This window comes from Ambystoma mexicanum, chromosome 9, assembly GCF_040938575.1.
Source record: "Ambystoma mexicanum isolate Mex_15411 chromosome 9, UKY_AmexF1_1, whole genome shotgun sequence".
Lineage (NCBI taxonomy): Eukaryota > Metazoa > Chordata > Amphibia > Caudata > Ambystomatidae > Ambystoma > Ambystoma mexicanum.
In genome coordinates this window covers 1,027,907,309-1,029,060,741 of record NC_090931.1, presented here as the reverse complement: position 1 = coordinate 1,029,060,741, position 1,153,433 = coordinate 1,027,907,309, and the positions used below count along the sequence as shown (strand labels likewise).

Sequence of the window (1,153,433 nt, the reverse complement as noted above, 5' to 3'; positions counted from 1 at the left end):
CACGCAGGAGCCACAACCAACTCAGGGCACTACACTGCATATATTAAAAAAAAATGTGGATGGTTTGAATGTAATGATAGTACCGTTACTCTAAAGCAGAGATTAACAGCTAATCTTACAAACGCGTATTTAATGTTCTTAAAACCAAAATTTGATAACTGAACTGTACTTAAACCTTAAGTACACTTGTAGTAAAAAAATATAAACTGTCACAATATTTCAAAACCTATCTAACTGCCCAAAGATTCTACAACAACTAATCAGATAAATTAATACCACTCAAATAGAGCAAACAATAGACAGTTAGAATACGCCAATTGGTATCTAACTGTCCCAAAATTTACAAATATGCAAACAGATAAATCAATACCACAAAATTATATCAAAACATAAACAGTTAGAATACGCCTACTGGTATCTAACTGGGCCAAAATTTTACAATATCCAAACAAATACCTAATATCTTACTGCTCACAAAAACTGGAACAATCCAATGCATAAAGCATTAGGCAGAAAGAATAAGTAAACGCGGAAAACAAACAAATAAATAAACTGTAGCATAACAGAAAAAGGGTTTTTTTTTTAATCCAACATGGATTTTTTTTCTCCCACAGACCCAATGATTTTAGCAACAAACACAGAAACTTTGCACATTGCACAGTACTCTGGTTTGTAATCTACTAAATATGAGGATCAATAAAAATAAGAAAATGTTGATTGTACAATGTAATAAGTCATTATAAAATACTAATACTAACATGCTATTTTCTTTTATTACAGAAATGAACAAGAAAAACATGGACTCCTGTTACTAAACCAAATAGTACATATAACAAGATAAATACAACCATCGCAGCATATCACACCCATGCAAGCTTATAACATTGTTCCTTATAAATTTGTTTTTGACCCAAATTAAAAGCCACTATGGGTGTGATATGCTGCGGTGGTTGTGGCCAGGGCATACACTCTTGGGTGCATGGCCAAATGGCCATGCACCCAACATTCTATGCCCTGGCCACAACCACCGCTACATATCACATCCAGAGATGCAAACATTGCAACCATTGTTATGTCCGCGGACTGGGGGAAGGTCCTAGGACACATTCAACTTGCCAGAGGACAATACAAACAGCGTCCTCAGGACACCCCCATTTTCTTTATGTACGAACATTTCTGGACACCGCGATTGTTCTTAAAACATTTTCACCTTGCCAACGAACAATACAGACAACGTCTCCACGACACCCCCTGCAAACAGTCCACGACCCCTCAAGTGTTCTTAGAACACTTTCAAGTTGACACCAAATCCATTCTGTTTATTTACGAACATTCCAGAACAGCCGTGTTGTCCGCAGACAAACCAAACACAACAGAAGTGTCTAGCACATAAATAAAATACAACTTTGAACCTGTCTCATACTGCCCCATCCTCCCCAAAGACTTCTACACACCAACACACTCTACTAAATACACATTTTGAACAAACTTTCACTGCGCTGTCCGTGGTCGTCCGCAAATGCAAGATGGCGGGAGCGACAGAAAATCTGACGCGCATCACGCACCAAGCCACCCAATCAGCGAACACGTCGCATGTCCGCAGACATGACGCAAGCCGCTGGGCCAATCGAGGTGCTGTCCGCAGAGCGAACAGGGAAGTCCGTCCGCGAAGCGAACACAGATATCACTAATTTTTTTCCCTTACATTTTGGTCATTTTTTTAAAAACTACTGGATGGATTTACACCAAAATTTTGGAACCAGGCCGCCGCTCCTGCCGCAAATTTGGTGTAAATCCGTCCAGCGGTTCGGGCTGTAGCCGTGCGCAAAGTTTTTTCCCATTCAGTCTACGGGGGGAAAAAAAGTTTTGGGAGCCCCCCTATAACTTTCCCCCCCTGGACGAATCCTCACCAAACTTTGCAAAAAAAATTCAGAGTGGGCCATATACTTTTTTTGCAAAGTTTGGTGAGGATTCATCAGGGGGAGCGAAGTTATAAGCTGCCCAAAAAGTGTTCTTCCTATGGAAACACCAACTTAACCATAACTACATGGCCGCTAGCGCGGCCATGTAATGTATATATATATATGTATATATATTTTTTTTATAAAAAAAGGTTGTATAGCTGCGGCTACCAAGATGCATGAAATGAGCCAATAGTAAATCAAGCTCCTTCACGCTGCTACACATCTTTGCAACTAATCCACCAGCCAATCCTATCACGCGCTGCGACTCAGCACCTACACGTGAATTTTATGCACGTCAACAAGTGATATATTGATGCATGTACGCCCATGCCGTTTGATGTAACAGGCTTGTGCAAAATTACCCAATAGGGCATCAACCGTCTTTAAAGTGGCTATGCATCTTTGTGCATGATGCACCAACAAATGAAATCATGAGCTACGGCTCTGCACTGTAAGGAAGGCATGGTATCAAACAGTGAAGACAGACACAAGTGATCACAGTCCAAGGGTCTTAATTGAACTTCAATGGGTCGCTTGAACACCTATCTAATCCTAAATCTAAGGATGGGAGCGAGCTATGACCATCTAATAATAATAACACAGTCCCAGTGGATTCTCTGTCAAAATAAAAAGGGCCTATAGTAATAAACCTATTGCCAATCCTTACTGCTAACTACTATTTGGGACAACAATGTAAGCAAAGAAAAGTGCTCAAGAAATGATTTCAGGATAATTGAGCAGTTGGCTTCCCTCCCCCACATTCTCAGCACGGTACAAGGCGGCATGGTGGAGCTTCACACACACTCTGGCTTCTTGGTCATGAGGAAACAGTTCAAAGCATAGGTATCAGTGCCCTCTGCCAAAGTCTCTCTCCCAATGACAGTCTCTTATTACAGAGAGCCTGATGTAACAAACAAGCACCAAAGTTCCTTTCTTATCAGGATTTTCACATTCAAAGGTTCGCAATTGGTCTCCCTTTTTCAGGCTCAGACCACGATCGCCCTCGTTTGGGCTCAGATCCCTTTAACACAATGTTCTTGATTGGTCTCCCTCATTCAGACTCGGACCACGGATCCCCATTGTTCGGGTGTAGACCCCTTTGTGTCGAAAACCAAAGTCTTTTGATTGTGTGATGGGTTCTGAAAGGTCATGGGCATCTCCCTCCTTGTGCATCCTTCATGGTTTGTCATTTTTCTTCCCTCGTTCGGCTGCCATCTTGAAACTGCTGTTCCTTTCTGTGCTTTTCCTTGCTCAGAGTGTGCTCCCGTGCTGCGCCTGTTATCCATGAGGGGAGGTTTAATGGTTGAATGATTATCATTAATACCTGACCTTGCCTGACTATGGTAGTGGGACATGACAGGTACATAGCTCCGGTGTGAGTCTGTTTTCTCCCAGAACGGGCTGTCAGTGTGAAAGTGTTCATGCAGGAAAAGGAGGGGGGGTGGAGCTTCTATATATGCTACTGGGTAGCACGGGGTAAAGGTGTTGCAGGGAAGTGAGGGATACCGCATCTCACCATCAGGTGTCCCACTCCTACTCCCCAAAGACCTCTCACCCAGATGATCCTCCTGCACTGGTCCACCCCCAGGAAATTGATCCAAAAGCAATGGCCGTGGCCTGGCCACCTGGATGACAGATCCCAGAGGACTAGTGGATGAGGCACCTTCTGGGTTCTCAAATACCTTTCCCCAATGCAAGGTGGATATACTTGGTCCTCTCCAAGGTCCTCCTATTTTAGGACCTTGGAGAGAGCAAGGTAAAGATGTATCCAGGGACTCTCACATATTCCATGGGTTTTATTTCCTCCATTCCGGTAGAGGCACGGTGTTCCTATTTGTCTACCAAATGCATCCTATAAACTGGGATCGAGGTGGTGATTTTGTTATTAGGTATTCCTGAGGTTTTGGAGTTGGCTCTTGGCGAATGGTAGATTCTTGAAATTCTGTTTCTGTCCACTCCCACAATGGAGAGGTTTGGCGGTAACAATCACATTGCACACAATCTTGTGGTATACATTCCCTGTGTAGTTTTGGAAGTTCTTGTAAGAGAGTGGAGAATGCAAGATGTCCCTTCCCACAATGACTTCTTCGGGGAGCCCAGTAATAATGGCTGATGACACCAGCCGTGATTCTCCCTAATGTTAATGTACACAGATATCTTGGGATAGACCTTGTTATCTCCATGTACACATGGGACTGTAACTAGAGTTGCATTCTTTAGGTCTGTTGCTGTAACCAAATTGGCCCTTATGGCAGTTTGTTTGCTGAATCAATTAGCACCTTTATGGGTCTTCCAATTTCCAGGGCTTTTTCATGTGTAAAGTCAGTTGAAGTCTGGCATAGACATACAGTGAAGGTTTCTAAATCTGCCTCTGTTTCATCCCACTCGTCTCCTTTCAGGCACCCTATTTCCATAGGTTCTTCATTTAGATTTTTTAGGGCTATGTCGGGCCAGATGGCCAGTTTCTTTACATGAAAAACAAGTAGGAGGCGATGGTTTAATTGTTTTCATTTCATCTCTCCTGCTTTCCTCTCTACCCTCCGTGTCCGGTCTTCTGACTTCTATTCTCTCATTCGGGATCCACTCTTTGGATGTAGAGAGCCCTCCCCCTACATCTAGTACACTTGCGATGGGGAGCGGTAAGTGATTTTTTGATCCTTCTGCTCCTCGCTTCTGTGTACACAGTGAAAGTGTTTTACTGCATCTGAGTGGTTGTGGTCAGTTTCAACAGCCATGACTAGGTTAGGTTGATTTAGCTGCAACACTGTTCTCTGTAAAAAAAAAGGAGGCAAAGAATTGGTGAATTATTCCAGAATTATAATTTCTACAAATTCTTCCATGGTCTTGTTGTAAATCCAAAGGGATACAGTGTTCTTAATTTGCTCCCCCAACTCGAGAGGTGTTTCACCAGCGTTTAATTTATTGACCCTTAATTTCTGTCGATAGTAGTTACAGGTTTGGCCTACTCTTTTAAGAAGACCCTCTTTTCATGGATATAAAGGTAGCCCCTTGGGCAAGGTTAAGTAGCTGGTCTCTAGTACGCCTTTCAATAGGGGCCCCAAATAAAACAAATTTAGATTATCTTCCGGTTAGGCAGAATCATATGCAGTACCCTTTGGGAACACCACACACAATTAAGAATACAAGTGACAGTACAAATTCACCTTTGGTACAAGCCTGTACTACACAGTAAAGTGGTAGTGATGGCTGAGCAGACAGACTTATCTCAAGCGTAAAGTGAGCAGTATCAATAGTTACACAAAGGACAGCAGTTACTATGGTTCAAACAAACACTGAATCAAGGTTTCTGAGTAAAAGAATATACATGTATGTACACATCTGTTGTAAAACAATTCACTAAAGTAATGCAGTAGAAAAATCACACTCTTATTATAGTACACACCACCCAATAGATTCTGGACAAGTTAAGATCAAAATGAAGTGTGAGCAAAATGGCACTCCAGCAATTTAAAAGGGAAGGAAATACAAGGTTAGACAAAAATTAAGCAGCACCAACAAGTAAGTAAGCAGAGTAATCTAGAAAAGGTGACTACGTTGAAGAAATCAAATCAAGAGGCCTGAGCCAAAGTCAATGGATCAGTGTCTTTGCAGAGGATCACACAGTTCAGAGTAGTTTGCGGTTAAGGCTTTGCCAAGAGTTCGAAACGAAGTTGGTCAGAAGAAAAGTTACTTTAAAGAATAGAGAAGGACACGCCATCAGATTGGCGAAAGATTTCAAACACTTTCACTGCAGTCGGACGGAACAAACCACTGGGTTAGAACAGTACCTTAAATGAAGAAGAAGGCTGTACCTGAAGCAGAAGTTCCTGGCAGGTCCTGCAGGCTCATGCTTCCTGAAGCAACTGTCGGACTGACACGAAGTAGGAAGACTGGAGGGTCCTGCATTGCCCAGGGAAGAAACCAGCAGCAGAGCAAAGCAACAAATAAAAGGAGCGCTCCTTAAAACCCAAGCAGGGTCCGGTCCTCCTGGCTATCCGGTTCACTGTAGCTGTGCACAGCAAATTCAACCAGAAGAGGGAGGCCTGGCTTGCAGTTTGGCAAACTGGTTGGTCCCACCAGCTCAAGGGGAGAAGATTCCTTGCAGATATTCCCTGTTGTCGAAGTTTGGAGATTCTGACCCCACAGCAGGGCATCACCGGGAGGTTCAGTCGTGGTAGAGGTCCTCTTCTGTCAGCTTCTCTTCTGTTCTCTCGATCCAGTGGTGACTCTGCATTCTTAGACCCCGAGACCTGCTTTTTATGCAGTTTTCCCCCATTCACAGAGCCTGGCTGTCAATCATACAGCAGGTCCCAGCGGGACAGTCACCACAGCCAATCATACAGAGTGCGACATGGGTCTCCAATGAGACCCTGTGCAGGGCGTCTCAAACCCCTCCCTCACATCCTGTCCCCCTCAGACATTCAGGCACCTAAGGAGGGCTTCTGAGCAGAAGGCTGCCAAAGGACGGTGACCAAGGAAACCAAACGTGGTTTGGCACGCAGAGTAAAACACGAGAAAGACATTTACAAAAAGAAATGGCGAATAAACCCAGCTGGAACCAAATAAATGTAAATAGGGTCCAGTGGATTTAAGTTTGAGGCTACTAACTTAGCCTAAAACAGTACCAAGGCAATTTAAATAGACCGCGGTAGGAAAAATAGGGTAGATACCACTGCAACCAGCCAAATCCTAAAGAAAGGGGAATTAAATAATGATCCATGAGAAACAGACAAAAAGGGATAACTATTAACCCTTTGCAGAACTCTATGAAAGATAGTTTGTACTGGGTCTGTGAATTTAAAAAGACTAATAAAGTCAATGGCAACTTTACATGTTCTGGGAGGCAGTAGTCAGTCCCAGAAAATGGAGTTTAAAGTGGGAAGTCTGAAAAAGACAACCCTGTGTCACTGCACTAAAGGTGCTGTGTAACACACAGTAAAAAGATGATGCCTATGGAGTAGTTGAAGCTCCACAGTCTATGATACTGGCTGTTCAACCAGTATCTGGTACTTCTTGTAATCCGCATCTCTGCTCTCTGCCCCAACTTTCAGTTCTATGCGGATGATACCCAGCTCATTTTCAGGCTACCCTCGGCCTCCTCTTCTCCTTCCCTCATCTCTGACTGTCTTTCTGCTATCCAGGAATGGTGTGCCGCCAACGACCTCTGCCTTAATGCCAGTAAGACTGAGATTCTACTCATCGGCACACCCACTCCCTCCTTCCCTGCAGCTCTCTGGCCGGCCTCTCTTGGCCCTCTTCCTGCTCCTACCTGCAAGGCAAAAAACCTTGGGGTCATCTTTGACTCCACACTCTCCTTCTCTCCTCACATTTCTGACGTTTCTAAGAAGTCACACTACCAGCTGCACCTCCTCAGAGGTATCCTTCCTTTCCTCTCCTTCCCCCAGAAGCTCACTGTCTCCAGAGCCCTGGTTCTCTCGAAGCTGGACTACTGTAACAGCCTCTATCTAAATCTGACTGCCTCTACTCTCCGCCCGCTGCAACTCATCCAGAACAGGACTGCGAGACTTGTCCTTGGCCTCAAGCCCAGGGACCGCATCTCTCCAGGACTGAAATCGCTGCACTGGCTCCCTGTGGCTGCGAGGATTAAGTTCAAAACCCTCTGCATTGTCCTCAAGGCCTTCTGGGACCTTGGGCCAAAATACCTTCAACTCTCTCTTCCTAAATATCTTGCTTCTCGAGCTCTTCGCTCATCCGCCTCCAACTCCCTCAGGGTCAGCCGCTTCTCCAAGCAACGAGTTGGGGGAGATCTCTCTCCGCAGCAGGGGCCTCCCTCTGGAACAGCCTTCCTGTCTCCCTGAAACTTGGTGAGTACCATCTCCGGTTCCTGAAGCACCTCAAACCCTTCCTCTTTGCTTCTGCTTTCTCTCCCCCTCTCCTCTGCTAAATCACTGAAACTGTACGGAATCAGCAACTAGGCCACTCACCAATCTCGGTCCTTGGCCCAGCCACTCTCCCCTGCACTGCCTCCCTGGCAACCCCTGCACTGCAGGACTGTCTCTGTATCCCTACAGCCCCCTTCCCAGGACTTGTCTGCACTTATACTGCATTTGCCACCAGCTGGCCATTATTATTTATCTTGTATTTTACTAATCACTTTGTATTGCACTTTCCCCTCTCCCTTTCCCCCTTGCACTTTTCCCGTCCCCTCTACCCATGCACTTGCGTGATCTGAATGACACCTGGCCTAGTAGGATCGTTTGTCTGTCTCCCCTTGTTCCCCCCTCCCTGCCTCGTCACGCCTTGAAACACTTGTGTATAGGTGCGTTACAAATGCCATATCATATCATATCATATCATATGAACACAAAAATGTAAAACACACACAGCAAAACACATGTAAGATTGGGAAAAAGGGTCACACTCATACCAGGTGAAAAAAAAAATCCTAGAAATCCAGCAAAGCTGCTGAGGGACTCAATAGGTAAGGGAAATTAGCCATTCTGGAGAATTCTCCCTAACACTTCCCATCCCAATTGCTCAGCTAATCGCTCAAAATTGAAAAAGAAATTCCCTATGTCTTCGCCTTCCTGATAAGGTTGTAGTACGCATTGAGGTAGCAGGGGTCTTGTCTGTAGCTCGACTAATTCTGTTAAGTTTTATTCAAGACGGGCTTTGGCTTGAATCTGATGGGTGGGTAATTGGGCCATGGTAGCTTCTAGGTTGGCCATTTATTCCAGGGGAGTAAAGGATCCCTCTGTAATATTTTCTGAGTCAGAAAAGAAAAGGGTCTCAACTTCTTCTGAGAGGTTTTTGAAGTCGTCTGGCTCCTATGAGCTTGATCCAGATGGAGGGGAAGATCTGGGTATGTTGATCTCTGAACCAGATGGACCAGAAATTGGAGCAAGCATGGTACCAAAAAGAAATGGTTCAGGAAAAGGCAGATTCAGGGCACTACATCCAATGAAGACATGTGAGGGTCTTATTTTTAAAACTACCTGGACCTGTTGTTGGATATTATAGTGGGAAAGTGGAAAAGTATCTAAAAATACCTGGGGTTTGAAGAACAAATCTTGTTGGCCGATTGGGATTTGAAGCTGGGAAAACAAGGCCTCTTTCAGAGTGGATATTCTAACAGACTCAAGGAGTTTAATAATCCTATTTTCTCCTTCTGGTGATATGATGATTACCAGCATGGATTTTCAAATGTTGTCATTTGAATAATATCCCACCTCTGACACCACATATAGGTATAAGTATGATGCCGTATGGACTGAAACCTCAATAAATGTGTTTCAAAAATTGCATGATGAGGACCAGAGACGGTGTTCTTGTTAAAGAAATATAATTTTATTCTCGAAATTTCATAAAATATGCAAATACATCACTTCTAAACATACAAATTCTTTCTACATATAGTAAGCAAAACACCAATTCATTGTCAACAATTATATTTTTTAGAAAAAAGATTTTTGTGCAAACCGTATTTTTATGTAAACATCTCTCTCAGAAATATATATACACACACAACACAACCATTCCTTTTCTCAGCCAAATTGAATTTAGAAAAAGGTTTTTGTACAAATCGCATTTATGGTTGTCAAATTCTGGCTTTATAAATCCACCATTGTATATCCAGTAATGAAGGCATGGTATCAAACAGTGAAGACACACATAAGTGAACGCAGTTCAAGGGTGTTTATTGAACCTCAATGGGCTGGTTGAACGCCTATCTAATTCTAAATCTAAGGATGGGAGCAAGTTACGCCCATCAAATAAAAACAAAGTCCTAGTGGAGTCTCTGTCAAAAAAAAAGGGCCTAAACTAATAAACCTATTTCCGATCCTTGCTTCTAACTAGAACATGTGTGGGACAACAATGTAGGCAAAAGAAAAGAGTTCAAGAAATGATACGTCAGGATAGTTGAGCAGTTGGCTTCTCTTCCCCACGTTTTCAGCACGGGTAAAGGCGGCATGTTGGTGCTTCACACACACTCCGGCTTCTCGGCCATGAGGAAACAGTTCAAAGCATAGGTATCAGTGCCTTTTGGCAAAGTCTCTCTCCCAATGACAGTGTCTTATTGCAGAGGGCCTGACATAACAACCAAACACCAAAGTACCTTTCTTATCAGGATTTTCACGTTCACATGTTCGCAATTGGTCTCCCTCATTCACGATCGGACCACGGATCCCCCTCATTTGGGCTCAGATCCCTTTATCACAAAGTTCACGATTGGTCTCCCTCATTCGGGCTCGGACTATGGATCCCCCTTGTCAGGCTTAGAGCCCATTGTGTCAAAACCAAAGTCTTTTGATTGTGTGATGGGTTTCCTTTAAACCATCGCAGGACCACTTCAATTCTCACCAATTCTTATTCTTTATCTTTTACTTTCGTTTCTGCCACTTCTCAGCTGAATATGCTACAGAGATCTTTGATTAAGCACACTCCCGAAGTTGGACAACTCTGTTATGAATATTATACTTTGTTTACTACAGTTCAACCGTCCATCAGCTGTTAGGCTGTCCTCGCATCTTCATCACGAGCATTCAGCAATTTTTATTCTTGCTCTTTGTATACAATGTTGCCGCTTGCAACCTTGCCTTCAACACAGACCGGTCTTGCACTGCCTTCCCCAACTCACCGGCTGTGTTGATCTTTCTTTGATCTTGGAGCCAAGGACGGTACCAATGGCGGCTGCTGCTTCTCTCCTACTTGATCAGTCCCGCAGGAGGGCCCGGGTATCTCGGACACACAATACAAGATCTTCAGTCTGGTTTCTTGGCCTTGTCTAGAAAGTAACAGCTTTCTGCCTGAAAGGTCAAGGGCATATCCCTCCTTGTGCACCCTTGCTGTCTGTCTTTCTTCCCTCATTCGGCTACCGTCTCAAAACTGCTGTTCCTTCATGTGCTTTGCCTCGCTCAGAGTGTATTCCTGTCTTTTATAGTTTAATGGAAATCAGGTGTGAATGATTAACATTGATTTCCTGACCTTGCCTGCCAATGGTAGTGGGAAATGTCAGGTACACAGCTCGGGTGTGAGTCTGTTTTCTCCCAGAGTGGGCTGTCCATGTGAAAGTTTGAGCAGGAAAAGGGGAGGGGGTAGAGTATCTACATATCCTAGGTGCTGTAGGGAAGTGAGGGATACCACGTCTCACCATCAGGTGTCCCATTCCTATTCCCTGAAAACCCGTCACCCAGGTGATCCTCCCACACTGGTCCACCCCCAGGAACTGGATCCAAAAGCGATGGCCAGGTACTGGCCACCTGAATTACAGATCCCCGAGGACTAGCCGTGAGACACCGTCTGGTTTCTCCCAGTGCCTACACGTGACATTTATGTGCGTCAACGAATGATCCAATCACACATTGCAATGTATTCACGTGGCTATGCCCATACCATTTGACATCACCCGCACATGCAAAATTAGCTAATAGGATGTTGAACTCCTTTAACTTGGCTATGTATCTTTGCGCATGATGTAGTAGCAAATGAAATCACACGCTGCGGCTCCACGCCTACATGTGACTTTTATGCGTGTCAACGAATGATCCAATCACACGCTGCAATATATATTCACATGGGTACGGCCATGCCATTTGACGTAACCCACATGTGCGAAATGAGCCAATAGGACGTTGATTTTCTTTAACACAGCTAAGCATCTTTGCGCATGATCTACAAGCCAATCATATCATGTGCAGCAGCTCCATGCCTACACCTGAGATTTATTCGTGTGAACGAACTATCCAATCACACATTGCGATGTATTGACAAGGGCAAGCACACGCTGTTTGACAACATCCGCGCGTCCGAGTCTGTCCAATCAGCCAGTGCAGCAGTCTGTAGCCAGAATAATCACCACACCCACAAAAAAGAAGTTTACATTTATCATTGCTTTCTGTACTTGCTAGTGAAAGGGTTTCTGGGTAACTGCAAGCACTTTTGGCACTTTACCCCTTCTTGACATTTTTTATCCAGTTTTGCCCTAATCTTATTTTACACTGTCTTGTGATTTGTTAATTTTTACTACTTTTTATTTTACATTGTTTTACAAAACGTTTTCAGTATTTTGAGACATCGGGCCTCTTTGAGGGTCCAGCGGTAACTGTGCCGGTCCTACCGGCGGGTTGCTGACAGACCCGTAAACATTTATCGGTGCCTGACTTGCTGGTAACACCGGGGGATTACAACTACCGCGGTCTGGAAAGTCAGGCGTCAGTAAATTGCAATTCCCTATGGAAAAGGGAAACACTGAAGTATCGGCACCGTTGTTAATAGTGCCTGTGCTTCCGTGACGGTCTGCATACCATTGCCGTTTTGCCCGGCAGGGTCCGACCTGTCGGGCACTTCGGCTCTGGCATGCAGACCGGTAATATGCTGGTCTGGAAACAACGGTGCCAGTAAGCATACCAGCACTGTTGTTGCTGCACTGGCATGCTCGGGATGAGCCCCATAGTCTTTTTTGTATTGTCATTTTCTATTATTTTACATATTCCTCCCTCTTTGGACATTCCAAAATGTCCAACCGCGACAGTAACAGCAGTGATGATTACATTATAGCTTGGGTTCCAAATCCATCACCACAAAGGAAGAAAGCTACTGGAATTAAAACCACTGCTGACAGTTGGTGCTTCTTCCAAGTCAAAGAACACTGTTCTAAAAAAAGAGGCAGAGGAGGTACTTTGCACATTCTGCAAGAAAACTATATGCCATGGACCCTCCAATGTTCCATCTCAAAGCCTAGGAACATCTATAATGATTACCCATCTGTTACAAGTCTACTGGGGTGATGTCAATGATGAGTATCAAAAAGCGCATGAACATCATAAAAGAAAAATGCATGGCTCCCATTCCTTGCGTTGACGAAAATCTGCACCACCTGCAGTACCTCATCCATCAGTGCAACATCACTAACTGGAAATTAAGCCCCAACTTCAACAGTGGTGTCAACTGTTATTTTACCAACTCTGATCTTTCCCTGATGCGTGTCATGTGCAATCAATGCCTCGAATAGGTAGCCAAGCGAGATGCCACAATTGAACAATGGAAGAAGTTAATCGCTGTACATCAGATTACTGGTTATGCTTAATTTTTTTTTTTTAAGGGGCAACTTTTTCCCCTTCTTTCTAAAAACAAAATACAAACAAATATATGTTACATTTTGTCTTAATTCCCTTTGTTATGTTTCATCCTTATGTGTTTTGCTCTCTCATTCCACCCCCTTTCAATTCCCAAAACGGCCCTTTTAAGGGCCACCTTTTATGTTACAAAAATAGATAAAATTGAATACTGACTGCAAAAAATATATTACAATATCTATTGTAATTTATTTAATGCATGTGCAGTAATAAAAATCCCCCAATTGTTTGTTTGTACCTGGTGTCACAACGCTAGCACATGAAGCTGTTTAGCCGTAAATAAAAGCACCCCAGTCATTGCTCGACTTTGGCAATGTAGGCAAAGTCCTGCAATTCATTGGCTGATGCTGTAGCAGCAGCTACAAAAAATATTTACTAAATATACAACTCTGTGTCTGTACATATATGCATTATACATATATATATATATATATTATATTGCTGAAATTACTTACCAAATACCTTTATTCATGTTCTCTTTTTTCTTCCATATTTTTAACTGTGAAACAAAATGAAATACAGTTAATAACTAAATAAGAACAGAATTATTTCGTTTTTTTTTCCATAATGGTACCAGGTGAATACTGATTGTATTTCCAGTACACAACCATTAAGAGGTTGTATTTATTAATCATACTATAGAGAAAAAAAAACTTCTCATTGGATTGAAAAAACCTCTATTCAGTTATTTTAACTATTTAACAATAATTATGTATACATATACAATGAAGACATGTTAAAATACTGTACAAACTTAATTTCATATTAAATAATAAATTCACAGATTAATGTATGCAACCTTAACCAGGAAACCAAGACATATCACCTAACTATGTATTCAGTTGTATAAATAAATAAATGAAGACATGCCAACAGTGTAACATTATTTTGAGTATTCATCTTATTAAAGTATAACCATACATATATTTTAAATAATAGGTAGAAAAAAATATTTTTGTGTAAACATATTAGTATTTAGCAAAAACTACACTAATAACCTAACAAATGTTGTTTCCGTTCCTCTTATACAACATGTGTGTGTGTCCTTTGTTTGGCCACCTACACACATATAAGAAGTTTATAGTTACATGTTATAATCTACACATCATATTTAAATAAAATGGAAACTAAGAATTGTTATTTCAACTTCTCTGGTACTGATACTTGTACGAAGTGTGCAATACTTTTTTCACTTATTGAATATGCATTCTAATTTTTAAAAATTATATCTACATTGCCATTTGATAACTTCTTTCAAAAGTTTGTGTGTGTCCTTTTTTGGCGACCTACACACCTAAGAAGATAAAGACAATTTTCTTAAACCTACCAAACAAAATAGAAAAATATACATAGTTTAATAACTGGATAGATTGGCAAACTTCCTGAAAATGTCACACTGCATACAAAAGATATTTTACATTTAACAAACAAACCCTTTCACTGAGGTATTTATATTTTTTATTTCATTTAGAATACATTTAAATAAAACATTGTGTACAAACTTATTTTCACCACCTATACACATAGGTAAACACAGTATGCTTAAATTGTTCCCTAAAACTGTTATCAGTAATTATATTTTATTTATTTTTCAAACTTTGTACTATATGGTTTTTTATCTACACCGTACTATTTAATTGTTTGATATGTAAACAGTCATGCCTTTCTACACTCCCTCACACTCAAAATGATGTACATGGAACTATGTATGTAACCTAGCACTTACACAGAACACTTGTACAAATCAAAATGTGCAGTGTTTTACACAATAGAACAGAAGTAGAAGATTGCAGGATACTGTTTTCTCTTCTAGTTTATATAGTCTTCAGAAATTACCTCTGCATTTATTTCATACTATTTTTAAAGTACACCCTAGTAACAATCCATTTCCAACTTTATATAAAACACTCTACCCTATTCTACCCTACTCAAACCTTTATTTTGGAGGTTTATATTCACAAAGCATTTTACACATATATTTAAAAACATATGTTCTAACAACATTAAGTAAGCTTTCTTTAAACTCTCTGGCAATCTAGCTTGGTGTGCGACTATAGATTAATTGTAAACAAGCCAATCTACTTCTGCCCGTACCCATGTCGTGAAATGTCTACATTCAATGGATGCCCCTTCAAGAAAAATAACTGCACATGTTTTCTTACAAACAGAAACTTGACCACATTTAAAATTCATTATTGACTTGTTAATTTTCCTACCATCTACACTGTATCATTGAAACATAATCAATGCATACTTATTAAAAACTAGATTTTGCAGTGTTGAATGTAAATTACAGCCACAGTCTCTGCATTGCATGTCATGTAATGCTTTAGTTACAAGATCAGAAACATGTACACTTTTCTGTTCAGGGATATGCACATACACAAATCTTTCCCATACATCTGGAGTAGAACAACCTCCTTTCTTACATTGTGGACACATATGATTCCACTTAGTTTAGTTTAGTTTGTTTCTTTATAAAGCGCGTCCGAATCCTCAGGTAGCTGGGCGCATAATCATGTGCACAGCAGAGTTACATATCGTTACACGAACATCATAATACATTAGTCCAGGCTCTGAGTGTTTACATACAAGAGTAGAATATACCGAGAATAGTATGTACAGAGAATAGTCACAAAATAGTTACAGTGGCGAGTGAGGACCGGGTTACAGGTTGGTCCTGAATAGGCTGTAGATAGAGTAAACATTACTGCAGGTAGAGAGTGGCGGCTGGCCGGTCGAGTCGGTGAGAGTCTGGATGTTTAGGCTAGTAGCCATGATTTTACCATGGCTCTGAATGTCCAGAACGCGGTTTCCGATCTAATTGTAGGAGGGAGGGTTTTCCAACATTGTGCTGCGAGCACTGGGAAACTGGAGCCTCCTGCTGTTTTTAGGTTGTAGTTAGGGATCTTTAGTTGGTGCAGGTACGGAGTTCTGGTGGGTCTAATGGGGCAGTGTCTAGAGAATTTGTCTGAAAGGTAACGTGGGGCAGTACGTGGCAGGCACTTGTGGGTGATGACCAGGGTTCTTAGCTTAATTCTGTCACGGATCGGGAGCCAGTGGACTTCTTTGCTAACCGTGGATATGTGCGCCTTGCGCGGGAGGCTGAGGGCACATCTTAGTGCATTATTTTGCAGGATCTGGAGCCTGTTCAAGTTTTTTGTGGTAGTGCCTAAGTAGAGTGTGTTGCAATAGTCTAATTTAGACAATATCAGCGCTCTAGATAAGGTGAGGCAACTAGAGGTGGAGAGAAAAGGCCTACAGGCATTGATCAATTTATTGGTGTATGAGGTAGCTGAGATGGTAGAGTTTATTTGTTTCTTTAGTGACAAGGTAGAGTCGAGGTATACACCTAGGGTTTTGACCTCTTGGATACTTTTATTATGTTGCCATCAATGGTAAAGGATTGGTACCTTTGGTCCAGTTTGTTGAGGCGAGCCTGGGAGCCTACGATAAGCAATTCTGTCTTATCGTCGTTTAGGCAAAGACTGTGTGTAGCCATCCAGGTTTGGATTTCTAAGTAGATATCATTAAGCTTTGCAACATCTTCTTCATAGCTACCAGTGAGCGTGATGAGGACCTGGGTGTCGTCTGCATAATTAGTGTAACTGACACCCAGATCGTCAAGAAGGTCAAATAGGAGCTTCGTGAAGATGTTGTAAAGTGTGGGAGAAATGCAGGAGCCTTGGGGCACTCCACATGTGATTGGGATAGGGTCCGCAGCCACAGTGGGGGCGAAGACTCTAGTCGACCTGTCAGACAGAAATGACTGGATCCACTTAGTGGCATTCAGAGAGAATGCAGCAGCCGAGGAGAGGTGTTGAGTAAGGATCTGATGGCCAGTTTGCCCTTGTCTTTGGCATCATCCATTTGGATTTTTAGATCCAAGAGGGCAGTTTCAGTCCCGTGCCTTGGTCTAAAGCCGGATTGTCGCAGGCCTAGGAGGTTGTTGTCTTCCAAATGTTGTTGTATTTGGCGATAGGCTACCCTGTCCAAACATTTGAGAAGAAATGGGACTGTGGTGATGGGCCTGTAGTTTGTGGGGATGTTGGGATCTAGGTTAGGTTTTTTGAGCAGGGGTAGGACCCACGCTTCTTTAAGGTTGTTGGGGACCACTGAGTTTTTGAAGGAGGAGTTGATCAGAGAGGTGATGAGAGGGGCTAACTCATTAGCACCGTCTTTGATGACAGATGCGGGACAAATGTCACCTTTGCAGTTAGATGGTTTGAGACTGGCGATTATCTTGATTACTTCCTCTTCTGTGACTGGTGAGAAGTGGAAGGAGGGGCAATTAGGGGTGGTGTGGTTTATTTTGCTGCTGGGGTTCTGCTTGGAGGCAAGGCTAGCTTTTTTTGCTTCTATCTTAGTTTGTAGGAGGGCAATTTTGTTAGCGAGGACGAGCTGGATATTGTTGCACCAGGCCTCGTCTTTGATGCAGTCCTCTGTATGAGGCAATGGTGATTCAAGTTCTCTTAGTATAGAGAAAAGTTCTTTAGTGCCAGATTTGGCATTTTGTATTCTCAAGTTATAGATCTCTTTTTTAGCATTTAAGATGGCGGATTTGTAGGTGGAGGCAGCTGAAGCAAATTTTTCTTTAGTGGAGAGAGAAGGGGCTTTTCTCCAGCTAGTTTCTGCAGTTCTTTTAATATTGCGGAGAGCTTTTAATTCTGCTGAGAACCATTTGTCACTTGTAACTAATTCCTACTTGCCTATTTACACTAACAATTTCCTTCACTAATAAATCAAAGACAGTAATTAAAAAATGTTGACTATCTTCCTGTGTATTTTGAGAAAATTGTTGATTTCCAATTGCAACACCTACTACATTTCAGATTGACATTGCCGAATGTAAATTTGTGGTTTTTCATCTACAGATATTTTAAGAAATCAAAGTTCCAAACATAGCTTCTTCTCTGCTGTGGAAGCTATTTCTTGCATCAATGCAGTCAATGGAAACAACATACACAAAGCTGCATTGCAATACCTTTCAACTGGTGTTTGATTACTAATTCTGCAATGAGAGTATGTTATAGTTCAACAACTCTCCATCTCTGTTAAATTCTGTTGTTTTTTTGTCTTACAAGGACTGATTTTATTTGAGTATACTTTCACTGACTCCTTATGTTTCATGGAAGAGGGCTTTGCAGGTACAGTTATAAGGTTTAGGTGCGGAGCGTACAGAACACACAACCTATTATATTCTTCAATGTAAAAAATGTCAGTTTTCACTTTTCTTTCATCAAAGTTATAAAAAATAACCTATATTTTTCACACGTGACAAAACTACAAATGACATTCCTTCTTTAAATGCTGTATGACCAATGTCAATAAGTGCTGCTTCTAAAGTGAACCATTGTGATTTATGAATAGTTATTGCATAAGCAAAGCACAATGGAAACTGTGCTCTTTTCACAAAGGTATCCTTAATAAGCATGAAATGTGCACTTTTCCAAGAAATCAATCAAACTTAACTTCAACATGTTCAATATTTGTACTGTGAGGAAAAGTGTGAAATGAAATCACTCTTTCCATTGATCCATTGACTAGACCAATCTCTGCATTCAACTTCTTCTTTAACATTACTCTTGCATTGATGCACAGTTTTAAAACTCCATCCAGACCTGCTCTTTTAGAAATTGAATTCTCTAGTGACCTAATCAAGTTTCTGCTCTCTTATCCAACTCCAAAGTTATAACATGACCATATAAAACATCACACCATTTTATCTCCACAATATGTTGCTTCTCTGACAAAATCATTGTAGAGTTAAACTTACACTCTGCAAGAGTGCACATTAAAGAAACACAAGAAATGTTTCTTTCCTTAAAAGTCAACAAACCATGTAAGAACCTAGCTTATCTATAATTATTTAATAAACTTCATTTTGGTCTACATTTAGTTTACTAACAATTTCATCACAATTTGCATCAGCAACTTTACTTTATTGCATTGCACTTTCTACTTCCTCCATAGCAAGCTCAACATCAGTTTGAATAAGTGGCTCACCAAGCACATTTTGACTTCCTACTGCAGAATCGTAAATTCCCTCAGAATTCTCTTTTGCCAATTCAGCTGCCAAAAGTTCTTCTTGACATAGTTCTTTCTCCAGTAACTCCATGTACTGCTCACATTTTGGATATGTGATTAAGCTTTTTTAGCAAAAATGTCCAAACTTCCACGGAAATCACTTTCTGCACGTCATGAAGAACTGGCATTCATTACTTATTTTTAAATGATATGTATTTCTTGGTGACTTACCCGTAGCCTGGTGTTGAACAGATGACATTGAACAGATGACATTAAACTATTCCCTCAACCAACTGGTGTCACAAGCCTTGGAAAGCCAAATCTGAACTGAGTGTAGTACTTGTCTTACTTTTGTATTTTTAGTTTCCTGAATCCACTCTGCAAGATCATCCCAACCACACTCTTAAAGTTACCAAACCAAGTTGGAGAGCCCACGTTTCAGATCATGCATTTAACCTCGGAGTGTCTCCTATACTTTAGTTCCTCTCATTGCAGCAATAGGTTTCGTAAGTTTGCCCTCAAAAACTTCTTTTTTCTTTCACATGTTGCCGCATCTGACATGTAGAAACATTTTGAAATCTAGTTCCAGTCTGATGTGTATGAGCAACAGCATAACATGTTGAAAATTCACTTTCATACAATAAGTGAAAAATACATTTAATCAATTGGGCAGAATCGTGAATCTTGTGAATACATTCTTGTACAACGATATTCTGAAGCAGAGATTTGCACCTTCTGATCATCCAATCTCACTCCTGTACCAGTTAGAAAAAGCATAGGGAAACAATGGGTTTGTATTGTCTTTTCCCAGATACTGATTGTGCTCTTTCGTTGCTTTCATTTGATACAATTCTAAACTGTCGCCCATGACTTCACATGAGTGTAGAGGATGAATAGTGTAATGTTCACACAAACTATTCCCTTCTGCAACAGATAGATGCTGAAACAGACCTTCACTGCTTTTGTTTGTTGACTCTACATCAAGCATAGACAAGTCTCATACAGTCAGACTGCCTTTGTATAAATCATTGTGCTCTAATAGTAACGTCAATGCATTTTTCACTTTTCCAAGATCTATAAGATGTTTCCAAATGCTCTTATCTTTAGTGGCAATACCATTTACTAAAACAAACAAAGAATATGCAATGTTATGCTTCACTCCTAGAGTATTCACATTTTCTTTCAAATTGAGAGGTAAATACACAACTTTGCCTCTCACGCCTTGCACTAATGAATTCTTTGACATCTTTGTTTGCAATCTAACAATAACTTGAAAATGATGAACAGTTTGCAATGCAATCACTTCAAACATTCCATTTTTGAAGCACAACAGGGATATCAGAAACTAACATGTCATTGAAGACACTTCTAGGAGGAATACTTCTTTGATTATAAAACTCAATACAATGTCTACAAACATAAACTGCCTCACTTGCGTCCTATAGCTCTTCTACAAACAAATACAACAGATAAAGTTCTTTCCAAACATCTTCTACAGTGTGTTTTATTTGCTCCTCAATGTACTCTAGTGGTACTAGGGACTTATAAAAAGTATGTCGACAAGATACGCAAACAATGCTAGGTATTATAGTAGAAGACAACTCAAACATTGCAATACTTCTTTTATACTGTTGAACAATCTGATCTTTTGAAAGCATAGGATCATCATTTCCACTTCCTCTAAGTGTTTCAACCACATACACATTCTATATTAAATGCATGAAAATTATCATTTCTAATGCAGAAAGTAAACGTTCAACAGTTCCAGTCAAAAGTGTTTGATTTAAAACTACAAGAGACATACTTGGTGTTTTGGACTCATACAGTTTAACTAAAAGGTATCTTATTTTAGTATGATGTGCAGCCAGCATCTGTATATGATGAAACTGGCTGTTACATCTACTTTTATCAAGACAAGCTAGAGAGTGACCCAAAAGTCCAGTTTTTTCACGAACTTCAAAATCATCTATTCATCGGAGCATCTTGATCTGTCTTTCAACATTATCATTTTTGTGCACAACTTGCTAAAATCTCTTAATATTGCACAAATAACTGCACTTGTTTATACCTCACAATGCTTCTTTGGTTTTATTCTAGACTCACCTAAACTTTCCTTTACTGTATTGATTCTTCTTTTTAAAAAATCTGACCATTTCCGACTACATAGCTCATCCACTCTCATAAATAGTTACAGGAAGATTCTTTCCTTGAATATAACTCTCCAATGAAAAAATCTTTCCGTATGAGAAGTGTGTTTCCACTTTCCACCAAACATGTCACAAAAATTGTCATGTTTAAGTACATTAACTCTTTCTATATTTGTATAGAAAGGTGTAGTCATCTGAAGTAATTTCTTAAGTTTGTTCAATACAAAAATGAACAATTTCCTTTTCATATCAAAATCTTTGTTTAATGATTTCTTTTACCACATATGTAGATTTTGGTTTCACACTTCTCCAAAGATTTGTAAAAACTCGAGAGTGATACATTTTCCTGTATATATCTTTATTCCTCTGTTTCGAACTGGCATTGGCAACCTTTTCTTCTAAATCTATCTTTTTTTACTAGCTCGTAACACATTTGATAACACATTTGATACATTTTCTCTTTTCTTGCTTGCAGAGAAAACATTCTTGGTTCCATGACCTTTCTCAGTTGGCACAACTGCTATTTGAAATTGCAAATTTTCAAAACTATTATAAATAACAACTATTGTTGTATTATCTACAGGATTTGTATCTACAGATTTAACAACACTACTTTTTTGAAATAATACACTCTACAACTGTACTTCCCTGTAGCCGATACTTTCTTATGGCACATTGTTGTTACTTTCTTTATAGCATCTTACAAAAAAGCTGCATAAAAATAAAATATGATGGTAAAGCTCTTGCATTGTGTTTCTTTATATTTTCAATATATAATACAACTTTCATGCCCCGGCTGACAAGCAGAGATGGGGTTTAACTGCCCGCCAGCCTGGGCTTTGTAGGGCCAAGGAAAGCAAGGGCCTCAGTCAAGACTGCAGGATGTAAAACCCTGTGTATGTACGCCACCCCAAGCGTTAATGTTATTAACACCCTGGGGATTTCCTGTGATGCAGATATATATTATTTTATTCCGATGGAAGATGTGCACAAATGGAGCACATCTCCCATTATAAGAAAAACAAATTACCACCACCATTCAAATCAAAAAGGGACTGGGTCCCTTTTCAGATGATGGCAAACACAGAAAACCTGTTCCAAATTGACTGCCATGATTCAAAAAGGGACCTTCAAATGAATCACTACTACTGCTACTTGACAAAAGTTATCAGTATGTATATCAGACAGCTCCATAAAGCTTCCCTATCAAACCTAATCAATATCACTGCTACCCCATACCACTATAGATTTATTAAATAATACCTCACATACTGTACACATAGATTCAGAGTACAATTCCCAAACAACTTCTAAATAGAAGAAATGTTCACTGGAATCAACATGTCAAAAGAAATAACATAATGTATTCATTCACATTCATAAACGTGTTGCAAACAATTATGTAACACATCTTTCCTTTCATATACCAACCAACTATTCATTCATCTCTAGTGTGTCCTCAATTCATAAGTAACGTGATAAGAGAACATAGCTCCAAGCTAATGCACTGCCACTTAGATGCTCCACCCAGCTCCAGTTTTCACACCTTAGAAGCCTCAACTAAACAACTATAGGCCAACTCCAGGCACACACTATTGAGTATACTATTGGTCACTTAACTGGGCCCTATGACATCCTTTCTTCTCCCTCCACCCATTTAATTATTCCTCCTTAGCTATCCTCATAAAAAACATGCACAATGAACCACCTCACCTATTTCCACCCACTTCACCATAATAAGCCAATGGCCTGACCCACTTTCCCGCTTTCATCAACTCACAAATCACTTCTACTGGTACTCATCAAATCACATAAACATGTATGTCCTCCCTCAAGCTCCCATCCCCTATGTAACTACGGTTTTAATAACCAGGTTCCCTGATCAGCTCCACAAAGCTACCCTAGAGTACTGCATCAATAATACTGTAGCCCCACAAAATCCCACTACACATTTCTTCAGTAATGCCTCACATACTCTAATCATAACTTTAGACTACAATTCCCAAACAACTTCTGGAGAGAAGAAATGGTCACTTGAAACAACATGACATACATTTGCATAATTCCTTCATTCATATCATTTCTGACACATCTTTCCTTTGATGTACCAACCAACCATTGATGCTTCTCTGGTGTGTCCTCAATTAATGAGAAAAGTAATAAGACAAAAGAGCTGCAACATAATGAACTGCCACTTAGTTGCTCCACCCAGCTTCAGTTTTCACACCTTACAAGCCTCTCCTTAAGAACTGTATGCCAACTCCAAATAGGCATTAATTATACTGCTGGTCACATAACTGTGCCGCGTCACAGTCTTCCTCCTCATACCACCCATTTAAACAGTCCTTCTAAATCGCCCTCATCAAATAACATGCAAAGTCAAGCACCTCACCTGTTTCCACCTATCTAAACATGATACACCAATGTCCTAACCCACTATCCTGCCTTTCACCTACAAAGTAATCATTACTACTACTACTCAAAAAAACATCAGCATCCTTGTCCCCCTTCACTGCCCATGCCCACTTCGCTAGGGTTCGAATATTCAAGTGCTCTGGCCAGCCCCAGAAAGCTACCTTATTGATCATCATCAATGATACTGTTTACCCCATCCCACTATGCACCCCCATTGATTTTACATCTCCCTATGTCAGTGCATTGTGTAGCAACATATTTCATTACATAACATTAAACCCAAATAGATTCCTGCCCTTCCAAAGCACACCTTTTCCAAGCAAATTGTGAATCTGCCAAATATGGTTCTTAATTAATATTTCTAAATTACTACCAACAATTACATGAGAGGGGAAATACTGCAGTATGACACAATGCCCCATCTAACCTTCTCAGTAAGCTAGCAGAATCCACAAATCTCCACAATTAAAATAACCTTGTCAAATATCATAACCAACTTTGCATTCACCAGGTGCACTGCCGTATAAAAGTTCCCAATTTTAAAGTCACATTCAAACACTTCCAAAATTCGAAATACAGTACAACATCACCAATATACGGTCACAGAAAAACATATTAATATCCAACTAAAAAACACACACAGCCACAATGTTTGTCAAGGGTAGAGTTATTCTGCTTGGTTCACAGTAAATTTGCACCCACATTCATATCACATCTTCCAATGTCTGAGAAACAACCTTTATTTGGAAATATATTTATTGTCAAACATACGCATGGCATAATATGTCATACTGCTTCCTGACTCTCCTAAGAACACTGAACTAAAATATGAAAAATACTACTTTACAAACAATACTTATTAACTTGACCAAATTAGACACCTAAACATACTTCATTTATGTTAGAAATACAACAATTAAAATGTACAGAAAATATATAAAAACACACTATCACTCACCTTCAGCTGCTCCAAATAATGACTAGAGCTTCACCATAGCCAAACACAGAACATGTGCACAATCCCCGTTCTGGGATCAGACTGTCAGAAGTTCACAAAAAGGTCAATTTCATAGGTTTCACAAATCAATAGCACACAAAGAGTACTGTAGAAAGCAAACAAGTAAAATGCCAAACACATTTTTATTACAAACTATATCAATCAATAAACCCCAACGCAATCCTTCAAAGACTATTTTATAAAATATGTATACACTATATTAAAAAAAGAAAAGAATGTTTCCATAATTTGCCAAATAACATAACCACAGCAATACTCCCGGTCACATGACAACAACCCACCTATTGATGCTTATATACGCATTTCAAATGTGGTCAAAAACACATGTTACAAAGGTTTTAAAATCAAATCACATTAGTCTTCAGGTGAGAACCTCCAAACAGAAACATGTTCAAATCTGTGCAAAAACATCCATAATATAATATGATCACTACACCAAAATAGAAACAGCTGTAACTGCAACTACAACCAGTGGCTTATACCCGTAGCTAGCAAAGCCAGCCACAAAGTATGAAGTGCGGTTGGAGAATTCATACATGTGGATTGAGTCAACTGCTATTAGTCGCGGCTATCCATAACATTTTTACAGATTCAAAAAGACATATTGACAAGCTGCAACAATTTAAACAACATAAAGGTACACATGAGGGCATGGAATCAAAAACACATGTGAAGTTGCGTAGTGTAAAATCAATGGAATAACATAATCAATGCACAGAAATTGGAATCATCATACCCTCGGCTAAAGCGATACTCAAACGCAGCTACAGCCACCAAAAATACACTACGTCCCATTGCCTTAATTGTACCTCTGGCTTTAACCCATCCTAGGGATGTTACCTGTGCCTATAATACATCTGACAGGACACAATGTTTCATTGGCTGCTACCGTAACCACAGCTATAAAAAAAAGGCACCAAAGGTATTTTTCTTTTACTATATACTTAAGAGTTTCTTTGGGTGGCTTTGGTGTAACCAAAAATATATTTTCAATCAGAGAAATACTCTTCACCTCTATTACACTTCAAATGATCACGTAACATTTCTCTGTTGGTCTTTCTTCAAATGATTCATTTCTTTTTCTGGAAAAAAAGAACCTGTGCTCCCTGTCAAAAATATGTCTCTGCAATTACTGCATACACCTCTCATCTTTAAACACTCTGTCTAAAATAATAATAATATAGAACCAAAAAACCTTTAACGCCACTTATCTCCTCAACATCACTATGAACCCCATTCTCAAAATTCCAATATCCAATGAAACAATAAATATACCCCAAAAATAGCACAATCTCCTAAAACGACACCTCACTCTCAAGAAATGCAAATGCAATATATAGAAAATCTTTTAATCTAATGATGCAATCTACAGTTATATTGGCATAACTAAACATCACTTAAAAAAGCATTCTCTGATAGGTTCAACAATTCAACAGCATCTGAGGTACTTGACATCCTATTGGCAGCTACACACCAGACAGACAATGAACAACCAGAAAGTAAATACAAACATTCCACCTTCTCTCCTAATGTATTCTTCCTCCATTGCTAATTCTAATATCTGAAGTGACAAGCAATATTTCGTTCTACCACACTAAAATGGAAAACTACATGCAATGGCTGGGGGATAATTATCCTACAGAGGAAGACATGAGAAAATAAGACACTGAAGAAAAGGAACCAGAGGAAAATACACTACATTCAGGATTTTGTAAGACCATTCTTTATATTTTTATAAAATCAGAATAACAATAACATTTTAAGGACAAATATCAGTCACCATACTGATATACTTTGTCTACTTACTATCATTTGCCAATACAACCAAAACAAATATATGTAAAGTGTAATATATCTTCAATTGTTTAAAAATGTGTCAAATATTTTTAAACAGATGAAGAAGTCATACAAATATCAAGAAGAATCAAGCCAGAAGCACCAAAACTAATATCCACAAAGCTAATAATGGATTAATTAACAGAATTAAAACAACTATTAATTAATATTCAAAAAGAAGTACAATCAATGAATAAGGACATTGAAAATTTAAGACAAACCATGGACAGTAAAAAACCAGATAATTGGGCTAATGAAGAAGATATAACTTGTGTTCCAACTAAAAGGAAAAGAGAACCCACAACCAAAACCACCGAAATAAATCTGTTTTCAACAAACTTTGTTTGCATATTTGTTAACCTATTTCAAATATGTACACATATGTATTATTAATGGATAACAAGTATTTATGTAGTATAGCCACAGCTACAAATAAATCCAATGATGCCCCATGTATTGTAGCCTCGGCTATAAGATTGTGTGTGTTTCTTTTCATAAACTGAGTATAAAATCTTAATAACAAAACGTATAGTAAAAAGAGTACATGTAAAAAGGGTACTTTTTGCGCATTACAGCTGTAGCCACGGGTATAATTTCTTTAACCCCAGCTAGGATCCCCCCAGTCATTGCTGCAGTTACCTGAGCCTCCAAAATCCAACAGTCCATATGTCAAAATGGTAGCCACGGTTATTGTCCTATGTTTTAAAAAATATATATCGTTCTCTCTGAAAAAAAGAAAACAATCAGTTCAAGAACACACACACTTTAATCAACACATTTTTAATACATACTTTTTTGACCCTCATATTTTGTAAACAGTGCACTATATAAAATACAACATTTTTTATTTGTATTAATTTAGCATCAATTGGTTTACATTAAAACCTTAAATACACATAAAAAACAATAATAAAAGAGATGACTAAAACACAAAATACAACATTTGTGCATACAACACTGTTGTTCTCTTTGCACTCATGAATCATTGGGAGAAAAATAAATCCAACTTGGATTAAAACAAACTCATACAGTAATATAAAAATACCACTGCAAGAAACAAACAGGGATATATAAACTGGGTAAGAATAAACAGAGGACATTATACTGGGTGGCTGCAGGACAGAGGCTGGGGAAGGTTAAGTAAACTTGGAGAACAAGAGACAATAGGGTGGGATAATACAACTTGGAAAAGAAGGAATAGAAAACAACGATACAGGTAGAAACAATAGATTTGTCATTTAAAGAAAAAAATGAACACCACTACAGATAGTTGACAATATAGAGGCATTGTCTTTTTAGTGTTGTCATTTTTATTGTTTTACATATGCCTCCCTGGTTCAACGTTCCAACATGTCCAACCACGAGTGTACCAGTAGTCATGACATTATCGTTTGGGAACCCAATCCATTCCCACCCAGGAAGAAAGCAACTGGGATGGAAGCCACTGCTGACAGTTGGTGCTTATTTAAAGTCAAAGAACACTGTTCTAGAAAAGAGGCACAGTAGGAACTTTGCACATTCTGCAACAAAACTCTATGCTGTTGGCCTTCCACTGTTCCGTCTCAAAGCCTGGGAACATCCATTATGATTAATCATCTAGTGCAAGCCCACTGGGATGACGTTGATGCTGACTATCAGGGGCCTACTGGGATGATGTTGATGATGACTATCAGAAATCACATGAACATCACAAAAGAAAAATCCATGGGTCCCATTCCTTGCATAGACTGAGATCAGCGCCACCTGCAGCACTCCATCCACCAGTGCAACAACATCACCAACTGCAAGTGAAGCCTCAACTTCAGCAGCAATGCCAACTGCACAGCCTCCTATTTTACCCACTCCTGATATTTCCATGATGCAAGTCATGAGTAGGTGATGCCTCGAATGGGTGCCAAGGGAGGTGCCACATTTAAGGAATGGGAGAGGTTAATCGATATACACCACATTAGCGGCCATCCAAAATAAAAAACTTTAAATAGCAATTTTATTTTCCCCCTTCCAATGTCCTATAACAAAGACTAGGAACATCAAAAATGAGAAACCATCTAGAGCAAATCCACTGCAAGGATGTGGATGATGCCTATCAGAAATCATCACAAAATAAAAATACATGAGGCTTATGCATTCCATGCAAAGAAAATCAGCACCACCTGCAGCACCTGCATCCACCAGTACACCACCACCAACACTGAAAGAAGCCTCGACTGCAGTGGTGTCAACTTCACTTTTCCAGTTTTAGCAGCTGCTCCATCTCAAGCAGTACCACTACGTTCTGAATATAGGTTGACCTTTCACGGGAGTTAACTGTATAACATCTAGTGAGAGTTCATTGGGATGATGAGATCGATACAGCTACAATAAAATACACACGCACAAAAAATGACTAGAATAAATTTGAAAACCATCATCAATTCAACTACATTACAAAACACTCTAAAGACCTAAGTGTACTGCAGACCTGAAAGTGCATTAAAATTACAAAAATACTATAAAATAAACCTTTCAACTTCACAAACTAAATTCCTGCATATAAATGTCATTAATTGACAAATCTAATTGTATGAATTCATGTTTCTAAAACTTAAAAAACACATTAAATACATGCCACACAATCAAAGCAGATGAAATAAATCATAATGACCAACTGATAGCACTGGTAAATATCACTAATGCACACAAGATGGCAAATAAACCTTCAAAAATTTTAAAATGTATTAACACGTACTTTCATACCAGTCACACTCCTGCCGCCTCTACAATGAGAGTTATGGAATCAAAAATATAAAACTGCACAAAATGGTGGCTTTTATACTTTCCAAAATGAATACCAAAATAAGAGGACTAATACTACTAAAATGGATGACACATTTTCCCCACAACCTATCTCAGACAGCTACACAAATAGAAAAGTACCAACAGCCAATAACAAACAATGAAACTCACAAAAATCTACTTTCCCCCACCCAGCATCTTTCAGAGCCATGGCTATTAGACACGACTGCAGATCCTGCTTTGTATCCGTGTTTACGCACAATTTTTTTGGAAACCCAAAATCAAACTAAGATGGCCTTCAAAACTCAAAATAAAATAGGAGAACACCTAACCAGATCAAATAACAAACACAAAAACAATTCTGTACTGTATCATCTACATAACATTATGATTATTGCACAGAAAATGTATGTTTATAGACACAGCTATAAATATAACCACATCTATGGATAAAACCCATGAAATGATGAAAAGCGTTGACGCGCCTACACACGTGCTATTTATAGAAGCGATTATACAAGAGCCCTTTGTGGCCGTTTGCTGATAGCCACGCTATTTACAAAAACTATAGTTAAACATTTATTTGCACTCCACCTAACTCCAAACAAGTGTCTGCAACATGCCTACCAGTCCCCCAACCCCCGACTTCTCATGGTCCTCCTCCAGTCCCCAAGTCTCTTACAATCCCCCAAAACACTCAATGCATCTAAGATGCTACCCCACTCAAACTTTTGGACAGCCACGGCTACCACATGGCCACACACACATGACAAAACCACGTGCTGAGTGGCACCTTGATGGCCATGATTAATTACAACAGCGCCATCAACCAATTAGAAACAACAAAACACACAGATCATACAAACCTTGCTCATACAAACTACTAGAAATTCAAACTCTGAATCATTTTCCTGGAAACAGAGAAAGACTACAGATATCATGGCTGGTTTGAAAACTGTGTGGCTGATCAGAGACAGTTGGCTGTTTTGGTTACTGGCATTTTGTGAGAAACAAAATATTAACATGGACCTTGGTTTCAGAGAGTTTGGATTGCGGGGAATGCGTTGGTTCCAGGTTTTACCCAAATTGTTCACTCTGAAAAGTACAGGGCACCCAGACATCATACTAATTCATTGTGGAGGCAACGATTTGGGGAATGTATGAGGTGTGTCCTTTACTTCAATGATCAAACAAGACATGGAAAAACTAATGGAACTATTTCCTCACAGCAGCTTCGTATTTTCCAATCTGACTCAGAGGCAAAAATGGGGATGGATCACCAGATTTAATGGTAAAATTGAGAAATCCCAGAGGAATGTTAATAAAGCAGTTTCAGCATTCATTAGAGACCACAACCAATTATGGATTTCGAAAAACAACATACAGTACTATATGACCAATTTCTATAGACCTGACGGAATACACTAAACTGATGAAGGAGATGCAGTGTTCCTTCAGAACATCAAAACAGCAGTTCAAATGTGCTAAAATACTACACCCAGTGTACCCCAAAACAGTCCTTTTAAGGACTACTTATCACATACAAATACACAAATACAATAAAATAAAAAGAAAGTTTGTTATTATACCCACGGCCACATTTCATTGACTTTTATCATAACCACGGTTTCAAAAATTGGATTTATACTACACTATAAAACTTAAAAGATCAATACAGTACAACACTACTCATACTTATATAAAGTAGCTGACAATAAAGCAAGCAGAGAATAATTCATAACAGTAAACATGGTAAACAAACATTCCACAGCCACACAACATAATACCAAAAGTACGAACATACACCCTAAAATACATTGTATGGGGCATCTACAAATAGAATACGATAAATGTATGTTATATTAATTTTGTTCAACTAATTTCTTCTCTTTTTCTCCAAAGTCTCACATATACAAAAGCCTGAAAAAACACAGCCAAAATAAAAGAGTCCCAAATATCTACCAGGTCACTGACCATGGCCTTTTCCTGCGTTTCATTTTCCAATATCCTTGGCTATAGCCGTGGATATTGCTCAGATTGAGAGAAAAACAAGATGGCGGTCATTTCATTTTTAAAAACACCCGGTTTTGGGTAAATCCCCTAAATATCACTATCTTTTTTTGGGATGGGGGTACCCCCTTCTCCATCAAATATTTAAATATTTGAATACCCCCAAACCACGCATGGATTGTGAGTCAACGCTTCGTGCCCAAGTTGTTTTGGGCCTGGTCCAGCAGTTTGGGCTGAGCGCTTGGGCAAACATTGACCTTGTTTGTCTATGGGAAAATGAATGGGATTTAGGCTGCACTTTTTTATTTTTTTATTTTTTCCGCTTAATAACTTTTTTATTTTGAAACAAATCTTTATGAAACTTTGCAGTCTGGGGCAGGGGGCGCTGGTCCCTGATCACTTTTGTAATTTCAGCCAAAACCGTTACTCGAATCAAAAGATAATAACGATAGAATTTTGAGGGGTTCCTATTGAAGTGTGACTCACCTTAACTACAGGGTGGCGATCACTGCCCTATAATCTATGGAAGAAATTCATTTTGCATCACTATTCACAAACACTTGGTGCAAGATCATTTATCACAATCTTTCTTTAGCTACATCGATTCATTAATTGCATTTAAAATGACTATTTAGATAAATATGAAATTATACAAGCAGAGATAAGCACGTTTTAGCAGGTCAGAGTAGATACACCTGCATTCATTGTGCTTTTGTTATCGTTTCTACATGTTACTAGAGCTATGCGCCATGTTTACAACATATATGGACATTGACATGTGATGCATATAATGTACTCTGTAGTTTACCCTTTTACGTAAATATCTTCCTGGTAAATTATGGCTGACTGGGTGCAATAACTGATTCTCAAGGCTTCTTCATACAAGTAGCTTCAGATTTCTAGTTAGTTATTAGTGGTAGAGAGTAATTTAACCTGTATCTGTCTTTAGTGCATGGTTCTTCGTGGTATGGTCCTTCACTCCCAAACAGTTTGGAATTGGCGTTGTCAATGGCCAAGGTAGGCTCTACATGTTGGGAAGATTAACAATGTCGGGGTGTTTTTCTGAACACATCTGTATTTGTTAAATCAGCACATTGAGCTTCACTCACTTATTTAGTAATTCTGAAATTAAATATCGATCCCTACCTCTTTTCCTTTCTCCTGTACATTGAGGCCTTACCTCGTTTCGGTGAATTTGAGAACTGGGTCCATCCATCCAGTGCCATTAATTGTTTGGTTGAGGCAGTTTTGCAATCAGGCGGTTTTGTGTTAAACTGAAATGTGGATTTTAGACGTTGTAAAATTCTTTCCACCATGTGTTTTTCATGAAAGCAAGTAATACTTACTCTAGGACCATTCACTTTCTATTCAGCAGGGATCCTAATTTGCTGTCCTGAAGTAATGTTTGAAAATACCCCATACCCACTAAAGTACTTACACACTTCATGTTGAGTTTGGTATTGTTGTTTAAAAAAAGACATATGCATACAACCAGCTCTGGTTACATGTCCCTTGTGAAAGTATTAATCACATTGAGATCCTTGCATTTCTTTTTGTTTCAGGTGCTACTCCCGTGACTGTCTCTCATTCCCTCATATTTTATCTTGTAAATTGTCATTAGTTCAGTCTTTTACAAGATTTGCAGGAGCGGTTCTCACAAGGCTAGCCTTCTGTTGTGGAAAGCACACTGATGCATCTCATACTGTCAAAAGACAAGAGGTCGGATCTTGCATTAACAACATAACAGAGATTCAGGAATTAAATTGCAAAATCATTGTTAAATAATGCGAAAACCTGAGATTGATGTGGGTTGGCAAATACTGACCATTGTGTGATTATTTAAATCTTTTTCTGAAAATAAAGGTGGCCTCAGATTTTAATGTACAGGTAAACTAATTTAGATTTAGTGGGACTGGGGCTGCTGTTAGAGCAGAATTTATCATGGCTTTTTCCCTATGTAAAATGTATAAATTACCTGTATAAATTAAACATGAAATAATCACTATTTAATGTAGTCAAGTATAATGTCCATAGGGTAGTCAAGAAACTAGAGGTGTTTAAAGGGTCTGTTTATTCACGTCAGAATGGCAATCATGAACAGATGAAAATAAAAGAAAGAGAACATTTAAGTGATTATGAGATTCAGATACATATAGATATTGGCTGTGTAGTTAATGTTAAATTGCTAATCCCATAGGAAGAGAACTTTTTGGGCGGCTTATAACTTCGTTCCCCCTGGACGAATCCTCACCAAACTTTGCAAAAAGTATATGGCCCACTCTGAATATTTTTGCAAAGTTTGGTGAGGTTTGGTCCATCTTGGATCCGGGTTTGGTGTCCGCGGACATCGCGTTAAAAACGTATTAAAAAACACAACATTGCACTTCTCAAACTTATCAAATAATCTCTGGAGAGGTGAGGGGTGATGAGGATAGGATGGGATATGGCTGCAAGAAGCAAAAAACTGGTGTTTTTTTGTCACGAAAGTCACACGGTACATTTGGAGGTGTTCCACAATATGTGTCTAAAGTACAGGTGAAAGAGGTTGCATTTCGTCATTCAAGGGATGGAGATGTATAATCATGGAATTGTGGACTTGTAAACATAGATTGTTGCTTCTGCAGTCTGCAACCCCAACCTTACGTTGTGGTATTACAGGGTAATATTACATTCCGAATGCCCGTTCCCTTATTTTGTTTATATTGGTTGCCCAATATTTATTAATATTAAATAGAAGCAATTTCAGGTTATTTTACACTCTTAATTAAAACACTTGATGTTTATAAATTGATGTGCTGGTGCTACACCCAGAGCATGGCAAATAAAGGGCTAATGTGTCTGTGTTAAAATGTAATTAAAATAATAATGGAGTCAGACTGGTGCCCCATAGAGCCTGGCACCTCACGCAGCCACCTGCAGTGCCTGATGGACGTGGATCAGAATAACAGTTCTCATGGATGCGGTGAGGCAAGTTGTTGCAAAGTAAGAATGTATGTTGATTCTGAGTGAAGGTCAGCAGCTTTGAATTTTTGCTTGCGAGCTAAGGAAGCCCATGCATCGGACACACAGTATAAGGTTCAATTGTTTTTTGACCTTGAGAGAAAGGGACCATTCCGAAAGGAATTGAATGAAAGGAGGTTGTAATAATGAAGATATGATAAGGTTATTCATTCCAAAAGTGGGTAAGGAACATGTAAATTCAGTTTATGAAGAATCGCTGGTGCGAACGCAGTGAGCGTTACGGTCTGAGTTACGCCAAGAGAATGGAAATGGTGAATATAATGTAAGTTTGATTTTCGATGATTGTATACCGGAATGAGCATTAACTTATTATTATCTGAACATTATTTCTGTGTTACATTCTATTTGTTTGTTCTGTGTGGCTTATTGCAATGAAACGCAAGTACAACCTTTGTGTTTATGGTCTTTTTAACGTGCTTATGGGGAGTCCAGCATCGAGGTGCATGTAGACCACCACTCGGTTCCCCCAGGTTCAACGCTAATATTTCATTAAAATGTCATGTATGACCATCTCGAATTGTGTACCACTTTCCATGTTGTTTTCTCTCTGTTGAGATTGTTTCATGTCTGTGCTAATCGTTAGTTTAAACTCTATGCCGAATTAATAAGTCAACAGATAAATTGTAATAAACATCGGTGAGTGAGACACATTTCTGTTATGTTTTCGAAACAGATACATTCTGCCATTGTGCGATTGTCATCGATTCCAGAAGCCAACTGACGGGTTTTTCAACCGGCAGCTGAACATAGTTGTGAACAACTGGATCACAGTGACTCTTTTTTGGGACGATCGTCAAGGGCCCATATGCCCTTACGCTGTACTAGCGATCAGGAGCAACATAACATCCTTTACGGTGGTCTAGCCCCAAGTTGAGGCAAAAGCACTGGAATTCACTGTGCGACCCAAGCGCTTCTTTTACAGAAAACGAACACCTTGTGTATGCAAAAAGAACAACACGTGCCTCCCGATAAACATTTTGGATCGCGAGCAAAGAAACAAATTTGCAATTTGATTGAATATGGCAACAGTGGGATGTTCTCGGTGCGTTTATTGTGAAATAAAAGTACTTTATAAATTGTACAGTGTTGTTGTTTTCTTTTAAAGTACAGTTTAACATTCTGAATTATGACGTGCTGTGTTGTGAGTCAATGTGTGTTGGTTTTTGGGTTCTGCGCCATGTCACGTAGGTGATTATGGGCGCTTTTGGCTACGCTGACGAGGAACGTCAGTGAGAAAGGTGGAGAATATCACTAGGTTTGGTGATGTGAGGCTCAGGGGCGGGGCATATGATTTAGTGATGTCAGGACAGTTTACCTTAGGCCGATGCAGCAATGGATAAGATTAGCACAAGATGACCGCGCCCTGCTGCCAGATTTTGCATGTTTATAAAAGAGGAAAAGTGAGGTAAGGTGAGTTGGAAATGTTTGTGCGATAGATCAACGTTTGTATAAAAATACATGCCCGAACTCTCGGGACAATAATATTTTCTGAGCGTTGCACTTGTCAAACTTATGAAATAATCTCTGGGGAGGTGAGGGGTGATGAGGATGGGATGGGATATTTCTGACCTGATTTCGAATGAGTTTACAAAGTTTGGTGGGATTTTGTGGAGAGGGGGCACAATTAGAGGGGGGTGCTAAAATAATGTAAAGGCTTATAAATGAGGTGTCATTTGATGAATATAAACTTCTTTTGGCAAACTGATAATAGATCTAGATATAAATGTTTTTGCGAGGTTTGGTGGGATTCTGTCAAGAGAAATCAAAATTAGAGGGAGGGGGTCCCAAAATAATGTAAAGGCTTATAAATGTGGTGCCATTTGAGAAATGTACACAAAGGTTTGCAAAAAGATTATAGATCTAGATATAAATGTTTTCATAAAGTCTGAATGGATTTTGTGAAGTGGGGGTAGCTTATATGACGATTGTATGTGCATTCATTTGAAACTTTTGAAAAAATAAAACGTGGGTGGATTTCCAGCAAACTTGCGCAAGGCGCATTGGCAAGGATCTACAAGCATGGTTTTGCAAATGTGGCAGTGTTTTCTTATTTGACAAGTGTCATAATGTAGTTAAAAATAATACCGGTATAGCTTTAGTGACTGAGGGGTAGCCTGTGGCCATGGGCAGTGGCCAGAATGTCCTGGTCATGGAATAAGGTCATGATCCAGACAATCTGGCTACTGGCCATGACCAGAAGGGACAAAGCATTAAAGTGGCCATGTCCACCTGGGACTGGCTTTGTGGTAAAGTTATTCGAAATTAGGATACATTTGAAAGGGAAGAAAAATATGCTTGTGATAAGATGGTCATAGGGTTCTCTTTTTGCCTTCTGCATGGAAAGCGAAGAGGGGCCCTGTATGGAACCCCCGCCTTCCCTTTCCATGGTAGCCATCTTGGAAAAGGATTTTCCTTCCTAAACTGGGATGCCACAGCCGTCCCAGTGTAGGATGGAAAAATCCTCTTTTTTAGTACCACAGGTTCCCGCTTTGGGAAACTAGTCTGCTAATGGCCTTCATCCCCCATTTCAGGGGCTGGAATGGGGGGATAATGGTCCAGAGACCTCGTTATCCACTCTCGCTTCGCTTGGGCTGATAACTTGGGCAGCTGGGCTGGTATCCACCGTTCCAGTCCCTGGAACGGAGGATGAACGCCCCAATATTCCCATTAGTATAACACAAAATGCAAATGGAAATGTTGGAAAATCTTATTGAGTCTATGTACTTTACTGAGAAATATAAAGTTTTTTTACTGAATTCCATAGGTTTTTAGTAGTAACGTCCCTTTAACATAGTTTTTTTTACTGAATATATATATATATATATATATATATATATATATATATATATATATATATTCAGTAAAAAAAACTTTGTTAAAGGGACGTTATGGTTCAAAGTAAAACCAAAAAACCCCTGAAATTCGCTAGTTATGGTAAGCTAAGCAACCATAACTCGTGCCACCAACGTGCAATGCTAAGACTAACACCCAGGACATCAAAGATGACATCGTAAATGTCATTGATGACATCACATGTCTGACTCACTCTTTTTTCCTTTAGTAATATATCTTAGCCAGTAATACTTAGAAACAAAAAAATCGAAAAGTACTATATTTGAAGACTTACACTTCAAATATGTTCTTACAGTAATTCATTTGGGGTTCACTCACAGCATACAAAACATATACATAGGGAGAATGCACACTTGAAAGATACCAATGCTTTCTGTGTATGAAGACAATCAGTAAGGTTATGAACACTTTCTTATTGTCCTGTTGTTTTTTTTATATTACTGTACTTTCTCTAGATATGCTCATAATTCTATTCGCATTACTCTCGTTAGGGTACAGTCACATCATGTGATAGGTATACATAGGGAGGTAGTAGGTTTAAAGCAGAACAATAATATCTGTGCATAAAGATAATCAGGTAGTTTATGAACAATTTCTGGTTCTACTGCTGCTATTTTGCGTACTTCACTTTCCCTGTATATACTCATATTTGTATGTGTTGTTGTGTTTCTGTGTTTTGTATGTAATAATGAAATTATATATCAAGTGGGATACATTAGCTACTTATAACATGTTGCACAGTACACAAAACTCTAATAAGAAAGCATTTAGCATTTCACTATTTAACATGGGAAGATTATGAATATTGCACTTCCATCATTTATGCTGCACACAATGCTTATGTTTATACATGAGTACATTATTATACTGTAAAGAACTTCATAATATAATGCTATTTATATCAATGCATTGCTTAATGCACTACATAGCTCATGACATCTATTCCAATGATTCTTGACACTTTTTTTGTCAACAATATAATAAGAATCCCTTGTACAGACTGTTCATGAAAAGTAAATGCACATGTGATGTCATCAGTGATGTCATCAATGACATTTGTGATGTCCTCCTTGATGTCCTGGTTGTTAGTCTTAGCAATGCACGTTGGTGGCGCAAGTCATGGTTGCTTAGCTTACCATAACTAGCGAATTTCATGGTTTTTTCGGTTTTACTTTGAACCATAACGTCCCTTTAACAAAGTTTTTTTACTGAATTTCATAGGTTTTTAGTTGCGCAACTTAACCATAACCTCCCTTTATCAAAGTTTTTTTTACTGAATACACATATACATAGTGTGAATTTGATGGATGTTTACTAGGATTCCCTTACTTTATATACGTGTAACATAGAACATGCCGAACACCCTGCTAGTGATTTTGATGTCTGCGGACTGTGCGGACGGACACGGACAACAGCAACACTACCCAACAACTTAGGGGGTATCTTAGATTGTTCTATCATGCTATATAAACACTGAACAAGTTCAAAAAGCAGCATATAAACATATTATATGTAATAATAAATAAGAAGTGAAACCTATATAAGTAACACATGAACCATCCATTTAAATACCACATGCACTAAAATGGAATATACCAAAACAAAAAAGATATGCTTCCATCATAATTACCTCACAGAAACTGCACAGCTAGGAGCAACAGCAGACCTACACAACAGTAAGAACATAATTTACCAGAAACTATTAAGTAAACTTAATTTTTCTTATATATTTCTAAACTTTCTGTATTAGGTACACTAAAAGTACTTTTTTTTTTTTACTCAGAAATTTCCAGTACTTTGGAATGGCTTGAGGAAAATTTCCCACATGAGGAAATGTCTGAAGGCAGTTATACTAATGATAGACACTTCTCTTTATAAGCAAATTAATAATCATTGCTGTATGTGCACTTAACATATATATATTTTTTTACAGACCATACAAACATTAAAAATAAAACACCAAAAGAGACATTAGAAAGTACACTGCAGTGCATGGAACAAAAAATGGACATGCTCATGGAAAATGTTAATCTTTTGAAACATTTTGTGGAGGACCACATAAAGAAAAAAGAAAAAAATAAATATCATTGTCCCACATGCACCTGTTCCCCCTATCCATCTCCCAGTCAACTATCCCCAAAACCTCAACACCAAGAAAAACGTTTTGATGAGACTTCCATCCCTTCATCCCCTCCCATCCATCCTCTCCAAACCCCTAATTCCCCTACATTTGTGTCAGTTTCTGCTTCCCCCTCTCTTTCCTACATTTTGTATTTGTATATAAAAAAAATATTCTGTGTGTTTTATTTCAGTCCTTTGTGTCTTATTGTTTTTTAAAAGGCAGTTGGGGTGTCCGCAGACAGTGCGGGTGTTCGGATGTCTGTAATTAACGAAAATGGGGCTGTCCTAAGGACACTATACCTGCCCGTACTGCACGCAAGCAAAATGGAACTGTTCTTAGAACACACCCGGTGTCCTAGATGTCCGTAATTAAAAAAAATGGAGCTGTCCTAAGGACACTTTACCTGTCCGTACTGTACGCAAGCAAAATGGAACTGTTCTTAGAACACACGCGGTGTCCGAGATGTCCGTAATTAGACAAAATGGAGGTGTACTTTTTCAGACAATCCAAAGTATTTTACAGTAAAAATTCACCATTGCACACGTCCCAGACAATGACCCTGGCTTTCTACAAACTTTTTTGAACTTTTTGAGCCTTTTTGGGGTGTTTGATCTGTCCGCGGACAGCGCGGCTGTCCGCAGTGCATGCACCAGCACCCCTATAAAAGGCCACACCCCAGAGCTGATCTTCATTGTGCTTCTGGCTATTGCAGATTGACTTTTGCTGCCTTTGCTGCTCTTGCTGAGATTATCTCATCAAACCTGATGGCATCCATGGCTGCTGCTGCTCCAGCTGGTGCTACATCTGCCTCAGCACCACCCCCAACCACTCCACCACCACCCCCTCCCCAAGGGCCTGCAGAGGGGAACAGGCGTGAGGATGTGGTAGTGGAAGAGGATGAAGGTAGTGGAAGTCCCTACTACCAGCACTCGCCGTGAGTCTTGGTTCTGCTGGTTGTTTACCACTCATGGTGACGTACCAAAAGCACGTGCGAACAAGGTCACCTGCAACCAGTGCAAAATGGTGCTGAGTCGTGGGAGGCGTGGTTCGCACAGCTTTGGTACGACATCCATGAAGCGACACCTAAGGTCGTTCCACGGTGGGGCCATTCGCAAGGTTGTACCTTGTGTTTAACGTAGTAGGTTGAGTTCCTCTACCACATCCTCCGTTTCCGCTCCTCTCACCACAAGAGACACTCCTGTGGGAGAGCGCATCCCTCCAGCTGCCTCACAGGCCATTCACGATGCTGTTGACCCTTACCTTTCCAGGGTCACAATATTGTCTATATACTGCGACGCAGTACTCTGCAGGGGGAGAATCTTCGGAGTGCTTTCGAGACTGCGGTCAAGGAGCACTAGAAGGTCTGCCCACTACCTGAATAAGGCCCACCCTACATCTTCCTCTCTCCAACTGCCCTTTCTCAACCCCGTGGTTGGTGCCCCTTCCTTACCCTCCTTTCCCCTCCTCTCCTAGTGTGTCGTGTGTAAAAAAAAAATATATATATAAAACAACAAACATCTCCCCATAAAAAGGCTCTTTTCAGAGCCGCCTTTCACAGTTTAAAAATAGAAATGGCAAATAAATGGTGAAGGGCCCTGTGTAGTTTTTAGAAGTCCGCGAAGGTTTCTCTGGGAGGAAGTGGTGGCTGTGAAAAGAGACTTTGGTGGTGTTTTTGTGTGTTTGAAAAACTTGAAATGGTCAACATCTACTGCAAAATAGATGGCTGTAATTCCAAAAAAGGTTGCAATGCATTTTGTACATTTCTCAGAAATATCTGATTGCCAGCATAAGTAAGATGGACTCCATCTCTGCGAAAAATGTATGTGCTACAAAACATAATATTTTCATTGTGAAAAGAGGACATGCCAAGATCTCTTAGAAAGGCACAAACAGCCTTATTGACATTGTGCCTCACTTTCTCCATTTGTGGACCAAATGAAGAAGAACACAGCCACATTTGTCTCTGTGCAATATGAGAACAAATTACTTGGGAATTTGGAAACATGTCCATGACCTTCCCAAATCCTTCTTTCACTGCAAATTGCAATGAAATTCCAGACACATGTCCTAAACTGTTCCCTCCACAATGAATTATAATTATGCCTGGATGTTGCTCTGTCTCCAGTAGCACAGAGAGGTACCAAGTCTAGCCACTTCATTCCACGCACTCCATGCCAGTGCACTTCCACATGTGGGAATCCAAGATCTACAGCTACTCCACAGCGTTCTGCATGCACCTCCAACCAATGTATCCATGAGTCTCCCAAAATCCAGATAATCTTTTTTCTGAAACACACAGCCATAGCTATCTGTTCTTCTCTCAGGAAAAAGATTTCTGACAAACTCTCTCCTTACACAACACACCCAGTAAACTTTACTGACCAATCCCTTGCTCTGCTCATTCTCATTTGCATGCCTCTCCACCCCAAAATCCCCATATGTAATACACACTGTCCACGGACTGCCGCCATGTCCGCAGACATATCGAAAATCTGAGCGTGGTGAATGTAAACTTAAATAGTGTGCCCCATTTCCCCTTTGAGGTTGGTTCTGAAAAGAGCCGTTTTTTTACCTGTTATTTTGTTTTTTTTTTCTTCTTTCTTTTCTTACTTTACTCCTAAAATCTTCACAGAACCTTCTCCAAAGCAACCCTTACATTCCAAAACAGAATGGCCTTTCCCATAGAAGATAAGGAAATGCCATCTTCTTTAAAATAAATAGCATTACTGGAATCAATATTCTCATTATTACAGAAGATCATACCAGCTCTAAGCATGAAAGCACACATGCCTCGGTTGATTGCACACCTAGCAATGTTTTGCTGAGGACAAAAAACAGAACTATTGTCCCATATTGCCCTAGGTACTAATACAGAAAAAAATACTTTGGCATTTGGAAGGATGTTCATTACTGCTTGAACCAAGTCTTCCAAATCTGCCAACAAAGTAGGGCGACTGACGTAGCCCAAATGGAAAGCACCATAGTGCAAAACTACCACATGGGGACTGTTCATCCTGCAATATCTTCACAAACTTGTACAATTCCCTGTACATTGCAATCAGGCACAGTGCTCCATACCACCTCCTCTCCTTTAACATCAAAATTGTTTGCCACATGCCTGCATTGAGCATACTGCTGTAAACCATGCACAAACATATCTCCAAGCACCAACACCCTGACATTCTCCACCTCTGCCATCTTCACTACACACACTCTCTTTCAACACAAATCCACAACCTCGACATCTGATTGGCTTATTCCTACAGTCCCCTTTCCATGCTGGATTTGCTGGAAAACCCCGGATTTGGCCCAGAGCACGTAACTCTTAGACAGCCCTTCTACCCTTTCCACTTCACTCTCTGTGCCATTCCCTCATTGGATACATCTAAGCAGTCACACAACCATCCACCAATCACATCCAAGACCTCTACATATAACTCCATCATCAGAGTTCAGCACTTCAAATGTTCTGTTGATCACTCTGAGTACAAGTCTCATATCATTGGAAAGCACCTACTACAAAAACTACTCTACACGTCTCCAAGATTTCTACTTGCAGCTGCATGCATATCCACATGCAAGAATACAAACTACAGGTGTGCATATTTTCTGCACAGTACATGTGCAACTTTTATGAATGCATATAAACAGAGTAACTACCACTTAACCTGTATAAGCTATAAAATGAACTTACTGTCATTTTTCCCATCTGCTATAATCAACTGTCACTTCCAAATCTGTCTGCTATCTAAATTCTTTTTTTTACACACACAGCTATCTAAAAAATTATAATATTAGAAGATGGGAGAAATAACAGTATAATTGTAGAAAAACACTAAGTGGTGTATTATAAAATTACACACAGCCAGGATAAGGTCATGCATCTTCATAGACTCACACAGATAGACACCATCATTGAAAAGCTCCCAGCTGCAATAACACCACTGCCTGTAAATCACATCCGTCTGATTTATTCCCCACACCTTCACAAATGCATACATTCCATGCTTTTATATACAGTATCTGCCATTTATCTTAGAAAAATTGCAAAATAATATATCATTATTCCTTCTTTAACATTCAATAACAGCCTTAAAAAACCAAGTGAGTTTCATACACTTAGTATTCTACTCATTTGCAAAGCACGTTGAACTAACAGATTGTAAGTAAAATATAAAGGCTGCACATAGTCAAAGGAAACTGCATGCACACACTATGTTCAGATATCAAACAAGAATACTACTACAAAAACATAAAAATCAACATCTAAATTAACAACAGTGCTATAAACACACAAAATTACTAACTTCTTTCTTTTACAATTGCAGTGAAGACCACTCTCCTGAAAAGCAGCAGCATCTGAAATACAAACAACAACTCAGAAGAAACCTGCTCATTCCACACAAAAAGAGTAAGTACAATACTACCATAATATTCTTACTGTTACTCAAACACACTGTGCGGTTGATTCATGGAATTTGTGCACCAAACAACTGAGATTTGTGCACCATTCTGCCCACAAATCCCCATTTGTAAAACAGGGATTAGCAGGCAGAATGGCGCAAAAATCCCTGTTTTTCAGCGCACAAATGACATAACTAAGCCCCTAGAATGTTAGTATTACAGAGCAAACAACTGTTTTAATTCTATACCATTAGATTTAATATTAGTGCTTCTCTTCACCACTAGCTTACTTTCTACTGTCATCTGAACTCCAGTATAATAACAAACAAATAGAATAATAGCCTTCCCAACTAGTTGTAGCTGCCCAATGCACAATCACACACCACCACATACATCCTTACCATCATACTCAGACACTCATGCACACAGCACACATACATTGCAGAACAGCCCAACCCATACCTTCTTTCTTTTTCAACAGACCCAAAAGAATGCCTACCAACAAGCAAATCCGTAGAAAGCAACGCAGAAGTAGAGCAAATGAAAATAAAAGTTTCCAAAATAAGCATCCATCTCTAGCAGAATATGTACAAAAAGTTCAAACAAAACAGCTAATACATTCATTAAGCAAAACAAAACAAGCTTCCAGTACAGAAACGTTGCCTGCTCTATCAAAATGTAAAACGAAACAGAAAGTGATTAACAAGAATTCAGCTACCACCACTGCTAACACTGCTCCTATAAATCTTGATGTAGTGGCAAGTAACCATACCAAAAAAAGTATTTTGGCAAAAATGTTCCGCCACAGAGTCCTTCAAAATCTTTTAAAAACGGGAGACAAATCATGCACAACCCTTAAAACCTACCATAGAAAATTAATCTTAGAAGCTTTGATAGACAGTGCAATCCTTCTCAAAATGAAGTTATTTATTTTAGTGTTAAACAGAATGAAACCACTAACAAAACTAACTACTAAATTACAAAAAGGACTTCTCAATAAATGGAATGTAAACAAAAATAACTTCTTAAATATCTGTGGAGGTGAATGGAGTCACACCACAAGCACAGAACCATATTTCAATGAAGAAGCATACAAACAAAATCAAACAAACACAATTGCCATACGTAGCAGTGGACGAGGGTATGAAAAACGTAATAATACCATAATGCAACAAGAAATACTGCTTACAAAAGTATCCCCAGAAAACTCAGTATCACCTCTCCATTCGTCTGAACCAGAACATCCAGTATACAAATGGCCATGCACGTCAATGTGTAACATTGCCAAAAAATCTTACAAATGTTTACGCCAGTTCCTCAATCAGTATGTGAAAGGCAAAGACAAAATCAAAATGAAACTGCTACAAAATATGCATACCTGTACAGTGCGCAAATACACAAGACTACAACGATATTCATTAGCCTGCAATTCAGGACCTATTTGCGAAAGCACCTTCAATAATATAAAAATGATATCAACACATCATTCAACTATAAGAAATCTAGTCTATAAACTGTACTATGCTAAAAGTCCTGCTTTAGCACTAGCCAATTTAAATAACAATCTTCTACATGGTACAGCCAAAGACCTACTGGAAGAAATAGAGCATATTCAGAGAAAATATTTTGGAATTGAAAGCCACTTACAAAATGCAATAGCTTTACAACAGACTAGCAACAATTGTAAAGATGGCAACCTTCTACTAAAAACATACAAAAAATAAATACTAAAATTTAAAAGTACATCCGCTGAAGTACCAAACCATGTGTGTGTGTGTTGCCGCAGAACTTTTTTTTATAAAAGTAACACTAAAACTATAGATATAACATACAAAATAGAAGACAATGAAGATTCTAAATGGTTTGAATTAGCTCTCTACCTTATAGCAGAAAACAAATACGAAATAACTCACCCCTTAATATTTTGCAGTTACTGCACCACAAAACTTGACAACAACCACACTCCTTCAAGTGCTATCACAAATAACTTAGAATTATTCCCACTACCAAAACCCCTGCAACAACTCAATTTATATGAGAGCATCATAATTCAAACAGTGCATCCATTTCAAGCAATAATACGCCTTCAACCAATAACATCAAAATGACCTCCCTCTGAATTAGTGAAAGGCATTCGTGGCAAAGTAGTTTATTTACCATTAGATCTAAAAGAAAATGTGAACACTCTGGGAGTGCAACGTCCAATAGAGCAATCTTTAATTGTCTTAGTAAATGGTGTACCTACAAAAGACAAACAAATTTGGCAACAACTCATAGACTTACATAAAGTTAGACAAGCCTTGCAATATCTAAAAGACAATAATGAATACTACAAAGAAATGAATATTGAAGAAAAATTAAGGGAAACAACTGAAATAATTCAAGAGACCCCAGAAACTGGTCAATTTGAACTTCTAGATCGGCCACAGTATCCAATATTTACACCATTATGCCATTCATCCATTACACTCTAATGACACCATAGATGATGCACTAGAAACATGCCAAATGCGACAAACCAAAGGATCACCAATCAGTATATGGGGAAAAAGTATAGAAGCACGTACTTTTCCTCTACTCTTTCCTATTGGGAAAGGAGGAAGGTACGCTGATAGACCCATTCAGATAACAGCATCAGAATACCGCTCGTTACGAATGTATTCTGAAGATCCACATTTTGTCTAAATCTGGGAATATATATCCCACCTACTCTTTGAAAGTGAACTAGCAACTCTATGTTACGGAGTTGCACACACATTGAAATCAGGAACCCACTTTCAAAATATGTCAGCTATGCAATTACTACACAAAGTGCAAGAAAAAGATGAGGTTTTACAATCAAGCATTACAAATCTATTAGCAAACATACGTGGTACTAAAGAGTACTGGTTCTGACGTCACAGAGATGTACATTGTATGATAAGAAACCTTGGCCCACCCACTTGGTTTGTTACATTAAGTTGTGCAGAATATGCATTGGACAATTGACATGATTTCCTATGCATATCAAACAAAAACAAAACAAGCATAGATATACTAACACCTGGAGAACTTTGCTCTCTAGATCCTGTTAATGCTTCAAGATATTTCCATCATCGCTTCATTGCTATGCTACACTTTATTTGTAATAAAACTGTTCCTCCCCTCAGAGAAGTGAGACACTTCTTTTGGAGAAAGAATACCAATCCAGAGGAGCACCACATATCCACATGCTTTTTTGGATTAAAGATGCTCCAAAATTTGGTCAAGACAGTGATGCCACTGTTTTACAGTTTATCGAAAAATATGTCACTTGTGAAGTTCTATCAGAAGTAACAAATAGTGATCTTCATGCACAAATTGTACAATTTCAAATACACAAAAGTGGGAAATATTGTCGTTGCAAATACAAAAACAAAGGGAAATACTCCACCAAATGCCACTTTGGTTTCCCTAGAACAGTTACAGAAACAGGTGAAGTGAACAACTTCATGTCTTCAGTTAGACATAGTGTTAAAGGTAAATCACCTAAGAACACATATTATATAAAAAGAACAGAAGAAGCAAAATATATCAATGATTACAATGCAATCATTGCCCTCTTATGGAAAGCAAACATAGATGTGCAGTACATTGCAGACAATTCCACTGCAGTTGCACGATATGTTACAGACTACCTAACCAAAGCAGAAAAAACAGAGCTTCAAGACCTCTGGAATGACCTATCATCAGACAAAACACTGTCTCAGAAATTGTATAGCTTAGGCATAAAAATGCTCTCTCATAGAGAAGGTTGCTGCTATGAAGCTGCAGATCATTTAACCAGTACTACTTTTAATGGAAAATCTGAAAATATAGTATGGCTAAGTCTTGGTCCTGCTAAATCTAGAAAAAGAGTTCTCAAATCATATGACAACATAGAAACAATAGCCAAAAATGATCCCAACAGCCAAGACATTTTGAAAAACAATTTACTAGACACATACTACCCAACCAGGAGTACCACTTTGGAAACCATGTGTCTATACCACATAGCCCAAAACTTCACATACAAAAATAATATAAACCGATGAAAAAAAGGTAGATACAGAGTGACAAATTGTGAAGGCAGCTTAGTGAAACTTACCAAGCGAAGCTTAATTAATCATATCAAATTGTCATTAAAAACTCCTCAACATAAAGAACTATATTACATGTCCCTGTTACAACTTTTTAAACCATGGAGAAAAGAAGAAGAGATACTAGATATCTATGACTCTTATGAAGACGCTTTCAAAGCAAATGAAAGCACTGTAACCAATGTAAACTTTACACACTACAAAACAATGTTGCACAATGAACAGCAACACGAAGAAGAAGAGGCCCAACTAGATAAGGACACTCCCGACAGTAGTCAACCTTCTGTAACAGGAAGCCAAGAACCACTGGGACAGCCACTAATAGCAAATGAGGCAGAATTAGCTATGACAGAAGTAGAAAATGCCATGTGTCACTATGAAGAAGATACAGAAGACTTAACTGTACTACAATCAAAACTGAACAAAGAGCAGCGTACCATTTTTCAAGCAGTAACAAAAGAAATTGCACATGGTGTACAACATGAAAATAAAGAATGTACCTGCCAAAATTATAAACCTATACTACTATACATCAGTGGTGAAGCTGGTTCAGGCAAAACATTCTTAATCAAAATCATCAGTTAATTCCTTCAACAATTGACAAACAACAAACTGTCAGCTGTTGTAATGGCCCCCACAGGTTTAGCTGCCTACAACATTGGCGGTGTCACTTTACACTGATTACTACTCCTTCCAGTAGAACACCAAAACACATTAGAATATTGTAAACTTTCTACAGAAGCTGTAATGGAACTACGCAGAGTGTTAAAACAAATGAAAATGCTACTAATAGATGAAGTGAGCATGGTCTCCAACCTAATGTTGGCTTTGATTCACCTCAGATTACAAGAAGTACTCAAAACAAACTACGAAGAGCTCTTTGGAGGAAAACACATTATTGTTTTCTGAGATCTTCTTCAATTGACACCATTGAAAGGTGAACCTATTTTTAAAACCTTAGGACACAAACTCTGCCGTAAAACTGTTGGCAGCATAGGAAATGTTAACCTTTGGCATCATTTCCAATACAGAGAATTAACAGAAAACATGCGCCAGTCTGCAGACCTCACCTACGCCAACATTTTAAAAAGTATTAGAGTCGGTGTAATATCTCAAGAAGTACAAGTAATATTAAAAACCCGTCAAATCCATGCACTCTAGGGCCATAACTCATGTGCTACTGATGTCATGGAACAATTAGCACACAAAAATGTCCATTGTATGTCCATGATGCCAACTCTTGCAAGCTGTTCCAAATTCAATGAAACAATGTTGAAAAAAGAAATGCAACCAATAATTGAAATTTGCTCCACAGACAAACTGGACGTACATGGTATGACACTACCCATATGTCAAGAAGCCACAACAAGACTAAATACCTTAGAAAACTCTATCTCTAACACAGCTGGTTTGGAGAAAATATTTAAATTATCTTTAAACTGTAGAGTAATGCTTAAACGTAACCTTGACGTGGAGCAAGGACTAGCTAATAGAGCACTTGGTACAGTTGTTGGTTTTCAAACATACCCACGTGACCACAACATTCAGTTTGTCAATATTCTCCCCCACAAACTATCAGAAGTAAAAAAAGGATAGGACGCTCAACAGCTCGATTCCTTCTTTTCAAAGACATGTATGTACGCAGAGAACAATTTTCTCTAGCTCTAGCATACCCAGGCACTATCACGCTTATGTACACTTGACGGTCTATTTCTAATCAACTTTGATGCAAGTAAAGTAAACGTTGATATTCCTTGCATTTTAGAATAAAATAGACTACATATACTATGCACCCCCCATCTAAAAACCTATCCTTTTCCACAAAAACCAAAAGGTTGTAATAGAAAACTACTTCAAACAGAAATGAAACAGGATCTCACTGCAAATCCTCCAAACAGAATAAAAGAAGCTAATACTGCATCAATTACTACAACCAAAGAAGAATGTACTACTCAAAGTAACTCGGGTACTTCTTCAAAGAAGCAACACACACTCTGAAGAAATGACTTGGACACAGAACTATCTGGTTCATTCAAATTTTCAAATATAACTGGTGTAAATTGCTATGCAAATGTAGCAATAAATATTCTATCCCAATTGCCACCAATTACTGAGAACATTTACTTACACAGTACAGACCAATTGTGTTTGCAAATGTTAGTCCTTCATAGAAATGCAAGCAACAATCATGACAACACATATAGTGTTAATGGAATAAGACAAGAATTGGACTACTGTGCTGGAATGGTGAAATTCACTATAAACTCACAAGAAGATCCACAAGAATTTCTAATGTACTTACTACAAGTACTGGAAAACAAAAACATACCTATAAATGAAATCTTCCAGATTTCATACATGTGGAAACATACATGCACTCTGTGCAACAATATGGCACAGGAACAAATCCCTAATGAACGTTTTGTGTATGTATCCATACCTAACTGTGAATCCGTTCCATTTCAGCAACTTGTACAAAATGCAAACCATGGCAGATTATGTACTACCTGCAATTCAGATAAACGCTCCACCTTACAAATACAAACACATAGTAAATACATAATAGTAATGCTTTTACGTTACAATGCAGATGGTACCAAAAACAACTGCAAGCTGACTGGATTCACACATGGTCAAGTATCACTGGGTAAGAAAACCTTCACAACAATAGGTATCGTCTACCATGCAGGAGCCACAGCCAATGCAGATCACTACACTGCATATATAAAAACGAATTGTGGGTGGTTCGAATGTAATGATAGTACCATTCCTCTAAAGCAAAGATTAGCAGCAAATCTTATAAACACTTATTTAATATTCTTAAAACCAAAATTTAATAACTTATCTGTGCATAAACATTAATAAAACTTCAATTAGAAAACTATAAACAGTTATAATACGCCAACAGGTATCTAACTACCCCAAGATTCTGGAACAACCAAACAGATAAATCAATACCACTGAATTATAAGAACTAAACAGCTATAATACGCCAACAGGTATCTAACTGCCCCAAGCTTTTGCAACAACCAAACAAATAAATCAATACCACCAATAACTAATCTATGCATAAACATTAATACAACTTCAATTACAAAACTATAAACAGCTACAATACGCCAACAGGTATCTAACTGCCCCAAAATTCTGCAACAACCAAACAGATAAATCAATACCACTAAATTATAAAAAAGAAATAAACAGTTAGAATACGCCAACATGTATCTAACTGCCCCAAGAATCTGCAACAACCCAACAGATAGATTAGCAACTTGAGAATATAAATAAAAAACTACAACCAGTTACAATTCGACAACAGGTATCTAGCAATCTGCAACAAGCCAACAGATAGAACATTAGCCAGAAACAACAAGTAAACACAGAAAACAAAGAAACAAATGTACTATACCATAACAATAAAAGTTTTTTTTTAATCCAACATGGATTTTTTTTCCACAGACCCAATGATTTAAGCAACAAACACAGAAACTGAGCAAATTGCACAGTACACTGGTTTGTAAACTAAATATTAGGGTCGAAATAAAGCAGAAATGTCTATTATGCAATGTAATAAGTCTTTATAAACTACCTACACTAACATGATCTTTTCTTTTATCACAGAAATTGACAAAGAATATATCTACTCCAGTTACCCACATCATGAAAAAAATATATCCAATCAAACAGTAAGTATATTATAATAAATACAACTCATAAATACTGCTCCATAACTCAACCATTGAAGCAAACATCTAACCATACACCACAATACCAAAAGTTTACTTCCATGGATATGTTATACTGCAGTGCTTGTTACCAAAATCTACAATCTTAATGACATGACATAGCCCAAACTTCACATACAAACTATACAAATCAAACAGTACACAAACTGTAGATTTGTGGATATTTGATGGATGTTTGATTCTCCGGGATGCTGCGGTGGTTGTGGCCAGGGCCTAGAGTCTTGGGTGCATGGCCTACGGCCTTTGGCCATGCACCCAAGACTCTAGACCCTGGCCACAACCACTGCAGCATAACACACGCATAGAATCAAACATTTTAACTGTGCTATATGGGCTACTGCAATGCATTTTTTATGTCCGCGGACATGACAAACACATCAGGGATGACTGCCACCTAAACAAACACAGCATTTGACCCATCTCTTACTCCCCCACACTCCCCAAGTACTCTTACACACCAACACACTTGCCAAACTTGCCAAACTTGTATTTCTCCCCCGTTCGTCGCCGCGCTGTCGAAACAATACGACGCACCTCCCGCTTCATTCCAGCCAATCAGCGGACACGTCGCATGTCTGCAGACATGATGCAAGCCGATTAGCCAATCGGTGTCCTGTCCACGGAGGGAACAGGGAAGTGTGTCCGCGGAGCAGACATAGATATCACTAATTTTTTGTGACCTACTTTTTGGTCTTTTTTAAAAAAAACTACTGGACGGATTTTCACCAAATTTACAAAAGCATGCTTTCGGGACCAAGCCGCTGCTCCTGCCATGAATTGTCATGATGCCCGCTCCCGGGGAGCCGGTTCAAGCCCTGCGTCTCCGAAAGCGGACATCCAGTCCCCAAGGAAGGACCCAGCAACCCCATATAGGGGCCCTTTGGACAGTGTCCTGGCGCCTATGGCGCCAGGCTCATAAAAGACATCAGTCCTGGCGCCATAGGCGCCAGGCTCATTATGGATGTGCTTGGGTGCACTTACCTGATGCAGACCATGCTGCAGGATCCCGGCCTCCTTGAGGCCTGAAAGGAACTACTTTACCTGTGGGACTAATTTACCATCCGGGCGTGGTCGGGGAAGGATACATACCTGATTGGAGGAAGGATACATACCTGGAACTTCTTCCAAGGCTATTTAAACCCCACCCGAACAGCTACACGTGCTTCGCGTTGTTCTGCATCTAGCAGCTGGACGCTCACCGTGTCTGCTCCTGCATCCTGACTTCTGCCATGCCTGCCAGCATCCTGGATCACCTGCAAAGGAAGAGAAGAAGAGAACAGAAGAAGGAAAAGTCCTTACCTGCTAAATCCACATCCCGGAAACATCTCGCCGACAATCCTGAAAAGGAAGACTTTTATTTAAAAGCTCATTGCGTCGATCGCTGCAGCGCCGCATTCCACTCACCTTTACTGGGCGCCTCCATGTTCAGCAGCGATCATCCGGATTCGCAGTCACGCCCCAGCGCCTAGGGAGAAAAAGACCAGAACAAAAGGTGAGAGAGAGAAGGGAATAAGGAAAGCTAAATCTCCATGTTAAGACTTACCTGTTGATTAATTCCCTCTTCATTTCGGGTCCGCGCCGCATCCTGGCATTTCCGAACCCCGGCCCCTAAGGGGAAAAAGAGACATCAGCGTTAATGAGCGAATGAAAAGACATTACCAAAAAACGCTCATTAAAGACTTACCTGATTTCTACAAGGATTTCACCTCTCATCTCGGGTCGGTGCCTGTTCCCCGGCATTCCGTACCCCGGCCCCTATGGGGAAAAAGACACTAGCATTAGTACATTAATGCATGGACACAAGGAGAACCTCTTATCAAAAAACTTACCTGGAAGCCAAGCAAGTTTGGTTCTCACCAATCCGAAAATCCAGTGAAGTAACTGGATACCAACACGCCCCTGCATCAGAAGCAGGATGGAGAGCTCGTCCTTCCAGACCCTAAGGTGAGACGCTACGAGGAATCACATAAGGGTTTCGAGGAGGGTGAGAGGGGAAGTGGGAGGCTGATTGCATTACCCCGCAGACAGTTAATCCCCTATTTTCGCCTACAGAAGGATACTTATGCGAGCCGGACAAGCCAGATTTGGGGGCCCGGTCCAGTCCGTCTTCCGAACCCTGCGCATCACCTTAGAAGAGGTCACAGCAGCGCGAACCAGGCCAGCGCCTCCGTGGGAGTCAGGTGAGTGTTACAGAACGTGAAGCCTTACTACAAATTCCCACCCAGGCGCTATGGAAAGTTCTGAGACTGATCAGTTGGCCCAATTACTGGGGGAATTAAGGGCCGAAGTACATGCCGCTTGTCAAGAGACTAATACCCTCAGGAGGGAATTAATAATATCAAAGGAAAGAACTGATGACCTGGCCAGACAGCTTTTGCAAGGTCAAGCTGGGCAAACTCCTCTACCCGGTTCCGGAGGGAACCCCGCTCCTGTGGTTTCCAGTAACCCTGTGCAGATGAATCTACCTGGAAACATGCCGCTGGCCCCACCCGAACGCTTTGCTGGGGACCCCAAACGATTTGCCGTATTCATGAATCAGTGTCGTTTGCACTTCCTATGCAGACCTGGGGCCTTCCCTAATGATCAGACCAAGGTAGCCTTTGTATTGTCATATCTCAGCGGCTGCGCTGTCGATTGGTCAGTTCCACTGGTTACTCAAGATGACCCGATTCTCCGTGATTTTCAAAGGTTTCAAGCAAGCATGGAAAGGTTATTTGCTCGACACTCTCAGGGGCAGGCTCTGGATGACGAACTTCTATCCCTGCGACAAGGCAATCAGGACCTCGTATCCTATATTGCAACCTTTAATAGACTAATTGTGGAAACGGGATGGCCAGAGGATAAAAGAGTCACGTTGTTTTATCGAGGCCTACGCGGAGAACTTAAAGATGTCTTGGCCCAAGTTGTAAATCCGCCCCAAGAATGCACAGAGTATATAGACTTAGTGGTCCAATTGGATCACAGACTTCAAAACAGAAAAGCAGATCGGTCCAGGTTTGAGACCCGGGTGTTGATCAAAACCCATGCTAATCCCAAGGGAGTTGATGTCTCTGAGCCTATGCAAATTGGAGGGGTTAAAGGACCCTTAACTCAAAAGGAACGTGAAAGGAGGCGGCAGTTAAAATTATGTCTTTATTGTGGGAATTCTGGACACTTTCTACGAGATTGCCCGGCAAAACCGCCCCAAAAGACGGTAGGAGCCGCTGATAAAAACCATGAAGACTCTGTTTCGGTAAACGACACCGCCCGACAAATGTAGGGGTCCGCTTGCCGAGCTTGAAAACTAACTCTCAGACCTCGCATTTCATTGTGCCAATGGTTCTCGTAGATCCAGAACAGCCTAAGTTGTTGCATGCAATAAAGGCATACATCGATAGTGGGGGTATTGGAAACTATGTGGATCGTGAATTGGTCTCTAGGATTAACCTCCCTCTCCGTCCTAAAACCAGCAAAGATGTCATCACCACGGTCGATGGAACTGAAATTGCCTCTGGACCGGTAACACATTCCACTACTGAGGTGACTCTTATTGGTCCCAACGGCCATCGGGAGGGTGTTGTGTTTGATGTAATCAAGGCTCCACAGTTTCAGGTTATTCTTGGAATCCCTTGGTTAGAGACACATAATCCTCGAATTGATTGGCGAGCTAAGAGAATAACCTTCCCGGATTGTACACAAACCTGATACCCAGAAAACCTGAAGATTAATCTAGCATCTGTAACCTCTGCCTCCATGCAACTACCTCCGGAATACCAAGACTTTCAGGACGTCTTCCAAAAGGAACAGGCCAACACGTTACCTCCTCACAGATCGTACGATTGCCAAATCGATCTGGTGCCCGGTGCACAACCCCCTTGTAACAGGATTTATGCCCTTACCGAACCTGAGAATCTGCATTTGAGACAATATTTGGATCAATACCTAGCTAATGGTTTTATTCGCCCGTCAAAGTCCCCGGCATCCTCGGCTTTGTTCTTCGTGCCCAAAAAAGAAGGCGACCTTAGAACTTGTATCGATTACCGCGCATTGAACCAGATAACGGTTAAAAACCGTTATCCTCTGCCTCTGATCCCTGGACTCCTTGACCAGGTGAAGGATGCTTGCATATACACCAAGTTAGATCTCCGGGGGGCTTATCATCTGGTACGAGTTAAAGAAGGCGACGAATGGAAAACTGCCTTCCGTACTAAATACGGATTATTCGAGTACCAGGTGATGCCTTTCGGATTGTGTAACGCGCCGGCTGCCTTCCAATACTTCATGAATGATGTCCTTCGGGAACTCATCGATGTTTGTGTTGTCGTATATATCAATGACATTCTGGTGTACTCCTCTTCGGAATCTGATCACAGAAAACACGTCAGGGCAGTACTTGAAAAACTGCGCCAACACAAACTATTTGCTAAATTGGAGAAATGTGTTTTCCATACCACAGAAGTCGAGTTTCTAGGTTTCATCCTGACACCCAAAGGAGTCCGAATGGACTCAAGAAAAGTGGATGCCATCCTCAAATGGCCATCACCTAGCTCTGTAAAAGGGGTTCAAAGCATGCTCGGCTTTGCCAATTTCTATCGCAGGTTTATCCCGGAATTTTGACACGTGGTACAACCCATTACTACACTCTTGAGGAAAAATAAACGTTTTGAATGGTCTGAAGAAGCCGAGCAGGCCTTTCAGGATTTAAAAGCTAAGTTTACCTCTGCGCCTATATTGAAACACCCGTGTCCAGATCTCCCTTATGTCGTCGAGACTGACGCATCCAGCCTAGCCATGGGAGCTGTCCTGTCCCAAAGAGATCCCGAAACCAACCAACTGCATCCCGTAGCATTTTGGTCCAGAAAATTCTCGGCACCCGAGGTTAATTATGCAATCACGGACAAAGAACTGTTAGCCATTAAGTCCGCTTTTAAAGCCTGGCGGCATTATCTGCTTGGCGCTCGACATACCATCACAGTGATCACTGATCACCGGAATTTACAGTATTTGAAAACCGCCAAGGCTCAGTCATCACAGCAGCTCCGATGGGCTTTGTTTTTCGCTGAATTTGATTTGGTGATTACCTATCGACCTGGCTGCAAGAATGGCAAAGCAGACGCCTTATCCCGAATTGGAATGGGAGAATCTGATACAAACTCAGAACCAGTACCAATAATTCCCGAACAGAGGATTCTAGGCATGACTTCGTTACAGACGCTTGAAGACATTCAAGCCAGAGTGAAACAACTCCTGGACCCTACAACCTTACAGGATTGGATACAAAAGGGATCAGACTTTACCATAGATAATGGTTTACCTAATTTTCAAGGACGCTTATTCCTGCCACATAAGGAATTACACGAACTAGTTATTTCCGGTTATCATGATGCATTAATAGAGGGACACCCCGGTATTGCGAAGACAGAGGAAAAGGTGAAACGACAATTTTGGTGGCCCTCTTGGCGAAAAGATGTTAAATCTTTTGTGATGTCCTGTGGTGTTTGCGCCCAAAATAAAAGTCAAAAGAAAAGACCAGCCGGTCTCCTTCAACCTCTAGACATACCGCCAGCACCCTGGCACACCCTATCAATGGATTTTATTACGGACCTGCCTCCTTGTTCGGGGTACAATACTATTCTGGTAATTGTGGATTTGTTTTCCAAAATGGCCCACTTTATTCCTTTGAAAGGTTTACCTTCAGTTTCTGTCCTAGCCAAAGAATTCCTCGAAAATATTGTTCGGCTACATGGATTCCCATCTATACTAATCTCTGACCGGGGAAGCCAATTCATTTCCCACTTCTGGCGCAAATGTTGTCAAATGGCGCAGATCGACGTAAGATTATCGACCAGTCACCACCCTCAGACCGATGGTCAGACCGAGAGGACAAATCAGACCCTTGAGCAATACTTAACGGTGTATGTTACAGCAATCTGAAAGCAACTGGAAAGACATTCTTTGGATAGCCGAATACGCATATAATAATTCGGTACACTCTGGAACTGGCCACAGTCCTTTTTATACTTTGTTTGGGCATCACCCTCGAACCTCAAACCTTGACTCACCTCAGAACCTCGGAATGCCTGCAGTAGAACATCTGCATTCTACAATTACCCAAGCCTTCAAAGAGGCAACTACGCATTTACAACAAGCCAAGAGTAAATACAAGGAGAATGCTGATCTACATCGGAGTGAAGCACCTCCGTATCAGATTGGGGATCAAGTGTGGTTAGCTACCAGACATTTACCACTGAAAGGGCCTCGAACTTTTAACCCAAAATATCTGGGACCTTATTCTATTACGGCAATAATTAACCCAGTGGCTGTTAAAGTTGATTTACCAGCTAGTATGCGAATTCACCCTGTTTTTCATGTGTCACTTCTGAAACCAGTGGTACCCGGAACCCGACTACTCAAACCTCCAGAACCTATTCTAATAGATGGGGAGCCCGAATTTGAAGTTAAGAACATTTTAGACTCAAAAATGTTTAGGTCAAAACTGTTCTACCTAATTGATTGTAAGGGGTACGGACCTCAGGAGAGGTCGTGGGAACCCAGCGACCATGTGCATGCACCTCGATTAGTCAGGAAATTCCACCGACTCTTCCCAGACAAACCAAAACCCCCGGAGGGAACAACCTTGGGAGGGGCCTTGGGGAGGAGTGCTGTCATGATGCCCGCTCCCGGGGAGCCGGTTCAAGCCCTGCATCCCCGAAAGCGGACATCCAGTCCCCAAGGAAGGACCCAGCAACCCCATATAGGGGCCCTTTGGACAGTGTGTCCGGGGGCCTATGGCACCAGGCTCATAAAAGACATCAGTCCTGGCGCCATAGGCGCCAGGCTCATTATGGATGTGCTTGGGTGCACTTACCTGATGCAGGCCATGCTGCAGGATCCCGGCCTCCTTGAGGCCTGAAAGGAACTACTTTACCTGTGGGACTAATTTACCATCCGGGCGTGGTCAGGGAAGGATACATACCTGATTGGAGGAAGGATACATACCTGGAACTTCTTCCAAGGATATTTAAACCCCACCCGAACAGCCACACGTGCTTCGCGTTGTTCTGCATCTAGCAGCTGGACGCTCACCGTGTCTGCTCCTGCATCCCGACTTCTGCCACGCCTGCCAGCATCCTGGATCACCTGCAAAGGAAGAGAAGAACAGAACAGAAGAAGGAAAAGTCCTTACCTGCTAAATCCGCATCCCGGAGACATCTCGCCGACAATCCTGAAAAGGAAGACTTTTATTTAAAAGCTCATCGCGTCGATCGCTGCAGCGCCGCATTCCACTCACCTTTACTGGGCGCCTCCATGTTCAGCAGCGATCATCCGGATTCGCAGTCACGCCCCAGCGCCTAGGGAGAAAAAGACCAGAACAAAAGGTGAGAGAGAGAAGGGAATAAGGAAAGCTAAATCTCCATGTTAAGACTTACCTGTTGATTAATTCCCTCTTCATTTCTAGTCCGCGCCGCATCCTGGTATTTCCGGACCCCGGCCCCTAAGGGGAAAAAGAGACATCAGCGTTAATGAGCGAATGAAAAGACATTACCAAAAAACGCTCATTAAAGACTCACCTGATTTCTACAAGGATTTCACCTCTCATCTCGGGTCGGTGCCTGTTCCCCGGCATTCCGTACCCCGGCCCCTATGGGGAAAGAGACACTAGCATTAGTACATTAATGCATGGACACAAGGGGAACCTCTTATCAAAAAACTTACCTGGAAGCCAAGCAAGTTTGGTTCTCACCAATCCGAAAATCCAGTGAAGTAACTGGATACCAACGCGCCCCTGCATCAGAAGCAGGATGGAGAGCTTGTCCTTCCAGACCCTAAGGTGAGACACTACGGGGAATCACAGAAGGGTTTCGAGGAGGGTGAGAGGGGAAAGTGCGAGGCTGATTGCATTACCCCGCAGACAGTTAATCCCCTATTTTCGCCTACAGAAGGATACTTCTGCGAGCCAGACAAGCCAGATTTGGGGGCCTGGTCCAGTCCGTCTTCCGAACCCTGTGCATCACCTTAGAAGAGGTCACAGCAGCGCGAACCTGGCCAGCGCCTCCGTGGGATTCAGATGAGCGTTACATGAATTTGGTGAAAATCCATCCAGCAGTTGTGGCTGTAGGCGTGAGCAAGGTTTTTTCCCCATTCAGTCTATGGGAAAAAAATACCTTTTGGGCCCCCCCCTTATAACTTTGCCCCCCCTGGACCAAACCTCAGCAAAATTTGCAGAGTGGCCCATGTACTTTATTTGCAAAGTTTGGTGTGGATTCGTGCAGTGGGAGCAAAGTTATAAGCCTCCCAAAAAAGTGTTCTTCCTATGGGATTAGCAGCTTAACCATTACTACACAGCCACTAATGTGGCTGTGTAATATATATATATATATATATATATATATATATATATATATATATATATATATATATATATATATATATATAATTAGTAGGATAAGGTGGTACACTTAATAATGTCAAAAACAACAGAGCAAAATGTGATATTTATAAAAATGCATGGTGCTGATGTGGGTGGACAGCAAACTGCTACAATCTGGAAAAATTGACCTTGGGCAAATTTAGAAAAGCAAGAATAGGGTATGTTTAAATGTTTAATGTGATACGATCACTTTTACGCACAAGTACCCCTTACAAGGTATTCGATCTCGGCTGGGTTATCCTGCGCTCCCTAGCTATTCTCACCTTTTGAAAACTGCTCTGCCACCAAGGGCAGATCATACTCGAATAGTGGGAACCAATTCTTCATCGCCTCAAGCACCTTCCTGACTTGCTAAAGCCCTCCCAAGAAGCCCACTTTTTGCTTTGTCTGCGGGATCGGTGTTTTCACGCACAACTGTACTGTTGAGCACAAGGCTCCCCTTTTCTTAGGGCTAGATTTGAAAGTTAGGAAATGATATGATATATGATATATGATATGATAGGTTATAAATAATGTGCTTAATACCCAGAGGTTTCGAAGCACAAAAATTCAAGGAACTCCAACCCGGTATCCGGTATGGTGGTAGCCATGCTACTGATAGCGGCATGGTTACCTCCATACTCGGAATGATTCCCAATGTAATTCTGTTGAAGGGGAATTAGATAATGGAGCAGATGGGCACTTAAACTATGTATCCTGCCAAACTAAGGCTGAACTAATCAGTCGCATTACGGCCCATGTTTTTTTGAAATCTCTTGGGGTCATAGTTTTGTTAGCTGACAAAGTGCAAAGCTCTGGTCGTGCAAGGACATGAAGTGTGATTTCTTTAAAAACAATATATAACAGTAAATGGTGAATAACAAGCCATAGAAGACCATTCTCAAAAAGGATATGTTTCTAAAACTAAAACCTACAAAATGTGTTAACATCTTAAAATAGTTCATGCCACCCAAGAGAAGTAATACATTCTTTCAGTGAACAGAATTACCTTTCTAGTTCGATGCGTGTGCATGTGGAAATGGGTCTTACGGGGTAAGTTGTGAAGGTAATGACTTTACAATGCAAAGAGGTTGACGGGGTTTGAGATTGATAACAAACTATCAAAATGACTTTTGTAACTAAAAAAGAGGTGTTGGAGGTAATCTGAAAATTTGAACAGTGGACCACACCTCTTCAGTGAAAACAGCCTACGCTGAGTAAAGCCAGTCTATGATACTTACGTTTATTTTTGTTGTACACTGGTCCTAAGCATTTAGTATATTCTACAATCAAAAGAAAAGACACATCATTCTGGCCCAGTTCGAGCAGTCCGCACGGACAGACAGCATGGAAGATAGGAGAATGTGTAAGCTGCTCAAGGGTGCTTGCTTGCAGATCGGAATACTCGGAAACCTTCTGGGTGATTGAAGTACAACAGTAACGATAAATAATTGCCAGTGTCGATAGCCCTGATGATGGGCGGAAGTCCGAAATGCATTGGCTAATAATAATGTGACACTGAGGAGTCAGGAAAAAAGAACAATACTTGAAAATTCATATATATATAACTGTGAATTTGTGATTGAACTAAAAAGTGTTGAAACTAAAGAAAACAAACTGTTTGAAACATCAGATTAACCCCGGAAAGGGATTTTTGACCGAGCACACTCAGGACTGGAGGTTATCTGGTCCTAAATCTCAGTTAATCCAGTAATATCTACCATTTCTACAAGTCAAAATGATTGTAAATAATGCAATACTTTTTCTGGGGCTCTTTGACCATCCTTGCGCCTAGTCTTCCCATGAAGACTTTGATTTGTGAAAACGACCTGTCCACATTGTAGAGACTTCTATTTTTTTTCTTTTTTTTTAACAACTTTATTTATATTTGCACACAGGTTATGCACATACATTAGCAACTTTCTTTGATTATACAGACATACTACATATACAGTTCAATAGCCTTCTGTGTTCAGGTTCTCCGGTTCACTGAGATCAGCCAGATATTGCTTGTATCACGACCATATGTTTCTGGGTCTACTTTGTGGTGTGACCAAGTCAATATATAGTTCTTCAGTGCCATTAATCCATACCATATCTCTGTTCCAGTCCTCTATTGTAGGGGGTTGCACGTTCTTCCATCTCATCAATATGACCCTTTTGGCTATGAGCAGACTCAGATTTAATAATTTCCACCAAGTCGGATTCAGTTTCCCTTCTGCCCCCAACATGCAAATCCGTGGTGTCCATGTCACCGGCTGGTCTGCCATCTTGTCTAGAGCCCTGCATACCTCTGACCAATAATGTCTCAATTTGGTGCAGTCCCACAGCACATGAAATATATTAGCATTTCCAGCATTACATCTTGGACAGGCACCATTCGATGTGGGATATATCTGCTTAAGCCTTAATGGAGTGTAATGTATCCTGTGCACTATTTTATAGTGTATCAATTTAAACCTTGAGTTGCATGATATCCCTTTAGTCAGTGCGCAAATCCGAGACCACTCTTGATCGTCTATCAGTTGCCCCAAATCTTGTTCCCATCTCCCTTTAGCTGTGTGGGTTACCGCTGGGCGTGTTTGTATTATAGTTTTGTATAGCGTAGAGGCAGTGACCTTTTGGGTACCTCCTGTAAATATATAGCCTAATGCCATATTTATTTCTGGTTCTTCTGGGAATGTTGGGTGGATTTGTTGTGCCATGGCTGCAACCTTATGGTATTGCTGTTTATGCGTGTGTGTGTTTCCCAGTGTATCCTTAATATCCTCCCAAGGTATAAAGTGTTGGTCCAAGAATAACTGGCCCCACTGTGTGATACCTTTAGCGCTCCAGTGCCTTGCTATTTCACTATCAACACTGAGTGGTGTGTGTGGATCTCCGCATATTGGCATACTTGGGTGATATAGTTTACTGGCACCGTATATGTCAGTAATTCTGGACCATGCCGTGGTTGTGACTTTGGAGGGGTTGGTTGTATTGTACTGCTTCGGGGTGGGTCTGATCATCCTTTGCAGCGCCCCTATCGCTTCTCTCTCTTGTGGCGACAGGGAAACGTCAGTAGGGTTAAGAAAGGATGTGGCCCATCTTGCCGCTTGTGTTGCCTGTGCCGTCAAGTAATAAAGTTCCATGTCCGGTGCCATCAGTCCTCCCCTTGGATATGTGTCTGTCAGGACTCTCCAGCTCAGTCTGGGGTGTCCGCCCCAAGCAAAGGTTGCGCAGGCGCTATTGATTTTGGTGAACAGAGCGCGGCCGGGCCACACCGGAACTGTACTAAAGAGGTAGAAAAGTTTCGGTAGTATCACCATTTTGATTAAGGCTAACCGTCCTGCCATTGATATTGGGAGAACATTCCATCATTTCATTTTAGCGCACAGGGTTTCCACTAGTGTCGTGTAATTCAATGCTCGGGATAGTTGGGCCGTTCTGGCTATGTGGGCCCCTAGATACACTATGTGTATCGGACGTCATATAAGTCCGTAAAGGTTCCGGGGTTGTGGTGTGGCGTCTGTGAGCGGGAATATTTCTGATTTGTGAGGGTTGAGGCGTAGTCCCGAGTATTCGCTGAATTTTCCAACCTCTGCCAGGACCTTGCCGAGCGTACTATCTGGGTTTTTTAGGTATAAAAGAATGGCATCCGCATATAGCGTTATAATTTTCAGTTTGCCTTCAAGCCATATCCCAAACGAGCTGTAACGAGATCTGAGAATATCTGCCAGTGGTTCTATAACTAAGGCAAAAAGCAAGGGGGAAAGCGGGCATCCTTGTCTGGTCCCTCCCAACAGCTCCAGTATGCCCGTGAGGGCTCCATTCACTCTTATCCTCGCATGTGGCCGAGTGTTTAGCACCTGAATCCACTTTATAAATTGTGGGCCAAACCCATAGTTTCGCAGCACTCCGAAAAGAAAGGGCCACGAGTGTCATGATCACTGCTTCCAAGGAGCTAGGACCAGCCCAACGTCCTTGGAAGCAGGTCCCTAACCTTCATCCTAGGCACCAGCCGGTCCCCACTGGGACCTTTTGGACCTTGTCCTGGCGCCGGTGGCACCAGGCTCATCAAAGTCACTGGTCCCGGCACTGGAAGCGCCGGGCTCATAATTTGTATGAAGATGCTTGGGTGGACTTACCTGCAGCAGACCATGCTGCTTACTTACCAGCCACATAGGAATCCTCTGTGAGCTGGGACTACTTTCTTACCTGGGTGGGGCAAGCTCCACTCCCTGGATACAACACTGGAACTCTTCTGGAACAGGAACTCTTTTCTTACCTAGGCGAGGCCGTGGAGGAAGACGCCTCATCACTCCAAGGCTATTTAAACCACACCCGATTGATGAGACGTGCTTCGCGTTATTCTGCATCTGCAGCAGAACGCTCACTGTGTCTGTTCCAGTTTTCTTCTTTCCGATCCTGAACCTGCAAGAACAAACGCTTACCATTCCTGTATCCAGCCTTCAGTAGCACCTGCAAAGACAAGAAACAACAGGTTAGCACGGCGTCCTTCACGCGCAGCGCTTTCCTCACCTGATCCATCGGCAGCTACCATCTCTTCACGCTGCTCCTCCGCCTGTGAAGACAAAAGCATAGTTATTCCTGTGTGGAATTACTTACCGGCACTCCGGGAATTCCGGTTTTCTTCAACGCTGCAATCCTGCACCTGAAAGACAAAAGAAGAGACATTAGACAGGTATTTTACTTACGCGCCATCGCGCCCGCCACAATAGGGCGCCTGCAAATACTCCGGCGTTTCCAGCGTCTCTTCAACACCCGAACTCACAACTGCAAGGGAAAAGAGACAGTTAGAGAGCTTTTGAAAAGCAGGCAACCGGCATTTACTTACGCATTTCCAAGCGCGTCATTCCAAGACTCTGGCTCGAACTTCGGCTTTCTTCACACCATCATCTACCTCAAGAGCCCTGCAAGACAAATAGAAAAAGCATTATACAGAGCCCTGTTCCACATTAACGTGCCCACGCACCTAAAGACTGTAAGGACTTAAAAGGTGTCCGGAAACTCACCGTTCGTGCAGTTAACGACGGTAGCAATCCTCTGATGTCAAGAGGCCTACGTTTCACCCAGTGAAGGAACTGGCAACGGCACCCTGCACCAGACGCAGATGGAGAGTCCAGCATTCACCTATCTAAGGTGAGCACGTTGACCTTGGGGCTCCACGGAAAAGCGAGGAAGGGAAAGAGAGAGATACCCGACAACCCCAGATCATTAACCCCATATTCTTTCACCTGCAGATATCTCACTCTTCGAGTTAGACACACAGTGCGAAGAGGCTCAGCCCCGGAAGCCAATTGAGTCCTGCACTTCACTTTTCGAGTCACAGACACCATCCTGCCAAGACCGGCGCCTCTGTGGGAATCAGGTGAGCGTTACAGAACGCGAAGCCCACCGCAAAACTCCTACCCAGGCGCTATGGAAACCTCGGATACTGATCAATTGGCCCAGTTGCTTGGGGAACTAAGAGCAGAAGTACATGCAGCTCGTCAGGAAACAAACGCTCTAAGAAGAGAGCTGATAATATCCAAGGAGCGAACAGAGGACCTCGCTAGGCAATTGCTACAAACGCAGGCAGGACAAACACCTTTGCCCACTCCAGGAGGAAATTATCCTTCAGCATCTTCCTCAAATCCAGTGCAAATCAATCTACCCGGTAATGTGCCCTTGGCTCCGCCCAAACGCTTTTCTGGTGACCCAAAGAGATTTGCAGTGTTCATTAACCAGTGCCGCCTACACTTCTTATGTAGACCAGCTGCCTTCCCAACAGATCAGGCCAAGGTGGCTTTTGTGCTTTCTTATCTCAGTGGCAGTGCCACAGATTGGTCGATCCCTTTAGTCACTCAGGATGATCCGGTTCTTCATGATTTCCAGGCCTTCCAGTCCAGCATGGAGAAACTGTTCGCAAGACATGCACAAGGGCTGGCCTTGGACAATGAACTCCTTTTGTTACGACAGGGTAATCAAGACCTCTTGACTTACATTGCCTCATTCAACAGAGTAATAGTGGAAACTCAATGGCCTGAGGATAAAAGAATAACGCTTTTCTACAGAGGCCTGCGTGGAGAGCTCAAGGATGTGTTAGCTCAAGTTGTGAATCCTCCACAAGAATGCTCAGACTATATTGACTTAGTTGTTCAATTGGACCACAGATTACAGAATAGAAAGGCTGATCGTTCCAAATTTGATACCCGAGTGTTTTCTAAACCGCAGACCTCTACTAGGGGAGCTGACACCGTGGAACCCATGCAAATAGGGGGCATGAAAGGACCTTTAACCCAAAAAGAGCGAGAAAGGAGAAGACAGCTGCAATTATGCCTCTATTGCGGAAACTCGGGGCACTTTCTTCGAGACTGTCCAGTGAAACCAGCTAAGAAGGCTGTAGGAGCAGCAGATACCTGTACCACAAATTCTGAGCAGGGAAACGACCTAGCCCGACAAGTGTAGAGGTCCTCTTGCCGAGCGTTAAAATCTGTTCAATGACCTCGCATTTCGTGGTGCCTATGGTCCTCATTAGCCCTGAACGTCCGGATCGTTTGCATGCAATTGAAGCTTACATCGACAGCGGAGCAATCGGTAATTATGTGGACCGTGAAATGGTATCAAGGATGAATCTACCTCTTGTCCCTAAGGCAGTAAAAGACGTCATTACTACAGTGGATGGCACAGAGATAGCCTCCGGACCAGTAACTCACGCCACCCAAGAAGTGACGTTAGTGAGCCAAGTGGGACACCGGGAGAAAATCGTGTTCGATGTGATCAAGGCCCCTCAGTTCCAGATCATTCTGGGAATTCCTTGGTTAGAGAAGCACAATCCTCAGATCGATTGGCGAGCAAAGACGGTTCAGTTTCCAGAATGTATCTCCACTTGTTATCCTCGGCCTGATGTTCCACTGGCGGCAATCTCTTCTGAGGTTCCCAAACTACCTCCCGAATACCAGAAATTCCAAGACGTCTTTCGGAAGGACCAAGCTAACACCCTGCCTCCTCATAGGTCTTACGACTGTCAAATAGATCTGATACCCGGAACAACTCCTCCTTGCAGTAGGATTTATGCCCTCACCAAGCCAGAGAATCTTCACCTCAGACAATATCTGGACCAATACCTAGCTAACGGATTTATCCGTCCTTCAAAATCTCCAGCTTCCTCGGCTTTGTTCTTCGTTCCGAAAAAGGAAGGAGACCTTAGGACTTGTATAGATTACCGCGCCCTGAATCAAATCACTGTTAAAAACAGATACCCGTTACCTTTGATCCCTGAACTCCTGGACCAAGTCAAAGACGCATGTATATATACAAAGTTGGATCTCAGAGGAGCCTACCACTTGGTACGAATAAAAGAGGGCGATGAATGGAAGACGGCCTGCCGCACCAAGTATGGGCTGTTTGAATACCAAGTTATGCCCTTTGGACTATGCAACGCTCCTGCCGCCTTCCAGTATTTTATGAATGATGTCCTTAGAGAACTCATAGATGTGTGTGTTGTTGTCTACATTGATGACATCCTCGTCTATTCATCATCTGAAGAGAAACATCAGAAACACGTTAAAGAGGTCCTCGAGAGATTACGTCAACATAACCTTTTTGCTAAGCTTGAAAAATGCGTTTTCAACGTAACTGAAGTTGAGTTCCTGGGATTCATATTGTCACCAAACGGAGTCCATATGGATTCAAAGAAAGTCGATGCAATCATCAAGTGGCCTTCACCAACCTCTGTAAAAGGAGTTCAAAGCATGTTAGGCTTCGCTAACTTTTACCGCAGGTTCATTCCTGAATTCTCTCGAATAGTCCAGCCCATCACCGCTCTATTAAAGAAAAACAAACGTTTTGAGTGGTCTACCGAGGCGGAACAAGCTTTTCAGGACTTAAAAGCTAAATTCATCTCTGCACCTGTTCTAAAACACCCTCGCCCAGAACTCCCCTACATCGTAGAAACAGATGCTTCTAGTCTTGCTATGGGGGCAGTTTTATCACAAAGAGATCCGGTCACACACCACTTACATCCTGTAGCCTTTTGGTCCCGCAAATTCTCGGCTCCCGAGATCAACTATTCAATTACAGACAAGGAACTTTTAGCTATCAGATCAGCCTTTAAAGCCTGGCGGCATTATCTTTTGGGAGCCAGACACACAGTCACCGTAATGACAGATCACCGCAACTTACAATATCTGAAGACGGCCATGGCTCAGTCTTCCAGGCAGCTCCGCTGGGCTCTGTTTTTGGCTGAGTTTGACTTTATAATTACTTATCGACCAGGCAGTAAAAACGGAAAAGCAGATGCCCTCTCCCGGATGGGAATAGATGAACACTTGACCAATCCTGAACCAATACCCATAATCCCGGAACAAAGGATTTTGGGCTTGGTCAGCGCTCAATCCTTTGAGGACATCGAGACTACAGTCAAATCACTCCTAACTCCGGCAGAATTACAGGACTGGCAATTCAAGGGGAAGGATTTCTCAGTGGACCAAGACCTACCATATTTCCGAGGACGATTGTACTTGCCCTGTGAGAAAATACAAAAACAGGTAATCTCCTGTTATCACGACTCATTAATGGAGGGTCACCCTGGCATTACCAAAACCATGGAAAAGGTCAAAAGACATTTCTGGTGGCCATCATGGAAGAAGGATATTAGAGACTTTGTAATCTCCTGAGGTGTGTGTGCTCAGAATAAAAGTCAGAAGGAGAAACCAGCCGGCCTCTTACACCCACTGGACATCCCTCCCTGTCCATGGCATACCCTGTCCATGGATTTCATCACGGACTTACCTCCATGCTCAGGGTATAATACCATTTTAGTAGTCGTGGATCTATTCTCCAAGATGGCTCACTTCATTCCCCTGAAGGGCCTACCTTCAGCTTCAGTATTAGCCCGAGAATTCTTAGAAAACATCGTTCGGTTACACGGTTTTCCCTCGGTTTTGGTCTCCGATGGGGGAAGTCAATTCATCTCCCACTTTTGGCGAAGTTGCTGTCGCTTAGCCCAAATTGATGTGAGACTTTCAACCAGTCACCATCCCAAACTGACGGACAAACCGAGAGGACAAATCAAACTCTGGAGCAATATTTACGTTGCATGCTCCAACAAACTGAAAACCCTTGGAAGGATATCCTTTGGATCGCTGAATACGCTTATAACAATTCGACCCATTCTGGAACCGGGAAGACTCCCTTCTTCCTATTATACGGAAACCATCCTAGGACCTCTAACCTGGATCCTCCCCAAGAATTCGAAACACCTGCTGTGGATCACTTGCACTCGGTGATCACTCGTACTTTTAAAGAAGCCACTGCCCATCTGCAAAGAGCTAAAGCTCTATACAAGAAAGGAGCGGATCAACACCGTAAAGAGGCCCCTCACTACGCAGTGGGAGATCAGGTCTGGTTATCCACTAAGCACCTGCCTCTAAAAGGACCCCGCACCTTCATCCCGAGATACTTAGGACCCTTTCTCATCTTTGCCATAATTAATCCGGTGGCTGTCAAATTGGAATTGCCTTCGCATATGAAAATACATCCAGTATTCCATGTCTCCTTACTAAAACCAGTACAACCAGAAACCCGATTGACCGAACTCCCAGAACCTGTTCTAGTGGATGGAGAACTTGAGTTCGAAGTAAAGAACATCCTAGACTCCAAAATCTCCAAATCTAAATTATATTACCTGGTTGATTGGAAAGGATACGGCCCCCAGGAAAGGTCTTGGGAACCCTCAGAACATGTCCACGCACCTCGTCTGGTCAAGAAATTCCATCTGAATCACCCCGACAAGCCAAAACCCCCGGAGAAGACACGCTTAGGAGGGGCCTTGAGGGGGGGGTGCTGTCATGATCACTGCTTCCAAGGAGCTAGGACCAGCCCAACGTCCTTGGAAGCAGGTCCCTAACCTTCATCCTAGGCACCAGCCGCGCCCCACTGGGACCTTTTGGACCTTGTCCTGGCGCCGGTGGCACCAGGCTCATCAAAGTCACTGGTCCCGGCACTGGAAGCGCCGGGCTCATAATTTGTATGAAGATGCTTGGGTGGACTTACCTGCAGCAGACCATGCTGCTTACTTACCAGCCACATAGGAATCCTCTGTGAGCCGGGACTACTTTCTTACCTGGGTGGGGCAAGCTCCACTCCCTGGATACAACACTGGAACTCTTCTGGAACAGGAACTCTTTTCTTACCTAGGCGAGGCCGTGGAGGAAGACGCCTCATCACTCCAAGGCTATTTAAACCACACCCGATTGATGAAACGTGCTTCGCGTTATTCTGCATCTGCAGCAGAACGCTCACCGTGTCTGTTCCAGTTTTCTTCTTTCCGATCCTGAACCTGCAAGAACAAACGCTTACCATTCCTGTATCCAGCCTTCAGTAGCACCTGCAAAGACAAGAAACAACAGGTTAGCACGGCGTCCTTCACGTGCAGCGCTTTCCTCACCTGATCCATCGGCAGCTACCATCTCTTCACGCTGCTCCTCCGCCTGTGAAGACAAAAGCATAGTTATTCCTGTGTGGAATTACTTACCGGCACTCCGGGAATTCCGGTTTTCTTCAACGCTGCAATCCTGCACCTGAAAGACAAAAGAAGAGACATTAGACAGGTATTTTACTTACGCGCCATCGCGCCCGCCACAATAGGGTGCCTGCAAATACTCCGGCGTTTCCAGCGTCTCTTCAACACCCGAACTCACAACTGCAAGGGAAAAGAGACAGTTAGAGAGCTTTTGAAAAGCAGGCAACCGGCATTTACTTACGCATTTCCAAGCGCGTCATTCCAAGACTCTGGCTCGAACTTCGGCTTTCTTCACACCATCTTCTACCTCAAGAGCCCTGCAAGACAAATAGAAAAAGCATTATACAGAGCCCTGTTCCACATTAACGTGCCCACGCACCTAAAGACTGTAAGGACTTAAAAGGTGTCCGGAAACTCACCGTTCGTGCAGTTAACGACGGTAGCAATCCTCTGATGTCAAGAGGCCTACGTTTCACCCAGTGAAGAAACTGGCAACGGCACCCTGCACCAGACGCAGATGGAGAGTCCAGCATTCACCTATCTAAGGTGAGCACGTTGACCTTGGGGCTCCACGGAAAAGCGAGGAAGGGAAAGAGAGAGATACCCGACAACCCCAGATCATTAACCCCATATTCTTTCACCTGCAGATATCTCACTCTTCGAGTTAGACACACAGTGCGAAGAGGCTCAGCCCCGGAAGCCAATTGAGTCCTGCACTTCACTTTTCGAGTCACAGACACCATCCTGCCAAGACCGGCGCCTCCGTGGGAATCAGGCGAGCGTTACAGCGAGACCGTGTCGAACGCTTTTCTCATGTCTAGGGACACCACTATCCCCTGAGTGGTAGCAGGTATGGAGGTCATTATCTGATGGCATTGTCTAATATTTGTGGCTGTGGATCTACCCATTATAAACCCGGCCTGGTCTTCATGTACCATATATGGCATATATGGTGTGAGTCTTGTTGCAAGTATTTTTGCCAGGATCTTGGCATCAGTGTTTATTAATGATAGTGGGCGATATGATCCACATTCTGTAATGGGTTTGCCGGGCTTAAGTAGAAGCGTGATTATTGCTTCTCTGGTGGTTTCGGGGAGTTCTCCTATTTCCAGAGCTTCCCTCCAGACAGCGTGTAGTCTGGGTGTAAGGATTTGACTAAACTCCTTATAGAACTCTGCTCCTAGCCCATCTGCGCCCAGAGCTTTTCCATTGGGAAGAGCTTTAATTGCTTCATATATTTCGGCCTCAATAATGGGTGCCTCTAGTAATTCCCTAGTCGATTCTGATATAAGCGTTGTTGGTATCTTGGAGAGGTATTGTTCTATCTCAATGTCTGTGACCGTGCCCTGAGGGGAGTATAATTCTTTATAGAATTTATAAAACGTGTCTTTCACTTCATTCTGGTTTGTGGACACCGTACCATCTTCTATTTGTATACAGGGTATACTAGTGGGTCCCCTTTCTCCACGTACTGTTCTGGCCAGTAATTTCCCAGGACGCTCGCCCTCCCCGTATGTACGTGCTGCTATAGGCCTATCAAAATATCTTATCTCTTGGTCTGCCGCTTCTCGATACTGCTCCAGTTTAATCTTAATTTCAGTACCCAATTCGGGGTCGCGGCATATTGGGTTTGTAGTGATGCTAATTGCGCCTCAAGCCTCTCTAGTCTGGCCCTTATATCTTTGAGGATTCCCCCTTCGATGGATATCGATTGGCCCCTTATACAGACTTTAAACGCTTGCCAAAGTATGGCCTGGGTTGAGACCGAGTGTTCGTTGATCTCGAAGTAGTCTTGCGCATATTGCACCATTGAGTTTTTGTATACTACGTCCCTTAGGGCTGCTGGTTTAAACCTCCATGGAGGTCTTGGAGTGATCTTGTCTGGGATTTGCAATGTTAGTTGTATCGGGGAGTGGTCGGAGTAAGTTCTGGGGTATATGTGAGATTCCGTTACCCAGGCCATGCTATCCGTGTCTATTAACCACAAGTCAATCCTGGAATGCATATCATGGACTGTGGAGTAGTATGTGTATTCTCTGCCATTAGGGTTTAATGTTCTCCAAACATCTTTTAATTGCAGATCTGTCATTTGTGTGTTTATTGTCTGTGCTGCCTTGGTTAATGTTCTGGTTTTTGTTGACGTACGATCTAACTGCACGTCCATAATTGCGTTGAAATCCCCACCGCATAATACCCGAGCTGTAGGATATCTTGCTAATTTTTCAAACACTGTGGAGTAGAATTTGGGTTGGTCAATATTTGGGCCATATATGTTTAGAAAAACTATTTCTTTGTCGTATAGCATACCATGTACTATAACATATCTCCCTTCGGGGTCGCGTTCAGTCCCATTGCATACAAACGGAAGCGTTTTGTGTATTAGTATCACCGCCCCCCTTGCCCTAGTGGAGTAGGTCGTGAAGTATTGATGAGCGCCCCAGTTCGAAATCAATTGGTCACCTTGTCGAGGGCCTATATGTGTCTCCTGGAGGAAATGTATCTTATCTTTTTGTCTATTGAGGTAAGCCATGATCTTCCTTGTCTTAATCTTAGATCCCAACCCTCTGACATTCCAGCTCGGAGCATTGATTATTTCGGTGTTAGGCTTATCCATTATCTATGTAGTATTTGCCATGTTGTGTGTCTCGATGTGCCTGTATTTTTGGCCTGAAAGTTTCTGTGCCTGGAACCTGTGTGCTTTTTGTACTTACAACCTTGCTTTTTAAACAATAATCAAACTCTCCCAGTCCTTTCCCTCCCCCTCCCTCATAGTTCCCCGAACTTCAACCGTGCCTTGATTTCCTCCCATCACCCCACCCCACATCTTTTCTAGCACCTGCTACAGGGGTGGCTGCGGCGTCTCCTGTGCCCAAGCCATCCATATTTATAAGCGTTGTCTCCAGTTCTGGCTTGTTACTCTCCTTTATTTTGGCATCTTCGGATCAGCATTTGTGTTATGTTTTCTTTGCATTGTTTCTCGACAACTGTAGTATGTGGCTCCCAACTTGGAGATGTCTCTTTGCTGTTCCTATTTTCTTCTTGATCATAATGTCTGCGAAGCTGACTCAGATTTCTCCTATTGGTTTTACTTCCATTTCAGGATTGTCTTTTATTCAGCGGTATGTGCGTCTCCATGAAGGTCGCGGCTTCCTCAGGGAATGTAAAAAAGTACGCCTTATTTTGATGTTGGATCTTGAGTCTGGCAGGATAAAGCATTGCATATTGTATCTGTCGATCATGTAGCATCTTTTTGATTCCTGTGAAAAGCTTTCTCTCCTGCTGGACTGCTAGGGTGAAGTCTGGGTAGATGCGTATTGTGCTGGTTTCCCACTTAAGCTCTTGTTTCTCTCTTGCAGTTTTTAGGATCAGGTCTCTGTCTCTGTAGTTAAGTATACGAGCTATAATGGGCCTGGGGTATGCTCCTGGTTTCGATTTCTGGGCCAATGTTCTGTGCGCCCTTTCCACCATGAATACAGGCGACCATCCTGGTTCTCCTAGCAGTGTTCGCAGAAGATTTTCCACCGCTTTCTCCATCGTTCCTTTAATTGCCTCTTCCGGAACACCTATTATACGGATATTGTTTCTCCTTGATCTCGCCTCTAAGTCTTCACACTTAGATTTAACTGTCCCCAGTTCAATGGCCATCGTGTATTCCATGTTCTGCAGTGTTTCCATCTTGTCTTCTACTCCTGATATTCTGGTTTCTGCCTCCGTCATGCGAGCCGTTGTTTTGTCAAGCTGTGTTTTAATGCTTGCAACACTTGCCGTGATTCCGTCCAGCTTGTCTGTTAGCATCGCAAATCCCTGTTGCATAGCTTGGAACGCCGCTTGTGGGTCCATCATGGAGGCGATAAGGGTCTGTTCAACCTGTGTTAGCATTGCTTCCTCTCCCTCGGGCTCGGAGCCTTTAGGCATTGTGGTTGTGTATTTCTCAATTGTAACTTTGTTGCTTTTCGGGCCAAAGCTTTTGGGCATTGCCTCTGGTCTGAGAATTATGCCGGTGTCTTCAGCTGGAGGATCACTGATGCAGTGAGCCCAGGGTATGCCTCCTCTGTATGTCTCGTTATTATGTTCACTTAGTATGGGTTTGGTTGGTGCCCCAATATTCCTTGCGTAGTTCTCTGCTAGGATCAGGGTATTACCGGCCGACCGGGGGATTTGTTCGAACACAGTTCAGTGTGGGTGCCCTTGCCCACCCCCCACAGTGGGCTGCAGTGGGTTCACTCCGTGTTGTCTATGTAGTCCATGGCTTTCCTGTTGGGTCGCCGAGGGGTGGGTTTGTATAGTACCGTGTCACCTCTGTAGTAGGGCAGGCAATGTCTTTTGTGCCTCTTATTTAATCACTCTTTAAATGCGGGGGGAGCGACCTCCAGCCAGCCCTACTCCGGTTTTCAATCATCATTTTCTTAAGGCAAGCGCCGGCAAATCGACAGTCGTCCGCCCACCTTTCCTGCTCGTCAGCTGAACCGTGGCCCACCTGCAACCCAGCGGCGGTCGCAGTGATGCGCGGCAACGGCCGTGCGGCCTACCTTTTCTGTTGTGGGCCGGGCTCTCGGATATTCTCTTCTTGTGTGGGAAGTCGCTTCGTTGTGGGCGGCAGGGGGTCGGCGGGGCGCTCTACGAGGAGCGGAGCACCCACGACACTTCCCGCCGCGCTGAGAGATCTCCGTGCATCGGTCGCCACCTCCGCTTCAGCAGCTCCCGCGCTGGGCTCCTCCTCTCAATCTTGGGTGAGTGCGCCATGTCATGTCCCGTTCAGCTACAGAGTCCCGATCTTGCGAACCGCTGTTCCTTTTTTCCCAAGATTACGTATGGGTGGTCTTGGTTCACTGAAGCATATTTTCCTTAAAATTTGTGCCGAACCGGAGTGTATAAATGTTGTAAGCAGGCTTTGTGGCCCAGGATATCGCCGGAGCTTACACGGACGCTGCCATTTTGTTCCGTGCGCAACAGCGCTCCCCCAGACTTCTATTTTTAGCTGATAAGGCATAATGTGATAAAAGGATTTGCCCGGGAACACTCACTTTGGTGGCAATAAGGATTATTTGGGTGCTCTACATTGCCACAGGAGGTTGGGAGGTGACAGTGACACCAACATTGTGGCCCAAAGTGAGCTTTGTGCATGGAAGCCTCACACAGCTTTTATTTTAAAGCCGACAGGCAGCTGACACTTTGCAGCTCTCCTCCAGACAGATACACATACAGAGGGTCTGTGGCCACAAACAGACACTGAAAAATATATGTTAAAAGAAAAATATATGTTAAACCATTTGTTGTAAATACAAATATTTGTCAGTGGTCAAGGGCTATTTTGAGGAATTCTAGCCAATTTTAAGACATGAATTGGCAACCAAACCACATGTCTCAATTTTGTCTACAATGCCTCAGAATAGCTTTGACCACATACAACTACAAATATTTTTTGTTATATAGAAATCAATGTACCATTGAATATGCAATGTTTTGAATAAGGTCAGGGGACAGGAGGGGAAGTAATGGGAGAAAGCAAACAAGCATACACTGGGTGGAGTATGTGTCATGATCTCTGCTTCCAAAAGGTCAGGGTTTTCCCAACTCCCTTGGAAGCAGATCCATAACCCAGGTTCCGAGTGCCAACCAGTCCCAATTGGGACCTTTTGGACCCAGTCCTGGCGCCAGTGGCACCAGGCTCATAAATATGCCCAGTCCCAGCGCTGGAAGCGCCGGGCTCATAATGCTTGGGTGGACTTACCTGCAGCAGACCATGCTGCTTACTTGCCTGCCAGTTGAGCCTCTGATCCTCTTCTATTTGGAACTACTTTTCCTGTTGGGTGGGGCAGGAGCCACTCCCTAGATTCAGAACACTGGAACTCTTCTGGAAAGCAGGAACTCTTTTCTTACCTAGGCGTGGCTGTGGAAGGAGACACCTAAGCACTACAGGAGGCTATTTAAACCACACCCGATGGATGAATCTTGCTTTGCGTTATTCTGCATCCTCTGCAGCAGAACGCTCATCGTGTCTTCTGCATCTGATCCTGGGCCTAAGGAAAAAGGCTTACCATCCTGAATCCAGTCTTCAGCAACACCTATAAAGACAAGAAAGAACAGGTTAGCATTACGGTCTTCAGTGACAGCTCTTCACTTACCTGGTCCATCGGCTGTCACCAACGCCTCGCGCTGCATTCCGGCATCTGAAAGACAAAGGCTTACCTACTCTTCGTGCGCTCCGGAGGTCTTCACACTGCATTCCGGCATCTGAAAGACAAAAGCTTACCAACTCTTCGCACGCTCCGGAGGCCTTCGGCGCTGCATCCCGCATCTGAAAGACAAAACAAGGTGCGTTTAAAGACATTGGGGAACTTTAATACTCACGTGCCATTACTCCTTTCCACATCTAACCCAGTGGGTATTCCGGCACCCTGCAGCCGCTCCGAACTTGTACCTGCAAAATAAAAAGACAGTTAGAGCGCATCGTGAAGCAGGCAACAAGCGCTTACTTATGTGCTTCCAGGCGCTTCTATTCATCACACGGGCTCCATCTTCAACTCACTTCAGCCCGTCATCCGCCATCGCCGGAACCCTGCAAAACAAGAAACATCATTACTAAAGACTTTAAAGACATTAGAATTACTCGAAACTTACCGTTCGTGCAGTAAACGACGGACAGCAGTCCTCTGAAGTCAAGAGGCCTGCTCCCCTTATCCAGTGAAGAAACTGGTTACAGCACCCTGCCCCGAGGCAGATGGAGAGCACGGCGTTCACTTACCTAAGGTGAGAGCGTTAACCTTTGGGGTTCTACAGGAGAAGAGAAAGGGAAGAAGAGAGAGACATTCAATAACCCAGTTCCTTAATCCCATATTTTCTATCTGCAGACATCTTACCCTTCAAGTCAGACATACAGTGCACAGAGGTCCAGCCCAAAGAGCCAGCCGTGTGTTACACATCACCTTTGCAGATACAGTATATGCCCAGTCAAGACCGGCGCCTCTACGGGAATCAGGTGAGCGTTACAGAACGCAAAGCCTACCACAAAACTCCCGTCCAGGCGCTATGGAAACCTCGGATACCGACCAGCTAGCCCAGTTACTTGGGGAACTAAGGGCAGAAGTGCATGCAGCCCGTCAGGAAACGAACGCTCTAAGAAGGGAACTGATTATTTCCAAGGAGCGAACAGATGATCTCGCTAGACAATTGCTACAGTCACAAGCCGGACAGACCCCGTTACCCGCATCTGGGGGAAATCTTCCTTCTACATCCTCTATGAATCCAGTGCAGATCAACCTACCTGGGAATGTACCTCTGGCTCCGCCCGAACGATTTTCTGGTGACCCAAAGAGGTTTGCAGTATTTATCAATCAGTGCCGGTTGCATTTCTTATGCCGGCCAGCAACCTTTCCAACTAATCAAGCTAAAGTAGCTTTCGTGCTTTCGTACCTTAGTGGCAATGCAGCAGACTGGTCGATCTCTCTAGTAAATCAAGATGATCCGGTCCTCCATGATTTTCAAGCTTTTCAGCTCAGTATGGAAAAACTGTTCGCAAGACATTCACAGGGGCAGGCCTTGGACAATGAGCTTCTTTCGTTGCGACAAGGTAATCAAGACCTTTTGGCTTATATTGCGTCTTTCAACAGACTGATAGTGGAAACTCAATGGCCTGAGGACAAAAGGATTACGCTGTTTTATAGAGGTCTACGTGGAGAGCTCAAAGATGTGTTAGCCCAAGTAGTGAATCCCCCACAAGATTGTTCGGACTATATAGACTTAGTCGTTCAAATAGATCACAGACTGCAGAACAGGAAGGCCGATCGTTCCAAGTTTGATGCTGGAGTATTTTCCAAACCGCCAACTCCTTCCAAAGGAGTAGACCCCGGGGAACCCATGCAAATAGGGGGTCTGAAAGGTCCTCTAACACAAAAGGAGCGGGAAGGGAGAAAACAGTTGCAATTATGCCTCTATTGCGGAAACTCAGGGCACTTTCTTCGAGACTGTCCGGTGAAACCTGCCAAGAAGGCAGTAGGAGCTGCAGTTACCAAAGTTACAAACTCTGAGCAGGGAAACAACCTCGCCCGACAAGAATAGAGGTCCTCTTGCCGAGCGTGAAAACCAGTTCCGTGACCTCGCATTTCGTGATACCTATGGTCCTCATTAGCTCTGATAATCCGGATCGATTACATGCAATTGAAGCTTACGTCGACAGCGGTGCCATCGGCAATTATGTGGATCATGAAATGGTTTTGAGGATGAATCTAACTCTTTGTCCCAAGGCTGTAAAGGACGTCATTACTACGGTGGATGGTACGGAGATAGCCTCCGGGCCAGTAACGCATATCACTCAAGAGGTGACGCTAGTAAGTCAAGATGGACACCATGAGAAGATCGTGTTCGATGTGATCAAGGCCCCTCAGTTTCAGATTATTCTAGGAATACCTTGGTTAGAGAAACACAATCCTCTGATCGATTGGCGAGCAAGAACGGTCCAGTTTCCAGAATGTGTCTCTACTTGTCACCCTCCACCTGGTGTTGCACTGGCAGCAATTTCTTCAGAGACTCCCCAGTTACCTCCCGAATACCTAGAATACCAAGATGTTTTCCGGAAGGATCAGGCTAACTCTCTACCTCCTCATAGGTCTTATGACTGCCAGATAGACCTGATACCTGGATCTACTCCTCCTTGTAGTAGAATTTATGCCCTCACCGAGCCTGAGAACCTTCACCTTCGACAATACCTGGATCAATACCTGGCAAATGGGTTTATTCGTCCTTCCAAGTCCCCTGCTTCTTCAGCTTTGTTCTTCGTTCCAAAAAAGGAAGGAGACCTTAGAACTTGTATAGATTATCGCTCCCTGAACCAGATCACCGTTAAGAATAGATATCCGTTACCTTTGATCCCTGAACTCCTGGACCAAGTCAGAAAAGCATGCATATATACAAAGCTGGAGCTTACCACTTGGTACGAGTAAAAGAGGGCGATGAATGGAAGACGGCCTTCCGCACCAAGTATGGACTATTTGAATATCAGGTCATGCCCTTCGGACTTTGCAATGCCCCGGCCGCCTTTCAATATTTTATGAACGATGTCCTCAGAGAGCTCATAGATGTGTGTGTTGTTGTTTACATTGACGACATCCTCGTTTATTCTTCATCGGAATCTGAACATCGGAAACACGTGAAAATGGTCCTCGAAAGATTGCGTCAACACAAACTTTTCGCTAAGTTGGAAAAATGTGTTTTCAACGTGACTGAAGTTGAATTCTTGGGATTCATATTATCACCTGGCGGAGTGCGTATGGATTCAAAGAAGGTCGATGCAGTTCTCAAATGGCCATCACCATCCTCCGTAAAAGGTGTGCAAAGCATGTTAGGCTTCGCTAACTTTTACCGCAGGTTTATCCCCGAATTCTCTTGAATAGTCCAGCCCATCACTGCCTTGTTAAAGAAAAACAAACGTTTTGAATGGTCTACCGAGGCGGAACAAGCTTTCCAGGATTTGAAGACTAAATTTATCTCTGCACCAATCTTAAAACACCCTCGCCCCGAACTCCCCTACATCGTGGAAACTGATGCTTCAAGCCTTGCCATGGGGGCAGTTCTATCACAAAAGGACCCGGTAACCAATCAGTTGCATCCCGTGGCATTTTGGTCCCGCAAATTCTCGCCTCCTGAAATCAATTACACGATTACTGACAAGGAACTTCTGGCTATCAAGTCTGCCTTTAAGGCTTGGCGGCATTATCTGCTGGGGGCCCGACACACTGTTACTGTGATTACGGATCACCGAAACCTGCAATATTTGAAAACCGCAAAAGCCCAATCCTCTAGACAACTCCGTTGGGCATTATTCTTTACCGAGTTTGACTTCATAATTACCTATCGACCTGGTACAAAGAACGGTAAAGCTGATGCCCTTTCTCGGATGGGAGTGGAAGAACACTTGATCAACCCTAAACCTGTACCAATCATTCCCGAACAAAGAATTCTGGGTGTAATCGCCACAGAATCCATAGAGGAAGTTAAGGATAAGGCCAGACAACTTGTAACTCCAGCAGACATACAGAATTGGCATCTGCAGGGAAAGGACTTTGCAGTAAAGGACAACTTATTGTATTTCCAAGAACGATTATACCTACCCAGCACAGATTTACAGAAAAAAGTAATCTCTTGTTATCACGATTCTTTAATGGAAGGACATCCCGGTATGGCCAAGACCTCAGAAAAGATCAAGCGCTACTTCTGGTGGCAGTCTTGGAAAAAAGATATCAGAGACTTTGTAATGTCCTGTGGAGTATGCGCCCAAAACAAGAGTCAAAAGGAAAGACCAGCAGGCCTCTTACGCCCTATTGACATCCCACCTCGCCCTTGGCATACGCTTTCTATGTACTTCATCACCGATCTACCTCCATGCTCCGGATACAATACGATTCTAGTAATCGTGGACTTATTCTCCCAGATGGCGCATTTCATTCCGCTCAAAGGCTTGCCAACATCAGCAACTCTGGCCCGAGAATTTCTCGAAAACATCGTCCGACTGCACGGTTTTCCTTCGGTTCTAATTTCGGATCGAGGTAGTCAATTTATTTCTCATTTTTGGCGAAGTTGCTGTCGGTCGGCTCAAATTGATGTGAGACTATCGACCAGTCTCCACCCTCAGACCGACGGACAAACCGAGAGGACCAATCAAACTCTGGAACAGTATTTACGCTGCATGCTGCAACAAACTGAAAAAACTTGGAAAGACATCCTTTGGATAGCCGAATATGCCTACATGCCTCTGTCCATTCGGGAACTGGGAAAACCCCATTTTTTCTTTTGTACGGCAGTCACCCTCGAACCTCGGAGTTGGATCCCCTCCAAGATCTTGAAACACCAGCAGTAGACTACCTGCATTCTACAATCACCCAAGCCTTTAAGGAAGCTGTTTCTCACCTTCAAAGGGCTAAAGAACAATACAAGAAAGGAGCAGATCAACATCGGAAGGAAGCCCCTCAATATCAAGTAGGGGATCAAGTCTGGTTATCCACCAAATATCTACCTCTAAAAGGGCCACGCACATTCAACCCAAGATACCTTGGTCCCTATTCCATCACTACCATAGTAAACCCAGTAGCGGTCAAGTTGGACTTGCCCCCGCACATGAAGATACATCCGGTCTTCCACGTCTCTCTATTAAAACCCGTGCAACCTCAAACCCGACTAACTAAATCTCCAAAACCTATCCTAGTTGATGGAGAACTCGAGTTTGAAGTCAAAAGCATTCTGGACTCCAAGATCTCCAAATCTAAACTATTTTACCTAATTGACTGGAAAGGCTACGGCCCCCAAGAGAGATCCTGGGAACCTGCTGAATATGTCCACGCTCCTCGTCTAATCAAAAGATTTCACCGAACATTTCCTGACAAGCCAAAACCCCCGGAGAAGCCCGGTTTGGGAGGGGCCTTGAGGGGGGGTACTGTCATGATCTCTGCTTCCAAAAGGTCAGGGTTTTCCCAACTCCCTTGGAAGCAGATCCATAACCCAGGTTCCGAGTGCCAACCAGTCCCAATTGGGACCTTTTGGACCCAGTCCTGGCGCCAGTGGCACCAGGCTCATAAATATGCCCAGTCCCAGCGCTGGAAGCGCCGGGCTCATAATGCTTGGGTGGACTTACCTGCAGCAGACCATGCTGCTTACTTGCCTGCCAGTTGAGCCTCTGATCCTCTTCTGTTTGGAACTACTTTTCCTGTTGGGTGGGGCAGGAGCCACTCCCTAGATTCAGAACACTGGAACTCTTCTGGAAAGCAGGAACTCTTTTCTTACCTAGGCGTGGCTGTGGAAGGAGACACCTAAGCACTACAGGAGGCTATTTAAACCACACCCGATGGATGAATTTTGCTTTGCGTTATTCTGCAATCTCTGCAGCAGAACGCTCATCGTGTCTTCTGCATCTGATCCTGGGCCTAAGGAAAAAGGCTTACCATCCCGAATCCAGTCTTCAGCAACACCTATAAAGACAAGAAAGAACAGGTTAGCATTACGGTCTTCAGTGACAGCTCTTCACTTACCTGGTCCATCGGCTGTCACCAACGCCTCGCGCTGCATTCCGGCATCTGAAAGACAAAGGCTTACCTACTCTTCGTGCGCTCCGGAGGTCTTCACACTGCATTCCGGCATCTGAAAGACAAAAGCTTACCAACTCTTCGCACGCTCCGGAGGCCTTCGGCGCTGCATCCCGCATCTGAAAGACAAAACAAGGTGCGTTTAAAGACATTGGGGAACTTTAATACTCACGTGCCATTAATCCTTTCCACATCTAACCCAGTGGGTATTCCGGCACCCTGCAGCCGCTCCGAACTTGTACCTGCAAAATAAAAAGACAGTTAGAGCGCATCGTGAAGCAGGCAACAAGCGCTTACTTATGTGCTTCCAGGCGCTTCTATTCATCACACGGGCTCCATCTTCAACTCACTTCAGCCCGTCATCCGCCATCGCCGGAACCCTGCAAAACAAGAAACATCATTACTAAAGACTTTAAAGACATTAGAATTACTCGAAACTTACCGTTCGTGCAGTAAACGACGGACAGCAGTCCTCTGAAGTCAAGAGGCCTGCTCCCCTTATCCAGTGAAGAAACTGGTTACAGCACCCTGCCCCGAGGCAGATGGAGAGCACGGCGTTCACTTACCTAAGGTGAGAGCGTTAACCTTTGGGGTTCTACAGGAGAAGAGAAAGGGAAGAAGAGAGAGACATTCAATAACCCAGTTCCTTAATCCCATATTTTCTATCTGCAGACATCTTACCCTTCAAGTCAGACATACAGTGCACAGAGGTCCAGCCCAAAGAGCCAGCCGTGTGTTACACATCACCTTTGCAGATACGGTATACGCCCAGTCAAGACCGGCGCCTCTACGGGAATCAGGTGAGCGTTACAGTATGGCCCTTTTCCTATTGTCTGCCAAGCCCCCTCTCAAGCCACACCTTCACCCCAAACTTCCTCTCCTCAATGCTCACACTAAGGCACCACTGGGATGAGGGGAAGCAGTGTTTTTCAGTTTAACTCTAGGAGGCACTTTTTTGTCTGGGGGTGTTTTTCCGTTGTTTATCAGATTTCACTGAAAACAGGAAAGCCTACTTATAATACATGGCCATACACTGTCATCCCTTTTAATATCTGATATCTTCCAATTCCTGGTGCACATAATCAAGGTAGAATCTGTTTGAATAAAACTAAAACTAATATAGACCTTCTAAATTGTTGCAGAAAATAATATATGCAGTTTATGAAAATGCATCTAAAACGTTTGCACATTGTGCTTTGAAATGAACAATGACATGTAGATCTTTGCTCGCCAGTGCACAAAATAAACATACTACCATGAACAGTTCCTTAACCGTTAAGGGATGTAGAGTTTCAGAGAGAGCTATTTTGCAAGAAATTCATTTGAAATTCTTGTCACTTCTTTACGTGCTGCAGTTACAGCTGGAATTCTGCTCTGTGCTAGGTACAGCCGCAGTCATTGTAACATGCTTATTATTTGTAATATTAGGGTATTTATTGAGCATAGTAATAACTTCAGGAAGCATCCGAGTGCTTTACAATCATAGGGGAAGAACACAATGTGGGAAGCAGAGAAAAAAGGTGAAGGGATCTAACAGGAGAGGGTGGGTAACTTGCAGCAAGGGATCAACATGCAGCCGGGGGAGATAGTGGGGAGACATAGACATAGACATGTCTGTCTATGTTGAACCCAAGGAACTTGGCATAGGTGGCCAACTGGGGTGTGAATCCCTCGAGGTCCATAACAGAGAGCCAGGTCTGGATGTCAGCCGGGGGAGATAGTGGGGAGCAGATCACAGAATCTCAGGTATGGTAGGGAGGGCAGGGTGCATCAACCTAGGTGTTGGAGAGGAGCCATTCCTTGAGGAGGCAGGTCTTGAGCTGTTTCCTGAACTGCAGAATTGATGGGGCAAGTCTGATGTTGATGAGGAAGAGGTTCCAGAGTCTTGCAGCATAGACATAGAAGGCCTATATTCTGGTCCTTTCCTTCCTGCACCGTCATAATTCAAGTCTGCACATTTCCTTACTTCTGGTGGATCAGAGGCCTCTGGAGATGCTGGGTTTCTCAGTGTGGTAGCTTGGGGACTCAGGATGACAACCTTGTAGATAATTCAACATGATTTGGAGATGATAGAGGCTTGCAGTGGGAGCCAGTGCAGTTTGATGTGGGTCGGAGTGATGTGGTTGAATTTGCATAGTCCTCTAATGAGTCTTGCTGCAGCATGCAGGACACATTTCAGGGGTCCCAGGGTAGTCTTCAGAAGGCCTTCCAAAGAGCATTGCCACCATCCAGGTGGGCGAGGACCAAGGTTTGGACAGCGGATCTGAAGTTGTTTTGTGGGATGAAGAGCTTGATTTTCAGCAGGAGAGAAAGTTGGTACCAGGCTGTTTGTGTCTTCCTTCCTATGTGTTGTTTGAACGAGACATGTCTGTCTATGTTGAACCCAAGGAACTTGGCACAGGTGGCCAACTGGGGTGTGAATCCCTCGAGGTCCATAACAGAGAGCCAGGTCTGGATGTCAGAGTTTTCAGTGTTGTTGGTCAGCAGTAGGAATTCAGTCTTGGAGGGGTTGAGCTACAGGTAAGCACTGGACATCCAGGACTGGATCAAAGTAAGGCAGGTCTTGAGCCTGTGGATGTCTTCAATGGAGGATATCGTGAGGTAGATCTGTGTGTCATCTGCATATTGTTGAATGTGGATGTTGCGTGGAGCAAAGAGGGTCTCAGGGGTTCCATGCAAAAATTGAAGATCACAGGGGACATGATGGATCCTTGTGGGACTCCAGAGGTGATGGGTAGAATTGGTGATTTGGAAGAATCCATTTGTACAAACTGTTGGCGATTTGCAAGGTAGATTTTGAACAAGCTGACAATGATCTTGCCGATCCCCATGCAGCATTGTAGATTGTCTGGGAGTGTCTGGTGGTATACTGTGTAAAATACTGCCGAGACGTAAAGGAGAGCTAGGAAACAAGGTTGACCATCATCAACGATTTTAGGGGCATCGTCAATTACCTTGATGATAGCCATTTCTGTGCTGCATCTGGGTCTGAAGCCAATGAAGCATAATAAATGAATACAGAGAAGTTGTAATGTAATTTTCTTATCTCTTATTACAGGTCAGTAGTGATGCCACAACTAGCCTACAATAACAACATGATTTACAGGCCTTTTTTATGGTATTTCAGACTGCCATGTATTCTAAAAGAAACGGGTCTCTAAGCGCAGGACCAGGATTCGAACCTGTGTTGCTCTGCATTGTCTTGCTGCCTAGACAAACACGTTGCCCATCAGCTATCCTCCTGATATTCATAGAGGTTAAGCATATCAAATTAGTGTAGGCTGCAAATGCATAGTGCCTAACATGATTTCAAACAAAAAAAATCATATACAAAAACCTTGAGACTCAAAGAAATCTAGCAACATTGGAATAAACTTGCTACATCATTTCGATAACAATCCATAAAGCATTTCAAAACCCACAACATACGTCTTCACAATTTTGAACACTGATGAAATTGACCATCTGCTGTAAGGTAGAACAATTAATTATGATTAAATGTAGTCATGAAACAAATGCAGAAAATGTAGGTGCCTATCTTCCCTCTCGTCACAATGTATGCGCAAAAAAAGAAAACTTAGGCGATCCCACGACATAAGGATGTATGCAATATAAAGGTTTTTTAGTATGCAGACACTTAAAAGTCAAACCTTTCATTAATGAATCATGGCTATTAATAAAACGCATCTTCAATTTCAGTGCAAATAGCATACATTAGTTGTCAAAGGTATTAGGAGTTTTGACTATTGGGTGATGTTATATTTTTACCAATTTCAGATATTTACATGGGCTCCAACCCCAAATGCCTCACCTGCAAATTGAATGAAACTTCACTTTGATCCAAATAGAACAACAATGTTACGTCAATAGCAAGGCCTTCAAGATATGTTTTAAATGTGTCTTCTAATGCGATTTCTCTGGCTACACATATATAGCTAGTTCAATCAGGAGTGCAGAACCAGACTTATCAGCCTGATTAAAGATGCACCTCAAAGAGGAAATATTAAAACCAGAGAACTGAGGATGGAACATAAACATGTAACAGTGAAGGAAATAAACAACTAATAATAGGCAGATGGGCAACTTTAAAAAGTGTCAGCTCCAATGGAGACAGAAGAACATTTTGGCATATAGCGACCAATCACACAATACAAGATTCCACCAAAAATGATACTCACATTACAAAAGATGTGTGAGAATTTCAATGTTGTAGCCTGTATACCAATCATTTTTTTTCATATGATGTTTCATTAGGTAGACACACAGATACCTCTTCTATTTCTCATGCTGTAGATATCACAACAATAGAATTTGAAATGGCTGTGTCATCTCCTGATAGGGACAGGGTGTGCTTCTATTTAGTGACAGCTTTAGTGGTCTCATGAGTAACTCTGGCTTGAATTGCTGTGTACTAGATAGTGCTCCATAACGTGTTTATGTGTGGTATAAGATGCTGGGATATAACAGTGGAGTAAATTTGCTGTCCTACTGAAAACTGTAATCCAATCACTGACTGTTGTTATGGCAAAATATTACCCCATTGTTTAGAAAAATGGGTTACAGATAACCATGTGTTATTTGATTGACAAGCAGGGTTCATACCTGCACAAGTACATTTGATCAGGTGTTTCAAGTACTATTATTGCAACAGAAAATTACTATTTTGAGATGCCATTTATACTCGTTTTTTTATAGATCCTGGGAATCCCTTTGACTCAGTACCTAGGGGGGAATTATGGGACAGTGTGAACACACTAGGTGTGCCGGAAAATTTAAATACTACAATAATTAAGCTTTTCCATGCTAATTATGCCCTAGTAGAGGGTAAAACTGCATCAAACTTCTCTGTACAAGAAGTGTTAGGCAGGATTGTGTTTCGGTCCCACTTATTTTGTGTTTATATTAATAGGCTGGCTAATATCTTGTGCTCCCCAAGTATGGATGCTACATATCATGGAGGGTATACAATTGGCATTCTGTCGTATTAGTAAGACCTCGAAAGGTATACAAGAAGCTTTCACTGCTTTTGACACCAATTCTGAACTGATGCGACTGGAGGTCAATATCTTAAAAAAAACAAATACTGAATTTGGGCAAAAAATAAGATGAGTGATATGAAGTTAAGTATGTCTTTTGAGGAACTGATTGTGGTGGGGTTATCCTATGTTGGACCTCAACGCCATTAGCTGTATTTCTGATTTGATTTTTCAGGGTTGCATGGGAAGGTAACAATGGAGTACTTGGTTCCTCAACTCCGTTTATGAAAAATGAAACTAATTGGGTTGTTACATAGACTTGTTCCCATGCGCCCACATATTACCGAAAAGGATGATAAATGACTCCCTTTTCAGTGTCAAACACTTGTGGTTTATTTCAAGATTTTCTTGTGCCCTATGTGATTACACGTGTTTCGATGACTTGCTCATCTTTTTCAAATCAGTACTGTTAGAATAGCATTGAAATTGTATTTTTCAATGTTTAGACACATAACATTATATTCCCATATTGTCGTCATATGAGAATCATTAAAATGTCATATAAGAACATTCAAACAGAAATTCAAGACAATTATTATAAAAGAAAATAAATGATTGGCAATTTTTGAGAAGGGGGCAAAGGGTAGGAGTGTTACGGGTTGAAGAAAAACAAACTGGTAAGAGAAAGAAAAAAATAAATTGAAACACAGAAAAAATAACATATTGTTAGATTCTGCTTATCTTCCATAAACACACAAAAGTTATGTAACAGTCCATCAAAATCTTTTTGTTATGGTAACATGTACTGAACACGTGGCCTTACCTAATTGTACTGTTTCCTACTAGTATTCTTTTTGTCTTTCGAGTAATTTCATGGGTTAAATCCCAGATCCATCTACAAAGTTAAAAGGAATGGTATTGGAAAAAATGTGTATATTTACGTCCTCTTTTGTTTCTTTCAGGCTTACTTAACAAAAGTAATAATATCCCATCTGGTGTCTATATTTATAACTCCCATTTATTTACATTACGGGTTTGTTCTGGCTCGTATTCCTTAATTCCCATAATTGCCATAATATAGGATTGTAAATCTTAAAGAGTTAGCAAAGGGGTAAACAATTCTATATGCCTTCCTTTGTTGACTATCCACTGCGGTAGTCGCAGCACAGGGAGAATGTTATAACTCCTTGTTTTGGCGCGCTCGTATTCTGATTGTATATTATTCCCCAAATTAACTTATAACATGTAAAAGGCTCCACGTGTCACCACGTGGGCGAGGTAAGCCAGACCCCTTTGTTTTGAGCCCCCCGTGCGGGCTTACCTTAACACCATTCGTCCCGTGCTAAACCGTCCTCGTGTTTTCGGCGTCTCCACCAGACTAATGTTATTCTGCACTCTGGTTGCCTAGCAACCCGGGTCAGCTCCGATGCTGTTACTCGCGGCAATGTTAGATTGGGAGAAAGCTTACTTCGTTCCCTTATTGCCCTTAGTTCTAATCTCTGAAATTCCGTTTTATTAACATTGAATGAAATAGAGTATAATTTTCGGATTTTAATTTCAGCCTGTGTAATTCCCATGGTACTCAAAAATTAAAAATAGAAAAAATAATAATAATAATAATACCAGTTTTTGTAGTGCTAAATTAACATGCAAAATGTACCACGTCTTTCCTAATATGGATAAATTAATTATTGCTTGATATTACACTTACAGTCGGTTTAATGTGCTCAAAAATACCGCATGGATTGAAGTCCTCTTTCGATTTCTGAATCCGCGGCCTTGGTTGACGCAGTTAAGGGCTATTGTCTTGTTTGATAAAATGTGTCAGTTCTAGTCCCTTTTAGTGTCCGCTTATCAGTTCTCACACATTGATAGAATAAAGTTGACCTTTAATTTAGTCATCATTAATTAGAAGCGGACACTAAAAGGGACTAGAACTGACACATCGGAATACAATCGGACTTTAAGACTTACAATCCTATATTATGGCAATTACGGGAATCTGAAAAAGACTTGGATCTATGGGCCAATCAAAACTTTCACCAAAATGATGGTACATTATTTGAGACAGCAATTAAGAGCGCTTAAGTGCCAGTTTTATGCGTGCACATTTGCAGTGTTGGGTTCTTCAGCTATAGTGACTATGTACCTGTATATAAAATTGAGCTTGGCAAGCAGTATTCACCCTTGTTATACGATTGTGAGACTGGGTTGCTTCTGTCTAGGGATTTTTCCTCTGGGTCGTTTGTGAACAAGTGGGATAATGGAGGAATGCAAACTCTGACGAGGGAATGAAGAAAATTACCAATATGTTCTTGTATTTTGCCCACTTTATGCTTCGTGGAGTGCCAAATATCTCTTGCCAATGTTCAGAAATAATGATGTCAGCACTTTCGGACAAGCAATGTCCTTCTGTGTCCAATCCCAATCTGTGTTTTCAGTGTCAAGGACATCACAATTCCTGATGAATGCATGGAGTATTAAGAAATTCAGACTATGTAATGCAATCTCAGTAAAGCAGAACACTTGATATAATAACACTTTTTATTTCAATGAATTTGATGTTTTATGTTATTTTATATTCTTTTGAACATTGTATGTAAGTTGTGATTTTAATATTTTGGAAAATATGATGTTGAATGTTTTATTAATTTTAAATAATTTGATTTGTTGTGTTCTGTGTGATTCATTTAATTTCTGAGGTTTTATGGTATTTATTTGACCAAAATAAATCAATTTGGGCTGGCTATTTCTCTGGCTAATGTGATGCATGATTTCCAAATGTTAGATCCACTTTCTGAATATGTTATTAAATACGAGCATTGCCTGGCTTTGCTGCTTTTTATGTATTAGTGCAGTTGACGAACATGTTCGGCCCCTCTGAGGCGCATCCACAATGCGGCTGGAGACACTGATTGAGAAAGTATGTCTGCTCCTCAGACCTCTTTCAGATATCAACAATCCCTAGCATGTGGGTTCCTGGCAGTGGTGGCCTGGCGTACACGGAGCCCTGGAGATCTCCCGGTGGGCTTATGTATAACGCACTTCTTCTGAGTGGGATGAAGTGAGGAATGTGTCCCAAAGCTTCCAGTATATGTTAATATGTGGGCACTTTGAAAAACATGTCCACTGCCACTTTTGGTTGATTGATTGTTTATTTATTATGCGCTTATACACAAGTGGTACCACTCCAGCACTGGTTCCTGAACTCCACTAATTAAAACAGGGTCTGCAGTGCATTACATCATCAGCCTGCTCTGGGTGCATTTAAGCAGTTTAATAGGCAGCAGCTGCGCACATCTTCTGTGCTGTGCAATGCCTAGATCTTTAGGGCCATCTTTGTGTGGGTGAAAAAGAAGCCAAGCAGATGCAGGCTGAGATATGCCCCAAGTAGATATTACACTTACGTTAAGTTACTTGTTCTAGATGCATACAGGTTCATGTCACTCAACACAATGTGTAGGTTCTGCATAGACATTGGTGCTATCCTAACCAATGGGCTCTTTTTTAGTGGAAAGGTTTTAATCAATGTTCATACGTGGTCGAACCCATTAGGAGTTCAACATGCTCGTCTAAATCTCGAGCCAGAGGCAGCAGGCATGGTTTCATTTCATCTGTCGTGCAAAATATGCTGTGCATTGTGTACACTGCTATACACATGCAAGACTATTAAACAAACGTGTTGCAACGGATACTTTCAACTTGAGTTATAGTGAGCTGTTGTGGGTCAAAGAAGGGGTTCAAATAGCAGGGGTGATCGCCAGAATGAAGAACATCACACAACTAAGATTGGGCAATTTAAGTGCTTCTTTCTTCATGTTTTTAAAACAGTTGTATAGATAATCAGCACTTCCTGTGTGTCCCGCACCCCTATTGGGATGTTTGGGACTAACTGATCCCGTGACGAGAACGCATTTTGAGAGGCAGGCAACCAAACTGCCTTCATCCCTTCCTGCACCTATGCTGACTAGTATGGGTCAGGCTGCATGCACTATGATGTCAGTTCGTATGAAGTCACATATGCTGGAGTTAAAGATTGGTCTTTAGGACTAACAGTCAACCCTCCCTCAAGAACCCTCCGCGCCCCTCACCCCCCATAAGGTCTGGAATGTGCACCCATGAATGTCGTGCAAGTGAATCTGTATTCTTAAATCGAAAGTTTCAATTGGATAGTTGCTTGCATACCACATAAACTTCTGCCTGACAACCATTGAAGAAAATCTGCCTTAGTCAACTGCACCCCTTGAGTCACACCAGTGGACAAGAAATAAGGGGAATAGATCAGGAGCAACGCATTTGTTTTGCAGCATTGGTTCGAATCCCGGTTCATGCTTAGAGAGTGGTCTCCAGTATTAGGCGGCTATGAAAGATTAATTAACTAATTCATTTTAATTATACAGCAAGAAATGTGGGACGGGCAATATTGCCAGGCAAGCCTTTGACTTGTCCGTTATCTGTAACCTAGACGCACTTTTGGCATTCTGTAGCCGCTACAAGAATTACATACCGCCCGAGCACGAGCTCTATAGCCACACTGCAACCTTGCATTGTTATTCGCACTGATGGAGTAGGAGTAAAGAGCACACAAATGGAGCACACGGAAATAAGAGTCGTGCACATCAGCATGCCATATTCCAAAATGTTCTGAAAATAATGCACTCCTTTCTATCCGGTACTTCGAATCATTATGTTCTTGGTTAAAAACTAAATCTAACTATCTCTCCGAGGCTCTTTAATATAGACATGTCTGATGTGCACTACATATAGATAATCAGCAAGCGCTTACCGCAACTGATCTAAAATCATGGAATGAGAATAACAATGAAACGGTATTGCATTTATGGGAGAAGACTGCCACCTAGTGTACATTTTCCGCCAACACCGCACTTGTGGCGGACGAAAATAAAAGAATTTTGGAAAGCATTTTAAACGAGTGTAAGTAAATCTGTTCAAGTGATGGCGACTCATACGCCTAAATACTACATTTAATAAATAAACAAAGAACATTTTAAAATACATTAAACCTCTAATTTATAGAAGGCCATCATAATAAAATTTAATTGGAGCAGAGTTTTCGAACGGTCATATTGAACAACAAGGCAACTGCTCTATTTCCGGGAACATATGGTTATGTGCCTTATAAATATCTCATAAACTACAGTAATTCACACTCATGTGCTGTGCTTCACTATAGCGCAGAGGACGTGTCGATGCCATGGCACCCACAGTAAGTTAAAGTCACTCAAAGATGAGTACCTTTTAGCTACAGACTTGTCAATTACCTTTGCTATGTGGTTCGCCATGTTTCAACATTAACTCCTAATATAAGAAAACAGCAGTCAACATTAATTTAAAATGCTTGTTTTAAATAAAGGCTTACCAGAGGGACGTCATTTCACGAACATGCTTGTGTTAGTGAAAGTGACATCACACGACCTTCACCTCTGACATCACAGGAAGTGATGTCATGTGACCCCACCCCCAAGTGTCATGACAGGAAGTGATGGCACACGACCGTACACCCTTTGACAAAACAGTAAGTGGCATAACATAGCACTGTTCCAGTACACTACGAAAAATATGGTTTAACAATATCACCAATATGATATACATTTCATACAAAAATTGATCACCATGTGTAGCATTAATATCAGTGTGGATAGCGTCAACAACCATAAGGCAATAAAGCGGCCAGTGACAAACTGTTGCTGTTGGAACGGAAAACATGGTATGAACAACCAATATAGTGATAAACACTGAGATCAATATATGCAGTGAAGGCATCATGAATCAAGACATAGACAACAGACTTAAAATTCAAAGTAAAATACTTTATTAAATCAAATGTCAGGATGGTAAAATGTCAGGATGGTAGAAGGTCTAACTTGCCCTATACTAAGGTGGGATTTCCCTACCTGAAGAAAACTAAGGAAAGTCTGACTCAAAGAGTTCAACTCAAAAGCCTGTTTGTGTCCAAAGCCTAAACTTGCCCTCACAACTAGTAGGGATGTCAAACTCAAAAGAAACAGTGATCAACCCAAAATTCGGAGTTTCTTCCAGCTCACAGCTTCCTTTCAGCTCCCTTTCCACAAGTTCCAAGCAACACAGTTCACAGAAAACAAAAGGCCCTTAGGCTTCTTTCTCAAGGCCACACAATGCAGCTCCTCAAGTTCCAGGGTTCCCTTCCCCAAGACTTCATCTTCATTATCACAATGTCTTTGGGTTTTCAACATTTAGGGCTCACTGGTCTAGGCGCAGTTGTCAGACCAAACTGTCCCCCCATCACAGGTCCTGCAACCAGGATCCCTGACTCTAGGCCTCTTGGCTTTGATGTGTAGATTTACAATCTTCTGGCTTTTCCTTGTCAGCCTCTTGGCTCTGTCATCACTTATCACACCTCTGTTCCAGTCATTGACCTTGTCACAATGCATGCATTCACAAAAGTTCAGTTCAAGGGTGTTTTGCTCACACCCTCCTTCTTGTGACTCTTTGTCACACTTTTGCCCCTTTTCTGTAATTCATTTTCACATGGGAATTTGAAATATTCACTTTCTTTGCTTGGCCCATGAAGGTTTTTATTCCATTCAACACTTATGATGCTTAAAACAAGGGTTTAATTCAATTCACTATTCAATAAGCATTCATGCCACTAATTGTAAAGTTCCAGTTAGTTCGGAATTCAAGCTGAATTTTTAAGTTCCATTCGGTTTAGTATTCAAGAAACATTGATTTTGCTTATTTTTAATGTTTCATTCGTGTCAGTGTTTAATAAGAATTGGTTTCGCTTCATTTTAAAGTTCCATGTAACTCAGGATTCAATAAGTATTACTTTCACTTAAATGTAAAGTTCCATTCACTACGGTATACAATATTTAATTGTAGGAGCACCCTTGTGCTTGTGCGTCCTCCCCGACACTCACCGGCTTGTTGTGACTCCTTCCGGCGGTTCTTTCTGCTTCTACTTCACTGCTGAAGCCGGGAAACTCACCCACTTGCACTCTGCTCGCCTGTTGATGGTCCCTCTCTGGACACCTGCAACCAGAATGATTATTTCTGATGCGGACGATGTCCGTTCTTCTTGATGCTCTGTCGCAGCTCCTGCGGCCGATCCTCTGTCACAGAGGCTCCCAGACTTGCAATAGTTACACAGCCCACTGGCTACGGGCTGTACAAGTCTTCTGTGGAATTTGCCAGCATCCTGGCCCCTTGTCCGGTCCCACCACGGCTGCCTCCTCTGAAGCAAGGTCCCCTGCTGGTCCATCCCACACAGGCCACCCAGTTGCTCCCTGTTCTGCTCCACCATTCTCTCTTTATACACCTGCAGCCCCTTGACAGGTGGCAGGTGTGAACCTCTGAGACTTGCCTGACCATGGTTCAAGGAACATGCCTGACACTTATAAGTCCTTGTAGGCATCTTCCACGTCCCAGTACTAAGATGGTGAAAGGGTGTAATGTTCATTACTCTTAGTTGCCTCTTCTTTGTCCCAGTACTGTCAAGTATCATATGTGGGAAATGAGGGAACAGCTCATAAAGGTCGGGTAAGGTTCGGCTGATTCCCAACAGGATAAGGGGGATACCATGTTTCTCCTAACGGTACCCCACTCCCAGTTCACAAGGCCCCTCCACCCAGGTGATCCTCCCTCACTTCTCCACCCCCAAGGTCAGGATCCAAATGCGAAGGCCTTTCCCTGGCCACCCGAGAAGAGGATCCAAGGGACCTAGGAGTCAGAATACCCTTAGGTCTCTCACAAATGCCCAGAACAAAAAGTAAATGTTGCTGTGGACAGCGAGAGCTGACAGCGGGCTGACTATGAGGGAGATTATGAGTCGCTGTTGAAATCGAGGGCGGACGATGGCCTATATTTGAGGGTGATTGCAAGGGGGGGCCTAGAGAGAGGAATAAGATGGGTTAAAAGTGTGCCCTGTCAACTCGGGGCGATGATTGTGTTGGAAGACTGCTGCGGAGCGGAGTAGGGCTCATTAACAATAAGGTGTCATTTGAGAGAGTCCTGTAAACTCGGGACCTTCTGCTGATCCTATTCTGAATCGTAGTGTACGGTTGTCGGGGTACGATGCTCAGAGGTGGGAGGGGGGAGGAGGCGTGTGGGCAGTTTGCGGTTCACCCAGAGGGAGTTTATATGGTTTGACTTTTTTTCAGTGGTTCAGGGGATAGTTCTATCACGAAGTAGTATGATTTCTCAAGGGGAGGGATGGCACAAATGGAAGGCATGGAACTGGAGATATGTCTGCAGACGATGAGCTGGTGATTGGCTCCCTCAACTTCAGAAGGCTAAATTTGCCTACCAAGCAATCATTGACTATATGGGAATTTAGACAGGCTTAACTGGACATCCTCATGGTTCAGGAGACACACTGGCAGAGGGGCAAGAAACTAAGACTTTGGGTGAAACAGGTGGGGGAGGTGCTCATGGCTTAGAGTATGAAGAAAAAGTGGGGAAGCGATCATAGTGTCAGCACACCTGGGACTGGTGGTGGATGGGACATAAAGGGACCCGGGCGGGCGCTATCTGTTTGTCAAAGGAAGCCTGGAAGTTGAAAGGATTACCCTGTCCTCGATATACACCCCCAACATGGGGGTCAAGGTTCAACTGATGATGTTTGTGGAAGGCCGCCTGTTGGAGGCAGAGATTTTAATATGGTCCAGGATCCAACGAGGGACCACAAGAGACTGGGAGGGGATGTGGTTGATACCATGGGCAAGGTCACCTCCAGGAGATTTAGGAGCATTAATCATGACCTGTTCCTTGTTGCCTCACTCCGAGAGGGGGAGGATGGAGATCGACCTTTTACATTCTTCTCGGCGGTACACAACTCCTACTGCTGCATCAATCTAATATTAGTGGATGTCAAATTGAAGGCCCATGTAAAGGGTTTGTTGGTATCCCCAGTCCCCTTGTCGGACCACAGCATGGTGGTGTCCACAGTGGGACACCCCCACAGACAGAGGACCCTGGGTGGGTGGCACTGAAATGATTTCTTGCTAAAAGATAGAGAGGTTTCCCAGTCCGTATTAACTGAGATCACTGACTACTTCGATTTTAATATAATGGGGAGGTGGGGATGCAAACTCTTTGGGAGGGTTTTAAGGCCACGATTCGGAGGGTGCTCATTAGAATAGCCTCTCAAAAAAAAGAAGGAGAAGGAGGAAGGGGAGTTAAGGCATAGGATCCGAGACCTACAGCCGGGTGGACCTGGGAGGACAAGTTTCACACCGTCGATTGTGGCTGAGCTGAGGGTCCATTAGGACAAGCTCCAGGTGAGCCTAGTTCAGAACATGGAAAATAAATTATGGTTCCTAAAGCAAGAAGCAGATTGGGACCATAAGGAGCAAGGATGGGATAGCTGTGCATGACCAAGAGGGAGTGGGGAAGGATTTGCCAAGTTCTCTAAAGGGCTCTATACATCAGAATTTGAAGGCGATGAGGGGCAAATAGGGACGTTTTTGGATGCCCTGGCCTTACCAGGTATACAATTGGGGAAATCGGCCCGCCTAGGTGAACCCATCTCGGAAGATGAGGTTGTTCAGTCTATCAAGGGTCTGAAGTTGGGCACAGCCCCAGGGAGCGATGGCTTCTCAGTACAATTTTATAAGCAGTTAGATCCATGCCAGCCCTATATAGGGAGCAGGTATTTAAAACAGTGTTGTCAGAAGACCCCTTGCCGTGCTCAATGCTGGAAGCAGTAATTGTAATGATACACAAAGATGGAAGAGACCCAGAAATGTGTGCCCTGTACCGTCCAATATCCCTACTAAATACCTTGGTGCTAGGCTGGAGAGTTTTATGCTGTTCCTGAATTATGGGGATCAACTGGGTTTCTTAAAGGGTAGACAGGGTGCTGATAACATCTGGAAAACATTTAATCTGCTGAACCAGATACAGACCCAGGGGAGCGACGTGTGCCTTTTCTCGGTGGATTCTGAGAAAGCATTCGACAAGGTGGAATGGTCCTTTATGAAAGTGGTTTTGAAGAGAATGGGCCTTGGGCAGGGATTTCTGAAATGGTTTGAGGTGATGTACACACAAACAACAGCAGGAGTCAGGGTGAATGGAATAATGTCTGCAGCATTTTGCCTGACGTGTGAGACGAGACAGGGATGTCCCGTATCGCTGCTGCTATATGCCCTCTCAATGGAGCCGCTGGCGATCTCAATCGAGACCAATCAGGGGTATTAGGTGTGGGGAGATAGTGTTTAAACTATCCCTCTTTGCAGATGATATCTTGGCCTATCTCACCGAGGTGGGCTCCTCGCTCCTGAAGTTCCTGGAACAAATACAGAGCTATGTGTGCCTTTCAGGCCTGAAAATCAATGTAGATAAATCCACCATTATGCCTGTGGGTCCAGAATGCCCGGTTTCAGGGACCCTTACCCAATACTCAGGGATGAGGGTCGAACAAGCCCAAACCAAGTACTTGGGGGTAATATTGACGAGGGACCTCTCGGGCCACACGAAAGTGAATTTTGACCCAATATTACTTAAGATTAAAGAGGACCTCCAGAGTTGGAGACCACTGACCCTATAGTGGTATGGGCAGATGGTGGCGGTGAAAATGAATATCCACCCTAGGCTACTCTATCAGTTTACTGCCCTTCCGTTGAGACTCCTGGAAGTCTTCTTTGGGGATCTGAAGGGGGTAATATCCCGATTCATTGATTTATCTGACAGGATAAGAGACTGCGAGTTAAGTGGGTTACCCTGACACCCCCAAAGGATCAGGGGGGCATTGGCTTCGGGACCCGTACCTATATTATAAAGCAACCTAACAGAGTACTGCTGGAACACTTGAGGTAGAGCCTTAGGACCTACTGGTCGTACATGGAGGACTTGGAAATGCACCCTTTAAAGATGAGGGACTACCTATGGGCCCCGTCTAGGCCCTCACTGATGGCTTTGGTCTGCCCCCCGTTCCATCTGATGAAGCAGGGGGTGAGGTGTTCCCAACAGTGGTTGGATGGGAGCTGGAGAGGGTGGGACAGCTATTTGCAGAGGATCACTTTAGGGGCTATGAGGAAATCCAAGAGGGACTGGGCAGAGATAGGATTTCGATCTTTGAATACCTGAGGCTGAAGGGGATGTTTACGGACACCCGCTTATCCAAACACCTACCCCAGTTTGAGAAATGGCTGGACAGGACCACCGCCTGGAGAGGCGCTCTCTCTAGCATATATAAGATGCTGATCTCAACTCCAAAGGTGGGGAGATACACTTTTAAGAGATATTGGGTGGAACTAACGGAGATGAAATCATGGAAGAAGACTGGGCTAGAATCCTCTAGGTGACATGCCACGGCAATCTATTCACCTCTGCCATCGAACATAACTTTAAGATGATGCAAGGATGTCATTGGACTTCGCTGAAATGTTCGCGGGCGCATCACCCATGTACCCCAGGAGCTGTGGTTTGGTGGGGTCCCTTGCTCACATGTGGTGGAAATGTCTCAGAATGTGCATCTTTTGGCAGGAGCTTCTCGATCAAGCACCTTATAGGGGCTCAACTGTGCCTCGACCCACTCCAGATAATACTAGGAATCCCGACTGGGGACCAAGCAGAGTACTGGTTGCCTAGGGTGTGTGAGGCGATGATGAGGGCTGGGCGACTGGCAGTGGCCCAACACTGGAAGGTGAGGAGATTGTCCACGATGCGGGAATGGGAATGTAAGCTGTGTAACATGATTGAAATGGAGAGGTTGATGGCCATAGTGGCCATAGTGAATGACTATGGAGAGTCCTTCAGGGAGGAATGGGGGCTGTTGCTTTCCACAATGGAGGGTAATAGAGTCTGATGGAGAGGCTGGGAAAGTGCCACAGAGATCCCTAGGTTGACCCGATAGAGGGGAGCCAATAAATACACTCTAGCCCACTTAATGCAACGACTATCACTGTGTATCCATCCCAGAGAGGTTCTATTGTTGTTTACATTTTTGTTCCATGAACGCAATGACTGAGAAGGGAGGAAGAGGCAGAGGCAGGGGGCAAGAGACTCACTTTGTCAAACATCTGTGTGAGAAAAACTGTGTTGTTATTGATTGTTAAAATGCAAATAAAAACCAAAGTTAAAAAAATAAATGCTTTTTACAGCCTGTATACTCAGCTTCTGCCCAAAGAGAATACAGAAGTTTATTCCAGATTAGGATGCCCGGTGTCATCAAGCTTTACCACCTGCTGACAGCAGACCTGCCAACCAAGTCTCCCGCAACTCGACAGCACATCTGGGAGGAGGTTTGGCGCTACTGGAAGTTAAAATAAACTCTGTGTGTGTGATCTAATGTAAGATATACTTGATTATCTCCCCCCAGTATGCTGCGAAAAAGATCACACACATATGCCTCCAAGTCTCGATCCAAGACCTCATGTGGGATACCTCGAATCCAGAAGTTATTTCTTCTAGAGCGGTTTTCGCTGTCTTCCATCTGCTCATCTCTAGCAGCTTTATGCATCTCCAACGCAGCTACTCTCTGTTGAAGCGGGTTGTAGGAATTGGCCTGATCGCAGAAAGCTTTTTCCAGATCACCCAACCAGGTGTGTTCCGCTTGTTGCACATTGTGAGTTAGCTCTTGAAGAGCCTTTCAGTTCTTGCAAAGTAGGTGCCGTTTCTTTTTGGACTTATTGGAGCAGTTATGCAATATCACCTTTCATAGCTGGTTGCAAATTATAGTCCAGCACAGGTACCGGGTCCAGGCCTACCGATCAGTATGGGGCTGATTTGGAGGATTCTAATAAGTCTTTAATGGCGGTCACAGGCTTTTCTTTGGACATGTCTGTCTTCATGGCAAGGTATTCTGTACTTCTCCAGCACAGGCCAAGGGTGTGCAAACCACCAGCCTGAAGGGAACAGAACCCAAGGATAGGCAGGGAGGCTAAAGCTGAGGCAGCCGATTAGCCGTGCTTCAATGCTGGAAGCACCCAGTAGAGAAGTAAATCCTCACCTCTTAGACATGCCCCCAATAAAGTGCTAAACACATCACCAGAAAGGGAAGGTGGAGCGCAAAGACAACCAACTTTCTGAAAATTGTGGTATCAAGTGTCTTCAGCTGGTGGGAGGCCCACACCACAGCCTGAAGGAACGAAAAAAAGGCTGCTAATGCCCCAGCTCTCAAGTCCAAGAACAGTCATGCAGGGCACATTGATAGAGATCCAGAGGGGCACTCTCAGCCACAGACCGTCCACGAGCCAGTAGAGATGATTTCTGCTGCTGGGAGAAGTGGTGCAATGCCCAGGGGCCCCTCCACATGTATTAACACCAGAGCAGATGCGGGGGAGCAGCTCATGCACCCTGAACCTAAACCCCATCATGCTGACCAGCCTGCAAGAGCGGGAAAACGTCATCAGCGCCATGCACCGCACTGCCCAGTGACGGAAGCCTCCAGGTATAAGCGGCAGCAGGGCAGCTCTGGCAGCTCTGGCATCAGAAATGGGCTGATAAGTGTTTTTCAGCCTGGATACCTCTAACGCAGCCATGCACTGCCCGCACTCTGCCCTCCCTCTGCCATCTATGAAGTGACAATGCAGCATTGGTGCAAGGCATCTGTGGGACTTCTGGGCCTTCAGAGAAGTTACTGCACCCACGGGTAGATCACACTCAACGGATAATGGCATGGCATGGGCTTCTCACGCTCCATTAGTTGTTGGAGAAGTCCAGGGCTGAAACACCTCAGAGGTCTCGGTTGCTTGATTGGAGCAGAGGGGGGCTCCACGCAAGCCACTAGCAGGACATGCCCGTGATTAAAGGCCGGCCTCGATAAGCATCAGGGTCACAGCACCATTCAGGCCACAGCTGCCCAGCGATTCCAACAAACCTCAGTCAGGCTGCCCAGCAGGGGCTGAGTATGCCTCATGGACTCCATGAAGTTGCTTGTCCCTCGGCAGGACTACAGAGCTTATGGATATTATGACTCCATTAGACGGCTGCCAGGCCATGCCCCCACAGCCAGTTTTAATAAAAACAGCAAGGGTCACAGCTGCAACCCCTAGCAACCCACAAATATCATCCCTGGTGTAGCCGTGGTATATTTAGTTCTAAGATAAGCACATTTGAATGGGTGACACGGCCCTCTGGGCAATTTAACAACTCACCAGAAAACCAATGTCAAACAATTCAGGTCCATTGATTGGCGGAACTAACACCAATTGACTAACCTCTACAGTGAAAATCCTAATCTACAATCAGGGACAGAAAACAAACTGATTTGGTTAGAATATATTGTTTTTATTTCTAAAGGAAAGGCATTTGAATGCAGGTGGTTGTCACCACACAACAGGGGAGATTGCCCAAAAAACTGCAAACAAATCCAGGCTATACAGCAATCACCATGCATTCTGTCCATTTTGTCTTACTGATGATTAATATTGGTGGTCCATCAAATATAGAAATGACATCTCTTGTTCAAACATAAATTATCATATGTAAATGTCGATCAGAAACAAAATCTCAGTACCATTTATTTTACTTGAATGACACACAATATTATTGTAGCATTTAATGGAATGCCATACTTGAAACATGGATAAAACAATACTAAACAACCCTGTCAAAATATACAACATAGGCACATTGGCAACCTTTGGATGAATGAATACTTTATAATGAACTTCACATTTATTTCTGGGCCCAAAATGAGTCCAGGTCCACCTAAAAGCTGAGGCACATACCAACCATGCCCAAATAAGCGCATACAGGTGCAGCTATCAACTAATAGCCCAGTCCAGAGAGAGAACGATAAAACCCAAAGAACCCAATCAGATGGTGTGGGCTTTTTTAAAATGAATAATGTAGTACAGTCAAAGAGATGACTTTTCACATACATACAAAGTAAACAAATATAGATATCAGAATTAAAATATTATACGTTTACATAGGAAATGCTCAAGTTCGAAACATCTCATTATTGTTAATTAACAAAGACTTTATTTATTATAATATAAAGTAATAAAAACAAGACAAATCAACATTTGTAATACTTTCATGGATAGACATTTTTGTGCTTCCAAAAACCATTTTATTTAACTACCGAACATAGTCAACAAAACATTTTTAAAAAAGTACTCAAAGTTCTTACAGTGCTGAGCATAAAATTACGATGTGCCTTAGGGTTTGCTTTGATGATTTCTCGCATAATGAGGACTTGCCCTCTGTTTTTTGCCCTTTTGCTCTGGCGTCTAAGACTTTGCCAGTTGGTAATAGATTTAGGCGAAATCTCAGAAATTCTTCTTGCCAAGGGAGTTCAGAAAGCGTCTTAGATATGTAAGTAGAAAGCGCCTCAGCTTGTCTAGACTTGATAGCAATTCATTTAGTTTGTAACTGTGCATCCGATCTGTGGTATTTATCCAATCAGCTCTCACAATTGCCAGTTTGACCCCTGTAGGATTAACAACTAAATCGTCAACCGTACAAAAGCAATTTTCCAGAATGACCACTGCACCTAGCAGTTTACTTAAAGTAGGACTTTTCCCCTCCTATATCAGGGTTCTAACATCCTCATATAAAGATTGTTTATGGGGTATCATTTTGAATCTATACAGGGACACCAACTTCCAGTCTAATCCAGCCCTCAATGAGTTTAGACCAAGTTCATAGCATAGGCTCGCCATCAGCAGGCATAGTGGAAGCTTTACAACTTTTTTCTTCAGCCTTCCTTAAATTCAAACCCAATCCAGATCCATTATTGAGTCTCTACATCCATCGTGTACATCAAGTTTGGGATGATTTTAACCTTGTAGAAGTTCATTGGCGGGATAATGGAGAAACAACAATATTTGCCTAACAATCTTTTCATTTGGCAGACAAATTGATTGATTCTACCCTCTAAGCAGGCCTCCACAAAGAAAGCAAACCAGATATGTGACTTCTTTAGTCTGCAAAATCTCCTGACCATTAAGGGCCCACTTACAGCCAGCAGTTCTTTTTATAGACATGCTGAAGCAAATTATGTTGGATTTGGATGGATTAATAGATTGTTCTCCACAGAATATTCCCCCAATGCATGCAACAGTCGTTGGAGTACTATCGAAGTGCAGTGCAACAACACAATGTCATCAACATAGGCCAATCAGATAACTGTTTGATTGCCCAGCTCGCGGCTGAAAAAAGCATGTGAACACAAAACCTGATCAAGGTCTTCCAAGTAAAGATTAAAAAGGCAGGGGGGAAGGATGCACCCCTGTCCCACACCTCTTTCCATCGTGATTGGACTTGTTAGATGACCCTGTCCATCCAATCAGATGTGTACCTGCACGTTTTCATGGAGTTGGACTGTAATTGCTAGTACATTTAATGACAGTCCCCACTGTTTGAGCTTCCACCAAAGGTGCTCTCGATTAATGGCGTCAAATGCCTTTGATAGATCTAGCAAAGCACCATAAAGAAGGGGGTTACCCTTAGTCCATGCCCTGCCAACCATTATATTAACAATCAAACCATTTAGGGAGGGTGACATGACTTTTCTGAATCCAATTTGGGATTTATTCAGAATGCCCATATTGCTTGTCCACATTTGTAATTCTCGTAAAACCGCTCCCGCAAAGACCTTACTGCCTGCATCTAGAAGGGCAGTCGGGCACTAGTTGACTGGGTCTGCCCAGTCACTCTTCTTGTAGATCGGTATAATTATGGCGATCTTCCAAGTCAGGGGGCACTGTCTGTTCCGGATCATACTATTAAACAGGGCCAGAAGAATTTTGCACCAGAGAGTAACATCGGATTTTAGGATGGTGTTGGTAAGAACATTTGGCCCTGCAGCTCTTTAGGAGGAGGATTTTTAGATCAGTGAGGCTACATCACCACTGGTCAAGTGTAGCCTGCAAGGCACACCTCCATCCATTCAACCCCCTCGAGTCCCCTGCTGGTGTGGGCTTTTGTGTTCAAAAAGGTTAGGACAGGTTGTTGGAGATTGTTGGAGAGGGATACGTGGAGTGATACGATGGTGCTGGAAAAGACAGATGTGGAGGTAATGGTGACTGAGCAAGATATGGCAGTGGCAGAGGAGGTGGCAATAATTAAAGAGAAGGTGGTAACAGTAGAGGAGGTGTTAACAACATTGGGAGAGGGATTGGCAACAGGGGAGGGAGGAGTGGCTGTGCTACTATAAAAAGAGGAGGGGACAGTACATTAAGATTTTGTAATATCAGAAGGTAAAACAGCTAAGAAGGAGGAAGGCAACGTCATAGCCAGAAAGGAGAGCAAGACAAAAAGGGCAGGGTTGCCCCAAGGGAAGCCAATGAGGCAGAATGAAGCAACAGACCCTGGAAAGGGGGGGGGGCAAAGGAAGAGTAGCCAGGTTGACAGTGGGAGCGGGCTGTGCATTGAGGAAGGGTAACCCCAAACCTGAAGAGAGGTGAGGGGTTAAGAAACAGCAGTGGTAACCCCTGGATCCTCCTATCATCAGCAGAGATGTTAATGTTATATCACCAGCTGGTTAAAGATACAATCCAAATGGAGAAGAGATGTTTTGCCTTTGTGAAACAAAATAAGAACGGTCAAGACCCCCTTTAAAACTTGCAATGTTTGAGAACCCATGGGACACTCACAATGCCACTGAAAAGTGATATGGTATCACACCTAGTGCGCGAGACTTGCTTCTTTTGTTTGGTTCTGGTTTTATTTTACTGTTTTTCTTTCACCCATCTAGTCTCTTTATGTACTGAAAAAAGTTTGTACTCTATTCTTCATGAATCCAGCCTATTGTGCATCCCAAGTAGGCCATCTGGCACAGGACATATAGTATGGGCCTCATTAAAAGTGTGACTGTCCAGAAACAAGGGTGCCAGTAAGCTTACCAGCACCCTTGTTTCCGGACCGCCACACTATGAGCCTGCAGGCTGCTGTGCCTTGCAGGTCTGCCCATGCCAGGCACAGCAGCCCTGGCAGGGAGAGTTGCCATGGAAGAACCGACATGTCAGCGACAGTGCCGGTCCTTCCGAGACTCCATTCCCATGAAGTCGTATAGGACTCCATGGGAATGGGGACTTATAAGACCTGCTGCCAGCCTTCCCGCTTCACCGGGACTTGTAATGTCCGGGTGGCACCGGGAAGCCAGGCAGCAGACCCAGTGTTACCGGGTTGGTGGCAACCTACCGGTCACACCAGCGGGTTACCGCCGACCTCGTAATGAGGCCCACAGTCTTTTAATTCCTGTGATACATCTGTGATTACCAATGCACCAAGAGCCCACAGATCCAATGCGATCCTTGCACCTGAAACAAACTAGGCAAAAACTATAAATTTTATCTGCAGAGCCACCCTCCAATATTTTATCACTAAGACATTGTGACATCTAAAAATATAAACAGTGCATTGATTCACGTACCTTTTGGCTGCTGCTGAAATGAAATGCTTGGGCAACAGGCAGCATCAAGGAGGAATCTTTCCGGACCATCTGGCTTCTCCTTTCCAATTCTGTCCAGAATGAGTGGAAAATCAATGGACGACAGGTAACCCAATTTCCCTTCTCAATCCTTGCTTACAGGTAACAAGGTATCCGAAGCTCTGTCCACATGTGACTTCCTGGCTGAATTCTCTTGCCTCTGCTCCCACTCTGCAAATTGGCATGAATTTGCAATGTAGATTAGTCTGTGTTGTTGGCTTGCAAGAATACACTTATTTCTTCCACTTGACAAAGGTTATGATTGTATTATACTTTGTGTACTCCTCCCACATCAGAGCAATGTCATGTAGCAATATCCTAAAGAATGAACACTGTAATTTCCAGATGTTGCCACTAATGGATGTAAACGGAGTTTACCTCCTTAAACATCATTGTTTAAAGTCTTGGAGTTTCATCAGGGGAGTTTTTAACCTAACCCCCACCTTTGGGTTGAAACCACGATTAAAGGAGTTGATATCACCGACTTCATCGTGAGCGAAGATCTAGACTTCTTAGCCATTAGCGAGACATGGTTACATGCAGCATCCGGACTTTCACTGGGCCTAGCAATACCCGACAACTATGCCATCATCAGATCCAACAGGGACACCAAGCAGGCAAAAGGCGGAGGCGTTGCCTTCATCTTCAAAAACTCATTAGACCTCAGACACATCCCCAATGACCAAATTCCTTCCGCTGAACTAATATCAGTTAACCTTCCTCTATCCCCCAATCAAACCGCTACAGTGCACCTCATCTACCACCCACCAGGACCCATCTCATCCTTTGCCGAAGATATAACTACTCTTCATACGGTCAACACCAAACCCAACTCAAAAATGATACTTCTCAGAGACTTCAATCTTGGCCTCCAAGGCCCGAACGATCCCAAAGCCTTAGACGTTGCCAGCTCCCTGTGTGACCTAGGATTCAATCACCATATCCATGAGCTCACCCACAACAAAGGGAGAACCCTAGATTGGCTCACGTATCTCAACTGCAGCATCAATATAATGTCAGTCACACCTTGCATCTGGTCCGACCACCACAAAATAACCTTCACAGTCAAAGCATCACCTCCAAATCCTAAACCTAGCATTGCACCCTCCATCCAAACCCGCAATAAGAAGGATATTACAAAAGAGAATCTACTACCACTAATCGTTCCCCTTCTCAACAACGCCGCTATGTCCTGCTCTGATCCAACCGCACTAATTGATATTTATAACCATACCATCCTAAAAGCTCTAAATACCATAGCCCCTCTAAAACTGCATAAACCAAAACCATGTGCCCACCTTAACTCGTGGTTCATACCACAGTTGAGAGATCTACACAAAGCAAAAAGAAATGTGGAATCACACTGGAAAAGTCACCAAATCAATGCCAATAAAAGCACACCAATCACTGCCTCTGCCAACTACAAGGACGCAATACTCACAGCAAAGAAGGATACATACAATAAACGCATCCTGCAGGCGGAATCTAACACCAAAGAGCACTTCAAAATCCTCAAAGAACTTGAATCTCCTATAACCCCCATCGCCAAGTGTACTACAGAAACCCTTTGGTGTTCCAACATCCAAAAGGCGCTTCTCGATAAAATTACCACCTTAAAGGTTAAAATCAAAACAAAAAAGCAATCTGGCTGGAGACTTAACTTCCACCATTCCCAATCCTAAACACCCTGTACCCCCCACCCTGTCAAACCATTCAGCTTCATACCCCTGTCTACCTGGGAGGTGGAAAACATCATCAAAAAGCTCAAACCCACCAACTGACAAGGTGACCCTTGCCCCGCAACAGTCATCAAGGAAGCTGCCCACGACCTAGCTGCATTCATTACCTCCTTCATCAATGCCTCATTTAAATCAGGTACAGTCCCTGATAATCTCAAAGATGCATGGGTCAGCCCTCTAATTAAAAAACCCACACTTGATCCAAGCAACCCCGCAAACTACAGACCCATCATCACGGTGCCTTTTCTCTTGAAAATCTTAGACCGAGCAACATATTTACAAATACAGGGCTACCTCGAAACTAACAAACTCCTTGTCCTCCATCAATCAGGCTTCAGTCCTAGACATGGAACAGAGACCACCCTCATTGACATAAAAACACAAATTGAGGACCTCAAAGACAAGGGCAAGTTGGCCTTGTTACTCCTATTAGACCTCTCTAGCAGCCTTCGACCTGGTCAACCATCGAATTCTCTGCCATCATCTAAAAACAGCTGCACAATTCTCAGATGAAGCTTCCTCCTGGATCAGCTCCTTTTTAGCAAACAGAACCATACAGGTAATCTCCCTGTCAAACAGAGAATCATTTTCAAAACACTCTCCCTGGCACACAAATGCCTCCATGACGTTGCTCCTCCATATCTTGTCCAGAGAATTGTCAAGCACACGGCTACAATATCCCCTCAGAGAGGGGTACTCTAACCTTATCCTCGTGCCTAAGACCAAAAAGGCCGTGCAGGGAGATCTAGCTTTCCCATGATAGCCGCCACACAATGGAACGCCCTTCCACCCCACCTAAGAATGATTGAGTCTCACCAAGCCTTCTGCAAAGCAATCAAAACCAAACTCATCTGAATACCAACTGAATGCTTTCTTATGTCTGCTTTAATCCTTGTATGTATTATTGACTTATGTACCTGCAACTAAGAAACCTCATTGTCACATGTAACCATCTTAAAGCAAAACGTTTGCTACACCTTCATGTAACAGCACCACAATGCCTCTGAGCTGCATGTGCGCTATACAAATGCAAATAAATAAATACATTCTCCCCCAACTGCGTCTGCCGAGCCATCTCCAGTCACATGCTGAGTCCCGCACAGATCTTGTGTTTCACCTACATTGTATAATGTGTTCACAAAACCACTATTTGATATTCTCGACTATCTGCGTGTCACCTACACTCATTATGCGGATGACACCCATATACTCATCCCCATCACTGGAAATCACAAAGCAGACTCTAAAGCTCTGAGCAATATCTACTCAGTCATCCAAGCCTGGATGGCACACCACGGCCTTTGTCTAAACGACAAGAAGACGGAGTTACTTATCCTAGGCTCTCACCTAAAACTCAATAAACTACAACCCGCCTTTAAATCATTTAACATCGACGGGAACACCATCAAAGTGTCCAATAACACCAAAACCCTTGGTTTTCACGTTAACTCAACCCTCTCTTTGACGGAGCAAGTCAATGTGGTGGCTTCAGCATCAACATATATCTGTAAACTCCTAAAAGCTTGCAGTCCGTTCCTCACCGCCGCAAATTGCATAATTTTCGCAAGAACGCTCATACGGCCAAAATTGATTATTGCAATGCCCTCTACTTAGACACCAGCCTCAAAAACATCAATAAGTTACAAGTTACACAGAACAATGCTATCAGAGCAGCTCGCAATATTACTAGAAAATCTCACATCTCTAACACAAGACGGAATCTCCAATGGCTCCCGGTTGCATTCAGAATCTCACTGAAATCCCTAGCACTTACTCACAAATGCTTAGCCAACCAAGCTCCTGAGTACCTAGCCAATCGCTTTAAAGCCCACACTGCCACCGGACCACTAAGATCAGCGCAAGCCCACTCACTGGCCATACCCAGATTCAAATTGCAGAAAGCTGGGGGGTCCTGCTTCCCGGTCCTAGCCTCCAAACAAACTCTGGAACTCACTTCCCAACACACTCAGAACTGACCTCCCCTACCTTGCCTTCAAGAACAAAGCAAAACGTTGGCTCGCTGATCAGGACATAGCCTCCTCCAGAGCCTGATGCATAGATCTTTGAAATGTCTGTAAATACTTCTGCATACCTACTCCTTTGTCTATTTTCTTATAATTTGCTACTCTGTGATCACCTGTAAATATATACCTATACAAACCTCCATTATCTGTATCTTGATGCTCTGTAATGTTTATATGCAACTTTGTAAGAAATGCGCCCAGATGCCCCTGGGCTGGGTGCGCAATACAAATAAACCAGAATACAAATACAAATACTTGTTATTTCGGTTTAAGTGTTTATTTCTTATATAATGTCATTTGGGAAAATGTGATATTGTGCTAAATTACATTATATTATTTCTGTGCCTATACGGATTGCAACACAATGACTCTGAAGTTAATAAATCACAAATATATGTTATTATATAAAGATAAACACATTTTTTGAATATGAAATACATCGATCTGATCATGGGTCTGATAAGGATTCTGAAAATGTACTTAATAGTTTCATAGGGCACATGGTGACACAATTTTGAGGATTTCAGTGACCAAATGTCAATATGAATGGAACATTTGTGTTTATTTTCATTTAACTGACAGCTTATAGTATTCTGAAAGTTGGTTTTGTGATGTGGACTCTTGAAGGTCTTAGGTCACAGGCCATATGCCATAGATTTTCTTTTATTATTATGTTCTCTAATGAATATCTAGCATGTTCTTCTCAAATGTGAAATAACAATCAACTTAATAGACAGGTTTCCTTCTAATACACCAGGTACGAAATCCTTTCAAACCTACATAATACATCCATTAACAGTAAATAATGGTGCCTAATCCAAAGTTCACTGTGACCTCCTGAGCCATCTGCTTTAAAAAAGGAATTATCTTCAGAGCTGCTCCAAATCAATTTGTTTCAAATACATATAATTTACTTGTACCACAGTCCAAGGTCCAAATTTTGGCCAGATGTATTTTACATACCAACCAGAGACTATCCATTTTCCTAATATAACCAAGTTGGACCTTTAATAGCTCCTTTGAAAATGTATTAGTCTTTTAGGTCCACTGAAATACAGACTTGTCTTAATTTAGAGAAAAATACCATAACGCACAACTTCTTATAAGCTTTAAACAAGAATTACAGCAGCAACTTTGGGATGATTTTCAAAATGAACACAAATATCTCGTAAGTGGTTTGAATTGCATATCAATACAATTATTTTGTATATTATTCACTTCATGCATTTTACTTGGGATTTGAAATGCTACCGTCCATAATTTGTGCACATTCATTATTTAATAAAATACCCACTAGCTATTAAGCTGAATACTGAAAAGTTCGGCAAATAGTTCTCAAAAGCCAAATACCATGCCAAATACATGTTGTGCTAAATGAATAAAGTCCTGAAATAAACACATTGCATAATTGATTTTAAGAAGTGTGACAAATACATCACTTCTCTCCTAGGGGGAGCACCACCTTTGAAGCTGGGGAGGTGACCCCGCTAAGCAAAAAGCTCCCTAGGGGTTTCGTAAAGCACACCTGTTTAATAATCTGTGGTGAACGATGCACCCTCTATTATTACAGAAGCGAGAATAAAGGGCCAATGACCTTTGAGTGGAGGAGAAACCACAAGCAAAGGCGAGTCTCGGACGTAATTGCGTCAGCAAGAGGCAGAGCCAAGCTGCACAGCAGAGCTGGCTGGGGCATGGAGAGATGAGAACACTGAAGGGAAAAGCCACCCTTCTGATATGGAGACATACTAGGGCTGAGAAGCTAAAGGCAACCAAAGAGATGCTTACCTGGTGGTGCGACCACGCTGAGCCTAGTGCCCATGAATGAACACCTAAACCAGGAACCAAGGGAGTAGTGAATCTCCCAAAAAGAGAGCAGAAGGGAGAGAGAATGCCACAATGAGTGGAGTCCAACAATCACGCATATCCAGTCCTGAATACCAGCAGGCTTGTAGGAGCTCTGTCGCTACCAAAGAGACACACCCTCACTGGAGCAGACCCTACAACACGGAAGGCACGTGGGTTGCCCAGGTTGAGGGGGAACAGAGAGAGGAAAGAGTGAGTCTGGAAGAAGGAATTATTGACATAACCCTATACCTGGGTCACAGAAGCCCAGAGAGAAAGACTGTACAAACTAAAGAGAAAAGTTATGGGAGTTTGAGAAAGCCAAAGAGGATACAGCTCCACGAGGGTCACAAAAACCCACAAGAGCTGAGTGAACCACAAGAAGAGAGGGGTTACTGATACCCCAGAGAGGTCATTGAAGCCTTGAGACTAGAAACTCAAAGGAACCAGAGGGGTCCATAAGTCAAGTGAAGAACAAAGGCGGGAGGAGCATGGAGGCTGCCAACATCAAAACCGAGAGTGGAAAGATTCAAATGGAGTAGGGGATCACCAATATTTCAGAGGTATAAGAGAAAGAGCAGGTTTGTGGAGACCCGAGAAACCCAAACATTATAAACCTACCAACAAGCCAAAGGGGCCACGAGAATTAAGAGAATCAGACGGAAAGAGGGGCTACCCATATTAAATAGAGAACACTGGAGATGCTGTGCTGAATGAGCCCAACAGAGCTACAGGGATCAATACGCAAAGTAAAGTGCCAATACATTGTGAGGGGGCCTCATGGAGACACCCTGCCTCAGATCAGAAGGGATAGAGCTATAAGAGACATATTGGGACAGAGTAACCCAACAGTGCCACCGGGACCCATAAGAAAATCTTAGGACAGATACAAGGGGAACACAGAGGCACCCAAAATATGAACCAAGTGGGGAGCAAGCAACACATGTGGTGGGGAGGGATGAGGGATGAGGAACATATCCCTCAATCTGTAGGACGTGTTGTTCTGGAACGTAAGACTTTCTGTTGCTGAACTCGGGAACTTTGGTAAACTGCCAAGAACGGTGAAATAAGGAAAACTGTTAAGTTGAATAAAGATACTTTAGAAGTACGTCCTCTCGTCCAAGTCCTCCTTCTGGCTTCCCACAGTAGACATTTAGAATATTTTATACACTATTATTATTGTCATCTACAGAATATGCTTAACACATAAAAATAACCCACTTAAATAGCAGTGCAATTTGCCTTTTTATGCATCAATGTTTGTAGCTATCATGGGCCACAGGTTGGCGGTACGAAAGTGACTAAGAATAGATCAAATATAGGGAACACCTTTGACAACTCACTGAGATGGGACGTTACTGAGATTTGTTGCCTTGTACTTTCAAATGCTTATTTTTATCCTACATATCTTTTGGCTATGCTCCTTCTCATCCTTCCTATCTTTTGGCTTTGCTCCTTCTCATCCTACATATCTTTTGGCTTTGCTCCTTCTCATCCTACATATCTTTTGGCTATGCTCCTTCTCATCCTTCCTATCTTTTGGCTTTGCTCCTTTTCATCCTACATATCTTTTGGCTTCTTGCACGATCATGGCATTGACATAGAAAGGTGGCATTTACACCAATTGGCAAATTTCAATGAGCATCCTGCTGACTAATGAGTTTCTACATGTTGCACTGAGAGGAGTAAAGGTCTGTATTTCTTTATTTTTATGAGCATCTTGGTAGAGGTCACACACATTCTCAAGAAGTGATTCACTGTTTCCTCTGTATTATGGGAGAGGGGGACCATGGAGATTTGAAACGATACTAATCATACTTTATGCATTTTCATTTGGGGTGGGTGTTTTGAATTGGAGGAAAAATCTGAAATAAACATGCATTTATATTGGGGAGGCAGGAAACATAGTTTGCTGGCCCTCTGAGTTTTTTTGTATACCCATAGTTGGCTTATGTATATGGATATATAGTTGTTTCAGTTAGAAATTATTGTGGCCCATAAAATTCGAATTAGCTGAATTACCCAAACTATCTAATCACAAGAGGTATGTTTAGGTTTACCACTGTTCGATTGTGGCATTTTGCATGAAAAAGGACGATCGCTTACGTTATTATAAATCACTCAACCTTTGAGATAGCCACATACTTTAGTAACAATTGATATTATGCCCATTCCAAAGTTACCCATTTCACTTCATCTTAAGGGTGAAAGCATACGTTGGACCTACAGGTACTCTCCCTTGGCATACAGCTCCCCAACTCTTAGTATAAATGTGTACTACTAAAGGAACCAACACACTTAGGAATACATAAACACACTTTTCAAAGGCCACTGCTTCAGTGATAGTTGCTTGCCGTACAGTTGTTACAGAGTTTGACACTAATGACAGTTCTACCGTATTATCGGTACGACCGCGCACTCGCGTTAAGACAAAGATATACAGTAATTGTATTTAGTTCTCAAAACCACATAAGATAAAGCCTTTTAAGAAGCAAAAAGGTTGGTTAATCACATAACAGCAGAGCTTAAAGTTCTAGAGACACTTTTCGAGGAAACTAACGCTTTAAAAGTCCAATCCCAAACTATACGAAAAAAAGTCAGTTCGGAGTGGGTTCAAAGTCTTAAGAAGCAACAGAACAGCAAATGTTCCTCAGGATACATTTAGTCTATAGGAAAAGATACTTGGTAATTCAAGACAACAATGGAGACCCTGCAAAAGGGCTCACTAAAGGGACACAAGCCGACAGCTTGGGTCAGAAGTAGAGTTGACACCATGGACACCTCTTTACACAATACAGTAACTCTGGAGCAACTTCTTGGTTCAAGGTAAGTTATCCCTTTTCACCCCACAGTACCGTAGGCTACAAGAAATGCTCATAGCTGGATTCTCCTCTGTGCAGCAGTGATGGACACGGTCTCCTGATTCCTTGGACTCGTGACAAAAGGAAAGACTTTGAATGAGATGTCTCAGCAGCAGTCTAAAGAGAGGACCTGTGGCAAAGATTTCTTCTTCAGTCTCCCTGGTCAGTCTGCGGTGTTGGCACCTTTTTCTCAGCACTGTAATCAAAGTAAGACAGACACAAGTGACCACAGTTCAAGGGTGTTTATTGAACTTTATCAAGGGTGTGGTAAATGCCTACCTAAACCTAAATCTACAGATGGGACCAAGCTACGACCATCAACTAATATGCAGTCCTAGTGGAGTCTCATCAAAATAAAAGGGCCTATACTAAAACAAACGTTTTGCCTTACCTCTAATTTACAAATAGTGTGGGGTAATGTTCATGAAAAATAAAGAAGTGTACACAAAATGATAAGTCAGAATGTTCAGGCCATTGTACTCCCTTCCCCACATTTTCAGCATGGGACAAGGTGGTTCACTCGAGCACAGCATACTCTTGGGCTTCTTCGGCACAAGGACACAGTTCCATTACCAACATCAGGGCCTTCTATGCCCAAGACTTTTTTTTTAATCTCTTTATTTATTTATTCAACAAACAAACATTACAATAATAACATAAGCGAGTATAAAATCAATTAACCAAGTCTATCAATCTAACCTATGATAATAATACTCGGAACACTAGCATAGTTAATACCCGCCCTTGAAGCCTAATAAATAAACACAAACAAAACAGCATAAATCACAAGCCATAACAAACCCCACAATGTTCCCCATCTATCATCTAACCCCTTAATTAACATATACCAGTTGTATTAAAGTACCCCAACCTACACTCACCCATACAAATCATTGAACATTCCCCATCTTTCCAAGTATTCACTCTCCCGATTGTGTCTTACTGATTGAGTTTTTTCAAAGTTTGAAAGTATTTGCATATCCACCAATCAATTCTCAAGTTGTGGCTTTTTTCTAGTCTTCCACACTTTCATAATTTGCTTAGTTGCCATCAATAACGCTTTATCAATCCAATGCGAAGAATCACATGCAGTCTCACATCTACCCTCGCTTGAAAGAAAAAGAACTGCCATAAAGGTTCTCGGAAAGGAGATATTCTCCACTACATCAATTCTGTCTAGTATATCTCTCCAGAAATCCACCACTCTCTTGTATTCCCAAAGCATATGTAAAAAGGTTGCCTTCTTAAGTTGACAGCCCCAACAAAGGTCACTATCCATCAAACCCATTGCAAACATCCTATCTGGTGTCCAGTATACAAGACCCAAACCCATTGATGAACATAACGCAATTTCAGATCCATCTTTGCTTTTACTGCCACCCTTCAAACACTTTCCCATACTTTCTCTGACAAGATCCCTCCCCAATTCTGTAGCCCAAGCCAAACACAATTTATCCCACGACTCCTTCATGCATTTCTCTATTGGCATTAACTTAATAAAAGTCAATACCATACCGGGTAGAGTATCAAGCATTTCACAAATTTTGGGTTTTCCAGTTATTGGTACTCCTAGCATCTGCTGCCTTTTGACAATTCATTTTGCTAAGGCTCTATACCTCCCATACTCCTTACTGTCCAATCCATACTGCTCCACTAGTTCAACAAAGGAAACCATTTTCTCAATTTTCCACATATCCTCAATTTTTATAATACCCCTGTTAGCCCAACTTCTTTTTTTATTTTTTTATTAAAATGCATTTGGTTTATATCCTAAACCTTACATTAGCCAACTTCTCCAATTTAACATTTTGTTATCTATTTGCAGCCCTGGGTTAAGTCAAATGGATGCTTCTCCATACATAAATAAATAAATCCTGTTCACATCCCAAAATCCATTCTACTAATGCTGTTTTTGGAACAGCTATATATTCCAATTGTATCTCTGAATTTGGTAATTACTCAAAAGAATATAAACTATTTAAAGAAAAAGGTTTAAGTGTCTTCCTTTCCATCATTAGCCAAAATGGTTCTGTTCTCTTCCCCTCTATTAAATAATAAGAGGCCTTCTTAAGTAGAAATCCTGTGTGATAGTTTTCCAAAACCAGACACCCAAAACCCCCTTCTCTAACTTGGCGAATCATAATAAAGCAGGGAAATTGTGGCCTTTTTTCTGCACCCCATAGAAAGTTCATAAATATTCGGTCAATGCATTTAAGCCCTTTTTTGGTAAGTTTCAGAGGAAGCGATTGCATATGATATAAAACTTTAGGAAGAAGTATCATTTTAATGGCATTTACCTTAGCCCAGATGTTCAAAATCAATCAATCCCATTTACGTATTTCTGTTTGCAATATCTCAATCAATTTGTCAATATTAAAATCCACCATCCTCTTTGTGTCACGTACAACAAAGATCCCCAAATATTTCACATTAGAATTTGCCCACTGACAATTCCAGTCCTTTAAAGCCCTAATTCAAGGGTTTTCTTTAAGTGGAAAAATAACAGTTTTCCTCCAATTGATTTTATATCCAGACAATGATCCCACCTCTTCTAACATATGTCTCAAAAGTTTCCCTCTCTCATCTGGGTTGCCCAGTACAATAGCCAAATCCTCAGCATACGCTAAAACCTTCACTTCCCTGTCCCCCACGCTCCAACCATGAAGCCCCTGTTCTTATCTTATGTATGCTAATACCAGTTCTAGAGCTAAGTTAAAGAGAAAGGGTGAAAGAGGACAACCTTGTCGTGTTCCTCTGAACAATTGAATTGCTGCAGATAATTCATCGTTAACCCATAACTTGGCTGAGATTCCAAATTGCAAGGCTCCAACAGCATTTATGAATTGAGGACCTAACCCCATTTCAACAAGGGTGTCATTTAAAAATGACCAGTTTACACAATCAAAGGCCTTCTCAGCATCTAAAAAAATAAGTAACATCTCTTCAGCTTTGGAATAGATAATCCCATTATATCCAATAGGGTCATAATATTGTCATAGCCATACCTATCTCCCATGAATCCCACTTGTGAATAATCAATCAGTTCTCCTATATATTGAAGTAGCCGAGTGGCCAAAATCTTTGTGAACATTTTTACATTAACATTAAGCGAAGACATAGGCTGATAATTGCTGCATTTAGTGGTATCTTTTTCTGATTTCGGTATAAAGGTGATAACTGCTTCTCACATAGATGGACAGAGAATCCCCCCTGATAGAAACCGGTTATATAAATCACAAAGTCTGGCGCTAAAGTGTTACTAAAGAATCTAAAATATTCAACCAGCAACCCTTCCACGCCTGGTGATTTCCTAAATGAAGTTGGTTTATTGCTGTCTGAACCTCAAATACAGTGATTGGTGCATTAAACACTTCCCTCCCTTCTTCGGAAAGGCACAGAATCTCTATTTTGGCAAAAAATGTAGCTCCCTCACTTTCTTCGTTAGTTAATTCTTCTGAATAGAGGGACGCATAGAATGTTCTAAAAAAAAAAAATCACACATTTCCTTTCTTTTAAACACTATTTCTCCCTTTCGTTAACAGTAGTGGGTTAAAGTTGAATGATATTCCTCCCTGTACCCATATATCCCTCTCTAGACCACAACCCACCCATTTCTCCTTAAACAACTCTTAATAGAACAGAAATTATACAATAAACTTAGTTCTAATTTTATTAAGATATGCAATTGAGCATTCTTCTGAATAATCTCCAAGCAATTATAGGTATGTTATAAATATAATGTAACAAATAATGTAACAATGATAATAGTCACTGTATATGAGCCCCACTGTTTCTGTTCCCTACCCCCCTACATTTAATAAGATATTTCTACAAAGAAATCCTTCTATTAATCTGTAATCCAATGTAATAGATTGATCATCCAGCTTCAGATAAATTGCAAAGCAAAATCTCAAGTCCCCAGTGTAATTAATACATCCGTCTAACCATAATAGCTCATCTTGCATAACCCCTCACCTCCAAATAAAGTTGGTCTATCCCACCTCATATATTGCGAGAGGTCTCCTTTTATTCTGAACCAATGCCTGGGAATATTGCACATATTCAGTGACTTTTAAACATCATAAAGACAGTATCCCTCGGCCCAATATGTAATATTCAGAAAGGCGAGGGATACACATCAGAGGGCAAAAGACATCAGACAATACATCTGTCAATACTTTTAGCAGGGCAGAAGCATGAGCACACGATGACACACTATCAATAGTCTTTTTTTTTTTTTAGAACAAAGTTAATACTTCCTGTAAGTTTGAGATTGCCAGAGTTTCATGAATAAAATAAAGTATCTCAAATATACATTACATTCACCCCATCACAGGCTGCCCGGAACCAACTGCATCAGTTCTGGCCTATGATCAGGCGTTATACTGCAATAACCGATCATCAGGTTTGACTTCTCTGTTGAGGCAAGGGGTAGTGATGGTTAGTTCCTGGAGCATAGTCCAATTTCATTCTAGTCAGAGTGACTTGTAATAAAACCTTTGTTGCCTCAAACGACTCCCACGGTGTCCATATAGTTACATGGATTGATTTGTCCAATCATGCACCTCAAGCATCCTCTCATGACTCTGTAATGCAATCTCTGCCCCACACATTCCTTGCTGACAGCGACGCAGTAACTTTTCCTCAGGTAATCACCCAGTTCAATACCTACATAACAGTAAAGATTGTTGGCACATTTCAGCTTCAGAAAGCATGCTCATCCATCTGAAGTGTGTAAAACAGTCATTATTAAATGCTGTACCTGTGAACGCCATTAAGGAATCACATATCTCATCAACTCGATCAGCTGTTTTGATTTGCCCAGAGACTCCGTCAATGATCGTGCTGCCTGGCTGAGAGGGATAAATCCTCCTCCCGCTCTACACACACCATAACAAGAGGCCGGAGCTTCCAGCATTAATTGTGGAATGCCTCATCATAACAATGTTGCTTTACGCCCAGGTGATCGCGTAGCCTCACAGTTCTTTCAGTAGGGTGCTTTACTGAGTGCATCCTTCGCATTGGCATTTTCCAACCTTTCCAAAGCTCTGTTTTAACCGTTAGTAAAAAAAGTCATCTCCCACCTCGTAATACTATCTATATATTTAAAAATAAGTGATAGAAAAAATTAAAAACATATTTCAAATTAAAAACATATAAAAGCAAATGTCTATTTTATATAAAGTCATCTTTTATGCTTTGGTGGTATGCCTTTTTGAGACACTAAAACAGTCTCTATGGGTGAAACATCAAGGTCAGAGAGGAAAGCCCCAGCGCTCTTATTATCAGAGAATGATAACCATTTGCTACCTCCATATATCTACCAATCGGTGGGACCGGGACACAGGAGCTGGCCTGTTGTTCATTGGCCCACTTCTAAGGCCCTGTCTGCTCCCTGTCCACTACAGATATGCCTCCCCCCTGTGATGCGGTGTGTCTACCCCCCTGGTCAACTGTCATGCTGTGTGTACCGCCATGGTCACCTGTGATGCTATGTGTACCCCCCCTGGTCACCTGTTATGCTGCGTGTACCCCCCTGGTCACCTGTGATGCTGTGTGTATCACCCCGGTCACCTGTGATGCTGTGTGTACCCCCACACCTCTGGTCACCTGTGATGCTGTGTGTACCCCCCTGGTCACCTGTTATGCTGTGTGTACCCCCCCTGGTTGCCTGTGATGCTGTGTGTACCCCATCCCCTGGTCACCTATGATGCTGTGTGTACCCCCCTGATCACCTGTGATGCTGTGTGTACCCCCCAGTCACCTATGATGCTGTGTGTGCCCCCACACCCCTTGGTCACTGGTGATGCTTGTGTGTACCCCCTGGTTGCCTGTGATGCTGTGTGTACCCCCACCCCCCTGGTTGCCTGTGATGCTATGTGTTCCCTCTCCTCTCCCCCCTGGTCAACTGTGATGCTGTGTGTACCGCCACCCTCCCATGTCACCTGTGATGCTGTGTGTGCCCCCACTCCCTCCTGGTCGCCATGTCCTTCCCCTTCCACCTCCCATCATCCCACTCTTCCAAGACTGATAGTGCCCCTAATTAATCTTTGCACTTGCATCCTGCTTCCGCCCTGCAACATGGGGTAGGCTCCATGTATTTGCCCATTGATTGACTCTCGTATTTGTGTGCTGCTGCCGCCCTGCAACATGGGGTAGGCTCCACGTATTTGACCATTGACTGATTTTTGCATTTGTGTGGTGCTGCCGCCCTGCAACATGGGGTAGGCACCATGTATTTGCCCATTGATTGACTTTTGCACTTGTGTGCTGTTGCCACCCTGCAACATGGGGTAGGCGCCATGTATTTGCCTATCACAACCGTGTGCTGCGGCCACCCTGCTGCATGGGGTAGGCACCATGTATTTGCCTATCGCAACCGTGTGTTGCTGCCGCCCTGCAACATGGGGTAGGCACCATGTATTTGGCCACTGATTTGACTTTGCATCGGTGTGTTGCTTCTGCCCGGAAACAAGGGGTTAGGCCCAATGGATGTGATCACCATGTACCTCTCTTTTCCACTTGGTGCAGGATATATATTACCTTTGCACGTTCCACGATGTAATTCACCTCTTACGCTCCCTTTTCTGTAACCTCAAGCACTTACTGTAACCGTATTCTTAAGGTAAAAGCACCTACATACCTACATTTTGTGCGCTATTTAAGTGTCAAAATAAATGAATAAATGAGTGAACCTGACCTTCAATCACCACAAGAAGAATAGCTGGGTACACCATATAATATTGCAATTTTTTACTCCTAGCTTTTCCTTTTGCTGTAAAGGCTCTCCTTTTCTCCAGTACATCCCTGCTTAAATCCCCCAAAATCATGATCTTATTTCCTCCCCATGCCAAATCACCCAACTCACGTGATTTTTTGAGGATCATTTCTTTAGTGGGGAATCTCAAAAACTTCACTATAAAGTGCCTTGGTCTCTGGCCCAATGTTGGCATCTGCCCCAAGGACCTCTTGCCATCTCCAAGGAGGTGCTGGAATCCAATTTCAACATTGATATCAAAGCCTTCTCCAAAAATGCCATAGGGTTCCCTCGCTCCACATTTTCAGGAAAACCGGCCACCCTAATGTTATTTTTTCTAGAGAACATTTCGTGCTCTGACAATTTAAGCAACAATATTTCATTTTGGGCTTCCAAATTCCTTATCTGATCAAATAGTTTCACAGTTTTGTCATCTGTAGAAGTAAGGTGGTCTTCAATAGCTGCTACCTTTGTAGTAAGGTCCAAGTATCTATCTTCAGCATTAATCAGTTTGGTTTTTATTTCTGCTATGTCCAAAGTCACCTTAGTCAGGAGATCCAATAGTTTGTCATCCCTTCTTTCAGAGTCATCTTCTCCTTTCTGTCTTTTTGCCGGTTGGGAAGTTTCTGCTAATCCAGGATCAGTCATTGTAGTGAAGGATGTAGTCTTGAGCAGGGCACAGGAGAACAGTCTCTATGCTGCCATCTCTGGCACTGACAGTTCTAGAATCCCCTATGCCCAAGACTTTTAAGTTATAAAAGTCTCTTGATTTAGAGGGCTTGATGTACCAAAACAACGAAAGGTTCCTTTACAAATATTCAAGTCGGGCGATTCACTCTTCACACTGTATCCCCCTCAGCCGGGCACAGATCTTGTACCACAATCTTTAGTTTGGCTCCCCCCTCTTCTGGGTCAGATCCTCTTCTCCAATTTTTATAGAATCTCTTTTCTTCGGGTGACTCACGGGTTCACCGAATATCCCCCTCAGCCAGGCTCAGATCCCTTTTACACAATTAGTCTCCCTCAGCTGGGCTCAGACCAATTACAGTTCGTATAGCTATCAAAGACCTTCAAATGTGCACAGGGTTTGGCTTGACCGGTTGCAGGACTACTTGAATTTCACAGTTCACAATTTTACACTCTCAGTTAGATACCTAACGGAGACCTTCTAATGAGCACCCACGTGGTGCCAGACCACTCTGTATATGGTGTCTATCTTGGTTTCAAAAGTTCAGTCACTCCTTGGATATTCAATTATATTCACATCGCTCATCACATATGCCTCACACTCTGTTCTTTGCAGATTTCTTCATACAATGTTGCTGCTTGCAACCTTGGTCCTAACACAGAGCAGTCTGCTACCAGTCTCTCCGATTCACCGGCTGTGCAGACTTTACTGGCGCTGCTTTGTTGTAGGATCCAAGGACAGAACCATGGTGACAATCGCCCATCCCGCCTCAGCTATCGATGCAGTGGAGCCCTGGGAACCTTGACACACAATGCACTTTTCTGCAGCTTTAATTCCTGGTCTTATGTTTCTTATTCTCGAGGGCTCGTGAAAGTAGCGGATTTCCTCCGAAAAGGCCAAAGTCGATTGCCTCCTTGCAACCCTTCCTGGTCTTGCCGTCATTCTACTCATATTAAACTGCCATCTCGGAACTGCTGCTTTCTCTTGTGTGTTACCTTGCTCAGAGTGTGCTTGTGTGCTCCGCCTTTTATCAGTGTGGAGAAGTGTGATGGAATTTAGGCATGTGTAATTATCAGTAATTGCCTGACTCTGCCTGACCCTTTTGTTGGGACATGTCCGTTACACGACTCAGGTGTTAGTCTGTTTTCTCTCACAGTGAGCTGTCCCTGAGAAAGTACTTCTATGGGGGAAGGGGCGGAGTTGAGTTCCTAAGTATCCTGGTAGGATGGGGAAAAGGTGTTACAGGGAAGGGGAAACCGCGTCTCACTGTCTGGTGTCGTGCTCCCACTCCCCCAAGACCCCTCATCCAGGCGATTCTCCTACACTGGTCTACCCCCAGGAACAGCATCCAAAAGTGATGGATGTGTCCTGGCCACCTGGATAACAGATCCCGAGGGACTAGCAGGTGACACACCTTCTGGTTTCTCACAGCACCAAAAAGGATGGTATTCGCCCGGTCAATCTTCTTCAATTTCAAAATTCTGCACTCTGGTGAGAGGACTCGGATGTGTCAGATAGGGTCTCTGGAGGTTCAGCTGGTGCTCAGAAAAGAAGTGGACAGATTCGGCCTCTCAAAGACATTGCAATGGAAATGGGTCAGAGGTCTCCTGGTATTCATGATCTGAAGCTCAGGAAGGGCACAGCACATTGGTAGATGGCTCAAATTGCAGTTCATCTCAGGGCTGGTTGGTCCCACCAGCCAAAGGGAAGGTGTCATCCTCTTCGGAGCTCCTCTGTCGAGTAGAAAGCGGGGTCAGGACAGCAGTGGTTGTTTCACAGTGATGGGAATGGTCTGCCGGTGTCTCTGGTCCTCTTCATTTTCAGTTACTTCAGCTTCCAGTAGTAGACTAGCCTTTTACCTCAGGAAACTCACCTTTTATTCAGTTTGACCACACACTCCTCTGCAAACCCTCGAAGCATTTTACAGAAAGGGGCGGGTGACTGTCCAATCAGGGCAGCCAGCCACCCAGTGGGAACTGACTCCATTCAGGCACTCAGACAAAGGGCAGGGGAGTAAATAACTCTTCCTGCACTTCCTGACTGCCCAGAAACATTGGAGCCTAGGCGGGGACACCGAAGGGTTCCCACCAAAGGCAAAACACCCACACAGACCTCCCCCTCATATGACAATAGAAGAAGGGCTGACAAAGAAAAACCACAATAGAAATGGAAAAAAAAGGAAGGAGCCACCATGTTAGCACATAGGTGACCCTATTGTGCATAGCCAAGACTGTGAATATAGTTTGCAGTAGAAAATAGCAAAATAGTTGATAGAACACATTCACTGCCACAAGCCATAACTATAGGGTTATCTATGTGACTAAAAAGTCACAGGAGTAAAGAGAAAGGGGATAATAGGTATCCCCTTGGCACTCCATATAAGGCGTTGTGTGTTAATCGCTCTTAGTATAATGTTTTAGTAAGGATACAAAGTATCACATAATTCCACAGACAAAAACATGTTAGTAAGCCTTTGTAATAAGACATCCACTCAACCCCGGATGGACCTTGAGGGACAAGGGAAGGAAAACATAATCCAAGCCATCCAACCTATAAAATTATCACCACTTAACACACGCTCTTTATCTAAACATGCAGTGGACGTACATGGCTACATTGTTGATAACGATGTGGATAAGTGTTTGAAAGAAACCTGGCTGTAGGCATCTGGTGGCCCAGAAATAGAGTTGGCTACACCGCCAGGATATGAGGTTTTTCTGCAATAACCAGCTTAACGGCTCGGTGGAGGTGTGGCTATTTTATGTAGGAAAGAGATTGGGATTTATGACAAGAATATTGAATGATAGGGTTGTGAAATTATTCATACTAAATTCACCCCAACGTAGAATAGTTGTATAAACATGGTTCTTATCTACCGCCAACCTACTGATATGCTCTCCTTTAACGCGCATCTGACCTTGCTTTTAAACCCTGAATAGTCCTAATTGTGCTACAATCATGTTAAGTGGCCTGAATAGGTGGAGAGGGGAAATGGAGGATAAAGAAGCCTTGATATTGGAACAGCAATTAGACGATGCAGGAATCCGGGTTTTTAATCAGCCCATATAAAAGAACACATTTTGGACTGGGTTACAGCTAGGCACATTGATATAGGGATTGTTATAACATCCTCATATATTTGGTCTGACCACTCGTTTATAGAGTGTAACATTTAAACAAGAGGAAAATTAAGCCCAATCCATAATCATCCAAAGAAAGTAGAGAGCACAAACAAAGAATATAAAGTCAGAAGACTTAATAGACTGCTTAGATACAATCATGAAATTTTCTTCTGACCAAGATCCACCTACAAAATTGGTGGAAGTCTACGGCTAGCATATAAAGACACTTCTGAACAGAGTCGCCGTATCTAATCCAAAATGGTTTGTGACAAATCAGATCAAAACCATTTCACGACAGCCTTCAATACTCTCAAAAAGGCTCAAAGGAAAGCCGGAAGAGTATGTGAAAAAAACAAGACTAGTGAAAACAGACAGGTGTTGAAGTTACTTGAGATAGAATAAAAAACAGACATCTACAAGACACTTATTTTCTATACCAATCAAATAAAAAACGCAGCGAACAACACAAGGTACCTTTATGACATCTTTAGACAGCTAGAAAAGCCAAAGTCCCTGGAATGGCCTTTGTGCCAAACAAGGGGGATTGCACAATAATTCAAAAAGCCTTTCAGGATAAGTCTTGCTAGCACATAATAATATCACAAAGGGCCCCAATAATGAGGAACCTTTTAAAAAGGAAGTGAAGGAAACATTTGAGGAGCAGCGGGAAGTATTGTGATGCTTTCATTTTGTATCAATATCTTCCTTAGATATGGAAACGATGCTAAAAGCAAGCGTCCAACTTTACACCCTGGTGATCTCTTGCCATCAAAAACCATCCTACGGAACATTAAAAATGTTGCCCCATTCCTTAGGTGATGTGTTAACTCATCCTTCTACCATAAAATCGTGCCTAAAGAGATCAAGGATGTGGTGGTAACACCCCTTATTAAGAAACCGGACTGAATCCGAAAGTCCCTGCTAATTTTAGAGCCATTACAAATATCCCGTTCCTGCTTAAAACGGTTGACAAAACAGCAACTACACAACTGCAGGATCATCTGGGAAATTTCAGAATCTCTGCATATGAAACTGTCTGGGTTTAGGTGGAAACATGGGATGGAAACGGCACTCCTGGATCTGCAAACTCAGATGTAAGGCACCACTGCGAAAAGCAAAGCTGGGATGTTCATCCCGTTGGATTTATCTGCAGCATTTGATTTATTAGACCACAGATGTCTGTTTCAAACATCATCATAGGTAGGGAACTGTTTGAGTAATGCCATTGAATGGTTGAAATCATTCTTGAGTGATAGAACATTAAGGATCTGTTGGGGGAATGCTACCTTGGAAATGACACAAATAGAATATGGCGTACCGCATGGGGCTTGGTTATCTCCTGCCCCTTTTAATATTTACATAAAACCGTTATGTGATCAAATGGAACAGATGGGTCTTGTCTTCACGAATTATGCAGACGGTATACAACTGGTGATGGATCTCAGCGGATCACACGAAAATGATACAGAAAAGTTCAGTGCCTGAACAGCTCAACAACAGAGCTGATGGATTTTGGCTCGGTGCAGTCCAGGGCTAAATTGGGACCAGAATACGCTGTCATCAGCATAGAAGGGAGCATAATTCCTGTATCAAACAACATTAAGACTATAGGGACTCACATGGATGCCTCTGTGGAAGCTGCAGCCCATGTAGATTGAATTGTGAAGAACTCACATTACTACCTTAGGGTTCTGTGGCAGGTTCAGCCACTTGTGACACGTAAGAACTGCAAAACACTACTGAGAACTATTATAATGCCACATCTGGACTACTGTAACTCTCTGCTGGGAGAGGCTAGCAAAGAATGCCTGCAGAGGATGCAGAGGATGCAGGTAGTTCAGAATGACGATGTGAGAATTGTTGTTTAAGATCTTGAGAAAAGATCATATCACGAAGGCTAGAAAGAGACTACATTGGCTCCCTGTGACTGCCAGGTACACAATGCATCCATGGGGAAGCCTCACAATACTTGTAGCAAAAACGGATCCATCATAGATCAGGTCCCTACGCTCAAGCATTGCTCAATGCCTCTCAAAACCATTGGGTAAAACGAACAGGGAAATTGAAGATCCTTTCCTGTGGTCGCAGCTAAGGCATTGGGCATTGGAATGATCTTTTGATAAAGTTATGGCAGGAAGGAAAGCTTGACATTTTTAAGAAACAGCTTTTTGAATAAGTGCCTACAGTGCCTACTAACATGTAATAGCTATATGTACTGTCTGGTTCAGGAAATATCCATGTGTTTGTGTGGCACCCTTATGCCCTCGGTCTATAGTGTAGTCTAAACAGATAAATAAATACAAATAAATCCCTCAACTATAAGAACTGTAGGTAGTAAGGAGAAGGACAGAATTTCAAAGGGTTCCCAGCAACACTGCCCATGAGGATCTGTGTGCTGCAAAAGTAAAACACAGATGCCTTAAAAGAGATAAGGAGGAAAACAGACTCCATGGGAGAGTAAAACACAGAGAACAGAGTTGAAAAGGTTAGAGCAAATAAGAATGAACGTGGGGGGAAAAGCTCCCCTTATTCAGGATAGAAAGAAAAAGGCCCAGAAGTCCAGCTAAAAGGGTTGGGGGGTCTCACTAGGAGAGGGGATGAAACATAACAATGATAGAGCTCCCTAACAGTAGGTTACATACAGACAGCTGCATCAGACACACTATCCCACAAATCTTACTTGGTTGGAAACATTTGGCATGCAGAGTACATACAAATGTCTGCAGCAGGTGCATTACCCCATGAACTATTTTACTGGGATTGATTTTAAAATTGCACCATGCACAATAACGTCCCAAGTTATCTTGCAGGGATTGGGTTCGTCGAGATTGGTGTCTATAACCTTCACGTTACCATGAAAGGCCACAAGTCCCATATCATCCAGGAGGTCCCATATCATCCAGGAGGTGCTCTTCCATTGCTCATCTTTTCTCTTTGCATTCTGGGACTTGTACCTTTGATTTCCATTGATAATTACATGATTAAATGTTTCTAGAATTAAAAAAACAGGACTGGATGAGCATTGACAAAATGACGGGATGGGTTTTCATGTGTTACACGCGGTTCAAATGCAAGTGAATTGAATTTTTGTTCTCCAAAATATTCCACAAGCTCGATCGTGTTACAGTTTGAATGCAAGAATTAGAACAGCAGTGTATTGTCACATGACGTTTGTTAAAAGTTTCAGAATTCTGCCTTAAATATTACTGTCAAGAGCAAGCCACTAGATAACGATTTGTCCTGCTCAATAAAAAAAACAGGTACCATGAATTGGTCATGGATCACAATATGATGAAAGCATGGGTAGCAAATGACTGAGAGCATATATCACTGTGTAATTTAATATAATTAATGTGATGCCAGAAGGATAACCTAGTTGATCTACTACACATGTCATAAATTAAGGCATAATATTGCATCCTTTGTAGATATCAAATTTACATATGCCAAGAACTGTTTTGAACTAGACATTGCATTATTTTGATGTTTTATAGACAAATACTTTGGCATTATATGCATACAATTTGTCAGGTGAGAGGCGTTGTGCGGTTGCTCATCTATATGGACAATGGGTTGATAAAGCACTTGTCGTTACAGTAAAACAAATATTAATGGTGTGGAAGACGAGGAAGAAGCACAGAGTGGAGAATTGGATTAATGATTTGTTGGTATTGTCAAACTTTGAGCGGGTGATGTTTGTGAGACAAGGAAAGGAAGATAAGTATCAAGCTCTTTGGAAACCATTTACATTTGACTGTGTATCTGAGGATTAGTTGTTCCTGTTGGATCCGGCTACCTGATGACGTATATGTGCACTAGTTGAGGATTCCCCCAGTTTTGTTTTTGTTCTGTATTGTGTAGTTTGTGTGATGTCTATGTTTTTGTACTGTTCTGTGTTACAATTTTTAATCTGTTATTTTGTGATTAGGTGTTCTATTTTAAAAAAGTACAAAATTTGTCTTGAATTATCTGAGATGTTTCACTGTTTCTATAATTTTACGATTGATGTAGATTTCAATTTTTATCCTGAAGATATTTGCGCAGTTGCTTCTATGCCCAATGTAGCGTATGAAGAATCTTACTTTAATCAAATATCTGATGTAGAATGTTTTCCTCTGCTGTTGTTATAACTGCCCGGCAACACGAAAAGTAAATATTTGTATTGTAACTATGATGATTCTTTTTTTTTAACTATTGGATTCATGGATTTATAAGTCAGAAATAAACTATGTTTTGATTTGAAATGCTTTTTTTGTCTGCCCCAGACAGGTTGCCTAGAAACACCCCTCTCACTTTTACTCATCCTGTCAGCACTCTGACTTATGTCAGAGCCAGTGCTTAATTTGTGCCGGTGTTAGCCAGTGGGCAACACCGGCACTCTTTTTTGGGCACCGGAACATCGCATGTGTAATTGCTTTGTTGTTTGTTCCAACTTAAGCTTCCATCATAAATCATTCCTTCAGAGTCTGCTCTGCTTGCAGGGCCTGGCTGGGCCAGAACATCGCACGTGTAATTGCTTTGTTGTTTGTTCCAACTTAAGCTTCCATCATAAATCATTCCTTCAGAGTCTGCTCTGCTTGCAGGGCCTGGCTGGGCCTGGGAGTGGAGCACAACAAGGACAGCCAATGAAAACCAACATTCTGTTGTTACTATGCAGTGTTTGATACATTCTGTATAGTAACACAGAATGTATAGGTTTCATTGGCTGTTCTTGTGAGCCAGTGAAATGACATGGTGATGTGTGGGTGAGGGTGGGTGGTCACATGGGTCTTGGTTGCAGAGGCAGTGGCGCCACCATTTGTTAAGGCAGGGCACTGGTCTGCAGTCGACTCTGAGAGCCTCCCTTGCACGTGTGCGGTCTAGTAGCTGTATCGCTTAACGTCCTCAGGGGCAGGCAGGGCTGGCAGGCCCAGGCTCTGCTTGCTCAGTGTGGCATCATGCCGGCCTGGCCCCCGACAGGAGGACTAAACAAAACATGGTAAGTTGAAAGTTTTCATGTCGCATGTCGGCTTAATTTACATTATTATTGCGGCGGGCTGCCGTGGAAATATGCATTTCCACGGCGGCGGCCCGCCGTAATAATAATGTAAGTTAAGTGCCAGCCAGGCCGCGCTTACCTAACATTATTATTGCGGCATGCCGCTGCCATAATAATGTAAGGTAAGTGCCAGCCAGGTCACCGTTTACTTAACATTATTATTGCGGCGGGCCGCCGCCGTGGAAATATGCATTTCCACGGCGGCGGCACGCCGCAATAATAATGTAAAGTAAGTGCCAGCCAGGCTGCTTACTTAACATTATTATTGCGGTGGGCCGCCACCGTGGAAATGCATCGCCGTTCAAATATGGATTTCCATGGCGGTGGCCCGCTGCAATAATTATGTTAGGTAAGTGCCAGCCGGGCCGCGCTTACCTAACATTGTTATTGTGGCGGGCCGCCACCATGGAATTATGGATTTCCACGGCGGCGGCCCGCCGCAGTCATAATGTTAGGTAAGTGCCAGCCAGGCCGCTTACTTAACATTATTATAGCGGAGGACCCGCCGCATTAATAATGTAAGGTAAGTGCCAGACAGGCCGCTTACCTACCATTATTATTGCAGCGTTACGCCGCTGTGGAAATATGCATTTCCACGGCGGCGGCCCGCCGCAATAATAATGTACGGTAAGGCTGGCACATAGGCAACCAGGCCACGTTGCAGAAAAGCTGCAAGACTTTATAGGCAGATATTTGTATTAAAGCTAGAGGTCCGTATTTTGACTCTGAGCTGCAGCATCATGGCACAAACATCTGCAAGCAAAAGTGGGTTACATGTCCCACAGACTAAAAAGATGACAAGTGGTTGTTCCACATTTTGACTGGACTCGGACCAAAAATACCAACTATAAGACTAACAAGCATTGGCAAAGCCCACAGTTTGGACTTTGTGTAGGTATGGAATAGGAATTATCCAGGCACAGATATAAAAGTACTACCTGGCCATAAGATCATAACAGCTGGAAAATAGAGTGATTACCTAGGCCAGGTGTCTGCAACCTTTGGCTCTGCAGATGTTTTGAACTGCAACCCCCATCAGCCTTAAACAGCATAGTCAGTGGTGAGGGATGATGGGTGTTGTAGTCCAAAACATCTGCAGAGCCAAAGGTTGCAGATCCATGACCTAGGCCTATGATGCCATCCCCTGGGAAATTCCTAACACCTCAAGCCATCGTTGTCATTTGTTTCTAACAGGGGTTGAATTCATGGAAGAGATATTAATCAAGTGGCAGGAAGGCACATGGTTAAGACATTATTATTACACCAGTAGCCATTAACACTCAGCAGACTGGGTAGTATACTGCAGAATGAAACCGTTTTCTTTCTTCGGGGGGGGGGGGGCTTTTCTCCAGCTCAGCTTGAGAGTTATACTGCTTTTGTGCCATTTATTGTACACATAAAAGTGCTGCTATGCAAATTAAAGTCTACAAAATAAGAACCGAATTAGAATAATAGGGAAACTTTCTAGAAATGTAGACATCGTCCCATTCAGAAAGTCCACCATCTATGAGGGAAATCCCAGTTGAATGGTAACCAACGGTTTCTGCTGCATTCATTTGAAGCATTATGGACTCACTCATGCGGGCATACACAGAAATCAGTACAATAATTACTCTGGTCTCTGTGACACCAAAGAATGGACAAGGTTTTCGCAGTCTACCAGGTCCACTGCCTCTTTCCACGACTGATACTGGGGAATCAATGAGCCCTCTCTGGACAGAGAGCCTGGAAGTTAAGTTGCAGTCTTCAACGCTTAGAAGGTGTTGTAAGCTATTTGCTGGTTTTGGGAAAGAAAGCTGAGGGAAACTGAGAGGAGGAATTGATGTGGGTGTTGTGCATAGAACAGAGGGCATTCTTTGCCATTAGGGATGGGATACAGAGAGCAGAATCTCTTCCCTGTAGAGGCCAACCAAAGCCACAGTACCTTTCATTGTCATGTTACAACTTTTTTGGTCCCTACACATGCTGGACAAAAGTATCCAATGAGTAGGAACAAGACCTGTTTGCTGGAAATCCCTACCATAACAAGTGTTTTCCAACTTTAAAGCATTATACTTCCTCAACCCATGTGTGCCCTTCCCCATTCATCCCCCTACTAGCCTGTGCCAGCAGTTGCTGCAGCGCCAAACATGTGACATGGAGCAGCAGCAGTGTGATAGGCTGGTGGTAGGTCGATCTAGGTCTAGCACTGAACTGGCCCGGGCCGCGCGTCCGCACTGCGGGTGGCGCCGCACCCAGCATTATGGGGCCCAATAGTTTTTGGGCCCTGGCACTTATTTTTTTTTTTTACAAATTAAGCACTGAGCACTCATAGAACTTTGTTTAACTTTTTTATAGGCATCTAGTAATATTTTCTCTATCTTCATGCCCATGTGCTTCTCTTGCAGTTTCCAAGCACATTCTGAGTATTCGTTTTGTAGACAATGTAACAAAATATGTAATTTGGCAAAATGTAGCTATATATTTTTGTCCTACTACCAGCTACAATTGCGTATTTTTACCACAAATACAGCAGATAAAGGGCACCCGTGGCCTGCATCTTGTCACAAAAGTAGGTCCTCCAGAATAGTTGCATGCAAAGTATGAGAAATAAACATGTACAATATTTGCATAAGAGCTAGTAGGGCTTAGTGCTCATGAATCATTGTGCATGTATCAGGGGTCCCCCAAGGCAAGTAACGACCAGAACACCAAAGTAATCCAAGAAGGAGCATAAACCAAGCAGGAAAGTCATGCAATTTATTTAGGCCCAGATAACAGCTGGGAAAGCATGGTTTAGACAGCCCTGTGGATCTGAACTGCATTGCATGAAGTGAGCTGCCAACAGCGGGCAAGGTTTTTATACATAAACAACTGTGAAAAACCTGAGGGTATCCTCCCTACTATTCCCCCTGGATCCTCTTCTCCACATCCAAGCCTGCGTCTATTCGGCCTCTTGCAAACACAGAAATGCTCTTTAAAATCTGCAAGGAGTTGGCCAATCCTGATGCAGTCTCCACCTCTCCTGTTCCTTTGCAGGCCCTCTGTACAGCTCTGGCTTCTCACTTCACCACTAAAACTGAGGACACCTTTTCCTCGCTCTCTTCATTCTCTCCCTCTAGCTCGCGTGGCCCCTCTTTGGCCGTCTCACCCTCTCCTCCTCCTTTCTCCTCTTTCTCTCTGACAACAACTGATAAGGTTTCTAGACACGTCTGATCTATGAAACTGTCGTCCAAGCAGGTACTCCCCTGCTCCTCCAGAACCACCAAGGACTACATTGACACCCGGGCTCCAGCCTTGGCCGATTTCTGCAATCACTCTTTTGCCACTGGATCTTTCCCCTCTCTCCTCAAGCACTCCCTTGTGCACGCCCTCCTCAAAAAAACCTTCTGCCGATCCAACCTGTCTGGCAAACTATCGCCCGATCTCCATCACTCCTTTCCTCGGCAAACTCCTGGAAATGTTGCCGATCTCCCAGCTTACTCTCCACACTAAATCTGTTGGTTGTCTCCATGATCACCAGTCTGGCTTCAAAGGAGCCAGAGGCACGGAAACTGCTCTACTGAACACCCATGAAGATCCCCTCACTCCTTCTGTCCTCATATTCCTTGACCTTTCCTCTGCTTTTGACACGGTCAACCACTCCATCCTGATTAAGTGACTATGTGAGAACCTGGGCATTACAGATCATGCTCTGGAGTGACTGAGCGCCTTCCTCTTGGACCGATCCTCCCAGGTCCAACTTGGGTCCTTTATCTTCACCACCTCTCTCTCCATTTGTGGTGTTCCTCAGGGCTCTAACCTCTCACCCTGGCTCTTCAATATCTAGTTGGCCCCCTTGGACCACCTCATCTCTACAGTCTCCTCTAACATTCAGTGTTATGTGGATAACACTCAGCTATCCTTCAGTCTCCCCTCAGCCTCCTCTCCTCTCTTGCTCCTTACGGACTGCCTATCTGCGAGCCAGGATTGGTGTGCCTCCAACGGCCTCTGTCTTAATGGCAGTAACATGAAGTTCCTTATCATTGGGACCCTCCCACCCGCTTTCCCTTTCACTCTGTCCACCCTCCTTGGGCCCTCTTCCTTCGTCTTCCTTTGAGGCAAAAAACCTTGGTGTCATATTCGACTCCACCCTCTCCTTCTCTATGCACATCACAGACCTTGTCAACAAGGCCCAGTACCAGCTCCACCTCCTCAGAAGTATTCTTCCTTTTTTTTCACTTTCCCCCAGAAGCTCACTGTCTCCAGAGCCCAGGTTCTCTCTATGCTAGACTAGTGCAACAGCCTCTTTCTCAATCTCCCTTCCTCAACCCTCTGCCCTCTGCAACTCATCCAGAATAGGACTGTGTGGGATATATTGACCCACTCAGTTGTGCTATACTACATCACTTTGCTGCAGTGGTGCAAGAAACAGCAAAGTGGCCGCGCTGATTCCTGTGCACTCCAGGATCTCAAAACTGCATTTTTGCAACCACCAGAAAAATGGCTGCACCACCATGCCACATACATTTCAGGTGGGGTGGAACAGAGTACTCACTGCAGGAATGTGTCAGTGTGCTCTGCAACATTTAACATGGAGTGAAGTGAAAGAGGCAGCATTACTTTGCTGAAAAGCCACAATGCCTCTTTAAAATGACACCTTTTTGAACCTTTAGAAGTGCTGCTTGGCGCTAAACTCATCCAGTCCTCATGAACCACTGTGATTAAAAAGGCCCTGCAATGCCCAGGATCATCCATTGTGTCTCAGCAGAACCGGGCCTAATTCTTGAATGACAGCTCCTGTCAAAAGTATCTTTGAAAAATCAACTTTGCTTTGCCTTTGCTTTCATTTTACAGGGGGAACACGTCTATTTTCTTTGCAAAAGTATCGCAAAAATCAGTTGTTCAGAGAAAGACTCTAAATAGATGCCTGTTTAAATGTATCCATGCTGCAAAACAACTCCATCACTCAAGAAAAGAACTATAGCTGCATAAAGTGTGTATTTATTGGAGATGAAAACCGAATTTAAACAAATAGGAAAATTTGGTTTTTCTGACTGAAGAGAGAAAATTGCCTATTTAAAAGTAAATTGTTGTGTGAAGGCCTGCTTACTTAGCAATGTAAAAGAATGTTTTGCTGGTAAAAGTACACTTATAAAGTGTTTTGATTCCACAGGTTTAAGTCAAGATGTAAAATGAGAAAATGAAGGCTAAACTCAGAAGCTAAGTTGACAAGCCATAAAAAAAACATTGCTCTGCCAGTTGCTAGCCTTGAGAAAGGGGGACACCTCAAACTTCTGGCACAGGAAAGTGCTAGTTGCCAGCTTGAAAGACGTTGAATGCACCAGGGCAAAGAAACTTCACAAGCTCATCAGACATTCGTCTTTGCTGCAGGCTGGGACAATAGCAGGCTGAGACTCTCACCTGTCAAGTGAGAGGGGCAATAAAACCTTCAATCAAGAGAGAGGCCCCTCATCCTGCTTCAAAGAAACTGGCAATTGACAGCAGTTTCGGAAAAGAAAAAAAAACTGATCAAGTGACAATGCACTTCCTTTTGTCTTCAAAGGCTATTTTGTAACTGAACTTTAAAGGCGTTTAACTTTGCAGAAAGAATTAGGAAAAATATGAAAAGTTTGTAGTTCTAAATCTAATGTTATGCTCTTTCTTTGAAAACTTGGTAGAACTCATTACTGCATAAGGAACAGACGTTGCAAAAAATGACAGATTACGGGTAAAGAATTGATGTTGGGAACATAACATTGTGTACATACATCCCTGAGGTAAATGCCCATCTGTGTACGAAGGTGATATGATATGATATGATATGATATGGCATTTGTAACGCGCCTATACACAGGTGTTTCAAGGCGCGACGAGGCAGGGAGGGGAGGAAACAAGGGGAGACAGACAACGATCCTACTAGGCCAGGTGTCATTCAGATCGCGCAAGTGCAGGGGTGGGGGAGGGGGAAAAGTGCAAGGGGAAGGGGAGGGGGGAAGTGCAGTACAAGGTAAGTGGCGTAAAGTAAAAACATAAATAGGGCCAGCTGGTGGCAAGTGCAAGGTAAGTGCAGAACAAGTGCTGGAAAGGGGGGGGGCTGTAGGGATACAGAGACAGTCCCGCAGTGCAGAGGGGATTCCAGGGCATCAGTGCAAGTGGAGAGTGGCTGGGCCCAGGACCGAGGCCGTTAAGAGTGGTCCAGTTGCAGAATCAGTGCAGTTTCAGTGAAGAATATTAGCTGTTCAGCAGGGGAGAGGGAGAGAGAAAGCAGAAGCAAAGAGGAAGGTTTTGAGGTGCTTCCGGAACCGGAGATGGTTCTCCTCAAGTTTCAGGGAGGCAGGAAGGCTGTTCCAGAGGGAGGCCCCTGCCGTGGAGAGAGATCTACCCCCAGCTCGTTGCTTCGAGAAGCGGCTGACCCTGAGGGAGTTGGAGGCGGATGAGCGAAGGGCTCGGGAAGGAAGATATTTGGGAAGAGAGAGTTGAAGGTATTTAGGACCAAGGCCCCAGAAGGCCTTGTGGACAATGCAGAGGGTTTTGAACTTTATCCTCGCAGCCACTGGGAGCCAGTGTAGAGATTTCAGTCCTGGAGATATACGGTAAGGTGCAGAATTTTAGGCCAACCGTTCCATGTTTAAAATTAACAAAATGTGTCAGAAAGGTGAAAGCAAGTCCCACAGACTTGGGTTTTGGATTGAAATATGACACACAAAATATGTAACCTGTGCATCTGATTTTCTCAGAGGTTGCAACTGCATAAATATGTGTTTGTGGCAAAATTAGATTTTGGTTGCAGTAGCTAGGGGAGGTTTCTAAACACTATAAAAATCATCCCATAAACATGACATCCTTTTTCTGTTATCCAATCAGCAAAGAGCTAGGAGGAGACTTCTACCTTGCCCAATCCTGTTATTAGAGGCGGGAGTAGTAAGCCTGCCGTGCTATATACTGTAGTGATGTCATCTGGCATGATAAATAAGGGCCGCTGACAGCTCACAAGGACACACTGATTCCTGACTTTCTTCCTGAATTCCTGTGTGGCGTCCGGTTCCTGATTTCTTCATCCTGTTTGATCCTGATTCCAGATTTTCATTGCAAAGCCAAGGCCTATGCATTGCTTATCCCATTTTCAGCTAGGCCTCAAATTCTAAAGAAATCCCAAAAACCCGAGGGAAGCATCCTGATCCAGCCTGGCTTGCTGCTACTAGGTGCATGCCTGCTGCAAACTTGCTACCCCACTGATCTGTAGTATCCAATAACCAGAAGTGCCAGTCCAGTGCATTCCGGTGACCAGAACGGCCCAGCTGATCCTATCCTGCCAGATTTTCCCAGCTCTCCTGTGTTAGACCAGATCTGTGTGGTGACCAGAAACCTTGATGGTCCAAAATCCTAAATTGAAGTGGACTGTAAGTATTAATAGGGATCATAGAAAACCATGCCTTGCCTTCCCCTATCCCAATCTCTAAACCATCCTAATCTTACCTTAATAACTTTTAACATTGTCAGAATCCTTATTGCAACCCTGTCATTGATTTATCTTGCAAATTCTTTAGTAATTTTAGCACCATTTCTTTAGTAATTTTTATCTTGTGTGACCCCTAAACTATCAATCCTATTTCGAGTGATCCGACAGGTTCCACCAGGGCGGGCGCTGGGGACCTTGGGTTGAAGTCATGAATCAACTCTAGAGCTTACTGTGTCCCTCTTTGTTGATATTCTAGCCGGAATGCTCTAGTATAGAGTAAAACTTAGAGTAGAACTATTCTTGTCCAAACTGAGTTTCTTTGCTTTTTTCATTACCCGATTTTTCTAAAAACGCCTCTTATCCTACGTTGCATATCTCCCTCAGTTTAATCGCTAGAGACTTCCTTTTAATTCTTGATTATACCTAAGACCTAACATCTATAGCTACATCCCAACCCAAACTAAAAACTGTTTGGTTAATTTTAGGCGGGAATCAACATTTTTGCAAAGTTTAACATGTGTTATTTTTATTCTAATTTATTTTCAACCTTCAATTCAAATTTGAATTGTTTGCTGTTGTCAAACTATTGCTTAGGACTGCTAGTATCTTTCCAATGTTGCTCCCATAGAAATTTGTACTGATTTGGCGATTTATTTCACACTTTCAGTGTTTTATTCAGCCATTTTCCAGTGTTATTTCAACACTGTAAGGTTTCAAATCATTTTTCTTTCTTGTTTGAGGAGGGAGGGTTGGATTCGAATTTCGTGTATTGTTCCTCATTCCTGATTACCTGCTGCTTCCTTATATATATTTAGAATTGATTCTTTGTGGGTTGAGGAATATTGCAGGGGGAAATCCTAACTTAAGTGCTATCTTTCCAAACAAGCCAAAAGTATTCTATTCTGTGGTGTTTTCTATTTTGTGTTGGTAAAGAGTGAATTTAAGTGCATTACATACCTTCTTATTTGTTATTGTGACCACATTGGTGTTTGCTGCCCCATATATTCAAAAGTATATGTTTGATTTGAATTTTAAATAAATAAATATTACCTTACCAACCAGCCTGATTCCTGGTCCATCGTGACCTGGTGTATTTGAAAAGGGGAGTGAAATGAGTGTTGTATTTCTCAAATATTGAACCTATATATAACAACAAAATAGCACCCAAGCCAAAGACACAGAAACCCAGGAGATACATCACTTGCAACAGAGAATGTCCCAGTAGTCCCAAAACATGCAGGTAGCACAGAGGGACAATGAGGCCCTCTGTGAAAAGATTGATGGACTCCACCAGCAAGTAGCAGGGCAAGAGCGAACCATTGAGACCAGTAAGGCCTTGATAGATGAACAAAAGGCCCAGATTTGTGCTTATCACCAGGAAATGGGGGCTGGAAAAGAAAAGGTAGACAGATTAGAGAAAGAGGGTGCGAGACTAAATTCCAACTGGAGGCACAGGGCAACCCCTAATCATAGCATCAGGAACTCTGTACTCAGGGACTCAAACCGATTCAACACCATGAACACTGCCAACTTCATGTCTACCGGCTCACATGAGCCGGGAGCCATGGGGCTGGCAGAATTCAATAGGTTTGGTAAGATGTGACTGACAGATGAGCGCCCCCCAGAAATTGATGGACGGGCGTCCCCGCACAGATACCCAAATATTAGGGCTGATATCTCAGACCAGAAAGACTTCTATGAGGGGAGGGTCAGGGAATTAGATCCACTTAAATACCAACTTCCAAGGGACCAGTTTGTGAAATTTGGTGGGGAACTCAAGGAAATAAAGCCCAAAAAGAGTATCCTGAAGACCTCTATGCAGTTAGGGCAGTGGGGGGGATACTCTGCCAATCCTGGGAGCAGGGGAGAGTCAGAAGACTCTTCCGAGCACCACAGGAATAGGGAAACTAGGCCCCCACATTCTGCAAGCCCTTCTCAAGCTTGCAGAATCAGGGAGTGCCTAGAGGACCAAGAAGCCACCTCCAGTAGCAGTGCCTCTGAGTCTGAGGACGAGTGGACTCGGGTGACTAAAACCAAGAAGGCAAACAAAATTAAGAGAGCTATTCAAAAATATCCCCTTAGCCAGATCAAGGACATTAGGAGTGTTATAACACGATATCATAAAAATGTATTCTGTGTGGGAACACCTAGAATTATATGAATAAATGATGGACACTTCATATAAAGGACAGCCAGAATTGCATGCAGTATGTGAAATGGACATTCTCCCCTGAATACTCCAGTTTCTTTGCGGGACTGGAGGATCAGAACCACTCAAGATGGTCCACCTACAGGGCAGCCATCTTAAAACATTTCTCTGCACACAAAAAACCCTAAGAGGCCCGCAAGTCGGCCTACAATCTGCAGTGCGGGGATGATCAGGCCCCACAAGAATTTGTGCAGGAGCTCAAACGCGCTTTTGTGCAGACCACCAGAAGGGTGCGCACAGATAGTCGGGAGTTCATCACCACTGTTAAACGGAAATCATATAGTGCCTCCTTTTGACTTTTATTGGCCTAATCGCTCTATGGGGAAAACCACGTTGCAAAGTTCCGATTTTGGATCGACTTTGCTGCCATTTTAGAGTCATCCGCCATTTTGATTTCTGTTCATACGATTCTCTGTTCTAAAATGGTGGACTGTGCTTTCAACTTGCAACCAAGCCTCCCGACCTTTGAGTTCTGTTAATGGTTAGACTATCCAAGGCCTTGTACTATACATGAACTGTTGTCCTAGCATTGTCTACACTAAGAAGCCTCATCCGCAAATACACATCTGGAACAATGCAAAGTAAACTCCAAGCGTGGACATAGGCCGAATTCGATTGAATGCAATTTGTAAATGGAGCTTGCTGTAGGATTTGGGAACACACGTTGCCATTGTATCACTGTGGAAATACAAACATGTATAATCCTTTGTAAAATATTATGTGAACTAGGCACGAACTCTAGACACAAGATTATTAACGTGAAGAGGGGCTGGACAATATTTCTCAAAACTGCATAAAAGTATGAACATTTAGATGTCCAGCACTCTTTCTCCTCTCTTTGACAGGCTGGTACTCATTGCGGGGTGTTGAGAGCCAGATAGCTATCTGTATCTGTGTTTCTTTGTAAACTGTACAGTCGATTAAAGATCTGTGAATCTTTATAGCCCGTGTTTGATATATTTCATTTGTGGTACTCAGCCTCGATATTTCTTTGCTTTTACAACCACCTTCTTTCATGCGCTCCCCAAATATATTATGACCCAGCTGGTGAGGGACTTTCATGAGAAGAGATCACTGACTGGTTCATAGAACAGGTGACCAGCATTTATGAGGTACAAAAACCAGCAGATAAAAAAAACACAAACAAAAACCCCAAACCAGCCAACACCCCTGCTGCTGCTAAGATGGCGGAGGTGAAGGTTGCCCCCATTTTAGATCTGGAGATGGGGGGGGCCTAAAAATATACCTGTACAAAATCCATCCAATCAAAGAACCAGAATGCCCTATGGCCAATACCAGACAGGTGGTAGTCATGGAGGTAATCCCACAAATGGGACCCCTAACTCCCCTGATTACATTAGCCCCCGATACAAGGGTAACAGACCCATCCTAGGGTATGTGTGGACTCCCCCAGCCCAAGGGGGGGATCAACCAGGTAGGAACCACCCCAGGAAACTTCCATCCTAACCTTCTCCAGGAGGGCAGTAATCCCCCAAATGCCGGGTTGAGTTTATTTCCCCGGTACCCAGAAAACCCCAACCTGCAGGACAACCCTCCATTCTTTCCCCGCTTTCAGGAGCCCAGACAGCCCAATCCTGGAGAGGGGAGGCCAAAGTTGGAGGGTTACCAAAATGCTCCATACCCAGAGTACTACCCTTCCCGTGACTCACCTAGGGTTGATCAAAGATCCCCGTAGCAGCTGGAACGGGTGTCTTAACTGGAACGCCAGATCCAGAACCTGTCCCATGATCCACGTTACATGTTGAGGGTTGAACAGAACCCACAGATGAACATGGCGGATCAGAACCCCACCAACCATGGGTCTGGTATTCCAGAACAATGATGGGGGGGGAACACCCCGACACCTCACCGGTTCCAGAGGAGGAGGCACGGGGGAAGGGCGGTGTAAAGCCCTAGAGGAAGCTTCCTTCATTACCGGTGAAAAGCCCCTGGAAACCCAGGAACCAGAACCAAAATCTCCTGCCCCCAAAAACCTGCCTACCAAGGAACAGAGGGCGGGTAGGAGAAAAAAAGAACCCAAAAAGACCCATTTTCTGGAGGAGGTTAGTGTCCTCCAATTCGAAGGAGAGAAATCCTCAGAGGATTCGGGAAAATAATGTTCTCCTTCAGGGACGGGGGAACTCCTCCCAAAGAAAAATGTGTCCCAAGAGATACAAATGAAGACTGGGCGAATGTGGGGACTGAGTCAGAATCGCCCATCATTGAACCCCAGAATGAGCATCAAGGAAACCAAACTGTCCAAACCAGGTCTGGGGACTGCCTCCAAAAGGGGGGGGGGCAGAATCAGAAGAAGGGGAGCCCAAAACTCCCCACATATCCCAATGTCAAGTTCTCCTTTCAGATCTCCAAACTCCAACACCGAATCATGACCAAACCACTCCTGTATCAGAGTCAAAAATAAGGAAATTGACCACCAAACTTGCCCAGAATGCCCATTACCTCTGCCCATTGGAGGAGAATGAGGGTAGATTTTATGCCCCAGTCCAAGTACAAGGGCAATGTACATTTTCGGCACTGGTGGACACTGGATCCCAAGTCACTCTTCTGTGAAAGAGGGACTTTGATCAGCTGAATTCAGGAAGGGGGGAGAAATACCAGATCCCTCTCACCCCTCTTCCTGGACAACTTCAGAACTTCGATGGGAATTAAATTACTGTCAAGGGGACTGCGGATCTGGAAATTAAAATTGGGCGACACAATGTGAGACACCCAATCATAGTCGTGACTCCACAGGACACACCCTGTCTACTGGGGAATGACATCCTGCGTATGTTGTCCCCCCAATAGACTGTGTGAACAAGGTCCGCTGGATCCAGACTAACCGGCCAATAAAATTAAAAGATAGTGTCAGCCATGTTAGTTTAAATGGCACATGCCACATGGTTGAACAAAAACATGATCATATTGAGTTCCATTTTCCCAACAACCAAATACCTGACGTGACAGTAATTGCTGTAGGACAACAAACTGGTGATGGCAATTCCTCTCCATTTCTGACAATCAGCCTTCCTTCCAGTTTCAAGTGGCATTCCACACTGGATGGAAATACTTTGAAATTTTATACCAATTCACAATCTGAAAATCCCAATTCAATAGTCAAGAGTGATGAGAAACCAGCTCAAAGTTTAGCTGATATTTAGAAAATTAGAGAACAGTTATTCATCCCTATTCAGTTAAATGAGGGGAAGGAATCTGTTCTCGCCCGAGTGTGTGTGAACAAAGGTAAGACCTTCATCAGCGAAGCCATGTTCTGACAGCTCCCAAAAGATCCAGCCATTCCCACATTTAAATTGATCAAAAAGTAGGAAATGTGCCTGGAAACTTCCAATTCCAAACATCTCCTGCCTAGCAGGTGTATGCTCAAAATCTCTATCGGAAACAAAAGCATAGTACATAATTGTTGGGTCATGCGAGATGTCCCTGGCTGCATTCTATTTAGGCAGTGACATTCTTAATCGGTTTGCCATTAATTTAGACCTGATCAATTACAAAGCCTGGTCCTGATTAGGGGGTAATCACATGGACTTTGATGATTCAGAAAAAGCATTTTGGGTAGCCAAATTGCTGCCGTATGCAGTTGAAGTTCAAATTGGAGAGGAAATCACCACCCCAGGACGGACCGACTATTCCCACTTGAATTAAACATTAAAAGAGGACAGAGACTGCAAAATCCTGATGCATATGTTCACCTCAACGCCCACCTCCAACAGCAAGGGTTGGGATTAAACCCAACCCCATTAGTCAATGTAGAGCACAACACCATTCCAATATTGATGGATAACAGCGATTTTAGGAGTATCACTCTAAGCGCAGGCACCATTATTGGAATGGTGGTTGATGACCGATATTTTTCCATAGATCTAGGTAATTAACTGATAGGACCAATGACTGTTTTGACAATGATAGCGTCAATGACATAACACCAGACAGGATCTTCACCCTGCAAGGAGGGAATTTCCTGGTGTACTCTTCCTGCCCTTATGGTGTGGAAGAGGTGACCTGTGACATCAGGAAGGATGCAGTGATCTTCCAGGTCCACAAGGACTGCCTTCCCTGACTGAAACCCACTGTCTAGGTCAATACTTTAACCAGGGACCTCTCCACCCAGCTGGAGGATGCCGCTGAAATAGCCAAACCAAGTCTTCCGGGTTTCAGGCAAATGGTTGAAGAGATAGTCAACCTAGCTGATGCCTGTGAGACTCTGGAGCAAAAGCAAATGTTGAAGTAGGTGTTCTTAGATGTTCAAGATCTATTTGCGGTGGACTCATATGACTATGGTTGCACCGAAATCCATACAATTCCCATGGACCCTGGCATGACTCCAGTGTTTGTGAAGCAAACCCGCTTGCCTCTCGCATCCATGGAGTCCCTGCCAGAAATTATCAAAAACCTTGCATCCCATGGGATAATTTGTCCAGTCCAAAGCACATTTAATAATCCAGTTCTGGGGATTTTAAAACCCAAGGGCCAGTGGAGACTCTGTTCTGACCTAAGGGAGCTGAACAAACGGGTCATTAAGTCCCGATGGCCTCTCCCCTACATTGACCAGGGGCTGGCCCAGATCCAAGGGTCAAAAGTATACACTGTCATTGACCTGACCAACGGGTACTGGACCGTCCCTGTCAGTAGCGAGGACCAATACAAGCTGGCTTTTACCTTCGGGGTGCAGCAGTACACATGGACCCAGACTCCCTTCAGATACATCAACTCTGGCAACAAATTTAACATCTTCTTACACAAGGGCATGCCCAACTTGGTTGAAAGGGGTAACCTGGCCTATGTAGATGATGTCCTGGTCAAAAGCTCAACCATGGAGGAACATATAGCAGAAATCCTTTATGTTCTGACACAGTTGTGGGTTGCCGGAGCAAAACTATCCTTCCAAAAGGCACAGTGGTGCAGGACCCGTGTCAATTTCTTGGGGCATGAGATAACTCCTGAGAGTCTCTGTCCCCAGGAAAAGAAAGTGGAAGCACTCCTAAAACACAAATACCCCAAACCTCAGCATGAGCTAAGGAGCCTCCTTGGACTGACTCCTTACAGTAGGAAGTTCCTTGAGGATTACGCAGGGATCACGAGACCCCTGATCCATCTGTTGAAGGGTGGGGGGTCAAGTGGGAGTGGGGTCCAGAACAAGCCGAGGCAGTTAAGCAACTCAGAAGAAGCCTCTCACAAGAACCTTGTCTAGCCTACCCTGTCAAAAACAAGGAGTTCTTCTTGGAGACAGGGTTCTCGAATACATGCTTGACAGCAGTATTATATCAAATGCATGACAAGGTCAATAACGTCATATCCTATGCAAGTAAGACCGTATCCTCTGTGGAGGAAAAATTCAACGATTGTGAGAAGGCACTCCTGGCAACGGTGTGGGCATTGAAAAATGACCGCCCATTCATCCAGGGGGAACACATCATAGTGGAGACTCCACACCAGCCTTTGCAATATCTCCAAAGTGACAGGATCTGGGCCAGGAATGTGAGTAATTCCACAATTACTTCCTGGATTCTGTCAATGCAAGGGTTTCCTGTGGAGGTCAGATATGGCCAAAGCAAGAAGAGTCCCATCACGCAAGGTCTGGCTGACTTGCATGATTGTGCCAGAGAAAACTGTCTCGAGGATGAACGTCTTAAAACCCAGGACAACATGGAGGCGTACCTGAACTCCCCGCACAAAGTCTATGAAGAAGACAAGTGCGAGGGAATGCCCATAGTCTATGTGGATGGATGCTCGTACCATGTTGACAACAACGGGGAAAAGGAACTGGTGGCCGGCGTTGGGAATGCCTGGGTGAATGATGCCCCGAAACCCTCCGCTGGGTACAACATTGGTCCCCGTAGTAGTCAGCTGGCAGAGCTGATGGCAGTTCATCCAGCCATCCTCAGTGACGTCCAACACCAACTTCACGAACTGGTCATAATCACTGATTCAGATTATGTCCGGAACGGGTTCTTGGAGCACCTGGTTAATTGGAAAACCAGAGGCATGCTATTTGCCAATAACAAACCGCTCAAACATGGCAAGCTAATCCAAAATATTGATGATCTGGTCACCTCTAGTTGGATGACCATCTACTGCAAAAATATCAATGGTCATTCCAGAATAGGGGAACAGACAAAACTGGAAATGACCTAGCTGATCAGCTGGCCAAAACCGGAGCTAACCAAGGGGATCTCCTTGAGATTGAGTGCCTCTTGGGGAAAATCCAGGTCACTGCTATCACTAGGTCCCAGACAAATGCTCACAATGAACTCTCAACTGCCCAGTGGAGTAAGGAGATCCCAGATGCCGATTTAATCATGGCATAAAAAGGGGATCCAATCATTGGTAAGTTTTATCAACAAGTTGAGGACTCTGAGAATTTTCCCCTGACGGATACCGATTGCATTGGGAAAGAGGACCTCAAAGTGTTGAAGTAATGTCCAAAAAATGTTCCGAATCCAAGGCAGTTTGTTGGTGAGGAAATCCATATCTGGCTGTGACCAGTGGGTGGTCCCTACTTCATTCCGAAGCCTGATGCTAAGTCACGCCCATGATGTGGCCACAGCCGGTCATCGGGGATTTCATACTACATTAGAAATCTTGTGAGAGGTTGCATACTGGCCACACATGGGGCAGGACCTCGACCAATACTTGAAGGGGTGTCTTGTGTGTGCATAATTTCAGCCAACATCCCTCACACACCGAGCTCCCCTCCAAAAGAGGGGGATGACACTGCCTTGGTCGGATTTACAAGTACATGTTAACCGTAACATGCTTGTTTACTGAATGGGTGGAATGTCTTCCAGCCCCAAATTGCAAGGCAGAAACAGCAGCTGCCCTGATTATCAATCACATCTTCTCGCGTTTTGGACTACCCCAATGGATTGAGTCAGACGGAGATAGTCACTTCACCAGCAAAGTGATGACAAAGATGTGGGAGATACTTGGAGTAAAAAGGAAACTACACATTGCATACCGCCAGTCCTCTAGTGGTGGAGTTGGGAGGTACAATAAATCCATTGTGAGCATACTGAAAAAGTTTGTGGCAGACTCTGGGCCAAGTTGGGACATCCGATTACTGCTTGTCCTGATGGCTATCAGATCTACCCCTTCTTCTGCAACTAAGATGTCTCCATTTGAACTGGTCACTGGACGAAGGATGGTGCTACCCCAGCATCTGCTCTATAGAACACCAGAGCAGACACTAATAAATGACTCCACAACTCATGAGTATGTTGAGAATCTGAGAAAACACCTTCAACAATCTTGTGCATATGCTCAGCGGAATTTAGAAAGATCTGTGGACAGCATGAAGACCCACTATGATCTAAAGACAACCAAAAAGGAATACCAAGTAGGAGACAGGGTCTACTTGTACAATTTCCAAAGGAGGGAGACCAAAGAACGCACATTTTTGCCTAGCTGGCGGGGACCTTTTGAAATTGTAGACAAAATCTCACCTGTTGCCTACTGAAGGGTGACTTGACAGAAGAGAAGTGGGTCCACATCAATCAGCTAAAGAGTTGCCACCCCAGGCACACTTTGCAACAAATAGAGGAGTCCATGTGGGGGATACATCTGAAGCATAGGAATATTTCAATTGTCACTGAATGCATGCGCATCCCACTGCTGTCATCCCGATTGGAGTACAGTTAGTGGGAAATTGTCGTAACCGGTTTGGGTTCTCTTTTATAGATTCATACTTGTTGCTCCTACCTAACAACCAAGGAGGACCACCCCGGCAACCTGGAAGGGAGTAACCAAAGGAGATCCGGAAGTGTCGCTCCACACTATGAAAGGAAGATCCCAGGGAAAGCGAGGAAGTGTTGTCCCACATTCCGTCCAGAGACAACAGGAGGAGCAGGATGCACCGTTCTCTGAGGGAAGAGGGATTCAGCCCTGCCGCACCCTGCTGTGACCCATGGAAGACATCCCACTTGCCCGATTCCCCACGACTGGAAGCCCAGAAGAAGTTGGGGGGGGAATCTGAGGGATATATTGACCCACTCAGCTGTGCTATACTACATCACTTTGCTGCAGTTGTGCAAGAAACAGCAAAATGGCCACGCTGATTCATGTGCGTGCCAGGATCTCAAAACTGCGTTTTGCAACCACCAGAAAAATGGCTGCACCACCCTGCCACACACATTTCAGGTGGGATGGAACAGAGTGCGCACTGCAGGTATGTGTCAGTGTGCTCTGCAACATTTAACATGGAGTGAAGTGAAAGAGGCAGCATTGTTTTTCTGAAAACCCAAAATGCCTCTTTAAAATGACACCTTTTTCAACCTTTAGAAGTGCTCCTTGGCGCTAAACTGATACAGTCCTCATTAACCACTGTGATTAAAAAGGCCCTGCAATGCCCAGGATCATCCATTGTGTCTCACTGGAACCGGGCCTAATTCTTGAATGACAGCTCCTGTCAAAAGTATCTTTGAAAAATCAACCAGGGGCTTTGTTTTCATTTTACACGGGAAACACGTCTATTTTCTTTGCAAAAGTATCTAAAAATCAGCTGTTCAGAGAAAGACTCTAAATAGATGCCTGTTTAAATGTATCCATGCTACAAAACAACTCCAGCACTCGAGAAAAGAACTATAGCTGCATAAGGTGTGTATTTGTTGGAGATGAAAACCGAATTTAAAGAAATAGTAAAATGTGCTTTTTCTGACTAAAGAAAGAAAATCGCCTATTTAAAGGTACATTGTTGTGTGAAGGCCTGCTTATTAGCCATGTAAAAGGATTTGTTGCTGGTAAAAGTATACCTATAAACTGTTTTGATTCCACAGGTTTAAGTCAAGATGTAAAATGAGAAAATGAAGGCTAAAACTCATAGGCTAAGCTGGCAGGCTATAAAAAAAAATTGCTCTGCCAGTTGCTAGCCTTGAGAAAGGGTGACACCTCAAACTTCTGGCAGAGGAAAGCGCTAATTGCCAGCTTCAAAGATTTTGAATGCACCAGGACAAAGAAACTTCACAAGCTCATCAGACATTTGTCTTTGCTCCAGGCTGGGACAATAGCCGGCTGAGACTCTCACCTGTCAAGTGTGAGAGGCAATAAAACCTTCAATCAAGAGAGAGGTCCCTCATCCTGCTTCGAAGAAAATGACAATTTAGAGCAGTTGAGGAAAAGAAAAAAAACGGATCTAGTGACAATGTGCTTCCTTTTGGCTTTAAAGGCTATTTTGTAACTGAACTTGAAAGGCGTTTAACTTTGCAGCAAGAAGTAAGGAAAATATGAACATTTTGTAGAACAATGTGTCAGAAAGGCTAACCCAGGTCCCACAGACTTGGGATTTGGATTGAAATATGACGCACAACATATGTTACCTTTGTATCTGATTTTCTCAGAGGTTGCAACTGCATAAATATGTATTTGTGGCAAAATTAGATTTTGGTTCCAGTAGCTAGGGGAGGTTTCTAAACACTGTAAAAGTCACCCCATAAACATGACATCCTTTTTCTGTGATCCAATCAGCGAACAGCTAGGAGGAGACTTCTACCTTGCCCAATCCTGTTATTAGAGACGGGAGTAGTAACCCTGCCCTGCCATATAGTGTAGTGATGAAATCTGGAATGATAAATAAGGGTCCCTGACAGCACACAAGGGCACACTGATTCCTGACTTTCTTCCTGAATTCATGTGTGGTGTCCGGTTCCTGATTTCTTCATCCTGTTTGATCCTGATTCCAGATTTTCATTGCAATGCCAAGGCCTATGCATTGCTGATCCCATTTTCAGCTAGGCCTCAAATTCTAAAAAAATCCCAAAATCCCAAGGGGAACATCCATGGGGGCCGCTATGGCACCGAGTTACGCCAATACTTACATGTCATACCTGGAGGAAACCCAAATTCTAACTAATCCAAAATGGAGGAACAACTTAAAATGCTTAGTGAGATTTATAGATGACCTTTTTTGGAGTATGGAATGGCAGCGAAGAAGAACTTGATGAATTTTTCAGCTTTATGAACACCTTAGCAACAAGGATCAAATTCACACATAAAACAAGCAGAACGACAATAGAATTCTTAGATGTATTAATATATCTAGAATCAGATAAACTTGAAACTACAGTCTTCACGAAATCAACCGACAGAAACAGTTTACTGTTAGCATCCAGCTTTCATCCAAAGAACACCATAGAAAGCATTCCGTTGAGTCCATTTTTACGCTATAGGAGGATTATCACCAATGAGGAAGAATATGACAAGAAAGCAATTGACTTAATAAAAAAAATTCCTATTGAGAGGATATATGGAAGAAACAGTGAAGAAGCATGCTACAAAGGTGAAGAACATACCAAGGACAGAAGCCTTAAAACCCAAAATCAAAAACAAAGACAGAATTGGTTTATGTCACAACTTACTCTCAACAGAGTAACAGTATCAAAAGAATCATCAAGAAACATTGGAAATTATTGAGCATGGATCCAACTCTGTCAGCTCTATTTCCAAATCCATCATTATTCGCCTACAGCAAGAGCAGATCCATACGGGATCACTTAATTAAATCAGACTTTGGTCATGTAAAATCCAACCAGAAGATCTTTAAGGGAACTCTTCCATGTAACAACTGTACTTGCTGTAACAATGTGATCAAGGGGAATTACATCAATCACCCACGTCAGGGGCATAGGATTGCGCTAACTCACACATCCACATGTGATACAATGAATGTGATACATGGCATTAAATGCCCATGCAGAGTCTATTATGTTCGATTTACCAACAAGAAAGCGAAAACAAGGTGGGGAGAACACAAATCAAATATCAGGCAACAGTCGACAAAATCACCAGTGTCACAACACTTTAAAGAATTGAAACATTCCATTGCCCAGATTCAATTCATTATCCTCAAACGTGTCACCTTACCCAGGAGAGGAGGGAATGTGACAAAGCATTTGCACCAAAAAGAAATCTACTGGTTTGAAAAATTAGACAGCATGCACCCCCATGGAATGAACCGTGAATGGTATCTGAACTGTTTTTTATGAAGCAAAATCAATTCTAATCAATGATGAAAATGGGAAGAAACAGACCGTTATATGAAAAGATATTGTTTCATACTATTCGGATGGATAATAAGAGAGAGGAAACTGAAGCAACTATATCCAGTAAATTCTATCAAACTTTGTCTCATTAATAGATACGCAGTGAGAAACACAAGTTATATATACAGAGTGAGCAATACGCCCAAGATGGCAGCATGACTGGGACATACACAGAATATAGAGTAGCGATAGAAGATGGAATAGTTGCCTGGTTGCTAAGCGACCCGAAAAACAGCGACCGGAGAATGCAGCAGATGCGAGGGGAGAAAGAACCGGCAAGAGAGTGCGGCATGGGACCCACGGGAAGATTACACCATTACACCAACACAACCGTGCAGTGTTATAGACACCGGTGACAACGGAAACCGAGTGTGCGCAACCAAATAACAGCTGGCATCCGACACGTACTCCGAATGCACAATGATACGCCCATGTGGTGAGTCGAACTAAAAACGAACAGAACCGGTAGCATGTTTCACCTACAAGAAATTAGTAACATAAGAGTGGGACCCAGCGCTATCTAAGCGACTGGTCCCACTTTATGTCACAACAATGTACAATACTAATAAACAGTATGGACGTAGATTTCTCTTTACTGAAGAGTGTCCATTTTCAGAATGGACACGAGTTGTAGCAGAAAAAGAGCAAACAAACAAAAACACATGAAGCGGAATCTCCCAATACATTGTGTCATAGATTAGACACACTTCAAAAGGTTGGTGATTAATTGATGCTGAGAAAATAAAAAAATCATGATTGTTTGAAAAATAATCACAAGAAGTAACACGAACATATTCTCTATTACGTTTAGATGAATCATTGAACAAATCTGTTATCTACATTAATCTAAGATAGGAGTTGTCTCTCTAAGAAAGAATCAACTTTAACAGGACATTGAATTAAATATGCTATCAAGATATCAGATTCACCTGGAGACATTTAAATGCACAATAAAATTTCTTTTTTGTGAAATTCTTCTCTTTTTCTTTACAAACTGATGAACATTCAGCAGATTCCTTTGTGTATACTGTTTTAGAAAGAAGTAATGCTATATACAATGTAATGATTGATAATTACAATGGTAATGTTTTATTGATTGTGTTCTTTGAAAAGCAAACAGAACAGATTGTTCTAAAATTAAATTTTGTTTCAACGTAAAATCTTTCCTTGAAATTAATATAGAAACACGTAATATGTTTATTTGATTTGAATTTCTTCCGATTATATCGGACAAAAGTGTGCCCTTGTTATCGCTTCTCGGGTACCACGAGAAGCCAACATTTCACAAGCATCCTGATCCAGCCTGGCTTGCTGCTACTAGATGCATGCCTGCTGCAAACTTGCTACCCTGATGATCTGTAGTATCCAGTAACCAGAAGTGCCAGTCCAGTGCAATCCGGTGACCAGAACGGCCAAGCTGATCCTATCCTACCAGATTTGCCCAGCTGTCCTGTGTTAGACCAGATCTGTGTGGTGACCAGAACCCTTGACGGTCCAATCTCCTAAATTAAAGTGGACTGTAAGTATTAATGCCCTATCCCAATCTGTAACCCATCCTATCCTTACCTTAATAACTTGTAACATTATCAGAATCCTTATTGCAATCGTGTCCTTGATTCATCTTGCTAAGCACCATTTCTTTAGTCATTTTTATCTTGTGTAAATCCTAAACTATCAATCCTATTTCGAGTGATCCGACTGGTTCCGCCAGGGCGGGCGCTGGGGATCCGGGGTTGAAGTCATGAATCAACTCTAGAGCTTACTGCGTCCCTCTTTGGTATTCTAGCTGGAATGCTCTAGTATAGAGTAAAACGTAGAGTAAAACTATTCTTGTCCAAACTGAGTTTCTTTTCTGTTTTCATTACCCGATTTTTCTAAAAACGTCTCTTATTCTACATTGCATATCTCCCTCAGTTTAATAGCTAGAGACCTCATTTCAATTCCTGATTATACCTAACATCTATAGCTACACCCCAACCTAAAACCCGCACTCAAAATCTGAATGAATTTCATCAGTTTTTATTAAAAACTGTTTGGTTAATTTCAGGCGGGAATCAACATTTTTGCAAAGTTTTACCCGTGTTATTTTTATTCTAATTTATTTTCAACCTTCCATTCAAATTCGAATTGTTTACTTTTGCTCAAACTATTGCTTATGACTGATAGTATCTTTCCAATGTTGCTCCCATAGATATGTGTACTGATTTAGGGATTTTTGCACACTTTCAGTGTTTTATTCAGCCATTTTCGAGTGACATTTCAACATTGTAAGGTTTCAAATCTGTTTTTCTCTCTTGTTTGAGGAGGGAAGTTTGGATTTGAATTTCGTTTATTGTTCCTCATTCCTGATTTGATTACCTGCTGCTTCCTTAAATCTATTTAGAATTGATTCTTTGTGGGTTGAGGAATATTGCAGGGGGAAATCCTAACTTAAGTGCTATCTTTCCAAACAAGACAAAAGTATTCTATTCTCTGGTGTTTTCTATTTTGTGTTGGTAAAGAGTGAATTTAAGTGCATTACATACCTTCTTATTTGTTATTGTCACCACATTGGTGATTGCTGCCCCATATATTAAAAAGTATATGTTTGATTTGAATTTTAAATAAATAAATAAATAAATAAATATATATTACATTTACCAACCAGCCGGATTCCTGGTCCATCATGACCCGTGGAATTTGAAAAGGGATGTGATATGAGTGGTGTATCTCTCAAATATTGAACCTATATATAACAAAACAAGCATTTCAGTTGTGCGTGCATGCTAGGCTGAGACCAGGGTGTATCGCCTGATTGAAATACTTAACAACTGCAAGACCTATCCTTGGCCTCAAGCCCAGGGACTCTATCTCTCCAGCCCTAAAATCTCTCCACTGGCTCCCAGTGGCTGCAAGGATCAAGTTCAAGAGCCTCTGCATCATCCACAAGGCTTTCTGGGGCTGGGGCCTGAACTACATTAAACTCCCTCTTCCAAAATACCTTCCTTCTTGAGCCCTTCGCTCAGCTACCTCCAGCTCTCTGAGGGTCAGAAGGTTTTCCAGGCAGATAGTGGGGCTTAGATCTCTCTCCTCTGCAGGTGCATCCCTCTGTAATGTCTTCCCTGCCCCTCCCACACTTGATCTGGACCACCTGATGTTCCGGAATCAGCTTAAGGCTTTCCTTTTCGTCTCTGCTTTCTCTCATTCCCTCCCCTGCTGACCAACTGACCACAGCACCAACTGGTAGCTTGGCTACCCTCAGTGTCTCACTGGGTACCAGGCTCACCCTCGATCGGTCTCCCCTGCACTGCCTCCGGGCTTACCGCACACTTATGGGCTGTAACTGTAACCGCTACGGTGCCCTGCTTCCTTGCACTTAACCAGAGCCGCGCTGGCCTGGATGCACTTACTCAGAGCATTGCTGCCCTGATTGCATTTCCTCCTTCGCTCTCCCCGATACTTCCCCTTCTTCCTTCCCCCTGCACTTGGTGTTGTCTCACTTGGACAATCTGAATGACACAAGGCCTAGTAAGATCATTTGTCTTATCCTCCATCTGCCTTCCCTGCCTTGTGTACAGGCGTGTTATAAATGACATCATATCATTCCAGGGGTCCAGTTAAAGGACAACACTTTTAGAGCCTGGCCCTGGGGATGGAGACACGAGGGAGGATCACCTGGGTGGAGGGTGCTTGACGATTGGGAGTGGAATGCCCAGAGGAGAGACATGGTATCCCCCCTTTGTCCTATTTAAGACCAACCTAACCCTCCCCCAGCCTTTAAAGGGCTATTGTAAGTCAGCTCTTCTCATTTCCCAACATTTTATCTCAGACAGTACTGGGACGAGGAAGAGATGACAGAGTGATGAACACTAAAAACCCATTTCACCACTCTAGTACTGGGACGAGGAGGATTTCTGCAGAACACTGAGGGTCAGGCAAGCCCAATTGAGAAGCCACGCCTGCAACCTATCAAGTCATTGCAGGTGTATAAAGCGAGAGCCAGAGAGCAGGACGCTGTCGAGTAACACGGAGGGCTTGCTGGCTGAGACCAGCAGGGGACGCTTATCATGAGGAGGAAGCTGTAGTGGGACATGAGATGTCGGCCGACGTCCCAGAGGACCTGTGGCACCTCTGTATGCAGGACCGAGCAGCTGGAGCTGCGAACGAGCAGGACAGAAGAGAGAACACCACCCGCGTCCATGCAGAGGCTGCAGAGTTGCCAACATGTGCCAGACACACCTGGCATGCGTGAGGGGCTCCCAGAGGCCGGCTGGTTGACCTGGGAAGCTGAAGGAAGCACAGTAGCTGCTGGGGAGGAAGGCTGAGGACCAGTGAGTGTCAGAAACAGCCACTCAGAAGTCAGGGCACTCGGAGTGGGGCTGCGCAGAGGGAACGAAGTACCAAATTGAATGGAAACTTGCAATTAAGCATATTGAATGCATGTTGAACATGGAACTGATTTAAACCTTAAAATTAACCATATTGAATACCAGACTGAATGGAATCTTGAAACTAAGCATATTTAATGCATGTTGAATACCGAACTGAATGATACCTTGAAAATAAGCATATTGAATACCAAACTGAATAAAACATTATGGGCAACTCAAATAGCAGATGACAGCCAAATTGAAAGTGCTGATGTGAAAGCAACCTAAAGAAAAGAGCACGAGTGTGAAAGAGTGCCATAGAAAGGTGGGGCATGAGCAAGACCACCACTAAGTGAACTTTATGAATGGATGCAGTGTGGCAAGGTCAGAGACTGGAAAGAGGTGTGTGACACATTATGATTAACCCAAGAGGCTACCCAAGAGAAGCCAGAAGAGTATAAAACTGCACATAGAGCCAATAGGTCAACAAAGAGAAACCAAGTGAATGTGACTATGTAGAAAGGGGCAAGTACAGAAGAACAAGTGCAACCTGTGATGGGTGTACCGCGTGGTCTGACAACTGCACCTAAATCAGTGAACCCTGAAAACAAAAGACATTGTGAAACAAACCAAGGAGAAGCACTGTGAGTGAACTTATGATGCAATTCAGAAGGAGGGTAGAGTTGTGTTGAACCTTTTCAAAAGACTGAATCAAGTACAAGTGGCTAAGTTAAAGTCTTGGGGAATGGAACCCTGAGACTTGAGGAACTACCAGTGTAGTCTTGAGAACGCACCATCAAGACACTTTTCTTTTGAAGTGTGTTTCTTGGTAATTGGGGAAGGGAACCCTGAGGATTGCGTGGAGCTGCATTGCCTTGAACGTGAGAAATGTCATCTTGAGACGTTTGTGGAACTTTCTTGAACTTGAGGAAGGGGAGATGAAAAGGAAGCTAAGAGCTGGAAGAAGCTCAGAACTTTGTGTTGACCACCATTTCTTTTATTATTGACATCCCTACAAATTCTTTAGCTTTAGTTGAGAGGGCAAGGATAGGTTTTGGACAAAGACTGACTTTTAAGTTGAACTCTTTGAGCCAGACCTTCTTTAGTTTCATTCAGGTAGGGAAATCCTACCCTAGCATAGGGCAAGTTAGGTCTTCTACCATACTGACATTAGAATTAAGAAATCATTTTATTTTAAACTTTGAATCTGTTGTCAGTGTCTCGCTTCATGATGCCTTCACCAAACATAATTTGCATACACAATATTTGAAACATTTTAGAACACCTTATAAGAGCTGATTGATGGCACTGCGTCAGTCCCCTATATCCAGACATACATTGAAAGATCATAATTGGATCATGTCTTCATTTCCCCCACTGTACAACACCACCCCTCGTGACAACATGGACCTTCTCTCACAGCCCCACAATTACAATACAAAGCATATTGTGATTGTGCTGACCACGGGAACAGTTCTCATTGAACACACGAGACAACGTGAGCTTGGCAAGGGGGGACAATTACACAGAATCTGATCAATCGTGTGCCCCGTGGACATCAGCAAGGCCACAAAACACCTTTGCATCCTCGTTCCCTCGCTCCTCAGCCCTCTTCCCAGGCTCATCTGCCAAGGGCTATTTGAAACCCTGTAACCCACTGTGGTTGAGTTTTTTTGACTGTATTTAATTTCTAATTCCCTACAAATTTCCAGTGAGTACCCAGGTGCCTAGATCGCTGGCCTCGAAAGTATCTACGGGTCCCTTTCCACTGCAGTCACATTCTCCTGGGAACTGTCAACTTGCAACATTTCTCCAGTACATTGCCCTAGGCAGAGTGTTTGAGAAATCCATGTTCACCCAGTACATGGGGCCCGTAGCTGCAAGAAGAAAGAGTTTTTACTTACCTGAGGCCTATATCCCAAAAATTGCTATTGTATTGTTCACACTGTGCTACACTACCCTATCTACCCACTACCCACTACACCTGCCCCTTATCCCTCGCATGCCCTTCACCCCTGTGCCCCACCCTGTACCCCCGATCTCACTTTCCCCCGTGGACTTCTCCTGCTGCACCTGGGCATAGGTTACACAGTGCAGTGGTCAATGACGTCCTCACCCCCAGAAGTAATCCCTCCTTTTACCCATTGTGTCCCCACTTCACTTGCATGATTTGTAAGTGCTGAAATTGCACCTTTACTGTATTCCTCCTTCAATCTATACATCGATCAACACCTTCTTACTTCTCAAGTTTTTATTCACTGTCTTGGGGATCCACAACCTCATTACCCTATCCATATTCCCCCCTTGGTCCTACTACTTCCCCAGTGAATATTCTATTATCACACACTCTTGCCTATCATCAGAACATGCCACCCAAAAGGCATCATACTCTTCCATGTTCACAGTTGGTATTGTAACCAACCCTTGTAAGATGTGTTCACTTGCTCCAGACTGTGTTGGGCCCAAGTTTTTACTGTGTACCTTTTCCCCTCTCCCATCAACATTCAGGGGCATCATATATCTCCTCCTACACCCTTTACTCTTGCAGTACTGTAGTACTAGCTGAACCACACAAAGGTAATGAGCATCAGAACGAGCGCTGGGACAGTTACTTTGAAAATGTTCGCCAACCATGTTGGAACTGAGCAAAATTGAGTCAAACCAGCTATCTGATGATACTGCATTTGTATCCTTTGTCAAAGTCTCATGGAGTGTACACATTTCCTCTATGGTCTGAGTCAAAGTTCCATTATCTGCATTGTTGGCAACAGCTGCTCCCTATCTTGTGGCAAATGCCACCCTCCATCACAGTGAGCATGTTCAGCACGTAGCTATTCTGTAGTGCCGCCAGTCTGACTGCCCGAAGCTCTTCCGTCACTGCATTCAGTCCTTTTTCAGTCAAGTTTGCCATTTGCAACATCTCATAACGGGACACCTGCAGCCACTTAGCATTAGCTGCCACGTGAACCCCTGGAAGCAGAAGAGATGCAAAGAACGTGGACACCTCTGGGAATAGGTGAAAATGTGGTGGGATTGCAGCCAAACTTTCTGCTGATTTACTGGATCAATAGTTTCTGCTACGCCTGTCTCTTTTCAGTATTTGTGCTCGAGTCCATTGTATTCTTTCTTCCCTTGCCATCTTCCTCTTGAGCACTGCAGGATGGTCACGAAGGGCATCAATTCTTATCGAGGTACTACCTGGGCAGGGCTGTGCAGTGTGATGAGGGAGCAGAGCCCCCCCCAGTCGGGTGTACGTGTGGGTTCCACATGCTCTCCAGTGGTCCACAACTGCCACTGTCCCACTCTTCAGTGCTGGAATGCACATCACCTTGGAGCAGCCAGCATTAGACTCCAGATGTGTTGACCCCGTGGATCTAAAACATAAGTAAAATTATGTAAGAGGCTTTATGTGTACAGGTTTGTGTCTCTCGTCTATCCAAGTTAAAGCATGCACATATTTATTCCACGTTGCCCTAAAGCTGTCATTCATTTTTGGCAATACACCGTCTTCAAACCCCATTAACACTTCTGCTCCACACTGTACCATTCCCACTTCCCATTGCAACTACCTCAATCCGCATCAACGGCCTTGTGTGGCACCACGGGACATCATACTCTGTTGCATTTCGGCAGTACACTCTGCTGTGCATTGTGAACTATTGTTTCCCCTTATTGCACCCTCTAACATATTCCAAATGATGTTTTTTGTAGCTTTATATTTCACCATCCTCCCAAACTGCATATAATTGTTGGCATACACGTCTTCTCTGTCATTAATCCATAGAACCGTCACCGAATGACCCTGAAAAATGACTGGTTCATTAGGCACCCCCTTCCTCCACCGTGACCTCTTGGGGAAGGAAAAGCTTTGGTGTCCCTGTGATGTGTGGGATGAGAGAGCACACGTAACAAGTGTCACTTGCCCTCTCCCGTCCCACATTTCTCATTTCATTCTACCACACATTACCAGATGTTGTGTCCTGCCTGACCCCAATGCCATCGTGAAACATATCAGCATTAAATAAACTTTGTTTGCTTATAATGTGTTCATCATGACACCTAATGGTGCCATCTACTCCCCTATAAACTAGAAGCCAAAGAAAAATAAAACCAACACACAAAAACACCACACTACACCAAAATACACTGTATTTCTGTTTTCTACCATAGCGAATATTACTGTGAGACATATTCTCCTCCTCCTCCAAAGGCCTCCTGATTAACCTAATAGTGGAGAAAAAAGTCAATGCTAACGGAGCAATACTCCCCATCAAGTTGTTCCCCTCTTCTCTTCTCTTCTTCGAGGGGGCCGATGCTGTTGTCTCTGCAAACATCTGAATGATGGATCCATGTGCCGCGATCAGCTACTTTACCAGCCGTTGTTCTGGAGTCAACAACTGTGTGCGGGCCTGTGAAGAGAGGCTCCTTCCATGATCTGGTTAAATTTCGGATGAGCACTCGGTCCCCAGGGTAGAGGGGTGGTGCCACTGGTGCAAAAGTCTCTTCTCCTGCCTTGCACTGTTGGATGGTAAGTCCTTGCAGGCTGGCCCACATGAGTGTGGGTGCACCTGACAAAGTATGCAGTGAATGTGTCTCCAAGTATCTGAGCAGAGCTGTTAGCATCTGAATTTGTACATACAGGAGTAAGAGGTCCATGTATTCTCCAGCCAGTAACAATTTAGTGCAAAGTCAAATGGTGATCCGCGCCAGGTGAATTGCATACAGCAAATAAAGTAATAGGCAAGCAATACAGACAATTTTTGGCAAGTGTCCCCAACAGCTTAGCCAAGCACTCTTAAGCAAGCCATTTAAACATTCATCCCTCCGTTGGCTTGAGGGTGGTACACTGAGCATAGTATGTGGTTTAGCCTTAGGAGGGTTGTAACTTCCTTAAACAGGTAATTGGCAAAGTGTTGTCCATTGTCGGACCTCAATTCATCACATATTCCCCACCTCGGGAATACCTCTCGAATTAAGAATTTGGCCACTGATTTTGCATCATAATGGGCACAGGGTCCCATCTCAAGTCAACGTGAAAATGGGCATGCCACCACAATCATGTACCTAGAAGAGGCACATCTATCTTAAATGTTGACAAAGTCAATATGTAAATGCCGGAAGGACCCCTCTGAGCCCGGCAATGTTGCCTTAACAGTTTTTAAAGTGTGTCCTACCAAATACCTCTGACATATCATACATTTATTTGTGAATTCAGCAACTAACTCTTAGAGCTTGGGCACAAACCAATCCTCACTAATGTCTGCGGCTAGGTGTTCTTTCGACACATGGACCGGATAATGGAGCTGCTATAGTACTACATTAAGCAATTTCTTGGGCATTACAGGCTTGCCTGTGCTGGTCTGGCACCATATTAAATCTGTGGGGGAGATGGATCACTGTCTCTTGAGCCATAGCTCTTTCTCCTCTTGGGGTACATCATCTTGCAACTCCATTATCGGAACAATGGGCAGTGCGTTAAAGGGCTCAGCGGTGTTAGTGCTCTTGGGTCGCTTAGATCCAAGTGTCATCATGGGTGCCTTCTATTTTGTACCTGGGAATAACTGTCAAGCCTATAGGCTGCTTCTTTAGCTGCTCTGCCAGCCATATTATTGACCTGCAAAATTAAATCTAGGTCGACCAGGTGTGTGGCACATTTTATTATGGCCACCTCATTGGTTTGGGGTAACACCTCAAGTAGCCATGCTAGTAATTCTGCATGTTGAACAGGGAACCCATCTCTCCTCCTGAGCTCCATTCCTCTCCCATGGGGCTAGTCATGAGTGCACTGTGGATGTGATGTATGCCAAGTCTGAAAACAATTTGACCACGTGTCCTTCTGAAATGTTTAGTGCTGTTATTAAGGCCACCAACTTTGTCGCCTGTGCCGAATTATGAGCCTGCAGCCGCATTTGAGACAAAATGCAAAATTCTCCCTCATGATGGTAGACTACTGCTGCACCTCTGTGCTGGTCCCCTGTGCTTGAATATATCATAAAAAACCAGTCAACAAAGATGATCTCTCCCCCTCTAAGGGTTCTTCGTGCACTGCGGTGGTTCCCCTCCACCCTGCCCATGTAGGATGCGCAATCAAACATAGTCTCCAGCGCAGCTGACTGTGCTAGGAACGTTGTTGGGTTTTGTACAAGACTTCTGACAACCTCAATTGCTGTGTTTGTCAGTATTACCTCATATTCCAAGTCCCTCAGTGTCGTTAATGTGGATTTGGATTTTTCAAGGATTTCAAAAAGCGAGTGCTCCATGTACAAAATCACTGGGCAGCCCATCATTATGGTGGCTGCCTTCTCTATGGCAAATGCTGCAGCCGCAAGTGCTTGTTCACATGGGTCCAGCAGACCACTGTAATCGTTTTCTTTTTGGGGTGAGGTTAGCCGTCATCACTGTGCCATTGGAATGTGAAAACAAGAAACATTTCTCTTGATAGCTTGGAGTTGCCAATACTGTTTGGCAAAGTTTTTATTCATCACTGAGGTCCATTTGAAGGGGCAATTATCCTTTCTTTCACATGTCTTTAAGTACCTGGAGGAGGGGCCTTGTGAACGCTGAATAATCTAACACCCAAACCCTAAAGTAATTGCACAATCCCAATAATTGCTGCATATCTCTTACCAAGCAGGGTGGTGGTGTTCTGTGAATGGCTTCCACTCTTTCTGGCGTTATCTTCTGCCCCTCTGGTGATATTATCCGCCCAGGTACACCATCTCTGTCTGACAATACTAGAGCTTCCCCATATCTACTTTGTACCATTTTTCTGCTAGCAGGGTCAAAATAATTGTTGAATCTTTCCTACATTGCTTCGCCATCATATTGCACACTAGGAGATAATCTACATACTGTATCACCATATATGGTATTTGCAAATTGCTAAAATCCATCTGGACCACTCTGTTGAACACACTGGAGGATTCACAATACCCCTGTGGTAATCTTGTGTACTCAAATCGAACACTGCAATACTTAAACGCTGTGAGGTATTGGGAATCACGATGCAATGGGATGGAGAAAGAAGTATTTTTCAAATCAATCACTGAAATATTTACCAGGATATTAGATAATATCGTAGCGGGGCTCGACATGAGTGGGAACAAAGCCTCTACAACATTGCTCAGGGGGACGGCGATCCTGTATATATTTCCATGCCCCTCTTTTTGCCTTTTTCATTGGTATATGGCCGATTACATGGGGAAGTTGATGTCTTGATTATGCCCTTCTGCCATAATGCGAGGAGCCCGTCATAAATCGCCTCATCTGCTTCACGGGAAAGTGAGTTTTGTTTCACCTGGGACAGCAACACCCCTTCTTTTAGTTTGATGTGGACTGCCCCTGCTCCTTTAAGAACTCCTGCATCATGGGGCCTCTTGGTACATACATTTTCTGGGACCACCTTCAAGTCTCCCGTAGTGTGGGTAGCCCGTTTCTGCACTACCTGCATCAGCTGCGGCACTAGCCTTTCTACCACTCTAATGGGCATGGGATGTAGTGCTGGAATACCATTTCTCCCTCCTCCTCACCCTCTGCAAACAACTGTTCATCAGTCATATCGGTCAACCTCGAAAAAACAAAGAGGTGATGGCTGGAAGGTTTAGACTTAATCTTAACCACTGGCAATGCTCTGGGCAACCCTCCAGACCACCGTTCTTCGCCTGCCAAGCCATTACAGAAGGGAAAGACCATATGCAAATCAGGCTTGGCTCCACCCCAAAAGGGGCAGTCCAGCCCGAACTGCTAGGCCACATCCCTTCTGCACGAGACCACAAGCATCCCCAAACATGACTACCCCTTTGGGGGTGGGACCAAGCCTGATTTGCATATGGTTTTTCCCCTTTTGTAATGGCTTGGCAGGCGAAGAACGATGGTCTGGAGGGTTGCCCAGAGCAATGCCAGAGGTCAAGATTTATTCTAAACCTTCCAGCCATCAACTCTTTTGTTTTGCTATTGTCACCCCGAGTGGGAAGGGTATGCCCAGACGTGGGTCCCTTGCCTGCTGGGCCTAGAGACCCAAGCTACTCCTCACTGATGACGCCCAACAAGGCTGAAACATGTCTGGGGATGCTTGTGGTCTCGTGCAAAAGGGATGTGACCTAGCAGTTCGGGCTGGACTACCCCTTTGGGGGTGGGACCAAGCCTGATTTGCATATGGTTTTTCCCCTTTTGTAATGGCTTGGCAGGCGAAGAACGATGGTCTGGAGGGTTGCCGAGAGCAATGCCAGAGGTCAAGATTTATTCTAAACCTTCCAGCCATCAACTCTTTTGTTTTGCTAATATCGGTCAACCTCAACATGGGATCAATACAGAGAATTGTACTCCATTCTATTTCACCCTCATCTGTCCAACACACACATAAAAAATAACAAAGAAATCAGAAAAATAGCACCAAATCTAGAGTTAGGGTGGGAGTCAGTAGAACAGAGCTGTTTTTAAGCTGTGTTTAAACTTCGAGAAAGTCTGACACAATCTCAAGTCGAGGGGAAGAGCATTGTAGCTGTTGGGGGTTGCTTAGCCAAACAAGCCATGGGCCGCAACACCCACCTTGGCCCTGGAAACCTGCACATTATTGGACCTCAGTGTCTTTCATGCCAGCAACCAGCAAAGACAATTAGAAAGATAGCCTGTGCATTTATGCATGATGCAAAGGAGACGGAAGGAAATTCTGCTTGCCATAGCAAGCCAGTGCAAAGCTCTTCTGACCTCTGAAATGTGATCCTTTCTACGTAGGCCTTGCATGACTAACAGCATTGTTTTGAATAACCTGAAGGCACATGATTTCTCCCTTAATCATACTGTGTAGCAGGCTAGAGCCATAATCCAATTTGGCTCAAACAATAGCCCTAGCAATGATAGCAGTTTTTGAAAGTCAAAAAAGGCATCAGCTGCGTCTACGTGAATGGTAGGCCCTGCTTGTAAACTGCATCTAGGTGAATGGTAGGCCCTGCTTGTATACTACAGTTAGGCGAGTTTTAGGCCTGGTTTTTATATTGCATCTGGGTGAAGGCAAGTCCTGCTTATTAAATCTAATTGGGTACTAGGCATTGCCTACAATGTGAAACTAGGTGCATTACCGCACCCTTAAAACTGTGATACGATCTTAAGTTAACCATTGTGTTGAACTGTGCTGCGCTCTATAGCAAACCATTGTGTTGAACTATGCAAAATGTCTTAAGTTGGCCATTGTGTTAAACTGTGCTGCTCTCTTTAGTTAGCCATTCAGGTGGTACGGGCGGGGAGCCCAGTCATTATTGTGCTCCGGTAAATCCCTGCCACTCCCACATTACTATCTACTATTAACAGTATGTTTTCTTGTACTCTGCTCTGTGTTTGCCATTGTATTGCATTTGAATGAAATGTGAAGGCTAGCACATGTATGGCATTTGGATGAAATGTGGAGGCTGGCACATGTATTGCATTTGGATGAAACTTAGAGGCTAGCACATGCATTGCATTTAGAAGAACTGTGTAGGTCAGCCTGTGCATTGCGCAGAGATAAATTGTGAAAAATAGTCCTATACTGCTCCTAATGAGTCCTGTAGGTTAGCCCATTGCTTCACAGTCAGGAAAATGTTCAGGGTAGCCAGGTACTGCACTTATAAAATGGTGGAGCTAGTTTAGGAGTAGCACACAACAGAGCTAGGAGGATAGCAAACACACCACATTTAGATGAAATATGAGGATGGCCAATGTGTTGTACTTGGAGGATGTTGAGGGGAGCCAATGTATTGCATTGTTTATGAATACCTCTCAAACTTCCTAACACTCAACATATACACCACCCATTACAAAACTAACTTGACACAAACCTCCGACACAATACACAAAACTCCAAACGCTCTCCCATCTCTCCACAACACTCAACACACACCAAAAACACCTGCATACAACATGCAAATGTCAATCCACCAAACTCATAGTAGCACAAAGTGACAGTTTTTCTGAACTGAGGCTACCAACAGCACAACAAAGATCTCTTGTGCCTTTCTCTCTCATCTCCACTAACGTACACAATCCCCATTCCAATTCAGATCTGCCACAGCGCCTGGAGACCATGAAAAATGGCAGTGGTGTGTGGTACAAGTCCCAACAACATAGCATAACATATCAGGCCTGGTGCCATTTTTGATTTTGTGCTGTAGTCAGATCGTCAGGAACAGCTGTCTGGAGTAGGACTGTAAGGCAGGTAAACGTGGGCTATTATGCTGCTCCTACCCTTAATTTTATGTTACCTGTAAGGTTAATGTGTATTTACTAGGTTTGCATACCGTGTGAACTCTTTGAGCAGACCTGTGGATGCAGACAGGTCTGCATACTCAGATAGGTCTGCAAACGTCTCAGGTGAACTTGAAGTCCTGCAGAGCTATGCAGGAGCTACTGCTCACCTTTCTAATTGGTTTTCGGGCCACATGGGAATTCGGGGGTGCTTGACATGCAGAGGGAATTCGGTGTCTACCAGGTGGCTGACCCATACTGAGGGGTGGGTTTAAGGAAGGATGACCAGGGGATCCTTCCCATACCTCCCCCTACGGTTACCCTTCCAGAAACAACCAGAAGCAGGCAAGCAATGTTTTCACATACATCATCACTTCCTTTTACCTGCCATTTTGGGCTATAAATCCTGTGCTCCGGGATGGCCGTCCCAGATCCCTTACCCTCAATATGTCTGCCCCTTTTAAAATCTGTAAAGGGGACAGAAAAAAGTTTGGGGCTGTGACGAATTAAGTTGAACTGACCACTTCTCCCAAAGGGGAACCTTCCGCTGTGAGGCTAGAGAGGTGAGCACGCTCTGCAACACTTTCCCTAGGGGTTGAGGCAAGTTATCCCTCATTGGGAGAAATTCCCCCTTTGGGGACATGGACTCCCATTCCCATGAGGAACTCCCTAATGAGACCCAATTGATGGCCTATATGGACATATTTAATAACCCAGAAGGTTATCACTCTCTATATGGTCAACAAGAAAATTAGGATGTGCCTTTAAATGAGACTCTCAAATGGACTGAGCCAAGAAGGATGAAAAGGGATGAAGGATCAAAGAACCAAAGAGACAGGCCATCAAGCAGAGAGCGGGAGGCTGCGAGAAGCAATGGAAATCCCCTGTGCATAGCAAAATGGAAGAAGGCAGGGCTGTTGCCAAACGTGGTGCCCACGTAAATCAGATCAGCTCTGATGCAGAGCGGGAAACACTGGGAGGCCGGCATATGAAACTGGAGGAAATTCCCACCTGATGAAGAGTGGTGGCAAGACCACAAAGCAGACAAGGTGGGCAGCGACGCTGATACCACCAGAGAGATTTAGCAACTCCATACTCGAGTCACAACATCAGTGACATCAATCGAGAGACAACAGGACACGGAAGAAAGAGAGACTGCTGGAAGCAAGCCACAGACCCACAAGGACATCGAGAGAGAGTCCAAAGTCCAGCAGTCACTGTGAAGGCATCATGAAGCAAGACACAGGGCCTCATTACGAGATGGGAGGTAAGGGGCTAACGGTGCCGGTAAAGGTGCCGGAGCCATTAACTCCTTACTGCCCTATTACGAGGTCTGCTTGCGGGACCCGCTAAGGACGCCTGGTAAAGCCAGGCGTCCTTAGCGGGTCCCACGAGCAGACCTCGTAATAGGGCCCAGCATGCTAACAATGGGCCCATCATTAACGGGCCTGTTGTTAGCATGCTCCCCATTCCCATTGAGCCCTATGGGGACTCAAATGGGAATGGGGATGGTCCGGGCCCGGGTTCCCTGAATGGGGAAATACCAGGCCCTCCAAGGTCGGAATGGCCCGGTATTTCCCCTTTCAGGGAACCCGGACCCGAGTTTGGAGGCTGCCTCCAAACTCGTAATGAGGGCCACAGACAACAGACTCAAAGTTTAAACAAACATGTTTTATTTAACATAAATGTCAGGATGGATGAAGGCCTAACTTGCTCTACGCTAAGGTGGGATTTCCCTAACTAAAGAAACTAAGGAAAGTTGGAGTCAAAGAGTTCAACTTAAAGGTCTTTGTCCAAAACCTACACTTGCCTTTTTGACTAAAGCTATACAATGTGTAGTGAGATCAGCCATAAAATAAATAGTGTTCCAAACAAAGTTCTGAGCTTCTAGCTCCTGGCTTACTTTTTAGCTCCCCTTCCCAAGTTTAAAGCAGTTCCATAAAACTCTCAGGGTTCCCTTCCCCAAGTTCAAGACAGTTATTTATGTATTTAATATGATTTAGTTTACATAATAAACTTTATACATAATATCAAAATATGAGCATTACACATAATATCAAACATATTATCCATAGAACACACAACACAGATGGAAAAAGAAAATCAAACAACTTTATTTTTCCATAACATAATAAAAATAAAATATAAATATATATGAAAGGAAACTTATTTCCAAAATCCACATAACACCCGTATTGTACAAATAAGCAATAAAACACTTACAAATTGCAATCCCAAATGACATTCGAAACTTCCCTTGGATTCCTTTAATGACATACCTCACTCCTTATCCTAATTATTGACATTGGGTAATATTACATTGGTACTCCAAAAGTACCCCAACTTATAAGGGGGATTTTTTAATGACGCCTAATCAGCTAGCAAAATTACTGGTTATTGATTATGCGCTCAATTGCTTATAATGATATGTCCAGCTTGGCTTCTATTTTTAACCAGATATTATACAGGGCGATCAGCAAATGCATACTGCTCGTATTAGTACAGAAAAACGTCTCCTCAATAGTTTCCCTGTTGTGCATATATCTACCAATGTAATGTTTAATTGTATTGACCATTGCATGGCATTCGGTGAGCAGATGCTTAGCTGTCTCAGAAATTTCCTGATCTTTACATATGCGGAAGAACCGTTGTTCTATAGGGATCTTGTCAATAGTCCCCATCACCATCATAGTAGGAAGCTGTTCTAATCTAAATAATAGAATGAACCGCCTAAGCCTTTCAGATGAGCATAGGTTCAAATATTCTTGCGGCTTCTTAAAAGTATAAAGCCTATATTGAACAAATTGATATTTTTTTAACCTATTCAGATGGTCTAAGTTCTCCAACCAATCCCAAAGGTCAATACGTTTCCCCAAAGTGTTCTGCATTTCCACTGAGAAGCTCCCTCCTCTATCCGACCAGCATATGTTCACTAAGAATTTTTCCATAAGATCTTTCAATAAACAAGTATTTTTTTTAGACATTTCTTGATAGACTGCAGTTAGCAAAACATTTTTTGTTCCACATCTCATCTTTAAATACAGCCCTGCCCTCTTCTTCAACACTGTAGCTTTTAGGGAGATCAGCTCTAGCTCCAACCTTAGAAGAGCCATAGGTATACAAGCAGGTAAACCCAAAATCCTCCACCACAATTTCCCCTCAATGACCTGCAGCCATTTCAAATCAGTATGCAAGAGTGCTTCAGGGCCATATGCCATCATAGGGAAAATACTTGCACATATAATTGGCGAGTTCCCCACAAAGTGAAACCTCCCTGCTTGATAGTAAAGATATGGAGTAATGCAGTCACTTGTGCTGCTCTGATGGTACGTGCTTGTTTGCATTAGACAAAGTCGCCGCTGGGGTCGAAATCAATTCCAAGGTATCTGTAATGGGGAGCATACAGAATTTCAACACAGCCAATAAAAAGCTTGATACGTGCATTTTTTTTACTCCCATATCTCATAACTTGGGTCTTCTCCAGATTGATGGAGAGCCCCTACCTTTCTGCATACTCCCACAAGGCAAGGGCAGAATGACGTATCCCACTGATAGTGTAGTCAAATAAGACCAGGTCGTCAGCATACGGTAGAACCGGACAAGATGCCTCACCAATTCTAGGGGGACAATCTGTGGCGGAGGCTATTGCCACCGTTATGTCAAACATACGGAGTATAAATAAGGGGGGGGGTCAGTGACACACCCCTGCTTTACCCCCCTGTTCTGGCATACCTTTTCTGTCATATGGCCCTCCTGGTCTAATTTAAGTTTGACTGAAGTATTTAGGTGTAATAGTCTTAAATAATAAAGAAGACCCTCTGGGCAGCCCATTGCCTTTAACTTCAGCCAGAGTCTACCTCTTGGAATTGAGTCGAACGCAGCTTTGAAATCTATGTATCATGCATGCAAGGGGGGTTGCCCACCTTTCCTTGCTCTTGTACGCATAATGTCCATGACCATGAGATTATGGGCAGTAGAATAGCCTTGTCTGAACCCACTTTGGAACCTGCAAAGAATATTGGATTGATCAACCCATATCTGTAATTCGGTGAGTACTAGTGAGGCAAATAATTTACCAGTCACATCTAACATCGATAGGAGCCTGTAATTATTAGGGTCCAAGCGTTTCCCTTATTAAATACGGGGATTAAGATCGCCGTCTGGCAAGAGCAAGGTATTTTACCTTCAGTCAAAATAGTTTTTGAACATTATGTTAAACAGACTGGCCCACAATTCAGGTTGACTCTTGATGACTATATTGGCCAACCCATTGGGACCAGCTGCTCTAGAAGATTTTAACTGTTTGATCTTGGCCAATATTGTATCATAAGATACATCAATAGATGGTACCGATGGGCCACAGCTCAACGGTGTAACATTCTCCATACTTTAAGGGGCATTATGGCTTTTGAGAAAATTTACCCACTCTACAGAGCCAATTAGGTTCACTAATTGCCCTTTTTACAGTCCCCTTTGCCTCACTAAGGAGTGCCCAAATACCTTGCGTCTTTCTGGAACAGATAGGGCTTCATTACACGTTGTGCGCTAAAAATCTAAAATTACCGGCATGGCGCTCTTAACGTGTCCGCCCTCGCAAGAGGGTGCTAATAGCGTACCATTACGAGTACGCGGACACGAGCATAGCGCCATGCCGGTAATGACCCTACTGCCATGCCACTAAAGTCCCCAAAAAGTCTCTTACCGGCTTTGACGAAAGTGCCGATAGCACCTCCGCCCTCACGCTGCATGCAAATAGCAGTCACCGCTATTAGCGGTGACCATTAAATTGCGCAACCGGAAACAGCGTCATCGCACAGGAATGGGAAAGAGCACGGCGGCCATCTTTAAAAACACAATCCATTGCCATCCTCTGCCCCCTGGACCTGTTCTGAGTAGTTTGCAGTAGGAAATCCACAGGGACACCCTCGACATGCCTAAGGCAGTAAAAGAAAAACACCGACTGGCAGCAGAAGGAAATATTTACCATAGAGGAGCTATTAATGCTCACCCAGACCCTAGCTGACAATGCCGCCGTGGCCTTTGCCAGCGACATGCGGCGGGAGACACTCATCAAAAAGAAGGCAATCTGGGCTGAGGTCGCCTTGAAAGTCAGTGCTGTGGGCACCACCACCCGCAATGTGCGTTAGTGCAGAAAGAGGTGGGATGACCTCAGACTCCGGGTGAGAAGCATCCTTGCAGAAAACCACTACATTGCCACAGCAGGTGGATCTGGTTCGCCCATAAAACTGAAAGAATGGGAGGAGACCTGCGCCAACCTCATTGGAGTGGAATCCATAGAGGGAGTCGGGTCGATGGAGCATGGCGTGGCAACCACTTCAGATGGAGGTCAGTGTACACATGAAAGCATGCAATGTGAGCCCAGAATCACCTCATGGATGGCCAAACATCCACACATGCATCCAACCCTGGCCATGTCAGTGTCAGACCCAAACACACACACATGCACACATCACCAGAGACAAGTGCCACTCACAACCATGCATGGATGAGCCACTGAACTGACACATCACCTGCATCCTTTACAATGAAGTCCAAATGCCCACAACTGCATTATTGATGTATACTGCATTAAGTACATATACCCGTAACCAATGCCATCCCCCTTCTTGTCCCCGACAGGCTCACATACAGACAGTGAGGATGCTGGCAATGCATCTCAGGCACCCCCTGCGCATAAGAAAACAAGGGCACAGGACACAGAGGACACCCCCACAACATCAAGGGGGAAAGGTAGAAGGGTCCAGATGCAGAGTGTGAAACATCGGTGGAGCGCCACTGCCAAGACACAAGTTGCCACACCACCACCAACTGCCCCACCTCCGGAGGTTAACCCACCACCACCGATCCCAGCCACGGAGGGCCCACCCTCAGCTGCAGCTAGTTCCGCAGGAGAGGCGGCAGCCACAGCACCACTATCAGATGTGGAGGACACAAACGATTTCCACATGGAGATGCACACCCCAACCCCCCCGGAACCTCCGATCCATCACCTCAGCAGACACCTGGGTCTAATGTCACTGGAGATGAGAACATGGGAGCTTTTAGTAGCCCCCCGGTGGCTTCATCTGTTGACCTGGTTGCATAACAGGGCACAGCAGCCACACCACCAGAACCCAACACTGCCCTCGACCTGGCCAGCATCAGCCAGCGGCAACAGGAAATAACTGTGCTGGTTGGGCAGCATGTGGAGGAGGCTGCCCATCTCAGGGCGGAGATTACGGAGACAGCAAGGTACTCCAGGGAGGGGATGGAGGCATGTACAGACAGGCTGTGTGGGGAGATTATCCTAGTTAGGGAGGTCCTCACACGGATAGCGGATGCAATGGACCGCCACTTCCCACCACCACCACCAGGACAGTCGGCCACTTCCTCATCCGCCAGTTCGAGGCAGACAAGCCCCCTCCGCCGCTCCTCACGCACCACCAGGCGCACATCTAGGCAGCCTCCCAATGCTGGTGTTGGCAATGGCCAATAGGGAGTGCATGGTCAAGCTTCCGCGTTCATGGCTGGACGGAAACATTGTGGCAGACACATGAGAAACTGTTGTGGGGGGTGGGGGGAAGGGTGTTATGGGACTTGTGGGGGGAAGGGTGTTATGGGGCTGTTGTGGGAGGTGGGGGAAGGGTGTTATGGGACTGTTGTGGGGGGTGGGGGGAAGGGTGTTATGGGACTGTTATGAGGGTCGGGGGAAGGGTGTTATGGGACTGTTGTGGGGGGGAGGTGGTGGGATGTTTGGGGACATGCACATTTTCTTCTTTACGTTCCTTAATACACTGGTGTTTGATCAAAACACAGGCTTGGACTTCTTCATTGAGTATTTGTACTTTATTGATGCCAGGGTCCATTGTGCGCTTCCAAATAGACACCAGTGCATTACTACCCATATCCATGTGACAGTACGAAAACCATGTTACTCAGAATATATGGTTGATCAGATGCTGTCTCACAGCACGTCCCTCCTGGCCATGCCCTCTTGCATGACCTGCATCCCCTTCACCTCCGTCCTCATCACCATTGTCATCCTCATCAGGTGCTTCTATTTCAACATCGGGGGCAGTGGCACATTCCGTCTGATACACATATTGTGCAGCATGACACATGCCATGGTGATCTTGGCCACCTTCTCAGGGACATACAGGAGAGCGCCACCAGACCTGCTAATGCATCTAAACCGTGTCTTCAAAAGGCCAAAGTCTGCTCGATCACGATGCGGGTACGGGTATGTGCATGATTGTATTCCTCTTCGTGCCTGCTCTGTGGGTTCCGTACAGGGGTGAGGAGCCACCTCTTCAGGGGATCGCCGGCATCACCTGTATGGGGGGACGAATGGGGTCCTGTTACTGTTCACCTCAAGAGCGGCCTGTTCATATCACACAAATTGACTTTGCATTGTGATTGAAGTACACAATTAACAGCATACATGCAGATGGGCTGTGTGACTGCAATGTGCAAAGGTGAGCTCGACCCTGCAAGTAGACATGCCCCATTAATGCCTCCAACAGTAATTGACATGTCCTGGGTGAGGCCAGGTTTTAGGTGTCCCTGGGCCCAGACAGATTGGATACCACACTGCTGGTGTACTGCCATTCCAACATTGATGTTGCCATGCTGAGAGGCATCACTTCAGTGGTGCTATAGGTGCGTGGTACAATGCTGTGGCTAGGGGTGATCTCTTTGCATGCATTCAAGGGCACATTGCATTATTGATGTTGTGCTGGACTAATTCTGTATGACCATCTTGACGGCACCTATGACATTTGTGTATTTTGTGGCGTGGAATGTTGTGCAATGTCGATGTGGATGGATGTTTAATGTTTCTAGACCTGGATTGTCATCTATGTTGTGTAGCTTATACTTGCATGTCCGTTCATCTCAAGTACGTTGCGGCCTTCCCAGATGGACATTGGCGTACATCTGTATGTGCATTTGTCCGACGGATGACAAGCTACACCCATTTCGAGTATGTATATCTCCCCCCCCGATCACACCCAGTTGGAGTATGTATCTCTCCCCCCCAATCACACCCAGTTGGAGTATGTATCTCTCCCCCCCCAATCACACCCAGTTGGAGTATATATCTCTCCCCCCAATCACACCCAGTTGGAGTATGTAACTCTCCCCCCCGATCACACCCAGTTGGAGTATGTATCTCTCCCCCCCCCAATCACACTGCCATGTGCTTGCCCTGCTACTCACCTAGTAGCCACGAACGTTGTCCGGCTTGTCACTCCATGTAGCGTGGGATAGTTGAGTTCCGCAGGAGCATGGAATCATGGGTTGATCCGGGAAATCGGGCACATCAATGTGTGATTATCTTGATGGCATCACATACCATTTGGACATTGATGGAGTGGAATTGCTTCCTGTTTCGGTAGACTACTTCATTGTGATGTGGGACCACCAATTCCACATGGGTACAGTCGATGGCCCTGATGCAACCTGGGATGCCTGCCAGTGAATAGAACCCAACTTTGGTGTTTGCAATCTCCTGGGCAGTCCGTGGCATGAATATGTGTTCAGGTGCATGCTTCATGAGGGCATCGAGTACCTGGTTCAGCGTGCGTGAGAATACTGGTTGTGAGATGCCATGCATCTGCCCCACTGTATGCTGGTAGGTGCCTGTGGCCAGGAAGTGGAGCACAGTCACCACCTTCAGTAGAGGGGGGATGGCAGTTTGGATGTCTATGAGGCTGACAATGTCGTCATGTATCATGTCCACGATGCTGGTGATGGTATCCCGGTCCAGACGGTACAGGGTGTGTATCTGCTCATGGCTTAGGTTAAATGGACTGGCTCTGATCCTGGGGATTGGTGGGTGCCTCTGTGGTATGATTAGGTGCCGTGGTGGTGCTTGCTGTGCCGTGTGTTGCCCTCCTCCTGCGTCTCCTCTGTGCTGCCTGTTGTTGTTGCTGCTGCGCTGCAATCATGTCCTCCAGCCCATGTAATGCTGCTAGTATTGGAACCATCTTGGTGTGGGAAGGGGTGTGGTGTGCTCCTTTTGAGCTGCCACTGTCTCCATTGCTTCCACCTTTGCTGATTGTGTCCACCTGTGGCAGGTGGGAACACTGCTCAGTTCTCTTAATGGGTGGTTCGCGATGCCGGTATTAGCGCCATGGCGGTAAGGGGTTTTGGGGGCTTTACCATGCCGCTATTGGCATGTCTACTTGCCTTGTGATGCTGTGCTATTAGCGGCATGGCGTTATTTACGGGATGGAGGGTCGCGCGCACGCGTGCTGCCCGCTATTAGTGGCACCGTACTTAGCGGCGCCGCTAATAGCGGTGAGCCGGGTCATAATTCGCATGGGGATTTAACGTTACTGGTATTCCATTACCGGTAACGTTAAATCCCTACCGCCTACCGTGTAATGAGGCCCATAGTCTGAATCAATCTTTGCCAAGATTGATTTTGCTCGGCTCTTCTCTTAGCCTTCATAGCTGCACTCTATCTGTTCTTGATTCTCCTCACATTCTCATAGTATAACTCCATAGGAGTATTCATTTTCTTAGCGTGACAGAGTTCTACCCTCAAATTCCGTTTAGCATTTCTAATATGTCAATCGTATGGGAGTTTTTTACCCTCGTCTCTAATCATTACACCCATAGGGGCAACAGCATGCTCACTAGAAAAGGCATAGTTCCATTCTTTTATTGCATTTATGGACATAGTATGGAATTTGGCCAAGCTTGGGAATCTGTCAATGGTCAGGCCTTCTACCGCATGTTTCACGTTCTTATCGGACCTAGTGATTCTCAAACCCGCACCATCTACATTTCTATTCCCCATACACCAATAATCAGTACCACCACTAGGGATATTTAGTGTACAAAATAGAGCGGCGTGGTCACTCCATTTATTAGACATGACTTTCATGTCATCAACATGTAGCAGCATTTTCAGGCAGACAAACTTGTAGTCCAAAGTGCTACAAGATACACCATTACTCCATGTGCGTCTGCCCGGATAGTCATTGACCGTTCTGCCATTAATCATTTCCAGCTCCCACTATTCAAAGAGCTGCAACCATCCTAGACCCTCAATATCACTTTTAGTGTGCAGCAAGGCACCCTTCGCTTTTAATTTGTGATTATTGGGTTTCTCCCCCCTCCCTGTCATGTGGCAATTAAAATCACCAACCACTATAACTGCTGTGTTTTCTGGATTTAACAACCAAGATGCCAATAGATTGTGTAAGGCATATTGTAATAGCTCTCTTAACACTACTCCTGAAGGATTATAGAGACTCACAAGCAAGAACCTTTCCAGGCTACCCTTACAGACAGTACTTCAGCAGCAATCATGTTATTATCCTGCTTCGAGAAAATCCACCTAGAACTTAACCCCCATGAGTAGACCCCCCATAGGGTCTACCTCCTTCCCCTTTCTTGGCATAGGACTAACCGTGCTGGAAAAAACGTCAGGCTACCACCGGACCCGTATTACCATTCCACCTCCATGATTCCCGGAATCACCAGGGCATTACAACACCGGTGACCCGGGAATTCCAGAGGCGGAATTCTGTAAGTCCCCAGTCCCATGGAGTCCACTAGGACTCCATGCGGATGGGGACCATGGAAACACTGGTTCCGTCTATGACAGAGCCGGTGTTTCCATGTCTGCCTGCAGGCGGGTGGTGTAAATCCCGCCAGGTCAGACCTTGCGGGAGTGACATCTCCTGCCTACATGCCTCTTAATCAGCTGGTCTGGAAACAATGGTGGCAGCGGTTTTACCGCCACCGTTTTTTCCAGACCCGCAGGGTCGTAATGAGGCCCAATGTTATCTGAACGTAATCTTATCAAGAATTTCCGACTGGGAGATCCATTTATGCTCTCAACTTTGGTAAAGATTTTTAATCGGACAAATGCGATTGCCAAGGACTTCACACTTATCTTCTCCCAGTGTTCTAGATGTATCTGCTAGGTCTTTCTGTCTAGGTAACAAATTCAAGGTCTTCTCCACACTCGGTGGGTTTATGTCTTCGTCCAACTGAGAATCAACCACAGAAATCTCCAAGACCTCCACAGAAGCAATCCCATGCTGAGGAAGCAGCCAACCAGTCAAATGGCCCTCCCCCATGGCACTCTTTTTCTTTGCTCTAGCTGCTCTTTTCTTGGCTTTCTGAGAGCGTGGCACAACTACCCCTGATTCTGCCACATGTGAGGCCAGACTACTCAGTCTTTTACTCATTGCCGCCCTCTTAGCCATTCTCAGTTCTCTGCTGAATTCGACTTCCTGCCGGGTCTTGTTGATCTTCTATCTCTTCAGCAATATGGATGGCTTCTGATAGATTACATTCAACTTCATCACATTCTTTTCTCCCACCAACATTGACCATGGCGAATGCATTTGTATCAGCCAATATATGGCCACACATTTGTAGGAGGATTTTAAGTGCAAATTGTAAAGATGCAACCGATGATTTTATTTCTGCTATTTCGTTTGCACCGGGATATGTATTACCTATACTCAAAGCCTCCATATCAGGGGCGTTCTCCGTTGAACCAATTGCTACGTTTGGAGAGGCTGACAATCTACCAGAGCCCCCCACAAGCCTTGTGCCCAAGAGACACATTGGATTGATTCTTGCCGTGTGGAGTATTACGACTGGCCAAAGTTGCTGATATTTGCGGTGTCATGCTCCTCTGAATGTTCAGACAAGTTCCAAAAGCGAGTTGTTGTCAATTGCCTCGAAATTCATCGAGTTCAGGGGACTGATACCACTGTTCCCAGGTACTATAATTTCCTCTATGGCTGTGGAATTGATTTCTGACTGTGGGTTTAAAGGGAAGAATCCAGTAATAACACCTTGATCAGATGGAACTATAGTCTTTAGTCTCTTTTTCCTGTTTATTTTTGGTCCGTCGGGCTCCTCAATCACTGTCAGATGTGATTTGATTTGGGCCTTCTTGCCTCTTAAATAACACTTGGACTGAGCAGCCCTTTTTGCTGAAGGCATTTATATAAGCCAAACCAAGCTTCTCCTCAGACTGTATTGGCAAATGTTCAGCTCAGATGTTACTTTGTCTACTAATTGCCCAATTTCCACTAGAACTTAGATATTAGTCCCAGCTGTAATACTAATGACTAGAATCCTTTACATACTCGATCAGGATCAAAGGCACTAACACCCACAGTCTCCTGATTTACATGAGCCGCTCACAAGGTCGCTTTAGTAGGGAGCTTCACCCTATTGCAAGCAGAGCAAGTAATGTAAAGTTATTACGTTTAACTATTGCTCAGTCTCACCGTGATCTTTCGTGTCTTTTCTCTGCTGTGCCAGACCAGACGCAGCTGTAGTCAATAGTACCACACCGCACGCCAGCACCAAACAGCCACAAAAAAAACAGCGCCCTTGACACCGACAGGCATCACTGTGATGCTGGAGATGCATCGGAGGGACAGGGCCTCCATATCCTTGTCCTTAACTGCTTTTTATCGTGTGTTCTGTTGCGTTTTCCGCACAGGAGTTCATGTGAGACTCCTGGCGATGCAGCTCTCTCTCTTTTGGTATGGTGAACGGACCCGTGGGATACCCTTATGGCACCCATGGGTGGGAGTAAAACCCTGTGCCCCTAGTGTATGTTTTTGGGCACCTGTGGGTGGCCTGCAGAGCATGGTATGGGCTGGTGGCAGCTCCATGCTGAATTTGACAGGTGCGCGGAGTATCCTCCATTTTGGGGATACCCCGGCCCTGCCATTGGGATCAGTTGATTCCTGATGGAAAACAAGATGGCCCCTGTGGCCTCTTGCTTTCTATTACCTATTACCTTGTTTTCCCAAAGTCCTGGGAAGCCCTGACTCTGTCCCTTCCACCAGACTGGCTGTTGGGTGGAAGTGCCATATATGGTGTTGTTGTGAAGGCCCGGCCAGACCGGCTGGAGCCTTCCCAGTGATGTATGTTGTGGGTACCTCCTGTGGGTGGGACCCGGGTGAATAGAGTGTGTGACGAATATGCATTCTGTGTGGTGGTTGTCTGGTTTCTGGCATGAGAGCCAAAGACTTAGACAGCCCTGCCCGAAACCGGTATGAATGCAGTTTGGAGTGCTTAATGGCTCGGTACTTGTCCCAATACACACAACTTGTTGTGAGTGTCTGGAGAGAAGAGAATGGCCTTAATACCTCGTGTGCCTGATTGGCTGCCTGCCTGCATGAATGTCCTTAGTCGCGATTGGATACTTGAGTGTGACCCAGCAGAATGAATGGGAGATCAACAGTATATCTGGGGACCTCTCACTGCTAGGAATCGTGTTCAGAAGCTGAAGTCCACTACGACGAGTAACTGGAGTAACTGAAGCTTGACCTTGAAGCCCCGCTGGACGAGAAGAAGTGCTGTTGCTCTCCTTCACAATCTGAAAGCTGCTGTGTCTCCAAGGACTGACCCAGAGAGGACCTGGTAAGGCGCCCTCTTCCCAAGCTACGAGGGACCATCGTGCACAGCTGATCTTTGCCAAAGCTCCCTGGTAGACAGACCTTCGACAGGCTGCTGACCCGAGACGGGGACTGCCGCAGAATCTCATAGAGAAGCACTCGGACTGTTGTCCGCCACTGTCGACGACCGCCATCGCCGTCTGGAGCCGCCGTGCTCCCGTTTGCCTAAGAACTTCAATTGATCATCGGACGCTCTCGTCTGCATCGTCGCCCGCTTTATCCCGCTGGAGAAGGCCCGACCGTCGACGCGCCGAGGAGCATCCACCGGTGGGTTTCCCGCCACCTAAAGACCACAGAGACGCCGACGACTCGACGCCCTTGCTGGGCCACAGTTCTTCATCATCTCTTTGCGGTCCAGAACTATCGTCACCGAGGTGCCCTGCACGCCTCTTCCTTGCAGGACGCCAACGCTCTGTCGTCGACGAGCAACACTAGGAACAAAGCTGCCACTTCACTGCCGTAGTTCAACCTGTTCACCGTCGGACGTTCGATGACCCGTGACTCCTGCCTTAAAGGGAGGGCACTCAAGAAGGGCAGTCGATTCCCTGACACCAAACGCCGAGTTCCTCGACGTCTCTCGATGATCCGTTGCTCCTGCTTTAAAGGGAGTCACTCAAGAAGGATCGGTCAACGCATCTTCGGAGAACTCTACTCCACCAGGTACATTGGGGGGGGTAGAACCTTAATAGGAGGAAGTAAGACTATTGAACAATATATGGACTGGGCTTGTGCTATATATCTTTATTTACAGGTTGCCCAGGTGGGGGGATCTGCACACTGAACTGTGCTTAGCGGTAGGGGTCAGCATTCTGCCTATTGTTTCAACCATCTTGCGTTCCTTCCTATCTCTATTGCTGGTTTCCTCATTATTGATCTGTGTGACATTTTAACCGTACAGTTGATGCACTTTAATGAGATTCGATAACATTGGTGGTACCACTTTAGAATTGTCTATATTTATCATTATTGACTTCCGAGTACAAAGTGCGTTATTGTGATCGTGTACATACCTTTGAATATTAATTATATAAAGACTGTGTTTCAGTAATACAGTGTGTGGACATTCCTTTGTGGGGGTTCGGGGACTACACTGTACTTAAGAACCAGCCTGCATCACCTCCCGAAAAGCTAGGCCTTGATTGCTCGTCCATTGCTACCTTATAGAGAATCTTGGCTGGGGTCTTCTGTGCCTCTCCTCTACCATATAGAGAGCGGAAGTACAGACACCCCCTACCAGTCTTTACAATCACGTTGCACGGGTCAGCTGAGACTGTAAAAATACTGCGATATCAGGGGGCGTGGCCAATCCTCATTAATGATGGTTAAAGGGACCGTAGAGATTTTTCACTCGCCGCCGCTTCGTGAAGTAGAATTCCAAAGTTCACAATGGTGTACTTGCAACCACTCCTCCAGATAACACTGGACACAACAGAAATGCCACAAAACAGCCAGCGCCCTTGACACCGACTGGCTTCACGCTGCAAGGGTCAGCTGAGGCTGTAAAAATAGCGCGACGTCAGGGGGGCATGGTCAATCCTCATTAATGATGGTTAAAGGGACCACAGAGATTTTTCACTTGACGCCGCTTTGTGCAGTAGAATTTCAAAGTTCACAATGATGTACTTGCAACCACCCCTCCAGATAACACGGGGCACACCGAAAATGGCACAAAAAGGCACACGCACTTGACACCAACGTGCTTCACAAGTTCAAGACAGTTCTAAAAAGTCTCAAGGTTCCCTTCCGTAAGTTCAAAACAGTTCCAAAAAGTCTCAGGGTTCCCTTCCCCAAGTTCAAGATAGAAAGTAAAAAAAAAAAACTGTTCTCAATGGATTGGGATCCTCTCCAACCCTCTTACCATGAGTAATCTTCCCTGGTTAACCAACGCACATCTGTTACAACACAAGTTTTTCCATGTATATTTCATTGACTTGCTCCTTTTTATATTAACACTCTTGAGTCCGCCTTTCCTTTTTCTTTTCATGCAGAGAACTCAGTCCAGGAGCTGTTGTCGGACCACACAGTCCACCCATTGCAGGTCACGCAACTGTGAGAAATCTGAGGGCATTCTCACATTGAACCCGCTTAGTACCCTAGGACTTTCCCTCAAACACTAACCTTGAGAATGGGAAGAGAAATGTAACTAATACCATCTTTCTGTCATAGGGACACCCCTAGAATTGATACATGATATCCCCCTTTTTCTGACAGTACCCTATCCAACCCCTCCCTAGCCATTAAATGATATATTAAGACATGCTATCTTTCTTACCCCAAACAACACTCAAGTACTGTGACAGAAAAGAAGAGGTCAAGAGAAATGCTGACTTACTATGTGAAACACCACTATGGTACTGAGACGAGGAAGATGCAGATAGAGGCACACTAACATCCTCATTGGATATGCCCCATCCACAAGACAAGGCAGGGTCAGGCAATTGACAGCAGCCATGCCCACCTGCAGCCTGACAAGAACTCAGGAGAGTATAAAAAGAACACACAAATTCAGCAGAATGAACGAGTTGGGAGGAGAGCTAAGACGCTGCGCTGTGGTTGCTCAGGACCAGCTGGGAGGAATCGGGATGCTGAGGGTCTGTGTGAGGAGATACCCTGGAAAAGCAGGGCTAGACGTCTACATCCCCCACAAAGAGGAGAGGTCCAAAGAATGGAGATGGGAGGTGTGCTGATCCCTTGTTATATTGGTAAAACAAATTGCTTGTTCCCCTAGGTCGGGAGAGAAACCCAGGAGTGTCTGAGGGGCAGGTGGTGAGACTCTGGCCTCAGACAACAAGGACATTGACCCCAGAACAAAAAGAACACAACCAGTGGGTCAATCGCAGTGAAAGTCTAGTGTGTTTTAAGCAAGCGAGTGAGATACAACATTGCCGCTGGATCTTGTAAGGGTAAAGACGTGTCAGGTGAAATTGATGCAAGGAAATACAAGGATCCAAAGTGACAGATGGTCAAGTGTATGATTACACATTCTCGAAGGACTCTATATGCAAGAAGTTTGCATCTGCAAAGAGGGGAGCTGTGCGCAGACCCAAATTAAGAGGGAACATAGAAATCCCAAAAGGGGGGGCTATGCGAGAAACAAACTGGGAGCAACATTCCCAAAGCTAAGGGAAATGCATTGAAACAAAGCAATGGGTGGCCACCAGGTGTGAGAATGATCCAGGATGGCCGCTGAGACCCCACTATAAAGCCAAGAGTGCTGTAAAAGCATTGGGGTGGCCACCAGGCAGAAACATGATCCAGGGTGGCTACAGAGACCCCAATATAAGGAAAATAAACCCTATAAAAGTATGCAAATAGTGTTATGAAAGCATTGGGGTGGCCACCAGGTGGGAAAATTACCCAGGATGGCCGCAGAGACCCCACTATAAGGAAAAGAAACCCCACTGAAATATAAGGCAGCTGGTTTGGTTGCGCAACCTGTAATGGGTGGACCCTACAGTCTGACAACTGCACCACGACCAGGGGAGCCCAATTGAGAGAAAGGAACTGCATGAGTTATTAAAGATAAAAAGAAAGACTTGATTCAGAATGGGAAAGGGAGTCCTGAAAAAAGCCATGTGAACTGTGATTTTTTTTTAAATAGAACTTGAGTTGGACCTTTCTGTGTTAAACGAAATACAATTGGAACAGTGGTGATTCATGGCTTTTGGGTTTAAGGAAAAGGGGCCAGAAGAAGACTAAAGACCTTACAAAGAAAAGATACTGTGAACCTTTTGCCAAGTGCACTTTTTGACAAGTGAACTTTTGCCAAATGAATCCTGCGAGACGTGTAGAACCTTATAAACCTGAGTGTCTTGAACTTGGGGAAGGGATCTGCAGAAAGGCTCCAATGCCACATTGACTTTGAACACTATTGAGTTGGCCAAATCCCATACACCCAGATAATTTGTAAAAGTGAAGGCAAGCACAAGTTTTGACACATACAGTATTTTGTTTTGGATTGACAGACTTAGACTTCCCTTAGTTCTCTTTCCATTAGGGAACATTCCCATCTTAGAGTTAGGGCAAGTTAGGCGTTATACCATCCTGACCATTGAAAATAAAGGTTTTCAAAATCGACTTTATCTGTCTGTGTCATCTCTTAGTACCCTGCCTGTCTCACACAATCAATATGTCTTTCTAGGGCTCTTGTTCTTTAATACTGCTTCCATGCAGGGGTTCCCTCGGTCTAGGTGCTGTATCTTTCACACAGTTCTTTAACTTCACTTGCTCAATACTTGTCACACCCAGCTTCACCTGGCTTTGGCCAATACTTGTTTCATAGTGCTTCAACTGACTCTTGCCAATACTTGTTTAACAGTGCAACTTTGCTCGGCATTACAAAGCATCCAGAATGCCCATTTTGCCAGCTTTCATTTGGAGAGACTTTAACGCATTCATCTGTTTTCTGTCAATTTTTGCCTTCACCATTCACCAATTTCCTTCATAGGCTTGGGCAATGCTTTTTCCCAATACACCTTCTGTCAGCTTTTACAGGGTCAACATCACTGGACAAACCTTTTTATAACATCTTCCAATCACCTGTTTCAGATCTTCCGTTCAATTAGGTTATTGCATTTCACACTTTTCATTCAACTCAATATTTAAAACTAAAGAAAATGTTCTCATGGGTCTGAAAACCTGTTTGCCATGTCCGGGCCCTCTCCCAGGCTGACTCACCGGTTCTTTCATAGAGCGATACTGCCAGGCTTCGATGCTGCAATGATCCCCCGCTCTTTGGTGGCGCCTCTGCTTCTCTCTGTAGCGAATCACAGTGACATTTCTTCCCAGCCGACACGTCTCCCTCAGAGCCGGCTTCTCTGTGAACCTTCGACGGGCTGTGACTGCTTCCTTCTAGCAGTCCGCCACTAGCTTCCGGCTCGCTTCTGTTCCACACTCCACTGCACACTCTCTGCGACTGGCTTTGGGTCTCAGGCGATTCTCCTTCCGTGCCGCCTCCCAACGAGGGTTTGTGTTACTCCTGCAGTGCACAACACTGCTCCTGTAGTGAATTACATCTACTCTGTCTCTCTCCCTTTTAGATCTTCTGCCACATTGCCTTACAAGGGTCTGAAAAAGACTAGACTGCTTACTACCTTTCGTGAGTCCTGCAGTGCTCTTGTTTGCCTCCCCCTCGTCCCAGTCCCCAACTGGTATATATGAAGAGAGCTCACATCCCAGTCCGCATCTCTGTGGCCTCTAACAATGTGGCCAAACTTTTCAAAATCTGCAAGGATCTGGCCAATCCTGCTGTAGTCGCCACTTCTCCTGTTCCCTCCCAGACCCTCTGCATGGCACTGGCTTCTCATTTCACCACTAAAACTCAGGCCATCCTTTCCTCTCTCCCCTCTTTCTCCTCCTCTAGCTCTCCCTGACCCTCTCTGGCCATCTCTCCTCATTTTTCCTCCTTCCTCATGTTCACTCCTGGCGAGATTGCTAGATGAGTCCGATTTATGAAAGGATCGTCAAAGCAGGTGCTCGTATTCTCCTCCAGAATCATCAATGACCACAGTGACACCCTCGCTCCAGCATTGGCTGATTTCTGTAACCACTCCTTTGCCACTGGAACCTTCCCCTCCTCCCTTACGCATTCCCTTGTGCACCCCCTCCTTAAGAAGCCTTCTGTCCATACTTCCTCGCAGGCAAACTACCGCCCGATCCCCATCACTGCTTTCCTGGGCAAACTCCTGGAAAATCTGGCCATCTCCCAGCTTGCTCTCCACACTGAATCTGTTGGATATCTCCATGACCACCAGTCTGGCTTTAGAGCAGCCAGAAATGCTGAAACGGCTCTCCTGAACACCAGTGAAAACTTGCTCTCTGATATCGACTCTAACCTTCCTTCTGTCGTCATTCTCCTTGATCTATCCCCTTCCTTCGATATGGTCAACCACACCATACTGATCAATCATCTCCATGACAACCTGAGTATCACGGGTCAGGCCCTAGCCTGGTTGACCGCCTTTCTCTTTGAACGACCCTCCCAGGTCCAACTTGGGTCCATTCTCTGCACCATCTCTCTCTCTACATGTGGTGTTCCTCAAGGTTCCAACTTCTCACCCGGGTTCTTCAACCGTTACTTGGCACCTCTGGCCCTCCTCATTTCTACCTTCTCTTCTAACTTTCAATGTTATGTGGATGACACTCCGCTCTCCTTCAGGCTCCCCCAAGCCTCCTCTGCTCTCTCTCGCTCATTCCTGTCTATCCATGATTCAGGAATGGTGTGCCTCCAATGATCTCTGCCTTAAAGCCAGTAAGACTGAGATCCTTCTCATTTGGACACCTGCTCCCACTTTCCCTCTTACACTCTGGCCACCCACCCCGTGCCCTCTACCTGCACCTTCCTGTGAGGCAAAAAACTTGGTGTCATCTGCGACTCCACCCTCTCCTTCTCTCCCCACATCTCTAAGAAGTCCCACTACCAGTTGCCCCCCCTCAGGAGGTATTCTTGCTGTTCTTACTTTCCCCCAGGAGATCACTATCTCCAGAGCCCTGGTTCTCTCTAGGCTGGCCTACTGCAACAGCCTCTTTCTAAATCTGCCTGCCTCTACTCTTCGCCCTTTGCAACTAATACAGAACAGGTCTGCAAGACGTGTCCTTGTCCTCAAGCCCAGGGATCGTATCTCTCCAGTCCTGAAATCTCACCACTGGCTCTGGGTAGCTGCAAGGATCAAGTTCAAGACCCTCTGCAATGTCCACAAGGCTTTCTACCTCCAACTCTCTCTTCTTAAGCATGTTCCTTCTCGAGCCCTCCGCTCATCCACCTCCAACGCCCTGAGGGTCAGACTCTTTTCAAGGCAGACAGTGGGGGTTAGACCTCTGTCTTCCGCTGGGCCCTCCCTCTGGAAGAGCCTCCCTGCCCCCCTCAAAATTGAGCAGGACCATATAAGGTTCCGGAATCAACTCAAGATGTTCCTCTTTGCTCTCTGCTCTTTCTCTCGCACACTTCCCCTGCTGATGCTCCCGTCTGCTGCAATAACTGGTTACCTGGCCACCCTCTGAACATCATGGGCACCATGTGCCTGCGCGAACAGTAGCCCCTTGCACTGTCCAGGGCTCCTATGCACTTAGGGACTGTATCTGCAACCCTACAGTTTCCTGCTTCCCTTTACTTACTTGAGCCCTGACCCCAGCAGCACTTACTGTGCTTTTTGTCACTGCACTCCCCCCACCCCTACCGCTGGCACTTCTCTTCCTTCCTTCTCGCTTGCACTTGCACAATCTGAATGACACAGGCCTGGTAAGATCATTTTTTTTGTCTTCCCTTTGTCTCCCCTTTCTTGTCCTGTTGCGCCTAGAAACACTTGTGTACAGGCGCATTATAAATGACTTATATTATATCATATGAATGTGTGAATTAATGGTAAAAAAGAGGAAGGGAATGGTCACAGCCTACAAAGGATTGGGGAATTGAACGTTCATTGGAATAGAAAAATTGGAGATATTGCATGTCACACAGGGTTGCTTCTTCCCACTCCCCAAGTCTCCTCTACCTGGGTGATCTTTCTTCACACATCCACCTCCAAGGTCCGGATCTGCCAGCGACAGCCTTTCCTTGGCTACTTGGGAAGAGGATAAGTAGAGGACAGAAGTGAGGAGGCCCTCAGATTCCTCACAGTACCAACAACTTTACCCTTGAAGTGGAAAGGTAATACAGGGAACGGAAATGTAGAAAGGTCTGCATGAACTCAACAGTTAAATGAAACTCATCCCAGTATTAATGATGAGAAAAGGATCAGAGGCAATTTTCTGAACCAGAACTGCATGCAGGAGATAACGAGAAATAAGCAAAGCACAGTGTGGAAGAGAAATAAAATTGAAAGCTTGTCCAGCCTAGGAAAAGAGGAAAGTCAACACATATCCAGAGGATAAGAAAGAGACTATATCAGAGAAAGACATTTGGGGAGTACCAACCTGCGAGGCAGGAAGACTTGCACATGAAACCGCACTCTGGGAGTGGGTGAGTTGTAAATGAAAACTAAGAAACCAAGTGTCAGGTTTTTGTTTTACCTGATGCTGGGTGGCCAGGGGAGACATAGGAGATGAGTTGTTCCATCGCTTGACTCTTGTTCCAGTATCATGAAGAAAGGAACGGTCTGCTCTGGACACCACCTGTGGGGTACATTTACCAGCCCTAACAGAAATTCCCTTCATCACAACACCACATTTCAAGATTTCACCCAAAAACGGCTGTGTTGTGGTCTTCTTGGCACATGTGTGACAAGCTTTGAACACTGTCACCCCAGAGAAGGGCTGCATTTGTGTTGCTTCAAATCAAGCACAAGAAAAATGACCTGCATTCAAGATGGCATTGCAATTTGTCCTCCTTTCATTTTAAACACCACAAAGTTTTGCTCCATGAAACACAGCCCTGCTGTGTATTTCATCTGATTGCCATGAAGTAAGGCAATACCTTCCAGAACAGCATTATTTTCACTGAGAATGTACATGCAGAGCAAGAATTATGTTTCAGTCTACACGCTATGATTTCCTTTTGAAATAGACCAGTGCACTCACATTACTGCAAAGGAAAGCAATGGGGCGGCTCTCTCTCTTGGCTCATGTCAATTTCAAAGAAATGCTTGGCAGTATATCTCTCTGTGTCGAGAAACTGACCGTATCTGTAAAAGCCCTCAAGAAAGTTAATTGACAAGAAACTGTGTGTGGCAGAAACCACCTTTGTAAACTTGACATAAAAGAAAAATGAACCCATGTGTAAAACAGTGCTTTTACAAATCAGGAGAATGCTTTTTAAAAGTGAAATACAATTACAGCCTGTGCTCACACAGAAATGGGATTGAATATGTGGGGATGGGTGTTTTTGCTCTAAAATGTACATTATATTTATTCCCAAAAAGACTTGGTTTCTGTTGAAAGAAAGATTTTTTTTTTTAAACCAGCAGAACAGTTTTGGCCCAGGCACTTACTCCAAAGGTGCCCTGCCAACCATGGCAAAAAAATTACCTCCACAAGTGAACCAGCCCCCATGGGCATATGAAAGGCCCAAAGTGTGGAAGTTTGCGGCCTCGTCCAACTGGCCAGCATCCCTACAGAAAGGAACCAAGGGGAACTAGCATTTTCGCCAAGAGGTGTGATTTCCTCTGACATCCTTCCCCAGCCCCAACTGCATGGCTTCAAAGGGCGTCATGGAAACCCTTTTTTCAGACTGACTCAGGGGAAGACAATTTGGCTATGGGGGTCTGCCACACATGTGACTAATCCAGCCCATTGACTTTAAAGAACTTTTTATATTAAGGCATTTCTCCCAATGCCCTAAATAAGCAGTAATGTTATAATGTGCTAGCATTTTATGTGAGTTATGGACAAACCCAAATAGACTAAGCACATGTTCCGAGCAGCTGGGGAACTGTAATGGCAGGAAAAATGCATTTTGGGCTGAAGTATAAATGATACAGACATAACACTTGGTGACAATATGCAAAATAGTAGTGGCATATTTGCAGCCATTTGCAGAATTTTACAGACATTTTTATCCTAAAAATGGTGAAATTTTACCCAAAAGCGATGCTACCTTGCACAGAGTTGGCGATCTGACTGTCCAATTCCCTGAGAAATATGGAATCTGCATATATGTTTCTTTTGGTGGGGACTAGTATAGATTTGAAGTTTTACTCCATAACTTATTTTTGTAAAAAGTGACTTTTCTTTTCTCCTGAACCAATCAGCCTGGAGGGAGGAGGGAACACCAGTAGCCTGGCCTATCCCAGTAGAGGGGTAAGTCCAGGGTACTTCCCCCCCCCCCCAGATTGTAAAATTCTATGATGTCACTCTGGCTATATAAGCGGGAGTCAGGGAGACACAGGGGATATTCAAGAGATACAAAAACTCAAAAACCAGAACCAGAGGCAGCTGATTCCATCCAGGCAGGACCATCCAGATCCAGGCAGAATCACGCCTCTAGATCCAGCAATACCCAACAATCCAAGATTTAGGTTAGGTGTTTTTCCACCTTGCACTTACAGTTTAATAAACACCCTTGAACTGTGATCACTTGTGTCTGTCTTTACTGCTGTTACCATGAGTTCCTTAAAGCCTCACAGAGAGAAGGGACAAATTTCCTCAATTTGTCACAATACACTGTACGGCAGTGAGAGCAATCCTCAAGCTGTTTCGAATAGTTCAAGTCTTATTTGACCACGATCTTCTGTAAGCTTGAAAGGAAATGTGATTGGACAAATTTACCAACCTTAGAGTGATTGAACTTAAATTCCTAGATTGCATTCAAAACCATTGAGCCATCTATAAACTAATTGATGATCAGGCTCTGGCTACAGAACATTGGTTTAAAGGCCATCTTCTGAATTAGCACCTGGGGATTGATTGATAGGTTATTTATAATGCGCCTATCCACAAGTGTTTAAAGGTGCAACCAGGCAGGGAGGGGAAAACAGGGTGAACAAGACAAACTATCTTACTAGGCCTAGTATCATTTAGATTGTGAAAGCCGTAGTCAATTAGAAGCAGAGGTGCATGTGTTTTACCAAGTTCTTAGACATCCACATCCTTTGAGACCCCCTACACGCAGGTTTCCGCTACTGTCACTCCACAGAAACTGTTCTCATGAATGTGTCCAATTTCATCACCTCTGCTTGTCATGACCTACAGAACACGCCTCTTTTGGACTTCCTGGTCCTTGTCTCAATGTGGCTTACACTCTATTAATAGACCACACCTCCCGCGGCTCAATGCTATTGCGAAGTAGCGACCAGACGTGTGCTCCGTAGCGCGCAGTATTGTTTTTCCTTGCATCTTTTCCAACCAATCCCATTCCTAGTCCCTTTCCTTCCTTTCTTGATTCCTGGACTTGTGTGCCGAGTAGCGCACTCTCTATATTTCCCGGATTCCTGGATCTTTGCATCCCAGAACTTTGAACGCACGCTGGAGTCGGAAGAGACTCGTACAGCCTTATTCAAGACCAGAACCGTCCGCAAAAAGGCATCGACTAAGATATCCAGCAGAGATCGAACTCAGGTGAGAAGGGGGGGGAACTCCTTGACAGTTTGAGACGCCACCCGACCGAACTCGATATGGACATGGAAGCGGCCCTCCAGGACCTGATACGTGGCATGCAAGAGCCATCAACCGAGGTGCAGAATCTAAAGGCGGAAAACGCCGCTCTCAAACAATTAGTTCTATCCCGTGATTCTGCCACAAAAGAAAGTGTGTTGCTGGGCGGCATAGTGGACAAATACGATGGGTCAGCAAAAGCCCTTCGCGGATTCCTGGATTCATGTTTGGTCCACTTTACTTTTAAGCCCTACTACTTTTCAACTCCCAGGGCTAAGGTGGGGTTCATAATTTCTCACCTTTCAGGAAACACCTTAACCTGGGCTACACCCCTCGTTAATTCCAGCGATGCTCTCCTAGATGACTATGATGGGTTTATACAAGCCCCTAAGACCATGTTTGACCGTCCAGAGCAGGTCTATACTGCCCAGGAAGGCCTGTTAGACTTTCAGCAAGGATCCCAGGATATGCTCACCTATGTAACCCAATTCAAGTAATTAGTCAAGGAAGCCGATTGGTCCCCTGAGGCGAGTTTTACCCTTTTCAGGAGAGGACTGAACAAGGAGATTAAGGATGAATTGGCCAGAGTGGCTCGCCCAAACTCATTCCAGGCACTAATGGACCTTGCCATGCAAATAGATTTGCGTATCCAAGAAAGGAAGGCAGAAAAGAAGAAATCCAAAGGTAATCCTCGGAAAGTGTCCTTTGAGAGTACCACCAAGACGGACGCAAACCCAGGCCCAGTCTCTGAACCAGTACCCATGCAGATAGGAGTCTTCCGTGGACCTATAACCCCGCAAGAAAGGATGAGAAGGATTCATACGGGGTTGTGCATGTATTGTGCCTCAGACAAACACTTGGTTAGGGAGTGTCCTCTAGCCCCTCCTCGGCGTTCGGGAAACGGCAGCTCCCGATCCTAGATGGAGCAGAGCTTCGGGAGAGAGATGTTTGCTCCACATCAATTCCATCCTTGAACTCTCCTGGACAAAACAATTTGGTGATACTGCAGGCCTTCCTATTGCCCTCCAAGAATAAGACCTATCCCATTCTGGCCTTGGTGGACTGTGGAGTTATGGGAATGTTCATTGATCAAGATTGGGTTGTTAGTCATAATATTCCATACGAGACACGAAGCACCATGCAGCCGGTGGAAGCAATCGACGGAAGACCCCTCACTTCAGGACCCATAAGCCTGCAGACAAAAGAGATCCAGCTTTCTATAAACCATCACCAAGAGCGGATTAGATTCGACATCATTAAGTCAGCTCATTACCCCATGGTATTGGGTATGCCCTGGTTACAGAAGCACAATCCGTATATCAATTGGACAGCAGGATCACTATTCCTAGGCTCAGAGTTTTGTATGTCCCACTGTCTATTCGTGCATCCCACCTCGACAACCCCTAAAGAACCACCAAGAGACCAGCAAACACCACTCATGGTTTCCAATATCATACAAGTCCCAGAGGTCTATCAGGGATATGCCGATGTATTTTCAACTGCCATAATCCAGGACTTACCCCCTCACAGACCTGAAGACTGTGCCATAGATACAGATCCCTCAGCAGTGATTCCCTTCGGCAGAATGTTCATCCTTTCCGAACCTGAGAAAAAGGCCCTCAGAGAATACCTAGATTCCAACCTTGAAAACGGCAACATAAGACCCTCAAAATCTCCAGCGGGTGCTTCATTGTTCTTTGTTCCCAAGAAGGACACCAAGGAACTCAGACCTTGCCTCGACTATCGTGGCTTAAATCAATGCACGCTCAAAGATCGGTACCCACTGCCCTTGATCTCGGATATCCTGGAAGCTGTGAGAGGCGCTGTAATATTCACGAAGTTGGATCTATCCAAGTTGGTGCCTATCATTTGATCCGTGTCCGGGAAGGAGACGAATGGAAAACAGCCTTTAGAACACCCTTTGGTCACTATGAATATCTAGTCATGCCCTTTGGACTCGCGAATGCCCCTGCAGTTTTTCAACATTTTATGTATAGGGTGTTTTCTGACATGTTATTCCTCTTCGTCATTGTCTATCTGGACGACATATTGATCTTTTCCAAGGATCCACTAAAGCATGAAGAACATGTAAAGGCAGTATTACAACGACTCCGTGAACACAAACTTTTAGCCAAACCCAAAAAATGCTTATTTCACGTTACTTCTGTTCACTACCTAGGATTCGTCCTTAGCCCAGAAGGAATTGGTATGGACCCTTCAAAGGTAAAGGCCATACTGGCATGGCTCGCTCCCACGTCTGTGAAACAAGTTCAATCCTTCCTGGGGCTTGCCAACTTCTACCGGAAGTTCATATCCACCTTTTCCGAGATCGTCCAGCCAATCGTTGCTCTCTTGAAGAAAGACACCCCCTTTATCTGGTCTACACCACAAGATAAGGCATTCCAACATTTAAAGACAGAGTTCACGCAAGCCCCCATCTTGGCCCAACCCGACATAAATCGACCATTCCTAGTGGAAACGGATGCCTCCAACTACGCCATAGCAGCGGTCTTGAAGTAGGAACTTGAAGATAAACTGGAACACCCCATTGCTTACCTTTCACGAACCCTGACTCCCAGTGAGATACATTACACCGTCCTTGAAAAGGAACTGTTAGCCATTCGCCAAGCCTTCACTGAATGGCGACATCTACTTCTGGGTGCTAGATATCCAGTTCAGGTCCGCACGGACCATCGGAATCTTCAAATTCTACAGTCATTGGAGTGTAGGAACAGTCGCCAGGCGCATTGGGCCTATTTCTTTGCCCAGTATCAGAGTCCAAATCACTCATGTTCCTGGATCACAAAACCTGATTGCTGACGCCTTATCTCGACATCCTGATTATGTAGCTACTGAAGATAGGGCCTATCCTAAGATGTTTCCCCACACGATCTTTGTTGCTCAAGCAGTCAATCTCCTGGAAGAAATTCGAATGCAAACCCAATCCTCTGATCTCTGGAAGGATATTACAAGGAAGAATCAATGGAACTTAAGAGTTAAGGCAGGATATTTATTCTAGGACAATGCACTGGTTATTCCTACACAGAAATTACAACAAAGAATAATAAACCTCTGTCATGATACCCTTCACTCCGGACATCGTGGCATAACCAACACCCTCCGCCTCATACAAAGACAGTTTTGGTGGCCTGGAATGAAGACCAATGTACAGCAGTATATCAAAGCTTGTACTATCTGTAGTCAAAATAAACATGATAACAAGAGACCGGCGGGTCTTCTACTGCAACCTACACTGCCAACAAGGCTATAGGAATTCATTGCTACAGACTTCATTGCGGAATTACCACCTTCCCGAGGATACACGACCATCATGGTTACCATAGACTTGTTCACTCATATGGCTCATTTTACACCCCTGTGTAAGCTACCATCCTCGTCCGAACTTGCTGGAATTTTCCTGGAACACATATTCCGTTTGCATGGACTTCCTTCCAAGATCATATCTGAATGAGGACCTCAATACGTCTCTCAATTCTGGAAACATCTCTGTCGCGTTTTGGGAATCCAACTCGCCCTCTCATCTGGTTATCACCCCCAAACCAACGGGGCCACAGAACGTGCTAATCAGACCCTGGAGCAGTATCTTCGTTGTTTCGCCACCAAGGTTCAGGATGACTAGTCGCTCCTGATACCCGTGGCTGAATTCGCCTTCAACAATTCCGATCATTCAGCACTTAAGACCAGTCCCTTAGAGAACTTAGAGAAGGCCAGAACACAGACCAAGAGGTATGCGGATTCCAAAAGATGACCAGGCCCTTCTTATGCAATTGGTGATCAAGTCTGGTTGTCCTCGAAATTACTACCCCGACATCTACGGCCAAACAAGTTGGCCCCTCGGTACTATGGTCCAATTCCCATCAAGGAAATCATCAATCCAGTTTCATACCGGATCAGACTACCAGACTCCTGGAAGAAAATTCAACCAGTATTTCACACATCCTTATTAAAACCCTACACCCAATCCTCCCGGAAATCCTGTCAACCTCCTCCTCTGCTGGTCAACAACCAATTGGAATATGAAGTATCCCGAATATGTGACTCCAGGTATAAACAGGGTCTTCAATACCTGGTTGAATGGAAAGGATATCCTCCTAGTGAAAGAACCTGGGAACCACTTTCTAATCTCAAGGCCCCTCGACTGCTCAGAAGATTTCACCTTATACACCCGGGCAAACCCAGAGGAACGGGTCTTTGGGGGAGGCATGCTGTCATGACCTACAGAACACGCACCTTTTGGACTTCCTGGTCCTTGTCTCAACAGGGCTTACACTCCCTGGTATTCCCAACATGGCCGTCCACTGTGAAACACCTTCCTCGCTCTACACGTTGGACATAGCGTGCTCTATTAATAGACCACACCACCCGCGGCCCGCACGTCTCAATGCTATTGCGAAGTAGCGACCAGACGTGTGCTCCGTAGCTCGTGGTATTGTTTTTCCTTGCATCTTTTCCAACCAATCCCATTCCTAGTCCCTTTCCTTCCTTTCTTGATTCCTGGACTCGTGTGCTGAGTAGCGCACTCGGTATATTTCCCGGATTCCTGGATCTTTGCATCCCGGAACTTTGAACGCACGCTCGAGTCGGAAGAGACTCGTACAGCCTTATTCAAGACCAGAACCGTCCGCAAAAAGGCATCGGCCAAGATATCCAGCAGAGATCGAATTCAGGTGAGAAGGGAGGGGGGGGACTCCTTGACACTGCTAAGCACTCCAATCGACCCTCTATCCTAATTCTCCTTGACCCATCTGCTGCCTTTTGCACTGTTGGCCACTCTGATCTTCTTAATTCTCTTTCTTCTTGGGATTCACAATCAAACCCATGCCTTGGATCAATCCCACCTTGTACCTCACCTATTCTATGTCTCCTGGAGCAACACCTCTCAACTCACTCCTCTAACTGTTGGTGTTCCTAAAGGCTCTGTCTTGGGCCTTCTCCGCTATACACCTCTGCTCTTGGGGCACTAATCTCCTTCTTTGGGTTGTCATACCAATTCTTCACAGGTGACACCCAAATCTCCCCTTTTCCTGAACTCTCCTCTGATCTCTCTATCAACATTTCCAACTGTGATCTCTGCCATTAAATATTGGATGGCTTTGCAATCTCTGGTGTTAAACTCTACCAAAACAGTAGGTGCTCTTCTACCCTGCCAAGTGCTCTCTCTCATCTCTTCCTCTGCCTATCCTGACACTCTCCCCTACTCTTCTTCAGCTAGAAACCTCAGCGTCATCTAGGACCCTTGTCGCACCTTTTGTACTTTCATCTCCAAAACTGGAACAGAAGCTTTCCTCAACTTCCTAAAATCAGACACCTCTTTCCTTTCAACACTGTCAAGCATCTCTTAACCACTCTTGTTTTCTCTAAATTGGACTTCTGTTCCAGCATCCTCTGTGGTCTCCCCAATTATGCTCTCTCTCCTCTCTACAAGATCATTAACTTTGCTACCAGGATTCTCTTTGAACTCCCACCCTTCACACCTACTTCCTCATACCATCACCAGGCTGGATGGCTGATGATGCAAAACAAAGCCAGATTTTCCCCTGGTTCACAAATCTATCCATGGTAAGGCACCACTGTATTTATCCTCCTCTATCCAACTCTACAAGCCTTCTCGTAATATCTGCTCTGCCTCTTCGACTACCATTGTGGCTTATCACCCTCCCTGTGCTTCATCTCACTTCCGCTCTTTCTCTCTTCTTGCTCTACCTTGCATGGAATTCACTTCTCCTGGAAATCCGAGAAACAGTCCCCACAGATTGGCTCAAAACCTACCTTCTCGCCTCAGAGTTATCATCTTAACCTACTTCTCATCTGCCTGCTAGCTAACATGTTTCCCTCACCTCTAACCTACTTCTGCCCCTTACATCCTCTTCCTCCACTCTAGCACTCCACCCATCATGGTCAGATTCCGAGCACAGCTGGCTGTACCGCCTAGCTGCACTTAATAATGTCCAATGTTGGTGGTCCTTCATCTATTTAAGTCTACTTATGTATTGTCCCTTGTGACTGTTCCATGTATTCCCCTTTTACTCCCATTTACTCCCCTTCAGAACCTTGTCAGAATGTCTCTCATACTCACCCCATTGTAAGAAGCTCACTGCTTCCCATCAATTCTGATTTCTTATCTATAAATGTGCTGAATCTCATGGTTTGAACCCACGTTCAGTCCTGAGGCAGGCCCCTTTCTCCCCTGATTCCAAGCAAATTTGCATGCCACAATTCAGATTTCTTTTTTTTACAAAAAGTACTGTTAGCACCTAGGGGGTTATACCTAGGGTGTGAAGGCATGCCCTGCATACGCACACCAGAAAAAACACAACCCATAGGGAAAAAATGCCCAAGACACTCTTGCAAGGATAACACATATTGATTTCCACAAAAATAAGAATGCATCAGAGAGGACTCTGCCATGGAACGTTCTGAGGTCCATTGGCATGTGTAGCACATTATAAGCACAAACAGCATCACTAATGACATCACCATATATAGTACAATTCTACATCTACAATACAGATTGGCAGAGGTCTATAGATGTAGGGCCTGCTCCATATAGGATGCAAGGCCATTGATCCATCTTCATCTGTTCATATGTGGGGAGATGGCTTCCAGAACATCAGTCATCCCTCCTGGATGTTAAAAAATCCCAAAGGTATGCCATAGCCTAAAACGAAAACTCCCTCTAGGAGAGTATGTGTAGTTTGGTGGTGTGTCCGAAATACAATAAACGAACATCATCCTGGTCATGATAGATCTCATGATCTGTGCGGTCGACCAGTTTCGATGACCAAAAGGATTGGGGTCATCTTCTTCAGGGGCATTTTAATCTGGAATTGGCATGGCTCCAGCAACTGTCCACATATGCGGAGAGGGCGGTCACCTCCGCCCTTGTAGGGAGATGCAAGGGGAAAACTGGGGGTCACTCAGCACTATTATCATGGCTTAATTGGCAAAGTAAAGTCATGCACTTTGCTCAAGCAAACTTATTACTGGTGCCTAGTTCCCAAGACATTGTACATGTCCTGTATGCGGGCAACACTGAAGTAGGAAGCAGAAGGGGGGGTGGGGGTGGAGGAACATGAAGGGAAGGGTCAGAGTGTGTGCCAACTCCCCTTCAATGTACCCTGGTATGATCACATGGACCAGACTGGTATAGCCACCTCATACTTAAACCACAGAACAGGTTATCATACCATGTTCTTTCTGGAGAGGGGCGCCTGCTACTTTTTTTAAAAAGGTTTTGCAAGGAACTTGGGGTTGGTCACCCTGAGTTACCTGGGGGGACCCAAATGTGGACTCCCTGCTCACTGTTCTCAGAGAGGCACAGCTCCACCTCACTGATGAAGCCCAACATGGCAGAAACACGTGTATGGGGTTGCTGTTGGTAATCTTGTTCAGAAGGGAATTGCCATAGCATTTCGGGGCTGGACTGCCCATGTGGGCAGGACAAAGACTGATATGCAAATGGTTATTTCCCATCTGTGAAAGGTACAGTGAGCACAAAGCGATGGCTGCGGACTCTCAAAGTGGGGAAAAAAAAAATAACAGGTTATCATGCCATGTTCTTTCTGGAGAGGGGCGCCTCCTACCTTTTTTGATCAACTTTCATTAATCCTAAATTAACAAACTACCCCGCAGTGTCACTGGCAACTAAATTCCCATATGTGTTGTCTTACCCCTCTACAACCTATTCAACCTTTCAGCTTCCAGGTATGGTGGCAACCTGTCCTTTGGAACCCATGCTCTGCAAACATCTCGTAAACTTGCTCCAGGCTGGGCATATTCTTCTGGGGTACATGTCATATAAATACAACCCCCAACCCCTGTTAAATCTACCCAGTGCTCTGTGTAATTTTGTGGTCAGGTGGGGGTGTGGTGACTGTGCCACGGGGTGTAAAGGGTGGTATATTTCTACCATGCAGGGTTTGCTTTGGTCTTATGTTTGGGTACCATTCTCTGTGGTACCGCGAAGTGCTTTGGGTGCACCCTCAATTAAGACATCATCATTGCACTACTGGGCACTGCTTTCACACAACATCAGAGTCCCATTTGGCATCTGCAAAAAATGACCAGAATAAAGACGATGACTGGTATCAGCATCTTCAGGATCGCCCCCAGACATGATAGAGCCCAATAAAAAGTCAGATGGAACAAGTCTTCATCTAGTATTCCTGCTTCCTTCTTCATGCGCACTCCCAGGTTGTGCACAGCTTCGATTATGTGTGACACAGAACTATTCTCAGCATCTTCGGGAGGCACTAATGTGCAGCACGAGTCCCTGTTTTCTTTTGCACACGCCTCTCTCCATGGCAGTTAGCATATCAGAGACATTGCGCTCCTGCATTGTCATCAGCCTCAGGGGGTGGAGTTCCACCTTTATGATGTTATGATATGAGATTTATAACATTAAATCCCTGCTCAGTGTCGTTAGCCAGATGTTTCAGTTCCCAACGGACAATCTGCAGCCATTTATTGTTGGCCACAGCTTGCACACCAGTAAATAGCAGGGAAGCAAAGAAAGTCTCTGCTTTGGTGAAGAGGCGGTACTCGTCTGGTATTAACTCGAGCAAGTTTGATGAGTCCTTGGATAGATATTTTGCTCTTTTCTTCCTTTGCAGCATTACACCTTTTTCTTTACCAGGAAGGGTGTGGAACTCTGGTGCTGGCAATGGGTTTCTTGTTTCTTCTTTTGGGGTCGGGTAGGTGGTAGGGACCAAAGTCTCTGTTAGCCCCCTTGCAAATGTACTTATGGGATTACAAGCAGGGATGAGTGCAGCGTGGCCAGCAAACAATTGCCCCTCCATGATGGTGGGAGGTACAAGTACGTTTGTGTTGGTTGCACAACCAGTAGTAATCGATCACTGCTGCCTTGCCTTTCTTGAGATCAAGAATGAACAAGTTTTTATTGCAATATTCCTTGGCCCCTACAGATACTGTAAAAGCATAGTTCATGTGATTCTTCTGTGGGATATTTTGACCCACTGCATCACTTCACAAATGGTGAAAGAAACAATCTAAAATGGATGTGCTGACTCCTGTGCATGCCAAAATCTTGAAACTGCATTTGGGTCCCAACCAGAAAATGCTGCACACCCTGCCACACACAGTCAGGGGGGGCAAAAACAGAGTTCTCACTGCAGGAGCATGCCAGTGGGCTCTGCCACATGCAACATGGAGCAAAGCAGCAGAAATGTGCTGAAAACCGAAAATGCCTTTTAAAATGTTAGCTTTGCAACCTTCAAAAGTGCTGTTTTTGGTGCTAGATCCATTTATTTCCATTGAATCATTGAGATTAAAAGGGTACTGCAATGCCCAAGATCATCCAGTGTGGCTCAGAGGAACAGGGCCTCATTGACTGACAGCTCTATAAAATGTATCTAAGGAAAAAGCAGCCCAGGAACCTTTGTTTTCATTTCCACAGGAAAAACACGGCTAAAATTGCAACAACTAACAGAAACAGCTGTGCAGGGAGAAACTCTAAACAAAGGCAGGATACACGTATCCAGACTGCAAACAATCCCAGCACTCAAGGGAAGACCTAATGCTGAATCAAATGTGTATGTGCTGCATAGGAAAATCGGATTTAAAGAGATCAGTCTGATGTGCTTTTTATGAATGAAGTGCAAAATCGCCTGTTGTGAAAGCATGTTTTTGTTTAAAGGAGTAATTCTTTAAGAAATGTCAAAGGATTGCTAATGTAAATATCCACCTATAAACTGTGTTCATTTGACATGTTTAAATGGAAGATTTAGGTGAAACTTAAAGTAACCCAGTTTGAATTAATTAACTATTTAAAAAAAACAATTCTGCTTTGACAGTCCTCAGCCTGGGAAAGGTTGACACTTCGCTGCTGGCAGGAAAGGACTAATGGCTGTGGGGTGACCTCGCATACTCATGACAAAGGACCTCATTAGACATTCGTCTTTGCCCTAGGCAAAGACAATAGAAGGCTTGGACACTCATCCTTCCAGGGGCGGGCAGGATGCTGGGAGAGGCTTCTCATTGAACTTCAAAGGACTTGCCATTTGCTCACACTTGTGAAGGAAGAAAAAAAAACGGACTTGTGATTTTTGGATTTAAAATGCTTATTTGCCACTAAACTTCAAGACATTTAACTTGGCAGCCAGAATAAGTAAACAGGTGAAAAATACATACATATAAATCTGAATTTAGGCTAGCCATTTGAAGACTTGGTAGGATTTCTTACTGCTTAAGGAACTGAATTTATGAAAAATGACTAATTGCGCAGAAACTATTAGGGCGGCAAATCTAATATTGTGTACCCATGTTCATATATCTACCAAATTAGGAATTGTTAGGCCAAACCTTTATGATCAAAATTGCCAAAATTCCACAGCAAAACAAGACCAAGTCCCACCAACTTGGGAGTTATGTGAATGTGTCCCACGAAATATGTAATGTATGTGTCCGATTTTCTTAGAGGGCATAAGTATATAAATATGTATCTGTGGAAAAGTTAAATGTTGGTCCTCATAACTATGGGAGGTTCCCAAGTCACATCATAAAATATGACAACCCTTTCTGCCATCCAAATAGCAAAAAGCAAGGCAGAAACTGTGCCTTTGACCAATCATAGCCTTGTGGGTGTGGGTTGTAAGTCTGCCCATCCATAAACTTAGTGATGTCATTTGGCAGGATACATAAGGGAACCTCACAACACACTACACACACCGATTCCTGACTCCATCCTGAATTCCGTGTGGTGCCCTGTTCCTGAATTCTTCATCTTGTTCCCGATTCCAGATTTCTCTGCAAAGCCAAGGCCTCAGCATTGCTGAACTCTTTCTCAGGTAGGCCCAAATCCTGAAACCATCCCTAAACCAAAGTGAAGACATTTTGATCCATTTTGGCTTGCTACCACTAATGCTTGCCTGCTGAAACTCGCCATCCCGCTGATCTACAGTGTCCAGTAACCATAAGGGCCAAACCAGTCCAGTCCAGTCTGAGGTACCAGTCCAATTGACAGAACCGCCCAGCTGACCTATCCTGCCAGAAGTGCCCTGCTGTTCGTAGTCCCGATCCGGATGACCAGAACCCTTGACGGTCCAAAATCTTAATTTAAAGAGGACTGTAAGTATCAATAGGAACATAGTAAACCATAGCATATCTTGCCTTTTGCTATCCCAATCAATAATCCATCCTGTCTTTGATATATCTTGCTAAGTGCCATTTCGTTAGTCATCTTGTGTAAATCTTAACCTATCCATCCTACTTCGAGTGATCCGACTGGTTCCACCAGGAGAGGACACTGGGGATTTGGTGTTGAAGTCATGAATCAACTCCAAAGCTTACTTTGTCCCTCCTTGGTATTCTAGCCGGAATGCTCTAGTCATAGAGTAAACTATAGTAAATATTTTCTTTTCTGTTTTCACTGTCCGATTTTTCTACAAACGCCTCTCAATCAACCTTGCATAACTTCTTCAATTTAATAGCTAGAGACTTAATTTTAATTTTGACTTAAACCTAAGACCTTTAACCGTTTAGTGAAAATTAGGTGGGAATTCACATTTTTGCAAAGTTTTACACATGTGATCTCCAATTCAAAGTATTTCCAAACCTCCATTCTGATTCAAAGTGTGTACTGTTGTTCATATTATAGCTTATGTTTGTTAGGATCTTTTCAGTGTTGCTCCCATAGGAATGTATATCAATGTAAGTATTTTTGCACACTTTTCATTGTTTTTCTAAGCCATTTTCGAGTGTCATTTTAAAAAGTGTAAAACGTTTTTCTCTCTTGTTTGGGGAGGGAAGGTTGCATTTAAACCCTGTACACTGTTCATTATTGCTAAATGCCTGCTGCTAACCTACATCTGTGTAGAATTACTTCTTTGTGAGTTGAGAAATTTGCAGGGGGAAATCTTAACCTAAGCGCTATCTTTTCAACAAGCAAAAACTGTCTCTTCCCTGTGTTTTATATTCTGTGTTGCTATAAGTGAATTCCACTGCCTTACCTACTTTCTGATTTGTATTGTCACTACATTGGTGATTGCTGTCTCATATATTAAAACCTATGTTTGATTTGTATTTTAAATATATAATTAAATATTAACTTTACCAACCAGCCTGATTCTTGGTCCATTGTGACCTGGGTTTTTTTTGAGAAGGGGTGTGATATGATTGGTATATCACTCAGAATATTGAACCTATAGACACAATAAATAAGTATTTCATTTGTGCATTGCATGCTAGGCTGAGACCCGGGTGTATTGCCTGATTGAAATCCTTAACAGATTGCTGTGCACTTGGTTTCTCCACTGGTCCAATCAATGTTAGTTTTGTGATATGTTCAGTCCAGAACGGTGCACATACTCCCTCCACCCGTGTCAAAACCCCTTCTTCATATCCCAACAGACCCTTTGTAATGCAGCTTACTATTGTTTCTTGCTATTTATTTGTGTATTTTAGTCTTTGTATCACCAGGTAGGGTCTCTTCATGCATTTGCCAACTTTTGGGTTTTTGTCGCATTGCAGGTGATCCGGATCAACAAGTTTGAGCATTACATTGTGCGCCTGGAAAGTGCCCCTGAGCCTACATAGCACAAGATGTACTAGGCATTGCACCTCAAGAATTGATACTTCCTGTGGCACTAGGACCTTGGGTGCCCCTGACGCATGCAGTATCAACCAATGTTACCTCTAATTATTTATCTCTAAGTGCGGAATGTTTGGCTTTCGTGTGCATATTATTTTCCATGTGCGCAACTGACTAACGAGGTAAGCCACGTTTTGAGCATGCGTAATTAGAGAGCTACAATCTCTGAAGAGTTTGGAAGGGAATTTCCCCCTACTAACCAGTCTAATTCCTTACAAATGGTGATTCTTACAATACTTTTTCAAATAAACTGGCAAAAAAAAAAAATATATGTGATTATAAGGAGAGCTCATCAACCAGTCCAAGACTTCAAGGGCTGTCCTGGTATCTACCAAAAGTACTCATGTGCAGAGAAAATAAACGTGAATCCACAAAAAAAGAATTGCATGCTCAGTATTAAGACCAGGCTTTAGCTGTGGCTATTCATTTGTTGGCACTGCTCAGAGAAAATGTACAAATTATTTATGCCATTGGGGAAAAACAAACACTCATGTGTATTACAGAAAATAAGTATTGCTTATCACTGATGTGGCTGTCAAGAAATTCAGATAAGATGCAATATTTGTTGATTGAATAATGGCAACCAATGTTCCCCCTAAGCTGTGTGCATGTGCGCTTGTCCAGCTTCCTTCTGGGTGCCGCTCAGAAGAGTTTTAGCAGCGCACACAGAAAATTCCCACCTATTGAAAAAGATGTAATAAGGCACAACCTACAGCACGTACCTAACATTTGCTTTCTCTCAAAATAAAAACCTAAACTGTACTGATATTCTTGTTTAGCTTGTTTACATTACCCTACTATGCGTGACCTTAAAAACCCTAAAAACAGGATACACCCCCAAGAGAAATAAAGACTAATATGAAAAAGTGGGTAAAGGACAATAAGACCTAGCTAGGATGCCTGCACACATTAATCAAGTAACCTTCACTCACCATCCAGGACTCCGATACTTCACTCTACCACACTTACACCTTATGACTCTAACTTCCGCGCAAGATAAGATTTAGACATTACTGGACAACCTTGTCTCTGCCTAGCATGGCTCTCTGAAAGGTGGTTACCTACATCTGTTACCAGACTGTTTCCCCTTCCTCCTTCTCCTGCACTTGTGCAATCTAAATGTCACCCGGCCTAGTAAGATTGTTGCCTCTGTCTTCCCCCTGCTCCCCCTCCCTTGCCTCGCCGGCCTTGAAATACTTGTGTTTCGGTGCGTTATAAATGCCACATCATATCCACTTGTTTTATTTTTGTTATAATATGAATAATGTTCAAGAACCAGAAATGTTTCTCATGGTGTTATGTTATGTTATTTTATTTATAAGGAGCCAAAGCCCGAAGGCGTCCTGCACCATGAAGAAGAAAGGATAGCCCTATCAAATAAGCAGGAGGCTAGGTCAAAGTTATGAGAACAGGAAGGTCTTTAGCTGTTTGCGAAAGATCAAAAGCTTAACTGTGTTATCTAAAAAGAGACAGTCAGGGCGTTCCAAGCCTGTGCGGACCGCACATTGAAAGCGTGGCCATTTCCACAAGCTCTTTAAACTCGGTCCACTTGTAGGGAGAAGGCCTTAGCTGATCGGAGAGATCTACTCAGAGCATATAGTCTCAGCATGTTCTTAAGTATGGGTTCATCACCATAGAGACACTTGTGACAGATAGTCGGAAGCTTGAATTGTACTCTAGCCGAGACTGGCAGCCAGTGGAGAGTCCTTCTGGCTGCTGATGTAGGCTCTGAGTGCTTCAACTGAAAGACAATGTGTACCTCAGCGGCTTTGATTTTTTGAAGTCTTTGAAGGTTTAGCTTTTTAGCTCCTCCCAAGAGGGCATTACAACAATCCACTCTCGGTAGTATTACAGCGCTGACCAATTTTTTGCGGTTATCCCCTGAAACCAGAGGGGCCACTTGACGAAGCACTTTCAGGTAGTTGGTGTTTTTTTACAATTGCATCAACATGGGCGTTACCTACATTTGCCTCTAAGTAAGTGCCCAAGGACTTTACCTTGTGTACAATTGGAATCTGACATCCGTCAACTAGAAAGCTGTTATACAGAGGGTCCAGCTTCTCTCTGGCTTTTTTTGGGCCCAAGTAACATTAGTTCCGTCTTTGTGGTGTGAAGGCAGAGCCAGTTTGTCGTCATCCACCCTTTCACCATCAAATAGACCTGATCCAATGTTTGTTGGTCGTTATTGTGGTCTCCACTGAACTCCAGTGCCAACTGAAAGTCGTCTGCATAATTGCAGACAAAAGATCTGAATTTTCAAGATCCCTACACAGTGGGATAATGTAGATATTAAAAAGCAGGGGGGAAGGAACTCCAGAAATAGTGATCTCAGCATCAGAAGCACTATAACCCCAATGCACTTGGGAGCTATGCCCCTCAAGAAACGACTTGAGCCAGGTAATTGCCTCCCCCAAAAGACCTCCAACAGAAGACATGCGATCCAACAGAATCTTATGATCTAGCAAGTCGAAAGCTGCTGATAAGTCAAACAACATCCTTCGCAAATGCATAACCAACACTATATAAGCCAACTCTCAGCTCAAATATTGGATACTGACTTTAAGTAAGCAGGTTACTTAGATGTGTAACTTCAAACAATGCTTGCTATTCTTTGTACATATGTCACACAAGCATTTTGAAGCAGTCCCTTTGCAAGTGAATGCATTGTAAAACTTGAATATTAATTTGCCCCCTTAGGATTTTGAGTAGGCAAATGTCATGCTTAGCGTCACCTACTTAAGCATTGCTAACATTACCCTATAAGTGGAGAACAACATTGCAGTATTGTTTACTTGTTGAATACAGGGGGGTTGTCATGTCCTCTAACCTTTGTACTACATTAGTTTATCGTAGTGACAATTTTAGCGCTTCTCCATATTTATAATTAGTACATCTACATGAGTATGTATCATTGGAGGCAAGTATTGATCCAAATTCTGAAAAAACAATTACAGTATCCTTTATTAATTAGGCTGCATTTTTAAACATTACTGATTCGATGTGGCTAATAGGAAATTTAAACAAAGAGACATAGAAAGACACAAGCTACAAGATTTAACCTTGTCACCGGTTCGGTGAGTTTCCTAAAGTAAGGACACAACTGTTGCAGATATTGAGTGTATGATCAGGTAACATTACATGTCCATCGTACTTTGCCCTTCGTACTTGTCTCTTTGTGTGCTTAGGTGCACCTATATATCCATTAATAACATTAATATTATTATTCACATAGGTAGGAGTTGTGTTGTAAAACGCAGTGTGAAGTTTGGGCAACAATAGGGACCTAGCAATATATTTTAACAATCAAGTGCGAGGGGGTGGGTTCTTATTTTGTTCAGAATTGTTGACCTGTTGATGCATATGGTTGGGCCTTGTGGGCAATAAATATTCAGATTCATTTTAGTGGTGTTTAGTTTTGTTTAAGTGGACATGTGACCTGTTATTTACAGTGACATTAAAATTGTGTTCTCTATCCCCCTCTTTTGTATGTCCCTTTAATATAAAAGATGCCCCTAAATAAATAGACATACCAAATATACCCGCTATAAAAATGCATTGCACACTTATAGGAGGAAACCTAGGCATAATACTATAATTAAAATTATTTCTAACATATGAGTGATTTGAGAGCCCTGGTTCCAACTTCTTGATAACCTGAAAGATAAAATGTATGCACACAAAAAGGGAGAGAAAGAGGGAGAATGGGGGAGAGAGAGAGAGAGAAAGAGGGAGAGAGAGAGAGAGAAAGAGGGAGAGAGAGAGAGAAAAGGTGCTTTTCAAACATCAGAGAGGTGAATCAAATAACGCAGTCCCTTTACTTTGACTGCAAGGGGAGTTGAAAAAATAACCTCGAAAGGTCCATTGAATATGGGTCTATTCCACATGTGTACAAAGGACAGCACATAGACACATTCTCCTGTCAACAGTGGTTGGGCGGGTGAGGAATCAGTCATGGAGTTAGTTGTGGCGCCTGGCACGTCTTCTGGTCAGGGTGGTGCAATCTGTCAGGAAATAGATTTGAGGGCATGTGTACGTGTTGTTAAGTAGTCTCTGAATTCGTCTCCTAAAACAGCTGCTGCCCTATGTGTGTCTGAAGCCCTCCTAGTGGGAGATGTCGGTATGTGAATGTGACAACCAGTCATCACCTCATGGGGTGATAAATGATGGTCCTTGCTGGGCTGCGTGCACAGACTGAACAGTAGCAGGGGAAAGCAATGCACCCAATTTTTCTTCAACGTGGTGCAAAGCTTATACAGCTTACTATTGAGGAGTCCATTGATACTCTCCACAACCCTGTTGGCCTGGGGTGATAAATCATACACATCCAGTGTTTAATGCCAAGCAGTGCAGTAATCTCCTTAAACAACTCTTTGAAAAAGTGTGTGCCTTTATCTGACCTTAACACATCACACATATGCCCCACCGGGGGAACACTTCACAGACCAGAAATTTTGCTGCGCATTTGGCATCCAGATGTGCACAAGGACCAGCCTCTACCCATCGTGAGAAGGGGCAGACGACAACGATCAGATATTGGGACCCGCTGCACCTCTCGCCCATATTTGCGTAGTTGATACGCAATTCGCTGAATGGTCCAGTAGGGCGGGGCAAAGTTCCCCTCAGTGTTATTAATGTCATGCCTGTGTTGAAGCTCTGACACGTGGTGCATCTAATAACCATGCTTGTTAAATGTTCCTGGATGTTTGGAATAAACCAGTCGTCTTGTAGGTCAGCAGCAATGTGTTGTTTGGCGACGGGGGAGGGGTGACGTAGCTGGTCGAATGCTATTATCAATAATTTGTGTGGCATTACTGCTTTTCCTCTGCATTCCGGCCTCCACAACAAGTCAGTAGGGGACTGCATGCATTATCTTTTTACCCACAGTTATTTTTCTTCTTCTGGGGAACTTCACTGTAACACAATTATTTGGTTCTTGGCAGAGGAGGCTTTGACAATATATTATATATATACAAGCAGCAGGGGTTGTGACAATATATTCCGCCATGGTTGGCACTGGGAGATATGCTGCTATTTTGACCGCTGTGTCCGAGGAGGTGTTCCCGAGTGACACTTTGTCAATGTTGTTAATGTGGGTGGCACATTTAATGACCAATACTACAGAAAGCTTTGAAGTGGGAAAATTAGCTTGTCTAATAACGCTGCATGCTGTACTGAGGACCCATTCGCCCTCCGGAAGCCCCTTCTTTTCCATCGTGAAAGACCGGCATACATTGTTGTAGTATGTATGCCGAGTCTGAATAAATGGTCATGTGGCACCCCTGTGATGACGACAGTGCTTCAACGAGTGCGGTGAGAAACCAGAAGGTGTCTCACCCACTAGTCCCCGGGGATCTGTCATCCAGGTGGCCAGGACACGCCCTTTGATTTTGGATACAGTTCCTTCAGGGTGGACCAGTGCAGGAGGATCACCTGGGCGAGGGGTCTTCAGGGAGTGTGACACCGGAATGTGAGATGCAGTACCTCCTTCCCTCTAACATCTTTACCGCATCCTACCAGGTAGGATATTTAGGAACTCTACACCCCCCCCCTTTTACAACATGAACACTTTCTCACGGACAGCCTGCTATGAGAGAAAACAGAATAACACCTGAGCAGTATACCTGACATGTCCCAATGCAATGGTCACGCGAGGTCAGGCAATTAATGAACATCACACACACCTGAATCCAATAAGCTTCCACACATGGATAAAAGGTGGAGCACAAGATTATAGAGGAGGTGCTAGACTTGCTACCCCTCCACCCATCCCCCCCAAACTAAATGCAGAGAACTTGTCAGGCTGATCAATAGTTCCAGCATTGCAAAAAACACTTTAGGACAAAAAGCACATTTTAGGGCGATAAATATTTTTTAGGGCCAGAATGCCCCATGCAGTTGAGGGTATCCCAGGTATTACACATATATTATGAATATCCAAAATCTAGTCTGAAAACTGAACAGAAACTGAGTTATGCCCAAAAGTAAAAAAAACAAACTTCCCATTGGTAGCGGCACAGAACATTCAGACTAGAGAAAAGTCGACTAAAATTCTAAAAATAGATGCTGGAAAACAAGATGGTGAAAAAACCCATATTAATGCAAGATAATTAAACAATTCTCTAACAGCAGTTTGTGGAGAGTTCACTGCAGCTGGTGTATACATTTAGAATTTCTTGGCAGCAATGTTGACATTGATGGGTCGGGACCAGTTAGAGATCGGGACAGTACCAATTAGAGCAGAAAGCTGCTTGGTTTGGAACAAATGAGATTAACAGCAAGTTATAGCCTGCCAAAAAGACTCTGGTGATCTGATAAGGACTGCTCCTCTCCAGACATCAAAGGATATATAATGAAGGTCATTAGGATCTCCCACAAATGTAATTAGCCTATGTGTCAGTCAAGTGAGGCTTGCCAAGAGAAGTCATGTGGGCTTGACGATTGACAAGCAAGACAGCCAATTGGAGGATGGGAGGGTTCATATGTTCGCTAAGAGAGCCTATTGAGAATGTATCCTGAAATTGCATGAAAATATACAGTCATTGAAATTTTCCTATATAAACCCAGTGATTATGGGAGCTCATTGCTGTTGTTTTTGTACACAGCCCTGGCATCAGTCTCCCTCTCTGGCTGGTCTCCAGTACCTCATTCCACCGGTGTCAAAGGCTATGGAGGATGCAGGGCCCTCCTCTTCACTGGTCGACTGCACGAAGGGACCCTGAAGATTTTCTTCTAGGAGCCAAGAATCCAGAAGCCCATGCTAGCAGGACTAGGAAATGGACACTGATAAGAGTGGAAGGGTAAGTAAATGAATCTGCAGTGTGTACGCCCACACCTTGCCAGAAGGGGTCTCCTATGACAGAGCATTGTGCTTTGGCACCTGTGGATTGGGGTATGTATATGGGGGACTAGATTAAAGAGGGAGAAAATAAATACATGCATTATTAAGGGGTCTTTAAAAGTAATTCAAGAGTAATAAGGGGTATTTAAAAAAGTAATCTAGGAGTAATCTAAAAGTAATCTAGAAATAATATAAAAACAATTTAGAAGTAATCTAGAGGTAATTTAAAAGAAATTCAAAAGTTATTTAATGGTAATCAATGGTTTTAAAAATAATGTGGTACTTTTAAGTAAGTAATAACAGGGGTTTTGTATCATACATGATGAGAAGTGTTGACGAGGAGTGTCAGAGACAAGTATCGTATAAAGATAAGCCCAGAGTCCTACGCTCAAGGATCGTCTAGAAGGAGTTGTCTTAAAACCCAAGTGGGTGAAACTAGGCTGCACACAGATGGTTCTGTGAGAGAAGACAATTCACACCCCCTATCGGGGTATTTAGTGGCACATAATAGCAGCAAGTAGAATTGAGAAGAGATATATGTTGGGGTCGGCCAGTATGTCTGTTTGTGTAGTATATGTATTTTATATATTGAGTAAACAATGAGATGTAGAGGAGTGACAATGAATTGATGAACTATATAAAATAAGAGAAAGTAAAGAAAATACATTATTTATTCAAGGTAAATGGTGTGTAGCACCCAAGAAATAGGCAGGAACTAGGGAACATAGAGGTTTTTGAGTAAGCCATTAATAAGGGCATTCATATGTGTTTTTTAAAAAAAAATGCTATGAAGAAAGAATCGGGCAGTGTGGCTACTTCAAACCCCTGCAGCAGGCAGACGCTGGGAGCAACAGGGTTAACATTTTCTATCTACATACTTGACATCTTTAGGAATCCAATAAATCTTGAACAATAGAAAACCGCAGTTAGGTTCATGTCAACGAAAAAGAGAAAGTACTAAAGAAATGAGAAAGATTAATTTGGCTTTAAAAAAGCTAGCTATGCAGTTGCAAAGGAAAGAGTTTAGAGAGTGTAAATCAAGATGAAACACACATCTGCCATCACATTCCTTTCTTGCTTAGAAGAGCAGAGCTAATAAGAAGCAGTACATAGCTTGAAAGTAACATTTCATAAAATTAGAACAACTTTCAGATGCGCCACGCGGCTGATAAATGAAAGTGTTGACAAGTGGGAAAGGGAGATTTCTGTGCTTGAGAATGCTGTTGGGAATGCTACGATGCGATGCCCGTTCAAGGACTGAGAGATAAGTTGACAAAGTCCAGAGGGTAATTTATGATCGCTGAAAAAAGCAGGATTGTTGCACTTTTGATTTAATATGACTGAGATAACTTGCACAGGGGAAACAGCAATATGTGGTTAAATGGGTTTAGCAAGGCTATGGGTGAATTAAGAAATTATTTGTATGAGCATTCATGTTGAAATAATAGGGAGAAATTGTATTAAGAAAATCATGGAAAGATGATTAAAATTAGTAGGATTGACACTAATATATGTGTGAACATGCAAGGAAAGTGTTTAGAAATGTATTTTGTGCAATTTTGAAAAATCCATTTTTTTTGGGTGCCTGACTGGAATTGGACCAGGGCTCACCCAGACACACATGAAAATATGGGTTTGAACCTGAATTCATTGAATTAAAAGGAAATGTTTGGGGGTTTTCACCATACATATGGATAATGTATGTGTTCAGTGGTAGGGACGCTTAACCTCATTAGTGCCAAGGACGAGGTATCTCGTCCTTGGAATTCCCTCCCTGTTGCCAAGGACGAGATAGCTTGTCCTTTTTGGCACTTTGTTTTGTGTGATCCCTGCAAAGCCCACATGAACAAAATGGTATGTGCCGAAAGGCTTGGGGTTACCAGTGTGTTACCCTTTTCCTTTTGCGTCCCCGGTAGGTGCACCCACACATGTGAGGTACCGTTTTCATTGGCACACGTGTCGGGACGTGGGAAGGTAGGCCTTGTGTTGTTGGCAGTGTGTTTCGGTAGGTGGCCCGAGTGAAATGTCTGAGAATTGTTTTCATTTCCAGCCAATTTCAGAGACATTTCGCTATGTCCACTCACCGAAAACACGTTGCCAACAACAGATGTCATACCTTCTCGCGTTCCCACAGGTGTCCCGACCAAAAACAGTACATCACATGTGTGGGTGCACCAACCGGGGCCGCAAAAGGAAAGGTTAACCCGCTGGTAACCCCAAGCCTTTCGCCACAGCACATTTTGTTCATGTGGGCAACCTACAGATTTGAGCCTAGAGTGTCGTAGCCAGCAAGGAAAACAGGAAACCCCATGCATCTCTGGAAAGAGGACACCCGTGGGAATCCACAGAGGTCTGACTTGCACAAATCGGCCCAGAATCTACTACCCAGAACCCCCGGCAAAGTCCAAATTTGGGAGTAAAAAAACACAATTTCCAGACATTTCACTCTGCTCACCCACCGAAACACGTCACCAACAACAGATGTCATACCTTCCCGTGTTCCCACAGGTGTCCCAACGAAAACAGTACCTCACATGTGTGGGTTCACCAATCTAGCCGCAAAGAGAAAACGCTAACCCACTGGTAACCACAAAAGGGTTTGGGGAGATAACCTAAGGATTTGGGCCACCAAGGAAAACTGGGAACCCCATGCATTTCTGAAAAGAGGGCATCAGTGGGAATCCACAGAGGTCCAACTTGCGCGAAGGTGGACCAGAATATTTTACCCAGAACCCCTGACAAAGTGAAAAATGTGTTTTTATTTGGCACATTTCAGACTTTGCCGGGGCTTCTGGGTAATAAATTCTCGGCCGATTTGCGCAAATCATACCTCTAAAGATTCCCACAGGTATCCTCTTTTTGGAAATGCATGGGGCTCCCTGTTTTCCTTGGTGGCTTGGACACCCGAGGCCCCTATCTGTATGTTGTGCCCGTCTGCAGAAAGTGTGAAATTCACTTGTGAAAACAGACTAGGGTTTACCTGTGTTTTGGGACGGTAGGCCATGTGTTGTTGGTGGTGTGTTTCGATGGGTGAGCCGAGTGAAATGTGCAGAAAATGCATTTTTTCCCACATTTCGGACTTTGCAGAGGTGTCTGGGTAATAGATTCTGGGCCGATTTGCGCAAATCATACCTCTGAGGATTCCCACGGGTGTCCTCTTGTTGGAAATGCATGGGGTTCCCTGTTTTCCTTGGTGGCTTGGACACCTGAGCCCCATATCTGTATGGTGTGCCCGTCTGCAGAAAGTGTGAAATTCAGGAGTCAAAACAGACTTGGGGTTACCTGTGTTTTAGGCTTTCCACTTGGCGCCCAGGTAGGTGCACCCACACATGTGAGGTACCATTTTCATCGGGAAACCTGTGGGAACGCGGGACTGTAGGCCATGTGTTGTGTTTGTGTGGTTTTCATAACAGTTTGACCCATTTGCTGGTGCCCTTTGTCACACAACCCTTTAATTTCCCAAATGTGCCCTACATGTAGTCGCTGTGTAACCTGCACAAGTCACCTACCCTTGAAAAGGTCTGCCTGTGCCCTTTCAAAAAATGTATGCTTGCCGTACCTCACCAAATTGGTTTTCCTGATTTACACATGCTAAGTGCGTTTGTTCAGGCCGTAAGCATAAAACTCCTGTGTACCATGGCTCAGCGTTTGGCTTGTGGTATTGCTTGTTTTGTAAAACACTACAAAAAATGTGCGCTTTCCTAACTGCAAGAGTCGGGGGAATGTAGCAGAGCACTGCCTTTCTCAAAATTCATAGCAGCCATTGCCGTACCAAGCCAACCATGTACACCACATACCTTTTTTTCGGTCATTTTCCCGTTTTTCCCCCAATCTATGGCATTTTCCCCTACCTAGTTGTTGCCTGACCTATGCAAATCACCCCTTCCTAAACTTGGAATTTTGTTTACTTTTCAGAAATATATGCCTTTCTGTCCTCCAATTTGGCTTTCCTGCCCTTTTCTTCCATTCCGTCCATGCATGTCCAATTGGCAAAAATGGTCAAAATTGCCTACCTCTCACAAAACGGTTGATAAGCACATCAAAATACATTTTTTTTTGTTTCCACTAAACCGGTTCTTGAAAGCCAGGAAATTGGGGAATTCAGCACAGCAAACCATTTGTTCCTAGCTCTTACAAGGAAAAAAACACAGGCTTCTTTGTACATCATTTTATTGGCATTTTTTGAAAAAACACATTTTCACCCTTTTTGCTTATTTTCTCTCACCCCCCCTACAGCAACCTAGGATTCCCGGGTGGCGTTACAACCGCCTACGTGTAGGAAAAAAGGGGCTAAATTTGGCCGAGATATATCATGTAACAAAAAAGTTACAAGGCATTGAATGGCCACATACCCAAATCACCAAAAAAGGCCTTGGCACTGGGGGGAAATACCCATGGCAGTTAAAGGGTTAATTATGGGTTGATTTGGCTGATACCAGCTGAGTAAATTGACAGATAAGCAAGTTATGAAAAACAGCATTTTTGGCCATGGCATTAGTGTACAGTTACAGAAAATAGATGTTGAGGAAAGATCTGGCTTTAAATTGATATGTTGTGAGGAAAGTTAACCCCTGGTTATCTAGCCAAGCAAGATGTATATTTAGAAATGTGGTAGTGTAGGTTAGAAGAGGTATATATATTTGAAATCTTGTGTTGAATATATTGTCTTTGTATTAAGAGGCTATCCCCGGCTATTGTATATGGGTGAGCTGAGGGGCCCTGCTGAGTTACTGTTTAGGATTTCAAAAGGCAATTCCTATTTTTAGTGGGTGAGCTGGTCATTCAATGAGGTGGTGATGGATGCTTCGTTGTTAGGCACACACCAGAGCGCTCCTGATGTATTGCTTATATTTGTGGCAAGGAGCCATCCCTTATTGGGGAGGCATGAGGCACTTTAGAACGAGCATGGATCTTGGAACTTGCACAGGCCAATTATGCAGATAAGAAAGAAAGTGGAATAATGTTTTATTAAGCAGTTTCAGTGTGCTATGAAAAGAAAAGACAGATTGCAAAATGAAAACACATAAGGGTGCTTTAGGTAACCAGAATTGTGAAAATGCTGGTAGTTGGGAGTAGAGAGAAGGCATGGGATATGTACTGCAATACAATGTAGAGACATGGGGTCCTACGCATGGAAGTTTGAGTTGCACCAAAAATGTGGAGCACAGTGGAAGGCTGCCAAGGAGGGGAACAATGTTTCCCTCATCATGCATTATATTTCTGAAATATGGAGACATTTGGAGAAGAAATTTAAAAAAATGGTGTCCAGAATCACAGGTTGGAAAAGGCGTCGCTGAGATTTAAAATATAATTATGAGTGCAACTTACAGTAAAAAGTAGGCTAATGTATAAGAGGGTGATATTGAACGAAGTACAGTGAATATTTATAGGAATAACAAGGGTAAATGAGACAAAAACACCTTTTTGGGTAAAACATGAGAAATGCATGAAGAGATGCAAAAATGTGCATTTAGCATAAGCAGGCAGTGAGCGATGTGGGAAAGTGCTCTCAAGGTACACAGACTAAAAGCACACACAGAATGAGTAAAATACATGATGCATTTAAACCAGTTGGATTGAGAAAACATTCGGTTGAACAATTATGTTTGTAGAAGTACACATCTTGATGGTCTGGCTTCTAAGAATAAGGAGAGCATTATTCAGGGAATTTTGTAAAAGTTGTTTAAATGGAAATGTATTTATGAAATAAGTGCAAGCAGGTTGAGGGACTCACAGGGAAGAATAAGGGAATCTTGGCACATTTATTGGGAGAAAAAAAAATAGAGATGACCAAGGATAGAATCTCTGTTATGATATGATTGCAAGAAGAGGGATAGTGACCAATGTTCCCCCTAAACTGTGTACATGTGCGCTTGCCCAGCTTCCTTCTGAGTGCCGCTCAGAAGAGTTTTAACAACGCACACAGAAAATTCCCACCTATTGAAAAAGATGTAACTACAGCAGGTACCTAACATTTGCTTTCTCTCAAAATAAAAACCTAAACTGTCCTGATATTCTAACATGACCTTAAAAACCCTAAACACAGAATACCAAGAGAAAAAAAGACTAATATGAAAAAGTGGCTCGAGGGCCATAAGACCTAGCTAAGATGCCTGCACACATTAATCAATCAACCTTTGCTCACTACCCATGACTCCTATACTTGACTCTACAGCACTTATACCTTATGACTCGACCTTCTGCACCAGATCACATTTAGACATTACTGGACAACCCTGTCTCTGCCTATCACGGCTCTCTGAAAGGTGGTTACCTACATCTGTTACCAGACTGTTTTCCCTTCCCCTTCCTCTGAACTTGCACAATCTAAATGTCACCTGGCCTAGTAAAATCATTGTCTCTGTCTTCCCTCTGTTCTCCCTCCCTTGCCTCGTCACGCCTTGAAACTCTTGTGTATAGGTGCGTTATAAATGCCATATCATATCCACTTGTTTTATTTTTGTTATAATATGAACAATGTTCAAGAACCAGAATGTGTTGCTCATCGTGCATTAGCAAATGCGTCACCAACACTATATAAGCCAACTCAATATTGGATACTGACTTTAAGTAAGCAGGCTACTGGGATGTGTAACCTCATACAATGCTTGCTATTCTTTGTACATATGTCATACAAGCACTTTGAAGCAGTCCCTTTGCAAGTGAATGCATTGTAAAACTCGAATATTAATTTGCCCTTTTAGGATTTTGAGTAGGCAAATGTCATGCTTAGCGTCACCTACTTAAGCATTGCTAACATTACCATATAAGTGGAGTACAACATTGCAGTATTGTTTACTTGGCCTACAAGGGATTGTAGGTATGGACTAGGCCTGGCATTACTCGTAAATACTATTAGGGTAATAGATTTTCAAACAGTTGGAATGCTTTTCACACAATCAGCCTCCTTTCCAGGTTTTCAGAGTTGCATTGGGCATAGACCGCAATACATTATATGGTAACTAACTTCTATACAACTACTGTTTCACTGAGCATTTGCTTAATGATACCTAATAATAAAAGGGTGTAATATGTGGCAAACAATCTTGTATGCACTTAAAAATTTTTGTGCACATGCAGATTCATGACATTTTCTTAAACTGCACATAATATCATGGTGAGGCTTTAAATATGTTTTGCTTGCAAGGTATTGTGGGTTTGCAAATACCCCATTGTGAGTGTTTTGCTGCTACAAACCCTCACCTTTTATAGAGCTCTGTCAAATAGTATTGGAGGGTAGCACAGAACCCGGGGAGGGTTGAGAGTGGAAGGGCACAGGAGAACACTCATTTGGGTTGAAGACCAAATCAGCAACTTTAAAAAACAAGTCGGAAATGTTGTCATGTCATTATGGAAATGAATGTGTTTTCCTGCTAAAGGAATGGAATGTCTAGTAACAGTCTAGGACACTTTACCTTCTGTTTATTTTCATGCTCCGCTGCCGAGGGCTTTTCAGTATAATCATGTGCTCTGCATTTACTACCTTTTAGATCTCCATACATCTTGTTTAACTGATAACAGTGAATTTCATTTAAAAAAGAAGGCACTCAATCTGGTGTACCTCTGAGCATTGCTACTATTGACTAAAAGGACAAATATATGTGATTTAGTGCTCTATAAGAAAACTCAGCAAGGCTCTTGTTGATTTTTGTCTAGGCTGTGTTGCGCAAGGGTGGGCAAAACTAAGCAGTATTATGCATCCTGCTTTTACAGTTCCTATGTCAGGTTTACAAGAAGGACCCTGATAATATTTTACTCCCTACTTGGAATCAAATGATTTTTCCTGGAGTAAAAAGTAATTAGCTTTGCCAGTAGGGATTGGTCATGCTTATCTTATTAAAACATGTTCTTTCCCCATTAAATTGCTCTTGAGATCAAACAGTAATTTTAAGAAGCGTTCCATCCCATGCCCCTGCTTAGCTGGTCACGGTTTCGAAAAGCTATCACTGGAGCTTTGTGGGTAGACACAGCGGGTAGGCTCCAATATTTACATGGTTTACCAATTTTGTTAGGCACATTTTCCTGTTTTTAGGGAGTTCAAATGGATGGTGTATGTGCCTCTTAGCTGTAAAGCTAGTTTTGAGTAAGTGTTGTCAGAGCTCACAGGACAACGTAATGTGGATATTAAGCATAATATTCTGTGGTGCAGTTCTTCTGATACAATTATCATCCTTACATAAATTATGAGAGGCTTGATCTCCTGGCCTTTGAATTACTTCATTAAAGTGGTACATGGACTCCTATTGGCATGTTTTCTGACCCATTCCTTCTAGTTGCTATTATTCAATCTACACATATTGTATCCTATCTGAATTTTTTGACAGCCACATCAGTGATAAGCAATACTTATTTTCTGTAATACACATGCATGTTTGTTTTCCCCCAATGTCATAAATACTTTCTGCATTCTCTCTGAGCAGTGCCAATAAATGAATAGCCACAACTAAGCCTAGTCTTAATACTCAGCATACAATTCTTTTTTTGTGGATTCACGCTTATTTTCTCTGCACATGAGTACTTTTGGTAGGTACTATGACAGCCCTTGAAGTCTTGGACTGGTTGATGAGCTCTCCTTATAATCACATATACGACCCGAGAGGGTAGCTCCCGCGGCACCTGGAGGGGTGACACCGGATAGACTGGAACACAGGCGGCATGCACGGAGACTGAGTCAACTATCCCAGACAATCCCACCAACACTTTCGCCCGCCCCTTAGTTACCGCCAGGTACCATAGTAGTGTAGAATTGTCGAGACTTTGGGAATCACCACACTACCTGAGAGGTTGACATTGGCAGGTGCACTGGCCACAGGAGTATGAAGGGAGGATAAGGGGAGCTATGAGAGAGCATGTTAGAGGTGGGGGCCAGAGGAGTAAGGAACCTTGTATACCAGTCGGACCCAGATCAGGACAGAGCCGCATCAGGGGAGACTACGCAAGCCGAGTGCCTCAATTCAGGATAGAGACGCAAACTAACCAACCCTACTAACAATTTCCCTTTCTGCATACACCTCTCAAACTCCAAAACAAACACAACCAAAACCTACAGCACAACAAACCGCACAAACTTCACTACATTGCAACAACAAAACAAAAACACACATAGTCTTGTACAACAGTACACGACGACTACCGGCCGCAAACACCCCAGGCCCAGCCAACAGACCCACCGGGCTGAGGATGCCAACAGCACATCACTGCTCTCTTGCACTTTTCCTGCTTCCTCCCACTAACTCAACCTCCCCTCCTCTTTCAGAGCCACCAGAGCGCCAGGGGACAACTCCGGTGGTGATAGTGCGCGGTACAAATGTCCTTCAACACTAACATTAACATTAACATATAAAATATTTGTTTTTTTAGCCTGTTTGTTTGGAAAAAGTATTGCAAGACGCACCATTTGTATAGAATTAGACTGGTTGGTAGGGGGAAATTCCCTTCCAAACTGTTGAGAGATTGTCGCTCTCTAAGTACGCATGCTCAAAACGTGGCTTACCTCGTTAGTCAGTTGTGCACATGGAAAATAATATGTGCATGAAAGCCAAACATTTCCGCACTTAACAGAAAAATAATTAGAGGGAACATTGGTAGTGACACGCACATGCATACACACATGCATCCACACGGACGCCCATGCATACACACACACAATGGTTTTGTTTTACATTCAGAGTACTAGACTAAATGGAATATCAGAGTAACTGGACTTTTTTTGAAGCAATATAAAGGATGGACATTTGCTTGTTTATATTCAGGAGCAATGAATTGTTTAAGCATGCAAGCAGAAGGGTTAAAGCAGTAATAATATTTCACCACAGCTTATGCCAGGGGCCGTTTGTGTAAGTACAGAGTGTTTGGGAAAGCCTGTGGGAGTGGAAGAACGGTAATTGGTGAGGATACAGTGACTATCGCGCATTTTCACAAGCTTACTGCAAGAAGAGAACAAAAAGAAAAACCTAAGAAAGCCATTAGTTCAAAAAGAAAGTGTCAAAATATGCCATAGATGGGGCGGTACTGACGAGCGGAGGAGGGTTGAGAATGCAGCAACCTATGGGTGCATCATAGATGAATAATAAGCGACAGACAGATCAAGGAGGAAGTGGGTCCATACAGAGAGGCTGGGGAAGAAGTTTTAGAAGAAGGGGTGGTTTTACAAATAATCAAAACAGTTTTCAGAATATGCAAGGAGGGCAAATTAGAAAAGAACCTCTTGTATTTTGGACAAGTGGCATGACAGGCCACATTGCGCACATGTGTGGAAGCCAAGGGTATGCACAAGATGGACAACTCTCAAGAGGGGGGACAGTTTATCCCCCAGTATATAGCTCACAAGCCAGGGAAGGGTATGCCCAGGATCAGACAGTCTATCAGACATACAACAGGTACAGCAACTAGAGCAAGTGTAAAAACGGATTCACTATAGGTACAATTTTAGTGAGCCCCCATGCAGATTCAGCAATATGCAATCACAGGGCAGATATTGACACCCAGGATAGTAGGTGCCATTATGGTAGGAGGAATTCCTTTCACAGGAACAGGAACCCACAATAGGACATTTCACATGCACCCACAATAGGACAGCTCACAGGACGACTTGATGTGTTAAATGATGCTAGGCCCCAAGAGATGCCAAGGGTTAATGTGGCAGTAGGAGGAAAAATCTTTGTGCTGGGACTGCATGTCTTTGAACAAAGGAGAAAGTGTGTTAAATGGGGGGAATTATCAGAAGATTGAGGGTTCTTTGGAGTTATAAGTTGGGTTTATTTTGTTGATGAATCATCAGTCTTCATAGGAGAGTTTGTTACAACTGATTTTTGGGAAGGGATTGGATGACAAAACTTGAACATGATGATTTTATTTATTTTGATCAAGGGATAGTGTGTTCTATTTTTGGAATGCATATATAACACTGAGATATAGATTATTGTGACAGTTCAATATACTGATGATTCAATTGGGAATCCTTCAGTATAACTAAAATCAATTAGTTCACATAAGACAAAAAAAGGAAATTAATACAATACATTTAAAAAACACTCATTGCACTTAGAAGTAGTGCCTTGTATTACATCATCAGTGATAGTAAAGTGGGTACAGGTATACACACAGATGTGTTTTGCTTCAAATACTTACAAGATTTAAAATATAAGGACATTTATCACTTTGTAGAGTCACAGGTTCTCATCTCAACATGTTTCTGTTCAGATAAACATAACTGTTGAACATTTTCAGGAGTATTGATCACACACTTTTTTTTAAAGTACTTCTCTGTGGTAATTTCAATGGTTCACATATTGTGTTCCTTGTAAATAATCTTGGCCTGTCAAATAAAAACAAAAACAAATAGTATCAGCTAAATAGTATCAATGTCAATGCTGAAGTTCTATTCTTGCTATTAACATTAAGCAATGCACCTTTAGTAGGCAATGTAAATTACCTGCATAGGTGCTGTGGGGGGCGAGCAACACGGTTCTCAGTTTTTGACAGGACCGAGCTGTGTCCTGTTATGCACCTATTGGGAAAAAACATAACCATACGCTTTTTGTGTCGCCTACGTAGTGTACCAGGATTTTGATCTGTACTATTAAATAAAAAACATTGTATTGTTCAGATGGGTTGGATTTGACGAGTACCCACCTATTATCTGTATTTCCAGGGTATGTTTCGGGAGGTATTCCAGCTCGCTATTTTGTCACATACAGTTGGCACAGTGTGTTTATTGTGGAGGAGTATCCTGAAAGAGACGGTTGGGACAGATGTCACTTCTCGTGCTTTGCATTCTAGCCTGTATTGGAAGTATTGTTCCGTGAGTCCTGCCTTCGAAGGTGGGCCACGCTCCCGCTCTTGTGAATGTGATTTCTGTCCTAGTTGAGGCTTCTCATCGTAATGTGCATCTATTTGCGTCTCCTACTATATAAAACAAAACTTGTATCAAACTTAAGTAGGGAATGCGGATCGTGTATTATTGTGGGACGGTAGTGTCTCGCACATTTCTAACGCGCGTCTTCCAAGTTTTACCATAATCTGTTCTCGTAACTTGCCAATGATGGTGTTGCTGTCTGTTGCATCGGCGTGCCTGAAAGCCTGGGGCTGTACATTCTGATATTCCGATCCAATGCAGTGGCATCTCCACGTAGCAGATTTCTCTGTCAACAAAAGGCTTCGGTTGCTAGGACACCAGGGTAGCTATAATGGCTGCAGTGGTTCAGTTTTCTATGTTGTTAGTTACCTTATCAACCGAACACCATCTTGGAGTGTCCGCATGCACTATAGTTCAATGGTTTATTTTACACGGTTCCTAACTGCCAGACTATTCTTGAATCCAATTTTGATAGTATTGGTGTTTTAATTATATTATTACAGGTCATTTGTTCCATCTCGTTTTGTTGTGCCAAGGTGTCATCCATGGTTAGCACGTGTTGGTTTAGAACTGTTGCTTCAAGCCATAGAAGACAGTTTATATGGGGCACATACGATGCCAGTGACTAGGTTGCCAGTCATTCTCACGTCCATCGCTTCACCATTGTCACAGATGATCTCCATCACATCTGGCACGATGTTCATAAATTGAAAATCCTCTCCACTTGGTATTTGCCTCTCTGCTTTTGCCTCCATCCTCAATCTTACTATCGGATCCCTTGACGTGGCTTTCTAATGCAGCCCCTTGGGGGTGGCCATCATTCATTGTATAATAGGAACGAAAGGGGGGGGGATCGGTCAGCGGTGGCTGTGGACAAGCCTGGCCCTCGTATGTTGTCAAATTTGTACTGGTACCTATTTACCACTGTGGTGCGGTTCAACCTTTTATTTTATTCCATTCAATGGCCTTGTTTACTTCTCTGCTATCACTTTTCAAGATGTAGATCATTCCTCGCTCTTTTTTAAAAAGCAGTTCATCTGTGTGTGGTGAGTTGTCACCTCTGATAACCTGCAGCACTGTCCAAGGGAAGTCTTCGTTGCCGTGGTTTTTTGCCGTGAAGTGTTTCACCATCAGCGCTTTGTCCGTCTTGTTCCTGAGACAACTGCGATGCTCAATAATCCTGGTTTTAATTTTTCTGTTTGTTTTGCCCACATAGGGTAACCCACATGGGCATTTAATTAAATAAATCATGTGGTCCGTATTGCAGTTAGAGAAGCTCCTCTGTACCCATTTTTTATTTGTTCCAATGCCTACTTCTTTACTTTTTTTCGTACGTTTGCACACTCCACAGTTGCCACAGGGATGATGTCCCATCAGTTTTTCCCTCCCCCAAAGTGTGGTGAGACTCGGTGTCGGTACTGGATATCTCTTAAGCTTACTGCTGCTTACCCTGTTTCGAATCAAGATACTCTTTTCGTATGAAAAGATGGGTAGTTCATGTGGGTTCTATGCAGAATCAAAAATTCTCCAGTGTTTCTGGATAACATTCCAGATTTTCAGGCTCAGGTCGGTGAACGTGCTGACACACACTAGTCTTTCATCTTTTGGTTTCTCCCCGCTTCTTTCTAGGAGTTTTGTAGGAATGCCTCTCTATTGTTTTTACTTGCCCTTTTGGATGATCTCTTGATCTTTTTTGGGGTAGCCTTTCTTTCGTAGTTTGATAGACAGTGCCTGGGCTACTTCCTCAAATGTGATGTTCTGAGAGCTATTGCTTTTCAGTCTGAGTAACTGGCCAAACTGAAGATCATCACGCAAGTGCTTCACGTGGTGGCTAGTGTAATCCAAAAGTGAGTTTTTATCCTTGGCTTTGTGGTATGGTCTTACCAGTAACCTACCATTCTGTTGGGAGATGGTGAGATCCAGAAAGTTGGTGGTCTGGTTGTCCACTGATATTGTAAATTTCAGATGTGGATTCAAGGAGTTGAGCCAAGTAAAAAATGTGTTGGGTTGTTTAGATCCCTCCCAGATGACGAGTATGCCGTCAATATAACATGTCCATTTCCTGATGTTCGCTTTAAATGGATTAATGTCATTGTAGATATGGCTCTACACTTTTGCAATGCATCATTTGAGCATGGATTTATATCAATTTATATTGGCATGCAAAGGGTAAGTAGCTCTGCGAGGTGTTTAAACAGGATCAGAGGTTTAGTTTTGTATTATGAAGTGAGCATTGTGCTAAACATGGCTATTTGGCCTTGTGGAGAAAGTGGTGAGAATATTTGATGAATTTTTGTTTAGACCACGGACACCTATGGCTAAAGAGGGGGGCAGATAGCCCCTCTAAAATAAGAAACAGCCATAAGTATAAAAGAAAAAGGTACTGTTCAAGGGAAGGGACATGAGAATGGACCATGGAGGACAGTGAGGGTTCTCAAGGAAGGGGCTAGGTTGATTGATATCACTGATGACAACACATTTAGATAGGATTCAACGGATGATGAAGTGGTATTTCTTTAGGAGCAGCACACAATGGAAAGAAAAAGGGAAAATGATATAGCATGCAGCAATAATGTAGCAGCATTCAACATAATTTCAAAAAGGCTTGGAGAGAGTGCCAAGTGTCCTGTGGACTGTAGGCCCTTATGACATGGGTCTAGTGAAATTAATAGGGGAACAAAATAAAAGTACAGGCATGCAAGGGATTATAAATATGACAACTATGAACGTTTGTATTATGATTAGACTAATTAGTGACAGATAATAATAAACAGTTGACCTTAACAGCACAGGAATAAGGAACTCAAAACTAAAAAAGAGGATTGATGACAAATTCAGGGAGTGCAATAAAAATAAATGAATGAATGATTGGATATTATTGGCTATAGTTGAATAGTGTAGTTTATTTTAATAAAAAAGACAATAGGCCTCATTACAAGTGTGCCGGTCCACTAACAATGGTGCCAGTAGACTTACCGGCACAGTTGTTACTGGACCGGCACACTATGAGTCTGCGAGTGGCTGCCGTCCCGCCCACCAGGCCTGCCCTTCATCCCCATTCCCATTGAGCCCTATGGGACTCAAATGTGAATGGGGATTTACATGTTTCCGGCGCCTGACTTCCTGGAATGCCGGGGTTGTAATCCCCCGGTTATTCTGGGAAGCCATGCGCCGGAACCGGCACAGCTACCGCTGGACTTGTAATGAGGCCCAATAGCCTATGGGTACATTTAGAAGCTGTGCCCAATAACCCCTCAGAGAAAAGCTGCATTTAGAAGTTGTGCCCAATAGCCTCAATGAGAAAGTTGCATTTAGAAGTAATGCCTAATAGCCAGTGTGTATATTTAGAAGTTGTGCCCAATAGCCTCTCTGAGAAAGGTTGCATTTAGAAGTGTACCCACTAGCCAATGTGTATATTTTGAAGTCGCATTCAGAAGTTGTGCCCAATAGCCTCTCTGAGAAAAGTTGCATTTAGAAGTTGTGTCCAATAGCCGCTCTGAGAAAAGTTGCATTTAGAAGTGTACCCACTAGCCAATGTGTATCTTTAGAAGTTGCATTTAGAAGCTGTGCCCAATAGCCTATGTGTATATTTAGAAGTTGTGCACAATATCCTCTCTGAGAAAGTTGCATTTAGAAGTGTACCCAATAACCTATGTGTGGATTTAGAAAATAAACAAAGTATCTGGAGCATATATAGTACAATCTGGAATGCAGAGAACGTTTCGGAAGAGCATATAACCCATCCTATCACACCACCACGCTTACTCTCTCCTTTACATCACCACTCAACTAGAACGCAGAGATACTATGACACCATTCGGTATAACTGTTCTCATACCAACATCGGCCGCTTACTCCACATCACTCTAAGTAAACGCTGCTGGTTTCACACCCCCCAGCCAGGCGTTCTCCTCAGGCCTAACGCAGCCACATCCGTTCTGGATAAATCCTGCCAGAACGAACACATTCTCCTGATCTCTCAACCACCACACCTATCGCTAAGAAGCAGCTATCACACGAATACCGCACGAGCTGCACACATATCCGGTGCTCACACGCACCTCTTTGACTCTCTCTACTCTCTCTACTGATCTGAACTTCGGTTCCCAAGGGCGTTCAACCTACCAGCGCCTTCAGACCATACCAATGGTATATAAGGCGCTATATAAGTGCAAAATAACATAACATAACAATGCGATTAATGAAGGGCCAAAGGGGTATGGCTGGCCAAGATTGATTTGATTATATAAGAACATTTTATTATAGGACTAATTCAAAGAACATATGTGAGTAAGTAACAAAGACATTATTTTGAATGTATATGATACATGGTGATTTATGTTTTACAGATGAAACCTATTGTCCTTTCTTGTGCACAAGAGAAATGTCTACATGGCCTAGCAGAGTAGAGTAATATAATGGGACAAAGCATTATATTGTGACAGAGGTAAGTGCTAGTGGACCAGTAGGGCTAGAAGAGGTAAGTACTGATTCACACCCAAAGTGGGTGAACACATTGGTGATCATTATTAGGATTAAGTGGACCCAGGTAAGTACAGAAAAAAAGGCAGTACGGGATAAAGTCTTTTCAAATATGTATCATTTTCCCAAGATAGGTACAAACAGGTGTGGGTATATAATAGCATGTATATGCAAGTATGGCCATCTCTAACGACAAGGACGCAGAAGACTTCAGATAAAAGGTGGAGTAACCTTTTTTGAATTCTGCTGAATAGCAAGATGCCAAAAGGGTAGATTTGGCAGAAGTGTAGGAAATGTTTAAAATAGGCAAAATTATGTATTTCTTATATGTCACATTATTTAATAGGAAAAACAAAGAGGTGATGGCTGGAAGGTTTAGACTTAATCTTAACCACTGGCAATGCTCTGGGCAACCCTCCAGACCACCGTTCTTCGCCTGCCAAGCCATTACAGAAGGGAAAGACCATATGCAAATCAGGCTTGGCCCCACCCCAAAAGAGGCAGTCCAGCCCGAACTGCTAGGCCACATCTCTTCTGCACGAGACCACAAGCATCCCCAAAGATGTTTCGCCCTTGTTGGGGCTCATCAGTGAGGAGTAGCTTGGGTCTCTAGGCCCAGCAGGCACGGGACCCACGTCTGGGCATACCCGTCCCACTCGGGGTGACATAGCAAAAACAAAGAGGTGATGGCTGGAAGGTTTAGACTTAATCTTAACCACTGGCAATGCTCTGGGCAACCCTCCAGACCACCGTTCTTCGCCTGCCAAGCCATTACAGAAGGGAAAGACCATATGCAAATCAGGCTTGGCCCCACCCCAAAAGAGGCAGTCCAGCCCGAACTGCTAGGCCACATCTCTTCTGCACGAGACCACAAGCATCCCCAAAGATGTTTCGCCCTTGTTGGGGCTCATCAGTGAGGAGTAGCTTGGGTCTCTAGGCCCAGCAGGCACGGGACCCACGTCTGGGCATACCCGTCCCACTCGGGGTGACATAGCAAAAACAAAGAGGTGATGGCTGGAAGGTTTAGACTTAATCTTAACCACTGGCAATGCTCTGGGCAACCCTCCAGACCACCGTTCTTCGCCTGCCAAGCCATTACAGAAGGGAAAGACCATATGCAAATCAGGCTTGGCCCCACCCCAAAAGAGGCAGTCCAGCCCGAACTGCTAGGCCACATCTCTTCTGCACGAGACCACAAGCATCCCCAAACATGTTTCGCCCTTGTTGGGGCTCATCAGTGAGGAGTAGCTTGGGTCTCTAGGCCCAGCAGGCACGGGACCCACGTCTGGGCATACCCGTCCCACTCGGGGTGACATAGCAAAAACAAAGAGGTGATGGCTGGAAGGTTTAGACTTAATCTTAACCACTGGCAATGCTCTGGGCAACCCTCCAGACCACCGTTCTTCGCCTGCCAAGCCATTACAGAAGGGAAAGACCATATGCAAATCAGGCTTGGCCCCACCCCAAAAGAGGCAGTCCAGCCCGAACTGCTAGGCCACATCTCATCTGCACGAGACCACAAGCATCCCCAAAGATGTTTCGCCCTTGTTGGGGCTCATCAGTGAGGAGTAGCTTGGGTCTCTAGGCCCAGCAGGCACGGGACCCACGTCTGGGCATACCCGTCCCACTCGGGGTGACATAGCAAAAACAAAGAGGTGATGGCTGGAAGGTTTAGACTTAATCTTAACCACTGGCAATGCTCTGGGCAACCCTCCAGACCACCGTTCTTCGCCTGCCAAGCCATTACAGAAGGGAAAGACCATATGCAAATCAGGCTTGGCCCCACCCCAAAAGAGGCAGTCCAGCCCGAACTGCTAGGCCACATCTCTTCTGCACGAGACCACAAGCATCCCCAAACATTATTTAATAGGAACAGTGCTGGGTTGTAATTAACAGGGGTAGGTAAGATTAGTATAGGCGAAGCAGCAGCCAAATGTGTCAATTATGTTTCAACAGAATCAAGGCAAAGCAAAGAAAAGAAGAAAAAGCGAGCCTATAGTTAAATGGGCTGAGTGTGTCAAGAAATGACCGCAGTAGATATTTTTGATTAACTGAAAGGAGAAAGTGTCTATGCTAGGGAGAAACCCGACCACCTTGCCAGACTTAAACATGACTTTGCCTCTATTTTGGTTTTCTACAGAAAGCGAGAACCCACATCAGCATTGTCTTCTTCAGCTACGGATGCACCAAGGAGACAGGAGTGGGAAAACAGAAGACGACATCCCTTTTGAAGTGTTTGTTATGTTATGTTGTCTGTTTTTTATTTTTTGACTCTTTGGTCTGAGAATGTCAACCTTAAGAAAAAAATGTGTCCTTTAAAAAGGTATGTGATTTTGAAAGAAAATAAAGCCCATAAGAAAATAAGGGCAATATCAAGCACAGGCGGATGTATTTATTGTATAAATCTGGATCATAAGCCAGGTCCCAACATCAGCCAGTATGTATTTAAATATAAGTTAAAAATGTGCGAAAAGAAAGAAAGGAGCGGCCATAAGAGAAATATAGTACAGATTGTTTAGGAGGCAGGAATGTTAATAGAAATACACTTAGCTTTTTAAGGGCTGGGGTTGAAGGGGAAGTACTGACAATAGACATACTTATTTTTCAAAGGAAACTCATTCAGATGTATATTACAGATGGACGGGAGAGACCTATACACCAGGAGAATTGGCGGCACCCGACCCTGCGAGCAGAGACAAAAGGAATGAGGGACCCAGCCAGATGCCCAGTTGTAGTCACTTTTGTTTGAAAAAGGTTTTCCTGCAAAGACTCCCCCATTCTTGTGTCCCCAGAACAAGTAATCAAATGCCCCCCCGTTTAAATTGTTCTTTGATGATACGAATCAAAAGTTCAAGTGCTCTGTGATGAAAGAGACACTAAAATGTAGAAGAACTGGCCTGCGAATTAAAGGGCCAATGAACCTGCTGCAAAGCAGCCTAAAGGACAAAATAAAGTATGGACTAAATGGAGAAAGTACATGGACTTGGAAAAAGGAGAATAAAAATCAGGTGGAAGATGAGTTGATGAAAGATGAATGGAAAAAAGAAGACAAGCACTGTGCATGGGGAAGACAATGACAAACAAGGAAATGTTGTCATGGAGTGGGAGTAAGGAAAAAGTGCAGTAAAAGCTACAAGTAAACAATTTGTGAAAATGGGCTGGTGGGTTCTCTTAAGGAATGTTTTTCTCTCGATTCTTGTAGTGGCTGTAATTATCTGATGTGTATGGTTAGTTTATAGTAATTTAGGTAATAGAGGTGGGATTCAGATAAAAGCAAACGCATGTATTCTTTAAGGATACAAACATGTTCAAACTAGTAGAATACAATATGTTATTGATGACTTTGTAGAAGTGTTTTATAATACCTCCCAGGTTGAAACAGATCATCGCACTGAGGGGGGGGTGATTGGGACAGGGATGCATAGGTACACTGAATTTGGGGGAGGGTGGACATTGGGTGTAGTGGCCCTGTATTGAATAGGTGTCTGTATATATAGTATACATAGGCCAGAGGGGGGAGTGTAGAGGAGGTGCTAGACTTGCTAGGCCCCACTGCCCCCTCAAACTGAATGCAGATAACTTGTCAGGCTGATCAATAGTTCCAGTATTGCAAAAGTCAGAATTTTAGCGCTTCTTAGGACAGAAAGCAAATTTTAGGGTGATATATATTTTTTAGGGTCAGAATGCCACATACAGTTGAGGGTATCTCAGGTTTTACACATATATTATGAATATCCAAAATCTAGTCTGAAAACTGAACAGAAACCGAGTTATTGTCAAAGGTTTCCCCCCGGCTCACCTGAGTTCTCTTCTTGTGGCGTTCCGCGGAGGACTCCTTCTCCCGGCCGGACCGGGACTTGTATAAGTGCGTGCGAGTCGAGTCTGACTCCTGCGCGAGCGTTCAAAGTTCCAGGAAGTCGCGTGTTCCAGGACGTCCAGGAAGAGGATGGAAGAAGGGTAAGAGATACTGGAAACAGGGGAAAAGGGAAGAAAGAATAAGGGGGTTGGCCAGGAACTTCGAAGGGTAACGCCGAGCAGCACACACACGTCGAGACACTACCTAGAGATAGCGTTGAGACGCGCAGAGGCGTGGCCCATTTATAGAACGTGCTGTGTCCGATGGAACGTGGCACTGGGCACGGCCATGTTGAAAGTATCAAGGAGCACACTCTCCGTCTGGACCAGGAAGACCAGAAGGGGCTATGTCCATGGTTCATGACAGCATGCCTCCTCCGAAACCCAGTCCCACCAGGCTTGCCAGGGTGTATGAGATGGAATCTTCTCAGCAATCGAGGGGTGTTTAGGTTGGATAGTGGTTCCCATGTTCTCTCGCTAGGAGGATAGCCTTTCCACTCGACCAGGTATTGAAGCCGACCCCATTTGTACCTGGAGTCACATATTCTGGATACTTCATATTCCAGCTGATTGTCCACAATCACAGGACTGGGTCTGCCGGTTTTCCGGGTGGAGTGGATGTAGGGTTTGAGTAGAGAAGTGTGAAAAACTGGATGTATTCTCTTCCAGGAGTCTGGTAGCTTGAGCCGATAAGAAACAGGATTGATGATTTCTTTTATGGAAAATGGACCATAATATCGGGGGGCTAACTTGTTAGGGCGTAGATGTCGTGGTAATAGTTTCGAGGACAACCAGACCTGGTCACCAATAGAATAGGAGGGTGCTGGTCTTCTTTTGGAATCAGCATATCGCTTAGTGCGAATCTGGGCCTTTCCCAATTGTTCCTTGGCTTCCTTGTGGATGTTGAGGAAAGTTTCAATCCAGGAATCAAGTGAAGGTACTGGAGTTGGATGTGGTAGAACTGAAGGTAACACGGAGGGATGAAAACCTTGACTGCAATAGAACGGGCTAACGTTGATCTGAATTGTTATAGGCAAATTTGGCCAAGGGTATAAGGAGGGACCAATCATCCTGTACCTTGGTTGCGAAACAACGAAGATATTGCTCCAGGGTTTGATTAACACGTTTTGTGGCCCCGTTGGTCTGTGGGTGATATCCAGATGAAAGAGCGCGTTGAATCCCTAGAACACGACAGAGATGTTTCCAGAATTGTGAAATATATTGCGGTCCTCGGTCCGATATGATCTTGGAAGGGAGTCCATGAAGACGGAAAATGTGTTCTAGGAAAATTCCTGCGAGCTCTGAAGAGGAAGGAAGTTTATAGAGAGGCGTGAAATGTGCCATATGAGTAAACAAGTCTATGGTTACCATGATGGTCGTGTAACCCCGGGAAGGTGGTAATTCCACAATGAAGTCTGTAGCTATACATTCCCATGGTCTTGTTGGCAGTGTAGGTTGCAATAGAAGGCCCGCCGGTCTCTTATTGTCATGCTTATTCTGACTGCAGACAGTACAGGTCTTGATGTACTCTTGTAGCTTGCATTTCATTTCCGGCCACCAAAACTGTCTTTGTATAAGACGGAGAGTGTTGGTTACACCACGATGTCCAGAATGAAATGTATCATGGCAGAGAGTTATTATTTTATGTTGAAGTTTCGGTGTGGGAATGACCAAGGCATTGTCCTTGAATAAGTATCCTTCCTTGATTCTTAAGTTACAGGGATTCTTCCTAGAGACGTCCTTCCAGAGGTCAGAAGACTGGGTTTTGGCTCGAATCCCTTCCAAGAGGTTGATCGCTTGAGCTATAAAGATTGTGTTGGGAAACATTGTAGGATAGGTCCTATCTTCAGTGGTTAAATAGTCAGAACGTCGGGACAAGGCGTCCGCAATCACGTTTTGTGATCCAGGAACATGAGTGATTTGGAATTGGTACTGGGCGAAGAAGTAGGCCCAACGCGCCTGACGACTGTTCCTGCACTCCATAGATTGGAGAATTTGTAGATTTCGATGGTCCGTACGGACCTGGACTGGATATCTAGCACCCAGGAGTAAATGTCGCCATTCTGTGAAGGCTTGGCGGATTGCCAACAGCTCCTTTTCCAGGACGGAGTAATGGGTTTCACTGGTTGTTAGGGTTCTAGAGAGGTAAGCCACTGGGTGGTCCATCTTGTCCTCAAGCACCTGTTTCAAGACTGCTCCTATGGCATGGTTGGAGGCATCCGTTTCCACTATGAAAGGGCGATCTAAGTCAGGCTGAGCCAGGACGGGGGCTTGCGTGAATCTTGTCTTCAAGCGTTGAAAAGCCTTCTCTTGCGAGGAAGACCAGATGAAGGGAACATCCTTCTTCAGCAGAGCAACGATCGGTTGGACGAGCTCAGAAAAGGTAGGAATTAACTTTCGATAAAAGTTAGCAAGTCCCAAGAAAGACTGAAGCCGTTTCACCGATGTAGGAGCAGGCCAGGCCAGTATGGCCTTTACCTTTGATGGGTCCATTCCAACTCCTTCTGGGCTGAGGATGAATCCAAGGTAATGAACTGAAGTCACGTGAAAAAGACATTTCTCAGGTTTGACCAAGAGCTTGTTTTCATGGAGCCGTTGTAGTTCCGCCATGACATGTTCTTCATTGTTATTCCAAGGGATCCTTGGAATAAATCAAAATGTCGTCTAGGTAGACAATGACAAAGAGAAAAAGCATGTCAGAAAACACCCTATCCATGAAACGTTGAAAAACTGCAGGGGCATTAGCTAATCCAAAGGGCATGACTATATATTCAAAGTGACCAAAGGGCGTTCTAAAGGCGGTCTTCCATTCGTCCCCTTCCCGGATACGGATTAAGTGATAGGCACCCCGGAGGTCCAACTTTGTGAATATTATGGCGCCTCTGACAGCTTCCAGGATATCTGAAATCAGAGGCAGAGGGTACCGATCTTTGAGGGCGCATTGATTTAGACCACGGTAGTCGAGGCAGGGTCTGAGTTCCTTGGGATCCTTCTTAGGAACGAAGAACAATGAGGCACCCGCTGGAGATTTTGAGGGTCTTATGGTGCCATTTTCCAAATTGATGTCCAGGTATTCTCGGAGGGCCTTTTTCTCAGGTTCTGAAAGGATAAACATTCTGCCAAAGGGAATTACTGCCGAGGGATCTGTCTCAATGGCACAATCTTTGGGTCTGTGAGGGGGTAAAGCCTGGACTATGGCAGTCGAAAAGACATCAGTATATCCTTGGTAGACCTCTGGGACTTGTACAATGTTGGAAACCATGAGTGAGGTTTTTTGCTCTCCTGAATGTTCAATAGCTGGTGTTAAGGAGAGATCCAGGGATAAACAGTGGGACATACAAAACTCAGAGCCCAGAAACAATGACCCTGCTGTCCAATTAATGTACGGATTATGTCTTTGAAGCCAGGGCATACCCAGAACCATAGGGTAATGGGCTGATTTGATGATGTCGAATGTAATCTGCTCTTGGTGGTGGTTTATGGAGAGATGGACCTCTTGTCTGTAGGACGATTGAGAATGGGTCCTGAAGAGAGAGGTCTCCCATCAATTGCTTCAACCGGCTGTTTAATGTTCCGTGACTCATATGGTATTTTATGTCTGATAACCCAGTCTTGATCAATGAAAATTCCCATAGCTCCACAGTCCACCAGGGCCAGTATGGGATAGGTCTTGTGCTTGGAGGGCGATAGAAAGGCCTGTAGCACCACCAGGTTATTCTGTCCAGGAGAGTTCAAGGATGTGATTGATGTGGAGCAGACATCTTTCTCCCGAAACCTCGCTCCATCTAGGGCCGGGAGCTGGCGTTTCCCGAACGCCGTGGAGGGGCTAAAGGACATTCTCTTACGAGATGCTTGTCTGAGGCACAACACATACACAGGCCGGTGTGAATTCTTCTCATCCTTTCTTGTGGAGTAATTGGCCCACGAAAGGCGCCTATTTGCATTGGTTCAGAGTCGTTATCAGGGGTTGAGACAGGGTCGGATTTCACAGTCGACTCCGGAGGGGTTAGTTGAAAGGCAGTCTTAGCCTTTTTCCTTTCAGCCCTTCTTTCCTGGATACGAATATCTATTTGTAAGGCTAGATCTACCAAAGCCTGAAACGAACTGGGGCGAGCCACTCTGGCTAATTCATCCTTGATATCGTCATTTAGACCCCTGCAAAATAAGGTGAATCTCGCTTCAGGGCCCCAATCAGCCTCCTTTACCAGCTGTTTGAATCTGGTAACGAACGTTAGCATATCCTGGGATCTTTGCCGAAAATCAAGTAGGCGTTCCTGGGCGCTGAACACTTGTTCGGGGCGGTCAAACATAGACTTGAGCGCCTGGATAAATGCATCATAATCGTCCAGGAGGTCGTCTCCAGAGTTCACTAGGGGAGTGGTCCAAGATAACGCATTCCCTGTAAGGTGGGAGATTATGAAGCCCACCTTGGCCCTAGAAGTTGAAAAATAATAGGGCTTGAATGTAAAATGCACCAAGCAGGAATCCAGAAATCCACGTAAGGATTTTGGCGAGCCATCGTATTTGTCTACCACTCCACCCAGTATCACGCTTTCCTTATTAGCAGAGTCACGTGACAGCACTAATTGTTTCAAGGCTGCGTTCTCTGCCTTTAAGTTCTGTAACTCGGTTGTTAGCTCCTGCATGCCGCGCATGAGGTCCTGGACCGCTTTCTCCATAGCGGTATCAGTGTTGATCGTTTGGCGTCTCAATCTGTCAAAGGTTTCCCCCCGGCTCACCTGAGTTCTCTTCTTGTGGCGTTCCGCGGAGGACTCCTTCTCCCGGCCGGACCGGGACTTGTATAAGTGCGCGCGAGTCGAGTCTGACTCCAGCGCGAGCGTTCAAAGTTCCAGGAAGTCGCGTGTTCCAGGACATCCAGGAAGAGGATCGAAGAAGGGTAAGATATACTGGAAACAGGGGAAAAGGGAAGAAAGAATAAGGGAGTTGGCCAGGAACTTGGAAGGGTAACGGCGAGCAGCACACACACGTCGAGACACTACCTAGAGATAGCGTTGCGACGCGCGGAGGTGCGAGGGCGCGGCCCATTTATAGAACGGAACACGGCACTGGGCACGGCCATGTTGGAAGTATCAAGGAGCACACTCTCTGTCTGGACCAGGAAGACCAGAAGGGGCTGTGTCCATGGTTCATGACAGTTATGCCCAAAATACCAAAAAAACAAACTCCCCACTGGTAGCGGCACAGAACATTCAGGATAGAGAAAAGTCAACTAAAATTTGAAAAAAAGATGCTGGAAAAAAAGATGGTGGAAAACCCCATATTCATGCAAGATAATTAAAACATTCTCTAACAGAAGTTCATGGATAGTTCACTGCAGCTGGTGTATACATTTAGAATTTCTTCGCAGCAATTTTGACATTGATGGGTCGGGGCCAGTTAGAGGCCTAGGAAAGTACCAATTAGAGCATAAAGCTGCTTGGTTTACAACAAATGAGATGAACAGCACGGGATAGCCTGGCAAAAAACTCTGATCTGATAAGGACTGCTCCTTTCCAGACATCAAAGGATTTATAATGAAGGTCAGTAGGATCTCCCACAAATTTAATCAGCCTATGTGCCAGTCAAGTGAGGCTTGCCAAGAGAAGTCATGTGGGCTTGGTGATTGACAAGCAAGCCAGCCAATTGGAGGATGGGAGGGTTCATATGTTAGCTAAGACAGCCAATTGAGAATGTATCCTGAATTTGCATGAAATTTGCCTATATAAACACAGTGATTTTGGGAGCTCATTGCTGTTTTCCTGGTAGCCTCTAATGCATTAAAGATGATTTTTAACACAGCCCTGCCGCCAGTCTCCCTCTCTGGCTGGTCTCCAGTACCTCAGTGCACCGGTGTCAAAGGCTATGGAGGATGCAGGGCCCTCCTTTTCACGAGCACACTCTGATCGAGTTAAAGTACACAAGAAAATAGCAGTTTTGAGACAGCAGCTGAATGAAAGGCGAAAGACAAAAAAACAGAAGGGGATCGCAAGAACGGTATTTCCATTGAAATCTTTCTACAAGGAACCATCATTTGCGAGGAACCTCGAGAAAAGAAAGCATAAGACCAGGAAACCAGGCTGAAGAATCCTGCATTTTGTGTCGGAGATACCCAGGACCCTCCCACGTCAATAATCAAGGCGTCAGTGAAATCAACACAGCCGGTGAGTTGGGAAGACCGATATAAGACCGGCCTGTGGTGAAGCCAAGGTTGTAAGCAGCAACATTGTATGGCGGGTGCTGGAATGAACATTGTCTAACCGTGTGTGATAAAAGACGCAAGTAGAGTCAAACTGCTAATGAGTGATTGAACTTTAACACCAAGATACAATATCTTTGACAGAGTGGTCCGGCACCACATGGGTGTTCAATTTAAAGCCTCTGCAAGGTATCCAGCTGAGAAGTGACAGGAGTGAAAGTTGAAAGAGTTATATGTCTACAAAGAATTGTGAATCAAAGTGGTCCTACGATGAGTTGAGCAAAATCCGGTGCACAACCGAAAGTCTTTGATTTTGATGAAGTAAAGAAAGTTTTGAAAGTAAATAAAATTGGTCTGAGCCCAGCGGAGGTACAGTTATTGAAGGTTGTGCTAAGGTTGGTCTGAGCCCGGCAGAGTGGGACCGAGGTGAATCGTGAATCATCTGAGAAATTGTGTACATGTGCTATCATAAGACGGAAGTAACTTTAATGGTGGTTTGTCGCATCAGGCCCTCTGGAATAAGAGACTTTGAATGGCAAAGAGAGTTTGGCACAGAGGCCCTGATGCTGAGGTTTTGAACTGCATCGACATGCTAAAGAAAACATTAAGTGTGCTATGCTCGAGTGTGCCGCTTTGTCCTGTGCTCAAAACGTGGGGAAGGTGAGCTAACGGCTCAGATATCCTTACATATAATTTCTTAAACACTTTTCTTTTGCATAACATTGTTTCCCACAGTATTTGAATTTAGAGGTAAGGATTGGCTATAGGTTTATTAGTATAGGTCCCAAGACTCTACTAGAACTGCATTATTATTATTTGATGGTTGTAGCTTGCTCCCATCTTTATATTTGGAATTAGATCGGCATTTTTCAAACCCAATTGAAGTTCAATAAACATCCTTGAACTGTGATCACTTGTGTCTGCCTTACTGTTTGATACCATGCCTTCCTTACAGTGCAAGGAGTTCTACTGACTGTGCTGAATAATGCATTGGCAACCTTTTCAAAATTAATGTCCCATAGTCACTGTCAACTAGGCACACTACTGCCGCACCCATTAGCCCGAGGCCTGTGACCTGGTCAATTGTTGCGGACCCTTCAACAAAGAGGACCTCATCCCTCTCGAGTCATCGGTCTTTTGCTTTGGGAATGTCATCCTCCTCTCCCTCGAATGTTACACAGTCGTGTCTGGCCAAATCCTTATCAGTGCACATTTCTGTAATCAAGGTCGCAGGGTTCACTGTTTTACATCGTATAATGTGTATGTTTGGGCTGGAGAGAATGATCTCATATGCAGATGCTCTTTGGGTAGTCAGGGTAGATTTTGAACTTTCTAGAATGGCAAAGACGGCATGTTCCACCTAGAGCGTGATTAAACAGCCCATTACAAATGTGAAACTTTTTTTGATGGCAAATGCTGCAGCTGCAAGAGCCTGTTCGCAAGGGCACTGCCCTTACATTACTGAATCTAACGTGCCACTGTAATAGGCCAGTGACTTGTGGCCCATCGTGCTGTCCTGTGTCAGCACAGCGGTCATAAACTGGCCGTAGTGTGAGAACAAGTAAAATTCCTGTGTTTAGTCTGGGGTCACCAACACACGGGTGTAGTTTAAATTCATTAACATTTTGTAACATCTCCTCAGTCCATGCAATTTTGTTGTCAGTCTTTTGTGGTTCTTTGAGGCCCTGTAAGAGTGGCCTTATGTGTGCTGCGTAATCAAGAATCCATGCCCTGCAGTAATTGCACAACCCTACAAGCTTCTGCATTTCTTTTACTGTCGTGGGCTGGGGTGGCACACACAGAGGCAGCCCGATCAGGTATTATTTGTTTGCCATGTGCCGAAATCAACTGCCCTAGATATAAATTCTCTTGTAAACAGTATTGCGGATTTTCCTTGTCAACCTTGACCCTTGTGAGCCAAAAGAGTGTTGTCTGCATTGTAGCTCAGTGTTGCTGCATACCAGCAGATTGTCTACATACTGGATGATCGTGCTGGACACTTCAATGTTGCCTAGATCTGACTGTAGTATTCTGTTAAAAATACTGGGGCTCTCGCAGTACCCCCGAGGTAATCTTGTATGTTCAAACCTCATACCCCCATGAGTAAAGGCAGTCAGGTACTGAGAGTCTGGGTGCAATGGTATGGAAAAGTATGCATTATTGACGTCAACCACCCAGAAATGTGTTGCCTCTTTGGGGATGCTACACAAGATTGTGGCTGGGTTGGGAACTATAGGACATTGTTGCTGTACAATATCATTTAGGGGGTGCAAATCCTGAATCCTGAATCATTCTCCAATTTCACCCGTTGCCTTTTATACAGGGTAGATGGCCATGTTGCACAGGGAGGCAGATGGTACAATTATCCCTTGGTTGTGAAGTGCACTGATGGTGTCTTTAATTCCCTCCTCTGCCTCCCTAGAAAATGGGTATTGTTTAACTCAGCATAGTACTGCTCCTGGTTTCAGTGTGATGTGTACTGGAGTCACTGCCTGTAGGAGCCCTACGTAATGGGGTTTGTTGTTCATAGCCTATCAGGCACTTGCTCCAAATCTGCCTCGACAAACTGGGGTGGGACCATAAAGGCCATCATGGGACACTGAACCTTTCTATATTGTACCATTATTTCCTAGGGTATACATATCGCTAGCACAATCTCTCCGTCCTCTGGCCTGTCTTTGGAAAATTCTGCGTTAGTCACCTCCTTATAGTCAGGTTAATGAAAAGTACTGTGCGCCACTCAATCCCATGCTGCTCAGTCCCTATTACAACAATAATTTTTGCTGAAACCACCAATCCGTGTAAATCTAGGGACAGTATTGTACACATCGCCATTTCAGGGGACACAACAGGACAAAATAAAGTCTGTGGGCACTTGCTAACACTTTTTAACAATCTGAGGCACTACCTCCATAAGCACCATGATTCAATACACACACATGTCCGGATCTATAGGAATACCATGAACCACCACCTCTCCTCCCATTGCATGAATAATCAACATTTCTCTGATGATGGTCATGTTGAGCTTGCAAATCCCTGCCCAGCAAATTCACTGGCCAACCTTCTGAATATAGTAGGGGGGCCTGCACGACCTTCCCCCCTATTTTGATGTCAACCTCTTTAGTGTTTGGACCATGGAGACAGCCCCAGAGAAGCCCTCCCTCACTGATGCATGATATTGTGGCACCCGTGTTGACCATAAAAATGAAGTGTTTGTTTCCTATCTCTGTGTCCACCAAGGGTTCCTCATTAGGCTTACTGTTATTGATAGGACTGGGCACGCAACCGCTCTGTGTGGGCTGTCCTAATCTGGGTACGTGTTTGACCCTGGGAACGTGAAAGGGTGGTTTCCTATCACGCTCACCCCTCAGTATGGAACTATGGTTCCATTGGGCACTGTACTTCGTTGAGTGTGTGCATGTTTCCATTCCCGTACTGGGGCATCACTTGTTGTGGGTACTGCTGCTGTTGCTGTGTGTACTGTTGTTGTAGTTGTTGTTGCTGAGGGGAGGCTCCCATGGGCTGTGGTGGGAGCTGTGTGTATGCTTAGTGTATTTCATAGGGTCTGGAGGTCAGGAGCATTTATTTATAAATAAGACGTTTTCAGTCAACCTCATTTATTCCAATTCCAAGACCTCAAGATCTCATCAGCCACAGCCTGAATCCAACTTGTACTTAAAAGAACCTTGCTCCACATGAATTATAACATGTGAAGCAGCCTTTGAGTTTAAGAGCTATGTTAAACCTCGCTCAGCTATGTGCCCCAATTTAGTAAAATATTGAAAACTCTTTTCAATAGTTTACATATAAAATTGGCACACATAGCTGATCAGGTTTAACTCAGCTCTTTTTGATCCTTGTATTGAAGGTAGGCAGGTTTTACATCAACAGTTTAAGTTCAATGTGCAGTCAAACTTGAATGATAAGGGTATCACTTTTTGCCAATTATTTTATTTAAACTGTTGAGGTCTAGAATCTTAGACACTAACTTTGCAAGCCCAAAGACTAGCTTTTTGGACTTTGTCAGCAAATGCTCAGTATAATGCTCTGTATGAAGCAGTTATTAAATATGTCTGTTCTATGACACTACTTTTCGCTTATGTACTTCTTGCCCAGTGTTTCATCAGCAGGATATCCGGGCGTCATCTGAAGGTACAAGTGCATGATGGTTATTTCATGCTTGATCTTGGGGTCTAACTTTATAAAAATTTTCCATTTCTTTTCAGGAGAGATCCTCTGCAAGTTTAGATTTCTGGCTAAGCTTTGTGTCAATGATAACATTGGGTACATATACAAATGACACCACTATAATAAATTAAAAAAAAACACCTTTCCACTCGTCATGTTTTTAAAAAGTTTGTTTTACTAACAGCATAATTTAATTTTTTAATTTCAGTGACAGATCATTATACAGTAGACATTTTAAAGAGTATCTGGAATAAGTTATACAGCAGTGAGTTGTTGAATATTGCTGCCTTCGTGACAGCTTTTTTTTCCAAGGAAACCTAAATGAACTCCTTTGAGAAACTATAAGGGAAGTACACATATTTAAGTACAGTGTCATTTTATGACAAAGTATTTACCACCAGAATGGGATCCAGAGCAACAGCTTTATAGCCACCCTAATAATGTTCAAACTTATCTTATGTAGTCATTGATCTTCCACGAAATGTTTTTGATTAGACTGGACCCCAGTAGACAGATTTTACTAGTGAAAGGTTGCATTTAAACAATAATAATTACATTCTTCTTGTATTGAATTGCAGGCCTAATATTTCGCATGTGTAAGATCATGAACGTTTGATGCATTGTAGTTAAGTGCTACACAAAACTAGAAATGACTATGCATTGCTGAAACATGGGTCCATAACTATGAAACAAGTAAATGCGGCTGGAACCAGCAGGCCAGCACTGGTTAAGTTTGTCTTCTAAGGCACACGATTACATTAGACGATTTATTTCTCTTTCAATTTCTTTTACATTCATCAGTTTACACATCGTTTAAATGTTACACATGGTTGTTACTTAATATCTGAAATCAGAACTAAATATTATTTTGTGTAAGCAAAACATGCAGTTGTTCCCTACAAAAATAAACGTGCTGACTAACAATTCTGTTAATTCCCCAAAATCGTATTTCTGAATTGTCACTACTTCTCCATAAACAGAGCATTGATCTCCTTCTTTATGGGAGGAATTCACCAATGAGGGTAGATCGAAAGGAAATTAAAATAATAATAGAAAAGGCAAAAACTATTATGCCAATGATCATCAAAAATTAACTCCATCACAAGTCCATATTAACTTTCTTGTAAGGAGTCAATCACACCTGCGTAACCAATTACTCTAAAAAAACAATACAAACACATAAATATAATATTTGAATCAAATAACGTTAAACCTTAATGATGTCACCAGAAGTTTTAAGACTTTCCCTGCTAGAAAATATTTAAAATAGGTAGCATTTGAGGAGGAAAGGTAGCTGCTTGTAGCTGCTCCTTGGAGATGGGGACACCGCAAGCTACCTTGATGAGGCATTAGGAACAGAGAAGGGTGGGGGATCATGATTGAGGGATGCTAACCACTCCAATCTTATTGTTCGAGGAGAAGCTGAGGGCAATAAGTAGGACATTGTCTTTAGAAATCAGGACTGTCCCGCACATGACTTATATGATGCTATAAGCACCCGACAGATGTGTTTTGTGTTTCTCTTTCCTGCACCCAATGCAAATGAGAAAAACAACGGTTAAATAAATAGTGCCTTAGTATAATACACACCAGGTAGTCACGTGTAGGTATCGGGTGCATTATTACTGGCGGGATTGGCATTCTTTACCAAGTGAAGGGGATTTGGGGGATTAAGGTTAAGAAGGGCAACATATTTAAGGCAGAGTGGGGAAAGAACAAAGGAGAACTCTACAAGGAGGGTTTGGCCAGTTTCTTCTGCTCTATAAATGTAGGTCCTCGGAGCAGTCCTTTGGGTATTGTATGCAAACACAATGGCACTTAAAGGCTCTTCCACTCCTGATGCGATCCCATAGTTACTTGTGTTAGAATATTTGATACGCTGGGAAGAAATAACATACTAGAATTAAATCAAGCAGAAATCTGTCAGAAGAGTTTGTTCGCATGTTAGCTCCTGGCAGGAATGTACCATGTGCAAATAATGGGGGACACAATCGTTCACTTAAAAGCAATGAACATGTGGTATTGGCGATATGTGATATTATAAAAATAGCACGTGTTAATGGGGTGTGAAGGAGACGTATGCAGTGGGATTCAACCTATTGAAATTATTGATTTGTGCACCTATTTAGAAAGTGTTTCTACATTTCACTCTGTATACAAAAGGAACAGTGACACGTGAAAACCAGTCTAGGCATACAAAATAAATATCATCTGTCTTAATGAGGCAATTAATTGCTTTTTTCTTGAACGAAAACTAATAAGTTGCAAAATTAAGCATCTTGACAAAAGAACTCTATTCTAATGTATAAACGATTATGCAGCATATTTCTGCATGTGCATTTTTCAACATTTACAAACAATTAAGTCTAAAATAATATATTCATTTTATCCCTAAAATATTTAACCTTTCTGTGAAATGACTGAAGAAAATTTTCAAGCTTCTCAGAAATGAACAAAAATATATCTATAAATTATATATACTTTAACAATATTCCCACAACAAATAAACCCAGCAAACATTATATTATTTTACAAATAATGGAATGTATACAAGAATATACATGCATATATTTTAAAAGTTAGCATTATGTCATCCTATGCAGTGTGGGTGGTAAATTATGAAGTAGATCGCAGACATGCTAATGCTTGTATGGTATGTCCGTAGAAACGGAGCGGCCCCATCCTGGTCGTCCATTTATTGAGATTGTGTTTGATCGAACATCCACCTAAGAAAAAAATTGCATATGTGAACATTTTGCCTTTTGTTTTTCATAAAAAGTCTTGCATCAAACATTTTGTTCCATTGTAAAGTCCTTATTATAGAATACACAGTCCAATATTGTATTCAGGTCATATTTTACTTTAGAAATGGAGTGCAGACCACTTAACAAAAGCACTGACTTTAGTAAAACAATTAACATGGCTTACAATCTCATCAGAATTACGTAAACTACAAAATGTGATTTGGGCCATGTGCTGAAGACCTAGAAAAGTGGCCTCTTTATACTAATAGTTCCTTCATTACTGCAGCGGGTACTTTTAGTATATATGATGGAGTCCAAGAGCTTCTGTGCATTTCTTCTTCATTATTAGCACTAAACACGTGAAATGCCTACATGAGATTGGTGTGATGGTAAAGATGAGAAGGGGCATTTTCCAGAGGCGTAGACAGGGTAGGGCAGGCAGTCCCCAAAACCAAAATTGGCTCAACAGGGCATATATAATGCTTGTGAGTGATCTATGAGGCCTCAGGAGGCAAGGGGAGATGAGAACACTGCTACCCTGTCACTTTGTAGAAAGCACTACTGACTTTCTAAATTGTCTAGAAATTTTGACTAGTTGACTGGGCCTATCATCAAGCAGAAATACAACGAGGCAAACAAGGAGAGAGAACGTTCTGTCTGTCCCTAGCTGTGTTAGGCCCTATCCCTAGTCAGTGCTAGTGTGCTGCCTGTTTAATAGTGGAAAGAAAAAGAAGAGAACAGTGTACTCATATTTTAACTCTTTTTATGTCTTTCATTCGTTAATGCTCGATTGACTGGTGGCCCAGGCACTGTATTGTTGGAGAATTCTTGGGGTGTGATCAGGGTAATCAGTGCGGATCAAAAACTGCTTCTTAAGAAAATTAAAATACGGGGTAAGGAACACGTTACTTACCTGTAACTGTTGTTCTCCAGCATGGGGTCTGGCATGGATTCACATGCTCATGAATATTCCCCGTCGTCAGGCTGGGAATCCTCGGTAAAGAAAAAATCAGTTTCAGTTTCGTTTCTGTACTGTCTTTCTCCTAATAACCAATCACTGGTCTCTGGGTCATACTGCCCCAGCCAATGACTGCCCTCTACATATGCCCCTCCTCTGGCAGCCATCTTCAGATTTGGTAGCAAGTAAAGTGGCAGTAGGACCAAGAGAAGAGCCGCAGAGGGGTAGGCAGGAAGGTTTGCATGTGAATCCATGCCAAACCAATGCTGGAGAACAACAGTTACAGATAAGTAACTTGTTCCTTCTCCAGTATGGGGTCTGGTATGGATTCATATGCTCATGAATAAAAGAATACATAGCAGTGCACACATGCACAAACACAGGAGGTGGCAAGGCTCAACATAAAGCATTTCAACAACTCAACATTAAGCATCTCTTACCTCTTCACCAGGCTCACCTTCAAGCGAACAGGTTGCGCAGCACTGCTAGGCTAATTCTGGACTCCTCCCTGGAATCCCGGTTGTCGCAGTAGAATTTCGTGAAGGTGTGCGTCGACCTCCATGTAGCAGCCCTGCAAATGTCCAGCAGGGACACACTAGACAGGAACGCCGCAGTTGCAGCAATCGGTCTGGTCGAATGGGCTCTCGGACAGCCAGGCAACGGTCGGTTTGCCAACCGGTGACAGTGTGTGATGCAGCCAGAGAGCCACCTGGAGATGGAAGCCTTGGAGAGGGCCTTCCCTTGGTTCATAGGGCCAAAGTTCACAAACAGCTGTGATGTCTTCCGAAAACTCTTTGTGCGGTCCACGTAGAACTTCAGTGCTATAGCCACATCCAGCGAGTGCAAAGTCCTCTCAGCCAGCGACGAAGGCGACGGGAAGAAAACAGGTAACACCAAGGGCTTGTTGAGATGGAAGTCCGACGGCACCTTGGGCATGAAGGAGGGGTGCATCCTCAGCACGACCCCCATTGCGTGGAATGTCAAGTACAGAGGCCTACAGCAGAGGGCCTGGATCTCTCCCACTCGTCGTGCGGAGGTAATGACCACCAGGAACGCCATCTTCCACGATAGGAATTTCAGAGGTGCCGAATGCAGAGGCTCAAAAGGAGGACCCATGAGCCTAGTCAGAACCATATTGAACTCCCACGCCGGGGCCAGAGCCTTCACCAGCGGGAACTAGTGGAAAAGTCCTTTCTTGAACTCCTTAACCAGGCGATGCGACCACTGCGACGATCGCCCCAAAGTTCTGGTGTAGCAGGAGATAGCCGCCAGATGGATCTTGATAGAAGAGTGTGCCAGCCCGCCTTGGCCAGCGACAGCAAGTACTACAGCACTTGAGGGGCCGTAATCCATAGAGGGTTTATCTTAGGATACAGTGACTATCGCGCATTTTCACAAGCTTACTGCAAGAAGAGAACAAAAAGAAAAACCTAAGAAAGCCATTAGTTCAAAAAGAAAGTGTCAAAATATGCCATAGATGGGGCGGTACTGACGAGCGGAGGAGGGTTGAGAATGCAGCAACCTATGGGTGCATCATAGATGAATAATAAGCGACAGACAGATCAAGGAGGAAGTGGGTCCATACAGAGAGGCTGGGGAAGAAGTTTTAGAAGAAGGGGTGGTTTTACAAATAATCAAAACAGTTTTCAGAATATGCAAGGAGGGCAAATTAGAAAAGAACCTCTTGTATTTTGGACAAGTGGCATGACAGGCCACATTGCGCACATGTGTGGAAGCCAAGGGTATGCACAAGATGGACAACTCTCAAGAGGGGGGACAGTTTATCCCCCAGTATATAGCTCACAAGCCAGGGAAGGGTATGCCCAGGATCAGACAGTCTATCAGACATACAACAGGTACAGCAACTAGAGCAAGTGTAAAAACGGATTCACTATAGGTACAATTTTAGTGAGCCCCCATGCAGATTCAGCAATATGCAATCACAGGGCAGATATTGACACCCAGGATAGTAGGTGCCATTATGGTAGGAGGAATTCCTTTCACAGGAACAGGAACCCACAATAGGACATTTCACATGCACCCACAATAGGACAGCTCACAGGACGACTTGATGTGTTAAATGATGCTAGGCCCCAAGAGATGCCAAGGGTTAATGTGGCAGTAGGAGGAAAAATCTTTGTGCTGGGACTGCATGTCTTTGAACAAAGGAGAAAGTGTGTTAAATGGGGGGAATTATCAGAAGATTGAGGGTTCTTTGGAGTTATAAGTTGGGTTTATTTTGTTGATGAATCATCAGTCTTTACAGGAGAGTTTGTTACAACTGATTTTTGGGAAGGGATTGGATGACAAAACTTGAACATGATGATTTTATTTATTTTGATCAAGGGATAGTGTGTTCTATTTTTGGAATGCATATATAACACTGAGATATAGATTATTGTGACAGTTCAATATACTGATGATTCAATTGGGAATCCTTCAGTATAACTAAAATCAATTAGTTCACATAAGACAAAAAAAGGAAATTAATACAATACATTTAAAAAACACTCATTGCACTTAGAAGTAGTGCCTTGTATTACATCATCAGTGATAGTAAAGTGGGTACAGGTATACACACAGATGTGTTTTGCTTCAAATACTTACAAGATTTAAAATATAAGGACATTTATCACTTTGTAGAGTCACAGGTTCTCATCTCAACATGTTTCTGTTCAGATAAACATAACTGTTGAACATTTTCAGGAGTACTCATCACACACTTTTTTTTAAAGTACTTCTCTGTGGTAATTTCAATGGTTCACATATTGTGTTCCTTGTAAATAATCTTGGCCTGTCAAATAAAAACAAAAACAAATAGTATCAGCTAAATAGTATCAATGTCAATGCTTAAGTTCTATTCTTGCTATTAACATTAAGCAATGCACCTTTAGTAGGCAATGTAAATTACCTGCATAGGTGCTGTGGGGGGCTAGCAACACGGTTCTCAGTTTTTGACAGGACCGAGCTGTGTCCTGTTATGCACCTATTGGGAAAAAACATAACCATACGCTTTTTGTGTCGCCTACGTAGTGTACCAGGATTTTGATCTGTACTATTAAATAAAAAACATTGTATTGTTCAGATGGGTTGGATTTGACGAGTACCCACCTATTATCTGTATTTCCAGGGTATGTTTCGGGAGGTATTCCAGCTCGCTATTTTGTCACATACAGTTGGCACAGTGTTGTTTATTGTGGAGGAGTATCCTGAAAGAGACGGTTGGGACAGATGTCACTTCTCGTGCTTTGCATTCTAGCCTGTATTGGAAGTATTGTTCCGTGAGTCCTGCCTTCGAAGGTGGGCCACGCTCCCGCTCTTCTGAATGTGATTTCTGTCCTAGTTGAGGCTTCTCATCGTAATGTGCATCTATTTGCGTCTCCTACTATATAAAACAAAACTTGTATCAAACTTAAGTAGGGAATGCGGATCGTGTATTATTGTGGGACGGTAGTGTCTCGCACATTTCTAACGCGCGTCTTCCAAGTTTTACCATAATCTGCTCTCGTAACTTGCCAATGATGGTGTTGCTGTCTGTTGCATCGGCGTGCCTGAAAGCCTGGGGCTGTACATTCTGATATTCCGATCCAATGCAGTGGCATCTCCACGTAGCAGATTTCTCTGTCAACAAAAGGCTTCGGTTGCTAGGACACCAGGGTAGCTATAATGGCTGCAGTGGTTCAGTTTTCTATGTTGTTAGTTACCTTATCAACCGAACACCATCTTGGAGTGTCCGCATGCACTATAGTTCAATGGTTTATTTTACACGGTTCCTAACTGCCAGACTATTCTTGAATCCAATTTTGATAGTATTGGTGTTTTAATTATATTATTACAGGTCATTTGTTCCATCTCGTTTTGTTGTGCCAAGGTGTCATCCATGGTTAGCACGTGTTGGTTTAGAACTGTTGCTTCAAGCCATAGAAGACAGTTTATATGGGGCACATACGATGCCAGTGACTAGGTTGCCAGTCATTCTCACGTCCATCGCTTCACCATTGTCACAGATGATCTCCATCACATCTGGCACGATGTTCATAAATTGAAAATCCTCTCCACTTGGTATTTGCCTCTCTGCTTTTGCCTCCATCCTCAATCTTACTATCGGATCCCTTGACGTGGCTTTCTAATGCAGCCCCTTGGGGGTGGCCATCATTCATTGTATAATAGGAACGAAAGGGGGGGGGGGTCGGTCAGCGGTGGCTGTGGACAAGCCTGGCCCTCGTATGTTGTCAAATTTGTACTGGTACCTATTTACCACTGTGGTGCGGTTCAACCTTTTATTTTATGCCATTCAATGGCCTTGTTTACTTCTCTGCTATCACTTTTCAAGATGTAGATCATTCCTTGCTCTTTTTTAAAAAGCAGTTCATCTGTGTGTGGTGAGTTGTCACCTCTGATAACCTGCAGCACTGTCCAAGGGAAGTCTTCGTTGCCGTGGTTTTTTGCCGTGAAGTGTTTCACCATCAGCGCTTTGTCCGTCTTGTTCCTGAGACAACTGCGATGCTCAATAATCCTGGTTTTAATTTTTCTGTTTGTTTTGCCCACATAGGGTAACCCACATGGGCATTTAATTAAATAAATCATGTGGTCCGTATTGCAGTTAGAGAAGCTCCTCTGTACCCATTTTTTATTTGTTCCAATGCCTACTTCTTTACTTTTTTTCGTACGTTTGCACACTCCACAGTTGCCACAGGGATGATGTCCCATCAGTTTTTCCATCCCCCAAAGTGTGGTGAGACTCGGTGTCGGTACTGGATATCTCTTAAGCTTACTGCTGCTTACCCTGTTTCGAATCAAGATACTCTTTCCGTATGAAAAGATGGGTAGTTCATGTGGGTTCTATGCAGAATCAAAAATTCTCCAGTGTTTCTGGATAACATTCCAGATTTTCAGGCTCAGGTCGGTGAACGTGCTGACACACACTAGTCTTTCATCTTTTGGTTTCTCCCCGCTTCTTTCTAGGAGTTTTGTAGGAATGCCTCTCTATTGTTTTTACTTGCCCTTTTGGATGATCTCTTGATCTTTTTTGGGGTAGCCTTTCTTTCGTAGTTTGATAGACAGTGCCTGGGCTACTTCCTCAAATGTGATGTTCTGAGAGCTATTGCTTTTCAGTCTGAGTAACTGGCCAAACTGAAGATCATCACGCAAGTGCTTCACGTGGTGGCTAGTGTAATCCAAAAGTGAGTTTTTATCCTTGGCTTTGTGGTATGGTCTTACCAGTAACCTACCATTCTGTTGGGAGATGGTGAGATCCAGAAAGTTGGTGGTCTGGTTGTCCACTGATATTGTAAATTTCAGATGTGGATTCAAGGAGTTGAGCCAAGTAAAAAATGTGTTGGGTTGTTTAGATCCCTCCCAGATGACGAGTATGCCGTCAATATAACATGTCCATTTCCTGATGTTCGCTTTAAATGGATTAATGTCATTGTAGATATGGCTCTACACTTTTGCAATGCATCATTTGAGCATGGATTTATTTATATCAATTTATATTGGCATGCAAAGGGCAAGTAGCTCTGCGAGGTGTTTAAACAGGATCAGAGGTTTAGTTTTGTATTATGAAGTGAGCATTGTGCTAAACATGGCTATTTGGCCTTGTGGAGAAAGTGGTGAGAATATTTGATGAATTCTTGTTTAGACCACGGACACCTATGGCTAAAGAGGGGGGCAGATAGCCCCTCTAAAATAAGAAACAGCCATAAGTATAAAAGAAAAAGGTACTGTTCAAGGGAAGGGACATGAGAATGGACCATGGAGGACAGTGAGGGTTCTCAAGGAAGGGGCTAGGTTGATTGATATCACTGATGACAACACATTTAGATAGGATTCAACGGATGATGAAGTGGTATTTCTTTAGGAGCAGCACACAATGGAAAGAAAAAGGGAAAATGATATAGCATGCAGCAATAATGTAGCAGCATTCAACATAATTTCAAAAAGGCTTGGATAGAGTGCCAAGTGTCCTGTGGACTGTAGGCCCTTATGACATGGGTCTAGTGAAATTAATAGGGGAACAAAATAAAAGTACAGGCATGCAAGGGATTATAAATATGACAACTATGAACGTTTGTATTATGATTAGACTAATTAGTGACAGATAATAATAAACAGTTGACCTTAACAGCACAGGAATAAGGAACTCAAAACTAAAAAAGAGGATTGATGACAAATTCAGGGAGTGCAATAAAAATAAATGAATGAATGATTGGATATTATTGGCTATAGTTGAATAGTGTAGTTTATTTTAATAAAAAAGACAATAGGCCTCATTACAAGTGTGCCGGTCCACTAACAATGGTGCCAGTAGACTTACCGGCACAGTTGTTACTGGACCGGCACACTATGAGTCTGCGAGTGGCTGCCGTCCCGCCCACCAGGCCTGCCCTTCATCCCCATTCCCATTGAGCCCTATGGGACTCAAATGTGAATGGGGATGTACATGTTTCCGGCGCCTGACTTCCTGGAATGCCGGGGTTGTAATCCCCCGGTTATTCTGGGAAGCCATGCGCCGGAACCGGCACAGCTACCGCTGGACTTGTAATGAGGCCCAATAGCCTATGGGTACATTTAGAAGCTGTGCCCAATAACCCCTCAGAGAAAAGCTGCATTTAGAAGTTGTGCCCAATAGCCTCAATGAGAAAGTTGCATTTAGAAGTAATGCCTAATAGCCAGTGTGTATATTTAGAAGTTGTGCCCAATAGCCTCTCTGAGAAAGGTTGCATTTAGAAGTGTACCCACTAGCCAATGTGTATATTTTGAAGTCGCATTCAGAAGTTGTGCCCAATAGCCTCTCTGAGAAAAGTTGCATTTAGAAGTTGTGTCCAATAGCCGCTCTGAGAAAAGTTGCATTTAGAAGTGTACCCACTAGCCAATGTGTATCTTTAGAAGTTGCATTTAGAAGCTGTGCCCAATAGCCTATGTGTATATTTAGAAGTTGTGCACAATATCCTCTCTGAGAAAGTTGCATTTAGAAGTGTACCCAATAACCTATGTGTGGATTTAGAAAATAAACAAAGTATCTGGAGCGTATATAGTACAATCTGGAATGCAGAGAACGTTTCGAAAGAGCATATAACCCATCCTATCACACCACCACGCTTACTCTCTCCTTTACATCACCACTCAACTAGAACGCAGAGATACTATGACACCATTCGGTATAACTGTTCTCATACCAACATCGGCCGCTTACTCCACATCACTCTAAGTAAACACTGCTGGTTTCACACCCCCCAGCCAGGCGTTCTCCTCAGGCCTAACGCAGCCACATCCGTTCTGGATAAATCCTGCCAGAACGAACACATTCTCCTGATCTCTCAACCACCACACCTATCGCTAAGAAGCAGCTATCACACGAATACCGCACGAGCTGCACACATATCCGGTGCTCACACGCACCTCTTTGACTCTCTCTACTCTCTCTACTGATCTGAACTTCGGTTCCCAAGGGCGTTCAACCTACCAGCGCCTTCAGACCATACCAATGGTATATAAGGCGCTATATAAGTGCAAAATAACATAACATAACAATGCGATTAATGAAGGGCCAAAGGGGTATGGCTGGCCAAGATTGATTTGATTATATAAGAACATTTTATTATAGGACTAATTCAAAGAACATATGTGAGTAAGTAACAAAGACATTATTTTGAATGTATATGATACATGGTGATTTATGTTTTACAGATGAAACCTATTGTCCTTTCTTGTGCACAAGAGAAATGTCTACATGGCCTAGCAGAGTAGAGTAATATAATGGGACAAAGCATTATATTGTGACAGAGGTAAGTGCTAGTGGACCAGTAGGGCTAGAAGAGGTAAGTACTGATTCACACCCAAAGTGGGTGAACACATTGGTGATCATTATTAGGATTAAGTGGACCCAGGTAAGTACAGAAAAAAAGGCAGTACGGGATAAAGTCTTTTCAAATATGTATCATTTTCCCAAGATAGGTACAAACAGGTGTGGGTATATAATAGCATGTATATGCAAGTATGGCCATCTCTAACGACAAGGACGCAGAAGACTTCAGATAAAAGGTGGAGTAACCTTTTTTGAATTCTGCTGAATAGCAAGATGCCAAAAGGGTAGATTTGGCAGAAGTGTAGGAAATGTTTAAAATAGGCAAAATTATGTATTTCTTATATGTCACATTATTTAATAGGAACAGTGCTGGGTTGTAATTAACAGGGGTAGGTAAGATTAGTATAGGCGAAGCAGCAGCGAAATGTGTCAATTATGTTTCAACAGAATCAAGGCAAAGCAAAGAAAAGAAGAAAAAGCGAGCCTATAGTTAAATGGGCTGAGTGTGTCAAGAAATGACCGCAGTAGATATTTTTGATTAACTGAAAGGAGAAAGTGTCTATGCTAGGGAGAAACCCGACCACCTTGCCAGACTTAAACATGACTTTGCCTCTATTTTGGTTTTCTACAGAAAGCGAGAACCCACATCAGCATTGTCTTCTTCAGCTACGGATGCACCAAGGAGACAGGAGTGGGAAAACAGAAGACGACATCCCTTTTGAAGTGTTTGTTATGTTATGTTGTCTGTTTTTTATTTTTTGACTCTTTGGTCTGAGAATGTCAACCTTAAGAAAAAAATGTGTCCTTTAAAAAGGTATGTGATTTTGAAAGAAAATAAAGCCCATAAGAAAATAAGGGCAATATCAAGCACAGGCAGATGTATTTATTGTATAAATCTGGATCATAAGCCAGGTCCCAACATCAGCCAGTATGTATTTAAATATAAGTTAAAAATGTGCGAAAAGAAAGAAAGGAGCGGCCATAAGAGAAATATAGTACAGATTGTTTAGGAGGCAGGAATGTTAATAGAAATACACTTAGCTTTTTAAGGGCTGGGGTTGAAGGGGAAGTACTGACAATAGACATACTTATTTTTCAAAGGAAACTCATTCAGTTGTATATTACAGATGGACGGGAGAGACCTATACACCAGGAGAATTGGCGGCACCCGACCCTGCGAGCAGAGACAAAAGGAATGAGGGACCCAGCCAGATGCCCAGTTGTAGTCACTTTTGTTTGAAAAAGGTTTTCCTGCAAAGACTCCCCCATTCTTGTGTCCCCAGAACAAGTAATCAAATGCCCCCCCGTTTAAATTGTTCTTTGATGATACGAATCAAAAGTTCAAGTGCTCTGTGATGAAAGAGACACTAAAATGTAGAAGAACTGGCCTGCGAATTAAAGGGCCAATGAACCTGCTGCAAAGCAGCCTAAAGGACAAAATAAAGTATGGACTAAATGGAGAAAGTACATGGACTTGGAAAAAGGAGAATAAAAATCAGGTGGAAGATGAGTTGATGAAAGATGAATGGAAAAAAGAAGACAAGCACTGTGCATGGGGAAGACAATGACAAACAAGGAAATGTTGTCATGGGGTGGGAGTAAGGAAAAAGTGCAGTAAAAGCTACAAGTAAACAATTTGTGAAAATGGGCTGGTGGGTTCTCTTAAGGAATGTTTTTCTCTCGATTCTTGTAGTGGCTGTAATTATCTGATGTGTATGGTTAGTTTATAGTAATTTAGGTAATAGAGGTGGGATTCAGATAAAAGCAAACGCATGTATTCTTTAAGGATACAAACATGTTCAAACTAGTAGAATACAATATGTTATTGATGACTTTGTAGAAGTGTTTTATAATACCTCCCAGGTTGAAACAGATCATCGCACTGAGGGGGGGGTGATTGGGACAGGGATGCATAGGTACACTGAATTTGGGGGAGGGTGGACATTGGGTGTAGTGGCCCTGTATTGAATAGGTGTCTGTATATATAGTATACATAGGCCAGAGGGGGGAGTGTAGAGGAGGTGCTAGACTTGCTAGGCCCCACTGCCCCCTCAAACTGAATGCAGATAACTTGTCAGGCTGATCAATAGTTCCAGTATTGCAAAAGTCAGAATTTTAGCGCTTCTTAGGACAGAAAGCAAATTTTAGGGTGATATATATTTTTTAGGGTCAGAATGCCACATACAGTTGAGGGTATCTCAGGTATTACACATATATTATGAATATCCAAAATCTAGTCTGAAAACTGAACAGAAACCGAGTTATTGTCAAAGGTTTCCCCCCGGCTCACCTGAGTTCTCTTCTTGTGGCGTTCCGCGGAGGACTCCTTCTCCCGGCCGGACCGGGACTTGTATAAGTGCGTGCGAGTCGAGTCTGACTCCAGCGCGAGCGTTCAAAGTTCCAGGAAGTCGCGTGTTCCAGGACGTCCAGGAAGAGGATGGAAGAAGGGTAAGAGATACTGGAAACAGGGGAAAAGGGAAGAAAGAATAAGGGGGTTGGCCAGGAACTTGGAAGGGTAACGCCGAGCAGCACACACACGTCGAGACACTACCTAGAGATAGCGTTGAGACGCGCAGAGGCGTGGCCCATTTATAGAACGTGCTGTGTCCGATGGAACGTGGCACTGGGCACGGCCATGTTGAAAGTATCAAGGAGCACACTCTCCGTCTGGACCAGGAAGACCAGAAGGGGCTATGTCCATGGTTCATGACAGCATGCCTCCTCCGAAACCCAGTCCCACCAGGCTTGCCAGGGTGTATGAGATGGAATCTTCTCAGCAATCGAGGGGTGTTTAGGTTGGATAGTGGTTCCCATGTTCTCTCGCTAGGAGGATAGCCTTTCCACTCGACCAGGTATTGAAGCCGACCCCATTTGTACCTGGAGTCACATATTCTGGATACTTCATATTCCAGCTGATTGTCCACAATCACAGGACTGGGTCTGCCGGTTTTCCGGGTGGAGTGGATGTAGGGTTTGAGTAGAGAAGTGTGAAAAACTGGATGTATTCTCTTCCAGGAGTCTGGTAGCTTGAGCCGATAAGAAACAGGATTGATGATTTCTTTTATGGAAAATGGACCATAATATCGGGGGGCTAACTTGTTAGGGCGTAGATGTCGTGGTAATAGTTTCGAGGACAACCAGACCTGGTCACCAATAGAATAGGAGGGTGCTGGTCTTCTTTTGGAATCAGCATATCGCTTAGTGCGAATCTGGGCCTTTCCCAATTGTTCCTTGGCTTCCTTGTGGATGTTGAGGAAAGTTTCAATCCAGGAATCAAGTGAAGGTACTGGAGTTGGATGTGGTAGAACTGAAGGTAACACGGAGGGATGAAAACCTTGACTGCAATAGAACGGGCTAACGTTGATCTGAATTGTTATAGGCAAATTTGGCCAAGGGTATAAGGAGGGACCAATCATCCTGTACCTTGGTTGCGAAACAACGAAGATATTGCTCCAGGGTTTGATTAACACCTTTTGTGGCCCCGTTGATCTGTGGGTGATATCCAGATGAAAGAGCGCGTTGAATCCCTAGAACACGACAGAGATGTTTCCAGAATTGTGAAATATATTGCGGTCCTCGGTCCGATATGATCTTGGAAGGGAGTCCATGAAGACGGAAAATGTGTTCTAGGAAAATTCCTGCGAGCTCTGAAGAGGAAGGAAGTTTATAGAGAGGCGTGAAATGTGCCATATGAGTAAACAAGTCTATGGTTACCATGATGGTCGTGTAACCCCGGGAAGGTGGTAATTCCACAATGAAGTCTGTAGCTATACATTCCCATGGTCTTGTTGGCAGTGTAGGTTGCAATAGAAGGCCCGCCGGTCTCTTATTGTCATGCTTATTCTGACTGCAGACAGTACAGGTCTTGATGTACTCTTGTACCTTGCATTTCATTTCCGGCCACCAAAACTGTCTTTGTATAAGACGGAGAGTGTTGGTTACACCACGATGTCCAGAATGAAATGTATCATGGCAGAGAGTTATTATTTTATGTTGAAGTTTCGGTGTGGGAATGACCAAGGCATTGTCCTTGAATAAGTATCCTTCCTTGATTCTTAAGTTACAGGGATTCTTCCTAGAGACGTCCTTCCAGAGGTCAGAAGACTGGGTTTTGGCTCGAATCCCTTCCAAGAGGTTGTTCGCTTGAGCTATAAAGATTGTGTTGGGAAACATTGTAGGATAGGTCCTATCTTCAGTGGTTAAATAGTCAGAACGTCGGGACAAGGCGTCCGCAATCACGTTTTGTGATCCAGGAACATGAGTGATTTGGAATTGGTACTGGGCGAAGAAGTAGGCCCAACGCGCCTGACGACTGTTCCTGCACTCCATAGATTGGAGAATTTGTAGATTTCGATGGTCCGTACGGACCTGGACTGGATATCTAGCACCCAGGAGTAAATGTCGCCATTCTGTGAAGGCTTGGCGGATTGCCAACAGCTCCTTTTCCAGGACGGAGTAATGGGTTTCACTGGTTGTTAGGGTTCTAGAGAGGTAAGCCACTGGGTGGTCCATCTTGTCCTCAAGCACCTGTTTCAAGACTGCTCCTATGGCATGGTTGGAGGCATCCGTTTCCACTATGAAAGGGCGATCTAAGTCAGGCTGAGCCAGGACGGGGGCTTGCGTGAATCTTGTCTTCAAGCGTTGAAAAGCCTTCTCTTGCGAGGAAGACCAGATGAAGGGAACATCCTTCTTCAGCAGAGCAACGATCGGTTGGACGAGCTCAGAAAAGGTAGGAATTAACTTTCGATAAAAGTTAGCAAGTCCCAAGAAAGACTGAAGCCGTTTCACCGATGTAGGAGCAGGCCAGGCCAGTATGGCCTTTACCTTTGATGGGTCCATTCCAACTCCTTCTGGGCTGAGGATGAATCCAAGGTAATGAACTGAAGTCACGTGAAAAAGACATTTCTCAGGTTTGACCAAGAGCTTGTTTTCATGGAGCCGTTGTAGTTCCGCCATGACATGTTCTTCATTGTTATTCCAAGGGATCCTTGGAATAAATCAAAATGTCGTCTAGGTAGACAATGACAAAGAGAAAAAGCATGTCAGAAAACACCCTATCCATGAAACGTTGAAAAACTGCAGGGGCATTAGCTAATCCAAAGGGCATGACTATATATTCAAAGTGACCAAAGGGCGTTCTAAAGGCGGTCTTCCATTCGTCCCCTTCCCGGATACGGATTAAGTGATAGGCACCCCGGAGGTCCAACTTTGTGAATATTATGGCGCCTCTGACAGCTTCCAGGATATCTGAAATCAGAGGCAGAGGGTACCGATCTTTGAGGGCGCATTGATTTAGACCACGGTAGTCGAGGCAGGGTCTGAGTTCCTTGGGATCCTTCTTAGGAACGAAGAACAATGAGGCACCCGCTGGAGATTTTGAGGGTCTTATGGTGCCATTTTCCAAATTGATGTCCAGGTATTCTCGGAGGGCCTTTTTCTCAGGTTCTGAAAGGATAAACATTCTGCCAAAGGGAATTACTGCCGAGGGATCTGTCTCAATGGCACAATCTTTGGGTCTGTGAGGGGGTAAAGCCTGGACTATGGCAGTCGAAAAGACATCAGTATATCCTTGGTAGACCTCTGGGACTTGTACAATGTTGGAAACCATGAGTGAGGTTTTTTGCTCTCCTGAATGTTCAATAGCTGGTGTTAAGGAGAGATCCAGGGATAAACAGTGGGACATACAAAACTCAGAGCCCAGAAACAATGACCCTGCTGTCCAATTAATGTACGGATTATGTCTTTGAAGCCAGGGCATACCCAGAACCATAGGGTAATGGGCTGATTTGATGATGTCGAATGTAATCTGCTCTTGGTGGTGGTTTATGGAGAGATGGAACTCTTGTCTGTAGGACAATTGAGAATGGGTCCTGAAGAGAGAGGTCTCCCATCAATTGCTTCAACCGGCTGTTTAATGTTCCGTGACTCATATGGTATTTTATGTCTGATAACCCAGTCTTGATCAATGAAAATTCCCATAGCTCCACAGTCCACCAGGGCCAGTATGGGATAGGTCTTGTGCTTGGAGGGCGATAGAAAGGCCTGTAGCACCACCAGGTTATTCTGTCCAGGAGAGTTCAAGGATGTGATTGATGTGGAGCAGACATCTTTCTCCCGAAACCTCGCTCCATCTAGGGCCGGGAGCTGGCATTTCCCGAACGCCGTGGAGGGGCTAAAGGACATTCTCTTACGAGATGCTTGTCTGAGGCACAACACATACACAGGCCGGTGTGAATTCTTCTCATCCTTTCTTGTGGAGTAATTGGCCCACGAAAGGCGCCTATTTGCATTGGTTCAGAGTCGTTATCAGGGGTTGAGACAGGGTCGGATTTCACAGTCGACTCCGGAGGGGTTAGTTGAAAGGCAGTCTTAGCCTTTTTCCTTTCAGCCCTTCTTTCCTGGATACGAATATCTATTTGTAAGGCTAGATCTACCAAAGCCTGAAACGAACTGGGGCGAGCCACTCTGGCTAATTCATCCTTGATATCGTCATTTAGACCCCTGCAAAATAAGGTGAATCTCGCTTCAGGGCCCCAATCAGCCTCCTTTACCAGCTGTTTGAATCTGGTAACGAACGTTAGCATATCCTGGGATCTTTGCCGAAAATCAAGTAGGCGTTCCTGGGCGCTGAACACTTGTTCGGGGCGGTCAAACATAGACTTGAGCGCCTGGATAAATGCATCATAATCGTCCAGGAGGACGTCTCCAGAGTTCACTAGGGGAGTGGTCCAAGATAACGCATTCCCTGTAAGGTGGGAGATTATGAAGCCCACCTTGGCCCTAGAAGTTGAAAAATAATAGGGCTTGAATGTAAAATGCACCAAGCAGGAATCCAGAAATCCACGTAAGGATTTTGGCGAGCCATCGTATTTGTCTACCACTCCACCCAGTATCACGCTTTCCTTATTAGCAGAGTCACGTGACAGCACTAATTGTTTCAAGGCTGCGTTCTCTGCCTTTAAGTTCTGTAACTCGGTTGTTAGCTCCTGCATGCCGCGCATGAGGTCCTGGACCGCTTTCTCCATAGCGGTATCAGTGTTGATCGTTTGGCGTCTCAATCTGTCAAAGGTTTCCCCCCGGCTCACCTGAGTTCTCTTCTTGTGGCGTTCCGCGGAGGACTCCTTCTCCCGGCCGGACCGGGACTTGTATAAGTGCGCGCGAGTCGAGTCTGACTCCAGCGCGAGCGTTCAAAGTTCCAGGAAGTCGCGTGTTCCAGGACATCCAGGAAGAGGATCGAAGAAGGGTAAGATATACTGGAAACAGGGGAAAAGGGAAGAAAGAATAAGGGAGTTGGCCAGGAACTTGGAAGGGTAACGGCGAGCAGCACACACACGTCGAGACACTACCTAGAGATAGCGTTGCGACGCGCGGAGGTGCGAGGGCGCGGCCCATTTATAGAACGGAACACGGCACTGGGCACGGCCATGTTGGAAGTATCAAGGAGCACACTCTCTGTCTGGACCAGGAAGACCAGAAGGGGCTGTGTCCATGGTTCATGACAGTTATGCCCAAAATACCAAAAAAACAAACTCCCCACTGGTAGCGGCACAGAACATTCAGGATAGAGAAAAGTCAACTAAAATTTGAAAAAAAGATGCTGGAAAAAAAGATGGTGGAAAACCCCATATTCATGCAAGATAATTAAAACATTCTCTAACAGAAGTTCATGGATAGTTCACTGCAGCTGGTGTATACATTTAGAATTTCTTCGCAGCAATTTTGACATTGATGGGTCGGGGCCAGTTAGAGGCCTAGGAAAGTACCAATTAGAGCATAAAGCTGCTTGGTTTACAGCAAATGAGATGAACAGCACGGGATAGCCTGGCAAAAAACTCTGATCTGATAAGGACTGCTCCTTTCCAGACATCAAAGGATTTATAATGAAGGTCAGTAGGATCTCCCACAAATTTAATCAGCCTATGTGCCAGTCAAGTGAGGCTTGCCAAGAGAAGTCATGTGGGCTTGGTGATTGACAAGCAAGCCAGCCAATTGGAGGATGGGAGGGTTCATATGTTAGCTAAGAGAGCCAATTGAGAATGTATCCTGAATTTGCATGAAATTTGCCTATATAAACACAGTGATTTTGGGAGCTCATTGCTGTTTTCCTGGTAGCCTCTAATGCATTAAAGATGATTTTTAACACAGCCCTGCCGCCAGTCTCCCTCTCTGGCTGGTCTCCAGTACCTCAGTGCACCGGTGTCAAAGGCTATGGAGGATGCAGGGCCCTCCTTTTCACGAGCACACTCTGATCGAGTTAAAGTACACAAGAAAATAGCAGTTTTGAGACAGCAGCTGAATGAAAGGCGAAAGACAAAAAAACAGAAGGGGATCGCAAGAACGGTATTTCCATTGAAATCTTTCTACAAGGAACCATCATTTGCGAGGAACCTCGAGAAAAGAAAGCATAAGACCAGGAAACCAGGCTGAAGAATCCTGCATTTTGTGTCGGAGATACCCAGGACCCTCCCACGTCAATAATCAAGGCGTCAGTGAAATCAACACAGCCGGTGAGTTGGGAAGACCGATATAAGACCGGCCTGTGGTGAAGCCAAGGTTGTAAGCAGCAACATTGTATGGCGGGTGCTGGAATGAACATTGTCTAACCGTGTGTGATAAAAGACGCAAGTAGAGTCAAACTGCTAATGAGTGATTGAACTTTAACACCAAGATACAATATCTTTGACAGAGTGGTCCGGCACCACATGGGTGTTCAATTTAAAGCCTCTGCAAGGTATCCAGCTGAGAAGTGACAGGAGTGAAAGTTGAAAGAGTTATATGTCTACAAAGAATTGTGAATCAAAGTGGTCCTACGATGAGTTGAGCAAAATCCGGTGCACAACCGAAAGTCTTTGATTTTGATGAAGTAAAGAAAGTTTTGAAAGTAAATAAAATTGGTCTGAGCCCAGCGGAGGTACAGTTATTGAAGGTTGTGCTAAGGTTGGTCGGAGCCCGGCAGAGTGGGACCGAGGTGAATCGTGAATCATCTGAGAAATTGTGTACATGTGCTATCATAAGACGGAAGTAACTTTAATGGTGGTTTGTCGCATCAGGCCCTCTGGAATAAGAGACTTTGAATGGCAAAGAGAGTTTGGCACAGAGGCCCTGATGCTGAGGTTTTGAACTGCATCGACATGCTAAAGAAAACATTAAGTGTGCTATGCTCGAGTGTGCCGCTTTGTCCTGTGCTCAAAACGTGGGGAAGGTGAGCTAACGGCTCAGATATCCTTACATATAATTTCTTAAACACTTTTCTTTTGCATAACATTGTTTCCCACAGTATTTGAATTTAGAGGTAAGGATTGGCTATAGGTTTATTAGTATAGGTCCCAAGAATCTACTAGAACTGCATTATTATTATTTGATGGTTGTAGCTTGCTCCCATCTTTATATTTGGAATTAGATCGGCATTTTTCAAACCCAATTGAAGTTCAATAAACATCCTTGAACTGTGATCACTTGTGTCTGTCTTACTGTTTGATACCATGCCTTCCTTACAGTGCAAGGAGTTCTACTGACTGTGCTGAATAATGCATTGGCAACCTTTTCAAAATTAATGTCCCATAGTCACTGTCAACTAGGCACACTACTGCCGCACCCATAAGCCCGAGGCCTGTGACCTGGTCAATTGTTGCGGACCCTTCAACAAAGAGGACCTCATCCCTCTCGAGTCATCGGTCTTTTGCTTTGGGAATGTCATCCTCCTCTCCCTCGAATGTTACACAGTCGTGTCTGGCCAAATCCTTATCAGTGCACATTTCTGTAATCAAGGTCGCAGGGTTCACTGTTTTACATCGTATAATGTGTATGTTTGGGCTGGAGAGAATGATCTCATATGCAGATGCTCTTTGGGTAGTCAGGGTAGATTTTGAACTTTCTAGAATGGCAAAGACGGCATGTTCCACCTAGAGCGTGATTAAACAGCCCATTACAAATGTGAAACTTTTTTTGATGGCAAATGCTGCAGCTGCAAGAGCCTGTTCGCAAGGGCACTGCCCTTACATTACTGAATCTAACGTGCCACTGTAATAGGCCAGTGACTTGTGGCCCATCGTGCTGTCCTGTGTCAGCACAGCAGTCATAAACTGGCCGTAGTGTGAGAACAAGTAAAATTCCTGTGTTTAGTCTGGGGTCACCAACACACGGGTGTATTTTAAATTCATTAACATTTTGTAACATCTCCTCAGTCCATGCAATTTTGTTGTCAGTCTTTTGTGGTTCTTTGAGGCCCTGTAAGAGTGGCCTTATGTGTGCTGCGTAATCAAGAATCCATGCCCTGCAGTAATTGCACAACCCTACAAGCTTCTGCATTTCTTTTACTGTCGTGGGCTGGGGTGGCACACACAGAGGCAGCCCGATCAGGTATTATTTGTTTGCCATGTGCCGAAATCAACTGCCCTAGATATAAATTCTCTTGTAAACAGTATTGCGGATTTTCCTTGTCAACCTTGACCCTTGTGAGCCAAAAGAGTGTTGTCTGCATTGTAGCTCAGTGTTGCTGCATACCAGCAGATTGTCTACATACTGGATGATCGTGCTGGACACTTCAATGTTGCCTAGATCTGACTGTAGTATTCTGTTAAAAATACTGGGGCTCTCGCAGTACCCCCGAGGTAATCTTGTATGTTCAAACCTCATACCCCCATGAGTAAAGGCAGTCAGGTACTGAGAGTCTGGGTGCAATGGTATGGAAAAGTATGCATTATTGACGTCAACCACCCAGAAATGTGTTGCCTCTTTGGGGATGCTACACAAGATTGTGGCTGGGTTGGGAACTATAGGACATTGTTGCTGTACAATATCATTTAGGGGGTGCAAATCCTGAATCCTGAATCATTCTCCAATTTCACCCGTTGCCTTTTATACAGGGTAGATGGCCATGTTGCACAGGGAGGCAGATGGTACAATTATCCCTTGGTTGTGAAGTGCACTGATGGTGTCTTTAATTCCCTCCTCTGCCTCCCTAGAAAATGGGTATTGTTTAACTCAGCATAGTACTGCTCCTGGTTTCAGTGTGATGTGTACTGGAGTCACTGCCTGTAGGCGCCCTACGTAATGGGGTTTGTTGTTCATAGCCTATCAGGCACTTGCTCCAAATCTGCCTCGACAAACTGGGGTGGGACCATAAAGGCCATCATGGGACACTGAACCTTTCTATATTGTACCATTATTTCCTAGGGTATACATATCGCTAGCACAATCTCTCCGTCCTCTGGCCTGTCTTTGGACAATTCTGCGTTAGTCACCTCCTTATAGTCAGGTTAATGAAAAGTACTGTGCGCCACTCAATCCCATGCTGCTCAGTCCCTATTACAACAATAATTTTTGCTGAAACCACCAATCCGTGTAAATCTAGGGACAGTATTGTACACATCGCCATTTCAGGGGACACAACAGGACAAAATAAAGTCTGTGGGCACTTGCTAACACTTTTTGCCAATCTGAGGCACTACCTCCATAAGCACCATGATTCAATACACACACATGTCCGGATCTATAGGAATACCATGAACCACCACCTCTCCTCCCATTGCATGAATAATCAACATTTCTCTGATGATGGTCATGTTGAGCTTGCAAATCCCTGCCCAGCAAATTCACTGGCCAACTTTCTGAATATAGTAGGGGGGCCTGCACGACCTTCCCCCCTATTTTGATGTCAACCTCTTTAGTGTTTGGACCATGGAGACAGCCCCAGAGAAGCCCTCCCTCACTGATGCATGATATTGTGGCACCCGTGTTGACCATAAAAATGAAGTGTTTGTTTCCTATCTCTGTGTCCACCAAGGGTTCCTCATTAGGCTTACTGTTATTGATAGGACTGGGCACGCAACCGCTCTGTGTGGGCTGTCCTAATCTGGGTACGTGTTTGACCCTGGGAACGTGAAAGGGTGGTTTCCTATCACGCTCACCCCTCAGTATGGAACTATGGTTCCATTGGGCACTGTACTTCGTTGAGTGTGTGCATGTTTCCATTCCCGTACTGGGGCATCACTTGTTGTGGGTACTGCTGCTGTTGCTGTGTGTACTGTTGTTGTAGTTGTTGTTGCTGAGGGGAGGCTCCCATGGGCTGTGGTGGGAGCTGTGTGTATGCTTAGTGTATTTCATAGGGTCTGGAGGTCAGGAGCATTTATTTATAAATAAGACGTTTTCAGTCAACCTCATTTATTCCAATTCCAAGACCTCAAGATCTCATCAGCCACAGCCTGAATCCAACTTGTACTTAAAAGAACCTTGCTCCACATGAATTATAACATGTGAAGCAGCCTTTGAGTTTAAGAGCTATGTTAAACCTCGCTCAGCTATGTGCCCCAATTTAGTAAAATATTGAAAACTCTTTTCAATAGTTTACATATAAAATTGGCACACATAGCTGATCAGGTTTAACTCAGCTCTTTTTGATCCTTGTATTGAAGGTAGGCAGGTTTTACATCAACAGTTTAAGTTCAATGTGCAGTCAAACTTGAATGATAAGGGTATCACTTTTTGCCAATTATTTTATTTAAACTGTTGAGGTCTAGAATCTTAGACACTAACTTTGCAAGCCCAAAGACTAGCTTTTTGGACTTTGTCAGCAAATGCTCAGTATAATGCTCTGTATGAAGCAGTTATTAAATATGTCTGTTCTATGACACTACTTTTCGCTTATGTACTTCTTGCCCAGTGTTTCATCAGCAGGATATCCGGGCGTCATCTGAAGGTACAAGTGCATGATGGTTATTTCATGCTTGATCTTGGGGTCTAACTTTATAAAAATTTTCCATTTCTTTTCAGGAGAGATCCTCTGCAAGTTTAGATTTCTGGCTAAGCTTTGTGTCAATGATAACATTGGGTACATATACAAATGACACCACTATAATAAATAAAAAAAAAACACCTTTCCACTCGTCATGTTTTTAAAAAGTTTGTTTTACTAACAGCATAATTAAATTTTTTAATTTCAGTGACAGATCATTATACAGTAGACATTTTAAAGAGTATCTGGAATAAGTTATACAGCAGTGAGTTGTTGAATATTGCTGCCTTCGTGACAGCTTTTTTTTCCAAGGAAACCTAAATGAACTCCTTTGAGAAACTATAAGGGAAGTACACATATTTAAGTACAGTGTCATTTTATGACAAAGTATTTACCACCAGAATGGGATCCAGAGCAACAGCTTTATAGCCACCCTAATAATGTTCAAACCTATCTTATGTAGTCATTGATCTTCCACGAAATGTTTTTGATTAGACTGGACCCCAGTAGACAGATTTTACTAGTGAAAGGTTGCATTTAAACAATAATAATTACATTCTTCTTGTATTGAATTGCAGGCCTTCTAATATTTCGCATGTGTAAGATCATGAACGTTTGATGCATTGTAGTTAAGTGCTACACAAAACTAGAAATGACTATGCATTGCTGAAACATGGGTCCATAACTATGAAACAAGTAAATGCGGCTGGAACCAGCAGGCCAGCACTGGTTAAGTTTGTCTTCTAAGGCACACGATTACATTAGACGATTTATTTCTCTTTCAATTTCTTTTACATTCATCAGTTTACACATCGTTTAAATGTTACACATGGTTGTTACTTAATATCTGAAATCAGAACTAAATATTATTTTGTGTAAGCAAAACATGCAGTTGTTCCCTACAAAAATAAACGTGCTGACTAACAATTCTGTTAATTCCCCAAAATCGTATTTCTGAATTGTCACTACTTCTCCATAAACAGAGCATTGATCTCCTTCTTTATGGGAGGAATTCACCAATGAGGGTAGATCGAAAGGAAATTAAAATAATAATAGAAAAGGCAAAAACTATTATGCCAATGACCATCAAAAATTAACTCCATCACAAGTCCATATTAACTTTCTTGTAAGGAGTCAATCACACCTGCGTAACCAATTACTCTAAAAAAACAATACAAACACATAAATATAATATTTGAATCAAATAACGTTAAACCTTAATGATGTCACCAGAAGTTTTAAGACTTTCCCTGCTAGAAAATATTTAAAATAGGTAGCATTTGAGGAGGAAAGGTAGCTGCTTGTAGCTGCTCCTTGGAGATGGGGACACCGCAAGCTACCTTGATGAGGCATTAGGAACAGAGAAGGGTGGGGGTTCATGATTGAGGGATGCTAACCACTCCAATCTTATTGTTCGAGGAGAAGCTGAGGGCAATAAGTAGGACATTGTCTTTAGAAATCAGGACTGTCCCGCACATGACTTATATGATGCTATAAGCACCCGACAGATGTGTTTTGTGTTTCTCTTTCCTGCACCCAATGCAAATGAGAAAAACAACGGTTAAATAAATAGTGCCTTAGTATAATACACACCAGGTAGTCACGTGTAGGTATCGGGTGCATTATTACTGGCGGGATTGGCATTCTTTACCAAGTGAAGGGGATTTGGGGGATTAAGGTTAAGAAGGGCAACATATTTAAGGCAGAGTGGGGAAAGAACAAAGGAGAACTCTACAAGGAGGGTTTGGCCAGTTTCTTCTGCTCTATAAATGTAGGTCCTCGGAGCAGTCCTTTGGGTATTGTATGCAAACACAATGGCACTTAAAGGCTCTTCCACTCCTGATGCGATCCCATAGTTACTTGTGTTAGAATATTTGATACGCTGGGAAGAAATAACATACTAGAATTAAATCAAGCAGAAATCTGTCAGAAGAGTTTGTTCGCATGTTAGCTCCTGGCAGGAATGTACCATGTGCAAATAATGGGGGACACAATCGTTCACTTAAAAGCAATGAACATGTGGTATTGGCGATATGTGATATTATAAAAATAGCACGTGTTAATGGGGTGTGAAGGAGACGTATGCAGTGGGATTCAACCTATTGAAATTATTGATTGGTGCACCTATTTAGAAAGTGTTTCTACATTTCACTCTGTATACAAAAGGAACAGTGACACGTGAAAACCAGTCTAGGCATACAAAATAAATATCATCTGTCTTAATGAGGCAATTAATTGCTTTTTTCTTGAACGAAAACTAATAAGTTGCAAAATTAAGCATCTTGACAAAAGAACTCTATTCTAATGTATAAACGATTATGCAGCATATTTCTGCATGTGCATTTTTCAACATTTACAAACAATTAAGTCTAAAATAATATATTCATTTTATCCCTAAAATATTTAACCTTTCTGTGAAATGACTGAAGCAAATTTTCAAGCTTCTCAGAAATGAACAAAAATATATCTATAAATTATATATACTTTAACAATATTCCCACAACAAATAAACCCAGCAAACATTATATTATTTTACAAATAATGGAATGTATACAAGAATATACATTCATATATTTTAAAAGTTAGCATTATGTCATCCTATGCAGTGTGGGTGGTAAATTATGAAGTAGATCGCAGACATGCTAATGCTTGTATGGTATGTCCGTAGAAACGGAGCGGCCCCATCCTGGTCGTCCATTTATTGAGATTGTGTTTGATCGAACATCCACCTAAGAAAAAAATTGCATATGTGAACATTTTGCCTTTTGTTTTTCATAAAAAGTCTTGCATCAAACATTTTGTTCCATTGTAAAGTCCTTATTATAGAATACACAGTCCAATATTGTATTCAGGTCATATTTTACTTTAGAAATGGAGTGCAGACCACTTAACAAAAGCACTGACATTAGTAAAACAATTAACATGGCTTACAATCTCATCAGAATTACGTAAGCTACAAAATGTGATTTGGGCAATGTGCTGAAGACCTAGAAAAGTGGCCTCTTTATACTAATAGTTCCTTCATTACTGCAGCGGGTACTTTTAGTATATATGATGGAGTCCAAGAGCTTCTGTGCATTTCTTCTTCATTATTAGCACTAAACACGTGAAATGCCTACATGAGATTGGTGTGATGGTAAAGATGAGAAGGGGCATTTTCCAGAGGCGTAGACAGGGTAGGGCAGGCAGTCCCCAAAACCAAAATTGGCTCAACAGGGCATATATAATGCTCGTGAGTGATCTATGAGGCCTCAGGAGGCAAGGGGAGATGAGAACACTGCTACCCTGTCACTTTGTAGAAAGCACTACTGACTTTCTAAATTGTCTAGAAATTTTGACTAGTTGACTGGGCCTATCATCAAGCAGAAATACAACGAGGCAAACAAGGAGAGAGAACGTTCTGTCTGTCCCTAGCTGTGTTAGGCCCTATCCCCAGTCAGTGCTAGTGTGCTGCCTGTTTAATAGTGGAAAGAAAAAGAAGAGAACAGTGTACTCATATTTTAACTCTTTTTATGTCTTTCATTCGTTAATGCTCGATTGACTGGTGGCCCAGGCACTGTATTGTTGGAGAATTCTTGGGGTGTGATCAGGGTAATCAGTGCGGATCAAAAACTGCTTCTTAAGAAAATTAAAATACGGGGTAAGGAACACGTTACTTACCTGTAACTGTTGTTCTCCAGCATGGGGTCTGGCATGGATTCACATGCTCATGAATATTCCCCGTCGTCAGGCTGGGAATCCTCGGTAAAGAAAAAATCAGTTTCAGTTTCGTTTCTGTACTGTCTTTCTCCTAATAACCAATCACTGGTCTCTGGGTCATACTGCCCCAGCCAATGACTGCCCTCTACATATGCCCCTCCTCTGGCAGCCATCTTCAGATTTGGTAGCAAGTAAAGTGGCAGTAGGACCAAGAGAAGAGCCGCAGAGGGGTAGGCAGGAAGGTTTGCATGTGAATCCATGCCAAACCAATGCTGGAGAACAACAGTTACAGATAAGTAACTTGTTCCTTCTCCAGTATGGGGTCTGGTATGGATTCATATGCTCATGAATAAAAGAATACATAGCAGTGCACACATGCACAAACACAGGAGGTGGCAAGGCTCAACATAAAGCATTTCAACAACTCAACATTAAGCATCTCTTACCTCTTCACCAGGCTCACCTTCAAGCGAACAGGTTGCGCAGCACTGCTAGGCTAATTCTGGACTCCTCCCTGGAATCCCGGTTGTCGCAGTAGAATTTCGTGAAGGTGTGCGTCGACCTCCATGTAGCAGCCCTGCAAATGTCCAGCAGGGACACACTAGACAGGAACGCCGCAGTTGCAGCAATCGGTCTGGTCGAATGGGCTCTCGGACAGCCAGGCAACGGTCGGTTTGCCAACCGGTGACAGTGTGTGATGCAGCCAGAGAGCCACCTGGAGATGGAAGCCTTGGAGAGGGCCTTCCCTTGGTTCATAGGGCCAAAGTTCACAAACAGCTGTGATGTCTTCCGAAAACTCTTTGTGCGGTCCACGTAGAACTTCAGTGCTATAGCCACATCCAGCGAGTGCAAAGTCCTCTCAGCCAGCGACGAAGGCGACGGGAAGAAAACAGGTAACACCAAGGGCTTGTTGAGATGGAAGTCCGACGGCACCTTGGGCATGAAGGAGGGGTGCATCCTCAGCACGACCCCCATTGCGTGGAAAGTCAAGTACAGAGGCCTACAGCAGAGGGCCTGGATCTCTCCCACTCGTCGCGCGGAGGTAATGACCACCAGGAACGCCATCTTCCACGATAGGAATTTCAGAGGTGCCGAATGCAGAGGCTCAAAAGGAGGACCCATGAGCCTAGTCAGAACCATATTGAACTCCCACGCCGGGGCCAGAGCCTTCACCAGCGGGAACTAGTGGAAAAGTCCTTTCTTGAACTCCTTAACCAGGCGATGCGACCACTGCGACGATCGCCCCAAAGTTCTGGTGTAGCAGGAGATAGCCGCCAGATGGATCTTGATAGAAGAGTGTGCCAGCCCGCCTTGGCCAGCGACAGCAAGTACTACAGCACTTGAGGGGCCGTAATCCATAGAGGGTTTATCTTGGGATACAGTGACTATCGCGCATTTTCACAAGCTTACTGCAAGAAGAGAACAAAAAGAAAAACCTAAGAAAGCCATTAGTTCAAAAAGAAAGTGTCAAAATATGCCATAGATGGGCCGGTACTGACGAGCGGAGGAGGGTTGAGAATGCAGCAACCTATGGGTGCATCATAGATGAATAATAAGCGACAGACAGATCAAGGAGGAAGTGGGTCCATACAGAGAGGCTGGGGAAGAAGTTTTAGAAGAAGGGGTGGTTTTACAAATAATCAAAACAGTTTTCAGAATATGCAAGGAGGGCAAATTAGAAAAGAACCTCTTGTATTTTGGACAAGTGGCATGACAGGCCACATTGCGCACATGTGTGGAAGCCAAGGGTATGCACAAGATGGACAACTCTCAAGAGGGGGGACAGTTTATCCCCCAGTATATAGCTCACAAGCCAGGGAAGGGTATGCCCAGGATCAGACAGTCTATCAGACATACAACAGGTACAGCAACTAGAGCAAGTGTAAAAACGGATTCACTATAGGTACAATTTTAGTGAGCCCCCATGCAGATTCAGCAATATGCAATCACAGGGCAGATATTGACACCCAGGATAGTAGGTGCCATTATGGTAGGAGGAATTCCTTTCACAGGAACAGGAACCCACAATAGGACATTTCACATGCACCCACAATAGGACAGCTCACAGGACGACTTGATGTGTTAAATGATGCTAGGCCCCAAGAGATGCCAAGGGTTAATGTGGCAGTAGGAGGAAAAATCTTTGTGCTGGGACTGCATGTCTTTGAACAAAGGAGAAAGTGTGTTAAATGGGGGGAATTATCAGAAGATTGAGGGTTCTTTGGAGTTATAAGTTGGGTTTATTTTGTTGATGAATCATCAGTCTTTATAGGAGAGTTTGTTACAACTGATTTTTGGGAAGGGATTGGATGACAAAACTTGAACATGATGATTTTATTTATTTTGATCAAGGGATAGTGTGTTCTATTTTTGGAATGCATATATAACACTGAGATATAGATTATTGTGACAGTTCAATATACTGATGATTCAATTGGGAATCCTTCAGTATAACTAAAATCAATTAGTTCACATAAGACAAAAAAAGGAAATTAATACAATACATTTAAAAAACACTCATTGCACTTAGAAGTAGTGCCTTGTATTACATCATCAGTGATAGTAAAGTGGGTACAGGTATACACACAGATGTGTTTTGCTTCAAATACTTACAAGATTTAAAATATAAGGACATTTATCACTTTGTAGAGTCACAGGTTCTCATCTCAACATGTTTCTGTTCAGATAAACATAACTGTTGAACATTTTCAGGAGTATTCATCACACACTTTTTTTTAAAGTACTTCTCTGTGGTAATTTCAATGGTTCACATATTGTGTTCCTTGTAAATAATCTTGGCCTGTCAAATAAAAACAAAAACAAATAGTATCAGCTAAATAGTATCAATGTCAATGCTGAAGTTCTATTCTTGCTATTAACATTAAGCAATGCACCTTTAGTAGGCAATGTAAATTACCTGCATAGGTGCTGTGGGGGGCGAGCAACACGGTTCTCAGTTTTTGACAGGACCGAGCTGTGTCCTGTTATGCACCTATTGGGAAAAAACATAACCATACGCTTTTTGTGTCGCCTACGTAGTGTACCAGGATTTTGATCTGTACTATTAAATAAAAAACATTGTATTGTTCAGATGGGTTGGATTTGACGAGAACCCACCTATTATCTGTATTTCCAGGGTATGTTTCGGGAGGTATTCCAGCTCGCTATTTTGTCACATACAGTTGGCACAGTGTTGTTCTATTAATCTTCTTATTGGCACTCGGTTTTATTGTGGAGGAGTATCCTGAAAGAGATGGTTGGGACAGATGTCACTTCTCGTGCTTTGCATTCTAGCCTGTATTGGAAGTATTGTTCCGTGAGTCCTGCCTTCGAAGGTGGGCCACGCTCCCGCTCTTGTGAATGTGATTTCTGTCCTAGTTGAGGCTTCTCATCGTAATGTGCATCTATTTGCGTCTCCTACTATATAAAACAAAACTTGTATCAAACTTAAGTAGGGAATGCGGATCGTGTATTATTGTGGGACGGTAGTGTCTCGCACATTTCTAACGCGCGTCTTCCAAGTTTTACCATAATCTGCTCTCGTAACTTGCCAATGATGGTGTTGCTGTCTGTTGCATCGGCGTGCCTGAAAGCCTGGGGCTGTACATTCTGATATTCCGATCCAATGCAGTGGCATCTCCACGTAGCAGATTTCTCTGTCAACAAAAGGCTTCGGTTGCTAGGACACCAGGGTAGCTATAATGGCTGCAGTGGTTCAGTTTTCTATGTTGTTAGTTACCTTATCAACCGAACACCATCTTGGAGTGTCCGCATGCACTATAGTTCAATGGTTTATTTTACACGGTTCCTAACTGCCAGACTATTCTTGAATCCAATTTTGATAGTATTGGTGTTTTAATTATATTATTACAGGTCATTTGTTCCATCTCGTTTTGTTGTGCCAAGGTGTCATCCATGGTTAGCACGTGTTGGTTTAGAACTGTTGCTTCAAGCCATAGAAGACAGTTTATATGGGGCACATACGATGCCAGTGACTAGGTTGCCAGTCATTCTCACGTCCATCGCTTCACCATTGTCACAGATGATCTCCATCACATCTGGCACGATGTTCATAAATTGAAAATCCTCTCCACTTGGTATTTGCCTCTCTGCTTTTGCCTCCATCCTCAATCTTACTATCGGATCCCTTGACGTGGCTTTCTAATGCAGCCCCTTGGGGGTGGCCATCATTCATTGTATAATAGGAACGAAAGGGGGGGGGATCGGTCAGCGGTGGCTGTGGACAAGCCTGGCCCTCGTATGTTGTCAAATTTGTACTGGTACCTATTTACCACTGTGGTGCGGTTCAACCTTTTATTTTATGCCATTCAATGGCCTTGTTTACTTCTCTGCTATCACTTTTCAAGATGTAGATCATTCCTTGCTCTTTTTTAAAAAGCAGTTCATCTGTGTGTGGTGAGTTGTCACCTCTGATAACCTGCAGCACTGTCCAAGGGAAGTCTTCGTTGCCGTGGTTTTTTGCCGTGAAGTGTTTCACCATCAGCGCTTTGTCCGTCTTGTTCCTGAGACAACTGCGATGCTCAATAATCCTGGTTTTAATTTTTCTGTTTGTTTTGCCCACATAGGGTAACCCACATGGGCATTTAATTAAATAAATCATGTGGTCCGTATTGCAGTTAGAGAAGCTCCTCTGTATCCATTTTTTATTTGTTCCAATGCCTACTTCTTTACTTTTTTTCGTACGTTTGCACACTCCACAGTTGCCACAGGGATGATGTCCCATCAGTTTTTCCCTCCCCCAAAGTGTGGTGAGACTCGGTGTCGGTACTGGATATCTCTTAAGCTTACTGCTGCTTACCCTGTTTCGAATCAAGATACTCTTTTCGTATGAAAAGATGGGTAGTTCATGTGGGTTCTATGCAGAATCAAAAATTCTCCAGTGTTTCTGGATAACATTCCAGATTTTCAGGCTCAGGTCGGTGAACGTGCTGACACACACTAGTCTTTCATCTTTTGGTTTCTCCCCGCTTCTTTCTAGGAGTTTTGTAGGAATGCCTCTCTATTGTTTTTACTTGCCCTTTTGGATGATCTCTTGATCTTTTGTGGGGTAGCCTTTCTTTCGTAGTTTGATAGACAGTGCCTGGGCTACTTCCTCAAATGTGATGTTCTGAGAGCTATTGCTTTTCAGTCTGAGTAACTGGCCAAACTGAAGATCATCACGCAAGTGCTTCACGTGGTGGCTAGTGTAATCCAAAAGTGAGTTTTTATCCTTGGCTTTGTGGTATGGTCTTACCAGTAACCTACCATTCTGTTGGGAGATGGTGAGATCCAGAAAGTTGGTGGTCTGGTTGTCCACTGATATTGTAAATTTCAGATGTGGATTCAAGGAGTTGAGCCAAGTAAAAAATGTGTTGGGTTGTTTAGATCCCTCCCAGATGACGAGTATGCCGTCAATATAACATGTCCATTTCCTGATGTTCGCTTTAAATGGATTAATGTCATTGTAGATATGGCTCTACACTTTTGCAATGCATCATTTGAGCATGGATTTATTTATATCAATTTATATTGGCATGCAAAGGGTAAGTAGCTCTGCGAGGTGTTTAAACAGGATCAGAGGTTTAGTTTTGTATTATGAAGTGAGCATTGTGCTAAACATGGCTATTTGGCCTTGTGGAGAAAGTGGTGAGAATATTTGATGAATTCTTGTTTAGACCACGGACACCTATGGCTAAAGAGGGGGGCAGATAGCCCCTCTAAAATAAGAAACAGCCATAAGTATAAAAGAAAAAGGTACTGTTCAAGGGAAGGGACATGAGAATGGACCATGGAGGACAGTGAGGGTTCTCAAGGAAGGGGCTAGGTTGATTGATATCACTGATGACAACACATTTAGATAGGATTCAACGGATGATGAAGTGGTATTTCTTTAGGAGCAGCACACAATGGAAAGAAAAAGGGAAAATGATATAGCATGCAGCAATAATGTAGCAGCATTCAACATAATTTCAAAAAGGCTTGGAGAGAGTGCCAAGTGTCCTGTGGACTGTAGGCCCTTATGACATGGGTCTAGTGAAATTAATAGGGGAACAAAATAAAAGTACAGGCATGCAAGGGATTATAAATATGACAACTATGAACGTTTGTATTATGATTAGACTAATTAGTGACAGATAATAATAAACAGTTGACCTTAACAGCACAGGAATAAGGAACTCAAAACTAAAAAAGAGGATTGATGACAAATTCAGGGAGTGCAATAAAAATAAATGAATGAATGATTGGATATTATTGGCTATAGTTGAATAGTGTAGTTTATTTTAATAAAAAAGACAATAGGCCTCATTACAAGTGTGCCGGTCCACTAACAATGGTGCCAGTAGACTTACTGGACCGGCACACTATGAGTCTGCGAGTGGCTGCCGTCCCGCCCACCAGGCCTGCCCTTCATCCCCATTCCCATTGAGCCCTATGGGACTCAAATGTGAATGGGGATTTACATGTTTCCGGCGCCTGACTTCCTGGAATGCCGGGGTTGTAATCCCCCGGTTATTCTGGGAAGCCATGCGCCGGAACCGGCACAGCTACCGCTGGACTTGTAATGAGGCCCAATAGCCTATGGGTACATTTAGAAGCTGTGCCCAATAACCCCTCAGAGAAAAGCTGCATTTAGAAGTTGTGCCCAATAGCCTCAATGAGAAAGTTGCATTTAGAAGTAATGCCTAATAGCCAGTGTGTATATTTAGAAGTTGTGCCCAATAGCCTCTCTGAGAAAGGTTGCATTTAGAAGTGTACCCACTAGCCAATGTGTATATTTTGAAGTCGCATTCAGAAGTTGTGCCCAATAGCCTCTCTGAGAAAAGTTGCATTTAGAAGTTGTGTCCAATAGCCGCTCTGAGAAAAGTTGCATTTAGAAGTGTACCCACTAGCCAATGTGTATCTTTAGAAGTTGCATTTAGAAGCTGTGCCCAATAGCCTATGTGTATATTTAGAAGTTGTGCACAATATCCTCTCTGAGAAAGTTGCATTTAGAAGGGTACCCAATAACCTATGTGTGGATTTAGAAAATAAACAAAGTATCTGGAGCGTATATAGTACAATCTGGAATGCAGAGAACGTTTCGAAAGAGCATATAACCCATCCTATCACACCACCACGCTTACTCTCTCCTTTACATCACCACTCAACTAGAACGCAGAGATACTATGACACCATTCGGTATAACTGTTCTCATACCAACATCGGCCGCTTACTCCACATCACTCTAAGTAAACACTGCTGGTTTCACACCCCCCAGCCAGGCGTTCTCCTCAGGCCTAACGCAGCCACATCCGTTCTGGATAAATCCTGCCAGAACGAACACATTCTCCTGATCTCTCAACCACCACACCTATCGCTAAGAAGCAGCTATCACACGAATACCGCACGAGCTGCACACATATCCGGTGCTCACACGCACCTCTTTGACTCTCTCTACTCTCTCTACTGATCTGAACTTCGGTTCCCAAGGGCGTTCAACCTACCAGCGCCTTCAGACCATACCAATGGTATATAAGGCGCTATATAAGTGCAAAATAACATAACATAACAATGCGATTAATGAAGGGCCAAAGGGGTATGGCTGGCCAAGATTGATTTGATTATATAAGAACATTTTATTATAGGACTAATTCAAAGAACATATGTGAGTAAGTAACAAAGACATTATTTTGAATGTATATGATACATGGTGATTTATGTTTTACAGATGAAACCTATTGTCCTTTCTTGTGCACAAGAGAAATGTCTACATGGCCTAGCAGAGTAGAGTAATATAATGGGACAAAGCATTATATTGTGACAGAGGTAAGTGCTAGTGGACCAGTAGGGCTAGAAGAGGTAAGTACTGATTCACACCCAAAGTGGGTGAACACATTGGTGATCATTATTAGGATTAAGTGGACCCAGGTAAGTACAGAAAAAAAGGCAGTACGGGATAAAGTCTTTTCAAATATGTATCATTTTCCCAAGATAGGTACAAACAGGTGTGGGTATATAATAGCATGTATATGCAAGTATGGCCATCTCTAACGACAAGGACGCAGAAGACTTCAGATAAAAGGTGGAGTAACCTTTTTTGAATTCTGCTGAATAGCAAGATGCCAAAAGGGTAGATTTGGCAGAAGTGTAGGAAATGTTTAAAATAGGCAAAATGATGTATTTCTTATATGTCACATTATTTAATAGGAACAGTGCTGGGTTGTAATTAACAGGGGTAGGTAAGATTAGTATAGGCGAAGCAGCAGCGAAATGTGTCAATTATGTTTCAACAGAATCAAGGCAAAGCAAAGAAAAGAAGAAAAAGCGAGCCTATAGTTAAATGGGCTGAGTGTGTCAAGAAATGACCGCAGTAGATATTTTTGATTAACTGAAAGGAGAAAGTGTCTATGCTAGGGAGAAACCCGACCACCTTGCCAGACTTAAACATGACTTTGCCTCTATTTTGGTTTTCTACAGAAAGCGAGAACCCACATCAGCATTGTCTTCTTCAGCTACGGATGCACCAAGGAGACAGGAGTGGGAAAACAGAAGACGACATCCCTTTTGAAGTGTTTGTTATGTTATGTTGTCTGTTTTTTATTTTTTGACTCTTTGGTCTGAGAATGTCAACCTTAAGAAAAAAATGTGTCCTTTAAAAAGGTATGTGATTTTGAAAGAAAATAAAGCCCTTAAGAAAATAAGGGCAATATCAAGCACAGGCAGATGTATTTATTGTATAAATCTGGATCATAAGCCAGGTCCCAACATCAGCCAGTATGTATTTAAATATAAGTTAAAAATGTGCGAAAAGAAAGAAAGGAGCGGCCATAAGAGAAATATAGTACAGATTGTTTAGGAGGCAGGAATGTTAATAGAAATACACTTAGCTTTTTAAGGGCTGGGGGTGAAGGGGAAGTACTGACAATAGACATACTTATTTTTCAAAGGAAACTCATTCAGTTGTATATTACAGATGGACGGGAGAGACCTATACACCAGGAGAATTGGCGGCACCCGACCCTGCGAGCAGAGACAAAAGGAATGAGGGACCCAGCCAGATGCCCAGTTGTAGTCACTTTTGTTTGAAAAAGGTTTTCCTGCAAAGACTCCCCCATTCTTGTGTCCCCAGAACAAGTAATCAAATGCCCCCCCGTTTAAATTGTTCTTTGATGATACGAATCAAAAGTTCAAGTGCTCTGTGATGAAAGAGACACTAAAATGTAGAAGAACTGGCCTGCGAATTAAAGGGCCAATGAACCTGCTGCAAAGCAGCCTAAAGGACAAAATAAAGTATGGACTAAATGGAGAAAGTACATGGACTTGGAAAAAGGAGAATAAAAATCAGGTGGAAGATGAGTTGATGAAAGATGAATGGAAAAAAGAAGACAAGCACTGTGCATGGGGAAGACTATGACAAACAAGGAAATGTTGTCATGGGGTGGGAGTAAGGAAAAAGTGCAGTAAAAGCTACAAGTAAACAATTTGTGAAAATGGGCTGGTGGGTTCTCTTAAGGAATGTTTTTCTCTCGATTCTTGTAGTGGCTGTAATTATCTGATGTGTATGGTTAGTTTATAGTAATTTAGGTAATAGAGGTGGGATTCAGATAAAAGCAAACGCATGTATTCTTTAAGGATACAAACATGTTCAAACTAGTAGAATACAATATGTTATTGATGACTTTGTAGAAGTGTTTTATAATACCTCCCAGGTTGAAACAGATCATCGCACTGAGGGGGGGTGATTGGGACAGGGATGCATAGGTACACTGAATTTGGGGGAGGGTGGACATTGGGTGTAGTGGCCCTGTATTGAATAGGTGTCTGTATATATAGTATACATAGGGCAGAGGGGGGAGTGTAGAGGAGGTGCTAGACTTGCTAGGCCACACTGCCCCCTCAAACTGAATGCAGATAACTTGTCAGGCTGATCAATAGTTCCAGTATTGCAAAAGTCCGAATTTTAGCGCTTCTTAGGACAGAAAGCACATTTTAGGGCGATATATATTTTTTAGGGTCAGAATGCCACATACAGTTGAGGGTATCTCAGGTATTACACATATATTATGAATATCCAAAATCTAGTCTGAAAACTGAACAGAAACCGAGTTATTGTCAAAGCTTTCCCCCCCGGCTCACCTGAGTTCTCTTCTTGTGGCGTTCCGCGAAGGACTCCTTCTCCCGGCCGGACCGGGACTTGTATAAGTGCGTGCGAGTCGAGTCTGACTCCAGCGCGAGCGTTCAAAGTTCCAGGAAGTCGCGTGTTCCAGGACGTCCAGGAAGAGGATGGAAGAAGGGTAAGAGATACTGGAAACAGGGGAAAAGGGAAGAAAGAATAAGGGGGTTGGCCAGGAACTTGGAAGGGTAACGCAGAGCAGCACACACACGTCGAGACACTACCTAGAGATAGCGTTGAGACGCGCAGAGGCGTGGCCCATTTATAGAACGTGCTGTGTCCGATGGAACGTGGCACTGGGCACGGCCATGTTGAAAGTATCAAGGAGCACACTCTCTGTCTGGACCAGGAAGACCAGAAGGGGCTATGTCCATGGTTCATGACAGCATGCCTCCTCCGAAACCCAGTCCCACCAGGCTTGCCAGGGTGTATGAGATGGAATCTTCTCAGCAATCGAGGGGTGTTTAGGTTGGATAGTGGTTCCCATGTTCTCTCGCTAGGAGGATAGCCTTTCCACTCGACCAGGTATTGAAGCCGACCCCATTTGTACCTGGAGTCACATATTCTGGATACTTCATATTCCAGCTGATTGTCCACAATCACAGGACTGGGTCTGCCGGTTTTCCGGGTGGAGTGGATGTAGGGTTTGAGTAGAGAAGTGTGAAAAACTGGATGTATTCTCTTCCAGGAGTCTGGTAGCTTGAGCCGATAAGAAACAGGATTGATGATTTCTTTTATGGAAAATGGACCATAATATCGGGGGGCTAACTTGTTAGGGCGTAGATGTTGTGGTAATAGTTTCGAGGACAACCAGACCTGGTCACCAATAGAATAGGAGGGTGCTGGTCTTCTTTTGGAATTAGCATATCGCTTAGTGCGAATCTGGGCCTTTCCCAATTGTTCCTTGGCTTCCTTGTGGATGTTGAGGAAAGTTTCAATCCAGGAATCAAGTGAAGGTACTGGAGTTGGATGTGGTAGAACTGAAGGTAACATGGAGGGATGAAAACCTTGACTGCAATAGAACGGGCTAACGTTGATCGCTGAGTGATCTGAATTGTTATAGGCAAATTTGGCCAAGGGTATAAGGAGGGACCAATCATCCTGTACCTTGGTTGCGAAACAACGAAGATATTGCTCCAGGGTTTGATTAACACATTTTGTGGCCCCGTTGGTCTGTGGGTGATATCCAGATGAAAGAGCGCGTTGAATCCCTAGAACACGACAGAGATGTTTCCAGAATTGTGAAATATATTGCGGTCCTCGGTCCGATATGATCTTGGAAGGGAGTCCATGAAGACGGAAAATGTGTTCTAGGAAAATTCCTGCGAGCTCTGAAGAGGAAGGAAGTTTATAGAGAGGCGTGAAATGTGCCATATGAGTAAACAAGTCTATGGTTACCATGATGGTCGTGTAACCCCGGGAAGGTGGTAATTCCACAATGAAGTCTGTAGCTATACATTCCCATGGTCTTGTTGGCAGTGTAGGTTGCAATAGAAGGCCCGCCGGTCTCTTATTGTCGTGCTTATTCTGACTGCAGACAGTACAGGTCTTGATGTACTCTTGTACCTTGCATTTCATTTCCGGCCACCAAAACTGTCTTTGTATAAGACGGAGCGTGTTGGTTACACCACGATGTCCAGAATGAAATGTATCATGGCAGAGAGTTATTATTTTATGTTGAAGTTTCGGTGTGGGAATGACCAAGGCATTGTCCTTGAATAAGTATCCTTCCTTGATTCTTAAGTTACAGGGATTCTTCCTAGAGACGTCCTTCCAGAGGTCAGAAGACTGGGTTTTGGCTCGAATCCCTTCCAAGAGGTTGATCGCTTGAGCTATAAAGATTGTGTTGGGAAACATTGTAGGATAGGTCCTATCTTCAGTGGTTAAATAGTCAGGACGTCGGGACAAGGCGTCCGCAATCACGTTTTGTGATCCAGGAACATGAGTGATTTGGAATTGGTACTGGGCGAAGAAGTAGGCCCAACGCGCCTGACGACTGTTCCTGCACTCCATAGATTGGAGAATTTGTAGATTTCGATGGTCCGTACGGACCTGGACTGGATATCTAGCACCCAGGAGTAAATGTCGCCATTCTGTGAAGGCTTGGCGGATTGCCAACAGCTCCTTTTCCAGGACGGAGTAATGGGTTTCACTGGTTGTTAGGGTTCTAGAGAGGTAAGCCACTGGGTGGTCCATCTTGTCCTCAAGCACCTGTTTCAAGACTGCTCCTATAGCATGGTTGGAGGCATCCGTTTCCACTATGAAAGGGCGATCTAAGTCAGGCTGAGCCAGGACAGGGGCTTGCGTGAATCTTGTCTTCAAGCGTTGAAAAGCCTTCTCTTGCGAGGAAGACCAGATGAAGGGAACATCCTTCTTCAGCAGAGCAACGATCGGTTGGACGAGCTCAGAAAAGGTAGGAATTAACTTTCGATAAAAGTTAGCAAGTCCCAAGAAAGACTGAACCCGTTTCACCGATGTAGGAGCAGGCCAGGCCAGTATGGCCTTTACCTTTGAAGGGTCCATTCCAACTCCTTCTGGGCTGAGGATGAATCCAAGGTAATGAACTGAAGTCACGTGAAAAAGACATTTCTCAGGTTTGACCAAGAGCTTGTTTTCATGGAGCCGTTGTAGTTCCGCCATGACATGTTCTTCATTGTTATTCCAAGGGATCCTTGGAATAAATCAAAATGTCGTCTAGGTAGACAATGACAAAGAGAAAAAGCATGTCAGAAAACACCCTATCCATGAAACGTTGAAAAACTGCAGGGGCATTAGCTAATCCAAAGGGCATGACTATATATTCAAAGTGACCAAAGGGCGTTCTAAAGGCGGTCTTCCATTCGTCCCCTTCCCGGATACGGATTAAGTGATAGGCACCCCGGAGGTCCAACTTTGTGAATATTATGGCGCCTCTGACAGCTTCCAGGATATCTGAAATCAGAGGCAGAGGGTACCGATCTTTGAGGGCGCATTGATTTAGACCACGGTAGTCGAGGCAGGGTCTGAGTTCCTTGGGATCCTTCTTAGGAACGAAGAACAATGAGGCACCCGCTGGAGATTTTGAGGGTCTTATGGTGCCATTTTCCAAATTGATGTCCAGGTATTCTCGGAGGGCCTTTTTCTCAGGTTCTGAAAGGATAAACATTCTGCCAAAGGGAATTACTGCCGAGGGATCTGTCTCAATGGCACAATCTTTGGGTCTGTGAGGGGGTAAAGCCTGGACTATGGCAGTCGAAAAGACATCAGTATATCCTTGGTAGACCTCTGGGACTTGTACAATGTTGGAAACCATGAGTGAGGTTTTTTGCTCTCCTGAATGTTCAATAGCTGGTGTTAAGGAGAGATCCAGGGATAAACAGTGGGACATACAAAACTCAGAGCCCAGAAACAATGACCCTGCTGTCCAATTAATGTACGGATTATGTCTTTGAAGCCAGGGCATACCCAGAACCATAGGGTAATGGGCTGATTTGATGATGTCGAATGTAATCTGCTCTTGGTGGTGGTTTATGGAGAGATGGACCTCTTGTCTGTAGGGTTATGGGTCCTGAAGAGAGAGGTCTCCCATCAATTGCTTCAACCGGCTGTTTAATGTTCCGTGACTCATATGGTATTTTATGTCTGATAACCCAGTCTTGATCAATGAAAATTCCCATAGCTCCACAGTCCACCAGGGCCAGTATGGGATAGGTCTTGTGCTTGGAGGGCGATAGAAAGGCCTGTAGCACCACCAGGTTATTCTGTCCAGGAGAGTTCAAGGATGTGATTGATGTGGAGCAGACATCTTTCTCCCGAAACCTCGCTCCATCTAGGGCCGGGAGCTGGCGTTTCCCGAACGCCGTGGAGGGGCTAAAGGACATTCTCTAACGAGATGCTTGTCTGAGGCACAACACATACACAGGCCGGTGTGAATTCTTCTCATCCTTTCTTGTGGAGTAATTGGCCCACGAAAGGCGCCTATTTGCATTGGTTCAGAGTCGTTATCAGGGGTTGAGACAGGGTCGGATTTCACAGTCGACTCCGGAGGGGTTAGTTGAAAGGCAGTCTTAGCCTTTTTCCTTTCAGCCCTTCTTTCCTGGATACGAATGTCTATTTGTAAGGCTAGATCTACCAAAGCCTGAAACGAACTGGGGCGAGCCACTCTGGCTAATTCATCCTTGATATCGTCATTTAGACCCCTGCAAAATAAGGTGAATCTAGCTTCAGGGCCCCAATCAGCCTCCTTTACCAGCTGTTTGAATCTGGTAACGAACGTTAGCATATCCTGGGATCTTTGCCGAAAATCAAGTAGGCGTTCCTGGGCGCTGAACACTTGTTCGGGGCGGTCAAACATAGACTTGAGCGCCTGGATAAATGCATCATAATCGTCCAGGAGGACGTCTCCAGAGTTCACTAGGGGAGTGGTCCAAGATAACGCATTCCCTGTAAGGTGGGAGATTATGAAGCCCACCTTGGCCCTAGAAGTTGAAAAATAATAGGGCTTGAATGTAAAATGCACCAAGCAGGAATCCAGAAATCCACGTAAGGATTTTGGCGAGCCATCGTATTTGTCTACCACTCCACCCAGTATCACGCTTTCCTTATTAGCAGAGTCACGTGACAGCACTAATTGTTTCAAGGCTGCGTTCTCTGCCTTTAAGTTCTGTAACTCGGCTGTTAGCTCCTGCATGCCGCGCATGAGGTCCTGGACCGCTTTCTCCATAGCGGTATCAGTGTTGATCGTTTGGCGTCTCAATCTGTCAAAGGTTTCCCCCCGGCTCACCTGAGTTCTCTTCTTGTGGCGTTCCGCGGAGGACTCCTTCTCCCGGCCGGACCGGGACTTGTATAAGTGCGCGCGAGTCGAGTCTGACTCCAGCGCGAGCGTTCAAAGTTCCAGGAAGTCGCGTGTTCCAGGACATCCAGGAAGAGGATCGAAGAAGGGTAAGATATACTGGAAACAGGGGAAAAGGGAAGAAAGAATAAGGGAGTTGGCCAGGAACTTGGAAGGGTAACGGCGAGCAGCACACACACGTCGAGACACTACCTAGAGATAGCGTTGCGACGCGCGGAGGTACGGGGGCGCGGCCCATTTATAGAACGGAACACGGCACTGGGCACGGCCATGTTGGAAGTATCAAGGAGCACACTCTCTGTCTGGACCAGGAAGACCAGAAGGGGCTGTGTCCATGGTTCATGACAGTTATGCCCAAAATACCAAAAAAACAAACTCCCCACTGGTAGCGGCACAGAACATTCAGGATAGAGAAAAGTCAACTAAAATTTGAAAAAAAGATGGTGGAAAAAAAGATGGTGGAAAACCCCATATTCATGCAAGATAATTAAAACATTCTCTAACAGAAGTTCATGGATAGTTCACTGCAGCTGGTGTATATATTTAGAATTTCTTCGCAGCAATTTTGACATTGATGGGTCGGGGCCAGTTAGAGGCCTAGGAAAGTACCAATTAGAGCATAAAGCTGCTTGGTTTACAACAAATGAGATGAACAGCACGGGATAGGCTGGCAAAAAACTCTGATCTGATAAGGACTGCTCCTTTCCAGACATCAAAGGATTTATAATGAAGGTCAGTAGGATCTCCCACAAATTTAATCAGCCTATGTGCCAGTCAAGTGAGGCTTGCCAAGAGAAGTCATGTGGGCTTGGTGATTGACAAGCAAGCCAATTGGAGGATGGGAGGGTTCATATGTTAGCTAAGAGAGCCAATTGAGAATGTATCCTGAATTTGCATGAAATTTGCCTATATAAACACAGTGATTTTGGGAGCTCATTGCTGTTTTCCTGGTAGCCTCTAATGCATTAAAGATGATTTTTAACACAGCCCTGCCGCCAGTCTCCCTCTCTGGCTGGTCTGCAGTACCTCAGTGCACCGGTGTCAAAGGCTATGGAGGATGCAAGGCCCTCCTTTTCACGAGCACACTCTGATCGAGTTAAAGTACACAAGAAAATAGCAGTTTTGAGACAGCAGCTGAATGAAAGGCGAAAGACAAAAAAACAGAAGGGGATCGCAAGAACGGTATTTCCATTGAAATCTTTCTACAAGGAACCATCATTTGCGAGGAACCTCGAGAAAAGAAAGCATAAGACCAGGAAACCAGGCTGAAGAATCCTGCATTTTGTGTCGGAGATACCCAGGGCCCTCCCACGTCAATAATCAAGGCATCAGTGAAATCAACACAGCCGGTGAGTTGGGAAGACCGATATAAGACCGGCCTGTGGTGAAGCCAAGGTTGTAAGCAGCAACATTGTATGGCGGGTGCTGGAATGAACATTGTCTAACCGTGTGTGATAAAAGACGCAAGTAGAGTCAAACTGCTAATGAGTGATTGAACTTTAACACCAAGATACAATATCTTTGACAGAGTGGTCCGGCACCACATGGGTGTTCAATTTAAAGCCTCTGCAAGGTATCCAGCTGAGAAGTGACAGGAGTGAAAGTTGAAAGAGTTATATGTCTACAAAGAATTGTGAATCAAAGTGGTCCTACGATGAGTTGAGCAAAATCCGGTGCACAACCGAAAGTCTTTGATTTTGATGAAGTAAAGAAAGTTTTGAAAGTAAATAAAATTGGTCTGAGCCCAGCGGAGGTACAGTTATTGAAGGTTGTGCTAAGGTTGGTCTGAGCCCGGCAGAGTGGGACCGAGGTGAATCGTGAATCATCTGAGAAATTGTGTACATGTGCTATCATAAGACGGAAGTAACTTTAATGGTGGTTTGTCGCATCAGGCCCTCTGGAATAAGAGACTTTGAATGGCAAAGAGAGTTTGGCATAGAGGCCCTGATGCTGAGGTTTTGAACTGCATCGACATGCTAAAGAAAACATTAAGTGTGCTATGCTCGAGTGTGCCGCTTTGTCCTGTGCTCAAAACGTGGGGAAGGTGAGCTAACGGCTCAGATATCCTTACATATAATTTCTTAAACACTTTTCTTTTGCATAACATTGTTTCCCACAGTATTTGAATTTAGAGGTAAGGATTGGCTATAGGTTTATTAGTATAGGTCCCAAGACTCTACTAGAACTGCATTATTATTATTTGATGGTTGTAGCTTGCTCCCATCTTTATATTTGGAATTAGATCGGCATTTTTCAAACCCAATTGAAGTTCAATAAACATCCTTGAACTGTGATCACTTGTGTCTGTCTTACTGTTTGATACCATGCCTTCCTTACAGTGCAAGGAGTTCTACTGACTGTGCTGAATAATGCATTGGCAACCTTTTCAAAATTAATGTCCCATAGTCACTGTCAACTAGGCACACTACTGCCGCACCCATAAGCCCGAGGCCTGTGACCTGGTCAATTGTTGCGGACCCTTCAACAAAGAGGACCTCATCCCTCTCGAGTCATCGGTCTTTTGCTTTGGGAATGTCATCCTCCTCTCCCTCGAATGTTACACAGTCGTGTCTGGCCAAATCCTTATCAGTGCACATTTCTGTAATCAAGGTCGCAGGGTTCACTGTTTTACATCGTATAATGTGTATGTTTGGGCTGGAGAGAATGATCTCATATGCAGATGCTCTTTGGGTAGTCAGGGTAGATTTTGAACTTTCTAGAATGGCAAAGACGGCATGTTCCACCTAGAGTGATTAAACAGCCCATTACAAATGTGAAACTTTTTTTGATGGCAAATGCTGCAGCTGCAAGAGCCTGTTCGCAAGGGCACTGCCCTTACATTACTGAATCTAACGTGCCACTGTAATAGGCAAGTGACTTGTGGCCCATCGTGCTGTCCTGTGTCAGCACAGCAGTCATAAACTGGCCATAGTGTGAGAACAAGTAAAATTCCTGTGTTTAGTCTGGGGTCACCAACACACGGGTGTAGTTTAAATTCATTAACATTTTGTAACATCTCCTCAGTCCATGCAATTTTGTTGTCAGTCTTTTGTGGTTCTTTGAGGCCCTGTAAGAGTGGCCTTATGTGTGCTGCGTAATCAAGAATCCATGCCCTGCAGTAATTGCACAACCCTACAAGCTTCTGCATTTCTTTTACTGTCGTGGGCTGGGGTGGCACACACAGAGGCAGCCCGATCAGGTATTATTTGTTTGCCATGTGCCGAAATCAACTGCCCTAGATATAAATTCTCTTGTAAACAGTATTGCGGATTTTCCTTGTCAACCTTGACCCTTGTGAGCCAAAAGAGTGTTGTCTGCATTGTAGCTCAGTGTTGCTGCATACCAGCAGATTGTCTACATACTGGATGATCGTGCTGGACACTTCAATGTTGCCTAGATCTGACTGTAGTATTCTGTTAAAAATACTGGGGCTCTCGCAGTATCCCCGAGGTAATCTTGTATGTTCAAACCTCATACCCCCATGAGTAAAGGCAGTCAGGTACTGAGAGTCTGGGTGCAATGGTATGGAAAAGTATGCATTATTGACGTCAACCACCCAGAAATGTGTTGCCTCTTTGGGGATGCTACACAAGATTGTGGCTGAGTTGGGAACTATAGGACATTGTTGCTGTACAATATCATTTAGGGGGTGCAAATCCTGAATCCTGAATCATTCTCCAATTTCACCCGTTGCCTTTTATACAGGGTAGATGGCCATGTTGCACAGGGAGGCAGATGGTACAATTATCCCTTGGTTGTGAAGTGCACTGATGGTGTCTTTAATTCCCTCCTCTGCCTCCCTAGAAAATGGGTATTGTTTAACTCAGCATAGTACTGCTCCTGGTTTCAGTGTGATGTGTACTGGAGTCACTGCCTGTAGGAGCCCTACGTAATGGGGTTTGTTGTTCATAGCCTATCAGGCACTTGCTCCAAATCTGCCTCGACAAACTGGGGTGGGACCATAAAGGCCATCATGGGACACTGAACCTTTCTATATTGTACCATTATTTCCTAGGGTATACATATCGCTAGCACAATCTCTCCGTCCTCTGGCCTGTCTTTGGACAATTCTGCGTTAGTCACCTCCTTATAGTCAGGTTAATGAAAAGTACTGTGCGCCACTCAATCCCATGCTGCTCAGTCCCTATTACAACAATAATTTTTGCTGAAACCACCAATCCGTGTAAATCTAGGGACAGTATTGTACACATCGCCATTTCAGGGGACACAACAGGACAAAATAAAGTCTGTGGGCACTTGCTAACACTTTTTGCCAATCTGAGGCACTACCTCCATAAGCACCATGATTCAATACACACACATGTCCGGATCTATAGGAATACCATGAACCACCACCTCTCCTCCCATTGCATGAATAATCAACATTTCTCTGATGATGGTCATGTTGAGCTTGCAAATCCCTGCCCAGCAAATTCACTGGCCAACTTTCTGAATATAGTAGGGGGGCCTGCACGACCTTCCCCCCTATTTTGATGTCAACCTCTTTAGTGTTTGGACCATGGAGACAGCCCCAGAGAAGCCCTCCCTCACTGATGCATGATATTGTGGCACCCGTGTTGACCATAAAAATGAAGTGTTTGTTTCCTATCTCTGTGTCCACCAAGGGTTCCTCATTAGGCTTACTGTTATTGATAGGACTGGGCACGCAACCGCTCTGTGTGGGCTGTCCTAATCTGGGTACGTGTTTGACCCTGGGAACGTGAAAGGGTGGTTTCCCATCACGCTCACCCCTCAGTATGGAACTATGGTTCCATTGGGCACTGTACTTCGTTGAGTGTGTGCATGTTTCCATTCCCGTACTGGGGCATCACTTGTTGTGGGTACTGCTGCTGTTGCTGTGTGTACTGTTGTTGTAGTTGTTGTTGCTGAGGGGAGGCTCCCATGGGCTGTGGTGGGAGCTGTGTGTATGCTTAGTGTATTTCATAGGGTCTGGAGGTCAGGAGCATTTATTTATAAATAAGACGTTTTCAGTCAACCTCATTTATTCCAATTCCAAGACCTCAAGAGCTCATCAGCCACAGCCTGAATCCAACTTGTACTTAAAAGAACCTTGCTCCACATGAATTATAACATGTGAAGCAGCCTTTGAGTTTAAGAGCTATGTTAAACCTCGCTCAGCTATGTGCCCCAATTTAGTAAAATATTGAAAACTCTTTTCAATAGTTTACATATAAAATTGGCACACATAGCTGATCAGGTTTAACTCAGCTCTTTTTGATCCTTGTATTGAAGGTAGGCAGGTTTTACATCAACAGTTTAAGTTCAATGTGCAGTCAAACTTGAATGATAAGGGTATCACTTTTTGCCAATTATTTTATTTAAACTGTTGAGGTCTAGAATCTTAGACACTAACTTTGCAAGCCCAAAGACTAGCTTTTTGGACTTTGTCAGCAAATGCTCAGTATAATGCTCTGTATGAAGCAGTTATTAAATATGTCTGTTCTATGACACTACTTTTCGCTTATGTACTTCTTGCCCAGTGTTTCATCAGCAGGATATCCGGGCGTCATCTGAAGGTACAAGTGCATGATGGTTATTTCATGCTTGATCTTGGGGTCTTACTTTATAAAAATGTTCCATTTCTTTTCAGGAGAGATCCTCTGCAAGTTTAGATTTCTGGCTAAGCTTTGTGTCAATGATAACATTGGGTACATATACAAATGACACCACTATAATAAATTAAAAAAAAAACACCTTTCCACTCGTCATGTTTTTAAAAAGTTTGTTTTACTAACAGCATAATTTAATTTTTTAATTTCAGTGACAGATCATTATACAGTAGACATTTTAAAGAGTATCTGGAATAAGTTATACAGCAGTGAGTTGTTGAATATTGCTGCCTTCGTGACAGCTTTTTTTTCCAAGGAAACCTAAATGAACTCCTTTGAGAAACTATAAGGGAAGTACACATATTTAAGTACAGTGTCATTTTATGACAAAGTATTTACCACCAGAATGGGATCCAGAGCAACAGCTTTATAGCCACCCTAATAATGTTCAAACTTATCTTATGTAGTCATTGATCTTCCACGAAATGTTTTTGATTAGACTGGACCCCAGTAGACAGATTTTACTAGTGAAAGGTTGCATTTAAACAATAATAATTACATTCTTCTTGTATTGAATTGCAGGCCTTCTAATATTTCGCATGAGTAAGATCATGAACGTTTGATGCATTGTAGTTAAGTGCTACACAAAACTAGAAATGACTATGCATTGCTGAAACATGGGTCCATAACTATGAAACAAGTAAATGCGGCTGGAACCAGCAGGCCAGCACTGGTTAAGTTTGTCTTCTAAGGCACACGATTACATTAGACGATTTATTTCTCTTTCAATTTCTTTTACATTCATCAGTTTACACATCGTTTAAATGTTACACATGGTTGTTACTTAATATCTGAAATCAGAACTAAATATTATTTTGTGTAAGCAAAACATGCAGTTGTTCCCTACAAAAATAAACGTGCTGACTAACAATTCTGTTAATTCCCCAAAATCGTATTTCTGAATTGTCACTACTTCTCCATAAACAGAGCATTGATCTCCTTCTTTATGGGAGGAATTCACCAATGAGGGTAGATCGAAAGGAAATTAAAATAATAATAGAAAAGGCAAAAACTATTATGCCAATGATCATCAAAAATTAACTCCATCACAAGTCCATATTAACTTTCTTGTAAGGAGTCAATCACACCTGCGTAACCAATTACTCTAAAAAAACAATACAAACACATAAATATAATATTTGAATCAAATAACGTTAAACATTAATGATGTCACCAGAAGTTTTAAGACTTTCCCTGCTAGAAAATATTTAAAATAGGTAGCATTTGAGGAGGAAAGGTAGCTGCTTGTAGCTGCTCCTTGGAGATGGGGACACCGCAAGCTACCTTGATGAGGCATTAGGAACAGAGAAGGGTGGGGGTTCATGATTGAGGGATGCTAACCACTCCAATCTTATTGTTCGAGGAGAAGCTGAGGGCAATAAGTAGGACATTGTCTTTAGAAATCAGGACTGTCCCGCACATGACTTATATGATGCTATAAGCACCCGACAGATGTGTTTTGTGTTTCTCTTTCCTGCACCCAATGCAAATGAGAAAAACAACGGTTAAATAAATAGTGCCTTAGTATAATACACACCAGGTAGTCACGTGTAGGTATCGGGTGCATTATTACTGGCGGGATTGGCATTCTTTACCAAGTGAAGGGGATTTGGGGGATTAAGGTTAAGAAGGGCAACATATTTAAGGCAGAGTGGGGAAAGAACAAAGGAGAACTCTACAAGGAGGGTTTGGCCAGTTTCTTCTGCTCTATAAATGTAGGTCCTCGGAGCAGTCCTTTGGGTTTTGTATGCAAACACAATGGCACTTAAAGGCTCTTCCACTCCTGATGCGATCCCATAGTTACTTGTGTTAGAATATTTGATACGCTGGGAAGAAATAACATACTAGAATTAAATCAAGCAGAAATCTGTCAGAAGAGTTTGTTCGCATGTTAGCTCCTGGCAGGAATGTACCATGTGCAAATAATGGGGGACACAATCGTTCACTTAAAAGCAATGAACATGTGGTATTGGCGATATGTGATATTATAAAAATAGCACGTGTTAATGGGGTGTGAAGGAGACGTATGCAGTGGGATTCAACCTATTGAAATTATTGATTTGTGCACCTATTTAGAAAGTGTTTCTACATTTCACTCTGTATACAAAAGGAACAGTGACACGTGAAAACCAGTCTAGGCATACAAAATAAATATCATCTGTCTTAATGAGGCAATTAATTGCTTTTTTCTTGAACGAAAACTAATAAGTTGCAAAATTAAGCATCTTGACAAAAGAACTCTATTCTAATGTATAAACGATTATGCAGCATATTTCTGCATGTGCATTTTTCAACATTTACAAACAATTAAGTCTAAAATAATATATTCATTTTTATCCCTAAAATATTTAACCTTTCTGTGAAATGACTGAAGCAAATTTTCAAGCTTCTCAGAAATGAACAAAAATATATCTATAAATTATATATACTTTAACAATATTCCCACAACAAATAAATCCAGCAAACATTATATTATTTTACAAATAATGGAATGTATACAAGAATATACATTCATATATTTTAAAAGTTAGCATTATGTCATCCTATGCAGTGTGGGTGGTAAATTATGAAGTAGATCGCAGACATGCTAATGCTTGTATGGTATGTCCGTAGAAACGGAGCGGCCCCATCCTGGTCGTCCATTTATTGAGATTGTGTTTGATCGAACATCCACCTAAGAAAAAAATTGCATATGTGAACATTTTGCCTTTTGTTTTTCATAAAAAGTCTTGCATCAAACATTTTGTTCCATTGTAAAGTCCTTATTATAGAATACACAGTCCAATATTGTATTCAGGTCATATTTTACTTTAGAAATGGAGTGCAGACCACTTAACAAAAGCACTGACATTAGTAAAACAATTAACATGGCTTACAATCTCATCAGAATTACGTAAGCTACAAAATGTGATTTGGGCAATGTGCTGAAGACCTAGAAAAGTGGCCTCTTTATACTAATAGTTCCTTCATTACTGCAGCGGGTACTTTTAGTATATATGATGGAGTCCAAGAGCTTCTGTGCATTTCTTCTTCATTATTAGCACTAAACACGTGAAATGCCTACATGAGATTGGTGTGATGGTAAAGATGAGAAGGGGCATTTTCCAGAGGCGTAGACAGGGTAGGGCAGGCAGTCCCCAAAACCAAAATTGGCTCAACAGGGCATATATAATGCTCGTGAGTGATCTATGAGGCCTCAGGAGGCAAGGGGAGATGAGAACACTGCTACCCTGTCACTTTGTAGAAAGCACTACTGACTTTCTAAATTGTCTAGAAATTTTGACTAGTTGACTGGGCCTATCATCAAGCAGAAATACAACGAGGCAAACAAGGAGAGAGAACGTTCTGTCTGTCCCTAGCTGTGTTAGGCCCTATCCCTAGTCACTGCTAGTGTGCTGCCTGTTTAATAGTGGAAAGAAAAAGAAGAGAACAGTGTACTCATATTTTAACTCTTTTTATGTCTTTCATTCGTTAATGCTCGATTGACTGGTGGCCCAGGCACTGTATTGTTGGTGAATTCTTGGGGTGTGATCAGGGTAATCAGTGCGGATCAAAAACTGCTTCTTAAGAAAATTAAAATACGGGGTAAGGAACACGTTACTTACCTGTAACTGTTGTTCTCCAGCATGGGGTCTGGCATGGATTCACATGCTCATGAATATTCCCCGTCGTCAGGCTGGGAATCCTCGGTAAAGAAAAAATCAGTTTCAGTTTCGTTTCTGTACTGTCTTTCTCCTAATAACCAATCACTGGTCTCTGGGTCATACTGCCCCAGCCAATGACTGCCCTCTACATATGCCCCTCCTCTGGCAGCCATCTTCAGATTTGGTAGCAAGTAAAGTGGCAGTAGGACCAAGAGAAAAGCCGCAGAGGGGTAGGCAGGAAGGTTTGCATGTGAATCCATGCCAAACCAATGCTGGAGAACAACAGTTACAGATAAGTAACTTGTTCCTTCTCCAGTATGGGGTCTGGTATGGATTCATATGCTCATGAATAAAAGAATACATAGCAGTGCACACATGCACAAACACAGGAGGTGGCAAGGCTCAACATAAAGCATTTCAACAACTCAACATTAAGCATCTCTTACCTCTTCACCAGGCTCACCTTCAAGCGAACAGGTTGCGCAGCACTGCTAGGCTAATTCTGGACTCCTCCCTGGAATCCCGGTTGTCGCAGTAGAATTTCGTGAAGGTGTGCGTCGACCTCCATGTAGCAGCCCTGCAAATGTCCAGCAGGGACACACTAGACAGGAACGCCGCAGTTGCAGCAATCGGTCTGGTCGAATGGGCTCTCGGACAGCCAGGCAACGGTCGGTTTGCCAACCGGTGACAGTGTGTGATGCAGCCAGAGAGCCACCTGGAGATGGAAGCCTTGGAGAGGGCCTTCCCTTGGTTCATAGGGCCAAAGTTCACAAACAGCTGTGATGTCTTCCGAAAACTCTTTGTGCGGTCCACGTAGAACTTCAGCACTATAGCCACATCCAGCGAGTGCAAAGTCCTCTCAGCCAGCGACGAAGGCGACGGGAAGAAAACAGGTAACACCAAGGGCTTGTTGAGATGGAAGTCCGACGGCACCTTGGGCATGAAGGAGGGGTGCATCCTCAGCACGACCCCCGTTGCGTGGAAAGTCAAGTACAGAGGCCTACAGCAGAGGGCCTGGATCTCTCCCACTCGTCGTGCGGAGGTAATGACCACCAGGAACGCCATCTTCCACGATAGGAATTTCAGAGGTGCCGAATGCAGAGGCTCAAAAGGAGGACCCATGAGCCTAGTCAGAACCATATTGAACTCCCACGCCGGGGCCAGAGCCTTCACCAGCGGGAACTAGTGGAAAAGTCCTTTCTTGAACTCCTTAACCAGGCGATGCGACCACTGCGACGATCGCCCCAAAGTTCTGGTGTAGCAGGAGATAGCCGCCAGATGGATCTTGATAGAAGAGTGTGCCAGCCCGCCTTGGCCAGCGACAGCAAGTACTACAGCACTTGAGGGGCCGTAATCCATAGAGGGTTTATCTTATGTGCACGGCACCAGATGGTGAACCTCTTCCATTTATGTCCGTAGCACTTAAGAGTTGAAGAAGCCCTGGTGAAGTACCACCTCCTTGCAGTCCGCCAGGACCTCGTATCCTCCAAATTCTAGTGCTGCAGGAGCCAGGCCTGCAGGTTCAGCGACCACGGGTCGTGGTGCAGAATCTCACCTCCTTCCCAGGTGAGAAGATCTGCGTCCGTCGGAAGCTTGACTGGAGGGGACGCTGACATGTCCAGAAGGTCCGGGTACCAAACCTGCCTCGACCACGCCGGTGCGACGAGGCTCATTATGCACCGGGACCGTCTTGAGTTGACTGATGAGTTGCAGAAGCAACGGCAATGATGGGAACGCGTAGAGAAACAGGCCATCCCAGGGGAATGAGAACGCATCCCTCATGCTCCCTGTCTGGGGAAACCTGCTGGCGAACCTTAAGCACTTGGTGTTCGTCGCCGTCGCAAACAGATCGATCTGGGGATTGCCCCATTGTCCACCTGATCCTGCCGAAGCTCCCACTCATGGCAAGAGCGCAGCTCCCTGCTGTGTGAGTCGGCGACGGTGTTCTTCACTCCTGCCAGATGAAAGGGTACCAGGAACATCCTTTGGGTGACGGCCCAGTGCCATAGATCCTGCGCTTCCTTGGAGAGAGATGGGGATCTGGTGCCCCCTTGCTTCCGAATGTAGAACATCATGGTGGTGTTGTCGGTGAAGACCCGCACCACCTTGCCCTTGAGGGACGGAAGGAATGACTTGAGGGCTCAAAACACGGCCCGAGCTCCAGGACGTTGATGTGCAACGACTTCTCCTCTGGGAGCCAAAGGCCTCTTGCGTGCAGATTTTCCAGTGTGCACGCCTCATCCCTCCTGGAAGGCATCCGTTGTCACAGTCTCCTGATGTGCTGGGGTCTGAAAGTCTGTGCCCGCCGTTAGATGCGCATGGACCCCCCCATCATCGAATCGCTTGACGGAATGTCTCGTTGATGCGATCTTGTCCTCAGAGCTTCTCGCCGCTTGCATCCAACGGGCGTCGAGGAACTCCCGCAGCGGCCGCATCCGCAGCCTGCACAGCCGAATGAGTTAGATGCATGATGACATCATGCCGAGCAGGGACTTGATGGACCTCACCCGGGCAACCTTCATGGCCAACAGCCATTGTAGCTTACCCAGGATGGCCTTTACCCTGTCCTCCGATGGTGAAGCTAGGCGCGCCACCGTGTCGAGTCTGGCTCCCAGGAACTGAGAGTCCTGAGATGGCTCCAAGCAGGACTTCGCATAGTTTATTGAGAACCCCAGTTCCGAGATCAGGCCTCGCTGTGTGTTCGATGGCGAGCTTCTTTGACTTCGCTCGGATGAGCCAATCGTCCAGATAGGGGTAGACGTGGATCCCCTGCAGGGGCAGCCGCGCCGCCACCTGTGCCAGGCACTTGGTGAAGACCCTTGGGGCTGACTTCAAACCGAAGGGAAGGGCCTTGAATTGGTAGTGCCGCCCTTGGACCACGAAGCGCAGAAACTTTCGATGTCCCTTGTGAATGGGGATGTGGAAATAAGCATCCTCCAAGTCCAGTGACGACAGGAAGTCACCTTCCTCCAGCTGTCCCAGCACATGCTGAAGGGTGACCATCCGGAACTTCTGGGATTGTATGCATTTGATGAGGTGGCGAAAATCTAGAATGGGCCGCCAACTGCCGGTCTTCTTTTGGACGAGGAAGTACCGCGTGTATACTCCGGAGCCCCAGAGCCTCTTTGGGACGAGTTCTATTGTGCCCTATTTTAGCACTGCGCGCACCTCCAGCAGAAGCTGCAGAATGTGGTTTTCTTTCCTGGCCACAGGTGGGATATGGTTACACTTCCCTTGGAACTCCAGAGTGCGTCCGTGGGCCAGGGCATCCAGCACCCAACAGTCGGTGGTGATGGACTTCCACACGCCGACGCAGTTCGCCAGACGGCCTCCCACCGGGGTGCCCGGGTGGGGGCCCGACGTCACTGGCCGGTTCAGTCCTGCTTGGCTGAGGCCTTACCACCTTGGGCCCATTGGCAGCGATGACGACGATGTCTTCTGGCCTTGCTGCGGCCTCTGTAGGCTTCCTGGGACGAAGAACGGGCCACTTGATGGTATGAAGAAGAGCTGCTGCCGAATCCTTTGGAGGCACCTTGTGACTTGCATCCGGAGGGCCGAAAGGATGGCGTCATTGATGGAGCGTGCCCAAGGCACGGGCCGTCTCGGTGTCTGCCTTGATGGCCTGCAGTAACTCGTCCAGTGCCTTGCCGAACAAGTTGTTCATGTCGAAGGGCATGTCCGGTACCCTTGCCTGTACGTCTTCACAGAAGTCGTTGGTCCTGAGCCAACCACACCGGTGAAAGAAAAACGCTGTTGACCATCTAGCGGAAGACTGTGTCGGCTATGTCCGTGGCCACCGTGATGGCGTTATCCGAAGCCACCTGGCCTTCTTGCAAGATTTCAAGGGCCTCTGCCCTCTTGTCATCTGAGAAGAAGTCCAGGAGGGGGGCGATTTTAAACCACAGCTCCCTATTGTAGTGGGCCACGATAGCGAGAGCGTTGGCCACCTTAATGGTCTTCGCCGTCAACGAGATGACCCGACGTCCCATGGTGTCCAGCTTCTTCCCCTCGCCGTCCGGCGGGGAAGTGGAAGTCGATGCCATCGCCCCTGCAGATTTCTTCTTGGCCGTTGCGGAGACCACTGAGTCCGGGGACGGCTGCACTCTGAGGCACATAGGTGCAGAGTCTGGAACCCGGTACTACTTCTCGTACCGGTCTCTCTTCGTCAGGGCCGAGGATGGGTTCTTCCGGAGGGACAGCCCTTTGTCCCAGATGTTGTTCAACAGCGGGACCGAGAGCACGGTCTTCCGCTTGGCCTCTCGTCACTGATAAAGGAATCCCTCCTTCTTCTGCTCTTCGGGGCATAGCTGAAAAAGCTCTGAGGCCCTAGTGATCATGGCGTGAAACGAGCCAATTTCATCGGGAGGAGAAGCCCGGTGTGGGGGTGGAGGATGGCAGGGTGGGGGTGGATGGACCCACCTCTGCTTGGATGGAGGGCTTCCTGACAGTCCAGGTGCCGCTGGATCATCCGCTGCAGGCAAAGGCATCCTTGTCCTTATTTATGAGCACAGGGTGTGCAGGGCTAGTATGATGTCCTCCGACCTGTCTGTCGGTGGTGGCAGCGGTTGCAACGGGAGCTTCGGCAGCAGCGTGGTGTCTTCAGGCTCCATGTTGACCTGCCGTTCCTTGTCATCTCCCTCGTCGCTCTCCACGTCCGCCTCATCAGGGTCCTTCCTGTAGGATCTGTCCTCGACAAACTTCTGGTCAAGAACTGACTTGAGGCCCAAAAGCTCGTCCTCGGAGGAGATAACTGAGTCCGGTAGGACTATCGTACCCCCACTTCTTCTCGGCACGGGGCTTCACAGAGGTCTTTTCGATGGGCAGGAAAGACGATTCCCTCCGGGTGGGCAGGGAAACTCTTGGCTTGGGGGCCATCTCCACTGGTGCCGCCTCTGCGGTCTTCGCCAGGGATGCTACCACTCCCTCAATCAAAGTCTGATGCCTTCACCATGCGGGGAGGGCCACTGCCTCGCTCCCCCTTGGCTTTCTACGTCAGAGCTGACCGGGTCTTCTCCAGTATCTTACCTGGGTTGTCCGACTTCCTTTTCGTCAAGCCGTAGCGTTGGCTCATGGTTCACGGTGTCGGCGATGCTGCGCCTGACCTGGCAGCCGCAGAGTCCATACCAACAGTGGTCCCGGTGCCCGCGGAATCGCAGTGCTTTGCCTTATGTTGGGCCCCCGTCGCCAAAGCGCCCTCAAAGGTCTTAGAAGACCGCTCAGATTTTCTCTTGGGAGAAGTATGGGGCTCACCTGCCGCTGGGCCCTTCGTCTCCAGCCAGTCAGCGAGTCACTTGTGACGGTCCTTCATGGTACGGGAGGACATGTCCTTGCAGAACGCACACACCTCCTCCACGTGCAATTTGTCTGCGTGCAGGCAGTAGAGGCACCGGGAGTGGCCATCCCCTTGAAGACGTTCTGTAGTACACATACTGGGCAGATCCTAAACAGAGGCGTCGAGTCTCCCTTGTCTTCGGCCATGACCACGAGGGGTAGGCCTCAAAGATCTTCTGGAATCCTCCAAGAAGTGAAATTCGATGAAAATTCACCCTTGAGGGGCGTAGAGATTTCTGAAACGGGTCCCCGTTAATCGGAAAGATGAATCGGTGGAGTTTAAGGCTCAATTTGACTGAAAAAACAAGGGTAAACTCTTTGAAAAAAGGCAATACGCAGTAAAAGCTCAAGAGCTAAGCACGAGGACTCCCAACATTTGAACGTGCAGTAAAAATCTGTAGATGGCTGCCAGAGGAGGGGCTTAGGTAGAGGGCAGTCATTGGCCGGGGCAGTATGACCCAGAGACCATTGATTGGTTATTAGGAGAAAGACAGTTCAGAAACGAAACTGAAACTGATTTTTTCTTTACAGAGGATTCCCAGTCTGACGATGGGGAATATTCATGAGCATGTGAATCCATGCCAGACCGCATGCTGGAGAAAGCTAATTCCCGAACAGTATTGAGGCAAGACAATGGGCCTCATTACGACCCTGCCGGTCTGGTAAAAACGCTGCCACCATTCTTTGGGGACCGGCTGATTCAGAGTCCTGCAGGCAGGAGGTGTCACCTGGTGGTATTAACACCACCCGCCTGCAGGCGGACATGGAAACACCGGCTCTGTCATAGACGGAACCAGTGTTTCCATGGTCCCCATCGGGAATGGGGATTTACAGAATTCCGCCTCCGGAATTACCGGGTCACCGGGGTTGTAATGCCCCGGTGATTCCGGCAATCACAGAGGCAGAATGATATTACGGGTCCGGCGTCAGCCTGACAGTTTTTCAGGCATGGCTACCGCCAGACTCGTAATGAGGCCCAATAACTTTATTGGCCACTACTGAGGGCGAATGAACCTCAATTAAAAAGCTAAGTCTGATTTAAAGACTAAAACAATCATGTTAAGAAGACCACGCCAGAGGGGTAGATACTAGAGTTTCTTAGTCTCCCTATGGCTCTAGCATGGTGTGTGGCAGGAGCCTTCCTGACATCTCTGTTACGAAAGATTTCTCTTTCTTGCACCCTTTCCTTCCATCTGTATGGAACACCCAAACCTTTTGCTTTTATTTCTATTTTGACCTGCTCTTTCTGCAGTACAGTGAAGCTACGCTTCACTGCACTGGCTTTTGCCCATATGTTATGGGGAAAATGACATGTCCTTCAGTCTCTGTGTAATGGAAAACATTGTTTCCCTTAGTCGTATTACTGTGTTACTACTTTTGGTTACTTTGTATCACTTGAGTTAAATGTTATCATTGTACAAAGCAGCTTACACTGCAGTACAATGGAGTACACTTTTTGTTTTGCCCTAGACTAACACTCAGAGGATGTTTGGTGACTCTAAGTGTGCTAAAAGGATAAGCTGGTGGCAGCAGTGACTTTTTCCCACTTTTTGGGACTTTTCATTTTAGATTTACCGTCTTTGGCTAATAACTGTGGCTAGTGTCCTAACATGGCTGTGCCACATGGTTTTTCACCTGTCCTTTTGTCATCTTGTTCTTTAGCCTTCTCCCTGGCCTGCGAGGGCAGGGAATTCCTATAAGGACTTCCAGTGCTCAGGAAAGCAGAAGCTTTTGGCGGGCTACTGGATGGCTTTGTGTGTTTGCTGGCTGGATGTGGGCTGAGAAGGGATCCCAGAAGGGAGCACAGACAGTAATGACGACAGGATGCAGATAAGAGTAGTGATGTCCGTGAGCTGACAGGCTCGCCCTGGGATGCGGTAAGAATACAAGAAGCACTGCAGGAGAGGAAGCACTGCAGGTGAAAGTACTCAGCTAACAAACGGGGAAGTGACAGAAGAGGTAATGTGGGAGAGACCGCCGAAAGGCTTTCGGGAAAGGAATGAGAAAGAGATAGCGTGGGGGTAGGAAAAGACCCACGGGAACCGAGGCCGGGAAGAAAGCCGGCTGCTCGGAGCATAAACATTCCGAATGAAAATACAAACGGAGCAAGGAAAAGGAGAGTGGACGACTTGCGCATTAACCACAAAAGGAGGAGAGCAGACCTAATTGTTGCAATGCATCGGCTGCTGGGAGTTCAGGGAATAAGAACCTCCCAGCAGCTGCCATATTAAAAAAAAGACTAGACCACAACCAAACCATGTGGGAAAAAATGTGGTGGAATTATTAATGGCCGCCCAGTCTCCAGTGCTGCCATACACGCCAGGCGCCTGGGCGTATGACAGTATGCCCCCACTTAGATGCAGGTTTAACTGGGTGTGCCCAGTGGAATTTGGCACATAAAGTGGGGACGTGAACAAAGGAAGAGGGTTCCCAAGAATCCTCCGACCTGGGGTACCCTTTCCAGCTGATCAGATATTCAAGGCGACCCCTACGGTATCTAGAATCGTAAATGCGGGAGACCTCATACTCCACATCAGGACTGCCTTGAAGGTGTTTATAGTTGGAGACTGGCTGGCAGGATGTATCAGAAACAAAGGTTTGAGGAGAGAATAATGAAAGACATGATGGATGCGTTTGAGATTGGGAGGTAGTTTGACCTTAAAAGCTACTGGGTTGATCTTAGCAAGAATGAGAAAAGATCCCAGAAAATGAGGAGACAGCCAAAGAGGTTGAAATTTAGTTGAGAGCCACACCTTAGAGCCAACATCCCAGTCTGGGTAATCCTGGTGAGGACGATCAGCCTGCCGCTTGTAGGTCCTTAGACTAGCTTCAAGGCTTTGTTGTGCTGATTCTTGAGCTTCCGAGATTTTAGCCAGAGTGGCATCGATGGCCGACAGGATGGTCTGTCCCATCCAGATTGTGAAAATGCTTCGGGGATGAAAACCATAAGTACAGTAGAATGGAGACTCGCCTATGGCAGTGTGTTTTGAGTTTTCGTAAGCAAATTCAGCAGTTGGTAGCAAAGGCACCCAATCGTCTTGTTGGTTACTGTAACAGCGAAGATACTGTCCTAGAGTAGCATTCAGGGGTTCCGTCTGCCTGTTGGGTTTGGGGTGGAATCCTGATGACAAAGCTCTTTCCATTCCCGGTTGGTGACACAGGGCTTTCCACAATTTGGAAGTGTATTGACTACCTCTTGTTTGTTTGTTTTGTTTATTTGTATAGCGCTCCAAACTCAGAGGTGGAAGGGCGCTTAAAGAAGGCGGTTACATAGTGTGATATATACAATTTCAATATACAACAGTTTACAGAGTACACAAACATAGTTGAGCAGAGGGAGGTGTAACATATTTCAGTGGTACTACTCATTGTTCAGGAGCCAACCGATAACATGTTTCCGGAAGATCTGGAAGGATTCAATAGTTTTAATGTTGACTGGTAGGGTGTTCCAGAGTTGGGAGGCGAGTACTGTGAAGCTGGCAAATCCAACTCTTTTTAAGGAGAATCTAGGCACTGTCAAGCATAAAGTGTTGGAGGATCTGGTGGTTCTGTTGGCGGGTTTCATGGTAAATTTATTGGTGAGATAAGGTGGGGCTAGGTGGTTTAATGTCTTGTATGTGAGGCAGATGGTTTTCAGATCAATTTTTTGACCTATGGAGAGCCATTTTCACGATTTCCTAGCATTGGAGATGTGCTCTCGCCTGGGTATGTTAAGTGCAGCACGTAGTGCGTTGTTTTGAAGTCTCTGTAATTTGTTAATTATAGATTGGTTAGCACCTAGGTATAGGCTGTTGCAATAGTCCAGTTTAGACTGTATTAGGGCTCTAGCAAGAGTGAGGCAACTATTAGATGACAGGAAGGGTCTACTGGCCCTGATAAGCTTGCCGGTGTAGGCGGAGGCTGAGGCGATCATGTTAGTTTGTTTGGAGAGGTTGGAGTTGGCATCAAGGTAAAAGTCGAGAGTTTTTACACTTTTGGCAATGGGGATGGTGTGACCATCGATAATGATGCTGTTGTAATTAGGATTAAGTTTGGCCAGGTTATTAGGCGAACCGACAAGGAGGAGCTCCGTCTTCTCATCATTCAGGCAGAGGCCATCCATGCCTGAATGATGGAGAATATTTTGTTAATCCGGGTGACGTCAGCATGGTAATTCCCTGTAATGGTGAGGAGTATCTGAGTGTCATCTGCATAGTTCGTGTAGGTGACACCCAGACGGTCCAATTGGTCAAATAGTGGCTTTGTAAATATGTTATACAAAGTAGGGGAGACACAAGAGCCTTTTGGGACCCCGCATGAGATAGGGATGGGGTCTGCAGCAGCTGAAGTGGAGAAAACTTGCATGGTTCTGTTTGCCAAAAAGGATTCTATTCAAGTGACGGCCTAAGGGTAGAAGTGAGCTGCGGTGGCTAGGTGGCTGCAGAGAATTTTGTGATCGACCAGATCGAAGGCCGCAGAGAGGTCTAAGAGGAGTAGGATCACAGCGTTACCTTTGTCTTTGATTTCATCAATCTGACTTTTGAGGTCAACAAGGACAGTTTCTGTTCCGTGTTGAGACCTGAAGCCTGAAGCCAGATTGACGTATTCCTAGTAGTTGGTTAGATTCCAGATATTCCTGAATTTGGAGATAAGCGACTCTATCCAGGACTTTTAATAGGAATGGGACTCTGGTGATGGGTCTATAGTTGGTGGGTATAGCTGGGTCTAGTGAGGGAGAACCCATGATTGTTTTTGATTGCTGGGGACTGAGTTATGGGTGAATGATAGTTTGGTGATGAAGGGTGATAGATCTCTGGCTGCGTCTTTTATGATCTGGGCGGGACAGCTGTCCCCTTTGCATTTCGAAGGTTTTAAGGATGGGATGATTTTTTGAACTTCTACCGTACTTACTTTCTTGAATGTGAAGACTGATTTGGTGCTAACGGGCGTTGGTGAGCTAGGGTTGGTAAACTTGTTGTTGGAGAGTTGTTGACGTTTGTCCTCAATTTTAGTTTGGAGTCCTGTGATTTTGGTGTTAAGGGCGTCTTGGATACTGGTGCACCACGGTTTATCTTTCAAGCAGGTGCCTGTGGGTGGATTGGGATTTTCTAGCTCTTTTAGAATTTTGAATAATTCTTTGGTGCAGGACCCAGCCTGATCAATCCTGAAGTTGTAAGCATCTTTTTTGGAGCGAATTATCTCATTTTTGTATAGAGAAGATATGTTCATGAGAATAGTTTTATTTTCCGCAGAGGGATTGGTTTTCCCTAAGAGTTGTGCCTTAGCTTTCTTTTTTCTGAGTAGCTTGAGTTCGGGGGTGTACCACGAGTTCAAATGAGCTCTTGGTTTAACTTTGCACAATTTTAGAGGAGCAATGGTATCCATCGCAATTAGCCATGGAGTCATTGAAGGTGTCAATCAGTAGGTTTAGATCAGCATTGGGTGGGAGTGCATTAAGGGTGGGTAGGATCAGGGGTAGTAGGGCCTCAGCAGTAATGTTGCGTTTGTTTCTGGTAGGACAGGCTGGTGCCATGTGGCATTTATTAGGTGCTACAGGATTGGTGTTAATTTCAAGAAGGATGAGATGGTGGTCTGTCCATGCAAGAGGTTGGGGGTTCTTACAGATTGTGTTGCAGTTGTAGGTCGCTACCCAGTCAATAATTCTGCCTTTCTGGTGGGTAGGGAGGACATTGAGTTGTGTGAAGCCATGTTGTATTAGGGCATTAGCTAAGGATGCAACCTCTGTCAGATGTTATCTTGTCTGGTAATCCATGAGGACGAAAGCTGTCTCAAACAAATACATCTGCCATCTCAGCCGCAGTGGGAACTCCTGGAAGGGGGAAAAATAAGCCATCTTGGTGAAAGTATTGATGGTGACCATTAGGCAAGTACAAGACCGAGACTTAGGGGGATCCACTATGAAGTCGGCTGACACCTAACCCCATGGACTAGTGGGAGGTGAGCCCTATTCCAGAAGACCGATGGAACTACCCGGGGAATACTTGCTCTTTGCACATACTGGACTTACCTTCACATATCTTACTACTTCGTGCTTGAGATTGGGCCAGTAGAACGATCGGCATATGAGATCCAATGTACCCGACTGACCCCTGTGTCCTGCTGTCTTGTTGTCATGTCACCAATTTAGAATCTTCCGGCGGAGAGTTCCGGCGGGAATGTACAGGCTGTCCTTCCAGAACCATAGGCCCTCCTTTTCTTTGAAATGCTTGCTGGGTTTGGCAGAACTAGACCGTTGCTCCAAAATAGTAGCTTCTCTGACCTGCTGTAGGAAAATGTTTATGTGTGCCAGAAATCTCTTCCTGGGAAACAAGTGCTCCGCTGGGTGGTTGAGTGTGGTCTCCGAAAAACCCCTGCGAGAGAGAGCATCTGCCAGAGTGTTTTGGCTGCCCGGCAGATGCAAGATTTAAAAGTCCTACTGGGTGAAGAAGTGTGCCCACCTGGCTTGGTGTGAATTGATACATTCCATAGACTGCAGGACTCTAAGGTTTTTGTGATCGTTCCTAATGAGAAAAGTGTGTACACTACCTTGAAGAAGGTGTCGCCATTCCTCCCAGGCTTGTTTCATTGTTAATAGTTCTTTTTCCAGAACAGAGTAGTTACGCTGGCTGGCAGTGTGAGTACATGATAGGTAAGCAATGGGGTATTCCACCCCATTGTCCTCTTGAAGCAGTACTGCCCCAATGGCCGCTGCCGAGACGTCCAAGTCCACAATGAACCGGTGGTCCTGGTAGGGTTGTCTTAGGATGGGAGCTGAGCTGAAGAGTCCTTTGAGATGTTGAAAACGCTTTTCAACCGAGACTGAACACTGGAAATTCACAGAACTCTTCTCGAGAAGGGCGGTGATTGGCAAAACTACTTCTGAAAACCCTGGAGTGAAACGGCGGTGAAAGTTTGCCAATCCCAAAAACCTTTGTACCTCCTTAACCGAGGTTGGGGCAGGCCATTTCAGTATGGCCAACACCTTTCTCTTGTCCATGGTTATGCCTTGTTCCAACAAGATGAAACCCAAATAGGGTATTGAAGACACCCCGAAGATACACTTCTCAGGTTTGGCCAAAAGTAGTTTTCCTGCAGGCGAATGAGGACTTCCAGGACGTGTTTGTGGTGTCTTGTGGATTAATTGAAAAAAATCAGAATATCATCTAGGTATACGATCACAGACAAACATGTGGTCTGAAAACATTCTATCCATAAATCGCTGGAAAACAGCTCGGCCGTTAACCAGACCGAATGGCATTACCTTGTATTCGTATAGACCAAATGGTGTGCGAAAAGCTGTTTTTCATTCTTCCCCTGATCGTATCCTGAGCAAATGGTAAGTGCTCCGTAGGTCAAACATGGTGAACACCTTTGCGCCATGAACTGACTCAATAATGTCAGTGATCAAGGGCATCGGGTAACTGTCTCTTATGGTGACTTTATTTAAACCCCTGTAATCAATGCAGGGCCACGTTCTGCCAAATCTCGCTTAGGGATGTAAAAAAGCAAAGCTCCTGTGGGGGATTTGGAGTGTTGAATGAGACCGTTATGGAGAGGGATGTAAAAAAGCAAATCTCCTGCGGGGGATTTGGAGTGTTGAATGAGACCGTTATGGAGATTACTGTCAAGGTATCCCCGCAGGGCCTGTTTCTCAGCATGGGAAAGAGAAAACATACGACCAAACGGAACCAGGGCTTTGGGTATCAGGTCAATGGCGCAGTCCTCTGGTCTGTGTGGAGGTAGTTCTACCAGAATCTTTTCGGTAAACACCTGGTGATAATGCACCAATTCCTGTGGGAGAGCATGCACCACGATGGGACCATCCTGAACCACGACATTGTGTGACCCCTGCTGTAGGTCGTGAGAGGAAGGCAGTGCTGTTTACAGTAGTCTGAGACAAAACCAATCTGGTTTCTGGTCCAATCGATGTGAGGATTATGTTTCCTAAGCCAGGTGATCAACAGGATAATCGTAAAATGGGCAACACGAGTAATGTTGAACTGTATGCGCTCCGTGTGTTAAAATATCGTAACCAGTAGATCTTCGGTGGTGTGAGTTATGGGTCATGATGAAAGTGGAGTACCATCAACTGCTTCTACTTTCTGGCCTTCCTTCCGACTGATTCTTTGTAGACCCACTTTCTCTTCCCAGATAGTGTTGACAAAATTCCCCGCCGCCCCACAATCGAGAAGTGCCAAAGCTTCGATCTGTTTGAGGTTGATGTCAACTCGAACAGTCAGTACCATGAGGTGAGAGTCTTTGGAACTACAGACGACGAGACAGACAAAGATAGGGACTGGGAGTAGAGCAGAACCCTGGCAACCTGGCCCTACTAGAGCCGAGGGCGATTATTTCCCGATCAACGTGGAGGAACTTCGGGGCAGTCCCGCAGGAGATGTTTTTCAGTTTCACAGTTAGCCCAAATACCTTTTTCTCTGCAGAGTCTCCTTTCTTCTGCCGAGAGTGGAGTCCTGGCCGCTCCAATTTCCATTGCTTCTTTAGAGGTGGAAGGAGTGGAAGCTGGGGGGGGGGGTGAGAGGAGTCCCTGAAAGAGGGAACACCCTGATGCTTTCTTCTTTCACTTCTTCTCTCTTGGAGTCGATACTCTATTTCAAGAACCGAAGAGAACAGATCCGAGAAAGGGCAGCCTGGCAGAGTGTGCCAGCTCATCTTTAATTTCTTCTCTTAACTCACGTCTATAAATTGCATATTGTGCCTGTTAGGGCCATCCAGCTTCAGCCGCCAAGGTTTTGAACATAGATATGTAAGAGAGCATAACTAAGGAACCTTGGCGGGCATCGAGTAGGTCCTCACAAACAGTTTAAGTGATCTTGGGTTGTTCAAACACCTGTTTGAGAAGGGCTCGAAAGCCATCAAAGCCCTGTGAGATTGGATTGGCATTGGTCACCAAGGGCGCAGCCCAGGCCAAGGCATTGCCCGTCATTTTTTATATGAGAAACCCAACGCGGGCCTAGTTGGTAGAAAAGGCTGTGGGCCTGAAGGTGAAGTACACCATACAGGCATCAAGGAATTCCAATATCTTCTTAGGTGTGCCGTCAAATTTGCCCGAAAGTAGAGCCATTGGGGGTAATTCCGGGACTGATGTTCTCTAGCAGTTATCATTTGTGTCAACACTGCGTTTTCCGCCTTTAGAGATTACACCTCCTGTGGTAGCCCCTGGACGGCCCCCAGTAGCTCTTTTACTTGTTCCACTGTAGCCAAACTTTCTAGGCGTTGCAAACTGTCAAAAACTCTGATCACCTTCCCCAGACCCACTACCTTCCACTTCCTCCTCACCGAGTCACTGGTCTTAGAGGCGTTGCGGTCCAAGCGACGTCTGTAGCTGTAGTCCTCTTTTTTTATGGGACACTGGCCTACCTCGGAAGCAAGCCACAGTGACCGCCTGTGAGCTGTAACCCTATGGCCTCTCTTCCGAAACAGGCGGGAAGAAATGGGGAAAAGCCAAAGGCTGAACAAAAAAAACAAAGAATCCATTGAGAATAGTTGGAAAATGGTGCCTTGATGATGTCCACAAGTCATGTGAAATATCCGGTTACCAGATTGCAGGCATGAGTACTTCCAAGTCAAATCCCAGAAGGGAGCACAGACAGTAATGATGACAGGATGCAGATAAGAGTAGTGACGTTCGTAAGCCGACAGGCACGCCCTGGGATACGGTAAGAATACAAGAAGCACTGCAGGAGAGGAAGCACTGCAGTGCTGAGCTAACAAACGGGGGAGCGACAGAAGAGGTAATGTGGAACAGACCGCCGAGGGCCGGCGGAGGAAAGAAAAGGGAAGCGGGAGAGACTGCTGAAAGGCTTCTGGGAAAGGACTGCAGAAGGGAGAGAAAGAGAGATAGCACGGGGGAAGGAAAAGGCCAGCGGAACCGAGGCCGAGAAGAAAGCTGGCAGCTCGGAGTGTGGAACACTAGCGCATTAACTGCAAAAGGAGGAAAGCAGACCTAGCGGTTGCAATGCATCGGCTGCTGGGAGTTCAGGGAATAAGAACCTCCCAGCAGCTGCCATATTGAAAAAAGACTAGACCACAACCAAACCCGTGGGAAAAAACATGGTGGAATTATTAATGGCCGCCCATTCTCCAGTGCTGCCATACATGCCAGGTGCCTTCCTATCCCTTAACCTAGACAGGCGGCACACCAGCACTTACTAGCGAGACAGCATCCACTTGTGGGATAGTTAGTCTGTTTGGAATAGGGATATTTAGTCAGTCATAGGTGACTAAAGATGTAGAAGTTATAACTTATTAACTCAAGAATTTTCTGTCTGTGTGGAGTTGGAAAATGCCATTAATGGTTAGGATTGCATATGGCATTTCAGTTACGTAGAATATGCTTATCCATTTGTGGATGTATATGCGTTCCATTCAGATAGACGCAAATGGTTACTTCAAAAGTAAAAGTAAGAAAATAATGGAGGGGACCTGAGCCTGGCCAATTATAGCTGTGGCTCGGTGTCTCTCCCTCAAAGCTACTTGTTCCTAGTGTGGCTTCCATGTGTGGTCGCTTGTGAGTACACTGCCTATAGGGGCCGGCTTGCAAACACATTATTACTGTAGCATGGATACCTTGCGCTGTGTTCGCGTGAGTCTTGCTAGCAGATTCATAATGTCCTTGCCAAGCTCTCGCGATTGGGCGGAAAACATCAGAAAACTAGAGTCAGACGTATATTAATGTTTTTACTCTGTCCATGGTTATCGGTCATGCGCGCTGGCATTCATGCGAACCGATGGTATGAGTGCTGTTGTAGCCCGGGCACTATCTTGGAAGGAGATTTGAAATTAATCTATTGTCCGCTCCAACTGCTGCCGTTCACAGTGTTTTCTTAAAATGGGACAGTACTTAATACCTGATAGGACTATTACTAAAGAGGCTGATAGTTGTGACTATAATACACCAAATTGGTGTACTGATGCCGGTAGTCCTGATTCTTATGTCATGTTGCAGCCAGGCCGCCATCTTGGAAGGGGCTTTGAACAGATTTATTCTCTGTGGCGGAGGTTACCTAACAACGAGTTAGTCATTCATTCTGATATTTTGCTTCAACTAGAATGTGTTATTAAATCTGGTACCTCTGGGGGTATGAGGAACTGGACTTGTTTTATATAGTAATGTCCAGCCCAGTTGACAATATCTATATCTATATGTGCGCTCTGATGGCCTGGTGTATGTGCTATTGGGCCTCAGATTGGACACCAACAATAGCAGGAGGACCAAGGGTGCATATTATTCCAGGACCGTATTTGAAAGGGTCCAATGTCAGGCTTACAGCCTAGCATATCATGCAAATCTCATTATAAAGGATAGGCTCTCAGTCTCTATTACAGTCATATATCCGACTAGATGGTAATGAGAATTTCACAGTTTTATCGGCTCATTTAGATCTTGTTGGTCAGTTTTGAGATGAAAGTTCCACCTATGTTTCTTTTTGAGTAGGAGAGAGTGTATATCTCCACCCCTGGGTGAGACAGTCCCCTTTTCTACAATTGTCCAGATGAGATCATTCTCCTTGTGTCCTTTCAGCAAGAAATGTTCCACCAAAGGTGCAATCAGCCTTTTGGTATCTATACAGGATTAGTGTTCCTGTATTCTTTTCTTTATGGGCCTGGCCGTCATTGTGATGTATTAAAGGTTACATGGCCATGTAATGAGATACATTACATCACTAGAATTGCAGTTTGTGAATGTAAGTGGTCTCCAAGGGGTTTGCAGGCCCAGGTCCAATGGGTTTGCAGGCCCAGGTCCAATGTGGTGGACCTGGAGGTTAGGGGGCATACTGAGCATAGACCGCAAGGCAAAGGGTCGACGGTCTTGTCATGTGCCAAAGGGTAGGTTGCAAGTTAGGCCCCAGACCCAGGTAGTAAGATCTCACAATAGAGTCTCTTATGTTTCTCCTCTGTTTGATGGCGAATTGAGGTGGCAGCAGAGGTGTAGTGCCCACGTTCAGAATCGGCCACAGCTTTAATATTTCTTTTTTTACTCTGTTCAGTTGTGAGGAGTAACTTAGGGCTGCTGTTATGCGATTCTCCTGTAATTGTCTCGTATTTTGCTCTAAAGTAGTTTCTCAAGGGATGTAACGTGCATGCTTCCTTGCGTGTCTCGAGTTTTCTTGGGTATCCTCTTTCTTTAAGTCTTTGTGTGAGGGCTGTTGCCTGTCCATCATATTCGGCAGTATCAGAGCAGTTGCGTCGAAATTTCAGATATTGCCCAAAGGGGAGATTAACCATAACTGTTTTGGGATGGAAACTATCAAACTGCAGTAATGAGTTCCTATGTGTAGGTTTTCTAAAAACAGTAGCGCCAAGTCTGACGTTGTTTGCTTGTATTTTTAGATCCAAAAAGTGTACTTCCTCCTTACTGCTGGAAAAGGTGAATTTTAAGTACCCTTATCTGTTGTTAAACAAGGTAACTAATGTCACCAGATGTTCTTGATTCCTCGTGTATATCAGCAGTACATCGTCCATGTACCTTTGCCAGAGGGCAATCTGGTCTTAGAACTGCTTGTTACTATAAGATTTACGTTACTTACCTGTAACTATTGTTCTCCAGCATGGGTCTGGCATGGATTCACATGCTCATGAATATTCCCTGTCGTTGGCAAGCCTGCCGCCTTTTCCAGGTGAGGCAGTTTAAACAGAGCCAAGATTCCCTGCACCCTGCAAAACATACTTACAGCTAATATTATTAGGATTGAGGTCTGGGAGAACTATAATACACAGAAAGTGGCCCTTAGTGTTAAATCTAAATTAGTTTTCTTTATTAGTTTTCAACCTTCTCATGAAATCAAAATTAGAACTCTTGGCCCAAGAATGTGTTTAGATAATGCGTGCGACAATGGGGGAAAGACCAGGAGTCTGACCCTATCCGGGGCCCATGGAGAGAGGAGGCAATTTCCAGGTTACCTGTGTGGGATGTAAAAGGGCTTGTAAAGAGCTGGGACAGGATGTTTCTTACTCACGAATGGCCAGCAATGAGATAAAGACAGACTAGAATTGGCTGGTCAAAACTCTTAACGTGGGTCCTTAAGGAAGAACATAGGGCAAGTGGTGTTACGCTCATCTGGTATCCACAGGGACGCCACCCAGCCGGGTTACTCGCTGGTATGCTTCTCAGCTTTGCCCTGATGTGGTCTGCGGGGAAGGTTCTGCCTTGTGGTAGAATTAGGCGTGCTCTCCGTCCTGCCTTCTTTGCAGGGGCGCGTTGTCTTTCATGGGCGAGTGCGGTCCAGTTACCTCACTGACGCCGGCCCGTTTGATATTGTTCAGGTAGGTCTTATTGCTGTTCTTTAGTTTTGTTGCTATCCTGCATGCCTTTCTTTGTTTAAAATGTCTTTTTTCTCCCTTAGGTATGCAGAGCTTCAGCGCGGCGAACTGGCTTGGTTGAGCCCCGTGGTAAGTAAGCGCTATGCGCAGCGCTGCGAAGTCTTGCCTTTGCTAACCTGAGTTTTCCTTCCTTGTAGGTCGCAGTGTTCTTCAGCACGAGTGGAATGTCCGGAGTGGTGCCAGCCGAGAGGCGACCAGCCAGGTAAGCCTTTTGAGCAGTTCGTAATTTGTAAATGTCTCTACTGCTTTCTTTAATGTTGCCTCTATCTTCCTCTTTCAGGTCGTTCTGTCCGGGAGGCGTGCAGATTCGAGGAAGCTGTTCTCAGTAGCTGCAAGTGTTTAAAGATGAATACTGCAGGTAAGATGCTGCTGCTAATGATGTTCCTTTTGTCTCCTTCCAGGTTCTGCTTCTCCGAGGTTCGAGGGAATAGCTGGACACGGTGAGCGTCACGTTGCAAGCTGCAAAATAACGCGAAATAGCCCCAACAAAATAGTCCCGGTAAAGTAGTCCCTAGGCTGCCACACCCAAAACACTAGACCGCATAGCTTGGTTCTTAGGAACCAAGCTATGTGGATACCTCCATGTTGGCTGACAATACAATAAAGTAGTTCCCAAGCACAATGCTTTTCATGGTGTATGAGCCTGGCGCCATAGGTGCCAGGACTGGCCCCATGAGGGCTTTTGAAGAGGATGCCAGGCTCTAGAGGCCGGAGTCCTGACTCCACCTGGCCAATGGGTTTGCCAGAGGGGGTTTTGGGCGAGGGTCCAATCTTAATGTTATTGATTTGGAACTCCAGGGGGCACAGCCATCTATTCCAATTGGGGGGTATGAATTTGACAGGAGGACATATTTTTGTGATTCAGGAGACATGTCTCCTTAACAAGCTCATTTTGGATGGATTTAGCCTTTTCTTAAATCCAGTCATTTTTAAAGGAAAGGGTCTGGGTATTGGCATAGATGTGAAAGAGACAATCAACCGTAATCCTTATATCCAAGCAGTTCTGGCCTCTTGGAATGAAATTATACATGAGAAAAGGCCGGATATATTACTAATTAACATATATTGGAATCTGTTGGCTGTATCCCAGAGAACTATGGAAGGGGCCCTACCCCATATTATGGAGGATGGGGTTCCAATGTTCCCCGGTATGGAAACACTGATCGGAAGAAACTTTATTTGTTGCTGCCTTTTGGAAGAGGAAAGGATCTCAGTGGGTAGACCTTTAAAAAAAAAAAAGCTCCAGGGTGAGAGGGAAAGCGTGAATTTTGGGATGAGTGGGATATTCATAAGCTAAACAGGTCCATATCTGGTAATATCCCCTCAAACCTACTTGGAGAAATGGTGCCTACTCTTCCTCTATAGATTATATTTTTACTTCAAACTCTTTGGCATTTCAATGTACTAAATTCATAGTAAAAGAATGAGTGGAAACCGATCATGCATGTTTGCAACTGAGGATGGAGGTAAAGATGGGAGATTCCTGTCAGGTTACCCACCAGATTAATGTGGTATGAAGTAACGCAGGTTATCGTTTAATTTGGAAAGGGTTCATTAACTTCAACAAGTTCCCGAGTGTAAAATGAAAAATCTACAATTGTCGAGGGGTGTCGGGGGGAGGTTCTTTCTCAGCAAAACTATGGGAAGTTGGAGGAGATGTACAAAACCCTGATACGTCCTCGGAAACAACGGTTTGTCCACTGACAGCCTTTGATAGGGAGATAAAAGAACACAAGAATGAGTGAAGAAAGAGTTTGAGAACATTACAAGCTAAATGCCCTGGACATTACAAGGTGTTGCATAAGTAACTAGTTCATCAGTACAAATGCTGGCTTAAACAACAGCATTGTACGGTAATCCAGCAAGATGCTGAAAAGATGTTGAACAACTCAGGGCAGTTCTGGGAGGTGTTAAGAAAATTGTTCAACTGTCGGCCCCTAATCCAGGCAAATCCTAGTGCAGAAAAGACATGTTTGGCATTTTATAGTGAAGTCTATTTTTATATTAGTTCTGATGCAGCAAAGCCTGTATCATTGGATATTGGGGTTCCTTGGTCTCTTAATTTTGACCTGGGGACATCTTAACAATCATTAAAAAGAGCAAAGCATCAAGAGCCCCTGGGACCAATGGATTATCTAATATGACATCCAAGGGAGTGGCTGAGAAGTGATATTATTTAATGATATAATAGGCACACAGTCTATACCGCAATCCTGGAAAACATAGATGATAATTGCATTCCATAAAAAGGAGACAGCCTAAATCCTAAGAATTACAGGCCCATCGTGCTCTTGGATGCCCTGGGGAAATGTTCAGCTCTATTGTAGAGCAAGAGCTTTGGCAATGGGCTGAAAATGCAAAGATTTTAGACCTATGGCAATCTGGCTTTGTTTGCGGCGTAGGTACTAGCCTGAATGGGTTTTTAATCCATTTGATACAGGCGAAGTATCGATATCTTAACAATTGTATATATATATTATATATATATATATATTTGCTTTATAGATTGTACTATGGCCTTTGACTCCATTTGCCATCCCGTTTTATGGGATAAGCGCTTAGGTCATGGGGCCATCCTCAATATTTAGTTGAATTGGTATATGAGTTATACTCAAAAGCTTCCTTGAATATCAGGCCGATTGCAGACAGCCTATTGTCTAGCTTGATTAACACCCACAAGGGCTCAAAACAAGGTTGCGTTCTGGCTCCTTTACTTTTCAATCTTTAGATTTCTGACTTGGGGACATCCTTAGCTGAATCTAGCTCTTTTCCACCTGAGACTAGACCTCCTTAAGGTGAGCCATCTGTTTTACGCTGACAACTGGATGCCCGGGCATCCAGACCAGGCCCATCAGTCCCAGGAGCAGGCATCCAGATGCTTAGAAAAAGCCCAGCAGCCCCGGCTAGGGGCTATCTGGGTACAGTCCTGGCGCCTACGCACTTACCTCATGCAGACCATGATGCTAAGAATCCAAGCCAACGTGAAGCCTGAAGGGAACTACTTTACTTCAAGGACTATTTTCTTACTCGGGTGTGGTCTTGGGGGAACTTCTTACCTGGGACTACTTTGAAGGCTATTTAAACCACGCCCGAAGAGCAGCACACGCTTCGCCTTATTCTGCATCCAGCAACATAACGTTCACCGTGCCTGCAAGTCAGCACCAGCCTTCTGCCACACCCGCCTCAAGTCTGGAGCTCATAGAAAAAAGGGGAAGAAGGTGGAAAGATTAGAACAAGAACATTACTTCTATTTCTCACCTGATTCCGGATCCATCGCGCCTTCAAACAAGGAAAGAGACGTTAATTCGATGTGCGTTGCATCGCCCGCTGTTGCGCCGTGCTATTCTCACCAGCCTTCGCAGCACCTCCACGATCCGCCGCAGTCTCCATCACATCTTCGCCGAACTCCGGCAGCCAAGGGGGACAAAAGAACAGCAAGGTGAGCCGAGAGGATAAACAAAGGCAATCTCTGTTACCACCATAGACTTACCTGATTTTACCGCCGGAGGCATTTTTCATCTCCACGGTCCGGCGCAGTCTCCATCTCATCTTCACCGAATTCCGGCACCTAAGGGGAACAAAAGAACAGCAAGGTGGCCGAGAGAATAAACAAAGAAAATCAGTTTACCACCATAGATTTACCTGATTTTACCGCCGGAGGCATTATTCATCAAGACGTCAATTTCTCATGCCGCACCTGTAAAAGGAGGGAAAGCAACAGATGAAACACAGGTTTCATTTACCGGACAGTGTTGGGTAATACAGACTCTTACCTGAACGCTACCAGCTGCCACGAGGCAATCTTCTCTTGGGTCAAGCTGCAAGATAAAAGGAATCGGACAAGAGTGAATATAAGACATTGGGAACTCTTACGAACTATAGACTTACGGTTCCTTGCCAGGGACCTCAGAGTCAATATTGGTCTGGAACTCTCCCAACTCCTTCAGACCAGTGAAGTAACTGGTTATCTACGCGCCCCTGCATTCCACGCAGGATGGAGAGCTCATCTTTTATAAACATAAGGTGAGACTATGAAAGGAGATATCGGAGGTGATTAGTGGGAAGAACAGTGGAGTGTTATCACTCTAATCCACAGGTGGCTAATTCCCTTTCTCCACTTTCAGGAAAATACTTCTACGGATCAAGCAGACAAAATTAGGTGGGCCAGTCCAATCTGTCATCTCTGCACTAAGCGTCAAGTTGGTGGAGACCGCAGCTGTCCAGTTCCGATCAACGCCCCTGTGGGAGCCAGGTGAGCGTAACAGTTATGTGATCAACCCCCTATTGACTTAAACTTCAATTAGCAGCACTGGTGTGCTATACAACAACCAATAGGTTGAAAATTAACATAAATAAAACCAAGGTGATGACCTTAATACCAACTAGGAAAAAAAGCGTGGTGAATTTTAAATGGGTTGCATCAGATTATGTTTTAGGGAAATTTGCGGATTTTGTATATGTAGGTTTTCACATCTTTGAGGTTGAGAGGCCATTGTTATATTATACAAATCTTAGAAAAAACGATGAAACCTAATTGTCCAGGCAAAAATGATAGCCTGCCATTATGGTAAATTTACGGCCAACCCCATTCTTCATTTCTAGCATACAAAAGTCGCTCCTGTAATTACCTATGGAGCTGATGTTTTGTTGATGTGGATGAAGGTGAATTGGGCCAGCCTGGAGGGTCTTTCTTTCGGAAAAGGTTTTTGGGTTTGCCTTTAAGTACAATTCTTGCGCTCATTTGTTTCGCGTGTAGGTTTTGCGTCCCTTAGATCCAAGGTTATCTGGAGAGTGTTAACTTTATATAGAAAAATTCTCTTCTCTTCAGGCTTCAGTGATGAGGCAAGTCTGGCTGGTTTTGGACCAGAAGAAGGAATCTAACCTTTCTACATGGGCTGAGACATGTGATAACCTAGTTCTGGAAGCGGACTTCACAGTACAAATGTTAAAAGACTGTCCAGATTGAACCTGTTATATACAAGTGAAACTTTGGGCCCACAACGAACATTGCTAGGGAAAATAGAACCTGTCAGTTGTATAAGGGTCCTCAAATAGAATCTTTATTTCATTGGTGTTTGCAATGTATGGAATTGACCACTCTGCAACAAATGATGACTGTCCAGCTCCCATTCTCGTGCCCAAACCTTGTACCTGATAACATGTGGTGCTCTCTCCATGGAGGGTTGGTAGCTCTGGTGGCGGTGGACTCCGTTGAGTCAGACTGTTTAATGGCTCTCTCCAGCAGTGGCCTTCTTGGTGGCTTGCCGGTGTCCCTTTGCCCAGCTTTCTGCAAAGACACCTTCCCATGGGCTCGCCGGGGTCTCGTTCTCTAGCGGCAGCCTTGTTGTGGGCCCATCTAACTCTCTTTGCGGTTTTCTCTGGCTCAGCCTTCTCCCAGGCTTGCCAGTGTCTTGCTCTCGCTCCCTTTGGTGGCAGCCTTCCCGTGGGCTTGCCAGTGCTTCATTCTCTGGCTTTCTAAAGTGGCAACTTTCTTGCGGGCTCGCTGGTGTATGCGTCTCTCAGGACACTGGCAGAAAACCTTATTTGGTCAGTGTTCGTGGGCTCTGCAAAGTTCTGTGGGCTGCTTGGCCACCACGTACACTATGTGGTCACGTCTCCAAGCAGCACTGGTTCTGCGCGGTAACGGTTGCATCCGATCCGAGCGTTTCCACCTCAGATGATTGACGCAACATCAGCTGCCCCCCCTTCCTAGAGGTGAGGATCAAAGGGTCGTTATATGGGTCTCTGTAGTGAGAGCCAAAGTTCAGGTGTTTACAAGATTTCACATAAGATGGGGGGCAGCATTTATATTAGACAGAGGTAAGGATTTTATCAAATTAACCTCCTTTACTATAATCAGAGAAGACTGGGTTTAACATAGACCTGATAATGATTGGGAGACCTAGTCCCCTGTAAGGATATTTGGCGTGTTACAGCACAGAGTACAGCACCACTCCACAGGATCAATGAATAGCATGTTTTTTTTTTTGAAGTGCAGCGCCACTGCATGGGTTTGGTGCATTGGTATGATGCAGTTGTTTCAAGCTATGTGTTGCCAGTGTAACATGGACATATAAGTAAGGGCAGGTTATTCAGTCAAAAACGATTTTTACATATAAAATGCAAATACATTTTTCACAGTTAAAAGCACACATCTGTACCTTCAAAATGCACACCATTTCTCACCTGAAATGCCTATGTTGCAAGAGACACATTTGGTAATTAACAAACTAATATCACTAACAAGACTAATAATTATAACTCATTAATAAAAGAATGTGTCTTCACTGCAAAAAGAGGCAGACTCTGAAAATCAGTTTTAAACACACATTCAAGTTTTTTTTTTTCTTTTTCTTCTTTGCCTTCCTGTGCTCTGTCCACAGTAACTGCAGGAAGCAAAGACTTCGAATAAGCAGGAAATCAGCTTGTTACAGTTGCAACTGTACAAGCCAAGCCATTGTGTACAGAGGGTGGTTAGGGCATGATAGAATTTTATTGGTTAGGATCCTTTGGTAGGAGGGAACCAGAGTTTTTTTTTTGTTTAATCTCGAGGAAGGAGCTGGAGAGAGACATCTTGACACAGCTCGAAGAAGGACGGGGTTGACAGCTGGGGAGGCCTGATTCCTAAAGCAGATTCAACTCGGTTGCAGAGACTGGCTTTTCCAGTCAACAAGTCCCAGTTCGAGTGACGTCAGATGCTTGTCCTTGCTGGGTGAACCCCTCCAGAAGGCGAACAGTCAAAGAAGTTACATGCTGAATAAGCCTGGTAATTATCTCGCTGAGGTGTGGGGGCTGAGTGTGTACGAGAATATTCAGTCAGTGTAGGAAAGGAGATTCCTGTGCTTTACTCACGTGTTTAATGTTGCAAATTGAGTTCTTGTCTACGCCACTCTCTTTTCAGTGTATCATAGATAATGCTGTTACTGTGCTATTTCATTTATTTCTGTAACGAGTGAGATCGTGTTTAAATGCAACTTTTATAATACACAAAAATATCTGAAAGCAGACGGGTGGTGTGTTTTATATTTACCAATACAGTGCTGATGATGTGGGGAGATGTTTAGACAGTGCAATTGTCATTTTCAAGGTAGCTAAACATAAGATTTGGCTGCGGCTGTGTGCACAATGTAATTCAGTATGAGCAATTTTAACTAACTGTGTGTGTTGTAGTCTGCCGGAGGTCTATGAATCGGCAAAAAAGGGAGGCCCGGGAAATAGTTCACTACCGTATATAAGATAGTGAAAATACCACATGATAGCTCGCTGCCGTAGATAAGACAGAGAGAAATTGCCCATGGTGGCACACTAAAAATGAAAATGTGGTGTTCCTGAAATGCAAGCCTGAGGTCTCTCTAGTGATTACACAAAAAATCTAAACAAAAATAAGGGGTTCTGGATATTGGGGACACAAATAAAACAAGGGAATTATGCTCACCAAAAAACCACCAACCACGCATACCAACCACGCATGTCTGTGTGCTGAAATAATGCATGTCCACTGTATTAGTGTTGTACATGGCCTAATCTGAATACAAGGAGTGATTGTTGCTAAATTATTTTTCGGCGGTAAGAAAATACCGTCAGGCCCCAAATCTCCACAAAAATACCCAACATATTTATGGTGCGTTGCAGGCCGGGAAAGTGATCATAGAGTACCTACTGGGCGTGGCAAGCGTGTTTCACACTGCCATTTGCACATTAAAGGGAACCCATTTTATAATAGCAGTGTGCCACTAAAAACGAATTTCAGAATGTCACAAAGGGAAACCACATTTTCAGACCTAGTGCAATATTTAGAGGCAAAGTTGTTTGCACATGGGACGTGGTCGTCGAACAGTACCTTAGAATGGCGTGACCGCATTCAGGGTGAGGTGCAGAAAGAAAAACTAGACAATATTTTTGCAGAAGGCAGCATAATTCAGGTCTGCCTTACAAGATTATTGAATGCAGCTGATAAAAGCGCAGAGAAAGACTGTTTAATACGGCTATGCGGCAAAATATGGTTTATTTTGAATAGGTCTCTGCGAATGCAGGAAAATGATACCCAGCTAATTAACAGGTTAAAGACTGAATTAGATGGGGCAAGTAAAAATCAGGAAATGTTAAGAGCAGAATTGGATGTATGCCAAAAAGACATGCAATTAAAATGCAGAGACTTTGATGCTCAGTTATCCAAAAGCAAGAAACAATTTGAGGATAGTGAGCAAGAATTGGTACACTTAAAAGCCTTAGTGGACCACATTAGACAGGATAAAGATGAGGTTGTTTCAGAAATGCAGATTTTACAAAAAGAACATTGTGAAAAAGAATGTGATCTCCAGAGTGCAGAACAAGAAATGATTAAAATGACTCAAGAAAGAGAAAAGAGAAATAAAGAGTTCAATGAATGCCAAATGCAAATGTGCGACATGCAGGAGGTGATTAATAAGATGAGTGATGAAAACAACTATTTGCAAAATGAAGCAAACAGACGCCTTAAAAAGTGTAAGGACTTAGAACAGCAAATGTGCATTCCCAGGTCCCAGGAGAGGTGGCAGGGTACCACATTCAATGGAGTGGAGGTGAATTCTAGTTCTGCCCAAAGAGCTAGTGCTCCAGTGACTGGGCCGGTGACTGAACTTGGTTGCAGCGCCCTTGGGGGATTTGATACTCCCATGGGGGGCAGCCACCAATCTCATACACCTGAAAACAGGATTGAATCACAAAGTAGTGCAATTCCATGCATTGCAACAAGTAGCCCCATAAAAATAATGAAATCCATTAAAGCCCTGATCAAACCATTTAAAAAGGGAGGTGAATGCTGCATTGAGGATCACTTAGAAGCAGTGCATGACATTTTTAAAGCACTCCAGATACCTAAGGAACAGTACAAACAATATTTTCATTTAACTTTAGATGCCCCGACGGCCAGCATCATAAGGGGATTAAATGAACAGCAGAATATGACCTGGGTGGAGTTTGAAAAAGAAATTAGGCGTAATTTTTCTCCTTTTCAGTCATTGCAGGAGGCAAAGAAAGTCGCTTACACAATCACTGCTGGACCTAATACATCCCCTCGCCAATTTTTACAAGACTTAAAAAGAGCATTTTCTCGCTTTGATGTATCTTTTGACCCAAATTCCAATGAGTTTAAAACTGCATACTTCTATGGGCTACAGAAAGACATCATATCCCAATTGGTCCGTGAATTTGACCGTGACAAGTCCCTTGAATGGATTGTCCATCAAAGCACAAAACTATATACTAGAGGTACTCTATTGTCAGGGTAGAGAAAGTGATAAAATGAAAGATACTAGACCTAATCTAAAGAACCCTCAGCCACAGTAATGGAAATCAGGTCAGCCAAAATGTCCCTTGAGTCTGCTCAAAGCTAAGGTAAAAATAATGTGACACCTGAAAAAAGGGGTAATCAACAAAGATCGCCATTTCCTGTACCAATGTTCCAATCACATGATCCTAGTAATAGGGAGAGCTACATCAGCCCTAGGTATTTAGGGGACAGACCCCGGGTAGGATATCGGCCTGATATGGCAGGTATGAACAATAACCAGAGACAAAATCAAGATCAAAGAAATGATGGTCCCTACCAGTCATTGGGGACACAGAGCAGATCTGATCCCAACACCATGATATATGGTAATCAGGATAGACCCCGATATGTGGATCGATTTACTGATAATGGAAATCAACATAGTGGCCAGTACCCACAATCTGAGAGACAGGACATGAGGCAAAACATGAACTACAATCCACGTCAATACAATGATTCCCCACCAGGGGACTATAATCAAAGGATGGGTGCACCCCGCTCCCCTCCACAAACTAATCAAGAGTTCAGAAACCATCCCAACAGACATCAATCACCTGAGAGGTATCAGAATAGATCCAATCAGGGGGAAAACAACCAATATCGACCTAGGCCACAGAAAGAGGATTCTAGAGAGATGGAAAGGTTCCAGTGCCTTGAGGCCCAAGTGAAAATGTTAGCTTAGCAAATAGGAAAGCTCTATACAGCACAAAAACAACCATCTAAAGAGGGGGCTGATGGCCCTAGCAATGACCGGGGGGCTTCTGAGAAGTGACTAAGTACTTATGACACCTGCATTGCCAAAAAGACAGATTGCCCTGATGTAATTTTGCATGACTCTGAGATGCCTAATGATTTAAAAGTGAAAGCACCAATAAGTGAACATGTAACAGAAAATGCAAATACTTCTAAAAAAGAGGTACGGTTTAACCTAGAACTAAATCAAACAATGAAGATTTGTGCAAATAAAAAAGAAACACCTGGAATTCCAAAAGAACAAAGAGACAGATTTAAGAAAAATGACTCATGCATGAGGAATACCAGTGAACAGGGAGTAAGTGGGGATGCTATAGCTCCTTCCCTGGGCAAGCAAAACAATGACCCAACACAGGTAGGAAAAGGAAATACTCAAAAGGAGGGTACGGGTCAATCACCTGAAGAATTCTTTGAGCCACATATTTTTGAAGAGGCTGAAAGAGCTGGTATTACACGAAATGATCACAAATGCACAGAATTAAACAATGACAAATTGCTCAATGATGTTGTTACACATGTTCAGTTGGAAGGTTGTAATGTGGTCTCTGATGTTACCCAGATGGATGGGCGAACAGTGGCCACACTCCAAAAACCTCTGATCATGGAGAAATGAATAAAGCCTCTCGCGCAGAAATGGGTAAAAAGGAGGGAAAAATGTCTTTCCATTCACCAATGTGCTTAGCCAAAAGTGAAAAAGGCCTGAGAAAGGTGAACCCTGAAATCAGTAAGAATTCACACTTCTTATGTGTATTAGAGGAAGTTGAGGACAGATATTATGCACCCATCACTGTAGAAGAAAAATGCCACACATTTGCTATGATTGACACTGGCGCACAGGCCACAATTATGTCCAAGGAGCTGGTAAAGAGTATCAATGAAGGGAGACCCCCACAGAGTCAGATCACAGTGAAGGAAAATCAAGGTCCAGTGCATAACGTTAATGGGGAGGAGGTGCCCATCATAGGTGTAACTGAGGTTGACATAAAAATAGGAAAGCACAGAATGAAACAAGAGGTATTGATCACATCTATTTGTGAAATTCCATTTCTGATGGGGACAGATTGCCTGAAAAGATTGTCTCCTCTCATAGATGGGGTGAATGGAGTGCTGTGGTCCTTAACCAAAAAACCATTGAGGCCTAAGAAACTAAAATCACAGAACAGCAACATAAATGAATGTCACACCGTTGCCAAAACAAATGATGCTGTGGAGGTATATCTCCAGAATAGTTGCATACCTAGTGTCACTGTTATATTAATGTGTCAAGACAAAATGCAGAGCGATAATGAAGGACTACCTGTGCAAATCTACTTGGACCCAAGGAAAAATTGGCAGCCTGCCATAGATGAGCACACATTACGTTTTTATTTAAAAGAGAAAACAATCAAAGAGAATATTGCATCTAAAACAGGTTCAGAAAAACACATTACCACTCTTGCTGAAATACACATGGAAGATGAGCAACCATGGGTTCATGTTGGTATAAATGACTGTTTTAAAAAAATAAAAGCCACTTTAGCGCTTGAACAGGAGAGGAGCTTCATTAATGAGACATTGTTGCAAAAAATAATGGAGAGGGAGGAAATCCCGAAATTTAGGATTAAAAACCAATATGTTTCTGGGTTGAATAGTCCAGACTTTGAAAACCGAATTGCAGGCAGATGCATGCTTAAAATTAGCATTGGACAGAAAACAATTTACCATAATGTATGGATTGTGAGTGGAGCACAAAATGAATTTTACATGGGCAATGACATCATGCACAGAATGTGTATGGTGTTAGATTTCCTTAATCAAAAAATATGGTCACGCCTAGGTGGCCCGGCACCTGAATTTGAGGACAAAAGAAGGGCTTATCATTGTGCACAACTGGTTCCTTATGCAATCGAATTACAAATGAGGAAAGATACTATTATTCCTGCATTTACAAAACAGTTTCCAATAACACTGAAATGCAAAAATGGACAGCAGATGAAAGACTCTGATGCATTTGTATGCCTGAATGAATCCATAAAACAGCAAGGCCTGGATTATGAATACATTCCATTGGTAGATATTGGTGAAGGATCTGTAAAAATTATGGTAAATAATAAAGGTTGTCAGGATATTCATTTAGTGGAAAACTCCCCATTAGGAATGGCCATACAAAAATCACATTATACGGCAGATTTAAATAACATGGTGATTGGAAATATCCCTGAAAAGTATGTAGATGCCAAGGGTGAGTTGCCAGAACACCTGGACTCTCAGCCCAAAGGAATATTTAAAATTCATTCTCTGTATCCTTATGATTCAAATGAGACAGTGTGCTGCCATCAAGAGGATTGCATAATATTTGATTTAAATGAAAATGAAACAGAAAATCAGCCCATTGAAATGGAAGCTGATATGCCAAAATATTTAGAAGTGGCAGCTTTACAAAAAGACACAGCCACACAGTTAGAGGAAAGCGCCGAGATTCCCTTACCAGAAGATTTTCCAGAATTTTCCAAAATGTTAGAAGAGCAGATCTCCTTAGCGGATGCGTGTGACAGCGATGAGAATAGAAACAATCTGAGGGAGATATTTATGGAGTTTAAGGATGTATTTGCAAAAGATGCTTATGATTGTGGTTTAACTGATTTACATGTGGCCACACTACCAGAAGGGTGTAGCAGAAGTCCAGTGTTTGTACGCCAGTATAGACTACCGCTGGCATGTTTAGAATCATTGGCAGAGATTATTAAAAATTTGGAATCGCGGGGAATCATGAGGCCCATTCATAGCACATCCAATACACCTATTTTAAGTGTGTTAAAGCCAAATGGTCAATGGCGGCTAGGTGCAGACTTGAGAGAGTTAAATAAAAGAGTACCAGTGTCCAGATGGCCATTGCCATTCATTGATCAGGGATTAGCTCAGATACATGGTTCAAAAGTGTTTACCACATTAGATCTCACCTCTGGATATTGGTGCGTGCCATTAGCAGAGGAGATACAGAATTTATTTTCCTTTACATTTGACAGGACTCAATACGCCTGGCTTAGAACGCCGTTCGGGTACATCAATAGTGGGAGTGAATTTGGCATATTTTTGAGAAAGGCCATGCCTGATGCAGCGGAAAGAGGAACCATAGTTTACGTGGATGATGTCTTGATAAAAAATGAAGGCCTGAAAAGCCATTTTGATGAAATAAGACATGTGCTTGGCTAATTGCAGAAAGCAGGCGCCAAAGTATCTTTGCAAAAAGCACAATGGTGCAAGAAAACTTTCTAGGCCATGAAGTGACTGAACATGGGCTAAATCCACAAAAGATTAAAAGATCCTAAGAATGTGAAAGGAGTAAAAAGGAGTAAAAAGTTTGTTAGGAATGACAGGGTATAACAGAAAATTCATTGAAAATTATGCTGAAATCACTCAACCATTGACTAAACTGCTTAAACTGAATACTCCCTGGAAATGGGAAAAAGAGCAGTCTGAGGCAATGGCTAAACTGAAGGAATGTCTGGTAAAGGCACCATGTTTAGCATATCCCATAAAAGGTAGGGATTTCTTTACAGAAATAGGTTTTTCTGAACATTGTATGACAGCAGTGTTATCAAAAAACATGATTTGAATCACAAAACAATTGCCTATGCAAGTAAGGCATTTTCCCAAGTTCAAATGAAATTTAATGAATGTGAAAAGGCCCTATTAACCACTGTGTGGGCGCTACAACATTTCCGCCCCATTGTTCAGGGAGAAAAGGTGATTATTGAAACAAATCATCAACCTTTGCAGTTTTTAGAGAGTAAAAGAATTAGGTCAGGTAATCTAGCGCAGTCCAGAATCACTTCATGGACGCTGGCATTACAAGGTTTTCTTGTAGAAGTGAGATATGGACAAAATAAAAAGAGCCCAATTGCTTAAGGGTTAGCTGACTTACATGACTGCGCAGCTGAACAAATATCAAATGAAATGGAAGTGGAACCTAATTGGCAGGAATTTGAACAATCACCACACAAAGCTTTTGATGAAAAAACATGCAAGGATTTGCCAACTGTATATGTGGATGGTTGTGCTTTTCACATTGAAAATGACAGTAATAAACAATTAGTGTCAGGAATAGGAAATGTCTGGTTGAAATGTGAAGGAGTCCCCAGTATAGGGATGAGGATTGGAGCTAGGAGCAGTCAAGTGGCGGAATTGGCAGCCATTTATAAAGCAATTACTACTGCAGTTGATAGAAAGTTCAGTGAAATTGTTCTGGTGACTGATTCTGACTATGCACGGAATAGTTTTGTGGAATATTCACCTGGCTGGAAAGCAAGAGGAATGATTACATACAACAAAAAGCCACTTAAACATGGAAAAATGATACAAGCCATAGACAAATTGGTGTCAGAGAATGATCTAACAATATACTGGAGAAAAGTTCGTGGGCATTTAAAAACACCTGGAGAGGATAAGGAGGGAAATGATAAGGCAGACCACCTGGCTAAAATTGGGGCTGTGATGGGAGAATTGCTACCTATTGATGATTTACTGGGTGAAATACAGATTGATGCAGTAACACGTTCTAAAGCACCAAAGGAGGTAGATCAACCAGTGGTGCAATGGGGCCATGACACGCCAGACCAAGATTTGATTGAGGCACAAAAGAATGATCGAATTTTGGGAATCTATTATAATGATTTGATAGATCCTGAACAAAACCCTTTAACAGAAAATGATTGTATGGGAAAAGAAGAGTTGAGGGTACTATTAAAGAATAAAGAACGAATTAGATTACAAGATGGACTCATGATTAGAGAGTCCATAACAGGACAGATACAGTGGGTGGTACCCCTTTCATTCAGAGGGCTAATGCTACAACATGCACATGATGCAATAACTGCAGGCCACAGAGGTTCACAAAAAACATTGGAAATACTGAAAGATTATGCTTACCGGCCACATATGTCCCAAGATGTGGAATTATATACTAAAGGATGTCTAGTATGCACCCAATTTAAACCTGCTTCACCAATGCATAGAGCACCATTGATGAAAAGAGGCCTAACTCTCCCATGGTCAGATTTGCAAATAGACTATGTAGGCCCTTTAAAAAGGTCGAGCAGAGGGCACCGTTACATTTTAAGTGTGATATGTTTGATGTCGATGTGGATTGAATGCATTCCTGCACCAGATTGTAGTGCGCAAACAGCAGCCACATTGCTGGTGAACCATGTGTTCTCAAGGTTTGGGTTGCCACAAAGAATTGAGTCAGACAGAGGAAGTCATTTCACAAGTACCCTAATGAGTAAGGTATGGCAAATACTGGGTGTGAAAAGGAAACTACATATCGCATATCGGGCAGCCTCTTCAGGTGGAGTTGAACGGAGCAATAGGTCTGTTGTGGATATTTTAAAGAAATTCGTGGCAGAAGCAGGTTCCAGCTGGGATTTACGTTTACTGTTGGTTTTGATGGCAATCAGATCAACTCCTGCCAAAGCAACAGGTGTTAGCCCCCATGAGGTCTTGACGGGTAGGAAAATGGTGTTACCACAACACCTACTATACAGAACACATGAGCAGACACTTGTGAGTGCATCCACAGTTCATGAGTACATTGATGAACTGAGGAAGCATTTGCAACATGCATTTGCTTTTGTGCAGAGAAATCTGGAAAGGGCTGCTGACAGTGCTAAAACATACTATGATAAAAGAACATCAGTGAGAGAATACAGTGTTGGGGATCAGGTGTACAAGTTTCATTTTGAAAAAAGTAAACCGAAAAATTCTAAATTTCTAGCAGCCTGGCAGGGGCCATTTCGAATTATAGATAAGGTCTCTCCTGTGGTTTATAAAATTTTGAAAAATGAAGGTGAAACGGCGATAGAGCAGTTTGTCCACGTAAATCAGATCAAGCCATGCCATCCCAGACATGAGATCAGGCGGCTTGAGCATGTAGAAACAGAAAGCCCTGGGGCTGCTGCCCACTGATACAACAGAAAGTCCCTTGAACACAAAAAGATAAGATAAATGGGTACAATCAGGAGGCAGTGACAGAGAAGTTAAAAAGTTGATTATTATAATGGCACATAAACACTGTAATATATGTAAATAAATAATATAAAAAGTAAAAAAAAAATATATATATAATGGAAGCTCATGGTCGGTGTGCAGAATGAAAATGCATTGAATTTGAAATGTTGTTTCATGTATGCTTATTTTCTTTTTAACCTGTGTTTAATTTCAGAAAAAAAAAATGTTTTATTTTTGGCAAAAGGGTGGTTAGTATTGTGCTATATACTTAATCTGTTTCTTTTCTATTTTGATTTAGAGCATTAACTATTTATACCGGAGGTCACGGGAGACGATGGAGTCCTGGAGTCCCCTGGATGAAGACCAAAAGATGCCTGCCTCCAGGTGGAGGTGAAGACAAGATAACCAGAATGCCAAAAAAGATGACTCCTATGGATCCAAGATTGCCAAGATGAAAGAGTACTCGAATGAACCAAATGATGTGACATCGCTGGTCGGGACATATCAGAGGCAGACAAGTGTCCTGGCATATGGAGTTCCACGTATTTATTATTTTAATTATTTATTTTAATCTGTTATGTTAATTATTTGTTTTAGTTAGTTGTTTTATTTTATTGTTTTCAATTGACTTATAAAATTGAAACTTTGGACTAATGACACTTCCATTGGGAAGGCAAATGTAGAACATTTTGTAAACTGATGAACTCAGATGAATATTGTGTTGATTGCAACGTTTTCATTGATGCACATGAATATTCATTTTGTTGGATTGCTACATTGTGAAAAGAAGAAAGGGGGCAAGTTAGATTTCTTTCGATTGTGGCTTGGACAAGGGCCAAATCCTCTGAAAAGGAGCAGGTTTTTTTTTTTTTGTGGAATTGGCTTGGATCGTAGCCAAATTAAAAAAAAAAAAAAGGAGGGTATGTAAGGATATTTGCCGTGTTACAGCACAGAGTACAGCACCACTCCACAGGATCAATGTATAGCATGTTTTTTTTTTGAAGTGCAGCGCCACTGCATGGGTTTGGTGCATTGGTATGATGCAGTTGTTTCAAGCTATGTGTTGCCAGTGTAACATGGAAATATAAGTAAGGGCAGGTTATTCAGTCAAAAACGATTTTTACATATAAAATGCAAATACATTTTTCACAGTTAAAAGCACACATCTGTACCTTCAAAATGCACACCATTTCTCACCTGAAATGCCTATGTTGCAAGAGACACATTTGGTAATTAACAAACTAATATCACTAACAAGACTAATAATTATAACTCATTAATAAAAGAATGTGTCTTCACTGCAAAAAGAGGCAGACTCTGAAAATCAGTTTTAAACACACATTCAAGTTTTTTTTTTCTTTTTCTTCTTTGCCTTCCTGTGCTCTGTCCACAGTAACTGCAGGAAGCAAAGACTTCGAATAAGCAGGAAATCAGCTTGCTACAGTTGCAACTGTATAAGCCAAGCCATTGTGTACAGAGGGTGGTTAGGGCATGATAGAATTATATTGGTTAAGATCCTTTGGTAGGAGGGAACCAGAGTTTTTTTTTTTGTTTAATCTCGAGGAAGGAGCTGGAGAGAGACATCTTGACACAACTCGAAGAAGGACGGGGTTGACAGCTGGGGAGGCCTGATTCCTAAAGCAGATTCAACTCGGTTGCAGAGACTGGCTTTTCCAGTCAACAAGTCCCAGTTCGAGTGACGGCAGATGCTTGTCCTTGCAATTTGGAAAATTAACACAAGGTGTGAAAAACCAGAGGGTGTTTCACAACCTAGTCACCAGGGGGTGGACAAGCAAAGGGGTATCACCTGGACAGGTGGTCCTCGGGGAGTGGGGGAGAATCACCCAATGGCGAGACATGGTATCCCCTTTTTCCACAACCCATCTAACCCCGATCCCTGCTTATTTTATGGGAAACTACAGCTCGCATAATTCCTCCCCACTTTACATTGACAATACTACTTAGCCGAGTAGTGTCCGAGTAGTATCCTAACTATACATACCCACCATTAACACTCCCTGTCAGGATAAAAGGTGGCCTTGACCTCAGCATGAAGAGCGTTGATGAAAGAAGAACAGTTAATACAACCGGTGAGTTATCAAAGGCAACACAAACCAGATTTGTGTTAAAAGCAAAAGTAACTGTAACTCAAAAGTTGAAAGCTGCACGTGTGCCAATAAAACGCAATGGAAAGGACAAGGGCTGAACTGTAAAATTAATGGATACAAAGTAACAGAGTAGTCCTGCAAGGCGAAATCGCACATTCGAAAGTCTCTGTGAATTGTCCTGAGTTGAAGTATATTACAACAGGAACCAAAGGCAAGAAAGTAACTGCGATCCTGAAAGAAAGTTGAATGATTGAAAAGCAAAGTATGTGAACTGTAAATATACCAAGATGGCTATTTATATGAACTTTGAAAGAGGCCAAGAGGGCAACGTATATGAACTTTTGAAAGCAGCTAAAAGGGCAAAGCAAAGAGAATGAAATCCCAAGAGGTATTGGTGTTGCATATGCATTTTGAAAGGGGTCAAGAGGGCAAAGTAAAGAGAATAAGAAACTGCACATACCAAGAGGAATTGGAGTTGCAAGATGAGAATGATTGTGGAGTGTAGAATTGTTTAAAGAGAGGTCAGAGTGGTCATGCAGAGGTCTATGAAGAATCTGTGCAGTTTCGAAAGTCTCCAACAGTGAAAACACACACAGGACAAAACAAAATGTGGGGAAGGGAACCCCCACGAAGAGAAAGAACAGTGTGAGCCCGGCAGAGGGAAGCCTGTGCAGAACTGTGTGAAAGTAAAGGTCAGACGCAGAACTGTGTATTTATGACAAGGCAGACGAAGCTTAAGGAAGTGATTGAACTACCAGAAGCTTGAAGCCCAAGCCTGAACTGTTGAATTGTACCAGTAGTAAGCCAAAGTGTGCAAGACTGATAGATCTGTGCCATCCACCTATCCTTTTTAAGAAACTCTCTAGACCCTGCGGTACTGCACGTGGGGAAGGGAGTTATTTAAGCCATTCTGACATTTGTTTTGAGACACTATTTTCCTTTAGTTTTCCCTTAACACATTTGCCATTTTGAGAAGGAGGGCAAGGTTAGTTTTTTTTAGTATAGGCCTTTTTATTTTGACTAGACTGACTTGGACTTGTGTGTTATTTGTTTAATGGTCAAGACTACCCCCATTCTAGAGTTAGGGACAGTTAGGAATTCTACCAACCCAACCAAAATACCAAATAAAGGTTTTCAAAAAAATGGTATTGATGTGTCTATGTCTACTATTGATAGCATGCCTTCCTTACAATAGGGAAGGCCTTTTGTGGTTCCTATATGACATAGAACACAAATAAACACATCTAAACTTTGTCTATGGGAAAGTGCTCAACAAATGACAACAGCAAATAGCTATAGTTGTCCTTTCGTTGGTAATGGGACCTAAAGATTCCTTGCAAAACAATATTTTTTACCAAATTTCTAGTTCACACCACTTGTTGGAATGATTAATGACTGTAAGGTGCATTTTGCATCACATAGTGAAAAACAATTCATATAAGTCCAAGACGAATTCAAGGGACACCTCACCTCCAAATAGGGACTTATATTTATTAGCCTGCCATTGTTGCAAGATAACACTGCCACTGAATTGAACTTACAAGAGTGAGTGTTCCTGAAATAGACCCGCATCATATCTGCAAAGCAAACCATTAACAAACGGGGCTCCAACCAAGACCATCAGGGTTTACTCAAAAATTCAACATTGCCTTGACAAAGACAACGTGTTGAAACACGTTTTGGCTGAAGTGTTTGATTAAACAGAAAAAATCTAAACCTTCTTTATGTTGAAGATATGTATGATTATTTAACTCATGACTTTCTAGGCCAGCGCAAACAATCCAGACCCATCCTGTCATTCCCTATTTACTTCTGGAGGTTGGGAGTAGAGCCTCAAGGATCTGGTTGTGCAGCAAGCCTCAATACTATTAAGGACGAAGAACGCACTGGCAGTCAGACCTACTCACCTACCTTGAACTCACAATTCATATAAGCCATCAAACCACAAGGTCACGGCCATTAAAACCACTGTGTGCTATGAACATCTCCAAGAAGGACAAGCTGCCACTTTCACCTTGTCAGCTAATATATCCTCATTCTTGGCTAAAGTAGGAGACAGTCAAAAAATATGTGAACAGCCTACATAGTTTGCTTGGAAAATGTCCTGAGAATGCAGAGCAACAAGGACTAGGCTATCAGGTAATTAAAGAGTTGGTGGGCAAATCATGACCTCGACTGTGTCCCAATACCAAAGTCAGATCTTTATCCACACATTCCACTTTTGTCAGGGTTTTTGTGAATCAGTTTTCAATAGAATTTCAATTGATCCAATCTGCACTGATTTGTTGTAAAGGCCTTTAATGTTTCTAATTGGGGTTGCATTACCTAAACACGTATTCCTTGTTTTAAATGTGAAGGAAGACATTAGACGAACAGTACTTCAATATAACTGCATTGGCACTCTATGTTTCATTTGCGTTACCCCCCACCCCCTTTAAGCAGAGGGTCTTTGCCTATGCTCCATCACCTTGTCCTATGCATTCTTTTTTCACGCAATACAGGCATGAGCAGTACATTAAAAAATGAAAGTGGCAACGCGTGTCTATCTTCTGTGTAGGAGTGAATGGAACTGCAGTGATTACCAGGGTAAAATCCCATCTAGAGCACTGGCTAGAAAACATACTTACCCTTCAGAGTCTATATTACATTAATGTTGCTCGAAACATTTTTGCAATGCATTTTTGAACCAAGGCATTTTTGTGCGGTGCAGAATTGCATAGCACATGTGCAAACTTTATTTTTAAATTACCAATCCAGTTATATTGTGAGATACCATCCATTCGTTCATTTAGTGGCTATCTTAAAGTATCAGAATGCATGTAATACTACTGACAAATGGGTACCATAAAAGTGCAGTAACAACATCCTTGCTTTATAATTCGGTATTAAACATATCGCTTCTGTTTATATCTGCATCAATCAAGAGAGAAAAGGGATAATAATTAAAGCGATGCATGCGGACAGACATAATTAATTACTAGTATAACATCTGCATTAACATTTGACTACAAATAAGCAACATGCATGTGTTTTTCCCTTAAATATGCAGTGATGTGGAGCATGGGTCATACAGGTAACAGAATGCAAACAAATTTTAAATCATAGAGTCTGGGTTTACATTAACAGAACAGTTCAAGCATCTTCTGCCTTGTAGCCCTTCAAACAATAATGAAAGCAAGCTTTGTGCTGTCTAAATAAAATATAAAATAGCTCTAACACAAAGAGAAGATTCATGTATGCAAGCCTGCAATATCATACTTTGGGCCAACTGGGATTTACTTTCAGGCGTCCAACAATAATAATAAACTCATTCAATTCTCTGTCATTGACGGTGATGAGTTAAACTCACCCTTTTCAATTTGGCAGCAGCATCTCCTGAGCGAATAGCAGCCAGCAAGCCCTGGCGGATCAGTTCTGGGTCAGAGTTTTGCAAAGACAAAGTAGACTTTTTCTCCAAAACAGGGGGAGGATTTGGTAGGTTAATATTTTTTTCAGTATTTGTTAAGTTCATTTTCTATAAAGGGAAATACAAAGACTTTATCTCGGGTGATAGCGATTAGAGTATTAGCTTAACATTAGTACTGGCAAAAGGAGAGCTTGTTTTATTCATGCAGATTAAGAAATCCCATTCATTATTTTCATGTCAATAGACAGAGCTTGTATTACACATGAAATATTGTTAGATGCAAACAAAAAGCCTCTTGTACTTGCCTGTTTATTAAGCCAGGGTAAACACGTTTGGAAGCACTCCAAGTAACCAGATTTTCCACTGCATTCAGAATTTGCCAAACCTTTTCAACATTTTAAGAGAGTCAGGTAATCGAGTTTGGGTGGCCAGATTTGCTCGTCTATATAAAGGAACATGCTTCTGGATCACACTTGGACCTGTCATTTCAGAAAGTGCGGAGCAGGTGAAGTATGTTTGTCTGAGAACTGGCGCATGTTACTTTAGGCAGGGCAGAAAAGAATATATATGTTTTTATTTTTGCAAACATCTTTGAAAAGAATTGTATTTTTTTCATAAAAAGATGCTCAGTCACGACAAGCAAAGGCTTTGGCATTCTTTATTTTGTGTGGGGCAGTTCCATTGAAGGTGTGCTTGAACTTGACTTGGTTTAGCACACTAACTGATGGGAGCATGTGAATGGTTTTCATTATTAGAACACATTGAGGGAGAGAGAAAAGTGATTTGGGAATGTTGGGAAAACCTTATATGTATGATATTGCTGATTACTCCGGTGTATATCAGCCTTGTCTCAACTTCCTGCAGAGAAGCGTAACCCACAAAGGAAATGGAAAGTTGCAGGTTCCTTATATAGACTTGCTTCCCAAGTATGAACTCGCCAAAATACTACCTGACCTACACAATCTCAGCCAAAACATTGTGCATGTTCAGTATCTGGTTATGGGCTTCCCAATCTCACCCATAACGTTTCTTGATTCGCCCATGGTTGCAACCAAAGCCAGCAGAAGCTTGCGTTTGATTTGTTAATGGGTTTTCAAGGGATTAGCCCAGACGTACTGTTTAGGTAGTGTGAGAAACCTGAAAGTACTCTTACATCTACTCCCCAGAGATTTTCTGTTCAGGTGGCAGGGAAAGGCCATCATTTTTGGATCACAACCCAAGGGTGGACAAGCGAGGGAGGATTACCTGAGTGGAGGGTACTTGGGGATTGGAGAGAGGCTACCTGAAGGCAAGACATGGTATCCCCCTTTTTCTAATACTGACTCCTTCCTTAGCCTTTATGGTCTATTGTCAATCTCATTCTATTATCCCCAGTAATTTCCCTTAAGTACTATGAAGAAGAATAAGAGGCAACTAGGAGCAGTGCATATTTCCTATGGCCAACACCACTCTGGTACTGTGAAGAAGAGGAGAGGTTGGGCATCTCAGAATACTGGGCTTAAACAAGATCAGGCAATTGGGTGCTCTGATGGGCTGTTGAGCCCGTCCAAGTAAAAACAACAAATATTGAATATTGAACTTGATGAAAGGAGCTGCTGAGCATGTACAAGTAAAACTATTGAATACTGAATTGATTGAAGACAGTATTCAGGCTCCCACAACCTAAAGCTATACATCTTCAATATTGAACAACAACAAAGCATGGTGAGAGTGAAACCAACTAAATGCTGTAATGAAAATCCTACAAAGAAATGAAAGCATTGTTTTGTGCACTATCAAGCATCAGCTTTGGGAAGCTTATGGTTGTGTGTCCAAGTGTGCCTCAATCAGAAAGATTCCAAGTACAAACATTTCCAACTTCAAGACTCAAAGCACATGTGGTTTTTGGTTGCGTGAATGTGATGGGCAGACTGTGTGGTCTGACAACTGCGTCTAGACTAAAAACAACAAAAGGTTGAAAAGCAGCAAAGAGGTGAACCATTGTTGAAGTTAACCACAAGGATCAAGTAGATCCCATGATCTTTTGCAAATTGGTAAGCGGAAGAAACAAGTAAACTATTGAAAGTAAATCTTGGGGAAGGGAACCCTGAGAACACAGCTTGGAGAATATTCATCCCGGGGAAGGTTATCCCAAGACCTCAGTGTTGTGTGAACTTTGTTACCTTTGGAACTTGGGGAAGGGAAACCAGAGACTGGCACGTGATGTGACCTATGGTATTTGTGAATCTGCAGAAGGTAACCTCAGAACTTGAACAGTCCTTATTGCCACAATACTACATTGGAACTGCATCTATCTTGACAGAGAAAATTTTAGAAGAACTTACATTACCAATCATTGAACATTTACTTTGGAACACATATTTGGTTGAGAACATTTCCCCCACTAGTTTTGTTGTAGTTGTGAGGACTAGCATAGGTTTTTGACACAGACTTTTCTTAGTTTTCTTTAGGCAGGGAAATCCCACCATAGCATAGGGTTAGTTAGGCGTTACACCATCCCGATTATTAATAAAGCTTTCTTTGAATATATCTCTGTTGTCGATGTCATCTCTATTGATACCATGCCCGTTTCATAAAAGAAAGGCGTTCCTGTTCAGTTTCAGCACATTGATGGGTATTTTAATCTAAGGAAATAAAAGGGATGTTACAATCACAGAGGCACATGCAACAGATTAGTGTCCATACAGCAACTGGGCACCAATCGGCCAAGAAAGTGTTCTTTCCTGTACAAGCATTTTTCTATAACTGGACAAGCACAAGTAACATCAAATTCAGAGATTCTAACAATATACTGGTGTAGAGTTGAAATGTGTTCACTTTCCCAATTTTGAATAACTTTACGACATAGCCGGTCCCAGGTGGACATGGCCACTTTAACCACATTTGTCGTCCCTCGTGGTCATGGCCAGTAGCCACATTGTCCGGGTCATGACCTTATGCCATGACCCAGACAATCTGGCCACGGCCCATGGCCACAGGCTACACCTCAGTCATCAAACGTATATCACTATTTTTTGTACCTACATCATGACACTTGTCAAAAAATAAAACACGGGCACATTTGCAAAACCATGCTTTAAGGTCCTTGCCAATGCTCCTTACACGAGTTTGCTGGAAATCTGCCAATGTTCAATTTTTTCAAAGGTGTCAAAATGTATGTACATAAAAAAGTCATAGCTTAGCACCTTCTTGACAAAAAACATTCAGACTTTAGACAAACATTCAAGGTTGGGTCTATAATCTTTCTGAAAAAATGTGTCCACATTCGTCAAACGGCAACAAAGTTATAAGCCATCTAAAAATGTTGAGACCCCCCTCTAATTTAGCCACCTCTTGACAAAATCCCAACAAACTTCACTGACCAAGACTGGTACACATCGCCGATCCCGGCACCATATCAGGCCACCTAGCCTCGAGTTGGCACCCCAAACTGGGGGGACCAACTGCTAACTCCAACACGAGTCTGCTGCCACTTCACCTCCGCCTTGAGAAAGACTTTGGTTGAAACGTGCGTCGGCTGTTTGTTTTCAGCACTTCCGGCCAAACTGGCTTGTTGTTTTTGACCACGTCTAACTAAGAATTGCCACATTGAGTTTGCTGGTTGTTTACACCAATAAAAACCATATGCACACAAACTTAAAGACTGGACTATGACTAGACAGTAACAAAAAGCAGAACTGCTAATATTGGACCCATGGATCCAGTGAGCGCCCACATTTAACAAAGTTTTGTCATCCCAATAAACTTTACAAATACATGCATATCTAGATCTAACATTTTTTTGCAAACTTTTGGGCAGATTCGGCAAATGGCACTACATTTATAAGCCTTTAGAATATTTTGGCTCCACACTTTCATAGACCATTCAGAATCAGGTCTAGAATAAAATTCCAAAGTTTCATGCAGTTTCAGTGAGTGGCACCAAAGTAATAAGCCATGCAAAAACTGATTTTCGCCAAACCCGTAAATTAGAAATAGGCATAGATGCCCCTGAATATCTGAAGTGTTGGCAAATATCACAGGACTGTACCCGAACATCCGGACTGTTCGCAGACTTCGGGGGTGAAAAACACCAGTTTTTCGGCTTCTTACGGCCATATCCCATCCCTTCCTCATCACCCACCACGTACCCAGAGATTGTTTGATGAGTTTGACAAGTGCAATGCTGTGTTTTTAAATAGATTTTTATTGCGATGTTCGCGCACACCGGCGGATGTCCGCGAATCCAACATGGCGGGCGTTTCCAAAAATCATATGCTTTTCACCATCCAATAAGTGGGCACGCCCGATGTCCGCAGACCTCATGTCACCTTCTGAACCAATCAGAGGCCTGTCCGCGGACCAAACAGGGAAGTGAGTCTGTGGACCAAACCCAGATATCACAAATTTGTTTTACCTAAGTTTGGGCCATTTAAAAAAAAAAAAAATGGAAGGATTTACACCAAATTTACAAAAGCACGCTTTTGGGACCAAGCCGACGCTCCTGATGCAAGTTTGGTGAAAATCCATCCAGTGGTTTGGCTGTAGACATGAGCAAAATCTTTTTTCCATTGCGTCTATGGAAAAAAAGAAATGTTGGGACTCCCCCTACAACTTTGCCCCCATGTGCTCTTCCTATGCCCCCTGTGCTCTTCCTATGAGTTGAGCAACTTAACCATAACTACAGGGCAGGGGGGCGTGGCTAGCCGCCATGTAAGCAGGACTCTCTCCTTGTAGCTCCGCATGATGTGCCCTTGATTCTGCTGCCGAACTGCGGCTTTACCCCACCACTGCCGCTGCAATTCGCGACACCCGGAGCTGAGCACCCAGAGCACCTGCATGCCAAGTCTGGAGACGCTACGACCTTCGAGAACAAAGATATCTGATTAGTACCGAACTACGCCGGCACCAGGAAAATGGCGCCCACCTAGCCGAGGACGCCGCACGGGAGACACGGCGCGCACAAGCTGACAGCACCGTGGACTGGTGGTGCCTGCGGCGCCCGTGACGAAGCTGAACACCCTCCGCGGCGGCGGCCTGCACTGCAGCAACATCAATACCCACAGGAGCGATATGGGAGTCCGTTAACTCCCCACAAGGCAACAACCGGAGAGCTCCTGCTGAAGGACCCCCAGAATTTTGGGTGCATCAACCCGCCCGTAGGGCGCCTGAAGACCTCGGTCAATGGTGCGGAAACGGGAGAGTCAGAACGAGGGGAACCTCGCTAGACGTGTTCAGTTAAAGGGAAGTTTAAGTTTGTTGGGAAGGGAAACCCAGTTTAGTAGACCCAGTTGGAAATTAACGAACGTTAAGTTAGTGGTTATTGTTCACTTAGAAGGGTATCCTAGAAGAGGTACCCAGTTACGGTTACATGGGTTACAGACCAGGTCCATCCGCTGCAGGATCACCTCGAGGTTCGCTGAAGCCACCCGCAATCCCACCCCAAAACCACCCACAAGCCCAAAACAATGCATAGACCATGGCTGACAAAATTAGAATAATGTCCTGGAATGTCCGGGGTCTGAATAGTTATGTCAAGCAACATCGCATCCTTTCCTTTATGAAGCGACACAAAATCAGCATCGCCCTCCTTCAAGAGACACACCTTAACGCACCCAAACTCGCCGCACTGGCCAAAGCCTGGAGAGGAACCTGTGTTGGCACCACGTTCTCCTCATACGCAAGAGGAGTCTTGATTTGGATTGCGCCATCCGTCCCCATCGCCCTATCACACACCAAAACAGATAACGAAGGCAGAATGGCCCTGATACAAGGCACCATAGAAGGAAAAGACCTGTGCCTAATCTGCACTTACGCCCCCAATCACAACGCCACCGTCTTTTTCCATTCACTATACACTCGCCTGAGCCCTTATAGGGAAGGCCTAATACTATGGGAGGTGACCACAATTGCACCCTAGACCCGCGCATAGACAGAGCAGACAGCAAACACTCCCACCCCTCCCCCCCAGCCAAAGTACTCATCGCCCTAACACAGCAACTCGCCCTGAAAGATCTGTGGAGAACACAACACCCTGACGCCAGAGCCTACTCCTTTTACTCCCCACCGCACAACGTGCACACTAGAATCGACACACTTTTTGTCAGCGAGGAACACCTGCCCTACTTTGAACACACACAATACTTGGCTAGGGTGCTTTCTGACCACTCACCGCTGATCACCACAGGGTCCCTGACAACCCCCAGGCCCCCCGTCCCGACATGGAGGCTCAGAAGCGAGGCGCTCCTCGACAAATCCTTTAATGAACAAATACGACAGGGTACAACGAACTACTGGCAAACTAACATCGACAGTGTCCAACATATAAGCACAGCGTGGGAGGCATACAAAGTGGTAATAAGGGGCGAAATGATAGCCGCCTCGGGAGGAGCCCAAAAGCACATCACATCCCTGCTTGAGCGCACTGAAACTGAGTTGAGGGACCTGGAATCTGCACCATCCCCTGACCCCTCCCACTTACATAATGTGATCGAACTCAAACAGGCGTGTTTAAAACACTGGGAGACACTAGGAAAGTTAAGCCACTCGAAATACACCGAAAGAAACCACGCTCTAGGTGACAAACCCGGCAAACTACTAGCGTGGCTATACAAACGTGAGATCCCTAAAACACCCATCTGCCTACTCCGAGACGAGGAAGGCCAGAACATCCACACGCAAGCCGAGATTAACCTAGCGTTCAAAAAGTACTATCAGGCCCTATATTCCGACCCCACCCCCCCTAGGGACACGGACATAGAGGATGCCCTCGACAGTATCAGGCTACCACACCTGGACGAGCACGTAACCGAGGCCCTAGATAACCCCATCACGCCTGAAGAGGTCATGGCCACCATCAGATCAATACCCACGGGGAAAACACCAGGACCCGACGGGCTCCCGGGGGAGTTTTATAAGAACTACGAAGATATATTGGCCCCCTTGCTATCCCAGGTATACAACGAGGCATACAAATTAGGCCACCTCCCCGACACCATGAACGAAGCGGTCATCATTCCCCTGCTGAAGCCCACCAAAGATAGCCAGGACTGCGGTGCATACAGGCCCTTGTCCATGCTCAATGTAGACTATAAGATACTAACAGCATTGCTAGCTAAGAGACTACAGGCGGCCATCCCACATTTGATACACAGAGATCAAACCGGGTATGTGCATGGACGTTCCATCACTGAAAACCTGCGGAAACTACACCACGTCATACACAGCACGGACAACAAACCTGATAGAAGTGCGGTGGTGTCCCTCGACGCCACTAAAGCGTTTGACTCGGTCAGGTGGAAATGGCTCTATGCCACCATGACCAAGATGGGAATCGGGCCCACCTTCCTAAACTGGGTCAAGCTCACCTACGCACATCCCACCGCCAGAGTCCGAACCAACAACACCTATTCAGATAAATGGTGCCTCTCCAGAGGAACCAGGCAGGGGTGCCCCCTATCCCCCTTACTCTACATCCTGGCCATCGAACCAGTGGCAGCATACCTTAGGCTCGAATATGGCGATGGGGGCATAACAATAAACGGAGTGTCCCACTTAGTGTCCATGTACGCAGACGATATGCTCCTCTACCTGAAAGACCCCGAGCACATACTACCATACATACTTGAAACCCTAGAAGGATTTTCTAGATGCACGGGGATCCTAATTAACCACGATAAATCCTGCCTATACCCCTTGGCAGCCCTAAGCAATACCAGGAAAGAAAATCTCCCCCCATTAGCACTCCGGTGGGAACCCACCACATTCAAATACCTGGGCATCAACATCCACCGCGACCCCAGAACAGAGCATATAATAAACACAGTACGGGCTAAGGAGGGCCTAGCCAAATCAATCGACTTCTGGAGCAAGCTGCCCCTTTCGGTGGCTGGCAGAGCGGGGCTACTCAAAATGGTGGCACTACCGCGACTGCTGTACTACTTCACCAATGTCCCGTTCTACATCCCGCCACAATTCTTCAAAGAACTTAACAAACTCTGCCGAAAATTCCTATGGCACGGGGGGCGATGCAGAGTAGCCCTAGAAACCACACAAAGACCGTATGACAAAGGAGGCCTCAAAATCCCCAACTTTGAGCTCTATTATCTGGCGGGCCAACTGAAACATGTAATACAGTGGATGGCGGACGATGCAGCCACAGATACCCACCTACTACAGCCCAGAAACTCCCCATGGCTGCTTAGAGACTTACTCTGGACTGAGTCGGAGAGGAGTCACCGAGACTCATACCTAATTCACCTGGGCATCCGTACCTGGAAGAGGGCCTGCAGAATCGCCAACCTGGCGGACCCCTACTCCCCACAAATTCCAATAGCCGCAATGATGTCACACAGACCAGAAGACCTGAAAGTGATCAGGAACATATGGGAACCCCTAGGCATAGCCACCCTGGGAGACCTGGTAGACGACCGAGGCATTCTCAGTTTCACCGAACTGCAAGAAACTACGGGAATACCGCCCGGTCAATTCCTCCTACACAGGGCAGCAGCGAACAAACTCACAAAACGATGGCCAGAGATGGAGACCCTTGACACCGGCCACGAACCCATCGAGAACCTACTAAGTGCGGCGGAGGGAGGCCACGAAACCTCGAGGCTCTACGAAACTCTACTGAACTGTGCCACGCAACAAAGTCTCAAGAGTAGAGATAAGTGGGAACTTGAACTCAGCGAGAGATTCGAAGACAAAGAGTGGGATGCAGTGACGCGCTACCACAAAAAAGTATCCCGGAACTCACGGTTCCAGCTCATACAATTTTACATTATTCATAGGGCTTACCTCACCCCACGTGTCATCTCCAGATTCAACGACACGAGCGCCGCAGCATGTCCCAAATGCCTGGATCCCTCTGCGGGGATGGCCCACATGTTCTGGGGATGCCCGGCAATCCAAACCTTCTGGTCACAGATCCAAACCAGGGCAGCTAATGCGGACATAACGCTTGACGTGCAATCCCCCAAAGCCTGCATCCTGGGCCGATACCCCAGGAACAAAAAAAACAGGTCACTGAACAGACTCAAAGACCTCATGTACATCTTAGCAAAAAGAAGAATTGCTATGGCCTGGAAAAGCCCCAAGGCACCCGATGTGGCAACGTGGTGGGAGGACCTACACAGATGGACCACAGCCGAGACGGGAGCATGGGAACTGGCGCAAAGACACCAGAAAATCGACACCTCGGATGATCTACTGCAGTGGGTGGCTCTTACGGTGTCCTTGTTCCACCCCAAGGAAGACAGCTCCACCGATGGAGACATAGACAGCACAAACTGACCTCGAGGCGCAAGACTGCAGCGCGTGGTTATGGACTTGGTCGGGGGGGGAGGTGGGAGGGAAATGGACCAATCCCCCATTGGCTTGGGGGACACTATGTTTGTATGTTCTTATTGTTAAGAAAATAATAAAGAAATTTAAAAAAAAAAAAAAAAAAAAACTACAGGGCTTCTACCGTAGACCCTGTAATATATAGGACACAGAGATGGTGATACAGATGATTTACCTGTGTCTCATAAAATGATGTTTTCCTATTTATCTTATTATTGTCAACTACAGGGTACTGAAAAGGGCACCATCTTTGCCCCTTTGCATACAAAACTATCAATGGGCTGGTGGGACAAAGTCATAGTGTGATCCAATGAAAACACGCCATATACTGATAAAATAGTCTTATGGCTGCACTTTATAGACAATATTTTTATTATCTGGAATAGCAGTGAAAGAGTGGAAACAATTTGTTGGCATTCTTAATTGAAACACAAATAATGTATAGTTTACAGAATCATAAAGTTGTGATAACATTGTTTTCTTGAATGTGACAGTGAAATGGGGGGCAAATTGATCACTGACCTCCACAGGAAACCAACCAGCACAAATACACCACTTTATGCCAACATCAGTCACCCGAAAAGTTAAAAAGGAGCATCCCTTATGGGGAATGTAGACTGCGCAGGAATGGTTCTGATCTTGAGATATTTGATAGGGAAAGTAGGATTACAGCTAAAGGTTTGAAACAACAAACCTATCCAAAGAAAGTTATTGAACGGGCATATTTGAAAGCACTCACATAACAGGGATCTCCTCCTGAACACCATTGATCTGGATGTAACCTCTTAAGAGACTGAAGAATCTAGACTAGTTCTCATGTTTGAGACGCAATCGAAACAAATCGGACATATTTTAAATCGATACTGGCATATTCTCAAATACAACAAGAATTTATCATCGATTTTGGGAGAACATCCTAACATTTCCTTTTGCAAATCAGTTTCCCTAAAAGATGTACTTGTGCCTAGCTTCATGAAAAAGGAGATCACCAGTCAAGGTTGTAAATGGTTGGGGGCCTCTGGGAAGGGCTTATTCAAGTGGCAAAAATTAAAAGCCTGTCAATATGCAACAAATTGTACCTCTTATGTACATCTGATTTTCAGACACAGTACAATTGAATACAAAGATCACATGTGATACCAAAATTGTAGTCTATATTTTATCTTGTGATTGCAAAAAATGGTAATTGGGCAGTATCAGATGTAAACTAAAGTTATGCATATTGCAACATATCAGCGCTATTAAAAATGCTGATTTTTCTTATCCAGTTGCAAAATATTTCCATAAGAAACATTAACATTAAGGAAAGATGTCTGGTTTTACCTTTTTTGGTATACATAAGGGTGACTGTCTACTCCGTGGTGGAGACAGAGAAGCTGTGTTTCATCAACTAGAGACAACATTTATTTTTGAATTTGAATCCAAATACCCCTTGGGTCACAATATTGATGAGGAGCTTTACATGTTTTTAGGTGCCTGGTCATTTATGACTTAAGATCTTCATAATGTATTTATTTTTACATTTATTAAGCGCACAGAATCCTGAGGCATCAAGGAGCTGTTACAACCAGTTACACTTATATAGGGAAGAAGGGTCAGGTGATCAGATCAGGCACAGCAGACAATGTGATCTCAGTTGAAGTCCTTAGTTAAAGAGGCAGGTTTTCAAGGCTTTTCTGAATACCCAGTACGATTGTTCCTCCCGCATATATGGTGAGAGTGCGTTCCAAAGACAAGCAGCAATGGTGGGGAAACTGGCCCCACCACTTTTGGCTCACTTTGATTTGGGTAGGACAAGTCTATGTGCATAAGTCTTCCTGGTAGGTCTGATGGACTGAGCTTTCACAAAGCTTTAATATAGGTTGTTAAACTGTATTCGTATAATACCGCTTTGATATGAATATTGGCCTAAGCCCATTCGCGTTGCACAGAAAACCACGTTTGAAATGCTCCGATTTCTGATCAACTTGGCCGCCATGTTAAGAACTATCCGCCATTTTGATTTGAACTCTTGCTTTGTGTCCTAAAATGGTGGATTGTGTTTTCAACTACAGCCGAGCGACCTTTGAGTTATGTCACCATTTAGGCTGACCGAGAGCAGACTGTTCTGTGCAAAGAAACCTTGTGACTCGTATGAACTGCAATCCAAGTGTTGTCTGCGCTCGCAAGGCTCATCCTCATATAAACAATGAGACAATGTAGAGCAAACTCAAACCGTGTGCTTTGGTTGTAATATATTGTGTTATTTCTTGAAACTAGGCTTACTATGAGCCGGAGACCCTATACTGCCATTGTATCTTCATGGACATGCAAACTTGTTAAATCCGTTGAATAATATTGTCATATGAACTGGTCACGAACACAAGCATGTAAATTATTAGTTTGGAGAGGTGATGGACAATGATTGGAAAAATGTATAAAACAGCTTGCATTAAGATGTTCAGCACTCTCACCCCTCACTGTGTCTGCTGGTACACACTGCGAGGTGTTGGGAGCCAGATAGCTATCTGTTTTGCTTTGAATTCTGTATAGAAATAAAGATACTTATATCTTTTGACCCGTGATTGCTGTATTTCATTTTGTGGTACTACGCGTGGATATTTCTTTGGTCTTTCAGATGGCACCCGAATAGGGACACTCAATATTGATGTATCCTCGCTGAAAAGAAAATGCGGCTATCGGACCGGGATCGGAGAGTGAGAAAAAAGAGGTTCCCTTTGTATGAGATGCAACACCTCGACAGTACCTCACGATCTGATCGGTGAACGGTGAGCACAGAGCTCGAGAGGGCATCTTGACAAGGGTCCCCATATCGAGGCGTGCTCTTTGCCAAAATCGCCAACCACAAGGATCCTTTGTAATCCGATCGGACCCTCCTTAGTCTTTGAAATAAGTTGAGTCGTGTCCAGATTCCTAAGAATCCTGATATTGGCTGCAGCTTTGCCCTCGCGAGTACAAACAAGGCCAGGTAACACCAGTAATCGAACATGCCTGGGAAATTGTCTGCCTGTTTCAGGGGTTTATTCCCCAGAGACAGAATCTTTTGGATGTGGCCAACCGGCGGCACCTGTTGGCTCACCGGCTTGTTTAATGTACTGTAAGTACGGCCTCAATAGTATTGTATTTAATGATATTTGGCACAGACAAACTAGACATGCTTCCGAATTTCAGTGGCCAGTTCATGGTAGTTTTGAAATTGCCCGTATCGAATATTTAGAGTCTATATTATTGAAGAAAAAGGCTAGGCCTGCAGCGTTTGAGGTGATTAAGGATTGCAGCAATTTAAGAGTAAAGAGAAACACGCATGTCGACATATGTCTAACTCTGAACAAGCATTGTATGATCAACAGAAACAGTCGGAATCTATTAGAAGTATGGATAGGGCTTTTCAACTTGGAGTACAGAAAATATATCCATCTCAGGATTTTCATACCTCAGACAAACTGATCGATAAACTATTGAATGAGCGTAGGACTGTTGCCACTGCACCACCTCCTTATGTGACTCTCCCTGTTTTTTACCTCTTCCGGCTGCTGCACCTCCTCCCTTTGTTTTTCCTTTTCCTTCCGTTGTTGCTCCTCCTCCAGTTGTTGCTCCTCTTCCTGTTTCCCCTTCTGCATCTTCACCCATATCAACAGTTGCTGTTCCTTTAATTCTGTCTTCACCGCCAGCAGTAGTGTCTCCACTGCCTATTGTACAAGATTTGTCTGAACTTTCTTTTACAAGTGGTTCTGCTCCATTTGTAGTGATTGAAGGGGCGAGTGCTGATTCAAGAATAGTGACTTGTGGTACAGTATCTAAAGCTAGGAAAAGAGAATTGTATGTATGGGCTAAGAAATATATAGAAGAAGGTGAAAAATCAGCTTTCTTAACTGCGATTTCTGACCAAGAAAGTATTCCCGAACAGAATATTTTGATAGAGGGGATGGGAATGCATTTGGCTGATGTTGGGAGCGATTTGACGGACATGAATGTCCCACAGGGGTTGAGGGATATGAATGTCCTAGCTCGCTCAAGGGACACTGCGGAGAAAGTACATGAGCATGTTGAGAGGGTATTTGAGTTTAAGAGGGAGTTAGATCGGTTACAGAATGATGAAATAGATGGCAATAGATTGGAAGCCTCATATGTGCAGAAACAATTTCTTCCTTCATGTAAACCAATGAGTGAAGAGACACGTATTTGCACAAGAGACGCGCTAGATGGATTTCGGATGTTTCAATTACTCCCATTGAAGTATATGACATGTTTAGTCAGTATGCAGAAAGTGTTACAGGTAATTGTAGAGTACCTGCAGGATGAGTATATGAAGAAAAAGGTTTGTTGTCCCGCAGATTTTATGGTCATTTATAAGAGAGCATTTTCGCCCGATACTGCTTTGGCTACTTTGTCACTTGATTTAGCCTTGTTGCTTAATGAACGTTCAGAATTGCCTACTTCTCAATTGCCAATGAGGGAGGTTCCTCCGACATTTGTTCCTAAAGTAGAAATTCCAGCTAATGCTGCGACAGGCGCAGCAGCCGCTACTATTGAAGCTCATTATGTCTCACAGATTGTTGATGTCCCCTTTTCTAGACAGGAAGTGAATACCATTAGACAAACGATTCCAGATATTAGGGAAAATCCAACAGGATTTTATAAAGAAATTCAATCTGTCTTGCATTCGTCAGTTTTCACGCTGGGTGATATAGACTTGTTGTTCCCTGTGATCCTACCTGCTGATTTATGGAAACAGATTAGAACTGTAGATGATCAGGCAGAGCTGGGTGACACATGGGTTAACTTAGTGTGGATAGATGGAGAAAGGAATGCGGGTGAGAAACCGCCACAGGTGATATTGACACTGCCAGACAGAATAGTAAATAAATTGAAAACTTTGGTTCCAGAGAGAAGAATAGTTTGGGACAAGCTTACAGCTTGCATCCAGTGGAAATCTGAAGGCGCTACCAAATTTTTTAATCGGTTCGAACAAGTGATTTGTTTTCAGATTTAGCGGTCAGATTTAGCTGTTTGTAGACAAATTCTTGCGTGGATTGTTGCCCGATATCCAATCACAAATTATGAATTCTGAAAGCGCCTGGCAATCTAAATCGCAGTGTGAAGTATTGCACATGGCTCAGAATTATGAGAATAGGGTAAATACTGAAAAAGAGAAGATAGAAAAGAAGAAGGGAGACTTGAAGACAAATGTATTGTTGCAACAAATAGTAAGAGAAACCAGAGCTGGGAATAAACAGTTTAGATGTCAATTTGCACCACAGAGTAATGCGCAAATGGGTCCTGTACACATGAACCAATGTGCTTATTGCAGACAAGAAGGTCATTGGCGAGCACAATGCCTGATCCTTCAGCAGCAATCGAATAACACGTATGGTACCATGAGTAGATGATCCAGAGGCCGTCCTGGGATAGGGGGTCCTGGTAGAAGTCAGTTTGCTCAGAATCAACAGTCATTTTCACAGGATAGTCAGCAGCATAGTGTTAATAATGGGAACATTTTTGACAATCCTTCGACTGTTTATTTTTCGGAGGATTTTGCATTTCATGATGTACTGTCCCGTTAGGACAGCCCGAAGCAGAATCTGGAACCAGTACCTATTCCCATCGATCAGAAAGGGCCCTACGTTGAGATGAAGGTGGGGAATAGGAAGCATCTTTTTTTGATAGATACAGGAGCACAAAAGTGTTCCCTTGATCATTTGCGAGTTCCAGATATTCCAGGGCAGAACAACATTTCTGTAGGGTTCTCTGGTACGCCAGTGGTTAGTCCGGTTTCTCAGCCGGTACTGATTTCACTGGTGCCATTTACTGATTCGTATCCATTTCTTTTGACGATGAATTGTGGCGAAAATGTGTTGGGGTTGATTCTGTTGAAAGAATTGAATGCTGTAATTTAGTCTCTCCGAATGGAGTGCTTTTAACGATTTCACCTCAACGAGCTTCTGTTTCACAATTCTTGGCTAGGCCTTTACCGACTGAATTGGATAAGGTTCCGGAATGTTTATGGTTGGTTGATGATAATGACATTGGCATTTTGCAAATTGAGCCTGTTAAAATTGTGTTGAAATCAGGGGTTAAACTACCATGCATTCCACAGTAGAAGATTTCAGTTGACGGTGAACAAGCTTTAAAGAGTATAGTTTCTGATTTTGTACATCGAGTTGTGATCGAGGAAATTGCAGGAAGTTTGTGTAATAGTCCGATTCTACCGGTGTATAAGAAAGGGGATAATGCAATTCCTTTCTGTTTCATTATCGATTTGCGCGCCATCAATAAGATTGTTGCTCCACAATTTACGATTGTGCTTGATGTGACTACTGGATTGACAATGATTCCGGCTTCAGCTACTCATTTTAGTGTTGTAGATCTAAAGAACGCTTTCTTTAGTATTCCTGTACATGTTGACAGGAGATATTTGTTTGCGTTCACCGTAGGGGGGACGCTCGTTTACATTTACTTGTGTGCCACAAGGGTACAATGAGAGTCCAAGCTTTTATAGTAGAGCTTTGAAGGAGTAGCTTGATACACTTGAGTTGCCTTCCACCTGTACGTTGTTGCAGTATGTTGACGATCTTCTTTTAGCTGCAGATTCAGAAGTTGCTTGCAAGGAGGGCACAGTGTTGCTGCTTATTCATCTAACAGAACATGGGTATAAGGCTTCATTAAAAAAAGTTTCAATATTGTCAACAGGAGGTCGCATATTTATTTCCTGTCAAAGGAGGGGAGAAGACTGACACCTGAATGGATAGAAAGCATCTCTAACATGTTGTCCCAAATACACAGAAAGAGGTCAGAGCCTTGATAGGCATGGCTTCATACTGTAGACAGTGGATACCTAACTTTTCATTAATGATAAAACCAATGTTGGCATTGACAAAGAAGGGCATTTCTTTGCCTTTACCATGGAACATGGATTGCCAGAAAGCTTTTGATCTACTCAAGGCTGCCTTGTGTTCAGCACCAGTTTTGGGCACACCAAATTACGACAAGGCCTTTATTTTGTATGTGCATGAATGTGATGGATGCGCTTTGGCTGTGTTGATGTGGGAACATGGAGGAAAGAATAGAACGTGCTGTTATTTTTCCTCCAAGCTTCACCCTGTTGCATTGCATAACTCTGCGCAGACCAGAGAGATTATTGCATTGACTCGAGCTTGTGAACTTTCCGAAGGGCTTAGTGTGAATATATTTACGGACAGTCAGTATGCCTTTGGGGTGGTTCTCAACTTCGGTTGATTATGGGCACAGAGGCTTCTTGACCTCAAATGGAATTAAGATGGTACCCTGATAGTTCGGCTACTTTCAGCACTTGCGCTTCCTACCCAGTTAGCAATAATGAAATGCGCAGCACACCAGAAAGTAACAGATTATGTGGGGAAAGGAAACGCTTTTGCTGACAGAATAGCCAAACAGACTGCCACCGATTTGCGTTCCAAAATGTATATAACAAAAGAGGTCACTAACACTCGTGTGATCGATGTAGGAATTGGTTGCATAAAAGACATTCAGGCTGATGCCAGTCCTGACAAACTTAATCAGTGGGCTGAGGGTTCAGCAAGTTTAGATGAAGGTTGTTGGGTAGATAATGAAAAACAAAAATGGATGCTGCCCGATGCTTATGTTACCGCTATGGTTACGATGGCTCATGGTCCAGCTCACATATGTGCTAAAATGATTTGTAAATTGTTAGAACCTGCCTGGGTTAATGTGAATATTTTGAAAATTTCTGAGCGTTTTGTCCAAAATTGTATGGTATGCTTATAACAATGTTGGGAAAGGTATATCGACACCGAAGGGTAGTTTTGGTCCCCCCTCTATGCCTTTTGAGGTTATATACTTTCATTTTATTGAAATGGAGCGCTGTCTGAATTATAAGTATGTTCTAGTAGTTATTTGCGCTTTCAGTAAATCGGTCGAAGCTTTTCCTTTAAAAGATGCCACAGCAATGACGACGGCGACGAAAACCATGCTGAAGGAATATTTTCCTAGGTTTGGTATGCCAAGAGTCATTTGGTCGGACAATGGTCCACATTTTATCGCCGCTATTATCCTGCAAGTATGTGCTCGATTGCAGATCGATAAACGGTTCCAATACGGCCAGACACGCTCAGAGTGACAGACTTGTAGACCGCCACAACAGTATATTAAAGAATAAGATGGGGAAGATCAGTGATTGATTTTGACATTTCTAAAGCGCAACGTTCGCCCGTAAGCATCTTGGCGCTGGAGAGTGAAGGACCATTCAGTTGGAGCCAGAAAAAGCCAATAGCTAAAACAGAAGTGCCTTAATCACGTTCCTAAAGGCTATATGATTCGACAGTTTCTTTATGGAAGTAGGTGCAGCATCAGTGCGAATAGCAATTTGAAATGGACAGATGCCTTACCGATAGCTCTATTGTCTAGGCGGACGACCGCACAAGCAAAGACGGGGCTCTCTCCCTATGAGATAATCATGGGGAGACCATAACATATTTGGAATGTACCTAAACCCAAGCGGCTAAAAGAGGTAGAACATTTGCTCCTTTCTGAGAACTGTGACCAGTTAACTCAAAACTTGTATTTGATTTATCAACAGATGTGAGAAGCCCTCCCTGTAAAATACAAGGGTTCAGGTTATCGACTCCGACCTGGCAACTGGGTGCTCATTAAACTTGTTTGAAAGAGCCTCCTGCTCCTGTTTCGCACCTCGTTGGAAAGGACCACATCAAGTCCTCTTGGCCACACAGACCGCTGTATGAGTGGAAGGAAAACACTGGATCCACGCAACGCACATCAAGAAGATACCTTTTCCTCTGCCCCACGACAAAGGGGAAGAGAAGGAAATTGTTCACTTTGATACCCATCACAAGCCTGTTTTGTCTACGGAAATCCTTCCTGAGCCTGTGGGGCCTGGGGAGACTACTGCTTTGCCTTCAAATTCATCACTTCCTTCAGGAAGCAACGACACTCTGTTCGCAGATCACACCGTACCTGGAATCTTGAGGTACGACCTGCCTCCGAGACACCGGACATACAGCAGAGCATGGGCTGTGCCCACAAGGAATCATCGTTGAGCCAGTCCCTTGTCACTCTTTCGCTGAAGAATAAATAAGAGGCAGGGACCAGAAAAGTTACCTTCAAGCAAGATAGGCCACATGGTCAGGAGCCACCGATGGATGAACTAAAAGAGCCTAATGAAGAGCCTTCTAAATGGACTCGGAGAAACAATGTCCCTTCCAAATCCACTTGTGCGGAGCAAACTATTGTCTCGTGGCTGAAAAAGAATCATATAATCGGAGATCATGGTCCTTCAGGACCCACTGTTTTGTAATCATAATACTGGTCTGTTTAATAATTATATTTGCGCTTGGGTTCTGGAACATGGAAAGGGTGAGTCCACTGGAGATTTTGTTACCCACTGAAATTATCTCCACTGTGTCTCCACCTTTCGTGCATCTGCACACTCTTCCCTCTCGAGACTCCCAACATAGACAGGGTTATCATAATAACACTCTCCTAGTGATCATGAATGTGACCCATGCGATTCTGAACAGAACAAATTGCCGGGTGTGTTCACACTTGCCACAGCATGGGGAAAAGGGGATGGGCTGGTATATTCATCCTCTTCCTTTAACTAATGCATGCTATGCCTCACTTAGGGCATTATTCTTTGGTTGTTGGAATGATAGTATTTCTGGGAACTTCGATGGTACTAATCTGAATGAATTTGAAAAGCAAGTCTTAACACCTCTGGGATGTAGTCCCTCTATGCAAATAGAAGCAAACTCAATGTTGCTTCTATTAGGCCTTCTGATAGACTCTCTAGACCTTTTCAATCACTGATCTCCTTCAAGATGGCTCCCGCAGGCAACCGGGATGCCATGCCTCCTTCCTATACTATTAATCATAGCCCCAACTCTGTTTCCTTCTGTATACAAAGGGAAGGTTCTCAGCCAATGGATACATTTGAGGGTTGTACTAACATTGTAAATCTAACCAGTGAGGACAGACCTTTCTATGTAGGAGACCCTGTTTACTTTTTTGTGGCAATGAGGCCTATCCTTGGTTACCTAGGGATTGGCAGGGTACTGGTTATGTGGGTATCTTGTTACCAGAGGTAAATGTGGCTACCACTACTGAAGTTTCTAGAGCTCGTCCAAGGCGGGATGAGAATGGTGACACTCCTTCACAAGTTATGGGTGATGTAGCAAAATCCTTTGTGCCATTTCGGGGACAGATAATGAATTTCGAGGATATCAGAAGACTAGCAAGGGTACTGGAAAAAAACATCAATGGGACCCCTGATATTCTGTACAACATGACGCTGGAGCAAAAGGCAATTAGATAAGTGGCCCTCCAAAAAAGGATGGTGTTAGACGTCATCCTAGCTGAGCGTGATGGGGTATGTAAATTGGTGGGATCCGCGGCAGACCATCTGACAGGGAGACTCTGGCTGGAGAACTTTAGTTTTTTTGTTATCGACTGAGGGACTGCAGGGCTGGTACGAGGTCTGTGGAGTCAACCGGCTCACTTAAGGAACCGAAAGGAGCGGACTGTGAAGAAAGGCATACTGTGTGGGTGCCAGAAGCACACGAGAAGCTTCAGAGTGTTCTCAGGTGCCGAACGACAGCCTCCTCACCACCTGAGCCCAGAGAGACGCTGAACGGAAGAACGGGAGCCGCAAGAGGCACAGTTGCTTTAAGGCAGAGGCGGCGAGAAGCAATGGATCGCCGGAGAGCTGCAGGCTTGCGACGGGAAATCCTACACACGCCATCAAGAGCCGGTGAATCCATCCAAGGGATGAGTGCATACTGGGGCGTATTGGCAATCCTCCCAAAAGCAAATAACAATAAATGAAGTATATGAGAAAGAATGAGCAACTGAATATTCCTTTAAAAGACAGAACAAAAGGCATTTAAGAGACTGCCAAGTTTGTGAGTGTATGTTGCATATCAGGAAAGCCCTAGCAGGGTAGTATACCAGATAGAGTCAAGTGAGAGAACAGAGTATATGTAAGAGACTATTAAGTGTATAAGTGTACACAGTGCACACAAGAGACAAGACCTAGCAGGAGAGTATACCAGGCAGATGCAAGTTTCATGTGTGTACATATAAGAAAGGCCTGGTAACGAAGCATACCAGACAAGTTCAAAAGTGTGTAAAATAAATCAACAAAGAGTGTTCTGGTAAGGATAAGGACTGTAAAAAGGCGGAGTTAAAATATACCCAAAAGGAGAGAAAACCTGGCAGGAGAGCACACAAGGTATCCAACAGAGATACACACTAACAGCCAAGTTGTTTTGTATTCCAAGTGTGTTGTTGATCAAGAGAAACCCCAAGGAACTGATATTCTTGATAGAATAAAATAGAGTGAAGAGGAATCCAGGGGAAGGGAACCACCCTCTGGATCAAGCAACTGTCCTTCTGGAACTTTTTGTGTTGGACTTTCCTTTTCGAACATTTATACACTACTCAAGGCCAAAGACATTACCCTTTTCACCTTCGAGTTAATTTTGTTAGAATGTGAGGGCCAGAATAGCTAGAACTTTGGACATAGGGTGATTTGCTTTGGACATCTTGACATCGGACATTCCCTTAGCTTATGCTGGTAGGGAAATACCTCAGAGTAGGGACAGAGAGGCATTTTCCACACCCAATTTGTGTTTCAATAAAGGTTTATGGACAAAATCGTGAACCTTTGTCTACGTCTCATTCCTGACTCCTCATAATATACATACAAATCTGTGAAATACTTTAGTTCGAGCACCGTTAAGGTGAAACAATCTGATGCAATGACACCCTTGAAATTCAGTGGAAAAAAAACGGTACTTGATGTGTCTTTAAGGTGATGATTTAATGCCACAAAACCCCTTCTATTCAGCAGTTGATGGAAGCTATGCCACTAACTATGAGGCCCCCATTGTGCAGCTGCTAAGTACACTGATGACAACACATAAGGCATCACTTAGAACATGTCAGATGCCATCAGTGATGACATATCAGAAATCAGTTTGGATACCACTTATGACCTCCTCACTTACTGGTAAGACATACTGGTCAGACCAGCCCTTGGGAAACCTTTGGACTGTATTTAAAGATATACCAGAGATGCAATATACCCTGTCTTTTATTACAGGATGAAAACATGTGGGAAGCATTGTAAATAATGGCTGGGGAACTACATAAAGTTGGTCTAGAACAAGACAATCTACAATTTCAGATTCAATATAGCGCGAGTCTGCAACCTTTGGATCTCCAGAAGTTTTACATTACAACTTCGACCAGCCCTACTCAACATAGGTAAGTTGAGGGATAATGAAAGTCATAGTCCAAAACATGTAGCCGAAAGCTGGCTTTAAACCCTAGCACTAAAACGATTACAACATACGTCTGTCCAGTATATCAGTCCTGATAACCACGTGTCATCACAACATGAAAATGTTTACCATTGTCTGTTCTTGCAGGCCACCTGCCCTAACCTTTACCATTTGAAATGGTGATGAACTAACTTTTAATTTGGTATACTGAGAGGAAGTAATCAGATATATCAAGATATAATGCTTTTAGAAATGGTATGTATGTTGCCTGGATAAAAGTCATAACTGTACTATACAAAAGTCTTCTTTGCATAGGGAAATGTTTTTAGAAAAGAGTAATAAAGGTACTAGAGTATCTCATCATTGTACATGATCAATCAATACAGAGTAACTATGTTGCGTGAGAATATCATGGTTGTAAAGTACAGTATTTTTAAGTTCACCCTTACAGGCAGGAATACGATTTGTACAGGTTGAATCTCCCTATATTGTACCAGTGATGTCATTGATGATGCCTTAATTGATGTCATTTGTGATGTCATCAGTGTGATTGGGGGCTGCACAGTGGGGGTGTCATAGTTAAGTTGGTGTAGCTTGATACGCCTGCTGAATTTCAGGGGTTTTGTGGCACTAAACCGGCACCTAAAGTCACTTCAACAAAGGTTTATCTCAACAAATTTCCAAAAGTTTCATTGCATTAGATTGTTTCACCTTAAATTTCCCCAAAATAATTTTTTTATCACTGCATTTGAAGGGTTGCGTTACGCTGTACCTCCCACCGCCTGTAATTCTGCCTTTTTTCTGATAACGTAACTGACGTCATATTATTTGTTATCAATATTTCAATTTTTGTGAACACTAGATAAGAATGTATTACTAATGGTGTATTGTGACGAGTGAGGTGGGGTTAATGGGGGACTGTTAAGAGGAAGACTGAAGTGGGTTAGTTGGGACTGATGAGCAAGAGTGAGGTGGGGCAGTGGGGTACTGATGACTAAGACTAATGTGGTGGTATTCGGGACTGTGAAGTGGAAGAGCGAGTTGGTGTTAGTGGGTTACGGTGACGAGGAAGAGTGAGCTGGTGGCAATTGGGGTATATGTCAAGGAAGATTGACATGGTGGTAGTGGGGTACTGTGGTGAGGAAGAGTGAAGTGGGGTAGTTGGGAACTGTGAAGAGCAAGATTGAGGTGGGGTAGCGGGGGACTTTGAGAAGGAACAGTAATGTGGTGGTATTGTGAGACTGTGGTGAGGAAGATTGAGGTAGTGGGGGACTGTGATGAAGAAGAGTGATGTGGGGTATTGGGGGCCTGTGAAGAGGAAGAGTGAGGTGGTGGTACTGGGGGATCGTGATGAGGAAGAGAGATATGGTAGTGGGAGGCTGCGAAGAGGAAGAGGGATTGGTTGGTAGTATGGCACTGCGATGAGGAAATGTGACATGGTGTTAGTGGAGGGCTGCAACAAGGATGAGTTAGGTGGTGGTAGTGGGGTACTGTGATGAGGAAGAGTGAGGTAGTAGTATTGGGGGACTGACATGGAAGAGTGACACAGTGATAGATGGGTACTGTGACGAGGGGGAGTGACGTAGTGGTGGGCTGTGAAGAGGAAGAGGGAATTGGTGGTAGTGGAGTGCTGACATGAGGAAGCATGTCATGGTAGCAGTGATGGACTTTGATTAAGAGTCGGGTGGTGGTAGTGGGGTACTGTGACAAGGAAGAGTGACATTGTGGAAGTGGGGGATGGTGATGAGGAAGAGAGATGTGGTAGTGGGAGGCTGTGAAGAAGAGGGATTTGGTGGTAGTGGGGTTCTGCGAGGAGGAAGAGCGAGGTACGGTAGTGGGTGACTCAAGAGGAAGAGTGAGGTACTGCTATTAGGGGACTGTGACATTGAAGCGTGACATAGTTGTAGGTGGTTACTGTGACACAGACAAGTGAAGTGGTGGTTGTGGGGGACTGGGGCGATGAAAAGTGAGTTTGTGGTAGTTGGGTACTGTGACAAGAAGAGTGATGTGGTGGTACTGGTGAGCTGTGACGAGGAAGAGGGAATTGGTGGTAGTGGAGTCCTGTTGATGAGGAAGCATGACATGGTGGTAGTGGGGGACTTTGATGAAGAATGGGTGGTGGCAGTGGGGTACTGTGATGACAATGAGTGGTGTGGTGGAAGTGGGGGACTGTGACAAGAAAAAGTGAGGTTGTGCTAGTGAGGGGACTTTGACGAATAGTGAGTTGGTGGTAGTGGTGTACTGTGATGACAAAGGGAGTTTCTGGTGGTGGGGTACTGTGACAAAGAAGATGCTAATGTGGTATTGTGATGAAGAGTGATGTGGTGGTAGTGGGGGCTGTGAAATGTAAGAGTGATTTGGTGGTAAAGGGATACTGTGATGAGGAAGAGTGAGATAGTGGTTTTGGGGGACTAACGAGTATGTGTAACATGGTGGTGGGGGACTCTACTTAGAAAGAGTGATGCAGTGGTAATGTTGTACTGTGATGATTAAGAGCGATATGGTATTGGTGGACTGTGACGAGAATGAGTGAGTTGGTGGTAGTTGGGTACTGTGATGAGGAATAGAGACATGGTGGTGGTGGCATACTGTGACAAGGAAGAGTGAGGTGGTTGTAGTGGCATACTGTGACGAGGAATAGTGAGGTGGTGGGGTACTGTGAAGGGGAATAGTGAGTTAGTGGTAGTAGGGTACTGTAATGAGGAAGAGTGAGGTTGCAGTTGGGGATTGTTGAGTAAGATTGACACGGTGGTAGTGAGGGACTGTGACAGGTAAGAGTGACATGGTGGTAGTGGGGGACTGAGATGAGGAAGAGTGAAATGGTGCTTGTGGGGGACTGTCAAAGGAAGAGTGATGTGGTGGGGGCTATAACGAGGATAGGGGAATTGGTGGAAATTGTGTACTCTGACAAGGAAGAGTGATGTGTGGTAGTGGGGTACTGTGATCAGGAACAATGAGCTTGTGGTAGTGCTGTACTGTGCTGTGCTGTACTGTGATCAGGAAGAGTAAGTTGGTGGTAGTGAGGCGTATACAGATAAGATTGCTAATCAGAACTGGGACGAGGAAGAGGTATATAGGGGTTCAGGTAGGATTACTATGACAAAGAAGAGGGAGGTGCGATAATAAAGATATCTTCACTGATGATTTCAGGATCAAGATCTTCACTGTTAACTCACACGAAAGGCTTGTTCAAACAAAACAAAGGATATTGCAAACAAGCATCGGCTGTGTCACTCATTTTTAAAAAAATGAAATAAAGGTATTATGCACAATTAACACTCCAAAAAAATGAATAACTCCGTAATACCACCCCCCACTTTGTATTTTTGTTTTATGTTAAAAAAAAAAAAAGAAATTGCTTGCTTCCTAAATTAACACTTCAAATATACCTCTTCTCCTAACTAGCAATCACAGCGATTGCCACATCTCAATATATTATAGTTTTGAAGTATTTACTCTTTTTTTGCTGGATGAAAATTAATCTTGATCTCTGAAAAAAAACCATTGTAGAAAAAAACACGACACTATCCCCAAACCTTCATAAATCACTAGATAAATTATAAATAAATTACAAGATTGAAATAGAGATTTCCACAATGGCAGATTTTCTGATGTGATAAACATTGGCGCTTTCATCATGGGAGATATAACTAACATTTTGCGTACAGGGGTGCCCCGCATTAAGCCGAATAGAAAAATAAAAGAATTGACAGATTTCGGGAAACCAACGAAGATATTTTTAAGCGTTTTGTGTCCAACTTTTTTTTCTCCATTTTGCGCAAATCCGTCCAGCGGTTTGGGATGTGCGTTTGAGGAAAAATTTGAAATCGGAAAAGTGAAAAACACACCCTTTGTCAACCCTTTACATCTTTTGAACCGTAACACAGATTTGTGCAACATTTTCCAGTTCTGGGGGGCCAATTCAACAAATTACAAATGTCACACTGATCCATTTTACAGCTCAAAAGTAAGCTATTAGTGTGGTGAACCAGAAGAAGGAGTCATAGAACTTATTAATATACTCAACAAGGGTTTTATTTAAATGAAAAGAAAAACTTCACACTTGCCCTATAGCTATGAGGGAAGTTCCCTTCCTAACAAAATAAAAACTAATGGTGCACATCAAGTCCAAACAAAAAGTCCTCTGTCTTTCCATAAGCACCTAACTGGACCTACCACTTTGTAAAAATACCTCAGTAAAAAAGGGAGGCTTGTATAATGGCCTTTGTGTGGACTTCTGCCTGGCCCACTTGTATTTGACTTGTTCTCAGCGTCACAGTTCTTTCGGATTGTCTTTACAGTGTCATTATTAAATTCTTTTGGAACATTCTCAAATGTCATTGGTCTGGGTTTCCTTCTCCCTTTGATAAGGAAACACTACGATTAGTAAATGTTCCAATCCCTCCAGGACAGCTTGAAAAATCAATTCTTTCTTTTTCACCTTCTTAATGTTGGGATTTCCCCAAAGTCTGTTAGCTCTGTGGTAAAAAGTCTTATCACTCAATATACAAGTTACCTTGAGCTTCTTGGCTAGTCGAACTAACACCAATCCCTGTGATGTATGCACTACGCTGTCCGTGTTATACAGTATTCTGTTTCCCTTTACTCTGTTTATACTTGGGACTTTTGGCTGTGCTTTCTTTGACACTTTTGATCAATACTTCAATAGTTATATACAGTTTCTGTATCTTTTCCCACTTTTATTTATTGAGGGCCGAATGCCAGTCCTATTCTCTATTCTTGGCATACTTTGCCGGCTATTCCAGCCTCATCTTATATTGTTCATATCCCTTTTCCCTATGGCTACGAATGGCTGGGTGCCTGTTACATTCACTTGACTGTTTTCCGGGCCTTCAAGGACAGTGATGTATTCATCGCTAGAGGGCACCTTGAAATGTTGTTTCGCCATCTCCAGAAAATAATCAAAAATAAAACTCAAATGAAGAAAAAACACTAATCAAGACAAAAAGCATTAAAAAATCCTTAAAAGGGACTGTTGAAACCAAAAACAAATATAAAACAAATGAACAAAAAACAGAATACAACAGTTAGCACACAGAGGGAACATGTTTGAGTAAGAAAAAGTGCACTTTGGACAAGTAGGATCGTCAAAGTTTGCAATGTGACTATCAGATTTTTTCTCCAAAGCAATGACAAAGTGTAAGGTTTTCTGTAGTATGTATATGCAATTCGAGATCTGTGTGTTTATGAACCTATCAGCTCTCGAATTTCATTCCACATGCCTTAGACCAATCTGTTGCATTTTTTCTGTATCCGTGATTCGAAAAGAAATGAGTCAATTTGTATTCTCTTTATTTTAAGGATTTTTGAAGTGCCAATTTGGTTGTTGATTATATCAGCTGCTGCAAACTCTTATTTCTATGAATGTTATATGTATGTTTGTCCTTATTTGAATTTGGGAATCGAATGTCGAATTTTAGTGCTGCTCACATTGAGGTTTGAATTGTGAAGTTATGCAAAATAGTGTGTTTTTTTTCTTCCATTTTCAGTAAACTTTTTCCAAAAGAGTGCAATTATCAAGGTTTTTTTGTGGAGTTTACATGCTCCCTTCACATAAAATAAAGTTATTGGAAGATTAAGATGTCGTTTTTATTTTATTGGGTGTACACGTGGTTCTCGAACTCAATTGTTGTTCAATTTATTTTTAAATTTGCTTATTGGCATTTTCAGTAATATCACTTACAAGTTTTGCAAATGCGTCTTGTGCATACTCTTTTACAATGCTTTTCGGTTTAGCCTTAACAATATAACAAACAACAAATAACGAGTAACAGTAACTGTCTCCTTGCCATGTCCATATGTTTCAGCATCTCTTGTTTCGGGGAGGAGGGGGTATAGGGAAGTTGGGTAGCATACTCAGGGAGGGTGCAGGAGGGATACCTTCCCAGGACCATCATGGTCTCCAGTCATTCATCTGGGGTTGCCCTTTCTTGTCTTGCAGATGAGTTCGTTTCGGGTCATGGGCTCATGGGGGCTTGTCGTCCGAGGAGAGGAACATATGCCTAGTAAGTTCTTTCCATGCCTCGAGAGCTCTGCTGGACTCATCCGTAGATCTAGTGACACTTTCTTCCCAGGCCTTGGTCTCAGCCGACACCCATCGCTCTGCTTCACTATGCCATGCTTTGTATTGCGGTCCTGCGGGTCTTTTCCAGGACATGGCTATGGTTCTTTTGGCCAGAATGCACGCTATGTCCATGAGCCTGACTATGTGTTTCAGTTTGGCTAGCCTAGGGTAGGTTCCGAGTAGGCATTCCTCAGGTGCCCATTTGTAGTTGGTCATGCCTGTTTTCTCACATGTCTGTTTTACCCTATCCCACAGTGTCCTGGACTTGGGGCATTCCCACATCATGTGGATTAGATCTGCTTCCTCCCTCATGCACCAGGTGCAGTGTGACTGCGATTGTTTGTTAAACTTAGCTATTCGTTTCGGGGTTAGGTAGGTTCGGTGCAACACATTCATCTGTATTTGTCGAAATCTATGATTTCTGGACACCTCTTTTGGGAATGCAAGCGCCCTATTCCACTCCCCCTCTGTCATTTCTCTGCCTACATCTATTTCCCATTTACCCTTCATTTCCGTGCTCCGGGGGTTAGGTATGTCGCTCAGGTGTGTGTATATTTGAGATATTGGTCTACTGCCCTCCCCCATATTGTATAACAGCGTGAGTAGTGGTTCCGGGTCCGGTTCCGCAGGCCATGCTTCCCATTTACGTCGTGCTGTGGAGCGGACCTTCTGGTACCAGAGGAACTGGCCCGTGTGGATGCCCTCTCTGTCCTGTAGTATGGCAAATTCTTTAAAGATGCCCTCTTCATAAAGATCTCCCCAGGTGTAAACCCCTCCGCTTTCCCATAATCTGATTTGTTTTAGATCAGTGACCGTTGTGTACAGGTCTGCGAGCAAGGGTATTTCTGGTGCATAAGCGTTCTGCGTGCAGGTGAGTGTCCTTGTTCTACGCCAGATCTCCCTCCCCAAGGTGACTATGAGGGGTGCCGCTCCTAGCAGTTTCATAGGTACCCAGACCAGTTCTTTCAAAGTGAATGGGAGGCTCATGGTCTGTAGCAGGGGTGTTTCATCTGTGGGCTCATCGGATAACCATTTAATTACAAAGCTAAGCTGAGCTGCTAGGTAGTACTTTTCTAGATTCGGGAGTTGGATGCCGCCTTTTGTGTATGGCAGGGTGTCGACAGCGCTATCTTATGTCTGTTTTCCCCCCAAATGAACTCTCTTGTTAGCATCTCGAGCAGCCGGAAGAAGGGTTTATTAATATAGTAATGTACATTCTGGAACCCATATAGGAATCGCGGTAAAACAATCATTTTAATTATGGATGCCCTTCCCATCATAGATAAGGGGAGTATCGACCAAAAGTTCATGGATCTGCGCAGAGCCGGGAGCGCTGCTTTTGTGTTATGTTCATGCATCAGTGCTGGGGTGTGCATTATTTGGATTCCTAGATATCGGAATGTGGTGGTCTGCCATCTTATCCCAGCCTCCGGGAGTGTTTCTACGTCCTCATTTTTTAGGGCCGCTAGTGGGAACAAGCAGGATTTTGCCTTGCTGAATTGGATCCCAGAGACTCTGGAGTAATTGTCCAGGACTTCTAGTGTAGTTGGCACGTTGATGTGTGGGTCCCTGACATATATAAGAACGTCATCTGCATAGAGCGAAATGATGTGGTCCACTCCTCCTAGTCTTATGCCGGCGTCAAAAAACTGTTTCCGGAAATAAATAGCTATGGGTTCCAGCCCTAATACGTACAGCATTGGGGATAGTGGGCAACCTTGTCTAGTCCCTCTTTGTATGCTCCAGGCGTCTGACACATGCTTCCCTGACTTTACTCTTGGCCTGGCGTATAGTATCTCAACCCATCTGATAAATCCGGGTCCGAAGCCAAATTCCTTGAGCACCGCCACAAGCCACCAGTAAATGGAGTCGAAAGCTTTTATGGCATCGAGGGATAGTAATGCACTGGGACTCTCATCTTCGCTAGTTTGCGCTATAATGTGTTGCAGCCTGGCAGGTTCATTGACGTGTTGCACCCTGGTATAAAGCTGTTCTGATCAGGATGTATTATGTCGCCTATTATTCTAGACAAGCGCTTGGCCAGTATGGTGGTTAAAATTTTCACATCATAGTTTAGCATTGCCAGTGGGCGGTATGAGTCGCACAGGTCTGCCGGTTTGTTTGGCTTCAGGATTGGGACCACAAGTGTTTCTCTCATGCTTTCTGGCAATATCCCCCTCTCATATGCCTCTTGGTATACTTTATGTAGCAGAGGTGTGAGGGAGGATTCATAGGCTTTATAAAACTCTGAGGGCAACCCATCAGTGCCAGGTGCCTTACACGTGGCTAGGGACCTAATTGCTTCGGTTATGTCCTCAGGTGTGATTTCTGTGTCTAGTGCCATGGCCTGTTCAGTAGGCATTTTATGGAGCCCAATCTCATCCAGCGTGTCCATGATCAGTTCTTGGGGGACCTTTTCCGCGTGTGAGTATAGGCGTGCATAGTATTCTTTGAAGACTTCATTGATGCCCTGCTGTGTGTGGTGTATGTTCCCTGCTTCGTCTCGCAACAATGTGGTGGGGTGTGAAGTGGGAGAATGGAAAAACAGGCTCCCGACCTTCCCCTCTCGCGCCTGGCCTAAAGGATCACGGCCCAGGCACCCGCCACGAGAAGAGTTTGCCCATCTACCAGACGACCAAATACCCTGGTACAGGAACATACGGATGTGTCCATCTGCCTGCCCAGCAGCCCGCCCTGCCCATGCCGACACCTGCGGCACGGATCAACTAGACTAAAACCTACACGTCGTTAGAGATGCCATGACGACCTAGCCAACGGTCAGCACACCTGTGCAAATATACACACTGGACACTCCCGCACCAATCTACACGAAGAATAAACTCAGTGCTATGACGTAGGCGACAGACATACTCACGGACGTGCATCTTTATTATTTTCCACATAGGCTCTCAAAATGCAGAAACGCAAGACGCATCATGAACTCATCTAAAGAGCTTGCTTACGCTTCTCCTAAACCCAGGTGCCACAATGAGAAATATAACGAAGACACGATACTGGTCATAAGACAATATGATACTATAACCTAAAGCGCCTGTGCACCAAACGGTTTCACCTATACACCAGGCCTAAGTAAGCCGCAAGCAAGAGCTCCCATGGACGTTAAAAGAACAAGAGTCAGGCTGCTGATCCTGCAGAATGAGCCTGGCGAAAGCAAACAGCCAAGGTCGCAATGTTGCAAACCCACATTCCGAAAGCAGACCATCAAGGGCACGATGTTGCAACCTCGCACGCCGCGCACCAACGTTAAAATCACACCTGCAAATTAACCCAGGCACACAGTAGAAAAACAATATTAATTGTGCAGAATTCTGCCTCAAACACGGTCCTACCTCACGTGACCAAGCCGAACCTGACAGGATGCCAAGCCCAGGAGGAAGAAGGCGTCTGGATCCCTCGTTACAAGACACAGGCAGATACACTTAAAAGGCTCAATGGACATCTGCGACAGTGGGAGTAGTCGGCCTTCCAGCTCATGAATAAGTCCTCACATTGTCTGCACGTACTCATAGTGAAACATTGTTGCAAATGACAGGTACACCGCGAGCTGGGAACAGCGATGATCCCAAGCTGGGAAGCTCGCGGGCGCACCAATCAGAACATGGGGCTCTTATCACTGACGCCATTAACATTAACCAATCATCAGGGGTCTTCATGTTGCAATTCTCATGTATCTAATTGTAGGGACAACCCAGATATATCACCTGACTAACCCTTGTCCACTAATATTGTTCTGTATACGTATGCTATACTAACCCTACCACTCGAGCAACCAATTAAGAGTGGCGATAGGTTTTTTGCTAACTTTCCAAGGTGACGCAAGTAGCGTGTCATACTAAGGTAAAAAGGGCCTGCGAGCCCCACGAGTGTGTGTGTGTCAGGACGGACGCGTACGATCCTTGACCCATCCCTGCCGTTTTTGTCTAATAAACAGCAGAGTCACCTTGCTTCTTGCGTGTGTCTCATACTCTATCTCATCTGGGATATACGGGAGGAGTTGGGGCCTCCCTGCCCGGAGGTCTGCGGACGGCCCGGCCGACCCCGGCAGAATTTCCCCCCCGACAAGTTGGAGGCACTGCTGAGATCTGTTTAAGATCCACCTTTTTATTTTTACTTTTTCCAGGCACTCCCGTTGCGAGGAGGCCCGGCGGCACGGCCCCCTCTGCCGTTGCCCCCTTCTGAGGACTACAGGACCATCGCGGAGCTGCGAGAAGACCGGACAGCGCAATCCGGATATTGGCCCTCGGGAGCCGGTTGAGAAGTATCCCGCCCGCGGTTGGCGAGTGTCCAGACGTGGTCCAGACGAGGGGAGGTGACGACCCGCTTGGAGGGGTGCACGCAGTCGAGCGGCCCCGCATCAAGAGAACTTGGTGAGCATGCCACGCACAACAAGCAATGTGAAATTGTGAGGGAGGGGGGAGGAATTAAATACGGGAGGTGGGAGGTGTTGCACAGGTGCGCGGCGAAGGTTTGACAATTTAGTGTTGGAAATAGAATGAATGGTAGCCGAACAAGTGCGAGAGCAGTCGGTTACGTGACGCGAGTGAGGGGGGCGGAGCACGAAAACATCACGTGCGGCCGCTCGTAGAAACTGATTGGCCTAGGTCGCGACTACGTGCAAGGGTGGGTGTGTGTGGTTTCCTACGATTTGGCATTTATTGATCAATGAGTAGATGAGGATCCCTATTGTTCGAGCAAGACACTCGATAGATAGATGACGTTTCCCTGTAGGCGGTAGCTAGTTAGTTGCCCAATACGGAAGATAATTGGCTGGTTAAGCCCTCCTGTCGAGGGGCGTATCACACGCGAGGCGACGCAGCGTGCGCAGTCCGATTATAATATTGATTTGATTACCTTGTTCCAGGAGTGACAGGAAGACAGCTGTAAGGTTAACGGGGGTAGATTGAAAGTGTATTTTGAACTTAAAGAATATATGAAGAACTTACCAGTAGCTCGAAGAGATCGTTGACGTCACCAGTAGGGCTTTCATAGGATATCGCGAGCACAAGGCATCTTAGTTCTGAGAGTGGTGGGAAAGAGAAGTGTGGTAAGGGAGTGGAAACGGAGATAAACGGTAAATGAGTTGATCGGGGAAAGGCGAAACGGGGAACGTGGCTGCGCACGGAGAACGCCGGCCACGGCAAGTGTAGAAGGGGGAGGAGCACGTGAAAATAGGATGACTGTATAAGAACGTCATAAGGGGTACGCAGCCGCAGGGGGCTACGTGCGCCTCGGCCGCAGGGGGCCGTAAGGGTGTTGTATAAAGGAAGAAAGACAGAAGAAAATATACAAATGTAAAAATACTATATTTTTTATAATTTTTCTTAGCGGACTATCGTAAGTCCCCAAACTTACGGGGCCAGGTAACGATATAAGGCTGTATATTGTAAACTGCTAGTGAGATAAACTGCTACCAGATAGGGGAAGGGTAACAAGTGGAGCGCTACTATGTCATACGGGACAGGATCGGGAGGTTGGGGGAACACCCTCACTACCCCACTACAACACATATGCACAACACTGCCACCCCACAGGGAGAAACTGATTAAGTACAGCATAGAATGGACCCAGGGGACGGATAACAAAATGCTAACACCGTGGCCGCCTAATGGTAGCTTTGATCAATATGTCCAACATTCACTATTAAACCATCTGCACAATACATATAAAGGGAAGAAGTTGGCAAACCATGTGGAGGTGTTTAACTTATGGAGGATGTTCCAAGGGTCCCGACCAGGACCAAATGGAATGTTCACTATGGGGGAAATACCGGAAGAAAAAGAGATTAAGGAGGAAGGAGAGGATGGGAAAAAGGGGAGTGAGGACCCAAAGAACACGGGGAACAGAGGAGAGGGAGGAGAAAAGAATAATACATCAGATGAAATAAAAAAGGAACCGAGCAACGATATACCCCTAGCAAAGGGAGTGAAAACAGAGGGAGGGGGGTTGTACCCTTTAAGAGAACTAGGAGAAATAGAAAGAGGACAGTTAAGGGGGACTGAGGGATACTCGAACCCGGCATACAGCCCTCCACCATATGTGGCTCATAGGAAGATGCCAGCAGGGGAGGGGAGGGCTGGAGAAGACCAGACTGTGGAAATAGGAAATGATGAGTGGGTAGCTGCACAGATATTATTAAAATTACGAGGTTCATTAACAGGAGAAGAGAAGGAGGTAGTAAAGAAAACAGACGAGGATAATGCCAGGGAGAGTGAAATGAGGGGGGAAGAGCTGTTATGACAAAAGGAAGAGATTTTGGAGGAACGACTAGCAAAATTAAGGGATGAGCAGAATGAATTGATCAAGCAGCTCGAGAGGGAGGAGAGAGAGAGAGAGCGAGGAAAAGGAAAGAAGGTAAGATGGAATTGGAAAAAATAAGGGAACGAACTGAGGAGCAAAGGAGAGAAGCTGAAAGGGTAAAAGCAGCAGCAGAAAGGGTATCAAGAGTAGTGCTGCGAGAAAAGAAAAGGGAAGAAGAAGAAAAAGAAAAAGAAATGGCAATGTGGAAGAGGAGGTTACTATCAGAAACAACTAAGAAATGCAAAGAAGGGAGGGTGATAGAGAGTATAGTAGAAAGAGAAAGGGTGAAATGGGAAAGGAAGAAAGAGGATGAAAGAATATTGGAACAGATGAGCAGTGAAGTGATGGAGGAATTAAAAAGGAAAAGGGAGGAAAATAGTAGGGAGATGGAGGAGAGAAATGAAGGAGAAAGAGAAGATAGGAGAAGGGAGAGTGGAGCACGGGGGGATGTATATAGAAACACAGAAGTAGCAACAACATCAGCACAAAGGGGAGCGGTTGATAAAGGAGAAAAAGGAGAACTGGACCTAATAGACTTACAAACAGTAACGATCAAGGGGAAAAAGACCGAGTGGGGGTTGCCGTTTATGACTGACTTTTGTAGTGAGGAAGAAGGAGTGTAGAAGGAAGGAAGAAACAGTGAAAGGGAAAGCTTAGATAAACTATACATCACCCGGACCAACACAGACTCACCATGGATCAGTAGGAGAAAGGATGAGCTGGTGAGAAGTGAGGAGGGAGAGCAAGGAATAGCGGAAAGACAGACACATGAGGCCGCACCATCCCCATCCCCATCACGCCCTCCCCCATCGCACCCTACATGCTCAACCACCTCACGCTCGTTACGCAAAATAAAACTTGCGCCCTTCACAGACGAACTGACACCCTATGCATGTCGGCTTAGAGACCTCCCTAGTCGCAGGCAGGAAAGACGAATACACATGCCCACATTAAATACAGGAAATAATGGAAGAAGGGGAAAAGATGTAGAAGAAAGAGTTACGAGTAGGGGAAATACGGACGAAATTGAAGATGTAGAAGAAAGGGAAGAGGAGGAAGGGTGTGAGGACTCGATATTATGGAACACAAAGGGTGAAATGAGACATAACTTAATGCCACTTTTGGAGAGAGGAGGGGTTAGACCACAGTATGTCCCTTGGAAGCATACCGATAAAGAAAATATAAAATGCAGGCTCCCATCATTAAGTGGAGGTGCGGGTAAGTGGATATATGAAATGGAAAAACACACCGCAGGACAGAAACTGGCAGTAGGAGATGTAAAGGGCCTTTTAATATCAATATTAGGGGATAGAGCGGATGACATTTGGAAGAGAGCGGGATTCCATGGGGTAACAATAACAAACACATCGCATGATGGGGCACCATTCGCAAACTGCAGACATGCACTATGGCAGGCACTGAGGGTACAGTACCCAGACACATCAGACATAGGAGCAATTACCTCCCGCAAGATGCGTGAGAACGAAGATCCTGTTGATTATATCCAGGAAATCCAAGAGAAGTGGCGCATGGAAACTAGAGAACAATGGGATAAAACACCAGCAATATTTTACCATATACTAGTACAAGGGCTCCCAGAAGGAGTTCAGAAACAACTAAAGAAAGTAGTGGGAATGGAAGCAAAACCATGGCCAGAAATACAACTGACTATAGTACATCATTGCAGGACATGGCAAGGGAAAATGAAACAAAAGGAAGAGGACAGGAAAACGGAAGAGGCTAAACTAGTACAGAAAAAGCTTACTAAATACACAATGGAAGGGGCACTAATAACTACGCCTACAACAATGACCCAAAGCCCCACACAAGTAGTGGCTGCACAGGATTCCTCCCAAATTCCACCTTGACAGACTATAACACAACAGGCGCCGCCAATCCAACCATACACGAATAACATGGGAAGAGGACATCCAATGGCAGGAGCTGGGTATTATAATTATAACAGGGGGAGAGGAGGAATTATGAGAGGGAGAGGATACGGATATAACACCCAACAGCAGGTGGGAGGACTTAGAAATTCCTACCCCACAGGGCAACCAGTATACCAGGACAACACAGGGAGCTTTCCATGGCAGAGTAGGGAACCACCGGTGTGTTGGAGTTGTGGACTATTAGGGCACATGTCACGCACGTGTAGAGTTAGACCAGGAACACCATCATGGAGTGAACAGGGACAACTAAGGCCCTCACAGGAACAGCAGGGCCTACAACAACAGCAGACGTTGCAACAGGGAAATGAACAACAACAACAAATAACACAACAACAGCCACAAACATATTCACTGCCACAACAACAGGTAGCGATGACACAACAACCCCAAGCACAACAAACACAACTGGGTAGGGTGACGGTTTTGGGACACAACCCTTACACAGGAAATGGCCAGTCAATGTACCCTCAATAGGACAGCCCACAGACGGCCTTGGTGTGTCCCATCCTGTCAGTAACACCTAATAGTGCGGAGGAACCACGCATAGAGGTAACGATAGGTGACAAAAAATTATCATTCCTTGTTGACATCGGGGCGACCCGGTCTTGCATAAGGGAAGGTAAATTTAAGATGTCAGGCGAAGCCATGAACACCCAAGGATTCTCTGGGGCTAGAGGGTTGGTTCCCTTTACTGATAACATTCCCATATCTATTGGAGATTATGATCTGTCAGTTCCACTTCTATATTATAGTGCCTCACCAGTAAATATACTGGGGAGAGACATAATGAACAGGTTGAATATGACGATCTCCTTTACTGAGGACGGCATAATTTGCTCTACTCCAGGGATTAACATGCTCACAGCACGACAGATTATGCAAGCATACTGCGGACAGACAGCGATTAGGGCGGAGCCAGTAGATGGCGAACTATTCCAGTATGGAACAGATATGGCAATTGCATGGATGCCAGGGATAGAAGGGAAAATATGGAGGAGGCCAGCAGCCTATCTGTTCAGACCAGAAACACCTGTTAATGAACCAGAAGGAAAGGTGGTTTTAATGGACATTGAGAGCATTATTGCAACAGCTGATTACATTGCTGTACATGCCCAAGACAGAGAAGGAAGAGCATGGAGGGCGGTGATAGCATTAGCAGAAGGATGTAGGCTCACCCAGGTGTCAGATGAGGAGCTGTTCTCAGATGAAAAGGAGGAAGGTGAAATGGTGTTTATGATGAGTGTGGAAATATGGCTAAGAGTGGCTTACAAACAAGTAGCACAGAAAATTGCAATGGCACTTGAGGCACCCGCATGCACCCCAGTCCCCTTCTTTAAGGAGGATATGTCAAAGGTACCCAAATCATTGTGGACCACTGGCCCCTATGACGTGGGGTGCATAAAAAGTATAGGGGGAGTAAGGATAAAATTGAAAAAAGGTGCAATACTCCCCAGAGTAAAACAGTACCCACAATCAAAAGAGGCAGATCAGGGCATATATGAAACCATAACGGCCCTTATAAATAATGGCATATTGGTCCCCTCAGAATCACCATGTAACACGGCTGTGTACCCAGTGCGCAAGGCTAAAGGGGGGTCTTGGCGCTTCATACAGGATCTCAGGCCATTGAACAACATAGTAGAAGCAGAATATCCCGTAGCAGCAAACCCGGCCACAATATTGTGTGGCATTCCAGCAGAAGCATCACGATTTACAGTGATCGACCTTAAAAATGCTTTTTTCTCAATACCATTACACCCAGACTCACAAGATCTGACGAGCTTCACTTACAGAAACACAAAGTGGAAGCACACTAGATTGCCACAAGGGTATTGCGAATCACCCTCAATTTTCAATAGAGTAATACAGATGGATTTGGGTAACATTGAAGTGGAAAGCACAGTGTTGCAGTATGTGGATGACGTAATAATTTGCAGTACAAACGAAAGAACATGCAGAGAGGACTCCTTAAAGATGTTGACAATATTGGCTGAAAAAGGTTACAAGGTAGACATGGAAAAGATACAGTACTGTCAAGAACAGGTACTTTACATTGGTCAGCTTATATCCCAACATGGAAGAAAGATTGCACCCCAAAGAGCACAGGCCATTTCAAACACTCCAATGCCACAAACTGTGAGGGAACTGCAGCAGTTCCTGGGGCTGTGCAACTACTGTAGAGCATGGGTATTTGATTACAGTTCGTACATAGGACCCCTGCTTGAGGCGTTAAGGGAAGCTAATAAAGGGGAGAAAAAGCTGGGGTGGACGATGGAAATGAAAGAGGCTTTTGATGAATTGAAAGATGCGATATCAACTGCTCCGGTACTGGCATCCCCAGACTATGAGCGACAATTTTTTATATTTTCACATTGCGACTCAGCAGTAATGAAAGCAGTGTTGGCTCAAAAAACAAGCATGGGCTACAAACCAGTAGCATTTTACAGCGGCCACTTAGATCCTGTGATGTTAGGTCACTTCCCTTGCGAACAAGGTCTCGCCGCAGCTGCTTTCGCGGTGGAAAAAGCATCAGCAATCACCATGGGGTGCCCAACTACACTGTTTGTGGAACACGCACTATTTGCGATATTGAATAAACCTAAATCCACCCTAACCACGCAAAGAGCATCAGGTTATGAGATCATTTTATCCAGAGCTGAACTATCAATTGTTAGATGTAGCACGGTCAACCCTGCAAGGTTCCTAGCAGAAGTAATTGAGGAGGGAGATTATGCCCATGACTGTACGCAAATAACTGAAATGTACTCATGTACTAGAAAGGTTGAAGAAAACGCACTAGAGGGAGGTGAGCTCTTGTTTATTGATGGGTCATCAACTATCGATCAAAGGGATGGGATAAGGAGGACTGGGGCAGCAGTGGTAAAAATGATGGAGGTACCGGTGTGTGTGGCAATGAAATGTGTACAATTACCACAGCATTACTCCGCCCAAGCAGCGGAATTAGTTGCACTGATCTTGGCGTTGAAGGAAAGCTTTGACAAACGGGTGACCATATACTCCGACAGCGCATATGTTACATCCACCGTCCACTCAGGGTTGTCGAAATGGAGAAGAAGAGGGTTTAGGAGAGCTGATGGCACTCCAGTGCAACATGCTCTCTTATTGGCTGAACTAATTGAAGTAATAAATGACCCCCAAGAATTAGCTTTAGTAAAATGCACCGCACACACCAATGGTGAAGACCACGTCTCGAAGGGGAATGCAGCAGCAGACGCACATGCGAAGTATGCTGCATACTTTGGTGAGATATGGAACCCCCCAGAGTCACAGAGAGGGAGAGGGAGGGGAATGGCTAAGGAGATGCTGATAAGAGAAGGGTACACCCATCTCCCAGCCACACAGATTATGGAGCTACAAGCGGCTGCACCAATGGCCGAAAAAGAAATATGGGTAAAAAGAGGATGCACAATGTCACCAACCGACGCACTATGGCGCCAGGGTGGCACTGGAAAGGTTGTAATACCATTGGCACTTTTGAACACCGCCCTGAGCCAACTACATCATCCAGCCCACACAGGCAAGGAAGTAATTGCAGCACGAATTAGGGAAGACTGGTTCTGCCCCGAGTTAAATTCTCATGTGTCAAACTTTATCAGTAATTGTCTCACATGTCAACAGTTTACGGCCGGCCATACTCTAAAGGTGATAAGAGGTACTATACCCCGGCCAGAGGGACCTTTCCGGCATCTCCATATTGACTATGTTGATATGATCAACATATGTCAAGGAAATAGGTATATGATTGTAGTAGTATGCCCATTCTCTAGGTGGATTGAGGCAGGGCCCTGTTCACACCCAGATGCATTTAGAGCAGCTAAATTCCTAGTGAGGGAGGTCTTCCCCAGGTGGGGAGTGTGCGAGGTGTTAAGGTCAGACAATGTTCCAGCACATCACATCCTTGCTGAACATCAAGCATAAATTTGCATGTGCATACCACCCACAGGCCAATGGTGTATGTGAACGCCTGAATGGCCTATTAAAAGAGGCAATTGCAAAGACACAGCAAACAACCAAGAAGAGTTGGTTATATTGCCTTCCATTAGCCCTATTTGAGCTAAGGAATAGACCAGGGTCCGACCACCACCTCACCCCTCACGAGGTGGTTCCCGGACGTCAAATGCACCTTCCCCTAACGCCAACATCAAGAGCCTTTACCGACCACGAAAGTACAGCGAGTGTTCTTGGTGATGAAATGTACCAATATGTGTCTTCTTTGATTACTAGTGTAGTGTTTGTGTCTCAACAGCTCGAGCGCACACGGGGCGGGTCTAACAGCAATCAACAAGAAGACGCGGATAAAGAATTGGAAAAGGAAAAACTGTGTAAAATTGCTAAAGGTGACCACGTACTACTTTGCAATTTCAACAGGAAATGGAATAGTCCACGATTTACTGGCCCCCATCTGGTAGAGGAGGTATCAACGAGAGCAGTAAAGCTACAGGACAAGCGTGCCTGGAACCACCTACACGATGTAAAGATCTACAAACTCCAGACCCGCCCCAGTGCCACCGACAGGTCCATTGGGAAAACAGCAACAACATCACCAACGGAGGAAGAAAGTTCTACCACAGCCAACGGCCCAAGTGTTCCCATACCCTGTCACTCCCCAGACTCCCCAGAGACAATAATTGAAGAAGAAAGGGGTGATCCCCATACTGCCCACCCCATGGTCACACGCTCAAAGAGTAAAGATACTTCCGCCAGTTGAGCCCCAAACCCCCCGCCCATTGACCCCTACCCCCACTGCAGTAATAACTGAACTGAAGGACATTATCTTGCACACGTACACATGTAAACACGTGAATGCTCTCTTTTCTTTTCTCTCGCACATGCAGGAATTGCGTATTATTGTACTGCTAAGAAAATAACAAATTCACTGCCCAGGAGTAGATGGTACCCTCAGACGATAACTACCCAGAAGAATTGTCACACCAATTTGTATATGAAATAAAAAGGCCAACATACCTGAAAAGAAGAAGGGTACGTGTCTACTACACAGCATTCCTCTTGGCCATAGAATATTCAATGCCCCACCTCCACCCGTACTTGCCTGTCCTAAGAGATAGATCGCTTAGATTAGCGTGGGAACAGCTCTTCGCCTGGGCACTGAATGACTATTTGATAGGGAGAGCTTAAAAAACAACAACTAACATTTAATAACCAGCATATTGAGAATTTTCAGGCGGGCAACTCTAACGTCGCAAGAATACGCTGCTGGACTGCAGCAAGGTAAGAGCAAAATGCCGGTGAAATTAGCATGTGTAATAAAAATAATAGGGATTTTGATGATCACCGGGTTCTTGGCTGCCTCTGTATGGCAGTACAGCTATGCTATCAATATTATTGCTGTACCCAAACCTAATCCACCCCCATCCCCAGCTGCAACAGGTGTTACGTCAGGTGATACTAGTAAAATTGCGCACAAGCAAAATAGAGTTCAACGCAGCACATACTCAGATAATAAAAGGTATTGACAATTATATACAAGATTCAGCACACGTCTCAAACAACATATGGTATCAACACATGACCGGGATTGGTAAGCAGACAACAGAAGACAGCTGCTACGTTTGCTCATTAATACCATACGCCATGAGCGCTTCTCGAACATTTGTTGCCACAGAAATAGATGAAGACAGCACGATGCATAATATACTTGGCACTGTTCCAAACGAAAGGAAGATTTCAAGGGACAGTGGTGCATATGGTGTGGAAAACACGAGACTCATACCCATACGAAAACAACTTCCTCAAGATTTATTTGAGTTACCACAAGAGCAGTTTACATGCTGAAGCATTCAGATACATAACAAGTGGTCCTGCAAAAGGGGAAACAAAGAAAGTAACACTGCAGTATTTACCATGTGATTGGTACGCCACTGAAGTTCCTGGTAAACTAGGGTGTTGCGAGAGGCCACTGGTGACGATAACGGGGAAGGTGTACTTGGACAACAAATGGGAGATAGGAGTGATTGGCAGCAACATGGTAACAAAAGAGACTATTTCAACTATCGATGCACACAACCACAGATGTTGGACGACTTGGATCAAGTACGTGCCCATGCTCACGTGGATAGAGACGGATGAAGACCCAATAACCATACTGCCGCTGACTGCGCCTAAGGTATGCTACCAACATAAAGGAGAGGTGGACGTAGGATACAACACCAACTGTGCAAGCGTGATGGAGTTACCTGAGGGGGGAGCAGGAACAGCAGTGATAATGGACCATTACTGGGCCTGTGGAGAAAAGGCGTACCACACACTGCCCCCTCTGTGGAATGGTGTATGCACGATGGTGCACGTCAATGTACCATCACTAGTGGTACCCCAGAAGCATGTGAATGTGGCGAACTTTCCCAAAATGGATGAAGGGGACAAGAGAAAGAAGAGATCTGCACCACCTCAGGAGGAGCCAGGGAACAGGACCAACGGCAATAATACTGTCCTAAATAGAAGGAAAAGACAAGGAGAACCTCTGACAGGAAATTACCTATGGGGAAGGTCGGAAACGGCACTCACCTCAATTCCGCCAGAACACAGACTATTCAGCAGAGCAGCAATGTTCTTCTCCTCAATAATACATCCGGTACTGCAGGCTTACGCAAACGCTAAATGGCTCCAGATAACTAGATGGGAACTAATGATGACCATCAATTCTACAGTAAATGGATTCAACGCAATAAAAGAGGAGCTGCGAGCTATAAGGATGGTAGCACTTCAGAACAGATATGTATTGGACGTCCTCACAGCCATGGAAGGAGGAGTCTGTGCAAAGATAGGACAATCATGCTGCACGTTCATTCCTGCCAACGATGCTGACAACGGTACACTGACAGAAGCAGTTTCACAATTGGCCCAGATGCACTCCAAAATGATGGATGAAAGTAAAGGTGTGAAAAAGGATGAGAGCTGGTTTTCGCTATTATGGTCATGGATGCCATCTTGGCTGTCAGATGGACTGAAAATTATAGTTGGTTGTACTATTTTGGCTGGAGCTACACTGATCATAATAAGATTTTGGAAGGCCCGGAAGGCACGCACCACTGACGAGTTGCTTGAAATGGTCGGTATGCACCCCTTGATGCCAGCAGATGACGGCCAACACACAGGCATAATAATACAAGAGAGAGAGAAATTGCGCAACCAGATCATCACCAATCACCTGGACCCACCATCGGTGAAGATCGAGAACCCAAGAAACCCCAGGAGTTACATAGGGAAATGGGTATACTGTACTCCTGGAGGAACCTGTGAATATATGTATTGGTCATTTGAGGATCATGTTAACCACTATGGACATTTAGGAGGAATAACTAAGATATGGAGAGTAAGAGGAGATAACGAAAAGGATATGTTTGTGGTCGACAAGTCGACCAGAGGGGGGACTGAAGTGGGAGAATGGAAAAACAGGCTCCCGTCCTTCCCCTCTCGCGCCTGGCCTAAAGGATCATGGCCCAGGCACCCGCCACGAGAAGAGTTTGCCCATCTACCAGACGACCAAATACCTGGTACAGGAACATACGGATGTGTCCATCTGCCTGCCCAGCAGCCCGCCCTGCCCATGCCGACACCTGCGGCACGGATCAACTAGACTAAAACCTACACGTCGTTAGAGATGCCATGACGACCTAGCCAACGGTCAGCACACCTGTGCAAATATACACACTGGGCACTCCCGCACCAATCTACACGAAGAATATACTCAGTGCTATGACGTAGGCGACAGACATACTCACGGACGTGCATCTTTATTATTTTCCACATAGGCTCTCAAAATGCAGAAACGCAAGACGCATCATTAACTCATCTAAAGAGCTTGCTTACGCTTCTCCTAAACCCAGGTGCCACAATGAGAAATATAACGAAGACACGATACTGGTCATAAGACAATATGATACTATAACCTAAAGCGCCTGTGCACCAAACGGTTCCACCTATACACCGGGCCTAAGTATGCCGCAAGCAAGAGCTCCCATGGACATTAAAAGAACAAGCGTCAGGCTGCTGATCCTGCAGAATGAGCCTGGCGAAAGCAAACAGCCAAGGTCGCAATGTTGCAAACCCACATTCCGAAAGCAGACCATCAAGGGCACGATGTTGCAACCTCGCACGCCGCGCACCAACGTTAAAATCACACCTGCAAATTAACCCAGGCACACAGTAGAAAAACAATATTAATTGTGCAGAATTCTGCCTCAAACACGGTCCTACCTCACGTGACCAAGCCGAACCTGACAGGATGCCAAGCCCAGGAGGAAGAAGGCGTCTGGATCCCTCGTTACAAGACACAGGCAGATACACTTAAAAGGCTCAATGGACATCTGCGACAGTGGGAGTAGTCGGCCTTCCAGCTCATGAATAAGTCCTCACATTGTCTGCACGTACTCATAGTGAAACATTGTTGCAAATGACAGGTACACCGCAAGCTGGGAACAGCGATGATCCCAAGCTGGGAAGCTCGCGGGCGCACCAATCAGAACATGGGGCTCTTATCACTGACGCCATTAACATTAACCAATCATCAGGGGTCTTCATGTAACAATTCTCATGTATCTAATTGTAGGGACAACCCAGATATATCACCTGACTAACCCTTGTCCACTAATATTGTTCTCTATACGTATGCTATACTAACCCTACCACTCGAGCAACCAATTAAGAGTGGCGATAGGTTTTTTGCTAACTTTCCAAGGTGACGCAAGTAGCGCGTCATACTAAGGTAAAAAGGGCCTGCGAGCCCCACGAGTGTGTGTGTGTCAGGACGGACGCGTACGATCCTTGACCCATCCCTGCCGTTTTTGTCTAATAAACAGCAGAGTCACCTTGCTTCTTGCGTGTGTCTCATACTCTATCTCATCTGGGATATACGGGAGGAGTTGGGGCCTCCCTGCCCGGAGGTCTGCGGACGGCCCGGCCGACCCCGGCAGAATTTCCCCCCGACAGGTGTCTGGGGTGTTCCCTGCGGCATAGCCAGGCCAGCAGCCTGCCCGGTCTGTCCGCCTCTATATGTGTTCTGTTCGTTTTGACCGTGTGGTCAAACTTTTCTAGTCTGCGCCATGCTGTTTCATTCTCCCCCCTTAGCCTTCGAAGTTCTGATTCCCTTTCCCGGGTGTCTATGGGGGCCGCTTCCAGTTCTCCGATCTCCCTTTCCAGCTGGTCTAAGTCCTTCCTGAGCAATTTCCGGATTCCGCCGGCCTTTGCAATGGTCTCCCCTCTTATCACCGTTTTTAGGGCATCCCATACCGTGCTACTGTGTTCCACGCTTCCCACGTTGATTTCTATGTAGCTATCTATGGATTCTTACAGTTCTTCTCTAAAGGCAGGGTCTTTAAGAGCCTCTGCCGGCATTTTCCACATGGGAATTGGGGGTCTGGGGCCATTGTGGTTCCATGTTACTAGGAGAGGGGAGTAATCAGAGATGGTCCTTCCTAGGTACTGTGCTCCTTCCACCTGAGGTAAGTGTTCCCTGCCGATGAGGATGTGATCTAACCTCGTGTGTAGGTTGTGCGGGGATGAATAGTATGAATATCCTCTTACGGCTGGGTGCATTTCTCGCCATATGTCTGCCAGGTCCAGTCTATCTATCATTGCAGTCAGAGCTGTTGTTGCTGCTGACGGACCTTTCAGGAGGGGAATGGATCTATCTAGGTTCGGGTCGCATATGCAATTGAGGTCGCCCCCCCAGATGAACAGACCGTCTCTGTGTTGTGAAACTTTGGGGTATAACGAGTTCAAGTGGGCCGGTATATTGCTATTAGGAAAATAGGAGTTCAAGATGCATACTTCCGTCTGCTCTATGTGTCCCCATAGTATTACGAATCTACCTTCCGGGTCTATTTCTGATTTGGTCAAGCGGAAAGGGAGCTGTGGGTGTATCCAAGTATATACTCCCCTAGCATATCTGGAATAAGCAGTACCGAATCCCTGCCCTCCCCAGTGTGTTTGGAGTTTGGCCATTGAGTCCACGGAGCAGTGGGTCTCTTGTAAGAGTGCTATCATCACCCCCTTCCTGTGCAGATAGGTCTTAATTCTGTTTCTGCGGAGATATGTCCCCAGGCCTCTCACGTTCCATGTCAGTATTTTAATTGCCGTAGTGGTCATGGTGGTTTAAGGTGGGTATGGTAATTATTCTGCTTCTCTCTCTTAAATGTCCGTGGTTGCGGGCCTGATGTCGAAGGTCCCTTCCCTGTGTGGGCCGAGGCACTGGTTTCCCTTTCCCTTCGATCAGCCCCTCCTCCCCCTCTTTTCTTTCCCTTTGGAGACTTACCAACAGTAGTAACGTTAATTCTGGTGAATGAGAACAGTAAACAGTGCAACTTTGAACTGCCCCCAGCAGTTGCTTCCAACTTGCAGCGCTCAGGGGCTCCCGAGCCTTCTGGGCCTTTCCAGGCCTCCCGGTGCGGGTGTTGTGTCGGCGGTATGCCTACACGTGTCTTGAGGGGGTGCGTTGACGTCTTGTCGTGTAGGTTGGTATGCTCCTGCCCATTATTGCTTCCTTGATGCTGTAGTTTGTTATGCCGTGCCTTGGTTTGTTTATCAACCTGTTGTGCTGACATCAGTCCTTTCCGCCCGGTTCTTCGGGCGTTCAATGTCCTGTGGTTCCTCTTGCCATTCCTTCCTTACCATCTGCAAGGTTGTTGTGTTCGAGCCACATGTTTGCTGCCTCCGGGGTGTCCAGGAAGACCGCTTTACCTTTGTGTATCACTTTGAGGCGCGATGGGTACATCAACATATACTTCAAGTTGAGTTCACGTAGTCTTGCCTTCACCGGGATAAAGGAATTTCTTGTGCGTTGTACAGTGGGGGTGTAGTCCGGGTACACCACTATTTTGGCATCTTGTCTCCTAATTTCCCCTCCTTCTGTAGAGAATCTTAGTATAGTCTCTCTGTCTATTAAGTTCCGGACTTTGGAAATCATTGGGCGTGGGTGTGAGCCCGGCGGAGGTCTTTTTTGTAGGGACCTGTGGGCTCGCTCTATAGAGAATCCCTGGGACAGATTGCCGGCCCCGATTTCCTGTTGTAGCATCGTCTCTATGAATTCTGTTGGGTCCGGGCCTTCCATGCCTTCCGGGACCCCAAGGATTCGGATGTTGTTGCGGCGGGCCCTCCCCTCCGCATCCTCCGACCGTGACTCCAGCCTTGCCACCTTTAGTTCGAGGTCCTGAACCCTGGATTTGAGTTCCGTCGTGCTGTCTACGTTGTCCTGTAGTGTAGCTTCCACTGAGGTCACTCTTTCAGTGAGGTTGCGGGCATCTTGTCTGATCATTTGTATGTCCGTTTTAACCTCATCGATTTTGGTTTCAAGCGATGACCGTAGTGCCGTTATTGCCTGTAGTAGCTGCATGTTTGTTGGGTCTCCCTCTTGAGTCGTTTGCGCTGCTGTTGCCCCTGTTTCTTGTTCCTGCTTGGGCCTAACTGTTGTAAAGGAGTCCATTGTTGCGGCTTTCAGTTTGCCTTTGGGAGGCGACATCCCCCGCTCCCGGGTACCCGGTCCTGCACTCCTCCTCGGGACTCACTCGCTTGTTCTCAGGCTGTAGGGTCAGTGGCTTTCTTCGCTGGAGCCTACAGTGGTGCAGCCCCTCCTGGCAGTCTTATTCTCCTGCGCCGTTGGCGCTGGGCCGCCGGTGGCCTCTTTTATTTGGTAGTTGTGCAGTCGTGATGTTAGCCTCCCGCCGTGTCGGGTGTGGGGCACTGTGGCCGGTGTGCCTTCCCCCCTTCCTGGCCTGTGGCGACTCCTGGGCGTTCAGTTGTCACTGTGCCTTACGCTCCGCAGCGCCTCTTTTCCCTGGACCTCTATTTGTCCGGTTTGCAGGGTGTCTTTGCCTGTCCTTGGGCTATTCAGGCCGTTCCCGGTGGCTGCGTGGGCCCGGGGAGTTGGTCCGTTCCGGGGGCCTTCAGCTGTTTTATGCGAATGGGTGTAGGGCGCTAGTTCATTGCGTGTGCCGCCTTCTTGCTTGCAGCAGGGACCTCGCGTTACTCACCCCGTTTTCGTGGTGTGCTGATGCGATTCTTTCCAGAGGGCAGTGTCCGAGGTCGGAGGTCAGTTCCCCCTCCCAGCGCTGCAGGATTTATGGTGCTGTGCTGCTTTTCCCCCCATAGGCAGGAGGTGGAGAGATGTCGTGTCGTATGGCCGCTGTCTGCAGGGCTGTTGGGGTTCAGAGGTGGTCCAGGTCGCCCGGATCGGGTCACCGCAGACCGAATTGTCCGCCGAGGATGGATGTTGCCTGATGGCGAAGTCCCCCAGCCGCCGGATTCCAGGTAGGGCCCCGATGTCCCCGGAGTGCTCAATGCGCCGCTCCGTACGGCGTTCCTGGCTCTCCTGGAGGCCCACAGCAGCCCAGGCCTCCAGTCCCCGCCCGCTCCCCCTCACCACTCGGCAGCGGAGCACCCCCGGCGTCCGTCGGGGGTCAGAGGCGGTCCAGGTCGCCCAGATCGGATCACCGCGGACCGAATTGTCTGCCGGGGATGGATGTCGCCCGGCGGCGAAGTCCTCCAGCCGCCTGATTCCAGGTAGGGCCCCGATGTCCCCGGAAGGCTCAGTGCGCCGCTCCGTGCGGCGTTCCTGGCTCTCCTAGGGGCCCACAGCAGCCCAGGGGTCCAGTCCCGGCCCACTCCCCCTCAGCGCCCGACAGCGGTGCACCCCTGGCAGCAGTCGCCGCGCAATGGTCTCCGCTCAGGGGGGGGCGCCGACGCCCGAGCGCCGTCGGTGGCTCAGGTGTCTAGTGGCTCCGCTTTCTCCGGGGCCGCGGACGCCGCCTCCCTCAGTTCTCGGCCTCCCCTCGTCTCGAGGCTCCAGACGAGGTCGCGGCCGCCATCTTTGATTCCGGGGGGCCGGAGCGCAGAGGTCGCGTTTGTGCGCTGCCGGTTTCCGTTTTGTTCGGAATTCACCATCGGGCGATGCAGGATCGATTGGGGCAGCTGGGCATATATTTATTTGCGTCGTCGGGTTAGGTTGAGTGTTCTTTTGGAGGATCTGCTTCAGGATCGGGGCAGGAGCTCAAGGCAAGCACGTCCTCAGTCCATGGACCTAGGCCACGCCCCCCCTCAATTGTTGTTCAATCTACTCTTCTTCGTCTCACTACTGTCTGAATTATTCATAATATTATGAGTTCTCGATTCCTTTTGGGTGCGGGATCAAAACAAGATACACTTCGTGAACATTATTTTATCTGGTACTTGATTCACATAATGTCGGCATAGCTAATATATATTTTAACATAGAAATGTGTACAAAGGCGCAGGGGCAGCACTCCACAGCACGAAATTGCAATAAGTCCCAAAACACGGAAAAAAAGTAAAAATGCTGTGTTATTTTATTTAAGGCAAAAGAAAACACCGGAGCAACGCGTTTCGCGCCTCACAAAGCACTTGATCACACAATGATCGTGTCTACAATGCAGCAAAACAATTTAAAAGCTTAAATTAAAACTACCCAAGTCACATGATTGGGTCCCATGGGACTTCAAGCATTGATAGCAGCTAAGTAATTGTTTCGGTCGTCTTAGCCGGTTTATCCTGGTAGAAAAAAGTCATTTGTGCCTAGTGCAAGTATAATGGCCATCGATAAAAATGAGGTGCGAAGACTGCTTATTATTATAACCAAAATGCGATGCGAAGATTGCTTATTATTATAACCAATCTATGATAACATTTGCAGTTATCTAAAATATTACACTGCATGAAAAATCCATACCAATTGTAAATTGAGGCTAATAAATGACTGCTAAATGCATGACAAGTAGGCCAAACAGCAGCCAAAAATGTATCTCAATAAATGAATAATACCTCAGTGCTTGCAGTCCATGTATGTTGAAACAAGCAAAATTGGAAAAGTGACCCGTGCAGTACAAGAAAGCATCGGTTACCAATTCATATCAAAAGTGACATAGTCAAAGGGTGCTGGGATAGTGACAATTTTAAGCATTGTCATTCATGTCAAAATGACTGGTGCAAAATAAGTGTAAACATGATCTCACAAGCTAAAGTGGCAAATGCATAGTAATACAGCGCCTTGGTGTAAAGCGCTCTATAAATAAATCAATCAATCAAAAGTACAAACCCTGCAGATGCTAAACATTGTCACTCAAGTTAAAATGACCAGTGCAAAGTAAGTGTTAACAAGATAAGTGGCAAGTGCATTATATAAGAGCACAGACCCTGCAATTCACGATAATGGAAGTCTAATGGAACTGTTTGCGCTATATGCTCTCTGATGAATAGTTAAAAATCATTGCAAAATGCATATAATAAAAACTGTCAGGGGCCAACCCGTATTATCACAGATAACACATGATCATAATGGTTCAAGTACGTACCAAATACAAAATATACCCCAAGCAAGTATATGTATGCAATGTACACCTACTCAAATTTAAAATGAACTAATTCATAATCATTGTGAACATACCCACTCTAAAGTGACTTGTGAATAATCTTATTGCATGCATTACTAAAAACACAGAAAGTATACACAGTAAAGCACACAGATCTATATAAAATAAATGCAATGAATACTAGACCACCACAACTTCCCCTAAGTGATCATTATAAGCGACATAAAACAAAATAATTTTCACCACAATGCCAACACCTAGAAACCAAATTACATACCTTAAACTGAAGAAATGGAGGCTGGGGGATGAAAGAATCAATTATATCAAATATTTAAAAATGTTGCAAAAACATTTAAGCAACCAAAAGCAAAAGGTACACAAAAGAAGAAAAAAAACCTAAGGACCAGTACTTGGAGATGGTGGGATGTCCCACCCATGTAGATATCATGAACATACTGATATGTAATACAAAATATTAAATGAAAAGGAATCTACAGTGTTACTAAACCATGACTATTAGGCAGAAACCTGTGCAGTTCCCTTAGGGACCACTGCAAAAGGCTTAAGACTACAGGTGTTGGCAGTAAACCCAATTGGTAGCAGTCTGTACCACCCAGATTTACCAGGTAGCTGTGGCTGAGCAGCCAGGCTTCTCTCAAGAAGAGTTAGACAGTATATAGAGTATACACAATAGGTACAGAGATACAGTAGCACAAGCAAACACTGACCAGAGCTTTGGTGTAAAGGTATATAATTATTTAAAGACACACTTGTAAATTACACTAGCACAAAAAGAGGTAAGTAAATTCAACACACAGTCACTATTATAGATATACAACCCTGATTACTTATTAGACAACTCTTAGTGAGAAACACCACATTTTCAGACAGAGGTGAGCGGTTAACCTAAGATGGCACTCTAACAAGTTATAAAAAAAGGGAGGGAAAAGGCAGAGTTATGAAAGCACACAATTTCAATACTTTTAAAAAACCACAGTGAGGCAGGTTAGGCAAAGTCTACTGAAGAGCAAGGGAGTTCAAATGCCAGGCCCACTCTTAGAGCAAGCGAAATGTGTCCAGATCACACAGTGGGGTTATGCCCAAAGAGTCTTTTTAGATAGTTCAAAAAAAGATGAGATCAAGTCATGAAAAGTTAGTTAACAGGCCCCAGGCTAACCCAGGTTAGAAAGTCGAGGATTTACTGTCACCCCGAACGATCTGTCGCAAGGGAAGCCAGGCGGGACACAGTACCTGAAATGGGAAGAACACTCCAACGGGGCAGTTGTTCCTGGCAGTGGGTGCAAGTCGGTATTTAGTCCAGAGGAAGAGGAGATCTCAACGTGGAGGAAAGATGAAGGTTGTTGCACTGCCAGGGAAGAAACCACCCGCGGAGTTCTCCGGTTAAAAGGTACTACCCTTTTATTTGTAGTAGTGGTAAACCATGGTATCCCGGTTGCTGGGGTGCTTGGCACAGGCAAGGCGGCCACGAGATGATCCAGGAAGGCGAAAAGACGGTCAAACTGGTTATCCCCACCAGTCAAAGGAAGAAGACTCTCCGGACTGGAGTTCTCCTCTGTCGTCGGGAAAAGTGGTGAGACGGTTCAGCAGGGCTCCACCGGTGGTGTCGTCGTTGCAGGTCGGCTCGGCTTCTCCCTCCTTGGATTCTTTAGGTCCTGTGGCGACTCCTGAAGTTCCAGTCCCCAAAGCCCTGCTTTTATGCAGAAAACCCCCATTCATCAGTCCTAGCTGTCACTCAAACATGCTAAGTGGTGAGCCGGGCGGCTCACCACTGGGCCAATCACACCAGAGTGCGACTTGAGTTGTCAAGGCAACTCAGTCCAGGGTGCCTAAATCCCCTCTCACACCCCATGTGGTACCCAGACAGAGTGGCACCACTTTTGGAGGCTTCTGTGGAGAAGCCTGCCAAAAAGTGGAACAAAGGGCTCGACTTGGGTTAGAGTCACAGAAGCGAACACAAACGCCATTTTGGAACCGGGTTTCGGCAAAAAATACCAACCGGTGAATTTATATTAATTTAATAAACCGGCGGTATGTTCGAGGCTATATTAAAAAAGTGGTAGCCTCGAACAATGGGAAAATCCCATAGGAATATATTTGCGGTCGAATATAAAAAGTAGTATCCACTGCCACCAGCCAAAACTCGGTTGGGCGGGACTGGACAGTGCCCCCTCGAAAAACAGACCCCGGGGCAATCAAATTGCCCCGACCAGTACGTCCACAATATGATGGTTTGTACTGGTTCTGTTCACAATTTAAGACTAGTAAAGCCAATGGTGACTTTACATGCCCTGCACCTTTCCCATGATGGCCTTCGTCCTTTCCTCCGACCGGGAGGCCAATCGCGCTACTGTGTCGAGCTTGGCTCCCAGAAACAGTGCGACTTGCGATGGAACCAGGTGGGATTTGGCAAAGTTGATGGAGAATCCCAGATCCGTGAGCAGCTGGACGGTCTTCGCTGTGTGCCTGACGGCGAGATCTCGTCTTTGCTCGGATGAGCCAATCGTCCATGTAGGGGTAGACGTGGATCCCCTGCAGGCGCAGCCGCGCCGCCACAGGTGCTAGGCACTTGGTGAATACCCTGGGCGCCGACTTCAGTCCGAAGGGAAGGGCCTTGAATTGGTAGTGCCACCCTTGGACTACGAATCTGAGAAACTTTCAGTATCCTTTTAGAATGGGGATGTGAAAGTAGGCATCGACGATAGGAACTCGCCTTCCTCCAGCTGTCCCAGCACGTGCTGGAGGGTGACCATCCGGAACTTCTGGGCGTTGATGTACTGTTTAAACAACGAAGGTCCAGGATGGGTGAACAACCGCCGGTCTTCTTTCTTACAAGAAAGTATCGGGAGTATACTCCGGAGCTCCGGAGCCTCTTTGGGACGAGCTCGATGGCTCCTTTCTTCAGCATCGCCCTTACTTCCAGCAGCAGTTGTGGGATGTGGTTTTCCTTCCTGGCCACGGGTGGAATGCGGGGGCACTTCTTTAAAAACTCGAGTGTGCCCGCGGGCCAGGGCTTCCAGCACCCATCGGGCGGTGGAGATGGACTTGCACACGCTGTTGAACTTCGCCAGCCGGCCTCCCATCGGGGTGCTCAGGTGGGGGCCTGACGCTACGGCCGGTTCAGTCCTGCTTGGCAGCGGCCTTGCCACCTTGGCCTCCTTGTTGACGACAACAAGCTACTACTGACTTGCCACGTCCTCTGTAGGTCTCCTGCGACGAGGACTGGGCCGCCTTGCGGTAGATCGAGGGGCCGCCGCCGAATCCTTTGGGGGCACCTCGCTTGCCTCCGGAGTTCCGAAAGGGCGGCCGTCGTTGCTGCAAAATCCCCCATGGCCCGGGCCGTCTCAGTGTCGGCCTTGATGGCCTGCAGTGAATCGTCCACTGCCTTGCCAAACAGGTTATTGCCGTCGAAGGGCATGTCCAAAACTCTGATTGCACGTCCTGGCGAAAATCGGTCGCCTTGAGCCAACCACGCTGTCGAAGGCAAACGCTGTTGCCCAACTGACGGAAACCGGTGTCCGCAATGTCCATGGCTTCCGTTATGGCATGGCCCGACGCCACCTCGACTTCCTGTAGGATCTCCAGGGCCTTCACCCTCTTGTCGTCCGGGAGGAAGTCCAGCAGATGAGCCATCTTAAACCAAAGCTCCCTGTTGTAACGGGCCACTATCGCTAGGGCGCTGGCCACTTTTATCATCGTGGCCGCCGACGAGATGACCCGTCACCCTATGGCGTCCGGTTTCTTCCCCTCGCCGTCCGGGGGGGAGGTTGACATCGAAGCCGTAGCCCTCGCCGCCAAGACGACCGAATCCGGGGTCGGCTGCGCCCTAAGGCACAGAGGGGTGGAATCCGCGACCCGGTACTTCTTCTCGTACCGGTCTCTCTCGGCAGGGGTCATTGACGGGTTCTTCAAGAGCAACAGCCCCTCGTCCCAGATGTCATCAAGTAACGGGACCGTCTTCCTTTTGGCCTCACGCCATTGGTAGAGGAAACCTTCCTTCTTCTGTTCTTCGGGGCAGAGCTCGAAGAGCTCGGATGCCCTGGCAATCATGGTGTGAAAGGAGCCAATTTCATCGGGGGGGAATCCCGAGGGGGTGGTGATGGAAGGCCCAACCCGTCATCACCACTGTCGTCATCCGTCCCCGTCGTGGCCGTCTCTGTACCCGTGTCCTCCCTAGGATCAGGGGAAGGAGATGAAGGCTGTGAGGGCTGCGAAGGCTGGAGGGGCGGGGGATGAACTCTCCTCCGCTTGCTTGAAGGGCTCCCCGATGGGCCAGGCTCCACTGGATTGTCAGTTGGGGGTAAGGGCAACCTCGTCCTTATCTCCGTACATAAGGCCTGGTTCGCCATTAAAATGTCTCCCGAGTTGTATCCCGTGGCTCGGGTGCTGGCTGTGATAGTTGGGGAGTGGAATCCTCCGCCTCCATGGGAACCTCGTCGGCGCTGCCGTCGCTCTCTTCGTCCGCCTCATCAGGATTCCTCCCGTGGGACCGACCTCCTCGAACTCCTTGTTGAGGATCTTCACGACTCCAGCCAGCTCCTCTTCAGAGGCTGTATCCGTATCCGTGATGGCCACCGCCCCCCCTCTTTTTCCACCGGGGTTCTCACGGGGGTCTTATCGATGGGCTGAAAAGAGGATTCCCTCCGCGGTGGCAGGGAAACTCTGGGCCCCGAGGTCGCCTCCACTGGCGGAGCCTCCATAGGCTTCGCCAGGGCCGCCACGACTACCTTGATAGAGGCCTTAGCCAGGTGAATCAAGGCCTTCACGACGTTTGGCGCGCTTGAGGCCTTCACCTTGGGGGGCGGGTCACCGCCTCGCTCCCCCTCGGCTGCTTCCGTCGGGATCGACTGGGTCTTCTCCAGAAGCTTACCCAGGTTCTCTGACTTCCTCTTCCCCGAGCCAGAGCATTGGCTTGTGGTTGATAGCGTCAGTGAAAGTGCGCCCTGCCTGGCAGCCGAGGAGCCCGACCGTTTGGCGTTCCTGGTGCCTGCGGTGCTTAGTCTTCTGTTGGGCCCCCGTCGCCGGAGTGCCCTCAAAGGACTTACAAGACCGTTCGGACCTCTTCTTCTGACCTACCGCTGGGCTCTTCCCTTCCAGCCAGTTGGTGAGGCGGATCCACCGATCCCTAATGGTCCGTTCCGACATGTTCTTGCAAAACGCACAGTCCTTTTCCACATGCGTTTTGTCTTTGTGAAGGCAGTAGAGACATCTAGAATGCTTGTCCTCCTTGAACACATTCTGCAATCCGCATCCAGGGCAGTTCCTGAACAGCTTGGATCCGGGCGTCGAGCTTCCTTTGTCCTGGGCCATGTCCACGGGGTAGGCCTCAAGGTCTTCTGGAATCCTCCAAGAAGCGTAACTCGGCGAAAAATTTGTCCTTGAGGGGCGTAGAAAATTCCAAAACGGGTCCCCGTTGATCGGAAAGTAGAAACGGTGGAGCTTGAGGCTCGATTGACCGAAAAAATGAGATTAAACTCTTTGAAAAATCGAGGAACGCAGTAAAAGCTCCCAACACTTGAACGTGCGGTAAAAATCGGAAGATGGCTGCCAGAGGAGGGGCTTAGGTAGAGGGCATCATTGGCTGGGGCAGTATGATCCAGAGACCAGTGATTGGTTACTAGTAGAAAGACAGTTCAGAAACGAAACTGAAACTGATTTTTTCTTTACCAAGGATTTCAAGCCTGACGACGGGGAATATTCATGAGCATGTGAATCCATGCCAGACCCCATGCTGGAGAAACTGAATCTAATCTATTTTGTTCAAGGGCACTCAATATAGTAGTATCACTAAATCACCTCAATCAATACCTTGCATTTCCAAGCATGCCTCAAGTACTTTCACTCAATTATTCATTTTTCAGGTCCTACTGAACATCTCTTTAGCTACCCATTGTGAGATCCCTAAGGGTATCCTCACTCCTACTTCCCCTGTATCCTCTTCTCAAGTGGCCAGGGAAAGGCCATCACTTTTAGATCCTCACACTGGGGGTGGAGGAGCGAGGGAGGATCACCTGGGTGGAGGGTTCTTGAGAATTGGGAGTGGGGTGCCCACAGGCAAGACATGGTATCCCCATTTCCCTATGGAAGACCAAGCTAGCCCTTTTTTCCCGCCTTTATGAGCTATTGTAGAATCTCTCCTGGGACGAGAAAGAGGTACCAGAGTAATGAACAATGAACCTTCCTTTCACTACTCTAGTACTTTAATCATAGACAGATCCAACTGGGAATCCACACCTGCAACCTGTCAAGTGGTTGCAGGTGTATAAAGGGAGACCAGTGGAAGGAACAAAGAGGGCAACAGAGAAACCAGCAGGGGACTTGTGTCATGAGGGGGCAGCTGTGCTGGGACCTGCAAAGGAGCCAGGACGCCAGCAGACATACCAGAGAGCTTGTGGAGTCCAAGGCAAGTGGGCCGTGCAGCTACCACAGGTGTGGGAGCCTCCGGATTGGAAGGCTAGCAGCCGGAGCTGCGAGCGAGCAAGAAGAGAGAAGACACCATCCACATCTGGGTAGAAGCACTGGAATTGCAAACGTGCAGAAGACAACATCCGACATGCTAGTGGGGCTTGCAAAGGCTGTCCTGCCAGCCTGAGAAGCAGAAAGCAGTGGGAGCTGCTGGAAGGGATCACTGAGGACTGGCGAGTGTTGGGGGAAGACACTCACAAGACGGAGCACTCCTGGCAGACCACATGTAGGTAAAGTTATACCGAACTGAATACAAATGTGACATTAAGCTGAACTGTGTATATTGAATACCGACCCGAAATCAAACTTGAAACTATACTCAGTAATATATATTGAGAACCGAACTGAATGAAAATGAGCTACTAAGCTGGATCACACCTTATTAAATATTTAACTGAACAAACCCTTAAAATTAAGCATTCTGAACACTAAATGGGAATAAAACTATGGGCAAAGCAAATAACTGATGAAAGCTAAAACAAACAGGAAAATGCCCAAGTGAATGTAGCCTATGGAAAAGAGCGCAAGTGTGAAAGAATGCAACAGAAAGGTGGGACATGAATCAGATCACCATAAAGTGAGCTTTTATGAATGGATACAGTGCGGTAGGACCAACGTCTGGCAAGGTGTGTGTGACACGGTATGGCAAAGCCAAGAGGCGAACCAGGAGAGTGTAAAACCACCAATAAAGTCAGGTGGCTGACAAAGAGAAACTAAGTGAATGTAAATCTGTGCACGGGATAGCTACAGAAGAACCAGTGTGGGCTGATGAGCCTAGGGATCCTGGTTACGTGACCAGTGATAGGTGGATTGTGTTGTCCGACAACTAGGCCAAGAGCCCGAAATTGCGAAACCCATAGACATTGTGAAATACAACTAAGGAGAAGCACTGTAAGCAAACTGGTAATGCCATTCAGAAGGTGGGCAGGTTGACCAACAGTTGTGTTGAACTTTGGGAAGAAAATACTAGTAGTTACATTAGAGTATTGCGGAATGGAACCCTTAGACTTGAGGAGCTGCAAGTGCTGTCTTGAGGACAGAGCTTCAAGACCAGTTTCTTTTGAACTGGGTTGCTTGGAACTTGGGGAAGGGAACCCCGAAGATTGTGTGGATATGTATTGCCTTGACTGGAGGAAGGTAATCTTGAGACTTTTGTGGAACTGTTTTGTACTTGGGAAAGGGGAGCTGAAGGAGCTAAGACCCGGAAGAAGCTCAGTATTTTGTGTTGATCACCCTTTCTTTGGTTATTGGCATCCCTATATGTTGTTTAGCTTTAGTTGTGAAGGCAAGCATAGGTTTTGGACACAGATAGACTTTGATTCAGACCTTTCTTAGTTTTGCTCAGGTAAGGAAATCCCACCTTAGCATAGGGCAAGTTAGGCCTTTTACCATCCTGAAATGTACTTTAAAAATCAGATTATTTTTAACTTTGAATCCGTTGTCTGTGTCTTGCTTCATGATGCCTTCATGCATCATACTAAATCAGTATAGGAAGCTGGTGTGGAGGGTGCTGTAAGATCAGGGGTGACAACAAACTCTCTATGGTTTTTGAAACAATGTTCAGTCTTCTCAGACTTTTCTAACCATATTAATTTGCACAGTAATACATGGATGGGAGCCAGCATCCCAGATAACTCCAGGATGAAGAGTTGATACATGTTGGCAAATAAAAGGAATCATTTCCTTAAGCAGAAGTAGACGGTGGCCAGTCAGTGAATTCCTGTGTCTACTTAGGATGCACTTGAATACTACACATTCTGCAGACACTGCATTTACCTAGCACTTGGCATGAAGATGATTCTGATGCAGACATTCCAACAACTGTTGTGTAAGAGGCTCTTTTGACTGAATAGACATCAATATAAACCATAACAAAGACAGAAAAATATTCCCACAGCAAACACTGACCAGTTGCCTGGGCACGACACAAGCAAAAAGGCATCACCGGCTAAAGAATGCCAATATTTTCCACTCATCCACTTTGCTAACCTTTACCGGGTGATAAGACTATGTTTAGTGTAAATGCCAATCTTCTAGGCGGAATCCAATAATACCAAGATAAGTGGTAGCAGGTACAGATTTTTAATTGTGTTTAGGCTGATTGCCTGATAATCTATGTAGGGTAAGAGTACCCCATTGTCCTTGGCTACAAAGGAAATGGGTGATGAATCCATTAGCATGATTTGCCAAATTTGTCACAACTGGATATACTCAGAGGTATCTGTTTACAGATTAAAACACATCTTAAACTGTACAACAAGGAACATACGACTGGTGAGGTTGTCAAACCTATGCTTTTCCTTACTGGGCACATAACACAGAACCAATGTTGAATCAGGGTCTGAATGACATAATGACATACGTCAGTGGCCCAGGATTGGCTAACATTACTACATTTCAACAATGAGCCTTACAGAAGAAGACATTTCAGGCTACTAATTGTTGTTCCCAATAAATGCCAAATGTATGCAGGGACAATCAAGGCACTCCCGAAATGACACAATCAGTGTTTCACAGATAAGATCAACACATTGATTGTTGGAATGTCAAATCCACTTGCTTTGTGCAATTGGTAATAGGGCCAGAATATATATTTGTTCTTTATGAATTTAGTATACAATTCTAGGCCCAGTGATTCTGTAAATGTACGTTTGAAAGAATAATCTGTAGCTCCCAGACCTTGGCAGAGACCAGATATCTTGTATCTAATGACCCTGCAGCATTCCTTGCTTTCTTTGAGAATAACTCTTCCAAAAGCCTGCCTACGTTATGAGTTAGGCTTGATTTCTATTGAGGCACGGATCACGTGGAATGCCCTGGCCCTATTTAGGAAAACTACACTGCCAGACGCTGCTCCACAATTTAAAATACTGAGCAAACCTGGAAATGCGAACCCAGACTGTCTGTTAGCTTTATGGTTTAAGAAATGTGAAGAGCTTCTGACCATGTATGAGACCAATACCAAAACGCTGCAGGACAATCCGCTGTTGGTAAAGAAAAAGATCTGGGAACTCGATTGGATCCAAACCAGCGAAGACCGAAGGACTTCCAAAACAATGAGGGACGCTCCTAGTGAAGCAAGAGCATTCAATAAACTGCAAAATTATGTGGTATTATTCCCAGACAACAGGAGGAGAGCCACATACATGAGATTCCGCCTAAACCTGATTAGAACTAAAGATCGAACAAAGAACTGGGCTGGAAAGGATAAGTCTAACATCGTATGTAGGTTTTGTAAAGCCTGCGACGAAACGCTTAAACACCTGGTCTTATTCTGCCCCTTCTTTAGATCTCTAAGAACTAAACATCTTGGCCAAATGTTAAATGAATATTCACTGAGGAACGCCGAAGAATGGTGGCAGCAGATGTTCATGGGTTCAAACACAAAACTGACAAGGGTGTTAATAACCCTGTTTTTGTATGAGATTGAAAGGAGCCTTGAGATATCTGACACCGAAGCACAAGGACATTAGGGTAGTGTCTAACATGGCTTAGTCATCACACGAAGCAATTTAATCACTCCCTGACAAGGCTCCTTTGGCACTAAAGACACAAACCGTGTCAAAAGGACGGAACTTTATCTCATGCACATGTTTTGTCTTGTTTTGTTTTGTATTGGGTCTGGACTAACTCGAAATGTTTTAAAGGTTTGTATAAACCAATAAAATAAAAAAAAAATATATAACAACTCTTCTATATTGAATAACTCTGGGATAACTAAACTACCCAAGTTGGGATAGTGATGCAATGGACCTTTTGAATTTTTTATATGCATTTGAATCCCTCCTCAAGAATACCACTTTGTTAGTGATGTAACTACGAAGCATTGTCTTTGTTTTGCTATATGCATTTTCTTTAACAATTCTTTTGTAATTTCATTTCATCACTGTAAATGTACCTAACCACATGAATTATGTGAAATTTTCTCTTCTGTTACACTAAGTGTTGAAAAAAAATATATGATTGCTCTTTTTTATAATTCCTCTGTTGATTCACACGTTTTTTGTATGCTTAGAAATATGCTCTAGGAGCACCCTGTACAATTATTAAGTTGGTGGTGACTTGCAGTTAGCGGTTGACTCATGCAGAGGATTTCTATATTCAAGAAACCTATTTTCTTTGCAAATATGTTAGTGGACAGTTTTAGTGACTAATACACCTGTCCACCATAAATCTCTGTGGTTCAAAACAGAATAAGGGTAGAATAGTTGTTTTGTTGCTCCCAGACCTAGAAAGATATTTTTATCATACGTCCTGAGAAAAAGTTAAGTGTTAGCAAGGATGACATGCACTGCTGCTTCTTGCAAGGTCTTGTCCAAAACCTTCAAAGCGGCAAACCTCCCAGCAGTTGGTGTTTCCTTAATCTACACTGCAATCTCACCTAATGATAGGCTGTCTTGTTTCATTGGGGTGTATAGGGTGTTTAAAGGGATGCCCCTACCCAAACAGGTCCCCTTTTTCCAAAGCATAAAATACAGCTTTTCTTCCTTATCATAATGTTCTCTTCACAGCAGGCATCAAATCTGTTCAATTCGCATTTAGTGAGGACTCAAAATCTGCACTTGCCTGTAGCTGTTGGCAGGTGAGATAATTGCTGCATGGCGATGAAGAAATTGTATCTTGTGTGCATTTGGTGCTCTGGGTGGGCGAGAACATGTTTGGGTCTCATTAATAGCTTGCAAGTTATAATTTGTAGCCTGGATTCATTTATAGTGGGGTGGAATGGGTTGAATAGGCCAACAATAGCCCATCAATCAAATATCTGCTTAAACACACTGACAAAAAGATGCCAATCATGCAATATTGGGTCACGCTTTTGTGCCACTAAATTGGCCCAAAATGCAGCACCATCTGTGAAGTATAAAACCAAAAAGGCCATCCCAGCGTGCATCTAGGAATGCAGGAATGCCAGAGGCCACACCACAAAATACAATTGCAACGCAACATGTGAACACTACATATAAAAAAATTACTTCCACTGGGTCTCCCCCACAATGTGCAGCGGCGGTCTACAATATTGAAGATGGCACTCTGATATACACTGGAGCTGCTGGTGCTAGACACTCTTCCTAATGATCCCAAAGCAGTGTCAGGTAAATTTAAGGTTGTCATATGGGACGGGTGCAATTTGGCCCTGTAAACCTACACACCCCAGTGCTAAGCCCAGGAGTATCCTCCTGTGTGACATCTACCTTGCACTCGAAATCTAGAAAAGGAGCTGCCAGGATTGTTCCATGCTACAAGAGTTGTTTGAATAACATGGGATTGGTATTCTGTCAGGGCTACAGCATCGCCACAGGAGCAGCACAGAACCCATGAAACCATCTAACCCACTCCCCAAAACACCCTGTTGGTAGTCCCATACATAATTGGACAGTAACAGCCAAAGCCTGGTGGGAAGGGGTTTGGGAAAAGCAGATGGCACTATAATCTGCATAATGGAGCAGAAAGATGTGGCAGCTGTAAGGAACTCATGTTGACAATAGTAGAGACACAAGTGATCACAGTTCAAGGGTGTTTATTGAACTTTACAATGGGTGATTAAAACGCCTAAACTAAACCTAAAGCTAAAATGGGAGCAAGCTATGACCGTCAAATAATAATAAGGCAGTCCTAGTAGCGTCTTGTCAAGTAAAAAGGGCCTATACTAAAAAAATACCTATTGCCAATCCTTACCAGTATGTTACAAAAAAAGAGTGTGGGATAATGTTCACCAGAAAAGAAAGACGTGTTCACAAAATGATAAGTCAGGATGGTATGGCTGGGTCTCCCTTCCCCACGTTTTTAGCACGGGACAAAGCGGGACTTCTGAGCACAGCACACTCCAGGACCTCTCCAGAACGAGGCTCACAATTCCTGTTCAATGATACCAGAACCATCAGAGGTCAAAGACTCTTCTTTGCAAAGACTCTTATCTTAGAAGGCCTGATGGATCAAAACAACAAACAAGCAAAAGTTACTTCGGTAATCTTGTACCTTTGGGCGATTGCTCTTCGTCCCTAGCCGGGTTCGGATCCTCTTTGCAAAATGGGCCTCCCTCCGTCGGGTTCACTACGGCCTCTCAAATATCGCTCGTAACCTTCAGGATCTTTAATGTCTGTTCGAACAAACAACGCTGTGAACAACCCTCAACGGGGTTCACTCGCGTCAACACACTGTTCCCAGGTGTATTATTCTTCACCCTGCCTCAAACAGCAAACAAACAAACCAACCAAAAGTTTCTTGGGCGATTGCTTTCGCCCCCTTGGACACCCCTCTGCCGGGCTTGGTTTTACACTGACCTCCCCCTCCCAGAATGGTAGAAGAAGGGGTAACAAAGAACCACCATGCTAGTAATGGCTCAAAAAGGATAGCCCCTATTGTGCACAACCAAGGCTATAGTCAGCCTGCGGTACAAAAATAACAATAGTTGGTAGAACACATCCACTGCCACCAGCCCTAACTAACAGATTGTCTATGTGACTAAAAAGTCATAGGAGCAGAGTCAAGGAGGGGCGGGGTACTAGGTATCCCTTTGGCACTCTACATAGGTTGGTGTGTGCCAATCTCTCAGACTATGCCTAACCCTAAGGGCCCCCATCAACAATGCCCAGAAGAAGCTGTGAGCTGCAATAGTAAAATACAGCTGTTTTAAGAGTTATGGAGAAGACCAGACTCCATAGTACAGGGAGAATACAAAGAACAGAGCTCCAAAAGAGAGCCCGTAAGAATGAATGAGTGGAAAAATGCTCCACTCATTCAGGGTTAAAGAAAAAGGTCGAGAAGTCCAGCAAAAAGTGCTGGGGGTCTCACTAGGAGAGGGGATGAAGCATCAAAATGATAAATCTCCCTAACAACAATTGACCTGGATAGTGGGTGAGTAGAAAAGCCAGTACACATGCGCCGCAAAGCACATGCCCAAATGGGGCGGGGGGTGGTGCAAATGACTACACAAAGGATGGCAGTACAAGCAAATGGGAAATCTGTGCTCACCACCTCCCACACCATCGTCACAGTACAGGCCAGGGAGCATGCACATGTCAGACTTACCTGCATGGAGAAGCAGTTGTACGCATACAGCAGCAACCATATACACCAACATAACTACAGGTACCACAATGCAACATGCACCTACCAAATCAATGCTGACAAATGACCACATTGCCTCACACAACAAAGCTGCCAGTACCACAGCCATGCACCTGTGTGTGTCCAAACCACATTGCCCATCCATTGGCATCAGATGCCCAGGGAGGCCCCATGGGGAACCCAGCATGCCACATGAACGGTGGAAATGCACTTTCACCTGACAGCCACCATGTCTGCTGCACATGTCACCGACAGACCGCTTACGTAACATATGCTGCAAGGGAACAGGGTGCATGTGAAGCACAAACAATGCATGACCCGAGTGACACTGCACGCAGACATACAATAGATGCATGCTGTGAAATTAAGGTCCATGTGCATGCACAAGTAGTCCATTGATCTGCTATTGTCTAAGTCCACCCACACACCTTACACTGTGTCGAATGCCTGGACCTCCATGCAGGTGACTCTGGATACTCACAGCTACCCTGGCTAATGACACCTAGGCGTGATCCACCAACACCACAGGAGACTGCCTACAACCACTCACAAAGCAGGATCCGTGTGTGCATCGATCGTACCTTCGGCTTCCTGAAGACACGTTTCCGCTGCCTCGACCGTACCAGTGGAGCCCTGATGTACGCTGCAGAGAAAGTGGGAGAAATTGTGCTCATGTGCCATGCTGATTGTGCTCTTGTGTGCCATGCTGCACAATACCTGCCTGTGGAGAAATGTTCCACTAAACCCAGGCATGGACAGCCCACCCCCTGAGGATGGAGTGCCAGTGACTGAGGCATATGTCGCATGGCCAGAGATGACGTGAGCGATGAGAGATTGACACGCCAGGGACTGATAAACAATTTATTTTTACACTTTCACATGGCACAAGCCAAGCATGACTGTGTGACACCACCTCAATCAATAAATATGACAATGATACAATCGGAATGTCCTCGAATTAAAGAAGTTCAACGTTATTTATGTGATGTAGTGCCCCAACTATACCACCTCCCCCTCCAGCTCCCCATCACACTAACCCCCCTCCCACCACCAACTCCCCATCACACTATTTCCCCTCCCACTCCCACCACAAACTCCCGATCACACTATCCCTCCTCCCCTCTCCCACCACCAAGTCTGAAGCATGTCCACTCAGAGCAGTCAGTGCCCCAGAGTCCTCCACAAAAGTGGCCTCTTACCCTCCCAGCCCAACCTTGCCAGCCCCTGGTGACTTTGGCCGCAGTGACTGTCTCTGCAGCATGCCCTTTTGTTACCCCTCTCTGTGTTTGGTGGTGGTGGATGGGACGGAGCCTGTCCCCAGGTTTTGCTTTTGTTGTACCTCTGCTCTGCTGGATGGCTTATGCTAGTGCAGAGACGCCTTCTGTCATTTCCATGACCTGTTGTGCATAGTGTCAGGAGGGACGTGCTGGCCATCATCTCGGTCCTGTTCCGTGCCCAGCACTGCTCCTGGTGGCCTGTGGCGTGGGTGTTGCCTTGGCCCTGCTCTGCTGCAGTGGTATGCACCGGGACATCCGCCTGCGTGTGTCCTGTGTCTGCCTTTGTGGGGTGGTGGTGTTGCCAGACCTTGTGGGCCTGCATGCGCAGTTCCCTGCATCATCCTCCTCTGAAGCCTCTGGCGATGCGCGAGTCCCTGGAGGGGACATTGGAAATGTCATCAGGTATGGTTCCCCCACGTGTGTTGGCATTCAAGACACAATTGCTATGGTACAGAGTGGGACCCCACACATAAGGGTAAATGGGCATAGTTGGTCATGGGAGGATGCACATAGGCTCAGAGTGATGGGGTTGCTTGTAGCAATGGGTGTGTTACCCATGGCCTGTTGTTCATCGGCCTGTGTTTGGGTAGGGCAGGGTGTCCATGCTGGCGCAGCTTATGTCTGACTTGCATGTTTGTGGTCCTTCATGGACCAACATCCCCTCCCCAGGTTTCACTCACATGGTGGGGTGGCTTGTTCCTTGGCACTGTCATGGCTCAAAGGGGCCCTGCTGTGCAGCCAGCTGGGCTGTACTTTGGTGCACGATGATTGGCAGGCTGGGCACATGTCGGTGTGTTGGTCATGTACTTCCCTATGGCTTGTCTGCCATGCAGTCATGGGGCATACCTACTGGGGCCGCAACATGCTGGTGTGACTGCTGCACAGTGTTGTGGTGGCTCACGCACCTCAATCCCGCTGGCATAGGGTGCGGTGCGCATGACATTTGTTTGGTTCACTCGACTGCCCTTGCCGCTGCTGTGACGCTCAGTGGTGCCCTTGATGCCCTGCCCCATGGCTGCTGTGGAGGGTGGCTGATGTGCCACCCTGTCACTCTGCCCTGTTTGCGGGCCCAGCTTCTGGGTCTGCTGAATTGCATCCCTGTCCACTGGGGAATCTTATGCTGGGCTATCATTTGTGCATGCATTTGTTGGGGAGGGGTTCACTCGCCTCCTGACTGCTGGCACCCACCTCCGCACTGCCGTCTCCCTCTATTCCCTCGAGGTCCAGCACGGTGTTAAATTTCTCCTCCCAGGCAGTGAGGACCAGTGGCTCTACAGTGCTTCCTCCTGTGGCCAGGGACTCCCGGCGGTGTTGGGTCAGCAGTCCCCGCACTCTGACCCTCAGGTCCTTCCACCGCTTGCAGCAGCCCTCTCCATCACAGGTTATACTTGAGACTGCGGTCACCTTCTGGGAGATGGAGTTCCAGATGGCAGTCTGGCGCTGCTCACTGGTCTTACGTTGGCGGCTTCCATAGAGTTCCTCACAATGGGCAATTACCTCATCTGTGAGGACCACCAGCTCCCCCTCGCTAAATTTAGGTTTTCGCAGGTGATGCTCGGTCCGCTTGTCTCTTGTCCTCTACTGGGACATTTTTGCTGCTTTTCAGGACCCGGATGGCTGCAAATGGATTGTATTTTTCAAAACAGCCGCTGCGAAGCTTCCCGTTCCGGCAGTGATGCAATTTCCGCCGGCGCTAATAGCACCGGATTTGCCGGAGGTAGCCCCATTAGCGCTGCTTTATCGGTGGTAGCCCTTATTCCGGCGCAGTTAACGCTGGCAGCTAACAGCATTTCCGCCAGAGTTGGGGGCACATTCACGCCAGGTTGTGATGCAGCGCTAATTCCACTGCATGACACAGTGGTATGGCTATTAGCACCCGCCGGTAACCGAGCCGGTTTACCACCAGACTTGTGATCAGGCCCATCAATCTGCCATCCGAGCATGCAGAAGCACGGAAACTGCTCTTCTGAACACCCGTGAAGAACTGCTTGCATCTCTGGTCTCCAACTCCCCAGCTATCCTCATCCTTCTCAATCTCTCCTCTGTATTTGACAAAGGTAACCATTCCATCCTCATACAAAGGCTCCATGATACACTTGGTATCTCGGAACAGGCACTGGATTGGCTGGCCTATTTCCTCACTAACCGCTCAGTCATCCTGGGCCCCTCTTCCTCCTCTCTGTACTCTCCCCCTGGCTCTTTAACATCTACCTGGCTCTCTTTGCACACCTCATCTACACCTTCTCCTCCAACTTCCAACTATGTAGATGACACACAGCTCTTCTTCAGACTCCCTGCTGATCCCCTTGCACCCTCCATCATCCCTGACTGCCTATCTGCCATCGAGTCCTGGTGTGCCTCCAATGATCTCTGCCTCAACGCCTCTAAAGCTGAGATCCTTCCCAATTGGGATGCTTCCCAATTGGGACACCTCCTTCCTCCTCCTTCCCCTCACTCTGGCCTTCCTCCTTGGGCTCACCCCCTGCACCTTCAACTGAAGCCAGAAACCTTGGAGTCATCTTCGACTCCCCTCTCTCCTTCCTCCCTCACACTCAGGACATTGCCCAGAAGTCCTACTATCAGCTCTTCCTTCTCAAAGGAATTCTACCTTTTCTCTCTTTCCCAGAGAGGCTCAATTTGACTCAAGCCCTGGTTCTCTCGAGACTGGACTACTGTAACAGCCTCATCCTGAATCTGCCTTCTTCCACTCTGTGACCCCTTAAGCTTATACAGAATAGGGCAGAAAGACTGATCCTTGGCCTTAAGGCCAGGGACTGCATCTCTCATGCACTAAAAAGTCTTCAATGGCTCCAGGTTGCTGTGCAGATTAAATTAAAATCCCTCTGCATCATCCATAAGGCTGTTTCGGCCAAGGGAACACACTATCTTCAATTTTATTTATTTATTTTTTATTTATTTATTTTAATTTGTAAAGCGCACAAACAGCCCGCAGACATCGAGGCGCTGGAGCAGAGGTTAAGAATGCTTACTTGAGGGTTACAGTGAAGCCGCCCTAGAAAAATACTTGAAAACATTTCGGTAGTTACATGTTACAGTGCGTTGCAGGTAAGTTTTGAGAACTCAAACAAAGAGGTTAGTCTTGATGACTTTGCGGAATACAGTGTGGGATTCAATGGCTCTGAGGTGCGGAGGGAGCGCATTCCAAAGGGTAGGGGCAACTGAAGGGAAGCTGGAGCCGCCCGCACGCGCTTTGTGAGTCCTAGGGACAGACAGGAGGTTAGTGTATTGTAATCTAGATGGTTTTTGAGAGACGGGTTTGGTGATCCTGCGGCTTAGGTAAGGCGGAGCAAGGTCATGGAGACATTTGTGAGTCAAGGCCAAGGCTTTGAAGATGATTCTTTGCTTAACAGGAAGCCAGTGGACTTGTCTTCTGAGTTCAGAGATATGGTCTTTGCGCGAGAGGCCTGTGGCGGCTCTAAGCACGTTATTCTGAACAGTTTGGAGTTTGGCTATATTCTTGGCAGTGGTACCAATGAATAGGGCATTACAGTAGTCGAGTCTCGAACCAATGATGGCTCTAGCGATGGTGAGACAGTTTTGTTGGGACAGGAATGGTCGGGTCGCATTAATGAGTTTGGAGTAGTAGGTGGATGTGGAGGTTATGGCATTGACCTGTTTGTTCATGGACATGTCAGGTTCAAGGTACACTCCAGGGGTTTTGATGGACTGGGAAACAGTGATGGGGATACTGTCAATGACGAAGGAGGAGTACTGTTTGTTCAATTTATTTAGGGTGGACGGCGAGCCAACCAGCAGGAGCTCAGTTTTGTCACTATTAAGGCAGAGCCAGTTTTCTGCCATCCAAGTTTGAATTGTTGAGTAGATTGAGTTTAAGGTATTTTGGTCAGATGCGTAATAACCTGAGAGGGGGATAAGTACCTGGGTGTCATCCGCATAATTTGTATACGAGATGCCCATGGAGTCAAGGATTTTGAACAGGGGCCTCGTAAAGAGGTTGTAAAGGGTGGGGGCCGTGCAGGAGCCTTACGGGACGCCACACTTGATGGTGCTGGGGTCGGCAGAAGAGGAGTCTGAGAAGACCTTCATAGATCTGTCTTTTAAGAATGATTCTATCCATTTGCAGGCATTGTCTGAGAAGTTAGCTATTGAGGATAGATGCTGGCAGAGAGTGTTGTGGTTGACTAAGTCAAATGCTGCCGACGGGTCCAGGAGCAAGAGGAGTGCAGGCTTGCCTGAGTCTCTGAGGTCATCAATTTGATTCTTCAGGTCAAGGAGAGCCGTTTCGGTTCCATGCCGTGGCCTGAACCCTGATTGCCTAAGGCCAAGGAGATGGTTGTCCTCTAGAAATTTCTGTATTTGCAGGTAGGCTGCTTTATCCAGAACTTTCAGTAGGAAGGGGACAGTGGTGATTGGCCTGTAGTTTGTCGGGATGGCTGGATCAAGTGAGGGTTTTTTGAGGAGCGGGCAAACCCAGGCTTCCTTTAGATTTGGTGGGACTTTGCCAGAGTGAAAGGAGGCATTGATGAATGTGGTTATGATAGGGGCTAGTGAGGGGGCACAGTCTTTAATTACTTGCGCTGGGCATACATCCCCCTTGCAATTGGACGGTTTGATGGTTTGGAGGAGAGAGATGACCTCTGAGACACTTACGTCTCTGAAATCAAACTGGGGGGAGGGGTTAGGAAGCTTGGTCGGTGGAATGGATCGACTGCTGGTTATTAGCTTGGAGATCTCCTTTTGGTGATTGAGTATTTTGGTTTGTAAGGTTTCAAGTTTATTAAGCATTGCAGATTGGATCGCATTGCACCAGGATCCATCCTTCACTATTGGAGAGGGTGGGGAAGGGGGTGTCTCCAGTTCTCTGAATATGGAGAAGATTTTGCAGCTTCCTGATTTGGCAGAGGAGATTCTGGCATTAAATGACGTTGCCTTAGCTTCAGTAATGGCAGCTTTGTAGAGTTTAGAAGAGGCTTTGAATGCTAGATGGGTGGCTTCTGTTGTTGCGCCAGGTGGTCAGTGCCACTCGTTTTTTCCCCTCACATCTGTAAGAGGTCCTGGGTGAACCAGGCATTGCAGTGTTTAGTTTTCTTTTCTTTCTTAAGAGTGAGGGGAGCTACCACATTAACGGCCTGGGAGAGGACCCTTCTGAAGTCGTTGGCGAGGATAACTGGGTCATTCACGAAAGGGGGGAGCAGTGCAGCTACATTGAGGTGCTGAGAGAGGTTGTCGTGGGTGAGGAGTTTGGCGCTGCGCGTGAGGGCAGCTGGAAGAGGTGTAGTGGGAGGTTGAGAGTCCCTAGAGGTGTGGATGTTGAAGGAAATGAGATGGTGATCGGTCCATGGAAGAGGCGTGATTAGGGTGGGGCTGATTGGGCAGTTGTGTTGAGCGACCCAATCAAGGGTACAACCTTTTGAGTGGGTGGGGCTCGAGATGGTCTGTGTGAACCCAAGGGTGGATAGCATTTTTTTTAAGGCTTTGGCGTGGGTGTCTTTGGGGTCGTTAAGGCCCAAGTTGAAGTCACAGAGGAGCAGGATTTTAGATGATTTCTTGAGGTTGTTTGTGATTGAATGGGTGAGGGCTTCTTGGAATTCATAGGAGATGCCTGGAGGGCGATAAATGAGGTGGATTGCTATGGTGCAGTTATGGGAGAGCTTAAGTTTTAAGAGGAGGTAGTCGGGCTATCGTCAAGGTTTTTTTGGATTGTCCCAATAGAGAGGGAATCTTTGGCAATGACGGCAACCCCTCCACCTCTGTGGGAGGAGCGGTCTCGTCTGTAGATGAGGTATCCTGGCGGGATAGCTAGGGCGAGGGCATGTCCTGAGACATCAGAAAGCCAGGTTTCACTGAGGAATAGTAGGTCCAGGTTGTTGTGAATGATGAGATCATTGATATCAAGGGAATGGGCAGTGAAGGATCTGCAGTTAATCAGGGTGCATTTGAGGGGGGCTGCAGGAAGGGGGCTGGCAGTGGGCGCAGGCACAGTGCAGGGCATATTAACAGTAGTTATAGGTGCAGCACAGGGCATATGAACAGTGGGCACAGGCACATCAGCAGTGCAAGGCATATCAACAATAGGCGCAGACACATCAGTAGTGCAGGGCATATCAACAGTAGGCACATCAGCAGTGCAGGGCATGTCAGCAGTAGGCGCAGGCACAACAGAAGTGCAGGGCATATCAACAATAGGCGCAGACACATCAGCAGTGCAGGGCATGTCAACAGTAGGCGCAGGCACAACAGCAGTGCAGGGCATATCAACAATAGACGCAGACACATCAGTATTGCAGGGCATATGAGCAGTGGGTGCAGACACATCAGCAGTGCATGGCATATCAACAATAGGTAAAGGCACAACAGCAGTGCAGTGCATATCAACAGTAGTAGGTGCAGACCTAGCTGTGGCTACAGACCTGATAGCGGGCTTAGATGCGCTGGAATGGGATTTAACATTGAGTGATCCATGGAGGCTTGCGGCGGTGGTGCGCAGCTCTTGTTTTTTCTCTGAACATAAAGAAAGTGGACTTGTCCATGACCGGAAGTGAAGGAATGTTACATTGCTGGTGGGCACGGCGGGAGCACGAGTATGCGTTCATGCGGTGGCCAGGGATGCGTGAGTACAGGCTTTTTGTGGACAAGGTAGAGGGGAGCGGGGGGGCTAGGGACAAGGTCCGGTGTTGCGGGCGGTAGTCTTGCCCGGAGGCTGCGTAGCCTTGAGGTGAGGCTGGGTTGGACGGAGTGATGATTGTCCTTTAGCGTACGTGCACATAGGCGAGAATTTCTGTCAGAAGGGCTGCGGATTTCGGTGAGTACGAATTGGTATACTGAAACAAGGGGTCTTACCTCCCTGCGGCATCGTCGAGCAGTGAAGAGCCGCAAAGAGAGGAGCGGGCCTTTTCTCACGGCCTTTGCTCTGCGGCTTCGCCTCGCGGCGCGCCTCCCCTCCATTTAAAGCAGGAGGGGAGGGCCTGCAGAGGTGTGGGAGCCTACGAGGGCGCTGTGGGGCTCTTTGTTGTTCGGTTTCCTTGGTGATGGTGGCGACGGCCATCTTGTCGTCGTACACGGCCTTGTGGGCAGGGGGGCCGCTCCGACTGCTGATTCCTGCACGGGGAGGCAGATCAGCTGGATCCTGGTGCGGCAGAGGTCTCCTGATGCCAGCTCGCAGCGGAGCTGCAAAGAGAGGAGTGGGCCTTTTATCACAGCCTTCGCCTCGCGGCGCACCTCCCCTCCATTTAGAGCAGGAGGGGAGGGCCTGCAGAGGTGTGGGAGCCTATGAGGGCGCTGTGGGGCTCTTTGTTATTCGGTTTCCTTGGTGATGGTGGCGACGGCCATCTTGTCGTCGTACACGGCCTCGTGGGCAGGAGGGCCGCTCCGACTGCTGATTCCTGCACGGGGAGGCAGATCAGCTGGATCCTGGTGCGGCGGAGGTCTCCTGATGCCAGCTCGCAGTGGAGCTGCAAAGAGAGGAGCGGGCCTTTTCTCACGGCCTTCGCTCTGCGGCTTCGCCTCGCGACGCGCCTCCTCTCCATTTAAAGCAGGAGGGGAGGGCCTGCAGAGGGGTGGGATCCTATGAGGGCACTGTGGGGCTCTTTGTTGTTCGGTTTCCTTGGTGATGGTGGCGACGGCCATCTTGTCGTCGTACACGGCCTCGTGGGCAGGGGGGCCGCTCCGACTGCTGATTTCTGCACGGGGAGGCAGATCAGCTGGATCCAGCTGGATCCTGGTGCGGCAGAGGTCTCCCGATGTCAGGTCTCCTGATGCCAGCTCCGACTGCTGATTCCTGCACGGGGAGGCAGATCAGCTGGATCCTAGTGCGGCGGAGGTCTCCTGATGCCAGCTCGCAGCGGAGCTGCAAAGAGAGGAGCGGGCCTTTTCTCACGGCCTTCGCTCATGCCCTTCTCACTAAATACTCTCCCTCTAGACCACTTCGCTCCTCTACTCTTTGTGTTTAAAGTGTTTTGCTAAGCAAAGGGCAGGGGGTCCCTCACTTTCCTCTGCGGGCTCCCTCCTTTGGAATAGCCTCCCCTTCTCCCTGGGCCTTAAGCAGGATTTTCTCAAATTCCAGCAGCTCCTTCAGACTTTCCTCTTTTCCTCCTCCTTCACTCCTCTGCTAATCCCACAGTTGCTGAATCGGAGTCCTTGGCCTTTATGCATCTTCAGGGCCTTGACCTCCCACACCAATTCTTCCCAGTTCCTGTCTATCCATAGCACTTGCACCTGCACACCCTCCCCTCTGGAGACTCGCACTTCCACCTCTCACGGCCTAGGCCGTGCAGCATTCAACAATCCGAGCACTTTGTTCATGGCTCACCCTCAAGCTCGGAGTCCCCAGCACTTACCCCCTCCTCCATCTTCCATTCTGCACTTGCACGTTTTGAATACTCACAAGGCATAGTAGGGTCGTCCCTCTCCCCCCTCTGTTCTTAATATTGTTTTGTAATGTATATCCCACCATCCCTCTCTCTCTCTCTCTCTCTCTGCCCTGTGGGCGCTTTGAAACAGTATATTCTTATTGTATTCTTATTGTATAAGCACCTAACAAGCAAAGAATAAATACATAAATAAATAAAGTATTGATTTCACAGATAATAAATTAATCCCACTAAATTAGCTTTTCTGTGTCAGTTATGTTTATTAAAAAGAAATTGGAAATTCCAATACCAAAATATATCAATAAAATGTGTCTCTATATCTATATCTATATCTATATCTATATATATATATATATATATATATATATATATATATATATATATAGATATATATATACACACCACACTTTTGTTTTGAACACATCAATATCATCAATTTTCCCATTAATATGGTCCCCAATATCTATCTTTCTTTTATTCTAAAATGTTATATTGCTCAAGCTATGTCCTATTCACAGACATTCGTCGGGATAGATCATGTTCACAACTACACCATACTTCATTCAAATTCACTTTGCATCCAGGAACACTAATTAAACTTCAACTTTTCTTAGATCTTACATTTTAGTTTGTGTTCCAGACTGATGTATGAAACAATATGAAAGACTTCAATGAATATTCTTCTTTAGGAGAGCAAATTATGCTCTAAGATTATATTGCATATAACTAGGTCTTCTTTCCGTGTACAAATGGAGCTACATAGTAACACAACTAACATACTGGAATCTGGTTATCCAATAAACATATATTCTCTTAGTTTCAATCTCCAAATATCCATGTGCGGTGCGTATCAGTGTGTTTTGCGGAGCAGCAACGGGCAAGTGGTTGATAGTAGCAAAGTCTGTTTTTACGGTCTTCTGTTCCAGCAGGAAGGAGGATCCTTTAAATGCTTACACACTGTATGGAGCGCAGCAGTGCATTTTGTTTTGGGTGTGTGGTGCCAGGGCAGCAGCAGTGAGACCTCTTGTAAACGAAAGGGAAGAGGCGTAAACCTCTGCAGTTTGCACTGACACTTTCAATACGTTTCTGATTCTTTGACTCTTAGAAAGTATTTTGGTATCTTTATTGCCACTTTTGCCATGTGTATTCTAGCACTCTGCTCCTCTATAAACGGACTATCATGACTTCAGTTTACTGGTCACACTCACCTGGATAGCTTGTTCATGATACAAGGCCTTTACAAGCCGTTTGGGAGTCACTAAGGATTACAATTGTCGGGAGACGTTTCTCACGGAGAGCTACACTGCTCTATTTATGTATACATTGGAATATAGCAGCCACTTTTAGAATTTGAACGAGAAATTTCAGGTGTGCTGACCAGTGACCATAGTGCTCGATCTTATGGCACAATTTGGTGCTTAAACAAAAGACTGTCAAGACAATTTTTTTCCTTTTCATTGGATATTATTCTGCACATGGTTTTTAATGACTTTCATTTGACAATTGGCTGAAAGGCTGGTTTGGGTGAAGGCGACTGCATGTGTCAGTACCTTTGAGCCTACCCTTATTATTTAACTGCGCTCGCCATTTGAGGATTGCAGAGGAGATTTCTTGTGCAACTGTGAGCACAGACACTATTCTGCCTAAGGGCCTTATCTCTCGACTTTGTTGTCCGGCTGCTATTCTTGTCTGTGGTTACATGACTGTGGGTCTTAGTACCTTTGAGCCTCCCTGGTTTTGTAAAAATGTTTGTGTAACAGGTTTTTGGCCGTTCTAATTGTCTTTCTTGTTTTATATTGAAGTGATGATGGCTCTGCTGAGAAGTAAATTGACCCACCATCAGGGTGAACATGAGGTAAACCCAGTAACTGATTCAGTATTAGATTTGGACCCAGTGATTAATGAGGTACTAATTGGTATTCCTACTGCTTCAAATATGTTACAGGACATGTGGTAATTGCGGGTGGGAGTGGGTCTGATGGTTGTGCGCCTAAATATGAGACAAATCTAACGGTGCAGGTTACTTTTGGGAGACAAATGTCAGAACTGGCCATGGTTGGGTGGGATGTCACCATTAATAATACTATTAATCCCCAGCCATTGGCAACTGGCTCCTTTCACATTAAGTCTTCTGATAGTTCAACAGAAACTCAAAGTTTGCCCTATAAGATGGGCCAAACTCTTTACATGGAGTCAGCTAATGAAATAGATTGGTATTGGATGTATCAATTAAGGCCCCAGTGATCTTGCATGGCTTAGGGAAGAGAGTACGACTTCCTCTGGATTTCAAAGCTAATTAATGGATTATACCAGAGACAACCTTTGTATAGATGATTTGACAGAAATTCTATAACACCGACCCTTTGAACCCGCACTGCAAGAAGCAGTGACTTATTCCCCCAAAAGTAATATTCCAATGTTCTCTGCTGAAATTAAAGGTTTTGGTAGGCTACAGTGAGAACAGTAGGTGACAATAAAGGGAATTTTCCCCAAGTAGTGACAGGTATACTGTTTGAGAATCTTGCGTGGATGGTGGCCAAGAGGCTACCCGTATAGTCAAGTTGTCTTTCCTGGTGTTGGCCCACCTACTAGATACAATGGACAGAGGGTACGATACCTTAAACGTCTAAATGAGGGAGGTGTGCTTGACATTGAAAGAAATGTGCTGCAAAGATGCATTTTATTGAGATGTTTATTACAGCCATTGAAGTGAATTCATGAAGCAGTCATTTGAGGGATGGGCGAGACTCAGGTTCCCCCTGAAAATAGGGGGTGTTCAGCGACTAAGCCTGGTGGGGGTGGTGTGGGGAATTTACCCTTGGAAATCATTGACTGGCTTGCTGCCCTCCTGCCAGAAGATAGTAGAAGACATAGCCTAATGGAGGCTCCTGGTAAAATTGAGTCTATATAGGCACAGACTATAGCGCAAATAGAGGTGCTGCCTAAGGAAGGTGTCAATTCTAGGTCTTAAATCTCCAATGGTAAAAAAAGTCTCTCAGGCACCTCTCCTTAGTAATAGTAGTACGAGTGAGTTACCAATTTTAGCCCAGACATCAGTAAAATTGCAGGTAAAGGAGAATAAATCTGGGGAAAGTCTAAAGAAGCCAAAAAATGGTAAAGCTCCACGAAGACAGCAAAATAACGGCTCTAGAAAACGTTTGTGTCAATTGGAGTTAACGGTGGGAGAAACAATCGGCAAAGGGTCTTACTGAACCAAATAATGTAAGGCCCCTCTTACCAGGAGACGGGAAAGAGCAAAGAAATTTTCCCTCAAGGGACTTTACTAAAGTGGGACGTATATTGAAAGGCCAGGGCACTATCACACACTATATGATTCCTGTTAGGCAAGAAGAGGGCTCTTTAGATGTGAGTAATATCTCAATATACCCAAGGTGCTGCAGGGACTAATGAGCAATGTGAGCCCAATGAGATTAAGCAAGACATAAATGGGGTTAAAGTAGGTGAGGGAAAATGCTGTAATCTCAATGAGGTCCTAATTTACAGCTTATGAGTGTGTTACGCCCACCATTTAAAAGGAGGGTCGACCCTAATAACATCTTTCCAATATTTATGACAGTGGAGTAAAAGAGAATGGCTCCTAACCAGAATAAACACTGAGGGGGTCAAACTCCAATAAGAAACACCCTGCAACTTCATGATAATAAACTTAAACTTGACTCAGGAAGGGTCCACTCATATGAGGACCAGGAAAATAAAAGAGTTGGAGGGAAGGGGAGAGCTAAGGAGGAGGAAGAGGAGCTCAATTGTCTACAGTTGAGCTGACTTTTTGGAAAACTGGGTAAAAATCCCCTTAATCGTAAGCATATTGTTTCGCCCTTTTCAGAAATTCCCACCTTACGGTTAATGAATTCTAGTGATATTCAGCTGGTTGATTTTGTTTAAGATTGTGTCAACATGGCTAAAATGTATGCACATACTCAGATAATCAATAATGAAATCCTGGCTGAAGGTTGAGGCATTACTGTCCCTGGGTTATGAAGTGTTTGAGAAACTTGACCTGCAATATAATAATCACCGCAATGCGTCCTCCAAGGTAAAATATCAAGAGGAGAAACCAGTAAAACATCTTATGGTAAGGTTATCAAGTGAGGGTGGGCTCAAAAGTCAGGTGGAAAAGGTAAGTAATGGCAACCCAAGAAGAGAATTAAGCTATGACTGTCCAAAGATTGTAGGCTCTTTGCACAGATTCCCGGTGTATACTGACCATGAAGCACGAGCTTCCCAGATGCATTTACTATCCTGGAATTCATGCGGGAATGCAAATAGTATTAAAATTAAGGACATTCTGGGTTTTTACACAGTTGTCTGTTTGCAGGAGACCCATGTTAGATGTTCCCTTGATGGATGGGTACAAAATATATGTCATTAATGCAAAGCAGGGTCTGATGGCCCATCCATATGGTGGGCTGCTAACAGCGGTGAAGTGCAACCAGGGTATTATTGAGAAACATATTGAAACAGTAGAGGAGGTATGTTGAGACCCCTGAAGTGCAGCGGGTGACTTCAATTCCGAATGCTTAAGCAATGAGTTGTATTTGAAACCTGACCAGTTCGATGTCCCAAGAAAAAAAGAGGGCAAATGATCCTTTGATTTCACATGAATTTGCAGCATGGTATTCGATCCCTCTTAATGGCATAATCCAGGGTGATAATTCCTCCAACATTTTCAAGGTATAATAAGCAATGGAGTTGGACACTGGACTATATTTTTGCATCATCATCTCTGAAAGTCAAAGGTGGTGCCTTGAAGATTTTGTGCTCAACCCTAAGTGATCACTCGATGTTGACACATGCAGTACCAATAAAGAGCGTGAAATTAAGTCCAGTAGAGAATCTATAGGTCTCAATTAATCATAGAGACCACAGTGTGAGATGGTGTAATAAAAGAGCTGCTCCATCTAACAGCCTAACTGAGAGCTACTTTTAGAACGCTGTTATGGTTTTATGTGATCCCTTGGAATTTGAGTATATTATTAGTTTTACTTTGGGCGAGTAAACATCCTCAAGGCACCTGTTAAAGGTGGTTTCATCTCCGTCACACAAACATGCTTTAGATGTGGAGGTGCAAAATCGCAAGAAAGCCCTGCGTAGGAACATAAGAACGCTGCAAAATAAAAAAAAAACATTCTCCTTGTGGTGAGATAAATAGCCTAAAACAGAAATTCAAAAACTGGTTTCTAGGACATACATGTTTAATGTTGATCAATGATGCAGAGAGGATGCTATGCCTCTGTCTGGGACAAGCCAAGACATGTTTTGAAATTTGATTAAGTCAAGAGGAGTGAAGTCCTTTTTTGCAAGTTCAGCCAATAGCTGAGAGGACTTGGGTTTCTCACTTTGTGGACTTTTACACCTCTGCTGAAGTGGGTAATGATACCTCTTCCGAGGAGTCAATCTGGCATGGTCCAATAAATTGGGTATTGGACAACATAATAGTCTTAATTAATCAAAGCAAAAAAATCAAATTCTCTTGGGCCCGACGGGTTATCCGCAATGACATTAAAATCAGACGTGCTCTTGTGGGCAAAAATCATCTCAGCCTTGTTCCATAACATTTTGTCCACTCAAATGATCCCCCCTTCTTGGAAGCTGGCATCAGTGATTCTGGTCTTTATAGGAGGTTGGGGGGGGGGGAGATAGGTAACCCCCCCCTAAACTATAGTCTAGTTTCACTGTTGGATGCAACAAACACAATCTTTGCCAAAATGCTTCTCTGTGACCTTCAAAGTTGGGCTAGGAAATCTGGTAATTTGTGCCCTTACCAAGCTGGATTTAAGAAAGGGGTGGGAACAGGTCTTAACAACAATTTTGTGGTTTCATTACTCGAAACCCAAGCAATGGCCCAGAAAAGAATATTATATCTTGCTTTCCTTGATGTGAGTAAAGCGTGTGATTGCATGAATCGAGCAATTTCTAGAAAGAGCTGTTTTACTGTGGCTGTTCAGACTCCCTTATTGGTATTTTGGTGGCTTGCATAGGGACACAAAAATAAGGGTTAGGCTGGGTACCCAAGGGGCATGCACGCAATGGATTTACACAAATTGGGGGCTCTGCCAAGGTTTTGTCCTGTCCCCCTTTTTTTAAATAATTTTTACATTAAGGATAGGGGCTCTTGCTGGAACTTAAAACATACCAATCCCCCTCAGTTAGGTCACACAACAATTAAATATCTGAATTATGCAGATGATACTATCATCTTCGATTTGACTCCAATTGGCTTACAATGTGCATTAGATGGTCTTAATGTTTATCTTACAACATTGGATCTTAATATAATAACATTAGAAATGCTGATCCTGAATGCAGGTAAAGCCAATAGGGAATTTTTTAAATGGAATATTTTAAATCAAAACTTGGAGGTGGTAAATGATTTTAAATATTTGGGAAGTTGCATCTAATTGGGAAAATCAAAATCTGTATTGTACAGAGAGAAAAGAGCAATATTGTTAGCATCTGCCTTCGAGCTGATACAATTTGATAGCAAATTTGGAAGGTATTCAGTTTTGGCAATGATTAAACTATATAGACAGAAATTGGTACCTAAACTATTCTTTGAAGTTGAGACCTCTACTGCGGACATTCCCTGGTCCAAGTTACAGGCTCTCCTGTGGAGAAAAAAGTACTTTGTCTGCAGAGTTCGGTACCAATGGAATGTATTAGTTACGAATTAGGCTTACTTCCTCTGGGTACGTTTGTATAGTGGAAGATATTACAACTTTATGCCTCAGTTCTATCCCCTCTCCAGTCTTCCCTTCATGTCAACTTGGGAATTGAAATGGACAGAGCAATATGTAAGACTTTTTTTTAACTGGAAATGCAAGTGTGAGGGTTGACCTGAGAACTTCGAGTCTTCCGCTGAAGAACGAAGTACTAATCCCAACAAGGTGAAGTTAAAATTTTACAGATACGAATGGATCAAGACAAGGGAGGTTTTAATGGATCACTGAAAATATAATGATAACTTTAACTGGAATGTAAAACAGTTTAATGTTATTGCTCCCTACTTGATCAAACATCCATCAAGGGATTTAATAACTAAAGTACTAAAATTTAAATTGAACTTGTTGCCATCTTTTGATGTCTTGGGCATGAGGCAGAAGACCCCGGAGGAATAAAGATTATTATGGTCTTGACATTGAGACATTTATGTATGGAGAGCACTGCTCTCGAGGATCTTTGATATGAGAAGTTGAACCGATTTATGCACAATCAAGAAGTAACCGGGCCCAACAGTTGTGGATTCGTATTTTAAACACCAATGAAAATCCACTGCTAATTGCAATTTTAGATTTTGTAGAATTGGTTTTGGCTGATTTTAGCATTGGAATATAGTTAGCATTTGAAATCAGGCTTCTAAATTGTTTATTAACTGACTTGTAGGTCTTTGCGCTTGTAATGAATTTAATATATTGTATATGAATAGTTTTTTCCATTTTAATGTGTTGTGTTGAGTGAAAGGTTCACTTGTGTAACCAAAGCGCACAATAAATGCAATAAAAAAAATATATCCATTCACGGAGCACACAAAAGGAGAAAAAAAAACCCATCATCTCCTAAATATTTTCAGGTGGCACTTACTGCAGGCCATGATCCCTCTCTGTAGTGAGAGGATAACTTGCCCAGTGTCCACATGGAAGCCAGCCAAAATAGATTGGGCAGGGGGATGAAATGCATATTCATGGCAGTGCCAGATGAATGCCAGACATTCTGATAGGCGTACACATCAAGTTGTAAGAAGAAAGTATTGCTTAAAAGTAAAACTCACCCTTTACGGCACCAGTTAGAGCAAGAGAAGCAAGACCATCCTATTTTAGTGGGAGAGAGAGAATAAAAGATGCCTTACCTTGTGCTGGCCCCCAGAACAGAGTAGGAGAGAGTCATCTAGAATGTTGCAGTGAGAAAAAGACCCTCGGCCATCCAAGACATAGGGCCTCATTCCGAGTCCGGCGGTAACCGATCTGGAAAAACTGGCAGGTTACCGCCGTACCCATATTACCATTCCGCCTACGTGATTGCCGGAATCACCGGGGCATTACAACCCCAGTGACCCGGTAATTCCGGAGGCGGAATTCTGTAAATCCCCATTCCAATGGAGTCACACTGGTTCCGTCAATCACAGAGCCGGTGTTTCCATGTCCATCTGCAGGCAGGTGGTGTTAATCCCGCCAGGTCAGACCTGGCGAGAGTGACACATCCCAGCCTGCAGGACTCAGAATCAGCCGGTCCGGAAAGAACGGTGGCGGCGGTTTTACCGCCACCGTTTTTTATGGACCGGCAGGGTTGTAATGAGGCCCATAATCTCACTGTACGGTTGGAGAGGGCTACAAAAATCTCTGCATTACATCACACTCACTGCCATCCTATCTTTTCCACAGATAGTCAAAGTTCACAATGGGATAATAATAATAATAATAATAATAATTTGGCATTTATATAGCGCTACGAACCCTCAGGTATCTGAGCGCTGCTTATTATTACCCACGGTGTGTGGTGCTCATTTATCGACCTCGGAAGGATGAAAGGCTGAGTTTGGCCCTGCCGGGATTCGAACCTGCGTTAGCAGGCTCTGCACGGGTGTCAAAGCGAGCGCTCTACTCGATGTAAGTAAGCTTGTATGGTCACAAAGAATAATCTTACAGTGATGGAAGTGAAGAGAAAACAAAAAGAAACAACATAATATAATAATCTCAAATAGATTATTACAATTACTTGAGGGGATCTATTTATTTTAAATCGCCAACTAAAACGTCAACTGTCCTAAAAGTCATCTTGAAATGATCACCTACCTAAATTTCGACCTCATATAATTACACTAACTTTCACCAAAAAGACGACCCCCAAATCTCGCCATTAGTATTCAAACATAAAAATATGAAAGTGAACCAATATAACAACAGGGGGCAACGCCCTCTTTACGCCCCTAATTAGCACTCCGCCCAAAAACTATCTTTAAACTCCTTAGTCGCCCAAAAACTCCTTGCTTTGCTCAGCACATACTGTAATCAAATAATTAACACTAGAGAGCAGTGAAGGTACATGAATGAAATAGGGCGAGGTCGCCAGCTGAGGCGAGATTGTGAATAAACAAAATAATGTTCCAATGAGAAAACTTCAGGGCTTTTTATTGAATACCACTCCAGTTATAGTGTTCATGATAACATCGTAGACCAATGTGTTGTTATTTTTAGTGTTCGTGATCATGAGCACATCGTAGATCAATTTGTTAACTGTTCTGTTTTGTGTTTATTCTCCATTGGCATGGTATACGGTCGTTGCTCCAAAGAAATATTAAAGAAGAACAAGTTACTCTCTTACCTGGTAACGTTCTTTCGATGGGATAGTCCGACGACATATTCCATATCTTTGACAGTAATCAGCACAGCTGTGGCGATTACTGTCAAAGATATGGAATACGTTGGAGGACCCAATCCCCTCGAATTGTATTTTCAGGACACATTCCCAAAAATGCAATTCATTAACATTAACATGATAGCAAAACCCATAAAGAAAACATGGGTTGTGGGTAGGTAAGTGGAAGGGTATGAAAAAGGAGGCAATCGAGAAAAAGATGGTTATTACGGCACCCCTTATAAAAAAGGGGTGGTCAGGAAAATAAAGAAAAACAAATTGAGGACAATCTGTCAGATTTCATGTTGGGTCACATTCGTATGTCCTTGTACTGCTGTAGACTGTCCAAATGCACAGAATTCGAGTTTGGGGTTTCAGATAGTAGTTTAACATTGCCTAACAAATGACAATGCGTACACACGTTGTACATTGTTATTCAATTTACATCATGACAAGCATCATAAGGTTAATTAGCTTAGCATATCCACATAGCATAATTTAATAGAAACGTGATATTGCATGGTATAGGAGTATTACTTTCTCAAAAAAAGTGAACAACTGACTTTAGGCTTGTTTTTGCATGAATAATTTGAGAAAACAACCTAGAGTCAGCTATACACTATACAAAATGTGATTTAAGCAACCAAAAAAAAAAAAAAGGCAGGCCACAGTTGGACCTGTCACACCAATTACAGAAGGTGCCAAATGCCAGGGGTAGGCACTTGAATGTGTCAGGTCCCAGTGCTAGGCAGTTAGGGTCCTATTAATGTCTGCCTCCTTTCCATGTTTTGTTGAATAACAGCAATGGGTTGTTGCATCCATACAATTTCTAGGTTGTTTTCTCAAATTATTCAAGCAAAAAACAAGGCCCCAGGAGTTTTCATCTTTTTAGAGACTGTATTTTACCCTTCACATGGAGATCAGGGTTTCCCCAATGTTTTTGATATTGATATTGATATTAATAGAAGCATTACTTAGCATTACAAAACATAGCAAACTAACAAAGCATATCATAGAACAGGGGTCTGCAACCTTTTGATCCACAGGTGTTTTGGACTTCAACTCACATCAGCACGAGCCATAATATTTGAAAAAGTGGGATCATGGAGAGACCCAGGTGGAATAACCTTGGCATAGAACAAACAGCATAGTTTCATGGGAATTATGCTCCTTCACTAAAATAGGGATATTTGCACAGTACACACAGTGGAGAATATGCAAAATATGACCTACTGTACTCCTCAGGGTTTCAAAACGTTCTTTATTGGGTTTAAAGAACAGAGATATAAAATGTATGTGCCTATCTAAGTCATCCATCTGCTGGGAGTTGTGACGAATCAAGGGAATTTGTCCCTTCTCCCCAAGGGGGAGCATCCCCTTTAAGGTTTAGGAGGAGAACCCGCTCTGCAAGACCCTTCTTAGGAGTCTGGGTAAGAGGGACCTCACTGGGAGAGACTCCCCCTAAGAGGACAAGTATTCCTATTCCTCTTACGAACTCCCTAACCCGTACCCCATGATGGCATACATGGAACTATCTGAGAGGCAAAAAAGCAACAATTTCAGATACTGGGTTGAAACCAAAGTTAACGTATGCCATGATCATCAAGGAACAAAATCTGTCTCTTTAAGAACAAACTTCCAATCAACTGTGATGAGGAGGTTGAATTTAGAGGATATGTTGAATCAGAGAGAGAGAATGAAAAATGCCCCCTGACAGCGAGCAGGATAGGCCCCCGGACAGCATAACACAGGCAAGAGTTGAAGCTGCAAGGAGCTGCGGAGCCCCCGAAGTTCAGAACTGCTACGAACAAGAAGAGCAGATGCTGGAGACCCAGCTTTTACAGTCAGTGCAGAACCGAGGAAACGGGAGTAGGAATTCCAGTGCTGGCATGACCAGCGAAGCTCCATAGCGGGCAATCTGCCCAACTGACTACGCCAACACCATCGCACTGAAATATCAGCCACTGGGCCGATTACCAGAAGGGTCACTGGAACCCCGGACGAGAGAAAAACACAAGTCAGTTGCTGGCCAGAGCAAGCCAACAGAGAAATCTACAGAGAGCGATAAGGTCTCAAGCGACTGCAGGCCCCGGAGAAGTTCCCTAGTGATTCTGATGGCAACAGGGATAAAGGGAGGCCAAGTGGACTCGTTATATAATCGGAGAAACTCGCCCCTGTTCATAAAGCAAAGTAGACAAACCTGAAATGTAACACTAAGGAAAAGAGGATAAGTAAACCTGATAAAAGGACTGGTAAACCATGGCTAAAATCACTCTGGGAAGAGGGGAGAATATTCTGTCATTCAAGAGATACCGAAAGGAATATATTAGAAAGGATACTATGAAGTAAAGGGAACCCTAAATATCAAGTTGGGGAATATGAACTGTCATAAACGTGGAAAGAAGAGTAGGAGGAACCTTGAGCAAGAGATTATTAAAAATTGGGTAACACCCTGGGAAAAGAGGACAATCCGCTGGTGTTCAAAAAGCACTGAATCAAGCAGATTAGAGAAAAAGTACTATGAAAAGTGGACAAGAGAAGTCACCCAGATAAACCAAAGCTAAAAAGAGAGAACGTTAATAACCCAAAAAATATATCCCAACTAAGAAAATATATCCCACAAGGATATGTAGGACCAAACAGCCTGGATCAAAAGACACGTGGAAAGCACTCCCTAAGGATAAGGGACAACACAAGACATTAAAAAGGAGTTACAGGACTTGATACAAAAAGTGACCAGAGACTAAAGATTGGATATTAAGAAGATACACTTTAAAAATACAAGCATGGCATTGCCTCATCAGGAGAAGGGAGCTATTCTCCTGACTGTAGTTTGTTTTTAATAGTGGTAGGGTCAGTTAGGGTTAGTTTTTCGACAGCGGACTCAAGCACCTTAGTTATTTATTTAGGTACGGAACACTGCATAGCAATAGGGAAAGATAAACCTTATATTTACGTTAATAAGGAATTCTTGGAAATCTCATCGCAGTGTCCACATCCCTCATCTGACCCTCCACACAGTGCTCTGATTTTAAACATATACATAGGGCAAGAAGTGCAGATTATTTGCTTATGTGCCACAAGGAGGAATATCTTAGCTACGTTGCTCCTTGTATTTGTATTTGTTTATTATTTGTATCGCGCACCTAACCCTGAGGTAACTGGGCGCTGGAAAACTTCAGAATGTATGAAAGATAGTAACAGGCGGGTCGACCAGTGGTTATAGATAGGTCTAGTAGACTATAAATACATATAAGAGCATAGGAATCAGTGCAATGAAAAATCACAAGTACAAGTCAGTTGAGGGCATCTGAGAAGAAGTCTGGCTTCAGAGGCTAGGCTTATCAGTAAGCTAGCTTTTTACTCTTGTTCTGAACGCACAGAAGATATGTATATTTGCACAGTGCAAAAGACACAGACACCACAAGCATAGTGTTCATACATTAGCTCATGCATCTGCAAAATATTGCAAGGGTCCACCATGAGCTCTGCTTGTTAAAGTGCATCATTACACAAGCCACTACGCACTTTGCAGTATGAAAGGAATGTGGGGTTAAAACTACTTCTAAAACAAATACATGTGCCTGCTTTCAGAAATTTCTTTGAGGTGAGAAGCTCCAGCAGGCCCATTTTAGGCTGGTTAGAAGGGGTGCCAAGGCCTTAAGTACCACATTAACTATTGAAGGGTCACAATGGCCCCCTTTCCTTAAAGGCAATGATGCCCCTTTGAATTAACATGTAGGAAAGAGGCTACTGATCTTAATTAAAAATATGAAATTCTAAAATCATGTTTTTAAATAGTGCTTCATGACAGACTGACTCTTTCAGCACCCTAAGCACTGAAATAACCGATGATGTTATTTCTACATTTATTTGAATGGTACTCGAGTTATTGACCTCAGAAGTATGAAAGGCTAAGTCAGAACTGATGCATGATTTAACTTGCAGACTGCAGGCTGCTCACATAGCAGAGGTGAGATCAAAGATTAACCCACTCACAGGCAATAATCCTCATTGTAAGGAAGGGGTCTGCAAGTTGCTGCTCTGCCTCATCCACCATTACCAATAACTATACTTGATAGGGCTGAAGAGAGTTGGAGTTCAAACGATCTGCAGAGCCAAAGATTGTAGACTCCCGAGATAAGGTGAGAATCCCATGACTTGATATATATAGATATATACACACACTACTTATCCAGTTATCGTCTTTCTGTAGCTTGTATCTGCTTAGAATCACATGCTTTGCATAGGTTGCAATCGAAGGGTTGGTGTAGAGTATTACATCTGGTTTTTCTTTTTAAATTTGAAAAGAGGTTGTGGACTGAGATATTCTTGTCACACTATCCCTATTCTACTTGTACAGGTCCCTATGATCCCCTATGAGTCAATATCCTAAAATGGTTTCCTTTTCTGACCTGAAGTTGGTACATAGGAATTGCCAGGTTCCATATTAAGGACAAATACAAATTGCCAAGTTTGAACACCACTTCATAAGTGGCAGGGCCACAAAGCTCAATGATTGGGTGGACTGATCAGGCTAATTGATTAGAAAGTGGCATTCCCCCAAAGGTCGGTTCTGCTTCTGAAAGTGTGGGAAAGGCTTTTAACATGATATAGCAGAGTGCAATCAGGCAGAGTTTTCTAGTACAAATCATGTGATATGCTGAAGCAGGGATGCAGGCATACAAGGCAATGGATAGAATGTCATGTGACTAGGTTAGAGAGAAAGGTACGCCAGATCGCTGGGCTGCACTAACATAACATCTTCAAGGACTAAATACTGTGAGAATAGTTCAAGAATATGATGTAAAGTGTAACACCTCCAAAGGTTTATAGTAGTTACCTTGTAGGCATAAAAATAAACCTATACAAATTGAAATTACTCTTTGTTGGGGAGCAACTTTGTCAGACTGGATCACTATATTATTACCAGGCGGTAGCAATAACCTGAGATGCCGTGAAGTCTGCTGAGTTGCATTCGGAGAAGGCTTGGCAGGGTTATGAAGCCGAGGTTGGTCAAGCGTATACACAAATGCGGATTGTGAAATATCCGCCATACATGGAACAGATATTTCTTTTGGAAGTAAAGTTGGGCTGTATTGTATAGTAATTTCCTACTAGCACTGGGATGCAGCTTGGTTTAGTTCAGTCTGAGGAAGTGAGTTCCTGAGTGAGTTATAGCTGCAGCCATTAGACCAAACTGTGTGATCCTATGCAAATCATCGCTCCATTTTTGCACCTAATTCTTGCTGCACAAGTTTGCGCTTATGGAAAATGTTATATTTTAATGTAAGCATCCATCACAGCAACCTACCGTACTTCATTTAGTTATCATATCTTGCATGTCCTTCTAATGAACTTTGTGTTGCTGGCAGTTACTATACAAAGTTACAGTACTCACAAAGTGAAGTGTGCTGTGTGCGTCAGTTGCAGTCTACTCCGTTGTATTACTTGGATAACTTACCTGACAGTGGTCACGTCCACAGGACGTTTAAAATCTGTGAAGCGCGCACAAAGTGTGCCATGTGTGTCAGTTGCAGTCTGGCCATCTGGCAGTCTGCTGTTGTGGTTGGGAGCAGCATTAGTGATAACATTCTTTGTGACTTGACAGCATGTACAATTTATTAAGTAAATCGATCCCAGAAGGCTGTGAATTCAACATCCCCTGAAGACTGTATTTGTGACTGAACTCGAACACGTTAATACACCCAGCTCAGCTAGAGGGGGTGCCTCCGCCTGCATAGACGTAGTGAGACATTGTAGTCAGCTAGTTGCATTAACAGAGGAGGCTCTGCCGCTGGCTATGGATGGGGAGAGAGGCCCTGCAAAGCCACCGGAAGAGGCACGCATATCTGCAGTTTTAACAACTTCCTCCACTGCATAGCCACAAAATATCATCTTCATCAAGCCTGTTAGTTCCGATTGTTAAATGTATTTGTACCGCGCACCGTCACCAACGGAATTGGTCCCAGGCGCTCTGGCGGATCTGTAAACGATAAGGTCGGATGGGTTAGTAAGGTGAAGAGTGAGGAGGATAGTGAGAGGAGTGGTGTTCTGTTGGCAGCTTCAACTCGGTATACACCGGGTGCTGAGCTTTGGTGCGGGTATTGGATCGGTGTCAGTCCACGTGTGCTGTTGCTCCGGCTTATGTGTTGTTGCAGTGTTGTGAAGTGCGTGCGGCTTGTTGTGCGAGAGATGGTTGTGTGAGTTTTTTGAGTGAGATAGGTATGCAGAGTTTGAGCTTATATTGGTTAGTAAGTTACCTGACCTTTAGTGTGCTAACATTCACAATTGTGTCCAGGTGTGGCACTTCACAATCCTATCTAGATGCAGCGCAGGCCAATGTTTAGAATTCCATCCAGGTGTGGGCATGATTGTCACTAATATTGTGGTGGAAAATCAAGCAACTGGTATCTACTACTCCGTGGCAGTCTCAATCAACTAAAAAGCTCCAGAAAAAAAAAAAAAGACTGATTTTTTTTTCCACCCAGCAGGTACTAGCAGAGGGGCTCGATTGATCAAAAAGTTACGTGATATGCAGCCTGAGGGCGCGGATTTCATCAACAATGTTAGTCTCTTGGAAATTGGCTAGTTGATTGGAAATGAACAGAATGGGTCGACTTCAGATATACTGCCAAGAGCTAATCGTGCAGAGGAAATCGAACATGTGGATCGAAAGGCCATTCCGTCCTTCATTACGGAACATACAATCTCAGCAAATTCCTCTAGTCCTTCTATGGGCAGTCAATCACCTAATTATGCTGTACAATCTCATTCTCAATTTGTTTGTCCGTTTATATGACAATTTAAAACTCAAATTGTCTTCACATACTTACAGCTAAGTGCGATAAAGATTTCTCTTCAACGCTTACAAGAACTAACCCACAGCCGTGAGATGTAGAACCAGTTCAGAGAGATGAATGAGAAGTGTGACATCCCCAAACTGCTGAGAGGCCTGATCAGGAAACAACTGCTTCCGTGAGGTAATCATCCCATTTAAGGTGAACCAGCTATAGCAGCAAGACTGCATGAATGCAGTGGTTATTTTATTTGTTCCTCCTTTTATGCCATCATTGCATAATTTGATGGAGAATTTGTAAGGTTCAAGAATACCCTAACGAGGTAACCTATTGGTGCTATCAGACAAAATGATGACTGGAAGTGAGTTGGATAGTAGTTAGATGGTAATGATTCCAAATGCTTTGTGGACAGTCAGGTAATTGTGCTGAGGGTGTAAAGTTCTTAAGCAAGGAAGGAATAAGCATTCCAATTCACACTGGCAATTAGTGCACATGGTAAAAGAACGGTGGGTGTAAAATAACAGCAGGGGATCAGCTTGCCTATAAATCTTAATATTGAATGCAAAGTGGTTGAGGAAGTACTGGAACAAGCTCCCCTATCAATCTGTAGAGTATAAGCAAGGTTAAGGTTATACTCAGACTGGTCTATATTATGTCGAGAGCTTTTTGTGTGATTATATGCACATTTTGCATACTCTTTGCAGTCTCACATAAACAGATTTGGGAACAGTATCCAATGCTGCTAATGATGCCATAAACTCCAGCAGCCTTTTCACAAAGTGTAATATCTACCAATATGCTTGCACATGCATATGATATCATATATCTAAACAAATCAAATAGGACAACATAACAAAGCAAACACTTATCCAACAAACATATTGCAATGTATGCATTCTCACCTGTTCCAGTGTACAATCTTTTGACATCTGGAAGATTATGTCCGAAGAATTTTCACATGCTTCAGTAGGGGATGTAGCCTGTGAGACAGCATTTGAAGAATCCCCTTTGAATGGTTGACCAGCAGTGGTACGTGTCTTACTGAATGACTGTGATCTTCTGACTGCTGATGAAACAGCAAGAGCAAAAGGAGAAGGAGTAGCACTTGAGTATGTTTTCGGGGCAGTGAAAGTCCTTAGCTTTAGTACACCAAAGGGTTTTGATTGACTGTTGGAAATACTGAAAGGTTTGGGCGTTATAAGTGGTGGCTTGATGACGACATTTGCAGGTTTGCCATTATCATGATTGTTTTCAGCTTTCATTTGAAGGAATTCAGAAGGCGAGTGAAGAGTCCTCGTTGGAGATGGATCTATTTGATCTGGTGATAATGGCGGACTTGTTTCTGGTGGCGAAGTCACATTGCTCTCTTTCACTGTATACAGGTGATCAGTTTGGGTAGGGATGGAAGGGCTTGTGGTACTTTTGGCAGCTGCAGATATCACATACTGACCAGACACATTTGCAGGTCTGTCGCCTTCATGATGGTCTTCGGCTCTCATTGGAATTAATTTTGAAGGTGAGTGAAGCGTTCTCGTTGGAGATGGATCAATGTGTTCTAGTGATAAGGGCACACTTGCTTCTGGTGGTGAGGTCACTTTTCTGTCTTTCACCGTATAGAGGTGATCAGTTTGAGTAGGGCTGGAAGGGCTTGTGGTACTCGTGGTACTTTTTGCAGCTGCAGATGTCACATCCTGACCAGACACATTTGCAGGTTTGTCATCCTCATAATGGTCTTCAGCTCTCATTGGAATTAATTCTGAAGGTGAGTAAAGAGATGGATCTGTGCATTCTGGTGATAATGGCACACATGTTTCTGGTGGCAAGATCACATTTCTCTCTGTCACATTGTACAGTGGCTCACTTTGAGTTGGGCTGGTAGCACTTGTAGTACTTTTGGCAGCTGCAGAAGTCACATAATGACCAGACAGGTTTGCAGGTTTGCCGTTGTTAGGATTGTCTTCTTCTTTCATTTGAATGAATTTTGAAGGCGAGTGAAGAGCCCTAGTAGAAGACTGATCTGTGTGTTCTGGTGATAATGGTGCATCAGTTTCTATTGGTAAGGTCACATTTCTCTCTGTCACCTTATGTAGTGGCTCAGTTTGAGTAGGGCTGGTAGGACTTGTGGTACTTTTGGCAGCTGCAGATGTCACATACTGACTGGACACCCTTCTCTGCAATTGTGAGTAAAAGGAATTCGTTCTTGCCTTAGGAAATGTATCATTATGCTTTTCCTTTTTCGCAGAAAAAGTGTTTGTCACATTTTTTGTTGCTATTAAAAAGGGGTCACCATTTCTTGTAATACTGTCGGGATTGGTTTGGCTAGTATTGGTACAATCCTTAGATGGAGAAATTCCATGAGCATCACTGAGCGGATTATTGATAAAAGGCTGGTCCTTCACATCTACTGATGAAACGTGTGCCTGAAAGTCATATCCCAAATTCTTCCCGTCAGCAGAGTTTTCAGTATCCAAACACTTAAGTTTTTCCAAAGACTTTTGGGGCACAATTGTGTATGTGGTCATTCCAATTTTGGGTATATATTCTCTTGTTATCTCATTGGAAGGCTTAGGTTTAGGCTCAGAATGCTGTCGATATGAAGCAGAGCTATTTGGAATGTGCATGGATTTTTCTGAAGGAACAAACTCTATGTTATTTGTAAGTGTGCTGTTTCCTGTTTGAATAGCAGTTTCTGGCATTTGACTTAAGGAACCCATCTCAACATTTGCAGGCTCTAATACTAATTCAACTTTCCAACGCCCATTTTCCTTTTCCTTTACATATTCTGAGGCGTAATCCCCCGAATCAATCCTTTTCTGAATAGTCGAGTCATCATTATTCTGGAACGAAGCAGTCTGTATTGACGCATCTTGGGTTTTCACCACTGTTGTATTAGTGGAATTTAATGCATCGTTTCCATTTATCAAGAACTCAGGATTTTTCTGATCATTCAAACAGGATACATTGCCAGGCATGCCACAAGCTGTAGTTTTGGTATCGTCTGTAACATGTATTGAACTCAGTTCAATCGTTTTAGTTTGCATTGCTTTTTCCCCTTGTACAATTGTAAAGTTATTTACAGCTGTATCTAAAAAAAAGAATGTTTAAAGAAAATGTAATTAAATTGGTTTAAAAAATACTTCATGTTCAACAATAAGAGGATGTGAAAAGAAAGATTGTTTCAGATAAGACATGTTTTCAGCTGTTAGGACTCAACTTTCATCCTCCAAAAGACTTGAAGAAAAAAACGTTCCTGAGCACGCTCATTTTTCCCCTAAAGATAAAGAAATACATCCTTTGCACTTATACGTACTGTATTTGCAATTGAACACTCAAGTCTACAAATGGACTTTCAGATATATTAGATGTTAAACCTCAAACAGACTGACCTGCATACCATTGTTAAAACTATTTTAGGATACACAAGAAAATTCATGATGTTTTTGTGAAACATCTCACTTTGCTGCACCCGCCAAATGAGGCGGGTGAACCCGGATGTCGGTGGTGCCACCTGGTGCATTTTGTAAGCAGTGGCGGAAAATACAAGATCCACCAGATCTCTCCCAGTCCTCTAAAGGTGGGCAAAAAGGCTATAGAGTACATGATTCTCCAACATTGAGTCGGTTGGGAATACATAGGCTGATTTAGAAGCAAATACACATTCACAGGCAGCTGTGGGGAGCGAGCAAAACAGGGGCATTTAGCCTGCCCATTGTCTGAAATTCCATGCACAAAGCCGATGGCCTAGGGCAACGTGTCTGAGGGACAAAGCCTGACATAGCTCACGGTCCTGACTCTAAAGCAAAATGTACAGCGACATGAATCAGGAGTTGGCACTGGATGCGTGAGCATAATCAGCAGAATTAAGTTAAAGGTGAACCATCAGCGAGTGGAGGGGCAATACTTCATGAACTTGCCAGGTGGAGTTCTGGCACATGACAGCTAGTTCCTCATGAAGTGGCAGGCAGCACTCCGGGTCAGTAAACAGCCAGGACACTCCTGCCTGAAACTTATATGGTGGGCCTGGGCAGGAGTCAACATTTTAGAGAAAAGCAGGTATCCCATTACAAAGTGTCTATGGGAAAAATGATGTTATGTTATGTTAATGGTATTTATACAGCGCACCGCCATTATTTACTAAAAAACTATATTGATAGAATAATTAATGTTGATAACAGACAGCAAAAAAGGGCAAAGATTTTCCTAAGACATACAATAAATCTAAAAACTCATCTCAACACAATTAAAGTGCATATCATCATGATTAAACTAATGATTTGCAGAATTCCCGGTAAAAAACATAAAAACCTTTCCATTTGTACACGCAAGCACAAAAATGAGCATCAAATTAGAAAATGAAATAGTCCTCAAATGCAACACTTTTTTTCAGCCATAAGTATTTTCAAAATACAAAAATATTTTTTAACTCGAGAAACGTTTCATATAATCTTGTGGATTTCACTTAAATATCCTTTGCATTCCTCCACCAAATCGCTTGCATTCATCCATAAATAAGGGATCGTTCATCATCGCCTTCAACAAGCATCATCGCCTTCAAGGCTAGGAGGTTAGATAACCTTCACTAGCACCAAACTTTTTCCGACTGAATGATTAAATAACCAGCACCAACCGGTTTTGGCTTATCAAGCACATTTCAAACGTCTTAATCAGGGTTACATCAACTACAACAGATGTTTTGGAAATAATTGAAGTCATTCCAAAACTAGCCTTGATGTCGAAGACTTAAATAACCTTTTTAATATGAAGAAATTTAGTACTCACTTTAATCCAGCAAGATATGCAAAATTCAACCTGAAAAAATATTGAATTGTGGGGAAACGGAACTAAATAAAGTCTGCCCACAAACATTTTAAGAAACCCTCCACCAGAAGTGCGTGAACCATCAGGGTACTCACAGTAACACAACTCAAGACTGTAGCAGAATAAAATGCTAGAAAAGTACAGAGATCCTACTTAGTAAAACTTCCTTCACTGAATGACAATATGTTAGGAAAGCGTATTATGCTCCATGCCATGTACCTTTGCTGCAAATTCGATCTAACTCAAAAAAGTTGCCATTGAGGGTGTTGTCTACAACACGTTTCTGTTCATGATGCCAGACGAACAGTGGCACAGGCGTTCATAATTGCATATAGATCAGTGTAAAGGATATAGAAAGAGGACTGTTCACTGTACCAAATGAGCAATGTGGCAGACATCTTGAAACAGGCATACATAATGTTTTATAATAGGGACAAAAGCTTCCAAGAGTGTGCAACCATTCTCAATCAGGCATGTCGCTTAAGAAATGTGACAGTCTTCGAGTAAAGGATTACCATTGTTCCACATGATTTAACGTGCGTTCAATAGTTCTGAGATTGAAAATCCATGTGTTCTTCATAAGAATGTTTATTTGCTAATCCTTTATCGGTAAGTGCACTGACTTTTTCAATGACAAACCTTGACAGATCTTCCATTGTGGCCCTGTTCAATAAAATGGGGGACCAGTGGCGCATTCAATGTTCGAGTGTGAATTTTAGGCTGATATTAGTTAATTCAGAGATTCACTGTACGTGTGGTCTTTCCCACATATATCTTCTGGCCAGGATCTATGATGGCATATATCACATTGGTACTTTTACACGTTGGAAAATTACGTAATTGTCACATTTAACCTTCATAGTTCAATGCTGTCAGTCGGTTCGAAAATGTACACACTGTGCAAGCCCCAAATGGGGCATGGCCTGTCACAGGCAGATGACATATTTGGAATCAATAACAAATATCATTTAGTGTTAACTCTAGATGCTTTAACCAGTTTCTGCTTGAGACTCCTGCCTTTCTTGAAAGCAAACAAGGTTTTTTCACCAATCGATTGAGATATTTTCTGATATTTTGAGTTGTGTCCATCAGGGAATCCCTAATGGCTCTCTTACTGCATTGCTTGACAAGTTTATGGGGATAACCCGGAAGTGTCAATCGATTTTGAAAAATATTTTCTCAAGTATTAAAATGAGCAGTCTTCAAGCAGTTTCTTCTTACTCTCAGAAACTTACTGTAGGGCAAATTACATCGGAGAGCTTTAAGGTGATAGCTGGAATAATGCAGTGTAGTATTGCGATCAGTTGTCTAACTAAATAAATCCATCTCCAAATGTCAATCATTATGAATGATCTGCAGATACAGGAATGCAATACATCTCAAATTGTATTAACAAGAAACATGTACATTCTCATCAAGATTATTAATCCAAGCCAAACCTTTTTTAAGGTCCACATCAGTATCATCCCATATGACATATACGTTGTCAATACACCTCTTGTAAAATTAACTTGATTGGCAAAAGGAATTATCAAAGCCAAGAATGTATTTATCTTCAAAGACTGACATAAATAATATTGCCAAATTGAGAGCGAAAGTGCGGGCCATAGCGGTCCCATTACGTTAATTGCGTAATCATGCTTAAACAAGCAAATATTGTTTGTAAGAGTTAATGAGGAACAGTCAATTAAGAATTCTGTGGGGACCGATGAGGTCTAAGTCAATTAAGAATAGCCTCTTGCAAAACAGTCATAGCCTTGTCCTTTGGTATGTTAGAATATATAAGGATGCTATTACATTGTTATTAACAGTTGTTTCTGTGCATTAAATGGACAATAACATCCCTATTATCTTTCAAATATGTGGAAGTGAGTATTGCTAATAGCTTAATGAACATTCAACATAACTTGATATGGGTTCTAAAATGGAGCCACAATTCGAAACGATTGGTTGACCTGGGGGTTTGAGAGCATCCTCATGTATTTTGGGAAGGATGTAAAATAAATGGGCCCTCCCTTCAGAAGTATTGATAAAGTCGAATTCCTCCTTTATAGGATCTTCTTTTCACATTCCTTCTCCGATTTTTCAAGAATGAATGATGTAATAACATTAGTGGGATTGCTAATGAGTTTAACATAATGTCCTGCTATAGATAGTAATCAATGGATCTTTGTCATACTTGTCTGCGCCTAATATTACTACACCTCTGCCCTTATCAGCAGGTTTGATCACAATAAAGGGGTCATTTTTAAGTGATTTGATGGCTTCAAATTCAGTTTTTTGTAAATTTGGTGAAAAAGCCTTAAATTGGGTATTCATAATTTCATCTACTTCGGTTGGCATTAGAGAAGAAGTCTAACTTTGCAAAGAAACTTCTTGACCTATGTAGTAAGTTGTATTCGGCTCAGAAACTGAACGGGTACAATAGTGAGACCATGACTAAAAACTTATTTCCTCACTAGTGAGAGGAGGGGATTACAAATTAAAAATAGGAGGTTGGTCTTCTAGTGACAATATGCTAGCCTCCGGATTGGAAATGTCCGATCTCCTAGCTGAGATTCTTGATGCAAAGAACGTCATTGAAAAGCCGTTCGGCCTCACGGGCCCTCTCTTTCTATAGAAATAAAAGTACGTTGACCTCGAGGGATATTACTAGGACCTGGTTGATCATATATTTCCCCATCAGAATTCATGGTAGTATTGGAAAACGTGACTCTAAGGGTGCATAGGGTGGAAACAGACACACAGGTGGCATGGTTGTTACCATAAACCTTCATTATACCTGTAATAAAGGAAAAACCTACATCTCCCTAACTCTAAGAGGGGTTTCCCTACCTCAACTAAAATACTAATGATTTGGTCAGGATGTCCGTGTAAATCAATCAGCAGTCCATCGTCCTGTGTCAAAAATATACTTCTGTCCCTTATACCAATAACTAAACTTAAGAGGTAGCAGATCTTCTTGGTCCAGAAGAAAAGCTCCCTTCTTCTGGAAAATGAATCACAGATCCAATTGTTAGGTGGGATCTGTACCTGAGGGAATGACTCCCTTCCCCAGGTCTCAATTCCTTCCCATGGCACAAAGAGGTCCAGGTTGTAATGCTAAAAGCAGTAAAGTTCACAGTTCAATCTCAAAAGGTAAAGTTCAACTTCAAACATTAACATTCCTTATTGCCCATAGTTGTTTCTGCACTACTGGGTTCCTGGAGAATGCCTCCCTTCTCCAGGTATCTTGCTCTCAGTGTTTTCACAATGCCAGGGGAACTACTCCACTCCCCTGGCCTTCCTTGGCTTTGTTCTCATGCTCTCTTGGCCTTCACAGTTCACAACACCAGGGGGAATGTCTCCCTTGCCCTGGCCTTTTTACAGTTTTGGCACAGTTCACAATACCCGTGGGAATGACTCCTTTCCCCTGGCCGCCTCCTTTAATTTGTATACTTCTCCCCAAAATATAGCTGACTTCCAGTCTTGTGCGTGTGGGGCCCAAACCCGTACGATTCAATGCTGGTTGTGTGGCAGACCTGGTTCACTAACCTGCCTGGTACTGCACTATGAGGGCGATTAACTTTCCTTTTTGTGGGTGAGGGTCCCGATACCTGTATTGCTTCACATATTACTTTTCCACAGTCTTTTTCCTGGGTTATTTGCTCAGCCTTTCTTCCCAGGCTATCTCCACTCTTCTGATCTGGACCACTAGCCTCTTTTCTGTCCCCACTGGCCAGTCCATGTTGGCCCCTACCTTCATGGGGCATTGCTGTTGGCTCTGGTCAGTCCTAAGAAGCTCCTTTGGTCCTGGCGTGCCTTCTGCTGACTTTTTTCCAGTTATGGCGGCTCCGCAGCTGTGGGTTCCCTCTGGGCTGCTCGACCGACATGGACTGCGTGGTCCCTCTTCCTCAGTCAAGAGGAGCGTCTTTGCACTTCCGACCCCCGAGAGACGCTTCAACTTCTCGCCTCACGTCCCAGTCCGCCTTGCTTCTCTCTGCTGCAACGCCAATTTGCTTGTGGCTCCTCCAGGGAGGACGGAACTTCCTCTCGTGTTTTTCCTCTTCGATTTTAAATGTAATTTGACCAATAGGATCTCGGGAACCACTAGAATGTTCACTAGCGGTTCCAGGAGTGCTCTTCATGCTTCCACATTGCCTCCTCTTCTCAGCACCTTTCCTATAGTCCTCTGTTGGGTAGACTATACTCTTCATTGTCCCAGTACCTATGATTTTGGCTAAATGACTCATATACATGAGGTTACAAGGCAAGGGTGGAGTAGGTGACTTGACTGTCAACAGTTTTATATTCTAGATCATCATGAAAAAGACATGGCACAATTTAAACCTTGAGGAATAATGGTTGATTTTAAATATTCCTTTAAAACATGGCCATGCAACTCAGTACGGAATTGTTTTTTCTTAAGCCGTAAAAGAGCATTACTGAAAATAAAGCACTATAAAAGCAATACAATAAAATTCAGTAGAGCAGCAAAAAACAAAACATTTGAGCAATTCCATAACCTATCGTATTCAGTCCTAAATCTGGGCGGCCCCCTCAGGCTTATAATTAGATTTTAGACCATGAGCAAGGTTTTAATATGGGACCATACCTTATAGAGAGCAAGCTGGAATCCTAAGGATTCTGAGTTTAAACATAGATCCCAAAAGGATTGCCCGGTTATTGCCTCATAACTATGGACCCATTTCTCAAATTAACACATATGCAGAGATACTATTTTGGGGCAGAGGGTAAGGACATGTCTGGTGGATTCCAGCACTCCTACTGACTGACAGATTCGACAACACCTACCCGAGGACCCGTCACCGCCAAGACCGGGAGGTGATTTATCCGCAGCCTTAGCATGAACTGCCTCACTTCAGGCGCCGGACTCAACAGCAGATATGGTTGGGGCTTCCGGAATCTATGGGTGACACGGGATACTGCCTCGTATCCACTTAGCTTGGACAGATGAATGGAATTCATGGCCCAATCCCATCTGTTCAGCTTTGGCTCAAAAGATGTTTTCAGGTGGATAAAAGGCATGAGTTTCTTGTTAGTCTAAGACCAGTCAATCTCCAAGAAAAAGGATTCATTCAGTTGTTTAAAATTGAGCCCCTGTGGGTGCCTCTCGGCTTCATAGTTGTTACCAGCTAGTGCAAGCAATCTACACGAGAGGGCAGAACATGCTTTTAAATAGAATATGCCTCTCGCGCGCAGTGCCATGCCTCGCAGAGAAATGAGGCCCAGATCAAGACTCAAGTACTCAACCGAACAAGATGGATTTAGGCCCAGTACAGTACGCCAGTAGTGGCCCTCCAAGATGTTCAACCATTTTAAATCCTGCATGCCCAGCGCTTCCAGGCCATAGAGAATTGCAGGGACAAAGCACTGTTTGTATAGCATTAGGATACCTGCCATACCACAGCCTGCAGTTCCCCAGGCAAATTTACAGGCCTGTAGGGTAAGTCATTTCGCTTGCCGTTTTTTGTGGCTGATTATAGCATCATAGTTAGGGCAGGCATCGAAATCCAATCCCAGATACGGATAGGTTTCCGCCAGCACAATTGTGCCCAGAGCAGTTTGAATACCTGAGCGGCTGGGGCCCTTTTTTGTGATAACAACAATCTTTGTATTGTTCAAGTTGATAGTTAATCCCAACTGGGATGCATACACTGACAACTTGTTTAGCATACTCTTGATGCCGGATAGAGTACGATTGAAGAGGACTAAATCGTCAGCGTAAAGCATTCCCACAATAGGGGTATCACCCAACTTCGGGGCACAGGTTGACTTTGATGACATACGTGGAAGAAGGTCGGCAATATAGAGGTTATCGAGCACTGGTGCAGCTGTGCATCCCTGCTTTACCCCTACATTTATATGGATCATGGGAGACACTTCTCCTACGTCACTGAGTCAGACTTTATAGGAGGTATCGCTGTGGAGGGCAATCAGTATGTGTAATATCCTGCTCGGATAATTCATGGCTCTAAGCTTCGTCCACAGGATGCCCTGCACCACTTGGTCAAAGGCACTGCGAAAGTCTATAAAGGCAATGTACAGAGTGGCCTCATTCCTGCTAACAGTGTTATTAATTAGCTGGTCGAGCACCCGAATGTTAGGATCTGATTTTCCGACACCCAAACCTCTATTAGCTTGAGCAGCAGAGTTGTGATGATTTTACTAGTGACATCCAGCATTGATAGCAGCCGATAATTAGCGGCACTCCCTCGGTCGCCCTTTTTATGGTCTGGAATCAACACAGACGTTTCTCCAAGGGGTGGGCACCATCCGGGTTCTGCAGACTCGAGAGAAGAGAGTAAGCAGAACCTGGGCCTAGTTGTTCAAATCCTTTTTCAATGAGTTGGCTAAACCATTTGGGCCTGGTGCATTGGAGGGCTTTAAATTCAAAATCGTCTGTTTCACAATTTTGTGGCTGAGAGGGAGTGGCCAAGTTTCTGCCCCCACAGGTATACTGGTGGTGATTATATTTTCCTTATAGAATTTATCTGTAATAAATTCAACCCATGATTCTCCAGAGCTAGGATTCAATACTCAACTTCTGCTCCCCCCCTGCTTGTGCCAGGAAATGCCATATTGTACGGCTATCTCTGCCACAAAGGGTCACCACAAACTTCTGCCACTGCTTTGTACAGACTGTCAGTAGAGGCGTAGCCAGGAGCAGAAATTTTGCTTTATATTTTTTATCTTAGCCCGTATCAGCACGGTATCTATTGGGGAGTGCACAGGCACTCTTAGCGATCTAATAGCTCGGCGCATGCCACGCTTCTGATCGCAGATGTTAATATCAAAGGTTGAGGCTGCCCCCGCTTTCCACCTGCACCCTGGGGCCGAGCTGCCCTTAAAGAGCGCTTGCGTTAAATACAATATCCAAGATTCAATCTTCTCAAGGTTTTTGCCCCACAGCAACTGTTTAATCCCAGTGCTCACAGGAAATGAAAGGGTATTCAGTTTGTCAATGTTGTGCTGTGTCCACCAAATCTTAGTTCCAGCATTATTGGGGACCACCTCTCTACACACCCCCGGCCCTTCGTCCCCTTCACCCCCTCCTAAATTTAGGGTTAAGGTGGCATGGTTACTGTAAGCATTCAGAGAGATGATAAATCGCAATACGTGGCTCAACAAACACTCAGTAACGGCCATGTAGTCCAGCACAGTAGTCTTAGGTCCAACTGCCCATGTCATTCGACCGGGTAGATCTCCAATAGTATGGCCATTTAAGATTGTGAGATTCCATTCTCTGCATATGTCCAACCACATTTTCCCCTTGTTGTTGTTCTTAATTAATGGTATGTTACATTTATCGGGGACACATGCATATTTCCCACAACCATCAGGGTCGACACATTTAGCATTTAAGTCTCCACATGGGAGTGGATCTTTACCCATGCACCAGGCTGACAACACTGAATCTAGTTGATCGCCGAAGGCTTCCGTCACCAGCTCACCCGGGAGGATCATATATATTGACTACCAAAATGTCACTGTGTCCCCCCCACGCCTCTGGCAGAGATATCTTAAGTACCAGCAATTTCAATCTGGGTTGTCCCGGTGAATTAATCTGGGGTTGTAGGAGGACTTGACACTAATCAGTAAGCCACCCATCAGTCTTTCCAGCTCTCCCTTTACGGCCCGGGTCTGGAAGATGACATATCCATCAAATTCTATATCAAACGTGACCCCACGTTTCTTGCAATATAAACATCTCAGTTGACAACAATAAATCACGGGAACCCCCACGTTAAACCAGTGGCTAAAACCCCTTGTTTTCCAACACATGATGAATGGAGTTCACCCCATGGCTTTCCTTTGGGCAAACATTCCATGTAGCCACTCCCATGCTTGTTCATCACTAAGCTTGGACGAGGGTTTAGATGACGAGGCTGGGGGAGGACTAATAGTGGGTTTCCACTAAAATGTTCTGTGTATGTGGCCGTCTTTAAGGTGGACAGCATTGGATGTTCACATGTCGGCCAAGGGAGGTGAAGTTGTTCAATTCTGGGAAATAGCTGTGTAGCTACGTTATTCAAGATCTTGCCAATAAATGGGAGGTTTGTAAGTGGCCGGTAGGCTAGTTGGCCAGGTCGTCTGGATCTAGGGTTGCTTTTTTCAAAATAGGTCGTGTGAGACCAGTCTTGAGAGTCTCCAGGAATTACCCTTCTGCGAAGGAGAAATTAATGATGCTGAGGAGCACGATGAACGCCTGGCCCTTAAATTGTTTAATGAAGGAAGCAGGGATGATATTGAGTAGGAAGTAGATTTGAGGGAAGCAATCCTTTTTAGGAGATGTGGGCTGAGAGAGAGGAGGGAATTCAGTCTAGAGGGGCAGTGTGTGTGCCAGGGGGAGCAAATGCTGTGGGAGGTTGATTCGATGGTCTCTTGGATTTTATCTATTTTTTTGATAAACCAATGTGTTAATCAATGCATTTTTCCTGAGTTGCTCGTAACTCAAGTCGGGTGAGGGTTTTGTAGAATGCTTTACTACTTCAAAGAGGGCTTCCTTTAACTCTCCGTCACTTTCCAATCCCGCTATACACTTTCTCTAACACTCACTTACCCACCTTACACACATACATACACTATCAACACAGTACCACTTGCTCTCACCAGTCAATACCTCACTGTCTCTCCAAATCACCTCCACACTCCTGTCCATCATTGTTCCTTCTTCTGGTTTCTTGGTGTGCAACATTGTCCTCCTCTGACCTCACCCAAACAATCCACCCTCCAGTTTCCTGGTCCCCTTCTTACCCTCCCTCTCCTTTTCCCATTGGCCATATTCCCCTCGCCATTCTCACTCTGGCTTTCCAGCCTGTGAAGTGTAACAAGTGCCAGAATACATAAAAAAGGGATAAGCCTGCCCCTTTTTCCACCACAAAGATGTGCCGTGCAGGAGAAATTGCTGGCCATGTTGTAAAGTGTTCTGGTTTGAGTTGGGGGGGGGGGCTGTGTTGTAGTAAAGTCCATGGCAAATATGGAACTGTCTCTAGTTTTGTCAAGAAGCCATTGCATGGCAAGTTTCCAATAATCTATTTTGAGGAGCACAGTCGCAGCTGCTGCAGTGGGTCATTTGCTGGTTCTAGTAGGCAGTGCTCAGCGTTCCTGTCAGCTGCACAGGCTTTCTGCTCCCTTTCCTCCCACTGGTCAGAGCGATCTGATGACTGTAGTAGTCTATTGTCTTGTGTGCAGTCTGCTCATATCTTTGCTATACGTTGTTGCCTGAAAGGAAACCTCTTGAAAAGAAAAACTGGCCAGCATTGTGTTCAATAAGTATGGGGTGATCCACATTGTTACTGTCGGATACAGGCAGACACTAGGGAGGGAACAGGTATTGGGGCCCCCCCGAACTGCCACCTTATCCCCCTCATCCCTCCAGGGTAGGAATGGATTCCACCCTGGTAGGCTTCACACCCCAGGTTCAGAGGGCTCCCCATCCCTCCCTGACAAGGTCAAATTTTGAAGTGTGACTTATTGTAAGATAAAAGATGTTATATGTCAAAACATTCTTAACTCATTTCCAAAAGATAAGTTTTGGAAGGGTATGGAAATTATCACATATTGTTACCATTTAAAGGTTGTTCCACATATGCAAGGTCCTGGTTAAAGTAGGGGGGGTTCTGGGAGTTTCTCTCTACCGGTAGAGAGAAACTCCCAGAACCCCCCTTACTTATGCATATTAAGTGGCTTGGGGTTTTCACCCTAAGTTAATAGGGTATTCCAGACGTGGAACCCTTGCTCACTGTTCTTAGAGAGGCACAGCTCCACCTCCCTGACGAGGCCCAACCAGGCCCGAAACACTGTCTGAGGTTGCTGTTGGTACTCTTGTTCAGAGGAGAATTGCCTGGCGTTTCAGTGCTGGACTGCCCTTGGTCAGGACAAAGAGTGATATATAGTGGACATTTCTCTTCTGTGAAAGGATGGTGAGCTAAAGACTCTGGTTGAAACTCAAACCCGGGATATAGGCTGGTAGAGAGAAACTTCCAGAACCCCCCTTACTTAGGTCCTGGTTAAAAGCATTAGAAAGTGAATCTTCATGTGGACCCATACATGTGTGAGACAAAGTAATACTCAATGCTTAAGAAGTAAACGTGTAAAAGGAAGAAGGTAGTAGGTCTGGCATCTGGGTCTGAGGTATAAAACATCACGAAGTGCTTAGATTACCCTCTGTGTGATACGCAATATGTGCATGAAGCCACTTAGGGTTCATCTAATGTTCTTGGCAGGAGAAAAGAATACACAACTCTTTATTGGTTTATATCCCAATGGGAATTGATTAGTGCAACTTCAAGGGTCAAGGTTAGCAAAAAACAGTTACTTCCTAAACATCAAGGTTGATGTTTCATGTGTTGGGTCTTTTAACAGTCTAAACTGTATTTGAGCTATGTATCTTTTGTGCTACAAAAGTAAAAAGGGGAGGACTGTAAATGACCAGAATCAAACAAGCGAAACGCTACAGGCATAAATATGATCCCATTTATTTTACCTATGGGTGTGGAGCAGCCAAAAGGGAATGTATTAAAAGCATGAATCGATGTGGCGCAAGGCGTATGCATCTCTAGCTCTTTAGATAAAGGAGTGGCCAAACAAGGTACAGAGTCTAGAGCTCTACTAGGCACAGAATGTACCAGAAATATGCTGAGGGCCATCTTTGAGGATGTCAATATCCCTGATGTTTTTTAAAAAAAAAACATTTGAGTGGTAAACTTATGTAAATAAATGATCAATGGGTTTGAACTACTCCAAACTGGACAGAATAGAATCATATAGTTTCCAGAAGCTCAAGCGATTGGATGTAATCATTTAGGCTATGTATGTATGTTTGAAAACTCAATCCAATGTTGACCCAACTTTAAGAGTATTAGACATCGAAAAAAAATTCAAGTCAAGCTGTAAATGGTCTATAATGATCTAGTGAATATCGTCTCCTTGTGATTTTGTTCCATAAAGTGGCAGACTAGCAGAACTTGTATGGCTGAAATCCAAACCTTTTGAACAATGTTCAGAAATGTGGATCAATACAATGTGGTCAATTCCTAAACACAATAGGATACATGCACATGAGATGGCAAATTATGTTCTTGGTTGGACATGTTGAAACTTTTAATTGCGAGATAAAAGTGGCAAATTGTAATTGAGTTTTCTTAGTGTATTTGCAGACTGAAAAGTCCCCACAAGGGAAATGACCTACAATTAGTGAAAGGTCAGGAACCAAATGTTCTTGAATTTGATTTGTCAAATGTTTTGGTTTACAGGATGCATGTACTAGCTTGTCACGCTATTAATAACACAGGATAATTATTATTAGTAAGACAGTGTGCCCTTTAAAAACTTCACCTATTTCTGTGTTTACAAAAAGAGTTTCACTTTCTGATTACATTGTATGAGTTTGGATGTGATCAATCATGGGCTGGAAGGGAGAGGAGAACCAGAGTCAATGTCAGGAATGGGGTGATGGGAGTATTCATCCAACCAGGACATACTACACAGTGCCATGTTCAAAACAGGCAAAGGCTGTTTTAGAGGATAAATGCACACGAGGAAGAAACCAGAAAACCAAACTACTACAATATCCTTACGGTAACAATAAGTAAATTCCTAGAGTAATTAAGAGAAAAGGAGATTTTCTCATGTTTAAGTGAGAGAGTAGTCAGTGTTAGGCAGAAACCTGTACAGTTCCCTCTGGGACCACTGCAAAACATTTAAGACTACAGGTGTTTGGCAGTAAACCCACTTGGTAGCAGTCTGTACCACACAGATTCACTTGGTAGCTGTGGATGAGCAGTCAGACTTCCCTCAAGAAGAGTCGGGCAGTATACAGAGTATTCACAATAGGTCAAGAGAACCCAACAGAACAAGTAAACACTGACCAGGGCTTGGTGTAAAAGAGAGATAATTATTTATTTAAAACCACATCTAGAAAAACACACAGGCACCAATAGTAAGCAATTCAAAAACACGGTCACTAAAAGATATACACTCCCTTAAAAGAATATTAGACAAGTCTTAAGTAAAGCCCCACTTATTTTCAGACAGCGGTGAGCGCTTAACGTAGATGGCACTCTAATAGTTTGTTTTTAAAAGGGAGAGAAAAGCAGAGAACAAGTTGAAACAGATCCCAACACTATTACAAGAACATAACAAGAGAGGAAGGCAAAGTAAAACCGTGAAGTTAGAGTTCAATAGGCCGGATCCACTTTCAGAGGATCAAACGAAATGTGTCCAAGGTCACACGGTTGCTGCGCACAAAAGTCTTGTAATGGAAAGGAGTTGGACCAAAGAAAGGGACCAGTTAGAGGCTGAAGGCGGCCATCCCAGTCCAGAAGGTTGAGTTATTATTACCTTGTAGAAATCTTTAGAAAGGGAGGCCTGGTGGACACGGTACCTTAAAGTGGTGAGAACACTCCAGCGGGGGCAGTTGTTCCTGGCAGCGGATGCAAGTCGGTGCTTCGTCTGGGGGAAGAGAGGGTCTTGTCGGAGAGGAAGACAGGAGTCCGTTGCACTGCCAGGAAGAAACCAGCCGCAGAGTTTCTCAGGTACAAGGAGCGGTCCATTGATTCGCAGTTCAGTGGTGAGTGGCTATCCGGCCGCCGGGGTGCTTGGCACGGGCAGTTCGACCACAAACCGGTCTGGGGTGCAAAGAAGGAAGGTAAACCTGGTTGTGCCCACCAGTCAGGGGAAGAAGCCTCTCCAGCCAGGAGATCTTCTCTGTTGTCGCGAAGTGGTGAGTCGGTTCCGCAGGGCTTCACCGGTGGCGTCGTCGTGGTAGGTCGGCTCAGCTTCTCCCTCGTCGGATTCTCAGGTCCTGTGGCGACTTCTGAAGCTCCAGTCCCCAAAGCCCTGCTTTTATGCAGCATACCCCCATTCACTCAGCCTAGCTGTCAATCAAACATGCTAAGTGGTGAGCCGGCCGGCTCACCACTTGGGCCAATCACACAAGAGTGCGACTTGAGTTACCAAAGTAACTCAGTCCAGGGTGCCTAAACCCCCTTCTACACCCCCTGTGGTAACCAGAGTGGCTCCACCTTTGGAGGCTTCTGTTTAGAAGCCCGCCAAAAAGTGGAACAAAGGGCTCGAGTTGGGTTGGAGTCACAGAAGAGAACACAGACGCCATTTTAGAATCGAGTCCTGGCAAAAAATACCAACCAGTGAATTAATATTAAATAAACCGGCGGTATGTTCGAGGCTATGAGAATTAAATAATTAAAGTTGGTAGCCTCGAACAATGGGAAAATCCCATAGGAAAATATTTGCGGTCGAATATAAAAAGTAGTTTCCACTGCCACCAGCCCAAACTCAATCAGGGGGGACGGAGACATGCCCCCTCGACTAACATATCCCAGGGCAATTGAATTTCCCCGACCAGTACGTCCACAATATGATGGTTTGTACTGGCTTCTGTTAATAATTTGGGACTAGTAAAGCCAATGGTGACTTTACATGCCCTGGGAGACAGTAGTCAGTCCCAGGGTATGGAGTCTATGGTGGGGGGGTCACTATGACACCCCTATGTTACTGCACAGAGGGTGCTGTGTAAAGCACATAATAAAAACACATGAGACCCTATGGAGTAAAGGACCCGATAGCCCATAAAACACAGTCAAAGGAACACCATAAACATGTCCAAGAGTGGGGAAAAAAAAAGAGTCTTACTCTTGGCAGGAGGAAAAAAACAAACTCCAGAAATCCAGCAAAGCTGCTGGGGGACTCACTAGGTTAGGAAATTCAGCCTAAAAAGAGAATTCTCCCTAAGAGTCAGAAAAATGCAACTCATTTAAATCAGCACTGACTGAACCCATTACATGAGCCATTTTGCTGAAGCATGAGATCCTGTGCACAGGTCAAATGCAGGGCATTATCAAAATATAACTTTTACATACATAAATCAATTTTATCTGTCATTTTGAAGCCATACACCATAGAAAAAACAGAAGTGTGTGTTGTTATTGTGAGATAATTCTCTATTCAATATGTTTGCATTGCCAACCATTGTTATAAATAAATCAAATGATTAATAGAAATAGATGCATTACTAAATATGCCACCCATTCATGTCACAAGTAGAGACCTTCATCTTGGACAGAGGATTAAGAAATCCACATCTCATTGAGAAATGGTCAGAAATGGTGGAATAAAAATGATTTTGAATTGAGAAGTGTCAGAGTGAAATAACCCACTGCTTTGCACATGCCAGAAATATACAAATTATGATTAGCCAATGAAGAATGGGTGTGTGTATTCTACGGCAGTATCTCACTATTGGGCAAGCCGATGGAATGACTTGACTAATTGAAATTTGCCACATCATCGATGAGGCAGTGTGACAATATTTTAATATATAATTGGGGTGCATACAGAAATATGATTTCAAATAATTATATGATTATGAATGGACTAGCGGAACCAGCCGGTGTTGCACAGGTCTGTAGCTGACATGCAAGTGGGGGTCTGCTATAGCCTTGTGTATGTTTTATTATGTCATGACCTCCTTTTTTTTTTGAAGAATTGCAAAATTATCAATCTCCCAATCTCCCAATATCGCCTATACTGATAGCCCAGGGCTGGATCCCGCTACACAACTGTGCAAGGTGAGTGGGTGGGGGTGGTCAAAATTCCCCTTCGCTGGTATGGTGACCTTGTGTCCTAACTTCCTATTTTTTTTTAACAGTCTCAAAATCGGCAATCTCCTGAAATCACCTATACTGATAGCACAGGGCCGGACCCCACCCTGTGCAGGGCGAATGGGTCGGGTTGGTCAGATTTCGCTATCGCCAGTACACCCAAGACTGGCATGCTGACCTTGCGCCAACATTTCAGCCCACCAACTGTTATGGGGCTGGAGCCAACCCAGAATATACAAACACACATTCACAAATATATAGAGGGATTAATTAGGCACACCAACTTAAGGTCTGCAGAAAAGAACCTGCAGAGAATTGAACCAGAGACAGTGCTAACTTCATGAAAGCAGAGCAGTGGGTGTCTTGCCGACTAAGATTTCCAATCTGGGAGGGTCCAGGCCGATCCCAAAAACTGAAAGGATCATTTCAAAGTGAGTATGAAAATTTTCCAATCGAAATGATAGAGGTTCTCTAGAATTATTTTTCCCAGAAGGGTGGTGGTCTGGAAAGGGTACTAGTAAAGTACATTCATTTGGTAATGGGCATGTAAAGTACATCTGCTCATGCCCAATTGCACAATTACATCCGGTGCCATCTTGCCGTTCAAACGTGCCCATAAAAAACATTTAAGTGACAGATTTCTTTTGCATTTCCTGTATCTTATTGTTGATCTCCGACTTGATGCATCTGATACGTGCTTTAATGTTCTATCTGTGTCCTGTCGGCAAGGTGCTGTCTCGATGTTGAATGTTATGCGCCCTGATTCCTACGGGTTTGTTGGGGCTTTACAAATGAATAAACACAATAAAATAAAAAAATCTCACTGCATTTAAAATTCAGTGAGATAACATTTCAATGTAAACCAAATGTGTGTGCAGTATGATGGAAATAGCACTTCCATGGAGCCTGCACACCACAGACCTTGTTTTTTTTTACAGATATAGCCAACACTGAGTAATGGTTTGAAGATGTATGAACCATAGCATATGAAAATGTGCTTGATAATGTGTGTTCTGTGAAGGCCATAGATAGAAACTGGATTGGGAAATGAGAGCAAGTTCAATTGTCTAATTTCTATTCTCATAGAAAATGATGCAAAAATAAATTGCATACAACTCCTCATTCTTGATTTTACATAGTAGAAAAAAATAGAATAGGGTGCCAGTGAAACTCGATCTGAGAAATAAAAGTGGAGGGGCACACACATTATCAGAATACCCTAAATCTTTTCTTCTATGTTAGATTACCGAAGCAACATTTTGTGCACCTGAATCACTAACACTGTATCCATAACCGAAAACCTGCAGAATTCTGATGCAACTCAGTGTAAGCATACTTTGCAATTACACTGACATACTAATAACCGATCGCACCATATTTAGATGGGAAATTAGATGTATGCAAAGGTTCTCCAATGCACTGGTTGGTGTTATTGGTGAAAGCAAAGCTCTCATAATAAATTTTTGTGTATGGGTAATTTAGAAATGTTTTGAAATCTAGAGTTGTTATACAGCAACCCGACAACGAGCAGATTTACAACTACAATGCCTATTGCTATTCAGAACTAAACATATAGTGATTTGATTATGTAAATGAATGAATTTGGTGTTAAATAAGATTTATGCAGGCAGGTTATTTTCGTAGGCAAGCGGCCTGTGATTTTGTAATATTGTGGTGACATCCCCTGAATACAGCTTGGAGACCACCTTTGTCATGATTTTACCTTAAACAAAATATTGATTCCTAAATTATCCTGTTTCTTATCACCAAAATATTGGGGTTGGATTGTATGACAGGGTTTTTGCCAGTACTTATGAACTCTTTGAGAAGAAAGTGTCTACACCTTCATCTGTTCAGAACAACCTCCATTATTACAGATTGATACACTTGAGCAAATCTCAATGCCATCATCCATCCATCCATCCATCCATCCATCCATCCATCCATCCATCCATAATTCAAAACCATGAAAGCCATCAACATTCCTAAAGCCTCATGAACCTCTAGAAAAAGAAGCTGCCCTTAAGATCAATTCTCAAGATTTGCCCTTGATGTAGCCTTTCTTTTATGATCAAACACCAGGACATATTCCATGTATCCATGCTTACACAACCACCTTTCCCTCTGTTAAACTAGCCCTTATGTTGTCTAAGCAAGTCTTGTCTGGATGGTCAGCTTGTCACTTTGCCTCTCTCTTCTCTCCCTTTCATTTCACCCTTTTCCTCTCTTTACACAGACCATGGTCTGGTTGTACAACCAGACAGAAATACAATTCTCTGCCTTAGACAACGGCCCAGTGCACTAAGAATACTATGGTGGCAATTTGGGTAGAACAAGAATCAAAGAAGATTATCTGGCTTCAATATCTCATACAAGTATTTTCAACATATTCGTTTTTTTCTGTTTCCCCACAATTGCAAGAATATCCAGTGCAAGGCTCTCTCACAATGATGTGTCTAAACCTTAAGTTTTCCTTAGGTTTTTATCATTTTTAATACAATCATGACACTTTCTGCGTAGTAAAGGCACACAATGATGCTCTTCTCTTGACCTGACAGAGCCCAAAGCATTAATGCAGTTTCACAAATTATGTTCTTCCCGTTACATTAATTTACAATAGTTACTCCAGAATATGTTTTGTACGTCACTCAGCAAAGTCCACTATTTCATATGTGCACTTCACTCATTGTAATCCTAAGCAATATTACTGTCAAGACCACCACTATCTTTTATCTACTCTATGGAGCAATCAAACACAGATCATCCAGTAGAAAAAAAGAATATCTGGCTCCCAAGAAAATCGTAAATTTCTCAGAAAACCGAGAGGCCACTTGTGCCTAAGTGGAGAAAAGCCCCAAAGACTGTCAATATTCTGACACACAATTTGCTGTCAAATAATTTACTGTGCTAAATTGCACGAACAAGCAAAGTTCCAAAAACGAGGTCTTTCTTTAGTTTTTATTGTGCAATATCTCATGAAGAAGGTCAGTTATTACTTCAGCCAACAATGAACTTCTACATATTCATATGTTCTTCCCAGTTATAACTTGATTGAATTTTCATTGATGACCTCATGATGAGTGTACATTTTAACTAAAGCACTTCAAGATTGACCTCTTACATAGTGTGTAAACAATATATGCATTTCTGCAATGTGGGTTGAAACCATGTACAAAAAAAGATCAAAGTTGAAAATATTTCACATGGAGATGTTAGCTTTAAATGTTTGTATCATGAATGAAAGGTGTTCTATAGCCAAAAGTGTGGAAATACAAATTTCCATTTTTCACTGGGTTTTAAGGCTCTTGCCATTATCTGTCATAGATCACCTCAAAAACTCTGTAATAAGTTTGCCCACTATGGTTCCCACCTGTATACAAATCAGTAGGTGGAGAGGACAGGGAACTAATCACGGCAGTGATGTCCCAGAGCACACCCAGAAACCTATGAAAACATAGGAGTAACCAGCATTAATAATCCGATCAGACAGTAAACCAGAAAGAAAGAAGAAGAACTGGTTAGATCTCACCATGAGCCAAAGTCTGGGAAATACAATGTTCCAAGTTTGTATCAATCTTGCAGTTCCATGAGGGAATCCAGAAGGAAGACACAGTTTCCAAAACAGATACATATCCCGCCGGCACAGGGACACCTAGGCAGCAGACAGGAAAGCGTCCCTAGTTTCAAGCTGCTGAAAAGCACCACCTTCCCCGACGTCACAAGGACGCCTAAGCAGCAGACAGGAAAGCGTCTTTAAATCCGGGTTGATGTGATGCAGGAAGATGACTCTTGAAATTCTAATGTATAAAATCCCAAAGTACCAACAACCTGAGAAGAACAAAGTTCCAAAAGCAACAGTAAAGCGGGTCCGTAGTTATCCAGGTAAGTACAAAGTATACACGACAACAACAGGGCAAAGCAATCCAATTAGCGGTCCGAGGTCCAGTACACAAGAAGGCAAGGTAACAAAAGGAAGTTCCAAGAGAAGTCAAAAAGCGGACCGAGGACAGAGCAATAAAAGTTATCCAAAACGAAGCCCCACCAGATTGTAGACATAAAATGCTCAATCAGAAGCACTGCTGCTTTTTCCATTTGCAGTTTTATTTCCGGAAGCAAACATCCCGGAGCGACGCCGTGTCACGTGACGCCTCATGACGTGATGTGGAACGCACGTTATGCGTCCCAGTCGCCATGGTAACTGCCAACGCCTGAAAAACGGTGTGTTGTTGGTGGACCTGCCCGTAACCCTGACTGGGGAATCGGAGCGCCGAGCAGGTAACTTCCTTAATCTCTTGCGGCCAGATTGAAGTGCACTCCTGACAACATCATACAGAAGTCTGAAAATCATAAAAAGACACCTACTTGGCGTCTCTTTTTATTCACTTTACTCATCATCAATCAGGTTTCCAGTAAATTAGTAACCCAATGAGTTTGGCCCCATTTTATATTTGCAATGGTTGACCATAAATTACCACTGCATTGTTCTTTGACAAACTTCAGTAGAAAGAGTAGGGTGTTGGAATTGTATCAGATCGATCCAATGAAGGAAAAAGGGTTGTTTTCCTTTAGGACAGAGGCAATTAAGTTGGTGCAATACTTACATAAGCACATTGTATTGAATCAGTCTCTAGGCACTGCATTCACCCTAGGAGACCAATACCTAAACATTGGCATAATCATTCAAAGCCCTCTACAGCACATTTTTACAATTGTCGAAGGATTAGAATAAAATAATTTAAAATGTTGAAAAAGTGTATATATAAGTGAGAAAGTCTGGTAACTGCATGCTTTCTGTGACGAATCCTGAGATGTCGTCACTTCTTCCCAAGGGGCTGCGGCTTCCCATGAGGCCTGGGTGGTGAGGCCACTGCCCGATAGTCCCCCTGGGGTTGGTACTCTTTGGCAGGATCTCATGGGAAGAGACCTCTCCTCTGGGGACAAGGGAGAACACCCACCCTCCACCCATGCCAGTATACACCCCTTCATTCCTACACCCCTCTTTCCAACACATACTCCCATAGAGAGTGTTGGCCCATGTTAGGGAGAATTTTCCAGAATGTATAATTTCCCTTACCTGTTGAGTCCCTCAGCAGCTTTGCTGGATTTCTAGGATTTATTTTCTTACCTGGTAAGAGTGTGAGCCTTTCTTTCCCACTCTTAAATGTGTTTTGCTGTGTGTTGTACATTTTGTGCTATAGGCATCATCTTTTTACTTTGTGTCACACAGCAGCTTTAGTCTTTTTAGACTTCCCACTATTAAACTCAATTTTCTGGGACTGACTAGTGTCTCTCAGAACATATAAAGTTGCCATTGACTTTTCTAGCCCTTTTAAATTTACAGACCCAGTACAACCTGAAAATAGCCTCAGTTACGTTAGAGGCTATGGTGCTAGCCTCAAACTTTAATCGGCTGTACCCCTTTCAATTTTATTTGGTTCCATTTGGGTGTATTCACCATTTTTAGTAAAGGTCTTTCTCATGTTTTAATCTGTGCGCCAAACCAGGTTTGGTTCCTTTATTTGCCGTCATTTGGCGGGCTTCTACAAAGAAGCCCTTCTTAGGTGCCTGAGTGTCTGGGTGGACAGAATGTGAGGGAGGGGTTTGAGGCCCTCTGCACAGGGTCTCCTTGGAGATCCAAGTTGTACTCTAGTTTGATTGGCTAGGTGGCTGTCAAGCCAGGACAGCCACCATGCTGTGTGATTGACAGTCAAGCTGTGTGAATAGGGGAAAACTGCTTAAAAGCAGGTCTCTGGGACTTGGAAGGCAGAGTCGCCACTGGAACGAGAGAACCAATGAGGAGCTGAAGGAAGAGGACTGCTGCAACTACTGGACATCTCAGTGAAGCCCTACTGCAGGTCGGAATCACTGAAACTTTGACGACAGAAGATCTGCAAGGAATCTTCTTCCCTTGAGCTTGGTGGGACCGACCAGCTCGCCAAACACCGGCCTTGCTTTCCTGGTAGAATTTGCTGTGCCTCGCTGCAGTGAACCGGATAGCCAAGAGGAGCGGAATCTGTTTGGGTTTTAAGGAGCGCACCTTTTATTCGACACTTGGCTCTGCTGCTGGCTTCTTCCCTGGGCAGTGCAGGACCCTCCAGTCTTCCTCCTCCTTGTCACCACGAAAGTCGCTTCAGGAACCGTGAGCCTGCAGGAACTGCCAGGAACAACTGCCTCAGCTACAGCATTCTTCATTTAAGGTACTGTGCCAATCCGGTCGTTCGTTCCGTCTGATCACGGTGAAAGTGTTTTAAATCTTTCGCCTCTCCAAAGGCTTGTCCTTCTCTTCTCCTTTTAATACGTTTTCTTCCGACCAACTTCGTTTTGAACTCTTGGCAAAGACTTAACCGCAAACTACTCTGAACTGTGTGATCCTCTGCAAAGACTCTGAACCATTACCATTGACCCAGGCCTATTGACTTGAATCCTAGTTGTAGTAAGACTTTTCTAGATTGCCCTGCCTATCACTTGTGGGTGTTGTTGATTTTGGATAACCTTGTCTTTTCCTCCCTTTTAAATTGCTGGAGTGCCATTTTGCTCACACTTCATTTTGAGCTTAACTTGTCCAGAATTGATTGGGGGTTATTGGAGTGTATCAAGATTGTGATTTTATGCTGCTTTATGTTAGTGAACTGTTTTATAACTGATGGTGTAAATAAATGTATATTCTTTTACTCAGAAACCTTGAATCAGTGTTTATTTGAACCATAGTAATTGCTGTCCTTTGTGCAACTTCTGATACTGCTCACTTTACTCTTGAGATAAGTCTGGCTACTCAGCCATCGCTACCACTTTACTGTGTAGTACAGGCTTGTACCAAAGGTGAATTTTTACTTACACTTGTAGCCTTAATTGTGTGTGGTGTTCCCAAAGGGTACTGCATATGATTCTGCCAAACAACCCATGTACTTCTGTAACATCTGTGAGGTTAACCTAACCAAAGGTACTGGGACGAAGAAGATCATTGAGAGCCCTGAGGGTTTGCCTGACCCAAGTATCGGGACGAGGTGGGCCGTAGGAGGAATAAAGATTGACATGACAGCCACCACTGCAGGTGTGGACGTTGCAATAGGGTGGAACCTGCATAACAAAAAGGAAACAAAAAAAGGACTTTTTGTCTTCAGCCGTGACAAACTCGGGCGTTTGGAATCACATCCAGATAAGAACCTGACAGAGCTGTGAATGCAGGTGAGTAGCCGTGGGAGTTCAGAGGAGGGCGAGCAGGATGCAACTTCCCTGCCAGTCCTGAACAACTATGTGGTGGCAAGGCCATGAGAAGCAGACCGCAGACCCGCTGTTGAATAACCAAGGGAGAAGGAACAAAAGTGCTGCCGTAACGATGCCCGAACCCAGGAGGAACCAGAGAGCTACCCGATCCCAATGGCAGGTACGGTAAGTTCGGGAGGCCTGATAGGGACGTGGGGCAGGTGTCAAAGTGGCCCTGCATCAAGGTAACTCTTCCTTGGACGAGTGGCCTAACGAAAACCACCGACCACCAGAGACGGGTCAGAGATCCACATCAAGAAACAAGATACTTTCCTCGTATCTGTACTTGGTGAAAGAGTGGGCCAAGAGAGCTGAACCAAAGAGTGAGAGAAACAGGGGTCGGGAACCCAAACCAGGAAGCAAGGTATTGGCCAAACCCAGAGTCAGCCAAACCCAACAGAGATGGAAGCTAGAGTCTGGAATCCGAAATCAGTAAGTACCATGAGTCATCTTCCTCATCGCAGTACTTGGTAAAGAGTGATACTAAGTGAGTCCAACCAAAGAAGAGAAGAAGCCAGGGCAAATTTGTGAACTGTGTATTTGAAGCTAAATGATACGTGGACGAGGAGAAGGAAGTAATTCCCTCTGGTGGTAGTGAACTGTGAAACTAAAGTGAGTGAGGGACCATGGGAAGGGGTTATTCTCCTGGTAACCAAAACCAGGAGAAGGGAGTCATTCCCCCCCCCCCCCTGGTTGTGTGGAATTGTCAAGATACCAGGAGAAGGGAGGCGTTCCTCTGGTAACAAAGGCCAGGGGAAGGAGGTACGTCCCCATGGTTGTGTTGAACTGTAAAGATACTTTAAGAGAAAGGAGTCATCCTCCTAGTAAGCAAACTTGTCAAGACCTGCTGCACAAACAGTTAGACGATAGGAAGTGTATCTGCCAAGGATAACTTCTTGAACTTTGTCTTTTGTATTTTGACATGGGTATGGGAGCACTTCCCCCCAGGAAGAAGACAATCCTTACAAACAAACATTTAACCCTCGTCCAGAAGAAGGGAGTCATTCTTCTGGACCAAGAAGACCTACTTCATCTTTAGTTTAGTATTAAGTGTAAGAGACAGAAGTATGGTTTCTGCCACAGGACAGAACCATTAGTCTTTTAGGTGAGTAAGGGAAACCCCTCTTAGAGTTAGAGAAATGTAGCGTTTCTCTTTATTGCTTTAAACAATAAAGGTTTATAACCACCACTATGCCACCTGTGTGTCAGTCCCCTGCTTCTGCACCCCTACATCACCCACATATTCCCTTATGTGTAGTTATTGTACTCATTCTTTGGTCTACATCATCGGGCTCATTGTATTGGAGTATCTGCTTTATGTAATCCAAATCTTTAATTATCCACAATGGCTTTAAAAAGGTGCAGTCCTTACCTAGCTATTGGTGGGTAATAACTCACAATATGTGGATAAGAAATGGTGTGCGGGTGCATGTAGAAAAATGGCATAGTGACTTGAATGCCTGGCTACTTGATTGTAACATGACATTTTCACCCTGGTTTTCCTTTGGGCCTAAAAAAGGCAGCACTGATCCAACCAACCAGCTGCTTGAACTATATACAAGATTGCAAAGACATTATGTCACCAAAACACTTTTTGTTTCCAACTTTCAATGTACACCCGTGATAAATTATGCAGTCCTCATGCAAACTTCTATCATCCGTTAAGAAACACTGAGTCTTATTCAAGTCAATATTGCCATTTGAATTGCAATTGAAGTTCTGTTGTAAAGATCATGTTTCCAATAGCATTCAGTACACAATTCCTGACTTTATCCTCACATTTTGAGACAAATTACAAACATTGTTCAGGCTATGGCTTAGTTAAGCATTTTCTCTAATAGTACTATTATTCTACTAGAGCCATATATAGTTATGACCGACTCAGACAAAAATATGGTTTTAAAGAGACTAGAGGTTTGTGGGAGTGTGACGTGTCAACCCAGTCTGCCCTGATCTGGCAAACAACTAAAAGATACCAGATATTTGACAGGTATAAACAGTGCACAAACGTGTGACAGGAAGAAAATACAAGGACAAACAATACAAGGACAAACGTGTAAAAGCTCACCATCATGTTTTTTCACATCCAGTGTTTTAATCTCATTGTTTTCAAGCAGAATGTCTCCAGTGTCTCTTCTTATGAACATGCTTGGCGTTACACTACAAAACAGAAAGAAAATCCTGTCTTATATAACCACAACTCTCTTGAAAGTGGAAGGTCCTGCAATGCATGTCTAATTTAACAAATACACATTTGCATATTCACAATGAGGTACTTTTCCTGAGCATAAAAATACAACCACCACTGTTGTGTGATGGAAGAGATAACAAGAATGCTTGAGGAGTAAAATAGATACTGTAGTTGTCGAGGATCACCATGGTGCCAGAAACATGAAAAAGTCATCAGGAGTGACAGTTTAAAAACTAATTGTAATAACAAATAATTGAAAAAACCCATAAACAAAAAAATAAAGTTCATTTATTATATACAAAATACACTACATTATTGTTCCAAAAATGAATTACGTTAACCACACAATAGTTAGTCAGAAATTCATAAGATACATTTATGACATGATCCTTGGCTGTAACAAAACATTGACTTACAAAACAAAAAGAATTACAAAACATCCACATGGTTACAATATATAACAATACAAGAAATTCACACACATATGACAACACATGCATCATATATTAGAAACACTGATATGTTTCTATTGCTTACTTTGTAATCTAGGACTTTCTTTAGGAGGATACCTGTTCATAACCCATTTTATATTGCACCATTTCATTTGTGAAACATTGAATACTATCAGTTGTTTTGAAGCAGCTTGTACCTTTATTTGCTCTTAGATCTAAACATGCAAAAACAGCCATTACGGATTGCTCTGATGGTTTCCCTTCTGTCATATTTTTCTACACAATAGGCCTCATTGTGATACTGGCGGTAGCCGTGCTGGTAAAACCGGCACGGCTGCCGCCGGTATAATTTTTTTTCTGGCACCTGCGAATGGCCAATTACCGGGTCATTACGGCTTTGCTGGACCCGGTAATTGCCCATTTGCAGGCGCCGGAAAATATTCTTCCCCATTCCCACTGAGGGAAGCTGGATGCACCGGCACCATTCATGAATGGTGCCGGTGCATCCGACATGCTGTGCTCACGGGTGCCGGTACGCCTGCCAGGTCAAACCTGGAGGGCGAAAAGGCACCCGCAAGCAGAAGTCATAGTTTGCCGGTCCGGTAGTAACAGGGCCGGTAGTTTACTGGCGCCGTTACTACCGGACCGGCAAACTTATAATGAGGCCAAATATAGTATGACCTTTTTGTTATGCCTACACGTTCCTCAATACTGCGTAGGAACAGATGCTCATAAATAGTATAACTCAGTCTTATTCTATAAAATAGTGAACAGAAAAAGTAAAAAATGCTACTATATGGTGAACTTATATGACTTCAAGGAAGCTATACTTGGTACTGTAGTCCCCTCAAACAGGGGTTTTCATTTTTGTATCATTTGATACATTTAGACATCTTCCGAGGTATTTAATTATTTTCTTGATTCATTTTCAAAACCTGCTCTTTTAATCTGCAAAGTAACATCATAACTGTAATACGTTTGAAGCCACAGGATTTAGCACCAAGATGGGCTATTCTGTCTCCTGCAGCAGTATTTCTTAAGCCCATTGATGTATTACAGTGAGCATTACTTTAATCTCCCTGCATGTTAGAATGGGGACAGGGGACCATAGCAAAAAGCTGCAACTTGTGTGCGAACCAGAAGAAGGAGTTGGACTAAGTACTGACATATACAGGGTTGTTTATTTAAAATAAAAGGAAAACACCTATCTATCCCTATCGTTACGAGGGAGGTTACCTGCCTAACAAACCAAAACTCATGGTGCTTGTCAATAGTCCCAAAAGAAATGGTCCTTCGTCAAAATCCTATTCACTAACTGGCCTTACCACTTAAGAAAACTTGAGCGGTTGCCTGGCCCAATGTTTTGGATCTCTGCAAGTTCTAGATCTCTTTCCAAACAAAGTTTTTAAAGAAATGTTTGTCAAAGTTCATCAATTTCTTGTAGCATATTCCTCAGCCGCTCTGCAGAATCTGTATACTACGGTTCTCAGACTTTACATATACTTCATACAGTTTCCTTTTCTCCAAGAAAGACAAGGTTTTCTTTAAACAACTCTGCCATTTCCCACTTTGTGCTTGAACGTGTCCTTGTCTTATTTTCAAACAATTGAAACCTCCAGGTTCTCTCTTCCCAGTTCAGTTCACTAGGTTTTTTATTTCCAGGACTCACCAAAGTCCTCGGGCCTTCTATCAGGCTTGTTTTAGCAGTGCCTCGGAACAGCGACTGACCATTAGTTTTTTCCATGCTCCCACAACCCCTGTGGCTTTTTATGTACGTCATGACAAACAAAAGGGGTGTGTCATTCTTCTTTGCTGTGGTGTACAGGAGAGATCCAGCATTGCCTGAAGCCAAAGAGATTGAAGACATTTCAGTATTCTGTGAATTCAAAACAGAAGTAACAGTCTTTCCAGTAGCTATGCAGGCAGACAATGTACTCTGGACCAGGAATTCCTTATTGCAATGGGAGTCCTTGTCCCAGAGAAGGTAGTCACTCCAAGTGAGGTTCCACTTTCAAACCCCTATGGATGGTCTTGCTGAGCGAGCTCACCTCCGTAGCCTGAAAGGGGGTGACTCCCCTCTAGTATGAAGGGACAAATTGTCCAGATTCGTCACACTTTATATTCCAAGTGCCCATGAAGCACATTAAATCAAGACACTGTGAAAGGCTTGGAGTTTGGCACTGCATCTGCCAACAATAAAGCATTGAGACATGTCACGACATTGGCGAGATTTCTCTGCTAGGCTCCCTTTCTTGGTTTATAGAGTCCCCTCCTGGACTTGTGATGGAGTCAGCGATCTGACTTGCGCCACACATTGGTGAAAAGGGGTTAGTAGCAGAAACATCTGGAGAAAGTGGTACAGGTAAAAGATTAGAAAAAATGAGTTTTTCTTCTAATAACTGAGGAGTAATCCTTTCATGGTTAGACTGAACACAGAATAGTTGACACATGAAAACGCAGGACCATTAAAAACACAATAAATGTAAGTAAAGCACTTTTTAAGCTGCGTAAAGGAACATTTTGTGTAGCAAGGACAACCGTACCATTATAACCGCCGATTTTGTCATAGAAAAAGGTACAAACTGATTTTTGCTCAAACTTGGAAACATGAAGCTACATCTATGCACTTTGTTCATTTCAATGTAAAAAAAGCAGTAATTGTATAAAATCATTTTGAGCCTGTGTTTGCCTGGTCCAAAATGAATGGGGCAGTAAGCACCTAAAAATTATGTAAAACCCTTTTACTCCATTTTAGCCCTGTTGCTGAAAACAGTATCTAATATGGCTTGGTGCACACCTTGTTAGATCAAATCAAAATTGGGGTATAAAGTAGCCGCTTAATTTCTTTGCACCAGTACTCAATTGCTGTGGGTGTGCACGGACTTAAATAGCCAGAAAGGGCTCAATTTCCAGAATTAGTATATTGTCAAGGTGTCCAGTTCTCTGACTAATGACAGCAAATCAAACTAACTGTACGGCAGCCAAAAGAGGCTGAAACAATTAATTTCAACATCTCAAAGAAGGTTGTGTGCATAGGAACTGCTTGCCTGATCCGCACCATTTTGTGTGTAGTTTTTCATTGAAATTCTCATGTTCTCACTGCATTCACATGCAAAATACATGGAATTGTTTTTCTGATCCTGTGCTGTGGAATTTTTGCTTTATTTATTGAAGTATTCATATTTTGGGAAATGATTTTGATAGTCAGGCAAGGACACATCAGACAAATTATTGTAGTGGTACACACATCTAACCATGTTTTACAGGAGGAGAATGCACACTATTACGCAGGCAGCAGGATGCTCCAACTGTAAGCACAACACTAGAGGGATGCCCAAATGTAAAATCGACTTCATAAATGCACTAGTGATTTCTTTTTTGTTGGAACATATTGAGTCAAAAATCAGAGATGTGCATGAATGCATACACTATCAACATATGTAAACACACCCATGCTGTTATTCCTACATTCCGTATTGGTATACTCCCCATAGGCACTATCGTTATTGATATAGAAATTCACACATTACTTACAGGGTAGGTTAGGCCTTACACCATCCTGACATTTTAATAAAGCTTGTTGAAACTTGAGTTCTGTTGCCTGTGTTGTCTCTCTTGATACCATGCCTGTTTCACAAGACAAGATGGCGTCTTGTGGAACCCTGCGGGTTACTAGGCAATGCTGGCATCTGATTGTATCTCGATTAAATGATATCTGTTCAATACATAAGAGGCAAAACGCTGCAGGACTGTTCTATCAAAATCCAGGATGTTGAAGAATGTTTCATGGTCAATGGCATCAGTGGCCGCAGAGAGGACAAGGAGTAAACAGAGGTCTGCTTTTTCCCTGATGAGTAGCATATTATACATAATTTGGATAGCAGCAGGTTATGTGCTGCTCCGTGGTGAGAAACCAGATTTATAGTCCTGTAGCAGATTGTGTGGCGTGATCTTACATGCAACTGGGTGGTGACCGTCATCTCAATCACTTTACAGAGGATGGGTAGATGCATGCGGGAGTATTGGCCAGGTCATCTGGGTCAAGTGTGAGTTTCTTCAGCAGGGAGAGGATTTATTCAATTTCTAGTGCATCTGGGAAAGTGCCCCATGTAAGGGATGCATTGATAACATCAAGCAATGGACAAATGCTTCAACTTTGATGAGCTCGCCAATGGTGATGGGGAGAATTTTGTCTTTTAGGTTGGTAGGTTTGAGGGCTGCAAGAGTGCTGGTCAGATCTCCTAGGTTAACTATTCTGAATTCAATGCATCTTGATATATTGCTTGCTGATAGGGTGGAATGTCTGTGGTGTGTTTGGTGCTGTCAATGTGTTACTTTATCGTGTCTGTCTTATCTGTGAAAAAGCTATTGATGGTGTTGCATTTGTTAATGACCTGTGCTAGTGCAGGCTCTGGCAGTGGGGTGATGCAGTGCTTCACAATGTATAAGACTGCTCGGCTCTTTTTGGATGGTTCTTAGAGGCCAGTCCATGCCATCAGAGAGAAAACCAAAAATAAATCACCCCTAGAATCATGTTGCTAAAAATGCAGATTCAGCTGGTGTTTTTTCATACTGTTTGGCACACGATTGTAGGTCCTGTGATGAATACAGGGAATGCGTCCCCTCTCCCCCAGGGAGAGCTGCCCCTTTTGGGACTAGGAAGGCAAGCCCACTAAGCTAAGCACCCTGAATGTACAGGGCAAGCAGGATCCAACTGAGAGGACCCCCTTTAGAGAACAGACGATCCCTAGATACGGATATGGGTTTGATGTTTACATGGGTCACACACTTAAAAGGTCCTGTGCTGTTTTACGTTTATGACAAATCTTAGGTTTCAGCAATATCAATTAAGAAAACCATTCAATTTGCTCTCTGGTCTTACAAAAAGTTTATATAGTCAATTTATTCTTACAAATACATAGAAACAATACCAATACAAAAAGAAAGTGTTTGACTGTGTAGTATGCAAGTCATCAGTGCTAAATAAAACAGTACAAACTCCCATTTCATTTTTATCAACAAAAAACATAATTATTGCACAAATAAATACATACAACAGCGAGAATATAATCACTGTGACAATGATAGTTGTCTTATAACTCCTTATTGTTGACGACAAGGTGTGTCCTAATAGTGACTCCCAGTTAAACAGCCTTATGAAGTATGAGTTTAGACCAACATGTTTGTTTTCGTTTGAATCTATTCTTACAATACAAGGAACTTCTTCAGAGGATTTTACTTTTGATGTTCACTTCTGTACCCACCCTGCTGCGTTAGGTGAATTATAAGCCTGCCTTTGCACTTACGTTCTAGTTCAATATTCGATTCACATTCTACTATGCTTAGAATATGTGGTGGTTTCCTGTGGATGTAGTTGCTGTCTGTATCACAAAAACACAGCTCAAATTAGATGCTACTCTTCCTAAAAACAATATTATTTGATGACCTAAAATGAATAAAGAGGTATTTCAATAACGCTTACCCGTTTCATTAATGTGAATTAGGTTAGCAGGAGAATATCCATTTCTCTATTAAATCTTCCATATGGAAACATGACAACCCTTGGTTAATATTAGATCTTTGTTGCATGTGGTAAATTACACTCTCAATATACTGTAGTAAATACACTTACCTACGTCAGCTTAAAATAGTTTAATGGCTTATAGTTTCTGCAAAGCTAATGGCTCTAAGTATTCTTTCTCATGGTATGCCCTTTATTAGTTGTGATTGTTCTGCAATGACATAATGGTATTCTATCAATATTTTACATATGAAAATGCATTACTTACCGTAAAAGCATTTCTGATGGTTGTATCTGCTTAGATTCACATGCTGTGCATAGTCCGACATCCAGTGGTCACTGCAGAGTATTGCATTTTGTTTTTCGTAGTTGAAAAGGGGACGCCGGCAAGGCGTGTCTGTAACACTATCCCTATAATGACGTGCAGTGTACCCACAATCCCTCACGCGTCGAGGTCCCTCTGTTTGTATTTTTTTTACCCTGAGGGAGCCTATTAGACGTGAGTACAGAAAAGAGAGATATAGAAAAAAGTCTATGTTCCTTCCATCCGAGCGGGGAGGAAGGGTGGGCGCATGTGAATCTAAGCAGATACAACCATCAGAAATGCTTTTACGGTGAGTAATGCATTGTCTTCTGATGTTTGTTAATCTGCTTAGAATCACATGCTGTGCATAGACTAGCGAGCAGTACCCGGAGTTGGAGGTGGGTTGTGAGAAGAAACAGTAGAGAAAAGATGTCTTAATACTGCTTGTCCCACCTGGGAACCAGATCTAGAGTTGGCATCTAGACAATAGTGTTTTGTAAAAGTATGAACAGAACTCCAGGTTGCCGCTTTGCAAATGGACTCAAGAGGGACATTTGCAATGAAAGCTATGGAAGCCCTGGTGCCTCGAGTGGAGTGTGCTCTTGGCTTGAAGGGTAGTTCTCTCTTAGCAAGAGTGTAACAGAGAGTGATGCATTGTACAATCCATCTAGAAATAGTGGATTTCGAAACTGCATCTCCTTCTCTTCCAGCTGCCACCCAGACAAAGAACTGATTAGTCTTTCTCAATGGTCTAGTTCTTTCCATATAAAACATCACTGCTCTGTGAACATCCAGTGTATGCAGGCTCTTCTCACCTAAGTTTGAGGGATTTTGAAAGAACGTTGGTAGTTCTATTGACTGGTTGACATGAAATTTAGAGATACATTTTGGTGCAAACCTAGGATGTGTGCGTAGAACCACCTTATCCTTGTGAACTGTAACAAATGGGCCTAGTACAGAGAGCGCTTGTAGTTCACTTACTCTCCTAATGGAGGTGATCGCTATTAGAAAAGCAGTCTTAAGAGTGAGGTCTTTAAGTGTTGCTTTGTGCATGGGTTCAAAGGGAGACCCCCTGACCCTGGTTAGTACCACATTTAGGTCCCATCCGGGAGCGGGGTTAGCTATGGGAGGGTGGATCCTCTTCACTCCTTCCATGAAGGCTTTAATAACTGGGACTTTCCACCATGACACTAAGTTGGGAAGTGGTGTATGCGGAAAGTGCAGCTAAATGGACTTTAATAGAGTTAAACACCAAGCCTGAGTCTAGTAGGTGAGTCAGGTAAAGAACAATTTGTGTGGGAGAGCAGTCAACTGAGTTGATGCCCCTTCCCCTACACCAGATGACAATTCTTTTCCATTTGCTAGAATAACAGTGACGAGTGTTAGGCTTTCTAGCCTCCCTGAGAATGTCCATGCATCTCTGCTGGATGTCCAAATTCTATGATCTCAGGAGCCATGCTGCTAAGTTCATGGTCTGAGGGTATGGATGTAGTGTCCTGCCCTTGTCCTGTGACAGCATGTTGTACGGGCAGGGAAGTTTCACTGGAGGAGATAGGGACATCTCCATCCAGTGAGCGAACCAAGGCTGTCTGGCCCACATAGGGGCCACCCGTATCATGGTAACTTGTTCCTGGTGCATCTTGTGCACTATCTTGTTGAGAAGAGGAGTCGGGGGAAAAGCGTAAACAAATTTCCCTGACCATGGTATCGATAGACCATTCCCCTTGGATTGGTTCTGGGGTACCTGGAGGCGTAATCTTGGCATTGTGAGTTCTCCAGAGTTGCGAACAGATCTATTTCTGGGAATCCCCATTGTGTGAAGACGTCGAAGATGATGTCTTCGTGTAACCGCCATTCGTACTCTGAGGGCAGAGGGAAGTCTCTGCTGAGTTTGTCTGCTAGCAGATTGAGTTCCCCTGGTACATGTTGTGACAGTAGGAACATGTTGTGTTTTAGAGCCCACTTCCAGATGTTCTGGGACAGCTTGGACAGTCCTGGAGAGCGAGTGCCCCCCTGCTTGTTGAGGTATTACATGGCTGTGGTGCTGTCCGTGAGGACCATCACTGTCTTGCCTTGCAGGTGTGCCTGGAAGGCTTTCAGTGTCTTGAACACAGCTAGTAGCTCCAGTAAATTGATGTGCTTGGATGCTACGCTCGGAGTCCAGACTCCGTGAGCAGTCTGATGGGATAGGTGAGCCCCCCATCCTGTGAGGGATGCGTCTGTGGTTAGAGTGGCTTCCACTACGGGGGTGGCAAATGGTTTCCCTATTTCCAAGTTTTCCTTCGACTAACACCGTAGCGAGAGAACCAAGGCCTGTGAGACCACAACTAGATCCTCCCATTGTCCGCTGGCCTGACACCACTGGCTGTTGAGCCACTCTTGCATTGGGTGCATGCGCAGGCGTGCGTGAGGTACCAAATAAATACATGACGCCATCATTCCTAGTAAGCGCATTACTTTGTGTACCGTCACCTCTCGACCGGCCACATATTGAGGGATTTGAAACAGCATGTTTTGGACCCTCTCGTTGGAGGGGAAGACGAGGCCTTCCTTTGTTCGAATTAGAGCCCCTAGGAATTGTTTGATCTGGCTGGGGTCTAAGCTGGACTTCTTCTCGTTGATGGAGAAGCCCAGCTGAAACAAAAGGTCTACAGTCTTTTGGGTATTTGAGAGGTAAGGGTATACTGGGATGGACAACCTGCGCAGGTGGGCCGCTGCCACTGCCAGTACCTTCGTGAATACTCTCGGCGCTGATGCTATGCCGAAGGGTAGCACTCTGAACTGGTAGTGTTTGCCCTCTATCATGAACCTGAGGTATTTCCTGTGTGTGTTGGCAACATTAAAATTTGAAAGTATGCATCTTTCATGTCCAGTGTTGTCATGTAATCTCCCTGTGAAAGCAGGGAGATTACCTCCCGTAAAGTCACCATACGAAACTTTTGAGGTTTGACAAATTTGTTCGCTGGGTGCAAATCTAGTACAGGGCACATGGTTAAATCCTTTTTGGGTACAAGAAAGTACACTGAATAAATACCTTCCGTTACCTGGGATAGAGGCACGACCTCTATAGCTCCTTTTTCTAGTAGTTGGTCCACTTCTTGAAGAAGGATGGCGTGGTGTTCTGGCGACATGCGTCATCCCCTTGGGGGTCTGCACGTAGGGGAACTGTTGACTTCTATACAGTAGCCGTGGGCTATGGTTGATAGTACCCAGCGGTCTGATGTTATACCCTCCCATGCAGGAAGAAAGGATGTTAACCGGCCCCCGACCGGCGAAGCATGGGAGGGGACCCGAATCTTTGAGTGTTGGTGGCTTGGGAACCTCTAGGGGTAGGACCCCGACCTCTTCCCTTGCCACGACGTTGTCCTCTTTGGTTATATTGTCCACTGGTGCCTTGGTTAGAGGACCAGTTACCTGCAGAGTATTGCTGCTGCTGTTGTTGCTGCTGGCGTTGGCCTCGAAAAAAAACATCTGTTGCCATAACCACGTTTGTTGGGAGGCCTTGAAATTTGATCTAGTGTCTTCATTGTGTCAAATTATTTCTTTGCGGTCTCTAATGCCTCATCCACCGCCTTACCAAAGAGGTTTGCATCTTCTATAGGTTTGTTAATAAGAGATGCTTGTGTCTCAGATTTAAAGCCTGAATTGCGTAACCATACATGGTGTTTGAGTAGGATTCCTTGGACTAGGGAACGCCCAGCCGTCTCTGCAGCATCCAGAGTATTTTTAATGATGCTTTGGTTGACTAAGGTCCCTTCAGTCACCATGGCTAGAAGGCGAGTACGTAGGGGTTCCGGTACCTCCTCAATGTCCTTACGTAGTTTGCTCCATTGTGCATCTGCGTAACTTGCCAGCAAAGAGTTTTTGTTGGCAATTCTTGTGGAAAAGGCAGCTGTGGCTGTAATTCTTTTTCATAGGGCATATCATTTTTTACCGTCTTTATCTGGTGGTGCCTCTTAAGTTGACAGCGGGACCCCTGCTCTCTTCCTGGTATTTGTCACCACTAAGGAGTCTGCTACAGAGTGGCCCCTGATGTATAACGGGTCCGATGGAGAAGGACTAAATAATTTTTCTATCCTCGGGTTGACCCCCTCTGATCAATGCGGGAGTGGATAGAGAAGGAATAATTTGTCTCTTTACTGAGGCGAGGAGGGGAATGGTTTGGCTGACAGGGGGTTTCTCCTTAATGATCTTTTCTTCAAAGTCGATGTCAGGAGAAGTTTCCCCGGTCTCGATCTTGAAATGTGCTGCTGCCTTGCGTAGGAGTGCATTAAAGGTAGGTTGATCGTCTATAGGAGATGTATTCCTAATAGGTGAGACTTTGGATGGGGACAGGTTTATGGCTTCAGGGTCTGAAAACTCTGATGGGGACTGCCAGGGCTGTAAAGCGCCTTCTTCTGGGTCTTCTCCGAAGCCCCCGCCCCCCTCACCCATATCCGGGTTGTCTTCAAAATCTTCCTCCTCTAGGTTTTGTTCCTCTTCATTGCCTAAGAATTCATCATCATCCTGAACGTGGTGGTCCTCTCCAGTGAGATCATATAGATCTACATCCTCTTGGGGGGATCAAACAGCCTGGGATACTTGGCGCTGGGATCCTCCTGAGGTCCCTCTCTTGATCTCTTGGGTGTTGGAAGGTTCTGAGTCTCCATAAACCTCTCCATTTTGTCCATACAGAACTGGAGTCTTTCTAGGGTTTCTTGAGGTACCCCGGAGCGGTCAGGGGGAGAAAAGGGAGGGCCTTCCATTAGAAAATGCTTCGACCTATCCCATAACATCAAAGAGAGGTTCCCCTCGCCTTCTGAAAAGCCTTCTTGTAGGCTAGGAGTCCCTCTCGACAGAGCGGGCGGTTCCTGCCTTCCTTCTGACCTTTTCGGCGTTTCCCGGGCCTTATGAGCGGTAACCGACGTCTCTTTCGCCGTCCGTCTCTGGCTATCGGTGGAAATAATCCTTGCCAGGCTATTGACAACTAAACTGTCTGTCAAGGGTACCTCCGGCGTTGACGTTACAGGCATCGCTTGCTCTACGCTGACGGGCGCTCTCTGCCGGTGCGCGTCTGGTAGTTTAGTGATAGCGCCCTTATCTGGGGGGTAGCCCAGTCGCTAGTCGCGTTTGCGGTTGCGAGGGGGGCTTCAGACTCTTACGGTCTGAGGAGGCCGCAGGTAGGACCTGCGTCTCCGTTGGCGCTAATGCTCTCTACATCTTCGATGAGGAAGAGCCGTGTGTAGTATGTTTATGGGAGTGTTTTCTGTGTGCGTCCTTGTCGCTGGGGTGTTCATCCCCATAAGCAGGGCATGAGCCGAGCTTGTCGGGGCTGGGGACAGACGACGAGGAGCGTGAACGCTCCTTAGAGAGGTCTACGACTTCCGAAACGGACGTCGGGTTGTCACATTTCTCGTCACTGTCTGTGGCGGCGGCGGCGGGTGATTAATCAGACCTAGACATGGCATAGGCTGCCCACCGCTTGACATTACGGTCTTTCAAAGTCTTCGGCTTAAGGAGCTGACAGGTCGCACAGCCGTCTTCTTTGTGGTCGAGGGGCAAGCAACGGTTACACCGTTTATGCTGGTCTTTCCAGGTAAATTTGCCTTTGCAACGCGGGTAAAACCTAAAGGGTGTCCTCTCCATAGCTGAGGAACAGATTGCATGTGACAACAACCCCTAAGGAGAGGGAGGGGAAAGGGAAAGGCATTCTCAAAGAGAAACAATAAATGTCCCACGGCCCCACTCTCCCTACTGTATTTGGCCGTCGAGGCCAGACCACGTGTTCGGCGGACGCCGAACAACCTCCTCCGTCGAAGGCACCACGTCAGAGATCTTGATCAACGGTGAACAGCTTTGCAGCTACGACGCTGAAGGAGGGATGTAAGTAATAATATAAGTTAAGGGCGACCAAAGGTCGAATAAAATTTTCTGCAATGTCTCTCGAGGAGCACCGCGTATAGGCAACCAATATCTGGGCGGAAAAAAACAATCTGAGGGACCTCAACGCGTGAGGGATTGTGGGTGCACTGCACGTCACTATAGGGATAGTGTTACAGACATGCCTTGTCGACGTACCCTTTTCGAATACGAAAAACAAAATGCAATACTCTGCAGTGACCACTGGATGTCGGACTATGCACAGCATGTAATTCTAAACAGATTAACAAACATCAGAAAATGTGTTATTAAGTTGGAGTAGATCTAAAGATGGAAACTAAACATGGGAGCCCTTACTTCTTGGTGAGAATAACTCGGAATTGAGTGAGTTGTTCTTGAAATTACTCGGGCTTTGTATTGGTTTCATCAGCCTGAGCCTTTCTTAATTCTAACGCTATGGAGACTAGAAAAAGAAAGAATATACTTTTCTAATCATGTCTCTCACATTTCGAAATGCATCAGCACATCTGGCACACTGTGAATGGGCGACTTGTGCTGCTTCTCGCGGTTTACGTTACCACTGTCGAGGCTGCTCGTGAGTTCTTCATGTATTTGTCTCTTCTGTGACATGGTCTGTGAATGTCGATGTTGAATGTATGTCCTAAATGGCAGCCATGATTTATTTAGCGAGTGAGTCAAACTACCTGATACATTTACATTAGCCTCGCAAATTCTTCATTATGGCTTATTTTTATATTGCTAACCTTGTAGATGGATCGAGGTGCATCTAAGTTGCATGTACGTGATGTGTAGCAGCCATTTTTATATGGTTAACATGTAAAGTGTGCTGCTCTATGAATATCAAGTCATTACTTTTATTGTCACTATGCATTGCACGTTATGGGAACTGACATAGATAATGAGTTACCTCTTCATATATCCATGGCTGGTATGGTTTCTGACCCTATTCTGGTTCCTAAGCCGGCTTGGAGAACGGGAAATAAGCCCACCCCCTCACTGCCTAGAGGGAGGAGAGCACATCTGCAATGGTGGGATGTGGGTGGTAGAGAGGCCCGCAGAGCCACATGGTGGGAACCCTTCACCTGGGAGGTGTGGCCTGGAGAGACAACCCCACACCCAGAGAGGTGCTCCAACCCGCAGTGGAGGCCATGGTATGTTCGGCAAGTGGGGCACAGGACAGAGATCCAGCACAGGGGGCTGAGGCAGGTCGGAAGAAGGAGGCCAACACTAGGAAGACATGGTTCAGGTTCTTTTAACATAAGTTATAAGTAGAAGGCCTCACTTTCAACATCACTAGAGGGAGTATCCTACCTATCTAAATAAAAGAAAGGTGCTTGTCTGTTGTCATGACGTCCAAAGGAAAATATGTCCTGCGTACAAACGCCCTATCTGGCATTGCCACTCTTTCGAACTAACATAAAACTAGGCCAAGGGAATGATTTTGTCTTCGCCTAGCATCTACAGTACATTCAATAGTCTCTTGAATAATAACACCTCTCGTGGGACAGATGGTCTCTGATTAATTCTGGTAGCTCCACAAGAACACTTTTCTCTCTCTCGTACTTTCTGTGGGCCTCTTTTTAGAATGTCTTCCACAGTAACATTTCTTGATACTCAGATTGTTACTTGTAGTTTCCCAGGCCTCCCCTCCAGGAATACTTGAACAGTGAACACTGTTTTCTAAACTCTCATTATCATACATTCTCAGTCTTAAAGTGTCTCTTCTTCTACTGATTATACAACAGCTGTGTGGGTTCAGCCCCTCTTTTCTAGGCTTTCACTTCTTGGTGGAGTTTTTTGCTTATTTGATAACTTGTCCTGCATACTGGGACACGTTTTCAGCTTCTTGCAAAAACCCTCTTCCACGTGAGAAACCAAAAGGTGTCTCACCCACTAGTCCCCGGGGATCTGTCATCCAGGTGGCCAGGACACAGCCATCACTTTTGGATCCAGGTCCTGGGGGTGGACCAGTGCGGGAGGGTCACCTGGGTGAGGGGTCTTCAGGAAGTGGGACAGCGGATGGTGAGGTGCGGTATCCCCTTCCCTGTAACACCTTTAGCCCATCCTACCAGGTAGGATATTTAAGAACTCTTCCCCCAGCCCCTTTTACAACACAAACACTTTCTCATGGACAGCCCGCTATGAGGGAAAAAAGACTAACACTCGAGCAGTATACATGACGTGTCCCAATACAATGGTCAGGCGAGGTCAGGCAATTACTGACCATCACAGACAACCGACTTGCATTAAGCTTTCCCACACTGATAAAAGGCAAAGCACGATGGCACACTCTGAGCGAGGCAAAGCACAAAAGGAAACAGCATATTTGAGACGGCAGCTGAACGAGAGAGGAAAGACAGCAAAACAAAAGGGGATCGCAAGGAGGGAAGTTCCCTTGACCTTTTTGACAAGGAACCGTTACTTTCCAGAGACCTTGTGAATAGAAAGCACAAGACCAGGAAACCAGACTAAAGAATCCTGCATTGTGTGTGTCGGAGATACCCAGCACCCTCCCGCGTCAATAATGAAGGCGGGGAGAATCACCAGCTGCCGCGGTACCGTCTTTGGCTCGAAGAACAAAGCAGCGTCAGTGAAATCAACACAGCCGTTGAGTTGGGGAGACTGATACAAGACCTGTATGTGTTGAAACCAATGTTGCAAGCAGCAACATTGTATTGCGGGAGCTGGAGCAAACATTATTAAAACGCGGGTGATAATAGACACAAGTAACTTCTGATGAGTGACTGAACTTTGAAAAGCAAGATACTATACCTGACAGAGTGGTCCAGCACCACTTGGGTGCTCAATCAAAGGTCTATCTAAGGTATCCAGCTAAGAAGTGGCAAAAGGAAAAGTGAGAAAAAGGTTATATCACGAGCATAACAAGTAATTGTGAATCTAAGTGATCCTGCAACGGGCAAAATCCTGCGCACACTTGAAAGTCTTTAATTTTGATGAAGTAGAGAAATTTGGTCCGAACCAGTGGACGGAGGCCAATTGAAGGTTTTGTGTAAAAGTGGGTCTGAGCCCGGAGGATGGAGACCCGGGGTGAACAGTAAATCATCCGAGAAGTTGTATACGTGAAATCCTAAGAAGAAAGGAACTTGAATGTTTGTCGTGTTGCATCAGGCCCTCTGTAATAAGAGACTTTGAATGGCAAAGAGACTTTGGTACATAAGGCCTTGATGTTGAAGTTGTGAACTGCATCCTCGTGCTAGAGAAGCCAGAGGGTGTGCTAAGCTTGAGTGTGCCACCTTGTCCTGTGCTGAAAATATGGGGAGAAGAGAACGACTTGAATATCCTGACATATCATTTCTTGAACACTTTTCCTTTGCATAACATGGTTTGCCACACTATTTGCATTTAGAAGTAAGGATTGGCAATAGGTTTATTAGTATACGCCCTTTTATTTTGAAAGACTCGACTAGGACTGGGTTTTATTTGATGGTCATAACTTGCTCCCATCTTTAGATGTAGGATTAGATGGGTGTTTTTCAAACCCAATTGAAGTTCTATAAACAACCTTGAATTGGGATCACTTGTGTCTGTCTTACTGTTTGATACCATGCCTTCCTTACATCCCTCTCAGGATTACTCGTTATTTGCCTACAACTGCCATCACATAATTGTAAACCTGCTTTCTTGTTCTTGTGACTGGAACAAGTTTTCGCTAAGTGATAATATACTGCGAGACTCCCCCTTCTCCCGGTCCCTCAGGTACCTCTCTCTTGGCACAGGGTGGTGGTTGGACTCGAATTTCACTCGGGACGTTTCTCTCCCTCTCTGTTTCCCATCTCCACGTTCTTGGGTCCGTGTCACAATCCACCACATCCAGCTTGTGGTCATGCAACAACCAGGTTGCTTGTTACTCTCACGGTCAACCAAAGGCTCTTCTGGCGTCTGCATATACCGGCTCTCTGGCGTCTCGTATTTGCGTTCTCTCTAAGTCGCAGGCTCTGCAACCAGCTTGCGCTCTGCCTCCAGCCAGCATAATTATGTCAGGGGGCTTGCCCAGCACATCTCCACTCCTTTCTTCCTCCTTGTCACAATTAAATATGCGTCTTGTTTTAAAGGGGCAATGTCCTTTACTTGTGCAACTGGGTTTAGTCTTGGTTTGCCTTCAGATAAAGATAAGGATGCCACATTTTCTTGTTTACCAGTTAATCCCATGTATGCAACTAAATGTGTTGTTCTAGGAAGTTCCTCAAAGGAACGGTAGTCATTGTCCCCAAAGAAGAGTCTCTCCCGGTGTGATCCACTTGCCTCAACCCGTAAGGAGGGTTTTGTGGAGCGGGCTCCCCTCCCTAGCATCACAAGGGTGTGCGCCCCAATGGGGAGAAGGGGTGAATACCTATAATTTGTCACAGAGCCCAGCGCAGAAAGCTGGAGCCATCATACTGCAGAGAGATGCAGAGTCACCAAGACCCAGCTAAAGCCGGCAGGAAGGGAGCATCCGTTCCAGCAGAGGCAAAGGAATCTGACCGAACAAGAGCGTGCCACCTTTCCAACGCGGCTGACTGGAGGAGTGTCATCTGAGAAAAATGAGGCTGTCTCTCAGTGAAGTGCTGAGGTGGGTCGCAAGGTCAAGGCAGACCCTGAAGTGAGGTGAGAACCAAATGACCCAGTGTGGTGTGAGAATCAAACAACAATAGGGGTGGGGGGTGAATCAAGCAACCCCATGGTGGGGTGAGAAAAGAAGGACCCCAAGGCTGAGTGAAAACAGAACGACCCCAAGGAGTGGTGAGACTCAAACGACCCCAGGTCTACCTGGAACAGGACTTTCAAATCCCAGCAATCCTATGACTATCAGACGGCCAGAACTGGTATTATGTTTCTGACAAACACAGAGACAAGAGAGAAAGAAGGAAGAAAAGACAATGACTTAAAATTACTTCACAATCCAAGGTGGGGTAGTGAAAGAAACATTCTGGTGCACTGTTACTTGAACTGAGCAACAGGGTCAGGGACCCCCTCTTGAGAAATAGTCCTAAAAGTGGGTCAGAAACCTACTACCACTCAACCATTAGGCAGAGGCATTCGCTTTATGTTAGCTTCTGTTTTGTTTCAGTGGTAGGGACAGGAATCAGGATAGATTAGGTTTTCTGGAAAACAGACCGAGAATATGTTGTAGGACATCCTGAAGAGCACAGTTTAGACTTCTTTATTTTCCTCAGAATAAGTCCACGAGCAATACGGATAGATAGGTTTGAATAAAGAGACATGCTATCCAAAATGCCACCTTGTCTGTCTCATGATTAAGGCTTACCACAGTCCATATACAGAGTATAGAAACTGTGCAAGCTGGGTCCGCAAACTACGGCATGGATTTTGGTCAGGAACCAAGCATAAATTGTACAGCAGAAAACTGAATAACAGAGCAAACACTCACGCTCCATGCAGCAATGCAGATTAAGGGAATGGGAGCTCAGGGACACAGAGGAGCTGGGACAGACGGTTCCTGGGCCACCATGTTGTCCACCTGATGCCAACATGAGGTAGATACGATTTTTAAAACCATAGACTGTGATGCTGGATTATGGGTTAATTCCTTTTAAGAAAAGAACCAGAAATAAAAAGAATGTTCGGAAAGGAGGTGCAATTATTATACACAGCCAATCCCGTAGTATGAAGACAATGGTGAAACAGACCCACAAGCTAGATCCTTCAATGTTTCAATTGCTGTTGGCAAATGCGAAAAAAGCATCAAAAGCCTTATTATTTGATATATATATTAGGGCAGAGTTCCAGAGCAACAGTTGCTCTACAGTGGAGAGATTGAGAAAGAGAGCCAGGAGGGAAGAACTGATATTGGTCAAGCCAAGAATACAAACAAGTAACATGGAGCCAGAGAAAAAGGTAGCTAGGTCAGCTAAACCAAAGATGTACAGAGGTCAGGTTGAAAGGCCAGTCTAGAGTAGGGGGCCTGCTGAGAACCTGGGCCCAAAAGATGTCAGGAACTAAACCTTGAGGATAGCATAATAAGAGAAGCCAGCTTGAGTGGGGGATCAAGTCCAGACTCTGGTCTCAGGTGTGAGACCACCAACCAACCACCAATGTGGGATCGTATCTCTCCAGCTCTGAAATCTCTCCACTGGCTCCCAGTGGATGCAAGGATTAAATTCAAAACCCTATGCATTGTCCACAAGGCTTTCTGGGGCCTGGGTACAAAATAACTTCAGCTATCCCTCTGCAAATACCTCCCCTCTCGAGCTCTTCGCTCCTCTACCTCTAACTCCCTCAGGGTCAGTCGTTTTTCTAAGAAAAGAGATGGGGGTAGATCTCGGTCTTCGGCTGGGGCCTCCCTCTGGAACAGCCTCCCTGCCACTCTAAAACTTGAGGAGAACCATCTCCGGAAGCACCTCAAGACCTTCCTCTTTTCTTCTGCCTTTGCTCCCCCTCTTCCCTGCTGATCTGTTCTCTCTTGGCACCATGCACCTGGCCACCCTCCGTCCTTTGGGTCCAGGTACCTGCTCATCCAGCCACCCTCCCGCACTGCCTCTGGGCCACCCCTTGCACTGGGGTCTGTATCTGTACCCATACAGCCCCCCCTTTTTCTTCCTGCACTTATCAGACCTACCCTGTCTGCTGCCTTAAACCTAGCACTTGCAAATTGCTGGCTACATTACCACTGTTTGTTGCCGTTATTATTTATTTATTGTTATTTATCATTTTCTCCTCTGCTTCGCACTTTCCACCTCTCCCCCTTCCGTGCACTTTTCCCCCTCCTCCTCTCCCATGCATTTGCGCGTTCTCAATGTCATTGGGCCTAGTAAGATTGCTGTTTTATTCTCCCCTGTTACCCTCCCTTGCCTTGTCGCGCTCTGAAACACTTGTGTACGAGCGCGATAGAAATACAATATCAATCAATCAATCAATCAATCAATCCAAATAAAGAAGCCTTGTTAACTTTGAGAAACAAGGTAGTGGGGGATGCAATCCTACCTGAAAACACCCACACTTGCAGAAATGAAACCCCTAGTGCAAGTGGTGTCCAATACAGAGCTGGCCCTGGCAGATGTTATGAGGCTGTCACCCCATCCTATGATACAGGACCAAGACAAAGACCAGGACTATGCCACAGATCAGACCATGTCTAAAGCCAGGATCAACACTATGAACCATGACCAAAGCAAAGCACTCAGAGATAAAATCATTGTAACTGTGACTTGCAGAACACTGTCCTGGGGGAGGCAGAGGGATTTGGAAAGTAAAACAGGGAATATAATCTGTCATTTTCTTTCTTTTTGATAGGGCCCCTGCACTACCTTTACATTATTCCTCCTTACAGCCAATATTTTTATGAGAATGTCAATTTTTTTGTTTACCTTATCCGAAAAGCCATCCCCAAAAATGCCTCTGTTGCTATTAAAGTAAAGGGGTTGAGTGCATATTCTGTAGATACCGCCTGTGCCAACACATATGGCTCCCATAACCAGTTAATTAAATATCTCCCCTATCAGATATAGTATATGTATTGCTCCATTTGGGTGTCTGGCAATTACATTAAATAAAAACCCTCATCAGGCAATACACATATGGACGTAAAATATTCTTCTCCATTAGCCAGCAGTGCGCTGGGTCCATTATGCATTAGAGGAATGATGACTTGCAGTAAGCAATAGGAATGCCTCTGTTTGGAAGGTGGGTGATGTGAAACTAGAAGGAAGTACTTTACTTGTTACTTGGGTTTTTAAAATGCAAAAATACAGTTTGTGCTCTCCAAAAACTGGTAAACTCTTCCTAATTCTTATTAATTTAAGGGAGCCTTTGAATTAATTTTACAAACACATGACAATTCCTTTTTCGTTCTGGCTGCAGATCACTTTAGTTTTCTCAAAAGAGTTCTGTTGCAGGGAACAGGATACAAGGATATCTTGTGTACTATAAATGGAATTTAGTTTTCTAAGGATTTAACTTACCAGTTGCACAGTTAACACATGGCATGTCTGAATAATATTAAGGAGAAGTGTACACATATTTAAGTCCTTACCGCATCCATATTAGCATCAGACTTGCTTGATGAAAAAAAAATAACTTGCTCTGGACTCTGGGGTCTGCTACTGTGTCAATCCCATCTTGAAAATGAAAACCCCAGTGTCCCATCCCTGCAGCTGGCTTAGTTCTGCTAAACTAATACTAAAGCCCCACTACACTGCTGCAAAACCCGGATAAGCAGGGGTGGTTGAGTCTGCTGAACGTACAGCATGTGCATAAAGTGACATAATTCATGCTATAACAGAAAGGATCAAATAAGGCGTTTACATAGCACAAAAGGAATGAAAATGTGGATTTTAGAAAGATTGAAATGTTTGAAGCGACTGGATTGCAAATGGAGGATGAATGTAAAAGTCAATGGATTCAGAGAGTCCACTTTAACATTAGAATTGTGAGCAGAGAGTGAAGGGGAATGTGAGAGACTTTACTTGGGTATAAAAGTCAGAAGGCTTTTGGGAAACAATGTTTTAAAGGGGGAATCTTCATGGATTAGAGAGCGGATGACCGAGGATCGGAATCAGAGAAACCTAATGATTCAATGGAGCCATGAATTAATTATATGGTTAAACCTCAGTGTCAAGAAAGAAAGCACTGGGTTAATAGATTTGGTCTCTTCTCTCTGAAGCTCCTCATTTTTTAGATTAAAAGTTAATCATCTAGAGGAACTTTGATAAAGCCTTATAAATCTGTAGCTCGCCAACTGAGAAATACCTGGCATACTTTTAGGTGCCTAGCCATGCTGCCCTACAAGTGGTACTATTAAGTGTTGAGATGGAGTAAGGAGCCTGACAAGGTGGTATTATATTGGCTATAGACTTTTATTCAAATTAAGAAAAGAAATCTCTTCTCTCGGGTGCTCGTCAAGATGTAAGTCAAAAAAACAATATACCGTCCGCTGTCCAAACCAAGCACTCTATCCCTACCACTAACAAATAAATCAAGAAACAAAGGGTTCAATGAACTTCTCAGCCAAGCCACCAGGAGAATTGCTCCCTTCTCCTGGTGAAACAATCCAGTTTTATGCTGATTTAACAGCAGTGTCTTGCAATAGGGTCTGATTTACCAAATATGCATAGACCAGGAGAATGACTCCCCTCTCTTGTTCGATCTGGAAGAGCTCTGGTGACGGTTCCTTGATAGTCCTTTGGACTAGTCTTTTCGAAGTCTCTTCACTTCCTCGCAAGGATTTGCAAACAACAGAATTAAGGCTTAATCAATTCTTCGTATTGCTGGCACCTTACAAGGATGTTTTATGCTTACCAAATACACTCAGACCAGGAGAATAACTGACTTCTCCTGGTCGATCTAAAAGGGTGTTGGAGACAATCACTGGATAATCCTTTGGACAAGTCTTCAGAAGTCTCTTTTCTTCCTCCCAAGTATTTGTGACTAATGGTGTTATCAACTCTTCTTATTGATGATACAATATCAGGACTCCCATCTTCACTATTGGAGAGACTACTCCCCAGCAGTTCATTGTCCTTCTGGTTTTTTTCACATATGCAGCGTTTCCCACTGTGACGGGGGGGCTCATTTCTGAGGAATACTTGACTCTGGGTTCTCTGGGTATCACTACTGTGAGGAATACTTGACTCTTGGTAATCTGGTTATCACTACTGTGACGAGAGAGATCACTCCTGAGGAAAATGTGACTCTCTGGGCTCCCTAGACCCATGCAGCATTCCCGCAACTCTGGTTACCTTAATCTTCATTGGGGAGTGCTACTGGTTCTTCCTGGGGTCTCAGATCGCTGTTTTTGCACACTCTGAGCACATCTTCCAGCCTTCCTCCTCTCTTTTCTGTATGGCTTTAGAGAGCTGTTGCAGCGTTGGTCTCTGCATGTTTGCTGGGCCACGCAGTCCAACTCTGAGAGGCCATGCCACCACCGGATTCTTCCTGGTTCTGCATGAGTCGGATTCCCACCGGCTCACGCCATTCCTTTCAGATACTTTTTCAGAGACCAGCTGTCTCTCTGTGCTTCAAGCAGTGAAAGTTTGAAGTCCTGTGCCCTGTAGGACAGATGCCAACTCCCCTTGCTGCTCTTCCTGATCCCAAACACCTTTAGTCCTTCCTCAGTTTTTACTGTATACTGCTGGGCCCGTACCAGCGTAGCGTTAATGTTTGTTGTCAACGCCTTTGAAGTTACCTTCATGCCTCCTAGTGGCAACCCTGTCACAGTTCTTTGGTAATCCCTTCTACTGTTGTTCTGAATGTTTCTATGATTTGTCTATGTCTCATCCCTTTGTGGTTTTCAAGATGTAATAGTAGAGACTTCACAATAACACACATGGTAGTTTCAGGTTAGGAGGGAGAAGGAGTCAACAGGGTCATAGCTTCTGGGAACAAGGGTTTAGGGAAGTCTTTCACAGGATAGGAGTCCTTATCCCCATGTGGGAAGTATCTCCCTATGAGGTCCACTTTTTAACACCCCAAAGGGGACTATTAGATAGCAGCCACACCTCCCTAGGCCCATAGGGATAATAGCAGTTACCTATGTAGGATTTCTGATGCTCTTAGTGATGCAATATATTTAAAACACTACCAGGCAGACACAGATGTCCCTTTCTACCTGAAATAATTGCCAAGATCACAAACACACTCTGTAAAACTGGACCAAAGGCACCCCCTTCCCAGCATCATACAAACCTCTGTCAGAAACATACAATAAAAGTTAACAACGTAATGAGATGATTACTTGTTACATAGGGTGGCACATGAATTTGTGGACCTCGGTCCACACTAAAAGGTTCTATAGAATCATGGATGATCTTGTTAGGCAATAAACTATCCTTTGAGAAGGAAATCACAGGATCGATCATACCTTTGTAAGATGATATGGAAGACAACATGCAGCTATACATAAACCGTACAGGAGCGAACCAGGTGCCATGACCCTTAACAATGTGATCAGCTACCAGTTTAAGAAAAAGACCCCTAAAAAGGAGATATTTTTCAGGGACCTCCAGCTGCTTTGTTTTAAATAATTTACTTTTCTAACATGCCTTGATCTCAGACGGATTCTGCCTGTTGAACTTGCTTGCTAAAATCGAGATCGGAATGGATATGCAGACTCATGATTGTCTTTTAGCATGTCTTGGCTATACATGCGCATTGACAACACATTTTTGCAAAAGTGTCCTTATCACATAAGTACCCTTGTATATGTATCTTAACTTTCCAGTATAATTGTAGTTATACACAGCTTTAAATTCACTCAACTACTACTTACTTTCCATCAGTGTTCAGATGCTTTTCCATTTCTTCTTCTGGGCTTTTTGTTTTTCCTGGATTAATATCTTGGGACATGGAAGAAAAATGGTCTCTCTCAGCACTCAAATGGAGATCAGCAGAAGGTGTAGGAACTAGACCCTCTGGAGTATCAAGACCTTTAGCCTCATTTGGTTCTTTGCGATCTGTGCTGGACTCTTCCTTTTCATCAATTCCTTCCAGGCTATATTCAAAGACAACTCCTGCTGTACACATTTTACAAAACAGAAACACATTAATGTAAATGGGAAACTAGCATTGATGATTCTATCGGCAAAGGAATGTTGACTTTTACCAACAACCATAAGTTTACTTGAATAGGGATGCAAAATGTCTGACATGGAATGGGGACTTTTATGATTTACAACATTTATCCAAATATACTACATACTTTAATAATTGAAAAGCTAAACATAATAAAAATAAATGTGTACTTGTCTGCTCAAATAGATGGTCAATTTATTTAGAATGAGGCACATCTTAGGTTTTCATTAAAATGGAAAGAAAATTCATCAAATGTTTTTGGCCGCAATAATTCACTTACTTTTTAATTACTTAAGAATTACATCCTTTCATGACAATGATTCCTAATTTATTACAATGTGTTTGAAAACATTATGTAGCCATATGAAACAAAGTCAAAATGAGTTTTATTTACATGTATGAACCATACAAGAATCTTTCTAAATAAATGTGGTGTGTTATGGCCAACTTCTACCATACCCAGAAACCTTCCAATAAGGAACAAGTTACTTACCTGTAACTGTTGTTCTCCAGCATGGGTCTGGCATGGATTCACATGCTCATGAATATTCCCCGTCGTCAGGCTGGGAATCCTCGGTAAAGAAAAAACCAGTATCAGTTTCGTTTCTGATCTGTCTTTCGTAGTAATAACCAATCACTGGTCTCTGCGTCATACTGACCACAGCCAATGACTGCCCTCTACCTAAGCACCGCCTCTGGCAGCCATCTTCAGATTTGGAAGCACGTGAAGTGGCAGTATGACCAAGTGAAGAGCCGCAGAGGGGTAGGCGGGAGGGTTCGCATGTGAATCCATGCCAGACCCATGCTGGAGAACAACAGTTACAGGTAAGTAACTTGTTCCTTCTCCAGCATGGGGTCTGGCATGGATTCACATGCTCATGAATAAAGAATACATAGCAGTACACACATGCACAACCACGGGAGGTGGCAAAGGCTCAACATTAAGCATCACATCAACTCAACATTAAGCATCTTACCTCCTCACCAGGCTCACCTCAGGCGAACAGGTTGCGCAGCACTGCTTGGCCGACCCTGGACTCCTCCCTGGAATCCCGGTCGACGCAGTAGAATTTCGTGAAGGTGTGCGTCGACCTCCACGTAGCAGCCCTGCATATGTCCAGCAGGGGCACACCAGATAGGAACGCCGTGGTAGCTGCGATCGCTCTGGTGGAATGGGCTCTCGGACGGCCAGGCAGCGGTCGGTTTGCCAACCGGTGACAGCACATGATACAGCCGGAGAGCCATCTGGAGATGGAAGCCTTCGAGAGAGCCTTCCCCTGATTGACAGGTCCAAAGTTCACAAAGAGTTGTGACGTCTTCCGAAAACCCTTCGTGCGGTCCACGTAGAACTTCAGCGCTCTAGCTACATCCAGCGAGTGCAAAGTCCTCTCAGCCGGCGACGAAGGCGACGGGAAGAACACAGGTAACACCAAGGGTTCGTTGAGATGGAAGTCCGACGGTACTTTGGGCATGAAGGAGGGGTGCGTCCTGAGCACTACCCTCGTGTCGTGGAAAATCAAGTACGGGGCCTTGCAGTAAAGGGCCTGGATCTCTCCCACTCGTCGTGCGGAGGTGATGGCCACAAGAAAAGCTGTTTTCCACGATAGAAACTTCAACGGGGCCGAGTGCAGAGGCTCGAACGGAGGTCCCATGAGCTTGGTCAGCACCACGTTGAGCTCCCACGCCGGGGCCGGAGCCTTCACCGGCGGGAACGATCTGAACAGTCCCTTCATGAACTCTTTCACCAGACGATGAGACCACAAGGACGCCCGCCCCGTGGTTCTGGTGTATCGGGAGATCGCAGCAAGATGAATCTTGATGGACGCGTGTGCCAGACCAGCTTTGGCCAGCGTCAGCAGGTACGGCAGTACTTGGGGAGCCGTAATCCGTAGAGGGTTAATCTTCTGTGCGTGGCACCAGACAGAGAACCTCTTCCATTTGTGTCCGTAGCATTTAAGAGTCGAGGACGCCCTGGCCTTTGCAAGAACCTCTCTGCAATCGGCCGGTATGTCGTATCCTCCAAACTCTAGCGCTGCAGGAGCCAGGCCTGCAAGTTCAGCGACTTCGGGTCGTGGTGGAGGATGGCGCCTCCTTCCCTGGAGAGTAGATCCGCGTCCGCCGGCAGCTTGATCGGCGGGGACGCTGACAAGTCCAGAAGGTCCGGGAACCATATCTGCCTCGGCCACGCAGGTGCGACGAGGATCATCCTGCACCGTGACCTCTTGAGCTGGTTGACGAGCCGGATTAGCAGAGGCAAGGGAGGGAACGCGTAGAGGAACAGGCCCTCCCAGGGGAACGAGAAAGCATCGCCCATGCTCCTCGTCTGGGGAAACCTGCTGGCGAACCTCCGGCACTTGGTGTTCGTCGCCGTCGCGAACAGGTCGATCTGGGGTGTGCCCCACCGTCGGAAGAGGCGATCCACCAGATCCTGCCGTAGTTCCCACTCGTGGCACGAGCGCAGCTCCCTGCTGAGTGAGTCGGCGATGGTGTTTTTTATCCCTGCCAGATGAAACGGCACCAGAAAAATCCCTTGGGCGACGGCCCAATGCCACAGGTCCTGCGCCTCCTTGGACAGCGCTGGGGACCTGGTTCCGCCCTGTTTCCTGATGTAAAACATGGTGGTGGTGTTGTCGGTGAAGATCCTCACCACCTTGCCCTTGAGGGACGGAAGGAAGGACCTGAGGGCCCAAAACACTGCACGGAGCTCCAGGACGTTGATATGCAGGGACTTCTCCGTCGGGAGCCAGAGTCCCCTTGCGTGCAGATTTTCGGTGTGCGCTCCCCACCCTTCCAGGGAGGCATCCGTGGTCACAGTCTCCTGGTGGGCTGGGGTCTGGAAGTCCATGCCCGCCGTCAGATGCGCGCGGGTGCCCCACCACCGTATCGCTCGTCGGAAACTCTCGTCGAGCTTGATCCTTTCCTCGAAGCTGCCCGTCGTCTGGATCCAGCGCGCATCCAGGAATTCTTGTAACGGGCGCATCCGGAGCCTGCACATGGGAATGAGGTAGATGCAGGAAGACATCATCCCGAGGAGGGACTTGATGGACCTCACTTTGGCCGCGTCGGCCACCAACATCCGTTGCACCTTGCCCAAGATGGTCCTGGTCCTCTCCTCCGACGGGGAGGCCAGAAGGGACACTGTCGAGCCTCGCTCCCAGAAACAGTGCGACTTGCGCGGGCACCAGGTGGGATTTGGCGTAGTTCACGGAGAATCCCAGGTCCGTGAGGAGTTGGACGGTCCTTGCCGTGTGGACCACGGCGAGCTCCCTCGTCTTGGCGCGGATGAGCCAGTCGTCCAGGTAGGGGTAGACGTGAATCCCCTCGCGGCGCAGCTGCGCCGCCACCGGTGCGAGGCACTTGGTGAATACCCTGGGTGCCGACCGTAGTCCGAAGGGAAGGGCTTTGAACTGGTAATGACGCCCTTGGACCACGAATCTGAGGAATTTTCGGTGCCCCTTTAGGATGGGAATGTGGAAGTACGCATCCTCCAAATCCAACGACCATAGGAAGTCTCCTTCCTCCAGCTGACCCAGGACGTGCTGGAGGGTGACCATCCGGAACTTCTGCGCCTTGATGAACTTGTTCAGACGTCGCAGGTCTAGGATGGGGCGCCATCCTCCCGTCTTCTTCTTCACAAGGAAGTATCTCGAGTAGACTCCGGAGCCCCGAAGCCTCTTTGGGACGAGTTCGATGGCGCCCTTTCTGAGCATCGCCTTTACCTCCAGGAGAAGTTGAGGGACGTGAAGTTCTTTCCTGGCCACGGGGGGGACGCGCGGGCACCTTCTTTGAAACTCGAGCACGTGGCACCGGGCCAGGGCGTCCAGCACCCAACGGTCGGTGGAGATGGACTCCCACACGCTGACGAAGCCCGCCAGCCGGCCTCCCACCGGGGTGCTTTGGTGGGGGCCCGACCCCACGGCCGGTTCAATCCTGCTTGGACGCGGCCTTGCCGCCTTGACCTCCTTGGCGACGACGGCGGGGTCCGCTAGACTTGCCTCGTCCTCTGTAGGCCTCTTGCGACGACGAGCGGGCCGCTTGACGGTAGGAAGCGAAACCGCCGCCGGAACCTTTGGAGGCGCCCTTGCCTCCGCCGCTCCGAAAGGGCGTCCGTCGTTGCTGCAGGACTCCAAGGGCCCGGGCCGTCTCAGTATCCGCCTTGATGGCCTGAAGGGAATCGTCCACTGTCTTCCCAAACAGGTTGTTCCCGTCGAAGGGCATGTCCAGGACTCTGGTCTGGACGTCCTGCCGGAAGTCCGTAGCTTTGAGCCATCCACGACGTCGAAGGCAAACGCCGTTGCCCAGCTGGCGGAACCCAGTGTCGGCGATGTCCGTCGCCACGGTGATGGCGTGGTCCGAGGCCACCTCACCTTCCTGCAGGATCTCAAGGGCCTCCGCCCTCTTGTCGTCCGGCAGAAAATCCAGCAGGGGAGCTATCTTGTACCAGAGCTCCCTGTCGTAGCGGGCCACGATAGCCAAGGCGTTGGCCGCTTTAATTGTCGTCGCTGCCGACGAGATGACTCTACGTCCCATAGCATCCAATTTCTTTCCCTCGCCGTCCGGCGGGGAAGTCGATGTGGAGGCCGCACCCCCCCCCCGCTTTCTTTCCTGGCTGCCGCGGAGACGACGGAATCCGGGGTAGGCTGCGCCCGGAGGCATAGGGGGGCCGTGTCCGGGACCCGGTACTTTTTCTCGTACCGGTCTCTTCTAGCTGGCGTCGTGGAAGGGTTCTTGAGGAGGGAAAGGCCCTCATCCCAAATGTCGTCCAACAGAGGCACTGCGAGGACCGTCTTCCTCTTGGCCTCGCGCCGCTGATAAAGGAAGCCTTCCTTTTTCTTCTCCTCAGGGCAGAGTTGGAAAAGCTCGGAAGCCCTGGAGATCATGGAGTGGAAAGATCCGATCTCGTCGGGCGGAGAAGCCCTGGTGGGAGGCGACGACGGAAAATCCTCGTCGTATGCCTCGTCGTCCGTACCCGTCGCTGCCGTGTCAGTCCCCGTATCATCCCCTCGGGTGGACGGGGAGGAGGGCTGGACGGGGCGCGACGGTTGAAAAGGAGGTGGTGGATGGATCCTTCTTTTCTTGGTAGGGGGAACACCAGAAGGTCCCGGTTCTGGATCCCCCGACGGGAGAGGTTCCTCCGTCGGTAACGGTAGCCTCGTCCTTATCTCGGAGCATAAGGACTGTATGGCCAACAAAATGGCCGCCGAGTTGTCTTGCGGCGCTGGCAGAGGGGAATCCGACGGGCGAGCAGGGGCCCCGTCGGTATCCTCAACGATGTCGTCGTCGTCACCTGCGTCGGGGTCCATTCCGACGGGCTGGCCTTCTTCCACGCCTAGGCCGTGGCTTAAGACCTCGATCAGCTCCTCTTCTGAGGTTGAGGCCGAATCTACGACGACGCCCTGCCCCCCCTTCTTCTTCCCCACGGAGGGTTTCACGGGGGTCCTATCGATGGGCACAAAAGAAGACTCCCTCCGAGGTGGCAGGGAGATTCTGGGCCCTGAGGTCGCCACCACTGGTGCAGCCACCACAGGCTGAGCCAGGGCCGCCGCGACCGTTTCGATAGAGGGCTTGGTCGGATGGATCAAGGCCTTCACCACCTTAGGTGCGCTCACCGCCTTATCCTTGAGGGAGGGGGCACTGCCACGCTCCTCCTCTGCCTTAGAGCTCGACCGGGGCCTCTCCAGGAGCTTCGCCGGGTGCTCGGCCTTCCTCTTACCCGACCCAGAGCGTTGACTCGTGGTTGATGGTGCCGGGGAGGGTGCGCCCTGCCTGGCGCCCGTAGAGCCCGACCGTTCGGCGCTCCCGGTGCCAGCGGACTCGCGGTGCTTGGCCTTATGTTGGGCCCCCGTCGCCGGGGCGCCCTCAAAGGTCTTAGAAGACCGCTCGGATTTCTTCTTCTTCTCGCCAGACGGGCTCTTACCCTCCAGCCAGTTGGCGAGACGTTGATGGCGGTCCTTCATGGTCCGTTCCGACATGTTGCCGCAAAACGCACAGTCCTTCTCCACGTGCGTCTTGTCCTCATGAAGGCAGTAAAGGCAGAAAGAGTGTTCGTCCTCCTTAAAGACGTTCTGCAGCTGGCATCCAGGGCAGACCCTGAACAGCTTTCCGGGCATCGAGCTTCCCTTCTCCTGGGCCATCTCCGAGACCGGGCCTGAGAAGCTTCTGGAGTCCTCCGAAGTGTAGCTCGACGAAATCTTCACCCTTGAGGGGCACAGATGAATCCGACACGGGTCCCCGTTGATCGGATGTAGGATCGGTGGAGCTTGAGGCTCTTTTGACCGAAAGAATCGAAGTTTTTTGTGAAAAAGCGCGAAAAATAGCACTAACGCTCGAGAGCAATAGCACGAGGATCCCAACACATGAACGTGCGGTAAAAATCTGAAGATGGCTGCCAGAGGCGGTGCTTAGGTAGAGGGCAGTCATTGGCTGTGGTCAGTATGACGCAGAGACCAGTGATTGGTTATTACTACGAAAGACAGATCAGAAACGAAACTGATACTGGTTTTTTCTTTACCGAGGATTCCCAGCCTGACGACGGGGAATATTCATGAGCATGTGAATCCATGCCAGACCCCATGCTGGAGAACATAGCGGCTCCAGACATACTCATGTCGAAGAAACCAAGCTTGCACATCAATTTAGAATAGGGACAAACCAGAAATAGCTTTATTTGCTTGCAAGCCAAAATACCAGATACACCTTCAGCGAATGGGAACTGACTGCATCAGCCTGATCTGCCCTGCGGACCTTCTACCGATATAGGTTACTTCTAAGGTGACTGAGTCAAAACTTAGTAAGAGAACACATTGAAAGGGACCTCCTTCCTCACACAATCACATTAGAAATCCTAATGGCGTGAGAACTTTGTTGATGCAAATAACCAGGTGATATATCACAAGACAAGTTATTTCTGTGCACTACCAGCTGAGGGGCCACGTCTGCCCCTCCAATAAAGACAACTCCTCATACTCCTTCAAGTGATGCTTCATATAGGCAGGTCCAAACCAGTTTCATCATTCACATGGTCCTGGATAAACTTGGTATGAAAATGTGCCACACATCAGTTTTAGTAATATTATCTGCAGGTGTCTAAAAAACTAGTTCGAGGAGGAACAAGCATTTCTAAAAGTCAACATCGAATATAAAACAGAGTCTGCTGCAAAAGAACACTTAAGTAAGCAGAAAAACGAAAACACTATCAGTGAGTCATCAGGCTGTGCAAATATAACCATGCCTCGACTATTCGGAAAATAATATACAGGAACAATATGCTCGGTTTTATGTGAAGGGAATTCCCAACTAGAAATCTAACAAGCGGTCAAGAATTGGAGGATTAAGGATAAACATCTCTGCGGTGACAGCAGCTGCTCCATAGTGGCTACAGTTGTTTTGAATGGCAAGCAACATGTATAACAAGGCCACGGTCCACATCATGGTTTCTATTAGCCACATTTAATAAGGCCAAATGGTGGATGAACACATGCAAGATCAATACAAGAAATTGCAGAAAGCCCATTGAGATTACAGAATGCAAAATACTACATGCATAAACCAATGAATATACATTTAGCATTCTACAACCACGATTTTACATCTACACGTGCTTGGCTGCAGTGCAGTACAGTACAGCCATCATGTTTGTTTTAGACCACATGACCTGCCATTGCTCAGCACGTGAGTGAGTGTCTAAGAGGATTTAATCTACATCCTTTTCATGCAAATGAGTGACAGAAAGGAGAGCCATCAAGAAAAAAATGGCAGCTACAATATGAAAGCAAACTGAAGACTATCTCAGTGTTCGAAAGTGGTGGGCTTTTAGCTGTTTAGCTCTTATGTTTGGACTGGAAGAGCCTGGTTAGCTTCCCACCAACAACAATTAGGCACTACCTATGATTCCACAGGTTAACTGGTGCCATAAAACCATACCTATGTGACATTGTGTAAATGGCAGTGTGTATAAAAGAACATTGCAATAACAACTCTATAAGACACAAAGCATAATTGACCATTTATAATGGACAGAAAGTTACAGTTTGCGCAACTGAAGAGGAAGATTTGAAGCATGTTTGTACTAACTTCCTCCTTTGCCAGAGTTAGCCCCTGCTTATTGGGTGATGCCAGATACCTTGTAGTTTGTTGCTCCTAATCATTAAATATTTTATTAAATACCTTCTATCATATAAGTATTTACTTAACTGTAATTATTTAACTGTAACTCCTGTTCTCCAGCCTTTGGTATCTTTCATGGATTAACATGCTCTTGAATATTCCCCATCATCAGGCTGGGAATCCTCAGTAACATTAACACAGTTTACAAACTTTAAAACTACTTGACACGTTAGAGCTCTATTATAGTCTATTGGAGCGCTTTGAAACACTTTCCTGTGTATAGGCGCTTTATAAATAAACAATACTATACCATTTTGGGTCATACCGCCCACAGCCAATTAGATAGGTCCCCTTAGCTCCACCTCTGGTGACCATCTTCAGATTTGGCAGTACACGTAGGGGGGCAGAATGAGCCACAAAGAGCCAGAGAGGGAAAGAAGGGAGGGTTACAAGTGAATCCATGTAAAATACCAATTTTGGAGAACAGGAATTACAGGTAATTTATTTCTTCTACAGCATTGGATCTTTCATGGATTCACATGCTCTTTGAATGACATTATACAGCAGTACAAATACACAACCAAAGGGGCGGGGCATACCTCAACAGAAGCAATCAACTCACCTCTGTAACACCAAACTCATGCAAACAGGTTGCGAAGCACTGCCTGTCCGACTCGGAACACTTCCCTGGAATCCCTATGGACGCAGTAGAACCTTGTGAAGGTAAGGACAAACCTCCACATGGCCACCCCGCAGATGTGGAGCAGGGGGACACTGGACATGAACACCGTAGTGAGTGTGCTGTTGGTGTTCCTGGATGGGGCTGTTGGCCAGATGATGGCAGTGGGCAAGACTTTGAAAGGGCATTGCTCTTGCCAGCAGGTCCGAAAGCAACAAACGGAGATGGCATGATCCGATGACGCTTACCCTTCATGTAGCAGTATCTGTGCTTCATCCCGCTTACCATCGGGGAGAAAATCCAGTATTGGTCCCAGTTTAAACGATAGTTCATGGTCATAACATAGAATGTTAGCTGCCTTAATCGTCTTTGTGGTTGTAGAGAGGATTTTCTTTCCAAAAGCACCTGTTTTCCCTCTTTGTCTGTAGGCCAATGGTCGAAGTGGGTGGGAGTGGTTGGGAGAAGTGCTCCTCTACTTTTTAACATTATGTTTTACTGTTCCTATGCTTTTATTTTAAAAATAAACCATTCCAGAATGGTTTCGATTTAAAATAAAAGTGTAGGAAGAAGTTGAAACTTGCACTTTCAGTGCATTGCGCTGCACTGAACGTTCCCTTAAATAGCAGGCGCATGTGCTTGGGGGTTTGCATTTTGCGTGAGAGGGCATGGCGATGGGATTTGTGGGGAGCGTGGACAGTCCAGTCGAAAACATAGTTCCACTACTTCTTTTCGTACACTTCTACCACTGCTGGAGGCACCGCACAGAGAGAGGAGGGATTGGCAGAATGCTTACGGGCTGCTGCAGAAACAACTAAGTCCATGCAGGGTTGTGTGCGCAACATTTGGGTGCAGAATCTGGGACCTTGTACTTTTTCTCAAAGCAATACTTCTTAGGAGACAATGAGAATGCATTTCTCATGACAACGAGGCTGTCTTCCCAGATATCTTTCAGCACTGGAATGGTCACCGTTGATTTCCTGGAAGATTCCTGTCGCTGGTAAAGGAAACCCTCCTTTTTCTGTTCTTCGGGTAGAAATCAAAAAGCTTTGCAGCTTGTGTCATGAGCGCATGGAAGGATCCAATCTCAACTGTCGGTGAATCTGTTGGTGGGAAGTCGGCTGGCTCACCGTCACCTGGCACCAGATGTTCAAACTTGCCTGTGGAGTAAGTGCCTGCAGAACCCCCTGATAGATAATCATCAGTGATGGTGTCCGTCTCTGTGAGGGTGACCGGTGGCAAAGGTAGAGCCCGCGGAAGAGGTCCAGAGGTTGGGGAAGGAGCTAGGACTTCCTTTGTAGGGAACTCACGGTGTTACATTGGAGGAGGAAGTGGTGCAGCTGTAAACAGATGCTGCAGCACCGAAACTAGTGTCAGTAGTGTGGATAGTAATATTGACATCTCTTGAGCCAAAAGGTATGTCCTTTGAGAAAGGAGGCGTTGGAGAAGGTTGAGGTGCAATTGGAGGAGTTTTAGTGGGACTTGAGGTAGAGGAAGGACTTGTTTTAGTGGACCTGGTGGCGTTATGCCAACAGGATGTGCAGCTTCTTCTTCCCTTCCTTGTTTTCTGAAGACGCCACCTCTGGAACCTCCATCTCAGAATCAGCACCCTGCAGTAACAGTTGTCCAAGAGGGGCAATGGATGGACAGGGTACTTCAGCCAGCGCATATGGAGCCAGTGAAAACAGTAGCTGAGCATGAGTTGCACTGGGAAGCTATGATAATGACAACGGGACATCACTGTCTACAGCAACTCCCTTTGGGAATGTGGAGATTAAGGGCCTTTGTACAGGCGTTTAAGATGATGCAGACGTTCTTGGTGATAGCGTAGGTCTGGATGGCAATGACGTTGAAGATTTGGACAACAAAGTGGTTGATGGGACAGAAGCAATGGTTTTGCTAGTTGACATAGTTACATTGGTCATTGATGGGGAAGTTGATGGAGTTATTGACGGGTTGGCCGTCAAAGAGGATTTGGGCCTAATGTCATTGCCGGGGCCATCAATGATGAAGCCGTCGATGATAGAACTGTAGTCGTGTCAGATGGCACAGTTATTCAAGTCGTGGTCTGGATATTGACAATAGAGACACTGTTCATGAAAATTCTCAACGTAAACATTCTTCAGGTTACATGTCTAGCAGGCCTTAAAAAGGCATGGCTTCCTTGTTTCTGTAATCTCAACAGACTCCTGAAGGCCCCAGATGGAAGATTTGAACTCTGGAGGCAATGGAATTGGCAGAGACTTCACTGCCATAGGCGAGAAGCGAGGCAGCACAAAACCGGAAGATTTGATGCAAAAGAATGATGAAAGAAAAACACACAAATCGTCAAAATTGGAGACGAGAGAATTCTCGAGGACTCCCAAACACTGGTAATAAATTTAAAGCTAAACTGATTTAATGGATTACCCTAGTAATTTAGGGTGACAAACCAAAGCTATTTAATATGCACAAACAAGGGGGGACCTGGGAGTGTGTCTCTGGCGGCCTATATCATGGTTAGATTCTCAAACATAGTATTTAAATCACCATCCTTTCACAGAAGAGAAATGGCAGTTCAGCACCAAAATGGAGGCAATTCTCTTATGAACAAGAGTACCAACAGCAACCTCGGACACGTGGTTCGGCCTGGTTGGGCCTTGTTAGTGAGGTGGAGCTGTGCCTCTCAGAGAACAGTGAGCAAGGGTTCAGTGTCTGGTAATGATTGTAGAAAATACAGGGCAGGTATGTTTCATGAGGCCTCATTTGGAAAGGTTGTGCTCAGTGGAGTTTGTTTGCTATAAAATATCAGTTCATTTGGGCCAAGCAATGGGCTATGTTTAGGACAAGCCATTGCAGGACACCGGCTGACTCTCTTGAAAAGGGGGCAGGGCCTAATTGCTGCTTAATTGTTTACACTCATTGCAACTCAGCGTTGCTGTAACTCGGTTGAGCGCCAAAGGAAGGGGGAGAAGGGGATAGGAAGAACACAGGAGTTATTGCAGAGGCACAAGTGGTGGTAAGTATACAAACATTATTTAAGTTTGCGCTAGCAAAAGATATACGTGTAGTGAGGCCCCCATTTGGGACACTCCTCTGCTACTGCCCTTCATCTCTCAACCGACTAACATCAACAGCTCTAAAACATTCTTTCAGTTCCCAGCCATTCCATCTTGGAATTTAGGCAACATTTTACCTATATGTGATTGATCTGAGGAAAGTATTCTACTTCATTTTCAGTGCAGTTCTTCCTTTATTCCATAATATGCCATCCTCCAAAATCATCATCCAGGACTCTCATGATCAGCAGCGGCCTCCAGAACTTGCTTTGCCCCTTTGGCACTGCTCTCAGCCTTTTTACCAGTACCTCACCTCTCTCAGAGACCGAACTCTTTCTGGTGTACTTAAGCGTATTGTATCTCAGCTTGATCTTCCTGGACTTGCAATTCACCATCTCTCTCATCCTAATCTACAAAATGTGCCCTTCCCAGCCTCAGAGGACTTGCCATAGTATGAGGTTTCCTCTTACTGAACACAGACAAACCCAGTGGCTGTATGTGGAGCTAGCCTATATTCACACTCTTTTCGATAGCATTTTCCCCAACTAATGCTTGCCTCTACGCGCATCCTAATTCCTTGCATTAGGGTATGACAAGCGCCCAACCGCCCCACTGTTCTCTGGCTGATGAAGAGCCATCTTGTGATGAGCTATCCAAATTCCTTCTGGAAACATCTCCATAATCCTAGAAGTAAAATGAACTATTGTCAGTGATAATTGTCTTTGGGAACCACTCTCTCTAGAACACCTTATCTAGGATCCCACCCCTGAATTTGAATCTGCCTCCAGGAGAATTTCCACCTCTACCGATTTGAAATAGAGGCCTATGAGGACAAAAAGATATTTCTTTCTGCCCCTCTCACCTATGGACAGGGCCCAGTATGTCAAGTGCAACACATGCTCAGGGAATGCCTCTGAGCATGTGGCTGGGTGGCTGGGTATAATTTTAAAGATTGCCTCCCCACACACATTACAACACTTAACTAGTTCTTCTATCTCTGCATTCCAACCACGGCCACCAATAGTCATTTGTCAATCTCCCTTTGGTCTTGGGCATGCCAAGGTGCCCCTCATGCCCTGTATCCAACAACCTAGGCCTCACACCTGATTACGCCATTCAGCTTCCTGCTTTGCACAGAAACTCTCCCTCAAGGCTCAGTTCATCCTTGACCCTATGGAATGTAGGTATCACTACATATTATGCCCACCAAAAATATTGCGCTATATATGGTCATCTGCAACGGCCATAGGCGATATTTTTGCGGGGGATGATTTTAGGGGTTTTCAGCAGCGGGGGCTGCGGGGGTGTCCCCCGCTCCTTTAAAAATAATGCAGAGTTTGCGGGACTGTCCCCCACAGGTTCCATGGCTTAATATTGCCATAAAAATATGGCAATATTTTTGCGGGGATATTAACATATGGAACCGGAAATGCACCTGGCTTGTTATCGCAGATTCATCCTCTCTAATGGGTTTTAACAAAATTGATGACATTGTTACGCTCAAAATGCATGCTGCTGGCAAGGGCCCAATCACACTCAATAACGGTAGCCTCACAAACCAAGAAAAGTGTTCTTCATCCTCGTCCCCACCTTTCAAGACTCCCGTCTGACTTTGCTGCCCAGCCCTGGATAGAAAGTCTGCCATCACATTTTCCTTTCCCGAAATATGTTTCACAATGTATTCATGTCCCTGCTTCGACGCGACTCACCTTACAATTCTGCGTGATGCACCATCAAGCCCTTTGATCATGAACACACTTAACCGTGGCTTGGGGTCAGCTCTTCCCATTAGAAAAGCGTTAAACTTCTTGACAGACCATACTGGGCTACAGGCATCTCTTCCAATTATAGTGTAACGTACTTAAGCTACCTTCAACACCTGGTATGCAAATGCATTGACTCTCTCCATACCATTTTGTCTCTGCATGAGAATAGCCCTCAAACCCGAATCAATAGCATCCGTCAAATTCCCCAAAGCTGGAGCACTCGCAATTACTTGTCTCATATCACCAAACTCCTTCTGACATTTGAATGTGCACTCAAATACGACCCCTCCCTTGCATAATTCTCTGATGTTTATATCTATCGGCAAAGTGCCCAACAAACTTCAAGTAGTACTCAACCATTCCCAAAAACAACTTGACTGCTTGCCTATCTTTAAGTGGCTGCCGAGTCAATATGGCAGCTACCAACTAACATTTTGGTTGTAAACCTTTAACACTCATCTTATACCCCACATAATCTATGGATGCTACCTAGAAACAGCACTTTTCCTTCTGGAGTGTAAGCCCTACCCGGGTCAGGACCTGAAATATTCCAGTAAGCCTATGGTCATGCTCTTCAATACTTGACCAGTAATCAAAATATCATCCTGGAAGTATTCGACTCCTCTGACATCGCTCAATAAGTTGTGCATCACTCTCTTAAGGAAAGCAGCTGCAGACACCAGTGTGCGGCAAACTTGGTGCAATCCCTAGAATCAGGATGAAGACTAACCTGATAGTGAATAGCTTTGCCCCAGGAGCCATGCTAACTAATTCCACAATATTGGTAAGGGGAAACTTGTCCACCAATAGACACAAATTTAGAGCCTTAAGGGCCACACACAACCTCACTTGTCCATTACCTTTCAGACCACAACCACGAGGACACCCACTCAAACACCTCAATTACCTCTCTGACACCCTCTCTTGAGTTTTTTTATTTCTGCTGAGAGTTCCTGCCCCAGGAATATTGGAACGCTCATTACTCTGGCTGCTACTGGCACATCCCTAAGACGTATACAATGATGAAATCCCTTCAAACAACCAGGAGAGTCCCTAAAAAGTCGCTAAACTTGTCCTCAGGAGTTCCACCTTCTAGGTGAGCCACCACCCCAACAGGTTTAGCTGCACCGGGATCAATGATAATTCCCACATCATGCTTTTTGTGCCAACCCAGCAAGCTTCCACCTTTCCTTGACACATGCACACTGGCAACTGTCTCTTACCCTTGCACTCCAATGCAGCTTGAAATAATCCCTGCAAGTCTAATGTGTCCTCCCCATATGCACTAGCACTTATATTAGGTGGTGTGACGGATCTGTGGATATCGTCCCTTCTTCCCTAGGGGGAGACCTTTCACATGGGGCCAGGGTGGTGCATCCACAGTACAATAGTCCCACTGGGGGCTGTGCAGAGGGGGAGGATTACATGGGAGAGGAAACCTCTTATGGGATTAGGGACAAATATTTGCAGAGAACGCAGTATATTTCCGCTTTGTCACCCCTTCATCCTTGCCAAAGCCAAACCCTCCTTCCCTTGTCACAAACAGTCCTAATATTTTCAGCTGTACAGCAAGCCAACCTTATTCTAAGAAAATAAATAAAACACAAGAGAATCCAACTGGCCTTCAATTTATTTGTAATACAACTACTGGGACAAAGAAGATGGCTAGGAGTGTGAGGATTGATCCTGAGAAATGTGCTGAGTGATCACGTATCCTGCTGAACCTGATAAGGCCAAACACATTCAAAATAGATAAAGGAAACCAGGTGAGGGAGATTTCTTCTGAGAGGAATTGCCTGCGATGCTGTAGCACCGGCTGCAAGAAGGGAAAGCTGAACGCTGTGAATGAAGAAGGGAGAAGGACCGAGCTTAGTCCAGGATGTAATAGCCCAAACAATTCTCCAGGTGTTCCAGGATCTCGGGAGCTGCCAGCTGAAGAAAAGGCACTATGGGAGAAGGGAAGAGGACTGCAAAGCGAAAATCGACAAAACGAAGCACCCAAACGCTGCCAGAGCCTTGTGAATATGTCACACTACTTGGAAGATGCAAACCAAGTACGAAGGTATGCATGCAGGCCAAGAGGGACTAGAGGTCCAGGGAAGCCAAGGAGCGAGTACAGAGAGCCAAATAAGAGGGTCTGGGATCCTGAGAAGATACAGTGAGTCTGGGACCCACACCCTTATATTGATGACAGCAGAATAAGAGGGTCTAGGATTCAGAGAGTAAAAGAGATAGAATCCTACACTTGGCAGGAGAGTAAACCAAGCTGTCACAATTCAGAACTACGAGTCTGGGAACCGTGCTCATATGAGAACCGGGAAGTAAGAGGGCCTGGGACCCTGCGAGCAAAGGAGATATAGAGAAGATTTATATGTTTGGTAGGAGAGTAAACCAAGCTGGCACACTACTGCATGGGGAGTCTGGGACATGCACACTTATGAGAGCCAAAGGCTAAGGTGAACTTTATCTGAGACAATACAGGGTCTGGGGCCCAGCAAAATATAGGGTTGTGTGGAAATGTATTGTGAAAGCTTCAAAGGGGCCAGGGAAAGGAAGACAAATGCCTTGACTAACAGAATATTGTTTTGGACTTTGATGGTCTAAAAGAAGCCAGGAACACGGAAATACCTTTTGTTTTTGCTGTTGTGAATTTTCAAGAAAACCACATAAGGAGATGATCTCCTAGCTGGAAGACGACAAAATCCAGGGGAAAGGAGCCATTGCCTGGATATTGCAACACTGTTTCTTTTGGAAAGAACATGTTGCTTATTTCTAAAAACCAGCAGAGACATTTGAAACTTTTTGTTGGCAAAGAACTTTTACTCTATTTCCTCAGTTGAGATAATATCCTTGCACATTAGATTGATGTTAAGAGTGTTAGGGTCAGTAGCATGGTCTTTGGACACGACTGACTATTTTTTTGACATCCTGACATTTTCATTAGTTTTCTTTAAGGCAGGGAACACACTCTTAGCTTTCGGGACAGTAAGGCATTTTACCAACCCTCTTTTTATGTTGAATAACAGTTTATGACCCAAAACATGTCACCTCTGTGTCCGATCCTTATTTCTGCGCCCTTATAGTGGTTTATGACTCACCCCCTTAAAACTGCATTACCAAACTCTATTGTTGACAATAGTAAAAACCCTTTTTGGGGGAAAAAACCCCGCCAGACAAGAATGAGGATCCCAGCACTCAGAAGAAATCCACAGGAATCCACACGAAGAATAATCCATAAAATGAAGGCAACTGTTCCGAGAATTGAGGAACAAGAAGGCAGAAGAGCGAGAGCAGGAAGCAGAAGGGAACCAGTGAGGAACCAAGAAAGGGCAAGCACAAGGGCAAAAGAGGATACACATACAAAGGGCAGCACAACAGGGTCATGTTGCAACTTGCCAATTCCAGCTGCCAACTCAGTGTTATGCTTCCTGGTGGACGTCACAACGTGAAAGCGTGGAATCACATGATGTCATCTGCCATGTTGGATACAACAGAAGTTTTTCCAGCGATGCCAAACGGGCCATACCTGAGCCATCTGTGTACACCGGTGAGTCATGACAGCATGCCCCCTCCCAAGCTGTGTGCCACCTGGTTTCCATGGAAACTACTGATGAGACGTAAGAGGCCAGGGGTATGAATATGCAGAACCGGCTCCCAGGATCTCTCTCTAACTGGATACCCTTTCCTGTTCACTAGGTATTGTAGCCTGCCTTGATGAAACCGGGAATCACATAAGATGTCAATTTCGTATTTCAAAGCAGAGTACAAAAGGACCGGAGGAGACAGAACAGCAAGTGTATGCAATTCTGGTGCTCAGGAATAGGGATTCAAGAAGGAAGGATGAAAAACTGGACGAATCCTTTTCCAGGAGGAAAGTAGAGACAACCTGAAGGCTACAGGATTGATGCAAAGGCAGATGTTTGGATGATAACCAAACCTGGTCTCCAACTCTGTACACAGGTGCTTCAGTACATTTCCTACAGAGAAAATGAGTGATGTCTTGGCATGCTTTTTTCAGATTGTCCAATGTAAGGTTCTGCGTGGCAAGTAATGCTTGAACATGCTCTTCTGCTGATGATACATTGGCACTTTGCGGTAAGTAAGATGGTATGCTCCGAGGGTGGTAACCATATATACAGAAAAAGGAGGACTCATACCCAGCGATGCATGATGTGTATTGTTATAGGAGAATTCTGTTATGGGAAGCCAAGCAGCCCAATTGTTTTGAGTGGCAGAGGAGAAACAACAGAGATACGGTTAAATCGTTTGATTGATCTTTATGTTAAACCATTGGTTTTGGGGTGGTATCCTGAGGAAAGAGAACGATGAATACCCAAGGTGGACCAGGATTTCTACGTATATTGTGTTCCTCTGTCAGATATTATGTTGGGAGGAAACCCATGCAGGCGAAAAATCTCATTGACAAATGCATTGCTCATTTCTTCAGCTGTAGGCAATTTCTTGAGCAGCACACAATTAGCTAGCCTGGTAAAGACACCTACGGTTACTATTAAGACATTATGCACTATGGATGGTGGTAGATCCACGAGGAAGTCAGTGGCTATAGTATGCCAAGGTTTTGGAGGAAGAGTGGCTTTAGTATGTTTCTCCTATGGGTTTTTCCAAGACACTCTTAGCCTGGGCGCTTTAGGACAGGTTTTAATGTACCATGTGAAATCTTTTGTAAGAGTAGGCCACCAGAAATATCTATTTGTCAATTCGATGGTAGCATGAATGCCTTTATGTCCCGCTATTCGGGTATCATGGCACAACTGCATGCCTTCTACCTGTAGTTCCGGGGTAGGTAAGTACAGATGCTGATTGTGGAACAATAGACCAAAGTGGTCTTGTAACTCACCAAGTACCAGCACCATGATCTGACTCGGGGCATTCTTTACTTGTTGTAAAAATGTATTCACAAGAGCAATAAGGGCTTTAGGGGAAAACATGCTGGGTTTACTTATAGCAGGTTCGAAAATGGGTGTTGCACTCCTGGATAAAGCATCTGCAATTATCTTAGATCCTGGGATATATGGAAACAGCCGATCCTAATGTTGAAAGAAATGTGTCCAGCAGGCCTGTCAACTGTTTGTTTCTGCATTCATATTCCTGTAAATTTTGTAGGTTCCGATGGTCAATACGCACTATAGTAGGCACTAGAGAAACCATCAATAAGTGTATCCAGTCTTGACAAGCCAACTTTATAGCTAAGAGCTCCTTCTCCAGAACAGAATTGTGTGTTTCTGCAGGCGACCAGGTCTTGGAGTAATATGCCACCGGATCTTCTTTGCCATCATCATGCAACTCTTCAAAAACTGCTCCAACAGTGTAAGCAGATGCGTTGGTCTCCGGAATAAAGGGTCTTTGGGGATCTGCCTGATGAAGTATTGGAGCAGTGGTGAACAAGTGTTTCAGTTGCTGAAAAGCATGATGTGCTTGTTCAGACCAAAAGAATGGAGCATTTTTTTTTCAACAGGGCAGTGATGGGTAGGATATGAGAAAAGAATAGGATGAACTTCCGGTCAAGGTTCGCCCTTCCCAATAACCGATGTACGTCCTTCACAGATTGCAGAGCTTTCCAGTCCAGGTTAGCTTTGACCTTCCTAGGGCCCATAGAGATACCTGTACCAGACAGATTGTATCATAAATTAGACACTTACTTGTCCTTCGATACGCACTTTTTGGGTTTGGCCTTTAGATGATTATCCTGTAGAGGTTTTAACACTTCACAGGGGTGGTGGGGATGATCTTCCTCATGCTCGGAGAATATAAGGATATCATCTAAATAAACAATCACAGTATGTAACAAAAGATCCAAAATCCAAAAACAAATGATTCACAAACCTCTGAAAAACAGCAGGGGCATTAGCCAACCCAAAAGGCATTACCCAATACTGAAAGTGCCCAAACGGTATATGGAAGGTGGTCTTCCATTCGTCACCTTCCTTTATTCGAACAAGATGATAAGCACCCCTCAAGCCAAGTTTAGTATAGACCTGTGTGGATTTAACGGCCTCAGGAATGTCCGGGATCAAGGGAAGAGGATATTTATCCTTTTTTGTAACACTGTTTAACCCACAGTACTCTGTACATGGCTTCAATTCAGCTGTATCCTTCTTTGGCACAAAACACAGTGAGGCTCCAGCAGATGACAGACTTTTTCATGGGGCCATTGGCGAGATTTTCTTGCAAGCAAGCCCATAAGGCTTCATTTTCTCCTGGGGAAAGAATGAACATCCGATTAAAATGAACTTCAGCATCAGAAAGTAAATCACTGGCACATTCCTCAGGTCTGTGAGGAGGTTGTTTCTGTTTGTCGTTTGCAAACACTTTCTGGTATTCCTGGTAATCATCAGGTATTAGACAATGCTTTTGTGGTACAAGTGGAGTATCCAACTGGGGGATGGAAAATTGTACTTCATTCATAGAAGCGGAAAGGCAGTTCGTAATACAGCATGCAGATCCTAGAAAAAGGGAATGCGCCTTCCAATTTATGAAGGGATTGCGTTCCTCTAGCCACAGCACTCCCAGTACAACAGGATAATTATTGGACCGTGTCAGATCGAAAGATTTGGTTTTCTAATGATGATGACTGCTCATAGAAATGGACAGGGTGTTGGCTACGATGGGCCCTCCTTCCAGCGGACATCCATCAACTCCCTGGACATTTAAAGCCACCTCTTTTTGCTGGAAGGGGATAGAAAGTTTCCTTGCCCAGGTTTCATCCATAAAAAGCGTGGCTGCTGGAATCAACCAAGGCTATAGTCTCCATCAGGCCAATTGTAGGTACGTATAAAGATGCACGTAATGTTGTCGATGTAGTCGGAACAGTAGTGGATAACAGGGGGTTTTGACTGATCTCTTGACCCTTTTACACCACTAAAGTCTTGGTGCTGGCATTTCCCTGATGGCTCGTGGTGCCATATGTCAATTTCTCAACAAACCTTCTGCGGACCCACAATACATGCAGAGTCTGTTGACCCTACATCGATTATGCTCCTTGTCAGATAAAGGACCCCTGGCAGCTCTAATTTGCATAGTTTCGGTCTTGTCAGGCTATCTTGTTGTCAGAGGAACAGGTGGGCCATGAAACGTGGGTTTGTTCACTTCTTTTCAGCTTTGCGTTCCTGTATTCTGAAATCGATTTGTAGCATGAGCTTAATCAATTAATTGAAAGTACGAGGACAAGGCACACATGTCAACTCATCCTTAATGTCCTTGTGAATTCCAAAGTACGTCTCTTCTGGCCAGCCAGTGGACTGAGCAAGAAGGCGAAACTTGGTGATGTAGGACATGGTATCCAAGGTTCCTTGCACAAAGTCCAGTAAAGTATCTTGACTTGTGTAGCTAAGTTCAGGGGAATCATACATGCCCTTGAATGCCGTTACGAACCCTGCATAGTTGTCCAATATAGGATTGTTAGCCACCACCAATGTAGTAGCCCAAGCCAATGCAATATCCATCAAACATGTGATAATGAAGCCAACCTTGGCACGGTCAGAGGGGAAAGCCTGCTGGCAGAAGGAAAACACTACTAGACAGGCGTCCAGGAATTCCTAATGTTTTTTAGGATTCCCCTGAAACTTCTCAATCTTAGAAGTACTATGCAAGGGAAATACTGCAGACATAACAATTAAGACAAGCCCGGCGTAAATAGAGATTTTCTGCCTTTAAAAGCAGCAGTTCTGCATACAGCTCCTGTACAGTATCAATCAACTCTTGTAGCTGATACATTTTTTCTTTGGAGTGAAGTCATTGCAATCTGCCCTGACCGTGCCTTACCTTGCTGCTTGATGGAGTGGTCTTCAGGTGAGTGCGGCCTCTGGTCCCCTGGGTAGCCACTGCGGACAGGGGATGGAAACTGTTTCTTGACTTTGCCCAAGGGAAGCAGAGCCAAATAGATGCAGAGAAAAACCCTTTTGGGTCAAAAACCCACCAGACAGGAACGAGGATACAAGCATGCAGAGGAAATCCACAGGAATCCACACAAGGAATAATCCAGAAGATCAAGGTATCTATTCAGAGAATTAAGGAACAAGAAGGCAGAAGAGCGAGAGCAGGAAGGAGAAGGGAACCAGCGAGGAATCAAGAAAGGGCAAGCAAGAGGTCAAAAGAGGAAAAACTTACAAAGCGCAGCACAACAGAGTCATGTTGCAAAGCACTGATTCACGACTCGCAAGCGTGGAATCACGTGACATCTTCTGCCATGTTGGATAGGGCAGAAGTTTTTCCAGAGATGCCACACGGACCATATCGGAGGTGTCCGTGTAGGCCAGTGAGTCATGACAGACCTTTAGCATGAATTGGTCCCTTGGACGCTCATTGTAGGATTGTCCAAAATTACATCTATTCAGCAATTCTCTCAGGCCTGTGATGAAGTCCTCAATTGACTCCCCCTTCCCTTGTACCAAAGTATTACATTTCCAATTTGATACAAGATTTCTTCTCTAGTGTTTGCCATTTTACCGGGTCATGGTGTCATAGGCATTGAGTTATTCACCTGTGCCAGCCTCATTTTCTCCATCTGCATTGTGGGAATATTGTAATTCTGGTAACGTTTTTATAAAACACCTTCCTTCGAACCTTAGAGTCTGCATGAGAAGAGTCAGTCGCTGCTCAGTACTGTATGATGGTCCATGGGACATAATCTTGGAAGTCTTCCTTCCATATCTCCCACTTGACTGTGGGTTCTCCCAAGGGTTAGGTAAAAAACTGTGGTGGTAAACTACTCATTGTGTGCAAAAAAGCAAAAATACACCCAGAACCACACCAGATTCTGCACACAGCTCCATCTAGTCTATAGAGGTAGATTGGCAGCACAGAAGAGTAGAAGTCTACTCCTCAATCCTCAAGCATACTAAAGTATACTATCCGATAGGCAGCATTAAGCTGTAAAAACATAATGTACCTGAACGCACCCACAATGTAGACGGTGCTCCTTTGTGATCCTCCGTAGTCCAGGGGTATTGGATTGAAAAGGTAATTTGTGCATTCACTTGCTTTGTGCGAGCATCAGAGAAGGTTTCACAGAAGCCGTTGCTCGGAGTTGCAGGGTTGCCAAGCGACATGTATGAGACGCCGAAAGATGCTATCCTCCGATTACCACATAGCAGTGCTGAAGTGTCCTCTCCACTGAATAACATAACCCCCTCTGTAGACTGGAATGGGAACGTTGTAGGTCCCACAGCGCCACTCCACCACGCAGTAAAACTCCGGATGTCAATCACGGTCTGTGTAGGCACCGATCTTCCAAGGAAGCCCAGTGCACCAAAAGTATGCACCGTCAGTCTCCTTGCTCAGCAGTCACAAGTTGCTACTGAAGAGATTGCCTTCTCATTGAAGATATAGTTAGGCGGTTCGGTCCAGGGCAACTGCAGTAATCTTCACATTAGCTCGAACCATTTGTTGCCAGCTTGTCACCAGTATTACAGAGGCACAAGACCTGGTGAGTAAGAAGACTTTGTCTTTGCTTTGCACAAGCAAAACAAAAGATACATGGGTAGGGTGGCCTCCAGCTGGGACATTTCTCTGGTACTGCCCTTCATCTCGCAACTGTCTCTTGCTAACATCAACACCTCCCCAGCATGCTTACACCTCCCAAGCATACTTTCAGCCACCAGCCATTCCATCTTGAAATGTAGGCAACATTTTAACTATATACAATGTGAAGGAATTAGTTACTTACCTGTAACTCCGGTTCTTCAGTATTGGGATCTTTCATAGATTCACATGCTGTGAATATTCCCAGTGTTCAGGCTGGCAATCCTCAGTAACAGAGCAGTTTAAAGCTAAACTGACAACTTTCAGTCTTTACAGTAATTTTGTGTCATACCGCCCAAAGCCAATAGGAGCACCTCCCTTAACTCCTCGCCTGACGGCCATCTACAGATTTGGCAAGCGCACGCGAGTGGCAGTAAGAGCCAAAAGACGAGGCATGCGAGGTAGGTGGGAGGGTCACATGCGATTCTGTGAAAGATACCAATGCTGGAGAATCGGAGTTACGGATAATAAACTAATTCCTTCTCCAGCATTGGATCTTAAATAGATTCACATGCTGTGAATAGATTACAAAGCAGTATTACAACAATACATATGGGTGGAGGCAAGCTCCCAGCATAACTTACCACTGGAGACTTACTAGCCTCATGCAAGAAGGTTCTGCAGGATGGACTGGCCGACTCTAGTCTCTTTTGCAGAATCTCTGTCAACACGTATCTCCAGGTGACTGCATGGCAGATGTCAGGCACTGGGATTCCGGAGAGGAAAGCAGTGGTTGCTGCCACTGCTCTTGTGAAGTGCGCACAGGGCCTGCCGGGAAGCAGCCTGCCGGCCTGTTCATGGCCAAATGAGATGCAGGCTACAATCCATCGTGAAATGGAGGACTTTGAGGGAGCCTTCCTGGACCCCGTAGGTCCAAATGAAACAAACAATTGTTTTGTTGTACGGTATGACTTAGTACGAGCTACATAGTACTTGAGGACGCGCGTACCATCCAGCGTGTGCAGGGCCTGCTCCACTGGAGATGTCGGCATGCCAAAGAACACAGGCAAAACCACCCGCTGTTTGAGATGGAAAGAGAATGCCACCTTAGGCATGATGGTTGGGTTAGTATGTAGAATAGCCTTGTCCTTGTGAAACGTCGAATAGGGCGGTTTAGAGGAAAACACCTGGATTTCACCCACTCGCCTAGCTGAAGTTTTTGCCACCAAGAACTCTGTTTTCAAGGAGAGATGTTTAATGGATGCTTGGTGCATGGGATCCTTGAAAAGAGACTGAGTTTTGCAAGTAGCAAATGTAGCTCCCACGCTAGCGCTGGGCAATGGACAGGTGGAAAAGATCGGAACAGTCTATGCAAGAACTTCTTCACCATCTGGTGAGACCAGACGGATGGCACCCTTGTTGATCAGTTGTACCTGGAGATCGCCGCCAGGTGCACCTTAAAAGGGGAATGTGTCAAGACAGACTGAGCCAGGGACAACAGATAAGGCAACAGATCCTCCGGCTGGATAGTCTGAGCTTGCAGTTGATGGTTCCTGCACTATACCTGAAAACGTTTCCACTTGCTTGTTGCACTTCAAGGTGCACAGAGCTCTTGCCCGGGCCAGGACCTCCTGGCAGTCTTGCGGTCGAGACAGAGCTCTGAATTCTAAGAACACGGGAGCCCGGCCTTCAGAATGAGCAATGCCGGGTCATGATGCAGCAGCAGCCCCTGGTTCCTGGACAGGAGCGATTGGTGTGGGTGCAGCTTAATTGGTGCCACTGACGAGAGTTCAATGAGGTCAGAGTACCAAAATTGTCTTGGCTACGCAGGGGACACTAATATCAGTTTGCACCAATACAGTCTGAAGGTGTGTAGGACTCGAGGCACCAGAGGAAATTGGGGGGTGCATACAGAAACGTCCATTCCCATGGAAACGCAAAAGCATCCTCAAAGCTCTCTGGATGGGAGAAGCGGCTGGCAAAGGTCTTGCAGCGACTGTTCTCGTATGTGGCAAAAGGTTGACCTCTGGGAGTGCCCCATGTCTGAAACAGGTGAAGCTGGTTATTGTGCAGTTCCCACTCGTGTAAAGAGCGCAACTCCCTGCTGAGGGAGTCCGCCTGAGTGTTCTGAATCCACGGTAGATGAAGGGGAATGAGAAAAAAGTACTGCTGTAGAGCCCAATGCCACACGGATTGGGCCTCCTTGGAAAGCTCTGTTCCTCCCTGCTTGCAGACATAGGACACACATGTTCTGTTGGCAGTGTAAATCCGTACCACCTTTCCCCTCAGGTGGGGGAGGAAAGACTTCAGGCCCAAAAAAAATCACGCATAGCTCCTGTCGGTTGATGTGCTGGCCATTTTCCTCCTCAGACCAAAAACCTTTGGGTTTGTTTGTCCTGACTGTGGACGCCACAGCCATGAAGCATCAGTTGTGACGGTGGTCTGATGGTCTGCCAAACTGAAGGTAGCACCTTGCACCAGATGTTCCATCACTGACCTCCAGAGACGGCTCCGCCTGAACACAAGTGTCAGAGCAATGCGATTTGGCCCAGGACCCTGATGCTTGGATCCAACTGGCATTCAGGAATTCCTGCACCTGCCTCATGTGTAAGGGGCAGTTGGTGATAAACGGGATGCATGAGGACAACATCCCCAGCAGGTATTTGTAGTTGCAGACTGGGGTTACCTGGGCACCGCTGCTACAGTGCACCTTTTCCAGAAGAGCCGCCACCCTTTTGTCCGAGGGCCTCGCCTTGCAGGACTGGGTGTTGAGTCGTGCTCCGAGATAGCGTGCCTGTTGCGATGAACCAGGCATGACTTTGGGAAGTTGATGGAGAAAGCCAGCCACTGTAGACACTGGATGGTGGCAGCGGTGTTGATTTCTGACAGCGGATAGGAGGCGGCTCTCACCAACCAGTCATCTAGATACTGGTAGACGTGAACTCCCCTCCATCGCAGGTACACCAGCACTGGTGCAAGGCATTTGTTAAACACCTTCAGAGCAGACCGCAGGCTGAATGGAAGGGCCTTGAACTGATAATGTACTCCTGCCATCATGAATTGTAGGTAGCGCCAGTCTAAGTGGCGAATAGGGATGGGAAAGTAGGCATCCTCAAGGTCGAGGGATGCCAAGAAGTCTCCTTGTTGTAGATGGGATAATTTGTGCTGCAGTGTTACCATGCAGAACGTGTGCGCCTTTAAGCACCCTTAGAACGAATATGGGCATCCAACCCACTGATTTGTTTGTTTTATTTGCTTATATAGCGCACCGAACCAAAGGGTATCTGGGCGCTTTACTTGAGGAACATCGTGGTTTAGGAATACATACAATAGGAGTTACATTAATGAGCAAGATAATGTACAAAAGGTATACAAGAATTACAATATAGACATAGGTAATATACATGAATGTACAACTACAATAATGACATAGGTAATATACAGTAATATACAGGAATGTACAGGAGAGCTGCAAAGTGGTAGAAGTGCCAGGTGATAATTAGTTGGCTTGTGAGAATAGCCAGGATTTTACTTTGTGTTGGAAGGAGAGGAACATAGTTTCTGATCTAAGAGCCAGAGGTAGCTTGTTCCAGGTATTGGCTGCAAGCACAGGGAAGCTGGACACTTCTGCTTTGGACAGCCTGAATTTGGGAATGCTGAGGCAGTGGGTGAAAGTGGCTGTGGTCGGTCTGGTGGTTTAGTTCCTGAAGAATTTGTCAGTCAAAGACTGTGCCTTACCAGGAAGTAGTGGGAGTAAACTCTTCTGACCAGCTCCTCCTTTGGAACCTTCTCCACTGCTCCTTTTAGCTGCAGAGCTTGTACTTCCTGTAGCAAGAGGTGTCACAACTTTTCTGGTTTGTGTGCAGGAGGAATGTCCGGTGGATAGCCCACAAATTCCAGCAAGTGGTCCTGCTGGAGGAGGGATGGCACCCATTTGTCGGTTGTGATATTCTTCCATTCTTCAATGAAGCTTGGCAGTCGTCCACACACCGGGCTGGTCATGTTTGTTTGCCGGACTGGCTTCTAGATCGGAAGGAGCCACAATGCTGCTGCGATCCCCTGTACGACTGGGAATTTCTCCTGTACTGGTCCCCTCATGAGTACAGGGTCTTGAAAGAGGAGAAAGATTGGTAAATGGAGCGGTTATCCCATGAAGTCCTGCCATAACCCCCTTTTCCACAGCGAAAGGCCTTGCGCCTTTGTTATAGCGTGCAAGCAAGCAGTTTCCATGTCCATTTTTAGCCACCTTCTCCCCAGACAAGGCAGATCCGTGAAAGGGCATATCAACAACCCTGGACTGACCATCGGGTCTAAAGTCTGTGGCCTTGAGCCAACCCTGCATGTGTAGAACCGCTCCATTTCCAAGTTGGCGAAAACCAGTGTCAGCGATGTCCACAGAGACCGTGATAGCATAGTCAGACACCAATTCAACCTCATGAAAGATGTACATGGCCTCTTGTTTCTTGACATCCAACAGAAAGTATAGCAAGGGACCCACCTTCTACCAGAGCTCGCATTGTAGCGTGCAAGCGTGGCCATTGCATTTTCTGCCTTGATAGTCGTAGCAGCGGCGCTATTGATCTTTTTTGGTGAAGGCGTCTAGGCACTTGTCTTCCTTATCTGGAGGGACAGAGCAGGATGACAATGGGTTAGCTGACCTTTTGCTGGCAGCAGCAGAGACAACTGAGTCTGGCGTGAGTTGCCAAGGGTTGGGTGCAGAGGCAGGCGGCAGTGCTTTCTGGGGCTCTGTACTTTTTGTCAAACCAGTCTTTCTTAGCTGGGGCAGTTGCCGGGTGCGTCAGGATAACCACATCCGCCCAGACGTCTTCCAACAGAGGGATGGACATGACAGCTTTCCTGCACTTTTCTCTGTGTTGGTATAGCACACACTCCTTGCGCTGCTCATCCAGCGCATGGCTAAACAAGGTGAGTCCCTGAGTGGAATGTCATCTCGTTCCCCATCACCTGCGATGAAATCATGAAATTTGTTAGTGTGGGAAGTATGAGTGGATACCCCGTCATCCATCTGGTTGGGATCAGTGTCTGTTCCAGTATCGGATAGCCTCAGCGGTACTGCCAGGTGTTTGCCCCTTCTCGGAGGGCGAGGGATGTCATGCACCACTCTGGAGGGTCTTGGGATATCTGCATGTTGTCACCTAGGAAGATCTGGAACCAGGGCTGGTGCAAGCAGCCGTTGTTGCAAGGTTGACACCAGAATTGTTAATGTGGATAAAACAGAGTCAGAAAAGGGTGTTTGATCAGTTTGTTCAAAACGGATAAACCAATTCTAAAAGAATGTATGTAGCAAACGCAAGCAAAGTGAATTTCTCATTTATAATACATCAGTTTATATAACATAACTGAATTCACAAAACAAAATAGTAGTATATATACATAATGTACATCAGAATTCAACCGTATTTAAATTCATACAATTGTGTTCAAAGAATGCATTAATTAATTGTTTAACATAATACAATGCAAATTAACATCACTCGTATTTCCTGTAAGGAATAAGCAACACTTGTGATGATTAGACAATGTGGTGTCGCTCCTTGTGTATACAACGTTTCAGGCGGTACATCCCTTAATCATGTATTGGAGGGAGGGTGATTTCTGTAAGACATAGATCAAAGTGGTACCGATCAGGAGTTTCATTGTGAGTTAATGGGTGGTTGTGTCAATAATTTAACAAGTATTTTACTGGCCAGTGGTGGTGGGTGTTCCCAAAGTATGCAAAAAGCGCAAAATATTTAGGGGGGGAACCACTTTTGTTTGTATCACGTGTAATCCGAAAACAAAAGAAATGAAGGAAGAGAAATGTTTCCATGCCTAATATGGCACAATGATGGATAAATGAAATCAGGAATGGCCGTATGTGGGAACAGTCGTGAATGAGCGCTGTGTCCCACTACATGGTCATACATTCACTTAAGTACGAGGTAGTACAAATACTAACCACTCACCCGGTTAGGAACTCTTGAAGGAACAGGCTCTTTGTGGTCAACATCAAATGGAAGTATACTGAAGGGTATCTCGTAGCAGCATCAAAATTACGAATCACCTATGAGTAAGGGACGTGTACATTGATGTATTTGGTCAGAATATGAAATAGTGACTTTCATTTGCAATGTGGAAGTTATGCGTGAGTAACTCACCAAATGGTGTCTGTTCACCAAATGCGCCTCAGCGGATAAGAAAGACATCATTATCTGTCGAGAATATATAGTGAAAGTGCAAGGTGTAAGTGCGGTGCTCTGATAATTCAATAAAGAGTACAACCTACGAGATAAAGTAAATTGGCGCACTCACCAAGCGGTTAAGGTTGGTGACACGTGTGTGTTTACATCTTCAGTAAAGTTAGACCACGGTGATCGCACAGACGTGATTTGTATCTTGAACATTCCGGTCTGCAGTTTAACTGGATAACATTTTAGAAAAGAGGTGTCAAACTCATTCGAACATTGTATTTCAATGGTATTTACATTGAACATTTACCTTAGTGTAAAGCGACGCGCCTTTTGCCGTGAAGACTATAGTAGCAGCGTTTCGAGCAATGGTTGTAAAGGAGACTGACGCTTGCGCTCTGGTTAAAGGCATTTCCAGTCTGGATGACGGCGCGGGTGACGCCATCTTCAACTGTTTATGGTAAATGCTCATGGCAATGCAGAGCAAACTGCTATTGAATGACTAATAGCCACCATAAAAGATATATGGTTGCTTGCTGAACTTAATCAACTGGAAAACTGTGATTGAGTAGATAAAAAGAGGGCTACAAAGAGGGAATTTAGTGGTGGAGATGAGAATGGAAATAAAACTAAAAGAAGCACCTTACTGTGCTCAATTGGGATTTGACAACAGCAGGCCTCAATCAGGTTGGGCCAGCTGCTGCTCAATGTCTTTATTGAGACCAATCAGGTGGAAATGATATTCACACAAGTCTACATAAACATGGAGTTATGTGGCTATGAATAAGGAGGTGATTAAATAATCAAACACATGGAGTGTGTAAAAAGTATGAAGTGATGAACGGAAAGGGAGCATTAAACTCATAGTTCAGATATAAATCAAAAGATTCATGAGTAAAAGGCCAGGTGATCTGTTAAATTCTGTTGTGTGTTGTCATTACAAACGACAGCTTAAATCCCAATCAACATTCATTCCTCTGGGGAACATGGTGTCCAATCGATCAATCTAAAACAGTGTTCGCTGTAGGAGTAGTTTAGTAAGATTGCTTCCTCTTCTGGGTAGCTGTATGTGTTCCAATATAATAAATTTAATATGGGCAGTGGAATGTGCTTCTTTGGTAAAATGTTGTGCAACTGGAGATCTTTCAACTTTAAGTCTTATGTTCAATTTGTGTTCGGACAACCTTATTTTGGCTTTTCTCGTTGGCATGCCTACATAAAATATTCCGCAGGGACACTGGATCCCATAGATGATGTTCTGAGTGTCACAGGTTGACTAGTGGTGTAAAGAGATCTTATGTTCCATGTGAGGATGGGTGATTGAATTCCCCCTGATTAGGTTGTTGCCGTTATTGCAATTATTACAGGGAATTGTGCCCCTGTGGATTTCTTCTTTGGTCCTCTTAGTTGCAAAGTCTGCTTTAATCAGGTGATCTCTAATTGATCTGCTTTTACTGTACGCAAACAGTGCAGCGGTAGGAAAAAGATTGGCTAATGTTGGATCCAGCATTAAGGTATTCCAATTTCTGTGCACGATTAATGGACTTTGTTGTGAGTAAGTGGTAACATATACCAATTTCTCTGTTGGTTGATGTTGTTTCGGTGTCAGTGCTTCAGGTTCTTGTTTTGTTACTGACTTTTTCGGGACATTCTTGGACTGAGTCTGGGTCATTTCCCCTTTTGAGGAATTTGTCCACAAGTTGTTCTGTTTTGCAAGTATATTCCGGATCCTCTGAGATGATGCGTCTGTATCTTAAAAACTGACTGAGTGAGATACTGACAAAGGTCTGCTTTGGATGAAAGCTTGTTGTGTGCAGAAGCCCGTTTCTGTCCGTTGATTTGGTCAAGAGTGTAGTTTGTAGATTTCCTGTTTTTACATAAATCTTCAGATCGAGAAACTCAATTGTGCTTTTACTGGTTTTGGACGGAATTTAATTCTCGGTGCCAGTGTATCTATGAAGTTAAAAAAAAGTATTCCGTTTCTCTCTAGAACATACCTTATGAAACATTTGAGATGTTTTTTCCATTTCTCATTATGTAAAATGTGTTTTTCTTCAAGACATGCCATGTAAGTGTTGGCATAATTGGAGCCATAGCGGCTCCCATGGAAGTACCCGAAGTTTGGATGAAAATGCGATTCTCAAACAAAGAAATTGTTATTTAACACAATTTTAAGTAATTTGAGTATCAGGACTGTGTCTGCTTTGCAGGTTTCCATAGATGTTAGCAGGAGCCATTCAATGGCTTCAATCCCACCTTGATGAGTTATGTTTGTGTAGAGACTGGAGACGTACATGGTCAAAAGAAAATGTGTGTTTTCATCAAATCTGACTCCACATAGTTTGAGCAAGAAGTCATTGATGCAAGTTTGAAAATTCTGTGTGAGCGGCTGAATTGCCCTATCAATGTACTGATATGATATGATAGATTATTTATATAGCGCCCATACACAATGTGTTTCAAAGCCCTTCAAGGCAAGGGAGAGAACAAGGGAAAATACAATGACATTCTTACAGGCCATGAACAGTAGGGATGTGAAATTACTCGGCCTCACAGCATTCCAGATAGTGCAAGAGCTAAAACATAGATAAGGAAGGTAGGGGCTGGAGAGAGGGAACTAAATGGAGACAGACCGGTGACTACCGTACTAGGCCTGACAACATTTCTGGTAGAGCCGGAGAAAAACAAAAGAGGGGTGCAGAAAGGGAGGGGAGGAACTAAACAAGCGACTATCGTACTAGGCCTGATGACATTTCAGATAGTGCTTGGGGGGAGAGAAGGGGAGGGGGAGGAGACAGATGAGGTTGCTATCATACTATGTCCAGGGGACTGTGCCAAAGGTTCCAGAAGGCTATTGCTGGCTGCTATGATTGGTCTGCCTGGAGGATTTTGGAAGTGTTTGTGGATTTTGGGGAAGAATGTAAATTACGGGCATCGATGGAGTCTGGTTCAAGAGAAAATGTTTTTTAAGTGTAGAGATAAGTTCTTTTGCTACTGCTTGAACACAGTAGTGATGATTGTGCGTACCGAATCAGTGGGGTCATTGAAGACTTCAAGATATGTGTCCTGGTCTGATAGCGGACGTTCAATTTCAGCTTTATACTTATCTGTGTCCATGAGGACTAAGGTACCACCTTTGTCTGCTGGTTTAATTGTTAGTGCAGGGTTCTTCCATAGGCGGTCAGGTACAAGTTGCTCTCTGTGACTAATAAAATGTCCAGTGACATGTTTCCCTGTGGAGTGTGAGAAAGGCCTCCCATCAAAGCAAGACAGAGACAAGTGATCACAGTTTAAGGGTGTTTATTAAACTAACAGGGGTGAGATAAACGCCTAATCTAAACCTAAATCGAAGATAGGAGCAAGCTACGACCATCATATAATAATACAGTCCTAGTGGAGTCTAGTCAAACACAGAGGGCCAATACTAAGAAAAGCTATTGGCAATCTTTACCGCTAAGCTACAAAATAGTATGGGATAATGTTCACAAGAAAAGAAAGAAGTGTTCACTAAATGATAAGTCAAGATGTTATGGCCAGGGTCTCTCTTCCCCATGTTTTTAGCACGGGACAAGGAGGGACTCTTGAGCACAGCGCACTCCTGGGCTTCTCTGGCACAAGCTCACAGTTCCCTTCCTCTATATCAATCTCTTCTCATGCAAAGTTTCTTGCTTCAGATGGCCTGATATGTACAAAATAATGAAACAAAAGTTATTTCTGATAACCTTCACGTAGAGTGATTATTCTTCAGCCAAAACAACAAAAGAAAAGTTCCTTGTGTTAACCTTCATGTAGGGTGATTACTCTTCACCCTTGGATCCCCCTCAGCCGGGCTCCGATCCTGCTCAAGAACCTTTTTTGTAATATTCAAACGTCTCAATGTCTTTTTTTAACAACCACCTGTTTGTTAGGTCCCCCACATCCGGGCTCAGACCTTCCACAGCACTTGCCAACTTTAACACAAAGACTTCCGAAGGGCGATCATGTCTCGCTGGGTCACTTTGTTAGCCTATGGCAAGGGCGAGTTCATTTAGAACAATCAGTTTTGACGGTGTTCTCCTCCGCTGGGCACAAACTCCTGTCTCACAATTCCCTTAGTTGGGTTCACACTTTCCACAATGTGTCAAGGGCTTTCCATTGTACAAGGGGTTTGGCTTGACCATTGTATGACCACCTTGACACCTCACGCTAGCCTTCTCTATGGCCTCTTGGTACTTGTAGTTTCACTATGGCATTCATTACCCTCCTTGTTCAGTAGAAGGGTAGCAGCTAGAGGCCTTCAAATGAGCACCCATGTGACGCTGGACCAATGTCGTTCACAAAGGCCTCTGTCTCTTAGGGCCTAATTCACAGAGTGTTTTTCATTGGGTTTTGACATTGTAAAACACTTCTGTGAATTAGGCCCTTAATCTTCTTAATGTTGCCACTGCAACCTTGAGTCGAACACAGTCCTGCCATTATCAAGTTCAAGGACAGTACCACAACCGCGATCCCGTCTCCCAGCCCTGGCTATCAGTGCAGGAGGGTGCCATGCATCGCTGACATCCATCACACCATATGCCATATGCGATTCCTGGTCTTATGTTTCTTGTGTAGAAAGCTTTGTGGGTCTGGGTTGCAAAGGGCAAGGGCAACTCCCTCCTTGACGTCCTTGCAGGTCTCGCCACCTTTCTCCTCCGTTTGAACTGCTGCCCTTAAAAAGCTACTTCCGCATGCATTCAGCCTTGCTCAGAGTGTGCTCTTGTGCTCCTCCTTTTATCCCAGTGGGGAAGGGAAAGAGCAGTCAGGTGTGTGCCGTTGTCGGCAATTGCCTGACTTTGCCTGACTCTTGTGTTGGGACATGTCAGGTAAACAGCTCTGATATTAGACTGTTGTCGCTAACCGGGTGAGAAAGTGCGTTAGACAAGGGGGGAGGGAGTAGAGTTTCTAAGTATCCTATTGGACAGGATGGGGAAAAGGTGTACACTCCTCAAAGACCCTCCATCCAGGTGATCCTCCCGCACTGTCTACCCCAGGAACTGGATCCAATAAGGCCATGTCCTGGCCACCTGGATGACAGTTCCGAGGGACTAGTTAATGAGACACTTTCAGGTTTCTAACAGTAGGCAGCAACGGAGCCGGCTGCATTAAAGGAAAACTGTGATATGCATGAGATGAATACTGAGGTAATGGGTAGTGTGATTGCCCTCCTCATGTGCTTCTCAACCTCTTCCTTTTGGGAAGGACTTGGCTCAGAGACAACAATACCTCCACTGCAAACACTGTGCTGGTCTGGGTGTCGGTGAAGCCAGTTACAATGGTGGTGTTAACAATCTTATGGAAAGGTGAACTTTTCCCCCTTGATGGTGCCGTTGACAAGGGTATCACAGCCGTCGACGAAGTTCTCAATGAAGTAGAAGTGGTGGCTGTTGACGGTTTCATCGCAGGCAAGGTGTGGGCTTGTCACTCATGGCGAACAATTACTTAGTTGCTGCGGCGCTGGCGGAAGGTATTGATGGCCTTGGGGTAGACGACCTGGAGAAAGCTTTTGTCATCGACGATGACACACCTGTAGCCGATCTGGACAAGCCATTTTTCGATGTTGAAGGTGAAGAGTGGGCACTTGATGTAGACGTGGACTTAGGTGAAGACGTCTCTTTGGGGCGATGGAAAAGGGCTTGGCTCTCCTTCCCTGCCGACCCCCCTGCGGCACTGACCTTTGATGAAGACCGGTCTTTATGCGAGGATCTGGGTTCGTCGCCAGACGTATTTTATGCCTCTTCTGGCTGGCGGCCTGGACTTTGTGCGATCTTGACCTCATACTAGCTGGTTCGCTGGGCTGTTCTGCCCTGCCATAATGAACCATGACTCCATACCGAAGTGGAGTGTCCCACCGGCATCCTCGAGCCACGCGACGAGACAATGATGTTGATCTCTCATCGTCTTGTTGGAGAACGACTGGCAGATTTCGCAGTCTTGGTTGATATGGTGAGGGTGAGGGCAATGGAGGCAGTCGTCGTGATGATTGTAGACATTCTTCAGTTGGGCACAGGCCTTAAACAGGCTTTTCCTTGCGGATTCAGCCATGAGATAGGGCCAACTGCGCAGACAAAGCTTGATCGAAGATTACCGGTGGCAGGGACAGTCTATGGAGCTAGCACTATTGCCGGTCGTCGAGTAGACGTCGAAAAATATCAATTTTTTGAGTAAATGATGTCAAAAAACGAAAATTATTCAGAGAAATTTTGAAGAGCTGGTTTTGAGGACTCCTTACACTAATGTGCGGTAAAACATCCAAAGATGGCCGACAGAGGAGGAGTTAACGGAGGTGTTCCTACTGGCTGTGGGCAGTATGGCCCAAAATGAGTAATGGAGCAATGACAGTTTTCAGTTTATGTTTAAACTGCTCAATGTTACAGAGAATTCCCAGCCTGACGACTGGGAATATTCACAGCATGTGAATCTAAGAAAGATCTGATGCTGGAGAAGGATGCTGCTTAACTATATGCAGGCAATATCTATGCACTGCATAAATATAACAGGAGTGTGAGTTCTTCGGGTGAGTTCAAGGGAGGAGAAGGCAGACCGAGAGACCAGGAGGGATAATGACTTTGGAGCAGAAAGTATAAAACTGAAGAGGGAAAATCGAGACCAAACCCATGCCCCCTCACCCCAAGCGCATATATAGAAGAACAGCAGGAAGAACAAGGAGCGCACTTATCATTTGAACCAGGCCCCAGCGCACCCATGGGTGACAAATATGCTGAAACACACCCACTTCACCAAGAGTGCAACTTCCATGCTACATTAGAATCAATGCTGCAATATCAGAATCTACAAACACAAAAATCCCTGTTTAAAGGCTTGCAAATGCCTATATGAATTAACATGGTCTAAATGCACAGTGTAAAGCCATGTTTCAGGAAAATTACAGCCAAGTTCATTTCACTCACTGAACACTGGCTGCGGGAGCCTCATCAATGTTCCTCGCAAAACCCCCGAACTGCCAAGGCCGCAAATTCAAGATAAAATTGCTTTCTGCAGACAAACATTCCTCGCAAAACCCCCGAACTGCCAAGGCCGCACATTCAAGATAAGACTGCCACAAATGCGAATAAATCACGGCAACCCAGTGTGCTTTTTTTTTCTTTCTGGGAAAGAAAGACATTTTCTCAAGGACTCGCACAACATGTGAAACATAAATTGTAACAAGAATGGCGCAGCCCAGCCAATCTGCGCCCAGAGCCCAGGTGCGAACTGCTTGTTCAGCTAAAAAGTTATGGGAACAAAGTCATAATGTAACAGGATAGAATTGGGTAATGGGGGCTGGCACAGCTAAATCAACCCACTGACGCAGAAAGGCTAACACCCAATTGTCAGGCTCTCTATAAGGGCTACATAGGTAACCTACCACTTAGCAGCCAATAGCAGGAGGAGATAGGTTTCTGGGAGCTGATCCAATTCTGTGAGGTCAGCCTGCAGTGTGATTACAAAGCTGGCTTGCAAGCCAGCCCCGGGGGAGACGGCGCCTGAACTCGCGATGTGCACGATGCATTGTGTGGTTTTTTTTCTTTTCTTTGCCCAGAAATAAATGCAGTTTGAAACATGCTGCTGCCTGCTTGGGACTCTGTTGCATTTCTGGGGGCCATATGGGAGGTGTTGGGGCCTCCCATAGCTGGTGAGGGTATGGCTGGGGGGGGGGGGGGTCCAGCTTCTCCCCAACAAGTTGGTGCCCTCTGTGAGGCTCATTGCTCATTGTAACATGGGTAAATGAGCACTGCCTGCGCAAGCCCTGCGTTGACCTGAGCTCCCTGCCGCCGACTCAAGGAAGCTGTGGGACCCTCGCCTGCACCTGAAGACCACCGGAAAACGCGTAACCGGCTAAAGGCTTCAGGGGCCACTTGGAAATACCCCGCTTGAGGGCAGGTGAGACCCCTGCAGGAGAAGGGGTCCGGTGAAGCGCATTGAGGGGGTGTCCAGCAGCGGAGCAACTGCCAGTGCAGCATAGGAAAATGTAAGTCAACTAGCAACATGGGCTTTGAGGGGGGGAAATGTTTAAAGTATTATGATGCATTGTTGATCAGTATGTTGCAGAAATGTTAAGTTCTTTTGTTTGGGTAGAAACTGAGGGAGGGATTGTAAATTGGGAGGTGGGTGATTGTACATTGTCGCAAAATTCAGCGCATTGGTGGTGATCGGCACGTGAATTGTAGTTGGGACGGGGGCGGTGGCAGTGGTCCCTTCTTGTGTTTTTGAGCCTATTGGGTGGGGTAGTGACTCCCTACATATAGAACAGGAGTGTTGCACCGGTTGGTCTGGATGGCGATTTCATGTACGGGGGTCTGGATTTCCTATGAATTGACGTTATAGATCAATGAGTAGATGAGGTTCCCTGCTAATTGAGCGTTTTAGTTCAGTGAGTGGATGATGTTTTCCCGCAGGAGGTAGCTAGATTGTTCCCGAGTGCGGAAGAAAGTTGGCTGGTTAAGGTCCCCTGGTGAGGAGCGTATCACACGCTAGGCGACGCAGCGTGTGCAGTCCAATTATAAGAGTTTTATTGTGGTTTACCTTGTTCCAGTTGAGACAGGAAGACAGCTGTGGGGATTGTGGGGTTTTATTTTGGGATTTTTGTGGGGTTGGGAGAAATGGGTTATTGTTCTGTGTATGCACATTTGTCTGTTCATTTGCACTGTGTTTTTAGTTTGGTGACGTCACCTTCAGATTGATGCATAGGACACAAAGTTTTGATGGTGAGGAGATAGTGGTGTGGTTTTGGATTTGGAGAATAGGTGACCCAGAGGCGGTGTGTGGAAGACACATGCGCAAGATTGTGGGGGTGTGCCGGAGAAGGCAATGGTTTGGTGAAGATGGGCTGCACGTGGAGTGCACTGGCTAAGGTGCGGAGCCAAGAAGGCTCACAGAAGTTGAAAAATGTTCAATTATCTTCTACCTTTTGCTCCCTGAACAGCGGACTATCGAAATTTTCGAATTGAATAGAGGTAAAATGTATCACACAATACAGAAACGTTTCCCCTTCACCTGTTGTGTAGCACACAGCTTCCATGCCGAAGTAAGTCAGTAAAACATAGTGTGCAAAGATTCAAAAGTACTGAAGGTAAATTAAAAAAGACCATGGCTGCTCATAGGCGGCTTCTCCAGAAGCGTGCAGCAATCGCTAAGGACACACATACACAGCACTTACACGGGAATAGCTTTAAAAGCACATGGCTACAGTTGAACTGTGTGCAGTAAGGAAAGGGAAGATGCGAGGGGTCAGCTGATGCTGAACCAGCGCGAGCAGAGGGAAGAGGGGACTCACCCTTCTGAACCTCCAGGAGTGTAATATTTGATGACACAGGGGCAGAGAAAGGCAGATGAGGATAAGTAGGCACAAAATAAATTATTAAAGTATGCAATGGGAGGGGCAGTTAAAAACAGCCTCAACACACACGCACAAGAATAACAATAGTAGTGTCAACAATCACCACAATATGCACCGCCCATGTGGGGAGGATACATGGGGCAGGATGGGATCATTTCAGCAGACACCACAAGCACCAACGCAGGTACTGTTACCACTACATGTACAGACACAACAAATGACAGCACCACTACCCCAGGACTGACTAGAATCACAACACAGGGGCACTGCACAGCAGCCAGCACCCATACAGAACACTGACACAATAGCAATGGTACCGGTTACATGACTGGGTGGGGTCTTCCTGATGTGGAACAAATCTTTCAAAGGACATAGATTGACATTATACTGCTAATAGGACAGCCCAAGACAAACTTGATTTGACTCACTCTGCCACACACACTCATGCTCCACCTCCCCGACAGAGCGGGCGAGACGCGCGCCGACCCACACACTCACGCACACTTAATAATGCAGAGGACAATTGCATAGGGGTGGTGATAGGTATCAAAACATTTTCTTTTCTGGGTGACAGTGGGGCAACTAGGCCATGCATTAGGGAAGAGAGATTTGTGACATCATGAGCAATGTGGATATGACCACCTTATTAACAGAGAAATCCATAACTTGTTAAACACCAGACATACACATGTTGAAAGTAAGGAAGATTGTTTAAGCATAATGGGGGTGCACGGTACAGAGGGGGGTGCATAATGATAGCGCATCACAAGAGAGTACATTTCGCTACATTTTGAGCACACATCTTTCAGTGAGGAGACTGGGCTCATGAATACACGATTAACACAGAAAAATTAAATGAGACACACAAGGTGGAAGAAGGTGCACTTGAGGGGGAAGGCCTACATTTCATTGCAGTTCACCACAGGAGGAGAGAAATAGGGGTAAAGGGTGGATGATCCATGTTCCCAACAGAATTAATTTGGCGACAAAATGACAGTGCAAGTGGTAATGCCACTAGCGCTTTTGAAAATAGCACTGGCACAAATGCATTAGCCAACACACATAGGGAAAGAGGTCATTGCTGCACGAACTGGAGAATGATGGTTGTATTAAAATTTGAGAGCAGATATTGGGGGGGAGAAATATATTGTTTAAATGTAACAGTAATTACAGTAGTGGAGTAATAAAATACTAGACCAAATGAGTAATTAACAGAGTAGGTAGGGTTTAAAAAGTGGACATGGGGTGGGATAGAGAGAATGGGAGTAAATTGTGAGGGTTGGGTTTGAAAGAAAAGAGGAAATAAATAAATAAATACAAAGAGGGGGGAGAGACAGGTAGCGAATAATTGGTAGCAGATTTCATTAGTACCAGCTTAAAGTGCCTGCAGTTCACTGCGAGGCACGCCCTGAGAAGTGAGAGAGGAGCCATAGAAAAAAAAAAGATTTAAAAACCCTGCGATTATCTTAACTAAGTAACATGGTGCACTTAATTTAGAAACACAGCCACCCTATATGACAAATTTACCACCCTGATGTTTCCCTATTTAGCTTGTCAGTGCCTGACGCCCCACGGGACAAAGGCACGCAATATAAATAGCTTACAACAAACGCACAGTAAATATAAAGATCCAAGGGCCCATTTGTACACTAGCACCCAAATTGCATATATATGATCCAAGTGTGTAATGAGTATCTTCACATAAATTAAGTGCCTACCCATTTTCTGAGTACATTTCGAATTGTGTAACAATTTACAGTCAGTCCGCCATTGAACGCCACCAGGTGGTGACAGGATGGTGCATAGGTGTACCATTGGCTCCTCCCACTAGGACACTGAATAGTGTGAGAGTAGTGCAGAGAGGTTAGGTCAAGAAATTGAATAATATGTACATTCTCAGGTCTCAAGCGCTTCCATTTCATTTCTCGCCAGATACAAAGGACCCAGGGCAGGCCTGAAGAAAACGGACAACCAACACCCAATGGCTATGGACTACAGTGGGACATTTTCCCCTCCTGACAGACTTTGTTAGAAGTGTAAGGCGTCGGGGGGGCGCTGTTGAGCAGCCGACAAGATGGCTGCCTAGCCTTTCAGCTCCGTGTGCTGCCGCTTTACATCTGCTTCCATCTGCTTTTTGCTACTCTGCCCCGTCTCCAGACTCGGCCCACGCATAGCTGACACTCGGGGCCACCCGCCTGTGAAATCTGGCCCTGAATCGGACCTTCTGACCCTGTGTTCGCGGTGCTTCGAACCAGGCCCGTGCGCTGCCGGTCGACGCCGCGGACGGTGTCGCAGACTTCCTTCCGTCGCAGCTGGCGACCCGGCGGGCCGCCTCCCTATCCATCGCCACCGCGCCCACCTGCCTTGTGACTGGGGCCGGGGCCGGAGCGCGGGGGCCGCCTGTGCGGCCTACGCTGATACGCGTGGGCCGACCCGGCACGGCGCCGCGGAAGGCTCCGCTGAAGACTCCGCTGAAGACGCTCCTGGCCTGAACCAACGATTGCGAACTGAACCTGAGGTGAGGAGCTGGTGGGCCCTGTATGTGCGGCATTTCTCCACAACCCCTTGGGTCAATCTGTCTGCCGTCGGGGCGAACCTCTCGCCCACTACCTCCGGCACTCGGTTTTAAGGTCCTCCACGCCCTGCCGGTGCATTGCCCCGTCTCACGATAACCACACGAGTCTGCCTCCCTGGAACACGCCAAGATGTCCAACAGGTCCAGGAACACCGGTAAATCTGGCGCCATGGACAAGTTTGCTAAGGCCACCCCGAGACCCGACTCGGCCCATACATCATGCGACCAAATCGAAGCACCGCTCCCTGCAGAGGCCCCCCCCGCAGATCTGACGGTCGTTATGGAATCCATGGCCAGAAACTTCGCAGCTTTTCACGAGAAGCTAGATGACATTAATGCAAATGTGGCATCTCTACGAACCAAACTGGACCAACAAGGGTCGCGTATCACCGAAACCGAAAACAGGATCAGCTCCAACGAGGACAATATTAACACACTGCAAAGCACGGTGTCCACCCTTGTCACGGACATGAAACTAGTGCGCGCTAAATGCGACGACCTCGAATCTAGATCACGGAGGAATAACATACGCATCATTGGAGTCCCGGAAAATGCACTGAAGGGCCGACTTGAATCCGCAGTCGAGAACCTCCTGAAAGACCTATTGGGCAATCCCGAATTGTCCCCCTTCTTCACAATCGAAAGGGCCCACAGGGCGTTAGCCCCACGTCCCAAACCAGGAGACTTCCCGCGGCCCATCATCGCCAAAATTCTGAGTTTTAGAGATCGGGACCAAATCCTCCGCCTTGCGCGGGAGAAGGGTGAACTCAGATTGGACTCGCAGGTGATCCGAATCTTCCCCGACTTCTCGATTGCAGTACAGCAGGAGCGTCGCCAATTTCTCGTGGTCAAGAACCTGCTCAGGGAGAGAAGCATTCCATACGCCATCCTGTTCCCGGCCCGTCTAAAGTTCACATTTAACAACAAACTTTATTTCTTCACGGTGCCCTCAGAAGCGGTGAAATTCATAGAGGCACACATCCCTCTGCATCCACCTGCCGGAGATGATATGGAAAATGACTGAACTTAATTTGAAACTTGCTCTCCCGGATCGCCGCCTACTCAAGCGGTCTGAGGGCTTCATCATCCATGGACCGCCCACACTACCACCCTGCTGTTGTATTCCTACTTTTCATGCCCTCCGGGCTGTACTCACAGTTCCTTAGCCCTCAGATACGCACTTTCTATTTTGCATGTTGTTGGTCCACTCATAGTGATCATGTTGATTCCTGTCTTCATCAAATGCAATATCTCCCCATTTCACATCCAGGCCGGCACGGCCATAGGTAATGGCTGTGTCATGCATCACTAAACCGCAAACACTGTTTATTTTCTCACGGACTCCTTAGTGTCCCAAGCGTGCTAACACACGGCAATAGCGCACCCCACTGCGATTGCACTGCTTCCTATTTCTTTGTTTTTGGTTCGCCCTGTTGGGCTCTTGCACAGGCTGGATCATGTTGGGGTCGGTCCGACTGTGCACTGTTGGGGATGGGTGGGATGTACACTGCTGATCATGGGTTGGTGGTGAGGGTGGGGGGGGGAAACTGGGTGTTATCTACAAAAGGCACACGAGGTTGCATGTGGCCGGCACTAATGGGCCACGTTCGTAAATTTTGCCCCCACCCTTGGGGCGCACACTATTGTTGGGTCCCAGACGTTCATTGAGAACACGTGTTACATAATGAGAAACCTGGCACAGGTATGGCAACTGTCTTAATGTCATGGAATGTCCGAGGGGTAAGCAATCACACTAAGGCGCGCAAAATCATGGCATATGCCAACAGACATAACTGCAAGATACTGTTCCTGCAGGAGACACACTCCAATGGCCACATCCCCAGAACAATGGCCCCGGCATGGGGACCTACTAGATTTTTTACCTCCTACTCCACTCAATCCAGGGGGGTTCTAACCATGATCCATAAATCCATCAAGTTCACACTGCATAAAAACTACACTGACCCTGAAGGACGCTATGTCATACTACATTGCACTTTGGCCAACAAAGAATATCTACTCGTCAACACCTATTGCCCCAATATCGATTCTCCTGATTTTTTTGACAAGATCGCCACTATACTGCTGGGATACGTGGGAACTCTGGTCATTTGGGGGGGAGATTTGAATCTTATTCTTGATGCAGCCCTGGATAGGACTGGATCCAACCCACGCCCTCTGTCCAGTGCCGCACGCAGGTTGCACTCTCACATTAAGACCCTCGACATTTGCGATGCCTGGAGGTCGCTACACCCACATCTTAGAGACTACACTTACTACTCATCAGTGCATGGGAGCTCTTCTAGGATAGACTTGTTTCTTGTCTCGAAAGGTGTCATGGGAGGGGTGTTGGGTTCCCAGATCTTACCCCGCACGCTTTCTGATCATGCCCCGATCACACTCACAGCCAGACTAGGAGTACCCGTCCCGACATTCAGCACCTGGCGTTTTAAATCCGACACCCTGCGAGATGTGGTATTTAAGGCTGAAATACTCGACGATATTCTGTCTTTCTTCGAACTGAATACTCTCCGAGATACCTCTGCCGCCGTGAGGTGGGACGCCTTTAAGGTGTACATCAGGGGAATGTCTATCTCCCGGGAAGCTGGGGTGCTGAAATCAATCAGAACAGCGCTGAGCCGTTCAGAAAGCAAACTGAAACAACTGGAACTGCAAGGCGCCTCTGGTGCCGACCCCGCCACTCTTGCCCAGATCTCTGAGGAACTCCAAGCTTTCAACAAACTCGCCGTCAGCGAGATACATTTCCTTGGTCGCCCTCAAGCGGCCAGGAAATATGGTGAGGGAGAGAGGCCCGGGAGAACGTTAGCGACACTAACTAAATGGGAATCTGGCCGAACGCAAATCACCTCACTTAAAGATGAACAGGGTAATACCCAATGGGCTGACCTACAAATCCTGAACACATTTACCGAGTTCTACAGATCTCTCTACTCCCAGCCTGCTGAGCACACTGAACAGCACATGCGGGAACTCCTTGACTCGATCCCCACCACTGAGATCTCCTCCGCTACCCGTGACGAACTGGACTCTCCAGTCACGCTTGACGAGATAGTAACAGCCATCTCTGACCTACCCAAAGGCAAAGCCCCGGGGCCCGACGGTCTGACTGCCGATTTCTATCAAGAACACGTCGCTATACTCGCCCCCAAGCTACTCGAGGTCTGGGATGAATCGCTCCGAGTCTCTATTCTTCCCCTCTCTATGCGCGAGGCAGTCATTACGGTGCTGCTCAAGCCCGATAAGCCTGATGACGAATGTGGGTCCTATAGACCCCTCTCCCTAATGAACCTCGACACAAAGATCTTTGCAAAAATTATAGCGAACCGATTTCTGCCCATTATGACATATCTGGTCCATGATGACCAGGCCGGCTTTGTACCGGGTAGGTCTACCTCCCACAACATCAGGAGACTGTTTAACGTAATGTCCCGCATTGATCAAGAGGCACAAGCTGTGGCGGTCACACTGGATGCCCAGAAGGCCTTCGATATGGTCTCCTGGAGATACACTTGGCTGGTTCTTGAGAATATGGGTATTGGCCCGAACATGATTAAGTTTATAAAATTGCTTTACACTTCTCCTGTGGCACGGGTTAGGATCAATACACTAACTTCTGATCTTTTCACACTGTTCAGAGGTACCCGACAGGGATGCCCCGTCTCTCCAATACTGTTCGCTTTAGCAATTGAACCAATGGCAGACTATGTCCGTGCTCACCACGCCCGCAAGGGTATAAGACTGAAAGACAGCCCCGAAATTATATCCCTATATGCGGACGATGTTCTCTTATACATCAGAGACCCTGCAACACACCTTGACTCAATACTAAGGGACATTACTCGCATAGGCACTCACTCCGGCTTCACTATCAATTATTCTAAGTCGGAGATCTTCCCGCTCACTAAGGCCGCCCAGCAACCTGCCTCTGAATATCCCCTCCGTTGGTCACCGAATGGTTTCAGATATTTGGGCGTGCACATATCCTTGGCCAAGTCCTCCCTTCTCGCTGACAATTACTCTGCGGTAACACGCATGGCCGAAACTAAAATCCTCAGGTGGCGTGCCCTCCCGCTCTCCATTGCTGGACGGCTCTCCCTCATTAAAATGATTCTGCTCCCCAAACTCCTCTACACATTTAGCAACGTACCCGTGTGGCCTGGGAATAACTACTTTGCCAGACTGCACACACTGTTTGCTCAGTTCCTTTGGCACGCGGGCGCAGTACGCAAAAAGTGGACGGACATGACACTTCCATACAAACTAGGGGGACTCGCAGCCCCGAATATATCACTTTACTGGCACGCAGCTCAGGCCCAACATGCCACCCACTGGTATCCTGGTGCACCAACGCGTCCCCATGTCAAACTGGAGAGATTGGCAACCACCGGCATCGACCTAATGTCCGCGCTACTGCATTACCAATACATACCCGACTCTCCTATTGACCCTCTCTACACAACTCTCTTGGCCTGGTCTCGCATGCTTTCCCAGACGCCTGGAGCCTTCCCGTACTACAAGTGGCTTCCCGTGTGGGCCTTTCCTGGCCTGGAACCCACACACGACGCAGCGCTGGCCCGACACTGGGGGGAGCTGGGATACCATGCACTGACGGACTTCTACCCTGAAGGCAGCTTTATTGACCCCCAATCTTGGAAACCGGGTCACACCGGGACCGCTTTGGAAACCCTCCAATATTATAGACTGCGGGCCGCGTTTAGGTCCAAATGGCCCACATTCCCGGACGAGCCCCCAGACAACCCAGCCATCGCATACATTGCCAACTCAGGGGGCGCCCGCGGCGTGGTCTCCTCACTCTACAAGATATTTCAGGCTGCTTCCCCCACTCCCTCCCTCAAGGCACGCGATGACTGGGCCGACGACCTGGGCCTGGAAATATCAGATGGGGCCTGGGAGAACATGTGCCTGCACACCCAACGAGTCTCCCTCAACTTCCGTTTTCGTGCCATGCAGTACAAACTCCTAAATAGACTTTATTATACTCCGTACAGAACCTCTAGGTTCGCTCACACTGCGATACGCCCCTGCCCCTGCTGCGGGGCGACAGAGGCCGATCACCTACACATGTTCTGGTCTTGTAACAAACTGCTTGGTTTCTGGGAGGGTGTCCTAGAAACCCTCTCTGCTATCATTGGAGTTGTTATTGACCCAGATCCTCTGGCCGCCCTGTTTGGCGCCTGGACGACCGATGACACTAGATGTTCAGCTAGATTTCTGAATATTGCATGTATGGTTGCCAAGAAATGCGTCCTTCAGAATTGGAAAAATCCCTCCCCTCCGGCTCACCGGAAATGGCTCCATATGCTTACCTGGTCACGCAATTGCGAGGAGGAATACATATCCATGCTCCCTGTTACATCTCGCCCCCGTAACATCTGGACGGAATTCAACACATACCTTAACAATAGAAGTACAAGTGCCTCCAGCTCTGGCTTGTCTCCCACCCCTCTGTAATTACCCCTACTATGTGCACACTTATTTGTGTAGATCTCATGCGACCACTGCCTTGTATCGCTGTGACAAATGTACCATGTTAAATGTATTGTATTGTTACGTCTTTTACACGTGCTGGACTCGTGCCCTTGATGCCTGCACCTTGTAACCTTGTGCCGCTAAAAATAAAAGTTTAAAAAAAAAAAAAGAAGAAGTGTAAGGCGTCAAGCCCTACCAAGCGGTGGCCACCCTGGCAACGAGGGAGCAACGATCAACAGGGCCAACGCAAGAGATTTTCATGAACTGCAAAATAGCACGAACACTCCCGAGTTAGGGAAACATGGCCATCCTATGGTCCAATGCACAATAGCAACTAGAATAGGGACTGACACACACACTTCCAAAGTTTAATTGAGTTTCATATTACATTTTGTGCACCTACAGCTGTAACACTGTTTTGTTTCTTCTCTTTTCCCCGCACATGCAGGTTGTTGCGTATGTATGCTGTTAGAAATGTGTAGGAAATTTCCTTAATGTTATCTTGCATTAGAAACTGTGAGGCCTACTGATTAAAACATTGTGTAGCATTCCCCACTCAATTGCCCACCCTATCAAGAACCTCAGACCCCTTAGAGCATGTTTCCCTGAAGTATATTTCCTTGCTTCCATTGAATAAACAGCCCAAGATTTTCCCTACCCATATTGAGAAATTTTGAAAAGGCGAAATGTCCAGGGGGAGGTTTGATTTTTTCCCTTAGTGATTGTTTAGTTCGCGGAGCTTGAGGTTACTAACAAGTACTAACGTATTAACGCCTTTCTTGCGATTTTCAGGCGGGCAACTTTATCATCTCATCAGCTGTAAGGACCCAGCAGCGTAAGTGGTTATGGGCACGCAAATAAGGACTTTTACCTTCACGATGGGACTATTAATGATGAACGAAATAACGGGGGTGGTACTTTGAAAATTATATGTAATAGTGAGCATTACCGCTGTATCCCCTGCTAACATTCCCTAACCTAAGCAGGAAGAGTTACGGCGTCAGTGGGTGAGGAAAAGCTGCTGCTAAAGTAAGGAGAGTTAAAGGCAGACACAAAGGGAGTAAAACATACACATAACACACATATCAGAAGTGACCAACAACATGCACACATGTACAAAATTGGTAGGGACACCACTGGAGAGAGCTGTCCTGACTGTTCTTTAACATATGCCGGAAGAGAATTGATTACAACAGAAATTACTACAGCAGAGCACGACGCCCATGTATGACAAGGTGCGAAGATGATTGCAAGGGAAGACAGCAACATTGAAAAAAAAAAAATAAATAAATAAATAATAAAAGAAGAAAGAAAAACAAAAAGAGAGAAGAAAAAATAAAATAAAAGAGACAAAATATGATAAGTGCCTAACGGAGTGAGAGAAAGGAGCAAAGATGGTCACTGAAGAAGGACGTATACTGTTAAGGTACCAACGTTATGTTACCAGCACAGCAGTGACAAGAAGTGGACAATCATGCTGGATGCAAGAAGGTTGAGAGAAGTTGCGAGATGAGAGCAGGAACATCACTGCTTATGGACTACTATTGAGCACATGCATCTAAAGATCAAGAGAAGCTACCACTGAATTGGGGAGGAGAGTGTTCATTGGTGCGCATCAGCATGCCCTTGTTGGTGATGACCAAGGAAGATGTGAAGAGTGACACATTAACAAAGATGGAAAACAACGGAAGAAGAGAAACAGACAGAGAAGTAAAAAGAGCGGGGAATTACTTCTCGAGCGAGACAGAAGAATGATTGGGTGAAGTACCAGCATACCAAAGAATGATCAGCAAAAAATGCATCTGAAAAGAGAAAGCAAAGAACTAGCTAGTGCTTGCATGGTATTGGATGACATCATGACTGCCTGGTTGATTGAAGGTGATAACGGAAGGACGAGTACCGAGCACAGCACCATTGTGCAAGATAGAGATACATTGCAAGAGAACAACAGAAGAAGTTATCGGAATGCAAATAAGAGACATGGTGAAAGGAAGAGCCGGACTAAGGGAGAAGATAGCGGTGTGCAACATGGTTCCAGCAGTAATAAAGGTGGCCACTCCCTGTGATCAGAGGAAGTACGAAGGGAAGTGAGTGTGGTGGAACACAGAAGGAGAACACTCCTATATGTACTGTTCATCAACAACAATTCAGAAAATTATGGACACTTCAAGGAATTGACAAAGATATGCAGACCGGAAGGAGGTGAATGTTGCTTGGTGGTGTGGTCGACAAAGTCGACCAGAGGGAGGACTGAAGAGGGAAAATCGAGACCAAACCCATGCCCCCTCGCCCCAAGCGCATATATAGAAGAACAGCAGGAAGAACAAGGAGCACACTTATCATTTGAACCAGGCCCCAGCGCACCCATGGGTGACAAATATGCTGAAAAACACCCACTTCACCAAGAGTGCAACTTCCATGCTACATTAGAATCAATGCTGCAATATCAGAATCTACAAACACTAAAATCACTGTTTAAAGGCTTGCAAATGCCTATATGAATTAACATGGTCTAAATGCACAGTGTAAAGCCATGTTTCAGGAAAATTACAGCCAAGTTCATTTCACTCACTGAACACTGGCTGCGGGAGCCTCATCAATGTTCCTCGCAAAACCCCCGAACTGCCAAGGCCGCAAATTCAAGATAAAATTGCTTTCTGCAGACAAACATTACTCGCAAAACCCCCGAACTGCCAAGGCCGGACTGCCACAAATGCGAATAAATCACGGCAACCCAGTGTGCTTTTTTTTTCTTTCTGGGAAAGAAAGACATTTTCTCAAGGACTCGCACAACATGTGAAACATAAATTGTAACAAGAATGGCGCAGCCCAGCCAATCTGCGCCCAGAGCCCAGGTGCGAACTGCTTGTTCAGCTAAAAAGTTATGGGAACAAAGTCATAATGTAACAGGATAGAATTAGGTAATGGGGGCTGGCACAGCTAAATCAACCCACTGACGCAGAAAGGCTAACACCCAATTGTCAGGCTCTCTATAAGGGCTACATAGGTAACCTACCACTTAGCAGCCAATAGCAGGAGGAGATAGGTTTCTGGGAGCTAATCCAATTCTGTGAGGTCAGCCTGCAGTGTGATTACAAAGCTGGCTTGCAAGCCAGCCCCGGGGGAGACGGCGCCTGAACTCGCGATGTGCACGATGCTTTGTGTGGTTTTTTTTCTTTTCTTTGCCCAGAAATAAATGCAGTTTGAAACATGCTGCTGCCTGCTTGGGACTCTGTTGCATTTCTGGGGGCCATATGGGAGGTGTTGGGGCCTCCCATAGCTGGTGAGGGTATGGCTGCTGGCCCCCCACTGCCCTGGGGGGGGGGTCCAGCTTCTCCCCAACAAAACAATTACAGGGTGTGTGTGTGCAAGGTGTGGTATTGGTTAATGTGATAAAATAGCACTTTGGTGTGAGAGTACATGTATATTGTATGAAGAGTGACTGAGGTTAAGTGCAAGTGTCGAGTGAGTGAGAAAGTGAAAGGAAGGTGCCAGAGCAGGCAGGGTGGCACATCGTGTAGAGGGGGAGTGTAGAGTAGGGGGAATGGAAAGTAGGGCAAATGGAGTGAAGTTCAGTGTAGAGGGAGCGGAGAGTAGTAGAGAGGAAAGTAGTGGAGAGTAGTGGGAGAGAAGTGTAGCGGAAAGTAGAGTGTAGGGTGGAACTAATGAGACGAAGAGAGAAAGAAGAACTTTTTTGGAATAGAGAGAGGGAGAGGAGAGTGGGAGGTAGAGAAGGGAGGAGAATAGAAGGAAGGGAAATTGAGGAGGTAGCCTCAGGGTGAGGAGTATGAGAACATGAGGATTGAGTGACACCTGGGCAGTTGGAAGGCACTACTTGTTGATATTCTTCTTCTTGTGGGACCCCAGGTTAGGATCCAGAATGAAGACCCCCGAGGGAGTAAGAAAGATAAGGTGGTTACTTTTAGGCCCTTGTCACTAGCTAGACAGACTATGGACAGTAGGGGTTATCGATCTCCAGTGACCATCTTGGGATTTAGCAGACTGGGCTAGGGCAGAGGGAGATCTGAGGACGGCGAGAAAAGGACGGCCCTTAGTTGGACTCTTTTAAAAACCCATGAGCCATCCTCTGGAGTTGGTGTGTTCTTGAAGCCATCTGTGGCATGTGATATATTATTTGCAGGGGTAGTGCAGCCTGCCAAGTTTGTGCAGATTGGGAGGACACTTCCCTTAGTGACATTGAAAGATTAACAAGCGCTGATTTTTGTTCAGAATTGGATAGCTGGTATCACAAACTGTCAGGGGATCACAAATGATGTCCCATGACTAGGGGTTTTCTTTTCAGTACTCCTGCCATTTTCCACCCCTGAAACCCTTCACTGTGGGAGGGAGTGCTTGAACGTGGAACTACAGCAAGCCTTGCAACTGTACATATATGTACACAGGCAATTCATAGCTTCCAAACTCTAGTGCAGCAGAAACCATGCCCTCAGGTTCAGTGATTCTGGGTCGTGGTGGAGGATTGTGCCTCCTACTCTGGTGAGAAGATCCGGTCCACTGGCAGCTTGACCAGAGGCAACATTGACAGGCTGAGTAGGTCCGGGTATCAAATCTGCCTCGGCCACACCAGGGCGATGAGTATCATCTTGCATGGACACAGTGTGTTGATTTCTCGTAGCAGGAGAGGGAATGGGGAGAACGTGTACAAGAACAGCCCTTCCCACGGGAAAGAGAATGTATCCGCCAGACTCCTCAGCTGGTGAAAACTGCTGGCAAAATTCTGCCACTTGGAGTTTGACGCTGTCGCAAACAGATCTACCTGGGGTCTGTCCCACTTGAGGGAGTTTGCAATGGTGTTCTTGACTCCTGCCAGGTGGAGAAGGATGATGAACATACACTGTCCAATAGCCCAATGCCACAAGACCTGTACTTCCTTGGAGTGCCGGGGGTTGAGTGCCCTCTTGCTTCCAGATGTAAAACATGGTGGTGTTGTCCGTGAAGAACCTCACCACCTTGCCTTTCAGAGACAGGAGAAACGACCTTGAGGGCCAGGAACACTGCCTGCAGCTCCAGGATGTTGATATGAAGATCCTTCTCCTCCAGCAACTACAGGCCTCTGGGGTACAGACGTCCGGTGTGCGCTCCCCATCCCTCTAGGGAAGCATTTGTGGTGACCGTCTCCTGGTTTGGTTGGCTCTGAAAAAACCGAGCCGTGGGCGATGTTGGACTATCGGTCAGCGGAACTCGTCATTGCAATATATCTTGTCAGAGAAGCTTCCGGACACCTGTATGCAGCGGGCATCCAGGAATTCCTGAAGGGGTTGTATTTGCTACCTGCAGAGACGGACAAGGTAGATGTAGGACAACACCATGCCCAGTTACGACTTGATGGCCCGCACCGTGGCCATCTTCGTCAACGCCAGCCGCTGCAGCTTCCCCAGAATGGCTGCTATCCTCTCCTCCTAGGGCGGTGCCAGGCAAGACACTGTGTTGAGTTTGGCACCTAGGAACATCACGTTCTGTGATGGTATTAAGCAAAACTTTAGATAGTTGATAGAGAATCACAGACCTGTTAGTAGCTGGACGGTCGCCTCCGTGTGTCCTTTGGCCAGCTCACAGGAGTGGGCATGAATCAGCTAGTCGCCCAGGTACAGGTATACGTGTATGCCATGTAGACATAGATGGGCCGCCACTGGTGCCAGGCATTTCGTGAACACTTAGGGGGCCGATTTCAAGCCGAAAGATATGGTCTTGAACTGGTAGTGCTGTTCCTGCACCACAAAACGTAGAAACGTTAGATTTTTCTTTTGAATGAGGATGTGGAAATAGGCGACATCCAGGTCTAACAGCGTCAAGAAGTCTCCTTTTTCCAGTTAGCCAAGCACATGTTGCAACATGACCATCCTGAATTTTTGGGCCTTTAGGTATTTTTTCAGATGTCGGAAGTCTAGGATGGGCCTTCACCCCCCTGTAAAGTACCTGGAAAAGACCCCGGAGCCCTGGAGTCGCTGAGAAACTAGCTCCATCGGCCCTTTTCACAGCATGGCCCGTACCTTCCAGGAGCTGAGGAAGGTGCTGCTCATGACGGGTAACCGGCGGAATCAGCGGACACCTGCGTTGAAACTCCAGGGTGTGTTCTTGGGCAAGAGCGTACAGTACCCATCTGTTGGTGGTGTTCTTTCTCCACTCGCTGACAAACCTGTGCACAAGTGGGGTCCCAGCCGGTTCAGACTTGCTTTGATGCCGGCATCCTGCCCTGCAGACAACGGCAGGGCAGTACTATGCTACCGCAGGCTGGAAAACAACCTCTGTAGGCTTCCTGAGTTGTGGATCTGGAAGGCTGTCGGTATGACGAGGAGAAGCCTTTTGAAGACCTGCTCGACTTTCCTCTGGAGGAGCGAAAAGAAGAGCGGTGCTGCTGAAAGGTGACCAGGGAACGGGCCGTCTCTGTATCTGCTTTAATGGCCTGGAGGGACTCGTCAATAACTTTCTGAAATAAGTTATTCGCTCGTACCTCCTGGCAGAAAATCATGGCCTTCATCCAGCCTTGGTGACGAAGGCAGACACTGTTGCCCACTTGCCGGAACCACATGTCGGCGACGTCCAATGCCACTGAGATGGCGTGATCAGACACTACCTCCCATTCCGGGAAGAGAACAAATACCTCCATCTTCTTATCATTCGGAGTAACTCCAGATTAGGCCCAAGCATGTACCACAACTCACCGTCATACCCGGCTAGGATCGCCAGTGCCTTGGCCGCCTTGATAGTGGATGCTGCAGTGTAAGTCACCTTCTTCCCCTCGCTGTCTGGAGGGGCCGAAGACGACGGGTTGGGCAACTGTTTCCTCGCGGCCACCAATACCACCGAATCCGGCACCCAATATTTCTTCTCCAGCCTATCCCGTTTGGCTGGCGCCATGCAAGGGTTGTTCATGAGGTCCAGGCCCTCTTCCCAAACATCATCCACAAGGGGCACCACCATCACCGTCTTCCTCCTGGCCTTGCGCCTCTCATACAAGAAGACCTCCTTCTTGGTCGCCTAAGGCACTATCTGGAATAGCTCTGGGGCTCTGGAGATTATGGAGTGGAACGATCCCACCTCATCCGGTGGGGACACCTATATGAAGCATCTAAATGTGGATATTCACCATCCGCTACAATGATATCTTCGTCATCGTCCGTCGACGCGGCCGTATCGTGCCCCTGGGGAGAAGGGATTTCAAGTGGAAGCAGAGGCTGAAATGGGGGAGTGAGATGACACCTCCTCTTCTTTGCTGGAGGCTGATCGGGGACCTGGGGTACCCCAGGTGCCGGAGCTGGAGGCATCCTCATCTAGAGAATATCCAAGGAAATGTCTCTTGGCTGAGAAGGCGGAATAGGAAAACTGTCGCTGTGCCCTCGTTGCCATTGTCTTCCTCTTCAACGTCCTTGTGGAACATGTGTAAGGACTCCTGGTCTTCGTCGTCTGTGGACAGACCTCTGTGGCTTGGGTGACAGCCTGTGGGGGCTTCTTCTGGACCTCCTCCTCACTGTCCCCCCCTGAGGGTCTTGAACCGGTGCCTGAGCCTGTTTACCCCCCCCCACATCTGGCATGCCAGCAGACTTTGCCAAAGTCACTTCGACGGTGTCTTGCCTGGGGGTTGTAATACCTTCTACGCTGCACGGGCTACCTTTGCAGGATCAGAGTCCGTGGCTGTCATGGCTGTAGCAGTCTATGATGCCGTCGCCGTGGTCTTAGCTTGCGCCGGTTGAGCTTGCTTGGGCTGTTTGGCCACCTTCTCCTCCGTCCGCAGCTTCTCGGATTCGTCACGTAGTTTAGCCGGGGTAGACGATTTCCTCTTCGAGGAGGAGATTGATTGATGGCTGGCAATGGAGGAGGAAGGTGTTATCGATCGCTCCCTATACACCTTGGAGCCCGCTTATGCAGTGAACCCTGTGGACTCGGGCTTGCAGCTCTTGGCATTATCTTGGGCCTCCACAGATGAGGTGCCTTGAATCTACTTAGAAGACCACTCCTCGGACCGGTCGGTCCTGGGTCAGGCATGAACCTGCTGGGAGCACGGGTCAGAGACCTTGACGTTAAGCCACACCGCCAGTCTACTGTGCCTGTCCTCCTCCTTGGAGAACCCGAGGCATATCTCTCACTCAACTTCCTTGTGGTCCAGGTGCAGGAAGTAGAGGAATAACAGATGCGTGTCCTCCACAAACACATTATGTAGTCCGCATTTGGTGCAGGGCCTAAAGAGGGACCTTTCCTCCGTCTCCTTCAAAATGGTCAGAGGGCATGAAGTAGGCACGATGGCTTTCTAGAATCTTCGATAATTTTCACCCTTAAGGGGTGCAGAACTTCACAGACAACGGGTCCCAACTGTCGGCAAGAGAAGCAAAGAGCACAGAGGCTTATTTGAAACTAAAATAGAATGTGTGGTACAAATCTGAAGATGGCTGCCAGAGAATGTCTTAGGTAGAGGACTGTCATTGGATGGGGGCAGTGTGAACTAGAGGACAGTGATTGTGAAAGTGAAACTGTTTTTTCTTTTACTGAGGATTCCCAGCCCGACAACAGGGAATATTCATGAGCATGTGAATCCATGCCAGAAGCCATGCTACAGAAATAGAACAAATAAAGGGAACTATGACAATGTTTTATCAGTAAATTGCTCTAACTGGAATCCTCCTCCTTTACACCTCCATTATCAAAGGCAATAGTTCTACCGCATTCCTGAAACAACTACAGCCTGAAATGTCCAGGTACTGACACATATCCTATCTAGACATTCAAATGCACATCTATAGAATATCATAAAATGAGACACATCCTCATACGCACAAGTATAAATCTGCATGCACAGATATTGCATCACAGGCACATGAAATGACATCATATGCCAGGTGCAGGCCTCACATTTCCAAGTAAACTCTATGTCCAGGATCAGACATCCTATGCCAGTATGGCCTCATTTTCCAGGTACTGCCATCATATACCCAGATAGAGCCACATTTGCCACTTTACAAACATCATATGTGAACAAAAATCTTACATGGGAAGGAACACAGAACATATGGAAGGTACTATTTCAGACATTGCAGCTAATGTCAGATGTAACCGGATACAGCTATTCGACCATGATATTTGGCAAGCCACTAAAGAGTTCTTAACTTCTCTTCTGCCTGTCCGGATATCCTCCACAACTAGCTCAATTAGGCTTAGCTGCTGTTTCTCAGTGCTCACTGTGGCTCTCCTCTTCTGCAGTCCATACCCCTCTCTTCAGCATATCTGCATTTGTCCTCTGAGCTATTCCAGCCTCTCCATTCCTAGCTCCCTTTGTGAACTGGGTACCACACTTTACAACACATTCTTTTTCAAGTTCTTTCATTACCCAAACAACTCTAGTAATGCCCCAACCACCCAATACTCCCCCCTCCCACTCATATTGCACTTCAGGTTTTCCCTCCACCCACCTCTAAACACCTCTAAACACGGTCATCACAGGCCCCTCCTCTCCCCACCTCGAGTTCTACCCTCATCCTACCTGGCCTTACTCACTGTAACTATTCCCTACTTCTATCCACTCCTACACACATTTCTCCTACCATAGCGTTTGTTCCCTACAATCTTCATCTTCCCCACATCACCAATATCTCTCCATACTCATTGCGACTATTACGAACCTACCCACCACCCTTACACACTTTTCTCCTCTCATAACCTTTGTCCCCTAGAATATACAAGCCCCACTTCACCCACTTCATTCAACACCCTCATGCACTTCAAACACCACCCTGAGCCATCAGTAGCCCTCCGCATGTTCCCACGCCTACCCAACTCGCCCACTTCCTTCATCCTCCTGAATCTAATGTTTCCCTCCAACTCATCACCTTGCCTTACCTACACCTCCTGCACTCTGCCTCTATTCAATCGCAACTATAAGCCGACCCCACATTACAGCTCAGTCCAATACCAGCACCTTGTTCCCTAACCTATGCCTACCCTCTCAGGACAACACCTAGTCCCACCTCATCACCCACACCATTTCCACCCCTGTTCCCACAACTCCGTCCTGTCCTCTTCCCAGACATCTTCACACTGTATCCCAACATTTTTAATGCGGGTGAAGGGTTGGACTGGGAGTTCCCTCTTGGAAGAGGACCACTAATCTTCCCTACTTCAACCCACTACATCTCTATCTTATCTCATCTTTGCCAAGCCTTCTGACTCAAGTCCACATCTCCCACCACCAGGCCATCCCAGGATATTCTATAGCGTGCTCTGTCTCACCTTCCATGCCTGCTTTTCCCAATCACTCATTCACTCCCTCCTGCCCTGGGGCACCTCTCATGCGGTCTGACTCCTCTCTCGGCAGCCTCACCCTCCTTCCTTCCTGGTTGCTTACACACACCCTGTGCATCCTTTTGTTGCCTTATCCAATGCAAAGCTCTCGCTAACAGGTTGCCCATATTAAGTAAGTGTTGGCCACACATGTTCGTTCCCTTTTTTCCCTCCTCTTAAACCTGTTGTGCCCCTACCCTACCCTACCCTACTTTTCCCCTCCTCCAGGTGTGAGAAACCTGAGGGCTTTCTCACTTAGGGACCCCAGGGAATCTTTGTTCAGGTGGCTAGGGCACGGCCATTGCCTTTGGGCCCAGACCCTGGGGGTGGACTAGTGCAGGAGTGTCACCTGAGCAGGGGGTCCCTGGGGACAGTTGGAGGAATGCCCTCGGGATAGAAACAGTTGTCTCCCCTTGCGGATAAACCTCTACCCAACACTTCTTCCACCTTTACAGGTTATGAATGCTGTCTCGTTGCCCCATCCCCAATTTCAACAGATACTAACATTAAAGGGAGGCGTAGGAGAAGAAATATATCCCTATCCGACATCCCCACAGTCACTATGGGACGTTATCATCTAACTCCCATACACCTACAACGGTATCCAATCATTTTTTCGAAAACAGTTTCGAATGACAAAAGTTTTTTTTTTTTACTAAAATGGATGTTAAGGGGTAAAAAAACAGGGGTTGGGGGTGACTCCCCCATTAAAAAAACTATGGCATTCGAAATGATCACTATAAACCACCTACAACCACACATCTGCTCCCTCCACCCCGACAAACAGAAGTTTCCCTCGATCATTAGGAAAAAGTACAACTCCCATACTTCCTCCCCCATTGCCTTCTTTCAAAACCACTGTGACGAAGAACAATAGGAAAACAGCTATGAAGATTGCCCACAGGAACCAATCTACCATGGATTCCTATGGGCAGCCTTCATCTTATCCCATTAATGAGGACATACAGAATCAGGCCTCCCTTTTTTAACCACCCACACCTGACTCCAATTGGCAATAGAGGAAATCCCGGTGAGCGTGTGTGGCTGGAGCGGGAACCTGCACATTGAATTTGAGAAATAAACCAAGAAATTAAAGGCCCATGAAAGGTCCATGAAAGTTATTATGGGACTTGAAGTTCTTTTTTAAATCGAGTGAAATTGAACCGTAAAATAAAGTAACAGAGTGGTCCGGAGGAAAACGAAAGTACGCTAATTCGAAAACTCTGTGCACTGTGAAAGGGGTCCGAACGCGGGAGACCCAGAAATTGTGTTTGAAATGGGTCTGAACCAGAACGAGGGAGACCCAGAAATTGTGTTTGAAATGGGCCCGAACAAGGGAGACCCAGAAATTGTGTCTAAAGAGAGACCTTCTTTTGTTAAAGCCAAGGCTGGACGGGCCTGAGAAGATTATGCGAACTATTGAATCTTGTCATATATTTGAACTGTGTAAAAGCCTACAAGTACCATAAAGCATAGCAAACACTAAGGAATAAAGCTAGGGGGAAGGAAATCCTGAGAAAGTAAAGTGAAAGGAGTTGAGCCCGAACAAGGGAGATCCGTGGTCCGAGCCCGAACGAGGGAGACCGATTGCGAACCTGTGAATGTGAAAACCCTGACAAAGGAAAGGAACTTTTGTGTTTTGTTTATTACATCTGGCCCTCTGCAATAAGAGACTGTCATTGAGAGAGAGACTTTGACGGTAGGCCCTGATGCCGCCTATGTTTTGAACTGTTACCTCGTGGCTCAAGCATGCCGTCTTTTTCCGTGCTGAAAACGTGGGGAAGGGAGGCCAACTGCTCAACTATCCTAACATATCATTTTTAACACTTTGCTTTTTGCTTACATTGTTGTCCCACACCATTTACATTTAGATGCAAGGATTGGCAATAAGTTTATTAGCCTAGGCCCTTTTATTTTGACAGGCTACACTAGGACTACGTTATTATTATTTGATGGTCGTAGCTTGCTCCCATCTTCAGATTTAAGGTTAGATAGGCGTGCAGCCAACCCATTTGAAGTTCAATAAACATCCTTGATCTGTGATCACTTGTGTCTGTCTTCAGTGTTGATACCATGTCTTCCTTACACAGGCACTCATGCTCTCCACTGCCTCTCCAGTTGTCCTCTCACAAATCATATCTCTTATTGGCTTTTACCTTAAAGGACTCCTACTCCACTCCCCAGAAGGGTACAGATCTAAAGAAATACCTGCCCGTTCAGTATTGCTGCCCACCCGCCAATATGCTGCTGTTATTCACAAGAAAACTATGCACCCAACCCAATCATTCCACAAAATGAATATGTGTAGTCCTGAAATTAGTTGATTGAATTGGAGGGAACGAAGATATGAAGAACTACCCTTGCCATACAAATAAAATGCCATAATAAATTAAAGCATCTTCAACCTATTGTCCCCATTGCAAACCTAACCGCTTTTGTTTAAGTGATGCAGAGGGGGATTTTTTTGTACAGATTGTCTTTCATGAGCACAATCAAAGGGGACATTAAGCAGCAATTGGGGATCTTGAAGCAGCCACAGAGGATTGATAAAGTTGAACGTCTTTATAGGTTAGGAAGCACACTTGTCAGCTACATATCCCAAAAAAGATAATTTTACACCATGATGGACCACTGTGAAAAAGTCCTGCTATTCATTGAAAGCAGACTGCCTTATACAGTCTGCCTCTATTCCAGCATTCAAAGAGAAGCTTACAACCGAATGGAGGGATAGAACAGAATTAACTTTCCCATTTGCCTTACCTGTTGTTAATGCCTCGCCTGAGACATCAGTGGAATGATCTCTGAGATTAGACTGCTAAGAGTACAGGTGCATTGAAACTCAGCAAGAAGCTGATTTCATCAAAAAAATAAATGTAAAACATATTTCCAATCCGGAGGAAACACTGCTTAAATGGTGTGTTGAAGAGGAAGCAAATCAGAAGCCATTCATTCATTCCGGCATTACAATACACATCCCTATGGAATGGCTAATGCATAAGGAAAGTCTAGATTTACAATCAGGTTCTTAATACCAAAGTGAGTTTCTCCAGCTAGAAATAGTTTGACACATCATGTCCATCCAAACTTCACGTCATTCAGAAAGGAAAAGAACCATGACACATGCAGTGAAGGGCCTACGCTTTGGACAACATTTCAAAGCCAGTACATATGGCAGGAGGCACTATACAAATATATGATAACATATCATAACCTTGCTAACATCTAATTCCATTGCAAAGACAGGAATAAACTGGCCCTGTATTTTTCACAGTTCTGTAAAATGATCCTAGGTACTGTGCACCACTATGTTCTTCTAAGCTTTCACCCTCAAACAAAGGGTAGACCTGACTGGAGGCAGCACTTCATAGTACTATGGCGAGCCTCAGCAAATATCCCTGCTGATGCTACTTTATTTATAGGAACGGGCACAAGACAAAGTTTAAGAAATTGGGGAGGTGGTAATGTGTGACACACCATTTTAGGATGGCCTTTAAGCCAGTGCTAAAAGGAATGAAACAAGGAAATCTGTGAACTGGCACAACGATGTCTCAAAGTTACCAGTTTACGGTCCACTGAACGAGTCCCATCTTGGCTCTGAAGAATGAAGATTTTTTTCAGGCTAATCATCTAAGACAGTTAACATCACCAGCTTGAATTGTCCTTCAGGTATAGAAGGGGACATAACCCAAAATGAATGCTATAAAAGAAAAAGTGAACTAATCTAAAAGCAAAATAATACATTCCATTCAAGCCTGTCTCCTAATGGACACCACCATTAATTCTCAGGTGAGATGTTTTTATTGGCTTATCGTACAAAGTTTTTTTTTTTTAAGGCAAAGGGTGTTGCATTTTTCCTGGGCATGGACCTTTGTGGTTCCTCTGTTATGCAGCAAATGTTTATGCATAGTGGTATTAAAATAAAATGACACCATCCACCTGTACACAAACAAAATAATTACCAGTGTCATTGCTGTTTTCATCAGTTTGATCCTGCAATGGTTGAGATGGTGGAGAGGGAGGCGGTGCTGGGGCTTTCCTTTTACCTCTTCTCAAAGAGGATTCATTTGATGATGAGCCACTCAGCTGCAAAGAATTTGTTCTTATTATCTCCTTTCCGGATAAGTCCTGTATCGATCAAATCACGTATTAGACCATTATATTCACTAGCCATCCTTTAGAAGTAAAGCAAATTGAGCACAGTAAAAATAAAACAAATTCACACATTGAGTGAAATTAATCACATTTTGAAATGGTGCTGAATAAAACATGAATCACAATGTTGCAATATTGACACTATCGTTAAGGTAATAAGTCACTTTACATAAGAACATGCGTATACTTTAGAACTCATCAATAAAGGTTCACCAAATATGACAAAAAACACTTGGTAGCATTAGAATACAGCACACACATGCAAACTCTGATGAAACATACAGACAAGAGCAAACGACAACAAAAATGACACTTCCAAAACGTAAAATAGTAGGGAATTGGTTAGGAGTTATATTTAGTAGTACACAACAAATGATTTAAATGCTTCTATTTGGCCTACTTCTAACACGAAATCTAAAGTGAGTCAACACTAAGAATGAAAGCTTGACACTACAGCACTACTTCCATACATTCACTTTAGATGTAGTGTAGTTTACATCAGTACTACAGGTAAAGTGATTCTTATAAAGTAACGTGAACTAAGGCTTAGGTTTAGAGTGTTTATCGTAACCTTAAAGTTTGCATATTTTATTGAACTTTTGGGAGGATCGCTCAGGGGCAACACGCTCGTCTTGGAAGCAAGATGACGCAGAGCAACACAGGTTCAATCCCCGGGTCCGCGCTTAGAAATCTCTGGGTATTAAGCGTATTACAAATAAACAATTACAATTACAACGAATATCAGAGAGATACAAACATGTAAATTATATAAAAAACCACAGTTTGGATAATACAACTGCTGATTGTGATTTGGAGACTCTTCTAAATAAATAAGCACTTACACATTAAAAACTTATTTAAAACAACCAGATTCACAAACACAACATATTAATATAATTGTATCAATCGCCCCAAAGAGGAGGAATCTACATAAAACATTTAACACTTGATTGTACTGGTCTATTAGTTCAGGTCCAATTATTCCCTTTGGTGACCAGATAGATTAATCTGCATATGGCTTGAATTGCCTACTGCAATTGAACGAATGGAAGAATGGAAAGATTTCAAGAGGAATTCCCATTGGTTATGTTATATTTAAATCTTCCCATTCATAGGTTTTGGATGTTTACTGTGTGTGACGCTTTGGAGGAACACACAATGCCCCACACATAGGTGGTTGTGCCATGGTTAAAACGACCACTATCTGGTCTTTTAATGCATATACACATAGCTGCAGACATATACACATATATATATATTTAGTGAAACAAACTTTACAAAATAGAGGTAAGGTGATCTGATTCATTGCAACACAATTTTTTACATTTAGTGGGTGTGTGGGAAGTGATAAGCATCTTAACTTGGCATTGCCCGCGCGCCCTGTTGATGTCCCCCTCAATGTCATTTTCGATCTCATTTTGAATCCCTTCTGTGATATGATGTATGTGCTCATGGGCTTTGCAACAGTGGAGTTGGGGGCTTAGGAGTGACTATGAGATAAGATGCTCATCACATCCCACACCCACTGAATTTCAAGAATGTTGATGCAATTAATCAGCTCACCTTAACGTTCTCTTAATTAAAGTGTTTTCACTTAAATGTAAGGGTTTTGTTATATTATAGATTCTTTGGGCGTGGCCATTTTACTTGTTTCATTCATTATTTTAAAAGAGGGAAGGCCACTGGCCATGGCTGAGGGCCATACCCCCTGCAAACTACTACATTACCAAGTCCCACTAGTCATAGCCCAAGTCCAGAGCCGGCAGCCTCATTGTCCACTGCACTTCAGCCTTTGCCAGTGGCTCACTAACCCAGGCCTTCGGCCGTGCCCACTGTCTACATTGTCCCAAATATTTAAAAAACCTAAATATTAAAAAACACTGAGGAACTAAGACGGTGTCTACTGATTTTGGAAGTAGTAGGCAGTGGCAACTGTATATGTCGCACCAATTCATAAAAAAGACATCCGCGCTTAGTAGTTCCAATACAACCTGCTGATTTTAAAGACTATCATCAAGTCCCAGTGGTCCAATTGAATATACCGCTTTTTCCCCCCTCTTTTCTGTTTCCATGATAATACAGAGCATGCACATCCCTGCAGTAAGGAAAGGTTTCACTCTTCTATTCTTATCATATTTTCTTTGCAAGCTCACCTGGTAAAATTCCGACAGGAATATCGACTGATTCAGCAGGGCATACATTTTCACTATGCTTTTGGCATTGAGGTTTCTGATAGGGAGGTCTGTTTAGCAGGTCCTCTTTTCTGAGACTGAATTACCCACATTATATTTATTATTTAATAAAAATCAAAAAAGCTAGGACTTCGACACCCTCGCCAGAAGGCAAATCCTCACACGCCCCCAAGCCAAAAAAATTGAGGACAACCCGTCAATGGGTCAAACTCATCCTCGAAGTGAGAAAATAAATTGATGCCATCTGTACTAAAATGTCGAAATCCAGGCTGGGGTGTGTAAGGGTGCAGAAGTACAAGTCTGACACAGTGGTGGCATGTATCAAAGACGTTTATTATAGAATAAAGAAATGGAAAACCCAATCTTTCTAGGAGGGGTTGCCCTGCCTCAACTAAAACACTAAGGACTCTGTTAGGATGTCTCGTTAAATAATATGTCCAGCGTTTTGTGTCCAAACCTAGTTATGCATCTTACACTAACCTTACAAAGGAAAAGCTGGTTGTCTTCTTAATCCAGAAGGAGCCTCCTCTCGCTCTGAATAAAGGCCTTGAAACACAATGAGCCAATCCTCAAACACAGTTCCAGTTCACAAGTAATTCAGATTTCCAACAAATGTCTCTTTCACATGGGTCCCAGATCCCTCTGGGTTGTTTTGCTTTCTCCCTGACTTGTTTAACAACTCTTCTCTCTCTCTTCTGTGTGGGTCCCAAACCCCATTTATGTTCTCTCTGACTTTCCCTGATTTGTTCTGGGACTCAGCCCCTTGACCATATACTACTTCTCTCTTGTATGGGCAACAGACACTTGTGCTTGGCTTTTGTGGACCGTGTTGGCATTCATATGGGTCGCAGACCCTGGTGTGTTTTGAGGGATACTCTACCCAAACTTCCCTCACTGTTCAACTGAACAGATCTGGTGTACTCTCTTACCAGTTACTGTTCCACATATGATAGTTTATACAGTTTGTTTCAATCGCTCTCTTCTTGGTTTCCTCTGGGTCCCTGACCCATCTACTTTAGCTTTACCCTCTGCGGTTCAATTGGGTGCCAGACCCCTTCATATTGGCTCCTCGGTACACTTGGTTTTATCTCCTGACAAGTGTCTATGGATGCGGCATGTGTCTGTATTCTTTTAATCTCTCCCTTCTTGATTGTGTTACGGTCCCCGACCCATTTACTTTGGTCTTGTCTCTGTGGTTCACTTGAGTACCAGAGCCATTTATATTGGCTTCCCAGGACACTGGGTTTACTCTCCTGACCAGTGTATATGGATGCAGCATACGTCTGTGTATTTATATCTAGGTCGGAGTCCTTGACAAGTATTCTATCATCTGTTTAACTCGTGTCGGGTCTCGGACCCGCTTAAGGCTCCTATGAAAAACCAGAGGGTGCTTCACAACCTAGTCCCCGGGGATCCCTTACTCAGGTGGCCAGGGAAAGGCCACGGCTTTTGGAGCCCGACCGTGGGGGTGGACAAGCGATGGTGGATCACCTGGGTAGGGGGTCCTCAGGGAGTGGGAGAGAAGCACCTGATGGTAAGACATGGTATCCCCTTTTTACACAACCAATTTAACCACTATCATTGCTTATTTTATTGGAAATTACAGCTCCCATAATTCCTCCCCACTTCACATTGACAACACTACTGAGCCGAAGATGATGAGGAATGAGGCCAGGAAGATTACCTCTACTGACTTACAATTGCTCTGTCCCTTTAATGAGACCAGGCAGAGTCAGGCATGTAATCCTAACTACACACACCTGCCACTTGTTAACATTCCCTGTCAGGATAAAAGGTGGCGCACACAGGTACATTGTGAGCGAGGGTGAGTACGAGAAGGAGCAGCTTTTTCGGGGCTCATGCGAACCAGGCTATCAAAGTTGGAAGGCCAAGGGGTAGATCGGCAGATGCGAAGAACGAAAGAGAGCTAGGCGAGAATTCGACACTTTCGGAAAGCCGCAAGCATTCCACGAATGAAACCGAGTGAGCAGGAAGGAGAAACCTTCAAGGTACTTCAAGGCACCCACTACCCTCCCGGGAGAACAACAGAGTTGGGGAGAGGCAGAGGAGGCGTTGGTAATGGCCTTGACTGATACATGAAAAGCATTGAAGAAAGAATCCCAATTAACACGACCAGTGAGTATTGAAGGCAACAAAAGCCCAGTTTGTGTTAAACGCAAAAGTAACAGTTGAAGGTTGCACGCGTGCTGATAAAACGTGTAGTGGAAAGACAAATTGCTGAATTGCGAGGAAAGTATACAAAGTAACAGAGTGGTCCTGTGAGGCGGAATCACACATTAGAAAATTCTATGTGAAATGTTTTGAGTTGAGAGAAAGCAGAAAACAAATGCAAGAAAGTAACCGAAATCCCGGACGAGAGTGGATTGAGTGAAAAGTATGTGAACTCTGAATACACCGGGCCAGATTACCGAAACTATGCACGGTATTAGCACTAGGGCAAAGTTTGCCCTATTTTTTAAAAACACTGGGACACATTAAAAAAACCATTACACCTTGGCAAGTGCAGTTTGGCATATTAAAAGCACCAGGGTAAAAATTGCCCTAGAGCAAAAAAGATGCACTTTCACTACATCTTTGCACCAGGGCAAAGTGTGCCCTAGTGCTAATACAGAATTGTATTAGCACTAGGGCAAACTTTGCCCTGATGCAAAAATGCATCAAAAATGTATCTTTTTAGCACTAGGGCAATTATAGCCCTGGTGCTTTTAATATGCCAAACTGCACTTGTTGAAGTGCAATGTGTTGTGATGTGTCACAGTGTTTTTAAAAATAGGGCAAACTTTGCCCTGGTGCTAATACTGTGCAAACTTTGCACTTGCACAGGTGCAAAGTTTGTGTAATCATGCCCTTCAAATGTGCACTCATATCATAATGTCCGCTGCTGCAGGCTTGGCTGGTAAATCGGAACTGCTACCTTTGTCGGTGGGTGTATCGTATAGGGTACACTTGGAGGGGCATGATGCTCGAGATACGTCCATATTCTGGTAAAACAGTGAGGTGGGTTAAGGCACATGTTGCAGTCGGTTTGTATTCTGTGATATTTCCTAATGGAGCCGGAGGAGTCAGCTTTTTCCCGTCAAATATCGATAGCCCGAGGACTAATGGATAATAATAACACCAGTTTCCTACAGTGTATAACTACCACAGTGCCAGGTTAAGAGTTCTATAGAAAGAAACACATCGTTATTATGTGCATTACCATTTTACGATTTAGGATTATTATCGGTCTAAAAAAAGGTTCGTTTTATAGCTTTGCTAGTCACAAAAATAGCTCTATGCACTATAAATTGCGCCACATGTTATATGCACAGAAGCTGCCCTCCCGCAAACAGGATGTGCATTATATTCCAGAGCCACACAAATCCCTGCCACTAGCGTGTGATCAAATGTTGGAGTGGAAACCAACCCTTATGTGTTTTGTACCTGGGCCCCTGGGCATGCATTTGAAAGTGTGCCCAACCCTGCATAGTGCACATATTCCAACTTTGTACACCGCAAGGCACTACAACTACAACTGCGCACACATACATCACAATCTGTTAAGAGTAGTAGGCTGCAGATATGATGGGGAAGAAGCACAATGAGCATCTCAGTAAGAGTATCTACCACATGTTAGTGAGGCTGACCTGTGCATCTCACACAGCGAGGCTTGTGTATGCCTCAGGACAAAGGCATTTTATCTCTCTGAAGGAGTTAATGCCACCCACCAAGGGGCTGGATTGGTTGATTTTTCCTAGCACACTTTTGGCTTAAATGTAAACAGCAACTCGTTGCTCACAACACGGCCAATACCCGGCGCCAAAACATCCTGGCGCCAGAACATCCCATCGGCGAACTGGCCGTGCCGAAATGGGCACGCCAAAACGGGCTCTGCGGCCAATCGGCTGAGCCAAATCTGCGGCGGCGAAATGGCCGTGCCAAATCGTCTTGCTCCGTGGTCTCCTGACCCTCTTTGTCACAAACCATTCTATGATTTTCTTCTTGTAACATTGCTGCCTTCCCACTACTCCAACCTTGTTGCGTCCTACCTCCACCACCCCATTCTCATCTTCGGATTTTGAGCCTCCAACTTTGAGATGCAGTGACTAAAACCAGCACCCTATTTTTACCCCATCTTCCAAGCAAACATTCTGCCACTAGACCCACAGGTAAACTATAGATACTCTGAAATGTGCCCCTAAAAAGTAAATAAAACAAAATAATGAAGTGGTAAGAGGCATAAACTTATGTTGGAAATAAAAAGAAAAAGTAGGAATTAACTTCATTAATTAGAGTTATCTACAAGAGCATCACTATCCATCAATTCGGCTAAGGAGCTGCCTACTTTGTCCTTCTTGAGGGGTTCTGAAAGGTCGGTAAGCTCCATAAACAGTATTTCAGCTTCACCCTTTTCCACACAAATGTATGTGTTATTAGCTAGCATGATCTTCAGTTTAAGCAATTTCGCAAATATACCCCTCCGCCACCATTTACGTAAAGTGTGACAAAAAGAGCTGAGCTTCTCAGCTGAGTGATGGATGCCACAGTGATGTTTTGGATTGTTGTGGCAAGTCAGTAAATCACACATGAGCACCCAAGTCTACTTTACCTAGGGTGTCGGAACAGAAGTGGGTCCAAAGAGTAATCTGGATTTACCAATGGAAATCACATTCTACCAGAAAGGGAAAAGTAGCTTCCAATAATTTTGCCAGTTAGCCCCCTGGAGGCAAACGTCCCACCCATTGGAATATTGAAAAACCTAATAGAAGATCTTCTGTCACCCGTGTTGGGATGGAAATGAGCCTACCACACGCCCCTAGGCGCTTCTAAATAAGGCAAACCTCATATGAAGCAATGTAACATACAAGGGGGGAGCAGTACACATCACCTGTTATCATATAGAGACCCTGCAGCGCATAGAAATAGGCACTTACTACTAGAAATGCCCACAATCCTAGAGGCCATTTTGTGATGGGCCCAACATGAGGCATGCTGCAAGCCCACGCTACTCACGTTCCCAGTTTCCAAAGCCCAATTTCTACATAACATGCTGGCTCTTCTTGAGCCCTGTTCCCACGGAAGTCCATTTCCCTCTCGTCCCTTCAGTGTTGCAAATATTTAGTATCACCTTTAGGAATGCGCCCGGCAAAGACTGTGAGACAGCACCAGTCTCTGCACTGCGTCCAGTCTCGGGATAATAGCTCAGGGGCAAAGTGCTCGCCTTGGAAGCAAGACGACACGCAGCAACACAGGTTCGATCCCCGGGTCCGCGCTTAGAAACCTTTGGGTATTAAGCACGTTATAAATAACCTATCATATCTCCACCAACCTGCCATCTGGCCTCTAACCCCCATCCAGCCAGGCCGGTGCCGGCCTCACACCACTGACTCGACCCCCACACCTTTGAATTCTTGATAAGCCCCAAGACTCCCAGGTCCCAACCGCCATAAAGTGTCCACCAACGCTCTAAAACCGAAGCAGCCATATTTCTTGCTAGAAGCAACACACGGCCCCTTTAACATGAGATACCGCGGCGGGTAAATCAAAGATGAAACCCCAGAGGGGAGACATTGAGTGCGAGAGCTGCAGTATCAATGAAGCCCTGAATGTATGGGTCAGCATGACTATTTTATACTCCCTTCACCCGGACCATTTCCCATGCTAACCCATGTGCCTGCCACAATGAATGGTTTGTCTCAGTTGTTTAGTTTAGATAGGAACTTTATGCATGCCCTGACCTTCACTGCGAGGATGAGCCCAGCTGACCCACGTGGATCCAGATCGATGGGGAAGAACCAGACAATTACTGCTAGGCATCCCCTATGGAGCAAGCCCATGTGTAGAGTGCCTCCAATCAGTGGCTCCGGACTGTACCCTATGTTGTGACGATTTTCTAGTTCATAAGCCATTGTTTGTAATTGTAAGACCAGAGCACTCTAGCAGCAGAGTTCTTTGCTGGCACTTGTATTTTGTACGAGTAAACGTTGTTATCATTGCAAACCTCTCTTGGCTTATTTCCCTAGCAGGGTGTATTTACTCGGGAGTGTGCTTATAGAGGGACTTGCGTTCACCAGGAACAGTTCCATTGGCTATAAAGATGCTATCTGACAACATAGCAATTCTTCATCTTTCTTTCCCAGTATCTGTTCCCACAGTGTTTCTCGCTGCTGAGAAAAGTCAACTCTGTAGTCCGAAGGTTTTTGTTCATAGAGGTTTGTGTAAGTTTGAGCTTTTCTGATCTCTTTTACTGCCATTTTAACTCCTGAGCCAAAATAGACAGATCCCTGGCGATCACAAATTTAGAGGTAGGGGGTGGGGAGGGGAACAGGGCTTCTCTTTATTACTGCACCAGCTTGGAACTGTTCTTTGAGGATAGGTCTAAGAGGGACCCAACAGAATGATTGCTCCATATGGAAGAGAGATGGTAGTTCAAGCTACCCTAACCGGAACAAACCAAGTTAGATGTTCTCAGAGTTCTGCCCAGCAACAGTCACCGGGGAGTGGTAAATGTAGCTGTTCCACCACATTTCCAAGAATTAGAGATGATGGGAGAATTGACTACAGGTTAATACGTGGCGGGCAGAACTCCAAAATATTCACTATATTTGAAAGAACACTTGCATAGTAAAATAGCTGAGTGGGTGACACTTACCTCTTCTGAATATATTTAAAGCATGTGCCTTGCAACGGAGTCTCATCTGGTAAAAACTTAAAGGGGGGACAGAGTCTTTTGGCCCAGGAGAAAATACCATCCTTTTATGAGACTCCTGGATATGGTAAATTGAGGATCCATATTATATTCCCCAGTCTCCCTTCAAGCAGCACCTCAACATCGACTCTGCAGTTACTGACTCCAGAAAAGGCACATGGTATATCCCACCATATGATATATTTAATTGGAAATTTACAAAAATGCCCACTTCACCCATCAAGTTAGGGGAACAGTATTCAGGAGGAAAGTATTTCATATTTTTGTATTTATTTGTTATTTATATAGCGCCTTCCGCCAAAGTCCACGAAAATCATCCCCAGGAAGAGATCATCATTAGTACAACCAAAGTAGAGCAGAATTTGGTATGAAGCACACTTTGGGTGGGCAAGCACAAGCTGGGTGGTGTAAGGAAGGCATCGTATCAAAGCAAGACAGACACAAGTGATCACAGTTCAAGGGTGTTTATTAAACTGTAAAGTGGGTGAGATAAACGCCTAATCTAAACCTAAATCTAAGATGGGATCAAGCTACGACCATCAAATAATAAGAATACATTCCTAGTGGGGTCTAGTCAAATAAAAAAGGGCCTCTACTAAGAAAACCTATTGCCAATCCTTACTGCTATGCTACAAAATAGTGGGAAAATGTTCACAAGAAAAGAAAGCAGTGTTCACAAAATAATAAGTCAGGATGTTTTCATCGGGGTCTACTTTCCCTGTGTTTTTAGCACGGGACAAGGTAGAACTCCTTAGCACAGCACACTCGTGGGCTTCTCTGACAAGCCCACAGTTCCTTTTCACTATATCAGGGACTTCTGTACCCAAGTCTCATCTCTTGCAAAGCCTCTTGCTTCAGAGGCCTGATATGCCAAAACAAAAAAACAAAAGTTCCTTTGATAACCTTCACGTAGTGCGAGTACCATCACCCTTGGATCTCCCCTCAGCAGGGCTCTGATCCTTCTTTCAGCGTCAACCTCCCAAAGCAATTGCCAATTTAAACAGACTTCCGAAGGGCAATCTCGTCTCGCTGGGACACTGTTAACCTATGGCAAGTGCAGGCTTTACAAAATCACAGTTTGTACAGTGTTCCCCTCAGCCAGGTGCAAACGTCAGTTTGACAATTGGCTTTTCATCACAACTTCTACAACGTGTCGAGGAATTTTGATTGTACAAGGGGTTTTGCTCGACACGTGTATGGCCACCTTGACACCTCACATCACCCTTCCCTATGGACTTTTGGTATTTGTATTTTCTTTACCCCTTTTTGTTCAAGACAGTCTCTTCGTTCAGGAGAGAGGTACCAAGTTCATTCACAAAAGACCTCGGCTTCTTAATCCTCTTAATGTCGCCACTGCAACCTTGAGTCGAACACAGACCGGCCCACTATCAGGTTCGTCTGACTACTGCTTCTTTTGCCGCTTGTTTCAAGGACGGTACCACAATGGAAACCGCGTCTTCACACCCATGCAATCCGTGTGGGAGGGTTCCACGTACCACTGAAATCTGCCACACCACTCACAAGCTGTGATTCCCGATCTTATGTTTCTTTCATCGGAGGCTTGGCGGGTCTGGGTTGAAAAAGGCAAGGGCAGCTACCTCCTTAATGTCCTTTCAGGTCTCGCAGCCTTTCTCCTTCATTTCAACAGCCATCCTGGAATAGATAATTCTTTGTGCATTTGGCCTTGTTCAACTGTGCTCTCGTGCTTTGCCTTTTACCCCAGTGGAGAAGGAAAAGGGCAGTCAGGTGTGTGTCGTTGTAGGCAATTGCCTTACTCTGCCTGACCCTTGTGTTGGGACATGTCAGGTAAACAGCTCTGGTATTAGTCCGTTGTCGCTCATGGTGTGAGAAATTGTTTGTGTTGGAAAAGGGGGCGGGGAGTAGAGTTTCTAAGTATCCTACTGGGCAGGATGGGGAAAAGATGTCACAAGGAAGGGGATACCTCATCTCACCCTTCAGTGTCCCACTTCCACTCCCCGAAGACCCTGCATCCAGGTGATCCACCCGCACTGGTCCACCCCCAGGAACTGGATTCAATAGCGATGGCCGTGTCCTGGCCACCTGGATGACAGATCCCCGGGGACTAGCGGGTGAGACACCTCCACATTTCGCACAGTGGGCAAGAGCGCAAAACTTGCCAAGAACAATCCAATAGTGGAACAGCACCTGTACACAATTTGCAACAGATGAGGTCATTGAGTGAACTTACTTCCAGCATGTACACTCAAAGTGTTGGGCTGCTGTTAGAATATAATAATATTATAAGCCCTAAACTAATCCCTTTTTGCAATCAAAAACCCTGTTCTCTTAGTGATGTTCAAAAAGGGGTCGCATTTGTCAGTCACCCAGTAAAACATAATGGAAATGTGCTCGTGGATTTTTCTGTCAGTCATTACAAGAAAAGACTGGGCTTGTGTAGAGGGCATGTTTTAGCCGCCTGGCCTTCACCGGTAAACGTAGATTAAATAACATTAAAGGCAGGTCCTCCCATTCAGCGAAGTAAGAAAAGCTCTTTCAATATGGTTCCATTCTCTTAGATACATGCTATGTAAAGACTGGCTGAACTAAACCGAGGTTAGTTACATACTGAGTCATAGTGTTCAGCCGTTGCATCTTTGTTAAAAGCATGAAAGTTATCTTTTAAGGTTGTGCAAAAAGGGTGACGATTGTTGGAACAAAGGGCGTTAAAAGGACCTCAAACACAGGTCACCGTCCGTGTACTGGTGGATAAAGTATATAATTAAGCCACGAGCAAAGTAGAGATTCTTGACATAGCAATAACATCTGTTAAAAATGCAATTTGTCCAGTCCTCTGGGGAATATGGTATGTTATTGTGTATGCAGGTTAAACATTTGCGTTATTACCTTTTGCAAAATAATAACAAATGACCTATGTTGATGCAGGCTTAGTTTCTGAATAAAAATTGAAACAGAGTACCATTCAGGAACTTCACTTCACTCTGCATGAAAAACAGGTTGTGGATGAACCTTAAGTCTGCTCAAGTGTATGATATGCAAAAATTTTGAAACTGCCTCAGATGGTCTATTTTGTTTGAATTATAGCACTTAGAAGTCTCAAAATGGTGCCCAGCGTGGGCCCCCACCGGGGACGAGGGCCACTTGACTAGAAGTGATGGAGAGGAATCTGCTGAATGGACCGATTGGTTTTGGGGATCCCTGCTATCATGGAGATTTAATTGCTTGCAGCCGACGCTAGCCTCCAACAGCGGTCTTCTCTCCATAGACGCCCTCTCCTGACTTGGGCCCTTCAAACTGCATGCGATAATTTGCCCAGAGCTATTGAGAAAGAACTTTGAAAGTATGTATAGCGAAGTGTGCACACTTCGCTTGAACGCGGGACGCGGCAATGATATTTGCAGTTGGGATTGATCCCCGTTATTACACTTCCAGTAATGATCAAGAGAAATAAAGTTGGATGCCGAAACACGTTAATCCATAGGGCAGATCAATTAAACTTTCTTATCACACAACAGCAATTGGACTTAGTCTCCAGCATAATTTTTTTTCTGACGCAGTAATAAGGTGTGACCACAGCAGCCTGGTTTCCTAATTAAACAAACGGAGTTGAGGAACTAGAAGTCTCCATTCTATGGCACACCAATCCGACAGTGCAAATTTCTGGATTTAATCAGGTTGCGGGGGTTCCAAGTGATATCAACCCAAAAGTTCCTTCAAAATCTGTCTAAAGATAAACCTAGTTTGAGATGGACAGAAAATGGCTCTTTTGACATATCCATAATTCAGCATTAAGAATTTGTATTATTAAAGAATAAAGCTAGACCCTCCGCCTTTGATGTTATCCGTGATTGGCACAAGGAAGCTATGCAGATGATAAAAAGCAAACAGAAATTTGCACAAAGGCATATATCACAGGTTGATAAAGCTTTAGATGATGATCAGCAAAAATATCAGCAAAATAATAGAGAGATAGCCAGAGATTGTAAGTTATAAAGAACAGGAATTTACCCCGTTATACCCACTACTACACAAGATGCCGTAATAGAACAGATTCTTAATAACCCTCGCCAACATTTCCTTCCCTCTGCACCTTCTCCTCCGTATGGTCAATCACAGAGCTCCTTAGTATTAGGGCTCCCGGGCCCTAAATTCCGTCCCACTCTTCCAGATTCCCAAAATGTGCCCCCCTCAATAGAAGATGACATATCAGATGCAAGCATAGATCTTCCCAGTGAATATATACACAGCGCATTGACTAAAGAAAAAGCAAGGAAATTAGAAACTTTTATTAGAATATACAAGCTGCTTTGATGCCTACCCAACAAAGGAAATTGAGGGATCAGGCCTTTCGGTTAGTATTGCAAGGAGTCAGACAGAATGTGGTTGAGGAAGTACTTGAGACCCAAGGTCCTGAGCAACTATTTTATTAGAATGTTTAGGTGACGAGATTCGAATCCAGTGGGAACAGAAATTGCGTTCAGCAGTTCCTAGGGAATTGCAAGATTTGAATTTAGCTGCCTTCTCTTGTCATACGAGATGCCTTTTCACATGTTAAGGGACTTTCGGAGAAGTTTGATGAAATGAAAGGGCTAGAAAAAGCTCCATTGGGATTAGAAACAAACTAATATTTCTGAGTATGTCCAACAGCATGTTATTATCACAGCATGTAAAGAATCTTGTGTCTCAGATGAGGAATTACAGTTAATTACACATAGCGCTCTTAGATGGGCCACCCCTCTGACCACTATTTCGGTCATTTGCAGTACCTTTTGTCAGTATGTCCCCCAGATGCAGATGCATGCGATGAAAAGTGCATGCGATGAAAGTAATTTTGGAGGCAACTATGCAGCAAAATGGTGAAGGAGAGTTGGATAATTCTGCGGAGTTGCAAAACTTGAAACTAATAAAAGATAATGCATCCATAATGAGTTTCCCAGAACAACTAATTCACTTAACGGCACTTTTAAAATGACGTAAACCACCTAGTTGCCAGCTTCCTGTCCGGGAGGTGCCGCCTGTTTATATAGCACAGAATGCCACACTTCATGCTCAAGGAGACCCTGTCCTTGATAATCAAAGGAAACCAATTATGCAGGCCGCTAAATATGATACCCAATTTGTACAATGTAATACATTAAACAGACCATCCATGACATTAGGAAAAATCCTACTGGGTTGTATAAAGAATTAGAGGCGTTTTGAATAACTCTATTTTCACTAGTAGGGATTTGGAAACTCTATTCTCAGTAATTTTGCCATCAGAGATTTGGACGCAATTAGAACTATCACTGACCCTACAATTTTGGGGAGGACATGGGATGCACTTTCTCAGCTTGAAGCTAATAGGACAGCTGGCGAAAGGCCCACTCCTGCAGTACTTAACCTTCCCACTATGATAGTTGCACAACTCAAAAGGGTGGTACCCGGGAAAAAGATTAGTTGTGATAAGCTTGCTGCATGTGTCCTGAATGAAACTGAAGGGGTATCAGAGTAATTTAATATGTTTGAGCAAGTATTTATTGATTTTCCAAGAAAAGAAATGACTACGCCTGCAAGGAAACAATTATTTGTAGATACATCTGTCTGGCAATTGTTACCAGAAATTAGCGTTCTTATAATGCAATCAGAGAGTGCTTGGCAGACAAAAACACTGTCTGCATATGGCCCAATATTATGAGAATAGAGTAAATGTGGAGAAAGAGAGAGCAGAAAAGAAGAGAGCGGATCTAAAGACAAGAGTGTTAATACAGCAAGTAGAAAATGGAACTAGGGAAGGGTCAATTATTGGCCCCAGAGGAAGAGGTGTTGGTCCATGTTCACCATTTTCACTGCCAGGGCCTAATCAGTGTGCATATTGCAGACAGGGGGGCCACTGAAGGAAGGGCACAGTGCCCCGTCTTGTTGAATAGGGGAATTGGGATGTATCAAAGAACGGGGAAGATGTTGTCAGGGAGAACAGGTAGGAGGTAGGGGTGGGTGGGTACCACTTGGGCCTGCGGCTGGCTCTGCGGCAACTACTACAGTCCCTATTAACTCCTTTGTTTTCGATAATACAAGCAAGTCTTTTATCACTAATCAATACAATATTGAGGATTTCTCTTGGGATAGCTCAGAATAGGATAGCCCTCAAATGAAAATGGAACCAATTCCCATCCCTGTGGATCAGACAGGAATCCTACGTTCACATGAGAGTTTGGAGACAGGAGTATCGATTTCTAGTAGACACAGGGGCGCAAAAGAGCTCTATAGATCAAGGTTCCAGATATTCCTTTGAGTGGGCATACTACTATTTCAGTAGGGTTTGCTGGTACAACTGTAGTTGGCAAAGTATCAATTGCAGTGCCTGTTCGTTTAAGACAAGCAGCTAGTGAGATACCATCCTTATTAACTACACAGCATGGAGAATATTGGTTGGGATTAAATTTGTTGAAAAGGTTGTGTGCTAATATTTATTGTACACCAATGGGAGTACACATTACAGTATGCCCTTCGAAAATGAATCAGTTTTTAGCAAAACCTCTGTCACCAGAGTTTGACAATGTCCCTGATTTCTCGTGGGCAGTATCAGATGATGTCGGTCTTATGGATATTGCCCCAGTAAATATACAAATACGTCGGGGAGTAATTTATCCGCGTATTCCTCAGTACAAAGTATCCCCTCAAGGTTATTCAGCCCTTAATTGTCTCAGACTCAGTAAGACAAGGGATCGTAGAAGAAATAACGGGGAGTGTATGCAATAGCCCCATTTTACCTGTTATTAAAAAAAGGGGACACAAACCTACCATATTGTCTTGTAATTGATTTAAGAGTGATCATCAAGATTGTAGTACCTCAGTTTCCAATAGTTCCAGACATTACCACCATTCTTACCATGATGCCAAAATTTGCAGAATATTTTTCAGTGAGCGACTTGAAAAATGCATTTTTTAGTGTACCACTACATCCAGAAAGCTGATATTTATTTGCTTTCCTCCCTCGGTGGGAGAGCGTATACTTTCACTAGAATACCACAATGTTATACAGAAATCCCAAGTATATATATTCAGTAGGGCACTTATGGAACAGTTGGATTCCCTGAAATTACCAGTTTCTATTACATTGATTCAATATATTGATGATTTGCTTATAGCAGCTCCCACAGAGGAACTCTGTTAACATGCAACTGTATTGTTATTGTCACATTTAGCTCACCATGTTCATAAAGCATCTTTGAAGAAATTTCAGTATTGTAGAAAGGAGGTAGCATATCTTGGGTACCTCCAGTCTAAGGAGGGTAGGAAACTAGCACCTGATCGAATACAAGTGATTTCTAAAATGCCACAGCCGAAAACAGAAAAACAAGTTAGAGCGCTTATGAAAAAAAATGTCCAGGATCCAGTGCCATGGACTGATGAACATCAAGAGGCATTTGTTTTGTTGCTCACAGCGCTTTGTTCTGCCCCCGTTTTAGGGACTTTTGGATTACATTAAGGAATTTGTTTTGTTTGTGCATGAAGTTGATGGATGGGCTTTGGCTGTTTTGACAGGAACATGGAGGAAGGAATAGACTGTGCGGCTATTTTTCCTCCATATTAGACCCTGCTGCATGTGCTTTGACTAAATGTTTGCATGCTGCAGCAGCGGCAGCTTTGTCAGTAAAACAAAGTGAAGGTATGGTTTTAGGTCTCTTTAACCATGATGGTACCTCACTTGGTCGATGTCCTATTAAACAGGACTTACACCCAATATATGACTGCAGCTCCACTTACCAGATATTAATTAATATTGTTTGCACCACATATCAAAATTAAGCGCTGCAAAACACTCAACTCTGCTGAGCTTTTACCCATACCAAAACAGGATATCTGGGACAATAAGGCAGCTGACCATGATTGTATCTTTGCAACTGAAGAAGACACCAAGAGCAGGATTGATTTGCGAGATACACCCCTTCCGCAGGCGAAGGAGAATTATATTTTGACGGATCAGGTTTTAAAATGCCTGATGGAACTACAACTGCAGCTTATGCAGTTACTACTTTAAAAACTGTAGTTGAGACCAAACGAAAACCCTTTAATTCAGCACAAGCGGCAGAAATCATAGCTTTGAGTCATGCTTGTGAATTATCGGGGAATCTTTCTGTAAATATTTTTACTGACGGTCAGTATGCCTTTGGAGTAGCACATAATTTCTGAAAACTAAGAGCGGAAAGGGGATGTTTGACTTCACATGGAACTAAGATACACCATGATTCCTTAATATTGCCACTGTTGTCATCTCTAAGGCTACCAAAGAAACTAGCAACCGTTACATGTGCTGCCCATTAGAAAATAGTGACTGAAATACATAAAGGAAATGCGTTTGCTGACTCCATAGCTAAACAAACAGCGCAAGATTGTACCTCAGGGATGTATAATGCTGAAAATATTAGAAGGACCCAGGATTTAGGTTGTACAGCGGAAACATCTGTTAGCATTAAAGAAATACAATCAATGGCCACTGAAGAGGAAATAAGGGGGTGGCAAGACAGTGTTGATATACAGGATGAAGAGGGGTGTTGGTTCACAGGGTCTAAAAAACAATGGATGTTACCTATGGTTGTGTATATGACCCACAGACCTGCCCACATACACGCTATAGCTATTTGTAAACAATTGGAGAATGTATGGTGTAATTCATTGATTACTACAACAGCTGAGAATGTGGTTAGAAATTGCATAATATGCTTAGAACATAATGTAGCCCGAGGGACTACAGTCTCTGCAGGGAATGTTGACACTCCTACCTTCCCATTTGAAGTATTGCATTTTGATTTTATTGAATTAGAAAGATGTTATAATTTGAAGTATGTGCTAGTAGTGATTTGTGACTTTAGCAAATGGGTAGAGGCTTTTCCCTTGAAACATAATACAGCCATCTCCACAGCAAAAGTCATGTTGAAAGAATATTCCCCAGGTTTGGATTGCTCCGGGTAATCTGGTCCGACAATAGCCCCCACTTTATTGCAGAAGTAATACGGAATGTGTGTAATAGATTGCAGATCAAAAACAAATTAAGTGCAGGGTTAATTGGACGGCACAATGGAATTTAAAAAAAACAAAACAACAAAGGTTTGTGCACACACAGGACTTAAATGGCCAGACACTTTACCTTTAGCATTACTCACTAAGAGGATCACAGTTGCGCCCAAATCAGGATTATCCCCTTATGAAATCGTTATGGGCAGAACAGCTAATTTTTGGGTTGCTCCTAGAGCAAGGCCATTGAAGGACATTGAGCACCCACTGCTTGTTGATTATTGTAAACAATTGAATGTACAATTGCGTTCTATCCACCAGCAGGTGAAGGAGCTTGCCGGACAAGAACTTGCGAGAAGGATATCGGGTGAAACCTGGCGACCTGGTAATGGTAAAAAATGTTCAAAGAAGCACTGCACTGGAACCACGACGGATAGGACCATACAAGGTGTTCTTGGCCACCCAAACTGCAGTTCCAGCAGAAGGGAAAAGGCATTGGATCCACGCTTCTCACATCAAATTGGTTCCTTTGCCCTCACCCTCTGATGGAAATCATCCTTCATCATCTGAAATTAAGGATTCTTGCATCCCTGTGATTCTGTCAAAATCCGATATAAAGTCTTCAACACAGACACACACCTTGTTCGAAGGTCATACTATCTCGGTAGCGACCAGATACAATCTGAGGCGCAGGAAGAAATAGGATTGCCCACTGGAAACCTACAAAGTGCAGATCTGGTACTGATGTCAGTCAGTGCCCACTGGAAATCTACAAGTGCGAGTTTGATATCGAGGTCAGCCTAGCACACACGAGAAATCAACGTGTTCTGATCCCTGTGCACTCCAGGAGGTAACGGGGTATCTAAGGACGGAAGAGAATCTGCATTATGGAGTTGCATCCACTTGGTGATCAAATTCCAATGAAAAACAATGAAGTGACTCTACCTTCTAGTTCACAGAGACCGTGGACAATGGAAGACCGAATAGTAATATTGGCATTTTTCAATGATTTTAGTGATGGGACTTTCTCCCTTTTTTTGGTTCCTTGAACATGATTCTGTGCCTCTTTTAAAGACACTTCTTCCCAATAACACTGGAGCCACTATCAAGCTCCCTTCCCCCCCTCATGTCTTAACCCATACTCATCACTCCTTGTATGTATTTCAGAGATATGGTTAGCGAAATAATTCATATGTACAGGTTATGGACAAAGTTCAAAAAGCTATTAATAACAGAGTGGCGATGGCGTAGGAATACCCTAATATGCAGTCCCAGTTAATTTATCAAGATTATGTGCTGTACTTTCTCTGTCTCATAACAGTTTTATAAATGATTGGGATAGAACATGTGCCCCTCCTTGAAGGATAATGCTTAACACTACTATTAAAAACCCTGAAATATATAGTAAAACCCTTTGGTTGTCTAGCAATCGATCAGGTCTTAGTATGGTGTCTAACCTCACATGGAAATCCTATATCTCTTATATGAATGTCACAAATCCTTTATTCCAGGTAACTCATAGGATAGGAGAGCCCCTGTTTGCTATAGGAAGGGATAAATATAATATGCAATGCTTTGATACGATCGTTGACTATACTAATTGTACTAATTCCATTCTTCCTTATAGAAATTGATATTATGATTGTGAGGACGGAAAAGCATATAAATGGTTGAAGAAGGTTTGGAGAGGTATATTTCCTGGAGTTTATGTGAGCTCCACAGATAATATCTACCAACGTGTAAAACTAAAGAGAGGGAAAAATGAAGTGGACAGACTGATACTGATGCCCAGGTGGCCGCAGATTTTGGGAAAGGGATAGTACCAATGTTAGGGGTTGCCCTTAACTCCAGAAGCATTCGTAGACTCAGAGTGGTAGAAAGTATGTTGAACGAGACGCAAATATATTTGTGAATCTAACAACTGAACATGACACTATTAGATTGGTGGCACTTCAAAATAGGATGGTGTTGGACATCCTCACAGCCGCGAAAGGAGGGGTCTGTAAAATAGTGGGCTCCTCTTGCTGTAATTACATACCTGGTAGCTCTAGAGATATCTTTGATGCGATTGATCAATTACACTTATTGGGAGAATACATTACATTACGAGATTGGACAGGAGAATAACTGGTCCCAATGATTTTGGAATTTGCTAAAAGATTGTGGATGGAAAGTGCGGTCTATAATATTAGTGGTATTTGGCTTAATATTAGGTTGTTGTTGTCTTCAGTACAGTCCTGTATATGTTGGTCCTTTATTTCTCAAAGCTGTGTTAGGGTAGTAAAAATAACGAAGCCCCTCCCCATGGATAATTATAGAATACTATGATGATGGAAGAAATGCAAATTCAGAATTTTATGGACATAGATATTAAAAGTATAACTGATTCAGGCAAAAAGGAATGTGCTTAGGCTAAAAGGAGGATTTGTAAGAATATAACAATAATGTGCATTTTTCTTAGCCCTACGCTAATCTCTTTTTATGATCAAAAACCCTGTTCTCTTAGTAATGTTTACAAAGGGGTTGCATTTGTCAGTCATTGAGTAAAACAAAATGGAAAGGGGTTTGTGGATTGTTCTGTCAGTCATTACAAGAAAATTCTGGGCCCGTGTAGAGGGCATGTTTTAGCCGCCTGGCCTTCACTGATAAACCTAGGTTAAATAATATTAAAGGCAGGTCTTCCCATTCAGCGAAGTAAGAAAAGCTGTTTCAATATGGTTCCTTTCTATTAGATAAATGCTATGTAAAGACTGACTGAACTAAACAGAGGTTAGTTACAAACCGAGTAACAGTGTTCATCCAATCTATCTATGTTAAGAGCACGAAAGGTATCTTTTAAGGTTGTGCAAATAGGGTGACCATAGTCGGAACGAAGGGCAGGTGGGGTTTGTGTTAAAGGACCTCAAACACAAGTCACTGCCCGTGAACTGGTGGATAAAGTATGTAATTAAGCCACAAGCAAAGTAGTAATTCTTGACATAGCAATAACATCTGTTGAAAATGTAATTGGTCCTGCCCTCTGGGAATTAGGTATGTTATTGTGTATGTAGGTTAAACATATTTGCATTATTATCTTTTGCAAATTAATAACAAATGACCTCTGTTGATGCAGGCTTCGTTTCTGTAAAGAAATTGACACAGAGTACCATTCAGGCACTTCACTTCTCCACTCTCCATGAAATACTGGTCGTGGATGAACCTTAAGTGCGCTCGAGTGCATGAAATGCGGAAATTAAATCTTACCTTGCAATTTTGAAACTCTTGTCTCAGATGTTCTATTATGTTTGAATTACAGCGCTTAGAAGTCTCACTGCCGGGCCACCATGACAATGATACACGGTTACAAGATGGTGGACACGCTACTTGAGCCCTCGTATCACTGGGAATATTGCATCACCGCAATATAATGAAAATAAAGGGGGGGTCAAATATGTTGGGGGAGGGGTCCATTAGGCAGGGGCCAATCATACAAAAGCACACATTGGAGAAACAAACCCATTTCATTAAAACAATATTACATTCAAGATATAATAAGAGCCAAACTGCCAAACTGTGAAGGAGTTGTCTCAGCGTACTAATGTGTTTTGGTGATTTTATTCGCTGGTGATGAAGAGAAACACAGGTGGCTATGCCAAATAGACCCCGCTTTGGAAGGGTCCAGGATCGTGCCAAGCCAACTAACACATACTTTGGAACCTCTGAGAGAGGTGGATAAGTCAAATAGGCTACGCTTTAATAAATTTGGGGTGAAAGAAAGCAAAAGACCTGCTGTAGGCCTTGGTCAAGCTATTGGCAGAAGGCAGGTGACACTAAACAGCAAGAAAGAATATCATCTGGTGGGTGTTGAGGGGTAATCCTGCCCAGAAGAACCTGCCTTGATAAAGAATCTACAGAGATCCCCTACAGCAAGAGAGGGAATGTTAAGAGTCCATCACAAGGCTACAGAGACTAAAAGGACTGTGCCATTGAAATCATCTGCCAACACAAGTACAAAAATTGTGCAAATGCTCTTAAAACCACCCTTAGATTGAGTGAATGTAGGCTCTGTTTCCTGATCATGGACACCATGGAGGTTTGTGAATTAGAGTAGGAACTAAACTTTCAAACTACGTACAGTAGGTACTATAATCTTAGTAACATCTTCAACTGACCTTGCTTTACTCCTTCATCCTGACACAGTTTTTCCAATAGTCTTCCATTTCTGCTACTCCTCAATTCCTGTAGGCATTCTGCCAACCCTTCTCTTTAGAGAAAAAATGTGTCCAGCCCTGTGTGATCTACCATTTTGATTTGATTTTGCTACCATGAGGTAGGACATCATTGGGGGCGTGATGCAATCTAGAGTGATTCTACATAGTTGGGAATTGTTTGAACTTCTATTATCTCCATGTGCATAAAGGTAACATGTTGAAGTAGATCATCTATGAGGTGAGCTCTCACTACACCTAACATCAACATCTGATTATTTTGCATTCAGAAGGGCACTTTAAACTTAGTTGTCTTGCCTCTAGCAACAACATACTGTGCAAATATAAAAAAAAAATAAAGAAAAATCACTGGAAAACTGCCGGATAAAAAATGTTATTCCCAATATCCCTCTAAGGTTATAACATGGCGTTGATTGTTCCCAAAGTTCAAAAGGTGATAGAAAATATAACTAAATGAAACACAAAATGAAGTCAATACGATTAAAATGTTTCATGGACAAAATAGTGCAGCACGACAAACACTTCTACAAATGATCAATATTTTACAGTGCAACCTAACAACCCCCCTTTTCGCTACTGCATGCAGTGCTTGATTTCCTCGGGTGCAACATCTCCAATTCAAATTCTATTTAGAGTTCTACAAGTATTAATCCATAGGCTATTGTGCGAAGGTTGAACAAAGATGGCAATTTATAAATATTGTTGTTAAACTGATTTATTTTATTGCTAATGCTCAGAATGAATGGGCTGAATGTCTATAGGAACTATCAGGGTCATTAGAATGGATGAGGAATCCTCTACGGAAAACAGTCTCAAGGAAAGTGTGATTTCCAGGTGGTTCACCACACCTTACTGAGTCCTTAGCCTCCTGGCTACCGTTGACTAAAACATTTCAATGGTGGCTTACTTAAAGAGTTCTCAACATCTAAACAAAGAGCCTATACTAATTCAACAAACACAAAATCCAACAATTCCTGAGAAGGTTCCTTCAGGAGCTACTCCCAGTCTGGACTCCTCAGTTGTGTTGCCTGCTTTCACCTCCGGGTTCCAGGAACTCTTCCGGGAAAGTGGTTACAGTCATGTTGAATTGCAGGCCATCCCCAATGACTGGGTTTTCCCCCTTTCTCAGCTTCCCAGTTTCACAACAAGCTTATTTCACAAATGATCTTTCATGGATTCTTGCCAAATAGATCCCTCTTGGGTCTTCACTTTCTCGGACTTCGCAAAAGTCCTTGCTGGACCTCTCATTCATTCAAGCTTCAAAAGCGGTCCTTCCAAAAGGTCCATCCTGGGCCGTAACTTTATCAGGATTCACAACAGGATCTTGAGACTTCAAACCAGGCCCTTCTTAGACCATGGGTTATTTTCACAGCATTGTAATTGTAATTTCTCCCTCCACTCACTTGTGACAGGTGTACGGTCGCACCTGTGTTCTCTTGGCCAGGGAATACCTGTCAGTCAACTGTGCAAGGATGCAAAAGACTCTGCATCTCTCCAGGACTTTGCCTTCCAACTTCAAGAGTGATTAGCATCTTCTGGTCATTCCAAGATGGACTCAGAGATATGTTTTGCTAATTTGTTCTGCAGTTCCACTCCTGGAGCCAGTTTTAGCAGTCTGTGGCATTCTGGTACTTTGTGTCCTTTTATATTGTCTGGGCTCAATAACCTCTGTGACATTTCCTTCAAGAACCTTATCTTGGTTATGGACCAGTGCTTCCATTTCAGGCACTGGGCAAACTCCTTGCCACATAACTGGATGATTTGAGCTTTGACAGTCTTCAGATTTAGGTTTTTTTTAAGGATAGTGTCTAATGCATCTTGTGGGGAAAAGTGACTCAGTGGGATCCGTCCTCAAACACCCTTTGGAAGCCAAATTGGGTAGCAGCCGGACCCAACTAGTACCCAGTGGCTCACTTGCCTCACATAAAATTATGGGATATTCCGAAAACACCAAACTACATCAGTTTCAGTGGTATTTGGAAAGACGTGTGCCAGGTTAATTTCTTTTTCCTTATTATCGAACTCATGACATTTCTACTAGCCCATTTTTAGCTTCTAGGCGATTACTTAGAACTAATACATTCTACTCAAAAGTGTTTTAGTCATATAAAAAAGGGTATTTCTGTATATCAGTACACATAGTAAATCATAAGACTATCCACTTTTGGATTCTGGCGCATTCCGTACCTTTTTTAATAACCCTTGTGGGGTTGTGAGAAAATCAATATACAATAATGGCTTCAATATCATTTTGAAAAACAATTTCACCAGTTAATTCTTTTGATTTGTGGCAAAATAAAAGAGTGTCCAAAATATTGTTTTACTGACCTTTTGTTCTCCATCAATGCTAGCAGACTTAACAACAAGGGAATGTGGACGAGTATGACCTTGGACAAAATCCTTTGGAACAGTTTGAGAAGCATACATTGGAGGTAATGGTGCTCTTCTCTTTTTTGGCATTTCAGTTGGCAGTGTGTTCGACTCATATTGTTTGACAACCTTGTTAGGTCTTGTATTATTGATAGGTCTTTGGTTAGTAAGTAATGGAGTTGCAGGAGCACTTGCCGTCTTAGAATGAGGGGGAAAAAACAAAGTGAGGCAAAGATTATAAAAATGTCAACATGTTCAAGATGGAGAGTTCTTTAAAAGAATTCATTTTTTTAAACAGGCATGTACCACAAATAATTTGAGGCCATGCGATAGATGAAGCAATGATAAACCAGTCTATGCAAAGACAAATTATAACTACACATATTAACACAGTAAGCCAATCATCACAAAAGAACAATAGTCGGAAGCGATCAAGACTAGCTAAAAAGAACAAGAATTGGCAAAGGAACAACTTTGTCCTTCGTGTAGGGATGGTTAGAAGCCTGGCCATAAAATAGCATCAGATGGAAAACAGTGTGTTTAACTTGACATATGGTAGCAGTATCTGTCAAATGTCTACATAAAACCTATGCACTAAAACTGTTGGCTTTGTCAATGCCTGTTTTTAACAGGACTTTTTTGCAAGGGGCAAGACACGCTTGGTTCAGACATTTTTATTACAAGAGTAAGACATTCACAGATGTTATTAACCCATTAACTCATCAATTCACAGAGATCCCAGGAGGATGTGTTATGTGGCAGGGAGGGGCAGGTAGTCAGTGGGAATGGTCAGAGTAAGGAATCGCTGTGGGAAGTCAAAGGTTGGGTGATTAAAACCCACACACGCTGTGTGTCCCTTAAGCGCCACCTAATATCCAAAACTAAAAAGATGGAAATTATTCAATGGAATGATTTCTGGAGTTAAATATTTCTTCACATAATCACATCTCAATTAGTGAACTTAATATTTGTTTTCAGGTTTGCAGCATTATATCGTTCACAGATATATTTTGTAGCTGTTACCAGAACTGCATTTAAAAAGGTTTAAAAGCATCATGCATATTTGCATACATTGTTTTTAGCATTTCAATAAGAAATTACGTGCAGTTTAATTCAAAAGCAACGGAGATCAATAGAGTGAATGCCAAAATCAACCAGGTTGTTAGGAGGGGTGACGGAGTGGGAAGTTGGACAGTACAAGTTGATTCATGGGCTTTACCGCTGGAACCTATTATCCTTTCTTGATGTAGTTGGCTGATTTTACCCACTGCACTGGGATCCTGAAGATGTGTCCAAGTCTTGTACTTTCCTTTTATCAAGGTCCACATGTAATCTTCATGCTGTCTGACTTGTTACTGCCTGCAATGAAACACTTGCCATGCTGCTCCATCATTCACTGCAACCCTTTTAGATGTCTCTTCTTGTGCCTCCTTGGGCTTCCCAAGAGCACATTTTCTCCTCCCCTACTTGTTCAGGATGTTCTGCTCCCTCAGAATCAATCACATGTTTAACTGTAACTTGTTTAATTGACATCACCATGCATTATCCCATGGAAAGTGTTTATGGTCAAAACACACATTTCTGCTTCTCCAATAAAATACAATAGACATAGCTTTCAGTGATAATGAAGGGTGGTGCAACATCTCTCAAGATAGAGTATATCCACTGAGAGCGATTATTAGGAAGCAGGCAGGGAAGAGGATGATCTTACTTCACGGAAGAGAGATTTGTCAGTGGACGGCGCATGGAGAGAGATCAACCTGTATGGTAAAGGAGAGAATGGGCTTGAGGGCGATGGCAAGTCGTGAGCAGAGGGTACAGGCTGGGATGTAGAGGGAGACCGCTTTGCTATCCGGTGTGGAAGGTCAGAAGAAGGAGATAGACTAGGATTGACTATTTCAGGAAGTATTTATTGTAAAGAATAAGAAAATGCCTCACTAATCTAGGTGTTTCCCTGCCTAACACAACTAAACTAGGGTGCTAGTCATCGGTTCTGAAGTCCAAAGTAAAACAGTCTGTCTTCCATCCAAAACTAAGCTGCACTGACACTACCACGAAGACAAGACAACTAATGCACAGGAGAAGGACTACCTTCTCCTGGATAGGCTTCCTCAGCCTTAATATATAATTCTTAGATAGTTTTTGGCTATTTGCTGTATTAGCTTAAATAATGTAAAGTCTTCTGAATGCCCACCCCATCACTGGGATTAGGATGCTGGTTCCAACAATAATGTACAGTCTCCTTCTCACTCTCTGTATCACGGGGACGATTAGGATGCTCCCTGTAACGATTCCAAATATTTGGTCAGTCTCTCTCTCACTAGGATGAGTAGGGGGACCCCAGTAACAATTCACAATACTTGATTCAGTCTTTCTTTTACTGGGACGAGTAGGATTACTCTGATCATTATGTTTGTTTTTTCAACTGTGACAATTTGTCATGAGCATACCAGAGTGCCACGTGTGGTGGCCCTCTTGTGGATTACCGGCTATCATGCGCCGTGGGCAGTGCCCCTTTCCTAGGCCGCCTGAGGTTGTGTGCCGGTTGCGCCGACCCTTGTGCAGTGGTCCCGTGGCAGAGGCGGTCGTGTCGGCGTTCTTTCCCCGGTCTCCTGCGGTGATGCACATGGAGGTTGCCACAGCGCTTTAAAGACGCTGGGCAATGCTGGATTATTCAACAGCAAGGCAACACGTTCACGTGACAACAGTGTCACATGGTCAACTAGGACGTTATACCGGCATTATTTAAATGCCCGGCCTGTGGTACACATTACTTCTCAACTGTTGTGCGGGAGGCGCTTGTTTTTTTACGTGCTTTTTTGGATTGCTGCTGTTTTTCCCTGTTAGTTTTCGATGAACTGGTACTTTTTTGGACATTGGCTAACTTGGTTTGTGACCCTGGAATGTATCTATACAGGGGGGGTTACATGAATATATAGCTAAAGATCTTTCAAACTAATTCTGTTTTCTCCTAGCTGTCGAGTTCCTGACCATGCTATATTATACCCTGTCTCACCTTTTGTTCCAATTTCTAGCCAGGGATTTTGTTTGTTCCTCCCTGGCTGGTATTTGGGGAAGAATGTATAACGTCACCTGGGGCCTCAGTGCATGACACAATTACTGTTTTCACTGTCACAAGTGAGATTACTATGATTGTTATATTAGTTTTTCCAACTATGACGTTTACTGATAAGGTAACCGTTATCAACGCCTCTATCCCCGGGTCTTCCGCTCTCCCTGTTACATCTCTTACGGTGAGGTTGCATCACTGGGTCACCGCTCTCTTTCTTCGGTTCTCTTCTCCTTGTCAGGATGTCTTTCGTATTTGTTTATTTTTCTCTCACTGTACTCTTCCACATGCGTCAGGATAAATGGTTCGGTGAGGGATTCCTCACTTTTCCTGTTCCGGCCACCACTCTCTTTACTCAGGCCTCTTCTTGCAACCATTCTCAAGTTCTAGTTAGCCTGTCCGTTTGCTGCTCTGTTCGCATGTCCCTTCTGGAACTAAGGACTGCCTGGCTGACTTCTGCTAGGCTGTCTTGTGCTTCCTCAAAGGTGTCCATGCTGGGACTACCATCAGTTCTGCAGTTTTCCAATAACCTGTCCCTCCAGCAGATAAGTGCAAGGCTCAGTTTCCCATGAAATCCTTCCGTCTCGAGAAGCAGTCTTTGCACCAATAGATCAGCGTCCCTCTCGCAGCTGATACAAAACTCCCAGGCTTCCCCCTCTTCATCTTTCTGTCCTCCCACATTTATGACGAGATCCTGGGATTTACCTGGCAGCTTGCGGGAGTCCTTCTGTTTTTGGCTTGTATTCATTAAAACTCCACTGCTCTTCTTCGTCCCAGAATATTCTCGAGTTACATTCATTTTAACTCTATTGATCTTTTTTGCGCAAGTATCCAATAGGAATTGTTCAGTGTCTAAGGCATCACATAAGTAGATAGACAGGGGCTCTTAATGCTTTCTCTCAATGTGATTACCGCCTTGGGTCTGTTGAGGGTAATGGGAAGAGAGCTGCTCATTGGAACGGGAGTCATTGTCCCTGAGGGTATGGGGGAGGAAGCATAGGCTCCCAGTGATGTCCCTCTTTCTGCAACCCCTAGAGAGGGTATTGCATAGTGGACTCAACTCCCTAGCCTCACAAGGACAGCCTCGCCCCTTGGGAGAAGTGACAATCCCGCGATTCGTCACACCGGGGACATGGTGAAAGTTATTCTATGTACAGATTTAAACACAAGTGTGAGTAAACGATAGAGGTGAAAGTGGTACACTGCATGTCGGCCTGCCTGATACCTCTAGAGGAAGTTGGAGGTGGTTATGTAGGTTTAACAGGGTGTCTATATCAAATATGAAGGATTTCCCCAGAGGATAGAAGTCACTGGGTAGAACCATTAGGAGCCTGTTGCAGTTGTCCTCATTTTCTTTGACTCTAGATGATTATTATCGAGGAAACCAGGAGTTAAGCAGTTGCAGAAGGCAGGTTCAGACGTCAGCATAAGGAAGAGGAAAGCTGCATTTCACTGTCCAAATTAACCTTAAGCTTGCAGTCATTGGGGGTTAAAGGATGACATCTTGGATATGCGATGGGAGTTAAATGGGACTTCAGTTCGATAGAAGGGGGTAAAAGGAGTCCCTCTTTGGCAGGGTTAAGCATCAAGCTAAATATGGCTATCCAGTACAATTTAGCAAAGACACAGGTAGCAACCTCAAAGCCAGCCTGTGAGGGTGGTGATGGAAAAGTCTTGGATACCATCAGGGAAAATGGGGCAGTAGGAGCCCACAGCAGAACATATTTTGCCAGGAGAAGTAACAGTGACAGAAAAGCAGGAGGCTTTGAGAAAGGCTCACCATTAGAGGGAAGGACGTGGTCTTGGAGGCAGGATGTTGAATAGCATCTGTTCTAATGGTCCATAGTATGAAAACCATGTGAGTGCAGAACCAAAAAATGCTCAGAATTACCATAGTTGTTGGGAGCATGTGGAAGGCCATGAAAGCAACAGGTGTTTCTAGCACTTAGATATATGAAGCTAGTGACACAGGGGACTGCATTTTGTGAAACCTCATCTGATGTGAATTTCAGACATTGCAGTACATTGGTAAATAGATCTTTTGAGGTGGCATTAAGAGCAGTGGAAATGAAGGAGACATAAGAGTTTGTTTCTGTGGCAGTGACTAGGTTGAATGTAGGCATGTTTAATATGGATAGATAGAAGTGGTTTTGAAACAATGAAGAGTACAGCCCAGCTTGAGGGGGCAAAGATGATGATTCTCTGAGGGGCATAGGATTTAATGGAGCAAAAGAATGGTAGAGAATATGGCAAGTTAATTTTGAAATTTGAGGATGAAAAAGTAATCCAGGTTGAGAGAAGGACAGGTGGGGTTCATGATGTTTAAGGAGTGAGCATGACAAGGGAAAAGGGTGAAGCGTTGATTGTCATAGTAGTTGTTGATAAGTATGTAATACAGTCATACGCAGTATGGGTGATGAAGGATGGGCGTACAGTGGAATGAAAATACCTAGCTAGTTGGCTGGGTGCACCAAGAAGGAGAAGACATATTTCTGGACAAAGGTGGATTTGGGTATTGGAGCAATGTTAAGGAGGTACATTCTTCTGTTCAGCAGTAGATATTGGACATTGTAAATCTTTGTAATCAGTCTTGAATGTAAACAAATGTGATTACCTGTTCTTTTTTCTTTTTACTTCTTCGTAGGAAGCTAAAGAATCCTTTCTCATTTTCTTTCTGCTTGTCCAGGTCTATATTTTGGGGGATCTGGAATGACTCTACAGTATATGGAATTAAACACATGACTCACCACCTGTTTTTATCAACCAATTTAAAATTGTACACACACACGCACGCACCCACACACTTTACCACAGAATAGCTTAGTTCAATTAAAACATTTTCATCATTTCACATCCATTAGAAAAGAAGCTTAACCAACTAAAGCACACAGTTCCATGCAGAGAAGTCTCCAAGGCTTGCATATATCAAGAGCAGAGTTGCAGAATTTTAACCTGTATTAGGGGAAACATTATCAAAGCAAAAACCGCAGAAAGAAAAAAAAACTGACAATGAAAAAAATACAGTGTCTTGATACAGGAGAGAGGAGGGTATTGAAATATGAACATCATAACCAAAGGTATTCCTTAGCAATGGAGGATTATAGGATAGGCACCGTCTAGTGCATAGAAGGACAAATTACTTACCTGTGGGTAATGTAATTTCTGATGGATATGATCTTCCTCATACTGATTCATCACATGACACTGCTCCCAATGCAGGCTGGATCAGTCAACCAGAAAATAGCCAGCCATGGCATTGTTGAAGCTTCAACAAGACTACTACCGTAACAGCAGAGCGCAACAGAAATGAACCTCCAAAGAATAGCTATAGATCTACATGTGTGTCCTTACCTGAATTCCTCCAAATTGCCCTGATGTGCAGAGGGCAAGGCAATGAAAGAACTGTCCCAATTAGTGAAACAACAGACAGCCATGAGCACTCACACAATAACAGAGTAGTAGGCTGCAGGGTCAATGAGGAAACTATGTGAAGATTCTATCCATCAGAAAGAAGATGAGCACATTTAAATAAGATGTTCTTTGAATGGCTAGTGTTGGGAGAATGATGAAAGCTGGCCACAAGGTTGAAAGAGGTAAAGCGGACACCTATTAAGAATCCCTACTAACATCTAGCCATCAGCCAACAGACCACTGAACGCCAACTGCCAATACCAGAACTCTCTTTGCATTCTAGATTCCAATGTCCTAAAGCAGTGAAAGCAAAGCATGTCACAGGATGATCGATTGAGTTAAGTGCAGCACGTAAAAACACAGCTCTCCAGCAATGAATAATCAATGACATGGCTACATAACATGAACAGAAAAACCTGTATTAATGCGTTGTAAATAATGAAAACACAACCATTCTATATGTTATACTCCTATCAAAACTCAGCATGGGGACCTGGAATGCTCCTTGCCTAGAATGGCAAAGACCTTATCACAGCAAATTCAACAGGCTTCTCTCAATCACTGCACAACCCAAAATTCATCACAGGATCACCCGAATAACCTAAATGTTCCAAAATGACCTACACCAGCAACCCAATTGAGTATGCATTGTGAGAAATCTGAGGGCATTCTCACATGTATGCCTCTAGGACCTCCTCTAGGGTAAGTGAGAGATGAGGCTACAGATCTTGACCCCAGGGATGGATCTATGAAGGAGGATCACTTGAGTGGAGGTTGCTTCGGGGTTGGAGGGAGAATGCCCATGGGTGAGATGCAGTATTCCTTATGTCACGATGACGACCTATCCCACCTTCCCTCTAACTTTATGGGTTATTGACAACCCTATAAAATCTTCACTCTTACAAGGGTCATGGGTCAGAAAAGGGCAAAGTGGAGTAATATCACCTTCTTATCACAAGCAATATTCAAATGCTAAGGCGAGAACAAAACAGTGGGGAATAATATCTACTCCCTATCACAGAAACCATTGTACGAGTGAGAAAAAATAAGCACAATCATGAGCGACATACACTTCCTACTGTAAATCCCACTACATCAGTTTCCCTCTACTCCCATCAAATTCTAAAAAGAGAGTGCCTAAGTGTAAAACATGGTATCCCCCCTTCGCTAACACTGACTTACCCTCCCTTCCCTCAGCCTTCATGGGCTATTTCTGCTCATGTCCTATTCTACCCGCTTTCCTCTGCTGGGGCCTCCCTCTGGAACAGCTTCCCTGCCACTCTTAAACTTGAGGAGAGCCATCTCCGGTTCCAGAAGCACCTCAAGACCTTCCTTTTGCTTCTGCCTTCGCTCTTCCTCTCCCCTGCTGAACTGTCTGCTTTGGATCTGTTCACCTGGCACACTCTGATTTCTGGCCCAGGTCCCTGCCCACCCAGACACACATGCACTGCCTCCTGGCAACCCTTGCGTCTTTATCTGTATCTGTATCTGTAACCCTACAGTCCCCTTACCTGCACTTATCAAACACCCCTTGTCTGTGCCTTAAACCTTGCACTTGCCACCTTGCTGGCTGCACTACCAGTTGTTTTTATCCCAGGCTCAGCACTTTCCACCTCTCCCCTCTCCCCTGCACTTGCGTGTTCTAAATTAACTGGGCCTAGTAAGATTGTTTTGTCCTCCCTTGTTCCCCTTCCTTGCCCCAACGTGCTCTGAAACACCTGTGTATGAGCGCGATACAAATAAAATATATCATATCATATCCCATGAGTACCCACAAAGTACTGAGAAAAGGAAGAAGCCTCGAAGAGGAATGAGCACTTCCCATAGAAAACACCCCTCTAGTACTGGGACGAAGAAGAGGGATTTGGAAGACTACAGAAATGAAGGTCAGGCATGTCACATTCATTAACTATGGGCAGGCAAAAGAGGCCAAGGACTCACACCTGAAACCCCTTGACAGGGTTCCGGTTTGTCAGGAGAGAGCATGATGAAAATGTGGAGAGCGGAGCACCGAGACGCTGAACAGTTGCAGAGTAAAGCAGTTTTCAGAAGCGTGGCGAGTGAGCAGTGTCTCCAAGGACCCGATGAGGTAGAAAGAATGAAACTTTGTGGCAGGGCAGTCGCTTCTTTGTGGCATAGCAGCGCTCATTCTTCTGGGCAAGGAAGCCGACCCAGGAGTGTCTGATAGGCAGAAGGCGAGACCCTGACCACAGGTGTAAGAAGACATGTGAGCGGCTAAGCCGTGATATCCAGCAGCGCGACCAGTGAGTTTCAAGTAAATGCAAGAAGCCAGGTATGCGAGCAAATTAAATTTGCTGATGAAAGGTGTTGAATACTTTGTATCAGAGTGGTGGCGTGCAGCCGGCACATTGTTGAACGCCTCCAATCTAGAGACAAAGAGACCTTAAGTGAATGTGATGCCAGCATTGGACCGTTTGCAAACTAGGTAACAGAGAAGTCACGTATAAGGAAATCATGTGTGTATGAAAGTCTTTGTACAATTGAATGTGAATTAAAACTATTACAAGCAAGAACTCGATAAGAGAGCTGTTAGAGAACAGCAGAAGAGGAGGGAAGCAGTGAAGTGTGAGCAAAAGCTTGATTTGGAAAACTTGTTAAAAGGAGAACGAGGCTACAAGTGGAAGTTGACAAAATCGAATATATGAAAAGGGGTGACAAAGAAAGGAAGTCACTTACCAGTGAATATTTGGACAAAAAGCTTGGGCAAGAAAGAAGCCATTTAAGAAACCAAGCAAGAACCCAGTTAAGGAACCAATTAAACTACAATGGCAACTCGTTGCGCGACCTGGAGTGGGTGGACCGTGCAGTCTGTCAACTGAGCCAAGACCAGGAAGCCCCAACCTGTAACAATAGGTAATGGCAATCATGAACGCTGAAATTTAAGAATTAAGTGCTTTTGAGCTTTAAGGGAAACCTGAGCTCCTGCTGAACATTGCGATAAAAGAACCTTGAGGAGAAGAGCTTTTGAGCTTGTAGAAGGGAACCTTGAGCTCCTGTTGAGTATTGTAAACAAATTGACTATTGTGGCAAGTGCATTAAGCTTGAGAAAGGGAACCCTGGGCTCTTGTGGAGCTCTGTGAAATTAATGGAACATTGTACGCCAAGAACAAGTGTGTTTTGGACTTGGTGAAGTGAATCCCAAGGCCAGGCGAATTAGCTGAAACAAGCATATACCGGAATTATATCTTGAACTTGGGGATGGCAGCCAGAGGTAGTTCCATATTTATTTTTGGACACCGTTTAGTTAACTAAGAATATCCCAATACTCTGGTTAGTATTAGAGGGCAAGCATAGGTTTTGACACAGACAGCTTTTTGGTTCAGACTTTCCGATACAGACTTTCCTTAGATTATTTAGGTAGGGAAAACCCCTCCTTGGTTATATGGCAAGATAGGATTTGAACCAACCCCAAACTTTCAAAAAAGGTCTTAAGAAGCTGTTAGTCTTGTTGTCTGTGTCACCTCTTGATACCATGCCTTTCTCACAGCATCCATCACATCACTTGCCCTGACACCCACTTGGACTCGTGGTACCCTTCTTTTGGAACCAGTCTTCCCATGCTCTATCCTGTTATAGCCTTGCCCCATTTTGTTTATCCTCTTCAGCAAACCATTGGTTTTTGGGCTCAAATCAGACCATATGACCCAGTCCCACATTCATAGCCTCATAATAATTATTGACTTCCTGCTGATACAACACACACAAGACAGCACCCAATCTCTAACGACAATCGCAGGATTGAGGGACGACTTGGTTGGGGAGGGACCAGTTGTCTCTAGACAATAGAGGGGTGCACTTTAGAAAGCCCCTTGATTCCAAAACTAATAAAATCTCTTAAACTATCTTTAAACCTAGGTGTGTTCTTTAGGCCATCAGTGACAGTATGTAAATATTCAGAACATTTGTGACTAATAATTAGCTGTTATGTCAATACAAACTTCTGAACACTCAAACATTAAAATGCATACATTTTTTGAAAATATATGCAGCACCAACACTGAATGAACCAAAATCATTGCAAACAAAGCAGCAGGTTATTTATGAAAAATAAAACAATCGCAAATCAGTAACACAGCTCTCTTAAGGCAAGCATATCATACCTTGAGAAGAAGATACATTCAAATCAGCAGCAGAAGTAGCTGAAACAAGAGAAAATGGATATAAAATTGCAAGCACTTCACTCAAAATAAATGCTGTTTCTAAGCGCAATAATATTGGACCTTTTCTTACGGTAAAATAATTCATCCTAAGTGTAAAATGGAAAAAAACCCAACAAAAGCGAAACAAAATTTTTAAAGCCTTGCAAGAAATAGTAATTTACAAAAGTTACAAACCTACATACAGCGATTTTGCATTTGGGCTTTTATCCAAATAGGCAAATATATAAATAAATATTGAGTGTATGCTTAGCAAACAAATTACAAAGTAGGGAAAATTTGAAGAGCTTTTGTATTTAATAATTTTACAGAAACAAGCAAGAAATGATACAGTTCTGTGCAAATGATCTTTGATTATGATTTATTTTGGGAAGTGTCAAGTTATTTATTGTGGGCAACACTGCAGTCAAAATGGGTATTCTACAAGTTGAAATGCCCTCCTTAACATCAATTGGAAAAATGAGTCAGAAAGACTTTCTTCTTTAACCATAGTGAGGTCACAGAATACAGGTTACTGTGGGAGAAAGAAAAGGCAGATGTAGAAGGGTCAGCGTGGGCGTGGGTGATTGAAACACGAGACTGAAGTACGCTGTGCTGCAGGTGTGAGCAACAGAACCATTGAATTCTGGAAAGGACCAGAAAAGCCAGTGTGATTCAGAAGATGTAGACATGGGGCAACTCAGACATTGTGCGGATGTGCCAAAACCCCAGCCAGACACCTACTGTTTCGGATAACAGAAGGAAGAGTTTAGGAAAAGCGGTGGCATAACACACAATGCTATGGTCAAGCAGTGTCACACAGGATGTTGTAATGCGGTGCAGACAGTGGGACGAAGATTAATACAACAGTGGACAGATCTGAGACAGGAGCAATAATTCACAATATAAATGCCCGAGATGAGAAGGAGGAACAGAGGTAAAACCATGGACTGAGGAAATGTGTCCGAACGAAATGACAGGGAACCACTGAATATGAAAACAAATATAGAAATTATGCATGTGCCGTTTTCTTTAACTCGGATTCTGAATTTTCTGAAATCCTTCTGTGGTTCCTTCATTAATACACTGAGATTTACTTTCTGTCTTTTCAAGTTAATCACACATGGTTTTAGTTGTGGGATAACTGAACCTGGATCTGAAGCCCAACTGATAGAATAAAAGGTAATAACTACAAACAAGATGCAACAATAACACATTGTCCAAATGTGTACCAAACTGACCATAAATGCCTCTTAGTATGTAGATTATAATGCCTAATAAAGTACAATCCGCACATGATATTGGTCCATCATTGAGACCAACCTACAAATCCAGTTGTCCATGGGTATTATGGGAGGATCAAACCCAAAAATGCTCAGAATTACCATAGTTGTTGGGAGCATGTGGAAGGCCATGGAAGCAACAGGTGTTTCTAGCACTTAGATATATGAAGCTAGTGACACTGGGGACTACATTCTGTGAAACCTCATCTGATGTGAATTTCAGACATTGCAGTACATTCGTAAATAGATCTTTTGAGGTGGCATTAAGAGCAGTGGAAATGACCTAACAGGTCAGGGCTACCTCTGAAAAGCTTTATTGCCGTGAGGCCAGTTAGACTAAAACTAGAGCGCAAACATGAACGTCAAGTTTAACTTTGTTCATTTCCCTTTTTCGATGCAAACTGGAGAAAAGGTAGTAGAACTTCTACATGAGTAAATATTCAACCCCAAATTGGAACAGGCAGAGAGTCTTCAGAAAAAGGAAAAAGGAAGCCAAGGTTTTAGCGCTGTGGCAGTATGCACTTGTGCGGATGTAATAGCATGAGGGGTTTTATTTGTATTAATAAAATGATGCTGGTGGATCTGTCTGCAAAAGTGGGGTCTACTAATCAGACCCCCTATTCATATTTCTCCATGCTAAATAATATAGTGCAACCATGTCATTCTGCTGAGATCATCTACTGACATCCATTGCACCTGGCCGGTAGTTGGCAACATGGCAATTTGAGTGCTGTGAATCCAAAGTTCCAACAACAACGGACTGCCCCTTTTATGTGTCGCCCCCATGATGCGAAATATACATAATTGTGTATCTCCAGGGCCTGGTGGCAGTTGATTAACAACTAAACGTAACCTGTGTCCAGTTTGATATGGCTGGTCATGTGAATATACAACTATACTGGCAAAAACCTATTGGTGTCATTGGGCCTCATTACAACTCAGGCGTTAAGGGTTAACGCCATCGTTAACCCTTAACGCCTGATTCCGATTTTAACGGCTGCTTTTAGCAGCCGTTAAAATCCATGGCGCTAACCTGCCATGATGCTAATTACGCCACCGTAATTTACGGTGGCGTAATTAGCGCCTTCCCCACTCCCATTATGCCCTATGGGGCAAAAATGGGAATGGGGAAGGGAAAATGGGAAATGGGGATTTACCGCCCCACTCACCTTGGAAGGGGGCGGTAAATCCGCCATCCACCATGGTGTAAAAGTAGTTTACACCATGGTGGTAAAGTTGACGCAATTAGCGCCTGGGTCGTAATGACCCCCATTGTGTTGTCTGCTTGGTTTCTAGGGAACTTCCAGTCAGGGACTTCTGTGAATTCAATGTAGGGGACTGAGTTTCACCCAAAACAGACGTGCAGGATTTGCTCCAGCAAAAGCATTAGTTTTTCCTGGGAAAAGTTTGGTACCTTCTAGGAGAACAAAAACTGCAACCCCTGCCACCCCTGGGAGAAAGTAGAGGTCCGGTGCTTGAAAAGGACATTCTCTGCCAGGACAAAGGAAATCACACCAGGCTGGTAATTAGTATTTGATGTAGGCAGTGTGAGAAACCTGAAGGTGTCTCACCCGCTAGTCCCCGGGGATCTGTCATCCAGGTGACCAGGACACGGCCACCGCTTTGGATCCCGTTGCTGGGGTGGACCAGTGCGGGAGGATCATCTGGGTGAGGTGTCGTAGGGGAGTGTAAAGTGGGACACCAGATGGCGAGACGTGGTATCCCCTTCGCTGTAACTCCTTTACCCCATCCTACCAGGTAGGATACTTAGGAACCCAATGCCCCCCTTCCCAACACAAACACTTTCTTACAGACAGTTCACTGTGAGAGAAAATGGACTAACACCCGAGCTGTATACCGAACGTATCCCAATACAATGGTCAGGCAAGGGTCAGGCAATCCCTGACCATTACACACACCTGACTTCCATCACACTTCCCCACACGGATAAAAGGCAGAGCACGCAAGTACACACTGAGCAAGGCAAAGCACACAAGAAGGCAGAGGTAACAAGATGTCAAGTATAATACAAGGCAAAAGATGGCAAAATTGAAGAGGTTTGCAAGGAGGAAGTGCCAAGACTGTTACTTTCAGGAACCTTCGAGAATAAGAAGCGCAAGACCAGGAATCGAAGCTCAAGAACGCTGCATTGTGTATCGGAGGTACCCCGGGCTCTCTCGCATCGATAGTCAAGGCGGGGAGAATCACATGCCGCTGTGGTACTGTCTTTGGCTCCTACAACAAAGCAGGACCAGTGAAGTCAGCACAGGTGGTGAGTTGGGGAGACTGATACCAGACTTGTCTGTGTTGAAGCCAAGGTTGCAAGCAGCAACATTGTATAATGAACACAAAACAGTGTATGAAGCGAATGTGCAAGTGATGTGAACACAATTAATCAGCGGAAGTGTGTTTGAACTTTGAAGCCAAGTTACAATACCGTAAAAAGAGTGGTCCGGCAGCACCTGGGTGCTCCTTCGAAAGTCTCTGTTCGATATCCAGCTGAAAGGTGGCAAATGTGAAGAGTGATAAAGAATTGTGAAATCAAAGTGGTCCAGCAAAGGGTCAAGCAAAACCCACTACACATTCGAACGTCTTCGATAGTTGATGAAAGCGTATACAAAGTTGGTCAGAGCCCGCCAGAGGGAGATCAGCCTATAAAGCTTTTGGTTGAAGCAAGTTTGTGTAAAGTTATGAACATTGTGTTAAAAGGAATCTGAGCCCAATCGAGGAGGATCTGAGATCTAAACCTGATGGAGGGGGATCCGAGATCTGAGCCCGATTGAGGGGTATCCGCGGTGAACTGTGAGTCACCAGAGAAAGAAAACCCTACGAGGAATTAGATGCATATATAAGGTACGAACATTGTGGTGAAAGGATCTGAGCCCGGCTGAGGGGGGATATGAGGTGAATAGCGAATCGTCTAAGAACTTGAGTACTTGCGATAATCTGAAACAGAAAAGAACGTATTGTTTGTTTGTCGCACAGGGCCCTCTGAGTGAAGAGACTTTCAACCACACCACAAGTTGGGCTGTATCTCGGCTGTAATAGCGCCCAACTTTTATTGGTGTTATCGGCCACTGGTCTGGCGCTAACTAAGTCCCCATTCCCCATAGGGTCCATTGGACACAATGGGGAATTTTCGCCACAATTCCTGTGCGGTAATACCGCCGGGGATAATTGCGCTGAAAATTGGCATTTTCTATGGTAAACATGCCAGACTTGTGATAAGGCCAGCCCTTAAATGCAGCAGTAATGCCATTACCGCCGCATTCAAGGGCTACCGCCCAGCTCATGATGAGACCCTTTCAAAGCAAAAGAGACTTGGACACGGAAGGCCCTGATGCTTATGTCTTCAATTGTATCCTCGTGCTAAAGAACCAAGACAGTGTGCTAAGCTTGAGTGTACCGCCTTGTCCCGTGCTGAAAACGTGGGGAAGGGTGGACAAAGGCCTGAACATCCTGACATCATTTAGTGAACACTTCTTTTTTTATCGTAACATTATTTCCCACACCATTTGGATTTAGAGTTAAGGATTGACAATAGGTTTATTAGTATAGGCCCTTTTATTTTGACAAGACACTACGACGACTGCGTTATTATTTGATGGTCGGAGCTTGCTCTCATCTGCTGTATTAGGATTAGATAGACGTTTTTCAAACAGTTTTTGAAGTTCAATAAACACCCTTGAACTGTGGTCACTTGCGTCAGTCTTACTGTCGATACCATGCCTTCCTTACAGCACACAGAAGAAAAGCAGTAGTCAACAGAAGGGTTCCATCATTTTGGATTCTGCCAAGGCATTCCAAACGACCTGTACCCCTCTCCCCATTTCCCTCAGACAAAGCACTTTGGGTAGGATATCCATAGGAAGAAGACAGCCATGATTGAAGCCCTTACAGAAGGCTATATGTGAACCACCCAGATGAAGACGACTACCTACTGAAGCGGTTGAGGCCAACCCCCCTGCCCCTCCCTGTCCCCCACTGAATCATCTTTGGACAACTGAAATAGGAGGATTACACCGGGAACTTTGTTGGTGGTACAGCCTGCTACAAAGTTCTCGTTCATAGAGGTCAAACTGAAGACATCCAAAGAAAATGGCAAACCTTTTCCCTCAATTATTACAGAGGAACATTTGGGATTATTTTCTGGCTGGGCAAGGCCTACTGCAAGCTAAGACCACTGGTACCCAGATAACAGCTCAGTGGATGTTCATTAAGATATGAGTGCTCTATAAAGATCTTCCTGTTTGGAAAAACATAACGTAAGAGTTTGCTTGCTCCTGGAGGTGGTCCTCCAGCAGACGGAAGTCAAGAAACAGTTAGGGACCCTTTTTCCAGCTTCAATCCGTTTTTGAGCCAGATCTATTGTGAAGGACCGGAGGCGGGCGTCTGTACTTCTGCTCTCTATCTGGTAGAGGAGAGGCACAGAGGACCCCAGCCAAAATTCTCTATTATTGGTGCATGGTCGAGCAATCAAGGCCTAGCTTCTGTTGGAGGTGATGCGGGCTGGTTCTTAAGTACAGTGTAGTCCCCAAACAACCACAAAGGAAGGTCTGCACACTGTATTAGTTAAAACACAGTCCTTATATAATTAATATTCAAGGTTATGTACAATATCACGATAACTCACTTTGTACTCGGTTATCTATAATGGCAAATATACAGTTCTACGTGGTACCACAATTACTATTAATTCTCTTTAAAGTGCATGAACTGTATGGTTAAATGGCACACAAATCAGTTTGTAAAGGAAACCAACAATAGATGTAAGAGGAAAGCAGTTGGTTAGAACAAGTGGCAGAATACTGGCCCGATACCTAAACACCGTTCTGTGTAGAGATCCCCCACCCTGGGCAACTTGTAGAATAAAGATGCATCACAAGCCTAGTCCATACATTGTTCACAAGAGAATTTCCAATAGTTCTGGAACCCCAAAGTACCTGGCATTGTAGCGTTCCTACTCGGGAAATCGATGGGCCCTTCTTGAGTGCCCTCCCTTTAAGGCAGGAGTCACGGGTCGCCGAATGTCCGACAGAGAACAGGGTGAACTACAGCGGTGAAGTGGCAGCTTCTTTCCTAGCGGTGCTCGTTGACGGGGAAGTGTAAACGTCCTGCAAGGAAGAGGTGTGCGGGGCACCTCTATGTTGATAGTTCTGGACCGCAAAGAGTTGGAAGAACTGTGGCCCAGCAAGGGTGTCGAGTCGTCGGCATCACTGTTGTCTTTGGGTGGCGAGAAACCCACCAGCGGATGCTCCTCGGCGCGTCGACAGCCTGGCCTTCTTCGGCAGGATAAGGCGGGCGGCCGTGCGGACGAGCGCACCCGTGAATCGAACGTTCTTAGGCAATGGGAGCAAGCGGCTCCGGTCGGCGACGGCGGTCATCGACAGTGGCGGACAACAGTCCGGCGCTTATCTTTGGGATTGTGCGGCAGTCCCCGTTCGGCAGTCTTTCGTAGGTCTGTCTACCAGGGAGCTTTGGCAAAGATCAGCTTGTGCACGATGGTCCCTTGTAGCTTGGGAAGAGGTCTCCTTACCAGGTCCTCTCTGGGTCAGTCCTTGGAGACACAGCAGCTTTCAGATTGATGAAGAAGAGCAACAGCAATTCTCCTCTTCCAGCAGGGCTTCGAGGTTAAGCTTCAGGTTTACTCCAGTTACTCGTCATAGTGGACTTCAGCTTCTGAACACCTCTGAACACTGAGAGGTCCCCAGATATACTGTTGATCTCCCATTCACTCTGCTGTGTCACACTTAAGCATACAATCACTGCGAAGGGCATTAATGTAGGCAGGCAGCCAATCAGGTGCATAGTGCATTCAGGCCATTCACTTCTCTCCAGACACTCAGAACAAGTTGTGTGTATTGGGACAAGTACCCAGCCATTCAACACTCCACAATGCATTCATACCAGTTTCGGGCAGGGCTGTCTCAGTCATTGTGTCAAACCCCACATATTAGACATCCACAACACAGAATGCGTATTTGTCACACACTCCATTCACTTAGGTCTCACCCACAGGCATACCCACAACATACAGTCGTTGGGAAGGCTCCAGCCAGTCTGGTCGGCACTTCCCCACAATACCATATATGGAACTTACACCCAACAGCCAGTCAGGGGGAAGGGACAGAGTCAGGGATTCCCGGGACTTCGGGTAAGATCAAGGTAACAGGCGATGGAAGGCAAGAGGCCACGGGGGCCATCTTGTCTCCATCAGGAATCTACCGATTCCAATGACAGGGCCTGGGCATCCCAAAATGGAGGACGCTCAGGGCACCAGTCAATTCAGCACGGAGCTGCCACCAGCCCGTACCCTGCTCTGTGGGCCACACACAGGTGCCCAACAACATACACTAGGGGCACATGGTTGTACCCCCACCCATGGGTGCCATAAGGGTATCCCATGGGTCTGTTCGCCAAAACCAAAAGAGAGCTGCACCGCCAGGAGTCCCACATGAACTCCTGCGTGGAAAAAACGACAGAACACACGATAAAAAGCAGTAAAGGACAAGGATACGGAGGCCCTGTCCCTTCGATGCATTTCCAGTATCACATCTACCTACTCAAGATGCTTTTTTGAGCTACTGCAAGCACCTGTAGCTGGCTTTGAAACTTGCTGTTTTTCAATTTGCAGTTGAACCATTGAGCTGCTGACTCAACCCATCACCTGCCTGAGCTCCATCCTTTTCAGCATATTGCCAATGAAAAACCCCATTACATAATTGGACCTCTTTCAGCTGACTCAACCAATTCGAGACTCTGATGCAACCCAATGCTTGATGGTTTCTTAACCCAATTCAAACCTATCACTGCTGCAGGACCAAACAGCATTGCTTGACTGCCTAATGCCAACTCTACTGTCTCAATTACTGCTAACTATTCGGAATAACCAACGGAAACATCTCAATGCCACCTTGATCCACTGCAAAGATCCTAGAAGCGTAGCTTGGCACAGGGAGCACCAATAATAAGCATTAAAGGTGTGAAGTGGTTCTTATTTGTGCATTTATAATTTATTTTCATTTGTGCATTTATAAGGTGCCGAAGCCCGCAGGGCCAAGAACCCAACAAAGGTTAAAATGAAAAAGGCAGAAGCGAAGAAACAGGCTTAAATACCAACACAGAAATGTATTCAAAAGGGCAAGTCTTTAGCCCTTTCCTGAATTTCAGTAAGTCAGTTTCTGAATGCAGTTTTTTGGGCAATTGATTCCAAAGAGTAGGGGCACGAACAGTAAAAGATCTGACCATACCCCTTGCTCGTCTACTTATAGGAATAGAGACACAAACCGTATCACTTGCTCTAGTAGATCTATAGTGATGGTTAACTTTGACACATTCTCTCAAGTAGTCAGGAGCTTTACCATACAAACATTTGTGGACAATAGTCATGGTTTTAAAGCAAATTTGCGCTTCCACCAAGAGCCAATGTAACTTCCTCCTGTGAGAGGAGATGGGCTGGTGTCTGGCGATCCCTTTGACAATGGGTACTGCATCATTCTGCAGGCATTGAAGACGCCTAACGCAGTTCTTACTGTGCCCAATCATCAAGGCGTTGCAGTAGTCAATCCTCAATCAGAGCGTGCACAAGGATCATACAATTAGCCTCTCTAACATAAGGTTTGACTCACCTAAGCAGCCTGAGAATTTATTGAGCTTTGTTACAGACATATTGGATGTGCAAGTTTGAGTTCAGGGAAGATTCAAAAGTCACACCCAGTGTCTTGACTTTATCCACAGTTTTGATAAAGTGATTTTCAATACAAAACCCCACATATAGACTATCCAGATTTGATCTGGCCTGCGGGAGCCAAATGGCATGAGCTCACTTTTGGTGGAATTCAAACACATCCCATTATTGGCCATCCAGTATTAGATCGCTGCATAGACTTAATTTACACGTTCCACATCCTCTGTGTATATGCCGCTCAACTCAAAGGCAATTTGGGTGTCATCGCATAATTTGTAAAATGCACACCCAACTTGTCCAACAGATCACATAGAGGGCAGCAATACATGTTAAATACAGAGGGGCATAAGCACGCACCTTGAGAGACCCCACATTCCAACATCTCATATGACGAGTGTGCATGGCCCCACACTATCCAAGACCTATGCCCGGTCAAGAACAACTCTAATCAGGCGATAGCCTGGGTAGAATAAGAGCCCTCTGAGGCTAAACCAGATAGCAATTTCTCATGGTTGGCAAGGTCGAAGGCTGATGATAAATCTAATAACATCAGCAGCCCCGCCTATCCATTGTCCATAATTTGGAGCATTTCATTTTTCATATCCAGTAGAGGGCTCTTTGTCCCATAGCCAGATCTGAAACCTGATTGCCTTGGGTGTAGAATTCCAGACATTTCCAAATACTCTTGCAACTGGAAAGTTGCCACTTTATCCAATATCTTTAACAGAAAAGGAGCATTGGAAATAAGTCCAAAGTCAGCAGGCACCTTCTGATCAAGGTCTGGCTTCTTTAATAATGGGGTCACAGAGACCTTCTTCAGTGTCATAGGCACACAAGATTCTCTGAAGCTGGCATTTATAAGGCAGACCAAAAAAGGGAGGAATAGTTCTTTATTATTCAAGATAACCTTTCACGGAAGAAGTTGCCCACCGCATGTCGAAGGTCTCATTTTTTTCATGATATTCAAAAGCAATTCTTCTAAAAAAGAAAGCTGAAGAGACATTTTGACCAGAACCAACACCAGTTTCATGAGGATCAGTAAACTCCATATTAGTTAAAACAATGGAGATTTGATAGAGCAGATGATATTTTTTTTTAAAGAAAAAGCCTTCTGAAAGGCTTCACAGTCTGTGTCTGGGGGATCACTCTGGTGAGACATGACCTTAGGTTTTTCAAGTTCTCTGAGGATCTGGAGGAGTTTGCCCGCATTATTTTTAGCCTGAACAATTTGATTGTCCAAAAACATTCCTTTAGCATAGAGAATCTCTTTTTTTATAGAGCTTTTCTAGAGATTTCCATTTGTTCTTATTTTCCATGGATTTATCTTTCAACCAGGCTCTTTCAGCCGGTCTCTTTTCCTTTTTGCAGACAGACAGGGCAGAAGTGTACCATTTCTGATCGTTACGCTTCTCCCTGACTGATTTCAGCGTAAAACGAGCAACTCGATTTAAAAGCGTGATAAAGTGATTTTCAAATTCTAAAACCAAATGGTCTGGGGAATCCGTGCCCCGGGTAGTTACCAAGGAGGCTAAGACACAAAGCCATGTCTGACCGTTGAATTTTATTGAAATTACGGCTAGAAAAACAATGGTAAGGGTTATTTTCCTGAGTTTTAGGATACGGCATTACAAAGCCAAAAGGACACAAAGAAATGGTCCGACCATACACACGGCTGGACATCCACCAACCCTAATGGGAGGTTTTTACTAACTACCCAATCCAACACGTTCCCCAGCTTATGTGTAGGATCACTACCGTTTCCAACAATACTGAGGCACCCTTGTCGCTTCCATGTCCAATGAATTCCCCAACCATCTATTAAAATCACCCAATATTATACTAGATGTATTGGGTTTATGCGCTGATGCTAAAATATCCGCTGGATCATCGTAAAAAGTATCTATATCTTGAGGTGGACTATATAGCAATACAATATGGAGAGAGTTATTCAGTGTCGGGGTAGTTTTAATAGATACAATTTCACATCCTTCACAAATGATTGGAGTCTGAAATAAATTGAGATGAGAATGGGCAATAACTGCCACCCCTCCTGCCCTACTACCCTCTCTGTTTTGTCCGAAAAAGGTATAACCAGGGGAAGTGGCCAAGTCATTATTTGGACCACTTGACTCAGACAGCCATGTCTCCGTAAAGGCCATAATATCAATAGTTTGATCCACGATATAGTCCCTGACATCCAAAGAATGTTTGTCGAGCTATCTGGCATTATGAAGATACATTTTTAAAGATTAAAAAGTCCTTTGCACGGATAGAACTCTCCCCGAAACGGTCATTTACTAAATCCATAGCTGACCTTTATAAATAGAACCCTATCTGTTCCCTGGTCTACCTAGAAGGGGCCTAGTGAGAGGTAAGATTGTTCTCTACCTTTTTTAAAGTTTAGTGAACTTCACATTGCTACTGATATTGTTGACTATGCACAACTGCCTTCAGCACAGAGAACCCCCCCTTTCATTACAAGTCTGCATATTCTGTGTCTTCGTAACAGGATTGGTTAATTGCACGTTTGATCAATGTGTTCATATTTTAAGTTTACTTACGTGCCCTATTTTTAAAGAACCTTGGTTGGGCATTCTTCTAATTTGGTACAATTGCTGTTTGGTCTGCTTCTATGCTAGCTCACATTCCCCCCAGAAAAGTATATACGCCTGTGGAAGGAGATGCAACTGTTGGGCTGTGTCCGTTTCACTTTTATTACTGGAATGACTGATGGTTTAATATTATTGTGGGGCTGGGTAGGTGTTGTAGTCACTACTCATACATGTACTATGCAGAGCTGTAGTCATTTCATCGCAGGCTCCACAGACATCAGGATTTAATACCTACTGAAAGTTACCAACCTCTAAACTGGTTCTGAGAAAGTCCATGGGTCCCTTAGATACATCTGGGGGACAAGAGCTATTTACTTCCCTTGGCTTAATCACAGCATATTAGAAGGCTATTCTCCTACAACATAACTTTGATCAGAGTACTCCTGAAGAAGCTATAGTATGGAACCTCATCCCAAAGGTGATTTACATCATTGATGGAAACAACTGGCTCCAAATCCATGCCAAATACATGCTATACATGTGTCCTATGCCCCTCTCACTTCTGCACATTTGAAAGACACAAATAATAACCCGAGCCACTTCTATTGGCCTAGCATACACAACATTAGAAAAAGGTACTGTTAGAGCAGTGCGACATGCCAAAAGACCATCAACAAGGATATCACAAAGCCACATCTCATACCATTGCCTATTACTGTTGTACCATTTGAAAGAATATATATGGATCCTTTTAGAACACCCATATCACCTATAAGTGGATTCCTATATATACCCACCACCTTAGACTATGTGACCCATTATCTGAAGGTATTCTCCATGCATATCATTTGTCTGTGCCTTTGACATGGCTTTAAAATGAGGTACTAATAGGCAGACTGGGGGAAGCTAGCTGTGTAGATAAGGTTCTAAAATGGTTATACTCCTTCCAAGCTGGACCTTAATTGCTTAATTGCCCCCTTCAAACTCAAGATCATAGCCTTTAGAGTATGGGGCCCTATAGAGATCTACCCTCTCTTTCTTAGCATCAATAGCAGGCCCATTATTTGGTTAAATAAGTTTTTGAGTATCAAAACATTAAGTTTTTGTCGATGACTCCCAGCTGATCAGTGCTCTATGGATAAAGTGCCTGAAATATACCATACTCTTCACAGACTGCCTTTTTTGGGGGGCTATGGCTGGATGTAGTATAAAAATCAACCTGTTCAGTAAGATTGTTGTCAATGGAAAATGTGCAGGTCTATGTATATTGAATCTATCGTTTCACAGATGGCACAGAAAACCCTCTTTGGGACAGTTCAAAAATTATCAAAATGTTGTGGGCCATAGGGCTGTCACTCTCTTTCTCGTCTGAGATTTCCTCCCCGACCCAGGAGCCTGTAACCCCTGGTCAGTACAACCGAACAGTAACCCTTACTGGCTAAATCCTGCTATTGAGGACTTCCACAATGCAGGCTAAAATTCTGCAGGGACTTTCTATCTTTCACTACCGTTCGTAATGGGAGTTTGGGATGCGCCTTGCAATTGCTCTGCATTATTCAAACTACTTTAATTATGGCAAATCACCACTTCTCTACAATTACTACCTCCCATCCAGCGTACCCCTGCCCCAATCCTCTGTCGCTTGTGATATTTCACTGCTCATTCCTTTCGCCTCCACCCTTTTATGTTACTTCTCCACTCACACCACTACACCTCTCCAACCTAATACTCTCCTCCTCCCACAACTACTCAGACTACTCCACACATTCCAGGACACTGAAGAGGAGCAGAAGGCAACCCCAGCGGGTCCGACGCCAAAGGGCCCTTGGCGAAGCAGTAAACCGACCTCACAGGGAGGTGGAACAAGCGGTCTGTAACGGGTAGGCGTACTGCAGAAGGCCAGAAGCTGCAGAGCGAAGGCAAACCATGAGGCAAATCGGAGCCCACGAGAGAAGTCCCGAAAGGTATGGATTGAATGGGCTGGCTGGTGGGGGAACCAGGGGGTCTGGGTTACCTTTCAACCATATAAAAAAGAGAACTCAGGGGCTGGGATACGAACCCTGAGCTAGAGAGAAGTGGGGAGAAACATAAGATCAAGCGGTTCCCCAATAGGGGCATAGCTCAGGCCCCCAACCGTAAAGACACATATCACGAAGAGAACAAGTTATCTTCCTTGTGGCAGGACTTGGCAGGAGAGTAAACTAAGTCTGCATAAGCAAGGCAGGAGAGTAAACTAAGTCTGCAGAAGCAAAGAAGCGTAGAAGTATGGGTGTGGGACCTGCACCCAAAATAGAAGGAAACTAAAATCCATCTTCCTTGTGGCAGTACTTGGCAGGGTAGTGCGCCAAGGGAGCCACAGGGGAGGAACCGGGGTCGAGGACCCTATCAATTTATGAACTATATTGCTGAGAAGTCTGAAAGTGAGAGAGAATGCAGGGAAAAGGGGTAATTCCTCCTTGTATTGTTGAACTCTATTACCAAAGTGGGAGAATAGTCAGGGGAAGGGAGTCATTTCCCCTGGTTGAATTGAACTGTGAAACCCAGATACCAGGAAAAGGGAGTCATTATCCTGGCGGCCAGGACCAGGGTAAGGGAGTCACTCCCATGGCTTTATTGAACTGTTAAATTAAGATACCAGGAGGAGGGAGTCATTCTCCTGGTAGCCAACATTATGTAGACCTGCTGAGACAGAGTGCAAGGACATAGGCAGTGTGGCTGCCAAAATGTGTTGGAACCTTACCTCTTTTTGTGCTGGAGAACAGTTTTGAACTGGGGAAGCAAGCCATTCCCCTAAGAAAAACCAAATCTGAAAGTGAACTTTTATCACCAGTCCAGAAGAAGGTAGTCATTCTTCTGGACCAGGAACATTTACTTTATCTTTAGTTTAGGCTCAAGTGTAATGGAGAGAAGTAGGGTTGTGACACAGAATGTTGACTGTTGATTTATACCCACATTCTGACGAAACCCTTAGTATTTTAGTTGAGGTAGGAAAACCCCTCTTAGAGATGGGGAAAGTTAGGTTTTCTCTTTGTTTTCTCAAACAAATAAAAAATTATAGCAATCATAATGCAATCTGTGTGTCAGTCTCTCACACAGCACTCGCTAAACCAACACGTCACCTGTTCCAACAATAGCCTCCACGCTGCACTGCTTCCTGCTACGTTCTTCCTCCTGCTGGTCTCTTTCGTCTGCACTGATCTCACCCGAACAACCCACTACTTCCTTTTTCCTTTCCCCTCTTTTATAGTTCGACCTTTCCTGTGATTGCATGACTTGCCCCATCTGATCCTGCGGCTCTGACCCCCTTTGGGATGTGTATGTGCAAGCCAAGTTTACAAATACAGAGCTAAGCCCGGCCCCCTGTCTCCACGCAGGCCCGCAGTGGATCAATAAACACAACCTTAGTATTTTATCAGAATCCCTCAAAGTAAGTTCACGTCATTTGTGCTCTTTGTCCTCCTGTGGATTTCCTGGTGTTGTATGGGCTCTGCCACCCAGCAGCTCAACTTGTTCTTTCTGACTGTTGCACGTTCTGCCTTGCGGACACTTAATAGAGTCCACACTGCCTCTCTTTCTTTTCAGCGAGGGAGATCCTTCTCAGCCTGGAGGGTTTTCTGTAATCAGTCAGGTGCATGCTTCAGGGACCAGGTTGATCATAGCGTGCACCACTAGAGAATGTGGTCTTCTTAGTGGGATAATATTCTTCCAGGTTGGCTCTTGGAAAAGCAGTAAGTATCTACAGAGCATCTTTGTCTTGAGGTATGGCGAGACACAAAGGGCCTCATTACACGGTAGGCGGTAACCATGGCGCTGTTAGCGCCATGGTTGACGCTGGTATTTTACCATGTCCGCCTTGGTGGATGGCAGAATTACCGCCCTACTCCAAGATGAGCGGGGGCGGTAATTCCCCATTCACCAAGGCCCTTCCCCATTCCCATTTTTGCCCCCATAGGGCATAATGGGAATGGGGAAGGCGCTAATTACGGTACCGCAAATTGCGGTACCGTAATTAGCACCAAGGTCCCTTTGCGGGTTCATTTAACGCCTGCTAAAAGCAGGCGTTAAAGTACCAACCCGCAAAGGGACCTCGTAATTAGGCGGTAAGGGTTAACGGTCACCGGTAGCATTACCGGTGACCGTTAACCCTTACCGCCTTCCGGGTAATGAGGCCCAAAGGTGTACTGCACCACATTACCTGGCACAAGGAGAAACTGGTTCCCTCCTGACTGGCTATTCCCCCCTCAGGTTAGGGCTGGTTTTGAGTTTCTACCTGGTGCCCCCACTCTTGCTGAGAAGGGATTCTACCCTCTCTTCACAAGGCCAATGTAGTTCCCTTTTCACACTGGCCGCTCTTATTAAGTACTTGCCCCCAGTCTTATCACCTGTTCCGGAACCAAGGAGTTTACATGGACACAGACATAACCATGTAAACAGAGAGGGGTGCTGTTGTAAAAAAAAAAAAAAAAAAAAAAAAAGAAAAACGTGTTTAACTCTTAAAACTTTAGAAAGAATTTTGCCCCACCTAAGCTTCCTGGACACAGTACAGGCCATCATTAGATGTCTGGTTCCCTCTAGTTTCACTACCACAATAGTGTTTAACTCAGACCGTGCTTTCCACTGAGCCATCTGGGGAGGCTATACAAATTACTATACTGCTGATGACTATACAATGAAGGGAGTACAACTCCTGCCATCCGTGCACTTCAATGGTTGCATGTCAAGAGCTGAATTGAAACCTCTCTGCATTGCTTAGAGCCAGTTACAGCCTGGGGCCCAGGTTTATAAAAATGGAGTTTCCAAAAATGTATTCAATACAAGCTCTTTGAGATCAGAATTTTCCTTCAATTTCACTGTCCCAAAACCAAAAGTGAAATACTTAGGCAGTCGCAGCTTTGCAGTGTGTGCCGCTACATTGTGAAACATTGTTTGTTGCTGCATTAGGAGGCTTCGAGTACCATCTCAAATTAAGGAAAGCCCTGTTCTTATATGTAAGGAACTCATGGTGGCAACAGTAAAGACAGACACGTGATCACAGTTCAAGGCTGTTTATTGAACAATGTTTGCAGGGAGGAATAACGCCTAAACTAAACCTAAATATAACATGGGAGCAAGCGCCGACCATCAAATGAAATCAAGGCAGTCCTAGTGGTGTTGTGTAAAATAAGAAACCTATTGCCAACCTTACAACTAATACAAAAAAGATGTGGGATGGTGTTCATAAATAATATGTCAGGATGTAATAGCCTGGATCTTCCTTCCCCACGTTTTGAGCACGGGGCAAGGTGGGGTCTTGGAGCACAGCACACACTCAAGCTATCCCAGCAAGAGTTGACCATTTTTTTCCAGTTTATCAAGGGCCTCAATGGCCAAGTTTGTATGGTTTCATTTAGGGTGAGGATTGTTCACCCTTGGGTCCCTCTCTTCCGGGCGCGGACCCTAATTCCTCGTGGTGTTGGGTGATAGCTTTCCAACCCTTTGGATCACACTCTTCCGGGCTTAATTCCCAAAACATCCTCATCGATATCAAGGCCTTCTGTGGTTGAGTCTCCTGTTTCCGAGGGCCTGAGAGGTTCCCAAAACAACTAACAAACTGGTCTATATATATCTCAAGTGACGGATTCACGCCTGGTTCACCCTCTTCCGGGCACAGCCCCCCCCCCTCTTTGCTTTCAGCCTCCCTCCACCGGGTTCAATATGGCTTTTCCTTCCGTCGCAAATCTTAATATCTTTTTAAACAGTTCCAATGGATATCCCTCGGCCAGGTTCACTCTTTTCAACACGCTGTTTCTGGGGACTTTAGACTTGCTCCCTTCTCGTCAGCATCCCTCTTCCGGCCTTCTTCCGGGGTCACTCTTGCCAACTTCACATTTATAAATGTTTGCAGGGTTCACTTCCCTTGCTTTCTCACAGTTCTTAGGTCAAAGGCTTTCGACTGTACGGGGATTTTGCTTGACTCCCTGTATGACCACTTTCACCTATCTTGTCAGCTCTCCTACGGCCTTCTGGTATTTGCAGTTTCACTCAGACGGGGATTGACCAGAGTCTCTCGAGTTAACACCCACGTGGTGCCAGTTCCTTCTACAGCTGGTTTCAACTCAACATTTTTACAGTTCTTTGAACTTGGTTCAACTTCCCACTTTGCGTATTTCATTCACCACAGCCCGGCTCTTATCGGCTCTCCCCTCGACTCACCGGCTCTGATGAACTGCTTGGCTTTCCTCGTAACTAGAGTCAAGACTGGTACCATGGTAGCAGGAGTTTGCCTCGTTCCCGCTTAACAGCGTCGACACACTCTGTGTACTGTGGACATCTCCTGCAGCAGACTTGGGCCATTGTCCTCAGCCTTACGATTCTTTCAGGGTTAGTGGGGTTTTGTTGAAGAGGATAAGGTTGTGTCTCTCCTCGTCAGCCTCTTAATGTTTGCCGTCTTTCTCCTCCTCTTGAACTGCCAGGTCTCGATAGCTGTCTCCTTGTGCGGTCTGCCTTGCTCGTACTGTGCTTTCTTGCTCCACCTTTTATCCCTGTGGGGAAGGGAAAGGGCTGTCAGGTGCGAGCGATTCTGATCAATTGCCTGACTTTGCCTGATCCTTGTATTGGGACATGTCAGGTAAACAGCTCTGGTGTTAGTCCGTTCTCTGGTGTGTCGTGCAAAAGTGTTCATGTCGGAAAAGGGGGTGGGGGCAGTGGTTTGAAAGTCCTACATGGTAGGATGGGGAAAAGGTGTTGAAAGAAGGGGGATACTGTGTATCACCTGTCGGTGTGCCACTCCCCGAGGACCCCTCATCCAGGGGATCCTCCCTCACTAGTCCACCCCCAGGAACTGGATCCAAAAGCGATGACCGTGTCCTGGCCACCTGGATTGCAGCTCCCTGGGGACTAGCTACGGAGACACCTTCAGGTTTCCCACAATACCCATTGCAAAGGACGGGGTTCTTTTTGCATACTGATTCTTATCATTTAGGGCCAGGAGGCCACTTCAGTGGTCACTGTGTGCTTAATCTGTGAAAATCTGACAGCATAACATACCAATACCACGTTGAACATGCGGACGGTGTTAATTCCAAACTTCACAATCTTTTATGTTGCACAGCAAGGAGGAGATGAAGGAAGTCTCCAAGATAGAGATACCACGCAACCCCATATTTCACACTCATACATATGGATGGCTTGAGAGATTCAAAACAAGCTTAAAACATCTATTAAATAAAGTCAATTTTCAGTATGGGTTAAAGTGGAATGTTGGGCTACTTAATCCCAACTTTCTCGTGTGGAAGACTCCTTTCATTTCCATGAGCTTGTATCTATTCAAAATAGTATACAAGAAACGCCCTCTGGATTACTTGGATATGATCAGAGAAGTATATGATCACCAAGATACCTGGAGTGATAATTTAGAAGAGTACATGCAAATCATCAGAATCAGATAGGTCAGAAACATCATGTGAAAGAGATCCCCAAGAAGGACCAGGAAAATAGAAACCTTTCTACAATAACTACATATGAATCTGCAAACCCACTATCCGGTTCCAGGTCTTTGCTCGGATTCCTTACAACGAATAGCATACTACTTTTCAACACCATTGCCTTTGTGAGAAATCTGAGGGCGTTCTCACACTTAACCCGTTTAAGACCACCCCCTTTGGTAACCAAGAGAAGGGTAAGACTGCCAGATTATGACCCCGGGTGTAAGGCTGTGAAGGGGTACCACTGAGATGGAGGCTCTTTGAAGAACGGCAGTGGGATGCCCAAAGATGAGATCTGGCATCCCCCTTTTCCTAATCCCGATCTATCCTACCTCCCCTCTACTGTCATAGGATATCATCACGCATGTCCTACCCTACCCAAAGATCTTCCATCGAACACTCACGCTCTGAGGAAAGCAAGAGAATGCCAAACCCCTTTTTCTAACTATAACCCAGACTTATCCTCCCGTCCCTCTAATATCATAAACTACTTTGAGAACCATATATTTACCTTCCCTCTTAACCTCATTTACTAAGGGTACCAGAGTGAAAGAACCAATACCAGGTTCCTATCCTAGGAACATCCCTAGACCAGAGACAGTGACCTACCCAACCCCCCCTCAGCTTTCATAGAATGTATTAAGACACACAGGATCTTATTCACAGAGAGTTTTCCAATGACGTTTTTGCCATAATAAAACGCTTCTGTGAATCAAGCCCAACAATCTTCTCCCCCCCCCCCCCCCGCCAAGTATCACTCAAGTACTGTGGCGAATAAGAGGAAATCAAGAGGAGTACAGATTTCTTATGAGAAACACCACTATGGTACAGGGATGAAGAAGATGCAGATAGAGGCACATCAACATCTTCATAGGCCATGTCCCACTAACAAGGCCAGGCAGCGTCAGGCAATTGAAATCAACCATGCCCACCTGCTGCCTATCAATTCTTCAGGAGTGTTTAAAAGGAACACTAGCATTCAGCAGAGAGTGAGCTGGGAGGAGAGCTGAGATGCTGTGGCTGCCTAGGACAAGCTGAAAGAAACAGGGGCCCAACATGCTGAGGTTCTGTGTGAGGAAGCATCCAAGAGAAGCGTAGCTAACGGCCCTTGTTTCCAGCAAAGAGAAGTCCAAAGAAGGGAGCTGAGAGGCGGCTTTTCCCTCATTACATTTTTAACATGAAATGCTAGTTCTCCTGGGCCAGGACAGGAGCCCAGGAGTGTCTGAGGGGCAGGTAGGGAGACCCTAACCTCAGATAACAAAGGCGTTAACCCAAGAATGAAGAAAACACCACCGGCTAGTGAAGCGCAGTGAGAGCATGGATATTTATTGAAGTAAGTGAACAAGATACAAGATTGCAGCCTGATCGGGTGAGACTGGAGACACGTTGGGTAAAATTGGCAAATGGAATTACAAGGATACATAGTGGCAGAGTGATTGCGTGTATGATTACACATTCTCGAATGACTGTGTAAAGAAAGGAAGTGTCTGCAATGAGGGGAGCTGTGCACGGACATGTAAAGTGAGTGAAATAGAGATCTTTAAAAAATGCCCAAAACTTATAGGAAAGTGATGACAACAAACAAAGTGTATTGTAAAAGCACTGGTGTGGCCACCAGGCGGGAGATTGATCCAGGTTGGCCGCAGAGACTCCAGAATAAACAAAGTGTATTGGAACATCATTGGGGTGACACCAGGTGGGAGATAGATCCAGGTTGACCGCAAAGACCCCAGTATAAGGAAAAGAGAACTCAATTAAGGATAAGGCACCTTGTTGCGTGACCTGTAATGGGTGGACCGTGCAGTCTGACACCTGTGCCACGACTATGGGAGCCCAATTGAACGCAAGAAGCTGCATGATCTAATAAAGGAAAAGCTAAAAGGACTTGGTTCAGAATGGAGAAGGCAGTCCCGAAAGAAGCCACATGAACTGTGATGTTAACAAGTGAAACTTTTGTGAGTTGAACTTTTTGTGTTAATTGAAGAAGTGTGAACTAGACAGCTTCTGGGTTCATGGAAAGAAGACCCGAAGAAGCCTAAATAACTCAGCAGGAAAAGGTACAGTGAACTTCTTTTGCCAAGTGAATATTGTGCCAAGTGAATGTTTCTTTGCCAAGTGAAACCTGATAGACTTGTGGAACTTTATAATCCTGAGTGCCTTAAACATGGGGAAGGGAGCTGCAGAAAGGCTCCATTGTCACATTAACTTTGAACACTATTGAGTTGGTCAAATCCCATTCAGCCTATTATTCTGTAGAAGTGAGGACAAGCATAGGTTTTAACACAAACAGTATTTTGTTTTAGACTGACAGACTTAGACTTCCCTTAGTTTTCTTTCCGTTAGGGAACATTCCCATCTTAGAGTTAGGGCGTTACACCATCCTGACCATTGAGAATAAAGGTTTTAAACTGTGTGGCACTTGTCTGTGTTGTCTCTTGACACCATGCCTGGCTCACACCCTACATGGGGGACCCACAAAAGAGAGAAAAGCTATATGATGGTCTGGAAATCAAACATGAAAACACACTTACAATTGTGTAAATAGCCAACAAAGTGGAAGACCAGCAAGGAAGGTAGATAGGCACGTAGAAGGGAAGGTATCCCCAAAGATTCCCAAAACTCTAGCATACATACATGATGGATTGATTGATCCATTTGTTATTTACTATGCGCCTATACACATGTGTGCCAAGCGCAACAAAGCAAGGGAGGGGGAACAGAGGGAGGACAAGACAACAATCTTACTAGGCCTTGTGTCATTGAGATCATGCAAGTGTGCAAACAAGAAGTGCAGGGGACAGGGAGAAGTGCACCCAGAGCAGCAGAGCCCCGAGTTAAGGGCTGGGACTTCAGGGGGCAATCCCAGCCCGATAAGGATAAGTCATGCGGTCCTGTTCTGGATGAGCTGAAGAGGGTGAAGAGTAGAGAGGTAGGAAGATTGAGAAAGAAGCTGTTGCAGTAGTCCAGCCTAGAAAGAACCAGAGCTCTGGAGACGGTGAGCTTCTGGTGAAAGGTGAGAAAAGGGAGAATACATTTGAGGATATACAGCTGGAAGTGGGCCTCCTTGGCAAGGTCTGTCATGTGTGGAGAGAAGGAGAATGTGGAGTCAAAGATTACTCCAAGGTTTTTTGCCTCACCAGAGGGTGAGGGCAGGGGGCCCAAGGTGGATGCCGAGAGTGAGAGAGGGAAAGCGGGAGCAGGGGTCCCAATGAGAAGGATCTCAGTCTTGCTGGTATTGAGGCAGAGATAGTTAGAGGCACACCATTACTGAATAGCAGATAGACAGTCAGGGATAAGCGAGGAGAAGGAGGCCGAGGGTAGCCTGAAAGAGAGCTGTGTGTCATCCGCATAACACTGAAAGTTAGAGGTGAAGGTGGAGACCAGGAGGGCCAAAGAGACCAGATAGAGGTTGAAAAGCCAGGGGGAGAGGATAGAGCCATGGGGAACACCACATGTAGAGAGAGAGGTGGTGGAGAGAAAGGAACCAAGCTGGACCTGGGAGGGTCGGTCCAGTAGTAAGCAGGTCAGCAAAGCCAGAGCCTGATCCGTGATGCCAAGGGGCTCGCAGAGACAAGTAATCAGGATGTTGTGGTTGACCGTGTCAAAAGCAGAGGAAAGGTCGAGGAGAATGAGGACAGAGGAATTTGAGAACAGATATTCACAGGTGCTCAGGAGTGCAGTTTCCATGCCTCTGGCTGCTCTGAAGTCTCCGAAGCCAGACTGATGATCATGGAGACAACCAACAGATTCAGATAGCCAACTTCTCCAGGAGTTTGCCCAGGGAAGGAGTGATGGAGATCGGGCGATAGTTTGCCGGAGTGGAGAGGTCGGCAGAAGGCTCTTTTTAGTAGGGGGTGCACAAGGGAGTGCTTGAGAAGAAAGGGGAAAGTGCCAGTGGCGAAGGAGTGATTACAGAAATCGGCCAAGGCTGGAGTGAGAGAACCAATGGTGTCCTTGATGGTTCTAGAGGAGCAAGGGGTCACCTATTTAGATGAGACTTCATCGACCAGATTTGTCTGGAAACTTCTTCAAGTATTACAGGAGAGAAGAAGGGAGAAGAAAAGGGGGAGCACCCAAAGCAGGCCGGAAAGGGATGAGGAAGAGAGAGGAGAAGTGGTGGAGAGTGCAGACAGGATGTCCTGGATTTTAGTGGTGAAATGAGAAGCCAGAGCCATGCAGAGGGCCTGCATGGGTGTAGAGGAGGAGGTTACTGCAGTAGGGTTGGCCAGCTCCTTGCAGATTTTGAAAAGTTCGGCTGTGTTGTTAGAGGCCGCAGAGATGCAGACTTGAATGTGGACCCTCTTCATAGAGAAGATGGAGAGTCTGTATTCTTCATAGAGAAGATGGAGCATCTGTATTGCCTTTGAAACAGGGGACAGGCAAGTTTGTCAGAGGGTACACCCGAAGCTCCACATTTCTGCTCAGCTACTCTGCACTTGTTTTTCAGTGCAGCCAAATCAGAGTTGTACCAAGAGTTGCACTTTGTGGCAGGCTTCAGGTGGATCCTCATAACAGGGGCAAGAATATCCAGTGTGTTAGAGATGGAGAGGTCATGGTTGGAAAGGGCTACTATGTCAGGAAGGGAGTCAGCCGCAGGAGTAGGTGGAGGGGAGAAGGTGGAGGCAGAGGCGGCTGTTGACACTCCCTTCATAGGTCGAATGACCGTGAAGGAAGGTGGCAGTGCTGGGAGGTCCTTTGACAAAAAGGACAGGAAGTTTCAAGTGAGAAGAGAGACCAGGAGAGAGGAGTAGTGAGAGGATTAGAGAAGGGGACACATGAATAGATGAGAGCTTCCAACATGTGGCCGGCACAGTGAGTCGGACCAGCGGATAGAATGGAGAAGGAAAGAGTTGGAAAGGTTGTGAAGGAGCCCACATGACAGAGTTCTAAGAGTTGTTTAGGAGTCCAAGCACAGGTAATATAATCAGTCACAGGATACGAACACCTCCAGGGAAAAGAGAAGATCAATGGCCAAAACAACTACTAGAATCTCACTAACTATTATAGTTATTTAGCGTAAAGTAGAAAAGATGCTGAAAATTGCTTGCCATAGAAAGATCCATGTATGAGATGGTCTGTCCCAACAAAATAGTTCTCAAACCAGACTGAACATGAAGATTTTGTATATGTATCTGGAAAGTGAATTCCACTACAGAATGTTATGCCTAAACCATGCCCTGCATAACTAATTGAGCATTTTGGAAGGTGCAAGTTTACAGCCATGCTGAACATCGCAAAAGGGTATTCGCATGTGCCACTCCATCAGAAGAACCAATCAATCACATTTTCCCTTCCTCATGGCCTTTTCCAATTCGGAATATTGACATTTTGACTTCATGAGCCACTTGCAACTTTAAAAAGGCTAATGGATTAATTAATGTACAGTCATGGAGACTGCATACCACTAGTTCATCATCCGTAGTCAACAGGGGAAGATAACTTAAGGCACATGAGAGATGCTTGTGTCAAGGCCAACTGAGTGAAATGTGGCCCCACTCAATCAGCTGGGAAATATTTGGCATAATATGTGGCAATCGTCGCAATACAAACTTAGGTTACCAATGGAGCTAGATGGGACAGTTTCTCAGAGAATGTTGAGTAACAGCTTCCATGACAAACACTGAACATTGGTACTGGAAGTCCATGGTCCAGAGACACATTCGTCCATTCCTACTCTGTTCCTGCCTTTGACAGAATCACTAAATTCTATTTCTTTACTGACCTTAATTTTCAAGTTCATCATATTTACTAGGGACGTTTTGATAGGAGAAGGCAATATGGAACCACCATACAATTCTGGGACTGATCAGAAAAGAAAGGAAAAGAGGGAATGGAAAGAGAAAAAAGAAAATCCAAATGGACAGATAAGTGAAAGTGCTAGAGAAAGAGGTGGACTGAGTACTGTGTGTGAATTGCGGTCTGTGCATCCATTTGGATTAGTGCTTGTTCAGGTGTTATTGAAAAAGCCACGTTTTGACAGCTTTGTGAAATTGGAGAATTGTGGGGGCATTCGGCCCCGATACTGGGATCGAGTTCCAGAGGGTGAGTGTGTAACAAGAGAAGCATTGGTTGCAGGTCCTCTCTTTAAGGACTAGTTGTGATTTGAGCCAGTTGGTCAATTTGATGCACGAGGGGCGTGTGCCACAAAATATGTGGAACTTAGCCGCCAGGTATTAATTCTGACGTCCGGCAGAATTAAGAATTAGATTTTGTGATTTGGGCCGCCTTGGCTATGTGTTACTGAGAGGACAGGCTGCTGTCAAGGGTGATGCCTAGGGATTTTGCTGAATCTGAAAGATGCAGACCAAATCCTTCTAGGCACATATCGCTGAGCCATTGTTGGACAAGTTGTTGTTCAGCAGGGGGAACAGATGTGAAAGAATTCGATATTGGACGGTTAAGATTGAGATAGGCTGTTGAAATCCAGGACTGGACGATGGCTAGATATTTGCATGGAAGACTGATGTCCTGTGGGCCTTTTACACTCACGGACAACCGAGTATCATCTGCATATTAGTGGATGGCTATATCGAGATAATCGAGGAGTGTGCCCAGAGGCTCGATACAAAGGTTCAAAAGGGTTGATGACAGGATGGAGCCTAATGGGACTATGCATGAGACTGGGAGTCTGTTTGAGCGCAATGTGTTCATCTGAATGTCCCGGTACCTGCCTGAAAGGTAGGAGGTAAACCAATTCAGGACCGTGGCAGAAAATCGCAGCCCGTCAGTGAGGATGTGGTAGTTGACTGTGCTAAATGCAGCCGAGAGGTCAAGAAGGATGAGAAGGCATGAGTGGTCTTATCTATGATTTGGAGGGCATCACCCACCACCTGGCTGGATGGTGGCTGTTTCAATGCTACAATTGGGATGGCACCCAGCCCGATAGTCATATAGGAGGTATAGTTGTTCAATTGTAGCGAATAGTTGTATAGTGACTACTATTTTTCCATAACGTTGCCAATAAGCAGAAGGTCCATAATGGGCTGGTAGTTGGCAAGGTCGTCTGGGTCTATGGTAATTTACTTCAAAAGAGGTTATATGAGAGCAGGTTCGAGGGCTGGGTCTCACGACTGTACCACTGGCGGACCAATTGGCACCCATTGTGGAATATTTGGCACTCATTCACCTACATAATCCTCCCAGAACAATACCTATTCATATTTGTGTCTTTACTTTTCGTTTGCAAGACTTTGGAACTTCCTCATTTAATTTCACAAACTAGATGTCCCATAATGCACCTTGTGGCAGTTCCCATTTCCTGGCTATTCCTATACAGCAGTCTTGGAACTACAATCCCCAGAAGCCTTGGAGATCAGTGCTGCTTTCACTTTCCCAGGACCAGAGAGGGAGGAGGCCAATTACCTTAATGTGTGCTACTCCAGGTGCTGCTAATTAGCCTGCTTCAGCACAAGGCAGGTCAGTAGTTATGCAGCTGCCTGCAGGAGCACAGGTTTCTTGCATAGAGCTCTCTTCCAGCCCTTTGTTGCCTTGATCCTTGGATTTCTGCCATGTGCTGTTTCTAGAACCTGCTCTTGTTCTAGAGCCCTGTGCTCCCTGCGTTCACTCCCTGCCTTTCGTCCTGCACCTCTGTGCTTCCTGTACTACAGCCCTGCTCCCCTGCCTGCAGTCCTCTGTTCCCCATCTAAAGCCCCTTGCTCTCTACCACCAATTATCTTGCTCCCTGCCTGCAGTTTCTTGTGCTGTGCCCATTGCCTGTGTTACCTGTATTTAGCTTCCTTGAGTCTTCTTCAGTCCTGCCCTCGTTATCCCACTTCAGAGATAGAGTTTCCTTGTTATCAGTCAGTCCCGCCCTTGTTATCCCACTTCAGAGCTAGTTTCCTTGTTTTCTCTGTACAGTCCAGTTGTTATTCCAGTCCAGAGTTACTGTTCCGTGTTACCAGTCTACAGTTTCCAGTTTCCTTACCCTTGCACTTAGATTCTACTTGCTTTTCTTCTTTCTTCCGGGTTTTCCATCCGGGACTTTGCTCACTTAGATTTCATTTTTTCCCCAGGATATTTTTGTTACAGTTCTTGTCTTCAGAAATCTCTGTCCCCTTTCCTTTGTCACATTTCAGTATTATACCTTGGGCCATTGGTAATGTCACACTAGTGCCTGTTTCAGGTGGCAGTCATTGTTCAGTTCCTTTCTGGACGCGTAAAGGCTTCAGTCTTGTTTCCTTGTTCGGCCTGGGGGTCCAGACACAGACACTCACTGCTGTTGCTCCTTTCCATGAGCATTCAGAGTGGGGCCCTGTAATAGTAACCAGCTCAGAAGTCTGGTGTTTCAAAAGTTCTGTGGGAAACTCTTCCCCCATTCTGTATAGACCCCAAGTGGGAACCTAACATGTTTGTTTTACTTGTACTCCCAGCCCCTTTCTGTTCTCTGCCTTTGTTGCCTATCCTTTCTTGTCTGCAGGACTCCTTGTACTCCTGCTTCTTGTGTACTTTTCTCCCTTCGGCCTTGTGGGCACATCTCAACCCACAAGCTTCTCTGACACTGGGCTCATTGATTGTTTAATGATAGAGGTTGGGATAATATCCGAGTATGAAGTAGGTTTGAGGGAGGTGATTGCTTTTAGGAGGTGAGGAAGAAAGATGTCAGTCTAGAGGAGCAGTGTGCATGCTGGAGTGTAGGGGGGTGTTGAATGCTGTGGGATGTTGATTTGATGGCCTGTCGCATTTTGTTTATTTTTTCAATAAAATAGTTGTGGATTTCGTTGCATTTTTCCAGAGTTGCTGGCACCTCGGGGTCGGGTGAAGATTATCTAGACTTTCTAATTAGCAGGCAAGCATGGGAAAGGTGCATCTATCAACAAATCAGTACTGCAAGATGCATGTCTATCTGCTCTCCTATTCAACCTCTATATATCCACCCTCCCTGCAATCGTCCGCCCGGACAACATCTCATGCTACAACTACGCTGACGATACCCAAATCATCCTTAAATTCCACAATTCAGACACCCACCCCAGCCAGACCTTGTAGCTGGTCTCCTATATATTGGCCGATGGATGACAATAAACCTCATACTCTTAAACCCCACTAAAACCAAAATCATGGTGTGCGGCAACATTGCACTTCTACCTCATCCCCTCCCTTGGCCCCCCCTTTCCCTAGGCCAACCCCACCCCCAACAAACACAGTAAAAAATCTAGGCTGCACTATGGACTCTGGCCTGACCCTCTCCCGACAGATCAACAATGTGTCCAAATGTTGTCACTACCATCTCAAACTTCTCAGACGCATCTTTCCCTACCTATGCCAACTCCCTATACTAAGAGCGCCAGCATACCACCTTAAGCTCCAAAGAGCGCAAAACGCTGCTGCTAAACTGCTCCTCATCCTGGGTCCACGAGCCCACACCTTTCCAGCTCTCCGCAGCCTCCACTGGCTCCCAGTCGGACGAAGGGACTCCTTCAAGACCCTCTGCATCACCCACCGTGCAGTGCACAAGACCAGCCCATTATACCCTCAAGAAAAGTTAAAACTTTACCTCCCACCTCGCACGCTAAGATCAAGCACTGCCCTCCTTTTAGTGATCCCTCCCACCAATTCTGTCAGGATAGGAGGATCCGCTTTCTCAACCTTGAAACTAAGAGTGGGTGAATGAATTGGTATGTGTCAATGCATATAATTTCAGTTTTACACTAATTTACAGAGGTTTTTGTGAAGCATCACATATTGGACGGTGTAAGGAAGGCATGGTATCAAAGTAAGACAGGGACAAGTGACCAGAGTTCAAGGGTGTTTATTGAACTTCATCAAGGGTGTGTTAAACGCCTATCTAAATCTAAGATGGGAGCAAGCCACGACCATCAAAAAATAATCATGCAGTCCTAGTGGAGTCTTGTCAAAATAAAAAGGGCCTATACTAAAAAACCTATTGCCAATCCTTACTGCTAAGTTACAAATATTGTAGGGTAATGTTCATGAAAAAGAAAGAAGTGTTCACAAAATGATAAGTCCGGATGCTCTGGACGTTGGCCTCCCTTCCCCTTGTTTTTAGCATGGGGCAAGGCGGTTCACTCGAGCATAGCACACTCTTAGGCTTCTTCGGCTCAAGGACACAATTCCTTTTACCAACAACAGGACCTTCTGTGCCCAAGTCTCTTACTTTCAAAGTCTCTTGATTCAGAGGGCCTGATGTACCAAAATAAATGCAAAAGTTCCATTCCAAATATACAAATCGGGTGATTCACTCTTCACCCTGGATTCCCCTCAGCCGGACTCAGATCTCTTTTCTTACCACAATCTTTTCTTACCACAATCTTTCATTTGGATCCCCCTCTTTTGGGCTCAGACCCTTTGTATACAATAAGCCACACTCAGTCGGGCTCAGACCAATTTTAGTTATAGCCATCCCTCATTTGGGTTCTCATTTACCACAGCAATATCTTCTCGGGTGGCTCACAGTTCACCCTGGATGCCCCTCTTCTGGGCTTCTATACAAATGGACTCCCTCAGCTGGGCTCAGACAAATTTCAATTTGTATTCGCTATCAAAGACTTTTGAATGTGCACAACCTGTTGCAGGACCACTTCGATTTTACAGTTCAATAATTCTTACACACTCAGTTGGATAACAGACCTTTGAATGATCACCCATGTGGTGCCGGACCACTCTGTATATGGTACCTATTTAGGTTTCATAAAGTTTAATCACATATGCGTCATTTTCATTCATCCAGTGTTGCTGCTTGAAACCTTGAGCGTAACAGTCCAGTCTGCTATTAGTCTCTCCGACTCCCCGGCTGTGCTGACTTCACTGGCGCTGCTTTATTGTCAGAGCCAAGGACAGAACCACCGCGGCAATCGCTTCTCCCCGCCTTGGCTATCAATGCGGGAGGGCTCTATGTATCTTCAACACACACTGCACCGTTCTTCAGCTAAAATTCACGGTCTTATGTTTCTCTTCCTCGGGGCCTCTTGAAAGTCACAGTTCTTCTCCGAAAGGGTCAGGGGTAATTCCCTCCTTGCAACGCTCTCTAGTCTCACCGCCTATCTCCTCGGTTTAAACTGCCATCTCGGAATCGCTACTTCCTTGTGAGTTTTGCCTTGCTCAGAGTGTGCTTTCGTGCTCCGCCTTTTATCCATGTGGGGAAGTGCAATGGAAGTCAGGTGTGTGTAATTATCAGTAATTGCCTGACTCTGCCGGACCCTTGTGTTGGGACAGGTCCGGTATACGGCGCTGGCGTTAGTTCATTGTCGCTCACGGTGAACTGTCCTCAAGAAAGTGTTTGTGTCTGAAAAGGGGTTGGGGTTCAGTTCCTATGTATCTTACCTGGTAGGATGGGTAAAAGGTGCAACTGGGAAGCAGCTACCACGTCTCAACCTCCGATGTCCCAATTCCACTCCCCGAGGACCCCTCATCCAGGTGATCCTCCCGCATTGGTCCACCCCCAGGAACGGGTTCCAATAGCGATAGCCGTGTCCTGGCCACCTGGATGACAGATCCCCAGGGACTAGCGGGTGAGACACCTTCAGGTTTCTCACAATGCCAACTGAATGATATATTATTATTACTGAAGGGGATTAGCATTTAGTTGGAAGACTAGTTTGATGATGCTGGTGTAGAATTGGGAAAAAGCAAGTACATTTTTCAGTGATGCTGCAAAAGGACTCCAGTAAGATTTAAACAGCCATAGGGACAATGCTGATTCTTGTGGAAGTCTATAAGATAAGTCAAGAATTCTGGAGGTAAAAAGGTCCAGATTCACTGGGGCAATAGTCTTGCAATGAGGGTTTGAGTCATTTGCAGTACAGTTACATCTATTCCAGCACAGAGCTTTAGATTGTCCATGAAGATTTTGTTTTTCACTGTATTCTAAGCCACAGTCTGGTCCAAACGTATCATGCAAAATAATTGCTTCGTGCCTAAGTTTGATAGAAGGTCTTCCCTCATGTCAAGGGTGGGGCTCTCAGTATGTGTCTTGGGTCTGAATCCAAACTGCCATGGAAAAGTAGTTCCTCATCATTAATCTTTCAAAGATGTTCTACCACTCATCTTTCTAAGATCTTCAGAATGAAATCCATGTTTAAAATTGTGTGGCCATTTTGATTTTGGAGAGAGAGTGCAGGGGGGTCTGCTTTGTGTTCCGTTAAGATAAGGGTGAAGGTTGCACATTTGAGTTTTTGATCACATGTGGCTAGTGTTGATGTTTTTTCCTTAAGCATTCTAGCTAAACACTGTTATATGAATCATGATAAAATTATTAAAATGCTTTTAATCAGGTAATTGTATAGGAAAGCACCAGGTTTAGCAATGCACTTAGGTTCATTCAATTAAATGCATGCACTATTTCATCCTCCCACAAGTGGCACTCCTGTCTCCTTATAAGCTGCATAATGAATAATGTGGTTACGTAAGGAGGCTTTATAAACAAAATAATCCACTAGGCAAGTTGATAAGTGTACTATTTTGCGCTAAACACATATTGTTTATTTGTGGATTTATGTATCGACAAGTAGTGGGTGGGGCTAACCCTAATATTTCATGCACATAGTACACTCTTCCATAGGGTGCACAAATTAGTTTAACTAATTAGGGGTAAACATGTCAACTGTTAGGGTGTAGAAGAAGGAGACTGACAATGAGGGGTAATTTTGTGAGCTATAAACTTTTATTTTAAAGTAAAAGAAAATAACCTCTCTCTCCCTTCTTCTAAGGATCTTGCCCTGCCTCAACCTAGGAAAACTTCAGTGAGCTGTCAGAATGTCAGTCAAAATTAAATGTTTTTTGTCCTCTGTTAGAAACCAACTAATCTAACTCTAAGATTATAAACATAAGTCTTTAACTAAAGTGAAGTTAGTGTTTCCTTCCCCAGGAGAATTCCTCCCTTCTCCTAGACCTTCTATAAAGGTTCTCCACAGTAGTCATTAAGCACTCTTGCAGAAAACTTTGATTAGTCTCTTGATCTCCTTCCAGGAAGTAGAAAGACTCATAGCTTTATTTGGCTTCCATTTAACACTGTGATGAGGGATATCTTTTCCAGGATTCTCTATATCGTTCTTGTATGTCTCTCTACTGGTTTCTATATCGTATTGAGGGGATTGTTTCCCAAAGCTCTTGGGCTTTATGTGTTGGGCCACAGCAACCAGGAAGAAAATTCCTGATTCCCCCCATCTCAAACGTTGTATTAGGTGAACCACTGATGAGGAAGATGGCTCCCATTCCACTCTGCTTAATCAGTCGAATTGGGTGGGCCACTGCAGGATGACTCCCGTTCCACTATGCTTGATCTGTAGTATTGGATGAACCAGTATAACGAGGGAGAGGACTCCCGATGCACTCTGAGTAGTGGCATTGGACCAACCACTGTAATGAGGGAGAAAACTCCTGCGGCACTCTGCTTGCATTGGGCTTCAACCTGGACCTCATCATCCAGTCTTGCTGCCGTTACCACTGCCTGCGGTACCTTGGGGAGATGGCTCCTGTTCTTCACGGGGTCGCGTGGGGCCTTTCCTCCTGATTCTTTCTGGACCCTGCCGGCTCTCAGGACGCTCCAGCAACTTCATGTTCTTCCTGTCCCCCTCCTGGAGAGACAGGTCTGCTTCGGCTGCAGCATTCCAAGTTTGAACCTCCCGGGTCTCGTTCGCGTACTTCTGGCTGCCACAGTGAGATCTCCATTGTCCGTTCTTGCTTTCTACTTTATACAGTTGACTCTGCCAAGCATAACAACACCATCTCGTCTCTTTGGCACTCGTCATGCCTCCAGTGAGCCACCTCATTACAGTACTTGGCTGGCTATGCTTCTTATGTTCATCTTCATCTCAGTATGTTGTACGTTTGTTATAGTTATAGTTTTACAAAACCACATGGTTCCATTATGATGGTAGTAGAGAAGGGCGACCATTAGAGTAGGGGGTTTTATGACAGGGTTTTAGGGAGACTTTTCACCAGGTGGATGTCGTTATCCCCAGGAAGGGATTCTGTCTCTATGAGGTCCTCCTGTATATTACCGCCCCTAGGAGGACTATTGGTTTGCTGCCTCACCTCACTACCCTCTGGGGAGAAGTGACAAACCTGGTGAATCATCGCACAAGCCTCTGCTTAATTCACAAACAGTAAATATGTTAAACCCAAAGGTGTTCTTGCATTCTTACTTGTCACTGCACTGTGGTTTAGACATATTGTTTGTTTGCAGTGAGTTCAGATTACTGCTGGGAAATCAGAAGAGGAATTTTCGCTTTTATATGTTTACACTGCAATATAATTAACAGTATGTCCACTGCTACGCTTCAAAATATATCCATGTGGGCACTGTTTCTTACACAGGGCCTTTTCTTCATTTTTCAGAGCAATGATTTGATTTACTGAAGGGTTACTGTAAAGGTGTTCTAACCAAATAGAACTCCACTTCATGTATTGGGGCTTCTTCAATTTAATAAGATAATTGTCCATTCAACCATGAGAAATCTGTTTGTTTGAATGTATGCTTTACATGCATCCTGCTTATTTAATTGTTTATGAACCATTACTGCCTTGCACACCAAGAAAGTTATTGGTTAGTCTTTACACAAGTACTTATGATATCTTTTTCCTAAACTTTATTTTCAATTTTTTACTCTCTGCATGTCTATTTCCTTCACTTCATTTTTCATATCGCTGAACTGTACTACATTGTTCCTTGTACTTTCAACACTTTGAAAGAGAATCATTTTGCTTGCTCAAGTCAGGTAAACAGCTTGTGGAATCAAGAAAGTTACACATTAGCTAGCAGACCTCAATTAGTAGGACTAAATATTAACGTTCTACCATGTTCCAAGTCCAAAGTCAGATTCTAAGCCTTCCTTTTTTCCAAACTAATAGAAAAATGGTGTATACTGCGTACCCATGAGTAATTTAAAAACAGGGCTACATTGCGTCTGTGGCATAGAAATTTAGTGGCATTTTTAACATGCTTTGCATAAAGGTCGAGAGAACCTATTCGTATCATCAAAGTCTGTCCTGTCCTATAAATTCTAAGTACAAACCAACTAGATCACAAGGTTTCACACAAACTTTCACCCAGTAATTTTGCCTGTACTGCTGTCTTGCTTCAGTGAAATACTGCTTAACACAGTTATGGGCAATCTGCAGCCCTCCAGATATTTCGACCGACAACTCCAATGAGCCCTATGCAGCATAGTCAATGGTCAGGAATCATGGGAGATGTACACCAACACATTTGAAGAGCAACAGCTTGCCCACCACAGGCACAGGACTCAAACTCTGTTTCTATGTTACAGAGAGGCCAGCAGAAGATCATAACTCTTCCCTCATAACTCAGTTCCCCTCTCTTTAACTTGCTGAGTGCAAGGATTTGAACGTCCACATCCTAAGCGCATTCATTAATACACAATGCATTGCAGAGAGAATTCAACTAGCCCTAAGGAGATTGAAATGTACTTCCATAAAAGTACACTCTCTGCCAGTATCAGACTGGACTGTAAGAATTAACAGTCATATAGCTGTATAGCAAAATCATTAAAGAGAGATCAATGAGGTAGTACTTTATTCCATAGACTGGGAAAGTCATATCCGTACACCAATACATTTTGCTCTTCTAAAATGTTTCCAGGTTCAGCGACCACAGGAAAAATAGGATTGCGTAGAACAGATCAATAGAGTGAATATCTTGTAATAGGTTACTGTTTAAATTCGTTGTTCACTTCTCATCTGCCACAGACATTAATGTACTGGATTAAATGGCTACAATACGAAGGACAAAAAAGCAACATACCTCTACTTGTATCTGCTGCATACAATTCCCTCAATCCCAGATCATTCAACGACTTTGACAGTTCAAGTGGCTCCCGCGATTGGTGGTCCCTCAGCAAAATAGTGTGCAAAGGATCCAACTCGCATTTACTGGAGATGGCAGGAATTAATTCTTGAAGAGACACATGTGGGCTTGCTCTCAAAACTGCCTTCTGCGTTTTCTTGTAGTTTATTACTACTCGTACAGTTTGCTAAGCAAAAAAAGAAAATATTGTTTGAAAGCACCATTCTTCCATAAACATTATGAAATGTGTTCCATGTAACTATAAATGCAAATGCAATACCATATTGAGAAGCAGAAATAATAAACTAAAATAACATTCTGAGTTGACACTACTGTCTAGGGGTCTGACAATTGCAACATAAAGCGGATGATGAATATGTGCAGAATAAGGGTGCAGAAGGAGCAGACTGACACAGGTGGCATGATTGTTGGCATTCTCTTGTATTTGGTCAAAATAAAGAGGAAACCCACCTCTCCTTAGAGGGGTTACCCTGCCTCAACTAAGGAACTAAGGATGCTGTCCGAATGTCCAAGTAAATGAAGAGTCCACCACTGAGTGTCAAAATGCCTACTTCTTTCCCTCACACATGTAACATATTAAAAAGGTAACACCATGTTCTTGGTCCAGAGGAATGGCTCCCTTTTTCTGGACAATGGCATAGTTGCAAATTGCAGGTAGAAACTTCGCCTCACAGAATGACTCCCTTCCCCAGGTCTCAGTTCCTTTCCAAGATACAAAAGAAAGTTCCAGCTTGAGGTGATAGAACATTCTCAGTTCAAAAGAAGTAAAGTTCCAACTCCGATATTATTCCTTATTACTCATATTTCACTCCACTATTGGATCCCTGGAGAATTCCTCCCTTTTCCAGGTAGCTTCTTCTCAATTCCTTCGCAGTGCCAAGGGAATGTCTCCTTTGCATGGTCATTTTCTTGGCTTTGCTTCATGTTCCCCATGATCGGGGGTATGGCTTACTTTCCCTGACCTCTCTTAGCTTTAAGGTAGACAACACCAGGGGGTATGGCTTCCTTCCCCTGTTCTCTTTCAGACTCTTTGCCACAGTTCACAGACACTGGCGGATTGACTCTCCTCCCTAGGCCCTCCTCAAGCTTTCTAAGGCAGTTTGCAATGCCAGTGGTAATGACTCCTTTTCATTGGTCTTTCTCAGGCTTTACAATGCGGTTTGCAATGTTGGGGCAATGACTCCCTTCCCCAGGCCTTCCTTATCTGTTTGCACAGTTCACCAACCCTAGGGGGACTGCCTCCCTTTCCCTAGCATCTCTCTGTGGTTTACACAGTTCTGTGTGTGAGGGTGCCAGACCTGGATGTTTCTCTTCTCCTGCTAAGGCGGACCTGGTTCACTCGCCTGTCAGGTACAGCGACTAAGAAGATGGCTTAATGTTTGCTTCTCCTGTGGGTGCAGGTCCCAGACCCGAGCTTTATTACTTCTACTTGTTTTATGCACGGGTCAAATGTTCTGTTTGCCCCTCCTATGGCCCCACCAGCCGCCTCAGCAAACCAGGTACCTGTAAGGGTTGTACCAGTGTCTGGGGGGTTTTCTCAGGCTCTCTAAAGCTCTCTTCCGGGTTTCTCTCAGTCTCCTGTGTCTCTGCAGGTTCTGCGGCGGCTCTGTAGCGTGTCCTGCTGTGTAGGCTGCACGTCCTCACCAAGGTGCATTGTCAGCCTGTTCTTCCACTGGTTTACTTGCTTTTGGTGCGCTCCACTCGGTCCTTCCAATGCGGACCGACTGGAGACGCTTCCGACTCCCGGGCAGCATCCTGTGAAGATTCTGGCGAGGTTCTTCATTCTTGCAGACTTTGAATCTTGCGGGTCCTCCAGGGAGGGCTCAGCTCCCTCTTACGGAGTCCCCTGTGTGAGGGGTAAATAATGCGAGGTCGGCCAAATGTTTGATGATTAGTTAACATATACCAATTCATTCTTAAAGAATATTTACTAAAAAATGCCTCACTATCCCTAATCTGCAAAGGATTTCACTGCCTAACCAAAGCTAAAGGGAAACACTAACACAGGATCACTGGTCCTCACACTAAGCAACAAATGGAGAAAGCAAATATATGGCAATACAACATAACATGAACAACATTCACAGTCTCCGAATATCCTTCTATTTTCCTGGGTAATTTCCCCTTTCCCAAGATGCAAGGTCAGTTCTGTTAGTGTTCAACCAAAGAAATAAATGTCTCAAATCAGTTCTTGATATTTCAAAGTCAACTTAAAAGTTTGTTAACCAAAGTTCCACTGCTAGCAAATCTCTTCTCCTTAGTGAAATATCAGCTTTTCCACTTCCACCAAATAGCACCAATGGTACTCCCAGCTACAATGGTCTGTCACCTTTTCAAGAACACTAATATCCACAATCGCCAGTGATACACAGTTCTTGGTCAACAGTCAGTATTCCCCTGGCTACAGTTTTAATCTTTGCAATGATAAATTTGTCAGGATGACTTCTTAGTGCTGCTACTTCCACTTCAACAACTTCACTTCTACTTGATTCACTGAGACCAGTCACCTTTGTCTCACCGTACTCCGCTTCATTTAGACTACTACAATGTTGCATCTACTGACAACCAGATATATCACCACAGCTTCAGTCATTTGTACAGCTAGACAGGCTCCGATGAGTGATAATTTAACATACTTCAACAACTTCAAGTAGGCAAGGCACTGTTCCTCTAAATAACTCTCTTCAAAAGGGGCAGCTCATTGCCTCTCTTGTCTGTCTGCCACAATAACAACCTGGGTTTGCCTTTAAGACTCACTTCTCTCTGTCTTCTACAGACTCTGGTACTACAGGTTGTGTCAACTTCAAAATAGTCTTTACAAGCAGCCAGTTTCGCTTCACCAGCTTTAAGTTATCAGCACACATAATTACCCAGAAGATTTGGTGCCACTCTTAGCTTCAGGAGATGCTTGCACACTTAAATCTTAGGCCCATGTACTGGTTTCAATGTTCATTTGTGGAGACTCATGCTTGGCCAAAGCTTGTTCTCTTCTTCAACAGTTTATACACTAACTTCTTATAAATGAAAGGTATGCCATGTTAGGATAAAAATAGAATAGAATTCAGTCTTTCTTTAGAATTCACATTTAGGCACATGCAACCAATTCTTAATGTAGTTTTTAAGGTTTAAAGATTGGTAAAGAATTATATTCCCGTGTGAAAGTGTCATGATGCCTACCCCCGGGGACCCAGACCAAGTCCAGCAACCCCGGAAGCAGGCATCAAGTTACCCCAAGCAAGCCCAACAACCTCTGCTAGGGGCTATTTGGGTGCAGTCCTGGCGCCTATGGTGCCAGGCTCATATGGAGAGTCAGTCCTCGCGCCGTAGGCGCCAGGCTCATAGATTAAAACTTACCTGATGCAGACCATGCTGCAAATTTACCTGATGCAGACCATGCTGCAAGAGCTCCACGCCAAAAGAGGCTTGGAAGGGACTATTTTACCTAGGGACTATTATTTTACTCGGGTGGGGCTGGGGAGGAATACTTACCTGGGACTACTTTGGAGGCTATTTAAACCACGCCCGAAGAGCAGCACACGCTTCGAGTTATTCTGCATCCAGCAGCGTAATGCTCACCGTGCCTGCAAGTCTGCATCCAGTCTTCTGCCACGCCCGCCTCGAGTTTGGAGCTCCTAGAAAAAGAGAGAAAGAAGGAGAAAAGGTTAGAACAAGAGCAATACCTTTGATCCTTAACTGAATTCCCGATTCATCGCACCTTCGAGCTGGAAGAAGGAAGTTATTTTATGTGCGTCGCCTCGCCTGCTGCAGCACCGCGCTGAACTCGCCGGCCTTCGCAGCATCTTCACATTTCACTGCATCCTCCTGCATGTTCCCTTCGCACTCCGGCACCTAAGGAGAAGACAAGAACAGCAAGGTGAGCCAAGGGAATACACAGAGGAATACCCCCCCATAGACTTACCTGATTTTACCACCGGGGGTACTATTCTTCTTAACGGGTTGGCGCAGCTTCCACTGCATCCTAGCCGAACCCCGGCCCCTAAGGGGAAACAAAAGGACAGCAAGGTGAAACAAGGGACTAACAAGGGGAACCCTCCTCACCACAAAAGGCTTACCCGATTTTACCGCCGGAGGCATTATTCCCCGAGACTTCATACTTTCAGCGCCTGAATAAGGGAGAAAGCAACAGGTTACACATGGACATTACTTTATCGAACTGTGTTGGATAATACAAATCCTTACCAGAAAATTACCGGTTGCCACAAGGAACTCTTCAGTAAGGTCACGCTGCAACCTGCAAGGAATCGGACAAGAGTGAAAGTCAGGCATTTGAACTCTTACGAACTACATACTTACGGCGTCTTGCCGGGAATATCGGAGTCGATATTGTCCTGGAACTCACCAATTCTTTCGAGCCAGTGAAGCAACTGGTTATCTATGCGCCCCTGCGCTCAATGCAGGATGGAGAGCTCATCTTTTCAAATCATCAGGTGAGACTATAAGAGGGGACATCCAAGATGATCAGTGGGGAGAACAACGGGGGGGGGGGATTTACGCTCAACTCCACGGGTGGTTAATTCCCTTTCTCCAATTGCAGAATAATATTCCTACGGGCCAAGCAAACGAAGCTAGGTGGGCCAGTCCATTCCGTCATCTCGGCCCCACGCGTCACATTGGTGGAGATCGCAGCAGTCCAGTCCAAATCGACGCCTCTGTGGGAGCCAGGTGAGCGTAACAGAAAGTGAAGGATAGAGTTCATTCCTCCTTTGGGAATCATAAGGCACATGCGACCACTCCTTGATGTAGTTTTCACAAGTGTTTTCTCAAGGTTGGGTATTCGGTAATGGTTTTCACAGTGTTCACCTTCCTCAATTAGGGACACGCGGCCACTCCTTCAAGAAGTAACAGTCTTTTACAGATTGAACAATGGGTTTAAACAGCAACACGATTAAAATGTCTTTCACGTTATACACGAGTGCTACATTTCGATTGTTCAGGTATTTTGACACAACTTCTACTCGCTTTCACTCTTATGCAAGTGTACAGGGAATGGGATACTCTTGCCAGCAATGTTTGCACAAGGTGTTAGAACGTCATGCTGCACTCACCGGCTTCTTTGACACTTGCTCTGAGGGCCGCACTGCTTTCCCGCCTTCTGCCACAAACTTTACTGCTTCTTGTTCGCTGGAGACCCACACCCTTCTTCTGTAAAAATGTTGCTGGTCTGGCCACAGTTTAATGAGCCCCTCTCGCACCAGAGATCCATGACTTGGCAAATGTTTCTTGGCTCAGTTTCCTGCACGTCCGCAACTCAGCAACCATGGCAATCAGACTCACATGAGGAAAGACAGCTCTCCTGCTCGTCTTCCACTGCGCAGCCTCTGCACTTCAGAGTTTGGGGGAACAGGACCTTCTCCGAACAAGCAGATGAAGGGGTCTCCATGTTCCGGCACCCATCTTGTTCTCCGACTTCTGCTTGGTTTGCAAGCCTTGTGCCTTCTTCCTTCTGCTACTACTGCTACAGCTCACCTTATAGTCACAGTTCAGCTCCTTCCAACTGCCTGCACCTGAAGGAGCCTTTTATGCCTCACAGGTTCTTTCAGGTGTGGGCTGTTGGGCTTAATTGACAGAGTTCTGCTACAGCATGCCTCTTCAGCCCCCTTCCTCGTTCCAATACTTCTGAGATTATGGGACTTGTAGTCCCCTCAAGTGAAGATGTTTCAACTACAGAGTTATTTTTAAGGGTTGATTTATTTCCTTTAAACTCATAAGATGGATTGTTAGAATTGGTTGTTACAGAGGAAGACATTTGGTTTAAGGCATTTTCTCTAGACTCTTTTATGTTATACCTTAGACAGTAAGGAGAATATTTATTCTTAAAAGATCTTTCTACTGACAAGGTTTGCTCAGATTTAACAGAGCTTTTAGCCAACATGATATGTGAGTTAAGGACAGTATAATGGCAATATGCTATTACCTGTTTTGGCAACCAAGAAAGGCACTCCCTATCCGAGGACAAATACTGTGTCTCATCCCACAGGATCTACTCACCACCCTGGGCACTGTCTCCACCCAAGTGATCCTCCCGCAGTACACCACCCCCAAGGTCAGAATCAGGAAGCGCCTGCCTTTCCCTGGCCACCTGGAAGGAGACTTTTGGCAGGGTGTCAGTGAGGGATCCATAGGATTCTTCACACCCCTTTTATTTCTACTGTGGATTCTCCAATGACCGTTCTCAAACCACTAGAAGGCTCATTGCTCTTGTCAGAAGTACTCTTCATGGCTTCACACCTCCTCCCGGTCCCAGCACCCATATCAGTAATCTCCCTTAGATCTATTAGGTTCTTCTTCATCCTAGTACTTGCCCCTTCTGAATATGACACGAGATACATGGGATAACAATGTAGGAGTATATTAGGGGAGGGGTTTTGTAGTGGGGCATACTTCATTCTCCCTGGATAGTCATCCCTGGTCCCACAGAGGGGAGTCTTTCCCCATGAGAACCTCCAGCTGAGCACTAATTATACGCAAACATATTAGCAGCCTACCAATAACAGAATTACTGATACTTGACAGCGTATAAAAGCACAACACATCTAAATGGTTATCAGAGAATCTTGCAAACTGCTGATGACGCCATCTAATATTTACAATCACAAAACGATCTTCTGCATAGGTAATACAAACCACAAACATTAAGAACAATTAATTATAGAACAAAAATATTTGACATTTTGAATGTATGTGTGCATATATTATGAAGAATTGAAAATCATACACAATGCATAACAAGTGAAACATTTAGTACCAAGTATGGACTAAACCCAACTGTACTTTTTGCATAGCAACCAACATCAAATGTTTCAAGAGTGTCAAATGAACAACTGTTATTATTGTTTGAAAATAGGATTATATACAAGTGGGTCATAATAATCATGAAAGTATCAGATTTGTATACAGCCCTTCAATAATAGAGGATTATTATTGTTAATTTTAGAGGTACTCCTGTTATCGACCTCAGAAGGATGAAGGGCTGAGTTGGCCATGCTGGGATTCACACTTGCTAAGTGCAGGCTTGACTTGTGCCAGAGGCAAGCACTTAACTCATAAGCAGCCCTCTCACTGAAGTTAAAAAAGAATTAGATTATCTGTCCTCCGAAGTCAGATGAGAGTGGAATGAAGGCTGACAATGTGACAACGCTGTTCATGTCTCACAGGCCTAGTACAAGTGAGAATGGGAAATTCCTGCAGATGGCCAATTTCTTATGAAATAAAGGGTATTTCAATACCTGTCACACAGCATCCATGAATCAACAAATGGACTGCACCAGTGAATCAGATTAACAAAGGCTTTTATTACTCTAAATGTACAGGATTGACAAAAATATGTGAAAAATGTCTGAATTGAAATAAAAGAATTGTCGAATGGATCTTCCTCTTGGTAGGGTAATGCTGTGCAAAAACGTATCCAAACACAGTGTCTTTTCTGAAAGTAAAATGCTCCAACAAAACGTTGTCCCATACTTTAAGTCCATGGGATGGATGTCTGATGGCAAATCCAAATAATGCTTGTGAGCTCTTAGTACACGGCTTAAAGTGATCTTTAGTTCCAAGTCCCAAGTTTAAGGTTTCCCACACCCTGTTTCCACTGTTTTTTCCTCTGGGCCATTAATGCTGTGAGCTTGTGGGTGCATTCCTTAAGTGTGGTAATGAGAGGTGGGCCTTCTAGCATGGATTTGACCAGGAGGGGGGGTGCCCTAATGCTGGGACACGGTTCTTGCAATGTCCCACATGTCCTTCCTTTCTTTCAGGGTCCTGCTCCACCAGCCACCTGCTCCAGTCCCACCCCTAGACAGGGCATCTTATCTCAGGTGTCACTCCCTAACGCTTTTTCCTCTTCTAGATAACATTGCAGGGGTAACCCTATTGGTCTTCGGATCTACTACTGCCTCCTTACCAAAGGTTCCCTCTACACCTATTTGTACTACCTCCTCCCCTAGTCCTTCTGTGGTCTTCATTTCAATCACTTCCTTCTACTTCTTCCTGGAGGTGACCCAAGGTTTCCCCCACACGTCTTTCTGACAATTCCTACTTCAGTTTCCAGATGTTTGTCCACTTCTCTACCTCCTTCAGCAATTCCTCTACCAATTCTCCTTCACTTTCTTTCTTCTATTTCCTTTTCTTTTCTCGTCCATCTCTCATCACTATATTTTCACATCACATATCAATTCCCCTCCATTCCTTTTCAATCCCTTTGGGCACCTCCTCCACCCCTTTAAGCGCCTCCCCTAAATCAATTCATATTAATTTGCCCATTCTGTACTGTCCCCATAACCTTTGGCACCTTTTGTGTTCCATTCCTCTGCTACTCCTCCTTCTGGACCCTGGTGTCACTCTCATCCCAACCTCATTGACCTTTTCCTTCCCAGCCTTCTGGGTCTTGCTCCTTCCATCCCACTGGATCTCTTCATCCACCACTTCCAGGGCCTGTCTTTACCGAGCCCTGTGTCTCTCCCTGAAGCCTTTCTCCTCCTTACACCAGCCTTCTGGGTCCTCCCTCAATCCCTCTGCCTCCTGGTCTCCCAAGGCTCCAGTGGCTATGCTCCATTCTCTGGACTCCTGCTCTCCCCAGGCTCAAGGGGCTCTGCTCCAGTCTCCTGTATTCAGCTCCTGCCCCAGCTTTTTCTCTTCCTTTCTCCAACCAGCACCAAATGAGCTCTTCCCACTACAACCACCACCAACAAACTGAGCCCTTCGGGTTTTATAGTGCTCTGGCCCCTCCGTCCAGCTAGCCTCTAGCGGAATGGGAATCCGGTACGATAGTTTCGTATATTAAACTTAGGAACTGTAGTTCTCTGGGCCCAAATGGGTCTGGGTTGCAATTTGGAGAATCACATTCACCATATTGGACTTTTCAACTCTATCTTGTTTAAGCTGCTGGCTGATTCTCTCAGGGGTATCTTGTTCAAAATGACTTCTGGAGCAGCTACAGCACCCATGAGAGAGGAGCCAAGCATACCAGTGCTGCTGGCCCTGTGGAAATGATGCTCCATGATTTTCCTAAAGGGGCATGACTATCAGCTGTAATCCTTTGATGAAGTGCCTGTTTAGGGACCCCACCATCCACTAACTATGACCAACAGGGCACTTTGTCAAATTGTGTAGTGCCATGCTGGACAGACCTAATGGTCTCATATTCCATTGTGATGTTCCTCCTGGGGCATCGTTATGGTATGGGTTGTAAGCAGAGGGACCATGCTGACCAAGGTCTGCTCCGTCTCAAACTTCAGAGTTAAAGGGTAATTGAGAATAGACATGTCTTGCAGATCACTGTGATGAATCCGGTGGAGTCATCTCAGATTCCCCAGCAGTGACCTCCTCCCATGTGGCCTGGGGACGGAAGTCGCTACCTGATCCTGACCCTCGGGTTGAATATATGAGGGAGGATCACATGGGAGGAGACAGCTGTCAGAGGAAGATGGTGACTCCATCAGACGAGACGCAGTATTCTCCCCTTCCTTGTGAAGACGATCTTATAATAACTACGTTCTTGATGGTTTGTTGTCATCCCACAAACACCCCCCCATTGTAGAAATCAGAAACCCCTCTCTTCATGTCACTTTAGACAGAATTTCATTTATACCTGAAACATTCGCAACACACACATCTCCTGTGTCGCATGTTTCTCTGCATACAACCTGTGATACATATAACTTGTGAACAGCATCATTTTAGAAATCCAATAACATCTATGGACTTCAGCTCCTATAACGTCTCAAGTACTGAGATGAAGAAGAGAGTTGATGCAGACAGAGAAACCCAAAACCTAATATGCAGACTAATTGTTTGTCTGAACCACAAAAGCACTGGCATTTAAGAACGGCATCCACACTGAACGCATACGTAGTACGGAGAGAACCATGAAGTAAGAAGCAGAGAGAGATAGAAAGAATGGGCACATCCATGCAGCTGCTCGCGAACATCAGTCACACATACCGGCATGGCGTGAAGAAAGGAAAGACCCAGCAGACACATCCGAAGGACCATCTGAGCACTGCAGCGGAGCGCCGAGAGGTACAGTCGTTCAGGGAAGCAGCATTCTCCGGTCCAAGCCACAGAGGAAAGCTGGCGAGTGAACACAGAGCTGCAGGAAATGCTAAAGAAATGTCCATCATGTAAGAAGCCATCCAAGGGAGTGAGCTTCACAGCAGAAGCACACCTTAAGTCAGAGATGCTGCAAACTACCAGTGAGTTTGCCCAGAGCCATTAGGGACCCCGGGACTACGGGACATACCGACATGCATGCAATCAAGTGAATGAATTATGTGATACTGCTATTATGGACAATGCTCAACGGCGGTTTAAATACAGACAAAATCCAATGCTAGAGCAATGCCCAAAATGAAAAAGTCCTGATAAAAGGAATACCAACAAAGTTGATGCAACTGTGGCATAGTGAAAAGGACAGATAAACCAATAAGAAGTCCTGGTAAAAGGAATACCAACAATTTTGATGCAACTGTGGCATAGTGAAAAGGACTGATAAACCAATAAGAAGTCCTGGTAAAAGAAATACACCAGGCAGTTGACATTTGGGGAAAGATACCTGGCAGAGGAGTATACCAGAGGATCAGCAAAATCCCAGAGAAGGATTCCTGGCAGGGGAGTATACCAGGCAATCCACCAAAGCTGGAAAGAAATGTTTACAACTGTGAGAAGCTACCTGGCAGGGGAGTACACCAGGGAGTCTAAAGAACCCATAACAAGATTACATGCAGAGAAGTATACCAGGAGTTCCACCAAAGTTGTAGAGGAAATGTTTAACGAGGTTACAGAATACCTGGCAGGGGAGTATACTAGGGAATCAGAGAAGTACCTGAAAGACGTCCTGTTTGGCAGGTACACCAGGCACATGAAGTTGTAAAATAACTTAACGCTGTGACAAGATACCTGCCAGGAACATATACCAGGAGGTCTGAAGAGCTCACAAGAGGGTTCCTGGTAAAAAGAGTACATAAAGCAATCCACCAAAGTACAAGAGAAATTAAAGAGTTGATTGTGGAATTGGTGTATGAATAAGTACTTTGTGAATCCAGTAACTTTGTGAATCAGTACAAAGAAACCAAGGAAGTGTTGGATGTCATGGAATGTATTGTTTGAACAAGATCTTCCAAAATCTAATATAAAGAGACATTTTTGTGATACCAAGAAAACGTTGCTCGAAAGAGACACTTTTGCCATTCTACCTAAATATCCAGAGGAAGGGAACCACCTTCTGGAGCCAAAGGTTTCTCCTTGAAAAAAGCTTTCTTGGATTTACCTATTTATTTTGATTATGCCCACTTTTTGCCAAACAAAGAGGCATTTCCTTGCACCTCTTGGTTGTTTTTTTCTATGGTGAGGGTCAGAGGGTCAGATTAGAACACTTTGGGCACAAGGACAGTTTAAAGGTTTCTAATGACTTGATAAAGACTGAGTGAGTTTTAGTTTCCTAGGCAGGGACACTCTTCTTTAGAATAGGGTTAGAGAGGCGTTTAACCAACCAATTTCTGAGCAATAAAAATGTCTGATAATGAGACTATTTCAACTGTTAAAGGTTAAAGAAATCAAGTCCTCAAAATCCAGCAAAGTTTCTGGGGGTCTCTAAGGAAGAGGGAATTAGCACATTTCTGAGAATTCTCCTCAACAAAGTTAAGAGTGTAAAAGATTGAAGCTTTCCAAGCCAGGAGGTACCCCATACTGATTGTGAAGCTGACCCTTTCTCAGAGTTTAGAGCAATCCAGCTGCATTGTGAAGTAACAATCAAAAGGGCTAAGATACAAACGTGCAAGTATTACCTGAAGCTAAGACAGTGGCAACTAGGCTTCTGGGTAACCACTTGAGCTGAGAGCTTGCAGAAAGGTGCAGGTAAAGTTGGGTAAGGGGAACTGGCTGCTTCTAAACACCATTTTGAAGTAGACACAACCTGCAGTCCCAAAGACTGAGGAAGTCAGAGAGAAGTGGGCCTTAAGCGCCAATCCCGGTTTTTATTGTGGCAGACAGACAAGAAAGGCAAAGAGGCTGCCCCTTTGGAGAAAGCTATTCAATGGAAGAGTGCCTTGCCTACCTGTTATTGCAGTAACCTAACATAATGAAACTGTGGTGGCATGTCTGGTTGTCAGTAGATGCAGAATTGCAGCATCTTGAACCAAATGAAGTACTATGGGACAAAGGTGAATGTTACCATGATAAAGCTAGTAGAAGGGTTGTTGTTGAAGTGGAAGGAGCAGAACTAAGAAGTCATCCCGATAAATATACCATTGTACTATAACTAAAGAAGTACTAACTGTTAACCAAGAACTGTGGATTACCGTTGGTGCTATTGTATTTCTTTTTGAACTGTGGCAAACATTCCTAAAGAGATGGCAATGCCTAAACACCAGGATTTCCATTGGTGCTACTATATTTCTTTGTGAACTGTGGCAAAGCATCAAGACCAGGATTTCCATTGGTGCTATTAGATTTCTTTGAGAACTGCAGCAAAGCATCAATACCAGGATTACCATTGGTGCTAAGTTTTCTGGGAGTAGAAAGTGGATATTTCCCCATTTGAAACAGAGATCTGTTAACAGTGGAATTTTGGTTGACAAACTCTTGTCTTGACTTTGACGCATCAAGAATTGATTCAAGACGTTTCCTATTGTGGTTGAACACCTTTAGAGTTGACTTTGAATCCTGGGGAAGCGGAAATTGCCCAGGACAGTAGAACATCATCCAAGACTTGTTAATATTGTTCATGTCATGCTAGATTTCCATACGTTTCTTTTATGTAATCATCTTTCTGAAGCTTTTACCTGCTTAGAATCACATGCTCTTTAATACTAGAGACTAAAACCAAAGCAGCAGTAAGACAAACAACTAAACGGGAGAGGACACTGACAAGCCCCCAGAACCGACTGATAAGCACTCAGGGCACCGGGAGAGGTGACGCCAGACAGAGTGGTGCACATGCGAGACCCACGGAGACGGAGGCAACAACCCCAGCCAATTCTTACCATCCCCAACCGCCGTATAGCTACAACTAGGTACTACTGGGTTGTGGTACTAGCGAGATACCACCAATCACTGCACTGAGATATGGACACTGGCAGGTGCACTAGCCATGTGGGTGGAGGTGGGGAGCATGCAACGCTGTTGACGGAACGGGCGGAAGAGGCAGTGAGATGCTCAAGGGGCCTCGTATACAAAAGAGCACGAACCTCCAGAGGCACATGATGCCGAAGCACCCCATCGAGCGAGATTACGCGAGCACAACTGGTCAACCCATGATATAGATGCCAACTAACCGATACCACTAACAATTTCCTCCTCCGCATACACCTCTCAAACGCAACCACAAACCTCCAGCACAACAAACCGCACAAACTTCACCACATTGCAACAACAAAACAATAAATGCACATAGACTCGCACATCAGTACACGACGACTACCGGCCGCATACACCCCAGGCCCAGCCGACGGACCCACCGGGCTGAGGCTGCCAACAGTACATCACTGCTCTCTTGCACTTTTCCAACCTCCACCCACTAACCCACCCGCCCTACCTCCCTCCCTCCCTCTTTCAGAGCCGCCAGGGGACCACTCCGGTGGTGATAGTGCGCGGTACAAATGTCCTTTAACATTAACATAGTCCGCCATCTAAGGGTTGGCTCAGGATATACAAAATGTTCAAAGTTGAAAAAGGTGTGTCAACAGGGGTGTTCCTGTCACACACTCTCTATCCTACCTGTACAGGTGCACATGATCCCTCGCGTGTCAACGTGAATAGACAGTTTCTTTTTCTGGCATGTCATTTGTGAGGGTCTTGTCTGCAATGCGGTGTTTTTTTTTTATATATAATTCTTGTACCGTCTAGTACCTCTCTTGCATGAAGGTAGGGATTCTAAGCAGAAACAAGCTTCAGAAAAACGATTACTCATAATATATATCTTCTAGAGCTTGTGAAACGGCTTAGTTTGACATGCCTTCCATAGATTAGCAAGCAGTGCCGGAAACAGGTAATGAGAAACTTGGGACAGTTGAAAATATGTGTTTATGTACTGGATGTCCCACTTGTGAGTCTTGTAGGGTTTAATAACAGCCCTAGCATACAAAAGGAAAGGTCAGGTTAGGCCTCTAACCTCTAATTTGAAATACATGGTTCTTATGGAATGGCACATTGGAAAAATGACAGGCCTAAAACCTTAACACAGCAAAGGGGCCTAGTGAATGCAAAATGTGTGTCTTGCTGAAAATGACACAAGGAACAGTGTATCAGGAAAATATGTGAAGATGAAAAAGGCATATTAATGGTTGAGAGACAAAAAGTGGCATTTGTTATTGAAACTGCCACACATCAAAATGCAGTGCACCCTGAAAATTAAGCAACACTGGAACTGACATTACGTTGAATGGGAAGCTGTGTGTATTTTGCAGCCAATGTCATAAATTCATGGCGTTCTGGCATTACAAATGTTGCTATAGGTGAAAATACACATGGTAAATGACAAAACTAACAGCCAGGTTTAATTTCTGTTGCCCCATTAATAAACTAATGCTGTGAAAAACAGAAAGAAAATGCACTGATTCAAAAGTGCACTGAACAATAACAGAAATATGCTAGTTGTTTAAATAAGTAAAATGCTGCACTGGGAAAAGAATGCAATAATTGAAAAAGCTATTTTGTTTTCAGATGCAACAGGTAAATCCCAAGGAAGACGGGGTCATGAGGGTGCTAGGCAGACTTTTCAAATGCCTTCCCCCATTGCAGGTCTGTTGGGCTCCTTATCTGGAAGGGAGATCTTTGAGGCTGGAGCATTACAGGTATTTTTACAACAGGCCATATCCACACAGAGCCAGCCTGGGTGAGTGAAATTTTTAAAATAAATACACTGTTAGGTCGGAATTGTGGTCAACTCAAGAATAGAAGGACAACATAGAAAATGACAGCACGGCTTCAGTCAGAGACCATCTGGTGACAGCGATACGATCTCTGGAATACCCTTTAGTTCAGCTTTGGGCTCATCACGAGTGATTGATCATTTTATTGCAGGCTACATCAACATTCAGCCAGAGACTGCAGATGTTCTGAACCACGTGGTTTCAAGGAAATAGAGAACTGAAACTAAACAAACCTATGTATAAATATATGGCCATTGACTTATATTATAAATGTCATTTTATTGAATAGTTTGGAGACCATGATACTTACAGGGTTGTGACCGATGTCATTTTGAAGCTAATTTCCAGGCAATGGTGTTAATGCGACTTCCATTCAAGTGAAATTTTGAGTTTTTTTAGTTACATCAAAAAAGGTGCTTCTAGCTGCCCGAAAATGTTAGAAATGTGAAAGATGGGGAGCTAATGCCTTATTTAATTAGATATCTGATTAGGAAGGCTCACATTTCCAACTGTTAGTTTTTGCAAAAAGGGTGAAAAACCATAGCCTGCACGTGCAATAACTTGCAGAAACAAAAGAAATTTCCACCAATCCGAAACGATTAGGGGGAACATGAATATCTATATATTATGTCATTTATTGGTAAATGATAACATTTTGCTATGTAAGGACTTTTTGAGTGAAAAGGTTGTCATGTATAGAAATGGTAAATGATAGGTGGTGTGTACTTCTCTACTTCACTTCAATCATGGAACTCCCAGGGCCTATCGTCAGACGGGGTGGAACCTTGGGATATGATATGATATGGCATTTTTAACGCACCTATACACAGGAGTTTCAAGGCGTGACAAGGCAAGGGGGGGACAGGGGCAAGACAGACAATGATCTTACTATGCCAGGTGTCATTCAGATTGCGCAAGTGCAAGGGAGGGGGAAGAAAGTGCAGGGGGGGAATGGGAGGGGAAATTGCAGTACATGGGATAATAATGAACAAGATAAATAAAAGAGCGGCCAGCAGGTGGCAAGTGCAGCGTGAGTGCTGAAGTAAGTGCTGGTGGGGGGACTGTATGGATACAGAAAACAGTCCCCAGGTGCAGAGGGTGCCAGGGAGGCAGTGCAGGTGTGCAGCTGGCTAGGTTAGGGCTCGAGATCAGAAGGGGCCACAAAACCAGTGCAATCTCACAATCAGCCAGGAATTCAGCAGGGGAGAGGGGGAGAGAAAGCAGAAGCAAAGAGGAAGGTTTTAAGGTGCATCGGGAACCGAAGGTGGTTCTCCTCAAGTTTCAGGGAGGCAGCTCAAGAGAGAGGCCCCAGCCGAAGAGAGAGATCTACCACCAACTCTTTGCTGGCCATGACGGAGTTGGAGGCGGAAGAGCGAAGAGCTTGAGAAGGAATATATTTAGGAAGAGAGAATTGAATGTATTGAGGCCCCAAGCCCCAGGAGGCCTTGTGGGCGATGCAGAGTGTTTTGAACTTAATCCTTGCAGCCACTGGGAGCCAGTGCAGAGACTTTAGTCCTGGAGAGATACGATCCCTGGGCTTGAGGCCAAGGACAAGTCTTGCAGTCCTGTTCTGGATGAGTTGCAGAGGGTGGAGAGTAGAAGCAGGCAGATTTAGAAAGAAGAGGCTGTTGCAATAGTCCAGTCTAGAGAGAACCACAGCTCTGGAGACAGTGAGCTTCTGGGGGAAGGAGAGGAAAGGAAGAATACCTCTGAGGAGGTGCAGCTGGTAGTGTGACTTCTTAGAGACATCAGAGTGAGGAGATAAAGAGAGTGTGGAGTTGAAGATGATGCCGAGGTTTTTGGCCTTGCAGTGGGAGCAAGAAGAAGGCCATGAGAGGCCGGCCAGAGAGTTTTCAGTCTTACTGGCATTAAGGCAGAGGTCATTGGCGGCACACTACTCCTGGATAGCAGACAGGCAGTCAGAGATAAGGGACAGAGAAGAGGTGGCCGAAGGAAGCCTGAAAATGAGCTCAGTGTCGTACGCATAGCACTGAAAGTTGGGGCAGAGAGCGGCAATGCGCTGGGCAAGGAGAGCCAGGTATTGGTTGAACAGCCTGGGAGAGAGGTTAGACCCCTGGGGGACACCACTGGTAGAGAAAAAGATAGCAGAGGGGAAGGACCCAAGTTGGACCTGGGAGGGTCGGTCAGAGAGGAAGGAAGTCGGCCACGCCAGGGCCTGACCGGTGATACCCAGGTTATCACAGAGACAATTCAGCAGGATGTAATGGTTGACAGTGCCAAGGGCAGACGAGAGATCAAGCAGGAGGAGGACACAGGGGGTGTTAGAGTCGAGGTTGAAGAGCAGATTTTAACGGATGTTCAGGAGAGCAGTTTCTGTGCTTCTGGCAGCTCTGAAGCCAGACTGATGGTCATGAAGACAACCAACAGACTCAGTGTGGAGATTAAGCTGGGAGATGGCCAGTTTCTCCATGAGCTTGCCCAGGAAGGAAGTGATGGAGATTGGGCGATAGTTAGCCGGGCAGGAGGGATCGGCAGAGGGTTTCTTAAGAAGAGGGTGCACAGGGGAGTGCTTCAGGGGGGATAGGAAGACTCCAGTGGCGAAGGAGTGGTTGCAGAAGTCAGCCAGGGCAGGTGCCAGGGTGTCGATGTGGTCCTTAATGGTTTTGTAGGAACAAGGGTGAACCTATTTTGACGATACTTTCATAGATCAGACTTATCTAGAAACCTTGTCTGAGGATAACAGGGGAAAGGCAGAGAAGGAGGGAGGAGAGGTAGCTGCAGAAGGGCCACAGGAAGAGCAGGTAGAGAACAGCAGAGGCCCAATGGAAATTTGAGGCTCACAAGTTGAAACCTCCTAATCTTAATATTCTGTGATAGGGCATTTAACTGATGCCTGGGTTTTTGGTGCTTGGGGAGAGAAGTGCTTTGCAAAAGTGAAACCCAGTGTAATTCTCCATTGCAGAATATACATTATTTCCGGAGAGTGAGGAAGTGACCCTGATAGCAGAACTATTTTTTCATTGCTTTTCAGGTGAAAAAAGAAAGGTGCTATAGATAAACAAAATATATCTTCACAGTCTGTGTGATTGTACCTGTTCGCATTTTCAAGTGTGCAGGGAACCCCATGTATCCAACACTGCATGCGTAATCTGTAACTTGTTTTAAAATTGAAACTGTGCTTGGTTTTCCATCTAAATTCTATCAAGTAATATTTGTCTGTTTATTACGAAAAGGAAAGTGTATGTCGTGTTAAAGCTTTGTTTTGTGCCATAGAGAAGGTGGCGTGTATTTCCATTAAAAGATTTATTGAACATATACTTTAAATAAATATTGTCTACATACTCCAGCCTGGTCCTTGGCTCGTTGTTGGCACAGGAGGAGGGATCTATGTGGCTCTATAGGAGTCATAGATGAGATTTATTCAATCCAAAATCAATGACTTATTGTGATCCATCTTAATTAGGGGGGCAAGGAACTCCCTACGTTAACCGTGATCTCCCAATATATCGTTACAGTCTCATCTCAGCTGCGTATCAACACAGTAGTGTTGTGGGAAGGTCTGCACTGAACTTCAGATTACCGCTATCTCCTCAAATGGTGCATAGGCTGTAAGAGCAAGGGTGCCGCATTTAGAATGAGCCCTAGATTTGAAAGGTAATGTTTTATTTGCAAGTCAGTATCAACGTTGTGTGCACTTGACAATCCATATAGAGATTGTTGCCTTGGTGATATAGTCACCCTCCCTACCAGTAGCAAAAGACACAAATAATACAAAGAATTGGCTTATGTCTTGTGAAATTCTGCCGAAATGTTTTTGGCGGTAAGGCAGCAGCAATACTGCATCCATTTTGCTGGAGGTTTTTCCAAAGGTGTAGTACGGCAGTGCAGCATTATGCAGTGGTAATTGAGTTACCACTGCGTTACTTCCATTATTTCCTGCACTCCGTATTCGTAATGAGGCCCAATGACTTGTATTAATTTGTCATGCTGTGAGAAACCCGAGGGTGCTCTCACTCCTATTCCCCCATGGATCCTCTGTACAGGGAAAGGCCATCACTCCTGAATCCAGACCTTGGGGGGTGTACACGTGAGGGAGTATCACCTGGGTGGAGGGTCTGTGGGGACTGGTAGTGAGATACACTTGGGAGAGACATGGTACCCCCTTTCCCTAGGAATGACCAAACCAACCCACCCCCTGTCTTTATGGGGTATTACAAATCAACTCTCCTACATTCTTTATAGATGACTACAAAAAGTAAAAAAAAAAAAAGACCCACCAAATGAATGTAAGAAAGGGAATTGTGACAGGAGCAGTGGCTGTGAATTTGCAGCAGCAGAAAGGCCAAGAAGAACAGTGAGGAGCTCTCTATGTGCATCACGCTTATGGTTCAGAGAGGAGGGGCCCTGGGGCTGGGGCTCTGTGGAACAAACAGCAGCATGAAAGGGGAGCTGTGCTGGAAAGCTGCCCCTTTTCTTATTGCTCAAGGTGGTTGTTCTAGTGCCTGAAGGGCAGGAGGTGGAGCCCTAAGGCAAAGACCTGAAGGCTGGAAGATCTTTGCTGCAGGAACTCAACGCAACCCGGTATGTGAGTGTTTGAAGGAAATTTTGTATCAGAGTGTTCGCGTGAATGAAAGGCACTTTTTCAAAGGTCTCCGATTAGAATCCTTATGAACCGATGAAACATTAAGACTATTTAACTTGTAAAAGCAAAGTGAATACTTTGTTACGGAGTGGTCGCGTGCAGATGAAAGCACATTGTCGAAGGTCTCCAAATGCTGGGCACATATAAAGGTCAATTATAAAGACAAGTTACAATACATAACCAATTGAACAAGGACAATACCTTGCAATCTTTACACCTTACTCAAGTGCCAAACGGAAAAGAGTATTTAAACCATAAATCTGCACCATTTTGAATACCGCACTGAAGGAAAATACGTTCTTATGGAGAAAATAAGAGAAATTAAGCTTTTTTCACACACCTCACTGTATACTAAATCCTAAAGTGAAGGAAGCTCACATTGCAAGCAACTTTAAATTATGTCATTTCGACCGAACAATTAAGCATTATTACAAAGAAGCGAATGAATAATGAACTATAAAGTGAGTGCACCTTTAACCTGACTAGCAAATCCAATGTGCATTATTTCCTCCCAAAGTGAATGGAACTTTGGTAAGTGTACTTTAAAAAGGTACATTTAATTGAACAACTTTAAAAAAGGTGAATTTAACTGAGCTGTCAACTTCAAATAAAACCTTTTGTGGTACAAAGACCAGTAATAAGCAGAGGGTGCAAGCGTGGCACAGAACATTCAGGAAACACCCTCCTAGCAATGCATAATAGAAATTGTGTCTTGGGGAAGGGATCCCTGAGATTCAAACTGTTTATTTGTCCTGAGGATGGAGCCTCAGGATATTTTGTGTTTTGAACTGTGTTTTGGAACTTGGGGATGGGAACCCTGAGCATTGGGCAAAACCTAGATTACTTTGAAACTCAACGTCATACTAAGACTTTTTATAAGAACTGCTTTATACTTGAGGAAGGGAGCTGAAAAGAAAGGTGCTAGCTGAACCAAGTTCCAAACTTTATACTGAACACTATTTTGGGGGTTACTGACATCCCTACACTTTGTATATGATTAATTTTGAAGGCAAATATAGGTATTGTACACAGACAGATTCCTAAATTGAACTTGTTGACTTTGACTTGCCTTATTTTTGGTTTGTTAGGGAAACCCCACCATGGTATAGGGCAGGATAGGTATTTTCCATCCCAGAATTTGAATTAATAAAAGTGTTTGCTTTGAACTTTGAATCGGTTGTCTGTGTCTTACTCCAAGATGCCCTCACAGTGCCTCATTAAGTATACCCATGCATCTTGGAGGTAATTGTAGATGGCCAATTCTATAGTTTGAAGAGCCATGAGGTCAAGTTCAATATCTGTGGGCAGGGAGGGTCAGTTTTCCTTGTTGTGTAAGCAGGTGGTGTAGCCGGTGTACTTTAAGCAATAGTTGACTCACCATCTTTAAAAAGGGAGAGTACCAGGTCTGTCTGGCCCATATTGTCACAATTAGCATTACTGTTGTCATTCTTAATGATATTTTATTTTAAATAAGAAACATGTCTCACTATCCCTACTCTATCAATGTCCTTGCCTAACAAAACAAACTAGGGTGCTTGTTATCAGTATTGAAGTCCAAAAGTAGAAGTCTGTACTCGGCCCGAAACTAAGGTGCTACTCTAACCCACATGTAATACTAAACAAGTCCAGGGGAATTACTTCCTCAGCCTTAAAATGTAATCTTCTGATAGTTTGTAAGCTATTTGTTGCCTCAGAGCATTCTCTTCTGTTAGGGTAAGCTATTTGTTGCCTCGGAGCATTCAGTTCTGTTAGGGGACTTTTCCAAATCTCTGGATTCCCCTTATCCTGCTTTCTTAATATACTCACTTTACCATGTCTTTGGTGTTCTTACAATTGTGACTAACAAATATCTTTGAAAGTTTCTCTTCTTTGGATATTACACTCATCTTCTCAGAAATATGGTCAACCTTCTTTTTGTTAACGTTATCAATACTCTTCCTCTCACCAAGACGAGTAAAACACTTGTGATAAAGATTCAGTTTTTTGTTCACTTTTTCTCTCACTGGGACGAATAGGGTGAACCCAGTAATGATTTCCACTTTCTTGTTCACTTGTTTTGTTACTGGGATGAGTAGGATGAGCCCAGTAGTAATTCTCACTCTACGGTTCACTTGATGTATTACTGGGACGAGTGAAATGAGCCCAGTAATATTCATCACTCTTTACTTCACTTGATGTACTACTAGGTCGAGTATTTAATTAGATGTGATTAGCTAGGTGAGCAACTATGTTGCCCGTAACTTTTGTGCCTCTCACTGGGATGAGGATGATTGCCCCAATCATCATGTTCATCCCTCTTCTGGTTACGATTATAACTGTGCCATATATTAGATTTGTTTGGTTCCCCAGGTCTCCTGCCTCCGGGTCCCCACCTTAATCCTTGTTTTCTCTCCTCCTTGTCCGGATGTCTTGGTCTCTCTGATGATACTGTGCTTTACACACCTTTGCACATGTTTTTAGGTAAGTGGTATTAGCTTGCATTAGACTTTCTTCTCTGTCCCCAGCTGGGCCTCCTTACTGTTCCAAGAGAATCCCTCCTCTGACTCGGTTTCGGCTCGTAAGCGGTATCTGCTCCAGTTGGGTTTACTGCTTCGCTTCTGTGCGTCCCTACTGGACTTGACTGCACCTTGCAGGTTCTTGGTTGTCTGTTCGTTACACAGGGCATCTCGTGTCCCTGTCCTCTGCTGCTCTTCCGTACATCTGATCTTTCCCGTGTTCACAAGTGTCAGACCCCCGCGCCCATCTGGTTTGAAACTCCCAGGAAGCCCTCTCCCTCTCTCCGGCTCCTCCCATTTTTATGACGCTGTTCTGGAACAGCCATCTCCCGGGGTCCTAGGAGTTTCGAGAGATGCGGAACCCCAATGCCAGGAGACCTGCTGCCCATTTTGTGTGCATCATCACAGAAAGGCCGAATCCATCCAAACCTGTGCTGAGCCCGTAAGGACACTCCAGAGATCTGATCGAACTCGCCCAGACCCCCTCACCAGAGTGTGGTACTGCAGAAAGCAAAGATTGACTCGGCGATCAGTGTTCTTTTATTGGTGCTGCTGAAAAGGCGTCAAAACCGCAGAGTGAACCAAGAAGTTGCTGAAAGTCGTGCCACAGGTTCTCCCTAATGACTGCAGCTGGAAGACATTGTTCATTGTCCTGCCTTTCGTCACCAGACCAAGGAATCCAGAGGTCGGGCCCAGAGCTGCCACATCGTAGACGAGTCAACACAAAAACTTTCTTCAAACTCAAGGTACTTTGGGGAAAAGGGAATTCCTTACCTGATTCCGAGAAGTCGCTCCAGAGCATTGGAGTACACCTAGAGGTGCCTGGGCAAACCCCTTCTTACCTCAGAACCAAGCTGCTGACTGTGTCCCCTTTACAAGTCTGTTTCTCGGTCTCCGATGTTAGTTGTTAACTTGCTATTTCAATAACTTTAGACACGAATAAATCCATAGGGGCACTTCATTATTCGCTGTTTGCCAAGACTTCAAAAGCCCTCTCCGAACTGTCTTTAGCTAGGGTTGCGTTTTTGGACTTCAAAGACTTGCCTGGCGAAGAAACCATCTCTAAAACCTTGAACTAAGCTCATGTTGCACTAACCACTTATTTTCCTCCCTTTAAGTGACTTTCTATGCGTGTTTGCAGAGTAAATGCATTACCGTAAAACCTGTTGAAAACCGTGTGAGTGCGCAATAACTGATGATACGATAACCTTGTCTTTTCCCTAGAACGTTGCTACAAATGTAACCGTGAACAAACACAAAAGTGAAAGTGCCATTTGAAGTGTATGATCTAGAATTCCTAAGTGTTCTACCATTACCGTATGAAGTATTTAAAGTGATTCTGGTGTAAATATAATAAATATATATCTTTTATATAATTATACATATAAGTGCTTTTTTGCTGTGCCTGTCTAGCTAAGATTCAGAGTACTTACCTACAGCTCATATCTTCCTCTTAAGCTAAGCCTGACTGCTCTGCCACACAACCAAGGTCCTGAGCTGGTATGGACTGATACTAAGAGTTGGGGATCTACAAACCACTGGGATAGCTTGCTAAAGTCTTACTGTCAGTAGGACTTTAGGAAAACTCCAATAACAGCCGTCAGAGCTGGAGATCTGCAGCAGCACTTTCTTGAAAGGCGCCTCAATGCTCAGCTTTGGAGTTCAGGGTTTGACCCCAGTTTCTCAATCCCCGATCACGAATTCCATAGTCTGAGTGTCGGACTCACCAGTCTCTGAATCTGTATGCATGGCGTGGTATGCCCAAAGCTTTTGACAGAACTCGCAGAAGTCTTCAGTTTGAATTGTTGGCAAACCCGGCTGAAGTCCTCTGTGTGGTCCCTAAGGAGACAGTTGTTACACACCCTGTGCGTGTCTCTCTCACCAGGAAAATTTAGAATTACACTGTGGGCAGAATTTAAAGGATGTATTCTCCACATGGGCATCGGGGACTGATTTGAGAAATGTAGACAAAGACATTCTCCAGGCCTTCATGTAAAATAGACAATGTATATCTAGTTCTATTCCCCACCTGCCCTACTGGACGCCTCTTTGTGTCGTGGCCGAGTCGAAGGAGTTAATCGTCTGGCTTCAGTGTCGAAGTCATGCAACGGCCAGAAAATCTTGAAACAAGCTTTGCTGGCAACCGATGGTGGAAAAAACAATCTAAAAACATTGACGCCTGAGAGATCATAGGTACGTGTAAACATAGGATAGTGAAAGCCCTTGTTGATGCCCTTTTGTTTACTTCAAAAATCAAATGTTATATTCTGAGCCAATCACTACATGGCAGACTGTGCAAAGCATGTGAATATAAGCAGATTCACAAGCTTCAGAAACAAATGTACCAATACTAGTCCAATAGGAACTCCTTGGCATTTTGTGCCACAACACTAAAGCAGCACCACGCGGCTTACCTGTTAGCCGTGAAGTAGTGGCACTGTGACTCTCCTCTCTCTACACTGGTCTCCCGCTGCTGACAGTGGATCATGGAATCCCAGGCAGCTGGATAATGGTAGTTGGTTCACAGTTGGCTGGTGAACAGAGCTGGTTCACTGCTCTTAGTCAGATGCTCCTTACCGGTCCCTCTTTGGGTTGGGATGTCACAATGAGGAACAAGAAAACACTGGCTTGAAACAAATGTGGAATGCTCAGAAAAAGACTGCCACTGGGGGCATAGGAAATGGGACTCTATGACCTGCCACCGTCCACCTTAGGGGTATGACTGGCTCTGTGTTTCTCCCTGTTAGGTCTCCCACATTCGGCTGAGTGGCGTTCACATCTCCTCTTGACAAGGCAGGGTACTGGCCTTGTCACACAAGTCACAATGGACTGTATTGTTCAGCCACACCAGTAGATGGGCACTAACTGCGATCCCCGGACTGCATGCGCCATGCAGCCTGGCTGTCAAAGTGCCTGCAGCCATGTGGGCCTGCCCAGGGACCAGACTAAGCCAGACTAGCAGGTTTGAGCCCTGGGCTGTGTTTGCAGTACTGCCCAAGTGTAAAACAGGTTCACTCAGCCTGCCAACAAGAGCAGGGCAGGCCAGAGCAGGCAGCATGTCCCAAGGGATGTCGGCCCATCGATGTGTCCAATCGGGGAGGGAACAGAAAATCACTGCTGTCAAGCCATATAAACCTGTAGCAATCTGGGAGCCAGAAGGAGTGCAGCAGGTGAGATCAGCCTGCCCAGAGACAGGTGGGCGGGCTGCTGAAGATAAGATGTCCGAAACTGCGTCTTCATGATGGCCGAGTGAAGACTCGATAGCGAGGCTTCTGCTGTGCTGGAGCATGGGAAGGACTGTGATGGGGCTGCTTGTCAACAGCGCAGAGGCACTATGACAGAGTGGGCAGGTCCTGCCACCAACATCCTCAAACTCCCCAAGGGGAGTGTGTTGTTGCAAACAATCTTGGCAGTGAATGTGTCTTCCCATGGCAACAGGGCACCACCTGAAAGTGAAGTGTGTGCCACTTGCGATGGTGAGTGCACAACACCCTCAGTGAAAACAGGCCACCATGCATAAGAAAAAATCTACTGTGCTAGCAGCAGTGAGTGAACCATCTCCCAAGTGGAAGGAGGCACAACAAAGAGGAAAGGATCCCGCTGAGCTGGTGGTGTTGATAGTGGCACACCATGTGTGGCACAGGATTCTGCATTAAAGATTAAACAGGCCCAGTCCTGCATGGTGCCGACAGCACCTGTCCCCGACAAGGGCACAGGGCATCACCATCAATCAGCCAGCAGCAGGGACTGGCTAGCCCCTCCAAAGCAGCATGGAGGGGCAGGACCTGCCCCCAATCTAAAACAAAATCAATTGAAGGTACTGTGCCCTACCCTGAAAGACCTGAATGGCCACTGGGGTGTGTTTGGCTGACTGCAGCAGTCACATCTCAGGATACATAATGGGAATATTTATGTATTTATATATTAATTAATTACCAATATGTATAGTTATTTAGGTTTAGCTATACATATGTATATAGTTATATGTGGGTATGTACGTTGGGTTTTGGTTATGGTGGGAGGGAGCTAAGGACAATAAGGTTGAGGACAAGTACCCTGGTGGGGGGTTGGTAAGTGCAGATGGCGGTCAGAGGCCATCCTCTGACCCCACTTTTCGGGTCAGTTGTCTGGCATATAGGGGGAGTCTTGCCCCATCAGTTCACCTTGCCCGTACCACCATGACCCCTTTCAGGGAAAGTGAGCTAGCAGGGCAGATCCATATAAGGATAATCGCGCCAGGGTAAGAGACATAAAGGAGTTTAAGGGTCAACTTTGTTAAAGTTTATAGTTGATGGTTATTAATAAAAGGGGAGTCCCTGTTGTGACTTCAAAAATCCATCCTGGTGTCTTATATGAAGGGGTGTCAATGCATATGATAGGTAAGAACAAGGGGGTAGTCCATCTCCTGTTGTCTTGGGTGGGTTTAACATAATGTTTTGTTTGCAAGTTGCCAAGCTCCTCTCTCGTTGCAGTTGTTCTATGGGGAGGGGGCTGGTAATTGGTCCCACCCTGGCCTAGAGGCGATGGCCAACACTGGTAAAACCAGAGCTACAGTAACACAGGGTATGAAAGTGCTTTAAGGAATTAGGTGACACTGCTACATAAACAATCACTTAATAATATCAGGATATTGTTTTAGATACATAAATACAGGCACCATTTGCAGGGGATGAATATTAAAAAGCAATGCCATCTTATTAGAAACAAATTACAGGTTTAAATGAACTAACAATTTAATAATACTGAGAAGAGTCGGATTTAAAAGCAACATTTCTCGCTTCAGTGCATTTCTAGATACAGTTCAAAGAAAAATCATGCTCTCACCTCAGGGATCAAAGGAACAGGTTTTTTGTTTTTGTCATCCGCATTCTTGGGCTTTAAAATAACCTTTTCCACATCAAGCATTCCGAGCGGTGTGTTAGGCTTAAATTTAACTTGACTTTTGTCTTCTGAAACCAGGTCTATTGTATACGCAGAGGGATTTAAATGGTATTGTGCACAAAGGAAAATCAACAAGTCCATCATGGGTTTGCTGTGAAGAAAAACAACGTATAACAATAGTTACAATATCTGTCTCCTGGTGTAGTATTGTTTTAGCCCTAATGCAATAGGGTTACATTAAACACTGAATGGCCGTTAACAGATTTCAGGAAAACCTTTGTTCACAGTGACCTAAACTGCTCAGCATGATTTGCATCTGTGAACGCCCTTTGAAGACTAAAATATAGTGGACTGTATTTAAAGAGAATGAAGTCATTAATTTAGGATTGTTCAATTGTTGCAACTTTAACAAACAGCAAACTCCATGGATCCTGAATTTCTTTGCACATCAGCAGGTTATGTCACTAAATATATATTGTAAAAACAATGTGTTTAACCTCAAAGACCATGCTAATACATTGGAAAAGTAAAATATAAAGTAATTATACATTGTGATATTCTGGAAAGCATACATAAGACATTAACGTTTGTTTTCAAAATATGTTTGCACACCCCAGAGCCAAAAGTCATCATCACATTCCCCATTAAACTTTATTAACACGGACCCACTTCCATCTATCATATTACCTACAAATGGCATATATGTTTCAGCAGAACCATATGTTTCCTATATGAATTGAAACACAGTATTGTCATACCAAAAAAATAATAATAAATTCCATGGATTTCCCAAACCTGGAAATATTAAAAACGTTCAATTTTTGATTGGGTATTTAATTGTACACCTTCTAGAGTAGTTGAATGGCACATCCCTTATTAGGTGAAGGAAAATGCAGTTTCAAATGTAATGTGGCAAAGTTCCAGCATTAGACCCTACGCAACGACGAGATTAACAGTTTCTGCCAGAACTCTGATCATTTGATCAGTCCAGCAGAACCACAGGCAATTCAAAATGCAAATGATCCCAGAGAGTATGGTGTTCCAGAGCACTTAGCGCGTGTCAGAAATGCCAAACAGAAGCCGAGAGGCCTGCAATGGCAGAGACAACATGAGCCATAGCTCAGTGAAGGAGCTCTGTGCAAATGGACATTGATAACGCTAGGGGTATTGAATAGAAAAAGATGATGATGAAAAGTAACGCCCAGCAAGACAGCGAAGAGCCATTCTCAAGGCTTGCCACTAAAAACAAAAGGAGCCTCTGAGCCAGATTGGCATGGCTAACTCACTGACTATGAGACAGATGCCAGACAAAAACTTGCTATCAGCGAGGGCGTGCACACAAAGATGCCCGAGTGAGGGCCAGAGAAACTGAGATGATGTGTGGCACAGTTCAGCCACTAATGGACATGCAAATATAGTTACAAGAGATGTTCAGGGAAGCCTAATCAACAGGTCCCATGAAGGAAATCCCACGAATGGCTGAGTAGTTGGGTTGGTTTTAAACAGTGAGGCTGAGAAGAAATACAAAGGAGGAGGCAAAAACAGATGAAAACAAGGACGAGAGAGGAGAAGCAGGGTGTAGACAATTGGAGCCATAAAGAGACAGAAGAGGTGCCTGTGCGACTAAAAAGCACTGACTGAGGAGAAGGCATTCTGAATACCTGCTGGACAATCTGATCATACTTCCCAACATAAATGTGACCCACACCTGAGCGGGACTTTTGAGTATATAAGACCCCCTCAGGTGCAGGCCATCAGAAGAATTAGAAGGAATAGTAATTGCCATAACTCCACGTTGCAGTGTCATCAGAAGAGGAAGGGAAGCAGAGATGGCAGAGCTGCCGCCGTCTATCGAACGTTTGTCAGTCCCGAGAGGTTCTCTACCTTTAATGGCCTTGTATGTAGAGGTTGCACGGCAGGAAGCATTGTTGTGGAAAGGTTTCCCCCGATGACCTTGTATGCAGTGGTTACGTGGTGGGAAGCGTTATAGTGAAATGCTTTCCCCCTGATTAAGCGTGCTCCAGTGGTAGGCGAGCAACAGAGTGCTCCTGGAGCAAGGAACACTCCTTTCCCAGCCGGCGTGGGCAAGGGGAAGCAAACCAAAAGGAGCTTGCCGTGCAGGAGGTGGCCAAAGGAAGCAGAAGGCACTGTGGCAGCAGAGCGAGCAAGATTAGGTAACCTTGGTAAGCTCTGTAATTACTATAGGAACTTTTTGGACAGACAAGAAAGGAAAAGTTACAATTGTTACCCTGAAAGCAAACGCTATTTCCAAAGCCAACAAAGAGCAATACTAAAGCAAACTAAAAACCACCATTGCCAAAGCCAAAAGAGGGCAATATTAAAATAGATCAATAACCAGCATTGCCAAAGCCAAGAGAGTGCAAAGTTGATGCAAGCTAATTATAACCTTTATGTTCAAAGGGAGGAAGAGGCAATAGTTGAAAAAAACACCAACAAGTAGTGTCTAAGCCAAAGAAGAGCAAGTGGCCTAGAGAGCCATTGTCAACAATTGTTTGAAGTGAAAATGGGAGGGGGGGGGAGTTCACCATGTCTTCCAGAAGAAGTAGTAACTTTTGAGGTGGTTGAAAGTCGATGACTATCAAATGGTTTGAAGTGAACTTTACCACAGATATACGTGTAGCAGCATTGGGAGCTATTTAGTCCTGCCAGGCGAGTATACCAGGGCAGGGACCTTGTAGTGATAGTCCTGGCGGGTTAGGGGACCAGGAAGAAGTCGTTTAGGTACTGTGTTGTGGTTAAAGGCTGTGAAGAAGAAGAAGTGGCAAGACCACTAAAACGCATTTTGTAAACTGTTGTGAAATCATCCTGAGAAAACATTGTTGCTGACACTGTGTGGAATCTTCCTGACAAAGCATTGCTGTTGATACTGATGAATGGTGGAAGTGTTTTGATTCTCAGAGAAGAAGAGGTTGTTTTGAACACTTTGCTACAAGTGGAGCGAGAAAGATTTGAACTGTTGGTTAAAGCCAAGTGGAAGTATTTTGGAACAGGAAGAACTTTATAATTAGAACTTGGTTACAAAGCAGAATTCTTATTTTAAACTTTTAATTACAAATCCTGCTTTGAATCAGGGAAAGGGGATCAGACTCTGGTTTCAAGAATATACAGTTACTACGTCTGTGTTGAACTTATCTGTTATTTCAGTTATATTTGAATTGCCATATATTTCCTTTATGTGTTGGATTTACATATAAGTGTTTCCTTTAGTTTATTTTGATATGCAGGGAATGGTTAGGTTAGGGATAGTGAGGCGTTTATCCAAACCTTTTGAGTTAATAAAATGTCATCTTGTGAAAAACCTTCACCAAGTTGTCCGACTCACATTTATAACCCCTCATAAGTAGGAACAAACGCTTTTGAGGGTTACGGTTTAATGGAGCATCATGTTTTGCTGCACCGCTTAAAATACTCTCCAGATGTTTTCTGTCACAGGAGAAGAATAAAGTTTATGTGAAATTGTTTTTTTTATCCCTTAAATAATTGAAGGTTTAGCCTTCCAAGCAGATAATGGCATGGGTTACTAAATCTCCTGAAGACAGACTCGGACATGAAGAGCCAGAGAGAGGTTTCCAGAATGTCCCAAAGGGAAAAGGAAATCAGCGCAGATTTGTAAGACCAAGTGAAATACCCAAGTCACTACAAGTGATGCAGGTTTTCACCTGGTTTGGTTCACCAGCAGTGGGATGTGAGCAAAGGTCTGACTGATGGGTGGACAGATTTCTAAAGCTATCACTATACAAAACATGCGAGGAACAATTATGAAATTTCCCAAGAACTTTTTATCCTCCAGCTTAATATGTGAAAATGTATAAGCATTTTCTAATATGCATGACTAAGGCCTTGACAATGAATAACTTATGCTCAGGTCATGCAATGACAAGATATGCAAGAGGCCCATTATTAACATTTTGAGTGGATTGTGATCTCGATATACAGGGACTTGGGTGACAAAAACAGATTGACTAAACTTCATGCAGCAACCAGCTGATTGCAAAACACTTGCTCAGATCGAGCCCAGTTTGATTATCTGGAAAATATAATTTTGCTTTGGGGAGCTTCTGGTGTATTCAACACATAACAATAGACTTGTGAGAGCCCAGTCCCTACAGCAGTGCCACATGTATCATTTGATATGAAGAATTGCTAAATTAAATTCAGACGTCTCTATGTCTGCAGTCAAAGTTAGATTTGTGATTCAGGATAGATTTGCTGATCCGCCACTAGACTATTTGCATTAGAGAGCCTTAGTTAAGTACCTGTTTAGCCTTAATTGATTTCACTCCAACTGGCTGCAAAACCATGTTGCAAAATATGCCTGGTAGTGGGGTAGCAATATACAATTGAGATATATTTCATATGACTGGGATAATTAGCCCAACATATATAATTGGGGACATCTTCTCATTTGCATTCACACATCTTAGGGACTTACAGACCACTCCTGCCCCACAATGATTTTGCAGACTATTTAAATGACTATTTAGCAACAGCTATTTTGGTAACATAACATGTGTGGTTGGTGACTTTCATGTCATGCTGGAGGAATTTTGAGAGGCTGGGCCCCAACTTATTTGGCAGACCCTGTCTTCACTAAATCTCACCCATCGTGTTCTTGCACCCACACAGAACAGGACACACTCAAATGTTTTACTTTTAATGGCCCGGCTACTGTGTGTCCTCCACATGTGCAGATTTGGGCAGGTCACTTCAGAATGGCAATCTCGTTTAACCTCATTACTTTGTCAACCAACACCATTTCCAAAGCACAGGTGGCAGGCAGTTCACAAATGTAATATCTCTTGTGGACTTTTTCTAAGCAATTTACCACTATTACATTGCTTTACCAGAAGACAAATACCCAATTATATGGAAACAATTAAGTGAAACAGTTGTGGGCACCCTTGCTACTAAAAGAAGACAGAATGCGCACATACACTGGCTTGAAACATTTCACCAGTATATAATAACAATTGATAAGAAGAGAACTAAAAAAGATCTGGCCTATCAATAAATTCCCCTTTAACGATCAAGCTCTGAAAGGAGCTGCCATGAATAATGAAAGGCAATTGTCAAAACAAGAAAATCCTACCTTATTACAGAATCATCTCAGCAAGCAATAGACTGAAGGACTTGATTCAGATTCTTAAAGAGCTCTTCTAAGGACTGTGGTGAACCAGAAAAAGGACTCGGACTCCATGGGATCATTATTCATAGTTTTTATTTAAACAAAAATTAAAACACCTAAGTAACCCTATTGCTATGAGGGGAAGTTCCCTCACTAACAAAAGTAAAATAAAGGATGCTTGTCAAGTCCAAACGAAAAGTCTTCTGTCCGGATCCTAAGTAGCTTACAGGCCCTACCACTTTAGAAAAATGCCTAACTCAAAAGAAAAGGGAGGCACGTTTACTAGGCTCAGTATAGAATTCTGGTTGGCCCAATTCTATTCGACTGGATCTCAGACTTAAACTTCGATAGATTATCTTTCCAAAAATAAGCAATTATTTTCTGTAAGGGTTTCCCTCTCTCGCTGATAAGGATACAGTATCTTATTTACTTAATGTTTCAATCTATCCAGGACAATTTGAAAATATACTTCTTTCTTTCCCACCATCGAAGAATTGGTACTTCCCAAAAGTCGGTTAGCTCTGTGTTAGAAAGTCTTGTTTTTCAATGTACAATTTAGCTTAGGGTCTTGCTCAGTCAAATAACACAGTTCCCTGCGATTTATGCACTATACTGTCTGTGTTTTAGAGTATTCTGCTTCCCTTTACCCAGCCTCACCACAGGATCACATTATGTGCTTTCTTGACACCCTTGGCGGGTACTTCGAACTTATACAGTTTCTGTATCTTTTCCTACCTCTTCTTTGGTAACGCTGTGTGCCTGTCTCATTCACTTAACTCGTGCACCTTGTCGGTTATTCCAGCCTTGGATTACATGGTCTGTATCCCTTTTCTCTATGGGCTACAGGTGCCGCAGATCCATTATGTTCTCATCACTTTTGTTAGTAATGGCAACTATTCCAGCCCTTCAGTACAATGTTCGTATTGTTTTCCCTCTGGTTCAAAGGGGTTGTGTGCCTGTTACATTTGCTCTGGGTTTCGAACCTGCATCGGTTTCTGTACTCCTGGAAACCTGCAGTCAGGTATTTTATTCACCTCCACAGGTCTGCAGCATCTCCTTCCCCCTCGGTGCCTCTAGTGGTAGGAAAGATGATCATCGGCATGAGCTCGGGAACCTGGGCTCCTCTTTCAGATTACGCCACCCAGGAAGATGGTTGTCTTTCCGTCCTCTGTCTCGCCATGACAGAGGCTCTGGCTCAGTAAATGCACCCGCCGTCTAGCCTCTAGCAAGCTGATTTCTTGGTCTGCTAGTCAAAGCTGGCTCCTCTGCTCAACATAGCTCCGCCCCTCCATTATGTATGTGCTCCAGAGGCACGCCTCTGCATAGCACCTGTTCTCTGACACACCGTGTGAGTTCCCCCCTCCATTCACAAGACTCTTATGTCTTATACACGTCATTAGAATGAATTAACTGATGTCCGTCTTCCGTGATAATGGCACTCAGGCAAGGTTCACCATTACATGAAGCCAAAGGGTCACAGAAGGATCTTTGTGATTTACTACTCCACACTTGTCCCTCCTCTCCTCCCCTCCACCCCCGCCTAGTATACTTGTACCAGTGAGGCTTTCACTATTTTCCTCATTCCTTCGACAGGTTTGTGCCACCATCTGTGAAGGACTTCCAACTGATTGGCTGTAGCCAAATTGCCTGGCTCCTCAAGTGTTATTGCCACTGACAGTAATTATTACTGTTATTAATCCCTCTTGTCGGGTTCCAAACACCCACAGCACATAAAAAATACTATTGTATATTGATTAGCTGAGAAAGCAAACTTTAATCTCTCTGGCCCTGCAAATGTTGGAACCATCAGGTTGTGTCCCTTAGTAGCCAAACTGCTGGAAAAGGTTTCCACCACACATTTCCAGCATTATGGTAAACATTTTAATGGCCTTAATCCTTTTCAAGCAGGATTTCATCCAGAGTAGATATGAACATGTGGTGATAATGATGGATGACATCAGGAGCTTGGTCGATGATGACAATGTTGGGGTGCCAATCTTACTAAACCTTGTGGCAGAATTTTACACTGCCAACCCCTGTATCCTCTTGGCAGTCTTCTCAAAATGTGTGTTACCATCAATGACCCACATGGTTAACACCTATTTTAGAGGACTGCACCCAAGTGATAAGTACTTGAATCTTAAGCTCTGAAGGAAAAATGTGGCCTTCCATAGAACTATGTCCTGCCCCCACTACTACAGTGATATTGACTGCCTTGGCAGCCCTCATAAACTGGTAATTGGCCAACTACTTGAAGTAATGACCCAAGTGAAGTGAGAGCGTAACCAAGGGCAGCAGCCCATTACAAGGATGGTACGATTGTCCAGGCTGCCATGCAAGCAACGAGTTACTTACCTGTAACTGTTGTTCTCCAGCATGGGTCTGGCATGGATTCACATGCTCATGAATATTCCCAGTCAGGCTGGGAATCCTCGGTAAAGAATAAATGAGTTTCAGTTTCGTTTCTGAACTGTCTTTCTACTAATAATCAATCACTGGTCTCTGGGTCATACTGCCCCCAGCCAATGACTGCCCGCTACCTAAGCCCCTCCTCTTGCAGCCATCTTCAGATTTTTACCGCACGTTCAAGTGTTGGGAGTCCTCGTTCTATAGCTGTCAAGGTTTTACTGTGTTTTGCCTTTTTCCTAAGAGTTTACTCTTATTTTTCGGTCATTTCGAGCCTCAAGCTCCACCGATTCTTCTTCCGATCAATGGGGACCCGTTTTGGATTTTTTTCTACGCCCCTCAAGGGCAAATTTTCGTCGAGTTTCTCTTCTTGGAGGATTCCGGAAGATCTTTGAGGCCTACTCCACGTGGACATGGCCCAGGACACAGGAGACACGACGCCTACTGTATCCAAGCTGTTTAGGAACTGCCCTGGATGTGGATCACAGAATGTCTTTAAGGAGGATGAGCACTCCCGGTGCCTCTACTGCCTTCACAACGACAAGTCTTGCGTGGAGGAGGACTGCGCGTTCTGTAAGAACATGTCCACCCGGACATTGAAGGACCGTCAGACTCGACTCACTAACTGGCTGGAAGGGAAGAGCTCAGCAGCAGGTGAGAAGAAGAAGTCCGAGCAGTCTTCTAAGACCTTTGAGGGCGCTCTGGTGGCGGGGGCCCAACAAAAGGCAAAGCACAGCGAGTCTGCGGGCACCAGGAGCGCCATTGGTTCGGGCTCCTCGGTTGCCAGGCAGGGCGCGATGTCCACGATGCCATCAACCACGAGCCAACGCTCTCGCTCAGGGAAAAGGAAGTCGGAGAACCCGGGTAAGCTTCAGGAGAAGCACCGGTCGATCCCGACGGAGAAAGCCAAGGGGAGGAGGTGGTGACCCTCCCCCGAAGGTGAAGGCCCCAGATGCGAGCAAGGTCGTGAAGGCCCTGATTCACCCGGCAAAGGCCTCGGTTGTAGGAGTCGTGGTGGCCCTGGCGAAGCCTGTGGAGACTACCACAGTGGAGTCGACTTCTGGGCCTAGAGTTTCCCTGCCACCCCGGAGGGAATCATCTTTTCAACCTATCGAGAAGACCCCGTGAAACACTGGGACGAGAAAGGGGGAGCACAGTAGCCATAACGGACACAGATACCACCTCCGAAGATGAGCTGGCTAGCGTCAAAAAGATACTGGAGAAGAAGTTCGAGGAAGTCCGGTACTATGGGAGGGATCCAGACGAGGCGGACGTAGAGAGCAGCGGTGGAGCCGACGAGGAGCTGCGGAGGAGACGGAGGACCCCACACCCCAGCCGTCGCAACCGATGCCTATGCTACAGGACAACTCAGGAGCAATCTTGATGGCTATCCCAAACCCTGTGTACGCTAAGGACAAGGTTGCCCTTACCCCCAGCGGATGATCCAGCGGCGCCTCGGCCGTCGGGGATCCCACCGAACAAGCAGAGGCGAATCCATCCTCCCCCTCCTTTCCAGCCTTCACCTCCTTCCCCTCCACCGAGGGATGAGACAGGAACAGAGACGGCGATGACGGGTAGGGACGACAATGGTGGTGGTGACGACGGGACGGATCTCCCATCACCTCCTGCCCAGGCCTCCCCTCCCGACGAAATTGGCTCCTTTCACGCCATGATCGCCAGGGCATCGGAGCTTTTCCAGCTTTGTCCCGAAGTGCAGAAGGAGGGTTTCCTCTACCAACGATGGGAGGCCAAGAGGAAGACCGTCCTCTCAGTCCCGTTACTGGACGACATCTGGGAAAAAGGACTGTCCCTGCTCAAGAACCCGTCCACGGGTCCTGCGAAGAGGGACCGGTATGAGAAGAAGTACCGGGTCCCAGATTCCGCAGTGTGCCTCAGAGCTCAGCCGTCCCCGGATTCAGTGGTCTCCGCGGCAGCCAAGAAGAAATCGGCTGGGGCGACAGCATCATCTTCCACTTCCCCACCGGACGGTGAGTGGAAGAAGCTGGACACCATGGGACGGCGAGTCATCTCGTCGGCGGCAACGACCATCAAAGCGGCCAATGTGCTCACGATCGTGGCATGCAACGACAGGGAGCTGTGGTTCAAGATCGCTCCCCTCCTGGATTTCCTGCCAGATGACAAGAGGGCAGAGGCCCTTGAAATCCTACAGGAAGGCGAGGTGGCGTTGGACCACGCCATCACGGTGGCCACGGACATCGGCGACACCGGGTTTCGCCAGATGGGCAGCAGCGTTTGCCTTCGCCGGTGCGGTTGGCTCAAGGCCACCGACTTCCGTCAGGATGTTCAGACCAGGGTACTGGACATGCCCTTCGAGGGGAACAACCTGTTCGGCAAGGCAGTGGACGAGTCACTGCAGGCCATCAAGGCGGAACCCGAGACGGCCCGGGCCTTGGGTTCTCTCCATCAACAACAGCCGTCCTTTTGGAACTCCGGAGGCAAGTCTCAAGGTGCCTCCAAAGGATTTGGTGGCGGTTCCGCCTCGTACCGCCAAGCAGCCCGCTCATCGTTGCAGGAGGCCTACAGAGGCCACAGCAAGGCCGGAGGACATTGTCATCGTCGCCAAGGAGGCCAAGGCGGCAAGGCCTCGGCAAAGCAAGATTGAACCGGCTGTGACGTCGGCCCCAACCCAAGCACCCCGGTGGGTGGCCGGCTGGCGAAATTCATCAGCGTGTGGGAGTCCATCTCCACCGACCGTTGGGTGCTGTATGCTCTGGCGCACGGGCACACTCTGGAATTCCAAAGAAAGTGTCCCCGTCAACCACCCGTGGCCAGGAAGGAAAACCACGTGCCACAGCTACTTCTGGCGGTACGAGCAATGCTAAAAAAGGGTGCGATAGAACTCGTCCCAAAGAGACTCCGGGGCTCCGGAGTATACTTGCGGTACTTCCTCGTCTGAAAGAAGACCGGTGGTTGGCGACCCATCCTGGACCTTCGCCGCCTCAACAAATACATCAAGTCCCAGAAGTTCCGGATGGTCACCCTTCAACACGTGCTGGGACAGCTGGAGGAGGGCGACTTCCTACCGTCGCTGGACTTGGAGGATGCCTACTTCCACATCCCCATACACAAAGGACATCAAAAGTTCCTACGATTCATAGTCCAAGGGGGCCACTACCAGTTCAAGGCCCTACCCTTCGGTTTGGAGTCGGTGCCGAGGGTCTTCACCAGGTGCCTGGCACTGGTGACGGCTCGTCTGCGCCTACAGGGGATCCACGTATACCCCTACCTGGACGATTGGCTCATCCAAACAAAGTCAAGAGATCTCGCCGTCGATCACACAGCGGCGACCGTCCGACTGTTCACAGATCTGGGATTCTCAATCAACTTTGCGAAACCCCACTTGGTACCGTCGCAAGACGCCCTGTTCCAGGGAGCCAGACTCGACACAGTGGCGCAATAGGCTTCACCGTCGGAGGAAAGGACAAGGGCCATCCTGGGCAAGGTACAACGGCTGTTGACTATGGAAATGGCCAGGGTGAGGTCCATGAAGTCCCTACTCGGCATGTCATCGTGCATCTACCTCGTGCGCCTATGCAGGTTGCGGATGCGGCCACTGCAGGAGTTCCTCGACGCCTGTTGGATGCAAGCAGTGGGCAGCTTCGAAGACAAGATCTCCCTCAACGAGACGTTCCGCCAAGCGATCCGGTGCTGGGGCAACCGCGCGCATCTAGCAGTGGGTATGGACTTCCAGACCCTGAAACATCTGGAAACGGTGACGACGGACGCCTCCCTGGAAGGATGGGGAGCACACACCGGAGATATCCACGCAAGAGGCCTTTGGCTCCCAGAGAGAAGGTCACTACACATCAATGTCTTGGAGCTCCGAGCCGTCGTTCCTCCCATCCCTCAAGGGCAAGGTGGTGAGGGTCTTCAACGACAACACCACCACGATGTTCTACATCCGGAAGCAAGGGGGCACCAGATCCCCAGCCCTATCCAAAGAAGCGCAGGATATGTGGCACTGGGCCATTGCTCATGGGATGTTCCTGGTACCCTTCCATCTGGCAGGAATAAAGAACACCATTGCCGACTCACTCAGCAGGGAGCTGTGCTCCTGCCACGAGTGGGAGCTTCGGCAGGATCAAGTGGATCTCTTGTTCCGACGATGGGGCAATCCCCAGATCGATCTATTCGTGACGAACACCAAGTGCCGGAGGTTCGCCAGCAGGTTTCCCCAGCCGGGGAGCATGGGCGACGCATTCTCATTCCCCTGGGATGGCCTGTTCCTGTATGCGTTCCTGCTGTTGCCGTTGCTACTGCGACTCTGTCAACTCAGACGGTCCCGGTGCAGGATGATCCTCATTGCACCGGCGTGGCCAAAGCAGATCTGGTTCCCGGATCTTCTGGACATGTCAGCACCTCCACCCTAGTCAAACCGCCGACGGACACGGATCTTCTCGCCAGGGAAGGAGGCGCCATCCTCCATCACGACCCGGGATTGCTGAACCTGCAGACCCGTTTTCTTCCCATCGCCTTTGTCGCCGGCTGAGAGGACTTTGCACTCGCTGAATGTGGCCAGAGCGCAGAAGTTCCACGTGGACCGTACGAAGGGTTTTCAGAAGACATCACATCTGTTTGTGAACTTTGGTCATGTGAACCAAGGGAAGGCCCTCTCAAAGGCTTCCATTTCCAGATAGCTCTCTGGCTGCATCATGCACTGTCAAACGGTTGGCAAACCAACCGTTGCCCGGCCGTCCGAGAGCCCATTCAACCAGAGCGATCGCTGCTACTACGGCGTTCCTGTCAGGTGTGCCCCTGCTGGACATCTACAGGGCTGCGACATGGAGGTCGACGCACACCTTCACGAGATTCTACTGCGTCAACCAGGATTCCAGGGAGGAGTCCAGAGTAGACCAGGCAGTGCTGCGCAACCTGTTCACTTGAAGGTGAGCCTGGTGAGGAGGTAAGAGATGCTTAATGTTGAGTCTTGCCACCTCCCGTGGTTGTGCATGTCTGTACTGCTATGTATTTTTGTATTCATGAGCATGTGAATCCAATCCAGACCCCATGCTGGAGAAGGAACAAGTTACTTAACTGTAACTGTTGTTCTCCAGCATGGGTCTGGCATGGATTCACATGCGAACCCTCCCTCCAACCCCTCTGCCGCTCTTCTCTTGGTTCTACTGCCACTTTACGTGCTACCATATCTGAAGATGGCTGCCAGAGGAGGGGCTTAGGTAGAGGGCAGTCATTGGCTGGGGGCAGTGTGACCCAGAGACCAGTGATTGGTTATTAGTAGAAAGACAGTTGAGAAACGAAACAGATTTTTTCTTTACCGAGGATTCTCAGACCGACGACGGGGAATATTCATGAGCATGTGAATCCATGCCAGGCCCCATGCGGGAGAAATTTGTATCTGTTTCTGGCCAAAGCAAGGTAGCACGGCATGTGCGGATGATGTGCTGTGAAGGGAGGGGGACGGGTGGAGTTGCAGTAAGAGTGTACACTTTGCATCTGGCCATAGACCAAAGGATTGGGAGATCAGATCTACTGAATTGGAAGGAAGTTGAGTAGAGGCAGGGATAGTGCGAGGAGTGTGATCAGGAGGGAGGTGGATAAGATCAGTGGAGAGGTGGGTGGTGACAGAATTGTGATACATTGGAATAACTGAAACCGAATAGGGGAAGGCAATCAGATTAGGTCATTTGGAAAGTCCCTGAGAGAGTCGGATAAGAATATGGCCTTTAGATACCCTCTCGTAGGGCCGACTTTGACAGTAGGGTTACCTAGGCTTTAGTGAAGCAATATTTGTCAAGACCGTTTGAGAAAATGAAACCTGGCAGGGAGGAGGAAGGCCCCTTCATGGTCGAGGGAAGGCATATAGGGACCTCCCTTAGATTTAGAACCCCTATTCACTTTTCTTGATAAAAATTGAAATTTATTTAGTGTCTGTGACTTATTGATAATCTTATAATATAACTTTGTAAGTCGCCTGTTTGTTTTTTGTCCCTTGTTTATGTTCCGCTTGTTCCATGCCCCCAAATTGGCTCTCAATTCATTCGCATCCATGTGCTATAGTATAGGAACCCTTCTGGGGAATGCCTCCCCCATTTTTGAATGTGTTCCTGCAAGTCATTTCTGATTGAATTTGTACAAATACAGATGTAGATCAACTGAACTGTGAAACCCTCTAAAGAGAAAGGAAGAAAGATTTTTCCAAGAAAGATAAATGGAGTGGCCAATGTGCTGAAGACTTGGGTTATTCAATCCTTGCAGACAAATAAGAATGTCAAATGCCAATGCAAATCATGGCATGGTTTACAAAAACAAGTTGCTGTGGAAAGGACTATTCCAAGTCTTATCTCGCACAGTTGAGAGATCCCAGTCAATGTCAAGAAGCTCTGCATTTCAGCAACAGTCAGTTGTGTGCACTCTTTGACTCGGCTGCTTCTGAGAGAAGTGGGTGCCCCAGTAATGCAAGGAGGTATCTTGTAACATGAGACACTGAGCCTACCATTCCAAGCCTTTCAATGATTGGTGTTCACATAAACCTAGCACAAAGGTTCTCAAATCTGTGTATGATACAATTATCCTCTAGGCAAGGGTACGACTTTGATTTAGTCTGGACAAGATTATACTGGCCATCATTAGCCACAGATGTAGGGAAGTACCGTTGGAAGTGTACCTGTGGCATTGCAAGGAAGACCATGCTGAAGACTGCGGAATAAATGTGAAATCCCCAGAGCAATATGCCTATGGACCCAGTGTCAATAGCCCCTGACAACTTATGCATTAAAATCCTATATGCCCAACAGGTGAGATGGTCTGTGATGGCAAAGGCCGGCCTTTATAAAGATCAAAAAGCAGTAGCAGTAGCCAAGAATCTCCTCAGGAAATTCTTCATGAATTAAGGCTGAAAAGCACAATTGTACTCCAACCAAGGTAGGCACATAAAGTAGACTCACTAAAGCACAGCTACATTTGAAAGGGGTGAAGAAGGCTCAAACAAACCAGTCCGACCCTTCATCCATCTACCAAGTAGGGCTAGTAAGACTTTTTGTATTCCTGCAAAGTTCCATACTCCTGAGAGTTAGGGGACCTAGTAACGAGGGGTTCCAAGGAAGTGAAACTGTATTTCCTAGTCCGATACTGTTTTTCTATGAGAAAGAGAACCCCAAATTGTAGATGCTTGACTATCACTCTGTAGGATTTCCCCAAGACTTTGCTTACTTTACTCGAAATTCATGAGCATTGGTAAATATGCACCCATAGACCCGGGAGAGGTGGGAGCTCATTTGGCACAAGGCCCCCCATTTTGGGCATGCCCCACTTGTCCAAATGTTGACTAAATTGCTCAAAATTACTTACTACATGGCCCAGGGACCGGGCCATTAATATCGCAGGGATATCAGCGATGTGTACGTCATCAGGGAAAATGCAACCTCCTTTGTACCTTCAAGTGCTAAAAAGACTACCCCCTTTGCAACTTTCAGCTTTTACTTCTGCAGTAGCAGAGGTGGCTAACCTTCACAGTACAGCAACAAGCCTCGCAGGTGGGGATCCCAGTGTGCCATCCCACCAAATGCAAAGGGCTCCTATTGCTGCAGTTACCCAAGCTGGAGACCTAGGTCTCCTGTGAAAATAAATCGATCGATTTTGCTTATTGAAGTAAACAGTGGGTTCTGGAGGTATTCTGCTTAGAGCGTATATTTGCAGTTGGTTAGCTCTGTGCCCTGTCCCATTCCCTTAAGTCTTAAGTATCATAGATGATCTCTAAAGAACTTGCGAGGCACACTTTCCTACAAGGCATACACCTATAGGAGGTTCTGTCAACAGACCCTCCACTGGCCATCTCCCTTTCTACTAGTCTCAGGTGGCACAGTCGGGAGGGAGGGAAGGGGTTTTGTTGTGCCACAAACCGTCCACCAGTTGGGTGCCCAACAGGATTGACACCAAACCATATTTATATCCTTACACGAAAATGGAACCCCACACTAGCAGATTATTTTGGATTTGGGTGGCTTTGCCATCTTTCAGCATAAACAAAACACTGGACAGATCTTTGTGGTGACAAAATAACTATACAGCTTTTCTTGCAAATCTTCCCCAAAAAACAGTATGTCTTGATGAATAGCGGGTCCATTAAACCTGAACATGGGACATGCAAAGCGCAGACATGTACAAAACAGAGATTGAGTTGACATACCTGCCATGAACAGAGGTAGATGTTGTTACTTCATCTGGAAGGACCACGGTTAACTGAATGTCTCGATCAAGGTGTTCCTTCTGCTCCATTGCACCCGAGTCCAAATCACACGCGGAGGAGCTTTCCAGGGACCTTCTGTCAGCTGGAGGTCGAGGGGCTTGTCCTTTATGTTTTCGCCTAGAAAAGATGCATGCAAAGTGTTAATGAGAATAATTGCCAAGCAGTCTCTGGTGTTCTGCATTGGAATAAACATTTTACTTCGTGAGCATTCAAGCAAAATAACAATGTTACCAAGTGCATTTGTTTTAAACATTATTGTGCAAGTACTGTCTAAAATACGATCTATTCTACAACTATGATTTGAACAATTCATCAGACCCACAGAGTGTAAATAGAATGCTCAAGACCTGATGAATAAAACCAGAGACAAGCAAGATCCAAGCATTGTATCAATAAGGATTGCTAAGTCCCATGCTACCGCCACTACATGTCCGGTGTCATAGATCTTAACTAGAAGAGGCACCCGAAATATAAGGCTTCTTGTGATGGATGAAAGGATGTGTGGCACAGCTGGCATGCAAGCCTTTCAGATATATCTGCATTTCATAGAATGTCCAAATGTATTATTACACAACCCATGTTGACGGAGCTCTCTGCCCTTGACTGCCGCGAGTCTCCTGAGTGGGAGCCAGAGAGCTTCCTCACCTTGGAGGGTGGTTTATGGCGCTCGTTGCATAGCGCCACACCACTGCACTGCATAGAGACACAGTGCTTCTGTTTATGCAGCTGAGCAGTGATCTGCAACACTTCACAGAATACATCTAAAAGTTATACTTCGCTTAAAAGCCCAAACTCAAACAATGAAACAGCTCAATTGCCCGAACTTAAACAATGAAACTGTCTTCTTTCTTTCTTTCTTTCTTTCTTTCAATTATCGGAGGCGCAGTCCTTCTTCTAAATTACTGAATGCGTGGGCGGACCCACGCAGGCGCTTCCCCATCCAATAGGATGATGTGCACCTCCAAAGCTGTATATAGGTCTCATGCTTTACACACATTTTACTGTCAGGGCGACTATTCTGACAGAGGAAATGAGCACCATACCCAGTGTGCATTGCATGCTCAGAAGGAATGAATGTTTGAATTACTAGCACAGACATGTTTGATAAATTGGTCGTTCTTATCTTCCCAAAATGCACTTTATTTTTATGCAAAGCAGCCTTGATCCTATATTGCAGGCAAGCACATCAATTCAAATGTTAGGAGCTGAGACGATTGGGGAGGGGTAAACCTATTTGTGTGCTGGACCTCCAACTTCATTAGGCATTCTAATCAGACTATTCTAGTGCAGCTTGGATGTTACACGCAGCTAACTCTCTCCTTGAAGTCCGAAAGCACCCACTTAAGGACTGCTGTGAGAATGAACTGGCCTATATACCCTTCCAATCACTCACCTAGCATGCAAGTACTAATGCCACATCCCGATTTCAATTGCCTAAAAATGTATGCATGTGAATGCAGGTGCTAACAATGAAATTATTTAAGTTAGTAATTGATGGGTCTTTGTTAACAGCGAAGCTCAGGTGCTGTTTAACACCTGTGTCCTGTTCTTTCTGACCACTGTTCTATAGTTCAGCCAGGTCGAGTCAACTTAGTCCAACATTTCAGGGTGGGAGCAGAAGCCCGGTCAGCTCAATGGTGTTGCGCCACTGCCTGCTTGTAATATTTAAAACTTTACATACGATATTGCCCAACTCAATTGTCCTCATTTTATTTCACTCGGGAAAATAAATGGCTTGTGCCACGCCTACCAAGCAGGTGACTAGTGCCTTTACTTAAGTTAAGCCTTTGAACAGCACAAGCCAGCTACGAAATTTCTCACATAGAAGGCATCATCCAAAAATATCTCCTGGCACAATTTGGGACCATGCATATTCCTTTGTCTCCAAGTTACCCACGTTAACTTATCAGCCCGGTTGTGTGCTACCATTCTCCCCTAGCCCCCACCCCCCTCCTCTCTCGCTGTAATCGGCTCCATTCATCCACCATCGACCTGTGTGCCAAAAAACAAATAAACATAAAACAAGGCTATTGGCTTCCTCACTTCCTACCTTATTAAAGGTGCTGGTTTCTGAATCGGAGGTCTGGCCTACATTAAGGTTCACCAGTCACATTTCGCGGGATAAGACACTCCCACTAACTCCCTGCAACACATTCAGACCGATTATGGAGTGCGTCATTGCTGCTCTTGTTCTTCTAATGTTTGTAAGTGATTCTCTTTTTGATTAAAAACATATATTTTCCACAATACCACATGCTCCAAAGATATAGCAGTCACCTGCTGTACATTAGTCTCTGTATGGAGTCCAACACGTACATATCAGTCTACATGTACACAAACTCTCTCTACATGTGTTCAGTGTAGCGCTGGGAAACGGGATCAAGACCACGCATATTGCATTTGAGAAAGGAGACTCCTGCTGCCAATTCTTTGCCAATATAACTTTCCCAGTGGAGTCGTACTTTCTATTTTACACGTAAACCTGCACTCCGATGTGGTGCAGAGGAACGTGTATAATTGAAAGATTCTGATGTAATCTTAAAAACAAGGTCTTGTAATGCCATCAATATATATAATGCTAGCAGAGCATAGCTCCAAAACATAAAATGAGGCACATTAGTTGACTTACTTCAGCAGCCTGGATCATAGAGGGCATATCTACTCCTCCCACTGGTAAACTGCGCAGAGAGGAAAGGGACGCCGTTTTCTCCCAGAGTATGCATTGTTTAAAATATAACAGGGGTCAAATATGTAGACTAAATGAAAGGAAGTGGCTTATCTGTTGCATTGCTCTCCAAAGATTACATGCCAGTGAGCTGCCGGTGCATGTGTATCGCGCCATACCACTGTGCACGTGCTTTCACACACCACGTCGCGCAGATCATATCTCTCTCTCTCTCTCTCTCTCTCTCTCTCTCTCTCTGTGTCTCTCTGTCTCTCTGTCTTTCTCTCTCTCTCTCTCAATCTCTCTCTCTCTCTCAAATAAACGTTATAGTATCGTCAAGGTATTCACTCTCAATGTATAAAAAGCAACACAGAGATTTTATGAAGACAATCCTTGAATGAGCAAGCGCTAAACGCATTACATCTTTACAAGATTAAACGGCAGCCATATTTGTCACTTAAACACATTCCGGTTATACAGCCATGTTCTTCTCAAGAAAATCTAATAACAAACATGGTCACAATCAACAGCAGTTTATAGAAGAGATGGAATACACAAAAGTTGGGTACCCAGTCAATTCATCTAAAACATTACCGAGCGGTACATTTCACTGTGGTCAATAACACGGAAAAACACTGCAAACGTTAAATAATGTGGGGACGGGATGGTTTGAGGTGGCGTTATAAGGGTGGAAAATGAGGGAGCTTGGGGGACCCCAAAAAAAATTTTTAAAAAAGAAAATGTGTTTTTTTTGTCTTTATAGGAATTTATATATATATTTACTTAGATATTAAATAAAGAGTGGATGGGGCAAGTGGAGGCAGGATAGGTGGGGCTAAAGAGAGTGGAGGTAGGGTGGGTGTAGAGAGTGAAGGTAGCATCCCTTCAGATAAGGGGTGTATCGGCCACTTTTATTCCTAAAAAATTAATAGAAGTAGTAAAAATATTCCCAAGAAAAATTAGGAAACAGACACTTGCCCCTGCTTTAACCCACACAGCTCCATGAATATGTTTGGACCAGTAGTACCACTTGAATAAACTACTTCTATTACTGCCCGATTGGAAAAAGTAAACATGGGTTCAAAGAAATATAAAAAAAACATTTTTACTCGCTTATAAAATACTTTCCTTGTGAATTGGACTTCCCAAAAAATAATGCCACTCCCAATGTTAAAAAATAGTGAGTAAAAAGACACCCACTTCCAAATCTTATCTGGTGTACTTGGAGGTAGGGTGGGTGGGAGGGCGTAGAAGGTTGAGTGAAGGTAGGGTGGGGGTAGAAGGTTGAGTGAAGGTAGGGTGGGGGGGTGGGGGTAGAAGGTTGAGTGAAGGTAGGGTGGGGGGGTGGGGGTAGAAGGTTGAGTGAAGGTAGGGTGGGGGGGTGGGGGTAGAAGGTTGAGTGAAGGTAGGGTGGGGGGGTGGGGGTAGAAGGTTGAGTGAAGGTAGGGTGGGTGGGGGTAGAAGGTTGAGTGAAGGTAGGGTGGGCGGGTGGGTGGGGGTAGAAGGTTGAGTGAAGGTAGGGTGGGTGGGGTTAGAAGGTTGATTGACGGTAGGGTGGGTGGGGGTAGAAGGTTGAGTGACGGTAGGGTGGGTGGGAGGGGGTCGAAGGTTGAGTGAAGGCAGGGTGGGTGGGAGGGGGTAGAAGGTTGAGTGAAGGCAGGGTGGGTGGGAGGGGGTAGAAGGTTGAGTGAAGGTAGGGTGGGGGGTGGGGGTAGAAGGTTGAGTGAAGGTAGGGTGGGGTTGGGGGTAGCAGGTTGAGTGAAGGTAGGGTGGGTGGGGGTAGAAGGTTGAGTGAAGGTAGGGTGGGCGGGTGGGTGGGGGTAGAAGGTTGAGTGAAGGTAGGGTGGGTGGGGTTAGAAGGTTGAGTGAAGGTAGGGTGGGTGGGGGTAGAAGGTTGAGTGAAGGTAGGGTGGGTGGGGGTAGAAGGTTGAGTGAAGGTAGGGTGGGTGGGTGGGGGTAGAAGGTTGAGTGAAGGTAGGGTGGGTGGGTGGGGGTAGAAGGTTGAGCGAAGGTAGGGTGGGTGGGTGGGGGTAAAAGGTTGAGCGAAGGTAGGGTGGGTGGGTGGGGGTAAAAGGTTGAGCGAAGGTAGGGTGGGTGGGTGGGGGTAAAAGGTTGAGCGAAGGTAGGGTGGGTGGGTGGGGGTAAAAGGTTGAGCGAAGGTAGGGTGGGTGGGTGGGGGTAAAAGGTTGAGCGAAGGTAGGGTGGGTGGGTGGGGGTAAAAGGTTGAGCGAAGGTAGGGTGGGTGGGTGGGGGTAAAAGGTTGAGCGAAGGTAGGGTGGGTGGGTGGGGGTAAAAGGTTGAGCGAAGGTAGGGTGGGTGGGTGGGGGTAAAAGGTTGAGCGAAGGTAGGGTGGGTGGGTGGGTGTAAAAGGTTGAGCGAAGGTAGGGTGGGTGGGTGGGTGTAAAAGGTTGAGCGAAGGTAGGGTGGGTGGGTGTAAAAGGTTGAGCGAAGGTAGGGTGGGTGGGTGGGGGTAAAAGGTTGAGCGAAGGTAGGGTGGGTGGGTGGGGGTAAAAGGTTGAGCGAAGGTAGGGTGGGTGGGGGTAAAAGGTTGAGCGAAGGTTGGGTGGGTGGGTGGGGGTAAAAGGTTGAGCGAAGGTTGGGTGGGTGGGGGTAAAAGGTTGAGCGAAGGTAGGGTGGGTGGGGGTAAAAGGTTGAGCGAAGGTAGGGTGGGTGGGTGGGGGTAAAAGGTTGAGCGAAGGTAGGGTGGGTGGGTGGGGGTAAAAGGTTGAGCGAAGGTAGGGTGGGTGGGTGGGGGTAAAAGGTTGAGCGAAGGTAGGGTGGGTGGGTGGGGGTAAAAGGTTGAGCGAAGGTAGGGTGGGTGGGTGGGGGTAAAAGGTTGAGCGAAGGTAGGGTGGGTGGGTGGGGGTAAAAGGTTGAGCGAAGGTAGGGTGGGTGGGTGGGGGTAAAAGGTTGAGCGAAGGTAGGGTGGGTGGGTGGGGGTAAAAGGTTGAGCGAAGGTAGGGTGGGTGGGTGGGGTTAAAAGGTTGAGCGAAGGTAGGGTGGGTGGGTGGGTGGGGGTAAAAGGTTGAGCGAAGGTAGGGTGGGTGGGTGGGTGGGGGTAAAAGGTTGAGCGAAGGTAGGGTGGGTGGGTGGGGGTAAAAGGTTGAGCGAAGGTAGGGTGGGTGGGTGGGGGTAAAAGGTTGAGCGAAGGTAGGGTGGGTGGGTGGGGGTAAAAGGTTGAGCGAAGGTAGGGTGGGTGGGTGGGGGTAAAAGGTTGAGCGAAGGTAGGGTGGGTGGGTGGGGGTAAAAGGTTGAGCGAAGGTAGGGTGGGTGGGTGGGGGTAAAAGGTTGAGCGAAGGTAGGGTGGGTGGGTGGGGGTAAAAGGTTGAGCGAAGGTAGGGTGGGTGGGGGTAAAAGGTTGAGCGAAGGTAGGGTGGGTGGGGGTAAAAGGTTGAGCGAAGGTAGGGTGGGTGGGTGGGGGTAAAAGGTTGAGCGAAGGTAGGGTGGGTGGGTGGGGGTAAAAGGTTGAGCGAAGGTAGGGTGGGTGGGTGGGGGTAAAAGGTTGAGCGAAGGTAGGGTGGGTGGGTGGGGGTAAAAGGTTGAGCGAAGGTAGGGTGGGTGGGTGGGTGGGTGGGGGTAAAAGGTTGAGCGAAGGTAGGGTGGGTGGGTGGGTGGGGGTAAAAGGTTGAGCGAAGGTAGGGTGGGTGGGTGGGTGGGGGTAAAAGGTTGAGCGAAGGTAGGGTGGGTGGGTGGGGGTAAAAGGTTGAGCGAAGGTAGGGTGGGTGGGTGGGGGTAAAAGGTTGAGCGAAGGTAGGGTGGGTGGGTGGGGGTAAAAGGTTGAGCGAAGGTAGGGTGGGTGGGGGTAAAAGGTTGAGCGAAGGTAGGGTGGGTGGGTGGGGGTAAAAGGTTGAGCGAAGGTAGGGTGGGTGGGTGGGGGTAAAAGGTTGAGCGAAGGTAGGGTGGGTGGGTGGGGGTAAAAGGTTGAGCGAAGGTAGGGTGGGTGGGTGGGGGTAAAAGGTTGAGCGAAGGTAGGGTGGGTGGGTGGGGGTAAAAGGTTGAGCGAAGGTAGGGTGGGTGGGTGGGGGTAAAAGGTTGAGCGAAGGTAGGGTGGGTGGGTGGGGGTAAAAGGTTGAGTGAAGGTAGGGTGGGTGGGTGGGGGTAAAAGGTTGAGTGAAGGTAGGGTGGGTGGGTGGGGGTAAAAGGTTGAGTGAAGGTAGGGTGGGTGGGTGGGGGTAAAAGGTTGAGTGAAGGTAGGGTGGGTGGGTGGGGGTAAAAGGTTGAGTGAAGGTAGGGTGGGTGGGTGGGTGGGGGTAAAAGGTTGAGTGAAGGTAGGGTGGGTGGGTGGGGGTAAAAGGTTGAGTGAAGGTAGGGTGGGTGGGTGGGGGTAAAAGGTTGAGTGAAGGTAGGGTGGGTGGGGGGGGTGGGGGGGTAAAAGGTTGAGTGAAGGTAGGGTAGAGTGAAGGTTTTTTGGGGTAGAGTGAAGGTAGGGTGGGTGGGTTGGGGTAGTGTAAGCGGATTCAATTCAACACTACAGCTAAGTCAATGCCTAGTCTGGGATGCTGATGGAAACCCTTATTGATATATTTTTATGTCCAGTTCATGTACTGTGGATGACAACCCTTATATCACACCCCTCTCTTAGAATCCCCCTGACCCCACCGAGCCAAGAAGTAGGTTTGTTTCACAAATTAAAAGGTTTTATTTGAAAAATTAGACAGTATATATATATCACACTTTTATAGTAGATTAATATTTGATAGCACACTTGTGAGGATGATAGTGATCAACAATGGATAATGTTACAGTGGTACACTCTTTTTGATGGCTTAGAAGTGATATAGAGAGGATAAAATAGCTGAGAATGCTTTTATGGCTTCAAGGACAATGCAATTATGAATTGCAGTACAGAAAATAAACTTGATATGACTTCAACAAAAGGCAATGTAATCACTTTTCTTTGACAATTCACCACCCCCCCTTTATGCAAGGTAAGGAGATGAAAAAGGAGAGCATACAGTCCTCAGGAATGCAATCAAATATAATTCAGTTCAGTTCCCCCCCAACAAGCTTAGAGGAAAACAGGTAGAAGTTTGAAACGCAGGCCCACAATGCTTTGAATGTGATGACAATGAAGTGAGAAATGTGCAAAAAATGCTTTTAATTCCCTCTGGAGGTTCAGGGTGGGTGATATCTAGTTGATATTAGTTCAGGCTCACTTTAGCAATGCTCTATGAGTAACTAGCAGGTTAAAACTAATTTTAGCAAAGGAAAGCAAGGAGCTGCTGATTTTTACATGTGGCTGAAATTGTGCAAAATGTCAAATCGCAGCAAATGTAATCGGGTGCGTTGAGCGTAATTACGGAGGCCCTATAAGGAGTAGCAAGTCGGTTAGGTTCGCTGGAAAGCCTAGAATCTTAGCTTTAAGATAAAAGTTAAATTTCGCTCCTAGCACAAATGGTTCCAGAGATACGGACGCTTTTGTGAAGGTAGTTTTTCGGATTTGAAATTTAAAAGTTCAAAATGACAGGTGACAGTTTTCAGCTTTAAAAAGGACAGAATGACACACACAATTCCTCTGAGGTAGTTCTAAATAGGTTAAAATAGTTTGGATTAGATTATTTTGAACTAAGAGATTGGTTTTGGCACAGGGCTCGCTGGGTACTCACACTAGATTTTGGACAGGAATGGGCCTCGTCACGGATCTGGTCAACAGGTTGAACGGGACTTCTGGCGGTTCTGCTCACAGCGTCTGGTCTCTGGTTCTCTCTGGTTCCGGATACAGCACTGCTTTCTGGATACTGCTACAGGTTCTTGCAAAAGTTATTGGCAAAGAATTCAAACAGCTCGCCCAGCTGTTGAATAGTTTGGATGGTTTAGAGGCCTGCTGAAGAGGATTCAGCTTGTGGATTCAGGCCTCTCTGCTACAAATTCTGGAGTTAATTTCTGGTCTCTGGAGATTGGTGGATTTGAAGTCTGGATCTCTGGATGTGAATTCGTCCGTCAGCGTGCTCCGCAGAAATGGAAACTGAATGTCCCCACCTGGGTTTCAGTGGCACTTTTTATGTGTTTTGAAAATGGGTGTGTGCCTTGGCCTAGCTAAGCCTGCTCCTCTCACTTGTCATTGGCCAAGCTTTCCTCTCTCCCTTGATTGGGGGGGAAAGGAATGGAGTGTCAGAGTGATGCTGTAGGTTTTATGGTCAGAGGAACCTCCCCTTGTCAAATTGCACACAAATCTATTTCTGACCCAAATACATATTTCCTAGATACACAATTTGTTGAAATTACATGTACATATTACAGATTCCTTATGGTCCATGCTTGTCCGACCCTGATCTTCCTGGGGGCTTGCATTAAAAAATGACAACTTAATTTTGTTTTTAATTGGTTTACCAATATTAAATCTGTATCAAAAATTACACCAGTGTACACCCTCCTCCTACACACACTCCAGCTATTTACTAGGTTTCTAGCATAAACCCGGTGTCTGTAATATCAATAAATAGTCGGGTTTGGTCCTAGAACACCGTAGAAATTGGAGTTTGGACTCAAATCATGAGGGCATTTTTCATACTAAGAATCTCAAAGTTGTACATTCCTGTCATTTGGTTACAATAAGTTATCAATGTTTCTATAAAATATATATTTGCTGCAATAGGAATCCACACTCAAGTCTTGCCCGCCCCTTGAAGCTGGGTGGGTCAGGGATCACATGTCTCTGCTCACAGGCAGCTCTCTGTTTACAGCCAACATTCAAAATTAACACACCCCATTCAACTGAAAGGGGCTATTGTCTCTCCCCTCCTTCTCACTCAGAAGGGCCATGTGATATCCTGCCTCCTGTTGCGAGTCTCTGGGGTGTTAAGAGTTCTCAGCCTCTTGGCCTCTGGGAACAGCAGGTGGCAAGATTTTTAATTAACCAACAGGCTTTGAAGTCCCTGCCCCTCTTGCAACTCCTAAATACAGTTTCCCTGTCAGAGTTTAGACCGCTAGCGCCGGTTTATGGACAAAGCTGGTACTGCACCCATTTTTGGGATCTGTCTTGAATTACTGCATTTCAATAGAGTGGTCTTTTGCTTGATAGTATAGGACCCTTGCTTAACATTGTTTTGATGGCATCCTTACAGTAGAGTGGTGATGTGGAACCCCCCACAAGAAGGTTGTATCTTTAGAGTGGTCTTGTGCCCATGATCTTAGCAACTTTTTGACATTAAAAAAAAAACGGATTTTGAACAGAACCACCTTTCTTTGCACTGGTGGGTGGCAGATTAGGTGACCATTTTGGTGTGCGCAAACTGCGCAGATCTCCTGGATTCTGGCGTGAATGTGGGCGGCGACAGCTCATCCCCACATCCACCCAGTCTACTGATTTAGTTTTGTTCTGGGATAGAATGATGGGCGGCGACAGCTCATCCCCACATCTACCCCGTCTAATAATTCAACATGGGTCAAAACCCTTGACAAACCCCCCCGCCCGACTGCACTTTAAATTTGAGTCGAGGGGGAGTCGGGTGCAAAGACTGTTTTGATCCACATGCTGGTATGTCTGCATCATCTTCTCCCAATTCTGTAGATGGCACAGTTCTGCATCTTTTCCTCCATCCGGTTGGATCGATCGGTTCTCCTCGCCGGTCCTGATGGGAATATTGGGCGGTACCCCGGGCCCCTCGGGTGTTCCTCCTTGGTCAGTCTCCATGGTTTCCTTTCTCGTAGGACGACAAAGGAAAGCGGCAATACCTATTCATAGACAATTCTCCCCCACTATTGATATAGTGCGGCGACATATACATTTTAGACTTCAATAGACATAGCATTCTTATTTTGAAAAACAAGATATCATTCAGAGACAGTTGCTTACAAGAGTCATAATATTTTAGAGACTATATGTGGGATATTTTAGGATGGGAATTTAATTAATCTGGAGCGGTCCCCTCTGGTATTGCAGAGGACTCCTCCAGTTGTTGCAGAGTGTGCCTGGGATGGCAACACTTTAGCTGATTAATATGGACCCACTTGTCTTCCCCTTCCGCCAGACTACCTTTAGGGATGCGGATCTTATAGGCTACAGGGGAGATTTTGGCTATAATTTCAAACGGTCCCTTCCACGTAGGCAAAACTTTTCGCTGCTTGGCCTGGTTTCTTTGGAAATTGTATAGATAGACCCGGTCCCCCACCTCGTATACTTTCCTGGTGGTTTTCAGGTTGTAGTGGGTCTTCATGCTATCAGCTGATCTTTCTAGATTCCTCTGAGCATAGGCAAAAGCCTGTTGAAGGTGTTTCCTTAAATTCTCCACATACTCATGAGTTGTGGAGGCATTAATCAGCGGGTCCTGTAGAGCAAATGCTGAGGAAGCACCATCTTGCGTCCAGTTATCAACTCAAATGATGACATTTTAGTTGCAGATGAAGCGGTAGATCTGATGGCCATTAGGACCAGAGGTAATCGGATAACCCAACTTGGCCCAGAATCTGCCACAAACTTTTTTAATATGCTCACAATGGTTCGGTTGTAGCTCTCTACTGCTCCAGAAGAAGCTGGCCGGTAAGCAATATGTAGCTTCCTTTTGACCCCAGTATCTCCCACATCTTTGTCATTACCTCGCTGGTGAAATGGCTACCTGTGTCTGACTCAATCCTTTGAGGTAGGCCAAAACGGGAAAAGATGTGGTTAATCATCAGGGCAGCTGCTGTTTCTGCTTTGCAGTTTGGGGCAGGGAGACATTCCACCCACTTGGTAAACAAGCATGTAACAGTCAACATGTACTTGTTTCCTCTAGACGAGCGAATTACAGGGCCTACAAAGTCGATTTGCAAATCTGACCATGGCAGTGTCAACCCTCTTTTGGAGAGGCGCACAGTGTGTGAGGGATGATGGCTGAAATCGTGCACACACAAGACACCCCTTCAATTATTGGTCGAGGTCCTGCCCCATGTGTGGCCAGTATGTAATCTCTCTTAAGATCACAAGTGTTGTGTGAAACCCCCTATGACCGGCGGTGGCCGCATCATGGGCGTGACTTGACATCAGGCTTCGGAATGAGGTAGGAACCACCCACTGATCATGGCCAGCTTGGGATTTCCTTACCAACAAACCGTCTTGGATTCGGAACCTTTTTGGACATTTCATCAACACTCTTAGGTCCTCTTTCCCAATGTAATCGGTATCCATCAGGGGAAAGTTCTCAGGGTCCTCAATGTGTTGGTAAAACTTACCAATTATTGGATCCCCCTTCTGAGCTGTAATCAAATCAGCATCAGGGGTCTCCTTACTCCATTGTGCAGTTGAAAGATCATTGTGAGCATTTGTCTGGGACCTAGTGATAGCAGAGACCTGGATTTCCCCTAACAGGGACTCTATTTGTATTAGATCCCTTTGGATGGCCCCGGTTTTGGCCAGCTGATCAGCTAAGTCATTTCCAGTTTTGTCTGGTCCCTCTACTTTGGAATGACCCTTGATCTTCTTCCAGTAGATGGTCATCCCATTCGATGTGACCAGATCATTAATATTTTGGATTAACTTCCCATGTTTCAGGGGTTTGTTATTAGCACATAACATGCCTCTGGTTTTCCAATTGACCAGGTGCTCCACGAACCCGTTCCGTACATAATCCGAATCTGTGATTATGACCAGTTCGTGGAGTTGATGTTGGACAGCAGTGAGGATGGCCTGATACACAGCCATCAATTCTGCCACCTGACTACTTCGGGGACCAACTCTGTATCCAGCGGAGGGTTCTGGAAACTCCTTCACCCATGCATTCCCTACGCCGGCCACCAGTTCTTTCTCCCCGTTGTTGTCAACATGGTAAGAGCATCCGTCCACATAGACAGTGGGCATTCCCTCACACTTGTCTTCTTCAAAGACTTTGTGTGGGGAATTAAGGTATGCCTCCATGTTGTCCTTCATTTTTGGACTTTTGTCCTCGAGACAGTTTTCTCTGGCACAAGCATGCAAGTCAGCCAGACCTTGCACGAGGTGACTCTTCTTGTTTTGGCCCTATCTGACCTCTACAGGAAAGCCTTGCATTGACAGAATCCAGGAAGTAATTCGGGAATTACTCACATTTCCGGCCCGGATTCTGTCACTTTGGAGGTATTGCAGAGGCTGGTGTGGAGTCTCCACTATGATGTGTTCCCCCTGGATAAACGGGCGGTAATTCTTCAATGCCCATACCGTTGCCAGGAGTGCCTTCTCGCAATCGTTGAATTTTTCCTCCACAGAGGATAAAGTTTTGCTTGCATAGGAGATTACTTTATTGACCTTGTCATGCTTTTGGTATAATACTGCCGTCAAGCACGTATTAGAGAACCCTGTCTCCAGGAAGAACTCCTTGTTTCTGACAGGGTAAGCTAGGCAAGGCGCTTGTGAGAGGCTTCTCTTGAGTTGTCTTACTGCCTCGGATTGTTCTGGACCCCATTCCCACTTGACCCCCCCCTTCAAAAGATGAATCAGGGGTCTGGTGATCTCTGCGTAGCCCTCAATGAACTTTCTGCTGTAATTAGTCAGCCCGAGGAGGCTCCTTAGTTCCCGCAGAGTTGTGGGATCCTTCAGTTTCTGGAGTGCTTCCCCTTTCTTTTCTTGGGCACAGAGACCCTGGAGTAATCTCATGCCCCAAGAAATTAACATGGGTTCTACACCACTGTGCTTTCTGAAAGGAAAGTTTTGCTCCGGCGGCCCTCAACTGTGTCAGAACATAACAGATCTCCGCTATGTGTTCTACCACAGATGAACTTTCGATGAGGACATCATCTACATAAGCCAGGTTACCCCTCGTACCCAGGTCGGGCATGGCCTTATGTAGGAAAATGTTGAATTAATTGCCGGAGTTGAGGTATCCGAAGGGAGTCCGAGTCCATGTGTACTGCTGGCCCCCAAAGGTAAAAGCCAGTTTGTATTGGTCCTCCCTACTGACAGGCACGGTCCAGTATCCATTGGTCAGGTCTATTGCAGTGAATACCTGTGACCCCTGGATCTGGGCCAGCCCTTGGTCAATGTAGGGCAGAGGCCATCGGGAAGTATGGACCCGTTTGTTGAGCTCCCTAAGGTCAGCGCAGAGTCTCCACTGGCCGTTTGGCTTCAATATTCCCAGCACCGGATTATTGAAAGTGCTGTGGACTGGACGGATTATTCCCCGGGACTCAAGCTTCTTAATTATTTCAGTAAGGGACTCCATGGATGCGAGAGGCAAGCGATATTGCTTCACAAACACTGGAGTCATGCCAGGGTCCGTGGGAATTGCTGTTGTGTGGATGTCGGTGCAACCACAGTCATATGAGTCTACCGCAAAGAGATCTTGGAAATCCAAAAAACTTGTTTCAACTTTTGCTTCTGTTCCAGAGTCACACAGGCATCAGCTAGGTTGATTCTCTCTTCCACCATCTGCCTGAAGCCTGGAAAGACTTCTGGTTTAGCTATCTCAGCGGCCTCCTCCAGCTGGGTGGAGAAGTCCCTGGTCAGAGTGCTGATTTGGACTGGAGGCTTCAGGTGGGAAAGGCGGCCCTCATGGACCTGGAAAATCACAAGTCACAAGTCACATCTTCCTTACCATAAGGGCAAGAAGTGTACCCCAGGAAGTTCCCCCATGCCGGGTGAAAATCCTGTGTTGGGCAGTGGCCGGTCCTGAGAGGGTCTAGTCCTCTTTAAACCTTCATTGCAGAGGTCGGGTTGTGGGAAACGTACAAGTTGGAAGCTTTCCCCCTGGAGACGTGAACTGCAGAGGTTGCGTGGCAAGAAGCGTGAACTTTGTAAGCTTTCCCTGAAGTGAGGCAGGCGAGCACTTGAGAGCGTCTGGAGCAGAGGAAGCTCCTTTGTCGAGTGGTGCAGGCCGCAGGGAACCAAAGGAAGCAGGTCGCCAGGCCACATGAAACAGCAGAAGACCTGGAGGCAGCGGAGCGAGCAGACGCACATGCCAGCCCTGTTGAATTCACTATGGTAGTATGACCCCGGAGCGCTCTGTGATCACCTGCTGGCCAAACTGGGGTGCCCGAATCAAAGGTATAGAATAACGAGAGTGAAGAGACAAAATTGCTCTCATTTTGAATATCAAACTGACAAAATGCTGAATAATAATGCATTTGTAAACCATGTTGATGTTAAGAGGAGAAAGTGGCAAAATAAGAACATGACAGACCAGAGTGGTGTGGTTGTATTTATGTGGGTCAAGATAAAGGTCAACAACAAAAAAAGGCAATATTCAAAGAAACCAATACAAACAACTATTGCCAAAACCAAAAGAGAATCCTACTTAGGCAATCTAAAAAGAAACCACATTGCCGAAGCCAAAAGGACCCATTGTTAGTAAAACATATTGCACATGTACATAGGGTCATAAGAGGAACTGGCTTGAACCCACATTGCCAAAGCCAAAGCCAAAGAACTGTAAAAATGGGAGAGAACTATTGTCAACATTTGGTTCATGCAGAAGTGGGGAAACAAGAGTGACAGGAGGGCTATCCATCTGACAGATATTCAGGAGGTGTGGAGCATAACCTGCATTGTGTGTGGCAAACACAAGAGTGTAAATAATAGCACTAGTGTGTTTCTCGTTTTCTCAGAAAGAATACTTAAGCCTGAATTTTGAGAGCAAAACACATAGCTAAATTGTTCGGAAGCTAACCTTTACCACAGAAGTACTTGTAGTTAGTCATTTTATTCTATCTTGGCAGGAGAGTACACCAGTGCAGAGGACCTTGAAGTAGTAAGCCTGGTAGGTGAGTGGACATGGTGAAAGTCTTTGAAGTACCGCGGTGTGGTTAAAAATCTTGAAGAAGAAGTGGTAGAATCACTAAAGTGTTTTTGTGAACTGCTACAGATTCATCCTGACAAATCAATATTACTGAAGCAAGTGTTGTGTGAACTGCTGCAGAATCATCCTGACAAATCAATATTACTGAAGCAAGTGTTGTGTGAACTGCTGCAGAATCATCTACAATTGTTAAAACAAGTGTTTTGTGAACTGTTGCAGAAATATCCTGACAGACATTTTTGTTGATCCTAATGAAATCTGGAAGTAGTCTTAGTTTATGTGAAGATGTTGCCATAGGTTATTTGTCACAAGTGGAAAGAGGAGAACTTTGTTGAACTTTTTGAACTGTTGGTTTAACTTAAAGTGGAGGAAACCGAGCTGCATCAGAACTTTTGTTGTCAAGTTGGAATCAAAAGAACGGAGTTGGAACTTTATTAAAAGACAGGATGTCCTTATCCTTTTGGAACTGTTCAGCAGAATCCTGCTTGAATCTGGGGAAGGGGACTTCTCCCAGATTACAAGGAGAGACAGTTATCAGGTTTTTAATATAATAGTTATATTTGATGCATTTGAACTGCCACACATTACCTAATTCATTTGTTGTATGTACAAGGGTGATGCACATAAACCTGTTGTAAGAGTGTTTCCTTTAGTTTACTTTAGGCAGAGAAATCCTCCTCGGGGTAGGGATATTGAGGCGTTTAACCAACCTTTTGTGTTAATAAAATGGCATCTTTTGAAAAACCTTCACACAGTTGTTTGCCTCACATTTCTGACCCTCACATATAGCTGTGTGTTGTCTGCATTTTGGTGGATGTTAGGCAAAGTTTGAATGCAGTACCCTCTGGGAACACTACAGGTATAGGCAACTCAACCTTTGGTATAAGCTTGTACTACACCGTTTTGTTAGCGTGTTGAGCAGCCAGGCTTATCTGAAGAGGGGAAATGTGAGCAGTAGTGGAATTACACAGAGATTCACAGTTACAAGTATTCAAATAAACTCTTACACTCAAGGTTTCTTGTATAAACTATTATTAATGTATTTATCAGTCAGTTATAAAGCCTTCTTTAGAAGGGATCAATATACTAGTAACACACAAATACACTTCAATACTGTACACTCTGGAGTTTCTGAATCAGACAAGGCCCTTTTGGGATGGCCCACAGACACAACTTCACCCACAGGTGACTTCAGTAACATGGGTGCTGGGGACATTAATACCTTACTGTTGGCATAAAGAACGCTCTTAATAGTTTGTAAAAGGCAAAGGTTATTAGAACACAAGAAATGACAAATAGTCTTAAGCAGGGCAAATACTTTCAGATAGCAATAAAAGAGTCATTCAATTCAATAGGGTAAGCCAAAGTCAATAGGCAAAAGTCTTTGCATAGGATGCAGCACTTCAGGTAGGTAAATTGAAAAGTCTTTGAACAAATTCTAAGGAGCCTTTGATAAAAAGTAGTATCAAATGTAAGGCCACAAGCTTATTAGACTTGTGAGTTGCAGAAGTTACAAGCGCTTCCACAGTAAGAGGTAAGTTCTATTAGACTTGTTTTACAGTACCTTGGTAAAGAAGAAAAGATGCAGCAGAAGACTTCTGTTCCTGTGCAGCTCTGCAGATCTCACTGTTCCTGGGCCTCAGTTGTGGGGACAGGAGTGAGGACGTTGGGGGGGAGGGGGACTCCTGCAGTGCACTGCACTGGCACTGTCCAAACTGGCAACCGGAAAACTTTACTTTCAGTGGCTATTCCACGTTTCAGCTCCTTGTGGTACAGCAAATAGCAATAAGTGCGGTCCCTGGCTCTCAAGGTTGACTTTCTTCACATCGGAGGTCCCGTACTCAACTGAGGGGGGTCAGGCTGGGTCAGTCCTGCTTCCTAGCAGACCAGAGGATCTTCCAAAAGCTTTAGGCCAGTTTACAAGCAACGCACACAATATGGTGTCCCTCTCCCTGGCTCTAGGTTTTCCTGCAGCACTCTGAGGAAATGCAACCAGCTCCGAGATGGGTGTCCAGGTGGCTTACTTGGGAGTTGATTGGTCCCACCAACTCAAAAGGAAGAAGTCGTCCTTGCAGGGGCTTCTCTGTCAATGCAAACTTGGCGATTCAGACCTGCAGCAGGGCTTCAAGGGGCAAACCAACGGTCCAGGAGTTGCAGCAACCGTCCTCTTCAAGCTCTTCTTCGGTTCATTCGTCCAGTGGTCGACTCGGACTTCCAAGCCAAAAGACTTGCCTTTTATTCAGTTCTCTCCCATTCATTACAGCCTAGCCGTCACTCACCCAGCAGGGTGGCTGTCCTTGCCGGACAGTCAGCCATCCAATCAACACAGAGTGCAATAAGTAACCCCCTCCACCACTCTATTGTAAGATAGGGTGTGCTGGGTCTAGAATTGTTACAGGACTAAGTGAAGTCAATTTCCCTCCACTGCTCTGGGAAACAGTAGTTGATCTCAGAGAAGGTATTTAAACCTTGGGAAATCTAAAAGACTTCCCTGTGCCACTGCACTGAAGGTGCAGTGTGACACAATGTAAAAGATGAGACCTATGAAGTTTGTCAGACTCCATGACCAAAAGAAACACAGATGTAAAATACATGAGAGAGTGAGAGAGTGGAAAAAAAGGGTCTCACTTTCTCCAGGTAAAAAAATCAAGTCCTCAATATTCAGCAAAGTTGCTGGGGTCTCTAAGGTGGAGGGAATTAGCACATTTTTGAGAATTGTCCCCAACAGTGAATGTGAATGTATGTGGCTAGGAGGGCTGCCAGAGGCTCCATGCATAAAGATCAATGGGGAGAGGATGAAACCCTGCGGGACTCCACAGGTGACGGGTAGCATTGGGGATCTAGAGGAGTCCATCTGAACAAACTGCTGGCGGATGGCGAGGGAGAACTTTAACCAGCGTAGGGCAAGGTCGCTGATCACATGCACCGATGTAGGGTGTCCGTCAGCGCCTGGTGGTCTACCATGTCGAAAGTGGCTGAGAGGTCTAGTAGAAACTGGAGGCAGGGATGGCCGTTGTCAAGGATGTTGACGGCATCGGCCACCACCTGTAACGGTTGCCGTCTCCGTGTGGCATACGTGTCTGAACCCAGAGTGGTAGGTTTGGAGAAGATTGTTGGTGTCGATGTGTTACTGCAGTTGTGCAGCAACTGCTTTATGATCTTACCTAGGAAGGGAATATGAGCGATGGGGCGATAGTTACCTAGGTTGTCGGGATACAGAGTGAGTTTCTTAAGTAGAGGGAGGATTTGTCCTGTCTTTAGGGTTGATGATCTCCAGGTAGGGAAGTTGAAAATCTGCGTGGAGGGTCTTGAGGATGGATGCTGGGAGGATGTCATTGGTATATGATGTGGCTTTGAGGTTGGCCATGGTCTCTACCAGGTCCTCTGTACAGAGTCTCTTGAATGTTGTTCAGGATGTGGAGATTTCATGAGGAGGGACGTGAGGTGGGTCTGTGGATGAAGAGCTGGTGTCTATGTGCTGGTGAATCTTGATTTTGTCGATGAAGAAGGTGTTGATGGCAGTGGATTTTTCGATGGAGTGTGGTATGGCCTGGTCGGGTAGCAGGTTGACGCAGTGCTTGACCACGTTGAAGAGGGCTGTGCTTTTGTTGTGGGCTTCTGCTGTTGTGTTCCGATAATAGGAGGCCTTGACTGTGCTGATTAGTTGTTGGCAGGTTGCTTTGAGTTCCTTGTGGAGCGCCATGTTGGCTGCGGTCCTGGAGCAGCGCCAGGTTTTCTTTTGTTTCCTGGTGGCTCTTTTGCCGAGTTTGAGTTCTTGCGTGTACCAGGGTGCTGACAGTTTTGGTTTGCATGTGTGTTGTTTCAGAAGCGTGTGTTGGTCGATGGAGGCTGAGGGGGTGGGGTTGAGTGCTTCCAATAGAGAGTCGCAGTTCAGTTGGGAGTGTTCAGTGCATGTGAAGTGGGGCTGGCGACGTCTTCCATGAGGGCTTCCACTGGAACCTTCTTGAAGAACTTGAAGATTTTTCTGGTGGGAGTGCTTCACTGGGGTGGTGTGCAGGATGTTGAAAGGCACGGCCAGGTGGTCAGACCAGTAAAGCTGGAAAGGAGAGCTGTAGGAGGGAAGGCAGTGCAGTGATGATTAGGTCGAGGAGGTTACCTTTCTCGTGTGTTGGGTTCATGCGACAGCACAAGAAACTTCGTGCAGCGCTTTTCGGTTCACACAGCAACATGATGAACTGTGCGTCTCTTTTCGGTACACAGTGACACGAAAAACGTTGCGCCATTCTTTTAGATAAACAGGGTGGCAGAATGGGGCGAAGAGGAACAAAATCAGACACATTTCGCTCCTGCGGCTGGTGGAACGGATTAACAATTTCACCCAGCCCAAGTCAACAGTGCAATGGGCGCTGGGAAATGTATGGCCAACTCTCTTAGTAAAGGCCAGGGATCCATAGTACTATGCAATAAAAAGTCAGGACTGACTGAAGGAAATTTTTGCGACATTATTCCTATTGGAATCTGTGGTACGTATTGAAGTGTAAAGAGGAGTTTAAACAATTCATACCAGGTGTTCAAAGCATTTGTCAATAATTTGATATTTCTTTTTACATTTCCTTTTGCAGTTTCCAATTGTTTGGACAGGTAATATTAAATATTGATAACAATGCCTGTAAACCGAATCTGGCGTTGACGATTTTCCATGACAGTGGCATGGAGGGTGGGAGGGGTCAGGTCGATAGGCAAGGCAGTCATCTGATGGGGAGCAGGAAATACCTAAATCTTAAACTTAGCGATAAACCCCAAGGTCAGGCAGATTGCAAAGCAGAAAAAAACGAATGCAGCTTTGGTCTCCCCAACAGAGGCTTAAGCAGGCCACTGATGATGGGCAAAGCACGCCCTATCTTCCCAGGGCCCAATCGGATGTTCTGGGCACAACAACGATGTATTCATAACTATCTGAAGAAGGCATCAACCTCATGGGGTGCAATCGGAAAGTCCATAGTGGCTGGAGAGACGCATACAGGGGGAAAGTGTATTCAGATTGACTATACACAAGTGCCAAAGTAGAAAACATATATTTGTAGTGGGGCATGATAAAAATTGTGATTAAAAAATAAAAAACAAAGCAAGCAGCACTGGAAGAGAGATTTGTAGAAAGTGTTGTTTAATTTGGTTAATGTTGGGCTAGAGCAATGCAGCTTACAGCATGGTTGTCCATGATTTAACCGAATCAGAAATGTCTGAGGGAGAAAAAAACGAATGTCATTTGAATGAAAATGACTTTCGTTTTTCTCTCACCCGGACATTTCTGGTAACCCACACACCACCCACCCCCTTACCTACCTTTTGGCGGCACACTTCGCTGTGTGCCGTCGGCTCCTCCATTCCTCTGCAATGCTGGTTCCCTTCACTTACGCGCATGGGAACCGGCGCCGCACGGTCCTTTTTAAAAATGTTTAAGCCTTCATTGTTTAGGTCGCAGGGACACCCCGACAACCCATGTTGCGATCATTGTGAACAAGAGAGCCGGGGACACGCCCGCAACCCCTGCTCTCCTTGTTCACTATAATCAACCCGAATGGGAAATTTATTCAAAATTTTAGGCTGTCGTAATTTTCGTTCAGCCGAAATTTGAATAAATATCCCATTTGTTTCGTTTTTTTTGGTCATTTCTACGGATTCCCTACAGCATTATATCTTATTCCAGGGTGTTTTTAACATATCATGTAACACATTCCCGTAGAACACTGGAAATCAAAAAACATACTATTTAGCGAGGATCACAAGTCTGCACTACAAATCAATATTCTACAGGAAATATAAACTTCCAGTGTGTCTGCATGGTTTCCTAGCAAGCTGGATGTTTTTGGAAGGGTTGGGGAGCATGGAATGCCTTCAGAAGAGCTAAGGAGGGTAAGTGGGTAGGGTTAAATACATTGCATCCAGGGTAACAGTCACTAGAGGGTATGGGCAAGTCAAGGGCAAATCATATAGTCAACTTAAAATAAACGTGAAGATGGGGTATGGAGGGAACAAGCTGGTGGAAAACAGATTATGTGGTCCATTTCGAGACAAGATAGTGTGATCTGCTGCTAAATTACTACATTATAATTGTAAATAAAAAGTCTAGACGGACTGCAGATGTGTGGAACATTTCTGGTGACATTTTAGGAGGCATTAGTGGGCTGCACATTTGAGAGAAGATTTTATAAAATGGAAAGAAGCCTATTGTTTTGGCCAAGAGCCTAAGAGGTTCTATAGAGAACCAGTTAGTGTACCTGGGTGCAAAGAGAGGTTGGGGCTGTAGAAACACAAATAATGTTAGTGGTTTGTGTCCAGGTTAATTGGCCAGTTTTTAAAAGAACCCTCAAATGGCGGTGGTGTCTGGCGTTTTGGAGAAATAACAATGAAGCCACTATATACTATGCAACAAGGCGTTTAACATACTAAACAATGTATTCAGGTACAACACAAAAGCCCACAACATGCATTGCTTGCCCAGGTTTGCAATGATGAACTACAACGTCAGAACCCGAGAGGCTGTAGAGTTGAGCATTTGGACAGAGTAAGTAATAGAGCTAAAACATGTGTGTCATAGTGTACAGAGGGTGCAGCAGAAGTCGTCTTTGCTGAGAGTCTGGAGGCCCAGAAAAGAAACTGACAAAGAATATATATCTGGATGGGGTACCATTCACATGGACTAGAGTCACACAATTATTGTTGGAGACAGCAGGATTGGATATAAAAGTCTCTTTTGAAAAAATAGCCGTCTTAAGGTGAAGTGGAATAAAGAGAGCAGGTCCGAAACTTGTTTGTAATGTGGTTCTTTTTAATACACAACTATGTAGCTTGCTATGCTACTTATTATTAATTATGTTCATTCAAATTAAATAGTAAATAAAAGTGCAATATTTCTTAAATGCGTTTAAAACGTCAATGTGTTAATACAGAACAGCTCATAACATATGGGCTGTGTCAAAGACCTCACAGCTCTGCTGTGCTGCTATCAGTCGACCTCCCAGAGCTAAATGCTTTGCTTGTGGACTGCAGACAATGCCCCATCAGAGACATTATGTATGGAAAGATGGACAGCAGCAAAATTGGGACTTGCAAGAGGTACTGCCCAGGTAATCATAAAACTCTGGAAGCATAGAACTAGGTATCGTTTTTCATATCATCAAGCCAGAATAAGAACACATTGGTGCAAATGAAGCTTCATGGTTCCACAGGAAATGGTACCCATGTGTGTGGAAATAGGCTTTATCGTGTAGGGCATGTGGAAGGTGGCTGTAGCTCTACTGTTTGTGGTGAGGACAAGAGGATATATGTCTATGCCTGTTACTGGACACAAGGAACAGATGTCTGTAAATGTTGCTGCACGTGAGTGGTAGCTTTCTGTTATTGTAAAAGGTGGGAGTGGTCTTCACCCATTACACAAGATGAGTGGAAGTTAGCTCTACCTATTGCTGAAAATGAGTAGCAGCAAAGCAGTGTCCGTTACCAATCATGCGGTGGAACTATTACTGGAATTGACAAAGAGCTGGATTTATAAGTTACTAAACATGATCGGGACCTAGCAGCACCAATTACTGGAAGTGGGTGGTGGCAGTCTGTGCCTGCTGCTGGATATGAAAGCTGGTGAGAGATTCCCAGAGGAAGCTTTAATTGAAAACCCAGCCAAACTCCAACCTCATGTGGGCAGATCTACCTCAGAAGAACCAGGACTGTGCCTAGTTCCTTAAAGAACTCAACACCAGCCATGGAACCCAATAATATCGGACATGCCCCGGTAGAACAACGCACCCTCAAGACTCAACCTTCCGCACTCGGGTACACTCAAGAACTCACCCTAAACAAAAGAACCATTAGAAAACAAGAAAAGACTTGGTGACAATTTTGCAGCGCATATGACCTCCTCCTGCATAAGGAACTCAGCACTACAAACAGATGACTGATCACCACTGCCAGGCAAACTACTACTAGAACATCAAAGTCGAGGCCAACAACAAAAGCAGCGCTCTCTTCAAAGCCATCAATCAAGCATTGCATCAACCCTCTCCCTGACCCACTCTACCAGCCACCATTGGAAATTCCTCCACCATCAACTCTCTTCAACAATAAGATCAGCATGATCTGCCAGCACTGACACCAACACTCCTTTGAATCCCTCAAGGCCATATTGTGTATGGACAACATCCTCCCTGCGGCTGTGTACTCAAGACATTTACGAATGAAGTATTCCTCCCTTACAGAGCAATCAACAGCTCCCTCACTCAATGCAACTTCCCCATAGCCCTCAAGAATAGACAAATCCTTCTGCTTCTCAACAAACAAACAAACACTCTACCCTGATGACCACACCAACCAACGCCCCATCACGTATCTTCCTTTTCTAGGTAGAATTTTTGAGAAAGCAGTAGCCATGATACTCTTCCAACACATCAATGCCAACAACCTCCTTCAGTTCTACCAATATGAATCCAGACCCAGATGCAGCATGGAAATGGCTACCATCAAGGTGATGATCGATGATGACCTTAACATCCTCGATGATGGCTATGCTTCCTTCTTGGTTCTTCTTAGCATCTCTACCATGTTACACACAGCAGACCACCAGACTCTTGCCAACATTATACATCTCCATACGGGGATCAGTGACACCAAATGGATTCTTTCAGATCACCAACTCCACCCATCACCTGTGGAGTCTGGAAAGGACCCATTCTCTCCCCCTTGATCTTCAACCTTACATGGAGCCAATCAGAACCCTCCTGACTCAACACAACATTCACATCCTTTGGGTTCTACATTGACAGACAACTCTAAATCAAGGAGCCCATACCAACTTTACCTCCTGTGGAAAATCAAGTTCTTCATCTTAGCAAACAACTTCGTCCTCTCCCACATGGATGTTGGAAATTAGCCTCTGTATTTTTGGTGATCACCCTGGCACCCCTGAGAGGTGTCCTACATGCTGCAGCACAGCTCAAAGGACTCTGCAAAATCGTTCACATCACTACAACCCTTATCAAACTGTACTGGCTTCCGCTGAAAGCACTTACCACTTACAAGTCCTGCTGCATCATCCACAAGGCTATCACCCTCCAGTCCCTCAAGGTACCTTGCTGAAAACCTCAGTATCTTTGGAGGCCTACGATGCACCAGAAGCAAGGACATGTGCTGACCGGAAGTCCGACAGTGCAGGAACAAAAGAAACAGAAGACAGCGCGAACAATCCAGGGAATTTGTCCCTTGTCCTCAAGGGGGAGCCGCCTCTTTTGGGACTAGGGAAGTTAGCCTGCGATGCAAAACCCTCACTAGGGGACAGGGCAAGTAGGAACCTACTGGGGTGACCCCCAGTTAGGGGACAAGGAAGCTCCAAGTAAGTGTTTTATTCCACCTCCCTTTTCTTCAGAGTCCCAAGTATTTGTTGGTTACATGGGGATTGAACAGGGCAGTAATGTACAGGGCCCTTTAAGAGTGAATGGCTTGGTTTCTGACTCAAACTTGTTACCGCCCTATCATGTAGAGTGGAACCAATGGATTCTCCCCTTTAATGCCAGGGAGGAACAGTATCCTGCATTCAACTCAGGGTGAGAAAATCAGAAATTGTAAAGTAAGCAACAATTGTTTGCATGACCGCGCAGAGGATGGAGTGCCTCTCTCGCAGGAGGTACCTGGAAGAGAAACCACAACATGAACTTGGTGGGTGGAGAATCAAGGAAGGCCACGGAATGCTGCCACTTGGTCAAATAAGGGGAGACCGGAAAACTCGGAGCCGGTGAAGAAGAAGGAAGCCAAGCCAGAAGCAGCGGCTCTGCGCCCGGCATAAGCGATGGCAATACCCAGTCAGTCCCGGACGGGAGAAACCAACGAGGGAGATCTGACTGTGCAGATCGAAACCAGGTCTGGAATGCGGAGACAAGAGACACTGCAACCGCTAATGAGCAGTGCCACTGGAAGGAAGGTGCGTGGCCTCATGCTAGGAGCGGCTGGAGGGCGATGAGGACACTGCAGAACCCATGCAGGGAGGATAATCAACATATCCTGCATTGGAGTGAAGTTCACAATCCCAGTTGGGCTGGGAAAGCCCCCAGCCCATGCCGGGCTGAGAATCTGTATACTCCACTAAGGGGTGAACAAGCTGACAAACACAGTTGGGTTGAGAAAGCTGCAAGCCTACACAAGGCTGAGAATCCAAAAGAAACAAACTCAAGGAAGGCTGAGCAGGTCTGTAGACCACTCTGCACTGAGTCTCCAAAGACCCCACAAGAGGGTGAGAAAAGCTATTTAACAGGGGAAGCTGAAGAGCTGAGGAGGCTAGGACAGGACAATAAACGTTCATCAAGGGGATAATACGTTCTGCAACGCAAGCAAGAGTGAGCAAGGAAGTTGAAAACAAATCGCAGCATATTGCCAACAGGCATGAGAACTGTATCAGGTATTGTGAAGGCCGACCAACCCATGTAAGGAGTACCTGTCATTTACACAGAGGTGTATACATCTCGAAAGACGGGATAGGCGTCAAATAGCTTGAGCATACCAAAGAGACATTTTTGCTAAGATAAAAGCTAAGACACCCTTCACTCCTTTGAACTGCAAGGACAGACCTAGGGCCACAAAAGTCATTGAGAACTCTGTGGGTGGGGGATCAGAAAACCAGCCATCACTAATCCACTTCAAGGGAGAAACAACCCTATTACAACTGAAGTATACGCTATCTTTTTCCTTTCATAGTAGTAGGGCAGATGTTAGGGTAGTGTACGTTTGGACTAAGGACAGTTACTTTGTATGATGTCCTGACAAGCACCAGTTTATTTAAAGGAAATAATGCCTCCTCTGAACCCTACTTCCAAGATGGTTCACTACTCTAAAAACGAATAAAGAAACCTGTATTCCTGTCAGTCTCCTGTGTCTGACTCACTACAACAGATATTTGCAGTCTACACCCCTAGACTATGGAACCTCCTCCCTGTCAAAACCAGACACACCCTACATTTCACTAAGAGGTTCAAGATCCTTCTCTTCAAGGAATGGTTCCAATACCAAGGTCAACACTCCCTCCATTCCTCACCTGAGATTGGATGATCTGCTCCCCTGGTTGTAGATCCCTTGTTGCCTAATTGCCCCTTCCAATCACCACCACCAGACACACTGTTAGCTTCTTACTGCCTAGCAGTGATTCCTTGCTATCTGTTTCTCTTGCCATGTAATACTCTGATGACTTGTGGAGTGCTTTCTTGCTTCTTAAAGCTAGGTCCATGCTAAAGAAATACCCTAATAATAAATATTATAATAATAGATGGTAGTGGGCATGAGTGGGCCAGGCTGCACCAGTTATTGGGCACTAGTGAAAGACGGTTGTGTTTGTTACTTTGCATGAGCCTGAACTAATTGTACATCTAATGGGCGTTGTATGTATCTATTAATGGTCATGAATGGAAGCTAGTTATAACACTTACTTGACATGTGAGAGCTGGCTAGAGTCGTATCTGCTATTGGACATGTGGGATCTCGTGTACAGTACCCTTTACTGGGAATGAATGTGGAAACAACTAGGATACAAGCACCTCTTAACAAGTCATCCTCTTTACAATACTGGCGATCCAGATGAGCAGGGAAGTTGGTTGAACTGTGTATCATAACATTTTTCTTTAAAATATGTAAAGGTCTATACAAAAAAATCAAACTTAAGGCTGGACTGTTGGAGCAGTAAAAGAGTTGGCAATACAAAAACTATTTCTCACATAGATTACAGGGTCCCAAGCCACAGGACCACGTGTATATGGCTGAAGGCCCATAATGCTTAAAAAAGTAATGGGTACACCACTGTTTCTCTGTCATTTTGGCCTTAAAGTTAACCGGCATTTTGCATCAAAAGTATGCGTTGCCTTCATTGAGTCTCTGCATTTATAACATGCAAGGAACGGGGGGCAGTTGTGGGACCCTTCAACACAGGGCTAGAAGACCAGCTCACAAGTGACTGTGAGCATGAATTTGGGTTATTATTGATTGACCTTCAGTGTAATAAATAGATGTCATCATAGGCAGGGATATCAGAAAAGCCTGTTTTAGTCCAATCTGTTTTGGGAGATCATGTTGTGGGTGCATTTATCCCAGTGGAAAGGTTACAGGATACCGGCTACTGGTCTGTGTGAGCTGTCTACAGGAGATCTTGCAGTAAAGTGGCATGCGCTCCCCACACTCCACCCTGTGCCATGTGCCTCTAAAGCCCATGCTCAGCACCAATGAACAGCATGCCCTCGCCAATTGCCCACACACCAGGCATGTTCTGTTTGGCCTGTCCCCACACACACCAAACCAGTGTCTGGTCCAGTTATAACTCACCACCATCAGTGCTGTACTGCAAGATATATTTGTTAATATATTGGTCTTTTCCCTAAGGGGGCATCACCAACTTAACAATCCCTCTTATACAGTGCCACTCCACAATTCTGAGATAAGAAACAGGCTGTGCTTTGGACTTAAAACTCAAACAAAATTGAATCAAATGCGGTCCCCTCAAATGATGCAGGGGAAATCACTACAATCAAATGCATGGATATGGGAAATTATATACACAACTACAGTAGGCCTTACAATGACAATCCTGCTCCTTAAATCAATTACACATATTAATACATATTTTATTTTCGATTTATTTTATTCAGGTAAACCCTGATAAATTTATTGAATGCTTCCATCCTTTGTCACTTATTCTCTGAACTTCGTTTAGTATGCATTTTCTTGCTACCAGGGTACGATGAGCTTTAGAGAGAGAGAGAGAGATGGGCTTTAGAGTTTCCAGTAACTGATCTGGTCCCATCAAGACGCTGCAGCTATCGCCGTCGGTTTGGTCCCCTTGGGTTCTTTTGTGTGAGGCAAAGTACTTTCTCCGAGCTGCTTGAAGGTTGCCTCGATTAGGTTTACCATAGCCACCGACCATCTGGTGGATTCCCCAGATATCAATCTGTTCCACAGCTCGTTTTCTTGGAACATCCATGGGTTTTCCATCAGAGGTAGTAGGTAGTTTGTTCTGTTCTGTTTGTTGTTTTCACAATTGAGAAGAACAAGTTACTTTCTTACCTGGTAACATTCTTTCGATGGGATGGTCCGACGATGTATTCCATATCTATGACAGGTAATGTCCACAGCTGTGCTACTTCGGAAAATCTTTGGCGTCTGCGTCATGCGTCAATGACATCGATGCGCCGTCCCCGAGGACCTCCTCCGATGGCCGACGTCACCCGATGTGATCAGTAGGACGCACGACGCCCATAGCCTCAGTTATAGTTTTTTCCCAGAACGTGTGCCACCAGATTTCTGCCAGTCAGACACACAAGGCCTTGCGGAACGCAAGCTGCAATCGCAAAAGAAATTCTGCAGCGGGGAAGGCAGGGAGGGGGCGATATGGAATACGTCGTCTGACCATCCCAACGAAGGAACGTTACCAGGTAAGAAAGTAACTTGTTCTTCAAGGGTATTGGGTCCTCCGACATATTCCATATCTATGACAGACTCCCAAAGCAGTACCAAGCAAGGAGGTGGGAAAGAATTTAGAATACAAATTTAGCATGTCCAATCAAATTGTGGAATAGAGAACTGCCTTGCCAAAGGCCAGATCTTGCCCTCTGATGGAATCGAGGGAGTAATGACGTACAAAAGTATGTACTGAAGCCCAGGTGGCTGCATCACAGATGTGACGAATAGGAACTCCCCTCTGCAGAGGAGTAGACACAGCCACTCCCCTGGTAGAATGGGCCCGCAAGCCAGCCGAAGGATCCTTACCCGCCAAGCGGTAACACTCAGAGATAGCTAAAATAATCCAACGAGACAAAGTCTGTTTCGTCGCAGCTTGTCCCAAATGCTTTCCAGCGTAACCAATGAAAAGTTGATCGTCCACTCTGACCCGGGACATGCGCGAAATATAAAAGCTCAACGCTCTCCTAGGATCAAGCCTATGGAGCGTCTCTTCTTCCTTACCAGGATGTGGAGGAGGATAGATGCCGGAAGAACAACCTTCTGGCTCAAATGAAAGTCCGGAACCACCTTCGGAAGAAAAGAAGGACGAACTCTAAGGACAACCCTGTCCTTATGAAACACAGTGAAGGGTGGCTTAACTTAAAGTGCCTGTAACTCACTCACTCTGCGAGCAGAAGTAACCACAACCATAAACACAGTTTTCAGAGTTAACAGCCTGAAAGGGCAAGAATGTAAAGGCTCAAACAGAGCACCCATAAGAAACTTAAGAACAAGGTTCAAATCCCAACCTGGCACCAAAAAAGGTGACAGAGGGAACACATTAGTGAGCCCTTTCAAAAACTGCGAAATTAAAGGAATTTTAAAATAGGAACACTCTTCAGACGAGCGCTTAAATATGGACAGCACCGCCAGGTAACCTTTAATGGTCCCCACTTGCAAGCCCCTGTGGGCCAAAGAAAGCAAAAAAGACAGAACCATGGGAATGTCACATTCAAAAGGATCCACATTCTGAACTCTGCACCAGTCGCAGAACTTTCTCCAACGGCAACGGTACAGAGACTTACTTGCCGGCCGCCTGGCCGAGAGCAACACCTCCATCACGTCTTCAGGGAGGTCCCAATCCTTATACCTCAACCTTTCAGAAGCCAAGCGTGAAGATTGAGGGATCTGACCGCTGGATCGAGAACCTGACCCTCCTCCCGTGAGAGCAGATCGTCTTGGTAGGGAAGACGACGTGGAGGGCAGATGGACAAGTCTAGAAGGTCCGGGTACCACGTCCTCCGGGCCCACGCCGGAGCAATGAGGATCATCCGGGAACCGAACCTCCCTAACCTCTGCAGCACTTGCGGGATGACAGGGGCTGGAGGAAACGCGTACAGCAGTGGGAATGACCACTCCACCACAAACGTGTCTCCTAAGGCTCCTTTTGGAAGAAATTCCTGTGAGCAAAACCTTTCGCACTTCCGGTTGACACTGGAGGCGAAGAGATCCACTTGAGGGGTCTCCCAAAGGGCGAAGATCTCCAGGAGAATCTCCTGAGCCAGCTCCCACTCGTGAGAAATCGAGCTCTGCCTGCTCAGAGCGTCCGCCGTCTCGTTGTCGTCTCCGGCCAGATGAACAGCCGAGATCGAAACTTCCTGCTGGATGGCCCAGAATTCGAGCTGCATCTGCTCCTTGCACAGCGTAAGTGACCCCCCCCCTTTTGTTGAAGTAGTGCATGGCCACCATGTTGTCCATTAGAATCAAGACACTCTTTCCGCGCACAGTCGGCATAAAAGCCTTCAGGGCTAGCCTGACGGCCCTCATCTCCAACAGATTGATATGGAGTCTGGACTCCGACGGAGACCAACGACCGCTGACTGTCAACTCGTTGGCATGAGCTCCCCATCCCGTGAGGGATGCGTCCGTCACGATCGTCACCTCCGGCCAAGGCAGCCAAAATGGGGCCCCCTTCATCAGATTGCCCTCGACGGCCCACCACAGAAGGTCCCGGGCTACCGAGGGCGGCACCTGAACAGGGTCCGACAGCCTGCCGGAGGACAGACCACTGGAGCTTGAGTGCCCACTGCAAAGATCTCATCCGCAGACGAGCCTCTGGCACCAGAAGAATGCAGGATGCCATGAGGCCGAGCAGTCTCAAGAACTCGGACGCTGGGAGATCCTGGGCAAATTGAAATTTGTGCACCATCTGCTGAATGTGAAGAGCCCTCACCTGAGGAGGAAAACACTGCCCCAGGGACGTGTGGAGCACTGCTCCGATGTACTGGAGCCGCTGCCTTGGTGTCAAATGGGACTTCATTAAATTGAGGGAGAAGCCCAGCCTGTGAAGGGAGTGGCAGGTGACGGACAGATGATCCAGGACTTGCTCGGGAGAGCTCCCCCTGATCAACCAATCGTCCAGGTAGGGGTAGACGTGAATCCCCCCTTTCCTGAGATGCGCTGCCACCACCACCATGAGCTTGATGAAAACCCTCGGGGCGGAGGTCAATCCGAACGGCAGGATCCGAAACTGAAAGTGTGAGTCGCCAACCGCGAACCTCAGGTACTTCTTGTGCTTGGGACGGATCGGCACATGGAAGTAAGCATCCTTGAGGTCGAGCGACACCAACCAGTCCTGAAGCTGAAGGGCCTGGAGGACTTGAGAAAGAGTCACCATCTTGAACTTGTGTTAGGCAGAAACCTGTGCAGTTCCCTTGGGGAACACTGCAAAAGATTTAAGACTACAGGTAGAGCAGTAAACCCCTTTGGTAGCAGTCTGTACCACCCAGATTTACCTGGTAGCTGTGGCTGAGCAGTCAGACTTCTCTCAAGAAGAGTTAGGCAGTATGTAAAGTATACACAATATGTACCCAAACACAATAGCACAAGCAAACACTGACCAGAGCTTGGTTTCAAAAGTATATAGTTATTTATTTAAAATACACATAAGTTAAAAACACTCTAGCAAAAATATAGTAAAAGCACTTCAACACAGTTATACTGAAAGTAAATTCAATCCTTTCTCCTATCTAGACAACTCTAGGTTAACACCACTTAATTAAAACAGAGGTGAGTGCTTAACGTTAGATGACACTCTAGTAGTTTCCAAGAAAGGGAGAGAAAAAGCAGAAATGGGTTAAACACACCACTCTAAGGTCCAGAACACTTGCAATAGGCTCAAAGAAACACAAAGTCACAGGTGAGCAAAAGTCACTAGGCAGGGCCCACTCTTAGAGTAGCCGGAGCGAAAATGTGCCCAAGATCACACTGTTAGTTAGAGATTCAAAGTCTTGCAAAGAGTCAAAAAGAGTTTAGAGTGGCTCAGAAAGTTTAGCCAAAGTGTCCCAGGCACTCCCAGGTTCGAAAGCCGGGGACTAAATCTACCCCGTACAGTCGGTAGCAAGGGAAGCCAGGCGGAACACAGTACCTTAAGCGGAAAGGATCCTCCAGCGGGGGCAGTTGTTCCAGGCAGCGACAGCAAGGCTCGACGTCGGTCAGGGGAGAAGAATATCTCGCTGAAGAGCAGAAGAGAAAGGTCGTAGCACTGCCCGGGAAGAAACCAGCCGCGGAGTCCTCCGGTTAAAGGGTTGGTACCGACTTTCGCGGTATGGGGGTAAAGTGTGGTATTCCGGATGCCGGGGTGCTTGGCACAGGCAAGGCGGCCACGAGATACCTCAAAAGGACGGAAAAGAAGGCGAAAACTGGTTGTCCCCACCAGTCAAGGGAAGGAGCCACTCCGTTAAGAGTTCTCCTCGGTCGTCGGGAAAAAGTGGTGAGACGGTTCAGCAGGGCTCCACCGGGTGGTGTCGTCGAAGCAGGTCGGCTCAGCTCTTCCCTCGTCGGATTCTTGGTCCTGTGGCGACTTCTGAAGTCCCAGTCCCCAAAGCCCTGCTTTTATGCAGCAAACCCCCATTCACCCAGCCTAGCTGTCACTCAAACATGCTAAGTGGTGAGCCGGGCGGCTCACCACTTGGGCCAATCAGGACGGAGTGCGACTTGAGTTACCAAGGTAACTCAGTCCAGGGTGCCTAAATCCCCCTCCACCCCTCCTAAGTACCCCAGACAGAGTGGCACCACTTTGGAGGGCTTCTGTGGAGAAGCCCGCCAAAAGTGGAACAAAGGGCTCCACTTTGGGTCAGAGTTACAGAGGCGAACACCAACGCCATTTTAGAATCAAGTTTTGGCAAAAAGTCCCAACCGGAGTTATAAAAATAAATATATAAACCGGCGGTATGTTTAAGGCTACCGTAAATAAATAATTAAATGTGTTAGCCTAAAACAATGGGAAATCCCATAGGGAAATATTCGCGGTCGAATATAAAAAGTAGTTTCCACTGCCACCAGCCAAAACTCGATCAGGGGGGACGGAGACGTGCCCCCTCGACTAACAGACGCTGGGGCAATCGAATTGCCCCAGCCAGTACGTCCACAATATGATGGTTTGTACTGGTTCTGTTCAGGATTCAAGACTAATAAAACCTTTGGTGACTTTACATGCCCTGGGAGACAGTAGTCAGTCCCAGGGTATGGAGTCTATGTTGGGGAGTCCCTAGGACACCCCTGGGTTACTGCACAGAGGGTGCTGTGTAACCCACATCACAAAAATACATGAGGCCCTATGGAGTAAAAGACCCCATAGCCCATTCAACACAAGGTTTGTCCAAGATAACACAGTTCACATGTCCAAGAGTGAGGGTAAAAGAGTCTCACTCTTGGCAGGAGAAAAAAAATAAACCCCAGAAATCCAGCAAAGCTGCTGGGGGACTCACTAGGTAGGGAAATTCAGCCTAACCAGAGAATTCTCCCTAACACTCGCCCCCCCCAGACTAAGGGACAGGAGGGTTTAATCCACTCCTGGATGAACCTCATACCTCTAGTCGATGATATACATCCTAGAGAGTCCATCAGCATTTTGATGGTGACACCTTGACCTATGTTCAGTGGAGAACTCAAAGGTTTTCTTTTGCAAGCTAAAGGACCTACAGACCCTTTGAGGAACATCAGTCTTTTTGTTATAGGGGATCTGGTTGACCAGTCCCTCAGAAGTTGGTACAACTTCTGAACCTATGTTAGGCTTTTTCAAGGGGTCCTTATAAAGGATTCCCTTAGATCTAGAGGGGCCTCCAAGGTTCCTCACCACCTCTCTTGTGGGAGCAGGTTGGGTCTTAGGCCTCTTGGTTGGAGGGGTTGGGGTTAGGCAATGTACCTGCTTCCCCTTCCTCTTAGATCTACCCTTCCCTATTTTAGGAGTTTCCCCCCTAATATTAGGATTTGAGTTGGGGTCTTCAGTAGAAGGTCCAACAGTCTGAAGGTTTTTGGCCTTAGACTTTTCTTTTCTGGTTTTCCACCAGCACTGAGAATTACCAGTTCTCTCAGGTCCAGATAGGGGCCTAGTTGGTCTATCCACCTCTTCCTCAGAAGCAGGGGGAGTCAGAGACTCTGAGACTAGGGGAACAATGATGGAGCTTGGTTGGGGCTCCCATGTTCCTAGCATACTATCCTGAAATGTGCCTGGGTGAGAGGTCAACTTACTAACACCAGGGCTTGTAGTGGGGTTCTCAATAGAGGGTCCCACAGGCTTAGAAGGGTCCTTCAAGGTAGCCTTTCTAGCCAATTTGGTTAAGTTCTGCTTCTCCATACTGGGAGGCCTGGGGGTATGTGACACTACTCCTAGAGTTCTTAGGTCATTCCCCAACAGGACCTTCCCAGGTACCTCAGTCTGAACACTGACAGGGATCCTTACTGTCATGTTGTTACACTGAATGAGGGCTGGTAGAATAGGAACCATTTGGACAGGGCCTCCAGACATCTTAGTGGGACCTTTGGGTGCTTTGGCCACATCCTCAGGTTGAAAGAAGCTTTCATCCACTACTGTTCTGCTGGCCCCAGTGTCTCTCCTGGCAGGAGTATCCTGCCCATTGACAAGAACACTGTCCACATAGTACACTTTAGAGTTTGCTGGTAGAGAGGTATAGATTTCCCTATTCTGGCTACTAACCAGATCCATAGACTCTAAGTTGACAGTTGCTTGAAGTCCCAAGGGATCTTCAGCAAAGAGTTCAAAGTGAGCACTAGCCATCTGTACTTCATCCTCAGGAGTGAAGGCTAAGGAGACTGTGCTGATCCCTGCAGGTTTACCCTTGCACTTGGGATCTCCTTTGATATGGTCAGTACCCTGACAGACATAGCATTGTCCAAATGCTCTCTGGAAGGGTGGCTTGTTCTGACCTCCTTCTGGCTTGTGGCCAGAAGGTACAGTAGCCTGACTGGGTTTCCCATGTGGCTTACCCTGGTCATTTTGTGGTTTGGGGCCCTCTTTGGGATAGGAATTATTAGAATTCTCTTTGGAGTCTGTTTTAGGCTGTTTCTCCCCATCCTTTTTCTGAGTTACCCCAGAATCCTTGTGAGTGGCCCTGTTGGCAACCCACAAGTCAGCAGCCTTAGCTAGTTTCCGGGAATCTAATTCCCTGGAATCAGCCAAGTGTTGTCTGAGCTCAGGAGAGCAGGCATCATAAATAGTCTCCAACATAAACAAATTCTTCATACCTTCATAAGTGTTCACCTTGTAACCCTTAATCCATCCCTCTAAGTTTTTCAAACATTCACTCACCCAGGTAGCCCAAGGGGTACCATCATTCTTTTTGAGGGTCCTAAACCTCTTAAGGTACTGGGAAGGGGTCTTCCCAAATCTAGCTATCAAAGCTAGTTTCACACATTCATAATCCTTCCTATCCTCCTCCCCCATCTCCATTACCACATCAGTTGCAACAGGGGGAAGCCTAGAGAACAACCAGGTGAGTAAGTCATTTCCTGTGATGTTCTGGAGCCCATGATTATATTCAAACAGAGACAACCAATCCAACACATCCAACTTAGGCTCATACATACCAACCAATTCCTTAGGCATCCGGGGTCTTTTAGGACTGGAACTTCTAGAGGAGCCAGAGAGAGAAACATTCTCAACAGATAATTTCTTCATTTCTAAGTCATACTTGAGCTCCATTTCCCTTAGCCTTAGTTCTTTGTCAGTTTGAGCATTAAGTTTCTTATACTCCAATTCTAGCTTCATTTTCTCCAGTTCAAAGTACTGAGGACTAAATGTGGGACCTGGTAAAGGTCCAGTAGGCACAGCAGGTAGAGCAGGCAGAGGCCTAGGGGGGACAGTTACAACAGCCTCACCCTCCTCTTCTGACTCTTCCTCAGAAACATCAACATTTTGCTCCATGTTAACTTCAACACTGTCATCTACAGTTGCTGGAGTGGTAGGTTCCTCTGAACCATCACCCAGACTTTGGTTAGCTAACAATCTTTCAATCAGCTCCATTTTCTTGCCCTTAGTCAGGAGATCCTTATGTTTACAGAGCACTCTTAAACAATCAGCAGTTTTGGCTGCAAGGGACTCTTGACTATAGCTTTCTATAACTGACATGTTAGAGGTTTTACTTTTTCAGTGCTAAGCTTTGTGGTTAGTTGCACTAAGGTATCTAAAGCACAATAAAATGTATACTCAATACAAATCCCACCGCTGTACACCAGTGTTAGGCAGAAACCTGTGCAGTTCCCTTGGGGAACACTGCAAAAGATTTAAGACTACAGGTAGAGCAGTAAACCCCTTTGGTAGCAGTCTGTACCACCCAGATTTACCTGGTAGCTGTGGCTGAGCAGTCAGACTTCTCTCAAGAAGAGTTAGGCAGTATGTAAAGTATACACAATATGTACCCAAACACAATAGCACAAGCAAACACTGACCAGAGCTTGGTTTCAAAAGTATATAGTTATTTATTTAAAATACACATAAGTTAAAAACACTCTAGCAAAAATATAGTAAAAGCACTTCAACACAGTTATACTGAAAGTAAATTCAATCCTTTCTCCTATCTAGACAACTCTAGGTTAACACCACTTAATTAAAACAGAGGTGAGTGCTTAACGTTAGATGACACTCTAGTAGTTTCCAAGAAAGGGAGAGAAAAAGCAGAAATGGGTTAAACACACCACTCTAAGGTCCAGAACACTTGCAATAGGCTCAAAGAAACACAAAGTCACAGGTGAGCAAAAGTCACTAGGCAGGGCCCACTCTTAGAGTAGCCGGAGCGAAAATGTGCCCAAGATCACACTGTTAGTTAGAGATTCAAAGTCTTGCAAAGAGTCAAAAAGAGTTTAGAGTGGCTCAGAAAGTTTAGCCAAAGTGTCCCAGGCACTCCCAGGTTCGAAAGCCGGGGACTAAATCTACCCCGTACAGTCGGTAGCAAGGGAAGCCAGGCGGAACACAGTACCTTAAGCGGAAAGGATCCTCCAGCGGGGGCAGTTGTTCCAGGCAGCGACAGCAAGGCTCGACGTCGGTCAGGGGAGAAGAATATCTCGCTGAAGAGCAGAAGAGAAAGGTCGTAGCACTGCCCGGGAAGAAACCAGCCGCGGAGTCCTCCGGTTAAAGGGTTGGTACCGACTTTCGCGGTATGGGGGTAAAGTGTGGTATTCCGGATGCCGGGGTGCTTGGCACAGGCAAGGCGGCCACGAGATACCTCAAAAGGACGGAAAAGAAGGCGAAAACTGGTTGTCCCCACCAGTCAAGGGAAGGAGCCACTCCGTTAAGAGTTCTCCTCGGTCGTCGGGAAAAAGTGGTGAGACGGTTCAGCAGGGCTCCACCGGGTGGTGTCGTCGAAGCAGGTCTGCTCAGCTCTTCCCTCGTCGGATTCTTGGTCCTGTGGCAACTTCTGAAGTCCCAGTCCCCAAAGCCCTGCTTTTATGCAGCAAACCCCCATTCACCCAGCCTAGCTGTCACTCAAACATGCTAAGTGGTGAGCCGGGCGGCTCACCACTTGGGCCAATCAGGACGGAGTGCGACTTGAGTTACCAAGGTAACTCAGTCCAGGGTGCCTAAATCCCCCTCCACCCCTCCTAAGTACCCCAGACAGAGTGGCACCACTTTGGAGGGCTTCTGTGGAGAAGCCCGCCAAAAGTGGAACAAAGGGCTCCACTTTGGGTCAGAGTTACAGAGGCGAACACCAACGCCATTTTAGAATCAAGTTTTGGCAAAAAGTCCCAACCGGAGTTATAAAAATAAATATATAAACCGGCGGTATGTTTAAGGCTACCGTAAATAAATAATTAAATGTGTTAGCCTAAAACAATGGGAAATCCCATAGGGAAATATTCGCGGTCGAATATAAAAAGTAGTTTCCACTGCCACCAGCCAAAACTCGATCAGGGGGGACGGAGACGTGCCCCCTCGACTAACAGACGCTGGGGCAATCGAATTGCCCCAGCCAGTACGTCCACAATATGATGGTTTGTACTGGTTCTGTTCAGGATTCAAGACTAATAAAGCCTTTGGTGACTTTACATGCCCTGGGAGACAGTAGTCAGTCCCAGGGTATGGAGTCTATGTTGGGGAGTCCCTAGGACACCCCTGGGTTACTGCACAGAGGGTGCTGTGTAACCCACATCACAAAAATACATGAGGCCCTATGGAGTAAAAGACCCCATAGCCCATTCAACACAAGGTTTGTCCAAGATAACACAGTTCACATGTCCAAGAGTGAGGGTAAAAGAGTCTCACTCTTGGCAGGAGAAAAAAAATAAACCCCAGAAATCCAGCAAAGCTGCTGGGGGACTCACTAGGTAGGGAAATTCAGCCTAACCAGAGAATTCTCCCTAACAACTTGTCCTTCCTGAGGAGTTTGTTCAAACCGCGCAAGTCCATAATGGGTCTCAATCCCCCGTCTTTCTTCGAAATCAAAAAATAAGTTTAATACCATCCCGTGTTACTCTCCGCTACAGGCACCAGTTCTATGGCGCCTTTCTCCAGCAGGGCTTGAATTTCCTGCGCAAGGAGCAGATCCGGACTCTTCAAAGAGAGGCTACCTGGTGGATTGTCGTGAGGCCTCTGCCGAAAAGGAAGACAGTAGCTGTGGGTTATGATCTCCAGAACCCACACATCCGAAGTAATGGCTTGCCACTCTAGAAGATGCTGCGCCAGCCTTCCCCCAACCGGCGAACCATGGGACCTGGCCTCATGACTGAGTGGTAGCGGCTGCGGCGTTGCCCGAGCGGCCTTGGCACCTCGAGTACCTTTATTTCCACCTCTGGCACTCTTACGATGGCCTCTTTGACTGCTAGCTCCCCTCGCTTTACTGAAGGACGAGTAATAGCGAAAGGAACCTCCCCTCCATTGCTGTCCCCTAGGACGAAAAGGCAGAGGTTGGCGAACTGCAGCGCCCAACGACTTCGCTGCAGCTTTGGAGGTCTGCAACCTCTCAAGGCTCTCGTCAGCCTTGCTGCCAAAAAGGTGCTCACCGTCAAAGGGCATGTTGAGGAGCCGGGACTGCACATCAGGAGCGAACCCAGACTTCCGCAACCACGCAAACCTGCGCATTACGGTGCTCGCCGCCATGGAACGGCTGACACAATCCGCCAAGTCCAAACCAAACTGAACGGCATCACACATGGCATCCCTGCCATCCTGAACCATAGCAAGGAAACCATCCCGTTCGTCCCCTTAATGCAACAAAGTTCCACAGAGTGTGTGTGAAACGAGACAAGGCACATGTGGAGTTGGCCGCCTGAAGAAAACACTTTCTTCGCCCAGCCGTCAAAACGTTTGTCGTCCCTATCCGGAGGGATGGTAGGCTATGACACCTGCTTTGCCAGGGCCGCAGCCACCTGCACCACCAAACTCTCCGGAGTGGGGTACCTAGACAAGTAGCAGGGGTCGCTACTGGCTGGACGGTATTTTCACGACAAAGACTTGCCCACTGCCGGGAGACTCTCCGGAGCAGTCCAAGCCGCCGCCACCCTTCTCTGCAGAGCCATATGAAAAGGCAAAACTGGGTCAGTGGGGGGACCGAGATCAAGGATGTCCGAGAGATCATCCTGAACAAACTCCCCTGGGGGAGCTGACCAACCCAAATACTCAGTAACCCGAGACATAAGGCGCTGATATGAAGAATCGGCATGAGTGCCAGGCTCCGGCCTACAAAACTCCACCTCCGGAGAGGTGTCCAGTCCACTGGCATCATGCAGCGACTGCCGCAGGTCATCAAACTGGCTATGGCCCGAGAGAAGTTCATCGGGAACCGCAACCCGGAACCAAGCCGCCATCAGAGCCTTCATCACCCTCCGAAATGTACTCCAGACGGGGAGAGGAAGACCTCTGGGGACCAAAGCAGTGCCTGACCTTAGCCAGAGCCTTTCTAGGGGCAAACCCCGTGCCACGGGGCCCCTCCGACACCACCGCCTCGACCGGCGTCGAAAGAATCGGCACCGGTGTCGACAGAAAAGGCGTCGACGTCAGCTGCAGCGCCGCCAGCATCGGCAGCGTCGACACAGGCCTCGAAGCCAGAGCTCCGAGCGTGTCTCTCGACGACCTAGGCGCCGACAGCGTCGACGACCCCCTCGGAGGCGGAGCCTCGAGAGAAACCGTTGACGAGCTCGGCGCCACAGGCGTCGACGTCTTCTTCGAAGACGGCACAGGATCACGCTGTCTCGAGCGAGTCGAGGACCGGGACCTGGAACGGGCATGGCGAGAACGGCTACCCTTGTCTGAGCGGGACCTCTCCCGCAAGCTGTGCCGACCACCCGAGCCCGAAGGCGTACGGGCGGTGTCTCTCAACCAGTGCCGACCGACCCCACTCGGAGGTGCAGACGGAATGGTGCCCTGCGATAATCGCTAGCATCTGCTTCCCGAAGGAAGCCCATTCCTCCGGTGTCGCTTGCATGGAGGGATAAGCGACCGCCGACGGGCGGAGTCCTCGGAAGAGGACGGGGAAGGCGACCTATGCCGGCGCTTCCGGGAATGCCTCGAAGAGGCGGAGGAGTGGCGAGACCGACTCCTGTAAGGAGACCCAGTGGACTTCCGACGATGACGCGGAGAGTCGCCCCTCGAGTCATCCGTCGAAAGCCCCGCAGACCTCGACTTCCGGGGCTTAGACACCCGGACTACCGACAGCTTCTTCTTGCATTCCCGCAAGGCCTTTGCCGTGAGCGACTGGCTGTCGACACAGTCGTCCGTATCGTGGGCCTCCCCGAGGCACCAGAGGCAGGCATCGTGCGAGTCTGTGACCGACATCTTGGACCCACAGTCCCCGCATTTCTTGAAGCCCGGACGCGAGGTTGAAGATGAAGAAGACATCACCACGAACAGGTCTACACAACAAACAGAATAGGTTCAGTGAACCGAGAATTGAAAACAGCAAACTCCAACGAGTCGAGGCGTACCGAGATTCACGAAGCAAACACATTTGCGGAAAAAACGGAACTGAGGCTATGGGCGTTGTGCGTCCTACTTTTCACATCGGGTGACGTCGGCCGTCGGAGGAGGTCCTCGGGGATGGCGCATCGACATCATCGACGCAGGATGCAGACGCCAAAGATTTTCCGAAGCAGCACAGCGGTGGACATCGCCTGTCATAGATATGGAATACGTCGGAGGACCCAATCCCCTCGAATTAGATGTTTTAGCGTTTCCTTCATTGCCGGGTTTTTGCATAGACGACATTCTGATTTGTCGGAAGCAGATCTGATCGTGAGTATTTCTTGAGTTGGTAATAAATTTAACCTTGCTTTTAAGAGCAAGTTTCTTTTTCTTTTGTTGGGAAATTTTTTACAGTACTTGATAGGGGATGTTACTTTGTTAAAAGTCGGAGGGAGATGGTTCAAGAGTTTGTTATTTGATGCCAGATCAAGGGTTAGTATCCAGTCTGTCATTATTATTTTTTTCTTGATTCTTTCAGGGAGTTCATTAGCTGAGCACGCTATTTCCTGCAGTTTCTCTCTCCTTTTTCCTTTCTATTTTTCCAAGGACGCACATTTGGCGTTGTCCATCTCGTCTTTGATAATGGAAAAGGCTGGCAGGGGCTCATCCAAGATGGATTTTCTGAAAAAATTCATGGCTGCTTGTTCAACAATGGATTCGAGAGATATAAGGCCAGGCTCCCTTCTGATTGCCGCCATCGAGGTAGATTTTGGGGACTCCCAAGACTGATTTCCAAATTAAGCCTTCTATTTTGGTCCAAATATTTGCTGGCATTGTGAGCGAGACTTCCATTCCATAGGTCAGCGCGGGGTGACTTTGCCCTTGTAGAAATTTATGGCAGGTGTCAAGGAGAATTTGCCGAATTTTTTGTCGACCAGGCGCATTTGCGCTGTTAATCTTTTAGATTTGTCCCATATGGTCTGTTGCATTGCTAAAGATGTGTTTGAGCTGTCCAAGTCGACTCCCAAGTATCTGATAAGATTTCACTGATTCAATTTTTACATTTTCCAGGAACCAGACTGGTTGCTTCGCTCTTTTTTTTTGTTTGGTGCTTGTCTTCCACCAATTCCCTTGTATCCCAAAGACTTCGCACAGCAATGGTTCTAGGGGGCTTATCAATTATATTTGAGGAGTTTTCATACTCACTTTGAATAATTCTTTAAGTCAAGAGGCCAGCAGAGACAGTCAGCTGTTCACAAGGAATTCTCAGCCTGCATGCCTCATCTAGTCCCCCCTCCTCCTTTTTCAGATAAGCCATCCTGCCTCAGGATTCAATTGGTTCAGATGCCCTCATTGACCAGGCCGGGTCATCTCCAGATATGGTCACAGTTCAGGATTCATCCCTTTGGAACTAGTGTTTTCCATACCTACAGCTTTTCATTCTAAAGTCAGAATCCGACTCTCTGTTTTTTTAAATGTTCAATTTTCCCACACTTATGTCACAGTATTTCATTAACTATTTCCAATGACTAGCCCCATAGTCTGACACTCCTTTAGAATGCATAGACAATCTTCATTGGCAGACTATAATTTCTGTACATGTGAAAAGAAAATGGTGAAGGGCCAATCTGCTCTTAATATTTTTAAATGCAAACCCAATGTGATGCTAGATGTTCTCGTAGCAACATGCCACATCAATGAAATATGGATTTATGTAATTCCCCAGGCCCCCCACGTCTGGATGTGTGGCATAAATGTGTGGCATATATATATGTACGTAAAGCTATGACTATTAATAGTTTTATTACTGACAAGACAAAACACACGGTTCGGCTTTTTGGTAACTCCAATTAGACATGTTTGAAGCTCAGCACACTGAGAACAAGGTGGGTTGTGTTGGGGGCGGACATGATGGTTATCATTGAGCATACCATGAATATCAACTTGGAGGAATTCTAAGAAATGTATTTTCAAGTATTTCTCTTAAATTAGCATCCTGTGGGAAGAGCCTAGTCCAGATGGCCCTTTGTCGGTGTGAGCCTAAGGGATTTTTGTGACAGAACACCATAAATCCTTCCACTTTGAAAGGTACAGCCAGTCCATTGGGAACATAAGCCACCCCCATTGGAATGTGTAAGGACGGCAGAAGTGAAGTTTTAACTTTTGGTCAGTTCAACAAGAAGACAACAACACACACATTGCAAAAGCAATCTCGAAGCCTCTATTGATTCTATGTGCACAAAAGGGTAAATTACTTCTATAATACTGACAAATGTAAACCATTCTTATTAAATTTCTTTATACTTCAATCTTTTGTGTTCAGCATAACGTGAACAAGAATTACATTACATTTTAAACACTGTCAATAAAATGAAAAAGTGATTCACTCTAGTGCTTAATTTTTAACACATATAAACATTTTTGATGTATCCTCTTACAGGTGATTGCACAGACTAGTGCTATTTTCAACATACATGATTTCCTGGTTTGCAATTAGCACCTACTTCCTTTAGCTGTCCATACATTGATCACATGTGGCAACTCAGTGTCATTTGCCAAGTGTTGCCTCTCATGGCAGCAAGTAGCTGGCGAGAAATGCTAATTAATAAAGCAATGCATTATTTTAGTGTCCCTCACTTTACAATGAGACAGTCTTCACATTATGTGCCGTCCATTGCATGAGGCGGCACCTATGCACTTGCTTTGTCAGGGCAATACCTCTCCATGCAATTTAATCCCATCTCTGCCACACTTATAAAAGCAGTGCAGCTTTTCAGCGCCTCTTGCTTTAATTGGTTGCTTTTGGGTTCCATTTATGGGGACAGTATACCATGTCCAAACGCCAGCAAAGCCAATGTACAGCAGAACTCACCCACTTTTCCACCCAAAACACACCCGCTCACACAGTGGCATCCATAACCATTATCTTTTAATAAACATAAATCCACAAATAAAATGTTAACACACATAACTTACTAAGAATATTGAACCGAAACAAACGCCCATTATTCCACAGATTCCTTCAAAACGAAAAGAGCAGATCTGGCCATGCGAGCAGAAAGCGCATTCCACTGGACGTGTCAATATGCTCAGAAATTAGGCATGCATACTTTCTCCAGAAGGCAAGGAATGCTGAAAGTCACTTACGCTTAAACACAAACAGCAGGGTCCACATAAGCTGCGCACAAACAAGACTGCCTTATGGGAAACTTGTGACTGGATTTCACATGACTAGCGCAGTGCTGCTGAGCGTACTTTGAAGGAGTTGTGATCTTTGCAACTCTTCGGACGCCACCCAATGGTTAACCCTTTTAAAAATGTATCCCGGGCAGTCACATTAATAGTACAAATACCTCCTAACTTTACTGGAAAGCACATCCACATATTCAAACGTGGAACCTGTGCTGCAACATATAGAGTTACTTCGGAAAGAAACGCGCTGGAAAGCGCAACCGCCACAAATATGTGCTGGAATTATAAAACGGTATTACAGTTTACAACAAATAACTGTGGTGCAGCCCGCAGCTACTGTGGCCGGATAGACAGACCGCCAGATACTGCGCTTTTCCTCCCACATCAAAGAGACAGATAATGCATACGCTGAACGTGTTAACTTTGCTGCTGGCCTTTGAAGTGAAGAGGAAGTGCACGATGGCATGCTTTGAAAACAGCTACAGCAACTGTTAGTGATGCCGCAGAGGTGCACATTGTGTAGGTCACATGTATGCCACTTCCTCAAGGGGCGGGATATGCGGCGAAAATGTTGCTCCTCACGTTGGCATTTTTAAGGCATAGTGTACCGCTGCCTTACAATTCTGCCCAGGAACTACTGGCGTCAATGGCGAATGTGGAGGGTATAGCTAGACATCATCAATGGGCGTAATTTTAGGGGAGGGGAGGCAGGGGTGTTTGCCCCCCTCGACCCAACTTTCGTGGCACCATTTTGCCCCCCTCATTTGGCAGGGGCCTCTTTCCTTTAGCTTTCATGTCCCACCCAACATTTTCATTAAAGTTACTCCACTGCATGTTACTTTGGAAATAGTATTTCTAAGGCAAACGACCCTTTTAGTATTTTTTATTTTTTATTTATTTGTGACAATGCAGGACTTAAGTCGCGAGAATGCGCGAGTGAACAGCGTCAGCCCCATTTCTTTCCAGTGGGCAGATCCCGTCCCTCCTATAATGAAAAAAGTCGTTGGTGTACTTTAAATGACTTGTTGTGCTCGACCTGCTGCAAACTGAGCCGAAGAAGGGTTCTTAACCAAGATGGTCAGGGTTCGGGGGGATACATACACACAAGAACACCTCGAGGGCTGCTTATATTTAAATACAGCGTTTCAGATCTAAAACGTGGGCACTCTTTATACAGCAACGTTACAAGAAAACGTTCCTCTCTTTGGTTATTGTTAGGGTGTTCATGATGAACCTTCAGAGAAACTCATTTTTTGTTTGCTTTCTGCAATTGAGAAAGACACATGAAATAAAATGTGTATAATTTACGTTACCATCTTTTGTGACGACCCTTTCCATTTCATGTTAAGGAGTCCCCCACCTTTTTTTTAGCACGTGGGAATACTTACCAACTCTACAGATTTAGGCAGTAGGCTACTGTTTTTTAAGCAGTCCTACCACCTACAGATTTGGGGGACAGATCCTACTGCTTTTTACAGGGGCAGGTAATGTATGTGACTCTAAGGCAGGCTGCAGGACAAAGCATGCACCAAATTAATTAGTCAGTCTGCACAGTGGGCTGGTATGTGATTACTTTGATGGAGCTCAGACCAATCCACTGACTTGACAGGTACGTGAACCTGTCCTGCACTCTATCCGGAAGAACCCTTACGTGAACCACCAGTAAAGTCAAGTGATGGAGCATAACACCATCACACAGCATCTGCCTCTCAGACTGAGGGGGGTATCAGTCTCCATGTCATTCAGTGTTCAAACTGCACTGTAGGAATAGATATGTACTGCCCCAGCTGCTGGTACAGAGCAGTGGCAAATGTTGAATACCAGCTCTGTGCGATTACCTTCTATGAAGTTAGGTAATTAAATTTGATGTTAAGTTACCATTCAGAATTATACATTTTTAACATTTGAACATTTTTCCATGTTTTGCTGTTTGATGGGTTGTGTATTTTAGAATGCTTCAATGGTACCAACAACGTATGTTTTGTATTTGCCTGCGATGTAATTGTTTTGCAAATTATTATTTTAGAAACTTGAAAAATCCTACAACTTTTTGGTCACAGAATGTTGGCAAGTATGCGTATGCCCTATGCTTCTAACACCAACACGTACTAAAGGTGAATACATTAAACGGGACAATGCTTCTGCCAGGTGTCTTACATTAGGGTATGAGCAATGAACCGGTTCTTGAGAAGGGCAAGTAAGAACATATGCCAGGCGCCATACCGATGCGAAAAGGCACTGCAGTCTCAGCAGCACATTTGCATAAATATGCGGCATGGTCCAGGTAGTGTAAGGAGTTGGTTATTTGCTTCTTTTCATATTTTAGCAGGATAAGATAGCAAGAGGGGGCTTCGGTTGATTTGGTGACGAGATGTGACTTGACTGCTTCAGATAGTAAGTGCGTCACAGCACCACTGAAATGAAAAGTTGCCAGAATTGGGTCACAAAATAAAAGCGGACTCACCATGGCACGGTAGCAACAAATAAAAAGCGATTATTGCATTTGATTGTTTCAAAGTGTGTGGCACCCACAAATGCAGAGAAAGCACGTATTCTGTGATATGTACATTTTACACACTCCCCCTTGTGTTGCAACACTTTTAGGCTGGTGTTTATGAGAGCTAAGTTAGGCAGTGCACCACTTTCATGAAGTTTATTTTGGGTGTTTTCTGAGGGCTCATTTGGCCCCTAGAAAAAAAATCAGCGCCAGTTTAAAGGCTAAAAGCTGAATTGTCCATAAAGCACGTGAGGGCACCTATTCTGTCCTTGAAATTCCTTGCATTGTTGTTTGCTCGGTGATGCATGGGTAAGTTATCCATCAACTGCAGTTATAGCATGCCATATGTAATTCGCCAATCAATCAATACACTTTATTTCGAAATTATCATTTCAGGTAAGCACGAAGTGACATAAATAAACACAAAGTACAGAACATCTTCTAAAATACAAGATTAAAAAACAGTTGTTCTCAAAGATAAAGCATTTTCAATAAAGCCATAAATATTATGGGCCATGTTCTTAGAGGGAAGGGAAGGGACATCACCAAGGTGTTGGCCTCAATTAATGTTCGAACCTTATACAACCTAAAAATAGGCAGAAGGAACTTTCTTCTAAGTTCATTCAAAATAGGACAAACAAATAAAAAATGAGTTAACTATTCCCACGAAGTGTCAACACAGCAGCAAAAAGGGGCAATGGGTTGTGTCTTACTAATATGCCAACTACCCACAACAGAAGCTAGTAGTAAACAGTTGGCTCTGGGATCAAGCAAAATCCCCCTCTTACGTGGGTTCGAGAACCAGCTGGTGTAGTTATCCAGATTCAATTGTGGATTGCGGACTATGCTCCAAGAAATATTAAACTGTGGGCTTTTCAAGCTCAGAGCTTCGCCAAGTTAGATCTTTTCCCTACAGAAACACGGCACTACATTTTGACATAACTGCCGCCCCTTCCTCAAAGGGCCTGATAAGTGTGTTACAAAGGCCCATCGAAGATGAGGCCTGCTTTATAAATTGCAATTTACCATTTCCATGTTATATGCTATTTACTGCATGACTAAGAAGGTGTGTTTTACTTGACATTAGATAACTGCCAGGAAGTTTTTTCGAAGTTGAGAGGCAAGATCTGAGAAGCAGCAAAACCATAGAACTCGCCCTCCACTTCACCCCCATCATGGCCACGAGGGGGAGAAGCCAACACAGAAGCAGTTTTGCTGTAGATTTGGGAATTCCTAAGGTGGTATTCTTCTGAATTCCCAACTGTAAATAAAGCAGGACTGTCAGTGACATACATGTTTTAATTTGACACATGCATTTCAATTTAATTTTACCTCTGGATATAATGAATACACTACTGAGAATGTTAACAAGAGCACCTGTGATCAGCACCTCCAAGAAGCTAGCCATTTCGTTAACTGTGTTCAGTTCCAAGCATATGTTATGTTGCGTGTGACAAATCTGGACAATTCGCCCTTCCTCCCCAGGGGAGAGCCACCCCCTATGAGGCTAGGGAAGTGGGCCGGCTATGCAAGAATCCTCTGTAAGGGTCTGGGCAAGTGGGACCTCACTGGGAAAGACTCCCCTTTTGGAGACAAGGACTCCCATTCCAGAATGGAACTCCCAATCCAAACCACCTTGTTTGCATATATGGATATGGAAAAGACTTTCAGATCTCCCACAACAACTGGATTTCACAAGAATCCTTCTTTAACTCTCTTGGCTGCAGACAATGCTGAACACAGCCTGAATGCCCTGGGCATGATGTGTATAAGAAGAGGAGGGACTGTAAAGCAGGAGGGAACTCCTACAGAGGCAGGCGAACTGCTACGCAGAGGTGAGCCTCCAAAGAACTGACGTTCTGGAGGGGCGTAGCCACGTTGGACTGCGGACCCAGTGGAAGCAACAAGGAGGAAGAAGATGCCAACCGAACGCCTACAGGCTGGTGTTCAGGCTGGTGTTCTATCCAATCGAGAAGCCTGTGTCGGCACCAGTGGCGTCGTTAGGGGGGCCAGGGCCCCCCTGTGAAACCATGTGCCCCCCCCCTTGTACCCCCCCTACCAAAGACGAGCAGTGACCATGTTCTCCCCCTACTTTTGTCTGTGCCCCCCCTGGAGCCTGAGAAACTTGACAAAAAACCTACTGCCACAAGGTATGAACATTGTAAATTACGATTGAAAAGCATAATCAAGGATACGGAGCCTGAGAAATCAGAGAATGGAAAAACCCTATGAAAGCGGGATTGAGAGAAATGCAAACATTGTAATTAAAGACTGTAGAAACTATACAGGTTACAAGAGCTCAAGCAACCAGAGTGTGCGAACTGCCTATGAAAGGGGGAGTGAAAGTAAGACAAATACTGTGAATAACTGCTGGAAAAGCTATTCAGGTTACGGGAGCCTGATAAGCCCAGAGAGTAAAACAATAAAAACTATGAAAGGGGGACTGAGAGAAGAATCAACACTGTGAATGACGACTGAGAAGTTATCTAGGTTACAGGAGCCCGAGAAATCCAGGGGGCGAATTCCCTAGAAAGGGAAAGAAAAGGAATATTAAGACTTTTGAAGTAAAGCTAAAATAGCAAGAGAGAAATTTCAAACTTTGAACAACCCAGGATGGACCACCACTATATATTTATGTAATTCCTTTGTGTAAAAGAAAGCAAACGGTGTGAGGATTATGGGACTTTGGGGAGTCCCAGTGCTTCGACGGAGGAAAAGGCAGACATTTTATTTTCTTAGCAAACATTGAGGAATTGGATTGTTTTCTTCAAGAAGCAGTTTTTGTTAACAGCAAGACGAGATTGAAATCCTTAACATAGTATCAAGGCTGGGAAGACTACCCTGCTGTCAAAAAGGACATTTGAAGACTGAGAACAGTAATCTGGGACATACAGGCGCCCTGCTGAGGCTAATTTAAGAAGCCACCCATTTTCCCTTTTAATTAGGTGCTTTCTAAAGTGATAGGACCAGTTAGTTGGATAGGATTCTGGTTAAAAGACTTTATTTTGGACTCTAACCTACATCCTTAGTTTTTGTTTTGCTAGGTAGGGAACTTCCCTCATATAAATAGGGCAAGTTAGGCGTTTAGATCCGATTCAAATAAAACCCTTGAATCATGTCACATCATCTAAGTCCTTCTTCTGGTTCGCCGACTGGGATTTGTAGACACCAATGCACAGTCTGTGCTTCGTTGGAGTTTTCATATAAGGGAACTTTAGTGAAGCCAAACAGTGATGGCTGGAAGGTTTTGAATCAATCATAACCACTGTAGTCCATATAGTAGTCCAGCCTGAACTGCTAGGCCACAAGTATTCCCAGACATGTTTCAGCCTCAATGGCCGTCATTGGTGAGGAGTAGATTGGGTCTCTAGGCTTAGCAGGCTCAAGCAGTTTGGTTTGGACTGCCCATTTTGGGGTGGGATCAAGCCTGATGTGCTTATGGCCTTTCCCCTTTTGTAATGGCTTGGCAGGCGGAAAAACAATGGTCTAAAGGGTTGCACAGAGCAATGCAAGAGATTAAGATGAATTCTAAACCTTCCAGTCATCACCTTATTTGATTTGCATTGAAGGGTAAATCAATATGTATTAACCAGAAAGTCTTTTCACATTTGAATCAAATAGTACCACCATTGGAGAAAAAAAAAGTAACAACATTAATTGAATGCAACTACGAGGAGTAAACTTGGACTACATTCAGTCACAGCTGAGTAAACAAGATGCATCACCACTGTTGGACACAAAACTATTTCCACTAGGGCCTAAACAAACATTGGATTAAAGGTAGGTCATAAAAAGCATTAAATATGGTGTGTGTGTGCGCTTTTGAATAGTACATCAACCCTGTAGTTTAGAAAGAAAGGATATATATATATATATATATATATATATATATATATATATATATATATATATATATATATATATATATATATATATATATATATATATATATAATGAAAAACTTTATCAAGGGGATGTTATGGTTAAGATGCGCTACTAAAAACCTATCAAATTCAGTGAAAAAACTTTGTTAAAGGGACGTTATGGTTACAAGTAAAACCGAAAAAAACCTGAAATTCGCTAGTTATGGTAAGCTAAGCAACCATAAGTCGCCCCACCACCGTGCACTGCTAAGAATAACACCCATGACATCAAAGATGACATCACAAATATGTTGAACTTTTGTGAAAGGTAAGCAGGGGCAGTGTTAGACATGCATCTGTTGGTGATCGCAAGAGTTTTGAAGGTGATGCGTTTCCGAATTGGAGCCAATGAGTATCTCTTCTAGCGGCTGAGATGTGCTCTTGCTTGGGATGTTAAGGGTGGCTCGGAGTATGTTATTCTGGATGACTTTGAGTTCCTAGATCTTTCGAGTTGAGGTACCTGCAAATAATGCATTGAAGTAATCTAGCCTGGACCCAATTACAGCTCAAGCGATGGTGAGACAGCTGTTGGTGTATAGGAACGGTCTACACGCATTGATCAGTTTGGTGGTGTGGGCAGCTGAGAATGCAATACCATTAACTTAAGATAAGGAGAGAGTGGCATCAAGGTGTTCACTGCTGGAGAGACAGGGATCTGGATACCGTCAATGGTAAAGGAGCAATATAGATGGCTTGGATTCTTAAACTGGGCTTGTGATCCCACAAGAAGAATTTCCATTTTTCATCCTTGCGGCAGAGTAGATGTGAAGCCATACAGGTTTGGATGGAATGATAGCTCAGGGGCAACGTGTTTGTCTTGGAAGCAAGACAACGCAGCGCAACACAGGTTCAAATCCCCGATCACGCACTTAGAAACCACTTGTTGGCGCTTTATAAAAGAAGTAGAGTAGGTGAGTCCGGTAGGTATTCGCCTGAGAGGGGGAGGAGGATTTGGGTGCCATCCACGTAGTTGGTATAGGAGATACCATGTGTATCCAGAAGGTCGAATAGAAGTTTCGTGAAAATGTTGGAGAGAGTCGGGGAGACACAGGAGCCCTGTGGGGCGCTTCAGGTAATTGGCGATGGAGGGGCAGATGCGTTTTCAGCAAAGACTCTGATGCTTCGGTTAGCTAGAAAGGAGATAATCCAGCTCATAGCTACTGGCAAGAAGTAGGCTGCTGGCATGTGGCGTTTGCAGAGGATCTTGTGGTAAACCAAGTCGAAAAGCTACAGAGAGGTCTAGATGTAATAGGAGTGCAGGTTTTCCAGCATCCTTGAGCTTGTCAAGCTGTTTTTTCAATGCAGCACCGCCAATTCCGTACTATGACCAGGGCAGAAACCTGATTGAAGGACTCTGAGGATGCCGTTGGCCTCAAGGTATTGCTGGATTTGGAGGTAAGCTACTCGATCCACGATCTTTAGTAGGAAAGGGACTGTGGTGATTGGACAGTAGTTGGTGAGGCTAGAGGGGTCCAAGGATGCTTTTTGTAGCAGCGGAAGAACTCATGCTTCCTTAAGGCTTGTGGGAACTGAGCAAGTGGTGAAAGGGGCGTTGATGAAGGTTGTGATGAACAGAGACAAGGCTTCAGCACAGTCCTTGATGATTGGGGTGGGACAAGCGTCTCCTTTGCAATGAGAAGGTTTGAGGCCTTTCCGGATGAGGGTGACATCTGTTTTAGTCACCGGGTTAAAGTGAAAAGGTGTACGTTTTGCCTAGTCATCGAGGGTGAGAAGTTGTGGGTAGGTTGTGTGTAAGTGCTGATGGTGGCTTGTTTTAATTGGATTTTATTGTGAAGAGTGGAGATTTTGTCTAAGAGGGCTTTTTGGAGGTTGGTGCACAAGGCCTCATCTTTAGTGATGTTAGGAGGGGCAAAGAGGGGGATTCCAGTTCTCGAAGAATGGTCAAGAGCTCCTGTGTGTTGGACTTCACATTGGTAATTCTAGTGTTATAGGTGGTGGCTTTTGCATGTAGAATGGCCTGTTTGTACTCTTTGGCTGATGCAGAGAAGAGGGACTGGTTAGTGTCAGAAGGTGTTTTCCTCCATTTAGCTTTGGCCTCACACTTTTTAGAGCAGAGTGCGTAGATGTCCGTGGGTGAACCAAGAGTTTAGATGTTATGTTATTTGGCATTTATATAGCACTCTATATATCACTGGTATGATCTCAAAGCGCTGGTAGGTTGAACGCCCTTGGGGACCACAGTCCAGGTTAGTAGAGAGAGAAGGTGCTGTAGGGTTCACTAGTTATGTGTGCAGCTGATGTAATTGCCGGATGGTAGCTGCATCCTAGCGTTTAGGTGTGATGGTGAAGATATCAGTTGAATGTGTGCAGTCTGGTGGGTGGACACACAGGCTGGGTTCTGGCTGCGTTAGACCTGTAGGATGCGTATATGAGCAGCTAGGCCCGATTGTCATGAGATAGCTGCGTTTTATTAGAGCGAAAAGGTATTTCATGGGGTAATGTTCGTATATGAACAGCTAGGCCGAATGTATCAGGGGTATAGCTGCATTCTAATTGTGTGATGGTGTAGTAGAGAGTAAGCATAATGCTATGGAATGGGAGAGTTTGCGTGGATTTAAGACCCAATGCAGCAGGAGCAATTTCTAGGTTGAACTTACTGATAATATTTGTTCATCTATCCAAGTGTGGTACTTGCCGACATTTACCATCCTGTCTAGATGTAATGCAGGCCAATGTTCACAATACTAATTAGGTGTGGCAATGCTAAAATTCACAATCCTGTCTGGGTCTGGCGCAGGCTAAGTTTCACAATTCTAACGAAGTGTGGCATTGCTAACATTCACAATCTTATCTAGATGCAACGCAGGCTAATGTTCACAATTCTAAATAGCTGCAGCATTGCTAAAATTCACAATCTTATCTAGATGTGACGCAGGCCAATGATCACAATTGTAACTAAGAGTGGTATTGCTAAAATTCACAATCCTGTCTGGGTCTGGCGCAGGCTAATGATCACAATTGTAACTAAGAGTGGTATTGTCAAAATTCACAATCCTGTCTGGGTCTGGTGCATGCTAATGTTCACAATTCTAACTAAGCGTGGCATCGCTAACATTCACATTCTTATCTAGATGCGATGCAGGCTAATATTCACAATTGTAATTAGGTGCGGCATTGATAACAGTCACAATCCTATCTAGATGTGACGCAGGCGAATGATCACAATTCTAATTAGGTGCAGCATTGCTAAAAATCACAATTTAGAGGAAAGGTAATGTTGAGTGACAGGGTTTTCCGGAGTAGAGTAATTACTCTACTCCCCACCCATGCCACACTTACTTTGATGGTTGCTGCTGGTCGCTGGCTTCCCCTGTTGACACCTGAAGACACAACCTGGAGCTGCCTCTGTAGGAGCCACCCTTTGCCTCGAGGTCCTTAGCCACAGAGGCTTCACAGGCAGAGGGATGCCCTGGGATGGTCGGTTATGATTGTGAGGATGGCAAATCGGAACGGGGGGCAGGCAGGGAGGCGGGAGCACTGTGAATCGGGAAGTGTGAGCGGGGAGAGGGTGGATGGACAGAGGGGCACCACGTGTCTGGGGGGCTCAAAATTGGCGGCAAGGAAGGCCTAGGAGGGTCTTGGGCCACAAACACTCTCCTGCTTTCTAAAAATCAAACGAGGTGAGAGTGGAGTTGCATGCGCAGTGGCCCTTCCAGTATTGGTAAAACGCACCAATCAGGGACGGGCGGTGGGAAGGCAGGGAGGCAGGAGCGCTGTGGATCAGGAAGTGCGAGCAGGGAGAGGGTTATTGGACAGAGGGGGCACCACGGGTGTGGGGGGCTCAAAATTGGCAGCACAGAAGGCTGAGGAGGGTCTTGGGCCACAAACACTCACCTGCTTCCTAAGAATCAAATGTGTGGTGGGTTTAGGTTTGCGAGGAGCCAAAGGGGCGATGGTGTCAACTGCGTGAGTGATACTTTTGTGGTAAAGGTCTGCTAGGCTGACTGGATCAGTGTGGAGTTGTTCTGATTGTAGCTTACTCAGCAAAGGCAAGATCCAGCTTTTGTTAAGTTTCAGGAGCTGCATGCTAGTGTGGAGGGCAGGGGTGAAGTGGTGGCTTGTGGAGGGTTACTGGTAGGAATGACGTAGGATATGGCATGATTGTCGGTCCAAGGGCATGGTAGGTTGGATAGGACAAAAGCGTGGCAGTTGAGGTCAGCGAGCCAGTCTAGAATCTGGCTTTTGGCATGAGTGGGAGTCACTATACATTGTATAAAATCAAGGGCGTTGAGGGAGTGTGCTAGGGATGAGGCATGAGTGTCTTCCTCATCATGAAGACCTAGGTTAAGGTCGCCCAGGAGGATGATTTTCGAAATGGGTTCTTCAAAAGATAGTACCGGGCCAGGGGGGGTGATAGATGGTGTGCATAGTAATGGTAGCGGTGTTCGGAGAGGGACAGTTTGAATGAGAGTCGGTCACAGTTAGGTATGTGTGAAGAGCTAAGCTGTCTAACAGAGAAGGTAGCCCTCATGATCAGTCGTACCCTCCCTCCTCTTGAGTCGAGTCTATCACTACAGAGTATAGTGAATCCCGGTTGGAGAGCAAGGGACAGCACAGGGCCGGTGGCAGCATGTAGCCAAGTTTCAGAGACAGCTAGGAGGTCCAGGTTCTTTGAAGCCATGAGGTCCAGGATGTCCAAGGGATGAGCTTGCATGGACCTAGCATCGACTAAGGCCTAGTTCAGTGGTGGGGCAGGTGGGATTGGCTGGCTGATGTTCACAGAGCTGGTTTTCAAGAAGCTTGGAGGGCATTTCGGGGCATAAGCCGGTGGGTCTGGCTGGAGGGAAGTGTGGCTTGAGGCTTTGTGCGTGGCGTTAGGGGGGAGATACGGTGGGTTCAGCACTTAAAGGTTGCTCTAGCTGGCGAGCCGAGGGCTGAGAGCGCGTTCAGTGTGCCCTTTTGCAGATGGGCTGGCAGGTTAAGCCGGCAGGTGTTGGCCTTCCGGGTGGACATCTGGCTACAAGGTGGTTCAAAGGAGGGGCAAGGGCGTCTGTGTTGGAGACTTTCGGATGCAGGTGGTTGTCTAGCGGAGTGGGGGGAAAGCACGGATGGTGTAGCATATTGATAGAGATGCCAGGAAGGGGAGGCGTGCGTGTGCAAAGTCTAGTATTCCTACCCATTGTTAGGGTGGGAAGGCTGTAGGTGGTGCTTGGAGATGCGGGCGCCAAGTCTGGCTAGCCTTTGGTCACCTAGACAGGGTGTGCTAACGATTATTACTGTAGTAGTTAGGCTTTGTTTAGTGTCCGATGAGCTGTGAAAATGTACACTAGGGCTCTAGCGGCAGAGCGGGCCAGGGTACCTAGGGGCAGAAAGAGGTAGGTTGGATCACTGAGTGATGGGGTAGAAGTTTAGGCAAATAATAGGTGTGTTCCTTGGTAATTGGGAGTGAGGGCCCCGTTTTACCTGCCGGCTCCCTGCTTCAGCCTCTGCGGTAGGCACGTGTGGCCAATCCGCCGATTGCGAAGCCGTGTCGCAGGGCTGCCAGGTCTCAGTCAGTAAGGCTGGGGTGACGGCGGCTATTTTTAAAAGGAGCTGATGCTCGAGGTAATGAATGAGGGGCCCAGCAAGGATAACCGAGAGCAGGACATCATCTGGTGGTTCCGGCAGGCGGTGTAGGTCAGTACCCAAGAAAAGTACTCCCGATGGGCTCAGAGTCTGCTGTAGCAATGTCATGTCCACGCGTATGATCGGTCCACGACCATACACGTATAGCCCTTTAAGAACGCTGCAGCCAGGTGCCTGTAAGTTGGCATGGCAACGTTGGCGTCCCGTCCTTTCCTGTTCCTGGTATCGTCAACGTCGAGTAGCACTTAGCGTCATCACATGACCTGTATTTAAGCACCTCCCACTTGTTGCCCAGTGCTTCTGATTTGCATTAGTAGCGTTACGAAAGTTGCTTGTGTTTTTCCTTGTTTCCTTGCCCTGTTTTTTTCTCTCCTTGCTTCTGGAACTCTTGTGCTTTGACCCGGACCGTTTATTGGATTTTCGCCTTGGATTGCCCCTTGCTACGCCTCTGCTGCATCTGTGTTATGACCATGGAAAGCTAACGGAACTGCCTTGCTTCTGGCCCTCTTGTTGTTCCACTCTTCGATCTCGATCTTGTCCATTTCTGAACAGTGTCTTCTTCTGCGGAATTTGGCATTCATGAACTTTGGATACTTTGGAGTTTTCTGGGATATTTCGGAACACTAACTTTTGTACACGGACTAGAGACTGCTTCAGTGTACTTAGGCATCCTCGTGCCGTCGGGTTAGGCTGTGTTTCTTCCTCTGGAGACCGGACCTGTCCCACCTTGCCTCTCTCATTGGAACTTTCAAAGACTGCACAGACTTTACTCCGGTATGCCAGCAAGGGGTTTTCTTGTCTATTTGATTTAGCCTTGGATAAGGGGAGGGGGCCTAGACTTGTATTGACTAGTACTTTCAATTATGCATCTCGTCTAACTGTATACCATTGCAAACTACTGTCTGGGTTCCCAAAAGAGTGATTGTCCTGCATATGCACATTGTGATTAAACCTCGCACTTCGCTTGTAGGTTCACTGTGTGTTCCTGTCCTACGCATCCCGTCTTGCCTTCCCGACATCGGCTTCTACGACACTGATCCTCTGGAAGCAGTCTCCTAGTGCAACACACGGATCTCATCTGGTATCCTTCTTTCCTCTGATTAGCTGCTCTGGTTGTCACAGAGGGACACATCAGGTGGAAGAATTTGTCCACTACACTACGTGGGCCACTCGGATCCTGACAAGCAACACTAAGTAGATCGACTTTCATTCATCTTTTCTTACGCACCTATTACCGTAGAGCAGTCCCTAAGAGCAACTCTGGTATTCAAACCTGTGTTGTTTACGTTATCTTACTTCAAAGACAAACGTGTTGCCCCCGAGTTATCCTCATGACCCAGATACATTAGGTGGGTAGTGAGGTGCACCCTAGTTGTGTGTGTGTGGGGGGGGCAGTGGTGCAGAGCTTGGCAAATTACTTGGAACTTCTTTTGGATCCGGTTTATACAATATCACTTATTGTGACTGCAGAGGTCTCCATTAGGCCTACAACAAAAAGAAAGTGCATCTCCACACCCTACTTCACAGACTGAATTTCAAAGTGCTGGGCCTCGTTATGAGTTTAGTGATGATTGGGCAGTAAATTTGCAATTTTACTGCCAAACTCAATTACTGTCGCTTGGTCCCGTGGGATTACAAGTGGTGATAATTCCCCATGTTTGGAGTCCATGTGACTACATGGGCGTTGTTGGCGGATTTACCACTGGCAGAATTACTGAATTACAGAATTTGCAGCATTGTACTCACAAACTCTTACTCCCATCCCATCATTAAGTTTTAATGCCGTCCACGTTAGTTTTGGGAGGGGATAAAGAAGCCATTTTGAAAAGCAACTTGTTTAAAGTTTAACGTTGAGATGATGCGATAACAGTGTGTAAATGCCAGCAGTCCAATAAAAGTGCAGCCTTTCATTTAAAAGCAGCTGCGTCTGGTGGTCGGCTATTTACGGGAGGATTAACGAACACTGCTTCTCATCTGCCCGCGCCAGCCTTTGAACTCGTGTCACAGCAATTCTGCCCCAGCCGAGCCCCTGGTCCCTGCTACCTGCTATCCCCATTCCCACTGCACCTCGCACACAACGAGAAGGCAAAGACAGGATCCCGCTCCTGTGATTTCTTTCTTACTGTCCTTCAAATCACTCGCACCACACAATCGCTGACAGGTCCGACCAACAAGTCAAATGCAAAGCAACTGAAGTAAAACAACAGCCTTTTCAATTCAGAAACACGCAACTGTGCGAGTGTGTAAAATCCAGCCAAATAACGTGCATTGTGTAACGTTCACTGAATGATAAACTAGCAAATAATGGAGAGAAGACAAGTCTTTGTTTCATAAAAGTATGCAAAATGCTGACGAATTTCTGGGAATTTTAACTTGTAGACGAACACGTCACCACATTTCCATAAACAAAATATTACTCTAGACCACGACTTAATGGAACCACAACACTGCAATGAATAAAATAATGCGTTATTTTTGTTGATTGAGCGCATATTGTGCGCAAACAGCCGTGTTCATTCACCAAATGTACAGAACAGTACCTAACCAACATGAAAAAAGCACTGCCATTATGTCCGTACTACATACCTTGCCACACTAGTTTCTGAATAGCTACCAAAAAAAGCTTTCCCATATAGAACCCTGGAAAGAAATGACACCTTACACTTGGTGAGGGATGGAAACTAAACTGGTGGGTGATTTGAAGCAAAACATGACAAACTACTATATTATATATATTCGGAGATGTTAGATAAAGATGGTCAAGGGCTTTGGAAAAAAGAGGGACTGCTTTGGGGTGGTCTCCACGTGTTCTAGCAGATCTGAAAAGAGAAGGGATGGCATTGCCAGTGGTTGGGGAAGGGCACAAGTGCTTTTGCTGAGGCGTTAGTAGTTTTAGTTCGGAAAAAGGGTCAGTGTGTGTGGGTTTGCTTCTAGGTGGGAGTGCTGGCACTGGAGTCCACATGGGAGGCAGTATGTGCCCATAGCGCCAGTATGCATTTGCTGCATTGAGATTGTGTCAGTTATTGGACGAGGTGTACAGTACTGCTGTTTGATGTTATTGTGGGTGGAATGGGTGTCGTGTGTACATAGCATAGATGGCATGTGTGTAGTATTTTTGCAGGAATATGGAGAGCTTCAGCATGGCTTAGTGGAGGGAAAAGAAAGCGGGTAATCCTCATGCATAGGGTTAATTCCCTCTTATGCAGGTAGTTTGTTGGGTAATAGAACCCATTGTACAGTGATCAGCTATTTTTGGTCTAATTGGCAATGGTCTATGGCTTGCTGGTTAGCTCATCATGTCGAAGAGCCATGCTTTTATTGCTTTCGTGAAGCTTAGATGTTCCCCTGGTGTGAATATTTCACCAGGGACCGATTTCCATCGGGGAGCGATTTCCGGAGTTTTGCTGAGATGCTTGAAAAAGCTGATCCAGCATACTTCATTTTTGAGAAATGTTTGGGTTCAAGGCCAATGTGATTGGTAGACCTCATGGTTCTACTTGGTCTTTAGGCGGGGATTGTTATAGCAGGAATTCAGCGAATTGGCTGTGACTAGCTTTGTGAACAAAGCAGAGAATTTAGAAGTGAGGCATTGTACACATAGAAAACTGACGACGTGTCTCGTACCTACTCAAAATAGGATGAGAAAAGCAAGACAGACTGAGATGAGAGAGATTGAGATGAGAAAGAGTGCACCGATACAGGCAGACAGTGCCTTAAGTGGGATGAGAATTCAAGGAGGGGGTCCATTAACAACAGAAAATATTTGGGTTCTGACTAAGGTGACAGGCATGGCCATAGAAATGCTGGACGAGTCCTAAAAAAGTAACTTAAAATGTATCCAACAGTGCATAAAGTAAACATTCCACCTCTGTCTGTTGGAACGGAGCTCCAGCAGCTGGTTCAGGAATGCACATGTGACTTTTGAACCTCCCCCGATTCCACTGCAGGGCAGCTTATGAAGATGTCAGAGGATGGCCAAAGCAAGGTATATGTGTGCATTATGCTTTTTGGCATTGAGCATTACAGGACTCACAAAATCTAGCACAGTTGCGTTGGCGAGGAGCTTTCATGAAGGCCGAGTTTGCACAAATACCCCAAGCCCCTATGTCAAGGTCACTGGAATCAATGCAGTTGATGTCGTGGAATATAGCAGGCATTCCGAAATATATTGAGGACCCGGAGTGGCTGGATCTGGTAAACTCCTATGACATTATAGCCGTGCAAGAGACATGGTCAGTGGTGACCCACGATATACAGGGTTTTGTAACATTCAATGTACCGGTTTTAAAGGGAGGAAAAAGGGCGCCTAAGTGGTGGGTTGAATCTGTGGGTTAACGTAAAAATATTATCAGCAATATGTAAGTCTCCTATCTCCTAGCCCAACAAGGCTGAAACACGTGTATGGGGTTGCTTTTGGTACTCTTGTTCAGAAGGGAATTGCCATAGCATTTTGGTGCTGGACTGCCCATGTGGGTGGGACAAAGACCGATATGCAAATGGATATTTCCCATCTGTGAAAGGTACAGTGAGCAAAAAGCGTGTGCTGCAAACTCTCATCTCAGAACAGGTTATCATGCCATGTTCTTTCCGGAGAGGAGCGCCAGCTACCTTCTTTGAAATGTTTGCAAGGAACTTGGGGTTGGTCACCCTGAGTTACCTGGGGCAACCAGACGTGGACTCCCTGCGCTCAGAGAGACAAAGCTTCACCTCACTGATGAGGCCCAACAAGGCTGAAACACGTGTATGGGGTTGCTTTTGGTACTCTTTTTCAGAGAGGAATTGCCATAGCATTTCGGTGCTGGACTGCCCATGTGGGTGGGACAAAGACTGATATGCAAATGGATATTTCCCATCTGTGAAAGGTACAGTGAGCAAAAAGCGTGTGCTACAAACTCTCATCTCAGAACAGGTTATCATGCCAGGTTCTTTCTGGAGATGAGCGCCTGCTACCTTCATTGAAAAATAAGTCTCCTATTGTTCATGATGATTACATGGAAATCCAAATCCGTTGTCCTGATGGGTCTAACTTGTTGTTCATTAATTTGTATAATCGCCATGACACCACCCCGTGCTGCACTCTTGGAAGAAAGAGTGACAGACTAAAGGGAAAGTCACGCTGGTCCGATAAAAAATATTATTTGTGGTGATCTGACTCTCTAATTCACTCGACATTATGGTAGGCATCATGGATGAGGAGGATGTGAGATGATAGGGGTTGGGGGACTAGGTGGTGGAACATTCAAAGAGTTTATAGACCTGCCAAGGAAGTAGCAAGATTGTTCTTGCAGCTGGGCCTCGGGGCATTTAATGGCAGATTCCCAAGCGACTGCTCAGCAAGTATATGCTTTGGTATGCACCCCAAGTGCTGTCTATTTGATTACATCCTGGTGAATGTGGAATTCTGGGGTCACCTGCAAGATTTTTGTGTTTGAGCGGCCAGAAAGTGACCACAATCCCATTGTAGTCTCTGTACTAGGTTCACTATTTGGTGCAAGGAGGGAGGCACATGGGTGGAAAAAGATCCTTACCGAGCCCAGGGGCAGTGCCAGGTGTCCCATCAAATGGCACCTACTAGACCAAGAAACTAAATTACCAAGTATATATACAAGCATTCTGCTTCTCCTTGAGCTTTTTTGTAGCAGTGAGGCTAACAATGCAGATTAATTCCTCCAAGTGGTGCCAAAGGAATTATGAGTGCTGTAGGGGAAAGTATGAGTCGACCATCGTCCCAAACCCCCAGAAGGGCAGTTTGTACCACGCTATGGAATAGCAGCGAGTGCCGTCTGCTAAAAGGGCATTGATCGAGCGGCCATGGTTCGGGGGGAGCAGGGAACATCGACTCTGATCGCCACAAGGGCACTGTCCTGCAACCTTCTCAAGGTCAAGAAGGCGACATAATCGGATGAACTCTGGGACAACCTTCTGAGGGCCACCAAGTCTGGCAACTCTAGACGTTTTTGGCACCTCCTAGAAGCAGGAAAGAGTAGCAGCCGAAATCATGCAATGGAAAGTATCCCAGAGGCAGACTGGTTAAAGCACGTTAGTAGCCTCTACAAGTCAGCAAGCCGGGCCTCTCGCCTGGACCATGGTGCTGCCTCTGGTGGATCCGGGGAGGGGGATACTGCCCCTCTTGTGCTGATCACAAGTTAAATCGAGGCTGCCCTACTATTGCAGAAACGGGGGAAGCACCAGGCACGGATATGGTCCCGGTGGAGTGGTACAGGCAGGAGGTGGCCATATGGACCCCATATTTGTACAAGTTCTGTAATGTATTACTTGCAGCCAACAGGGTCCTTTATTTGTGGGTCTTTAAGAAAGGGGATGGGGGCTGCCCAGCTAACTACAGACCTATCCCCATCCTGGTAGCAGGGGACAAAGTGTGTGCCAAGGCTGTCCTTGGACACTTAATGGCATGGAGCACAGAGGTGGAGGCTTTGCATCATCTGCAGGCCAGTTTAAAGCGCGGTATCAGCAAAGTGGACCAAGTACTGAGGCTCCTTTTGATCTTGGGCAAGTATGTGGCACTAAAATCAATGAACATATACGCAGTATTCATATACTTGAAGACTGCGTTTGACAGAGTACCCAGAGCGAAATTGTGGAATGTGCTGATTAACAAGGGTTTCTCAATGGGTATTGTAAGAGGCATACAGTCACTATATAGCAATAATGGGGTGACAATTAGGTACTCATCAGACTGCAAAACATATGCAAGAATCAACATTGAGGTGGGTGTTAGACAGGGTTGTGCCCTTGCGACCATCCTGTTTTGCCTTTTTAGCAATGGGTTTATTGACTGCCTGGTGGGCGAGCAGAACAATTCCCCATCCCTTGCATGCAAACCAATACCCATCCTCTTATTTGCAGACGACAATGTTCTCCTCTCACAAATCCCCAGGGGTCTTCAAAGACAACTGACAACCTTTGGAAGTTTTTTTTTGAGGAAAACGGGCTCGCAATAAACATGCAAAAAACACAGTCAATGGTATTCAGCAAAAAAAGGGCCAGGAAAATCCCCAGGCTCAAAGTCTGTCCGAGTGGTGGCACTACCGAGCAGGTAATGAGCTAGGACTACCTAGGGGTCCTAGTGACGGCCAACTGTGTCAGCAGTAACCAGGTAAGACGGACAGGCCTAAAATAGACCAATTGTGGTGGGGGTGTACTCATGCAGGCTCATGGGGCAGGCCTGATTAGTGTCATTTTACAGATCTATATGAGCCAGGTACGGCAGGCAGCCCTCCCCCGGCCGAGCTCTGGGGCCTGTGCAATTTCGACATGTTACAGGTGGCTGAGTTGACATTTTTCAACTCCGTACTAGGGCAGCCGGCCAATGCGCCGAACATCCTGGTTTTGTGGTAACTGGGTTTACAGGGCGTCGACTTTGTCTGTAGAGTATGGTCAAATTGGAATTTGGATCACTATAGAAGGGCCATAAAGGATGTTTTGACTCACCCGAGAAGGCGTGATCTACCTTGGGCTCGAGCCTTAAGAAAGAAGCTGGTTGCAATGGGGATGGAAGGATACTGGCTGCACCCTGAAACTATCCCAGCAAATTACAAAGTGTTACTTAAAAAGGTTAATGCAGCTAGATGGGAGACAGAGTCAGGAGCAAAGCTGATATGCTCAGCTAGTTTGCCCCCTTATCTATCAAGGAAAACTGCCCGGGCTTTGAAAGTTATCTGGATAGCATGCAGGGGAAGTCAATGAAGGCCCTATAAATGAATTGCATATTGGTATATCACCCTTGGCTAGTCTAAAGCACATCTGGAACCCAAGTAATCCAGCAATGTGTCCCTTCTGTCATAACGACGAAGAGAGCAGTGTGCACTTTATCATGTTCTGCCCAGCCTATACCAACATCAGGAGAAACTGGCGGTTACCACTATTTAAGCGACTGCATGTGAGAACGGTTAAAAAGGCCTTGTATCTTTGTATGGCGGGAGAAAGGGAAATATAATTTTATTGTATTGGGACCTTTTTGTTGCGGGCTTGGAAAAAGAGATCTAAATTTTTAGCTTCACCAGCAAGAGATCCATTGGTACAGGACCCCTAACAGGGCCTTTCACATCTATATTTATATTTTAATGTCTCTATATTTTAAATCAAATTGTACCCCCTGTGTATGAACACATTTTACCTGTGTAGCGCTGATGATGATATTTTTGTATGTGACTTTTATGATCCAACAGGGTTGAAATAAAGGGAGAGATTGATTGATTGAAGGGCAAGTTCCATTTTCATCCTACTTGACCTTCCTGGTGTGTATGGGGATGTTTGAAACTTATTTGACATTTACTGCAAGCAAACTACAGTAAATGCCAAATGAAAGCTTCACTGTGCATGGATGGCATTTGGGGGGCAGCATTGCACCAAATATGAAGTGTGCTTAAGAAGGCATGCACAATTTTACAGAAAGCACTGTTAAATATTCTGTCACTTATCACTACGGGGTGAGTACTTTTCTCTAAGGTCGAGTAGGTAAACTAAGGAACTTGCCATGCAGATTTGGTAGGAATTTTAACAATTTGAAACGCCTGCATTATGAAAGTGGGGTTGTATTAGCAGATCTCTCTTTCAGAAACAGAATTACCAGCATCATTTCATCATTCAAAATCAAACCAACTCAGGCTATTTCACCTTTGCAGATAGCATTCCAAAACAGCATGAGTCATGAATGTCTTCAAAGAATTTCACTTGTGTTTTGTATAAATCACATTACACAGCCAAGATTCCTCCAATTCCTTTAGCAATATCTTATTACAGCAGGAAAAGAACACCAAACCATTTTATATTGATCACCATCGTACCTCTCCAACGCAACTTGGGATTCTCTATCATGAGGACCAATCTATGAACGAGAAGGCAAAACACGCAAGTAGATATTCCTTAAAATCGGTGTGATAAGTATGTAATGTATTGTATTTGATATTATAGCAGTCATGTACATGAGGTGCATGTGTTAACTGAACATCCTCTTCAGTATGAGGTAATGCGAGTGTCACTGGTGCACATGATTGGTACTTAAGGAGGAAGGCTCTGTAAGGGGGAAGGTAGAGCGGGTCCAGATAGGTTGTTTGCATCAGTAATTTTTAGAACATCTTCAGGCCTTTAGCGAATGCTGGGTTATCAGAGAAAAGCTGCCTATAAAGAGGTACAGAACTTACTGGTCAATGGACAAAGGAATCGCTGTGTATTTGGAAAGAAGTACAACCAGTTAGCTGTGTTGGAGGAAGAGTTCTGTCTAGCAAGTTAATTATTATTAAAATGAGCACAGAGCGGAGTAGTCAGGTATTGTTGATTAAGCAGATGCACTTGGTTGCAATCTTTCTATCTTTCAAAATGGGTTTGAAAAAAGTGAGGTCTCCTGGGAGATAATAGAAAAAAAACTATGGCGAGAGAAAGAGCGAGAGAGACAAGGGTTGCCTGCAAGCCCATTGTGTTTCCTGACATGTGTGTGTAAATGGTATTTGTGAATAGTATGTGTGCTTCATGTGAGTTTGTGTGAGTGTGTGTGAGAAAAGTGTGTGTGTGTTGTGCACACATAAGGGGTCAGTAGATTCCCCTCTAATATGCTATAAAGGGGAATACCAGGAAATACCAAGCAATTCCCTTGGGATTCGAGCAGTTTGAAATGGGATATGATATATCCACAGCCTGCCCATTATCTGATCCCACTAAAGCAGTATTATAATTCTGTGTTTAATGTAACCAGTTATCAGGAATTGAAAGTAGTCTTTGTAAAAACAATCTGGGCAATAACGGATGCAAGTGAATGATTATCTTATCCAGTAGGGGAACCAAGAACTTGGGCTTTTGATGAAGTGCATGTGTTAGTTGGTTTTGTAGAACGTGAATTTCAGTTTGAAATTAGTGCAGGACCACTAATTCAAGACATTCTTTCCAGACTGAAGCATGGAAGGAGACAACATGTAGCAGCTCACGAGGACCATCAGAACCACAAAGTGTTAAGATATGTTCAGTTTTCCTGTGATGGAGAGTTTGAGAGAAGTATGAAGGTGTCACAGAGAAAGTCTGCGGATTATGGAAGAAGCGAGAGTGGCATGATAGCAGGAAAACAGGTTAGAAGAAGGAGATCAGAAATGGGGTTAAAAGGAATTCGGCCATGCATTTCTTCCCTGCCAGTCTTGAAGCTCCTGGTTGCTCTGCTGATGATTTGTGTCTCCTGATCAGCAAACAGAACCTTGGAAATAGGTGGGCATAAGGCATAGGGGCAATGTAGGTGGGCACCCTAGTGTAGCGATCTGCGAATTTCAAACCATTGGAGACACACTTGAGATGGCACAACCCTCATCTAGCATTGGATGAGACACAGGTGGCACAGCAATGCACAACCACTGTGGGCAGATACTCTTTGGAACATCACTTGTGACCACAAATACATTTGCTGGACAAATGGGGAAGCATTAAAAGCCTTAACAGACTGGCTGTACTATGCAAATGTAACGCTGCAAGGAGCCAGTGAAGACTGTGCAGAATGGGGGTGGGAGGTGGTATACTGGAGGGCTGAAACCTGTTGCAGCATTTTGGCAATACACCAAAAACAACTTACCTCTTTGGCATGAAGGTAGCTTTACAAAAAGCGCATTCCCATAGTCCAAGTCCAGTTCAAGTCAAATGATGACAGGAAAGGCCACAAAACCCCAGACCTGAGATAGAAATACCCAGCTTAACCACTATTTGAAGTGGATGGAACGGATGAAGTGGATGGAACGGATGGAGTGGTTGGAACGGATGGAGTGGTTGGAGTGGATGGAACAGCCGAATGGATGGAACGGCCGGAATGGATGGAGCGGCTGGCCAGAGAGGATGGAACGGCCGGCCTGAGAGGATGGAACGGACGGATGGAGAGGATGGAACGGACGGATGGAGAGGATGGAACGGACGGATGGAGAGGATGGAACGGACGGAACGGATGGAGTGGGTGGATGGAACTGGATGGAGTGAATCGAATGGATGGAATAGATGGAAGGGATGAGTGGATGGAATAGATGGAGGGGATGAGTGGATGGAATCGATGGACGGGATGAGTCGAGAGAGAGGACGAATGGATGGAGGGATGAATGGATAGAATGAATGAGTAGATACAATGGTGGGAAAGGATGGAGTGAATGGAATGGATGAAGTCTGTGACACGGATGGAGTGTAAGGAACGGATGGAGTGGATGGAATGGATGGAGTGGATGGAACAGATGGAGCGGATTAAGTGGATGGAACTAATCGAATGGATGGAACGGATGGAGTTTATGAACCCTGACGGAACGGATGAAGTGGATAGAATGGACGAAATGGATGGAACAGATGAAGTGGATTGGAAGGATAGAACGGGTGGGTGGAATGGATGGAGCAGATCATGTGGATGGAGGAGATGAGTGGACAGAATGGTTGACTGGATGAGTCAGATGATTGAATGGATAGAGTGGATAGAGTGGATGGAATGGATGAAGTAGTTGGCAAGGATGAAGTGGATGGAACGGATAGAGTGGATGGAGCGGATAGAGTGGATGGCGCGGATAGAGTGGACATTACCACTAGAGTGAGTGGTACGCATAGAGTAGATGGAACGGATAAAGTGGATGGAACGCTTAACGTTGATGGAACTGATAGTGTGAATGGAACTGACGAAGTGGACGAAAGTACTGAAGTGGACGAAAGTGATAAAGTAGTCGAAAAACTTAACTGATAAACCACCATATCACACTACTACGCCTATTCTCCCCTATACACCATCATTCAACTAGAACACAGCTATGCTATGACACAATCGGCCCAGCTGTTCTCATACTACCATGACCCAACTAACACCTCATCACCCTAATAAAACACAGCTAGGTGAGCACATTCCGTCTAGCTTTAGGCGTTTCCTCAGGCCTAACACAGTCAGAACTTAGTTTTAGTGTCCACCCTCCAGACTGAACGCATCCAACTGATTTCCTCAGCACCGCACCTACCGCTATGAAGCAGCTACCATGCAACAATCACACCAGCTGCACACATATCCGGTGCGCCCACGCACCATACCACACCCTCTCTCTCTACTGACCTGAACTACGGTTCCCGAGGACGTTCAACCTACCAACGCTTTGAGGTCATACCAATGATACATACCAATGAAGGCGCTATATAAATGCCAAGCAACATAACATAACATAACTATGACTGCAGATGTTAAGGCTCTGATCACATTTTTTGTACCTGGGTGAACAGGCACAGTGCGGCTGCAATTAATCTAAGAAACTGGCACAAACCAAGGCAGAAAATCAGTGGCCTTTCTGAGCCCACAATCATTTGTTTCCTTTCTCGCTTTAACTTCAGCCAGTTAGTCTCTACCCATCTGGCTACTTCAGTCAGACAGCTTGACAGGGCTTCAAAAGCAGTCTCAGGGCTGCACTAGAAAGGGCATACCATGCCTCTGGTTGATATCACCCAGTGGCCTGCAATATACATTAGGAAACAAGGGGGAAGAGGACCAAGATCTGAAGGACACTCAAGCACTCAGCGAGCACTCAACGACAAACCAAATGCATCAATGCTCAGCTGTACAATCCTACTTTCTGGAACTAGGAAAGCCATTCAAGAAAAGCTTGCCAACCCAGCCAGCCCATGATCGGTGGGCCAGGGGACACCAACCTATCATGATAAATGGCTTCAAACAGTGCTAAAAGGTCCCACAAGATAGGGACCAAACTGCAACCCCAGTCCATGACCAATAGCAAATAATCCAGTATATACAGCAGGGGGGATGCTGCGCTGCAACCACCCACAACATCCATTGGAAGTAACATTTAAGATGCCAGCCTCTCCCAAGCATGTTTACTATTCACGGAAAACAGCCATCTCCAAAATATTTGCCATCGGGGAAGATTGGAAATTGTGCAATAGTTGCAAAGAACATCAAGGACAAACATTTTCAAGGAGGGGGTCGAACCAGAGCCCTTTTCTGAAGTGGCCATGACCCCTCACGTCAATCATGACTCATTAGGTCTCACTGCAAGCATACCACTGTAACAAGAGTGTTCTTCAGAAGGCTTGAAGGACAGGGATCCAAACTTCTGATAGTACATGCTTACCAGTGGTTAATGCATGGAGCTCAGTGGCATCAACATGGCTGCTGTCAATCATACAGGTGCCTCCTTCGGCTCAAGGCCAGGACTGGGTTTAAAAGGGATTAGTGTCAGCTCAGATATGCTCAATCTTGTCCTTAAATAACCAATGAAACTCACTGCAACGTGCCTCAGTAAGTGCAGCCTTGATGGTCACACAGCCTAGATGAATGAGGCTGGGAAGCACAGAGTGCAACGGTTGGATGGAGAGTATGGTGGGCAGAGAGAACACAAAAATTAGATAAAGGAAATAGAGGAACACTGGCAAGTTTACATCCGTGGGTAAAAGGCCTGGGGGCCCCGCTGCCCATTTGTGCAGATGATGGGCACCCATGCCATACAGATACCTTAACTGTGTCAGGTGAAATTTAGCTGTCCACCTGCTCTTGAGAAGTCTGGATCAATAACACATTTAGGGTGCATCAAACTATCTCTAGGATAAGTTGTGCTCTGATGCCTGACATGGTATTCAGGACAATGTGTGTACATGAGAAATGTTGTTTAACAATCTCTTCCTTCATGCAGTGTAGTTTTTTCTGAAGCAGCAACGTTTGACAATTGATTGAACATAATTTCTGGCATTGGGGCAGGCATTAATGACAAGTGCAGGGTTCATAGCTGGCTCATAGGTGGGATAACAGATAGAATATTTGAATAGTGTATCGCTCAGCCATGGAAGAGTCTGAAGCCTAGACCCGTCAGGGATCGAACCATGGAGGGGAAATGCACATGCATTGTGTAGAAGGCATGCATTCGGTTGCCATATGAGTGATCATACGGATGTTTAAAGAATGTTGAAGCTTCTCAGTAGAATGCTTTAGCTTGTGATGGCGTTTAGGAACATGAAGTGCTCAAAGAATGACTTTACCAATTCTGATATCTTGTAAAGCATAATGCAAAGCACCTAAAAATTGAAAGGAATTCTGGGTTTACATAATATGCTACTACTTCACCCTTGCAGACATTGTATTGCATTTCATTCAGATGTACAAAGTTTCCATGAGAGAATGGGTGGGGACAATGTGGAGGTGGGGCTAGAAAATGTAGTTTTCCAGAAGATGTCAAAATTGCATGGGAGCCCAATTTTATTCAGAGGGTTATTGAGGGAGAATGCCAATAGTATGCAGCTAATATTTTTAATGAGCCACTAAGTCGTTTTCTGGAACTTTGGTATGGGAGGGTTGAGATGTGTGTAGATGAAAATGACTGCAAATGGATGATAAGTTTGTTTGGCAGTTTGAAGGTTGGTTAAGAATATCAAGAGTGATTTTCTAGGAAGCCAGAAGAGCTGGCCCTGGAGTGGAGGAAACATTGATGGGAGAGGCTCCTAAAGATCTTTTTGTTCCAAGCAGAATGGCCAGCCATTAACAGTTCGCTTCAGAAAGAAGCATGAAGTTTGGAGCTTAAAGGGTGCATACTCTTTCCTGTGTGGTTTATGTTTAAGGTAAGTCTCCTCCTGATTAATGTCCATCCCTTACACCCTTGACATTAAGGCAGTGACACATGATGGCCTGGCTTTGTAGCAACTAGGCCTTGAAGAGAGATGTCTTTCCACTAGCTTAGCTTCTGCCATCCCAGGCTCTAAGAGCGCATCAACCCTTTCAACATAGAAACAGCAATAGTGTGCTTTCTCAAGATGTGCCTTGCCTCCCTGCTTGGCATACTCTTGTGACCCCAATTAAAATCTTTGAATTTGTCCATAGGGGGTAAACAAGGATATTGCTGTATTCTCAAGAGTGCAGCTGACAGCAATCTGCACATTTTGGCTTTCCTGGTTCCCCATCACTCTCATTGAGGGCCTGGCGACTAGACTGCTTAAGGGTTTTGAAATTTCCTGATGCAGGACCTCTCGCTGACATTGAAGATTTGGTCCAGCCACTTTAATGATTCAATCCCAAGGGAGCTTCTGTCCTACAAATGCCTGTTCCAGATGGCAATTGCCATGGCAAGTAGACCTGGGGTGCTTTATGCTCCCCTATATTCTGCAAACGACTTGAGGTACCAACCAGAGAATCTCATCCTCCACCTATACCCATATTCATACCAGATTTTTTTCTGCCTTTTGCCTCCTTGAGATCATGGTCCCTCCCAGCCTGGGTTTCAAGGGCAGTATGGCCAGAGTCCCCTCTCCGCACCCCCTGGAAGTAGGTAGCGTTCTCAGCTGTCATCGTATACGTAATGCTTCCATCGAAGGAGACATTCTCTTTGTCTTTTTCAGACCACATCGCACTGGCAAGAAACCCACCATGTCTACCCAGAACAGTTAGATCAGTTTCAACATTGCTCTTACTAACCAGAGCTCCCACAAGCCCTTCCCGTTTCCTCTTCCAGGATAGCCTTTAAAGAGGGTGTCTCTGGCTGATATTTGCAGGGCACCCACATGGGGCTCCCCAGAAAACTTTCATTAGCCACTACAAGTTTCATGTAAGCCTACTGAGACCTATCTTGTGATGAGTGAATGATTGCTAAGTGAAGTTGTTAAAAGAAATGTTTTTGTACACTTAAATTGATGGATGGGTATTTCATGATTCTAAGTCAAGACCGGAGGCTCACATTATGCTTCTCTTTCATTTATTAATCTAAAGAGAAAAGGCTCAGCAACAAGTATTTTATGCATTTGGCTTAGGGTATAGTTTATGCATAATAAGGTGCAGAAATATCCAATAGAAAACATTAAACATGAGTAGAAGAAACGAGTCCATAAAAAGGTCACTAGAAGAAAAAAGAACTCAATTTCCCAGGAGGCTTGGCACTAGTCCATAATGTATCATAGCACATGTCACAGTAATCCTCCAATAGGCGTCCAACTGTCCCTCCAAATAGGAACTAGCAGTATGTAACTTCCTCTTCCTTTGCTGCTCACAATTTCATTCCTTTTATTACCTTTATTGTGATTGATCAACAAGCTTTATTTTACATGCTGTTATCTTGAATATTAACATAGTAAGCTCCTAGCGTTACATTGCGCTTTGTTAATTGTTTTTCAATCTTTTGTTTACATATTATAAGAAGACCGCGCAATTCGCGTCCTCCTTCTGGCTTTGTTTTTGCTGTCTCCGACGCCAGCTGTTCTTCGCTGGCGTCTGAGAACGTTATCAAAATTCGGAGCCTCGCACGCAGCCAGAAGCTCCATTATTATTTTTTCTCATTTCCCGCTACGGCGAACGCTCGCGCATGTCTCCCCGACTCGGATCAGGCTCTGTGAAGCTAGGGGGGAAGCCACGCGTAGCTTTTTTTTTTTTTTCAAGCACGATGACGCCAGCGGCCGCAAGTGGAAGCCCCCTTACTCCTGAACCTTTACTTAACCGTAAGGTGCTCGCGCAGCGTATTTCCATCATTTCTTAAAGGATTTTACGAGCGCCGGCATTTACTTCATGAACAATTCAGTTACTTTTCCCTGATTAATTAAAAAAACATTCTTTAGAGGGCATGTTTACACCAGAGGATTTGTTACACCCTAGATCCACAGACTGGGAACCATCGTTTAGAGCCACAGAGTACATCAAGGCCAAGCTACGTCGGCCCATGGATAAAGAAGTTAGAGCCAGGCTCAAATCAGAATGCCCTTGTCCTGAGTTTCCGTGGAAGGTAGCTCTAACTCCTGAACTCGATTCCAAAATGATTACCTTCCTAGGGGAGAACATCAAAAATCCCAGAAAAGGCATTGATCGTGCCTGGAGATCCTGTCAAGACAGGGTACTGGACATTACTGGGCCCCTGACTATAATTATGGACCTGGCCGAAAAAGCCATCAATTCAGGCAAACCTATTGACCCAATCATTCTATCAGGTTGGGCCCAGCGGGCACTCTGCTTGCTTCGGAATGCCAACTGTGCCATATCTACTGAACGCAGGAAAGGCATTCTGCTAAAAATAGATTCCAAATTGGGAGAGCTGGCAGACACTGAATCTGGAGCGGCAGCTCAGGGCATGCTATTCGGGGATTCTTTCATGAAAGAGATGTCCAAATTCGTAGGCACCTTCACCGCCTTAGACAAGGCGCAAGCATCCATAAAAAGGGTCTTCGCCACCAAAAAGTGTTCCCAGGCTGGACGAGGTAGGGGGTCGCTCCTCCGGCCGATATTCCTTTGATAGAAGACCTCAACCTTCAATAGACCAGCACAATTTCTGGCAAGACCATTCCGACACCTTCTTCCAATCAAGAGGATGAGGAAGAGGTCGTGGTTGGAGAAGAGCGGCTAGATATCCAGCCCAACAACAACCAACAGGTCAGTGTAACCATAGCAGCGTCAGCGCCGCAAACACCCATAGGAGGGTGGATGGCTCTCTTTGCCTGGGACTCCTTATCAGGAGATGCCTGGATCAGGGAGACAGCTCGAAGCTTGCGTCTAGAGTTCTTTGCTCAACCCTTCCAAGCGAGTCGGCCCGGCCAGATAGTGATGTCTGAAGCAGACGCGGCAGCGCTAGACAGCGAGGTACACAGTGTACACCAAAAACAGGCAGATTTTTCAGCCCTATATTTTTGGGGCGCAGGAAGCAGAAGGTACATCCAGTGATAAATCTCAGGGCTTTGAGCGACTTCATAGTCTACGGCAATTTCAAGATGGAGGGGATTCACATGCTCAGTGACATTTTAAGACCAGGCAACTGGCTCGTTCGCCTGGACCTCAAGGATGCTTATCTGGCAGTGCCCATACATCAGGCACACAAATTACCTGAGGTTCTCCTGGAAAGGACAGGATTAGGAGTGTACGAGCTTGCCCTCCGGGCTCTCCTCAGCCCTTTGGGCATTTACCAAGCTTCTAAGGCCGGTAGTAGCTCATCTGAGAGAGCAGGGTATCAGATTCATAATTTACCTAGACGACATCCTCTTCATGGCCCAATCTCAAGCCCTGGTGGAACAGCAGGCCAAACTGGCCATAGATCTATTACACAGCCTCGGTTTCCGCATAAATTGGGAGAAATCAATACTCTACCCATCCAGCAACCTAGAATTTCCAGGGTTTGTTGTAGATACGCATATCTCACAACTCTGTCTCCCTACAGCCAAGATACATTCCACATTGTCATCTCCCTCTGGGAGTTAGGGAGAGTAATAGGTCTACTAACCTCCTCCATTCAAGCAATATTTCCCGGCCCACTCCACTACCGGGAATTGCAGAGGCTGAAAGGTCAGCACTTGAGGCGCAGCCTTTCCTACGCACAATGTCTGACACTGTTGCCTCAGGCAAGAGCGGAACTCATCTGGTGGCTCACGCACATGAAAGCCTGGAACGGCAGAGCCATCTTCGGGTCCACCCCGGACATAGTGATAGAGTCAGACGCCAGCCGCTCCGGTTAGGGAGCAAGATGCAGCACAGTAGCCGCAGGGGGAACTTGGTCTCCTCAGGAAATGGAAATGCACATAAACTGCCTGGAGCTCCTCGCGGGCTCTTTCGCAGTACGGTCTTTTGTCAGAGGCAGAGTGAGTTGTATTCTGCTGAAAATGGACAACATTTCTGCAGTAAGGTACATCAATCATCTGGGTGGCACCAAATCAAGACCTCTAGCGGAGCTAGCCAAAGATTTTTGGCATTTCTGCTTGGAACACCAGATCTTGGTCATGGCAGAGTACCTCCCAGGACTCAGGAACGTAGTGGCGGACTGGCACTCTCGTCATTCCACCGACTACAGCGACTGGAGGCTAAACAGAGACATCTTCCTCTGCCTCAACACTCAGCTTTCAGAGTTTTACAGAGTTTTACAGCTGGAGGCCGGATTCAGCTGCTGCCGCAACAGATGCATTTCTGCAGCATTGGATGGAAGGGATCCTTTATGCCTTTCCCCCTTCACCATGATAGCGAGGACCCTGGCGAAGGCCCGTCAGGAATGAACAGAGCTGGTCCTCATAGCCCCGGTCTGGACATCTCAGACCTGGTATCCAGTTCTTCTGGAGCTTTCCTCAGATTTTCCAATCCTTCTACCCCGATTTCCAGATCTGCTAATGGGTTGACAGGTCAACCCCACCTCCTTCTCCTCAGCGGATTGCCGACTCTAGCAGCCTGGAGGATTTCAGGGCAAGATGGAGAGTCCCAGGGATCTCACATAAGGCCATCAGTCTCACCAAGGAGAGCTGGGCCCACGCTACCTTCAAGAGATACTCCAACTCTTGGACCGCCTGGACACGTTGGTGTTTGGACTGAGGGCTCCATCCAGTTTCGGCACCTATAGAGGAAATTCTGAATTTCTTAGCATCGTTGGTAGAGCGAGGCCTCGCCTACATGACGGTCAATGCTTACCGCTCTGCAATTTCAGTTGGCCACAACCTCGTGCAAGGGGTCCCAGTAGGAGAGCATCACCTAGTTTGCAGAAGGGCATCCGTTTTACGGTACCCCCTCCATCCCGATACGACAAACTATGGGACGTCAATAAGGAGCTCAACCTTTTTCTCTCTCAGCCTCATAATGACAAACTATCCCGCACCGCTCTTTCCAGCAAGCTTAGTATGCTACTATGCTTGGTCTCCTGCAGAAGGGTCTCCAATGTGAGAGCTCTCGAACTTGCAGGCGGGACCTTTTCTCCCAATGGCACCGTTTCCCACATATCCAGAAGGACTAAATGCAACTCAAGAGTAATCTCATATCCCGCCTTTAGCGAACAGCCAAAGCTTTGTCTGGTCAAGTGCTTAAAGGTCTACGAGGAGGTGACTGCGCCCCTTGGGATCTCTCCTAACGGACAGCTGCTGATAGCACTGCGCAAACCCCAACCGACATTGGCATGCTGGGTGCGCTGGACTCTCTAGAAGACATCATGAGGATGGCCGACTGGGCAGGTGAATCACTTTTCAAGCAATTCTACCTGAAACCGGTAGACCAACCTGCATCTATAGTGGTGAGTACATTTTCAACAAGCATAATGTGAGCCTCCGGTCTTGACAAAGAATAAAGATTTTCAATAATAACTTATAAGAAAGTCTTCATTCTATTAAAGACACAGAGGAGAGCATTATCCCGCCGACTAGAGAAATAGTGGCACTTGATACGCTAGAGTGCAGTTGTTCAATATCATTTACAGTGGGTGAATTCGACATGCTACAAGCTATGTGAATTTGTATGATAACGTAATGATTTCTCTCCCACCCTCGCAAGAGGAATAGGGTTACCATATACGTCAAGTAAACCAAAATGTTCTCTCTTTTCCTTCGACAGGGACGGCAGACAAGCCCACCTGATCTCCGGATCTGCACTGGTTTTTTCCCCCCGCAGAACATCCGCAAATTACTGCTTCATGCTGGTTTTTCTGGATTGCCAAGTTTGCAGCCTCGAAAGAGGAAGTTACATACTGCTAGTTTTTGTTTGGAGGGACAGTTGGACGCCTATTCGAGGATTACTGTCACGTGTGCTGGGACACATTATGGATTAGTGCCAAGCGTCCTGGGAAATGGAGTTCTTTTTTCTTCTAGTGACCTTTATATGGACTAGTTCTTCCACTCATGTTTAATGTTTTCTATTGGATATTTTTGCACCTTGTTATGTATACCCTATACCCTAAGCCAAGTGCATAAAATACTTGCTGCTGAGCCTTTTCTCTTTAGATTAATAAAAGAAAAAGAAGCATAATGCTTGCCTTCGTGTCTTTAATAGAATGAAGACTTTCTTATAAGTTATTATTGAAAATCTTTATTACTTACCAACCCGCTCTTCCTCAATCCAGTGCTTGATCCGAGCCCCCCACAGTTCCTCTCTTGGAGATTGGTGGGTAGTTACAGGAATGTTTGGATGAGTGGGCCCTATATCCACCTCTGCGATGGGGGGCAGAGCCTGAGATCGGGTCCATCAAAAACAAGCATTCGCAATGCTAATAGTTTGGGCTTTTGTGTAGGCATGAGAAAGGCACTTGCCATGCTCTGCCTTAGTGGTATTAACTGGCTATTGATGGTAGCAGGTGCAAAATGGTGCAAGTACCTGGGCATCTAATATCAGTGCCTGGCAAATGCCTAATAATTATACAGAAGCCAAAACAGTTAGCTTTGCCAATGCTTGGTTTTAACAGGACTTCAGTGAAGGACACGCATAGTGCTTATAAATCAACTGGCTGAAGGCAGACCTGGTTAAGATAATGTTATTATACCAGTAGCACGTTGTATAAGTGTGGCCGGGTTCCTGTAGCATTCACCCCAATTATCAGCAGAGAACACTTGGGCCCATCAAAGTCTCCCCGCCACAAGAACGAAAGACTCAGCCATGGGGCAAGGGTGCTGTCTTTTATTTAGCAAACAAAATGACAGTGATCACACCAAAAAAACAAGTATCCTCCGAATCTCTCGTCATCTAAGCATGCGCCACCCGGTTTTATCCCGATGCAACATCACAATTACAGGTTCCATGCCTGAAACCTATCACACATTTACATTGGTCAGTTTGGGTAGGATACATATAGAAGATATACGGGGTTAGTTGTACAGTTAGATAGCCGTGTCTAGGTGCCCCTGCTAGGATCCCCTCTACTAATATTCATCTACAATGTTGCAGGGTTGCAGAGAGACCATTGGCCCTTGAAACAAATTATATCCCCATGTGAAAGGTGGATCTGGATTGGTCAGGATGGATCTTCCCATCCCTGGGATCAGGGGTGTTGCTAGGTCTGGAAAAGACACGGGGCTATGCTAATGTCGGATCTGTTGGGACTGGGGGCTATTTAGCCTTTTGGTTGGAGCTCCTGAGATTCTATCCGGGTTTACAAACAAAAGACCAGGGGCTATAGGCCCCTTAGCCCTCCCCCTAGCAACGCCTCTGACTGGGATCCTGGACAGTTACCAGACTGAGTGTACCTTTTCAAGGCCATGGGAATGAACATGGAGGCGCTGAATGTTCCCTAATGTTGCCATCTCTGATCACCTAAGCCTGGGCGAGTGCATTCAGTTAGCAGCTTGTGGGCAACACTTGTAGCTTTTTTCCCTTCTGGTTCCATGTGAACAGTCCTCTTTGTCTACCTTAGTAGAATATGCATTGTCCTGTTTAGCTGGGTTTCGTGTGTGGAGACCAAGAAATTAAGCTGTCCTGCTTGTAATTATGAGGATTTTAGACTGATTTTCTGCAGGTGACTCATTATCTTGGTAACAAACTTTCTGTCTCCACTTTTTCTTGGCTGGGTGTCTCGTTTCTGCTCACTTCTAGCTGCGGCAATCATGTTGGCTTTTCTATGTACCCGAAGCCTTTCTATCCTTTGCAATCCATTTCAGAGACCTAGAAGCTTCTAGATCATTCCCAATGGCTTCTCCATGTTAGTAGCTGTCAAGCATGTGCAAGCTAAATATATGAATACATTGCATCTTGCAGTTTTCGCTTCGGCGAATGATATGAATGTTGTTAATGTTAAAGGATATTTGTACCGCGCACTCACTATCACCACCGGAGTGGTCCACTGGCGCTCTTGCAGATCTGAAAGAAAAGGGGGGTGGGTTAGGACGTGTTAGTAGGACAAAGTTTGGAGAGGAGCCAAGTAGTTTTGATGTACTGTTGGCAGCGTCAGTTCGGTTAACACCATTTGCTGAGCTTTTTTGGTGGGGTATACGGTCAGAGTCCATCGTGTGCTGTTGTGCCAGAGTCTGTGTGGTGCGTTTGTTGTTGCGGTGTGGTGAAGTGCATGTGGGTTGCTGCGATTTACGAGGCGTGGTTGTGTTTAGTTAAGATGCGACAGGTGTGTGAAGAGGGATGAGGTTTTTATATGTTTTTGGTAGGGTTGGTTAGTAGCATTGTTGTCCTGAGAAATGCACACTCCTATTGTGCGTCTTTCGGGATTTAGACAATATAAAGTGATATATATGTGTGTCCGACCTCTACCTACGTGGGTCATAGCATGTGCTTTGTGCCTATATGCAATAAACTAGTGCATGTCTGTGTAACTTCATGAATGGATGAATATGTACTTCATTTATGATGCGGCTACATCGTGATGTCAGTGATGACGTCATTGCTTTCTGGCTTTGCAGTTAGTCGACTTGCTCCATCGATGTCATTTACATGTCGTCCAAGTCATCGATTGGGTATGGTCTAAATGGCTGTCTGAGCGAATAACGCTTCTCAAACTTGCGATACATTGATGTTTACGTAATGGGCCTAAACGTGAGACACATCTATCGTTTCTCTGCCTTCGTGTTGAGTCATGTGGGGGGCATGAGGGTCTGATTTGGCCCCTCATATACAAAGTTTACAGTCCCAATTAAGTAATTAACTCTCAGAAAACCGCTTTGAAAAACACTGGCAGCCACTTGGAGTGTAAAGTTTGAGGGTACGACTTGATTAAAGCAAGCTTAAAGCGTTACCATGAGGAGGTGTTTTGGGAGGGGCAGGAACTGGGTGGGAATGGCCCTAGGGATTAGCATGGCCATGGGCAATTAATGGGTGGGCAAATAATCAAACAACACCTACAAGCTGGGTTTCCCTGGTGATATGCCATTTCTCCAGATCTGTACTCTAGCACTGCCTATAAGATGAAACTATTGCATTAAAGCACCACCTAATAGTCCAAACTAAAACATGTATACCTTTGTATACCTTTGGTCAGTGGGGTCCTTTTGTGATGATTAGGGTGGGGGTGGTAGGATTCTGTGTAATTGTATTATTGTCAAGTAATCATGACAGTGTGTACTTATTGTATAGTATCATATGTTTAAGGCTTATTATTATTATTATTATTATTATTATTATGTTAGTTTCATTGTGCTAATATGGCTATCTGTCATGATTTATATTCCCGATTGGACTTTCCTTATGAACCTTGCTTGACAATGCTCTGGTTATTTAGGAGCTCTTAATCCATATTTTTCATTTCACTTCCCTTTGGGATCCATTCCAGGTTTTGGCAGCCAGTATGCAGCTTTAATAAGAAGACTGCTTCCCGGAATGCCTGGCGCACTGCTTCATCTCCACCCTTGGAGGACAAGGTTGGGTGAAGGATAAGGAACACCTGTGGCTCGCAGGTGCTAGCAAACAGCACACCTGAGGCGTGTGTTCATTGGCCAGCTTCAAAAGCTTCAGTCCAGCGCACGTCATTGTTGCACTGTTCCTATTTACGAGCAACCCCTTGTTCCTAGTTTCTTATTTCTTGTTCCTGGATCCCTGTATTTCAAACTGAGTGTGCTTATTAGTATTTTCAGATTCTTGTATTCCCCTTTTGTGTACCTCCATTTTACAGTTAGTATTTACCTGTGCAGTCCAGTTTGTCTGCGTTCTTTATTCCTTTGACTTTGCCCAGTTCTGCAGTGTAATGTGCTCTAGCACCTTGAAGCATCCTTTGTGCGCGATGGAATTACAAATAATGATCTCAGACCAAATGATCGCACAGATTTAAGGAATATGGCAAAGTACTACAGTATTCTCATTTAATAAAGCAGGGAGAACTGACAGGCATCAGACTGATGCATGCACACTCACACAGTAGCTTGATTACGTAGAGGTTGTATACCTGAAAATGCATCATCTATGACATCATTATACATGGCAAATTATAAAACCTATTGAGGGAAGGGATTGGTTAATGGAACATATCTATATATAGAGCGTATACGAATTAATACATCCTTGGCTGCAACTTGTCTGTAGGACATGCCTTGAACTGCCTCTAAATACGTAAAATACTGATTATAGTGGACAAAATAGCAGTGGATTGATATATGCAACATTGTATGTTAGGTTGCCCCTTAAACCCACTGATTGGTTGGCATGCTATCCCAACCTGGCTCTTTAGCAGCATGCATGTGAAACGAAACTTAGATCAGACTACTCCCCGCTTTCCCAATTAGTCCATCATCTCTCATCGGTCATCCATAAGCCAAAGTTTTCTTTTGTAGTTGACCTTGCAACCTGCTCAGTGTCCTGGAACATTCAAGGGAGTGTGAGCACACCACTATCTTCGTCTGTGGCTCTAATGCATAGATTTTGTTTTTTACTTCTGGGTCACATGTGAAGAGACCACAAATTTGTCAATTTTGACCTTTCATTTACTGCTATTTGATTCAATCATACAGGGTGCTGTTGCTCCTCTTAGCCTCCAGAGACTTGATCACTCTACCTTGCATGGATTTCATACACTTTTAATTGTCCAATACTTTGGCCGCTGCAGATGTTTTCTTTGTCTTTAATCTATGAGGAATGTCCCACATTCAGAGCTTATCCATGTAATTCCATTTGTGCTCTGTCCTTATTCCTTAAAATAGCATCCTTAATTCTGGGCCTATCTTGACTCATCGTCCGTTCTGCACACGTAACTATTCTTCCATGTCTCCTAATTCTACAGCCTTGGTCTGTCTCGGAGGTAGCGTGGTTGAATTCAACATGAGCCATTGTTCATTTTCCCCATCAAGGCTGTCCTTGCCACGTTATGTATTCCTCTATAGCAAGCCTCTATAGGTTACCTTTCTACCTTGCGTTACTGCGTATTTACAGTTATTGGGCAGTAACTGACTTTATCTTCTATGTTTTCCTGATTACTTTAGCTTTAGGTACATATTTCACTCGGTGCTTCAGTTACATCGTCACTTAAGTATTTTCATATTGTTTCGGCATAGGATCATACATCTTCATGACATCACTCTACCCTCGTCAGATTTCACTTAACATTCCATGATGTCCATAGGTGTGTGCTGACGTCCTTCCATGCAGCATCCTTCCACACTTTCAGTACGAGGGTACATTCTATAGGGCTGTCTGAATGCATACATAATGTCTCTCATACACTCGGTGCGGTATAGGGATGATACAGGGAGTCCGATTTACTGCTCTTCTCTGACTATTACAATATGACAGCGGTAAGGGGCAGTGACTAGTGAGAAAGCATCCACCTGCTCCTCTACAGTAACACTGATCCTTTAGACACCACTCATTTGAGAGATGTCCTATTTTGTACCCTTTTCTCTTCCTTCCTGGGTGGGAAGGGCGAGATGTTGCACTTGCAATTTCGTTTGTCCTGCTTTGGTTCCTTTCCCTTCTCTTGGAGTCTGTTCCTGGTTTTCACTTGCACTTCTCCCTTTGTTCCCTGTTGATTGTTAGTGTGGTGAGCTGTTGTATCCAGCTCCTGTGTGAATGTCTATGTTATCCTCACTATTCTGTAGGCACTCCCTTGTGAGGAGTCTTATGTATTAAGTTATCCTCGCTTTGCTGTTATAGCCTTTCTGGGTGTCTGATCAGCAGGGTTTGTGGGCTTCGCTGACATACCACGTGGTGTTTCTCATTTGTGGGCGTATTGTCTTTAAGTTACCTATTACAATACCATCAAGGGTGTTAGCTCAAAGATCCTATTATTGCATGTCCTGTAAGTGTGATTATCGCCGACAGTAACTGTAAAAGCAATTGTGGGTGAGGAGCTTTGCAACTTTCTTCCTAATCATGAGGAGCTTTTAGGTGCTTACCCCACATCCCTTTTCATATATTTGTATCACGTTCCACTTACACATCCTGGGGTTATCGTGCATGTTTCTTGGTTCGCGAGTGCATGTATTTGATACGTATAACTCACTGTGTGACCTTGGGAACATTTCCATGGCAATATCCACTGCCCTAGGTCTCCCCTTGACACTATCTGCTACTGACTGTTTAACTTGGTAGCCTAATATTTAGCTCTATGACTCCTACTGTTTGCTGCACACTTCTTAAACTGATCTCTATCCCATGGTTTTGTATTAACTCCTTATCCATGGCTCACGCCCCTCATTAGCTGAATCTGCCCACTCGTAGATAGAACTGGCCCTGCCAGTACAGGTCCTGGGAGGGGAGCCCCACAGAAGAAAACAACATCTTAAAAAAATTAAAAATGTAAAGTTACTTTTTGAAGTCATTGTGCCTTCATGAATACATTATTTCTGTTAAAGTCCGAGGGCTGCCCCACCCCATGACACGGAAGCCTCTAGGCAGAAGGCTTCCATGTTATGGGTTGGGGAAAGCCCTATAACTTAAAAAATAAATTGTTTACTTTTGAAGTCACAGTCCTTTAACAGAAATAATGTATTCCCCTCCACCCGATGACATGGACGCCGCAAGATCCTCTGCAGATGACAGGAACAAGCTTTCCTGGCTGCTGCATGGAGCTTAATGCCTCATTCGCTGGACCAACAGATTAAAGGTAAGAACATGTATTTTCTTTAAATATGTGTGTGTGCATGTAAATGTGTGTGTATATGTATATAATGTAATGTGCATGAAGGAGTGGGTGCATGATGTATGGTTTACTGTATGGTGAAAGGATGCACAAATATATAGGTGGCTGCCTTGTTGTGCCTGTATGGTGAAAGGGTGCACACGTAAATGTATGGGTTGCGGCCTGGGTGTGCCTGTATGGTAAAAGGCTGCACAATTAAATGCATGGGTGGCTGCCTGGATGTGCCTGTATGGTGAAAGGCTGCACATGTAAATGCATGGGTGGCTGGCTGGGTGTGCCTGTATAGTTAAGGTGTGGACACTTCAATGTATGGGTGGCTGGGCAAGTGTGCATGTGTAGGTTTGGTGAATGGTGTGTGTGTTTATGTTCATGGGTGCAATGAAACCTACATTTCGGGTGGGGGGTTAAGTCTTCAAATGGTGGGAGAGGTGCTAACTTCACAGGCGTTGGGGGTGGAGAAAATGTATTTGTGTGGGAGCATCTAACTTTTTTTACACATTCTAATGAGACTATGCTAGTGCAGCTTCGATGTTACAAGCAGTTAACTCACTCCTTTAAGTCTGAAAGCACCCACTTATGGACTGCATTGAGAATGAGTGGTCTCCTGTCCCCTCTGTAACCTTCAAATCACTCCCCAGGTATTCAAGTACTAAACCTACAGCATGCTTTTAATTGGCTAAAACTAAAAAATTAAGCATTTGAATGCAGGTACTAACAGTGTAATGCTTTACGTTAGTAATTGCTGGGCCTTTGTTACCAGCGAAACCCAGGCACCATTTAACATTTGTGTCCTGTTCTGTCCTGCAATGGATCTGTAGGTCAGCCAGGTCGAGTCAATCTGGCCTAAAATTTCAGGAGGTGTGGAGTCCAGTCAGCTCATTGGTGTTGCGCCACTGCTTGTGTTTAATGCCTCGATTACTTATTGGTAATCTTCATTGCTCCTAGTCCTATTATTCATTATCCCAGTACTTGTGTATAGGACACTTTGCCTCATACACAAGTACTGGGATGAGGAAGAGAGACATGGAGGTAATTCCTAGCTTAGATACATGTCATTACTCCTAGTCCTACTCTTACTCGCCCCAGTACACACCTATGAGGCAAGGTACCTCATACATAAGCACTGGGACAAGGAAGAGGGAGGTGGAGGTAATTCTGGATAGAGGAGCTTATTTGGGGGTTTGGGGCAGGAGTGAGAGGGAGAGGGGATGTGTGATGGGCATGAAAGGGGGGGGGGCCTGTGCCATAAATCCTAATGGCCATTCATGTCCTGTCTAAGCAGGCATGATATGTGTTATTAGTGGTTACTAAGGCATTTCTCTCCCTGCTAGGTGTAATTACCTGGCTAGACTGGCATTTGAGTGCTGCCAGTCTAGCGGTTTCTTACTGTGGCATTGTAGATTTTACAAGGCACCCGTGATTAAAAAAAAAAGCACGATCAGTGCTATTGCTTCAACTGGCATTCTGATGCAACCAGTCTAGGTATGTCTAAATGTGGACTGGCATGCTTAACTGTAAAAAGATATTACGTGTCTAGACTGGTCTATATTGTGCAGCCAGTTGGTCATGTTTTCATTGTGGCATGGCATTTTTTAGCAAAGCATTAAATTAATTAAAGCATTGATGTTCCCGTGCACTGTTGGTGACTTGCATGTATTACAAACGCTCTGGCTTATAAGACAATGGGCCTCATTACGAGTCAGGCGGCAACCAGCCGGTTTTTCCGGCTCGGTTACCGCCAGACTCGTATTACCATTCCGCCTCCGTGACTCCCGGAATTACCAGGGCATTACGACCCTGGTGTCCCGGGAATTCCGTAGGCGGAATTCGGTAAATCCCCATTCCCATTGAGTCCCACAGGACTCAAGGGAATGGGGAAGTGGAAACACCGGCACCATCTCGTGATGGTGCCGGTGTTTCCACGTCCGCCTGCAGGCGGGTGGTGTTAAATCCGCCAGGTTAGACCTGGCGGGAATGACACCTCCCACCTGCAGGACTCGAGATTGGGCGGTTCGGAAATAACAGTGGCGGCGGTTTTACCACCACTGTTATTTCCGGACCGCCCGACCCGTAATGAGGCCCAATTTTTCTCAGAAAGTGTGCTTTAAATGACATATGTATATCTTTCTCCTAGTGCAGTGCAGGCATGGTAATCTAGGCCGGCTCAGAGCGTGACTTGTTTGTGCCGGGTGGAAGAGGGTGACCCATCAGCATGGCTTGCAGAGGGTCCCCACATTTTGTGCTACGCCACTGGTAGACAGACTTGGCGGTATTATCTTAACTTTTTATACGATAAGGTTGGAGCTTCTCGTATATTTAAGTACACGATCATTATGTTATGTGTTAATTAGCGCAACAGTATGCAACTAGGATGATGCAACAAAGATTTGGGTTTTCTTAGTATCTAGAAAGGAACAAGGACATGTATCCTCTGAGATGCAATGGCTGAGGCCTCTTTCCTACTCTATTCAGCAAAGGGATCAGCATTGTAAGCTTTCTAGGTATGGAAAGGCTGTACGAAATTTTAAGCATCCGATTTTGGATTCTTTGTGGTCTATTATTCCCTGTCCATATTATTGGATCATAAGCTACATGGTTGTCATTGCATGCACAATCTTTGCAATTCCCATTGACACTTGACCCACTTCTTTAAGGAACAAATTGTACAAGATTTATACTTTAACAAGTAACACACACATCATTTATCTTACATATAAGTGTCGGGCTAGACACATTTTACTTCAGTAGTCTGTCTATCCCATTCCACTGCCTTACAAACAACACTACATGTTTAGCCTCTTCAGGCAGTAGCTTCGCAATGCCATCATTATTATTCAGGAATGTACCTGCCGCACTATGCATATACATGCTTCGTAATTAAGCCTGCACATATTCAGTATTGCCAGAGCACGCCTCGCAGCCCACCAAGCACCCAAAACTACACCATTTTATCTTACACCGAACCAAAGCTGCATTGGAAATGCAATCCATGCATTGGCACACCACATATCTTTGCCCTGTGTCTCTCGAAAGTTAAGACCGTATACTTCAGCAAAGTATGTGGCTTAGTGGGGTAATGCATCCAATACAGGTATCTATGTTCGACCTTGCGGTCACAGGTTCAAATCCTGGCGGGTCCACTCAGCCCTTCAACCTTCCGATGCCGATAAAAGGAGTGCCACCATCTTTTATCTGGCTAGAGAGCCAAGATACGCCAGTGGAGGTGAAATGTGCGTTCGACAAGATAAACATTACGTCATTGTGTAATACCCTGCATCCATACTCCCCCCCTGCAGTACCCCCTTCACTGAAATCTAATTTCTTGCTTTCCCACCCTCTTACCTTGCCAGGCTCGGTCTGGCCTATAGGGCAATAGGGCGATGGCCGAACCAAAAACGCAAAATGCTAGTGTGGGCCAGTGTTTTTGGTCCAAGTGGGCCACTTTTTTGACCAATGTGGGCCAGTTTGATGGGTTACTTCACTATGCGGCTAGTAGTTTTGACCAGTGTCGATGAATAAACACAATTTGCATCACATTTTATCAAAAAACCCCAGCTTGGGTGCAATTCAAACAGCCTGTCACAAAACGAATGAATTTCACAACTGTGGGCCACTTTTTTCATTGGTGCCCGAGACAATTGTATGCCCCAGTCCGACCCTGTACTTTGCCCTTTTTCATGTTCTCCCATCCAACAGACTACCGTCTGGTTTCCCCCGAGGTACTTTTACGGACAAGCTGTGCTTTGAAACTACCCCCGTGTCGATTCGTGCGCTATACAAGAGCAGATTCAAATAACATGTTACTATAGTATATCAACTGAGTACAATTCCGTATTTCATGACGGAGAGAATGGAAAAGGCAAGGCAGCGAGCATTACATATGGGAAATATGGGAGACATGTTGTAGAGACAGACTCTATTATACCTTCTTATGCTGCACAATCACACGGGCAACTGCCCACGTCATGAATGGCACGCGCATAAACCATGCCCTCTCCAATAATAATGAAATGACTTCGCCGGGGAAGGTTCTATACTTTTATAGTAAATAAACTCTGCAAACCAAATCAACAACAGCTTCCTTTGGCCATGTATGCAGAGTTGCATTAATACCCCCAAACAAATGCATGGAAATGAACACATGGTATTGCGTTGTAAATTTTGACTGATTGTCAAAGCGCTGATGGTTTTCGTTAAAAATAGACCGTGCCATCTTTACCTTGACTAAAACGAACAAGAACAAGCCATTATTCCGTAAAGGGAAAGAGACAAATAATTTTAAATTGCTTACATAAAAAACCGTCAAATCAGAGCCACTTTTTTTGCATCTACTGAATTAACCACGAGGAAAACTGCTTTATTTCAGTCTAAACCAACCGGCAGACTTCACGTTTAGAAAACGTACAATAAATATATTGCCAGGATTCACAGCATATGAACCCAAAACAGGAAAGGTGTGTAGAACGAATCTAGGTGGGAAATAAAGCAACGCAGCGCTGTCAGGGTCAAGCGACCGATTAGCCGGTGTCTTCCCTGGGGGCGAGAGGGGCTCCCAGTGAGGAATTTCTATAACAGAAAATTATTTAAAAAGCAATAAGTGCGACTCTAGCAAACGTTCGCCCGTTGCATGCTTTAGAAAATAACACGTTTTTAGGCACTCGCTACCTGTGAAACGTTTTCCCGACGTCCGCGAGTGTTCCTGCAATGTGGATAAGCTGAGCCAGCTTTTAAGCAAGCAGCAGGGATCAAAGTGCTATCCGGTGTTTATTGAAGGTAAACAAACTAGGCCTGAGGCCTACATGTCTCCTCACACAGAGGGGAGAAGAGCTGTTCTGCTGTGACACATCCAGCGACTGCCAATACTGGCAGCGACCCCAAGAGTACAATTCCACTATTGCCAAAAGGCAACGTGTTAAGGGGACGACCGCCTGTCACGGGCGGCATCATTCATGTGTCCATCATTTGCACTCTGGGAGTTATAGCCTTGGGGTACTGCAACTGAATGGAATGGATTAAAGTAAAAGCGAAACCACTATTGGAATAGAGCATCCGAGGCGGCACTGAGTCATCTGCCAACCTTAACAATCAGGGCACAAGTACCACAACAATAATCGAGGTGCTAATTAGAATAAGTTGTGCTATTCACAACCCATTAAGTAACAGCATATCAAACCAATACATCTTTGCCAGCGCCTTTTAGTTAATCGACCCCAACTGGTGTACAGGGTTCAAAAGTGCTAGGAACTGTGAGCTTTTAAGCTCCTGTCCTAGCCTAGAAGAGCATGGTTAACGTAACATCAGGAGCTACCTTTGACTATAAGGCGGCTGGTGCCATAGAAACAGAACGATGTGACATTAACGCTGGGTGCAAATAGTGCAACATCTGGAAACCATTTGAACCACAATTGGTGATATATAATGGAGAAAAGGTGAGAGTTTGCCTCTCGTGTGAAGTTAGATTTGCAACACACTGTGTACTTAGCTTTGCTTTCCCCAGAGGTACCTCTGGCTTACTGGGTCCCTAGGAGCTATATTCAGCTCCAGCCAAAAAAAGCTTCAGTTTGAGCCCTACCGTACCTTTGTAGGGTCAATCTTTTCAGGGACAAAGTGTGTGTTCCTACTTAATACTTGGGGTGGTCATTTGGGGGGGCGATGGGGAGGGGGGAAATGATGGCAGTGTTTGATGATGGAAGACTGAGGGAACTGTAGTGGTGCAATGGGTGCACACGATTATACACTGGGACCTATACTCTCAAACATGTTTTCCTTCTGTTTCAAAGAAGGTCGCAGGCGCTGCTCTCCGGAAAGAACATGGCATGATAACCTGTTCTGAGATGAGAGTTTGCAGCACACGCTTTTTGCTCACTGTAACTTTCACAGATGGGAAATACCCATTTGCATATCAGTCTTTGTCCCGCCCACATGGGCAGTCCAACACCGAAATGCTATGGCAATTCCTCTCTGAACAAGAGTACCAAAAGCAACCCCATACACGTGTTTCAGCCTTGTTGGGCCTCATCAGTGAGGTGAAGCTTTGTCTCTCTGAGCGCAGGGAGTCCACGTCTGGTTGCCCCCAGGTAACTCAGGGTGACCAACCCCAAGTTCCTTGCAAACATTTCAAAGAAGGTAGCAGGCGCTCCTCTCCGGAAAGAACATGGCATGATAACCTGTTCTGAGATGAGAGTTTGCAGCACACGCTTTTTGCTCACTGTACCTTTCACAGATGGGAAATATCCATTTGCATATCAGTCTTTGTCCCGCCCACATGGGCAGTCCAGCACCGAAATGCTATGGCAATTCCTCTCTGAACAAGAGTACCAAAAGCAACCCCATGCGCGTGTTTCAGCCTTGTTGGGCCTCATCAGTGAGGTGAAGCTTTGTCTCTCTGAGCGCAGTGAGCAGGGAGTCCACGTCTGGTTGCCCCCAGGTAACTCAGGGTGACCAACCCCAAGTTCCTTGCAAATATTTCAAAGAAGGTAGCTGGCGCTCCTCTCCGGAAAGAACATGGCATGATAACCTGTTCTGAGATGAGAGTTTGCAGCACATGCTTTTTGCTCACTGTGGGACAAAGACTGATATGCAAATGGTTATTTCCCATCTGTGAAAGGTACAGTGATCAAAAAGCGTGTGCTGCAAACTCTCATCTCAGAACAGGTTATCATGCCATGTTCTTTCCGGAGAGGAGCGCCTGCTACCTTCTTTGAAATGTTTTCCTTCTGGTTTACTCTACTTCTATATCATATATTGTATTTCACTAATATGTATTCCTCACTCCATCATATTTTTAAAATGTTATTGGACACATATTAGGTGCTTATACAATTAGAAAAACTGTTTCAAAGCTCCCACAGGGCAAACAGGGTGGGGACAGGGGAGGTAGACAATGGATTACAGCAAGGTTAAAAAATTGCATCAATAGTACAAAAAGATATTGAGAATCGAGGGAAGGGGAGACAAACATACTATGCCCTATGAGTGTTCAGAACGTGCAAGTGCGGAGAGGGGTGAGAGATAAGGTGCTTTAATGCTCATGGAGAAGTGCTCAGGTTAAGTGCTGAGAGGCAAATGTGATTGCAACCATCAATGAGTGGGTGAGCCAAGTGCAGTAGAAGGAAATACAGTGGCTGAGATGGGGGGTTCAAGGCCCCAAGGACACATAAGGGCCCTGCACATCAGTCAAGCTGCTGTGGGATTACCAGGGAAGAGAGGAGGAGAAGGAGAAGGCAAAGAGAAAGATCTTGAGGCTTTTTCAGAATTTAAGGAGGTCTTGCTCAAGACGCAGAGGGAGAAGGAGGCTGTTCCACAGGAGGGAGCCAGCCGATGAAAGTAATTCCCCACCAGCGCTATGTTTGGCAAATTGTTTAACAAGCAGGGAGTTGGTGCCGGAGTTACGGAGGAGACTAGAAAGAGAGTATTTGGTCAGGAAGCGTTGAGGATAGAGTGGCACCTTGCCCCAGATAGCCTTGTGTACGATACAGAGGGATTTGAATTTAATCCGTGCTGAGACCGCAAGGCAGAAGAGATGCAATCCCTGGACTTGAGGCCACGGATAGGTCTTGCTGCCATATTCTGGGTAAGCTGAAGGGGTCGCAGAGTGGAAGGAAGGACGACTAAGCAGGAGGCTATTGCAGTAGTCTATCCTGGAGAGAACCAGAGCACAGGTAACATTGAGGCTCTGGGGGAAGGTGAGGAAAGGCAGAGTCCCTTTGAGAGGGAAGAGCTGAAAGTGGGACTTCTTGAAATGTCCTGAATATGAGGGATGAAGGAGAGGGAGGAGTCGGAAATGACAGATGCCTAGCTACAGTGGAGGCCGCGGGGGGTGGGGGGTGAGCGGGCATGGAAGAAGGACAGAGTGCTGGGGAGAAGTATGGTGCAGGGGACCCAATAGGGAAAATCTCAGTTTTGCTGGCATTGAGGAAAAGGTCAATGGCAGTGCACCAGGCCTGGATGGCAGAGAGGCATTCAGGGATGAAGGAGGGTGCAAGGGCGGCAGTGGGAAGTTTTAAGAAAAGTTGTGTATTGTCAGCATAGCACTGGATGTTGGGGGAGAAGGAGGAAATGAGGCGTGCCAGTAGAGAAAAGTATATATTAAAGAGCCAGGGCGAAAGAATGGAGCCAGCCCTGGCAGACGCCACAGGTAGCGGAGGAGGAAGAGGAGGAGAAAAGGCCAAGAATGGTTTTGGAGGAACGGTCAGTTAAGAAGGAAGTAAACCAGTCCAGTGCCCGCTCCAAGATGCCAATGGTGTCATGGAGCCTTTTTATACGAGGATGGAATGATTCACTGTGTCAAATGAAGAAGAGAGATCTAGGAGGAAAAGGACAGCAGGGGAATTGGAGTCAAGAGATGCGAGGAGTTCTTCCCGAGTGTTCAGAAGAGCAGTTTCCATGCTTCTGGATGCTCGGAATCCAGACTGGTGGTCATGTAGACCGCCGACAAGTTCGGTATGGTAGATGAGTTGGGGACCGGGGGGGAATACAGCGGTATTCCCTTTCTCCCTTTGTCCAGTTTCATATTTTCATATTCACATACAGTGCTGCAAAGTCATAAGGAAAGCTGTGTGCTATAGAAAACATACCCATTTAAAATGGACATTGAATGAACCCTCTATGCCCCCAGCATACTTGGAACCACCCCATTCTTGCAAACGCTTGTGTAAAAATCAGGGGTCCCTACAACTCTGACTTACTCCCTTATGGACACAATCAGGGTTTACCCTTTTGCCAACGTTTAACGCATGGGGTTTACTGCAGCACAGTGAGGGAGGTACAAGTCAGTGGACTTCAGCTGATTTACAAATTGAATCCCACCCTCAATTCAGTGTCTTCAGGGCCACCAAGATACCCAGCCAATAGATTATGGCACCGGGCACCAGCACAATTCCTGTGGTACAGTGCAGCTGCTTCAATTTGATGGGACTTTCGGGAGTGTACATATTTTGGCATTGCAGCATGCAACAGTGTCTTAAATTTGCTTTAAAGCAAATCCGAGGCAGCATGTCCCTGATAGAGAAAACCCCAAAACAAACAAATTATTCCATACTCTGGAAGCCAGTCATGCGTCATCTGCCAGGGGCTTTTAGTAGACATTGGTCTCCAACCATTTTCCATCTAGAACACCTCCCTACGGAAGAGGGAGGGGAATTTGTCACAGGAGGGGGAGGGTGGGAGGGAGGGTGAACCTGCAGTGCAAGGGTTGATTTTTGTTCCTGTCATATCTCTCTGATATTCCTGCCTGCAATCCGTACAAGGCCATTCTCAGCATTGCCAGCCAACATGTAGAGGAGCACACCTCAGAAATGGAAGGAAAAGGTTTGAAGCAGGGACGGGGTGAGTGTTTGTGGGTTTAGCTTTAGGTCATCATGTCTTACTGGGCTTATCCCTGGTGCCCTGTCCCGCCCTTCTCCCTGCAGCTGCTTCAATATTTTACTTTGAATATGCTACCTATGCCGTTCTGGTACATCATGTTATGTTATGCTACTCTTTGAAGTGCTATTTTATTCAATGCATGATATATTTTATTTTGTTATATGCAAACTTAAGATCCTGGGATATGTTATGCTATGTCGGTCTGTATTTATTTTTATTGCGTTATTGGTTGTTTTTAATTCAAACTTACACAAATTTAAAATAAGACTATTCAGTTCCAAGTTTACAGACATAATTCATTTAAAAATGCATTATATCAAACTGTAAAAAGAACAAAAACAAATAACCAAAACAGCATAGGTCTGGTAAACAATTATTGAAATAATCATGTTAACAATAGTATGGAAGAAGAAGAAGAAAAAATAAAAGGACAAAGAGGAAAAGAACCATGAACACTACCATCTCAATCTAACCAGGCCAGCTTGATGTAAGATTTTTATTACAGCAATAGTGACCACAGTTTCTTCACACTTGAGATTCTAGCAGAGAAATTCCCGGTGCCTAACAGTTCAAGTTATGTATAAATCGAGCTAGCCATAAAGTTCTATGCATTACCAAAGCTGGACAATTCAAGAGGATGTGCTCTCTATTCAGTAACACATCCTCATCCTTGCATAGCTCACAACCTTTTACCGTTTCCATACTCATGGAGCTAACGTGGCACATTTCTACTGTAGGCAAAAATTTCTTTTAGATATTGTTGACTAACGCCCACAGGCTTATCAAGCAGAGGTAGACTCTTATAACGCATAGACGCTCTCATCCTTGCTATTGTTGTCATCCAACCTTGTCTAAACAAGATCTTTCTTACCTCATTCAGATGGTTTATGAGATTACTAAGAGACAATTTCATTCTAGATAAGACCTGGTCAGCTCCTTTCCTAAAATTGGTCAAAGAGCACATTGTTGTGTAGTTCAGTGCGTCAGCTAGATCTTCGTATAAAGATCCCACCAAGGGTACCAATTGCCTTCTATAAAGACAGTATTCTCCAGACCAGAAGACAACTCTGTGAAATTAGGCTCAGTTCGAATCTTAGCACAGTTATTGGTATGCAATCAGGCCGGTTCATGGCACGCTTCCATAACCTTACTCTAAGATTGCATCCAGCTTTCTCTCGAGGCCCACCTGGGTCCTATCAAGAAGGAGGACATTGTCCGCGTATGGAAGGTACGGGACTAATAAATAGGAAATCCTCAGAGGAGCAAATGAAGACTGATAAAAACTCTGCAGGTCAGACAAGTACAGATTGAATAGGCAAGGGACCAAAATGCAGCTATGTCGCTCTGTTATACTGGCTTGTGAAGTGATGTTATGTAGTTTCATGCTATGTCAAAGCCCTTCAATTTCAAAAGATGAAGAGAAGAGTTGAGAGAATTGGAAAAAGAATAATATTAGAATGGACAATGCCATTTAAGTCAACAAACAGGAAACATAAAACAAAAAAAGGAAAAATAATGTCATTAAAATACTGGGAAGGCTCACTTGCAGAATTTACTGAATACACTAAATGCATCAATTTTAAGGGCAAAATGGATGGCCACTCAGTCAGCATATTTTATGAATTTGACATATGCAGCAAAGTTTGTTAAAAGGGAGAACAGTCAATTTTGTTTTTCAAAAGTACAGCATTTAATAAGAAAGTAAAAACAACTAATTGGGTCCTGCATTGTGTTCATGTTCTTCTTTACAGAACTGAGAATATGCTTTGTTTAAAGAAACATAAAGTGATTAAAAAAATTCAAATTTTGACACGAGTTTGTTTGCAAATTAATGTTATAGTGTTGCCCTGTTTTGTGGAAATGTAAAAGCAATGGGGAAAAGAAATGCAGACTGCATTTGTGAACGAAAGCCAGCAACATGGCTTGTATAGAAAACTATAGTCCTTCCCCTAACATATACAATTTCTCCAAGGAAATTAAACTCAGGACTCTGCAAGCTGCACTATGTAACTTAAAACATTCCTGGATTCAACCACAACCCAAATGTTGCAGAGCAAGACAAATGCCTTATAAATACAAAGAATAGGCTCTGAGCGGTGGCCAGCAGTGTCCTACACTCCAAGTAATCAGATATTCCAATCACATAAGCCACACCTTGGGAGACCTGGAATCTGACATATGGGACTTGCATGTGGTGAAATCACCCAAGGGGCATAGCTATATCAAAATGTTGCCCTGACAAAATGAACTTCAAAGAGCCGCGTGACAACCTTTTGTGGAGTCATAAATGGCCTTGCTCTAAGCTGTAAAGGAACCAACATTATATGACAACAAATGATCCGTTAGGCAGGAACTGGAGATGCTATTTCAAGTTTTACACATACAATCACATTTGTGTTCAAAACATTTGAAGGAAATTTCATGCACGCTTACTTTAAAAAAAAAATGTTCAGGGTGGAAAGCTCTATCAGCTGAATGCAAATTAATTATTTGTTGGTGTTAAATTATGTGAATTAGGCAAATGTGGATAGTTTTGCACAAAGAATAGCACACATTAGTGATTCACATACTCTATAGTCCATGCCAGCTAGGACTTTATTCTACGATGGGAATAGAATCCTTGGGTGAAAGTATCAGAGAGCAAAAGACAAAAATCTGTCACACACATCATATGTCATTTTGAAATCAAACTAGCATCATTTGATTCACCCGAGAGAAATCGGACGACCTGATTAGAAACATGATCACATATAAGTAATATAATGTTTCAGAAAATTACAATTGTTTTACTCCCATTACTGCCCTATTCATTATATGTGCAATGAGTAAAAAGGGGATGGTTTAGTGCAATGTCACTTTTAGAACATTGCCCAATCACACACTGAAAAATCAGATTAGAGAAATGATACACACTATATAGGGATTTCTAATCTATAAAATTCCAAACCTATAGATTCTAGGGACACCCACTCACTGATGGATGGACTGACTGCCAAGCTGATTGATGAGAAGAAGGAGAGAAAGGAGAATAGAAAAGCTGGTCTTACCTGGGACTCATGTTTGTTTACTCGCAGTGCACTTTAAGAGATACCAGGCTGCGCAGGAATTCGGATCACATCTTGCTGGCTGATGCCCTCCTATTATTAGTGGGGGGAAATAGAATCAGTCCTTAAGAGGGGCCCCAACTGTCTGTGAGACAGCCCAAATGAAATTCCTATGCAAGTACAATATTAAGGGGAATAATTCTATGGAAGTTGTACTCTAAAGGGGGATAGATTAAATGAGAGTCATTTTTATTTGTGAAAGTACTAAGGGGGATATATAAATTGACGGTACATCCTGGGAAAATATTTCAGAAGTGTATGTGCTTTTGGAATTATAGATTTGTTAAAATAGAACTGAATGTTGTGTATATTAGGAGAGCCCCTGCCTCCTAAGTGCAATGTGTATAAACAGAATTATTTTGGGAACCAAAAGACTATCTCACTGTGTACATACCTATGAAAATAATGTAATAAAATGAATTCCCTGGTTACATAACCAAGCAGAGATCTGTTTCTGGCGCTGAACCACTCATGAATAAGGGGAGCTGGTTATTATATGGGACCCATTTTCCCACCTTTACGATGCCTATTGAATATCATAAATGTACACTTTTACACATTAATGCAATTTACAGGCAGGAATGTCAAGTTGCTTGTCTTTTAAATTTCGTTTTCTGAAATGCTGTTTGAGAAGCTCATATGTCTATTAGGGAGAGAGGAGGTGTTTATTTTCAATGAATAACAAGTACAGAGATTTAGATAGGGATGTTCGGATTTAATTTTGTTTCTTTCTCCAAAAGAAAGCTTTATCCTGCACCCTCATACATATTTCGATTCATGGTGGGTGTGCTTTCAGGGTAAACAAAATGTATAATGGTGATGTGTGTGTTTACAAAAGTCTACATTACAGGAAATGTAGCATTGAAAAGAAATGAGACCAGTGTATTGATCATTGTTCATTGTAGTAAGCATTGACATTGGGATTTCATAGATGTACTGTGTGTTGATATTTAAATTAATTTAGTTATTATTAATAGATTATCTTCTGTGCAACCCCGGTAGTTTCTTGTCCCAAAGGGTGGGACCATGTGGGGAATAGATATCGTTAAATTAGGGCTTTGCGGTTCATAAAAATAACTTTATTCAATAAATATAAATTGTGTGTGCCTGATTAGGGGTGGGTGGAAACTTCCCCCAAACCAGATGTCCTGTTAGTTTTTAAATTAACAGAAAACATGTGATGATCAGATATCCAGGGAGCAAAAGCCTAATTTAATAGGATGCTTTTCATGACGCAAACACAATAGATGATGTCATATTGAACTGCTATGGCCAGGCATCTGCGTTGTATGTGCATAGTTATTCCCTTGAAGTGACCACTACAGGCCAGCCATGTATCCTGAACTCAGAGCTTGCTTTCCATGCAAAATATTTAGGTCCACTGATCATAGGTAATTTGAATATCTGGCTCACATTTACGTTGGTTCTTGATATTTTGAAACCATGCCTTTTGTTTAGATTTTACAGAAAGCTGATCTCTGCACTTCTTGTCTTAAGAGCTGGGCATGGCTAGCCACATTCCAGGTTTCCTAGCATTCAACTAATTCAACCATTTCAAAGTTGCATATAAAAAGGGGAAATAAAATGCTTTGTGTAATTCTTACTCTTAATGACAGTTTACTAAACTGTCAGCCTTATCACAGATTTAAAATCAATATTTTTAACTTTTGAATGTATGGTTAAAAAAACATACCTTGCACACATTTCTCACACATTCATATTCATAAAATGACAAACATTTGATACATATTTCATAAATATAACATCATTTGAACCATATATAAGCCATCAATCCATACACTAAATGCATACAATAAAACATAAGATCATTCAAATTATTACTACTCTGTCTCTTGAAGAGTAGACACCCTAAAGAAACCTAATCACCATAAGATAATACCATCTAACATTTCGAAGATTACAAACAGAACTCACATCTTTATATTCTTTTTAGCAATACTGTGCATCTTTATGTCAGAAAATACATCCTTTAAAAGTACTACAGTGCAATGACAAAGATGTATCCGCCATTCATTAACCTCTCACACACATTATCAATAATTACTGCTGCCAAACAATGGACACATCTCTCAATACACTATCCTCTGTGTGGTCATTGTTGGGCATTCCAAAACAGCATGATATATATGGCTTGTAAATGATTTGATTCACACAATCGACATATCCAATTATGCTTAAGAATGTTAAAACGTGGTCCGAGGACCTGAAGTGTAGGCAAGCAATTCATCCTAAACTTCTAATTTCATTACACATTGTTTATCAATAGGAAACTGCTTTATACGATCTTAATAAATTATTTCCATCCTCGATCATCATGAAAACACACCCGTTTTTTTGTTAATCTCAGTTGCATTCAGGGAAGTTTCCTGTTCCATCATATGTCCTTCAAATTTTTGTCTAAACTCTTAAACAAATGTATTTCTTCCGGTTCTCATCATTTCCCCCCAATTTTGTACACATGACAGAACTCCTCCTATTCATTATCATAATATACAGACCTAGGCTTCTTCCTTTATATATGGACCACCATGATTGTAGTCGCAGTTGTAATCTAATCAGACTAATTTGTACGGATAGTTGCAGCTTCAACACTGCTCTTCATACTCTCACTTCCAATATGTCCAACCACCAGAGCTGTGACCTTCATTCGATAGAACTCTACCAATGGAATAAGAGAATATGCACAGAGCCTACACTATCACTTTCATGAGTGAAATACATGCCAACACCTTATCACCCATTTTCCTTTTTTGCTTTTCTAATCTCCTCTTGTTGGTAAACAGTGTAACGCAAGATAAATCATCTCATCTAGCGCCTTAACCCTTCCGCTATTTATTGACCATATCGATTTCAAATGTCTTCGCTTTTGTTGCACAGATGTGGTCCTTGGTTTGTCTGGGTTAATTACCAGTCCATTTTAATTCAGGAAATTAGCCACACCATCCATCAAACATTCTTACCCAATCTGTGTGAAATCCAGAAGAATAATTCCATCCGCATAAGTGATACAGGTGGCCCTCTGGTCACCTAGTTTCGTCGGACAACTTCTCCACCTCTCAAAATCATACCACATGTGGGACAGGCACAGATTAAAGAGGGTCAGTGCCAGAAAACAGCCCTGACGCAGACCCCTTCCAACCCGCACAACTTCCGAGACTGCTCCTTCTTAATCCAATTCGTATGAACTTGCCATCACCCGCCATTACAGGGTGGTCATTGTCTGCTCAGTTTCCATAAGCAACTCTTGTAACCAAAATAAATTATTTTAGTGCCTGCTCTTAACTGCTACGCTCATTGTAACCAGTAGCAATCTTTGTACTTTGTAACTACTACATATCCTTGGACCAGTGCCTCGATGCCCCTCTGCTGGTAGTGTGCTTTATACATTAAACATCGTACCCATATCTCGTTGTTAGTATAAATTCATGTTAAGCAAGCTCAGATCAATCCCCCGATGACTAAAATATTATCCACAGCCTTCCCCTATCCACCTTATCAAATGCAGAGGATAGGTCTAGACTTACTATGAAAATGGACCGACTCGTACCCCTCTCTGACAAAGCTATGCATGCTGAAAGGGCAAAACCACTAACTTGTGTGCCAATACCTTTCCTATAACCAGTTTGCAACATATGCAATCTTCCAGCACTCTCAGCGCACCATATTAAATCTTGAAGTATGAAGCCAGCCAAAATCTTGGATGAGGTACCTATGAGTGAAATTGGTCTGTAGCTCTCAAGGACAATAATTGCCTTATTCCACGTTTCTGGAATTGATACGGTAATCACAATTTGAGCAAACAGACTATTTAAAATGTCTGCCCATAATTCAGGATTATCTTGGAACAAGCCATTTGATATTAGGCCGAACGCTCTAGACTTGTTGCGTTTACCAAAAGCCCTTATTATATCATCCCTATCGATGTCAATATTCCACTGTATCATACTCCCTTTTACATTGCTAATAAAGTTAGTACCCACTCCCCCACCACCATACAGTGCATCAATGTGTTCTACCCAAACAACCCCTGGGACAACATTGGATTGGAAAGTTTTTTGTCTATTTGCACCGTTATTCAACCTCCACCAGATTCCTCTTGCCTCCTTATTCACAATTGGTTCTCAGCCATAGCCATTTGTACTTTATAAAACATAAGCCAGTTTTTGCGTTTTTAGCGAATTCATCTGATCTCCTCTCTTCTCCACATCAAACAGCGCATTTTTTCTGACTATCCGAATTCCTGCACATATTAATCACTTCCTGTTGTTGATGTTTGTCTCAAACCTCCTATTCAAATCAACAAAAAACGGTTTCTGTTTCCATTTGACTTCCATACATCATTTGCCTTCCAGATTTTTAAGTAAGTGGAGAATTGCACAGGGGCTTTCCTTTGTTCTACTGAACACCTATTCCAGAAACTAACTATGTGCCTATTCATTCTACCAACATTCCTACAAAATTGTGTTAACGTGTTCCCTGAGCTAGTCACAATTGGCATAGAATTATGTTAACATATGTTGATTTAGTATTTTCACTTCTCTCATAAATATCTCTAACCGACACCATTAGCAAGGCATGGTCACTTAATGTGGATTTTTCTACCATAAATTAGAGAATACTTTCCTTATCCACATTACCCACAAAGATGTAGTCGATGGTAGAGGACGCAGTCAAACAAACCAGGTTGCCAGAGTAATCTTATCCTGTTCAGATAAATAATTTAGTTGCTGAAAATCCCACAAAACCCCACCTAACTAAAAAAAGTGGCCATGTCCAGCCTTTATACCTCACCTTACCCATACTGCCTTGGGATACACCCGACTTGCATCTTTCCTCCAACTCTTCAAATGGCAACCCTTAAAGAGAGCATGTAAAATAAGGTCTCCAGAAACTATAAGGGAGCATTTTTGTTTTTGTACCAACAACAGCACAAATAAATCTTTAGTTCATCAACCATTTCTTCAACATCCACTCAAAGTGGATTAAGATAGATGTTAATTACAAAACATTATTGACCACATACGTCACCAGTAAGGCTTCTGATTTCGTCCTCATAGGCCTTCTTGTCCAGTTATGGTCATTTTTAAATGCTGTTAAAATGCCCCCAAAAGGTCTACCTTTATTCGCCTTTTCAGCATTCTTAGTGAACATGGTGAATCCATCAAGCAGTGGTTTGCTTAGCAACCGTGTCTCTTGTAGCATCACAATATCAAATTCTTTAAAAGCTTTTACCATTTTATTATTTAAAAAGCTATTAGGTTCACATGAATTCCAGCACAACAATTTGCAAACACTTTGCTTAAAAACGTGGGCGTCTCCCAACTGTGGTTGAAAGGGAAGTGGGCAGCCATGCCCAGTTGTCTGTGTTATGGTCAATAATGACTTGCCCCTGACCACTTCCATCGACAGTACAGGGAAAAGAAATCAGGAGACTGGTTCTAAATATAATAGCATTCAAAGCTCTATCACCTGTAACCTTATTTACCATAGGCAAATAAGATTCATAGTCTCGTTGCAATATTTCCATGTGTGCAGCATAAACTACAGAGGAGAATAAAAGTGGACTTCAAATTTCCCTACAGAGGTACTGTCATATAAGTCCACAAAGTTTAAATCTGATGAGGAAATCAAGGCTAACTTCGGTATTACTTTCAACAGAGAGCAAATGCGTGCTCCACTTAGAGGCACCACTGGTTCCTCCTGAAATACTGCCTCAAAACCAGAGGTGTACCCTCCTTTGAATGAAATTTTGCATCCCTACAAAGGATACCCTTATTTTCCGTACCCTCTCTTTTATCTCTTTCCATATCCTTAATAGGCACACCTCCCTCCATTATCCCTTGCCCTAAGCCTCTAATTCTGCTCTATGGACCCTTGATAGGCACTCTTCCCTCCTTTTTCCCTTGCTCTACCTCTAATTCCACTCTACGGGCACTTAAAGAGCACACCCCCCTCTTTTATTCCTTGCTCTACACCTCAGTTTCCATTGGAAGTTGATTCGATTTCTCCTAGACACTCATTACCTGCCACATAATTGTTGGGAAGGAGGGACGGTCTTCACACTCGCCTAGGCAATACCGAACAAGAACTAGACGCTAGTAGAGCACATCCCGGGAGCAGGGCGGGGTGCACTTAAAGAGGGGTGCGCAATCACCTTAGTGCATGCATTATAAGCTACACTTTAGATGCGCGTGTGAACGCCATCTTGGCAGGCGGTAGCCATCTTAGAAGTTAGGCCCAAGCGCGGCGAACAACATTTTGTGCATTTGTGTAAGGCCCCTTGCATGAACACAACCCCCACCCTGGACAGGTCTCAGCAATCCACAGCCTCCTCCATTGTTTTGAAAGTTACAGGCCCTCGCGCCCTGGGAAGAATGCGCCCAGCAAGGTCATGACTTGGGAGCAGAGCGCCACCTGGCAGTATCAACCCACTCAGCAGATAGCAAGGGCTTCCTGCCCCCAATGATCACCCATGCTTTTGTTCCATGACCCCCGCATGCCACAGCACCATCCAAACCCAGACCACACAATGTTTACAGCCCCCCCATCACCAAGATCAGAAGGCGAGGCTGTCGCGCTTTCAGGAAGGGGTCACATGATTTGTGCAGCAAGGTGCAAGGTGGCCTCAGAATTATAGCCTAAATCTAAGGTGGAGGACCTTGGGGGTTGCTGATCTTTCTTGGAGCGAGTGAAGTGTGTGTGAGTTAGTGTGACCTCGGCTCTCCCCCAAGCCCATCCCTGTATCTGCCAGGTGCATTGTTACAATCATAAGAAAAACATTGTGTGACAACAGTAGCTAATTAATTGTTAGGTCAGCTCTCCGTGGATGGCAAGCCCAGCAGCACACACGTGAACAAAGATGGACAGATGAAGATAGACCAATAGCCAGGTATCCCATATGGAGCAGGCCCTACATCTATAGGCCTCCTTAATCCATATTGGATAATTGTACTATATATGGGTGCATCATTAGTGATGCTGTTTGTGCTTATAATGTACCGCACATACCAACGGACCTCAGAACATTCAGCGTCAGCAGAGTACATTGCTGATGCATTCCTATTTTTGTAGAAATAAATACTCGTTATGATTGCAAGTGTGTCTTGGGCCTTTTTCCCTAGCAGGCTGTATTTTTTCTGGTGCGAGCGTACCAGGGCGTGCCTTCACAACTTTCATCATTTTCACTATTCTCCTCACAACTGACTACTTCATCCTCAAAGTCAACCTCAATACTAGATCTAAAAAAAGCTACATATGTTCTGTAGTTTATTGCTTTTCTGTTTCTTCTTTCGCGTATGCTGTTGTGCTACATGCTCTATATTCTGCTGCACTTGGGCCTCATCAACGTTCTCGTTCCGCTTTCCTGCTGAATCTGGGTGTTGGCAATAACTAGAGCTTCCTTGTCTTTCTCACTCCTTTCTTTTCAGTTAAATTCCGACTGTTCTCTCTTTTGTGTAGCGCAAAATTACTCTCAAATTTTCTTGACCCCCTCTCTTTCTTGTTTGATTGTTGCTCTAGAATAATTTGTGTACTTTGTGCTTCCTTTACTCTAAGTGGCACAGGGCCTGTACGCCCACCATCCAAACCGCCTTCAACAACAACAAGCGTATCCTTGTTTGCAGGTGGTTCAAGAGAATCCTTATTTGTGGGTGGTTCGAGAAACCTCACATCACCCAGTTTAGCTTTCATTCCCATTATCAAGTTTCTTATCGCCACCAGTGTGCCACTATGTGACCTTCCAGTTCTATTGTTTGAGAGTCTGAAAATGCCTGTAGCACCACATTGGGAGCTGCAATTGACCTTCCTCCCAACACAGAAGTATCAGGATGGTATTAGTCCTTGCCCTAAAATGGAAGCAACGATCTACGTCCCACAGACAAGACTTTCTAAACTCAAACACCTCCAACACTGAAGTGTTCCCCTGCTCGCTCGGTTGACCAGTCACTTATTCTACGATCTCCAAATTCACACTACTTCTCTCTACATCCACATCCCCATCTAAAAGGAAGGAGTCTAGTATTGATTGCATTGTTTGAACCACATCACTGCATGATTTTGGTTGAACAGGTGGAAAGAAGGCTGTTATTTTCTTCTGTATTTTGTTTGGTGACACGTCACCAACCACAAGATTTCTCAGCACCTCTTTGTCTAATGGGGTCTCTTCCGTACTTCTTAAGTTATATCTCTGAACTTTCCCTCTCCTAGATCTCTAAACTTTCACCCTCAAAATCACTACAGTTAATAAATTGTGTACAGGGGAGGGAATATAAAACAAGAAGCAGCAGAGCACCAGTCACAAAGCACACAGCCTGCAGTGATGCCTCCTTGATCTACCCACATACTGGAGGTCGCCACTCCCTCGGCTCCACAAACATGATTATCTGTGACTTCTCTGACTATATCGGACCTCGCATTTCAACAAGGTTTCAATTAAGTCTCCATGAGGTCGCCTCTGCCACGGCCACTGCTCACCAACAGCTGATTACCAGTGTCAATCTTAGGCACCGCCCTGGCCAAGGTACCAGCCCCCGCCAGGGGCTTGCTGATCTCCCTCTCTGCATACACTCTACCCCCTATATGCCACACCTAAAACAAACCTCAGACAGAACTGCCAAATGGCACAGAGTGCAGGAACAAGTGGGCGGGCTAGAGGCCCCTTAACAATGCAGTCCGTCCAGCCCAAACACTCCAGCGCTTCTCTCGGGGACTGGCTGACAGACCACAACACCACAGGTCCGCCTCGGCCACACACTCGGTCAGCTGGCTCCCTGTTAGTCTGTCTCCATCTCTGCAAGTGCACTCTGTGCAAATTCTGTTAGAAGAAAAACCCTCTGATTGTCAAGCCGCACCGCTAAACTGCTGAGCAGTCGCTTCCGACAATCAGCCAATGTTACCTTATAATACAGTCCATCATTTTCTCAAATTACAATAACAGGTTTATAAATCTTCATGTGTTCCAAGCCCTAAATATACACAAACCTCCCTGGACGTCACTATACACACACATGCATATTTTGTGTGTGTGTGTGTGCGCGTGCGTGAAGTGGCAAACACACACACAGCCCTGAACAAGGCACACACTATAAGAGCTTCAGCCATGTCCTACACCAACGTTGCCACTGCATTGCACAGCACCTATATATATATGCCCACCACCCCCCCAACATTTCAACATTTCCCCACAGTCTCCAGTGTCACACGGCTGGAGACCATGGAAATGGCAGCAGTGCATGATATAAATCAACTTATCCCATAACACACACCCATTGAAGCAGCACTGAACACACACAAACACCATCCTCAGAACTACTCTGCACACACCCGAACACCACACATGCATGGCATATACACACACTCCACACCAGACCAGACCTTCACTCACATACACAACATCCAGCACTGCACTGTACGCATTGCCCCAGAACCACAAGTATATAGTGTCCAAGGAATCTAGTCAGACAGTGTTAAACTGGGCACTCTTGCTGGTGGCCATAAGTGCATTTGGTTTTACTCGCCTTACTGTGGCAACTGCCCATAAGTGAATATCATTCCTGTACTAAACAGGCTTAATAATTGGACTTAATATGCTAAGTAATGCCAACATCAATACAAGTGGTTATGATTTATTCACAAATGCCCTTTTGAACATGGTGGTCTTTTCATTGCCTTTTCTTCCCTATCTCATTACCCAGAGTGCTAGGTCTATTCTATCTTTGCATATTTTATGCTCCTACAGGGGTGTGTTTGTATAGTGTCTTCTAGTTAGTTAACATTGCATATGGTGTGAAAGTATATATTTTTATAGAACCTTAATTGTGTATGCCTTCATTTGGGACCGTTAACTTCGCCGTTTGGATTGCTACTGAACCACATTCACACCCCTCTTGAGAGTATAGCCTTCCTTTCCATGGACCACCTTACCTCAAAAAGGCAAAGGAGCTAGATCTCTGAACTGTGCCTGTTTTACCTTTAGGATTGTGTCGGCTCTTGGTTTGTAGAAGTGTCGGGGCAAAATGGGCGCGGTCTGCTCACCCTTGTACTCCTGCAGGGCATACGTCAATTTGTCAGACTTTCCCCTTCTCTTATGGCACAGTGTTTTGGCAAAAAGCAGTTTATTTGGCTGCCTATAACAATGGCAGTAGTCCTGATTAAAAATATTTCAGATACCACTTTTCGGTTTTGCTTACTGCACTTAGTGGGCATGCGTAAGGGAAACTGCAGCGCTGTCTTACTTGGGTGTAGTGGAACCTTCCACTTCTGTGCTTTCTTGGTGTAGCTGAATCTGGAATTTCTTACAACTGGGACTACCAATTCTGCTTCATTGGGGATTAGATTGCTGGGCCACTGGCCATATGGAACCGGGCAATGCTCTGCCAACTGCGCATAGCCATGACAATGAGTCATGGGTGCCAACAGAAGTATGTCGAGTTTTCTTGGCAATGCCTAGAAATGCTGCGAGTACCGTGGATTTTGATTACAAGAAACACTTGGAATGGTGCAAGTAAAGGGGCTTTTAATGACATTAGTTGTTACCTGAGAATTCAGTATGATGTGAGCATCAAAGCGCATATTGCCAATACCTGACAAATGGTACTACTTCCAGGCGCATAGCGGGACCAACTCGTGAATTGTATGAGCTATTGGTGCCATGACAACTCAAAAACGACTGACCTTGTCAATGCTCGTTTGAGCCACCTGACCTTCTGGCAGCTTTAAAGTTGCCTTCTAATTAAACGGGGTCTCGCTAACAAAGAGCGACGATTTTATGATCGCTGCAACCTGACCTGTAATCATACGCAATCACAGACCTTCTCAGATAAGTATCTCGCGGTGTTCACCTACAACGACCCGGGCTGTTGCAGAGGGAACTGAGCCTCTCGATAAAAAGAGATAATAGGGGCCTTCGTCCAGACGCCCGGTGCAGCGAGTTGCTAGTTTACAAACGCTTACGAGGGCATTCAAACAAAATGTACAGTGTGTAGTATTCTTTTACCGTGCTGTACTTCGCCACAAGGAAAGCGGGAACAAGTAAGTGTTCGTTCATCAAGAAACAAGCGGGAGACGTTGTTCCAAAACCGCATTTGGCTTTAGCAACACGTTGTAAGAGGCTAACCCTTAACCGGTTATATTTCAACCTTGTTAATTCGCGGAACTCATGAAATGCTGGAACATAAAAGGCTCTCATGACCTTAAAAACAAAAGATCACAAGACTTGTGATAAAAGAGACAGTTGGCAAGATAGCAATCCACTGGGATAGCAGGCGCACCTCCAGCTTTTAAGTCTCATAGCAACCATGGCCCAATGAAAGACCAAGGCTCCGTGACGGATTCTTTTGATCATGAGTGAAATGCTCGAGTCGAAGAGGAATGTAAATCCCCGCATTCCCGCCGCAACTTAACTGATAGTGGAGCTTGCTTTATACGAAGGGAATTCTTTGATAAGGAGAGTGAGGAGCTGGGTTCACCCTCATGGCTTCTTCATAAGAAATTATATCGGCACTGCCTCAGTAAAGCGAAAAACAAAAGATTTCTGTTTTATGTATAACAATCTTTATTATTCCCTGACAATGCAAAGTTCAAGAGAAAATCAAAATTGTAGTGTGGTATTTATGACATTTTTAAAACCCCTCTTGGCCGTGCCATAAGCGACGGGAGTAAAAAAATGTTTGTCTGGTATATGGGCATTGCCCAAGAAGGTGACGACAGTGACATCCACTGCGTTTCTGCAGGTCAAAATTCAAGAATCCAAAACACTGTGCCTGGTTTATATTTTTATTTATTAGAAGAACATGAATGCCACTTCAGATCAGAAATGACTTGGAAGACTGCATGTACAGATGGCGGAGGCATTTCCACGAAGGGTGCCTGCACAATAGCAGAAAGATGAGAACAAGTGGTGAGCCAGTTTATGAGGGTGTGAACCAAGTGGGCACAGATGAGGGGCAAAACAAAAAAAGAAAAAGGGGTGATTTACAAAGGTGACGTTAACCTGGGGTATTAAATGATGATTCAAACTAAAGAGGAATACTGTACAAATATACAAAATTCCACTATTATGTGCCACTGATGCGAGTGGTGGGGCTAGGTAGGGACGGATCGGCGAAGATGACAGCACAGTCCCCTCTTTGTCAAGTAATCGAGCCTTGAAGCGTGCCACAGTTAGGTTGACTTTCATTGTGATGGGCACCGGGTTCCATTCAAGCGGGTCGAGTAAGGAGACAGAGCGAGAGGAGGCACAAGGGGGTCATGAGACAGTGAGGTCGAGTGCAAATGAGGAGTGGAGGGAACGAGATGGCAAACAGAGATAAAATCAATATGTTATGGAGGAACAGGACCTAGGACAGCTTTTTAGACTAGAAGAACTTGAAAAGGGTGCAGTTGTGCACGAGCCAGCCAGCATTGTGTCAGTAGGAGGAACTGGGGGAGGATCTTGGTAGGTTGAAGGGAGTGTGGGTAGAGAACTTGAATACTTTGTTGAGAGTGGTGAAGGAGCAGTGGGGAAGGCCAAGGAGTAGGCCTGATCAGTATTCCAGTTTGCTGTGCATGGGGGTGGAAATTAGAGTGCTTGAGGAGTGGTTAATAAGAAATGGCCACATTCTCCAAATGTTAAGGTTAATGGGAGCAGCAGAGGCAGTGCTAGTGATGAATTGTTGCACTCAGAAGTAACTATCAAGGAGGACCCCAAAGTTGTGAGGCTGGGGCATGGGAGCCAGAAGATCAGACAGGAATAAGATAGGGGAGAGAGGAGGATAGTGATGGCATGGGAAGCCGGAAAAAGAACACTTATGCTTTTGAAGAGTTCAGCATATGGTAGTGGAGAGCATTCCAGTGACGGATTGCAGTGGGACAGTTGAAAATACGTTCTGAGATGGCTTGTGTGAAGGCGTGTAAAGGAAAGACATCAGCAAAGAGGTGATAGTGAAGGCCAAAGGATGAGATTTGTCTTCCTAGGGAAGAGGTATAGAGGATGAAGAGCAGAGGTCCAAGTGCTGATCCTTGGGGGGCGCCAACAGGGAGATGGGTGGGATCAGAGGTTTTCAAGTTGCATGAGATTTTAAAAGAGCGATTTCCAGTTAGAAGGCAATCCAAGTTGGAGCATATTTGGGAAACACATGGCTCTGGAGAGTGAGAAGGAGAGAGGAATGGGGAATAGTGTTCAAAGGAACAGAGAAGGGTGCACACAGAAGACAGTTTGGACACTGAGCTACTTTACCGGAATGAAAACCTGTGTCTTGCATGCACAGCAATTACTTCAAAGGGTACTGAAATCTACTCAAATCTCTTTAATGGCCTTAAGCCAGCAAACATCTTAAGTGAAGTAATGTGTGGTGTCCCCACAAAAAACCCTCTCTCCACACACATCTTTGCAACTGTCAGTGGCAGCTGCAGGACTTTTCAGGTGGTGGGCCCGAATTATTTTCTTTGAATGGACAGAAGCAGGCACAGTGAGCATGCCCATACCATCTCTGGGGAAGAAGGGGCATTTGAGGGGTTCTGCCCGAAGAACCATATTAAAATAATGGGTATAAATTGTACATTTCACAGGACAAATTCTCAAAATTTAAAAAAGCCATAGAACAAATTTGAGGTCACAAGTAAAGAAAAATGTTGCAATAAATGTTCATATTGGTTGTGCCCAAAGAAAATCATAAAACCAGTCTCAACCAAATACACAAAAATAAGTACTGTAAAAAACATTTTCATGCAGCTTATACCTAATGAAAATCTTGAGGCCTGTCTCAACAATATATCCCAGCATTGCCACTGTAAAACATATTTTCATGCTGTGTGTGCCCAAAGAAAATATGAGGAATCAGTATATGCCAACACTGACCCCCTTCATTGCTTGGTTTGTCCATATAAAAGCCTCGACTCAACAATATATGCCACTATTGGTACCGTAAAACACATTTTCAGGCAGATTCTGCCAAACAAAAATCATGAAGCATTTCTCAGTATTTAAAGCCAGGACTGAAAACATATGCAAGTGTGGTCACCCCTCTTTCATGCTGTATGTTCCCAAAGGCACACTTTAGGCTTTTTTCAACAGAGCTTTGAAACAAAGCCATTCATATAGGCTTGTTGTGCCCAAAATCACAAGCCTTTCCAAACAATTAAAGACAGCACAGCCACCACTTAACACATGTTCATACTGTTCATTAACCAAGACCTGCCCTATTTCACTCTCCCTGCCCCAGGTATGCACATGACACTATCACTACCCAAAGTCTGTTCTATGTAAATCTTATCCCCCAAACCTAATCCACGAATATCTCACTGAAACAGTACACCACAATAGCATTCTCAGTGCCCTGTTTTGGATTATATGTTGTTCTCAAGGCACCAAAATGGTCCCTTTGCCAACGGCACACATACATTCACTGAAACACATTTTTGGTCTGCTTACTTCTTTTCCTGCCCAGTCCTTTGGCAGCACCCCTCCTAACCGCACCAACTGCAGGGGGGCCATGCGTGCAGAAACAGGTAGTATGGGGTTGGAGGAGAGGAGGGAGCTTATTGACACTTCCCTCCCCAAGTCCTGTCTACACATGGCCAATGGGAGGCCAGGAAGGCAACAAAATAGATGCTGTTATGGCCCCCTAGAGCGAGGGTACTTTAGTACAATTCTGTACCTGCAGGGACAGAGGCCCTACAAGACCCAAAGAAGTGTCTCATATAGGGTCCTGCCTGGTGTCTATCTCTGCAAGTAGAAACTGGAGCTGTCATGCAGTGCACTCCTGCTGCAAGTCACTTGCAAAGACAGAATCTGCATAGTGAGAGGTGTAATTAATCGCAAGACTTTGTCCCTTCTCCTCAAGGGGGAGTCGGATCCTGAACGCCCTGCTCCTCCTCGTCGGTGTCTTCGCCACTCTCCACATCTTCCTCATCGGGGTCCATCACGTAGGACCTGGCCTCGACGGACCTTTCATCCAAGACGGTCTTAAGAACAGCAAGCTCCTCTTAGGAGATGTCAGTGCCCTGCAGGACTAAGCCCCCCACCCCCCTCTTCTCGATCAGGGGAGACTGTCTCAGAGAGATGACCGGCATCGTCTTCACTGGCGTCCCCCCTTGAGGCTAGGGAGGCGAGCCCGCTTTGCAAGACCCTCCCCTAGGGGTGGAGGGAAGAGGGACTGTAACAGGAGAGAGTCCCCCTCTGGGGACAAGGACTCCAGTTCTGATAAGGAACTCCCAAAAAAATCCTCTTCATCATACCCCTTAAAACATCTATTGCGGAATCATGAATGAGGTACAAATCAAATTCTGCTATTGTAACTCAAACTATAGATATCTCTTAATAAAATATCCCAATCCACTGGAACAAAGAAATCAAGTGAGAGTAATATATAAGGGGCGAAAAGTACGCCGGGGAAGTCCAAAGCATATGTCAGAGAGAAGGAGGCCCTCCAGATCATCGCATGAAACTAGCCAATCTCGTCGGGTGGTGAGGCTCTGGGTGGCGGGGACGGGAGATCCACTCCACTGTTGTCATCTGTACCCGTGCCCGTCGTCGCCGTATCCGGTTCCGTCTCTTCCCTTGGTGGAGGGGAGGGAGGCGATGCATGGTAAGGAGGAGGAGGGTACACTCTCCTTGTGCGGGGGTTCTCCCGACAGGCCAGCTGTCGCAGGATCTCCCGCCGGCGACAGGGGCATCCAAGTCCGAATCTCTGAGCACAGTGTGTGCAAAGCCTGAAGGGTGTCCACTGAAATGTGCGCCGAAGGCAGCAGAGGCTGCTGTGGTGGCAGCAGCGGAAGGGACGGCGGTAGTGGCGCAGTGTCCTCCGGATCCTGAACGCCCTGCTCCTCCTCGTCGGTGTCTTCGCCACTCTCCACATCTTCCTCATCGGGGTCCATCACGTAGGACCTGGCCTTGACGGTCCTTTCATCCAAGACGGTCTTAAGAACAGCAAGCTCCTCCTCGGAGATGTCCGTGCCCTGCAGGACTACGCCCCCCCTCTTCTCGATCAGGGGAGACTGTCTCAGAGAGAGGACCGGCATCGTCTTCACCGGCGTCTTCTCTACGGGCAGAAAAGATGATTCCCTCCTGGCCAGCAGGGAAACTCGTGCACTGGAGGCTGATTCCTGTGAACTCGCATCAACGGCCTTACGGGTGAACTTGGGCCTTCACAACCTTGGTCGTGCCGGGGACCTTCACCGTGGAGGGAGGGTCAGCACCATGCTCCCCTTTGGCCTTCTCCGTCATAGCTGACTGGGACTTCTCCAGAAGCTTACCCTGGTGCTCCGACTTCCTCTTCTTCGTCGAGCCAGACTGTTGGCTCGCGGTCAAAGGTGCCAGAGATGCTACACCCGCCCTGGCCGCCGAGGAGCCCGCCCTAATGGCGCTCCCAGTGCCCGCGGACTCGCAGTGCTTTGCCTTCTGTTGGGCCCCCGTCGCCGGAGCGCCCTCAAAGGTCTTAGAAGACCGCTCAGATTTCTCCTTGCGGCTGGGTGACCGGGGCTCATCCGACTTGAACCATTTGTTGAGCCGCTCACGACGGTCCTTCATGGTGCGGGGCACCATATCCTTGCAAAACGCACAGGCCTCCACGTGCGTCTGGTCGGTATGCAGGCAGTAGAGGCAAAGGGAATGCCCATCGTCCAGGAAAATGTTCTGTAGGCCTCATCCAGGGCAAATCCTTACCATAGGCAGTTGAGTCTCCTCTGTCTTCCGCCATTACCACGCGGCATAGGCTTCCAAGAATCTTCTGGAATCCTCCAAGAAGTGAACTCGAAAAATCACCCTTGAGGGGCGTAGAAAGTTCCAAAAAACGGGTCCCCGTTAGTCGGATGATGGATCGATGGAGCTTGAGGCTCGATTGACCGATTTTTGTTTTAGCAAACTAAGAAAAACATCGCAAACGCAGTAAAAGCTCGAGAGCTATAGCACGAGGGCTCCCAACACTTGAATGTGCGGTAAAAATCTGAAGATGGCTGCCAGAGGAGGGGCTTAAGTACAGGGAAGTCATTGGCTGGGGGCAGTACGACCCAGAGTACAGTGCTTGGTTGTTAGGAGAAAGAAACTGAAACTGATTTTTTTCTTTACTGAGGATTCCCAGCCTGATGACGGGGAATATTCATGAGCATGTGAATACATGCCAGACCCCATGCTGGAGAACTATTATTACCAACATGTGGTATACGCTATTATCAGCAGTACCAACATGTGGTATATGCCATTATCGGCAGTACTATTGTTTTCAATTAAAACGGATAATAGTATCTGAACAAGTCTGAGATAGCATTTAAATGCAGTTAGTACTGATAAATATGCATATATTTAACTGTTTGGTATTTTTTTGTATGTTGTAATGTCTTGAAATTCTAATTTGTCCTCGTTTGTTTTTCTACGAGTACACTGTTCAAAACAAATTAAGTAGCCTGTCCTGTATCCTTTTGCAGTGTGTTTTGCTTACCTTGCTAGTGCTAAAGACTGACAGACCTTTAACACTGCTGCATCATAGACTACTGCAATGTTGTGAGGCAACAGAACAGGATTCCCCACTTAATTTTACTCTTTACTAACGTAATCAAAAGGATTCAAGCTTAATTCGATGACCGCACTGCTCCCAGACTTGTTCAGATACTATTATTACCAACATGTGGTATATGCTATTATCGACTGTATCGGACACCCAGCGCTGAGAACGACGACGAGGAGCTCTCGCATATTAGAAATCATGTAGCCACATACATGTCTTGCCCCGTGATGTGGTCAGCAAGGGGCCGACATCATGCGCACTCTCAACGCATCAAAAACTGCACCGAAGAAATGTCAATTAAAGCCTGGCGGGACAGTGGCTTCTAAGCACATCGTCTCTCTTGCATAGCGACTGCATGGACAGAGCAACCAACTTCATAACACCCGGGACTGGAGACAGTGATCTTGCGGTTAACATGGTTGCCTAAGCGTGGCTTATTTGGGATCGGTCAAAGATGTTTCCAACAATGTTAAATCGATTTTAGTAGTGCCAGTTTAAGAAAGGTGTTCCGGTGAACCAGATTCCCACAACACATTTATTTAACAACACGAGTGCCACAATTATTACAAAAACGGCACTCTCCCTGAAAGAGCTCACTCAAGGCAGGCATGGTCATACCGTTTCAGCGTGTGCTTGGGATTTCTAAAGCGAGATTCAAACAGGGTGCATTTCTGCAAATGTAGAAATATGGTGAAGCGGCGCTGCAGAGTGCCCACCACTGCGGGCATACACAGGGTTTCAAAAGAAGAGGTTTGGGGTTAGAAAAGGCCAACGTGTCGGCACTTGCGCCGTGACAATACGGTTACAGTTAGAGATAGGGAGGAGGGGCACCTTGTGCTTGGTTACGGCGCCTCATCAGCATACCCAGTGACTAGTTAGCCCACCCTTTCGGTCATGCAAACGTATGTATTAAAAAACAAAGTTTTGGTTTCATTCATTCATGACTTTAAGCATGTTTCCGTAACAAAAGTCTGTTACCTTGTCTGTAATCTTTGAAATCCTGAAGTGTTCCTTGCCTTCTCCGATGTACGTGTTCACTATCTCCTGCTCTGGCTTCAATGGGAAATCGTGAAAAGGCATGTTTACAAATTACCTAGGACCCCGCCCCCGCTACGTGACGTCATTCAGACTGCCCATTTAGGTTGCAATAACCCGACTTCGCAACCAGGAAAGCGCAACCTCAGATTTCTCAGCCTACATTAAGCCTGTCACATCTGCCACGGCATGAGACAGGCTTTTCTATTGAACTTTTCATTGGTGAAAATACATACAGCGTTTGTCAATTTAGGCATGCCAGCACTATTCCCACGGGTTAATCCATGTCAATGGAACCTCAGCGCATAACACCAACGCAGGTTTTCTTGACCAACGCAAGACGAACAGATAGGACTTAAAAGTATTCCCATAAGCATCTTTATAATAGCCAAAAGCCACCCTCAGGCTGGGAAATGATGGCGACATCTTGGTGGACGCAACGGGGGGACGAGCAGCTCCTGAAGGGGAACCAAGATTAGAAATGATTCATGGTCAGTCACGGCTGTGGAATATATTTTTGTGTAGATGCCTAAACATATCACTAAAATGGTACCAAATACTGTAGGGGTTATTGGGCGCGGTTCCCCCCCTAAAATATTTTTTAAATAACCTTTAGAAATGGTGCATTTCTAAGCACAATTTTGGAGGAAAAAAATGGAGTCAAAAAGCCATACAATGTACTACTGTTTCTAGGGTAGCATGAACAAATCAAGTAAATGCCATGTTACCAACAGCACACACACAGCATTTTAAATCACTTGGATGAAGCTCCATTTATACCACTACTTGCCATCTAAACCACACTTTTAGTGTGATGTCTATCATCTTGTACACATGTTTATATTATTTTTATTTATATGATGGTCACATGTACACATTGTATCACCCTTCATGTTGACCCACATTTGCGGCACTGACTAATCATGCTTTCATTTTTTTATATGGTTTTAAGAGCCCTGATGAGGACCTTAGTTGGTCGAAACACGTGTTGGCTGTTCCTAATTATTACATACAAGAAACAGATCAAATATTGCAATTTGATTATTGAGGATTCTCCAAATATTCTATTTGACAAATAACACTACTGCCAGGTATCACCTACTCCCACTGTCTATAACAGTCTGGGTTCTAACAGGAGATCTAAACACAGTGGACTTCTCTACCTGAATCCCTCTGGAAATTTCTAATGGTCTCACAGTTCCTGGAAACTCCAATCATTCTCCCCCCCTCTATGGCAGACTACAAAGCCACTCTCCACACTCAGTCCACTCCTCTCCTGTCTCATCCTGTTCACCCACCTTATTACACCTCCATCACTACCTCTGTGTCTCTCTCACCGCCCTTTCCCTCTGATCTTACTGGGCTCTTCTACTGCTTGTCTCCTCTCTCCTTCTCTATCCTCTATCCCTATTCTTTCCCTCTCTTCTCAAGTCCTGATCTTACTACACTATCACTGTCTTTCTTATTCTCATTCCCCTTTCTGCTCCTGTCTCCACCTGCCAAATTCCTCCCAACATACAGCCTCCTCACTCCTTCCCCTACCTCACCTCTCTCTAACTCTCTTCTCACTCACATTCTTACATTATCTCTCTCTATGTCTCACCCACTATTTTTACTCTCCCTTCTCCTCTCGGTCTACTTTCTTGTATGACACACTCTCACACACTACAGTCACATTGTCATACACCACACAAAATACTACACAATTGGTATCACACTCTACAAACCCAAAGCCTTACCTGCACACTCTCACAACATGCCCAGAGTCACTCTCAAATGTGCCTCACCCTCCTGATCCCACCTCACTGGCCTTTTCATCCACCCATTCCACTTCTGATCTCACCCAAACTCTTTTCGAACTCCTGTCGGGTTTCATCTTTCTGGCTGCTGAAATTATCTACAAAGGCCACAAGCTTCCCCCTCCTCCTGTTTTTTCAAAATGTTTAGCTTATGAATGTATCAACGTTCAGTTACATCAATAACTGTGTCTAGGCCTCCAACTTTTCTTACACATTAACATATACGATTCAATAATTATTCAATAATACGATTTATAAATCTTTTCATTACAACTCATCTAGTAAAAAAGTGTCACAACCTATACAAATAGTATTTTAAAGTGCAAAGGTGCGTCCTGGGGTTAAAGTGCCAAATAGGTGCAAATATGCATAAAAAACAATTTCAAAAGAGTTTGCTCTTCACACATAATGATATTGGGAGAAATGAAGTCATCTCAAGAAAGTTCAGATTGTTCCCAGAATACTGGAGTGAGGTGTTGATGGACCCATTGGGTTCTGATCACTTAATAAGCAATGTTTCTAATTTTGCATACTCTCACGCTCTTTTTTTCCCTTGGGAAATGTCCAACAGCTTCCCCAGGGATTGTTGTTTTCTAATATCCCACAGTTTATTTAAAAACACAGGATGATTGTAAAAACAATGTCAACACATAGCGTTTCCGCCTTTTCCCATGAGATTCGCCCATCCTTTGTGGTCCCTTAACATTTCTCTTCTTGGCCTTCGTCAGGACAAGATATGATGATGTGTGTATCGAGATCCAATCTCTTCTCTAACCCGTTATGTGGTGTTCATTCTCGTTTTGTAGTGATTCAGGGGAGCACAATGTATTTCTTAAAACTGTGTCAATGTAGCACAGAGTTGTCCTGCATTCTTCTGTTTACTTGGGAATTGAGCGTCTTCTATCTCAGGGATTTCGGGTTTTCTAAGTCACCCGTGTGTCTCCAGCGTTCCCCTCTTGATATATGTGTCTGCTGCTTTGCACTTTAAAATACTATTTGTATATGTTATTTGATACTTTTTTACTAGATGAGTTGCAATAAAAAGATATGTATATTGTATTAGTGTTTAATTTGATATGTTCATGTGTGACCAAGATTGGAGACCTAGCCACAGTTATTGATGTGACTGAACGTGGATACATTCATAAGCTACACATTTTTTTAAAACAAGAGGAGGGGGAAGCTTGTGGCCTTTCTAGTATTATGGTATGTTCTATCCCTGTTGTACCACAAGCTCCCGTTAACAAAAAATGAAGGGATCGACCTGTTGTGAGAAACTGCTAAAATGATCTGTCAGCAATTGTGATGAATCGCCATCTGGCAACGGTGTGACCTTGGCTTTTTTGATTTGTATGAAATAATAAAATGATGTTGGTAATTCCACCTCTGAAAGCGTATTCTGCTGATCAGATTCTCCTTTTATAAGCTCTATGACGAAAGCCTAGTGGGCATATGTGCCCTGGTGCACCAGTGTCCTCATTTACAGCACCTGTTCTACCAGAGGCACAGAGCAGTTTCAGGAGGTCACAGTTGCCCATTCGACAGATGCAATGACAGCAGAGTATCTGCAGTGCGGGGCTGCATTTAGGATATGCACCCCTGTACCAAAACTAGTCCTCTGCTGCATCTGCAATCTACGTGGGAGACTCTGCGCTCAACTAACAAGGAAGGAATCCTCATATTCCCCAACAGGTGTCCCCCTGCAAAGATAACCGACCTGCGCATGATGCCAGCCCAGCCTGCAACTGGCTCATCCATCCAACCTGCTGATTTGTTGGCTACAACAGGAAATACAAGAAACATACAAATTCCGAATTCCCCCCCGAGCCGGATGGCAAAGTGTCACGTTGCAAGCTGCAAAGTAAAGCGAAGCGTGTTGTCTTGCTCAGGTGTGGTTTAAATAGCCCCAACTAAATAGTCCAGGTAAAGTAGTCCCTAGGCTACCTAACCCAAAACACTAGACACTAGACCGCATAGCTTGGTTCTGGTTCCTCCTCCATATTGACAACACAATAAAGTAGTTCCCAAGCACATTGTTTTTCATGGTGTATTAGCCATAGGCGCCAGGACTGGCCCCAAGAGGATTTTGGAAGAGGATGCTAGGCTCTAAAGGCCCGAGTCCTGACTCCACCTGGCCAATGGGTTTGCCAGAGGGGGTTTTGGGAGAGGGTCGTGACATCAGTCTCATCATCATTAAGACATAGCTTGTGTTGAGCCATCCAGGCTTGTCTGACTAGATAAACGTCATTCAGTGATTTGGTGTCAGCCAAGTAGTCTCCAGTGATAGGGATGAGTATCTGGGTGTCATTGGCATAATTTGTGTATGTGACGCCCAGATATTCAAGGATATCAAAGAGGTTTGGTGAACACGTTGTATAGTGTGGGGGATACGCAGGAGCCCTGAGGCACGCCGCAGGGGACAGGTGAGGGTTCAGCGGCCGCTGACGATGAGAAGACTCGCATGGATCTACTGTCAAGGAATTATCTGATCCAGGAGGTGGCAGCATCTGAGAAGTTGGCGGTTGATGAGAGGTGTTGACAGAGGATGTGGTGGTTAACAAGGTCGAAGGCTGCGGATAGGTCTAATAGTAGCAGCAGTGCGAGTTTCCCTTTGTCTTTAATGTCTTCAATTTGTGTTTTCAGATCAATAAGTGCCGTTTCGGTCTCTTGCTTGGGTCTGAAGCCTGATTGCCTGAGGCCGAGGAGTTTATTGGATTCGAGGTAATCCTTGATCTGAAGGTAAGCGGCCCGATCAAGGATTTTGAGCAAGAAGGGGACAGTGGTAATGGGCCTGTAATTGGTGGGTGTGCTTGGGTCGAGAGTGGGTTTTTAAAGTAGTGGTATGACCCATGCATCTTTTAGATTGTTGGGGACAGTGCCCGTTTTAAAGGATGTGTTGATGAAGGGGGCTCGTTTGTGTGCCGCATCCTTGATGGTTGTAGCGGGACATAAGTCGCCTTGGCAGTTGATTGGCTCGAGTTTGTTGATGATGTTTTCAACTTCAGATGTACTGAGAGCTGTGAAGCTGAAAGGCTTTAGAGTAGAGCCAGGGGGGTTGATACGAGTGGGAGGGGGTTGGGTGTCAGTTCAGAGGCACGATTGATTGGGGTTAATTTTGGTTTGGAGCATGGTAATTTTACCCAGTAGGGCATCTTGGATGTTTGTACACCACAAGTTGTTTTTGATACATGTATCTGGGGGAAGTGGGAGCTGCGGGAGATTCAAGTTCCTTGAGGATCTTGAAGAGCTCTTTAGTGTTGGATTTGGCTTCCATGAGGCGACCATTGTATGTGTCTTTCTTTGCCTGGAAGATGGCCTCTTTGTAGTTAAGGGAGGCAATGGTTAGGTGGTCTTTGTTGGTACCAGTGGGGCGGCTTTTCCAGCGAGATTCAGCAGTGTGTTTGGCTTTGCGGAGTTCTCTTAGTTTAGGGGTGAACCATGAGTTGAGGTGGACTCAGGGTTTGGGTCTCCTCAATTTGATGGAGGCAATAGCGTTCAGGGCTTTTCTTTAAGCATGGACTGGTTGTATGTGTCAACTAGTGCTGTTGGATCCGTGCATGTGAGTGCAATGTTGTTTAAGAGCGGGAGGATGAAGGGGAGTAGTTTAGCCTTGGTGATGTCTCTTTTGTTTCTAGTCTGGGTGGCAGGGGTAGGTTCTTGTTTGGGGCAGAGGTCAGTGGTTTTGATGTAGGAGGATTGTGTGATGATCTGACCATGCGCAGGGAGTGTTGTTCTTGAGGTTGGTGCAGCAGTTGGATTCAGCTAGCCATGATGTGATGGGTGAAACCTTGATCGGTTAATGCGTTAGCCAGGTCTAGTGCTGGAGGGTCATTAGGGTCTTGGAATTCGAGATTGAAGTCGCCAAGTAAGATGATTTGTGATTTGGTTTTGGCTTTATCGGCTATGATGGACATGATGTCATCTGAGAAGGTGGAAATGGGACCGGGTGGTCGGTATATGAGGTGGAGTGTGGCAGTTTGATTGGGAGAGATGGGGAGTTTGACCGTGAGGAGTTCTGCGGATGGGATTTGTAGGCTGTTAATGCTTCTGATGGCGATGGAGATTTTATGGATGAATGCAACACCACCGCTTTTAGTTTGGTTGGTGTTGTGGTCGCATCTGATAATAGTGTAACCGTCGGGAATGGCAAGCGCAAGTAGTGGTCCTGAGGCGCTATGTAGCCAGGTCTCGGTTATGGCCACGAAGTCAAGGTCTTGGGTTATAATCAGATCAGCAATGTCTAAGGCGTGCGCAGGGAGTGACCTGGCATTAATCAAGGCACCTTTGATTAGGGGTGCTTTGGGTGGGTTATTTGGTTTTGGGGGGTGAGAGATGATGTTGCTGGGGGGAGATTGTGTAGCTGGAGGGCTCTAGGAGGAGTGAGAGAGCCTCTGGGGTGCACGGGTGTGGCGGGGGAATCTTGAACCCAGTCTTGCATTCCTAATGGTTGCTGATCAAGGTAGGATGGGTGTAGGTCTAGTGGCGAAGTGTTCCAGCCACAGTGCAGGTGAGTTCAAATAGGGATTTTGTCGGGGCAGGGGTGAGTCGGTGTGTTGGCTGGGTGTGCCATGGAGAGCATGGGTGTCATGCAAGGTATGTGTTGGGCGGGGGGGGCTGCACATGCTGGTGAGGGCAAGGGAGGTGAGAAGAGGAAGTAGCCAGGTGGTGTTGTATGGTAGGAGGAGCCCGCACATAATGAGTGGCAGGCTGGGTTTAGGCTGTATTGCTATGTAGTCGCAGGGTGCAAGTGGCTGGCAGTTGCTAGATGTGGGTTGGGCACAATGGCTGCAGATGCTAGGTGTAGTCAACACAATGGACTACGAATGCAGGTATTGGCACAGTGGGCTACACATGCTAGGTATGGTCAACCCAATGAGCTACAAATGCCAAGAATGGCTGCAAATACTAAGTATGGGAAACAAAATGGGCTACAAATGGAAGGCAACACAATGGGCTACACATGCCAAATATGGCTGCAAATACCAAGTATAGTTAGCAAAATGGGCTACTTCACAAAACAGCAGTCAGATTTCAAAATCCTTCTTAGTACACAACGCAGCAAAAGTGTGCTTAGTGGGCTACTATTCCTGCCCTATTTGAACACTTGATGCCTATAATCCTTTAAACAAAAATAGAAATCTAAATCCAGTTACGTATCCCCAGGCTGAACGATCCTTACCGCTAGAGCTGTAGAAGAACCATGAAGGGGCTACACACCTACACATTCCACCAATAGCCTGCTATCTGCCTGCTTTCAAAGGAGAATAATATTCTCAAATGGTTGTGAGGAAGCACGAGGGCTAGGCCCACACAAAATCTGTAAATACCCACTCGGCAGCGCTGTGTGGGCATTTACAGATGTTAATGTCACTGCAGTGTGCCCAACTACATTAGCTTCAGGCCCCACTTGTTAGACAATCCTGGCTACCTCTGAAGGTCAGTGAAGTTACAGTCGACGGGGACTCCCACTTTGAGGTTTGGATTGGGGCCACAATGTCAAAGAAAGTTACATCCATGAAACTTCTCTCCTGACCCACGGTAGGGGTGTGAAATTGAGCTTTTCCTGCTTTAAGCACGTCCAGTACAATTTACTAAAACAAGTAACATCCCTAATCCACAGAGAATTTTCTTTGTACGTTTATTGACTACAAATGCAAAGTGATCGCTATGATAATTGCTAGAATACGGCAGAAATGTCATGGCCCAAGAACCTAAAACCGAAATCACTTGCAGATCATGTCACAGAGTTTCACAAAACTTAACATGAAGCTGCTACCAGCACATGGAATTCATTAGGGCCCACCATCACAACAGCCGGCTTTCTGTTTGACGAAAGCATAACAGATGCGGGGAAAGTGTCAGGGAGTGCCAGGTACCAAACCCATTTGTAAGAAAGGAATCCACGGCTCACATATTTCAAAAATTCCTGTTGGATTTTCTCACCGAAAGGAAAAAGAAAACTCAAGGTTTGTAATGCAAGTACAGTTTTGTACTAAATACTTATTAAAAAAAAAACATAAAATGGCATCCATGTATTCCCATTGCATATGAATTCAGATTTTGTAACATCAACGTAAACGTTTACACAACTTTTTAAACGTGCATTTTCCCTGTTTGACCTACACTCTAGTCGCATGCCTTTATTGTCCTAGTTTTTCTCATTATCATTTTTTTCGTAAATTTCAGTTTCCGCAGAGCGCAGTCTTTTTTCTTCTAAATATAGTTTTATAGATAGTTGCAAACAAAGCGTAAAGGTATTGGTAATATATAACATCAGGCATAAGACTTTTTTTCTGAACCACCCTTTCTTTGAGCACTTTGCAATCAAGGTTATGATTTCCGTTTTGCTTCCGTTAATCACAAAGATCTTTAAATTGAATTCAAAGCTCATTTTCACCCACAGGGTCTAAACACTGTGTTTAGGCCTGTAATCAAATTGCATAGTTAGGTGCAGGCGTTTCTCCCGCTGTACGGGACTCTCAAAAACTAGCTGTGTTTAGGCCTGTAATCAAATTGCATAGTTAGGTATAGGCCTTTCTCCCACTATACAGGGCTCTCAAATCTAGCTGTGTTTAGGCCTGAAATCAAATTGCATAGTTAGGTGTAGGCCTTTCTCCCGCTGTACAGGGCTCTGAATTTGAACTGCGCTTAGGCCTGTAATCACACCGCATGGCTAGATGTGGGCTCCAACTGTGCCTTAGGTTTGTACTAAAATTGCATTGTTAGGGGTGGGCCTTTCTCCCAATGTACAGGACTCTGTTAAGGATTTTAAAGAGGCGTCACACTCCAGACCAGGACTCTTGATACTGGCCAAGGATGCAGCGCACAATTAAAACCCTTTTAAATGTATGAATTTGGATTCAGCTTTGAGGAGGCAGCCAATCCGTCTCAGGGCCCACCATCTCTCCCCTTCTCTCCTCATATATCTGACGTCTCTAAGAAGTCACACTACCAGCTGCACCTCCTCAGAGGTATTCTTCCCTTCCTCTCCTTCCCCCAGAAGCTCACTGTCTCCCGAGCCCTGGTTCTCTCAAGGCTGGACTACTGTAACAGCCTCTATCTTAATCTGCCTGCCTCCACTCTCCGCCCTCTGCAACTTATCCAGAACAGAACTGCGAGACTTGTCCTTGGCCTCAAGCCCAGGGACCGTATCTCTCCAGGACTGAAATCTCTTCACTGGCTCCCAGTGGCTGCGAGGATTAAGTTCAAAACCCTCTGCATTGTCCACAAGGCCTTCTGAGGCCTGGGGCCTAAATACCTTCAACTCTCTCTTCCTAAATATCTGCCTTCACGAGCCCTTCGCTCATCCGTCTCCAACTCCCTCATGGTCAGCCGCTTCTCGAAGCAACGAGCTGGGGGTAGATCTCTCTCCGCAGCAGGGGCCTCCCTCTGGAACAGCCTTCCTGCCTCCCTGAAACTTGAGGAGAACCATCTCCGGTTCCGGAAGCACCTCAAAACCTTCCTCTTCGCTTCTGCCTTCTCTCTCCCTCTCCCTTGCTAAACCTGCTAAACTCCCCACTGAAGTCTGCACTAAACCTGCATCTGGGCCACTCTGTGACCTCGGTCCAGGGCCCAGCCACTCTCCACTTGCACTGCCTCCCTGGCTCCTCCTGCACTGTGGGACTGTCACTGCATCCCTACAGCCCCCTTCCCAGCACTTGCTCTGCACTTACCTCGCACTTGCCACCAGCTGGCCCTTTTATTTATTATTTATTATTTATTATTTTATTACGCTACTTACCTTGTACTGCACTTTCCCCCCCCACCTCCTCCCCCTGCACTTTCTCCTTTTCCCCTTACCTCTGCACTTGCACGATCTGAATGACACCTGGCCTAGTAGGATCGTTTGTCTGTCTTCCCCTTGTTTCCCTCCCTCCCTGCCTCGTCGCGCCTTGAAACACTTGTGTATAGGCGCGTTACAAATACCAAATCATATCATATCATATCATACACACCTTAACATACACCCCATGTCACAATGGACCATGAACCAGGCCGGTGTGTGACAATGAAATATTTATTTTAATTAGGAATAAGAATCAAACATATTCAATATAGGGCAGCAATCACCAATTTGGTGATAATTACACTGTAGAGTGATAGAACACACTTAGTTTGACCTTTTGACCTACGATACACAATGCAAAATTAAATAAAAGCAAGATTATTTTTCGAGTATTATTTTCAGATAGCACCACGGTTAGTATTTCCCCCTGCAACACTCCCTCAAACCCTCGTTAACCAAATTTTGTGTTGGTAGAGAGGAGTAGCAAGGCGTCAGGTATAGTAGGCAACAAACAGAATGAAAATCCAACCTTCCACCCTGGAATGAGAGGCAAAATCAGATTGAAAACCCTTGAAATTGAGCAAAATAGCACTCAGAATTACTAGATAGTTATTTTACATGTGCGGTTGAATGAATAAGGCAATAAGTATGGATAAGTACTGTTTGCTGGTTTGTTGGACCCGCTGGAGAAAATCACCACGAGACTCCTATTGAGCCCGCTGCCGTGCCGTGTAAACGCAAAGTAAATCGTCCAGGAGGACATCTTTGCATGCGGCGCCTGGCTTGCCTGACTTCCTAGTCCACAAGGGCACTTCCTGGAGGGAGACTCCGCCCTCGCCAACCACGAGACGTGCAAGTTGCTCCCCCCCTCCTTCCCTACAAGTACTGTCTCCCTGGCGCACTCGCGCCGCGCACTAAGTACGGATAAGTACTGTTTGTTGTTCGTTGTGCTTGGTGCGCGGATCGGGTTGGCAGTATTTGACTTAGCCATTCTGTAAACGAGGGGGAGAAAGAAAGGTGTAAAAAGGAAAACTGTGCACAACGTGAAAGGGTAAGAGGCTATTGCCTGTATTATAATCTTCACCCATATTGCAATCTTTAGGCTACGTACCGTGCACAAAACTACCGTGGAAAAAGATTATAGATTTTGCGATCAATATTAGCAAGACATAATAATAATAACCCAGTTGTGATCGATCAAAGAAAGGGGGTAGTTTAATTGTGTTTAATTGTGATAGCATGGAGAAGGGTCCCTACACATTGAAATCTGGTATGCCGCCTATGAATGGCACACTATTTAAAGAAGGAATTAATCCAAAGTTAAAAAAACATGGTGGGAATGCCGCATACTCCAACAGTCCCACTCTCAAAGAAGAAAGGAGCTTCCTGTGCAGGGCAGAAAAAAGTGGGAAACAAAAACAGGAACCGCTTGATGTCAAAGGTACCCGATATCCGCTCATATTACAATTTGAATACAAGTACAGGGACCGAAATTCCCCAAGAACAACAAATTAAAAATTGTCATCTGAATCAAGAAAAGCTCACTGAGCTGAATAACCGCCTTGACATGGAAGTAGCTGCCATTAAAATAGGTGTACCTGTAACATCAAATGTCGGGGTGGGAAATGCAATCTCAGACACTACCATGGAACATGAGAGCAAACGGTGTGAAAATGATAAAGTGTATGCACCTCAAACACTTGAAAAAATTGTTGAAAGTCCGCCCAAGCCCTGTTCAGTCGAAGCTCAGCAGAGACTAAGAGAAGCTTACCATAACTTGCAAATTACAGGTCACGTAGATGAGGAAGCTATACATTTTATGAATTGTAGCTCTGCCTCGATGAGTGAAGAGGAAGTTGTGTTTGTACACTCCAATACAGGCGACTTAATGCAATTAGACAATCTATTGCCTATCCCAACACAACATCAACATGACATTAGCAGGCGTAGAGTTGAAGAGGATGATATAATGAATGCATCACAAAATCACAAAGCAAGAACATCTTTAGAAATGTTAGAATGTTCTGAGGAAGAAGCGTTTGTGAAATCACTCTCTTTTGCTCCTCCAACCCCCAGGCAAGCTGTAAGGGAAAACAAAAATCTTATTGGTGGGAAAGCACGGCCGCTGATCCCTGTTGAAAGTCCTGCAGAAGAGGCCCAGGTCCTGATTGAGAATAATTCTGTCCTATTAGCAATGAACACAGCTCTGCTATCATTGGCCAAACTATACGAAGCAATGGACCAAAAATTTAACTATCAAACTATATTATTGAATAAGCTGACAGATCAAAGCAACAGCTGTCAGGAAATGGGAGAACGGAGAGAGTGCATTCAACAATACAAAATATTTAGACATTGTGAATCAAAAGAGTCGGGAACTCAGACCACACTCCCCCCCAAATCTCCCAGACTGCAGGCCTAAGACTCCTTTGCAGCCAAAACAGTTCAACTTTAGTAGGGCTCCTAGTACTAATAAACTTGAAGAACGCTCAAAGCATCTGTCACAGAATGTTGCAAAAGGTAGCGATGGTGAGCTGTCCACGACTAAGCCAATCGTGGAAGCAACTATTGAGATCAATAATAGTGAAAAAGGACAGCAGAAAACAGATGCAAAACAGAACAAGCAAAACAAAGAGGGTCAATCTTTAACAAATAAGATGAAAAGTACCATGGCTGTAGCAAAGGGTGTTAAAGGGAAAGCAAAGAATAGACAAATTTTGAAGATAACAAGTGCTATAAAAGAAACCGGAGAACAATCAAAAATCAACAATGAAAGCAGTGAGCATATGAGAACTATGCCCTCAAGCAGTACAAATAAAATCACACCAAGCCTATTCTACAAACCATTAAATGATTTGGTTTCAGAGGAAGCAGCAATGAGAAGAAGTGAAAGTGCCCAACCTCAGGGCCTCCCCAATAATGAAATGATAGATTTAAGGTGGAGGGGGTTAAATGAGGCGCAAATGAGAGAAGAAATAAACAAAACTGTGGAAAATTACATGGCCAGCAGGTTAAAGGAGACTACGGAAACTGGATCTAGCAAGATGGAGACAAAATCCATGCCAGAAGGCCGCCTAGCGAGAGGTCTCGAAACAGCGTAATGTCCTCAAATAAAGAGTCAATGAAGAATGCTAGTATGAAGAAAACAGTACAATGGCAAAAGAATAAGAGTATGAGCAAAGAGGTCTCATTTAAATCGAGGGCAGTAGCCCAGAAGATCAGTCACTGCTTTATACTGGAATGCAGGGATCAACCATTCCCGCAATTTGACCTGAATCGTTCAAGTGTCATAAACATCTGCAGGGAGATATCTCAACTGAGGAACAGATCAACGTCAGACATCGATAAAGTTGAGTTTATGGATGATCAGGATCTGACACGATCCAGAGTTTCTGTACACTCAACCATTCTTGCAGACATATTATGGCAGGCTAGGGATGCTCTTTTTCAAATGGGCTTTAATTTGTATCAAGAAGACCATCAAACGAATGAAGAAGCCATAGGCTCCACGAAGTGGATTCCCCGCATTTATGGCGCCAACTTTGCTGCATCAAATGAGGGCAGAGGTAATCACTTAGATCGTTCATAACAACCCACAGCAAAAGAGAAACTCCAACTGATATGTTGGAATACTCGGGGGTTCAAGCATTTTACGAATACGGCGAATACTGAACTTAACAAGTTTGACATAGTGGTCTTGCAGGAGACATGGTTGGCCGAAGCCCCAATCTGGGATGGATATGAAATATACTTGGAACCAGCAATACGCCTACCGCGCGGTAGACCGATGGCAGGGCTTCTGGTTGCAGTAAAGAAATCAAAGGGCTTTACAATTTCAATGTATGATTCCATCACCCCCTTTATTCAAACCATCAAATTGAAGAGTAATTCACATCTACTTATAATCATAAACATCTATTGGGGAAGGTGTCATGTAACTCCTGATTTTTTTTTGACCTTTGTCAAGAAGTTTTTGCCAAAATTGCTAAAAAAAGAAATGTCGATCATGTAATGATCATGGGCGCTTTTAACATGCACCTGCTGAATAAGGGAAAAAGAAAAAGAACGATAGAAGAAAGAAGATGGCTAGCAGTAATGGAAGACATGCAGTTATTTATGCTAAATGGGACCGTGGAGGGGGACACGCAGGCTGCTAGCACATGGCATAATGGTCCATTTGAAGCCACACTAGATTACATATTTGTGAACAGTGCACTGCTGAATTTAATCCAGTCCAGTCCATGGCGGTAAAGTGATCATAGCCAACTTTGCCTGGTGTGGGATACAGAAAAACCCTGCAGTAAAAGCACTTGTGAGACCTATAATGGAGATATAACCGCTAACAACAGGAGGAATAAAATCAAGTGGTCTAACGCTTCCTTGTGGGATTTTGATAAACATTTGTCCATACGTCCAGGTTTGGATTATGTATCAATAATGCAGAAATATGCATATGTGAAAAACAGCTCACAAGGACATGGGTACAAACATGCTCATGTCTTTGACAATGATGTCAAAACCAAAAAAGCTAACATGAGAAAACAGAAACGACTACTAAAAGATCTAACATTAGAAGAGAAACTCCAGCAAATAAGGCACATACGGACAGTATATAAAAACTGGTTAAGAGGTAGAAAGGCCCAATGTTACCAGAGAGACAGTGAGGATATGCTTAAAAAAATTGCCTCCAAATCTTCAGCGGAAATATGGAAGGTCTTGAATAATGTCACCTACAAAAACTAGTCATCTGTTCAAATCAACTCCATATCGGCCAAAACCTGGTGCGATTACTTCCTGAAAATATATCAGACACCAATGATGATCCAGCAAATGCCTCTTAAAGGTACAAATTGGGATCACACGATACAATTCGATCAAAGTGACATTATATTTTACATCTTAAAACTAAGCCCCTCAAGGGCCCCTGGCCCAGATGGGCTTGATAATAAAACCATCAAAGAAGAGATAGAAGTGTGGTCACTAATACTGATGAAAATATTTGCGGAAGTGATGCGCACCGGGCTAATTCCAACATCATGGAAAAAATCTATCTTAATTCCGTTGTTCAAGAAGGGAGACAGACTTGATCCATGATTTTATAGACCAATAGCCCTTCTGGACTGTCCAGGGAAAATATTTGCACGCCTTGTCTTGCATGAATTTAACAACTGGCTAGACAGGGAGAACCTGAGGGACCCTTGGCAGACAGGTTTCCTTAAAGGTCTAGGAACAGGCATTAACCTATTTACAACAAATGCCATCATTGCAAAGCAAGCAAGCAAAAATCTACCACTGTATATTGCATTCATCGATTTCAAAACTGCGTTTGATTCTATTTTGAGGGAGCTACTAGTGGTGAAGCTAATGAGAAACAATTGCCCATGGAACATCTTGAAGTGGATCATTGAGCTTCATCCGGGTACCTCTCTCCAGATAAGACTAAACAGCGATGGTTTGCTGACTGACCCCATTGATACATCGAGAGGTCTTAAGCAAGGGTGTATACTTGCTTCAGCAAGTTTTAATTTCTTCATTTCTGACATGGGTAAAGAGTTTCTTAACATCATAACTGACTCCCCAAAATTAGGCAAGCACTAGATTAAATGGCTCTTGTATGCCGATGATCTCCTTCTCCTATCCAAGACACCGATGGGGCTACGTAATATGCTTAAAGTATTGGAGAATTATGCCAAATTCAATGGCATGGTCATAAATATTAAAAAAACAAAAGTGATCCAGTTTGCAAACTCACATCAAAGAAACAAAGAACATAGGTGGGTTTTAGATAACCAGCCTCTCGAATCAGTGGGTGAATATATTTACTTAGGAGTGAATATTAACAACAACCCACAGGACACTCCATATGAGACTACTGCAACAACGAAATGGAATAATTTGATCTCCCAAGCAAAAATCATCAGCGGCAAGTATTGTAAATTTACCATTGCGCCTCTGCTGACATACTATAAGCAAAAGGCTCTGCCAATTCAATTGTATGGGTCAGAGACAAGATTATACAAAATACGCAATTATTGGGATAAGAAAGAAGGGGAGTATTGGAAAAATCTCTTGAAACTCTCGAGATCCACACCCATAGCCCTCATAAGGCATGAATTAGGGCTTATATCGATGCAAGCCACCTATAAATGGAGAGTATGCATGCTATACAGGAAATGTGCCCTGGAAGATCATAAGAATGGGTTGGTAAAGCATTTAGCAAATTATGTAAAAACATCAAATGATAGTTTGGCTAAGCATTGGAAAGCCCAAGCGCAGAGATTTATGCAAGAAGCAGACGTAGGGGATGAGCTTGTGTTACAAAATCCTGACAAAGCTAAGCAAAAGATCTGGGAAACGGATTGGATAAGCACTAGAGAACAATGTCAAGTCTACAAATGCTTCAGACAGAATCCTTTTGCCTTAAAATCCCTTGGCTCCCCTGAAGAGTATCTCTTAAAATCACCAAATGTCTCGCATTGAGCAGGACTTCTGCGCTTGAGGTTAAACCAATGGAAAACCAGAGAAGTTACATCTAGATGGTTTCCTGATGCTGTAGAATGTAGTCTATGTCGATTTTGTAACGAGCATGAGGAATAACTAGAACACCTGTTCACTGAGTGTACAAAATTGGATTGTTTAAGATTTAAATACTTCAAAAACCTTTTTAAACATCGAGTACACATGGAGGCTAAAGATCTATGGAAGTTTATATTTCATGTGCACTCAAAATCAATAGGCTATGCGACTGTAAACTTTCTAAATGAATTAAAACTAGAAAATGATGATGAACAAAAAACAAAGTAAAAAATAACAAATAACTCAATTAAACCACATAATAATGATATGCTATGTTGAGAACTGTCTAAAGCACCTTGCTCTGTATGCTAAATAACTGCCATTTGACTACACCTTGAGCACGGCATTTTCTCTTTTTGTTTCCACACTTTTATATTTTCTTGTTGCTCATTTAAAAAAAAAAAAAAGTTCAGACTTGTATGCTTTGCACATGTTTTCTCTTCGTTTTATCATGAATTTAAATTAATTATGTTTAGAGTAAATTATGAGAATTGCGATCAGTTAAATGAACATATTATTCATGTAGTGCTATGACACATTTTATATGTTTTAATGAAGAAAGTGGATTCTGTATTGAAAGGTTGAATTTTTCAGCCAAATCAAATAAAAAAATAAATAAAAAAGAATAAGGCAAAAATGAGTGTGGCTGTATCAAAGAAGTGAGAACACTAGCAAACTACAAGGCAATGTACTAATAACGGGCATACAGTTCAGAAAATCAATTTTGGAAGGAAAAACAGTGCAGCAGAATCACACATGGAGAAATTGCATTTGCTTAGTTTCACGTGTTAAAAATAGCAAAACGGCTTGGAAAATGGGTTAAACAGACAAAATCGGAATGCGGTTTTGATGCTAAGGTACAAAGGCACATCACAGGTATAATATGAAAGTGAAAGGGTAACTCTGGATGGATGACAGTATGGGATTCTTAAAGGGAAAGGAAACTGTTTTTACACGGGAACAATTTCACGGGACAACTCGGTTTTGTTGTTAAAGTAATTTCTTTTACTGAAACTATATTTTAGTGACTAGATTGTTAAAGAAAGACACGGTATGTGAGGAGGTTACTTGCAATGGCAACCTATCCACGCCGCGTTCAGCTTTATATGGAAATTAATTAAATTATTCAAAATAGTACTTAGGACTTAGATAAGGACTGAAATGAGTTGGAAAGAATGGCACTAACACTTGGAAATTAACTCAGATTTTCCTAAGGACAGGATATACAGAGGATTCTGACAATTTTAAAGATTTACTACTGTATTTATAGGATTTTTATGGGATTGTGCATAATACCAGGTAAAGCAAGGGATGCAGTTTTGGGTTACTGGGGAAGGGAAATGCTCACAACGAGCCTAGAATGGAGTAGTTTGGACAGTCAGCTGGGTCTTTTAACAGCCAGACGGGTCTTTGGACAGAGGAACAAGGGTCTTATCACCGTGCATCAGTGAGCTATCCTGGAGTTGGACAGCTAGGCCTAGTCTGGTCATGGTAGACAGCGAGGTGCATAAGCTCGGCAAGCAGGTAGCAGGGCAAAGCCGGTCTGGACACAGGATACTACCAAAAGGGTACCACAGCCTTTCCCCCCTTCCTCCCTGAATTATAGGGATTTTAGTAGGGTTTTCATTCTAGATTAGCGGTTCTGCCTGGATAGGGTCAGCTAGCTCTGGACTGGCTTCTGGAATCTGGAATCTGGCAGGGTGAATGTGGAATGCCTGGATGTTGATTTATGAATGCTGGATTTTCTTGAATGTCTGCCCTTCTGGAATCTGTGTGTGGAATGAATCTGTCTCCACCTTAATAGGCCGGATGACATCAGAGTATTTTTTACTATGTGGAATTAACTAAGCTAGACATACCTCTAAATCACATAGGTCAAGCTGTAATGTTGCCTCCTCCCTGGAAGCAGATTGGACTGAAGGAGGGGACATGTCATCAGCAGGAAAATTAGATAGGCAGACTCCATATTTTACAAGAAACATGCTGATCCAACTCCCAAGACAGTGCAATGCTGTTTAGTCATTCTGGCAATCTTTCACCATTTCCCTGGAAAACATCCCACCTAAAATTCTGCAATTGTGTACATATATACATACTATCACTGGGCATATTTTCTTTAAATTCCAAAACTGTACCATGTACGCTTTTGCCAGAAATGACATTTTCCTGGAGTTTGCCTCCCCCAACATGCTAGAAAAACCTGCAATGTCTTATTTTAATGGCACAAAAATAACATTTAAACAGTAATAATTTCACATTGCTGTTTCTTTTGATTATTGAAATAAATTTCATGATCGAAAAGTCTCTGAAATCAACTGGGCTGGCTTTGTTTCCAAATATGGGCAGTCTTTACCACCCCCAGCCACATGTCAGGCTCTGGTCAGCTTAGCCCAGGGTTGCCATGGATTTGCCTTTGATCTATCTTAGTCAGTTGAAGCTGAGGGGAGGTGTTTCCAGGGGGTGTCACCAGGAATTTACACCTCTGTGCCAGGGCAGTCCATTGTGTCATGCAGCAGCAATGCCACTTTGTCTGACGAGGATGCTAGATTCTCCACCTTGTCTCATTCATAGATTGTGGGGGAGATTCCTGTCCCATGAAGGTTTAGTGCCTTTGAATTTCCTGGCCAGACCCCTTTATTCTGCTGTTTTCAAAGACACCATTTTTCTTTTGGGAAAAATATCATGTATATTTTTATAGCAAACCCCCATCTCCCTTCGCATTTCTATGCAAGCACAAGGCCTCATTTTAACATTTTACTTTTATAAGACATTTTCTTGCTTGGCAAAAGCACCATTTCACACATGGGTTAATTCTTCTTGAATGTCACTTTTACAGATGCGAATTTTCCTCGCACCCATATTCTGAACCCTTACATAGCCCTAGTCAATTTCTAATACATTGGAATCTGTTCAAGTAAAGGGTTCTTTGAAACTGACATCAAGCAAAATGAGAAGGAGCTTTTTGTGAAGAGTTTGGACTTTGTTAGATTGTTGCAAAAGTAAAACGTTTGCTGTACGGCCTAGAGTGAGTTTCTCTGCTAGTTCACAGATCACATTTCACATAAAATGCCTTTCAGAGAGGAATGCCCTCCTTTGCTGATGTGTAGCCTGAAGACGGTTGGGCATGAATGGGTCTTATCTGGAGCCAAACTGGAATGCTGAAGGATGAAAAAGGGCACCAATGCAGAGCCATTTTAAACGCAGACCATTTCCTTTTTTTTGGGAATTTTTCAGCTGGCAGCATAGCAGCGGTACCTTTGAATTCTTTTTTTTGGTGCACCTGAAGAAAATAACTTGCAGCAATTCTCGGGGTGCTCTATGTTTCATCTCACCCCATATGTGCCTGGCAAAGACGGCGCAGCCATTATTTTTGTAGCTGCAAAATGCAGTTTTAATGCAAGGGAATAGCGCTCAGGAGAGCCAGCGCTGCCATTCTACTTGTAACTGCTGAAATGCAGTTTGGTGATGTTGGGTAGTTCTGCTGGGCTGGTAAATGTAGCCCACAACTCTCAAAACTAGCTGGGTTTAGGTTTGTACTCAAATTGTATTGTTAGGTGTATTCCTTTCTCCCACTTTCCAGAACCCTCAAGTCTAGCTGTGATTAGTCATACACCCTCTTTCCGTTTAGACCAACCTGACACACATGTAACGGGGACCTACCAAGACAGCACTGCACCCCCACCACTAAACACGTAGAACTACACAAGTAGTGACCAGAACTGAGTCCTAGATCACCTGACTACCGTACGCCCAGCACCCCCACTTCCCCTGACAGTGCACTTGTAAAATATATACCCAAATCCCCCAACAGAAGAACTGACAGCGCCTATAAACACCAAGCTTACCTACATCAATGGAAACAACAGTACTAACCTTGACATTACAGCCAACCACTTGAACCGTTATCCCTGCACCAAACCCAAAAATGTGCCGGAACAGGAACGGGCACCGACAAAGAGCACAAGATTGTGCAACAAGGGACGGGGATACCCAAAATTCACTGACCTCAGCAGCACCAATCTCAATTGCAGGAAACACCCCACCAAAAACCAATATCATCAGAACAAACTCTAAAGAGAAAAATCCTTATATCTCACACCATACCTTGCAACACCAGTACCTGGACACCCCATCGACCCCGAGCCAAGCAAAGAAGCATCCCAGACAACAAGAAAAAAGCACCTAAGGAGAGTGTGGGAAGACTCCAGTCCCACCAGCCCATGCATCACAAGGACAGAAGGACACATCAACACCCACGTCACACCAGACAACGATGAAGTGCTAATAACCAACAACCCAACCATAAAACTAACGGACCGATTCAGAGAAGAAGAAGCCTCTGCTAATCCTGAAACAACCAAATCCGCATGAGCAGAGAAGCACTGTCATTGAACAATCAAGTTTTCAATGTAGCAGACCGCTTCAATGAAGATGCAGCCTTCGCTGATCCTCGTCCTCACCCAATCAACATAAACACAGACGCACCAAGTCAGAACAGCTGCAAACCAATACAAGGAACAACAAATAATTAAAACCACAACAAAAAGATCCACTGCAATCTAATCAACACAAGGTCAATGTCCAAGCATGCCACCGAAATACACAACCTCCTCTGCGATGGAGGTATCGACATCCTATTTGTAACTGAAACATGGCAAGATTACAACTACAAGATCGCCCTCAACAACTGTCTGCCAGCAAACTTCAAATGCATCCAAGCAAACAGAAAAACCAAAAGAGGGGGGCGGCACTGGCAATCATCCACAAGGAACACCTGGCCATCAAATCGGAAGACCCATTAAACATCGATAAATGCAAATCCTTAAACCTACGCCTATCAGTAAACCCCAAAACCAACCTGAAATTCATATTGCTATACAGACCACCAACCTACGATGCAACCTTCGTAGACACCCTCACCGAAGCAATCACCACCCTAGCCATCAATCACAACCACTTGATTGTCCTCAGAGATTTCAACATTTGGTTCGACGAAGAAACCACAACCACACAGAAATCTCTCACTAGCCAACTAGCAGCTACAAATCTACAACAGCTAGTCAAAGGAGCAACCCACTCAGCAGGGCATACACCTGACGCAATCTTCGCAAACCAAAAACTCATTAACACCGCACCCCCATTTCAAATACTCTGGAGCGATCATCATTCCCTTCATAATTACAATGTCCACGCCAGTAAACAAGCAACAAGTCAAACCAATGACCACCATGAAAAGAAATTGGAGAACTGTAAAAAACTCCAACCTAACCGAACTCCTGGAGCTCAACAGACCGTGTCCAACATTTTTCGAAGAGACTGACCTAGGCAAAAAAGTAGCCCTTCTCCATACCTAAATTGTTACAACCATCGACAACATCGCCAAAGAGAAACCTTTCACTCCAAGAGCAATGGCTAAATTGTACACACCACTACTCAGCACCATGAAAAGATAAAACCGAAGACCCGAACTAGAATGGAGGGAAAAAAACGACACTGCAAATAAGCTGAAATTCCTCCAACATAACATACAAAAAGGGAAATCAAAAAGCAAAGAGGAAATCCGACAACCGAATATTCAAGTCACAGAACACCCAAAAAGAACTCTTCAGAATCATAAATGAAATAAAAAATCTATTGGGATGCGACAGTACGCCAACTCCATCTATGAAACTATGCAATGACCTAGCAGACCGCTTCAAAAACAAAATCATTACCATCCAACAAACCATACAAAGCAGACCACCCGATCCTACTACGAACCCCACCTACCCTCAAGAGGAACACCCGAACAAACTAAGAAGCTTTCCAAAAATATCAGAGGAGACTTTCGCCAATCTGGTAAATCAAAGCAACAACTCAGGTTCGCCAGAGGACCCCTGCCTCCTCTTGCCCCCCCCCCCGGACGTATACAAATCAATGACCTGCCATGGAATATAACAGGAACATCCTCAACCTCTCAATCACGACAGGAAGTGCCACAATCCTTCAAATCAGCGCATATCAGGTAGATACTCAAAAATGCAGTGGGATCCGTAGAAGACCTCTCTAACTACAGACCCATCTCTAACATCCCGTACACAGCCAAACTGGTTGAAACATCCATCTACAAAACAACCCAAGAATTCATAGAACAACACTGCCTACTAGACCAGGCACAAGTTGGTTTCAGACCAATGAGAGGAACAAAATCAGCTCTCCCCTCAATATGGGATGACCTAAAAACAAAAGCAGACTCGGACAACAGTGCTGCCCTGATACTTCTAGACCTATCCGCAGCATTCGACACAGTTAACCACGACATTCTCATAACGAGTCTAGAAGGACTTGGAATAACAGATACCGCTCTACAGTAGATCAAATCCTTCCTTACAAACAGAACGGAAACCATATGGAAACCATATGGATGAAACCTTTCAAATCAATGAAACCTGTTATTGAACATCTACCTCTCCCTACTAATCTAAATCATCAAAGGCCACGGCCTTACCTGTTACAACTACACAGACGACACACAAATAATCTTCAAAATACAAGACACCCAAGAAAATAACTCATTACTAGAGAACTGCCCCCGTGATGTATTCAATTAGATGAACTCTAACTGCCTCAAAATAGACCCAGGCAAAACAGAAATAATGATCGTCACAAAAAACAGAAGCGACAACCACGTCATCCCTTAGCCAAAGGAACTCGGCACAACCCCAACTCCATCACCGATTGTAAAAAACCTGGGGGTCTTGATGGACAACAACCTTACCCTACAGCCTCAAGTTAACGCTGTACTCAAGAAATGCTTCTTTCTCCTACGAGCAGCAAAAAGGATCCTACCGTTCCTATAATTTGCCAACAAACCAACAACCATCATCACTCTTTTTATGTCCAGAGTAGACTACGCCATTAGCCTATGCTTGGGCTTGCCTGAACGTCTTCTAAAAAAACTACAACGCATACAAAATGCGGCAGCCCGATTGCTCCTCAAACTACCCCGAAGAGAGCACATCACACCTGCACTAAAAACACTACATTGGCTACCAATAAAACAACTAATACAATTCAAAACCATGTGTATCACACACAGAGCAATACACAAACAAGGCGCTGAATCACTGAGAGATAAACTACATCTACATCAACCAACAAGAACACTCAGATCAAGTAACGACATCCGCCTGGAACCAAAACCCTACAACAAAACAACATTTGGAGGATCCTCTTTCTCTCACCAGGCACCAAAAAACTGGAAAGACCTACCTCAGATCCTACGCAACACAAGAAACCACCTACTATTCAGGAAACTGCTCATATCCTGGCTCTTCACTTCATAACTAGGAGACCGTCCACAGGGACATACGACTAATGGAAACAATGATGAATGATGGCACAGATCCCGCCCCCAACTAAGCAATCGACTGGAAAGAATGTAAGGAAGACAACACAAGACATGCCCTATGACTGAGCAAGAGAAAGCCTGATAGGACACAAAGACCGCACCTATAACCAGACCAAGACGGAAGTACCAGAGCGACTCATTAGCACCCTCGCCCAAAACCACACCCCAGCCCCAACAGAACCATGACATGATAAGATAGGAAGAGATTAGGGACCCCACCCTCTGCAACGACACGAGAAGATGAGAAACAGGCACACCAAACCACACTAGACAAAGCTTATCAAGACACAGCATGGAGCGCTCCTCGCCACCTTACACAAGCGACCCACTATACCATAGAATTTAAGGAAGATGCTCCACGACACACCAAACAACCTACTGAGAGAGAGCCAAGATAGTAGGACCACATAAATACAAAGGCAGACCTAAACCCAAGTTCCAGGACTTCCATCAACAGCACTCTGGCCCTGAACTGCTTCCAGCGCAACAGACCAACGGCACGACAGATAGCTAGGAAACTGGGAAAGACACAGACACACCCTAACTCATTATGTTATGCTCATTAGGACACAACTGGGAGGGTGCCGCGCCATCACACACCAATGTCAGATGGCCTTAAAGGAAATCAGCAACAACCCCCACCCACAGCAATAAAACTGAAACCGAAGATGTACTAGAACCAGGATAATGACCCCACTAACCCAATATTTCCAAACCTCTGCATACCCACCTTACACAAAATCTCACACAACCACCTCTTGCCCAGGAAACCGCACACACTTTACCACATTGCATCAACAACACACAAACAGCACCTACAGCACTCGTGGTCTTTCCCAGTTCGCTACCCACACCAAAAAGCTCAGCGCACAGTGTATACCGAACTGAAGCCGCCCACAGCACACCATTTCTCCTACCCCCCTCCTTCCAACTCACATATCCGCCCTCCTTCTTGTTTGCAGATCCACCAGAGCGCCTGGGGACCAATTCCGTTGGTGACGCCGACCACCCAAGAAGCAAGTCTCCACTGACAGAAATTACTACCAGCCTCATCACATGAACTTTACACACTACTACTCGCACTATAGTGACCATGCATATCACCACTCACCTCTGCACCGAGCCACACAGAGGTCATCAAATGCAACAGCAGCAGACAACCGCTAAGACACTGAGGTATTCTCCAACTTCTCTAGGAAAGTAAACCTTAATTCCTATACCAAATAGCTAGAACAGACTCCGACAGTTACTGCACCAGGTTTCACACACCCGCTTCCTATAAACAAAACTAACTTAACACAAGTCTCCTTGCACCCCTGCAATTCACTATGATCATCCTAGCATGCAACTATATTTTGGAAAGGCAGCAAGGATTCCCATACCTGCACGGAGCTCCTGAGCCATTAAGTCAACGACAAATTAATGCATTTCCTCCTGTCTGCCAAATGTTCACCTATTGCCAACCACCATCCTGCAATTCCCCACCCTATCTACTATCAAAGCCCACATAACTTCCCACAACTCCCACTTTGTCGTGCATCCCAAATCCAGCATCTATTTTCTCCCCCATCCTTTCTCCCTATTTCTTTAAACGCCTGCAATACTGCCGTACACTTGGATTCCTCTCTATCTATATCTCTTTGCTTTCTCGTTCATGCAGGGCCCATCGTTTTAACATTCGTAAGGCTCTGCCCTTTCCTACTTTCCAGGTATCCAAAAGTTACGAATTTCCTCTCTTATCTTTTCTCACCTCTTCTCCTGCTCTTGCCTACTCTTTGGCAACTCTTTGCCTACTCTTTGGCCGTCTCTCATCTTATTTATTTATAGTTTATTTGTAATGCGCACTATACAGCAGAATTGTGTTTCGGGGGGCATCAAGACAAGGAGGGGGCATAGGGAAGAGGACAAAGGTATAAAACAAAAAGGAACAAGTTATTTACCTTTAACTATTGTTCTCCAGCATGGGTCGGGCATGGATTCACATGCTCATGAATATTTCCCGTCGTCAGGCCGGGCATCCTCGGTAAAGCAAAACAGTTTCACTTTCACTTACAAACTGTATTTCTCCTCTAAACCCATCACTGTCCTCTGGGTCATACTACCCCCAAAAAACACACACAGGGACTGGGGGTGGGTAGCTAACCTGTAATCAACCCTTTCACGTTCACACACTGTGGAGACAGGTTAAGTATTTAGTTATTGTTATTTTGGTTATGTAAATAAATACACTCTATCTTGCCCTCCAACCATTCTTACTAGGCCCTCTTTGAGTTGCTAGACCGTAGGTTGCAGTGATGTACCGCTTATCTAGGGTTAGGGGACAGATGAAGAGGCTTGCCCTAACTAGTAGGATTGGTTGGCCATGCCTGACAGGTGTTGGAAGTCATACAAGGTTCTAGTAATTGCTTTTAATGACCCTGTTTAGCGACTACCAGAAAATTTAAAAAATGAAACTAAAAACAAGGCTCCATGGTTGAGAAGCTATGTGCACGATCTGCTGTCCACTGAGGTTCCTCTGGTGTGTGCTCCTTGGTACTTAGGAGGCCACAGGAACCCTATTATTAGGCCGACCGGTTCCAGTGGGTTTTCGTAGGTTTTACTGCTTTCTTCAGGGCCGCGGTCCCCCTCTGGGCACCGCAATCAGGTTGAAGCCACAGTTTGCTCCTGCACCTTTACAGGGGTAAAACAGGGCAGAGAGTGGAGCCAGGAGAGAGCACTTATAAAGAAAAGGGCTGAAAGGGCCTTGCACTCGATGGGCGTTGCTCATGCCCTGAAGTTTTACGTGGCACACAGAGTTTTCGGAAGACGCCTCAACTGTTCGTGGGGGCCGAGGCGGGGTTCTTCAGGAGGGCCAGCCCCTCGTCCCAGATATCGTCCAACAGCGGGACCTTCTTGGCCTCTCGTCGCTGATAAAGGAATCCCTCCTTCTTCTGCTCCTCGGGGCATAGCTGAAACAGTTCTGAGGCCCTAGCGATCATGGTGTAAAACGAGCCAATTTTGTCGGGAGGAGAAGCCCTGGGTGAGAGCGACGGGAGATCTGCTCCGTTGTCGCCGCCGTCATCCGTCCCCGTCGCCGCCGTCTCTGTCTCGTCCCACGGAGGAGGCGATGGAGGTGGATGATGGAAGGGTGGGGGCGGATGGACTCGCCTCTGCTTGGGTGAAGGGCTTCCCGACGGTCCAGGCGCCGCTGGATCATCTGCCAGAGGCAAAGGCATCCTTGTTCTTATTTCAGAACACAGGGTGTGCAGGGCCAGCAAGATATCCTCCGACCTGTCCGTCAGTGGTTGCAACGGGAGCGTCGGCAGTGGCGTGGTGTCCCGTTCCTCGTCAATCTGCAGTTCCTCGTTGGCTCCCTGTCGCTCTCCACGTCTGCCTCGTCGGTGTCCTTCCTGTAGGACCGGACCTTGACGAATCTCTTGTCCGAGACGACTTGAGGCCCACCAGCTCATCCTCGGAAGAGATATCTGAGTCCAGTAGGACTATTGCGCCCCCCCCTTCTGCGGGTTTCATCAGGGATGCTGCCACTTCCTCAATCCAAGTCTTAGCCGGGTGAATCTGGGCCTTCACGATCTTTGGCACGTCTGAGGCCTTCACCGTGGGGGGGTCACCGCCTCGCTCCCCCTTGGCTTTCTCTGTCCGGGTCAACCAGGGCTTCTCCTGAAGCTTACCCGGGTTTTCTGACTTCCCCTTCATCGAGCAGAAGCATTGGCTCGTGGTTGACGGAGTCGGTGATGCTGCGCCCAGCCTGGCAGCCGCAGAACCCGTACCAACGGTGCTCCCGGTGCCCGCGGACTCGCAGTGCTTTGCCTTATGTTGGGCCCCCGTCGCTGGAGCGCCCTCAAAGGTCTTAGAAGACGGTTCAAATTTCTTCTTGGGCTCACCTGCCGTCAGGCTTTTCGCCTCCAGCCAGTCGGCGAGCCGTTTGCGATGGTCCTTCATGGTGCAGGCGGACATGTCCATGCAGAATGCACAGTCCTCCTCCATGTGCGACTTGTCGGAGTGCAGGCAGTAGAGGCACAGGGAATGCTCATCCTCCTTGAAGACGTTCTGCAGTCCACATCCTGGGCAGATCCTAAACAGCTTGGATCCAACAGGCGTCGAGTCTTTGTGTTCGGCCATGTCCACGTGGGGTAGGCCTTAAAGATCTTCCGGAATCCTCCAAGAAGTGAAATTCGAAGAAATTCGCCCTTGCGAGGCGTAGAGATTTACGAAACGGATCCCTGTTAATCAGAAGATGAATCGGTGGAGCTTGAGGCTCGATTTGACTGAAAAGTAAGAGAAACTCTTTGAAAAAACACAATACGCAGTAAAAGCTCGAGAGCTAAGCACGAGGACTCCCAACACTTGAACGTGCAGTAAAAATCTGAAGATGGCTGCATGAGGAGGGGCTTAGGTAGAGGGAAGTCATTGGCTGGAGGCAGTATGACCCAGAGACCAGTGATTGGTTATTAGGAGAAAGACAGTTCAGAAACAAAACAAACAGATTTTTTCTTTTACCGAGGATTCCCAGGCTGACGACGGGGAATATTCATGAGCATGTGAATCCATGCCAGACCCCATGCTGGAGAATTAAGATAAATGGGCAGAATGCACGAGCTACGTCACATGATACACGGCAGAATCAGGAAAACAATCCAGGTGGACTAGATGAAATAGCAGTAAAAACTGACAACACTCCTCTTGGGGCAAATGCAGAATGAGGCACCGGAAGTAAAATGTCAGAATTGAGGCAAAGTTTTGAAGTAGACATCAACGTCAAGGTACATTTTGTTTTAAGTGTTGCAGAGGAAACTGAACACAGGGTAAAGCATGCATGAGAAAACCCTGCAGGAGTCATGTGAAAGGGGGGGAAAGTGAACATAATAGCTCATGGAAAATTTCAGGCAACATGGAGAGAAACCACAGGGGAGGGGGACCAACCTTCCTTACCTCAAAAAGCAGAGACAAGCAGTAGTTGAAAAGCCGCCTCAGGATACGTTGAAAGGAGACAGGGGGGAGGTCCAGGTCGAAGGACAGCGGATGTCGCGGTGCCGCCGTAAGTCCCAGACAGCAAATAGGCCTTTTATGTGGGCCTTTAGCTTTGAGGCCAGACTGGCTACACCATCTGGCTTCGGTCCTGGGTGCAAACAAAAGGAGCTTCCCAGCCAATGACGGTGCACTGCAGGAGCAGGCTGGAAAGCAAACATGGTCACAAAAGGGCTGCTTGGGGAGGGGCGGCCATGATGGTGTGGAGCTCTGGCTCCTCCACAGCTATCGGAGAATGAATGAAAAGTACTGAGGGCAGTGCAACAGTGATGGAAAGCCTTCCTGCACTGGCTGCTCAGCAAGAGCAAAGAGCCCTCTTAAGTCATTTTTCTTTGAATATGTACTGTGTTTTTGGTATAATATGTGCAGCGCTTTGGCATAAAGCACTTTATAAATGCACTCACACTGAGCCACGTCTGTAAATAACTGAAACCAAAACAAACCAATCGAACTAACACCCAAGAGACAAAGGAGGCATTTAGCTTGAGTGAAGATTTGCTCAGCCCTCTCTTATATTTATGCTAACTGACATTATAGAGCTGCATGAGGCTGTAAAGGTTGGCCGCCACCAGACCACAGTGGCAAACATATCCTCACCAGCAATGGCCGCCATGTGTCGCAGAAGGTGACAAAGCCTGACTTCTTTGAGCCATACACCCTTACACACTGTCCACAATACAGTGTTTTTGTAAGTGCCAACTGTTTAATCCCCGCCCTACCTAAAAATAACCTGCCACAGGAAGATACTCATCTCGCCCACGGAGAATGTCATCAGCACCAAACGTCTATGAAAACAGCAAACAGTGGTCCAGTGGCCTTAGAAACTGCTCAGACCATTCCATTTCCAGTTCTTGACTTTCAATAGGTATGCTTCCCTGGCTGCCACCCGGTTCCCCAAATCACATTCCAAAATCTTTATATGCCAGTGACCGTAGTCTGCTTTCCATGCATTGATATGTCCCCTGCACCAATTTCTCAGAACAGATTCTGAACCACATCCTAGTCTTCGACATGGGTCTCTCACACCCCTTACATTTTGTGGAGCTTCTTTTGCCCAACTGAACACAGGTCAACATTATGTCTGCCAAGCAACCATAGTTAAAGCCTGTCAACCCATCTCATATTTGAATATCTCAATGTGTCATCAGTGCATTTTACGCAGCTTGACCTGGAACCTGCCCCATTCAAGCTCCTGTCCTCGATTGAATACCCGTCTACTGACTTGACAACCACAATTCCCCTTGCTGTATGGTTGTGGGCCAATTTAGGTTCCCGATCACCCTCACCCCCTTGAAGGTAATCCACACCCAACCTATTCTCATGTGTCTTTGCAAACGTCCTTGTCATCAATACGAACCACACATAATGTCATAATGCTAGACCATGCATTCACTTGAGCCTTCTGGAACAACTGATTTGAATACGGGAACCATTCCTACTTCTCCTGAAGGCCTGCCAGACCTCTTAAAGCAGACTCAATACATGAAAAGTGTGCACATACTGTTCCTTGTGGCGAACCAGAAGAAGCACTTGGACCAGTGACTGAAATGTTTCATGGGTGTTTATTAAAAGTAAATGAAAACTCCTAACTTGCCCTATCTTTAGGAGAGACGTTCCCTACCTATGAACTGAAATAAATGGTATTCATCAAAAGAAAAAAGTCTATGGTCCAAAATCCTATCCAACTAAACTGACCATACCACTTTTGAAAACTTAACTAAAAGAGAGGCTGGAGCAATGCCCTCGATCTTAGGCTACTGTCTGGCACAATCACTTGCATGGCTTGTCATTAGATTCAAGTTTGTTAATGTGATACAAACAACAGTTGACAACTTTCCTGCAGACTTTGCTGCTAAAACGAATGTATCTTCTGGATGGTTCCCTCTTCCTCAAGGAAAGATGGTTTTTCAGAACCTCTCCAGGCTCCCTTTTAACGCAGTCCTCTGTCTAACAACTTGTGGCTCTTAGACACCCTGGAGTCCTCTGGCAGACGTGTGTTCTCTAAATCCACATAATTCACATTGGGCGTTTGCAGTTCGTGTTTCTCAGGATCTCATAACCTTGTCGGCTTTTGCAGCCTTAGTTCAAAGAGTTTCTACCTCTCTCATTTCGATTCACAGAGGGAACTTGCCTGCTCTGGTTTCTCAGTTTAATGTATCCTTGTCGGCTTTCCAAGCCTTGATTCAAAGTGTTCGCACCTCTCATTGTTAGTCTCTACGTGGGAGCAACTGCTTCCCTGTTGCTGCTTGTCTCTGCAGCTAACATCCTTCAGGCATAGAGCTCGGGGATCTGGGTTCTCCCCAGCGATCTGGTCTCTGCAGCGGTTACTGGGCACCAGGTCCACCACAGCTTTTTTGTGGTCACACCACCAGAGGAAACAGGTGCTTCCCCCTCTCTGCCTCCTCCCCCAACCTTGGCTTATCTGTTGGACGGGACTCCGGTGTCAGGCTTGTGTTTGGCTCACCCTCCGCACTATCGCAGACTCTGTGCTTGGGTGTGGTTCCCCCTCCAGGAGGTCTCCTCTCCAGATGTTCACCTCTGCGTGGGAATCGCTCTACTTCCAGTGTAGGAGTTTCCTATCCATTCACAGTTCCTCAGGGGTTTATGTCCATCATTACGAACAAAGAGGGTGTGTCCTTCTTTGACTGTGGCGCTCACACAAATCCAGCATTGCCTGAAGCCAAAAACGTGGGAGGAAGGTCACTGGTTGGTGTAGTCAAAACAGGAGTAAAAACTGTTTTTGAAGTCCTATTTAGGCATACAATGTATTCCCGACTGGGAGATCCTTATTGGAATGGGAGTCCTTGTCCCTGAGAGACGATTCACTCCCAGTGAGGTCCCAGATGCCAAGACCCCAAGGGAGGGTCTTGCAGAGCGGGCTCACCTTACTAGTCTCATAGGGCGTGGCTCCCCTCTGGTGAAATGGAACCAATTGAACAGATAAGTCTCTCCCCCCACAACCTGGCGACCACCGAGGTTGCATATAATGACTGGACTGTACCCAGTCTTCATTACAACCATATGTCTAATGCAATAGGCACCATTACATTACATTTGGGTTGTGTAGACCTCTGCTGCCTGCAACCATGAACATTGACTGACCAGAATGAAATTGGTTATAGGATGATCAAACCTATCCTAAGCTTACTATTAATAATGTTCGTATAATAAAGTGGGGGTGAAATAGGTCATTCAGCTCTTTGTAAATGTTACTTTGCTATGTATTTGAAAACCCATGCTGTTACTTCTGAGAATTCAGAATAAACACAATTTAAAACAGATCATGGCTTCTATATACCAGAGATGGCTAAGATTGCACGATATTCTTCCAACAGATGTTATTTTATTATTGCAGTAATCTGTGAAAGTAACAATCATTCAAGATAGTATTATAGCCCGTCCCTGTGGGTGTTATCTGCCAATCAACTAATGGCCTGTATTACCTTGTAGGCCTACAAAAAAAAAATGTCAGAGCAATATGTACCATCAGTCAAGATATCTCATCTGACCCGGCTAGCATTGGAACCCCTGAAAGAAAATGATCACTTTTTCAATCCATAGTTCAGTGCAGAAACACTACAAAAAGAAGTTCATTAAGAATGACACCCAGGGAACACCTTTATGCAACATTTTCCACTATTAATTAATCAGTGTGTACATTAATCTTTTGAACTCTCTAATCTTTGATTCCCATCAGCAGAGATGAATATAGGTGGTGGCTAAAACCTCTTATATCTGCAACATGTTTTGATAAACAGATCATGTTCTTTCACATCAGTTTACATATATTGCCCGTAGGATTAAACACTGTAGAAATTCACTAATATGTTAACGGATACTGTGGATACGCAAACGTGACAGGAATAATATTGGGAACGGAATTTCAGACAATGTATGGGAGGTGCCCGTCAATCTAGCACAATATGCTCAAGAACCAAACTAAACGAATTATGTTTCAGGATGCTACAAAGCCATAACCACACAAGTCATGAAAACTCTGTATACACATCTAGAGTTGTTTGTATAGGCCATAGGGAATGAGTGCACGACATACTGGTCTGATTTGAGTAGAGGCAGCCTGATTTGAATGTGGTTTGTCTGCTTCTGGAATTCCGAAAGCAAGTTTAAACTTTACACCTCTGTCCATATACCCATTTGAAGTCAGAACCTGCCTTCCAACTCTCTCTCCCATAGGCCTCCTTCATGAAAAATATCTTTAAAAACTTCAACCTTGAACATTTCAAGTACCAGTGCCCCTCCATCAAGTTTTCACCTTATAACCATAGCCCCCAGCCTTGGCATACCTCTAAGATCCAGAAGCCTAAAACATGCATGTTATTTCACCACCTCCCAGTGTACAGTTCCCACACCATTTAATTTCTCATAGCTTACAAGAAGGGCCTCCTCAAACTGACTTCTACCCTGAGCACTGCCAATCTGACTAGTTCACTCACTGTACCCAGTCTCTTCACTCGTACCCTCTACCCATGGATCTATGCTGGAGACCCCCCCACACTCCTCCTGTAACCTCTTACCTTTCAGCTAATGACCATGCACTCTACTTCTATTCCCAGATCACCAAGTGACACCCTTTCCAACCTCTGCGTCCATGTTCTCCTTCCCTATTCCTTCAACACTATCCCTTAGAGCAATCCTCTCTTCCCTGCCTCACCTACCAATATCACATCTAGCCTCTGCTGTCATTCCTCCACCCCAAATACCAAACTAGTTCTCATCCGCCAGATATGTAACCTTTTATATGCTCCTGTGGACTCATTTGCGCTACAATCTATCAAAGAGATTGCTCCCATATCCTCCCGCTCATGCTTATTTAACCTTTCCCCCTACTGGAATATTTCCCCATGTTTAAGGTAGTCAGTGTACTTGCCCAACCTGAAGAAGCCTTTTTTAAACCCGAACTGGCCTTCCAACTATCGACCTGTTGATCTCCTCCCCAGTATTCCAAAATCCTAGAATGTGTGTCCTTCAACAAGATCACTAGCTACCTTGAAACTAACCATCCCCCCGTTCCTCTTCAATCCGGGCTTCAAAGCTTTCACTTTGCTGAAACAAAATGCACTCAGATCTCACACTCAGACTTCCGTCCTCTGCTAATGGATCTATGTTCTGTAATCGACAGTTTACCACCTCTCTCTTATACTAGAGCTCTTTAACCCCAGAATCCATAAAAAAGGCTCTCACCTGGAGTGCCTTCTACCTTGCCGGTCATGCTGTCAATGTAAGTGTAACCCAAGACTATTTCCCTATAGCAAACTGATGCCATAAAACTGCGGGCTGTGCTGCTCCTTTTAAGTGTGAGGCAAATGGCTCATTGAAGGGAGAATCAAAGACCCAGGAAAACTTTATGAAGTTGAAGTGAGCGAAGCAACTGAAAAATACATAATTTTAGTTATGATTTCTGCATCTTAATTGCTACCATGACAAGGGTGCACCTGAGCGATCCAGGTAGCCACCTGCACACCTGAGAAATAGCACTCAAAACATTGAGCCTTTGAGTACATTCCACCCAAAGACTGAGTTTCTACCAATCTCAAGGAAAACAGGATCTACAGAAAACACAAGTTTTAAATGGAACTTAATTTCTAAAAGTGTGAAGAGACCCAAATCTGTCAAAATTATAATACTGTTAACCAGAGAACAGAAATGTTAAAATTATAAAATTCCAGTGGTAGTATGTTGTCAAGTGTTCTGAATGGATTTGCTTTGCTCATGCATTTCCTATTCTACATCAAATGAAGGAAATTAATCACCATTCTGAATCTTTTAATGTAATGTTTTATTCCTCCAACAACAGTCAGATTATTGTATGAAGATTATAATAATATAGTGGACTTAAATAATATCCTACAGTATGACATGTAGACAAGCAGTGATTTGGTTGTGTTGGTTTAAATAACATTGGTGTTCAATTCAACCCGATATTGTGCTAATTTCAAGTTGACTTGGGTTTCAACTTGGAGCCAGCCCTCCCACCTGTGGGAGTATTCCAGGGGAGAATGTTAGAAAAATACTTTACAATTCCAAGAATATGAAATCTGTGGGCTCCTCACAAGATTAATATCTAGGGTGAACGGGTGATCAGATTTATAAGCCACTTTCAAAACATTTAATTTCACTTAATATGAATATACTGAAGCATTCATCATCATAAAATCCTACATGTCAGTGTGTCTAATTCAGTTAGAACAAAAAGGACCGGTCTTCCTCTTTTGAATCAATTACTCCATGTACCCATTTGTTAATGGTCTTTACTTGAGTCATGTGCAGAAGCACAGGACCTTGGCTCACAGTTCAAATGCAGGGCTTTTATAGAGAGGTTAACATGCTCAGAATTCTGTAGTCCTGTGACCTAGAGAAAAACCGAAGGGTGTGCTGAAAACCAAAAGAGTATCCTCCTCATTGTTACACCAAATGCATTTGCAATCATTTTAAATGATGAATACCATGAAAAAAATTCAAAACGTTATGAAGAAAAATGCCAAATGTCCAATATGCCAAATAGGCACATACAAGAGTGTATCTATATGCACAGATTACAATGATCTTGGTTTCACTGAGTGTGCATGCTGTCATCCTGAATTATATCAGAAAAACTACTTTGCATGTGAAGTATTTTGGAGCTGTTTTGTCCCCAAAGAATGTTCCAATTGCAAGTACAGAAATTGTAATCATCCAATGAAGATAGGGCGTGTATATTCAAATGGAGCATCCAAGTATGAGGTGCACCAATGGAAGAACTTGGCCAATCACATAGTGTAACAGAATTGTGTGAGAATTATTGACACTTTATAAAATAGTGGCAGCACAGAAGAGAGCATGCTGCCACTGGGAAGAGCAGCAGAAAAGAACACCACCTGTTCCTATTGGATGTACTAAATAGAGAGACTAACGTAAGGTCTTCAGAACGGAAGGTTCCCGTTCCAGGGGACGATTCCTATCAAGAAAGGAACCTGATGATGACTGACTCCCCTAGGAGCACATGATGGTTTCTTCTGGCTCCATACATCTAAAGACACATCAAAAGTGAGTATGGGGTTTTTGGAAAAGGAATTAGATATCCGCTCTATAATTATTTTCCTGGTAAACCCCTGGACAGGGGGTGGTTTGGGAAGGGTTATTAAAATACATTCATTTAAATAGGGGGAAAACAGTGCAATCTCCCTGCAGGTAAAATTCAGTGATATGTCAATTTAAAACAACTTTACAAGCACTTCTGTGCATTTGGGGCACTACTCCTTAAAAATAATCTGTTTATTAAATGATGCCCAAAAGGGATTTCACAAAAATAATTCACATAGCGCTCTGATATGAGGACGTCCATAGCAGAGCCTAATGAAGATATGTTTGATAACGTGTATTCTGTGAAGGCCATGATTATTTAATAAGGATGGGAATGTGCTTAATGGAGTCATTTCTGCTCCAATACAATGATGTGAATGTAAATCCCATATACCCTAATTCTTAAAACTGTACAGTGGGTCTCTATAAGTGAAGTAAGAGAGAAGGTACATCTATACCCATGTAAAAAAGAACAAAAAAATACATTTTTGAAGGTTGAAATTCTGTGTGCTCTGAATCGATAACACAGGTTCGGTTCCCTAAACCAAAACCTGCAGAATTCTAATACAAGTTATTATTTTGTTTTATTTAATTGCATATAGTTTTGAACAAACCGTTGCAACATAAAAGATAATATAAAACCTTGTTTCATCATCATAAACCTATTGCATAACAAACATTAAAAGCTTTCAATATACCAATTCAATAAGAACAATCGGAACAAAATACTTTCACTAAAACATTTCCCATAATAAGCAATCCATTTATACAAATTATTAGAAGCCTATTCTAAATTGCACACACGTTAGCAGCTCACAGCACCGGATCGACATGGGAGATGAGACATGCAACAGCTTTCGGATTCTATAAATTGCTAGTGATATTGGGGAGAGCAAAATTCTTTGATTAATTTGTAAATGTGACTATGTGCAATACGGAGGCATTATTGTGAAGTCAAGGATTTTGATATACTGGCTGAACAACGGTAGAATTACAACTAGAATGTCCAGTGTTGCTCTGAAATTAAGATATATACAGAATTGATCATGAAAATTAATGCATGTGCATCAAAAATAATGAGATTCATACAGGCAGGTTAATTTTGCTTTTTGTAGACAAGCTGCCCGTTATTGTGTAACACTGTGGCGACTTACCCTGCATAAAGTCTGGGAACCACCTTTAATTCCTCTATTTAAATAAATTAGAGTTTTGAGCAAACTGCCTGTCTCTTGCCCAGAACTGTGGGATAGGACTGTATATTAGGGTGCATGAGATAGGGGTGCCCATTTAATAAGCAAAGCAAATATAATATATCTTACAATTCCTACGCTATACCTTGAAACATTGGCACCTCTGACCGTCCAACTGCCCTGGTAGAGAGTACCTGTCATAGGCCCATTCCTCTTCACACTTTACGCCTTCACCCCCTGAATTAATTTCTGGCTCCTACCACCTCTTTGGATGATAACCAAATAATGTATTCCTTCACCCATGCCTCTCTGCAAGTGTATCCAACTGTCTACAGACCATCGGCCACTGGAAAGCACTTCACTATTTTATGATCAACTCTTCTACAATGAAAGCCATCAATATCATTTCCTTTAATGCCCCTCATCACCCCTGTCCACTTAATTTACCTTCTGTCCTCACAAACTCCCCTAAACCTCCAGAGGTTAATTTCCTCCACATCCACTGCTGTCAGAATGAATCTCCCTAACAGCCACAGGGCCGGTCCCTCCTCACCTCATAACAGCCCTGGTCCTCAGTTGCCATGGGAGTCAGAGCTAATATATCGACTAAACATATCCAAGTCTTCAATTATGCAACTGCCACTACACAGGGTTACTGTACACTGTATGGGTAAGTTATTAGCTAAGTGTTGGACCATTTCAATTGAAAAGAAAGCTGAAAGGGTCTAACCTCCACTCTTTGGTGAAGGGGCAACATTAGGAAGTGATGCCCAAATAACCAGGGTCAACTGAGATTCAACTTCGACTTTGGCACTTTAGGTAGCAACGAAATAAGAAAAGAAATGACTGAGAAGCCTTGCAAAGAATGGACGAATTGGGTCCCCTTTTTGGACTTACAAGTCAACAAAGAGAGCATCCCATCATGCCCAACCACTCAAGCCAACCCAACCCACCCTTTAACTCACCTGCCCTTATGCTACCCCCTTGTGGTCAAACCCATCCTGAAAAGGTCGCCTCTTTTTCATCTTTACCGCCCCTCAACACAACAATGGGCACCCATGTACCAGGTCTGGGGTCCGATTCTTTCTTCTATTTCCAGTTCATTACAAGCATTCACGTGCTGCTCCTCTTCCAGGTCAATACCCTCAATCTTACAACATCTGGCGCCCACCTCCTCAGCTGAGGGGCATCACGCCACTGCCTTCCTATGCAAGGCTCCATTGTGACAACCGGTAGATCCGAAGATATCAGCTGGGCGGCCTTCATCCAGTGCAATTCAACATCCTCCTAAAGCACTGTCTCAGCAGTCCTACAGTGCATGCCCCATCAGAGAGCTCTAAAGCGCAAGCATTACTCACAGTCCATATATGAGGATTACCCTACCAAATGTCTGATACGATTTGAAGGAAAATAATAAACACTCAGGCTTGTATGAAGGGAATGATTCAGGTATTCAGTATCCAGGGCAATAGTCCAGAATGAACCAGTCTTTCCCCTACCAACAACGCGATGTACCCAAATGTCAAAACTACACTCCATATGGTGCCTTTATGGCACTACCACATCACTGACCCCCTTCCTCCCCCTTTTCTGTTGCTGCCAATGCCAACAGTAGCCAAAACTCAAACTGTCAATATGATGTTTGAATTGGAATACTTTGATGGAAAACTGCTAAATTCTGGACTATGACATTAAGATACTACCAAAAGTGTTGCCCCACATGGGTCAGTTCTCCAATTCAAAAATAAGGTGGACGGCACAAGAAATAACACAGTCAGGAAGGACAAAGAACCAAAGGCCCCCACATAACTGATATGTAATCATACCAGACCCAAAAATATGGCGTTTCATAGGTTGAAACTACAGAAAACCAAAGTGGTTCTTTGTTCTAAATTCACTTCTGATGATGACCATATGAAATGTCTGACCAGTTCCAAGAGATTATTTTTATATACAACACATTCCCCTTCTATTCTCAAACATAGCATGTATCAAGCGTATGTACACGATCCGCCATTTTCATTAAAGGATACAGCAAAAGATCAACCTCCCGCATAAATGGAATATAATTGGCCTACTGTACTTTGAGCTTTATCCTTCTCTCTTTAGAACAGCACATCCGTAGAAAAGAAGTTGGAAGAGGAAATTCAGAAGGAGAGTGCTTCGTTTGTGCACTTCTACCATACAGCATGGGGAAATCCGAGATCTTTGTGGCTGTAGAAATAGATGTCCCGACAGAACACTGTCTCTCACACATAGCAATGTGCAACACCAGAGGCCAGTTCATGGGAAGTGATGCCTCATTGATATGGGCAACCGAAACAGATTATCCCGATGAAGATGATTATGTCCAGGGCATTAAGACGAGAAATAGAGCCCATACTAAGAATCACGTGATCAGGTACGAAAAACCTGAAGTTAAAGGAGCAGGAATAAGATGGGAAGTAAACTCGAGACTAAATGCCCAAGGAACAATTCCAGAAGGCCTAACAGAGGCCAAATAAAGATTTGGGGAACAGTACTTTCACCGGATGGATGGGAAGAAGGAGTAGTGATCTGCCGAGACTGGATGGTCCTTTGAGCCTGCAAAGAAGCAATAGAAAACTCACAGAGACTGTGCAAACGACTATGGGCAAAGCTTACAAAACTACTGACATGGGCCGAAGACAGAGGAGGACCCTTACAGATAGTGCCACTAGAAAGCCCGAAAATTGTGCTTCAGGAACAATGGCACAAGGAAGATGGGAGAGAAGCTGTCATGAATGAATGTCAACCCTTCTGGACTTCATGGTCCTTGATGCACCGCAGCATTAACTCTGCAACCCATTCAAAATGCCCGCCGACAGAGAACTGCGGAGGTCTAGCCTTTGCGTGCACTCACCAGTTTCCTAGAAAACCGGCACGCCCGCACGGCTCCGCTTGTCTCAACTCTACCCATACGAGTTACTAGACGTGTTCGGGTTCGCTCCCTGTGTATCGTGCTTTCCATCTTCCTTAACTCCTGGAACCCCCCCCTTCTATTCATTACCTTTCGTTATCCTCCTTCCTGGATTAATCGCCATTGTTCCTGGATATTCGAACGCTACCGGCTTGGCAGCCGGCTTCCACGCTGGAACCCGAGGACTCGCGTTCCAGCTTATACAAGTCACGGTCTGTGAAAAAGAAAGAAGCCACGTCCCGGAAGAACGGCAACAAGGATAAAAAGGTGAGAAATAAGGGAGCTTCTGACAGATTGAGACGCCCAGAACCTGATAGAGAAACTGATATGGAAGCGGCAGTCCAAGACCTCATGAGAGGTATGCAGGAATCAACTACCAAGGTTCAAAATCTTAAGGCCGAAAATGCAGCTTTAAAACAGCTGGTCCTATCCCAGGATTCCGCAGTCAAGGAAAGCGTTCTGCTTGGCAGAGTTGTGGATAAGTATGATGGATCGTCTAGGTCCCTACATTCCTTCCTTGATTCATGCTTAGTGCACTTCACTTTCAAACCCTATTATTTTTCAACACCACTAGCAAAGGTTGGATTCATGATATCCCACTTAACGGGTAATGCATTAACCTGGGCTACTCCCTTGGTTAATTCTAGAGATCAGCTTTTGGATGACTACGAAGGATTTGTGGATGCCCTAAAAGCCATGTTCGATCGACCTGAGCTCTTCTACAGCGCACAAGAAAGACTTCTTGAATTTAAACAAGGGAGTCAGGACATGCTCTCTTATGTCACTCGCTTCAAGCAGCTAGCCAAAAAAGCAGATTGGTCACAAGAAGCCAGTTTCACTCTCTTCAGAAGAGGTTTAAACGATGAGGTTAAGGATGAGCTAGCCAGAGTGGCTCGTCCAGCAGCCTTTCAGACCCTTATGGATCTTTCCTTGCAGATAGATTTCAGGATCCAGGAGAGAAAGGCTGAAAAAAGAAAGGTGAAAACCTCCTCAAAGACAACTACGGAATACTTAACTACCAAAGTGACCGTTGCTCCATGAACCCCTGATCCGGAACCCATGCAACTAGGTGCCTTTAGGGGACCAATTTCTCCACAAGAAAGGCTCTGCAGAATCGATACTGGTCTCTGCATGTACTGTGCCTCTGACAAACATTTGGTCAGAGAATGCTCTATAGCACCACCCCGGCGTTCGGGAAACAACAGCTCCCGATCCTAAATGGAGCACATCTTTGGGAGAGAGATGCCTGCTCCGCATCCATTCCTTCCTTGAATACTCCTGGACAGAACACCTTAGTACTTCTACAAACTGTACTGACATCTACAGAGAATGAATCCTTTCCCATCCTGGCTCTCGTGGACTGCGGTGCCATGGGGATTTTCATTGATCATGAATGGGCCACCGCTCATGGGATTCCGAGAGAGCTCAAAGAAGTGATTCAACCTGTGAAAGGAATCGACAGAAGACCTTTGTCTTCAGGTCCTATTACTCACCAAACAACGGAACTACAATTATCAATAAACAACCACCAGGAAAGAATACGGTTTGGCATCATAAAGGCTGCCCACTATCCCATGGTACTAGGCATGCCCTGGTTACGGAAGCACAACCCTTACATCAATTGGACAGCAGGTACCTTGTTCCTTGGCTCCGAGTATTGTATGTCACACTGTTTATGTCAGGACACATCCCGGATCCCTCTAGTAAACTCTCAGAACCATGAAACATCCTCCTTAAGCATGTCCAACATTATCCAAGTACCAGAAACTTACCAGGCATTTTCTGATGTGTTTTCAACAGACATTGTTCAAGCTCTTCCGCCCCACATACCGGAGGATTGCGCCATTGAAACGGACCCTTCCTCTGTGATTCCATTTGGGAGAATGTTTATATTATCCGAGCCTGAAAAGAAGGCCTTACGCGAGTACCTGGATACCAACAAAGCAAATGGAACCATCCGGACTTCAAAGTCTCCCGCAGGTGCATCCTTTTTTTTTGCTCCCAAAAAAAACACAAGGGAGTTACGACCTTGTTTGGATTACTGTGGTCTTAACCAATGTACCCTCAAGAACCGTTATCCATTACCACTCATTTCAGATATTCTGGAGGCTGTTTGAGGAGCTGTTATATTCACCAAACTCGGCCTTAGGGGTGCTTACCATCTCATTAGAATTAAGGAGGGTGATGAATGGAAGACGGCCTTTAGAACTCCTTTTGGCCACTTCAAGTATTTGGTCATGCCCTTCGGTCTTGCCAACGCTCCTGCAGTTTTCCAATGATTCATGGACAGAGTGTTCTCGGATATGTTGTTCCTTTTTGTTATCGTATACCTGGATGACAGATTCATGAAGAGCATGTTAAAGCAGTTCTACAGCGATTACGAGAAAACAAACTCCTGGCCAAACCTGAAAAGTGTTTATTCCATACCCAAACCGCTCACTACCTGGGTTTTGTACTCAGTCCTAAAGGAATTGGAATGGACCCTGGCAAGATAGATTCCATACTTTCCTGGCCGGCGCCTACCACTGTGAAGCAAATACAATCCTTCTTGGGACTTGCAAACTTTTACAGAAAATTCATTCCTACATTTCCTGCAATAGTACAACTCATCGTGGCTCTTTTAAAGAAGGATACACCGTTTTTTTTGGTCTACAGGACAAGAGAATGCCTTCCAACATCTTAAAAGGAAGTTCACTGAAGGTCCTATCCTAGCCCAACCAGACATAGATAGAATCTTCCTGGTGGAAACCGATGCTTCGGACTATGCTATTGGGGCAGTCCTAAAACAAGAATTTGAGGACAAGATGGAACATCCAATTGCCTACCTATCCCGTACCTTGACCCCAAGTGAATGCCATTACTCAGTCCTGGAGAAGGAGCTTTTGGCCATCCGACAAGCATTCACTGATTGGCGTCATTTACTCCTGGGAGCTAAATATCCAGTGCAAGTACGAACAGATCATCGGAACTTACAAGTATTACAATCCCTGGAGTGCAGAAACAGTCGTCAGGCCCGTTGGGCTTCTTTTTTGCGCAGTACCAGTTTCAGATCAACCACCTTCCTGGAATCAATAACATTGTTGCTGACGCCCTGTTCAGACGTCCTGACTATGAATCTGTGGAGGTCAGGGCATTTCCCAAGATGTTTCCTAAAACTGTGTTTGTGGCACAAGCTAATTGCCTCCTGGAAGACATCCATGCCCATACTCCTTCCTCAGATCTCTGGAAGGAATACACCCAGAATAATCATTGGAACTTGAATACAAAGGATGGTTATCTCTTCAAGGATCAACGACTGGTCATCCCTACACAAGGACTGAGAAATAAAGTCATGAACCTCTGTCATGATACCTTTCATTCAGGACATCGAGGCATCACTACTACCCTTCAGCTCATACAGAGACAATTTTGGTGGCCAAGAATGACCACTGACATAAAGGACTACATTCAATCCTGTGCCGAGTGCAATCAAAACAAACACGATAATAGAAAACCTGCCGATTTTCTGCATCAACCTACATTGCCAACACGTCCTGGGGAGTTCATCGCTACAGATTTTATTGTGGAATTACCACCATCCAGGGGATATACAACCATAATGGTTACAATTGACTTGTTTACCCATACAGTTCATTTCACACCACTGTTCATATTGCCCTCTTCACTTGAACTTGCCGGGATATTTATTGAACACATATTCAGACTTCATGGATTCCCATCCAAGATCATCTCCGACAGAGATCCCCAGTACATATCCCAGTTCTGGAAACACCTGTCAAATACTAGGTATTCAGCGAGCATTGTCTTCAGGGTATCATCCTCAAACCAACGGGATCACAGAAAGAACCAACCAGACTTTAGAGCAATATCTCTGCTGTCTTGCTAGCAAGGTCCAGAATGATTGATCACTATTGATTCCGGTAGCTGAATTCAGACCATTCGGCCATCAAGACAAGCCCTTTTTTCTGCAGTCAAGGATTCCATCCTTCGGTTCTACCATCAATTTTGCCACATCCTACCCCGGTACCAGCAGTAGATTCCTGGATTGAAAAGTTGGTGAACGTCCACAAGGATGCTAAAAAACATTTGGAAAAGGCCAGGATAGCTGTTAAACGATATGCAGACTCTAAGCGAAGCCCTTCTTATTCAACAGGGGACGAAGTCTGGCTATCCTCCAGACTCCTTGCTCGACATCTACGGCCTAACAAACTGGCTCCCAAGTATTACGGACCCTTCACCACCAAAGAAATCATTAACCCAGTGGCATATCGACTTCAGCTCCCAGACTCCTGGAAAATAATTCATCCGGTCTTTCACACCTCCTTATTGAAGCCATATGTACAATCCAATCAGACAGTTCCTAGACCTAATCCTGTGCTCATCAACGATCAAGTCGAATTTGAGGTCTCCAGGATATGTGATTCCATGTATAGACAAGGTCAATTACAATACTTGGTGGAGTGGAAAGGATATCCCCCTAGTGAGCGTACATGGGGACCAGTTTCTAACATGAATGCTCCTCGTCTACTGCAAAGGTTTCATCGAATACACCCAGGTAAACCAGGCAGATCCGGGCTTAGGAGGAGGCATGCTGTCATGAATGGCCGGGTTCGACCCTTCTGGACTTCATGACCCTTTATGCACCACGGCATTAACTCTGCAACCCATCCAAAATGGCCGCCGACACAGAACTGTGGCGGTCTAGCCTTTGCGTGCACTCGCCAGTTTCCTAGAAAACCGGCACGCCCCTGCGGCTCAGCGCGTCTCAACTCTACCCCTACGAGTTACTAGACGTGTTTGAGTTCACTCCCTGTGTATCGTGCTTTCTATCTTCCTTTTTTTTTATATTGCATTTTATTGAATTTAAACAACAACACAATCAACAAAAACTACAAGAAAAACAAAATCAAAACATACGCATTCAAGGAACGAATCAATAAGTGAGGGCACGATAAGAGTCAAATGATCTCCATTTGTCGCCCTTCCCATCTACAGTTCAGTCTAGCGTCTTAGGGCCTCATGAGGTTACTGGGATTCTCTCTCCTCCCATTTGTCCCAAATCTTCGAAGCTTTGGTCGGGCAGCCTCTTGCTTTATAAACTCTGCGCTCTAACATTGCGAGCGTGTCCATGTCATCTGTCCATTGTTCCAGTGTTGGGGACTCTGGGGCTCCCCATTTTTGTGCAATGTTCCGCTTCATCAGTCCTGCGGCCGTAGATAGGAGCAATCCTTCCCATTTATCAGTAGTGTTCTCATCGGGAGAGCCCAACAGCAACACCTTTGGGTCCATTGTTATATTGCGGCCTAGCACCCTGGATAGTTCATTGCAGCATTTCCCCCAGAAAGTCTGGATCCGCGGACATTCCCAGAGGATGTGTATGAATGTACCAACCTCCCCCCCTCAACGGAGGTAGTTCGGGTTTGGGGCACGTTTCCAGCCATGCATCATGGTTCTTGGGTAATATATTCTGTGAAGGATTTTAAGTTGGACCAAGCGGAGTCTGGAGGAGATAGCAATCTCCCTGGGATGCATTAGGATCTGGATCCAGTCCTCCGGGTCTATGGCTCCCACATCGTCCTCCCATTTGGATTTAAGATGAGGGAGTTCCGGAGTAGCAAAGGAGGACATAGCATTATACAGTATAGAGGTGACTCTAGTAGGGATATGCGCTGGGAGTATATTGCGTTCTATGGGTGTATACTCGGGAATAGCGGGGTCCAACCGGATATGTGTTCGTGGGGCGTGAGTCAGTTGGGTATGGTGATAGCATTCGGTCGTTGGAAGGTGGAATTTCTGCTGCAATGCTACAAAGGAGGCGATTTCCCCATCTATCAAGACATCCCCAATCCGTGTGATTCCGGCCTCTACCCATTTGGGCCATGGTCTGAGTTTCCCCAGTTCGGCCAGGTTACTGTTGAGCCACAGGGGTTGTGCCGTGGTGATCTTGTCTTTCCATCCCACATAGGCGTGGGCCCGTCTCCAGACCCTTGAGACATGTGTTGCCATTGTTTGGGGTAGGGGTCTGTGGAGGGGCTGGTAGAGCAGGGTTAATGGGTCAGTGTCGTGGATGGCTGCAATTTCTGCCTTTATGTGCAGGAGTTCCCTATCCCCATGCAATAGGTCGTTAACCACCGCCAGTTGGGAGGCCCAGTAGTAAACTCAGAGACAGGGGATGCCGATACCCCCCTCCCAAACCGATCTCTGGAGTGTAGCCAGTGCAATACGAGGCTGTCCCCCTCCCCATATGAGGTCTCTAAGGAGGGAGTCAAGGCGGTCAAATTCGGCGTCCTCAATCTCCAGTGGTGCACTGTGTAATACATAGAGGAATCTGGGCAGGGTGATCATCTTAAAAAGGGCGGCTCTTCCCATTAGTGTCAGGGGGAGAAGCCTCCAGTGGCGGACATTGTCTTTAAAACGGTCCATGATCGGCTGGAGGTTATGGGCTGCGTATCGTGTCAGGTCCTCCGATATCCAAATCCCAAGATACCGGAAGCCGCTTGGTTCCACCTTGTATGGGCATTCCTGGGGGACGGCCAGTGTACCGCCCTTTACCGGGAACAGGATAGATTTGTCCCAGTTGATTCTCAGGCCACTAAATTCTCTGTATTGGATGAGCATTTGCGTTACTATGGGGCAGGTTCGTATTGGGTCACCCAAGTATATTAAGAGGTCGTCCGCGTACAGAGACGCCCTGTCTTCGTGTCCCTCTGGCCACCTGAATCCCAACCAGTCCTTGCTCTGGCGGAGCCACAGGGCGAGTGGCTCTATCGCGAGGGCGAAGAGAAGGGGGGACAGGGGGCATCCCTGCCGTGTGCCCTTGCCCAGGGGGAAAAGTTCAGAGGGCCACCCATTTACCTTCACCTCTGCTTGTGGGTCTGTGTAGAGAAGTTGTCCCCATCCCAGGAAGTTGTCCCCAAATCCCATTCTTCGCATAGTTTCCCAGAGGCTGTCCCAGCGAACCGAGTCGAACGCCTTTTCAAAATCTATGGCAAGTAGTGCAAGCGGTTTGTCTATGATAGGGGCCCTTTCCAGCAATAGGTGGAGGCGCCGCAAGTTCATATGTGTCAATTTATGTGGCATAAACCCACATTTGTCCGGTGGACCAGGGAGGTAATTACCGCTTGCAACCGGTTGGCCAGTATCTTGGCAAGGATTTTGGTTTCGCTATTGAGTAATGAGATAGGCCTATAGGAGGCACATTGCTCGGATGGTTTACCTGGTTTGGGAATAACGACTATCGTGGCTTTACGCAGATCTGGCAGGAGAGCACCCTGGTCGCGGGCCCCAAGAAACATTTTGTGAAGGTATGGTGCCAGTTTCTCCCCACCCAATTTCTTCCAGGTCTCAACCGGGAAGCCGTTGGGGCCTGGTGTTTTCTCCGACTGTAATTGAGCTACAGCCTCAGCGATCTCCGCTTCGGTGAGAGCCGAGTCCAGTTGTGCCCTCTGTTGTTCCGATAGGAATGGCAGGGTGATATTGTCTAGTAGGGTGGGATCCAGAGGGGACACTGGGGCGGCGTACAAAGTAGCATAGAAGTCAGCAAAAGCTTGTGCTATATCCCTGTCTGAGTGGCATTTCCCCTTCTGCAGGGTTATGATCTCCCTAACGTGGCGTTGACCCTCATCTCTTCTCTCGAGCCAGGCCAACATTTTCCCAGCTTTGTCCCCGTGTTCATATACCCTTGCCCTGGAGTCTTGGTGGGCTTGGCTGGCGTTGTCTAATTCGATGTGTTGAAGGCGTTCTCTAGCACCCTTAAGGGATCTGAGAGACTCCGGGCTTGGGTCACGAACATATTTGGCTTCCCAGTTGCCCACATCAGTTTCCGCCTCCAGCAGCTTCCGAAGTCGCTCCCTTTTGTTACCCGCTACCCAGGAAATCCCCTCCCCCTCAATACCGTTTTGTATGCTTCCCATATCGTGACTGGGTCATCGACCGCAGGGGTATTCATTTCAAAATATTCATTAGTTACTTCCGTGAGGTGGTCACCAAGATCAGGGGAGCCCAGATAGTAGCTATTCAGCCTCCATGATCGGGGTGGGATTTCCCTTTGTATGCGCAGTACCTGCATGAGGGGTGAGTGGTCCGAGATGCCTCGAGAGAGTTGGTCTGCAGTGGTCGCCCTGTGTATATCGGTGTTTGGGTGGAAGAGGTAGTCTAGTCTGGACATGGACCCGTGTGCTCCCGAGTGGAACGAGTAGGCCTCGTCCACAGGGTGGAGATGCCGCCACATGTCCTGAAGGCCCAGAGCCGACGCATATTTTGCTAGTTTGGTGGGAGTGTTCAGGTTACGGTCCCTGATGTGAGTGCGATCTTTGATATTACACATGACATCATTAAAATCGCCCCCAAAATCCACGTATCAGGTTGGTGTTTTGCCATAAGGGTGACCAACTCCTCCAGGAATTCCTCTCCCAGTCCTGGCGGGGAGTACACTGATGGAATGGCCAGTGTTTCTTGTCCCAGTGTTCCTATAACCATCACATAGCGACCCCGGGGGTCTTGTTCAACTATTAGCAATGTGAATGGGACGCGTTTATGTATCAGGATAAGAGTCCGTCTGGATCCCATAGTGTATCCCGCATGTAGGGCCAGTCGGTAGTTGGTTCTACGAAAGAAAGTGCAGCTGGTCCAGCTAAGTGTGTCTCATTTATCAGGGCGACGTCGGGAGAATGTCTGTTCAAGAACTGCAGAACAAGACGTCGCTTGATTCCGGACCCCAGCCCGTTCACGTTCCATGTGATTATTTTGAGAGACCTGGGACGCTCAGGGGTTGATGCGTGGGTCAGTGTGGTCGCCATTTATTGTGTACAGTATCAGGTTCGCAGACATTATGGGCTGTTTCATGGAGTTGCCATATTTTGGGTGTGTTGGGTGGCGTGAACCATTAGTTTCGTGAATGCGTAATAAACGTGTATTAATACTATAACAAAAACATAAACTCACCCATCCCCCCTCCCTATACTCCACCCCAACACGAAGTACCTGTCGCCCGAACATCGTTGGCACTCGGAACTAGAGTGTCAGCTCAAACTTGGGGTCCTGGCTGGCAGGCGAACAGAGGAGGCCCCCTCTGGTCCGCAGCTCTTACCGCCTTTGAGCATTCCATAGTTCTTAGGGTCCACTTATGAGGTCAGCCTCTCTTCGGTTCGATATTCCATCGGTTCCTAGTGTTCGTTGGTTTCCCTTGCTTTAGTTGGCGGGGTTTGCCGCTTGTTCCAGGATCGCTGGTTCCTGGGCCTCTGGGAGCCCCCCGGGAGGGGGGCGATCCGCCCCAGGCCGGGGTCTCCTTCCCCGATCTGTTGGTCTTGCCGTCCAGTCCCCTTCAATGTGCGTTTCCGCCCATCTCCAGGCCTCCTTCGGATCCGTGAAGTGAACTGTGGTTCCCCTGTGGTGGATCTTGAGTTGGGCTGGAAACAGCAGTCCGTATCTTGCTTTCATGTGGAATAGTTGCCTCTTCAGCGGTTCAAACGACTGTCTTGCCCTCTGCACCTCCCGAGTGTTGTCAGGGAAAAAGGCGATTCGGGAGCCGTTATGGATGATTGTACCCTTAGAGCGGGCCATTTGAAGGAGTGCATCTCTGTCCCGATAGTTAAGGAATCTGGCTATGATCGTTCTGGGTGGTGCGCCTGGTATAGGCCTGCCCGATGGCATTCTGTGAGCTCTCTCCACCGAGAAGAACTTAGAGAAGGGGTGAGGCGCATAGATGTCTGCCAACCATTGTTCCAGGAAGAGCTCCATACTGGGCCCTTCATGCCCCTCCGGGAGGTCGAGGATGCGTATATTGTTGCGGCACGATCTTCCTTCCCCCTCATCCACACGGGCCTCTAACATTTTCAAACGATTTAGTGTCTGGGAGAGTTGTTGATTAATGCCTCTAATTTTATCTTCAGTCCCCGAGATGCGCTATTCCGCCTCCCCTGTACGAGCGGAGAGTTTCTGCAAGTCGTGGTGCAGAAAGGAGACATCCGCCGCTATACTGTCAATTTTCATCTCCATCGAGGAGCGGGAGCTGGCGATGGCGGCCATCACGTCTCTCAGGGAGAGGGCAGTCTCATCCTCGGGGGGGGGGGAGGGGGGAGTGTCTGTGGTGTGTGTGAGACTGCGAGGCCTCGGCCTGTGCCACCGCAAATTGGTCCATCTTGCTTTGCGTAGCGGCTTTTTTCAATTCGTCTTTGCCCATCCTTGGAGAGAGGCAGTTTCGCGGGGTTATGTGCGCCCGGGAGGGACCGAGGCTTGCTGTGGGTCGGGTAGGACAGCGTGTGCGACGGCAGTCCTGGTCAGGCGAGTTTTCCAGCCGAGGTCTCTCGCAAGTGTGGCTCGGAGAGGGCCTTCCACCTCTGGTTTACCAATGCGTGGGTTTGGGCTGGTGACTGGGGCCACTCACCGGCCTCGCTGGATGTTGCGGTAAGAGAGTCTTCTCGGTTCGGCCGACGAGCTCCTCATGGGCCAGAGATGGTCCGGCGATTTCCGTCAGGTCTGCTTGCAGTACCGTCACTCCCCGCAGCCCGACAGGCCCCGAATTGCATCACGCGCCAGCGGCGGCCATCTTGGGAGTGCGGGAGCCCTCTCCGTTTCGCTCTTCACTCGCCTCGGGTTCGCTCTTGGGGCTCCGATTTTCCATAAATTTTGCATCCGATGGAGCCCCAGTGCGTCAGCTATCGATACAGGCGTCAGAAGTGTATAGAACTCTCAGGAATCAGGCTATAAAAGACAGGATATTTGCGGCGGTCACGGAGCCGATCGAACTCACGTCCGCTCCATTGCGCTGCTGGCCACGCCCTTCCTTTCCATCTTCTTTAACTCCTGGAACGCCCCCCTTCTATTCCTTACTTTTCGTTATCCTCCTTCCTGGATTAATCGCCATTGTTTCTGGATATTCGAATGCAACCGGCTTGGCAGCCGGCTTCCACGCTGGAACCCGAGGACTCGCGTTCCAGCTTATACAAGTCACGGTCAGTGAAAAAGAAAGAAGCCACGTCCCGGAAGAACGCCAACAAGGATAAAAAGATGAGAAAGAAGGGAGCATCTGACAGATTCAGAACTGCGGCTCCCTTCATGCCCCAACTGCAGTCTTGCTTTATACTACCATTGTCTACGGGGAGCTTCATGGTCTACTCAGCCGAATGGCAAAGGACTTGTGATATTGCCGAAGACCTAGAGTTACTTTATGTCAACAGTCAATAGGTGTCTTATTTTAATCAATAATCCATGGTCACCAACCATCCTCTGCTACCAAGTGTACTAAACAGAGACCCCTGACTGGCCCATAGAGTCAGAGCTTGCTCTGTAGTACTTTAAGACAAGATAGCTGCACCTTGAGGTGGATGGGGTGTAGGATTTCTTACTCCAACACTAATCAATAAGGACAACTCAATGGTTTGGCAAAGGGGAGTCTGTTTAATGACAAGTACCAAAAACGGGAAAACATGGAAATCAACAGTGATGCGATAGCCCGTCTCGCTTCAACTCCCAAAAACTTCATACAAACAGTAACATTTATACCCAAAACTCATCATCATTGACGTGTAACATTCAAAAGTTATCATGCAGTTCTATTGGTTTGAAAAGAATATAGGTGCTATATCTGTATATGGTAACGGAGTGTGGGGATTGGATAAACACCATCAGGTGGGCGTCTAAGCCCTTCCTACAAAAATGACTACGGTGGACGTCACTAAAGGTACAACATCCCATTGGTTCTACTATCTATAAGACCCTAGATTATTTGGTCCATTGTGATTGGGTTGGCTTCAACCCATGCATAAATCTCCACTTTAATTAGCAGCACGCAGAATGGAAAACCAGGTGCAGGATGCCCCAAGAGTCACTCTGCCTCCCTTCCATCAATCAGTACTTTATTGGCTATGTGTCAATTAGCTAGCTGTGGTCGGCCTCAAAACTGTAGCTTCTTGTCAGAAAAAGTTATGGTATCTTCTGTCTGGGTGACAGCCAGGCGTAGGTGCCTATTCTCGCTCGGCTGGTCACGTGCTAGCACACCACGAATCTGCATAGTTTTCCTTCTATTTGCACATTTAATTCTTATTTGACTTGCCACCTGCCTGGGCCTCCTTATCTCGACCTTCCCGGGGCAGGCTGCTCTGTTCTTAAGTTTCGATTTTCCGAAGCTACTGTCCGCCTCCCTCTCTTGGTCTGACCTCGACTTCCCAGGCACGGGCTGCACCTGCTGAGTTTCGATTCAGTCATCTCTTCTCGTTTTAGCTGGAATATGAATCCTGTCCTGTGTGACCCCTAGTAACCTGAGTTAATTCTGCTTTTGAGCAATCGTTGAGGTAGATATATATATACATATATATATATATATTACATGGCCACGGTAGTGGCCATGTAGTTATGGTTAAGTTGCTGTTTCCATAGGAAGAGCACTTTTTGGGCGGCTTCTAACTTCGCTCTCCCTGGACGAATCCTCACCAAACTTTGCAAAACAAGTATTTGGGTCTCTCTGACCTGTTCTGCAAGGTTTGGTGAGGATTCGTCTAGGTGGGGCAAAGTTATAGGGGTGGTCCCGAAACGTTTTTTTTCCCATAGACATAATGGGAAAAAACTTTGCTCAGGCCTAGAGCCCAAACCGCTGGACGGATTTACACCAAATTTGCGGCAGGAGCGGCTGCTTGGTCCCGAAAGCGTGCTTTGCTTTATTTGGTGTAAATCCGTCCAGTAGTTTTTAAAAAAATGACAAAAATGTAAGTGAAAAAAATTAGTGATATCTGTGTTCGCTTCGCGGACACACTTCCCTGTTCGCTCAGCGGACAGGACGGTGATTGGGCAAGCAGCTTGCGTGATGTCCGCGGACATCTGACGTGCTCTCTCATTGGATGCGGTGAAAGCGTGCAGTGCGTCTTCAGAGACGCCCGCCATCTTTGTTCCTCGCATGAGAGGCTTTGTATCCCGCCTGCACATTAAGTCCCCCACCACCGCTCATGCCCGTGTCTGTCTCCTATTCCTCCCACCCCCCCGCTCATGCCCCCTGTGTCCTATTTGTCACCCCCACTCGTGCTCCGTGTCTTCCCTTTTCCTCCAGCCCCCCGCTCATGCCATCGGCACACGGTGGCCAGCGGAGGGCCAAGGAGCGGGATCTGCCGCCTGCACACGCCGTGCGTCTTTCTCCCTCCCGCCCACCCCCGCTCATGCCCCGCTCGTCTCTCCCACCCCCCGCTCATGTCTGTGTGTCTCTAGCCCCCCCGCCCCCGCCCCGTGTGTCTCTCACCCCTTCCCCCCACCCCCCACTCATGCCCCGTGTGTCTCTCTCCCTCCCCCCACCCCCGCTCATGCCCCGTGTGTCTCCCTCCCTCCCGCCCACCCCCCGCTCATGCCCCGTGTGTCTCTCCCCTTCCCCCCACCCCCTGCTCATGCCCAGTGTGTCTCTCTCCCTCCCCCCCACACCCGCTCATGCCCCGTGTGTCTCCTGACCTCCCGCCCACCCCCCGCTCATGCCCCGTGTGTCTCTCCCTCCCTCCACCCCGCCCATGCCCCGTGTGTCTCTCTCCCCTTCCCCCCACCCCCGCTCATGCCCTGTGTCTGTCTTCTGTTCCCCCCGCTCATGCCCCGTGTCTGTCTCCTGTTCCCCTCATGTGCTGTGTCTGTCTCCTGTTGCTCCCCACTCCCCCCGCTCATGCCCCGTGTCTGTCTCCTGTTCTCCCCACCCCCGCTCATGCCCCGTGTCTGGGTCCTGTTCCCCCCACCCCCCGCTCATGCCCCTTGTCTGTTTCCTGTTCCCCCCCACCCGCTCATGCCCCGTGTCTGTCTCCTGTTCCCCCCACCATCTCATGCCATGTCTCTCTCTTGTTGCCCCCATCCCCCTGCTCATGCCCTGTGTCTGTCTCCTGTTCTACCCACCCCCCCGCTCATGCCCCGTGTCTCTCTCCTGTTGGCCCCACCCCCGCTCATGCCCCGTGTCTCCCTCGTGTTCCCCCCACCCCCCGGTTTTCCCTCGTGTCACCTCCACCACCCCGCTCATGCCCCATGTCTCCCTCGTGTTCCCCCCACCCCCCGCTCATGCCCCGTGTTTCCTTCCTTTTCCCCTCCACACCCGCTCATGTCCCGTGTGTGCCCTGTACCCCCCCCGCTCATGCCCCGTGTCTCCCTCGTGTTCCTCCCCACCCCCGCTCATACCCCGCGTCTCCCTCATGTTCCTCCCCACCCGCTGCTCATGCCCTGTTTGTACCCTGTTCCCTCTCACCCACCGCTCATGCCCATGTCTCTCCCCTGTTCCCCCCGACCCCCCGCTCATGCCCTGTTGTGTTCTGTATAACCCCGCCTTCCCTTTCCATGGTGGCCATCTTGGTAAAAGATTTTCCTTCCTACACCGGGACGCCGCAGGCGTCCCGGTGTAAGAAGGAAAATCTTTTTTTTTTTTTTTACCACCCGGCGTTCCCACTTTGAGGACATAAAATGTTAGTGGTCTACATCTATTGAAAAGGATATTATGGTGACGTTGCACTAATAAAAACCTTTAAAATTTAGTTAAAAAAAATGTTACAGGGACATTATGGTTAAGTTGCACTAATGAAAACCTATGAAATTCAGTGAAAAAACGTTGTCAAAGAGACGTTATGGTTCCAAGTAAAACTGAAAAACCCTTGAAATTCGCCAGTTATATGTCAGCAAAAGAAAAAAGAGTGAGCCAGACATGTGATGTCATCAGTGATGTCATCAATGACATTTGTGATGTCTTCTTTTATGTCCTGGGTGTTAGTTTTAACAGTGCACGGTGGTGGCGCGAGTTATGGTTGCTTAGCTTACCATAACTGGCGAATTTCAAGGGTTTTTCGGTTTTACTTGGAACCATAACGTCCCTTTAACAAAGTTTTTTCACTGAAAATATATATATATATATATATATATATATATATCTATATATATATATATATATATATATATATATATGGCGCTTGCCGCTCTATTCTTCTACTAAGCATAGCAAGCCACACTGTTTTCTTAGCTTCTTGCGGTTACAAGCATATGTACAGGCGTTCGCTGGTTGAGTATCTTCAACCTGCTTTACAGTTTAAATTTCTTTATATTTCAACATCGTCTCTCCTTCTAAATTCATGATGTTCTTATTCATGGCGTTTCGTCTCTGTGTGTCATCTTTTGATTGTCGTTTCTTTCAGCTGCGAGTCTGTCCGGGCCCTCGTGATGTCACCCACCATTGATCTTCAATTAAGGCCTGTTGAATTTCTTCTGGGACCGTATTTAGGCAATCTTCATTTCGTGTCATTTGCTGGTAGGGTTTTCTCAATGGATACCTTACTGTCCATGGTTGTCTGGTTATTGGTATTGCTCTTCTGATGGTTTATTTGCTCATCATACGTCACATATCTCGGTGTGAACGCTTTTGGTACTTCAAAATGGGTGACTGGAGTGCAGGCTATATTTGGGACCTCCTCTACAGTCTGTTCCCAATCATACAAGGTAAGCACCTCATTTATGAGTTACTCAGACACTTGTGTGGGTGTTGGAAATAGTAACATACATTTGGAATATTGGTATTTTACCATGTGGAAAACTATTTAAATGAATCCGGATAATCCAAAAGGTCAAATGGATTTATGTTGATGAAGTAGAGCAACATAGAAGCCGATCTGTGGCATAAATGGGTCACACTGTACAGCAAATGTTGGCTCTTTTACAAGCGTAACAGAATGCGCATTGTGTTTTCAGGTGAATGCCAGCGTTTGACATTTTGTTCTGACTAATGCTGTTTCCACATATGGGTCACTCCTATGAAACTCATTTTGAATGAGAAAACATGGCCAAAACTACAGCAATATAGGCCCCGAGGGCATTTTTCGAAGGAAGGTGGAAAAGAAACCGGTTCCAAAATGCTTTCTACTCAAATTACATTAAACATTTATGCATATAATCTTAGATTAAAAACTGTACAATCATACACAATTTTAGGAGAGTACAGGATGGAATGAGTGGCGAGTGTATTAAACAACCTATAAAACAAGTGATCACTTTCAGTACACATTTAGAGATTCCGAAAAAAATAAGCTAAAAATGTACGGTGAGCTTTTTTGCAACCTCTGCTTGTCCAGTGACTCAACGGTTTCCTGTGAGCGAGGCAAATAGAACAACAAAAGTCACAACTGATTAACTTAGAAGCACTACTAAGCTTTCAGCCCACATTTCAAAGGGCATTTTATGCATGAATGTTACATAAAGGCAGGACAATAACCAAGCAAGGTATTTGGATTGTGGGCGGCATCAAAATAATCTTGGGAGTATACATGAAAACAAGCACACTGATAAGACCCATGGTCAACCAAACACAATCGTCTATTTCTGGCGTCCCTTTCTTCTCAGCAGCTGCATCCTGTGTGAGGAGAGCTTCTTCCCAGCTGTAAACTGGCGGCTGGGAAAGCCATTTCACTAAATTACAACGGGGTTCCCTTAATGTCTTCATCAGATGTTGCTCTGAATGAGGAACGCTTTGGGGGGGGGGGGGGGGGTGCGTGTACGTGTGCGTGCGCGCGCGTTGGCAGTACGACAGAACCAGAGGGAGTGACAGCCATCTACTCTTTTCCTCCCTATCTCTTCTTTATCGCCCTCTCAGCCCCTGCCATCACAAAGAATATCAACTGTTCAATGAGAAACCAATGTGACCGTTTTTTTTTTTAAAAAAGCCTGAGAATGCATGTACTATTCACATGTATTGTATGCTGTATACTGGGGATCAAATACATTTCTTATATTATAGGTGATGCATATGAGATTATACACATGTAAATTAGTATCTTAAAAAATGCATCACTTCATGTACAGTGGTGAAGGTTTTCTTTGTGAAGCATTGTACAGGAAAAACCCTCACCAAAAAAAAAAAAAAATTATAGATATATATATATATAGTTTGCAAAGGTAGCGGGCGCCCCTCTCTCGACAGAACAAGGCCTGATAACCTGTTCAGCGGTTATTAACCACTTGAGAGTTCGCAGCCACTGCTTTTGTAAAACTATTTGTTAAGGAACCTGGGATTGGTAACCCTAGGTCTCCTGGGGGCAACCAGACGTGGTCTCCCTCTCACTGTGCTTAGAGAGGCATCAGCTTCACCTCACTGATGATCCCCAACAAGGGTGAAACACGTGTATGGGGTTGCTGGTGGTACTCTCGTTCAGATTGGAATTGCCATTGTATTTCGGTGCTGGACTGCCCCTGGGCAGGACAAAGACTGATATGCAAATGGATATTTCCCATCTGTGAAAGGCACAGTGAGTAAAAGCAGTGGCTGCGAACTCTCAAGTGGTTAATAACCACTGAACAGGTTATCATGTCTGTTCTTGCGAGAGAGGGGCGCCCGCTACCTTTGTAAAACTATTTGTTAAGGAACCTGGGATTGGTAACCCTAGGTCTCCTGGGGGCAACCAGACGTGGTCTCCCTCTCACTGTGCTTAGAGAGGCATCAGCTTCACCTCACTGATGATCCCCAACAAGGGTGAAACACGTGTATGGGGTTGCTGGTGGTACTCTCGTTCAGATTGGAATTGCCATTGTATTTCGGTGCTGGACTGCCCCTGGGCAGGACAAAGACTGATATGCAAATGGATATTTCCCATCTGTGAAAGGCACAGTGAGTAAAAGCAGTGGCTGCGAACTCTCAAGTGGTTAATAACCACTGAACAGGTTATCATGTCTGTTCTTGCGAGAGAGGGGCGCCCGCTACCTTTGTAAAACTATTTGTTAAGGAACCTGGGATTGGTAACCCTAGGTCTCCTGGGGGCAACCAGACGTGGTCTCCCTCTCACTGTGCTTAGAGAGGCATCAGCTTCACCTCACTGATGATCCCCAACAAGGGTGAAACATGTGTATGGGGTTGCTGGTGGTACTCTCGTTCAGATTGGAATTGCCATTGTATTTCGGTGCTGGACTGCCCCTGGGCAGGACAAAGACTGATATGCAAATGGATATTTCCCATCTGTGAAAGGCACAGTGAGTAAAAGCAGTGGCTGCGAACTCTCAAGTGGTTAATAACCACTGAACAGGTTATCATGTCTGTTCTTGCGAGAGAGGGGCGCCCGCTACCTTTGTAAAACTATTTGTTAAGGAACCTGGGATTGGTAACCCTAGGTCTCCTGGGGGCAACCAGACGTGGTCTCCCTCTCACTGTGCTTAGAGAGGCATCAGCTTCACCTCACTGATGATCCCCAACAAGGGTGAAACACGTGTATGGGGTTGCTGGTGGTACTCTCGTTCAGATTGGAATTGCCATTGTATTTCGGTGCTGGACTGCCCCTGGGCAGGACAAAGACTGATATGCAAATGGATATTTCCCATCTGTGAAAGGCACAGTGAGTAAAAGCAGTGGCTGCGAACTCTCAAGTGGTTAATAACCACTGAACAGGTTATCATGTCTGTTCTTGCGAGAGAGGGGCGCCCGCTACCTTTGTAAAACTATATATATATATATATAGATATATATACACACACACACCCAACCCCAAGAAAGTTATGGTGGGTTTAAAAATGTTTGGGAAAAAAAACGTTCACCTGAAATGCGAAAGTATTAAAGTCCATTTGAGTCAAGTCACACATTCCACAATGCCACCTAGTAGCCATCGCTGGACTTTCCTACTTTCACATTTCAGGTCAAAATGTTTTTGTCAAACCTTTTTAAACCCACCATAACTTTCTTGTTGTTGTGAAAACATGGCCAAATGCTCCAAACACAAGACTGTCAGGACTATACTGCACTGATTATCCCTAATAAGGGTGAAACCAGGTATGTAGTTGTCCTGGCAGCCTTGCAAATGTCTGTCTTGGGTTGATTAAGCTATGTATAAATTAGCACTGCCCTCTTAGACAAAGACAATTTCCTGGAGAAAAAGGTTTGCATTTGACCTAATTTGCATACCCACAATGGCTTGCCGTTGTGGTTTATTACTGAGATCAACTTGCAACCATGACTACTAGGTGGCGTTGTGGAATGTGTGACTTGGCTCAAATGGACTTTCCTACTTTATATACTGAAAACACATCAGTTAAGGGACAGTTAAGGTGATCAGATTTAATGCAATAAAACCCTTGAAATTGAGCGGATGTGGTAGGTGAAGATCATCTTATCTCTGTACCCCCACGTTGATCACCCCTAGAATCTAATATGTTCACACACAAATCACAGCAGGGAGCACTGAACCCACTGAGCGATCGTACCGCCTCTAACTTTGTTTTTCATTGTGCATCCCATATGTTATGTGCTCATGGGCTTTGCAACAGGGGTGACCCCGAGTTAAGATGATCATCATTTCACACATCCAGTGAATTGGTGTAAAACATCTGGTCACCTTAACGGTCCCTGAACCAAAACATTTTTCAGTGAATTTCAAAGATTTTGTAAAGTGGCCAGTCTTGCGGCTGTGGTTACGGAGCATGTTCCACCAATAGATTTCTTTAGGGCCCATTAGTCATGGCCTTCAGCCATGGTCACTGTACATGTACTGACTATATGTTTCCTTAGGGCCCCAGTGCGAACTCTGCATGTTCCACCAATAGGTTTCTTTAGGGCCCACTAGCCATGGTCTTTGGCCATGGACAGTGTCCATTTTATGTTTTTTTTCAATAATTCCTCCAGTACCTGTAAATTTTGCTTTTAAAAAAAACTATTTTCTGATGCCCTCGGTTAAGCCATTGAACTACCCATTACCTGGGTTATCCCATATATAACCGCAGTTATCCAAAAAAGCTTGAAAAATCCAAAGCTCTTACCCACCTCACAGGCACTCACCATGTGCACCTCCCCCCCTCAGGTACGTTTACCCTCCCTAGCCCTCTCCTGTTACCCACCATCACGCTTCATTTCATGTGATGCACTTTCATTCCCCATCGCATCTTCTCATTATAACCGCAAATATCCTGCGAGTTGCCAGCGGTTATGAGAAAACGTTCAACCTCTTAACTTGCACGCCAGCCCCCCCACTCCCCAATTTCACATGGTGTCCTCTTCCCCCTCTCCACCTCTACCCTAGCGCCTTTAAACCTTTTTCCTTCTCCAAATGCCTTTTTTTGCACTTTTCATTTTCGACTAACCCCAAAATAACTGCAGTTACCCCTCGTATCGAGCAACAAAAATATTTATGACATTTTTTTATTTCTACAATGCCTCACTGATGCATTGTGGGACACATCGATGGCTATAATTCTGGGAAAAGGTGGCACCCCCTCTCTTTCAAATATTTTAGCAACTACTTAACGGAATAACCCCAGACCCCTCCCAGAAATAGAGTCAATGCTTTGTGCACACGTTGTTTCATACCTAGTCCAATTCCATCCAGTGGTTTTTGCTGTGCACTGCACATAAATTGTGACTTTTTCCCTATGGGAAAATGAATGGAAGTAGGTTAAAAACAGCGTTTTCTTTGCTTTCTTAATAACTTTAGTTTTTTAAGGAATCTTTCCCAAAATGACCAGTCTCGTGAGGGGGGAAGGAGGGGGTAGTGACAAACATTTTGTTTGCAAAATATCAGCAAATCCATTATGCAACTCAAAAGTTTTTAGCAATTAAATTTTCGGGTTTCCTATAGAACTTGATGCCTTAACTATAGTGCGGTGACCTCTGTACTATATAATATATGTTTATGAATTAATATATGTAGTTGAGTGAATGATGTAACAATAACATTGCCACTATTAACACAATTATGTCAGTGGCGCCATACCATTGGGGTTTGGAGTTACACATTTTAGTCTCTGTGATCCACCGGGCTTGAATACAGTTGCTACAACATCTATTTTGTAGGCATGTTGGTCACTGAAGTTGGCAAGTTGAGGATGTCCAACCTAGCAGCAATGAACATTTATGCCCTGTCTCAGAAGATTTGACAAACAGAGGAGGAGCAAACAAAATGGACAGGGGGCTGGATTCCAGAAATATCAAAAGTATCATCAGGAAAGCCCACTATGGGAACTTACTGAACAGGCCAGTGCAAAGAAATATCCATTGCAACATACATCTGTACGCCATATAGTGGCATGCAATCATTTGAGGGAATATGGTACCTCGTCTGTGACAGTGCCACTGTTTGGCACATAGTTGACTGTGCTAGGACCTCTGGGTGCCTCAATGATTAAAGTTTGAGAAACTCACCGTAGCGGCAAAATTGAGCATCATCACCAGATTAATTAGCCCCGTATTAGTATCAATACAGGTTCAGATTTCAGTTGTTGTAGCATAAGATGCCCTCAGAACACAGCAACAACTCAGAATATGTGCAGCTGATCTTACAATCATCAACGTGGAGCAGGTCTCTTCATAGTCCCCTTAGCCATGGCCACAAAATTAAAGAAGTTGTACATCGCGCATAATAAGACATGAATAACAATGGAAAGTACAGTAACAACACAGCTGAATTCTGAAATTAATTAATGATGAATGTTGTGTGGTCGTCCCCCATTTCCACTCTATATTTAAAACAGGTTTTCAAAATGTGGACTACCTTCAATACACCGCAGATCCCCATATTGTAGAATATGTTTAATGACAATGAAACACTTGTTCTCTAAACAAAATGTATTGTGCATTACTGTCCACCTCTATAGTGTATCTTTCCAGAAGCAACGTGTAAAAGTCAATGTGAAATGCAAACACTTTTCCTTTTGTGCAGCCATGTTACACAAATGACAGAACCAGTGTTGTAATATGCACTGAGGCATCTCCCTAGTGTACAATCTCATTGAAATGTTTTTAAGCAAAATGTTCAAATAAAATGTTAAAAAATTGTGCAACCACATTTCATAATTCACAAACGGGATATAATTGTGCAAGAAATCCATGTCATGTGAGAATGGACAAATGTAACTAAAGCTGAAAGCCCAGCCTTTATCTTTTGAAAAGCAGTTCCCAAGGCAAGGAGGTTCAAAGTCCAGCCATCGGGTACAATAAAGGCCTTTCTTTAATGAGTGTCCAGAGTACAATGTCATTCTAAAATAAATACAAATTTGCAATCCAAAAACATGGTTTCAGCCGTGTAGGAGCAATTTTATTTACTAGGCCTGCTCACAAGAAATGGGACAGGTTTTTCATAAGACAATGTATCAAAGGACTATGTTTCAGCCCAGCCTCAACCTTTTGAGTGATGACTTGGTCATAAATTACCATCTGTGAGCATCTATTTCATGTCATAGGATCCCAAGGAGTCTAGGCCAGACGTTTTGAGTTATTATTTAGCTTAGATGAGAACTCCAGTGCACAGCAATACAGAAACAAATTGCAATGGTTGGAATCATTTAAAAAAGAAATCACCTTATTGCTCAGAACTTCTCAATGCTTGGTTTGATTTAAGAAGCGAAAAAAGAATTGGATTTAGCAATGCATTCCCATGACATAAAACTAAACACAATATATACACACCTTAATAAATGTACATATTTCAGTAACCTTTTCATATTAGACATTAATATGCTTATGGATTACGGAATCTTGTGCAGTTTCAAAAGTATATACCTCAATAATGGGGATAAGTAAACATACATTCGGGAGGAAAATGAATCAGAGCACAGATCTGACAAGAACCTCCCATTGTCACATGACGAAATACATTGGACCTAAAATAATAGAGAGGGTAATTGAAAGTTTAAGTACCTTTAGAGAACTAATAAATCCCATCCAATGAGAAACTGTTCCATCAAACGATGCTACATTGGTGGAATTTTGCAGCTATTTAAGTGCTTGACAGATCTACAGATGAGGGTGAAGACAGACATGCTAATGGGAGATTATTCCCTGGAAGAAGCCGATGAGGAGTCCGTTTAGAAGGACTTTTCCAGAGGGAGACTGATACAGAAGCCTTGTCCAAAACAGAACCAGATTTCCAGAGGGACTTTGAAAGCAGAGGAAAGATTCGAGGCAGAGCTGGCTGGGTGGAGTTGCATGGAGCTTTAAATATCTTACCTGCCCTGTTCCTTTAAAAGACAAACCAAAAATGAATATGACAATCCCTGTATATTTGAATTTATATCCCTAGAACTAATTAAACCACTGATTGCAACTAAAACTTCTTAAGGCAAATCCTTTACTAGGTAGGCTACCGAATGGGGACTGTGTTGTAAAACATTGGGGAAGTGGATTTAAAAATAGAATATGGAAGGGTGCAGAAGAAGGAGGCTGACACAAAGGTGACATATTTGGGGCTAAAGACATTTATTTGATTTGATTCGATTTTATTCTTATAACGCGCTACTAGCCTATAGGCCTCAGAAAGCTACGTCAAACAAAAACTTGCAAGACAACATAAATAAAATAAATAACAAGATAAATACACAGTAACACCCAAAAGTGAGAACAACAAAGGGATACATAAGTACATAAGCATTATGGAGACATTGAATAACCCAACGGCAATCTTGAAGAAGGGAAAAAATAAGAGGGAACCATTAAAACAAAATACAGCAAGTTACTACTATAAAAGGGCAGCAGCATCAAACAATAAGCTCGAGATTCATGGAACCCATAGGCAGATATTTAACACGTTTCAGGTACATGGACAAAGTGCCAGTTCCACATCCCACCAAAATACAGTCACTATTCACTTGAGAACACCATTTGGCCAAGTCAATTTAGCGCAAGAGTTTCAAATCAGAAGAATGCACAACACCTGGCCCTGTTCTTGCACGTAGCCAGGCAAGGACTTTATTGCAGAGTGCGTCTCTGCGTTCGGTCTTAGCTGGTTTGGGGACATTAGAAATGACAAAGCTACGATGGTCCAACACTAGGGCGTTGATGTCTTCATTCTCCAGAGGTGGCATGTTAAATTTCCTACGACGTGCATCCCTTAGGTGTGTTCTGGGTTTCTGAGAGTCCTGATATCCAGCTGAATCTGCGGACACAGGCATAGTAGGGAGTTCCGACAGACCCAAACTGGGTTTCTGTGGAAACTCATTTACTAAAAGGAGAGAGAAAAGATAATACATTTTTTCAAGGGGGCATTGGTCAGTCCTGACACCAATACATGGAACCCTCATCGGGTGGGTAGAATTTTCAGCTTCTGTGTATCGAAAATTTGTCTGAGTAGAACAGGTGACTTTAACCATAGGTCGAACGCTCTTGAATGGGGTATTATCTGCTTCAAACCAATCAGTTTGGGAGGAGCAAGATACTTTAGTACTTTGGTACTAGGCAACCCCATCATAGATGGAATAGTGTCTCCTGTGTTTTTCTAAGAAAAGGGAGCACACAAGGTTTTTCTGTAGAGGTAACAACGGACGCACGCCGTGCGTTAAAGTCCTTAAGAGTTTTACAGTTATTCAGTTTTGTTTCAAGAGTTTCTTTCAAAAGGCTGCAGTGATCAGACATAGAAATTCTGTCCATATTCTTCATTGAAGCAGAAAGCGATGGCAAAGGCGAGATGTTCATATTCTCCCCTGAGAAAGAGGGTACCACCGATATGGTGGGGAATAGCCAATCCACATCAGCTAAACATTACTTTGTTAGTTATGCCTGTAGTTACTGGGCTCCCTGTGATAGAGGCCAGACCGGCATCAGAGATCCTGCGAGACTCCACTGGAGAGCCTAATGAGTCTGGCACTGGCTCATAGTGCCTGGTACGAGTGCGCTCTCTTCTACAAGAGCTATGGGCTAACACCTCCGCAAGGCGGTCCTTATTTAAAGCTGGCATGGAAACCGGAGAAACGGGCAGCAAAGGTTGAGGCATCATTGAGGGCAGACTAACTGAAAAGCAAGGTGCTTTAGCAGGAAAACGCTGATTTTAAGAGTGAATGCAGTCACTGTCTAAAGAACGATAAAATGCAGTAAAAAAGCAAACCTGTGGAGCAAAGCAGCCAGAGACTCAGGGTACCAAACCAGACTTTCCGTGGGTGCAGCAAAACACAGCGAGCGAAGTGCCGTAACAGCCCCCCTTCCAGGAGAAGAGAGCCCGAGGCGACGCACGCAGGCAGACCAGCAGCAAAAGTTAGAAGAAAGGACCTAGAGGAACACACTGATGCCATCAAGCCACACTGCCGTGAGAGACAGACAGCCATTTCCGACAGCAACGTATCTCCATTGCCTTAAACCAGAAAGCAAGAGAAAAACCTATCTGTCCCTATTCCTAAGAGGGATTTCCCTGACTCAACTAAAGACAATAGGTCTGTCAACTCAAAAGTGTCCACCATCCTGTGTCAAGAAAACCTTACTTCTGTCCCTTACACTAGACACTAAAGAATGAGGCAGTACTGTTCTGGCCCCAGCAGAATGACTCCCTTCTCCTGGGTTATGGTTCCTGGTTTGTTGAAACAGTTCCCAAATCAGAACAATCTCGTGTCTCACATGTTGTCAGGGTGAATGGCTCCCTTCCCCTAATAGTAGAGTTCCACACAATACTTTCTTGGTGGGACAGAAATGTCTCCCTTCTCCTGATGTCCAGTCTCAGATAGCCTGGGGGAGTGACTCCCTTTCCCAGGCCTTCTGGACCATACTGCCAGTTTGGGTTTCCAGGGGAATGACTCCCTTCTCCTGGTTTTTTTGTTATTAGTTCCTTACAACCAGTGGAAATTACTCCCTTGCCCTGGTCTCTTCTTCTCTGATCTGGCACACTTGGTTCACTTCCCTACCAAGTACTGCGACGAGGAAGATGACACGCATCACTTTCTTGCTTTGGGTCCCAGGCCCGGTTTCTCTTCTTTGAAATGGCCCACTTGGTTCAGTTCTCTGCAAAGTACTGCCATGAGGAAGACGACTCATTTTGTTTAGGGTCCCTGACCGTCCTTTGGCTGTCAGTAGGTTTATCCCCACCACTGTCACGAGGGTCTCTCCCTTTCAAGTTCTCTTTATGGTACTTGGGATGTTCAACTCTTCCCTGGTGGTCAACTGGCTTCATACCACCACTGCAATGAGGAGGAGAAGGTTTGTAGGGTTTCTGCCCCTGCTGTGCCACCCAAGTGTTATGGTTGCAAAGGGGCCTAGGGACAACTGCAAGTGCCCTCCTGGTAAGATGTCCCACATCCCCTCGGGTCTACCGCGCCACCCTTTACATTGTTGAGGGTTGCAACATGTCGTCAGGGCTTCCTACTTCCTAGGATGGCGGGCATTCCGTTCGGCTTCTCAGGCATCTTGCTTTCCCTCCGGCTCTACAACAGTGTTCCTGGCTGCCTTCTTTGTTCCTTCCTCCTCTTGACACTGCTGTGCACCGGTCTGCTCCTGCAGACCTCCTGATCATCAGACAAAGTGGAATGCCTGCGTCCTTGGAGCTCTCTTACTCCCGATCAGCAACACAGGTTTGAATCTCCAGCGTTTGGTGCGCAGCATACCTGCCATCTTCCTCAGCTGCCTGAGACACATTGTTTAGTCCATTGTCAATTTTTATACAATGTTGCCAGCAGTGTCAGGGCCCATTCTATAAGTCCTTTGTCTCTTTCATGGGTCCTCTCTTCCTTGCTCCACAGGTCCAGCTAGTCCCAGTATTTGGATTACTTTTGTTCCTGTCATTCTTCATCTCAGTCCGCTTCATCCTGGTGGTGTCAACAAAAAAGTTAAGAGTTACCTAATCATTTTGATTAGGGGTCATATTAACATCATGGCCAACAGACTCAGAATAACTGATTGCAGTGGTACATATTAGCATTGCTAAAGGAGCTCTTCATAGACTGTGTGGTCTCCACAGTGAAAGAATTGAAAGGCTCAGTCATGGAGCAATTGTTACCCCTAGAACAACCAGGTGTTATTATTGGGTTGAGGGTTAGAGAGGCAATGTCTCAGGGCCAGGTTCATATCCTCATGTGGATGTGGTGTGGTTGTCAGCTTGAGGGTTTGGGAGTTAAAATGGCTGTATCGCAGACTCTCGTCCTTATCCCCAGGAGGGGAGTTCCTCCCCATGAGGTCCTACCACATGTTACCACCCCCAGGGGCACTATATGTTAGCAGCGGCACTTCCCTGGGGAGAAGTGATGACAGCTGAAGGATCGTCACAAATGCCTTGCATTTTGAGTGTCAAATGGGTATATACATATAGGAAAGTACATTTGAGCCATGTCTCAAATTTCACAATGCCAACTAATAGCCATCTCTGGAAAATCACCTCCAGTTGTGAGCCACAATAGCTAGGCATTGTGGGTATGCAAATTAGTTCAAATGCAAACCTTTTTTCTCCAGGAAATTGTCTTTGTCTGATTGGACAGTGCTACTTTATACATAGCTTAATCAACCCAAGACAGACATTTGCAAGGCTGTCAGGACAACTACATACCTGGTTTCACCATTATTAGGGATCATCAGTGCAGTATAATCCTGACAGCCTTGTGCTTGGAGCATTTGGCCATGTTTTCACAACACCAAGTAAGTTATACAGTGGGCACGGCTGAAGCCCATGGCCATTGGTGCCAAAAAATATACAGTGTGCACGGCCGAAGGTCAAGGCCAGTGGCGCAAAAAAACCCCAAACCTATGGTATAACAAAACCCTTGAAATTCAAGGTAAAAACTTTAGTTGAAGTGCAGTTAAGGTGACTAAACTTAACGCAACAAAATCCTCAAAATTCTAAGCATTGGGAAACTCATCACAGGCTTAACTTGGCACGTTCCCATGGCAAATCCCAAGAGCACACATTTTTTAAGAGAATGGAATCACAATGCCATACAAAATGGCATTATGAGGGAGATCAATGGGAATGCACAAAGTTAAGCTTGCCCCGAGTCTCCAAATGTGCTGAATTTTAAGTGTTTTGTTGCATTAAGTTTAGTCACCGTAACTGCACTTCAACTAAAGTTTCTTTCTTGAATATTGATATATATATACATACACACACATTCACTCACTTTTCTTACAGTAGAAAAAAAATATTCTGAATTGTTCACAGTGATAATGTATGACTGGCTTTGTGAAATGGCATACAACATATTCACAGATTTGCAGGAGTTTATTTAACATTTTTACCTGGGGAATCTATTGTATATAAAAAATATACACCCTGAGTGAAGCTATATTCTTAAAGTTCATAGTTTTATTGATAGACATATAATAAAACAAATGTTTTATAGATCATTGCTTTCGCATGTACATTTTAAAAACAGACAATCTAGCATTATTACAATTAAAAACATCTCAGTTACTATTATATTAGCCATTCAAAAGTGCATTTGGGTAGTACTAAATACATATGATATCACTTAGAATTGTCTCACATAATCAAACAATACACTGTAGGATTAAAACAATTTTCTTATAAAATAGCACCATAAAATACATTAGATTTATATTTTTTCCACTCATAAATAGTGACCATAATGTCTCAATTTCATCAGATTTAAAAGGTGTTATTATATGATTTCATATGTCGATACCGAAGGGCTTGTAAACTTTCACACACAATCAACAAGTGATGTAACGTCTCTCTGACATTATTACCACATAAGCGTCAATATCGCTTGTCACGGGAAATACCCAGTTGAGAGCCTTTTACTTCCAGCGCCTCGGATATATTGAATTTCAATAGGGGGTATTGCCGTACTGTTTGTGGATTGGGGCATGGATGTAGTTGGAATCTGACCTCGGGATATGCGCTCATTACAATAAATCCCACTGGAAGTTTTGGTCGATAGGTCAGACAACTGTTGTTCATAGCTTACATCTTTCAATATATTTTTCAGGGTGGATTTCACAGAATACAAGCTCATTTGATTAAATGAGGGAATTGAACTGGTCCACTTATTGTGAAGTTGTTTCAGCCCACCCATTGTTCCAAAAGCATTGATGTTCACGAGTTTCATGTATGCTGTCACATATCGACAAGTGATAGTTTCAGTCTTGATGCGTAACAACTTTTCGTAGTTTAGTACACAATGGTTAATGAATACATGCGACAGACCTGTCAGATTGAATTCTAGGTACATATATTCAACACTTACACATTGTGGAAGACAAAACAGTTTCCGAAGTAACAAGGCTTCAAATCGCACAGCCAATTTAATGAAGTTGTGCCCCCATATTATAATGGAGTACAATAATATTGCTCTAATCTTAGCAATATAGATGGTCAATATCGCAGATACCGAGTCGCCGCTATTTCTTCCGATGAAGATACTCAGAGCGTTAGTAGCAACCAAACAGTGGACCTGTAGTGCAGACCAATAAGGGTGCCATGATAGGCGATCATCAACGATGATGCCTAAATATTTATAAGTTTTAACTTGTTCTAATGGCTTACCGTTCATTGACCACACATATTTTTTGGGGTAGCATTTCTTAGTGAAGACCATTACCTTACTCTTGTCGATATTAATCAGCAAACCATTGAGAGTGCAGTAATTGCTAAGTGCCTCTAACATTAGCTGGAGACCCGCAGGTGTATAATCAAGCAAAATAAGGTCATCAGCGTATGCCAGCCATCCGATAATCACCTCCGAGATCTTTACGGGATTTGCCGCGGCGATATTGAATACATTATCCATATCTGCCAAATACAGATTGAATAGTATTGCCGCAACCATACATCCTTGTTTGACACCACTGGATGTCGGCATAGTCTACCTGCAGCATACAAACGGATGCGTACAGTGGTGTCTGAGTGCAATAGCATCAACATCCTTAATAGGCCCAACGGTATGCCCCAGTCAGAATTTTTTTTCCATAATCTACCTCTCTGCACGGTATAAAATGCTGCGGAGAAGTCGATATATGCGCAATACACATTAAGGTTACGCCTAGTCCATGAGTGTTCAATTGCAGTAGATAAGAGCAAGAGCCCATGCATTGTACTCGAATTTGCACGGAAACCGATTTGATTCGGGGGTAATATTTTTTTCTCGTTAATCCAGAGATTTAATTCTAATAGAAGGACTTTTGCAAATATTTTCGATGAAGTATCATACATTGCAAGCATCCTAAAATTACCTGGACAGTCCCATGCTCCTTTTTTATGGACAGTTAATATGTGACTAGATTTCCACGATGGAGGTATTACACCTAATGTACCTATATGGGTAAATAATTTGTAAAGAGCAGCGGCCCATAGGTCAGGTTGTTGTTTTATTAGTATGTTACAGATCCCATCAGGGCCAGCAGCTCTTGAGTTCTTCAACTTAGATATAATCACTATTATATCCAGTACATCGGCACGACACACCCACGGTACAGAAGGAATGGATATTACGGTCTCTAAGGAGATAACCTGACCTAAAGTGTTGCTAATATGACATTGCGCTTCGGTAATACAGTTAATGGTGAGTGGGCGCTGTTAGACTGTATATTCTTAAAGTGAAGTAGGAAGGGGGTTAATTGGCCCCATTTATTATCAACAAAATTAATGCTAATTTAAATGTACAATATCATTTTTTATAAAAGAATTGTCCATTAAGCAGGCCTCTAAAGCCAGTAGTATATTATTGATCACTGTATTATCCAAGCTATATTTTCATGTTTCTGTTACACTTTAAAAGAACTGAGATGTGTTGCACTCCAAAAATGAAAGCTTCTAATTAAACCCAAATCAATGGACCAAGTAGTTAAATATCACAAACTGTATTTTACATACAAGCTCGAAATGCAAATCCACCATACACTAAATTCAGAATAGTATTGTTTTGAGATTAAGAAAGTTATATATAATTGCAATGCATGTTTTTCTCAGGAGCCAACATTTGTCGATGGCATTGGAGAAACCCAAATTAAATGTATAAAGTCTCTGATCCAAACACATGCCGATGGTGCTAGATAAATGGCTGATGAAAAACATTAGATGGTACGGCAGCCGTTGGGTGATGATGATTTGAATGCTTATACTTGTCTAGAATAGTTATTCCGAATTGATGATATACAAATGGATATTTGTGTGCATAGTTATTTATTGAGAAAATAGCAGTCATGATATCGTACTTTTCTGTTGCTAAGTAGCCAGTACTTAATTGTAAAGACCATGATGGGTGATTTCCCCAGTATAAGATCAGGGAACCATCTTCCTATTTAATTTAGTACTTTAAATAAAACGGAATATTTAGATCAAAAACAGCCTGATTCTTTTCCCAGAATTTTGGGGTGGGACTGTTGAGGCACTGGGCGTTAGATCATCAGGGGTCACCTCTCTACATGAATACACAGACTAGATAAAAGTGTCCATCCTGCACTCCATTTTCTGCCATCAAGTATTATCAGACTAATTAGCTGCAGGAGACAGGGTATCAAAAGAGAAATTAACTTTAGGGGAATTCAAATATATGTAAGATTGAAAGCAGCAATTCATACCCACATCTCTTTTCTGAAGGTCATGTGCATTGCAGTAATGTCCACACAAAGCAATGTACATAACTGAATCATATGAAAATATTATGGCACAGTTAGTCAATTTTCTCAATGTAGAGAAAGACAAAAATTAATGTATGAAAAAAGCCTGAGGGAATGCTTCATAGCCAAAGAGAATTGATCCAAGTAGCATTAAATTCCATAATTTTAGATTATCCATGCAAGTACTCTAGGGGAAGCAGCCGTGTGCAGATAACTTGTCATTTCCACCAGAGAGCCTCCATGAAAGCAATTGACACAGAACTCCTGGACAACATCCTCTCTGAAAGGGTACACAGGCAACCAGAGACAATAAAATGGTCTGTTATGCAGAGGAATTCCCACTATCTAGGAAGCGTCCTGATAAGAGGGTCAGAAAAGGTCAAATTGCCCTCTCGCTGGCATTTGTCAAAAAAGAGACAACACAGAGTGTGGTATGCTGAATGCAAGGTAACCAGTTTATTGCAATAGACTGGGGAAATAAATCAAGATAAAAAGACAAGCTCTCACTTCAGAATTCTCCAACGTTTGAACAGACAACAGGAGTTTATATAGTACAAAAGGGTCACTGTGATGTCACAGTTATGGAAATTTATTGCTCCTGCTCATTGGCTCCCTATACTAAGTTACATATGGAACCTATATGTGTGCACCAAGGGATTGGACAATTGTTAACAAAGACCACACCCATGGATCTTCACCTAAGAAAGTGCTACCTCATCATATCTGGAAATTAATTGGTAGGCCCTGAATAATTTCTGCAGTGAAAAAATACATGTGCTAATTGTGCGGTCACACTATCCATGAACTGGCTGCATGATGACACATTTATGAGAGCGCGAGAGACAAGTCTGTCGCCTTATTTTAATTAAATCAAATAGCCCATGTTTTACCTCCCATGCCATGAGTGCCGAGGCTCAAGGCCTTGTTGTTGCCATCCTATTCTTGACAGATTTATGAATAATTATTTTGTGAGTCATCCTGCTAAGATTTCAGTGCAGCATTTTAGTTCTTTCTTTAGCCGCTTTTTGCGTCTTCCTTTCACGCCTAGCCAGGCGTGGAATACATTAATCTGTCACCTCCTTCTGATTTCCTGGGATATTATAAACTTGAAACCGTTTGCTGTGTCTTTGCAACTTGATTTATCGGAGAGCTGACCGAACACAATAGTATCTTATTTGGCCATGTACACTTCCTGCAACGGTTCAGACTTGACATTCCTTTGGCTAAGTCACCATAAATCCGGCTACAGCATTTGCCCAGATTTGTTCAAACGTGTTCAAATGGTCCTTCCTTAAAGTTGCAAGGTTGAATTCTCTGCTGGTGCAACTTTTAAAATGGCATTTTGCCACGTTATGTTTCTTCTGCAACACACATTAGCTCTGCATTTACTTGCTGCCTATTGGCCTGGTGCATGCTTGGCACATCCCAGTTCTACATATAGGTACGCTGCAACCTCATCCCTACCTATAGAAATACTGCCCTACTAGTGTTTCAAGTCCCTATCTTGGTACACACTTTCCTGCCACCTAGTCTATTCTATTCTACTTAAAATGACACACTAATTGTGCAAGCTAATGCCTCCCTGTCCCTACTTCTGTAGCAAAGCTAACTATTCTTTGTGCCAGCTGCATTTCCAGGAGAATTTAAAGTGCAGTTTCAAATGTGTTCATTCTGATTCTGTAATTCCGTGTTTACTGGGTAAGGCAGGGGGTACCTGCTTTCTAGCCAACAACTGCCCCACTACATTCCGCTAAAGCATTTTATTCTATCCATCACTTTTCTGGTTTTGTCATTCAAAGCTCACACAAATGGTAAAGCTGAAAATAACCATGACCTACTATACAATGATAACCTTGTAATATTCCGGGAATTTAAATTAAATGTAAAACATGAAATGCTCTCTGAATAAATACAATAATTGGATTATGTTATTCTACACTATCAGTTCTTGAATCATATCATATATGCTACAGCTTCTGACAATTGCCTGGCCTCTTGGAATGTTGGCTCCTGCAAAAGAAGATGTTGTGGTTTTTGGGGACGAAGGAGAAGACTAAGGCTGTGGAATTAGAAACGGTGGTGTAAACCAGATCAGAGAAACTGTATTCTGGTAGTAAATGTACATTAATAAGCATGTGTGATGTGTGCGACAAAGGGTGATCAATTTGCTTCATGTCATAGGACATGCTGAAGCATTTCTCTGGCCTGTGTGTGCATGATCTTTGAGATGCAGTTGGCATGATTCTCAATGTGTGGTGTTAAGGTCAAGGAAAGGACGTTGGGTGTAAGTGGATACTAGGTATACATCAAAGGTTGAGTAGTGTCAGAGTATCATGAGTCTGTATCACTGCCTCTGGGTGACACTGTCAGCAGACCAGCGGGCCATTGTCAGCCATCACCAGACATAACCCTGACTCACTATTCAACCTTTCCTTGCGGAAATCTGTATTTCGAGAACATGGACTACCTTTCCAATAATGCACCTGAAAGATATCTGGAAAATCTGGCAGCCTAAACCAGAATCGTTCTTGGATTCTGAATTGCATGCACATTGGTTTAACAGTGAATAGAAGGAGGCACACATTTCAAAGGACTGCAACACTCAAAACACCATGGCAATTACTCCTCTTTTGTTTCTATACAAAAATTCATGGAATTTGCCAGCACTGGCTTCTCTCCCAAAGCCAGGGATTTCCATTAACCACACATTTAACTGCGTGTGTGCATCCCAAACATACCATTCCATCCTGGCTTTCCTACCTGCTCGCACTGCTTATAAGTTGCCACACCATCAAGCTCTCTTTTCATGCATTATGCGCTGAACCTCATGCTGCTGTAGCCCATTTGGAAGCTCTCTCTGCTTGCCATTCTGGCTTGTGCCTTACTTGGGACTGATCCCTGATCCCGTTTTTTCTTGCTCCAATTTCCACAACCCCACCCTTCTGGCTCAGTCCCCTCTACCTGTTGCCAGTGTATTTTCATGTTTCCTTTGAGCTGTGTCCCCGCAGCCATTTAGCCATTTTTTGTGCCTATTTCCTGCAGCTCATTGGCCCTGTTTATTGTGCTGTGTCCCTGAAGCTTCCGACCTGTTACCCCTGTTTCCCTTTCGGTTCCCTTTTGCTCTTTCAGTTCCATTTAGTCTCAAGCTTTACCCTGCTTAGTCAGACTCGGTTTTTCTTGCTTTCGTTTGTAGCTTTTCCCTTAGTCCTAGTCCTGTGTTCCACAGCCTTGCATTGCATAGTTTGGATGTTTCCAGTCCAGTTTCCCAGCCTGTTTTTGTAACCTAGATCGAGTTAACGTGTACCAGTTCCCTGCTCATTTACCTTGTACCAGTTTCTTGTTACAGTTTTCCGCAGGATAGCTCGGGGGCAACATGCTCGACTTGGAAGCAAGACGACACACAGCAAAACAGGTTCGATCCCCGGGTCCGTGCTTAGAAACCTCTGGGTATAAAGCGCGCTATAAATAACCAATTACAATTCCTATTTCCTGCTTTCCTGTTCTGAATTTGTGTTTCCCTTTGGGGCTCTTAGTGCCTGGGAAGTGTTGTGTGTTGTCCGAACCAGTGCTGCTGTGTATTCCTTTATACAGAGATTGGCCTTTATACCGTAGGAGGCAATCTCTGCCCTTTTCTTCTTCTCGTCCTACCTTTAAGTCTATAGTGTATTTCATGGAACAGTGTGCTGCTTGCTGCTTCCACATAAAGCATACATTGCATGTTCCGGCTGGACTCACATAGGCTTGTACACTCCTTGTTTGTGCCTTCAGTTCAAGATACCGAAGCCAGTCTTGCTGCCCCTTTTCATGGGCTTGCAGACTGGTTCCTGTAACAGCAACTTGCACTGATTCATTGAGGTTCCCTTATTTCTTTGGGTAGTCTCAAGTCCTACCTGTGTACACACCTAGTGGGATCCCTCATTAAGCATCCAGTACATGGTTCCCATCACTTCTTGTTCGCCATCGTGGACTGCCTTTTCTTCCTCTTCCATTGTTCTTGTTTACTCTGTCTATTGCTCCTCCTGGTTTGCCCTACTGCTGTGTGCGCTTGTGTGTTCCTTTATAGCACCGTAGGAGCCCCTGGAACTCAACTAAAGTGCCCTGTTCACCTCCTGACAGAGGTGAATGATGGGTGCTAGCAGCTTTAAGCTGTAGGAACCGAAAATGCGTTAATAGTCCACTTTGTGTGATGAAAGGTCTGCAGCGATTTCTTCATTTGGGCCTGCTGGCTGGAGTTGCAAATAAAAGTAGAGCTTTGTTTAATGCACATATTATGCAAGTCCATGCCCAAACTATAACTCTCTCAGACAGCAGGCAGGTGCCCATCAACAGAAGGTGACACAGACATCGACATGGTACCCTAACTCAACTGGTGTTGATGCATCACCTCAGTGGTTGAACCTCATGGATTGCGATTTCAGAATTTCAGCAGCAGGACCAACATACCACGTTAGACAAGACCTCTAAGGGGTAGAGTTGATCGCGACTACATCTGAAAACACTTCAATACTCAAAGGCAAGGCACTGTCTGCAACACAGATGCCAAAATGAAGCATTCCATTCGGCAGAAGTTAGTCCAGTCCTGGATTTAACATAGCATTCTGTAAACTGTAGTGCCCGGTTTCCCTATTAAAACTCAGGACTACAAGTCCCAAAATAGAACGTTAAAACCAGGACTAAACTAGCATGTACCGTATGGCATAGATAATGTGGGCATGTACGTCCGCAGCAAGAATAAAAGTGGTAATTTGAACAGCAAATAGATGAAAATAGGTAAAAAAAAAGTTACTTCAAAACCACTTACAGGCAAGATAGAACATCACCTGCAACAGTTAGTGGAACAGGTGTTGCTGAAGTAATCTGGTTTTTGCTTATATTTAAATTAGGTCGTACAATGCTTAGATATGATTTAGTAAGAATAAAGACCACCAGGTGGCGGCGCACTTATATCCTAGAATCAAACTACTTAGACAAGTACATGTTGCATTGGAAAAAAAGGGGTTCACATACGATGCAGTTACACATTCCGGTGTTTTAGGTGGATAGCGCTTTGGTGTAAAGCCAGCACTTTGGTGTAAAGCGCTATATAAACCTAATAAATACAAATACAATAAATGACATATGGCAGGAGTGGAAAAGCATATTGATCATGCATGCTGGCAATCTTGGTAAATACTTGCTCTTTCACTCTAAAATGGATTTAATGAAATTCAATTCGAGTGTTTGTTTAATTCACAGAGGTGACAACAACATGGCAAAGCGTGTGCTGTGTGCAACCGTTAACCAACTCTACAGGATCAGTCTAAAGCATAAACGGGCCCAGAGGTCGAAGTGGGACGGAACTAAAGGGTACGATGTTGCCTTACTTCTCAAGGAAATCTGTCAGTTCCCTTTATGTGACCTGTAGTACCGTTCCAGGGCGCCAGGAAAGGACACTTAAAAAAATAATAATAATGAATGTTCCCCCAGGTGGGCATTTGAATCTACGCTCTGCCAGTAACAATCCTGTGTCAGACCTCATTGGACATCATTATAAGTATGGCGGTAAGGCAACAACGGTGCCGCTAGCGCTACTGGCACCGTTGCTACCGTACCGCCATACTACGAGCTGTGCTCGCGGGTGCCTGTCAGCCCGCCAGGTCTGGCCTGGCGGGCAGTGCGGCACCCGCAAGCTCAGCAAGTTGGATGCACCGGCACCGTTATTAACGGTGCCGGTGCATCCGACATCCCCATTGAGCCCTATGGTGCTCAATGGGAATGTACCAGGCCCGGCAACCGTGAAAGAGCAATTACCGGGTCCGGCTGGGCCGGAATAGCCCAGTAATTAATTGCCCATTCACAGGTGCCGGACCCGGATGCGAGTTTGGAGGTAGCCTTGCCGGTTTTCCCGGCAAGGCTTCCTCCAACCTAAGGCTACCTCCAACCTCGTAATGAGGCCCATTGTGTTATCTCACAAGTGCTGGCTAATGGACTAAATCGCCCATTAAACCCATTCACAAGCAGTGCAGTAGCTCTGGGGTGCTTGTGTAGGCAAAGAGGGGGGTTACAGGTATTGGGTGCAGTGTGTCAGTGGCTATAGTCCTGGGCATGTCATGTGAAAGGTTGACTGTTGCGCGATGGGAGGGGAGCCTGCATAAAGCTGCATGCAGAGGGGGACAAGTACACACTAATAGTGGTCATTTAAATTCAGATTCTTTCACTATGTTTTCTTCAGTCTTGCGAGAACTGGTTTATAAAACAGCCTGGTGTAGGGTCGAGGGGAAGAAAGGAAGAACCCAGGTTGTGGGGTTTGAATTTGGGGGGAATGACGGTGGGTATTTATGAGTGAATGGAGAAGAAAAGGGGGCAGGGCAGAGGGAACATCGTTCCACTAATTTTTTTTAGTACACTTCGACCAGTGAACAGGTGTAGATCTTTCGGCTGCTTAATCACTTGCTAACATTCTGGCGCAGTGCTACAGGCGTAGGTGTCACGTGCATCCTTCTGTCTGAAGAGCTCAAACAAACCTGTCATTGTTCCAACTTGAAGCGTGCCCACCGTCAGAACATAGCCCGAATTCCTCAACATATCTGTTGAACTGGTACGAGGAAAACGACACCAAAAATGGAATTCCAGAAGAAGCTTTTCAAGAGAATTGCTTCAGCTGACACGTTTGATGGGTGCGGCTCTCTGTGGTTTATCACACGAGCATATTCACATGAGATGAGCCGCGTGCGTCGCTTTCTGCAGTTCTAGCACTTTCATATGTACTAACAACGAGAGCAATGTGCGCGGGTCCAGGCTCATTATGCAGCACATGGCCAGCCTGCCATTTCCTGAAGGGTTTAGAACTGTATCTGCATATATAAAGGCGGCGAGGCAATCACACAAGACGCTTTTTTTCAAGAATGGGGGCACGCAATGTGGATACGTAGTGTGCGTGGTGAGGTGAGTAGAAATGCCGGACGTGCCTTTGGAAGGACATCTTTGGAGCAAGTTGTCATGAACACGGAGTGGCTACCATCATAGTGGTCTCCCAGCGCCAAGGCATGCCGGATCGTATGCCTACGTGTGATATCGCTAAATCCGACCTACGGTATGTTCTAGGAGGTCGGATTGCAGTCATGAACGCTCGCACGCACCCACTCACTCAGAGCTCAACGAAAACACGTCTCACTCTCGTATCGTGTCGCACCAGAATGAACTCTTCTGGCGCCACTCTGCCTTTATTTCCGCCTTGATCACGTGGCGCGGGTTTCCCCTAGCTCAGGTGATTGGGGCCGGTTGAACTACACCACATTTCTCCCAAACTTAGAATACTTTAAACACTACGTTCTCAATGTCCGTACTGGTTTTCTTCTGCTTCTCATCTATCCCTCTGGCTTCCTCTACCTCGGAGCCCCAGTGCTAGATTCTTTGCAGTACATATCCGTGTAGTCGGGGCGAGGGTTGTGGCTTCTCTCGAAGTTGATATCTTGCATGTGTTCTCTCTGGTAACACTGTCACGCTGAGGTTTGTGGCAGGGTCGTTTGCTCGGTCAAGTTGTGGTCCAGTGCTTGCTTGCTGGGATGTATTGTCGTTCGCCCTTGTTTGCGCATCAGGGTCCGCTGGGGGATCTTCGCTTGGTATGTCGCAATTCGGTTGTTCCCTCCACAGCGTTGTGGGTGCTTTGCGGAAATGGGATACGTTTCGCGTGACTACTTCTTGTATTCGGATAGCGGTTACCATGCTGGAATTGGAGGCCTGTACTGTCCAGGAGCGCGACTCGTATGTCAGTGTTATCTTTTTCAGGGGTGTTCTGGTTTTCACTAATACCATGTCACCTGGGCGCAGTTCTCTGTGTTGTGCGTGGCGGGCTCGACTCTCTTTCTCGTTTTGCCTCGCCTGTCTCTCTACCATGAGCGGAATGTCCGATTCAGGGTTCACCCAGCTTGAGTGTAGCAGCAGTTCAGCTTGTATCAGCATTCCGAACATCAGTGCTACTGGGCTTACTCCTGTCGATGTGTGTGGGGCTTGCCTGTGCGTTTGGAGGAATCGATATACTGCCGGCATCCATGATTGATTGTGGTCCTTCACGATTCTTATGATTCTGTTTAGAAATCCCATGAAACGTTCGGCATCGCCGTTTGCTCGCGGCCAGCATGGGGTGATCTTCTGGTGTTTTACTGTTAGGTTGGTGAAAAACTGTCTGAGCTCATGGCTAGTGAACGGTGGCCCATTGTCACTTTTCACCTTTCTAGGTATTCCATGTATGGCGAATATTTTCTCGAGGGCGGTAATGACTGACACGGCATCCGTGGACTTGACGTGCTCCACCTTGGGGTATCCGCTGAATTCGTTGATTAGGACGAATAGGTATCCTTCCCCCACGATGGTGCAAAATTCCACGCTCACCGACTCCCACCTTGTTTGTCTCCTGGGTGCGCTTGTTATGGGTTTGGGCGTTGCTAGTCTCCTCGAGGATTGGCATGCCACACAGGTTTCCACCAGTGGTCTCTATAGGAGATGTCAATGTTGAACGGCCGCAGTTGGAGCATCCACCTTTCTAGCCACGTTGTGGGGTGTGGTGCCGATCCTCTGAAGATCGGTATCAGTGGTTTATGGTACCTTTGCTGGCTGTCCTAGGAGATACACCCTGAGAAAGCATCTCATTGAGGACGTACGCTTGTTGCCTGGTGGGTGGATGTGGGAGGCAGGATAGGCAAATTAGCACTTCTGCTTGTGTACAGTGAATTTGCATCCATAGTCTCTCCCCAAGATCTGGTACTTTGTGCTAGTGGGTGGGTGTACTCCGTACCGCTGGACTGTAATGTCCAGCTCTCTCATAGATACCTGGGTATTGTCAGCATTTAGTAGCTAGGTCTATCACAGGACCTCTTGTTTCTCACAATTCCATATTCTGATATCTTCTGGATTCTCAGCATTCCATATTTAGGTCTATTTTAGACCTCTGGAATAGCAGCATTTGTCAGTATTCACCAAATATACCTTTCCCAGATCTCCTGCAGTGTCAGAGTCCGGTTTGCAAGGATGTCTCTCAGCAATGCAAACACACTGTACCAAGTGGCTTTCTCCCTGTCTTGGCAGGAAGTAGTAAAGTGCATGTCCGTCTCCCAGTCCACTGCTTTTTTCACCCAGTACTGTTTGTAGTGGTAAGGCAGTGTGTATATATGTCACTGTGATTGGCTTTGCGCATGAGCATGCTGCATCACACATTTTGATTTGGCTGTTCTCATGAATTTTCTCAATTGAACCTTAACAGTTGTGAGACAGGCGTGGTATCAAGAGAGACACAGACTCAAAATGAACAGTTTGAAAACCTTTATTATCAAACTTTGCATTGTTGGTGCAATGCCTATCTGGCCCCAACTCTAAGGGGGTTGTTCCCTCCACTGATGTTTCTAAGGGCCGTCGATGTCCATAAGTCCAAACTAAAGTTCATCTGTGTCCAAACCTCTGCTTGTCCTCACTCTTAAACCAAAAGTGTTAGGTGGTCCTCTTAAAGGAAAAATGGTGATTCAAAAGAAATTGTAAACCACAGTTGGTTTCAGGTAGTCTTACCAACAGGTATAGTTCTGCTAGTTCAAAGGGGTGCCTTTGGAACTTTCCATGTAGGGCTCTTGCAGCAAACCAATAAAGTTTACAAGGTCTCTGGGTCTCTTGGGTTCCCTTCCCCCAAGCTCCGATCCTTCCAGTTTTAAACAAACAAAAGACATAGTTCCTGTTAAGCCTCTCAGGGTTCCCTTCCCCAAGTCTAGGCTTCTGGTCACAAAGTTCAACAATGTCGTTAGTGGGCCTGTTAGGGTTCCCTTCCCCAAACTAACGCTCACCTGGTATCCACGGGGATATCACTCAGCCTGTTCTGACCTCTTACGACCTCAAACCCTTCCCTGGAGTCTACTCGACTGGAGACTGGGCCTGAAACACAGGATTGGTAGAGTTTAACTCCCTATTGTCTCTGTGTGCTTGAACCCCTTCTTCCCCGGGGTCCAACCCTTCCCTTTGATCCACAGCTCACCTTGTTTTCTTGGAAAGTGTGCTCTCCGTCCTGCTTTCAGTGCAGGGGCGTGTTATTTGATGCAGGCTCGTTGCTGCCTAGTTACTTCACTCACAAGAGTCCGACAGGTAAGTATAATGAGTCTTTTGAATAGTTCTCTAACTTCATTCCTTTCCTTCCTTAGATGATGGCTGGCGTCCGAGGATGGCGACGTGCTGCTGAGAAGAGTAGCACTGAAGGTGAGTGAGAGCGGGATGCGCGATGCGACCCTTTCGTATTTGTATTGAACTAAGTTCTTTTTCTGTGTCTTTAAGGTGCGGTGACGTTTTCAGCGTGGATGCCAGTTATGAAGAAGAAATGCGGTGAGTAAGCGCAGTATGCGGCGCCTCTAGTTGTTTCCACACTAACCTGGAGTCTCTTTTCCCTCTTGCAGATGGATGAGAAGTTCCGGAGACAGAGTTCCCCCAGAGCGGCTGGGATTCAGGTAAGCGTTTGAAGCTCGTACAGTCTTTAAAAATAAGCGAAGATTTGCTGAATGCTTACTAGTGCCTTTTTTCTGTTCTTTTCCCTTTTCCTTAGGAAGCGGCGTGCCGGGATGGGAATGACACCGCCGAAGAAGCCCGCAGAACAGAATAAGCGAAGAATGATGGGCAGAAGCGCCGCAAGGTAAGGCTGTTCCAAATGTTGTTCTTGTTCTTGCAGGAGCTGAGTGCAGAAGAAAGATGCAGGCCTACTGGAGACCGATCCGAACACGGTGAGTGTCACGCTGAAGGTGCAGAAAACACAAAGCATGTTTCTCAGCCTGGGCGTGGCTTAAATAGTCTCTGGGTATCCCAGGTGTCTCTGGGCTGAACCACACCCAAAAGACTAGACTGCACATGCAGTTCTGGGAACCAAATATGTGGGGGCATCCATCTTGTCCCTACCAAAGCACTACAAGTCCAATACCCAATGTTATCCTGTGGGAGTGAGTGCGCCTGGTGCCACAAGCGCCAAGTCTGACTCCAAGTGGGTCTTTGGAGGGATGGAGAGGCCCTTGAGGGCCATGTAGGTGATCGTGGCCTGGCTCCAGACTGACATCTTGGAGGGCTGGGGACATGAGGAGCAGGAATCATGACACAAACCTAGGCCCCTCTGGATCAGAAGATTCACAGTTCCATTCAGGCCTTCCAGGATTCCCTTCCCCAAGTGTAGGTCCTTTCTTACAAGTTCACCAATGTCTCTGGTGGGGCCTCTTAGGGTCCCCTTCCCCAAGCCTAGGCCCCTATGGTCTCAAACAAAAGTTCCTCTTGTCAGATTGTACGTTTCACTGTATAGTTCTTTTAAGGGGGTAGTATCAGAGACTTTCGGGAACGCAGGGATCTTTGATCCTCCCATGCGCAACCACTATGACCTCTAACCAGTCTCCTTATTCTCTAGTACCTTTTCCTCTTCTGTGCCTCTTGCATTCTGTCCTTTCTTGACTTTGTTGTGCGCCCTGCACACCTTTTCTTGTGGTGCACACTAGTGCCTTCTTTCCACCTTTCAGTGCCTCTTCCACACTTCTCTTTACTTTTTACTGTGCTCTCTTGCACCCTCTTTTCCTCACTGTGCTCTTTTGTACTCTTTTCTCATGTTTGGGTTACTTTCACCCTGTCTTTCTCTTCGCAGTCTCTTTTTTGGGTCACTCGCACATCCTCTTAGCTTGCTTTGCTGTCTTTCTCTGTTTCGGGTCAGTTGTGCCCCTCTCCTTATTTTCGGGTGACTCGCACCCCCTTATTAGTTGCTTTTCGCGCCACCAGCACATTTGCTGTTTCTTCTGCGCCTCTAGCGCACCTTGTCTTACATTCCGCTTTCTTTCTCTTGCAGCTTTCGCCTACTTTGCTTTGTCTTTTCCTTTTTTCACTTTACTTTCTTCGCGCTTTCAATTATCGGGCTCTTCTGTTCACAGCGCTCCTGCTCCGGCCACCCGCACGCTGCTGAGTTTCTCCTTGCTTCACGAAACTCATCAACAGAAGCGCGGCACCAGCAAGCAGGTCAATTCAGTTCAAATGGGTTTGGGTCGAGGTTAGAGTCTCACCATCGGCCCATCAGATACCTCTAGGACCCGCACTGGCCTAAACATGGCCGAAAGACTGCCTTCCATCCCGCTCTGGCTCTCTAGAGACACAGCTTCCTTGCCACGCTGCAGCCCTTTACACACACCGGACCAGCGCCTCAGCTTCCTGCACTCCACTGGTCCTTCTGGGCTCCTCTCCTTGCAGCCTTCTGCTAGTTGGCCTCCTGGTTCCATCCAGCAACCTCCGCTCGCTCAATGACCCTGGCAGAATCACCCTTTATATACTGCAGGCAAGAGTCAATTGAAGTCAGGTGTGTACAGTTGGAGAAAAGCGCAAGTTCCTCGTCCCGGATTACAGTGAATTTACCGAATTAGAAATGTTCGAGGGAGAAAAAAAACACAAGTCATCTGAACGAAAATCACTTTCGGTTTTCACTCCCCTGAACATTTCTGACAACCCACTGCCCCCACCCCCTTACCTACCTCTTGGCGGCACACCTCCTTGTGTGCCTCTGTCTCCTGCTTCCCTCTGCGACACCGGTTCCCTTTACTTTGGGAGCCGGTGCCGAAGGGTCCCCCTTTTTCTTTTCTTCAAATTTTCTTCAATAGGAATTGGGGGACACCCCCTCAACCTTTGATGGCATTATAGTGAACAAGGATGCAGGGGACATCCCTGCAGCCCATGTGGCCCTTGTTCACTATAATGACACCGAATGGGGGATTTATTTGAAATGTTTAGCTGTAGTAATTTTTGGACAGCCGATTTTCGAATAAATATCCCATTAGTTTTTTTTTGTTTTTTTTATTCGAACAAATATACAGATTCCCCTTGTCCCTGTACTTGTTGGAAATGGGGAGGGGGAGATGGGGGTGTGATTGAAAATACCACTTTAGGGCTGAGGTAGAGTGGGTTGGTGTATAAATGGGAAATGGGGAATACCATGTCTCACCCTTGTGTATTCTCCTCCCAATCCCCCTTGACCCTCCACTCAGGTGATACTTCCTCACTGGTCTACCCCGCAGGGTCGGGATCCAAAAGAAATGGTCTTTCCCTGGTCACCTCAATGGAAGATCCCAGGGAAGTAGGTGGGAGAATACAGTCAGATTTCTCACACAGTGTAGTAGACAACCTCTCCACATTGGTAAATCATTGAAGTGACCTCACCTGACAGTTCTTCAGCTTTCTAAGAATAGTGGAATGTCCACGTCATCTTGGATTTCCAATTGTGGCTGCTCCATGGAACTCGGCATCTCCACTTGCTCAAGAAGGGGCCTGCTGTGGCATCAGATATTAATAGCATGGTTCATGGTTGTGTTGGTGTCTTTCCTTGTCATGCGGGTAAGTGTAGAAAATCATGGCATTGCAGACGGCAGTCTTTGTGGGTTTGCAAACTATCCCAGAGTTCCATTACATTTCTATGTCTAGGTCCATGAGCTATTCCCCAGAGGCTGAAGTGGTTGAAGAATGTTAGTTGCTGCTGATATTTTCTATCAGGAATGTCTGAAGGCATCTCAAAGTACGACACAGACAACAGACTTCTAGCTCAAACAAAAATATATTTATTAACTAAAATGTCAGGATGGTTGAAGGCCTAACTTGCCCTATGCTAAGGTGGGAACTCCCTACCTGAATGAAACTAAGGAAAGTCTGAGTCAAAGAGTTCAACTTAAAAGTCTGTGTGTCCAAAACCTAGCCTTGCCCTCAACTACAATTAACCACTGTGTAGTGATGTCAAAGTCAAAAGAAACAGTGTTTAACTGAAAGTTCCCCAAGCATAAGAATGTTCCATGAAAAAGTCTCAAAGTTTACCATTCTCCAGTTCAAGGCAATATAGCTCAGAACCAATCGTTAAGGCTCATTTCGCCAAGTTCAAGTAACACATTCCAAAACAAATGAGTCTTGAGACTCCGGTCCCTAGACAAGTGTAGTCCCTACAATGTCTTTACTTATACTTGTCGAATTCTTTTCAGAAGTCTTTAACAAAACACCAGGTCAACCTGACACTCTTTCTGGCTTGCCTCACCAGCTCCTTTGCATTGGTTTCATTGAGCTGGTTTCAAGGTGTCCTTAGCTTTCATCATTCAGGGCTCTCTGGTCTAGGCACAGTTGTCAGACCACGCGGCCCATCCATCACAGGTCGCTCAACCAGGAGCCCTGGGCTCCTCAGCCTACACACAGGTTACTGGGCACTTGTTCCTGTGCACCAAGTCACCATCACTTGATCAATTTTAAGGGGCTCTTGGCTTAGGGTGTATTCTTGTGCTCTTCTGGCTTCTCCTTGGTCACCTCTTGGCTCTGCCACCATGTACCACACACCCCTTGCCAAACTGTAGCCTTGCCACACTGCATTCACTCATTAAAGTTCACTGATTGGCTTCCCTCAGCCTTTAAGTTATTTAGCTATAAGGTTTGGTTTTATTTGTTGTACCACATACATTTGTTCAATTTCAGTTCAGAGTTTAATGCGCTCTTGTGTTGCTCAATTAAGTTCAGTATTCAACGTACACTTGCTCGCTTTAATGTTAAATTTCCATTTAGTTCGGAATTCAATATGTGCTGTTTTTATTTCAATGCAGAGTTCCCATTTAATTCGGTATTCAATATGTGCTGGTTCCTAGCTTCCTGATCCCGGATGGTATCTCGACTCCACCATGTTACAAGGCCTGCCTTCTTATAACTGTGGAGAGTGTTAAATGACCCCAGGTGTGGGTCATTATGCTCAAGTGCCTGACCTCGGTGGAGTCCATTATTCAGCATGCCTGACCATTCCATTGGAGTTTCTTTATAGCCCTCTTCCTTGTCACGGTACCATAGTGGTGTTGAAGTCTATTCAAGCCATAGGACAGGGAGCCACAATAGTCCATAACGGATTGGGAAAGGGAGGTTTCAGGATTAACGGGAAAAGGGGGATACCATGTCTCATCTGGTGGGCTCATCATCAAGTTTCTCACAGATGTCCTTGGCAGACTGTTAAAGTGTCTTTGAGGTGGAGGCAAGCCTGCAGGATTCCACTCCATCCAGCCTCTGGGAGGCACATCAGGTAGTCGCAAGACCAATCCAGTTCATTGCGGCTCACACCCCTCATATAATAAATAGGCTGGAAAACACAGATGAAACCAGCGCCCTGAAAGCACATCTTGTTGATCAATGTCTGTTCAGTAAAAATATCAAAATACATGCTCCTGTACTCCATTTTCTTTAACTAATGTAGTGGACTCTGATTGAACAACAAAAAACATAATGGTGCTGCCGTTAATAAAATCTGCATCCGAATGACCCAACACATTTTACACCAACATCATTCCTCCCATTTCTCTCCCAAAACCTGCAGCCATGGCCCAGTTACAGGCATTTGTTGAGAAACACCATATGCTGGAATACCATCAAGTAGGTAGCAGCAAATAGTCACACTTTCTAGGTCTGAAGATATTCATCAAATAGTAGATTCTGGCACTACAGGAGCTCTTGTGCTATTAGAGCAAAGTACAGTGTCAACACCATCCAACATGATCTTCTTGGGTCGTTTGATGAGGTTTGAGGTGTTTGATCTAGCAATTCAATGGATTTAGTCATTCTTATCATGCAGATCTCAGATTGTTACAATATATACAAAAGGTTCTGAGTTTTTTTTTGGTTCTCTGCGAGGAGCCACAGTAGTCAGCTCTGTACCCCCTCAAATTAAATGTACATGTTCAGCCCCTAGAGAAAATTCTGTGGAAGCATAAAATGCATTATGCCTATGCATATGACGCACAAATACTTAAAATTCAACTCTCCAGTAGAAGAATGCTCAGATTTTATTGCAACCAACAGCTCAAGATGGATAGCACAGACTAAAGTTTAACAGTTCTATGCAAGAGATTCTTCTTTTCAGCCATGTCCATCCTATACTGTACTTCCTCTGTTCCTTAGTCAGGAACATCGGTTCTCCTCCAGCTCCTGCCTCGTTCTAGATCCTTGGCATCTGGAAGTACACTAAATTGGATTAGCACCCTCTGTGGGTGAGGGAGCCAATCAGGTTTCTCAAAACCCTGGCTGAATCTACTGATCAAGCTGGGTTTGGAGCAACCAGAGTTTTCTGTGCACCCACCATCCACCAGCACTACTCTTTTCCCTGCCCCCTGCCTCCAAATACAGTCCCTAAACACCGCCCACACCACCAACTAAATAGGCTCCTCCACCGGTCCATCAGCCCGCTCTGCCCGGCAGCTTGGCTTGTTCCTGGTATGCCATGGAAATTGAAGAGTAACTCCAAGCAGAGCCTAACCTTCCATTTCCATGGGAATCCGGACTCACCCCGAATGCTGCTGTGACCGAAGCAGCGTGGCTGTTTTTTTTCCTCGCTTTTTCTCTATTGTTATTAACACCTCAAAGGTTTGCCTCGTGGTGCTAATGGCAATAATCCCATGTTATGAGGGCTTCACCGGCCCATAAATGGCACTGAGCCCTGGCGTTAAGGCCCTTGCTTCGATCAGGCCTGTAACTTGGGGCCCAGGCCGTTACCAGCCGTGAAGCCCTCAGAACGCTGGAATATTGCTTAATTATGAAATACAGTGTGACAAATCTGTTTATTTCAACTTAAATCAATGAAAACAATTATTTATTTTTCTCTTATTCTGATCATGAAGGCCTTTGTTTCCTTGTGAATTGGATACTGCAATTAAATGTATCGGTAATCCCAAGAAAACCTTGCATAAACATCAAAGAATTCAAAGTGTGGCAACCAGGCTGAATTTGAAACCTTCCAGAAGAGCATTATCTGAACTAAACTTGCTCCTTGTATCCGAAAGAATTACATTCAAAGTCATGAGATTAACCTTCAAGGCATTATATGATTTCTGTAATTTTTGCTCTGACAAAAAAAACTTACTTTCTAAAAAAAACAAACAAACAAAAATACATGCAGTCTCTCCATTCCCAAAATCATGTTTTGGTTAATGTACCAAAGTTCAAGCAATCCAGGCAGGGCGGGATGCCATTTTACACATCAGGCCACTAACCTCTGGGATTACCTGCCACTATCTGTGCAAAACATCTACGTTTACATACTGCTTAGGAAGAAGATTAAACATGCATTTCCAAAGGAGCCACCTAAATGCTTACCACTCTTTACAGCACTAAACCTAATCCATGCTCTTTAAATAGACATTCAGCGCCTCGACACATCTCAGGGCAACTGTATGTGCTTTATAAGAAGCCAATTATATACAAAAGCTTATAAAGAGAAATCCCTTGTTGGCTATGCCTGGTAGCGCTGCTGTGAACTGAAGTCAAATGCCTTTGGTAAGCTAACTGCTCTCCAGATATTTTGGACTAAAAACCCATGAACCGTCCCCCATTGACTACGACGGCTTTGCACACTGTCGGGTCACCGTTGCAGAACAAGGGCATTGCTTTCAGAATGAGTTTGGCTAGAGGGCAGATGGGAAATCAAAAAGGCCATGTCAATTCACATTACTAAACTGTATCCAATAATCGCCCTGGGACTGAGCGCTCCCTCATCAGCAAGTAAAATTAAGACAGGAGCCTGCAACCAGTTGCTTTCCAGATTTTGGGGGTTTCAAACCCCATGAACCCTCCCCATTCCCTATGTTGGTACAACTGATGGCAGTGTAGTCAGAAACACTTTGTGAACCAAAGGTTGTGAAGTTCAAATCGCTCCCACAACTGAAAGCAGAGTACGGTAGGGTGCATTTAGAGCCGTAGCCCTCTGCACCTTTCACCCTCCCCCCTCAACCCCCCACCGGAAAACTACTGTAAAGAAAAATGTCACACACCTACAGTGTTATGTCTACAGTATGCACTATCTGATCAGCTACTGAATAAGGGCATTGCTTATCAGAATGAGTTTGGCTTCCAGGTAAAACTGGCCCTTGCACTTCTGAAATCAGCAGAACTAACGGGTGTCCCATAGAAAGCCAACCACACAAGTAAAAACATTGTGGAACACGCCAATGGCAGGCATTGTAATTCCAACGCAGACAGAATAGCAAGGCATATCTATGGGAAAAACCCACAATAGTGTTGTGTTCAGTATAACTGCACTTTATTCTGTGCCTTAATGTGCTTTTCACTGAGAGTGAGGCCTGTTTCCACCCTCCTGGCCATCTGTTTTCCTGCACATGTGGAGTTTGTGCCTGGCTGCTGACCATTCCATTAGGTAGGTGCACTTTCTGTGCATTACTGCACCTCCAGGGGAATTATTGAATCTGAAAAATCGAAAAAAAAGAAAAAAGAACAAAATTTGCATAAAATTGTTGGAAAGGACTGTTTTATTTGGCATTTTCATTGTGCTGCCATTTTTTGAGCTTTTTAATACCTGGAGCTGCCTTGCTATTTTGAAAGCACAAGTTTGTAACACTATTGCCTGCTTATGTGACTGTTTTTTGGCCCTTCCAATATGGCTGCCATGGTTTTCTTTGTTGTGTAGGCAGGCTGGGCTGAACCACCTCTCCCTGTGCTGCACTCCCATTGTTTTCTGAGTTTTCTTCCATCCATTCAGGAACCGGCAGGCTTTAGCCAGCCCTCTCAGCAAAGGGCCACTTCTAAGGCCCCTTTCTGCTCCCTGTCCGCTTCCGGAACGCTAATTGGGGTCCTCCCTGCACCTTAATCACAATGTTGCTGCCACCTCACTCCTCTAAGAAATCCAGACTGCCTTGACTTTACCTCCTCCAGACCTATGGGTTTGCTCCCTCCTTATGGACTCACTCCTACCGCCTTTGACCATCACTGTTCTTTCTGCTTGTTACTCCCATGTTGTCATCCTGATGCACAGTGCTTCCTAAAACCCTTTGCTAACATCTGATTCCAAGATTGAAAAGTCAAATCTTGCTGTTTCTGCTTTGTGCTTAAAAGTCAAATCTTGATGTTTCTGCTTTGTGCTAAAAAGTAAAATCTTGCTGCCCATTGCGAAATTCTCTGTTTTTTACTTGTATACTGATGTGTCTCTGTAACTTGCAAGCCCAGAGACCTCCCCACTCTCTTTTGTCCCGCACCTACTTGCCTTAACCCCCACCCCCAGTATCTCCATCCTCTCCTCACTTTCACCCCCATGGCGCTTTCTGTTTCTCCTATCCTTTCCAACTGCTTCTCCATTGACTATCCTTGCCTTCTTACTAAGTCTGGTAAGAAGAAGTTCAAAAAGGATAGCTTGGCCTCTAACCCTGGTCTTCCTATCGCTGACACCTACTCCAATGCTTCCTCGAGACAGACCCTCACTGACATCCTCTTTGTCGTTTCTTCGCCAGATCTATGGACTCCCCATATGGTCTCTGTGCTCTGCCCTATCTCCTCCTCTCCCATTAATGGTGGCACTCGCTGGAAGGTTCTCTGGCTTCCTTCGACTCCTCTAAAGTCATCATTAATGTCTACCTACATGGCACTGTCATGGTCCAAGGCTCTCAGGCCAATCTCCTCCTCTTTGATAGGCGCTTCCCTCGCCTCATCAATTTCCTCTCATCTCCTGCTGTCCCCTCCTCTCCCCCCCTTGGTTACCTTGCCCTCTCTCTCTCCTCTTCCTCCTCTGCCTCTACTAGGGCTCTTTCTCCTCCGCAGGGCGTACCTCCGATCTGTACCCCTCCCCGGAAGGTTTTTAAGGCTGGCAACCTTCTTCATATTGCCACTCTCAACTCTTGCTCTGCTGTCAAACACTCCTCTGACATCTGCCACCTCCTTGAAGAGCTAGACCATGATGTCCTTGGTCTTACTGAGACATGGTTCACAGCCAGCTCTGTCACCAGATTTGACACTCTCCTCCCTGATGGCTACAAGATCCTCTCAGCAACCAGATCCTCCCTGTCCGGTGGGGGGGTAGCCCTGATCCTTCCTGAGTGGATTCCAGCCTCTATCATTCCCACTCAGACCTACTCCTCTTTCGAATGACTTGTCTGTAGGCTTTCTCTCTCGCCTACCCATTCTCTTATTGTGGCTACCATCTACCGGTCTCCTGGCCAACTCACCTAATTTCTCTCTGAGTGGGCAGACCTCTCCTCCTCCCTCCTGGCCTCTACCAATCAACTCCTCCTCCTCAGTGACCTCAATATACATTTAGACTCTCCTTGTTCACCCTCTGTACTCTTCCGTGACCTCTGCGACTCCCTCTCCCTGTCTATCCTCCCCTCTGGCCCGACTCACTCTGCAGGGCACAAACTGACTGTCTTGATCTCCTCTGACCGGCCCCTCTCCATCGTCCTGACCACTCCTCTCTCCTGCAGTGATCACTCCCTCCTCTCCTCTCATCTCCCCCCCCCCCCCCCAAGCCAAGCCTACCCCAACACTGCCAGACATCTGGCCCATGAAGCGTGTTTCAGTTGGGGCTTTTGTCGCCTTTCTCTCCCCCCCCCTCCACCTTTGGCTGTCTCACATCCTGACACAGCCCTGTCTCTGCTCTACTCTTCATTTTCTGATACTCTTGATGCCCTTGCCCCTGTCATGAGGATCCTTTTGAAGTCCAAAGCCAAGTGCAATTCCTGGTATGACTCTGACCTAGCTACACTTAAACGTAAGTGTAGGGTGGCTGAGAGGAAATTAAGGACTTCCTGTTCATCCTCTGACAAACTGGCCTGTCTCCTGCTACAAAGGCAATACTGACTCTCTGTCCACACCAAGAAGAGAGTCGATATTCAAGCTTGTGTCTCTGCGGCATCTAACAACTCGGCCGAACTCTTTAAAATCTGCAAGGAGCTGGCCAACCCTGCTGCAGTCTCTGCCCCTCCTGTTGCCTCCCAGGCTCTTTGCAATGCCCTTGCCTCTCACTTCATTTAAAAAACCCAAGACAACCTGTCCACCTTCTCCACCCCTACCCCTCCTCTCCATCTGTGATTGCTGACCCTCCTTTAGCCACCCCCACCATCCTTCTCGTCCTTTCCTCTGTTCTCCCCTGATGAGGTCACTAGACAAGTCTGATCTATGAAAGCCTCGTCAAAACAGGTTCATCCCTGTTTCTCTAAAACCATCAAGGACCAAATTGACACCCTCGCTCCGGCCCTTGCTGATTTTTTCAACCACTCCTTTGCCTCAGGATCCTTCCCCTCCCCTCGGAAGCACTCCCTTGTGCCTTCTCTTCTCAAGAAACCCACATCTGATACTTCTTGTCCAGCTAACTATCCCCCAATTTCCATTACTCCCTTTCTGGGCAAACTCCTGGAAAAGTTGGCCAGCTCTCAGCTTAACCTTCATTCCAATTCTGTTCTGTCTCCATGTCTCCATGACCACAAGTCTGGCTTCAGAGCTTCCAGAAGCACGGAAACTTCTCTCCTGAACATCCGTGAAGATCTGCTCTGCAACCTTGACTAACATTCCCTCTGTCCTCATCCTCCTCTATCTCTCTTCTGTCTTCGACATGGTCAACCATACCATCCTGCTCAACTGTCTCTGTGAAAACCAGGGCATCACTGATCAGGCTCTGGCCTAGCTGACCTCTTTCCTCTCTGATCGACACTCCCAGGTACAACTTGGGTCCTTCCTTTCATCTATTTTCCTCTTTACCTGTGGTGTTCACCAGGGGTCTAACCTCTCGCCCTGGCTTGTCAACCAATACCTGGCAACTCTCGCCCACTGCATTGCCACTTTCTGCTCAAATGTCCAGTGCTACACTGACGACACTCAATTCATTTTCAGGCTGCCCTCTGCCACCTCCTCTCCCTCTCTCATCTCTGACTGCCTAACTGCCATTCAAGATTGGTGTGCCGCCAATGATCTTTGTCGGAATGCCAGCAAGACGGAGATCCTCATCGGCACACCTTCTCCATCCTTTCCCCTCACTCTCTGGCCGGCCTCCCTTGGCCCTCCTCCTACCCCCACCTGTGAGGCTAAGAACCTCAGGGTCATCTTTGTCTCCACCCTTTCCATCTCTGCCAACATCTCTGAGGTCTCTAAAAAGTCAAATTTCCTACTGCATCTCCTCAGAGGTACTCTGCCTTTCCTCACCTTCCCGCAGAAGCTCATACCTGCCTCTACTCTCCGCCTTCTGCAACTAATCCAGAACAGGACTGCGAGACTTGTCCTCGGCCTTAAGCCCTGGGATCGTATCTCTCCAGCTCTGAAAGCTCTCCATTGGCACCCAGTGGATGCAAGTATTACATTCAAAACCCTCTGCATTGTCCACAAGGCTTTCTGGGGCCTGGGTCCAAAATACCTTCAGCTATCCCTCTGCAAATACCTCCCCTCTCGAGCTCTTCGCTCCTCTACCTCTAACTCCCTCAGGGTCAGTCGTTTTTCAAAGAAACGAGCTGGGGGTAGAGCTCGGTCTTCGGCTGGGGCCTCCCACTTTAGCAACCTCCCTGCCACTCTAAAACTTGAGGAGAACCATCTCTGGTTCCGGAAGCACCTCAAGACCTTCCTCCTTTCTTCTGCCTTCGCTCCCCCTCTCCCCTGCTTATCTATTTTCTCTTGGCACTATGCACCTGGCCATCCTCTGTCCTCCGGGCCAAGGTACCTACTCACTCCGCCACCCTCCCACACTGGGGTCTGTATCTCTACCCCTACAACCCCCCCTTTTTCTTCCTGCACTTATCATACCTACCCTGTCTGCTGCCTTAAACCTAGCACTTGCAAATTGCTGGCTGCACTACTGCTGTTTGTTGCCTTTATTATTTATTTATTATTATTTATCTGTTTCTCCTCTGCTTCGCACTTTCCACTTCTCCCCCCTTCCATGCACTTTTCCCCTCCCCCTCTCCCATGCACTTGCGCGTTCTCAATGTAACTGGGCCTAGTAAGATCGCTGTTTTGTTCTCCCCTGTTCCCCTCTCTTGCCTTGTCGCGTTCTGAAATACTTGTGTACGAGCGCAATAGAAATAAAATATCAATATCAACATCAACTAGAAAATTCATACACTATATGGGTTGGTGGTATTGCAGGCGAGAGGCATGCCACCCGTCTTCAAAGAAGTGCAAACAGAAACCACAATTCAAGCTTATCTCTTTGTTATTCACGTTAACAATCTACTCCAAAAGCATGTATAACCGAGAGCGGAAAAAGTATTCCCCTAGAGCAATTTCTCTGGTCTTACACCGGTTATATAGTATTTATGGATTTGCAAAGTTGAGCAGAAATCAATGTTATCCATAAAAGTATATTTTCCAATAAGCAAAGATAAGAAATATTTTCTCAACAAAAATTATCTGAATACGCAAATATATTTTTACTGACAAGATATTTACGAATGATCAATATCCATCATATTGTGTCAATTATTTATTAACAGTCCACAACACTTCACATTTTTAATTTTTTAGGATAGTTCATTATTAGCTTCAATCCAGCAGACCACAAACCTATCAATCAACTGCACCTCAAAAACGACTCTGCAAACACTGAGAATAGCTTTGCACAGTTAGGCAATTTATTTTCCCCAATGTCAGCAACTTTTCACTGGCAATCACCTTAGGTAACAGGTACGTGTGGAATTAGGTAGGGGGAAAGTGTCTGTTTGAGGATACTTTTAATGCTACAGTTTTTTCTCTCTTTTTAGGCAGTTTAAAAGTGAGGGGAAGAGGATAAGAGTATGAAAACGCAATAGTTGTAAGCTATTAAAGTGAGTAGATGAGCTCTTGGTCAGCAACGAGCTGTAAGGTTGGCTCAGTAATGCGATTAGGCAAACTCCCAACAACTTTCAGAAACCAGTCCACTGCGTCTCCATGAAGCACCTGGTCTCAACTGAGATAGATAGCGCATAACTCCTCGAGAAACCTTAAAATGTGTAGCTATCATTCATATATGTTAGATGAAAATGAGACCAGGCATGCAAGGAGAGACATACTCCCAATGTCAGTACACATCCATATATGCTGGTATAGATCTTCAAACCTATAAACAATCCTTGTACCTGTTACAGTCACCCTCTTTTTGCAACAGTGCAATTGATTGGTTTACATGTAGAACGTAGAAGTAACAGGCCTCGTTAGAACAAGATTCTTTAGGTGACCATGTTCTGAAGACATAAATAGTGGAGTTCCCACTTTTCAATGGGAAATATGCACAACCTGTTGAGTTACACTCTTGCTGAATGGATAGCGTCGTCCCACTGCACGTTCTTGAATTTAAAGTATATCTGATATCCACGGAATCTGAGTTTTTGATTCATTGGAAAATACAATTTTAATATCATCGAGGAATTTGGCCGAGGGTAAGGCAGCCCAGAATCATGTGGTACCTTTTAAGGGCCGTTTTGTGATGGTTTTTCTAAACATTCTATATCACTATTGTGATATATGCATTTGCCAAACCCGGGATTCGTTTCAAAAGCCACTTCCCCCAATGACACCTGTTTGTAGTACATTAAGTTGGTTGGTACCATAGAACCTGGACCAACCTAGGTGTACAGTTTCAAGATAAAACTCTTAATTCCTAACTGAAACATTTTGAAAACATACCTGAAAAGGGAAGTGTTGGGCTTTACACATAACTACGACACCAGTAGGATGCCCTTTTCAAGCCTTGCACACCCTACACTATTCTATCCACCCCCTCTCTTCTGCATCTTCTCAGATGGGTTTGCAATATAGAAAGTGTCACACATGCAATGATCAAGGATTGAAACCGCTGGGAGCCATTTGGCACTATCATCCTGGCATCCGCTACACCAAGTGGTGGCTGGGAAATTGGGGCAAAAGGGCCCCCGCCCTTTAAATTAGGTGAGCATATCTCACCTGGCCAAATGTTGCGAATAAAGACTTTTCTCCAGTCTACCTCCTAGGTTAAGAGCCAGGCAGTAGATTTGGCTTCTCAGCAAAACCAGGCCATCTACGTGCATGTCCCGCACTTGCGCCCAATAGACTCAATTCAAGTGGCACAAACCACACGCTTTATTTAAATTTCAAATCCTGCAACCTATAATTATAACCAAAGTGCAAACTACAGTAAAGCTGTGTTGTGACACGTCTGTAACCTGTAGACTATGTCCGCAATCAATATCAATCCATCTCTGGACCTTTGCTCGGTCACCCATATTAGCATTAGCATTACGTACCACTCCTGCACTCGATATTGCTATCTGAGTCTATGTGTACTATTAAGTGGCAAAAAAGGCTGTGCAATCCAGGAGCTCTAGCCTCTCGTATGAGCTGTTTTACCTCCTGCTCCATTAAATCCTTCTACTACTTTACCTACTTATCTTACTATGAAAAGCTGTGATAATAAGAAGTTTTGGATAATGTTTTGTGTACCAAGAGTATTCCCCTTTGAGTCTACCCTTCCTTTCTTGAAACAGAGACCAAACTTATTTCTTGCAATTCTTTGGGGAAAAACACCTTCTTTTCACGTAAATTACTGATGGGTGTCACCCTGGTGCTCAATGAGCCAATACCTAGTGTATATGGTGTGACGTCATCATCGCTGTTATTGGAAGATCTGTTCCTGCAATGCCGACGTCTAAATTCATTGGATACTCATGCACACCCCTATAAAAGGTATATGCCTAATGGTCCTTACTCACTAACAATGGGAGTATTGGGTTCACTTTTACTCAAATATTAAAATCATAATGTTAAGAATCAGCATTAATCAATATGGTGGTGTGATTAGCTATTCTAAAATCCGTCCTCAGTGGTTATAAGATGTGCAACAGAGGGCACAAAGCTGAGGTGGCTTTAACTGAATTTCAGCTGTTTTTGTTGCCTTAAATTCTCACTTTAACGTCTCTGCAACTAAAGTTTTTTTCCCTGAATTCCAAAGGTTTTGTTATACCATTGTTTTTTTCTGTGCTACTGGCCATGGCCAAAGAGCTGTGGCCACTGTATGATTTACAACACTACCAGGCCAGTAGCCAAGGCTTTCGACCATGGCCAGTGCTGTGCACAGTGTATTTGTAGAACATTATTGCACCACTAGCCATGGCATTCAGCCACAATGCTTTCCTGCTCTCCCAGACCCTCACAAAGTGCCCCCCTCATGAGTGCCTGCTCCCAACACTCTCCAGATGGCCTCCGCACCTCCCCTGCCCTCTCCCATTCCCCACACAACACTCGTTGTTTCTGTGAGGCAACTTCAGTTGAAATGTTGGGTATCCGCGGTTATACCCCAGGTTATACCTGATGGTGTGTGAAAAATGTTTGTGCCTCGTGTTGCAAACTTGGTCCCTAGCCAACCCCTCACCCTCCACCCCCTCCAACTCCCAAATTTCACTTGCCTCTCCAACTCTAGCCTGATGGCATTTGCATTTTTTGACCTGCAAATGGCTTTATTTTGTGATACTCTGCGGCAGAACCTGGAGTATAACCTCAGCTATCACTGGCATTGAGAAGAAAAAAAAGGCAGCAGCTGTTTCATTTATAAAAACACGAATATTCAGATATAGCTATTTATTTTTGAGAAGGTGGTACCCTTCTCCGTCAAATAATTTTAAAAAGGTACTGGACGGAATAACCCAAAACAACAAAAGGATCACAAGTCAATGCTTCGTGTCCAAGTTGTTTCAAATCTGGTCCAACTCTATCGAGCGGTTTTGGCTGTGTGGTTGACCAAAAATGTACCTTTTTTTGTCTATGGGAAAATTAATGGGGACTAGGCCGAAAATGTCTTTTTTGTTTTCTCAATAACTTTATTATTCTTTAAATAATCTTTCCCTAATGTTAGTCGGGGGCAGGGGCCCAGATGTACCAAACTGTCTGCAAAACCTCAGCCAAATCCATCCCACGAGTCAAAGGTTATAAGCGATTCATTTTTTCCTATGCAACTCCAATTTAGCTTAACTATGGGGCGTGTGAGACAGGCATGGTATCAAGATAGACAAAGAGGAGAACATTTCAAAACATTTTCCAAGGTAATGGGTTGGGATGAAGGTCTATCTGGACCGATCTATCACTATGGCAGGATTTCCCTGCCTAAATAAACTAAGGATTGTCAAAATCAGAATGTCCAAACAAAAAGGTCAGTCTGTGTCTAAAACTATGCTTGCCCTCACAACTATGAAGAAACTAATAGTGCCAGGATAGGTCAATGAAATAGGTGGTCAACATAAGGTCTGGATCAATAGGGAGCTCCAGGGTCTTATTCATAACAAAATGTTCTCTTCAGAGGACTTATACCTTCTGCTGGCTTCACTCTCTGGGTTTCAGGCAGTTCAGTTCAATATGAAAGTTCAAACTGCAGGCTCTCCTCCAACAAAAGCGCTCAGGGTTCCCTTCCACAAACAGCAGGTTCTGTTTAACATAAGTTCAAAAGTGTTCAGGGTTCCTTTACCCAAACTGCAAGTTCCATTCAACACAAAAGTTATCTTCACAGGTTTCCTCATCTGTCAAAACCTTGGTTGGATCCCCTCCTGGTCTTGGCGCAGTTTTGGACAACAAAGTCCACCCATTGCAGGTTACGCAACCAGTCACCCTGTTCTTGCCCTTAGGCTCCTCTTCTTTCTGGTAACTTGGTACCACCTCCATAGTTGTTTTCACAGCCTTTTTGTATTTAGCTCCCACTTCGCTATCTTTCCTCGTCAGCCGACCTTTTCTCAACGGCTCCGGGAGTCGTAGCATTCACTCTGTGTCATTCACCTTCTGTACGTTTCCCCTCAGCTTCACGCATCTCAGCTTGCCGTACGTGATCACACAGTCACAAATTGCATCTGTATTTAGAGGCATGCCAGGTTTCACTTTGTCTCTGAAACTCACCGGCGTCCGTGTCTCAGAAGCAGCGCCCCTCGTTTCTTCTCATGAAGACGTGGCTTTTCCACCGGCCCCTTTGTCAACCGTGGGCTAGTGTTTCCAGCCAGGGTAACTAGCAGTCTTTACTGGGAAGCACAGGGACTGCTAGCAGACGTGTCTCCCTGCAGTACCTCTGTCTGGCTCCCTGGAGACACGGCTCCCTCGCCACTCTGCAAACACTCCTGCGCAGCCTTCCGGCCACTCGACACCTTGCTCGTTCTGGGACACCCATGGACTGGACAAAACTTCCCGCTGCTCGTTGCACGCTCGCCAACAACCAGAGATTCCCTGCTGAACACTGCCATGCAGCCTCACTGTTGCTCTTCTTGCTGCTGAACACTTTCTGTCAGGAGCTCCACATAAACAGGCCTCCCCAACAGGCTGCAGGTGCGAGTTTTGAGCCTTACTGGGTTGATTAGCCATACTCTCCTTTGGCCAATCATTGGGACATGCCTGACCTTCAAAGACTGTAGGTTGCATCTTCCACGTACCAGTACTATAATGGTTTTTCCCCCTAAGTAATCTGCATTACTCTGGAAGTGCTCTTCCTCGTCTCAGTCTTTTGTCAAGGGGAAAAACAGGGTCACAGTAGCCTACAAAAGGCAGAGGGGGGGGGTTAGGATGGGCTATTTTTGAAAAAGGGGGGATACCATATCTCGCCCATTGGCACCTCCTCCCTAGTGACCCTCCATCCAGGTGATCGTCCCTCGCTTGTCCACCCCCAGGGTCGGCATCCAAAAGCGATGGCCCGTCCCTGGCCACCTGAACAGAGGATCCCGGGCAATAGGGGCCAGGAGAAGGTGGTGGGTTATGAGAAGGAGTAGCGGCAAATAGATGTTCGAACCGCTTGCCCCACCTGTGTATCTGTCTTGGAATGTGTGTCAATGCAGTAATGATGAGTAAAGGTGTGTACTGAGCTCCATGTAGCTGCTTAACAAATGCTGTCTAAGGGGACATTTGCGATAAAGGCCAGAGTAGCTCCAGTGCTCCTTGTGGAGTGAGCACTTGGTGTAAAAGGCAGTGTTTTGTTTGATAATGAATAGCATAATTAAGTACATCTTACTATCCATCTGGAGGTGGCATTTTTAAAAATGTGGTCTCCTTCTCTGCTTGGTGCTGTGGAGACAAACAGTTGATCTGTTTTCCTAAGCGGCTGGTCTTGTTCACGTAGTAAAGGACCGCCCTCCTCACATCCAGTGTGTGGAGTTTTACCTCAGCTGAGCTAGTTGGTCTCCGAAAGTAAACCGGAAACTCAATACATTGGTTTGCATGGAATTTAGAAATTCATTTAGGGGAGAACCTCGGATGAGTACGTAAAACCAATTTATCTTTATGCATGATAAAGAAAAGGTCCTGCACTGACAATGCTTGCAATTCACTAACTCTTCTTATGGAAGTAATAGCCACTAAGAAGGCAGTCTTGTATGTCAGGTGTTTAAAGCTTCACTTGTGCATAGGCTCGAATGGGGGCCCCATGAGCTTTGCAAGCACTACATCGAGATCCCATCCTGGTGGTGGGTTTGAAATAGGAGGGTGGAGTCTCTTGACTCCCTCATGAATGCTTTAATGACTGGAATCTTCCACCACAATACCTTGCTCTGAGAGGTGGTATAAGCTGATAGGGCCGCCAGGTGGATCTTTATGGAGTTGAATAATAACCCTGAGTCTAATAAGTGGAGCATATAGTTGAGAATGTGTGATGGAGTACATTCTATGGGGTTTATTTGTTTGGACTGGCACCAAACTATGAATCACCTCCACTTGTCAAAATAACAGTGTCTAGTGTTAGGTTTTCTTTCGTCCTTGAGGATATCCATACACCGCTGTGGTAAATTAAGGTGTTCGAACTCTATGATTTCAGGAGCCATGCTGCCAGGTTCATTGAGTGTGGTAGAGGGTGTACTGTTCCCCCGTGTTGAGTTAACAGGTTGGTTAGGTATGGGAGTTTGATGGGATCGCACATTGTCAGTTTGCGCAGATGTAGATACAATGGCTGTCTCTCCCACATAGGAGCAACTAGGATAAGCGTCATCTGTTCTCTGTGTATCTTGTTCACTATCCTGCTAAATAATGGAGTCACGGGAAAAGTGTAAGCAAATTTCCCTGACCAGTTCATCCATAGGGCGTTCCCCTTGGAGTCTGGCTAGGGGAACCAGGACGCAAAGTCTGGGCATTTCTAATTTTCTCCTGTAACAAACAAGTCTTTTGTGGGGTAACCCCATTGAGAGAAGATGTGATCTAGGATGCCCGTGTCTAGTTGCCACTCGTGTTCCTCTGGTAGGGGATCTCTGCTCAGAGAGTCTGCTAGGGTGTTGAATACCCCTGCAACGTGTTGTGAGGATCCATATTTTCTGTGCCAACTTGGACAAACTTGGAGAGTGTGCCCCACCTGTTTGTTGATGTAGAACATCGCAGTTGTGCTGTCAGTCAGAATTTGAACCGACTGGTTCATCAGTTGCACCTCGAATGCTTGGAGTGCTTGGAGTACTGCTAATAGTTCCAGCAGGTTGATATGGTTCTGTGCGGTGACCTGGGTCCACAGACCATGTGCTGTGTGGTGAAGATAGTGAGCCCCCCACCTGGAGAGTGACACGTCTGTTGTGACAATCGCTTGCGCTTCTGGATCGTGGAAGGGTTTTCCCTTTAACAGATTCTTGAACATCAGCGTAGGCTCTGTACCAATGTTGGCGAAACGATCACTAGACCGTCCCACTGACTGCTTGCCTGAGAACATTGTTTCGCTAACCACTCCTGCATTGGTCGCATGCACAGACGTGCGTGTGGGACTAGATATATGCCCAATGCCATCATGCCTAGCAAACGCATAGCTTTGCGTACGCTTAACTGGAGAACGGCTTCATACTGGGGTATTTGCCGAAGCATGTTCTGCACTCTTTCCAGGGAAGGAGAAGCCTGTTCTTGTGTCTAATACAGCTCCTAGGAACCGTTTGATGTGTTTGGTACAAGACTTGATTTTTTCTCATTTATCGAGAAGCCCAATTGGAAGAGAAGATTTATGGTTCTTTGCGTGTTTAGTTTGGAAAGATGGCGCGTCTCTCCTGTGATCAGCCAATCGTCTAGATAGGGGTACACTGGGATTGCCTCCCTGCGCAAGTGCGCCTCCACCACCGCCAGTACCTTGGAGCTGATGCTATTGCAAATGGCAGCACCTTGAATTGGTAATGTTGGTTTGAACCACAAGAGTTTACTGTGCATCTTTCATATCCAATGTTGCCATGTAATCCCCCCGTTTTAGCAGGGGAATTACTTCTTATAGCGTTGTCATGTAGAACTTTTGTGGCTTTACAAAAGTGTTTGCAGGGTGCAAGTCTAATACTGGGCACATTGTCAGATCTTTCTTTGATACAAGGAAGTATGTTGAATAAATACCCTTGTTTACCTCGTTGTATGGCACAATCTCGATGGCGTCCTTGAGGAGCAGCGCGTTGACTTCTTCTAATAAGACAAGTTCTTCTTTTCATGTTTTCCTTTGGCGCGGAGGGAGGTTTGATGGAGTTCCTATGAGCTCCACGCAATAACCTACCGCTACTGTTGATAACACCCACTTGTCCTTGGTTATTCCCTCCCATGGTTGGGTGAAGTTTGAAATTCGTCCCCCTTGTGGGGAGGCATGGGAGGGGACCAGTAGCGGGTTGTCATTGTTTGGGAGGCGTTCCTCCACCTCTGGAAGTGGAGGCTCTGCCCCTGCCACGGCCCCTCCGTTGGCCTCTAGGATAGCCCTGGGACCCTCGACTCTGGTTGCTGTTCCATGAAGAATTCTGGTTTTGACCATAGCCTGAGCCTCGTTGGGAGTTTTGTCCGCAAAAACAAAGAAAATTGTTTCTGCCTCTATGCCCAGTTTGTCTGTTGGTAAATTGGCCAAGAGACTTGAGAGTTTCATACTCCTCTTTGGCCGACTTTAGAGTATCCGCCACTGCTTTGCCGAATAGTACATTTGGTTCCACTGGCATGTTGAGCAACATTGCCTGTATCGCCACCTTAAAACCGGATTGGCGAAGCCAAGCATGGCACTTGAGAATGGTTCCTTCAGCAATTATGCATCCGGCATTGTCTGCAGCGTCGAGGTTATTCTTTAGCAGACTGCTGGCAGTAGTTTTGCCTTTAGCTGCTACAAGGGCAAGTTTACATCGTAGAGGCTCTGGAGCAGAATCACCAAGTGCAGAAATTTTGTCCCATTTATTGCAGTAATAGCTTCACAACAGTGTGGAAGTGTTGGCGATTGTAGCTTGGTACGCTGCCGAAGATGCCACCTTTCTACCCAACGTGTAGAGCTTCTTGCTCTCCTTGTCTTGGGGAGCTTCTGAAGAGGCTAGAGGGGTACCCTCTCTTTTCCGGGAAGTTGTGATTACCAGTGAATCTGGTTTAAGCTGTCCTCTGATATATAATGGATCAGATGGTGCTGGCTCAAATAGTTTTACTATTCGTGGATCGACTGCTCTGGTTTGATTGAGCGTTTCAAGAGAGGGTTGGATCCTCCTTTGAAGTGACTTTAATATGGGTATAAACTTGGTGGCAGCTTTTTTGTCCCCCAGAATATCCTCTGCAAAATGTCTTGCTGAGTTGGTGGATTTCAATTCTGAAGTTCTCAGCTGTTTTGATTAATAGATCACTAAAGACTGGCTGATTATCCACTGGGGACTCGGTTAAGGGCGAGTCTTGTGGAATAGGAGAGTCGAAAGTGTAAACCTCTGACTCATCATCATTATTATCACCATCACCATCCCCATAATCGTATTCATCCTCCTCCTGATCTCCCTCTGTATCTGCATGCATGTCATAAAGGTCTGCAGTGTGAGACCTTTTAGTTGGAGATTGGGATGAAAACAGGGGTGAATAGAAGAAGACCTGGGCTGAGAGCTTGAGGCCTGATCAGTTGGAGGTGTATTTTGAAAACTTTCCAAGGCATTAGGATTTTTTCAAAACAAATCTGCAAAGAAAGACATTCTAGAAATAACTATGTCTTCTGATGACCACTTAGCTGAGCTGAGGAAGACACCAGGTGTTTGGGTAGGATCTTAATTATGTAGGGCCCCATTTAATGGCCCCTCCGCTCATCTTGTGGGACATACTCTTCCTCCTCTTGTGGGGGAGTTACAGTGTCCTCCACCCTCTGAGACATCTTTATGGATCTTGGTCTTTTGGGACTTGTTCTTACGATTTGGACTCTTAGAGGAAGATTTTTTGGAATTAGAGCCTCTATTAAGGGTCTCTGGGACATTTGAATCAGGTGAGATAACCTGAATCTTTAAGCTTCACTACCGGCTTCGACGAAATGTGTTTTTCGGCACTAGGAAGGACATTCACTGCGTCAGCCGACGTTCGGTTGTGGAAGTTTTGTGGGCGGCATCTTTAGTCTTATGGGGCATGTCATGAGGCGATCGTGACTTGGAATGCCCAGAGAGAAGGGAATCCACCGATCTGCCCCTAGATGCCGAATCTCGGCCTTTGTCTGGCGGAGCCGACACATAGCCGTGGGTTGTGTGTTTAGTGCGATGGGAAGATATAGAGCTCTTGCTGCTGGGTGTAGTCCCCACAACAGAGCCGCAGGCCTGTCTCCTGGGGTCGGGGACTAGCATTGGAAATGTGACTGTTCCCTGTCACCCTCGCCGTCCGAAAAAGGGAGCATTGCTGCCGTCATTGGAGGCTCCCTCCACATCCGTGGCGGCCTCGGCCTGCATGGCGTGATGGGCCCAGCGCTTCGTTCTGCGATCCTTAAGGGTCTTGGGTCGAAAGAGCTAACAAGCTCGACAGTGGCCTTTGTCGCGGTTGCGGTTTAAACAGAGGTTACAGACCCTGTGTTGCCTACTTAATACCTGTACATACGCCCTAACTGTTGGTTATGTCAGTGCATGTTTTAACAGGACTTCAGTACAAACAGATAATAATCAAGTGGCTGGTGGCACACTTGGTTAAGACGTGTACTACACCATTAGCCATTTACTGCTGCAATGAAGTAATTACCTCTTATCCCACTGCAAAGAAATACATCTGACATGTTAATAAAGTTTGATGTTTCATATTGATAGATTGCGCTCAAAGAGATACCAGGAGGATGTGTTTTGCAATACGAGGGGCAGGTAGGGGGTGGAAATGGCCATGGGCAGTTAAAAGGTGGGTAAATAAGGTATCCAGGCATTACTTCACATATATAGTTTCGAATGCCAAAGTTCCCAAAGAAAATGCATTGAAAAAATGCATTTGTTTTGTGGGTAAATTTTTTTTTTTTAACTTATAATCTTTTTACTTACAATCTGTGTGTCCTTCCTCACATGCCATCTCCCACAAGCTATACACTGCTTGTAAGTGGCGCCACCTAACAGCCCAAACTAAAAAGGAAGGTCAATTGAGCACCTATCCTTTTTTCAAATCCCAGCAGCTCTTTCTCTGAACCAGAGGGTTCCGAACCTTTAGCTCTCCACTTAAGGTAATGATGGAGTTCCCAGTCAGCCTGCTTTCCCCATCTGCCTTTCCCATAACGTGCAATATATCTAGCTAAGAACAGGAGAGAGAGATACAAAGCTTAAAAATGGCAATGTGATAAAGGTAAAATGTGAGATGTTTCAGATGCCAGTGGAAGGACTGTGGTGGAGAACATGTTGTGCCTTGATGTGCATTTCCATGCCCTGTATGCCTTTAAAAGCTTTGTTACACCTTTTATGTATTGTCGTGCCTTGCTTGAACCACGTTATGCCCGCCTTGCTATATCCAACATCTTGATTTTTCACATGCTTGCCATTCTACTTTACACCTTGTAATACCAAGTCGACTAGGCACTCAAACACAGCAGATGAACACCCGCTTGTAGCGCACTTCCCTTCAGACACAAACACCATCCCAACTTTACAATAATACCACCAGCTTGTCATGCACAGCCCTGCAGTAACTCCAACCCACATGCGTTCTCAGGGTCGACCCCTTTAGTAGCAAACCAGACTACCCGGTTCTGGATACGTATACCCCAAGTGCCCGCTCCAAAACGCAACTTAAAACATACCAGCACAAAGAACCTGTGTTCTTACAGTGTGCCATTATCACCACTTCATGTTTCACATCTTGCCTCTTCGCCAAATATCTTCCTACGCACCCTCTCTTACAGTCCCTAGAACCAAAATATTGAAAAAATTGCTCCAGTTCGTGATACACAAGACCATTTTACATTACATTGGTACAACACGGACAGAATGGATGGGTAATATGGTCCTTAAAGGCATCACATTCTATGTTCTTCTGCAAGTATTCTGAACTAAAATGCCTCGGTTAGTCAAAGTATTAAAAATAGACGAGCAGATGTGTGGACACACTTCTGCAGCTATCTGAACAACAGGGAGGACGCAGAGCCTGGCTCACCTCCACCGCCAGGCACATAAGACTAGCATTGATTCTGTACTCTGGGTAGGAAACTGGGCTGACAGCCCACCCCACTGAACATCTCAAATGCATTGTATGAGCAAATACTGTGATTGTGACTGTTTGTATACTGTGCGATGTACCTGCCACTACTTCCTGCCAATAAGGAAAAGTTTCTTTTAAAAAAATAGGCAGAAATATGTAAAATGTTTGACTAAAACTATCAAAGCTTTTAGCATTCTAGTGCTTGATCAAGAAGCATCACATCCCAAAACAATGACTCAGTGATGTCACATCACAATTTGCAATTAATAAAAACACACTTCAGCTATTAAGTTACTTCAACTTTCTTTGAGCGAACAAATGAATACACACACTCAATTATTTTGTATCTTTGAACAACTACCTTGATGCTATGGAAAATTCTGACTTTTACGCTTCGTATTCTAAACTGTCAGTGTCCTTCGAACTGAAAGAAGACACACTGGCTTCGTGGTTTCTTATTAACCTGAAACTGATGTCCTTCTACACCCACGCTCCACTAGGCTGGAAATTCAACACCTCATGTGTAGCGTTGTAAGACGCGCCGCAAGGGAAAAGCACGTGTGGCACATCAGGTCATGTGACCGAAAAGGATCTGACGAATGGGAGGCGCCAATCACGTTAGTTGTTACCTACACTCCGTGGCGCATGGTCATCTTTGTGTCCCCTCATTAATATCTGTCGGGCCTAATTGCAGACACCATACTGGCGAAGTAGGCATACACCCAGCTGCTACTGGTCGGGCAGCGCCGAGTGCGCCGCACACGTGTCAGGCAGACTCCCGCGCCTGTATGTATGTCTGGCCTAATGGCAGACACCACAACTTTAAATTGTACTCTGAGCGATATACTTCATACACTCTGCCCATAAGCAGGTCCTAATTCTGTAATGAAAACGTTTTACTGGGCGTGATGTTTGGTTTGAATTCTGTAAATCTGTCAGATATGTAGATCTCAAAAACAAATGCAATGCTAATTCATGCAGCATCCGGGTTGGTCTGGTGTTGACTTAGGCATTTGCCTGTTTAAACATTTCTCCTGAGGCTGGCCTGTTTCAGATATGCAGCAAAATGTAAAAGCTAAATGAAGGAAAGATAGCCTTATAAGTATTTACTGCCTATGGCTAAAATGTGCAAAGTGAGAAATACCTTACTAAGGATTATTCGTCACTAGTCTGCCCGGCAATTGACCCTGATGAGGTCATGTTTAAGGACATATATCCAGTAAATTGCTATTCGTTCTATGTGGTTTGTTGCTGTGTACCAATGCAAGACTTGATTGTTGTTCAGCCGTTACATGATAAAGATGGCTCTGTGATTGTATTCTTGGTTAGCACTCACATCTATTTGAATAGTTTATCAATGGAAATGTATTTATATGAATTACCCTGTTTGCTCAAGTACTTATGTATGTACTCATTGCAAAAATGAGAAAACAAAGTACAAAAATCCATCAGCAAATTAATAAATGCTGAAAAAAAGTGTTTTAGAAAAAGCATTTGGTTTTTGCATGATTGAATCGGCAGTTGCATCTGAATTACAAGAATGAGAGTACGTTTGTGAAGAAAAAATAGGTTATAATCAACTATTTTACAATTAAATACCAGGGCCGGCGCTAGCCGGGCTCAAGCACAGATGTGCCCATGTAAGCTCTGTGCACCACTCTCTTTTGGGAGTCATCTTTGAGCCCCTGGGAATCTGTGAAAACCCACGTTGGTGCCCAGAGGTGTTTCAGATGCTGATGCACTGGCTGATACGCCAGGAGAATTTAATTGAAGTGTGTGTGGCCGAGTTTTGGAATCCGTCAGAGACCTACACCTCCCAGCAAAGATGGTGTAAGCTTCACTGGGGGAGATGTGTCAAAACTGAACATAATCTACCAAGCTCACACTGGTTAGTTCAAGCACAGTAGTGGGGAAGTGACCCGTTAAACGTAGTTAAATCACAATTGTTGCCAGTTATTCCAGAGGGTTGGAGGTCTGCAGCAATGAATGTGAAAGAGTAGAGCGGGTGCACAATCCACCTTCAGAGAAGGATCTCGCTTCACTGCAAAAGTGTCTGTGGATGCGGTAGTGCTTGGAGGGCTCACTTGAGGGGGAGTGGGGAGTTAAGGCCTGGGGTCGAAGTCTCAGAATAAAATGGTCTTCTTGAAATGAAGCCAATGGTAGTGGGCATACTAGAGTGGATGCCCAATCTACACCTGCACAGGCCTACACTGGAGATTAGGTGCAATATGGATTTGAGGTACATATTCTATTTCTGTGTCCAGGGAACTCTCAAGAGGCAATTCTTCACTTAGCAAGGAGAATGTGCTTGGAGATCAACAGAGGGGGAGTGAGCGTAGCACTTCTATGAACATAGAAGTGTCCACTTCTATGGACATAGAAGTGAAGGGGGAGCGAAATATGAGGCTCAAATGATGGTTTTCAGTGTGGATGCCTCCATGGTGTTTCTTTGGTATTAAGTGTTTTGCCCGTGAATAATCACAGGCAAAACAAAATGAATAACTAAGCCGCTGCGCCCTACCTCATGCTGCACATGAGTGCATGCAGGGGATGACAGTCACTGCCCACGCATGGACCGAAAGACAGAAGTCGTGGGCACAAGCAGTGTATGTAGAGATGTATGTATGTGTGGCTGTGTGGGAGGGAGCAGGGGAAGTAATTTTTGTGTTGAGTGTTGTATAAATGCCTAGCTGTGTCATGGCTGGGTGATGCAATTAGTTCCAGAATGGGCATGTAGGTGGGAAGCCATTCTGGAACATAGAACCTTTCAAGTTGTTGTTATTTATCTAGAGTGCCAGTTGAACTTCTTACCTTGATGTGTTGGGGGTCTTTATGCTGTGGCTCCTCTTGTCATGGAATACAACGTTAAGTAAACCTGGCTGCCGTGTTTACTTTTATAATATTGAGGAAGTGGTGGAGCAAAGGGGTGGTTCAAAGGTTGAAACTCTCCCCTGATGTAAAGGAAATCCTCCAGCCCTGCAGAAGATGCAAAGGAGTTCCTCAAACATTAAACCACACCACCACCACAATGATACAAACCATAGATAGGCTTGCCCAACACCACATGGGGCTACCAAACGAAAAACACACCTACGCTCAGGGAACACTGTCACCGAACTGTAGCTGCCAATAGCACATCACAGCTCTCTTGCACTTTTTTTCCCCACTCAGTCCTACTAACTTGCCCCCCTCACTCCTTACCTTACAGATCCGAGAGAGCGCCAAAAAACCATGCAGGTGGTAACAGTGCAAGGTATAAGAACCTTTAACATAACATTAAACCATCCCTATAAGGACTACTGGGTAGTGGCCACACGTCCCTATACTCATGGAAAAGGGATCCCACCTAGGGAGATGTGACGGCACCTTGTGAATCGTCACATACCGTTCCCCGAATGCTGCTGGCTTCGCCATCTTCTTCTAAGGGGAAGTGGGAAAGGAAATCTACATTTCCCTGTTCTTTGCCTTTCCTGTGTTGCACGAAAAAACAAAGGCTGGAGAGCAAAGAACCAGCACATTATCCTTGGGGTTGTCTCTCATTAGACTGAACAAGGATAGTGGTGAGTGATCCGTTATTAGCTTACATTTTCTACTCGTCAAGTAGTATTTTAAATAACCCACTGCCCATGTGATTGCTAGGGCCTCATGTTCGATGGTGGCAGAATGATATTCCCTTGAGAAGAACTTCCAGCTGATGTATAAGACTGGATGCTCTATCCCGTCATACTCCAGGGATAAAACGGCCCCTATCCCTACCATGGACACATGATATGATGATATGATATGGCATTTGTAACGCACCTATACACAAGCGACGAGGAAGGGAGGGGGGACAAAGGCAAGACAGACAACGATCTTACTAGGCCAGGTGTCATTCAGATTGCGCAAGTGCATGGGAAGAGGGGAAGGGAAAGTGCAAGGGGAAAGGGAGAGGGGAAAGTGCAGTATAGGGGTAGTAGAATAACAAGATAAATAATAAAGGGCCAGCTGGTGGTAAGTGCAAGGTAAGTGCAGACAAGTGCTGGGAAGGGGGCTGTAGGGATACAGAGAGTCCCGCAGTGCAGGGGTTGCCAGGGAGGCAGTGCAGGTGGCAAGTGGCTGGGCCAGGGACCAAGATCAGTGAGAGTGGTCCAGTGCAGATTCAGTGCAGTTTCAGTCAGGAATTTAGCAGGGGAGAGGGGGAGAGAAAGCAGAAGCAAAGAGGAAGGTTTTGAGGTGCTTCCGGAACCAGAGATGGTTCTCCTCAAGTTTCAGGGGGGCAGGAAGGCTGTTCCAGAGGGAGGCCCCTGCCGCGGCGAGAGATCTACCCCCAACTCATTGCTTGGAGAAGCGGCTGACCCTGAGGGAGTTGGAGGCGGATGAGCAAAGAGCTCAAGAAGGAAGATATTTAGTAAGAGAGAGTTGAAGGTATTTTGGCCCCAGGTCCCAGAAGGCCTTGTGGACAATGCAGAGGGTTTTGAACTTAATCCTCGCAGCCACTGGGAGCCAGTGCAGGGATTTCAGTCCTGGAGAGATACAGTCCCTGGGCTTGAGGCAGAAGGAAGATCGGGCAAGTTTTAATTCACTGAAGCACATTTTATGCAGTGAGCCAGTTCTGAAAGTTAAACAATTCTAAGCTGGACTTGTCCTGTGGACTAAGTCCTGTTCTGGATGAGTTGCAGAGGGCGGAGAGTGGAGGCAGGCAGATTTAGATAGAGGCTGTTACAGTAGTCCAGCTTAGAGAGACCAGGGCTCTGGAGACAGTGAGCTTCTGGAAGAAGGAGAGGAAAGGAAGAATACCTCTGAGGAGGTGCAGCTGGTAGTGTGACTTCTTAGAGACGTCAGAAATGTGAGGAGAGAAGGAGAGTGTGGAGTCGAAGATGACCAAGGTTTTTTGCCTTTCAGGTAGGAGCAGAAAGAGGGCCAAGAGAGGCCGGCCAGAGAGCTGCAGACATCCGTCTGGAGAATGAAGTCTTTGTTGAATTTTTTAACTTTCAGAACTGGCTCACTGCATAAGATGTGCTTCAGTGAATTAAAACTTGCCTGATCTTCCTTCTGCCATACAAGTTTTTGCAGCTCAGCATTTTTCAATTGATCAGTGAGGCATGATGTTATAGCCAAATAGTTGGGAATAAACCTCTGGTAACACCCGGTCAGCCCCAAAAAGGCCACTAGGTCTCTTTTGGTCTTTAGGGTAGGTGTTTTTTATACATCCCTGACTTTTTCCAGTTGGGGTTGGAATAGTCCATTACCCACGAAAAGAAAAAACAGATGTTTTTCCGCTGCCACAGGTGATCTCATACAAATGGAACATGTGCTCCACCCAGGTTATGCTGTGGATCACAATATCGTTCATATACGCACAACAGAAAAGGGTATCAGTATCTGGTTAATCGGCCACTGGAAGACTACTAGTGCCCCATGAAGTCTGAAGGAAAGGACTTTGAAATGAAATATTCCTCTCGGGGTGGAGAAAGCAGTCTTCTCTTTATCAGAAGGGTTCAGTGGCACCTGCCAATAGCCCTTGGTTAGATCAATCGTGGAGATCTAGACAAGCGCTCCCAGTCGATCAATGAGGTCATCAATCCAAAGCATCGGATAATTGTCCAACTGGGCCACGGCATTCAACTTTCGGAAACACTATACAAAACCTCCACGACTGATCAGGTTTGGCCACAAGGACTATTGGAGAAGATCACAAACTCTGAGATGGCCCATCTATGTCTGCACCTAACATTTTCTCCACCTCCTGGAGGACTATCTCCCCTCTGGAATTCTACAAAGCCTTAAATTAATTACTTTGCCTGGTGATGTGCGAATGTAGTGTTTGACATTTTTCACTCACCCGGGTTCATTAGTGAAGACAAACGGAAACTGATCCAGTAAGTCATGGATATTGTTGCTTAACGAGATCAGAGAGGACCAAACTACATTCAGCTTTTTCGTCAGATAACAAGCTAGCAATTAGGACAGAAGAAGATTCTACTGGGTCCTCTTTCCACACCTTTAGGATGTTGATGTGGTAGATTTGTGTTTTAAGTCTTCTGTCTGGCTGAGTAACCTTATAGTTATAAGAAGTATTGAAGATGGAGGTCAGCCCACTAATAATTGAAAATAGGGGCCCGTAGGGCCAAAGAAACTACACAAACAAAGAAGGATGGCCCCTGTATTTTTGCAAATCAATATTACTGGAAAATCATTTTACAAAGTGATGAACCATCAAGCACTGTGTGGTTTATAAACCGAACATATTTTAATCAAGTTTAAATTAAAAAAGAACACTGGAATTACCGAACATACATACACTGCAATGTGGACATGATATTAACATGAACAGGAGAATAATACATTTTTCGTCTTTTGTTCCCCTTGAAGAAACTCCCCTCAAATATTATTTGCTAATCCAGTGAGAAATGTTCAAACCTTGCTGCATTCATACCACCACCCTCATACACATTAATGCTATAATATGTTACCACAAGAGACACCCAGTCTTTATGTCACCCCTATAGTCTGGGTCTAGTACTCCAGCCATTACATACAGGCCATACTTTCAGGCTAACCAAGACTTGGGCACTAGGCCGATGTAGGTACCCTTAGGAGGTGACAGAAGGAGTACTGTGGGAATCTATTGGCGTTCTACTTCTATACTGGGTCTGGGTCTGAATCCGTAACCCTACAGTCCCCCTACCTTCACTTTTGGACACCTGCTGTCTGCATGTACCCTTGCACCTGCCACCTTCTGGCCGCACTTCTCGTTATTGTTTTGATCCCATGTACAGCACTGCCACCTCCCCTTTCCCCTGGCACTTTTCCCCTGCCCTGCACTTGCACGATCTCAATGTCACTCGGCCTAGTAAGATCTTTGTCTTGGTCCTCCCTCTGTTGCCCCTTGCTTGCCTCGTTGCGGCTTGAAACACTTGTGTATAGGCGCGTTATTAATGCCATATCATAGAGAGACATCCCGACTGCTGTGTAAATCAAAACCTATAGATTCACAAGCAGCTACAGTTGGACCAGTGGCCTGATTGCTCAATTTTGAATATTTCAGGGTGCCCCAATTTATATCAGTTGAGTCAAATCTCACTCCTGACACCATATGTTAGGGGGTCAAAAAAGGAAGCTGACAAAAAGGTGGCATGGTTTTGGTTATACACTTTTATTTCTCAAATAGAAAACCTCCTTATCCCCATCTCTAAGAGGGGTTTCCCTGCCTCACAATAAAGCTACAGGAATTGTCAGAATGTCCGGCAACATCAAAGTTCTACTGTTCAGTGTCAAATCCTACTCTACCCTCACACTATAACTAAAGGATACACTAACAGAAAGTTCCTTCTTCAGGAGAAGGGCTCCCTTCTGCTTCTTGAACAATGTTCAACAATGTTCTCTTTCAACAGAAAAAAAGGGGGAATGACTCCCTTCCCTTGCCATACAGGGTTTGCCCAGTCTTTTTGCAATGTCCACGAGAACGACTCCATTCTCCTGGTGTGAATTTATGCAGTTCCTATTAGAACCAGGTGGAATTACTCCCTTTCCCTGGAGTCTCCAGTACAACTCTCAGCCCACCACCAACTTAATAACACCTTTCTAATGGTGTTACTTTGTACAGTTCACCACAAGGCCAGGGGGAATGACTCTCTTCCCCATGGCACCTTCAACACAAGTTCTGGGCTGCACAAGGAGAATGACTCCTTTCTCCCAATGTTAACTGGTTCAGTTCACAATATGGCCGGGTGTAAGGACTCCCTTCTCTGATGGTTGATGGTTAGTGGTTTCCTTGTTACCACTGCGCTGAGGAAGATTTCCTCTGATGCTCTCCTTCTCACTGTTGAGGTCCCAGACTGTTCTCTGGTGGCCAGTGGTTTCCTTATTACCACTGTGCCGAGGAAGATTTCCTCTGATGCTAGCCCACTTACTGGTGGGGTCCCAGACCCCTCTTTTGTTATTGTCAAATACGTCGGGTTTGACTACGACCTTCTGGTCGTCACTGAATCCAAGATCCCCTTCCTCCTCACTTGTGTCTTCAGAAGATGTTGAGCGTAGTTTCCCCTTCCTTCTTGTACTCCGATGTTTCTTTTTGAAGAGATAGAGCCGCCCTCGGATAGAAGCCACTCTGCCGCCTTTTCGAAATTGGCAGGCTGAGGACCCCTTCCTGAGAGCGCCAATGAGAGGAAAAAGCCTGGGGCAGATAAAACCTCTCAAGTTGATGGATGGGTGCGGCAGGACTGTAGTGGCGAGAAGTTGAAGTGTCCACAAGGAGATACCAGTCTGGGAAGTCGGATGACTGATAAGTAAGCAGAAGAGAAATGTCCAGGTATGTGGATCGCCAAAGGAAAGGCATATCTGAAGGATACTGGAGGTCACAGAATCTGAGGAAGGAGTGATCAGCTGGTAATTCCACCGCCGGAGGACAGGTAGGAGCGGGCGGTCAGGAGAGAGAGAGACGGACCAGGAAAAAGGAAAAGGCAGACTCAGAGAATAACAGCAGAGAAACGTAGCAGCAAGTAAGAAACAGAATGAGAGGAAAGCAAAACGGACAGTAGAGAAGGATAAAGAGCGGACAGGACCCCAGCAGACAGGAAAGTCGGAGAAAACAGCAGGAAGCTGGAACGGGACGAAACCCGAAGTGGAGAAGGAGGAACCGTGACCGTAGGCAGACGGGAACCCCGAGCCGTGAGGACAGAAAAGGCACGGAAGGCGAAGAACAGAGGTGAGCAGAAAGAGCAAAGGTAAAGGGCTGAAAGAAAGTCAGACCGGAGGGTAACACAGGAGAAAGCACAGGGCGTAAACCCAGAAACCAAACAAAGGGTTGCAACGCACCGCGGGAAACGCAGGGAGTGGTGTAGGGATTTGGTATTATCCTGCATCCTAATGGAACCTTTGGTCAGTGTATTGATTGACAATGGAGTGTTAAGGGTTAGAATGTTTATGTGTGACTGGGGTTCTATGTGGTCAGTTGGGAGATGTAAGCCTACCTGGGAGGATGCAGGTGTATGTTGCCCTGAACCCAGATGTACCTGACATTATATGACCATCATAATGTACTGGAACTAAATAAAGAAGTTACTGGAACTTCACCTGAGGTCATGGTCATCTGTGGGGAACAAGGAGTTCTACAAGTGGCTATAACTAAATGGAAAACACCAGGGAGAAAAAAAGACTAGACCCACAACCCGGAAGTGTGCTGGAAGAAGTGGCACATTCTAATGGCGCCGCAGCCTTCATGCGCTCCACAAGCGCCACGAGGAAGCGTGACAGTTATGCCCATTAACCTCCTTGATAATACTGGGATGTGGAAAAACCAACGTAGCCTCCGTCAACCCCTGGGATGCCTCTGCTTCTCATGTATTTCCCCTTACCTCTTACCCACCTGTGGTACATTGCTGGGACTTCCTGAGACAGGGGGACACTTCTCCGGCTCTGTGAGCTTCATTCCTCTGCACTTGTGGCTTTGTGGGGCCTCCACTCATCAGGCAGAGAACTTCCTTGTTGTCCTCTTGCCACGTTCCGCTTTGCCACAGCTGCCTGCCGGCATTTAAATCTCCTGCTCGGCTGCTTTCCCCAACAGGACTGCCTACTGCTGCACCCGACACCACTGTACTTCCGGTCATGGCTGTCTTCAGCTCCGCGGCCGGGCTTCCCTTTTTTATACTTTGTATCCAATTCCACCCATGCAGATTGCATAAGTCTTTCTTCTTGGTTATTGACTTAATCCTCATTCCTCCTTGGGGCCACCTCATGCCAGTGTTATCCGAGTCAATGATATTTATGTCTCCTGTGTTCTTCCTCATCCTAGTACTTGTGGTCTTAGGCCCTATGTTACAACAATACACAGGCTTGCTTTCAATGTAGTGGCTTTAGACATTAGACAGGGCTAATGAATGTTGGGGAGTAGCAACATTCATTGGGCTCTACCCTAGGTGATCGTCCTTATCCCCTGAGGAGGGTGTCCCTCCACATGAGGTCCTCCCCTATTAAACCACCCCTACTGGGACTAATGAGTAGCAGCTGCTCCTCCCTAGCCTCATGGAAAAGGGCTCCCCCCCCGGGGGAGAAATGACCACACCATGTGAATAATCGCAGTATGCAAATTGCCCAAATGCAAAACTTTTCTTCAGGAAATTGTCTTGGTTTTAGAAGACAGTGCTACTTTATACATAGCTTAATCAACCCAAGACAGACATCTTTTGCAAGGCTGTCAGGACAACTAGATACCTGGTGTCACCCGTCTTGGGGATCATCAGTGCAGTACAGTGCTGGCAGCCTTGAATTTGGAGCATTAAGTCATGTTTTCAAAACACCAAGAAAGTTACGGTGGGTTTAAAACAGTTTGAAAACCTGAAATGTATAAGTATGATGGTCCATTTGACCCAAGTCACATTCCACAACACCACCTAGTAGCCATCGCTGGACATGTACAGTTGGCCGTGGCCACCTAGTGGGACATAAAGAAACATATTGGGGTAACATGCAGAGGGACACGGCCAAATGCTGTGGCCACTGGCAACGGCTAGTGGCTCAGTAGTGTTTTACAATATACAGCAGGCACGGCCAAAGGCCATGCTCACTGACCAAGGCTGAAGGCCCAGGCTAGTGGGCCTGAAGGACATGTATAGTGGCCATTTTGTGGATGTAACAGAAATATTTTTGGGGAACATATACAGGGACACGGCCAAAGGCTATGGCCCGTAAATAAACAATGTTCTAACAAAACCCTTGAAATTTACTGAAGAAAATTTAGTTTAAGTGCAGTTAAGTTGACAAGATTTAACGCAAAAAACATTTAAAATTCAGTGGATGTCAGAAGTCATGACCAGCTTAACTCGGCACGCTTCCGTTGCAAAGCCCATGAGCACATACATACCTTCACACAATCACATACAAAATGGCATTATGGAGTACATGGCATTATGGGGCACATTAATGGAAGCAAGTTAAGATGGTCATGACTTCCCTCATCCGCTGAATTTCAAAGGGTTTTGTTGCGTTAAATCTGGTCAATTTAACTGCACTTTAACTAAAGTTTTTTTTTCCAATGAATACATACATATTTCTTTTTCTTCAAGGAAAACTAGTGAAATCACCATTGATGTATTCATTGTGGTCATAGGCTGCGCAACAAGGGGCGCAAAGGTAAGGTGGCTTTAGCTGAATTTCAGGAGTTTTGTTGTGTTAAGTTCTCACCTTAACGTCCCTGCAACTAAAGTTGTTTCCTTGAATTTCAAGGCATTTGTTATTCCAAAGATTGTTTTCGCACATGGCCAGTGGCCACATCCTATGGGCGTGCCCACTGTACATTTTAGAACACATCTCCAGACCACTAGCCATGGCCTTCGGCCGGATCCGTGGGGCACAGCCTTTGGCCATGACCACTGTCCATTTTAGAACACTGTTATATAATACAGGGTACCTGTAATACCATGTAGTGAATAAACATAGATGCTATTCGGACTCTAATACATACTGGTAGCCGTTATAGGTGTAGTGAAATTATATATTAATGTGCTTTTTAAAGGGTCTTGAATACCCGTTTTTTTGTATAAAAAGAGATCATTGGATGTGTATGAATGAGAGTGTGTGTGTATATATGGTGGAACAAATCTGGTGATGAGTAGTGTATACGAATGTATATCCTCTATGAGAAAACCGTGTTAGAATTTAATTACATATGATTTTGAATACATTTGTGTTTTGAACAAGTACGATCAGTTCGTTGTGAAAATTGTTCCTTTGGCATCATTTACCAAGGTCCCTTTTAGAACACTACCAGACCACTAGCCATGGGCTTCATCCATGTCCGGTGGGCACGGCCACTTTATAATTTAAAACACTTTCAACCCATCACTCAAAGATCTTCATTAATCACAAACTGATTTTGACCTGTTTTGACAGTGTATTGTTACGTATAAAATATTGCAGACTTTGAGAACTCACAATGTTTTTGGACAATGCCCAGTGAGATTAAATTTGCAGATGATCACACACTTTGGTTAAGCAGGGTGCTACAAGCCCCTTGTTGTATGGCTGGTCACTTGGTGACTGTTGTGATATATCACACAACCCCAACTAACTGCATTTAAGCAGCAATGAAAAGGTAACAAAATGGCCAGCTGCAAGAATAACATATCCCCAGGTACTTTTTCCCCCCTAGCGAAAACCAAAAGCTGGCACCCATGAATATACGCACAGTAAGTGTACATATATTTTTAAGTAAAATATACAAATGTAATTCATTAGACCTTCTCCTTAGAAGAAAGTGTGCAAGACAAAATAGCATTGGACTAAAAAAGTAATTAACACCAGAAAAATAACATGAGAGAGGAACTGTTCCAATAAATATGCTGGCAAAATATAAAAGGTGCTCACCTTTTAAACCCATACATCTGTCGTGAAATATTCCTTGGAAAACAAAATCCCAATTCAAAACCAGTGCTTGTGGTCTTGTGAGTAAGCGTCTGCACTGGGAACATGACAACCTGAGTAAAATCCTGGTAGCCAAATACTTGAGCACGCTTGCCAACCTCAAAAGAAAATAAGGGGTTGCACCCGCCCCCTCTAAAGAAATGTTGCGCTGTTCACCCACATCCGTCCTTTGCTTGTGCCCTGAAAAGCAGCAACAATCAGGGGAAAATAACTGCAACAGGGTCCAGGATTGCAAACTCTTGCCACATACTGTGAAAATACTCATGAGTTACTTGCCTTCTCATCATTTCTCCTCCTCATCCACATGTCTGGCTTTCAACAATACTCTGCTTTATAAAGATAACTTGAAAAGTACACATACCATAGCGCACTCAGATATATAAATTAGGCAAAAAGGTGTACAGATATTGGCAAGACAAATGTTATCATATAACAGTACTAGTCAAAATGTAAGAATTGCACATTTGATACAATAATCACATGTATTGTGTTTTAGGTAGCTGTTCGGTAGTAGCAAGGTGGCACTATAATACTGCGTTGCAATTGCTGAATAAGAGTTAGCGCAAACGCTCTCATTCTAGGAACAGATTGCCGTAGTATTCCACTGCGAGGGCCAGACGACGGCAGGGTCATGCACTGGACAGACCCGAAATTACAATTTGCTACCGGCAATCTGTTCCTATCATGAGAGAATTTGCGCTCTTATTCAGCAATTGTAACGTGGCATTATAGTGCCAGCTTGCTACTACTTAACAGCTACCTAAAACTTAATACCTACTGGGGCCATTTGACCAAGACACGTGATTATTGGATACATGTGATTATTGTATCAAATATTACGCCTTGAAAAGACCAGTTTGGTCTAGTACTGTTATGTTATAACATTTGTCTTGCCAATATCAGCGCATGCCCATGGAACAATTCCAATATCCGTTTTGCAATACTAGGCGGGGGTAGCCTAGAGTTCCATGGTCTGCAGCTGACATCAGGTTTGACACATCATTCCTCACACAAGCCACAGCGCCCTTATACCTGGTCTCCACAAAACACGTACTACTTCAAAAAGGTGTACAGTTGTGGCACTATTCCCCCCATCTTGACTAGGAGACTACAAATACCAGAATACAATTAAGCAAAAGGCAAACAAAATTCTCTTGAGTGCAAAACTTTCAAGGACTAACAGTAGCACGGTTAAATAAATAATTAGGTGGATGCTCATTCGGTCGCCCATCCATGCAGTAACTGGGACTGGCCCTGCTTAGCTTCAAAGTAAGACAGGGATCAGCCCCCTCAAGCCATGTGATCTTGTAACTTCTGCTTATTGATTAGGCAACATGGCCTGAGAAGGCTAGCCCCTTCCTCACTTTGAAGCTAAGCAGGGTCTGTCCTAGTTAACTGCATGGATGGGAGACCTGGATGGCCATCACCTGTTATTTTTCACCCCCAATGTCACTATAGCTTTAAAAATATCTTTAAAAAAATGAAGAAAAGAAAACTATAAACGCTGGTACAGAACTACAGATACCCTGGCCTATCTGTAGTCCTTCATAACCGCGGTTATCGGGAAAAACAGCAGAAAAAAAATGCTTTCTCGGCCCCCCACCAAGTGCCGCCCTCATCTGTGCCAGCTCCCCCCACTCTGCAGATGGCCTCCTCACTTCCACCATCATCTTCCTTTCCCCTCACAACACACGTTTCTGTGATACAGTTTGCTTTGAGATGTTGGCGCTTTTTCGTGGCTATAACCGAGGCTACAGAATGCTTTGTGTTGCAAACTCAGTCCCTAGACGCCCTCCAACTCCCACATTTCACTTGGTTCCTTCTAGCCACCCCTCCCCCCCACCTCCAACATGATAGCATTTAGATCTTTTTGTAGCTTCAATGGCTTTTTTCCTGCGTTTCATTTTCCCATAACCCCGGCTATAACCTCGGCTATCTCTCACATCGAGAGAAAAACAAGATTGTGGCTGTTTAATTTCTAAAAACACCCCGTTTTGGGTAAATCCCTAAGATATATCTATTTTTGTGAAGGGGGCACCCCCTTCTCTGTCAAATATTTAAATAACTATTGCACAGAATAATCACAAACTACAAGAAACACTCTTTTGAACGCTTCGTGCACAAGATGTTTTGGAACTAGTCCAAATCCATCCAGCGGTTTGAGCTGTGCGGCTTGGCAAACATTGACCTTGTTTTTATATGGGAAAATGAATGGGAAGTAGGCCGCAACTTGGAATTTTTTCTTTTTGTCTTTTTGACAACTATGTTTTAGCGAATCTTTACAAACTTCGCTGTCTGGAGGGACAGGGTTGATGGCATGTGAGGGGGCAGAGAGGGGTGAGCACAAGTCCCTAATTACTTTTGAAATTTCGGTCAAATCCGTTACTCGAATCAAAAGTTCTTAAAATTCTATTGTTAACAGGTTCCTACAGAAGTCCGACTCACCTTAACTATAGGGTGGCTATCGCCACTCTCGCTCTATATATCGCTCTTTCACTTTCTAGCCCTCCTCTCTATCTCTCTCCTTCCCTCCCCTTTACAACCTACTTTCTTCCTCCATCTATCCCTCCTCTTTCTTTCTCCCCCTCCATCTCTCTTCCTCTTTATTCTTCTTCCTCACCCTCTATCACTCTAATGCCTCCCTATCTGTCTCCAGCCGCCCTCATTCTCTCTCCCACTCAGCGTCTTTTCCTCTCTTTCCCCCTCCCTTTCACTCTCTCTTTATCGCTCCCTCACTCATTCTACCACTCTCTTGATCTCTCCCTTTCTAGCCACATTTCCCTTTCTCTGCCTCTTTATCTATTTCTGCTAACTTTATTTATCTGATTCCCCCTCTATTTTTTCCCTCTTTCTTCATCCCTATCCCTCCTTTCTCCATGTATCTCTCCCTCCTCTTTCTACTACGTCCCTCTATCACTCTCTCAATACACTCCCTCACGTCCTACCTCCCTCTCGGTCTCTATCCTTTTCCCTCCCTGTAACAATATATATCTTATTATAAAACCTATTGAATGAATAAAGTGCAAAATCAAGTCAAAATAGTGTGATCATTTTTTAATTGGCACCCCCTATTGAGTAAAAGCATTGTTGTTGGCACTCCAAACATGTAATACATTTTTAAAGAGCTTCTACATCGCACAAAGCACCCCAGTGAACGCATTTTGCACCTGTAAGGGTGTCCAGCCACACAGTTTAAAGAGCACCAGGATAGGCAAAGTACAGAAAATTGATAATGGACGAATATTAAAAATGTTATATATCGATCCACAGATGTGTGTCCCTGATGTGTGCCTGCCATGGCAATTATATTGTGCACAACTGTGTCCATACTCAACATGTGAATTTCACACTATCCAACGGAATGATTCTGACCATAATATGGGACAACCATGCAGGACTGGTGTGCCCTTTTGCTGTACCATGTATCAGAACCAGCACAGCCAGTCAAAGAATGTTTTAAAAATACTTTGAATACAAGTCAACTAACGCACCTTTTATCGGGTGTTAACCGCAAAGTTTTCAGCGGTCACGGGTGCCATATGCTTTTAAGTGCCCACCGAACAACTCAAACGTCTACCAAAACATTTGCGCAATATGGATTTGGCCATCAGTCCATGGAACATTGGGGTTGTAAAGGAACTATGTTAAGATCATAATTTGGATCTTGGACTTACTGTTTGCATAATAAAATGAAAAACCAAAAGATTTTTGGAATAAAGAAAATGTCAATCAAGCAGAAACAAATCAATTGTTAAGAATTTCGAAAATAATAGTTTTCGGACTTTTCGCAGAATTGATTTTGAATACTAAAAAATCATATTGGCGGCTACTCTGTTTTCTGTATAGTGATGACCGTATACATTTACAATGGTAGCGATCAATGTATTTAGTATATTTGTTCGTTTTGTATGAAAATGTACATGTTTTAAGTCTCAACTCCTTTCATTGATTCAATTTAAAAAAGCAAATGAGCACAAAAATACGTGGGTATGCATTGAAGGAGTGAACGTCCCCTGCATATTGCATGCATAAACGTGATTTTGTTGATGCACGGACAGTACGCCTAGCTCTGTCGTACACTATCGTCATGACAAGGGGCACTGCATTGCACTCGCTGATAAGGGGCACAGCTTTGATGTATTGCTATCAGGGCACTGGACGTAGGACGATCAGACATCAGATTCGATTATCACAACATAACGGTGGGGACGAGTGCGGTTTTCAGATATTAATTTCATGAAATTAAAGTTAAGATCCACCGAAAGAAAAAATGTAATAGATAAATATATGGTCTGATACGGATGTCTTTGCGATTGGCACATTTTAATGCGCGTGTACACCCCTCATTTAAAATCGGTCAACCTCAAAATGCAGAGGATTGTATTTCAAGCTAAAGATAAAACAAAAGTACTCATTATAGAAGGTGTGAAAAGCCACCTGTGGACATTGAAACCCTGGCCTGAAATGTTAGGTAATTGTCCGAATCAAGTCAATGGAGTTGAAATCCTAGAGGCTGAACCTAATGAAGAGCTTTGTTTTCATACCCGAATAGAAGCCATTTCTAAATCCTGCTATTTTCACTGTACTTTGTGAAAGGGATTTCTCCCTTGCTCTAGTGTCAATTTGTTCACAGTGATATTAATTATTAACATTTTGTACGTTATTCATAATAAAGTTGCCCCAGTAATTGCCAGCATGGAGCTATCATAGAAATATTTGCAATGATATATTAAAAGAGAAATGCTGTACACACGCTGAAAACAATCTCAAGTCTAAGGGTTACATACGCACCGAGAATTAAAAGCACAAACATTATGTCCATTATTTCCAAGTGACGAACGACTGACATTTACTCTGTGCAAGAGATCAGCTGCAATATTAGCAGGCAAGGAGATACAGTACATGTATGATTTGCCTACCAAAATATTTTCCCTGTAGATGGATGCCGTCTTCTTGAGTAAAGGTCAAATGTGGGGTGCTTAGCCAATAAGACTCTTGTATTCAATGGAAATAATGTATGACCTCACCCTTTTTAGTTAGAACAATCTTTAAACAAGCATTTGTAAAGAAAACGGTTTAAGCATTTTTATGGTAAAATTGTTTTTGGTCTTGTCAGACATTGTCATTTTATGTCCCGATACTCATATCATTGTAGGTCATTCTCATCCAATGCCTGTTACTCAAATAATAAGTCATTTTGCACCATCAAATGGCCAACACTCATATCAAAGGCTAGATGTTGCCATTAACAGCCATGTACTCCAATGCTATGTATTCCACGGAGGAGGTAAATACTCACAACTCATGTCCAGAATAAATATAAAATACTAGGTACCACATCATGTACCAGGTATCTTCACCGACTTCCGAGGAACCACATAATTTGACCAGTACAGCCAGCAAATGTTCATGACCTTGCACCGCTGCCAGCGATTTCCATCACAACCTCTGCTACCTTTACATCACCTAGATTGCCATCAAATGTTCAGTTACCCACCTCATTACCAGGAATTACCATGAAATGCCCATGCGTTTCCCCACTTGTAAGACTGCCATCAAAAGCTCGGAGAACCATGCTTGGTCAAGTATTCTCATTAAATGCCCATGTACTTACCCCACAACCAGGGATCATAATCACATGATCAGGTACTTACACATTCTGATAGATTGTCATCCCAGACACAGGCACTTTCTCCATTGCCTAGGATTTGCATCAGATGCAGAGGCCTATCCCCATTGTCAAAGATTGCCAAGAAATGTGTTCCACTACCAACCGTTGCTATTAAGTGTCCAGGATATCGAATAACAACACGTTTGCCATGAACTGCCTTTGTAATTTACCAATTGCCAAATGTTGTAAATAACTTCCAAAGTGCTTGTCCCATTGTCAGATTTCCCAACAAGTGCCCAGTTATTTAACCCAATAGCAAGGATGTCTAGCAACTGTCCAGGCACTTGTTCTATTGCCAAGTAATGCCATCAAAACCGGAGATGTGCGTCACATTGCCGATGATTCACAACAACTGCTCAGGTACATGAATCATTGACAAGGACTGATAGCAAATGTGCAGCAGGAATTTACCCCACGGACACGGATTGGAAAGAAGTACTTCGGTACTTCCTCTGGCAGCAAGAAATGGCAGAAACTGCCTTGGTACTTACCCCATTGCCAGCGGTTACGTCCTTTTCCAGCGACTGCCACACAGCCCAGCCACTTGCCTCGCCCCTAAGGTCTGCCATTGCCTACCCATGTACGTAATCCATCTTCAGGGATTTTCAACAACTGCACAGGTACCAGCCAATTTTCTGTTCCCCTCACCATAGCCAGCTCCACTAAACGGACGATGCGCAGAAGGGGTAGGGAGAAAAGTTGAAATGCTCTCTGGCACATCAGCATTTACAAAAAAACCTGTGTGAAACGAGTGAAGCATTGCTAAGCTCTTCCTGCAAAGATTGCCTCCTCGCCTCCACAGATATCGGGAATGGGGAACTGGGTCTGGCCGGGAGAGTGCAGTCCTGCTCCAAGGTAGCTTCCAGACTTCACCCACAATGCAAGCCTTAAAGAAAATACCTGATCCCAGTCATCAGCACACAGATTTTAAGTGTGCGTCCATTCATATGGCACATATATCATCAGATGACTTAGGACAAAACTCTCCTGTAATACTATGAAGTTCTTAGTGCTACGAACATCAAAGCACGTCCCCTCCGAATTATGTTGAAAAATTTACTTTAATAAAATGCCCTTTTTGAAAAATGAATCAAATTTGGAGTACAATTATTCTTTCTGGTGGAGACAAATGACCAATAATCTTCCTTAACCCTCAAGATGCAGAGGTCTCCCAAGTGTTTTGTAGTTAGTGCCACCCCCACTTGATAAATTAAGTCTGTACGGGTGGGTTCTATATTTGTGGAGCAACGCAACATATTTGATCGCAAACAAAGGTTGCCATTGTTTACCTAAGATAATGGTTTGGGTTTGAATTGTGTTTGAGTAATACACGTCCAAAGTTGAAAGGGCCTTTTGCCCAAAACCTGTAAGTGCAAGAGCAAACGTAATTCATAGCCAGGAAAAGCAGTCTAGAAATATCAAAGGTGACATGCAGTCATTTTAAAAAAGGGGAAAGGGCCAGCTATCCCCCAGGTGACTACACTTAAGATGTACTACGTTCGAGAGCCGAGTTTAACATTTTGATTCTTACTTTCTAGTCTTTTCCCCGTTTCTCCAGTTCTACCCTAAAATTGTTTGATCAACAGTATCCAGCCCACTCTTTTAAACACATCCTACAATAATCCTAACAAAAACTGCCCCTGTGGTATGCCCACATAAATATCAGGCATGGATGACATTTGATTAATTATAATCGAGCAATTTAGAATATTTTAGATTCTCACACGCTTTGACATCTTCGAGTACATTTTAAAAAAAAAGAGTGAAAACTCACCTATTCTGAGTAGGAAAGGAAGACCCTTTTCAAAAGCAATAGAACCACTGTATGCTTTAGCTTTGGCAGAACCAGCTACTAATATAAAGAACAGGTAACAGGTAATAATGTACACCTGGGGGTGGTAAGATGGCAGAAGAGAGTCTACTGAGTCAACCACAATGTGTTTTTTCTGATGATCTCAATATCTCAATCTCAATATTATTGTAGAACCACTCACCTGCTGACCCTATCCACGAGGGTCCCAATTGCCAGACTAGCCTTGTTGGGCTAAAGGAGAGTGCAGCAGAAAGCCATTTAAAAATGGCCACCAGTATGGAAACAACAAGCTCAGTTGAAGAGCTGACTCGCGAAAGGCTCCCTTTGATGCCTTTTCATTGGATGGCTGCTCCTGATAAACAGCATCCACTAGGGAGCCGGCTGGCAACGCCAGCCCCCTTCAAAGGCCATCTTCTAAGGCCACGATCAGAGTCCCCTGTCTTACCATGTCATGCCCGGGAAGCCCATCTGCCCACTCCGACCTCTACAAAAGCAATGCAGATGTGCATACGATTGTACCCTGCCGTTCCGCACTCTGTGCGCCGTCTTCACTGGTAAGGTAAGAGGATCAGCGACTCTTCATCAAAATGTCTTTGTTTCCCTGACCACGACTATTGTACAGCAAGCGCCATCCCTCTGCCTCCCCCAACTCGAATCTTACCCGCACTAAGCTGGGCTAATGCAGAGCACTGTGTGTTCAAGCTCTACGCTAGTACGCAACTTCCCTCCTATTGCATACATACACCACGGTCATCGCATCACGTGCCCGACACATATGCTGCCTCTCATCTCTGCGGAATGAGATCCACAAAGCACCGTTAGCTCCGCAGCACACAATGTGTTAACATTAGATAGGATCACAGCACTGGCACTCAAGTCCAAACTAGACCTGTTCTGCCCACCCACGTTATAAATACATGTCTCACTCCTCACATACACATACCACAACTATTCCCTGCCCCCAAACCCCCCTGCGCTCAATAGGCAGACCATTTGCTCTGCTCTCCCCGATCCTGCAGAACACCAACAAGCAGAACTTGTCCTAAAAACTATTCTCTCTAAAACACTCCAACTACAATGGTGACCCATACCCAGCCCACATTTTATGTTATGTTATGTTACTTTGCATTTATATAGCGCCTTATGTACCATTGGTATGATCTCAAGGCGCTGGTAGGTTGAACGCCCTCGGGAACCGAAGTTCAGGTCAGTAGAGAGAGAGGGATAGAGTCATAAGGTGCATGTGAGCACCGGATATGTGTGCAGCAGGTGTGGCTTTCGTGTGATAGCTGCTTCTTAGCGGTAGGTGTGGTGGTTGGGAGATCAGGAGTGTGTGTTAGTTCTGGCAGGTTGTTATCCAGCCCGATTCTGGCTGCGTTAGGCCTGAGGAGAACAATTGGCTGGAGGGTGAGTAGCCAGCTGTGTGTAGTTAGGATGATGGGGAGTATGAGGCAAGTGATGGTATGAGAACAGCTATACTGAATGGTGTCATAGTATCGCTGTGTTCTAGTTGAGTGGTGGTGAAAGGAGAGAGTAAGCGTGGGGATGTGATATGGTGGTTTAGTGCTTGTGATCGAGTACACTCAAATAGTTCCTTGTACTCCGACCGTTCCATGTGTTCCGATCGTTTCAGGCACTCCAAAAACCGTTCCATTCACTCCTAACTGTTCCATTCACTCCATTTTGTGCGCTCCAACGATTTTATGCACTTCAACCATTCTATGTATTCCAGCCATTCTATGCACTTCAACCATTCTATGTATTCCAGCCATTCTATGCACTCCAACCCATTCTATGCACTTCAGATTGTTCCATGCACTCTAATCATTTTGTACAGTGTCCATTATGTGCTCTGTTCCATGCATGTGAAGCTCTGCGCTACCACCCTAACACCCATCATTACTGACTTCGCCAACTCTTCCTTCTCGACTTACACAGTACCTTCAAGTATCAAAACTGCCTGGATCACTCCTCTCCTAAAAAGAAAGCACTAGCTCCTGCCATTCCCAACAACTACCGTCCCATCACGAATTTCCCATTCCTGCTCAGAATACTTGACCACCTACCCTACACACAAGTCCAACAGAAAGACAGTCTGGCTTCCACCCTAAACATAGTATGCAAATAGCACCTCTGGACCTACAAAATACAAATGCATCATATCCGGGACTCAAGCAACCTAACTATCCTTCCCCTTTTAGATCTCTCTGGCATTTTGGACCAGTGGTAGAAGTGTCCCTAAACAAGAAGCAGAGCTGTGGTCTCGGCAGGAGAGAGGGTAGGTGGAAGCATAGTGCAAATGTGACAAGGTGTTGCGGCCGGGGTATTGCAATAGTCTGACTAGTAACTAAGGCTCCTATTTCAACTTAGAGGTACAGAGGTACAAAAGGATTTCACACTTACACAGGGACATGAATGGACAAATCCTCAACTACTCATTACAATGAACATCAAGAAACTAGTCACAGAACCAACCCACAACAAACGTACCACACTCAACCCGTCGTCCCCTTCTACAGGTGGAATGTACAGAAAACGCAGTCTCAACTTTGACTCAACATACATAAGCCATCCACATAATAGTACACACAGAAAGTCTTGGGCAGCAAGTGTGACACCTAAAGAAAGGTAAAGCTCTATAGAAATTCCCCCAAACTATAAGACCTCATCTCCCCTGAGCCTACCAATTGGCACAGAAGAGGGGTGTGCTTCATTGAAGAGAGGGATAGATAAAGAGAGAGTGAGTTTGATCCCCAGGAGAGAGGAGGTGTAACAGAGGGGAGGAGCCAATGGCCCAGGAGAGGGGGGAGTAGCTAACAGAGAAAAGAAGATCCCCAGGAAGGGGGATGCAATGACATATGGGACAAGTGGAAAAGGGAGGAAGGCCTAAAATCCTGAGAGGGGTAGGGAAGCCTTGTGGTACATAGAGAAAGGATACGAACGGATCCATAAAAAAATCACAAAGCAGGAGACCTTGCTATCTGAAATGTTCTGTATGCCTTTTTATTTGCCATTCTTCATATATAATCCTGCTTCCAAAGACTACATTTCCTGAGAACCTTTATGTTACACCCATTATGAAATAATTGTCAAGCAATAGCCGTATGTTTTACTTTTACATAATAAAACCCTTTAACTTTATTTTGGTATCAGTAGTTGTGCGTTACCTGGCCATGTGACACGTGGGGGGTCATCTTTCGCGTTTCAGAACCCGATAAAAAGCTCGGCCCATGCTCCCAAATGATATTTTCTTCTCTTCCCTCAAGGTCAGAGATCAGGTTGGGCTCACCAACCTTTGCTGTGCATCCCGCTGAAAGCTTAATGGAAATTCCCCAGAACCAACACTGGATAGGCCTGGGAAGTACTGCGTTAGGAGACGCACCTAGAGTAACTGGATTCATTGTTCACTTCCTTCCAGGAAGAACTGGAGGAGATATGCAGTGCGTATGAATACTGGATCCCGGGGAAAGAAAAAGGGTTTTGTGAAAAGTGACCTGAATTTAGAGCAGCTGGAGAAAGAGTGCAACCCAGAACGCTTGATCTGCATGAATACATTCTCCCATCTTTCTATTAAAATCAAAAGAATCATTCTTAGACAGTGAGAAATCTTGGAGAAGAGTGCATCCCACCCGGCTAAAACCTTTGTTTTCTTATAAGCACTGCAATAATTTGAGGGACAGACTAGTACTTACAGATTTGAAAACAATAAAAGTCACAAAATCGTCCAACATAACAGGACTGTGGGGTTTACCTCGGCCCAGAGGATATCATCCCTGTGGTAGCGTTGTTGTTTGTAATCAAACAAAATACAACAGCCAGATAAATATTGGCGTTCCTGTGCCGCGGAAACAAAGTTAACTAATTGCAATTCCCGCCATGTTATATGCATCATCACATGTCCTTGTGGCCAGCATTATAGTGCCATGTCCATGAGAAAAGTGAAACCAAGAATTGGCGAGCATTTAATTTGCTTTAAGAAAGGCAATCTATCTGCCCCTTTGGTTTTTCTATTTCTTCAGCATGGTCACACAGAACATGATTTTCAATGGTCAGTTCTATTATCAATTGACATTGGTGGCCACATTGAACAGAAACGTTTAGCTCTGGAACTGCAACTCATTTTTTAAACACAGCATCGTGTGATCGGGCTAATGAAGATTTTTGTTTCAATAATCTTCAGTTGTACTCACTTTTGACATCATTCTCAACCATGTAATGATTTGTTATTTTATAAGATGATATTAGCCATGGCAATTATCAGTATCCAATTTTAGTCAGGCACTTAAAATCGATCAGATGTGCCTCTTTGTAACATTAATATTACATATGTGCGATTTATCCAATAGATGTACCATCTACATTATCAATACTACAGGATATATATTGCAGTTGGACATCCAATAATGCCCCAAGTCATTTATAACACCAGAACGTACATTTAACGGTGCAGTCTCTCTACGTTTTTCACTGCCGCCTGCGCTTCACGGTTAAGAATGCCTTCCCATTGCAGGGCACCCGCTACCGCTGAATATCTTTGGAATTTAGTTGCAACACAAGCCTAACTCGCGTACTTATGGTAAGTCAAGTCAGTTACACCGGGGACCAATGCTCCAGCCATTAACATCAGCCTCCTTACAGAGTAGCCTTGCTGAGGACTATTCTCGTTACTCAACTAATCCACTCTAGCTCACTTAAGCTGAAAGAATCCGCGTGTACAGGTGATGCTTAAAAAAAATAGGTTTGCCACACAAACATGGTTTTCACATGAAATGTTGATGGATAGAAGTTACAAATTAAAACAAAGCATACATATTTGTATCTTTTCTGTCCCCCTCTGGGTTCTCATCTCCACTATAAGAAAACAGCGAATGTGTCTAATTTACTATATATCTTTATGATTAATTTGAGAATGCCCCCTACACACATCAGTCCCCCAATAACTAGCTGCAAGCCAGACAGTTACTGGCTGCTGTCTGGACGGCCACACGGCCCAACGGACAGGGTGTTGACTGGTGCAACATGACAAGGATTTCATCATCTCAATCAGCTTGTACCCATGCCAGGCAATATCGAACTTGTGACAAATCCAGGGAATTTGTCACCTATCCCCTAGCCTTTCTGTTTCATAATAAAACATCAAAAGGGGAAGAACAAGAACATTTTGATTTCTTCAGTCGCTATCCTTTAGGCCAACTCGTGGGGGGACATAAAAGCAACAGTGGGGTATGTGATGAATCCAGGGAATTAGTCCCCTCTCCCCAAGGGGGAGTCACCTCCTTTGGGACTAGGGAGATGAGCCCGCTAATGTTTAAAACCCCTAGGAAACAGAACAAGTAGGATCTCACTAGGGGGGTGGCCCCCCCTTAGAGGAACGGCACAGTTAAACTGTGTAATAACTTGCAACTTCCTATACAAATGGCGGATATGGTTTCTGACACTTTTCAGGCACTATCCACAGCTCAGAAGGGAGAGCAGGAGATAGACCCACCCCTCTCTGTGGAGAATAAAGAACCAATCATTGGAACGAGAAAGGAATTAGCCCGCAGAGCTGCAGATGAGGGGAGACCTCCTGGGAGGTATGGCAAGAAGAAGCAAACACCCACCCAGTGTGGCGGATGCATGCAGCTGTGGCCTAGCCAGCGAAATGAGAGTATGCCTGCCAAGGCAAAAACCGGAGAAGTCCCGATGAGGACATTTCCAAGTCGTGCAAACCATTGAAGCGACAGATGAGTGGCCGGACAAGGAACCTAAGCAGAGACCCCGCAGGAAGGGAGCGCAAGCTCCAACAGACGCTGAACTCTGAAGAAGCAAGAAGGGAAAACCGGTGTCTATCTACATTAAAGCCTTCCCGCAGGAGTACCACATGGCGACAGAAGATACGTGGTAACCCCAGGTGCCCAGGAGGAAAGGCCACAACAGACCCCCAAACTGAAGGTGGTGTGACGTCACACACACACACACACACACACACACACACACACACACACACACACACACACACACACACCCCCCCCACCACCCCCCCCCCCACCCCCAACCCCCCGACTTTATTACTGCACAATATGATGAGATGTCTCCTAAAAAGGCCTCCTAGTGTAGCACATCTTGGTGACACAGTCGTCTGACCGTGTTAATACTAACTTCTACAAAATAAAAAAAAAGTCTTTCTTTATTAAATTGAGCCGCATGCCAACTGTAACGTCTAGACAAGTTGGGACTCAGATGCGCACAATGCTAAACATAGTCGTCATTTTTAGAGATATCCTGGATGTCATTATGGCCTACACAACATAATGACATGCTAGCCTTAAACAGCGTTTATGTCCTTACAATGCGGTCTGTACCGTCCTCACAAAGTACAGTAGACGTTTGTAAGTGGGTGAGTGGCAGGGAGGATCCTGCACACTTAACAGACATTAATACATCTGAGCTAAGTGTACGTCACTAAGCAATTCTGAAAAGACCATATTAGAACCCTGACACACTCCAAGCTGCAACTGCTTCCTGCTGGCTGCAGACTTTATGAAACGGCATACATTAGAAATCTCATGACATGGGAATGACGAGTGTGGTTTAAGAATTGGCAAACAATGGTTGCGATAATGTGTACGTCAGAGCGCGAGGATTACACTGCAAATCCAAATAATGGTCATGGGGGAGATGATGCCAGTTTACTTCAGACAACAAGCTTCATTACAACTTGAATATTTGTAATACAATACTGTTGAGTAATTTAATAGCTCTATTTTGTAAAAGTTGTTTTTATAACCATATGCAAATAAAAAAAAAGTGTTGTAGATGTTCAAAAATAAAGTAACACAGTAAAAAGCGCGTATTGTCCAGGTTTACTGATCCAGGCAGCTCAATGTGCTGTGCACAAAGGCCCAGATGCTTATACAAGAGCGCAAATTTAAAAAAAAGTGTGCCATGTACGCTTTTTTTACCTGCTCGATTTTTTAATGAAATGCGCAGTTTACCGTACAGGAGATCAGTACCTTCCTTGGATGCCTGTGCCAGCTCAGTGTGCCGGCCAGCGCCTTTGCATTAATTACTAATATGCACTTGGATCACAACACCCACAGAATATATGAATTTCTTTAACAGGGAAAGAGCAGAAAACCGAAGGCCAGGTGTCCATTGTGTAGATGACAGCAACACTAGGTCAGAAAACGTAAACGTGCTCCCAGCACGAACTCTTTAACAGTCATGAAGGTCGTGTCCGTTCTACGGCAAGCAAGCAGACCCACATTCTACAGTACGGCAACAGTAGACGGCCATCTCAGGCACTACAAGCAGGGGGGCCAGAGGGCTCCATACTGGCACTAAATATAGCCAAAATGCAAACGAGTGGTGGCCAAACTTTGCTGGAGGTGGCATGCATTCTTATATGAACTGTGTATACAGACAGTGGGAAAAATAAAGTCATGTGTAGCACTACCAGGCAGCTCTGGTTTTTGAGCACTTCACATTCCAGAAGTCGCAATGTTAGTTGTATTCCATTCCGGAGCATGTGAGGTTTTGCCCGGACCTCTCAACCGTCATGAGGACAATGATATGTGGGAGCCGGGTGCGTTTCAATCCCCTCCCTAGCCCCAACATCACTTCACTTACAAGGGAAAAGGACCACAATGGCGGTCCACCCACATAACGATGTGGGCGGGCGGTGCTTTGGTGGGAACAGCCTGACATCTCCCCCCTTTTTAACATACCAGGTCCTTGCCTTTTCTCACTCCATCTCTTCAATGAGTCTGAGGTTTTATGCGACTCCTCTGTGGTCTCCCTGATCTATGAGGAGTCACCCCTGTCTCTGAGTAGTGCATCCAAATGTCCTCGCCCTCAGATGCCTCGCTATCTCCCAGGTAGGGTTCGTCTTGTTGTCCTTCCTCATTGCTGTACTCGTTCCTGTCCCAGGTGTTCTCAGAGTTGGTCATCACGTGCTTGAAATGTGAGACGTTGCAGGTTACTGAGGAGTGGTCTCCTCTCTGTGCTGTGATCATTGTTCCTTTCTTTTGCGTCCCTGTCAACGGTTCCCTTGCAAACATGGCGTCCTCCTTCCGTTGTTTTGGTTGCCGTATCCACACTTGGTCTCCTAGTTCCACAGTCGATTCCTGAACTCGCCTCTTATGATCTGTGGTGTCCTTCATCTTGGCCTTCGCGGCTTCATCTCTCTTTTTGGCCTCCTGTTCTGGTGGTGTCGCATCCACAGGGCTGGGGTCTTCGGGTTGCCGAGTTTTAACCGGTTTCTGAACATCAAGTCGGCTGGGCATATCCCTGTTGTGCTGTGAGGGGTGTGCCTGTAATCCCTCAGGAATTGGTAGAGGGCCTGTTTGAATGGCGTGTTGAGGATGGCAGCTATTTGTAGAGTTCTTTTGATGTTCACCATGAATCTCTCAACGATGCAGTTTGCCTGTGGCCATCGAGGCATTATTTTTCTGTGTTGAAACCCCATGTATTTGGAGAAATTCTCAAAGTCCTCACTTATGAATGGCGGCCCATTATCAGACTTTATCAGTCTTGGGATACTGTACGTGGACAGCATGCGGTCGAGGGCAGAAATGACGCTTGAGGCGGCTGTGCTCTCCACGATTTGTGCTTCAGGGAATCATGAGTGTTTGTCTATTATTACTACTAGCACGTAGGTGCCCTCTCGCAGCGGTCCAACGAAGTCCACCGCCAATTCCTCCCATACATGTCCTGGCAGGGGTGACATCTGGAGCGGGTTCAGGTGTGGTGGCGGTGCTATTTGGTCACATGTCGGGCATTTTCCCACAATTTCTTCCACCATGGCGTCGAGCCTCGGGAACCACACTTTTTGTCTTAGGAGCCACTTAGTAGCGACTACCCCTTGGTGACTTTCATGTGCCATGTGTATTGTTTTTGCTCGCAGGGTCTCCGGGATGAGTACCTTGCATCCTTTTAATACAATGTGTTCGTCCACTATGGAGAGTTTGTCTCGGATGTGGTCTTATCATTTGATGTCCTCTTGAACCGCCTCCCGTTCCTGCTTTGCTTGTTGCCGCATGTGCGCTCTCCTTTACGCCTGTATGCAGTGTCGGACGAACCGGAGGGCCGGGTCTTGTTCCGACTGTGTGATGATGTCTGCCCACCCCACGGGCAGGGGCTGTAGTTGATGGACTATGTAGTTGATGTATTCATCCGCTATGGATGGCTGGGGGCTTGCTGGTCCTGTTGGGTGACGAGACAGGTAGTCTGCCGGGTTGTCGTCCTTCCCCGGTCAGTGCTTGAAGACAAATTTGTAGTCCTGCAGGCGCAAACCCCACCTGGCAATCCGTGTGGGCATTCTAGCCTTGGGGTCTCCATATATTGTGAGCAGGGCTTGATGATCCATCGTGATTGTGAACTCCTTCCCGTACAGAAATAAATGAAAGTACTCGCACAGCCATACCACCGCCAAGCTTTCCTTTTCTGCTAGGGAGTAGGCTTGTTCTGTAGGGGTAAAGCTTCTGCTGGTGTATGCAACTATATAGACGTTTGTAGGTGCCTCGGGTCCCTTTGTGTTAGGATGGCTCCCAGCCCAACGGGGCTGGCGTCGACTATTACCTCTGTGTCTCGTTTTGTGTCAAAGTAGGCCATGTCTTCCGCTTTCGCGATGGCATTGTGTATTGCTTCAAATGCTTTCTGGCAGTCCTCCGACCAGGTGTACGGTTGGTCTTTGAGCGTTAGCAAGCGCAGTTGGTTACTAATTGTGGCATAGTCCTTCAAGTATCTGGAGCAGTAGCTGGCTAAGCCGAGGAACAACCACAGTTCTGTTGTGGTTTTAGGAGGCAAGGCTGAATTGAGGGCTGCCACCTTGTCTGGGTCCGGCCGCATGCCTTTGTTGGAAAAGATATGTTCCAAGAATCTTAGAGAGTCATTGCCAAATTCACATTTGGCTTTGTTGAGGGTAAGTCATGCTGCTTCCAGGGCTATGCATACCCTGTGAAGTGCCGTGTCATGTTCTTCCTTGGTTTTTCCAAAGACTAAGACATCAGAGTAGTTTAGGCAGTTGGGTACGTGCCTGATGACGCGAAGAATTTCTTCTTGGAAGATCTCGGCAGCGGATGAGATCAAGAAACTGACCCTCTTGTACTGGAACAACCCCATCTGGGTCACAAATGTTGTGATGTATCTTGACTCAGGAGCTATCTCGATTTGATGGTACCCTTTTATTAGGTCCAGCTTTGAGAAGACTTGCGCTCCGTGGAGAAGATGGATCATGTCTGTGATCCTGGGTGCCTGATGCCTCTCCCTTTCAATCGCTGCGTTGGCCCTGCTCATGTCTACGCACAGGCGTATTGATCCATGCAGGGATTTCTTGGGGACCGGGACTATGGGGGATACCCACGGGGTAGGGCCGGAGCCGGGTTCAATGACGTTGAGTTTGATGAGTTTATCTAGTTCTTCCTCTACTTGTTGTTGGATGTTCACGGGTATTCCGCGGTAGTGTTGCGCGACTGGTGGGACTTCTGAGTTGATATGAAGCTGTGCCTTCCTGTGTTTCAGTTTCCCCAAGCCTTTGAAGGGATTTGGAAAGGCCTGTTCTACTTCGTTGAGCCTGGCGAAGTATTTGTGGGCCATTAGTTGGTATAATATGTGGAACAAGCCCATTTCTACTGCAGTCTTGAAGCTTAAAATGCATCCGCTGTTGGCTTCCGTCTTTAATATGTGTAGGGGGATTTTCGCTGCGCGAGATTTGCGTACGCACCATGCTGAGATTGTGCCTTTGCAGGGTAGCGGGGTTGTTGCTCCGTACGGGTAGATGTCCACAGTTGCCTTGCGGATTTTTGGTGGACTGATGAGTGAGTTGTACGCTTGTTCACTTATGATGTTGACTGTCGCCCCCGTGTCTATGAGGAATTCTAGGGGGGTATTGTTGACTTGTAGCGTGAGGGTGGGGCTGTGCTGGGTGGCCGTGGCGTTGTTGAGAGCCCACATATATCCCTTCTTCCTCTGGTCATCTTCTAATGACTGGGTTTCACTGCTGGTTGGGGAACGCATCTCAATATATCTGACGAATCTCCTCCTCTGGGATTGTCTGGAGCCATCTGATGGCCTCTTGTCCTCCCATGCATACGAGTTCCTTTGGGCTCTGTCCTCCAGTCTTGGTGCTGCCTGTTCTCCGTCTCCTCTGCTGGCTGGTGGGCTGAGTCATGGGCCTCTTGTCCTCCCATGCATACGAGTTCCTTTGGGCTCTGTCCTCCAGTCTTGGTGCTGCCTGTTCTCCGTCTCCTCTGCTGGCTGGTGGGCTGAGTCATGAGCTTCTCCGTCTGCTGGGTGCCAGTCCTGGTGCGTTCTTGCAGACAGCTCTGTAGTGGTCCATTCCGCTGCAGGCAGCGCATTGTTGTCCAACTGCGGGGCATTCACCCGTTTGCGGATACTCATACCCGCACTGATAACATGTGGCGTCCGCGTGTTTTCCACCTTGTGTGGGGGTGGTGTACAGCTTGTTGATCATGTCCGTGTTGGCGGTCATCTGTTGTATGGTGACCTTTCCTAGACTGTCTAGCTGCGATTGTACTGCTGCCTCCATCCTGGCTAATGCCAGTATTTCCTCTAACGATCTTTGCTTTTGGAGCAGCCGTTTTCTGAATGGTTGCGATATGCAGCCGGCAGTTACTTGGGTCCTTAGGGCCTCTTCATTTGAGTATTTGTGAAATTCGCGGTATTTCAACTTGATGCATAGGCGCATCACGAAGTTGTCCATTGATTCCCCTTTTTCTTGTCTCGTGATGTGGAATATGTGACGCTCGTAGTCTATGTTGGTGTGAGGGGCAAAGTATTCTGACAGTTTGCCCTGAAGTTCCCCATATGTTACTGTATCCATGTTTAGCAGTTCGCCTGCAATGTCTCGGACGGCCGGGCCTAGGGCCATGAACAATGTGTTCTTGAGCCTTGCGTCGTCTATTAGGCCTATTGCTCCTGCGTAAAATTTAGTCACGTAGCCATATGAACCACCTGGGTCCTAGGTTGGAGGTGCCTCTGTGATCAAACAGGCCTGGCATGGGCATGTTCTGTGAGGAGCTCCCTGCCCCTTGTGCCTGTAATGTGTCGTCTGCCGCCGTTCCTGCCCCTCCGGATGAGGGCGCCGCAGGGCTTGATGGATTGGGCATGGCGCCGTGACCGGGGCCTGTGAGTCCCGCCTCTGGTGTCACTGGCGTGTGGTGGTCCTGTGTGCCTTTATGGAATTCCTTTTTATTTTTGTTTTTCTCGTGGCTTGTGCGCCGCTCTTGCCCTGCCCAGAAGGGGCATTGCCTGGCATACAAAAAGGGACTCCTTTCACCCATGCACCCTCCCTGCTTCTGCAAAGGCTGATAGAATTGCCGGAATTCGAGCCCCATTTTCTGTATTTCGAATCCAAGCCAATCATATTTAACCAATCCCGTGCCTTCGCATACAAAATTATGTTTAAATTAGACTGGCAATGAGTAAACGTGAGTCAGGGATACGCACAAAAGTAATTGAAGCATGGTTCTATTGGCTCCTTTAAAGTGAATATTTGGAATAAGGCGTTTAAATAATTTGATTTTCACAGGAGAATTTGGGAGGCCCACCCTATAAAACGATCATAATCTACATGGGTTTGTGGAAACCAATCATGCCACAAACTCGGAGGTCCTTAGAAAAGCAGATGTTGATAATCATCAGTCCAAAAAGACTTTAAAAAAAGCAATTGTGAAGATTTGGGGCTACAACAAACCTCAGTACGATAGTTTAGAAATAGAGTAAGTTCAAGATCACTATCAATCTGCCGAGGGGTGGTCGTCCTAACAAAATACCTCAGAAGAAAATCCCTGCAAATCAACCTTAATTCACAAAGAATTCCAGACTAACATGCAAGGACTTGCAGGACATTCTCACCTTAACTAATACGGGTGCTTATGACTCAACTATCAGAAAAGAAGCTGGGCAAGAATTGTTTTCATGGAAGGTACTGCTCTTTACAAATGCAGCCCGGTCGAAAGTTTGCCTTCTGGAACAATGTGCACCAGCAAGATGATACAAAGCTAGAGCATTTTTTGGCCTCAATGATATAAGGTTATGCTTGGCAATAACCACACTGCTTTCAAACAGAAGACTTGCACCCCAGCCGTGAGGCATGGCAGTAGAAGTTTGATGTTTGCGGCTGCTTAGCTGCCTCCGGACCTGGTTGGCTTATCATCCCTGGCACGAAGATTCTGAAGGACAATGTCAGACCATTGATCTATGAGACGAATCTGAACCAAAAGTGTGATACGCAGCAAAACAATGATCGTAAACACACAGGCAGATCAACCTAGATAATGCTACCAAAGACATTTTCTTAGAATCGCCTACTCAAATTCCAGACCTACACCCCATGGAACTGCTGTGGCAGCACCAGAAGCGATCAGTCTTTGAAAGAAGCTCTCAAAGGAAGTGAGTTGAAGCAGCTCTGTAAGAAGGAATGGCTTAGAACTCCTCAAAATCAATGTGTGAGAACAATAATGTTTTACAGGAAATGCTTCATTCAAGTCATTGGGCCTCATTACAAGGGTGGCGCTCCCGTAATGAAGGGTGCCAGTACGGGACCGGCACCCTTCATTAGCGCCGATTACGAGGTTCCCTTTGCGGGACCCGGACCAGACGTCTGGTAAAATCAGACGTCTTTTCCGGGTCCTGCGAGGGGAAGAGGGAGGTAATAACGGGCCATTCGTAATGTGCCCGTTATTACCTCCCTCCCCATTCCCATTGAGCCCTGTAGGGGCTTAAATGGGAATGGTTCCTTCAAGGAGGAATTACTGGGTCCTCCAATGTTGGAATAACCAGGTTATTCCTCATTGAAGGAACCTGGTAATGGAGCCCGGTTTGAAAGCAGCCATGGTGCTAATAGCACCACGGCTACCTCCAAACTCGTAATGAGGCGCATTGTGACTTAAGTGAGCACCACCAGGTACTGCATTTAACGTATCACATTCTTTTTCACAACTGGATATCGAATGTAGAATCATTTATAGATTATACATGTGGGAAAAAGTATTATGTTTTGGTGGCATTCATTTAATGACGTTATTTATAAGCATATTGAAATCCTAAGGGTTTCCCAAATTGTTTTATGGACACGTGTTTACATTCTGCCCACTTTTAAGATCATTTCAAGTCCCCAACATAGCCCAACTGCCCTCTTCTAGTAGATGTCATGTCCTTTTGGAAAGAAGGGAAACCAATGCTCCAGAGGATCTTCTAGGTCCTGGATGGGCAGTTTGGCTGCAACCAGAAATTGGGCAGTATCCCCTATGGCTAGCCATAGCCAAACTTCCCAAGCAGACAGTTCAGGGTGGGATCTCTGACGGGACTTCCCATCCAATATATTACAGAAAATGCATATTACTTCCATCACTGAGGAATTTTCAGTGGTGTGAATACTGTAGCAGTGAATAGATTTACACAGTATGTAGTACCAGTGCAGTCTAAATATGCGTGTGGTTAGCCCTGGTGCAAAGTCAGGATTAGCACTTTGGCACACCGGTCCCAGCTTTCTTTCAGTGTACAAAAAGAACAAATGGGTTACTGGCTCTTCATTTCAAATTATAGTCCGAGCAAAATGACCTTAGGTTGCCAAAATTTGCACCAGTTTTCGCATTAGGACTCAGACTAGCATAATTCGGTAATTGCGCCATCCCAAGCAGTTTTGCTAATCCTTTCATTACTCTAGTGCTAATATAGTTTTTGCTTTGGCACTACAACCAGCAACTCAGGGCTTCCATACAAGTAAACCTAAACTTCAGACAACACCGGTATACTCCCAATTTGCACATTTCTGGACATACTACCTGGTCGCGACAAGCAAGATCACAACAAGGCATACTCATGATATGCACTTGCAAGACATGTCATGCCACGATTTGGCATGCATACAAGGATATGTCATGAAATCTCAAGTCATGATAACTCCTATAATGATATACCTCATCGCATGTAAGGTGTCATGTCATATGATATACCATGATATGATGTCATAACATTGCATGTATGACCTGGCACAATATTCACAGTAAGGTCCCATTTTAGAATTCCCAGGAAGCTCCCAGTTTGACCTACCAGTAAGTTTTGCATTCCCAAGAAGCCCACAGTTTGCATAATTCCAATACACCTCACTGAAAAATCTCAAATGTGGGCCAAAATAAAGAACAGCGAGCAAGAAACCATGCTTGTGCAACTCAACCTGAAAAGACTCATAGTCCTGCACCCCATAGAACTTCATGGCAAGCAGCAAGATGATACTAGGGTCATGGATGCACTACTCAGAGACAAGGCTTCCCAAATACACTGGAAAAAGGAGCACCTACGATGTCAAAAAGTAACAAAACACATAGCTAAGAGAGCCTTATTTGTATCCATATAAAATTCTGAATTTATTTCATTTCCTTTACTAATTTCCTTACTAAAGTTGGCATAAGAAGATTCATATATTGTGTGTGAAATACACCTCACTATTTTATACATGATCTGGAAATTGGCAAGCTTGGTTTAGTATTCAAACTTTAGATTACCATTTTGGCCACAACTTTACCACGTCAGTTTTTCCTAGCCCATTTCCTTCTCCTTCGTTAACTTTCTTAATATACATGTGGTATGGATTTTCAGACATAATATCTAAATACCTCTCTTAAGATTCTTTGTGGTTTGTGAGCTGAGCACGTGTACAACTATCCCTACCCCAACTGTACTTAAAATTCTGTATGGAAAGGAAACATCTCTGGGCCCTCCAGGGACGTCATTTGGGGGTCTCAGTTGCTACCCCTGTGGTCTCTCTTGCTACCCCTAAAAGAAATGTTTTTTTTTCTTTTTTTCTCTTTTAGATGTAAGGTCCTGGGCTGTGGCCGGTGCCATTTGGCTCTTTGTTTCTGGAGTGGCTGGCTTTCTTGTTCAGTTCTCTTAAGAAAAACTGGGGGTGTAACAAGTGCTGAGCAGTGATTCTAAATAAGAAAGAATAGGAATAACACATTTTTCTTTCTAGAAATCTAAACAAAAATTGCTAGACTCATTAAAGGTTTATTTCAGGCACCCTTCAGGGGGTGTGTCACTGATTTAGTCTGTTCTTAAAAACCTCAACTCAGCATTTCATCCTTCTGAGGTAGATATAGGAGTACCAACACAGGTCGGGTGATATTGTATGTATATTTGTTCTATATGAAGCGCTTAATCGTAAGTGCTATATAATAAACACATCATTATAATTTGGCCATGGATGTCTGCTTGCATTCACAGTAATTTAGTAATATGGGCCTATATACACTGATATTAACGAAACATATGGTGATCCATTCTTGTATGAAATGTATATCACATTATAGTGATATCGTAACCATGTCTTTCGTAGTGTACTTGGTATGTGATGCCACTTCCTGTTTTGTCAAGGGGTGAAAGGTCGTGTTCCATTGCTTCCCGTGATGTCACTACAGGTTTGGGCTTACATGACATCACTTCCGGTGATGTCAGAGGTCAAGGGTCGTGTGATGTCACTTTCGCTACCCCTGGCATTTTGGTGAAATGACATCCCTGAGGCAGGACCGCAATGGAATGATTGATGCCACTGTCATTCTATCCTACATCTGAATCCTGAGGCAGTAGATATGGTTCACGATTACAAAGACTAATGCTACGGTGAGTGTTGTGATCATAGGAGCAAGGCCAGTGTGCATTATGTACTTAGTGATTCAAGAATACAACCATTTTATCACAGAAATATTTGTAAAATATAAAGATCTCTGGTCATCCTTATGTTCCCAAACTGCTCTTTGTGTAATAGTAGTGCACTTGGCTGTCCATCTTGGAACGATAACCATCTCTGTGACCTTCTCATATCAATGTTATTTTACATAGTTATTATGGTGCCACTGGAATCTAGCACAAGGAACCTAGAACCTCTGGCGTCTGGAGCTTGGTAGAGGTTTTGGTTTCCAAAGGTGTCAGTTGGCTGGTGGGTTGGTGCTGGGAGGCTGCTGCCAAGATCCCTGCATTCTTGTAACAAATACAAGGTTTGGTTCAATTCACCCAAGTGTCATATGGTGTGATTGTCCTACCTCAACAACTGGCAACCAGTTGGTCAATGTCAGAGGCATTCAGATGTGGTTTAGGGCCTGCAAACTTCTGCGAGGTGCCGTTGCACCTCCTGAGCCCCAGCAACGTGTCACGGTGGTGATCAGCAGTTCACTGTGTGAGGCCCAGGTGAGAGGAGCTTTGTGTGCAAGAGGGGCAGACATAGCACTGATTGCAGAGCACTGTGCTCGTGCTCAAAACGGTCCACCATGATTCATCAGACAAGGCTGATCCAACGTGCTCTTGAGTGTTGGAGATAAGCGCCCAAGAGCATCGTTCTGCGTGCCGCCATTTTGGGACTGCCTGTACAAATGCTAGATACAGAAGTGTTTCCTTGGTGATGAACGAGCGACGGGCAAGAGATACAATATAGCTATAGTAATATGAAGCTTTTCTACACCAGAGTGCACAGCCCAAGCACAGACCAAATGCTTGCAAGAGCATTAAAGTGAATGCAGAGATTATAAAGGATCAGGCATTGAACTTTAAAATACACTGATTTCCCAGCTGGCACTGCAGCCACTTCTGTCTGCAAAGAAGTGGAAAATAAGGGAACTCTTCTCAGTGTTGCACAATTGGCTCTGCTCAAGTATTCACAAATTCTCCAGTTGCCACCATGGTCACTCTAGTTTGTAAATATACTCCTTTCCCTGCAGATCAGCGATGGTTGCATTTTGAGGCTGTGGGGTCAACAACCGTGGTTGTCCCCTCATTAGGCTACAATGACAACTGTGTCTGGACCTGTGTTTTTTCTATCGTAGCCTGGTGTGCCCAAAGTCTGTTGGGCTGATTGGGGAGATGGATTCAACAAATATGTGTTGGCAGAGTTTGGTGCCGATTACTCCAATGATGGGAAAGAGGCTTTGCTTTACCATTGCCTTGGGTCGGCTGGTCAGGACATTCTCAAGAAATTGCCAGAACCTGTTGGCCTTGGAGATGTGGGACTATATGAGAGGAGTATAGCCAAGCTAGATAAGCACTATGCAGAACAATAAAATATCATACTTGATCGCTAACACTTTGCCACCACAAAACAGAAAGTGGGTGAGTCTATCGAATAATTAATCAGTGTTATGTGGTTTGGCGGTGAAGTGTCAAATAACCCACTGTCAAGAGGAACAGATCAGAGATCAATTGATGATCAAGTGCACCAATGACAAGATACGCAAGGAAATGTGGAAGGAACGTAATCTGACTTTGACATGAGCCACTGAAATCGCAAAGGATATAGAACATACTGAGCTCTGCATCAGGGCGCTTCATGCAGATAAGAGTAGTGACAATCACAGACCAGCTGTGGACAAGGGCTCAGTGAACAAAACCTCCAAGGTAGTTCAGAAACCATGGTCTACCTCAGGGAAGAAGTGACAAGGCGGCGAAGGAGCCACAGGGTGATGCTGCACGTAGGGCCAATAAGATTCCAGGTCGTCCATGGGGTGTTCCCAAGTATTCGCAAAGTATAAGATGCTATAGCTGTGGCAGTGGCAACCATCTAGACAATGACAAAGAATGTGTGGCAATACACATAATCTGCCGGAAGTGTGGACGCAAGGGGCATCTTGCCTGTTGCAAAATCTAAGTCATTTGGACAAGTGAGGGAGGGTTACGAAGAAGATGATGGTGAGGAGTATGAATGCATGGGTAAAGAAGTGATCAACTCAGTGCAGGCTGTTTTGGGAAAGGTAAAAAGGAGAAAGCCCTATGCCTTAGTGTCCGTAAATGGAATACAGATATCCATGCCGATAGATAGAGGTCTATTGTGAGTGTACAAGTTTGGAGGAGAGAATGCAATTGTTGTATACTGCAGGAACCAGGGATTAAAGCCAATTCCTACAGTGACATTCCCATTGATATTGTGGGACAGTTTACTGCAGAGTTGGAATGTATAGGGAGGAGAGCTTTGAGCACAATGCATGTGGCAAGGAAAGAAGGGGAGTTGTTGTCCTGGGATGATCAGGTGCAACTATCAGTAAGATTGTACCTGTCTAATCCAGAACAATTATTGTCTGTTCAAAAAGCTGAAGGCTCCAAGGATACCATGGAGATTTGAGAATGGTCTCCAGAAGTATTTTTGAAAAGACTTGCCTTCATCAAGGGTTTTGTGCATTGCATTAGGCTCAAGCGTGAAGCTGTTCCAGTTTCCTCAAAATTGCGGTTGGTATCTTTAGCTTTGCGCAAGGAAGTTGAAGAGGAGATTACAAGAATGGAAAAAGAAGGAATTATGGAAAGAGTTGAAGCTTCTGAATGGGTTAGCCCAATAATTGTGCTGAGAAAATCCAATGGTACAGTGAAACTCTGCATCGACCATATGTAACGCTCACCTGATTCCCGTAGAGGCGCCGGTCTTGACTGGGCGTATACCGTATCTTCAAAGGTGATGTGTAACACACGGCTGGCTCTTTGGGCTGGACCTCTGTGCACTGTATGTCTGGCTCGAAGGGTAAGATGTCTGCAGATAGAAAATGTGGGATTAATGAACTGGGTTATTGAATGTCTCTCTCTTCTTCCCTTTCTCTTCTCCTGTAGAACCCCAAAGGTTAACGCTCTCACCACCTTAGGTAAGCGAACACCGTGCTCTCCATCTGCCTCGAGGCAGGGTGCTGTAACCAGTTTCTTCACTGGATAAGGGGAGCAGGCCTCTTGACTTCAGAGGACTGCTGTCCGTCGTTTACTGCACGAACGGTAAGTTTCGAGTAATTCTAATGTCTTTAAAGTCTTTAGTAATGATGTCTCTTGTTTTGCAGGGTTCCGGCGATGGCGGATGGCGAGCTGAAGTGAGTTGAAGATGGAGCCCGTGTGATGAATAGAAGCGCCTGGAAGCACGTAAGTAAGCGCTTGTTGCCTGCTTCACGATGCGCTCTAACTGTCTTTTTATTTTGCAGGTACAAGTTCGGGGCGGCTGCAGGGTGCCGGAATACCCACTGGGTTAGATGTGGAAAGGAGTAATGGCAGGTGAGTATTAAAGTTCCCCAATGTCTTTAAACGCACCTTGTTTTGTCTTTCAGATGCGGGATGCAGCGCCGAAGACCTCCGGAGCGCACGAAGAGTAGGTAAGCCTTTGTCTTTCAGATGCCGGAATGCAGCGTGAGGCGTTGGTGACAGCCGATGGACCAGGTAAGTGAAGAGCTGTCACTGAAGACCGTAATGCTAACCTGTTCTTTCTTGTCTTTATAGGTGTTGCTGAAGACTGGATTCAGAATGGTAAGCCTTTTTCCTTAGGCCCAGGATCAGATGCAGAAGACACGATGAGCGTTCTGCTGCTGAGGATGCAGAATAACGCAAAGCAAGATTCATCCATCGGGTGTGGTTTAAATAGCCTCCTGTAGTGCTTAGGTGTCTCCTTCCACAGCCACGCCTAGGTAAGAAAAGAGTTCCTGCTTTCCAGAAGAGTTCCAGTGTTCTGAATCTAGGGAATAGCTCCTGCCCCACCCAACAGGAAAAGTAGTTCCAAACAGAAGAGGATCAGAGACTCAACTGGCAGGCAAGTAAGCAGCATGGTCTGCTGCAGGTAAGTCCACCCAAGCATTATGAGCCCGGCGCTTCCAGCGCTGGGACTGGGCATATTTATGAGCCTGGTGCCACTGGCGCCAGGACTGGGTCCAAAAGGTCCCAATTGGGACTGGTTGGCACTCGGAACCTGGGTTATGGATCTGCTTCCAAGGGAGTTGGGAAAACCCTGACCTTTTGGAAGCAGAGATCATGACACCATAGGAGTCTAAACAGCAATGGGGTGGCGGAATAATTTCCTCTACTGAGAATAGATGGTCTTTTGGCGGGTGTTGCTAGTGCACAAGTGTCCTCGATTTTGGATCTGAGACCCGCATATCACCAGATTGAACTGCACAAAGACTCCATGGATTTAACTATTTTTATAACACCCATTGGACTGTTCAGGTGCAGAAGAATGCCATTTGGGCTGGTGTCGGCAGCAAGCGTTTTTCAGAACGTTATGCACAGGTTATTTGGAAAAGAGAGAGGGGTGTTATTTTATCAGGATGATGTGCTGGTGTGTGTGTGTGGATGTAGAAGAGCAGGATAAACGGTTGAGAAGGGTGCTTGAGATTCTGAAAGAGGCAGGCTTGACAATTGCCAGAGAAAAATGTACTTTCTGGGCAAACAAGGTGACTTATCTAGATCATAACATTTCTCAACAAGGTGTTAGACCCAAGCATGACACGCTGGAAGCGATCAGATAGATGTCAAGACCAAGAAATAAGAACGATGTGGCTTCATTTCTGGGTCTGGTAGAGTTTTATAGCAAGTTTATTGAAAGATTGGCTGATCAAACAAAGAAGATGAGAGGACTGACAAAAAGGGTGTGTCATTTTGCTGGGATGTTGAGTGTACCACTGAATTTGCGAAGGTGGAGCAATGTATTGTGGATGCACCAGTTTTGTCTGGTTTTGTGGAAGGACCGGAACCTGTGATTTATGTGGATGCAAGTGATACCGGCCTAGGGGATGTTTTAATGCAGGTGGATCAGGGAGAATTGTTAACCATAGCATTTTCCTCTAGGGCATTGAAGGAGGCAGAAAGAAGATACTCCGTGGTGGAGAGGGAAGTGTTGGCATGCATGTGTGGCAGTAAATACATTTAAAATGTATGTCTCGTTTGAGAGTTTGTGGTGAGGACGGGTCACAAACTGCTTATTAGCACTTTCAACAAGGGTGGATTGGAGGGCGTGTCAAAGAGGATTACAAAATGGGTCAGCGGTTTGCAAGGTTTGCAGTTTCGAGTGGAGCATGTTTAAGGATGGAATAATGTTGTGGGTAATGAGCTTTCCAGGTGATCAGTCTGTCATCAGTGGGCAGGTGAGTGTGCTGATGAGTGGGAAGAAGAAGTGGCTGAGATATTTCATGGTGCAGGAGAGCATCTCACAGAAGGACTGGGATCTGGCGTGCACCAATGATAGTATTTACAAGGCAGTTCTGGAGAGGGTGAGAGAATATAAGAAAGTAAAGAATGAATTGTGTGTAAGAGATTCATATCAATGCAAAGGTTATAGGTTGGTGGTTCCAGAAGACATGAGAAAGGCAGTTATTGTAGCGCTTACCTGGGACTCTGCACTAGCGTAATGACTTCTCAGCTAGAGGATCTGTTATCTGGGCTCTTATTCTGTGAAAACAACAATAGAACTACTGTAATTTCCATTGGCAGGAATAAACTGTATTGCAGTGTGCCTTTGATAAATCCCTCACTCCTCACCTGTGCTTATGTTTTGTGGAGCACACGTTCCTGTATTCTACAGGGGCGCGTTGGTTTGAAACTTAACTTGAGAAGCTGAGGTGTTCCAAAGATTATGGTCAGAATAATGTCCTTGCCTCTTTTTACAGTTATCTTGGGTGGATTCTTTGGTTAAAAAAAAAATATACATATATATAGTTTTTGAGATTCTGAGCAGTCCCTTTTATTTTGCAGGTTCTTGGTTCTCAGAAAAGGTTAGCTGCTGTGGTATGGCTGCGACTGTACTCGGTTTGAGGAAACTTTTACTAAACGCGAGTCTGTCTTAACTGAGTAATTACAGTCTTCAGAGACGAGCACGGTAATAACTAAGCGAAGAATAACTTGCTGGGACGTCAGGTAAGCAACACATGTAAAACTTCTTTCTTTCATTCATTAATGAAAATACCTTTTGTTTTGCAGGCGATGCAGAGGCTGCTGGGGAAAACTTCTGAATGAAAGCACTGTGACCGCAAACAAAGACTGCTGTGAGGAAGATGCTGCAGCTGCAAAAGAACTTCTGAAATAAGATACAGAGACTACGAAATAAACAGCTGACTGAAGAAACACTTCGGAAATACCTTGGTTCAGTAAGTCTTTTCAGTAAACTATGGAATTCTGTTGATTTTCTGTGGAAACTAATATCTCTTAGCTTCTTTTTGCTTTGACAGATTCTGTCAGGAGATCGCTGGTAGTGTTACCCGCTGTCAGCGGAGAAGACGCAAAGCTAGCGCTCCAGCGGAGGCAGGGCTTAAGTAGCTCCCTCTGCAATAGGTGTAGTATGTGCAGTGAGTTTACAATGGACTTGGCAGCAGCCATGTTGAGTGTAGGAAAAACTAATGTAAGCGCTATGTAAACCTATGGGTGCAATGCTATGAATGAAACAAATGCCTTTTGTGCCAGGCTTGAAGCCAATTTTGACCCACTGACTGATATGAAGTTCCTTGCTTCCCTGGTATTTCTGAATGGGAACGGTGCTCCTTTGCTGGGATCCTGACAGTTATGAAATTGGGTCACAGGCAATTTGGGTTTGGCGAGAACCAAAGCTTTAACAAGGGCTGACTTTTGGTGGCCAGCAGTAGATAAGGACATGGAAAATATGGTGAAGGAATGCTCCGATTTTGTGGATGGTGACAAATGTCTAAGGGTGTGCAAGCTGCCCATGAAGGTGAGAGAAAGTCCCAAAATACCTTGGGACGAGATTGCCTTGGATTTATTAGGCCTGTTCAATACAGGATGGTCCAGAGACACTTATCTATTGGTATTTATGGATTTGTTGTCAAAGTAGCCAGAGGTTTGTGCGCCGAAATAGGTCACTTCAAGCAGCATCATCAGGTTCCTTGAACCTTTGTTCTGCCAAGAGGGTTTTCCTCGAATGTGCCTATTGGACAATGGTCCACAGCTAGTGTGAAATGCATTTAGGTCATTTTTAGAGAGCTATGGTATAGAAGCAGTGATGACTGCCGCTTTATCATCCCCAGGGCAATGGTTGTATAGAAAGGTCTAACCACACTTTGATGGATGTTGTTAGGATCACTGTTGCCGCTGGTGGTGATTAGCTAAGGGCTTTCAAAGAGAGAACATTTCAGTACAGGTTGGCACTGCACGCAGTGACTGGAGTGGCGCCTTTTGAGTTGCTTCGTGGCAGAAAACCCAACACTCACTCGTGCCTTGGATGGATGGGCAGATCGAGGTGTGGGCAAGTGTATTTTGAAGGTGTCCGGGAGAGGTTGTTGTTCAGTGGATACAGAGCAAAGAAAAGATTTGGTGAGAAAAACAGTTGCACAGAGGGTGTTGTGAGACCAGGTGATAGATCAAGGTGAAGTTGCTGATCAAAGTGAGGAAGGGTAGTTCCAGATTTTCAGAACTCATGGAGATTGTGAAGGATTTGGGTGTGTCGGTGCTGGTCAAAGGTGGAGGAGTGTGGAATAAGGAAATAGTGGCAGTTGTTTGCATAGGTTGTGCAACTGATCTTTAGTGGAAGGAATGGAGGTGTTAGGAGTGAGTGTACAGAGTGTACTGAGATGAGTCACATTACTGGTGAGGATCTTACCATCTCTATGGCCTGCTCATATCAATGTTATTGTACATATTTATTATGGTGCCACTGGAATCTAGCACGAGGAACCTAGAACCTCTGAGCTCTGGAGCTTGGTGGAGGTTTTGGGTTCCAAATGTGTCAGTTGGCTGGTGGGTTGGTACTGGGAGGCCGCTGCCAAGAACCCTGCTTTCTTGTAACAAATAAAAGGTTTGGTTGAATTCACCTTATTGTCACATGGTGCGATTAACCTACCCCAACAACTCATATTATGACTAAAATATATACTCAGTGATATTTAAAAACAACCATTGTAACATTTTAAAAAGATCAATTTTACAACATTAGTACAATTAAATAATTTAGATTATTTTAATTGCTGCAAACAAATAAAGCCCACCCCAATGTATTGGTTTTCCTCCGATTGCGTAGCTGGCAGCAATGGGTGGAGTGGTTTGAGCAAATGCTAGAGAGCGCTTGATCAGCCGGCAATATGCCCAGCGAGTTACATTCTAATCTTAATGTCCTATGATAATCCTTGAATGTCGTCCCTTCTCCCCAAGGCAGAGGCCCTTCCCCTGAGGCCAGGGAGGAGAGGCCACTACCCATTAGTCCCTCTGGGGGTGGTACTCAGCAGTTGGATCTCATGGGGAGAACGCCGTACCCACAACATACTCACACCTCTCCTGTACCCCCACACTACCCATCCTTGTTATCCTCCGTCATGTGTTGTTCCCCAGCCACTCTGGTAACAAGTACTGAGAAGCAAGGATGACATACAGAAAGTGTTAACTAAAGACACTGAGACGAGGAAGCGGCACATAACAATGCAGAGTGTCCTGCAGAACCAGAGAGAGTGGTCTAGTTACCTCAAACAAGGTATTCGGCTACTGGAAATAAAAAGGAAAGAAGGACAGTTCAACCGGTCAGACCCTTCATGGAGGAACCAGGAAACTGGAAATGAGCTGGAGCAACAGGGACACTGGGAGTGCAGAGACCGAGACACTTGGCCGCTTGAAGAGGTATCCCTGACAACTTTGCCGAGCCTGGACAAAGGAAGGAGGTAGAGACCAGGGCAGCCAGCCGACTTTGAGAGCTGGAGCACATGGAGAGCTCAAAACATATGGCCCAAGAGCCGGGAAATGCTGTGAGGCCATCATAGTCCCTAGAGAGATTGTGAGAAGCCTGAGCATCGAAGATAAGCCCACGGACAACAGCAGGTTGCTGGTAAGAACCCTGAAGAGGTCCGTCCCAGTAGCTGGGACCAGTGGTTGAAGTGTATGAAAAGAAGTACTGGAACTATGTTCCCTTCTGGCCTGTCCTGCTCCCAAAAACCCCATCACCATGCCCCCTCCCACACGCCATTTAAACCCCTAAACAAATGCGCCTGCTGTTTAAGGGACCTTCGTGCAGTGCACTGAAGTGCAATTTTCAACTTCTTCCTACACTTTTTTTTTCTTTTTAAACCATTCTGAAACTGGTTCTTTTCAAAATAAAAGTATAGTAGTAAAACGTAATTAAAAAGAAGTAGGGAATGACTTCTTTCCCCTGGCCATTCTTCAGGCTTACCTTTCAATGCACAACTCCTGGGGTAATGTCTCCCCTCCCCTGGCCTTTCACAGGCTCTCTTTACCGAAAATCTTTCTCCAATTTTTGTCTCATAGCCCACCTGGTTCACTACCCTGCCAGGTACTGTGACTATGAAGATGAATTGGGTTACTGTTCATAGACGGGTGCAGGTCCCAGACATGTGGGATTCTCTCCTCTTGATGCTTCAGACCTGATTCACTATCCTGCCAGGTAATGTGATGAAAAAGATGACTTTGGAGGCAGTTAGCTTTCAAGTGTGGGTCCCAGACAAGTCGCAAAGATCTGTTCTTCCCTTCTGGGTTCCCACTAACCATCCTAGCCAGTGGGCGGGAGCAGTGCTCTTCGACTTCTTTATATAGATAAGATCACATAGTATTGTGAACACAACACATTTGTATATATTTGTATGGCACCAGTTGGCCCATCGAGCCAAATGTTGCTCCTGGTAGCTGTTGGTTTCAAGCCAACCAGGCTATCCTGGGCTATAACCAAGAGCTAAATAGCACCCAGCTCCCCTCAATTTCCAATTCTGAAGGGAGTAATTCTCTTGGAATTGTGAAAAGTCTAAGAAACGTTAAAGGAAGGGAGTTATTGTGTTGGCATTGTGAGAAGACTAAGACAGGCAAGGGGGAAGGGAGTAATTTCCCCTGGTATTGTGAACACTGTGAGAATCCTGAGAAAGGACAAGGCAAGGGAGTCATCCTCTTGGCATCAAGGATTTGGAATTGCTTTATGGAGGCAATGGAGCAAAAGTCACAAAACTAGTGTACAGGCCTATGTACATGGGCCAAAGTGCAGGTTTTCATTAACACAGTAGGACCATGACATTTACTAAGCCTACAGCTCCCTATAGCAGTGACAACAGGTGAAGCTATGCAAATTAGACCACTGTATTTCCTAAGGAAGCAGCTACCACTAGTGGTGCATTCTGTATCTTCAGGCAGCTTGCTTCATAAACAACAATGTTTTTATCAGTTCATCATTACACATTTAGTGTACTTCCACTTTCTTTCCTGCCGATCCTTCCACTCTGGCAAACTACTCCCCAATCTGTATCACTCCTTTCCTGAGCAAACTCTGGCAAAAGCTGTCTCCATGACCACCAGTCTGTCTTTGAAGCATCCAGAGGCATGGAAACTGCTCTTCAGAACAGCTGTGAAGACCTGCTCTCAAATCTTGACTCTAACTCTCCCTCTGGCCTCATCCTTCTTGACTTCTCTTCTGCTTTCGATTGGGTAAACCACAACATCCTGATCTCCTGATCTCCTGTCTGCGTGATACCCTGGATCACAGAGCAGGCCTCGACATGGCTAGCGTCCTTTCTCTCAGATCGTCCTTCCGAGGTGTAACTTGGGTCCTTTCTCTCCGCTATCACTTTCTCTACTTGTGGTGTTCTCCAGGGATCTAATATATACTCCTGGTTCTTCAATGTCTACATGGCCCCTTTGGCCCACAGGATCTCTGCCTTCACCTCTAACTTTTAGTGTTATGTGGATGACACACAGCTCTCTTTCAATTCAGTCCTGGTGTGCTGCTAATTATCTCTGCCTTAATTCCAGTAAAACAGAGCTTGTCCTCATTGGGTCCTTTGCTCCCGCTTTCCCCATTTTCACTCTGCCTGGCCTCCCTTGGTCCTGCACCCACCAGTGAGGCAAGTAATCTGGGGGTCACCTTCGACTCCACTCTCTCCTTCTCTCTTCTCACATTTCAGACATCTCTAAAAAGTCCCACTACCTGCTGCGCCTCCTCAGAGGTATTCTAAATGTACTCACTTGCCCCCCAGAAGCTCACCATCCCTGGTTCTCTCTAGACTGGACTACTGCAACATTATCTTTCTCAATCTTCCTACTTCTACACTCCGACCTCTTCAACGTATCCAGAACAGAACCGCAGGTCTTATCCTTGGCCTCAAGCCCAGGGACCGCATCTCTCAGGCACTGAAATCCCTCCACTGGCTCCCCTTGGCTGCAAGGAGCAAGTTCAAGTTCCTCTGCATAGTCTACAAGGCTTTCAGGGGCCGCTCTCTTCCTAAATACTCTCCCTTTAGAGCCCTCCGCTCATCCATCTCCAACACACTAAGGGTCAGATGCTTCTCCAGGCAGAGAGTGGGGGATGATCTCTGTCCTCGTCCGGGGTCCCCCTCTGGAACAGCCTCCATGCCTCTCTCATACTTGAGCAGGACCACATAAGGTTCCAGAAGCAACTCAATACCTTCCTTTTTGCTTCTGCTTTCCCTCTCTCTGTCCCCTGCTGACAGCACTTACTGCATTCTTGCCACTGCACTTGCCCCTCCCCCGCACCCTCCCCCGCCTCACCCCTCCCCTCCCCTCCCCCGGCACTTCTCCTCCTCCTCGCTGCCCTTAGCACTTGCACGATTTGAATGAGACAAGGCTTAGTAAGATAGTTTGTTTTGTCCTCCATCCGTCTACCCTTCCTTGTCTTGTCGCGCCTAGAAACACTTGTGTACAGGCGCATTATAAATGACATATCATACCACAACCTTTCACCAAAATGCATTACTTAAATATCTTCTTCCTGGTCCACTGACCTCCCAAGACTACCACTAATAATCCCTTTCCTTGTATACTTATCTCAGGATAAAACCTCCTACTGCTACTACAAGTACTCTGTGATAAGGCTTGCTTAAAACTTTAGAAAAATATTTGACTTTCAACAACTTTGAGATTCACAACTTCTGGCATAAGGATACAATACACATTAATGCTGTTTGTTCCACTGATTTGTTTGCTACATGCAATGCAGGCTATGTCCCTCTCCCCCTTGATACTTTCTACAAGGAGGGCCTTCTCACCTGCGATCTTTGGGTTCCTACTTTCACACATGTTAACTGCTGATAATGTCTCTCATTCCAGTTTCTCTCTTTAGTAAAACAGTTTCTCCTTTTAGTTATAATTACCCTTATTTGGCTTAGGCAATACTGGTTGTTGTCTGGCTCAAATATTGCCCACTCCTTACTGTGGCAATGATGGTTATAGTCTTTGAGATGATTTTTGGAATTTGTGACATTGCTTTGTCTCCTCAATAGATATGTTTATATGCTTCTTTTTACCGCTGGGTGTTATCTGAAACAGTGTATTGAGTGCTGGCTGTGTGCACATTTAAGAACTCCCAAGGCAGTGGTCCAGAGGACTTTGACTAAACAATGTGAGGATTATTAAGATTTGAGGTATGTTTTGAGGTCTCTAAGCAGTATATTCTTTTTGTTTTTCTCCTCCGTCTCTGGGTTCTTCAATTTCAACTTGAACTTTAATTGGTTGGATACTTCAATTTTAAATGTTAATGAATTGCTTTGGGAAGGAAGATCCAAATGTTGTTAACTGGTGGAAATTAGAATTTGTGTTTCAATGTACCAATTGTCATGCATCCAGGACATTGGCGGTTGTGGCACGGGTGGCTGTTGCTCCGCTATTGAATGCGCCTCTACGTTGCGATCACGACATAGATATAGCGTGTTATAGTGTTCACCCATCATGGCCGCCACTGGGAGGTACTTGGCCCTGGCGGACGGTGCGTTGCAACCGATAGGCTTTTCTTCGGTCTAGGTTAACACGCTTCGTGTTTTTCCCTTTTTGTGTTCCACACCGGAACATTATCACTTTGCTCTGCTCTATCGGCCTCTGTTGTCTCTCCTTTGTTTTTCGCGGGTTCTCTATACCCGCCTCCTCCTCCCTTTCCTTGTCCGTGTCTTTCGCGTACAAGGTTATTTACCTTTCGGGACCTTCCAGTTCCGTTTTACCTTTCTTTAGCCATTTTTCTCTTGCCGGCTTCCCGGCTCCTCCTCTGCTCAGGTTTCTGGCTGCTCGCAGCTCCCTTCCTGCGGCTCCTCCTTTGCTTTGACATTGTCCCATGGACTCATTGCTCCGCGACTCCTGTCACGAGCTTGCCTCCCTCTTTGCTGCCTTGACTGGAATTCTTCCTCTCCTTCATATGGTGCTTTCTTGGAGCCAACGTTATAGACTGCCTCAATCCCTCTGGACACATTACTGTTGGAACCATAATACTTACCTGGATCGGAGGATCTCCGTATTCTCAGCCGTGCAGATCTTCAATCATCAGTTAAACCAACTTGTTTTTTCTGCCTTTCAGGCTTTTTCCCCACTTCAAGCCTTCTCTGCGACATGAACCACAGGGCTGCAGCCTGCAGGCAGCCACTGTGGCTTCGACCCGAGGCGGGCCCATTCCTCGCAAGAAAGAAAAGGACTACCTTTGCCGGCGACGCCTGCTACAGGACAGCTCTGCGTCAAGTACCTCAGGTGAGGAGGGAGCGGAAGGTAGTGGGTCGGGGGAGGACAAGCAGGATTTGGACACACATCTAAGAGCCTTGAAGAGGACCTTGAAAGGTCGAAACACATGTTGGCTGTGGCGCAAATCCAAGATTTCATCCAATGAACTTGAAACTGAAAATGTTTTTATTCATTTGATTTATTACATGTCAATTGGCTAGATTTACAGTTTATTGCTGATCAACGGAATTGGGTCGAGCACAATTTGGTTAGGGCACTTTGTTACCACTTACTAGTGGACCAGTGTACAGTTCTGCTGGCAAGACCAGAAATTAAACTATGGATACAATGAAAAGATAGTTCCTCATAGAATGGCGTGAAATGCATTTTCTTGTTTAGGTTTTGCCTTAGAGGTGCCACTAAAGTGATACCTAGTGGAACATAAACTATTGATATGGATAATGTGTCATCAAGCAGGCTGGTGGCACGCTTACTTTAACAATTATGTCAGAGGAGGCTTCCGAGGCACCAGAGACAGCACTAGCGAGGCCTAATGTCATTGCATCGTACGAGATGCAGCCAATCAGAGCCACACATCCGTAAGCCGCCCCACTGACCAGGAAATAAGGCACATTGCCTTGCAGTATACATTTTTCAGCAATGCTGAGAGTTTCACCACTTTCCAACATGGCCGCCGTAATTTCTCTTTGTTCGGCATTAGAAACCATACACACACGCCTAGCGTGACCTATGCGGCACTCTAGATACATGGTATGTATTCCTTTTTGCAGGACGATCGGGCTTGTTTTTCCCCAACGACCCGATGTCCTGCACTGACACACGCAGCAACCGCGCCACCCAGGTAAGCCAATGTGATGCCCTCATGTGCCCCGTTCTATTGAGGAGCCCAACTGGATAGCCCTAGTCGACTTTGACCGGTTTGATTTCTCAACAGTGCGAGTGAAACTTACCTGCGTGCAAGTTTTGCTGTGACTTTTTTACCTGACCGCACTTCCGAATATGCCTCAATAGGTGAGCTATTGTGTGTTACGCTACCGGATGCATGAGCAGGCACCCGACGCCACTCCCCTTAGGGACACTCTCATGACTAGTAGGCACCCACTTCAGTCCGCACCTTGGAGTTGATACATCATGTCCTGAGCATGCCACAATAAGCATGCAATACACAATCTGCCGGATCATTGCATCTTAGAGTCTAACACCCCCACAGGTTTTCCCATAACCACAGTCCCTCTCCCCTCCACCTTCCCCGGTAACCGGTGAAACTAAGGAAAACACACACCACCTATTTAGGTAGACAGGCACTCCCGCAGCAATTTTAACATAGAAGAGCCACACCACTGTTTTTTGGAGCAAAGATGTCACTCCACTAGCTACCACACTGTATGGTACACTCAGGTACGGGTTCACTAATGCCCTTTCTCTTAGCTTGTCCCCTTTTTGTCTCCCTGCAGGAGACATATGCATTTGCCTCTGGCGCCTCCAGTGTAGGTACGCTGGATATTGGCTCCATTTCCAAACATAACTATGGTCTTGAAGAAGATGGCCTAACTTCACCCGCCATCGAAACCAGTCGACCACTCTGGTCATGAGGGTTGTCATGATCCTGATGATATCTCTCACAACAATATAGAGATACCAGTCCTAACAACTTATACTTAATACTCACGCAGAGTGAGCTTTTTTAACATGCTCAGCCTTAATGAGCGTTACTTTTAACCAGTCCTACTTGTGGTATAATCCTACTGCGTCTGGTAATTCTAACACCTAAGGGTTGATTAGAACTAGAATTAAGAGAGTCCTCCAGGTGACAGGTTGTTGGATCATCAACCTGAGTTGTTACGGCAGAATCTAATAACCAATCCTGCCGGTCCATCAACAGCCAGTCGGATTTGCTTGTTTTGTAAGATAATCAATCTATGTATATGGATGCCCCACAAATAGAATATCAGGGACAGAATCTCTTGACTAGCCCTATTAGATAGGCGTTGCATCACACGCCACCTAGGGTTAGGCACCCCCGTTAGGGACAGGTTGTTCTTCCCTAGGGATAGCTAGCACGATGTCTTTCCTCCTTGTACTGTGTGTCCATTTATGATTGATAAGCGCACTGTTTTCTATAACAATTTTTCTCCCAAAGAACCGTTGTTTTTTGTGATAACAAACTGTTCTCTGTTAACGGTTAGGGAAGGCAGTTGTCCTCCCGCAGTGTCCTCTGACTTACCCTGTTGTCTCTACGTTTTACCAGACTTCCACATAATCACTGGTTGTCTGGATCTTTACTTTGGGACTTGTAAAGACTGGGCTGTTTCTGCACATGTTCCCTTGTTTTCGTCCTCATGTTATAGGGGCAAAGGTTTCCCCATTGCCTTGAATGGTGGCGTTCCTTTCCTCTACTTCTGCATTCAGCTAATGAGCGTGATTTTTCCTGGACTAACCTGGCTGCGTGAACTCCTGTGCTCATAGATTTACAGTGATTCCATTCAATACTCAGGTTTGATGAGGTCAATTGGGTGGGGTTGGATTCCTTCTATTGGCAACAATTACATGTTTTCTTTTCTTCACAGCCAGGGGAGATAGATGTGTGCTATTCCTCCTAGCCTTTCATTCAAGTTCAGGAATGATATTGCTTCTCACAAGGGGGCAGTTGGGAGAAACGCCTTGTTGCTTTGTGGGGGACCTCTTCTGCCCAGTTACAAGATATTGATAGATGGCAAATGTGCTGGACTACATACCTGCCATAGTGATGTCATTTATCCCTCCTTTTGTACATTTCTGGCATTGTGATCTGCTGAAAGGTAAACATTCTACGTGTACCTTGGCTGCAGCAGGTTGGCCATGGTAGCAATGTAATGAATGAGTCCAAGATGCCCAATGCTTGAAAAAAAGAAAAAAAGTGTATTTGTTTGCTCTCATTTTTTTGTTTGAATAGTGTGCCTGTTTCGTGTATAATCATATTATGATTGGCTGTAGATTACCAGCATCACATTTGTATCCAATATAAAATAGTTGTACTTCAATAACCCAATGGTACAAACAAGAGGACACGTGTTGAATGTAGCTATCGGACAATTGTGCATGTAATTTGCATGTGACTGCGTTTTATTCAGTGTGCATGTGTTCTGCAAGTTATTCTGCAATGCATGTGTTCTGCATGTAAAGTATAGCAGATCCCTCAACTGTAGACAGTTGACCTAGGGGTTGATAGATATTGATAATACCCATTCTCTGTCTTGCACTGCAACCCATAGAATGCATCTGAGTCCCACGAAACATGTGGTCCAGCTGTCACAGTCACTGACCGAGCAGTCATCTCTGCACCTAAACACAGTGCTATACATGATTTCTGTAATATTTTGAACTAGTCAACTTTACTAGTAATTGAATATTCACCTAATTCTACTTACTAGTCACATGCAATGTAATGCTCTTTTTACTGTCATATTTGCACAGACTACGGTCTTCTGAGGGCCTTCTATCTCACAGCGTTTCAAAGCCATTGCAATGGCAAAGCTGCTATACAAATATCAAATAACATAACATTGTTATCACTTGGAATAGTGCAAACCTTACTGCTGTCCTTTAGCTATTGAATTAAATGTATTGGGGCATTTGAGGTTTCACTCGACATAGTTTTTACCTATACATTTACTAGACATACAACAATGGAAAATCATTAAATAGAGATGCAAAGTTTACCAAATGCGAAATCACCTCTGTCAACTAGCCGAGAGGGATGCTTGTGGGAGTCTGTTGTCCCTGGCTGAGTAATGTCATCCATGCCACACACTGCAGCCGACAGAAAGGGCCCGCCATGAAGACGAGGCAAGGCCACTGTCATCGTGCAGTGCAAAAGCTGCCAGCAGCACGGTGGAAGCACCACGTGGCATGTCCGAAAGGAAAATAGAACCTCAACAGATGCTGACCTGTTGCTTGGTGAACCAGGGCAGACAAGTGTGATGTCAACAGCCGCACATCGAACAACAAGGAAGCAAAACATTCGACCACAAAGAGCTCAAGAAAATTCTGAAGGCTGTGAGAACAGCCTAGCTGAGACCACCATGAGCTACTGTTGCCAAACAAAATACTACAGTGTCATGCTGGCCTGAGGATCTGCATATGGCCTTTCCCCTTTCTGTAATGGCTTGGCAGGCGAAGAACGATGGCCTGGAGGGTTTCTGAGATCAATGCCAGAGGTTAAGATTATTTCTAAACCTTCCACAAAGAGCTCAAGAAAACTCTGAAGGTTATGGACAGCAACCTAGCTGAGGCAAACATGAGCCACTGTTGCCAAACAAAATACTGCAAGGTGGCATACTTTGGCCCGAGGAGCTAGCTACAAGACCACAGCAAGAGAGAAGAACAAGTTTACAGACATCTAAAGAGAAACAAGTAGGAATGCCAATGGGCATGCAACTAAAACCAAAGAGAAAAGGGAGAGCGGAATCTAGAACCAAAGTAAGAGAGTAACACTTCATCTGAAGGCCAGGAAAGAGAGAGGCATGAAACAGCTCTTCTTGGATTTAAAGAGAAAGACAAAATACTACTTGTTGAGAAATAGCTTCACACAGGGATACTGAGTCGACATTCAGAAAGTGAAATGCGAAAACCACCTGTTGTGAAGCTGCTGGATGCTGGGAAATGGATTCTGTAAAGGAATATCCATTTGTTTGTATTTTCTCTCACTCTATTTGTATGTCTCATCATTCCCTCATTTTAGGTTTCCTCCGACCCATCTATTTATACCCCTTTCTTGTAAATAGGTAATTACACCATAGAACTACACCCACTTTCATAATTGCCATTATGAGACTGAATCCGTTAGGGTTGGTGCTATAGTTTATGAGACCTTGGATATATGGACTGATGGCAGGTTAAGGATTAGGCCAGCATGGCATTAGAGTGTTAGGACTAAACCCTACTGACACTGCTCTTTTATGTTTAAGCCCTGGTCTGGAAACTTGAACAAGGGGCGCTTGTGGATTAGAATCTGCTAATGGAAAGTTACTGCCATGTGAGGAAGGAGGCGGGTAACCCCAGGTTACCATAAAGAATGGACATTTCCAAAAGGTTTGGGGTCCAGTGGTCGGCACAGCAGGTGCATCTGCATCGAGGATGGACTAGTGCAGAAAGGGACAAAGGACATAGCAAACCTGTGCTTCTAAAGTGGTGCAAAGCACCTTCCCAGGGTTATTCAAAACTATCTTTTGTATGGCTTACTTTAAGATTTGGTTTCCTTCTCATCATCATTCAGTGATATAAAACTGTCAGGGTCTGGTGTGAAAACTCTGGTTGCTGCTAGAAGGTTAAGAGTGGACAAGCTGTCAGTTTCTTTCAATTATGTTGCATAAACTTGTGTTATTTGCCAATCTTCAAAATATATTGTGTGGGCTTATTTTCTCGGACACGTTCTTCTTGTTCTGAAAGTGCTGCATGCTGGCATAAAGAAACTGAATTCTCAGAAGTAACTACTTGTTGTGAATCCATGCAGTGAGGAACCCGAGACCATGATACACGTCACACCTAAGGTATAGTTTAATAGATCTATTTTTGGTACCAGCAGAATTAGTGGTTGGGTTGGATAAATACTTAAGGGAACTAGAAAACGAAAGAGGAACTTCGATATAAAAGAGTGTCACTTTGGGCTAACAAAATAAGTGGTTCTCGTTTTCTGAATCTATACGTCTATGCTCAATCCTGGGACATGCTCTGCTTTACTTCAAAAGGTAATGTTCAAACAATGTCGTCCAGAGAAAGTCTTCAAACCTCCGTCTTCATTACAAGTTTGGTGGTAATTTGGTGGTGAATCGCTGAAATACTGTTACTGCCACATGGCACATGGTACAGCGGATTTACTGTGGCATTACCAGTGGTGGTAGGCAGTGTAAGACTCCATTTTATGGAGTGCCTAGGACTCCATGGGGATTTTGGCAGAATAACCGCTGGCTGTAATTCTGCCGATTTTGTTATTTTTTGGTGGTAAGGTGAAGGATTTACCTGCAGCATTTTGCCGTGTAGTCCCCAAGCACCCACAAAGGAATGTCCGCACAATGTATCAGTTAAAACAGTCTTTATATAATTAATATTCAAGGTTATATACAATATCACGATAACGCACTTTGTACTCTGTTATCTATAATGGCAAATACAGTGGTACCACAGTTACCATTAGATCTCTTTAAAGTGCATCAACTGTACGGTAAAATGGCACACAAATCAAGTCGTAAAGGAAACCAACAGTAGAGAAAAGAGGAAAGTAGTTGATCAGAACAATTGGCAGAAATACTGGTCACTACCGTTAAACACAGCTCTGTGTGGAGATCCCCCCCCCCCCACCTGTACAACTTGCAGAATAAAGATACAAGCCCAGTCCATATATTGTTCACAAGAGACTTCCCAATAGTTCTGCAACCCCAAAGTACATGGAATTTTAGTGTTCCTTGTTGGGGAATCGACGGCCCTTCTTGAGTGCCCTCCCTTTAAGGCAGGAGTCACGGGTCGTCGAACGTCCGACAGAGAACAGGGTGAGCTACGATGGTGAAGTGGCAGCTTCGTTCCTAGCCGTGCTCGTTGACGGAGAAGCGTAAACGTCCTGCAAGGAAGAGGCGTGCAGGGCACCTCAGTGTCGATAGTTCTGGACAGCAAAGAGTTTGAAGAAGTGTGGCTCAGCAAGGGCGTTGAGTCGTCGGCATCTCTGTGGTCTTTGGGTGGTGGGAAACCCACCGGTGGATGCTCCTCGGCACGTCAACGGTCAGGCCTTCTCCAGCAGTATACAGCAGCGACGATGCGGATGAGAGCATCCTTGGATCAAATTAAGTTCTTAGGCAAACGGGAGCATGGCGGCTCCGGTCGTCGACGGTGGTGGCCAACAGTCCGGGCGCTTCTCCTTGGGATTCCGCAGCAGACCCCGTGTCGGGTCAGTAGCCTGTCGAAGGTCTGTCTACCAGGGAGCTTTGGCAAAGATCAGATGGTCCCTCATAGCTCGGGAAGAGGGTGCCTTACCAGGTCCTCTCTGGGTCAGTCCTTGGAGACACAGCAGCTTTCAGATTGTGAAGGAGAGCAACAGCAATTCTTCTCGTCCAGCAGGGCTTCAAGGTCAAGCTTCAGTTACTCCAGTTACTCGTCGTAGTGGACTTCAGCTTCTGAACACGAATTCTAGCAGTGAGAGGCCCCCAGATATACTAGTTGATCTCCCATTCATTCTGCTGGGTCACACTCAGGCAACCAATCGGTCAGAAGGGCATTCATGCAGGCAGGCATCCAATCAGGTGCATAGTGCATTCCAGCCATTCACTCCTCTCCAGACACTCACAACAAGTTGTGTATTGGGACAAGTACCCAGCCTTTCAACACTCCACACTGCATTCATACCAGTTTTGGGCAGGGCTGTCTCAGTCATTGTGTCAAACACCAGATACTAGACACCCACAACACAGAATGTGTATTTGTCACACACTCCATTCACCCAGGTCCCACTCACAGGGTGTACCCACAACAAACGGTCACTGGGAAGGCTCCAGCCAGTCTGGCCTTGACTTCACAACAGTACCATATATGGAACGTCCACCCAACAGCCGGTCAGGGGGAAGGGATATAGTCAGGGCTTCCCAGGACTTTGGGAAAACAAGGTAATAGAAAGCAAGAGGCCACAGGGGCCATCTTGTTTCCTATCAGGAATCAACTGATTCCAATGGCAGGGCCTGGGTATCCCAAAATGGAGGATACTCAGGGCACCTGTCAAATTCAGTATGGAGCTGCCACCAGCCCATACTCTGCTCTGTGGGCCACACCCAGGTACCCAAAAACATACACTAGGGGCACAGGGTTGTACCCCCCACCCATGGGTGCCATAACGGTATCCCTTGGGTCTGTACACCAAACCAAAAGAGAGCTGCACCGCCAGGAGTCCCACACGATCTCCTGCATGGAAAACACGACAGAACACACGATAAAAAGCAGTAAAGGACAAGGATACGGAGGCCCTGTCCCTCCGATGCATTTCCAGCATCACAATCACCAAACTCATAATGAGGCACCTAGTGCTGAAAGTCTTCTGCCTCTGGGCTACCCTAAGCTAATGTTTGAAGGATTGTCCATAGCAAACAGTTCTTAAATTGTATTCCTAAACTATCCAAATTAAACAAACAAAAGATCCTGGGTGGGTTCCTGCAGTCTGGACTTCCTTAAGCCGCTTTGCTTCCACAAAGTGAAGTAACTTGACCAGGAGATTCTCTACAGTCTTCACTTACTTCTTGGGCCTGTTCAGGGCCTTGCAATCTTCACTCATAGGCTTCTCCGTGCTCTTGGGGGTTCAGGATTCTTAGGAGGTCTTCCCTAGAGCTTGGTTGCTCGATTTTCATACCAGGTCTCTCCTACAATTTGTTTCTCGGTATTCACGTCAGGATTCGTGACCTGTACCTTGGCTAAAGGATTCATCACAAGTCCCTCCTGGACCTTGGCTTTAATGAGACCCCCTCCTCTCCTCCCTCCATAGCCCACTGGCCCCCACTGTCTTTTTTTGGTGGTCAGCCTTCTTCCAGATCTTCCACTGCCTGGCACCAGCCTGCATTTCCTTGCTCCAGGTGTCAATCCTTCAATGTATGTCTCTCCAGCAACTTCCCCTTGTATCATGGGAGCATCAACAGAGGAGTCTGTCTCCTCCGACTCAAAGACTCAGAATGAATGATCCTGCACCGATTCACACCCATGAGGTTGTGAGGTTCTTTCTAAGGCTGCCTCTCATTGGATCATTATCCTCATTTTTTCTTCTAGGATTGGCGAATCCTCTTATGAGCCTTAATTTCCAATATTAACTAATTATTGGTTGAGGCCAGAGATTGGTTCACAGGGTAATGGCTTCTATTGGGGTTTGATTGGAACCACAAGGCTTTGGAAACATCTGCAGCATCCAGTGTCATTGTGAAAGTCTGTGGATTACGATTGGCAGTTCCATAGTGTTTCTGCTGTCTTCCAATCTAGGGAGGTTTATTGTTGTGTGTTCAGGCACTCTTTGTTCCCATATCCTTCATTGACAGGATGGGTATCCCTGGGAAGTTACCACCCCTCCATGGGACTGTATGTGCAAGCTCTTGATCCTGTGCCCTGTGTGCAAGGCAAGCACCACCCCCCTCTCCTTTGGGCAGTGTAGTGGCAGCATAGTAATGGCATCCGAATACAGTGACACAGGTTCAGGAAAGAAATCAAGCACCCTCTACCAGAGGTGGACAGGGATCCCACAAGGCCCTCTTCAATTATCCTCTCATACGCACCACAATGCACAGAGATAGTAAGCCCACATTCCTGAAGTGAAGTGACAAAACCACTTATCCTCAAACTGTGGCATGGTAAGGTAAGGAACAAAGATTCCTAGAGAAATCAGAGAAAACTACTTGCTGTCATAGCAGAGTATGCTTGGGGTGAAGTCAACATTCCAGGAAAGATATGAGAAAATGGCATTCTTTATGTATCCAGAGGTAACCATACCGGCGGGTTGCCAGTGGACTCGTAATAATTTACTGGCGCCTGACTTCCCAGTGCCACTGTCTCATTACGAGTCCCAGAAGAGCGGGAAGTCAGGCGCCAGTAAATTGTAAGTCCCCGTTAGGACTCTATGGGGTGGGGACTCAGAAGCGCTGGCCCCGTTTCTAACGGGGCCGGCGCTTCCGTGAAGTGTTTGCCTACCATGGCCGCTGCGCCCGGCAGTGTCAGACCGGTCGGGCACAGCGGCCACAGTAGGCAAACACATAGTTTGCCGGTCCAGAAACAAGGGTGCCGGTGAGCTTACTTGCACCATTGTTTCCGGACCAGCAAACTTAGAATGTGACCAAATGTCTTGTTGGGAAACTACTGCATGCTGGGATGGCAAGTACAAATTCCCAGAGCGAACTAAGAATTACTTGCAGTGAAACGACTGCAAACTTGGCAACGGCTCCAAAATCCCAAAGTTTACTGAGCAAGTACGTGTTCTAAGAATGTTGCATGCAGGGAGACTGAGTCCAAAATCCCAGAATGAACTGAGAGCTGAACACGTTGAGAAACCCCAGAGCAAAATAAACTGAAGAACCCAATCATTAACACGGTCAGCACTGACAGAATAAAGTGTCCTTAAACTTTTTTTTTTTTTTTCAGGATCCCGTCATATATCTTTATCGAGTGTGTCACACGTAGTATTAATGCACCAAACGTACACTACGTTTCACAGTGTAACGTATTTTATGAATACCAAACTAAATAAAGCGCACAATTAGAGTTCCATAAGTTGCCTTGTTGCTTGGGAACAGTCAGGGGGTGGCTAAGTGAACTTTAAAATGCATGTTCGTTCCCGTGCAATGCCTACAATATTAAATTCCGAGTCTGCTTTGAAATGCTCTGAAAAGTCACGTTCCCTGTGGTGGTGGCAGTTCTACTAGTAATGCGAAGCTGATGAGAAGCGGAGCCCGAAATTCTAATTGCAGGTATTTATTTTTCACTACTTGCGTCTGCAACAGAAAAGGCCTTTGGCAGAAGTAGGGCATTTTATTTTTATCATTCCATTAACTTATGTGTCAGTATCTATAACAAAATTGTATTTCACATGCCTGTGAACTCTGGGGTATATCTGTACCCTGACAACATAAAAAGGGCCTTTTATGGAAAGAAATGGCTTCTATGTCGTTTTATTAGTATTAAAAAAAATAGAAAGTTAACTTTGCAGGTACCAACGCTCCTGGCCCTTTACTGAACGTGATGGGGTTGCAGAGTTTTAGCAGAGCCCGATTTCCATAGTGCTGGTGGAGGACGGTTAGTTAGGACACGCTGCAAACCAGTGAGTGGGGCCAGGATTGGCTGGAGCCTCTTGCCTTGAGAAGCTGAAGGTTGTCGCACATGCCAACAGGTCCCGTTCAATTTGGGAGATAGCAGTCCAATCCTGGTTTTAAATTGCATTCTGGGATTGGTATGAAGTGGGAGAATGGAAGACCAGGCTCCCGTCCTTCACCTCTCGCGCTTGGCCTAGAGGGTCACGGCCCAGACACCCGCCGCGAGAAGAGTTTGTCCATTTACCAGACGACCAGGTACCCTGGTACAGGAACATACGGATGTGTCCATCTGCCTGCCCAGCAGCCCACACTGGCCATGCCGACACCTGCGGCTCGGATCAGCTAGACTAAAATCCACACGTCGTTAGAGATGCCATGACGACCTAGACAACGGGAAGCACATCTGTACAAATATACACACTGAACATCTCCACACCAATCTACACGAAGAACATACTCAGTGCTCTGACGTAGGCGACAGGCATATTCACGGACGTGCACCTTTATTATTTTTACATAGGCTTTCAGAATGCAGAAACGCAAGACGCATCATGAACTCATCTATAACGCTTGCTCACGCTTCTCTTGAAACCCGTTACCACCATGAGAGGTATAATGGAAACACGATACTGGTCATGGAAATATATGCTATTATAACCTAAAAGCACCTATGCACCAAACGGACTACTTATGCACCAGGCCCGAGTAGGCCTCAACCAAGAGCTCCCGTGGACATTAACAAAGCAAGAGTCAGGTTGCTGATCCTGCAGAAAGAACCCGGTGGAACAACCAGCCAAGGTCGCAATGTTGCAAACCCACATTCCAAGAACAAATCATCAAAGGCACGATGTTGCAACCTCGCACTCCGCGCCCCAAACGATAAAGTCACGCCGGCAAATTAAACCAGACGCGCAGTAGAAAAAACAATATTAATTGTACAGAATTCTGCCTCTTTCACGGTCCCTCCCCACGTGACCAAGCCGAACCTGACGAGATGCCAAAACCCAGGAGAGAAAAGGCGTCTGGGTCCCTCGCTACGAGACACAGGCCGATACACTTGAAAGGATCAATGGACATCTGCTACAGTGGGAGCGGTCAGCCTTCCACCTATGAATAAATCCTCACATTGTCTGCACGTACCCATATTGAAACATTGTTGCAATCACAGGTACACCGAGAGCTGGGAACAACGGTGGTCCCAGGCTGGGAAGCTCACGAGTGCACCAATCAGAACATGGGGCTCTTATCTCAGACGTCAGTAATATTAGCCAATCCTCAGGAGTCTTCATGTAACAATTCTTATGTATCTAATTGTAGGGACAACCCAGATATACCACCTGACTACACCTTGTCCACTAATATCATTCTCTATATGTGTACTATACTAACCCTACCACTCGAGCAACCAATTAAGAGTGGCGATAGGTTTTTTGTTAACTTTCTGAAGTGACGCAAGTAGCGCGTCATAATGCAGTAAAAAGGGCCTGCGAGCCCCATGATTGTGTGTGTGTCAGGACGAACGCGTGCGCTCCTTGACCCATCCCTGCCGTTTTGTCTAAATAAACAGCAGAGTCACCTTGCTCCTTGTGTGTGTCTCATACTCTATCTCATCTGGGATATACGGGAGGAGTTGGGGCCTCCCTGCCCGGAGGTCTGCGGACGGCCCGGCCGACCCCGGCAGAATTTCCCCCCGACAAGTTGGAGGCACTGCTGAGATCTGTTTAAGATCGACTTTTATTTTTAATTTTTCCAGGCACTCCCGTTGCGAGGAGGCCCGGCGGCGCGGCCCCCTCTGCCGTTGCCCCCTTCTGAGGACTACAGGACCATCGCGGAGCTGCGAGAAGACCGGACAGCGCAATCCGGATATTGGCCCTCGGGAGCCGGTTGAGAAGTATCCCGCCCGCGGTCGGCGAATGTCCAGACGTGGTCCAGACGAGGGGAGGTGGCGAGCCGCTTGGAGGGGTGCACGCAGTCGAGCGGCCCTGCATCGAGAGAACTTGGTGAGCATGACACGCACAACAAGCAATGCGAAATTGTGAGGGAGGGGGAGGAAGTAAATAAGGGAGGAGGGAGGTATTGTACAGATGTGCGGCGAAGGTTTAACTGAGGGTTGCCAATGGAATGAATGGTAGCGGACGAGTGCGAGGGCAGTCGGCTAAGTTACACGAAAGAGGGGGGCAGGGCACGAAAACATCACGTGCAGCCGCTCGTAAGACACTGATGGCCTAGATTGCGACTACGTGTGAGGGTGGGTGTGTGTGGTTTCCTACGATTTGACATTTATTGATCAATGAGTAGATGAGGTTCCCTATTGTTCGAGCAAGAAACTCGATAGGTAGATGACGTTTCCCTGTGGACGGTAGCTAGTTACATAGTTGCCCAAAACGGAAGATAATTGGCTGGTTAAGCCCTCCTGTTGAGGGGCGTATCACACGCGAGGCGACGCAGCGTGCGCAGTCCGGTTATATTATTGATGAGATTACCTTGTTCCAGGAGAGACAGGAAGACAGCTGTAGGGTTAGCGGGGTAGATTGCAAGTGTATTTTGAACTTAAAGAACATAACAAGAATGTACCAGTAGCTCGAAGAAATCGGTGACGTCACCAGTAGGGATTTAATAAGATATCGCGAGCATAAGAAACTTTGGGATTGAGAGTGGTGGGGAAGAGAAACATGATAAAGGAGCGGATACGGAGATAAACGATAAACGAGTGGATCGAAAGAGGAGAAGGGGCGTGGCTGCACACGGAGAACGCACGGAGAACGCCGGCCACGGCAAGTGTAAAAGGGGGAGGAGAACGGAGAAACAGGACGACTGTATAAGATCGTCGTAAGGGGTACGCAGCCGCGGGGGGCTGCGTGCGCTTCGGCCGCAGGGGGCCGTAGGGGAAGGAATATAATCTAACATCATACATATATACATATATATTTGTTTTATTATTATTATTTTTTATTTTTATTTTTATTTTTTTTATTATTAGTATTGCATAATTTGTCAAAGGATTGTCGTAAGTCCCCACACTTGCGGGGCAAGGTAAGCAATATAAGGTTGTATATTGTAAACTGCTAGTAAAGGGAAGGGTAACAAGGGGAGTGCCATTATGTCATACGGGAGAGGGTCGGGAGGGTGGGGGAATACCCTCACTACCCCACTACAACACATATGCACCGCACTGCCACCACATAGGGAGAAATTAATTAAGTACAGCATAGAGTGGACCCAGGGGACGGACAACAAAATGTTAACACCATGGCCGCCTAATGGTAGTTTCGATCCATATGCCCAACATTCACTATTAAACCATCTGCACAATACGTACAAGGGGAAGAAGTTGGCAAACCATGTGGAAGTGTTTAACTTATGGAGGATGTTCCAGGGGTCCCGACCAGGACCAAATGGAATGTTCACTATGGGGGAAACACCGGAAGAAAGGGAGATTAAGAAAGAAGGAACGGATGGGGAAAAGGGGTGTGAAAGGACAAAGAATACGGGGAATGAAGGACAGGGAGGAGAAAAGATTGATAAATCAAACGACATAAAAAAGGAACCGAACAATGAGATACCCATAACACCGGGAGTGAAAACAGAGGGAGGAGGGTTGTACCCTTTAAGAGAATTAGGAGAAATAGAAGGACAGTTCAGGGCGGCTGAAGGATACTCGAACCCGGCATACAGCCCTCCACCATATGTGGCTCATAGGAAGATACCAATGGGGGAAGGGAGGATTGGAGAAGAGCAGACTGTAGAGATAGGAAACGATGAGTGGGTAGCTGCACAGATATTATTGAAATTACGAGGCTCACTAACTGGAGAAGAAAGGGAGGCGGTAAAGAGAACAAACGAAGATAGTGCCAGAGAGAGTGAAATGAGGGGAGAGGAGCTACTACGGCAGAAGGAAGAGGTTTTGGAGGAAAGATTAGCAAAACTAAGGGATGAGCAGAATGAATTGATCAAACAACTTGAGAGGGAGGAAAGAGAGAGAGTGAGGAAAAGGAAAGAAGGTAAGAACGAATTGGAAAAATTAAGGGAACGAAATGAGGAGCAAAAGAGAGAAGCTGAAAGGGTAAAAGCAGCAGCAGATAGGGTATCAAGAGTAGTGCTGAGAGAGAAGAAGAAGGAAGAAGAAGAAAAGGAAAAGGAAATGGAAATATGGAGGAGGGTACTATCAGAGACAGCTAAGAAATATGAAGAGGGGAAGGTAATAGAGAGTATAGTAGAAAGAGAAAGGGTGAAATGGGAAAGGAAGAAAGAGGATGAAAGAATATTGGAACAGATGAGCAACGAAGTAATGGAGGAATTGAAAAGGAAAAGGGAGGAAAATAGTAGGGAAATGGAGGAGAGAAGTGAAGGGGGAAGAGAAGGGAGGAGTAGGGAGAGTGAAAGATGGGGAGATGTATATAAAAGTAGAGAGGTAGCAACAACATCAGCACTAGGGGGAACAGTTGGTAACAACGAAAGGGGAGAAAGAGACCTAATAGACTTAAAAACAGTAACAATAAAAGGAAAAAAGGCAGAGTGGGGGGTGCCATTTATGAATGACTTTTGCAGTGAGGAGGAAGAAGGAGTGGAGAAGGATGGAAGAAAGAGTGAAAGGGAAAGCTTAGATAAGCTATACCTCACTAGAACAAACATAGATTCGCCCTGGATGAGTAGAAGATGGGAGGAGCTGGAGAGAAGTAAGGAGGGAGTGAAAAGAATAGGGGAAACACAAACCCATGAAACCACGCCACCCACATCCCCATCACGCCCTCCCATGTCACACCCTACATGTTCAACCACCGCACGCTCACTGCACAGAATAAAGCTCGCGCCCTTCATGAACGAACTTACACCTTATGCATGTCGGCTTAGGGACCTCCCTAGTCGCAGGCAAGACAGACAAATAAACATACCCATATTGAACACAGGAATTGATGAAAAAAGGGGAAAGGAAGAAGAGGGAGATAGGAGCAGAGGTAGTAAGGAAGAATTTGAAGTAGTAAAGGAAACGGGGGAAGAGGAGGGGTGTGAAGACTCAATATTATGGAGCATAAAGGGTGACACAAGACAGAATTTAATGCCACTGTTGGAGAGAGGAGGGGTTAGACCACAGTATGTACCTTGGAAACATACGGATAAAGAAAATATAAAATGTAGGCTCCCATCACTAAGTGGAGGTGCGGGTAAGTGGATATATGAAATGGAAAAACACACCGCAGGACAGAAACTAGCAGTAGGAGATGTGAAGGGCCTGTTAATATCAATATTAGGGGATAGAGCGGATGACATTTGGAAAAGAGCGGGATTCCATGGGGTAACAATAACAAACACATTGCATGATGGGGCACCATTTGCAAACTGCAGACATGCGCTATGGCAGGCACTGAGAGTGCAGTACCCAGATACATCAGACATAGGAGCCATTACTTCCCGTAAGATGGGTGAAAATGAGGATCCTGTTGATTATATCCAGGATATTCAAGAGAAGTGGCGCATGGAAACTAGAGAACAATGGGACAAAACACCAGCCATATTTTATCATATACTAGTACAAGGGCTCCCAGAAGGAGTTCAGAAACAACTAAAGAAAGTAGTGGGGATGGAAGCAAAACCATGGCCAGAAATACAACTGACTATAGTACATCACTGCAGGACATGGCAAGGAAAAATGAAACAAAAGGAAGAGGACAGGAAAACAGAAGAGGCCAAACTAGTACAGAAAAAACTTACTAAATACACAATGGAAGGGGCACTAATAACTACGCCCACACCAGTGGCCCAAAGCCCAACGCAAGTAGTGGCTGCACAAGATCCCGCTCAAATAGCGCCTCCACAAGGTGTAATACAGCAAGTGCCGCCTCTGCAATTACACGCACCAAACATGGGAGGAGGGTACCCAATGCAAGGAACTGGGTATTATAGTTATAACAGAGGGAGAGGAGGGTTTATGAGGGGGAGAGGATACGGATATAATACCCAACAACAGGCTGGGGGACTTAGAAATTACTACCCCACAGGGCAACCCGTATACCAGGACAACACAGGGAGCTTCCCATGGCAAAGCAGGGAACCACCCGTGTGTTGGAGCTGCGGACTATTAGGACACATGTCACGTACATGTAGGGTCAGGCCAGGAACACCAGCATGGAATGAACAAGCACAACCTAGGACCTCACAAGAACAGCAGGGCATACAACGACAGCAGATGTCACAACAAGGGAGTGACCCACAACAACAAACAACACAACAGCCACAAACCTATTCACTGCCACAACAACAAATAACACAGCAACTGCCACCGCCACAACAACAAGTAGCGTTAATACACCCACCACCCCAAACTCAACAAACGCAATTGGGTAGGGTGACGGTGTTGGGACACAACCCTTACACAGGGAATGGCCAATCATTGTACCCCCAATAGGTCAGCCCACAGACGGCCTTGGTGTGTCCCATCCTGTCAGTAACACCTAATAGTGCGGAGGAACCACGCATAGAGGTAACGATAGGTGACAAAAAATTATCATTCCTTGTTGACACCGGGGCAACCCGGTCTTGCATAAGGGAAGGTAAATTTAAGATGTCAGGCGAAGCCATGAACACCCAAGGATTTTCTGGGGCTAAAGGGTTGGTTCCATTTACTGATAACGTTCCCTTATCTATTGGAGATTATGATCTGTCAGTTCCACTTTTGTATTATAGTGCCTCACCAGTAAATATACTGGGGAGAGACATAATGAACAGGTTGAATATGACGATCTCCTTTACAGAGGATGGCATAATTTGCTCTACTCCAGGGATTAACATGCTCGCAGCACGACAGATTTTGCAAGCATACTGTGGACAGACAGCGATTAGGGCGGAGCCAGTAGATGGCGAGCTATTCCAGCATGGCACAGACATGGCATTTGCATGGATGCCAGGGATAGAAGGGAAAATATGGAGGAGGCCAGCAGCCTATCTGTTCCGACCAGAAACACCAGTTAATGAACTGGAAGGGAAGGTGTTTGTAATGGACATTGAGAGCATTTTTGCAACAGCTGATTATGTTGCTGTGCACGCCCAAGATAAAGAAGGGAGAGCATGGAGGGCGGTGATAGCACTAGCAGAAGGATGTAGGCTGACCCAGGTGTCAGATGAAGAGCTGTTCTCAGAAGAAAAGGAGGAAGATGAAATGGTGTTCATGATGAGTGTAGAAATATGGCTACGAGTGGCTCACAAACAAGTAGCACAGAAAATTGCAATGGCACTTGAGGCACCCGCAGGCACCCCAGTCCCATTTTTTAAGGAGGATATGTCAAAGGTGCCCAAATCATTATGGACTATTAGCCCTTATGACGTGGGATGCATAAAAAGCATAGGGGGTGTAAGGATAAAATTGAAAAAAGGTGCCATACTACCAAGAGTGAAACAGTACCCATTGTCAAAAGAGGCAGATGAGGGCATATATGAAACCATAACGGCCCTTATAAACAATGGCATATTGGTCCCCTCAGAATCACCATGTAACACAGCTGTGTACCCGGTGCGCAAGGCTAAAGGGGGGTCTTGGCGCTTCATACAGGACCTCAGACCCTTGAACAACATAGTAGAAGCAGAGTATCCAGTAACAGCAAACCCGGCCACAATATTGTGTGGCATTCCAGCAGAAGCATCACGATTTATAGTGATTGACCTTAAAAATGCTTTTTTCTCAATACCATTACACCCAGACTCACAAGATTTGACAAGCTTCACTTACCGAAATACAAAGTGGAAACATACCAGATTACCACAGGGGTATTGTGAATCACCCTCAATTTTAAATAGAGTAAAACAGATGGATTTGGGTAACGTTGAGGTGGAAAGCACAGTGTTACAGTATGTGGATGACATAATAATTTGCAGTACAAACGAAAGTAAATGTAGAGAGGACTCCTTAAAAATGTTGACAATATTGGCTGAAAAGGGGTACAAGGTAGACATGGAAAAGATACAATACTGTCAGGAACAGGTACTTTACATTGGCCAACTGATATCCCAACATGGAAGAAGGATTGCACCACAAAGAGCACAGGCCATCTCAAGCACTCCCGTGCCACAGACTGTGAGAGAACTGCAGCAATTTCTGGGGCTGTGCAACTACTGTAGAGCATGGGTATTTGATTACAGCTCATACATAGGACCCCTGCTTGAGGGTTTGAAGGAAGCAAATAAAGGGGAGAAAAAGTTGGGATGGACTATGGAAATGAGGGAGGCATTTGACGAATTGAAAGACGCGATATCAACTGCTCCAGTACTGGCATCCCCAGACTATGAGCGACGCTTTTTTATATTTTCACATTGCGACTCAGCAGTGATGAAAGCAGTATTGGCACAAAAAACGAGCATGGGCTATAAACCAGTAGCATTTTACAGCGGGCACTTAGACCCTGTGATGTTAGGCCACTTCCCTTGTGAACAAGGTCTTGCTGCAGCTGCTTTTGCAGTAGAAAAAGCATCAGCAATAACTATGGGGTGTCCAACTACACTGTTTGTGGAACATGCACTATTTGCAATATTGAATAAACCTAAGTCCACACTAACGACACAGAGGGCATCAGGTTATGAGATTATTTTGTCTAAAGCTGAACTAGCAATTGTTAGATGTAGCACGGTTAACCCTGCAAGATTCCTAGCAGAAGTAATTGAAGAGGGAGATTACGCCCACGACTGCACCCAAATAACTAAAATGTACTCATGTACTAGAAAAGTTGAAGAAAACGCACTAGAGGGAGGTGAGCTTTTGTTTATTGATGGGTCATCAACTATTGATCAAGGAGATGGGATACGAAGGACTGGGGCAGCAGTAGTAAAAATGATGGAGGCGCCGGTGTGTGTGGCTATGAAGTGTGTACAACTACCACAGCATTACTCTGCTCAGGCCGCGGAACTGGTTGCACTAATATTGGCATTAAAGGAAAGTTTTAATAAAAGAGTAACCATATATTCCGACAGTGCATATGTTACATCCACTGTCCACTCAGGGTTATCAAAATGGAGAAGAAGAGGGTTTAGGAGAGCTGATGGCACTCCAGTACAACATGCCCTCTTGTTGGCTGAACTAATTGAAGTAATAAACGACCCCCAAGAACTAGCCCTAGTCAAATGCACCGCACACACCAATGGTGAAGACTACGTCTCAAAAGGGAATGCAGCAGCAGACGCACATGCGAAATATGCTGCATACTTTGGTGAGATATGGAACCCCACAGACTCACAGAGAGGGAGAGGGAGGGAATAGCTAGGGAGATGTTAATAAGAGAAGGGTACACCCATCTCCCAGCCACACAGATTATGGAGCTACAAGCGGCTGCACCAATGGCCGAAAAAGAAGTATGGGTGAAAAGAGGATGTACAATGTCACCAACCGACGCACTATGGCGCCAGGGTGGCACTGGGAAAGTTGTAATACCGTTAGCACTGTTAAATACCGCCCTGAGCCAATTAAATCACCCTGCCCATACAGGCAAGGAAATAATAGCAGCACGAATTAGAGAAGATTGGTTTTGTCCTGAATTAAACTCCCATGTGTCAAATTTTATCAGCAATTGCCTCACATGTCAACAGTTTACGGCCGGTCATACTCTAAAAGTGATAAGAGGTACCATACCCCGGCCAGAAGGACCTTTTCGGCACCTTCACATTGACTATGTTGATATGATCAACATATGTCAAGGTAATAGGTATATGATTGTAGTAGTATGCCCATTTTCGAGGTGGATTGAAGCAGGGCCCTGTTTACACCCTGATGCGTTTAGAGCAGCCAAATTCATAGTAAGGGAGGTTTTCCCCAGGTGGGGAGTGTGCGAGGTGTTAAGATCAGACAACGGCCCACATTTCGCAAACGAAATGTTCCAGCATATCACATCCCTGCTGAACATTAAACACAAATTTGCATGTGCATACCACCCACAGGCTAATGGTGTATGTGAACGCCTGAATGGCTTATTGAAGGAGGCAATTGCAAAAATACAACAAACAACAAAGAAAAGTTGGTTGTATTGCCTTCTGTTAGCTTTATTTGAACTGAGAAATAGGCCAGGGTCCGACCACCACCTCACCCCTCACGAAGTGGTTACTGGACGTCAAATGCGCCTTCCCCTAACCCCAACGTCAAGGGCATTCACAGACCACGAAAGTTCAGCGAGTGTGTTAGGTGATGAAATGTATCAATATGTGTCTTCTTTGATTACTAGTGTCGTGTTTGTGTCTCAACAGCTCGAGCGCACACGGGGCGGGTCTACCAGCAATAAAGAAAAAGGCTCAAGTACAGAATTGGGAAAGGAGAACTTGTGCAAACTTGCCAAAGGTGACCACGTACTACTTCGCAATTTCAATAGAAAGTGGAACGAGAAGAGGTTCACTGGCCACCATCTGGTAGAGGACGTATCAACAAGAGCAGTAAAACTAAAGGATAAGCGTGCCTGGAACCACCTACATGACGTAAAGATCTACAAACTGCAGACCCGCCCCAGCGCCAACGACAGGTCCATTGGAAGAACAGCAACAACAGCCCCGACAGCGGAAGAAAGTTCCACCACAGACAACGACCCAATTGTCCCCTCGGAGACGATAACTGACGAAGAAAGGGGTGATCCCCATACTGCCCACCCCATGGTCACACGCTCAAAGAGTAAAAATACTTCCGCCATCTGAGCGCAAACCCCCCCCATTGACTCCTAAGTACAGTTGTAACTAAAACTGAAGGACCTTGCTTGCACCAATACACATGTAAACACGTGAATGTTCTCTTTTTTCTCTCGCACATACAGGAACTGCGTAATATTGTATTGTTAAGAAAAGCTAATTAACAAGTTCGGTGTACAGGCGTAGATGGTGCTGCCAGACGATAACTACCCAGAAGAATTGTCACACCAATTTGTATACGAAATAAAAAGGCCAACATACCTAAAAAGGAGAAGGGTACGTGTCTACTACACAGCCTTCCTCCTGGCCATAGAATATTACATGCCCCACCTCCGCCCATACTTGCCGGTCCTAAGAGACCGATCACTTAGAGTAGCGTGGGAGCAGCTCTTCGCCTGGGCACTGAATGACTACTTGATAGGGAGAGCTTAAAGGAAACAAAACTAACATTTAATAACGAGCACATTTGAGAATCTTTAGGCGGGCAACTTTAACGTCACAAGAATACGCTGCCAGGACTGCAGCAAGGTAAGAGCAAAATGCCGGTGAGATTAGCATATGTAATAAAAATAATAGGGATTTTTATGGTCACCGGGTTCTTGGCTGCCTCTGTCTGGCAGTACAGCTATGCTATCAATTTTATTGCTGCACCCAAACCTAATATACCCCCGTTCCCTGCTGCAACAGGTGTTACGTCAGGTGGTAATAGTAACATTGCACCCAAGCAAAATAGAGTTAAACGCAGCACATACTCAGACAATAAAGGTATTGATAATTATGTACAAGATTCAGCACACGTCGCAAACAACATATGGTACCAGCACATGACCCGCATTGGTAAGCAGACAACTGAGGATAGCTGTTACGTTTGCTCATTAATACCATACGCCATGAGCGCTTCACGAACATTTGTTGCCACAGAAATAGATGAAAAGACGGCACAGTGCATAATATATTTGGCCCTGTTCCAAACGAAAGGAAGATTTCAAGGAACAGTAGTGCACATGACCTGGAAAACACGAGACTCATACCCATATGAAAACAACTTCCTCAAGACCTATCTGAGTTATCACAAGACCAGTTTACATGCTGAAGCATTCAGATACATAACAAGTGGCCCTGCAAAAGGAGAAACAAAGAAGGTAACACTGCAGTACCTACCATGTGATTGGTACGCCACTGAAGTTCCGGGTAAACAAGGATGCTGGGAGAGGCCGCTACTGACGATAACAGGAAAGGTGTATCTGGGCAACAGCTGGGAGATAGGAGTGATTGGCAGCAACATGGTAACAAAAGAAACTATCTCAACCATCGAGACACACAATCATCGATGTTGGACGACGTGGATCAAGTATGTACCAATGCTCACGTGGGTAGAAGAAGATGAAGACCCAATAACAATACTACCATTGACGGCGCCCAAAGTATGCTACCAGCATAAAGGAGAGGTGGACGTAGGATATAACACCAATTGTGCAAGCGTGATGGAGTTACCTGAGGGGGGAGCGGGAACAGCAGTAATAATGGACCATTATTGGGCCTGTGGAGAAAAGGCATATCATACACTGCCTCCCCTGTGGAATGGTGTGTGCACAATGGTACACGTCAATGTACCATCACTAGTGGTACCTAAGAAGAATGTCGATGTGGCGAAATTTCCTAAAATGGATGAAGGGGATAAGAGAAGAAAGAGATCTGCACCACTTCAGAAGGAGCAAGAGAACAGGACCAACAGCAATGATACTGTCCTAAATAGGAGAAAAAGACAAGGAGAGCCACTGACAGGAAATTACCTGTGGGGAAGGTCGGAAACGGAACTAACATCAATACCGCCAGAACACAGACTATTCAGCAGAGCAGCAATGTTCTTCTCCTCAATAATACATCCGGGACTGCAGGCATACGCAAACGCAAAATGGCTCCAAATAACCAGATGGGAACTAATGATGACCATCAATTCAACAGTAAATGGGTTCAACGCAATTAAAGAGGAGCTGCGAGCTGTAAGGATGGTAGCACTCCAGAACAGATATGTATTGGACCTTCTCACAGCAATGAAAGGAGGAGTTTGTGCAAAGATAGGACAATCTTGCTGCACGTTCATACCTGCCAACGATGCTGACAATGGTACACTGACAGAAGCAGTTTCACAATTGGCCCAGATGCACTCCAAAATGATGGATGAAAGTAACGGTGTAGACAAGGATAAGAGCTGGTTTTCACTATTATGGTCATGGATGCCATCTTGGCTGTCAGATGGACTGAAAATAATAGTGGGGTGTACTATTTTGGCTGGAGCTACTCTGATCATAATTAGGTTTTGGAAGGCCCGGAAGGCACGCACGACTGACGAGTTGCTGGAAATGGTGGGAATGCACCCCTTAATGCCAGCAGATGACGGCCAGCATACAGGTGTGATAATACAAGAGAGGGAGAAGTTGCGCACCCAAATCATCACCAACCATCTAGACCCACCATCAGTGAAGATCGAGAACCCAAGGAACCCCAGGAGCTACATAGGAAGATGGGTATACTGTACTCCTGGAGGAACATGTGAATATATGTATTGGTCATTTGAAGATCATGTAAACCATTATGGACATCTCGGAGGGATAACTAAGATATGGAGGGTAAGAGGAGATAACGAGAAGGATATGTTTGTGGTCGACAAGTCGACCAGAGGGGGGACTGAAGTGGGAGAATGGAAGACCAGGCTTCACCTCTCGCGCTTGGCCTAGAGGGTCACGGCCCAGACACCCGCCGCGAGAAGAGTTTGTCCATTTACCAGACGACCAGGTACCCTGGTACAGGAACATACGGATGTGTCCATCTGCCTGCCCAGCAGCCCACACTGGCCATGCCGACACCTGCGGCTCGGATCAGCTAGACTAAAATCCACACGTCGTTAGAGATGCCATGACGACCTAGACAACGGGAAGCACATCTGTACAAATATACACACTGAACATCTCCACACCAATCTACACGAAGAACATACTCAGTGCTCTGACGTAGGCGACAGGCATATTCACGGACGTGCACCTTTATTATTTTTACATAGGCTTTCAGAATGCAGAAACGCAAGACGCATCATGAACTCATCTATAACGCTTGCTCACGCTTCTCTTGAAACCCGTTACCACCATGAGAGGTATAATGGAAACACGATACTGGTCATGGAAATATATGCTATTATAACCTAAAAGCACCTATGCACCAAACGGACTACTTATGCACCAGGCCCGAGTAGGCCTCAACCAAGAGCTCCCGTGGACATTAACAAAGCAAGAGTCAGGTTGCTGATCCTGCAGAAAGAACCCGGTGGAACAACCAGCCAAGGTCGCAATGTTGCAAACCCACATTCCAAGAACAAATCATCAAAGGCACGATGTTGCAACCTCGCACTCCGCGCCCCAAACGATAAAGTCACGCCGGCAAATTAAACCAGACGCGCAGTAGAAAAAACAATATTAATTGTACAGAATTCTGCCTCTTTCACGGTCCCTCCCCACGTGACCAAGCCGAACCTGACGAGATGCCAAAACCCAGGAGAGAAAAGGCGTCTGGGTCCCTCGCTACGAGACACAGGCCGATACACTTGAAAGGATCAATGGACATCTGCTACAGTGGGAGCGGTCAGCCTTCCACCTATGAATAAATCCTCACATTGTCTGCACGTACCCATATTGAAACATTGTTGCAATCACAGGTACACCGAGAGCTGGGAACAACGGTGGTCCCAGGCTGGGAAGCTCACGAGTGCACCAATCAGAACATGGGGCTCTTATCTCAGACGTCAGTAATATTAGCCAATCCTCAGGAGTCTTCATGTAACAATTCTTATGTATCTAATTGTAGGGACAACCCAGATATACCACCTGACTACACCTTGTCCACTAATATCATTCTCTATATGTGTACTATACTAACCCTACCACTCGAGCAACCAATTAAGAGTGGCGATAGGTTTTTTGTTAACTTTCTGAAGTGACGCAAGTAGCGCGTCATAATGCAGTAAAAAGGGCCTGCGAGCCCCATGATTGTGTGTGTGTCAGGACGAACGCGTGCGCTCCTTGACCCATCCCTGCCGTTTTGTCTAAATAAACAGCAGAGTCACCTTGCTCCTTGTGTGTGTCTCATACTCTATCTCATCTGGGATATACGGGAGGAGTTGGGGCCTCCCTGCCCGGAGGTCTGCGGACGGCCCGGCCGACCCCGGCAGAATTTCCCCCCCGACAGGTAACCCTGGTTTTAGACTAGCGAAAACGTGGACTACAAGTCCCAGAATGCAGAGGTAAAACCCTGGACTGGACCAGCATAACCAAAATTAAATGGGGGCATGTTGGCCCCTGTGGGGGCGTGATAGGGGAGGCTTGATGCAGTGGAGCAATAACTTGCTCCAAACGGAATGTGTAGCTGTTACTACACACAGGATCGCCCACCGCAAACACAATTTGGGAAAATCTTAAAAGCACTGCACTTATTATACAATTCTTCATACTGTGGGAGCACTGTGGTCATGACATCGGCTCTAAAATCTGTCTCCTAGAGGGTAAAAACGCAAACTTCATACCATCAGACACCTTTAAGCGTGGTCAAGGACAGTTTTCAGTACACTTTCCGTGTTCCACTACAGTTTAATATTTGGTAAGAACTCAGATTTCCAAAAAGCTCCCGACATAGCAGCATGTGGCGCACTTAAACACGAACCCGCCATAACATTTAGAAATTCATTATGGAAACACCACCCACACCCTTTTACCGAAGCAAATGCTAAAGAGCTACACATTAAGTTAACGAATGACTTCATTCAGGTCATTACCTCGGTTCTGAGATATGTACACGATATTCCAGCTTTACCTTCACTGTACGGCCTGCAGGCAAGGCACGATAATGACAGTTTCCTATGTGAAAGTGTATTTTTCCAATACTAACTAGACGTTCCAGAATACAAGTGTTCACTTTCTGTTCATAATGATTTTGGCATTCAACGTGTAAAAAAGGCAAAAGAATAACGCCATTGTGAGTGAGCCTGAATTTGTCAAAGTATATATATTGGTAATTCATTCTGAGTATCTTTCTCAAAAAGCGTTCTTTAGATACTGCAGAGTTTTTCTTCCTAAATACATGCAAAAAAAATACAAGGCAGAATGAAACCAAGGAAAGCACACAAAAGATTAAACTAGGAGCTACGCAATATTACTGGTTGCCGATAGAAACGGTGTACTTAAGTTACCTGAACACTTAGGTTGAAGGAATGGCAATGGCAGTCAAAGTTGATCTACCAGACAAACTTTTTTTTTCTTTTCAACCCTATGTGAAAATTATGAGCCGATATTCCATATTTGTTTACACCCGAAATGGGGAGCGTTGAGGAGAGGGTGCACTCTAAAAAGCACCCATATTTATTCCACAGACACATGACATAAGAAAGCAAGCAACTGTACGTGTATTGAAGGGTCTTTGATGATCACACCAACGCCATAACTGGCCACTTGGTGTGGATAGAAGGAGCAGCGTGGGGTAATTGGGTAAATTGTCAGGGGTAGCGGATGTGACATCACCACACGACCCGTGACTTCTGATGACATCACAGGAAGTGATGTCATTTGACCTCACCCTAACGTGACATCATGGGAAGTGGTGAACACGTCCTTTAACCCGTTCACAGAACAGGAAGTGGCATCACATTGCATTGTTCCTAAGTACACAACGAAAAATATGGTTACGATATCACTGTAATGGGATATACGTTTCATACAAGAATGATGGATCGCCATATGTATCGTTAATATCAGTGTGTACAGGCCCAAATTACCAAATCACTGTGAATGCAAGCAGTGCATACCAGAATAAAGGACAAAACTGGAAGGATGAGGCACAAACGAAAAGATTTGTTTGTAAGAAAGTGGGTAGATCAGGATAAGGTCTTACCCTGGAGAACTCATTTTAAACAGGTGATTACTATGAATGTGAATGGATGCCAAATGACATGAAATTGAAAAAGAGCCAGCACGCAGAATGTACCCAGAATGCAGTTTTCTGTTTGAAACTATCGAGGACAGATGCAGTATGTTTTACAGGGTCAGTTTCATTACCCTGCCAAGAGGGGTGTGGGGTGGGTGGAGACGGGGGGACTCCCACCCAGGGAAAGGAGGCTTAACAGGACAAAATAAAGAGCCAGCCCTGTCTTTCTGACCCGTGTTCTCCCTTTTCAGGTCTACAGATCCCAGAGTTCAACTGGCACCACCAAGAAAACCCAGACCAGTGCCTGGGGTACGGAATCATGAACAGAAACAGACAGAGGAGGGACCCGATTTCCTCTGGTCAAACCGATATCAAACACCCAAACTTACCAAACCCAGGTAGACCCCAAGCAAATGGTGGGGCAACAGAAAACAACCCTGGAATGAAAAGAGAAGGCAGGGGGGACAAGAGAGGGACTGAAATTCTTCCAACACTGAATTTGAAACTACACTCACCAGCACAGAAGAAGGATCACAAGAAAAACGTAATTCCAGACCTACAGCAAGCAAAGACATAAAAGATGGCAAACAAAACCATGCTGAAAAGGGGGGTTGGCTTAGAATTTATTTAAAGCTTCTCACCTGTGTGACCCAGCTCCTGGAGAATTAACAGTTTTAATTGGTCCCTGAAGTCAGGTGAGCACTGTGGCTAATGGAAGAGGGTGGAGGAGACAATCTGCAGGACCACAGTATAAAAGGAGACAGAATGTTAGGTATGGTGTGGGTTGCATGACTTGGGTCAGGAGGTGCGCAGGTGGACCAAGAGACCAGACAGAATATGGATGGAAGAGTTGGTGGCAGAGGTGGAGCAGAGTGCAGGTGAGGATTTCTAGGGGAGTGGTACCAGATGTGTGTAGTGTAGTTTGTGGGGTGTAAAAGGTGAGTGATAGAGATAGTGAGAGAGAAGGAGATGTGTAGGGGGGATTAGAGAGGCAGAGAGTGAAAGCAATAGACTGTGGTACGAGGGTGTGGAGAGAGTGCAAGGCAGCAGTGGTGATGACAGGGTGAAGTAGGAGGAAGATAGTTGCAAAAGGGAGTCCTAGAGAGAGTGGTAAAGTTAGGGTACAGAGGTGTAGACAGGGGATTGTGTGTAGGAGTGGGGAGTGGGAAGTGTGGCGTAGAGAAGGGAGCAGAGAGTAGAATAGGAAGGAAAAAAGAAGGTTAACAGGAGAGGTGAGTGGAGAGAGTGTGTGAACATCCGAGAGACAGAAGGCAGTGGAAGAGAACTGGATGGAGTGAGACCGAATTTTGTGGGGGGTGGGGGAAGAGAGAGAGAGAGAGAGAGAGAGAGAGAGAAGAATAGAGGGAGCAGTTCAATCAGGGAGAGAAGAGAACGGGAGACACTGAACCAGGGCATCTGCTGCTATTGGCACTTGGGGAGTGTTAGGCTAGGGTATCTTTAGGACATCCCTGGAGGGAGCCAGCTAGAAAGGCTGTTGCCTTTATGCCCTCACTAACAGACGGCAGGTATTGCCTAGCTCCAGTAGCACACCTGGGCAAAATAGGGATGTGGGAATTCCACAGGAGACTAGAGAGGGACGCCCCTTAGTGTACCAACCCCGTGCCCAGCTCTGGAGCCTAACACTGAACAATCTGCTCACATTAACATCGAACTGCCTGCTTATATCAACATTCAAATATCGGCACCACTTCAAAATGTTACAAGAATAAAAACCCTTCAACTCTCTTTGAAAACGCACGAATTCTTAAGGCCATCTGTGACAAAAAAATCTAAGGATACAATTTGATTAAACAGCTGTACGGTCAGTATTTTATTACATGTTTATCCAGGTTATACCGTCCCAATTTAAAAAGGAGTAACAAAATAAAAAAGAAAACATTACTTAGTTATGATTATAAGCGGTTAACTTTTCAGTCGAGGACACTTCCAATCATCAAATGCAGAAGTCCTAGTACCTTCTTCTTAACTTATTTATCTATTCTCCAATTCTCGATTCCGCAGTTGGAAAGGGTACAGTTCACACAACGTTTTACAGTCACACAAACGTACTTGTCGGAGGAGGGTTGAAAAATAAAACTGTTCAACTTCGAAAGATCATCATACAATTTCGGGATTGACCAACTAATATAAAAGCATTTATTATGTGAATTTGGCCCTTAATTAACATGCATGGCACATACTTTTTACACTTCTTATTTAACTATTCGCCTCTCGTCTTGTACTATATTTGGAACATATTTCTGTATATCTATTTGGAGATGCTAGCATCACTAAGAAAATCTAAGACGGCTACACTACATTCATAATTACATGTTTACATGCATCTAAACAAATTAAACTAATAGTGAGGACTTGCGCTATCCATACCCTAAAACACGTGATGCACGCCCCCTCCGAAATTAACTCTGCATAACCCCCTTTTCACCAACATTCTTTAAGTAATCATTCTACGATGCTCAAGCAGCCTTTCGGCAAGTGAATAACCGTGCCATGGCATACCCTTATCATAATGCCATCATCTGCTGAACTTTCATCCTTTCCCTCTGGCCACCATGCAAGTCCTGTCAGCTGCCATCATACCCAGGCTCCAAGAGACACCTCGCGGCAGCACAGCAAGCAAGCCACAATGGCTATGGGTAACCATGCCACAACTCCCACGGGAGAAGCCAGAAGAACACCCATAGATCCCTACACTGTCATTATCTGAGAAGAATGGAGGCAGTCAAACAGAAATTCAAAGCTATGATAATGTTTGCAGTTCATGTAAGTGGTGAAATACATGGTTGTTTAAATGAAAACCTACCTAATAAGGGGCAAATGAAGGCTAAAATCATTCGAGCCATCACTCTTCAGTGTTGCAATACTCACCTGAGGGGAACGGGTATGCCCAGACGTGGGTTCCAAGCTGGCTACAGACCTCAGCTATCCCTCACCGAGTAAGCCCAATGAGGCGGACACTAGTCTGGAGTGGCTTGCACATGGGCCATGGCAGTTTGGGCCCGATTTGCATTAGGTCTCAAACCATCAGTAATGAAATGACAGGCTTAAAACAATGGTATGTGCAGTTGCATTGAGCGATGCCAGGGGTTTCAATTCATGCAAAACTTTCCAGCCAATGTCTCTGAAGTTTTTCTAACATTATTAGTGGCAGCAAGAGGTCTACCAGCCTCTGAAGTCAAGAATAAAAAATCAAATCTAAGGCCAAGCACCACCAAACAGACATTGTCCCTAAATTTCCAGAATGCCAACTTCCTCAATAACTTGCAAATAAATAGAACATAAGCAGTGATGTCTAAGAACAACTATGTACAAGGTGGCAACAGGTAGAGGTGCCAGCTTTCTTAATCTTATCACAGTAATGAAGGACTGCACATTCTCAATAGGATCATATGGGAAGGAAAGGCTCCCTACAGCACTAGGGGCAAGCATGGTAAAGATCACCATGCTGTATGAAGCACCCGTTGAAGGGGATCCCTAAGGAAGAGGGCATGTTTGAAGGAAGCGAGAGCTTATGGAAGGATTTTGTCTTCATTGTTTTTGCAGTCATCATTCACATTTCTGCAGCATGCAATGTTTTATTTTCTTCAAAGACAGTATAAGTGCACTATGCTTAATCGGTATGCCTTGCAGATATCAGGACCTCTAATTACCTTGAACCAGACTCCGGATAAATTTCATGATACACTAAATGAGCATTTATCTCTCTACTTCTTGGGTCGGTGGCAACCGACGTAACAACGGTTCTCCATACTTTTCCCTACTTGACATTTTGTGCCGCCCGTATTATTATTGACGCTCAGCTATGAGCACAATTTACATCTATTCCTAACAAGAGAAACAATGCAACCATTCTATGAAACATACCAAAGACCTACGCTGTCAGAAAAACAGAAGTACAAAAGTGATGGTGCATCCCCAGGAAACCGGCCAGGTTGATGGAATCAATTAAACGATTTAGAGGGACTGGGAGGGAAGGTACCCCTCCACTGCCCTATCTAAAAGAAACGAGGTGCCATCATTTCTGACTTGTTACAACCTGCACCATGTTTTAACTAGTTCTATAACAACGATATATTACGGATTGCTGTAGCAAAAACATCTCAAAACGTGAAAACATTTCATTCAATTTTATGCTCGGTCCAACTAGTTGAACGCCCAGATAGCCACATTTTCTCATATGCATCCTTGTACAGGCAAGAAACGGAACCTGCCAGTTTTCCTTTCAATTATGTGCCGAGTAGACATTTCTATTGTGCTTCTACAGGAATGACCAAACTCACTTGCTTCTTTCAACAATTTACGTAGCAGACCTCGAAGAAAATAGATCATCTGAAGCGTCATCTTATCCTTCAGGGGTTCAGCCGACCTACTGGTGCCCAGGCCAAGATTCTCTTCCAGTTACCAGCCTACTACAATGCCAAAATACTCCACTCTGAGAAAGCCCAAATATTAACAAAATGAACGGGATGCATCTATGACAGCAGCAAAGAGCGCTCTCAATGGGATAATATAAAGAATATACTAGACTTCATTTACATTTCTTGAGGCCCAATTTGCAGTCCATAGAAACTGTATTTTCGGATGGGCACATGTTCCTATCTCCAATACGTGCATTATGACATGCATAATAAACTACATGCACGAATTTCGCATGATGAACAAGCAAACGTCTACTGTTGTGTCGGGTCTGACCCAGATATAGGTCAAGGTTTCAAGATCATAGTCATTCATGGAATGTGCATGGGAATTGTGTGCCTGGGGTGCAAAGTGAAAGTATGCAGGGCCGTTCCATTGCATGAAGGGTATAATCCAAGCTGAAAGCAGCGCTGGTGGTGGATTACCATCATCTCAGAGTCTGGCTCTATGATCAAGATGGAACAGTATACTTTTGCAAACAAATGCACAGACATAGAACTGATTATACGGTATAAAATGTGCATCTCTGCCCTTATCATCACCCATGCTTAGAGAACAAATTACTTATGGTCTGTCCACTTCTTATGAGTATAGGGAAATTCAAGGAACATTTATGTTTGAAAAATTTGAAGAAAACTGTTCTTCTGCACACAGGGGCTGGGAGAAACCTGAGGGTATTCTCACTCCCAAGACCCCTGGATCCTCTTCTCAGGGGGCCAGGGAAAGGCCATCGCTCTAGGATCCCGACTCTCGGGGTGGAGAAGCAAGGAGGATCACCTGAGTGGAGGGTCCTTGGAAATGGGAGCAGGGTACCCTTATGAGAGACATGGTATCCCCCGTATCCTGTTGAGACACAACCAAACGCTTGCTTATTGTAAAGCTGTTTCCCTCATTTTCCCACATAGAACACTTAACAGTACTAAGAAAAAGAAAAGGCAACTAAGAGCAATGAACACCACACACTTTCACAACTTTGGTACAGGGATGAGGAAGGTGCCTGCAGGGAGCTGTAAGGGTCAGGCATGTCCCTATAATTACGGTCAGGCAAGTCTCATTGGAGACCCACACCCGCACCCTGTAAAGGGGCTGCAGGTGTACAAAAAGAGAATGGTAGAGCAGAGCAGGGAGCAAGAGGGAGGCCTGGGTGGAAGAAACCAGCAGGCGGCCATGCTCCCGTGGAGGCAAGCGTGCTAGGACTGGATGAAAAACTACGATGCCGGCAAACTGCCCAGAAGTCTTAGCCAGTGGGCCGTGCAAGTGTTGTCAGTCTGGGAGCCTCTGTGGCCTGTGTTCAGCAGCAGGAGCTGAGGGAAAGCACGAAGTCAAGAGGACGAGATCCAAGTCTGTGAAACAGCAGTCCAGTCACCGACATGTGAAGAGAGACATGCAGCAGGCAAACAGAGTGCAAAAGGGTGAGTTTCCCGATCTCTGCAGTGAAGGAGAAGGAGAGGGAACCACCGGACGGAGACGTAACAAGACGGTGAGTGTCGGGAAGGACACGTGTACACCGGTGCACTCTTACAAACATATATTGAATGCCAAATAAATGGAACTTTACAATGAAGCAAACACAATGCTTATTACATACCGAACTAAATGGAACTTCAAAAATATAACAAAACAAAGGTTTATTCAATATCTAATTGAATGGAACTTTAAAAATCAAGCTAAACCAATCCTTATTGAATGCTGAATCGAATGGAACTTTAAAAACAGCAAAACCAATGCATATTGAATACATACCGCACTGAACAGAACTTTACAATTAAACGGCCTGAATGCTTACCGAACACTGAATTTATTGAAACCCTGAAATTAAGCATTCAAAGTGTTGAATGGAATAAACCAAGAAAACAAAATGAATAATCTCAATACCCAGGAGAAAACAAATTACAGAAAGAGGCACAAGTGTGACATAGTCATAAGAAGGTGGGTGTGAGTAAACACCCTTAAAGAACTTTTGTGAATAAATGCAGAGTGACAAAGCCAAAGACTTGAATGGATGTGCAACAAATGATGGCAGAGCAAAGAGTCTGATAAGGAAAAGCCAGAAGATTGTAAAGGTGCACATGAAAGCCAAGATGTATAGAATCCGGGATCCGGGGTGTACCGTTTGGTCTGACAACTGGGCCTAGACCAGTGAGCCCTACATGTTGGAAACCTAAAGACATTGTGATCATGAAGATAATGTCTTGGGGAAGGGAACCTGGAGAATTTAGGAGCTGCAGTATGCAGTCTTGAGAACAAAGCCTCAATATGTTTTGTTTTCTATGAACTGTGTTGCTTGGAACTTGGGGAAGGGTTGAAACTATATCACTTTGAACTGACGAAAGGTAATCTTGAGCCTTTTTCGTGGAACTTTCTTATACTTGGGGAAGGGGAGCTGAGAGACAGCTGCCAGCTGGAAAAAACTCCGACCTTTGAGTTGAACACCATTTCTTTTGATTCCGACATCCCTACACATTGGTTAGCTTTAGTTGTGAGGGCAAGTATACGTTTTGGACACAGACAGAATTTTAAGTTGAACTTTTGGACTCAGACTTTCCTTAGTTTCGTTCAGGTAGGGAAATCCCACTTTACTATAGGGCAAGTTTGGACTTCTACCATCCTGACATGTCCTTTAATAAAGTATCTTATTTTGAACTTGAAGTCTATTGTCTGTGTCTTGCTTCATGATACCGTCACAGTGCCGGGTATGAAAGAAAGGGCAGTTTCATAACTTACAAATGTGTACACCAAAAGGTTACATATGAAAAGCTTTGAATTAATGAGTAGCACTGGACATTCCCCTGAGAAGCTTCCATTACTCCTTGTCTTTAGTCCATAGTGTGCAATAACAGAAATTAGGCATATGCAGGTCATGCTTAATACAATCAACATTTAAGGCAGTCGGACCAGAAATACTAGGCCTACTCCCTTCAAGGAGAGCAAACAATCCAAAACACAATTCGTTCCTGTTCGGCACTCCTGAGAGGTAGGGACAGTTAGAACCTTCTCTGTCCCCCTTTTGAAAGCTAGCACTCTGGCCTAGCCATCTGGTTGTTGTTACCTGTTAACCACACTAGCAGTCCAGCACATCATACCCTAGAAGAACAGGTGCAGGTTGTCCTCACTATGTCACCTGGCCCGCGACATGGAGCTTCACCTACGAACATTATAGCTGTTTGTTGGTGCTTCGACGCTAGGGCTTAACTCAGCTGTACCCATCATCATGAACCAGCTCGAACGTCAAACTAACCCTGGTAGACTTTTCAAACTGCACCGTTCTGACGCAGCATTGAGACGCTGGCTCATCACCTAGAGCAACGCGACTCACCACACTAAAACCGGTTACACCTGCAAGAACAGTTCCAAGTAGCCAGGACAATGCTGTTGAACCACCAAGACCAAAACAAGGCAATTGTGAGAGGCCAATCCACCTGATCCACTTTTGGGGTCATAGTGACAGATCCGTCAACCTTATGCACCTTTTTCTCAAGACATAACATTTTCAAAGTGACATTGGTGCAATTCTGTTGCCTTTTCAACCCTGTTAAAATACCCAGAGTGCTATTGGCAAGTGTAAAGAAGCCATGGCTTTTTTGATTTTTATTAATTTAAAAAATGATGCAGGAAATTCCATCTCTGTAATCTGCCAATCAGATTCCCCTTTCATAAGCTCCATGCCAAAAACATAGTGCATACCTGTGCCCTTCTGCATCAGTCATCTGAACTGCAGTGTCTGCTCTTCAGTGGCGCCGAACAGGTCTTTAGGACTATGAGACAGGCATGTTATCAAGAGAGAAGACACAGACACAGTACTCAAGTTTCAAAGAACTTTATTAAAACATCAGGATGGTGTAAGGCATAACTTGCCCTACAACTAAGGAATGGATTTCTCCTGACAAAAGAAAACTAAGGGAAGTCCATGTCTTTCAGTCCAAATCAAAAGTCTGTTTGTGACAAAACCTATGCCCTCACATCTAGAAAAAAAAAATGGTGTGGGTTTCTTCTTCACCAAAAAATAGTGTTCAAAAGTAAAGTCTCAACTGCTCTCAGTTTAGGTCCTTCTTGGGCTTTCTAAATCAGGCTCAACACAGTTCGAATGGCTGTTTGGCTCAGCAATGTTCAACCAGGCCTTGAGGTTCCCTTCCCCAAGTTCAATAGGGTACAGTTTCACAGAAAAAGAAGATCTTGAGGTTGCCTTCCTCAAGACAAGGCTTCTCAGTTCCTTCAATTCACAGGGTTCCGTTCCCCAAGATTTCAATGCATTACTTAATCTAAGGTCACTTGCTCAATGTTCAATATATGAAAACAACAGGTTCACTTGATCTGCCTTCTGGCTTGCTTTACCAATTAGTTCACAGTTCTCAGTGGCTTACTCACAATGTCCTTTGCTGGTCATCATTTAGGGCTCCCTGGTGTAGGCGCAGTTTTCAGACCACACGGTCCACCCATCACAGATAACGCAAGCAGGAAACCTATGCGTCTGCTTCACAGTAGAGAGCCCTTTGGTCTAGGCACAGTTGTCAGACCACATATTCCAACAATTGCAGGTCTTGCAACCATAAGTCTCCCCCTTAGGTTTGTTTGGCCCATCACAGGCTCTTCTGTTTTAGGGTTTTGGGTTTCCACACTTGGCTAGTGCAACCCTTTTCTGCATCAGTCTTTGCTTTGCCACATGTTCATAAATCTTCCTCACATTTGTAGTTGGATTACTTAAGTGTCTGTCACATTTTCCACATCCTTTAGTTCTGTTCACAATGTTGCTGATAAGTAATTTGACATTCACTATGTCTGTTTAACTTCTAAATGTTTGTTTGGTATTCAATATCACTTTAAAATCAAATAGTTTCCATTCAGTTCGGTATTCAATATGATGTGCTTAGACTCAAATAGCAATTTGCATTCAGTTTGGCTTTCATTTTTGTTTGCATTAATTTGTGCTTATGGACCATTACTTGCCTGCAGTCCCATGGGAGCACTCCGGTCTTCCTGTGTACTCTGACACTCATCGGCTCTCCCCGTCTCCACAGCGGCAGTTCCTGCTGCACCCGCTCACCTCTTCCGTAGTCGGGTAGCAGACCAAATATTGTCTGCTCACTCACCAGGCATGGCCTCGCACACGCCGCATCCCAGTTCCTCGCAAAGAATACAGACTGTTCTCTCTGCTTTCAGCTCCATTCTGAAGCTCAGCTGTTTGGCAGCTCTGTCTGCCCGACTTCCATGTTGAAGGCTCCGGCCCTGCAAACATCACGCGACCTGTTCTCCCTGGGTTGTCGTTAGGGAGAACTCTCATTTCTGTGCTAATTTCCTTCAACCTTAGAGACCCCCCAGCACTTTTTCTGGACTTTGGGACTTTTGATTTCTATCTTGCAGTGAGTGAGACCTTTTTCTCACTCTCTTAATTCAATTATTTTTGATCTGATTTGGACTCTGTGTTTCTTTTGGTTTTGGAGTCCGACAAACTCCATAGGCATCACTTTTTGTATTTTGACACAGAGCACCCTCAGTGCAGTGTCACAGAGAAATCTGTTGGATTTCTCATGATGTTTAAATATCTTCTCTTCGGTAAACTACTGTTCCCAAGAGTAGCAAAAGTGAAATTGACTTGTTTTTTTAAGTAGGTCATGTACACCCCATTTTATGTGGAAGTACTGGGGGGTTACTTAGTAGCCCCTTTTCCTACTTACTCAAGTAACATTTTTTATGTTACCCTCACTACATTTAATGGCTGGTGGCAGTGGTTTAATTTTCCTACCATTGTGCGTTTTTACCGCAGGCTGAATCCTCAGCTGCAGCATTGCACCCATGGGTGCCCATTTTGTCAAAATGGCCCCGGTCTTCCCTTTCCCGCCATTTCTTGCTTGTGAGGTCTTTCGTGGGTTTTACTCTGTGCGCCAAATCAGGTTTGGTCCCTTTGTTCATTTCGTCTTTGGCGGGCTTCAGTGCTGAAACCCACCTCTGGCTCCAGCATGTCTGGCAGGGCAGGAAGCGAGGGAGGTACCCGAAACTCCCTGTCCTTAGTCTCCATGGTAACCAGAATTTACCCAGTGCTGGTAGGCTGGCTGTCCTTGGAGGACAGCCACCGTGCTGTGTGAGTGACAGCTAGGCTGCGAATGAATGGGAGAAAGCTTCATAAAAGGCGAGGGCTCTTGGACAGCAGGCAGAGTCGACCACCATCCAAAGAATCCGAAGACAGAAACTGTAAGAGAAGTTTGCTGCAACCTCCTGGACTGTTGGTTTGCCAGGTGAAGCTCTGCTGCAGTGCTGAAGCTCCAAATTTCTTATAAACTAGGGAAGCCCGGAATGCATAACTTCTTCCCTTGGGTTGGTGGGACCAACTAACCCCAAGATGAACTTTACTGGAGCCCCTCTCCCTGCTGGCTGTACTTGCTTGCTGCTGCTGGAACCGAGTGCCAGGTGTCAGGAACACCAGGACCAAGTGCATCGTTTTTAAGCTGGACCCAAGCTCCAGGAAGATCCAGAGGATGCTCCTGAAGCAGGGTGACCCAAGCCTGAGCCACCTCAACATAGTGCTGGACCCCAGAAGCAAGGCAAGCCCTCAAGTTGTCCAAGAACTGCAGTGGTGCCATTTGCCGGTAGTTGAAACTGTGAAGTGCCGCTGATTTGGAAAGAGCCCATTGCTGCCACCTCCAACCTTCAAACTGCAGTGTAGGAGTCCTCCAGACGCCCTCCTTGTCTCCAAGACAGAGGCACAGGAACACAGGAAATGCAGGGCTGCAACCTGAACAGAAGCCAGCTGCATCCTCTTCTTCCAACCTAAGGTACTCTCCTAACTAAAGGGGTACTTACCTTTTTGGTCTGTAGCTTGTTTGTCTCATTGGAGACTTACAATAGCTGCTTTTTACTTACTTAACTTAAATCTGAGGAAGTGTATTTGAAGTGCATTTTATTGTTGCATATTGCCCTTTCAAAAGAAGGCTTATTTTAAAACTGTCTGTTAAATCATTATTTTACTAGAAATCCTTGTGCATTTGTTTTATTTTAATACTTGTCATTGCAAATCTCTATGTTATATCTCTACAGCTCATTTGCCCCTCTGGAGATAAGTATGGCTGCTCAGTCACTCTACCAACTTGTGTAGTACAGACCTAAACCAATAGTTGGGTTTTCTATTGCCAAGAGGACAAGGCTGGTGCAGTCTCCCACGGGGTTACTACATACAATCTTGCCTAACAGTCCTGCAGGTCCTCTGGGAACTTCAGACTTCCTGGTCTCGCTCAAAACCGGCGGTTTTCAGCCTCCCACTTAGTTGTCTTGCCTTCCTTTATACACCCGAGCCCTATTAAAGGGCCTCAGGTGTGTGTAGTTGATTTGATTTGCCTGGCTATAATTAGCCCAATTAATAGGACATGCCTGACCTTCAGTAATGCATGCTCATACACCTCTCTTCTTCACCTCAGTACTAGGGTGGTGTTTGTAATAGGAAGTGTGTATTGCTCCTAGTTGACTCTTCCTCATCCTCTTCTCAGTACTTGGTGGGCATTTACAGGGAAAGATAGGGCATAAGTGGACGTAGCCCGTGTTAGGCAATAATGGATGTAGTAACTGTGTGAGACTGCACAACACTTGTCTACTTGGTATTAGGTAACCCACCTTTTGGTATAGGGCTGCACTACACAAGTTTGTAGTGTGACTGAGCAGCCAGGCCTATCTCAAGGGGAGTAAATGTGAGCTGTAGAGCTGTAGCAATGAAATTCGCAAATACAAGTAGCCATAACACATATACTCACGGTTTCAGTTATAAATAGTTATTTATTTAACATCAATTTTTAAATAAGCATATTTAAAAAAGGGCAAGATATATAACAATCAAATATACTTTCAAATACTTTCCAGAATCAGCATAAGTTTAGTGGATACTCTTTGGAGATGCTTTTTACACACTTCCTACACCTGAAGGCAACTTCATTCACAAGGACAGTAATTGCATTTATATATCACTAGAACACGTTGTAGATTCTGAGGTTGCAGAAAGGAAAAGGTAAAGGAAGGAAAAAGGTTAAACAGGTTCTCAGGGCATGTGAGTGTACTTAAATCTTCAAATGAAATCTAGACAAAACCTTTCCCAGCAATAACAGCCTAAACACACACCTCTGAGGGATAGAAAATATCAAAGTCTGCAGGGAGCCAGAAGAGCCAAAGTGAATTGGATCACAGTCTATGGAGCTGAGGCGCTTTGTTGTTAATAAACGTCTTGCACAAAGTTAGAACGTTTTGGAGAAATCACTTGTAGGGTCACTAGCTGTTCCACTTGTGGAAAGGAGAGTTGAAATCAACCCTAACAAAAGTAGCCACTGCAAGTCTCAACTCAGAAGAGCAAAGCTAAAGACACCGAGGTAAATAAACCAAGTCTGAACAGTACCTCTAGTTTGAAGAGGGTCCATCTGGATTCTGTCCAGTTGCAGCGATGCAGATCCTAGGTTCCTGAGCCTCAGTTGTGGTGACAAGAGGGAGGACATCTGGAGGACTCCTCCGGCAGCAATTTGGAGGTTGTCGGCAAATACAAGCTCTTTTCGGATCAGCAGCACTTTGCGGTTTCAGTGCTCTGTAAACAGCACCACTGCGTATCTTGGATACCGGTTGGGCTTCCTTCCCTCCTTGAGTCCTGCACTCTGGTGAGTGGACTCGAACTCTGGTCGTCCTGCTTCTCGAGGGTCCTTAAGAGACTCCTGGAGCTTCTGGCCGGATTGCAGACATTGCACTCGACTACAGATTTCTCTACCCCTGGCACTCAGTTCCTGCAGCAGCAAAGAAGTACAGCCATTCAAGGAAGATGGTCCAGTGGAGTTTGTCTCTGGGTTAGTTGGTCCCACTAACCCAAGAGAAGAATTCGTCCCTTCCGGAGCTTCTCTTGTCAATCAGAAAAAGGAGTTTCAGCACAGCAGCAGGGCTTCACTGGGCAATTCAAAGGTCCTTGAGGATGCAACAAGCTTCGTTCATGGATTCTTCGTCGGGTGTTCTTCCCAGTGGTGGACTCTGTCTCTAGCCCCAAAACCCTCAAAATTAAAGCATGTGTCTCCTATTCATGCACAGCCTAGTCTGTCAATCACACAGCAGCGTGGCTGTCCTGAATGGACAGCCAGCCAGCCAATTGGGACTGGTTACATTCAGGCACTCCTAGAGACAAAGGACAGGGGAGTTTCGGGAACCGCCCTCACTTTCACCAGAAACACTAGAGCAGGAGGCGGGATTCAGGGCTGACGCCCACCAAAGGCAAAATGAACAAAGGGCTCAAACTTGGCTTGCATGCAGAGTAAAACCCACGAAAGACCTCACAAACAGAAAATGGCAAAAAAAGAAGACTGGTGCCATTTTGACAAAATGGTCACCCAGTGGTGCAATAATGCAGCAGAGGGTTCTGCCTGCGGCAAAAGCACAATGGTAGGAAAATTAAACCACTGCTGCCAGCCATTTAAAGTTACATGAGCATGTAGGATAAGGGTCTACTAGGTAAACTCCCAGCACTCCTCATAAGATGGTGTGTGCTGGACCTACAAAGAGACAAGGTAAGTAAAGTCAATTTCCTTTACTATTCTTGGCAGCAGTAGTTCTCACAAGAAAGGGTATTCAAACCTTATGAGAAAATCTAAAGGATTTCTCTGTGACACTGCACTGAAGGTGTTGTGCGTCACCATACAAAAAGTAGATGCCTATGAAGTTTGTCAGACTCCAAAAACAGTGGAAACACATAATTCAAATCATGTCAAAACTCATGAGTGAGTAAAAAAAAGTTTAACTCACTCCAGGGTTAGAATTTGGAAGTCCTCAAGTCCAGTAAAAGACCTGGGGGTCTCTAATGTGGGTGGGAGGAATTGAGCACTAACCTTAAAATTCTCCCGAACAGCCCATGAAGGCTGAGGGAAGGGAAGGTGAGTCTATATTAGGGAAGTGGGGGGATACCATGTCCCGCCATCAAGCACTCTCTCCCCAACACCTAAGAACCCTCCACCCAGGTGATTTTCCCACGCTTGTCCACCCCCAGGGTCAGGATCCAAAAGCGATGGCCCTTCCCTGGCCACCTGAGCAAAATATCCCTGGGGAGTGGCGGGGAGAGTGCCTTCTGGTTTCTCACAGGACACAGGTGCCAATCTGACGGTTGCCATGACAGCCAAGTATCCGCAGCACAGGGAGTGCATTTAAGACATGCACCCCTGTACCAAAACCCATAATTGTGAGTCTACTGTCTTGATAGCAGAATAATCTCTAAATATACCCTATACCAGAGTTATGGTATGATGGATGTATCCTTACAACTTACAGCCACAACCGTTTTGATATGATACATGTGTCAACCCTGGGAGCTCAGCTCAGCTCAGCTGTGAAGGGAATATGTGTATTCACCCCAGACAAGGCTGTCTCTGCTACTACTGGCAAAACTGTAGCCTTGGGGATCCCCTCCCTTTGTTCCTTTTGTGAGCGCAGGTAACACCCTTCCCAGGAGCCAGCCCCTCCACGGGCAGCTGGTCTGTGTGATGAATCCAGGGTATTTGTCCCTTCTCCCTGGGGGGAGCCACTTCATTTGAGGCTAGGGAGGTGAGCCCACTCAGCAAGACCCTCCCTAGGGGTCTGGCCAAGCGGGACCTCACTGGGAGCGACTCCCCCTTTGGGGACGGGGATGCCCTGGATAGGAGGAGGACCTCTGTAAAATCTGTATTCTCTGCCTATATGCAGACCACAGAAGCTATAAATGCGACACCTTTTTTTCTGACTTCACTGCTGAACTTTCCTCTTTCTGATCATCAGAAGCACGTTACTTCTTGTAACAGAGACAACTATAAAAGCACCAAGGTCCTCAGATGAAGGGGAAACATCCCGACATTGATCTGAATGGCAAGGTAGGAGAAGCACAGAGTGGCCACTGCTGCTGGATTGTGCAACAGAAAGATCCTTCAGGCATGAGCACACAGAGGACGAGGCGGACCCACAACCAGTGAACCGCTGCCAAATCCAGAACGCTGGGGGTGAGAGCTCTACAGCACACATAGTGAGAGATGGCAAGATAGAGAATGGCAAGTACCAGCAAGGTCCTGAGAAGGCTACCAGAGAAGAAGCAGTAGCACGACTGGTGGAGGCAAATGCTGCCAATAGCAGATCGCTGCACCTCCCTGGCGGATGTGCTGCAAAAGCAAAGGTACGCGGGCCGCACAGGAAGAAGCGATTTGGGCAGCTGAACGCTACAGGGAAACCCAAGCACTGATCCCTTCACCAGCTAGTGAGCCAGTGAGCAGTAAGGGTTGAAGTGTTCAGGGTCATAAGGAGACTTCCAAGAATGCTGAAGGCCAAGAAAACCATATTGAAGTCTCATCAGGAGAAAGGGACACAAACAGTACTGAAGATAGATAGAAAAAGCCCAAGCGTTAGAGGAACTGTTGATAACCTAAGCAATGACTGAAGTATAAGCCATATTGAAACATCCCATCAAGATAAAGGGGTGCAATCCCCGTTGGAGATTGATAGAAACAGCCCAGGCTTTAGAGAAACTGTAAACAACCTGTACCATGTCCGGAGTGTCCAAAGACTCGAGGAAACCTCTAAGAATGCTGAAGGCCAAAAGAGGCATATTGTAAAAGTCCCAACAAGAGAAAGGTACACAAACCCTGCTGGAGACAGACATGAGAGACCAGGGGGTTTGAGGAATTGTGAATACACTGTACAAGGACCGAGGTGTCCAACGAAACATGAGGACTAATAGTAATGGCAAGAGCCAGAGATGTGGATTACAGAGCATAAGATCTTTGCTGTCCTGGAGAGTGAAGGATCGACTGAGCAAGCTGAGCCTTCAGATAAAGCATTCTTGGAGGCAGCTGTGTCGGGCACACAATTGGATAAAATATTTGAAACCTTTGTTGAATCGAGTAATCTTTCTTTGAACATTTACACAAACAAAATGACTTTATAACAAAAGGAAGTTAAGATTTACTTTGAGTTTTGATAGACTTTGAACTTTTTGATTATCTTCATTTTGGACCACTGTGGTGGTAACGCAGACCTGAAACTGTGTCCTGGGATGAACATTTGATTCAGGGAGTATCTACCAAAAGGGGTTCAGCCAGGAGGCATTGAAGACCTCCAATGTGCAAACCCCTTTCCCCTCATTTTTGTTTCCTTTACATCGGTTTCAGTGTGGCATTCTTCTGCATATCCTCTGTTCTTTCCACAGGGGTGGGTTTTTGTAAAGTATATTTATTTACAGAACCTCGATTGGACATTCTCTTTATGTGGAGCTGTGATACTTTTCTGTTTGGGTCATTACTTAATCACACTCACACCCCTCCTCAAAGTATAGCCTTCCTTCAACCCACTTTACCACAAATGGCGAAAGAAGGTATGTCTCTGGACTGTGCCTGTTTTACTTTTATGTTTGAGGTCATTGTTAGTTTGCACATTGTGATGTTCTTCATTTTGGAACACTTCATTTTGGAACACTGTGGAGGTGACCCAGTCCCACACCATGCTGTGGGTCGAACATTTGATTCGGAGAGTATCCATCAAGAGGGGGACAACCAGGAGGCATTGACAACCTCCAGTGTAAAAAAAAACCTTTCCCTCATGTTTGTTCCTTTGCACCTAGTAGTAGGGCCATTTGGTTGGCCAGAAATAGATGGAATAGACTATTGAAGTCAAATAAAAAATAAATGCAAACAAAAAAAAATCAACAAAAATGTTAAAAATAAATCTTAAAATTTATTAAATCTTGCAAAATATGGACTGAAAAAACAGCAAAAAGTTGACAGATTTTGAGAAGCAAAACATGTGCATTCCCAACACGAGAAACATGTGGTAAAAAATCTAAAGATGTCCACCAGGGTGGAGCTTAGGAGGACGAGTGTCATTGGGTCGGGTAATATGACGCAAAGTGACACTCATGGGCTATAGAAGAGTCGAGCAGTTTTTAGCTTAAAGCTAAACTGCTTTAAATTCACAGAGGATTCACAGCCTGATGAGGGGGAATATTCATGAGCATGAGAATCCATGCAAGGCCCCATGCTGCAGAACATCATCCCTCCTAGAATGGAGAAAGTTGTTAGTGGATGTTAATTTGATACCTACAAAAGAGAATGTTGGCCTTTTGCCAATAGTAAGTAGATTTGATCCTCCCAATTCTTAATTAAATTCTTATAGTGGACGATGAATTTCTTGGTGTTGTCTATTAACAGTTTAATGATATTATGAGAGTTTTATAGAGGGAATTATATTGACAATATTTTAAAATTTGAATCTCAATGTTTAACATTTATTGTATGAAATAATATAAATGTACTATGTAAATATTTGTATGTAGGTGTTAATGTATGTTTGGGAGTTTTCTTTCTTTGGTTTATATTAAACCTTTCATGTTCAAACATTTAAATGTTAAAAAAAGTTTTACAAAAAAGGTTGGCCAGGTTAGGACGGAAGGCTACTTTTGTGTTACTTGACATACTGGCTAGCACCACCTTAGTTTGTCGATTGGAAGGGAAATCCCCAGTACCAATAGGGCTAGCGAGGCATTTTCTTTCATTTGAATAAAGCTTTAACATTCTATGGTCCAAATTTTACTTCTGGTTCGCCACACCTAGGAAAAGGAATCAAAGGAACACACCCATTCACACAGGAGTAGACTCACACCAGCGAGCTGCAGATCTAAAGGCCTTTGATTCTATTGATGAGAGAAGAGAGCATTGTTAGTGTAGTCAGAGGGTGCATTGTATACTCAGAGGAAAGTTTCACCATTGTGTTTGTCTGCCTCTATCCTTCCTTCCTGTCCTCCCACATCCTGTAGCCCAAATCACTTTCAAGTGATGGCAGAAGGCAAAGTCCAGTGGTTCCACGAGCAGTGATTGGACCCCTAAAGTAGGTTAGTCCAATTACCATGGGGTCTATGCCTTTAAAAGAAGGGGTCTTCCACGACTTTTCAGATTCACTTTGGGACAACCACCTAAGAAGATTCTCGTGTACCTCTGTTGGGGGAAACGGACATTCCAACGCCCTCGAGCAGTGAGGTTATGACTTAGTGTTCACGGCAGAGGTGAGCTCTGCTCCCTACCCATCCCCAGGGTACATTGGCGGGTGGACCTGCTGCTGGAACAAGACCTACCTCTCTGCCAGTCACACTGCTGCCAGTACTTTAACTTGGTGAAGGACCCCTGGAGATGTGCACACACCAGCCTCCCTTGCTATGAATCCAATAGCAAGGACTGTCCCGGAGACCCCAGAGTGAGACTCACAGCATCCTGAGAGCCAAACCAGCCAAGAGCCTTGTATTTCACTGCATTGAACCAGCCAAACTGATGTTGAACCCGATTCACCACATTTTGAACCTGCAGGACCCTCCAGAGCTGTCTTTGCTACTAGTCACGCTATTCGAACTGCACATTCTAACCTTTACCCAGCCCACTTGTGCTAGCTGAATGTGTTGTTGCCTCTGCTTGAACTGCAAGCGATTTGTTGCATCTGCCACCTGTGGTGGATCAGAAGAATGATATGGACACTCTGAGGACATTTGGACTATGGGCTCACAAAAGAAAAAAGAAGGCCCATCTTTCCCCATCGCTATGCAGTGTTCCCTACCTAGATTACTAAGGTGCTCGTCAGTTGTGAATTAATGTCCAGAAGAATCAGTCCGCTGTCTAAAACTAACCTAAGTGACCCTACCACTATCACAAATCAACTAAGGTCAGGAGAAAGGCTCCCTTCTCCTGGTGGCTGTGCATCTGCACTGTGGTTCTCTTATGTTAAAGTTCGGGTCAATATACAATCCATAAATAGTTTCTCGTTATCCGCTGTATTAACTTGTGTAACTCCCTTTGGGAATTGGGAATCTTGCTGTCCTCTTGTATACGGGTCTTTCGTGATCTTCTCAGTCTCCTATCTTTCTTAGAAGGCTCAAAAGGTTCTTGTAAAGGATTTATCCTAGGTAGGAACCCCTTGGGGCTGTACTACACAAGTGTCTTGTAAGTGACTTCAATCCAGCAATACAACTAAGTAAATGCTTAGGATGGGATGCCCAATGGAAGCCCTTATTTATATATTTTTATGTCAAAGTTCTTTAAATCTGGATGATGAACCCTTATATAACGGCCCTCTCTGTGGATCCCCCTGACCTCACTGAGCCAAGAAGTAGGTTTGTTTTGCAAATTAAAAGATTTATTTGAAGTATTAAACTATATATATATATTTTTATATATATATATATATATATATATATATATATATATATATATATATATACACACACACACACACACACACACACATATATATATATATACATATGTATATATGACTTTTATGAATAAAATAATATTTGAATAGCACACTTATGAATATGAACAGTAATCAGCAATGGGTAATATTACAACTTAACACTCTCTTTGATCACTTAGGAGTAGGAATAGGAAGGATAAAGGTAGCAGAGAATACTTTTATGGTTCAAGGAAATGCAATAATGGGAAAGAATGCAACACAGAAATACACTTGATATGACTTCAATGAAAAGATAATATGGTCACCTTTTCCCCTGTGACTACTCACTCCCCCCTATGCAATATGAAGGGATGGAAATGGGGCACACAGGTTTCAGGAATACAATCAAAAAGGCAGTTCACTTCCAGTTCCCCCAGCAAGCTTAGAGAAACAGGTATGATTTTAAAAACAGGCAAAAATACTTTTGAATATGATTGCAATGAAAGGGAAATATGCTAAAATGATTTCAATTCACTAATGAAGATTCAGGATAAGTGATGGTTACTTGGAATTGGTTCAGGTCAACACTAGCAATGATTCATGAATGATTATCAGATTGAAAACGAAATTCAGCCGTGGAAAGCAAGAAGCAGCTATTTTTACAAGCGGTGAAATGGAGCTAAATTGGAATTTTCCAGCAATTTTTCCGCATTTGTTAATCGCGATTACGGAAAAACTATAATGAATGTAGTTGTTTTGGGTTTGTTGGAAAGCTTAGGATCTTAGCTTTTAAATTTCGCTTCTAGGACGTGTGGTTCAAAAGTTACGAATGTTTTTGTGAAGGTAGATTTTGCAGAAATAAAATCAAGATTTCAGAAATGACAGATGCGCTTTACAGATTTGAAATCAACAGGATGGACACAAGATTCTATAATGCAGTTCTGGACAGGTTAAAATGGATGGAAGAGGATTACTTTAAACTAAGAGCTTGGTTATGAACAGTTCTAGACTAGATGCTCACTCCTAGGCTTTGGAATGGAATGTGCCTCGTCAAAGATCTGGTCAAGGAGTTTGGCTTCACTCTCGCCACCGCACAGGTCAGGCACTGGATTGTGCCTCTGGTCTGCTCGGTCCCCCGGACTGGTCTGATGGGTTCTGGATACAGCTCTGCTTTCTGGGTCTGGACCTTGGTTCTAGCACAGGGTTCTTGGCTAGAATAGAACAGCTCAGCCCGGCTGTTGAATGTGAGAATTAGGTTGCTAGATTCTGCAGGCCTGCTGAGAAGGGTTCAGCTTCTGAATTAGCCCTCTGCTTCAGGGTTCTTGAGCTTGGTTCTAGAGTCTGGTCTCTGGATCTATCTGGAGTCTCTGTCTGGATCTTGTCTAGATCTTGTCTGGATCTGGTCTGGCAGAGTGCTTTGCAGGAATCGGTGAGTAGTAGAAAAGATGTGTCCCTTACCTGTCCTAAACAGTGTCTTTTTATGTGTTTCCAAAGTGGATGGGTAGGCTGATTCTCTATGCCCAATCCCCTAAGGATTTGATAGGTTAGAGGATTCTCTGTCCCCTGACTGGAGAAAGGATCAGCGTGTCACCCGGTGTCATGTTTATGGCTTAACTGAAATCCCTCCCCTTTGCTTTTACAGGGAAAATCAATTTTACCCAAAAACATATTTCCCAGATACACAAGTTGTTCATAATACATATACACATCACAAATTACTTAAGGTACATTCTTGTCAAACTCTGATCTTCCTAAGAGCTTTAGTTCCGAAATGACAACTTATTTGCCCTTTTGGTGAGTTTCCCAATATTGGTTCTGCACCAAATTTGATACATGCATGCAGCTCCTCTATGGGCATGTTACTGTAAATTCCTATGTTCATAGCAACAACACTGCCGCTGTGATATTAATAATTCCAGGGTTTGGTCTCAGAACATCACACGGCGTCCAGCTTAGTCTTAAATTGTGGGTGAATTTTTCATTTTAAGAACCCCAAAGTTTCATATTTTTGTCAGCTTGGCAAAATTTGTTATACACAATTTTATAAAACATATATTTGCTGGGCTACCTGAATCCACAATGGTTTGTCTCTGCCCCTAGATCTGGCTGACTCAGAGGGTCACATGTCTTGTTTCTCCCAGAGCAGTTGTTGACCAGTCACACCCAAATCAGCATATTCTATTCATCCCAAAGAATCCATTGTCTTGACTGAGAGCAACATGCCAGGGTGCCTTGGCTAGTTCCTGTTCACACCAGTCTGTCAATCTCTTGGCCAAGGGCAGAAGGAATCTTCTTTGTCTAGGGATAAGGTGTGAAGGGTTCCCATGAACAGAAGGCCTCTTGAAGTTTTAACTAAATCAGATTACCTTCTAGTCAATTGCAACATAGTTCCTTGTAAATAAAATACATTTATAAACTCACAATAAGCAACATATCTTTAAATCAATGAAATCACTGTGTGGCACTCTATATGGAATTTTGATGGAATTCTCTTCTTTGGCATAGTTAACTTCTGAAACACAGCTCTCCTACTCAGAATTATAAATCGCCAGCACCTGACAGAGGCGAGTAACGGTAAAACACCCATTTTGACAGCTGTCTTTCAATCAGTATCTTTAAAATAGGATTTGGTTCTAATAACACATGATTCTTTCTGACATTGGGTTTATGTGGATTCTTGCAGTATAATGATGTGGAACACCCAACAAGGAGGTTGGATCTTTTTAGGTCCTGAGCCAGGATTTTAACAAATTTGACACCAAATAAAAACTGATTTTTGAGACAGCTCTGTATTCCTTGGCAGAGATTTTGCTCTGTGAGCAGCCAAAGGATGGGTTTGGCAGTGGTCTCCGGTGCTCACTAAGATAGGCAAAAGTGGATGACAGCCTATTTTTCAGATTTTCACTGCGCATTTTCTGGTTATTTCTAGCGAGCAGCATGCTTTCCAGTGGCCATTATGATGTTTCTGCTGCGAGCAATGCCTAGTGATGTTGCGGGGCTTGGATGAGTGGGTTGGGACATCCCACAGTCTCTCTCTGTTATGTTGCACGCTTTGTTTCTTGGGTGTTGGAGGATGTTCCCATTTTACCAGGGCAGTAATACTTCAATTCTACTCGTCTCATTTCTTTTTATCACATGAACACACTTTAAAGTTATTAGCTTGCGTTCCACTCTTTTGTCATGGATAATGGGACGAGTTTCTCTGAGGCTGTAACAATTCCATTTTGGCTTCATGTTATTTCCATTCTCCCCATTACCTTTTTTGTTGTAGGAGAACATCTCCAGTGTCTGCATTTACTGGAAATATGCTTCTTCCTTCCGTCCATCCCCGGATCGTTTTCCGGGACATCCGCTTGGTATGCATTCCCGTCTCCTTCTCTGCTTTTCAATACTGCTATGGCTAATCGATTCAGGAGTTGCTTCCACCCTCTTCACTCCAGACTTTCTGCATCTCGTGCCTTCTGGGGTTCCAGCGTTTTCTGTTCCAGCTCAGAGCCATCCTGAACTTCGCAGTCTCTGAAGTCTACGTCAACTCCATGTCCCTCAGGTAGGTTACCACAACGGGATTCTCCGGTCTGTCGCTGCCTTCCGCTCTCTCTTTCCTTCTCACTTGCATGTCATCCCTGTTCACCAAACTCAACACAGTCCATAGGAGACTTTGATTTAAAGGGCCAGTTTCATCTTCTCCTTGGTAACGGTATATGTTCACGTTATCGTCATTCCATTCATGGGACTTATACTAAGTTGGTGCATTAGATATTTCCATATAGGCCATCAAAACTAAGTTGGTGCATTAGATATTTCCATATAGGCCATCAAAAGGAGTGCATTACGGAGTTTCACACAGGAACTGGAGACCTTGTCCCCAAGGCGATGCCGGGGGTGGAGCATCAGTGAAGTCCCACTTGCCTCGATCCCTGCGGAGGGTGTTGCAGCACAGGCTCATCTCCCTAGCCTCACAGGGGTGGAGGCTCCCCCTGGGGAGAAAGGACAAGTTCCCACAATTTGTTACACACTTCTAAACTGGTGCTCACTCCAACAGAATCTTTGCTGATAATAATCATTGCCAGTCAAACAGTCCCTGGTGGATCTTCGAGCCCCGACCATCGGACACTGCATAGAATTGTTTGAACCAAACCTGTGTATCCAGTCGTTAGCATCTGCAAAAAAGGTACAATTGATCCATAACTGCCGGCTCGGTGCAAGACACATCCTTTTACCAAGAACAGCATGGTCATTGAAATTGACTTTTCACCGCTGAATTCTCACACACAGTGCTGCATTCTCTTGTTTCTGCATATTATCTGTTCTTTTCACAGTAGTGCATTTTTGTGCAGCATTTCTATTTAGTTTTCTTGCAGAGAGTGTGCTTAATTAAAGTATAGAAATATATATAGAAACTTGATTGGACATTTCCTTTATTTTGAGTTGTGATACTTTGCTTTTTGGGTCATTACTTAATCACATCCATACCTGTCTTCAAAGTATAGCCTTCCCTCTGCCTACGTTCCCATAATTGGCAAAGGGGGTATACCTCTTGACTTGCCTGTTTACCTTTATGTTTGGGGTCACTGTTGGTCTCTAGAAGTGTGAGGGCTGAGTAAGTGGTTTATTCTCTACTCGCCCCTATTTTTTTATTTTTTTTATTTATTTGATATTTGGTTATGCAATTCACAACCTTTTATCAAGTATACTCCATAAAAAAGAAAAAAAAACAGTTCTATTGACATAAGTTTCAATTAACGTCCAGAATCAAGGTCACAGACCTTCAAGTGTTGATAGCTGCTTCTGGATGGCAATATAGAGTTTGACTACGGCCAAGATTATTGATGTTTTTTCCCCAGATTGTAACATTTTCCACCATAGCTCCCTTGATTTGTATCCATACTTTGTGATGATCGGGATCATGAGGGTGTTCCTTTGCAATGATAAAGTTGGACAGACCATCATCAAATGATACAGATTTTCTATTGACTCTGGATCCTGACATAGTCTACAATTCAGGGGCGCAGCATGATTTTGTGTCCATGTAGTTTCTCTTGTTTTGATCAGGTTAAGTCGAAATCGGAGAAATTGATCTCTACTCACCCCTATACTCCTGCAGAGCAGAAGTCATTTTGACACAGCTTTTAAATATATGTTCCTCATTTTCTGTCTTCTCTCCACAGGGTTGGGGGTTTTCGCAGGGGTATTGCTAGGTCTGGAAAAGATCCAGGGCTATGATAATGTCGGGACTGTTGGGACTCCGGGCTAGCTATCCTTTTGGTTGTAGCCCCTGGGCTTCTATCCGACGCTACAACTAAAATACGCAGGGCTATGAAATCATATGATGGTTTATTTATGTAGCGCCTATACACAATGCGTTTCAACACGCTTCAAGGCAAGGGAGGGAACAAGGGAAAATAAAATGGCGTTCTTACAGGCCATGAACCGTATGGATGTGAAATTAACTATCATACTTGGCTTGCGACATTTCATATGGTGTAATAGCTAAGACATATATAAGGAAGGGAGGGGGGAGAGAGGGAAGGAAATGGAAACAGACAGGCGACTAGCGTACTAGGCCCGACAACATTTCTGGTACAGCCAGTGAAAAACAAAAGGTGAGGGAGAGGGGAGTAACAAAACAAGTGACTATCGTACTAGGCCTGACAACATCTGAGATAGTGCTGGAGGGGGTGGGGGGTGGGGAAGAGGAAAGAGACAGACGAGGTTGCTATCATACTAGGCCCAGGGACAATTATGATAGAGTAAGTGCATAGAAGAGTGTAAGGGGAGGAGATGGGGAAAAAGGAGAAAGGGAGAGGAGAGAACAGAGAGTAAGCAGTCAGAGTGGAGAAGCAAGAGGGAAGTGTGAATACAATTGCAGAAGTCAGTAGAAACAAATAATGTTGCAAGCCAGGATAGAAGATGAAGATGGGCACAGCATGATTCAGGGCCACCATGAGTACAACAAGCAAAGGAAGCCCAGCATGAGAGTTCAGAAATCAAAAAGTCAAATCCAGCATTGGCCACAAGGCGGTGATGGTGAAACCAGAATGTATCAGGACAGACTCCTGCAGAAAATAGGCTGGGGGGGGCAGGGTAGAACAATCAAGCAAAACAAGCAACCCCTGTGTGTGAGAAGGGTGGGGGCACAATGCAACATCACAGGGGGGACCAGAGGGGGTGGGGATGACCTCTAGGGACAGAAGGAGTAAACACATGTTGGTGCATACTTACCTGTTGTCTGGACAGAGGATCGGGCCCTGGGTCCTCCTGGTCCGAACAGGAATTGCCCTTTTCTTCATCTGCCCTTCGCTTCTGAGACCCGGGCGAAAGACGCCCTGGATCTAAGAGTTAAGAGCAGGAAGGAAGAGGCAGGACCCAGAAGGTGGGCGGGGCTTAGGCCAGGTGACCTAGATCCACTTGCACCTGCTCCCCATCTGCAAAGGAAAAGATGCTGGAGGGCTCCTTAAGTAAGGAAAAGAGCTGCAACCAGGAAGGCACCCTATAGCCTCAGTAATCCAACCCTAGCGACGCCTCTGGGTTTTTGTAAGTGTTTTTCTAGATAATTAAACAAACCAATATGCAGCTAAGTATATTTATATTTTATAGAACAATTATTGCACATTCTTTTATTTAGGAGTCTTTGTTCCATTGCTGCTTGGGTTGCTATGGTTATGACCGTAACATCCCTCTTGAGTATAGCCTCCCCTTGGCCTGCAAGGTATATTTCTTGACTGTGCCTGTTTCACCTTTGTGATTTGTAGTAGTGTGATGGCCGAGTAGGAGGCTTAGCCAACACTCATCCCCATACTCCATTAGTCATTTCGTCACAGGCCCCGCCCACCCTTGTTAAGTGAAAACACAGACAAAGTAGACTTCTTGTAGACAAGGGTGCTCAGGCCAGGATTGAAGTATCAAATTGTTAAAGTTAACTATTACATGATACAGCTTGATAGGCAGTAATCCTTTCTATGAAAAATGGGCGTTTCTTTGTAATTGGCGAAATGTTATTTTTTAACAAATGTCTTGTTGTGACATGCTGTGCAGTGCACAAATATCGCCCTGCGCCTTTCATGTACTGCTGCAATGGCAACAAGAAATGCTGCAGCACCACTGAAACTCGAACCCTTTCGACTCGGTTGAAAAATGAGCCTTACCCGCGCAGCAGTCCGTCCCTCTTATGTGCACAGAGATTATGGATGAGCCTTGAAAGAGGGATTTGCTTTCATTTTATAAATGCGTAAACAAATAAACCGATTTTAGGAATGCCTTAATCAGTCTTACGTGCATGACTGCAAAACCACGCCAACGCAAACAGAAGAAAACACAAGCTCTGAGGAATATATTGGAATATAAATTACTACACACACATTCTGCATACATTTCTCGTTCCTTTGATCTACTATTTTAGGCACCTTTTAGAAATGATATACTCCAATGTCCCTACTGTAGGTCAACCTGCCTGCCCCCAATAACGCCAAAGAACAGAGCGAGATTTCAACTGCACTCAGACCCGCGTGCATTATATGTAATAGTCCCTTCAATTGCTGGATTTGGTTCTTTGGCTGAGTTTCTTTTTCTCAATTCATAATTTTTCCAAACAGCATATTTGCCCCATTACCTGCTTAAGTTTTCAAGCTGTTGCAAGACATCAAGCCAGGGCCGCATTCATAAAAGGAGAATTTGTATTTCATTTGTGAAAGACGTAAATTAGATAAGGGCGAGAAAAAAGAAAAGGTGGGAAAGGGAAGGAGACTAATGAAAATCAAAAAAGGTAGAGGTGAAGTAGTGGGGAAGTATCTCTTTGCCCCATATCAATAGGGGTAGCATACAATTCCATTTGCAATGGTGTTGCCTTTATTTCCTGGGCGTGCCAAGTGCACTTTCCAAGAATGAGCACAGTCACGTGCGATGCCCTGATAGAAGGATTTAGCAGACCTTTTCTAAATCCTACTTTTCTGTTTCATCATTCCTCAAATAGTAAGGACCGCACCATGATGGGGATCTGTTCTTTTGGATTTCCTTTTCTTTACAGAAGTCTTCATGTTGGTAGGAAAACATATTCGGGGCCTTCTAAGTGTGGGGCCTTCTAAGTGTGAGGCTTTCTATTGCTCACACACTGCTTGTTTTTCAGTGTCTTGTTTTTTCTGTGTAATGGTTTAGGGAATTATTAACATAGTTAATTACATCATTATACTCATAGACGGTGCCCATAGGAGTTTAGCAAGACGCTGTTGGTCCTTAACAAATATGTATTTGTGGTGATCAGCAGAACACGCAATTAGCGATATGTTTAAAAAATACTTGAAGGTTTTTTCAGGATCTCTGAAGGGTAAATGCCAATAGGTATTCAGGTTTCTGAAATAAGGAAATGTGTGTTCTACACTGTGACCCCTGTCAGCAATGGGCGTACGAAAGGGATACCTTTTAGTGCACTAGGGCCCACTCTCCGGCAAATCTATAGGTCTTCCTCCAGATCGGTCTAGTGTTCTTCTCACAGCTCCAGGGTATAGCGCCATCTTTCATGCTTCTTGCCACTGTCTGGGTTACAGCACCTAGCACAAGTTTTGAAAATCTAAACATAGTCTCATGTTCTAGTGCCCATCTTTATTCCATCTTGACAGTAAGGCCCAACTTGCCTCTGATAAACTCCCAGGGACATAGGGCCCAAACTCCCTTCATGATGGTGGTAACTCCAGCATATAGTTACTAGCTAACTTACATAGTGGCCAGAACATGTTTTGAAAGTCTGAGGGCCCGACATCTCTTCCTATACATTCCAGGTGATACAGTGCCAGGCTCACTCCAAGAATGTAGTGCCTCCAGCACATCTGGGATATAGTTACCAGATCACCTTCCCTTCCCTTCACTTCACTTCCAGGGATATAGTATACACCTCCCTTCAGAGAATTTAGTTCCTGAACGTGTCTCTGGAATAGAGCCCCAAGCACACTTCTTGACGGTCTCTGGGATACAGTGCCAGCTGGCTATGCCTTTGGGAACACAGCACCCTGTTGGCTCTTGCAACCAGCACCAGAGTCACGTACACTCTTCGGTTCTCGCTCCTTGGGCAAGTCCCTGGTGTTCAGCTTTTCTTCAGGAACTCGGATGCCTTTAGTTCCTTTGAATTGGTCGCTCTCCTGGACCTCTGAGAGGGCCCAATGTTTCTGCAGCAGCTTCTCTCCTAACTCCTCTGTCCTCTCAGCTCTTGCTGTTGGATCAGCTGTTATAACCTGCAAAGATTAGTCCTCTGGGTCAAGCAGTTTCTTCTCTGGAGGTTCTCTTTTTCCCTTTTTTGGTGCCTTGGTCTCTCTGTGATGCACATGATACTGCTTGAGCAAGGCTTTTATAGTGATGTACGCTTATGTTTCAGTGGTCAGACTTTGTATTGTTATCCTAATGTAGTCTTCCTTGGAGTCCTTCTGGCTGGCTAACCATGTTATTCTGATAATCGTGTCCACCTGTAGCATTGTAAGCACCACCGTGACTTCACCACCGTTTGGGGTCAGGCAGAGTGTCTGCCTGCTCTGTATGGCTCCGTCTCAGTTCTTCACAGGACTGTGATAGATCAGGCATCTCCGCTCCTGCAGCTCACAGAAGAATGCTTCTCTGCAATTCCTCCGATACCAACCTGCTGAGCTCTGGTCCGGGAGACCAATCGGCAAAGATTTCGAGCCTGGACTTCACAGTGCTGAACACTAGCAATGTGTCACCATTATTATGTTTCTTTGCACAATGGCAGAGGGGAACCCGCTATTGCCATCCTAAGCAAGCGGGGAACCAGGCACTGAGAATAGGGGTATTGGGCTCATGTATTCAGTGTCCCCAATCTGTGGATCAGGGTGGGAGGGTCATGTTGAACTGGGAGGAGGATTACGAAGAGCCCAGCCCAGTACTCCTAGAGGTAGCTCACAGTACTGAGCAGAGGGCAGTGGGGGGCTGGCTGTCTTTCAAGGTCACCAGGGTCTGCCTGATCTCTTGGAGTGGGATTCCTGCCCCCCCCCCCTCACATCACAGTATGCATGTATAGATGTATTAGAGAAATTCTATAGCAAGTAACACCATAGTGGCATTTTCACCTCCGAAACTATAACATCTCAACTGGGCGCACAGACGTTATATAGAGTTTTTGTTATAAAACTACTGAGGCGTAAAAAGTGACACTCTGGAGAGGGTTAAAATGATACATTTCTAGCCTCAATCAACACTTGGCTAATTTACTCTGATGAGATAAGGTCCCATCTCGAGGCCTTACTTAGCCTCCAGCTTCACCCATCGGCCTCCCCATATGCTGCTCCCTTTCTATATGTCCCAGGCTTACATTTGAGCCAACCTAAAAAGAAAAGTATGTTTTATGCAAATCATATATGTTTCACTTGTATCGGTTCGGTTTCTCCTCTTCAAAATGAAGAGTAGGAGTCCTCTCTTTTTTTCCACCACTCCCAAATGCTGACAAACTTGTTTCAAGGCGCTCTCACATGCTGCCTGCACAACAGCCATTTCGGGGGGCAATATGAATAGGCCAAAGACCGAGAGTGAGCTTGAACCAGGTAGCTGCCCCCATGCCGTGGGCAACTGCAACGAAGCTAGTTCCTCACCACACCAAGAGAACATCTATATAGCTCATTCTCCAAAGAGGCCATGTGCCAAAACCGTTACACCTCCAGAAACCCTCAGAGCTCTGTGTAAGAACTTCTTCTCGACGTACCCTTCTTTAGGCCTTCAAAGTTTCAGCGATCGTAAGTTATATATATATATATATTTCAATATGCGAAGAGGTTAGCCTGTCTAGAATGGTATGAAGGTACGCTTCTGCTGTAGCCGTTACTGAATAGAGGCGGCTAAGACGTTAGGAGTGTACAGGGGTTAGCAGGCCAGACTCGAGGAGGGAGGCCCCGTTCTTCAGTTTGTATACCAGGACTGTCCAGAAAGGCCTGGCAACACAACCTGTCTGACAGGGGACAAGAGCACAGAGTCGGGCTCTGCCTACAGGCAGTGTGAACTGGCAGTGCTATTAGATCGGATGATACATGCGAAGTGGTGATGTGCAAGGACCGTCAGTCCCAGAGTATATTCTCTTACTTATCGGGGCTCATGGATATGGAGGTGCCGCCATGGCCCTGCAGCAGCGGCGCCATTAGGGGCTCCGTGGTGGGCCATGGTGGTGGCCTCAGGGTTTTAGGGGGCTTGAGGGTGGCCAAGCAGCAAGGGTAACCTTATGTGCATCCAGTGGGTTGGGGGGCAGCTATATAAAGTAGGTCCGGCCCAGGAATCCTCCTCTTGTTTCCCCGCCGCAGCGATCCCGCGCACTTCCGGACGTCCGAGGACGTTTTAATCCCGCCCACCCAGCCCTCTTATTTTATGAGCCCAGCGACGCTATGGACGGAGACCTACTCAATGGAGTGTATTAATGTTCGGACCACGACCAACATGTTACATCAGCAAGAACCATGAATTTGCTACCCAGGTTGTGGGTGATGGGTACACTCACATCCAATAGGCCAAGCAGGCAAGAATGGTGGGGGTGGCCCCTCGGGTTGCCCATTGGGTGGATTTTAGCCCAGGCTTGGGCCTTTGGACTATCCGGCTGGACATTGGACTTCCTACAAGTAATCCTGGGCCAGCTTAGACAGCCAGTAGGCCAAACAGGCATTTGGCGGGTCGGCTGAGCCGTTAAGGGTCAATGTCATGGTAACCAATGTTACAAGACGTAAAAGAACTATTGGGTCCCCGTCATAAGTGCTGGAAAAATTTCATAAAATGCGGCCTGTTTACTTCCAAGAAATGGTTTGGTATCTTCTTATCTGTGTTAGAAGCCAGGGGCATACCGCGAGTGCACCCCTATTGCCGATGGTATACCTGTAACAATGCTTTCTCCTAATCCCCATCAACATCTGGGAAACCCCTATAGGGTTGCTTGGAAGGCAGGCTCAATGTGAGCAACTTACTGCCTGCTCTGCCACTTCCGTTCTCTCAGCTCACCCTCAGCTCAGCTCCATTAGAACCTCGCATCCCCCCACCCCCCCAAACTCTGCCTTACAGCTCCCCTTTTACTATACTATTTACTCAAACCAGTCTTAGCAGCCTCCATCCACTCCCGAGGCCCGGCTCATCTCCAGCATCCCTCCGGACACGCTCTCTTTGCCACACCCCTGGTTGGTGATATTTCATTTTTTTTTTTTTTTTTTTAGCATAAGCAACGACTCATGCTCACGTGACCAGTTTTTTTCCAAAATTAAAAAATCCCGAATGTTACACTAGTACACCATTGCGCAGCATGCTTTAACAAGTGATAAGGCCCTTAGGCATAGGTACAAATCAGAGCGATAACACGCCATTAAATGGTATGGCCTGCCGGGGCATGAACGATTGCCCAATAAGCCCAGGTACGACTCCAGCTTTTTTAAATGGTGGCGTTGTCACCACTACCAGTGCAGGAAGACGGCTTTATTCACCGAGTAGCGGGACGCTGTAGTGAAAAACATCTCAAACATTTCACAGCAGGCTTTCTTTGCCCTCGTCACTGTTCTGTACATAGAAGGTGTTGATGTAGGAGATTCTGCATCATATGTGAAGTATGTACTTCAACAAAACATGAAAAGGATAATCGCCCCAGGCGACAATCATATTTTCAGTTTAAATTTACATTTAAAGTAGCCTGTTATGTGCTAAAAATAATCTTACTTGTCAAGAAAATACTACTGAATTTGTCTGTTCGGATGTAAAGTGTTCCGCTGTCTCTGGCATGCAATAAAGAAATAGAATAGCTCAATGCATTCATTATTTTGGTTGACGCTGTTCATGCAGCCCGGCCAATCCTGGCTTCCAGCTAGTTTCAAATGAGGCAGCAAGTCATGCTCCCTTGAACATTGCTGCCCTTCTACAATAGTCCAGAGTTTGCATGTACACTTGCCATGCAATTCTGAATTAAACAAATTGAAGAAGAAAGTTTAAACCAAAACTTGAGACAATACGAACTTCGAAAAAACGGTACCACTTGAAGTCCCTCCTGGAAGCGAAAGGAACACGAGAGTGTGTTACCCATCTACCACAAACCGAGTTTTCATAGCTCCAGGGATGGCTTCTTTGTAATAAGGAGCACACTGGCATTGTTTAAAAGGCACTCTAGATGTAGTTGATAAGCCTCATGGGATTTCATTTTAGAGGACATGTTGTTGAGATATTTGCAGAGTCTACGTCAAATAATATTTTCACAATATTTAAAAAGCAGCTCATCCCAAAGCTAGTGATGCGAGGTTGCAGAAGGACATGGAAGCGCTGTAGAACAATGTGTGTTTCCATTTCCCAAGGACTGGATTTTCCAGCTAATTCCCTCCCACTAGGAGCTGCTTGCCATTTCCATTTTGGGGGATGCTCCATCATGTTTTACTACATTTGAGGACCGTGATCATGTCAATATCACAGAGTTTCTCTGCACATCCCAGGTACTCTGCTGCTACTGTACATTAGTCACGAAAATGTAATGCTAGCACGACTCGCTACTTTTTAACTGCACACACCATACTGCTTTTCCAGAATACCTCAAAGAAAATAATGCATTGCATAGCAAATACCCATGTGTGTAGGCAGAACTCGGCCTTTCTCGTCAGTTTTATTACCCGTGTCTCATTGAAGTGAGTAATCAAGAAGAATGTCCAGGTGCAAAAAGTGAATAGGTAATCACAGGCTTATAGGCAATAAACTGTTCACCGAGTTGAACGTCAAACTCTGAAAAATATATATTTTTTTAGAACAAAGAATACAATTGTGCAGTTAACCTTTACTCCCTCCAAAGAATGTCTGATAAGTATGTATCAGAAAGACTTCCAAGAAAATCTAGAATACCTGTTCATTACACTTCCAGTACTGCAAGGACAAGTAGGACATCATGTGTGGCTCCAGGTGGCAATTTATTTTTATACAACCTGAAAGAAGGATTGAGTGCATGTTTTGTTTCTCGACTTCGTTCTTCTGCTGGTAACTTTTGAAATATGTAGAAATGGCTTGGTGAATGTCGGTCTTTTATTTGCAGGTTTAAAATTAGAAAAACAAGTGGAAATGGTATTAGTGCTGCCTTAGTTTGCTGAGCAATTCTCCAGCAAAAGCTGTAGCATAGCAGGAGATGGGTAGCTATTTAGCTCCTACTTGTAGACTAGAAGAGGATGGCAACCTTGACATTAGCATCTACCATATCTACTTTCGACTCCTCTGTCAAGCAAGTGCCATACAAACCCATGTGATATCCACTCTGTATGTTGGGGAATGTGTTTAAAGGAGTATTAGGACAAACATCTGAGATATTTGAAGAATAACTAGCCGTTCCCGATGTAACATACGCTGTTCTAGCAGATCGTAAAGGTGAATATCGGTAGGTAATTCATAGGGTCATATCTGTCCCCCTTCTTAACAATCGGAATTCCCACAATCGCTTCCAAGAAGGGGGTGTAGGTACCTGTGACTTCTTAATGGGCACTGAAAAGGCTAAAAAGTATGGGTAACTATCTTCTTTTAAATTTGAAAGGCATATTTCTATCAGATGGGACAAGAGATATGCGCAGTATGAGAACAGGATCCAAGTTCCACCAATTTCACAGGCCTCTATGATATGTCTTTGTAGACACGTAATTTTCAACCTTGTTCCATTGCGGAGTCCCTGTGATGGCATAAGATTGCGTAGTAGCATAATTACAGGACCTACTTTGAGCTTTAGCTCATCAGAAGGCATTCGTCTTGCAGTATTTCACTCTTTATAGACTACAACGTTGAGCCGGTATACATTGGAACCGCTGTGCCCTGTGTTGAGAGACCTGGTGGTGGAATGAAGTAACTTGAAATTATTCCAAATGTTTGCTGTAGTGGAAGGTGAAGGTGACCGTGTAGAACCATTGTCACTCTGTTTGGTAAAATAGTAGCTGCTGTTTAAGTGGAAGGGCAGACAGAGGTACTTTTGTCCATTTGGACAGCAGAATGCAACCTAACACTGATGCATTGTCTCAGCTGAGTACGAAAACATACCTAAGCATTTTATATATATACATATAGATAGATGGGTCATATATAATAGAGAAAAGGCTATAGTGTACTTCTCATGTGAAAGTTAGAGGGGCGGGCAGCATGATCTGTACTGCTATGTACTAGATCTTACTTACTGGGTGATGCCCGATACCCAGGAGTACCTTTGAGTACCTGCTGATCAAACTATTATTTCCATCTCTAAATAATATGCAGGTTAGCCACTAAGTTACAATTTTTCCTCTCCCTGAAATAAACATAACACGCATTATAAAAAGGTATGAGATAACCAAATTATACAAAATGCATTTTATGTTTTTAAAAGTAGGAAAGTATTTTTTCTAAGCACTTTTACAGACATTAAGTCTTGTAAATACTTCATTTTTCCTAAAATGTCCATATTCTTCTTGGAAAATAACGTTTTTCCTACCCACTTTACATTCCCACCCCAAGCCGATCCAAACAGATTGAATAAGAAACAAGCTTGTACAGTTTTAAAAATCTCAAACACTGTAATTTAGGAAAGTTTTTAAAATACTGCAAACAATTCAAATTGAGCTTTCTTACAGTACCTTAAGCAAAGTAAATTTCTCCAAATAGTTTGAAATGTCAACATGTCTTTACAATAGTCACTCATCTATTCAAAATTAGCAAAATAAATGTCCTTAGCTGTCAGAATACATTCAACCCACGAGTTCCATGTAATAGCCTCAAAGAACCATAAAATGAGCCCATAATGCAGGTTAGATAACCACCACAACTACAAGGCATGGGTACAGAGTTGGTGAAGCCACACATTTAAGTGCTGGATACTGCCCATGTGCAACACACAATCTTTTCAGCTCTACCAATAAAACCTAATGCTAACCAGTGCCATTAAACAGTGACAATTACATGTATCATGAAAGATGCACATTATCCATCAATCACACATAATATTGCCGATCACAGTCTCAAAATATTGTCACCGGGCACCTGGAAATGGCCATCTGAATTTCCTTTTCCAATACATCGCTTCCACTCTGCTGCAGTATTGGGGCCCATATTCTTGTGCAGGGGGGAGCATGTCAGTTCAGCATGTACCCTGCTACTACAGCAGTATATGGAAGGCCCTGTAGGGAGTACAGACACAGGGCCTCATTATGACCCGGACGGTAAGGGAATACTAGTACCGGTAAGGGCACTGGTGCCGGTAATCCCTTACCACCCCATTCCATTTCTATTTACCAGGCATTAAGGACAGGACCCGGGAGCTAATAACGGTACCACAATTAGCGGTACCATTATTAGCGCCTTCCCCATTCCCATTGAGCCCTTGGGGGCTCAATGGGGAAGGGTCATGGTGAATGGGGAATTACCCCCCCCCCGCCAACCTTGGAATGGGACGGTAATTGCTCCATTCACCATGGCGGAATCGGTAAGGTTTTGGAGGCAACCATGGCACAAATAGCACCATGGTTAACGCCTGGGTCGTAATGAGGCCCACAGTCTGCTAAGTTGTTGATTTGAGTTGTATACTGCTGACTTACACTCAACTGAGTAATTTTGCACAGGCATTGTTTTGATTTGATTGCAAGTCTGATCAAAGAGGATAACTTGAATGCACATGATCAGTCTTAGGGACGGTGCAGGCATGAAACCGGACCAAAGTAGTGAAAGGCAGGAAATGGGAAGGGGGAATTTTGGCCTTCCACTACCAGTGTCCATCTTATGCCAGAATCTGGACTTGTTCCGGAGGACTTTTGGCAGCTTGGTCTGGAACCAGCAAGTAGAAGAACCGTGAGGGCGGGAGGGAGAGTAAACAGGGTATGGTCCTTACTCTAAAATAGTTTTAACACAAACATAGGGCAAAAACCACTGTATGGAAAAATGGGTTATAGTTCATCAGGAAATCCAGAGGCCTATGTGGACCAGGACCAATGTACTAGCACCCAAAGAGAGGGTACATGTACAAACAAGGCTGTGATGGAAGGACAGAAAAGGATAGAATGAATATCTGACTATCCCTGCCTAAGTGCAAAGCCTCCTCTAGGTAACAGTGCTGTTCCGCTTACAAACAGTGGATAGGAAAAGAAATAAACTAACCACTTCTAGGTAGGTAATACTTTCAGCCTTGTTGGACCTATGCCACTCTTCCACATTGTGTAAGTGGAAATAGGAAGAGAAGTGCTCAATGATCACTTAAAAAGGTGCACCTATGGACAATTGGAGAGGCATCTAGTGGGGTATCTGTCAGTTTATTAGCCACTAGATTGTCTTCCTAGCCATGGTGTACTCGGGTCTAAAAACGACACAGATACACTGACATACTATGTTCGACCAAACACAACGAAGACAACACCAAGTCCCATAATCTGTCGTGAAATGATGTAGATATGACGGGCCATGGGTGGTTGGTAAAATGAAATGCTCAAACTACAAGGTAGGCGTGATTTGTGCCTCTTGTAAGTAGTATCCACCATCGACCGGTTTCTGTGGCATGTATGCGGGTAAAGCCACCATCATCAGAACAGTCTTCTGCTCACAGCAATTGGTACAGTCTGGTATGGGTAATTAAAAGACTGACCATATTGAGGGAGGAATGGTTCAACATATAGGGATTGTCAATATTTTACCCCCAAGTTGGAAGTGCCGTAAGGCTGGATCACATGGAGAGGGAACCTATGGGAAACAAAAGGAAGTATATGTAGCCATATTCACCTGAGAGCTAATGACATCAATAATTGAATATGGATAACGCATAATTGGTTGTCATCCACATAAGCAACACTGCTAGTACTAATATTACTATCCATTTAGAAAGAAGGGACACATAGTTTATCACCATCCTATTACAGGTTGTGGGCGGATGCCCATATCTGTATACTCCATACTTAAGTCAAAGGTATAAGGGAACATAGGTGGATCATATATGGCCTACTATCAGGTACTCCCAATGTCGGATACCTAATTGACATACGTCAAAAATTGACCAGTAGAGAAAAGGAAGTCACAGGGAGCCCCAGCAAGTGATTGACAGAAGGGGGCTTGGTAAGCAAAGTGTAACAATACAACAAACAAATAGTTTGGTGTTCAGCCATACCTTAGATGGGTCCCTGCTCAGATAGTCATAGCTGGAAAAATGGGTGTACCCAAATGTAAGCGGCACACATGGATCCGAGTCCCCGGCTCTCTGTGGGGAAAAAACCAACAAGACCCGGCCAACTTAAATCCCTGCCTGCAGTGCAATGGCTGGGCTTTAAGCGAAATATGATACTTTGTCTGATTCATTTCCAATTCCCTGCCACTGGGTGGCAGTAGATAGCAATGTAGATCTAAGGAAAGCACTACACGGAAACCAAGTGCAGAGTGCATAGCGGTGGGTGGGGAGTGGGGTGGAAGGGTTGTTTCAAACTGGATTCATTATGCAACCTAATATTTACCCAAGGCACTTTTCAAACACTTCAACAAACACAGCTTCTAAACCAATATATAGCATATCTGGTGTAGCTCTGGATGAGGACACATCGCGCATCTTTTTTTCTGACCATTTTGCAAGTGTTTCCTCTCAGTTAACCCTTCTTCCCTTTCACCGGTCGGGCCATACACTCCTTAGCTCGACCCCTTAGCCCTTAACCCCAACACTGAAACATGTTGTTGAGGGGCAGCAATTCGTGAATTTTTCTCATTTTCATTAGTAGGGAGTTTTGCTCCTATTCGTGAGTTTATTTTCCGGATGACAGAGCTGTGCACTGGTCAGACTTCCCACACTAAAAGAACCAGTGGCAGCCATCTCCACTGGTCAGTGCGTTAAAGATTGCTTCCCTGGACTCCCAAAAAAGTAATCCTACCACTTCTACTCAGTGGCGTCGCTAGGGGGGGTTTGGGGAGGCAGGCCCCCCCTGTGAAACCCTGTGCCCCCCCTTGTGCCCTCCTACTTAAAATGAGCAGTGACCATGTTCTCCCCCAACATTTGTCTGTGCCCCCCTACTTTTGTCTTTGGCCCCCTCTGTGCCCCTCCTAAATTTGATTCCTGGCGACGCCACTGCTTCTACTTGAAGTAATGTGAAGTAACCAGTCGTTCTACTTTTCTGCAATGTTCCTGATGATCTCTTGTCAAGTTAATTACACGTGCTCATTTCCGGCCTTACAGTGGTAAGCAGAAAACAGCAAGCACTCGAGGTGAGACTCCGGTGGCTGCTGGTGCGAGCTCAAGAGATTCGGCACAGCATGTGGGCGCTTGGAAGCCATGATCTCGAGGGTGGGTGCGGGACCACAAGCCCCCGTAGCCTGGGAGCTAGCACAGACATGAACACATAGGCTGTAATGAACGGAACACGGACAGTTTCAGAGCAGTAAGAGGAGGAGCAAACGCATTCATCAAATAGACGATGGAAAACACTTCCTAAAAACCATATTTTGCCTAACGTGCAACCAATATTTACAAAGAATTCAGATAAAAGTGTACTTTTTCTTCGGCACATTCAACTTCGGTTTATAGTGATTTTCGAGGGAAAAAAAGTCAAACCGTCAAATAGATGGACACGAATCAAAACAAAGCTATTAATAAGCAGCACGGGGAAAAGCGGCGAGCTGGGATAGGGCGATGCTGGCAATATTCCGCGTGGCTTTCCACCCAGCCTGGACACTTGAGAGACAGTAGCGTTTTGTCTTTGGCCTTTCCAGGGGGCCACTAACTAGCACCCAGGGCCGACACCACGCAGGCTGGCTGACAAGATGCACCCACGAAGAGCGCGGGAAAACGGCGCATTCGCTTTCCATACAAAGTGTGAGGAGGCATTTATTCTCGCTAGAATTATTGAGTTTGAGGAACTTGAACAATTTGTGTGAGCACAGGCTTGCTATTCATCGACAATATAATGGAACAGCGCGTTTAGACTTGCTCCGAGGAAACGTCTTTCTTGCATGCAACAGGAAACACATGTCGCAGGGCTCCTTTGGGTCACATCAAAAGCAATCGCTTTTCTTTACGCACTCATTTAATTGTTCCCGTTTTCCATTGCATTGTATGCCTGCTCCTTGCAATTATAAAATAATGTCGGATTCTGTGGTTGAAACTAAATCTAAACGTCTAGAAACCTGGTCAACAATAGTAAAAATAAGCAGTGCTGTTTGCATAATATCTCTCAAGCAGTCCACACCCATCAACATTCCCCTGCTTGGGAGCTCTTCCTACTTCGATTGTTCTGCACGACTTGCTGCTCCCAGTCACCCTTAGGCAGATGCTTGCCAAAGACAATAGCATCTTTGGTGCATTTAAAGAGTTCGGTTTACATTCTAAAAAGTGTTTCGAACTTTCCGGGTATTTTGATGTGCACTGTTCCCAAGAATAAAATGCCACACGAGACACTGACAGCCAGGCAACATTCCACATCCAACCAGACCAACAATCTCTAGACTGGAATCGAAAAGAAAAGTTTCTTTAAAAATAAAAATAAAAAAAAATGTATCTATCCAACCCAATCAAGAAATATCCATTGTTTTTCAGCATCCATCTTCAAGAACACGAAAGGGGAAATCAGTTCTACAGGAGAATATATGCCCCGTTCACAAACGTGCTTTTGAAATGTAGAAGAAACGATGGTCTCAAAGATAAAAAGGTTTCAAACACTCAAATCATCCCATCACTATCTGGGAGGGCGTTATTGGTCACCAGTGAAAGCGGATGACACTCCATGCAAGCCCAGGCACGGACTCTGTGAGCCTTCGTTAATGCAAAAGGTGCTTACCTACCTGGACTCCCCAAGGTCTGGCCCGCTCTTAACAGCAGCCTCCCACAGGATGAGTGGGAACTTTTCCCCACTCCCTATTTTACTAGGAAGAGGGAGGGAACCCTACCACTGAGATCTCATGGAGGTCCAATCGGGCCCAAAATAAACATTCTCCCAGGTCTCCATAATTCCTGGGTCCTGTCTCCTCTGGAAGGTTACCACAATTGCCTGTATGCTTTTAGTCTCAGGTTTAAGGTGTTCCCGTACCCACTCAACTGGTCTTCTTCCGTGGTCTCCCTCGTCGTGGTTGTCAGTCTCGAGTTAAAAGGATTCCTGTATCCATCACCTGGCTTTCACAAAGGGGAACCTCCAGCAGAGTCTCAGCTCCAGACTCCAGCCTATGTGTGGTGTCACAGTGGACCTCCAGGGGTGGTCTTGTCAAGGTACTCCCCAAGCCACCTAACTCCTTTACCCTGGGGGTCCAGCTTCTCCAGTCATATACTCTAATCCCTCTCCTGACCACAGCATCTCCCCTCATGCCTTGTTCTTATAGGGTCCTATGCCATAGATTTTACTTGCGTGTAAACTCCACCTGCCCCTCTAGGATGCCTCGCTCTGAACTTGATCTCCCCCCACCCCTCAAGGGGTACACCTTGGTATTTTAGGATGTATCACCATCTCCTCCTTGCTAATGTTCTTGTTCTCTGCCACCTTATCCTCCTTCTGGGCGTTTCTCCACTCCTCCCATCTCAACTTTTCTACAAGCCAATTATCACTTTCCTCCATTTCCTTCTCCTTTCTTGCCCACCTATTCTGGTTCGATATCTCTTACCAGCTTCCTAAATCTTTCACCTACCAGCCTTTTGGGCGTTCCTCCTCCCAACCCTCTGGGTCTCTGAATTCCCAAGCTCCCGGCTGTCTTTTCCCGCTTCTTGGGCCTCCTCTGCAGCCTCCTTTATCCTCCTTATATGAAACATCTGGGCACATTCTCCCAATGTCTGTCACCTGCACTACCAGGCTTCAGGGGCTCTTCTCCAGTCTACCATCTCTTGATCCTGCTACAGCTCCTCCTCTTGCTTACTTCTTCCAGCCAACTCTTAAAGCATTCTTCCTCCTAACTCACACAGCTGCTGTCACATGCCCCGCCCTTAGAAGGGTGTTGACCCCACCTAACAGCCTCTCTCTGGTGTAAGGAGACTTGTGTTTGCTTACTTAGGTATCTGAAATGGAGAATGGCTGCCAGGAGACTTGGGGTTAGCCCCTCGCTCCCCTAGCACGTTCCTCTCTATGCCTGCCACACCCTGGCCCTACCCTCGGGGTGGCCTCCCTGGACAGAACCTGTCTTAGCTAGATTAGATGGACCCCTTGGGAGGGGACTTTTGGACTACTTGCATTCTACCTCCTCTTTCCTGATGTGGTTTAATATCCATTTCTGCTCCCATGCACAAGGAGCCCATTATGCCTGCACAGCTAGCTCGACAGCGCAACTAATATTTAGTTCCCACAAAGGGACAAGAGTGTCTGCGGCTACAAAGTGATGTGCCCCTTCTACCTTGGCATGGTAGGAAAAGCCAGGGAATGCTTCTCATGCTACCCTTGTGCCAGGTGTAATCTGGCTCTTGGTAGCCCCAAGTAGCCTTGTCAACTCAACCATCCGCCAGTAAAGTCAGACAAGGGGCATTGCCACAATACCTTTCACCCGCACCTGCAATGCAGTCCTGGTCAAATATGAAGTTGACTTGCAGGGCAAGAGCATTTATAAATTAAGCAAGGGTGTGGAAGCCCCTCTACTGAGGGTGAACATGGGTCAACTACCTTGTTCTATGGATTGTCTTCTACTCGGGAGGGTCCATAATCACGTTTTAGCTCACTGCACCCTTCACAGAGGAGAAATATCTATGTGCCTATCAGTCTGGTCCCACCCACAAGGGCAGTCCAGCACTGAAATGCTAGCAATCCTCCTCTGGACAAGAGGACCATCAGCAACCCCAGACACGTGTTACGGCCTTGTTGGACCTCCTCAGTGAGGTGAAGCTGCGCCTCTCTAAGTACAGTGAGCAAGGGGTCCACGTCTGGATTAGCCTGAGTTTTTTTAAGGTGGCATTAATTAACAAACAAACCTCTCCATAACCGTGTTTGGCTAGTAGTAGGTTAAAACATCAATACTTTCCGCCTCCCAAATACGTGAACAAGACACAGACTGCAATGATTTCGGCCTTACAGATTAAATGAAGCCCTTCACATTGTCAAGCATTGATGCCTTGAACTCCCACAAATTATAAACCCTTGTGTACGTACAATGAAACCCTCTTAGGTGGCACTTAAATCTTCACAAACACGCCCGTTTTCCTTTTGTAGTTATTTAAACAAGTTAACAATCAGAAGATTCAATAATTTGGACGTTTCATTAGCAAAGAACAAAAGCTACTTATGAGTCAATCTCACATTGAGTTTTTGAAAGAAAAGTCTCTCCTTTAACTGCAAACAACCCCATCTGGGTGAATGCACATTCAGTGCTGGACTTGGAGCTCTGGAGATTTCACGGTAGGCCTCTGCATCCTGGGCTTGTTTTGAGTGGTAGTTCCAAATTTTCCCATAGGAAAAGGGTTGCGCTTGCTAAAAACATTGAATATTAGGCCACTTTGAACTTTATTTCCAGGGCCTCTTTTGGTTCCCAGTCCACCCCTGTTCACATTTCTATGGAAAATAACCTGGCATCGAGCTCAACGAGACTGGGGTCTGTAAAAAGCGACAGCAGAATTCTAATCCCACTCATCCCACCAAGAGCTGGAACTTTGCACGCTGACCTCCTTTATGCCATTGAAATGATGGCTATGTATGGCAGTGTCCGGCGTAACTATTAAGCGTGCCCCAGCACGAGAGGAGGGAAAAATAGCCTAGACGAATATTTCTTAAGCTTGGCTACAAACGGCTAAAGATAATTGATCTGGTTGGAGCGAGCACAAAATCTGATACAATGGTGGTTCTAGGAGTTCAACTGCAATAGCTTGACTTTTTGCGCAGTTCAATAAAGACACCAAATCCACTTAGCTAAATTTTCTTTTAATGGCCATACACTGTGCAATCCCCTGGCATTGATGCTGAAAAGAGGCCATACGCCAATGTATCATACTTATTTAAATTCTAAATAAAAGTATAACTTAAACCCCCAAATATTACAATGGTAGCAATTACAATAAATCGCAATAACTCAAAATGAAAAGCACCACGAAAGACATCTCTCCATGCACTGGCTTCCATGCAATGATTGGCTCTGCCAGGATCATGTTCTATATATTAAAAAAAAACTCAGAGAAAAAAAAAAGTCATTCTGAAGCAACCACTCTTTATAGCCTTACTGAAAGTGTCTACCACATCCCCAGAACTGGGGTGCGATTGAACTGGTACCCCCATAACAGTCCATCATGAACCATCTCATACAAGGTCAAGACAGTCCAGTCATTTTCCTTTAAGAGAAAAACAAGCTCTTGCAATGCACAATACACACTAAATGGCAATTGTCGTGGCTCCATAATTTTGAATCAAACATCCTTTCATTAAGTCTTGGAAGTTTCAATTAAAGGCTGTCCAAATTATAACCAGACAATGCTGACAGGATGTTGATGGAAAATAAACCTTCAAAACACATGAACAGATTCGCTAAAAGCTTTCAAAGTGCACAAGCAAGACAGGAAAGCGTGGGCATTTGTGTGTGTGTTATGGTCAAAATACTCAACCTTACACAAAATCCACAAACACAAAAATATACAAACAGATATGTCAAGCTTACAAAAATTGCTCACAGAAATATACAAAAATCAAGCCATAAATTACTAAATGATCAATTCATTGTTGCAGTTCTAAATTATTCGTTCCATCTTTTATTACGCTATCATTTCACCTATATTATTGAAAAAAAAAGAAAAAGAATACAAAAACAGTGTTTCCTGACCGCTCAACAGTCAAACAGAAGTTCTCTTCAAAAAGAGTTTGCTGATTATGGACAAATCTGCCTAACAGCTTAACTCCAGAAGCATAGAAGGCAGGACAACACAAACGGATGCTCTCTCATTTGTATCTTTCCATCAATATTACACACGTGTGTGCATTTTGTTTGGAGTTAGCGATTCACAAAGGAAAATCAGGAGTTGCAAAGCCGACCATCCGCAGCCACAAAATTAGGGGACAGGTGTTGTGCAAAGGGGGACAGATGCCACAGCCAGAGTGTATCACGTGCTCACACAGTAATGCACTCTGAACTGTGGCAGGACCTGTGGTTGTTTTGCATGCGCTTGGTCACCATTGCAGGGCAACGTGCAACGTAGGCAGACATTTGCAAAGGCCCCTGTGTGCACAGCATGCAAAGTATGAGCACTTCCATCATTTACGTACATTTCCATCCGTGAAACAGCGATGCACATGTTCAGCAGACCATCCTCCCTACCCCACCAAAAGCCATGGCTAAAGTGCCTAATATGCATCCAGGTGTCGGTTACATGCTAAAGACTACCTGTGCATGAACGGCCTGGTTGCTGGTTCCAGGCACTCGCACTAAGTCCATTCCCCCGCCCCCATCTGCAAATCCGTGTTATTTTTCAGGGAATTGTTTAGAGAGAGCAGAGGACAGGAGGTGTGGCACACTTTTCAACTGGCATTCTGTCCTAACATCTATTACGTGCATATCAGCCACTTCGTTTTGCCACACACACACACTAACGGGTGAACACAAATGTTTTAACTCCATTGTCGGGGCAAGCTCAGAATATGTTATGGAATTTGGAAATAAACATTGTTTATTTATTTAATGCTTACATAGCTTTTTCATCCAAAGCAAGCAATACAGCGTTTAAACTGTCAACATTGGTTGCTCCTCCTTAAACTGGTCAGAAAAGGATTATAAACAATAGCCCCACTCTGAGCAGTATTCCTGGCAGGAAGATTGCAGGTCGGTGGCACTTTTATGCTCCCTCTACCACATGCGACAGGTGCCTCAGGCCAAATGTACACGACCGGCTCAACACAGTTTCGATATTCAGAGCCAGCTGTGGAGGCAGGGGCGGGGTCACATTTGCATGGGACACACCCTTTGCTATGCTTCCTCCACCCCTTGGCTCCTGCCGCCAGTACCAGGTGAACGCTCCCATCATAAGGCTTTTTCCGCCTTTGACCAGTCACGCCAGAGATTTGCAATCGGAGTTAAAGGAACACCAAGCGATAGTCTCACGTCCAGCCTAAATAAGGCTGCACAAGGATGGTGTGCAAATTTAAGCACGAGTGCAGCAGATGCGCAGGACAGCATCCAGTTATGCAATGTTTCCAATCAGGGGACAGAGGGAGAGGGCAAGGTGCAGGACGAGGAGTTGTGGGGAAAGGCCTATACTCCAGTTAAGGTTGCGGTTTTGGAGAAGTGTCTCTGTTTTTACCCAGACAGGGAAGGGGCCAGGATTTTGGGGGGAAGGTTTTACGGAGGGTTTTAGGTTGGGTTACCAGGGTCCAAGGTTGCAACGGTGGGCGGAGAATTTGATGTTGACACAGGAAAATGTTGAAGTGGTAAGGGCGAAACTGTACAAGGTGGTGGCAGCGGGGCGAGTGGTAGGGCCATTTACAGATTTGATGGGAGATTTGGTGGCATCCCCATTGGGGGTCGTGCCTAAGAAGGTTGCCGGGGAATTTAGACTAATACACCACTTATCATGGCCGGAGGGTATGTCAGTCAATGATTTTATTACACCAGAAGATTGCGGGGTATCCTTTGCGAGTGTGGACCAGGCAGTGGGTTTGGTGAGGAAGGAAAGACGTGGGGCGTTTATGGCAAAGTGCATCATCAAGGCAGCATTCAGGTTGTTACCGGTGCATCCAGAGGATTTCTGGCTGCTGGGGTTGCAGTTTGAAGGACACATTTATAAAGACAAAGCTTTGCCTATGGGTTGCACACTTTCATGTGCCTTGTTTGAGCATTTTAATTCCTTTCTACAGTGGGTTTTTACATACAGTTCAGGAGCTGAAGGAGTGTTACACTAGTTGGATGATTTTTTGTTTATTAGTGGGGTGGGCAAAGAATAGGAATGTAGGAGGATGGTAGGGACCTTTCAGGCACTAATGCAGGATTTGGGAGTGCCATTGGCTGAGGAGAAAACGGAGGGGCCGGCAGGGGTGTTGACCTTTTTAGGGATTGAATTGGATTCGGAGGCCATGACCACCGCACAACAAGGTGAGCAGGCTGGTAGGTTTGCTGGAGAGGGCAATAGTAATGATTAAAATAATAATAATAATAAGTAGCGCTCAAAATGACATTGGTGGACATGCAGAAGCTAATGTGGCATCTCAATTTTGCAAGTAGGGTAGTGGCCCCAGGAGCACTTTTTGTAGGAATATTTTGCGGTCTATGGCGGGATCTAAGTGCCCATAACACAGGGTGAGGTTGTCTGGAGTAGTTAGGGAGGACTGCAGGATTTGATTGCGGTTTCTGGAAGGGTTCAATGGGGTGTCCATGTGGCTTCGGAGTGATCCAATTTCGTGGGAGGTGCAAATCCTTTCAGACGCAGCACGCTCAGGAGGATTTGGAGTTTTCTGGGGAGGAAGGTGGTGTGCAGAAAGGTGGCCAGAACAGTGGCAGAAGCATAGCCTTGGTGGCAATGGAGTTGTGGGGAGGTGAATTGAAGAACAAAAAAGTACATTTCAATAAATATCGAGAACGAGGCAGTCGTTAACGTAGTTAACAGGCAGTCGCCAAAGGACCAGAGGGTGGCTAGTTTAATGAGAGAATTTGTGCTGCGTTGTATGAAGTGGAATGTGGTGTTTAGAGCAACGCCCGTGCCAGGGAAGGATAATGGAGAAAAAAAAAAATCATTTTCATTGGCAGAGATTCTGTGGAATGGCACCAGGAGCGGACTGGAGCATGCATCGGATCCCGGGGGAGCTGTAGAGGATAGAAAAATGAGAGCACTGGCCTTAGTGGAGGGTTCGCTAGCCCTGGCGTCTAGGGCAGCATACAATTTATAATGGGGGAGAACGCAACTGGAAGGGCAGCAGGGATGCAAAGGAGAGAAGAAGGGCTGATATGATTAACTTTCTACTGGAGTGTATGGACAAGGGCTGGTTGAAGGCAACTATATCAGGGAAACTGGCAGGCATTGCTTTTTATGGGAAATGATTCTAAAGTTTTCAGCCAAGTGGCCGGGAGATGGCAAGCAGAACGTTGGGACGTTGAGCGCGACAGAATAGGAGGGAAAAGGACAACAGGAGACCGATCTCAGCGGCCTTGTTGGTTAGGTTATGTAAGGAGTTGGGGGGGGGGGTGTGCTGGTCAGCATGGGAGGGGTACATGTTTTCAACATATTTCACTTGGTTATTCTTTGGGGCATTTAGGGTGTGTTAGCTGGTGGGGAGAGAAGAGGTGAAGGAGGTCTAGGGTGGGGGGATATTAATTTTTCTGAGTCAGGTGTGGATATTAAAAATTAGGAGATCAAAGATGGACCAGAAAGGAAAGGGATGTTGGGTGCTGCTGGATAGGGGTAGTGAGGAGTTGTGCCCAGTGAGGATAGGCTTATTGTGGAAGGATACATGCAGGGGAAGAGAAGGGTTGGTCTTTCAGCACAAGAACGGGTCGGCAGCACAGGTTTTGGGAGTTATGAGGAGGGCTTAGGTGGCCGTAGGAGAAAGAGCAGAGTTTTTTGGAACTCATTCTTTCAGGATGGGGGGCAGCTTCGGAGGGTAGCAGGATGGGGTTATCAGAGAGTAAGGTTAAAAGTTTGGGGCGCTGCAGGTTGGGAAAGTACAAGGGGTACATCAGAGTTTGGAAAAGGGGCAGGGTAGAAATGTAGAAAAGGGCAAGGGGCGGGGTGAGGGATAGGGTTTGGAAGGGACGGAGAGAAACTCACAACAATTTTTCTTTTTCAGATGTGGCACGGAGGAGGGGCGAGTTGTCACAGATATGGATTGTGGACATTCAATCATAAAATGGGCAGGGAGAGAGGCGGAAAAGAGGATCTTTGGGACACAACTGGTTAGCAGCTACAACATTGCGTTAGTGCAATGGTCGGGGGACTTAGGTGGGTCCAATTGCTGCCCATGTTAGCGGGACTGAAGGAGCGCCATGGGGTTCCGGAGGGAAGAATAGTACACGCGCAGGATAATGACTTGGTAAGAGACACAGGAGTATTGTTGCTAAGGAAAATGAAAAGGGACCTTAGCTGGTTAAGGGAGATATGGTCAAAGGTAAGGTTGGTTTAGTCAAAGTTATTGCCGAGAAGAGTTTGGAGGAGGGTGGTGAATGAAGGGGCAGCTGAAAAGACAAGGAAGGAGATTAACAGGGAGATGGGGAAGTTTTGTAGTGCCGTGGGGGTGCAAGTGCTGGAGCACAGGGAAATAACCTATGAGGGTACATCTATCGGTATATGGAAACAGCTATTAGTGGATGCTACGTTGGCAGTGCAAGATATAATAAAAAGTTGGAAGTAGAGGGAAACCTAGATTAGGTGTGGGGCATAAAGAACACCTCAGGGGAGGGTTTTTCTGGTGCCGGGGACATGGCCCTTTGGAGGATGGATGGGGGAAGCACAATAGGGTAGTAGAGCAGTAAAGGAAGGGGGTGGTGCTGTTTACACGAATGGGCTACGCCGGGGGGTACAAAGAGGGGGTACATGTATTGAAGGAGTGGCGTGGCCGCGGGGAGAAAATGGGAGATAGCAAGAATGTAGGTTGAGAGGATTTTAAGGAGACGGAAGGGAGCAAGGGATAGGAAGGGAGGAATTTGAAATGCTTTAATTATTTAATTGTGGGGAATGGAAATTGTTTATTTAATTGTTTGGCAATTTGTTAAAACGGTTATGTTAGTCTGTAAGTCCAGGGAGCCGGGTTAGCGTTTCTTTGTGAGCTGTGGACTGTCACATTAAAGCAACCTTTTCCACTTTAAAGCGAGTCTGTGCATTTTTGTGCAGTAAGCCCAAAAGGCACAGCATATAAAAGCTGCTCACGCTAAATGAGCGTCCACAGCAGTCGTCATCAGGAGGTTTTACTTTACAAGTCAATTCACTGCAATCGGACATTCCACTAATAATATCCCTCCCCCCTTCCCGCAAAGGCTTCCCTTTACAAGTTATAGCTACTGAAGTGGGGCATCCCAGAATAACCAGCAAGAGACCACTGCCATTAAGGGTCCGAACGCCGAAGTGCACATCAGCCTAGAGGCGCAGACTTCAGTGACAACAATACACAAGATGGATTTGTTGTGGACCAATGCCCCACAAGTGGCCTGAATTTGCAGAGTTGTGCCGTTGTAATTTACTTTGCATTGAATGGTGGGGTTGTGCAGAGTGGGAAAGGTTTTCATTTAGAAAAGGTTTAAAGCAGAGCAGAATTTCTTTCCAGCTGGGTCACAGAAAATAATTTCAATGATCAGCCTTATGTGGATCCAGATTAGCTCCACGTAAACAAAGAGGAAACACATATCCATTACACGGCTGAAACTAGATTCCAAGAAGGTAACTAGACACTGCTAACAAGAAGTGTTCTCTAGTTCAAAGCAGAGGCGGGGCACACATCGAAATACTTTCTTTTTCAGTGCTAACGTTGTAATGTGACTGTCTCCAACACTTTTGTGGCGGTATTTATTTTCTTGAATTTTTTTTTCAAACTATACTCTCCCACTCTCGTGCCTTTTCAAAGATCTGCTTGCAGTTTATGGTGTGTATAGTAACTGCTGGACAAGTTGGAAAAGCACCAAGAGGCCATATGCCCTCCTCTCGCCTGTAGCTAAAGTCAGTCTCCTGGCTTAACACCTAGCCCTCAAAGTTGCAGCTGGGTCTATTCCTCTACCCAGACAGTTCTTGCATGCCTCATGCACTTCCGTTTATTCAGCCTCACATTTCCCAAAGCAACACAACGTGCGCACCTCCTATCAACACCCACAGATGTTGGGGTGAAGGACACCATAGGCTTTGGTTAGATTCAGGCGAAGTAGGCGCAAGTACCCCCTCTGATTATCCCCTTTCCATGATTTCCGATCAATTTATTGACCACACAAGGGTCGGGGCAATTGTCAGTGATGGGAGCTTGCAGGCATCCCTGAGTAATCACTATTGATCCTGCTTTTGAGTCATCCTGTTGTGCACCGATTGCAGTCTCCATCTCTGCATTGCTGAGGCTCTTCTGGTTCATTATTCATCAGCAGAGTTCTGGGGAAGTGTGACAAAATTACTTACCTACTCGGCCCCACACTACTGGTAAACCAGTATTAATTCCAAGCCTAAAGGTGACTTAAACAGGCACAGCCCAGAAGGTATACCTCCTTCAACTCTTTTGGTAAGGTGAGCCGAGGGAAGGCTATATTCTTCATGAGGGGTGCGAGATGGTACAGAAGCAATCGCAACAATAGTGTGGTGGTACTAAAATAAAAGAACGGCCAACCAAGGTTATACAAAAACAGGAACTTTAATGAAACTAACAAAAATGTACAAAACTAATAAAAACACGATTGGCCCATCCCTGCAAGGGAAAACACAGAGACAGAAAGGGGTCCTCTGGGCTTGAGACCAGGGTGCTTAGACAATGGATTTCACCAACAAATGTCTTTCAAAACGAGGAGAAGCAGGGCTTAAATGTCACTTAGGTCTTTTAAGGTGGGCCAAGAGGACAAGGCTTCTTCAAATACCTTATGATCTTGTCTTTGGGGCAACTGCATTGAGCCAGGCATTTCAACGGTGGTCAGTCAAAATCTCGAAAACAAAATCTCGAATGACAAAAAGCCCGAAAAAAAATCTCGAAAAAAAAAATATCGAATTTTTTATTTATTTATTTATATATGTTTTTGGGGTCAGGTAAGTAAAAAAAAGGGGTAAAATAAAAAAAAAATGAAAAAAGGGGGGTTGGGGGGGAACCCCCCATTTTGAAAAAAAAAACTTTGAAAAAAAAATTCGATATTTTTTTTTTCGGCCTTTTGTATTCGAGATTTTTGTTTTCGAGATTTTTTGATTCGGTATTATCACTATGAACCATGCAACATCATACTAGGTGTCTGGGTGCTTTTGGCATTGAGAGCAGTGAGGATGGGTTCCAACAATGCAGTGCAGTTCAGCAGAGGTGACAGCTTGAAGACACTGGGAACTGCAGGCGGTGTCGGGTTGGCACAGCGCTGCAAGACTCGTAGGCCTCAGCTGCAGAGAAGCAGAGATTTGCTTTCTGTGGAGAGCAGGCTAGGCCGGGTCACACAACATCAGTTACTGCAGCAGCATTTGCTTGGAGCTTGAAGGAGCTGGTGACCAGGTAGTGATATCAAGTTGGGAATGCTAGAAGACCCCGCTGGTTTCAGATGCGGGGATGGTGTAGAGCAAAACTTGCAGATTCAGAGGCGCTTGATAATAAAAGTCAGAGATTACTCTGATGGTTCCCTTGCAGCAGGTTGGAGGATGTTGAAGGTGTCCACACAAGTGTTGAGTTGGCCTAGAGGTGCAGGTAGTGCCACAAGTCCCTTTCATGTAGAACATCTTCTGGTTTTTATATGGCTTTTTGTGAAATTTTTTAGCAACATCCAAGAAGCCCAATAAGAGCTGTGGACTTCAATTCCCATAAACCACAACTACTGAGAGGAGGAAGAGCAGGAAGGAGTCTATGCAGAACAGGAGAAGCCTCATCATCATCATCGCCATGCAGGAGAAAGTAGCAAGGAGTAGCAAGGTGGAGGACATCAGAAGCTTGGCAGCTGCTGGAGTACCCGAGGCTCACCTAGCAGCATGGCAAGAGAGGAAGGGAGGTGCAACAGGAATACCTGAGGGACCACGGAAGAACTGGGAGCTACAGCCTGAGCTCCTGGAGGTGCGGTCGAGCCAGGAGGCAGTGTTCTCTGGTCCTGGCTACGGCGGGAAGCCACTGAGTGACTGCCGAGCTGCAAGGAAATGATGGGAGAACGTCCGCATCGTATGGGAAGCCAATCCAGTGAAGAGGCTTTGTTGCAAGGGCACGGCAAGAGTCGGGGGCACCACAAAGGACCGGTGAGTCTGCCCAAGGTTGTTGGGGACACCGGGGCGTACCGATGTGCGTGTGATGCAATGACAATGTTACTAGGTTGCGAATACGGATAATCTACCAAAGAAGTTCAATGCAGATAAAAGTCCAATTCTATTTCAAATATCTTACAAGAAGAATATTTTAATTCTGGCAAGAAAGTGCAACAAGAAACCATAAGCAAGTATAGGTGCATGAGATGCCAATGTGGGGGAAAACTGAAGCAAGTGTTACCGTAGGCAAATATGACAAGCATCTCAGGAAATGTGGTGATGTGATAAAAAGCCTACAGAAAGATTCCTGGCAGGGGAGTATAACAGGCAATCTGCAAAAGTTACCAAAAGACCTAAAGAAAAGCCAATATGGAAAGGTAAAGAGAGACTGTCTTGGAATGTATTGTTTGACCAAGTTAAAGAAAGACTTTAGGAAATCATTATCTGATCAAGCACATTGCGAGTCCAGGATAAAGACACAAAGGGTACCGAGGATCTGGATCCAGGGATCTTTCCTTGGAAGCTATTTCTGTTGGATTTATTCTTATATTTTTGATTGTGAACACGTTTGCTTCTATTCAGTCAAAGACATTTCCTTGCACCCTTTGTTGTTTTGTTTCTAGTGCGAGGGTCAGCTTAGAAAGTTTGGACACAAGGACAACTTTTACATCCCACCTGGAAGGAGCAAGTTATATTGTACTTGCGCCAGATACAGAAGGCAGATGGAATTTGTCTCTCTGCTGCATTGCAGAGAGAAATCAGTCTATTCAATGGTGAGTTTCTTTGTTACTTTCAGATGGTTCAGTGTGTAGCAGATGTGGTGACTACTGGTACTCTAGAGAGGTTAGGGTGGAGGATGACCCCAAGTAAGGCGGCAGGCATCTACAGTAGTTTGAGTCTGTCTGATAAGGCAAACCCTAATAGGAAAACTGAGTTAGCGTGGGAAGTGGATTGTGGGATCGTTATATCTCAAGATGAGTGGCCGAATATATGGCATAAAACACATCTTGTGCAGCGTCCACAACCCAGATGCTATATACGATATATAACAGAGCGCTCTATAGATCCTCTCGTCGTGCAAAAGTGGGCCAAGACAGTGCTAGTACTCTCTGCTGGTTATGCAGGGCAGATATAGGCACCCTATCACATATTTTATTGCAGGTTCTCAAATTCCTTCTGGGAAACCATATGGACGCAGATACTTTGCATTTATGGGTTGGACACTCGTTCACTCGGGCAGTACTGCTCATGGGTAGTGCTCAACCCTTAATCGATGGTAAGATATCCTGAAGGAAGCTCCTGGATGCCCATGTTGCCATAGCTTTTAAATTTGTAATGTGTAATTGAAAGAAGCTTTGTCATTTATCCTTGTGGAACCAGGAAGCGCACACACATCGATTAGAAGTGGCGATACATAGGAAGGTTAGCAAATCTGGTTCTGGGGAATGGCCTTAGCAACACTTTGAAGAGTTCCGTAGTGACCTGTGGAACGAGGGGCTTTAAAAGAACCCAATTGGGCAGGGAGTGCTGGACTTTCTCTAATTGGTTGGCCACGCAAGAGGGAATATATTGGGCAGGTCTTTGTCTGTTGAACAAGTCTGGCGCTACTGAGGAAATGCATATCACTACTCATTGTTGTTAGTCTTCCCCCTTCTTCCCTTGTCTGTCTAACCTCCTGTGCCTTATTTATTAGAGCTCATAAAAAGGGAAATGGAAAGGAGACCCAAATAACGTTCTGGCAAAATGGACTAGTGACTGCCGGTCATCGCTCCTGAAGATAGGCTCGACCATTGAGGAATTACTTTGCAATCCTAGTAAAGAAAAAACTCTGGATCCTTGATTGGATTATTACCATCGACGAAGCAAGTAAATACAAGCTACACCACAATTTGGCACAGGAGGTAAGAAGACACAGAAAGATACCAGATTATGTGAGAAAGTGCCTGGACCCAGGTATTTAAACGCAATTCTTAAGCATAAGATTGAAATTGTGCAAAACAAGGGAGATGCTTTCAATCAGAGCTGGGGGAAGTCCGGAAAACAAGACTTGCACATTTTGAAAAAAGGAGAAATCAGTGGAGGATGTATTAACCAGTATGTAAACTGCACCAATTTAACCAGAGGAAAGAACCCTCTTCTTTGGTTGTTTTCTTGAGGGATGCAAAGCTATGTCATCGGACAATTGGTGGAGAACTCTGCTAAGAGGTGACAAGTCATCACTGATAATAGCAGTAGGTCATTTCTTTTAGGAATTGTCTGAATCCACTGATGGAGAATTAACCAATTATTAAATGTTGGAGGTAGTGGGAATCACAGTTGGCACAGGATTCATGCTAAACGTATATCTGTTAAACTAAAACTGCATTTAAATAAAAAAGAATAATTGCTTTTTTTGTTGTACCCCTCTTTTCGTTTTAATGTGTGATGAGGTCCCATTTATTGAAAGGAGGGTACTGTACTGTAAGCATTCCCAATGTTTAGCTTTCTTCTTTTTAGTATTCTTCTGCTTCGCATCCTTCTGCAGCTCATCTACCTGATTCATCCATATTTTAATCTACCCCAGCCTGGTTATGATTGGTAATTCATAGTGTGGATTACATGCAACTATTGAAGAACGGAGGATGTGAGTTTGGCTCTGTTCGGGGTGCATCGCTGTGTTTATGCAGATACTTAATCCAGTGCAGTTTTCATTGTTCGGATCATTGATGGTCATATTTATTTATTTATTTATTTATTTGCATTTGTTGAGCGCACAGCAGACCGAAGGCATCGTGGCGCTTGTTACAGTGTTGCTTATACTTAGTTACATACAGTTCAGTCCATAGGTGTTACATTGGAAGAAATTATTCTTTGTTACATACATACATTGAGGAGCAGGTAACTGGGAGAACAGGGTTAGTTGAATAGGGCAGTTTTGAGTTTTTTGCAGAAGGAGAAGAGAGATGTTTCAGCTTTGAGGTCAGTGGGGAGGGAGTTCCAAAGCTTAGGTGCGAGGAAGGGGAAGCATATACCTCCTGCTTTTGTCCTGTTGCCGCGAGGTATCGTTAGTTGATTTGTGTATTGTGATCTGGTCGGTCTGGTGGATTGAGATCTACATAATGTGTCAGATAGGTATGAGGGTGCTGAGAGGTTGATGCATTTATGAGTGGTTGTGAGAATTTTGAAGGATATACGGTCCTTGACTGGGAGCCAGTGAGCTGTCTTCCTAGCTTGAGTGATGTGGTCTCTTTTCTGTATGCGGAGGGCTGCTCTAAGAGTGTTGTTTTGAGTTGTTTGGAGCCTAGATAGTTTTTTTTTTTGGAGGTGCCGGCTAGGAGCGCATTACAGTAATCTAATTTGGCTCCTATGGTTGCCTTAGCTATGGAGAGGCAGTTATCCTTAGTTAGGAATGGTTCTATTGCGTTGATAAGTTTAGTACTCAATGCGGAGGCCGAGACTATGACGCTGACTTGTTTGTCCATAGATAGAGTAGCGTCTATGTGAACCCCCAGTGTTTTGACTGAAGATAATACTGGGATGACACAGTTATCTATGTTGAAGTTGAGGTACAGCTGGGTTGAGGTTGAAGAGTGTGGATTTCTGGCCTAGAATGAGGATTTCGGTCTTGTCCCCGTTCAGGCAGAGGCCGGTGGTAGCCATCCAGGCTTGTATGGTGGAGTAGATTTGCTGTAGGGTAGTGGCGTCTTGATAATGCCCCGTCAGCAGAAGGAGAACCTGTGTGTCGTCAGCTTAATTTGTGTAAGTGATCCCAAGTGAATCTAGTTTATCAAAGAGACGCTTGGTAAAAAGGTTATAGAGCGTGGGAGCAGTACAAGAGCCTTGTGGGACACCACAGTGGATGATGGAAGGTGCTGCATGAGCTGTGTTAGAGAACACTTTCGTAGCTCTTCCCCTTAGGAAAGAGGTTACCCAGGACGCTGCATCCTTAGAGAAGTGCGCAGCATGCGTCAGATGACTGGTAAGTGTGATGTGATCTACCAGATCAAATGCCGCAGAAAGGTCAAGGAGAAGGAGGAGAGCGGGCTTGCCTTTGTGGAGGATGTTAGTGATTTCGTTTTTTAGGTCTAGAAGGGCGGTTTCAGTTCCTTGCCCTTTGCGGAACCCAGATTGTCTTTTTCCTAGGATCGCGTTTGATTCAAGGTATAGTTGAATCCATTTGTGGGCAGCCTTGTCTAATATTTTCAGGAGGAATGGAACTGTTGTTATGGGTCGGTAGTTACTGGGGTTAGCTGGGTCTAGCGTTGTTTTCTTTTTTTAAGAGAGGGCGCACCCATGCCTCTTTAAGGCTATCTGGGACTATGCCCGTTTTGAATGAAGCATTGATGAATGCCGTGAGAAGAGGGGCGAGCGGTTCTGCGCAGTCCTTGATTTTAGGGCGCAGTCCTTGATTTTAGGGTGGCACACATCACCCTTACATTGTGAAGGTTTGAGTTGTCTGAGGATGTCGATGACATCGGCTTCTGAGATTTCGGTGAATGCGAATTTGGGAATGTTGCTCGATTTTACCTTCGGTTGAGTCTGTACATGAGGGCTTTGCTTAGGTAAGGTATTGTAGTGGTGTGATATCTTATTTTGGAGGAGGTTTATCTTTGCAAGCATGGCCGATTGTATGCCTGTGCACCATGCTTCGTCCTTGACGATCTCATCAGGGTATGTGGGTGGTACAGTTAATTCTCTAAAGATACTGAAGAGTTCTTTAGAATGGGAGTTGGCAGCGGAGATACGGTGGTTGTAGGCTTCCGATTTAGCAATGAAGATGGCGTTTTTGTATTTTTTGGCTATGGATTTGAAGTTGCTTTTCGTGGTATCACAAGGATTACACTGCCAGTTTTTGAGTGCCTGGCGTTTGTCTTTGCACAGAGTCTGGAGTTCCTCTGTGAACCAGGAATTGGAGTGGAAGGATTTTTTTTCTTTTTTGTTTTCCAATGGGGCAACGGTGTTAACAGCCATGGTAATGATGTTCTTGAATATTTCTGCGAGGATGTTCGGGTCAGAGGAGAAGGGGGGCGCTAGGCATGGCAGATTAAGGTGTGCACTGACATTGTCCGCAGTGAGTTTTTGGGCACTTCTGGCTAAGGTCACCAGTGCTGTGGTAGGCACTTTAGTGCATAGTGAAACTGGGATGTCCAATTGGAGAAAGTTGTGGTCTGTCCAGGGGAGGCTAGTATTGGAGGTGATGGCTGTGTTACAATTATGGTCTAAGATCCAGTCTAGGATACGTCCTTTTGCGTGAGTAGGCGCAGTGATTTTTTGAGAGAAGCCTAAGTCATGGAGGTCTTTGGCTAGCGATATAGCAGTTTTGTTCTTGGGGTCATTGAATCCTAGGTTAAGGTCTCCTATAAGTAGTGATTTAGTGGATTTCTTAATATTGTTTCCTAGGAGGTGATTGACTTGACCTATGAACTTGGCGGTGGGGCCAGGTGGTCGGTATATGATATGAATATTTATTGTGCTGTTTGGTGAAAGTGCTAGCTTGATTGATAGAATGTCAACATTCCCTTCCTCTTGGTGGGGTATGGTTCTGATGGATAGTGTTTCTTTGTGAATAAGGGCTACCCCCCCTCCTAATTTGGCGATCCTGTCTTGTCTAAGGATGGCGTACACTGGTGGTAAGGCTAGTGTGATGGCTGGGCCGGAAGCTTCGTTGAGCCAAGTCTCTGTGATGGCGAGTATGTCCCAGTCTTGGGTGGTTATTAAGTCATTTACTTCTAAGGCGTGGGCATTGAGAGAGCGTACATTGATTAACACGCACTTGTATAGCGTGGGGCACAAGTTCTTCATAGGTAGGGTAGGAGAGTCTGACTTGGGTGCGGCGGTGTGTTGAGAGTAGGAGTTGCCGCTAGATGTGGTATATGTTGGCTTAGTGCTGTGGCATGAAGAAGTATTGTCACAGTAGTGGCGTTTGTTTACTCTGATGGTGCGTGAGCTAACTCAGCATGATGGTGCGTGAGCTAACTCAGCAGTTTCTGTGTGGTATGAGAGTCGGGGTGGCATAGAAGTGGGTGAGAAGGGTGCGTGATCCGAGTCTGACCAATCTCAGGCTGAGGTTCGGCACCAGTGTGACTGTTATGTTTTGTGGAGTGTGTGAGGGCTTGGGCAGGAGGTCCATAGTGATAGGACTGGAGATGTTGTGATAGTGGTGGTTAAGATCTACGCTAGGGAGGTGAGGTGTGGTCATTTCAGTAAGTAGTGTGCTTGGTAGACATGTGTAGAAGGGCAGGGAGTACATGCTGTAGGTGAGTTCGCTGAGCCGTAAGTATGTGGGCTCTAGGATGCGTATGTTGCTCATAGGCAGGGAGTATACATGTCACAGAACGGGCCACAAGAGCAATCGACACAGTATTGGGCAGAATGGGCCACAAGAGCAATCAACACAGTATTGGGCAGAATGGGTCACAAGAGCAAGCAACACAGTATTGGCCAGAATGGGTCACAAGAGCAATCAACACAGTATTGGGCAGAATGGGTCACAAGAGCCATCAACACGGGATGGGAGTATTGAGCACTGATTGTATTAGATGCTAGTGTCCGATGACGTGGTGAGTGGGTTTTATGGTGAGCTTAGAGGATAAGCGGGGTGACTTACGGTTATCGTGCCTTCAGTATAGATAAGACTGTGCGCGTCATGGTCCATAGGAGTCATGGGGGTCGGGTGCAAGTGTTCAATCGTGAGTGCCTCAGTTTGATACTCAGCAGGACAAGCAGGGGGATCACGAGTTCAGCTGGTAGTAGTGACGAAGACTCGTCGGCTGGTAGGGAGAGGCAGCGATAGGACAGCGTCCCGCGCCGTAGCGCAGTGGCAGACAGGGGCAGACAGGCGGGGCCTTTGGCTCACGGGCCTTAGGCTGCTTAGGGCCGGCTTCCGCCTCCGGTCCTTGTCACTGGAGGATATGCAGATGTGGTTGCTAGGCAACCGAAGTAAACGCTCCGTGAGCGTTGGTTGTGGCGGTTATCTTGCGTCGACGCAGCTCGTCGGCTTTTTCCTCGCTGATGGTGGCCGGATAATGTGGACAAAGGTGCCACAAAGGTGCAGGCACTGGCGTGGTGGGGGCTTCTAGCACGAGCTGGATGTGCTCAAGAAAGTCGGGCTGGCGGGCTGCCGAGCTTCGCTTCAAGCTGCTCCTGCAGCCTGGTGCGACGCCGGCACCCGATGCTGCCTGAGGGAGGGTGTAGCAAGGCTCCTGCCCATGTGGATAGTGGGCTCAGGGCCAGACTCGTGCTGTGCTTTTCATATTCAGCCTTATGCTTACATGAATTACATGGATTATTTGAATTATACGAATGTGAATTAGATGAGTTATATACATTAATTAGATTGATTGATTGATTGATATTTTATTTCTATCGCGCTCTTACACAAGTGTTTCAGAGCGCGACAAGGCAAGGGAGGGGAACAGGGGAGACCAAAACAGCGATCTTACTAGGCCCAGTGACATTGAGAATGCGCAAGTGCATGGGAGAGGGGGAGGGGAAAAGTGAGTAGAAGGGGGGAGAAACAGATGAGAAACAGATAAATAACAATAAATAAATAATAAAGGCAACAAACAGTGGTAATGCAGCCAGCAATTTGCAAGTGCTAGGTTTAAGGCAGCAGACAGGGTTGGTCCGATAAGTGTAGGAAGAAAAAGGGGAGGCTGTATGGGTACGGATACAGACCCCAGTGCAAGGGGTGGCCCGGAGGCAGTGCGGGAGGGTGACAGGATGAGCAGGTACCTGGGCCCAAAAGACAGAGGGTGGCCAGGTGCACGGTGCCAAGAGAGAACAGATCAGCAGAGGAAAGGGGGAGCGAAGGCAGAAGAAAAGAGGAAGGTCTTGAGGTGCTTCCGGAACCTTAGATGGTTCTCCTCAAGTTTTAGAGTGGCAGGGAGGCTGTTCCAGAGGGAGGCCCCAGCCGAAGACAGATCCACCCCGAGCTCGTTTCTTAGAAAAACGACTGACCCTGAGTGAGTTGGAGGTAGAGGAGCGAAGAGCTCGAGAGGGGAGGTATTTGCGGAGGGGTAGCTGAAGGTATTTTGGACCCAGGCCCCAGAAAGCCTTGTGGACAATGCAGAGGGTTTTGAATTTAATCCTTGCATCCACTGATAGCCAGTGAAGAGATTTCAGAGCTGGAGAGATACGAGATCCCAGGGCTTAAGGCCAAGGACAAGTCTCGCTCTGGATTAGTTGCAGAGGGCGGAGAGTAGAGGCAGGTAGATTTAGAAAGAGGCTGTTACAATAGTCCAAGCTAGATAGAACCAGAGCTTGAGATACCATGAGCTTCTGGGGGAAGGAGAGGAAAGGCAGAGTACCTCTGAGGAGGTGCAGTTGGAAATTTGACTTTTTAGCGACCTCAGAGATGTGGGCGGAGAAGGAAAGGGTGGAGTCAAAGATGACCCCGAGGTTCTTAGCCTCACAGGTGGGGGTAGGAGGAGGGCCAAGGGAGCCCGGCCAGAGAGTGATGGGAAAGGATGGTCAAGGTGTGCCGATGAGGAGGATCTCCGTCTTGCTGGCATTCAGACAAAGATCATTGGCGGCACACCAATCTTGAATGGCAGTTAGGCAATCAGAGATGAGAGAGGGAGAGGAGGTGGCAGAGGGCAGCCTGAAACTGAGCTGACTGTCGTCAGCGTAGCACTGGAAATTTGAGCAGAAAATGGCAATGCACTGGGCGAGAGTTGCCAGGTTTTGGTTGAAAAGCCAGGGCGAGAGGTTAGACCCCTGGGGAACACCACAGGTAGAGAGGAAGATAGATGAAAGGAAGCACCCAAGTTGGACCTGGGAGGGTCGATCTGAGAGGAAAGAGGTCAGCCAGGCCAGAGCCTGATCAGTGATAAGTTTTCACAGAGACGGTTGAGCAGGATGGTATGGTTGACCGAGTTGAAGGCAGAAGAGAGATCGAGGAGGATGAGGACAGAGGGAATGTTAGAGTCAAGGTTGGTGAGCTGGACAAGAAGGATCAGCTGTGGGTTTCTTGAGAAGAGGATGCACAAAGGAGTGCTTCAGAGGGGAGGGGAAGGATCCAGAGGCAAAGGAGTGGTTGCAAAAATCAGCAGGGGCCGGAGTGAGGGTGTGAATGTGGTCCTTGATGGTTTTAGAGGAACAGGGATGAATCTGTTTTGAAGAGGCTTTCATAGATCGGACTTGTCTAGCAACCTCGTCAGGGGTGAAAAGAGGAAAGGACGAGAAGGATGGTGGGAGGGTGGCTAAAGGAGGGTCAGCAAGCACAGATGGAGAGGGAAGAGGAGGAGCGTGGGTGGAGAGGGTGGACAGGATGCCCTGGGTTTTTGAAATGAAGTGAATGGCAAAGGCATTGCAATGAGCCTGGGAGGCAACAGGAGGGGTAGAGACTGCAGAAGGGTTGGCCAGCTCTTTTCAGATTTTAAAGAGTTCGGCCGAGTTGTTAGATGCCGCAGAGACACGAGCTTGAATGTGGACTCTCTTCTTGGTGAGGACAGAGAGTTGGTATTGCCTTTGTAGCAGGCGACAGGCCAGTTTGTCAGAGGATGAACAGGAAGTCCTCCATTTCCTCTCAGCTGCCCTACACATATGTTTAAGTGTAGCTAGGTCAGAGTCATACCAGGAATTGCACTTGGCTTTGGACTTCAAATGGAGCCTCATGACAGGGGCAAGAACATCAAGCGTATCAGAAATTGAAGAGTAGAGCAGAGACAGTGCTGTATCAGGATGAGAGACAGTCAAAGGTGGAAGGTGGGGGGGGGAGTGGTGGCAAAAGCCTCAACTGACACACGCTTCATGGGCCGGATGTCCGAGAAGGTAGGTGGCAGTGTTGAGGTAGGCTTGGCTTGGGGGGAAGAGAAGGAGAGATGAGATGAGGGGAGGGGAGGGAGTGATCACTCCAGGAGAGAGGAGTGGTCAGAGGGATGGAGAGGGGGAGGTCAGAGGAGATCAAGACATCGAGTGTGTGCCCTGCAGAGTGAGTCGGGCCAGAGGGGAGGATGGACAGGGAGAGGGAGTCACAGAGGTCACGGAAGAGTACAGAGGAGGAGCAAGGAGAATCTAAATGTATATTTAGGTCACCAAGGAGGAGGAGTTGAGTGGTAGAGGCCAGGAGGGAGAAGGAGAGGTCTGCCCACTCAGAGAAAAATGAGGTGATTTGACCAGGAGGCTGGTAGATGGTAACCACAGTAAGAGAATGTGTAGGCGAGAGAGAAAGCCTACAGACAAGGCATTCAAAAGAGAAGTAGGTCTGAGTGGGAATGATAGAGACAGGAATCCACTCAGGAAAGATCAGGGCTACCTCCCCCGCCACCGGAACGGGAGGATCTGGGTGCTGAGAGGATCTTGTAGCTATCAGGGAGGACAGTGTCAAAGCTCGTAACAGAGCTGGCCGTGAACCATGTCTCAGTAAAACCAAGGACATCAAGGTCTAGTTCTTCAAGGAGGTGGCAGATGTCAGAGGAGTGTTTGACGGCAGAGCGAGAGGTTAGAGTGGCAATATGAAGAAGGTTGCCCGCCTTAAAGACCTTCCGGGGAGGTGTACAGATCAGAGGTATGCCCTGCGGAGGAGAAAGAGCCCTAGGAGGGGCAGAGGAGGAGGAGGAGAGAAAGGGCAAGGTAGCCAAGGGGGGAGAGGAGGGGACAGCAGGAGATGAGAGGAAATTGATGAGGCGATGGAAGCGCCTATCAAAGAGGAGGAGATTGGCCTGAGGGCCTTGGACCATGACAGTGCCATTTAGGTAGACATTAATGATGACTTTAGAGGAGTCGAAGGAAGCCATGAGAACTTCCCAGCGAGTGCCACCATTAATGGGAGAGGAGGAGATAGGACAGAGCACAGAGATCATATGAGGAGTCCATAGATCTGGCGAAGGAACGACAAAGAGGATGTCGGTAAGGGTCTGTCTGGCGGAAGCATTGGAGTAGGTGTCGGCGATAGAAGACCAGGATTAGAGGCCAAGATATCCTTTTTGAACTTCTTCCTACCAGACTTAGTGAGAAGGGAAGGATAGTCAATGGAGAAGCAGTTGGAGAAGGTAGGAGAAACAGAAAGCGCCATTGGGGTGGAAGTAAGGAGAGGATGGAGATACTGGGGGGGGGGGGGGCTAAGGCAGGTAGGTGTGAGACAAAAGAGAGTGGTGAGGTCACTGGGCTGGCAAGTTACAGAGAAAAACAGTATACAAGCAAAATACAGAGAATTTCGCACTGGGCAGCAAGATATGACTTTTATGATCAAAGCAAAAACAGCAAGATTTGACTTTTAAGATCAAAGCAAAAACAGCAAGATTTGACTTTTTCAATCTTCGAATCGGATGTTGGTAAAGGGTTTAGGAAGCACTGCGCAGCAAGATGACAACATGGGAGCAACAAGCAGAAAGAACAGTGATAGTCAAAGGCAGTAGAAGTGAGTCCATAAGGAGGGAACTAACCCATAGTTCTGGAGGTGGCAAAGTCAAGGCAGTCCGGATTTCTTAGAGGAGAGAGGTGGCCGCATCATTGTGGGTAAGGTGCAGAGAGGACCCCAATTAGCGTTCTGGAAGCGGACAGGGAGCAGACAGGGGCCTTGGAAGTGGGCCTTTGCAGAGAGGGCCGGCTGAAACCTGCCGGTCCCTGATTGGATGGAAGAAAACACTCAGCAACCAATGGGAGTGCAGCACAGGGAGAGGTGATTCAGCACAGCCTGTCTACACAACAAAGAAAACCACGGCAGCCATCTTGGAAGGGCCAAAAACAGTCAAATAAGCAGCAATAGGAGGAAAAAAAGAGTGCTTTCAAAATAGCAACGCAGCTGCAGGTATTAAAAAGCTCAGAAAATGGCTGCACGATGAAAATGCCAAAAAAAAACAGTCCTTTCCAACAATATTATGCAAATTTCCTCTATTTTTCTTTTTTTTCAAATGTCGATTTTTCAGGTTCAATAATTCCCCAGGAGGTGCAGTAATGCACAGAAAGTGCACCTACCTAATGGAATGGGAATGGTCAGCAGCCAGGCACAAACTCCACAGATGTGTTCTATAGACAAATAAGAGGAGTTATATGAATTATATAAAATATTTAATTGTATGCATTTTATGAATTATACAAATTTGATGTATTGTTTTATGTAGTATATGAATTTGAAGTATCATTATACGAACAATGTGAATTTGATGTATTGTACCAATGAAGAGTTGTATTATTATAGAAAACCAATAAATCATATCAAACAAAAAACAATACTAGACTTAAAACATTCAAATCTTGACTCTCCAGCCAGTTCAGGCACTCTTACAAGACAACAATCAAATACCAGGGTTTTTTCACCAACTCGGAACATCCCCCGTGGAAGTTGGGACAAGAGCAAAGACTCTTTGGAGTTGTTTTAAGCATGAAGATAAGTGAATCCGATTTTTAAATATTTCTTTAAGTGATGGGGACAGGCAGCAGATTCAGTCCCAGTTTTTATTCATGTGGGCTGAGGGGGAACACATTTAGCCTCCGATTCATGGAATTATGTGCGCATAAAACGCACATTTGCGCGCCATTCTGCCCGAAAATCCCCATACCTCAAACAGAGATTTTCGGGCAGATTGGTGCACAAATGTGCGTTTTACGTGCAAATAATTCCATGAATCAGGGTGTTAATATCCAAGTTGGTGAAGTCATATGAACCCTAATATCACACATTCGTCTAAATAAAATAGTAGGAATCTCACTAGATGGAGAGAGAGAGAGAGAGAGAGAGAGAGAGAGAGAGAGAGAGAGAGAGAGAGAGAGAGAGACACACACACACTGTGGGGACTTGATTACACTGTCTCTGTGGGGGCTCGAGTATATTCCTAATCACACACCATCTCTACGGGGACCTTATCATTGTAATCACACACCATCTCTGTGGGGACTTTAGTGTTATGAGAATCACTTGCCATATCTGTGGGGATCATATTTTCTATTTTTGTTTTATATTTAGATTTATATAGCAGCTAATGCACAAGCACTTAACAGCACCATAATTACACACTGGGCCTCATTATAAGCATGCAGGTCCAGAAACAATGGTGCCGGTAAGTTTACCGGCACTGTTGTTTCCGGAGCCGCATACTACTGGTTTTCCTGCCGGAGCCGCTTTGCCCGACAGGGCAAACCCTGCCGGACACAGCGGTCATGGTAGGCAAACCGTCACGGAAGTACCGGCACCGTAATTAACGGTGCTGTTGCTTCCGTGGTCCGGACTCCATGTGAATGGGGATTAACAGGATTACCGCCGCCTGACTTTGCGGCCGCCAGGGTTGTAATACCCTGTTGTTACCGTGAAGTCAGGCGCTGGTAATTCTTTACAGGTCCGGCGGCAACCTGCTGGTATCACCGGCAGGGTTACCACCGGACCTGTAATGAGGCCCACTGTCTCTGTGGGGGCTTGAGTATAGTCCTAATAACACACCATCTCTATGGGGATTTTACCATTATTGTAATCACACACCATCTCTGTGGGGACCTCAACATGATTGCAAGTACACACTGGGCCTCATTACGACCCTGGCGGAAGAGGGTTAACAGCGCTGGCAGAGCTGCCGGCCCCGTCAACCCTCTACCGCCTCATTACGAGGTCTTCTTGTGGGTCCCGTGTGCAGACCAGGATGACAACAACGGGCCCGTCATTAACGGGCCCGTTGTTAGCATTCTCCCCATTCCTACTGAGCCCTATGGGGGCTGAAATGGGAATGGGGATATATCGGTCCGGGTTCCTTGAATGTGGAAATACCAGGCCCTCCAAGTTCGGAATGGCCCGGTATTTCCCCATTCAAGGAACACGGACCTGATACCCGTATGGAGATAGCCATGCCCCTAAAAGCGGCATGGCTACCTACATACTCGGAATGAGGCCCACTGTCTCTGTGGGGTCCGTTTCATGATTATCGCACACAAGATCTGTGGAAAATGTAACTTTTCCATAATCAAACATGATGCCTATAGGAAAGTTAACTTGACTCTAATTATACACATTCGAAAAGAAGAAAGCAACATCATTTCCATTACACCATTTCTAAAGAGCAGATATGAGTTAGAAGGGAAGATGATTCCTGTGAAAGAATGAAATCTGAATTTGAAATATTTATTCCTTTTTGGCCACTGTGTGTCAGCCTGGGTCAATCAAGTCATCGCCTGTGTCGCAGTTATCTTTTCTGGAACATTTTGAGTGTTTATAATAGTGTTTAATGCCAGAAACTAAGTGCCTTTTTAAGTTTTGCATGCAAATTAAACATCTTGTGGGAAATGTCAAATCCCCAAAATGCGTCTGTTGTGATAGCTATAATGCAGGCAGGTACTCACATGTCCAAATAACATTGTATGATGTATATTGGTACTATAAAGTAAGCATTTTTCCATTTGCTCATGGTGCAATCCATCCTAAATAAGAATAATAAAGTAAGTTCCCACAAGGATGGTATCACGCGTCCAAGTCCCCGCAAAGATGGTATCGGACATACGATTAAAAATAAGCATTTTTGTAAATATGAAGTTGGATCCTGTATTATGAATTTTTTATGAACATAGTTCTGCTATTAGCCCATTTCTAAAACATTGGGAAAGGTTAGTCCCCACAAGGCAGGTATCCACGCATAGTCCCCACAAGGTAGGTAATCCCGCACAAAAAACTATCATCACTTGGAAAAGCTCCATCTGATGCAAAGCGAAAATCAATATCAATATCAAGAGCTTCTGAAACACAACAACAAACAGCAGCACAACTTGCCAACCAGAGGATAAGAACAACTTTCTCCAGGGCAAATGAGATGCCTGAGCAAATGGAAGCAGGACTTGCTGACATGAGGACAAGAGCAACATCCTCCAGGGCGCATGAGACACCAGAGCAAACGGAAGCAAGAATTGCCGGCAAGAGAACAAGAGGAACATCCACCAGGGCACATCAGACACCACTCGATCAGGACACGGGCAACGCCGCGTACCCCAGCTAGTCTGTATTATAATTATGCCAATAGAGCAATACTGGGAGTATGGAATGAAGTGACCAGAATGTGAGGGATGACATTATTCCCTCCCCAGTTTTCGACTAGAACATATTTTTTTTACCAACTTTGAGATATTTGAAAGATGGGTCTTAAATGATGAACAAAAGGTGGGATACCTATTTTTATAGACAAGCATATCAAACATTTGAGTGTTGGAAGGAGGCATTTCGCCTGGAGGTAATGGTTCAATTACACTATATTTAGGTTATGCATTGGGTTCTTCAACCCTCCATTAAGACTGTGGCCTTCAGGGCAAGTATACATTGGGAAGGAATATGTTTGAAGGGAAATGGTAAAAGGAGCTAGGAGATCAGATAGAAGACGTTGAGTGGGAGACGTTGAGTGGGAGAGGATATTTAAGAGGATGAGGAAAACAGGAATTTGTTCACAATTATCTGTGACTCAATACAAGATTGTCCTCAGAAGGTATCACATGCCCGATATTTCTTCATACAGCTAATGGTAGAGAACTGGTTTGTGTTGGGGACATTTTGGGCAAAAGGGGTAACCTTCATGTCTTGTGTGGCTGTTCTGCTCTCGGAATGGTCTGCCTTGAAATTAGATCCAAAATTGGGGAAATATTCCTAACGGCTGCTCTATGAGATTCTAGGGCGGTGCATGAGGATTATTCCCCACCAAATACGGGGCAGGGACTTCTGCTCTCACAGTATTATTAGCTGTAAGGTTAGCCCCACTTGCTCATTGGAACCTAACGGGGCCGGCCACCATTTCTCTTTGGATGAACAGAATATTGCACATATTATCTATAGAAAGACTTACGGTGAATATTCATGACTCTGGGAAGTGATTTATGAAGAACGGGGAAAATGCAGCCGGGACGAGAATGGCCTAAAATCGAGTGAGCCAGGAAAAGCCTTTCTGAAAGAGCGATAGAGGCACTATTAGCAAACCTATGCTTCCTACTGGATTGCACATCTTGCTCGCTGTCATGATAGAAAGGATGCCTGTATAAAGCGCCTCTTTCACTTTGCCCCCGAAAAATGTGTGTGTGCTACTTTCTCACTGCAGCCCAAAAGATTGAACAATGCCTCTTTCATATTGCTTCTAGAAATATTACACTTGCACAGCTACTTAGAGAGTAGTGGGGTATGTGCTGCCCCACAGTCAAGTACTCTTCACAGGGGTTCCATACAGACACACCTCACGCACCCATACAAACATGTAATACTTAGCACATTATTCTTCCTGATGTGACAACCACTGCTGTTGGTGCCAGTGTCATTCTGATGAGAAAAGCCCACCGAAGGCCCTTATTCAGCTTCACTGCCGATGCACGTGCACCCATGCACAAATAAGGTAACTCTGAGGTTACGGATAGACACATACTGTGCATGCACATCCAGGGCTGGGCAAGCACTGCGCCTAGCCACACAAGTAAACATGCATGCACAGGAGAGTTCTATCACTACACAGTCGGTGCTGCCCGACATGTTTGAACTCGGTTCAGTCTGCTGGGCGTCAAAGCAGCTACTCAGCCCCAGGTAAGCCACTGCTGCCAACTAGCTTAACAGGCTGATCTGCTATCAAGTCCTCCACAAAAAAATAAAAGTGTCGAGGCACCAGTCCTTAGGCATGTGGGTGCTAAATTACATCCGATGACAAGAAAAGTTTGTACTAAAATAATCTTTGGAGGAAAAAAGTAAGAGGCACATCTCGCAACAGGCAAAACAAAATGATGGCATAAACAGGCTTGTGACCAATAGAAAACGAGGCATACGCAAACCCGTTGACATATTAACTCGTAGCGTGGAACTGCAGCCAAGACGTACACCGCTCGTGGAGGGGAAGGTTTCGGATTCTCTCTATAAATACACTGCTGGTCAAACAAATCACCTCTAAAACCACCGTGTCCAAATTTCCCTTCTCTTGTCTAAACATAAAGCACTTTGCACAACACTTGGAAACACAGGAAGGTATGAAATTGCATCTACACATTGGATTGTTGGCATTTAAAAAGAAAAATGGTACAGTGTAATCTTTGTGTTTCTTGCAGTCATTTAATTTCATTAAACTGTATCACTCGTCTAACTATTGCTCTTACCCTGAACCTAGGTTTACCTTTTCCGTGTTGTAGCTTCTCTTCTAATAAAGCCGTAAACGGCTATGCAGGCACAATACTTACATCACATGTGTGCAGGCAATGGTCAGTTTCTGATTAACCACTTTAGTTTAATCATTGTATTTCAAGAGATTTCGAGATCACAATCCAAACCTAAAACCAGGTAGATGGTATTATTTATAAAACATCTAGGTGTGCAATTACATGTAGCAAAATATTGACATTTCCACCAGTCTAAAAAAATTATAACAACCCATTTACAAAAGACAATTGCAGGTGTGCATTCCATGCTTTGGGCGCTGTGATTAGGTCAGATGCTAGCCCTCATCCCTAGACAAAAAGGGGATTCTAAAACCCAGCAAAACAGGTGTACCAGGCCCTTGTCACCAGATGTGCAAGCTACTTGGAAGGGGTACAGGCTGGTAGTATCACCAGCCAAATCCATGCGCACCCTCCAATTCTGGCGACCTAATGTGTGAAAATCGAGACTACCACAAAGTAATTTCCCCTCTTCCAAAGTCCTATGTCTCAGTTAAGTGGGTGTTCAGAGAAACTCCCAATGCTAGCAGAATCACAAGGGATGTCCATTAGCTAAGCCCTTTGACAAGTCATCAGAGTCCCAGCCTAAAACTCTGTTCCCGCGGGGTCCCATCATGTAAAGCACACCACAAAGAACCAGATAAGGTCCCGAAACCGCATAGAGCCTGTAGAAATTCCATGGGGTCCCAGACACCAGGGCAGTGATGGCGAGATCGATGCAGAAGAACCAGAGATCAGGGGCAGAAATGGCAAAATATGTGGTGTGCAATATAGCTCTGCAGGATTCTCCTCTGCCAATTGCGACTCCAGCTGGAACTCACCAGCAAACCCAAAGGCTGGCATTCCAGCTGAAACTCACCAGCAAACCCAAAGGCTGGCATTCCAGCTGGAACTCACCAGCAAACCCAAAGGCTGGCATTCCAGCTGAAACTCACCAGCAAACCCAAAGGCTGGCATTCCAGCTGGAACTCACCAGCAAACCCAAAGGCTGGCATTCCAGCTGACACTCACCAGCAAACCCAAAGGCTCTGCAGTGCGACTGACAACAGCACAGCCAGAGCTATCTATTGATGCTGGAGAAGAGAGGCAAACTGTTGGGAGTGGATTTCTGCCTGGACTAAAGATGGCCAAAGAGGCCTATGAAGACTCAGAATGCCGCGGTCCCACATTACCTGGGGCAAATGAGACATGGATCCTATCCAGAGGGTCCGCACAATGGAAAAGAGAGCCAAACCAATCTGGTGACCTTTCAAATTGGACCATAAGAAGAGAGGTATATGGAAGTTACGATAATGGCAGCAGTAAGGAAGGAGCACGAAAGATGCCAGGATGGACATCATAAGAAAAGGATTACAGGAAAGCGGAAGGGCGTGGGAAATCGGAATGGCCCGACAGCTCTAAAGAGCAAGAGAAAGCCAAAGAGCTGGTATTCTACAATTACATTGCAGAATAGTTCCTCAAAGCCCATTACGTCGAATATTGTTTCCAAAAGTAATCCTGAAAATGAACAAAGTACTAAAACATGTACTTTTGCCAATCCACCACAATGACGTTCCCAAAAACAACAGGTGCAATGCCATCTTTACGTTAATTTTGTAGTCCCTAAATGAAACACTGTTCTGCTTAGCGGATGGCTGGTTTTTTGTTGGGATGCCACCACATAAAAAGAACGAACATTCCGGCACCACAGTACAAACCCCCCATCATTTGAACATTATCACAACAGAAAAAACCTAGCTCTCACCGTTGGTTGAGGGGCACTGTGGTGGGACAGAAGTAGGGTTGCAAGGTGGTTTTGAGGAGCATGGTTTAGCTCACCAGTGAAACGTATGGCAGGAGTCTACCACCTCATTTAAACAGGCACTCCCTCGCAGTCTGGCTAGGCTTTTAGTACACCGTCCCAGAACGGGTCAGCAGTACAGCTTTACATTTCAGTCCAGTACACCATGACTTCTCAGAAGGTTTAGTTATGTTTAGCGTGCCAGTACTGGCACTTCTTGGGGGCATTTTCTACATGTGATGTTACAGCCATGGCACTTCAGGGTCTATGTGCTTTTCTATTAAATGAAGCAGAACCAGTACTGTAAAATGAGGATATTATAGCATGAAGTGTTTGTGTTTGTCAGTATTCCACATCCGTTTGCCTACAATCTGAATGGCATAGTATCAGGACGTCTCAGTAGGTGCCTATAAGATTAATGAAACAGTATAGACGTTTCACAGCAGGATGCATCTACTTAAGATACTGTTTGCTGCCATGGTCATTCTTTTGCAACACTTTGTAATGATCAAAGCCTAAAACTAGAGGAAATCTGGACGTGGAAGAGTTTCTTCGAGATGCACACATGCAAATGTGATTCACAAAAATGTGCTCAGTGCACCACAGAGATGATTTAGGCATCTTCGGCTTTGTACCAATTTTGGGTTTTATAAATCAGGGCCAAGCTACTAGGTGCAAACCTGAGCTTCTCACTGGCTTCTACAAATTGACTTCGGAGCAATTCTTTATGAATGAGACCTTATGTCTCACATGTCTGAGAGCATGAGACTAAGCTCCCCTTTATTTGCATTTGTGTGTATTGATTTGAAAACAGGTTGTCATTTCGAACAGAAATGACTTACAAAGTAGACAATGAAAAAGATCAGAGGCAGTCCTAGAATAACATGCCTTTACATAAGAGCACTGTTAGATATAATGACATATATAGGGTGATGAAGGATTAAGAGTAGGAAGATATACCAGGGGCAGACATTGGAGGATATCATATTTTTCACATTGAGAGTCTGAGTTCAGTATTACATATTTACAAATTGCATAAAACTCCTGATGGCAGAATGCAGGAGAGGTGGGTTTGGTGGTTAGTTCAGCTTGGCGGGTAAGGGTGGCGGAGGGGTGTTCCTTCCATTGCTCTTTGAGCCTCGTTTTTAAGATTTTCTCTGAAGCCAGGGCTTTGAAGGCCAGGGGCGGCCATTCCATTTGAGTGGGCAAGTAGGGAAAGTGGAAGGTGCTACTTGGGCAGGGGACTGATGGGTGGTGGCAAGACGAGGAGCGGATAGTTTGAAAGGCATAGATCAGCAAGGTGCATTCAATGAGGTAGTGGGGGCAAGACCATGGTTGAATTTATAGATGGAGCAAGAATGTAAACATTGAGATTTTTTTATGGAGAACTATCCAGCCAGCGTGGCGACAGATCGAGTTGGGGGGAGGGTCTAGGTAGGTTGAAAAGGGTGGATGTCACAGGTTTTGGATGTTGTTGAGGAAGAAAAACAGTAGAGTGGTAGACAAAGCCTCGATGAACCTCTGCTCATCCTTACTCTGATCTCAATCAAAGTTCCTAGGGGATTCCGCAAGACCCGCCAACAGCACGCAAAGGATTCCAACGATTCAGTTGGACAGGGGTCTATTCAGTTGGCCAAGCAGAATCATTGAGTTCCTTAGCAAAATTCAATGTGCTCTGGCATGTTTGGTGCTCTATAGAAGAATCAGACCACTTTCACATTATTTATGTGGGTTTTGTTAGGCCATAAAATCAGGATAGTACAAGGCAAGCCCTCAGCATTTGCTGTAGAGATGTTTTGGGGTATTTTGAAAAAACGTATGATAGGGTTCTTTCCAGTGTATTAGAGGTTAATGGTCTCTGAAACCTATCTGCCCTATTACGTTTGTATTTGAGTATATTAGGCCAGGCGTCATTTTTTCCCTTTCTACCCCTTATATACAGTTAAAAAAAAGTCCATACTACTTTTACACCTAGTATCGTCCCCAAATGTTTTAAAGAAGCATTAAAAAACGTTTTATTCCGAAAGCCATGTGGCTGTGCGTTTTATTCTACTAGGCCCCTTATAAACGTGTACGATTGTTTTCCCTTAAACTGTCTTTAATCCCAAAACTGTTTCCTTTTGTATTCCCATTTGTTTTTTGAAAAGTGTGCGTCTGTGCGTTAATCACCTTTTTTGTGTCGGACAACCTAGTGTGGATCCATTTTGCTGCTCTATTCAGCCACTTGGTTATGTATATTGTTACTCCTTCCAAGGAAAGTAATTGAAAACATTAAGTGGGACATGGATTTGTATTTGGAGTAGGGAGATGTGGAGGCTCACTTCTCAGGGAAACAACGATTGTCAACTTGGAGATGTTCTCCTCTCACACTGACAAGACATGTCATGTTTGCTTATGCCATGAATGTTGAAAAATGGGACTTAGTAGCGACAAAAAGATAGCCTATCCTGTTTCAGTTTTCTACATCTCTCTAAACTAAAGCCATTTTAATTTTGTCTGATATCTTCCAGCTGGAAGTTTCAGAGAATGGTTCACCTCTTATGCTTCTGCACTCTGCACTCTGTATGTGCCAGACGTCCATAGCCACATGTGATGAATCCACCATAGTCATCACAGATTCCCCGGCAGTGGCCTCCTCCAATGTGGCTAGGGGACGGCAGCCGCTACCTGATCCTGACGCTGGGGGCAGCTATATGAGGGAGGATGACATGGAAGGAGACAGCTACGTCGCGACTTCACTGGCCAAGACGCAGTATTCCCCCCTTTACCATGAAGAAGACCGTCTAATACCCAAAGCCCTGGTGGCATATTGTCAGGTATTGGTTTACCCCTGTAGAGGAAATAAGGAAACTGTCTCATTTTTCATTAGGTCAGAACCCCATCTTGGACCTAGACACACAAAGCTCCAACAGAACCATTTTTGCTTCTAATACACCTTTATATGAAGATGTCCACTCATGTAAAACTACTGAGAAAAACTACCTAAAAGCTATACATTCTATGACATTTATGTACCCCAAATCCCATAATCCCCAAAGTGCTGAGACAAGGATGATGAAAGAGTTGGTACAAGGAAACAGAAGCCTGACACTCAATGTGCAGACTAGTTGTTCTACAAAAATACCTGTGTGTGGGACCTTTAAAGCTGGCACTCGCACAACAGAGGGAGGAAGCGCAGTAGAAGACATCCGTTCCAAAGAGAAGGCGTTCGAGTGCGAGAGTCACGTACTGGTGTGGCAGAGCAGAGGCATCTGCAGAAGGAGAAAAGCAGAGCGAGAGCAGGAAGTTCTGTGGCGATGCTGCGAGAGAGTGCGTGGGCGCTCGGCAGCTCAAAGAAGCAGCGTCCTCCAGACTGGAACCTGTAGGGAAGCAGGCGTGTGACCGTGGAGCCATAAAGGAAGGTGGAAGGACGTCTGCAGAATCCAGAGTGGCAAGCGAGATGCTCAGCCCTGCTGCAGAAGTGCAAGCAGGACCAGAGATGCTGGAGAAACCCGGTGAGTCGACCCCAAGCAAGAGGGGATCCCAGGGAGTTATGGCAACCATGCAAATGACAGTTTGAACTTTTTGAGATTATGGATACCAAAAATACAAGATGTTTATTTGAATGCAGAAAAGGCAAAGTTCAGAATTAAAGCCCAAAAGAAATTTTGTTTGAATGCAGAAAAGGCAAAGTATCCAGTGCTTGCAAAATCTGCTAGACCACTAGCATTGGCGAGTAGTTTATGCAGGGCGAGTACCATTTGCATGATACACGACCTTGCTGGCGAGTATGGGGATGTTAGAAATGTATTTTTCCATTAACTGCAAACACACTTCCTTTGCAGTAAATGTAAAATACAGGATTCACTGTGCGTGCTTGACAGCATTGCAGAAAATATGAAGTGTGCTTGTGTGCTTGTAGCGACATGCGCGATTTTACAAAAAGCACTGGTAAATATTTTGTCACCTTGGGGCAGGTGCATTTCTTTTAGGAATGTGCAAAGCCTATCAGAGTCAAGTTCGAATGAGATACAAGTGCATGAGATGCAAGTGTGGGGCAAAGTTTTGACAAATATTACTACAGACAGATATACAGACGTATATACAGTTTTGGTGATACAGAGGAACTATGAAATGCATATGAAGTCTTAGCAAGAAAAAGATACCATGCAATTCAAACGCATAATATGTCTTAGGTGGCGAGTATACCAAGCAAGTGACACCACAAGAGAAGTCCTGACAGGAGAGTACACCAGACAGTTGGAATTGCACAAATAATCCTGGCCCGGGAGTATACCAGGAGAGTTGCAAAGCTACAAGAAGCCCAAAAACAGGAACTTTGTTGGCTAGACAAACGAGACATTTGTGTTAAAGAAAGACTGCTGCAGAACTTGTTGTCTAACAGGAATATTGTGAATCCAGGAGAGACATACAAGGAACTTTTAGTAAAAGAGACATTGCCATCCATTTCGAATCCAGGGGAAGGGAACCACCCTCTGGGTCCAGGGTCTTTCACCTGGGAGAACATTCTTTTTTTAGTTATTCTAATATTTAGTTGTGAGCACTTTTTTGTTTCATTTATTGGTCATTTGTATGGTGCCTATACACAAGTGTTGTAAGGCGCCAGAAGACAAAAGGGGAAGGGGACAGGGGAGAAATAACAGCATTAAATGGTCCTACTAGGCTTTGTGACATTCGGACCATGCAGGTGCAGTGACAATAAGTGCAGGTGGAGGTGGAAGGTCTGGGCGGAAGGGCTGGGATAAGGAAAAGGGAGGGGAAAAGTGCAGGAAGGCTGGGGCCCAGGGGCTGGGCAAGTGCTGAGGAGAGCCTGAGTGGGCAAGTGCCAGGAGAAGCAGGGGTAAGAGTCAACTAGTGCGAGGACGGGGTGGACCAGAGTCAGGCTAGTCAGGGAAGCGTGCCCGCAGGCAAGTGCTGGTTAAGAGGTCCGGGTAAGACTGGAAGAGGAGGGCCTGGCTCCTATAAGTCATGTCAGGGACCAGGCACCAATCGCAGCAGCAGGGGGACATTAGCAAGGGAGGGGGGGAAGAGAGAAGGAGGAGGAGAAAAGGAAAGTCTTGAGAAGTTTCCAGAACTTAAGGAGATCCGACTCAAGTCAGAGAGGGGCAGGAATGCCATTCCAGAGGGAGTTTCCTGCCAAAGAAAAGGATCTCCCCCCACTCTCTGCTTGGAGAGGTTTGGATCTAGAGGACGGAAGGACTCTAGCAGGGAGCTATTTCTCCCCGTTTCTTCTTCCAACTCATCCTGGAACATTGCATGAAAGAGTGAAGCATCTTCTATCTTCCCTGTTGCTACACCATTCTCTCTCACAACAGTTGCTATGGGCCTTTTGACAGCCATGACTGTTACTGAATCTGGGTCACGACTGGATCCCAACTTCCTTTGTTGTTTTTGCCTACTCAGTATAAATTCACCTTCATTCACTGACATCTGATCTTCTTGCATTCTCCTCTTGCGATTCATCCAATCCACGTTGGCCTGCAGTCTTCTTTCTTCCATGACCATGTTCCCCCAATCCCCATTTCCAAAATGCTTTGTGTCCAGATCTTTCCTTTGGTTTGATGTTACTGCTTTGGCACATCTCAGGTGGGACTGACAAATGTTTACATATCCATTTGCACTAGGTTGTATGCTCTCCTTATCAGGAAATCTCACCATGCCACGCCTCCTACTTGGGCAATATTATTTCATCTGTGCAACTTTAATTTGTCCAGTTCTATCTTGTTTTGTTGCTCTCGCACCAGGGTAACCATAAATGAAATTATGATCTCTTTCTGAACAGTGTTACAGTATAAGGTTGCTCTATGCACCCGTGTGTGAGTGCAAATGAGGCACACCTTACAATTTAGCATCACTTTAAACACTCTTTTTTTTTTATTCCAATCCCTTGCTGGTTCACCTATGAAGTGTACTGTTCAATGTCCTACAGCAGCACAATTGTGATTATATACAGGCAGATAGCAGACCTTGTGCCACTAGCTCATACGTGTAGCATTCCACTTGTTCACTTTCATCCAGATTCCCAGATTCACCTGCCGTGTTGTGGGCTGTTCACTGGCATCTTTCTTTGCCACCTTAATTTTGTGTTATATTTTCCGTTCTGCAGCCAGTATGGAAAACAATTTCCCAGTGTGGGCACTTCTTGCGTTGTTGTTGCAGTCTATGCCTCACCACTGTGCTCTTTTTTCCACACTTTGATTTAATTGAACTTATATAGTTGCCATTTTGCACTCATGACACATTTTAGTTCATTTCACTGTTTGTTTTATTTAGTTAGTGTCTCGATCTTATGTTCCTTATTTGACACTCTTCGTGCAATCACTCATGAGATGGCAGCATTTTATTCTTTGCTCAATGTCCTTCATTTGGTTGCACTCACACCACATCACTTTCCTTTCAATGCCTTCCTTTAGTTTTGCTTCATAGAGCCCCAGCCAGTGACTCTGACGCCTCCAACAGTCTTAGACCTCGCACACCCGTGAATATCACAGTTCCAGTTTCTCCCTTTTCTCTTTTTTTAAAAAAAATGCCTTTCCTGCACAACAGCCCGTTGGCAATCTTCTCCTTCATGTATTCATGTATGCCATATTAGCAAGTCATACAAGTCAATTCCTTTGGCTTCCGTTTCCATTATCTTTATTTCTGTCTTCTCATTAGCTACTTCCACTGTATTTTCTCAAATAGTTTTACGGGCTGCTTTCTCTTGACCATCTCTATAGCTCATCAGTGTTTCAGTGGGTCAATCACTACCTCATCGCCAATTGGTGTGTGCCTCATGGACACCACTTTAATTATTATATCTTCATCAAATAATGACAGGAGTCAGCCTGCATGTCTGAACTCCTTTATTCCCATATCATAACTGACTCCTCTCCATTCCTTTCCTTCCCAAGTTCTACGCACCAAACATTCCACATTCTATTCAGCTACAACACCTCCCCCTTGCTTATCATAGAAGATTCAGCCATCCAAGACTCAGCTACAACAGCAGGGACCAGGAATGAGAAGGATCTCAGTCTTACTGGCTTTAAGGAAGAAATTATTAGCGAAGCACCATGCCTGAATAGCAGTCAGACAGTCAGGTATGAGAGAGGAAGACGAGGAGGTAGAGGAGGGAAGCTTAAAGGAGAGCTGTGTGTCATCCACATAACACTGGAAGTGAGTAGAGAAGGTGGAGATCGGGTATGTTGTAGCAATAGTCAGGCAAATCAGCCTAACAGCCCACACCTTAAGGAACCTGTGAGGCATAAAAGGCCCCCTTAGGTGCAGGCAATCAGAAGGAGCTGTAACTGTGACTGGAATGTGTGCTGTAGTAGTAGAAACAAAGAAGAAGGCACAGAGCTGACAAACCAAGGAGAAGTGGGAGAACCAGAGAGATGCCGGAACGTGGATGCAGCAGATTTCACCTACTTGTTCTGAGCAGGTCCTGTTCCCCCAAACTCTGAAGTACAGAGGCTGCGCAGCGGAAGATATGCAGGAAAGCCGTCTTTCCCCATACGAGTCTTATTGCATGGTTGCCGTGCAGAGAACGTGTTGGAGACGGAGTCTAGGAGCTGTTGTCAAGCAGTGGGTCTTAGGAGTGAAGGGCTCCTTAAACGAGTGGCCAGACTGGAGACTCCTTCAGGGAGGAAGAGTCTGGGTCCCTGTGAAGTCAGAAGCAGTAGAAGTTGTGGCAGTAGAAGTTGTGTATTCCGCAGAACAATGTTCACAGAAGTAGGCGAGTGAAACCTGGCATTCTGATTCCTTGCATGAGCACTGCCATCAAAAGTATCTAGTTTCCTTTTCACTTGTGTATAGTCAGAAGCGAGCTGAAGTTGTTCATTGAAGCTTTAATAAGGGAACAATGGAAATGCACCACTTGCATTCATCAGGTAATTCCCATTTGTTTGTGTGAAGAGCAAACGCTGTGAAAGACCATTGTTAAACCCTTAACAGACTGTAAACCTTATGAAGACATGGTCACATGTCGCTCATTATGAAGAGTAAATGTTGCAACCGCCATTGCTGAGCATTTAACATTACTAAGACCATTGTTAAACCTTTAACCTTTCAAAACTAAATGAAGAATTGGTCGCATGTACCCAATTGTGCTTTCCAAAGGAAGACTGAACTCTATCCTTTATTACACGCGGGCATTCATCTAGTATAAAAATAAGTTAAGCAGTTAAATACTGTATCTACAATTGAAGGGAAGAGCAAGCTTTGCCCAAGCCAACAATCTCCCCATAATAAGATTGAAGAATAGTCCCACACAGTTTCCAGTGAGATAAAATAACCTTTATTACAGTTCATGGGGTACAGACCCCCAGCTCAAACGTACACCTGGCTGGCTAGTGCAAACAGTAATAGAAGCAACATTAAGAGTAAACATTCTCTGGCCACAGGCAGGCTATGACACCCTGCTCAGAACTATATTGCACTGTGACATTCCACATAGAACTATACTACATCATACACAATGAACACCTTGCTCTCTATGAAAAGCAAGCATGGCCATAACTAGTTACATACAGTGAGACAACTTCATAACAAAGATTATAAGTAGCCTTTCTCAGAGCCAAAAAACAATCTAACTATAGCTGTGAACCCAATAGCAGTTCAATGTTGCCTAGAGGTAAAGAGGCTGACCCTTTTAAGAGAGATATTCAGAGGAAGAGTGCCTTGCCTACTTGAAGGTGTTGAAGTACTTTGAACATTGTCAAAATCTGTCTTGAATCACAAATTACTGAAGCTGTAGTAGTAATTCAAAGTACTGAAGATGTGGTAGTTGTCCACAGTATTGAAGCTGTGGTGGTATAATTCGTTGTCAGAAGATGCAACATTAGTTTAAATGAAGTGGAGTACTATGAGGCAAAGGAGACTGTTCTCATGGTAAACCTGAGTAGAAGTCAAGTTGTTGAAGTAGAAGCAGCAGCACTGTGGAGCTATGCTGACAGATATACCTACTGTGAATCATAACCCTGTAACTAATGCCATACTAGCTTCACTGACAGTGGTAGAAGTTGTATTTCTTTTTGAACTGTGGCAAGCTTCTTGAGTTACTGAAAGTGGTAACAAAGCATTGTGGCTTGGAGTACCATTGGTGCTGTTCTGAGGAAGTGGAAAGTCCATCATTTACCAAGGAATAGAGACTTGCTATTGTTGGAACTTTGGTTAACAAAACTTTGCCTTGACATTGGAACATCAAAAACTGATTTGAGACTATTGCATCTTCAAGGATTTCCTGTTTTTTTTTTTTGAACATTGGAGTGGAGCTCACTTTGAATCATGGGAAAAGGAACTCAGCCAGGGTATTAAGAGGTTATCAAAAAATTGTCAATGTTGTTGATGCAATTTGAATTGCCACATATTTTCTTTGTGTTTAATGTTTAGTGTGCGAGACAGACATTGTGTTAGAGTATTTCCCTTTAGTTTTGGTTAGGAAGGTAAATCCTCAGCACAGTAGGGATAGTGAGACATTTAATTTTATTTATACTTTAATACAATGGCATGTTTTGAAAAATCATCAAACAGTTGTCCACCTTGCATTGCGGACCCCTCAGAATCCCACTAACAAATCCCCCCAGCCGCCCTTCCGTTGCTGAACCACCAGATCACCAAGAGACCATGCCAGTGGCAACAGTGCACGGTACAAGACCCTGTAACATAACATAACATTAGAATGTATGCTAACTTTGCAGTTTCCCCAAGGTTCTGTGAATAGGGATTGGGGCAGGGTGTCTTCAGTGTTACTTAACAAGCTTCCTAGGCACCTGCTGTGGAAATCCTGAATGGGAAACATATGCCCCTTTGGATACAGTTTGACAATAGAGAACACTTAAGTTACAAGTAGGGTGAGTATATAGCAGATTTTAGGCACGAGGGTCCATTAAGTGGAGCAATGACACTATACCTGCAATTGTCCATTCCACGCAAAACTACACTTAAAACTTGGCACTTATGTTTTTTGAAGTTATGTATCATTATCTATGGAAACATTATCATTTTTGCCTGGTTAAATTAGAGCTATTAAGACATGTTCGGAGTGTGTGCTGTTTTCCTAGCTGTAAGTAGGTGTTTGTTTATTCTCGAGTCTGAAAGAGAGAAAGATGAAAGTAAAATGTGAAGCGATACACATTCCTGACACTCTGGCTTGGAAGAGTATAGGAGTTAGGCTCATGACAGGTTGAGGGCATTATTCCCTTCTCCATGTTTCCTGCTGACTTTCCAATTCTTCTTCAGCAGGGTTCAAAACCTTAGCACAAAACACTCCCAACCATTAGCAAGCCAGGAAGTCTATAAAAATGGAGACAAAATAGGGACAGTCCTATTCAGAGGAAAGCCCACTCCTAAATGTCTTTTCAAAAATATGCACTTTTAGGTCAAGACTATTTTTGTTTCTGCATTAGTACTGGACACAGCCACTAGTGACTTCTAGGGTCTCACACATTGTTGCTTGATGCCCTTACTGGTCCAGCCAGAAAGGTAATGGAGAACTGGCCAGTATCCTAGCAGAGACCTCAGCAACTCTCATTAGGGTGATTCAAATCCTGAAGGGATAGGGGGATTCAGGAGAACGCAACACTATCGATGAAATGCCACCCTTGCGAGTGCAGGTAGATCATTGTTGAGACTGCAACCTACCTTTAATCACTACAGAAGGATACTTGCTGCAACGATTTGCAGTTGACGGCTCTGCATAGAGTCTCTCATCCATTTTTTGTTTCTCTCTACGGGGACACCATTGGCCAGACTGGAGTGCCAGCGAGGGCACACTTTTGAGGTGCCCTTTTGGATCTACTAAGAGGCTACCTTTATCCTTATGTCCCAGTGGAATGCTACTTTCTCACCGACGAGCTTGCATGCTGATCACTTACATCATCGAAGGGCAGGGGTGAGCTTCCAAGCTCCTAACTATACACCTGATCCTCAATTTAAGAAACCGCTTGTTTTTCCGACATATCCATAACCAGGGGTAGAAATTCCAAGTTGGTTGCCAGGCATACAAGTTCACGCAACCCGTGCATTGTCTACATTTTAAAAAAAATGGATTTGCATTTTGTCAAATACATCAGTTGAATGACATTTAGTCATGAAAATGTAACATCTTACTTGCACTGTGCCAGGTCAGGCCAATAGATCTGAACAGTAAGGGAAGAAACAAGAAACAAGGGAGGGAATAACCAATAGTGAGAAAGGGGGAGAAATAAAGGGAAACAAAGAAACCAACCAATTGTGTTACAGCAGTATATGTTCATACTGTTCTCAGTCAGTACTGCACCCTACTACGGTTAAGGAATGAACCTCAGAGTTCGTGGTCTACACGGCAAAGGGGGACCCATAATCTACTTCACTGCTGCCAACGCCTCATAGAGAGCTAACACAAGACTTGTCGTTGTCCAAGTTAGTTCATGGGGGTTTGTCGTCAGAGGGATAAAAGGCGGTGCTAACCAGTGCCTTCCATTCTTCAGAAAGGAGACCCACCACTGCTCCATGCACATTTATGGTGTGTCCTCATGCTGATATTTCAGCTGCACTCCAGCGCTGCATCTCTTTTAGCCATACTTCAATCTGTGGACCCCTGCTCGATTTCTACATCATAGCTATACACCTCTTACCCAGTAAACATGCTAAGTCCATAAACATGGTGACGTGTTTGTGTTTACTGGTCCTGGTATAATGTCCCAGTATGCATTCCTGTGGGGTCCATTTGTATCTAAACGTTAGCCCAAAACCTTTGTATAGTGTCACATTCCCAGAACATGTACATTATATGGGCATCCGCCTGACCACATCTAGGGTAGTCAAATGTTGCAGGTTTGTTAAATTTAGCAACCCTAGATGGGGTCCAGTACGTGCAGTAAAGAACATTGACTTGGAGGAGTCGGAACCTTGCATTGCGGGAGACATTTTTACCATGCCCGAGTGCCCACAGCCACTGTTTATCTGTGAACTCTGCTCCCAGATCTGCTTCCCATCTTGATCTAAGCTTAGCGTGGTCAGTGATCCTACCTTCAATTAAGGCCTTGTATAATTGAGACACCGGTCTCCAGCCATTTTCCAGGTCATATAAGTGTGAGGAGGGCAGTCGGTTGGGGCTTAGTTGGCCAATCCAGCCAAATGAGTCTAGCAAATTCAGTTATCTGTACATTTCTCAGGAACTGCCCCTTCGGGAGCCCCTCTGAGTGAGGTCTGGAAATTCTCTTTAAGTACCACTTTCATACATGTCTCCTCCATGCCGCAATGCCCACCTCCTACCAGCATCATGCTACTTTCAACTCTTCGGAGTCCCACTTTGTCTTAACTAATATGGGTCTGTGTGGGGAATAAAGATGTGAGAGTTTCAGGACTTTCATCGTTCATGTCCAAACTTGTCTGCCCACAGACAGTAGAAGCGGTTGAGTAGTATGCTTACTTAGTGGGTGCCAAAGAGCTTCTCATAATCACAGGGGACGGATCAGGGCTTCTAGTAAGTTGTGTTCTGTGTTAGGTTCATCATCTAAACATTTAGTAATAAAGCTAAGCTGAGCTGCCAGGTAGTAGTATTCTAATTTCAGCAGTTGGATTCGGCCTTGTTCAAAGGGGAGTGTCAGTATCATTGTGGACAGTATATGTCTCTTAGGGTCGCTTCTGAGGGTGGCCTCTAGAACTCGGAAGAAGGGAGCTTTAATACAGTAAGCAACATTTGTAAATCCATGTAGTAGACGTTATAATATATGATCATCTTTGTGATGGCCAACCTGTCCATAAGCGAAAGAGGTAGGCGAGACCAGACCACCATTGATTTTTTATCTCCCTCCACTGCTCTTAATGTGTTCAGGGAATGAGTCTGCTCTGGTGCGTGTGTAACCCTTATTCCTAAGTACCTGAAGAAATCATGTTCCCATTTCAAACCCCAGTCCAATGTTGGGGTTAATGTAGTGTTGTTCAGCGCAGCTAGGGGGAAAAGGCATTTTAAATGTTAAATGTGATCCCAGGCAGTCTTGCGAAGTTGTCTAATATCTCTAGTATCAGGGGCAAGTTGTTCTGTGGGTGTGATAGGTAGAGTAACACGTCATCGGCGTACAATGAGAGTAAGTGAGTAGAATTTCCTAACCCGTATCCCAGCCTCAAAGTACCCCTGCCTGAGATTAGCAGCAATGGGTTCCAGTGCCATTATATAAAGAATAGGGGAAAGAGAACATCCTTGGCGTGTCCCTCTCTGGATGTCCCACAATTTGGATATATGTCTCCCCATTCTAACTCTTGCGGTGGGGGAAGTGTAAAGTATCTTGGTCCATCTCCTGAAATATGCTCCAAAATCAAAGCTCTCCTGCGCGGCTTCCATCCACTCCCAATAAAATGCAATCAAAAGCTTTAATCGCATCGAGTGATGCTACTACATATTGTTCTGGGCGCCCGCTTGTCTGTTCAATTACTTGCTGTAACCTGCATTAGCTCAAGGTGGTGGTACGACCTGGGACATAACTGGTTTGGTCTGAGTGTATTAGTGCCGCTGTACACTGTTGGAGTCTGGATGCAGGTATTGTCATCAGGGGTTTTACATCACAATTTAGCATAGCCAATGGTCTATTTGAGTCACATGTGTCTGCTGGTTTTTCCAGCTTGAGGATGGGGACTATCCATGTTTCTCTCATTGTGTCAGGGAGCTTCCCTGTTTCAAAGGCCTCTTCAAAGACCTTCAGGGATGTCGGGGCTACTATACCTTCATAGGTTTCATAAAATTCCACCAAGAGGCCGTCGCTTCTTGGCATCTTCCCTGATGTGGATGCAGTAATCGCTTCCTCCAGGTCTTGTAAGGTGAAGGGTTGGTCTAAGAGATTGCGCTGACTGTTGGTGAGTGTAGGTAGGCTCATTTCAATAAAAGCCCCTGCAATGACTTCTGCCAGGATATGGGCATTATGGCTATACAATGTGCACTAATAAGTAGCAAATATGTCATTAATTGTATTCTGTGCCCTCCATGGTTCTCCGCATTCATCCTGAAAAAGCGTGATCGGTGTTCTGGGGTGTTCCCTACCGCATAACCAGGCAAGGAGTCTCCCTGTCTCATCTCCTTCCGCGTGCATGCGTGCCGTACTGGTGGTGAAGTCAAACTTTGATAATCACTCCCAAGTGGTCTAGTGGTCATGCCGGGCCTCTCAGAGGGCTCGTTCCGCAGCCTGCTCTGTGGGTTGTATTCCTTCCAATTCCCTCCCCATGCTTTCTAGTACTTCAAGCTCTGCCTTCAATTGCCTCCGAACTCCCAGACTGTCCCCATCTTTCTACACTGCCAATGTTTTCTTCCTAGAAAAGGGCCAGTGTTTCTCGTAATTGTTCTCGAAAGGCTATATCTAACAGTGTGTCAGTGGGCAAGCGCCAAGTTCGAACAGGAGTGTGCAGTGCCTCACAATTCCACACGACAATGAGGGGAGAGCGATTCGATAGTACACGGCCCAGATATTCTGCACCTGTGAAGTGCTGTCGGTGTTACTGCTCACAAAGATATAATCTAATCTCGTGTGGAGATCATGTGGAGAGGAGTAGTAGGAATATTCCCTCCGGCCTGGGTGAATCTCCCGCCATACATCTGTTAAGGCTAGGTCAGTTATAGCAGTGTTGAGAGCTGTTGCTGCTGGGGCGGACCTAGAACAAAGTGGTGTAGATTGATCTTGTGTAGTGTCGCAAACTCAGTTAAAATCTCCTCCCCATATAAAGAAGGCATCCCTGTCGGGGTTATATGGACAGTGAGTGTTTGGACAGGAGTCATTATAACATGGTTCAGAAAATAGGAATTAACTATGGCTACTTTCACAATAGTAATGTACCCTCGGAGGATGACATATCTGCCCCAAGTATCCCTATCACAACTGAGGAACTGAAACGGAAGCGAGCCATTGACCCATGTAAGGACACCTCTTGCGCACTTAGAGTATGGGATTGCATATACTACACCTCCCAGTGTTTCACTACAGCCTCTTGTTCTTTGACTGTCAGATGGGTCTCCTGTAGCAGTGCCACCGAAATCTTCCTGCGCTGAAGATATGTCTTGATTCTATTTCTGCGTATGTATGTACCAAGACCTCTCACATTCCATGTAATGATTTTAATCTGTGTCATGTTTGAATACTTATTCTATGTGCTGGCAAGCAATGAGGCCCTGTGTTCCAGGTCTCACATAGGTGTGGAATAGCCAGAGGTGTCATGTACACATCCACCAGTAAGCATTTACGCATACCTATGAGTTTCATGCAGCATGGAGAACAGGTGGTATTAGGAATCGCATTGGTTGGGTAGAACAAACGAAACATAAAACAACAATCTCCAAAACATGGGGTGCAAACTATGCCCAACAGATAGGGTCTGCTTGGGCCTGGTAGTGTCTGCTACCAGAAGCAGGCACCAACCAAGAACCTCGACAGGAATGACCTGCCGATTGTCCATATGGATCGGGGTGGGTGCCATGGGTGCTCAGTGGGCTGGGTCTCCAGCTCCGGCGTGTTGGTTGCTACTTCTACGGCATCATTGGTCCATTGGTTTGAGTCGTATCATGACCATAGGAATCATCCCCTCAATGTCTGGCATTCCATAATAGCAGGGTGCAATGGTGTGCACCGGTTGCTGCATCTAAGTAGTTGCAGTCTCTGTCCCCGGTGTGCAGGGTCCTCATATGTGTCTAAGTTGTTGTGTTCCTGCCACATCATCACAGCCTCCGGGCTCTCAAAGAACCGTGATTTGCCCACATGTATCACTTTGAGCCTCTCAGGATAAGTGAGCAAGTATCTTATTCCTTTCTTCCGGAGTCTGGCTTTGACGGATATGAATCAGTTTTGTTGTTGATGCACCAGGGGTGTATACTCTGGATAGATGGCCACTTTAGAGCCACCGCGTTCTATCACTCCCCCCTCTCTGGAGAACTGCAACAGAATCTGCCAATCTTGGAAATTCAGTATCTTGGCTATAATCGAGAAGGGGTGTGACCCATGTGGGGGCTTCTTCTGGAGGGACCTATGCACCCTCTCGACTGCAAATCCTTGTGTCAGCTTGCCTGCGCCAACCTCCTGTAGGAACAAATTCTCAATATAAGTTGTGGGGTATCTGCCTTCTGTATCCTCTGATATGCCAAGAACTCAGACGTTGATCCTGCCGGAATGACCCTCCGCATCTTCAGCCCTTTGTTCTAGGAAGTGGTTTTTTGATTCCAAAGTCTTCAGCCTGGTAGCTAGTTCAGTAGTAGTGTCAGTCGTTTCTTTTAGCTGTTCCTCAGCATTCGTGACTTGCTCTGCAAGAGACTGCACATCTTGCGGTAGTAGCTTTAAGTATATTTTGACCTCATCTATCTTGTGCTCCAGAGAGGTTCGAAGTGCCACAATTGCTGCAAGCACCTCGTCTTCTTGTGGTTCAGAACGGGCTTCTTTCTCCGCGGTTCCTGCATCGCTCTCTGCTGCAGTCGGCGCAGGTGTCTTCCCCGAGTCCTGCAAAAGAGTCCATTATGTTGCTTTTCTGCCTACTCTTAGGTGCGGGCATATTGCCAATCTTGTGGGTCAGCTGCCAGTAGTGTCACCCACATGCTTAGGTAACGCACTTTGAGGGTCCCCCTCTTGGCTGCAGGTGTACTTTCCTTTGAGTCTGATGGCCTGTGTGAATGTGCTACAATGCTAACTGTCTGTTGGGGGGATTCAACTGGTCCAGCCTTGCGCTGCTATCTTTAAGAAGCGATCATATTCCCTGTGCAACTCTTCAGGGTATAATGACATGTGCGTCACCCCGATCTGCCCATCCGCAGGGTCGGATCAGGAGTTCACAGAGCAATTTATCTGCAGCGTAGCCTCGCTTCTGTGCAAAACAATGTGTGGCCCAGTAATCCAGTTTGTCTCCCTCTACTGGGCTGGGTTCCGGAACCCAGACACAGGGAGGTCTGCCGATGCGTGGGCCTTTGTGTGGGTTGCCACTGTGCCGGTGGTTGCTGGGATAGCACCAGTCTGTCTAATCTTACACCGGGTGCTGCGTTCCAGCACCAAGATGTTAGCTCAGTACGCTTTGTAAACGTGAAAGAGCTTATCAATGGTGGCAGCAGTGCCAAATCCTGTGTTCTTACAAGGAAAGGCAATACAGCCACTTACCACATTTGCCAGCTGGGTCACAGTGTCCTTATCTTAGCAATCTGTAATCGCTGCCCCGTAGACCTCCTTCAGCGGCGCTAGCTGGGAGCCCTATCATACACGCTTATGATGAAGGTCTGGGAATTGCACTATGCCGGGGAGAAGTTTGTCACTGCAGGCCTACTCACTGCATGTTCCAATGTGCGTGTGCCTCCCAGTGATTTCGTAGTTTGCTGCCTCTTCTCTGAGCCACTGCATATAGTTCAGTTAAGGTGGCACAGTTTTGGACCCTGCAGCAAAACGCTATGCATTAGTGTGGAGGTCTGCCTGTCCCTTGGGTCTGCTTACCATATGGTGGGGGCCACTGTAATCTGGATGGGTGCTCACCAACCGCAGTGTTCAGACCAAGCTGGTAGAGCGCAGGTCTCAGCGCATAGCTCCTTTCAGTCTTCCTGATTGCTTCCATCTCCCTGTGTTTTCAGGCGTTCTTAGAGCAGGGGGAGGCCCACTATCCCTGGGCCAGTCGGTGCCCACCGGGGTGTGCAAGCTCCTTTCCAGCAGCTGGGCTACGTCCTGAATTGCCCGCCACACGCGGTGTCAGTGCAGGCTTTTTTCTCCCAACGTTCGATTCTTATGAATCTGTCCCCATCAATCTGTAATTCAGTCTATTAGTGCAGCGCACTCCGGTGGTTATTCGCGCCACACTCCTAGGTGGCGTCCAGGTCCGGGGCACCTCATAAGGGTAGTCACATGTCCGCACACCGAGATGTGTCTCGCCGGTTCCAAGGATCCGATCTTGCAGACACCAAAAGTTCTACAAACTGCGAGTTAAGACCTTTGCAGCTTCCCCACCTCGCTGCAGCAGTCTAGGCAACCGCTAGTATCCTGCAATCGTTCCGTTGTCTCCCTCAACGCAGCTCCAACGAAGCGGGGCTGCACGCATAAGCCGCCATCTTGCCTTCGTTCTCATACACATTCAAACTGGCTTTCAGCCGGCTTCTCAAAGCGTCTGCGGCTGCAAACGCACCCAACTCTGTTCGATCCAGTCAGCAAAGGCTGCCAGGCAGTTGTCGCCGCAAATCAGGAATCAGAAAAAGGCTATTAACTGCCGTTTTCAAGGATCTTTCAAGGATAAACGCCGGAGCTCAGTGGTAACACAGCCTCACAGCATGAGCTCCAGGCCACGCACCTCCCGTGCACGGTCTACATAACACAGCACACAACTTCTTACTGGCCATGAGTCAATTATCATGCAGCAATGATTAGTTAAAAGTGCAGATGTTGTGCCCTTCTGTAACCATACATTCAGCAAGTCCTGGTTCCAAAATCTTGCGAAACGATTAGTGAAAGCTACCGACTACTGCAAGGTGTTGTGGCTCATTGTACTCTGGCAGAACCTAGGAAAGATCTCTGAACTCCCTAACCAGGGCCCAGACTGTATCAGAGCCACCCCGTTCCATGCAGGCAAAGAGGCATCTCTCTCCGGCTTCCTTTGGAAAATTTCCCCTGGTCAAACCAGTTCATGTTTTAACTTTGTTTCATGCAGCATTTTTCCTCGCCAATGTGTCTAAGACTCAAGGGAAGTGATCAAGCCCCTGAGAAACCACTCGTCTTCATCTGCATTGATAGAGGCTTCTGGGGCATAGTTTACACTGGTCAGACATGCCTACTTCACACTTCCTTTGCTTCAGGTATCAAACTTTTAGAGGAACAGTATTTCACACCATTGAACCTCGAAGGTTTTTCTTTAAAAATAAATAAATAAATAATAATAATAATAATAATATTCTGAACTCATCAGCCATTACTCCTATTCGTTACTTCAATGTAACAAATTTGCTTTATTGGGTGAAAATGGCCTTTTACTGGGACAGTAGAATACAGCTAAAACAAAACTATTCTACAAGCTAGAGACGTTTTATAAGTATTGTAATATTTAAACCAGAGATCTAAAGTGGATGGGGGTTGACCCACATGCCTCATTTCCTTGATTAAAATGTGTTTTTACTACACTATGTATTTACTTTGCACATGTTGACTGCAACTGGTGAATGTGTTGTCTTTTGTTCTGCCAGTCATCATCATCAGAAATTTGAATCTGAATTGTGCAATACAATTCATAAAATACATATTATAACAATTGAATATAAAGAAAACATTTACATTTTTTTAAATATCAGTTAAAAATGCTATGTACATCAAAACCAGGGCAGTCAAATGGTCACCCATTCAAGTCTCTTAAGAATTAAGCCTCGGAATGCTCTCTCTAAACTGCATTTCCGCCTTCTGTACCAATATGCATCCTTATGCATAATACCAAATCCTCTGAGGTTCTGTGCATTTTTATTTGAATGTGCCAACTTCTGCAAAGCGCGGTACGGGGACACTCATAGTTAGGGTTCGATCAGGCTTGAAAATAAAATGTACAAATGACATTTCTGTAGCCACTACCAGATTACTCTGGTTATCCTTAGAGAGGTGGCCCACTTAGTCGGCGCACCTGCTGGCCACAGGCTACAATAGCCCCAAAAGGATCACTTATGTTTAGGGTGCCCCACGCATAATCCCCGGGTGTTTCTCCCCTCGTATACTATTTGTCTAATTGTTACGGGTGTTGAAGAGAAGTCTGGGCAATGCTGCAGGGCCGCCCAAAGCGAGGCAGGGTAACTGCTGTTACAATCAGCAGGCCTGGAGAGGGGCAGCCCAACTTCTACCCCTCTCTGCTCCTCTCCTTCCCCCAAGCCAGAGAGACACGCAGTCTGTGCAACACAAAGCTGAGGAAGGGTGAGGTGTGAACAATCACCTCACCCTGCCTCCATACAGCAAGGTGCTAAGCACCTAAGGAAACCAATAGTCAGGCAGGGATCAGGCTCAAAGACCTGCCCCCCTAGGGGGCCAGACCGTCAGCTATCCGGCTGGGGGCTGGAACACAACAGCCCCCCCTACTATACATATCAATGACCCAGGGATCCCCTGGGTCTTATAAATACAGAGCAGCATGCTCTGAGAAAACACAAACAGTTTGTGGACCCTCAACGGGGACCCAAACACACAGGAGGTGCACTGTTTACTCAGTGCCTTCCAAACCTTTGCTTCTTTAGCAAACTCTTTCGCATTCGCAGCGTCTTTGTTTCCTTTTTGAACATTGCACTGTTCATGAACCTCTGCACGGCAGCAAGCGACGAACACTGAACAAACAAAGTCTCCCGGGACGTACCGAAGGGAAGCAGGGCTCCACTTACCAGCACGAACGAAGGAAGGAGGAACCTGCAGAGCAGCTCAGCGTAGGCGGTGGCTTCAGTCAAGCGTCAATTTCAGGTAAGCCGCCACGCCGGGCTGCGAGCATCAAATAGAACACTGTTTTTCTAACCGCGTGCAACAAAGATAAACATCCGCGGGCAGCCGCTCGCCGGCGGACCCGGACGCCCGCTGCTCGTCAATTTCAATAGAAATATTGCAAGTTTAAACACCGAGGCTGCGGGGAAACCCCGTTCCGGGAAACCTTATCACAAAAAAGTACAACGAACATTGTAATTGAGGCAGTAGGCAGACAACTTTTGGTTCATACAGCATTTGGGGCATTTTTTAAGGCCCAGGCCAACAGGGCACATGCAATTAATTGCAGTGAACAACAAAGGCATAGCTTATACGCATAACTCGAACCTGGGCACAATAAATTATTTCAGCTCACCAAAGACCACTGCTGCAGTTTGTCCGAACATAAAAAAAATATTTTTTGGGGCAACACTCTACAGTTACCCAGCACGGGAAACAGCATTTTTTTCAAACCCAAAAGAATCCACAAATAATACAAGCAGCATTATAACGTGCATGATAGACGGTGCTATTGCACAACGAGTAGAGAGCTCATTTTGACATCTGCGCAGAGACTGCTGACACGGGTTCAGATCCCTGCAGGGCCAAACACAGCCTTTTTCAAATTTCTTTCTTTTAATCAAACAGGCTGAAAGGAAACATGGGTCCCAAACAAAAATCACAGGAACCCACAACACCGGCACAGAAACCCAAATCACCCCACCTTAAGGCAGCGGAACACTACGTTTGGGCATGGGTCAGGGAGAATATGTACAGCCTACCAAGGGAAGGGACACCCATACCACCCAATCAAGATGACATCACAACACCACCAAAGAGACAGAGTGACAGATGGCCCTAAAAAATGTAACAAAAACGAGCGAAATTGTGCAAAAACATGTCGGAAATGCAACAATTATTGCGCGAAATGAGGGGGAAACAATTACCTCCAGCAGGGGAGCAGGGACACACAAACCCCAACATACCCCTAGAACCTACCATAACGGTGACCCCCCCACCAGCAATAATCCCAACAACAATAGCCCCAGCCACACCACTGCCACAGGTGCCAGCAATGCCAACAGCTGCCAGCACGATTGCGCCAACTGCAGCCACAGCAGACACAACAGGTGCTTTAAAAGCATGGGCAACCCCCAGTACAGAACCACTGGGACAGACAGGGCAAAGCAACAGCAACCCAACAGACATAGCAATGATCTGCAATGTCCAATTAGAATTAAAATTTAAATCCTTCCAGACTGAAATACTGAATAGATATAAAAGATGCATAGCATGGAATATTGACACCACAATCAAAGAGGCCATATGGGCCAAAGAGTTCATAGAAATCTTTTCACTTATCGAAGTCCAACGCAAAGGGAAAGATGCTTTTAGGGATCCCAAAAAGATAGAAGAGAAAGCCATAGCCAGAAATACCCAGGAAGAACAGAATTGGGACAACTGGCTACAGGGCTTCGCCATCTTGGCAACAATATATGAAGAGAAATTCCCCAATGATGGCAGAAAACTATGGGCTTACATGGATAAAATAAGAGAAGTAAAAATCACTCAAAAAGGGAAGACCTGGCTAGCATATGATATCAGATTTAGGAGAAGCATGTCAGAGAGGCCAGCCATAGAATGGGACAAGGTCCAAAATGACTTATACGCGTTAAACGCCGAACCCCCATCGGAGGAAGAGGCCTCACAGAACATCTCCAAAAATAGCAAAAATGCACAAGGTCCCATAAATAACGATAACGAGAAACATAAAAAGGGGGAACAGCCCTTTCGGAAGAACCAGCCATGGCCAGCTAAGTCTAATACCCAGAGGCAGAACAAAAACCACTCCCCAAAAGCCAGCATTTCATGCAGGAATTTTGGAAAAAACCAGTGCACCTGGGGTAAGGACTACTGGTACAAACACGCTTGCACAAACTGCAACGGTGACCACGCAGCAAGCAACTGCACCAGACTGCCAGCCAAAAATGCAAAAGATTAGCACCATCCACTCCCTTTCAACCCCAGGTTTGGCACCAGGCAGAACCCCAAACAATTTTAGAGAAGCACTCATGAATTACCCAGACAGGAAAGCCAGCGAGGCAATCTGGCAGGGTTTCACCGAGGGTTTCACCATCCCTTTTAAGGGCACAGGATCACAGAACATCCCAATGAACCTGAAGTCGGTCAGGGACAACCCCCAAATAGTGGAGAGCAAAATCAAGAAGGAATTGCTGTTCGGCAGGATTGCAGGACCCTCGGACTACTTGCCCCTCAAAGATTACATAATATCACCACTAGGGCTGGTCCCCAAAAAAGAACCTGGGAAAATGATGCCAATTCACCACTTATCCTATCCCAAAGGCCAATCACTAAACGATGGCATTCCACACACGGAATCCGTGGTATCATACACACACTTCCAGGAGGCAGTAAGACTCATACAGGATTGTGGCAAGAACGCCCTGATGGCCAAACTAGACATCGAATCCACTTTCAGACTATTGCCAGTCCACCCAGATTCCCAGCAATGGTTAGGTTTTACTTTTAACAACAAATTCTATGTAGACAGATGCCTCCCCATGGGGTGCGCAGTATCCTGCGCCCTATTCGAGCAATTCAGCTCCTTTTTTCAATGGGCTTTCCAAAAACAGAGACCAGGGACCAAAGTAGTACACTACCTCGATGATTTCATGGTAATGGGCCCAGCAAATTCTGATGAATGCAACAAGGCCCTTGCGAAATTGGCCGCACAGTGGGGCATACCTTTAGCAAAGGATAAAACGACCAAACCTGCCACCAACATAATTTTCCTGGGCATTGAAATTGATTCTGTACAGGGCCTATGCAAGATCCCAAAGACAAAAATTGCAGAACTCCTGGAGAAAATACAAGGTCTGACAACAAAAGACAAGGGCACAGTTAGAGAAATTCAATCATTAGCAGGGAGTCTCAACTTTGCTGCTAGAATAATCCCCCAAGGGAGGGTATTTTCCAGAAGTCTGGAACTAAAAATCAAATCATACACCAAACCCCACCTACACATCCGGCTAGGCACAGGGCTGAAACAAGATCTGGAAATTTGGGGGAATTTCCTCAAAGATTTCAACAGGACCTCACTTTGGCGTACGCCTTTGAACACATGGACAAAAAGGATCCTTTTCACTGATGCAGCCGGGAGCAAGGGGTTTGGCCCCATACTAGACTCAGAGTCGGTGGCAGGACACTGGCCCAACTCATGGCAACAGGCGGGGTGGACTAAGAACATCACCCTCCTAGAATTATTTCACATTTGGCTAACATTACACATCTGGGGAAGGCAGCTAGCTAACACGGAACTCTTGGTCTGGTGCGACAACATGGCCGTAGTAAGCTCCATAAACAGAAGGTCTACGAAATGCCCTCTAGTGCTAAAGGTCCTACTAGCCATCACTGCAGTCACACTACAAGAAAACATTGTGGTCAAAGCAAAGCACATCGCTGGGGCGGATAATAACATTGCAGATGCTTTATTTTGCTTTCAGTGGAAAAGATTCCGGGAGCTAGCGCCTCACGCCCAGGAACAGATGGCGCCAATACCAGCGGAATGCTGGGCAATAATGGAAAATCAAAAATAACGGCATCAACGCCAATGCCAGAGAGCCCAGGCCGGGATGTCCAACAAGAACCAGGCACATCAAAAACGGGTGCCAACAACTCCTTAGGCTTCCTAACAGAGACGGCAGAGAAAGTACTGGCAAGCACCAACGCGGTGCAGTACAGTAAGTGCTTACAAACAGTATTTAAAGCCACAGGCGTAAACCATGTAGAGTTAATAACGATTAAAGACATAGAAATATTTTTTAAATGGGGGCATGAACAAGGCTTTAAGAGAGATTGGGCAAAAAGACACCTTGTTGCAATCTCGTATTTTTCAAAAATACGGGGTGATTCAGACCCCACGCAGAGCGCTCTTATTTCCTACGCAATGAAAGGATGGGGTACAATAGAGGGCCCCCAGGTGGACACCCGCCGTCCCCTGGATTTTAACAAACTGGTACAAATTGCAAACCAGCTGGATGCCATATGCTGGCATCCATACGAGATCTTATTATTCAAAACAGCTTTTTTCCTGGCATACTTCGGGGCTTTCCGTGTTGGAGAGCTCATTGCCTCCAGCACCAAGGCTACCAACGGCCTGGGTGTCAAGGAGGTCAGGGTTAGACAAGAGAGTGTCAGCATAGAAATCCAACAATCAAAAACTGGCGCCAAAAGAACCATCAACATTTGTTGCATTGATGAGGCAGCAAACTGCCCGGTATGTATCACCAACCTTTATCACACGCAAAGGCCCAAGGTAGGGGGGAGGTTTCTAATCCACAAGGACGCCTCGGCACCAAGCCGCTACCAATTCAAAGGGGTGCTGATGAAAGCAATCAGCAAAGCAGGGTGTGACCCCAAGGGTTTTGGCACCCATTCATTCAGAATAGGTGCCGCCACCTCAGCATGGCAAGGAGGCCTAGCTCCCCAACAACTAAAAAACATAGGGGGATGGAAGTCAGATTGCTACAAAAGATACATCAGACCAGAGCTAATATAGCCATCCTCCCTCATTTTTCTTTCTCCCCCTTCCTACAGAAACAACAGGCGAAGGGAGGACCACTCTCCAATCAGCATGGATAGTCGGCCACTCATTTCTCTTGAGGACGGGCCGATGGGCGAGGGGAGACCAAAGAAAAGCCACCTTTCAGAAACACCATTTCTTCATGGTGGAGATACAGAGGCCTACGATGGGACGAGATCCAAAAAACCCTAGCAGAACTGGTTGCATGCAGACACCCGCCAGAATTTCTGGTCATACACCTAGGGGGCAATGACCTGGTATCCATTGGAAGGAGACATGTATTCGAGGACATGTGCTCCTCCCTAGCAGGCATTTCACATAATTGGAGGGGAACAGAAATATATTTCTCGGCCATCCTACCCAGAAAGAAATGGCAAGGGGCCAACTGCTACAAATCGATAGACATTTCTAGAATAAAACAACAGGGGGCTAGAGAAATTCTGTACAGCAAGAGGACTGGGCTTCATAAAGCACCCGCCCATTACAATGGGTGACCCGGACCTTTTTCACAAAGACGGCACCCATTTATCAAACCAGGGCATGGAACATTTTAGAGAAATCACAGCAACTCTATCCTCCAGGGGTTGCCACTAGGAGATACTTTCGGGGGAACGTGGTCAGCCGCCAACCTGCCAACCAGTGGCGGCACGGGCCAGAGGGGGTAACCCCAAGACCCGGTGCCCAAAAGTATGTTACTAGGATGATATGTGATTATTGTTATCTCCATAACCATATCTGTACAATAAAAACCTACGGCCTTTTATTGCCAACACTTGACAACAATGTGTGAGCCAAATTATTCCTGGTGAGGGTATGGGGTCGGCAAATAATTATGCATGCATATGGGTTCAGCAGTTACTCCTAAAATTGACAAAAATATCTTTAGCATTGTGTCAGAGTGTATGATGCACTGACGTTTCACCACACAGTGGCTCTGCAGCACTGAATTTTGGATGCCACGCAGTTTTACAAAGATTCAGACAGTGACCTCCCTTTTTGGGAATTGCTCAGTTAGATAACTGCATTTTTATTTCTGCAATTACTACAATGCATGATAAACTAACGCGTCAGCCTTTCTTCATTATGCCAAATTAACCTATCGTATAATGTGTCTTGCTGCAACGCATTTCACTTGTCTAGCAGCTTGACTCTTGATCTCCATGCCGACCCGCTCAAAACAATTTTAAATTCAGAAAAGCCTGGCTTTTCCCTGCATTGGTATAATCTAGCTCAGACTTTGCACATGCCTTGCAAGTGAGAATCCTAAAAAACCCACAGAGAAGCCTCTAAGAAACCCTACAGGAACAGAGAAGCAGCTATGATACATTGTGTTACTGGGATTTACACCAAGCATGCTGCCATTGACAGTGTCTGTACACGCCCTGGGGGGGGGGGGGTTATAACATCCATGCACGCAGTTATTTCAACCATGAACAAAACAGCTCACTCTCAGGGAAGAATAGGTCAACGGTGAATCGCTAGAGAACTATAGTTAGTAGCAAATCCCCAATCACCACCGATTGCACACTCACACTGCATGGAGCAAACGAAAAGTCATGGCGTCTCTATGCTCCACCACACCCCAAAACCACCAGCAATTTTACCAACCACCATCCCTCGCCCTCCCAAAAACATTAAACATGACAGATGCACAGTCACGAGGTACGAAATTGAGCATAATAAAAGCAGGTAAACTAAGCTACTTCAACAACCGGAGAAAGAAAATGACCTTGACAGCCAGGCGTAGTGGACAGAGCACGAAGCCTGAACACTGCTGAGGCATTGAATACACTCAGGCCGGACTGTAAAAGTGTAGGAGACAAAGCACCGACAAATCCCTGCTACCCCGCAGGAAAGATCCTCCCATAGGGACACCCAGCCATGGTGAAGAAATACTCACACCGCGACAGCCGTCAGCAACAAGAGTCAATGGAAATGGATGGTCCATGCTGCACTTTACATGCACTTCCTGACAGAGCCTTGTTTTTCCAGGTACTTTCTAAAGTGAAAAGAAGGGCGCGGTGTTGGAGCTGCAGGAGCTGGGGGATTTCTTTGCCCTTCATTGGTTGGCCATGCCCGCCAACCTTAAAACACTTTTTCGCACCATGGACGGTGAAAGCCCGCAGCAAGAAAAGGGGCACAGTGTTGGCACTACAGGAGCTGGAGGATTTCTCTGCCCTCCATTGATTGGCCATGCCCCGACCTTAAAAACACTTCCTCGCACCCCGGAGTGGAGAAAGCCAGAGGCGAGAAAGGGCACGGTGTTGGCGCCACAGGTGTTTGCACTCAGGGTGGAAAGCGGTGAACCCCCACTCCGGATGAATATCAGAACAACTGAAACCAAGAGATCATAGCACCAGTGGGGGAGCTGAAGCTGGCAAGGCCCTGTGAACTAAAGTGGTTGTGGAGGGGAAGTAACACTTCACACAGTTTGTAAGTCCTCTTGGTACCCTAAAATACTCTGCCAAATTACAGCATTAATGTGAGAAGCGCACGGAGGTCATACTTGGTGTGGGCGATATATCCGGTTGCCCCCAGCCCAGCCGCCAGAAGTACTATATGTGGGAGAGAAAGGAGGTTAGATTTTGTGGGGGCGATACCTTGTTACCCGGTGTTAAGGGAATTACCTGGGCACAAAACGTAAAGGGGAGTGGAGAACAGGCCGGTGGAACCTGGTCTTAGCCTGGTCCGAGTGCAGGAAGGGGGGGGAAATCAGGGGCAGGGGGGAGTGTTGGCTCGGGGTGACCCTCGAGCCACTTGGGCGTTCCTCGCTCCTGAGTCCAGTTTGACCGATCCTTGGCCCACGCCCTCCTTGGATCCTTGGTTGCCCTGGTTGTACGGTTGCCAGGTGTGGAAACATAGAGACTTTGATGATTTGGAGCCCCGCCTACAAATGCAGTCGCTCACAGATGCTAAGGGCCCCTTAGCGGGATCCCCACGGAGTTGTTCATGCTACTCCTCCCTTTTTTCCTTCTGGCTGCGAACAATCATCTCATTAAGTGTTTATTCATATTTAGCTGGCTCCCTAGCGAGCCTTTGTTGCAATATTGTTTTATATTATACTACATTTTAAACGTTGTTTTGTTAATGGTTTATAGGGTAAGTGTCCAAGTGCATATCATTGTAGTCTATTGTTTCATGCACATTTGCCTTATTCCTATCTGATCAATTTAACACAATTTCTCTTACCTTGAGCTGCCCGATAGTTTTTTGTCAGTGCCCGTTCACATGAATTCTTGTATTGCGCCTGTGACGTTTTAACAGCTATTTTTAATAACACTTTTGTATAGCTTTGTACAGCCTTTGCACAGTTTTGCACAGCTCTGGAAGTCTTATACAGCTACCCTTAGTAATAGCTATTTTTAGCCTTGTACAGTCTTGCATAACCGTTGCACTGCCTCTGCACAGTTTCATATAAATCTGTCATAGTTTTGCATAGTTGCACAAACCACCCCTGACCAACCCCAAACTGTATAAACCCACGACAGACTGGTCAAGAGGAAGGTAGAGGCGTCTTATCCTCAGGGTGCAACTAGAAACTAAATCTCAAAAATGTTGCAACCAATTAATGATGTTAATCATTTGATTTCTGAGATCAAGGGTTTCTTGCAGACATTAAGATATTGATGTTGCCGAAAGTGTAAAAAGAAAGGAGAAAGCAAATATCAAGGAGGTAGGGGAGATCCAAGTTCTGCAGGCCCCTAAACTGATCGCCAATACTGTGAGCTTGAACTGCGTTTTCAGGCAGTACTGCACAGATCTGACAGAATTCTGTGAAATAGACCCAACGCCACAATTGAAACCTGTAGGACTAACAAGGCAGCAGGCGGCTAATAAGGATCCGTTAGCCCCCAGTCTCATATCTGCCAAGGCAAGTAGGGGGCAAAACAATATTCTTTCCCCATCAAAAGTAACATCATAATTATGGGAGTAGAGGGGGCGGACATCATTGAAATATATAATGAGACCCCTGACCCAAGTGAGGTTGGCCCCAATGCAAATGATGGGCCCCCTGGCCAAGCAGATACCCCCTTGGATGTGAGCCCCAAAGCTCACTTCGGAAAGGGCAAGGAGGGACCTGGGGGAAACCTGCAGACCTTAACAGCAATTCCATTAGCAAACTGCTTTGAGCCTCTCTTTAACTTAGACCCCCTTTCTGTGAATTCCCCCCTGCAAAAATCTTTGCGAAAAACAAAGGAGTAAAAAGGGATTCAGATCGTAAACAGGAGGTAAAGGGGAAAGAAAGGATCCACCTAAAATGGAAACGGAAGGTGGTCGCCACTGACAGGAACCTGTTGATAGAGCCTAAGCAGTGTTCAGTGGGCACCCAGACTGAGTTCCCTCGCGCCGTGGAAACATGTAACAAGACACATAGGCCAAGTAGTTTAAACTTCGAAACTGAAGCGGTTATGAAAGAGACATCAGTTGCCAAAATGGAAAAACTACTGATAGACCTGAGTGGGGAAATCAAACTTGAATTGGCTGAAATGGGAAAAACAAAGGATCCCAAGATGGGTTGTATCTTTGAGGCTGGGGGGGGGGTTATTGGAGACTCAAAGGGGCAGCCCAAAAAGCAACAGGCTGTCCGTGTGAGTAAACTGCCCAGTAGGGAAACTGGCCCCCGATTAGGGGAGGGGCCTTGCAATTTGCCAGGGGGTCAAAGGAATTTTGATAACACCAACAGATATCCGCTGCATAAGGTGGCTCCTCCCTCGACAGGCCCAAATCTAATAGCTCTAAGAAAGCCCCTTCCACCCATAACAAATAGAGCTGGGGCAAACAACTCGGGTAGGGACAATCGTCCCTCTGTTGTAAGGATCAATGTACCCCGACTAGTCCCCAGCTCCTATGAATACATGTTTATACTGGATCTGGCACACAAAGGGATTTTTGTCAGTCGTCCATGGTGATATAACAGCTTGCTACAGGGGTGGTATTCCGAACTCCCACTGGGACTATATACAGATCTACCTATGGTCCTGGGACTTGGTAGAGGGCCTACTGAGCATTGGCCAGAGGGCTTACCCCACAAACAATTCCAAGATTGTCCCAAGATCACCAGACATTTTTGCACAATATGGGTGCAACTAATAAGTCATCTAATGTTAATGTTAAACAATATTTGTACCGCGCACTATCACCACCGGAGTGGTCCCCTGGCACTCTGGCGGCTCTGAAAAAGAGAGGGGGTGAGTTAGTGGGAATAAGCTGAAAAAGTGCAAGACAGCAGTGATGTGCTGTTGGCAGCCTCAGCCCGGGGGGTCCGTTGGCTGGGATTGGGGTGCTTGACAGTCAGTAGTCGTCGTGTGCTGTTGTGCAAGTCTATGTGTGGTTTGTTTTGTTGTTGCAGTGTAGTGAAGTTTGTGTGGATGGTTGTGTTTGGTTAGAGTTTGAGAGGTGTATGCAGAGGGGTGAAATTGTTAGTGAATCAGTTAATTGGCATTGCTGTCCTTGCAATTATGTCTAGGTGTGATGCTTGCTATGAGTCACTATTCCATCTGAGTGTGGCACTTGCTAATCTTCAATATCCTATCTAGATGTGAGGCAGGCTAGTGATCACGATTCCATCCAAGTGTGGCATATGCGAACATTCACAATCCTATCTAGGTGTGACGCAGGCTAAAGTTAAGCATTCCACCCAATTGTGGCGCATGCTAACATTCACAATCCTATCTAGGTGTGACGCAGGCTAAAGCTAAGCATTCCATATAAGTCCATCCGAGTGTGGCGCAAGCCAACATTCATATTCTATCTAGATGCGATGCAGACTAAAGTTAAGAATTCCATCTAAGCGTGGCACATGCTAGTGGAGTAAGCCTATTTAGTGAAGGCCCAAAGAGTCCGAGACCCGGCCTAACTTGCGCTCAGCCAACCCGGTACTAAGCCCTATTTGGATTATATTTGGCCAGCATATGAAGGTCCCTATATTTATGTGTAAAAATAGGCATCCTCCAAGTGGCCACCTTTACACAATCATGGAACAAAACAAATGGAGATCAGTGCCCGATGTGTGTGATGGCAAAAGAGACTATATGCCACTTTATGCTGTTATGTGGCAAATCGGAGCCCCTGAGGCGTATGTATTTGAAACCACCTATAGGGACGGCTGGTATTAGCGATACAGAAGCAGCAATGGTGTTTCTGAGGCATAGCACAGATCCATTTGTGGCGTCCGGGTCTGCATGCTTTATCCATAGGACCTGGTTACTAAGGAAAGGAATCACTAAACCCAAGTCCCAATTAAGTACTTTGGCCACAATAACTGTCCCTGAGGTTGTGAGCAAGGCTCCCTCTCGTGTCATTATTTGCATATTAAGGAATTAATCATAGAATCAACCTGACTTGATATTCGTCCAAATGAGGCTGCAAGCAGGGCTCTCCTCACGGTTTTTATATGTGAATTGTTTGTAATTGTTCGTGATCTCTGTAATAATTACTTTTTACTTCTTGTTTATGTCATGGCTGTAACATGTTTTGAAGGCGCAACGCCGAATGAAAGTTTGTTGGCTGACTGATTGCATATTGCAGCCTTGTACTGGAAAGAAAAAAGCTGTAGCTGGTGTCTTGGTAGGAGTCTCTACTGCTACTGATTTACAGATGCCATGCCCAAACTGCTGTACCTCCGGGGTTAGCGTCTCCAGGAGGAGCTTCGCTTTTGAATACATGCGATGACATGAATGCACCTCATCCCTGAGTCAGGACATGCTAAGAGAGGGTTCTCCGCGGCAGGCAGGCAGCAGAAATCCCGTTCACAATGGTAACCTTCAGTTGTCCAGTTGCTGCTTCAGGTTTGCTTTCTTAAATCACTGGTGTAATTTAAAAGAAATGATAGAGGGTTTCAAGTTTTCCTCTAGGTCACTGCGCAGATGATCTTTGTGATTGAACCAAGTCTGGACATACGGTATCTGTCGTTTTGTTTACTCTAAACAAATTTTAAATAGTGAAGAGGTATGTCCTTGCGCATTTTAAAGGGCATATTTGAAAAGATATTGACTAAAACCCCATAGGTTTTACAGGCAGTTCTGGCAGCTATGGGGGTTTGAGGGTCGTGAAATCTCTCAGCCATAGTCCTCAACATTATTGAAATACACATATACGCCCAATTATAAAATATACGTCAGGCGCCCCTCTGTGTGAAGGTAATCCGCTCTAAAAACAAAGCAAACAAAATACCTCCAGATGTGTTAACTCCCTGAGAATGACAATGCCAGATGTTTGGCATAGGGGTGTGATGAACCTTATTGCGGGTGGTGCTGATGCTGAAGCATGCGGCAGGTGAAGAGGGTCTGAAGGACAGTGAGCTCAGTCTCAGATTGCAATCCGAGCACCTAACATGACAGTTTTCCCTTAAGGGGGGAGGGCATAAGTTATGGTCTTGAAAGGGCAGCCAGCCTGTCACCTACTGATGTTTTGGCCCACAACTCCCATGATCCCTCACAGCTAACCATGCTGTCTCTAGAGAACATGGGAGTTCTATGACAAAACTGTTGCCCAGCTCTGTAACAATATAACAAGAACATGTTCAGCTCTCTCTTTTTAAGTGTATATAATGACAATTTCCATGAAGACTTGAAATCATTACTGTAGAGTGTGACCCACCCAAGTGTATTCCCCATTTAAGATGGGCAGTGATGTGCGTAGCCCTCCCATGTGTACTTCCCTGTCGGTCCAAGCAAATAAAAGGAGCCCCTGCAAGCACATGCAGGAGAATGGCTGCAGACTCCCAAAGAGGAATGACTGAGTCCGTTTCTCATTTAGGCCTGCAGGCCCACACCCTATGAGCAGGAGCCTGCAGGACATGATGCCGTGGGGCCCTCGTGCCAGTAAGGTGGCAAGGGTCTGCATGGTCAGGGTATGGCCCTGCCCCCACTTAAGACAGGGTGTTCCCTGGCAAGCCCCTGAGGCACTGGGCCTCCAGGTTGCTGGTGTCCATAGTACCCATGGGGACCAGCTTCATGCCAATAGCCGTAACAAATATGTAAAACTGTGAAAACGATTCTACCGCATATAACATTCTACTGCGCTCAAGCAGCCTCTTTAAATTATCGTATTCCACTATGACCCAGTAAAACCTGAAAGTATAAGGTAACAGAAGACAGAAGGAACAGAGGGAACGACGGGATCCCGCACCCGACGAAGGAGGGCCCCTCGGCGGGGGCCCCCCTTAGTGCCGACTGCCTCACGAGGCATGGTGGCTCGAGGATCCATGGGGGAGGGGGGGGTGAGCCACGCATCGCACCCCCTGGAGGGGGGTGGAGGGGCAGGTGACGTCATCACCTCGCGCGCCCATTGGGCTTAAATACCCTGGGAAAGGTCGCTGGGTCTCTCTTGCCGGCTCTCGCCTACGTTGCCCAACATTGCTGCTGCTGCGCTGCAAGCCTGCGGAGTTTCCAGTGTTCGTGCGGCCGGAGAATCCTTGTTCCGGAAGACGGTTCGTGCTAGCTGTTGGGAAGCGCATTCGAATTCTGGTAAGGGTCGACTCGGGAATGGTTTACTGCGGGCGGCAGCGTACTTGGGATAAGGGTTGTATCGTGCGAAGTGGCAATGTAGGGCGGGCTATGCGTCGGGTCAAAGGATGGTAGGGGGGGCTGCAATGCAAGGGCGATGCGTTTAAGTAAGGGGTTTACGATGCGACGGGCTAAGTCTGTAGTAACCCAGTCACCGCACATCAATGGTCTTAAATGCGCCGGTTTTGGGGGGTGGCGGAGCAGCTAAGGGGCCAGACTATGTATGGGAAATGGTAGTTACACTGCTCGAAGCAGAGTTGTTAATGAAGGGGTCGGAGGTTGTCGATTTGGGCCACGGCACCGAGATGGCAGCGGGTAAGGGGGACAACTTGGCGCGCTTACGGGACATAAAGGGGGCAGGCGTTGGGGTGGTTGGGACAGTTTCTATCACTCTTTTACGGCCAGGTACGATTTTTAGGTAATAATCGGCAGTTTAATGCTTGTGGGGTATTCCAATGCGAATTTGTATGTGGCAGATACGGCGGCAAGGCTGCATTTTCTTTTCCGATTGGGTTTTGGGCTGCATGGTTGGACGCCCTTGGAAGGCTAATTTTAAAGGACACTTTCGTTGGATATTTTAATCGGATTGTTTATGGGGATTATGGATGCGGGGCCGCGCGGTGGTTTGGAATTGAGTTAATGTCATGGCGCTCCACGTTGGGGCCAAAGGAGGGGGGGTTCAAGGTCAAGGTGACCGGATACTGGGAAATGTTTAGAAATGTGCAATTGGGGTAGGGTTTTGGGGGTTGATGCATTGGGGTGGGCATCGCTTTCTAGGTGGCCTCGTTGAGTTAGGCGCAGAAATAATTGCATGGGCTGAGCCAAGGCAAAAAACCCGACTCGTGCAAGGGAACTACCCCAGATATGTTGGTTTGTTCTATGCTTTTCCGTGGTGGCCGTGAGGGCCAGCTACGAAAGTAGTGGGCAGGTAATGCGTTGGGGGAATGGTGGAGCTTCTGTCTACAGTACAAGAGGCGGTGGGTTCATGGGAGCTATCAGCATATCAGAATGTTCCAATACGACTGCCCTTTATTCTTTCGTCAATAATATGGTTTACGGGTGCCTTTCGGTGAACAATGTGACGGCAACCGGCTCTCGTGGGGAATGGTCATTCATGTATAAAACTCTGGCATGACCGCCGTGCCACGCGCTTGTTTTGGTTTAGAATGCAATGCTCGTTGAAAATTTTCTTGTAGCGGTTGTATGGGCTCATTGTTGTGGCCCGAAAGATAAGACGCTGGGATTTTGCCTTTAGCCAAGCTGGTCAAGTGGCACAGCGAATAGAGCACTCGCATCCACGGTCAGGCAGAACCTGCTAGCACAGGTTCGAATCCCGGCTGAAAAAGTATTTTATTTTGGTCGATAAAGAAAGATGCATTGTTGGCGAATCCCACCGCCCCCCCCCCCCGCGCGAACACCGTTATATTTATTGAATGTATGTATTGATGGCCGCCGCGCCATGCGTTTGTTTTGTATTACGATGCAGTGTTCATTTGAAGCATCTTGCAGCCGCGTAGGGCCTCTATCTTGCGATAATGTGGGTGTGGCCCGAGAGCCAAGGCGCGGGAAAGTTTGCCTCGAGCCAAGCTGGCCAGGTGGCACAGCGAATAGAGCACTCGCATCCACAGTCAGGCAGAACCTGCTAGCGCAGGTTCGAATCCCGGCGGGGCCAAAAATAAGTATTTTATTTGGGTCGATAAAGAAAGGTGCATTGTTGGCGAATCCCCCCGGGCGCGAACACCGTTTATATTTATGGAGTATGTATTGATGGCCGCCGCGCCATGCGTTTGTTGGTTTGTATTACGAGGCAGTGTTCATTTGAAGCATCTTGCAGCCGCGTAGGGCCGCTATCTTGCGAGAATGTGGGTGTGGCCCGAGAGCCAAGGCGCGGGAAAGTTTGGCTCGAGCCAAGCTGGCCAGGTGGCACAGCGAATAGCGCACTCTCATCTACAGTCAGGCAGAGACTCGCGGTGGGGTCCAAAAAAAAAAAAAAAAAAAAAAAAATCTTTCAAGGTCAATGAAGAAAAATGCATTGCGGGCGGGATTCCCCGAGCGCCAAAAACGTTTATGTATATGGGGTGTGTCGGCATAGCCTCAGCGCCATGCGTTTGTTTTGGTTATGAGGCAAGGTTCGCTAAAAATGGCTTACAGCCTGGGGGTGTGTCATCATGGCCGCCGCGCCATGCGTTTGTTTGTTTATTCCCCCGAGCGCGGACACCGTCTATGTATATGGGGTGTGTCGGCATGGCCGCCGCTACATGCGTTTGTTGTGTTTATAAGGCAATGTTCGCTTGAAGTGGCTACAGCATAAAGGTCATATGTGGCCCACTTTGTCATGATTTGGGGGGGGGGGTACGCTGGGGGATCTCCAGAAAGGGGTTGGTGGGATAGCGTAAGGGATACGAGGTTCGGAGGCCATAAAGCCAAGTATCTAACAACCGTGCAAATGCATCTCGGGAAGGTATGAGGAAAAGGATGTGGATAATTTGCATGGCCATTGTTGGGACACGAGATGAAGAGGTGGAGTAAGGGCGATAAAGCGGTTGCAATGCCTCTTGGCAATAACGGCACGGGTGACGGGGAATTTTTCCTTCCGGGTGGGCGCCATAGAAGGCATTTGGTTGCCGCCACGGGTGGTAAACAAACGTGCTGAGATAATAGGGCAGTTGCTTAAGTCCAAATAAGAATGGGCAAGCTGGGCGACGATGGACGGGGGGGCGCAAGATAATGCTTGGTTGGGCAGGGTTGGGGAAGTCCGAGGGGGGGTTGGAGAAATCAGGGCTATGGGAGAGCTGCTTTGGGGCCGGTAGAGACGGAATTAGAAAAAGGGCAACTTACACTCACAATATTTAAAGTTTTCCAGATGGGGATATGGGGGACATGTTAAGGCAGCCAGAATGCAACTGGTTCAATGCTAGGCTGGTAAGGAACGGCCTAAGCGGGCTAGGAGGCAGTGAGGGTAGGGCGCGCAAGCCAGATCCCCCTCTCTCTCTGGTAGGAGAGGGGTGCTCGGGCGGGCGAGTGAAGGGGGGCAAAGGGCGGGTGTCGCTAGGTGGGGCAGATTCCGCACGCATCTACAGGGGGTGGCCAGGAAGGGGGAGTGGCCGATGGTAGAGAGTCTGGCCTAGAGGGAGGGGGGGCACTAAAGGAGGCGGACCGCAATGGTGGTAGAGCAAATTACTTACTTACGCGAGGGATGATGCCATTGATAACACGCCTATACACGGGTTACCGTTGGTGGGTGCGGTTGAACGGGGTTTTGGAGGGCCATCGGGGACGAAGGGACGGTTATTTTAAAGGCAAAGCTGCGCAATTATTTATGTGGGATAAGCGAATCTCTGATTGTCTCGTCCCATGGGGTCTGGCTAAGAGTGCCCGAATGGGGACAATTTACTGGTCCGATGTTTCAGAAAGACGGGGGCCGGCAGCCCCAAAACCAGTAAGTCTTCTCCCTTCCCGTGCAAAGGAGAGGCGGGCACGTTGTTCAAATGTTGGTTAGCAGGGCAGTATCTCTATGGGGCAATGTCACAGTGTCTTTCCCATGGCTCATTCAAATTTCCCCCACCCCACAGGACTCAGGGCCGAGGAGGGTTACGTAACCAGGCAGCACGGACAAAAGGGTCGGTCGTGGATCCAAAGGTAATGAAGCCGCATAGCGTTCACGACAAGCAACGGCATCAGCCACGGGAACGGCGGGGTAGGGTGGGCATTAATTTCTCGTCTTTTCGGCCCGATGTGTCAGCTTTATATTTTTACAGGTCGGCATGTTCCAATCGCAAGGCGGCCCGGACATGGAGATAATCGCGGACACGCAACTAGACGAAGGGACAGTCGAGGTGGAGACAGCCCTTTCACCAGCACAGGGACAGACCATGAACGCCGAGGCTTGGGCTACATTCTCAGTGCTTGCAAGGTCCATTGGGTGGGAAGCGGCGATGATCAAGATGGGTGGCCCCCAGCCGTCGGGCGAAACGATTACCACCCAAGCAAGCATTTCCCCATCTCCTAACAACAGCTCCGACTCACAGTCATCATCAGGGTTGGGCGAGTCAATAAGCTCCCGCAAGAGACAAGCCAAAGTGAGTGGGTGCCCCAGGGGCAGAAAGACCAAGAAGGAGCTGGAGGAAGATTTGGCCGCACTGTCTGCTTTAGTGGCGGAAGGAAGAGACAGGGAGGCTTCAACATCACCAGCGGGGGATCGCCTCCACAGAGCAGGGCTCACTGGCCCTATTGGCGAGGCTCAGGACGATGCTGGGCAAAGCAGGCGGTTGGGGGCTCCCCTGGCAAGGGGCCGCGCCTTGGAGGGTGAGTTGGACTGGGGGGCTAAAATGGACATCATAATGGAGGTATTGCGGGGGGGGGAATGCCTTGGCTCAGGGTAAGGAGGCAACCAAGGAAAATGGGGCGACAGGTATTAGCAAGGTTTGGGCAGCAGGGGAAAAAACCACTGCAAGAAAAGTTGGCTTAGGGGCTGAGCGGGGCGAAGGGATAAGGCCGGTGGGAACAGCTAAGTCCGAACACCCAGTAGAGCTCACCCCCATTCCCGGTGGAGCAGCTGAAGGGCTCCCGGCAATAACGGAAAGCAATTACCTATGTTGGCACATACCGGACAGTGTGCAGAAGGAGATTGCTAATGGAAGGTTCATAGACACCTTTTCACTATTAGAACACGAAACCAAAGGTTACGACACTCTGCAGGCTAGTGGGAACAGAGAAGTGGTGAAGGCAAGGAAGAGGGTGAGGCCAGAGGAGAATCTGCAAAATTGGGTGGCCGGTTTCAGAATCCTGGCGCAAATCATAGTACGATTTAAGCCTGAGCAAGGACCTGCGCTGTACAATTATAGCCAGTGCGTGATTGAGGAACACAGGAAGTGGGGAGGCACAGTTTGGCTTTTGAGGGACCAGAGGTTTAGGAAAAGAATGGAGATTGACCCCAAGCTAAAATGGGAGCACAAATTGGTGGAGGACTGGTTGGATCCAAGGCCGGTTTCAGCAGACAGTTTTATTACAAGGGGTCCCAACATTGCAGGGCAAGCTTTTGATATCACGCGCCCAGCCCAGCAGGCTTCTCCATCCACACCAAGGTCTGAGCGTAAGGAACTGCCACAGGCAGAGTTCGCCGCAGGGCAGGGTGGGGGGAGGGGGATGCTGAACCCACAGCCAGGGAATTTCAGAGGAGGAAGAGGGGGGGCGGGCACACAGGTGTCGTCGCGCTCCCCTCACCCATGCAGAAACTTTAACGAAGGGCATTGCAATTGGTTGCCCAACTGCCGTTTTAGGCATGAGTGTTCATCTTGTGGCAGCTCGGCACACGCCGCAAAATTTTGCAGGTCACTGGGGCATGGCACGAATACTTGGCCTCACAAAGAAGGAAGGGGACCCAACATGTAAATAATTGAGCAGCCTCAAGACTGCAAGTGATTAACCTGTAATGCCATCTTGCACGCTAATAAAATGTATCTCTTTTAAGGTAACCCAGCTCGTGCTTCATCTGACTTGCGGGGGCACAACGATTACCCAATCATCGGCGCACGGGGTCCTCGGCACTATGGTAATAAATGTCAAGGGAGGGGCATGCCATGGGGTGGCGGCCACACACTAAGGGCTAGAGGTCAGGGGAGGAACCCGTTATTGGGGGGTGGGATCACCATAAGGGGGGCGAAGGGTTACATGGCCGGAAGGGACAAGGACCTCGCCCAAAAAGGGCCATCACCCATTGTACTACCTAAACTCCTGCCCTGGTTAGCCCGATACCCCGCCGAAAGGGAGAGGAACATTTTATTGAAAGGTTTCACTGGGGGTTTTGCAATCCCTTATGAAGGGCCACTGATGCCACGCTCAGCGGAAAACTCAAAGTCAGTCAGGGCTAACCCTGAGGTGGTGCGGGGGAAGATAAGGAAAGAGCTAGGCTTGGGTAGGGTGGCAGGCCCGTACGCGCTCCCCCCATTGGACAACCTCATAGTGTCACCCCTGGGGGTGGTTCCCAAGAAAGAGCAAGGCAAATACCGCTTAATACACAACCTATCGCACCCCAAGGGCAACTCGGTGAACGACTGGCTGGATGACAAGGTATGCGCAGTGTCTTATGCGTCCTTTGACCAAGCGGTGGAAGGGGCCAGAAGGTTGGGGAGAGGTGCTCTGCTTGCCAAAGTGGACATTGAGGCGGCATTCAGACTGCTCCCAGTCCACCCAGATAGTTTTCACCTGCTGGGGTTCCAGTTCGAGGGTGGTATCTATGTGGACAAATGCATGCCGATGGGATGCAGCATATCATGTGCTTACTTCGAAACATTCAGTACATTCCTGGAATGGGCAGTACACACGTTGGAGAGCAGGGGGGTCAAGACACATTATTTGGATGACTTCTCGTTCATTGGGGATCGGGGGACAGACATTTGCAGCTCATTATTAAATAGTTTCATCGGTTTGGCCACAGAATTGGGGGTGCCTTTGGCCCCAGGAAAGACAGAAGGCCCCTGCACCCGCCTGACCTACCTGGGCATAGAGATCGACACCAGGAAGGGGTTATGCAGGCTGCCTCGGGCGAAGGTAGTAGAATGCATTAACCACATAGACACAGTGTTGAGCAGTCATAAGGTCTCTTTGAGGGATATACAGTCCCTGATTGGTAGATTGAATTTTGCAGGAAGGGTTATCCCGGCAGGGCGGGTGTTCGCCAGGCGGCTATCAGCAGCGGCAGGTCAGGGCTCAAAAGGTTGGCACAGGATTCGTCTGGGCGCAGGGATAAAGGATGATTTACGCATGTGGAAGGGTTTCTTAAGGGACTTTAATGGGGTGCGCTTATGGAGGTCTCCCTGGGTTTCATGCAATGAGCTTCAGCTATTCACGGACGCAAGCGGCAGACATGGGTTTGGGGTGATTCTGGGGGCCCAATGGTGCAGGGCGGATTGGCCAAGCGCTTGGAGCAAGAAGGGTTGGTGCAGAAACATCAACGTACTGGAATTATTTCCTATTATAGTGGCCCTGCACCTCTGGCCAGGGGAACTAGCCAACAAGCGCTTAACTATATGGTCAGACAACATGGCGGTGGTGGTGGGCATAAATACACAGGTGGCCCACTGCCCAGCCACCCTGAGCCTGCTGCGCCACCTGGTGAGCACTGGTCTGAGGATTAACTCAGAGTTGGGGCCGCGCCACATCCCTGGTGTCCTTAACATTGCTGCGGATGCACTTTCTCGTTCACAGATGGGTCGATTCCGGAAAGCACATCCAGGGGCGGACAAGGACATGCTACCGTTCAACAGCGAGTGGTGGAGCCTAGTGACCTGGAAACGGGTATGAGGGCACTAGCAGCCAGGGCACTTTCAGGGGGGTCAAAGGAGAGATACAACAGGGGTTTTGAGACATTTTTGAGGATCACGGGGGATGGGGACAACGGCCGCGGGGAGGAAAAGGTTCAAAAATTTGTATTATGGGCCAGGAGGAACCACAAGTCAAAATCTTGGCTCTCAGGGCACTTATCCGCTATCGCCTTCCATAGTCAGTTGGGGGGCGGCAGCGACCCAACCAAGGGCTTCCTAGTCAGGGCGGCTTTGAGAGGATGGGACAGGGAGAAAACCCCCAACAGGGACGATAGACGCCCTATCCATTTCGAGCTGTTGAAGCTGATGCTCTCCCGGGTCAACTTAATATGCTACTCCCAGTACGAGATTACTCTCTTCAGAGCTTGCTTCACTTTAGCCTTTTTCGGTGCCCTACGCCCCAGCGAATTGATCGCCCGCTCTAAGCAGGATCGGGAATTCAAAGCTTTGCTGAGGAGCGATATAAGCATCTTGGAGGGAGAACTGAGGGTGAGGATAAGGAGCTCGAAAAAGGACCAGCGGGGCGTGGGAAGAAACCTGGTGTTGGGCGGTTTGGGGGTAGAGGAACATTGCCCTGTCATGTCCATGGGTGCATTCTTGAGGGCCCGCAAAGGGGGCCCTGGTTACTTGTTCCTACACGAGGAGGGCTCCCCCCTCACCCAATTCCAATTCAGGAAAGTAATGGCTTTGGCTCTGGCAGGCATTGGGGGCATCACCGGGCGTTACACGCCTCACTCTTTCCGTATAGGGGCGGCCACCACAGCATTTCAGGAAGGACTGGGGGAGGCGAGCATAAAAAGGATTGGTAGGTGGCAATCAGACAAGTACAAACTCTACATAAGACCGGAAAGCATGTAGGTTAGCAGGAGAAGGGGGAAAGGGGGGGGGGCTGCGCAGCATGGGGCGGGGCAAGGACGCAACAATTCACCAACCCGCATCATTCTCTCTCCACAGGTTGCAAGTCGGTATGGGTCATCGGCCACTCATTTGTGGCACGGGCAGCCAGGGGTGTGGAAAAGGAATACAATGATATGCACATGGGTTTCGCGCGGACGCAAATGCACTGGGTATCCAGAGGAGGGATGAGATGGGACGAATTGTGGGGGGTGCTAGACGATTGCAGAAGGCGCTATGGCCTCCCGGACATAATAGTGATACACCTGGGGGGCAACGACCTGGGGGCCAGGGGGAGAAGGGGGCTATTGGAGGGGATGAGGGCAGGGCTCACCCAAATTGGGAACAGTTTCCGGGACACAATAGTGGCATGGTCAGAGATCATACCCAGGCAAACGTGGAGGGGGGCGCATTCCCAGGGTGGCATTGAGGAATCAAGGCGAAAACTGAATGTCAAAATGGGAAAATTCTTAATCAGCAGGGGCTTTCAATGGGTCAAGCATGCCTTGATTAGCCTGAAAACTCCGGGTTGCTTCGGGGAGGACAAAGTTCACTTATCAGAAGTGGGGGTAAGGGTGATGGTGTACAACCTAAAGGATGCTCTGCAGGGGATGGGTTGCAATTGAACAGCGGTGGGGGGTGGGCGGGGGAGTGCTGAGGTGGGTTTCGCTAAAGAAGGAAGCCTTCGGGGCCCAAAACGTCCCCCTCCCAAATGGGACGAGGGGGGCCCCAGTTATGGAACAGAACGGTCAAGGGAAGACCTCTTTCGGCACGCCGCTGCCAGGTCAGCTGGCCCTCCTGCAGGGGAGCCCATGTAAGCTGCAAACAGCCAGGAGGAGCTCCAGCGGGGGAAGGCTGCAACGCAAGTCATCACGCCACCGGTTGTCAGCCGGAGGGCCTGTGTGCCTGTTGAGGACGGAGTGAAAGGGTTAGAAGGCGCATTGATAGTTTAACTGGGGATTCCTGAGCTAAGGCGACCAGGTGCATGAGGGGGAACTCACTGCGGCCGGTGGCCCACTGTGAGTCGTGGCGGTGACACCGGTCGCAGCGACTGTGTCTCTGGCAGACAAGCCCAGCGGATGTTACCTGGTGTTCCCGTTAGAAAGTACTGGCGGATACCACAAGGGGAACTGCACAGCCATCAGTTTATTAAGAACGGCGCCCAGGAGTATTAGACTCAGGGGAGGCCCACGTGAATGGGGAGGGATAGGGGGCTTGGAAGACCTTTCCAACTCCAAAAGTGGGTGGGGGAAATGGGAAATGCATCGTTGGAAACTGAAATTTGGAAAGTGAAGTGCATCGTTGGAAACTGAAAATTGGAAAGGAACGATGAAGTCAGCAACGGGGGGGGGGGGGAATGAAAACTTGGCACTGGGAACGGGGCTCCGGCAAGTAAGTTGGTAACTGAGGGGAAGGGGGGCCCCAGAGAAGGGGGCCCTTTGTGATTGGCAGCTTAAGGAGATCGAAAAGAAACTTGGGGGAGGGGGGGGCCTTGGAGTGCGGGGGTAGGGGCCAGGAGGAGCAGGGGGGTTAGTTGGGATGGACCCCTCCTTAGCGATAGGCCGGGGAAGAGGATGGGGATAAGAAGGATGCTGGGCTCTGGGGGATAGGTAGCGCTTGACGGAGGGGGTTCTCTAGAACAGGAGGGCGCGCTGGGGGCCGGGGGGGATGGGTCTAAGGCGGCAGGGAGAGATAGGGCGGATCGGGATCTCGTTTGAGGGGGGGGAGAGGGGCTCCCTGGTAGGAGGTCCGAAAAGGAAGGAGGAAGACCTGTTTGGGGGGATAAAGTTAACCGGGATCAATAAGCCAACCTGGGGAAACGGGAAGAGGGAATCCAGGGGAAAGGTAGCAAAGGTAAAATGAGACCGGGACGCATCCTTTTGAAGGAGCCTAAGCGGAAATGGAAATGTAAGGGAAAGTAAAGCACGGAATAGCAATCGCACTGAAATAGCGTTGGGGAAAGAAAATGAAAAGAAATTGCAAAATAAAATGAAAAGAAATTGCAAAGTAAAATGAAAAGAAATTGCAAAGTAAAGAAATGAAATGGCCAAAGGGTAGAGAGGGACTGCTGAGGAAGGGACTGGGCGCCCGCGTCTGGTCCCCCAGGGACCTGACGGGGCGGGGGGGAATAGTTGCTTGCTCTCAGCGCAGAAAATCCTGAGCGTGAACGGAACACCTGTAAGATAACTCCTGACTTTATGTGTAATAAAGTTTGCTGTGGCAATTTTTCCTCCCACTCATCCTACTGGTCTTTGCCTATCCTTTGGGTGGACGGGGGTGGGTTGCTGGGGGAGGAGGGTAGATTGGTAGGAGTGAGAGACGAATGCGGTATGATAACGGGGGGGGGGGCCTGGGGAGCAACAATGGCTGCCGCCGTGCCGCCCCACTGAGGGTGTCGGCGCTACGACGGGCTCCCGCACCCGACGAAGGAGGGCCCCTCGGCGGGGGCCCCCCTTAGTGCCGACTGCCTCACGAGGCATGGTGGCTCGAGGATCCATGGGGGGGGGGGGGGGGGTGAGCCACGCATCGCACCCCCTGGAGGGGGGTGGAGGGGCAGGTGACGTCATCACCTCGCGCGCCCATTGGGCTTAAATACCCTGGGAAAGGTCGCTGGGTCTCTCTTGCCGGCTCTCGCCTACGTTGCCCTCCCGCCCTCCCCTTTTCAAGGTTGTACTGATGTATGATGTTTTCTCTTGCAGACAAGCCCAGCGGATGTTACCTGGTGTTCCCGTTAGAAAGTACTGGCGGATACCACAAGGGGAACTGCACAGCCATCAGTTTATTAAGAACGGCGCCCAGGAGTATTAGACTCAGGGGAGGCCCACGTGAATGGGGAGGGATAGGGGGCTTGGAAGACCTTTCCAACTCCAAAAGTGGGTGGGGGAAATGGGAAATGCATCGTTGGAAACTGAAAATTGGAAAGTGAAGTGCATCGTTGGAAACTGAAAATTGGAAAGGAACGATGAAGTCAGCAACGGGGGGGGGGGGGAATGAAAACTTGGCACTGGGAACGGGGCTCCGGCAAGTAAGTTGGTAACTGAGGGGAAGGGGGGCCCCAGAGAAGGGGGCCCTTTGTGATTGGCAGCTTAAGGAGATCGAAAAGAAACTTGGGGGAGGGGGGGCCTTGGAGTGCGGGGGTAGGGGCCAGGAGGAGCAGGGGGGTTAGTTGGGATGGACCCCTCCTTAGCGATAGGCCGGGGAAGAGGATGGGGATAAGAAGGATGCTGGGCTCTGGGGGATAGGTAGCGCTTGACGGAGGGGGTTCTCTAGAACAGGAGGGCGCGCTGGGGGCCGGGGGGGATGGGTCTAAGGCGGCAGGGAGAGATAGGGCGGATCGGGATCTCGTTTGAGGGGGGGGAGAGGGGCTCCCTGGTAGGAGGTCCGAAAAGGAAGGAGGAAGACCTGTTTGGGGGGATAAAGTTAACCGGGATCAATAAGCCAACCTGGGGAAACGGGAAGAGGGAATCCAGGGGAAAGGTAGCAAAGGTAAAATGAGACCGGGACGCATCCTTTTGAAGGAGCCTAAGCGGAAATGGAAATGTAAGGGAAAGTAAAGCACGGAATAGCAATCGCACTGAAATAGCGTTGGGGAAAGAAAATGAAAAGAAATTGCAAAATAAAATGAAAAGAAATTGCAAAGTAAAATGAAAAGAAATTGCAAAGTAAAGAAATGAAATGGCCAAAGGGTAGAGAGGGACTGCTGAGGAAGGGACTGGGCGCCCGCGTCTGGTCCCCCAGGGACCTGACGGGGCGGGGGGGGATAGTTGCTTGCTCTCAGCGCAGAAAATCCTGAGCGTGAACGGAACACCTGTAAGATAACTCCTGACTTTATGTGTAATAAAGTTTGCTGTGGCAATTTTTCCTCCCACTCATCCTACTGGTCTTTGCCTATCCTTTGGGTGGACGGGGGTGGGTTGCTGGGGGAGGAGGGTAGATTGGTAGGAGTGAGAGACGAATGCGGTATGATAACGGGGGGGGGGCCTGGGGAGCAACAATGGCTGCCGCCGTGCCGCCCCACTGAGGGTGTCGGCGCTAAGAGGGCATCCAAGCAGACTAGATGCAGAACAAGGACTGGGAAAAACGGACGCCATGCTTCCACAACAGTGTCACCCACAATCCAAGGAACATCACCCGCTCTGTGCCACACATCGTCTCTTTCAGTTCTGACAGAAGTACAATAAACCCGAAATCATGCGGATGCTACAGCAGGACACTGGAAAGCAGGGATGGGCCAGAAGGCATCCATTTGGTTTTAGAGCTCTGCCCCTGTGCACGTGTCACTAGGGTCACATTCAAAGAAAATGATGATCACCTCACGTGCGGCTGCTGTAAAACCGGCAAACAGCTGCCGATCAAAAAAAAAAAAAAAACACAACACTTGTGACTCACTCCTACCAGTCACAACACTTTCCGCCGCGGTTAGCCTAGCGGGCAGTGCTGTCAGAAATTAAACTTACGCAGACTCATTTGAGTGGCTAACTTTCTTTACAAAATATCCCACGGCTTCAAGTCGGGGACTTAGGCAGAGCGCAGCAGTAAACTCGCAGCGTATTAGGAAAAGGACATTAATTGTAACTTTTAAAAAAAAATGTAGAGCGCAATGCAAAAGGGTACCCTATATTTTCATGGTACTGTGATGACTTCTGTGCGAGGTTTTGCATGCACAAATACTTTTCCAATGTTGAGAACATAGTCTTTGTGCTAAATACACTGTGCGTGAACACACATCCCCAAACGGACGCAGCTTTCATGTACTTGTAGTCGTGGGTGGGAATTACCCGTTTAATCTACAGGTTATCTGTTCTCGGCTCGCCAAGAAATGACCTTCAGTCGCCTGAGGCAACAGGGAAGCCCTTGCCACTTACGCTGGATTTACACGTTGAATCCACCGAGTAATGCAAGACCCCGAAAGCCAAGGTCAGTGCAGTAGTTCTGTGGACCAAGGCACTGTCAAGGGGTTTAACAAGCCTGACATAGCCATGCTTGTAAGGTTACCTGAAATCTCGCAGCGGGGAATGGGGGTGGGTGGTGCTTACCTTATGGATGCTGCAGCAACAGCTGCTGGAGCTATGTGCGGATCTTCCATGGCCGGTGTGCGCCCCCCAAGCTCCCCGTGAGATTGTCCCTCCTCGTTCCCCTTTCGGTTCGGGTCCTGAGTCTTCCTGCTGTACTTGCCACTGCGTCTGCTCTGTTTACACTTGTGTTAAATGGAGGGCAGGAAGTGCCATATGGCGCCTGGTCCGCCCTAGATTTCCACGCCGAAGCTCTGGCTTCAGAGCCCGCGAGGGGGCACGCAGAAAGTGAATGCTGTGGGGGCAGCCGAGGGTAAACAGAGGCTGCCTGTTCTCGCCCGCCGGCTGTGCACGCCTTCCCCACGGCCTCTCCAAGCTGCAGCAGTCAAGTCCCGACTTGGTAGTCGCTGCCGCCCAGCCCTCGCATTACGCCCAGTCCTTTCCTCTATCCCTGGCGTGGGGCGGCAGGGGCAAAAGCAGGGATGACCTTAGCTTAGACAGACAAAACCCCGGCTACAACCCCGGACCATTCGGGATTATCGGAGCTGGAAATTTCCTCTTTGCCCCGGAGAGGAGGTGTCGGGGGCGGGGGCAGCCTTTGCATTCCTGCCACAGGACTCCGGGATCGTGAAGTGGGGGGAGCTTGGACCGTGTCCCACAGGTGCGCGAGGCGGGCGGGCGGAGAAAGTGAAGGTGCTGGCGACCGCTGCCGCCACATGCAGCAGAGAGGAAGGAGGCAGGATGGCTTGGCTTTTCCGTGCAGAGGGCGGGGAGTGCTATGCACCCTGCCCACGGAGCGCCGGGCAAGCAGCGTTGCCGGTCCGGAGAGCTGACGGGGACAGAGCGAGGTGTACGGACGAGCCCCCGCTCCCCCCCACTGCAAACAATCACGGTTACCGCGGGACACCGGGGGTATGCACGCTCAGAAGCGTGCACAGCATTTAGTACAGACGCATGGGGTGGTTTCACGATTCTGCCTGTGCGAGCCAACGTAAACATTGCCTTTGCTAATATCCTGAAGCGTGTTATTGCTTTTGCAAGACTGTGTTTCGCTGAGTGTTGTAGGCAGGGCTTTAAGTGGGCCGGGGCCTGCCGGGGCTGGGCCCCGGCATGCTCCGAAATTTCGTTTTGAGGCGGGGCCCTGCCGGGGCCCACTATTCTCCCCTGGCAGCCCCGACCGCTACACGAAAGGCATTTTTTTCTACAGCCTGAAGCTCTCGCTCGTGTGCGAGAGCTTCAGGCTTCAGAAAAAAATGCCTTTGAACCATAATGGTGGCGCCGCACCTACGCGGCATCCCTTTAATCAAGTGATGCCCGTGGGCGGCGCCACCATTATGGAGAAAACGTGAGGCCGCTGGAAGCAGAGGCCTTGCTTTCTAAATACTGAAGCTCCCGCGGATTCGCGGGAGTTTCAGTCTTTCGGAAAAAGGCCTCTGCTTCCAGTGGCCTCACCCTTTCAGCCTTAATGGTGACGCTGCCCCTACCCAGCTGGCGAGGGGCAGCGCCACCATTAAGGCTGAATAGGCGAGGCACTGACCCCTGCCAGGCAAGCCTATACAAAATAAAAGCTGAGATCAGCACCCTCTCCCCCATAGGGGAGAGGGTGCTAATCTCTACAAAAGGCTCCCTGGCAGGGGTGCCAGTAGCCCATTGAGCTGGGGCTCGTCGAGGGGGCGTGGCCTAACAGGCCAGCAAGACCCCGCTGTTAGGCCACGCCCCCTCGATGAGCCCCGGCTCGATTTGTAGTGCCACTTAAGGCACTGGTTGTAGGCTTGATCGCAAGTCTGCCAAGTGTGTGCGAAAGTCGGTTCTTTGCAGAACAGTAGTGATAGAATGTTCATGTAGAAGCTGTCCCGGGGGTCAGTCACTTGTAGGGTTCGACCCTTTTATTCGTATGGGAGTCATTATCTTCCTCCGCCACACGCAGGTGACCACTGCGAACTACTTACTAAACGTAACTGAAATGACTGTCAGTTGCGGACCTCTCTCCTCGCCCAAACCCAGTTTTTTTTCCTGTTTTGGGAGCCTTAACGTCTACAGTCAACACCCTTGGGTCGTTCGCATTTGCAACAGCCACCAATAACATAAATACCCCACGAAAATAAAACCTCTGGGAATTGAACGACCAAAGGGGCCACCACGCAGTCACCTAGGGCACTCTACAAAGGACATCAAAGCACCCACAATTAGTCCAAAACGAACACCCCCTACACCACAGAATAGGATCTTACTCACCTACTCGGCACTCCTAAACACGTCTGAAGTCTCACTGTGCAGGCAACAACAGGCAGGCAGTGTAGGCTGCACGCATCTTAGCCCTGCAGCAAATACCTTCCACTCCTACTGCTAAATGATAGGCAGCCAGAGGAGGCGAATCCACGGACGAGCAGGAGAACTGAAAAGAGTTCCAACGATTAAACCTCCTACCCGAGAGGATGGAGGGTTTCGGTCAGATGTAATTACCCCCCACCCCAAACGGAAGCGTAGTTCTCAGTGTTGAGGCATTGCCTGTGCTTGGGCCTATAAGTGGGGCCATTCGCACGATTTGAAAATTTGGCGGCAGCACCTTTGAACTCGGATGCATGGGCAGGGAAATGTTTGCATCCACCTGTGTGTTAAACTGGCCCAGCACAACAACAAAACAAACCACACACATCCTCGCCCAACAGCCCATGACGGCTACCAACTGAAAAACATACCTACGCTAGTGAACATTGTCAACCGAACTGAAGCTGCAAACAGAACATCCCAGCTCTCTTGCTCTTTTCTCCCTCTCAGTCCTACTGATTTCCCCTCCTTCTGCCTTGCTTTACAGATTCGCCAGAGCTCCAAGAACCAACACAGGTGGCAATAGTGTGTGACAGTGCCTTAAGTGGCACTACAAAATGAGCCGCGGCTCATTAAGGGGGCATTGCCTAACAGCGAGGGTCGCCTGCTGGTCCATTAGGCCACGCCCCTTGATGAGCCCCGGCTCAATGGGCTACTGGCACCCCTGCCAGGCAGCCTTATGTAGAGGGAGAGGGTGCTGATCTCTGCATTTATTTTCTAAAGGCTTGCCTGGCAGGTCTGGTATCCCTCTTTCCATTCCCCAGTGTTCTAAAACGAAGCCACAATTAAATCAACCACAGATGCCTCACATATAGGCTACTGTCTACAAACCTAAACCCAAAATGTATATAATGATTAAAAAAGACTTTATTGAAAAATTTGTTATTTGCACATGTTGTATAGCATTAAAAGGCACTAAGTGCCAAACACACAATAAGACACATTTTAAGGCACTTTGCCAATGGATTAAAAAGGTATGAATCACAAGATAAACCAAAAAAAAACGTTGTTCAACAATCAAACGTCTCAGAAAGGGGATACACACAAAAAGGTGTTATAACAAGGTTTCATATCATTCTAACCACTTTGTTCATGTGAAACACAATCCCATAGTGAATTAGCATGGGTATTCTAGATCGTTGTCGACCTGTTTCGGCCTTTAATTTATTCCAGACACTATCCCTAGTGTCTTTAAACTTTCTTTTCTATGGCCATCTTCAGGACAGAATTTCTTCAAAATAAGTCAAAATAGACTTTATACCCCAACAGTAGATTTGAACAACTGAATCTAAAAAAATATAAACAAAAACAACATATCAATCTCAAATACATTCATTTCATGGGTTCAATTATTTACAAGGTCTAACCACCTAACAATTACTATTAGGTGTATTACTTTGGCCTATTACTACTCCTCGTTTAAATAGACCTATTTAAAACTAGAACAACACAAAACATGCTTCACTTCAAAAACTATTTAACACACCAGGGCAATGTAAGAGATCTGTTCAAAGACTACCGCTCCTTTACTTAATTTACAACTAATAAATGATGTTCTGACTCTTCCAGTCTTTCTCCAAATACAAGTGCAGCTAGACAATTAATAGGCTTGCCATCTCTTATGTAAACTTTTTTTAGAATGCCAGATGTCACATCTAATTACTCCACCAGGATGCGCTCTGTAATTTACTTATTTATTTAACTCTCTGCTCATACTTATTGGCATTGGTTTTTAACCTACAAATAAGGGACATACCACCAGCACCTATCATAGCCCCTAAAAAGGGGCCAGAGTATTATATGGACCATGCATATTTTAATCAGCCTGATTCTATTTCAGATGCCTAATTCTATTTAAAAATCATGCACAAAAAGTGTAGTGATGCCACTTACTGTTGTTATCTAAAAATACGAATTTACCTTTTCCAAATATAGCCCGTGATTTATTATATATACAGGCCTCTCATAAAAAGTATCCCACGGCACAGCTACACGGCTTCTTGCGTTGCCAAAATCATCCGGGGGGAGCGAATGCCAAAAGACAAAGGTCATTTACGCTGTCCTAGGGAAAGAACAAAAAAGCGGCGAAAGAAACTTCGTCACCACCACTTTTCCAATTAAAAGTTGCTATAGTCACAGTGGAGCTGGCAATTGTTCCATTGTTTCCACAGAAACCCACCACATCAGACTATTGAGACACAACCTTCCCTCATAGTATGCTTACCATAATGCAGCAGAGCCCACGTTGGTTTTAGAGGGATGCGCGGGTTTGCTTTTATTTCGAAAATCGCGGCATTGCGACGCGATACAAACTTCATTTCGGAAGGTTCGTGAAACCCCTCACAGCAATCAATCTGTACTCAATCAAGGACGAGAAGGAGAAAAAAAGGAGAAAAAGAAAAACAAAAGCACGCGCGATGTGGTCAGAAAATGCATGCCCAACTGTTGTCTTTTTACAGGATCAAAAACAGAATTATCCTGCAACGTTTATGGCATTCGCTTACCTTCTTCCGTCGGTGTCCACGGTCACGCCGTGTTGCTTCAACTGCATTCACAGGCGAGCCGCTGGGTGGGTTGCTAAATATAGCTCTAACTCAAATCACATGGCGTTTTTCAGAAGCCATCTGAAAAACGTCCTATCACGTGAGTGCTTCTGCAGCTCACGTAGTAGTTACTTCATTAGAAGTTTTCACGGTGTGTTTACTTGATGTAATTCACATCCGGGTGGAAATAATATCAAGTGCTGTGTTTTTCTGTTTCCTTAGTATCAAAAGGCACTGTTAAAGTCACGCAACAAGTGCTATTACACGGTATCCTTTTTCTTCTTTTCTTCTTTCTTAAAGGAGAGTTCCGGGACTTTTTTTTTATTGTCCCTACGGTTCGGCCATGTGTTTTTAAGCATAACTCGGTAGATCGTAGAAAACTTTCCTATGGACCTTACCCGACTTTTCGTCCATTAACGCACTCAAAATCAGCCGCCATTTTCTGATAATCCTATCACTTGCCGCATCGCCCTGGCTCACCTGCTTTTGAGGCACTAAATCAAATCCCCCGCCCCTGAAACAGACTTTATCAAAACATTCATATTCCCCGCCTCTATCCGTGACGTGACTGTGCGCCCAGGCGTCTTCTACGCGACTCCACACAGAACCCGGAAATCAACACAGATCAGCTCACACAACACAGCGCGCCACAATTCGCAATATGAAACTGTACTTTTAAATCAAACCGCAAGATTGTAAATTTGGTAAAGTACATTTATTTGACATCAAATGTTTAGAGAATATTCAGCGATTTTCTTTTTTATTTGTTCACGTTCCAAAAAGTTTGTTTTGAGGCACGCAATGTTCCTTTGCTGTACACAGGGTCTTAGATCATCTCACAATACAGCGCCACAATTCGGAATATGAAACTGTGGTTTAAAAGCAAACTGCAAGATTGTACATTTGGCAAAGTACATTTATTGGACATCAAATGTTTAGAGAATATTCAGCGATTTTCATTTTTATTTGCTCTCGATCCAAAATAGTTCGTCTTGAGGCAAGCGATGTTCGTGTGCAGTAAACAGGGTGTTGGTTTACAATAAAATAAGCTCTTCGGTCGCACTGATAATCGCATGGCTGTTCCAACAACGAGGCACTAGGCCACCACAACGGTCTGTATGTTGCATCTAGCCGTTAGTACCGCGTAAGGGCATACTTGTACTTGGCGATCGTCCCATAAAATGGTCAGGGTGGTAACGTTGTTCACGCGGAGAAGCAACTGGCGATTAAAAAAGCCGTCCGCCGGTGTCTGGTACTCGTGACACATGCAGTAATGCATGATGTACCTGTTTGAAAAACATAAACAATGAAATTAGTCTCACCATCAGATCTTTATTAAAATTATTCATTTTATATATTCGGTCGGGAAATTATTTCATAGCTAGGACAGTGCAACTGGGTTTTAAACGTCAAGGGGGGGCTGTAGGATACTGAGAGGTGGAGAGCAGGGAGTGCAGGTGGAGAGTGGTAGGGCCCAGGACCGAGATCGCAGACAGTGGACCAGTTGTAGCAGGGGAGAGGGAGAGAGAAAGCAGAAGCAAAGGTTTTGAGGTGCTTCCGTAAAAGTAGACGGTTCTCCCCAAGATAGTGCGCGGTACAAAACAATATGCCACATAGAACGAACAAGTACAACTTAACCCGTCTTTAAAGCTACTGTATAGTAATTAAATTGCGGTATAAACTCATCTAAAGAGTTACTTACATTATATTTGCATTTTCCATTGTGTCTGTGCGTAGGGCAGCCCCGAAATACCACTCCTTCTATGCCGACGTTATTTCTTCTAATGAACGAACATGAAATGGCTTTCGTTTCTGAAATTATATTCATTATCGTTTCTTACGTGGTCCCGGCCTGTCAAGGTCAAAATACAATAGAACCTTATACTGAGTCGTGGGCCATTCTGGCACCCGAGAAAAAATCAAAGCAGCTGACCTTCACTTTGAACGAGCACACATTCCTAGTTAGCTACATTCAGTGTAAGGCATTCTCACAGGACTTGAAATTTACACTCCATCTTTGCATTTTGTCTGCGTGCTTTGCAGCCCCACAGAACCATAAATACGGAGACATTCTATATTTTTTGAAAAATGATTTATATTACTGTTTGGTTTAATTTAATGCGCAAATGAACAAGGTTGGATAGATACACATATTCAATGGGCCTGCGACATGAGGAGACTCGAGAGAACAGACAATCAAATTACAATCATTTAAACCGTGATGTGTATTTCTCAATGAGCTCTGCTTTAGGTGGACATGGAACAGAGGCAATGTTGGGTGGCAATGCAGTTGTCCCCTGCACAGGTTCGTTCACAACTCCATTTATGTGCCTATCTAGGACGTCAACAATAAGTTTCTCAATAAACTCATATTGCATATCCTCAAACACTGGTTTGATCACCCATTGTTTACTTCTTTTAGTGAAGGCCTTATTGTAGCGAAGCGTCCCTAAAGTTCCGGTCGTCCTACTTTGTTGACGGCCAACATTATGGTTATGTGCCAAGACCGCTAAAAGAGTCCGATTTATCATGCCCTCCATGCCAAAATGCAATCGTTTTGGCCTGTACTTGAGGCACATATTGTGGAACACCTCCAAATCTCCTGTGTGGCAGAATTCCGTGAGTCCCCTCAAAGCTTTTGTTATAGTTTTATCAAATACAATCTTTTCAATGGCTTTGTGAGTGGGTGATGAAGGAATCAACCACTTCTTCTTCCGTGCCTCCTCTGTGGACAAATGGCCATGTTCACAATTGTGGAAATGTTGGTTCGTGTTCCATCGGTGAACGTTTGTACAGTGTGGCATTACTGACCGCCATTTTTCCAGTAGAATTTCCAACGACCCTCCACATGTTTTTGAGCTCCACCAAAGATGGTTGCTGATTGACTTGGACCACTGTGAAATACCTTGCAATTCTTTTTTTTTACCTGCAGCCGACAATTTTTTATTGATTGATTTTGCAAGATGCCAAACGTCAAATTGGTGATTTATATTTTTGTACTGTTCTCTCATTGTCTTGGCAATTGAAACGTGTCTGTCCGTGGCTATCAGGTCGATCACCATTCCCCGCGATTGTAGTTCTTGCAATGATGCTACAAAGCCAACTTTCTCCATGGCCACTGAGGATGTACTTTGTGACACCTGCACGACCACTGAACTCACAATTTTCTTACTTTCCATGTCCTGAAAGTGGTAGGTGCAGTACTTGGCTGAAAATCCTGGGCTGTCGCACTGTCCATCACCGGCTAGCCTGAACCGTTTGCCCGCGAATGTACTATCAATAGACATTTTTTCCATTCTCCAAGCTTCGCTAATGGCTGGAAATAGATAATCGGTTTGGTATTTGTAGAACTGAGTTTTCGCAATGAAATGGATTCCCACAAACTGAAAGAAAGACTCTAATTTTTTAAAACTTGAACCACTAAAAAGTGCAGCCGCTGCACAAAGTAGATTGCCTGCTGGCAGTTGTCCCAGCAAAGGTTGTGCAGACCATGAGAAAGGATGATATTTTGTACAGGTGGCATGTATTTTAAGGTTAGTGCCTCGAATTGCACGAGTCACATTAATGAATGGCTCCCCACATACTTCCCCACCTACCAAATGCCCACATTTAATCCGAATAATAATATCAATCAAACAACTATCGAATACAATGAATTTGCCCTCTTTCCTTATACTGTCACTCTGCATCCCAGCTGGTTCGGCCTGTAACGTTGAGGACATGTCACTCACATGAAAGGTAGAATCTCTGATATCGTCTTCCGCTATGTTCAGTGATATTGATGGTGTTTCATTGTCGTCTACTTCATTCTCTTCCATTGCAACATCTGTTCCTTCTCCGGCGATGGGTGAATAAAACAATTTCTTCAACTTTCTCGCGGTCTTAGTTTTTGCGGGTGTGGATTCTGTGAATTGATCTCCGACTGCATCCGAACTACCAGGAGGACATTCACTATCAATGGCTGGTGGTGGTATAGCTCCGTTGTCAATCACTTCATATTCTTCCCATTGGCACGATGCTTCTCCAGTCTCAAGTCCCTGCCAAAAGGTTTGACAAGCAACATCTCTCGTTCGCTTCACTGTCTGTGTAGATCTAGTTCGTACACCCACTCGCAACTAGAGGACAGATTGGAAAAGGGGTGTTCAGTTTAAACACAACTTACAGTATTGAACTATTAACAGTGAAAAACAACATAATATAGTGACCAGGACACTAACCTTCTTTTGCTTTCTTTTCTTTGAAACTTTCTTGCCTCGAACTTCAACATCAGGACGCTGTTGCTCCGACTCGTGTGTGCATGTCTCCACTTCCTCTTGCGCTGCAACGACTATGTTTTCCTGATAAGCACATCCATCACGCACTGACGCTCCATCGACTCCCTGAAACATAGAACTTTCATTAGTATGTATAATAATATCGAAAACACAAAATGTACTTGGGGACCAATACCCACGTACATCTCAATAGCAAAACACGAATGAACGCTTTGTGTAGAACATTCAAACGACAATTATTCACGCATTGTTGATCTAGTTAGATGGAACTGTCAAGATCCATACCTCGGGCTCCTCATAGACTTCCATTGATGATATTATTGAAGATGATGCTTCAGTGACTCCCTGAAACACAGTAATTGCATTAGTATGGTTTTCTATTTTGATAAAAAGAACAGAAAGTTTGTGCAGGCGTGAACGGCTCATCTAAATAGACCTGCACAAATGATCAGTTGTCTAAAATAAATAATGGATATCTAAATATGATTCGATTTGCTCGATCGTTGGAAGTGTCACCACCCAGAAATCTGCATCAACTACTAGGGGTGATGTTCTTGTAGAAGAAGCTCCGTCATCTCCCTGAAACATAGTACTTGCGTTAATAAAGAAGGAAGTATAGCGGATGTAATCACGTCATATGATTTCGCTTCATCGAACTGTCAGTATCCATACCTCGAAATGCATAAGAACATCAAGGGACGATGTAACTGCGGTGCACACTTCTGCAAGCTGTTGCGCCGACCCGTAACTGCACGCTCCCCCTTCTTCTTGGACTAATGCTCCATCGACTCCCTGAAACATAGGACTTTCATTAGTAATGAACACAATATTGAAAAAAGAAGACACATAGGAGGGCGACGACAGAAGGACATATCAATGGCTAAAAACGAAAGAAACATTGTTTGTAACAATCACGCTACAAGAATGCAAGATCTGATGATCTCCATCGATGGAACTGTCCTGAAACGTACCTCGAGCATCTGAGTGACATCAACGGTAGTCGTCAATACGTTGGACTCCTCAGCATCTCCCTGAAAGACAGTACTTGAATTATTTTGGATAACAATAATTATAACTGAAAACAAAGACTAGAGGACGAGTACAAGGGTGTACCATTAGGTAAAATAATTACACGATAAATTAAAACTATTGATTTACATGCCTAAAACAAGTCAGTGGCAGAATAGCCAAGTAAGATTACCCGATAGGCGCTTGAAGTGGCTGATGACTGCAATAACGACACGGATGGAGAATCTTCCGCCTTCATATTGAGTGGATACATAAATGGGGAAATTATTGTTAGCTAATGCTACCCACTACCGCAAGGCCGAGAGATAAATACGTAAACTTGACTCACCAGTGGAGGGATGTGGACGAATAGAGTGGGAATAGCGTTTGAGAGCAATTTTCGCCTCGCTCGCGGTGTGTTCTTCTTTATTAGCAATGATGTGGAGTACATGTCTGAGCTAAAGTGCCTGCTGCAGATGCGGTATCGATCACCCCTCTTGTCCGCAAAGACTTCTAGGACTCTACTTTCAAGCTCAGAGGGTGGATATCCGCAATATCGGACCCATTCTCTTATCTGATCTATTGTTTTAGGGAAAACATGCATTATAGTACCTTCAGATTTATTATGGGTCTTCGAAGGGCAACCGCCAATGGAACAGGCAGGCATTGTGGAAAGTTCTGAAAAGTAAAGATCAACAATTCTCTATGAATACCAATGTGTTAAAAAATTAAATGACACATAAAAGGTTCAATGCAAGGTATGTTTTGGTTCTTGGAACTATACACGTTATTCACATGCGGATAAGTATTTGAATAACTTTAAAAAAATAGAAAAATAATTTGACTAAACTCAGAACATGTGACTAGTTCCTTGCATGTACTGTCTTGAACGAAAAGAAATTGGACGCAAAATGAGTATGGTACATGGCCTTACCTTGACGAGCAAACAGTTAGATGCAGGGATCAGAGTAGTTTCTTGTCGTTCACAGGTTACAAACTGACGAGTTTCCTCGAAGTGGTCACGGAAGTTCACCGAGACGAAGAGCAGATAACCAGCACCATCACGGGTTGACTAGCAAAGTGCAAAGAAGTTCTCATTAGAAATATGAAGTGGGTTATAAAGAATTCGAAACAGGGGTGTGTTTGTGAATGAATGACGTGTATATGTCGTGGCATTATGCGGTTTGCAGGGGGCCGTCCAGCGTGAGGGGGGATGCTTGGCAGGAGACACGGGGTCTGGCGGTAGACATGGGAACAACAACCCATGCTATATAGACCACTTTGAAGTGTACATGGTCTTTGGCACCTCTTGGCCTTTATCGCTCCCTGACAGCTCCACTTGCCAGCACAAGTACCCCGGTGCGAACTGCCTTTGATAGGGCGGGGGGTGGATTGGGACGGTGGTCCTGCAGACAAGACACAGGAAGACTCGTGAATGGAGACACACTTATGTGGATTGCAGGGGGCCGTCCAGCGTGAGGGGGGATGCTTGGCAGGAGACACGGGGTCTGGCGGTAGACATGGGAACAACAACCCATGCTCTATAGACCACTTTGAAGTGTACATGGTCTTTGGCACCTCTTGGCCTTTATCGCTCCCTGACAGCTCCACTTGCCAGCACAAGTACCCCGGTGCGAACTGCCTTTGATAGGGCGGGGGGTGGATTGGGGCGGTGGTCCTGCAGACAAGACACAGGAAGACTCGTGAATGGAGACACACTTATGTGGATTGCAGGGGGCCGTCCAGCGTGAGGGGGGATGCTTGGCAGGAGACACGGGGTCTGGCGGTAGACATGGGAACAACAACCTATGCTCTATAGACCACTTTGAAGTGTACATGGTCTTTGGCACCTCTTGGCCTTTATCGCTCCCTGACAGCTCCACTTGCCAGCACAAGTACCCCGGTGCGAACTGCCTTTGATAGGGCGGGGGGTGGATTGGGGCGGTGGTCCTGCAGACAAGACACAGGAAGACTCGTGAATGGAGACACACTTATGTGGATTGCAGGGGGCCGTCCAGCGTGAGGGGGGATGCTTGGCAGGAGACACGGGGTCTGGCGGTAGACATGGGAACAACAACCCATGCTCTATAGACCACTTTGAAGTGTACATGGTCTTTGGCACCTCTTGGCCTTTATCGCTCCCTGACAGCTCCACTTGCCAGCACAAGTACCCCGGTGCGAACTGCCTTTGATAGGGCGGGGGGTGGATTGGGGCGGTGGTCCTGCAGACAAGACACAGGAAGACTCGTGAATGGAGACACACTTATGTGGATTGCAGGGGGCCGTCCAGCGTGAGGGAGGATGCTGGCCGGAGACATGTGGTGTGACAAGACAAGGCACAGGAAGACTATTCAATGGAGACACACTAGATTCATTTAAAAAATCAAAACAACCATTGTTAAAATATATGTTGGGTTTTATTTTAGATCTTAATTTCAATTGAACATAAATAATAAACATTACACATTGTAAAGTTGCGGTTGCAGCACATCCAGGGAAAATCCGCGGTATTGTCCACTGTCGCTGGGGAAATGTTGTCTAATGGCAAGTACCGCACAGGCAGGTATTACTCTCCGAACGCGGTGTCCGAGCCTCCCGTGAAGCCACCAAGTGAAGCAACGATAGGCCACCAGCCTGTACCACCTGTGAAAATGAAAGATGCAAACTGTATTAAAATGACAACTTTCTTATCACTGTCGATTCAGGTAAAAAATGTCATTTTGCTTTGAAAAAAATTCTATCTAGAAAATGCACAACATGGAACCAATTTACATGCATTCGAATGATGAGACGACCATGAAATAGTAGTGGCATCACTGACATCACAACCAGAGTATACTTACTCGTTACTCGGATTACGCGGACGAACAGTGCCGCAAAGTTCGTGCATAAGCACCATCATCATCCTCAACACGGTCCGTGAGAGGCAGGCTTCCCTGAACTCTGGCAGCTCGGTGATGCATTGCGGACTTGGCTCGCCTTCCGAAATGTAGGCCAAGCACCCGGAATTTTCACGGCAGCAGCAGTTCTCCTCCTCAGTTGGCATTAGCTCGCACCGATTGCACGTGCACCAGGTGGAGACGCCGTCCATGCGACATGGTCCAGGCTCTTCATCCGTTGACTGGTCCTCCCAACTGCCGTCCGAATCCCCATCGTTTTCGCGTGCTTGCCTTTCCAGTAGTTCTTCCTCAGTGTACTCGGGCTCGTACATATACGGCATTATTGTAGCCATTGTGTGGTAAAGAAAGTAAAATAATTTATAGCGGTGGTACTGGTATCTGTTCACACGGGCTACAATCAACGAAGGTAGCTGACCAGAGCACAGAAACGAGTCACAGAATACTCAAAGTAACACACAGAGAGTAATGGAATCGAAAATCTGCTGCTGTGTGTTGTGAAACGGTGTGTTTATACTTATTGAGGAAAGAGGCGTCCTGCCATTTCCATGGCGACACTTCATTAGCTGAGGCGCAGCGATTGTTGACACGAAACGTGCTTTGGCGTTGGGAAATGGGCGGTACGCGTCTGCTGATGTCAGGCTCAGGGGCGGGGGATTTGATTTAGTGCCGCAAAAGCAGGTGAGCCAGGGCGATGGGGGGAAATGATAGGATTATCAGAAAATGGCGGCTGATTTCGAGTGCGTTAATGGACGAAAAGTCGGGTAAGGTCCATAGGAAAGTTTTCTACGATCTACCGAGTTATGCTTAAAAACACATGGCCGAACCGTAGGGACAATAAAAAAAAAGTCCCGGAACTCTCCTTTAAAGGTACAGGAGCGAGAAGTTGGTTCTCTAATATCGAGTGTTTTCGGTAGTTTACTTGTCTAATGGTTCCCCGAATGCATTGCACAAAACACAGTGTACAGTGCCGAAAAAACAATTGAGAATACTCATAAAGGACATATAATACTCTGGCCCCTTTTTAGGGGCTATGATAGGTGCTGGTGGTATGTCCCTTATTTGTAGGTTAAAAACCAATGCCAATAAGTATGAGCAGAGAGTTAAATAAATAAGTAGATTACAGAGCGCATCCTGGTGGAGTAATTAGATGTGACATCTGGCATTCTAAAAAAGTTTACATAAGAGATGGCAAGCCTATTAATTGTCTAGCTGCACTTGTATTTGGAGAAAGACTGTAAGAGTCAGAACATCATTTATTAGTTGTAAATTAAGTAAAGGAGCTGTAGTCTTTGAACAGATCTCTTACATTGCCCTGGTGTGTTAAATAGTTTTTGAAGTGAAGCATGTTTTGTGTTCTTCTAGTTTTAAATAGGTCTATTTAAACGAGGAGTAGTAATAGGCCAAAGTAATACACCTAATAGTTATTGTTAGGTGGTTAGACCTTGTAAATAATTGAACCCATGAAATGAATGTATTTGAGATTGATATGTTGTTTTTGTTTATATTTTTTTAGATTCAGTTGTTCAAATCTACTGTTGGGGTATAAAGTCTATTTTGACTTATTTTGAAGAAATTCTGTCCTGAAGATGGCCATAGAAAAGAAAGTTTAAAGACACTAGGGATAGTGTCTGGAATAAATTAAAGGCCGAAACATGTCGACAACGATCTAGAATACCCATGCTAATTCACTATGGGATTGTGTTTCACATGAACAAAGTGGTTAGAATGATATGAAACCTTGTTATAACACCTTTTTGTGTGTATCCCCTTTCTGAGACGTTTGATTGTTGAACAACGTTTTTTTTGGTTTATCTTGTGATTCATACCTTTTTAATCCATTGGCAAAGTGCCTTAAAATGTGTCTTATTGTGTGTTTGGCACTTAGTGCCTTTTAATGCTATACAACATGTGCAAATAACAAATTTTTCAATAAAGTCTTTTTTAATCATTATATACATTTTGGGTTTAGGTTTGTAGACAGTAGCCTATATGTGAGGCATCTGTGGTTGATTTAATTGTGGCTTCGTTTTAGAACACTGGGGAATGGAAAGAGGGGTACCAGACTCACTTCCATGTTGCATATTGTGCTCATCTACGAGCTAGTTCCCTTTGAGTCTGGGTCCCCCGATAAAAAAGTTTGGGAACCTTACCTGTTTTTTGGTAACATTGCCTGGCAGGTGACAGCACCTCGCCTATTTAGCCTTAATAGTGGCGCTGCCCCTCGCCAGCTGGGGAGGGGCAGCGTCACCATTAAGGCTGAAAGGGGGAGGCCCCTGAAAGCGGAGACCTTTTTCCTAAAGACTGAAACTCCTGTGAATGCGCGGTAGCTTCAGGATTTAGAAAACAAGGCCTCTGCTTCCAGCGGCCTCACGTTTTCTCCATAATGGTGGCGCCAGCCCACAGGGATCTCTTGTTTAAAGGAATGCCCCGCAAGTGCGGCGCCACCATTATGGCTGAAAGGCATTTTTTTTCTTAAGCCTGAAGCTCTTGCACACGAGCGAGAGTTTCAGGCTTCAGAAAAAAAGCCTTTTCATGTAGTGGTCGGGGCTACAAGGGGAGATTAGTAGGCCCGCCTCAAAACGAGATTTCGGAACCTGCCAGGGCCTAGCCCGGCAGGCCCCGGCCCACTTAAATTCCTGGTGTGCAGTATAAGAACCTTTCTTCCTCTGCTGTGCGTCCAGTTTGGGGAATCCATCCACATCTGTGTCTTTCTGCGGCACCATCAAGGCTTGTGTGCTTAATGGCACCATGGTACATTTTCTCCTTCATTTGGGTGGCACCTGTATCTGAGCTTCAGGCCCAGTGTTAGTCTGCGAATATTGTTGCCTCCTCTCGTGCCATGTACCCTTGAGATGTGTCTGCAACCTTCTGTCTCTTCAATCCTTATTGAACCTTCATCCTGGCAATGTAGAGACCTTGTTCTTGAGGGCATTCTGGACAGAGGCCTGCCTTGTCTTCTACCCATGTGAGCCACTTGAATGTCTTGTCACTCCTTGATGTATTCATCCTTCTCTCTCTGCATCATCTCCTCAGGGACTGCCAGGGGTAATTGTGCTATGCATCCCTGCAGCCTTCAACCCATTCTTCTCTTGCAAACTCTTGTCTGCAATCAGTTATCTGGTGTTTCTTGCAGTATTCAGGCAGTCCTCCCACCTCTTTTTCTGCTCTTGATGTACTGCAATCCCTCTTGTGTTACAATTCCTTTGTCTGTGCCTTTCAGTATGTATTGTATCAGGTCATCTGCATTCAAGCAATCCTCTGTCATTGTCCATGTTTTCATGTAACTGTCCTTATGGGGCACTATCTTCTGTGTCATTCATCGTAGTGTAGCCTGCTTTCTCTGGAACCACCACAGAAGTCTTGTAATTGACCATGGCCTGGGAAGTGGAAGACTTCACGTGGCAGCCCTCCCCTGAAGCCTCCCTACCCACCCAGGTTTTGTGCTGGTACTATCTATATCGTTAGTGGTGTGGGCCAAATTGGTCATACAAACACTCATGATTTATTTTTTTAAATCAACAATGTTCTATTCGTGCTACTTCATTTGTTCATGTCACTAGTAAGGGGTAAAATCATTGCTATTCGTTCAAGTGCATACTGTATTTCTAATCAATATAGTCCAACAACTGTATTGTTCTGTAATGAAGCAACGTCAATCCAAGAAGTCCATTATTTTAATGTTTCTCAAAGAAAAATGTTTTTAATTTGTAAAAGAAAAACAGCCGACACATGTTTCGACCAAAGGTCGTTTTCAAGGCTGTGTAAAATTATATAATCAATCAATATAAAATAGTTTAGAAAAATTCTAACAGAAAACCATACCCACCTTGGCTATCACCATACCATATAGTTCCATATGTCAGGTCAGGATTAGAGAAAAAGTTGCGCCATAATCGAAGGTTTGAATCGATATGAAAGAGAAAAACATAAATTCAAAATCATAAATTAGTTTTTTTTCACAATAAAGCCCACTCGTTATAACTACTCCAAATTGGACTAAGTTTGAAAGGAATAGCATTTAAATCCAAAACTTTAAAAAACTTTTAGCTTCATGCATAGTTAGTTATCCAGAGAGTAGAATTTTGGAAAGTCCCAAATTCTCACCTTGTGAAACCATTCTAGCTATACCAAAGTAAAAGTATTCAAAAATGAAATTGTGAATTTGTGAACTCCATTCCCGTTAGTACTTAGGCATACACTGTTGCTGTAACTAAAGCTTACCCCCTGTATAGTTCACTGAGATTCACAAGTTTGAGATGTACAAGGTAGCTCAGTATGCTTGATCTTGAATTCACAATTCAATTCCTCAGATCTGTGTAAGAGATTCCTTTTTTAAGTTTTAAATTTATTTTTTGTAATTGAATAAACATGTTCCCTAATGGGAAAAACTGAATTCCATGATATAATGTAGTGTAGTATCATAGTTGTAAATGCTCACCCACTTTTTACGAAGGAGTCTGTTAAGACAAAAAATGTATAGCTGGAGGCTCAAGTTCAAGTTATTGTAACGCTCACCTGATTCCCGTAGAGGCGCCGGTCTTGACTGGGCATATACCGTATCTTCAAAGGTGATGTGTAACACACGGCTGGCTCTTTGGGCTGGACCTCTGTGCACTGTATGTCTGACTCGAAGGGTAAGATGTCTGCAGATAGAAAATATGGGATTAAGGAACTGGGTTATTGAATGACTCTCCCTTTCTCTTCTCCTGTAGAACCCCAAAGGTTAACGCTCTCACCTTAGGTAAGTGAACGCTGTGCTCTCCATCTGCCTCGGGGCAGGGTGCTGTAACCAGTTTCTTCACTGGATAAGGGGAGCAGGCCTCTTGACTTCAGAGGGGTGTCCAGTCAACTCGTCGAAAAAAAACTGGTCGACTGCAATTTGGTCGACGCAATTTGGTCGAAAACCAAATGGTCGAATTTTTTTTTTTATTTATATATTTATTTTGTGGGTTTTCGTTTAGTTAAAAAAGGGGTTTTTAGAGAAAAAAAGGGGGTTGGGGGGGCCCCCCCCAAAGGGACCCCCCCCAAAAAAAAAAAAAGGGTTAAAATAAAAAAAATAAAAATTTCGACCATTTGGTTTTCGACCAAATTGGTTCGACCATTTGTCTGGTCGACCAATTTTTTTCGACGAAATGTCTGGCAACCCTTCAGAGGACTGCTGTCCGTCGTTTACTGCACGAACGGTAAGTTTCGAGTAATTCTAATGTCTTTAAAGTCTTTAGTAATGATGTCTCTTGTTTTGCAGGGTTCCGGCGATGGCGGATGACGGGCTGAAGTGAGTTGAAGATGGAGCCCGTGTGATGAATAGAAGCGCTGGAAGCACGTAAGTAAGCGCTTGTTGCCTGCTTCACGATGCGCTCTAACTGTCTTTTTATTTTGCAGGTACAAGTTCGGAGCGGCTGCAGGGTGCCGGAATACCCACTGGGTTAGATGTGGAAAGGAGTAATGGCACGTGAGTATTAAAGTTCCCCAATGTCTTTAAACGCACCTTGTTTTGTTTTTCAGATGCGGGATGCAGCGCCGAAGGCCTCCGGAGCGTGCGAAGAGTTGGTAAGCTTTTGTCTTTCAGATGCCGGAATGCAGTGTGAAGACCTCCGGAGCGCACGAAGAGTAGGTAAGCCTTTGTCTTTCAGATGCCGGAATGCAGCGCGAGGCGTTGGTGACAGCCGATGGACCAAGTAAGTGAAGAGCTGTCACTGAAGACCGTAATGCTAACCTGTTCTTTCTTGTCTTTATAGGTGTTGCTGAAGACTGGATTCAGGATGGTAAGCCTTTTTCCTTAGGCCCAGGATCAGATGCAGAAGACACGATGAGCGTTCTGCTGCAGAGGATGCAGAATAACGCAAAGCAAGATTCATCCATCGGGTGTGGTTTAAATAGCCTCCTGTAGTGCTTAGGTGTCTCCTTCCACAGCCACGCCTAGGTAAGAAAAGAGTTCCTGCTTTCCAGAAGAGTTCCAGTGTTCTGAATCTAGGGAGTGGCTCCTGCCCCACCCAACAGGAAAAGTAGTTCCAAACAGAAGAGGATCAGAGGCTCAACTGGCAGGCAAGTAAGCAGCATGGTCTGCTGCAGGTAAGTCCACCCAAGCATTATGAGCCCGGCGCTTCCAGCGCTGGGACTGGGCATATTTATGAGCCTGGTGCCACTGGCGCCAGGACTGGGTCCAAAAGGTCCCAATTGGGACTGGTTGGCACTCGGAACCTGGGTTATGGATCTGCTTCCAAGGGAGTTGGGAAAACCCTGACCTTTTGGAAGCAGAGATCATGACAGTTATATAGACAATCACAATAACACACATTGTACTCTGGCAATACTATAATGGCAAATATATACAGTTTCTATGTGGTACCATTATTACTCTGATTCCATTAAAATGCATAAACTGTAGATAGTTTAAATAGAATACAAATGAATATAGCAAAAGGTTTCAACCATAGACTTATGAGGAAAACAGGTTGTTAGACAACTGGCAGAATACAATGTCCTGTTTACCTAGACACAGTTCTGGGTGAGGATCCCCCCCACCTGGTAAACCTTTTCCACAAAGTGTTTGATGGGCCCTGGCCCCTAGTGCTCACTTGGCCACTCCTATCTTTCCCGGGGTCTCAGGCAATGTTAAAGTCCCCCATCAGGAGTATCTCCCCTCTCCGCAAAGCCTTCCAGCTTTCCCAAGCCTGTGTATATGAATGCATCTTGTCCCGAGTTGGGGACTGTAAGGAAGGCATCAAAGTAAGACAGACACAAGTTATCACAGTTCAAGGGTGTTTACTGAACTTTATCAAGGGTGTGAAAAATGTCTATCTAAATATAAGATGGGAGCAAGCTACGACCATCAAATAATAATATTACAGTCCTAGCGGAGACTATTCAAATGAAAAGGGCCTATACTAAAAGAAAAACTATTACCAATCCTTACTGCTATGCTCCGAATAGGTTGGAGTAATGTTCACAAAAAGTGTTCACAAAATAAGTCGGGCTGTTCAGGCCAATTAGCACATTTTTAGCACAGCACTAGGCGGGTCACTTGAGCACAGCACACTCTTGGGCTTCTTCAGCACAAGGTCACAGTTCCTTTTACCAACATCAGGGCCTTCTGTGCCCAAGTCTCTTATGTTCAAAGTCTTTTGATTCAGAGGGCCTGATATACCACAAACAATGAAAAACGTTCCTTTCCAAATATTTAAGTTGGGCAATTCACTCTTCACCCTGGATCCCGCTCAGTTGGGCTCCGATCCGTTTTTATACAATTAGCTTCCCTCAGTCGGGTTCAGACCAACATTAGTTCGCAGGCATCCGTCAGTCGGGTTCACACTTGCCACAGCAATATCTTCTCGGGTGACTCATTGTTCACACCGGACCCCTCTGTTCAGGGCTCAGATCCCTTTTTATACAATTAGTCCTGCTCAGACCAATTTCTGTTCACAGGCAATCGAAGGCTTTAAAATGTGCACGGGATACAACTTAACCTGCTGCAGGACCACTTCGATTTCACAGTTCAATAATTCTTACACGCTCAGTTGGATAGCAAACAGAGACCTTTGAGTGAGCACCCATGTGGTGCCAGACCACTCTGAATACCTATTTCGTTTTCATAAAGTTCAATCGCATACAAGTTCTTTCTTCATACAAGGTTGCCGCTTGCAACTTTAGGCTTAACACAGTCCGGTATGCTATCAATTTCGCCAACTGACTGGCTGTGTTAAACTCACTGGCGTTGCTTTGCTGTCAGAGTCAAGGTCAGAACCACGGCAGCAATTGATTCTCCCCACCTTGGCTATCAATAAGGGAGGGCCTGTGTACTTTTGACACACACTGTACTGTTCGTCAGCTGCAACTCCTGATCTTATGTTTCTTTTCTTCGAGGCCTCTTGAAAGTCACGGCCCTTCCTTGAAAAGGGCAAGGGTAGTTCCCTCCTTGCAGTCTTCTGTGGTCTTGCTGCCTTTCTCCTCAGTTTAAACTGCCACCTCCAGAATTACTGCTTCCTCGTGCGTTTGGCCTTGCTCAAAGTGTGCTTTCGTGCTCCGCTTTTTATCCATGTGGGGAAGTGTGATGGAAGTCAGGTGTGTGTAATTATCACTAATTCCCTGACTATACCTGACCCTTGTGTTGGGACATGTCAGGTATACGGCTCTAGTGTTAGTCCATTGTCGCTCGCGATGAACTGATGGTGAGAAAGTGTTTGTGTCTGTGTTGCTGGAAATGCATTGGAGGTGGATTGTACTCCCTTATCATGTGTGTTGTTTTCTGCACAGGAGTCCATGTGGGACTCCTGGCAGTGCAGCTCTTCCTCTTTTTGATTGTGGTGGACAGACCCTTGGGATACCCTTACGGCACCCATGGGTGGGGGTACAACCTGTACCTCTAGTATATGTTTTTGGGCACGTGTGTGGCCCACAGAGCACGGTATGGGCTGGTGGCAGCTCCATGCTGAATTTGACAGGTGCTCTGAGTATCCTCCTTTTTGGGATACCCAGGCCCTGCCATAGGAATCAGTGGTTTCCTGATAGGAGACGAGATGGCCCCTGTGGTCTCTTTATTTATTCATTCATTTATTTATTTATTACATTTGTTACACACCCAGACCCTTAGGCATCATGGCGAGGTTACAGACAGCTTATTAGTACATTCATTAGAGGGGCCAATCGGGCACAGTTACAGTGAAGTTCAAGACAGTAGAACACAAAAGAATATATACAGCTGTGGTGAAACTGGTGAGTTGACAAGCAGACAGAGAGGAAATCATACTTATGTAGATCTATTTACAACAATCAGCAGAAAAGCACAAGTGTAGTCCAATATCCTGGTAGCATTGTGGTGCTAGTTATTGGAATTGGTTGAACAGCCAGGTTTTTAAAGATTTCTAAAAGCCTGTGAAAGTTTCCTCATTTTTGATGGAGAGGGAGTGTGTTCCAATGTTTAGGGGCTAGATATTAGAAGCTTCTGCCACCTGCTCTCATATTTTTGTACCGGGAATTGCTAAGAGTGCATGGTTCTAGGATCTTAGTGATCTGGGATATTCTTTTTTGGCTATAGCGTGGTTCAGGTAAATGGGTCAATTTTTGTTGAGGGTTTTGAAGATAACTCTGGCTTTGATGGTCAGCCAGTGGTGGTCTCTTCTGATATTAGAGAGATGGTCGGATTTTCTTATTCCGAGGGCGGCTCGTAGGGCTTTATTTTGTATTAGCTGTAGTTTACTAAGGTTAAATCTAGATGTTCCAAGTAATAAACGTTACAGTAGTCAAGTCTAGACAAAATCAATGCCCTCGCCAGGGTAATGTAGTTTGTAGGGGTCAGGAATTGGCGGCTTAGGGCAATTAGTTTGGCAGCATGGGAAGTCGAGGATGCGAGAGCGTTAATGTGTTTGGTCATGGTGAGGTTCGCGTCTAGGTACACACCTAAAGTTTTTACATGTTTCAGTACCAGGATCACAGTGCCATCAATATTGATGGAGGAGTACTCAGGACGAAGTGCAGCTATTGGAGACTGGGGTCCCACGATGAGAACCTCTGTCTTCTCATCGTTGAGGCAGAGGCTGTTTAAGGTCTTCCAGTTTTGAATTGTGGCATAGATTTTGTTGATGGTCCGAGTGTCTTGGGTGTAATTCCCTGTAAGTGGGATGAGGATCTGGGTGTCATCTGCAAAGTTAGTGTAGATAACACCCATATCGTCTAGCGCTGAGAAGAGCTTAGTGTATGCGTTATAAAGTGTTGGGGAAAGGCAAGAGCCTGGAGGTACACCAATGGGGACAGGGATCGAGCCGGCAGCTTCTTTACCTATGGAAACCCTAGAGGATCGTTCTGCAAGAAAGGATTTCATCCATGTGGTAACGTTGGAAGAAGAGTTGAAGTCTTTGGCTACAGTAGAGCAGAGTTTGTTATGGTCCACTAGGTCAAACGCTGCCGAAAGATCTAATAGGAGGAGGTTGCAAAGTTTTCCTGTGTCTCTTATGGTGTCCATCTGGATTTTTAGGTCCAGAAGGGCTGTTTCCGTGCTGTGATTTGGACAGAAACCAGATTGCCTGGTTCCAAGGAGATGGTTCTGTTCTAGATGTGCTTGGACTTGATTATAGGCTATTTTGCCGAGGATTTTAAGTAGAAACGGAACTGTAGTTATTGGCCTATAATTGGTGGGAACAGTGGGGTCAAGTAGGTTTTTTTAGCAGGGGAGTCACCCAGTCTTCTTTGATGCCAGCTGGGACAGGTTCGTATTAAAGGTCACATTTACAAAATTGGTAATGATAGGAGTAAGAGTGTGGGCACAGGATTTAACTATTTGTGCTGGGGCGGAGTCTCCTTTGCGATTTGAGGCTTTGAGTTTAGATATGGTATTAAATACTGATTTCTTTGGGAGACAGGGGTGAAATGGAAGGGGGGATTGGTGTTCTCCGGCACTGTCAGAGGTTGTTTGAGACAGACGGCTCTGTCTGCTAGTATTTGCTTTTTGGATGTGATTTTGTTTTGGAGTAGTTCAATCTTAGCTGCTAGAGCATCCTGAATAGTGGTGCACTACTCTTTACTATCATTGGTGGTGTTAGTGATTGGGATTGGATTTTCCAGTTATTTTAGAATGGAGAACAATTCTTTTGAGTCAGAGGTGGCATTGCTAATCCGAGCATTGTAAGTATTGGCTTTGCGGGTGATGATGGCTGTTTTGTAGGATTTATTTGCCTTCTTGAAGGCTTTTTTTGACTCTGTGGTGGGGTGATTTCTGAGGGCGTGGTAGAGAGCATGTTTAGTTCTCAAGTGAGACCAGGTCATCATTCAACCAGAAGCATGATCGTTTATCAGAGCGTTTGGTTTTGGTCGTAAGAGGAGCTACCGCATTAATGGTAGAGGTGAGGCAGTTATGGTGTCTGCTATAAGGCAGGGGTTGTCACTGGTGGTTGGGGTGGTATGTAACGCTTTGAAGAGCAACGGCACTAGATTTTCAGGAGTAAGCTTACGGGAGTTTCTGGTTTTGCAGGAGATGGCAATTTCAGGTTTGATGATCAAGGGTTCAGTGGGGCTAAGGGTGAACTTGATGTTATAGTGCTCCGTCCAGGTAAGAGGAGAGATAGAGTCAATGGTTATGGTTGTGTTGATTGAGAGGATCCAATCTAAGGTTCTTCCATTAATATGGGTGGGGCATTCAAAAGTTGGGTAAAGCTCATATCCTTAATGGATGAGTGTGTAATGCTTCTGCTTTGGAGTCTATTGTTGAAGCCTAAATTCAGGTCTCCCAAGATGATGCATTTGGTATTGGGTTTTATGAGTGGAGCTAGAGGTAATGGGATGTCGATTTCTGGGTGACTATTGGAGTTAGATCTATAGATCACTACTAGGTTGATAGTGTTTTTTTCATTTATGGGAGCTTTTGCGAGCAGTATTTTGTAGCCTTCAATGTTTTCAATGGGGCAAGATCTGAGTTGGAGTTTGGTCTTAGCAATGATGGCAACACCGCCTCCATGTGTGTGGGTTCTGTCAGTTCTAAGGATGGTGTAGTGTGGTGGAATAGCAAGAGTCAGGAGAGCACCAGAAGCTTGGTGAAGCCAGGATTCAGTGTCTACTAGGAAGTCAAGCTGAGATTCTGTAATGAGGTTGTGTGTTTCAATAGCATGGGCTCCTAGGGAGCGGGCGTTTATGAGTGCACCTTGGAGGGTGGTTAGTGGTGGCTGCCTGGAGGTGTCGGAAGTAGTGGGGGGTGTAAATTGTAGCATAGTTTAAGGTTGGGTTTTTGCCTTTGGTTGTGAGGGTGTGTTGTGGGAGGTGATTGCTTGGGTGAAATAATATCATGCATAAGACAGTTGGTGCGATGCAGGGTTTGAGACCTTAGGCAAAGGCATCTTGCTTCACCTAAAATAGGGAGGGCGTGGTTTTCTGCAAGGTTGTGGTGTTTATGGAGGTGTTCCTGTGTATGAGTGGTGGTGTGTTGGTTAAATTCATGGGTGTTGGCATTAGTGGTATTGAGACATGTAGCGGGGACGTGATTAGTGGTGATTGGGAATGGTGATGATGAGGACAAAAATGGGGTGGAGCAGGGGTAGGGTGGTGCCTGGGGCAGGCTAGTTTAGGGAGGCCATTTTTGTAGCTAATGTAGTGATTCCCAGAGAAGGGTATGTGGTTCGAGCTACGAGGGAACACCGTGCAGAAGCTGATCTTCATCAAGGCACACTGGAAGGCAGTCCCAAACAGCTGTCGACCGGAGACGTGGTCCGCCGAGAAACACTAAAGTAAAGCACTCGGACGTTGAGGCATCGACAACCATCACCATCGACCGAGGATCGGAGGACCGCTGTAACCTCGTTGACCGGAGCCGCAACGTTCCATTGCTTAAGAACATTTAAACCAAGCACTCGCTTGCAATCACCGTCGAGCGCTTTGTCCCGCCGGACAAAGTCAAGGTCCTGGATGACCGAGGACAATCCTCTGGTGGGTTTCCCACCACCCGAAGTCGACAAAGACGCAGAATAATATCCGAAAACCAGCTGTGGTGAAGTCCTGATCGCCGACGCCAAACTCTGATGACAAGACGCCCTTGCTGGGCCTACGTTCTTCATCAACTTGCTTTGCTGCAACAAACTCTTGTCATCGAGGTGGACCGCATGCCTCATCTTCCCAGCACATCCACGACCCATCGTCGATGAGCACTGCAAAGGTCGGAGCTGCTTCCTCGACAAGTATTCGCATTTCTTCGTAGGAATCTCGACGGCATGTGGCTCCTGTGTTTAAAGGGAGTCTACTCAAGAAGGGCCAGTTGACGAACCATCGAAATAACTCTGCTAAACTCAGGTACCTTGGGGTAGTAGAACATTTTAGCAGGAAATAAGCCTATTTTAAATATTAAGGGACTGGGCTTGCTAATACTCTTTATTTACAGGTTGCCCAGGTGGGCGGATCCTTACAAAGAAAGTGTCTTAGTAGCAATAGAAGCATTCTGCCATTGTTTAACCTAACTTGTCTTCCTTCCTATGTCTGATGTGGATACAAATTACTGTTTTATTTGTATGCCATTTAAACTGTCAGCAGTTGGTGCATGTTAAAGGAGTCAAGAGTGAACTGTGGTACTACATAGACATTGTAAATAGTTACCATATTAGAATTACCATAGTACAAAGTTTGTTATTAATTGTGTATATACATTGAACCTTATTTATATAAAGAACTGTGCTATCACCTAACATAGTGTGGGGACATTCCTTTTTTGGGGAGCTTGGGAACTACACTGTACTTAAGAACTAGCCCGCATCGCCTCCTGAGAGCTTAAGCCTTGATTGCTCGTCCATAGCTACCCTATAGAGAATCTTGGCTGGGGTGCTCTATGCCTCTACACTGCTTCTAGGCGCACACCCATCAGGAATGGTTTTTTCGGGTAAAAAGGGAAAAAAAGGGAAAAGGGCAGAGCCTAAATCCGACAAGCCAGGTATAAAGAACAAACAAAATGATGGCTGCGATTCATAAATGGATCGTGGCCGCGAGATGGGATCTTAACCCTAAGAAGGCAGGTGAGTGTTATTAGGAACGAGTAGAGGATAAACTGACTTGTTGTATAGTGAAAACTTAACAAGGAAATGAATATCACACATTGGAATGGAATGCACATTTAGATTAGAGAGTTACTTTCATTTTGTTGTCATTGTTAGAAGTGGGCGTTTTAAAGGCGCTACTTGCAACAATGAGAAGTTATATCGTGAACTTATGTTAGAAGGATATTCTTAATAGTGAAAAGGTAACAAGTAAATCATTATAACAAACTGAAATAATATAAATATGCAGATTGGAGTGTTACTTTCGTCTTGTTGTTACATTTGGAAGTGGGTATGAGAAAGGCAGTAATTGCAGCAATGGGATAACTGGTCACAGCGCGAACCTCTGTTGTAAGGATACTTTTTGTCAATGGGAGTCCAACATATTAGTTTACATGTTTTGATACAATACTGAGGAAGATTATATATGAATGGGAAAATAAGTGATTACGCAACGATTGGATGAGAAAGGCTGGGGCGAGATAACTGGCGTTTTTGGACGGTACTATCAACTGAGTATGATTAATTAGGCAATTGAGAAGAAAGAACTGGTGGCGGATATTTGTCAACTGTCATAAGGGACACGGGGAATCAGTATGTATTATAAGAGAATGAAACTGAACAATGTACATCATGTGGCATTGTGCAGAGGTTACCTACTAATTTAACAGGAATTGAGGGATTTCATACCGGGACAAATGAGCGTGAAGAGCAGTAAAAGCTAATGCAAGGGCACTAATACGACACTCTGTGTGAGTCTACAATGTTATATTGGGAAGTACAAGGAAAAGAAAACCTTACAGTTCTGTCTAAATATCAATTTAAATAACAATACAGAGATAGAACGGCACATGTGTTTCTACAAAGGATTAATAACAGCATTGAGAAGAGCGGTACATGTCTGTAACTAAAAAATATGAATACGATCGGAAATAGAATTGTTGAAGCTAAGGTATTTGGGCATGAAGCCTTAATTTATTGATTTAAGAAGGTGGGTAATATGATAAGGTTTGAACGCATAAAGTAAGATTCAAAAGTAAAACTGGAGGTCTCTGTGGAGGAAGGGATTCGACATTTATAATTAGGTGGATAGGAAAAAGGGCTATGTCATACAAATAAGACATATTTATGTTTATCGACTAAATGTGTATGTTTTCTCTGTTTTGTTTTTTCTTATGTCTTATCTGATCCTGCTAAATCCATCCCTATCCCAACCCTTCATTCTCTGTCTGGATTATGACGATGTTGTAATCACATGTAAGTTAATGTTGTGATCATACACAATGTGATGCTGTGGGCATATGTAATGTTTATGTAATCTGATAGCACATGTCTGGTTTTGAAAAAGGCTTTTTAGGCCGAAACACATTTTGACCTATAGACATGAACAACATTAAATGAACACATGGCGCATTCATTAAGAGTGTCTTATTGTCTAATGTATTAGTCCGGAGGACGAGGAAAACTCCATTGACATAAATGAGACTTGGTTCATGATTCGAAGCTGAATAACGGCAATAGTAAACTGTTGCAGTAAGGGCACCCCACAATACCCCATGTTCATAATCTGCTCTGTGATTATGGGCCTCACCAACCCTCCTTCCTTCACCTTCTTCTTCCCCCAACTGCCTCCCAAACTATTGTTAACGAGTTCAATCAGGCAATACACCCTGGTCTTAGCCTAGTATGCAGTGCACAAATGAAATACTTATTTTATTATGTCTATATGTTCAATATTCTGAGTGATATACCACTCATATCACACCCCTTCAAGTATTGGTCGAGATCCTGCCCCATGTGTGGCCAGTATGCAACCTCTCGCAAGATTTCTAATGTATGAAACCCCCGATGACCGGCGGTGGTTGCATCATGGGTGTGACTTAGCATCAGGCTTCGGAATGAGGTTGGGACCACCCACTGGTCACAGCCAGATATGGATCCCCTCATCAACAAACCGTTTTGGATTCAGAACATTTTTGGACATTTCATCAACACTCTGAGGTCCTCTTTCCCAATGTAATCGGTATCCGTCAAGGGAATGATTGGATCCCCTTTTTGAGCCAGATTAAATCAGCATCTGGGGTCTCCTTACTCCACTGGGCAGTTGAGAGTTCATTGTGAGCATTTGTCTGGGACCTAGTGATAGCAGTTACCTGGATTTCCCCCAACAGGGACTCGATCTCAAGGAGATCCCTTTGGATGGCTCCGGTTTTGGCCAGCTGATCCGCTAAGTCATTTCCAGTTTTGTCTGGTCCCTCTATTCTGGAATGACCCTTGATCTTTTTCCAGTAGATGGTCATCCCACTACAGGTGACCAGATCATCAATATTTTGTATTAGCTTGCCATGTTTGAGTGGTTTGTTGTTAGCACATAGCATGCCTCCTGGTTTTCCAATTTACCAGGTGCTCCACGAACCCGTTCTGGACATAATCTGAATCGGTGATTATGACCAGTTCGTGGAGTTGGTGTTGGACAGCAGTGAGGATGGCTTGATGAACTGTCATCAGCTCTGCCACATGACTACTAGGGGGACCGACTTTCGTACCCAGCTGAGGGTTCCTGGGCATCATTCACCCAGGCATTCCCCACACCGCTCACCACTTCCTTTTCCCCGTTGTTGTCAACATGGTAGGAGCACCGATCCACATAAACAGTGGGAATTCCCTCACACTTGTCTTCTTCATAGACTTTGTGCAGGGAATTCAGGTACTCCTCCTTTCGTCTGCGAGACAGTTTTCTCTGGCACAATCATGCAAGTCAGCCAGACCTTGCACAAGGGGACTCTTCTTGTTTTGGCCATATCTGTCCTCCACAGGAAAGCCTTGCATTGACAGAATCCAGGAAGTAATTCTGGAATGACTTACATTTCCGGCCCAGATTCTGTCACTTTGAAGATATTGCAGAGGCTGGTGTGGAGTCTCCACTATGATGTGTTCCCCCTGGATAAACGGGCGGTAATTCCAAAGAGGATAAAATCTTGCTTACATAGGAGATGACTTTATTGACCTTGTCATGCTTTTGGTATAATACTGCGGTCAAGCATGTATTTGAGAACCCTGTCTTCAAGAATAACTCCTTGTTTTTGACAGGGTAAGCTAGACAAGGCATTTGTGAGAGGCTTCTTTTGAGTTGCTTTACCGCCTCGGCTTGTTCTGGACCCCACTCCCATCTGTTGAAGGGGGGCGGTCAAGTGGATCAGGGGTCTTGTAATCTCTGCGTAATCCTCAAAGAACTTCCTACTGTAATTATTCAGTCAAAGGAGGCTCCTTAGCTCACTCAGAGTTGTGGGGTCTTTTAGTTTCAGGAGTGCTTCCACTTTCTTTTCCTGGGGACAGAGACCCTCGGGAGTTATCTCATGCCCCAAGAAATTGACACAGGTCCTGCACCACTGTGCCTTTTGGAAAGATAGTTTTGCGCCGGCAACCCTCAATTGTGTCAGAACATAATGGATTTCTGCTATGTGTTCCTCCACAGTTGAGCTTTTGATCAGAACATCATCTACATAGGCCAGGTTGCCCCTTTCACCCAAGCCAGGCATGGCCTGGTGTAAGAAGATATTAAATTAGTTTCCAGAGTTGATGTATCCGAAGGGAGTCCGGTTCCATGTGTACTGCTGCCCCCCAAAGGTAAAGGCCAGCTTGTATTGGTCCTCCCTACTGACGGGCACAGTCCAGTACCCATTGGTCTGGTCAATGGCAGTGTATACCTTTGACCCCTGGATCTGGGCCAGCCCCTGGTCAATGTACGGGAGGGGCCATCGGGACGTATGGACCCGTTTGTTTAGCTCCCTTAAGTCAGCACAGAGTCTCCACTGGCCGTTCGGTTTTAAAATCCCCAGCACCGGATTATTAAAGGTGCTGTGGACTGGATGAATTATCCCACGGGACTCAAGGTTTTTAATTATTTCTGTGAGGGACTCCATGGATGCGAGAGGCAAGCAATATTGCTTCACAAACACTGGAGTCATGCCAGGGTCCGTGGGAATTGTTGTTGTATGAATTTCAGTGCGACCTCATTCATATGAGTCCACCGCAAAGAGATCTTAAAAATCTAAGAAAACTTGCTTCAACTTTTGCTTTTGCTCCAGAGTCTCACAGGCATCAGCTAGGTTGACTCTCTCTTCAACCATTTGCTTGAAGCCTGGAAAGCCTTCTGGTTTGGCTATTTCAGCGGCCTCCTCCAGCTGGGTGGAGAGGTCCCTGGTTAAACTGTTGACCTGGACAGAGGGTTCCAGGCAGGGAAGGCAGTCCTTGTGGACCTGGAAGATCACCTCATCCCTCCTGAAGTCACAGGTCACCTGTTCCTTACCATAAGGGCAGGAAGAGTACACCAGGAAATTCTCCCAATGCCAGGTGAAGATCCAGTCTGGTGTTATGTCATTGTCACTATCACTGTCAAAACAGTAATTGGGGATTGGTCCTATAAATTCATTACCTAAATCTATGGAAAAATGACGGTCATCAACCACCATTCCAATAATGGTGCCTCCGCCCAGAGTGATACTCCTATGGTCGCTGTTATCCACCAATATTGGAATGGTGTTGTGTTCTATATTGACTAATGGTGTTGGGTTTAACTCCAACCCTTGCTGTTGGAGATGGGCGTTGAGGTGAACATATGCGTCAGGATTTTGCAGTTTCTGTCCTCTTTTAATTTTTACTTTAAGTGGGAATAGTCGTGTCCATCCTGGGATGGTGACTTCCTCTCCAATTTGAACTTCAACTGCATTCGGCAGCAATTGGGCTGACCAAAATGCTTTTTCTGAATCATCAAAGTCCATGGGATTACCCCCGAAGCGGGACCAGGCTTTGTAGTTTATCAGGTCCAAATTAATGGCAAAGCGATTGAGAATGTCGCTGCCTAAATAGAATGCAGCAGGGACATCTCTCACAACCCAACAATTATGTACTATGCTTTTGTTGCCTATAGACATTTTGAGCATACACCTGTTGAGCAGATGTTTGGAATTGGGAGTTTGCAGGTCCATTTCCCATTTGTCTATCAATTTAAATGTGGGAATGGCTGGATCTTTTGTGAGTTTTCGGGAACATGGCTTCGCTGATGAAGCTCTTACCGTTGTTCACGCACACTTGGGCAAGAACAAAGTCCTCCCCCCTTCATTTAACTGAATAGGGATACATGACTGTTCTCTAATTTTCTGAATGTCAGCTAAACTGTGAGCTAATTTCTCATCATTTTGAACTATGGAAGTGGGATTTTCTGATTGTGAATTAGTGTGGAATGCCACTTGAAACTGGAAGGAAGGTTGATTTTCAGAAATAGAGAGGAATTCCCATCACCAGTTTGTTGTCCTACAGCTATTACTGTCACGTCTGGTATTTGGTTATTTTGAAAATGGAACTCAATATGATCCTGTTTATGTTCAACCATGCGGCATGTGCCATTTAAACTAACATGGTTGACAGTATGTTTTAATTTTATTGGCCTGTTAGTCTGGGTCCAGAGGACCTTCTTCACGCAGTCTATTAGGGGGGACAACCTTCGCAGGATGTCATTCCCCAGTAGACAGGGTGTGCCCTCCGGCACCACGACTATGACCAGGTGTTTCACCTTGTGTCACCCAATTTTAATTTTCAAATCCGCAGTCCCCTCGACAGGAATTTCATTCCCATCGATGTTCTGAAGTTGTCCAGGAAGAGGGGTGAAAGGGATCTGGTATCTCTCCCCCCTTCCTGAATTCAGCTGATCAAAGGCTCTTTTTGACAGAAGAGTGGCTTGTGATCCAGTCTCCACCAGTTCCGAAAATGTAAATTGCCCTTATACTTGGACCATGACATAAAATCTTCCCTCCTTCTCCTCAAGGGGGCAAAGATAATGTGCATTTTGGGCCGGTTGGTTGGTTAGTTTCTTGATTCTTGATTCGATACAGGGGCAGTTTGGGCAGGATTCTGTGTGGGATCTTGGGGATCTGCAAGAAAAATATGGCCGTTGGAAATTGGGGGAGTTTTGTTCTCCCCTGGTTATGATTCTGGGCCACCCCTCACCCCCCTTTTTCGAGGCAGTCACCAGCATAGATTTGGGCAAGGTGGTTTTCTGGATTATCTGAAGACCCCCTCCCCTTAAATTGGAGGACACTAACCTCCTCCACAAAATGGGTCTTTTTAGGTCCTTTATTTCTCCTACCCGCCCTTTGTTCCTTGGGTTGCAGACTTTCGGGGGCAGGAGATTTTGGTTCTGGTTCCTGGGTTTCCAGGGGCTTTTCACAAGTAGGGATGGAAGCTTCCTCTAAGGCTTTACACCTCCCTTCCCCCCGTGCACCCTCCTTTGGAACCGGTGAATTGTCGGGGTTCTCTCCCCGTCATTGTTCTGGAGTACCAGACCCTTGGTTTGTGGGGTTCTGAGCCGCCATGTTCATCTGAGGGTTCTGCTGAGCCCTTAACATGCGACCCAGATCGTGGGACAGGTTCTGGACCTGGCGCTCCCGTTGTGACACCCGCTCTGGCTGGTATGGGGGTCTCTGGTCCATTCTTGGTGACTCACGGGAAGGGTAGCTATCCCTTTTCCCATAATACCCTGGGTTGGGAAAATCGGGTCAACCCTCCCCCCTTGGCCTCCCCTCTCCTGGATTGGGCTGTCTGGGCTCAGGAAAGTGGGGAAAGAAAGGGGGGTTCTGTAGGTTGAAGTTATGAGGGTACTGGGGAAAGAAACTCAACCCGGCATTTGGGGGATTACTGCCCTCCTGGGGAAAGTTAGGAGGGAAGTTTCCTGGGGTGGTACCTACCTGGCTGGATCCCCCTCTTGGGCTGGGGGAGTCCACAGATACCCCAGGATGGGTTTGTTGCCCTTGTATCGGGGGCTAATGTAATCAGGGGAGCTGGGGGTCCCATTTGTGGGATTACCTCCCTGACTATCACCTGTCTGGGATTGGCCTGAGGGCCTTCGGGTTCCTTGATTGGATAGGTTATGTACAGGTAGATTTTTAGGCCTCCCCCATCTCCAGATCTAAAATGGGGGCAACCTTCACCTCCGCCACCTTAGCAGCAAGGGGCTTGGCTGGCTTGGGGTTTTTATTTGTGTTTTTACTATCTACAGGTTTCTGCACCTCATAAATACGGGTCACCTGTTCTATGACCCAGTCCAGTGATCTCTTCTCGTGAAAGTCCCTCACCAGCTGGGTCATTATATATTTGGGGAGTGCATGGATGAAGGTGTTGATGAACTCCCTACTATCAGTGCGCACCCTCCTAGTGGTCTGCACAAAAGCACGTTTGAGTTCCTGCACAAATTCTTGTGGGGCCTGATCTTCCCCACACTGCAGACTGTAGGCCGCCTTGCGAGCCTCTTGGGGGTTTCTATGGGCAGAGAGGTGTTTTAAGATGGCCGCCCTGTAGGTGGACCATCTTGATTGATTCTGATACTCCAGTCCCGCAAAGAAAATGAGTACTCAGGGGAGAATGTCCATTTCACATACTGAATGCAATTCTGTCTGTCTTTCAGATGAAAAGTGTCCATCATCTGCTCATCTAATTCAAGATGTTTGCAGCGGAATACTTTGCACTTTCATGGTATGGAGTTATTAAACTCCTAATGGCCTTGATCTGCTTTAGGGGATATTTTTGCATAGCTCTCTTGATCTTGTTTGACTTTTTGGTTTTAGTCACCCGAGTCCACTCATCCTCTGACTCTGAGGCACTACTACTGGAGGTGACTTCTTGATCCTCTAGGTACTCCATGGTACTGCGAGCTTGAGAAGAGCTTGCAGAATGTGGGGCCCTAGTTTCCTTATGCCTTTGGTGTTCAGAAGAGTCTTCTGACTCTCCCCTGCTCCCAGGATTGGCGGAGTACACCCCCCACTGCCCTACCTGGGAAGAGGTCTTTAGGGTACTCTTTTGGGCTTTATTTCCTGGAGTTCCCCACCAAATTTTACAAAGTGATTTTTTGGAAGGCAGTATTTTTGAGGATCCAGTTCCCTGACTCTCCCCTCATAGGAGTCTTCCTGATCAGAGATATTAGCCCTAACATAAAGAAACATACAGAAAGCGCTTTGAAACACGTTGTGTATAGGCGCTATATAAATTATCATATCAAACATTTGGGGACCTGTACAGGGATGCCGTCCATCAATTTCTGGGGGGGGCGCTGATCTGTCAGTCCCAGCTTCCCAACTCTATTGAATTCTACCATCCCCATGGCCCCTGGTTCATATGCGCCAGTGGACTTGAAGGTGGCTGAGTTCATGGTACTGAAGGGGTTAGAGTGCCTGAGTACAGGGGTCCTGATGTTAGGATCAGGGGTTGCTCTGTCCCTCTCTACCTTTCATCTTTCAGCCTCTATTCCCTGGTGATAGGCAAAAATCTGAACCTTCTGTTCCTCTATCAAGGCCTTACTGGTCTCAATGATTCGCTCTTGCATTGCTATCTGTTGGTGGAGCACATCATTCTTTTCCCAGAGAGCCTCGTTGTCTCTCTGTGTTTCCTGCCTTGTCTGGGAAAACTAGACCAATTTCTGCTGCAGGGGACTCGGCTCCTGAGTTTGAGCATCATTGGTCTGGGTGTTCTTTTCCAGAGCATACTCCACCTGTCTGGTGTGCTCTAGTAGCTTCTCATATTCCTTTTTTAATTGAGCTCCTGGAGGGCCAGCTTTCTTCCCTCTAGCTCGGTTTTTTTACTGGCTTACTTCCTGGCCTAAGGCGTCCCTCTCCTGACCTAGGGTGCCCCTCTGTTCAGCCAGGTCATCCCTTTGTTTTTTGAATGCATTGGATTTCTGGTGCTCCTCATCAAATTCCTCTTGAGAGTGGAGGTCTTTAATATTTAATTTATTTTCCTCTTTCGATGTTTCTATCTGGTTTTGTAGGGTGACTATCTGTTCTGCGCAGGCTCTATTATAATTTAATTGTTGCGCCAGCTTTTGTTGACTCTGTTGCAGAGAGTCAACCCTTTCCTGGCACTCCTCTTTCAGTGTCTGTAATTGGGTGTCTTGCTCTGCATTCTCTTTCTGTAGGAGAGCCAGATCTTCTTTTAATCTTGTGACATACTGTCTAGATTCTGTCTCTAATTCTTGGCTCTTCTGTAGCCTTTGTCCTGCAGAGTCTAGATCAGTCTGGATCTTCTCTAGTGCTTCAACTTGATTCTGTGCCAGAACTATGTTTTCAGTGTGCTTTTCCTGTATTACTCCTATGTGGAGGTATAGGTAGGCCACAATTCTGGCAATTTTACTTTGCTCCTCTTTAACTTTTGGGGCCATGTACAGTTCACTAAGAGCTTGGTTTAATGGGCCCTTGTCCTGCTATGTATCCAGGTCCATGGTAGTGACCTGTTATGTGATTTCCTGCAGCCAGACCTGTTCATTCTGTTCTGGCCACTCACCCTTGACAAAAAGCTTGTGCAGCAGGTGCTCCCTAGCAATGCTAATTTCTACAGGAATCGCCATTTTGCAAATATCAATCTCTTTATTAATTATTTTGGGGTTGATTTAATTTTACTTTTACAAACAGGCCTGGTTTTGGAGTATTTGTTTTGAGAGGTGCTTGTACAGTGTAGCACAGTACACTAATCAGGCAAGGTGTCTCTACCCTGCATGTTAGTCTGCTGTGTTAGACTGTCACGGGTGGTAACTCAAACTCAAAATCACGACACGAGCCCCCAAATCTGTTAAGGATTTCAATCAGGCAATACACCCTGGTCTCAGCCTGGTATTCAGTGCAAAAATGAAATACGTATTGTATTATGTCTGTAGGTTCAATATACTGAGTGATCTACCACTCATATCACACCCCTTCTCAATATACCTCAAGGTTACAATGGACCAGGAATCGGGCTGGTTGGTAAAGGTAATATTTATTTAATTCAAATTCAAATCAAAACATATACTTTTTAATAGGGAGCAGCAATCACCAATGTGGTGACAATAAAAGATAGGTAGGTAGGTAAGGCAGTTAAATTGACTTTTAGCAACACAGAATATGAAACACAGAGAAAAGAACAGTTTTGGCTTGTTTGAAAGATAGCGCTTGAGTTAGATTTTCCCATGCAAAATTCCTTAATCCACAAATAAGCAATTCTAAATCGATGTGAGTGAGCAGCAGGTATTCAGGAATAAAGAACAGTGTACAGGATTTGAATACAACCTTCCCTCCCCACTGGAAGGGTAAGTGTCCAAGCCTGCTATTGTCTTCGCCTGGGGCTAAGACAAATGTCTAATGAAGTCCCTTTGTCATGAGTATTCAAGGCCTCCCAGCAGCAATTAGCCTTTCCTGTGCCAGCAGTGGAGGTATCAACCTTTCTCAGGGCTAAGAACTGACAGAGCAGGATTTTCTTAAATATAGTTGATTAACTCAGACTGGGTTTAGCTTTAAGTTTCAACTTTTAAATCTTTCCTTTAAACATATAAAATTAAAACAGTTTATAGGTGGATTCTTTTTTACATTAGCAAATCCTTTGACATTCTTAAATAATTAAGCCTTTAAACAAGAATATACTTTAAAAACAGGCAATTTTGCTCTTCATTCATGAAAAAGCACATTAAACTTATTTGTTTAAATCCAGTTTTCATCTGCAGCAAATACACATTTTAGTCAGCACTAGTTCTTCCCTTGAGTGCCGGAGTTATTTGCAGCATGACTAAATGTATCCAGTGTTTGTTTATAGTCTTTCTCTGGCCAGCTGTTTCCTGATACTTGTTGCAAAGAAATAGCCAAATTGTTCCTCGTGGAAAATAGGCGCTGTAAATCCAATGAGGACTGGTTCCTCTGAGCCACACTGGATGATCCTGGGCATTGCAGGGCCCTTTAATTTCAATGATTCAGTAAATGAACGGATTTGGCACCAAAACAGCACTTCTTAAGATTAGGAAAATGTCATGCTAAAAGGCATTTTCGGGTTTTCAGCAAAATGATACTGTTTCATTCACTTTGCTCCATTTTGACTGTGGCATAGCCCACTTGCATGCTCTTGCAGTGAGGACTCTGTTTTCACCCTCTGCCCCCATAATTGTGTGTGGCAGGGTGTGCAGCCTTTTTCTGGTTGTGACACAAACGCGGTTTTAAGGATTTTAGCGCGCACAGGAGTCAGCACGTCATTTTGGGCTGTTTCCTTCACCTTTGCAGTAAAGTGATGTAGTGAGGCGCATTGGAATGGGTCAAAATATCCCACACTGTCTTTCCGATTTTTTTTCTTTTTTTGAAGTCCTGGTATAGCCTATCGGGGTCCCGTGCTTTCACTTGCGGGAGGGGGAGAGGAAGTAGTTAAGATCGCTGTGTCGGGCGTACGTTTAATCCATAAGTCGGCGCCTGGGTGCCTGAGTCTGTTCTCTCCAATGGTGCGCGTGCAGCACTGGGCCTCCTTATTTGTCGGCATCTCTTATTCCTGAATTGTGTCCCCCGGGCCTCACGCGTACTTCTGCTCTACACGTTCTTGCTTGTTTCCTCCTGTGCTGAAGTGTGGATGTCTCTGCCTCTCTCCCCTCTTTTCTCGCTGCGTGCCCCTCTGGCGGCTCACCTTTTGATTGATGCGTTCTTCTGGACCACCTTCTTGCTTTCACTGAGGCAGCCTCGTCTAGCTCACTGGCCCCTCTTCCTTGTCGGGGTCAGCCATCCTCCACTGGGATGCAGCTCTCAGGTGCTCTTGGGTTGCGTCTTTCGTCTGCTTCTCCCTATTTCGGTGACCCTGGATTTCTTCCGATACTGGTGTCGGCGTATTCAGCGTGAGCCGCTGCATGCTTTGTCTCCTGCTAGGGATGGAGGGTGCAGTTTCTTTCTGCGCCTCTGCTCTCCATAACTCCTTTCAATGTTGGGAGGGTACATTTCTGCTTCCTATCGCATTTTCAGCTTGTTATGACTCCTTAACAGCAGCCTAGCACGGAGCACAGGGAAATGCAACTTCACTCTCCGGCGGCCATCTTGGACTCAGTCATTTGTGAATGTAACCCCCTTGACCTTCAACAGTTGAAACAATGGGAGGGTTAAGATGTTTAAGAGTCATGGTGATAGACAGGCTCCTTGAGGAACTCCATACAAGACCTAAACTGGGTCTGCTTCTGCTGTTCTGCAGCATACCCTGTCTGACTGATTCTCCAAAAAGGATTTTACCCATGCGGCTGCTGGTGTGAAAAATGCAGTTGCTTTATGAAGCCTATCTGTCAACAGGACATGGTCCTCCAGAGTAAATGCTGTGGAAAGATCCAACAACATTAGTACCAGCGGCCCCCTGTCAAAAGACGGCAAGATATTAGACTTCAGGTCTAACGAGACTGCCTCCCTTGCATGAGCTGCCTATAGCCTGACTGCCACTTGCTCAGAACATTATTCCTCTCTAAATCATCCAGGACTTGTAAATATGCCACCCTATGCAATATTTTAGCAGGAAAGGCATATTTCGAATGATCGTTCACTGGCAAGAGAGGATTGCATTGAGACCTTTTTTTGTTTTAACCAGGGCATAATCCATGACACACTCCGGTACGTGACACTCCTGGAAAGACAGGTTGACCAATGTAGTTATGGTGGTAATCAGTAGGGGGAGGCATGCCTTCACTGTAATCGGAGGACAAACATCACCCGCACAGCTAGCAGGCTTATGTTTCCTGATGATATCTGCCATCTCAACCTCTGTAACTGATCTAATACTAAACCCTGTCTGGCCTGTCTCCTGGGAGGCCTCTGCCGTCTTGGTCAAAACTGCCTCTATACCATCTCCCTTATCCAGCAAGTTAGTTTTAATATTAGTACTCTCTTTAATCCTATGTAATTTGTTAAACAGGGCCTCTTTGATCAAGGCACACCAGGCACTGTCTCTCAAACCCCCTTCTGTTCTTTTAGGGCATGGGTTCTCTAACTCCTTTGAGACTTTAAACCGTTCTTGCACATCTTGTTCAGCATTAGTGATTCTGGTGTTTGAACATGGATTTTGTGGGCTCAATTATTGCTATTTTGTATTTTTTGGCAGCTCTTGAATATGCGCCCTTATCTCCTGGTGCTTTCAATTTAGACCAGGCATCAAAGCATTTCCTTTTATTTACTTTCAGTCTCTGGAGACCTGGCGAGTACCATGCATTTACCTTTTTCTCAATTGTATTAACAGCTTTAGGTACCACCTCCTGGTACATAAGGGCCGCATCATTTGCAGAGTTGACATTCATTGTATTCAGTGTCAGGGGTGCTAAAAAGTTTTCCATGGCCTCTGGTGTCAACTTCCACACATTTCTTGATGTTATCAACGGTCTGATAATTTCTTTCCCTACTTGGACACTTAGTCAGAACTACTGCAAAAGTAACAAAGTAGTGGTTCGCCCACGGGCAGAGGGACACAGCTGGCTCACTAATCACCATATTAAGTGTTGTAACCCAATCTAATGTGTTTCCTCCGATGTGAGTTGCTTCATGTATCTGCTGCGTAAAGCCCAATTATTTGAATTATGAATCAGTCTTCACAGCTGCCTGATCTAGCACATCACTTAACCACACATTAAAATCACCCAAAAGAATGAACTTAGAGGTCAGTTTTAATAGGGGAAGTAACGTTGATCTGCAAATTTCAGCATAGGTGTGGGTGGTTTGTAAAGTAAAATTAGGTTCAGCTTGATGTTTGCATCAACACAAACTTTAATGTGCAAAATGTCTCAGCCATCGGATCCCACAATTTCGACTTCCCAGACCTGTAAGTGTAATTTATAAATGAGAGCTACTCCACCTCCTTTACCATTCGCTCTATCTGCTTGAAAGAGGTCATAGACCTCAGGAATTGCTAATAAGAGTGACGGGCCAGCTGCTTTATACAGCCAGGTCTCTATCAGGGCACATATGATAATTTAATTAGAAGTGACATTGTCTGCCACTTCTGACCCGTGTTTCACCAACAGTCTAGTGTTTAAGAGCATATACCTAATCTGATGCACATTGGGGCTTGCCAATTACGATGTGGTTTACCTTTGATGTTGCAAGGTACCATAGGTTCTGCTCTGGCCAGTGGATTGCCTCCCAAGGTGTCCATGCATTGACTTCCTACCCCTGGACCCCACAATAATTTCTGTGCCAATTAAGAAATTCTGCTTAGGGCTGTTACCCTCCTGGTTGCACTTGGCAACTCCTGCATGAAATTCCTCCTTTGCCAACCTTGGGCCGGTCTTTTAAAACAGAAATATTGCTTGGTGACTCTTGTACTGAGCATACTGAAGTTTATAAGCTCAGCATTTGTCTCCACTGAAAGACCCTGATTAACTCCCCATGTAGGCAAGTATGTTTGCCACACTCCCTCTAAACACCCTGGATTAAGCTCACTCAGTGTTTCCTTCCCACTGTATTTTCTCTCTCCAACATGTATGTTGCTACTCTCTCCCGCAGTGGCAGGGTGGGGGAGACAGAGGAGTATTTACTTCCTGTATCTCCCTGCCACATGGCTCCTCCCCTGCAATCAGTATGTGTACCATCTCCAGAGACTTCATAGCCTCTGATTGTTCCCAAACCTGTCCCCTCCCACTACATCTCTCTCCTGCTCGTGTGTCCCCAATAATTGTTGTTCCACAGATGAAGTGAATGGCATAGATAAATAACGGTGCAAAATAAATGTTATTGGTCTTCTGTGATTTTAACACCACCCTTTTGCTTCCAACTTCAGGAGCATACATACTCATGTTACCATTGTGGTTCTCCTTAACAACACTGATCAGCCAAAAGAGCTCACAAAGTCTCTGTACATATCTCCACACCCGCCTTCCCCTCAACCGATGACCCGACTGATGTATTCAGACATGGACCAGCACAGACCAGCACAAACGTGCCAGCACTATTGCACCACCCACTGGAATATGTATTCATTTGTTTTTTCATAACGCGCTTAATACCAGAGTTCGCTTTCTAATCGCGGATCAGGGATTCAAACCTCTGTTGCTCTGCGTGGTCTTGCTTTCAAGACCAGCACGTTGCCCCTGTGCTATCCTCCTTTCACATGAAGGCAAGGATGCCGGGAGAGGTAGTTCCTCCCTGCCTCATTCCAAACCGTTTCAAATTTCTATATTTTAAAATGCACTTCCCCTGTAAAAGATATGCGCTATGCTAAAAACACATTTACTAAACTTAACTAGCCACTCTTGCAAGGCTAACATATGGTCAATTCTAAAGAAACACACAAACTAAAAGGAGTACATGTCTAAGCGTATTGTTGAGCCCTCCAAAAGGTATGTTTATATTGGTGTTCACAGAGTGCCGAGTCATTCCAATATCCATTAGTCCAATCGAGGGCAGTGCATACTTTAGAACTGTGGATCTGTGCAAGGCCCTGATCAATATAACCGAGAGACCACCCTGAAATGTGTACTCCTTATTCAATTCCTTTAGATCTGCATTGTCTCTCCATTCCGTTTAAATATTCCTTAGTATGTGGTGATTAAAGGTACTGTAGATTGGTTGAATAATCCCACGGGAAGCCAAGTTTTTAATAATATCTGTGAGTGATTCCATTGACCCTAGATGCAACCGATACTGCGTTACAAATCCTGTCACCATAATAGAGTCCATAGGTTTGGTTGTATAATGAAGGGATGCATGTCCACATTCATAGGAATCGGCAGGGAAAATGTTCTGGGAATCTAGAAATACCTGCATTAACTTTTGCTTTTGCTCATTATTTTCACAGTCATCCGCCATACTCCTCTATATTTCGACCATTTGAAGATCACCTAGAAATATTTCTGGGGTCGCAATTTCTGAGGTATCTTACAACTGAGTTGATAATTGGACTGGGAGGATAGCTTAGAGGTGAAACACTCATTTTGTAAACAAGACAATGACGAGCAACAAGAATCCGATATCCAGTCCCATGTTTAAAGGCTGGAGTTCAGCATGAAGTTTGTTGAATTTCTTTTTTTAAAGTCCTTATTGATGGTCTCTACCAAGATGACTGGTTCCAAACAGTTGAGTTAGTTACTAGTGACTTTGATTACAATATCATCTGCAATCATGCCACAAGAAACCCATAAGGGCATAGGGAGAACATTCTAGTTTATGGCATGCTACCATCAATATTGTTCTAACAATCTTCAGGTATGGGGCCAGTGATAGGGTTTGCTAATGAGGGCAAGCTTCCCCAAAAGGCATTACCCTCCCCGCAATGAGAGGCAGTAACGGAGACACCCCAAGAGGGAATGAGGCCTAGACCAAGTGCGGGTAAAAGTAAAAGGTTCTTTATCTAATCAAATAGGGCATGCAAAGGACTCTGCAAGCTCCGAGAGCGCTCTGACTGACAATAGCAAAGACAGTCTTATTTATTAAAATTTCATCATAGAAACCTATACACTATACGGGGCACATAATCTTGGGGATTGGGTGACGTCGACTAACTATAGCTGCAGTTGTGACGAGCTGCTCTGTGGTTGGTGGACATCAGCGTGGGGCCAACGTGGGGCGGATAGGTCAGCTGGGCTCATCGGGGTGGGGCTGCCAGGCGCGGTCATTGTCGTTGATGGACGGGTGCCTTGACATTCTGCCCTTGTGGCCACACACACAACATTCATTCATTTAGATAATTCCGGTTGTCCTGTAAATCCTACAATAGGTTACTCTAAGGGTTAATAAGACACAGGAGGAATACATATAATGTGAAGCTCAACCAATACAACAAGACACTGTTACTTCTGACCTATTGACCGTGTGTCATAAACCTGGGGGTCTGGTCTGAGGGCACGGGGAGAGCTGCACTGTCATTCTGGTCTCGTTAGATGTAGTGAAGAATTACTTTATGATGTGTTAGTACAGGGTTGAATATCTGTTCTCCAAGGCCCATTAATTTAGGGTGAATCGGAGTACCACTGGATCATCGAGGGTTTACCTATGGCCCCTTGGGGCAGTGGGGTTTTAGGACCGGTTTGTAAATAATTCATTTGACCGACCATGGCGGTCTGGGACATGGGGGGAGGCGAATACTTGAAGCGGGTCCAGCAGAATGGGGGGAGGTGAGGCTGTGCTGCTCGCACACCAGCTTGTCCTGGCGTGCCTTGGTGGGAGGGGAGGGAATATGGCCTGGGGTGTGTGTGTGTGTGAGCAACTCTCTGTGCTTGGGCTGCACACTATGTAAAACAAGGAAATTATTAATAAAGTTGGTAACATTAAAGCGTTTACACATTTCTACTGTCTATACATTCGTACATTATTTTATAGTTGTCTACAATAATTTGGCAGTGCTTCATACATCATTAAACATCGGACGACTATATTTTAGCAATGTCACACGGTAGTAACACATGAGGTAGTATTAGGTTTGGTGGCGTACTCATAAGCATAGAGGCAATACATTCAGAGGCGATAATACATTTTCATTCTGGCTTGTACATTTAAACGTGTCCCTCCATCGCACACACACATGCTTGCAGTAATGCTTCATTTGCCTTCCTTTGTACTTAGCAGCATTTGTTAGTTAGCCCTAGGCGGGCTGTATCAATTTCTTTTCATTAAGTCTTCTAGGCACATGGTATCGTGTATGAGCTGAGGCCATGCTTGCTTTACCAATACTTATGAATTTGTATCCCTTTCTTAAACATGGATGTTTATATTTAATATAGCAATCTTTGTAAACCGTCAGGCATTGGAGTGTGGTTGGACATCGACAAGGGTTCATACAAAGAGGGTATTGACATCATATATTTTACATGTTACGGGTTAGATGCAGGGTCGAGGCCTGTTCTGTTAGAATGGTTTTCTGTTATTTTCCAGACCTGAACCGCGAGTCAGGTCACTTCAGGGACAGTGATGTACTGCGGAAGGTAAATGACACAGTGTTTGTTCTGATACGTGTTTGGTTGCTCGTGAGAACGGGCCTTCAGAGGATCTGCCATGGAGCGGAGGCGCCAGGGTAAGGGCATGGCTCTCTGTGAGTGGAGTCCAAGCTGCAGCATTCGCAAGGCAGGCTGTCTCGTTGGGATTCAGGTTGTCAGTATCTAAAATGGAGTCCTGATGCTTTCCAAAATGGTGTCCATGGTCTGTTACAGTACAGCATGATCAGTTCTGTGTGTCGATCAGTAGTCACCGCGTCACCTGGGCCCTGGTGACAGGGGGGCCCCTGAAGAGTCACAAACCTCACATAGGTGGGGCATGTCGGGCAGGGGGGTCTCCTGGACCTATCCTCCCATACACTAAATCCATAGAAATGTGTATGAAATCAACAGCCATTTCCAATGGTGGTAAGTTGGGATAAAAGGATGCTTTGAAGAGTATTATTGTCAACTAATATTCATACAGTATCATCTTTGAGCTCTACTAAAGTATTTGCTTGTAGAGGCCGGCATTGTCACGGAAGAATATTGTTTAAATTAATAAAAGAATAATGAAAGCTTCTTCATTAAACAAGGTCTGTCCTTTTCTGATCTTTATTGGCAAAGTGTATTCTCGAGTATTCCCTGGAATAGTGACTACTTCATTGATTATTTGAACTTCATTAGAATAAGTAAGCAATTGAGCTGACCTAAATGACTTTTTATGATCATTGAAGTCAGGAAGCGCTTAACCGTGTGTGCAGTTCGGCATCGTCCTTCCATGTACCATTCACATGATTGGCGGCTGCATTGGCGATGGACACAGCCTGTACTATATGCGCAAATCATCTCGCGCTAAGGATGTCCATGACGCATTGCTATGGTAACCAAACGCGCATTGGTACGCAATCGCATCCTCGCTGAGAACGCCACTCCACAAAAGACCTGGCGGCAATGGTGGCACCACTTCTTATTGAAGTAAGCTTGTCTCTGTAATCTATTTGTCTGAGTCTTGTTCCTTGAAATCTTGCCTACCTTACCATTTTGCATTTGGATACTCCCTTTGTTCTGACGTTGTGTACTGATCACCTGTTAACAAATCCTGCTCTCCCATGAACATAATGCTCCTGGATTATCCTTTTGTTACGGCCAACTGTGTTCTTTTGGTATTGTGAAAAAATCTTCCTTGGGAATTGGGTTGGACTTGACATTGTGTGGTTGAGCTTTTTGGAATTGGAATGCTGCTTCTCAACTGCTTAGAAGGACTTTATTGGCATGGTACATGGATGCTTTGCTGTGGGGAATAACCTGCCAATATCAGTATAGAGTGTCCTTGTGCCGACCGGCAACACGTCCCTTAACATACTAACCATTCCCTTCTTCTGCGCCATAGAGGTTCTCTTCCAATTCCTTATACATGAGTCCTCTGCTTATTAACAACCCTAAACAAGGGTAAACCCTGCTTCTTTTGTTGCAACCGATAACAATACCTAGTCAGTTAGCATATAATTGTTGTTTGTCCAACAGCAGAGTCGTACTACGGAGCCTTGACTACTATACCTTCATCCATCCACAGAAGCATAGTGCCCGCAAAAACGGATTAGTTATAGTACTGTATTTTCTTAACTTCTTGTTCTAGTATTTTCTAATTGTAATAGTATCCTCTGTTTTCTTGCAGGCGGGCGCTGTGCTGGCTCCTTTATCACCTTCCTGGTGAAATTGCTGTTGTGTGGTAAGCATGTAACACACCTTATTGGGAGACCGGTGTAGGCGGGCACACAATAAACAGCTTAAACCTTCACTTCTAACCTGAAACTCCACTTACCTGTCTCCAAACCCCGCTCTCCTGGGTTCAGGATCACCGCGGTCTACCTTGCCAGGAAGATGGTAAGGGCAGGGTAGATAAATGTTCTCTGATTCTTGTCCTCAAAGCTTGCTTGGTGCTCCCAATATATATTTTAGAACACACACATTTAATTGTATAAATCCATCACAGGATCAAGGGAATAATCAACAAACTGGGATCTACTCTAAAAAATGTTGAAGCCCATCGCTACTACCAAGCACAACTACAGATCAAGACTTTTCATAGCTGAATCTCTTTAGAAAAGGTTTTTACAAATGTGGAAAATGCACAATGTGCGGAATTGCAGAAACTGTTAAGAAGCGGTGAGCATAACATGAGTGAGGGCACCTCGATGACCACTTGATTTGAACCCTAACACCACATTTAGTGCATTGTGTTCGCTCTACGGCTCTCCCTCCTCGCCACCGCCTGATTCTAAAATGGCCAGCGGCACTCAGAGCCATAACGAGGCTGTTTGGGTGTTGCCTAGCAACTGAGACCCATTTAGCCCACCAATCCACTACGTCGGCAGGCGGAAGCCGGACAGGCGAATAAGGCCAAAGAAAAAGGCCCTGTCTGTGCTTTACCGCCCATGATCAAGTCGTATGTGACCGCTTTCAGACTACTTAGCCAAAGGTAAGCACGCCTTGCCCATGTCTTTTCCCAGTATCAGAGCCTGCTGTGTATCGTGTACCCTGCAGCCTACATAACCAACGTTAGAAATTATGCCTCGATACTAACAACTATATACTAGACTGTTCCTCATTGCCCTACCGGGGAGCTAACTCAAGAAATATACGAACATGGTGCAACCTATCGGGTCAAACATACGATACTTTTAGGCCAATCCCAACCCTGAAGCTATGCACATCACTGTGATCTACATACTGCATCCCATTTATCGACTCCAACAAATGTATTGCCTCCTTTACCCTGCTGTCTTTACTGACTATCTGCATCAATGTAACTATTGTGCTTAAGAATCATGAACGTAGATGTTTGCCTCTCGGCATGAAATTAGTTAAATGCTACAGCCCCACTCGAGTATCCTTGCAATTGTGTTAGGCTAATCATAGCAGCTCATCTATGTGGCCTAGCAGCAGTTCACAACTTCTAGTTAACTGCTTTTGAAATATACTAAGTGTAATCTGCTAACCTGCTGATTTCATGCTGGTACCTTTGCCATAGCTGGATGTGTATTTTATTTATTTACTTTTTGTAAGCCTTTTTCAACAATGTGGTTGTCAAATTAATTATTTACCTTTAAGCTACCAGACTCTCTGCCAAGTATCTCTGGTGCCATATTTTGAGTGACCTCTACGCTTATCGATTTGCCTATATCTCCAGACTACATTCCCCTGCACAGTATCCACTCTCCTCGATGCGCGCTGTCTGTCTTACTTCCAGAGCCAGCGGGCCTCTTCACTTATACTATGTTTGCTCTCATCTGCCCCCTTGCAAAACTGTTGCTTGCCTTACTGGTTGCTAGTTGCTCTGGTACAGCTGAAGATTCCTCACATACTGAGTGCCTGCTCCCTACTATGACCACTCACTCCTACCTCACTCCCACTGTGGATTAAGCCGACTAAATTCTTACCACAACTTAAGCCCCCAGTCGACATCAACCAAGCACCTTAATATATACGCCAATACCACTACTAGATTAGAATGTACCTCATCTCCTATCCAGTGGATCAAATGCTTTGCCACCAGACCAGTACCCAACCAACCTTGCTCTACTGGAGATGGAAATGACAGGCTAGGCTCAGGGTTTACTAGAACCTACCCTCTGCAGACTTGCTTTCCTACTAAACTTACTTATACCTCCTCGTGCAACAAGTCTACTACCAAGACTAACCATTCAAAACTAAATAGAAGTCAAAGAAATGTTTGTACCAACGCTTCTAACGCGGCTACCCCGCTAATTAAAGGTGCTCTAATCAATGCGAGATACATGGTAGTACATGCCACAGACATAGTTGACCTGATCATCTCAGAAAAATTAGACTTCTTAGCTATAACTGAGACGTGGCTACACGCAGCAGCTGGTCCCTCTCTCTTACTCTCTATACCTGATAACTACACCATCTTGAGAGTAGATAGAGATGCTTCTAGAGGGGGAGGCATTGCCTTCATTGCTAAGGCTAATCTAGGTCTCAGAGTATCCACATCACCCCATGTCCAGCTCTTTGAACTGCTCACGGTTTAACTCCTGATATCCAACTCACGTACCCTAACTGCGCACCTAAGCTATAGACCTCCAGGTCCCATCAGCTCCTTCGAGGAAGAAAACTATAATATCTGCAAATACCAAACTTACCTCACAAATACTAGTGCTAGGAGACTTCAACCTCAGTCTTAACGACCCCAATGACCAACACGCATTGGCATTGTCGAACACCCGAACTAGGTCTTACGCAAAGAGTTTATCAGCCTACCCACGATAAAGGCAGAACCATAGACTGGGTAGCCGATCTTAATTGCGAGACTACCATCACATCCATTGAACCTCAGACATGGACAGACCACTACTTATTGTCCGATTCAAGCAAGTCTACCACTTAGCAAGACTAATCAAATAGCCAATAGGCGGAGTGGCTGAAGAGTGGTGCAGTCTGTGGCAGTCCCGGAAAGCAGTCTGTCTGCAGTGACCATTGTTTACAAGGCAGAGCTTTTACTGCAAAAGCTAATTTCTCCTGCAGAGCAGCCGCGGAGTGGCTGAAGAGTGGTGCAGTCTGTGGCAGTCTATGGCAGTCTATGGCAGAGAGGGCAGAGCGAAGGCCTGAGGCCCCCTCCCATGAAGATTCCAACAGGGAGGAGGACCGGCTTAGGCTCCACAGCTTCCGCCCTGTATCCATGGTCACAGTAAGTGTGGCGGGGCCCCTCACAACATTACCTTCATCATTAACAAAGTGACCGGCGGCTAAAGCACAAAACCTACCATGCTCCGATGCTCATCTCGACCAAGCAGCACGCAAGACTTTGGAATCATCAGACCCTCATCAACCCCGGACGCTGACTGGTGAGCTGGGGGTCCCCCACGCAGAAGGTGAGGCGTCAGCTACAGTTTCACCCTTGATCCGCCCACAAATCTTCACCTTCCAGCTGGGCCTCTCGGGTCACGCCCCCACATCCTTGAGTCCGGCCTCCTTACCATCAATGGCCAGCGAGATGCTCCCTTCCCGGGAGAACCCGTGGACAGAGGACTGGGGTCTTGCGTGGAAGAATTCTGCGTAGGCGGGGCCCATTGCTCGGGTGAGGGCGTTCCGGATTCAGCTGGGCGCCTGGAAGAGCTCGAAGATGGAAACCCAGCCCAAAGCTCTATCATCCGGAACTGCTGAGGAAGTGCTAAACGAGCTGCTCCATGACCATGGGCAGGCGGAAGGGAATACAAATCTGTACGACCCAAATACGCCAAATGAGGGTGAGACGAGCACCTCAGACAGAGAGAAGGCGTATTTAGAAGAAAGAGTAGACCAAATCGCTTTAAGGATGGTTAAAGCAATGATACATGCACCAAGTTCTGTAAAACCGCTCCCCCCCCCCATTGTTTGGACCTTGACTCAATTACCAATGGAATCATGCAAACAGACTTAAAGTTTGGTGCCCATCGAGTTGCCTCTACGCCCTCTTCAACAGGGGACGAAGTCAAACACATTCAATTTTACATTACTCAAAACAAAAACGTACTGGCTCTGAGCTGAAACCCCCAGGTCCTACCTGCGGTCAGAATAACAAATCAAAAACTACTACTTCTCAAAATACAAGAACAAAACAGAAACGACCATCAAGGAGCGCGCTACAGATTACGTTGTCTACGTCCATTGCACTGGAAAATTCTTAAAAAATATTTTTTACTAAAATAATAGCCAGAAACAGTGTAGCCTCGATGAGGTCTCCGACGCAGACTTACTGGAGGCCTTCCTGGATGCCCAGTCAATCTCTAAAACCCGCCCAGCGGAAAACGAAACAAATGGGGGAGGGGGGGGCTTGTCTACCAGGAACCCAAGAAGGAACCTGGATAGTGACCGGATTGGTCAGGCTCCTCCTTCTCCCCTTCAAAATCCAGAAGCCTTAGCCGTTTCGACCACCGTGGCTTCCACTTCAACGATCAAGAAAACCCCTGAGAACCACCAACAACCAACCTCTAAATGAATCCCTCCAGGTGGCTCATGATCCGGCCTTACAAACACCAGTGAATGAACTTTGTGGTCCATCTTCAAAAGACGATGTATCACCAGCACTGCTTCCTACCTTGACAACCCCTTCTAACCAAATACCACAGGTGGAACCACCTACTTTGATTACAGAGAGACCTCAGGTCAAAGTATCGACAAAGGAGCCAAGTCTTCTGTGAGGGGGGGCTGTTGAAATTCAATGGAAGTGCATCAAGAACCGGTTTCCCAAGAATCACCACTTGTGACACCTTTGACTCTTCATCACTCCTCAAACAGAAGACAGAGTGACCTTTTCTATCCTACTCAAAAAGATTCACTGCCCAAAAAACCTGACTTCCTTGCAATTATGTCTTCGGTTACTATAGCTTTAGCACCTTTTTGCAAACTATGAGTTGATCAACGACACCCTTAAGGACCATACATCACTAGTTGCAATGATGCATTCAAAGTAAATTTACTTGGAGGGCTACATAAATGCTGTGGAACGCCGACAAAGTGGACCTGTCATTTCTGACTACACAAATCGTTTTCATTCTGAAACTGAACCCGTCCCACAGTTGTCTCATTCAGCACCCAAGCAAACTGCGGACGTGACCACCCAAACAGACTTTTTAGTCTCTACTTCACTTCGAAAGCAGGGGGAGACTTGCCCAGCGACATCTATGGGGCTTGTACCCCTTCAAATTGTGGATTGAACTTGTAACATTGCAAGCTTGGTGTCCAGTCAACTCGTCGAAAAAAAACTGGTCGACTGCAATTTGGTCGACGCAATTTGGTCGAAAACCAAATGGTCGAATTTTTTTTTTTATTTATATATTTATTTTTTGGGTTTTCGTTTAGTTAAAAAAGGGTTTTTTAGAGAAAAAAAGGGGGTTGGGGGGGACCCCCCCAAAAAAAAAAAAAAAAAGGGTTAAAATAAAAAAAAAAAAAATTCGACCATTTGGTTTTCGATCAAATTGGTTCGACCATTTGTCTGGTCGACCAATTTTTTTCGACCAAATGACTGGCAACCGCAAGCTTTGCAGATCTCTTAAGCACCTCGTTAGAAAACTAAGTAACTTGCTTGGATGACTTTGCTCCTGAAACAACAAAAAGATCTTTTGGAGCAGATTACCTGAAAAGAACCTCTTACGACAGTGTCCCCAGATTTGCAGTGCTAGTATATTTTCACTACATAAAAACACAAAAAGTGTTAAACCTGTCTCCGACTTGCAGAGCCCAAAAAAACAGCTACACAAAAATCTAGGAATCCAAACCTAACAGACGTGGGATTAGTTCAAGGAAAAGTTATCCAAACCATGACGAAACCACTGGAACTTGATGACCCAAACGATTCTGTGAGGGGGGGCTGTTGAAATTCAATCTTCCCCAAAAACAACTGAGGACTTTTTGAATCAGAAGGAATTGATGGATCTCACCACCCACCATGAGGCGCCGGACGGCAGTCCTGTGGAGGTTCAGACCCACTTGTTAAAATCAGGTGAATACAAGTCTCAGACTGTTCAAGTCAACCCCCAATGTTTTCTGTCCTTGAGTGACCGATTCAAAACCATTTCTGATACTAAAAAGAAACTTACATCGGCTACCTACTCATCAGACAGTCCTTTAAACTTTGGAAGTAAATGATGAAACCACCAGTCAACCTTAAACCATCCGTCTAGAGAAGAAAGACCGAAGGGCGACCAGACTACAAAGCACTCTCCTTTGACTCAAGCGAAATACAAACGATCAAGGGGAAACGCAGAAAAGCCCTGTTAAAAGCCAGCTTAATCCACGAAACGATGGCTTTAGAGCTAAAGATCCAACCTTTAAGTTACGCCAACATTCAGGCAATAAAAAATATATTGTTCTGAACAGACGCACTGTCTTAAATTTGTTACACAGTCTATCTTCACTTAGATCAATAAAAACAGACAACTTTAAACTTGTGGAACCCACTCATGAAGGAAAAAAAGCGATATGTCACCTATACACAACTTCAAAAATGATCGATAAACTACTAATTGGGACCTGAGATACACTTTACAAACAAGGCTTTGATTTGATTTCTTTAAAAAACGATGACAAATCTCAAAACTTTACTGCTCAACCTCAGAATCTACTGAACGACCAGCTCAACTCAAATCAAGCAGTTGGTTTGACGTTAACTCTCAGTAAAGAAATTCCATCTGGGCCTTGCAACTTACCTTTACAACAAATAAATCCTGCTACAAATGCACGAGCCAAGGTGGCTCAACATCAAGTTTCACTGCTTTTTCTCCAACCAAACATGACTCATCTCGCCGCCCAAATGGCCCACTGACAAAAGGTGGCATGACTTTTTCCTTAGCCCACGAAGCAACGACATCGTCTCAACAACAAGAGACCAGGCTTGACCTAAAACAACAATCCTGGTCATGGCTCCTGAAAGTTCTCGCTGAAAAACTCCAAAAATAGCCACCATCTCACCAGCATATCACTCAAGCCTCTTCATCACTTTCTTTGGGCTGCTAGAATACAAGGGGCTTTCACCACTTGACTATACCGGGTGCCATTGACCTAGGTCGCTTTGACATCCTATGCCTTCAAGAATTGTGGCTCCAAGACGAACCGACTCTGGATGGCTTTGAATCAGCTTTTTCGCTAGCGGAGGTCGGGGCAAGGGGCCGTCCATCTTCGGGACTGCTAAACGCCATCCGTCTTGGAAGCGGCTTGCAGATCGAGAAAATACTTTTGGTTAACCCATTTATCTTAACAGAACTTCTTTCTTGGTCACGAATAGATAGAACGATGGGCACAATAAGTTTGACTGAACTAGTGACTGCAAACATTTATTGGAATTCGAAAGGGATCCGAACAGACACCTTGTGGGAGTTGGTCACGGCAACAATCGACTCAACCTTCACAGATTTTCGAGGTGCTGACCTACTGATCTGTGGTGACCTAAATATGACCTGCCCACCTACAACCCCTGGTACCTCAGTCTCAATTGACACCCACACAAAAACTCGAGGCAAGGCATGTTGTAATCTAATGACATAGAGAAACCTCTTTAATACGACCACAGTACTTGGGGATACAAACTTTGTGCTAACATGGGAAAGGGGGTGCTCAAATTCTATTATTGATTACATCTTCGCTTCACAATCCTTTCTACCAAATCTTTCTGGAGCAAATGTGATAAAAACCATTCAAAGCGACCATAACCTCTTATACATAAAGTGGGCCTCATCCACCACAACAACCTCTTACTTCGAGCCAGCCGTAGAGCCGAGATTAGGCTGTGTTTAGCTAAACTGAAAAACTCTAGAGCACCAGGACCGGACAGCATTACAAATGTGGACAAAAAAGTTCGCCGGTCGAATGTTCCAACTTGCTGAGCTTAATATTTGAAAGATGTTCAAAATTAAGAAAACTTCCTGCATCATGGTCGACGTCGGTGATATTTGCATTCTACAAAAAGGGGTGTTAGAACGATCCCCATTTTCGGCCAGTGACACTTCTTGACGTAATCGGAAAAGTTTACGGCAGCCTGCTATTAAAAAATTTCCACCTGTGGGCAAAAGACGCTTCTTGTGCAGATCCTCTTCAATCGGGATTAAGAAAGTAACCGCCACAAGCATTAATATCATGCTCCTCAGCGTACTTGAGGCCAAAATCTTCAAAGGCAGCCCAAAGGTCTATTTGGCGTTTATAGATCTAACGCAGGCCTTTGACCTCGTCAACAGGTCTAAACTCTGGCTAGACTCTTGGAACTGTCCCGCAGAGACTGTAGGGCTGTTAAAAGCCCTCCACACTAACACCAGCTTTTGTGTGCGGATGAGTAAAGCCGGTTTACTTTCTTCTGCGATAATCACAACACAGGGAGTAAAGCAGGACTGCCCTTTGGCTTAAGTTTTGGAATACAAATACCTAGGTGTTATGGTGGACAACACAAAAAAAGAGAACTCGATGCAAATTCACCTACACAAAAAAATGCGGAATCTAATTGCCCAAGTTAAAATCCTCGACGAGAAGTATGGCCGCTTCTCTTTGCTTCCCATAATAAAATTCTATCGTGCCAAAGTGATACCATCTATCACACATGGGGCAGAGGCCCTGTTGTTAATTCCAAAACAGATTTGGCTTACATTAGAAAGCCTATTTTGGCAATCAGTACTAAACCTGCCTAAATCGACACCTATGATTTTGACTAGGCGAGAATTGTCTCTAACCTCACTCACGTCAATCGTGGCCAGAAACAGCATCATGCTGTACCGGAAAACCATTGACTTGTCAAGCCCCCCAGTAATTTCCCTGCTAAGCTCAGAGATGAGCGCTGGAAAATGTAAATCGATGTCTCAATGGGAAAGGGACTGTAAAGAAAACTTGGATATGTGTGGAAGGTCGATTGAAGAGCTGCTACAAAAAAACTACAAAAAAAGACTCAATGAGCTTGATTGGATTTCTACTTTAGAGAAAGCTCTCACTTATAAACTGACAGCCCATTTACTGCCTACAGCACGAAAGTTAAATGTCATACAGCCTTTCCTTAAAAGACATCCTACTAAAAATGTATGATCTACTCTATTAAGAGCACGATTAAACCTTTTACCATCGAACAAGATGCTGACAATTAGAGGGGCATTGTCTACTAACAGCTGTCGCTTTTGTGATTCAACTTCAGATCCTGATTCAATACGCCACCTGCTATTGTCTTGTCCTTGAACCCATCGCTTTCGAACTCCTTATTTGTTCCATCATTTGGCTAAAGCATACGTCACTGAAGAAGATCTATAGTGGTCACGTTTGATCGGAGGAGAAAGGACCTTTTGGGCCATTGCAGCGGTAAAGATTTTAGACCAAATTTTCTCCAGTTTAGCACATAAATCTCCAGAAAAACCTTCTTTGATGGGCCAGGTGAACTACAGATGAAAGCATTGATCGCCCAGTCTAAAATCTGAAACCAAACTTTTATACTTTCAACTCCAATGTTTGCTTGTGTTTGAAATCTTGTAAAAATCGTTTCGGCGATTATTAACTCGTAATAAAAGTAAAAAAAAAGAAATAGCGCCTCCACTCCTCACTAAGAAGAAACGGAACATTACAGTAGATAGGCTAATGCCACATCTGCTCCCTATCTTAAATCCCTTGACGGCTACTTCTGACCCAGCTAGCCTAGTTGATTTATATAATTCTACTATCACACAAGCCCTAGACATTATTGCCCCGCTCAAAATCTGCAAAGGTTAACCTAGAACCCACCTGAACTCCTGGTTTACACCCCAACTAAAAGCCCTGCGGGCAGAAAAAAAGGAAAATAGAAGTCCAGTGGAAACATCTCCTGACCAAGGATAATAAAGGCAACCTTCTGAAAATGTCAGCTAAATCCAAAGCTGAAATACTACTAACCAAACGTGAGACCTATAATGACAAGATCAACAAAGCTAATTCTAGTACTAAGGAACGCTTTGTTATCCTGAGAGAAATGGTAGCCCCTACCCCCCAAGGATCAAGTATGGTGTACAAATATCCAAAATGCACCATCTAATAAAATCTCCCTTCTCCAAAACAAAATATCGGAAAAAAAGCAGAACCTTCCCCAAACAGACAACTATCAAAGGACTCAAGATCAAACCTCTAAACCTTTTGAGCGTTTCAAATTTGCCCAAGTCACCACCTTAGAGATGGAAAACATCATTGATTCGCTCAAACCTTAGATACCAGGGAGGTTCTTGCCCAGCCGTGATCATCAAAGAAGCGGCCAGACCTGGCTCCCTTCATTACTAAACTAATCAATGCCTCTTTTCGAACGTGCAGTGTCCCCACAAACCTTAAGGATGCCTGGATCCTGCCACGCCAAAAATAAAAAAATAAACATTAAAAAAAAACTCCTTGGACCCTACAATCCCAACTAACTACACACCGATTACAACAGTCACGTTTTTACTTAAGATAATAGACAAGGCAGCCTACCTCCAGATACAAGCGTACCTGGAGACTAACAATCTCTTAGGGCTTCGGCAATCTGGTTTTATACCACAGCATTGCACAGAAACTGCTCTGATAGATTTTAAGACCCAAATCAATGAACCTAAAGACAATAGGAAACTTGCCCTCCTACTCTTATTAGACTTATCATCCACTTTTGATTTAGTGGATCATAAAGTGCTATGCAAACACCCATCCACAGATCCCATTTCTCCCAGCAAGCCACAGCATGGATTCAATCATTTCTTAATAACAGGTCAATGAGAGTATTCTCACCCTTGGCCTCAGCAGACCCAACACCAATAACATGTGGAGAACCTCAAGGCTCTTGCGTATCACCCAGGATGTACAATGTCTTCACTAAGCCTCTGTTTGATTACCTCAACCATCAGGGTGTCACCTACACAAACTATGCAGATGACACCCAGATCCTCATCCCACTTACTGGAGACTATGACACGGACCTGGCCTTAGTGAACAAAGTCTACCTAATCATTCAGGCATGGATGGCTTTACACGGCCTATCCCTGAATGATGACAAGACGGAGCTCCTGATCTTAGGAGCACCGACCAACCTTAACAAACTCAGTAACCAATACCTATCCTTCAAATCAACGGCATTGACATTAAAGTGGCAAAGGAGGTAGAAACTTTAGGTTTCCACCTAGACTCAACTCTTAACTTAGGCAAACAAGTTAATGCTACTGCCTGAGCAACAGCTTACCTGTGCAAGTTCATACAGGCCTGTAAACAATTCCTTTCTGCAGAAAGTTGCATCACATTAGCGAGAGCCTTGAACCTCTCTAAACTTGACTATTGTAATGCCCTCTACTTGGGTGCAAGCAAATACATTATCAACAAGCTTCAAATACTTCAAAATAATGCACTTAGAACGGCCTTAACTATTCCCAGGAGACAACATATCTCGGAGGCTAGACTAAAAAACAATTTGCTCTCTATTAAGGACAGAATTCAATTCAAAACTGTCTCCCTAACCCATAAATGCCTAAATAACTCTGCCCAGCTCTAATTGAAAAATTGCCAAAAAAAACATCAACATGCCCAACGAGGTCCGCCAATACTTTCTGCCTTAGAGTTCCCAGATTTAAATTGAAAAACGAAGGTGGCAGTAGCTTCCCTGTTATGGCCGCCCAGTTATGGAGTTCACTTCCCAACTCTCTGAGAACAGACCAGTCACTCCTTAGCTTTAGGAAAAATACCAAAAGCTGACTTGTCACCAAGGACAAATGATGCACTGTAGGACACGTATGGATGCCCTAACACTGCATTACATTGTCTCCTGTTATGTAAATTGTGATGTATCCAATGCATGTTATATATAGTCTGTTCCCTGCAGAATATTTATTTATTTATATAACTGTAATTATAACTGTAATTATTTCTATGTGCAACCTAAAAACGGAAACTTGTATATAAACTGTATCTATCTCTGTGTGCAACTGAAAAGTGAAACTTGCGTGTACTGCTCCCAGATACCTCTGGGTTTGGTGCCCAATATAAATAAATAAATAAACAAACAAGAATACAGTTAGTGACACTGAGGGCATGCTAACAGATTTCATTAATTGCCAAATAACCCACGTAGTTTATGCATTTAAATGTGTGTGCCCTAAAATATATATTGTCAGCACCAATCAAGCTTTGAGGACAAAAATCGGACAACATTTATCCACTATAAGCAGTCAGGACCCGAGATTTCCATTGGCATCTCCTTGGCAACAGCATCACCAATTGGAACATAAGCGTGACATTAGATGTATGGGAATGAAGAAGATTACAGTTGGGGAAAAAGAGGGGCAGATGTGGAGACGATTCTGCACCAAACAGAATCAAGGATAATATGTCATTTCCAGGCAACAGAAATGGGACTCCACACGAACCATGAGCTTAGTGCGTTTTTATGAAAAATAACTGATTTGAACATAACTAATGTATGTTTGGGAAATGGAATGAGAGAGAACGTACTGTGGGGAGACACTAATAACAAGTACACAACGTATGGAATTTGAATGGGGATGCAGTAGAGGTGTACACTTGTTTGGACTGTTCTGTACGGGAAAGGAAAAGGGACTGAGCTTAAAGCTGACAAGCCAGGTATAATATTATTATGGGAAGTGACAAACAAAGAATGTAGAACATGTTCATAACAGTATACTGGGGGGGGGGATAATGTGGTACAGTCTTATAGTAATAAGAGCCTAAAAAAATTACGATTTTTGAAACATTAGTTTGCACCAAAATTGAAAAAATTATCATGGATCGATATGGTCTTCAATATAATGAGAATAGCTAAGGGGATACATTATACAATTTAAACAATTTGTGAGGCGCACACCAGTCAGAAATGGTTTGCTCAGCAAAAAAAGCCAAAAAAAGGAAAATGGGCAGAGCCTAAAGCCAACAAGACAGGTATAAAAACAAACAACCCTAAGAAGGCAGGTGAGTGTTATTAGGAACGAGCAGAAGATGCACTGACTTGTTGTTTAGTGAAAACCTAACAAGGAAATTAATATCACACATTGGAATGGAATGAACGTTACCTTCGCTTTTGTTGTCATTGTTGGAAGTAGGCGTTTTAAAGGCACTACTTGCAACAATGAGATGAGTTATATGGAGAACCTATGTTAGAAGGATATTCTTAATAGTGAAAAGTTACCAAGTAAATAATTATTAAAAACTGAAATAATGTGAATATGCAGATTGGAGTGTTACTTTTGTTTTGTGGTTACTGTTGGAAGTGGGCATGATAAAGGCGTTACTTACAACAATGAGACACGGGTCATATCGTGAACCTATGTTGGAAGGACATTTTCAATAGTGAAAACGCAATACGTAAATGATTAGTACAAATTGAACCAGTATGAATATGCAGAATTGAGTGTACTTTCGTTTTGTTACATTTGAAAGTGGGTATGAGAAAAGCGGTAATTGCAACAATGGGATAAAGGGTCACAGCACGCACCTGTGTTGTAAGGATACTTTTTGCCAATGGGAGTCCAACATATTAGTTTATATGTTTTTGATACAATACTGAGGAAGATTATATACGAATGGAAAAATAAGTGTTTAAGCAATGATTGGATGGGAAAGGCTGGGGGCGAGCTGAAACTGGAGTTTTTGGATCGTACTATCAACTGAGTATGATTAGTTTAGTTTCTTTATTTATAGCCCGCGCCAAACCCTGAGGTAACTGGGCACCAAAGACTTAGAGCAAGACCAACAAGTTACATGCATTTACATACTATACAGGCAAGCACAATAGCGATAAGGGCAAGTGACCAGAGTTACGGGATGGTCGCAGAGAAGATACATGGTGACATACAATCCAATTGGTATATAGAGATTGGTCAAACATGTGAGCAATTTTTGTTATTAAGCCAAGACTTTGTTTTTGCTCTAAAGGTCCAGAACGAGGGTTCCATTCTAAGATTAAGGGGTATAGCATTCCATTGTTTGGCCGCTAGGACTGAGAAGGTAGAGCCACCCGCTTTTTTTAGATTGAATTTGGCAATGGTGAGGCAGTGCGAGTACGCTGTTCTAGTTGGTCTGACTGATAGCCGCTTGTGGAAGTTGTCTGTCAAATACTTGGGAGCGGTATTCGAGAGGCACTTATGGATAAAGACTAGTGATCGAAGGGTGTTTCTGTCTCGTACTGGGAGCCAGTGGGTGTCCTGTCTGAAGCTAGAGATGTGGGTGTGCCGAGGGATGCTCAATGCAGATCTGAGGGCATTATTCTGCAGCACTTGGAGTTTGTTCAGATTGCGCTCAGAAGTGCCTAGGAAGAGGGTGTTACAGTAGTCAATTTGTGAAAGCACGAGTGTCCTGGCTAGGGTGATGCAGCTAGTAGGGAAGAGGAATGATTTACAGGCGTTGATAAGCTTGTATGTGTAGGCCATGGAGGATGCAGTGGCGTTCACTTGTTTTTTGAGGGAGAGAGTGGAGTCCAAGTATACCCCTAAAGGTTTGATCTCTTTGGCCACTTTGATCAGGTTTCCATCAATATTGATGGAGGCATAGCAAGGGTCAATTTTGTTTAGGCGTGGTTGGGATCTGACGAGAAGAAGCTCTGTTTTCTCTATTTCCAGTTATAGGTCGTTAATCAGTTTAGAATTCTTTTCGTAGCATCCTGACAACTTTAATTGGGCAACTGAAATAAAAGAACTGTTGGTGGATATTTGTCAGCTGTCATAAGAGACAACAGGGGAATTAGTATGTATTCTAAGAGAATGAAACTGAACAATTTATATCATGTGGCAATGTGCAGAGGTTACCTACTAATTTATCTTAACAGAAATTGAGGGATTTCTTACCGGGATGAATGAGCGTGAAGAGAAGTAAAAGCTAATGCAAGGGCACTTATACCATGCTCTGGGTGAGTCTACAATGTGACATTGGGAAGTATAAGGCAATGAAAACCTTACAGCTCTGTCTAAATATCAATTTAAATAACAATACAGAGATAGAACAGCACATATGTGTTTCTGCAAAGGATTAATAACAACATTGAGAAGCGCGGTACATGTCTGTAACTAAAGAATATGAATAAGATCGGAAGTAGAAGTGTTGACGCTAAGGAATTTGGGCATGAAGCCTTAATTTATTGATTCAGAACGTGGGTAATACAATAAGGTTTGAACGCATAAAATAAGATTGAAACGTAAAACTGGAGGTCTGTGTGGAGGAAGGGATTAGACATTTTGTAATTAGGTGGAGAGGAAAAGGGCTAAGTCATACAAATAAGACCTATTTATGTTTATCGACTAAATGTGTAGATGGAAAAGGCTCATATCTAACAATATAACATTGTTTTCTCTGTTTTGTTTGATTTTGTTTTTTCTTATATCTATCATCTGATCCCGCAAAATCCATCCCTATCCCAACCCTTCATTCTCTGTCTGGATTATGTTATGTTATCTTACTTTGCATTTATATAGCGCCTTATGTACCATTGGTATGATCTCAAGGCCCATGACGATGTTGCAATCACATGTAATTTAATGTTGTGATCATACACAATGTGATGATGTGGGCATATGTAATGTTTATGTAATCTGATAGTACATGTCTGATTTTGAAAAAGGATTTCTTGGCTGAAACACGTGTTAACCTATAGACATAAACAACAACATTACATGAACAACAACATTAAATGAACACATGGCGCATTCATTAAGTGTGTCTTCTGGTCTAATGTATTAATCCGGAGGATGGGGAAAACTCCATTTACACTTTAAATGTGACTTGGTTCATGATTCAAAGCTGAATAACGGAAATAGTAAACTGTTGCAGTAAGGGCACGCCACAATACCCCACGTTCATAATCTGCTCTGTAATTATGGGCCTCACCAACCCTCCTTCCTTCACCTTCTCATTCCCCCAAATGCCTCCCAAACTATGTCTTTCCGATTTTTCTTTTTTTGTATTCCTGGTATGGCTTACCAGGGACCCATGCTTTCACTTGTGGGCGGGAGAGAGGAAGTAGTTAAGATCACTGTGTCGGGTGTACGCTTTATCCATTTATCCGTTATTCCTCTCTAAATCATCCAGGACTTGTAAATATGCCACCCTATGCAATATATTTAGCAGGAAAGGCATTTTTGAGTTAGGATGATAGTTCATTGGCAGGAGAGGATCGAATCGAGACTTTTTTTTGTTTTAACAAAGGCATAATCCATGCACTCTGATACACTCTGGGACGTGACACTCCTGGAGACTCATGGAAAGACAGGTTGACTAATGTAGTTATTGGTGGTAATCAATAGGGGGAGGCCCCTGCCGTCTTGGTCAAAACTGCCTCTATACCATCTCCCTTATCCAGCAAGCTATTTTTAATAGTGATACTCTCTTTAATCCTATGTAATTTGTTAAACAGGGCCTCTTTGATCGAGGCACACCAGGCACTGTCTCTCAAACCCTCTTCTGTTTTTTTAGGGCATGGGTTCTCTAACTCCTTTAAGATTGTAAACAGTTCTTGCACATCTTGTTCAGCATTAGTGATTTTGGTGTTTAAACATGGATTTTCTGGGCTCAATTATTGCCATTTTGTATATTTTGGCAGCACTTGAATATGCGTCCATATCTCCTGGTGCTTTCAATTTAGACCAGGCATCAAAGCATTTCCTTTTATTTACTTTCAGTCTTTATTGTTAGGCACTTGTCTCGTCTTAAGTGGGGCAATTGCATTAACAGTTTTAGGTACCACTTCCTGGTACATAAGGGCCACATCATTTGCAGAGTTGACATTCATTGTATTCAGTGTCCGTGTAATGCCTCCCAAGGTGTCCATGCACTGACGTCCTCCCCCTGGACCCACAATAATTTCTGTGCCAATTAAGAAATTCCGCATAGGGCTATTACCCTCCTGGTTGCACTTGGCAACCCCTGCATGAAATTCCTCGGCGTTGCCAATCTTAGACCGGTCTCTTAAAACAGATATTGCTTGGTGACTCTTGTACTGAGCATACTGAAGTTTATAAGCTCAGTATTCATCTTCACTGAAAGACCCTGATTAACGCCCCGTGTAGGCAAGGATGTTTGCCACACTCCCTTTAAGCAACCTGGATTAAGCTCACTCAGTTTTTCTCTCCCACAGTATTTTTTTCTCTCCAACATGTATGTTGCTACTCTCTCCCGCAGTCGGAGGGGGGGAGACAGAGGAGTATTTACTTCCTGTAGCTTCCCTCCACATTGCTTATCCCCTGCAATCAGTATGTGTCCATCTCCAGAGACTTCATAGCCTCTGATTGTTCCCACACCTGTCCCGTCCCACTACATCTCTCTCTCCTGCTCGTGTTCCCCCCAATAATTGTTGTTCCACAGATGAAGTTAATGGCATAGATAAATAACGCTACAAAATAAATGTTATTGCTCTTCTGTGATTTTAACACCACCCTTTTGCTTCCAACTTCAGGAGCATACATACTCATCTTCCCATTGTGGTTCTCCTTAACAACAACGATCAGCCAAAAGAGCTCACAAAGTCTCTGCATGTATGCCCACACCCGCCTTCCCCTCGACAGATGACCCGACTGATGAAATTCAGACATGCACCAGCACAGACACGCCAACACTAATGCACCACCCACGGGAATATTTATTTTTGTTTTTTCATAATGCGCTTAATACCGGAGTTCGGTTTCTAAGCGCGGATCAGGGATTCAAATCTCTGTTGCTCTGTGTGGTCTTTCTTTCAAGACTAGCACATTGCCCCTGTGCTATCCTCCCTTCACATGAAGGCAGCAGCAAAGGCTGCTGGGAGAGGTAGTTCTTCCCTGCCTCGTTCCAAACTGTTTCAAATTTTTATATTTTAAAATGCACTTCCTCTGTAAAAGATATGCGCTATGCTAAAAACACATTTACTAAACTTCCATAGTCACTCTTGCAAGGCTAACATACGATCAATGCTAAACAAACACACAAACTAAAAGGAGTACAGTTCTAGGCGTATTGTGGCGCCCCCCAATAGGAACGTTTATATTGGCCTTCACAGAGTACCTATGCAGTCCAATATCCATTAGTCCAATCGAGGGCAGTGCATACTTTAGAACCCTGGATATGTGCATGGCCCTGATCAATATAGCCGAGAGGCCACCCTGAAATGTGTACTCCTTATTCAATTCCTTTAGATCTGCATTGTCTCTCCATTACGTTGAAATATTCCTAATATGTGGTGTTTGTTGGGGGCGGGTCAGAGCCCCCACGCGGTCCTGTAAGCCCCTTCACCCAAGGACTCACACGGGCACCAGTCCTTCCAGTTCGGGCTTCCCGGTCGCTCTACCGCGGCCGGGAACGCCCCCTTTATTTATACAAACTGCAGCGGCGTGATACGTCACGCCGCCGCGTGCGCCCGTCATCGGGCGGCGCCACACTCCTCCTTTTCCGGGAGGAACAAACAGAACGCAATAACATTAACTTTATTAACCAGAAAATCACACATCCACTTTAAACGCTACTGCACACCCAAAGAAAAACCCCTTTAATGTCATCCACCCAGATCTGCTCACCCCAGTTCACTAGCCATTTGTCCCACGACATATTCGCTGAGGTAGGCAGGTTTCCCTCGCCCAGCCCTCTGGGGGTACCTCCTGCCTACCTCCGGCACGTGACGTCCTTCCACCGCCTCTCCCCGGACGGGGGATTCGGGCGCCGCTTCATAGAGGCCTCCGTCAGCCGGCGTGTCTGGTGGATCCGGTTCAGGTCGGGTGTCAGTTCGTGGATCACCCAGCTTCTTGAAGAAGCTCACGTTTCGGGTGACAGCTGATCGTCCATCCGAGGCCGTCACCATGGACCCCTTCACCGCCACTACATCCAGGGGCTCCAGTTCATAGGGGAGTGATAGCTTCCCTTGGGGGTGTCGATTACGGATGAGGACCTCATCCCCTAGTTCAAGTCTCTGAGGGCGGAGACCCCGGCGCAGGTTTTCTTGTTCAATTCGGACTCGCCTTTGAGCCTCTACCCGCTCATTATCGATGACCCCCGGTTCTTTCTCCCCAACTTCCGGCAGCAGCCCCCGGGGGCATCTCTTGAATAACACCTCTGCCGGAGCCACTCCCGTGGCTGCATGTGGGGTGGTGCGGTACACCCGAAGGAACTGATAGAGGGCCCGTTGTAAAGATTGGCCCTGCCCTTGAGCAATCCGGAAGGTTTTGTTTAGGGTCCGCATCAGTCTCTCTGCATCCCCGTTCGCTCGAGGCCACAGGGGGGATATCTTCCGGTGTTGTATTCCGCAGCTCTCCAGCAGCTCGGAGAATCGCTCACTTTGGAAGGGTGATCCATTGTCGGACCATAGGGTGTGGGGAAAACAATGGGCCGCAAACATTTTCTCCATCGCTACCACCACATGCTCAAAGGCCACTGAGTCAACGAACTCCACTTCGGGGTATCTCGAGTATTCATCGACTAGCACCAAGAAATGGGTACCCACTGATGTTGAGGCAAAGTCGGCGTGGACGATCTCCCACGGCCTCGTGCCTCGGGGCATGGCCTCAATGGCAGGTTCACGTTGCAGAGGGGAGGCCGCCTGACACCATACGCAGGCCGCCACAAAGTCATCCACCCTTTTCTCTAACTCTGGAAACCAGACCTTTGAGCGGAGCCGCGCCTTGGTCTTGGCGGCGCCCTGATGTCCATGGTGGGCGAGATGGATCACCTCCGCCACCTTTGCCTGTGGGACAACAATCCTGTCACCCCGGAGCAGCAGCCCAGAGTCCGAGAACGACAGCTCCTCCTTTACCTTCCACAGCTGCTCCAATACTGTTTTGGCTTCTTGCGTGCGTCCGGCCCCTGCTTCGAGGATGGACTTCCACGACCCACTGTGCATTGAGTCTTTTAGAATTCGAAAGCACTCGTCCTCAGCTGCCGCAGCCTCCAACTCCTCTAGGGACATCGCGTTTGGTGTTGCCGCTTCCACCACCATGCGAACATGACTGTCCGCTTCCTCTCCGCAGGTGTCATATCCCTCTCCCCCGCACACTCCCGGGTGACGAGATAGATAGTCCGCGGCATTGTTGGCCCCGGGCCTGTACACCAGGGTAACAGAATATTCCAGGAGGGCGAGCATCCACCTCTCGATTCTCGCCAGTGGTTTCGAAGAGGAGCCCACCAGGATCGGAAGCAGTGGTTTGTGGTCAGTAACCACCGTCACCGGGCGTCCCAGGACGTAGAGCCGGAAGTGCCTGCAGCCCCACAGCACTGCCAAGGCCTCCCGCTCGATCTGGGAGTACCTCTGTTCAGTCTCAGTGAGGGCCTTGCTAGCATATGCTATAGGTCGAACACTCCCGTTGCGGTCCACCTGCGTCAGCACTGCTCCCAACCCGAAGGGACTTGCATCGACCACGATTTCAGATTCTAATGCTGGGTTGAAGAATGCCATCGTGTCCTCCGCTGTGAGGGCACCCTTAATGTCCTCGAAAGCGGCTTGTTCAAGGGGGCCCCACTGCCATGGTGATTCTTTCTTGGTCAGCGCCCGGAGTGGCTCAGATCTCGACGCCAAGTTCTGGATGAACCGCCCACAGTAAGTTACCATCCCCAGGAAACTCCTCACGTCGGTCACCGACTCGGGGGCTTTTGCCGCCTTGATGTCCTGGACCTTTTTCGGGTCTGGCGACACCCCCCCTCCTTGAAGATGAATCTGAAAAACTCGATGGAGGAGCGTATGAATTCACATTTTTCCCGGTGAAGGGTGAGGCCCAGAGATTGGAGTCGTTCTAAGGTCTTTCCCAGCCTCCTCATGTGATCCACTTCAGTTTTGGCGAACACCAGGATGTCGTCGATAATGTTAAGGACGCCCTCCAGGTCTGCTAGGGCGCCCCTGATGATATTTTGGAACACTTCAGCGGCAGACGACACCCCGAAGCTCAACCGCTTGTATCGATACAGACCCCGGTGGGTGGTGAAAGTCGTTATGTACCGGGAGTCAGGATGAAGGACGACCTGGTGATAGCCAGCTCGGAGGTCCAGCTTGGAGAAAAATCGAGCCCCTTGAACATCCGCAATGATGTCATCAATCGTCGGTGTAAGATGCCGCTCCCTTCTGATCGCTTTGTTCGGGAGCCTCATGTCCACGCATATGCGCACTGAGTCAGGTTGCTTGCCTTTCTGGCCACCACGATCGGGGACACCCAAGGGGTTGGGCCTTCCACTTTCTCGATGATATCCAGGCTCACCAGATTGTCCAGCTCCTTATCCACCAGCCCCCTTAAGTGAAAGGGTACTCGCCGGTGTTTCAGTGCGATGGGTTGCACCGACTCATCGATGTGTAGTCGAATGGGCTCCCCCGTCATCTTTCCGATGCCGCTGAAGAGGGCAGCGTACTTGTCCAGGAGGTCATGTATATACTCAAGGTGGACGGAGTAGGCAAAGCTCACGATCCCTAATGCCTCTGCAGCTGCACAGCTGAGCAAGGTATTACTGCTCACCGGGGTCACGTAGAATCGAGCCTTAATGTGTGAGCCATCATGTTCCACGCCAGCCACGAAGGCACCGCCCAGCGGTATCGGTTCCTGGCCCCCAAATGCAAATATGCGGGCTCTCGGTGTGGCCAGACCCGGGAGCGGTTTGAGAGAGTCAAAATGTCCTCTGGCCATCACATTGACGGAAGCACCAGTGTCCACGAGCACCGGGACTGGGGAGTGGTTGATCTCCACTACACATCTTGGCTGTCTCCTGCTTTTCCTTTTGAGCGTTTCTACGCTGGAGACAAAAAAAACGTTCTCTTCGTCTTCCTCCTCAGCTCCTTCCGCCTGGGGCTCGACCTCACCCTGCTCCACCTGGGCTACACTGGGCGGTTGGTTCTGGCGCGGAGTCCACAACCGTGCCTGACCCCTCGGCACCATCACTGGCATGGCCGCACGACATACCCGCGAGAAGTCATCGGCCAGCCCACACCTCCCGCAGGTTTTTCCGACCGCAGGGCACTCTGTCATGTGGGGGAGGTCATACCCGCACTTCTGGCACGACTCCCCACTCCTTCCTGCCCTGTCTCGGGGTCCTCCACCTGGGCGTCTCACACCTCGGCCACCTCGCCACAACACACACACACTTCCTCAGGCCTCCCCGACCGAGACCCTGCTTCCATCTTGCTGGCTCGGGCCTCCGCTACCTCATGGCATCTGCCCAGCTCCAGTATGCGGGGCAGCGTGATGCCTGGCTCTCTCAGGACCTGCCTCCTGAGCTTGCCAGAGGAGCATGCCTGGATCAGCATCGTGCGCATCATGTCGTCTGCGTCTCCCCATGCACATCCGAGGGAGAGGCGGCGTAAGCGACCGTAGAAAGTGTCCAGTGTTTCCTCTTCCTTCTGCTTAGCCGAAAGCATAACGAACCTCTCATAGTCCACGTCCGCAAGGGGGAGGAAATGCGTGAGGAGCGCCGCCTTGGCCGCATCATAGGAGTTATTGATGGGAGTAAGTGATTCAAATATTTCCTGGACTGCCGGTCCGGCCGAGTATAGCATGGTGGCAATCCGGCTGTCGTCATCCGTCACCTGAGCAGCCCTGAAATACATGTCGAGGCGACTCACCCATCTTCTCCATCGGGGCCCCATGCTCGAGGGTGGGCCCGATGCATCGAACTCAGGAATGGGCTACAGGGCGGCATGGGCCGCAGGTGCGCGTGCTTGGGCCATAATGGGAAGCCCTGGTTGTCCAGGCAGCAGTCCTGCAGGGGCCTGGATCACCGGTGGAAGGACAGCCTGTTGTTGAGCAGCAGCCTGGCCACGATCGCGGGGACGTGACGCAGCTGCACCACCACTGTCCGAATCATCAGAGTCACCCATGGGTTTGAGCGCACAGGCACCCCCTACCTACTGTCCTGAGGGCTGCAACTCAAACTTCTTCCTCTCCAGGCACCCAACTTGAGGGAGGTTTCTAGGCAGGGCACCAATGGAGGCACAACATGCAGCCAAACCTGATGATGAAGAAACCACAGCGCTTTGATGATGAAGGAGACAAAGAGAAAGCAGTGAATTCCCCTTGTCAAAGTCCATATAGGCCTGGGGGTTCCAAAAATTGAGCCTAGGCACTGGATGGGCCTGTACAGGCCCTGTCATGTTGGTCCTTCTCCTGGCTTTCACACAACGTAAGAGTCCCAAAATTGTGTAAAAATGCACAAAACCAGCATGGGCATGCAGGTCATAACTCCCACTTCCAATTTTTCCAAAAATTAGGCCCGTGATGTACTCACGCTCCAAACCGGAGCCTTGTGAAGTTTCACGGCCTACAAGACAAAATGGCCGCGTGTGCGTCCCGCGACCCGGCATGAAGGGAAGCGATGCTTCGTTCCGCTTCCATTCAAAGATTCGGAATAAACAATTTCACCGCCGGGCCCGGGTCTCCCTCATCACTCGTCGCCACTGTTGGGGGCGGGTCAGAGCCCCCATGCGGTCCCGTAAGCCCCTTCACCCAAGGACTCACACGGGCACCAGTCCTTCCAGTTCGGGCTTCCCGGTCGCTCTACCGCGGCCGGGAACGCCCCCTTTATTTATACAAACTGCGGCGGCGTGATGCGTGCAATATCCATTAGTCCAATCGAGGGCAGTGCATAGAACTGTGGATCTGTGCAAGGCCCTGATCAATATAACCGAGAGACCACCCTGAAATGTGTACTCCTTATTCAATTCCTTTAGATCTGCATTGTCTCTCCATTACGTTTATATATTCCTTAGTATGTGGGGCTTAAAGGTACTGTGGATTGGTTGAATAATTCCACAGGAATCCAAGTTTTTAATAATATCTGTGAGTGATTCCATTGACACTAGTTGCAACCGATACTGCCTTACAAATCCTGTCACCATAATAGAGTCCATAGGTTGTATAATGAAGGGAATCATGTCCACAGTCGTAGGAATTGGCAGAGAACCTTTTCTGGGAATCTAGAAATACCTGCATTAACTTTTGATTTTGCTCATCAATTTCATAGGCATCAGACATGCTCCTCTGTTTTTTGACCATTTGAAGGACAACTAGAAATATTTCTGGGGTCGCAATTTCTGAGGTATCTTGCAACTGAGTTCATAATTGGACTGGGAGAATAGCTTAGAGGTGAAGCACTCATTTTATAAACAAGACAATGCCGAGCAACAAGGATCCGATATCCAGTCCCGTGCTTAAAGGCTGGAGTCCAGCATGAAGTTTGTTGATTTTTTTTTTTTATTATAAAGTCTATTGACGGTGTCTAGCTGGATGACTGATTCCATACAATTGAGGTAGTTACTAGTGACTATGATTACAGTATCACTGCAATCATGTCACAAGTAACCCAAGAGGGCATAGGGAGATCATTCTAGCTTCTGGCAAGCTACCATCAATATTGTTATCGCAATCTTCAGGAATGGGGCCAATGATAGGGTTTGCTAAATCCATAGAAATGTGTATGAAATCAACAGCCATTTACAATGGTGGTAAATTGGGATAAAAGGATGCTTTTATGAGTATTATTGTCAACTAATATTCAGACGGTATCATCTTTGAGCTCTACTAATGTATTTGCTTGTAGAGCCTGGAATTGTCACTGAAGAATATTGTTTAAATTAATAAAAGAATAATGTAAGCTTCTTCATTAAACAATGTCTCTCCTTTTCTGATCTTTTTTGGCAAAGTGTATTGTCGAGTGTTCCCTGGCATAGTGACTACTTCATTGATTTGTACTTCGTTGGTATAAGTAAGCAGTTGAGCTGACCTAAATGACTTTTGATGATCATTGAAGTCAGGAAGCGCTTAACCTTGTGTGCAGTTTGGCATCGTCCTTCCATGTATCATTCACGTGTTTGGCGGTTGTCATGGAGATGGACACAGCCTGTAAGATATGCGCAAATCATCTCGCGCTAAGGACATCCACGACGCATTATTATGGTTACCAAACGTGCATTGGTACGCAATCACATCCTTGCTGAGAACGCCACTCCACAAAAGACCTGGCCGCAATGGCGGCACCGCTTCTTATTGAAGTAAGCTTGTCTCTTTAATCTATTTGTCTGAGTCTTGTCCCTTGAAATCTTGTCTGCCTTACCATTTTGCATTTGTATACTCCCTTTGTTCTGACGTTGTGTACCGATCACCTGTTAACAAATCCTGCTCTCCCATGAAGAAAATGCTCCTGGATTATCCTTTTGTTACGGCCAACTGTGTTCTTTTGGTATTGTGAAACTATCTTCCTTGGGAATTGGGTTGGACTTGACATTGTGTGGTTGGATCTTTTTGGAATTGGAATGCTGCTCCTCAACTGCTTAGAAGGACTTTATTGGCATGGTACATGGATGCTTTGCTGTGGGGAATACCCTGCCAATATCAGTACAATGTGTCCTTGTGCTGGCCGGGAACAGATTCCTTAACATACTCACCATTCCCTTCATCTGCGCCATAGAGGGTTTCTTCCAATTCCTTATACATCAGTCCTGTGCTTATTAACAACCCTAAACATGGGCAAACCCTACTTCTTTTGTTCCACCCGATACCAATACCTAGTATTGTATGTCATGTATGTTTTCCCCAGGACTTGGCAGGGTATTCTGCAGCAAGTCGGGGACCCTATCTTCCAGTGGAAGAATGGGTAATGGTTCCTCTACGATGTCCACCGTGGCAGGGGCAATAGGTGCAGGATTAGGAATAACCTCTGAAGGAATATTCTGAGGATGGGATTCAGGTTCACTAGGAGTGGGATCTGGATCAGCCAGTGTGGGGACACACACTAGTGTCTGATCTAACCCTTGGTCTGGGTAGAAGCAGAACTGATCACTCTCTGCATTAGCATCTTCATTGGCCTCCGGCTGACCTTCTGATCTCTCAGCCTCAGTAGCTGGAGAAGCTTCTGTGGATTGAGCCATTGAAGGATCTTCATTCTGGCCTTTAAGCGCGGAGTCGTTGCTGTCTTGTCAACGGCCCCTTGGCCGGTTCTTCATCAGTCAACTCTGGTGTCAGCTCAACCTCATCCCTGACTGAGAGCAGATGGTTTCCGGTGCAAGGTCTTGCTATTCCTTGGCCATCCTGCCTCTTGAAGTCAGTAGACAGGGAGCTCTCCTAGCTCATTTTCTATGATGGAAGGTTGAGTCTCCCACTTGTCACCCAGCTTTTTGCATCCTCTCTTTTGCAGACTGCAGATTAACACACAATCGCCAGGTGGAAGAGTGTGAAGCCTGACGTGGCGTTGTAGCAGTGTCTGTTCCCTTCTGCCGTCTTCTCCGCTGCAGCCTGGGTGAGCTGATATGATTGCTCCAGTTGACGCTTGAGCTGTTTAACATAGATGGCGTAGTTCTCGCTGCCTGTTCCGTCTGCAGATACTCCAAAGCATGGGTCTACAGGCAGCCGGGCGTCCCTTTCAACATAAAAAAATATGGTGTAAACCCGGTGACGACGTTCTTCGTACAGTTGTACGCATGGGCCAAGTTGGCCACATGCAGACTCCATCTCTTCTTCTCCTCTGGCCTCAGGGTGCCCAGCATGGCCAAGAGGGCACAATTAAACTTCTCCACTTGGACATCCCTCTGAGGGTGATCTGGCGTTGTACGGATCTATTTGACGCCAACCATCTCTAGCATCCTCTTGAGTTTCGATTCAAAGTCTGGTCTCTGGTCCGAATGAATCCTGGCCAGCCAGTAGTCCAGCCAGTAGTCCACAAAGTATTTATCCCACAACACATGGACAACAGTGATAGCACTCTGATCTTTGGTGGGAAACGCCTGCACTTACCGAGTGAAGTGGTCTGTCACACCAGGATGTTCATCTCTAGCTTGAGGAAGTCGATATGGACAATGTCCATGGGCCCGGAACTCGGCAGATGGTGAAGATAGGTTGCAGGATGAGTCGCTGTCTTCCTGGAAAAATACCTGGCGCAGTGCTGGCAAATATACTCTACATCTGCCGCTAGTCTGGGCCTGGAAAACCTTGAGCGGACTAACTCGAAGGTTCTGTTGCTGCCAAGATGTCCATGCTGCTCATGGAGGGCATACAATACAACTTGGTGGAATCTCTGTGGCAAACCCAGGCGATGTAGTAGCCGGTCTCCAACTTTGCTTTCCTTGTACAGGATTCCACCCTTCTGTACATGCGTCTTCCACTCCTTCAGCATTGCAGCTTGCTCTGAACACATCCGCTCCTGTGGTCTTGGCATTCAGGAACAGAGCGATGGCAGAATCCGCTAGCTGTGACATACTGATCTCATCTCGGGTCAGACACGGTAGCTCAGATTCCTTAACACTGGTGATATTGCAGTAGGCGGCGGGTACCGCCTCAGCTGAGGATCCCAAGCAATCCATGCTCTTGGGTCTCTAGGGCTCATGTTGACTTGCAGCCTGACAGATGGCTCTGACGCCTGCTGAAGACAAGTCCTTGCACAAGATGGTTCCTTCTGTATCATCCAGCTGAGCATGAGGCCTCCGAGAGAGGGCATCGTCATCAATGTTACTGCGCCCAGGTCTGTACTGTAGACTGAAATTGTATGTGGACAGTGCAGCGAGCCAACGGTGTCCGGTAGCATCCAGCTTTGCTGACTTCAACACATACATAAGGGGGTTGTTGTCTGTCCTCACCGTGAAGGTGCTGACATAGTGGTAATCCTGTTCTTCTCTGTAATGACCCACTTCAATACCAAAAATTCCAACTTGTGGACTCTGTAATTCCTTTCGGCCGCATGCAGGCCTCGGCTGGAGAAAGTGACCAGTGTCATCTCACTGTTTGTCTCCTGGTAGAGAACAACTCCCAAACCCTCAAAACACACGTCCACATACAGAATGTAAGGTAACTGCAGATCCACGTAAGCCAAGACTGGTGCTGTGGTGAGCTCCTTAAAGGCATGCTGGCATTGGTCAGTCCAACGCTCACCAAGGGGCTCCCATGGATGATATAGATGGACCGCGGAGTGGGTGGTGTTTTCCGGCTCCTATGGGTTGGTGGGTACCCTTTGGTGAGGTCCATAAGTGGTCTGGCGATGTTGGTATATCCTGCGAAAAACCTCCTGTAGTAATTACAGAATCCCAAGAAACTCCTTCTTCAAGGTTTGAGGTCTTGGCCAGGTGAGGAGGGCATCCATCTTTGCCAGATCCATGGCGATGCCATCTGCAGAGACGATGTGCCTGATGTACTTGACACTTGTCCAGCAAAACTGGCACTTGTCCACACTGACCTTTTAGACCTTGCTCCTGCAGTCACATTCGTGAGCCTCCTGTTGTGTTCCTCCAGGGTCTTCCCGAACACAATGATGTCATCTAGGTACACCAGTACCTCCAGGAGGTTAATGTCGCAGACTGTCTTCTCCATGAGGCATTAGAAAGTTGCTGGCACACCAGAGATCCCCCGAGGCATCCTGATGAACTAGTAAAAACCCAAGGGACAGATGAAAGCGGTCTTCTCACGATCTGCCAAATGCATTGGGATGTGGTAGTAGCCACTGCGCAAGTCCAGGACTGCAAACCACTTACTCCCAGTCACACAGTCTAGTGCCTCATCCACCCAGGGCATGGTGTACTGGTCCGGAATAGTGGTCGACAGTAGTCCATGCACATCCGGACATCCCCATTTTTCGTCTGGGTGATGACAATTGGAGAAGCGTAGGACCTCCTGGATAATCCCTACCTGTAGAATATCATCCAGATGGTGGCGTACATCCTCCAAGTCTCCTGGGGCCAGGCATTACGTCTGCTTCCTGAAGGGAGTGTCATCTTACACCGGATGTGATGTTCGGTTCCATGGGCCTTGCCAATGTCCAGGGGCTTGTGAAGAATGCATCGGCGCGCAGAGCGAGCTGCTCCCTTAGGTGGTCCTTGTTCCTCTCCAAGATTGGGCAGTTTCCAAAGTCGAAGGTCTTCATAACCAGTGCTCTCTCGGATGAGCTGGTGGCGGCGACACTCACTGGTGCTACAGATACGGTGAGGTGGAATTGTGCGATGATAGTGTATCCTGGTACACGGATGGTCCTATTGGCTACATTAATGACCGGTACCTTGATGGTCTTCAGGTCCATTCCATCCATTGTCACCGGGGTGCGCTCTACCAGTAAACCCCCTGGGAGCTCTCCACGTCCAGGTGCCTCCATCACCAGATGTCTTGGTTGTTGTTCCCAGCTGAGTCGCACTCTGCCAGGAACCATCACAGTAGCGTGTGCCTGGATTGTGATCTGCCCGAACCGGTTCATGCGAACATCTCCAATGGGTCCATGAGGTGGAGCTCTGGACCAGATCTCTCTCTGCAAGTACGCCTTTTGGCACATGGGGTACATGGACAATGTGCTGGCATATCGTGGTCCAGCCATCTCCCGACATAATGCTGCCAGTGCTTCGAACATCGAGGAATTGGTTCCAATCACAACTGTTGTTGCAGGATCTTCACTCTGACTGCTGCAGACCAGAGCCAGGGAGTCAATAGAAGAACTGACTCCAGCTACACCACATGGGAACTGCAGTCTGACCTGGATGTACCCCAGATATTTGCAAGGGTTGTCTCCCACGCCAAGAAGGTTCAGCCCAGCCAAGGGCTCCAATGGGATATGCGCCAGGTGTTTTCGATGGTCACCTGGGAGCTTCTGTAAGGAAGGAGGGGGTCGGTTTGCCCCCCCTCGCCGTACATTCAACACAAGAGACCACCTGCTCTTGCAATAGTGGGGGATGCCCTCCTTGCCCTTCCCTGGTTCCAGTGGACGAATCCCTGGCTCCAACAGAAGCGGGGCTATAGCAAGATGCATTTGGACTCCATTTTGTGCACCCTGGACTCCATCTTTGGACTAGGCAGCATTCGAGTATCTGTGAAACCTTCTCTCCCCTCAGCAGCGCCGTGCACAGTGAACACTGACAGCCCCCACCTCCTCCTCCCGCACCTGTGCCACCCAAACCCACTTCTCACGGATGCTCTGGCACAAATTGTTGCAAGCAAACAGTGTATTCTTTTCATCCTTCCTCTGAGATCACTGCCCTGTGTGTGACAGGGCCGAATCATGACTTGTGGCCCATCCATCTCCACAAACCTGCTCCAACTCATCTCACCCCCACCTTTGGAGAGTTCAATCCTGCGCCCATCTAACCTTTATTTGATTTGGCAGAAGAGTGACCCTTCCTCGCTGACCACCCTAGAGTACCCCCAATATAACTGATCTCATGTTGTCATATATCCTGCCTTAAACCAACACAAACAATCGATTCCCCTCCCACTCTAAAGAGCCAGAACAGACAACTGTTAAATCCCACCCCCACAGTAAACCACCTGGAGGGCAGGACCCCCACACCCTTCACCTCTACAAAGGTCTGAGGCGGGATAAGGTAAATAAGTGTGTACAATTTAAAGGCCTCTCTTCATACCAAGGTAAAGTTTATGGGTTATCATTTACTGCATGTCATAAATAGCGTGTAGATTAATTGGATAGAACCAGTTGCATCCCCCGGAGCCAAACTGACATTTACCTTGCACGGACCGGCCCAGCTGACCCACTTGATGCCTACCAGACCGCCAAGCTGCCAGCTAATGTCTATACTGCCATATTGTGTCCCAATCCCTCACCAATCCAAATGTAATTTGTAGACTGTATGGAAAACGTCATCTATGACGCTGTAACACTTTAAAATGTAAGTTTTTGTATTGTTTGCCAGAGTGCTCTACAGGCAGGAGAGTTCTCTGGATGCTGAATCTTATATAAACCTTTCTCTCTCACAACCAATCTCCTGGTCTCATTCCCTACTGGGATGCGTCCTTTATTCTGAGTTCTAATTGTAAAGTGGGGAGTGACCACATTCACTTGGTGACCCCGAGACGTGATTGCGGGTGCACTGAGAGACAACCCCGTGTTGTGCGGCGAGATCCTGGACACCCCCAGCAAAACCATCGCCACCTGCGGCAGACCTGTGAATGTACGTATTAGAGAGGTTCCAAGGGTTGCGGCCATTGCAAATACCTGACTGCTCGCCGGAACGGGCCACGGCTTGGTTGGGGAATGGCCTTGATTGTGGATAGACCATGAACGGGGGCTCTCGGATCACCCCGGACATGTGAGTATTGGTCGCGAGAACCTTAAAGGAAGGGGATTTAAAAAAGGGGGTAATGAGTAAACGTGTAACGGTGAGGGAATAGGGTGGGAGTCAGATCTAGGATATAGGGTTTGCATGATTGCTGACTAGTAGGTGTTAGGCAAAGTTTGCATGCAGTACCCTCTGGGACCACTACACACAACTATACTACAGGTGTAAGCAAAACCAACCTTTGGTATAAGTCTGTACCACACAGTTTTTGGTAGCGAGCTGAGCAGCCAGGCTCATCTCAAGGGGGAATGTGAGCTTGTAATGACGTTACACAGAGGTCTACATTTACAAGTTTTCAAATAGACACTAACCTTCAAGGTTTCTTGGTAAAATACTTATTAATTTATTACACAGTAGTTAGAAAACATTCACTAAAAGGAGGCAATCAATATCACACGGAAATATACTACAGTACCTCACACTGTCAGGTTCTGAGGCATTTAAACTACTTTGAAGGAGGAGCAAAATGGCATTCAGAGCATTTGAAATAGGAGTAAAAAGGCATAAGTTAATAAAATGAATAATCGAGTTACTCTTAAACAGTGCAACTAGTTTGAGTTCACCAGAGGAGTCGTTCCAATGCAATAGATAGGCCAAAGTCAATGGGCTAGAGTCTTGTATAAGAAAAACGGTTCTGGTACTTTTAAATGGAAAAGTCTTTGCCAAGGTTCTCAGAAGTAGTTCATAGAAGAAAGATTTGTATGCCGGGTCACAAGCTGACTAGGCCTGCAATTTGCCAAAGGTTCACGCACTTTCGCAGTGAGACGTAAGTTCTCTCGGTCGGGTTTTCACAGTACCTTAGATTGAAGAAAAACGTTCCTGGCAGTTCATGCAGGTCTTGCTGTTCCTGAGCCTCAGTCGTGGACGTTGGGGGGACTCCTGCACTGCATGGGGACTGGTCACAAAGCTGTCAATCTGGCAAGTCTTCAATTCCAGTAGCTGTCTTCAAGCACACAAACGGGTGTCCTTCTCCCTGGCTATTTGGTTACTGCAGCACGCTGAGTAAAATACAACCGGCTCTGAAATTGGTGTACCGGTGGCTTCTGAGTTGATTGGTCCCACCAACTCAAAGGGAGAAGTTGTCCTTGAAGGGCTACTCTGTCGAGATGAAATTGGCGATTCGGACCTGCAGGAGGACTCCACCGGGCAAACCAACACTCCAGTAGTTGAAGCAGCTCGTATTCGGTCATTCGTTCCAGTGGTCGACTCTGCCTTCCAAGCCAAGAGACTCGCCTTTTAAACAGTTTTCTCCCATTCATTGCAGCCTAGCTGCCACTCACCCAGCAGGGTGGCTGTCCTTGCCGGACAGTTAGCCAGCCAATCATGCCAGAGTGCATTTGGGTCTCCTAGGAGACTAAGCACAGAGAGTTTCGGGCACTTCCCTCAATTCCTGCCCACCCCAGACACTCGGGCGCCAGAGGCAGACATCAGTCCTGAAGCCCGCCAAAGGTGTAGGAACAAAGGGACCAGACCTGGTTTGGCATGCAGAGATAAACTCTAGAAGGACCTTTCCAAAAAGAATGGCGAAAATAGAAGACTGGGACCTGTTTAAACAAACAGGGCTCAGACGCCATCTTGAAAAACATGGCTCCTGTGATTTTTAGCTACCAGTGTTTGTGGTCGGGAAAAACCATGGTAGTTCATTGTAAAACTACTGCCACCAGCCATTTCGATAGGAAAGGGTAGCATTTGACTGCTACATGAGTTTCTAGACATAGGGCATACTAGGTAACCTCTCCAGCACTCTATTGGAAGATAGTGTGTTCTGGGTCTATTTAACTTTACATTCTCTGGGAAATGGTAGTTTATCCCAGAGAAGGTGTTTAAACCTTGGGACAGCCTAAACGACTTCCCTGTGTCACTGCACTAAGGGTGCTGTGTGACACACATGAAAAGATGATGCCTATGGAGTTGTCTAAAACTCCATAATCAAAGAACTCCAGAGTAAAATGCACATCAAAATACATGAGAGATTGGGAGAAAAAAGGCTCGCACTCTCGCCAGGTAAAAAAATCAAGTCCTCAAAATCCATCAAAGTTGCTGGGGTTCTCTAAGGTGAAGGGAATTGGCACATGTATGAGAATTCTCCTGAACAGTAGGCTTTTTCTCCTCTTTTCTTTATATGGCCATTAGGTTGTGAATATAGAGGTAACGGAATACGGGAAGAGTACGGGAACCTCGCTCCGAAAGGGGGTGGAAGGCGGCACCGTATAGCATTGTCTTGACCAGTGCAGGGAAATAAGTGGAGATAAAATAGAAAAATGTAGGAGTCGTGTGTAATGAAAAGACTCCGGAAATATTAGCAAATTCTTTGCGGATGGATTTGCATCCATTGATCCAGAGACAGAGGAAAAACATGTAGGAGCAGCAGTAGTAAGATTAGAAGGAGAATAATATGAGGTACTAGTACAAAATGCCTCCCCTCTTATTACTCAGCACAAGCAGAGGAGTTAATATCGCTTATTGTAGTGCTACACACAGCAAAAGGATGTGCAGTAACAATCTACTCTGACTCGGCATACGTGACAACAACAGTACATGCCGGGTTGTCATGATGGCGCAGAAGAGGATTCAGAAGAGCAGATGGATCGCCAGTTATTAAATGATCTCATAGAAGCATTAACTGAGCCCTTAGTGGTTGCCTTGGTGAAATGCCAGGTCCACACTAACAATAATGACATCATCTAATTGGGAAACGCAGCAGCAGATGCTGCGGCGCACTTTAACATACCTCAGGTTGTAGAATGTATACTGAAAAGCATGCAGGGAGAGAAGGAAGAGGGGTACAAATCAAAGCCCATTGCACAAATAATTGAATTACAGTAACGCGCACATGAGGCAGAACAAGAAAAGTGGATTAAAAGAGGGTGTAAACAATCCTTAACAGACCTCCTCTGGCGGCAGGAAATAATGGGAAAAGTGGTAATGCCAGTAGAATTGTTACACAGAGCATTCCAGCAGCTCAGTTTCCCTGTGCACACAGCCAAACAACATATAGCAGCAGACATCCAAGAAGAGTGGTTTGTTCCAAATCTTCAGGAGCACCTGACAAAAATGACAATAGAGTGTATCACATGACAAACATATAACTCTGGAATGACCCTCAGAACGTTGCAGGGAACACTTCCTCACCCAGTAGGACCTTTTAGAGAGCTGTACATAGATTATGGCGACATGGGAGAAAGGTGTAACGGAGCAAGGTACCTGATAGTTGTGGTGTGGCCCTTTTCTCGCTGGGTGGAGGCAGGACCTTGTGCACACCTAGACACAAAATGCGCAGCAACATTTCTGGTCAGGGGGGTATTTCCAAGGTGGGGAATTTGTGATGTCATACGCTCACGTAATGGGACTCATTTTGTAAATGATCTGTTGAAAGAAGTGACATCTCTGTTAGGGGTTAAGCCTAAACTATGTTCGATCTACCACCTGCAAGCAAACTGGAAGATCGAGAAGATAAACAGCTTCCTTAAAAGCAGACTCTCTAAACTGTGTCCCACCCTAAAAAAGAACTGGGTGTATTGCCTGCCCCTGGCATTGTTCCAACTCAGAACGCAGCCATGCAAGGACCACCATTTGTCCCTGCATGAAATAGTGACGGGAAGACGCAATCAAACTCTATTATCTCCAGTGAGATGAGCCTCAGACGCTCATAGAGCTGCCACAGTGCTGGGGGATGAATTTACGGAATACCTAACTCAACTCATGAGAGTAGTAAGGAGCATAGCAAAGCAGAGAGCGCCCCCATTTACATGGGAAGGAGAAAACGATACAAATACCCCAGCAACAGACAGTCCAATGTCCCAGTTAATGGCCAGAGTGTTTGTATACGTGCGCAGCTTTGTGCTGTTGAGGATTTCAATCAGGCACACACCCAGTTCTCACCTAGCATGCAGTGCGCAATGAAACCCTTATTTATTTGTGTCTATAAGTTCAATATTCTGAATGATATACCACTCATATCTCTCCCGTCTCAAAATACCCCCCCAGGTCACACTGAACCAGTAATCCGGCTAGTTTGTAATGGTACATATTTATTTATTTTATTTTCAAATCACACAAACATATATATATATATATATATATATATATATATATATATATATATATATATATATATATATATATAGCAGCAATCACCAAGTGGTGACAATACAATTCAAAAGAAGTAAAGCAATTGAATTCACTTATGATAATGCAGAAGCTAAAACACAGGAAAAAGAACAGTTTTGGTTGGTGAGCAGATAGCGTTTAGGTTAATATTTCCCCCTGCAAAGTACTTTAAAGCAGAAATGAGCAATCCTACACAGAGGTAAGCAATCAGCAGGTATTATGAAAGATGATGTCTAGAGTTGAATGCAATCTTCCCTCCCCAAACAAGAGAGAAACCCGTTTCTGGTATTTGACACTTTTAAAAAATGACAGGTGAAAAATTGCTTTTTGAAGAATGCAAAATGGTAAAAAGTGATTAATAGAGAAAAAGTCTTAGGAAAGCAACACTAAACAAATCCTAACACACATGAGCTACAAGATATACAACAGTACACACTATAGATCAGTATGGGATTTGAGTAAAACCTTTAATGGGAAAAAGACACATGTAAACTTTTGAAAACTGCAAATTCACGGCCAAATTTCACTATGTGATATTTGAGAGAAACTGGCTGTGGATGTAGCTAAGGGTCTTGGGTATCAGTAAGAGTTTAAATGGTGTTTCTATCTTTAAAATTGGAGAAGTTACGGAGGTTTTAGTGATGGGTGTTTTTGCAAAACAGGCGCAAAAATGAAACAAATTTGATTTTAAAAATGACAGATTGGTTTGATTACACCATATTTATGACTATGAAAAAGAGAATGCCACACATGAATCTTCACAGTTACGTGGCCAGCGTAACCCTTCACGTGGTGGATACTCGATTCCTTTTTGGGATTTACTTTAGTTACTCAAAATTCCTAATGATTTAGGAGGAAAATCAGCGCAAGAATGTTTTTGACAATACTAGGGTTCTGAATTTAAAGATGGGATGGGTTGAGATGGGATAAGACAATGCAAATATACTATGGGTCACTGTTCTTCCTAGTAATAATTACAGTCCCTTGTAATTAAAATTGGTCTACCGGCAGCAGGGCACTTCGGGAGGGATTGGATCAGCGGTGCGGTTGTGGTCAATTTGGGACTGCACCTCACACTGGATTTTGGATGGGCCCTTCTGGTCACTGGACACATTAGATTGCAGGATGCAAGTTTCAGCAGGCAAGCTTTAATGGTAGCAAGCCAAGCTGAATCTGAATTATTCTTTTAAGTTTTGCGATGGTTGAATTTGGGCCTAGCTAAAAAGAGTTCAGCAATGCTAAGGCCTGGATTCTGCAAATAAATCTGGAGTAAGCTGCAAGATCAAGAAGTCAGGAACAAAACGCTGCACAGAAATCTGGATGTGTTCTGGAAGCAGTGTGTGTATGTTTAGTGAAGCTCCTATATTTATCCTACCAAATGACATCACCAAGTTTATGATGTGAGCAGAATTTCAAAACACTCCCACTGGCTGTGAGTGGCCCCAGGCACTTGCCTTGTCCTGGTTGGCAGTTAGACCAGAGCTGTCATCTTTATGATGCGATTTAGGAACTCCCACATTGATTTTGACCAAAACTTAACTTTTGCACAAATGTACATTTCTAAAATGATGTTTCCTAATAAAACCAGACATATACATTTCATATTTGATGGGCTATATTTCCTTTTAATCCCCATCTCTGTGAGAGCTGCCTTTCTCATTCTATAGAATTTTATCAATTTTAATCATAACAGTCTGGACTAATAATTTCAAATTCAGTACATCTCTGGGCGATTATCACTGCAGCGTGAATATGCAATCTTAGGCTTGCAACATTAATAGTTCTTCTACAATGAGGGTTTCCCTGTAACTTTGGTTCCTTGGGTGATACAGGTTTCATCAATGTATTCAAAGCAAAAGCCTAAAATTAGATTAACATCTACCAATTTTCAGACCTAGCTTTCTTCCGGTTGCACAGTTAAAGAGTTTCAAACTTAACCACAAATAAGGATTTAACATCAAAGTTCTCCTTTGTAACTTCCCCTTCCCAGGCAGCAGCATCTGTCGCAGTCCTTTGAACAGGGAGGTGTGTCATCTTCCTGGAGAGGGCAGCTCCCCTGTAGTGATCAGTTGGGCAGTTTGCCATTGTTCTTGGCTCAGCCCCAGACGAATGTCTAATTAGGACTCATTATGCTCCTTGTCAATATATGGTAACCATTAAGGCTTCCTGTATCAAGGGAGTGTCAAACTGAAATGTCAAACTTTCACAGGCTGGTAATTGCCCAATCAGAATTAAGCAGTTACTTAACTCCAATACTGGGTTGCTTTTAAAATTCACAATAAAGTCTTTTCTTTAACACATATAAAAATAAGCATGGTTTATAAGTGATTTGGACATTTAAAAGAATTAAGCCCTTCACAAACATGCCTTAAATAGGCAAATTTTGCAATTTCTTCAGGAAAAAGAAACACATTTAAGCTGGGTTTGACAGCTAATCTTCTTATGCAGCCGTCAGTCAGTGAGGCCCGGTCTTCTCTGACTGCCTGGAGAATCTATGACTTCAACACACTTTTCCTTTCAATAATTCACTGGGAAAATGACTGAATTTAGTGCCAAAACAGCACTTTGAAGGTTGCCATTGATTAGGAAGCTGTATTAAAGGGCATTTTCGGATTTTAGCCCACTTTTGTGGCCTTGCTTTATGTGGCAGGTAACAGCACCCCCTGGCATTCTCCTGCAGGGAGTTCTGTTTTGACATCAACTTTGCCTGTGTGTGGCAGGGTATGCAGCCTTTTGTGATTTATGAACCGTGCGCAGTTTTGCAGATTTGGCGCGCACATGGGTTATCACCTCAATTTTTGGCAGTTTCTTTTTCCCCATTGGCAAAGGGGTGTAGTATGGTGCATTGGCATGGGTTGAAATATCCCACAGTGTGGAGAGGGAATTCTCCAAGATTTCACAGCCCCTACGAGGGAGTGTATTGCACCCCTTCCGCAGTGAAGGTGAAGGGCGAGAAATATTGGATACACCTCTCTGATGTGAGAAAAGCACACAGCAGCACAGCACCCCATTGAGAATAGCCGCAAGAGAAGGAATGTGCGGTGCCATGAGCAAAGAATACAAATAAAATGTGAGAAGTGAAAAGTGAATGAAAATTTTGCCACAGTGTACAATATTATGAAGAACATAAGAAATGTGAAAGATGATTTAATAGATTCTCTCTCTCTCTCTCTCTCTCTCTCTCTCTCTCTCCCTCTCCCTCTCCCTCTCCCTCTCCCTCTCCCTCTCCCTCTCCCCCTCCCCCTCCCCCTCCCTCTCCCTCTCCCTCTCCCTCTCCCCCTCCCTCCCTCCCTCCCTCCCTCTTTTCTCCCTCATTGGGCTTTTCTTGACTATATTGCCTGATAAGGAAAGAAAATGACAGTTTATTTTTATGTGTGTACTTAACCCATTCATATCGCCCCTAAAGGTTCAAACGTGGCAGAAAGGAGGTCCCTCACTAACAACGCTACAAATGTAGATCGCAATAGGGTAAGTGTTAGTGACACTAGAGCATATAGTTCTGATTGTGGGTTGTATTTTGTTGCCATAGTTTTCTCTGTCATGTTGTTATGTTTGGGAATGTACTGGAGTATTTCTTTTATTTTGGGTGACATAAAAGAAGGGGGGAACGGGGTAAAATTGATACAAGAAGGGACAAGTCTTATTTGGAGCGGTGTTAAAGTAATCTGGGCCCACAATGCCTCCACAAATCCTAACCTCACCAATTTGCATAAGAACCGCACTGTCAAAGCCCCAACATTTACATATGCTGCAATGAATTATGATGATGAAGAATCGAATGATTACAATGTTGACAATCCAACTTTTGTATCAGTGTCGCCATATGTACATATGCACACAACCAGAGAACCTACCTCAGATGGCGAGTCTATGCACTTTATGCCCCTGACCTCAACACCACACATGTATTCAACCTCACAGTCTTGGCAGAGTAATATTGAACACAATGATGAAACATGGACAGACATTTTTTCTATACGATATCAAAGGTTGAAAAATCTATATAATAATCTAGGGGTCAACAGAAGACGGAAAAGGGGGGCGGAACGCAAAAGGTACGATATGTTCCATGGCCTGGCATTTGATGCGGTAGAAGACCCCCGCCACCTCGATCAGTCGAATAAATGGTATTCAGATATGAGTGCCATGGATGGCTAAACAGGCAACCAACGAGAGTTGTTACGTCTGTTCTTTGATACCACATGCATCTGGAATGCCCAAAGTTCTCATACCCCAAGAAACGCCTTTGTCAGATGCCCAGTGTCTTGTTCATCTAACATTTTGTAGAATTCGGAGTAAGCCTCACTGAGTCATTTGCATGAAAGAACCATTCTGTAACGCCCACCTGGTTCCCACGGGGGCGCTGATCTAGTCTGGATTACTGCGGCCTCTTCTAGTGTGATGCGCAGGACCCGGAACACCGATTGGACAGGACCTCCAAATCGTGCTTCCTTGGCCCGTAGGAATATCCTTCTGCAGATGAGAAAGGGGATTAACAGTCTGCAGAATGGTGTGCTAGCTCCCTCCTTCCCCCCTCTGTTCCTCTCTATTCCTCCAAACCCGGTTTAAGCTCACCTTATGGTTTGGAAGGTTGAACTCTCCATCCTGCTTCTGGTGCAGTGGCACGCGTTCGTCCAGTTACTTCACTGGTTTTCAGAATGGCGCTGGCAAAATCCACTTGACTTTCCTGAGCGATGCGCCGTAAGTATGAAAGTTCAAAGTTCAAGTGAGGCCCCCTTTATGCTGTCTTTCTCACCTGTGATCTGTCCTTTATTTCAGGTGCAGAATGAAGGCGATGCGTCAAGGGGTTAACCTGCCGAGGTGAGTAGTAATGAGGGCGATCCCTCTAGATGTCCTTATCATTCCTCTGAAATGTCTCTAGTCCTTTCGCCATAGGGGCCGGGGTACGGTACCTGCCAACGGGGCGGCGCCGACCCGAAATGTGGAAGAAAAGCCGGTAAGTATTATGGCTGTTAATCAGGCTTTCCTTCTGTGTGTCCTTCTGCTCACCTTTGTTTCTTCCTCTCTCCCCTAGGTGCAGAGATGTGGCGTCCGATGCGGACAGCCTCGATGGAGCCAGGAGATGTCTCGAGGACAGGACAGGTGAGTGAAGCGTGGCGCTGCAGCGAGCAACACAATGCTTTTAAATTGAAGTCTTCCTTCAGGGATGCTGGCGAGAAGATTCCGGATGCAGGTAAGAATCTTGAAATAATCCTTGGTTTTCACCTTTCTCTTCTCTTCCTTCCTTGCAGGTCTTCCAGGTTCAAGACGGGCGTGGCTGTAGTCCAGGAGCAGGAGCAGACACGGTGAGCGTTAAGCTGCAGGAAGCAGAACAACGCGAAGCATGAGCTGCTGTCTGGGCGTGGCTTAAATAGCCTCCAAAGAAGTCCCAGGTATGTATCCTTCCCCAACTAGGTATGTATCCTTCCCTGGCCACGCCCGAGTGAAAAAATAGTCCCTATCAGGTCTCAGGGAGGCCAGAAGCGTGCAGCATGGTCTGCATCAGGTAAGTGCACAAAACACCTCCCTTTATGAGCCTGGCGCCTATGGCGCCAGGACTGATGTCCAACATGAGCCTGGCGCCAAAGGCGCCAGGACTGAGTCCAAAGAGCCCCTATAAGGGGCCGCTGGGCTTTTACCCGAGGGCATGATGGCTGCTTCCGGGGGTGCTGGGCCTGGCCTGATGCTCCGGGGGTAGGCATCATGACAGCTCTTTATCACCAAAGGGACAATGTTCACAGAAAACAAGTGGCCAGAAGAGACGATAACGTGCAAAGCAGAAGCACTGCGAGGACTGTCTGAGGAAAAATGTCAATGGGTCGAAAAAACATGCACTCCAACGTGGTCTCAACACATCGCTAAACTGACCTGTGTAACAGCTCTCGAAAAGCCCATCAAAGTACAACGAGAAATACATTATGAACTTTGCTTTCACAGAGAAGGAAAGGTGTCCATGGGATCAAATAAACACTGAAACAAAACACTCATTCTCCCAGACATGGAGAGGCACAGCAGCCTTAATGGGCACTTACTGGGTATTCGGCAAGCAAGCGTACCTGCACCTCCCACCATCATGCAGAGGTAACAGCATCATGGCCAAACTGCATTCGGCCCAGACGGTGATCCCGGAAAGCCATGTCCAGGGGCTGAGGGTGCCCAGTGTTAGGGAGAATTCTCATAAATGGCTGATTTCCCTTATTTAGTGAGTCCCTCAGCAGCTTTGCTGGATTTCTAGGGTTTATTTGTGTGTGATCTTGGGCACTGGAGCCTCACCTACTCCATGGCCTCATATTTTTGTATGTGTTACACAGCACCTTCAGTGCAGTGACACAGGGTTGTCTTTGAGACTTCCCACTGACTTCATTTATCTGGGGCTGACTACTGTTCCCCAGAAACAGGTAAAGTTGCCATTAACTTTATATAGTCACTTTAAAACACAGACCCAGTACACCCCATCTTACATGGAGTATTGGAAAGGGTTAACTCTTATCCCTTTTTGTCTGTACCTCTTGGAGCCCGTTTTCACTCCCTTAACATTAAGTCTTGGCTGTTGGCAGTGGTAACTACCCTAACTTTTCTACCGCGATTATATTATATAAATGTGGTATTGTTTTAGGCTATTATATTAGCCTCGAACAGAAACCCGCTTGACCAAATACATTTTATTTTGGTTCCGGCTGGGTTTATTCACAATTTCTTTTTGTTAAAGTTTTTCTCGTGTTTTTCTCTGTATGCCAAACTGGGGATGACTCCTTTGTTCGCTGTCTTTTTGCGGGCTTCTGCACAGAAGCCCTCCTTAAGGCGCTTGATAGTCAGGATGTGAGGGAGGGATCTTCGGACCCCTGCCATAGGTTCCCTTAGTAACCCAAGTCGCACTCTTGTCTGATTGGCTAAGGGGACTGGCCTTGCCAGGCCAGCCACCCTGCTGTGTGTTTGACAGCCAGGCTGTATGAATGGGAGAAAACTGCATAAAAAGCAGGTCTCTTGGATTGGAAAGGCAGAGTCGCCACTGGAATGAAAGTACCAACAAGGAACTGGAAGAAGAGGACCCCTACCATGACTGAACTGCCCGGTGAAGCCCTGCTGCAGGTCCAAATCGCCAGAATCCGACGACAGAGAAGATCCTCCTGGAAACTTCCTCCCTTGAGCTGGTGGGACCAACAAGTTCACCCAAACTACAAGCCAGGACCCCTCCTCTGGTCGAATTTGCTGTACAGAGCTACAGTGGGCCGGATAGCCAGGATTGTCGGACCCTGCTTGGGTTTTAAGGAGCGCACCTTTTATTTGTTGTTTTGCTCTGCTGCTGGTTTCTTCCCTGGGTGGCGCAGGACCCTCCAGTCTTCCTACTTCGTGTCAGTCCGACAGTCACTTCAGGAACCACAAGGAACGTTCACCTCACCTACAGCTCCCTCTCCGTTTTAAGGCACTGTGCAAATCCGGTTGACCGTTTCATTCAACCATGGTGAAAGTGTTTGAAATCTTTCTCCAATCCGAGGACTTGTCCTTCTCTTCTCTTTGAACTAACTTTTCTACCAACCAACCTCATCCGGAATCTGTGCCACAAACTTTTCCGCGATCTACCCGAACTGTGTGATCTTGAGCAAAAGACGTTTGGCCCATTGACTTTGGCCCTAAGCCTTTATATTAGCTGATCTCCTCACTGTAGTCTTTCTTGTTCAATTGCCCTGAGTACTTACCTGTTGGTTTTGCCTACTTTCTAATAACTTTGTCTTTCCCTCCCTTTTAAATTGCTGGAGTGCCATTTTGCTCCCTCTTCATTTTGTGAGCTTAACTTGTCTGGAATTTAAGGGAAGTGGTGTGGTGTATTTATGATTTTTAACTTGCTTAGAATAGTGAAATGTTATACAACTGAGTAAATAAATATATATTCTTTTACTTAGAAAACTTGAGTCAGTGTTTGCCTGCATCATAGTAATTGCTGTCCTTTGTGTAACTATTTGTACTGCTCACTCACTCTTGAGATAAGTCTGGCTGCTCTGCTACTGCTACCACTATAACTGTGTAGTACAGGCTTGTACCAAAGGTGAAATTGTACTGTCACTTGTAGTCTTAATTGTGTGTAGTGTTCCCAAAGGGTACTGCATATGCTTCTGCCTAACACCTAACAAAACGTCCTCAGCACCCCAGTCGACAATTGAAGAACCCCCCATTTTTTTGCCTCACTCGTGCCAAGCATCCAGGCAAGAGCAACTAACAAATGGCTCCAGATAATAAGGTGGGAGCTGATCCAGCTGGCCAATGACACTGAAGAAGGGTTCAACGTTATCAAGGTGGAACTTAGAGCCCTGCGGTTGATGACCATGCAAAACCGGTACGTCCTGGACCTCCTCACAGCAATGGACGGCAGTGTTTGACGAAAAATCGGAAGTGCATGTTGCACATTTGTACCTTCTGCCGATGCTGACAATGGAACCCTATCACACGTTATATCTGCAGTCCACAACCTCGGAGAAAGAATGAAGAAAGAAGGTGGGATACAACCAAGTAATTGGGTCAATGCCATTTTTGACTGGATCCCTTCCTGGTTCGGAACTATCATGAAAATTGTCGTCCCAATTATAGTTATCCTGTTACTGATTTTTTGTGTGTGCCAGATAGGTGTCCGATGTTGTGCAAAATCAATGCTTAGTTCTGTGATGATGATGGTTACAGTAGGCAAAATGACAAAGGTGCAAACAATGAAAGATGTGCAAATACAAACTGGGGAAAGTTACAATCCCAAATTGCATATGACAGCAGTGTATCGCAACCCAGGGGACAGGGTGGATAGTTTGTGTCATA

General features: G+C 45.0%; 1 protein-coding gene across 7 annotated transcripts; it reads right to left on the bottom strand.

The window, feature by feature from the left end:
• Positions 1–288,348: 288,348 nt before the first annotated feature.
• COBLL1 (cordon-bleu WH2 repeat protein like 1) lies at positions 288,349–1,066,087 on the bottom strand. Of its 7 annotated transcripts, none has more exons than XM_069616306.1 (14): positions 1,063,811–1,064,581; positions 1,010,125–1,010,175; positions 647,945–648,121; positions 632,169–632,376; positions 605,305–605,533; positions 570,563–570,601; positions 565,645–565,745; positions 559,919–560,158; positions 535,313–535,478; positions 474,064–474,304; positions 450,560–450,651; positions 422,689–424,871; positions 332,050–332,214; positions 288,349–290,923 (listed from the first exon to the last, which is right to left on the bottom strand). In XM_069616306.1, exons 1-14 carry the CDS (start codon positions 1,063,858–1,063,860, stop codon positions 290,837–290,839), a joined length of 4,029 nt encoding a protein of 1,342 aa, XP_069472407.1. In that variant the 5' UTR covers positions 1,063,861–1,064,581; the 3' UTR covers positions 288,349–290,836. The 7 variants fall into 7 exon arrangements, with proteins under 7 accessions (XP_069472407.1, XP_069472406.1, XP_069472410.1 ...); XM_069616305.1 differs by having other exon boundaries at positions 474,064–474,307; positions 1,063,811–1,064,579; XM_069616309.1 differs by lacking the exons at positions 1,010,125–1,010,175; positions 1,063,811–1,064,581 and adding an exon at positions 1,066,022–1,066,087 and having other exon boundaries at positions 474,064–474,307.
• Between the last annotated feature and the right edge of the window lie 87,346 nt (positions 1,066,088–1,153,433).

What these genes read in the sequence shown, in the direction of transcription:
- COBLL1 (XM_069616305.1), bottom strand. Translation starts at nt 1,063,860, where the DNA reads ATGGAAGATCCGCACATAGCTCCAGCAGCTGTTGCTGCAGCATCCATA. An exon ending in GTTGCTGCAGCATCCATAAG is followed by an intron (nt 1,010,176 to 1,063,810) that starts GTAAGCACCACC and finishes ATTTGTCTATAG; the next exon opens with AACACATCTGTGGAGTTTGT. An exon ending in AAGATTGTACACTGGAACAG is followed by an intron (nt 332,215 to 422,688) that starts GTGAGAATGCAT and finishes TTCCCTTTATAG; the next exon opens with AAAATGAACTTAACAAATAC.